The sequence below is a fragment of the Diabrotica virgifera genome, chromosome 2, assembly GCF_917563875.1.
Source record: "Diabrotica virgifera virgifera chromosome 2, PGI_DIABVI_V3a".
Classification (NCBI taxonomy): Eukaryota; Metazoa; Arthropoda; class Insecta; order Coleoptera; family Chrysomelidae; genus Diabrotica; species Diabrotica virgifera.
Genome location: NC_065444.1, coordinates 214,064,822 through 215,218,254, shown reverse-complemented (window position 1 = coordinate 215,218,254; position 1,153,433 = coordinate 214,064,822). Strand labels below are relative to the sequence as shown.

Below are 1,153,433 nucleotides of genomic sequence, written 5' to 3'. Positions count from 1 at the left end.
TTGCTCGGTGGTAGCATGTTGTTGTATAAATACAAACTGGTGGTTGGGTATTAGCTACTTTTCCACGAGGATTGGCTGTAATCTCTCTAGTAAAAGTTTTTCAAAAACCTTTGACATCATTGAAAGTAAATTGATAGGTCTATAGGACTTAACTTCTTCTACAGGCTTGCCTGGTTTGGGTATTAAGATGATTTGTGCCACTTTCCACAGAAGAGGATAGTAAACAGTTCTTAAGATTGCGTTAAAAATCTGTGTTTCTTGTACTATTGCACTCCTTTCTTGGGAAGTCCTTTTAGAATTCTTGCAGTGACTAAGTCGAAGCCTGGGGACTTTTTCGGATTCAGATCTGTTTGCATTTTGTTGAAAACTTGTTTGGCTGTGGAATTAACAAAAGGTGGTATTAACAAGGACAATGTGGTATTAACAATCCTTTCCATATCCTACTCTGTCAGACAGCAGCATCAGAACTAACATAGAGCGTAAGGGAAATGATCCTGGATCGGTCTATTATTGGATACTGTAGCTGTTAAAATAACCGAACGATTGCCGGTATAAGTAATCACCCACTTGTTGGTCAACAGCTACGGGTGGAAGAACCGACACGTGGTAGGGCACTTCATTGCCCTGGAGTCGAGAAATTAACTCCGAAGGCGGAAGAGCTAAATTAGTCAACGGCATTGAGATGTGGAAAGCCACGGGATGACTACCACATTAAAGATCCGCGTGGATATCCTTAGTAAAAATCATCATGGACCCACTAATTGATAATTTACTTAATGATCATGGAGCTGGGTATCCAAGTCCGGCAGGGGAGGACAATCAGATTTAGACGACAAGGCCTCTCAGGTGGTCATCAAGGTAAATCCCTGTCAAACAAAGAAGAATAACTCTATAGCATTGAAAATTGGAACATGGAACGTAAGAAGTTTATACCAATCAGGCAAACTCGATAACGCTGTGTCGGAAATGTGCAGAATGAAGATTAACATACTGGGCCTTAGCGATATACAATGGCCTGGATCAGGAAAATGTAACACCAGAAATGGAACACTGTATTATTCCGGAAACAACGACCCCAATCACAAACAGGGAGTTGGAATTATAGTTGATAACAATTCTCGGAAAGCCGTTTGTAACTTTGTTCCTTACTCTGATCGAGTATTAATGCTGTCTCTCAACTCTCATTTAAATCGTAAAATAAATATAATCGAAGTATATGCACCCACTGCAGACAAGGATGAAGACACCATAGAGGCCTTCTACGAACAAATTGGCAATGTCTTAAAGCTAACTAAAAGACATGACATAAATATTATAATGGGCGATTTGAACGCTAAAGTCGGTCAAGGAGAAGTGGAGAATTGTGTGGGGCGATATGGACTCGGGGAAAGAAATGAACGTGGCGATAGGCTTGTTGATTTCTGTATCAATGAGGAACTCATAATTTCAAATACATTGTTCAAACTTCCTAAACGTAGACTATATACATGGAAGTCACCAGCTGACAATAACAACAAAATAGTCAGAAATCAAATAGATTATATTATCGTCAACAGAAGATATAGAAATTCTATAATATCATCTAAAACTTATCCAGGAGCGGACATATCCTCCGATCACAACCCGGTTGTTTTGTCTATGAGAGTGAAACTAAAGAAGGTAAAGAGCCCTAGTTCCAATAAAATCATGGATACAAGGCGGCTCAAACAAGACAAGACCTATGCGGAAACGAAATTTAAAATAAACGAGAACTTAAGGAAAGTCAAAGAAGATAGTGCGGAAACTCTGACTGTTGACCAAAAATGGGGAAAAATTCAACATGCCTTAGTATCAGTTGGAAAAGAAACACTCAAACCACTTGGAGAAAAAACAAAATCTTGGATGCCAGTAGAAATTCTTGAACTTATGGAAGAACGAAGAAAACATAAAACAAAAGACCCGAATAAATACAAAGAAATTCAGAGAAACATCAGAAATAAAATTCGAGAGGCAAAAGAGAAGTGGCTCTCCGACAGATGCAAAGAAATAGAAGACCTGGATAAAAAGTATGACAGCTTTAATTTACACAAAAAAATCAAAGAAATGACAGGTTCTAGAAAAAGCACAAGAACGAATACCCTTAAAAATGATAAAGGGGATATTATTACTGACATGAAGGAGAGATTGTGTCAATGGACCAATTACATCCAACAACTCTTTAATGATGAAAGAGGAGAACTGTCATTAGAAATCACAGAGGATACCGGACCACCAATATTAAGAGACGAAGTCATCTATGCCATTAAAAACACGAAAGAGGGTAAAGCTACTGGACCAGATGATGTGCACATCGAATTATTAAAACTTATTGATGACGATTGTATTGATGTAATGGTTGAACTCTTTAATCTAATATATCAGACTGCCACAATCCCCAAACAATGGCTGCAATCGACCTTTGTAGCAATTACCAAAAAGTCAAGTGCAATAACCTGCTCGGATCACAGAACAATATCTTTAATGAGTCACACACTTAAAACATTTTTGAAAATAATACACAGTAGAATTGTTAAAACTCTCGAATATGAAATCAGTGACACACAATTTGGCTTTAGAAATGGTATGAGCACACGAGATGCTTTGTTCGGCTTGAATGTGCTGGCCCAGAGATGCATGGACATGAATCAGGATATGTACTTATGTTTTGTAGACTTTGAAAAGGCATTTGATAAAGTTCAACATAAAAAGCTTGTAGATATATTAAAAAGCAAAAATATTGACAGTCGTGACATGAAAATTATATCTAATATATATTGGAATCAAACTGCCAAGATAAGAGTTGACAACCAGGACACCCAAGATATCAAAATACAGACAGGAGTCCGTCAGGGTTCCGTGCTGTCTCCACTACTTTTCAATGTCTACAGTGAAGCGGTATTTCAAGAAGCGCTCTCAAATTCAATAGAAGGTATATCTATCAATGGAGAAGTTTTGAACAACTTACGTTTTGCAGACGATACAGTAATAATAACAGATAATAACAATGATTTACAGAACGTAATGCAACGCCTTAATGAACGCTGTCATGAGTACGGACTGAAGATGAATTTAAAGAAAACTAATGCATGATCATAACTAAATCAGCACACGTAAACATCCAATTAACTATTGAAGATACTGTGATTGAGAGTGTGGATAACTACAAATACTTAGGAACATGGATAACATCAAATGTAGACCAAACCAAAGAAATTAAGACACGTATTGAAATAGCACGTGCATCATTCATTAAACTTAAAAAGTTTCTTTGTTGTCGGGATATAAGGCTAGAACTACGCCTAAGGATGCTTCGATGTTACGTGTTCTCTACTCTTGTTTATGGCTTGGAAGCGTGGACGTTGAAACAAGTCCATTTGAATAAGTTGGCCGCCTTTGAATTTTGGTGTTACAGAAGAATCCTACGAATATCATGGATTCAAAGAATGTCGAACGTGGAAGTAACTAGAAGGATAGGAAATCAACCGGAAATAATACTAACTATCAAAAGACGAAAACTTGAGTACTTGGGACATGTGATGAGAGGGCAAAAATACTCATTATTACAACTTATTATGCAAGGCAAAATCCGAGGAAAGCGAAATGTGGGAAGACGAATAACATCCTGGCTTAAGAACTTACGGGAATGGTTCGAATGCAGTAGTGCAGAGATATTTAGAGCGGCAGTCAACAGGGTCCGCATTGCCATGATGATTTCCAACCTTCGATAGAAGATGGAACTTAAAGAAGAAGAAGAAGGTATTAACATAACTATTTATAAAGGGTGTCCAAAAATAATTTTTGATTACATTAATTGATACAAACAGAAGAATGTAATCAATGTATTTAATTCAAAATACGTTTTACTGCTGTCAGAAAGCAGGCAAAAATGTTTATTTCACAAATAAACATTGCTTTTCGCTTAAATTCAATGTTCAAAATGTCAAGAGACAAGTGGGTGGCAGCTTTAACATTGAATTTAAGCGAAAACAACATTTATTTGTCAAATAAACATTTCTTTCTGTTTTCTCACAGCGCTAAAATGTATTTTGCATTAAATGAATTACATACATTCTTCTTTCTGTGTCAATTAATTTAATTAAAAAAAATTTGGACACCCTGTATAAATAATTAGGTTAACGTTTATATGACTGAATAGACAATTAAATAACCTTTCAAATGAGCTATGACACGACTCCTACTCTCATTAAAAAAAATCATAGATTACGTCACCACGCTCAGATGGATGACATCACTAGTATGATATATATTTTAAAAAATCATAATTTCTCTCCAAAATCGCCCATTCTCGAGAAAATGAATTTATTCCAACCTAAACGTCCTCACTGTATATTATAATAAAAGATTTTTAAGACGTAGTGAAAGTTAAAGAAATGAATGAATAGCTATTTGTATAACAAGGGAGGAAAGTTCTACTTTTCTTCCCGAGAATGAAGTTTGCTGCCCGACACGTAGCCGAGGGCAGTAATCATACAAGGGAGGAAAAGGCACTTTACTCCCATATTATACATATGGTTTTTCGACCTTCCTCAAATTAATAACAAGTCATTTTTCATTTTTACTTAATTTATTTATGTAACTAACCAACAAAATTTATTAAAACTAAAACTAACAAGTAGGTACAGTATACCTGTCAACTACTGTCAAATATAAGTCAAATTATTAATGTAAAGAATAGGTTTGTTCTAGCATCAGTTTCAAACGGTTTGAAACCATCAGCGAATAGTGGACCAGCGCGAGTAGAGGGGATAGCACTGGTGACTGTATTATGTCTTCTCACTGACCAGCTGTTTGCTGACGGTTTCTGACTAGTTTGACTGTTTGCTAGAACAAACCTATTGTTAAATCAAAATAACAATTTACTGTTTTTACCATTCTGCAAAATAGAGGGTGCTCTATAAATAAACGTTAAAATGTATAGATACTTACGTAATAGATAATAGATAGGGCGTCAATAAGTTATTTCATCAATGGCATACCATGACGTCACTTTTACTTTTCCCCCTAGGGAGGAAAAGTACTTTCCCTCCCTAGGGAGGGAAATTACGACATTGCTACCTACAATCAGGTCAGGAAAAGTATACTTTCGGTCGAGGTAGGTGGAAAAATATTTTTGCGGTTCTTGTCTGATTTTCAACATACAAGGTTAGTCATCTTTCAGGTCAGTTTGAGGCTCAGTTATACTATCGTCGATGTCCTTACAGTATTATAACATTGATGAAACTCATCCGGGTTGAAATTTAATTCGGAGAGCTTTAATAGATCCTGTTTTTGGTCCAGATCCTCAAACTGATGAGCCAAGCTTTGGAATATGCGTGTTTTAAGTCTACTTTTTTCAGCTTAATAGGGCTACCTTCACCAAAATTATTTAATTCTTTATACTAAATATTTTGATCGTACCTGTACAACACAATGCATAGTTTAGATTTTAAATATTTTAAGAGTTTTATTTTTAGCCAAATAACTTTTCTTCAATGTTTGTGTTTATCCTATTTTTATATAAATCGATCTAATTCAGTGCAACATTCTAGTACTGGTCATAGTCGTCCGTTTTGGGTAGGGCAACGGTTATTTTATCGCATAACTTTTTTGTCTTTAACTTTTAGGCATTTTTGACTCTGGATTATTAAATTTTGAGAAAATCTAGTACTAGAAGGTACTCTTGCTTTAAGTCGGTAGAACACACCGTTTTCTACACTCACCGGCAGAGAAAACGGGCACCCCAAAAAATGGGTCAAAAAAGAATGTCTTGTATTTCCTAAACCTGATGTCCGATTTAAGTAATTTTTTAATATGTTATAGCCTTATTCTTTATCAATATCGCTGTAATAATATTGTTGCTAGACAGGTACATTGTCATTGTATACAGGGTGTACGAATCAAACTGTGTTTTTTTCTCAAACTTTGGAACACCCTGTGGAATGTTCTAGCTTTTATAAAATACTAAAATTAAAACCCAACTATAGCCACAGATTTTCTTAACATTCTGTTTTTTATTCATTCGCTTATGTTGGATAATAAAAAAGTTAGGCACTTTAACAACTACCCCTGTTTTTCGTCAATATAGGGTGTTTTTCAATAAGTACGGCAAGCTTTAAGGGGTAATTCTGCATGATAAAATAATGGTAGTTTGCTTTATAAACTTATGCCGGCAAATACTTCGTTTCTGAGATAGGGGGTGTTGAAATTGTTCTTACAAACTGACGATTTATTTATTGCTCTAAAACGGTTTGTGATATGCAAATGAAGTTTGGTAGATTTTAAGAGGTAGTTATTGCGCATTTTTTGGCATACAATTGAGAATTTTATATTCACCATTGGCGTGCATACGGGATATATCTAAAATATTTATACCCGTATGCACGCCAATGGTGAATATAAAATTCTTAATTGTATGCCAAAAAATGCGCAATAACTATCTCTTAAAATTTAACAAATTTCATTTGCATATCACAAACCGTTTTAGAGAAATAAATAACTCGTCAGTTTGTAAGAACAATTTCAACACCCCCTATCTCGGAAACGAAGCATTTGCGGGCAAACTGTCATTATTTTATCATGCAGAATTACCCCTTAAAGTTTGCCGTACTTATTTAAAAACACCCTGTATTAACGAAAAACAGGGGTAGTTGTTAAAGTGCTTAACTTTTTTATTATCCAACATAAGCGAATGAATCACAAAACAGAATGTTAAGAAAACCTGAGGCTATAGTTTGGTTATAATTTCAGTATTTTATAAAAGCTACAACATTCCACAGGGTGTTCCAAAGTTTGAGAAAAAAACACAGTTTGATTCGTACACCCTATATACAATGATAATGTACCTGTCTAGCAACGATATTATTACAGCGATATTGAGAAGGAATAAGGCTATAACATATTAAAAAAATTACTTAAATCGGACATCAGGTTTAGGAAATACAAGACATTAAAAATGACCCATTTTTTGGGGTGCCCGTTTTCTCTACCGGTGTTTGAAACAAAATTTTCATAAAAAACTATTTAGACAAACGAAAAGTTTTAATTTTATTTATATTCCAGAGATAAATCGATTTCCTCAATTTCGAAATTCTAGTCCGTTTTGGGTAGATCAACTGTTATTTTATCGCATCACTTTTTTGTCTTTATTTGTAAGCATTTTTGACACTAGATTATTCAATTATGAGTTGTTCTAATACTAAAAGTTACTCTTTTTAAAGTTGGTAAAATACACCATTTTTTTAAAAATTATTTTTTTCAAGTTCAAAGAACGAAACATTTTCAAATCGGTTATTCTAAAAAACGGTGCATCCTACCAACTTAAAACAAGAGTACCTTTAAGTACTATAATATATCGTAATTTAATAATCCTGTGTTAAAAATGCTTAGAAGTTAAAGACAAACAAGTTATACGATAAACTAACCGCTGCCCTACCCAAAACGGACGTCTATGACCGGTATTAGAGATTCGCAATTGATAGAAACGATCTATCTCTAAAAGATAAATAAGCTTACCAGTTTTCGTTTTTCTAAATAGAAGAGTTCTGGAAATATTAAGAAAAACTTATTTCATGACGCCATCTTCAAAGAGCTCTAGCTTCATTAGGAAGCATTTCCGTACTAGGTAAATTGTCTTAAAATTATCTGTAGAATCTCCAGTCTTCGTTTGTCGGGAGAGTTTCTGGACACCCTATATATCATTACTTGGAATCTACAGCACACATTGAAGATCAAAAGTTCAGCACATAAAGTTACTGTTTCTATGGGCTCTTTTTGAAGTTATACTTCTTTACCGGCGATAGAGGGTAAATTTTTATATGGGAAAACCTAGCGACCGGGCGCATGCGCATTATAACTTTGTTCTGATTGGATGTTCAAATGACATGTCAAAAATTATTCAATATGGCGGCTGTGGCACAGCTGTAGTTAGATTATTTATGGTTGTTGCGTTTTAAAATTTGTGAGAAAAGAAACAACAAACAAAAGTTAGTTAATACTTATACTGCCTTTTTAAATAGTTTTCATATACCTATATTTTTGGATTTTTGGACTATTTTGGAAAAGGAAAACTCATTCTAATTTGGTAAGTACCTAGTTTTTATTATAATCATATTGTAATTATACATTTGGATTAGGTTGAAATACATACATTTATTTTCTCAAGAATGCGGATTTTAGAGAGAAATCCCAAATTAGGTTCGATTTTTATTTTTAAATTATGATTTTTTGGCGTAGATTTATTTATCTAGTAGGTATGTAATGCTTTGATTTACATACTTAATTTGATTACCAACAAAAGTTCTACCAATCTTCATCTAAAATATTGTTTTCTTACTGTTTTGTTATATTTTTATATTTCCTTCCACAAAATTTAAACTACATAATTTTCAAAACAATAATTGTCAAACAGTAAAACGTTCAGTTACCGTATTTTTCCACATGATAAATAATGTGCGATTGGACGAGTGAGTCTACGCTTCGATTACGAGTCAAAGCGGCACGAAATTCAAGGGTTCAATTCCGATGCAAGTTTTATTTTTTTATTTTTTTTTTATGCATATTATGATTGTAAGTATATTTGTTATATAATTTTTTTTTCTTCAGCAAATGCGTATTTAAAATTTTTGCCAACAATTATTATCGTCCAGAAATCATTTTTTCTTTGTGGCATTTTTCAATGTGTTTGTGTGCGTTTTATTCTTTTATTTTTTTAAATTTTTGGTATAGTCTTAAAAATCACATAATATGTAGTAGAAGTATAACTTCTTACGTGCGTACAAAGTACACACACATTCTTGTTTATCTATCATTTTGACCCTGTAACAATCATTATTTCCCTGTAATTTGCCCTGTAACAATAAGTAAATTTTTAATAAATGATCATTTTTTATTCTAAAGTTGAAATGTCATTGTGAAACTACTTTCTTTTTATTAAAATCTATGTCTTTTTTATCGCTCTATTTAAACCTTAACGACTTTACATTTTGAAATGTATCTGTTAATATTTTATTTAAAAGTTTTGGTGGAATACATTAAGTTAGTCACCAATCATTCTCAACGCAAGATCGATGATGGTGTTTAAGATTTTATTTTTTTCATACTTGTCAAGCACCTCTCTATGTTGCAATCAATGTTCAAAGGAATCGGGATATCAGTATACACTTCAAACAGAAAAAAAAATCTTGACAATTAATACAATAAAAGGAATGCAGATTTAAAAAGCAGCAATAGCTTTTAATTGCTTGTACTCTATTCTCAATAAAAGTTATTTAAGAACAGTGTGTCTCAATTTGAAATATTAAATTAACAAGCAGTGAAGGTATAATGTTATTAATTTTTAAATATGAAAATTAGGGTGCTTTTTCGACGTGGTATCAAAATAAGCAGAAAAATATATACAGGGGTGGGCCAAAGAAGAGAGTCCACCTCGATATTTGGCAGTAGTTACTAAATTTTAAGGAAATGCCGAAACCGGTGGATTTTTATGTTGATATTGCAATTTTTTAATTTATATTTCTTACTAGTCCCGTCATCCATCTGGGCGTGATGACGTAATCGAAGATTTTTTTAATGGGAGTAGGGAGCGTGTGTCAGCTCATTTGAAAGGGTGTTTAATTCTCTATTCAGTAGTATAAACATTAATATCATTACTTATACAGGGTGTCCAAAAAATAGTTTTTGAATCAAATTAATTGACGCTAAACGAAGAATGTATGTGATTTATTAAACTCAAAATACATTGCACTGCTCTCAGAAAATAGTAAAAAAATGTTTATTTCATAAATGTATATTTCTTTTCGCTTAAATTAAACCACAAACAGCACTCCACCTACCTCTTGGCAGTTTGAACATTTAATTTAAGCGAAAAGCGGTGCTTATTTGGGAAATTAACATTTTTTAATTACATATTTCTCAATTATTTTTAATTCAAAAATTATTTTTTGTAAATAATCTTATAAATAATGATATTAATGTTTATATTATTGAATAGATAATTGAACACCTTTTAAATGAGCTACCACACGTAAAAAAATCATCGATTACGTCATCACGCCCAGATGGATGACGTCGCTAGTATGAAAATAATATATATTAAAAAATTGCAACTTCCTTAAAATCTAATTAAAATCGACCTGTTTCGGCATTTCCTTAAAATCTATTAACTACTGCCAAATATCGATGTGGAGTTTATTCCTTGGCTCATCCTGTATTTAAAATCAAAAGACTTGCACAATATATAAGTTTTCACCAAATTTCGTGAAAACAATTTTTTTGTAAAAGATAAAAATAAAATCCAAAAGGTCGGTAATTTGAATTTTTCGCAAAAAATTTGAACTTATAAAATATAATTATAAAATAAAAAAAGTGTAAATAACTTGGTTATAGATTTTTTATGACCTACAATTTTGCTTTTAAACTTTTTTCCCTAGGATTTGTAGTTTTGCCAAAATCATTATATAGTCGGTTCGCTAAACTCAGACACAACTGGCTAATGATTTTAGTAGATAATTTTTTTGCTTTTTGCCAAAATTGTCAAAATCACTAACTATTTAGTAATTATTAACTATTTAGTAATTATTTTTATTGCCAATTTTTCCAAATTGGCAAAATTACTTGCTAAAATCACTAGCCAGTTGTGTCTGAGTTTAGTGAACCGACTATAAACCGTTTTTACCATTAAAACCTCACCTCCTTCCTCTTCCCGACCTCCGATTGCCAGTAAATTAGTTTTACTTAAATTTTTAATTGTATTTTCTTATTTTTACAATGGGTTTCATCATGTTGCTATTTTTGCTTCACTTTTTTCCATTTTCAAAGACTTGTAGTCAAGGGCGCATCTGTTTTGAGATGGACGTTGAGAGGTGACTCAATTTTTTTTGCAGAAATTGCTTGAAAATAAATCAAATAATAATATTCGAGTTATCCTCCCTCTCAAAAAGGTCCGGAACATTGTTTAAATAATCAAAACGTCAAAAATTGAAGGAAAAATTCGATTTTTTTCTTCGTTTTTTGATTATAACTTTAAAAGTATTCATTTCCGAGAAAAGTTGTATTGACATAAAAGTTGCGTAATTAAATTTCCTACAATATAGAATTGGTTAAAAATTTTAAAAATAGTCAGCCTAGTTGCAAAATAGCAATAATTGCGAAAAAAACCATACAAAAACAAGTATTCGCATTTTACGTCTTTCAACCATTTATGCTAAACTTAGGACCTTCATATTTCACCCAGAAAAACTCTATGATACAGTAAAACAATACTGTAAATTTCATTAAGATCGATTCAATAGATTTTGCAAAATAAATTTTGCAATCCAGCATTCGCAAAAAAAATTCATTTTTTCAAAATGTTACAGGACTGAAAATAAAGCAGATAGCAAGTTGAATTTTTTTTTGCTTATAGAAGTGTACTGTACACGTAATTTGCAATTTTCAAAATTAAAATCGATTAATTACCACGGCGTCAGAAAATTTTTAAAATAAACCATAATATTTGGTGCTACGCGCAGGATAGAGCGGTGTTCGATTCACACAAGTTGATTTCCACCAAAATTTCTTCCAATCTTTATCTAATATATTATTTTCTTACTCTATATTTTGTTATATTTTAATATTTTAATTCCACAAAAATCAAACTAATTTTATTATTGTTTGTGAAATATTGTCTAAACAATTGCATATGTTTAAAAATAATAAACTTTTATTATTTAAGTTAAAATATATGAACAAAGAAAGTTTTTGCTAATAAAAGTGTTATTTCAAAGGATAGAGTATGTGTTTATATTTTGCAATAAACAAATTTATTTATTTATATCGAAATGTAATAAAAATTAAAATGTATCAATCATTATCAAAGGTCATTGGAATGGCCAATCACAGCAAACTATCCGCTGTCCTGCGCGTAGCACCAATAATTAATGTTTATTTAAAAAAAAATCCTGACGCCGTGGTGTTAATCGATTTTAATTTTCCAAAATTGCAAATGAAAGGTACAGTACACTTCTATACGAAAAAAAAATTTTCAACATGCTATCTGCTTTATTTTCAGTCCTGTAACATTTTGAAAAAATGAATTTTTTTTACGAAAGCTGGATTGCAAAATTTATTTTTCAAAATCTATTGAACCGATCTTAATGAAATTTACAGTATTGTTTTAACGTATCATAATGTTTTTCAGGGTGAAATATGAAGGTCCTAAGTGTAGCATAAATGGTTGAAAAACGTAAAATGCGAATACTTGCTTTGTATGTTTTTTTCACAATTATTGCTATTTTGCAACAAGGGTGACAATTTTTTAAATTTTTAACCAATTCTGTATTATAGAAAATTTAATTACGCAACTTTTATGTCAGTACAACTTTTCTCGGAAATGAATACTTTTAAAGTTATAATCAAAAAACCAAGAAAAATATCGAATTTTTCCTTCATTTTTTGACATTTTGATTATTTAAACAATTTTCCGGACCTTTTTGAGAGGGAGGATAACTCAAATATTATTATTTGATTTATTTTGAAGGAACTTCTACAAAAAAATTTAAGTCACCTCTCAACGTCCAAATGTACTAATATTTTTACAGATGCGCCCTGGTCTATTGGCCCTGGTCTAAAATTTAAACCTGCTAGAATTGATTTTGCATATTATGTATTCCATTATAATTAATAATATACTTCAAATAATAATCAAACACGTAATGGGTACGTGAAAATATGTTAAATAAATTAACATGATTTCATCCAAACCATTTACCCCAGAGATTGTTGTAAATGGACAATTAATTTTAAATAATTGTTAGACAATAATTAAGCTAAAAATATTAACTGAGTTTCAATATTTTTATGTGTGTTTTAATAACACTTCTGCAGAATAAATACACTTTGCGTAGAGGTATATTATTATGCGATTTTACAAATTTTTCATGATATTCTTTATTTTCTTATTTTTATTGATTTTTTATTCAAATTATCAACCTTTTTTTTGTAAATCGTCTTTATTAATTGATATAAATAGAATGACAATCAACAAGAGAGAGTGGTAAGACAGGGTGATACACTTTCCCCAAAAATATGTGTGGCTTCCTGCAAGATATGCCTAACAACATAGGAGTAGAATGGAGGTCAGTTGGGATTAACGTCAATGTATGGAGAAATATTACAGTAAAACCTGTGTTACCGGTCACCTGCCAAAATCGGCCACCTGTACTAACAGCCAGTTTAAAAATTCCCCAAACCAATTATATGTAGACTACAAAAACTGACAATACCGGCCACCTTTCTATATCGGCCAATAGTACTTTCATTTTTAGTGGCCGTTACTGACGATTTTGCGGACGATGCTGTATTTATTTCAGATAATATTAAAGAAGCACAATATATTTTGAAAAGGTCATCTAAAGAACTCGATTTGTAAATAAAAAAAGAATGTGTGTGTACATTTTAAAAGAAAATATTTTAGACATTTGTGTAGAAAATCTGACGTTCCTTAGATTTTCTACGATTCCTCAACGGAAAAGGAATTGCGCGAGGCTACAAGTTCATAAAAAATTACCTATTAACGTTATTTTTGGTATTATTTTAAGTAAAAAAATTAATTTAATATTTAAATAAAGATACAATTAAAATATTTAAAGTATATTTGTTTCGTTGAAATCATAATAATAGAAGTAAAACTTCTTACGTACGTACAAAGTACACACACTCTTTTATTACTTATATTAATAACTCCAAAAATATTATGAAAACTATTTAAACAGTCAGTACAACTATAAAGTCAGTTTTGTCTCTGTTCTCACAACTTTTAAAAAACAACTTAACAACCATAACCATAAATAAAATTGACAACACATTCTTCAACCACAGCCGCCATATTGAATAATTTTTGACATGTCCTTGAAATGCCCAATCAGAGCGAACGTATAACGTATCTGCGTGTAGAGCTAACAATTTTTGATGAATTCTCGCACATTTTATTTACTCCCAATCCTAACATTTTCCCAATCGCGCCTAAAGAAGTATAACTTCAAAAATATTTTAAAATCCCAGTTCAAGAAAAATCTAGGAACCAATTAATAGGTAAGATTGTATAGTCATTGTTGTTGTTACTATTTATTGTTTGTGCCTCTAGCGCTTCTTGGATAATTTCTTTGGAATAAATATTGAATAAGATGGGTGATAATATGCATCCTTGTATGACACCTGTCTTTATTTCGATTTCGATTTTAAAAAGTACGAATATTTTTTAGAAAACTGGAAAATTGAACTATTTTATGAAGTGTTCTCTAAAGACTTTTTATTTTAATGTCTTTTTTGTAAACATTAACATATATTTAATTGATAAATAATATTTACGTTTTTATTGATATCTGATATAAATAATTTGTTTCAGGTGAGTCGTAAAAATCGAGAATAGTTTTCAAAGAAAAAAATTGTTTGGTAAGTAGGTATATACAGTAGGGTGGGTCGAAAAAAATCGATATTTTTTTTTCGGATCGTAATACCGCGGAAAAGTTGCTAAATGGTATGACTAAATAGGGGAAAAAATATTAAAATTATCGGATGTTATCTTCCGTTCGCGCATGAGCTCTAAAGTTTGATTAAATTTTGAAAAAATTAAAGTTTTTTGGAAATTTTTAATAATTTTTTTTATTACGATATTTAATATGTAATAGGGAAAAATGTCATCTACGACACACTAATGAATTAATATAAAAATACTGGTAATGAGTTTTAACATCTTCCGTTCGCGCATGGGCTGTAAAAATAGCAAAAAAGTGTTGAAAACCTCAAAAATGTGGACTTAGGAAAAATAAATATATACAAGCTTCAACATATTATTGATGTATTATCCAATAAATACAAAGTACATATTTCACTTACGAATAGATTACATGTCTGGTAGTTTGAACTGTCTTTTGTTATCAAAGGCTGGCATCGTGGACCTTGACTTAAGTGTCGTTCTTATGTACCCGTCTCGAGCTGCAGATCCGCAAACCTTAGCAGAAGCCTCGCTCACCAACTTGACGCTTCTCTCCACTGCTTGAGTATGGACTGGCATCTTCTGTGATAGGATTTCCCACTTCGGTACTTCTTCTGTTTTGATGTAGGTTTTCAGTTCATCATCAGTGACATCTTTCAATAGAGGCGGCGAAGAAAATTCACAGTTTGTCCAATAATTTAATTCCGTGTAGTCTGTTGCGGAAAAGTTTAGCTTAGGTGCCACGTACGTTCGAATTGTTTTCCTCTTTTGGTCTCTTTCTCTTGCCTTAATGATGCGGCGGAGGCCCAGTTCTCTTATATGTTTTCTGGGATCTTGAGTCATAGTAATCATAACATGTTCTGGATGCGCAAAGAACCCATTTCTCTCTATAACTGGGTCAATTACAGCTTTGAGTTCATCTTTAAGATATCTTGAGGTTTCAATACATTGGTGCACGAGCTTAGGGCCATCAGTAAAAAGTTTGGTCTTCTTAATACAAAACCACATCGGCATATATGACTTCAGAATGAATATTACTATTTCCTGGAACTCAGCAGTTGGATTTTCTTGACTAATGTAGAGTCTTAAAGCACGGTTCGCTGTTGTTAGCCACCTTGAGTGAGACAAAGGTCCTGGATCCCTGATTGATAAATCTTTTGGGCATTCACCTGATTTAATCGCTTCTGATATTTCCAGCAAATACTTCTGATCCTTACTAAGAGTTTTTTTGTCTATCTCAGGGATTTGGCAATCAATACTTTCAAACTGCACTACTGGAAGTGTTTCACATTTGATCAATTTCCCACCAATCGGTCCTTTCAAAGAATTTGGCCCGGTCGACTTACCATCTAAATACTGAAATAAATGGCGGAAGGGTAGTTCATTAAAATGAAGAAGACAAACTGCCCATTGCAGAGGCTTACCTAAGTGTGTTTCAATACGGCGTATTATACCGTTTTTCAATCCGGTGTTAACATTGGTGCCATCACAGCCAATAACGACTAATTCGTCCAAAGAAATGTCATTGCTTGTCAAATAGGATATAATAGAGGTCGCAATATCCTCTGAACTTCCTGAATTCGGGGTCACGTGACCCAGAAATATATTACCAGGTTCTTGTATAAGCACGTAATGTTCCTCCTTTACCACTCTTTTAAATCGTTTTGAATGTGCCTCTTGTACCACAATAGTGTCGTCTTTACGGCCATCAAAATATAGCCCAATTAGCTTATTTTCTGTTATAGAACTGGACAAATCAGCCCTAACATTGTGTTTTTCTCTTCTTATTTTACACTTGTCAACTACTTGTGAATTGTCGCTATTAGTTACCACGCCAACGTCCTGCAAAACACTTGAGGCTATTGCTGCTGTAGCACGATCGGAAACACCGTAACGATCACTAGTTAATGCAGTAGATTTAAGGTTAATCCTCATTTGCCAACCGGATTTCTTTTTTGGAGATTCAGGTATGAATTCTTGGTCACTGTCACTGCAATCGTCACTGGAGGTCAAGGATTCATCACGTTGTTCAGTTTCGGAAACTTGGACATCTACTTTTGGTTTTGGACAGCTGGAACGAGATTTCCTCTGTAAAGATTTGGCACGTTTCTTTGTTTCATTTAAGTCCACACCTCCAATTTTGTCAATGCCGTGAGTGCGTAGTGAATAGATAAATTTCAGCTCAAGTAAAGGTATTTTTTAAAGCTTTTCACAAGTACAAGTTATTGAGCAGATACACTGGCATTGATCCGATGTTTTATGACAGGTACATTCAAGGGCAATGGGGCATTTGCATGCCGCAATGTCAAAAAGCAAACAGCATTTTTTCTTAAAATCATCAAGGTTTCTCTTAAAGACTTCCTTGTTTTTGTCTCGAGTATGAGATTTTCTTAAACTATAATACTTGTCATGCAGTGCAGTCAACAGTTGTACTACTCTCTTATCACTTACGGTGGGAATTGATGCTCTATTGTACAAACACACTATTTTGCCAGCTACTGTATTGGCTACTTGTCCAAAACTAACTCTTTTGTTGTTTACTTTAACTGCTAAATTATACCTCTCATTCGATATACATCGAAGAACGTCCTCTCCTATAGGGAGCTTGTTAGGCGGCAAGTCTCTTGGTGTACCGAAAAACGGACACTGGAATTCTTGTCTAGTGATCACTGTCTTTGATAATGCCATCATTCATTGCATAATTGTTCAAAAAACTACACCAAAATATGAAATTTGGAACACACACTACGCAACACATCCACCGCACTCAAGAGACAACAGCAGACTGGCACACAAAATTGCGCGGCGGACCAGTGTAATGGCTGCCTGCAGCGGAGAGGGGGTATCACGTGACGCGGCGTGGGTCGTTGACCCGCTAGTGGCGCTGACAGTAAGTTTTGTATCGCTGTGCGCGATCGAAAAACCAAGCCTAATTACGTCTGAATTTTTTTCTTTAACTATCAGAACATGTATAACAGATATCAATAATGTAATACCTAATATCTGATTATACAATGTATAATCAGATATTAGGTATTACATTATTGATATCTGTAACTATACATGAAAAGAAAATAGGACAAAAATCCGATTTTCTTGTATTTTGGCTATATTTGGATGTCCATGCGCGAACGGAAGATGTTGAAGTGCAATACCGGTATTTTTATATTACTTTATTAGTGTGTCGTAGATGAAATTTTTCACTATTACATATTAAATATCGTAAAAAAAAATTATTACAAATTTTCAAAAAAAAATTATTTTTTTCAAAACTTTAGAGCTTATGCGCGAACGGAAGATAACATCCGATAATTTTAATATTTTTTCCCCTTTTTAGTCATACCATTTAGCAACTTTTCCGCGGTATTACGATCCGAAAAAAAAATATCGATTTTTTTCGACCCACCCTAATATACAGCATACAGTTAAAAAAGGTCTTGTAATTGCCAAAGATCCAGTAATTATCAAATTTTGCTAGGTAATACACAGGCGTAACATAATAATTATAGCTTACAGTTCTTGATAGCATCTAGTACTCTAGTCCATTATTTCACGGCTTTTAACCAGAATTTTAACCCTTCGTTAGTTGCGCGGTCTACAATCGTAGACCACTCTCCTTTAAGGTACTAGTACACTTTAGAAGACCAAAAATAAGCATTTTTTCAAGATTTTTTTTCTCAGAACCTTTATTAAAAATGAATATAAAACTTTTTACATATTAATACCGAACTCTTAGAGAATACAAAAAATATATCTGTTTTCATTTACCATGTACACTAATATTGTACAATCGGACAAACGATAGCTGGCGGCTGACCTTGAGCGAAAATACACAGCGATAAATACACAATACGAGAATTTCAGCCGTCACGTCTCGCTTGTTGGATTGTAGAGTGTGCCAAAGTCGAGGCCTCCAAAAAAAAGTAGTTCCGATGGCGGACAGTTAATCTCAGGGCTGGGATCTCTGAAACAAAAAAATTGTACGACATTTGAAAAAGGAAGGTTTCTTACGTGACAATTTATCACCATTAGTGAAAAATTCTGCAAAAGAAAGATTTTACGGAAATTTAAAAAAAAATTGTGAAAGAATCGCCCGTTTTTCTTCAGTTTTTCATGGTTAAACAATATTTATTTTTTATTTTTTGGTCAAATTGTGGTAAATTGTCACGTAAGGAACCTTCCTCTTTCAAATGCACTGGGATTTTTTTGTTTCAGATATCCCAATCCTGAGATTAACTGTCCGCCATTATTTTTAGAGGCCTCGAATTTTGCGCCCTCTACAACATTAGTGTACGTGCATAAATGAAAAAAGATATATTTTTTGTACTCTCTAAGATTAGATAATAATATGTAAAAATTTTGATGTTCATTTTTAATAAAGGTTCTGAGAAAAAAATTCTTAAAAAAAAGATTATTTTTGGTCTTCTAAAGTGTACTAGTAACTTAAGTGGTCGCCAATTGCAGAAAACTGCACATACGCCCCCATCCCGCTTACTAGCTGTCACTAATAATTCCAGCTTACTCTTCAGTTTACTAAACGCCGCCGATCTGTTTGCATTATTTTATTTTTTTACCATTATTCAAAGAGCACTGGTCTACAACCGTAGACCGCGCCACTAAACGCGTTCCAGTTTTTAGTTGTTTATGTCGCCTGCTGTGTATATAAAGCTAATAACATAAATGAAAAAGTTTCAAGAAGCTACTTCATTGAAAACTTAGCATGGGAACTAATCAAACCCCAAATTGAATATGGATCAACTATACCTTCCCTAGCTAAGAGAACTTAGACGACGAGCTCGCGTACTGCTCGGAGTTCAAGAAATCGTAACCCCTCCCCCTAATATTTCAACAAATTACGTGGGACGATGTTGTATTTGCGTACGAATTTGCAATATGTCAACAAGAAGGACATGCCAAAGATGTGACAAATTTGCATGCAAGGATCATCTCAGAGATATTTGCACTGAATGTTTGACGGACTAAATTTTTAATAGTTTTGTTCTTTTTTTACCTTTTAGTTCTATTCTTTATTATTCATCACTATTGGTCATTCTATAAGTTCAAAGAAAAAAAAATATTTGTGTTTTTTACTAAAGCTTATTTTTGTGACCATTTTCATTTACTTGCGAGTAAAGACCCAATAAATCATGACCTCGTTTTGAATTTTACCACTGTCAAAATGAGAAAAGCCAAGGAACCAAACATATCTAATATCAAAATAAGGATGTAAATAAACATGTTATTAGCCATTAATTTGTGCATTTTGTCAAAATCCGGTATTATACGACAAAAAATATTGGTCCACAATCGTGGACCGCGCGACTTACCCGTTGTCCTAGGTGAGCGACGGAAAGCGACGCGACGCGATGCGATGCGTTGCGATGCGATGCGACCAGTAATTCACGCGACGTGTGGCTTATGTAGCGTCGCATCGCGTCGCTTTCCATCACTCAAACCAGGACAAACGTGACGATGTCAATTATTCATTCCTATTCTTAAGTGTGGGGAAGTATACGGCAGTGTTACTAGAAAATTCATATTTTAAATACTTAGCTAAAAAATTCCATAAACGAAAAAGAAAGACAACAAATGTCATATATTTAGAACGAGTTAATTTGGAGAGTTTAATCATTTATATCCGAAATTAAAAAAATAATCCACGTTGGTTTAAAAAGTATTGTGGCTTATTCACTTTCGATTATATCATTGCAGCTGTCAAACTCAGTATTAATAACTGAGCTATCAATAACTATCAATAAGTAATTTTCAAAAACCAAATTCTATTGAGGGGAGGCTGTTACTAACTTTAAGGTACGTTATTGAAAAAACACTGGTACTATATAGTTATTATTAGTTTTTATTTATTTAATAAACTATTGCGTAGCATAATTTGAATTGAAAAAAGCAATGGGGCGTCACACTGTGTCGTGTCTCGTCGCGAACAAATCAAGTTCACACTTCGTCGCGTCTTGTCGTAGACTGATTAACCTGAAAACGTAGGCCATACACAAATACAACCATTACTTGATATTTTCGCGTCGCGTCGCGTCGTGTCGCGTTGTCGCGTTTGTCGTTCACCTAGGACAACGGGTTAAGCTTGTCAGCAATAACCGCGCGCCTAACGTAGGGTTAAAAAACCTCTTCGATTGACATGAAATTTGAAGTACGTATAGAAAACATCACAGGGAAAAGTTGTATGGTGCCAATATGTGCTTTTTAACCCAGAGTTGAGTAACAAGTCCTTGTCGGGGTGAAAATATTTAAACTTTAACTTCCGAACTCGATAGAGAATTCAAGTTATAGCAAAAAAATATGCTTTACAAATTTTTCTCGATAAATTAATATTTTTCAAGTTATTCACGCTAGAAATTTTGTTTTCTTATGTAAAAAATTCATGCTTTTGCGGGGTTTTTCACAAATAACTTAAAAATAGTACACTTGAATAAAAAAAAGTCATATGAATAAAAAGAATCTTTTCAAAATAACAAATCAAATGGTTTTTTTAATTTTTAAAAATCCAATAGAAAAGAGCATCACACTAGAAAAAGCAGTAAAAAAAAACAGGTGAATTGGTTTTCTTCCTTTCTCCTGTTTAATTGATATTGCCACTATTATGTGGCCTTCTGTGAAAGCATATTCAGATAATTTCGATTCAGTATAAGGGTCTTCATCGGATTTAAGTAATACTATACATGTGCATGGACGTAAAAAATTACGTGAAAATAAAGTGAAAATTCTTTTCTACGCTGCAGAATATACAATGAAAACGACAAAGCGCTGCATTAGATCTGCGCTATACTTTTCGCATAAACAGATTAACATACCGGATTTATAAGATGTAAACAATTATAATTGAGAAAACATACTGCAACGTAATTGTTCATATTGAAGTGATATTGGATTAGAAGTAAAAATAAGAAAAATATGAGAAAGTATCTGTTTTTATTTCTCTTATTTTTACACTAATGCCTTTTTATTCATCATAATGACATCTACACCCCCAGCGGAGTCATTGCCGCCCTCTTTGGCATCTTCCCATTCATTTGTCACGTGGAATCCGCATTTTTCTCTAAACTTTTCGGTTTTACAATGGATTGTGCGATTTGGCGAAAATTTTTTTCCATTCGTTTCTGTTTTTGCTTATAGTTAGCCATTCTCTAACTCTAACCTTTTTAAGGTCCTCAACTGGTTCTCCCACCTGATTTTGGGTCTTCCTCGTGGTCTGCGTGATCTACCATTTGGTGAATTTCTTGATACCAGCTTCTGGATTTCTCCTTTCTATTATCTGCCATTCATTTGAGTCTCTGTGCCTTGATAAATCTGACCATGTTTTCTCATTTCAAAAGTTTTCTTACTTCGTAGTTCATCAGTTTTCTCAATTCATTATTAGCTAAATTTAATGGGATAAGTTTTCAGAATTATTTTTTTCTCTAGGATCCTCAATATTTCTTCATCTTTCTGTGTCACACATATATATTTATTCTCATATTTAATTATTATTATGGATTTACCTCTTATTATATGGCCTTGTATGAAAGAATCTGCGGCTAATTAAGATTTTGTATAACGGACCTCATCGGATTGTAACAATACTATAATCAGGGAAATAAGGCAAAAATATACCATGTTCGGGACACTTGCGCAGCCAGGTTGCAAATGGGTTTTTTGGGTACGATATATCTACTACATTATAAATACAAAAATGCCCGGCACAGTTCGGACGAGAATTTTAGTCATTAACAAATAAGTGTCAAAAATGGCAATTTTTTCTTTTAAATCGCCACAGGTAAAAGTAGGGTAATTAAATATCTTATTTATAGTATCATTCTCTTAGTAGATGAGCAAAAGTTTAAAATGGAAGTTTTTGAATTTTAGTCCGATCATTTGTTGCTTCGGAAATTTCAAAATAAATCTAAAATTTCGAAAATAAAAAATTTACTATAACTTTTGCAAAAGTGACCCTAAGACTTTCATATTGCATGAAAAGTTGAGTCAAACAGTCCTCATAATGGACAAAAAATTATAAGACGATTCGTCGATTAGTTTAAATTTTATTAAATTTGTTTATCCCAAAGAGTTTTTTTTGCAATATTATTGATCAGAAAATAATAATGATACAGCAATTCTGTGAAAACCATCTGAATGAAGAATAGTTATATTTTCAACGTATTTAAAAAAAAATTATTAAAAAGTCATTTTTATTATTCCGAAAATATTTTACACTTTTTTTATTTAATTCACAGCTACTTTGTTTATAACAATTAAGCAACCTGACTAGCGCCATTTTGAAGTTCAAGGTATATAGTTTATGTGTTAAAGTTTGAGTAAACTTTAAACTTCAACAAAGTGGTTAATAAAGGTTTAAAAATTACGTCCTAACGAAATCGATTCGTCGTCGGTGGAGGGGAATTATTAAAATCCGTGTACTCAAAAAATGAAATTGATTCTTCAAACATATCCTGCGATTAATATCTCCGGAGCTTGTTGATAAATTTTGATCACCATTTTTTTATTTGTGTGTACTCTTAGTCTTGTAGGGTACGTTATGTACACATATCCCCCATCTAACATTACAAAATGTTAGGGGGAACCCCCTTGTCACTCAGGGATATGACAAATAGATTACGACCGATTCTAAAACATACCAAATATACATATATAATTTCATTAAAATCGGTCAAGCGGTCTCGGAGGAGTATGGCAACTAACACTGGTACAGGAGAATTTTATATATGTAAATATATAGATGGCTATTAAAAAATAGGGGTTGGTGATAGAAGAGTGAAAATTAAGGGATGCATGATTTTTTTAATTCTACACCATATAAAATTAGGGTAGACAATTTTGTCCAAAGAAATAAAAAAAAAGGTGGGCAACTCCCCTTATAAATTATGGGTACGAAAAATAGGTTAAAACTTATTCTAAGTCCTACAGGATATACGTGTAAAATTTCATAAAAATCGGTCAAGCCATTTCGGAGGAGTATGGTAACTAACACTGTTACGGGAGAATTTTATGCATATAGAAGTACCCGAATTAAATAATAAAAGTGGCTAATTTTGACCACAACTGAACTAGGAGAAAAGTTTTTTTTTTGAAAGTTCGTGTAAAAATACCAGCTTTTGAAATTCCAAAGTAGATTTACTCTACAGTCAATGTTAACACAGCTATTCGAAATGTTTTTAAGCCAAAAATGGCTCTACTTTAGTAAAATATTTTCGGAATGATAAAAATAACTTTATATGGGTTATATTAAATACTGTGAAAATATAAGTGTTCTTCTTTCATTCCACAGAATTGCTGTATCATTATTATTTTCTAAACAATAACATTGGAAAAAAAGCTCTTTGGGATAAACAAATTGAATAAAATTTAAACTAATTGACGAATCGTCTTGAAATTTTTAGTGCATGATACGTACTGGTTGTCTCAACTTTTAAGGCAATATCAAAGTCAAGTTGATTTTCGCAAAAGTTATAGCAAATTTTTTATTTTCGAAATTTTAGTCTTATTTTGCAATTAGCGAAGCAACAAATGATCGGACCAAAATTCAAAAATTGCCATTTTGAACCTTTGCCCATCTAGGAAAAGATGAATACTCTAAATAAGATATTTAATTACCCCATTTTTACCTGTAGCGATTTAACCGAAAAATCTGCCATTGTTGACGCTTATTTGTTAATAACTAAAATTCTCCTCCGAATTGTTAGGGGCGTTTTTGTATTTATAATGTATTAGGTATATAGTATCCAAAAAAATTCATTTGCAACCTGGCTGCTCAAGTGTCCCGACAAAAACCTTTAGGGCAGTCAATGAGGGTATGTGGCTCCGAATTCCATCCTACTATATCGATTTACGTGATATTTTCACAGTAAGTAGGGAATAGCCCAAGAAACAAAATCTACCCTATGCCGATGTGTGCTTTTGTCTTGGGGGCGGTTCCCACCCCTTCTCGGGGGTGGAAAATTTCTTGCTTAAATAATTACGGAAGTTGCTAGAGAACCTAATACTAAGCAAAAACTGTTCTATAATTTTTTTTCGAAAACTCAATACTTTTTGAGTTACTCCTGGTTGAAAATTGGCCATTTTCATTGAAACATAACACCTTTTCAAACGGTTTTTTGCGAATACCTTAAAAACTATGCATCTAACTAAAAAAACCATAAAGAACATTTTTGTATCTTATAAAATAGCAAGAGATTCCTTTATGAATCTTCTAGTTATAACACAAAAAGAGATATGGTAAGTGAAAAAACTTGTTTTCTTGGTGCATGCTCAAATCAGTGTATTTGACTTACAATAACAGAGAAACGGTCGATTTTAGGTGTATAATGCTACCAATAACTTTTGTTGTGCTTGAAAAGGCCTTTAAAATAAGCAATATTAAATGTCGATTACATTTAAACTATGCGAGATAAACTGTAAAAAATTTGATGACTAACGTATTTTAAGAAAAAAAATGAGAAGTTTATTTAACCCCTCATCTACAAGAATTTAAATACATCGTTTTCCTTCTACAATACATTTTACTATAGTGTTCTTTTTATGTTCAAAAAGTTGGGCGGGTTCAAAATGAATGGTTTTTGAAAAAAATAAGATCAAATTATTGAGCGCATTTTTAAATTTTCTTAAAAATCTTCCTATTTCTCCATGTAACTCGAAAATGATAAGAGAAGCCAAAAAAAGATGCCATACAAAAATATAGGTTTCTTCTAGATAAACATTTTGATTTTATTTTTTATAACAGTATCTCTTATCATGTTAAAGTTACATGGAGAAAAAGGAAGATTTTTAAGGAAATTTAAATATGCGCTCTATAATTTGATCTTATTTTTTTCAAAAACCATTCATTTTAAACCCGCTCAACGTTTTGAACATAAAAACAACACTGTAGAATGTAGAATGTACAATTGTAATATTGTAGAAGGAAAACGATACATTTAAATTCTTGTGGATGAGGGGTTAAATATACTTCTTAATTTTTTTCTTAAAATTCGTTTGTCATCAATTTTTTGCAGCATATCTCGCTTAGCTTGAACGTAATCGACATTTAGTATTACTTATTTGAAACGAGTTTTCAAGCACAATAAAAGGTATTCATGGCATTATACTCCTAAAATCGACCGTTTCTCTGTTATTTCAAGTTGAATACACTGATTTGAGCATGCACCAAAAAAATAAACTCTTTTTACCTACCATATCTCCTTTTGTGTTATAACTAGAAGATTGAAGAAGGAACGAATCTCTTTGATTTTTATGAGCTACAAAAATGCTTTATATAATTTTTGTAGTTAGATGCATTGTTTTTAAGGTATTCGCAAAAAACCGTTTGAAAAGGTGTTATATTTCAATGAAAATGGATAATTTTCAACCACGAATAACTCAAAAAGTATTGAGTTTTCGAAAAAAAAATTATAAAACAGTTTTTGCTTAGAATTAGGTTCTCTAGCAACTTCCGTAGTTGTTTAACCAAAAAATTTTCCACCTCCGAGAAGGGGTGGGACCCCTCCCCCCAAGAAGGGGTGGAACCCCCCCCCAAGACCAAAGCACACATCGGCATAGGGTAGACTTGGAATAAGGAGATATTTTCAGGCTATTCCTAAAATTTCATTAAAATCCATGCAGTAGGATAGAATTCGGAGGTAATAACCTGTTCTTGCTGTCATTGACTGCCCTACTTATTTCTGTGGACTATAAGTACGTGTTCCTACATATATGTAAAAAAATTACGTTACTGTAAGACTAACCTGAAAATTCTTTTGTAGGCAAATTTTTGTTAATGTCTTAATGTTGGCGCTAACGTTAAATTCCGTCGAATAAAAAATTACTACAAAGCGTTGCATTAGATCTGCGCTATACTTTTCGCATAAACAGATTAACATACCGGATTTATAAGATGTAAACAATTATAATTGAGAAAACACACTGCAACATAGTTGTTTCATATTAAAGTGATCTTGAACGAATTCCGCGAACGTGATTTAACAGTAATTAATCATCATCCCAAACATTAAAATATCTTACGCCTAGATGTAGTCATATTCAAGTACACAAAATAAGTGAAGTTTGCATTGAAACAGAAATTGAAACGTTTGAACCCTCTTGAACTCGCCGAGAACAACGACAGCACTTAGAGAAGCGCCATAGCGCCAGTGCAATTGCAATTATTGGTCTTTTTCACAGACGAAATATTAGTATCTATCGGATTTATCCGTACTTCCTATCATAATGTGTCAGTTGGCTTAATTTCTTAAAGGGATTATATAATAAGTAAACAAATTAATAGATATACAGGGTGAATCATGAGGAATTGTAAATACTCTTACTTCATAAGGAGTCGGGGAATTAAAAATGACTATTAAAAAGAGTCTGCTCTCGTTGTTTAATAATATACAGAGCAATTTGTGAATTTTGACCAAAATTTATGTTCGTCATAATTTTTGAACGGTAAGTTCGATGTGTCTCATATTTTGGTGAAACGTTAAAATATTATACTACTACCTATATATTTAATACCATTATTAGAATTCAGGCGGTTAGAAGTAAAAGGGTTTAAGTGCACTTTTTTAAAATTTTACTCTAAGTACAGATTCGCATACTTAAATGGTATTATAACTTGGTGGTAAAATGATTTAAGCCTATTTCGCCCTATAGTCGCCATCTGCTATATCCATTACATTTAGTTCACTGAAAACAATTGCAGTTTGCTTTGGTAGTAAATCGGTTTAACGTGCGCTTGAACCGTTTTACCACAAAACTATTTTTAGTATTCTGTAACAACAAATAGTAATAAAGGAGTTTAAGGGCGCTTGGATCATTTTATTACAAAACTTTTTTTAGTATTCTGTAATGCGTAAACACATATTAATACAGGATTAATTTCAAATAAATAAATATTAGATTGGTGACCAATTTTGAAGAATAATTAGGTATTATGCAACGTGTCAGTTGTAGTTACACTATGGATAACAGCTGAGATAATAATGTTTATTAATATGAAGTAAACATTTGCACTTGAACCGTTTTACCAGTAACATTTATTAACACCATGTACCGATTCAAGTACATTTTTTTAATTATTGAAAAAAAGGAAGAATATCGTAAGAGCACTGGCGAAGAGTCAATGTAACCACTGTTACCATCGATAACAGTTAAAAATCTTGCAAATAAATATTTTATGACTACTATGAAATAATTCTATTTATATTTTTTACCAACAGCAATATTTGTTAATAGTACTTAATTCAGTAAATAGCCAACTAGACGCACGAAAATATTGGCGAGATTATGTGAATCTGTTGCACGTTATTATGTTATGTTGTTACCACTTCTGGCAGTGGTAACGCAGGAGGAACCTCGCTATCGCGTGAGAGTAGCTCGTTTCTAAAAATTTTGAAGGAGCGACGGTTCTAGAGAAGGCTCGTGGGCACGCTGTGTATATTAGTATTGTAACCATTTTTTGGTTTGGTAACGGTAACGTTGGTTTAGTAGCTATTACAAGCGAGCGACGGTTCTAGAGAAGGCTCGTGGGCACTCTGTGTATATTAGTATTGTAACCATTTTTTGGTTTGGTAACGGTAACGTTGGTTTAGTACCTATTACAAGTTACAGTGTGCGTGCATTTAAACATGGAAGAGTGTTGCTGCGTATTGCGTAATTGATCAACTACTTGAAAAGTCATTCTCCTTATATATTTTTTTTATATATAATTTTGAAGAAAAAATGAGATTATTGAAAATGGATAATTAAAATATAAACAATAGTTTTCAAAATCTGTTCTCTTTCCTACTGAATAATATGTTTAGTTTGTTTATTATTTATTGTTATACCTATTCATCATTATCCAGCCTTTTGCATCGAAAGTTGAACATAGGCCTCCACTAATTTCTTCCAGTTTTGTCGATCTTTGGCTTTCTGCAACCAATTCCCAGCAATCCTTTTGACGTCGTCTGTCCATCGTGTAGATCAGGGGTTCCCAAACTGTGGGGCGCGCCCCCCCGGGGGGCGTGAGGACATATCAGGGGGGGGGGCGCGAGACAAGTTGAACATTAAATTAAATTTAGTTATCCGCTTGTTAAATTGTGTCTGGTAACGCAGAGTAAGCAAAAGTTATCTCAAATACCTCTTTTTGACAACACTGTGAAACGCCGCATTGATGATATGACCGAAGACATACAAAACCAGGTAGTTTATGCAGTAAAATAATCGCCATTTTTTGATATTCAGCTAGACGAGAGTACTGACATAGCACAACGTTATCAGTTAATTGTTTATGTTTGGTATATTCAAAACGAAAGAATGAAAGACGAGCTACTCTTTTCTTCAGAGTTGGAGACTGGAGACCACGACAAAAGCTATTAATGTTAGATATGAAAGCAGTGTGAGAGTTTTTTGACAAACATGAACTCTCTTGGCAAAAACTGATCAGTTTATGTACAGATGGAGCACCTTCAATGCTTGGTTTTCGTTCAGGCTATTTGCAATTAGTAATAGAGAAAAATGCTGATGTGATTGGGATACATTGTTTTATACATCGACAAGCTTTGGCAGCAAAAACCCTTCCAAATGAACTTATGGCTGTCTTAAAGTTGTGTATTAAAGTAGTGAAGTACATAAAAAACAGTGCGTTGAATACTCGACTGTTTAAAACTCTTTGTGAAGATTTAGAAAGTGATCACAAAACACTGCTACTTCATACAGAAGTACGATGGCTCTCAAAAGTAAACATGTTGGCAAGATTATTTGACCTTTGAGATGAAGTAATTACCTTGGAACATCAAAAGCAATATGAGCTAAACATGGCTTTCAAAAAACATTGTACCCAAGTAATTGGGTCATGGCTTATTTGTCAGATATCTTTGACTCGTTGAACAGCCTCAACCTAAAGCTGCAGGGTGGAGACTCAAATATAGTAGTTACTCATTGTGATGAAGGCTTAGTTACTCAACTTTGGAGGCGTAAAATATCAGCAAACTCCTGAAATTATTCAAATTTCTCTAAAGTAGAGCCAATCTCAGAAGAAACACGCTTCAAGGACATTTGTGAAGGATCAAGTTTGAAAATCCAAATATCAAACCATTTGGAGAGCTTAATTGAAGAGTTCCAGAAATACTTCCCAAACACTTGTGACAATTTTATTTACAGAATGTCAACTGATCCATTCCATGTCAACATAGACTCCCTGCCTGAATCACTTCAAGAAGATGCTTTGCAAGTAAATCCAAATGATTTTTTGCATGATTCGTCTGCCAAATACTTTGTTATAATTAATAATTATAATGGACAAACCTTCATTTTGGTTAAAATATTTCAAAGTGTATCTTAGTGTATCACGTGAAGCTCTTCATTTATATTTGCCTTTTTCAAGTAACTATTTGTGCGATTTTCAACACTTGTGGCAAAAAAAAACAAAGTATCCGAATGAACTTGATGTTGCTAATGACTTATGCTGTGCACTTACTAAAACTCGGCCACGAATAGGCATACTATAGACTATAATAAATAAAATTCAAGCACATCCTTCTCACTAACCAACCTAATATATTTTTCTTTTATTAATAATTTTTGTATTTTATGGAAACTGATATTGTTGTATCTTATGGCAGAATAAATAAGTGTTTTGTTTTCAAGCTAATACTTATTTGTTTTTGTTTTTTGTTCCTATTTAGGCCCATACAATTTATTGTAAAGGGGGGGGGGCGCGAGAAGCTTTCATTTCAACAAAATGGGGCGTGGTACAAAAAAGTTTGGGAACCCCTGGTGTAGATGGTCTACCTCTACTTCTTCTGTCTTCTCTTGGTCTCCACACTGTAATTTTTTGGGTCCACCTCCCGTCCTTCAATCTGACTACATGGCCCTCCCAATTGCACTTCAGCCATGCTACTCGCTTTATGACATCTGTTATACCTGTTACATATACATAATTACATACATATAATTTGAGAATAATGATTTGTTTAATTTTATCCCACAAAATTGAAAACAAAAACTTATATTTGGAAGGTTCAAAATAATTTTTTTTAAGTAAATTTTTTTTACATCTGGTTTTGGTAACACTTTAGAAAAAGTTACGCGTCGCGACTGAGTAAGAGTAATAATAGACCCTTATATTTTTATCATTTTATAGTACATTGTACACTAGATATATTTTAGTTTAATGACTGATGAAGTAGAACTAGTGGAAAAGTACATTTACTTGGGCCATGAAATTAGAATTGGCAGAGATAACCAAACATGCGAAATAAAAAGAAGATTAACTCTTGATTGGGCAGCCTATGGAGCTCTGAGAGACATATTTAGGAGCAGTATACCGATCGGTTTAAAAAGACAAGTGTTTGACCAATGTGTGCTACCGGTAATGACATATGGAGCAGAGACACTGACTCTAACCAAGGCAACAGCGTCGAAAATGCGGGTTGCTCAAAGGCGCATGGAAAGATCCATGCTGGGCGTAACTCTACGGGATAAAATAAGAAATGAAGATCTCAGACAAACAACCGGTATCGCAGATGTTGTAGAACGTATCACCAGGCTCAAATGGAACTGGGCAGGACACGTCGCCAGGCTGAAAGATTCAAGATGGGCACGAAGGCTGATGGAGTGGAGACCAAGAGAAGATAAACGAAGTAGAGGAAGGCCGCCTACACGATGGACAGATGATATCAGGCGGATTAGTAAAAACTGGCAAAAATCAGCACAAAACCGTGAAGTGTGGAAACAATTGGGGAGACCTATTTCCAGCAGTGGACGTAAATTGGTTGGATGATGACTGATGGTCTACAGAAGAACTTGAGAACTCTCTGGTCTACCAAATCAATCTCTTCTTCTGTAAATGTCTTGTCCTCCCAGAACAGTGGCGATCAATCGCATGGTTTTTGGTTTATCCACGCTGACCTAAATAGTGTCGTGGTGCTCACTTCATACCACTGGCGGATGTTCCTAAGCCAGGATGTTTATCTACGTCCGGGGCCAGGCTTTCCCTCTATATTTCTTTGGATAATCACATGTAGCATTTCATATTTCGAATTTCTCATCACGTGAGCAAAGTACTCTAGTTTTCTTATCTTTATCATTTTCAGCGCTTCTCTCTCTTTGTCTAGCCGCTGCATTACCACGATATCCTTAATATTCCGCGGTCAAGTCCATTTTTCAAAAGCCTCAATCATCTTATACATTGTTTTCGTAACGGTCCATGCTTCCATTCCATAGAACAACATGCTGAACACATAGCAGCGTAATTTTTAGCTCTCTGTCGGTTAGTACTTTTTGCATTTTCCTAAATGATGTTCTCGCTTGCTGTATTCTGCATTTGATTTCCTGTGATAATAGCAGCCTAAATACTTGTAATCTTGTACTCTCTGCATCACGTCTCGATTGATTTTAATATATGTCAAGTTATTAGCTATATTTGTGTTTTTGCTGATCAATGCAAGCTTATACTAGGAGGTTTTGTGGCCGCGTATCACGAATATCATAACGGCGATGGACTCTGACTCACCTGGAGACCAGGACGGGCATTGTCTTCTGGAGTTTTGTGAAAATAAGTGTTTTGTCAAAATCAGTGTTCGAAGTAGTTAATCGGGGAGTTTTTGGGATCGTAACTGTTAACCAGGACCGGCTTAGCCTCCTAGAGTTTTGAAAAATATCGATACAAAATCAGCGCAAATTCGCAGATTTCTGTGATCACTGAACACGAATATCATGGTCAGGTATGATCTCAGAGGCACTTGGTGATCAGGACCAACTGATTTTATATCGAATTTCCATAAAACTACTATAGACGAGTCCCCTTCCTGAGCACCAACTGTCTCAGAGGTCATTGAGGACATAATATTCGTATCCGGCGATCCCAAAATCTGCGAGTAAGGAGTTTGCGCTGATTTTGCATCGAATTTCAACAAAACTTTATAAGACGGGACTACCTGTCCATATGAAACATTGCGTTATGATATTTGCTATAAGCGACCCAAAAAACCCCCCGAGTAATGAGTAGAGCTCGGGAAATATGCACAAAAACAGTTGAAATATGCACTTAAATATGTTTTTAAGCATTTAATGCAATTAATATTTAATAAATGCAATAAATGCAATAAAATTAATTTAATAAATAGAAAACGCAGTAATCCTTGTTTTGAAGGTATTTAATTATTATTTATTTCATGCCAATGAACTGTCGAGGTATTTGCTAAAAAAAAAATATTTTATGCTAAAGTCATAATAAATATTTATTGAAGTTTCTATAACTTACATCATTATATTCATTTTTTATTCTTTATATTTATCATCATTCTTTATTATTTATTATTACACTTATTATTAAAACTGTAGATTGTTAAACATTTTTCTAAATTTTCTACAGAAAAACAGTCGTAGGTATATCTGATTGTAATTGTTTAAGCATACACGGAAAAACTTCTTTCTACTTCACATGCAGTTAAAGAAGCAAACTTAAAATAATATTGTTTAATTAAGGGTTCTACCTATAAAATTAAATTTTTTTCACATTTCCCCGTCTTAATAATATTTTTTTAAGTATTTTTTGATATCCCTCATTTTTCTTTAACACCATGCAGATTTTTGATACACTTTGTTGGTTTCACCAAGGTGTTAATTATTTTATTTAATGAGTTGATAATTTCAATACTTTGTTCTAAATAAATGTTTTGCTTTTCTAATTTAATAATTGGCTAAGCAATATTTACAAAATTGGTTTGGATATGTGTCAAATTACTTTTTAATAACGGTTTTTTTTAAACATCCACGCATTTTTCATTACACCTGAGTTACGTCTACATCGAAACTACAAATGACGTCTCTAATTCCCTTAAAATTATCGGTTATGAAATTTACAGAATTTAACCATGTTCTCCATCTAGTTATAACAAGTTCAGGTGGTAGAGGCACATTAGGTAAACGATCTTTATACACCTATACTCGCAGAAAAGCTTTTAAAAATATGTTTTTATATTTGATACAAGGGTATTGACCATTTTAAATTTCATCCTTACAGTTTGTAACATCCTGCTACTCTATTTGTAGCAGACGAGTGCTCTACACAAGTAACAAATTTGAAAAAAAAAATATTTTTAAATGTTGTCCACCTTTGGTCATATGACGCAGCATCACTTAACAGTAACAAAATGTTTTCACTAACAAAATATGACTGCATATTGTAGTCCCCTTTGTCTCCTTTATTCGTCGCCTTATAAATTGTAAAAGGCAGATATTAAGGATATTACCAGAAAGTGGTTCCACGATAATTTTCAGATTTATTGTTTAAATCTGAGACTTCTCATTTCTCTTTAAAATGCATCCATCTATGCAAAAAAATGCAAAAAGTCTAAAAATATGCAATTTTAAGAAATGCATATTCACTTACAAAATTTATCCAAAATATGCAAATATGCACTTAATATGCATTTTGCATATTTCCCTAGCTCTAGTAATGAGTTTTCAGTGATTTTTCTGTCGAATTTCCATAAAACTCCAAATGAAACTAATTATGGGCATCATTTGTTTCGGATAAATCCACAAAATTTATCCAAAATATGCAAATATGCACTTAATATGCATTTTGCATATTTCCCTAGCTCTAGTAATGAGTTTTCAGTGATTTTTCTGTCGAATTTCCATAAAACTCCAAATGAAACCAATTATGGGCATCATTTGTTTCGGATAAATCCACTATCGCCGACATATTAGTGTTCAGTAACTCCAAAATCCCCCGAGGATAGAGCAGTTTGCATTGCTTTTGTATTAAATTTCGATAAAACTGGTGGCCAGGAGACGAGGTCTATTCTGAGCACCAGTTTTCTCAGAGACCATTTCTGTCATGATATTCAGGTTCAGCGAGCCCAAAAACCCCCGGGTTTCAAAATTGAACTCATTTCCGTCAATCATTTCCGAAGTATAAATTTATCATTTTTGATCACTTTAAATGCATTTTGAAAAATGCATTTTCCTGGTTCAATAACGTATTTCTCATTTCGTCATCATTATTTTAATTCACGAAGTTTCCTAAGGCTCTTACAAATCAAATGGAAAAAGTTTCATTAAGATGCAATGAACTGCAAAGATTTGATAGGTTTTGAGATTGATATATGTATAGGGTGTCCCAAAAGTAGCGGAACTGTCGAATATTTCTCGAAATATACATAGTATCGAAAAACTGAAAAATGCGTTTTCAATCACTTTTAAAAATCTATCGAATAACAAAAAACACGACACTCCACTCCACCCCCTAGAGGTGGGAAGGGGTAACTTTGAAATCTTAAATGGAAACTCCAAGTTTTTATTTCAGATTTTGATTCCTTACGTAAAAGTAAGTAACTTTTATTCGAGACATTTTTTTGAACTATGGATAGATGGTGCTATAATCGAAAAAAACCATTTATCCTGATGTCATAGGTAAATAATGGAAACGGTTTAATATCTCGAGAAATACACTTCCAAATGAAAAACAAAAAAATACGTCTTTAATATTTTTCAAAAACCTATCGAATGGCATCAAAGACGACCCCCCACTCAACAACCTGGAGGTGGGGCGGGGGTAACTCTAAAATTTTAAATAGCGACCCCCTTTTTTATTGCATATTTGGATTTGTAATGAACAAGTAAGCAACATTTATTCGAAACAATTAGAATTGTTGACAGATGGCACTAATAAATAGTCTTTTTCCAATTATAGCGCCATCTATCATCAATTCTAAAAAATGTTTCAAATAAATGTTGCACAATTTTTCATGGTTAATCCAAATCTGCAATAAAAATATAGGTTGCCATTTAACATTTTAAAGTTAACCCTCACCACACCTTTAGGGAGTGGGGTGGAGGGTCAGTTTTGGTGATATTCGATAGTTTTTTGAAAAATATTAAAAACGTGTTTTTTGTTTTTCACTTGAAAGTGTATTTCTCGAGATATTAGAGCATTTTTATAATTTACATATAGTATTGCAATAAATTATTTTTCCGATTATAGCGCCATCTATGCACAATTTGAAAAAATGTCTTAAATAAAAGTTGCTTACTTTTACATAAGGAATCAAAATCTGCAATAAAAACTGGTGGTTTCTATTTAAGATTTTAAAGTTACCCCCACCCCACCTCCAGGGGGTGGAGTGGGGGATCGCGTTTGATGTCATTGAATATATTTTTAAAGATTATTGAAAACGTGTTTTTCAGTTTTTCTATGCGACGTTTAGTTCGTGAAATATTCGACCGTTCCGCTACTTTTGGGACACGCTGTATATGAAGTAGCAGGCATAAAAATAAATAGCCTACCCATATGTGAAATTAGATATGCTGATGATACAATACTAATAGCTGAAAATATTACAGATCTACAAAGAATTTTAGATAAGGTTGTTGCAATGAGTAACTAATATTTGGTATGTCACTAAACACAAAGAAAACAAAATTCATGGTTATAACAAAGAAAGATATTAGAAACATCAGTTTACATGTAAATAATAAGACGATAGAACGAGTTCAGAATTATAACTGTTTAGGGACAAACATTAATAATGAAACAAGCGATTATACCAAAGAAATCAAAGTTAGAATAGAAAATGCTATAAGTGCATTCAATAATATAAAACAAATATAATGTAGTAGAGACCTCAGCCTAAATCTTAGAAAACGAGTACTAAAGTGTTATGTACTTTCTGTTCTTTTGTATTGTGTGGAAACATGGACTCTTAATAAATAAGGTCTCAATAGATTGGAAGATGGACATATCGAAGAATGCTGAGAAGCTCCTGGACAGACAGAATAACCAATGAAGAAGTACTAAGAAGAATAGAGAACATCGGGGTGATACTGGATTCCATCAAAATAAGAAAACTACTGTATTTGGGTCATATAACACGTGGTGACAGATACTAACTCCTGAAATTAATAAAACAGGGAAAGATTCAAGGAAGGCGCAGCATAGGTGGAAGAAAAATGTCCAGGCTGAGAAACCTTGGGGATTGGTTTGGATGCAGCTCAACTGAACTCTTTCGAGCTGTAGTGTCAAAAGCTAGAATAGCAATGATGATTGCCAATCTTCGTCACAGAGATGGAACGTAAAGAAAAAGGACTTTATACTGCTTCATTGCCTCTTCTACTAATTTAGTTGTTTTTCCACTGCCCTAGTCTATAAACGGGGTATTCCTATCTCGCTTCACTATAATCCTTTAGTCCTTTGCGATACCCCAGGTACATTTTAAAACCCTCCTAGGTCGGCTCGAAGATTAACAGGTAGGTGTTAGTACCCCATTAGTAGGTATAATAATAATTTTATCCTTGAATTATAGATTAGGGAAAATTTCTTATTAACACAGAAATTGTCCTACCTTAATACCGCTTCCTTCAATAGTATACAGAAATTTTGTATTTTTTGCGAATTTAAGAAAGAGTTTCTCTTGGTTGAAAATGTTGGCCGTGCAATCGATGTCGCTACTGATACATAGGATAAAGTTTTGTTAGATGTTTGAGACATATTGACTGTTTGGGTATCTGCTACGCCATTGCTCATGTAGTCAAAAGGTCAAAAAATTATACCTAATTTAGCCTCTATGTATCATGTAAAGGTTCAGCTTTTTATCCATTTTAAAATAAAAATAGATTGCCGATTGTAACGAAATCTTCTTTAAATTTTTCTTCTGTGTTTTTAACAGTTGAAACAAGAAATAGACCTCGACTAATAATAAGTGATTTATACATACATCTATTGCTAGTTTAAGGTACACTAATGTCACTGTTTTTGCACTATGTTTTACAAAGCACGACAAAATACAGAACGATGTTTTTCGCTCGACACCTCGTAGTGGAATCAACTTATCTCTCAGTTGACTACTAGTTCAGTATCTAGACAAAATAGACCATAATGACATCTTTAAAGGCCAGTATAAGTGAAATGTTTAGTCAAAGAGGAAAATTGTTATTAGTGTGTGAACGTTATAAATTTAAAGAACAAACACCAAAACTAGCTTCAGGTGAAACAAACTGGAGATGTGTAAGAGTGTGGGGATAAGTTATTCTACAATAGTATATTGTACAACAAGAGAAAAAAAAACATATTTCTCACGAGCGCAGAAGTTTGTTGGCACGAGCCGAGGCACGAGGCGAGTGCCTCAAATCAAGCGAGAGAGAAATATGTCATTTTCTCTCGTGTTGTACACTGTACTTTTTCTATGGATGCGTCAAGAGTTCAAACTTTAAAATTAAATAATTTAGGTGCTTCTAGCTATATTATATGCCTAAATTGAAATAAAATACATATACACACATAGGTATTTAATATTCTTAATGTTTATATACTTTATTTATTTAAAATTATAATTCACAGTTGAACAGTTTTAAAAGGTAATTTTTGATAAGTTTTGACAAGTTTGAACACATTTTGTTTGACAAAAATAATTGTGTTTGCATTGTGCATGTTACCATGGAAATGACGATCATATGTATGTAAATCGGCGGTGAACCCGTGAGAAAAAATATTTCTCACTGCAATGGCCGACTTTTTTCACTGCCTGAGAAATTGTTCATTTTGAATGTATGTAAGTAGTGAGAGAAGTTGCACATTGTATAGCATCCATAGAAAAATGTATTTTTTCCATTGAGATGTAAAATTATTTAATAGTAATAATTAATATCTCATGAGCCGAGCTGGTATACTTTAAATCGGGTAGTTTTAATCTTTGCGCCGACTTGGGACATTTTTAGAAGACCTACCTGTTTCTTGGGCCGAGATAGGCACTGCCCCTATAACCAAGCTATCCATATTCCGGTGGTTGTTATTTTTATTGTTTATTGTTTATTGTTTATTGCTAGACTTTATTTTCAATAAAATTAAGTTCATTGTTGCACGGTTATTCGTGCTGCTATCTTTATATTTCACTCCGCAAATCAAGCGTCATTTTATCAAAAACGGTTTTATTAAGGTGATGATATTTAATGGCATTATTCCAATTACCTTAATAATACGATTAGCAGCTATCCCAATAGCTGTTGCGTCAACACCTGATGCGAAAATATATGCGGGTGATAATTGCACGTTGCCAGATTGTGGAGAGCTCTCTGGTTGTTACTTGACTATTTACGACTTTATTTGGTCATACCTTTATACATTTACCACAAGGGGCTTAAATTTAAACACACGTTTGCCATGAAACGTTTCTGTAATACATCTACGGTGTCTAAGTATTGTAATAACAGTTCTATTGTGTAAATTACTATGTACCTACTCACGGTACATAATAAAAATGTTAAAGTATGTGCATAAAAATACATTTTTTATAGTATGTAACAGACTAATACTTTAAGAAAGCCAGTGTTGATGATTAATACAAAGAATACAAAAATGAATAACCATTTTCAATTTCGTTTCAAAACGAAAATACAGCCTCACCATATTTTAGAGGCAAGCACCTCTACCGGTTTCGAAACTTATTAGTCTCTCATCAGGAGGCACATATATGCTGCTGTCTCTGATCCAACCAAAACAAACCCTGATGTGCAGTTCCGGATTGCTCCGAACGAAATGGCATAGATGCCCTAGCGGCCACTGCTAGCAAAAGACTAAGTTTTCACTCTAATGATATATAAAATAACATAATGTTACTCTACATTCCGCCAGATTGAAAACAATGGGAACCTTCTCTGGTTACACCTCCGAGGCTTCTACAATTTGCAAGCCATACGGATGCTGAGACTAAGGAAGATGAGGGAATTTTACAATTGATAATTCACGTCCTGTCTGCTCAGAGCGGTTCCAACGAGAATGGTTCCGTTCGTACTCGAAATCAGAGTAAACATGTAAATAAAAAATGAATAACCATTTTCAATTTAGGTGCAAAACGAAACCATTCTCCTCAAAAAATTTCTAGAGAAAATATCATCCCGCTGCTTACCAATACAGTCAATGCTTGCTTTAAGTTGAACTACTTTCCAACCTCATGGAAGGTAGCCAACACACTTACGATCCTCAAACCAGTAAAGTCCTACTCCAAAATCCTATGGACCAACATCTCTTCTAATTACTCTAGGTAAGGTCTATGAGAGGATCCTCATGGAGAGACTTATAGAACTTCTAGAAACAAGACATATCAACCCAAGTTTTCAATTTGGATTCAGAGCTGTACATTCAACAATACACACAGTGCATTGATTGAAGCAGATACCTTCAACTCCCAATCAATAACTGAGCGTCATATATACGCAGTAGGCATCTTCCTAGATGTCTAGAAGTCACTCGATCAGGTTTACCACTCAGGTCTGATCAAAAACTTCATCTTGCTGAACTTCCAATCACTGTCATAAATATCGTACATTCCTACCTCTCCACTTGGACAACATGCGTCAAGGTTGCTATTCACTCCCGAATACAAGGTTCAATCTTAGTTCCAACAATATACACAGTCTAAAATAGCGACCCATGTTGAGCTACCCCCCCTCACTTGCATAATTTAAAAAACAAATAGCGCTCATTTACGAGCTTATGAGCTTTTGTATTCCGCAAATTAAAAATATCTTAACTGGGACGTAGAGTGAGGGGAAATCGATATAAAATATTACAACTGATCCTTAGAGTCAAAATAGAGGGCCATAGGGGTCTAGGAAGAAAACAAGTTTCTTGGTTAAAAAACATTCGTGAATGGATTCAGACATCAAAAGCAGGACAATATTATTTCATATTGCGGAAGATCGAAAGGCCTTCACAATGGTAATCGCCAACGTCGGATAATTCTGATATGGTACATGAAGAAGAAGACTAACTTCATAAGAGATACCTACCTAAATCAATATTGACCCTCCTCGGTAAGCCACTGTTTCGGGTATAGAGCATGGAGCAAACTTTTCATTTTGATGCCTGTAGACCCACAGGCGTCCATGTGGACATCTTAGGCTCTCTCTTATCTCTTATCTTAGTCTCTCATCTGAAAACAGTATGTTCTTCCATTTTACCACAGTTCAGTCAGAATATTCTCGCGCAAAACCAAGTCTAGCTCTACGGCTTTGTGGGAGCAGTTGTGGGGACCAAGCTGGACGGAAAGCCTCAAATTTTCTGTCAGTTTTCTTCCATTGGTACGTTCACTCAGAATAATCTTTCTCACCTTAAAAAGATGCGTACGAGCTTTAGGAGCGGTGCAGAAGAGATTTCCCAACACGTTGCTGACAATGAGTCGGTCATCTCGAGTTGCAGTGCAGACCGGCACACAGTCCCGATCTTAACCAAATTGAACACATTTGGGACAACGTCAAAAAATGAGTAAGAGAAAAAGTACAAGCCCCTACATCTTTCAGTGAGCTCAAAACTCGTGCGGGAGAGAAGTGGTACAATATACCCCTATCGGATATCCAGGATAGCATATGAATTGATTGCCGAACCAGCTTCAAGAAGTGTGCGACAACACCCATTATTAATAGGTACTCATATTTTTTTAATTAGACTATGATTTTCAAAATTATGTTTGTTTAAATTTTTTTTAGAGATTTTTACACGTTAGACATTTTCTCAATAGATTTATTGTTTTCTTTTCCTCAAAGGTACTTTTTACCGTATCTTTTATAAAATGTGGTTTACGATTGACACTTTCTCAAATTTAAAGAAATACAAGGTGCATCGAGAGAAATAAATTCTTGATATAAAGAAACTTTATTTATATTTAAGAAATATCGACTTGGCATATTGCCTAAGAAATATATCTTTGTATGTAATATATAATTTTCTAAAATATTTCAAATAAATTTTACTATAGCCAAAGAAATATATCTTAAACATGATTGAACTATCACTTTCTGGCAAACTTCAAACTCATTTATCAGGAATAAATTACACTTGATGTTAATTGATTTTATTAGTCATAAAAATATATTTTCTTGACATTACAAAACTATTCTTTATGAGCTTTTTTTACAAAACTATATTTCTTAGTAAGGGATATTATTATCTTACTATTAATAATTAATGTATTTAATGTTAAGAAATATATGTCGCAGATAAAATCGTATATTTAGAATAAAATTAATATTTCTTGAAAATAAAGTGATATTACATACGGCGAAATAAATCATTCTCTTAAGGTAAAATCATTATTTATTAATAAAAACAAGATATAAAACGTTATTATTACATACAAATATTTTCTCCACTTTTAAACCACTGGCTTCTATACAACAATAAAAGGATGGAGAGGCAAATCCAACTTCCTCAATTTTTCTTTTTTTTTTGTTAATAGCACTTTGTATATCAGCAATTCACTAAAACAAAATCGTTATGTAGACAGAGTAAACTTATTTTAATAAAATTTTTTTTATAAAGATATAGATATTTATTTAATTGGACAAATTTAGGAAATACACAAACAAACAAATACACGGTCCCACATAAGAACTATTAATACTAATAATAGTCAATCATATTTAGTTCAAACATAGCATTATTTAACCTACACATCTTTGTTTATTTTTTTCTTTTTGTTAATGAAGTAATAATTATTTATCTGTATAATATTAAGTCACACAATAAACATTGTTTAGCTAAAACAAGAGGGAAAATACAACCAATGTAAAACATTGAAGCAGACATCATATTTAATTTTCTTTATTTTTATAATCTAAAAGAGGCAGCATAGTGCGGCCGATATGTGAAACAATTGCACATTTAATGATACAAGCATATAATTTGCACCACATATACTACACATATAAAGGTTCAAATTTAGATATGAGGCCATCTCAGATTTTGTCTTTTACAAAAATGGCGGGCGTTCAAATTGGCGGCTATACTTATGTGTTTAATAGTACCATAACTTTTGAACGAAAAGTCCGATTTCAACCAAATTTGGTATATAGGTTTTCTTTTTGATTTACAAGAGGGATATGGTGAACCGGAAGAATCGGTTTACCAGAAGTTGTGTTTTTACTGGTTGTTTATGTAAAAATATTTTTTTTTTCAATTTTTTCCCTATGTATATATTAATTTTTCAAAAAGGTAATACCGCAATTAAAAAGAGCGTAAAAATATTTTGTAGAAAATATTTTGAACTTTTTAGTTATGTTAATTATCATTTAATAAATGCATAACGTATCATCACAAGTACCTATATGTGGCAAATTCGTGCAAACATTATAAGAATTATTGTGCATTTAATGGTAGAAGCATATAATTTTGACCACATATACTACACACATCAAGGTTCAAATTTAGATATAAGGCCATCTCAGATTTTACCTTTTACAAAAATGGCGGGCATGCAAAATGGCGACTATACATATGTGACTTATAGCACGATAACTTTTGAACGAAAAGTCCGATTTCAACCAAATTTGTTATATAGATTCTTATTTTGATGTGTTAGACCAAGGTCTTGAACCGGAAGAATCGATTTACCAGAAGTTGTGTTTTTCCTGATTTTTATGTAAAAACATGTTGTTTTTTAAACAATTCTTTCACCGTGTATATATTAATTTTTCAAAAAGTTAATACCGACGTTGAAAAGAGCGTAAAAATATTTTCTAGGAAATATTTTGAACTCTTTAGTTATATTAATTACCAATTAATAAATGCATAACATATCTTAACATGTACCTATGAACCTATGTGCGGCGCATTCGTGCAAATAATATAAGAATTATTGTACATTTAATGGTAAAAGCATATAATTTGGACCACACACACTACACATACAACGATTCAAATTTAGATATGAGGCCATCTCAGATTTCGTCTTTTACAAAAATGGCAGGCATTCAAAATGAATCTACCGCACATAGGTACATGTGAAGATACGTTATGCATTTATTAAATGGTAATTAACATAACTAAAAAGTTCAAAATCTTTCCTAAAAAATATTTTTACACTTTTTTCAATGGCGGTATTACCTTTTTGAAAAATTAATATATACAGGGTGAAAGAATTGAAAAAACAACAACATATTTTTACAAAAAAAACAGTAAAAACACAACTTCTGGTAAACGGATTCTTCCGGTTCAAGACCTCGATCTTATTCATCAAAAAAAGAAACTTGGTACCAAATTTGGCTAAAATCGGACTTTTCGTTCAAAAGTTATCGTGCTATTAGTCACATATGTATAGCCGTCATTTGGAATTCCCGCCATTTTTGTAAAAGGTAAAATCTGAGATGGCCTCATATCTAAATTTGAACCTTTATTTGTGCAGTATATGTGGACCAAATTATACGCTTGTATCATTAAATGTGCAATTCTTATAATATATTGCACGAATCTGTCGCACTAGCACACCCAATCATTAGGAAATTTTATTACGGGAAAGTATGATTAGTTTACATCTTAAGTCATTTAATACAGATTAACTAATTAATTGATTGGTTGACTTACCTGTTAAGGAGGGACAATCATAATTGTCCTATCTTACATTTCGAACATTTGTACTTATGGTAGTGGTCTTTTCGGGCCGCTGATCACAGTTTAAAGAAGCAGAAGAAGAAAAAGAAGATTATTAAGCTTCTTGACTAGTGACGTCCGCGCATCACTGTTTTTTTTTATTTTATTTTTATCGCACAAGACATGGGTGGGTTCAAAAGAATCAATGGGGGGGAGCGTACAAATGTTCGAAATGTAAGATAGGACAATTATGATTGTCCCTCCTTAACAGGTAAGTCAACCAATCAATTAATTGTCCTTCACATAACATTTCGAACATTTGTACTTATGGTAGGCTGTTGAAAGATTAAACAATATTGTGCGATAAATAAACAAAAGTACATTGCAATACAAAAATGAATAGTACTTAGCAATTTTTTTTTTTTTTTTAGAAACTTTACACAAAATATATACATATGTATACCTAACTAATATATTAGAGCAATTATTAATTAAGATTCATGTTTATATTTTAATTATATGAGATGTGTACTTTCAACCAGGTACAAATAAACATAATAAGAAAATTAATGTTGTTACTAATATTAGTAACCTACACATGTAATATAATTACAATTACATACAATTACATGGACTCACCAGACAATACGGTTTTGCAAAGAGTCCGTAATCTTTTGCTAGAGGTTTATTATAAAAAATATTGAATACTTGAGAATTTTCTGTCCATCTCGCCGTCTCTCTAATATCTTCTATAATCCAGTTCTAACTCCCGCTGAGGTAGATGCATGTCTGACACTATACACTTTAAAAATATTAGTGTCTATATTTTTAATTTAAAAAAAATGTTATATCTATCTACTCAACGCCTGGGTAGATGTTGCTTTATACGTCTCTTTTTTTTTGTTTTTAGTTATAAACAAATTGTCTTCCGATTGAGGACGAATGTTTTAGAAATCTCTAAACACTCTCAACTGTGTTTTTTGTTTTAAATAGGTTGATATTTGTTTATTTATTATTATTATTATTATTTTTTGGGGAAGTCTTTATCCTATGTTATATCAAAATGTCAATTTTATCTTGAGCCATGAAAATATTCTGAATTTTTATTAGGTACAGGGTTTGCAACCTCTGAACTGAAGTGAGTGCAATCAACATTACAAGTTTGTAAGTAAGATCTTTCAGGGAAAGGCTTCTGAGACGAAATAATGTTTCTAAATAAAGTAATACTGGTAGAGGGTCCCAAGTTAATTAATATTTGGGCAATTAAGGTTTGAGGTTATATATACATTTGTAAAAAAAATTTAAAAATGTTTTTATAATATTCTAGGATATCTTCTATCCACGCCAATGCAGCACTGTGAATGTTAATACGAGCTATAATTATAATCCGATTCTACGATAGATTTAATAAAATTAAAATTTGATAATTCATAAGCAAAATGGTTATTATTTTATACTAAACCGTCACCATCTCTTGAAAACCGTATCATACAGATTTAGTGATTTGTTGTAATAGATGGGATGGAATCCTCAGGAATGCCTTTCCTTAAAAAGCTTGCCTGACAAGAATATGGAAACCCAAAGGATTTCCTGGATATAAAACCCCAAAAAAAATTCTAGATTAAATTTTTATCAGGTCCATAATTATCTTTTTGGTTGTGTAAGGTATGGTGGTCAAAGGTTGTGTACCAAGGCTGAAAAACATAAAATTTAAATCCATGCCAATCTAGAGTTAAGGCATTGGCTTTCTCTGATCCGGGGTCAGGGTTCAAAATTACATACCTTGCACATTTTTTTTTAGGATATGTGGCAAACATATCGATTTCTGGAATAAGAAGCTGCTCAAAAATTATAGTAACACAATTATCACTTAAAGAATACCTACTCTGTTTCTATTTTTAAAGATCTTGATTCCGAGTCAGGCAAAAGCATTTTTTTTACTGTTACAGATGCAAAAATAATTTTTAAATTCCTATTTTCACAGAATTATTAAACTTATCTGCAAATGTTGAGTACTGTACACTACCCATCTTGTTAATGCAAGACACAGCTGTTGCGTTATTTATTCCTAGCAAAATGTTACAATTCCTATATTCGTTGAAAAAGGATTTCAAGCTGTAATAAATAGTGTGTTGTTATGCCTTCTAGGTCGTAATTAATTAAAACTCTCTTCTTAGTTCAAATACATTATATTATTTACACTCAACTCCATCAATGACTAACCATAACAATGTGTTTACATATATCAGTAGCGACCTACCTTACATTAATTAAATACTGAGTACAATAATCTTTCTCCACCGAGTTAATGTTTATATACACATTTAAATAATAACAAAACATGACAATTCAATGTTACTTGCGGTTATTGATACAAGAACAGATACTACATGGATTAATGACTTTGAATGAGTTTTAAACATATTTTGTACAGGGTGATATTATAATACCACACCTCCCCGTTTTGTTAAAATTACATATTTTTAAAATGTGATGCTCCTCTTTCCCTTTTACAAAAATGTTTATGGTTACCTAATACTATTTTGAAAAATTAAATTTCCTAACTATGCTAACTAACTGTAACATTACATTTCAGATCAATCAATTTTTCCCTAAACATGTATATTCTTTTTCCTATTTTACACAAAAGTTCATATTTTCCCTATACTAAACTGGTATTTTATAACCTATTACTAGTTCACGTACTTTCACGTCGTGTCTTTTCGTCCTTTTTTTTTCGTTCACTAATTCACTTCCTCAAAACAGTGTCCAAAGTGAATGAAATTGATCCTTACTTTTAAATAGTCTTTTAGTGCCTATAGGCATCTCATATAAGCGGGGGAATACCTAACTAAAAATCTCGTATCTACCTAAAAGTCCTAAGCTAAGCTAATATTACTCGAATAAGTAAAAAAAAAAAATGTATCCTTTACTCTATTAATAATTCCTATTTCAGTCTTCTTTTGATTTATTTATATATGTCTTACTAACTCTAAAATAATGTACCTATAATAAAAATGTAATCTCTCTAAAAAACTTCTAATGTGTCTCTAAAAACTTCTAATAACTCTCTTGTACCTATAATAAAGATTTAATCTCTCTAAGAACTTCACTTTTTGTGTCCCTTTACTTACTATCTACTAACACTATTGTAAGATATTGTCTATCCTTAATTCAAATACTTCCATTTTCCGCGAAAATTTAACCTGAATTCATTATCTACACATTTAAAAATAAGTTATTTATAATTTACGTTACTTTAGAGAAAAAAAAAATTTACAACTTTAATTCTTAACCACAATTCAATGATTAGCTACTTATTTGATTAGTATATTATTCTTAATTCTGCTTGTTTATTTTGACATTTCTTACAAATTTTATGTCTCTTCTTTCATTTTTCCCACATATTTTAATAAAATTCTCTTTTTTCCTTTCTTTTCTTCTTGTCTGGTACTACAACTCATATAATTCATTTTTCTTCATATAATAGCACTTCTACAGTGTATATAGTTCATCTTCATATACATATTTCATATAACAATCATATATCATTTATCTCATATATCATTTCATATAACATCATAATCATCACTTCATATACTAGCTCCGATACCTTCGTTTTACCTTAATAAAAGAGGTTTCACTCGGATGTCTTAGTTCTCCGCCAATATTAACCCCGAATTTTCGCCCAGATCTGTACGCACCATTAAGGTGGTATAGTTAACTCAAAACACGAAATAGGTATTTTATGCGGTTCAAATTCTTCTAAAAATATCACAACCTCAATCCCTTGCTTTGAGGCCGTTGTTTATTCACGAATAATCATGAATAAAATAGGTACTCTCAAAACACAGAGTGGGTCTCTAATAAGCTTTCAAGCTTCTATAAATCACTTAGTACCTTCCTAATTTGACAAGAGCAGTGGGTTTCTTATTGTCTCTAGTTGCCTCATAATATTTAGCTTATAATATTGTTAGTTCTTCTTCTAATCTATATAGTTCTTCTTCAAATTCCTTATCTCGACTCATCAGGTCGGTTCGTTAAAAGTATATTTCTTGCTTACAGCAATGTTTATCTTAAGCTCTTATATCAACGTATGTCATCACTAATCATTATTCATTAAAAAAATATCATTTATCACTCAAAAAAATATTAATTCAGGTTCATCTCATACAAAATTTAACACAAAATCGATGAAAATGTACTAAATATACTCGATAAATATCAATATGTAATAAGATAACTGGCTAATAAAAATTCAAGAATAGTATACATATTCGACAAAAATTCGGTAAAAATTCAAAAATACCATATGCAAAAGTTAGATAAAAATATTCAAAATAAGTTTATATCTCAAAATTCGATAGAAATTTTTGAAAAAAAATTCGATATTCCATAAAATATTCAAAAATAACCGTAATAAAAATCGAAATCGGATAGATTTTTCAAATAAATTCAATAAAAATTCAAAATTCAAGAATAGCATATATAATAAACTTCGATAAAAATATTCAATTCAACAATCATTTCATGTTTCAAAATTCATAGATATTCTTAAAAAAAAAAACGATACTTCATAAATTATTCAAAAATCAGCAAAGATAAATATTCAATTTTCAATAAAAATATAAAAACGAGGGAAGCATTTTTAATAAAGATAGACATTCTTACTTACATTTTATCACTTGTGTCTTTTTTCACTGGGTTCTCTGCATTCTTCCTGTCCTGGTCTGGTCCATTTTCCGCCGTCGGTGTTTCCAATTTTTGTCGCCCATTTTCAGAAGATTCTCCCAATTAATTTACAGGAGCGCCATGTAATAAATAGTGTGTTGTTATGCCTTCTAGGTCGTAATTAATTAAAACTCTCTTCTTAGTTCAAATACATTATATTATTTACACTCAACTCCATCAATGACTAACCATAACAATGTGTTTACATATATCAGTAGCGACCTACCTTACATTAATTAAATACTGAGTACAATAATCTTTCTCCACCGAGTTAATGTTTATATACACATTTAAATAATAACAAAACATGACAATTCAATGTTATTTGCGGTTATTGATACAAGAACAGATACTACATGGATTAATGACTTTGAATGAGTTTTAAACATATTTTGTACAGGGTGATATTATAATAACACAAAGCCACTATATGCTGCTAGTAACTGAAGTACACTTATATGTAGTTGTTGTTCATGACTCCAAAAACCATGAGATTTGTTATCAATGCAGCATACCCGCCATGCTAAAAGATATATGCATCGCAAAATATTTCAAGTACATAATTGGATTATTTTATATTTTGCTCACTAATTGGTATGTTATTTAACCACCAATTGTAATCATTTTTAAGTATTTAGGTATGGTCATTTTAGTGTTATAACTATTAGTTTAAGAAAGAGGCTACTTTTCTTTTGTATTTATTTATATATTGTTTTTTTTTTAGTATAATTTTCCATATTTAACTTCCATAAATGGACGAACTGTTACAAACTGACCGATTAAGGCTGCAAATGATCTTATTTTACATGTACTTTTCTTTTTGATGTTCTGAATACTATTAGATTTTTTTTTTGTCAGCAGGTGCAAAATATATCAGGTTCGAATCAAACGTAAAACCAAGAAAAGTTATATTTTGTGGGGGTGAAAGTATACTTTTCCTTTTTTTTTATTTATAGTAAATCCCAAGCAGAAAAAAACATAGAAAATGTTTAAACAATATTTTGTTTACATTTTAAATATGATTTTAAAATTGGTAAATGGTCCTCTAAAAAATTGACAAAAGTAAAGCCTCCTGTTATTAGATTATTTAGGGCTGGTTTTAAAGTTTTTGTAAATATAAAAGCCGAGATATTATTCAAACCAAACGGTAAACAGTTTAATTAATATAAAAAAGTTCTGTACTTAAATTTTAAATATTTTTTAGAATTTTAATGAACAGGAATAGCAAAATAGACAACTTTTAAATCTATTTTTGCCGTAACCCTTGAAAATGAGCTTGAGGACTGACCTATTATAGTCTTCCAGCTTAAAATATGTGGCTTCTATAAAGGAATTCAATTGTTTTAAATTCAAAACAAAATCTCTGATTTCCGTCTTTTTAGGCACAAAAAACTACGAAAAAATAAATTGTCCTTTTGTATGTGAAGAAGGAGAAATAGTAATTTTTAATTACTTTTCAAGTAATTTTTTTTTTTTTTTTTTTTGTCATACGACCAGTTTGGGTCTATGAGAACTTTTGGTGCTCTCTCTTCAGAGGGCGTTGTTTTAAATAAAATATTAAAACCTTAGACCAAACTTAAAAATTTCTTATCTGAAGTAATCCCTTTCCATATTTTAATACAGTTAGCCATATTACCCTATTAATTTTTATTGACATTTAGTATGACATCCTGGTTGTTCTCATTTGCTTTTGGTACTGCTGTCTGTTCGATTGTTTGCATCTCGATGCTAGTAGAGGGTGATTTGAGTACTGACTTTGTCCAATTCTTGGTCTGCTCAAGGTTGGATTGAAGTTTAAACGCTGCTGATTAAAGTTGCTAGATTCTGAAAGAATTCTTGATGGATGCTGAGTGGAAACAGCAGCTTGGCTTTGTGGTATAGTCTTTGGATAAATAGTGGTCTTTTGTGGCTTCGTAATGACTTCGAGATGACTTAATAAAGCTGATTTTGTATCTTTGTTTAATATTTTTGACAAAACCAAACAAAAAATTATTGTAAGTACACTTACTAACTTTGTAATATTAAGGTAGACGATAAAAATCAATGCAGAATGTGCAAAAAGTAGTTAAATATATTTTATTCTATTCTAAACTTCTGGGCTACTATAAGTAACTCTGCGAAATAGGAGTAGCTCAAAATAAAGATTTTCTGGGCTACTAAAAAAAGTACCCTCTTCTAGTTTTATTGTTTGAGGACAAACCAAACAAACATTTAATGTAAGCAGTAAACTTACTACCCTCGTAATATGAAATCTAGGCAAAATGTGCACAAAGTAGTTGAATAAATACATTTTATTGTATTCTAAACTTCTGGGCTACATTAAAGTACCTCGGAGAAATAGAAGCAGATAAAATAATCATAAAGATTGTCTGGGCTGCTAAAAAGTACCCTCTGCTGTAATTTTATTGTTTGAAGACAAACCAAACAAAAAGTTTGGTGTAATTAAACTTGCTTGTAATCTTAAATCGAAGTAGAATTTACAAAAGTAGTGAAATAAATATAATTCTATTGTATTCCAAACTGCTGGGCTACTGTAAAAATACCTCTGAGAAATAGAAGCAGATAAAATGATCATAAAGATTGTCTAGGCTACTAAAAAATACCTCTGCTCTAGTTTTATTGTTTGAACACAAAACCAAACAAATAATTTAGTGCAAGTAAACTTGCTTGTAACGTGAAATCGAAGTAAAATTTACAAAAGCAGTTAAACTAATATATTTTGTTCTATTCTAAACTTCTGGACTACTGTAGAGTACCTCTGAAAAATAGAGGCAGGTCAAATAATCAAAAAGATTTTTTGGGCTGCTTAAAAGCACCCCTGCTCTAATTTTATTGGTAAACCCTTTATTTTGTTTTATTTTAAACCTTTGGGCTATAATTTTATTTTTAAACCCATAATAATGTAGTCTGTATTACTTTGGGCTACCTTAAGGTATCCTTATTGACACAAACAATATAAATTTTTGCATAATATCATGTCTGTCGGACATTTTGCTACAAAATAAACATTAATAGGAAAACCAGTGCAGTGTGGCAACATAGCGCCTGTTACATCTCTGTGTGTTTTGACAAATACTATTGACGTTTTGAGTATTTCGAATAGGGAAGAAGGCGAGATATAGTAACTATGACAACAGAGAAAATATATTGATAACAACAAAAAAGGACCCCAAGTTTGAATTTGGTTAAAATTGTCATTTCGTAAATATTAAATATTTATAGTTCGATCTATTCACACATAATTTAATTTATCTAACATAAAATGATTCAAAAATATCTTATAAATAACTTGGTCTTTTGGGATAAAACCCAAAAATATCATATAAATACCTTAACTCTACCAGTTTCTGTTGCAAATTTTCATATTTCCGCCTCTTTCGGGATACACAATTATTCTCTGATGACTTTTGTGGTATTTTAAACACTGTCTAATAATTTTTATAAAACTATTTGGAAAGCACTTGTGATCAGTACACGCACAGAAAAAAAAACAGTGATGCGCGGACGTCACTAGTCAAGAAGCTTAATAATCTTCTTTTTCTTCTTCTGCTTCTTTAAACTGTGATCAGCGGCCCGAAAAGACCACTACCATAAGTACAAATGTTCGAAATGTTATGTGAAGCACAATTCACAGTTTTCGGCAATAAAATTTCTTTTAGGTTAACTGATTTCTTTATCACAAATAAATAAACATAAAACATCCTCACCGTTGTACCCGCCATGTTTGATATATCTTTGTGTTGTATATTTTTATAGAAGACGATACATTCAAGAAACCTATTATACTTGATACATAAGTTTACACATTTTTAAAAATAGACCGGGCAGTATCGTCGCCCCCGCTAGCGCAATTATTCCGATTAGATTTTTTTGCACAAACTTACTCAAAAAGAGGTCCTTATAACATATCCACAGGGTGCCGGGCGGTGCCGTGGTCGAAAAATTTTTTAAACAATTTTTTTAAACAAATTCACAACAATAATTTTTTTATTTCTATATTTATTTATTATTATTTTAGCGCTATAGTCTAACTGTATCGTCGCCCCCGTTAGCGGAACAATGTCGATCAGATTCTTTTGCACAATCTTACTCAAAAAGGGGTCCTCATAACATATCCACAGGGTGCCTTGCGGTGCCGTGGTCGAAAAATTTTTTAAACAATTTTTTTTAAACAAATTCACAAAAATCATTTTTTCATTTCCAACAATTTTTTTAGATAACTTGTGTCATTCTGAGCAAAAAAGGTCTCTTGTAATTTTTCTCTAAAATTGATTGTTGTCGAGGTATATGCGATTAAAAATTTGAAAAATGCGAAAATGGTCATTTCAAGGCTTCATAACTCGATTAAAAATGATTATTATGAAATTCAAAAAGTGACAAAATCAGGATTGACATACCTTCTTCAGCGTCCTGAAGAGACTTTTGTCATTATTTTATTACAAAGCTGTTATTTTTAGTTATTAACAATTAGCGGTATAGTCCAACTGTATCGTCGCCCCCGATAGCGGAACTATTTCGATTCGATTTTTTTGCACAAACTTACTCAAAAATAGGTCCTTATAACATATCCACAGAGTGCCGGCCGGTGGTCGAAAAATTGTTTAAACACTTTTTAGACCACGGCACCGGCCGGCACCCTGTGTATATGTTATAAGGACCTCTTTTTGAGTAAGTTTGTGCAAAAAAAATCTAATCGAAATAGTTCCGCTAACGGGGCTGACGATACAGTTGGACTATAGCGCTAATTGTTAATAACTAAAAGTAACAGTTTTGTAATAAAATAATGCCAAAATTCTCTTCAAGACGTTGAAGAAGATATTTGAATCTTGATTTTGTCACTTTTTGAATTTCATAATAATCATTTTTGATCGAGTTGTGAAGCCTTGAATATGGCCATTTTCGCATTTTTCAAATTTCTAATCGCGTATAACTCGACAACAGTCAATTTTAGAGAAAAATGAAAAGAGCCCTTTTTTGCTCAGAATGACCCAAATTATCTAAAAAAAAATTTTGGAAATAAAAAAATTATTTTTGTGAATTTGCTTTAAAAAAAATTGTTTAAAAAATTTTTCGACCACGGCACCGCCCGGCACCATGTGGATATCTTATAAGGACCTCTTTTTGAGTAAGTTTGTGCAAAAAAATCTAATCGAAATAGTTCTGTTAACGGGGGCGACGATACAGTTGGACTATAGCGCTAATTGTTAATAACTAAAAATAACAGCTTTGTAGTAAAATAATGACAAAAATCTCTTCAGGACGCTGAGGAAGGTATTTGAATCTTGATCTTGTCACTTTTTTAATTTCATTATAATAATTTTTAATCGAGTTATGAAGCCTTGAAAATGGCATTTTCGCATTTTTCAAATTTATAATCGCGTATAACGCGACAACAGTCATGTTTAGAGAAAAATTAATAAATACCTTTTTTACTCACAATGATCCAAATTATCTAAAAAAAAAAAAAATTGTAGGAAATGAAAAAATTATTTTTGTGAATTTGTTTAAAAAAAATTGTTTAAAAAATTTTTCGACCAGGGCACCGCCCGGCACCCTGTGGATATGTTATAAAGACCTCTTTTTGAGTAAGTGTGTGCAAAAAAATCGAATCGAAATAGTTCCGCTAACGGGGGCGACGATACAGTTGGACTATACCGCTAATTGTTAATAACTAAAAATAACAGCTTTGTAATAAAATAGTGACAAAAATCTCTTCAGAACGTTGAAGAAGGTATTTGAATCTTGATTTTGTCACTTTTTGAATTTCATAATAATCATTTTTAATCGAGTTGTGAAGCCTTGAAAATGGCAATTTTCGCATTTTTCAAATTTTTAATCGCGTATAACTCGACAACAGTCAATTCTAGAGAAAATGACAAGAGATCTTTTTTACTCAGAATGACCCAAATTATCTAAAAAAAATTGTTGGAAATAATAAAATTATTTTTGTGAATTTGTTTAAAAAAATTGTTTAAAAAATTTTTCCACCACGGCACCGCCCGGCACCCTGTGGATATGTTATAAGGACCTCTTTTTGAGTAAGTTTTTTGCAAAAAAATCGAATCGGAATAATTGCGCTAGCGGGGGCGACGATACTGCCCGGTCGGTACTTACATGTATAAAGTTCTAAAATTTCTGGAATGCCCCGCAGTTGGTTAATAGCTCCTTTCTTAATATTGTTCTAAAGCTATAATATCATTATGTCCCAGCTCTAAATTGTGGCTTATTTCATAGTTAGAATAGTAAGCTCCTTTCTTTCAGAGTTATCCATCATTATTCCTAAAAGCATATAAAAATACTAAAATATTTCTTGTATAACCATTCGGATACGCAACAATAATATTATTACATCTTAAATTACTTTTATTTAATACCTATATTATATGTACGTCCCTTCAAAATCTCCGTTAATTTTGTAAGAACACCAACAAATCCAAAATCCATCTATATGAACATGAATTAATATCACGCCATCTTGACAAACACTGACGATTAAATCACAAATAGTTAACCTGCGCAATTCTTTTGTGGAAGAAAATTTCTTTGCAAGTAACGTCTCAGCATTAATGATAATATGATAAAGTTTTTATTTTATAACCACAGTTACTACAGAGGGTATTTCTGAATAATTATTTCTTGCGGTTTAAAATATTTATTTGATGGCAAGAAAATTTCTTGTTCACAGATATAAATATGGATTAACTTAACATATATTTCTTAAACCGCAAAATATTTGTAGTTTTCAATTAAAGAATCAAAAGCTTTAGGATAAGAAAATTAAATTTAACGATTAATGCACTTCTTAGTATTGAAGAAATTATCTGTAAGAAATTATTGAGTTGTGTTTAAAAAAGTCGTTTCTTTATATGTGAACCGGTATGTTTAAAGTTAATATGATATGTTAAATTTTATGAAAGATGGCTCAAAGAAATCAGTGTTTTAGAAGAAAAGAAATTGTTCTCTCGGTGGGGCGGTTAATTGTGCCGGTGAGTGTATATCGTTTCTCATCCCGCAGTAGATCAACGATTATCTGCGGTATGTCCTATATACATATATACATGTAACGCCAATATTTAAATACGTATTGCAAGTGTGATTGGCTTCCTACATATACTTCCTGAAAAGTAATCAAAGAACCTGCGAAAAGCATACGAACTTTAGCATTTACCACGAAAGCGGGAAACCGTATGAACACAGACTGAAATGTTAATTTGAAATTCCAATATTCCATTGGTGGAATTGAAACTGTTTTCTATGCCGATTCAACACGAGTTCACTGAAAAGTGCAAATAAAACCAAAAAAATAGATAGGATGAAAGATACACGTTTTAAAATAGAATCTTATTATCACATGCTTTATTGGTTTTCTTATATTGCAGTAATTGTAAAGATAGTACGCTATCCTTCATAATACACTGCTCAACAATTGATGTGGTTATTGGAAAATTATTTGTGTTACGTTTGTCAAATTTAAAAATAAATAAAATAGGCGTGGATCCCGCGTACCAAAAAAAATTATTAATAGTAAGCTGAAAATTTGTTAATAGATTAACGGTGTCTGGTTGGACAAACTTTGATACATGGGAACACTGAAACAGGGGAAGTTTTAATTGTGGAACATGTTACAGGTTTGGAACATCAGACTACGAAAACGTCCCATGTATTTTGTCGGACAGAACTTCCAATTCATTTGTTACCCTTTCATTAAACTCTCATGAAAAAATCAGACTGCCAAAATCACCAACAAGTTCCAAAACCAATGAAAGTATGTTACAAATGTTGGAAACTGATAAAAGAAATATGGCATTACTTAAATATGTACAATAAGTTTTCTACGTCTACAACACATTATTTATCTAGGAGAGAGATATAACTTTCTATGCCTCATACTGAAAAGTATGTTGAAGGCAAAAACTACATGCAAAGTAAAAACTGCAAGTGACTAAAAAATTAACACTGTGAATAATTGTCAGTAACAATGAAACATTCCAGGTATGAATACTGTTAGTAACCGCAAGGGTAAAGATGAATTTGCTGCAATGATAGACAAATCTCGGTAATGGAAAGGGCAAAATATAAGTAAATTTAGATCCACTTGTAATATCATAAGTTTTATGTAATGTTATGTAATGTTTTTTTTAAATAAATAAATTTTCGATCTAATTAATTTACAATTTCCTATATAAAAACTTTATTTGTGGTTTTATATACAAGTGATAAAAGGTTAGTCTCCTTCTATATGTTACTCCTTTTTCAACGAAAATTTTTCGTTTATAAATTCACAAAGTCTGTTCATTCCTATCGATGGATTCCTATGTAGTTTTGTCTCCTGAATCCAAATCTGAAAACGGCATTTCGGTATCTCTAACCATCATAACCGACCTCAAAGTTTTTATTGTGACGTCACAATCCTTATTCAAATATTCCTTTTCTGCCGACACAATAAATGACAGCAGAAAATTGAAATGTCAAATAAATAAATTTTATTATTCATATTTATGTAATGTATAATGACAGCTCACTATTTTTTTATTTAAGCTGTCTACCCAATGATATGTATTATGTACAGCTGGTTCCTTAAAAAAACTGATACGACTCAGTAAGATTTGATCATTTTGAGCAGTGTATGGTTGGTCTGACATTATATTATCCACAGAGAACGACAGTTCTCACCAGTGGCGCACAACACCCCTACAAGCGACACTATATATACACGAAATTTTCGATTTTCTAAACCTGACTGAATTGAAAATTGGGCCAAATCCCATCTTAAAGTTTAGGAAAAGACTCGTCCATCCATATGTTATCTCTCCATTTTGGTCCAAGGGTGTGGATTTTACGGCCCTTCCCATTTAAAGCCTGTTTTTCGTTCTCGTCCCCAAAACTCCCAAAAATTTCAAAAATTTAAGCCCGACCTTTGCGGCTTCTGATAGCACAGATCATTACCTTTCCAACGCATGTTTAATTTTGAAAATCGGTTATACCATTCAAAAGTTATCGAGCTCAGAAATATGACTCAATTTTTATTTAAAAAATGGAAAATGTTTGTGGATATGTATGTATGTATGTATGTATGTATGTGTGTGGAAAAGTTACACCGATCTGAATTTTTTTTTCTATGTTTTAAGAAGGTGTGAGGGCCGATTCAGAACCGGTCTAATTTTTGACTTCTGACTACCCGTAAGCCAGCTAGAGGACTAGGTAGATACAAAATAGCATATTTTTTGGGCGTATATATCTTAGGTTCAAGGAAAGACAGGAAAACCGCAAATACACCAAATCAATAGGGTTGAGTTAAGCTTTCAAGTGGCGCCTAAGCGATCAAGCTGAGACATACACACTGCTCGCCATAGCCAAAAAACTGAAAAATTAAACTTTGAAAATTTTGGTTTTTCGACAATTACTTAAAATTTCAACCTACGAATTGCACCAATAACTGAGCGTTTGTAGAAGGACTCAGGACGCGTCTAACGGTGTATACCTCATATCTGGGAAAATTCGAATTTTTAAGTTATAGGCTTCATAAGTATAATAAAATCTATTTCTTACGGGAAAAACGGTTTTTCAAGCTCAATAATTCCTGTAATACGTTCAGTTATCATACTCGATCTTGGATGCTGGTCAGATACTACTTGTCAATACGTTTCAAATTCATGTTTAGTGATCAACATCAGGTAAACCGTTCAGAAGTTATAGAGCTCCAAAAGTATAATTAGTCCAGGAACTGAAATTTTTCACTTCGCAATTTTTACAGAATGGATAGATTTGCTTGAAAATTTGACAATAAGTAGTGGATAGTCCAAGGATCAAAATCTATATGATGCCGAAAGACGCTTTTACCATGGGGTTGTTGCCACCTCATCTCGAGAGTGGAAATTTTTTATTATATTTTGACCACAAATGCTGGTAAAAATATTAATTATAAGCAAAAAATGTTCATTATACATTTTTTTGATAAAATTAATAGTTTTCGATTTATTGGTTATCGAAGCTGTTAGTTGTATATCGAAAAAATTACCAGAGAACGGCAGTTCTCGCCAGTGGCGCAGAAATACGCCCCCCTACACGCGACACTATTATATACACGAAATTTTCAATTTTCTAAATCTGACTGAATTGAAAATTTTGCCAACTCCCATCTTCAAGTTCAGAAAAAGACTCACCCATTCATATATCAACCATCCATTTTGGTCCAAGGGTGTCGATTTTACGGCCCTTCCTATTTAGGTCTGTTTTTCGTTCTGGCCCCCAAAACTCCCAAAAACTTCAAAAATTTAAGTCCGACCTTTGCGGCTTCTAACAGTACTGATCATTACCTTTCCAACGCATGTCTAATTTTGAAAATCGGTTATACCATTCAAAAGTTATAGAGCTTAGAAATGTGACTTAATTTTTATTTAAAAAAGGGAAAATGTTTGTGGATATATGTGTGTTTGAAAGTTAAATCGATTTGATATTTTTCCTCTGTTTTTGAAGAGGGGGTCAGGGCCGATTTAGAACCGGTGTAGTTTGTGACTTTTGACCACCCATAAGCCAGCTATAGGACTTGGTAGGTACAAAACGGCATATGTTTTGGGGGTATATATATTCGGATCAAGAAGAGACAGGAGAACCGCAAATACATCAAATTAATAGTGTTGACTTAAGCTTTCAAATGGTGTATAAGCCGTCAGAATCAGACATACACACGGCTCAGTATAGCCGAAAAACTGAAAAACTAAACTTTGAAAATTTTGGTTTTTCGACAATTACTCAACATTTCAACCTACAAATTGCGCCAATAACTTAGCGTTTATAGAAGTACACCAGACGAATTTAACGGTGTATACCTCATATCCCGGAAAATTTGAATTTTTTAGGTTATAGGCTTCATAAGTATGATAAAATCTATTTCCTGTGGGAAAAACGGTTTCTCAAGCTCAATAATTCCTGTAGTAGCTTCAATTTTCATACTTGACCTTAGATCCATCAGATACTACTGGTCAATACGTTTCAAACTCATGTTTACTGATCAAAATCGGTTAAGCCGTTTAAAAGTTTTTAAGCTACAAAAGTATAATCCAATTTACGATTATTCCCGAAATGGTTTGTGTAGTTGTAGTGGTTACGACGCTAAATTTGATCTGGCAACGGGCAATCCGACTTCATTTACCGGCCATCTCAATTTTTTTTCAATCTATTTCGAATAAAAAAAAATCTAGTGTACATTCGATGGACACTAGATCATTTGGGAGATAATGCAACAAAGGTGACCGTTTATAAAGCTTGACGTGTAATAGAGGAACATTGCATTCAACTTCATACATTTAATTTATAAATAACTTTGAAAAACTCCTGATACAAGAATAAAAAACCGCTAAACGCCGTAAAAATGAGTGGCGCATAAAATATTCCAGCTACAAAAGATCTGATATGAATATTACTTGGCGCGAAAATGGATTTTCATTTGATGCAAAACAAAATTCTAGTTTTATTTTAAAAGATTTTTCCATAATATTTGCTAAATTTGAAGTAAACGCGCCACAAAAGAGTTTCAAAATTCAAACTGTATCAAAGTTACTCTTTTGTGGCGCGTTTACTTCAAATTTAGCAAATATTATGGAAAAATCTTTTAAAATAAAACTAGAATTTTGTTTTGCATCAAATGAAAATCCATTTTCGCGCCACGTAATATTCATATCAGATCTTTTGTAGCTGGAATATTTTATGCGCCACTCATTTTTACGGCGTTTAGCGGTTTTTTATTCTTGTATTTATTATGACAGACAAATAATAAAATAAACAAACAAACAGCCATTTTTTGAGGTTGAAGTCATCAGACAAATTTTAAGATTTGGCAGTGACAGTGAGAGTATGTAAATAATAAGTATTTATCCTTCAAAATATAATAAATTAAATATAATTAAACTCATATTCATTATATCACACCTCATCAAAAGCTTTTTACAAGAACATACTGCTACCCACAATGTCTAAATTAAGTATTTGAAAAGCAGAAGATTGCAACCAATTATAGTAAACAAAAAATTAATTCCAAATCACCAGTTTGACTTTAGGCAGAAACACTCAACTATAGACCAACTCCACAGAGTTACCGATATTAAAGAAAATGCACTAGAGGAAAGAAAAATCTGTTCAGCTTTATTCTTAGATGTTGCCCAGGCATTTGACAGAGTTTGGCATGAAGAACTATTTCATAAATTAGAGGCTACTCTTCCAAAATCATACACAGACATATTTAATCGTAATTAACTGATAGATATTTTAGAATCAAGCAAGATGATGCTTATTCTGAACTTAAAGGAATAAAAGCCGGAGTCCCCCAGGGTAGCGTATTGGGCCCGGTCCTATATCTCCTTTATACATGTGATCTACCAGAATTGGATAACTACTGTTTAGCTGCCTTTGCCGACGACACCGCAATATTAGCCGTAGGTAAAGATAACGTAGAAACAGCCAATAAACTGCAAAATGCGATGATCAAATTCCAAAAATGGACTAAGACGTGGAAAATTACATTGAATTAAAGCAAATCAGTACATGTTGATTTCACTAATAAAAAAATTCTCTACGCACCAATAAAAATTAATGGACAAGACATTTCTTATGCCAACACAGCCAAATACCTGGGCTTAACCCTAGACACGAAGCTTCGCTGGAAAGCACATGTAAAGAAAAAGAAAGAAGAATTAAGAATTAAATATCAAATATAAAAAATTGTACTGGCTGCTGGGAAGATACTCAGAGTTGTCAACGTATAACAAGATGCTAATCTAGAAACAAGTTATAAACCCAGTATGGACGTATGGTATCCAACTAGGGGATGTACAAAAAAGACAAGCTTGAAAATAATACAGACTTTTCAAAACAAAGTATTAAGGGGCATAGTTAATGCACCCTGGTACATCCGTGATGACGACCTCCACAAGGATCTACGAATGGAGCCCGTCGACAAAAAAAATCAGAAAACACGCAGAAAGTCATGAAAAAATACTTCTTCTCCACGAAAATATTGAGGCCATCCAGCTCCTGGACAACTCAAAGAAGCCTAGCAGCGAGACAAAAAACAAAAAGAAGAAGAAGAAGAAAGTACACTGCTCAATTTTCTACAAAATACGCTTTAAGAGTCGTATCGTAGTTTTTTTTTTAACCAGTTTTACATTGAAGTGATACGATAAACTACCCCAGACAATCGAAATAATATTGAATAATAATACTTCAATCATCCAAGATAGTTATCGTTCACGCTAGCTTAGCTCAGTCTCCCAAGGTGTGTGTTCGTCTTGTCCTAATCAAAAACATGAACAATGAAGGTCTGGATTGGAAGCAAACTAAACAATACTTTAGCTAATCGTGTTTATTGTTCAGTAAAGATATAATAACAATATGACTTATTAAATGCATTAACAAATATATTCATTTGTGAGCCTTGAGTGCTTGAGGCTCCCGAAGGGGAAAAGGTGATTTTAATCCAAAAACTAGAAGATAAAATACATATCAAACATCAAGAAGTGAAGACCAAAAACGAACCTTTGCCAAATAATCGTAAAAATTAGCAAACGGCAAAGGAATAAGATAAACTTAATAGTGACGATGACTAAATGCATATTAATAGTTGAAATAAAATATTCAAAATTAAGATATCAAGACACGTGAGTGGAGATTTGGAGGTTAGATAAAAAAACATTATAAAAACTATTATGTGTAGAAATTAATTAGAAATTAAATAGAGATTAATAAGAATTCTTACCCCAAGAGAATATTTGTTGAAATAAAACGGCCTTATTTAAAATCAATAGCTTTTATAATTTTATTAATTCGGCCCTCTCCATTATTGTCACTGTCATTTATAGATACCTACAGAGTAAGAATATATGAAGTACGTTCAGAATGATGATTTAGTTGTTAGATGAAAAGAGAGATAGAAAATAGATGATAACGAAAGAAGGCACCAAACAGGTTTTTAACGGGAAAACAAGTTAAAACGAATACAGAAGATAATTATTAATGAAATATTAAAGAAAATAGAATAAAATAATTATTTAAAAACAAAATAGCAAATATGTGACGTTTGTAACGTTACAACATTATATTTATGTATATGATATATACAGGGTGTCACTTAATTTGCATATATATTATGAGAAACTTTTTTATTTTTAATTTTACGAATAAAGTTATTCTTTATAAAAAGTTCTGCATGGCCTAACACCTATGATTCAACGATCAGATATCAAATTGTATCTATATTATACGAGGTATGTCAGAAAATATGAATTTCGCTAAAGAGTGTATCTTTACTTATTTCACAATATTGAAAATTGTTATTATTAAATAATTTTTCGAATAAAAAATTATGTTTTATTACGGATACCAACATCATTTTCTTCTTCTTCTTCTTCTTCTTCTTCTTCAGCCTGTGTTCGTCGACTGCTGGACATAGGCCTCTTCCATTTGCTTCCATCGATTTCTACTCTTGGCATTTCTCATCCACTGTTTGCCCGCGACTTGTTTGATATCATCTGCCCACCTCTTCTGCGGTCTGCCTACTCCTCACCTGTTCTCTCTTGGTCTCCAGTTTGTTAGTCTCTGTGTCCATTTTTCGGGATTATCTCGGGCAACATGTCCGACCCATTGCCACTTGAGCCTTGCTATACGTTCTACGACATCAGTAATCTTTGTTCTTTCACGAATGTCGATATTTCGAATTTTGTCTCTCAAACTAATCCCTAGCATGGCCCTCTCCATCGCTCTTTGAGTTGTACTGAGCTGCTCTAAAGTTTTCTTTGTAAAGGCCATGGTCTCCAGTCCATATGTAGTTACAGGCAAGATATATTTGTCATTAACTCTACGTTTTAGACACATTGGTATATCTCTATTCTTCAAGATAAAGCTTAACTTGCCGAAAGCTACCCAAAACAATTGTATGCGTCTTTTTATTTCAGCTATTTGGTTTTCTTTGCCGATTTTAATGGTATGTCCAAGATATATATATAGTGGTCTACATTTTCAAGACTGACGTTGTCAATAACAAGATTAGTTTGTACATTACTCATTATTTTTGTAAAAATACGCCTTGGTAAAGGTATCAGACAAGGTGACATTATTTCAACAAAACTTTTTACCTTAGCATTGGAAAATGTATTCAAACAACTCGACTGGGAGGAAAAAGGTCTAAACGTTGATGGTGTACGTTTGAGTCATTTGAGGTTTGCGGACGACATAGTATTATTCAGTAAATATATCAAGGAACTGGAGCAAATGATGAAGGAACTAAACCAGCAGTCAAATAAAATGAATCTTCAGAAAACATAATTTTCATCTATAACTATTTTATTTTTAATTTGACGAAGAAAAGTTTTTCTTCATAAAAAGCTATTCATGGTCTAACATTTAAGATGCAACCATCATATATCAAGTTTTATTAATTTTATACGAGGTATATAAAAAATATGAATTTCGATCAAGAATAAAGTATCTTTATAGTTCACAACATTTAAATTAGAATGATATAATTGTACATTAAAACATAGTTTTTTAAAAAACATTTTATAATAGCAATTTTTCATATTATGAATTTAAATACGTAAATAAACAAAGTTTTCGTTATGATAATGCTCGCATTTTCAGCTTGTTATAACTAATGTTGTACAACATGACTGGAAAACTATCTTTTGTTAATATTTTTCACAGCTAATAGGGATAGTTGGAGATTTACAACCTAAATAATGGTTTTGATTTATTTTTTGTGGCACAACAGTAACATTTTGATTAAGCCTTGAGCATCAATCTAAACTACTTTATTTTGCAATAAATTGTTAACAAAAATAGATCACTTGATTTCTCCGATACACTTTGTATACTATAACGAAAATGCTAGACGAAAACAATAAAAACAATTGCCATAAATACTTATTTGGGTCTATTATTTGTCATGATTAGATGCGTTATGACATCAGTACATTGTGTGGTCCATTCACTGCAATTAATTTATTTTAAGTTGAATTTTTATTGCTTAAATATATTTTAACTTCTGAAATTTTAAAATGAACCTGGATTCCGCGTACCAAAAAAAGTTGGTTAATAGCAAGCTTAAAATTTGTTAATAGCTTAACGGTGTGTAGTCGGACACACTTTGATATGCGGGAACACTGGAACAAAGAAAGTTTTAATTGTGGAACAGTTTAAAAATTTGGAACGTCAGATTACGAAAACCCATGTATTTTGTCGGACAGAACATCCAATTGATTTGTTACCCTTTCATTAGACTCTCATGCAAAAATCAGACTGCTATTTACTAACCAACATGATTCCTGTCATTTGACATGTTCTTCGTGTTCCACTCATTAAATTGCCCAGTTGGTGAAAAACACCAGTCTGATTTTTGCATGATAGTTTAATGAAATGGTAACAAATCAATTGGAAGTTCTGTCCGACAAAATACATGAAACGTTTTCGTAGTCTGACGTTCCAAATTTTTAACGTGTTCCACAATTAAAACTTCCCCTATTCTAGTGTTCCCATACATCAACGTTTGTCCGACTACAAACCGTTAAGCTATTAACAAATTTTCAGCTTGCTATTAATCAACCTTTTTTTGGTACGCGGGATCCAGGTCTATATAATTTCCTTAATTGCCCATGTAGAATGAAAGCTGATCTTTTTGTTTTTTAAATTATACAAATTATTTTTTATTGATTGAAGTTTAATTATAGGTGTATATTTTAGATATACTTATTATAAAGTTAATTAGCTAAATGTGAAATTATCGGAACTTTTTCTGATTCTGTAGGTAGTTTGTATATGACATCATCAACATCATTCAGCCTTCTGGATACAAAGTTTAACATAGACGTTCCCTATTTTCTTCCAGTTCGATTGGTCTAGAGCTTCCTACAGCCAATTTCCATAGACATATTTATATTATCATAGACAGAGTATCATGTTGAGTGAAGTGACAACACCATCTTTTTTGTGGCTCAGTGCTGTTTCACTCTTACGCATAGGAAAGCTGCGACAGTAGTCCTCCCTTCCCGTGACCATAACCCCACTTAGTTTCATGTTAGTTTCTCGATACAATGTGCTAGAAAGAGATACCGCAAACCAGTCCAAGAGATCTTGTCGCCAGGACGCGCGGAGGGTAGACTTAGTCTATGATAATATTATTATACCTATGCCAATTTCCAGCGATTATTTTGACGTGGTCTGTAGGTGGTCTACCTATGCTTCTTCTGTCTGGTTGTTAATATAATTTTAACTCAGAAATTATGGTAGGGGAGCAAAGTATGCTAAATGTGCAGTCACTCGAGCGCTTTGGGGACATATTGGGTTGTGAAGAGTAGGTCCCAAAACCAAAAAAAGTTAAGTAAAGATTTCCATTTTAGTGGAGACTTGTCCATTTTTAATTTAATTTTCCATTTCCAACAATCGTTTTTTAGATGATAGCGCCATCTATCCATAGTTCGAAAAAATGTCTCGAATAAAAGTTACTTATTTTTACGTAAGGAATGCAAATCTGCAATAAAAAATGGGGGCTCCCATTTAAGATTTTAAAGTAACCCACACCCCACCTTCGTGGGGGGTTGTGTTTGGTGCCATTCGATAGATTATTCAAAAATATTGAATAAGTGTATTTTTCAGTCTTTCGATTCGATGTTGATTTCGCGAAATCTCGCGGAGTTCGTATTTAAAATATTAAATTTACCCCCACCCCTCTCCGTGGGAAGATAGCATTCGATAGATTTTTGAAAAATATTGAGAACGTATTTTTTAGCTTTTCGATCTGTCAGTCATTTCGCGAAATATCCGCTTTTTTCTTGTGAAACTTTGGGATTCACCCATTTGCTTACGCCCCGCTCAAATCGTCAGATTTTTGAAATATACACTCTTTTGCATGTACTTAACTTACCTTATCTTAATCTGACGATTTCGAATTATTCTAAGGATAGATTTTTTTTTCGGCCCCCATTTAACGAACTCGCCTGCATTAAGAGCCAATATAATATGGTAGAGGTACATTTTCAGGGTACAAGGTTTCTTCCCATGTAATAATCTGACGCGCTCGAGTAACTGCAGAAATCCCCGCTTGGACTCCCCTAAACAGACATAATTAGATTATTATAAGATCAGACTGAAATACATATTAAATAATATTTAAACATTATTTTTTTGAAATCATAGACATATGTATATGTTATAGTCAAAGCCCGAATTTCAGGCACTCCTAGGTTTGACTAGGCAATCCTCAGCTCTGACTAACGGTCTTAGTCAAAGCCCGAAATAAACTAAAGTTTCGGCCTTTGACTAGTTAAACCTAGGAGAGACTAAGTTGGTCAGGCAAAGGTCGAAATTTAGTTTTATGAAATCGGGGTTTGACTAGTCAAACCCCGATCAGCTATTAAAATGTCGTAATTTGTTAGATTATGTTTAATAAAACCTCATTTTTTAATTTTAATGTTTATTATTTTTATATTTTCGTAATTAAACTAAAATAAATAGTTTATTCTCACATGTTGAGGCATTATGGCATTTAGAGTTGCCCAATACGTTAGACCCTTTTTACACTTACATAATTTTGAAGAGCATTTCTTATTGCAGTAGCATTTTATAAAGCCTTGTCCTCCAAATTTAGAATCTTTTGTACTTATTTTTCTTAGAGACATCTTAGCGTCTGAAACATCTTCGAAATTAAGAAAATTCTCTTTGCATTCTCTTATTTGATTCATTGAATAAAGAATGTTTATTGTTCCGTATTTCGTACCACCTCTGTATATACCGCCAATTGTTTTAGCTGTTATGATACCCAAAATATTTAGAGCATCTCCTTTGGCAATATCAAAGCTCAGGATAGGTATTGTTACACAGACTGAAAAGATTACAATAAATATAGGAAAGGCGATTGAAGGTCTTCGTGGCCAGGCTATAGCTATGAAACAATTAAGTGAAAAAAAAATTCCTCCAATTCGATCGGAAAAACTGGAACAATACCTATCGCCAGCTTTGATATAGCCAAAGGAGATGCTCGAAATATTTTGAGTATCACACAAGATAAAACAATTGACGGTTTATATAGAGTTGGTACGAGATACGGAACAATAAACAATCTTGTTTCAAGAGATCAAATAAGAGAATGCAAAGACAATTTTCTTCCAGACATTAAGCTGTCTCTAAGAGAAATAAGTACAAAAGATTCTAAATTTGGAGGACAAGGCTTTATAAAATGCTACTGCAATAAGAAATGCTCTTCAAAAGTGTAAACACAACACGTGAGAATAACAGTTAGGTATTTATGAAACAGTTCGTGAAGTATGCTTTTTGCGAACGCACGCGATGTTTAGAGCACGAGCGACAACGGAGCGAGTGCTGTGCATCGCGTAAGTTCGCAAAAAGTACTTCACGCACAGTTTTATACAATATTTTATCTACGATAAATATAAAAAAACTGTAACTCTTCGTCACTGGAATTCATTTCTATTCTACAATTTTTAGAAGTTTGACATTTAAAAATTCTAATTTCTTTCAAACCACAAAACTGTCAAAATTTTTGTTGTAATTTATTGCTCATTATGTCATCACCATGACAACGCGAAAGTTAAGGATATTTGATTATATGAAAGTGTGTCAAAAACAGTGCGAAAAAGTAAATCCCATTTAAAATACATTGTTACTTCACGCACACTTTAAACCCTTCACGCACTGCTATCTATAATGACAGTTTCCACAAAGTAAAAACTTATACATAATATGACATAGAGTAGATAAACACGTTTTTTTTTTTATTTTAATTACGATAATATAAAAATTATAAACATTAAAATTAAAAAATGACGTTTTATTAAACCTAATCTAACAAATTACGACATTTTCATAGCTGATCGGGGTTTGACTAGTCAAACCCCGATTTCATAAAATTAAATTTCGACCTTTGCCTGACCAACTTAGTCTCTCCTAGGTTTGACTAGTCAAAGGCCGAAACTGTAACTTTATTTCGGGCTTTGACTAAGATCGCCAGTCAGACCTGAGGATTGCCTAGTCAAACCTAGGAGTGCCTGAAATTCGGGCTTTGACTATAACATATATATTATTATAGACTGAGCCTACCCTCCGCGCTTTCTGACGACAAGATCTCTTGGACAGGTTTGCGGTATCTCTTTCTAACACATTGTATCGAGAACCTAACATGAAACTGAGTTGGGGTATGGGCACGGAAAGGGAGGACTACTGTCGCAGCTTTACTATGCGTAAGAGTGAAATTCTCATTTTTCTGTCTTTTTCATTTTTAGAATTCTCTCTAAGTTCAACCTCTCTTTCTCTCCCAATCCTTCTCAGCACCTCATTATTACTCACAAGCTTTGTCCAAGAGATCTTCAGCATTACTCGAAACACCCACATCTAAAGTATCTACTTTTCTCGTTATGACACTCAGAAGTCGTTACAGGCCTTCAGTACTGTCCGTAATAATGACGTCTGTGTCTGCGTATCTTAAGAGTTTTAGATATTCTAAATCAATTTTTATTCCTTCTTCAATATTTTCGAGGGCATTTTGAAAGATCTTTTCGGAATATACGAGTATGTTGCATATTGCCTCCCATTTAAATTGACTTTTCTGTTGCTGGGCAGTCGTCTATTTTTATCGATGCCATTGGATCCTAATACCGGTTTTTAATAAAGGCACTGTGTTATTGTCTACAGATATTATACCATGTTGTGTTAGAACTTCTATAAGTTCCGTATGCTTTACCCAAGGGGTGGGCAAACTTTTTTTAGTAAGGGCCACAAAATATTTTTGGTCTAAAACCGAGGGCCGCAATATTTGTTACCTTAACATGTTTGAATTTTTAACTTTTTACTAATTTTGTTTTAGGGGGGGGCATGGTTTAAAATCAACATTTGAAGCATTTTTTCTTGAATTTTCTTTGAAATTATGGTAGAATTATTTTATTTTTAATTCAAATAAACATATATTCAATACAATCCAAAGATTATTCAAAAAAAATTCAAGACCAAATATTGAAAAATAAGCCAACGCTGGCAAACTTTTACAGGCAGCTCAAAAAAAATGGATTTTGCAGTAGAACTCGTCAATGAATCATATGAAACAAAAAATTCAAAAATATTTTATTAGCTTATGAGTTTCTCGAGGTAACGCTGTTGAGATTTTGTTTTAACGATTTTTGAATTTTTGATATCACTCAAAATACACGTCAAAATAACGAAATTTTTATAAAAAAGGGTGAAAATCAACATATTTATTATTGTTAACCAAAACATATCTCAACAGAGTTATCTCACGAAATGTCTAAAGAAAACTATGAAAAATTTCGGATGGATCTGTCAAGTAGGTAGTTTTTGAGTTACAATGTCCACCGCCTTTGAAAAGAGCAGTTTTGAGAAAAACGCGTTTGGTTTGAGAACTTTTATTTCAATTTGTTTTTTGTCTGTCAAATCGTAAAGTGATGCACGCCGGAATATGTTTTTGAATCACAGAGTAATTTACAATAGAGACGGGAACAGCTGTTGAACGTTTCTCACTACGCTCAAGCTACTGCAAAGCGAGTCGAAGGTAGGGATATTAAATATTTACTTTCGGTAATTTTACTCCGGTCAAGCTGAAAATTTTAGAGAGTAGTCTTAAAGTTTATTTGTTTATTTATTTATTTATGTACTTTCATTTAAAATAATAAAAAAATCAAAAATTTCAAATTTTTCAAACCGTACCCCTCCCTCTAAACAGCATTCGCACTTAATTAAGCATGGTGTTTCCCTCAAATATACATATTATGTCTATCTATATATTTATTTATTTTAATTTTATCTATAAACCTATTTATTTTTCCCGAATATTGTTCTGAAGCTATTTCCTTGTGACATCTTATGCAATTTACTATTTTATTTGGGAATAAGCCACAATTTAAGTTTGAAATTAAATTTATTTGACGTTTAGATTTCCACTTCGGAAAGCGTTATCAAAATACAAAACATTAATAAATTTAGCATTTATTTAATTGGTTTAATTTATTAATGTTTTGTATTTTGATAACGATTTCCGAAGTGGAAATCGAAACGTCAAATAAATTTAATTTCAAACTTAAATTGTGGCTTATTCCCAAATAAAACAGTAAATTCTATTTTCACATTGCTATTAGTTACTTAAATATTTGAAGGGAAATTCCCTGCTTAAATATATGCCAACACGCATCATACGTAATATGCAACACTCGTCATTTAAATCAAAATAAACAAAGATATAAATTTGAAAAATCTTAGATTTGAAAAAACCTTCATTGTTTTTGTTTTCTTTGAAAGAATTAATTAATATAAAAATATGCATGATGATTTAATCCTATTGAACGAATAATTAACAATATTAGTTATAAAATAATTGAAATGACGTTGGCGTTGACTACTTGCAAAACATTTTTGTACAATATCTGCTCATGGATGAAGCAGTAAAAAATAATAACTGATGTTCTGGAAATTGTTCATGGACGTAATCTTTAAGTTTTCTCAACATTACAATATTTGCTCCTTTTAAATTTGGTGCTCCGTCACTTGTTACACTTACTAGGTGGTTACAGCGTTAATTTAAAATTTTTCAAACAGTTCCAAACTACTTCAAAAATATCGTTTTCATTTGTTGAAATTTCCTGGATTTCATTCAGGGGGCCGACAAAACTCTGCCGGAAACCCAAATAATTGCCCGCGTTATGTTAAAAATTTGCGGAAAAATCACCCGCTGCGAAAGTGTTAATTAATGGCTACATTATCTATATTTATTTATTAATATTAGCAATAATTAAAAAAATCTTTAAATGAAAATAATTCACTTTTTTCCACTGGCCGCAAAAAAATGTATAAAGGGCCGCATGCGGCCCGAGGGCCGCACTTTGCCCACACCTGCTTTACCCCATCAAACGTATTTTGGTAATCAATAAAAATATATAAACATGTTTTTCCCTGATCTCTGAAGAGAATATATAAATGAATATATTTTTTTCTTTTTTTTACGTTATAAAAAAAGTTATACTTCTTTAGACGCGATTTGAAGTGAATTTTCATTATTCTGTGCGCATGCGTACACAGACAGTTTGGCGATTAGTTGCTATATCTTTCAAGTTATGTATAAATATATCAGTGCAAAAAAGGTGTGAAAAGAATATATTAGTGTTTTTAGTAAATATATTTATTATAGTTTTAACTAATGTTTTCAAACATGTATATTTATGTATTATACTTCACTTCGTCTGTTTGTTACCGTGAATTGTCATTATGTCCGAGACGACACAAACACAGACATCGTAGCATGATTGGTATAGCATTCGGCTAGAGATCGAGAGCTCTTAAGTTCAAATCCCGGACCATTTCCATTCTTTTTTTTATTTTTGGAAAGTGGTAAGCACTAAAATTAGTTTAGTATTTAAATAAAATTAAAATAAACTGTTTAAAGTATATTTGTTTTGTTGAAATCATATAATAGAAGTATAACTTCTTACGTGCGTACAAAGTACACACACATTATTTTTTTTATTAATTTTATTTGTGTGGTCAAAGAATGCAGACAACGCTTCCTATAATTTATGTGTCAAAAACGAACCAATGAGCAAAATTTTGGATTTTATAATTCAGTCAATAAAAAATGCGTGCATACATGAAAAGAGATATATTTTTTGTACTCTCTAAGAGTTAGATATTAATATGTAAAAAGTTTTATGTTCATTTTTAATAAAGGTTCTGAGAAAAAAATTCTTGAAAAAAATAATTATTTTTGGTCTTCTAAAGTGTACTAGTAGCTTAAGAATATAATTACTTGTAACCTACTACTTTTGTCGGAAAAATGGTTGTAAAGATAAGGGATGCACGAACCCAGCATATTTTAAAAGTATAGTTTACTAATACAAATAAAAATTTTTGTCCGACTGTCGATTTGTCCCAATATTTTTATCGAAAATATGGTTGTAAATAAAAAAAAATCCAGGAAATTGACATCTTCAGCGCATCCGACTGTGCATATTCCCCGTGAAAATTGTCCCACAAGGTTACCACATTATTGTAAAAAGGTTTTATGGTAGATTCTGTTAAAATTAGCCATGTGGTAATAAATTTATTTCCATTTGCATGAAACCCTCAACGCAAGTAAAAATGGATTATGTAGAAACAATTTTCAGGTGGATATTACATTTTTCTCTTAGGTCATATAGATCAATAAATAACTGGAATGATACAACACGAATGTTTTACGAAATTACGTATTCGTGTTAACATCCCACTTCAAATATCATTACATGTACTAAGGCAGTGAATTATTTTTGAATGGGAACATAGTAACTGTGTAGAAAATTTATCACATTAGATATTACCTTTATTACTCAAGTTGCCGGTTTACTTTTTCTTGCACCTGTCTGGTAATATTTTATGTGTAAATCACATTTAAATCTCGGTATGTACACATAAATACAAGAATCAAAACCGCTAAACGCCTTAAAAATGAGTGGCGCATACAATATTCCAGCTACAAAAGAGCTGATATGAGTATTACGTGGCGCAAAACTGTATTTTCATTTTGATGCAAAATAAAACTCTAGTTTATTTTGAAAGTTTTTCCATAATATTTGCTAAATTTGAAATAAAACGCGCCACAAACGAGTAATTTTGATACAGTTTGCAATTTGAGGCTCTTTTGTGGCGCGTTTTACTTCAAATTTAGCAAATATTATGGAAAAAATCTTTCAAAATAAAACTAAAATTTTATTTTCCATTAAAACGAAAATACATTTTCGCGCCACGTAATACTCATATCAGCTCTTTTTTGTCGCTGAAATATTGTATGCGCCACTCATTTTTACGGCGTTTAGTGGTTTTTATTCTTGCATCAGGAGTTTTTCAAAGTTTTTTATAAATTAAGTGTATGAAAATCCACAAGGAAGAAATTCCTGTAGCTGGCTGTATACCATTAATTACAAGTAAAATTTAATAAAAAAATTTTTTCCCGGTAAAAGGTATATTAGTATAAAAAGCCCTATAGTTTACAAGACCTGCAAAGACTCATGAGTAAAATAGTAAGGTGTAGTACTGAGTACGGACTATCTCTCAATATCAGAAAGACGAAGTTTATGAAAATTAGTAAAAACAACCATAATACTAACGAAATCTTGATAGTAGAGGCCCAGCAGATCGAAAGAGTAAAAAAGTACTCTTACCTAGGAACACTTATAACAGAAAATAATAACTGCACTACAGAAATAAAAGTCAGAATCGAAAAAGCACGTTCTAATTTTATAAAAATGAAAAAGTTTCTATGTAGCAAAGATTTAACATTAGATCTTAAAGTACGCCTAACAAAATGTTATGTATACAGTGTACTATACTATGGAGTGAAATCATGGACGTTAAATGTAGAGACAATAAGACGACTTAACGCCACTGAAATGTGGACCTATAGAAGAATTATGAGGGTTTCCTGGGTAGATAGAGTTACGAACAATGAAATACTGAGAAGAATAGGTAAAGAGAAGGAAGTTGAACTTACAATTAAAGAAAGAAAGCTACAGTATCTCGGACATGTGATGTGGGGCGAGAAGTATGGCATCCTACGACTCATAATACAAGGAAAGATAGATGGCAAACGAAGCATCGGAAGAAGACGAATTTCATGGCTGAAGAACCTGAGAGAATGGTTTGGATGTAGTTCAAAACAACTATTTAGAGCTACTGCCTCAAAAATTAAAATAGCTATGACAATTTCCAACCTCCGTAGCGGATATGGCACCTGAAGAAGAAGAAGAAGCCTTATAGGGGCTTTTTTTTAGTAATTTTTTAGTAAATTTTACTTTTAAATGTAGGAAGTTGAATATAGAGTTTCTGGATTACACGTTAAGCGTTATAGATGGTCGCCATTGTCGCATTTTCTCCCAAATGATCTAGTAGTTACGAAACCAGACTTGTGATAAGACAATCCGAGTTCATGTCTCAGCCATCCTAATAATTATGGTCGGCAAATGAATTCGGATTGCACGATCAATCTTAGCGTAGTAACCACTACAACTACATAAACCATTTCGGCGTTAATGGTTAAAGGGATGATACTTTTGGAGCTTGATTACTTCTGAACGGCTTAACCGATTTTGATAATTAAACATGAGTTTGAAACGTACTGACAAGTAGTATCTGATGCATCCAAGGTAAAGTATGGTAACTGAATGTATTACAGGAATTATTGAACTTGAAAAACCGTTTTCCCCAAAAGAAATAGATTTGATCATGTTTATGAAGCCTATAACTTAAAAATTCGAATTTTCCAGGTACGCGTTATACACCGTTAGACGTGTCTAGAGTCCTTCTACAAACGCTCAGTTATTGGCATAATTCGTAGGTTGAAATTTTGAGTAATTGTCAAAAAACCAAAATTTTCAAAGTTTTACTTTTCATAAAAATGTATACCATTTTTATTATTCAGTTGCAATGCGAAGGCAAAACAATCTTACTTTTCAATTAGAATACGGAGTGCAATCCAGTTCTCTGAATCGCGATTTTCGCTTTTTATTGGAATCTCATCGGAGAGAGCGCAGGCTTGTTCTTCATATCCTAACTGGCCAGCACCGAGAGTTTTTCCACACATTGCAATTGAAACAAATAGGGTAGGTGATTAGCGTCATCTGGCAATTGAAAGATGAAGTTTTTCAATCCTAAAAGCAATATTAATAATATTGAAAATATTAAAAATATTACTAAAAGATTTTTAAATTCTAGGGAACTAAAGGGAAGGAATTCTACACTATGCAATTCACATCCCCCGTCTGCAGCTTGGTAAAGTTCCAACGGAAAACGCACCTAGTTACTCTACGGAGTAATACGAATTAGTCCAGAGAAATAAGATTTTTCTCGTGACACATCCCCCTCCAGGCCGAAACCAAATTTTTTGAGTAGTATGGACGTCTATATTATTAACCTATATGTTTCCTGCAGCCGATTTTGATGATATACATAGTTATAAACAAATGAAGATCAAAAAACGCTAAATTTTCGCTTTTTTCGTCTATTACCAAAAAGTTAAGCACTTTAAACAAATTTGAGTGTAAGAAACTCATAAATCGTATAAAAAACTTCAATATGGCGTTCGCTGAATATGTCCATCCTTATTGGTTGCTTAGAAAATTGCAAAACAAATCATAAATTTTGAGTTTTTAAAAATATTCATAACTTATGTAAAAATTAACTTAGAACCTTCTTGTTAAACGGAATGCTGACACTTCTTGTACTTAAATTATATTTTAAATTTCAAAGCAATTGGTCAAATAGTTTAAAAGTTATTTAATTTGTTTATCCCAAATTCATTTTTTTTGCAACACTACAAGTCAGAAAATTATGAGGCTACAATCATACTTCGGACAGTTTATGAAAGAAGAACATTTATACTATTACCATTATTAAAAAAAAATGACAAAAAATAATTTTAAACAGTGTAAAATTATTTTGAAAAAACATGTCGATTTTTTGCTTACTTATAATCAATTAGAATAACTTTTTAACCGTTACCTGTAGAAAAATTATTTTTTCATATTTAGAAAGACTGAATTTTTATACACATTTAGAAAGAAAAACAACTGTCCTAGGACAATTAGGGACAAAGTTAGCCCCCCCATTTATTTAATTCACATGTTTTTGCAAAATAATTTTGCGATATTTGTAATTATTTTTTGTAATTTTTTTAATTAAATTAATACTGTAAATTTCCTTCTTCCATAAACTATCCAAAGTATTACTGTAGCTTCATCATTTTCTGACTTACAGTGTTGCAAAAAAAATAAATTTGGGATAAACAAATTAAATAACTTTTAAAATATTTGACCAATTTCTTCGAAATTTAGGGTATGAATTAAACCCAATTTCTTCGAAATTTAGGGTACGAATTAAACCCCATAAGTCTCAGCATTCCCTGTAATAAGGAGGTTCTAAGTTAATTTTTACATAAGTTATAAATATTTATAAAAACTCAAAATTTATGATTTATTTTGCAATTTTCTAAGCAACCAATAAGGATAGACATATTAAGCAAACGCCATATTGAAGTTTTTTATACCGTTTATAAGTTTCTTACTCTCAAATTTGTTTAAAATGACTATTTTCTTAGTTATAGACGAAAAAAGCGAAAATTTACCGTTTTCTGATCTTCATTTGTTTATAACTATCTATATCATCAAAATCGGCTGCAGGAAATATATAGGTTATTATTATAGATGTCCATATTACTCAAAAAATTTGGTTTCGGCCTGGAGGGGGTTGTGTCACCAACAGGCTATTTTTTTTCCTTATTTCTCTGAACTAAATATAAAATAAAAATATATACCATTTTTATTATTCAGTTGCAATGCGAAGGCAAAACAATTTTAATTTTCAATTAGAAAAGTAAGTTTTTTGTTAAGTAAGTTTTGTGTAAGTAATGTTTTGCCTTCACATTGCAACTGAATAATAAAAATGGTATACATTTTTATTTGGAACTTTACCAAGCTGCAGACGGGGGATGTGAATTGCATAGTGTAGAATTCATTCCCTTTGTCCTCACTGCAGCATCCATTTGGCTTGCAAATTGTAGAAGCCTTTGAGGTGTCACCAGGTAAATGTACCAAATAAGTTTTTCAATTTAAAAATCGTTTAGTAATATTTTTAATATTTTCAATATTATTAATGTTGCTTTTAGGATTGAAAAACTTCATCTTTCAATTGCCAGATGACGCTAGTCACCTACCATATTTGTTTCAGTTGCAATGTGTGGGAAAAGCTCTCGGTGCTGGCCAGTTAGGATATGGAGAACAAGCCTGCGCTCTCTCCGATGAGATTCCAATAAGAATCGAAAATCGCGATTCGGAGAGCTGGATTGCACTCCGTATTCTAATTAAAAAGTAAGATTGTTTTGCCTTTGCATTGCAACTGAATAGTAAAAATGGTATACATTTTTATTTTATATTCGTATTACTTCGTAGAGTAACTAGGTGCATTTTCCGTTGGAATTTTACCAAGCTGCAGACGGGGGATGTGAATTGCATAGTGTAGAATTCCTTCCCTTTGCCTTAACTGCAGCATCCATTTGGCTTGCAAATTGTAGAAGCCTTGGAGGTGTTACCAGGTAAATATACCAATAAGTTTTTCAATTTAAAAATCTTTTAGTAACATTTTTAATATTATTAATGTTGCTTTTAGGATTGAAAAACTTCATCTTTTAACTTTTCAGTTTTTCGGCTATACTGAGCCGTGTGTATGTCTGATCCTAACCGCTTAAGCACCATTTGAAAGTTTACTCAACGCTATTGATTTGGTGTATTTGCGGTTTTCCTGTCTCTTCTTGAACCTAAGATATACTTATACGCCCAAACAATATGCAATTTTGTATCTACCAAGCCCTATAGCTGGCTTATGGGTGGTCAAAAGTCACAAAATATACCCGTTCTGAAGCGGCCCTGACCCCCTCTTGAAACACAGAAAAAACAATTTAGATCGGTGTAACTTTTCCATATACATACATACGGTACCCCGTCAAAATAGCCCCGTCAAAAAAGCTCTGACAAAATAGCCCCGATATAATATCCCGCACACAAAATAGCTCCGACAAAATAGCCTGCAGACAAAATAGCCGCGGAAGAATAGCCCGCCGACAAAATAGCCCCGACAAAATAGCCCCGACAAAATAGCCCCGAAAAAAAGTTTCCTTCAGAATTCATCATGAAATAATTCCTTAAAAATACATTTCTTCGGAAATGGTAATTATCCTCTATTCAGGTGTTTATCTTAACCACATTAAATAAAAATTGTCTTTTCAGAGAACTCGAGTCCTCTCTTTCCTGCCTCTTGGAAGTTTGAACATTTAAGTTAAGCGGAAATCAATGTTAATTTATGATATAAACATTTTTTTTTTGTTTTCGGGCAACAGTAAAATGCATTTTAAATTAAATAAATTAAATACATTCTTCTTTTTTGTCAAATAATTTAAATTAAAAAAAGTTCTTGGACACCTTGTATAAATAATTATGTAATTGTTTATAAGAGGCTGTTTTAGCCGGGGCTATTTTGTGTGCGATCTATTTTGTCGGGGCTATTTTGTGTGCGGGTTATTTTGTCGAGGCTATTTTGTGTTCAGGCTATTTTGACGGGGCTTTTTTGACGGGGCTATTTTGACCGGGCTATTTTGACGGGTCACGCATACATACACACAAACATTTTCCCCTTTTTAAATAAAAATTGAGTCATACTTTTGAGCTCGGTAACTTTTGTATGGTATAACCGATTGTCAAAATTAGACATGCTTTGAAACGGTGATGATCAGTACTATTAGAAGCCGCAAAGTTCGGACTTAAATTATTGAAATTTTTGGTAGTTTTGGGAACGAGGACGAAAAACAGACCCTAAATGGGAAGGGTCTTAAAATCCACACCCTTGGACCAAAATGGAGATTTGACATATGGATGGGCGAGTCTTTTCCTAAACTTTAAGATGGGATTTGTTCCTATTTTCAATTCAGTCAGATTTAGAAAACAGAATATTTCGTGTATATAAATATAGTGTCGCATGTAGGGGTATTGTGCGCCACTGACGAGAACTGCCAGTCTCTGGTAATTATTACTTATTGCAAGGTAGTCTAGAAAATTTGGAATTGCTATAATTCCGTATTGTTTTGAAAAATAATGTTTTTTAGTCTAAAATATTTTTCAACCAGTGGGTATACAACATAAAATGTATAATATGTATATCGAGTAATACTATGTAACTAACTCGAGACAACCTCAAGACCAATAAATCGACAAATAAAATAAGATACCAAAACCTGAACAGGTACCTACTTTGCGTATTAAGCCGAACGAAGAAGAACAATATGGAGATTCAGTTATTAAAGATTTTCTTTCTTGCTATTTTCAGTACTCAGTTTGCCATAGAAAATAGAGTCGTTTAGAGAGTCAGTTTAGAGACCATCAACGCCCAATTGTTTTAAATTTCAAAATTTTACTAATACATAATTATCAATAATGTTGTTCTTAATACGTAAATATCTTTCCTTCCATGATTTTAGCAGGGTTTTTACTACCGGATGCTCTTCCTGATGCAAACCCCCCTCCTTTAACCGGGCTTGGGACCGGCACTGATAGTCACTGAGCTACACAATCCACCCAGTAACTACCAGAGGCGGAGTGCTGAAATGAAAATTTTACGGTTCATGCTAGGTAAAACTAGAAGGGATAATAAGACAGGGACAAAATACTCATCGGGAACGGATACAAGAAGGTTTAAACTTTAATTTAGGTACTTGGTAACCTTAAAAATAATATTCTTTACTGGTGCTTTTGAGCCTTGAAAATCGCCATTTTTCATTTTTTTTTTCAATTTTAAACTGCTTATAACTCGAAAGTGATCAACTTTGAAAAATTACAGAAAATCTTTTTTGTTCAGAATGGTCCAAGAAATCTAACAAAAAATTCTCTGAATCGAAAATATTGATTTTTGCAATTTGTTTAAAAAAATTGTTTAAACAAATTGGGACCACTTTTCGCGTGGGCAACTTCTTGAGTCTTATTCTGGGGTGTTTCACAATTGTGATTACTCAAAAAAATCTCATGGGAATATTTTTTCCAACGAAGCCGCCGTTTTCGTCTTGTCTAAAAATAATTGGCTAGAAAGTATATTGATGTTTTACATATTTTTTTCTCGGTATTATTTGCATAATATAATTAATTCCCATTTAATCATTAATTGTTATTCTATATCATTTCGATTTTATATCATTCATTATTAGGGAGCGGATTTATATGCGATCAATTTTGATGAAATATGCGCAAGATATGCACAAAAATTCAAAAAATGCGCATTTCGAGAAACCACAAATTTTCTGTTTTATTCTATTCTAGGAGGTTCTTTTACAGGGCGGAAGGCGGCAATCTTATTTATTATCTTTCAAATAAAATCATTATTTTTTATACATGCAATTCATTCACATTTGTTACAAAACCTGATACCAATAGTTACCTATTTAATATAAAACAACAATATCAAATATCACTATATATTTCGATTATAATTCACCACAATGTGTTTTTCCAAATTGTTTACGAGGACACATTTTCTTTGATCAGATAAAATATTTTTATAACTTGAGAAACTCCTTTCAACGTCAACAGAAGCAATTGGGAGCCGAAAATTCTGCAACAAAATCAATTTCAAAATTTCCATTAAAAATTTAGCATAATATGTCCTCCAAAGTTTTAAAGCCCTTTAAAGACGGGATTTGATCTAAAGCATAAATATTTCAATTTCCGTTAGAAAATCGTAAAACTCTGGTTAAGGTGTAAATTCTCTTAACAATAGGGGATTTAAAAAAAATCACCAGCATTATAGGTACCTACTAAATTGGGATACAAATTGTACTAAATATAATAGTAAATAAAATTCGGATTTCCCGGTAAACCATCCTTTTAACATCCTACAATCATTTTATAACGGCTTACTATAAGCACTATAAGTACTTTGTGTAAAGATCGGGTATTTTCTAAGAAAAAATGAAAAGGCAGTAAATGAGCCGTCTCTCTTCAGGTAGTTCTCGAATTAGTAGTCTGTGCGGGGAAATATTTTGTGTCAAATTAAAAAATTAAAATTTTTTTTGGACTTAAATGTTTTTAAATAGGCACAAAATATGCATGTTTCTTTAAAAATATGCAAATTTTAGTAAAGTTCTCAAATATGCTAAATATGCATGCGATATGCATTTAGCATAAAATCCGCTCCCTATATCATTATTAACACATTATGATTTTTTAACATTATAAAAACGCAGCAAGCAGTGTCACCGCTAGTGTAAGTAGTTGCAGTTTCTTAATAACATCTGTTATTTGAAATATTTGCTTTCATCTCCTTCGAACATGGATGTTGTCCAAGCGCAATTTTTGGCTGACGTACTCTTAACAATTATCTGCAATGTTCATGAGCTTCAAATAGTTTAATAATTACTTTATTGATATATCTTTTTTAATTGACCTTCAATGTGGGCAATGTTGCACTTGAATCTGCTGCTTTAATACAAAATATTGTTCGGTATCGTTTTTAAATAATGAATTATTAGTTCATCTGTAGTTTGACCATGAGGCTTAATGGATTTATAATTGCAGTTAAGATTTGGAATTTGCGAATGTTTAATAAAATGCACTTAGTCAATAATTTATGGAGCTTTATGTGATGTTTGGCTGTCAGAGACAGTGGTAATGCTAAATTTAATTGAAGAACTTAAGGGTTATTTTAAACTAAAATTTCAAAATGCAACAAAAACTTAACGAAGTCGTATAGACTAATTTTAATGCCTTTGAATTTTAATAACAAATTAGTCAATTTAGATTAAAATTATTCAAAGACTCATATATTCTAACTTAAAGATTTAGCCTTTTCTATACCATTATAATTTTTGAGGGCTTAAAGAGAAGCCCTGAATCTTTACCGGTGCGCCATCATTTAAAGCATACGAAATAAGGGATAAGTCCGAAATTGAAATTTACTAAACGCAACAGCAAGTCACTTACTGTCACTTGCTGTTGCCTTTAAAAAATTTCAATTTCCGACTTATCATCGATTTATTTCGTATGTTTTAAATAATTACGCATGGGTAAAGATTCAGGGAATCAACTGTAGTCAAAGCCATTAACAATTATTATATTAAGGCTGTTCCTCACGATTCTGAGCATAGCTAAATTCCAATGTAAAAGTTTAAACAAAATAACGCAAAAACTATGGCAGATATTGAGATAATTCTTTTTTTATATGAAAGGTATAAAAAAGTTCTAGTGCACTATTTGCTTATCAATTATTAAATTGTGTAAACATTATGTTTTTTTTTTAAATTTTTTTGCTTAAAATTAACGTAAAAAAATTTAAATTTAAATACGGCACTAGAGAATTTTTACCACTTTCCGAATCTGTTTTTGTTTTTAACATAAAGGGTAACACAAAGCAGCTATTTTGTTTAAACTTTTTTAAAAATCTCAAAGTTTTGCTAAAAGGTATCTCTTTCGGCCGTCATTCTGTCCTTGTTGTCGATATCCAGCCCGCGGCCAGCCAGCAGGTAAGGAACCCTGTCGGTAGGATTATCAATAATGTTATTACAGGTACAAAAACGAATTAGTGCTTATGAATGGACAAAGATTATTTAGACTTTTGACAAAATTGTTATTATAATTTTTATTTAAAAACACTCTCTAAAGAAACATTACACAATTCTATATTTATAAATGTAATTTCATTTTATCGATCTTGCTCATGATGCTACTCAAATTCTTATAATACGTGTTACTTGTATAAACTTTTTCATTATATGTATTATCATGTATAATATGATATGCATAATCCGTTTAGAACGTCTTTCGACGTTATCCGATCCCATTTTTCATTCAATTCGGCTGTTCCATTGATCTTCTCTAAGTTCTTTGGATTTGGAGCTCATTGAGTTTCTTATTCTTTTCATCCATGTTCTCTTAGGTATTTCTCTCTTCTGTATTCCTGTAGGTGACAATGCAATTACTTGTTTCGGGAGTTTAATGTTTTTCATTCGTTGGACATTTCCGAACCATTTGAGCTGCTTTCGTTGTCTGTCATCCATGACTGTACCTTGTATTCTCATGCGTGCTCTAATTTCTTCATTTCTTATCCTCTCCCGTTTCGAAATTACGGCACTACAGCCCAAACTGAGCCCTGGCCTCCTTTATTTTTTGCCTCCACCCTTGCCTGTCTGTGGCTGCTCTTCTCCATACACGGACTCCTAAAAGGACTTGTGCGTCGCCTATTTTTGGTCGCCTATCCTCTCCCATTCTTATCACATGTCCGGCCCATTGCAATCTTTGTATTCTAATGAAGTCTGACAGGGGTGTTTCCTTATAAAGTTGAGAAAGCTCGTTGTTGTATCTACTTCTGAAGATTCCATTTTCCCTCACAGGTCCTAGTGTCCTCCTCAGTACTTTCCTTTCGAATGTGTCGAGCTTGTTTTTGGATGTTTCTTTCAGGACCCATGTTTCACTTCCATAGCATGTTATTTGTCGAATTAAGGTTTTATAGATTCTCATCCTTGTATTTCGGTGGACACTTTTAGACCGAAATATATGGGAGAGGGCAAAATAAGCTCTGTTTGCCTGCGTTATTCTCTTCCGTATTTGTCCATCTTCTGATCCGTCGGCATATATTCAATTTCTACTCCCAGGTATGTAAACTTTTCAACCGTTTCAATGTCATCTTCATGTATAATGTTTTGTGGGATTATATTTCTTCTCCTCTGAGTCATTATTTTTGTTTTTTTTTCTGTGTTAATTTCCAGACCTTAGCGAAGTACTTAGCGTTCGTCTTATTACATCCATTTCCGCGGCTTCTGTCTTTCTTATATTTCTCTCTGTTAATCGCCTCATTTCACAATCGTATAAAAGCATGCTTTTTACCAGTTTCAGAGATATTAAATTATATCTTTTCTGTTATTTTCTTGTTCCAGAGAAAGGCATCCTATAGCTTTTTTTTGCTTTTCTTTGTTTTGTACATTGAGGAAATTTATGCCGCTTTCCATTAGCTGGGAACGGGGTATCCATTTATACACATATTAACAATCTTTGTAATCAGTCGAATTAGTTTTTTGGTGCCACATATAAGGAGTTCAGTTCGTCGTCTATTGATTCAATGTAATCACCTTGCTTAGCAGTTTACTGTTTCCGTGAGAACATATATTTCATATGTTTTCATTCTGGTGGGATGTAGAGTAACATTATGTTGTTTTATATGCCATTAGATTAGAGTGAAAACTGTCTTTAACATATATTTAATATATTATATTCAATTTTACATTTTCCATATCTTTAACTATCAGTTCATGTTTGTTATTAATTTCATGTATATTTCATGTTCCTAAATTCATTATCCGTTTCAATTCGCCCAGCAGTTATGTAGGCAGAGATTTCAAATTAATTTTAATCATAATTATTATAGGCTATGCTTCATAGACATAATTTTGGGAGCATGTCAGCTGGAACCTGAAAGGAATGTGTGTATTTTACGGCAGAACCCATAGTAGAAGAATCTACAGTCGAAGAAGACTCTAGAGCTATCCATAAACATAAAAACCACAAAGCGCAGGAACCAACACTGTATCTGCAGAATGTTTGAAAAATAGAGGAGACACACATGCCTTTCGTAAGCTGATTTGCCAAACTGGAAAGAAGATCAATTACCAACCTCCTGGAAGGAGAGTGTTATCATTCCGATACACAAAAAGGTGATAAATGATGAGATGGATTGCCCAAACTATAGAGGTATAGTTTGTGCTATACCTCTAGGCAGTTAATGGATAAATACTGGGAATGCATCAAGACACTACACCAGCTTTTTATAGATTTTAAGCAGGCATATGATAGTAGTATAGTAGTGGAACTGTGGAATGCCATGGTAGAACTAGGAATACCAAAGAAATTGATAAATATCACAAAAGCATATATATGTAGACGGAGTTATGAGTGCTGTAGAATTGAAGGAAAATAGTCGACATTCTTTACAATCAACGGTAGTCTCAAACAGGGAGATACCTTATCCTCACTTCCCTTCAGTATCGCTTTGGAGCGTATTGTGAGGAAAACGAGCACAGAAACACTCCTCGCATTATATTACATTATCCTCACATTATATACCTATAACAAAAGTGCTTCGCATTATACTAGCTTTCACCGATTAAGCGATTATATAGATATAGTAGTAGGAAATACAACGATCAGTGTCAAGGAAGACTTTATTAGACTGAGAAATTCCGCAAAACAATCCGAGGAATAAATGAGGATAAAACAAAATATATAGCTACAACATGAACGGGGCAGCGAGACAGAATAGGGCAAAACGTTACAATGCACCAGAACAACTTTGAAAGGAAAGGGTTTATCAGTTTAAACATTTGGGAGCTACGATCACATCTGATAATAACATTACTCATAAACAATGATTAACAACAAAATACAAAGTGCCAATCGTTGTTGGTTTGCGTTACAAAAAAATATTGAAATTAGATTATGTATCCAGTTGTACGAAAATAAGCATCTACCATTCTGTAATAAGACCTAAATGACGAATGCCTGTGAAACATGGACAATAACAAAACTTAAAAATCGCAAAAAGAAGAATTCTTAGAGGAATATATGTAGCAGTTAAGGATGGCACCAGAGAACTTTAGACAGTGAGAACCAACCAAGAATTGATATAGTTAAAATAATAAAGTCACAAAGACTTATATGTCTACGATATGTCAAGAGGCAAGAGTATCGTGTCGCCACATTCTCAACATTTCACAAAAATGTATTACATTTCCAAGCCTTAATCAACGTTTAAATTAAGACAGCTAATTTGTCCTTAAAAAAATGACCTAAAAACAAAAGAAAATATAAGACATTATATTTAAAAAAAAACCCAACTCAGCAATACCGTGACCTAAAAATATCATGCTGTACGCTGTACCTATCTAATTTTGTTTTATTTAAAAATTTGAAATCTAAATTAATATTGTTTTCGAAAATATAACTTTGCACGTTTCTACAATAATTTACAATGTACATTCTAATTACCTACCCATAATCCCACTGAAGAAAAGAATGACCACAAGTTAATCGCTTTATTGTTTATCTTCGTAACTGCCACCCAGGGGGTGTCCGGTTTGTCTATCGGCTCGATAACAGGTGAACATAATTTTTGATCTGGGCTTTCTGCACGTGAACGTTTACGTGTAGAAAGAAATTTTTGAGAGAGAGGATATTCACCGTTATGTTTTAGAAGGAATGGCCTTAATATCGCTCCTTACTATAAGTTACTGTTTGCCCAAAATTCACAAACCTCGACTATCCATACGCCCCATAGTATCATCAATCAATTCTCCCAACTGTAATATTGCAAATTTATTGGCCACTATACTTTCAACATCATATGATCACAACAACGAATTCAATACTTCTGGACCTCGATTTTTGGCCTTTCGCTTCGTTATCGAACGTATTCGCTTCGTATCTGTTTAGTGTACAGATAGCGAATTATCGATAACGAAGCGAAGGGTCAAAAATCGAGGTCCAGACTCGTTTAAATTCAAGGAATTCATCAATAACTTCCAACTACCTATAGGGTTCCAAGTAGTAAGTTTTGATGTTGTGTCTCTTTTCACCAAGTTACCTTTTATTTGTAGCTCTTTCTTCCTTACAAAACCATTGGGATCAAATCCAACCCTACTGTTCTTTTGGAAGGAAAACCTTTATGGAACTTCTTAAATTAGTTTGTGATACTAACTGCTATATCTAAAATGACAGTTTTTATCTACAAAACTTTGGTACCCTAATGGGATCTTTTATTTCTCCCCTACCGGTTGGTTTTGTCTTGGATGAGTTGATTTCAGACAGACTTAGTCTTCTAAATTACAAATTTCCTTTTGTCAAGAGATATGGGGACGACTTGATCCTGGCGGTAGCCATTGATCAAATTATGATCAAATTATCAACACCCTTTCTGTTTTTAATGAATATCTATAATCCCCAATCCATCCCTTAAATTTTCCTTGTATTATAAGGCGAAGCAGATGGTATTTGGGTGCTCGAATTATATGTACAGGGTGAGTCATGAGGAACTGTACATACTCCTACCTCGTATAGAGGCCCCTATGGGGAATAACAAATGACCATTAAAAAGTGTCTGCTCCCATTGTTTAATAATATACAGGGCGAGTTTCGCATTTTGACAGAAATTTGTATTCGTCATAATTTTTGAACGGTCAGATCGATGTGTCTCTTATTTTGGTCAATCGTTACACTATTGGCACCTAATCAACTGATTTATTCAAACAAGAAAAAAATCACGTCCGGCTTTAAAAAAATTAGTTCGTTTGGGTCTTAGAAAAAATTTCACCCTGTATAAGCTTTTTGAAAACTATAATATGAATTTCACAAATTAAACAAATAGGCAATTAAAACGCCCTATTTATTTTTTTCCGCACACGATTGCTTAATTTTTTATAAAAAAATCAAATTTGATTATGAATTAAAAGTTTGGTAAAGTGAACCATAGATTTAACAAAATTAACTTTTATTAGCAAAATTAATTTTTTTTGAACAAATATTTAATTTATGTTACCACCAATCAACTGATTTATTCAAACAAAAAAAAAATCAGGCCCGGATTTAAAAAATTAGTTTGTTTGGGTCTTAGAAAAAATTTCGCCTTGTATACGTTTTCTGAAAACTCTAATATGAATTTTATAAATAAGACAAATAGGCAATTAAAATGGCATATTTAGTTTTTCCCCACACGATTACTTATTTTTTTATTAAAAAATCAAATTTGACTATGCATAAAAAGTTTGGCAAAGTTTTTGCATAGATTTAACAAAATTACCTTTTTTTACAAAAATTAATTTACGAAAACAACGTTTTTCTTACAATTAAAAGTTTTACCATTTTTTTTTCTATAACACGTCTAGATCTAAAACTTCCCATAACACTTCTTTTGGACTCTATAGTTTAACATAGACGTGATCAAATTGATAAATTTTAAATTTTTCCACCTAATTTTTGCGATTTACAAGTTTTCAACTTTTACAAGAAGAAGACTGAAAGTCTACAACAATTTTCATAGTCTTCACAATGGTAAGATGTATGTGCTGTAAAAATTTCAGAAAAAAATATTAAAATGTAACAGAGTTGTAGCGAGTTAAACCGTGAGTTCATTTTTTTTTTCATTTTTAGGTTAAAATTCCGATTTTGACAAATTTGATTTTTTAATAAAAAATTAAGTTATCGTGTGGGGAAAAAAATAAATATGCCATTTTAATTGCCTATTTGTCTTATTTGTAAAATTCATATTAGAGTTTTCAAAAAGCGTATACAGGGTGAAATTTTTTCTAAGACCAAAACGAACTAATTTTTTTAATCCGGACCTGATTTTTCTCTAGTTTGAATAAATCAGTTCATTGGATGGTAACATAAATTACTTATTTGTGCAAAAAAATTTATTTTTTTAATAAAAGTTATTTTTTTTTAAATCTATGGTTCACTTTACGAAACTTTTCATTCATAGTGAAATTTGATTTTTTTTATAAAAAATTAAGTATTCGTGTGCGGAAAAAAATAAATATGCCATTTTAATTGCCTATTTGTCTAATTTGTAAAATTCATATTAGAGTTTTCAAAAAGCGTATACAGGGTGAAATTTTTTCTAAGAGCCAAACGAACTAATTTTTTTAAAGCCGGACCTGATTTTTTTCTAGGTTGAATAAATTAGTTGATTAGGTGGTAATAGTGTAACGATTGGCCGAAATAAGAGACACATCGATCTGACCGTTCAAAAATTATGACGAATACAAATTTCTGTCAAAATGCGAATCTCGCCCTGTATATTATTAAACAATGGGAGCAGTAATTTGTTATTCCCCATAGGAGCCTCTATACGAGGTAGGAGTATGTACAGTTCCTCATGACTCACCCTGTATTATGTACGAAGTATTATTCTGTTTTTCTCCTCCTTATAATGCTTTGAATATATTTTGCAATTATAATGAAGTTTACCTGCAAGGATACCATATTTTATTAATGTTGACCATATTCTCCCGCTAACTCGGATTTTCGCCGGTAACCCGGATCGGCCGCGGTCCCGATTAATCTGACTTATCGAGGTTCCACAGTATATCATATTTAAAAAATCACTTTAATAAGACAACAGGTTTAGGAAATTCGAGTCATTCAAAATGACCAATTTTTAAGGCGTTAATTTCTTGGAGAAGTGTATTTACTAAAAACACCAATACATTTTTTTCACACTTTATTTGCACTAATAATAAGATTTAGCGACTAACTTTTTTACTGTCTGTGTGCGCGTAGTTACTGCCGTTTTTATAAAAATTCACTATTTCCCCAATCGTGCGTAAAGAAGTATAACTTCAATAATAAATATTTTAATATTTGTTAACTAATTCAATCTCAATATAAAAATTTGTAATAAAAAAAATCTTAAATCACATAATATTTTCTATATACATAATTCAAAGTTTGATGGTTTATTTTAATATATACGCCAGAACGGCTTTATACCGTTTTAACCCTTTCGCCGCAGGTATCTTTTAAGTATCAAGTTACACAGGAGCCCTTTATTTTTTGTGGTAATTAAGGTACAAGTTTTAGCTGATTTTAATTCAATTAGAAGTCCCATGGGCATGTAAGTTATTTTCTTATCTCTCGTTGGGTCGAAGTTGGGTTAAAATTACGTCGTAATTTGTAGGAAAATAATCCGAGATATCTTCATTACTGGAAAATCTATGTGACGGTTTGATTTCTTTAAGCGCAGAGTCATTACTTCTAATGTGATGAAGATTAAAATATTGGATTAATTAGGAAATGAGGATGTACGATAGAGTGATTGTAAAGAGGCTTGAAAGTTCAGTTTATCGGTAGTTAATTGGAATCCGTAGTCTAGTATCGTCTTTATTGCTTTATACCCAATAATTAGTCGATTGTTCAGATTTTGTGTTGTTTATTTAGCTATAAATTTATACGATATGTATATTCAAAGGGCAAGTTTGTGAATCATCTGGTGTTTTTGATATTTAAACCACGCTCGCAATATTAATTTAAAAAATCAAAAACCCTAAAACAGCAGCAAAAAGAAGTTTTGCACTGCTATTAAACCTAGTTTGCACTGGTTTTGAACTGGTAAACCTATTATAGGTCAGCGTCCTATTTATAGATCACCGAAAATTTTTATTTTTAGGAAAGGAAGTTATGTAGTCCCTTATTCTGAAAGTTGGTCTACAGTCTAGAGTTCTAGAGGTATTCTAAAATGACCCACAATAATTATTGGGGTTCATCTTAGACTTGAGTACTTTATTATGTTTATTTTCCTCTCAACCCTTAATATTTGTTTAAAATTAAAGAAAATTTTTCCCTGTAGATATTTTAAGCTTTAGTAAACTTAATTTTAATTTTTGGTACATTATATTTCTCATATTCCTTCAACACACAAATCGTAAACATCGGACAAATTTGATTTGTTCATTTAGATTTACACATCTAATAATAAAAGTTTCATATCGGCCCTTTTTTATTGTATACTTAATTAATCTGGTTTAGTAATGTTAATTATAAACTATATTCATGAATAAATCTCGGGCTGTATGTATCCTCGGGGTGCATCTAAACATTCCGAATATGTATTTGGAACCTAGGAATTTTCTATTGGTTCGTTGCAGCACGCGGTCATATTTTAACCAATAGGCGGCGAGGTCCAAAACGCATATACGGAATGTTATTCGGTTCCAAATTCATATAAGCAATGTTAAATATTCGTACACCGAAAAAGATTTTATTAGAGTCTGTTAAAAGAAGATTAATTTTAAAATACTTGTTACTGTATTATTAAATAAAAATAAAACAATTATAGTATTTGGAATTTTATTTGGTGCGAAATTCATATACGGTATGTTAAATATTCGTAGAACAAAAAGACGATTTTTATTAAAGCCAGTTAAAATGAGACTGGTTTTTAATAGTATATTATACAACGAGCATTTAATGATGGTCATTATGAAGCGAGTATAAGGGACACGAAACGAGCCGCCTAGCGGCGAGTTTCGTATAGAATACGAGCTTCATAATGATAATTAAATGCAAGTTGTATACACGATTTTTTCTATGATCGTTCACAAAAAAATATATTCAACTTTATTAAAGTAGTATTAAATTAAGTAGTTTGTCAGTCTGACAGTTTGTTTACATATTGAGAACTGTCAAAGCGTATATATTTGACTCGCCATTGGTTACTGCGCGTGTGCCACCTATATCGCGAATGTCATATCGCGATTCTATTGGTTAAAAATCTGTATCATATTGAAAATCTGTATCATAATGAAGTTCATTATATATCAGTAGTGACATCATAATTGATATATTATAGTACGAGAATAGAAAAATTATTGTTAATGTACATATTATTAAAGATCCACAAGGAAAAAGGTTTTCCTCTAGTTGGCTGTATAAAAGATAATACAAAAAAAAGGAATAAAGTTCTTTATAAAAGATCTATATTTAAAATCCCTAAAAAGGGCTTCATCACAGAACCAGTGCCGGATTTAGGGTATTTGCGGCCCTAGGCCAAATTACCCCGAGCGGTCCCCGATAACTTCACGATTATGTAATTAAAGCATAAAGACTTAATAATAATGATAATAATTAAAACGTTTATTTTAATTTTACTTTTTAAAATGCGTAATACAAAATATAACATAAATGAATAGAAATGCCTCTAATGTTCTATTTAAATAAGGACATAAATATGTAGGTTGAAATGTATGTACTAAATGATAAACTTGGTTTGCAAATTTAGCTAAAACCCCAAAACCGCTCTAACAATTTCTATATTTATAGAAATTTCGAAAAAGAAAATTTATAGAAAGAATTCTATATTTATAGAAGTCTTTAAGATGTTGGTTCTTCGAATGATGCTGAAGATCTCTTGGACAGATCACGTGACCAACAACGAGGTGCTGAGAAGAATGGAGACTGAAAGAGAATTCCTAAATATTGTAAGAAACAGAAAAACGAGTTATCTAGGAAATAATTTACATAGGAGAAAGATACAACTTTTTACGACTCATAATGGAAAGGAAAGTGGAAGGAAGAAGAGGTTCAGGAAGAAGAAAATGCTCCTGGCTGAAGAACGTGAGAGACTGGACAGGCATGAACACACATTCGATACTAAGAACCGCTCAAGATAGAGAAAAATTTGCTGTAGTTATATCCAACCTTCAGTGATGGAGAAGGCACCTTAAGAAGAAGATAGAAAATATATAATTGAAAAAGTTAGCAAACGGCAGTTATTTGTAAATTTATTAATATTGCTAAAATGATTATATTATAAATAATTAGTATTGTAGTTAATTGTTAAAATTAAATACCATTTGTTTCATTCGGAGGGAAAAGTACAGATGACAACAAAAAACTAAAAAAGCCGAGTTAACATTATAAGTAAAAGAACAAGCAAAATAATATGAACTGTACTAGTAACAGGCTAAGGTACTGAAAAATAATAGTAGATTATACCACGAGTCAATAATGATGGCTATTATTCCCGAGGAATATTTACGAACCGAGCCGCGTTAGCGGCGAGGGAGTAACATTCCGAGGGAATGAGAGCCATTATTGCGAGTAGTATACTCTACTTTATCTACGACAAATTAATTAATTTAAGATTTTTAATGAACAACTTTATTTGTTAAAAACATTAAAATTAGTAATAGTACAATTAATAAACTGAATTGGTTGAGAATCATCATTAACTTTAGTAGAGTTTTTAATACAAATATTTGGGATCTCGATTGCTGTAGAACAAGAAGATGGTACATTACTGTTTATCTCTTTAGCGATAGTATCTGCTGTAGTTGCCTTGTTTCTCATAGACTGATCAATGTATCCTTCAGCTACCTGTGTTGACTTCCAGCCCCCATGACGCTTTAATCCAGTTAAATTGACTCCTCCATCAATATACAGAGTGGCAGATGATCTGCGATAACAATGGCCGGTATAACTTTGAGGATTTGGCAAGTTTAAATATTTGGCAATCTGCCTACCAATATCTGCAAATTTGTTCTTTCCTATACGTTGTATTGTACATTTAGATTTTTGATAATTTAGAAAGAATGAATTTATTTTCACATGTGACGGACGGAGATCGATGTATTTCTTCACAATATTGTAAAACGTTCTGTTTATGGTAAATTTTCGTACAATTTTGATTTTAGACTTGGGGATTGTTATTAATAAATCTGTTTGGAAATCCTTCACGTCTTGTATATTCATTTGATAAAGTTCGTTTGAGCGGCATGCACCCATAATTCCAATGATCAATATTACCTGAAGCAAATAAGCATATGAGTTTTTGAATAAATCAAATTAAATATGTATATTTACCTTATGCAAAAGATAAATTTCATCAGGAGCTTTGTCAATAAATTTCCTAATTTGCTCTGGGGTTAGAGTGAAAGACTTTTTTGCTTGAAATCCTTCCGATGGTGCCGTGGCAGTTAGTAGGCATTCGCATCGGGTAAAATTTTTTGGAAAATATGAAAATATACATTGTTTTAAGCTATTTTCCCGAAAAAAATTTGCGGATTACTCATTCATTTAAATAAAAATCAACTTTAAAAATTGGTTTTTTCCATACATAACCTTACTAATTTCAGACATATTTTCCCCAAATAGAAGTGTATATTTTATATTTGTAGGTACTGACCTTTTATTTATATCTTATTAATCCATATTAGTGCGGTATAATTCATTATTTTTATTAGAATACTGGATTATATTGAAAATATTATAATCCAACAAAATTTTAAATTCTCTCTGTCAACATTTTTGCAATCAAGTAATCAAATTCACAACACAAAATCACAAAATGTTTATGACATTTAGATCGACATTCGACAACGACTGTGCTAGGTTGCCAATTTTTATCGTAAGGTTTTCTGTTTCAAATATTGATGTAATTTAAATAAATCAAAATATCTTTGGAATTTGAAAATTTGTCAAAACAAGATTAGTTGTCATTCACGTTTAGTATCGAAAAATGGATGTAACTTCTTATTTTGATATTAATAATATCACACAAAAAAGCGATTTAGAATTAATCCAACATTTGCAAAGTGTTTGATTAATTAAAAAACAGTTTAAGTGCAAAGAAAGACAGTGTCGCCGTTTATGTACGGTGAGGTCAATGGAGAGATACAAATTAAACTATGTTTATTAGGGTGGGTTGTGATTGCGCGCAGCGGTCAAATACCTCCTGCGGTTCTCTCACTCTATTACCCGTAAGTTAGGTTTGGACCGAAGGGTTAGGTCTTCCTCCTTTCTGACCGCTGCGCGCAATTGCAGTCTGCCCGTTTATTAATTGTAAACTGCCATTTATTATGTAAACTGCCATTACCATTTGCCAGCTGCCAATTTCAACAAAAAAAGAAGAAAATGTCATTGTCAGCTGTCAATGTCAAAAAAAAAATATCACTGTCAGCTGTCAATGTTAACAAAAAAAAAGAAGAAACTATCATTACCATTTGTCAGCTGTCAATGTCAACAAAAAAGAAGAAAATGTCATTGTCAGCTGTCAATGTTAACAAAAAAGAAAAAAATGTCATTGTCAGCTGTCAATGTCAACAAAAAAGAAGAAAATGTCAATGTCAACAAAAAAAAGAAGAAACTGTCATTACCATTTGTCAACTGTCAATGTCAACAAAAAACGAAGAAACTGTCATTACCATTTGTCAGTTGTCAATGTCAACAAAAAACGAAGAAACTGCCATTATCATTTGTCAGCTGTCAATGTCAACAAAAAAAGAAGAAAATGTCATTGTCAGCTGTCAATGACAACAAAAAAAACTGTCATTGTCAGCTGTCAATGTCAACAAAAAAAGAAGAAAATGTCACTGTCAGCTGTCAATGTCAACAAAAAAAAAAGAAGAAACTGTCATTACCTTTTGTTAAATATTATAAATGTCATTGTCAGCTGTCAATGTTAACAAAAAAATAAGAAAATGTCATTGTCAGCTGTCAATTTGTAACAAAACATTAAACGCCAACAAAGTTGAAGAAAACTGTAATGTTAAATTTGAATTGTTTAATTACTACATAGTAGGTGGCACTAGCAATAAATATAAAAATTATGTCACACATTAAAAATCCCTAGATTTCAAAGATAAATCGAGAAAAATCCCTCCTGTACCGATGCCCGTACGGTCCAGGTTTGGTTAGGTTAGGTCCATTTCCCCACAAAAATGCGTCAAAATTTGTTACTTGTAAAACTAAATTTTTTTATAGATTTGGCAACATCCAGCAACGTCACATGTAATTATCAATATGGCGGTCTAAAAAAGTGTATAAAATCCAATTTTCAAAGTCTTTTATTATGAAAACTAATGGATAATCCGCAAAATTTTTTTTTGACAATAGCTTAAAATAATGTATATTTTCGTATTTTCCAAAAAATGTCTCTCATAGCGGATGCCTACTAACGGCCACGGCACCATAGATTTAATCATTGAATAGAATGACCATAATGAAGACGGTTTATATTTTGCACTTAATTCAGCGAAATAGGCCAGCAGAACATTTTCGGAAAATGATTTCGCGTTGTTTCGAACACGCCATTCGTTGAAGGTTGCGTACGTTTTATTATAAATGGATTTCGATGTTTCAGGTATTAAGGTAGATGCTGTTGCTGTAGCTAGTTCTACAATTTCTGGTGGTGTACAATTAAAAGATTCTTCATTTTCGTCCATCTCAACACAAACTGTCAAATATACTATTCGTTTGACAGTGACACTTTTTGAGGTTGATTATTTTGTTTCCGTGGTGAATTTTGTGATTGTTGTGCCAGAGGGATTAATAGCTATTAATCCCGCATTATTAATCCCTAAGGGATTATTATATGGCATTATATTGCAAACACCACAAGTATAATACATATATTATGTATCAGTCGTAGATAAAAATATTAATGCCTGGTTGCACCAACAAATCTTAACCTCATAATTTTCAATTCTTATGAATGCAATCCACATGACAATTTTTGGCAAGCTGAAAATTGATCTAAGGCTAATGGTGCAACGCATATGTTTCGTTAATGCACGCCTTAAGCTTAAGATCTGTTGATGCAACCACGCATAAGAATACAACAAATAAACTTCTAGATCGTTCAATTCATTATTCATTATTCTCTTATAGTAAATATCATATTTATCTAAACTCGAAAAACTCACTTTTATAGCTTTTTTGGCTGCAAAATCTTTGATCAAATTTTTAAAGTCTAAGGCTTGAAAAAGCTCAGTATTTGAAAATAAACTGGCCGAACTAAGTAGACAATCTAGAATCTTCGTCAGAAGTCGAGTTACTCAAGTAGTTTTTGATTCTTTTCAACACGCTGAATGATCTTTCTCCAGATGCATTAAATGTCATCTTGCATAGTAGAATGCGCAAAGCCGTGTCCATATCCGGAAATATTGTTGTTAACTGTTTTTCATGAATGGTTTTCAGATACTCCAAAAGTGTAGTTCTCGGAGGCTTGGTAATCTTGTTGTCATGAGGTTCTCTTTCTTCATCAAATATACCTTCAACAAAGCCTTTGAACTGTACACATTCTTCTCCAAAGTCGCCATCTATGTCGATTCGATACTTTTTAGTCAAAACAGAAACGTTTACCCCGATTTCTTCATTGGAAATTGATAAGTTGTTTTAAATCCATATTCTTCATTAAGACTGAAATAAATTTCGGACCTTTGATTCAATCCTGAATAAAGCGTGTCAGTTACAACATTGAATATTTAAGTTTTCTTTGCGATTAAAGTGGAGTTCAGTGGATTTATCTTCTTTGTCTTAGCCAGGGAGAGCTTTTCTTTTCGGGCGTCTTTTTGTTTTAAGAATATAGGTTTCATTTTTAGACAACTCTTCCTCTTTTTTCATAGGAATCAAAGTTGTCTCTCAGACTCGATGCATACTCCTTTAGAGACTTGTATGTTGCAAGTCACATTCAAGTCTGTAGCAGTTAATGTTTTGCTACTACTCTTGTCAAAACGTTGTAAAATACCGTACCGCGTGTTTAGTAGAATAGCCATTCTCTTATTTGAAAAATGGTTTACTCGTTTCAATTCAATTAATAAAATTTTTTTTACCAAAAAAGTTTTTTTTACAAAACGCTGCGGCCCCCTTTTGCTTGCGGCCCTAGGCCGCGGCCTAGTCGGCCTAGTGGGAAATCCGGCACGGCACAGAACTAGTTTTCGATTGGTTGACCAATCATCATCAGTGCTTTCCTAAAATGAATATAACCTTATAAAATGGTGCAAAGGTTTTAAAATTTTGACTACGGTTAAAAAAAGTTGTACGTTATACTCACGTGATCTTACATGCTAACCACCAAAATATTTGTAAATATGTAATATATGTAAATAAAATTTGTAATATTATACTTTGGCGGTTAGCATGGTAAGGACACGTGAGTAGGTATAACTTACGACTTTTTTTAAACGTCATAATTTTAAAACCTTTGCATCATTTTATCAGGTGTTATATTCATTTTAGGAAAGCACTGATGATGATTGCTCAATCAATCTAAAACTAGTTCTGTGATGTAGCCCTTTTTAGGGATTTTAAATATAGACTTTTTATAAAGGACTTTATTCGTTTTTTTGTATTATATGGTATACAGCCAACTACAGGAAAACCTTTTTCCTTGTGGATCTTTAATAATACTTTAACAATAATTTTTCTATTCTCATACTATAATATATCAATTATGATGTCACTACCTGTATCATAATAAACTTCATTATGATACATATTTTCATTAGGATACAGATTTTTAACCAATAGAATCACGATATGACATTCGCGATAAAGGTGGCACACGCGCAGTAACCAATGGCGAATCAAATAGATACTCTTTGACAGTTTTCAATATGTAAACAAACTGTCAGACTGGACAAACTACTTAATTTGTTTGCGTTACAAAATTAATAAATTTGAATATATTTTTTTGTGAATGATCATAGAAAAAATCGTGTAAATAACTTGCATTTAATTATCATTATAAAGCTCGTTCTCTATACGAAACTCGCCGCTAGGCGGCTCGTTTCGTATCCCTTATACACCCTTCATAATCACCATCATTAAATGCTCGTTGCATAATATACTATTAAAAACCAGTCTCATTTTAATTGGCTTTAATAAAAATCGTCTTTTTGTTCTACGAATATTTAACATACCGTATATGAATTTCGCACCAAACAACATTCCAAATACTATAATTGTTTTATTTTTATTTAATAATACAGTAACAAGTATTTTAAAATTAATCTTCTTTTAACAGACTCTAATAAAATCTTTTTCGGTGTACGAATATTTAACATTCCGTATATGAATTTGGAACCGAATAACATTCCGTATATGCGTTTGGGACCTCGCCGCCTATTGGTTAAAATATGACCGCGTGCTGCAACGAACCAGTAGAAAACTCCTAGGTTCCAAATACATATACGGAATATTTAGATGCCCTCGGGGTATGTATAGGTACTCCTATATGTATTTTGCAAAGTAGAATAGGGAAAAATGCAACGTCTGTAGACGTTGTGTCACATTACATCATTGGAAATTAGACGTCTATAGACGCTCTGTCCGTCATCGTGTTAAGGAATATGATTTATCATGTAAATTCAGGTTATATATTGCATGAAAATATAGTAATATAGAAATTATGTTTGCTAACTGTAAACAAAGTTTTCTTTATGATAATTCTCGCATTCTCAGCTTGTTTTATCTAGATTGTCAGCGTCGTCAAACTTATTTGCATCGGTTTCTGATAAGTCTAACATATAAGGTTAAAAAGCATCAGGACTAGGACTGAGCTTTGAACTATTCCATTATTTAGTGCCCTCTATCGCCACATTTTGTCGATAATTTTTGCAGGTTCTGCAATCAAATTAGTTTCGAGATCAGTATTCAACTCTTAATATCCTGAATTTTTATTTTTTACAAAATTTTTTTCTTCGATGTATACGGGAGAAGGTTTTAAAACAAATTACATACACTTTTTTCTTAATTATTTTGGATTTCTTAGAAAACTACCGTTACATAAATATATAACGCTAGGAAGATAAATATTTAAAACATATTTAAAATATTCCCTATTATAAAATATAAAAATAACAAACAACTACAAAACTAGATAAATGAAAAACATAAGTAATCAAATTAATGTAGATGAAGTTGTACTCGATGCATACTCCTATATTGCGAGTGCCCTCACGTACAGAACGTCTCCTTTTTTTTATCAGGAATATAGGTCAGGAGATGATCAATCTGATCATGCCATATATCTCTGGCTACTTTGGACAAAGATGGCCTGTCTGCACCTTTTGGTTCGGTACCATATATGATACTGGATATCATCGAAATTCTAGTTGTGGGATCTGTTATAAACGACCCAAGCATTCTGAATAGTTATGTCTAGCATCCCTGTAAACAGACACCACCACCATTTTTTAGAGCGAATTCCTACTCGGTATCTATCTACATTCTGGTCCATAAGATCAACTTCAGTTTTTCTTTCACTTGCTTTTTAGCCTTTGCTGATGATCTGGAAGGGCCAGCCTCGTCAATATGATTTTTGCATGAGAGTTTAATGAACCGGTAACAAATCAATTGGAAGTTCTGTCCGACAAAATACATGGAACGTTTTCGTAGTGTGACGTTCCACATTTTTAACCTGTTCCACAATTAAAACTTCCCCTGTTCCAGTGTTCCCGTACATCAAAGTTTGTCCGACTAGACACCGTTAAGCTATTAACAAATTTTCAGCTTGCTATTAATTAACTTTTTTTTTGTACGCGGGATCCAGGTCTATAAATATTAAACACCGTCACACCAAACATTCAACTAAATAAACCGATTAGATCAATTCCTTGAACCAAACGCTAAAAACTAGTAAACAAGTGTCCCTCGAAAGTAGGGATGGCGGTTTTTGACAAAACACCGGTTTTCGGTTATACCGGTTTTTTTTTCTTACGGTTTAACCTGGCGGTTATAACCGGCCAAAAAACCGGTTTTTAGAAAAACCGTTTTTCGGTTTTTTTAATCCAATTGGTTACAAAGTTACATTTACAATACAGTTTAGTTTGCGATACTCCATTCGACTCGATATCAATATGATCAAAATTAATACTATCGAAAGAACATGTATTACTTTTAACACGTTTGTATATTTGTAGAATGGGTACATTTCAACTCATTTAATACTTCCTGTATGAGTGTATCGTTTTGAAAACGTAGCGAAATTCTTGGAGATTCGTATTCGTAATCAGCAATTCGATATTCATAGTCAGAGCATTATTTTTGGTAATCAGAAAAAGTCATTCACCCACTTTCAATGTCAAGAGTTAAGTGTGAAAAATATATGATGCTTGCGTCTAATTCTAATTCAACCAGATCACTTCTTATGTAAATATTATGATTACAAATACCTTTTCAAGGAAATATTATAATAAAACTAAATAATTGTTTTTGGCTGATGTGGGATTGCACTTTCAGTTTGCTTCTGTATTTTATAAAATAAAATAAAATTTGAATTATAGTTTTGTTTGGAATAATTACTTGAGAATAATAATTATGATTGGGATCCAAAATAATACCTAACCTAATCCTTATCACTAGAGTCCGGATTTCTAAGCATAATTCTTATGGTAAATAATACAAGTAGGACTATTTTCTTTTTAAATACGAACGAAATATGCAAAAATAAGTCATTTTGACAGCACTTTTTTATGCTTTTTTGCTTTTTTTAAATTTGTATGCCTTTTTTAAAATTTTGTGCTTCTTTGGTGCTTTTTTTATATATTATTATCATTTTTATACAAATCTAATTCACTGTACGTGTTTAGCACACGGCCTGAATCGCGTTGCTGAGATTTAGTCCTGTCGCCAGGGGGGGTACAACGGCCTCCTTAATTCAGATGGACTTACCCAAGTTTTTTTATATATTTTGACCCGTAGAATACGAATTTTTTGGGTAACAGTTGATCCGGATGTCGATAAGATTGTTATAGACAAAGAACTTGAGGAATTACATAACAGTGATTTCTCGCAAAACAAAACATATTTTTGTATTTTTTGGGTCATTATAAGCAAAAAATATTCCTACAAGTTTTTTCGTAGAATGCATAGTTTTCGAGATAACCGCGGTTGAACTTTCAAAAAATCGAAAAATTGCAATTTTTGAACCCGAATAACTTTTGATTAAAAAATAAAGTAGCAATTCTGCTTACCGCATTTGAAAGTTTAAGTCAAATTATATCGGTTTTGATTATTTGCATTGCTACAAATTAATTTTTTTATTGTTAAACTAATCTATAAACACATAGGTTTCCCGTGCCTAATACATGCGTTTTAACGCATGCTACGTAGAAATTGCCTCGCTTGCACTTGTAGCTACTCTACCTACTCGTTCGATTTTAAATGAGAAATCATAGAAAACATCACTCACATACTAGGTGTTTACTACAGTTTACAGCTTTCTTTAACAATAAAATAATAAATTTTTAGCAATGCAAATAATCAAAACCGATATAATTTGACTTCAACTTTCAAATGCGGTAAGCAGAATTGCTACTTTATTTTTTAATCAAAAGTTATTCGGGTTTAAAATTTACAATTTTTCGATTTTTTGAAAGTTCAACCGCGGTTATCTCGAAAACTATGCATTCTACGAAAAAACTTGTAGTAATATTTTTTGCTTAAAATGACCCAAAAAATACAAAAAGATGTTTTGTTTTGCGAGAAATCGCTGTTATGTAATTCCTCAAGTTCTTTGTCTATAACAATCTTATCGACATCCGGATCAACTGTTACCCAAAAAATTCGTATTCTGCGGGTCAAAATATATAAAAAAAACTTGAGTAAGTCCATCTGAATTAAGGAGGCCGTTGTACCCCCCCTGGCGACAGGACTAATTATACGGCTGCAATTTTCACTTGTTAATGAGTTGATAAAAAATGGGGAAAAAGTTTTCATTAAAGCTCCTTTAAGGGTGCAACTTTTTAGAGAAAGATTCCCCAACACTCCATTACCACCGGAACCAGTGTCAACTAGATGGGGTACATGGTTGGATGCTGCTTTATACTAGGCCGAATATTTCGAAAATTTTAAAAGCTTCGTATTGGAATTTAAAGATACTGCTAACAAATCGACAAAAGATTTTCAGGATGTTTTAGGTAAAACAGAATTACAAAACAATCTTGCTTTTATCAAAATCAACTTTTGTTTTGTGAGTGAAACAATAAAATATTTGGAGAAACAGCAAATGTCAGTTGAGTCGATCCAAAAAATAAACAGTTTTGAAAAAAGATGGAAAGTTAGTATTAACAAAAATATCAAAAATGTATTAACAAAAAACGAAGGATTTAAAAATATAAAGAAAATATTTTCAGTTTTAAATGGAGAACACGTTGAAGATAAAAATATGGATACGGCAGTAGTGGTAAAGTATAAGTATGCACCGATAACCATGTGGACGTTGAAAGAAGCTTTTCGATATACAAAAATGTTGTGAGTGACAGGCGCCGAAACTTTACTATGGGACATTTAAATAAATATTTAGTTATTTCATGCTTTAAACAAAAATGTTATATTTTCCATCATGTAAAGCGTGTCGATAAAAATTAGGTTAAAGCATTTTTGTTTCAGTTATCTATTTTTTTTTTGTTTATTGTATCTTATTATTTTAAAATTTATAATAGGTACTTCCTAGTTCTTAAGCGAAGCTTAGGAATAATAATAAATATTTTATTCTTATTTTCGTAAAAAAATGGTTTGTAAAATTTTATATGCTTATTTTCAAGCCTTTTTTTCATAAAATCGTTATGCTTTTTAAGCGCTTTCTTTGCGTTTCTTTATGCTTTTAAATCCGAACTCTACTTATCACCGTAAAAACCGAATAACCGGTTTTTTCTTTTTAATGTACTTTTAAAGTAATACCAGTATTACTTTAAAAAGAAAAAACCGGTTATAACCGGGACAAAAAACAACCGGTAAAACCGGTTATTGCGAAGTAAAAAAACCGGTTTTAGGTTTAAACCGGTAGGTTTTTCCCATCCCTACTCGAAAGTATTGCATCGTCATCTAGTTAAAATTATAATCATTTCCCGAATTTCAGGCTTAAGATTTTAGCCGTTTCTGCTTTACATATTATATGTAACGCTAGGAGCTTAAGGCTACGGCTCCACGGGCGGGGAATTGACGCTAGCAGTAGCAGTAAAATGAACTTAAGGTTCCGCGGAACGGAATAGGAATAGCCGAACTGAACCGACTACAGGACTTGTGCGTCGTCGGTTCAGTTTGGCCATTCCCATTCCGTTCCGCGAAACCTTAAGCTCATTTTGCTGCTACTGCTAGCGTCAATTTCTCGCCCGTGGAGCCGTAGCCTAAGCGAACGTAGTCGGTACAGTTCGGCTATTCCTATTCCGTTCCGCGGAACCTTAAGTTAGTTTTACGGCTACTGCTAGCGTCAATTTCTCGCCCGTGGAGCCGTTCGCTAAAGGAAGATTCATATTTTATCCGTTCGGGCACGTAGCGTTTCGTTTCCGAAAAATATTGATTTTATGGTTTTAAATATGAACAATTCATACTGTCCGGAGCGTATAGTATCAGACAACTCTTTGTAAAATCAGGTTTTATATTTTTCGGAAACGAAACGCTACGTGACCGAACGGATAATATGAATCTTCCTTAAGGATTAAGCTCTCTACTTCATTCTGTAAACTCAGATGTCTTTTGTGTAAAAAAATATGCACCTATAGAATCCAAAACATCTTTAAAATACCTTAAACTAATATCTATATTCACGGTAGTGCACACACAAGAGTTTTACTGCATGGGCTTGAGTCATAAAATTCCGGATTATAGAAGTGACCATGAAGTCACGATTGAAAAGCAACGTGTAATGATTGACGATGAAAAGTACATATTAGAGTGATTTATCTTTTCGAAGGTTCAAGAGACAATTTCAATTTCATTACTACATTTATATGGTTATGTACTATTTGAAAACAATAAAATGAAGCAGCATAACGTTATTATAATTTGTCGTTTATAATGCACAGTTGTGTGTTTTCAGTTTAGATATTGAATTATTGTCACTATGAAAGACCCCACGTAAAGATTTATAGACAGAATACATGACAATAGGTAATATATATATCGGTAGTGAGACTATGGAAGAAACGGAACGAACAAATTAAATAATAATTTGATTAAAGCTTTTCAGTAAATGGTAAATCAAATTAACATTAACCGCTCTTTTTATGTTCATAATATGAAAAGTCTCTTCTCTACATACATACAAAAAAAAAATTATTACAAAAAAAAAACGGACACCGGACCTAGTTCAATTTACAATTTTTAAACTCTTTGTAATGTCTTGTTTAGTGGGTACCCGTTTTCTGTGCTTGTATATCTCTGTTTGTCTGTTCCTAATTTTATCCACGCCACCTCACAGTTCTGTTCCACATCTGTGAATTTTCTTTTCCGCTTAATGACCAATATTACATCATGGTCATTTCCCAAAAATTTTCAATAAATAACTAAATAGCTTTTTCTTCTTTTAGTTCCATATTCTATGGAAGGTTGGAAATCATCATGGCAAAGCGGACCCTATTGACTGCCGCCCTAAATAGATCTGCACACTGCCTTCGAACCATACCCTTAAGATCATAAGCCAGAATGTTCTTCGTCTTCCCACATTTCGCTTTCCTCAGATTTTGCCTTGCATAATAAGTTATAATAATGAGTATTTTTGCCCTCTCTTGACATGTCCTAAGTACTCAAGTTTTCGTCTTTTAATAGTTAATATAATTTTCAATTTATTTCCTATTCTTCTAGTTATTTCCATGTTTAACATTCTTTGAATCCATGATATTAGTAGTATTCTTTTGCAACACCAAAATTCAAAGGCGGCCAACTTATTCAGATGGACTTATTTTAATGTCCACGCTTCCAAGCCATAAAGAAGAGTAGAGCCGAAGCATCCTTAGGCGCACTTTCAAGCTTATATTCCGACAACAAAGAAACTTTTTAAGTTTAATGAATGATGCACGTGCTATTTCAATACGTGTCTTAACTTATTTGGTTTGATCTACATTTGATGTTATCCATGTTCCTAAGTATTTATAGTTATTCACACTCTCAATTACAGTATCTGTCTTCAATAGTCAATTTTATGTTTGCCTGTGCTAATTTAGTCATGATCATGATCATAGGTACAGAAAAACAAAAAATTCTAAATATTCAGAAAAGCGAAATCTACATTTTTTTACCTTTTGACATTTTTGGTACCACTAATAATTTTTAATATGTGGAAAAGAATAATTTCGTTTTCAAAATTAAAAAACTAAAATTTTACTTTAAAACCAAATTTTTTCAAAAATTTGCACTTTACACGAATGAAACTTGCAGATCATAATATAAACAACACCTAAATAAGTAAAGTAACGTGAAGTGGTAATAGACCGGGAGATATTATACAGAAGTTCAGCCACGATTTTCTAAGTCCTGCCTTTTGCAATAGTGAAACGGTAGACGAGGTACTTACAGTTTGTGGAAATATCAACAAATTTCTTGTAAAAATTTTTCTGTAAAAATTAGATTTTCCCAAAAAACAAAAATAGGGTTTTGCGATGAATTTCTGAGTCCTGCCATATCCATAGAATGACAAGATACTATGGATTTTATTAAGAAAAGTTTTTTGGTAGGAGGTTTGCAAAAGGGCTAACGGAGTATATATGTATACAAACATGTAAGGAAAATATTTAAATTTTCATGATTTTCTGGGTCCTTCCAACTAAATAAATTAAACATATTTATTTCAAAATGATCAAAAAAAAATGTTGACATGACGTCTCCCACTGTTTAAGTATACTTGTCCCTTGGAAAATTATGCGCAAAATTTTTACCCTGATTCATTTACCCTGATTAATCAATACTTTTTCGGTACTCGGCAGGAAGGTTAAACGGTTCTTGTAAGACGGCAGGAGTCCTAGATTTGTAAGAAAATTCGTGAAAAATTCCACGATGTTCTGAGTCATGCCATTTTGCATATGTTTCAAGAATCTTAATATAAATCTATTTACAAAGAGGCGGGATGGTTTTATAGTTATTTAGTATACAGGGTGGGGCATTAGTGTGACAAAGTCCAATTACTCGTTTGTAGTAAGAGATTCGAAAAAAAGTTATTTAGGTAAAACTTGGGGCAAAGAGAGGATCATAATTTAAAAATATTTTCTAATATACAGGGTTACCCGTATTGACAGGGTGACACAAACTTATGTTTTTTTAATAGAACACCCTGTATATAATTTTAAGATTCCTAAGATAATTTTAAGACAATTTAACACAATTCACATGATCCAAAAATGTTTCCTAAGGGAGCTAGAGCTCTTTGAAGATAGCGCCTTGTAATTAGATATTTTTTATCTCCAGAATGCTTCTATTTCGATAGACAAAAACTGGTCCGCCTTTTTATCTTCCAGAGATAAATCGATTCCAACAATTACGAATCTCCAGTACCGGTCGCATATTTACAGATGCTAGCATGTGTATACACCAGGGTGTTGAATTCAGTTAGGGTTTGGAAAAACAGTACATTTACAGAAGCTAGCATGTGTAGACACCAGGGTGTTAAAATCGGTTAGGGTTTGGAAAACCAGTACATTTAAAGATGCTAGCGTATGTTGGCATCAGGGTGTTGAAATCAGTCAGGGTTTGGAAAACAGTACACTTACAAATACTAACAGATTTGGACACCAGAGTGTTGAAACCAGCTAGCTTTTTAAGTGGTTATACATGCATAGATGCTAACGGCTATTGACGTTGATTTTATACAGTACAGTGCAAATGTCTGGATATATTCATTATTTCGGAAGCCACCGACTTTAAGGAAAAATCCTGAAACAGGTCCATTTTTAATTTTAAATGATGACGTTTTGACATATATATCATACTAGTGAGGTCATCCATCTGGGAGTGATGACGCAATCGATGATTTTTTTAAATAAGAATAGGGCTAGTGTGCTAGCTCATTTGAAAGGTGATCCAATTCTCTATTCAGTAATATAAACATTGACATATATAGGGTTTCCTAGAAAAATTATTTTGGATTAAATTAATTTACACAAATAGAAGAATAATATAATATGTAATTTATTTAATTCAAAATACATTCTATTGTTGTCAGAAAATAGAAAAAAAAATGTTTATTTCATAAATAAACATTGCTTTTCGCTTAAATTAAAATGTTCAAACTGCCAAGAGACAGATGGGTTGCAGCTTGAACATTAAAATTAAGCGAAAAGCCATGTTTATTTATCAAAAACTTTTTTCTGTTTTCTGACAGTAGAGTGTATTTTGAATTAAATAAATTACATACATTCTCCTTTTGTGTCAATTAATTTAATTCAAAAAAATTTTTCGTGGACACCCTATATAAATAATTATGTTAATATTTAAATTACTAAATAGAAAACTGAATATGCTTTCAAATGGGCTAGCACGCAACCCCTATTCTTATCTAAAAAAATCATCGATTACGTCATCACTCCCAGATGGATGACGTAACCAGTTTGATATATATGTCAAAAATTCATAATTTAAAATTAAAAATCGACCTGTTTCAGGATTTTTCCTTAAAGTCGCTAGCTTCCGAAATAATGAATTTATTTCAGGCATTTGCACCATATACTGTATAAAATCAATGTCAACAGACGTTAGCATCTATGCATGTATATCCATTAAAAAACTAACTGGTTTCAACACTCTGGTACCCAAATCTGTTAGTATTTGTAAATGTACTGTTTTTTCAAACCCTAGCTGATTTAAACACCCTGGTGTCTACACACGCTAGCATCTGTAAATGTACTGTTTTTCCAAACCCTAACTGATTTAAACACCCTGGTGTCTACACACGCTAGCATCTGTAAATGTACTGTTTTTCCAAACCCTAACTGATTTCAACACCCTGGTGTCTACACACGCTAGCGTCTGTAAATATGCGTACCGGTCATAGGAGTCTGTTTTGGGTAGGGCAACGGTTATCTTATAGCATAACTTTTTTATCTTTACCTTTTAAGCATTTTTGACACTATATTATTAAATTGTGAGGTATTATAGTACTAAACGGTACTCTTGCTTTAAGTCGGTAGGATGCACCGTTTTCTAGAAAAATAAATTTCAAAATTTTTCGTATTTTGAATTTAAGAAAAATTTGAAAAAAATAAAAAAAACGGTATATTTACCGACCTAAAGCAAGAGTAACTTTTAGTACTAGAATACCTTATAATTTAATACTTTACTGTCAAAAATGCTTAACAATTAAAGCAAGTTATGGGATTTCGTTGATCTACCCAAGACGGACGCCTATGACCGCTACTAGAAATTGACAATTGATAAAATATTCATCTCTGGAAGAGAAATAAACTTACCAGTTTTCGTTTTTCTAAATAGTTTTTTTTTTTATTTTTTTTTCAAATTCAAAAACCGAAAAATTTTCCAAATCGATTTTTCTAGAACACGGCGTATCCTGCCGACTTAAAACAAGAGTACCTTTTAGTACAACAATACCCCATAATTTAATAATCCAGTGTCAAAAATGCTTAAAAGTTAAACACAGAAAAGTTATGCGGTAAAATATTCGTTTCCCTACCGTAAACGGACGCCTATAACCGGTACTAAAAATTGACAAATAATGGAATCGATTTATCTCTGGAACATAAATAGGTGTATCAGTTTTTGTTTTTCTAAATGGAACTGTTCTGGAGCTATTTAAAAAAAAACTAATTAGAATACGCCATCTTTAAAGAGCTCTAGCTTCCTTGGGAAGCATTTTCGGACGAGGTGAATTGAGTTAAATTTTCTTAAAATTATCTGAGGAATCTCCGGGTTTCGATTGTTAGAAGAGTTTCTGGACACCCTGTATAACAGGTACAATCCCTACTATAACCAATTAATTGTAAAATTATTGATTTTCTTCCTATTACTTTTATTACGTTTACTTAGATACAAATATGATCTAATCGCTTAAAATAAATAGGTTACAGTTTGGTATTAGACTGGAAAGGTGTGTAAAAATCCGAGACATTACTCAGGAAAATAATATTTGATACCGTACGATTCTTTTAACGATATTAAAATTAATTCTTCTTCTTCTTCAGGTGCCGTCCTCGTTCCGAAGTTTGGCTATCATCAAGGCTATGCGTATTTTTGATACCGTAGATCTAAATAATTGGCAGCTGCTGCACTTGTACCAATCTCTTAAATTCTTCAACCATGAATGTTTTCTTCTGCCAATGGATCTTTTACCTATTATTTTTCCCTGAATAATTAATTGTAGTAGCTGGTACTTTTGTCCCCTCATTATATGTCCCAAGTATTGCAGTTTGCGCTTTTTAATAGTAAGCGCAAGTTCTTTTTCTTTCTGCATCCTTCGCAACACTTCCATGTTTGTCACTCTCTCTGTCCACGATATTCTCAGTATCCTGCGGTACATCCACATCTCGAATGCTTCTATTTTCCTTGTATCGATCTTTTTCAGTGTCCAAGCTTCCATTCCATAGAAAAGAACTGACAGCACGTAACATCTCATGAGGCGAATTTTAAGATTTAAACTTAGCTCTCTTCCGCATAAAACTGTTTTCATTTTGGTAAAAGTAGCTCTAGCTTTTTCTATTCTGATCTTGATTTCTTCAGAGTTGTCGTTGTTTTCATTAATAACAGTTCCCAGGTAATTATATTTTCTAACACGCTCAATTCTTTGATCATGTACGGTTATGTCAGAAAAATTTTGTGGAGATTTCGACACCATCATTATTTTTGTTTTTTTGATGTTAAGTGATAAACCGAACTTTTCGCTGCACTCTACTATTCTGTTTATCAGTGTTTGGAGATCTTCCGGGGTGTCTGCTATTAATACTGTGTCATCAGCGTATCTCAAATTGTTTATTAAAGTGCCATTTATTTTAACCCCTATATCTTGGTCAGCAAGGGCTCTGTTTATAATATCTTCTGAATATAAGTTAAACAAGGTTGGTGAAAGTATGCATCCCTGCCTTACGCCTTTTTTGATCTCGAGTTCCTCGGTTGTTTCCCGTTCTACTCTAATATTCGCCTTCTGGTTATAGTAAATATTGAAGATAATTCTGACGTCCCTTTTATCCAAGTTTTTCTCTACCAACAGTCTCATCAGGTGTTCGTGGCGAACTTTATCGAACGCCTTGTTGTAGTCAATAAAGCACATATATATATACTGGTTAACATCCAGGCATCTTTGGCACATGATATTAAGTGCAAATAGTGCTTCCCTTGTTCCAAGCCCGTTTCGAAACCCGAACTGAGTATCACTGATGTCAGCGTCTAGTTTTTTGTGAATTCTTGTATTTATCACTTTAAGAAATACTTTTAGTGTGTGTCCCATTAAGCTTATTGTGCGATGGTCGGTGCACAGTTTTGCGTTTGTTTTCTTTGGAATAGTTACAAAAGTTGACAGAAGCCATTCCTTAGGTATTTCTCCTGTTTTATAAATGCAGTTAAAGAGGTCAACCAAAACATTTACTGTTTCACCTTCCACAAGCTTAAGAAGTTCCGATGGAAGTCCATCTGGACCCGGTGATTTGCCATTTTTCATTGTTTTTATAGCATATAGTATTTCTTCTTTAGAGATTTTTGGTCCTTCCTCACCTTGTATGTTACCAATATCATGATCCTCTCTTTCATCGGCAAAGAGTTCTTCTATATAATTCTTCCAGGTTGTAAGCTTTTCTTGTAGGTCAGTTATTATTTGTCCATTTGCGTTGTATAGCACATTGGGATGCTTCCTTTTTTGTATACCTGCCAATTCTTTTACCTTTTTATGTAGGTTAAACGTGTCATGTTTTAATTGCAGTTCTTCAATTTCTTCACATTTTCTTTTGTAAAAGTTTTCTTTCGCTGACCTTATTTCATCTCTAATTTGCTTGTGTATCTCGTTGTATTTTTGTTTGCATTTTCCCTTAAACTGTCTTCGTTCCTCCATGAGACTTAAAATTTTCTCTGTCATCCATTCTTGTCTTTTTGTCGTATTTCCTCTGCTAAGGATATTCTGAGCGGGTTTTATTAGGGCTTCTTTTAAGTCTTGCCACTTGTTTTCTACGTGCGTGTTTGGTTCCTTTGTAGACAACATTCTTAGGTTACCGTTTATCTGTTGCTTTAATTCTTCTTTGATTTTTGAGTTCTGTAAGCGGCTGGTATCTATGTAATCTGGTTTTACCCTTTGTGAAGGTTTCTTAAGTTTAATGCTTACACGCGCTATCAAGGGATTGTGGTCCGAGGAAACATCTGCGCCTGGGTACGCCTTAACCGATTTTATGCCGTTTTTGTATCTTTCATTTATCAATACAAAGTCTATTTGATTTCTAACTATTTGCTGTGCGTTATGTTGAGGTGATGTCCACGTATAAAGCCTTCTTTTGGGGAGTTTAAAAAATGTGTTTGAAATAATCATATCGTTTTCTTGGCAGAACTGTAACATTCGGTCTCCTCTCTCGTTCCTTAACCCGAGATTTATTAAAAATTAATTATTATGTATTAAAATTAAAGAAATTAAAATTAATTATTATGTATTAAATATCTTTGCGGTTATCCTGCCACATTGTAAACGGTTTTAGATTAGTGTTTTTTAAGCATACGGCAAAATTGTGGTGATATGAATTAAAACATATTATGTTTGTATATGAATTAAAACATATTATGTTTTATGATATGAATTAAAACATATTATTTTTGTGTAACAACCTGCAATAATTTTACTGACTTAAAATTTTATTTTTATATACGAAATAACTACACAACCATCCTGCCTCCTTGTAAATAGCTTTATATTAACATTCTTGAGATATGTCCAAAATGGCATGACTCATAAAATCGTGTAACTGTCCACGAATTTTCTTACACATTTTTAACTATGTGTAGTAAAAAAGGTGTAACTAAACATCCTGCCGTTTTGAATATTGTCTACTTAAATTATTTATTTTATAATACAATTTATTTTATGACTCACAAAATCAAGGAACCAAGGTGAAAATTTTCCACAGAATTTTCCAAGGGACAAGTGCAGTTATGGGCCATTCCACGAACATACGCCTGTTTTGGATTACTTCGACAACGAATATTTTACTGTGTAACATAAGAAGTACAAAAGTAAATGGCGCTAATAATTATTCCAATAAACAACAATGTAATTTGCAATTTACTTTCGTTCTTCTTATTTTGCACAGTAAAATATTCGTTGTCAAAGTAATCCAAAACAGCCGTATGTTCGTGGAATAGGGTATAAACATTAGGATACGTCATGCCAACATTTTTTTCGATCATTTTCAAATAATTATGTTTAATCTATTAAGTTGGCAGGACTCAGAAAATTATCAAAATTTCATTATTTTTATTACATATGTTCGTATATCCATATACACTCTTAGTCATTTTGCAACCCTCCTGCCCAAAAAATTTTCTTCATGAAATTGATAGTATCCTGTCATTCTATGGATATGGCAGGACTCAGAAATTCATCGCGACTCCCCATTTTTTTCCTCATGGAAAATCTAATTTTCACAGGAAAATGTCACAGGAAACCCGTGGATTTTTACATAAATTGTAATTACCTTTTCTAACCTTCCAGTATTGCAAAGGGCAGGACTTAGAAAATCGTGGTTGAAGTTCTGTTAATATCTCCCGGTTTATAATGATTAATTTTATTTGGGATGTTAATTAGGGAATAATTTTCACGATTGTTTTTACCAACAAAATAAGGGACTAACATTATTTTGACCGTCACTTGCTTACTTTTGATGCTAGAAATTTTTAACAATAATAAAGCTTTTTATAAACGCTCCCGGGAGCAGTCGCGCCGCACAAAAAAGACTAACATTTTATCCTTTTTCGTGATAACTTGATGAAAAATTTTGCAACATAACTTCCCACTCTTAACTGTCTCGAGAAAGATTGTAGTAATGCGTAGGTATTTTTTTAATTTTTTTTTTGTGGAATTTATGGCTTTCGTAAGAACCAATTAGCTTTAAAATTGTTAGGAATAGATATTTTTAACATAAGTAACTAGAATTATAAAAGACTAAGTTTTCACTCTAATGGCATATAACATATCCCACCAGAATGAAAACAATGGGAACCTTCTCTGGTTACACCTCCGAGGCTTCTACAATTTGCAAGCCATACGGATGCTGAGACTAAGGAAGATGAGGGATTTCCACAATTTACAATTCACGTCACATCTGCTCAGCGCGGTAAAGTTCCAACGAGAAATTGAAAATGGTTATTCATTTTAGAATTATAAAATAAAAATTCGTTTTAAATTCGTATTTAAATTCGTGCATTTATGTGCTTTATAGATCTGACTAAGGCCTTCGATTGTGTAAGATTCGAAGATGTGCTAAGATTGCTAAGATTGCTAAAAGAGAAAAATCAGCCCAACAAGGTGATAAGGAAAATTAAAGACATTAATACGAAGAACAAAACCAGAATAAAAGTCCAGAATGAACTAACATCGGAACTAGAAATCAACTCGCGTATCAGACAAGGGGAGAGCTTGAGCCCATTGCTTTTTAATTTAGTAATGGACAAAATCATAGAAAACATTAAAGGTACTAGAAAAAGATATAAGATGGCAGAAAAACAAATCAAAATCCTCTGTTATGCTGACGACGCAATCTTAATTTCCGATAATGAGGATAACCTACAGCGAATGGCACAAACTTTCAATACAGTGGCGAAGAACTACAACATGAAAATATCAACAGCTAAGACAAAATCCCTGGTAGTATCAAGGAAACCCATAATATGCAAATTAGTAATTAACAACGAACTAATTGAACAAGTCTCGAGATTCCAATATCTGGGAGTCGAAATATGTAGTTAAGAAGAGATGTTAAAGAGAGCGTCCGAAAGCAAGCAAATAAAGCCAATTACGTGTCAGGATGTCTGAGGGATGTCATCTGAAAAAACAAATATATGAAGCTGGAAGGGAAAGTACGCATATACAAATCATGTGTAAGACCGATCATGACGTACGCGATAGAAACAAGATATCACACAGCAGAAACCAAGAGGATACTGAGAACATCAGAAATAAGAACGTTGAGGGCAATAACTGGGAAAACACTGAGAGACAGAATACCGAACGACAGAATAAGAGATCTCTGTAACATACAAGATATAGTACGCATACGGTGGGGAAGACAGAGACGACGAGAGTGGAAGCAGCATGTGACGAGAATGGACAGCGAGAGAATAGCCGGTGTAGCCAGGGATTCGAAGCCAACAGGCAAGAGACCAATAGGAGGACCCTTAAAAAGTTGGCGGGATAGCTGGCAGTCAACATCACAGCTACGAATACAAGCTCAAAATCGGTTAATAACAGGTCAATATGCCTAATATAAGAAGAAGAAGAAGAAAAATTTAAATTTGTAATATTGGATAAAATCTAACACGCGACTGTTTACGTGAAGGAAGAGTTAATTAGGAGTTATTTGCGACTGTTCCCGAGTTAAAACAGTTGTGAGGAGGAGTTTTCCCCGAAAAGTGCTTTATTTTTTGGTTATTTCACGTTAAAATATTCAATTTGGAATTTGACCAATAAGAACCTACCTTTCATTAGTTGCAATTTTGTTTTTACGGAATCTACAGACTTCATTCTACAGACAATTTTCACTTTTTTATGAGCTATATGTTTGCTAAGAATATTTTTTTCGGGAAAATACTATTGAAAATAAAAATAGTTAAAAAACTATACAGAAAAAAGTTGCTGATAATTAATGAATTTATCTACTTCTGGACTTATCTTGAACGTATATTTTGCAACCTCGGGAAGGGGTGAAACTCACCTCCAGAGCAAAGCACAATAATTATCACTTTTTTCTTTGACATTTAGTTATGTGTATGCCAAATTTCAGTTCGATCGAAGCGATTCTTTAAAATGCGGAGCAAAAACCGTGAGTAAATGAAGCAAAAATAAATAATTGTCTCACTGCTAACGCTCTAATGTTTTTCCTTATGCCTATTACGGAGTCGAATTATGGTCCGTTGTTTTTTTCACTCATTTTTTCCACGCTTTTCTGATTTTGCATAAGCGTTTCATTTCTTCTTTCGTTTTTCCTGGTAAATTTCCTATGTCCTATATTTGATTCCTCCAATTCTTTCAGGAACGCCCTCTTCTCCTTTTTGTCGTGTTTCCCATTTCCAGAATTTTTCTGGGCATCCTTTCTGGTTTCATTATTATCACATGACCATACCATTCTAGTTATTTATTTTGGATGTGATATAATACTGGCTATATTTTCGTCCTTCTTGTTATTTCTTCATTTCTTATTTTACCCGATTTTGATTTTCCTGCGATATTTCTTAAGTGTTTCATCTCCATGGTTCTATTTTTAACTCATTAGTGGAGTCACTGAAGGTGGAAATAAGCTGTTACCTCCGATTTCGTTGAACCTCCATCGATTTGCATGAACATTGGTAAGTGGTTAGAGGATATCTCAAGGAACAAAGGTGACATGGTGCCAACTTGCGCTTTTACCCTGGGCGTGGATGCCACCCCTCCTCGGGGTGAAAATTATTTTATTAAAAATAACCCCACAATTCGATAGAGGGACAAATTATAAACAAAATTTGTTATATAAAGTTATTAAAATAAATCAAAACTTTTTGAGTTATTAAAGATCACAAATTTTAATTTTTCGTAAGAAAATACATGTTTTTAACCGATTTTTCATAAATAACTCAAAAACTATAAGTTTTTACATAAAAGTTATAATTATCAAAATTGAGGCTAATAAAAAAATCAAATAAACTCCTTACTAGAAAAACCTTTCAATGTTAACTAAAACTGAGTTATAGGAAATTAAATGAATATTTCTTTCGTCGAGTACCCAAATCTAAGTATTCATGCTAAAATACCGGGAAAATGATGCATTTTATAACATAAACTTATTAAACATTTGTCAAAGTTCATAGAAATACCTATCAAATAAGCCTTCGAACAAGTTGATAGCATTAAAATTTATGCACCAAAAATGTTTCAAAATGTATCTTTTAAAAATTTTTCCAAAAAATGTTATTGTTTTTTTGTAAATAGCTCCGTTAATTTCTAAAATATCAGGTTCACCTAAAAACTAGTTTAAAGTCGATTCTAAGGGCTATTCAAAAACGTCAAAATTAGTCTTTTAAACCTATTAGTTTTTTAAAAATAAAAGGTTAAATGGCCCCGGTTACATGGTTCTCGCAGGAAAATTGAAATTTTAAACGTTTCTATCCCGGTTATTTTTTACTCTACAGAGATAGCAAAATCGGTACAGTATTTAGAACAGAAAAAACTAAAATTTAGTAATATACCATTTTTTACGTATATTGAGTACTTTTAAAGTTATTATCAAAAGAATATGAAAAGTACGATAATTTTAAAAATTCTGATCTTTTTTAAATTATACCTATTTTTCAAAAATATGCATTCTAAATCGGTCAAAATTGTTGAAATCATTAACTATGTTAACCTAAAGAAATTCTTGTGAGAATTACTACAAATTTTAATTTTTGTGGAAATGGCGTATGTTTAATTTTTCACTTTCTCCTAAAAAAATCGAAAGGGTTCTCTTATTTTCATCATAACTTGCTTAATTTTGATACTATTAACTTCTGCTTGAGCTCATTTGATAGGTATTCCTAAGTACTTTGACAAATGTTTGACAAGTATATTCTATAAAATGCATCGTTTTCCCGTTATGTAAGCTTGAATACTTAGATTTGAGTACTCGTCAAAAAAAATATACATTCAATTACCCATAACTCACTTTGAAATAACAGTCGTTTAGTTCTTTAAGTAGGGAGTGTATTAAATTTTTTATCATCTTTAATTTTGGTAATAATAGCTTTTTTAAAATAGCTTCTAGTTTTTGCGTAATACGTGAAAAACAGCTTTAAAACATGCATTTTTTAAGAGAAAATAAAATCTTTGATATTTAATAACTCAAAAAGTATTGATTTATGTTAATAACTTTTTATAGCAAATTTTGCTTAGAAGTTGCCCCTCTATCAATTTCTGGTGTTATTTTTAATAAAAAAATTTCACCCTCAAGAAGGGGTGGCATTCACGCCCAGGGTAAAAGCGCAAGTTGGCATCATGTCACCTTTGTTCCTTTAAGTATCTTCTAACTACTTATCAATTTTCATGAAAATCGATGAAGGTTCAACGAAATCGGAGGTGAAAACCTTCAGTGACTCCACTACATGTTTCTTCTGTATTGTCCAATTTTCAATTGCATAGGTTATTACTGATCTTGTTATTGTATTATGAATCTTCCTTTTCACTTCCATTTGTATGTCTTTATATCCTAGTTTAAGGCATAAAATATTCGTGCCGATTTTCCCCCGTTTGCTATTTCAGCGTCTATTTTCCCGTCGTCAGTTATTATACTCCCTAGGTATTCATAGGTTGATACTGTGTCTAATGTTATCTGATTGCACTTTATCTCTTTGTTGTTTAGGACCTCCTTGTTATTTATTATCATTGTTTATCGTTGCTTATGATTTTTATAAGAAAGTTAAAAATCAAATAGTATGTAGTTATTATTTCCTTAATAGAAATAAATTAAATTTTAACACATCAGATAAGACTCGTTAATGTCATGTCGACCTGCATGTTCAGTTAATTTGTGCTCAGCCATACGATGGAGTGCAATATCAGATGTAGTTATTACATAGCGTCGTGCAGAAAGTAGTCTTTATATAATTTAAATGCTATTACAGTCTAGTTAAACATTTAAGCCACTTAAACGGTTCAAAGCAACACTTTTAGTTGATTTGATGTGAAAATAGAAGAAAAAGAACATGTTTTAGTACTAAATTATAGACAGGCATAAATACGTTCACTTTATCTTTCATAGCCATATATTACCCGATATACAGTCAAGCCCGCTTATTGGAATAGCGTTCGTGCCAATCAAAAGTATTCCTATAATAGGGATATCCTAATAACCGATCATTGGTCGCTAATAGAAACATTTCGGGACCTCAAATTTCTATTCCTTAAACCGGGATATTCCTTTAAGAGGTATTCTAATAAGAGGGTTTGACTGTATACCATTTTTTATACATTTTCTATAATATTTAAACCTTTTAAGGTATTTTATATTTTGTATAACAGGATTTCAGATTTTAATAGAGTCGTCGAGGTGGAGGACCCATTGTTCTTAATAAGTTTTGACACAAGTCAGGGTGAAAACTATTCCATAATTCACCGAATTTTCTCTAAGTTGGCGATCGTTCTCTGGAGATCATTATGCAATTTCTGTTTTTTTTTTCTTCTGCCGGTACATCTCAATAACATTAAGGTGTGTACTGGTTGACGGCCATAAAAAGAATTTAATATTATTGCCTCCAAACCATTTTTTAGTTATCCGCAAGGAAAAAGTTTTCCTGTAGTTGGCTGTATACCATATATTACAAAAAACGACTAAAATCCTTTATAAAAGGTTTATTTTAACAAATATACCTTTTATAAAGGATTTTAGTAGTTTTTAAATTTTTTAGTTGTTTTACCAGTGTGGCATGTATCACCGTTCTGCTGGAATATACAAAATAATTCAAGTCCGGGTAGAGATAATGTTCACTTGGTACAAGACTATTTTTTTAAATTTCCTGATACTAAACTGCTTTAATTGTGCCTTTCCCCACCTCATATCTTCCTAGACTGGCTGATGATATGTACCCCAAATCATAATTATTCCTTTGGAAAACTCCACAGTTCTTTTGAAGCAGTTCTTATGGAATGCTATGATAACCCGATTTCGAAAGTCCCCACGCAAACATCACATTTTGATTCGTCGCTGAACATAACTCTGGACCAGTGATCAATGGTCCATAAGATCTTGTCCAATTGAAGCGATTTGTTTTTTGCATATCTGTTAGCAGAGGTTTTTCTTTCGCAAACAATACAGTAATGAAAACATTATACATTCAATAAAAAAAGAGAATTTAATCTTATAAAAACTGAGTCCTGATTTGTGTATCCGTTTCCTGCAGCACTTACTTAATAATTTGTTCTTGTTTCTGCGTTCCATTGTGCTAGCTAGTAAAATGTTGCCACTGCCTATTTTAAAAATTTTCACTAGTAATCGTCGATCCCCATCAGAAACAGTTCCCGGTCTACCCAAACTTTTGCCTTTAGGTTGGACACTTCCACTCGTAGGATAATGCTTAAGTACGTCCTCAACTGTAGACATGTTTTAATTATCAATAATTGACAAAATTTAGTATGCGTCGCAATTCCTCTGGCCGTTTTTAAATTAATAGTTTATCACAACTTTTCGCTAAGTAACTGTCAGGAAACTTATGACTTAGGATGAGTTAATGTCAAAGTTATTAATTTATTTTATACAACGTAACTAGGTAATTCGGAACATTTAGTTGCCAGGTTATTATCCAATATTTTCGTTTATTTTATTTTTCCGCCAACACTGCAATTCAAAGATTATAGAAACCAAGGTATTTCAATATTTAATTATTAATGATTTAATATATTGTTGATCTCGTTATTTAATTCAATAAGCAAAGTTGTGAAGAAGAACGTTTTCAATAAATTTTCGTTTTTCCGAACATTTAGTTGTTAGGGCTCGTAGTCTAAAATTAAACTGGATTTCCAATTGTTTGAATTAATAATCTTGTTGAACAATACAATATTCTGTATAATTCTGAACCAATAATCGTCAAAATGACCCTATTTGAGGTTTTAAGAACCAACTTGTGGCTGTCAAAAAAAAGAATGTGTGTGTACTTTGTACGCACGTAAGAAGTTATACTTCTATTATATGATTTAAACGAAATTAATATACTTTTTATTTATATTTTGTTTAAATATTAAACTAATTTATACTTACTACTTCTCAAAGATTTTTATTAGAACAGTGCCAAAAATTAAAATAATAAAAGAATAAAACACACACAAACACATTAAACAAGCCACAAATGATGTCTGAACATTAATTGTCGAAAAATTTTTTAACTAAATACGTATTTTCTGAAAATACAATTATAAAATAAATATACTTACAATCATAAAATGTATTAAAAAAAACAAAAAAGAAAGTTTCTATTGGGACTCGAACCAGCGCTGATAAGAGCGGTTGGTATTGGAATTCATTCGCCTTCTCCGCTTAGCCACAGACACTATGTGTAATTATTTACGAAGATCGACTAACTAAACGGATTAAACTTGTGATATTTTGAAAATTGATCAAATTATTTTAATTTTGAATTGTTATGATTTAGAATTGAAAAAATACAACAAAACATAGAGTAAAAAACAATATATTAGGTGAATATTGATAGAAATTTTGATGGTAATCAAATTATATAAATAAAAGTATTACATAGTATCTATTTTGGCAGATCAAATAGGTAGGTTTATACCCATGATACATTAACAATTATTACGTACCTGTTGCTTTTAAAAACTATTTAAAAGTCACTACAATATTATAAACTTTTTTGTTTCTGTCCTCACAACAATAAAACTAATATATTATACATTTTTTTACCTTTACCTTTACCTTCAAACCACAGCTGCCATATCGGATAATTTTTGACATGTCATTTGAACATCCAATCAGAACAAAGTTATAATGCGCATGCGCCGGGCTGATAGGTTTTAACATATAAAAAAATCACCCTCTATCGCCGGTAAAGAAGTATAACTTCAAAAATTCATCCACACCGTGTCACTCTTTGGTGTAGATTATGGGCTGGACGGAGAGTAGAAGAATATCATGGTTAAAGAACCTGAGGAAATGTTTCTCCACAACAACAACTAATATATTTAAAGCATCAGTTAATAAAATAATTATAGCCAGAATGATCGCCAATATTCGAAACGAATAGGCACTAAAAGAAGAAGATGGGCTGGACTCACTATTGGATATTATTTCTTTGAAAATGAGGCTGGTCAAGCAGTGACTCTTATTTGTGCTAGATATGGCAACATGATAAGAGAGTTCCTGCTGCCTAAATTGGGCGATATTCTTCCTGGTAATCCTAGTAATATCTCGTTTTGTAGTGATTAGAAATGGCCGCCTAGACCGTTAGATTTAACACCAGCAGATTTCTTTTTATATGGTTATTTGTAGTCAAAGGTCTATGAGTCTATGACAATAAATCTACAACTACTCTTGCATTGAACTTCAACTCTGCATGAACAAAATTCAGTCACCTTTATGCCGTATAGTCAAAATTACGACAAAAGAGTGCGTATGTGTCAGCAAAGCTGTGCTATTTCCTACATAATCATATCCTAGGTATTTTATGATTCAATTAAAAAAATAAAATTAAAGAAAAAAACAGTGCCTTCTAGTAAATTTAACCCTTAACCACTAACATGCGGTATGCCATACCGCATTGAAAATATATTTTGTTAAAAAACGTGTGTTATAAAAGATTCCTAGAACACTACCTGTGTACCTTCAAGTAGTGTGTAATTGTACCTGTTCCTAACTGCTGAAGTTTTAGTATGGTATGGTTTAGTCTTTGAGCTACGTTGACGTAAAGTTTCTTTGCGGTATCAAGTACCGCATGTCAGTGTTGATGTTTTTCTAGTTAAAATCAGTTCAGTGTATTATTTCGCTATTAGTATGGCAGCAATTTCATGCAGTTCTTCTACTTTAAAGTGCTTTCAACATTATTTTACTATTTTCTTAGTAACCAATACCTCAGTTTTTTTATAATTCAGTTTATAATATTTATTAAGGTACCAAGGGTATTATAAGGATAATAACTTTCCGTCAACGTATATCCCTCGGGCCAAAGGCCCTCGGTATATACACCATTGATCTCAAATATTATGTTATTATCTATAATACCCGTGGTGCCTTAAACGTTTAATGTCCGACCAAATTATTCTTTATAGGTATGCAAGAAATTTGAATGAATTTTGAATTAATTAGTTTTCAAATAAGTACATTTACCAGCAATAGTCATAACGTAATACCTTAATAAGACCGGTACTCACATATGGCTCAGAAACCTGGACACTCACTAAAAGAGAGGAAACATTGCTAACCACCTTTGAAAGAAAAATCTTGCGACACATATATAAGGGCACAAAAGAAAACGGAATTTGGCGAAAAAGGTACAACTTTGAACTATACAAAATATACCAGGATCTGGATATCATAACATTCATTAAAATAAGACAGCTGCGCTGGATGGGACATGTAGAAAGAATGGAAGAAGGCAAAATACCAAACAAAATATTCAAACAGATGCCAGTAGGAAAAAGAACAAGAGAAAGACCGAAGCTGAGATATTTAGAACAAATTGAAAATTATATAATAACCTAAAAAATAAAAAACTGGAGAAAAAAAGCACGAAACAGATCAGAATGGATAAGAATCCTGGAACAGGCCAAGACCCAGAAAGGGTTGTTGAGCCAGTGATGATGATGATGATGATGATGAGTCGTAACGTAATTGTGGTAACCATAGTTTTACTTAGGTTGTTATTTGTCAACTTGACAGTATTTAATTAGTTATTTAAATTTAATGCCCTAGGGCATTATATCATATTTAACTGACTTCTAAATGATGTCATTATTTGTCAAATAATATACCAGTCGAACATTAAGGATTATAAGAACCTCCGCCATTTTTTAATATGCATCGCATACGTGCATAATTTTCTTGAAACTAAAGTTTATTTTACTTGGAGAAATAATTTATTCAGCAGTGATATAAGACAAATTCATATTGAAAACAAAGGAGAATAGGCAACTGTATGACATACCGGATGTAATAGTCTACGTCTTGAAACATCCACGTCAGCAGTGAAGGGGTTACATCTTTTGTAAATTTTTGGCCACCCTTCACTATGGAAAAAATATAAGTACCTACGTGCGAATAAAAATAGCAATCTTCTAAGCAAACGATCGTTCAACTTTTCAAGTTTTTTCATGCCCCAATATTATAAAGAATAAGTATTCCATCTAATTTCTAAAATACACCAACCCATATTTTCTTACACTGTCTGTAGTACATAAAACGGCTTTCATTGAAATTCCTTTCTTTCCAAAAAATTCTGAATGGGCCTATAAGGGATAGGTGGGTCGTAATATATCAAACTGAATTGTGGTTAAGGCATGAATTGAGCAAAGCAGGAAAATATCGGTCGGTGAAGAGAAAAGTTTTGATAGTCCATTTACTCACGGTTTTTGCTCTAAATTTTAAATAAGCGCTTGTATTGGCATAGACATAGCATAGTAAAAGAAAAAAGTGATATTGTGCTGATGTCTGCTTTTACCCTGGGGGTGAGATTCACACTTCCTTGGGTGTGAAAAAATAGGTATAGGTACGTTCAAAATATGTCTGGAATTGGATAAACTGAATAATTCTAAGCAACTTTTGGTCCATAGAGTTTTTTCACAAAGTCAATATTTTTTTTTAATTATATACAGGTGAATATGTTCATTTTTCACCAAAAAAAATCCGCGATTAGTTGGGTTTTCGCAAAAAAACTCAAAAAGTAAGTATTTTATCGAAACAAATATTCTTAACAAAATATAATTTATAAAAAAGTGAAAAAAATGGCGTATGTATGAAGTCTGTAGACCCAGTAGAAGAAGAGTTGTAGATAATGAAATGTAGGTTCTCATTCCTCAAATTCCATATCGAATATTTCAACGTGAACTAACCAAAAAACGAAGCACGTTTTGGAGAAAACTGATCACAACTTTTTTAAATGGTTAAAAAAAAATTATTTATGTATTTAAGAAAGTTTTGAACTGTTACCAGATAAGTAGGGAGGTTTTACGGTCGAATAATAAAAGAAATAATAGAATCAGAATACGAAGACATGGAAGAACAAAGTGGATTTCGTGCAGGAAGATCGTGCACTGATATTATATTCGTTCTGCAGCAGGTAATATAAAAACGGAAGGCAAGAAATCTATCTACCTATTGTTTGTAGATATAGAGAAGGCATACGATACGGTGCCTTTAAAAAAATTGTGTCCAACATTGAAGAAAGTAGGTCTAAGTACAGAATATGTGGATGCTATCGCAAATATAATACAAAAATGCAAGAAGTGTCGTTAAAGAAGGAAAATTTACATCTGAATCATTTCAAAGGGGCTTAAACAAGGATGTTGTCTGTCTCCGACTTTATTTAAAATATATATTCAATCATCGCTAGAGTAATGGAGGAAACAAGTATCCGGAATGGGAATAGACATAGGCGGAGGTAAACCTCTAACAACTTTGTTTTTCGCAGATGATCAAGTAGTCGTAGCGAATGATGAGGAAGACATGGACTACATGTTTAGAAAACTAAAGAAAGAATATGAAAAATGGGGCCTCAATATGAATATGTCAAAGACAGAGTATCTTAAAATAGGGGATGATGAAGAAGATCCAGATTTAGACATTAGGACCACAAAACATGTAAAAAATATAAATATCTCGGATCTATAATATCTAAAGAAGGCACTACAAAAAGAGATATCGAAAAGAGAACGCAGCAGGGCAAAAAAGCGGTAAACATTCTGAGCTCTCTACTGTGGTCTAAAGATATAAGACAAAAAACGAAATTGACAATCTATCGTACCTTGGTAGAGCCTATTATGAGTTATGGGGCAGATATTTGGCAGTTCAGGAAAAAAGATAGAAAAATAATAAAAGTAGTAGAAATGGATTATTTAAGGGGAGCGTGTGGTATATCCAAAAAAGATCAGATTAGGAATGAAGATATTAGAAGGAGGACAAATACTGTATATTCCAGTGTAGATAAAATTAAAATGAGACGTGATAGATTAAAACGAGATAGATGGCCAAATAAAGCTTTAAATTACATACCACAACAAAGACGAAAATGTACTGCACGCACATCATGAGAGACAGAGCCATCAAAGAAGACTAATGGATAGACAAAAAAAGATTGCAGTCGAAATGCGAGAATGAGCAGAGGCTGTAGGGACCTCGCTTATAGATAGATAGAAAAAAGTTTCTAGCATCAAAAGTAAGCAAGTTACATTAAAGATAATGTTGGTTGCTTTTTATTCGTAAAAAAATCGTGAAAATCACCCCCTAATTAGCATCTTAAATGAAAATAGTTGTTACGGCTTCACTAGATACTTTACTTTTGCATTGTTTATATGATCTGTACTTTAATCGGTTCAAAGTGCTTACTTTTGAAAAAACTGGGTGCAAAAAAAAACTTTCTGATAATTTTAATAAAAAAATTTTTTTTCAAAATAACTTAGTGATACCAAATAGTAGTGATACCAAAAATCTCAAACAGTAGAAAATGCAAGCTTTGATTTTGTGAATATTTTGGATTTTTTGTTTTTGTGAAGACAAAAATTGGCTAAGATATGGCTATTCAAAATTTGCATAATCTCGTGACTAGTGACTCATTCAAGCCCTTTCAACTACAGCCCTTTCAAAAATAAGCATTTTGAACCGATGAACCTTACATATCATATTTTTATAAACTGTACATAAGTAAAGTAACTTATGAAGCGGTTAAGATTAATTTCATTTGGGACTTTGGGATGCTAATTAGGGGGAGATTTTCATTATTTTTTTTATCAAAAACAAAAGGGACAAATTTTATTTTGAGCGTAACTTGCTTTCTTTTGATGATAGAAACTAAAAAACAAACAGAGATAAAGGAAATAAAGCTTTTAGCAACACTTTCAAAATAATTGTGATGAGTTTTCCCCAAAAAGTGCTTCATTTTTTGGTTATTTCACGTTAAAATGTTCGATTTGTAATTTGACGAATAAGAACCTACTTTTCATTATCTACAACTATTCTTATACTGGGTTCACAGACTTCATACACACCATTTTTTCACTATTTTATAAGTCATAATTGTTGCTAAGAATATTTTTTGATAAAATCTTTATTATATTTGCGAAATACCGTCTAAAAACTTGGGTTTGTATTAAAAAATAAACATATTCATTCACTAATAACTTAAACAATTTTGACTTTGTTAAAAAACTCTATAGAACAAAAGTTGCTTAGAATTAGCCAGTTTATTCATTTCCGGACTTATTTTTAACGTATATGTTTTCACCCCTAACAAGGGGTGAAACTTACTACCAGGGCGAGAGCACACGTCGGTACAATATCACATTTTTCTTGGACATGTTAGCTACGTGTTATGTCAAACTTTATGTCAATCTAAGCTGTTCTTTTAAAATTCTGAGGTTTTGCTATATTTTACCGTGAGTGAGTGGACTAGCAGAAGGAAAATGTCGGTGAAAAGAAAAGTTCCAAGCAAAGTTTATAACTCGCTTGTGTAAAAACACCAGATGCTGCCTAAATTTTGAGTTTAATATGGTTCTCGTGTCGAAATAAAAAGTTTACCTGTTAAAGAATATTAGGTTACATAAATTAAGTGTTATTTAAGTATGATTGACAGCAAAAGTTTTTTTGTTCAGAAGAACAATAACATATTTTATATAAACCGTTTAAAAGCGAGAAAATTGAAAATACTTCTCTTGAAAATCAACTTAAATAAGATGAAAACATGCAAAAAATCACCCAAAAGATTCAAAATAATAAATAATGAAGAAGAAAATGTACTCGGGGAGTGCTGACTTCTTAAATTGCGTTTAAATTATAAATATTAATTTGAGATAAATAATATTAATAATGTTTTATGAATATATATTACATGTAAATATTAAATACATATAACTATAAAACACGTGCTCTTAGTACTTTGTGAACTACATATACACTACTTTGTAGAAACCCTTGAGGTGACGGTCGCAAAAATCTGTCTCGATTTCAATGATTTTTCCCCGTTTAAAAAGAAGTGCTCTCTACAACACTTCTGGTCAAAAAAATCTGGACACTTGCATTTTGTATGATTTTTTTTTAAATGTGTACTTTTTAAGTAGTTTTAAAGGGAATGAAGCAAACATTAATATAGAAATCGATTATTTAATAAAACACTAAAAAGTAATAATAGGAAAAATAAGTAACCCAAAAGAAATTAGTAAGTAAAGCTAACAAATTAACATTGTTCTAACACAGCTGGCTGTTCTTTAAGTATAGTATCGGGTATTGCCTTCCCTACATCTTCGGAGAATTTTAATACTCCTAGCCTCCTCAGTCCCAAGAAAAGAGTTTTTATTATTTTAGCAATATTTTCTGTTTTCTCTCTTGATTTGTGAAAAAATAAACAAAAAATCTATAAAAACTAAAAAAAAATATTTGACAGACATAATTATGACAGGTCCAGCATAATGGACATCAGGACTTAACTTACATTTAATTAAGTATGAAACTGAAAAAAAACATTCTCATTCAGGAGAAATACAGTATATTTTGCATTTTACACAAAATAATCTAGTCTTCTTAGCGCATTTACACTGAATCTAGTCTACGACTTACTGCATTTTTGTGGAGACGCCGCTCAGAACCTTACAAGTTTCACCTCGTGTAACAACAAACCAACGAAGTAGGCGCTGCAGTAAAATTTTGCAAACGAGTAAATTTTACTGACTATTTCACTCATCTTAAAATTTTCACATAATCTGAACAATCACAAACCAAAGACAGCTTGTGTTATCGCGAAAACACCAACTGTATTTCAATTCTGATTGGTCTATCAGCTTCGTATTTTCAACAACGTAACCATGGATACCGATCGCAAAGCAAAGTTTGACGTTTGCCAAAAAAATTATTGTAGCTGTATACGTCAAAATGAGTCGTTTCGGTGGTACTTCAAACGAAGTTATAAACCAAAACATTGAAGAAAATATACCGAGTAACACAAGAAAATCTAAATCTTATATATGGAGACAATTTATGATGTTCTGTGTGGATCGCAACTACAAATTAGATTTAGAAAATAACAAAGAAAGACTAGCATTCATTCTAAAAGACTAGACCTTCAACATGCGAAAAATTGATGTTAGTGATTACAAGGAGAGTGTTATTAAAACCATATGGAACACTACTGCAAAATTGGTACAAGAAAAATATTTCTGTGAGTATCAGAGACATATTGATCCCTTCAAAGATATAACCTTCAAGCAAGCGAGAGCGGCTCGTGATAGTAAGAGAAAATTGTTGCAAACTGTACCCGATAAAAGGAAAATGAGTTCTGTCGCTATGACTTCGGATGAATATAAAAATATGTGCTTACAATGGGACGAAGACACGCCAGAGGGACTCCAAAAGAAGTTTTTTTATATAGCTGCCGTAGAATTAGCTTGGAGAGGTAACGACGCAAGTTTTTCCATGTTACATTTTTTCAAGGAAGAGACTAACAACAAAGGCTGTTTAACAAACAGAATTGCATATAACCCGATATTCTCCAAAACCCGCCAAGGTGGTGATAAAAACTGTGCAGATAATAAATGGCTTATTCAAAATTTGAAGAATCCTGAAATGTGTCCTGTGAGATTATACCGAAAACTTATATCGAAAAGGGAAACTATTACCAATGATAGACTTTTTCTGACTGTGAATGGCAAGTGAAATAAATATAATAATAGTAATTGGTACAAGAATTGTCCTATTGGTATTAATACAATATCCAAATGGACAAAAATGTCTGCAGAAAAGATAGGATTAGATACTAAAAAAGTGAAAATAACGAATCACTCTAATCGTGCCACTGCAGTTAGTCAGTTACTACAATCTGGCGTTAGTGAACAACAAGCTATGAAAATTACTGGACATGGAAGTTCGAACTCGATGAAACCGTATTTATATCTTAGTGCCGAACATCATCAGAACATAGTGAATACTTTTAGGAATACTCCAAGTACATCAAGTAATAATAGCAACAATACATTGTATCCACCTAATAACGGTCATACTATTCAAAATTTTTAAAATTGCACCGTTTATAATAATTATAGTCGAGAATAATGTATTTTTTTCGTGTACAAATTATTTATTGTTATAGGTAAAAAATAATTATAACAAATTATTTATAGTTATAATAAATATTTCATGATTATGACTAATTGTGAATTATTCAAAAAATGGGTAGATTTGGGTTGCCTAGATCAAATGTATTATTATTAAATTCCTTCCTCTTATTCTACTGAATTTTTGACCTATCACTTTGTTCGTGAAATAGTCTAATAAAATACCACTCGTGATTTAATTTATCTAATAAGTCTGTCTTTTATTTCTAAACTCAACTGAGTTGCTTAAAGAAAACACCACTCGTCCTACGGACTCGTGGTGTTTTCAAGCAACTCAGTTTCGTTTAGAAGTAAATGGACAGACTTATCGCGAAAATTGAATCACTAGTGGTATTACTATTGATAAGTAGGAAGCCTAATATGCTGCACTAAAGGACGCAGCGATGCCCAACCCGATTAATCACCGTGCAAAAAATTAGTAAACATTGTCCAACGGGCTGCACCTATGGACTGAGTAGGCTAGGCATACTTACAATAAGTTGCTGAATCTGTTTTTCTAGTATTTGTTCCTTTTCTTCATTCAACGCTATTTTCAGCTCTTGAATCGCTTCTGTCAATGATTTCTTCGATTTAATCTTTTCGTTAAAATGTCCCATAAATGTTCTAATGGATTCATGTCAGGACTGCAAACGGGCCAATCTAAAACGGGAATTCCGACAGCATTTGAAAGGTATCGTCATTTAGATAGTCCATGACGATTCGTGCAGTATCTGGACTCGCTTTATCCTGCATAAATAGGAAATTATCCCCAACGAGAGTGGGATAGGAGACAACATTGTCCTCCAGACACTATCGTATATATATGTCTGCTATTAAAGTTCCATGTTCGATTAAAATTAATTCGGTACAGCCGTTGAAAAAAATACAGTGGAACTTCAATAACTCGGATTAATCGGGACCGTGTCCGATCCGGGTTATCGAAAATCCGGGTTAGCCGGAGAATATGGTAAAAATTAATAAAATACGGTTTACTTACAGATAAACTCCGTTATAATTGAAATAACATGAAATATATATATGCACAGTACCTACACATCTAAATTATTAAAAACACGCAAACACAAACCTAAGAAAACGGAAGAAAACAATACAAGACTGTATTACACACAATACAGTCACAATCGGAACGATGTTATGAACAGTGAAAACTAAGACCATTGTTTAAAAAATAATTTTTTAAATAGTCTTTTCGTCTTTTTTAAACAATGCTAAGACAGTTTGAAATAAAAAAAGGAATAACACGTGCCTGTTGTTTCCGGTAAATCCGAGACAATGACCGTCGCTCTGCTGCCGCCGCCGTGTGCCATGAGTCATTTTTACTATCGTATACATAGTTCAAATTACACAAATACACATTATCTTTCAAATATTATATAAGATACTGTCCCTTGCAAGCTAATTCGGATGGAATTCCCCAGATTAAGAAACTGGGCCGATATCTTCTTTCTCGAAACTCCTTATGCCCCTCAGGGGCGTCGGAGGTTTTATTCATCTTCTATCCATCTCTTCCATTTCTTGCGGTCCTTTGCTAACTCTTTCATTTGTTGATGTGTTTTTCCTTTTCCCTGACCAATTTCTATAATCTGATCGATCCATCTCTTCCTTGGCCTCCCTTTCCTTCTTTTTCCATATCTTTTCGATTCCATCACCTGCTTTGGTAGTCTTCCCTGGTCCATTCTGTTAATGTGTCCATACCATTTAATTTTCTTTTTTGTATCTTGGTTATTATCGATTCCTGTTTCAGTCTTTGTCTAATATTTTCCTTTCTTATTTTGTCCAATTTCGTTTTTCCTGCTATTTTTCTTAGCTGCTTCGTCTCCGCTGCGTTTATTGTACTGTCTATTTTTGCATTGTTTACCCATGTCTCACTTGCATATATTAAAGTTGGCACAGAGATTGCGTTGTATACCTTCAGTTTTATTTCTTTATCTATTTCTTCCTTTCCAAATATTGTTTTATTTAGTACATAGTAGATCTTATTTGCTTTTTTCGCTCTGTATGAGATTTCTTGATCTATCTAAAAACTTTGTTTTAGTGTTCAATTACATCCTTCAAATTAAAATATTGTGAATATAAAAGGCACTTAACTCTTAAGAAATATTCATATTTTTTACATACCTCGTATAAAATTAATAAAGTTTGATATCTGATGATTGTATCTTAGATTTTAGACCAGGGAGAGCATTTTATGAAGAATAACTTTTTTTCATAAAAGTGATAATAATTATCATAATTGTATTAAAATGATGATGAGTATCCTTTTTCTCATGATCATCTTTCAGTGCGTCACAGTTTTTCGATTTCTTTCTAACGCATTAAATTGTATGTGACAGAAAAAAGGCACGTCCGTGATTACAGACATTTACAACATTTATTCTAGTTATTCTAGTTGTCGATAGATGGCGCCATAATAAAAAAAATATTTTTTTAATTAGATAATAATATTACAAATATAATCTGTATAATTTATAAGACTATACAAATCAAAGAAAATACCATTTTATAAATGCAAGAAACATATTTGATTTGTTTTTATTCCAAATTGAAAATAAAATGTGACAACTGTCAGATTTAACTAAAATGTCATGTTAGAATAAATGTCATAAATGTGTATTATCACGGACTTACCCTTTTTCCTATCATTTGTTACGCACTGAAAAATGCTCATGAAAAGGACAATACCTATCCGTAATTTGAGAAAAAATTGAATTTTTTTTTTCGATTAGAATGATGTAATTGTATATTTAGACATAGTTTCTAATTTCAAACAACTTTTCATAATAGCATTTTTTGATATTCTGGAATATAAAGGTACTTTACTCTTTAACGAAATTCATATTTTTGACATAACTCATATAAAATTGATAAAATTTTATATCTGATGGTTGAGTTTTAGATTTTTGACTATCCAGAGCATTTGATTAAGAATAACTTTTTTCACATAACTGATAATAAAAAAGTTTTCCATGTGGTTCCCAGCTACGCAGACACACTGTATAAAAGCTTCTGTTTGAGAATTTTTAAATTGCAATGCCATATTCGGATTCAGCATAAACAAAAACAAAATAGAAACAAAGTAAAATAATGAATTTATCGATATTTTTAAAATTATTTATACAAAAAAATTATAATTATTTAAACAATTAATAAACAATTAGCGGCCAAATCTGCGAGTAGAACTTTTTACTTTAACATTTATATAAACTAACAAAAAAGTTTTAGAAAAATATAAGCTTGTTTGAATTTTTCCGAAACAATGCATGTTTTCGTTCTAATTGCACTCCCCTAATAATACATTTTTATTGTTGAAATGTAGACCAGGGCGTATCTGTAAAAATATTAGTACATTTGGACGTTGAGAGGTGACTCAAATTTCTTTGCAGAAATTGCTGGAAAATAACCCAGTTAATAATATTTGAGTTATCCTCCCTCTCAAAAAGGTCCGGAACATTGTTTAAATAATCAAAATGTCAAAAAATGAAGGAAAAATTCGATTTTTTTCTTCGTTTTTTGATTATAACTTTAAGAGTATTCATTTCCGAGAAAAGTTGTATTGACATAAAAGTTGTGTAATTAAATTTCCTATAATATAGAGTTGGTTTAAAATTTAAAAAATAGTCACCCTTGTTGCAAAATAGCAATAATTGGGAAAAAATTATACAAAAACAAGGATTCGCATTTTACGTTTTTCAACCATTTATGCTAAACTTAGGACCTTCAAATTTCACCCAGAAAAATTATATGATACAGTTAAGCAATAAGTTAAATTTCATTAAGATCGGTTCAATAGATTTTGCAAAATAAATTTTGCAATCCAGCTTTCGCAAAAAAAATTCATTTTTTCAAACTGGTACAGGACTGAAAATAAAGTAGAGAGCAAGTTGAATTTTTTTTGCTTATAGAAGTGTACTGTACCTTTCATTTTCAATTTGCAAAAATCTATTAACCACCACGGCGTCAGGAATTTTTTAAATTAACATTAATTATTGGTGTTGCGCGCAGGACACCGGATAGTTTGCTCTGATTGGGCATTCAAATGACCTTTGATAATTATTGATACATTTTAATTTTTATTACATTTCGATATAAATAAATATATTTGTTTATTGCAAAATAAAAACACATACTCTATCCTTTGAAATAACACTTTTTTAGCAAAAACTTTCTTTGTTCATATATTTTAACTTGAGAATAAATGTTTATTATTTTTAAACATATACAATTGTTTAAACAATATTTCACAAAAACAATAATAAAATTAATTTGATTTTTGTGGAATTAAAATATTAAAATACAACAAAATATAAAGTAAAAAAATAATATATTAGATGAAGATTGGAAGAAATTTTGGTGGAAAGCAACTTCATGTGAATCGAACACCGCTGTCCTGCGCGTAGCACCAATAACTAATGTTTATTTAAAAAAATTCCTGACGCCGCGCCGTGGTAGTTAATCGATTTTAATTTTGCAAATTGCACATGAAAGATACAGTACACTTCTATACGCAAAAAACATTTCAACTTGCTATCTGCTTTATTTTCAGTCCTGTAACATTTTGAAAAAATGAATTGTTTTTGCGAAAGCTGGATTTCAAAATTTATTTTGCAAAATCTATTAAACCGATCGTAATAAAATTTACAGTATTGTTTTACTGTATCATAAAGTTCTTCTGGGTAAAATATAAAGGTCATAAGTGTAGCATAAATGGTTGAAAAACGTAAAATGCGAATACTTGTTTTTGTATGGTTTTTTCGCAAATATTGCTATTTTGCAACAAGGGTGACTATTTTTTCAACTTTTAACTAATTCTATATAGTAGGAAATTTAATTACGCAACTTTTATGTCAGCACATCTTTTCTGGGAAATGAATACTTTTAAAGTTATAATCAAAAAACGAAGAAAAAAATCGAATTTTTCCTTAATTTTTTGACATTTTAATTATTTAAACAATGTTCCGAGACTTTTTGAGAGGGAGGATAACTCAAATATTATTATTTAAGTTATTTTCAAGCAATTTCTGCAAAAAAATTTGAGTCACCTCTCAACGTCCATCTCAAAACAGATGGGCCCTGGACTAATGTTTGTCTGATGAAAATCGGTCCGAGCTAGCCGGACTTCCGGGTTATCGGGGGCCGACTTATCGGGGTTTCACTGTACCCGCCGATATCATAATACTTCCTCCACCAACCGGCGTTATGGATGAAATACAGCAAGGTGTAAAATCGTTCTCCTTGCCTCTTCCATACACGTTCCCATCCCTCTGGAGATCGTAAACAAAAATCGGATTCGTCAGCAAACATTACAACACTCCATGGCTGAACAGTCCAGTATTTGTGATCATTCTTAAATCTCATCCTGCTCTCGATGAGTTGTTCCTTGCCGTTTCTTTTTGCCACTTTAGCATGAAAGTCACAATATATAAAACATTTCGAAAATTGTAAAGACGAAAAGAAGCCTCTGATTAATGCCAATTTTAATATTTGATTATATACGTCAATATTATCATTTTACTATTTCGTCAAGACATTTTTTATGCCTTCAAATTCATGTGTATTTTAAATTGCATGTTATCTACCTTCGTATGTTGAAAATAAATTATAGTTCTGTATTATTTGTTGAACAAATTTATTACCTATTTTATACATTTTATGGTGCTTCTATCCTGTCGTACACACCTCAGTTACTCATATTATTCTAACGTAAAACACTTTATTTATGGTTACCGTTTGAAACCTTTCCGTTATTCCCTACAGATAAAATGACGCTACTGAAAGCGTACTTTGTGGGCCGCAAAAAAATAACAACTAGCTCGTGAGCTTGTAATTTTCCGAATTTGCATATCGTATACAAACCGAAGATAAGCAGCTGAGTTCCTAAAAAATACTAAAACAGCTATGAGCACTTTACTGTAACAATCGGGTCGTTCCACATGAGACACTAACTTAAAGAACAAAAAGTATGGCTAGCGGTAATGTACATATTTCTTGTTGTGTAGATGAAACCAAGGGTTTTGCGTATTTTTTGTTTAGTAGTTACTGATTTAATTTTTATGCGTAAGTATTCAGTCACTTATTTAATTTAAATATTGCATTTACAGTGATGAGTACGCAAAGAACCGGCAAAATAACGCAAAAGATAAACAACATAATACGTAGTCAAACAAAAAGATGCAATTTAACCCATTAACCGCCAACCAAAGAAATACTGCAATAATATGTAATATATTTGATTAACTAGAGTAAAATAAACTTAAACATTCGTAAAAAAATTGTTTTACATTTTGATAATGGCAGGTGTCACAATAACAAAATGGTTCGTTCTCGAACCTTTGTCGGGACTGAGGTATAAAAATTGAAATACACAATTTTATTTTTTGTGAAAAGTCTCAAAACATTTAGAGTGTAAAATGGACCTGGCATTTTCGATAAACAAAAATAGTATGGTTAAAACATTGCCTACACCTTCTTTGTCAAAAACGAAGTCGAACGGCCCTCTATCTTTCTTAGAAATTATTTAAGATATTTCCAGTTTACACTTTTCAATTCTGTATCTCGCACTGTGCCAGTTGCATAAATTCAACAAACCGACATATTGCCTAAAACACTACACAACTTCCCTTATGTTCACGAACCTTTTGCGCTCCGCGCTACCTGCAACTGCTCCAATCGATACGATGTGCGCTCCTCTACATATTAACCGACACCAATTGGAACGCCGAGGCGGAGCGCGCACTGTTGCACGGTCCGTGAGCGCCAACCATCCACTATGTTCACGAACCTTGCGCTCCGTGTTCCCTGCAACTGCTCCAATCGATACAGTATGCGCTCCCTTACATATAAACCGCCACAGATTGGAGCGCCGAGGCAGAGTGCACACGATTGCACAGTCCAGGAGCGCCAAACGTATCCACTATGTGCAGGAGCTCTGAGCGCAAGCATAGTGGATACGTGCTTTTACACATAATAAAGAAATATCCCAACAATTTACTGCCTGTGCGTCACCTTGAAGTTCCTGATCAGACAGGATTATAAGTCGACTTCCGCCAATGGTTCTGATCGAACCATTATTTTCAAACACGAGATTTGATGAGTCAGAAATTTTATTTTGTATTTTTATTTTTAACAATTGATGTACAAATAGGTTAAAAAAATTATGTTTTAATTTATTTGGCTACAAAAGTATTATGCCAATAAAATTACTACAGTGAAAATAAAGTTGTGTCGAAGGATTGAAAATGTCGGACATTTAGTCGGAATTTGCTAGATATTTTTCTGCATATGCCAAAATATACATGTAGGAATCATTCCTACATATTTAGATATCTTATTATAAAAACTTTAAAATGGGTACAAAAATAACTTTAAAAATGGAAATTATTATTTTTTATGTATTTAAAATATTCGCATATTTTGGATTGTTACATATTATTTTTTTGCATAACTTTTGTTTTATACATTAGTCCTGGATGAGCTATTAAATATTGATAATTAATTATTTGACTACTTAATCCTGGTGGGAACGCCGTATGTGGGTCACATTGGTTACGTTTTTTATGAATGTAATTAAAACTTTAAGAGCAGGTACTTAAATGCGACATAATACCGTTTTAATAAACTAAATAGACAGACTGTGTAAAAGCTATTAGCGTGTGTATAACAAAACGTGTATGGCATACTTGAATATGTGTTACTATGTTGAAAATTAATGTTTCATATTAATGTCGACTAAAGATGCTTTTATATTATATTGAACAAATCTTAATATTTTAAAACTTAATAATAGTTCATTGCAGAAAATTATTATTTTAGTGATATAAAATATAATTGAAAAACACAGAGATGAGATGGGTAGATTACAAAAGAAGAATAGCTGAAACAAATTGAAATTTTTTTGCTCAGGATGGAGATCAATGTAAAGAGCCCATGTCCAAAAGTGGACGATAGAAGGCTAAGAATAAAAATAAGAGAATATTATATTTTCTTATTTCTATTCTTAGCCTTCTATCGTCCACTTTTGGACATGGGCTCTTTACATTGATCTCCATCCTGAGCAAAAAAATTTCAAAAATGAATAACCATTTTCAATTTCATTTTGATTCAATTTCATTAACCATTTTTGATTTACATTTACTCTGATTGGGGTACGAAGGGAACCATTCTCGTTGGAACTTTACCGCGCTGAGCAGATGGGACGTGAATTGTAAATTGTAGAATTCCCTCATCTTCCTTAGTCTCAGCATCCGTATGGCTTGCATAGTGTAGAAGCCTCGGAGGTGTAACCAGAGAACGTTCCCATTGTTTTCATTCTGGTGGGGTGTAGAATAGCATTATGTTGTTTTATATGCCATTAGAGTGAAAATTTTATCTTAAAAAAATGTCAATTTGTTTCAGCTATTCTTCTTTTGTAAACTACCCATCTCATCTCTGTGTTCTTCAACTATATTTTATAGCACTAAAATAATAATTTTTCTCCTTTGCAAATTTTTTCGTGTGGTCGGTATTTTCCGAGTTAAAGGAGAAAATAGTGACTAAGTATAATTCTTGAATTATCTTGTTGTTTTTTACCTTTAGACAAAAATGTACATAAAAATGGAGAGAACTATAATAATAGTTCTCTCCATTTTTGGTGATCTTGATAACATCAAATATAGAAAGATGGCCTATTTTGGACACGTAGTAAGGGGATCTCTTTCTTCCATCCTGACCCCCCGGAGGCAGTGTAGTGGTCGACGTGATGTCGTGTATTGTCCGTCTTAAAATGTCTCTGTCTCTATAATAATAGTTCTCTCCATTTTTATGCCAGCTCTCGCTTGTCGGGTTTTACATCGTTTTACTCGACTGAAATTGGCTCCTTGTACTGTTGTCACTGTGGTTTAAATGCAAAACGTAATCACCGTTAAGGGTGCTGTCAAACACAGCCACTTGTGGTCGTCACCGGTGGCTGCTGACTGAGATTTGTCTGTATGTATTATAAATGGTCCTCTTGTATGATGTCGAAACATAAACATTAAAAATATCCACCATTAATCGTTTGGAGGTCTTTGAAATGTGGCTGCACAGACGTACACTGACGTATACCGTGGACGGCTCTGGTGACAAATGTGGCAGTCCTGAAGAGAGCAAATGCTGCCCGCGAGCTGCTTGATAACATCAAATATAGAAAGATGGCCTATTTTGGACACGTACTAAGGGGATCTCTTTCTTCCATCCTGACCCCCCGGAGGCAATGTAGTGGTCGACGTGATGTCGTGTATTGTCCATCTTAAAATATCTCTGTCTCTGGTCATTTCTTTTAACTCATGCATAGGTTTTTTGCATATTCCTGTAATTTGATCGATCCATTAGTCCTCCAGTATTAACTTACAGTTGAGTCCACGATTCTTTACCCGTGATAAAACACATACTTTTATCTAGCATTATTCCCTTCCACGCGCGAAAGTAAAGACAAACCAGCTACCGCCTGTTATTACGACACAAGTTATTTTTATGAACGCTCTAGACTCTAGTGCATTTAAAAGAGATAGGTACAAAAAAGACGAGGATGTTTTCAGATTTTAAGTACAATTTGTGACGTTTCTGGTTTGTTTACATTTGTGGTTGTCAGTCTGTTGAATTTTTTGCTTTTTTGTCGAATTTTTGCATTTTGATTTTTTTTATAATATACAAACAGTTGTTTTTACAACAAATTTTATATTGAAGTTTGAAATTTTATGGTAAATGTATTTAATTTTGCCATTTGTTTTTACAACATACAAAGTTAACCAAATTCACACAGTTAATGAATGGTTGCGTTTAAGTTTCCGCCAAAGTACCTACCTAAATAAAATTACAAAAAGAAAATGTGATATTATATTTTTTTATAAATTGTTTATTTATTTATTAATCACTAATGATATTAAAATAATTTATTAAGCTACTTCAAATGTAGCTGTACTTCTGCACCAAAATTTTAAAGCAAAGCTTACATTTATTGACATTATATTTATTTAATAATTTCCGATTTATTTCCTATGCTTTAAATGATGACGCACGGGTAAAGAACCCTGGCCTCAAGTGTAGTTTATAATCCGCTATAATAAGAGTAATATACTAAACCTCATACAGAAGTAAAAACTTCAAATTATATACTGGTATAAAATCGTTTATTAAAAACTCTAAAATATCATCCAAATGGATTGCAAAACGTTTTCGTTATAATTCAGAATCTTCAGTGCCTAGAATGAAGTATTTCCACGTTAGATTAAAGCAAAAAGGTTAAAATTGTGACTGTTAGAAAGAAAAACATGTGGGAATACTTACATTCTGCTGAGTAGTTTGAAACTAGCACACTATTTAAAGTGGTAACCCCATAATATATGGTTTACATATTATATTTTGATAAAATATGGTGACTACAAGTCGATGTTGTTAGATATATTAGAATACACGCTCAAAGGGCAACATGTTTCCCTGCTCGAAAATGCTAGGTACTTGCCAATTCAATGGGCACAGACCAACTGATAAAATAGGAAATGGACATTCAATATGACAAGAGTGACGTGACATGACAAGATAAAGCCACGTCATGTCATGTCATGTCACGTCACTCTTGTAATATTGAATGTCCATTTCCTAATTTATCAGTTGATCTGTGCCCACTGAACTGGCAAGTATCTAGCATTTTCGAGCTGGGAAACATGTTGCCCTTTGAGCATGTATTCTAATATATCTAACAACATCGACTTGTAGACACCATATTTTATCAAAATATAATATGTAAACCATATATTATGGGGTTACCACTTTAAACAGTGTGCCAGTATCAAACTACTCAACAGAATGTAAGTATTCCCATATGTTTTTCTTTCTAACAGTCACAATTTTAACCTTTTTGCTTTAATCTAACGTGGAAATACTTCATTCAATGCACTGAAGATGTTCTGAATTAGAATGAAAACGTTTTGCAATCCATTTGGATGACATTTTAGAGTTTTTAATAAACAATTTTATACCAGTATACAATTTGAAGTTTTTACTTCTGTATGAGTTTTTTTAAATTATGGTATTATACTATTATGGTATAAACTATTGGGATCTTCCCATTGATTTTATAGTAATGTAATATGTATCGCAATATTCAATTACATTTAAAAGCCAATAAATACTGCCAAGGTATTAAACTCATTTAATTACAGCAATAAAGACAACTTTCTAGACAAAACTTTATATTTCTATTTCATTCTCAACTCCTGTCTTGGTTACAACTAACCGGAAGGTGACTCTAATTTATTATTTAACATTTGAAATGTTTGAACGTAGAATCTCGGAAAGCAGCATGAATAATTGGAGGAGCGTTCCAAGCTCGTTGTTCTGCTATTCGTGATCTTAACGGCGAAGATGAGGAATGAAATGCGGGCAAGGCGGTTCACCATTTTAAACATTTATATTTGCTTGAAATATTTATATCGAAAAAAATCCAAGACAATCATAAACACTCGTTGTTTATTGTCTTACAAAAAGTAGCTACCTGCTCTTGATTAATATTTACTTTACATCTCAATATTAAGTTATGTATCTAATAATGTTCTTTTAAAGATGGAATTACTACACATAAAATGATATCTTTGTATGGTGAAATGATGACAAGTGAGAGTTCGGATAGAGTACCTAGGATCGACATTCTTACAAACTAATGGAAAAATAGATATACAGAAATGGGAGGAAGCGAGTGGTGTGTTGTGTGCAGAAAAATTCCAATGAAGCTAAAGGGAAAATTCTATAAGAACGGATATGATGTACGGAACTGAATGTTAAAAAGAAAGAGGAACAACCAATGCGGAAATGAACGGAGTGGTGGAAATGAGAGTGCTGAGGTGTTTTTATTTATAGCATAGATATAATAACCTGTAGATTAGGTTAGCTATGGGCTGCTCTGCGGATCGATTTGTAACACCGATATCAAGGACGCCATTGGTCAATATTCATTTTGAATGATCTAGCCATCTTTGTCCGTCATATGAGCGGTATGGCTTAGTAAAAAGAGATAGATAGATTACCGATCGAATGCCGCGCGTTACGCTTTTTTACTCAGTATGCCTTGTCTACGGTTAACATGTCTCTGGTGATACCTCTAGGATAATACAAAAGGAGTATAAAACAAAATCAGCCCTCCAATTTTTCCACAGAATTTTGTAAAGCTAGGAGAAAATACAACGCTTCCATTCAACCCCGTAGCAAAAAATTTTTTGTTACCGGAATATTAAAAAACGATATCGATACATGTACCTACAAACTGACGCAATAATCTTGAAAATCGGAGTACAAATAATAAAGTTATAGATTGTCAAACTTAATAAAAAATTTTGGGTGGCGGAAGTTTGTGCCGGTGAGTGTAGGTATATGCGACGTTTGTATAAATTATTTTTTTATACCAACCAAATACCATTATTTCTACATTTACAGTTTGTTATGCTTAAGCTAATTTAGTAATTAGCTTAGTTGTTACCGTTTCGGTAAAAGCATCCAAAAACTACAGGTTTTTGTGTTTTAATAGATTTATTAGTTTGCTTTAAAATTTGTGCTTTTTTATAATTTTCGGTTAAGTCCGGCTAAAATTTATGTAGTTTTAATTCTTTTCCTCGTCTGTATAATTTGTTTTCACTCCACTTAATAACCCGAAAAACATTCTCAAAATAGGAAATTATTGCAGAAATTCTAGGAAGATTTTATAACCTGATTTTTTGAAATACAAAAAGATAAAGTCAATAACAAGAACATACAAACAATAGCGGAATAAAGAATGCCGAAGAACAAATCATCGAAATTCTCACACACCATACATAAGCAACACATAATACACAGACACACAAACATGGACAAAAATTAAAAAATTAATTTCACCAATCACATCTACGAGACAGATTACACAGACAAATTAACACAAAATAACACACAAAAACATTCAGAATTTGATATCCCCTATTAGTATAGGCGCCAGAGGGGCCACCGTGTCCTTTTCCATTCTGATGCACAAACTCAACGGTTTCTTATGGATTTTTGGTTGCTGATTACGAATTTCGAGGGTGGATTTCGATCCAAGTGGTCAAAAAATTGCTATAAACAATTTAATTGTTTATAAGGCTCTGGCTCATAAACTAAAAGAGATAAAAAAGAATGTATGTGTACTTTGTACGCACGTAAGAAGTTATACTTCTATTATATGATTATATGATTATAAACGAAATTAATATACTTTTTATTTATATTTTATTTAAATATTAAACTAATTTATACTTACTACTTCTCAAACATTTTTATTAAAACAATGCCAAAAATTAAAATAATAAAAGAATAAAACACACACAAACACATTAAAAATGCCACAAATGATTTCTGAACATTAATTGTCGGAAAATTTTTTAACTAAATACGTATTTTCTGAAAATAAAACTATGTAATAAATATACTTACAATCATAAAATGTATAAAAAATAAAATAAAAGTTTCTATTGGGATTCGAACCAACTTACCAGCGCGGCTGGTATTGGCGTTGTATTGGGGTTCACTCGCATTAAACGCTTCGCCACGGAGACAGTGTGTCATTATGTGCGAAGATCAACTAACTAAACGGATTAAACTTTTGACATTTTTGAATTATGTAAATCAAATTATTTTGATTTTGAATTGAAATGTTTTAGAATTGAAAAAATACAACAAAACATAGAGTAAGAAAACAATATATTAGGTGAATATTGATAGAAATTTTGATGGTAATCAAATTATGTAAATAAAAGTATTATATACTATGTATTTTGGTAGGTTCAAATAGGTAGGTACCTATGATACATTTACAATTATTACGTACCTGTTGCTTTAAAAACTATTTAAAAATCACTACAATTATAAACTTTTTTGTTTCTGTCCTCATAACAATAAAACTAATATATTATACATTTGCTTGCCTTCATATTGAACAAATATTTATTATTGACAGATCATTTCAACACCCAATCAGAGCCCGTATAACGACTAATAAATTTCGCAATCACTTGCATCGTGCAAAGTGGCTATGTTCAAATATCATAACAAAATTGGATCAACTACTTTTAAAACACTTACCAGTGTAAGATTCTTTAGCTTTGAATAAGCGAGATCGTAGATCGTCCCGGTTGATTGTTGTTATCCACAGTTCTCTACGCCTTCGAGCTAATAAGTTTTTACCAGTCATTTTGCGGCACTCATACTAGTCACAGTTTGATGGGCTTTCACATTGGCATGCAACTATCATCTCTTCTATGTTAATAAGTCCAAAAATATAATATAAAAACTATTTAAAAGGGCAGTATAAACATTAACTAACTTTTTGTTTGTTGTTTCTCTTCCTACAAATTTTAAAACGCAACAACCATACATAACCAAACCACAGTCCCATATCTGTGCCACAGCTGCCATATTGGATAATTTTTGTCATGTCATTTGAACATCCAAACAGAACAAAGGTGTAATGCGTCTACGCCGGAATCAAAGGTCTTAATCAAATTAAAATTCACCCTCATATCGCGCGTAAAGAAGTATAACTTCAAAAATGTTTCAAATAAAATTTGTTCCCTTAATAAAAAACGAAGAAAAAAACGGTTACTTAACTTAAATCCAACAATTAGAACTCACGATATTGTAAAATTAGTACACAATGCAAATTGCAAAATAAGTATTTTTCGAAGCTGTATCGATCGTAACTGGGCTTCTACGCATGCACATGAGTTTTTAGAAGGTCTCATTTTAAAACATTATTAATAGGCTTCCAAACAAAGTTTGTTAAATTACTATATCTTCATTTATTTTAAAGTTATACCGGTTTGAAGTTACAATTTTCTTCAAAAAAATTGTACATTAAGCAAATTTGAGCTATAAACATTTATACTTTAATTAACAATAATGATAGAATAACCCAAAAGGAACAATTTAAGCTTACGAAAATGTTCGTAAGTTTATTTTTGGCTAAGATATCGATATTTTAACGACGCGCTATGAGGCGCAACCTCGGCTCACAGTCAAGTAAATGACGAAATTAGTAGCCAAATAACGATATCTTGACCAAAAATAAACTTACGAACATTTTCGTAAGCTTAAAATGTTCCTTTTGAGATCTTTTATCATTATTGTTAATTAAAGTATAAATGTTTATAGCACAAATTTGCTTGAAATCCTTATAAACAAATGAATGTACAATTTTTTAAAGAAAATTATAACTTTAAACGGGTATAACTTTAATTTAACAAACTATGTTTGGAAGCCTATTAATTAAGCTTTAAAATGAGATCTTCTAAGGCTTATTTGAGTGCGCAGAGGCTGAGTTACGATCGATAAAGTTTCGAAAAATACTTATTTTGCAATTTGCAATTTGCATTGTGCACTAATTTTACAATATCTTGAGTTCTAATTGTTGGAATTAAGGTTAGTAGTTTTATCTTCATTTTTTATTAAGGAACAAATTTTATTTGAAACATTTTTTTTATCTCGTTTAGTTTATGAGCCAGAGCCTTATAAACAATTAAATTGTTTAAAACAATTTTTTGACCACTCGGATCGAAATCCACCCTCGAAATTCGTAATCAGCAGCCAAAAATCCATAAGAAACCGTTGAGTTTGTCCATCAGAATTGAAAAGGACACGGTGACCTCTATTTGGCGCATAGACTATATGGCATAATATAGCTTTCAAAGAATTTTTTTAACCACACATTGCTGTGGTCCATAAGATCTAGTCCAAGTTTGTCACTGTTTGAAAAGAAACACATAACCAAAAAAATCAGGTTATAAAATTTTTTGGGAATTTCTGGAATAATTTCCTTTTTGTGAGAACGATTTCCGGAGTTGTTCGAAGATTCCAAGATTCTAGATTATTATACAAATATTCTTAAACTTTACTTAAATTTCATGTGAATACGAGCCCCTTCCCATTTCAGTTGGCCCACCTTTGGAATTTCCAGTTTATGATTACCATAAATAAGTGATATATTCAACATATTTTTATAAGTTCCCATATTAATTTTTATTGCATGTTTTACTAATATTTATTGAAAACATTACCCTTATGGTTTTTTTATTTATTTCAAACAATAATAAAAAAAATCGCTAAATCGTGGCTTTTGATTCAATTATATCACCATAATCAACTATTTATAATGGGAAATAAGCCACAATTATACCAAAAAGAGATTTTATTAACGTTTCGATAATTTATTAATTTTTTATTATTAATAAAATCTCTTTTTGGTAAAATTGTGGCTTATTACCCATTATAAATAGTTGATTATAAAAATGCCACAAGGAATAACTTCAGAACAATATATCAACATACATTGATTTTTTCATAATTATCTTAAAATCTGAGTTACGCTATGGAAAATGATTTCAAAACAATTGTCAAGTATGTCAAATAGATTTTGTGATATTATAAAGCCTATTGCTGTCGGTCGGGATAAAGTCATTGATGGGAATTAGTGAAGGTAAAGTTATGGATGAGAACAGTTGTTCAATCATCAATAGATTTTTTAATTATCGAAAATCAATTCGAAAATCGCGAATATGTTTCATTTGTCACAGCATAGTGTAAGACATATAGTTAGAAGATACCTAAGGTTTTGTCATCACAAAACCTATAAATGTAGGAAAAAGTCAAATAAGCGAAGCAGATAGAAGGGGATTAAGACTCATTATAGTGAAAAACCGACGTGTAACTTATCTAGATTTAAGTAGTTTTTGGAGTAACCTGGTTGGAACACACGTTTCTAGATCGACATGTCACTGAGAGATCCACAAATTAAGATTTTCTAGTTACAAAGTGATTAATAAAGCTAAAAAAATCAATACGAATTCTTTGTGAAAATTTTAATTTTATCTCAGACTAACGAAAATCCAGTCTTAACATTACAACACAAGAAAAATAAGTTAAAATGGTCAAAAGAGCATTGAGGTTGGACAAATTCACTAAGGAATACAATACAATGGACTGATGAATCCAGATTTGAAGTTTGTGTTGGAGTCAAGTTGGATACAGTAGGGGTCGAGTTATACGCAGGAAAAGTAAAGCTTTTCAGCTTAATTTTTTAACAGAAAAGTCAAATTTCCTACGTTTATCATGGTCTGGGCAGCATGTCATCGAATAGTTGGGAAAAATTGCATTTTGTCGATGGAATTTTAAATACTGCCAAATACTATTTGAAGGTTCTAAATAATTTCTTACCGATTGTGGAACAAAATCGTTTCAATAAGTTTAAATTAGCGAAAGATTTTGTCTTCCAACGAGCTGGCGTAGGTTGCCATATGTCAAAAAAGAGTTTAAACTGGATAGGTGACCACGGTATACTACTTCTGGAATACGTTTCTAACAGTCCCGACTTGTCCCCGAGAAAAACTTTTGCGCCTCTTTTTTACGCGAAATAAAAAAAAAAACATTGAGGAAACATCCTGCTAGATCCGTCAAAGAATTGAAGCAAAACTTGGAAAAAATATGGGATCCATTTACACCAGAGTGTTGTCAGAACTTTGTAAAAACTATGTCTCGAAGAATTTTGAATCTAATTAAAAATAAAAAAGATGTCACTTAGTTGTAAGCTTCCAAATTTGTTTTGTTAAAATTAGATATTTTTTGCGTTTTTTTAATTTGTTATTATTCTGTTTAATTAATTGTTCTTATTAATTTAAAACCTATTTTGTATACTTCTGGAAATTCAAAAATTATCGATGAATTAAAACTTTTAAAGTTTAGGTATGCTGGACTTTTGTTTTTGTTTTATAAAATTGGATTTTCTTTTAAGTCTACATTGGGCCAACTGATATGGGAACGGGCTCGTACATAAAGCCTTTTTAGAACAAAACATGATTTTCTTTTCTGTCCGGAAGGAGCAACATTTATCCAATAGGGCTTTTCATTCACAGTCATTTGTTTCGAGCTTCTGTCATGTGTCACATAATATTAATATATCTACGTCATACGTTATTGGTATATACCAATGATACAAAACAAAGACGTATGACGTAGATATATTAATGTTATGTGACACATGACAGAAGCTCGAAACAAATGACAATCGATGAAAAGCCCTATTCATCTGAAAGCGTAGGTACATATTAATACGTTGAGAAAACCAATCTTCACAGCGCTGTCGAAATACACAAACAGAAAAGTAATCATTTAAAAGACCAGGATATTTCAGAGACGTGAATAGGCAAATAAATACATGTGATGTTGGTATAAATTATGTTTTGTGAATTTAAAAAATGCTACGACGGCTTTCCTGTAGCACAGATTTGCAATATATGGTCGTTAGTTTGGTTAAAACGGTTTTATCGGTCGCATTACTCTTATTTGATATAGATAAATTACTTTTAGGGCTTTAAACCTTTACATATAGATGATCTTCTCTATAGGTTTTTCCTTTTTCTTAATTAAATTTAGAGAAATGTGTACCAATGTGAAAAACGTGTATGACTGGACTGATAATAAAATATAAGCTGGTCTGATAGCAATATATTACACATAACCTTTTTTTCATAATTTTCAAAATAGGTTTGGCAAAAAAGTGGGAAAGCACTGCTTCTTCTTTAAGTGGCGTCTCCTTTAAGAATGTTGGCTATCATTACTGCTATTTTCAACTTTTATTACTGCTGCTCTAAACAGCTCAACAAAGTTACAATTGTACCATTTTCTCAAATTGTTTAGCCAGGATATACTTCTTAACCCTATGCTTCTTCTTCCCAATGTCTTTTCCTGTATATCGATCTGAAGCAATAGTTCAGGAACCGAAGCTTTTCACCTGGCAATTTTTACAGAATGGATCGATTTGCTTGAAAATTTGAGAATATGTAGTGGATCGTCCAAGGATCAAAATCTATATGTGGCCGAAAGGCGCTTTTACCATGGGGGTAAAGATCGGGTTGCCACCCCATCCCGGGGGTGGAAATTTTTTATCATATTTTGACCGCAAAGGTTGATAAAAACATTTATTCTAAGCAAAAAATGTTCTATACAGTTTTTTGATAAAGTTAATAGTTTTCGATTTATTCGCTATCGAAAGTGTTAGTTTTATATCGAAAAAATCAATGTTTTTCGATATACTCATTTAAGATTCACTTAATTTTTGCCGTAGAAAATTTTTTTTCAAACCAAGTTCTTGGGAATTAAATAACCTACAATTTCATATTTAAACATTTTTTCGTATCTCTGATGCTAATCTTTATATTCTGAAGAAAATGGCATTTTTTACCATAATACAAAAATTCGTTATTCGCTTTTAACTCCAGTTTTTTAAAAACTGATCATTCTAAGCCAGTCAAACTTCTAGCATCTGTTAATAATACATACATAAAGAAGAGTGAATAATACCAATGACTAAAAACACCGCTAACTTACATTATTATGCTTCCAGTTGGATTTCTCCATCGCAAAGGTTCTCGTTGCGATAAATTCTCAGTCGCAAAAAGAGGTGACTTTGAAAGGGTTGGTAAAGTTGGTTTTTGCATGTTATTACAAATTTTAATGGTCAATAGCTCACTCAATTTTTGCCGTAGAAAAATTTTTGGCAAAGCAGGTTCTTGTGAAATAAATAAGCTACAATTTCATATTTAAACATTTTTTCGTATCTCTGATGCTAATCTTTCTATTTTGAAGAAAAGGCCTTTTTTTTTTCATACTACAAAGATCCGTTATTCACTTTTAACTTCATTTTTTTAAAAACTAATCACCTCCCCGTCAAATTGCTAGAACCTATTAATAATACATAAATAAAGAAGAACAAATAAGGTCAATGACTAATTTTAATTAAGTTAGTGATTAGGAGGTTGCTTCCGGTCACTTTTTCGCTGAAAATAATAGGGACTGACACGCTTTTCGTTATAAGTCATTTAATATTTGAGCTAGAGACTTTTTTTTTTATTTCTGGAGATATATATTTTTAAATAATTTAAATTAGTTTGCATAAGTTATCCTCGAAAAATGCATAGTTTTCCCGTCTTTTGACTTTGAAACTACAATATTTAGCATTTGACGAAGAAGAGCTAACATATAATAAAGTATAGCTCAATTACTACTGCTCTTAAAGAAAATGTAAAAAAACGGTTTTTTTATTTTTTCAAAAGGTATATTTTTGTTAAGTAGAGTTGTTTTGATAAAACGAAAACTTTTCGAGTGATTAGCAGAAAACTTATTAAAAACATTGATTTTTTCGATTTAAAATTAACACTTTCGATATAAAATAAATCGAAAACTACTAATTTTATCAAAAAAATTTGTATAGAACATTTTTTGCTTAGAATTAATGTTTTTACCAACTTTTTAGTTAAAATGTAATAAAAAAAGAATGTGTGTGTACTTTGTACGCACGTAAGAAGTTATACTTCTATTATATGATTTCAACGAAATTAATATACTTTAAACAGTTTATTTATATTTTATTTAAATATTAAACTAATTTTAATGCTTACTACTTCTCAAAATTTTTTATTAAAACAGTGCCAAAAATTAAAATAATAAAAGAATAAAACACACACAAACAAACACATTGAAAAATGCCACAAATGATTTCTGAACAATGTAGGAAAATTTTTTAACTAAATACGTATTTTCTGAAAAAAAATATATAATAAACTTACAATCATGAAATGTATAAAAAAAATAAAAAAATAAAAGTTTCCATTGGGGTTCGAACCCGCTTATCAGCGCAGTTATTATTGAAATTCATTCACCTTAAGCTTTTACCCCGGAGACCCTGTGTCATCATGTGCGAAGATCAACTAACTAAACGGATTAAACTTTTGACGGTTCTGAATTTAACCAAATTATTTTGATTTTGAATTGAAATTTGTTAGAATTGAAAGAAATATTAGAATACAACAAAACATACAGTAAGAAATCAATATATTAGGTGAATATTGATAGAAATTTTGATGGTAATCAAATTATGTAAATCAAAGCATTACATACTATTTTATTAGGTTCTTTTTAAATTTTCCAAATAGGTAGGACATACCTATGAAATTTTTTATTAGGATACTGAAACATTTACAATTATTACGTACCTGTCGCTTTTAAAAACTATTTAAAAAGTCACTACAATATTATAAACTTGCATTTTTCTCTGCCATCACAACAATAAAAACTAATATACACAACGACACAACATTAATTTGTTTATCCAAAATCTCCATATTGAACAATTATTGACAGATGATTTTAACACCCAATCAGATCCCGTATAACGTTTATACCATACTGTCTGTGTGCGCATGCGCGCAGAATTATGAAATTTTACTCTCAATCGCGCCTAAAGCAGTAAAACTTCAAAAATTTCAACCCCCGAGATCAGGTGGCAACCACCATTTCGGCATCATATAGATTTTGATCCTTGGACTATCCACTACTTATTCTCAAATTTTCAAGCAAATAGATCCATTCTGTAAAAATTGCGAGGTTTTGTCCTATTTTAAGCTTCATTACTTGAACTACAACGTATATTTTGGTAGGGGAGCAAAGTATGCTAAATGTGCAGTCACTCGAGCGCTTTGGGGACCTATTGGGTTGTGAAGAGTAGGTCCTAAGACCAAAAAAAGTTAAGTAAAGTTTTCCATTTTAGTGGACGCTTGCTATTTTTTAATTTAATTTTCCATTTCAAACAACCGTTTTTTCCGATTATAACGCCATCTATCCATAATTCGAAAAAATGTTTCGAATAAAAGATACTTATTTTTACGTAAGCAATCCAAATCTGCAATAAAAAATAAGGGCTCATATTTAAGATTTTATTGTAACCCCCCACCCCGCCTCCGTGGGGGTCGTGTTTGGTGCCATTCGATAGATTATTCAAAAATATTGAATAAGTGCATTTTAAAGTTTTTCGATCTGATGTTCATTTCGCGAAATATCGCGGGATTCGTAATTAAAATATTAAATTTACCCCCCACCCCTCTCCGTGGGAAGTCCTGTTTAGTATCATTCGATAGATTTTTAAAAAATATTGAGCACATATTTTTTAGTTTTTCGATCTGTCATTTATTTCGCGAAATATTCGCTTTTTTCTTCTGAAATTTTGGTACTCACCCATTTCCTTACGACCGGCTCAAATCGTCAGATTTTTGAAATATACACTCTTTTGCATGTACTTAACTTACCTTATCTTAATCTGACAATTTCGATTTTTTTTAAGGCTGGATTTTTTTTCGGGCCCTCCTTAACGAACTCCCCTGTGTTAAGAGCCAATATATGGTAGAGGTACATCTGCGGGGTACCAGGTTTCACCCATATGATAATCTGACGCGCTCAAGTAACTGCAAAAATCCCCGCTTGGGCTCCCCTACCATTCTCACATCTCGTGACATGACCCAGATACTGAAATTAAGCTTATTTTAATTTTATTTAGTCTTGTAATTAGCCTTTTCCTTGTTCATTCCTTTTAAATGTCGGCGTTCGTAATCTTATCGATCCAACTTATTTTTAAAATTCTTTTATAAGCCCACATCTCAAACGCTTCTATTCTGTTACTTATATCCTTTTTTAGTGCCCAAGCCTCCATTCCATGTAATAACACAGAAAATACATAACACCCCATTATTCGCACTTTCAGTTGCAGGGTCAGATCATTGCTGCAAAGTACTTTTCTCATATTGTTGAATGCTGAATGGGCTTTTCCTATTGGGACCGTGTAAGTTCGGAAAAGCGACCCCTGGTTTCATAGCTCGGCAACATTTTCAGCACTTTTAATTACATTGGCCAATTATATTCGTCCTGGTTACTGGATAATTGTCAAGGCCATAGCCCAAAAAAGAATAAGAAGAAAAGGTAAGATTGAGGTTATGTTATTAAATGGTAAACATTGTACTACAAGCAAAATACCATTAATTAAATTCACTTTAATAATTGCATATCATATCAGTATTGTGGAGCATCATATAATTTTTACAATTTATAACACATCATTTTTGCGAAATCTCATTTTCTTCAATGACAGTAAATATGAAATATACGTCAATTTAACAATTTCAATTAACAATATGAATTATTTAAGAAAAATACCTTCTATGTAAAAGGTATATTTACTTAAACACCAATAAAGGGCTACATTAAATCAGAACGTTCTCGCTCTAAAGATAGCATCATCAGTGTTCTAAGCCTAAAATAAGTATAACCATAATTAGTGAAGACAAGAGTAAAAATTTTTAAAGGTTGACCAACATAAAAAATTAGGTTATACTTACAAGCTCTACATGCTAAGCCACCAAAAATACATGGGTTAAAACCCTTAAAATGCCGACCAAATGTCTTACATTGGAGTGTTATAATATATTAAACCCTGGCGATGGGTGAAATTTAAACAAGGTATACCTCAAAGCATCATATGACTATACCACGAGTATGTGGGTGGTTGAGTTGATTTCTCAGTACGAGACAGACGGCGCAACATGAAGTTTTGTGAACTGATATGTAGTTAGGTACACTAGCCAGTAGTTTTTAAAAACAAATTTATTTGTGGTAAAATTCAATAATAACAACAAACGTCGGCGTCGTGTGCTGGGATTACCAGTATTCACTATTAAGCTAACAAGAATAATATACGGAGTGAAAGTTTCACTTAAAAATGGGTCATTTTTGTATGTCTCGAATTTCCTAAACCTGTTGTGGTTATATTACCCGTATGTGCGCCAATGGTAAATATTAAATGCTTAATTGTATGTCAAAAAATGTGCAATAAACACGTCTTAAAACCGACCAAATTTCACTTGCATATGTCAACCGGTTTTAAAGCAATAAGTAAATCGTCATATTGTAATAAAAATTTCAACACCCCCTATCTCGGAAACGAAGCATTTTCGAACATACCCTTTATAAAGCAAACTCTCATTATTTTTGTATGCAGAATTTCCCCTTAAAGTTGGCCATACTTATTTAAAATACCCTGTATTGATGAAAAACTTGGCTAGTTGTTAAAGTACCTAACTTTTTTATGGTCCAATGTAAGCGAATGAATCAAAAAACAAAATGTTGAGAAAACATGAGGCTATAGTTGTAATTTAATTTCAGTATTTTATAAATGCTAGAATGTTCCACAGGATGATGCGAAATTTTAGAAAAAAACACAATTTGATTGGTACACCCGGTATACAATGAAAATTTAACTGTTTAGCAACAGTTACAGCGATATTGTTAATGAAGAAGGCTATAATATATTAAAAAAATCACTTAAATCGGACAACAGGTTTAGGAAATTCCAGATATCAAAAATGACCGATTTTTAAGGTGTCCGGTTAATTTTGCACCCCAGTGTATATTTAATTTTACATCTAGTTCTTATAAGCCAACTAAAATATATTATGTTTTTTATTTTTAGGTAATACTGCTTGATGATTTCCTAAGTTCTGAAAACAAGTAAGTGTTAAGTTAAATTAATAATTATTTAAGAACGACGCCTCACCGCTTTTACTGTATAGTGCGGCAGATTCGTGCAAATATAAGAATTCTGCATTTAATGATAGAAGCATATAATTTGGACCACATATACTACACCTATAAAGGTTCAAATTTAGATATGAGGCCATCTCAGATTTTGCCTTTTACAAAAAATGGCGGCCATTCAAAATGGGGACTATACTATATGTGACTAATAGCACAATAACTTTTGAAAAAAAAAGTCCGATTTCAACCAAAGGTATATAGGTTCTTTTTTTGATGTTTAAGATCGAGGTCTTGAACCGGAAAACTTGTTTGAAGTTGTGATTCTCCTGGTTTTTTATGTAAAAATATGTTGTCATTTTTTCAATTCTTTCACCCTTTATATATTACTTTTTCAAAAAGGTAGTACCGCCATTAAAAACAGCGTGAACATATTTTTTAGGAAATATTTAAAACTTTTTGGTATGTTAATTACCATTTAATATATGCATAACGTATCTTCACATGTACCTATGTGCGGCAGATTTCTGCAAATATTATAAGAATTATTGGCCATTTAACGGTAGAAGCATATAATTTGGACTTCATATTACTACACATATAAAGGTTTAAATCTAGATATAAGGCCATCTCAGATTTTGCCTTATACAAAAAATGGCGGCCATTCAAAATGGGGACTATACTATATGTGACTAATAGCACAATAACTTTTGAAAAAAAAAGTCCGATTTCAACCAAATTTGGTATATAGGTTCTTTTTTTGATGTTTAAGATCGAGGTCTTGAACCGGAAGACTCGGTTTAACAGAAGTTGTGATTCTCCTGGTTTTTTATGTAAAAATATGTTGTCATTTTTTCAATTCTTTCACCCTTTATATATTACTTTTTCAAAAAGGTAGTACCGCCATTAAAAATAGCGTGAACATATTTTTTAGGAAATATTTAGAACTTTTTAGTATGTTAATTACCATTTAATATATGCATAATGTATCTTCACATGTACCTATGTGCGGCAGATTCGTGCAAATATTATAAGAATTATTGGCCATTTAACGGTAGAAGCATATAATTTGGACTTCATATTACTACACATATAAAGGTTTAAATCTAGATATAAGGCCATCTCAGATTTTGCCTTATACAAAAAATGGCGGCCATTCAAAATGGGGACTATACTATATGTGACTAATAGCACAATAACTTTTGAAAAAAAAGTCCGATTTCAACCAAATTTGGTATATAGGTTCTTTTTTTGATGTTTAAGATCGAGGTCTTGAACCGGAAGACTCGGTTTAACAGAAGTTGTGATTCTCCTGGTTTTTTATGTAAAAATATGTTGTCATTTTTTCAATTCTTTCACCCTGTATATATATTACTTTTTCAAAAAGGTAGTACCGCCATTAAAAATAGCGTGAACATATTTTTTAGGAAATATTTAGAACTTTTTAGTATGTTAATTACCATTTAATATATGCATAACGTATCTTCACATGTACCTATGTGCGGCAGATTCGTGCAAATATTATAAGAATTATTGGCCATTTAACGGTAGAAGCATATAATTTGGACTTCATATTACTACACATATAAAGGTTCAAATCTAGATATAAGGCCATCTCAGATTTTGCCTTATACAAAAATGGCGGCTATACATATGTGACTAATAGCACCATAACTTTTGAAAAAGTCCGATTTCAACCAAATTTGGTGTATAGGCTATTTTTTTGATATAAAAGATTGAGTTCTTGAACCGCAAGAATCGGTTTACCAAGAGTTGTGTTTTAGAAATTTAGAAAACTAACAATTATTAAAGTACGGTAATGGTACTTTTCGATGGTGACATAAAATACAGGGTATTCCATTTAAAATTATTGAGAAAATAATATACTGGTGTTTTGGCTCACTCTGTATTCGATATAAAGAAAATTAGCCATATCAACCATTCTTAAAAATTTTGACGATCAACAAAAAAATGTGGCACCAATAAACCATTTCTGCTGTGCTTATTTTTATTTATACAGGGAGTTGAACTTGATACGATTTTTATAGAAAATTAGATATAACTTTGTAAATACCCTGTATAACATAACAAATCTTTATTTTTTAATGATGGGGAAGTTAAAAAGATTTCTAACATAAAATAAAATACAGTGTGTTCCATTTAAAAAAACATAAGTTTGGTCTGCCACTGTGTTATCGAACACCCTGTAACATTCTAATTGATTTTGTAATTTGAAGCTCAAATGTGGCTACAATTTTTGTTATTAAGTTTTATTGCTCTCTATTACTACAGCGGATCTACTATCAGCGGAACGAATGTCGTTTTTTCAACATTCGCGAATACGAATGCGAATGCGAATATCTAATAACGACATTCGCGAATGCGGATGCGAATGCGAATGTTCAGTTTTTTTAATTTGTTTCTATTAACATGCGGATATTCGCGAATGCGAATGCGAATACGAATATTCGTTACATCACTAGTTGTCATTCGGCTTATGAGGTCGTTCCATTCTACTCTTTTGTTTTTCACGCTGTTATTAATGCTGTCCACCTTGCATCTCTCTCGTATATCTGCACTTCTAGCTCTATCCAATAGTGTCTTATCATCGATTTTTCGAAGTGTTTTCATCTCTGCTGTTTCTAGCATTCTTTTTGTAGTTTCTGCATCAGGTCGTGTTTTGATGACTGATATATCAGTCTGATGGCTGTTTTGTAAATTTAGCCTTTCACTTCTTTTCCGATATTTTTATTTCTCCATATTGTTTCATTCAGGGAACCTGCGGCTCAGCTTGCTTTATTCACCTGATCTTCCACTTGTGTTTCGAGCTTTCCGTAGCTAGATAGTGTGATGCATAGATATTTAAACTCCATGACTTGTCAAATTATCTGACCCTTCAGCTCTAATTTACACCTCATTAGATTTACTGTTATAACTAGACTTAGGTAAATATGCAAATAAAAAGGTATGAAACATGCGCATAAATGTGCAGTATTTTACCCAAAAAAATGCACGTTTATCTAGAAAATATGCATGTAATTAAAAAAAATATTTACAGTATTTTTTATTTACAGACATATTTACAATATCTCCACATGGTGTATTAAACCTTAAACGCCCAACCTTTTTTAGGTTCCATGTACGCCCAAGGGTGGGTAAAAAATGTCCACCTCGAAAATAGCTAATATATTTATTGAGAGTTGTTGGAAATGGATTAAACTTAATGGTAGGGGAGCCCAAGCGGGGATATTTGCAGTTACTCGAGCGCGTCAGATTATCATATGGGGAGAAACCTGGTACCCTGCAGATGTATCTCTACCATATATTGGATCTTAACACAGGGTAGTTCGATAAGGGGGGCCCGAAAAAAATAATCTTTCCTTAAAAATATTCGAAATTGTCAGATTAAGATAAGGTAAGTTAAGTAAATGCAAAAGAGTGTATATTTCAAGCATCTGACGATTTAGGCGGGGCGTAAGGAAATGGCTGAGTCACAAAATTTCACAAGAAAAAAGCAAATATTTAGAGAAATAAACGTCAAATCGAAAAACTAAAAAATACGTGCTCAATATTTGTCAAAAATCTATCGAATGATACCAAACACGACTCCGCACAGAGATGGGTGGGGGTAAATTTTAAATTTTAAATACAAATCCCGCGATTTTTCTCAAAATAAACATCAGATCGAAAAACTGCAAAATACACTTATTCAATATTTTTGAAAAATTTATCGAATGGTACCAAATACGACCCCCCGCAGTGGTGGTGTGGGGGTTACTTTAAAATCTTAAATAGGAGCCCCCATTTTTTATTGCAGATTTGGATTATTTGCGTAAAAATAAGCAACTTTTATTAAAAACATTATTTTTTAGAATTATGGATAGATGGCGCTATAATCGGAAAAAACGATTGTTGGAAATGGAAAATTAAATTAAAAAATGGAAAGCGCCCACTAAAATGGAAAATTTTACTTAACTTTTTTTAGTTTTATGACCTAATAATCACAACCAAATAGGTCCCCAAAGCGATCGAGTGACTGCACATTTAGCATACTTTGCTCCCCTACACCATAAGGATCTTATGCTTAATAAACACAGCATCTTGTAAAATATTAATATAAACAATTTACAAACCTTACAACAAATTTACAATGTACATCAAAATTAACATACCAGTAAAAGCCAGTAATTCAAATTTGTCGATTTTCTCCATATTCTTCTTTTCAGCTTCCTCATTGGCGGATAATTATGTCGATTATGTAATTATACGTCAATAATTATACGGATTATGTTCCTACCAACGAGAAATTGTATAGCAACCTTTAGTAACAAGTTTTACCAAGGGTGTACTTTTTATGCCCACCCATATTTAACTCAAGCTATTACTTTTATTTTCAAAAATATCAATAGAAACAATTTAACATTCGATAAAAGGCTGTCTTTTTAACAATAAATAATTTTTGGAAAATTTTTAAACACGTAATAAATATGTTACAAGGGAATACGCATTAGGTGGACATTTTTAACCCACCCTTGGGGGTTTAAGGGTTAATGAACATGTATATTTTATATTTTACTAACTAAGCTAATTAATTAAATATTTAAATATTTAAGTATTTTAACAAATAAATAATTTATATTATTTCGAATGGTGGTAACAATGAATAATTATCAAATGCTGTTCAAAATTTTCTTACAAATACTTATGACTTCTATCTAGGCTATTGATTATGTACTATAGAAAGGAACTACAACGTTAACGGGGTTTTATTATTTCATATGGTCAATGAATCTCTATATATGAAAAAACCGCGGAGTGCTACCATTTAGAGGTGTGCGTTTTTGAGAAATGGTTGAATTAGTCCCTGGGCACAGGTTACATTAGGGTGAGTTCTATGCACTTTTGGTACAAACACGACTACATAACAATTGCTCCAGGGTACATTTTCTAGCTAAATATCACTTTTTAAAGTCAAAGATACTTTTTTTACAAAAATATATTCAAAAGAAAAAGCACAAAGAAACCCAAAAGAAAGAAATTTTGTTTTTTGTCCCATAACTTTTGTCCACGGGGATATAATAGGTATAGACATTTCTTCACAGAAAAAAAACTTAAATATCTTCTCTTTAAAATGATGTTTGGTAGAGGTCATTAGGATTTACAGTTTTCGAAATATGAGTTTTCAAATTTCGCCACTCACAACAATTTGGGGCAATTTTCCTTGTTATTTCGCAAATATTGTTCTGTAACTTTTTCCACGTAACTTTGGGCATATGCAATGGTACATGTAAGAGGAATAGAAATCAATTACCTTTAAAATGTTCTACTGAATAAGGTTGTACGACTTCTTTTAAAGAGGTTATCTTCTTCAAGATTTTATACTTTTAACGAGTTTTTATATGTTTTACGATTATCTTTTAAATTTCTCATTATAACTTTTTTTTTCTACATTTAGGTATATATTATATAATAAAAAAGAAAGCTTATTCTATTTACTTTAAAATAGTGTATTAAAAAAAATTCTAGGATTATTTTTGAATAAGATATGCTTTTTCAAAATGTAATAAGTACTTGCAACGATTTTTGAGTTTAGGATTATTTTTTAAATTTCTCATTATAACTTTTTTATGTGATTGTGTATAATGATTGAATCTTATTTTTTATAGGTAATACTTTGGATCCACTTGACTCAGCCGGGCAAACTTCAAATATGGATTAATTCCATAATTAACTGTCAAAGCTGCATGTAAATGTACCAAAGGATGTACAAAAAACTGCGGTTGTAGGAAGATAGGAATTAGTTGATCAATATTCTGCAAAGGGTGCATGTGCATGGGTACTAATTGTGGGAACTCTAAGATAACTGAGGTGTCGGAGGAAGATATTGAAGCTAATGCTAACAAAGAGATGGACTTTGATTTTGAAAATTTTTTAAATGTCAACGTTTAAATAATTTTAACTAAAATGATGTTTTCTAAGACTAATGTTTATGTAATTTTTGTAAAAGAAATAATTTTAAATAATACAGGTAAAAAAATATCAAAGAATCACTCGGTTTCCATTACTTAAATATAGATGATACACAATTTTAAAAAACAGAAACTAAGACCTCTTTATTCAATATATAGTATATTTATGTACATGAAAAAAATCGTTGCAAGTTATTACATTTTGAAAAATAATATCCTATTCAAAAATAATCCTAGAACTTTTTGTAATAAACCATTTTAAAGTAAACAAAATAGGCTTTTTTATTATATAATATAATATATATGTTATATGAGAAAATATTAACCTTGAACTAGCTTAAGTTCGCCGACTTCATATTTCATCATCCCATTCCCATAGAAACCGCTGAGCACGCAGTAGATGAACTTTGTATGAACCGTTGGTCAATTCTCATGGGAACAGCGATTCAGCACTTCATACCAAACCTATAAATTGCCATTTTCAGATGCCGGGACCACTCTTAGCTGCAACTTCGACCAGTCCAGTTATTGTAGTCATTTTAAATTAATTTAACTTTGTACTATTATGTAAACTTATTGTGTAACAAATAAAATCTTTTTTTAAAAAGTCAAATACGTGATCAGTGATCTAACAATTGGCGCAGTCAGTAGGATCCGTTTAACGTTGCTAGAACACGTGTATACTCACTGGCAGCGGCGGATTCTTATCCCTTAACGGATCAAAGAATCTACGGAAGTCCTCACTCCTGTGAACTACGGAAGGAACACCCAGTGAAGCCCCTGGTAGCCGAGCAGAGAGAACAAGACGACCCTTAAAGAAGAAAGCATCTCCGAACAACCTCACTCCTGTGATCTACGGAAGGAACACCTAGTGAAGCCCCTGGTAGCTGAGCAGAGAGAACAAGGCGTCCCGATGTTCTTCTTTATGTAAGTGGATTTTGAATCATCTCGTTAATAATTTTGTTTTAATAATTTACGAAATTGACTATACTGCAAGTCAATTATTAATCAAGATACATAAAAAAAAATAAAATACAATTTGATTATCTAATATTTGAAAGTATTAATATTGACATTTTTCTCTATACTATTTTATACTGATATTTTATTGACATATTTTTACTTGCTATATTTTTGGTATATTTTCTCTTGATAATTTTTATTGATATATTTGATACATTTTTATTGATATATTATTTGATATTTTTATTGATACATTTTTTGTCTCTATATAACATTTTTATTTTATTGATACATTTTTGCCCTTTATATACCACCACATTTTTTTTATCTCCCTTACATACAGACATTTTATATTTCTCCATACTTCTTTTTTCATATTCGTTTAAAAATATCCCGCAAAATGCCCGAGACACGTTCCCAAACTCAACAAGATATTGAACCATATAAGCTTTCGGAAATTTTTTCCATTATCCCAGAATTTGAAGGCGATCCGATTTCTCTTTCAACATTTTTAGATGCGTGCGACTGTGCTATTAAGATGGCCACAGGTGATCAGCGCGTTCTTTTAACGATTCACATAAAAAATAAACTCAAAGGTAAAGCTGCACAGCTTATTAATTCTAGAAAACCACTTTCTTATAAAGAAATAAAACAATTACTAAATCTACATTTCGGAGACAGTAGAGACCTGACCTCCTTAATACAAGACTTACAAAGACTAAGACAACTATCTAACGAATCTCCTCTAACTTTCTTTAATCGCTTACAAGTTTTGAATGCAAAAATGTACGCCTCGATCCAAATTGCAGATTTATCCGCAGAACAAAAAACCGCCCAATGTGACTTAATCGATACCATGGCCCTAAACACACTTTTAACCGGTTTAGAACCTCGTCTAGGACAAATTATTAGGGCTAGTAACCCTAAAGATCTCATTGAAGCAAGCAATCGTATCCGACGCGAACTTCAATTGTCATATTTTGAAGAACAAAAATCCAATTCTAAGACAACTATTCCTAAACCCTCTCAGCCAATGAGAAGACCCTCGTCTCAATTTACAAAATGCACAAATTGTGGCCGAATAGGTCATCAAAATTTTGAATGCCGTTCTTCCCGTTTCGTACAACCAAATCAATCTTTTTCTAGGCCTAACGGTTATCAAAACCAATATAATAATGGACCTAACAACTATCAAAACAATCAAAACCCTAATAGGAATCAATATTCCTCCAACAATCCAAATTTCAACCAACAGAGACCTTCCTTTTCATCTCAAAATCAAAATCAAAATCGTCCATCCGTTATTCAAAGAAACCCAAATTTTCAAAGGGCACATGTTCTAAATGAATACCCTGATGAAATGACGACTAACTATTATACAGACGATTACTATACAGATAATAATTATTATAATACCGATAACTACGAAAACTATGAAACAGACTATTATACAGAAAATAATCCACAAACAGATAACTTTTACGAAACCAATAACACACTCGACACAGAAAATTATCAGGATTTTCTTTCACTTCAGAATCAAAATCATCCTCCCAACCATACGAACCATTCAACGGATATTACGAATATCCAAGAACAAATCCAGGCACTCAACTTAGACAATTTTCATCCGGATCTCAATTTTCCCGAACAAAGGTTCCTGTAACCCCATTTCATACCATGAGTTCCAAAAATTTATATTACATTAACGATGCTACCAACACTTTTAAACTTTTAATCGACACAGGTGCTGGAATCACTGTTTTCAAAGAAAACACAGCACGCAATTATCATAATAGATTTCCTGAAAACGTTACTATCCAAGGTATAACCGATCAAAAATTGTTAATAACAGAATCTGTCCTTATTCCTTTCACTGACGATAATCCCCACAAAGTCTTTATTTTCAATTTAGACATTGACTTCGATGGCATAATAGGCCTAGACTTTCTAGATCATTATGAATGCGTAATAGATCTCAAATCCCGACAGTTGCATACAAATTTTAAAACTCTCACCCTTCACAAGGTAGGACACGATACAAACACACCTCCTAAAGACATATCACCGACACACCCTACGGAAACAAGACAAAACGAACCTAAAATAAAAATTAAACCAGATTCTAAACAGGAATCAAATTTAAAATACCAAAACCCTATGAATGAAAAATACACTATCGTAAATAACCGAGATCAAGACAAAAATCTTGAAAGACCGGAGAGAAAACGAATAAAAGGAAAAAACATAATTACCATTGACAGCCGGACCGAACAAATATGCAAACTAAAATGCAACTTATCAAACACAGATGCCATATTATCAGCTCAAGAAATAGAAAAAGTTAGATTACCTCATGCATTAGTCCATGTAGACGAAAATGGAGAATTCTTAACTTCCGTCTTAAATGCTAATGCTATGCCGAAGACAATCGAATTTTCAGACATTTCAATTGAACCTTTCAAAAATTCGGAGACAATCCTAGCCTACAACGGAAATGATTTTGGAGAACCCGTAGTAGATAGAACAAGAATAAGACTAAGTTTTCACTCTAATGGCATATAACATATCCCACCAGAATGAAAACAATGGGAACCTTCTCTGGTTACACCTCCGAGGCTTCTACAATTTGCAAGCCATACGGATGCTGAGACTAAGGAAGATGAGGGAATTCTACAATTTACAATTCACGTCACATCTGCTCAGCGCGGTAAAGTTCCAACGAGACTGGTTCCCTTCATACTCCACACAGAGTAAATGTAAATCAAAAATGAATAACCATTTTTAATTTCGTTGCAAAACGAAAATACAGCCGAACCATATTCCAGTCCAATCAGAGAGTGCTGCAAGCACCTCTACCGGTTTCGAAACTTATTAGACTCTCATCAGGAGGCACATATGCTGCTCTCCCTGATCCAACCAAAACAAACCCCAGCGTGCAGTCCCGAATTGCAACGAACGAAATGGCATAGATGCCCTAGCGGCAACTGCTAGCAAAAGACTAAGTTTTCACTCTAATGGCATATAACATATCCCACCAGAATGAAAACAATGGGAACCTTCTCTGGTTACACCTCCGAGGCTTCTACAATTTGCAAGCCATACGGATGCTGAGACTAAGGAAGATGAGGGAATTCTACAATTTACAATTCACGTCACATCTGCTCAGCGCGGTAAAGTTCCAACGAGACTGGTTCCCTTCATACTCCACACAGATTAAATGTAAATCAAAAATGAATAACCATTTTTAATTTCGTTGCAAAACGAAAATACAGCCGAACCATATTCCAGTCCAATCAGAGAGTGCTGCAAGCACCTCTACCGGTTTCGAAACTTATTAGTCTCTCATCAGGAGGCACATATGCTGCTCTCCCTGATCCAACCAAAACAAACCCCAGCGTGCAGTCCCGAATTGCAACGAACGAAATGGCATAGATGCCCTAGCGGCAACTGCTAGCAAAAGACTAAGTTTTCACTCTAATGGCATATAACATATCCCACCAGAATGAAAACAATGGGAACCTTCTCTGGTTACACCTCCGAGGCTTCTAAAATTGTAGAAGCCTCGGAGGTGTAACCAGAGAAGGTTCCCATTGTTTTCATTCTGGTGGGATATGTTATATGCCATTAGAGTGAAAACTTAGTCTTTTGCTAGCAGTTGCCGCTAGGGCATCTATGCCATTTCGTTCGTTGCAATTCGGGACTGCACGCTGGGGTTTGTTTTGGTTGGATCAGGGAGAGCAGCATATGTGCCTCCTGATGAGAGACTAATAAGTTTCGAAACCGGTAGAGGTGCTTGCAGCACTCTCTGATTGGACTGGAATATGGTTCGGCTGTATTTTCGTTTTGCAACGAAATTAAAAATGGTTATTCATTTTTGATTTACATTTACTCTGTGTGGAGTATGAAGGGAACCAGTCTCGTTGGAACTTTACCGCGCTGAGCAGATGTGACGTGAATTGTAAATTGTAGAATTCCCTCATCTTCCTTAGTCTCAGCATCCGTATGGCTTGCAAATTGTAGAAGCCTCGGAGGTGTAACCAGAGAAGGTTCCCATTGTTTTCATTCTGGTGGGATATGTTATATGCCATTAGAGTGAAAACTTAGTCTTTTGCTAGCAGTTGCCGCTAGGGCATCTATGCCATTTCGTTCGTTGCAATTCGGGACTGCACGCTGGGGTTTGTTTTGGTTGGATCAGGGAGAGCAGCATATGTGCCTCCTGATGAGAGACTAATAAGTTTCGAAACCGGTAGAGGTGCTTGCAGCACTCTCTGATTGGACTGGAATATGGTTCGGCTGTATTTTCGTTTTGCAACGAAATTAAAAATGGTTATTCATTTTTGATTTACATTTACTCTGTGTGGAGTATGAAGGGAACCAGTCTCGTTGGAACTTTACCGCGCTGAGCAGATGTGACGTGAATTGTAAATTGTAGAATTCCCTCATCTTCCTTAGTCTCAGCATCCGTATGGCTTGCAAATTGTAGAAGCCTCGGAGGTGTAACCAGAGAAGGTTCCCATTGTTTTCATTCTGGTGGGATATGTTATATGCCATTAGAGTGAAAACTTAGTCTTTTGCTAGCAGTTGCCGCTAGGGCATCTATGCCATTTCGTTCGTTGCAATTCGGGACTGCACGCTGGGGTTTGTTTTGGTTGGATCAGGGAGAGCAGCATATGTGCCTCCTGATGAGAGACTAATAAGTTTCGAAACCGGTAGAGGTGCTTGCAGCACTCTCTGATTGGACTGGAATATGGTTCGGCTGTATTTTCGTTTTGCAACGAAATTAAAAATGGTTATTCATTTTTGATTTACATTTACTCTGTGTGGAGTATGAAGGGAACCAGTCTCGTTGGAACTTTACCGCGCTGAGCAGATGTGACGTGAATTGTAAATTGTAGAATTCCCTCACCTTCCTTAGTCTCAGCATCCGTATGGCTTGCAAATTGTAGAAGCCTCGGAGGTGTAACCAGAGAAGGTTCCCATTGTTTTCATTCTGGTGGGATATGTTATATGCCATTAGAGTGAAAACTTAGTCTTTTGCTAGCAGTTGCCGCTAGGGCATCTATGCCATTTCGTTCGTTGCAATTCGGGACTGCACGCTGGGGTTTGTTTTGGTTGGATCAGGGAGAGCAGCATATGTGCCTCCTGATGAGAGACTAATAAGTTTCGAAACCGGTAGAGGTGCTTGCAGCACTCTCTGATTGGACTGGAATATGGTTCGGCTGTATTTTCGTTTTGCAACGAAATTAAAAATGGTTATTCATTTTTGATTTACATTTACTCTGTGTGGAGTATGAAGGGAACCAGTCTCGTTGGAACTTTACCGCGCTGAGCAGATGTGACGTGAATTGTAAATTGTAGAATTCCCTCATCTTCCTTAGTCTCAGCATCCGTATGGCTTGCAAATTGTAGAAGCCTCGGAGGTGTAACCAGAGAAGGTTCCCATTGTTTTCATTCTGGTGGGATATGTTATATGCCATTAGAGTGAAAACTTAGTCTTTTGCTAGCAGTTGCCGCTAGGGCATCTATGCCATTTCGTTCGTTGCAATTCGGGACTGCACGCTGGGGTTTGTTTTGGTTGGATCAGGGAGAGCAGCATATGTGCCTCCTGATGAGAGACTAATAAGTTTCGAAACCGGTAGAGGTGCTTGCAGCACTCTCTGATTGGACTGGAATATGGTTCGGCTGTATTTTCGTTTTGCAACGAAATTAAAAAGGGTTATTCATTTTAGAACAAGAATAATTAAAGAACAACTAAGAATTGATCACCTAAATTGCGAAGAACAAGAACTGATTTTAGATATCTGTACTGAATATGCAGATATATTTTATGTCGAAGGCGACAAATTGACTTTCACAAACGAAATCAAGCACAAAATCGATACAAACAACGCTAAACCTATCTTCACTAAATCCTATAGATATCCTCAAATACATAAGGAAGAGGTAAAGACGCAAATTAATAAAATGTTAGAAGAAGGAATAATCCAGAAAAGCGTGTCGCCATATTCGAGTCCAGTCTGGGTTGTACCGAAGAAATTGGATGCCTCAGGGAAACAAAAATGGCGAGTTGTTATTGATTATCGCAAGCTTAACGAACTGACAGTACAAGACCGTTATCCTCTACCACAAATATCAGAACTATTAGACCAATTAGGAAGATGCCAATACTTCACAACACTAGATTTAGCGTCTGGATTTCACCAGATTGAAATAGAGCCACAAGACATCCAGAAAACGGCCTTTTCCGTCGAAAATGGGCATTATGAATTTGTCCGCATGCCATTCGGACTAATGAATGCTCCATCTACTTTCCAAAGAGTAATGGACAACATCCTCTTGGGAATACAAAACGAAAGATGCCTAGTATACATGGATGACATAATTATCTACTCACCCACTATCCATGATCACATGTCACGACTAACAGAAGTTTTTAAAAGGTTACGAAAAGCAAATTTAAAAATACAGCCAGACAAATGCGAATTTTTAAGAAAAGAAGTGGCATATTTGGGCCACCTTGTAACAGAAAATGGTGTAAAAACAAATCCAGCTAAAATTTCTTGCATCAAAAACTTCCCGGAACCAAAGAACACCAAAGAAATAAAATCATTTTTAGGCTTAGCCGGTTACTACAGAAGATTTATTCCACATTTTGCAAAAATTTCTAAACCACTTACGAAACTACTCCAGAAAGACGTACCTTTTATCTTTAATTCTGAATGCAAAGAAGCCTTTAACGAACTCAAAAATATTCTAACATCAGATCCAATACTCATATATCCGAATTTTGAGGAACCATTTTTACTAACAACTGACGCTAGTGCATTCGCAATTGGAGCCGTTCTATCACAAGGCCCAATAGGAAAAGATTTACCCATAGCTTATGCCTCCAGAACGTTATGCGGTGCAGAAACAAAATATTCAACCATAGAGAGAGAATTACTAGCTATTGTGTGGGCAGTCAAACATTTTAGACCATACCTTTTTGGCCGAAAATTCACACTTATTACCGATCATCGACCCCTTACATGGCTTTTCTCGATAAAAGATCCCGGAAGCCGATTAGCGCGTTGGCGCCTAAAACTCGAAGAATACAATTATAAAATAGAACATCGTGCAGGAAAAATAAACAGAAACGCTGATGCCCTCTCAAGGATTAAGATTAACCATTTTAAGGATTGTGCAAACTTTCAATCGAAAATCACATTACATGCATCGAATGAAGACGACACGGACACACAAGAAAACGAGGAAGACAACGATGAAGAAGATATAGAAAAAATGTCCGAAGAACTTGACAAGTTTATCGAACTTTATAGAACTAAGTCGATAATCGATTATTCTAAAGTTGAAATATCGAATACGGACTTATTAGACAAATCTAACAAAAATATTGTTACCTTTTTCTGGCAAAATAAACTTGAAGAACTTCACGAGAAAATAATGAATGACATATTCGAAGAAAACATGGAATATAGTAACAGAAGAATTAATATTGTACACAGCAAAACAGTAAAAGATCGAAAATATTTTATTATACCATTACCTTTTGATCCCGAACGAGTAATATCACACCTGTTTCTTGTACTTTTTGCAAATAAAGATCAATTCGATGAATCAAAAATATATTGTGTCGAAAATAATCTCGAACTACCTATTCTAGAGATATTTTCTTATATTTTTGCTGACAAAGAATTAAAATTAAGAATCTGTCAAAATATAATTAAAACAGCCAGCGAAGACGAAATCCCTCAAATTTTAGATCATTACCATTGTGGTAAAAATAATTTACACCGTGGAATAAACGAAACTGTCAGAAGAATAAAACAAAAATATAATTGGAAAAATTTAACAAAAGATGTAGAGAAATTTGTAAAAGCATGTGAAATTTGCCAAAAAGTTAAAATTTGTAGAAAAAACTTAAGTGGACCACTAGTCATAACAGAAACTCCAAAAACACCATTCGAAAGTATCAATATGGACATATTCGAATTCCCAACTAGAAATTATGCATTAACTATTCGTGACGAACTGACAAAATTCACACAAGCCTATCCTTTAGAAGACAAAAGAGCAGTAACAGTAGCCAAGACACTTTTACTCTTCTTTCAACACTATGGAACACCATTAAGAATTCATTGCGACTGCGGTCGAGAATTCGAGAATGCTATAATCAAAGACCTATGCGAATTATACGACATCAAACTAACATTTTCTAGTGTTAACCATCCACAATCTAATGGATCCGTAGAGAGATTTCATGCCACACTCTCAGAAATGATTAGAGCAAATCAAGCCGAAAACCCAAACGATCATCCCTTCACTATACTTCCTTATGCAATAATATGCTATAACAACACAAAAAATAAAACTCACGGTTTTACACCATATGAACTTATATTTGGGCACACTGCAGGCCGACCACCAGAAACTCTATACAATCAAAAAACACTAATGAGTAAATATATTCGAGACTTGAATAATCGCATGGAATATTTTTACAAATTAGCCAGAGCAAAAACAGAAAGACAGAAAGAAAAGGCGAAAGTAAGATTTGACGAAAATATTTCAGCACAAAGACCTGATTTTAAAATTGGTGATAAAGTCTACGTAAAAGAATCCCAAATTAAATCAAAATCAGAAAATCTTTTTAATGGACCTTTCGAAATTCAAGAAATTTTTACAAATTCCGCAATTATCCTAAATCCCAAAACTAACCAAACTTCTAAAGTAAATTTTGACAGACTAAAACCTTATTTTGAATAATTTTCCTTTACAGATTCTATGGACTCCTTTCTATCGTCCAATCCCAAATTCTCCTCACTCCCATTAATAACAAAATTGGAATATTTTTTCATGAAAAAGGAACTATACGAATATCTAACGACAAATGGACTTTACTTGTTTACAAAGAATTATTGCCTATCAAAACTACAATATCCAACAATGACAAAATTTTGGAAAACCTATTAGAAAAATTTATTAACGTTGATACACCGAGAAAACTTGCTTTTCAAGCCGAAGTACAGACACATGTTAGTCTGTTAAAACAAATCTCAAACTCCGTTAACTTAAAATATAAAGAAATAACCTCTGACACAGTACCTTATAATAAACGCCTAAAACGCGGTTTAGTAAATGGTATTGGAACAATATGGAAATCCATTACTGGAAATTTGGACGCCTCTGACGGCGAATACTTTAATAAATGTATAAATAGGATAAATTCCGATGAATCTCAAATTGAAAATCTCTTAAAAAATCAAATATCCGTTACCACTTCAGTTATAAAAACTTTCAACACTAGTATTCAAAAATTGCAAATAGACGAAGAAACCTTTAACAAAGACTTAAAAACTATCGAGACTACACTTCTGGACATTAATAATGACATCTCCTTTTACCAAGCACAATTGCAAATACTAGATTTATGTGAGTCCTTAATGGAAAGCTACGTATTTTTAGAAAATTATTTAAATGATATACTAAATTCTATCACATTCTCTCGCCTGCAAATTTTACATAGTTCTATTATTTCGCCCATAGACTTAATGGACGCATTAAAAGAAATCTCACAGTCATTACAAAATAACGTATTGCCTCTACCCACTTATATGTCAAATATAGCTCAGTATATTGACATAATAAAACTACAAGCTTATCAGCTTGATTCAAAAATTGTTTTCGTTCTCGAAATTCCGTTAGTTGATCCCGAAATCTTCACCTTGTATCAATTATATTCAATACCAATATTAGATAATCAAACTGGTTTTTATCATATACTTTCAACTGTTCATAAATATATAGCGCGAGACGATGATTCAATTTCATATGTCTTACCCATGGACACCGAAAAATGCAAACAAATCAGTCAAAACCAAAGAATGTGTACAGACATTCTTCCGTATCCCATAGACACCGATGCTATATGCGAAGCCCAGATTTTGAAACCTCTCAGCAACTTACCAAAAACTTGCCAGATGTCCATGCTCTTGGCACAAGGTTACAATGTACAAGAAATTGACCGCAATTTATGGTTGCTAACCATTTCCGATCCATTACCAGTAACAATCAAATGTGCAAGAAAAGATGTCACTACACAAATAATCAAAACAAATTCAATCTTAAGATTAATTCCCGAATGTATTGCATTCATTGGCAGTACCAGAATTCATGCCAAAGACCAAATCGAGAAATATACAAATATTACGTATAGAAGTCACCCAGTTAACGTACCCTACAGATGCTGTGACCATTTTGAGACAAAGAGTCACCTATCAAAATTGAAACCACTAAAACTCAGTAAGATCAACGTAGATGACTTAAATATTGCACAACACAAATTGGACCAATATTCAGATGAACTGGACCATATCATGAGCCAATCATTCATCGAGGAACATTTACCCTTATTCACTATATCAACCTTATCCCTGATTATCATCCTATTTATCTTATACCTTTGTTGTAAATATCGAACCAAAATATTTCCAAAAATTGCAATCTCCTTGTCCCAGGATCAGCCTCCAACTTCAGCACCACGCAGAAATTCCATTAGACAGAAATTTCAAAGCTTAACCTCCTTCAGAAGAAGACCCAATGTCCAACAAGAAAGCGAAGAAGAAGCAGAAACACCAATTACTCTGTAAAAGTCAAAGCAATGGCATTGACTTTTCACTAATAAGGGGAGTTGTTATATGAGAAAATATTAACCTTGAACTAGCTTAAGTTCGCCGACTTCATATTTCATCATCCCATTCCCATAGAAACCGCTGAGCACGCAGTAGATGAACTTTGTACGAACCGTTGGTCAATTCTCATGGGAACAGCGATTCAGCACTTCATACCAAACCTATAAATTGCCATTTTCAGATGCCGGGACCACTCTTAGCTGCAACTTCGACCAGTCCAGTTATTGTAGTCATTTTAAATTAATTTAACTTTGTACTATTATGTAAACTTATTGTGTAACAAATAAAATCTTTTTTTAAAAAGTCAAATACGTGATCAGTGATCTAACATATACCTAAATATAGAAGAAAAAAAGTTATAATGAGAAATTTCAAAAATAATGGAAAAAATGTAAAAAATAATATTTTTTTATATTACGTATTATATAATAAATAATATAATATTATATTATATAGAGTATATATAATATAATATTATATAATATATTATATTAAATTAATTTTTATACTATATTATAAAAAATCGTTAAAAGTATAAAACCTTAAAAATCCATAATTTCTTTAAAAAAAGTCGTACAACGTTATACAGTAGACCATTTTAAAGGTATGTAATTGATTTTTATTTCTATTACGTGTACCATTGCATATACCTAAAGTTACGTAGAAAAAAGTTACAGAACATTATTTGTGAAATAACAAGAAAAATTGCCCAAAATTGCTGTGACTGGCGAAGTTTGAAAAATCATATTTCGAAAACTATAAATCCTAATGACCTCTACCAAACAAAATTTTAAAGAAGAAATATGTAGGTTTTTTTTTCTGTGAAGCAATGTCTATATCTATATCGTCGTGGACAAAAGTTATGGGACAAAAAACAAAATTTCTTTCTTTTGGGTTTCTTTGTGCTTTTTGTTTTGAATATATTTTTGTAAAAAAAAGTACCATTGACTTTAAAATGTGATATTTAGATAGGAAATTTAACCAGAAATAATTTTTATTTAGAAATGTTTGTACCAAAAGTGCATAGAACTCATCCTAATGTAACCTGTGCCCAGGGACTAATTCACCCATTTCTCAAAAACGCATCCCTTTAAATGGTAGCACTCCACGGTTTTTTCATATATAGATGTCCGTTGACCATATGAAATAATAAAACCCCTATAACGTTGTAGTTCCTTTTAGCTATCTTATTTTGAATATAATCAATAGCCTAATCTGATAACACAGAAAAACTTATTTCGATATTAACTGATGTAATTGGGGCATTGTTCAAATTTACGATAATAGTTGGTTCTAAATTAAGTGCTTCGAAAAATGTCCCACCTAGTACTTGAACCATTTGAGAAAGAATCTGGTAATAACCACTGTTTTTTTTTTCATGGTTGCTTTAAATTTTTGAAAAATTTCCTATCCAATATGTATTACTTTTAACGTTTTGAAACAATGATTCAAAGTCTTTTATTTAAAATGTACTGTCTAACAATGATATAATTATTTGGAGGATTCTAATTGAGTAATAGTTTTCTGAACAAAACTATAGTTTGATTTTATGAATGACACCACGACACTGAACTGTCTATTTGCGGCATTTTCAAAGCACAATAATTATTCAGAATTACGAAGACACGTGTTCACGGCCTATTTTAATACAAAAGCGAAATGGGCCGTCAAAATAAAAATTTTGACCTAGAGATATAAACTGGCTAATTTTGGAACCTTTGTAACCAAAACGTGACAAGACTGTGTACATATAACAAGCCGCTCTTTTATTAGTACTACATTCAGGTATCCAAAATTTGAATATGTTCCAAGAGATTATAAAACAAAATTAAATATTGAGATATCCAAGCTACTTGTTACAATAATATAAAAATATATGTATAGTTACAACCAAAATTTAAAATTATATGCACTTTATGCACACTTATATAAAAATATACAAAATTGGAAATTTTTGCATTTTTTATGAATTATATGCAAAATATGCAATTTGCATATTTGCCTAAATCTAGTTATAAGCATGCATTAATCTTTTTTTCTTGGGAAATTACCCTGTTAAATTTACCATGTTAAATTTACCATGTTAAATTTACTATCGGTTATATTAATTATCGGATTATGTTCCTATCGACGAGAAATTATATAGAAACCTTTAGTAACAAGTTTTAATAAGGGTGTATTTTTTGTGCCCACCCATATTTAACTCCAGGTATTACTTTTATTTTCAAAAATATCGGTAGAACCAAATCAGCATTCAATAAAGGGCTGTCTTTTTAACAATAAATAATTTTTGAAAAATTTTTGAAAACGTAATAAATATGTTACAAGGGAATACGCATTAGGTGGACATTTTTTTATTCACCCTTGGGCGTTTAAGTTAAGTTGTTTTTCTCCTATTTGGTGTCCTTTTTTTTCCTACTTTTTTATTATTTCATCCATGATCAGGTTGAACAATAGAGGGCTTAGGAAGTCTCCCTATCTTATCCTATGGCCAGCTTCAATTGGGTAATTTAGTTCTTACACCAGGGAAATAAGGCAAAAATATACCACGTTGGGGACACTTGAGCAGCCTGGTTACAAATAGGTTTTTTGGGTACTATATACCTAATATATTATGTTAAATCAATTATAACACAGTAAAATATACATGTACAATATAACTTTATAAAGTACGTCCACCGATAATAGCTATTTCCTAATTATTACATTCATCATCATCATCACCCTGGGTGGGTTCTGGCTGACTGTACCTGTACAACTTTCTTCCACTTTGTTCGGTCTTTCATCAACCTAGGGTCAAATGGGATGTTCATTTTTCGGATATCTGCTTGGATGTTATCTCTCCATCACATTCTGGGACGTCCGAGTGGTCTTTTGCGTATAGGAATCTCCTCCCATACCAGTCTTACAAGTCTCCCGTTATGAAGGCTGTGCACGTGGCCTGCCCATCTTAGTCGCTGTGATTTAATTTCTTGGACAATATCGGTGTCATTGTAGAGTGCTTTTAATTCGATATTGGTTTTGATCGTATACTGGTTTGTGTTAATATCGTGGTGAGGTCCGAAAATGTTTCTAAGTATTTTTCGTTCAAAACGTCTGAGCTTTTCTTCGTTTGACTTGGTCATGGTCCACGTTTCGCAACCATATATTAGTACAGGTCTGACGATGGATTTATAGATTTTGATCTTGGAACTTCTTGTAAGATTTTTTGATTTTATAAGCTTATCCAGTGCGAATAGACAGCGATTTTCTGATTGGATTCTGTCTTTTATTTCTTCAGTAACATCGTTGTCAGCTGTGATTACGGCCCCCAGATACTAAAAACGTTGTACTCTTTCGAAATTGAAGGTGTTGACTGTCACATTTTGTCCAATACTGTCTCTTCGTGTCGTTCTATTTATACACATATATTTCGTTTTCTCTTCATTAATCCTCAGCCCTACTTTGCTTGTTGCTCCTTCCACCTTGTTTAAAATTGATTTTGTGGAGAGGATGGAGTCTCCAACGAGATCAATGTCATCTGCGTATGCTAGTAATAACTTGGGACCTTGAACCGATAGCAGTTCTGTTTTTATTTCGGCCGACCTCATGGCTTTCTCTACTACAAGGTTAAAAAGTAGTGGAGATAACGCAACACCCTGTTTGAGTCCACTGTTGATTTTGAAGCTGTCAGACAGTTTATTATTTACTTTTGATATTCCACCCTCCATACAGACTTTAGTCATCCGGATGGGTTTCTTTGGTATTGAGAACTCCGCCATGGCATTCCATACTTGGCTTCTTTCTACGCTGTTATATGCCTGTCGAAAGTCTATGAAGACATTGTGTATGGGTCTGTTGTACTCCCATCCCTTTTCTAGAAGCTGTCTCAGCGTGAATAGTTGATCTATTGTGGATCTGTTTGACCTAAAACTGGCTTGATATTCTCCTAGGAAATTTTCAGCATAAGGGGTTAGTCTACTAAGAATGATGTTTGAGAGGATTTTATATGCCGTGTTTAAGAGTGAAATTCCTCTGTAATTTGCGCATTTTGTTTTGTCCCCTTTTTTGTGGATGGGCACTATGATGTTTTCCTTCCATCTTGCTGGTATTCTTTCTTCTAACTGCAGTCTTGGTTTCTTTTCGGTAGTCGTCGTTTTCCTTTTTACTTTTGTCTGTTTGTAGTTGTATCCATGTCTTCCTTACTGTTTGTTTTTTTTTCCAACTGTTTCCGACATTCATCGTCATACCATGTTTTTACCTTCTTCTGCCTACTCCTTCCAAAGATCTTGTCAGCTGTCTTGGTTATTATTTGGGCAGTCGTTTCCCACAGCTCTTCTATATCATTGTAAACTGTTTCAGAGTTCAAGGTTTGTTCAAGTTGTTCTATATATTTTTTTATGTTTCTCTGTGTTCTGCATTTCGTCCATGTTCCATTGTGGGTTCATTGTTGTTTTGTTGTATTTGTGGCTAGAAATTCTGCATTTGACTTTTGCTCTGACTAGGTAATAATCTGTCTCCGTCTATTCCTCTGAGGCTTCTTACGTCTATGATATTGGTCCCATGTCGGGCATCTACAATGATGTGGTCAATTTGGTTTCGTGTAATATGGACATTTGAGATCCAGGTTTGCTTATGAATGTCTTTATGCGGAAACATAGTTGACTTTATTAACATATTATTAGCTGCTGCAGTTTCTGTGAGTCTTAAGCCATTGTCGTTGGATATATTGTCAAAGCTGTGTTTACCGATTGTGGGGTGTAGGCTAGGCTCTTTGCCTATTTTAGCATTAAAATATCCGCAGAGTATGCGAATATCTTGTTTGGGCATCGTATCTATCACTCTTTCTAGGGCGTCGTAGAAGTCTTCCTTGATATCTTCATCCTTCTCTTCAGTTGGCGCATGAGCTGAGATGATCGAAATGTTGTATCGTTATACCTTCATTCCTTCATTCTGATATAGCATATACTTTCGTTTGTAGGTTTGAAATTTAGTATATTCTGTACCAGGCCATCTCTAATCACAAAGCCCGTTCCAAATTCATGTCTTTTGTTTTTGTTACCGCTGAAGAATATGGTGGATTTACTTATTTTTATATTTCCATCGTCTGGCCATCTTATTTCTTGGTCTGCTGTTATATCCATTCCTATGTTTTCCAGTTGTTCCACAGCATTTGTGGTAGCTCCAGGTCTGTGCCAACTCTGGACGTTCCAAGTTCCGATATTCATAGTCCTTTTACATTGCATTGGTCGTTTTTTGTGTTTATCCGTCCGGTTCCGAGGCAAAGTTGCAGTTTTCATAACTAGCTTCTTTTTACGAGGGTGGGTAGTTAACCCTCCGCTGAACCCTCCTCTTTTACCCGGGCTTGGGACCGGCTGCAGTAAGGTGATTTCCGAGATAATCAGTTCACCCATTCCTCACCATACCACCAGGCAGAGTTAATTATAATTATTACATTGACAGTAGGTATCAATGATATTACACACCGACCGCGACGTGCGTTTCAATTAATGTTTTGAGTTAACTTGTTTAAAAATGAATCATGACGTTTGGACAAAGATAAAATGGAACAACTATATACGATAATAAAAACGTTTGTGCCTTACCCTTTCCCTTCTGGCTTATGATTTATTGAAAAGATCTTCATGTTAAGCTTACTGGTGGAACTTTAATGTTATGTGGTATTTGATTTAATTGTTTATAATATATTTGTAGTTTTCACTGCGGTTAATTCGGAACAGGCCACACTTGTGTTTGATGATAAAGTTAGCACGGTGTTTCTGGAAACATTCTGGCCACACAGCCCTAATTTATTGTTTTTGTGAACAGTAAAAACTCATGTCCCTATTGTCAAAAATTGTAGACATTTTACATATTGTAATTATATTACTAATTGTGAATGTATTGGAATGTTAAATAAAAAAAAAATGAAGTTTGGAAACCTCCCATATATTTTTAAATATTTTTAAAAATATTGTACAGACAATTTACTTATTTTAATAAATGATAGATTGTGAAGATATTGGAATGATAGTTGCAGTTTTCGTTAAGACCACACAAGTTTAACCCATACGATAAGACCATTTGATAAGACCGCACTTCTAATTTTTAGTAATAAAATAATATCATAATTTTACGCTTATCTTAACTTAGTTTTTGAAATGAAAAGTATTTAAAATTAATATGCTAATTATAATTCAAACAAAATAGGTTTATGCAATGGATAAACAAACACCTACTTATTCTATAATAATCTTCGTTGCAGATTTCCGTTTGCATTCATCAAGCTACTGCCATTCATACTTCAATATACATTTTTATTTTCGATCGAATAATAAGAGGAAATTGCACGTAGTCGTTCTCAATAAATGACAAATCAGATTTTAGTAAGATATCGATATGAGAGATCCGACTAATAAATGAATATCGTTTAACATCAGACACATTTATATTCTAGCTTAAGTTATAAGGACGTTGATATTACTTACACGAAATTTAAATAGTGTTAATTTGTAAAAAGTAACGAGTATCTGAAGCATGGAAGTTTAGCGGAAATCTCAAAAAGACGACATTGCGAAATAAATTACAGGGACTTCAGAATAGATCCAATAGACGAAGACGTATAAAACCACTCAGTGTGGATGAAATTAGACGAACCTTAAAGGAAATGCAAAACGGGAACGCCACAGGACCTGAATATATACAAGCTTTTTGTTAAAAAAATGTAACAGTTTTACAACATACCTTAGCAATAAGGCAAGTACCTACTCAACATACACAATTATAGTATAATAAGCAAATTGGAATTGGATGCAGTACGATCAGATTATACTGATATAGTACATTCTTTCACGGTTTTTGTTGTAAATTTTAAAGAACCGCTTGGATTGACATGAAATTTGGCACAAGCATAGCTAACATGTCAAAGAAAAAAAGTGATATGGTGCCGATGTGTGCTTTTGCCCTGGGGGTGAGTTTCACCCCATCTCGGGAGTTAAAAAATATATGTCCAAGATAAGTCCCGAAATGGATAAACTGGTTTTTAGACGGTTTTTCGCAAATAACTCAAAACGTAAGCATTTTGTAGAAAAAAATATTCTTAGCAAAACTATATAGCCTATAAAAAATTTAAAAAAAAACGGTGTATATATTAGGTTTCTAGACCTAGCAAAAACAGTTATAGCTAATGAAAAATAGGTTCATATTCGAAAAATTCCAAATAGAATAATTCAATGTGAAATATCCAAATAATGAAGCATTCTTGGGGAAAACACATTATAACTTTTTTAAAGTGTTTAAAAAAGCTTTATTTCTGTTTTTATAAAAAGAATTTCTAGCATCAAATGTAAGCAAGTTACGCTCAAAATAAAGTTGGTCTCTTTTGTTTTGGTAAAAAAAATTAGGAAGAACACCCCCAATTAGCAACTTAAATGAAATTAATCGTTACCGCTTCACAAGTTACTTTATTTATATTGTGTGTATATGATCTGTAAGTTTCATCGATTCAAAGTGCTTATTTTTGAAAAAATTTGGTTTTAAAGCAAAATTTTTAAAAATTTTAATTTTTAAAAAGTGCTTTTTTTTTGAAAATATTAAAGATAAAATTGTTAGAGATACCAAAAATTTTAAACACTAAAAAAAGTCGCTTTACTTTTCTGAATATTTTGTATTTTTTGTTTTTCTGTAAGACAAAAATTTTCCGTGTTTCCAGATTTGCATACACTCGTGATAAGTGACTCGTTAAAGCCCTTTTAACTACAGCTCTGTCAAAAATAAGGACGTTGAACCGATGAAACTTACAGATCATATTATCAATACATACGAGAGTAAAAAACTTGTGAAGTGGTAACAATTAAGTTCATTTGAAATGCTAATTAGGGGGTGATTTTCTCGATTTATTACCAAAAAAAAGGGACCAACTTTATTTTGAGCGTAACTTGTTTTTTACCTTTGACGCTAAAAATTTTTTTAACAAAACAAAAATAAGCATTCTTTAAACACTTTAAAAAAGTTAAAATGAGTTTTCCCCAAAAAAGTGCTTCGTTTTTTGGTTATGGCACGTTAAAATATTCGACTAGGAATTTGACGAATATGAACCTATTTTTCATTAGCTATAACTCTGCTTCTACTAGGTACAGTGACCTAATTATATACACCATATTTTTCACCTTTTTACGTGCTATATTTTTGATAGGAATTTTTGTTTTCGACCAAATACTTACTTTTTGAGTTATTTGCGAAAAACCGTTTGAAAACGTGGTTATTTTCTATAAAAATTAACATATTCACTCACAAATAACTCGAAAAGTATTAACTTGGTGAAAAAACTTTATAGAACAAAAGTTGCTTAGAATTAGTTATATTATCCATTTCCGGACTTATTTCGAACATATATCTTTCACCCCAAAAGGGGGTGAAACTCGCCCTTAGGGCAAAAACACACATCGGCACAATATCACTTTTTTTCTTTGACTTGTTAGCTATGTGCATGCCAAATTTCATGTCAATCCAAGCGGGCAATATTTTACATTTAAAGAACGTACTAATAGTATGTAAAAAAATCTCGTTCTCTGCGTATTATATAGAGCCTTAGTGAGAGCATAGGTAATCACTCTATTATCTTCGTGATACTTCTACTCTAAGGGCCGGTTGTTCGAACGCTAATCAACAATGATCACTATCAAATATTTAATTACTGTCACCAACTGTCAATGTTAACTTTGATTGGGTTGCTGAAATCCTAATTATTGAATACAATTATGAAATTACTTAATCAATTATGTTAATAATTGTTATGTTAATTGATCAACTAATCTCATAATTATAATCAATTATGTTTTCAGCAACCCAATAAAAGTTGACATTGACAGTTGGTGACAGTAATTAAATATTTGATAGTGATCATTGTTGATTAGCGTTCGAACAACCGGCCCTAAGTGAGTAAAAATTTCGGACATTGCCCGAATTCGGAGTTTGAGTGTAACATAATAGGTCTGGATCCCGCGTATGAAAAAAAAGTTGATTAATAGCAAGCTGAAAATTTGTTAATAGCTTAAGGGTGTCTAGTCGAATAAACTTTGATATGTGTGAACACTGGAACAGGGGTAGTTTTAATTGTGGAACAGGTTAAAAATTTGGAACGGTCACAGCACGAAAACGGCACATTTATTTTGTCCGACAGAACAGACTTAAACTCTTCGAACAGAGATTAAACTCTCATGCAAAAATCAGACTGCTATTTATCACCAAATGGGCGTTTTAATGAGTGGAACATGTAGAATATGTCAAATGACAGGAATTATGACAGGTAATAAATAGCAGTCTGATTTTTTCATGAGAGTTTCAATCTCTGTTCGGAGAGTTTAAGTCTGTTCTGTCGGACAAAATAAATGTGCCGTTTTCGTGCTGTGACCGTTCCAAATTTTTAACCTGTTCCACAATTAAAACTACCCCTGTTTCAGTGTTCCCATATATCAAAGTTTATTCGACTAGACACCCTTAAGCTATTAACAAATTTTCAGCTTGCTATTAATCAACTTTTTTTTCATACGCGGGATCCAGACCTATAATATATTATAATAAAATGATTAACGAATACTAAAACTACATAGATACTGAATATTACTGCATTAACTGGATAAATAGGTACATTACTTTTACGCCAGTCAATGGGAGCAAGAATAGGATATTACCTCCGAATTCCATCCTACTGCATGGATTTTAATGAAATTTTGGGCTTAGCCTCTACTTATCTCCTATTTCAAAGTCTACCCTATGCCGATGTGTGCTTTTATCTTGGGGGTGGTTCCCACGCCTTCTTAGGGGTGGAAAATTTTTTGGTTAAAAATACTAAGGAATTCGTTAGAGAACCTAATTCTAAGCAAAAACTATTCTATAATTTTTTTTTGAAAACTCAATACTTTTTGGGATATTCGTGGTTTAAAATTGGCCATTTTCATTGAAACATAATACTTTTTCGAACGGTTTTTTGCGAATACCTCAAAAACTATGAATTTAACTAAAAAAACTAAATATTTTTGTAGGTTATAAAAAAAAACAAAGAGACACTTGCCTTCATAAATCTTCTGGTTATAATACAAAAAGAGATATGGTAGGTGAAGATAGTTTGTTTTTTGGTACATTCTCAAATTGGTGTATTCAACTTGAAATAACAGATAAACGGTCGATTTTAGGTGTATAATTCTACTAATACCTCTTGTAGTTTTTGAAAATACCTTTAAAATGTATGCATGTAAAACCGTTTTGTATGTTAAAAAGAATATATGGATAAACTTTACTTATGAAATTTTATTAAACACTGTAAAATTATTCTCGTGAATTCAACAATTATTTACATTGATATTTAGTTTCCTTTATCTCATCTAGAATCATTTCTGCTTCACTTTCACTGCTGATTTCCATTTAGAATTGAAAAACTAAAAACTGAGCTAAAACACACACACAGATCTTAAATAACAAGCGTTGTCATAATAAAATACAAAGTTGATGTCAAAGCCGTTACCTAGCTACCCAAAATCGTCCCGAAAGTAAAAAAAACGTCCCGAAAGTGAACAAATTAGTCCCGAAAGTAGCTACTTTCGGTACAATCTGTGTAAAATGGTACTTTCGATTTAATAAATCATACCGAAAGTTTTATTTTCGGGACGGCTGCAGAAACAAGCTTTTTCTACAAGCGTGCAAAAATATCTACTTTCGCGCACGTGTTTTAGTTTGGAAAGTTTCACTTTTCCGCACACGTTTTACTTTTCCGCACGCGGTTTACTTTTCCGCACGCGTTTTACTTTTCCGCACGCGTGTAGATATTTTAATGTGGCCTTAAAATAATTATAAAAAATGCAATAAACTAATATTTAGATATTATTTACTATTTTATTTCTAATGTATCTTATTTTGTTCCTGTTTTAATGAAATTAACGCGACAATTCGATTAAATAAAATTATTTTGACATAATATTCGAAAGTCAAATCGGAAGACAATAACAGTCGTTTTGAATCATCATCATGGAAACCAAGATCGTCGTCATGCTAACTAATTATATTGAAAGTTTGGTTTTGACAACCTTGTCAAAGAATTAATTTGTGTATGTATTTTCATATTAATTAAATTAATTGATTAAGATTTGGTCATTTTTTAAAGACTCGTAGAAAAAATATTGTTCCTAACTCTTGCAGAAAGTCTCTTTTCCGCACTCGACTGCTTGCCGAATTCCCGCTTCTCGTCGTTCGGCAAACTGCAGTCGTGCGCGGAAAAGTATGACTTTCTGCACTTGTTAGGAAAATAACTATTGCCGGTCCTTAAAGTTCACTTTCCGATCTTGACCGGCAAAACGGTATTTTCTGGACAAGAAATTATCCAGAAAGTGTACATTTTCTGGTCGCTCTTGAAAAAACAAATTTTGTCACAATGTAGAAAATTGGTAAAAAAAAATTTAACGTATTCAAGCCATGAATGTAGTTGCACACTGTAAATTAATCTTTGCAGCGTTACGGTAACCGAACGAGGTTAATCCCAGTACTTTTAACAATAATTCAGTTTTAAGAAAACCGTTTTTAAATTAGATATTTTTGTAAAAACTCGGGATGCTTAACCATTGTGTACTTTTCATTTACTTAACTTCGACGTCTTGAATAAAAGCGGTTCATCATACTGAATGATAACCGTGTTTTTATAGCGAGCAGATATAACGAGATTAGTCTTACTCAATTCGTTTGTTCGTTCACCTTATTTTATAATGTTTAACTAATACGGTAATGTACTTAAATTTTTAATGAAAATGAGTCGTGATAGGTTTAATAAAACCAGAGTACCAACGTTATTGTTATGTACCCAATGAAAGTTGAAACCGTTCTGTTAAAATATAACAGACATGATAGTCATTAAGAGGATTATTCCATTCATAGAGATTTTGACCAAGAGAAAGCTACAAGAATAAAAATTACAGCGATAATTTTTTATTAATTTTAACTTCCAATCGTGTAGTAATATTTTTCATCACGTGTTTAATCTGCCCAATCAGATTATTATTACAGCGGGAATATTCTACTGTACATTATTACAATGAGAATAATTTTAAGTAGATTGTTTCTGTTTAATTGCAACCAGTTTCCTACTTTTGACTACTATCACATTTAAGAAAATATCCATGATAAACTTTTTGTTCTGCATCTAATATAAAATTATCACGAGGAAAACACAAATCGCCAATTTTAAGCGCTCGAGTTTACTTCGGCAAATTATTTTATGAATACAACTGTAGTTATAAATAATTTAGCTAATATTTTATTAATATCTTCGTCTAACTATTTGCCAAACTGTGGTGTTCACTTTGACAAGTTGAAAAATGTGTGTTACATTAATTGGGATCAATGTCACTGAATGTATTTATGAGAAGACTTGAATTTTATATGCAAGTATTAAAAAATAATTTGTCGAGTACAACACGATAGTAATAATAAATAAGAAAATAACGCTCCCATTTTCTTTCTTAACCCTGTAACCGTCACACATTAAATTCATTGAAATAAAAGTCTAAAAATGTGTGTGGGCGTTTTTTAAGCGGCTATGAACGTATCAGTGGGGTTGGTATATGCAATTTTTGTATAAAAAGTGGAGTTTGAAAACGTTGCCCTCAAGTAACATTGTCCATTAGTGGTATAACGAGAACGTTGCTCCAAAGCAACAGTATCAGTTTGAGGTTAAAATTTTTTCATTGTGCAAACGAGGAATCACCATCAACAAAAGTAATTTTTTTAGGGCTTACAATATGTAAAAAAGCTACAAAAATAAGCAAACATGAAATTTATTACTTACATAGTTACAAGAAAAAACAAAGATAAAAATTTATGGAGAGTTATGGAAATTAAAGAAACAATTCTTGCCCGGTGTGAAACATAATTTCATGTCACATTTTTGACACATAATTGTCGTGTAGCCATTCTTGCAAAAGCAGCATCTTCCTTTTGATCTATAGATGGGCCAGTGTCCCACGTTGTCTTTCCTAGTGATGTCATGTGATCGACTTTTCGTAGGAGTTACAATTTTTTAGACCATCTCGTTCAGTGAAGGCCGCCCCTTCTTTTTAATTTTACCTGTTTGGTGAAAAAACTCAGCTGTGTCCATTTTAAATTTTTTTTAAAGGCATTGGCTTTACTTTTAGCTCAGCACAATGATGTTTATATTCGCGGTGTGCAAGTACTTGGAAGGGAAACGAGAAACGACCGTGCGCGAGTCGCGGAGAAATATTGCAACTATCTTAAATAATTCATATTGTCAATTGAAATTGTCAAATTGACGTATATTTCATACCTTCTGTCATTGAAGCAGAAAAATTATATATTGCTCCACAATATCGATATGATATGCAATTACTATATAAAGGTAAATTTAATTAATTGTATTTTGCTTGCAGTACTGCATTTTAATAACTAATTTTATTTACTACATACAATTGTTTACGTTTGCATAACATAACCTGCATCTTATTTTTTCTTATTATTTTTTTGGACTATGGCCTTGACAATTATCCAGTAACCAGGACTAATATAATTGGCCAATATAATTAAAAGTGCGAATAAAAGTACAGAGCGTAGAAATAGGGGTCGCTTTGCCGAACTTGTACGGTCCCAATACTAGCCAGGCATTGACAACACACATATCTAATAGATATGTAAAAATAGCATAGTACCATCGTCTAGCCCTACTAGGACTGCGGTATAATCCTAAAAGAGAATTGGCTTTATCCACACCTCCCATGTGTCGGTTATACTGTTTTATTATGGCAGGGCAAGGAACATCAGCTTTTTGTTTGGAATGCTCCATATATTTATTTCTAATTTGTATTTCATCATATTCATCTCCCGAATCTGCAACGAAACACTCATCCAAATGCTTACTTTCGATGTCCTCATCATCGGATATACTCTCTGTATCTGATACATCTGCTCTAACAGGAACTATTTAGCTCGTTTTTTTTTCATAAAACGTAACAGGAGGGATGTCCATATTTCTGAAAAGAAAACTTAGCTTAGTTTTACCATTACCACTTAGCATCAACGTTGATTCTAAGCAACATACTTCTTAGGCAAAGTCTTTGCTAAAACTACTCAATATACAACGTAGATGTATGTTTTAGATTATAAATAAACCTTTTCTAAATAGATTCTAAAAATATTACAGCAAAATTCGTGTTTTTACTTACCGATTTGTTTATATTTAACTGGCAACGTCGGCACTACAACACTTCCATTGAAACCTCACACTCGAAATGATGCTTACTAAGTTAAAAAATTTTAATACAGGTGGCGCACATGCCGGAATCATAGACGAACGTTTGTCGCTTGGATACCACACCGTCCTACTGTGGTAAAATTCGACGTATATGGAAATTTTAGAGTTTGAAGTCAACGTTGCTCCAGAGCATCATGCGCGCTTACAGGGTTAAACTTGTTTCCAATCGGCAATAGTCACTCGAGCCCTCCGGGATCTCAGGTCTATTGCCGGGAAACAAACTTTTAAAAAATTGTTGCATTATTGTCAATTTATTCTCACTCTCGTGTGATATTAATGTTGATTACTTCATTCATAGGAGATTCTGACCAATAGAAATCTACAGAAATCAAAATTAAACTGACTATTTTTTGATGATTTTAACTTCCAATCGTATAGTAAGATATTTGATCACGTGTTTAATTATGTCCAATCAGATTAAAATTATACTGAGAATTATCTACTGTAGAAAATTACCGACAGAATTTTGTTAAGTAGATTGTTTCTGTTTAATGGCAACCAGTTTCCTAGTTTTGACAACTGTCACATTTAAGAAAATATCTATAATATACGTATTAAAAAATAATCTTACGAATATCACACGACAGTAAGAATAAATAAGAAAATAATGCTTCATTTTTACTCAAATTTGTTGTCATTGGGCAATAGCCACTCGAGCCCTGCGGGCTCTTGCGTCTATTGACAGACAACAAATTTTCGAAACTGTCGCATTATTTTCAATTTATTCTCACTCACTTGTGATATTATACCCGATAATTTTTGATTATTTCATTCATAGGAGATTCTGACCAATAGAAAGCTACAGACATGCAAATTAAGGTGATAATTTTTGATAATCTCCCGTCGTTAAGCATATTACGTCAGATGCCCTTCGTTGCTACGAAAAAATACATTCAGTGATATTAATGACAAATGTTTTAAAAATTATAAAAGTGATGACTTTCAACCGTCAAATACATATTTATAACAACTGTGTGTTTAATTTCACTAATTGGTACTTACATATATAAATTAAAATAAAATTTTGGTTTTGAACAGTTTTATTCATGAAATAATCGCAACAAATTGCACTCGAACTCTAAAATTGATATAGAATTTTTGCCCTCGTGACACTTTGACATAATTTCACTCGCCAAAGTGACACTCGGGAAAAATTCAATAATTTTAGAGCTCTTGTGCAATCACTACTGATAATTTCCCGTCGTCAAGTATATTCCGTCAGATGCCCTTCGTTGCTATGAAAAAATACATTCAGTGACATTAATGACAATTAATGTTTTAAAAATTATAAAAGTGATGACTTTCAACCGTCAAATATTTATAACAACTGTTTGTTTAATTCTACTAATTTGTATTACATGAATAAATTACCTTAAAATTTTGGTTTTGAACAGTATTATTCATGAAATAATCGCAACAAATTGCACTCGATCTCTAAAATTAATATAGAATTTTTGCCCTCGTGACACTTGATATAATTTAAATTAAAACTGTCAAAGTGTCACTCGGGAAAAATTCAATAATTTTAGAGCTCTTGTGCAATTACTACTGATAATTTTTTTCGATAATTTCCCGTCGTCAAGTATTACGTCAGATGCCCTTCGTAGCTACGCAAAAATGAACATTCGGTGACATTTGTTGCATTCATGAGACGAAAAAGTGACGGAGCGGTTCAGCAACTGTTGGGATTTCGTTCTCTGAATGTGGCACTACTTGTGGAGCGTGGTAAGGAACGGTCACCATGACAGTGAGCTCATTTTAATTCCGCTACCTGCGTCCAAAGTATGCTACTTTTGTGAATTTGTCAATAGACCTGTTGAAAGATGGCGTCAAGTACTAATTATCAATTGTAAAATAGCGCAGACTGTAAACAATCCATGGTCTTTGACCATGATTATGAAGTAAAAAACAATTTATTGTGCGTTTATTATACAGGGTGTTTGGTGGAGAATGGGCTATAGCTTAACCTTAGATTCCTGAGCTTAAAATAGGTCGATTTACGCTAACTTACCTTAGTAGAAAAGTTGATAATAACCGAAATACAGGGTGTCAAAGTTAAACTTTTATTTTATTTATTTTTTAATAATATTTCCTGACAGGCATGGAACAACAACACGAAATTTGGTAAGTGGTGCTGGTATTGTACAGTCTACTAAATTATGTTAAACAAGCGTTTCTGGCTACTTCCAGAGGCGTACGACCGGGGAACGTGAATGGTTGACCCTTCTCAAATTCTACGCCACTGGCGGAATTGCAATTTTAGTGCAATTTTTTTATTCTCAAATACTTTCTATGTAAAAAATATACTCTTCATTCGTAACGATAAAGCCATTAAGTAGCATAATACATTAATCAAAATAAGTGTATCTTTTCATTATTAACTTCAAATATCTCGAAAACTAAAGACTTTATCGTTACGAATGAAGAGTATATTATTTGCATAGAAAGTATTGGAGAATTGGAGAATCTAAAAATTATACTAAAATAGCAGTTTCATCAGTGGCGTAGAATTTGGGAAGGGTCAACTCTTTACTTTTCCCTGTCGTACGCCTCTGGTAGTAGCCAGAAACGATCATTTAACATAATTTAGTAGGGTGTACAATGCCTACACTTTCTGCCAAGTATCACACGGATATGTCAAATTATTTTGCATTTTCAGCATACCATTAACGTAATTCCATTTATCATTTCTGGCTTATTTTACTACTCTTCTAGCTTATCTTTTATTTTCACTGCTTGCTATATTCTTTCTTTGTATTTTGGTTCTGGCCCTTTCTTGGTCGGTTGCTTCTTTTGTAACATTTCTTCTTTTATTTTTCTCGTTCTTCTACTACTTTTAATGTGTTTCGGGTTATCCATGATCTGTTTCTGCCTCTTTTTTTATTCCAATCGTTTCATTTGCCGTTTTTGATATTACAGTAAAACCTCCGTTATCCGAAACCTTTTTAACCGAAACATCGTTTAATCGAAACGGCTGAAAGTTTGAATAATGTTGTCAAAAAGTAAATTTTTATCGCAAAATGGAAACAATTCGATGTTAATTTGTCAACATCGTAAACATTACTTTAATACACTAAATAATACACTAAATAATGCAACTAAATAATATACAACAATGCGTTTGCCAACTTTGACCACGAATTCTATGTCATTTGATACAAGAAGAATACAAAAAACAATGTAATTTTTAACCGAAATTCTGGTTATCCGAAACGGCCTCTCCCCCAATTATTTCGGTTAACGGAGGTTTTACTGTATGTCCTTAAATAATCTCCTCTATATTTCTTTCGCTGTTACCTCATTTTGGGCCATGCTGTTCGGTTTATTTTCAGGCTTTTTCTGAATTGGATTCTTATAATCAACTATTTTTAACCCTTAAACGCCCAAGGGTGGGTAAAAAATGTCCACCTAATGCGTATTCCCTTATAATATATTTATTACGTGTTTAAATTTTTTTTCAAAATTATTTATTGTTAAAAAGACTTATTGCCCATTATCGAATGTTAATTTGGTTCTACCAATATTTTTGAAAATAAAAGCAGCATCTTGAGTTAAATATGGCTGGGCATAAAATACACCCTTGGAAAAACTTGTTACTAAAGGTTTCTATACAGGGTGTTTCATTAATAATTGTCCATATAGTAACTGAAGAAACCTTAGCACAAAATACGAAGATTTAACCTAAAACACTTATATAAAATGTGGTTCCTTACTGAGTTACAGGGTGTTTTATCTAAAAATTTAAAAACTATTTTTGCTCAGCATTTTAAAACTATTATACGTATCCTTTTCATACTTGTCAGAAAGTATAGATACTGTACAGACTACTAAATTACGTTAAACAAAGGTTTCTGGCTATTACCAGAGGCGTACGACGGGAAAAAGTGAATGGTTGACCCTTCCCAAATTCTACGCCACTGACGGAATTGCTATTTTAGTTCAATTTTTGGATTCTCCAATACTTTCTATGAAAATAATATACTCTTCATTCGTAACAATAAAGACATTAGTTTTCGAGATCCTTGAAGTTAAAAATGAAACGACACTGTTATTTTGATTAATGTATTGTGTCGCTTCATTTTTAATTTCAAATATCTCGAAAACTAATCATTTTATCGTTACGAATGAAGAGTATATTATTTACATAAAAAGTATTGGAAAATCAAAAAATTACACTAAAATAGCATTTTCGTCAGTTGCGTAGAATTTGGGAAGGGTCAACCAGCCACTATCCCCTGTCGTACGCCTCTTTTAGTAGCTAGAAACGTTTATTTATCTTAATTTAGTAGGGTGTACAGTGCCTACACTTTCTGCCAAGTATGATAATGATAAACCAAATAGTTTTAAAGTACTGGGTACAAATAATTTTTAAAATTTAATCATATGAATCATATCAAAAATTAATCAAAATAACTGTGCCGTTTCATATTTAACTTCAAATATCTCGAAAACTAATAACTTTATCGTTACCAATGAAGAGTATATTATTTACGTAGAAAGTATTGGAGAATCTAAAAATGGCACTAAAATAGTAATTTCTCCAGTGGCGTAGAATTTGAAAGGGGTCAACCATTCACTATCCCCTGTCGTACGCCTCTGGTAGTAGCTAGAAACATTTGTTTATCATAATTTAGTAGGGTGTATAGTAGTCGCACTTTCTGTCAAGTATGAAAAGGATACGTCGAACAGTTTTAAAATGCTGAGCAAAAATAGTTTTTAAATTTTTAGATAAAACACCCTGTAACTCAGTAAGGAACCACATTTTATTGAAGTGTTTTAGGTTAAATCTTCGTATTTTGTGCTAAGGTTTCTCCAGTTACTATATGGACAATTACTAATGAAACACCCTGTATAATTTCTCGTCGGTAGGAAGATAATCCATAATATAATTATCGATGTATAATTACATAATCTACATAATTATCCGCCAATGAGGAGGCTGAAAGAAAGAATATGGAGAAAATCGACAAATCTGAATTACTGGTATGTTAATTTTGATGTACATTTTAATTTTGTTGTAGGTTTGTAAATTGTTTATATTAATATTTTAGAAGATGCTGTGTTTACTAAGATTTTTAAGTTTCATCCATTTTCAACAACTCTTAAGAAATATATTAGCTATTTTCGAGGTGGACATTTTTTACCCACCCTTGGGCGTACATGGAACCTAAAAAAGGTTGGGCGTTTAAGGGTTAATGAGAAATAAGCCACAATTTTATAAAAAAAAATGATTTTATTAACGTTTCGAAGCCCGAATCGGGTTTCGTTGTCAGAATACAAAATACTACTAAAATAAACAAAAATGTTGTTGCTAAGTAAAAAAATTCTTCTAATAATTTATTTAATCTGACTCATTTATATTGGCAATTCAGACGTATATTATATATTTTAAAGTAGAAGACTTTAAAATAATATCGCCAATATTTATGAGTTGCGTTCCTGGGACGACTTTACTAAAAGATAGTTCATTCGATTACATGAAATCAATCTCAACTCAAGAGTATCCGTCACAAAAAAATCATAGCATGTGATCTGTCTTTAAAAAGACAACCAAATGCAACGATGACAGTAAAATTCTCGCGTTAGAGATTCCATAGTAAATCACGAGGGAAAACCAGTAAAAAAACCTCGTGATACTATCCCGACATCGTAAGTATTTGTTCTTACATTTAACTTACTTTCAAAAAACTAATACTAAATTCATACTAATGGAATCTCTAACGCGAGAATTTTACTCTCATCGTTGCATTTGGTTTGCTTTTTAAAGACAGATCACATGCTATGATTTTTTGTGACCGATATTCTTGAGTTGGGATTGATTTCATGTAATAGAATGAACTATCTTTTAGTAAAGTCGTCCCAGGAACGCAACTCATAATTATTGGCGATATCATTTTAAAGTCTTCTACTTTAAAATGTATAATATACTGAATTGCCAATATAAATGAGTCAGATTAAATAAATTATTAGAAGATTTTTTTTTACTTAGCAACAACATTTTTGTTTATTTTAGTAGTATTTTGTATTTTGAAAACGAAACCCGAGTTGGGCTTCGAAACGTTAATAAAATAATTTTTTTTGTAAAATTGTGGCTTATTTCCCATTAAAAATAGTTTATTATAAAAATGCCACAAGGAAATAGCTTCAGAACAACATTTGATTTTTATAATATAAGAATCAAATGTTGTTCTTATAATGTAAGAATCAAATGTTGTTCTGAAGCTATTTTCTTATTAAACAAGATATTATCTTGTTTAAGAGCGTCGACATTTTACATCTTTTTGCTATTTACCTTACGGTTTTTATCTCTGGCAAAAATAAATGTGGATCCCACCCCACATATGTTCTGTGGGTGCGGTGGAAAACATCAACAACTTTGAACTGTCAAACGTCACGTATAATAAATATAATAGCATGGCATCATTAATTCAATTTCTAAATATATTCTATATTATATTTATTTTTCTTAATATTATATATGCGAGTTGCTGTGTATATGAATCGGGTCGTTTCCAACTTGGTGCCTGGTTTTTTGGATGAATCAAAGTTGCGCGTGAAGTTAGGTGTGTTGATGACAGTTTAGATTTTGGGGTCGACCTGTGTTCTGTAACTTCCTCTTGAAGACCCGAAATATAATATAAAACGATATACATTTCCTTGTATATCGTTTTGTACTTAAACATGCTTCCACCTCTTATAATGTCGTTTTGTTCACAAAACTGTATCAACTGTATAGGGCTTTTCATTCACAGTCATTTGTTTCGAGCTTCTGTCATGTGTCACATAATTTTAATATATCTACGTCATACGTTATTGCTATACACCAATGATACAAACCAAAGACGTATGGCGTAGATATATTAATATTATGTGACACATGACAGAAGCTCGAAACAAATGACAATCGATGAAAAGCCCTATTGTCGACTTTGATTATTGTTATACCCTATTCCACGAACATACGCCTGTTTTGGATTACTTCGACAACGAATATTTTACTGTACAAAATAAGAAGAACGAAAGTAAATTGCAAATTACATTGTTGTTTATTGGAATAATTATTAGCGCCATTTACTTTCGTACTTCTTATGTTGCACACTAAAATATTCGTTGTTGAAATAATCCAAAACAGGCGTATGTTCGTGGAATGGCCCATATCTTTTTTCCTCTACTACTATTATTAATTTTTTATTGATTGATATCGGACATTACTTACTAATCTCTGTCAATTTGTTATAGATGTTTTCTTTTGCGTAGATTGATTTTTTCTATAAATATTGTTTTCACATACTTCAAAAGTTGTCCTGTATACACTAATTTGTTAACACGAAATAGACTGAAGGTAGACGGTAAGACAATCTATTTTAACCTTTGTCTAACGGGAGGTCCGCTATATTTCTTTATTTTTTGTGGTTTATGGGTTGAACTATTGTTTGGCTCGTTATGTCAAGACCCTCCCTCAGGGTATCCAATTACTCTGAGACCAGATACAAACAACCGATGACAGATTTAAAACAAGAATAAATTGTTTTTAAAGAATATTGGATACCTAGCCGTCCTTTAATAATTTAGTTTATGTAACTATTAAGAACAAAAAAAAGTTTAGCATAAGAAAAAATTTTAATTTAAAAAATATATTTGTGCAGTACTATCACCTTCTTTCTGCAATTTCACACTGAAGTAAAATACAGTCTAATAGCAACCTTAATGCTTTTACAATTTTAAGACTTGTTTACATTTGATGTTGTGCACAATTCTGTATTGCTAAAGTATACATGGTATAGGTTTAGTACATAATAATTATAAACTATACATATAGGTGTCCCTATAAAACAAATTCAGGAGAGACAAGTCTGGTAATCAAGGAGGCCATTCCATATTTCCTCTCCTCCCAATACAATGCCATGGAAGATTTTGGTCCAAATATTGACGAACAAGTGAAGCATCATATTGTTGATCATTTTCAATAATATCAGTCAAGGTCGGATTAATCGCGACTTTCAGTAATTGTAAACAACTTTCGCCTACATTTCGCCTACATGTACCTCGTGAAAAATCATGGGTTTTATTCAGACCATAGTAGACTATTTTTTAATGCTATATAATCCAGAAAGCCACTGCGCATCCGCTAGGAAAAATATTCCGATTCGGATTTTTGCGCAATCTTACTCAAAAAGGACCCCTTTTAACAAATTTGCATGTTGCCAGGTCCAAAAATGGGTCAACATTTTTTTAAACGTTTTTTTTTCCAAAATTATTTTTTTTGCATGGAACAAAGTTTTTTTTAGGTTTTTTGGATCATTTCAAACAGAAAAGGTCTTTAGTGACTTTTCTCTAAAGTTGATAGTTTTTGACATATAAGCGATTAAAATTTTAAAAATTGCGAAATCGGCCATTTTTAGCCCTCAAAAACTATGTGAAAAACTGAAAATTTTGATGTTACCAAGGTACTGACATTCTTTGAACATCGATTGGTGAAATCCCGAAGACTTTTTTGCAATACAATATCAAAAGTCCCTTTGTTTTTTAATTTCTAATCAAGCGGGCGCATGTATATGTATTTTTTTGTAACATGCGTAAATATATGGGCGGAAAAATATTTCCAATCAATTTTTTCACCATCTTGCTTGAAAATATCCCCTCTTAACAAATTTGTATGTTGCCAGGATCAAAAAAATCATAACTTTTTTTCTCACAATAAAACACTGAAAACTTTTGTTTTCTATACTTCCAAAAAATTTATTATTTACAACTATGTGACTACAGCTGTTTCGGCAGAGTACCTTTCTCAAGTGATATAATTTACAATGTGTTTGCCTTTTTAAGTCTCTAACTGAAGAGGTTGAGGAGTGGGGAGCTGTTTATCTTGAGTTGGTCCTCACTCCTCAACCTCTTCAGTTAGAGACTTAAAAAAGGCAAACACATTGTATGTAAATTATATCACTTGAGAAAGGCACTCTGCCGAAACAGCTGTAGTCACATAGTTGTAAATAATAAATTTTGTGGAAGTATAGAAAACAAAAGTTTTCAGTGTTTTATTGTGAGATAAAATGAACTTCCATCAAGTAACGGTCGAATCCATCAATTATAACTTTTTTTAAACGTTTGTTTTTTGTTTTTTCCTAAAACTAATTTTTTTGCATCGGACAAATTTTTTCAGGTTTTTTGGATCATTCCAAATAGAAAAGACCTTGTTAAGTGACTTTTCTATAAAAACAGTTTTCGAGATATAAGCGATTGGAATTTTAAAAATTGCAAAATACGCCATTTTTAACCCTCAAAAACTATGTAAAACACCGAAAATTTCAATGGTACCAAGGTACGTAGATATTCTAAGAATGTCGATTGATGAAATCCCGAAAAGCTTTTTGCAATACAATATATCGAAAACCCCTTTGTTTTTTAATTGCTAATCAAGCGGGAGCGACACTATGTGTATGTATAATATGTAATCGGAGAACATTTTAAGAAGTGCAAAAAAAATATTTAAAATTTTTTTGACACATTTTTGACCCTGGAAACATGCAAATTTGTTAATAGGGAACCTTTCTAAGCAAGATGGTGAAAGAAAATTTAATAAGAATATTTTTCCGCACATACGCATATTACATAGGTACAATGTTGTATACATGCAACGGTTAATAATAGTGTAGCGACCGCTTGATTAGCAATTAAAAAGAAAGGAGTTTTCGATATTGTATTGCAAAAAGCTTTTCGGGTCTTCATCAATCGATATTCTTAGAATATCTACAGTAGGAAAAATAAAAGAATACCTATGAACGAACATATAAAACACGCTGTATTTTCCTGTCACCGTGTCATACAAAAAATTGGCCGGCGCAAGTACATGTAATAATTATTATCATATTACATGTACTTGCGCTGAGCAATTTTCTTTGTGACACGGTGACAGGAAAATACAGCGTGTTTTATATGTTCGTTCATGGGTATTCTTTCATTTTTCCGACTGTACGTACCTTGGTATCATTGAAATTTTCGATGTTTTACATAGTTTTTGAGGGTTAAAAATGGCCAATTTTGCAATTTTTCAGTTTTGATGATTCCCTTTTATTTCTATCATGAATTTAATAAGATTATGGCGTGAATTATTGTACGGTAGTAATTATTGGTCAAGTTACTTGTTAGCTGCTGCGCAGCAATTGAAAATTAATAAAAATTCTGTATTTTCCATGAAGACCAGTTATTTGTATGCCTTTACAAAGTATAGTATTGCTTCAAATATACATTACTTGTTAGTTTCATCAAAATAGTTTTTGTTTTCTTTTTGATAGGATCTGGTATCTTTAATTATTTTCCCTTGTCGATTATTTTCAGCCCTTTACTCCCAATCATCCCTGTTAAAATATTTTTAACAGTCAAGCATATTTTCCATGTCTTTAAAACTAAGGACTAACCACTAACCTAAATTACCGTCTGGTATCGCTACATTCTTGATAAGATCTAAAACCGCGACCTTTGTCAACCTGCAATCCCGCAACCCCTCTCAAATCCACACCTCTCTCACTCCCGCTGACGCGCGCTGGTCTTGCTGCATCTCTCGCGCTAGTTCATATTTATTATCATTCATGATCACTAATAGTGCAGTCAATGAGGTATCTAATCGGGAATTTTTTAACGGACAAAGCTTTTGTTTCTGTGGTAATGTATCTGATCAAAGATTAAAAAGAGTTGTACTTCTTTATGTTAGTATTCCCTCAACCCTGTGTAGTGCTGCCGGTTTTTGTCGCGGAATTAGTACGTGGGGTCTAATAGACCTCAAATTTCCAATTTTACGTTTTATGTGTTTTCTGAAGTGTCATATACTATTTTTTACATTGATGAATTTTATTTTCGATAAAAAGGACTTAAGTAAAACTTAAATTTATAACAATAAGATAAATCAAAAATAAACAAATCATCGGATAAAAATAGTTTATTTTGTTACATCAGGAGCAGTAAAATATAAAATAGAAGAAAATGTCTCTTATTATTATACCAAGTATTGCATAATAAACTTAACGGCAAAAGTTTTACACCACCAAAAATTATGATCATTTTCATAGTTGATTTTCTCGTGAACGGATCAACGGATTTCGCTAATTTTGATTTATTGTGTTAGATTTTTCTTTGGTATTTACCCTCTTGAACTGTTTTTTATGTTAAGTTTGAGACATCCTGTAGGAAGAACAAGGTACAAGGGTAAATAAAATATACCTCAAAATTACGTTATAGTCTTATGTTTTGTGATCATTTTGTTATTTTTATATAGGTATTCCTGATATTTAAAAAAAAAGACGGTTTTATGCTATAAACTATAAACTGTATTTTAACTGAAATAATACTAAATTAACAATAAAACGATAACAACAACAATACTTTAAGACGAGAAAATCACATAACGATGGCTTAGTGTGAAAACCTCGTATCTCATTTTACAGAAAATTTTATAGGAGAGATTTTAAACTGAATTTCTGCATACTCTAACCTGAAAATAAAAAAAACAGCTTCAAGTATTTTTGATTCTGAACACATTTAGATCATATCACATTAATTTTTCACATACATTTTAGGTTAAGGTATGCAGAAATTCAGTTTAAAATTTCTCCAGTAAAATTATGTGTTAAATTAGATATGAAGTTTTCACAAGCCATCGATAACGTAAATAGATCTGATCCATACATAGAGTTATAGAGTTATTTGTCGACCAGATGAGCTGCATGCGCGGTGCAACATAAGAGAGACGAGCTTGTTTAATGGAGGCTCTGTGATGTATTGTGATGGAATTTTCTTGAAATCAATAACAGATTTGGTGTATTTACGAGGAGGCTCTTTCGGACCTTATGTAGGAAATAATTTCATCTTAATGCGTGATAAGGCAAGGCCTCCTCACATATCTTGTTCCTCAATATTTAAGTGAAATGAATATTCACATTTTGAATTGGCTCCCTCACAGTCCGGGCATGAATCCTATCGATCACTTGTGGGATACTGTCGGTAGACAATTAAGACTTCGTCAGCCCCTTCATGCTTCCCTGAAGGATATAGATATAGTGGTTATTGCTATCTGAAGCTCAATAGACCAAAATCAAATAGCCTGCTTAGTATCCAGTAAACTTAGGCGATAAGAAGCTTCTATTAGAAGTAGAGGGAGAAGACGCGATATTAGTTTACGTTCTGTTTCTTTCTGGTTTTAAAGTTTTTTAACTGTTGTTATTTTTTATTGTTAATTTAGTAATGTTTCAGTTAAAACACATGTTAAAGAATAAAACCGTCTATTTTCTTGTTTTTAAAAATATCATGGAAATTAAAACAGAACAAAATATTTACAAAGCATAAGACTGCAACATGATTTCGATGTAAGCAGACTCTTATACCATGTTCTCAATACAGGTTGCCACAAACTTAACATAAGAAAAATATTTCTTATCTTCCACTCGGTATCAAAACCCAATAAAAAGTAGTTTGAGTGAACTTTTGCCCAACAGTGTAAATACTTAAGAAAAATCTAAAATAATAAAAAAAATCAGCGGAATTCGTTCATCCATTCACGAGAAAATCAACTTTGAAAATGGGCTTAACTTTTGGTAATGCAAAAATATTTTGAAATTAGGTTTATATTTTTACATGTTGCAGACACACGCTATTTTTAGATATTTTAAAAAATATTTTGATTTCCTGTCATTACCACGAAAACAACATGAACATCTGCGTCATTTGGTTTCGATAGGTGGAATTCCGATTTCTTCTTCGTCTTTTCACAATCTCTTCAATCCATACGTTATTTTTTTGGGAATATTCATTTTTATTTTATATAGTCTTTGCGATTGATAGTAATTTAGCAAAGGCATGCACATTTTTTTCAAAAATAATCGACGCCGCATAACTTTGTCATGGAAATATGATCGATTGTTGGTATGTGATACATTGTACTAATAAGCATAACATTCTTGCCTAATTTTGAGTCGGACGGGAAAGGACGGGACGATAGTTTGCTTGTTTTTGGAAAGGAAATATGGAGGAATTTTGGTAAGGCTTCTTCGTCCAGTTATCTAATATCACATTACGATTTGTGCTTTTGATTGGATCAATTAACTTTTCACCACATCACGTGGTGAATTTCTGAGGAAGAAGGTCCTATCGGGTTGATCTGTATATAGACCCGCATTTGTTGTACAAATTATTTTGGAATCAGCCAATATAAAAATTTTTATCCCATACTTTTAAAGCTTATTAGGTATATATTGCCTAAATCAGCATCTTCTTCGGAAAGCGGGCAACATTTCGTCCAAAGTCTCGAACTTAGATGAATATAATTGTTTCTACAGTTCTTGACAAACAATTCAAAAAGTCTAATTGACGCGAGCTTATCAAACTATCATCTTTCAGTCCATGTGTATATATTCAGTTAATAGAAATTCGAATCTTAGGAGAGTCATTGTCAAATGAAAATCTTTCGCTATAGAGTCGACTTATCTATTACTTAGGCCTTCCCTGCCATCGTCAATATGTCAGACAATCTTTTGAGGGCACTGTATTATAGGCCTTCTGTGTCAAGGAATACTAAATGGTTTGCTAAATTTCTGGCTGTTTTTTTCTCCAATTTTGTCGAAGTACAGAAAATATATTATCAATACAAGATAATCCAGCACCGAATCCACTCTGATCTTCTATTTCATCATCATCATATTGATTTTCGATTCGTTCTTTTATCAATCGACAGTACAGCCTCCCCAATGAGCTAATAACGCTTATACTCAGTAATTTTTGCCTTTCCTTTTAGTCTTCTTTTTTTGGGTAGATCTTATACACGCTAAATTCCAGTCTTCTGGAATATTTTCTTATTTGATTAGACATATTATATTAAAGATCTTCGACAAGAATTCTGTCAGTATTGAAAGTCCAAGTTTTATTAATTTAATGGTGATCTTTCCAGGTCCTGTGGTTCAATAGTTTATATAAAGATGTCTTACATTGCGTACGATAATTCTCGGCACGTCTAAAATACTAGAAACTTCACAACTGAAAAAAACTCTGATAAGAAGCATCCTCTTCAAGCTTCCCAAGGATAAAGGTAAAAGAAAAATATTGCTATCTTAAGTATGTATATGTTACCGGCCAAACCCGATTTCAGGATAAACTAGTTTGGCTTAGGCCAAACTAGTTTGTCCTGAACGGGTTAGGATAAACTAGTTTGGCCTAGGCACTAGTGTGTCCTGAACGCGATAGGATAAACTAGTTTGGCCTAGGCCAAACTAGTTTGTCCTAAATGCGATAGGATAAACTAGTTTAGCCTAGACCACACTATATCCTGTTTGTCCTGATATTAATACGGATACTACAGGATAAACTCGTACGGCCTAATATAAACATTATAATATACCTACAAAGCCAAAATAATACTGAAGAAAATACTTTGTAATTGGAAAATAATAATTTTTTTAAAAGATAATGATTTGTCGTTCAAACTAATTGTTATTTGGTAATATAAACAATCATAATATAAAAAATTATCAGTGTTTTTTTTACATATACAAGCAATAATTATACCTCAATTATCAAAATTATCATTTATTTTTTCATGGAGTGCTTTGGTGAAACTTAGAATTTCGGAGTATCATTGCCTTCTTGCACTTGCATCTGTTTGTGGAACCGTTTTTTTGTAGCTGAATTTGACAAAACCTTGTCCTGATCCAGCTGAATCTCTCGCAGCTATAACCCTTAACGATATTTTAGAACCTTAGTGTTTATATCTGCTACCTCTCAAAAAGTTTAATGGCAAATGTCGAATTATGATCTGAAAAAAATTATCAAATGCAGCTAGAACAAAAGTGTTCCACAAACAGATGCAAGCGCAAGAAGTCAATGATACTTCGCAATTCCAAGTGTCACCAAAGCACTCCATGGAAAAATAAATATATTTATAATTGAGCTATATTAACTATTGATTTTATATATAACACTGATTATTTTTTATAATATGATTGTTTGTTGGATATGGTAATTGAGTCAATACTCGCAATCTTTAGTTTGTATTTTTATTAGTTGTTACATAATCGTGGGGCAACCGGTTTCGAGTCTTACAATATATGACTCATCATCAGGCCCAGTACAAAAAAGTCTTCTTAATACAAACTACAAGCTAAAAAACACAAAACGAGAGAAATGTACACATATATATAAAACTTAAAAACAACTTTGTCTTGGTTTTAATCACACACCATGAAGCCAAGCAACTGTGTAGTATTGAACTCAACCTTCCATAGTATGTAAAAATGAGACCTTTTGTCATTGGTAGCGACCAATCTGATGAAAATTGCTTGGTATATAATTTTAATATATATACTACCATCATTCCTCAACTAGTTAAGGGATGATGGAGTTCTGACAAGATAGTATGCGATCAAAAGACATAATATAAAGTTATTAGTAATTGGTATGTCCTTACATAACAGCCATTGAAACTGTTCCACAGCTAAAGATGTACATGCAGTCACCAGCTCCCATAAGGATAGTTGATCGATCAAACAACCTTTAGTCTCTTATATTGTAAGTTGTGTTCAATGTGGAACTTGGAAAAGAAAAATTCTTATGTTCCCAAAGACGTGTGTTTTATATCCTTCACAGTTGTTTTTTGTCAGGCTTAGCCGTTGTTTTTATATGTTTTATGTTTAGTAAATGTAATACTAATCAATAAAATTTAATCAATATTAAATTATTAAATATTTTTACATTTACTAAACATAAAACATATAAAAACAACGGCTAAGCCTGACAAAAAACAACTGTGAAGGATATAAAACACACGTCTTTGGGAACATAAGAATTTTTCTTTTCCAAGTTCCACATTGAACACAACTTACAATATAAGAGACTAAAGGTTGTTTGATCGACCAACTATCCTTATGGGAGCTGGTGACTGCATGTACATTTTTAGCTGTGGAACAGTTTCAATGGCTGTTATGTAAGTACATACCAATTACTAATAACTTTATATTATGTCTTTTGATCGCATACTATCTTGTCAGAACTCCATCATCCCTTAACTAGTTGAGGAATGATGGTAGTATATATATTAAAATTATATACCAAGCAATTTTCATCAGATTGGTCGCTACCAATGACAAAAGGTCTCATTTTTACATACTATGGAAGGTTGAGTTCAATACTACACAGTTCCTTGGCTTCATGGTGTGTGATTAAAACCAAGACAAAGTTGTTTTTAAGTTTTATATATATATATATATATATATATATATATATATATATATATAATTATATATATATATAAATATATAATATATATATATATATATATATATATATATATATATATATATATATATATATATATATATATATATATATATGTGTACATGTCTCTCGTTTTTTGTTTTTTAGCTTGTAGTTTGTATTAAGAAGACTTTTTGTACTGGGCCTGATGATGAGTCATATATTGTAAGACTCGAAACCGGTTGCCCCACGATTATGCAACAACTAATAAAAATACAAACTAAAGATTGCGAGTATTGACTCAGTTACCATATCCAATTGTATAATGGACTCGCATTGGCAACCCTTTCATCACATGATTGTTTGTATTACCAATTGTCCACTAGTTTTAACGACGAATTATTATCGTTTTAATAAAAATGAATATTTTCCAATTACTGAGTATTTTCTTCAGTTTATCTAATTATTTTGGCTTTGTAGGTATACTATAATGTTTATATTAGGCCGTACTAGTTTATCCTATCGCGTTCAGGACAAACTGGTTTGGCCTAGGCCAAACTAGTTTATCCTAACGCGTTCAGGACAAACTAGTTTGGCCTGGGACAAACTAGTTTATCTTGAAATCGGGCTTGGCCGGTAATATATACTCGCAGGTATGACCCCAAAATGTTAACATCGGGTTGGTTCTATGTGATTCGATAAAAGTTTTAGGTGATTTTTTTTATCAACGAATTTACTGTACTAAAAGTTCATGTCATTCCTGCCCACCTAGGGCGCTCATAAATTAGCGAAAATCGGAGCGAGTTTGGGCACGTGAGCGCGAAATACTCGCTCACTCACTCGACGAACCAACCGAGATCGTCGTTTGTTTCTTGGAGTAGTCAGCGCGTGCTGCGTTGTTTGATGGTGGACGCGGCTCGCGGCGGAAGAATTTTTAGTAGTGTTGTGCATACAGTTGGCTTTGGAAGTCCGATACTAGCGACACGACGCCGGCGTCCAAACCGCGGTTCGGTGGTATTTGAAATATTCGAAAAGCGCGCGGATTTTGTAGTATGTAGTTGTTCTATATAAACATAAAACACGGTAATGTTAGTTTAACAATGCTGTTGATTGTATTGTGTACATACGAGATTTTTTGATTAGCATTAAATAATTTGTGAGAAAGAATTTATTAGTTTAAAATAATTAGGAAAAATGTTTAAATTTTAAACTTTACATTGTTATGAAGCTATAATGGCATCTTAATGCATTTTACTATTTTTATTGGATATAACCCACAGTTTTACTTTAAAATTAAGTTTATTTGACGTTTCTAGCTCCACTTCGGAAATCGTTATCAAAATACAAAACATTAACAAAATAAACAAATTTTGTTTTTGTTTATTCGTAAAAATTCTTCTAATAATTTAATTGTATCTGACTTATTCATATTGACAATGCAGACATATATCATACATTTTAAAGTAGATGACATTAAAATGATATTTCAAATATTATGAGTTGCGTTCCTGGGACGACTTTATTGGAAATTAGTTTATTCGATTACATGAAATCAACTTTAATTTAAGAATATCCTCTAGGAAATTGATTGAAAATGATTTGTCTTTAAAAAGACAACCACGTGCAATAATATCAGTATAATTACACCTATAATTACAACTATTAATTTATTCTTCTGTTAGTGATCCCATAGTAAATCATGAGGAAGAAACCTCATAATACTATCATCCTAGCATGGTAAGTATTTGATCTTACTTTTAGATTACGCTCAAAGTTAACAGCAAACTCTGTTATTATATGTATGTTATTTTAAAATATAATCGATGTATCCTCGATGTCCTATTGATTTACTAATCCTGGTGTTTTCTTTCTCCTGGTTTTCTCTTTTAAAATTGGTAACTACATCCTACTGCATTCTGCTAAGGACTTTGATACACAATTGGTTTCATTTAACATATTAGAGCCGCTTCTTTGATTTTTTCACTTTTTACTACCTGTTTCGTTCAGGACTACACTTCGATCTTTTCACTGGACTTTATGACAAATTTCCCATGCATGTTTACTAGAGGATCGCTAAAAGGAACATTGTACTATCATCATTGCATGTGGTTGTCTTTTTAAAGACAAATTGCATGCTATTGTTTTTTTGGCGGAAATTCGAAAAATTAAAGTTGATTTCATGTAATCGAATGAACTATCTTCCAATAGTCTTCCACCAACGCAACTGATAAATATTGGCAATATCTACTTTCATTATCATGCAGTGATCTACTTTAAAATGTATAATATATGTCTGAATTGTCAATATGAATGAATCAGATAAAATTAAATGATTATAAAAATATTTTACCAAGCAACAATAACAAAATTTCTTTAATTTATTAATGTTTTTTTTATTTTAATAGCGAATTTCGAAGTGAAAATCGAAACGTCAAATAATTTTAATTTTCAATTAAAATTTTGGCTTATTCCCAACAGAAATAGTAAATTGCTTAAAACTTTCAGATAATTTATAATAGATATATCGTTTTATATCCAATTATTTTCTTTAAAAACAAATTCCGAATCCGTTCCCTTGTTTTTCAGGATATCCAATGGCTTTCTTTTGTTTTAGTACTTTCAGTGTTTTCTTCTGTTCTTTCTAGTTTTCTCTATTCATTTTATTAATTTATTTTTTGTTCATTTTGTTATGGTATCTATTTACTCAATTATAATCAAAATCATATTGTAACATCTTTTGGTAGAATTTTAGTGCATATACACTCACCGGCACAAAATTCCGCCACCCAAAATTTTTGATTAAGTTTGATAATTTATAACTTTGTTATTTGTAATCCGATTTTCAAGATTCTTACACCAGTTTGTAGGTACATGTATTGATATCGTTTGATATTATTCCGGTAATACAAAAATTTTGCTTGCATTCATTATACGGGGTGAATGGAAGTGTTGTATTTCCTCCTAACTTTACAACATTCTGTGGAAAAATGGAAGGGCTGGTTTTGTTTCATAGTTCTGTCATATCATCCCGCAGGCATCACTAAAATGTTTTTTTTTTAATTATCCGAATATCTCTTTTCTTGTAAGAGCTGTACCATTTTTTGTAAATAAAACACTGATTGACTCATCAAATATAGGTTGGATTGATAAGGTGAGAATGGCCCGCATGCAGCCCAGATCTCAATCCTATTGAGTATTTATGGGATGAATTCAAAACAGCTATTTGCCGTCATCCTAGGCCTCCAGAAAATTTGGTACAGTTATGGCCCTGGTAGTGTAATATCAGGCTATTCCCGAGGCAAGGATAACACATCTTTATTCGATGCCAAACAGATTGCGAGCAGTCGTTGCTGCAAGAGGTGGACATGCCCGCTATTGAATTGTTTTATTTAGTTGTTAATTTTGTTTTGTTTTGTTAATTTTAGTGAGTTTGCTATTTTGAATTAAGAAAACCTTCAAAGCAGTGTTTTTATTTACAGCTCTTACAAGAAAAGAGATATTTAGATAATTCAAAAAACAAAACCTCAGTGATACTTCCAGGATAATACAAAAGGAGTATGAAACAAAATTAGCTCTCAAAATTTTTCAACAGAATTTTTTAAATTTAAGAGAAAATACAACGCTTTCATTCACCCCCGTATAATGCCATCTAAGGAAAAATATTTTGTTACCGGAATAATAAAAAATGACATCAATATTTTTGTACCTACAAACTGATGGAAGCATCTTGAAAATCGGAGTACAAATAATAAAGTTATAGATTGTCAAACTTGATCAAAAATTTTGGGTAGCGGAATTTTGTGCCAGTGAGTGTATTTTATATTACATGCTTTTTTAAATCTATAATTCGATTATAAGCAATATCATTTATGTTATTGATAGATCCTTTTTATATTAAATTATTTTAAAAATCAGAGCGAATTCAAAATGTGTTCTCTTGTTGTTCAGGATATTCAATGGCCTTCGTTTTGTTTTACCACTTTCCGTGTTTTCTCATTTTCTTTCTAGTTTTCACTACTTATTTTTGTTTTTTTTTGTATTCACATGTTTTGGTTGAATTGTAACGCATTATTTTTGAAATATTTTATTTTACATTGGAAAAGGTCTTTTCTGGTTAAAATATTATCATGATTTCATCATTTAGCTTTTTTAATTGCCTTATCCTAATTCTGTTAATTCTGTAACTGGTATTCTGTTATTTATTGCTCTATTTATCTTTTTTTGCATGAGATAACCAAAATATAGTACTTATAAAGTTTGAATTAATGCACATGGTGTCGTGAGTAACTGTACATAGTCCTACCTCGTATAGAGGCCATATTATGGGGATTAACAAATAGCCATTAAAAAGTTTCTGCTCCTATTGTTTAATAATATACAGGGTGAGTTGTGAATTTTAATTGAAGATTTTATTCGTCACAAATGTGAAGTGGTAAAGTCTATACATCTCATATTTTGGTCAATTATTACACTACTACACCTAATCAAGTGATTTATTCGAATTAAAAAAAATCTAAGGTAGGATTTTAAAAAATTAGTTCGTTTTGTTCATTGAAAAGATTTCACGTTGTATACGGTTTTTGAAAACTTTAATAAGAATTTTATAAATTAGACAAATTAATTTAAAAAAAATCACTATGAATTAAAAGTTTCGCGAAATGAACCATACATGTAAACAAATTTGACTCTTCTACCAAAAATTAAATTTTTTTGAACAAACATTTAATTTATAAGTATTAATACTACCACAACAACTCGTGCTGTATATTTTATATAATACAAACCTTTTAGCAAATTTCCAGAATATCAAAAGGTAGAAGTTGCTTTAAATAATACTGAAACATCTCCTTGTATAATATTTGTTTAGTGATTTATCTCTAGTTTCATTTTATCGGATTCTTATAATTTTGTTCTAACAGAAAAATACAGGGAAAATATACCTATAGGTGTGCCATTTTAATTGCTTATTTCTCTAACTTATAAATGGAGTTTTCAAAAACCGTATACAAGATGAAATGTTTTCTATGAAAAAAACGAACTAATTTTTTAAAGCCATACCAGATTTTTTCCTCTTTGAATAAAGCAGTTCATTAAGTTAGTCACTAGTGTAACGTTTGACATAAATATGAAACACATCAAATTTACTGTACAAAAATTATTACAAATAGAAATTATAGTTAAAATTCACAACCCGCTCTGTATATTATTAAATAATGGGAGCAGACACTTCTTAATGGTCATTTGTTATTCCCTATCGGGGCCTCCATACAAGGTAGAAGTATGTACAGTTTCTCATGACTCACCCTGTATACAATAGTATAAATAAATTTTGCATTTAAAAATAAATACTATGTATATAAAATATTAACGTTTAATAGTTTAATAGCTATTTTTATAATTAGTTAAACAATTGTTTTTTTTTTGCATTATATAGAAAAAGCCCTTTTTCTACTCACCGAACACATATAAAAGGTGTTTTGTATTGTGTTTTATATATACAAGATTTTTTGACGCAAATTAAGTTATTATAAAAAAATTAATATTCTTTTGTTGTATTTTGACTTGTCTAGTATGATTCATTTCTGTTTCTTTTTATGAAGATACCGTGAAAATTATGATATAGGGGTTCCGTGGAAAAATAACAATGTCAAAGTATATTTCCTAAATAGCTCGGGCAAATAAGATGTAAATATATAAAATAATTTAATTTTTTCGATTTTTTGTTTACCATTAAAAAGTTTAATAATTTGAAAACTGCAGAAGAACGCAAAATTGTTAATCGTTTTTAATTATTGTAAAAAATCAACCTAGATATTTTATTTTTATTAGAAATAACCCGCATCAACCATAAAAGGTTATTAGCGGTGGTACAATGATACATATTAACTCACCTGCGCAGGCTGCGATGTCGAGGGCCAAAAACAGGTAACGACAATGTCTGCAACCTATGTGCTGGCACCTTCAAGTCTTACATGGGGGTTCGCCAGCACATGCGCTTGGCGCACCCGGACCAGTACAACGAGGATCTCGAGCGGAAGTACGAAGATCCTGGTAGACTGACGAGGCTTGAAGATGAGGACCTGATCCGCATGGGTCAGTTGGAATTCAAGTACGACGGTCGTACGATCCGACTATACTTGAGGGAGCAATTCCCCCAGTTTACGTTGGATCAGATTCGACGTGCTCGGGCTAAGCCCGAATATCAGGAATTCCTCGAAAGTCTCAGGAGGGAAAGTGAGCGGACCCCGCCAGGGAGTCCAGTTCCTGGACCTTCGAACAACGAGACTTTCGCAAACTACTCATCGGAGACGGATTCCTCGTCTGAGAGTACGACAGTTGAAGGTGAATCGGAGCACCTCTCGCAGACCTCGGAGCTTTCAGCCAGTCAGCACGGTGATGCGTCATCTTCACATTCGTTGGAAGTGCTAGACCTCGATGCCGAGGAGCTCGTTCCGGTGGGAGACCGTGAGGCGATAGCCTCGTATGTAGGTCAATACTTTCGCTCTAAAGGCAATTGGAGTAATATAGCCAGAGAAATCTTTAGATTATCGCAGCTAACACATGCTGAGAGGCAACGTGAGAGTGTCAGGGAACTCCTATCAGAATATATATCATCTGAAATAATATCGGTAAAAGCAGGGAAGCGTCGTCCGACTAGATCTAACCAGTCAAATGCTGTTAACGCCCCGGCTATAGAAATAGAGAACAGACGTCATAAACGTGCTCTTGAATACCGTCTGACACAAAGACGATATCATACTGATAGATCAGCTCTGGCTCATGCTGTCCTTGACGGCAAGCCGCTCTGGGAGAAAGATGTTCACCCTAAGATCAAGACGATAGAGAAGGAATACCGCACAATCTTCTCCGCTAGGTCGCCAGAAGATGATGAACCGATTTCTGATCAAAAGGATCCCACGACCGTGAGTTACGCGGTCACGGAAGCGGAAATCCTTGGAGCCTTACGAACCACGAAATCTCAAGCAGCCGGTCCTGACTTTTTTAAGATCAAACAGCTGCGTAGGGTTCCAGTGCAGAAATTGGTTCTCATCTATAATACCATGCTCCAGTTTGGTACTACCCCAGAGGTGTTGAAGGAGTGCAGGACCACTTTGATACCAAAGGGTGGTGATCCGCTGGAGGTAGGTAATTGGAGACCTATCACAATATCATCGATCTTGATCCGGGTGTTTCATCGGATCCTAGGTAAGCGCCTTGCCGTGTTGGGCTACCATGATAACCAGAGAGGATTTAGGCAGTTAGATGGCGTTCTGTTGAACAACCTGACACTTCAGACGGTTATCAAAGAAAGACGTAAAGCCCTTCGTCCATACAACATATTAGCGATAGATCTACGTAAAGCATTTGACACGGTCTCTCAACGATCCATTGAACGAGCAATGACACGGTTCGGGCTCGATGCTACTTTCAAACGTTATGTGATGGACTCGTACACGAACTGTCGTACGTATATCACCGCCGGCAGCGAGTCGACGAACAACATGACGATGAGTAGAGGTGTTAAGCAGGGCGACCCGCTGTCACCCTACTTATTTAATATGGTGGTCGATGAGCTGATATGCAGGCTCGAAGAAGGTGTGCTTGGTTTGTCGATTGCGGATGACAGAACAAATGTCTCAGTGTTGGGTTACGCTGATGACTTGGTTCTGTTATCGGAATCAGCCCGTGATGGGAACAAACAGCTCCGGACAGCTGTCGATTTCTTCGAGAAGAGAGGAATGTCGCTGAACGCTGGTAAGAGTGCCGCTATTACGGTTAGCGTAAACCGTGGTAATAAGCACTCTTATTGCGTAACGCGTTCGCTCTTCTCTGTCGGCAACGACAGAATTAGGCAGTTGAAACCGAGCGAGTTGTTTGGGTACCTAGGTAGGAAATATAACGCACTCGGTCAGACCAAGGTGGCCTTCCAAGATCTGCAGACCCAGCTCGATCGAATTCAACGATCCGGTTTAAAACCCGCTCAGAAATTGAACGTGGTTAAAACATACTTGCTGCCGCGATACATCGATATGCTTCAATCACCGACGATCACAATGAAAGCTCTGAAGGGTTTTGACAGGACTGTGCGTATAGCCGTGCGTAAGATCTGTCGTCTCAATCGAACGTGCGCCGACGCTTATATTCACACGCCGATCAAAGAAGGTGGTCTGGGCGTGCTGGCTATGGCCTTACACGTCCCAGCCATCATGAGAAGGAGGATGACTAAACTGATCATCTCAGCACAAGGCATGAATGCCGCGATCATGTCCACAAACTATGTTAGTCACCTCTGGGAAAAAGTTTTGAAGTGGACACAGAACAACGGAGGCAGTTCGGCGTTGATCGCACGTGAGTTGAGCGAGAGACTAGGCACTGGCTATTGCGGTAACGGTCTTGCTCAAGGGTCCAGCCACAGTGAGAGCTCAGCCTGGATACATAATCCACCCCCCTACTGGTCGGGGCGTGATTATGTTAAAGCAATACAGCTGCGAGGAAACCTTCTACCAACGAAGGGCATCCCATCAAATCCACCACACTTACGACGATGTAGAATGGGATGTGACAGAAACGAGTCTCTTAGTCACGTCTTGCAAAAGTGCTCTCGGGCACATTGGCAAAGATGTAAGAGACATGACCAGCTCGTTTCTTATCTGCGAAAGACAACAGAAAAGAAAGGGTGGATATGTGAGGTTGAGCCTCGGATTACAATGCCGAGTGGCGAGTTAAAAATACCTGACTTTGTCGCTGTAATGGGTGACAGAGTACTGGTTGCAGACGTTGGCGTTCACTGGGAAGGCCCAGATCCGTTAAGTGTCGCCGCCGCACATAAGACGGCGAAATATACGGAGCCTTTATTCCTTCAGACCATGCAAGCCCGGTATCCTGGGAAAATCATCTGCATGGCACCTCTCATAATAGGGGCAAGAGGTACTTGGTGTCAATCGAATTCGAAGATTCAGCGAATTCTTAGTCTATCACGGCTAGACATTAGGAATCTCATTCTTAAGACCATTCAAGGCAGCCTGTTCATTCATAGTCACTTCATGAAATCCTAATGAGTGCACTTATGAAACTTTCTTCGAGTAATCCCCCCGGCTTTTCCTAAGAGGGGATATACGTTTCGTCAGGGTTATTTTTTAAACTTTACCCACTAAGACCATTTAATGTTAGTGAATGTCTTTATGTAATGTGCATGTCGGCGCTTCACGCCAATTTTTGACTGGTACCGTAAGGGGGCCATTAATTATTTTTATATATTTACTTCGTTAATTTTTACAATGTCAGAGATTTCTCTTGGGAGTGGCGCAGCTACGCAGCGGGTGCGAGCGGTTATACTAACACGCCGATAATGTCTGCTGAAACATCACAGCAAAAAGAGCCGAACGTCACTGGTTGATCGGGTCTGCGTGTCGGAGCGCGGGCGCGACCAACCAGTGAAAGAGTGCTAGATCGATGACGAGGGGGGCTGATGATGAATTTGCCCCTCGACCGGCATGCCTAGGCACGCCTACTGAGGTTTGGCTCCACTCTGATACAAAATATAAACTATTTTACAAAGTTTTTTTTACAGAGTTTTTACAAAGTTGATTTTAATTTATGATTGTTCTGAAACGTAGTACTCATATTTGGTTATATAATTTAGTTTCCTTTAAAAACCTAATGATTTTGTCAAAATCCGCACTGTTTAACGCACACTTTATATCACATGGTAGTCCAGTAGCTTGTCTTTGCAGATGATATAATGGACAGTCTATAACAATGTGACCTACAGTTATATTGGCGTCACAGGCGTAGCACATTTATTGATTTTTTTTAATTGAGGTTTTCTTGGAAAACATCTGTATCTTCGGAGTTATCACCTTCAGTTTTATCTAGATGTAGTTGACGACATATTTTCTTCCTTATTCGTGTAATTTTAGATTTAATGCGTCTGTCTTCGAGTTTGGGGTAGATTTCTGTTATCATTGCCAATAGTGCTGTTATGTTTTTCGTGTATTCTTGTGCGATACTTAATGGATTGGGGGAACCGTGTGCATCATCCAGAAAGCTGACTATCTGTGTATAGTTTAATTCAAATAGGGTTGAAGCTTTATCAATAAATTCCTTTGCAGGTTGGATAAGTGATTCAGTAGAAACTGTTTCTCCAGTTTTTGTATCAGATTTAGTGACTCTTGGCTTTTTTGTTGATCTTGCTTTAGGTTTTGTAAAATCTATTTCTGTGTTTTCTACCGGTGGTGTATCAAGTGGAGACGATATTTCAGAATGAGAACGTTTCGGTATAGTAATTTCTGTAGGGAGTTCTTGGGAGTCCATTACTTCACCAGTGTTTTCTGTTTGATTCTGGACAGAGTGATTTTTGTCTTCAGCTATTGCATTACAGGAAGAAATAGAGTCTTGGTCAGTTTGGGATGTAGGTATGGACGGGTTTGACTGGGTGGCCGTATAGGTACATGTTGAGGCGATATGACCAGATTGATGACAGAGATAGCAAGTGAGTCCATCAGAAAGAAAGATTCGGTAAGATGTATTATCGAAGTCAATGAGAATTGATTCAGGAATAACAAGATTGTCGTCAGGTGTATAGTACACCTGCCTACGAAAGCTTAATACGTGACTATATTGAGGATCTTGAATTCCCGCTTTTAAGAAAGACATCGGTGAAAGAAGATGAAAGCCCTTCTCGGCAAGATATTTTTCGAGGATGTGATGAGGAATAGACGGACAGACACTAGACAGCAGTAACCTACTAGCAAGAGTGACCAGTCTTCTTGCTCTGATAACATTATCTCCTATTTTTATACCTCCGTAGTCTGTTAAAAAAGTGTCAACAACTTCTTTGCTGGAAAGGTAGATGCAGATTCTGCCGTTAGAAATTCGTGATGAAAAAAGTACATTTTTGGGTTGTACTAGTGATCCTATTGCTGTAACGTAGTCTTCTAATTTTAGTGTGTCTACTACTGGGATAATAACGGCTTGTAGTTTCGAAGGGAATGTAGCTGCTTTCTGTTGGGTAATTGTAGAGTAAGATGGTGTTTGTTGATCGGGTAACATTGGAGGACCCCTGTAGTCAGAAGTACCAGCCATCGGATAAAATTGTTAAATAATTTTTATTTTAATTTTCTTATTTCGTTTCATTATATTGTAATTGGGTCAGTACGACTCTGTCAATTACAAAGTATTTAACTTATCGAAGATAAGCCAAAAAAACAAGTTTTTGTTAAACACCTTTGAATTTACAAAACTGTATGACTGGATTGAAATTCTATAAGATTTTGATGAAACCGTAAATATATTGATAAAAGTACTTACACCGAGAGAAAAAAATTCTTGACATAAAGAAACTTTATTAATATTTAAGAAAGATCGACTTGGCATATTGCCTCAGAAATATATCTTTGTATGTAAGATATAATTTTCTAAAATATTTCAAATAAATTCTACTATAGCCAAAGAAATATATCTTAAACATGATTGAACTATCACTTTCTGGCAAACTTCAAACCCATTTATCAGAAAGAAATTACACTTGATGTTAATTAACTTTATTAGTCTTAAAAATATATTTTCTACACATAAGAAAACTATTCTTTCTGAGCAATAATATTTCTTAATAAGGAATATTATTATTTTACTATTAATAATTAATTTATTTAATGTTAAGAAATATATTTCGCAGAGATAAACGTATATTTAGAGTTAAGTTAATATTTCTTGAAAATAAAGTGATATTACATACGGCGAACTAAATCATTGTGTTAAGGTAAAATCATTATTTATTAATATAACAAGATATAAAATTATTATTACATACAAATATTTTCTCCACTCTTAAACCACTGGCTTCTACACAACAATAAAAGGATGGAGAGGCAAATTCAGCTTTCTCAAATTTTCCTTCTTTTGTTAATAGCACTTTGTATATCAGCAATTCACTAAAACAAAATCGTTATGTAGAAAGAGTAAACTTACTTTAATAAAAAATTTTTTATAAAGAGATAGATATTTATTTTGACAAATTTAGGAAATACAAAAAAAAAACAAATACACGGCCCCACATAAGAACTATTAATACTAATAATAATCAATCATATTTAGTTCAAACATGGCATTATTTAACCTACACATCTTTGTTTATTTTTTCTTTTTGTTAATGAAATATTAATTATTTATCTGTATAATATTAAGTCACACAATAAACATTGTTTAGCTAAAACAAGAGGGAAAATACAACCAATGTAAAACATTGAAGCAGACATAATAATATGTAATTTTCTTAATTTTTATAATTTAAAAGAGACAGCATACCTAATCATTAAGAAATTTTATTACGGGAAAGTATTATTAGTTTACATCTAAGTCATTTAATACTAATTCACGGTTTTCGGCAATAACATTTCTTAACCATAAACATATATTTGTTTTAGGCTAACTGATTTCTTTATCTCAAATAAATTAACAGAAAAAATCCTCAGCGTTGCACCCGCCATGTTTGATATAGCGTTGTATTGTATGTTTTTATAGAAGATACATTCAAGAAACCTATTATAGTTGATACATAATACACATTTTTAAAAAGGTACTTACATGTATGAAGTTCTCCATTTCTGGAAGGCCCCGCGGTTGGTTAATAACTGCTTTCTTAATATTGATCTGAAGCTATATATTATATCATTCTGTCCCCAGCTTTAAATTGTGGCATATTTCCCTGTTAGAATAATAAGCTCCTTTATTTCAGAGTCGTCCATCATTATACCTAAAAAGCATATAAAGGTACTATTATGTTTCTTTTTTAACCATTCGGATACGCAACAATTTCATTATTACATCTTAAATTACTCAATTTACTTTTATTTAATACCTATATATGTACGTACCTTCAAAATATCCGTTAATTTTTAAAGAACACCAATAAATCAAAAATCCATCTATATGAACATGAATATATCACGCCATCTTGACAAACACTGACGACTAAATCATAAATAGTTAATCTGCGCAATTATTTTGTGGAAGAAAATCTCTTTGCAAGTAACATTTTGGCATTAATGACAAAGTTTTTATTTTATAACCACAGTTACTACAGAGGGTATTTCTGAAGAATCATTTCTTGCGGTTTAAAATATTTATTTGACTGCAAGAAAATTTCTTGTTCACAAATATAAATATGGATTAACTTAACATTATATTTCTTATACTAAAAAATATTTGTAGTTTTCAATTTAAGAAATAAAAACTTTAGGATAAGAAAATTTAATGTAACCATTAATGCATTTCTTAGTATTGAAGAAATTATCTGTAAGAAATTATTGAGTTGTGTTTAAAAAACTTGTTTCTTCATATGTGAACCGGTATGTTTAAGTTAATAGGATATGTTAACTTTTAAGAAATATTGCTCAAAGAAATCGGTGTTTTAGGAGAAAAGAAATTGTTCTCTCGGTGTACGGTAATCAAATCACAACTAATAACTAAACTACTGGTTATGTTTCTTATAATTAATTTAAAGATTTACTATGGTAAAGCGATGAAAAACTTTGAGACTAAATTTAGGTATACTTAATCGACTAGGTTCAGGACCGCACCCACCTAGATATTTATTATGCCCAAAGTTGAGTATTGTGGTCCCTAACAAACTCTTTAAATTTTGTGATCCATCGATCAATTAGTTTAAAGTAAATTATTATATTTGTTTATCTTAGAGACCTTTTTCTGCAATAATATTTGTTAAAAAATAATGATGATACGGTAGTTATCCGTTTACCAAATGGAACTTTAACAATAAAACTATCCACAAAAAAAACTATACAAAATTATGTTTACTTTTGTTTATAAACATTTAGAATAACTTCAAAACTATTTCTAGGAGAGAAAAATTTTTATATTTGAAAAGCGAATAATTTTTACGCAAATTTGAAAGAAATATAGTTATTTGGGACGATTAGATAAAAATTAGGTACGAATTATTATTTTCTTTAGTTCCTACTTTTAATCTATGAGAAGATTTTCTCACTATTCCTAATAGCCCGCCGCAGATTAAATTTTTCAAAATTTATTTAATGGTAAAGTATTCATTTCTTTTTAAAAAGAAAATAACATATGCATAAGCGTTCTTGATCTATAATAAATTTTTAATTTTATTCTTGAATTATTAATATTAACCCCTGTATGTCGATAACGATACAACTTCACACATATTTAACAGAACATAAATCACATAAGACATAATAGACCGGGCAGTATCGTCGCGCCCGCTAGCGAAATTATTCCGATTCGATTTTTTTTGCACAAACTTACTCAAAAAGAGGTCCTTATAACATACCCATAGGGTGCCGGGCGGTGCCGTGGTCGAAAAATTGTTTAAATATTTTTTTAAACAAATTCACAAAAATAATTTTTTGATTTCGAACAATTTTTTTTTAGATAATCTGGGTCATTCTGAGCAAAAGAAGTATCTTTTCATTTTTCTCTAAAATTGACAGTTGTCGAGTTATATGCGATTAAAAATTTTAAAAATGCGAAAATAGCCATTTTCAAGGCTTAATAACTCGATTAAAAATTATTATTATGAAATTCAAAAGTGACCAAATCAATTTTCAAACCCCTTCTTCAAGGTCCTGAAGAGATTTTTGTCATTATTTTATTGCAAAGCTGTTATTTTTAATTATTAACAATTAGCGCTATAATCCAGGATGTATCATCTCCCCCGTTAGTGAAATTATCCCGATTCGATTTTTTTGCACAAACTTACTCAAAAAGAGGTACTTATAACATATCCACAGGGTGCCGGGCGGTGCAGTGGTCGAAAAATTGTTTAAACAATTTTTTTTAAACAAATTCACAAATATAATTTTTTCAGTTCGACAATTTTATTTTAGATAGTTTGGGACAATCTGAGCAAAAAAGGTATCTTGTGATTTTTCTCTAAAATTGATTGTTGTCGAGTTATACGCGATTTAAAATTTGAAAAATGCGAAAATGGCCATATAACTCGACAACAATCAATTTTAGAGAAAAATCACAAGAGACCTTTTTTGCTCAGAATATCCCAAATTAAAAAAAATCGTTCGCAATGAAAAAATTATTTTTGTGAATTTGTTAAAAAAAAATTGTTTAAACAATCTTTGGACCACGGCACCGCCCGGCACCCTGTGGATGTGTTATAAGGACCTCTTTTTGAGTAAGTTTGTGAAAAAAATCTAATCGAAATAGTTTCACTAACGGGGGCTACGATACAGTTGGACTATAGCGCTAATTGTTAATAAATAAAAATAGCAGCTTTGTAATAAAATAATGACAAAAATCTCTTCAGGACCTTGAAGAAGGGGTTTGAGACTTGATTTAGTCACATCTTGAATTTCAAAATAATAATTTTTAATCGAGTTATTAAGCCTTTAAAATAGACATTTCGCATTTTTCAAATTTTTAGTCGCATATAACTCGACAACAATCAATTTTAGAGAAAAATCACAAGATACCTTTTTTGCTCAGAATGACCCAAACTATCAAAAAAAAATATTCGAAATGAAAAAAATTATTTTTGTGAATTTGTTTAAAAAAAATTGTTTAAACAATTTTTCGACCACGGCACCGCCCGGCACCCTGTGGAAATGTTATAAGAACTTCTGTTTGAGTAAGTTTATGCAAAAAAATCGAATCGGAGTAATTTCGCTAGCGGGGGCGACGATACTGCCCGGTCTATAAGTCTTAAAATTGAATCACGAATCGCTTACAAAATAGTTCAGTCTAGTTTGGAAGCACCCTTTATACTGTTGTATTAGTTGTATGTATACTACCAATTTTTAATGTGTCCCATTTTCACGTTATCGATTTACAAAGTTATACATAAATATTTTATCCAAAATTTAATATGTATGTATAACCGATTAAATAAGCGGGAAATAAATGTGTGCTTTGAAACAGTATCAAATCAGAAGTAATCACTTTTCAAGCAATAAAATGGGCAGTAAAATATTTTATGATGGCAAAAAAGTTATAATGTTATTCAGCATCAACAGAAATATTATTAATAAAAAATATAGTGTTCGACTTTGTGGGAAATTATATTTCGGTAATTTTTGTCATATATCCGTAGACTAATATTATATACCGGGAGATATTAGATAGTAGTTCAGCCACAATTTTTTGAGTCCTGCCCTTTGCAATAGGGTAAGGTTAAAAAAGTACTTACAATTTGTGGAAAAATTCACGGGTTTCCTGTGAGATTCTTCTGTAGAAATTATATTTTCCATGAAAAAAAAATGGGGTGTTGCAATGAATTTCTGAGTCCATGTCCATAGAATAACAGGCTACTATCGATTTAATAAAGAAAGTTTTTTATGCAGGAGGGTCGCTAAAGGGCTAAGGGAGTATACTATATACAAACACGTTATAAAATTTTCATGGTTTTCTTTAAATTTTCTTCATAAAACCGATTGCATCCTGTCATTCTACGGATATGGCAGGACTCAGAAATTCATTGCAACACCCCATTTTTTTTTAGGAAGAATCTAATTTTCTCACGGGAAAATTTCACAGGAAACCCGTGGATTTTTCCACAAATTGTAAGTACTTCCTCTAACCTAGCAGTATTACCTTCAAAGGGCAGAACTCAAAAAATCGTGGCTGACCTTCGATATATCCCTTCTAAATCTCCCGTTGATGAACTTCTATATTCTTGTATCTAATATCACCCAGTCTATTCATCATCATAAGTAGCTCGAAAATACATTGTGAATCTTGGCCTGCTCGCAAAGAAGTCGCCTCTCCTGTCGATTCCTGACAACTGTTTTCGTGATCTCACATTCTAGCAATGTATCCATCCCATCTAAGTCTCTGCACTTTAACGAATTTCGGAATATCTGGATCGGTGTATAACTGATACAGTTCAGTTCCCAGTCTATTAACTCATCAAAAATGACAAAATTTGTCAAAAAACCTTTATTCCACGGATTAATTAGTAAAATTTTTAGGAAATAATTATTAAATAAATGCTTTATAAAAGTGTCAGCGTCATGTAATATTAATTTAATAACAATTTTACAGTAACGTTGACAATACTTGAGTGAAATGAGGTTCTGAAACTATTTTCTTGTGACATGTTTAATTTAGTATCATGTTTATATTATGGATGTAATAAAATTTAAAGTTTACATTTGTTTTAATATTTCGGTTAACAATGCTGAAATCTTTTTTTCAAAAAATTATTATAAATAGCAAACATTATAGCCTATATGTTTATGAATTAGCCCTTTAGACCAGTAAGGATCTGGTTTTAGGTGGATGTGAGAGGTGGCATTCAGATTTTTGCGGATAAAGTTAGGTGATAACTTCGTTAATAATAATTGAATTATGCTCCTTCTCAAATATGCCCGGAACATTAATAAAAAAAATAAAATATTTAAAAATTTCAAAAAATTTCGTTATTTTTTTTCTACTTTTTTTGCTTATAACTTAAAACTATTCATTTTAGAACAAAGTCGTATAGGAATAAAACAAAGATAATAACATTTTCTATCAGATGCGATTAGTTAAAAATGTCTTAATTTATCACCCTTGCTTCAAAATAGCAATAAATATAAAATAAGGTGGCAAAACAAGCCTGTCTTTATTCAATGATTTTCCATCACTTAAGTTACACTTGAAACCTTCCTAATTCGCTTAGAAAATTTTTGTAATGTGCTAAAACAGTACACCAAATTTCATTAAAATTGACTTAGTTACTAGATTTTGCATAATAATTTTGCAATCTAAACTTTTTTTAAAAAATTACAATTTTTTAAAATCTTGCACAACAAAAACTAGAACATGCAAAGATTTATCAATTTTTTTACATATAAAGGAGTACTCCATCTATCTAATGCACTTTACAGAATTGAAATCGGATTATTTAAGCAGCCTCAGCAATGTTTTAAAGTTATAAATAATTTTTTGGCTTATAAACAAATTAGTGCTGTGGCCAGGAGGGGGTGCTATGGGCTCCTTTATTTAGATGGACTTACCCAAGTTTTTTATGTATTTTGACCCGTATAACATGAATTTTTTGGGTAACAGTTGATCCGGATGTCGATAAGATTGTTATAAACAAAGAACTTGAGGAATTACATAACATCGATTTTTCGCAAAATAAAACATTTTTTTGTATTTCTTGGGTAATTCTAAGCAAACAATGTTCTTACAAGTTTTTTCGTAGGATGCATAGTTTTCGAGATAAACGCGGTGGAACTTTCAAAAAATCGAGAAATTGCAATTTTTGAACGCGAATAATGTTTGATTAAAAAATAAAATAGCAATTCTGCTGACAGCATTTGAAAGTTTAAGTCAATTATACCGCTTTTAATTATTTGCATTGCTAAAAATTAATTTTTTTTATTACTAAACAAAGCTATTTGTTTATAAGAAAAAAAAGTGTTTATAAATTTAAAACATTGCCGAGGCCCCTTAAATAATCCGATTTTAATTCTGTAAAGTGTATTAGATAGGTAGAGCACCTCTTTATATGTAAAAAATTAGCCAACTTCTAAATTGTCTACTTTTTGTTCAGAAAGGTTTTAAAAAATTTGAACTTCTTTAAAAACATGTAGATTGCATATTTATTATGCAAAATTTATTAGGTCGATTTTAATGAAATTTGGTACACGATTTAAGCATGTTACAAAGAATTTCCTAAACGAATTACTAAGGTTCTAAGTGCCACCAAAGTGGTTAAAAAATATTGAATAACAACAGACTTATTTTGCCCTCTTATTTTGTATTTATTGCTATATTGCAGAAAAGGTAATACCTTAAGACATTTTTTACCAGTCGTTTATCATATAAAATTTATTATTATTATTTATTATTATTAACATTCAATAAGAATAGAGGATTAGAATCCTATTATACTCTAAAAGCTAAACAAATTTTGGTACTTAGCTGTTTTACACTTATGCTGACTTACATATAATTAAATTAAAAATACAATCAATTATTATCGAGTCTATTCTTAAAACTATTTGTACTTGGCGCCATAGCGACATAAGCCGGTAATGAATTCCAAGCATAAACAACCCTATTTGATAAAAAGTTTAACCTGATGTTGGTTCTGCAGGGTTCTCTTCTTAGCTTTCTGGGATGGCCTCTTAACCGATCATCTGTATTTATTGTAAAGAAATTTCTGAGTGAAGAAGTTTCGTAATGAAATGAATTGAATGTTGTAATTAAGTCGCCTCTAAGTCTGCGGGCGGATAATGGAACTAAATCCATGATCCTTAAACGATCTTCATATGAGGGACGCACCAATGAATACGGGATCCGTGTTACTCGTCGCTGTACATTTTCCAGCATATTTACGTCACGCTGAAGAACCGGGCACCACACTGAATTAGCAAATTCTAATATAGGTCTCACATAAGTTTTATACAATTTTGCTAAGGTTCGACTGTCACAGGACGAAAAAACTTTACTAATAAGGTATACCATGCGATTGGCTTTATTACACTGTTGCAACGTTTGAGGAGTCCAGGACAATTGTGAGTCTATTAACACGCCGAGATCAGAGTGACAATCGGTCTTTTTTAAAACGGTGCCGTTAATAAAATAATTTAACCGACGGTTATTCTTGCCGAGATGAAGAACGACACATTTTTCTATATTAAGCGGTAGCAACCAGTCAGTACACCATCGAGAAATGCTGTCCAAGGCTTTTTGCAAACACTGAGAATTTATTTTAGGATTGTTGTACAGCTTTGTGTCATCCGCATAAACCGAAAACTTTGATGAAATGATGTATTTTAGCTCCGATGTAAATATATTAAACAGTAGTGGTCCTAAAACAGATCCTTGGGGGACTCCACTTATCACGTCATATAGGGGGCTACTTGAAGACTGTATTCTTACTGAAAATTTTCTTTCACTTAAGAAGGCTGAAATCCAGTTTAACAGTTGCCCGCGAATTCCAATCTTGTTTAATTTTTTCAAAAGCCTTTCCTTTGGAACTTTATCGAAAGCCTTGCTAAAATCTAAGTAGATAATATCAATATCCTGTCCCATATCTACTTCGGCAGTCCAGTCATTTAGGCAACACAACAAGTTGGTAACAACCGATCTTCCACTGGTAAAGCCATGTTGTTCGTTCGAGATTATTTGATGCTGGTTCAAAAATATGTGTAAATTATCCAAAATAATTGATTCCATAACTTTGGATATAACTGGAGTGCGACTAACAGGCCTATAATTTTTGGGGTCGAGTTTATCTCCTTTCTTAAAAATTGGTTTCACCCGTGATTCTTTCCAAATAAGTGGCAGAGTAGCAGAGTGGAATTATTGTTCCATAAGCAAATGGAGTGGATATTTCAGAGCATTTGCACATGATTTCAAGAAAGTAGGAGAAAGATTATCTGGTCCTGGAGATTTGTTGGTGTCAAGTTCTTTAAGTTTTTTAAAAATATCATCAGGAGAAAATTCTACTGAGGTAATAGAACTATGATTTACGGGTTCATAATGTAAGTCTGGGAGCGGGCCATCAGGTTCTAAAATAAAAGATCCGTAAAAGCTCCCAGCAAAAGTTGTAGCCACTTTCAAATCATCATTTGTAATATCACCTGAGTCTGTTTTTAATTGCGGAACAGAAACTTTTGTGTTTATGGAAGTTCTAATATACTTATAAAACTTCTTTGGATTATTGCTGTCTATAATATTTTTTTCATAGTTTCTCCTAGCATTGCAAATTTTTGTTTTCAATAGATTGGCAACATTCCTATGCGTAATAAAATCATTCTCCAAACGTGATCTTTGATACTTTTGCCAAAGAGCTTTCTTTCTCTTAATCAATCTTTGAATATCCCAATTAATCCAGGGTTTAGAAGGAAATGAAGTTATAAGTCTTGAGCTTGTATTCTTTTTTATGATGTTGCTACATTGTTCATGAAAAATATTCCAGTTTTCCTGTACATTTGGTAACGACAGGACGGAAGCCCAGTCAACCAGTGACACATCATGATTAATACCTCTATAATCAATAAAATATCTTGATGAGTATAGTTTTTTTGGATCAGTAACAAGAATTAACTGCATTTGGAACTAAAGAATTGCATGATGGGATTTAGCAAAAGGGGGATAGTATTCTAGATTGTTTATTAAATTATTATCAGAAGTAATATTTAATATTTAATTATCTTTATTTTATTTCTCTACGACTTTGTTCCAAAATGAATCGTTTTAAAGTTATAAGCAAAGAAAGCAGAAAAATATCGATGTTTTTTCGAAATTTTTAAATATTTTAATTATTTTATTAATGTTCCGGGCATATTTGAGAAGGAGCATAAGTCAATTATTATTACTGAAGGTGTCACCTAACTTTATCTGCAAAAATCCGAATGCCACCTCTCACATCTAAAAATAGACGTTTTTTCGCAGATCCTTACTGGTCTACTTATGTAGCATCTAATTTTAAATTTGACAGTTGACCTATTTGTCCTTGATCTTGTAGGAAAAATAGCTATGTTTTTTAGTTGAAATTTTGAAGCTGCCGTTTTACACTCGAGTTGATATTACCTGCCCAAAATATCTGATAGTGCCCAAAACAGCTGTTTCAACGAAAATACATTTCCAAAAGGAAATAAACTACTAACCAAGGTTTTATTCAGTTTCCAAACCAACTATTATCCAGTGTCAAATATAAACAAATCATTTAAAAAAAATTGAAGATAGCAACAATATCATATGTAAAGTACTTGCTATAAAAATTAAAAAGGTTTGGAAGTAAATACAATATCACAACATCCAAATCAACCAATACACTAAGATCTATTACTTATGTCTAAATCCAAACTAAAAAATACACAGGAGAGATCAAATAACTGCATTAATAAAATACTTTGCGGGATAAACCAATTTCAATGTGGGAGAAATCTCAAGAAAACTAAGTGTTAGAATCAGTGAGCATAAATTACACATCAAAAACAAAGACTTTGACAGATGCATGTAGACATGCCTGAGATAATGAACACAGTTCAAGTAGTACAATGACAATGGACATATCAATAGTACTAAAAGAAGTAGACAGCAAAAAAGAAAAATCAAAGAAACAGACCTCATCTTACTTAACCTAGAAAAATGTGTACCTACAAACTCATCAATAGAATGTAGCAGGATCTGATTGTACCAATACTAAAAGAAGACGTTAGCAATAAGAATATACTAATATTATTGGATTAATAGTTCAGAGACACATCATGTACAATTAACTACAGTATGCCCCAAAATAAAGTATACCGAAAATAAAATATATAATTGAACAATTAAATAATTTATAATTTATGTCTCTAGAGTACTAACATTACTTACAAGTAGAGATTATGTGTTAAGTATGTCCTCCTTGGATTACAATAAATTTTTTATATCGCTCTTGAAGATTTTTAATCATTGCCTTAAAAACATCACTTGAAATTTCATTTATAACTCGACAAATGTTATCTTTCAATGTGTTAAGATCATGCGGAATTGGATCTCTGTAAATCTTTTCTTTAAGAATCCCCCACAAATACGCATCAGGTGGTGTAAGATCGGGTGAATTAGATGGATAGGGGTAATCACTTCCTCTTGATATAAGACGCCCTGGGAAGTAGTGTCGCAGCAAAGCTAAAGTTTCTGCCGTAGTATGCGCTGTGGCCCCGTCTTGTTGAAACCACTGTGAGCGGAATGGTAAATTTCTAGCACGGCAAAACCGGCGAAGATCTTGGTAAAAGTTGTTACAATGAGTTCTCTGTATCGCTGCTGGTTAACAGTTAAACGTCTGCCATTTTCCTCTAAAAAGTATGGACCAATTATCCCATGACTTATATGGCGCACCACACTGTCACCTTTTCACTATAATGAGGTCTCTCAATAAACTCTTGTGGCTTTTCAAATCCCAAAAATCGTGTTGTTTGATTATTAATGTATCCACTCAATGTTATATGGCTTTCATCTGAGAACCAAATATTAATGAGGAAGCTTTCGTTATCGTAAACCATACTCATGTTCTCCCGCAGTATTCAACTCTTTCGCGTTTATCAGCCACCCTTAGTTTATTAACAACTTAAATGCGATAAGAAAAAGCTCCCAACTCCTTTGCAGCTCGGTGGACAGTAGACTTACCTAAAACAAGCTCTTTTGAAATTCGCCGTTGACTTTTCTCAGGAGAAGCCAAGATTTTATCAAGAATCCTTCCCATATTGTTGTGGTCCCTAGAGGTTCTCCTCCTTCCAGATCTTCCTTTTCGTTGGGTAAGTATGGAACCAGTACGTCTAAATTTCATCACAAGCAACAATATGCTGCGCTGTGTAGAAGATCGTTTGTTGAAACGTTCTTCAAACCTCGTGGAAACAAATTTTAAACTAGGCCCATTTCGCCCTACTCCGTATGAGCGAAAATAGGTCTCAACAATAAATGCTTTTTCTTGAGCACTCAAAACCATCATCAATATAATTGTTGCACCACTTTTGTGAGCAAACCTCAAACATTGTTTTGACTTATACAAAATACTTCAATCTCTCCATGGCAACTGTGATCAATAGCTTTCAGTTCGGTATACTTTATTTTGGGACATATTGTACATAATCACACAAAATCAGAACTTGATATCAGTCTGAGGGTAAAATATCACCTTTATAATTTTAACTCAAAGACTTTACCTACAATCAGCCGAGGCCAATTGTAGCTTAGTCCCATTTAAATACAAGATTTACGTTAATAAAATTACATGAAATAAATTCTAAAAATTAAAGTAAATTAATTGACCTGTAAAACATATTTTGCATTAAATTTTCTGTTAGTCCATGTGGTGAGACCGCTCCCGTCTGAAAAAATTTCTGATTCGGTTCCTTTGTGGATTCCTATTCAAAAATTTCCCCTTTAAACAAATCTGAAGGGTACCGGGCGGAATTTTTGGGCAGAAATTGTTGAAACAATTTTTTTAAACAAATACAAAAGATCACGTTTTTTTGCTCTGGAACATATATTTTTAGGTTTTTTGGGTCATTCTAAACAAGAATGGTATCTTGTAATTTTTCTTAAAAATTGACAATTTTCGAGTTATAGGCGATTTAAAATCTGAAAAATGCGAAAATACGCATTTTCGAGGCTTAAAAACTCATATATAAATTAGTATTTTTAAGGTTGCCAGATACTTAAATTGAAGATTAAACATTCAGCTTCAAGATTCTGAAGAGTAATCGCGTCTGACCTTAATTTATACCGTTGTTTTTTAATTGTTAAATTTGCGTGTATATCCGATTTTTTTGCCGGTGCGGCGCGCTCTGTTTAAAAAAATCTCCTATTTTCCTCCGAAAAATATTCATTCTAGATTCTTTCGGATATTCTAAATAAAATAAGTTTCCTGACATTTTTCTCAAAAGTTAATAGTTTTAAAGTTATAAGCGATTTAAAATCCGAAAAATGCCTAAAATACGCATTTTTGAATTTTAAATCGCTTATAATTTTGAAACTTAACTTTTGAGAAAAATTTCAAGAAATTTATTTTATTTAGAATGTTCCAAAGAATCTAAAAAAAAAACATTTTTCAGGGAAAAATTGGAGATTTTTGAAATAGAGCGCGCCGCACCGGCAAAAAAATCGGATGGACATGCATATTTAACAATTAAAAAACAACGGTTTAAATTAAGGTTAGACGCAATCACTCTTCAGAATCTTGAAGCTGAATGTTTAAGCTTCAATATAAGTATCTGGCAACCTCAAAAATACTAATTTAAATATGAGTTTTTAGGCATCGACAATGCGTGTTTTCGCATTTTTCAGATATTAAATCGCCTATAACTCGAAAACTATCAATTTTTGAGAAAATTTACAAGATACCTTTCTTGTTTAGAATGAACCACAACACTTAAAAATATATGTTCCAGAGCAAAAAACGTGACATTCTGTATTTGTTTAAAAAAAAATTGTTTAAACAATTTCTGCCCAAAAATTCCACCCGGCACCCTTCAGATTTGTTGAAAGGGGACATTTTTTAATAGGAATCTACAAAGAAACCGAATCAGAAATTTTTCCAGACGGGAGCGGTCTCACCACATGGACTATAGTTATATTCTGATTTTTGCATATAAAGGCGTGTGGAATACTTGTTCATTCAGGAAGTACAATTTGTGCAACCTCCGTAAAACTATGTTTCTATGCAGCGTCTAATTACCCGTTTAATTGTTTAAGTTGCACCTCAAAGATGTTCTGATGAATGACATACATCACTATTATAAGAAAAATAGCAAAACAAAGATTATTAATAATACTAAATATGATAAAGAGTATCTCAATTGAAGTATCCTACTTAACTCTGCATTGACCAAATTACAGCCACTTTGAAACTAAAGAATATAAAACGTTGGCTGCATTTTACAATTTCATTGATCACACTAGCAATAATCATAATATGATATAAGATAAAAAAAAGGCAAATTAGAGTTGAACCAGGGTGAATTTTCCTTAGTTTCCACAATTTTTCCAAAATTTTTCCAAAATAAAATTTTTCGTTTTCACGACTTTCCTGTTTTGCAGGTTTCTTGCAGGTAAAACGTTGGCTGCATTTTACAATTTCATTGATCACACTAGCAATAATAATCATATGAGATAAGATAAAAAAAGGCAAATTAGAGTTCAACCATGGTAAATTTTCCTTATTTTCCACAATTTTTCCAAAATAAAATTTTTCGTTTTCACGACTTTCCTGTTTTGTAGGTTTTTTATCGTGAAAAGTAACAAACTTTCAAGTGGCATGAAGGAGAAAATTACGCAATTAGCCCTTAGGCCAACATTTTAAAAAATAAAATCAATAGTCCCCTATCGATTCGTAAAATGGCATATAGTAGAAAACTGTTGCAGTACATGAGACTCTCTTTATAATAGAAAATTTAATTAGACTTATTAGACTTTCCTTGATTTAATCTTTCACTACTCTCAAAGACATAAGGGATAAAATAGTGGTTGAATTCATCGAAAATCCGTCGGTCTAGTACTTATTAACTTTTTATTTTATGGGTACCTTCTTATTTCTTTTCGTACTTTGAATATAAACACATTGATATTTTATAGAGTGAAGAATTGTAGAATGTAGGTTTCAAATCGTTCATTTGGCCACATGGCCTAAAACCTGAAGTGGTTTCTCGAAAAATCATACTCAAATCAAAATTTATCGCAATTCGTAATAAATTGTAGTAATAACTTCAAAATGGAAAAGAGGTAGTCTTAATATTTACTAGTCACTGTCTGATTTGTAAAATATGGTTGTTGTTATTTATCAAATTCTGTGAGTATGAAATCCGTATAAAGACATTGCCATTATCAAGTCGCCGGGTAAATACAAACAAGTTATGCTGATTATGGTATTACCTAATAACCCATAATGCTTCTTTAATCGCAGTTAATAAATTATTGTAATCCTGATGGATTTTTAAATGTGATACACACCTTTATTTGCATATTACTAACCAATCGATCTACAAAAATAATATCTTGTGGTTAGCTAGATAGGTTTATACATTGTAACGATTATTTAAATTAGTTTCTATTTTAGCAAAACTAATAAGAAAGATTCTTTAAAAATTAAATATCATAGTCGTTCGAATTAATCAGCGTCTTTTTGCAAAGACAGTGACATCGACTTTGCTAAGTAACAAGATATTTACTCAACACACACACTACACATTACACTAGGTATCAGGGGCCTGATTCTAATTCATTTCGAGGTCGCAATTTAATTTCAACTCCGCCATGACAGTCGCAATTTATAGCGATTCTTATTCATTTCGATATTATGTAGTTCCAACTGGGGATATTAACGCTATCATTTTGACACTGCTCAAAATTTGGGTTGGTCCTCCTGTTTATTGGAATTACGGGCTATGCAACCACCGCAACGTTTGTTGATAGTCTGGGCAAATTATCGAAAAAATGTCATTTTTGGGAAAAGTTATTTACCAGCTATTTTATTACTACAATCGAATCTTAAGATTGCATATATTAGTAATATGGAGTATGACAAGTCCGCAGAAAGTGTGTTATTTTATTTATAAACGAATTAGCACTCCCAAATCTTCTTTTTTTTTTAATTAGTGCTCTGTCACTCCTAAGATTTTTCCTTTAAACCAAAAACACTCAAATAAAAATTCACGGTTATTTAGTTCTACACAAAGTTATTTTCCTTCCGATTTCCTTCAACAAAAATTTTACTCGAAAAATCCGAGTTATCGCAAAAAAACTGCAATTTTTAATTAAGGGAAGTAATTGTTTATCAATAATTAAATAAATTGGTGACATGAAAGATATTTTATAGTAGATTATAGGTATATCAGGAGTCCGGCGACAATGTAACCTAGTCCGTTCTTTAACGGTAAAATATTGCAAAACCTCTAAATTTTAAAGAACCGCTTGGATTGACATAAAGTTTGGCATACACATAGCTAATAAGTCAAAGAAAAAAAGTGATATTGTGCCGATATGTGCTTTTGCCCTGGGGGTGGTTTTCACGCCTTTTTGGGGTAAAAAAATATTCGTCCAAAGAAAGTCAGGAAATGGATAAACTGGCTAATTTTAAGTAACTTTTGTTCTATAGAGTTTTTTCACTAAGTCAATACTTTTTGACTTATTTGGCAGTGAATATGTTCATTTTTTCAACAAAATAACCACGCTTTTAGACGGTTTTTCGCAAATAACTCAAATAGTAAGAATTTTGTCGAAAAAACATTCTTAGCAAAAATATAGCCTGTAAAAAATTTTAAAAAATGGTGTATATATCTCGTCTGTACACCTAGTAGAAATAGAGTTATAGCTAATGAAAAAAAGGTTAATATTCGTCAAATTCCAAATGGAATACTTTAACGTGGGATAACCAAAAATGAAGCACATTTCGGGGAAAACTCATTAAAACTTATTTAAAGTGTTTAAAAAAGCTTAATTTTTGTTTTATAAAAAAATTTCTAGCATCAAAATTAAACAAGTTACGCTCAAAATAAAGTTAGTCCCTTTTGGTTTTGGTAAAAAAATCGAGAAAATCACCCCCTAATTAGTATCTTAAATGAACTTAATCGTTACGACTTCACAAGGTTCTTGACTCGTGTATATATTGTTTATATGATCTGTAAGTTTCATCGGTTCAAAGTCCTTATTATTGAAAGGGCTGTAGTTAAAAGGGGTTGAACGAGTCACTGATCAAGAATGTATGCAAATTTAGAAACACCAAATCTTAATCAATTTTTGTCTAACAGAAAAACAAAAAAATACATGATATTCAGAAAAGTAAATCTGACTTTTTTTGTTTTTCGAGATTTTTGGTATCTCTAACAATTTTTAAGTTATTTTGAAAAAAAAAGGATATGTTTCAAAATTTAAATTTTTAAAAATTTTACTTTGAAACCAAATTTTTTCAAAAATAAGCACTTTGAATCAATGAAACTTACAGATCATATAAACACAACATAAGTAAAATAATTTGTGTAGCGGTAACGATTAATTTCATTGAAGTTGCTAATTAGGGGGTGGCCTTCCCGATTTTTTTTTACAAAAACAAAAGGGACCAACTTTATTTTGAGCGTAACTTGCTTAAATTTAATGCTATAAACTTTTTGTAAAAAGAGAAATAAAGCTGTTTTAAACACTTTAAAAAAGTTATAATGAGTTTTCCCCAGAAAGTGCTTACTTTTTTGGATATTTCACGTCGAAAAATTCTATTTGAAATTTGGTAAATATGAATCTATTTTTCATTGGCTATAACTTTGTTTCTACGAGATCCAAAGACCTAACGCTTACACCATTTTTTTACTTTTTCATATGCTATATTTTGGCTAAGAACGGGTTTTTCGACAAAATACTTACTTTTTGAGTTATTTGCAAAAAACCGTCTAAAAATGTGGTTATTTTGTTGAAAAATGAACATATTCACTCGCAAATAACTCGAAAAATGTTGACTTGGCGAAAAAGCTCTATAGAACAAAAGTTACTTAAAATTAGTCAGTTTATCCATTTCGGGGCTTATCTTGAACATATATTTTTTCACCCCCGAGATGGGGTGAAACTCACCCCCAGGGCAAAAGCACACATCGGCACCATATCACTTTTTTTCTTCAACATGTTATCTATGCGTATGCCAAATTTCATGTCAATCAAAGCGGTTCTTTAAAATTTAGAGCAAAAACCGTGAAAGAATGGACTAACCAATAGATTAGCAATAATAATTAAAATGTTAATTAAATAATTTCGGTCGAAATAATAACCAGGAAGATTATGATGTACCAGAATAACATAACTATGATTTTCGTATAAAAAAGCACTATACCTATTCAACTGTCCCGGCCAGACAGCAATCTTACACTTTTGACCAAGAAACGCATAAGGGCCCAATACTCCACAAGGAGGGATGGAACGAGAGAGATGGAATACCTATTCAACGTACTTTACAGAATTGAAATTGTTCTATTTGAGCGGTCTCAGGAATGTTATAAAGAAACAATGTTTTGGCTTATACACAAATAGAACCACTAAGAAAATATTAAATTAAATTTAGTTAACGCTGTTGAAAAGGGCACGGCTTCTGTGCCCTTTTCGAAAAAAAAATTAAATTGCGAGGATTGGTTCCAGGTATGGTTCCAGGTATAACCGGTCAAATTTGACAGACATTTGCGACAGAGTTATAAACAACAGGATTTCAATCTTTAAACCATTACCTTTCTATTCCGGTCCTCTCTGTACATACAAATTTTCATATCTTCAAGACACTGATAACAACAAAGATTTATGTCACCAAGTTATTTAATTATTGATAAATAATTACTTTCCTAAAATTTTAGTTGAAAATTAAAGATTTTGCTTAAAAAACTGGAATTTCAGAGGAAAATTTCCGCCGAAGGAGATCGGAAAAAATATCTATGTGCAGAATTAAATTACAGTGAATTTTTATGTGAGTGGTTTTGTTTTCACGTTAAAATCATCTAAGTTACAGAGCAGTAATTGAAAAAAAATTTTTGGAGGTAATTTGTTTATAAACCAAAAAACACTTTCTGCGGACTTTGCATAGCTATATTACTAATATATGAAATCTTAAGTTTTGATTCCAGCCAGCAATAAAGTAGCTGGTACATAATTTTCCTTATTTTATACTAATTTTCCCAGATTATTACCTTACATCTTTCATTCAGTTGATAATTCATGTTGTGGACATTCTCAGTTATTATATTTCTAATGTAATACTATTTTATCTAATTCCTCCAAAGCCAGCAAATTTCCATAAAACCCAGCCATATTAATACCTTTTGCTTTAGTTTTCCTTGCAAGAAACAAACAAAACACATCTCCTAAACTAAACCTAACCTCGCTTTCGGCCATTCATTCATGTCTGTGTTGTGTCACAATAATTTCGACTCGAAATTATAATTTCAACCACTTTTGAGGAGTCGAATTTAATTGCGACCTATCGAAATTTAGTGACGTCCTTTAGTTAGTTCAACTGAAATCCACAAGGACCGCAAAGTCGCATTTTAACGTCGCATATTGATTGCAACCTGTTTTGAGTCTAAATTTGAATTAGAATCAGGGCCCTGATTGGAAAAATCCACTGTACCATGCCAATGGCCATTAGTTGGCGAGGCATTAAGGCAAATAAAAAAATATCATAGTTAACAAGCATAGTTGAATATTAGCTTTATATGGAATTAAGCCAGAAATGTTTATAATTGGAAATCATTTTTAAAAAGAATTATTTTAAAATAATTCCATGAAGATGTATTACCATCAAATTGCTGCTCTAAGTTACGTCTTTTAAAATTGATGACAGACTTGGTAGATTTCTTGCAGGCAACACTATGCTTACGGTGGAAAAAATTCTGAGGGTGGTGTTTTTACCCTCCTAATATCAAATTCTGACTGCTGTGTGTATTATTTTGTATTATATGTTTGTGTAATGTGTGCTAAGGTAGATTATACATAAATTTGAGTGCTATTTGTTGCAAATATATTTTTTATAAATTGTAGGTGACATGTCTCCTATTTCGTATGCCTCCACTATTATTAATATATTCTTCTTATTGACTTGCCTGTCACATTCGGCTGATGGGTTTGCTACACATTTTTCTTCATTAAGTAGGATGAGACTGCTTCTTTGACTTTTCTCGTTTTAGTCTCTAGTGCTTTTTTGATTATTTATGTCTTTTCATTGTACTATCGAAGATTCTGTTCTTGATTTGTTTCATTGTTGCATTCACAAAGTATTTTTTAGATGCAGATTTTTGATCTTTCTTGTATTGGTTGTTTTGAAAGTTATTGGGTACTTCCTTCGTATCCCTTTTAATTTTTCCGATAAGCGCTTTACATAATATGATGGTTGCTATCTTTAAATCCCTGCTTTGTTGTTTCCTTTCTTCAGTTTTGTGAAATTTCTTATTTATAAATGACTACGGGTAATCATTTTTGAAAACCTTTGTTAGCAGGTTTTTCTTTCCGAAACGGACTTCTACTAGTGTATATTTTTGGGCTCTCAGATAATCATTTGATAATTTTCTTTTTGATGTTTACGTTGTTGTTTAAGTGTTAAATTAAAGTGTGGTTTTTATAGCCTCCAAACTTTAATTTTTGCCATAACGATACCAGCAGACTGAATAGGATACTAATCGTAGAGGACCAAGTGTTAAAAGGGATATATTTAGGAACTTTGAAGTGCTAATGTCAAAAGAAGAGACGTAGAACAATAAATTAACATAAGCAAATAGATCAGAAAACTAATTAGAGCAGAACAAACGATTCAAGGAAAACCATAAAATCCTTAAAAAAAGCGACCGAAGAAAATGGTCCAACTTTAGAAGATTAAGTGTAACAAACTTGGTTGCTGGACTTTACAGTAAGGTTATAAAAGAACATATTAGCCAAAAAAATAGCCAGGTGAAAGAAAAAGAAAAGCTAGGAAAACCCATATGATATTAAAAAGGTTCTGAAACTATTTTCTTGCGTTAAAAAGTTAAACATGAGGTTTGTATGGGATTAAACGACAACTGATTATAAAGAAAATTAGAAGACAGGATTTAATTCCATAAAGGTTCATTAATAGTCTAAGATAAGCATATAGGTCGATCTGTACCCATCTGCTTGACGGATGAAATATTTTTTTTATTAAATTTCATACATGGACAAATATTTCTAGCATGGGTTTTCTATCAAAATCGTGTCATAGCTATCCTTAAGGGGAGGGGGGCGTAGGGGCTGAAATCAATATTTCACCCCTTTTTTTTTAAAGAATGGTTGAATTATTTTATTTTTAAATTAAATAGGCATATTCAGTACCATTCATAAATTATTCAAGAAAAAATTCAAAGAAAAATATTGAAAAATAAGCCAACGGTGAGAAATTTTTAAGGACATCTCAAAATATAATGAATTTTGCGGTGGACATCAGATTCATCATTAACTCATGGTAAACAAAAAATTCAAAAATATTTTATTAGCTTATGAGTTTTTCGAGTTAACGCTGTCGAGTTTTTTTTTTAGTTTTATCGAATTTTGACTTTTTGATGTCACTTAGGAGTCAAAACAATGAATTTTTTGCAAAAAAGGCTGAAAAGTAACATATTTATTACCTATCGTTAAACAAAAAATAAGCACAAAACAAAAAATATCTCGACACCGTTACCTCAAGGAATGTCTACAGAAAATTTACACAAAATTCCAGATAGGTCTGTCAAGTAGTTTTTGAGTTACAATGTCTACAGCCTTTAAAAAAGAAGTAGTTTTAAGGAAAAGCGTTTAAAGTAGTGTCAACTTTTATTTTCAATTTTATTTTTGTCTGTCAAATCGTAAAATGATGCACACCGTAATATCTTTTTAAATCGCAGAGTAATCTACAAAAGATGAGAACAACTATTGACCGTTGTTCACTACGTTCAAGCGTGCTGGCGCGAACCTGTTACAAAGCAAGTCGAAGGTAGGGATATTAAACACTCTCTTCATACCTCCCTACCTTCGACTCGCTTTGCAGCAAGTTCGCGCCAGCGCACTTGATCGTAGTGAGAAACGGTCTACAGCTGTTCTCATGTTCGTTTGTAAATTAGTCCGCGATTCAAGAACATATTACGGGTTCATCACTTTACGATTTGACTGACAGACAAAAAAAAAATTGAAAATAAAAGTTGACAATACTTTAAACGCGTTTTTCTCAAAACTGCTTTCTTCAAAGGCTGTAGAGATTGTAACTCAAATCTACTTGACCAACCCGCCTGGAATTTTATGTATATTTTCTTTAGACATTCCCTGAGGTAACGCTGTCAAGATATATTTTGTTTTATGCTTATTTTTTGTTTAAAAATAATAAATATGTTGGTTTTCACCCTTTTTGTAAAAAAATTCGTTGTTTTGATTTCTGAGTGATATCAAAAAGTCAAAATTCGATGAAACTAAAAAAACTCGACAGCGTTAAGTACCTCGAAAAGCTCATAAGGTATGCTTTTTCTCATGAGGATCTTTCAGTGCGTCACAGTTTCTCGATTTCTTTCTAACGCATTAAATTGCATGTGACAGAAAAAAACGCACGTCGGTGATTACATTTCGTCGGTGACATTTATAACATTTATTCTAGTTGTCAATATAATTTCCGCGTTATAATCGAAAAAAATTATTTACGAATTATATAATATATCTACGAATATAATCTGTTCAATTTATAAGACTATACAAATCAAAGAAAATACCATTTTATAAATGCAATAAACACAATTGATTTGATTTTATGCCAAATTGCAAATAAAATGTGAAAACTGTCAGATTTAACTAAAATGTCATGTCACTAAAATGTATATTATCACGGACTTACCTTTTTTTCTATCATTTGTGACGCATTAAAAAATGCTCATGAAAAGAAGCATAATAAAACCTTTTTGAATTTTTTGTTTACCATGATTCAATGATGAGTTCTGATGTCCACCGCAAAATTCATTGTTTTTTGAGGTGACTTTAAAAATTTGCCACCGTTGGATTATTTTTCAATATTTTTCCTTGAATTTTTTCTTGACTAATCCATAAATTGTACTGAATATTCCTAATAATTTAAAAATAAAATAATTCTACCATACTTTAAAAAAAATGTGCTTAAAATATTGATTTCAACCCCTACGGCCCCGCCTTAAGGATAGCTATGACACGATTTTGATAGGCAGCCCATGCTAGAAATATTTGTCTATGTATGAAATTTAATAAAAACAATGTTTCGTTCTTCAAACGGATGGGTACAGATCGACCTATATTCGGATCCCGTACTAGAATGATCTATTAAAAATTATTCTCTGACGAATGCAGCAATTTTTACAACAAAAGATACTAACAATAAATACTGAGTATTTTAAACACTCAGTTTACACTACGACGGTAAAACATTATTCATATCCAGCAAGATGGTGGATGATGATGATAGATTTTACTATTTTGGAACTCGAAACGTCAAATAATCTTAATTTAAACCCTTATATACTGACTTGGATATATCAGGACGTAGACTCTGACATGCGGTATGTCATACCGTTGCCTATTCTCCTTTGTTTTCAATACGAATTTGTCTTATATCACGGTAAATGTTTTTTACATCAATTACGGAATGATTCTTCACACTGCTGTAAATACTGCTCCAGATAAAATAAACTTTATTTTTTCAAGGAAATTATGAACGAATGCGTAATATTAAAAAAATGGTGGAGGTTCTAACAAAATCCTTTATAAACTGAATTACAAAAAAAACGAGTATTAGTAAGTAACTAAAAAATAGTAAAATAATGTTGAAAGTACTTCAAAGTAGAAAAACTGGATGGACTTACTGCCATACTAATAGCGAAAGAATGCAGAATGGACTGGTTTTAACTATAGAAACGTAAACACTGACATGCGGTACATGATACCGCAAGAAAACTTTACGTCAACGTAACTCAAAGACTAAACCATACTAAAACTGCAGCAGTAGAGAGCAGGTCCTATTACACACTACTTGAAGGTACGCAGTTTTGCTGTTTTACAACAAAATATATCGCACCCTCGTCTCAGTGCAAAAATTTTATGAAGATGAAGTAATCATGGCATTCGCTTGTAAACATGCATATCTATCCCGTGTAAAACTTTAGTAACTTTTAAATGCTCAACCGGCTAAATATCACAACTCTCACACCGACATTAGCACAGCGATAAAGGCACGAAAAGAAACAAAATAGTCTTTATCTCGAAACTTACTTATTTTGACTTACAACAGTCTTGCACTGAGGGTGCCATATCTTCAGCGCGGTATGGCACATCGAATTTAACTGGTTAAGGGTTAAAATAAAAGTGTGGCTTATTCCCACTGAAAGTAAAAAGCACTGATATTTCTTAAAGATATCGTATTATTTTTTAATAAATACATTGTAGCAATATTAACTTAATGTCAATATTTATAAAAGCACTCTAGATCCAAATTTTGTGAATTCAATTGAACTCCATTTTTTTTAAAACATCCATAAAAACATCTACGTCTTTTTTATAATAAAACCATTAATTAGATTATGAAAAATTAATTTTAACTCTACTTTTATACAGTGCGCTGGAATAAGTGTTACCCCCCCCCTTATAATAACTTCTTTATTTTTAGCACACATAGACTATTTCAGCGGCCTCAGGAATATTTTAAAATTATAAACAATTTTTTGGCTTATAAACAAATAGAATATCTCAGAAAAAATTTAATTAAATTAAACCATGAAAACGGTATTGGAAAGCATGCGACAGGACGCTTCATCTAAAAGAAAAAACGTATAATTGCGATGAGTGGTTCCTGAGATACAACCGGTCAAAGTTGACCGACATGTATGGCAAAGATGTGAATAATAGGATCATAATTTTCAAACCATCACCTATTTATTTCGGCAAAATTTTATTATAAAGAAGCGAATAGCTCGGACAGGTCGATTTTTAAAATAATCATAGTATATTATAGCATTAATGTTTCGAACTTTACGCGGTCCCTCTTCAGGTGTCAGTGATACATGTGACACCTCATTTAAAAGCTTTTGAAAGACTGGTTACAAAAATGTATAATACTTTACTCCTATTTGAGAGGGTACGCGCAAAATTTCGGTCGAATTCGGTCGAATTCTGAGAAAACTTATAAGTAATTTTGAAAAATTTAAACGCAGAATGAAAGATTAGATTATTACGTAGGGCTGAAAGTCCCTTAGACTAAACAAAAAAGTTTCTTTTGAATGATAGTATATTTGAAATTAAAAATCAGACTAAATTTTTGTCTTTTTCTCACCCCTGTGACTTATTAAAATAAACATTATAGAAGTTTCTTAGGGACCCTTAACCCTCGATAATACTGTAATATTTCATTCTGCGTTTAAATTTTTCAAAAATACTTATTAGTTTTCTCAGGATTCGAGAAAAAAATGAATGGATTTAAAAATAATTCTACCGAAATTTTGCGCCTACGTTCTCAAATAGGATTAAAGTGTCATACATTTTCGTAATTAGTATTTCAAAAGCTTTTAAATGATGTATCACATGATGTATTTTCTATTTAAAAAAATCAAATTTATGCCTGTCACCTGAAGACGGATCGCGTAAAGTTCGAAACATTGATGCTATAATATACTATGACTATTTTAAAAATCGACCTGTCCAAGCGTTTTACTTTTGTGCTAAAAATAAATAAGTTAATAAGGGGGGGTAACACTTTACACTTATTCCAGCGCACTGTATCTTAACCCTTAAACGCCCAACCTTTTTTAAGTTCCATGTATGCCCAAGGGTGGGTAAAAAATGTCCACCTCGAAAATAGCTAATACATTTATTGAGAGTTGTTGGAAATGGATTAAACTTAAGAATCTTATGCTTAATAAACACAGCATCTTCTAAAATATTAATATAAATAATTTACAAACCTTGCAACAAAATTACAATGTACATCAAAATTAACATACCAGTAAAAGCCAGTAATTCAGAGTTGTCGATTTTCTCCACATTCTTCCTTTCAGCCTCCTTATTGGCGGATAATTATGTAGATTATGTCGATACATAATTATGTCGATGATATTATACGTCGATAATTATATGGATTATCTTCCTACCAACGAGAAATTATATAGAAACCTTTAGGAAAAGTTTTACCAAGGGTGTACTTTTTATGCCCACCCATATTTAACTCAAGATGCTACTTTTATTTTCAAAAATATCGGTAGAACCAAATTAACATTCAATAAAGGGCTGTCTTTTTAACAATAAATAATTTTTTTAAATTTTTAAACACGTAATAAATATGTTACAAAGGAATACGCATTAGGTGGACATTTTTTACCTTTCTACTCACCCTTGGGCGTTTAAGGGTTAATCAATAAACTACTGACAATATATTAATTTATTAGCGATTTACGATTTGCTTTAACATGTTATCTCAATCATAAAAAAGAATCGATGATGGTGAAATCAAATTATTCATTTACCTTCCTATTTTTACCATTAAAATATTTTTAACTAGTTTTAACTAAAAATACAGCAGTTATATAATATAATATACATACATAATAAACATGAAGCCCGTATTACTTTAACTAGTTTGCCGCAAAATATTAATCATAGCTATAAATTATGAAGTTATGCCTATGCTGGTACCTTATAATATCATTTAATAAACTTAGTGGCTGTTAAGAGACTGCATCAAAACTAAAACTCATAAAGTTCGCCGTGTTTAGTTTATCCAATTATTTTGTTGGTGTAATTGCTTTGAAGTGTAGTTATGTGGATATTATAATGATATGCTCTTTATGTAGTACACTCAACAAGTTTTATACAATCAGTCAATTTGAAAAGGTAATAGTACCACCCTCTATAATTTGGTCCCTATAGAAAATCTAAAAATATGTAAAAACAAGTCAAATTTATTAGTAAAGGAAAATTTTGTAGACCAGTTTTCAACTAAATTACATCAACCCTTTAGCGTTGGCAGACACAACTCCCAAAATATTTAATGGAAAAGGGTATTAAATGATACCTCTTTTTAAAGGTATTTTTCCTTTTCAACCTTACCTTTTCAAAAATACCACATACATTATATTTCTTTTCAGTACTTTTGGAAAAATCTTGGACTCAATACTCCAAAAAGATTTGGAGTTCTGAACTCGATACTTAATATCTTTACAGTTTTACTTGATTTTTCCATAAATACTCCAAAAATACTCAAAATACTCCAATACTCCAAAAAATATTCAATTTGGAGTTCAATACTCCAAAAAAATTTTTGGAGTTTTGAACTTGATACTTACCTAATACTTTAACGGTTTTATTTGATTTATTATTTATTCTTGACATATTCTCAGTTTGATTTATTTGTTTTTTGTCATTTAATGATTATCTTTTACCGTTCGTAACATATATATTGTAACAAGGATGTGTTACAATATATCATAAACATATTATTGTAATAAATATTTGCTATAATATGTATACAGTGTGTCAATTTGAAAAGGTGTCACCCTCTATCATTCGGCCCCTATAGTAAATCTAATAACATTACACCTTAAATTTATTTATGTAGAGAATATTTTATAGACCAGTTTTCAACTATATTACATTAACCCTCTAGCGTGGCAGTCAAAACCCCCAAAATCTCTATTGGAAATCTTTAATGGAAAGGGGGGTTAAGTGATACATCATTTTAAATATCAACCACATTTTCAAAAATACCCTATAATACATATATATTTTTTTTGTACTTTTGAAAAAATCAAGTGAAATCCTAAAGATATTAGGTATGTATCGAGTTCAGAACTCCAAAAGTTTGTTATAGTATTGAACTCCATATTGGATTTTTTTTGTAGTATTGGAGTATTTTGAGTATATTTGGAGCATTTTTGAAAAAATCAAGTAAAACCCAAATATATTAAATACCGAGTTCACAACTCCAAAAATTGTTTGGATTATTGAGTCCAAAATCTTTCCAAAAATACTAAAAATAAATATAATGTATGTGGTATTTTTCAAAAGATATTTGAACGACCTTTAAAATCAGGTAGCATTCAACCCCCATTCCATTAAATATTTTGTCGGTTGTGTACGCCCTTGCTAGAGGGTTGATGTAATTTAGTTGAGAACTGGTCTACAAAATGTCCCCCTCACAAGTAAATTTGACGTATTTTTGCATATTTTTATATTTTTTATACGGACCAAATTATAGAGACCTTTTCAAATTGACATACTGTATGTTAAATCATTCCAATCTATTCACTGATGTTATTAAAATATTTTATCGATAACAATCTATATCTATTTTTTATTTTAGGTATACATCTTTCTTTTCTCAATTTTTTTATACCGCGCTCCACATTTAACATCATTTTGTTTTATGCAATTACGCTAACCAAAGTACATGAATTTTTGACCGTATTAAAACTGCTGGTTTCAAGGGATTTCGTTCATTTCAGCACTCATATTTCCGCCATGTTTAATTGCGCTTTCTGTTCAATAAATCGTCTATTTGTTTAATTTTAAATACAATTTAATATAACTGTTTGCAAACAACCAATATATTGGTTTCGAAATCGTTACGAATTATTTAACCCGAATGTTGAATTTATCAATAAATATGAGGTATAATACCATAAGTAAACAAAATAATACATAAACTACAATTTATTTAAACTTTTAAAAAGCTTGTTGTTGGTGAATTGTACTCAACAATAAGTTTTATAAGGAAAATATATTATATTGTGAATTTTAATGGCCCGCACCTAAAAGGTCCTTTGTCTGCACTCTTCATATGTTTATTTCAATAAATCTAGGTTTCTAAGAAAGCCTATTATCGATAGGAAAGATATTTGTAACCTAGTTTTGTTGGGTCAACAAAGATCTGCCAGGTAATTCTGTCGCTGGCAAACAATGCTCTTGAGTTGCAGGCAACAGGTAAGTTTAACATGTTGCAGCAACATGTTTTTTGGGCATCTTCCACCAGGTGGCTTTTTATTACACTGTCACAAAATCGCTCGGTTTCCAATTAAGTGGCTGGCAGCTTTGTACCTACCCTGCCCGTGTTTGCCTAAATCCACTTTGAGAGTGATTCTTCTTAGATGGAAGCCGTAGGTTTATGTATTATTAGTGATATGACAATGAGAATAGATTATTTTAGTTTGACAGCCTATGTTTTGCCAAAAAGTTTTAGCTCGTGCCAAGATGAATGTCGCTTTAAAAGCAGCACGTGAGTTTTCTATCAAGAATAACTCAGAGATACTTAACCACTTCTGATCAAAGAACAATCTGACCCCAACAAAAAAATAGAAAGATGAAAATTTGGGAAAAGGTAGTTGAAATTGTCTATTATTATATGTATAAGAAAAAGTTTATAATTCTACATCCCCTCCATTTTACAAAAATGGAGGGGAATGCTCCCCTCTTGAAGGCAAAAAAAATACATTCAAAATAAGACCGGAATTGGATAAAATGACTAATTCTAAACAACTTTTGTTCTATAGAGTTTTTTCACTAAGTCAATACTTTTCGAGTTATTTGCGAGTGAATATGTTCATGTTTAACTAAATAAAACATGTTTTTGAACGGTTTTTCGGAGATAACTCAGAAAGAAAGTATTTTAGCGAAAAAAAAATATTCTTAGCAAAAATATAGCTCATAAAAATTTGAAAAAAAAATGGTGTATACATGAAGTCTGTAGACCCAGTAGAGCAGAGTTGCAGCTAATGAAAAGTAGGTTCTTCTTCGTCAAATTCTAAATCGAATATTTCAATGTGAAATAACCCAAATACGAAGAACTTTTTTTTTGGAAAAATTCATATTAAATTTTTTAAAATGTTTAAAAAAAGGTTTATTTTTGTTTTTTTAAAAAAACTTGTAACATTAAAAGTAAGTGAGTTAGGCTCAAAATATTGTTGGTCCTTTTTATTTTTTGGTAAAAAAATTACAAAAATCACCCCCTAATTAGCATCACAAATAAAATTTATCATTACCACTTCACAAGTTACTTTGTCTATGTATTATTTATATGATCTGCAAGTTTCATCGGTTCAAAGTGCTTCTTTTTGAAAAAGATGTATAGTCCTGTCGCCAGTGGGGATACAACGGCCTCCTTAGTTCAGATGGACTTACCCAAGTTTTTTTTATGTGTTTTGACCCGTAGAACACGAATTTTTTGGGTAACAGTCGATCCGGATATCGATAAGATTGTTATAAACAAAGAACTTGAGGTATCACATAACAGAGATTTTTCGCAAAACAAAACATTTTTTTGTATTTTTTGGGTCATTCTAAGCAAAAAATGTTTTTACAAGTTTTTTCGTAGGCTGCATAGTTTTCGACATAAACGCGGTTGAACTTTCAAAAAATCGAAAAATTGCAATTTTTGAACCCGAATATCTTTTGATTGAAAAAATAAAATAGCAATTCTGCTTACCGCATTGGACGGTTCAAGTCAAATTCTATCGGTTTTGATTACTTTCATTGCTAAAATTTATTTTTTTTATTGTTAAACAAAGCTATAAACACATAGTGACAAAATATGTACAACAAAGTGATGACTTAATAAAAAAATTTAATCAAACATAAAATCCTTCCTCCCTATAACATTTGCTACCTTTTGTCATTAAATAATAAAACCGTATATGACTATTTAACAGAATTTATTTCAAAAAGTAGCCTTAACTTGTGAGCACAGTTAAACTAGTAACCTTTGTTTTACCCGATTTGTTTAAAACCTTCTTTCCGTGACCCAGTCTAGTTTGTGTATTAATTTAATGTCTTGATGGGTCCCTAGACGAGAAGCGAGTAACCATGTTATTCCTTACTGATAATCAAATAGGTATTGTGATAATTACTTTCTTTTCTCTGCTCTAGGAAGAACTTAAAAAAGTTGTGACTGGCTGAATGGCAAAAGCCTGTGCCAAAAAAAACAAATAGTGATTGAATGATGTTTTCAATGCATTTCTCATTTGAAATCGAACGAGTAGGCGCGCATACAGAATTTCTACGTAGATTACGTACATTAAAACGCATGCATTGGGCACGGGAAACACTATGTGTTTATGGCTTTGTTTAACAAATAAAAACTTAATTTTTAGTAATTCAAATAATCAAAACCGATAGAATTTGACTTGAACTTTCAAATGCAGTAAGCAGAATTGCTATTTTATTTTTTAATCAAAAGTTATTCGGGTTCAAAAATTGCAATTTTTCGATTTTTTTAAAGTTCAACCGCGTTTATCTTGAAAACTATGCATCCTACGAAAAAACTTGTAAGATCATTTTTTGCTGAGAATCACCCAAAAAATACAAAAAATGTTTTTTTTTGCAAAAAATCGCTGTTGCAAAATTCCTCAAGTTCTTTGTTTATAACAATCTTATCCGGATCAACTGTTACCCAAAAAATTCGTGTTCTACGGGTCAAAATACATAAAAAAAACTTAGGTAAGTCCATCTGAATTAAGGAGGCCGTTGTACCCCCCTGGCGACAGGACTAGTAGTTAAAGTGGCTTGAGCGAGTAACTAATCAAGAGTTTAGACAAATTTGGAACTGCCCTAGCATAACCAATTTTTGTCTAACAAGAAAACAAAAAATCAAAAATATTCGGAAAAGCAAAAGGTACATTTTATTACTCTTTGAGATTTTTGGTATTACAGTGGAACCTCGATAAGTCGGATTAATCGGGACCGCGGCCGATCCGGGTTATTTAAAATCCGGGTTAGCCGGAGAATATGGTAAAAATTAATAAAATACGGTACTTTTACAGATACTTAGTTATAATTGCAAAAAAAAATGAAATACTTATGTCCAGTACATCTAAATTACGTACAGTTGTATACCTTATTGTTTATTTCTTGGTAAAAAAACTCAGTAAAAGTGAAAACATTTTTATTTTATCTGATGAAAATCGATCCGGGTTATCGGAGGCCGACTTATCGGGGTTCCACTGTACTAATAATTTTTAAGTTAATTCCATAAACAATTCTGATTTTTTTTTTTCAAAGTAAAAGAAAATATTTTATTTTAAACCCCATTTTTTTCAAAACTGAGCACTTTAAACCAATGAAACTTATAGATAATATAAACAATACATAAATAAAGTAACTTGTGAAGCGGTAACGATTTATTTTAATTTGAAAAGCTAATAAGGGTGATTTTTGACATTTTTTTACCAAAAAATAAAAGGGACCAACAATATTTTGAGCGTAACTCACTTACTTTTAATATTAGAAGTTTTTTTTAAAAACAAAAATAAACATTTTTTAAACATTTTAAAAAAGTTGTAATGAATTTTCCCAGAAAAGTGCTCCGTTTTTTGGTTATTTCATATTGAAATATCCGATTTGGAATTTGACGAAGAAGAACCTACTTTTCATTAGCTGCAACTCTACTTCTACTGTGTCTGCAGACCTCACGCATACACCATTTTTTTTTTTCAATTTTTTATAAGCTATATTTTACTATATATTTATACAAAGTTTTTTTCTCTAAAATACTTACTTTTTGGGTTATCTCCAAAAATCTGTCCAAAAATTTTTTTTTTTTGTTAAAAATGAACATATTCACTAGCAAATAACTCGAAAAGTATCGACTTTGTAAAAAAACTATAGAACAAAAGTTGCTTAGAATTAGTCATTATATCCAATTCCGGACTTAGTTTGAACGTATTTTTTTTTCACCCCCGAGAAAAATTTTTCACCCCTATTTTCCAATTTTTGTAAAATGGAGGGGATGTAGAATTGTAAACTTTTTCTTATACAATAATAGACAATTTCAACTACCTATTCCGAAATTTTCATCCTTCCTTTATTTTTTTGAGGTTTTCGTAAAATTTTGTGTTCCTTGATCGGGCTATGGTGGCTCTACATTATAGCAAAGAGTCTTTATTTTAATAGTCCATATATTTCTACTGTTACTTTAAATTTGATAGTATTTACTGAACTTTTGGTATCACTAATTATTAAAATTCACAAAAGCTGGAATCTTTATGATGCGCCTTCAAAAGTGGTTTTAGTGTTATTCCTTCAACCCATATTTTTATATTTATTGTATAAATGAGTCTTTGTAATAAATGCTACTTTTTACATTTACACGAGATCTATACTAAATGACACAAGGTTTTCTCATGATAAACACTTAATAATATGCGTATCTAATTCTTAATAATAGGTTATAGTCTAGTTCTTAATAATAGTTATCACTGGATATGACGTTATGATGTCAGCAAAAAATTTGTATTAAGTACTGCTTTTAATTCAAAAATAGTTGTGCAAATATGTTCAAATGATGAAAAACTACTTTGGAGATGAAAGTCTCAACGAAATACAGATAAAATATTGGTTTAGTTTTAAAATAACCACGTATCTGTTGCAACCTGGTCATAACTTTTATACAACTCTGCCAGACTCCTTGCAGACCCTATATAATACTGTAAGACTTTTTGTAATTTTTACATAAAAAAATTATCTTAGAGACGATTCAAACGAATACAACAATGGCACTTAAGGCAAAAACGAAAACTTGTCAATTTCATTTTTCACTGAACTGAAGGAGTTATTTTTGGGCCTGCTTCAGTTCATCATTGGTGCAACGATGGGAGCGGTGTTGAGTCGAAGAGAGATTTATTTTTTAACCTTTCTTCTGTTAGCTATTTTTCACAAAGATTTATGTAATATGGTACAAGAGCTGTGAGACAATTTTGAGTAGGTATTTTAGGCAACCTGAAAGTTTTTCAGGTGACTCTTCCATGATAGGCTAATACAAAAATGCCGGTCTGGCTGGAGGGTAGCGGTTATTTTCCCCAAAAATCCCCCCAAAATTAAAAAAAGGGTAATAATTGTTATTACAAAAAATATCATTGACGTGACTTTAAAGTAAATTTAAATATTTAAATATAACGAAAATAAATAGGCCAGGTGACTTGAGGCCGATTTTAACTCTGCAAGATACTTGCATGGGCGCCCCAGGATTATTTTCAGGAGGTGCATCTGAACTTCAGAAGATTTCATCTGAATCTGTATAATATACAGATTCAGATGAAATCTTATATTATACTGTTATAAATCGGTATATTATACTGTTAACGAGTATAAAATATACAACTATACATGCATAGCTATGTACATTCTTTCCGGACAGGGAGGTGCAATTGTTTTTTGACAGGGTATTTTTTAATATTAAAAATAAATATTCTAAAAAGGACAGGTTTTTTTAGGTGAAATTTTCCAACTGCCCGGTGATCAAACAAATTACGCGTGCATGTAAATGAAAAGCGCTATACATTGGTGATTGCGCTAATAACCTGTTATGAATACCATAAAAAAAGTAAAAATTTTGAACTTTTCTTCCGACGTTGTTAAAAAAGTTGTTAAGAGTGGCAATAAAATCCAAGAAATTTCAATGCAACGTGATTTGTTTGGTAGAATGCTAGGTCTATCAGTGGACTATAAGATTGACATTTAAACAATTTTATGCTATCCATTCACCCCTCTTCCGATTTCAATGTGCCATTTAAACCGGAGTATACATAACACAAAAATCTTCAATCTTCACGAGTTTGCCTGCTGTCCACGCATTAACTGGATGTGATTATAATTCGTCTTTTTTCCAAAGGGGCAAGATTAGACCTTTTAAAATTAAAAAAAAAATAATTTATCAGAAAGCATTAACGGATCTTGAAGCTACGTTACCGGTACGCGCGATGAAATTTTCGAAACTTTGGAAGAATTTGTGTGCAAAATTTATGGTACAAAAAATTTATCAAATATTAACACAGCACGATTTCAAACATTTTGCCGAAATTATAAGTCTGATAAGAAAATATTGAAAAAGTGTGATCCCTCTACTTTGCCACCGTGCAAAGCCGAATTGAGACAACATCTGCTATGAACTCACTATATCACGAGCATTTGGCGAAACGCATATTTGCAAGTTTTTTAACACCTAAAGGAAATGGATGGATATTAAATATGGATAAATTAGATTTTAATTGGTTTGAGGGAGATTGTTTGCATCAATCAGTTTATGATGCTATAGTTCATCAGCGAACCAAAAAGAATTTCAGATATATTGCTGAAGGTAAGCTTATATACATGTTTTTTTTTCTATAACTGAAATCTTTTTTTTAGTTAACTCAATCTTCTGCTTCTTAGTGTGCCTCATCCTTTCATGACAATGGCGATCATCACGGCCCATTTTATTCTGTCTGCAGCTATTCTGAAGGGTTTTATTGTTGTTTTTACACTCCACTGCTTTAAAATTTTCAACCAGGATAGGCATCGTCTTCCCGGTTCTCTTTTTTCTTGCAATTTTCCTTATATAAGCAATCACATCACGTTTTTTATTTCTTAGTATATGACTAAAGTAGCTCATTTTTCTCTCCTTCATAGTGTTGAGTATTCCTATTGCCTTTTTCATCTTTCTTAATGTTTCCGTGTTTGTTACGTGTTGTGTCCATGATATTTTTTACATTATTCGATAACACCACATCTGAACAATGGCAAGTTTTTTTCAGATGCGCCCGTGATTGTCCAGGCTTCGACTCCATTTAAAAGGACAGAGAATACGTAGCAACTCAATTAATTAATCACTAATTAATTTTTAATTAATTCTAAATACATACTACAGCTATTTACAGATCATGTAGAAGAGGAATCTGAGTCTCGAGGGGAGTCTGACGAAGAAGAAGAGAATTAATATTTAAGGTCAGATGAGGAGTTTGAAGATGAGGAGCTTGAAGAAGAAGTACAATATTCGGACACAGAATTAATTTAGTTTATAGTTTTATACTTTTCTACCTATATATTTATAATAATAAATTTGTCTTTTTCTATCATATTTGCAAAATCTATTGTATAGTACGTATTATTTCCCATTAATTATATAATATAATATTATATAATATATAATAATTACTCTAACGTTTCGAGGTACAACAACATGGGTATCGCCAGGTCACGTGATTTTTCTCGAACGAACGCAATCGCTCAGCTACAACAGAGGACGCAAACAGCTATCGGTATACGCTCTTTGTCACACTGCTGCTTACCTATTATAGTGCTTTTCATTTACATGCACGTGTAACTTTTTTGATCAGCTGGCAGTTGGAAAATTTCACCAAAAAAAAACCTGTCTTTTAGTATATTTATTTTTAATATTAAAAAATACCCTGTCAAAATAACAATTGCACCTCCCTGTCCGGAATGAATGTACATAGCTTTACATGTACCTATAATTGTATATTTTATACTCGTTAATAGTATGTACAGGCGCCCATGCGAGTATCTTGAAGAGTTAAAATCTGAAGAGTTAAAATCGCCTGGCCTGTTTATTTCCTTTATATTTGAATATTTAAATTTACTTAAATTCATGTCAATGATTTTTTTTGTAATAACAATTTTTACCTTTTTTTTTTAATTTTGGGAGGATTTTTGGGGAAAATAACCGCTACCCTCCAGCCAGACCGGCATTTCTGTATTAGGCTATCATGGAAAAGTCACCTGAAAAATTTTCAGGTTGTCTAAAATACCTACTCAAAAATGTCTCACAGCTCTCATGCTAATAGTGTTAAAAGTTTACCAATTTTTGAAAGTTTAGACGTTTTTGCTGTTTTGTTGTTTTGGTTTACAAAATTATTGTTTATAGAATACTTCTCAAGTTTATCTGCTGAATTAGTTTTGTGGATTTGATTAATTAAGTGATTATTTATAATACAACCAACCTCATTGTTTAATTGTGTATATGAGTAGTTAGTAGTAGGATTTCATAAAAATTTGAATTTAAATTAAAGCATACAATATTCTCAATTACAATTCCTTATAGAGGTTTTAATTAATTTTGCGTAATAGCAAGTCCTGCTGATTTCATTTATCTATATAAGGCATTCTCTTCAGTGGCCGATTATTTGTCTTTAGCTGTGTAATTTATACATTCGATTGTCTAATTTATCAATATCTGATATATTCATTTCCATTCGTTCTTTGTTCACGTTCATATTTTGGCTTATATGATTTCTGAATATAACGTTTTCCATGCGTTGTGATTTCAAGCGATATCGCGATTTCAAGGTACTTGTCTATTATAAGACATTATGCAGGTTCCTACAAATTAAAATTCAAGACCGGCATAGTGTGTATGCCTTTTTTCTCACCATAGGGGTAGCTTACGATGGCGCTATCGACTCTGATGATGTTAAATGGATTTAGTTCATTAAATACTATTTTATATGCGTTGCGTTAGTTTCCTATCGGAAAAGGAGTACGACAGCCTTAATTTAAATACAATATGTCGTTCACTAAGATAGTAAAAGGATTGTTAGTCAAATTGTAGAGAATTAAATGAATTATCCATACACGTCATCATTTCATCTATAGTCCGTCCCATGTGGGGAGACCACTCCCGTCTAAAAAAAATCTGATTCGGTTTCTTTGTGGATTCCTATTCAAAAATATCTCCTTTAAACAAATCTGAAGGGTGCCGGGCGGAATTTTTGGGCAGAAATTGTTTAAACAATTTTTTTAAAACAAATACAAAAGATCACCTTTTTTGCCCCGAAGAATATTTTTTTATGTTTTTTTTTGTCATTCTAAACAAGAAAGGAATTATGTGATTTTTCTCAAAAATTGATAGTTTTCTTAGGCCATTTAAAATCTGAAAAATGCGAAAATACGCATTTTCAAGGCTTAAAAACGCATATTTAAATTAGTATTTTTGAGGTTGCCAAGATGCCAAGTACTTCAATTGTAGTTTAAACTTTCGTTTCAAAGATTCTGCAGACTGATCGGGTCTTACTTCAATTTACACCGTTGTTATTTAATTGTTAATTATGCGTGATCATCCGATTTTTTTGCCTTGCCTTGCTCTTTGCAAAAATCTCCTATTTTCTTCCAAAAAATATATTTTTTAGATTTTTCGGGACATTCTAAATAAAATAGTTTTCTTATCATTTTTCTCAAAATGTAATAGTTTTAAAGTTATAAGCGATTTAAAATCCGAAAATGCGCTTTAAATTCTTGAGCAAAAATTCTGGAGCAGAGAAGAACTAGAGCAAGCAGAAAAGGTACAGATCAAATTAGAGAACTAAAACAACAATTGGAAGCTCAAATTCGAAGATATAGAGGGCCGATTAGACTCCTTATAAATAAAATATAAAAAGATGACCAATAATTATGTCACAACCGTACATAACAACAAAACACTAACGGAAAAAGGCAATCAAATTGAGGAAGGTTTAGCCCAAAGATAAACACTACACATCAAAAATATTCTTCGATTTTTTCTTTTTTGGTTCTACAACTCTAAGTTAGTCTTGCTTGGTTTACTATTTTCCTCCACTCTTGTCTTGTCTTGTGCAATAATCTCCCATTATATTATCTCCATCTTATAAAAATCACTCGTTACTGCATCCTTCCATCTCGTTCTTGAGCGACCTACTTATCTTCTGCCATTGGTATTTCCGAAAGGGTTGTATTTAGTAGCTTTTCACCATTCGTTCTTAAGATATGTCCTGCCTATTTGGTACGATTTGCTTTGATGTATCATATTCTATTATCGTCTCCATAGAGTGCTTGGAGTTCGTGTTTATGTCTTCGTCTCCATTCTCCCGTTATCTTTTTCTACAAGACCCAAATATCGTTTGGAGGATCTTCCGTGCTAAGACTAATATTTTTTTGTTACAAGCTGGTTCCGTGTTTACGTATCACCTGCATACATTATGGGGCGAATTATAGTTTTGTACTCGTATACTTTTGTTTTAGCTGCCTTTGAGAGCAGCTTTGATAGGGAACAGCTCTCAAGGAAAGGTCCTTTTGCTAAGCAGAACCTAAAAATATCAACTGCTTATTTTTTAATATACAGAATACTATAATTAGGGCTTTTGAAGGGAAGCTTCTATGCTGACAATGCATTACTTTTTCTCTTTAGTAAAATTCTGAGGCGAACGTCACGGAAGTAGCGCGACGACAAGGCATCACGGAAGAGGCGCCATGGCATAGCTTCAAGAAAGCAACGCCATGAAATTGGCGTTCTTACAAAAAACGAGTATTGGTAACTAAAAAATAGTAAAATAATGTCGAAAGGACTTGAAAGTAGAACAAGTGGCTGAACTTGCTGCCATACTAATAGCGAAAGAATACTCAATTGACTTCTTTTAACTATAAAAACGTGAACACTGACAAGAAACGGACATAGTACCGCAAGAAACCTTACGTCAACGTAGCTCAAAGACTAAACCACACTAAAACTGCAGCAGTTGGGAGCAGGTATAACTCCATATACCACTCGAAGGTATTATACAGTAGGGTGGGTCGAAAAAAAATAATGTTTAATTTTTTAATCGCTATACCACGAAAAACTTGCCCTTGGGGTATATAAGTAAAATGCAAAGTAGAATAAAGTTATATATTGAACCTACAGCTAGCGCATCATACCTAAAATTTAGTTTTTTTTTTAAATCAAGGCATTTTTAAATTATTTTTACAATCTTTAGCCAATAATATTTGAACGTGCTATAGTGAAAACTCTTTAATTAATAGTTTAAAAAATAGGAAATAAATTTGAAACAGACCATATCGTTTAATTTGCGGTAGCGCAAAATACTCAAAAAGAAGGCGTGGTCTGGTATGTTGTGTTGGGTGTTAATAGCTTTGTTCCAGCAGAATGTTGAACCGATGTTGAACTGATTCAGGATCGTACTGAGCGTGCGCTTTACATAAAACGCGTACGGTTTTATGTAAAGCGCACGCTCAGTACGATTCTGAATCAGTTCAAAATTCTGCTGGAACAAAGCTAATTAGCACAATCAATTTTTTGTTCTTTTATTTAACACTCCATTTAATTGAAATATAATTACTGTAGTGTCTTTTTATACAGGATATAAATAAAACAACTTATAATTTTAATAACATGTTTAATTGAACCAAAAAAACCAATTTCTATCCAAACAATGTCAATTAATTAAATGAAATTTTAACTTTAGAAAGAGTCTTTTTTTACTCAATATTTCTGAGTGGGTACGCTGAAGCTGCGCTTGCTGTCAAACTTTGGCATCGAAGCTCTGGATGCTACGGCAGATCTTATGAAACCATCTCGTTCATTAGCACCGACGACTTTTTTATATGCCTCAGTCACTAACTTGACCTAGCGTTCCACGGCTTGAGTATGACATGGAAATTTTCCAAAGTTCCAATCATCGGGTGTTTCACCAGCAGTTATTTTAACCCAATCTTTATCATCAGAGATTCTCCGTAACAGTGGTGGTGGTGTAATTTCAGTGGTGTTCCAATCAATTAATTCAGTATAGCCAGTCGCATGAAAGTGGAACAGGTCGAATTGGAGGTCGAAAAACCCTAATTGTTTCTGTTTTTGTAGCTAGAATCCTTACTTTGATTATTCTTCGGAATCCTAATTCTCTTATGTGCTTCCTTTCATCAACTCTCATCCTCAGTATCAAATTTTATGGGTGGAAAAAAATGCATTTTTTTCGATTACAGGATCAACTTTTTTAATCAAATTCGCTGGTAGAAATCTGGTTGATTTGATAGCCTTAAAAACATGTTCAGGTCCATCTGTTATGTATTTGCTGTTCTTTATTTTAAACCATACAGGCATGTATGATTGAATGAAGGATACTAATTTATGTTCAACTGAAGGAATTTGCACACTTACATACATTCTCAAAACTCTGTTAGCAGTAGTCAACCATCGAGAGTGGGAAAGTGGATCCGGTTCTCGAACAGATAAGTCCACAGGGCAGATGCCTGACTTTATCGAACAACTTATGTCCAGAAAATACTGTTGATCTTTACTCAAAAGATTGCGATTAATGTCTGGTAATTCACAATCAACACTTACAGGATTTGAAATAAATGCCGGAACGGCAACTCGTTGAAATGCAAAAGGCATAATGCAAACTGCAGTGGACTTTTTACGTTTTCTTCAATAGAACGAATCACACCATTTTTCCAACCCGTGTTAGTAACGGTACCGTCACACACCATTGCGTCAAGTTCATTACATCAAGTTACATTCATTACGTCAAGTCATCCCATTACGTCAAGTTTGACAGCAAGCGCAGCTTCAACGTACCCACTCAGAAATAGTGAGTAAAAAACTCTTCTAAAGTCAAAATTTCATTTAATTTTTTGACATTGTTTGGCTTCAATTTGGTTTATTTTTTGTTTTAATGAAACGTTGTTTTATTTATATCTTTTATAACTTTAAACACACTATAATAATTCTATTCCAATTAAATGGAGTGTAAAGTAAAAGAACAAAAAATGGATTGTGCTATTAACACCCAACACAACATACTAGTTGCTGGACCACACCTTCTTTTAACGTGCTAATATGTGAATTTTACCAATTTTTGAGTATTTTGCGCTACCGCAAATTAAAAAATATTGCCTGTTTCAAATTTATTTCCAATTTTTTAAACTAGGTATTAACTAAACAGTTTTCACTATAGAACGTTCAAATATTATTAGCTAAAGATTGTAAAAATAATTGAAAAATGTCTTGATTACTGAAAAAACTAAATTTTTAGGAAGGATGCGCTAGCTGGAGTTCAATATATAACTTTATTTCACTTTGCATTTTACTTATATACCCCAAAGGTAAGTTTTCCGCGGTATAGCGATTAAAAAATTTAACGTTATTTTTTTTTTCGACCCACCCTATATACAGATGGTGTTCTAGGAATCTTTTCAACAAAATATATTTTCGGCGCGGTATGGCATACCGCATGTCAGTGCTTAAGGTATATATAAATGGAACTGTTCAATCTCAAATTAAGCTTTGTTTATGTTTTTTCACTTTCATTGCGTTTTATGGAAGCAGCATAATACATCTTTTATTTTAAAGTATTTAAACTTTTAGTACACCAGTATGGTCAACAGCATAATCCATTAATTAAAATAAAATAGTTAACATTTCGGCATCTAGTTAGACATTACATAAAAGAAATTATAAAGTGAATCATAAACATAATAGTGTTTTACGAATCATTTTCAACATGTGGCAGTCAAAAACTTTTATTACGCTTTTCGTTGCTGTTTATTTGGTAAGTATCTGTGTGTTGCTTTATCTTTCTAGGTTAGTTATTTTATTGGCTCTCTAGTTTAATTGTAGTGACTCAGAATAAATTTTGTTTTTAATTGTTTTTTCCCAGAATCCTGTAACGAATAGTTAAATTGTTATACAAAAAAACTTATGTTTTGATGTTCCGTTGGTCTGTTAATTTTTTTTTCATAACTGTGTTGTGGTAAGTGTTCTCTTAGTAAAACGGAAACATAAACATATCTTTATACAGTGCGCTGGAATAAGTGTTACCCCCCACGTATTAACTTATTTACTTTTAGCACATAAGCAAAACGCTCGAACAGGTCGATTTTTAAAAAAAATCATAGTATATTATAGCATCAATGTTTCGAACTTTACGCGATCCCTCTTCAGGTGACAGTTATAATTTTAAATTTTTAAATGAGAAAGTACATCATGTGACCTCATTTAAAATCTTTTGAAATACTGATTACAAAAATGTATAATACCTGCGCAAAATTTCGGTCCAATGCTTTATAAATGCATTAATTTTTTTTTGAATCCTGAGAAAACTGCTAAGAATTTTTGAAAAATTGAAAGGCAGAATGAAAGATTACATGATTATCGAGGGACGAAAGTCCCTAAAAACTTCTATAATGTTTATTTTAATAAGTTTAGGGGTGAAAACGAAGAGAAAATTTAGTATGATTTTTAATTTCAAATATATTATGCAAAATAAACTTTTTGTTTAATCTAAGGGACTTTCGGCCCTCGGTAATAATGTAATCTTTTATTCTGCGCTTAAGTTTTTTAAAAATACTCATTAATTTTCTAAGATTTCAAAAACAATGAATGCATTTAAAAATCATTTGAACGAAATTTTGCCCAAATATTATACATTTTTGTGATCAGTATTTCAAAGCCTTTTAAATGAGGTGTCACATGATGTACTTTCCCATTTAAAAAAATTAAAGTTATGACTGTCACCTGAAGAGGGACGCGTAAAGTTCGAAAAATTGATACTATTACTATAATATACTATGACTATTTTAAAAATCGACCTGTCCAAGCGTTTTGCTTATCTGCTAAAGATAAATGAGTTAATATAGGGGGTAATTCCAGCGCACTGTAGAAATACAGAAATTACAGAAATTACAGAAAAATTTATACAATCGTAAAATTGATCGTAAAATTGACCCTATATAACATCGCATAAAGGTAAATAATAAAATGTATTATTTTAAGAGGTGGGTATAATTTAAAAATCAATATTTTAAGCTCATTTTTGAAAATCTTTTTGACACTACGATAAAATTATTATATTTTTAAATTAAATAAACATATTTAGTACAATTGAAAGAATATTAAAAAAAATCAAAGCAAGATATTGAGAAATAAGCCAGTAGTGGTCAATTTTTCCAGGCACCTAAAAAAATGGATTTTGCGGTGGAGATCAGAACTCGCTGTTGATCACGTGAAGCAAAAAATTTTACATACTTATATAAAAAAATATTTTATTAGCTTATGAGTTTCTTGAGGTAACGCTGTCGAGTTTTTTTAGTTTTAACGATTTTTGACTTTTGGTATCACAAAACAACGATATTTTTGGCAAAAAATTTTGGTTTTCTATAATAACGTTTGTCAAATAAATGATCTTAGAACCTTTATAGACTGGGAGATATTATACAGAAGTTCAGCCACGATTTTCTAAGTCCTGCCTTTTGCAATACTGGAAGGGTAGACGATGTACTTACAATCTTTGGAAACATCCACAAATTTCCTGTGACATTTTCCTGTAAAAATTAGATTTTCCCAAAAAATAAAAATAGGGTTTTGCGATGAATTTCTAAGTCCTGCCATATCCGTAGATAGACAGGATACTATCGATTTTATGAAGAAATTTTTTTGGGCAGGAGGGTTGCAAACGGGGTAACGGAGTATATATGTATACAAACATGTAAGGAAAATAATGAAATTTTCATGATTTTCTAAGTCCTGCCAACTTAATAAACTAAACATATTTATTTCAAAATGATCAAAAAAAATATTGGCATGACGTCTCCTAATGTTTAAGTATACTTGTCCCTTGGAAAATTCTGCGGAAAATTTTCACCCTGATTTCGTGATTTTCTAAGTCCTGCCTTTAAAAAGTTATAATACTCAAATACAATCAATACCTTTTCGGTACTCGGCAGGAAGGTTAAACGGTTCTTGTGGCAGGAGTCCTAGATTTGTAAGAAAATTCGTGAAAAAGTCAACGATTTTCTAAGTCATGCCATTTTGCACATGTTTCAAGAATCTTAATATAAGTCTATATACAAAGAGGCAGGATGGTTTTATGGTTATTTTGTATACAGGGTGGGGCATTAGTGTGGGCTAGTCCAATTACTCGTTTGTCGTAAGATATACGAAAAAAGTTATTTAGGTAAAACATGTGCCACAGATAGGACTATAATTTAACAGTATTTTCTAATATACAGGGCTACCCGTTTTCACAGGGTGACAAAAATTTATGTTTTCTTAAATGGAATACCCTGTATATTTTTACATTTTTGGATTCTACTCGATGTTCTCTTTAATAAAATATAGTGTTTCGAAATATTGTACGAGGTAGTTTAAAATATAATTACGTTTTTTTTTTTAATTTTGTAGGAACATTCACACCCTATACATATTGTTAGTGATTTGATATCCAAACTTCTATTAATTTATGTTTAAACGATTTTTAATATAGTCTACTATTGTCAGTTAATAATAGTATACCAAAATGTTTAATTTTAGTATACGGGGTTGGTTGAAACTTGAAACTCGGAATGACTATTTTCTTAGTTTTCTTAAATGGGACACCCTGTATTTTAGTATTATAATAAAATGATATTTTATGGTACCTTTTTATTTGCTAAGTATTTTCTATACCATATTTATATATTAATTTCGGCAGTAAATTGATACAGACAGATTACTCAGGTGGTTTTTGGGGTTTCTGAACAAGAATGTCACATTAGAACAGATCTTTACCTAGTGCTCGAGGTGACTGATATACACGCCGTATTCTTAAATTTCGAGGCTTTCAGACACTAAAGTGATGCAAGTAGATTACTCGAAGAGTTTTGTGGTTGCTGAACTGAATACGCCATCAGAATCGACCCCGAAAAACTCTCTTAAATTCGAGATCAGTCACCCTGGGCACCAGGTGCTCCGAGGGTCGGTTGTAATGTCATATTCGTGTTCGGCCATCCCAAAAACCATCGAATATTCTGTTTTTTTTAATTTATTGCCGATATCCCACGAAACTCCAGATGACGTGCCTTAGCAGCAACTCTGGGCACTAGATGATTCTGAGGTCGGTTCTGCTTGCGTATTCGTAACTCCATAAACCTCCCAAATAACAAAATTTTGCCCTTCATACACTGATTTTGACAGGTTTATGCACTTTTGGATGCATCTTATGCACTAAAATGCAATTTCCACCCATTTTTATATTATACACCCTTTCCTGATGTTATCCTGAACACAATGCAAAAAGTTGCAAGTAGATAGATGCTGGATTTAAAAATCGATTTATTCTGGTGTTGTTAGTGTTAGTACATTTTGCTATCAAATATAGGAAACAATATCAGGATACTATCTACAATATCAGGATAATATCTACCACTAACAACATACAGGGTGTCCAGAAACTCTAACAAATAACGACCGGAGATTCCTCAGATAATTTTAAGGCAATTTAACACAATTCACCTAATCTGAAAATGCTTCCTAAGGCAGATTAAAATAACATAAAACGTGAAACATGAGACGTGAAACATGAAACTTGAAATAAGAAACAAATAAATTGTGAAAAAACATTTGATTTCATGTGATATACTAATCGAAGAAACAAAAATAAAATTTGTATAGTCGACAATGGAAAGTTATGACGAGGTCGTTGCTGTCATGGCAAACCTCTATTACTGTCTAAGGGAGGCCGCAGATCAAAGAAACGTGAAATAAAAACATAAAAGGTAAAACATGAAACAAAATGAATTGTGAAGGACGAAACCGTTTCATATTATATACTAATCAAAGAAACAAAATGAAAATTTGTATAGCCAACAATGGAAAGTAATTATGACGAGGTTGTTACTCTTGTGGCAACTTTTTATTACTGCCCAACACCATAACCATAGTACGTATTTGGTTGCAAACGAACTAAGTAATCATCTTCCCAAATTTAAATCATTTTATAGACTGAGTATTCAAACATCTACATTGTTTTATTGTGGGTCCTGTTTTAAAGAAAACTGATATTTTCTTATCATTACCTATTCGAGTACCTCTCCAGGTTATAATTGTACAACTCTTCGTTCTACTTTACAGCAGAAACCAATGCAATATTAAATTCTTGGTCGGAATTCATATTATGCACGTAATTAACTGTCCAAAACAATGAAACTGAAACCGAAAAATACAACACGATCTCTTTCCTGAAACAGATTTCACCAAGATAAAAATGTTTTATGTGCATGAATCACACTCGCTTCTTGTGTGTGCGGACTTCTATTTGTTTAGCTGTGTTTTATTTTCATGAAACGTGTTTTACGTTTCATGTTTTATGTTTCATGTTTCTTTGGTGTGGGGCCTCTCGAAGATAAAAAAGTTTCAGGCACATGAATCACACTCGTTTCATTGGTGGGCGTACTTTTAAATAGACGGAGGCCTATGACCACTGACCAGTACTAGAAATTCACAATTGATAAAATCGATTCATCTCTGGAAGAGAAATAAACGTAGCAGTTTTCGTTTTTCTAAATATAATTTTTCTAAATTCTTTTAAACTCAAAAAACCAAAAAACGAAAAATTTTTCACATCGATTTTTCTAGAACACTGCGTATTCTTCTGAGTTAAAGGAAAAGTACCTTTTAGTACAAAACTATCCCAGAATTCAATAATCCAGTGTCAGAGATGCTTAAAAGTTGGACAGAAAAGTTATTCGTTAATATATCCGTTTCCGTACCCAAACGGACCCCTATGACCGGTACTAAAAATTGACAATTGATAATTGACATTTGACAATTGACCTCTGGAAGATAAATAAGTGTACCAGTTTTCGTTTTTCCAAATAAAAGCGTTCTGCAGCTATTTTAAAGAAACTAATTACAAGACTTCGATATGCTTCTTCTAGACGAAGCATATCGAAGTAGAGGTCGTCCGCCAACCAGATGGTCTGATGACATTTGTAAAGTTGTAAACGGTTTTAGATTAGTGTTTTTTAAGCATAATCGACATGGTATGACTCAATAAAAATGTGGTGATATGAATATGTTTGTATAACACCCTGAAATAATTTTACAGACAGATAATTTAATTTTTTTATACGAAATAACTATACAACCATCCTGCCTCTTTGAAAATAGATTTATATTAACCTTCTTGAGATATGTGCGAAATGGCATGACTTAGAAATTCATGTAATTTTCCACGAATTTTCTTACAAATTTTTTAACTATATATAGTAAAAAAGGGGTAACTAAACATCCTGCCATTTTGCATAATGTATACTGAAATTATTTATTTTGTAACAAAATTTATTTTATGACTTAGAAAATCACGGAACCAGAGTTAAAATTTTATACAAAATTTTCCAAGAAACAAGTGCAGTTAAACATTAGGTGACGTCATGCCAATATTTTTTTTGGTCATTTTGAAATAAATATAATTAATTTATTAAGTTGGCAGGACTTAGAAAATCATGAAAATTTCATTATTTTCATTACATGTTTGTATATATGTATACTCCCTTAGTCCTTTTACGACCGTCCTGCCCAAAAAAATTTCTTCATAAAATAGATAGTATCCTGTTATTCTATGGATATGGCAGGACTTAAAAATTCATCGCAACTACCAATTTTTTTATTCATGGAAAATCTAATTTTCACAGAAAAATGTCACAGGAAACCCGTGGATTTTTTCACAAATTGTAAGTACCTTCTCTAACCTTCCAGTATTGCAAAGGGCAGGACTTAGAAAATCGTGGTTGAACTTGGGTGAACTTCTGTTAATATCTCCCGGTTTATTATATTATATGGAATGTTGCGTGTTGTAGTGCTTAAAATATTCCATATTTTTTAAGCACTACAACACGCAACATTCTATGTAATATGAAAATTCTAATACCTTTTTTAAAAAAGTAAATATAAAAAACCGAAATTTTCTAAGCAACAAATAAGGATACGGACATAAAAAACGACATTTATTTTGAAGGTTTTGATATGACTTAGGTATAAGTACATCTGACAACTTTATATTTCATTCGATTCGAGGACAACCACCATCAACTGACCCAGTTTTCTACTTTTCAGTGTTTTCAGAGCCGCCTGTGGTATATTCCAAATCGAATTAATTCTGGCTGTCCCACTAAGCAAAACAATAAAATATTGGATGCGTACGGACGCGTTAGCGACATGTAGCTGAAGAAAGAGAAAATTATATACGAAGCAAGCTTTCAATCCTAATAGCAAATAATTAATATTGAAAAATATCAAAAATTACTAAAAGATTTTTAAATTGAAAACTTACTGGTACATCCCCATGTATACACCTCCAAGACTTCTACAATTTGCAAGTCATATGGATGCTGCAGTAAAGACGATAGGGAAGGAATTCTAAACTTTGCAATTCAAATCCCCCGTCTGCAGCCGGTTAGGAACTGAAAGATGCACCATAGTTACTCTACTGAGTAATAAGAAAATAAAATAAAAATGTGTGTACCATTTTTATATATTCGGCTGCAATACGAAGGAAAAACAATCTTACTTTTTAATTAGAATAAGGAGTGCAGCCAGTCCCTTTAACTGCAATTTTCTGCTCTTATTGGAGCTTCATCAGAAGGAACGTAGGCACTGTTCTCCTATGAAGTGCCTTCTCCTATGAAGTGGGAGAACAGTGCCTACGTTCCTTCTGATGAAGCTCCAATAAGAGCAGAAAATTGCAGTTAAAGGGACTGGCTGCACTCCTTATTCTAATTAAAAAGTAAGATTGTTTTTCCTTCGTATTGCAGCCGAATATATAAAAATGGTACACACATTTTTAAAGAGAAAATTATCTGTAGGACGGAATGCAAAATCCTTGGTGAATATCTATTACCTGAGCTTTTTACAAATTTTAAAATATTATTTTTATTTATTTATAAAAATTTGAAAATATTTATTTTACTCATATTTGAGTAATAATGATGCAGCATTCTGTTGAAATTGTAACTAGATACGCGGGCAGATGATGAATGTATATTGTAGATTCTCCCATATCTGCTATTTATTTGGCTGTATTCTACCAGGGCTGATCTGTGAAAAAACGTTTATTTTTGGATGTGAGAGGTGGCATTCGAATTTTTGCAGATAAAGTTAGGTGACAACTTCAATAATGATAATTGACTTATGCGCTTTCTCAAATATGCCAGCAACATTAATAAAAAAATTAAAATATTTAAAAATTTCGAAAAACATAAATTTTTTTCTAATTTCTTTGCTTATAACTTTAGAACGATTCGTTTTGGAAATAAGTCGTACATAAATAAAATAAAGATAATTGAGATATACGACTGCTTAAAAATGTCTTAAAGTATTACCCTTTCTGCAATATAGCAATAAATATGTATCTGTTGTTATTAAAAGTTTTTTAACCACTTCGGTGGCACTTAGAACCTCAGTAATTCGCGTAGAAAATTCTTCTAGCATACTTAAGCCGTTTACCAAATTTCATTAAATAGTTCAGAGAAATAAGGAAAAAAAATATCGTGTTGGTGACACATCCCCCTCCAGGCTGAAACCAAATTTTTCGAGTAATATGGTCATCTATAATAATAACCTATATGTTTCCTGCAGCCGATTTTGATGATATACATAGTTATAAACAAATGAAGATCAAAAAACGGTAAATTTTCACTTTTTTTTCTCTTACTAAAAAATTGGGCATTTTAAACAAATTTGAGAGTAATAAACTCATAAATCGTATAAAAAACTTCAATATGGCGTTCGCTGAATATGTCTATCCTTATTGGCTACTTAGAAAATTGCGAAATAAATCATAAATTTTGAGTTTTTATAAATATTCATAACTTATGTAAAAATTAACTTAGAACCTTCTTATTACAAGGAATGCTGAGACTTATGGTGCTTAAATCACACCCTAAATTCCAAAGCAATTGGTCAAATAGTTTAAAAGTTATTTAATTTGTTTATCCAAAATTAATTTTTGAAGTTATACTTCTTTACCGGCGATAGAGCGTAAATTTTTATATGGGAAAACCTAGCGACCGGGCGCATGCGCATTATAACTTTGTTCTGATTGGATGTTCAAATGACATGTCAAAAATTATTCAATATGGTGGCTGTGGCACAGCTGTAGTTAGATTATTTATGGTTGTTGCGTTTTAAAATTTGTGTGAAAAGAAACAACAAACAAAAGTTAGTTAATAGTTATACTGCCTTTTTAAATAGTTTTCATATACCTATATTTTTGAAGTTTTGGACTATTTTGGACAAGGAAAACTCATTCTAATTTGGTAAGTACCTAGTTTTTATTATAATCATATTGTAATTATACATTTGGATTAGGTTGAAATACATACATTTATTTTCTCAAGAATGCGGATTTTAGAGAGAAATCCCAAATTAGGTTCGATTTTTATTTTTAAATTATGATTTTTTGGCGTAGATTTATTTATCTAGTAGGTATGTAATGCTTTGATTTACATACTTAATTTGATTACCAACAAAAGTTCTACCAATCTTCATCTAATATATTGTTTTCTTACTGTTTTGTTATATTTTTATATTTTCTTCCACAAAATTTAAACTACATAATTTTCAAAACAATTGTCAAACAGTAAAACGTTCAGTTACCGTATTTTTCCACATGATAAATAATGTGCGATTGGACGAGTGAGTCTACGCTTCGATTACGAGTCAAAGCGGCACGAAATTCAAGGGTTCAATTCCCGATGCAAGTTTTATTTTTTTATTTTTTTATGCATATTATGATTGTAAGTATATTTGTTATATAATTTTTTTTTCAGCAAATGCGTATTTAAAATTTTTGCCAACAATTATTATCGTCCAGAAATCATTTTTTCTTTGTGGCATTTTTCAATGTGTTTGTGTGCATTTTATTCTTTTATTTTTTTAAATTTTTGGTATAGTCTTAAAAATCACATAATATGTAGTAGAAGTATAACTTCTTACGTGCGTACAAAGTACACACACATTCTTGTTTTTGCAACACTGTAAGTCAGAAAATGATGAAGTTACAGTAATATTTTGTATAGTTTATGAAAGAAGAAAATTTACAGTATTAATTTAATGTAAAAAAAATGACAAAAAATAATTATAGATATTGCAAAATAATTTTGCAAAAACATGTGAATTAAAAAAATGGGGGGGCTAACTTTGTCCCTAAATGTCCTAGAACAGTTGTTTTTCTTTCTAAATGTGTATAAAAATTCAGTCTTTCTAAATATGAAAAAATAATTTTTCTACGGGTAACGGTTAAAAATTTATTCTAATTGTTTATAAGTAAGCAAAAAATGGACATGTTTTTGCAAAATAATTTTACACTGTTTAAAATTATTTTTTGTCATTTATTTTTAATTAAGGTAATAGTATAAATGTTCTGAAATAACCTCATAATTTTCTGACTTATAGTGTTGCAAAAAAAATGAATTTGGGAAAATTAAATTAAATAACTTTTAAACTATTTGACCAATTGCTTTGAAATTTAAAATATAATTTAAGTACAAGAAGTCTTGGCATTCCGCGTAATAAGAAGATTCTAAGTTAATTTTTACCTAAGTTACGAATATTTATAGAAACTCAATATTTATGATTTATTTTGCAATTTTCTAAGCAACCAATAAGGTTGGACATATTCAGCGAATGCCATATTGAAGTTTTTTATACGACTTATGAGTTTCTTACTCTCAAATTTGTTTAAAGTGCTTAACTTTTTGGTAATAGACGAAAAGAGCGATAATTTACCGTTTTTCGATCTTCATTTGTTTATAACTATGTATATCATCAAAATCGGCTGCAGGAAACATATAGGTTAATAATATAGATGTCCATACTACTCAAAAAATTTGGTTTCGGCCTGGAGGGGGATGTGTCACGAGAAAAACCTTATTTATCTGGACAAAAAATCGACCTAATAGATTTTGCATAATAAATTTGCAATCTAAATTTTTTTAAAAAAGTTCAAATTTTTTAAAAACTTTCTGAACAAAAAGTAGACCATTTAGAAGTTGGCTAATTTTTTTACATATACATAAAGAAGCGCTTTACCTATCTAATACACGTTACAGAAATAAAATCGGATTATTTAAGCGGCCTCAGTAATGTCTTAAAATGATAAACAATTTTTTGGCTTATAAACAAATAGCTTTGTTTGACAATAAAAAATTAATTTTTGTCAATGCAAATAATCAAAAACGGTATAATTCTGTAAGGTGTATTAGATAGATAGAGCGCCTGTTTATATGTTAAAAAATTACCAACCTTTTAAATGGTCTACTTTTTATTCAGAAAGTTTTTAAAAAATTTAAACTTTTTAAAAAAATTTTAGATTGCAAAATTTGGTGGACGGTTTAAGTCTGTTATAAGAATGTTTTAAGCAAATTACGAAGGTTCTAGTTCTAAATGCAACCAAAGTGGTTGGAAAACATTGACCAAAACAAGCTTATTTTGCCCCCTTATTTTTTATTTATTGCTACTTTGTAGAAATGATAATAATTTAAGGTATTTTAACCAGTCGTATAATATACAAAATTTAATTATCAGTAGTAATTACAAAAGAGCTCTAAAATTATCGAATTTTTCCCGAGTGACACTTTGACAGTTTTAATTTCACGACCCGGAGGGGAGTGAATTTATGTCAAAGTGTCACGAGGGCAACAATTCGATAATAATTTTAGAGATCGAGTGCAATTTGCTGCGATTATTTCATGAATAAAGCTATTTAAAACCAAAATTTTATTGTAATTTATTTATGTAAGTACAAATTACTACAATTACACACACAGTTATTATAAATATTTGACGGTTGAAAGTCATCACTTTTATAACTTTTAAAACATTAATTGTCATTAATGTCACTGAATGTATTTTTTCGTAGCAACGAAGGGCATCTGACGTAATATACTTAACGACGGGATATTATCAAAAATTATCACTTTAATTTTTATTTCTGTAGACTTCGTTCCAAAATAAATCGTTTTAAAGTTATAAGCAAAGAAAATAGAAAAGTTAGATGTTTGTCGAAATTTTTAAATATTTTAATTTTTTAAATTTTTGTTCCGGTCATATTTGAGAAGGAGCGTAAGTCAATTATAATTATTGAAGTTGTCACCTAACTTTATCTGCAAAAATCCGAATGCCACCTCCTCTTACATCCACCTCAAAACAGATCCGTCCTGGTCTATCAGACAATAGATAGTTACCTACCAAGAATTCTGCATTCCGACCTAGAGAGAATGTTCTCTATCTGTAGATAGATGTCGCTAATGCGTCTGTACGCATATCATATTTTAATATGTTTCTTAGTGGGACAGCCAGAATTAGTTCTCTTCTGGAGGGTCGCCCCCAAAATCGATACTGTCATTAAACACGCCTAACTTCACTCGCAACTTTAATACGAGAATTATAAAACAAAAATATGCATTAAAATCCAGATCGCGTAATTGTTTGAGCATTATAAAGTGAGTACAAAGACATACATAATTTTTATTTGTAATTTCATCTTCAATTTACCCTGCACTTCTCGTAGACTATTATCGGTAAGGTAGAGTCGTATTTGTTTTAGAAGGCGCCCGCTTCTGGATACACCACAGATGGCTCTAAAGACTTCGAAAAGAAGAAACTTAATGGTGATGGCCCTCGAATCGAATTAAATCTAAAGCTGCCTTTCCTTATCTTTTTTTTACTCATATTTGAGTACTAAGGGTGCAGAATTCTGTTGGAATTTTTAGTGTAGGAAACAGAGGTTGAACCTTGCAAAATGGACACAAGTCCGGTTTTATTTTTTTTCTGGCATATTAAGGGGTGCTTATTATCAGACTAACTTTTTCTGAAAAAATTTCGCCCCGGAACCCCCCTTTTCACCCCTTTAAAGGGGGTAATTTATGGTTTTTGCAGAACGTAGCCCTTCCTGTACCTTTTACAAAAAATTTCTTTTATAGAAATATGAAGAGGACTATATTTTCTACGATTTATTTCCAACAGCATCTCTCTATCATCCACCGTTTAGCAAGGGTGGCGCCCCAAAGTTGACAAGTTTTTAAAAAAGATGTTTTTAGAAAAAATATATTTTTCGCTAACTGTAACGGAAATTAAAAAGAAATGCTACGGAGATTATTCATAAATATATGATTGATTTTTTCGTATAGGTTTCACTTAAGGGTAATTGCCCTTTTTTTAATTACAGGGTGTTACATTTTAAAAAACCCCTTTTTATACCATCTGAACCGTTTATGCTAAAGTAAAAAGACTTTCAGCGATTACCCATGTACTGGTGTTATTTACAAATTTGTATAATGCACCCCCATTTTTTCCCCGGAACCACCCAAAAAAGAAGAAGAATTAATTAATAAAGTGATTTTCTTGGAATCCTTCATACACCATGCCCTTCATTAATATGCTTCATATATCATTTTGTGCAAGTTATTATTACCCATGCATGGACACTAAACGCGATTTCCTAGTGCAACCCTTGTAGCCAAAAACAATAAATAAAATGGGGGTTAAAATTTTTTTTTTGTTTTTTGCTTTTTGATCCATATGGGCATATGCTTCATCAATAGTGCTTTTCAAAAATATATATGGTTATTGCAACATCCCTGCGCAAACCACCCCTATCCTTGAAAATATACTGCAGAAACTACCCCTATACCTTATCCAGCATGTTTTTACGATTTTCTCATTACCTATTCATTTTTTTTAAACAAAACTTATACAAGGTTAAAGACCACTATTTACTCTAAAAATTAGGTCCTATTCATTTTTTTCGTTTAAGCAACCGTTACGGCACAGTGGCGTCGTAAAGCTCATATAGGCTTTGACGGGCTCCAGTTTTTGTTTATTTTTTCGTCATCTGTTTGTTTTATGGATAAAGTACTTACGTAAAATAAAACAACACAGTGTAACCTACAAATCATGACCTATGCACATTTTACATTCTTTGCTCCCTAAAGCTACAGTGGTGGCCCAAAATAAATTTTTTCATATTTTCGCCACCTACACGCATTTTATTGCGTTAATGCTAACTTAATAGCACAATATTCACCCCTAAGTGGTCGCTAAGCAGTGTTGGATCCAGGGAGGGGTGATGGGGACGATCACCCCCACCCCTCTCAAACCAAGTGATATTATATTTGAAGATTATAAAAATATTCATTTTTTTTTATAGAAATACTTATATAATATTAATATTATTTTTATAAGAATGACTTTTTATGCTTTAGCGACAGTAGCGGATCCAGCATCGTTAAGAGGGGGGTGCCAATTGGTTAAATTTCTATAAAAATAAATGAATATTTTTATAATGTTTGAAAATAATATAACTTGGTTTGAGAGGGGGGGAGGTGTTCACCCCCATCACCCCTCCCTGGATCCGCCACTACGTAGCGACCACCTAAGGGTAAATATTGTGCTGTTAAGGTAGCATTAATGCAATAAAATGCATGTAGGTGGCGAAAATATGCAAAAATTTATTTTGGGCCACCACTGTGGCTTTGGGGAGCAAATAATGTAAAATGTGCATAAGTCATAATTTGTAGGTTACACTGTGTTGTTTTATTTTGCATAAGTACTTTATCAATAAAACGAACAGATGACGAAAAAAAAAACAAAAACTGGAGCCCGCCAAAGCATATATGAGGTTTACGGCGCCACTGTGCCGTAACCGTTGCTTATACGAAAAAATGAATACGACATAATTTTTAGAGTAAATAGTGGTCTTTAACCTTGTATAAGTTTTGTTTAAAAATAATACATAGGTAATGAGAAAATCGTAAAAATATGCTCGCCAAGGGATAGGGGTAGTTTCTGCAGTACATTTTCAAGGATAAGGGTGGTTTTCGCAGAGATGTTGCAATAACCATATATATTATTGAAAAGCACTATTGATGAAGCATATGCCCATATGGATCAAAAAGCAAAAAACAAAAAAAAATTTTCAACCCCCATTTTATTTATTTTTTTTTTGCTTAAGGGGTTACACTAGGAAATTGCTTTTGGTGTCCATGCATGGGTAATAATAACGTCCACAAAATAATGTATGAAGCATATTAATAAAGGGCATTGTGTGTGAAGGATTCCAAGAAAATCAATTTATTTATTAATTCTTCTTTTTTTTGGGGTGGTTCCGGGGAAAAAATGGGGGTGCATTATACAAATTTGTAAATAGCACCAGTACATGGGTAATCGCTGAAAGTCTTTTTACTCTAGCATAAACGGTTCAGATGTTATAAAAAGAGGTTTTTTAAAATGTAACACCCTGTAATTAAAAAAAGGGCAATTATCCTTAAGTAAAACCTATACCAAAAAATCAGTCAATTATTTGTGAATAATTGCCGCAGGATTTCTTCTTAATTTCCGTTACAGTTAGGGAAAAATATATTTTTTTTAAAAACATATTTTTTAAAAACTTGTCAATTTTAGGGCGCCACCCCCGCTAAACGGTGGATGATAGAGAGATGGTGTTGGAAATAAATCGTAGAAAATATAGTCCTCTTCATATTTCTGTAAAAGAAATTTTTTGTAAAAGTTACAGGAAGGGCTACGTTCCGCAAAAACCACAAATTACCCCCTTTAAAGGGGTGAAAAGGGAGGTTCCGGAGCGAAATTTTTTCAGAAAAAGTTAGTCTTATAATAAGCACCTCTTGATATACCAGAAAAAAAATAAAACCTGACTTGTGTCCATTTTGCAAGGTTCAACCTTTGTTTCCTACACTATTTATCTAGATTTTGGTTTGACTGATCGGGTCAGTACCACGAGAAAAATCTTACGTATTGTATATTGTATATTGTATACAGGGTGTCCAGAAACTCTACCGACAAACGAAGACAAGAGATTCTTCAGATAATTTTAAGACAATTTAACTCAGTTCACCTAATCCGAAAATGCTTCTAAGGGAGCTAGAGCTCTTTGAAAATGGCGTCTTGTCATTAGTTTTTCTGAAATACCTCCAGATGCCAGAACGCTTCAATTTAGAAAAACTGAAATCGGTGCATGTATTTATCTTCCAGAGAAAAATCGATCCCATCCATTGCGAATTTCTAGTACCGATCATAGGCGTCCGTTTTGGGAAGGGCAACGGTTATTTTATCACATAACTTCTTTGTCTTTAATTTTTAAGCATTTTTGACACTGGATTATTAAATTGTGAGGTATTCTAGTACTAAAAGGTAGGTACTCTTGCTTTAAGTCGGTAGGACACACGGTTTTCTAGAAAAATCGATTTAAAAATTTTTCGTTTTTTAAATTTGAAAAAAAAATTTTTTTTTCAAAATGCTTAAAAATGAAGACAATAATGTTGTGCGATAAAATAACCGTTGACCTACCCTAAAAAGACGCATATTTGACCCGTACTAGAAATTCGAAATTAATGAAATCGACTCATCTCTGAAATAAACGTACCAATTTTCAGATTTCTAAATTGTTTTTTTTTATTTTTTTTTGGAAATTCAAAAAATGAAAAATTTTTAAGTCTATTTTTCTAGAAAACGGTGTATCCTATCGACTTAAAACAAGAATATCTTTTAGTTGTAAAATACCTCACAATTTAATAATCCAGAGTCAAAAATGTTTAAAAATTAAAGATAAAAAGTTATGTGATAAAATAACTGTTTCCCTACCCAAAACGGACGCCTATGAACGGTACTAGAAATTTGCAATGCATGAAATCGATTTATCTCTGGAAGATAAATATGTGTACCAATTTTTGCTTTTCTCAATGGAAGCGTTCTGGAGTTATTTGACAAAAACTAATTACAAGACCCCATCTTCAAAGAGCTCTAGCTCCCTTAGGAAGCATTTTCGGACTAGGTGAATTGGGTTAAAATATCTTAAAATTATCTGAGGAATCTCCTGTCTTCGTTTGTCGGTAGAGTTTCTGGAACCCTGTATAGTGTTTAAAAATATCGACAACAAAATTTACCACCTAAGAGGCTATGATTCTATGATCAATAGTACCTCTTCTTGACAAAAGACTAATTAATCCAAAATTTGGATAAAGCTTTGATCATTTTATTTATATTGTTTTGGAAAAATAAACGATGTGTAATAAATTATAGTTTTCTGTTTAAAAATTCACTGTTTAACTTTTACAAATATTTATATAAACACTAAAATTTTCTTCCCAAAAACATTATATAACACGCTTGAAATTTTATATTTAATAATTACAAGGTATATACATAATTATTTCACTAAAATACTGCTACAACAAAAAACATTACCTAATTTTTGTAATACGCTTTATGTTCTTTATTGAAAGGTTAAAGCAATTTAATGATGATAGGTATCTGTAAACTATTGACATCACCATTCTGGCGCCAAATCGTTAAATCCATACAGAATCTCGTACTATGTGTCTAAGTTTTTTTATTTGATATGTGATATCATCTTCGGCAAGATTAACTCCAGATTATACAATAAGATCAAGGAAATGTAATTATGATTAAAGTAAATAGAATTAAGTCATTAGGTATCTATTTAAAATTATTGTTGGATAAATATAAATAGCAAACATTTTTAGGACATCTTGGATATTAGTGCACCCTATGTAACGCACGGCTGAATCTTATGTTTGTGCGTCACAGTGTTGCCTTGCCATTTGTTTTATAATTTCAATCAATGTTAAATGTACCTACAAGAATAATAAAATAAGAACGTTTACTTCTCCGTCATTATACTAGGTAGAATGACAAATGAGGTGTCAAATGAAAGGTTATAATCGAAGGATAGTACTGAACGTGAAAAATTAGACCTAGATTGTCTGTCCCTCAAAAAATAAGCGTTATATTGGGGATTTCTAATGCCGACATTAAAAGTTGCACTATTTTTTTTTCTATACAGTCGGAAAAATGAAAGAATACCCATGAACGAACATATAAAACACGCTTTATTTTCCTGTCACCGTGTCACAAAGAAAATTTCCCAGCGCAAGTACATGTAATAATTATTATTACATGTATTTGCGCTGGCCAATTTTTTGTATGAGACGGTGACAGGAAAATACAGCGTGTTTTATATGTTCATTCATGGGTATACTTTCATTTTTCCTACTGTAAAACATTTTGATCTGATACTTACCAGAAAACTTCTTTTTACTCTCCACTTTCAAATAAACGTGATTAAGAAGCTAAATTTTAAACTTCGTCACACAACTTTTGCGATTAAACTTTGCAATGCACAAATCCGCACCTTTTTCTGTGAAAAATTTATAACCTTCATCATGATAAGAATAAAAACTTGAAGCAGGTACCGTTGTCTTCAGAAATGTTAGAGCTATATACTTTAAAAATTTCAGGAAAGAACATTAAAATGGAACAGAGTTGTAGCGAGGTAAACTCAAAAAAGATGATTTAATTTTTATTTATTTTTAGGTTAAAATTGCGATTTTGACAATGTTCCCCCACATAAAATTCAAAATAAACCTCATTTTCTTTTTCAGCACCCTCGAAAATATAAAGTAAGAATAAAATTAGCCATTCACACCTCCGTGGTCAGTATCTCGAAAACTAAGCGCTTTTTTGAGGGCGTCTCGCTCGTGTATAATATCACAAAAAATTGTAACGTGATAATATGAAAAAATAGAGGATACGGCAACGGTGTTACAAGTGATGGTCGGATCCAATGCCAAAATCTACACAAACATATTAGGGTGCACTAATTACCAAGATGTCCCATTTTTATATACGAAAAAGGCCAATAGATGACAGTGTTGGAGTGTAATTTTCCTCGTCATGACGGATTTACTTGAAAACTTGGATTTAGCTTACCCACCCTTCTCGGGGGCTGAAAAAACAGGCCCGGAAGTTCAAAATAAGCCCGGAAATGGATAAACTGGATAATTCAAGGAATATTTATTCACTAATTTGTTCACTAATAGAGTTTTTCACTAATTTTGAGTTAGTTGCGTGGGAAATGTTTATTTTTTAACAAAAAAACCAATGTTTTAAACGTTTTTTGCAACATCTCACGAAGTAAGTATTTTATCATAGTTAAAATCTAGCTTATAAAAAAACGAAGTGAAGTATTTAAAATTAGCTTTTTTATAACAAGAAGGGAGGAAAGTGCTACTTTTCCTCCCGAGAATAAGGTTTACTGAAGTAATCATTCAAGGGAGGAAAAGGCACTTTATTCCCATGTTATACACATGGTTTTTCCACCTTCCTCAAATAACAAGTCAATTTTTCATTTTTAGTTAATTTACTTATGTAACTAACCAACAAAATTTATTAGAACTAAAACTAACAAGTAGGTACAATATAACTGTCAACTGTCAAATACAAGTCAAATTAATGACGTCACTTTTACTTTTACTCCCTAGGGAGAAAAAGTACAACTTTGCTCCCTACAATCAGGTCCGGAAAAGTATACTTTCGGTAGAGGTAGGTGGAAAAAGCTTTATTTTCGTGTTTTATAATAAAAGTTTTTAATAGCATCAAAACCGAACACTTTCCCTCTCAGAGTATCATCAGGGACGTAAAAAAAGAAAGAAGATATTCCAGAATGACGTAGATATTGACTTAACCTTAAAAAAATTAACACACATTGGAAAAAAAAAAACAGATTGAAAAATTTGAGCGAGCCTACATTGTTCGAAGATTAAAGGTACAATAATTTTTGGTAAAAAAAAATCGTGAAAATCACCCCCTAATTACCATCACAAATGAAATTATTTGTTAGCCCTTTAAAATTTACATTACTTATGTCTTGTTTATATGTTCTGGAAGTTTCACCGGTTCAAAGTGCTTATTTTCGAAAAAAAAATGGTTTGAAAATATAGAAAATTTTTTGAAATTTTGAAAAAAAAATGCGTATTTTTCAAAATAAATTAAAAAGTATTAGTGATACGAAAAATCTAAAATTTTTGTTTTTCTGTACCTATGCCCAAAATTGGTTAAGATATTGCTGTTCAAAGCCTACATTCACGCGTGATTAATTACTTGTTCAAACTCTTTCAACTACAATCCTTTCCAAAATGATCACTTTTATTCGGTCAAACTTACAGATCATAAATTATACCTAATCAATAGATACACAATTAAAGTGAATTGTAAAGACGTAATAAATTTTATTTGGGATACTAATTACGTGGTGATTTTCACGATTCTTTTAACAAAAAAAGGGACCAACTTTATTTTAAAAGGTAATACCAGGAGTCCTCTAAATTTTATCGATAAATTTTTTTGTTTTCACGAAAACTTCTTTATTTGGTAAAATTACGAAAACAAACCGAATGATAAAATATATTTTATCCATTTCGGTTTGTTTGAGTGATTTTACCCTAAATAAAGAAGTTTAAGTATGAAAACGAAAAAATTTATCAAGCAAAATTTAGAGGAAGAGTGGTATTTGAAAAGATTATTTTGTGAACCAATATGTATTATTAGTAAATACGGGCATCTGTGAAATATTTTCAAGAACTTTTGCAATTTCTTGAATACTTAGGCGTATTATTTTTTAACAAATCTTTAATTTGTTCATGATTATTGTCACCAAATCTAACGCTAACGTCCATTTTGTTTAAATTAAATTATGACGATGTTAAATCGCGAAAATTTAAATCGGTCAAAATTGCGCGGCCTACTTGCTTCGTGGTCTTACCCAGCTACGCTGGGTGAGTTCACCACAGTGCAGTGGTGTAATTGGTTTTGCCTAACCCCCAGGTGAATGCATTTTATTTAATTATTATTCACCCTTGTTTTTGTAATAATAAAATAGGAGAATGTAATTTTGGAACTATTTTACTAATTCTACTAATATAATGTGTATTTTAAAAGTAACTATTGTTCCAAAATATTACGTTGTAAATATTCGAATCCTTTTATGTGATAACACTGGTTTGTTGAAATCGGCAACAAAATAGAAGAATTAGTTCTGTGTTCTGTGTACGGTTTACATCGGTTCTGTTTGACGTTTATGAAAAGTTTAGAAATTCTTATTTTGAAAATAAAAACTGTAGAAAATCTGAGTATATCGTGGTGAGTGTTTTTAAAATATCTATGTACCAGGGCTGTTCATAAATTAAGTTAGTAAACACAGGTATGTACGTATTATGTGAAATTTAGGGTACCTTAAGTTTTATCAGGGAAGAGACTGTTTTATCAAGGAAGAGGCTGTTTTATCAGTATTACACTTAATGATTGGCTAGAACGACGCGTGGTGATTGGCTGAAAAAGCAAAAACGTCAGAATTTGACAGGTGAAAAAAATAATCAGCGTAAATTGCTTAGTTTTGATTCTAGAAACATTTATGAGAGACAAAAATAAAGCTTTTTTTAAACACTTTAAAAAAAGTTTGACTTTCCCCGAAATTGCTTCACTTTTTGATTATTTCACGTTGAAATATTCGATTTTTAATTTGACGAAAAGAACCTACTTTTCATGAGCTACAACTCTACTTCTACTGGGTCTATAGACTTCATACATACCTAATTTTTTTAGTTTTCTTATAAGTTATAACCTATATTTTTAGTAAGAATATGTTTTCGTTAAATTATTTACTTTTTGAGTTATTTGCGAAAAACCTTCTGAAAACGTGGTTTTTTTGCCGAATGAGAATTTTAACTCACAAATAACTCAAAAAGTATTGAAATGAATGAAATAAACGAAAAGTGAAAAAACTCTATAGGACAAAAGTTGCTTAGAATTAATCAGTTTATCTATTTCCTTATTTTTAACTAGGGTATGTTTTTAATGTACTAGTACTGACCTATAAAGTAATGTAGAAAAACGATTATAGGTATCTTTAAACTATTGACATCATTATTCTGGCGCCAAATCGTTAAATCCATACAGAATCTCGTAATGTGTCTAAGTTTTTTATTTAATATGTGATATCATCTTCGGCAAGATTAAACCCAGATTATACAACAAGATCAAGGAAAAGTAATTATGAATAAAGTAAATAGGATTAAGTCATTAGGTATCTATTTAAAGTTGTTGGATAAATACAAATAGCAAACATTCTTGTATATTAAAAATTTTAAATTGATATTTGTATTGATTCAGCAATTCTGCAAAGTTGTTTTTTTAGTGTAATGCCTTTATGGTGGTTTCTCCATATTGAACTTGTATTTAATGTGATAATGATGTGAGTGTTATTTTATTGTAGAATTAGTTTTGATTCATTAATTCATTAATTCATTCATTCATTCATTCATGCATTCATTCATTCATTTATTCATTCATTCATTCATTCATTCATTCATTCATTCATTCATTCATTCATTCCTTCATTCATTCATTCATTCATGCATTCATTCATTCATTCATTCATTCATTCATTCATTCATTCATTCATTCATTCATTCATTCATTCATTCATTCATTCATTCATTCATTCATTCATTCATTCATTCATTCATTCATTCATTCATTCATTAAGGATTAAAATCCGTAGTGTCCAGCTTTCCATTCCATACAACAAAGTCGAGAATATGTAGAATATTGGCTCTTATTCTCAGCTCCAGAGGAAGGACTCAATTAACAAACATTTTTTTCATTTTATAAATGCTTTTCTTGCAATTTCGATGCGTGTCCTGATTTCTCTACCTTGGTCATTGTTTCTCATGTTCCATGTTCCATGTTCCCAAATATTTGTAGTTATTCTCTCTTTCTACTTGTTTTCCCTTAATATATAGCCTTCATACTGGGTGTTGTTTAGAAAAAATAATGAACTTGGTTTTCTTAACGTTCATATTTTATACTTGATGTAATCTATTAACTAATCGTTGCAGTGCTTCTAGACTATCTGCAAAAATAGCGGTGTCGTCTGCGAATCTTGTTGTTCAAGATTTTTCCGTTAATTAATATACCCTGCTCTTCCTCTGATATTTCTTCCTTAAAAATAGCTTCGCTGTACAGATTGAATAACAATGGAGACACCGAGAAACCCTGTCTAACACTTCTTTTGATTTCTATGGTTTGAGAATAACCCGTACGTCTACACTGTCCATATTATTTTCTTTTAAAAGTTCTACGATTTTCTGATATCGTACTTTATCAAAAGCCTTTTGATAATCTATAAAGCAGACATCCTGGTTTATATCTAGTCATCTATGCGCATGTTTCTCGCGTAAAGACCACTAGAACAAAAGCGAACAGAGTTTCTCTCGTTCCTAGTCCTCCTCTGAATCCAAACTGAGTTTCATCTATATCTTCTTCTATTTTTTGTACACTTGAAGTTGCTCTGTAATAACTTTTTTGTTTGCAAAGATTGTCCTTATTGGTATTGCTTCCAATATCAGGTTAAACAGTGTCGTGGTGATATAGTCACCTTGTTTCACTGTTTACTTTGATCTCCTTGGAAGTGGTTCCGTTGAAACTGATCTGTGCTGTGGTGCTCTTTAGGCTCACTGTTAGGATGTCCTAATTTTTATGGAATTTCAAGATGTTCTAGCTCTTCCGTCATTTTCGTCCGACTAATTGTATCAAAATCATTTTAGTCCAGGAACCGAAACTTTTCACCTCGCAATTTTTACAGAATGGATCGATTTGTTTAAAAATTTGAGAATACGTAGTGGATAGTCCAAGGATCAAAATCTATATGATGTCGAAAGGTGTTTTTACCATGGGGGGTGGTTGCCACCCCATCTCGGGGATGGACATTTTTTATTATATTTTGACCGCAAAAGTTGATAAAAACGTTCATTTTAAGCAAAAAATGATAAAATCATTTTTTGATAAAATAAATAGTTTTTGATTTATTCGCTATCGAAAATGTTAGTTTTATATCGAAAAATCAATGTTTTTCGATATACTCATTTACGATTCACTCAATTTTTGCCGTAGGAAAAATTTTTTCAAACCATATTCTTATGGATTATGTAACCTACCATTTCATATTAAAACATTTTTTTGTATCTCTGATGCTAATCTTTCTATTCTAAAGAAAATGGCATTTTTCCCAAATTACAAAAATTCCTTATTCGCTTTTAACTCCATTTTTTTAACTAATCATTCTAAGCCAGTCAAACTTCTAGAATCTATTATTAATACATAAATAAAGAAGAATGAATAAGGCCAATGACTAAAAACACCGCTAACTTAGATTGTTATGCTTCCAATTCGATTCCTCCTTTTTTTTCAAAAAAATATATGGATTTTTTAACCGTAACTTTTTTATTAAAAAAAACTTTTTTATTTTTTATCTTAGAAAGTTTGGTAAAGAAGAATTTTGGAAGTTTTAACAAGATCTATAAGCCTATTAGTATTAAATCTTTTTAAAATCCTCAGTCGCAAAAAAGGTGACTTTGAAAGGGTTGGTAAAGTTGGTTTTTGCATGTTATTTCAAGTTTTAATTGTCAATAGCTTACTCAATTTTTGCCGTAGAAAAAATTTTTGCAAACCAAGTTCTTGGAAATTAAATAAGCAACAATTTCATATTCAAACAATTTTCCATATCGCTGACGCTAATCTTTTTATTCTGAAGAAAAGGTCATTTTTTCCAAACTACAAAAATTCGTCATTCGCCTTTAACTCCATTTTTTTAAAATTAATCACTCTAAGCCGGTCAAACTTCTAGAACCTATTAATGATACATAAATATAGAAGAACAAATAACGTCAATGACTAATTTTAATTAGGATGGTGATTAGGGGGTTGCTTCCGATCACTTTTTCGCTGAAAAAAATAGGGACTGACATTTTTTTCATTATGTCACTTAATTTTTGAGTTAGATACTTTTTGTTATTTCTGGAGATAGATATTTTTAAATACTTTAAATTAGTTTGAACAAGTTATCCTCGAAAAATGCATAGTTTTCCCATCTTTTGACTTTGAAACTACAATATTTAGCATTTGACGAAGAAGAGCTAACATAATATAATAAAGTACAGCTCGATTACTATTGGTCTTAAAGAAAATAAAAAACGGTTGTGTTTACTTTTTCAAAAGGTACATTTTTATTAAGTAAAGTGGTTTTCATAAAACGAAAACTTTTGGAGTTATTGGCAGAAAACTTATATTAAAACATTGATTTTTTCGATATAAAACACTTTTGATAGCGAATAAATCGAAAACTATTAATTTTATCAAAAAAAATGTATAGAACGTTTTTTGCTTAGAATGAATGTTTTTACCAACTTTTGCGGTCAAATATAATAAAAATTTCCACCCCCGAGATGGGGTGGCAACCACCCTCATGGTAAAAGCACCTTTCTGCATCATATTCTCAAATTTTCAAGCAAACCGATCTATTCTGCAAAAATTGCGAGGTTTTGTAGTATCTTAAGCTTCATTACTTGGACTATTTAGAAATCTATGAATTTTACGTGCATTTGTCTGTTGTAGGAGTCTAAACATCTAAAGAGGTTCTGAAACTGTTTTCTTGTTACGTGTTTAAATTAAATATTGTTTTACATAGGAATAAACCACAATTTTATATTTGTTTTGATGATCCTATCTCCAATAATATAAAATTCAAAAGAAAATTTGTCAACTTTTGATAAATAACGAAAGTAGTGTGGCCAAACAATATCGTAAACTTTGATTAGATTAAAAAAACTGTTCTTAAATTGTAAGTGTTTTATTTTACAACTTTTTTTACTGCGTATTCATTTGTTAATTATTTATTGCCATAGTCCTAGGGATAATAAAATTTTTATGTTGCATTAAGTGGATAAGTTCAGTGCGTTTAATATCAACCATATAAATAAGTGTAGGCGTCCCTATTAGAATGATATTGTGTCAATTTAACATATTTTAAAAATATATGTCACTGATTTTTAGATATAACCTTGGAGGACCTATACTTTTTATTATTATTTGGCGTATTAAATGTTGATTTATTTTATTTTTTAATCATTATCAATACCAGTTACACTAAAAATAATTAAAAGGGGGTGAGGGCAGTATGGTTTGAAAGTTTGGATTTTTTTGAAGTGCATAACTTTAAGAATATATGGCATGTTGAATATTACCTTCGACTTTAACTTTTCGACTCGTTTAATCTTCGACTGGCTTTGCCGCGATTTCGCTCCAGCACCCTTGTGCGCACATGAGAAACGTTTAACAGATGTCTCTCTTCTCTTTTGTAATGTTGTTCTGAAGCTATTTTCTTGTGGCATTTTTGTAATTAACTAGTTTTGATGGGAAATAAGCCAAAATTTTATTTAAAAAATGTCTCTTTTGTAGACTCCGCTATTCAGATACATATTCCGGTGTGCATTACTTTACGATTTTACAGACAAAAATAAGTCGAAGACGAAGTTTTTTAAGAAGACAAGTCAAAATTTTGAAGGGTTTTCTCAAAACTGTTTTTTAAAGGCCATTTTTTACATTGTAACTCAAGCTACTAGACCGATCCACCTGAAATTTTGCATAGATTTTCTTTGGACATTTCGTGTGGTAAGGCTCTCGAGATATTTTTCGTGATAACAAGAACAGGTTATTACCTCCGAATTCTATCCTACTGCATGGATTTTAATGAAATTTTAGGAATAGCCTGAAAATATCTCCTTATTCAAAGTCTACCCTAAGCCGATGTGTGCTTTTGTCTTGGGGCGGTTCCCACTCCTTCTCTGGGGTGGAAAATTTTTTGGTTAAACAACTACGGAAGTTGCTAGAGAACCTAATTCTAAGCAAAAACTGTTCTATAATTTTTTTTTCGAAAACTCAATACCTTTTGAGTTATTCGTGGTTGAAAATTGGTCATTTTCATTGAAATATAACAAACACATTTTCAAACGGTTTTTTGCGAATACCTTAAAAAAAATGAATCTAACTAAAAAAATGATTTAAAACATTTTTGTAACTCATAAAAAACCAAAGAGATTCGTTCGTTCCTCAATCTTCTAGTTATAACACAAAAAGAGATATGGTAGGTAAATAAGTTTGTTTTGGTGCATGCTCAAATCAGTGTATTCAACTTGAAATAACAGAGAAATGGTCAATTTGAGGTGTATAATCCTACCAATACCTTTTATTGTGCTTGAAAAGTCCTTACAAATAAGCAATATTAAATTTCGATTACATTCAAACTAAGCGAGCTATTCTGCAAAAAATTGATGACTAACGAATTTTAAGAAAAAAATTGAAAAGTATATTTAACCCCTCATCCACAAGAATTTAAATGCATCGTTTTCCTTTTACAATACATTTTACTACAGTGTTATTTTTATGTTCAAAAAGTTGAGCGGGTTTAAAAACAATGGTTTTTGAAAAAAATAAGATCAAATTATAGAGTGCATATTTAAATTTTCTTAAAAATCTTCCTTTTTCTCCATGTAACTTGAAAATGATAAGAGACACTGTTATAAAAAATAAAATCAAAATGTTTATCTAGAAGAAATCTACTCTTTTGTATGGCATCTTTTTTTGGCATCTCTTATCATTTTCGAGTTACATGGAGAAATAGGAAGATTTTTAAGAAAATTTAAAAATGCGCTCAATAATTTGATCTTATTTTTTTCAAAAACCATTCTTTTTAAACCCGCCCAACTTTTTGAACATAAAAGAACACTATAGTAAAATGTATTGTAGAAGGAAAACGATGCATTTAAATTCTTGTAGATGAGGGGTTAAATATACTTCTCATTTTTTTTTAAATACGTTAGTCCTCAAATTTTTTACAGTTTATCTCGCATAGTTTGAATGTAATCTACATTTAATATTGCTTATTTTAAAGGTCTTTTCAAGCAAAGCAAAAGTTATTGGTAGCATTATACACCTAAAATCGACCGTTTCTCTGTTATTTCAAGTTAAATACACTGCTTTGAGCATGCACCAAGAAAACAAGTTATTTTCACTTACCATATCTCTTTTTGTGTTATAACTGGAAGATTCATAAAGGAAAGAATCTCTTTGTTATTTTGTAAGCTACAAAAATGTTCTATACGGTTTTTTTAGTTAGATGCATAGTTTTTAAGGTATTTGCGAAAAACCGTTTAAAACTGTGTTATGTTTCAATGAAAATGGCCAATTTTCAACCAGGAATAACTCAAAAAGTATTGAGTTTTCGAAAAAAAAATTATAGAACATTTTTTGCTTAGTATTAGGTTCTCTAGCAACTTCCGTAGTTATTTAATCAAAAAATTTTCCACCCACGAGAAGGGGTGGGAACCGCCCCCAAGAAAAAAGCACACATCGGCATAGGGTAGACTTTGTTTCTTGGGTTATTCCCTACTTACTGTGAAAATATCACGTAAATTGATATAGTAGGATGGAATTCGGAGCCACATACCCTCATTGACTGCCCTATTACCTCGAGAAACTCATAAGCTAATAAAAATTTTTTGCTTCACATGATCCAGTTGCGAGTGCTCATGTCCATCACGAAATCCATTTATTTTTTGTGTTTGTAAAAATTTGCCACCGTTGGCTTATATTTCAATTTTTCTCCTTGAATTTCTTTTAATTTCCAATATTAGTCTTTGAATTGTACTTCATAGACCTATTCAAATCAAAATAGAAATACCAAAAATGTACCTTAAAATGTTGATTTCAAACCATTGAAGTGTGTAAACTTGGCCCTCTCTTTGTTGTAATGTCTATTAGTCCATTCTTTCACGGTTTTTGCTCTAAATTTTAAAGAACCGCTTGGATTGACATGAAATTTGGCATAGGTATAGCATGTCAAAGAAAAAAAGTGATATTGTGCCGATGTGTGCTTTTGCCCTGGGGTGACTTTCACCCCCTTGTGGGGGTGAAAAAATATAAGTCCAAAATAAGTCCGGAAATGGGTAAACTGACTAATTTTAAGTAACTTCTCTTCTATAGAGCTTTTTCGCCAAGTCAACACGTTTCGAGTTATTTGCGAGTAAATATGTTCATTTTTCAACAAAATAACCACATTTTTAGACGGTTTTTCGCAAATAACTCAAAAAGAAAGTATTTTGTCGAAAAAAATGTAGCCTATAAAAATGCAAAAAAATGGTATACGCGTTAGGTCTCTGGATCTCGTAGAACCAGAGTTATAGCCAATGAAAAATAGATTCATATTCACCAAATTTCAAATAGAATATTTCGACGTGAAATACCCAAAAAATTGAGCACTTTTTGGGGAAAACCCATTATAACTTTTTAAAAGTGTTTAAAAAAAGATTTATTTCTCTTTTTACAAAAAGTTTCTAGCATTAAATTTAAGCAAGTTAGGCTCAAAATAAAGTTGGTCCCTTTTGTTTTTGCAAAAAAAAAATCGGGAAGACCACCCCCTAATTAGCAACTTAAATGAAATTAATCGTTACCGCTCCACAAATTATTTTACTTATGTTGTGTTTATATGATCTGTAAGTTTCATCGATTCAAAGTGCTTATTTTTGAAAAAATTTGGTTTCAAAGTAAAATTTTTAAAAATTTATATTTTGAAAAATATGTTTTTTTCAAAATAACTTAAAAATTGTTAGAGATACCAAAAATCTCGAAACACAAAAAAGTCATATTCGCTTTTCTGAATATCATGTATTTTTTTGTTTTTCTCTTAGACAAAAATTGATTAAGATTTGGTGTTTCTAAATTTGCATACATTCGTGATCAGTGACTCGTTCAACCCCTTTTAACTACAGCCCTTTTAAAAATAAGGACTTTGAACCGATGAAACTTACAGATCATATAAACAATATATACACGAGTCAAGAAACTTGTGAAGTCGTAACGATTAAGTTCATTTAAGATAGTAATTAGGGGTGAATTTCTAGATTTTTTTACCAAAACCAAAAGGGACTAACTTTATTTTGAGCGTAACTTGTTTAATTTTGACGCTAGAAATTTTTTTTATAAAACAAAGGTGAAGCTTTTTTTAAATACTTTAAATAAGTTAAAATGAGTTTTCCTCGAAATGAGCTTAATTTTTGGTTATTTCACGTTAAAATATTCCATTTGGAATTTGACGAATATGAACCTATTTTTCATTAGCTATAACGCTGCTTCTACGAGGAGTAGAGACGTGATATATACACACCATTTTTTTAAATTTTTTTACATGCTATATTTTTAATAAGAATGTTTTTTCGACAAAATACTTACTATTTGAGTTATTTGCGAAAAATCGTCTAAAAGCGTGGTTATTTTGTTGAAAAAATGAACATATTCACTGCCAAATAACTCGAAAAGTATTGACTTAGTGAAAAAACTCTATAGAACAAAAGTTACTTAAAATTAGCCAGTTTATCCATTTCCTGACTTTCTTTGGACGAATATTTTTTCACCCCCAAGAGGGGGTGAAAACCACCCCCAGGGCAAAAGCACATATCGGCACAATATCACTTTTTTTCTTTGACTTGTTAGCTATGTGTATGCCAAATTTCATGTCAATCCAAGCGGTTCTTTAAAATTTAGAGGTTTTGCAATATTTTACCATTCAAGAACGGACTATATACATTTAATTTTGTAATATGTGCTTCTGTAAGTTCTGCAACCTTGACGTAAAAAAAGTCTCAGACATACAATATACATTTTAAAGTGGAAGACTTAAACGGTTAAAGTGATCCAGTTTAAATTAACCTAATATTGTCAATATTTTTTAGTTTCGCTCCTGCGACGACTTTATTGAACGATAGATTTTTCGGTTACATGGAATCAACTTAACTAAATTATGCCCATCAGAAAAATCATAGCATGTAACTTGTCTTTAAAAAGACAACTACATGCAATGATGACAGCAAAATTCTCCTGTTAGTGATCTCATAGTACCTATGTATATCACCAAAAAAAAACTAGAAAACTGATGTAGTAACTATGTATGTAATAAGTATTTATTTCAGGTCATTGAATGGATGTTTAATTTAATAAAAATGTTCGGTATCATACGATATTGATAAATACAATTATTTGTTCTTTCTTGTTCATTGTTAGGTTTAATTTTAGATAAAGTAGATGGCAATATGATTAAAACTTATACCCTGAAATTTTTCAAAACTTAAAACAATAGGAAATAAATTCATTATCAAAATTTAAAACAATAACATTGAGTTACACACTTTGACATTAATAAACGTCAAATACGGCTGCATCTAAAATAGCTCCAGAAAAAATTAATTTTTTAGTAGTTTAACTTAAATTAATTTTATAGTGGTTTTAATTATCATTGATAAGAAGTTTCAGTCCTATGGGTTAAACAGCCTAGGCTTCTTTTCACGGTGTTTAACTTTTGTGTGAACAGTTTAAAATTTGGCCATGGTTAAACGTACCTAAATATTGACATTCAGCTCGCAGTTTTTGTGACAATTAAAACATTTAAATTTTATCGTGGGTAAAAACATTTACATATTGTAGAATAGTGATACAAAAGTGAAAATATTCTCCCCAGATGGGGGAGAATATAAAAAAGACGCCAGTGTGCGAACTAAATACTGCTGAAGTTATTAGTGATAGTAATCAAGACATGGATACAGGAACTATCACCACAAATTCTTCTGCTACAAGGGAGGTAAAACTTTTTAATATTAATTGTAATAGTTACCACTTTCAAAATTGTTGTGTTTATGTTGAGAAGACCAATGATCAGAATATTTCCCGTTTGCATCCAATGGTTGTTGCAGATATTTTACATCAAAAATTAAAGATTAATAATATTAAGCAAATTAAAAGTATAGGAAGAAACCGTGTTAAAGTAATCCTCAAATCTATTTTGGATGCGAACAATTTAGTCAATAATAGTCACTTAAAGGACGATAATTTAAAAGCGTACATTCCAAATCACCTCTTGGAAATCAAAGGACTGATACGCGATGTTGATACCAAATATAATATTGACTATTTGAAAAAATATATGAGCTCTAGTTCACCAATTATTGATATTAAAAGAATGCACAGGAAAGTAGAAAAGGATGGAAATACAGAATACGTCCCTAGACGTAATGTTATAATTACTTTTGAAGGCAATTGTTTGCCAAACTATGTTGTGATAAATTATGTATTTTTCCAAGTGGAAAAATTGTTGGGTAAAGTGACGCAATGTTATAAATGCCTCAAATATGGACATATTTCCAGACAGTGTAAAGGTACACAGGAATACAATGTGGACAAATTAAAAATGACATACATACATGTGATGAAACAAAAAAGTATTGCATACACTGTAAAACTGATAAGCATATATCGATCTCTAAAAACTGTCCTTTTTTCGAACATCAAAAAAAAATAAAAAATATCATGATTGAACATAAAATCTCATATTTGGAGGCAAAAAATTTGAGTGACTCACCATTTTCTGGTCTTATTTCTAATAACAGATTTGAAATATTGTCAAATTCAGACAAAGAATTTCCAAAATTAACTAACTCCTCTGAAGTTAGTACATCTGCTTATCTCAAGCCATTGAGGCCTCACCTACAGAAACCCAAAAGTTTTAGCCAACCAAGCTGTAGTACATCAAGCACTGAGTATAGTGCAAATAAAAAAAGAAAAGTATCATCTCCAACTTCCGAAGATCCTACACCATATCTCATCCCTTTCAGATTTGGACCGTCTCAACCTTTACCTCCCTTAAATAAGGAAAGTTTGCCTAATACAGACAATGATAAAAATAAGTTAGTAGATTCCTTAGTACTTCTTTTCTCAAGTTTTATTCAAAATATTAATTGTTTAGAAGAGGCAAAATCACTTGACATGAATTTGTTAGCCAAAGGTATTAATAATGTTCTAGATAATATTTTAAAAAATAACTCATCTAATGACGAACAAATCTAAACTCAAAATAATACAATGGAATGCTCGATCAGCTGTTGCTAACAAAAACAGCCTTATTAACTTTTTAATAACCGAAGATATTGACATAGCTTTAATAAGTGAAACTTGGTTTAAACGGGATGTTGTATATATTTATAGAGGTTATAATGTGATACGCGAAGATCGCGATGACGGCTATTCTGGAGTTGCTATTTTAATTAAAACTGGTATTCCTTTTGAGCGCATAACAATTAAAAAAAATTATATTCAAGACTTGCTTGCTTGTGGTATTAAAATCAACTATAAACAAAGTTATTTAAGTTTACTCTCTGTATATAGGTGCCCAAAAACTAAAACCAAAACCGAAGATTGGGATAAGTTATTTTCTCAACTAAAACACCCTTGTATCATTGGAGGAGATATGAATGCACATAATTCTTTGTGGGGCTCATATAAAAATGATAATATAGGCCATCAAATTGTGGAGACAATTCAGAATTTAGATTATGTAGTAATGAATAATGGACAACCAACTTGCCAAACGAGTCCAGGAAACTCAGATTCCATGATTGATGTCACGTTTTGCTCACCATCCCTTTTTGATAAAACTTCGTGTTCTGTAGATCTTGATACCTTGGGATCAAATCATTTCGTTATAAAGGTTGTGATTGATGTCTTGGGAACTAATGCTAATACCATTTATCCCAGTACTAAGTGGAACATTAAAAAAGCAAATTGGTCATTATACTCTCAGCTTGTTGATACCTTATTAAACGAAAAACCTCACACATCCTTAAATACCCAAGAAAAATATAATTTCCTTATTGACTGTATTAATGAAGCTTCTAAACAATCTATTTCTGAATATAAACCATTTAAATGCAAACGGACTCCCCCTCCGTGGTGGGATTCGGAATGTGATCAATCCGTTGCAGAAAGAAAGAAGGCATTAATAAACTATAAAAACAATTCTTCTCCTGAAAATTTTTGTAAATGCAAAGAAGTAAATGCTCGTGTCAAAAAATTCCTGAAATTAAAGGCCAAACAAAGTTGGGTTGCATGGTGTTCAAAATTAAATAAACAAACTCCATCTAGTCTTATTTGGAATCAAGCAAGAAAAATGAATAGGAAAAAAGTTAATTTTTCATTACCTCTAAGTAATTCATGGGTAGACGATTTTTTCGATAAAATAGCTCCACCTTACGTAAATAACCAGTTAAATGTTATTAATTCTAAAACGCTTCCATCTGATCAGAATCATTTTCTCCTTACACCTTTTTCGAGAACTGAATTAGAATTTGCCCTTGATAATCGCGTTAGTACCTCACCAGGATACGATGCAATCAAATATCCTATGATACAACATTTACCAGATAACGCAAAACAATTACTTTTAAATATATTTGACCAGATAATTATTGAAGGCAACAGCATAATAGATTTTAAGCGTATTATAGTCGTTCCTATTCCCAAACCGGGGAAAGACCCTAAATTAGCTGAAGCTTACCGACCGATATCATTATTATCATGTATATTGAAGACTCTCGAACGGATGGTTAAGATTAGGTTGGATTGGTGGCTAAGGGATCAAAATCCTTTACCCGCTAACCAACATGGTTTTAAAAAAGGTTATGGAACTTTAGATTCCTTAACAACTCTTGTTGTAGACATTCAGAACAGTTTTTCCAGGAACAGTTATGTGCCCGCTTTATTTTTAGACATCGAAGGTGCTTATGACTCTGTCTCTCTTTCAATTCTCCAAGAAAAAATGATTACATTTTTTAATATTCCATCACAGTTTGCTTCTAACATTGTAAACCTGTATAAAAATAGAATAATTTATTTAAAAAATAATCATACTCTTATAGGCCCTAGACTTAATAATAAAAGATTACCTCAGGGCTCCGTTTTGAGCCCTATTTTATTTAACATTTACACAGCAGATCTACACAACATCACTATTAACAATGTTGCATTTAATGTTGTACAATATGCTGACGATTTCTGTTTGTACACAGAACACAAGAAATATCAGCAATCCATTGAAAACTTGAATAGTGTCTATGGTCTCCATAAAAAATGGTTTATTGAAAATGGCTTTGAATTATCATGCAGTAAATCACAAGTTTTTTTATTTACCAGACATAACTTTCCTAATATTAGCACAATCACCTTAGGTGGGCATAAATTTTCTTTTAAAAATAAAATTAAATATCTTGGAATGATACTCGACCAAAAATTGACCTGGAAGTTACATATTGACGACATGTTGAACAGGTGTAATAAGGGAATAAACTTTCTTAAATCAATTAATAGAACTTGGTGGGGATCGGATGTTGAAGTAAGTTTATTATTTTATAAAGCTTACATACGATCTATTTTCGATTACGGCAGTGTTTTGTATGGATCAGCAAGTAATGCACTACTAAACAGAATCAACGTTTTACAGAATTCAGCCTTACGAATATGTCTAGGAGCTATGAGATCCACTCCAGTACAAGCTTTATATTTGGAAGCCTTGGAACCTCCTTTAAATCTAAGACGAAGTTTTTTGTCCAAAAAATATTTAATGAAAGTATACTTAATTAACCCTCTTCTATACCAAAAAATAGTGACTTTAAGTTGCCATGATCTAACCAATAAATATTGGCAAAAAAAGAAATCTCCCTTACTGTGTGAAGCTTATAATCAAAATATAGTACTCTTAAAAAATATAGATAAAACAAACGACTTATTCAAAAACTACGCGTACTCTTCTTTCTTTTCTCCTACAGATATTATTGTACCAAGTTATAGTGAAAACATATATTTAAATAAAAATATTCTTTTATCCATAACGAATAGTTACAATGAGTCAATAGCTCTATATACAGATGCGTCTAAATCTGCAGATGGAACTGGATGCGCCTTTTTTATACCATCGGGACATATAGAAAAGAAATTCAAACTGGAACCGGAGACTTCGATTTATACAGCAGAGGCTATTGCAATATATGAAGCTTTACTATATGTAGCTGAATTTGATTTCGCCCATATTATAATTTTGTCTGACTCCTTAGCAGTATTGAAATCTCTTGGTAAATATGGACCCCCAAACATCCAAGACTGCCCATACATTTATAAAATTAAACATATTAAACAAAATCTTTTAACCAAAGGAATCAATGTACATTTTATCTGGATTAAAGCACACGCAGGATTTGAACATAATGAGTATGTCGACTTATTAGCCAAAGAAAGCGTTTCATCCGATACCAGTATTCTACATAAAATAACACTGACTGATAGTATAATCTCTTTCAAGTCAACACTGCATCGGGAGTGGAGCTACCAGTGGAAGGAATACTCTTTTGTGAATCAAAATAGATACTCGTTAATTCAGCCCGATATTCCCAAATTTCCTTGGTACAAGTCTTGTAGAGCTTCTAGAAAGTACATAACTTCTATTATTAGAGTACGATTCGGGCACGCATGTTATCCAAAGCATTTATTTAAAATACAGGTTTTGGATAATGATAAATGTGAGCATTGTGAAGAGGAAAGTGATTTAGATCATATATTTTTTGGTTGTTCTAAAAATACAATTTACTCATCTAAATTAATAAATGATTTATTAAAATGTAAAGTAGCAACTCCTTGGAATATACCATATTTATTATCACTTGGTTCTGTAGATGTATACAACTCTTTAATTAACTTTTTAAAAGACAGCAAATTATCATTATAATTCCCTTAAACATTTTTAATTAATACCTTTGGTAGTTAGTAGTTTTAGCTGTTAAGCTTAGTGTTACTTAATACCTTTTAGTTGTTATCTTTGTTTTAAACCTGTTTTGTATAACTTGATAACTTGTATTCCTTATGTGTCTGGCAGTATGACGGTAAGTCTAAGCCAAAATAAAAAAAAAAAAAAAACATTGAGTTATATTTTTTCTAAAACTAAATCTGAAAATAATAAAATAAAAATCTAAAAACTAATAATGAATTTTGTATCTGGGACTTTTCTGTTTTCTTTAAGAGATATCGCTACAGCATGCTAAAAGTGGATTTTATATCATTTTTGAAATTCCACTTAAAGAGACACTTTGGTTTCGTCTTGATTCAGAGGTGTGCACGCAGCTCCACTGAGGACGTCGTAAGAGAGAAACAGCTGTCTGGAAATTGTGTATCATTTCTGAATCGAAAGGAAACATAAACTGTCTTTCGTTTTCACTAATGCAATTAAGCTGTATACTTATAGCGAGTACGTTAGGTTGGTTCTACACGATTAGCCCCAATTTGGTCTTTTAGTTGTACGTTGAGCAAATTAACAAGCTAGGCCTGTAGATTACCGAAGTATTTATATAACTCAATTTTATTTTATGTTTTTACTTATATTTAATCTATTTCTCAAATAAAATTATCCGCCACCAGGAAATACACACTTACAGTTGGTGTTACATATTGTAACATATGTATATCATTAATTTGTTCGCCCTTCATTAAACTCAAATTCCACAAATATATTACAAGCGCGGCTCCTCCTTAGGGTCAATTGGTCAATGACCCCCCTAAAATAATCTCATAAAAATACCAATTTTATTAAAAATATCTTTTATCTAAAACTTCACTCTGAAATATAAAATTCTCTCTCAGCAGTCTGCATTGGCAAAACAAATATAATAGATATAATAACGTCGCGCCTCGCGCTATACACAAGCCCGTGGCTGGGCCGTATTTTAAATTGTCTATATACAGTTCTTATGGCTTATGGACAAATGCATGTAAAATAGAAAAGAGACGGCAGATAGCAATTTCGTGGGCGAGAGTGGGAGTGACCTTTCCGTCGTATACCTCTAGTAGAGTCGACGGCCTCACGTTTAGTTAGTTACCGTCTGCTGACCGCACTTCACGGCAGGTCTATATCGATCGCGGCGTATTTGCGTAATTTATTTTGTTTTGTTGGATTTTTTTGTGATTGTAACAAAAACAAGATGAGTGTTGTTGACGAAATAATTGCCTTAAAATCTGCTGGAACACTAAATTATGAACGGCGGCTTGAGAAAAAAGAAAGTGGTCGACCAAAACCAAACATGAATTTAAAACAAACAACAAAGGATAGGGGTAAGGACATTCAAAGATATTTTAAAGAATCAATGTACAATTTGTGTGATTGGATTTGTGGCTGCAGTGTGAGAAATGCATTTTTTTGCTATCCGTGTTTACTGTTTTCGAATGACGCTGTATGGGCGAAAAATGGAGTAACTGACATTAAGCATTTAAAAGTGAAAATTACAAAACATGCCTCTTCAACTACTCATATAAATTCATCAATGAGTTACGCAAGTTTAGGACGTGTTAACATAAGACAGCAACTTGATAGTGTATATCGTAAATCTGTGCATGACTTTAATGAATTGGTATCTAAAAATAGGTATATTTTAAACAAACTAATCGACTGTGTAAAATTTTGTGGAGTTTTCGAAATTGCATTGCGCGGTCATGACGAAAGTGACAGCTCCAATAATCGTGGAATTTTTCTGGGCCTTATCGATTTTGTTTCTGAACTGGATTTAATGTTTAAAGAACACATTGAAAAAAGTACAGTATTTAAAGGAACATCGAAAACAATTCAGAACGATATTTTAGAATCAATGTTAGCCATTGTGCATACTCATATCATGAAGGAGATTGGCCAGACAAATTTTGTGGCCATTCAAGTAGATGAGACCACAGACAGCTCCAATAAAACGCAGATGATTATCATATTGCGATATGTATTAACTGGTATTGTACATGAAAGATTTTGGAAATTTGTTAACCCCCTAGGTACTACAGCACAACATTTAACTAATGTAATATTGGAAGAACTTCAATTATTAAAAATTAATGAAGCACCTGAAAAATTGATTGCCCAAAGTTACGATGGTGCATCAGTCATGAGCGGTAAACTGGGAGGAGTACAAACAAAAATTAAAGAAATATACCCAAATGCACACTTCATTCACTGCTATGCCCATCAATTTAATCTTATCCTCCAAAAAACGGCGAGTCAACACAAACCGATAAAAATATTTTTTGCAAATTTACACGGATTTTCGTCCTTTTTCGGCCGATCTCCAAAACGTACGATGGTTCTGGATAGAGTGGTTAAAGTAAGGCTACCTAAAGCTGCGCCTACTCGATGGGCTTTCAATACAAAATGTGTTGAAATTGTATACACTTATAAAGATGATTTAAAATCTTGCTTAGAGGAAATTATTGATGAGGAGCAAGATGGTAACAATATAAATCAAGCAACTGGTTTAAAAAGACATTTGGAAGATGAGCATTTTTTATTTTGGTTAAATTTTTTCCATAAAATAATGCCCCATGTTGATATATTGTTTAAACAATTGCAAATGCGAGACATTGATGTTATATCTGTCAAAAATTGTATCCTGTCTTTTAACAACAATATCCAAATAATTAGAAATACTATTTTGGAATCAGAAGTACCAAGCACATCAACAGCAAAAAAAAGAAAAACTACTGCAGAGGATCCAAAGCGACGAACTGCACTTGAAATTTGTGATATTATTATATCTGAAATAAATCACAGGTTTAGTTTCAATGATCATCTCATGATTTCACAGTTATTCTACATAGAGAAATTTGAAGCATACACTACCAACTTTCCGCAAAATATTTTAAAAATGGTGACGGCTAATTATCCCACAGTCAATATTTCCAAACTAAAATCGGAACTTGAAGTCTTATATTGTCGTGAGGATTTTCGCAATAGTGCTGGTGCAGTAGCCATACTTCAGCTTTTTATTAACATGAATTTGTCTGAAACATTTTCTGAAGCAGTGAAGTTATTAAATATTTTGTGCACACTCCCTATGACAACCGTGGAAAGTGAGAGATGTTTTTCTACTTTAAAAAGAGTAAAAACATTCCTGCGTAATACGATGGGACAACCTAGACTTAGTGCCTTGTCTATGCTGAGCATCGAGAAAACGCTTGTCAAGAGCATTCCAAATTTCAATGAGAAGGTCATAGACTATTTTGCAGAACTAAAGGATAGAAGAATTGACTTAAAATATAAAAATATTTAAAGTAAGTTTCGTTTTAATAAATTTACAATTTATTATACTATAAATATTCCTATCTATATATCAGTCAATAACCTGTTCATACCATTTTTCCTATATTTTTTAAAAGATTTACTCTAAAAAAAGACAAATTTAATTTTCGGAAAACTAGGGTAAATAGTATTGAGTTTTATCTAAGTCTGTATTTTTTATCTAAAATATAAATGCTAAAAGATCTTTTAAATACTTTAAAAAATCAACAGTTTGAAGTTTTCAAACCAAAATGACCCCCCTGAAGATTGACCCACGAGCCGCCGCTGAAATATAATGCCGACCAAAACAAAATTATCCCATACTTTATCTGTATTATTAATTGAATCTGCTGGCCTGCAGTGATACGTACTTTTCAAGTTTCCAGTTTTGCATGTGCGGTATCTATGCCCCTCATAAAAATAAATATATTTATGTTTGAAGTTTCCCAATATATCACAACTGGACCTGAAAATAAGTGGCATTTTAATTTGCACTGACAATTTTAGGACTAAAAATATATGTGCTTTCAATATTTTTTTACATCTGCCGTGTGTAAATAAACGTACTGAAAAAATCATGTTTTTAATGAATTTTAAAATGGACGGAATTCTGCAGAAAGGATCCAATACACAAAGTGTTAAAAAAATTAATCAAAAATTTAATATTCTCTCTTAAAAATGCTCATGGTTTAACGTTAGACTCGTTGAATCTGAGCTGTAATGATGTGTTTGGTACCAAAATCTGGAAGCCCGTTGGAGCCTTCTAAATAATCTTCCAAGTTTGCTTTCCGTTGCCAGCTTTTATAAAAAAGGTTCATAATCTTTTGGAATAAGATTCATTATAGACATGACATTATCTGGACAAAAGTCCAAAGACAAGAAATGAATTAACAAAGATATTAGTAGGGAGACAAGTTTCATTAACTACCCCTAAAATCAGGTGGCTTAACCACGTGAAGTAATACAGAGGATGTCCCATTACCCAGGACATCCAAAGTAAACGTTAAGTACAAAGCCTAACCATTCGGTAGGTATATCCTTCGATGGAGAGGGGGTGGTGGTATAGCTTGGCGTTGAGATAGGTACCACTCCGTTACGGAATAAAGTAAAGTAAATCCAGTATATATTTTGTATCATTTTTAAATCTTTTGCACGAAGTCCATTCTTGAGCGTTTCCCTTGTGTATAAATTTTAATACTATTAAAAGCCTTAAGGTCAATCAAGTTAGTAAAAAGTTAGCCTTTTTTCGACTTAACTGAAAGGACGGGGTTTAACAGTTGAAATGTGTAGTATGAGATATTACAAAAAGACTACCATCTAGGGATCCTTCAGTTTTTTAGTGGAATAATTTTTAAATTAACAACAACGCCAAACTGAGTTTTTTGCTCATAACTTAAAAACTTGTTCATTTAGAGATTTGATGTCCACAGGTAACTTTTTCAGACAAAAAAGACACATCGAATAAGATACTCTAAATTAAAATCGGTTAATAAACAAAAAAGTTATTGCAAAATGGACGACAAAATCGCTGTTTTTAAATATTGTTAATAACAATTTTATTGTTGATTAAAATTTGTTTAAATGTATCTAAACTTGAGGGTATTATGGTGTTTGAATGGTGTGCAAAAAATGGTCCACATCTGTTAAATAGTTTTTGCGAAATTGAATTTGTTTATAAAATTTTTTGAAAGACGAGCTAATTTCTGAGGCTGCTCCAGTTAATTTGGCTAAATGGAATTCAATGATTTGGGCATATTTCCTTCACTAAGATGTATACTAATATTATATGAAAAAAAATTAAAAAAATTGTATTTATGCACTCAAAATTATTTGATAATAAATAGCACTTTTTAAGCTTAAAAATAATTACAATAACTCCGTGGAAATTAGATCAAATTAAATAGCAATAAAAAATTCGAAAAGCTGATTAAAATACACAACTTCTAAAAAAAATAAATGTCCATGTCACCCTTGGGGGGTGACATGGCCCCATTTTTTTAATCACTCTTACGTTAATTAACAACATTAAGAGCTGAAATTCACCAATCGTTTATAAGAAAAGTCAAAGTTTTCAACAATGTTTTTATCTTTTTGTAATATCTCATACTACACCTTTCAACTGTCAAAACCCGTCCTTTCAGTTGATTGGCCTATTATGGATGCTATGAAGACGTCCTTACTTTGCTCATAACATTTTTGGGCGAATAAATACATGCAGTATATTGCTTCACTGGTACCCATTACGTTTATAAAACCAAATTGGTTTTTAACATCTCAGCATGAATGTTGTCTTCTCCGAGCGTCTCCCGTTTTTTAATTCCTGATTACTGATTACATTATCCATTTCTGATACCAGTATAGATGGTCCTGAAGATGGTCAGGCTTAAAAATGGCTAGATTTTTTGATGGTCAGGCATCGATATATATCATGTAAAATACTCCTCTCAGTCCAAGCGAATTTCATTATTGTCTGTTAATATTTTGTTGTTTTTTTCTAATGGCGCGATATGCTAATGGTCGCTAATAACCAAATAAGGTTTTCCTTCAAGGCTTATCGCACAAAAAAACGGATGAATGGAAATTAACGTTATGATTTTAATGGAGTTATGTTGGGTGCTTAATAAATACTACTTAATATGTATATGAAAACAGCGAAAAATAGAAAAAAAAAAGAATATGTGTGTACTTTGTACGCACGTAAGAAGTTATACCTCTATTATATGATGTCCACGAAATCGATATACTTTAAACAGTTTATTTATATTTTATTTAAATATTATACTAATTTCAATACTTCCAAAAAATTCCACAAAGAAATAATTTCTTAACAATAATTGTTGGCAAAATTTTAACTAAATACGTAGTTTCTAAAAAAAATTATATAATATATACTTATAATAATAAAATATATAAAAAAAATAACAAATAAAAATCTGCATTGTGATTGAAGCACGTAAAATGCACTCAATTAGACACGCTAAATGAATGTTTCAAACTTTTTGACAGTTGGTCATATTTGCTTATTGTTTAAATTAATCAAATTGGTTTGATTTTTCTGAAATTAAAATATTAAAATACAACAAAATATACAGTAAGACAACAATATATTAAATGGAGATTGATAGAAATTTTGTTATTAACTATTTTGATTGGGAAATGAGCCACAATTAAATTGAAACACTAATTTTATTAACGTTTCGACGCCCAAATCGGATGTCGTTGTCATCCGATGTTGTAGGACAACGACTTCCGATTTGGGCGTCGAAACCTTAATAAAATTAGCTTTTCAATTTAATTGTGGCTTATTTCCAAATCAAAATAGTTACTTATAAAAATGCCACAAGGAAATAGCTTCAGAACAACATTAAGAAATTTTGTTGGAAATCAAATTGTGTAAATCGAAGCACTGCCTACTACATTTTACATTTTCCAAATAGGTATGTAATTTTTTATTACAATAATAAAACTTACAGTAAACTACCTATTGCTTTTAAAAACTATTTATAAAGTGACTACAATTATTATAAACTTACTTTTGCAAGTTCTCTCTGTTATGTCTGTTCTTACAACAATAAAAACTTTGACACAACATTTATTTCCCACAGCCGCCATATTGAATAATTTTTGATAGGCCATTGGAATGCCCAATCAGAGCACACGTATAACGTTTCATCTGCGCGTAGGGCTAAAAATTTTTGATGAATTAGCGCACGTTTACATTTACTCCCAATCGCGCATAAAGAAGTATAACTTCAAAAATTTATGAAAAATGCAAAAAGATATTAATAGATAAAAAGGAAATTTATTTTTATAACTAAATTTAGTAAGATTATCAAATTCATTCTGACCAGAAGAATCGGTCATGGTAAGTATATTAAAATGAAGTAACTAACAGCAAGTAACATTTGTTCCCTTTTTGAAAATGTATATTTGTCTGAAGCCTGCATATCAAACCTTTTATTTAAAAAGTCTTTATTTCAATTCCCAAATAGTCCAGAAACCCACTGCGCATCCGCTAGGAAAAATATTCCGATACGGATTTTTTGCACAATTTTACTCAAAAAGGACCCCTTTAACAAATTTGCATGTTGCCAGGACCAAAAGTGGATCAAAAATTTTTTAAACGTTTTTTTTTTTTGTTTTTTTCCTAAAATTATTTTTTTTTGCATGGAACATAGTTTTTTTAGGTTTTTTGAATCATTCCAAACAGAAAAGATCTTTAGTGCATTTCTCTAAAGTTGATAGTTTTTGACAAATAAGCGATTAAAAATTGAAAAACTGAGAAATTGGCCATTTTAACCCTAAAAAACTATGCGAAAAACTGAAAATTTGAATGTTGCCAAGGTAGGTAGATATTCTTTAGACATCGATTGATGAAATCCCGAAGAGTTTTTTGCAATAAATTATTCAAAACTCCTTTGTTTTTTAATTTCTAATCACGCGTGCGCGACACTATTTTCCACCGTTGCATGTGTATACAGTATGGTGCAAATGAAAGGAATAAATTCGTTATTTCGTAAACCGGCGCCTTTAAGGAAAAAACCCGAAACAGGTCGATTTTTATTTTTAAGTTATAATATTGTGGCAATATGGTATACTAGTGACGTCATACCTCTGGGCGTGATGACGTAATCAATGATTTTTTTAAATGAGAATAGGGGTCGTGTGGTAGCTCATTTGAAAGATTCTTCAATTCTATATTCAGTAATGTAAACATTTACATAATTATTTATACAGGATGTCCAAAAATTTTTTATTAAATTAAATTATTTGACAAAAAAAGAAGTAGAAGGACACCGTGTATAAATAATTATATAAATGTTTATATTACTGACACGACCCCTATTTTCATTTAAAAAATCATCAATTACGTCATCACGCCCAGATGGATGACGTCACTAGTATACCATATATGCCACAACATCATATTTTAAAAATAAAAATCGACCTGTTTCGTTATTTTCCTTTAAAGTCTCCGGTTTACGAAATAACGAATTTATTCCTTTCATTTGCACCATATTGTATACACATGCAACGGTGGAAAATAGTGTCGCGCACGCGTGATTAGAAATTAAAAAACAAAGGAGTTTTGAACATTGTATTGCAAAAAACAATATATAATAATTTACCTTTAAATAATGAAATTTAAAATCTTGGAAAAATTCTTATAGTTTTTTAATACATGTCATAAAATTTTTTGCACTCGTTGCTTATTAAACCTCATGTGCCTTATGTCATACATGCATACTGGCTGGTGTAAAATTGACCATTTCAATCACTAGTTACACAATATACTATTTTTATATGTCGGTCCGTAAAAATACGAGTATGTAAATGTTAGTTCAAACATTTACAGCCTTGATTGTTTAAGAATTTAGCAGGTTTGTTATTTGTTTAATAAAAAACAATAGGTTCAGTGCGTTCTACATCTCTGAATAAAAATATCAATGAAGATTGGTGATAATTATTAAACAAATTGTGAAAGGACTTTGACTGAAAACATGTCTGCTTAAGTTACTCACGTGTCATATTTTAACAACATTATTTTATTATCATTTAATTTGTTCATCTCTGTTTCATCAAGATTATAACAAAACTGTTTATAATTCATGTCTTATATTTGAAAAAAGTCTGAAGAATATAATATAAGTAGAGTCTACTGAAACTTAATTACCAGGGTAATGTGTTTCTCACAGGAACGAAAGAAGAAGACCAAGTGGTCAACCTTTAAAAGATTAAAACTTTAAAAAGGGAGTAAACCCTGTAGTTGGCTGTATACCTTCAATATAACAATGTGGAATGAAGTAAACACTGTTGTATGTAAACATATATGAATTTATTAAAAAATCCTTAAAATTCATCCGCGAAGGAGTGGAAGTACAAAACGTTTTCGGTCAAACCGACCATCATCAGTGTAAACGTCCAGTGTACAAGTAATTGAAACTAGCTACTTCAATAGGTATAAAAACCTCAAAAATATATTATTGTTACACTCTATAATGAAAAGTGGTCGACATTAAGTCGATGTCTTAAGATTTAAAGATCACATGTGATCTTTAAATTGACATTTACATTGACATGTGATCTTTAAATCTTAAGACATCGACTTAATGTCGACCACTTTTCATTATAGAGTGTAACAATAATGTGTTTTTGAGGTTTTTATACCTATTGAAGCGGCTAGTTTCAATTATTTGTACACTGGACGTTTAGACTGATGATGGTCAATTTGACCGAAAACGTTTTGTACTTTCACTACTTCGTGGATAAATTTTAAGGATTTTTTAATAAATTCATATATTATGCCTACATACAACAGAAGTGTTTACTTCATTCCACGTTGCTTTAAAAGATTAGTCAGCGAAACAATCGGAAACATCCCAACCATAAACAGTCCGGAAGAACTGGAGACAATGGGTCCTACACTTCGAAAACATCTTAAGTGGAGCCATTAACAACAACACTAGTAAGTGGTGAACATACCAGTAACATAAGTAGATTCGGAGATTTCAGCCAAGAGTTAAGGAAACTAATTGAGGGGAAGAATATAGCAAACGCAAGAGCCAGAAGAACAAGAGCCCGGAGAGACAAGAATAGAGCAAACAGATCGACAGATCAAAGGCGAACTCTAAAAATACGCGAGTGAGAAATGGTACAACCGTGTAAAGCAATAAGAAGAAAACGGCAAGATATTGACCGTATGTGGACAGTAGGTACAGAAAATCTTAAGAAACGACAGGAAACCAATGCCACCTCTACATGGAGAAAACATATACATACATCACCGAAGACAAGAACGAAATTATGAGAACCACCCTTGTCTACCAGCAGCATTCCATGAACTACCACTAAGAAGGGGACTCTTTTTTGGAACAGGAAGTCTCTAACTACATCTTGGAACAAGACTACTATAGTAGACCGGCAGAACCAGAGGCTCCAATACTGAAACTCACATCCCCAAAAAGAAGTGACGGACTTAATCGGGAACTTATGAATTCCGTTGCTAAACAAAGTTTTAAAGACGTTAGACACAAAAAATTTACCAGTGATATTAAAACTTTGTGATGTACTATACCAGTGGATATATTATATGTATAGTGCTAATCCCAAGTCAGATCACCCTCGTATATTTTGAACGGTAATACTTATAATAGGGAAATTTTGAAGGAAGCAATAAACGGACGTATGCTTCTTAACTAGTCATAACAGTTGACGTAATAGTGACAGATGACTTTACAGCGCCACTTTGACAGATAATTTTAAATAGGACCTTATGGCAAGTGATGGACGGTAGGGACTTTAGAATCATCGCAAATTTGTATTGGGGCCAGGCTGCATGTGTTGGAAATCAGTACTCTGAAGAAGTAAAAATGAAGCGTGGAGTTCGAGAAGGCTCTATATTGTCACCAATGTTGTTTAATCTTTACGCTGAAACAATCTTAAATGAAGTGTTGCAATATACAAGAACAAGAACAATGAACAAGATACGCAGATGACACCTTGTTAGTAACAGGATCAACTTAACATCTTCAAGCGTTATTGAACCAAATGGTGACGTTCTGCGTGATATATGGACTCAAACTCAACGCAAGAAAAAAGTTTATGGTTATTAGTAAACAGGCAGCCGTAAATAATAATAACTATAACGTGACAATTGGTAATGACTCAATTGAACCCGTAAGTTATCTTGTATATCTGGGTACTCATATTAATTAAAGCTGGAACCCTAATACAGAAATTAGAAGTAGAATTGCCAAAGCAAGAACAAGTTTTATGAAATTTAAGAAAATCCTGTGCAGTCATGATCTCAATTTGGAACTTCGCATAAGAATGGTTCGATGTTATATATTCCCAGTACTACTTTCCGGGGTTGAAGTATGGACCCCGACATAATCGCTTTTAAAAGACCTAGAAGCATTGAGGTGTGGGTCCACAGCTGTATTTTGAAGATCAGTTGGATAGAAAGAGTCACAAACAAAAGAGTTTTGCAACGTTTGAATAAAAGTTGTGAAGTGAGTCGCCCAGTTGCAAAACTCGTTTTGTCCATTTTTTTTTTTCAAAATTGAGATAAGACCGCCATTTTGTAGTTTTGGAGTTTTTCCCCCTGCATCCAAAAACATATTTGTCGTGTTGCAAAAGTCGTTATAAACCTGTTTAAAACGTATCAGAAAATCAATAAATGTTGCAGAACACGTTACGTCCATTTTCATAATGCAGCAAAATCCGTTTTGTCCAACATAATAAAACTGTTTTAAAACTCGTCCTGTCTCATAACATTTGGATTACCAATAATAAAACTGTTGTAAAATTCGTTATGACCATTCTGAAATATGTATGATTCTTCTGGCACAATTCTTCGCTGTACACTGTTTTTATTAAATTGTGAGACATTATCGGGTTTGTGTTATATCGTGTTGGCAGCAATAATATATCGGGAGAGACCAAGAAATGGAGATAAGGAAAACCGGAAGAGATAGGTATCAACGAAATAAATATTTCGTTGATATTTTTAAGATGTGGTCAGCCAGAACTAGTTCCAGTGTGCAAAAATCTCTTTGTAAACACCTTAGATACATAAAGAGATAGAATTCAGTTGTTTTGTTAAAAGTTCCTTGAATAAGCAGATGTACACAGAGACCAACGTGGTAGGGACACAAAGTCATTGAAATATATATAGACAAAAAAATGCTGTAAAAGTTTTATAGAGTCCCTTCAAGTATAAGTCATTACTGTCGGGGTAAAAATGTAACCCGGCAATATATCCCAATTGAGTTAACCATCAGAGGACTTTAAGAGCAGTACCAAAGCTCTCGTGACGAAGGTCTCAAAGTGAAGTATGGTTATTTTCGAAACATTTTCTAAGATTATAGTGCAGGCTTCGGCTCTCCTGCCACAGATGTCTGTTTAACATACCTGTCCCTTCGTGATAGGATTAAGTGTTACAGGAATAGACAGGAAGAAGTCACGTTAAAGACAGAACTAACTAAGAGGGTAAATTAACTACAACGTAGCTTCAGAAGTAGGGAAAAGTATTATTAAACCTGGGAAACAGTTGTCAACTTTGAATCCAAAACCTGGTGAGAGAAGGTGTACCTATAAAAAATTGAAATTAAAGACTTAAGTACACTTCTGACAAACCATTTTACCAAGGAATGGGAACATAACCAGGATCTCACTTTCTTTAAAAAACTTTTTGACCAACAGAAAGCTCTTTCTGATCCTCAATACAACGAATCAGACATTGGTGAGATCGATGATGCTGGAGAAGAGTTAGTATATGAACATGGACATGTAATAGATTTAACCTGAAATAAGTTACACATTTTATTTATATATTTTTAAAACATTTTTGTTACATTAAAATGATATCTCTTCCTTTATGTGAATTTTTCTCTCCCATATAGTGCAGCAAAACTCGTTTAATCCAGTATACTATAGCAAAACTCGTTGTCCAAAATAAACCCCTCTTAAAACCCCCCTAAATGTTAACATATATTTTTTAGGACACTGGACATATATTATAATGTACGAATTTTTAGTAAAAATGTGAAAGGAGCTTTCAATTTACATTACTTTTTATTCTACAGTTTTTTGCTGTTTCTGAAAATTTTGAAAAATGGACATAACGAGTTTTGCAACTGGGCGACTCAAGTAGTGGACACGGTTAAAAGGCGTAAATTGGAATACTTTGGTCATATAATGCGTCAGTCAGAAAAATATGACATACTTGACCGTGTCATGCAAGGTAAAATAATGAGAAAAAGAAGCTGTACAACTTCTTGGCGTAACAACCTACGCCAATAGTTTGGGAAAACTAGCACTGAACTATTTCGTGCGGCTCTAAATAAGACAATTATTATTACTTTGCTGGGCAACATGAGAGCCAACGATCGACAAGCGGTCTCGGCACCTTAAGAAGAAGAAGCAAGTGATACCTCGTTTGAAAGCTATTGAAAATACCTATTCAGTCATACTAATTTTGTTTGAGTTTAAGCTCATTTTGATGAATAAATATATAATTGTAGTTTCGCATTTAGTTAATAAAAATTCAAACTTCCGGCTATGGTTGCCTGTCAAAAAGGTTGACGTTGACGTAAAAGCTTATGACTGAATAAGTATTTTGAATACCTTTCAAACGAATTATCACTTGCCATAAAATCCCATTTAAAATTATCGGTCACATTGGCTCTGTAACGTCATCTGTCACTATTACGTCACCTGTTATGACTAGTTGAGAAGCCTACGTTCGTTTGTTTTCTCCCTCTAAATTTCACTATTATTAGTATAACCGATCAAATGATACGAGGTGGGAACGGACTTTTGACTAGCACTGTATAAATAATTGAGAACACAAACTAAAAGACAGAAATAATCAAGTGATTGAACATAACAACCTAACTAAAAGACATTTTGAATATTGGCATGTTAAAAATAATTACGTTATTCTATTATACCAAGTGGGCAATACGTTATACTTGGATGATATATCATACCGATTTGAAAATTTTTATTAAAATTATTATAATAAAATTGAAATTTGTTGTCATCCACCATCATCATAGGGAGCATTATCAGCAATTCTAAGAGTACATGACAACTCTTTTTAGTTAATGATGGCAAATTTCGTATGGCAGTATTTAAACAACCCACTAAACAGTCTATAAAACACCTTAATGTCGGTATGATTAAAAACTTGACGATCATAAACCTTTGGACAAAACTGTTTACCAATTTTTTTATTGCATTAGAAATTGAGATATATCACAATCGAGTTTTTGACAATATCTCAAATCCAGTGCCAATAAAACACAAACACACACACACATAATATCCCAAAACAATAAAAATAATATTCGCGAATCTTTTTATTTATTTAAGTGTTTTTTATTAACAAAACCTCAATCAGTTGGATAAAAATAAAGTATAACTTAAACTCTAATTAGTAAATTAGAATATAATTAAGTTAAGTTTGTACAAGTTTATTAGCAAAAGAAAGCTAAAGCTAAAGAATATTCTCGAATTATTTTTATTGAACTTATTTCCTTATACTCTATCCACATTCATTTTGAGATACAAACTTACTAAAATGGCAGTAGATGCCAGATTATTTTGTCATGTTCCATTATTTATGCATTATACACGTCTCACAACATAATAAATAATTTCTGAGTATCAAATGTAATAGAAAAAGTTTCTTTGTTGAACGACGCTTATAATATACCTAATTAGGTTGCAGAAATTACTAAAGTCTTTCTATTATATTCGCTGTTATTTTTCTATACAGTTTGCTATAATTTAGTATATTTGCTCTATATACAGGGCGATTCTCGTTTTAGAGAAACTTGACATTATTTATATCTGATAACCCAAGTAGCAATTTGTCGACGCGACAACGTTGTCTACCGCGTGGCAACGTTTTCTTACAACGTTGTTATTGCCTAAAAGACGACCCTATTCTGCACTGATTTGGTGGACGATTTTTGAGTTGTCTTGACGTTGCCTAGGCAACCTCCTGTTTAAGCAACATCGTTTCGTAACCGTTGCATAAGACAACTGAAGCGACTATAAAAAGCACCTGCGCGTGCAATGGTTGCTCAAGGAGTCAGACTAGTTATGTTTTTTACCTATATTTTTAACACCTGTATGGTGAATGCGAAAACCAAAAAGTAAAGTGTTTTGACATCGTATTGGGTATTTAAATTTATATGATATAAATACATAAAGGGCTTATTACCTGATGTGAAATTTATAAACGCATCGCAGATTACCGTCAAATATGGATATTTCACCTTTAAAAAACACACGCGCTGCTTTTTTTATGACATTTTTGACAAAAAATATGCAAATTTAAAAAATCTAATTTTAATATAAAAGTCAAAATTTATGTTAAAGATGTTCTGTATAAATTTAATGTATTGATGGTGCTTTTAAAGTTATCAGAAAATGCCTGCATTTTTTATATTCTGTGTTTTCATTTTCTTTACATCCCAAAAATCTCAAGTAAAACCAAAATGGCGCATTAAACAATATTATCAATATTACTAAAAAAATACCTAATTACCAACCTTAGACGGATAAGACAACTTAGAAGTCCAATCGCCAACCAAACCCGGCCGCGCCGACTATCAAAACCATTTTAGAACGCACCCTCTTATTGGGTGACAGAGGTCATGTGACCAGTGTCAAAAGTGTATCATTCTCATTAACAGCGTTGCCACATTTAGTAGACTTCTACTTTTTTGGTAGATTTTTGATATTTTTTTAAAAATTCTAGTAGGCAATATTTTTTAGTAGATTTTTGGTATATTTCAACAGAATTTGATCCATTATTTTCGAATCATGAGGAAACTATAATAAGTCTTTTTGAAAAATTTAACCGCAGAATGAAAGACTGCAATATTTAGAAAAACCAAAACGTTCCTTTTGAACGAGATATTTGGAATTAAAAGTCACTAAATTTTTTCTTTTTTTCACCCCTGCAGCGTATTAAAATAAACATTATAGAAGTTTTCAGGGACTTTCTGTCCTCGGTAATAACGTAATCTTTCTTTGTGCGTTTAAATTTTTCAAAAATACTTATTAGTTTTCTAAGGATTCGCAAAAAACGAAAACATTTAAAATACATTGAACATTTTAACAGACGACATTTTGCGCCTATCCCCTTAAGTTAGCTGTTGTTTTTATTATAAAAAATCCCAAATATATCCCAAAAATACTTAAGTATATTTTAGTTTTTGATTTAGTAGATTTTAGCTAAAAAATGATAATTACCAGTTGGTGGTTTGGAATAATTAGGTTTCCAATTTTGTGGAATTGCTCTTGGGACATTTAGGACGGATGTGCATATCACTGTATTACTGTATATTTACATGGCCTAAAAAGAATCTACTGATTTTGTGAAAACAAAACTACTGAAAGAGTTAAAACTGACCTGGCAACCCTGTCTACCAAAGTAGATACAAAGATGGTTATCAAATCTCAAATCTACTGATAAAACAATGGAATGGAAACCAGCTATTAAAAAAACAAATAAACAGGTTGTTAAATAAATCGAAAATTTCTATCAAAATAAAATATATAATAATTAGTTTAGCATTATAACATTTTTAAGTCGTTGCGATTGTTGAAAAAACTGAAGTGTGATATGTAGTTGTCAAAATGGTAATAAATTAGTTGCCCGTATAACTACAGGTTGTAACATCGTAATGTCAGTCGGGGTAAGGGACGTTGGCCGAAACAACTGAAAATGCTCTCGGGCAACGTTGTAGACAGTGCATTTGTTTGTACTGACAACCAATGCGTCGAAGAATTGCTACTTGGGAATTGAGCCGCTGAGAGCAAAAGTGGTGTAAGTCAAAAAATCAAGTTTCCAGCAAGCAAGTTCTTTAGTAGAAATTCTGTATACACGAAGGCCTTTATAGATTTTTTTTTTGACAAATAAATATAATATATTCTTTTATCCAAACAAAGTCCGTAAAATCTTCGTGTGTACAGAATTTCTACATACTAAAGCACTTGCTTGCTGAAAACTTGATTTTTTGACTTACACCACTCAGCGACTCAATTATTGATAGGTCTGGATCCCGCGTATGAAAAAAAAGTTGATTAATAGCAAGCTGAAAATTTGTTAGTAGCTTAAGGGTGTCTAGTCGGATAAACTTTGATATATGGGAACACTGGAACAGGGGCAGTTTTAATTGTGGAACAGGTTAAACATTTGGAACGGTCAGACCACGAAAACGGCCCATTTATTTTGTCCGACAGAATAGACTTAAACTCTCCGAACAGAGGTTAAGCTCTCATGCAAAAATCGGATTGCTATTTATCACCAAATGGGCGTTTTAATGAGTGGAACATGTAGAATATTTCAAATGACAGGAATTATGACAGGTGATAAATAGCAGTCTGATTTTTGCATGAGAGTTTAATCTCTGTTCGGAGAGTTTAAGTTTATTGTGTCGGACAAAATAAATGTGCCGTTTTCGTAGTCTGACCGTTCCAATTTTCAACCTGTTCCACAATTAAAACTGCCCCTGTTTCAGTGTTCCCATATATCAAAGTTTATCCGACTAGACACCCTTAACCTATTAACAAATTTTTAGCTTGCTATTAATCAACTTTTTTTTCATACGCGGGATCCAGACCTATGAGGATATGGAGTTTTTGGGTATAGCCAAGTATTATTCTGAAATGTTTAAAGCCTCCTATCACTGCCGATTATACCGGAAGTTGACAAAAACTTCTTTATATTAAAATATGAGGCCCAGTATATTATTACGGATTTCGATAGAACACGACGATTATGATATAGTGCATGTTTTTCGTGACCCGTCAAAATAGCCCGGTCAAAACAGCCCCGTCAAAAAAGCCCCGTCAAAATAGCCCGAACACAAAATAACCTCGACAAAATAGCCCGCAAACAAAATAGCCCCGACAAAATAGATCGCACACAAAATAGCCCCGGTCAAAACAGCCCCGGCTAAAATAGCCCCGGCTAAAATAGCCTCTTATAAACAATTAGGTACATAATTATTTAAATAAGGTGTCCAAAAACTTTTTTTTTATTTAAATTATTTGACAAAAAGGAAGAATGTATTTAATTTATTTAATTTAAAATACATTTTACTGTTGCCCGAAAACAGAAAAAAATGTTGATATCATAAATTAACATTGATTTTCGCTAACTTAAATGTTCAAACTTCTGAAAACATCTGAATAGAGAATAATTACCATTTCCGAAAAAATGTATTTTTAAGGAATTATTTCATGATGGATTCTGAAGGGAGCTTTTTTTCGGGGCTATTTTGTCGGGGCTATTTTGTCGGCGGGCTATTATTCCGCGGCTATTTTGTCTGCAGGCTATTTTGTCGGAGTTATTTTGTGTGCGGGATATTATGTCGGGGCCATTTTGTCGGAGCTTTTTTGACGGGGCTATTTTGACGGGGTACCCATGTTTTTAATATTACATATATCTATTTTTATGTAACTTTAACATTTTCTGGATATAATAATGTTTAATATATTTACAAATTGATTCAAAACGCGAACTTAATTTTTCTTAAATTGATCACCCTGTATATTATAACGTAATTTTTTTGTGACACAATGTATAATTTATTTATATCCTCTTACATAGTTGATAATTAATGATATTATCTTCAATTTATTGAGTACTAGTTAATAAATTTTTACCTTGTTTTTTAATATTAAATGCATTTTCCTTTGCTTATTAATTAAAATTGGTCCTATCCTCTGATCAAAATATTCTAATTTTCTATTTTTAATTGTGATCTTTATTTTAGTTTTTCCATTTTTTCAGAAAAAAATTGTTAAGCACTCCACTTTAAATGCACATTTCGTATAAAAGAGAATACTGAAGATTATAGTGTCGGATTCGAATTTTTATATCGATATTATTGTTTAATAATAAACTGTGAGCCTCAATATTTTCGACAGTTTTATAGCCACTAAAATTTTTTAAATCATTTTTAGCGACGTTATAAATCACAAAGCTCCCTTTTCCCTACATTTTACAAAGACTTTATACATTATATTTTGAGCTTAGGAGAATTAGGTCTCTAAGATTTAATTGAATTTGAGTTCTTCCACCAACACCATGTTCTTAAACTTTGTATTTACCGTAACCAAGAAAGAACGGGCATTACGTGGTAAGTATATAATTGAAACAAAAATGTAATCAAAGGTACAATATTCGAATCTTTTACTATGAGAGCGATGTGAAGAGTATTACAAATACATAATTTTTTAGTTTTTAAGAAAATCATGAAGAAAAATTATAGGTGAAAACGAACATATCAATAACAATTAAAATTTTTATGAGCCGGTTTTTATCCCGATACTACCTGGAGTACGTCAGGAGGACACAATATCGCCGAAACTGTTTACTACGCTTTTGGAATTAATATGTAAAAAGGCAAAACTGACCGACAAGGGTATAAACATATATAGTCCAGGGCGCATCTGTTTTGAGATAACCGTTGACAGGTGACTCATATTTTTTGCAGAAATTTCTTGGAATTAACTCTTATAATAATAATTGGGTTATCCTCCCACTCAAAAATTTCCGGAACATTGTTTAAATAATCAAAATGTCAAAAAATGAAGGAAAAATTCGATTATTTTCTTCGATTTTTGACTATACCTTTTAAAGTGTTCACTTTCGAGAAAAGTTGCGCTGATATAAAAGTTGCGTAATCAAATTTCCTACAATATGGGATTGTTACAAATTTTAAAAATTATTACTCTTGTTGCAAAAAAGCAATAATTGCGAAAAAAAAACATAAAAAAACAAGTATTTGCATTTTACGATTTTCAACCATTTATACTACACTTAGGACCTTCATATTTTACCCAGAAAAACTATATAATATAGTAAAACAATACAGTAAATTTCATTAATATCGGTGCAATAGATTTTGCAAAATAAATTTTGAAATCCAGCTTTCGCAAAAAAAATTCATCTTTTCAAAATATTGCAGGACTGAAAATAAAGCAGATAGCAAGTTGAATTTTTTTTACCTATAGGAGAATACCGTACCTTTCATTTGCAATTTTTAAAATTAAAATCCATTAACTACCACGGAGTCAGGAATTTTTTTAAATAAGCAGGACAGCGGTGTTCGATTCACACAAACTGATTTCCACCAAAATTTCTTCCAATCTTTATCTAATATATTATTTTCTTACACTATATTTTGTTGTATTTTAATATTTTAATTCCAAAAAAATTAAACTAATTTGATTATTGTTTTTGAAATATTGTTTAAACAGTTGCATATGTTTAAAAATAATAAACTTTTTCTCTGACGTAAAATATATGAACAAAGAAAGTTTTTGTCAAAAATAGTGTTATTTCAAAGGACAGAGCACGTGTTTTTATTTTGGAATAAACAAATTTATTTATTTATATTGAAATGTACTAAAAATTAAAATTTGTCAATCATTATCAAAGGTCATTGGAATACCCAATCAGAGCAAACTATTCGCTGTCCCGTAGCACCAAAAAAAAATGTGTATTTAAAAAAATTCCTGACGCCGTAGTGGTTAACCGATTTTAATTTTGTAAATTGCAAATGAAAGGTACGGTATTCTTCTATATGCAAAAAAAATTAAACTTGCTGTCTGCTTTATATTCAGTCCTGCAAGATTTTGAAAAAAAAAATTTTTTTTGCGAAAGCTGGATTGCAAAATTTATTTTGCAAAATCTATTCAACCGATCTTAATGAAATTCACAGTATTGTTTTCCTATATCATAAAGTTTTTCTTGGCAAAATATGAAGATCCTAAGTGTAGCACAAATGATTGAAAGACGTAAAATGCCAATACTTGTTTTTTATCGTTTTTTCGCAGTATTTGCTATTTTGCAACAAGGGTGACAATTTTTAAAATTTTTGACGAGTTCTATGTTGTAGGAAATTTAATTTCACAACTTTTATGTTAGTACATCTTTTCTCAGAAATGAATAGTTTTAAAGTTATAATCAAAAGACGAAGAAAAAAATCGAATTTTTCCTTCATTTTTTGATATTTTGATTATTTAAACAGTGTTCCGGACCTTTTTGAGTGGGAGGATAACTCAAATATTATTATATGAGTTATGATCAAGCAATTTCTGCAAAAAAAATATGAGTCACCTCTCAACGTCCAAATGTACTAATATTTTTACAGATACGCCCTGATCTAAAACGGAGAAAAGCTTAGCCATCTGAGGTTTGCAGATGATATTGTACTATGTACTATAATAGCTGATAGGATGAATGATGCCAAAGAACTTTTAAATTAGCTCTACCTTTACTCGCTAGAAGGGGGATTGAAAATAAATATATCTAAAATCTAGATGATGACAAATCTTGTAGTTAGCGAACATATATTCGTAGGAACAAGATCCATAGACCAGCTAATGTCCTAACCTAGGTCATGAGATTCGCATAGGAAAAGATAACCAAACTGTTGAGCTTCTCCGTCGTAGAAGACTGACTTGGGCAGCCTTCGGCAAGCTGAACCTGGATATTTTCAAATCGTCTGACATGCCAATAAGCCTTAAAAGAAAAACCTTTAATCAGTGTCTTTTGCCAGTGTTGACTTACGAAGCGGAAACGTTGACCATGACAAGAAGGAGAACAGTGCAAAAAACAGAGACATATCAAAAATAGACTTAGCTAGGGATGTGTCACTCAATATATCGGGGTGTAACGTCGACGTAGGATTGAGTGGTCTAGCCATCTTTGTCACTCACATGCGCGGGATCGTTTGGTTAAAAGAGATAGATAGACCACCGATCGACTGTTTCCATCATGTTGTTTCCGCGTTACACGCTTTTGGTGAGTATGCCGAGTCTAGGCTTAATATGTCAATGGCAAAAAATTCGTGTGTCTCAATGGGCGATGGAGCGTGTATGTTGGGCGTTTCACTACGAGAAAAGTTCCCAAACCGCCAGCTACGACAAATATCAGGAGTGGCTCATGCAGTAGAGAGAATTTGCAACAGTGAAATGCAACTGGGCAGGTCACGTGGCTCGAATGGCAGATAACAGATGGACAAAGCGGGTACTGGAATGTAGACCAAGAGATGATGCTACTGAGGCAGACGTCGTCCACCAACACGTTGGACTGATTAATTAAAACTGACGTATGTTCAGCAGTGGACAAGCGAATATTGAATGATGAGCCGATGAAAATTAAATTGTCACAAGTCAATTTAAGGAATGTCTATAAAATCGTTTGAAAAAAATCAGATTAAACGATATTGCAATAAAATTAAGTGAAATATCTACATTTCAGTGGTTAATCTAATGATAGGGGAGCAAAGTATGCTAAATGTGCAGTCACTCGAGCGCTTTGGGGACCTATTGGGTTATGATTATTAGGTCCTAAAACCAAAAAAAGTTAAGTAAAATTTTCCATTTTAGCGGGCGCTTGCCATTTTTTAATTTAATTTTCCATTTCCATTAATTGTTTTTTCCGATTATAGCACCATCTATCCATAATTCGAAAAAAGGTTACGAATAAAAGTTGCTTATTTTTATGCAGATAATCCAAATCTGCAATAAAAAATGGGGGTCCCCATTTAAGATTTTAAAGTAGTAATCCCCCACCCCACCTCCGTGGGGGGTCGCGTTTGGTACCATTCGATATATTTTTCAAAAATATTAAATAAGTGTATTTTTCAGTTTTTCGATCTGATGTTTATTTTGCTAAATATGGCGGGATTTGTATTTAAAATTTTAAATTTACCCCCCACCCCTCTCTGTGAGGGGTCATGTTTGGTATCTTTCGATAGATTTTTGAAAAATATTGAACCTGCAGTATTTAGTTTTTCGATCTGACGTTCATTTCGCGAAATATTCGCTTTTTTCTTGTGAAACTTTGTGACTCACCAATTTCCTTACGCCCCGCTCAAATCGTCAGATTTTTTAAATATACACTGTTTTGCATATACTTAACTTACCTTATCTTAATCTGACAATTTCGAGTATTTTTAAGGATAGGTTTTTATTTTCGGGCCCCCCTAAACGAACTCTCCTGTGTTAAGAGCCAATATATGGCAGAGGTACATCTGCAGGGTACCACGTTTCTCCCCATATGATAATCTGACGCGCTCGAGTAACTGCAAAAATCCCCGCTTGGGCTCCCCTACCATAATATAAAAATATGAATTATACATCCTTCATATACAAAACAAAGAATTGAATTATATTGACTCAAGCATGTGCAAGGTAAATACAATCATAACAACTTCAATCTGGAAAAGCATTACATTGTATAAGATTTAACGTGAACAGTGCTACATTATTAGTGCGTTGAATAGGTTCCATTCATTTCTGATTTTCTAAAATATTTCTGAATAAGAAACTGGAATATTTGGGTCACATTACCAGAGGAGAAAAATACGAGTTGCTGAGAATTATTATTCAAGGAAGGATCCAAGGAAGAAGAAGCATAGGAAGAAGACGCATCTCCTGGCTGTGGAACCTTAGAGAATGGTTTAACTGTAGTTTATTACAACTGTTCAGAGCAGCAGCAAACAAAGTGACCATAGCCATTATGATATCCAACCTCCGATAGGAGAGGGAACTTTAAGAAGGAGAAAAGATTTCTGTTACCGCATTGCGTCACGCAGTTCTTCTTTTGTCACTTGAAGTCATCCATTTTTCAAAATGACAATATGAAAAAAACACTTCCTCTCTTCTAGTGTGATTTTGTCAAAAGATATCGCTGTTCGAAATTTCTGACTTGCTTCTATAAGTACAGTTTTCTTAGGTTGGAAAGGATTTCGAAGCCTTTTCGTACTTTTGTACTTGTTAGGACTCCGAATTTCTGTTAGTTCATCATCAAAAAATTAATACAAATTTCCATCTTTTTCTTCTGAACTAGAAAAATACATTTCAAGCCTGTTTACTGTATTAGGATTGAGAAAGTGTTCTAAATTATTAGGCCAGCGATACCCAAAGTGTGTTCCGCGGAACCCTAGGGTTCCGTGATACCCCTGTCGGGGTTCCGCGAGAATTTAGAAAAAAATTCAAAACACCTCTCTCTGTTCGACTTTTTTGACGCGGTATAGCACGATTCACGAGGCGTGGTCGAACCACAGGTCGAACTTAGTTGCCTCCTGTTGTCTCATACAATTTTACTAGCCTGTCACCGCTGATACACGACTTGGTGTGACCAAAGAATACCCCAACCAACTTGGTTGGTTGGGGTATTCTTTGGTGACTTAGTCCTTAGTCAGTAGTCAGTCGACAATTAGGGTTCGGAGCGATGAGTACCTACCTGCTAGAAAAAAGTGTTTATTTTTCTACTGCTGTATTCTGATTGTATCAGTTTTGTACTTTTGTTGTTTGTGATTGTACGTTATTTTGTGGTTTTTAATAAAGAAGAATGGAACGTTGGCTTAAAGGCGTTGAACGTGATGCAACAACATCTTCTACCGAAGCCGAATGTTCGAAAGCAGTACGCGCGGAGTATACAGCAATTACCGGTCAAGACGATTATGCAACGACGTCAGTTCCACGGTTTTAAAGGCGAAAAATAGGAAGTATGTATAATGACACAGTTTCGGATTTGTTGATTCCAACGGCTCACCTATCTGCATTTTATGTAGTAAACTGTTTCCTAATAGTTCCAATGGCACCTGCTAAGTTGCGCCGACATTTGGAAACTGTACACCTCGAGTCTAAAAACAAGAATAAAGAATTTTTTTACATACGTAAAAAAAAACAGTTATTGGAAAGTCAAAAAACTATAATGCATGTAACCAAAACTTTCAATGAAAAGTAAATATAAATAAAATAAAGTAATATTAAAAGGCCACAGAGGCATCATATTATTTAGTTAGCTATCGCATTGCACAAGCAGGTGAAGCGCACAATATCGCTGAGAATTTAATAAAACCATGTGTGTTAGACATAACAAAATGTATGCTCGATGAAGAATCTGCAAAGCATCTTTCTACTGTACCGCTATCGAACGATACTGTTTCACGGCGTATTCATGATCTGGCCAGCTACGTCAAACAAGACCTACATAGTTACACGTCTACAAAAAACACGATTCGCCTTGCAAATAGATGAGTCTACTCTGATGAGTCTATGAGTCTACCAGATGTCGCTGGTCTGGCTATCTTGCTGGTTATCGTGAGATATCCATATGAAAGTTCTTTTGATGAAGACATGCTTATGTGTTCACCGCTGCCCACAAACACAACCGGAGAGGAAATTTTTAATAAATTAATTATAATTTTTGAGGAAAATAATCTCAGTTGGAATGATTGCATTGACATTTCGACATTTATACAGATGGGGCCAAGGCGATGACAGGTAAAACAGCAGGATTGGTGTCACGAATAAAAAATAAAGCTCCTAATTATAGCTCCAGTCATTATACCCTGCATAGACAAGCACTTGCGATGAAGCAAATGCCGTCAAATCTAAAATTAGTTATGGATGAAACAGTAAAAAGAATTAATTTTATCAAATCACGACAATATTCCCGATTGTTCTCATTATTGTGTGAAGATTATGGCAGCAAATATAAAACACTGCTGCTCCATACAGAAGTGCTATGGCTGTCTGGGGGTAAAACTTTAACAAGGCTATTTGAACTTAGAGCCGAGTTACAAATGTTTCTTTCAGATATTTATTTCAACTTGAAAGACCGTTTGTATGATAAAACTTGGTTGTTCATGGCGGATATCTTTCAAAAACTGAACGATTTAAATTTATCATTGCAAGGTAAACAGACAGCAGTGTTCCAGGCCTGTAACAAAATAACTGCGTTCAAAAGAAAATTAGATTTTTTAATTATTTGCGTCAGAAAGAGAAAAATAGAAAGCTTTACATCATTCAGTTTGTTAGCGATACGGACTCAGAAATGTTCCAAGACGATGTATTTGAAGAATTGGTCAAATATCTCACTTCCATGCGTGCATCTTTTCATATATTTTCCCGAAGAACAGAACACAGAAATGAAACTGAATTCATGGATTCATAAACCCAACTTACAAAAGCCCGAAAATATGTCAAATTAGAAGATATACGAATCTCTTTTAGAAATGTCATAAGACACATTTATGGAGTCATTGTTTAAAACGACGCCTCCCAAAGATTTGTGGTGCAGAATCCGTGATGGCAATCCGTTTGGCAATCCAATGATTGCCAAAAGGCTGTGAATATTCTTCTCCCGTTCTCAACAAAATATTTATGCGAAACAGGATTCTCAACATATGCAGCCACGAAAACAAAATACCGCAATAGACTGGACGCCGAACCTGATATGAGACTTCAAATTAATGTCATCTATCAAACCTGATATCAACCAATTGATGAAAAATAAGAAAACAGTTTCATACCTCCCATTAGTTAGAATTTTTTATTTTAATATTATATTCTATTATTATACTTGTTACGTAAGTAAGTAATAAGATAAGTAACTTTTACATTGGAATTTGATTATGCTTATTAATAAAAAATACACTTTTAAAAACTATTGTTTTATTGTAGGGTTCCGTTAAGTATTTTGCTTTCCAAAAGGGTTCCGTCACCAAAAAAGATTGAGAACCGCTGTATTAGGCCTAGCCCTGGGTTGCTCAGAATCGAGGTTAGAATCTCTGTTTACATCGTTAAGAAATTCAGGTAAATCTGGATATCAGAGGATTTAAAAAATAAATTTAACTAATTTTTTGATATTTTATGACTTATGCCTCTTTCATTCTCACCGACTCATAATAAAAAAGTTTAAAATGATATATTTTGTTGAGGCATTTTCTGAATCTGGACAATTTAATCAGTCTCTAAGCAAACGGTCATCCAGGTAAATGTGGGAAAACATAAAAGCAACAGTATATAAAGGGTCCGAATAGCTCAGGCGGTAGTACACCGAGAGAAAAAAAGTTCTTGACATAAAGAAACATTATTAATATTTAAGAAAGATAGACTTGGCATATTGCCTAAGAAATATATCTTTGTATGTAAGATATAATTTTCTAAAATATTTCAAATAAATTCTACTATAGCCAAAGAAACATATCTTAAACATGATTGAACCATCACTTTCTGGCAAACTTCAAACTTCAAACTTGAAATTACACTTGATGTTAATTAATTTTATTAGTCATAAAAATATATTTTCTACACATTACAAAACTATTCTTTCTGAGCAATAATATTTCTTAGTAAGGAATATTATTACTATTACTATTAATAATTAATGTATTTAATGTTAAGAAATATATTTCGCAGAGATAAACGTATATTTAGAGTTAAGTTAATATTTCTTGAAAATAAAGTGATATTACATACGGCGAAATAAATCATTGTGTTAAGGTAAAATCATTATTTATTAGTAAAACAATATATAAAACGTTATTATTACATACAAATATTTTCTTCACTCTTCAAACCACTGGCTTCTACACAACAATAAAAGGATGGAGAGGCAAACATTTTCCTTCTTTTGTTAATAGCACTTTGTATATCAGCAATTCACTAAAACAAAATCGTTATGTAGAAAGAGTAGACTTACTTTAATAAAAAAAATTTATAAAGATATCTATAGATATTAATTTTGACAAATTTAGGTAATACAAAAAAAAACAAATACACGGCGGACACGGCCCCACATAAGAACTATTAATACTAATAATAATCAATCATATTTAGTTCAAACATGGCATTATTTAACCTACACATCTTTGTTTATTTTTTTCTTTTTGTTAATGAAATATTAATTATTTATCTGTATAATATTAACTCACACAATAAACATGGTTTAGCTAAAACAAGAGGGAAAATACAACCAATGTAAAACATTGAAGCAGACATAATAATATGTAATTTTCTTATAATCTAAAAGAGACAGCATACCTAATCATTAAGACATTTTATTACGGGAAAGTATTATTAGTTTACATCTAAGTCATTTAATACATATTAACTAATTCACGGTTTTCGGCAATAACATTTCTTAACCATAAACATATATTTCTTTTAGACTAACTGATTTCTTTATCTCAAATAAATTAACAGAAAACATCCTCAGCGTTGCAACCGCCATGTTTGATATAGCGTTGTATTGTATATTTTTATAGAAGACGATACATTCAAGAAACCTATTATAGTTGATACATAAGTATACACATTTTTAAAAAGGTACTTACATGTATGAAGTTCTACCATTTCTGGAAGGCCTTGCAGTTGGTTAATAAATCCTTTCTTAATATTGTTCTGAAGCTGTATATTATATCATTCAGTCCCAGCTTTAAATTGTGGCATATTTCCCAGTTAGAATAATAAGCTCCTTTATTTCAGAGTCGTCCATCATTATACCTAAAAAGCATATAAAGATACTATTATGTTTCTTTTTTAACCATTCGGATACGCAACAATATTATTATTACATCTGAAATTACTCAATTTACTTTTATTTAATACCTATATATATACGTACCTTCAAAATATCCGTTAATTTTTAAAGAACACCAATAAATCCAACATCCATCTATATGAACTTGAACATATCACGCCATCTTGACAAACACTGACGACTAAATCATAAATAGTTAATCTGCGCAATTCTTTTGTGGAAGAAAATCTCTTTGCAAGTAACATTTCGGCATTAATGACAAAGTTTTGTTTTTATTTTATAACCACATTTACTACAGAGGGTATTTCTGAAGAAATATTTCTTGTGGTTTAAAATATTTATTTGATTGCAAGAAAATTCCTTGTTCACAAATATAAATATGGATTAACTTAACATTATATTTCTTATACTGCAAAATATTTGTAGTTTTCAATTTAAGAAATAAAAACTTTAGGATAAGAAAATTAAATGTAACCATTAATGCATTTCTTAGTATTGAAGAAATTATGTGTAAGAAATTATTGAGTTGTGTTTAAAAAACTCGTTTCTTTATATGTGAACCGGTGTGTTTAAGTTAATAGGATATGTTAACTTTTAAGAAATATTGCTCAAAGAAATCGGTGTTTTAGGAGAAAAGAAATTGTTCTCTCGGTATATGTCTGACTTCCACACAAGTGGAATACCTGTGGCCGGCCGGCCGGGGGTTCGGAATACAGCCCAGGCGAGAACATCTAGACATTTTTAAATGTCTTAAGGGCCCAGGTCGACTCAGCCTGAATAAAATGAGTACCTCGTGTAAAACCAGGGGTAATAATAGACGATTGAAGCGTAGCATTGGCCCTGTTACCTTCCTTGTATAGCGTAGGCCCTATAGGCGAGCGGGGGATACCCCTAAAATGACCAGGTACTGACCACGGAGAGGTGAATGGCTAATTTTATTCATACTTTATATTTTTGAAGGTGCTGAAAACGAAAATGAGGTTTATATTGAATTTTATATGGGAGAACATTGTCAAAATCGCAATTTTATCCTAAAAAAAAAGAAATCACGTTTTTTTTGCGTTTACCTCGCTACAACCCTGTTCTCTTTTAATATGTTTTTTCTGAAATTTTTACAGTATATATTTCTCACCTTTCTTAAGAGAATGGTACTTACCTCATGCTTTCAGTGTTATTCTAATAAAAGTTATGAATTTGTTAAAGTAAAAGGTGCAGATTTCTGAATTGCAAAGTTCAATCGCAAAAGTTGAGCGACGAAGTTTGAAATTTAGCTTTTTAATCACATGTATGTTAAAGTATAGAGTACAAAGAAGTTTTTTGGAAAGTTTTAGATCAAAATGTTTTATAGAAAAAAAAATAGTGCAACTTTTATTATCGACATTAGAAATCCCCAATATAACGGTTATTTTTCGAGATACTGACCATGGGTGGTGAATGGCTAATTTTGGTATTAGATTATGTTTCTGACGGTGCTGAAAACGAAAATGAAATTTATTTTAAATTTTAGGTGGGGGAATTTTAGGTGGTCAAAATCGCATTTTTAACATAATAATAAAAAAAGTGAAATCACGTTTTTTTGCGTTTAACTCGCTACAACTCTGGTCGATTTTAATATTTTTTTCGAAGGTTTGTACACTATATGTTGCTCGCTTATTTAAAGATAACGTTATCTGTTTTAAGATTTTAGTCTTATTCTAATAAAAGTTATGACTTTTTAAAGTACAAGATGCAGATTCGTGAATTGCAAAGTTTAATGGCAAAAATTGAGAGGAAAAATTTAAAATTTATCTTATTAATAACGTTTATGTTAAAACATAGAGTACAAAGAAGTTTTCTGAAAAGTTTTAGTTACAAATGTTTAATAGAAAAAAAAAATGGCGCAACTTTTATTATAGACGTTATACATCCCCAAAATAACACTTATTTTTCGAGATACTGACCATAAGAAGTGAATGGCTAATTTTGGTCTTATTTTATGTTTTCGATGGTGCTGACAATGAAAAAGTGGTTTATTTTGAATTTTATGTGAGGGAACATTGTCAAACTCGCAATTTTAACCTAAAAATGAAAAAAAAAGTGAAGTCACGAATTTTTACGTTTAACTTAGTACAACTCTGTTCCATTTTAATATTTTTTTCTAAAATTTCTACAGCATATATTTCTCACCTTTGTGAAGATTATGACAGTAACTGTAGTCTTTCAGTTTTTTTTTTAAAAAGGTATGAATTTTAAAAATAAAAGGTGCAGATTCGTGAATTGCAGAGTTAAATCGCAAAAATGCAGTGACAAAATTTAAAATTTATCTATTTGATTTCATTTTTGTTAAACCATAGAGTCCAAAGAAGTTTTATGGGGAGATTTAGGTCTAGATATGTTATAGAAAAAATATGGTGCAACTTTTAATTTTAAGAAAACCGTGGTTTAACTTTTCTTTATTTTTAGGGCAAAATTGCGATTTTGACTATGTTCTCCCACCTAAAATTCAATATAAACTTAATTTTCGTTTTCAGCACCATCACAAACATAAAGTAAGACCAAAATTAGCCATTCACCACCAATGATCAGTATCTAGAAAAATTAGCGTTATCTATAAAGTAGATGTTCAACGTTGCACAATTTAAAACTATAAAACATTTTGATCCAAAACTTTCCAGAAACCTTTTTTGTACTCATGTTTTATTTTTGAATTTGATTTAAAATCTATATTTCAAATTTTGTCAGTCAAATTTTGCGATTTAACTTTGCAATTCACGAATCTGCACCTTGTACTTTAAAAGATTCATATCATAACTTTTACTAGAATAAGACTAAAAGCTTAAAGAAGAAACCATTGTCTTAAAAAATGTGAGCGATATATAGTGTACAAACTTTAGAAAAAAATATTAAAACGGACCGGAGCTGTAGCGAGCTAAACGCAAAAAAACGTAATTTCATTTTTTTTTATTTTTAGGGTACAATTGCAATTTTGACAATATTCCCCCATATAAAATTTAAAATAAATTTCATTTTCGTTTTTATCACGATCAAAAACATAATGTAAGATCAAAATTAGCCATTCACCACCCATGGTCAGGATCTCGAAAAATATGAAAAATATTGGGATTTCTAATGTCGACAATAAAAGTTGCACTATTTTTTTTTTCTATAAAACATTTGAATCTAAAACTTACCAAAAAACTTCTTTGTACTCTCTACTTTAACGTAGACGTGATTAGGAAGCTAAATTTTAAACTTCGTCACACAACTTTTGCGATTAAACTTTGCAATGCACGAATCCGCACTTTTTCCTTTGAAAAATTCATAACCTTTATCAGGATAAGAATAAAGGCTTGAAACAGGTACCGTCGTCTTCAGAAATGTTAGATCTATATACTGTAAAAATTTCAGAAAAAAATATTAAAATGGAGCAGAGTTGTAGCGAGGTAAACGCAAAAAAAACGTGATTTCATTTTTTTTTCTAATTTTTAGGTTAAAATTACGATTTTGACAATGTTCCCCCACATAAAATTCAAAATAAACTTCATTTTCGTTTTCAGTACCCTCGAAAATATAAAGTATGAATAAAATTCGCTATTTACCCCTCAGTGGTCAGTATCTCGAAAACTAAGCGCTTTTTTGAGGGTGTCCCGTTCGTGTACTACATATAGCAGACTACCCTGCTATTATAATACCAAAGCCAGGTTAGCAGTATAAAACGGGAGACTATAATTATTATAAAGATATAATAGCAAGCTGATTTAAAAAAGTAATAACATAAACAAATCGTAAAAAATTGGGGACGTTCCCATTTCAACAACAATAACACAAGAACGAAGAAAGTAAAAACTTTCTGTTCGTTCATTTTATTTATGTTTATAAGTACATGTTTTGTTATTAAGTTGTCAGATTTTATTTCAATTGCAGTGTTTATTGTTAGCTTTTAAAATCAGTTAAATAAATTTTAACAGGCGACTGCAGTATTATTGGTATTAACATATTTACTACACTTATTCACTCAGTATGATACCATACCTGCTAATCATTTCAATGAATAACGAATGATATTTCTGAACAAGTGCCTTCAGTGGCGGGTAATGGATGCAAATATCAGCTACATTTGTTTTATTTAGGATAGGTTTTTCATTGTTCTAACACTTTTTTTATTTGTTTATTAAGAGTAAGATTGTATCCTTTTTTTGATGAATCTAGAAAGGTCACCAATTGATATAATTCGAACGGCAGGCAGATACTTAATGGAGAGCGATTCGTTGGTCCAAATCTAGCTTTTGAAATTTAATTACCATAAACAAAATAAATTACCATAGGTAAGATAAGATAGAATAAGACAAGTTAAGATTACCAGAGATAATAAGAAAAAGATATAAAAAAGCGTATTTATATATAAAAATATATATGTATATTTATAAATAAAAAGGTAAGAAACCTTAGATCTGTAACAACTATTTAAATTCGGAATGCGAAAAATGTAAAAGATATGGTAGTTAAAATTGTTCATTAAATTTTGCCCCAACACACTCTATAAATAAATTAAATAACAAATATATTCGGTCATTAAACCAGTAAATTTTTTATAACATAACAAATTCAACAATTACTAAGAATAACTCTGTATTTATCTTAGTATTTCCGTATTATAAACCTGCATACATGTGCTTCATAGATTTAACAAAAGCCTTCGACTCTGTCAACAACATTAGGAGATATGTTAAGATTACTAAAACAACAAAATCAGCCGAACGAGATGATAAAAATAATTAAAGACATTAATACAAAGCACAAAATTAGAATACAGGTTAGGAATGAAATAACCTCTCAAAAAATGAACTCCTCGATAACCTGTCAAAATGATGTAGAAGATACAATCTTAGTCTCCAATAATCAGGATAATCTACAGCGTATAGCACAGACAATTAACATAATGGCGAATGACTTCAGCATAAAGATATCAAGAGCTAATACTAAATCCCTGTTAGTGACAAAAGAAACCATAAGATGCGAAATAGTAATTTGCGATGAAATAATTGAACAAGTATCGACATTCTAATATCTTTGATTCGAACTATCTAGCTATCCGGCTCATCTGGCATAACTAAGAATTGTAAATTCCAATTTAGGTGAAGATTGTCAAATAGAAGCAGATTTAAAACATATTTTCTTTGCATGTACAAAATATGTATATAAAACAAACTGAGATTTAATAAAAAATTTAATCAATAATAAAATCCTTCCTCCCTATAACATTTTCTACCTTTTGTCATTAAATAATAAAACTGTATATTATGACTATTTATTTCGAAAAGTAACCTTAACTTGTAAGTGCAGTTATACTAGTAACATTTTTTGTTTACCCCATTTGTTTTAAACCTACTCTCCGTGATGCAGTCTAGTTTGTATATTAATTTAATGTCTTGATGGGTCCCTAGACAAGAAGAGAGTAATCATGTTTGTTCCTTTACTGATAACCAAATATGTATTGTGGTAATTACCTTATTTTCTTTTCTTAAGGAATAACTAAAAAAGTTGTGACTGGCTGAATAGATCAAGGCGCATCTGTAAAAATATTAGGCCATTTTGGTGTTGAGAGGTGACTCATATTTTTTTCAGAAATTGCTTAAAAATAACTCATATAATAATATTTGAGTTATCCTCCCACTCAGAAAGGTCCGGAACATTGTTTAAATAATCAAAATGTCAAAAAATTAAGGAAAAATTCGATTCTTTTCTTCGTTTTTTGATTATAACTTTAAAAGTATTCATTTTCAAGAAAAATTGCATCAACATAAAAGTTGCGCAATTAAATTTTCTATAATATCGGATTAGCTAAAAATTTTAAAAGTTGTTACCCTTGTTGCAAAATAGCAATAATTGCGAAAAAACCATAAAAACAGGTATACGCGTTTTTCAACCATTTGTGATAAACTTGAGACCTTCATATTTCACAAAAAAAAAAAACTTTATGATATAACAAAACAATACTGTAAATTTCATTGAGATCCGTTCAACAGATTTCACTAAATAAATTTTGCAATTTAGCTTTCGCAAAAAAATTCATTTTTTCAAAATGTCAAAATGTGCAGCACTGACAATAAAGCAGATAGCAAGTTGAAATTTTTTACATATAGAAGAATACCTTACCTTTCATTTGCAATATGCAAAATTAAAATCGGTTAACAACCATGGCGCCGCGTCAGGAATTTTTAAAAAAAAACAACAATTTTGGTGGAACGCACATGACAGCGGATACGTTTGCTCTGATTGGGCATTCCAATAACCTTTGATAATGATTGATAAATTTTAATTTTTAGTACATTTCGATATAAATAAATAAATTTGTTTATTGCAAAATAAAAACACATACACTGTCCTTTGAAATAACACTTTTTTAGCAAAAACTTTCTTTGTTCATATATTTTAACTTAAAGAATAAAAGTTTATTATTTTTAAACCTATGCAATTGTTTAAACAGTATTTCATGAACAATAATCAAATTAGTTTGGTTTTTGTGGAATTAAAATATTAAAATACAACAAAATATAGAGTAAGAAAATAATATATTAGATAAAGATTGGAAGAAATTTTGGTGGAAATCAACGTGTGTAAATCAAACACCGCTGTCCTGCGCGTAGCACCAAAAATTAATATTTATTTAAAAAATTCCTGACGCCGCGGTAGTTAACCGATTTTAATTTTGCAAACTGCAAATGAAAGGTACAGTATTCTTCTATGTGTAAAAAAAATTGAACTTGCAACAAATTATTTTATTTTTAGTCCTACAACATTTTGAAAAAATAATTTTTCTTTGCGAAAGCTGGATTGCTAAATTTATTTTGCAAAATCTATTGAACCGATTTTAATGAAATTTGCTGTATTGTTTTACTATATCACAACGTTTTTCTGGGTAAAACATGAAGGTCCTAAGTGTAGCACAAATGGTTGAAAAATGTAAAATGCGAATACTTCTTTTTGTATATTTTTTTCGCAATTATTGCTATTTTACAACAAGGGTGACAATTTTTAAAAAGTTTTACCAATCCTATATTATAGAAAATTTAATTACGCAACTTTTATCTTTGTACAACTTTTCTCGGAAGTGAATACTTTTAAAGTTATAATCAAAAAACAAAGAAACAAAGAAAAAAATCGAATTTTTCCTTAATTTTTTGACATTTTATTTATTTAAACAATGTTCCGGACCTTTTTGAGTGAGAGGATAACTCAATTATTACTATGAGTTATTTCCAATCAATTGCTGCAAAAGAATATGAGTCGCCTCTCAACGTCCATCTCAAAACAGATGCGCCCTGGACTAGAATGACAAGTGCCTGTACCAAAAAAAAAGGAAAAAAAAACTATCTAGCTATGAAAATCTTTATGATCATCATGGCATTCTTTATCTTATCTGCAGCAGCATGGCAAAGCTGCAGAGGTATTGTGTTAAATTAGGTTCTAGGGATATTTAACCTGGACGTTCTTTTTCTTGGACCTCGTTTTCCAAATATTTTTCCTTGCAGGATGTATTGTACGTAGGGCATACAATACCGAACTAAAATCTGAATACTGGTATTTGATATTTGAAATTTGAAATATCGGGATACCGGTATTAAAACCGGTATTATTAATAAAAAACTTACTACTTATATTTAAGTTAAGTTTAAAAATGTATTTATTTGATCCACATTTTTGGTCGATAAACGATTTCTTCTTAGGTTTGTTAACTGCCCAGACTTTGAAAATACTCTTTCGGAAGGTAGCTATTGACAAATATTTTATAGCCAAATAATAAAGCTCAGTGAAAGTGGATTTGTATTTTTTCCAAAATTCCATCGGGTTATTTTTTCTTGCGAAATGTGGCATTTCGCAAGAAAATGTGGCATTAGGTAGTAGATGTAAAATATAAACAATAGCTTTATATTGCCGATACCGCTGCTTCTCGATGGTGCCATACTAGGCTCCGTGTGTGTAACAAATATGCCTGATATAGATTTTCATACAACGAAATTATTTGTTTATCTTCAAAAAAAATCTTGTAATTAATTAATATTATTTTATGAGATTTATATTGTGCATAAATTCAATTTTTATCAAATAACGTAATACCAAAATACCGGTATTTGTACATAAATACCTGTTTTTAATACCGGACAAAAATCGTCCGGGATTCCGGTATTCGGGATCCCGGAATCCCCGGTATTGTAAGCCCTAATTGTACGAAAACCGGATTCATTTGATAGTAAATCGTCCTCTAAGTCAGGGGTTCCCAACCGGTGGTACGAGTCACGTGGGTGAAACAAGCGATTACGCTGCTACGCAACTACTCGTATTTGTACGATTTGATTTTCATAAAGAAGTTATAGAACAGTTTTTGTTAAATGTGAAGAGAATTTTTAATACAATAAATGAGTACATAATATGATCAAAATAGGCGTTCCTTGGTCAAAGTGTATTGGTGTATGTATAGATGGAGCAAAAGCTATGTCAGGAAAATTAACAGAGCTAGCAGCAAAAATAAAGAAAGTTGCTCCGGAATGCCAAAGTATACTTTGCGTCATACAGCGAGAAAAATTAGCTGCTAAAAGTATGCAGGAAAATATGATCTCCGTTTCGTCACATGCTATGAAAGAGCTCAACATTCCAGCGAACTTCAAATATTAAGACTTACCGAATATATAGTAGCTGGATTCAATGACCAACAATATACGGGAGCAGCCTTTCTGGATGTAAGCAAAGCCTTTGATAGAGTGTGGCATGAAGGACTGACATACAAAATGAGAGATTATGGATACAGCGGGGCCATGACGAAACTCATCTCCTCGTACCTAAGCGACCGGAAGTTCAGGGTCCGGATAGGACCAGTTCTATCAGAACACGGAATGCCGGAAGCTGGAGTACCACAGGAGGCAGTTTTATCACCCCTTCTGTATACCATATATACAGCAGATGTTCCAAGAACACCCGGAACATTGATCAGCCTTTATGCAGATGACACTGCAATTGCTGCAAAACACATGAACCTAGATATAGCTGTAAGAAATCTACAGACGGCATTGGATACAATAGAAGAATGGAGTATCCAATGGAAAATAGCAATAAATCCAGATAAGACCCAAGCGGTTATCTTCAAAAAGAGAAGAGATAACCCAGAAGAACAGCTAACATTGCAAGACAGACCCATCGAATGGCAAAACGAAGTTAAATATTTAGGAGTCACAATGGACCAAGGTCTTACATTCACATCACATGTCAACGCAACAGTCCAGAAAACAGCAGCGGCCAGATCAGCAATAAGAGGACTCACAGGAAGAAGAAGCAAATTAGCTATGAAAACAAAATTAAGACTGATAAATAGCATTATACTGCCAATAATTACATACGCATCTCTTGCATGGGGTCACATAAGTCAAAGTAACAAAAAGAAGATACAAGCGGCACACAACAACTGCCTCAGAGAAGCTGCAAACGTGCCCAGATACGTCGCCGAACGGTTCTTATTTAGAGACCTAAAACAAATAAGAGTACTGGATATTATGGAGGAAAAAGCCAGAACAAAATTTGCTGAGCTAGAAGACCACCCAAACCGGATCTTGCAAGAGATATTAAGGTATGATGTGTACCATAGATGGAAACATAGGAGACCCAAACAACAAATATTAGTAAATATATAATAAAGGCTAGATAATCGTAGCTCTATCAAAAGAAGACAACTTGCTCACCTTTGGCATCTCATTATATTTATTAATGTTGATTTTTATAATTTTCAGACATCCCTCAAAAAAATATACAAAAAACTTCAAATCGGCTTCAGCCACTAAAAAAATCAATAAAATATTAACAATAGGCGAAAGCCACAAAAAAAAAATATTAGTAACAAAACCCAAAAAAGGGCATGAGGGGCCCACATCCTCGAGCGCCGAGTCGCCGAACTGGACAGAGCCCAGAGCGGGGACTCGGCGCCCGAGCAAGCAAAACAGATCGAAGATAAGTCACTAGAGATAGCGGGAATAGAGCGCCTCACGCTGGCCTGCATTGATCGGGGTAGGATTTCATATGGGAGTCCGTGTACCCAAGACTCCCATATGATAAGCACTTTGCTGATTGAGAGCCTCTATAGCGCATCAGAGTGCTATCGGGGGGTAAGTGGATGGTCTGGAGCATTGAAGCGGGGTGGAGTGATTCCTGCTTACGGGAGTTAATCCTCCTCGCCCCAATGAATTGTATCACCCGAATGTCATTCTCTAGGGGTGAGCAAGTCTCTCAGGCTGGGTTAAATCACTATGCTTGCTTGCTTGCTTGCTATGAAAGTTATTAACTTCATAAAGGCTAGGGCTCTCAATTCAAGGTTATTCTCTTTGATGTGTGAAGATATGTGTGGCAAGTTCAAAACTCTTCTGTTGCATGTAGAAGTGAGATGGTTATCTCGAGGGAAAATTTTCACCCGTCTCTTCCAATTGACTTCAGTTCTGTCAAAATGAAGAATGAATGAAGGAGACTGTCAAAATAATGACATTAAAAACTTGATCTGTGATGACGAATGATTGTCAAGATTGGCGTATCTAGCTGACAATTTTGACATACTCAACACGTCGAACATGGGTCTTTAGGGAGCAAACACAACACCCATCGTAGCCAATGAGAAAGTAAATTTTTAAGAAAAACTTGGTTCTTTTATGTTCTTAAATATAGGGAAATAATGTTTCTGCATTTCCTAGGCTGTCGTCGTTTTTTGAAGAAAACAAAATATCAGATTTGGTTGCTGACATAATTCTTCACTTGGAATCTTTTCAAGAAAGTTGTAATAAATGTTTCTCTAAAGATTATTTACAACATCTATATTGGAATCAAGAAGCTTCTATTCTGGTAGACGGCAAAGAAACAGACAAAATTTGCATTCGAAGAGGTGTCAGACAGGGTTGTGTGTTATCCCCAACTTTGTTTAACGTATACTCAGAAATAATTTTTAATGAAGCCTTGGAAGGACAATGTGGAGTTCGAATCGGGGGAGAAACTATTAACAACATCAGACATGCAGACGACACCGCGATCATGGCTGAAAATATCGAAGATCTTCAATTCCTTATAGATCGAGTCACTAGAGAATGCTCCAATAACGGACTTAACATAAATGCAACAAAGACAAAGTTACTTGTGCTTAGTAAACAAGACGTCGGCCCTATGCAACTAATTGTCAATGATGAATCAATAACAAAAGTTAACCATTTTAAATACCTAGGATGTTGGATAAACCAGACACTAAATCCGGATGAAGAAATTAAAACTCGTACAGAAATTGCAAGAGGAGCATTTATAGGTCTGGATCCCGCGTATGAAAAAAAAGTTGATTAATAGCAAGCTGAAAATTTGTTAATAGCTTAAGGGTGTCTAGTCGGATAAACTTCGATATATGGGAACACTGGAACAGGGGAAGTTTTAATTGTGGAACAGGTTAAAAATTTGGAACAGTCACACCACGCAAACGGCACATTTATTTTGTCCGACAGAACAGACTTAAACTCTCCGAACAGAGATTAAACTCTCATGCAAAAATGAGACTGCTATTTATCACCTGTCATAATTGCTGTCATTTGACATATTCTACATGTTCCACTCATTAAAACGCCCATTTAGTGATAAATAGCAGTCTGATTTTTGCATGAGAGTTTAATCTCTGTTCGAAGAGTTTAAGTCTGTTCTGTCGGACAAAATAAATGTGCCGTTTTCGTGGTGTGACCGTTCCAAATTTTTAACCTGTTCCACAATTAAAACTGCCCCTGTTCCAGTGTTCCCATATATCAAAGTTTATCCGACTAGACACCCTTAAGCTATTCACAAATTTTCAGCTTGCTATTAATCAACTTTTTTTTCATACGCGGGATCCAGACCTATTATGAAACTTAGATCTATTCTGAGCAACTCTCAGCTGAACTTACAACTAAGAATCAAGTTCCTAAAATGTTATGTGTATCCTGTATTACTATATGGATGTGAAACCTGGATCATGAAGGTTAACATGATGAACAAATTAGAAGCCTTTGAGATGTGGTCGTATCGTAGAATGCTCAGAATATCTTGGGTTCAACACACTTCAAACAGAGAAGTCTTAAACAGAGTAGGTCAAGGCGAAGGTGACTTAATGAAGATGATAAAAAAGAGAAAACTTGAATATCTGGGGCATATAATGAGAGGTAGCAGATACAGGATGCTGCAGTTAATACTCAATGGAAAGATCGACGGAAAAAGAGGAATTGGTCGAAAGAAACATTCATGGCTCCGAAACCTTCGTCAATGGACTGGCTTATCAGCAGATCAATAATTGTTACATGCCGCACAAGATCGAGAACAATATCGGCAAATTGTTCTGGAAGCTACCCACGCCTAAAAATTTGGGCACGGTACTTAAAGAAGAAGAAAGATTATTTCAAACTTGACAGGATCAGAAATCCTTTTGAAGGAACCTCACCAAATGAGTTGGAATTACAAGAAATATTCATCGATCTAAGAGAAGATGTATATGTCTATGAAGAACAATTTTAAAGAGGAATCCTTAATTGACTTCTGAATCGGGTGCAAATCCGAGTATCCAATGCTCTTCTGGCAAGCTACGCTGTTTTTAATGCCATTTGTCACTAGTTACTGATGTGAGACTGGTTTTTCTGAACTATTGTATACATAAATAAATATAAAAATAGACTACCTAGTGTAAATATTTTACTAAAAAAATAAGGAATCGGGGGGGGGGGGGCTTCCTTTTATTCCATGCCCCCGGTATTTGTGGTACGCCAAAATATTCAAAATATTTCAGGTGGTACGCAGTTGCTAAAAGGTTGAGAACCCCTGCTCTAAGTCATCTTGATACCTAAGTCTCGGTCTTCTTATGACTCGTTCTCTCATATACTGCTCCATATACTCTGCTATATATTTTGCTTAAGATTTTTCGCCCAAAACGATCTATTAACTGAGTCGTATGCGACTTAAAGACTTCTGTATATCTGGTGGGTGTCGACTCCGAACTCTAGGGTTTTTTCAAAAATCTTCAGTACTGTAAAAATTTGGTCCGTTGTTGATGTATTGGTCTGGTGCTATAATGAGTAGAGTGATGCCTTTACAATTATTATCAATCTCCTCACAGGTATGTCTCCTTTTTTGTGAAATGGAGAACAGGAAACCTAATTTCCAGTCTGCGGGTGTTTATTTCTCTTGACAGATTTCAGTTATTAATTTTTGCATAATTATGGTTCAAAAGGGAGTCGTAGACGTTTTTAAAAAGTTCAGCAGGGAGATTATTCCAAAAGGGAGCTTTATTATTTTTTATTCTTTAAATGGCTTCTCTAATTTCTTCTTCTGGATAATTTTCATTCATTTGAATCATGGTAAACTCCATCTCATCTTCATTATTAGAGGAAAGTAACCAAATATGGAATAGTGCCCTGATATGGAATTCCTTGATTTCTCCGAAAATATAAGTTGGAAGCGCACTACAAGACCATCCTCTATTTCAGTCGCTCTCTTTATTATCGTATTCACACCTCTGTGTCAGATGCGCGAACGATACGTGTCTGACAGGCGCATTTTGTTTTATCGTCTCGCAGAAAATTTCAAAGGTAAATATATATTCAACGAGTATTATTGGTTATTATGCATGAATAGAGACTTGTTATGCTATTTCGTATATCAATAGTACCTTTATTTTGATATTTTATGACCTTCTGTAATTAAAACATTACGACTTGAAAAAATGTTGATACTAGTTTGAACTAATGTACAAATCCAAATATGGACAGTCGTTGGTGCTTAATTATGAAATAGCGGATTCAGTGTAAGTGGGCTCATTATGATTGTACTGGTCCAGAGTTTGATACATGGATCTGTGATTTTTGCAAGTGAATTAAGTATTCTTTTATTTTTCGCAACGTTTTTATTTAAATTTATTTGATCTCATATATGTTATGTTTGTTTTTGTTATTGATATATGTTGATTTATGCTTGTATTACATATATGGGTACCTATTCCATATTTGGATACTAAAATGTGATTTTGTTTTTTTTGCTTATTTTTTTTTTGTTAATTAAGATATTTCATAGAATTCTTTTAATTACGATATGTAAATGTTTGACTGATTTGTCATAACATTAAACTGTTTTCATTTCTATATAGTTATTTTTTTATGTCCCCAAAACAAAATGGTATTCCATAATTGGCGCCTTTCCTCTAAAGCTGGAAACTAGAAAGGAAATAACAAATGAACAAAGTGATCAATATTTTTAGCAGATATTAAAATCCATTGGATATTCTCATAAGATAATATTATTTTTCTACAATTGTGATGGTACACGACAACCCTCACGGAATTTTCCTAATTTATTTGTTATAAGAATAAGGTCAATATTATAGTTGCAATTTGTATAATTTATTACGATAGTAGCAAAGTTCAAAGTATTCAACTCATTCGCAAGACTGCAAACACAGCACACGTCATTATTGAAATACGTATAGCATAACCATATATGGTAATACATATGGGCATTGTTTTTAATATAATAAGATATAAGTGGGAAGGTCGAGTACCTGAGACATTCATTGTTGTATCAGTGTGTTCGCTGAACTCTGCTGGCGCGTGGTCAGGGGATATAGTTACCGAGATATGGGTCACCTTGACCTATCCTAACTATAATGTCGGTCGACGTAGTTGTAACTGTACCTTTAACCTTGTAAGAATAAAGATATGTAGAAAGTTTAAGTTTGTTTGTTCGGGAGTGTCTTCGTCCAGCAACCCCCAACATCACATGGCGACCCGTGCCTTAAGTTAAAGAATGGAGTTTTCTGGTTCGCATATAGATTGAGGTATGCAGCTCTACACGTAAGATGGGAAACAACCAGAATAAAGAAAAAGAGGAACAGATCTTCATAAACCAAGCAGGCAACAGCGGAGGTGTGACAGCTGAAACCGGCGAAAACGAGAAGCTATCAATCCCGGGAGTTTTGGGAATTGTATCGTTCAGCCTGGCCATAATCATCGTCGGATGGCTACTGTATCGACGATGGAAGAAGCAGCTTCGACGCCACATCCGACAGGAAGTATCTAAATCAATGGAGATGCTGAGGTTAGACGCCCAGAATCCAGGACCAAATGCATAGACACATGAACCCATATTCGTGAGTAATTTTTCTTTTTAATACAATACAGTTTAACTGCTTATGAAGTAAGTTTGATGACTATTTTTTTTATTTTCATATTGAAATTTTGATTTTTTTTTTTTATTATATAATTACTCACTTACTTATTTACTGACACTTTAAATATTGACGGTTATCCAATATTATTGATCCTTTTATTTTACTTACATTTATGTTTTATTATATTATTTTATATGTTACATTTTGTTATATTTGATAAACTTAACGGCAATGATAAGCTTTACGAAGTAATTGAGACTTCGAGACACTAGGCCATATACTATTGAGTAACGTAGTCAGGCCAAGCCGAATTTATGTTCGAGGAAAGATTTCAACGTATTCTGGAAGATATAACTATATTAAATAGGAATCTCACAAAAGACACTATAGAACGAAGGAAAAATAAGCTAATCACAGATAAATGGGTGGAAAAACTCAGGACTATCACGGAACAGTTTAGGACGGTGCATAAAATATACAAAGGTGACAGCTGTAAGGCAGCAGAAGACAAATTCATTGCAGATATTATTGCAAAAATTGGAGAAAAAATCGAAAAAGTCCAAACAGAACTACGGAAAAGACAAGTTGAACATAACAACGACAAGATGGGAGAGAAATTCGAACTGAAAACAGCAGGGAACCTGATCCCTCACATAGGAAACACCGAAGAATCAATTAGAGCATTCATAGACGCAATTGAACTGTACGATGAATTTTTAGATGATGAAGGAAAACCGCAACTAACAAAGTACCTGTTGAAGGTGAAACTAACGCAAGCAGCAAAATTACGACTGAAGACCACTTACAACTCAAACGCGGCACTAATAACCGATATTAAAGAAAAGTTTCTAGTAAAACAATCTATCCCTGTTCTGTCAGAGGAGATCAACTCAGCGAAACAAGAGAATAGGTCAATAGAAAAATTTGGAAGAAGTTTAGAGGAGCTCATGGCTAAATTAACAATAGCACAAGCAGAGGGAAACAGAGATGCAGAAGAAGTGCTGGCCAAAGTAAACGAAAAAATTGCAATAAGCGTGTTTACTAACGGTTTAAAAAATGACAAGATAAAGACAATTTTGAAAGCCAAGAACTTTAGCACTTTAGCGGAAGCGATAACAAGCGCAAAGAACGAAGAATCGCTAACTCGAACGGAAACTGCAGGAATGTACCACATGAATAAAACATATAGAGGCGGAAGAAGAAATACAACAAACGGATACAAAAATAGTTTTGACAGGAGAAAAGAAGGTAACAAGACATATAATAATAGAAATACAAATGGAAACGAAGTAAGACAATATCATAACAGAGGTAGGTCTCAAAGAAACAGAGGAGCAGGACATGGTCAACGAGGGAGAAATAATAATTGGTCGCAAGGTAGAAACCCCAGCAACAGAAATTCACCAGGAGCATATTTCGCAACAGAGGAGCAGCCCCGCCAAGAGCAACCACACACAAGCACAATACAAGAAGTAGATTTTTTTCGTGGCCCATCAAATGGAGGCAGATAATTCCACAGCAAGTGGATTAAATTATATTAATGTTTATTACAGAGGAAAACGCAAAAAACTATTAATTGACACTGGCGCAACAGTCAGCGTTTTATTTGAAGAATGTTTAGATAAAAACTACACCGACATAAACAAAACCCGACGTATTAGCTTGCGAGGTGTTACCGGAAAAACTATATATACAAGGGGAACCTTATTGTGTGACCTTGAAATATTAGATAACTCAGAGAAGATAACGTTGACACAGGAATTTGCAGTTATGAAGAGTTTCACAAATAAAGTCGATGGGGTTATTGGTAGCGATTTTTTATACCAATATTTTGCTACAATAGATTACGAATCCTTAAAATTATCGTTACATGTGGAAGGAATGAGAAGAGATTTTAAAATGCTATCTATGGGAGAAATTTATACGATAATAATACCTAGGAGATGTGAAAAATTATTTTTTTTCGAGATCGGGACACACTACGGAGATTTTGTAACTATACCACAGGAGATAGCGGAAGGAATTTTCTCGGCAGGAACAGTCTCAAAACCAGTCGACGGAAAAATACCAATAAGGATATTAAATATCAATGATAGAGAAATAATTGTTAAGAATTTTAGACCGAAGGTCGAAAGATTAGACAAGTTCGACGTTTTCCACATGGGAGAATCAAAACAATCGGTGAGTCGTGCCGAAAGACTTTTGAATATAATAAACACAAAAAATTTATCGCTAGAGGAAAAAAGAGCAATAGAAAAAATATGTGTAAAATATTCCGATGTGTTTTTTTTAGAAAACGATCCATGCACAACGACGGACGTATACAAAGCAAAAATAAAATTGCAAAAAGGAGTATCACCTGCTTATACAAAACCGTATAGATTACCACACGGACAAAAAACGGAAATAAATAGACAAGTAGACAAAATGTTAAAAGACGGGATTATTGAAAATGCAATATCAGAATTCTCATCTCCACTACTTATAGTGCCAAAGAAAAACGATGAAAATGGAAACAAGAAATGGAGAGTTGTGATAGATTACAGACAACTAAACAACAAAATTGAGAATGACAGATTACCATTACCATGCATAGAAGAAATCCTAGACGCTTTATCAGGAGCAACATATTTTTCACATTTAGATTTATACCAAGGATATTACCAAATAGAACTCGATTCTAAGTCCAGACCGTACACAGCATTCGCAACCGATAGAGGTCAATATCAAATGACACGACTTCCGATGGGGTTAAAGACAAGCCCAGGATGTTTCTCACGAGCCATGACTATGGCAATGTCAGGTTTAAATTATGAAAACATGTTTATATATCTTGATGATTTGATAGTCTTTGGCAACAGTCTACAACAGCATAATCAGAATTTAGTGAAGGTATTAGAGAGACTAAGGAAAGTAAATCTGAAATTAAATCCAATTAAATGCGAGTTTATGAAAAAAGAACTATTATATTTAGGACACAAGATTTCGAATAAAGGTGTAGCACCAGATCCGGAAAAGATCACCGCATTGGAACAATATCCAATACCACAAAATGCAAAAGAAGCAAAAAGATTCGTAGCCTTTGCAAATTATTACAGAAAACATATCAATCATTTTGCAGAAATAGCCGCACCTCTAAATAGACTATCAAGGAAAAATGTAAAATTTGAGTGGACAACAGAATGCCAAAAAGCTTTTGAAAGCCTCAAGACGTCATTATCAAACCCCCCCGTAATGGAATTCCCAGATTTATCGGAGGAGAACACGTTTATTCTACGGACAGATGCATCTGGCATCGCACTAGGAGCAACTTTGTCAAACGGGAATGACAAACCGGTAGCATATGCCAGTAGAACACTTACTAAAGCGGAAATGAATTATCCTACGATAGAAAAAGAATTACTGGCAATAGTATGGAGCATTGCTAAATGGAGACATTACCTTCTACAGAAAGAATTTATTATTTTGACAGACCACCGACCATTGGTGTACCTATTTGGTATGACAAACCCTTCCAGCAGATTAACCAAATTTAGATTGAAGTTAGAAGAATACGACTTTACAATTAAATACGTGAAAGGAGCTGAAAATGTAACAGCTGACGCCTTATCACGAATAGAAGTTACATCAGAAGAACTAAAGCAACTAAATAAGGACTCAGAGAAAAGTATATTAGTGATGACGAGAGCACAAACGAAAAAGCAGGAGGAAATCACCGATTCGAAGAACGAATGGACTGATCAACCAGACGTAGTCGAATTGTTGAAATTCCCGAAAAGTGCGGTAGAGGTAAAACTGATAGACAAGGACGATTGCAAAACAATGAAGCTAGATTCGGCTGAAGAAAATACAAATAGTAGTATATTGTACAATGAAGAAGACGATATTATTTATCTGATTCGAGATTTTCGATCAACGTCTGCACTACGAGCGTCGTTGAGAAACTCGACATATCAAGAACCTCGATCAACGTCTGCGCTACGAGCATCGTTGAGAGCCTTGATTCAAATGTGCGCACAAAAGAATATAAAGGAACTAGTACTAGTAAAGAATAATAAGAATCAGCCAATTATTGAAGAGATAAGAAAGGATCCTAAAATATTTAAAGAAAGAGATATCAAAATATGTATAGTACAAGACAAACAGAATATAGCAGATGAAAAATTAAGAAGAATTATAATTAATGATTTTCACATGTTACCAACAGGAGGGCATGCCGGAATAAATAGAATGTACAAAAATATAAGGAAATATTATTTTTGGAATAGTTTACGAAAAGATATCGAGGAATTTGTGAAGAGATGCGACGATTGTCAAAGACATAAGCATTCTATCATAACCAAACAACCTCTAACTATCACATCGACTGCCACCTGCGCATTCGACACAATATTTATAGATCTAGTAGGACCATTTGAGATGGATGACAGTGGGAATAGATATATATTGACACTGCAATGTGAGCTAAGTAAATACATAGAAGGATATGTAATAAAGAACAAAGAAGCCGAAACAGTAGCCAAGGCATTGGTAGAAAATTTTATTCTGAGGTATGGAGTACCCAGAAAAATAGTCACAGACCAAGGCTCAGAGTTTATGGCAAGAACATTTAAGGAAACATGCTCATTATTGCAAATAGAGAAACTAAACTCAACAGCATATCACCACGAAACAATAGGAGCTTTAGAAAATACTCACAAACATTTAAATGCGTACCTTAGGATACAACTATCAAAATTCCCTACAAATTGGAGTACATGGGTGCAATATTTCTGTTTTTCGTATAACATTTCAGTACACTCAGCAACGGGTTATACTCCGTTCGAATTAGTGTTCGGAAAAATATGTAGACTGCCGACAAATGTTCAAAACGAAATAGAACCCCTGTATAATTTTGACGACTATCCCATGGAACTGAAATACAGACTACAAGTAGCCGCAAAGGAGGCCAGAGAAACACTAACACATACAAAACACAGCAGAAAAAAAATATATGATGCCAAAACGAGTAAAATAACTTATAAACCAGGAGATAAGGTATTAATAAAAAATGAGCCAAACACAAAACTTAACTGTTTGTTTTCGGGTCCATATACCGTAATTAAAGATGAAACGCCTAACGTAATTATTGAGAAAAAGGGTAAACAAGTAGTCATACATAAGAATAACGTTAAGCTGTATAATATATAAAAAGAATAAGTACTGAAAAGTGTTATAGTGTAAAAGTGTAATAATAGTCCACCATAAGACTTTTACTAGTACTTAAGGTTCAGTGTAAATATTTATATATCTCATTTTTTTTCTTTTCTCATTTTCTTTAATATGTTTGTTTAATTTTCTTATAAAGGAGAGACGTCAGTCAGCATAAATAATATAAAATAGAGATGAAAGGAAATTGTTACTGAAATTCCCTTTCATCTTTTCCCCGCCCAGAGAGATGTGATGGTACACGACAACCCTCACGGAATTTTCCTAATTTATTTGTTATAAGAATAAGGTCAATATTATAGTTGCAATTTGTATAATTTATTACGATAGTAGCAAAGTTCAAAGTATTCAACTCATTCGCAAGACTGCAAACACAGCACACGTCATTATTGAAATACGTATAGCATAACCATATATGGTAATACATATGGGCATTGTTTTTAATATAATAAGATATAAGTGGGAAGGTCGAGTACCTGAGACATTCATTGTTGTATCAGTGTGTTCGCTGAACTCTGCTGGCGCGTGGTCAGGGGATATAGTTACCGAGATATGGGTCACCTTGACCTATCCTAACTATAATGTCGGTCGACGTAGTTGTAACTGTACCTTTAACCTTGTAAGAATAAAGATATGTAGAAAGTTTAAGTTTGTTTGTTCGGGAGTGTCTTCGTCCAGCAACCCCCAACATCACACAATCACTTGATAAAGAAGACTTTTTCGCTTGTCAATGGCAACGAAAAGTTGACGTTTACTGACTACCTATCGTCACTTTATCGCTCTAGCTCAGTGGTGGGCAAACTTTTTCTAGTAAGGTCCACAAAATGTTTTTGGTCTATTACCGAGGGCCGCAATATTTTTTACCTCAACCTGTTCGACTTTTTACTAATTTTGTTTAGGGTGGAGGAGGGGGGTTTGTTTTGAAATCAACTTTTCAAGTACATTTTTGTGGATTTTGTTTGAAACTATGGTAGAATTATTTTATTTCTAAATTAATAAACAAATTCAGTACAATTCGAAGGATATTAAAAAAAATTCAAGACCAAATATTGAAAAATAAGTCAACGGTGGCATATTTCTACAGACACCTCGAAAAAAATGGATTTTGCAGTAGACGTTAGGTTTGTTCTAGCATCAGTTTCAAACGGTTTGAAACCATCAGCGAATAGTGGACCAGCGCAAGTAGAGGGGATAGCACTGGTGACTGTATTATGTTCTCTCACTGACCAACTGTTTGCTGACGGTTTCTGACTAGTTTGACTGTTTGCTAGAACAAACCTATTAAAACTTGTCATTGGATCATATTTTAAATAAAAAATTCAAGAATATTTTATTAGCTTATGACTTTCTTGAGATAATGCTGTCGAGTTTTTTGTTTCAACGATTTTTGAGTTTTTGGTGTACCTACTTAAAAGTCAAAATAACAAAATTTTTTGTAAACAGGGTGAAAATCAACGTATTGTTAAACAAAAAAAAATATCTCGACAGCGTTATCTCACGAACTGTCTAAAGAAAATATATGAAAAATTTCAGGTGGATCTGTCAAGTAGCTTTCGAGTTTAAATGTCCACCACCTTTGAAAAAGAAATTTTAAGAAAAACGCGTAAGTTTTAACAACGTATATATTCAATTCCTTTTTTGTTTGTCAAATCGTAAAGTGATGAATACCGGAATATGTTTTTGAATCGTCGTTTAAATAAAAATAGACAAAGTTATAAATTTGAAAAAATCTTAGATTCCCTTCATTGTTTTTGTTTTGTTTGAAATAATTAAATAATGAAAAAAATATTTATGAAACACATTATCTATTATTTCCAAACTCATTTAAGGTATATTTATTAAAAGACGAAAAACGAATCTTAATTACTTTCATAAAGTTTTAGTTTTGATGTTTTATGAATGTAATCTTTAAGTTTTCTCAAAATTACAATATTAACTCCTCTTAAATTTAGTGCTCCGTCAGTTGTTGTTACACTTACTAGGTGGTTACGGTTTAATTTAAAATTTTCTAAACAGTTCCTGACTACTTCAAGCATATCGTTTCCATTTGTTGAAGTTTCATGGATTTCATTGAGGGAGCCGACAACACTCTGTGTCGGGAACCCAAATAATTGCCCGTGGTATGTTGAAAATTTACGTAAAAATGACCCGCTGCAAAAGTGTTAATTATTAGCTGCATTATCTCTATTTAATTATTAATATTAGCAAAAATTAAAAAAAAATCCACGGACCGCAAAAAATGTCTGAAGGGCCGCGGGCTGCAATTTGCCCACCCCTGCTCTAGCGCGTAAAGTTTGATTTTACGCTCGTCGTCCGTAGCAACCGTACAATCATACAATACAAACACATTAAGCATTCAAACTGAAAGATATACAAGTTAATGTTATGGCAGATATAAAATAGTTACAATAAAGTTAATTATTTAAAAATAGTTTCATTTTATTAAGTATGTATGTATACACCGTTCTTAGGCGTCAACGCCCTTCGGTAGGGATCTATGGAGGAGTATCACCAAGCCGGAAGCCCTTATCCCTTCCCGTACCGCTCCTCCATAGGCCGATCAGACGCCAGTTTATTCCAGACGCCAGTTTATTATTAAGTGATTGTAGAAAAAATGTTGTATGTATTACAAACGCAAAGTGGCATTATTGCTTTCGAGTAATTACTGCTCTCCGCTACGTGTAGCTCAAGCAATAATGTATCACTTTTCGCTCTTAACCCGGCATTGGTCGCTAGTTGAGTTGTGGCGCGAGTGGTCGCGTGTGAGATTTTCTCTCACATATCCAACTTTTGCTTTCTTTAAAAATTTTACAAAAAAGATGAGGCTTCATCAACGATTAAGTCATTTGCTTTAAAAAGACACGACGTTTTTCTGTTGTATTATTATTATCTTTATATAAAATGTGACTATTGATTCCGCCAATATTTAACATTGAAAAATATATGGTAAGTGACCATCTACAACTAATCAGTGAAACGGAATATCGGATTTTCATATCATCGACCAAATCCACGGCGCCTTTTATTACATCATAAAAGGATATTATTTTAGGTTTTAAGGGGAAAAATAAAATTAATTTTTATACATAGTTGGTGACGCTGGTGGTCGCTTGATGAGAGAATCTCTCACATAAAGCGCACTGACTCAAAAAGATGGTGATACTAAGTAAACTGAGTCACTATCTGAGCGGACGAGTCTATTAGATTGTCGAGGGAGGATATAATAGTTAGGAGAGTAGAAGGAACTACAACGCGTATAATTTCCCAGAAAGAAAGTTGTGCGCAATTTTCTGAAACCGTGAGAGAAAATCTCATATAGCGACCACTTGCGGGTTAATACATAAATAGCAATTAATTATTGCTGTAGTTTTGTTCTCAATATTTTGTAATCAATCCACTAGACGAAAAATGTAATAAATAACCTGTCATACACAAACCAGACCGTCACTGATCCTGTTTAAATTTTTACACCTGAGGCGCGAACATGTGATGTGCGTTTTTTCTTTCACACAATCTTAGTACAGTGACAATAGAAAAATAAACTTAGTTCTCTCAGAAATGTTGCATCAAGGTTGATATGTTTGTTATGATTGTGCTGCATACAGTGTTAATTACTTGAATATCTGCAAAGTCATATATCATATTATACAGAAATGCCTTTGGGATAGTCGCGAGATTAATAATTAAAGGTAGTCTGTTATGGGCCAGCTGGGGCCAAAACTAAATAGGACACAATTCTCAGGTGCATTGAGAGTTTCATATTTACGGATGAGTGAAATATTTAATAGACAAATTTGCTACGAAATTTACAACTTTGATGTTGAATGTTGTAAGATGTTACGACTCCTTTTATTGCTTTAGAAACCAGCATATTCCTTTACTGTGATATTTGCATTACATAGTTTCTAATTTTTATTGAATAAAGTAGACCGTATAAACAAATAAAAAAATTTATTTTATTTAGTTCTTATATTTTTTCTTTCTAATCACAATAATTTTTTTCCACAACCGTGTTAAAAATGCAATTTTTAGCACTCCATAGGAGCGTTAAAAATGCTAATTTAAGGCACTAGTGCTTTAAAAATTTTAAGGCACTGCAGCTAAAAGTGAATTGTCAAATTGTGAAACGTCAAAATATTTATATTTCATTTATTAACATTAATAACTTTGCGCAATTTGAAAAAGGTGGTTTAAAAGGTTTTTTAAAATTTAATTTAAACTGTATTAGTGCATTTTTACCAAGTTTGCAGAAAAAAACTATTAAAATTTGTGAGAATATACAACAATAAAAGTAAGATGTTATTCTATAGTTGTTATGATTTACGTATTGACAGTATAGGCAGTTTTGATGTAATGTCAAGAAAAATATATAAATTGAGTGTCAGTCAAGTTCAAGTAAAAGTTTTTGTAGATATTGTCCTGTAATGGTAGGGGAGCCCAAGCGGGGATTTTTGCAGTTACTCGAGCGCGTCAGATTATCATATGGGGAGAAACGTGGTACCCTGCAGATGTATCTCTGCCATATATTGACTCTTAACACAGGGGAGTTCGTTTAGGGGGGCCCGAAAAAAAAAATCTCTCCTTAAAAATACTCGAAATTGTCAGATTAAGATAAGGTAAGTTAAGTACATGCAAAACAGTGTATATTTAAAAAATCTGACGATTTGAGCGGGGCGTAAGGGAATTGGTGAGTCACAAAGTTTCACAAGAAAAAGGCGAATATTTCGCGAAATGAACGTCAGATCGAAAAACTAAAAACTACACGTTCAATATTTTTCAAAAATTTATCGATAGATACCAAACACGACCCCTCGCAGAGAGGGGTGGGGGGTAAATTTTAAATTTTAAATACAAATCCCGCGATATTTAGCAAAATAAACATCAGATCGAAAAACTGCAAAATACAATTATTTAATATTTTTGAAAAATATATCGAATGGTACTAAACGCGACCCCCCACGGAGGTGGGGTGGGGGGTTACTTTAAAATCTTAAATGGGAGCCCCCATTTTTTGTTGCAGATTTGAATTCTCTGCATAAAAATAAGCAACTTTTATTCGAAACATTTTTTCGAATTATGGATAGATGGCGCTATATTCGGAAAAAACGATTAATGGAAATGGAAAATTAAATTAAAAAATGGCAAGCGCCCGCTAAAATGGAAAATTTTACTTAACTTTTTTTGGTTTTAGGACCTAATAATCACAACCCAATAGGTCCCCAAAGCGCTCGAGTGACTGCACATTTAGCATACTTCGCTCCCCTACCATAATTGAGAATAAATAAATTATAATTGTTGATATATAAGACGTTTGTAGAAAAAATATTGTATGATATACGTGTTAAAAAGTACATTTTTAAGGCACGCATGTGAATTGCAGAATTCGCTTCGCTCATTCTGCAAACTTTAACATGCGTGCCTTAAACGTGCACTTTTAACACTTATGTATATCATAAATAACTATTAAGAAAATTCTGTTTTTAAAATCAATCAAAAAAATGATATAGGAATATCTGTATGCAGATTGTATGGTGTTGTGCACTACTGTGCAGTATGGATCCAATTTTTCATCCACTTTCGTAAATCATTCTGCGATAGTGTAGCTGGTCTTCCTTTATTTAATTTATCCGATTTTAGTATCTGTTTAGTTCATCATCATCATCATTAAGCCCGGATCTGTCCACTGCTCTATATAGGTATCCCTCATTATTTTCCATGCATTTCTGTGTTGTGCTGTTTGCAACCAATTTTTGTCGATCCGTTTTATGTCATCAGTATGCTTCTTGTCTTGATCTCCAGTGTATTATTCGCTGTGTCCATCTGTTATCCGACATTCCAGCTATGTGTCCAGTCCAGTTCCACTTTTGGGTCATAATACTTTCTATGGCATGCGTCACTCCTGTTCTCCGTCTTATCTCCCTGTTCGTAATTCGATCCCTATGAGAAATGCCCAACATTGCGCGTTCCATGGCCCTTTGGGTAACTCAAATGCTATTTCTTACTTTGTTGGTTATTGTTAAAGTTTCTGCACCATATGTAAGTACTGGCCAGGGCCGGTGATAACGGGCCTGCAAGGGATGCATTGCAGGCGGGCGCCCCTGCTTGGAGGGCGCCAAAATGAGCTTATTTTGGCTGGTATTATACAAAATACTAATTTTAAAAATCTAAAGGGCGCAATTGCTAGTTTTGCAGGCGGGCACCTTATACCCTAGCGCCGGTACTGGTACTGGCAACACACACTGATCAAAGACTTCTCTTTTGAGACACATAGGAAGTTCTAATTTAAGGACATAGCTCAGCTTGCCGAATGCCACCCAAGTGAGTCCTATGCGGCAGCTTAGTTCGCACGTTTAATTATTTCTTCCTATGCGTATCTCATGCCCCAAGTACTTATAAGAGGTGGTTTTTTTAATAAGCATGCCATTTATTGAAATCTTTTCGCTTAACACAAGATTTGTCATGATTTCTGTTAAAGTGTGATTAATTTTTAATCCAACTTGTAAGGAGGCTAGGTATAGTTTCTCTAGTTGCGATACTGCATCATCGATGCTGTTAGCAAAAAGAACAATATCGTCAGCGAATCTCATATGACTAAGTCTTTCAAAAATGAATAACCATTTTCAATTTCGTTGCAATACGAAACTACAGCCGCATTATTATTCCAGTTCAATCAGAGAGTGCAGCAAGCACCTCTACCGATTTCGAAACTTATTAGTCTCTCATCAGGAGGCACATATGCTGCTCTCTCTGACCCAACTATAGGACAAACCCCGGCGTGCATTCACGGATTGCAACGAACGACATGGTAGGGATGCCCTAGCGGCAACTGCTAGGAAAAAACTAAGTTTTCAATCTAATAGCACATAAAACAACATCCAAAAATGCTACTCTACATCCTACCAGACTGAAAACAATGGGAACCTTCTCTGGTAATACCTCCGAGGCTTCTACAATTTGCAAGCCATAACGGATGCTGAGACTAAGGAAGATGAGGGAGTATTTCTGAGTATTTACTAAGTATTTCTCCGTTGATACTAATTCCTTTTTCACTCAGATTTGCGTTCTTAAACATATGCTTTAATAATGTTGTAAACAAGTTTTGCAAAATTGTGTCTCCCTGCAGCCCTTCTCGTTTTATTTTTAATGCGTTGGTCTTTTTATCTGCCAGTTTCACGCTTACTGTCGCATTTTGATAGATATATTTATCTATCCTACATCTATCTATCCCACCTATCATACATCTTTATTTTTAGTTAACTTGCTTGTAAACCTTCCATCCTTTATCCTTGCCACGTGGCTAACGCACCTTAATTTCAATATGCAAGCTCTCTCCACAAAATCTGAAACTCTGGTTATGTTTCACGGGCTACCAAGCATACAGAATAATCAGTTTTTTAGGGAAAGACATTTTAGGGAACCATTGAACGGACAAAATACACACAATACTAAAAATTATTTGTAGAAGAAAATAACATAATAATACCCACGCAATGCGAGAGATGGACTATATTTCCCTAGCTACTCGTTGAACTTATATGGTGAACAAACGGAAAACAGAAAAAACTCAAGGCCAAAGGGTTTCTGAGGCCGAAAGGCCAGGGAACTATATAGCCAAAACCACGGTTCCTAAATCCAAAAGGCAGAGAAAATCCGAACGCCGAAAAACCAGGAAGTTCCAAAAATATCTCCCAAGGTGAAAGGCAAGGAACCACAAAGCCTATCACAGCATTTAAAGATATTGACCTCATCAAAGACGAAGAGAGCATGGCTGCAACGCTATCTGACATCTTTTAAAGCCAAAATCAATAAGCTGGTGAAACAATAGATACCAGGATTACATATAAACCAAATGGGCTGTAATCAAGTCCAATCCCACCAAGCCGTTGAAAGGGCAAAAAAGATGTCGTCAAAGCCATTAAAGGCCATAACGAAACAAAACCGCTGTGCTTGTAATGTCACCTGAGGGGTCATCTACGAAGTGTGTGGCTCAGCCATCTCTAATTTCTTCGCCTTATTTGCTTTATGGCATTTTTTTGATTGGCTTGATCCCATAATTTTATTTGAGATTCGATTTGGACAAAATATACGAAGGATTTTTCGTAATGCTCTATTACAGCGGTTCTTAATCTTTTTGAGTCCTGTACCACCAAATACTTTTTATTATTTTTGGTACCACGAAACTGAAATACCTATCTAGCTAGGTGATCTAATTAACTATAAAAGTCGTGCTGATTTTGGCTGTGTTTTCGTTGTGTGTACCACCTCAAATAATGATTGTACCACCAGTGGTACATGTACCACAGATTGAGAAACGCTGCTCTATTATATTGATGAAAACTTGTAATTGGTGTAGTGTGGGTGCTGACATCTTCCTCGTTTCATAGACATACCGTAATACAGCTTTTACATTTCTGTTGAAAATTTGTATTTTTATTTTAATTGGATAAATCCTGGACTCCATATGTTATTATTCATGTTTTATATCACATTAGGCTCTGTATTATCGCTATAGTCTATTATGCTGACCAGATAATATATAAAATCTACGACTCTCCCAATGTCTTGGTGTTTGATCACAATAGGTTGGTTCTTTTGGGTATCAAATCCCATTTCTTTGGTTTTGCTGATGTTTATTTCTTGATCAAACTTCTTGATAGAAGAAGATACAAGAAGAATCAACGTCGTTAATTTTTCTTGTAATTTGTTTACTTGGAGTTGCATCTCCTACTGTGTATGTGGTAAGAGGAATATAGCCTCAGCGTAATCTAGATCTGTCAGTCTGTTTGTTAATATGTTTATTAATTCCTCTATTAGAATTTACCTTTATTAGTATGGAGTCCAATACAATGTTAAATAGTAGGGGGATAAAACACAGCCCTGTTTTATTCCGTTTAGCATTAGCTATTGAGTCATATATTATACCGATATAAAGGGTTTTGCTCTCTGTGTTATTGTAGAGTTTTTCATCATCATCATCATCATTTGGCTCTACAACTCTATGTGAGTCTTGGCCGCGTTTACTATTTTCCTCCATTGTTGTCGATCCTGAGCAGCTATTTCCGCTGTACTCCCATTTTGCGTAGATCACTGGCCACTGCGTCCTTCCATCTCTTTCTTGGGCGACCAACTGAGCTTTTGCCATCGGGCCTTTCCCAGAATGTGGCGTTCAGAAGTCTTTCGTCACCCGATCTTAACACGTGACCCGCCCATCCTATTCGGTCTGCTTTAATGTAGCGTACTATGTTTTCATCTCCATATATTGTCTGGAGTTCATCATTGTGCCTTCTTCTCCATTCTCCTGTTGTCTCTTCTCTGCAAGGACCATAGATAGTCCGCAGTATCTTTCTTTTAAGTACCAATAATTTTGTCGTTTCCCGCTGGTTCAGAGTCCATGTTTCGCTTCCATACGTTATTGTGGGACGAATCGTTGTCTTATATACTCTTATTTTTGCTGGTCTTGAGAGTAATTTTGATTTAAGTAGGGTCATTAATGAGTAATATGCCCTGTTTCCTGCAATGATCCAGGCAGGCTGCCACGTCCTTTTCGTATTTATTTTCAGATGTTATGATCGCTCCCAGGTACTTAAATTATTTGACAACTTCACAGTTGTATTCATTAATTGTTACGTTTTGTCTAACCCTTGCTCTTAGGTTGTTCGTAACCACCATGTTGACCTTAAGACCAACTTCCTTGACTCCGTTCTCGAATAGGGTGAAAACTTCTTTTGCATCTCTGGTGGATTGTGCAATTGTGTTCACATCATCCGCAAAGGCCAATAGTATTTTTGATTCTTGGGCGGCAAATCCGTGTGTAGAGTTCTTTGTTCTTTAATGAGATTTATTATTTTATATGGTATTCCTATTTCCTGCAGTCCTTTCCATATGGCCGGATGTGTGACCGTGTGGAAAGCTCTCCTGGAGTCCAAAAATCAGATGAGGAGAAGAAATTTTAATTCCTACAACTGTTGTACGATTAGTCTAAGTACGTTAGTTTGGTCTATGTATGATAGGTTGGCTCTGATCTTTCTTGCTCATTCTTTCCTGAACAATTTATTGTCAATAATTTAAAAACAATTTATTGTTCTTTTCTTAACAATTTATTGTCAATAATTTAAAATTAATGTTATTATTTGGAAAGAATTGTTTAAGCCACATTTAATAAACCTGTTTCAATATTTTGTTTAATAGCTATTTATGATATAAGAGTTAAAAGTACACGTTTAAGGCACGCATGTGAAAGTTTGCAGAATGAGCGAAGCGAGTTCTGAAATTCACATGAGTGCCTTAGAATTGTACTTTTTACCATGCATATCATACAATATATTTTCTGCACACGTAATTACAGGACAATATCTACAAAACCTTTTACTTGAACTTGACAGACATTCCATTTTTATTATTTTTTTGACATTACATCAAAATTGCCTATACGGTCAATACGAACTGCAGTGCCTTAAAAATTTTAAAGCACTAGTGCCTTAAAGTAGCATTTTTAACGCTCGTATGGAGTGCTAAAAATTCCATTTTTAACACGGATGTAGAAAAAATGTTTAAAGTTGCAATATGTTTAAATATTAGATTCGTTGTATAATGAAATAAATTCACGTCTTTCGGAGTTTATTAACTTCTGACCCATACATGATTTTCAAAAATTGAGCAAAACGAATCTGACATTCTTCTCTTAAATTCCTTCTACGAAAAACATCGACTAATAAAAAAATACAATTGCTATTCATCGTCTAGTGAAATTAATTCCTGCTAATAAAATCATTTAAACGAGAGATGCTATTTCTATTAATGTTGCACTCCTTGATTTCACACCATTTGGCCTGCCTAATTCCGTTAATTTAAACAATATTTATTGTATCAGACACTCCTTAATTTGTCTATTTTGAAACATCTTAATATTTATGAACTCAAAGAATTGGGTAAGACCATTAACAATAAAACACAGACTAGGATTTGTCATTAATAAAATTGGCTTGGGTCATTGATTTCGACTAAATAATACTAGTGGAGTCACTGAAGGTTTTCACCTCCGATTTCGTTGAAGCTTCATCGATTTTCATGGAAATTGGTGAGTAGTTAGAAGATACTTCAAGGAACAAAGGTGACATGATGCCAACTTGCGCTTTTACCCTGGGGGTTGATTCCACCCCTTTTCGGGGGTGAAATTTTATTTAATAAAAAAAATACCAGAAATTGATAGAGGGCCAACTTCTAAGCAAAATTTGTTATATAAAGTTATTAACATAAATCAATAGTTTTTGCATGTTTTAAAGCTGGTTTTCACGTATTACCCAAAAACTATAAGCTTTTGTAAAAAAACTATTATTACCAAAATTAAAGATAATAAAAGTGAAAAATAAAACATACGCCATTTCCACAAAAATTAAAATTTGTAGTAATCCTCACAAGAACTTTTTTAGGTTAACATAGTTAATGACTTCAACAATTTTCTCCGGTTTATAATGCATATTTTTGAAAAAAAGGTACAATTTAAAAAATTCAGAATTTTTAAAATTATCGTACTTTTCATTTTCTTTTGATAATAACTCCAAAAATACTCAATATACGTAAAAAATGATATATAACTAAATTTTAGTTTTTTCTATTCCAAATACTTTACCCATTTCACTATTTCCGTAGAGTAAAAAATAACCGAGATAGAAACGTTTTAAATTTCAATTTTGCTGCCAGAACCATGTAACCGAGGCCATTTAACCTTTTATTGTTAAAAAAGTGAGAGGTTTAAAAGACCAATTTCGACATTTTTTAATAGCTCTTGAAATCAACTTTTAATTAGTTTTTACGTAAACCTGATATCTTAAAAGTTAACGGAGTTATTTACAAAAAAACAATAACATTTATTGGAAAAATGTTTAAAAGATTCATTTTGAAACATTTTTGGTGCATAAATTTTAATGCTATCAACTTGTTCGAGGGCTTATTTGACAGATATTTCTTTGAGCTTTAACAAATGTTTAATAAGTTTATGTTATAAAATGCATCATTTTGCCGGTATTTAAGCTTGAATACTTAGATTTGGGTACTCGACGAAAGAAATATACTTTCAATTACCTATAACTTACTTTTAGTTAAAATAGAAAGGTTTTTCTGATAAGGAGTTTATTTGATTTTTTATTAGCCTCAATTGTGATAATAATAGCTTTTTTGTAAAAACTTACAGTTTTTGAGTTATTTTTGAAAAATTAGTTAAAAACATGCATTTTTTTCACGAAAAATTAAAATCTTTGATCTTTAATAACTCAAAAAGTTTTGATTTATTTTAATAACTTTATATTACAAATTTTGCTTATAATTTGTCCCTCTATCGAATTGTGGGGTTATTTTTAATTAAATAATTTTCACCCCCGGAGGAGGGGTGGCATCCATCCCCAGGGTAAAAGCGCAAGTTGGCACCATGTCACCCTTGTTCCTTGAGATATCCTCTAACCACTCACCAATTTTCATGCAAATCGATGGAGGTTCAACGAAATCGGAGGTAATAGCTAATATCCACCTTCAGTGACTGCACTATACGGTATTATTATTTATTCAACACTAAAAAATTACCTCAGTGACATTAGAAGTGTTACACCCAGAAGAAACGATTTTTTGAACTTAATATTTTGGCAACATGGTAAATTTACATCAAGAATGAAACGATGACGATGGCAAAATTCTTTATTAAGGTTATAAAAAAATTAATAACGCGTTTGGAGACCCCGTAGCTGAATAGGTAGACTCATAGATAAGGGGGTGGGTAGGCTTCTGTACAAGTCTAGACATTGACACAGAAACATATAGTCCGTCCGCTATAACTTTTCCCATGCGGTACGATTCATTTTCAATCAAATTAAGTCAAAACAGAAAGTGAAACGTACGCCGATGTGTGTAGTATATAGTATACAGTATACAAAATGTATATACACATCGACGTTCGTTTCAATTTATGTTTTGACTTAATTTGATTGAAAATGAATCGTACCGCATGGGAAAAGTTATAGCGGACGGACATAGGTTCCAACAACAAACAAAACAAACAAACTTCAACTTAACGGATTTAATGTGCCAGCGTCTGTGGTGGATGGTGCTGCAAATTGGACAGTCTTCTTTCCATTATATCTCACACATATTCGATATGATTTAAATCTGGTGAAGGGGGTGGCTACGGTAAAACATTAACGCCATCTTCTTAGAGAAAGTCCATAGCTCGACGTACAGTAAAGCTGGGTACTCACTTGAGCACGAATGCGCATGAGGCAAGCCGAGGCCGCACCGAATGCCTCGAGTCGGAAAAAATGTATGTGGACACGCTCCCGCATGAGGCTTGCCGCAGCAGTGATCCATTTATTCGTGCTGTGGCAGCGAATATATCGAACGAACAATTGTCTGTGGCTTGTGCTAGTTTTACAATTATTTATAAATTATTAAAACTAAAAAACGTAAACAGCAGATACTTATATGGTAGGTCCATAAACCTATCCCGAAAAAGTCGGGAAAAAAATGTGCCATTCGATGCCATTCGATTGTCCATTGATTGTCCACGTTTGTCCACCATGTTATTTCGTTAGTCCACCCATCAATTTTTTTTATAAACAAAAATTTTTTTTTTCGGGCTAACTTCACAAATCCACAAATTTTCGAAAATTTAAAAAAACTCTTGCTATATTGTTTGTCCATCGTTTGTTCATGTTTGTCCACCACATAAATTTTTTTGTCCACCCACTGATATTTTTAAAATAATTTTTCTATATATAATATACCTATTGCTTACGGATAATAGGACAGTACCGCCGAAAGAGTACTTCAGACATTAGAATGAATGTTTGTGCGAGAGCAGAATCTCAACTACCCATTTGTCCACACCCTCGCAGCGTTTGTACTACCCCTTAAAATGCAAAACAACCCCCTTGAAGACTTTAATTTATTTTTTTTTAATTCTCAACCCGGCAAAAATTCACGTCCGCTTAAAAACGCACTTAAACGTTATTCCAGGTTCAGAATCCCAACTACCCGTTTGCTCACTTCTTCGTCGCATTTTCGTCGCGTTTGTCCAACCCCTTAAAGTGCGAAACGACCCCACTGGAGATTGTAATTATTTTTTTTAATTCTCAATTCGGGGTAACTTCACGTCCGCCTAAATGCGTATTTAAACGTTAATTCGGGGACAGAATTCCAACTACACGTTTGTCCACCCCTTCGCAGCGTTTGTCCACCCCCTTAAAGTGCGAAACCACCCTCCTGCAGATTGTAATTATTTTTTTATTTCTTAATTCGGGCTAACTTCACGTCCGCTTAATTGCGTATTTTCACGTTAATTCGGGTGCAGAATCACCACTACCCGATTGTCCAACCCTTCACAGCGTTAGTCCAATCCCTTAAATTGCGAAGCCACCCCTTGTTAATTGTAATTTTTTTTTTTATTTCTTAATTCGGGCTAACTTCAAGTCCGCTTAAATGCGTATCTTACCGTTAATTCGGGGGCAAAATCCCAACTACACGTTTGTCCACCCTTTCGCAGCGTTTGTCCAACCGCTTAAAGTGCGAAACGACCCCCCCCCCCCCCGCAGATTGTAATTATTTTTTTTTATTTCCCAATTCGGGCTAACTTCACTTCCGCTTAAATGCGTATTTTAACGTTAATTCGGGTGCAGAATCACAACTACCCGTTTGTTCAACCCTTCACAGCGTTTGTCCAACCCCTTAAAGTGCGAAACCAACCCTTGTTAATTGTAATTATTTTTTTTATTTCTTAATTCGGGCTAACTTCAAGTCCGCTTAAATGCGTATATTACCGTTAATTCGGGGGCAAAATCCCAACTACACGTTTGTCCACCCTTTCGCAGCGTTTGTCCAACCGCTTAAAGTGCAAAACGACCCCCCCCCCCCGCAGATTGTAATTATTTTTTTTTATTTCCCAATTCGGGCTAACTTCACGTCCGCTTAAATGCGTATTTTAACGTTAATTCGGGTGCAGAATCACAACTACCCGTTTGTTCAACCCTTCAAAGCGTTTGTCCAACCCCTTAAAATGCGATACCACCCCTTGTTAATTGTAATTATTTTTTTTATTTCTTAATTCGGGCTAACTTCACGTCCGCTTAAATGCGTATTTAATCGTTAATTCGGAAGACCGAATCCCAACTACACGTTTGTCCACCCCTTCGCAGCGTTTGTGCAACCCCTTAAAGTGCGAAACGACCCCCCCCCCCGCAGATTGTAATTATTTTTTATACCTCAATTCGGGCTAGCTTCACGTCCGCTTAAAAACACATTTACATCTTATTTCAGGTTCAGCACCCCCCTGCTATTTGTAATTATTTTTTTATTTCTTAATTCGGTCTTCACGTCCGCGTATTTAAATGTGAATTCGGGTACAAAATTCCAACTACACGTTTGTCCACCCCTTCACAGCGTTTGTCCAACCCCTTAAAGTGCAAAACGACCCCCCTGGAGATTGTAATTATGTTTTTATTCCTTAATTCGAGCTAACTTCACGTCCTCTTAAATGTGTATTTAAACGTTAATTCGGGGGCAGAATTGCAACTACACGTTTGTCCACCCCGTGTGGTTTCGCGCTTTAAGGGGTTGGACAAACGGGTAGTTGTGATTCTGCACCCGAATTAACGTGTAAATACGCATTAAAACGGACGTGAAGTTAGCCCGAATTGGGAACTAAAAAAAAATAATTACAATCTTCGGGGGGGGGGGTTGTTTCGCACTTTAAGCGGTTGGACAAACGCTGCGAAAGGGTGGACAAACGTGTAGTTGGGATTCTGCCCCCGAATTAACGGTAAAATACGCATTTAAGCGGACGTGAAGTTAGCCCGAATTAAGAAATAAAAAAATAATTACTATTAACAAGGGTTGGTTTCGCACTTTAAGGGGTTGGACAAACGCTGTGAAGGGTTGGACAAACGGGTAGTTGTGATTCTGCACCCGAATTAACCTTAAAATTCGCATTTAAGTGAACGTGAAGTTAGCCCGAATTAAGAAATAAAAAAATAATTACAATCTGCACGAGGGTGGTTTCGCACTTTAAGGGGGTGGACAAACGCTGCGAAGGGGTGGACAAACGTGTAGTTGGAATTCTGTCCCCGAATTAACGTTTAAATGCGTATTTAGGCGGACGTGAAGTTAGCCCGAATTAAGAGAAAAAAATAATTACAATTAACAAGGGGTGGTTTCGCAATTTAAGGGGTTGGACTAAGGCTGTGAAGGGTTGGACAATCGGGTAGTTGTGATTCTGCACCCGAATTAACGTTAAAATTCGCATTTAAGCGAACGTGAAGTAAGCCCGAATTAAGAAATAAAAAAAAATTACAATTAACAAGGGGTGGCTTCGCAATTTAAGGGGTTGGACTAACGCTGTGAAGGGTTGGACAATCGGGTAGTTGTGATTCTGCACCCGAATTAACGTTAAAATACGCATTTAAGCGGACGTGAAGTTAGCCCGAATTAAGAAATAAAAAAATAATTACAATCTGCACGAGGGTGGTTTCGCACTTTAAGGGGGTGGACAAACGCTGCGAAGGGGTGGACAAACGTGTAGTTGAAATTCTGTCCCCGAATTAACGTTTAAATGCGTATTTAGGCGGACGTGAAGTTAGCCCGAATTGAGAATTAAAAAAAATAATTACAATCTCCAGTGGGGTCGTTTCGCACTTTATGGGGTTGGACAAACGCGACGAAGAAGTGGACAAACGGGTAGTTGGGATTCTGAACCTGGAATAGCGTTTAAATGCGTTTTTAAGCAGACGTGAATTTGGCCCGGGTTGAGAATTAAAAAAATAAATTAAAGTCTTCAAGGGGGTTGTTTTGCACTTTAAGGGGTTGTACAAACGCTGCGAGGGTGTGGACAAATGGGTAGTTGAGATTCTGCTCTCGCATAAACATTCATTCTAATGTCTGAAGTACTCTTTCGGCGGTACTGTCCTATTATCCGTAAGCAATATATTATAATATAAAAAAAAATTATTTTTAAAATATCAGTGGGTGGACAAAAAAATTTATGTGGTGGACAAACATGGACAAACGATGGACAAACAATATAGAAACAATATAGCAAGAGTTTTTTTAAATTTTCGGAAATTTGTGGATTTGTAAAGTTAGCCCGAAAAAAAAATTTTTTTTTAAAAAGAAATTGATGGGTGGACTAACGAAATAACATGGTGGACAAACGTGGACAATCAATGGACAATCGAATGGCATTGATCACATTTTTCTTCCGACTTTTTCGGGCTAAGTTCACGGACATTTATATGGTCCTCCCAATTTTATTTAAAAAGAAGAGGCGTGAATAATATGAACACTTCGTTTTTGTTAAACGACCTGTTAGCTGATGAAACTGACAAGTTTAATAATTTCACGAGAATGTCCAAGAAGATTTTAATTTTATTTTGGATGGCATAAGAAACATAATAAGTAAAAAAAAATACAAAATTTAGAAAAGCTATTCTACTATTCCATATTTTTAAATTTATCAATAACTTCTAACTCTTGGCTCCATTCCGTTTTTATAGGTAAATTTTTAAGTGTATAACTTTCCAAAAGAATGAATATTTCAAGATAAGAAATAAAATTCAACAAAATCCAAATCTTTTAACACCGTTTTGTAAATTATATAGGCTACATTCATTGCTTGCACGGTCTATTTTCAAATGAAGAATCGAAACGCAACCGCATGTTTTAAAAATACTTAAAAAACGTCCACACTGAGGCACGAATCCCTTTGATGGACCGACATCAAATGGATCGCTTCGAGGCGTGCGGCGAACGATTTGAGCATATTTGCCGCGCCTCGGATGACGTCCTCACTTACTGCCTCGTACGGCCTCGGCTTGTCTCATGCGCGTTCGTGCTTAAGTGAGTACCCAGCTTAAAGGGAAGTGCGTTGTCTTGCTATAAATGACGTGTCGACGGTCGTCTCGGTAAAGTGGTTTATAAGAGGTTATCAACATAACGCGCAGCTATCATACTGCCTCAAATAAACACAAGTAGTGATCGGCTACTACCATAGGCAATCGGCCCCCAAACCAATTACTCCAACTGCCCTGTGTAGGTACATGCCTTTCAAAAGCAAAACTAATATCTGGTCGCTATCCACGGCGGCGTCTTACCATCCTACAACCATCATGTATTCCTAAACAAAATTGCGATTCATCGCTGCATGCTAAGATGGATGCACATATACGAGTTGAATTGCTCGCGAGCTGTTTGAGGACAGTTCGTTAAAAATATGTTTATAGAACGATCGTAAACTCGTCACGATTCATAAAATGCGACGAATCAAGTTGTGCGAAGTATTAACAATTTTGTTTGTGTAGAAGTGCAAGCGTGTTGTGTAATTTTGGAGTGCAATCAAATTAACATATTACAATTTACATACTTAATTTTATTATTACGATTATACAAAATCTCTAACAATTAAACTAATTTCAAACTAGGAATAAATCACACAATCTCGATGCGATGACACGAATAGACAATATCGCTGCGAACACCGTCAAAATTGAAACGCAGATATCCTTTGTGTTCGCCCAAAAACTGACAGGCTGGGCTGTGGTTCGTGACGAGCAACGAACGAACTGTTCGTAAGCGGTTCGTCCCGCCGTACAAATTATACGAATATATCGTTCGCAAACAGTTTGCGAACAATTCGGTTCGGATCTTTGTACCGACCTATACATTTTGATTATACCATTCTGTCACACAATGTTGCCGTTCTCTGTACCAATCCAAACGTCGATGACAGTGGTCCGCAGTTAAAGGAAGCACTAGTCATGTACGGAATATAAGCAGTCCAAATGCTTGAATGCGACGATATAGTATACGCATAGTAACAGATATATCTTCTAATCCAAACCACTGGCTAGCGATTTGACGCGTAGTAGCAAAACGCAGAGCCAGTAACCGAAAGAGCCTATCTTGACGCTCTGTGGTATGTCTCGGTTGACCAGTTGGTCTTCGTCGTGTTTCTCTTCCTTCGTTTGTCCACGCACGACACACGCATAACCGTCATTACCTTTTTACAATTAACTTGACGGCCAATTTCGCAATACAGCAAACCCATAACTCTATTGGCAACAATTCTACCCCTGTCAAAATCGCTAACGTGGTGGCAACTTTGGTGTCTTCGAACTAGAGGAGGAACTTACACTGAATATAAGAAGACTGAGGAATAATAACTAAAAATTTCTGTACCAGCCAGTCTTTATAAATCGGTCTCATCAAAAAAAAACAATTGAAAGGCAAAAGTTTATTTTACAAAAAGTATAAAAGATAAAACATCCATATTGTTATCATAGCATGCTTTAAATATAGTCATTAAGTTTAAGGAGTCATTTATTCTGGGTGTAACACTTCTAAATAATGAGTATTTATGAACTCAAAGAATTGGGTAAGACCATTAACAATAAAGCACAGACTAAGATTTGTCATGAATAAAATTCGCTTGGGTCACTGATTTCGATTAAATCATACGGTATTATTTATTCAACACTAAAAAATTACAGGAAACTACATAATAATATTTATCTCGTTAAGTACGCATTGTTTTCCTATTTTGACGTTGGCAATTTATCTAGTTACACTTTTTAATAATAGTTTAATGAGGTTTTAGCGAATTTTTCAATTAATTTTGAAACAGACATGCTGCTGACGATATTCCGTTGATACACATATCAAAACAAAAATGGATGAATGATGACATCCTACAGCTCATGACACAAGCTTGCAAAATACTCCAATGGTCCAACAGGAAAGAAACTAAAATTAAAATAAATAGAAAACAAATGGCAGTTACGGTTAAAAGAAAGAAATTGAAATGGATTAGACATACACTAAGAAAATACCAAAATAATATAACCAGATAGGAAACCGAATACCAACCACATAAAAAAAGAAGAAGAGAACTACCAAATAATAGCTGGAGGACTGTAACAAGAGATCATGAAAGAATTAGCCTGAGATAGGGAGATGTCAAGTAGAGAGCAAAAAATGTGGAAAAAGAAACACAAAAAATGTGGAAAACATCGAATAATTCGAATTGCCACAGTCTCATGATATAGCATTCATCGCATCTTACCTTATTAGTCCTGTCGCCAGGGGGGGTACAACGGCCTCCTGTATTCAGATGGACTTACCCAAGTTTTTTTTATATATTTTGACCTGTAGAACACGAATTTTTTGGGTAACAGTTGATCCGGATGTCGATAAGATTGTTATAAACCAAGAAGTTGAGGAATCACATAACAGCGATTTCTCGCAAAACAAAACATTTTTTTGTATTTTTTTGGCCATTTAACCAAAAAATGTTCCTACAAATTTTTTCGTAGGATGCATAGTTTTCGAGATAAACGAGGTTGAACTTTAAAAAAATCGAAAAATTGGAATTTTTGAACCCGAAAAACTTTTGATTAAAAAATAAAATAGCAATTCTGCTTACCGCATTTGAAAGTTCAAGTCAAATTATATCGGTTTTAATTATTTGTATTGCCAAAAATGTATTATTTTATTGTTAAAACAAAGCTATAAACACCTAGTGCTTGAGTGATGTTGCAATGATTTCTCATTTAAAATCGAAAGAGTACGTAGAGGAGGTAAAAGTGCAAGCGGGGCTATTTCTAAGTAGCATGCAATAAAACGCATGTATTAGGCACGGGAAACAGTATGTGTTTATAGCTTTTTTTAACAATCAAAAAATAAATTTGTAGCAATACAAATACTCAAAACAGATATAATTTGACTTAAACTTTTAAAGGCGGTAAGCAGAATTGCTATTTTATTTTTTATTCAAACGTTATTCGGGTTCAAAAATTGCAATTTTTCCATTTTTTGAAAGTTCAACCGCGTTTATCTCGAAAACTATGCATCCTACGAAAAAACTTGTAGGAACATTTTTTGGTTAGAATGACCCAAAAAATACAAAAAAATGTTTTGTTTTGCGAGAAATCGCTGTTATGTAATTCCTCAACTTCTTTGTTTATAACAATCTTATCGACATCCGGATCAACCGTTACCCAAAAAATTCGTGTTCTACGGGTCAAAATACATAAAAAAAACTTGGGTAAGTCCATCTGAATTAAGAAGGCCGTTGTACCCCCCCCCCCCCCCTGGCGACAGGACTATATCTAAATGTTAGCATCCCGTAACCTACAAAGGAATCTAAACAAAATGCAAGAATGTTTAAGCAAATATTACCCATCTGATATAATGTACTTTCATTAAAATCAATAACAGTGATGTTTCACAGAAACAAAATGCTGAATTGTTTAGCATGTACCTCTATCAGCGACTAAACTGGATGAAATACACATTTACCAAAAATAAAAGTATATGTGTTTATATTTATCAAAATTCTCTTCATGTAACAAAGTAATAGGATGAAAAATGATCCTTAAACCGAGGGTAATGTACGGAATCCAAGGCTACAGAACCGCAAGTACTGTATACATTGTATAATCTTTTATTAAAAAAAGAAAAAATAACGTAAAAGATGGAAAATATAATACGTTGTGAAATGAAACTAGTAGAGGTGGGAAATTATCAATAGAAACCAATAATTTAATATAAATTACATTACCGCTATCGAAAGTTTCTATCTTTAGACGTTAGCGTAATAAATAGTTGACTTCAGTCATAAATTGTACGTATGACGTTCTTCCTAACCTAGTTTTACTAGGTTGTGTATGTGTTCTTCTTCTGTGGCCTCCACCTACTTGGGTATTTGGCCAGTTCATCATTGTGGAATAAATGAATAATCCCTTATTCCCCTATAATTAAAAAAAAATAAATAAAATCCTTTATAAAAAGTATATTTATTAAAATTCCCTAAAAAGGGCTACATCACAAAAGCAGAACTAGTTTTAGATTTGATTACAGATCATCATCATTGCTGACAAGATGCTGACATGCTAACCACCAAAATGAAAATATTAGAGTAAAAACCCTTTAAACTTAATATTAATCAGACATGGAAAAATTGACTATATTTATTAAGATAAATATAGATGTATTGGGCATCGGACGAAACAGAAAGACGTAGAGGGGTACGACAGGGCATCTAGTTGAAAGTATGAATGAGATATGTAATAACTACGGCATAAGGATGAACGTCAAAAAAACCAAATATATGACCTTCAGTAAGAATCCAATAAATGACACTAGTATCACAATAAACGGTACCCAACTTGAAAAAGTAAACGAATACAAATACTTGGGAATCCTTATCACTGAAACAGGTGACCAAAATCACGAGATAAAAAGACGTATTGAAATTGCCAGGTCTACTTTTATAAAAATGAAAAAATTCTTTTGTAATCGTGATATTAGTATTCATCTACGAACTAGAATGTTAAAATGCTATGTATTCAGTACTTTGCTCTACGGTGTTGAGTCATGGACTCTTAAACAGAGGAATATTAAAAATATTGAAAGCTTTGAGATGTGGTGCTACCGCCGTATACTAAGAATAAGTTGGGTGGATAAAATTACAAATGAAGAAGTAATACGCAGAATAAATAACGAGCCAAAAGTTCTACTTAATATAAAAAAGAGAAAACTTGAATACTTAGGCCACCTGATGAGGGGACAAAAGTACACATTACTACAAAATATAATGCAAGGAAAAATCCAAGGACGAAGAAATCCAGGCCGTAGAAGAATGTCCTGGATGAGAAATTTGAGAGAGTGGTTTGGCTGTACCACTAACGAATTGTTCAAAACAGCAGTAAATAAAATTATAATCGCCCTAATGATATCCAATCTCCGATAGGAGAGGCACTCAAAGAAGAAGAAGATGTATTGGATATCACATGAATTAGGCCCAGGGTAACATCTGACCCTCAACTGAGTTGTTCACATGTTGAACGATTGTTGGCCACTCTCCATCTGTTCACTCAAATTGTTCAACATATGAACAACTCAATTGAGGGTCAGAGAGTACCCTGGGGTTAATTCATGTGATATCAAATACATCCATGTTTATTTTAATAATTATAACCAATGTTTCCATGACTGATTAATTTTAAAGGGTTTTTACGCAAATACCTTCATTTTGGTGGTTAGCATGTCAGCATCTTGTCAGCACTGATGATGATGTGTAATCAGATTGAAAACTAGTTCTGCTTTTGTGACGTAGCCCTTTTAGGGAATTTTAATAAATGCACCTTTTATAAAGGATTTTTATAAAGGACTAATTTTTTGTAATATATGGTATACAGCCAGCTACAGGAACACTTTTTTCCTCGTGGATTTAGATAATTTGGAGTTGATATGGGACAAATACAACAAATGTGAAAATTGCCGAAGTGGTAACTGCCCACACCACACAATCGGCTCTAATAAGCCAAAATTTTAGTTCAAAAAATTTTAGTGTCAGTCGAAATGAATAATTATGACTGAAGTCAACTAGCTACGTAAAAGAACTAGTTTTATCTCGTACTACCTCACAACATACTATGTATTTTTTTTATTTTGCTTTATTTTGCCGCATATTAGGGCATTCATCACTCATCGCTGTATATCTTTTAATGTAATGATCTAGTCACTAGATTCTAGTGTTTGAAACAGAGGTTGAACCTCGCAAAATGGACACAAGTATGGTTTTATTTTTTTCCTGGTATATCAAGGGGTGTTTATTATAAGACTAACTTTTTCTTAAAAAATTTCGCCCCGAAACCACCTTTTCATCCCATTAAAGGGGGTAATTTGTGGTTTTTGCGAAACGTAGCCCTTCCTGTACGTTTTGCAAAAAAAATTATTAAATATTAAAATGTAGTTTCCTACTATTTATAGTATATTTCCTACTATTTATTTCCGGACAGTATATGTCTATTCTATCACGAACTGTTTCGCGGGGGCGCGCCCCAAAGTTGACAAGTTTTTAAAAAAGATGTTTTAAAAAAAATTATTTTCCCTAACTGTAATGGAAATCAAGAATAAACCCTGCGGCAATTAATAACAAATAAGTGGCTGATTTTTTGGTATAGGTTTCATTTAAGGACAATTGCCCATTTTTTAATTACAGGATGTTACATTTTAAAAAATCCCTTTTAATACCATCTGAACCGCTTATGCTAAAGTAAAAAATCTTTCAGCGATTATCCATGTACTGGTGTTATTTACAAATTTGTCTAATGCAGCCCCATTTTTTCCCCGGACCCACCCAAAAAAACGGAGAATTAATAAAGAAAGTGATTTTCTTGGAATCCTTCATACACCATGCCCTTTATTAAAATGCTTCATATATCATTTTGCGCACGTTCTCATTACCCATCCATGGACACCAAAAGCGATTTCTTGATGCAACCCCTGTAGCCAACAAAAAAATAAAATGGGGGGTTGAAAAAAAATTTTTTTTTTGCTTTTTGACAAATATACTCGTATATGACTGAGCATATGCCAAATATATTTGGCATATGCTCCATCAATAGGGTTTTTCATAAATATATATGGTTATTGCAACATCCCCTGCGGAAACTACCCCTATCCTTGAAAATAAACTGCAGAAACTACCCCTATCCCTTGGCGAGCATGTTTCTACGATTTTCTCATTACCTATGCATTTTTTTGAAACAAAACTTTAACAGAATTAAAGACTACTATTTTCTCTACAAATAAGGTCCTATGCATTTTTTTCGTATAAGCAACCGTTACGGCACAGTGGCGCCTAAAACCTCAGACATGCTTTGGCGGGCTCCAGTTTTTGTTTGTTTTTTCGTCACCTATTGAATTTTATTGATAACGTCCTTATGGAAAATAAAAGAACACATTGTCTGCTACACATTATGACCTATGCATATTTTACTTTCTTTGTACCCTAAAGCCACAGTGGTGACCAAAAATCAATTTTTGATTATTTTCTTTATTAATTCTCCTTTTTTTTTTGGGGTGGTTCCGGGAAAAATATGGAAATGCGTTATACTATTTTGTAAATAATACTTGCATATGGGTAATCGTTGAAAGTTTTTTTACTCTAGCATAAGCGGTTCAGATGGTATAAAAAGGGGTTTTTTAAAATGTAACACCCTGTAATTAAAAATTTGCAATTGCCCTTAAATGGAACCTATACCAAAAAATCAACCACTTATTTGTGATTAATTGCCGCAGGGTTTCTTCTTGATTTTCATTACAGTTAGGGAAAAATATTTTTTTTAAACATCTTTTTTTAAATATTGTCAATTTTGGGGAGCCACCCCCGCTAAACGGTGGGTGATAGACATAATATGCTGTCAAGAAATAAATAATAGGAAATATATTTCTCTTCATTTTACTATCAAGTAAATTTTTTTGCAAAACGTACAGGAAGGGCTACGATTCGCAAAAACCACAAATTACCCCCTTTAAAGGGATGAAAAGGGGGGTTCCGGGCGAAATTTTTCAAGAAAAAGTTATTCTCATAATAAGCACCCCTTGATATACCAGAAAAAAAATAAAACCGGACTTGTGTCCATTTTTCGAGGTTCAACCTATGTTTCCTACACTAATCTTTTAATAAGAATTTTAACAACATTTATTACCTATTTACTTTTTTAAATATTTGTTATTAATAATTTAAACAATATGATCAACATTTGATCATAGTTATTTTGCATATTATAATATGTATTGTTTAGCAAATGCAATGAATAATGTCCTAATTTTACTTATCTATTTTGTTATTTAGAAGGTATGCGATAATTTTACAGACGTGATGCTATTATTGAATACAAACTATGATTTGTAAGCTATATCAGTTACATGTTCTATATATAACTTTACTAATTAGATCTAATTATTTTGATGCATTGTAAACAAATTAATATCTATAATAAAAAAACAGTGTTCTTGTCACATATTTTAATGACTATTTCGCTGAGAATAGACCAGTAATTATAAAATGGCTATATTCTCACAATCCTACAAAAATTAAGGTAGAAGTGCAGACAAGAAAAAACAGTAATATACATAAAATAAGAAGAATCCAAGGGAATAGGCTTAAAGTAGGTACCTTTCCTGGTGAACATCCTTTCACGATAGAGGGGGCAAAGGGGACATACAACTCAGGCTCCGCCTGGTAAACAGACGGGTCTAAAACCTTAGAAGTATTAGGTTATATTATGCAGGAATTTACTTATACAGTACTTGTGGCAATATAAACATTTATACATTTGTTTCTATTCCACTAAGAGAATATACCTCTGTATTCCAGCAAAGATAATGCAATCCACGTAACATAAGTGAGGATATACGAGCTGCATACTCTATCCAGCCTGAGGTACTACGGGTTAGGGGGCGAGGGTGTCGGATTCCTAAGGGCAATGGTTTCACCTCCGGTCATATAGCAGAAAGGCCAGGAGGATCAGGATCACGCTTACTGCTATCTTTACATCACGAGGTGTCACAAACGAGCTTCATGATACATAATGTACATCCATTGCACACCGTGTATCCAGTTGTGGTAAAGTCTTAACCACCCTTAATACAACGAATATAAAAATAAGGTTTATTGAATTTTGTTCAAAATCTTAATTTAAATCAAATTTTCCTTATCAAAAAGTCAGTGGCCAATAAATAAACTTAAAATATTAGTTGACCGTGACTGTGTGTGCTTTCGCAATGGTTTATGTGTATATGTTACAGTTCAAGCTGATTCTCAGTTAGAGTTGACTTTTGCTAGTTCGAGTCAACTCCAACTGAAACGAGCAGTAAAAGTTGACTTGAAAAATTTAAATCAACTTTTACTAGTTGAAGTTGACTCTTCCTAACTCTTGTTAGTAAAAGTAGGTTATACAATTTATACGAGTATAATCTCACGTGCATTTTTGATAAGTGTGCGTCTCACAAACCATACATACTCATAGACGTTTCACGACCATGTTAATCTTTCGGATCGAATTAACGCCATCTCTTGATTGGAATGGGAACTAAATTGACAAATTTTAGTTACGTGAGAATTTCAAATTATAAATTTTGCGGGATTTTTGATGAAATTTCGCAGGAAAATAAAACAACACAAAGACAATTCAATGTTTTATTCCATGTTTTACTGAAAACTTTAAATATTCCAATCTGTTTTCAAAATGCTAAACACTACTGCTATGTGTCACGTGAAAGCACTGATGTGTATCGAGTTGAAGGAAAATTTTTGAAAGAATCTTGTAGGATGATTGTTTAGATAAATATTACCTTATGATCTTTTACAAACTTCCAAAAATATATAGGTCCGAAATGTTGATGACACACTTGTCTATTGGAATAAACTGTTTCAGGATCTATTATATTGTTTTTTTTAATGTGGAGAAACACAACACGGGATGATCAATGTAAACTAAAAATTCTACTCATAAAAACAGAGAGGAGGTTAATACACTTGATTAAAATTGTGATTAAATCTAATTAAAAACGTAACACCACTATAATAAAATAATTAAGCCACAAACTGTAAAATAAAAAGTAAATAACAAATTAATTTAATTGTCAACTGTCAGTTGATAAATATGACAAGAGAATTGACTGACAGCGGCATCTCTGGATTGGAATGGAAACTAATTTGCTGTCTTGACCTTGACAATTTACGTGAAACGTCTATGAGTATGTATGGTTTGTGGTGCGTCTCTTTGTTTTGACCGTTTCAACTACTTATTAGTCCAGGCTGTAACGTCGTCCCCGTTAGGTAAATTATTCTGATTCGATTTTTTTTGCACAAACTTACTCAAACAAATACATCCTTATAACAAATACACAGTGTCAGACAGTACCAAAGTCGAAAAATTTGTTTAACCAAATTTTGTTAACCAAATTCACAAAAATAGTTCTTATCTACTCTATCTCATTTTATGTATTAGTTTTTATTGTGTGAAAATTGTAAATATAGATAGCAGTACATGAAGGGTTTAAAGTTTGCCTGAAGTAATAATCTATTTTAAATGGGATTTACTTTTTCGCACTGTTTTTTAGCACACTTTCATATAATCAAATATTCTTAACTTTCGCCTTTTCATGGTGATACATGTGAGCAATAAATTACAAAAAAAGTTTTGACAGTTTTGTGGTTTGACAGAAGTTTGAATTTTTAAATGTCAAAGTTCTAAAAAATTGTAAAATAGGAATGTATTCCAGTGACGAAGAGTTGCAGTTTTTTTATTTGTTTTTTGGTAGATAAAATATTGTATGAAACTGTGCGTGAAGTACTTTTTGCGCACTTGGCGATGTATAGCACTCGGCCCGCTCGTGCTCTAAACATCGCGTGCGTGCGCAAAAAGCATACTTCACGAACTGTTTTATAAATAACTAAGTATTTCACTCTGGACAAATTTTTTTAGATTATTTTGGTCATTCGGAGCAAAAAAGGTCTCTTGTGATTTTTCTCTAAAATTGATAGTTTTCGAGTTATACGCGATTTAAAATTTGAAAAATGCGAAATGACCATTTTTAAGGCTTAATAACTCGATTAAAAACTATTATTATGAAAGTCAGAAAGTCACCTAATCAAAGTTTAAAGCCCCCCCTACAACATCCTAAAGAAATTTTTGTGATTATTTTATTACTAAGCTGTTATTTTTAATTATCAACAATGAGCTAAAAGCGTATTGAGGCGGCCGTCAATGTGAGTTCGAGTAAGATCCTCCATTTCGACCGTCTAATGGTGCATCTCAGTCGCACTCACATTGACAGCGGGTCAATACGCTCCTAGCGCTCATTGTTAATAATTAAAAATAACAGCTTAGTAATACAATAATGACAAATATTTCTTCAGTACCTTGTAGGGGGGTCGTTAAAATTTGATTTGGGGACTTTCTGACTTTCATAATAATAATTTTTAACTGAGTTATTAAGCCTTAAAAATGGTAATTTTCGCATTGTTCAAATTTTAAATTGCGTATAACTCGAGAACAATAAATTTTACACAAAAATCACAAAAGACCTCTTTTGCTCCGAATGACCCAAATTAATTATGTAAAAAATGTCCGAAGTGAATTTTTTTGTGAATTGGTTTTAATAAAATTGTTTAAACAATTTTTAGATTACGGTACCACCTGACACCCAGTGGATTCGTTATAAGGACCTCTTTTTGAGTAAGTTTGTGCAAAAAAATCGAACTGGAATAATTTACCTAACGGGAACGACGATACAATCTGGACTATAAATATCACGATTTGAACGTAATATACAGTAAAGTAGTAACATTTAATTTCTAGAATCGGTTGTTTGTGTGAATCAACATTTACTAAATGGCATTGGGAAGAGTATACTTTAACTAGTTGTCGTCTACTTTTACTACTAAATGTTGAATAAAAATCTTCATTTTATATTTATAATCAACTTTTACTAAAACCAGCCGTTTGAGTCGACTCGAACTAGGAAAAGTCAACTCCAACTGGATAATCAACTTGAACTGTAACATATATAATACGAGCACAGAATCAGGTGTACCTACCTACATTATTAACAGAAAAGAGTATGTCGAAATAGTTTAAGCAGATTAGTATTATTATTATCGGCCATTGTCCAGGAGTGGATGCAAACAGGCTGAACAAGAAGAAGAAGAAGAAGGAGACGAAGAAGAGGAAGAAAAATAAGAAAAAGAAGAAAAAGAAGAAGAAGAAGAAGAAGAAGAAGAAGAAGAAGAAGAAGAAGAAGACATTCTGAAGTGATTCCAGAAAAAATAGACTTCTATGAAAACAATAGGGAACTTGAACATTTTTTTTATTACATAATAATTTTCAGTTTTGTATAAAAATGAAATTTCCAAAATTTCACGCTTCAAAAACTCATAATAACTTAGAAGTACAAATTTAAAGTCTTCTGTATTTTAAAATAGTTCAAACGACCCTGACGTCACATAGTTTAACTATATGGTTCCGTTTATGGTTATATTTAGGTATATTCTTCTTCTTCTTCTTTATTTTATTGGCCTCCACCTACTTGGGTACCTATTTGGCCAGCTCGTCGTCGCGGAATAAAGGAAAAATATTTATATTCTACTGACATTTATCGTATGCCATTGTAATAATATATACCAGTTTGCTGAGATTGTAGTTTAATATAGTTATTGAAGGAAAGGAAAGAAGGTTTACTCTGGAAAATAAAACCATTTTGTAAAAGTACAAATTTTCTATGAATAGTTCAAACGATCAAAAACACTTTTGTAACGTCACTTTAACGTCACATAACTGTATTTTCTACTGACGTTTATAATGTCTAATTTAAAGTTATATATAATTTTGTTAACTTTATTGGTGGAGAATCGTGACCCGATGACGTCACGATGGCGTTTTGGGCTGGCTGGTATAATTTGAATTTTTAATCTAGCCCGATCAATGAACACAAAACTTTTCGAAAACCTCCAAAAAAATAAAGGAAGGATGAAAATCGGGGAATAGGTAGTTGATATTGTCTATTATTATATAAGAAAAAATTTAAAATTCTACAGCCCTCCATTTTACAAAAATTGGAAAATACGGGGTGAAAAATATTTTCTCCTGGACCAAAAAACATATGTTCAAAATAAGTCCGGAATTGGATAAAATGACTAATGCTAAGCAACTTTTGTTCTATAGAGCTTTTTCACTAAATCCATATACTTTTTGATTTATTTGCGAGTGAATAAATATGTTCATTTTTAACAAAAATAAAACATGTTTTTGGACGGTTTTTCGTATATAATTCAAAAAGTAAGTATTTTAGCGAAAAAAATATTCTTAGCAAAAATATAGTTTACAAAAACATCAAAAAATTGGTGTATGCATGAAGACTTTAGACTCACTAGAAGCAGAGTTTTAGCCAATGAAAAGTAGGTTTTTATTCGTCAAATGACAAATTGAATATTTCAACGTGAAATTACCAAAAAACGGAGCACTTTTCGGGGAAAACTCATTATACCTTTTTTAAAGTGTTTAAAAAAAGGTTTATTCTTGTTTTAAAAAAAAAACTTTTAACATTAAAAGTAAGTGAGTTGTACTCAAAGTATTGTTGGTCCCTTTTATATTTTGGTAAAAAAATCGCGAAAATCACCCCCTAATTAGCTTCCTAAATAAAATTAATCATTACCGCTTTACAAGTTACTTTACTTATGTATTATTGGTATGATCTATAAATTTCATTGGTTCAAAGTGCTTATTTTTGAAAAAAAAAATTGGTTTAAAAATAAAGCATTTATTTTAATTTTGAAAAAATATTTCAATTTTTTTCAAGTTAACTTAAAAATTTATTAGTAAAACCAAAAATCTCAAAGAGTAGTAAAATGTACGTTTTGCTTTTTTGAATAGTTTGGATTTTTTGTTTTCTTCTTAGACAAAAATTGGTTATGCTATGGCTGTTCAAAATTTGCCTAAACTCGTGATTAGTTACTCGTTCAAGTCATTTTAACTACAGTCTTTTCAAAAATAAGCACTTTGAACTTGAACTTGAACTTGAACACGATAAAACTTACAGATCATATAGAGAATACACAATTAAAGTAAATTATGAACCGATAACGATTAGATTTATTTGGGGTGCTAATTAGAAGGTGATTTTCGTGATTATTTTTACCAAAAAATAAGAGGGACCAACAATATTTTGAGCGTAACTCACTTACTTTTAATGTTAGAACTTTTTTTCAAAAACAGAAATAAACGTGTTTTTAAACACTTTAAAAAAACTTGTAATGAATTTTCCACGAAATTGCTTCGTTTTTTGGTTATTTCACATTGAAATATTTGATTTGGAATTTGACGAAGAAGAACCTACTTTTCATTAGCTACAACTCTGCTTCTACTGGGTCTACAGACTTCATGCGTACACCATTTTTTTCCATTTTTTATATGCTATAATTTTGTCAAGAACATTTTTTTCGATAAAAAATTCACTTTTTGAGGTATTTGCAAAAAACCATCTAAAAACATGTTTTCTTTTGTTAAAAATGAACATATTCATTCGCAAATAACCCGAAAATATTGACTTCGGGAAAAAACTCTATAGAACAAAAGTTATTTAGAATTAGTCATTTTATTTAATTCCGGACTTATTTTGAATTTATATTTTTCACCCCAAGAAGGGTTTATCCCCTCCATTTTTGTAAAATGGAGGGGATGTAGAATAATAGACAATTTCAACTAACTATGTCCTAATTTTCATCCTTCCTTTATTTTTTTTTTGTTCTTTGATCGGGCTAATCGTCTTTAGGGGCCAAACGAAAGACAAACAAAACTTTTTTAATTTTTGATACATGTTTTAAATTATGTTCTGTTGTGATTTATAACATTTTTTTCGAATTTAAAATTTTATGCAAGTTCCTTATTCAAAACAGATTCCGCCTGGACTAATTATACTAAAACAAATAAAGCATTGCATAACGATAGCTAGAGCTAGACATTATGGAAACAAACAAATTAATTCTTCGCAATATTGGCCGATATGTTTATGGCGATGAGCGTTCGTACTGCACACAATAAAACATTTTATCAATATACGTATTATCTTTACGGCTTAAGCATACTGTTTTCGATCAATTTGAAAATATAATCAAATTTAACAGTGATAAAGTAAAACTTTTATGGCTGAAAACGGGCTACGTTTTATTAATGTAAAATAGAAAAGTGTGCCATCCGCGTTGAATGTCAAATCATAAACTGGGTAAATATTTGATATCTTTTCACGCTTTTATTTGGTAATAAAAGATGCGACTTAATAGTTGGGACCGATGCAACGCAATAAATTTAAGAACAGTTAAGTGTGTAAAGAATTTCAATTTAAGTTATTGTATTACTAACGCCTAAACAATAGAAATATGCCACTTCAGTTTATAAAACAGTTTAGTCCAGGCGGTTTATATGTCGAAAACAAGACTGGAATGGACATTTTCCTATCTCTAAGAATCTATTTTTTACTTAAATCACTTCACGATCCACTTCTTCTTCATGTACCACCTCCTTTCAGAATGTTGGTTACCAGTATAGCTATCTTAATTTTATACACTGCCACTCTAAATAGGATGCACCCAATATCAACACCATACCAATCTCGTAAGTTCTTCAACTATGAATTTCTTCTTCGTTTTGAACTGCGTTTGCCCGCTATTTTCCCTTGCATGATATTTTGTAGCAACCTATATTTCGGAACTCTCATTACATTTCCGAAATACTCCAGCTTTCTTTTCTTGATGTTTTTTATAATTTACGTAGTCTTGCTGAGACCAGTGGCGTAGCTGACAGGTCCGCAGGGCCCGCAAGGCGGGAGGCCCCGATGTTAGGAGGGGCCCCTTAAAGCCTTTAAGCTTAATACTTCTATTTTCTTTAAATTAGAGACCAAAACATATTTTTCTAAAATAGGGAATTTGGAAGGAAATAATGAAGCGGGTAATTGACGTAACTCTTTACTCTTTCCGGGTGCAATTTAGCGTTCGTAGACATGTTGGTAGTTTAGATGAAAGTGAATCACAAAAATGTAATTCTTTGTCGGTGGTTCTTTTACTTTACTAGCTAAATAGGATCCTGTTTTAGCTAAATTAATCGATAAAAACAATAACTTAAAAACAAATTACTTGAGCCCCCAAATACAAAACGAAGTTATAAATTTGCTGGCTCAATAAACTGAAAACAAATTCAATTAATTTAATTAAAAAGAGTTCTTTTTATTCAATAATTCTTGATACCACTCGAGTATCAGCACTCAAGATATTTCAAAGCACGATCAGTTTAGTTTTATTTTCCGGTATGTAAAAATAACTTGCGATGAAAATAATAATTTACCTTCCAAAGAAGAAGTTGTTGAAAGATTTTTGGGATTTATTCGCATATTAGACCAAAGTGCAGAAGGTCTTGTAAATGAAATTTTAAAATTTATACAATCAAAGCACCTATAAAAGCACCAATCAAAGCACCTATACTATCCATACACAACTGCAGAGGAAAGGGGTATGATGGGGAAGCGTTATGAGTGGTACAAATTCAGGCGTACAAAGGCGCATAACTGACATTGAAAAAACATCTTTCTATATTCATTGTGCATTCCATAATCTGAACCTTGTGTTGAATGATGCCGTTGCTGGTGTACAGGAGTTGGTTTTTGTAGGATATATTTAAAAGATTATGTTTTTTTAGTGCGAGTATTAAAAGATGTGATGTACTATGTACTATTATGACTTTTGGATTCATCGCGTTTTCCAACACTAGAAAAGTTATGTAAAACCCGGTGGTCATCCAGACATGATGCTGTTATGGCTTAGCGTCGAGGTTTCCGACAAGTAATGAAATCTTTAACGAAAATTTCATTGCTATCTAAAAAACGATGAAAAATTAGAAGCTAATGAATTAATAGAGCATATGAATAATTTTGAATTTGTCGTTAACATTACTATTCAATCTACAATACTTAAATTTATTAATCTAATATCAAAACCCCCTCTGTGGCTCAGTGGTAAGAGCGCCTACCTTTGGATCGAAAGGTCCGAATGGTCATGAGTTCGAATCTCACCAGGCAGGGCAGGGACTTTTCGTTTATTATAAATTAATGAATGAACATAGTTTCTGTCCTTGTGGGATCGGTACTCACCGGAGGGACCGTAGACGTTCGGATACAATTAGCATCTCTTTGCAAAGACAATGGCGTCGACTTTGCAAAGTACCAAGACACTTAATCAACACACACACTAAACATGACACTAAGCACCTCATGTTGTGACTGGCTGAATGACATAAAGTCCATGCCATTAAAAAAAACTTTTATCTACTCTATGTCATATTATGTACCTATAAGTTTTTAGTTTGTGAAAACTGTCATTATAGGTAGCAGTGCGTGAAGGGTTTAAAGTGTGCGTGAAGTAACAATGTATTTTAAATGGGATTTACTTTTTCGCACCCTTCAATGGGTTTTTTGGCACACTTTCATATAATCAAATATCCTTAACTTTCGCGTTGTCATGGTGATGACAATATGAGCAATAACTTAAAACAAAATTTTTGACAGTTTTGTGGTTTGAAAGTAGTTAGGATTTTTAAATGTCCAAAAGTTCTAAAAATTGTAGAATAGAAATGAATTCTAGTGACGAAGAGTTACAGTTTTTTTATTTGTTTATCGTAGATGTATAGCGATGTAGAACTTACGCGATGTATAGCACTCGCTCCGTTGTCGCTCGTGCTCTAAAAATCGCGTGTGTTCGCAAAAAGCATACTTCACGAACTGTTTCATAAATAACTATTGCAATCTGAAACGGCAGAGTTAACGGTCGACCTTCAACTTTTTGAAAAAAATCGTGATAATCTTCGAGAAATGAGAAATTCGTTTTCCGAAACTTTAGAAAAAGCGACAGGAATAGCAGAGTAGTGGGGTATTATGCCGAAATTTAAAAATAAATGGATAAAACGTATAAAAAAATTTTACGATGAGCTCAGCTGAGACGAAAGAATAACTTGTAGCAAAAAAAGTTTTGAAGTTAATGTTTTCAAACAACTTACTAATAGGTTTGTTGGATTAAGATACATGTAGGTATAATAGGTTTTCATGTCTATTCCCAAAAAATCTACTGATGAATCTACTAAACACTAACTGATGAAGACTTTAAAGAAATGCCAAATATTGTCATTTACACATATTTTAGTAATTATACTGTTATTAGTTGTCGTTGTGCTTATAATACGGGGGCCCACAAAAATTGTCGCGGGAGAGCCCACAAAAATTGTCGCGGGGGGGCCCCAATCTTCAGCTACGCCACTGGCTGAGACGTTATAGTATTGTTGAGTTTCGAATCTTCTCCACCTAAGAAACTTTTAAAATTTTTCTATAGCACCACATTTCTAAAGCCTCAAGTCAATTTAGATCGATTTTATTCATAGTTTTATTCATAAAGTAAGGCCGATAACACGTAGAATCCTTTTAAAAACATCTCTAGCTTGCTCTATCTCTATCTAATTTCACCGTGACTGCGTTACAATTTAATTGATATCCAACGTAAACAATTTGATTAAGTTGCTCAAGTTTGGTATTAATTATATTATATAGACGGTTTCATATTCTGTTGTTTAGTTATTACGAGTATTTTATTTATCTGTATATTCAGATCAAGACCTGATTCCTTACAGCTCTCAACGACACTATCAAGTAATGTTTGTAAATCTTTTTGAGTAGAAGCTAGGAGTACTGTGTCGTCAGCATACCACAAATGATTGATGACTTCACCGATTTCACCGTTCACAACACTATTCCTTCTTGTTTTTCAGAAAGCGCATCTCTGAAAAATCTTTCCGGTAGTACTACTCTTTTAATATTAAGAGCCTGTGCTTCCAAGCCGTCTACTAAAACTGATGTTATTTGATTCCAATACAAATTTGCAATTTGGAATTATGCGAACGTCTCTGCCACCGAAGCCAATCTCTCAATCTTCGATCAATATAGAGTGCTTAACATGATCAAATAACTTTTGGAAGTCACTAAAACAACAGTACGTTTCTACAGTTATAAGAATAAAAAACCGCTAAATGCCGTAGATATAAGTGGCGCATACAATATTTCAGCTACAAAAGAGCTGATATGAATATTACGTGGCGCGAAAATGTATTTTCATTTTGATGGAAAATAAAATTCTAGTTTTATTTAAAAGATTTTTTCCATAATATTTGCTCTCGATTACACATTAAGCTTTATAAATGGTCGCCTTTGTCGCATTATCTCCCAAATGATGTAATAGTTACGATACCAGACTTGTGATAAGACAATCCGAGATCATATCTCAGCCATCCTAGTAATGATGGCCGGCAAATGAACTCGGATTGCACGATCAATCTTAGCGTCGTAACAACTACAACTACATAAACCATTTCGGCGATAATGGTTAAATGGATTATACTTCTGGAGCTCGATTACTTCTGAACGGCTTAACCGATTTTGATCATTAAACATGAGTTTGAAATGTATTGACAAGTAATATCTGATGCATCCATGGTCAAGTATGATAACTGAAGGTATTACAGGAAAACCGTTTTCCCCATAAGAAATAAATTTGATCATACTTATGAAGCCTATAAGTTAAAAATTCGAATTTTCCCAGATATGAGGTATACACCGTTAGACACGTCTAGAGTCCTCCTACAAAGCTCAGTTATTGGCGAAATTCGTAGGTTGAAATTTTGAGTAATTGTCAAAAAACCAAAATTTTCAAAGTTTAGTTTTTCAGTTTTTCGGCTATACTGAGCCGTGCGTATGTCTGATAGTTTAACTCAACGCTATTGATTTTGTGTATTTGCGGTTTTCCTGTCTCTCCTTGAACCCAAGATATATACGCCCAAAAAATATGCCAATTATTATCTACCAAGAGCTATAGCTAGCTTATGGATAGTCAAAATTCACAAACTACACCGGTTCTGAATTGGCCCTGACCCGCTCTTGAAACATAGAAAAAAAATTCAGATCGGTGTAACTTTTACACACACATACATATGTACACACAAATATTTTCTCTTTTTCCCCTAAATGGGGAGGGCCGTAAAATCCACACCCTTAGACTAAAATAAAGAGTTGACATATGGATGGGCGAGTTTTTTCCTAAACTTTAAGATGGGATTTGGTCCGATTTTCAATTCAGTCAGATTTAGAAAATTGAAAATTTCTATATATTGTAGTGTCGCATGTAGGGGTATTGTGTTGTGCGCCACTGACGAGAACTGTCGTTTTCTGGTAATATCACGACATCTTTAAGCAAGTACGATCATCCCAAACAATGTCTCTACCGCTCCAAACGCGTTACGGAAACCAAACTGTCTGTCACTTAGGTATCCCTCCCATTTTTTGTAGGTACGACCACGTATTACCTTCACAAAAATTTCAATAAATGGCTTAACAAACTGATGGTCCTATAATCAGCACAGGTTTTTCTGTTGTCTTCTTAGGTAGAGACATGAACAATAAATTGGACCAACAAGAGATAGGTGTCCTCTGGTATGAATGGTATTGAAAAACGAAGTTATAGCCTCTAAAACATTGCTATATTAAGCTTATATATTTCACTTTTTCACTTTTTGATGATTGCATGCCTTGTATTACCTTAGAGCGTGTTATTAGCGCAGTTGGTAATATTCGGATGTGAAGTAGTCCTATCATCTTCGAATAGGCTCGTAATGTAATCTTCCCATTCTTTAAGTTTGTCCTCTACCTTAAATATTACTTTACCACGTTCATCATGTACCAGTGCAGTTGTCTCTTACTGAAGATACCAGCAACTTCTTACACTTTTTATAGATAAACGTGTCGTATCTATTTTAAATTTCTTCAAGTTTCATCAAATCCAATATGTTTTCTGTCATCCAAGCCTTTTTTTGGAAAAAATAAATTAAAAATGTATACCATTTTTATTCAGTTGCAATTCGGAGGCAAAACTGTCTTATTAGTCCGTTCTTTAACGGTAAGATATTGCAAAATCTCTAAATTTTAAAGAACCGCTTGGATTGACACGAAATTTGGCATACACATAGCTAACAAGTCAAAGAAAAAAGTGATATTGTGCCGATATGTGCTTTTGCCGTGGGGGTGCTTTTCACCCCCTCTAAAATAAACTGGCTAATTTTAAGTAACTTTTGTTCTGACGAGTTTTTTCACTAAGTCAATACTTTTCGAGTTATTTGGCAGTCAATGTGTTCATTTTTTCAACAAAATAACCACGCTTTTAGACGGTTTTTCGCAAATAACTCAAATAGTAAATCTTTTGTCGAAAAAACATTCTCAGCAAAAATATAGCCTGTAAAAAATTTAAAAAAATGGTGTATATATCACGTCTCTACACTTAGTAGAAGCAGAGTTATAGCTAATGAAAAATAGGTTCATATTCGTCAAATTCCAAATGGAATACTTTAACGTGAAATAACCAAAAATGAAGCACATTTCGGGGAAAACTCATTACAACTTCTTTAAAGTGTTTAAAAAAAGCTTCATTTTTGTTTTATAAGAAAAATTTCTAGCATCAAAATTAAACAAGTTACGCTCAAAATAAAGTTAGTCTCTTTTGGTTTTGGTAAAAAAATCGAGAAAATCACCTCCTAATTAGTATATTAAATGAACTTAATCGTTACGACTTCGCAAGTTTCTTGACACGTGTATATATTGTTTATATAATCTGTAAGTTTCATCGGTTCAAAGTCCTTATTATTGAAAGGTCTGTAGTTAAAAGGGGTTGAACGAGTCATTGATCACGAATGTATGCAAATTTAGAAACACCAAATCTTAATCAATTTTTGTCTAACAGAAAAACAAAAAAATACATGATATGCAGAAAAGCAAATCTGACTTTTTTTGTTTTTCGAGATTTTTGGTATCTCTAACAATTTTTAAGTTATTTTGAAAAAAAAAATTTTTTCTAAATTTTAATTTTTAAAAATTTTACTTTGAAACCAAATTTTTTCAAAAATAAGCACTTTGAATCGATAAAACTTACAGATCATATAAAGACAATATAAGTAAAATAATTTGTGGAGCAATAACGATTAATTTCATTTAAATTGCTAATTAGGGGGTGGTCTTCCCGATTTTTTTTTGCAAAAACAAAAAGGGCCAACTTTATTTTGAGCGTAACTTGCTTAAATTTAATGCTAGAAACTTTTTGTAAAAACAGAAATAAAGCTTTTTTAAACACTTTAAAAAATTTATAATGAGTTTTTCCCAAAAAGTGTTTAATTTTTTGGATATTTCACGTCGAAATATTCTATTTGAAATTTGGTGAAGATGAATCTATTTTCATTAGCTATAACTCTGGTTCTGCGAGATCTAACAACCTAACGCGTACTCCATTTTTTTTACTTTTTTATAAGCTATATTTTTGCTAAGAACGTTTTTTCCACAAAATACTTACTTTTTGAGTTATTTGCGAAAAACCGTCTAAAAATGTGGTTATTTTGTTGAAAAATGAACATATTCACTCGCAAATAACTAGAAAAGTGTTGACTTGGCGAAAAAGCTCTATAGAACAAAAGTTACTTAAAATTAGTCAGTTTACCCATTTCCGGACTTACTTTGGACATATATTTTTTCACCCCCAAGAGGGGGTGAAAGTCACCCCCAGGGCAAAAGCACACATCGGCACAATAACACTTTTTTTCTTTGACATGTAAGCTATACGTATGCCAAATTTCATGGCAATCCAAGCGGTACTTTATAATTTAGAGCAAAAACCGTGAAAGAATGGACTATATTTCTCACTTAGTACAGAAAGCGCAAACCATCACTCTAAGTCGACGATTTTCGACTCTAGTTGGAGTCATCATCAGAGAGCCGTAGGTTTGATGCTCTCTGCCCCAAGTGAAGAAACTCCGAGAGCTTATCCTCGCATTGTAACTGACGTTTATGGAGTAGGTGTCTACCGATATCTGGCAACTGAAAATTAAAGTTTTCAACCTAATAGAAATATTAAAAATATTGAAAAATATTCTTAAAAGATATTTAATTAAAAACTTATGGGGCCATTTTCCTGGTAACACCTCCATGGCTTCTAAAGCCTTTTTTTAACTTTGAGCTGCATTTTAAATATATCACACAGATTTCCTTTATATTATTATAATTTTATTTAAGCGCTCTATTAATCAATGTACCTTTTATTAAAAATCACGATAATATGCGCCATTCACAGACCTTTTATTTTAACAAAATCTGAAGAAATTCTAATAATGTTTGCTTTTTGCGCCCATATTTTCGCTTATAACTTGAGAGATAGTGCTCCAACAAAGGATGTGTGTCATTGTTATATTTTCTTATAGGGTATACAAGATGTTTCTTTTAATTAGCATCTTGCAAACAAGAAAGATAAATTTGTTTCCATTTAATTATACCCGTTTACGTGAATTTTGAATAGTGTGTTCAAGCTTTGATCAAGACAATGATAAGGATGTTAATTACAACTAGGAAATGTGTTATTTTCAGCATCTTGCTTGCATTTATGTACCACTTATGTTAGATCAGTGCAGTACCTACCAAAAGCTATAAAAATATTTCAAATCAAAAATAATTATTATTTTATTTTAAGTAGTATCTTTTTTTGTATCTCTATCTGTCTATACCGGCTTCATTATTTGTGGCCTTACTTAATCTGTATGTGATGGGTAGTTTTTTCAGGACAGCAGACTCAGTAAAACAGGTTAAAAATAAAATAAATGTATTGAGGATTTTTATATACAGTTTCAATGTAAAATAATAAAATTAAATAGTATTCAATATTCGCCCCGTTAAGAAGCAAACTCCCTAGGCGAACATCTGGAAAGGAAAAAAATGTATTTATTACCTTCATCAAAAATATAATACCAATATAGTCTAAGTAATGAAGCTTAATATAGGACAAAACCTCGCAATTTTTACAGAATGGATCGATTTGCTTGAAAATTTGAGAATAAGTAGTGGATAATCCAAGGATCAAAATCTATATGATGCCGAAAGGCGCTTTAACCATGGCGGTGGTTGCCACCCCATCTCGGGGGTTAAAATTTAATATTATATTTTGACTGCAAAAGTTGATAAAATCATTCATTCTAAGCAAAAAGTGTTCTATAAATTTTTTTGATAAAATTAATAGTTTTCGATTTATTCGCTATCGAAAGTGTTAATTTTATATCGAAAAAATCAATTTTTTTTATATAGGCTCATTTAGGATTCACTCAATTTTTGCGGTAGAAAAAAATTTTTTAAACCAGCTTCTTGGAAATTAAATAACCTACAATTTCATATTTAAACATTTTTTCGTATCTCTAATGCTAATCTTTCTATTCTGAAGAAAATGTGATTTTTTACCAAACTACAAATATTCGTTATTCGCTTTTAACTCCAGTTTTATAAAAACTATCATTCTAAGCCAGTGAAACTTCTAGAATCTATTAATAATACATAAACAAAGAAGAGTAAATAAGGTCAATGACCAAAAACACCGCTAACTGACATTATTATGCTTCCAACTGGATTTCTCCTTTTTTTTTTCAAAAAAATATATTGATTTTTTAACCGTAACTTTTTTATTTTTTATCTTAGTAAGTTTTGTAAAAAATAATTTTGTAGGTTTTTATATGATCTTTAAGTCTATTGATATTAAATCTTTTTAAAACGCTCAGTCGCAAAAAGATGTGACTTTGAGAGGGTTGGTAAAGGTGGTTTTTGCATGTTGTTACAAGTTTTAATTGTCAATAGCTCACTTAATTTTTGCCGTGGAAAAAATTTTTGCAAATCATGTTCTTGGGAATTAAATAAGCTACAATTTCATATTTAAACATTTTTTTCTATCTCTGATTCTAATCTGTCTATTCTGAAGAAAAGACCATTTTTTCCAAACTACAAAAATTCGTTATTCCCTTTTAACTCCATTTTTTTTAAAACTAATCATTATAAACCGGTCAAACTTCTAGAGCCTATTAATAATACATAAATAAAGAAGACCAAATAAGGTCAATGACGAATTGTAATTAGGGTGGTGATTAGGGAGTTGCTTCCTATCACTTTTTCGCTGAAAAAAATAGGGACTGATATTCTTTTCATTATAAGTCACTTAATTTTTGAGCTAGAGACGTTTGTTTTATTTCTAGAGATAGAGATTTTTAAATACTTTAAATTAGTTTAAACAAGTTGTCCTCCAAAATGAATAGTTTTTCCGTCTTTTGACTTTGAAACTACAATATTTAGCATTTGACGAATAAGAGTTAACATATAATAAACTATAGCTCTATTGCTATTGGTCTTAAAGGAAATTAAGAAAAACGGTTTTATGTATTTTTTCAAAAGGTACATTTTTATTACGTAAAGTTGTTTTGATAAAACGAAAACTTTTGGAGTTATTAGCAGAAAAACAATTAAAAACATTGATTTTTTCGACATAACACTAACACTGTCGATAGCGAATAAATCGAAAACTATTAATTTTATCAAAAAAATGTATAGAACGTTTTTTACTTAGAATAAATTAATGTTTTTACCAACTTTTGTGATCAAAATATAATAAAAAATTTCCACCCCCGAAATGGGGTGGCAACCACCCCAAATAAATGTTTTTACCAACTTTTGTGATCAAAATATAATAAAAAATTTCCACCCCCGAAATGGGGTGGCAACCACCCCCATGGTAAAAGCGCCTTTCGGTATCATATAGATTTTGATCCATGGACTATCCACTACTTATTCTCAAATTTTCAAGCAAATCGATCCATTCTGTAAAAATTGCGAGGTGAAAAGCTTCGGTTCCTGGACTAATATTAGAATAATACAATACACAACACAGTATACACAATAGAAATCACGCTACATGGAATCCATCTATCTGTATAATTACACACTTGGGCTCGTAGCCCATCACACTTCAATCCGGTGTAATCATAATCAAACATCGACTCAAAGCTACCCATTCACCAACTCCGGATTGGAGATGGCAGCTACCGCTCACGGCTGTTACAGTTCAGGCAAAGCGTATTTTCAGTCCAAAGTACCTTTGCCGCGGCAGAGTTCCAACTCACTCCATTGCATAACTGCCGTTTGAGTTCCTTCCCACTTCAGTACACCGAGTGGAACTCATTTCATGATTCTATTTTCTCTTCTTAAGTATACTCTCGGTAGCCATCACTCCTTGGTTCCGTTGGAGAAGTGGCACGTAGTGGGGTTGCGCTGGTATCTAAGCGCATACGGTTGTCTTCTGACGAGCTGTTGAATGCCGAGCGGAAGGATATCGTCACATGTACTTATTCTGTGGTCTTGTTCCAAACCTCGACTTTAGCCTCGTAGAGTTACAACTTATATTACAAATACCAATATAAATTAAATTAAATTCCATACAGTTTATACCGGGTATGCCAAAAGAAATGGGATGGTTGAATATTTCGCGAAATTGACATCGTTTAAAAAAACTAACTAACAAATAGCTCATATACAATACCGTACTTAAAAGTGTCATCATATATGGCAGTGAAGTTTGACCAATAAAATAAAAAACAGAGAAAATGTTACCAGCAACAGAAACGAACTTCTGGATAAGAGCAGCAGGCAAATCAAGAAGAGATCGTATGCCAAATGAGAGAATACGAGAAATGATGGGAGTCACGCATAAATTAATAATTGATGAAATAAATATAAACAACAATATGATACGGCCATGTACAGAGAATGCCACATGACAGGATCCCTAAACAGATTTTGATGTGGACACCACAAGGGACAAGGAAAAAAGGAAGGCCGAGAAGAAGTTAAAGGGAGGGAATTAAAAAAGAACTAGAAGTAAGGGAACTCCTTCCAAGTCTATGGTTAAATAGAGAAGAATGGCGGTTAGGTTTCGGAAGGCGTCAGAGAACGCTATAAACCGATAGTATGTAGAAGTATAAAAAATTTCTTGTGCAAAATAAATATTTTTTTGGAACTGTTGGTAGATGGCGCTATAATTGAAAAACAGTTTTTATGCAATCTGTAGATCCAGTAGGAGTAGAGTTGTAGCTAATGAAAAATAGGTTATTATTCATCAAATTCCAAATCGTATACATAACAGTGATGAGCGCGCTAATAACCGGAGAAATAATGCAAAAGATGGGAAACATATAAAGTTGTAAGATAAAGAGAGATGAAACTAGCAGAGGTGGAAAATTTAGCGATTAAACCTATAAATTTACATTATATTGATTGTTTTCACCTTTAGACGTATCGGAAGAGTTTGGCAACTACCACTTTAATAGTTGACAGTGGCAGTTTTAGTTGACATACTCCTCTGATACGTCTAAAGGTGGAAACAATCAATTTAATGTAAATTTATAGGTTACTATCGCTAAATTTCCCACCTCTACTAATTTCATCTTTTTTTTTATTTCACAACTTAATGTTTTTCATCTTTTGCGTTATTTTGCCGGTTATTAGCTCATCACTGTATAATCCTGATAATAAAAATCATGGAAACTATCAAATATCTAGAGAAATACACTGTTTAATAAAAAACAAAAAAATGTTTTCAAAAATCTACTAGATGATACCAAACATCACCCATCAACTTCTACCTCTTGGGGGCGAGGCCAGAGGCTACCCGAAATCTTAAATGGAAACACCCATTTTTTATTGCAGATTCCTAATCTGCAAAAAATTCGTAAAAAACTGTATTTCGTGTTGGTATTGCTATGACAGATTACAGCGCCATCTATCAAAAATCGAAAAAAAATCAGACAAAAATTATTTACTTTTTCACGTAATACCCGAATTTTCAATAAAAAAATGGGAGTTTCAATTTAAACCTTTAAAGTTGACCCCCACCCACACCCTCAAGAAGGCGTAAATTAAATATTAAATAGACTAATAAATAAATACATATGTACATACATAAATAAATAAATAAATAAATAAATAAATAAATAAATAAATAAATAAATAAATAAATAAATAAATAAATAAATAAATAAATAAATAAATAAATAAATAAATAAATAAATAAATATATAGGGTGGAAGGTACTTATGGAATAAAATTATTTCTGTCCTTGTCTTAAAAGATTGTAAAAAACGCTGAGACCCCTCGATTTTTAAATATAAATGTACACTTTTTAGATATAAACTTAAATGTACGGGGTGATTCACTCAATCCTAGCATAGTTCATGGGTTTTATTTTTAATGGAACACCCTGTATATGTATTTTTATATTTTTAAAAGCTGTTTAACAACCTGATTTCAACGAACTATATGATGTAGGTGGTATTGTGAATAATAATAAACTAACATTCTCTTTAAGATTATAACTGGCATACCGTTCGACAACTCTTCTGTAGACAAAGTTTTGTCAATCCAATAATATGGAAGCGATATTATGGTGAATGGTATGCCGGATGTGATCTCACACAGAGCGTTAATTTTGGTGGTGGCAGCATAGTGCTATGGAGGCGTATTTCTTGGAAAGGACATACCGAACTTGTGGAGGGGATCGGGTGAATAACAGCTGACATGTATATTAAAAACATTTTATAAGATCATGTTTTGACCATAGAGGTATATATTTATTAACATAGAGTGAGCCTACCCCCGCGCTTCCTGACGACAAGATCTCTTGGACTGGTTTGATGCTATCTCTTTCTAGCACATTGTATCGAGAAACTAAGATGCCATTAAGTGTGAATATATGCACGGAAGATGAGGACTACTATCGCTGCTTTACTATGCGAAAAAGTGAAACAGCACTAAGCCAAATAAAAAAGATGGTGTCGTCAGTTCATTCTGAATGACACTCTGTCTATGATAATATATAAGTCTATGGTTTTGACATTTGCCAGCCACATTGGATATGACAGATTGGTGCTAATGCATATTAGTGGAGTCACTGAAGGTGGATATGAGATATTACCTCCGATTTCGTTGAACCTCCATCGATTTGCATGAAAATTGGTGAGTGGTTAGAGGATATCTCAAGGAACAAAGGTGACATGGTACCACCTTGCGCCTTTACATAATTATTTATACAAGGTGTCCAATAATGTAATTTTTTGTCAATTTGCCAAATGATTTAATTTAATAAAAATTTTTTGGACACCCTGTATAAATATGTATATGTTTATATTACTGAATAGAGAATTGAAGAACCTTTCAAATGAGCTACTACTCGACCCCTATTCTCATTTAAAAAAATAATCGTTTACGTCATCACGCCCAGACGGATTACGTCACTAGTATCCCATATATGCGACAATATCATAGCTTAAAAATAAAAATCGACCTGTTTCGGGTTTTTTCCTTAAAGTCGCCGGTTTACGAAATAACGAATTTATTCCATACATTTGCACCATACTGTATACACATGCAACGGTGGAAAATAGTGTCGCGCACGCGTAATTAGAAATTAAAAAACATAGGAGTTTTGAATACTGTATTGCAAAAAACTTTTCGGGATTTCGTCAATCGATGTTTAAAGAATATCTACCTACCTTGGTAACATTCAAATTTTAAGTTTTTCACATAGATTTTGAAGGTTAAAAATGGCCGATTTCGCAATTTTTCAATTTTTAATCGCTTATATGTCAAAAACTATCAACTTAAGAGAAAAGTCACCAAAAGACCTTTTCTGTTTGGAATGATCCAAAAAACCTAAAAATACTTTGTTCCATGCAAAAAAATAATTTTAGGAAAAAAACAAAAAAAAAACGTTTAAAAATTTTTTTACCCACTTTTGGTCCTGGCAACATGCAAATTTGTTAAAAGGGGTCCTTTTTGAGTGAGATTGTGCAAAAAAAATCCGAATCGGAATATTTTTCCTAGCGGATGCGCAGTGGCTTTCTGGACTAATTATAATACCACGATTTTATTATTTATACGAGACTATACACGAGACTATACACGTACGTCACGGAGATAAATGTTTGACATATAAGGTATATTTCCATCAAGTTTCAAATTTTACCGTTTCTGGCCTAAAATCCCCGGTTTTGGGCCAGCTGACATATCATTTGTTTATATGCTTTGGAACACCTAACTAAATAAAAAGAAAACAGCCATGCTAAAATGCTCCGGTCCAATTTGATACTATCTCCCGGGCTATAAGTATTCACTAGTCTAGCGACATGAACATATGCATTAGCACCAATCTGTCATATCCAATGTGGCTGGCAAATGTCAAAACCATAGACTTATCCATGGCCATATGGGCTATATGGCCATCATATAGCCCATATCAGATTTAAATCCAATCGAGCCTTTATATGACACATTAATATATTTATTTAAACATCATATTTGGAAAAGAAATCCTATTTCTATAACACTAAAAGTGCTAAGGATAGCAGCACAAAACATTTAACTTCACATAATAATTTCAAAATATAAAAAATTTTTGTCCGTGGGGAAAGTTTTTTTTTATATGAAGCCCCTTTCCTGAACGACACTGTATTTTCATTTCAATCGGCATCCTTAACAATTATGATCATAATTTCATCTATACGTTTTTATTTATTCAATAGGAGAACTACTTTACGTTTGAATTAATTATAAGGAATGCTAACATATTGTGTGATAGATAGATCAGTATTAGATTTGATTATAAAAAACTTTAATTAATACCGTTAAGAGTGTGTTTAGATACAGTTCAAGGAACCCTGACAGAAGAAATAGGAATTTAAGTCCTGATTAATGAATCTATAATATACAAAAAAAAAGTTTAAAAGAAAAGGTTGATGCAACTTTATAACCTTGTGTTTTAATTTACAATTTTATTTAAAAATATATACATATCCGTTTTCGTCTATAACTTGAAAGAAATAAAAATGACTCGAATTAAAAGAGGTGCATTCAGATATGAGGCTGATGTGTAAAATCCATTTAAAGAAGTAGAACTTGGTTTAATTATCCTAAGACTGGATTATCAACAGCCCTAGGAGATTCCTCTCCCCAATACCGCTACAGTCCAAATCGATTGTTATTACAGCAAAATAAGGATCGAGAGATGATACTGAATAAATAAAGTGAAAACTATTTTATCTATTAAATTATGAATATATATTATAATATAAAACACAAAATTCAGTTAATCTCTCTTTATCCCATCTCAGGGATTTATTATGGGTTAGTAGAAAGTGATCCGATTATTTCTGAGCATTAAAACAACCCATAGCTGTAAAGATTGATTTAATATATAAACTATAAAATAAAACATAAAATGGGGAATTGAATCAAAAATATAAGAACAATGTAATGACTATTGAACGGTTAAATATATAATATTGTTAAGCTTAAACATACCCTAACTTATCACATTTATACACCCTAATACCTAGAAATATGGAGATTATAAATATATTCGACTATAATTGATCAATAAAATACGCCCTGAGAGTCAAAAGTACCCACGTTCAGGAAGAATCAGATATGTACCGTAACCATAGATACTATATTCTTCTTACTATTACCAAATATAACGTCAATAATTTATACCATGGGGTGTCAAATACAGTAGAACCTCGATAAGTCGGATTAATCGGGACCGCGGCCGACCCGGGTTATCGAAAATCCGGGTTAGAGAAAATCCATCTAGAGATTCCAGAATAAAGTATTAAGGAACATCGTTTATGCTCCTTGGTATTATATCTGGAATTTCGACCTCCACAAGGACCTTTAGATGAAAAATGTAGATAAAGTTATCAATAAGTTGGTCGGTAGTGTTAGCGCTAATCACTTTTTGCCGCTTAAAAATTAAATCAAACTTTAAAAAACACACAGCTCTAAGTACTTCTACGCAGGGTACGAAAGAACCGTTGCTGCGCATAAGCGCAAGAAGGGCAGTACCATGAGAGATTAAAAAAATGGCGAAGAACTAACATCTCACCGTCCGCGTGTAACAAACTTTTCAAAAATTCGATCATCGGCGTGATATAAAATAGCGTAAAGTTGCTGAGTTGGTGCATTTAAGAGTTCAGAGCTTGGTGAGCCCCAGATTCGAAGAACACAACAAACAACGTGAGTACCCATTTTTTATATCAGTTGTGTGTTTAACGGAACATCATTTTGTCTATTCATATTCAACTTGTATGTTAGCGCATGAAAATACATTAGCAAATCTAAAACTACAGTTCACGAAGGAAACAATCAATCTAAATCCCGTGCGCTAAAAGGTAGTCATGAACAACGGCTCCATAGTCATGTACACACCTAGGCCATCTAAGTCCTCGATAATACTAGTGTAAAACCACAACATAGTTTTGTGTCGAATGTTAGCTATAGTGCATAGTTGTTAGATAAACTAAGAGGTCACCGTAGGGTTAAGCTCTTAGAATTTAAGTATCATTAACTAAACTAAGTCAAAGAAGAATTGGATATTGATCAACCCTGACCACATTTCAGTGGTATAAACACAGCTTAAAGGGGAAATACATTATTCAATTCGTTTGAACAAAGTCGATGATTCAACCAAAATGAACCATGTATTTTGCAATTCAATGAAAGCATTCAACACATGTACACACCTAGGCCATCTAGGTCCTCGATAATACTAGTGTAAAACCACAACATAGTTTTGTGTCGAATGTTAGCTATAGTGCATAGTTGTTAGATAAACTAAGAGGACACCGTAGGGTTAAGCTCTTAGAATTTAAGTATCATTAACTAAACTAAGTCAAAGTAGAATTGGTTATTTATCAACACTGACCACATTTCAGTGGTATAAACACAGCTTAAAGGGGAAATACATTATTCAATTCGTTTGAACAATGTCGATGATTCAACCAAAATGAACCATGTATTTTGCAATTCAATGAAAGCATTCAACAAAATTGCACGTTGAAACGAGTGGAGGCAATTTCTACTTTTGTTCAACTTCATTGTACAACCGGGATGATTCATCCACATTGATTCATCTATACAAGTTTTGTCGATTGTGTTCGATTCAACTGTTTATATCATTTTGACTTGTACTGTGTGCGTTTCGTTCGTGCCTACTTTATTAAAAGAAATACGTAATAATTTCATTTAATAATAGTGCATATGGGAAAGACGGAAAGATAGAAAGAGACTCTGATATTTCTCGACTTATATAAAAATCACGAATATAAGCATTTACATTGTGCAACCGAATTAATTGAAGCGTGTGTATATATATGCTATTCAATTTCATTGAACAATGTAATTGAATCATCTACATTGTTCAACCAAATTGAATGCTGTATTTCCGCCTTTAGGTGTTTAATAAAAAAATGTTAATTGAACATGACATATACACACGGTCACATATACACAATCATGTTTGTATACGAATAAATTAAAATAAAAATTAATAGAGACGTATCGTTAATCCTGACGTTTATATTAGGTATTATCTAAATTTAAATTCCTTTAATAACTTTTGTTCATTTCTCATGGTTATAAAAAAAGAATAAATTGATTTCGTAACCAACACAACTAACTTACTCGGTAAATACATAGTATAAAATATCTGAGACATTAATCATATGGACCACCTATCAGAACGGATTAAAAATAAACGATTCATATGTTTGTCATACTAAATGTACTTTTCAAAGAGAGAATAATATTTTGTTGGTGTTCTCCTTGGATTTATATTATTTTTATAAAGTGTAATGAGTGTCATTTTGTAAGTTTTGTTAAACATTCGTGTTGGAAGTAAGTTGTTTGATATTTACTGCCATCCAAGCTATAAAAGTCGAAACACATTTCAAAATTTAATCATTTTAGACATAAATTTAAAAAATAACGTGTGATATAGCAACATGAAAGAGAATAATTTATGTTATTCGCAATGCATAACCGACATAAACATTCAGGAGTATACTTTTTTTGTAACTTCTAAATTAGTCTAAAGGGCTTATCAGACCTTATCGCACCCTCAGTAATATAAGGCCTCAACTCAAAATTTGCATTAATTGTGATTTTAAATGATATGTGCACAAAATGAAATTCTCTACCAGTTAGCATTGACAGAGGGAGAAAAAGAAGATGAATGGTTAGGTAAATATATTATTTATGCGGATGCCTCTCTCACACTCTCCCCGGCTACCTCTGGTTTTTACTGCTACAAGGGAGCAATCAGTAACATGTCTTTCTATGACGAAAATCCTGGTTAGTTTGTGTTTTAACATTCTGTATTATACAGAATAGTTTTTAGTTGAGCCGTTATATTATACAAAAGATAGTAATTAAATGGGTCTAATTCATAATAGATCGTTATTTTGCATAAACAGCTAGTGACAGGGCATTAATAATATATGGGATCAAACTTTAACTGTTCCTTATTTCTGTTATGCTTTTTTGTACTATATGGGACTAACTTGAAAGTTTTTTTTTTCAATTACATGTAATTAATGGAATTTATTTATATTAATTTTTTGTTTCATCGCTGTAAATTTACAGTTATCAAATAACAAATCTACCAAATTTCACATTTATAACTTAAATAATAAGCATGTTATTTGAAAAAAATATTTATAATTTTGGAAACCAGAATCTTTAAACGCGATTTCCCAAAAATGTACTTTTATGTGCGATATGTAAAGGGCTTTTCAGAAAAATTAAACAAAATAAAGAATAAGAATAAGTAAAACATAACAACAACATTTAAAACAATCAACACACTCAGATATACCTTGTCCAAAATCAAACCCAACAACACACAGGAGAGATCAAAGAAATGCATCTACAAAATTGTGAATGCAATAACTTCTATGTGGGAGAAACTGCAAGACCACTAAGCGTCAGGATTAACGAACATGTCCTCAAAACAATCAACCATTAGGACGATCAATGTCCTCAAAAGCACAGAAATGTCCCCTAAATGTCCCAGGAAAGTCCTCTGTCAGCATTTTAAACATTCTTTGAAAGTCTTGTTGGAACATTCCATGAATGTCTACGAATGTTCTTTAGATATTCACAGTATATTTTTTATACATTCCCTGGATATAGTCGCTGATGTGACATAATACCTCCGATTTGTTTTTTAATGAGTTTTGTAAAAAAGACTAAAAACTTTTTTACAGTCATCTCCTATTTTCATATGATATTTTTTGACATGTTTTGTAGTAAATTCAACTATCTATTTACTACAAAACATGTCAAAATTTACATGTGAAAACAGGAGATGACCCTAAAAATGGTTGTTCGTCTCCTACAAAATTCATGACAAAGCAGATAGGAAGTATTGTCACATCACCGACGATATACCAGAAGTATATGTGGTCATACCAAATTAATACATCCTTGATAAGTATAAACATTTTTATTGCACAAAATCTTGTCATATATATATTTTTTTCCATAATCATCACTACGATGATGATTCATTATATTGAATTGTACATTACAATTACAATCTGGTCATAACTGACCAGAGCAATTTTAATTTAACCTAAATTACTACTGTTCCTCAAAATGAAGGGCTAACCCCATAGCGTATCTTATCTAATCTAACAAGATCATATGCACTATTCTAACATACACAGGCACACAAGCACTATGCTATTCTTTTCACTGAATTGTATATGGATCTAAATCCCCAATTACTTTCAGCTTCAATAAATATCTAAAACAACAAAAGAAATAATGTTATTGCTTGCAAAATTCATCAATAGTGATAAATATCAGGGAAAAATGAACAGTAAATAAAAATTGTTTCCCCTACCTTTCTCCAACACCTGGAGCTTCCAATAATAATTTCCTTAAATAATCACTTTGCATTGTGGTAAAGTTTATAAAGTTCACAAAATACGGCAAACGAAATCCAAATGAATCCAAAATAGACAAAATACGACGATAAACAATAAAAAATAGATATTACAAACATAACCTCTGTAACTTTTTGTATGCCAAACCGAACCAGAAGTCACGTGATTTGGATTGCCTGATACATAGATACACGCGCGGCAAATTTGAAAATGAACTCAAATTGAATAGTAAATGGCTTCTCTTAAAATATAGAACATTGGTAGTATGTTCACAGAATGTCTTGTGGTAACATTCCACCAATAATTGAATCAGATGTTCACCGAATATTCCTTGAATGTCCAGGACATTCAAACATTAATAGAACTTTGATAGTACATTCCTGGAATGTTTTGTGTTGTTAGGGCAGTGATTTCGACAAATCACAATTATAAAAACATTACTGGGAAAATTAACGCGGACCACAGTGGAAATATACATCAATAATCATGTCGGAATTGGACATGAAAAAGAGGAAAATGAAAGAAGCAGTCCTCATTCTACTAAATGAAGAAAAAAATGTGTAGCAAATCCATCAGCAGAATGCAGCAAACTTTGGTTGCCAATACTTAAAAAAAAAGAAGAAATGAACAACGAAAACAAACCAATAATAGAGGATGGGAAAATTTGAAGCACATGTATCTCTCATACACTATACAAATGCAACACACAATACATAAAAACTCAACTTACAACTTTTTTACCCCCCAAAATACTGATTATTAGGAACACTCCCAAACACAAAATCACATAAGATACAGAATTATTGCACAATAAACAAAATAATCAGAATTTGGTGTATCATAAATAAAGTATAAAAATATCTGCCCTAATATCTTTCCAGCCAAAGCTGGCTGTTGCCTACAACCATCATCATACACTCCCCCACCTTCTGTCTCTTATAATTGTCTTACCACTGAGGATTATATTTATTTTTATCTTTAATAATTACCCTTTCGTGTTTCGGAAAGTGTTTCATAGAATGAAAAGTCCACCCACTTGGTGGACCTGACCAAAGATCGTAAAATTGGAGTTCTCTTTTTCTTTTTCCTTAATAACGTTGTAACGAGTATTTATGATATTCTTCAGAAATGATAAAAAAGATAACAGTTTCTTTTTTTATATCCGTGTGATATTTTTTTAGTGTAAGAAGTATGTAATTATATAAATGTTGAAGTCCCCTTTTAGAATAAGGTATATTTTAGAATACTTTTTTTGATTATAGGATAGGCTTTTGAACTGTGGCAGTTACAGTTTTTGATATAAATATTAGGTTCATCAGAGAATCCTGTATTGTTCCTCCGCTAGAACTTTTCACTCAAAACATAAAGTGAAACGTACGCCGATGTGCGTAGTATATAATATACGGTATACAAAATGTATATACCCATCGACGTTTGTTTCACTTTATGTTTTGACTTAATTTGTTTGAAAATGAATCGTGACACATGGGAAAACTTAGTGGACGAACTATAACTGCACTTACGATGTTCTTATCTGACACACGTGTAGATATCAACACTGCGGCGAATGAAATTGTAACAACTGTAGTTACTCTGTTACTCTACAATATAATAAGCGAGTCTTCTACAGCTCTCGCCGCTTCTCGCATCCTAATTTCCAGCGTTTTCTGTCGAAGCAATCTTCAGTTTTTAGGTCTCTGGCGGTCATTTCATCTTCGACATCTTCTCTCCAGGATCGTCTTGGTCTACCTCGTTTTCTTTTAGTGGGTGGAGTTCATTTTTCTATTTTTTTCGGCCATCTATTTTTAGTCATTATCTGAAGGTGTACATACCAGTTGAGACTTTTGGCTTCGATTGTATCTATTATATCTAGATCAATTTCCATTTCTCTCCTAATATCTTCGTTTCTCACCCTATCAATTCTAGTAAGCCGGCAACATCGTCTCCAATAGTTCATTTCAATGGCCTTATTTTTGATTTGTTTCTTTGGTTTATTGCCCAGAGTTCGGAGCCGTACAACCCAATACTTTCTATTATTGTTTCTATTATTGTTACTCTACAAATAATTCAAATACTTTTGTATTCACGGTACATATTACTCCATTCGGAGGCTTTCTTATAAATGCAGTTACAGCCACACCGATCATAATATTGGCAGATAGAGCATAAAAAGTTGTACAAGAAGAACACTGTAACTTAATATCTACAAAAATGTTAATTACAACGTTATTTTATGCAGGGGTCGATATGTTTTTCATTATAAAATATACAATAATCGTATATAGAATATATCAATGTAATCAAATTATTTTACAAGGTGGAAGTTTAAGCACCCAGTGATACCATACGGCATTAACCCATTGTTCAAATAAAATGCGGTTCTTTTTTCGTTTCGGTCTATAAAAATCCACGGTGAAAATAAAATTCCTGTAGCTGTATACCATAAATCACAAAAAATACTGGATCCTTTGTAAAAGGTATATTTAAAAGACCCCAATATGGATTACATCATATAAACAGAACCTTTTCGGATTAACAAATAATCCATCATCACTGTTTAAAAACCCAAAAAAAAGTATACAGCCTAATTAATAAAAAACCATATTGTAAAAGTTGACTAAGGTTAAGAATTGACAGAGGCCATACTTGCAATAGCATGCATGCGTGAGCCACCAAAAAGCTATGGTTAAAAACCCTTTAAATGTTGCAAGATCTTAAATGATACTATATATTATAAATAAAATTGATGGATGTTGCACGTATTCCTGGATATTATCCAGGGCAACACAGGACTCTAACCTATAATTAGAGGGTGGGTTAGAGTCCTGTGTTACCCTGGGTAATATCCAGGAATATTTGCAATATCCATCAATTTTATTTATAATATATTGTGACATTTAAGATCTGGCAACATTTAAACGTTTTTACCCATAACTTTAGGGGGCTCACGCATGCATGCTATTGTAAGTATGCCCTCTGTCAATTCTTAACCTTAGTCAACTTTTACAACATTGTCTTTTATTAATTAGGTTAAACTTATCATTTTAGGGCTTTTAAACACTGATGATGGATTATTTGTTAATCCGAAAAGGTTTTTATATGATGTAACCCTTATTGGGGTCTTTTAAAAATACCTTTTACAAAAGATCCAGTATTTTTGTTAAAGACTGTAACAATCCATAGTCTACGTTGATTGACCTATACTATATCAACCAAACCCCAGTAGAAAAAGCGACGCACTACAACTACCTCCACGACAACCTTAAGGAAGACATTCTATATCTTCGTATAAAAGTAAGAATGTTGCGATGCTACACCTTATCTGTCCCTTTTTATGGAATTGTGGACTTTAAACGATATGTGCAGAACACTGGAAACATTTGAGATGTGGCTATATTATATCAGAGAATACTTAACATCCAGTGAACTGAGCAAATCACAAATGACGAGGTCTTCAGAAGAAGACCTCGAAGAATGAACAGATGCCGGAAGGTAATGACCACCATCAAATCTCGAAAGTTACATTACTTAGGACACATTATGCGAAATGAACCCAGATGTGCTCTCCTACAAGTCACCCTACAAGGAAAATATTTGGAAAATGAGGTCCAGGAGGAAGAAAAATATACCGGTAACCTGGTTCAACACAACATTTGTGCAGCGTTACCGCGCTGCGTCAATTATGGTGAAGATTGTCATCATGATCGCCAACATTCGTCACGGATAGACACATAAAGACGAATAATCCAAAAATACTAAAATAGTTGAGGAAATTAAAAAATCCCTGACATTAATGGGTTAACTTTCGGGCTTTATTTAAATATCTAATTGTTGTTTTACAATCTGCTTCCTACTTCAGGCGAGACCCATTAATGTCTGCCACTTTCCTATAATCTTATTATGTACCTACATAACTTTTTTTAGATTTTTAGAGGCTTAGGTTATATTTTGTAAATAAAGTTTACTTATCTATATTGTTTAATTTTAAGTCATTTTCATTTTTCTGGTCTGTCCTAATTTATTAGTTCTACCTAAATTTAAAAACAAATTTGTCTGATGTCACATCCTTGACTTGAATAAAAATAAAACATCTTGAAAATGATTATATTATTATAGTCTATACATGAGCATTCGTGATAAAAACTGTATTTTAATTTATAAGTCAATTTTAAAATTCTCTTTTATTGAACACTACAAATTTACATGTTTTGGAAATATATTTTATAGTGAACAAAAGATTAGAAAATTATTTCTTCAGGTTTGACCATAAATATAGATTAGTAAAATGATGAATAAAATTTATATATAAGTAGATATTTTTACTTTCATAAATAAAAGATTTTTATTACATAAAAGCGTTATTAAACATTTAAAAAGAAAGTTATTTACTTTATTAATTTTATTTAAAATGTTATATCTATATGGAGAAATAACTGCAACATTTTTTCTAAATATTTTATTTAATTATCAGTATTTAACAATTTTGTATTTTCTTTTCCGCATATTTAGTTTTTGTGTAAAATAAAAGGATGTAGTTGCAAAATATTGGATAATAACCTTCAGGTAAATCTTGAGAAACGTTAAAGGTTTGAATAGTATAGTTAATAAAAATATAAATAGTAAATTTTTTGTACCAACTATATTAATGTATTTAAGGAATTTTACCTAATGTTCAATTTTACAATAAGATTCCCACACTGGTCACACTAATCCCACTTTATGTGACAACTGTAATGTTCCACTCAGTGGCAAGCATGTTCTTGTAGAGTGTCAAGATACCAGTTGAAGAGACAGACCAACCAGATCATCGGATCAAAAAGTGAAATCTTGAAGATTGTAAAGTGAAGGAGGAGATTGTAAAATTAAACATTGGGCAAAATTCCTTAAAGACAATAATATACTTAACAAGTATATTAAAGTGTTAATAATTTTTATGAGTTATAATCAGTGGGCAGGATTTGCGAATCTGATATTCTCTAATTGTCTAAACCTTCCATCATTTTTACTAGTGAAGTTGTAAATTTCCCAAACAAAAGTTCATGTTGCTTATTGTTATAGAGATCAAAATTAGCGAGATACCGTTCTGCTCAATTTAAACATCATCATCATCTTTAGTATTTGCAACTCTTCGTGAATCTTTGCCGCGTTTACTATTGTCTTCCATCGGTTCCAATCCTGTGCTACTATTTCCCATGTTCTCACTTTCATCTTTTCCAGGTCTTGTCTGTCTGCATCTTTCCACCTTTTTCTAGGCCGTCCAGTCGGTTTTTTACCGTCTGGTCTTTCCCAAAACATATTGCTAATCAGTCTGGCGTCATCTCTTCGTACCACGTAGCCTGCCCATCTTAGTCTATTGGCTTTTATGTATTTCACGATGTTTCCCTGTCCGAAGAGAGTCTCTAATTCATTGTTGTATCTACTTCTCCAGTTCCTAATTTGTAACGATATGATGCTATTGCAAGCGATGAGCTGATCTACCAGAGACGACCGGAGGAGTGTCCGTGTTGGCGCACTCCTTCTGCATAGCACCGCTGGGGGAAACCGAAGGAGAGGGCATCAAGAGCATATTTAAGACGAGCCAGGAGAAAGAGAAAATCAGTTGTTGCTAGCGTGTTGAACTAGCAATAGCTCGATGGGCAGAGATGCACCGTATGTGAGGTGGAACTATGCCTAAGTGGGCGCCACAGTAGTGACATGGAGTCTTGCCATGACCGTTATCGCAGTGGGCGGTAGTAGCGAGGAACGAATAACTGCGTGTCGCCGTTCAGCCGTGCCGCATTGAAGTGAAATGCGGTATCTCCGGATCGGAATATATGGCTACGTTGATTTAATATAGCGAGGTTTTTATTGTATTGTTATGATCTGCTTTCTCTTACTTTTATAATAATTAGTATTTATTTAATTAATTAGTCAATTGTCGCAAATCATACATAAAATTTAAGAAAAATCTCAGGGTGCCTTTTTGTCATGCAAAAAAAATATCGAAATTATCTTAGGTTATACTTATCCTTTATCGTGGTTTCAGTATCTCTTAGTTGATCCTTATCGGGATAAAATAGGAAAAGGAAATAAATAGAAATACCATAAATAAGCACATACAAATATCTTTTATTATCAAAAGCAATACTCTGAAAATGTATCAATTAAATCCTGTGGGCATAACTGTCCCAATGAAACTCTTACCACATAAATTAATTTTAATTTAACAAATATTTATCGGTTTGTTCTTGATAACATTTATAAAACAAACTAAACAAACGAATTTAGGTATTCGCAAAACTACTTATACTTCCTATTAAATTTTTGAAATATTGGAATTTTAGCTCATATGCTTTTACTCAAAAAAATTAACTTCTGAACATAAAGAAAATTTATCACATAAATTATTGACTGACCTTTTGATTTACACACAATGATGTCTCCTCTTGACCCAAACAACTCTTCCTTGTTGATTATGTTAGGCTACCCATCAAAGCCCTCTCCGTTCTCAGCATCAATCCAGCAGCATACCAGCAACTAATTCTCCAAAACACGAGCCAGGCCTCTTTTGACCAGTACTCGTTAAAAGAACTCCAAAATTCTCTCCTCTCTTTCTCACAATAATATTCTCTCCCTTGAGCTTTGCAGAATCAAAGAGGTATTTCTTCTCAATTTGATCTGTCTCTCGTTCCACTTTTCAGCTACACCCTTCACTATCTCACAACCACTGGTACTTGCTTCTGAACCGTTCACGAAAACTTTGACTGCTCTTTCCGATGCCGGTCACATAATAATCTCCGTTTCCAAACGATCTGAACATTCAACCTTTTCTCATCCCTATTCCAAATTTTCATTCGAAAAACCCATGCATCTTTCCAAACAAATACTTCTACTCATGATAATTACTTTTAGGGAATTCTACAAATTTACTTGGGGTTTAAACAAAGAGACTTAAAATTCCAACTTTCTCTACCGTATTTTTCTAAATATAATAATTAACTGTGGCTTTTGGCCTCGCACGTAACAAAGCAACCGTTTTAAAATTATAATCCCGAAACAAATTGTCTATTCATATCACTTTATTTACTAATGTCTTTAATTCTTCAGGGAAAAACTCATTAAGGATAACCCACTGTGTAAAAACTAACTTATAATAAATAGTTACAAATAAATATACAGGGTGTATCAAATTTCGGTGCCCGCGTTATATTAAAAAAAATAAAATTTCTATTCTATCTTTGATTGAAAAAATGATACACAATAGTATATATTGTATTATTTAACGTATCATTTAATATTACTCTTATGTTCGGATGACAGTAGTGAGTATAATAATAATATTTTTCCTTTGCAGAAGGTAAAACTATATTTTATTTTATTTATTTTAACTGTATATAATTATCTTAAATAAGTATATTTACTTTATTTTAACCTGTGTTTTACTAAGTCTATCGTCCTGAAAAAGCCAACCGTTACAAATATAAACACCGTATGTCATATATCCGAATCTTATTGACCTACAACGGAAAAATTGCTTGCATGCGTGGCGACCACAATAATTTATCATAGACTCATGAGGTCTAAAAGCTCTTCATGTGGCGATTTTTTATTTTATCCATAATTTTACGCATCTGTCAGGCTTTGGCACATTTTTTTAAGTATTTTATAAACTGCACAGGGAAAAGTGCGAGATCCAATTTGAAGTTCACTTTCAATCCACTTTTTCTCTAGATGCTGATTAATTCACTCACACTATTTTACAACTAGTTGTTGGACTCCATCTACCGATGATAGAACTGAATAATATGTTCGTCAATAATCATGTGAGTATTTGTTTCAGAAGTTTAATTTTTTCCATTCTCCCATATGCCCGTATGGGTATATGAGCTACCATCGTAAGCAAGAAGAAATTAGAACCTGTATGGACCTATATCAGTATGTTACAGTTACAAAGCATCTACAAAAATATATCAGTTCCCACCTCTACATATCGATTAGTTTTTGAAAAAAGTGGCAACTTGAATATTCCGAAAGACCACTAATATCTAAATATCTGTCTTCATTTTGCTGTTGTGGCGAGCAGTCGTTTGTTAGAAAATCTATTGTACAAGGGTTTTGGTTTTTGGTTTTTGGTTGTTGGCTTTTCTCGCTTTTCTGCTTCTTTTCCGTACTTGGAAACTTTCCGTTTCTTCATAAGTAAATAAGTTTACTTTCTGTTTGGATGCTGCGATTTTCTGCATCTTTCTCACCATAAATGATCTATGGTTGGACTTTTCCGGAAATTGAATGGTTTCCTCCTATCGTACGTGAATATATGGGTCACGTTCCATTGAACTTTGTTTCTACCACGGTGTGGTGATAGCTGATGTGGTTATTAGCCTACTAAAGTCTTAAGTGAAGACTTTTTCCAGAATTTTCTATCACTGCTAATCAAAGAGCGGTAAAATATATATTTTAGTTTTAATTTTTGGGTCTATTTACCTTTGGATTAAACAGTACAAACACAAAAAGTAATGTTATGCTACCTTTTTTTTCAACCATCAAATGAATCTTAGGAATTTTATTTTCAGTTATTTAACAACTATTTTGTATCTATAGGTATGCAACCATATATATATAAACATTGTAAAATTTCATTTATAATTATTTTATTGTAACTGGTATACTTGTAATAAATAATTTATTAAAATTTGTTTTGCTTATTACATACCTCTTTCCAGTTTCACTTCACAGGGTAGTTGGTTTAGGAGGAAACAACATAGATTTTATATTAGAAAATTTAGTTTAGTTAATCCACAAATTTGCTTATTTGTTGAAGAGTAAGACTGGCGACCACCTTTTGGTTTGTTCAGGATCTCTGTCTGGTTTTATTAATTTAACTTTCTGTTTTGTAATTCCAGCTCTCATTCTTCCACGCCCAAATTATTTTAGAAAGAAATCTGTTTTAATTTTATTCCTTTTTCTGGCTCTCGAGTCCCACCTTCTGTTGTTTCTCGAGCTTACCTAGCCGGTGCTATTTTCTATTCTTTTTCCTTCCCCCTTTCTATTCTATACTTTCTTTACTTTATTTCAAGGTGCAGACTAATTTCAACTATCGTTTTTTTCAATTAAAAACCGAGTTGAGTGTAGCAAGTACTCAAAAAAAAATATTCATCCTTATTTGAATATCAATTTCGTAAATCTCTCAAATACTTTTAAGATACACTAGGCATATTTTTTTACTTGCTTTGTTATTTCTTCCGCCAAACGACTTACTTTTTATTCATCTCAAACTGTTAATTTTAGAAAGTATTTTAATGGCATTCTCCACAGCTTTTTCCCTTTAAAAGGCTAATATTATTTAGCAATTGCTTTGGCAAGAGTAACATCACTAGAATTATTTTGACTCTCTTTTTCCTCTATCACAATGTCCTTTTCTTCAATACTGATGTATCTTAATGCCAAACATTTAGCCTTACAACACTTTCACCGTATTTTACCGGTTTTACTTGTGCTTGCCTTAGTTATTGTATACAGGGTGTCCCAGACTAATTTAGCCACGCTATATCTCTTAGATAGAGATTTTTGAATGGGACAAAAAGTGATATATTCTACTTGTAATACACTTTAATATGGCGTACAAAAAAATCATCCCCTAAAGATACATCCCTTAGTTACAACCCCTAACTTTATTTTTTTAATAGCACCCTGTATATTTTTTTATAGTTTTGGATGTGGTCTTTTATCGTCTATTCAACACATTTTTTGAAAATAAAATCGGTTCGTAAATGACCAAGAAACTATCAGTTTATTTTTGTTAATTGTGTGTCTCAGACTAATTTATCCAGGCTGTATTTCTTAAACGAATAGAGATTTTCGAATGGGACAAAAACTGATCTATTCCATTTGTAATACACTTTCATATGGCGTAGAAAAAATTCATCCCCTAAATATTCATCCCTAACTTACAGGATGATATTAAAAAAAAATAAAGTTAGGGGTTGTAACTAAGGGATGAATATTTAGGGGATAATTTTTTTCTACGCCATATTAAACTGTATTACAAATGTAATAGATCAGTTTTTGTCCCTTTTGAAAATCTCTATTCGTTTAAGAAATATAGCCTGGATAAATTAGTCTGGGACACATAATTAACAAAACTAAACTGATATTCTCTTGGTTATTTACGAACCGATTTTATTTTCAAAATATATCTTGAATAGACGATAGAAGACCACATCCAAAACTATAAAAAAAATATACAGGGTGCTGTTAAAAAAATTAAAGTTAGGGGTTATAACTAAGGGATGAATATCTAGGGGATGATTTTTTCTACGCCATATTAAAGTATATTACAATTAGAATAGACCACTTTTTGTCCCATTCGAAAATCTCTATTCGTTTAAGAGATATAGCGTGGCTAAATTAGTCTGGGACACCCTGTATAAGTAACTCATTATCCTACTATTTAACTTTGTTTGAGCACACTTCATGATACAAGTTTATTACAAAATAGTCAACTTATATACCCGTACTAGGTATTAAAAGACTCGTTAATATTCAGCTCAGCGGGGTGCTATTGTAGGAGGTGTGAAATTACATAAACAAGGGATCAATTCATAAAACAGGTACAATCCTTGTTAATGGAATTCCTCACCTCCAACAATAGCACTCCGATGAGCTGAATATCAATGCTGGTACTACTACTAATTATACATTTTTTCGAAAGATAGATATGTAAGGCAATTAACAACAATCAACAAATCAAAGAATAAATTACCTAACTACCTTACTACTGATCCTTTAATGTGATTGTAATCTGTTTTTCCATACCCTCGCTTCGACCCAATACAAAAATAAATTTTTGGCAGAACTCGCTCAAGTACATACTGCAAAATTTTCAGTAGTAATAACCCAAGGACATTGATAATTGTTCGAAAAAATTTTATAACAGATTTCGAAAGCTTGTTGCTTGGAAACAGACCGACGCCGTAGGCGGAGGTCTGTTGCCTGTAAGCAACAAGCTTGAGAAAGTTGTTAAAAAATTTTTGAGCATTTATCAATGTTCGAGGGTTATTCGGATAGAAAATTTTTTGCTGGTTATGAAAAAAAAAATACAGAGCAGAAACAATTTATTTAAATGTGCAATTAACAATTCTTCCACCGTCCGATTTCCATCTAATTCATATTTTCTATCATTGCAAAAGTCCATAAACGCTTTCCATACAAATTTTTTACTGTAAACAGTATTCTTTGGTATATTTGATTCGATAATTTCATTAATATTCTCATCAGTATTACAACCAAATCGTGACATTTTGAAATATTGAATATTTGAAATGTCAAAATCGAAATGAAACGAAATGTAGGTATCCATAGCTACATGATTGAGTGAAAACAGCCCATGGGATCTGTTTTCAGTATAATGTTGGTTTTATTGGTTGTATTCAATCAGATGACCACAAATTAATTGATTTCATTGGATTTCTAATTGAGCAAAAAATTTTCATTACAATAAATTGTGGTTTAATGCACTATAAAATATCTAAAAATCTAGAGATGCGAACGTTATGCTAATCCTAGATTCACCTTTTGTACTCCACAACATAAAACAGGTCTATTCAGCTCACATCCAAAAAAATAAAATTTATGTAACATTATCTACTAAATTAAACCATAAATATTCACTAACAGAACATCCCCACATGTGAGAAATAAAAATCTAATTAAAATTCCGTTTAGTTAAATCGGTGCTGAAATCTACCTACGACAAATAGCCTCAGGTAGGTGATCACATCGTAATTTAATACTATTAAGTAGATTCAGATGATGCATTAAATTGTAGGATATATCTGCCGATTAGTTTTTTAAGTTGTCTTTTTTTATTATATGAACGGGTTTATGCTGGCAAAATGGTATAATGGTATATTGGCTACTTTATTTTTATATTGTTCTGAAGAGATTTTCTTGTAACAAGTTACGTTTTAACCTTTAAACAGGGTAAAATTTATTAAAAAAAAATCCTTTATAAAAGATATACTTATTAAATAGACCCTTTCGGACCTCATCACATAACATTTTCGGAATGACAATTCCATCATCACAAGGTATACATACATGGTTGAGCCAATAAAAATATATGGGTGAAAACCCTTTAAATGGGTTAAAGTTATTGTTATGTAACATTGTTCTTCTTCTTCTTCTTCCTTCTTGTATGTAGGCTTTAAAGCCTGTTTATTCTTCAATATTAGCCTCCTAAATTGTTTAAGTTATTGCACCATATTTTTCTTGGTCTGCCAATATTTCTTCGTCCATTTGGTGACTTATCTCGTGCTATTCGTGCTATCCTATCTTCTGCCATTCTACTAATGTGTTCGTCTCACTCCTGTTTCCGTTTTGTCACCCATCCATTTGTCTTCTACATTGCATGATCTTCTTATGTTTTCGCTTCTCTCCCTATCCAACAGACTTTTCCCTGATATTCGTCGGAGTACTTTGTTGTTTTTAGTAGTCGTCTCGTTTTAGATGTGTCAGGTCTTGTCTCCGCCGTGTATGTCAATATAGGTGTAATAGCTGCTTTATAGATTATTGCTTTTGTGTCTTGTCTTAGGTGTTTGTTCTTCCATATTGTGTCATTAAGAGATCCCGCCGATTTACTTGCTTTTAAGCTTTGTTGTCGTACTTCCTTTTCAACATCTCCGTAACTGGTTATATATATTTCCAGATATGTAAACCTTGCTTCCTGCTTTATTATTTCCCCATCAATTTCGATTTTACATCGTATTGAGTTTTTAGATGTTGTCATACATTTGTTTTTTTTTTCTGCTGATATTATCAAACTGTATTTCTAGGCTGTTGTATTGAAGATGTGTGTTAATCTTTGAAGATCGTCTTCTGTCTCGGCGATTAATGCGGCGTCGTCTGCATAACATAATAATTGGATTTCTTTGTTCCCCATTCTGTAACCATGACCTTTACGTGCTGCTTCTATTATTTCGTCCATTATTATATTAAAGAGCAGTGGGCTTAACGAGTCACCTTGTCTGACTCCGATTTCTGCTTTAGTTTTCCATTTATCTTTGCCTGTATTCGATTATGAAAGTAGATGTTTTCGATGGTTTGTATAATATTGATTGGTATGTTTGTTCTATACAGTAAATGTAAGACGTCTTCGACTTGAATGCGAACGAAAGCCTTTGTCAGGTCTATAAAGCATAGATATGATGGTTTATTGTACTCAATGGCGTGTTCTGTAATTTGTCTCAGTACAAATGCGGTGTCTACGCAGGATTTGTCGGATCTGAATCCTTGTTGTTCATGTGATAAAGTTGTTAGTTTATTGATTTTGTTGGTTAGGACTTTTGTGGTTAAGTGCGGTGTTCAGTAGATTTATACCTCCATAATTGTTGGGGTCTTTTTTGTCTCCTTTTTTGAACATATGTTTGAATTAATTTTACTTGATTTTATATCACGTCAACGCAGAACTCCCAACTATGTGGGTTGCTGGCCCTGAGGAAAACATCTCCAAATGGGCTCTAGTTAGCAACTGATAACAAACTCCAGTTTGACTTGGGTCCAGCTGGTCTGTAATGTAACATCTCAGATATTTAAAGTAAGTAACTCTATCAATGTTTTGTTGATACATATCTACAGGAAAGCACTGTTGTGAAGTTGGCGACTAAATATTGTAAATTTGGCTTTAGAATCATTTATTTTTAAGACCTACTTCTCTTCCTGTCGGGTCTTCCATTTCAGTCTAGTAACTCCTGAAGCAAATGAAGCAGGAACTGGAGCAAATGAAAAAGGAACTAAACCAACAGTCAAATAAAATAGGTCTCAAAATGAATCTTCAGAAAACAAAAATAATGAGTAATGTACAAACTAATCTTGTTATTGACAACGTCAGTGTTGAAAATGTAGACCACTATATATATCTTGGACATACCATTAAAATCGGCAAGGAAAACCAAATAGCCGAAATAAAAAGATGCATACAATTGTCTTGGGTAGCTTTCGGCAAGTTAAGCTTTATCTTGAAGAATAGAGATATACCAATGTGTCTAAAACGAAGAGTTTATGACAAATGTATCTTGCCTGTAACTACATATGGACTGGAGACCATGGCCTTTACAAAGAAAACCTTAGAGCAGCTCAGTACAACTCAAAGAGCGACGAGGGCCATGCTAGGGATTAGTTTGAGAGACAAAATTCGAAATATCGACATTCGTGAAAGAACAAAGATTACTGATGTCGCAGAACGTATAGCAAGGCTCAAGTGGCAATGGGTCGGACATGTTGCCCGAGATAATCCCGAAAAATGGACACAGAGACTAACAAACTGGAGACCAAGAGAGAACAGGTGATTAGTAGGCAGACCGCAGAAGAGGTGGGCAGATGATATCAAACAAGTCGCGGGCAAACAGTGGATGAGAATTGCCAAGAGTAGAAATCGATGGAAGCAAATGGAAGAGGCCTATGTCCAGCAGTGGACGAACACAGGCTGAAGAAGAAGAAGAAGAAGAACTCCTGAAGGCGCTGGAGACTGTCGTATAAGATAAGAATGTGGTCAGCGTATCTAATATATTAATCAGTTCACCATTGATTTCACTCCAAAGTCTTTATCTTTTTAAATATTTTGTTACATACCAAGTTTTTAAATATTTTGTTGCTTAGAGTGTAATATATTAGGGCTGGATCACGCGTACCGAAAAAAAAAATTGAAAAAAATTGATTAATAGCAAGCTGAAAATTTGTTAATAGCTTAACGGTTTTTAGTCGGACAAACTTTGATGCACGGGAACACTGGAACAGGGGAAGTTTTAATTGTTAAACAGGTTAAAAATTTGGAACGTTAGACTACGAAAACGTCATATTATGTATTTTTTCAAACAGAATTTCCAATTGATTTGTTACCCTTTCATTAAACTCTAATACAAAAATCAGACTGCCACCTATCACTTCTCATAATTCCTATCATTTGATATGTTCTACATGTCGGACTTATTAAAATGAACAGCTGGTGATAAATACTAGTCTGATTTTTGCATGAGAGTTTAATGAAAGCAGGGGCGGCCCGTCGGGGTAGGCAAGGTAGGCGCCGCCTACCCTTTTAAAATGTAGTACAATAATATAAATTATTAATATAAATTACTTATTGCAAAATTGTAATTTATAAATTTTGACACAATACCTACAATAAAATAGCAAACATTATCCAAATTATTTTTAAAAATATCCAAAAAATTTTCTCCGTAGTTATAATTATTGTACGCTCCTTGTAGTATCAGTAGTACTGTATAGATTCTATATTCTCCTTGGTCAAGCACTCGGGAACGTAGCCTGAAATAGAACGACGCCAACACCGAATTGACGTGCGATCTCTCTCTGTTTGTAGCGACCGTATTCTACGATTTTGAACGGGCGGATAGGCACAGAGTCTTATAGCCGGACCTACAAAATTTTATCAGTTGCTTCTCTTGTGTCTTGTGAAACTGTTTTAAAATAATTGTTTTTTGATTTTGGCTGTTATTAGTAGGGTAAGTATTGAATAAAACTAGGTAGGACAATTTAAATTTGATTATGAAAACTGAATAATGTGTTATTAGATTATATAGATAATTAAAAATTTAAGGTTAATTGTTAACTTATCAATTTATTCGAATAGTAAATTATTATTTGATACATAAATAAAATAAGTAATATTTGACGTTGTTGAAACGTAGGTGTGTTAGTTTTATTGGTGGAAAAACTTTAGTCATCGAATATGAATATTTTAAACGATGTAATATGCAGTTTGATCGAGACGCCTTTTTCAAGGCGCCAAAATCAAGAAAGATTAGTAATTATTTCAATGGGCCGGCCTTTACAAAATTTAACAATTTTATCCACAGATAAGACAAAAGACAATCAACCATTTTCGAGATCGTTTAAAACAATATGGTATGAAAATCATAAATGGCTAAGCGGAAGTTATTTTAAAAATTCACTTTTCTGTTGGCCTTGTCTGTTGCTCTCAAATTTGAAGCAAAATGTTTGGGTGAGTCAGGGATATTCAGATTTGAAAAATTTATCAGCTACTGTAAAAAAACATAAATCTTCGAAAGAACATTTAAACAATTGCTTAGATTTAAAACGGTTAGAAAAAAATAAACAAACTACTCACAGTGCTTTCGCTGAACATATTTCTCTATCTAATAAGATATATAATGAAGAAGTTGAAAAAGATTGAAGAAGTTGAAGAAATTGATGTTACAATTCTTTTAGCAAAACAAGAACTTACATTTCGCGGTCGTGATGAGAGCCATAATTCTTCAAACATGGGTAATTTTAAACAAATTTTTAATTTAGTAGTTAAACGCGATCAGGAAATCCAGGATCATGTTAAAAAATAGAAGGGGTGTTCACGGGTTTGTCAAAAACAATACAAAATGATTTAATAGATTGTCTTGCCGATAACGTAAAAAATGAAATTTCAACAGAAATTAATGAAAGTCAATTTTTTTCTATACTAGCTGACGATACTACTGATATAACCGAAAAATAACAGTGTACTTTAACAATCCGTTTTGTTAACAAAGTTGGTCAGGTAACAGAAAGATTTTAGGGTTTTTTGATGTTAGCGATAATAGATCTGCAGACGCTCTATATAGTTTAATTTCAAACGTGCTTGAGCCATATGATTACAAAAATAAATTAATTGCTCAATTTTACGATGGTGCAAGTGTAATGGCTGGCTCTTTAAACGGATTACAATCAAAAATTAAAGTAGATGCTCCAAAAGCAATTTTTACACATTGTTGCGCTCATAGATTACATTTAGTATTGCAAGACGGCTCAAAATGTATTACAAACTGTAGGATATTTTTTGTCGCCTACCCGAAGTATATGTGTAGCCTACCCGCATACTGAGGTCACGAGCCGCCACTGAATGAAAGGGTAACAAATCAATTGGAAGTTCTGTCCGAGAAAATACATGGGACGTGTTCGTAGTCAGACGTTCCAAATTTTTAACCTGTTCCACAATTAAAACTTCCTCTATTCCAGTATTCCCACATATCAAAGTTTGTCCGACTAGACACCGTTAAACTATTAACAAATTTTCAGCTTGCTATTAAGCAACTTCTTTTTGGAACGCGGGATCCACGCCTATATCTGATATCTTATTATACGTTATACGTGAAGGATTATCTCAAAATGCCCTTTAGGTATAAGGCCTGCGAGGATGTAGCTTATAATATGTTTGTTACTACCATCTTGTGTTCAACAAGATCTGATTTATGCCCTTTGCCAAATTTGGCACTAGAATCGCCCATTATATAGGTGGTTTCGTTGGATTTTAAACTTTTTAATGTTGCACTAAGTTTACTAAATACAGACTTTCTACTTCTATAATAAATATTCAAATTGTTGTGACGTGTGTTCGTTGTGCACTAGTTAGAATGCTTTTGGCGCTCTCTGAACTAACTAAAATAACACGGCTCTTATTTTGGGTCAAAACGAAATTATTATTTATTAGTTCTACTCCTATTCTAAGTATTGGAAACACATCTTTGCTGGAATTTTACAGTGCTGGACAGGCGGGTAGTGAGATGCAATCTGATAGATCTACCTCGGCCTTCTTAGCTCCGGCGATTCGTTGGCTTGCAAATTTTAGAAGCCACGAATGGTGTAACTAGAAGATTAGTTCTGATAAAGTTTTATTTTTAATATTGTTAATATTAAAAGTAAAACTTTGGTTCGCCTTCGTTTCTACTTCTACTTCATTGTCTTATTTTCCTCGTACAGCAGGGGCATGTACCTGATTAGGCTACTATTAAATTGAGGTACTCGCAGCTGTAAGAACATTATTCTCTTATGTTTTGGAACAAAGTTGAAGACATATAATTGTTTAGTTCCAAAATACAATCTATACTATATGGGAATTTGTATTATCTTTGTATTTGTATTTGTATAAGTTAATTCAACCAGTGGCATATAATACAAAACACATTAAAACGCCCCAATAGGCGTATTCTAGAGAATTTTTACTTTCCACTTTCAGACACCTACCTGGGAATTTTTAGTGGAATATAAGAATAGCATTATTTTGAAAATATCAAGTAGGGTATTTGAACCACGAATCAATGAATAAACAAAGAATAAATAAATATGGTCGGACAGCTCAGGCGGTAGAGTGTCTGAGTTCCACGCAGAAGGTTGGAGGTCTAAAGGTGAATTCTCACTATACATTCCGTTTACTTTCCACACACCTCCCATTAAAACTCGAGTCTCACTATACGTTCCGTTTACTTCCCATACCCGTTCCATACACCTCCCATTATTTTAACTACCATTCCCAGTAGACGTCGCGTATACTTTCCATCGTCGTTTAACCCTTAACTATAGAGATCCGGTATTTTTTACCGGCGGGCATTCCCAAAATGTGGATTTCACGGTAACCTCACGGCTTACAAGTTCATGTGTCTCTGTACCTCTCGGGTAGCTTGTATAACAATGCTAGTCAAAGCGTGTAGTGTGTATTGTCAATATTTTCTTTTCTAGCACACATCAAAAATCTTAACCGGTAAAAATTACCGGATGTCTGTTTTAAGTAAGTATTTTTATATGAGTACTATATTTGTAAATCTGAAATGTTTATATTATTTTTTTGTGTTTTTAGGAAAAAAGTAAAGAAATGGACTGTGGAAGTTATCCTGGACCTTCAATAAAGGTTAAATTTGACGATAAAAATTTTGAGGCCACTTTGCAAAAATGGAATTGCCATTTAATTCTGTGATAATTTTACCACTTGCAGATTTTTTTTATGGATGTAAAAATTTTTGTAAATGCTATTTTATGTTTCTTTTGTGATTCTATGTTACGTTTATTTGTTAAAAATAAGTCTAAACTTTTGTTCATAGCATTTATGGCCGTTTGTTTCAATAGACCAAAAATGTTACCAAAATTCTAGTTTAATAGATTATTCTTCAAAAATCTTGTATTATATTATTAAACCATTTTTCCCATATCTAGACACTCCATAAAAACTCATAATGCAATTTTTTTTTGTTTTTTTTTATTAACTTTATATTTTGACTCTATTTTATAATGACCGGTAAAAAATACCGGGGATCTGTAATTACGTGCTAATATTGGGATGTCTGTAGTTAAGGGTTAAATATTATATTTTGTTCTAGTTTGGTAACATTTTATTCTAAGTTTTTGACAAGAACACGCGTCTGGTAAATGTGGACTGAATAAAATTTAATAATATATTGGATGGAAACAATGATGTTCTTCTTCTTTTTCCCCTTTATAAGCAATTCTGCTTGTTCATTGGCGGATTGATACCTCTATGATTGATCGCTTGCTAATTTGACCACATGTGTCTCTTCCATTCTGGTAATGTGGTTATTCCATTCTTTTTTCTGGTTAGTGTCCATTCGTTTATACATTGTAAGTTATATTGTCTTCTAATGCCTTCACTCCTCTTTCGATCTGTCAGCGTATTTCCCGTAATTCTTCTCAGTACTTATCTCTGCCGTTTCCAGTAGTCTTTGCATTGTGGCTGTATCGGGTTTTGATTCTGATGCATATGTCATTATTGGTCTTACACTGGCTTTATACTTCTTTATATTTCTCACTTCTTTGTTCGGGTCTCCGTGTCTTGACAATGTAATTCCAAGGTATTTTACTGCCATTACTTGTTCAATATTAATACCATCAATTTCTATTTTACATCTGATTGGTTTTTTACTGATTACTATTGTTTTAGTTTTCTGAGAAAACTCAAATGATGAAAACTAAAACAATAGTAATCAGTAAAGAACCAATCAGTGTTGAACAAGTAATGGACATAAAATACTTTGATACTACATTGCCAAGCTACGGAGACCTGGACAAAGAAGTGAGAAATCAAGTACAAAATGCAACTAGTTGAGTAGGACGTCTTAATAACACTATATGGCGAAACCGACATAATATTAACACTGAAATGAAGTCAAGAATTTATAAAGCCAGTGTGCGACCAACAATGACATATGCAACAGAAACAAAACAATATACAGCTACAACACTAAGACTACTTAAATCGAGACTACTAGAAATGAGAGTACTGAGAAGAATTACAGGAAATATGCTGAGAAATCGAAAGAGGAGTAGAGACATTAGAAGAAAATATAACGTAAAATGTTTACATGAATGGACAGTAAATAGAAAAAAAAAAGAATGGAACAACCACATAGCAGAATAGAGAGACATGTGTAGTCAAAATAGCAAGAAATAAATCACCAATCGGTAGAAGAGGTATCAGACAACCAAGCAAAAGATGGAGTGACAATCTTCCATAGAGGTTATCAATCTGCCAATGAACAAATAAAGAGGAATAAGAAGATATTGGATGAAGAAAATATTTTAATTCCTTGGAAACAGCCGGCAAAAATAATGTTGTCTTTAAATGTATTATCACTGTATTTTTTATTTTCAAAATTATAAAGTCTTGCCAGACAAGCTCTATAAATTTTTTTTCGTACATATTATTTATCTCAACAGCTTCGACTGCTCCGCTATGTAAACAATATTCCCCCTATCCATACCCTACCCGACAAGTCACACCTTGTCGCAGAAAAAAATACGTGACTGAACCTCAAGGTAATAGCAATACAGGGTGAGTCATGAGGAACTGTACATACTCCTACCTCATATAGAGGCCCCTATGGGGAATAACAAATGACCATTAAAAAGTGTCTGCTCCCATTGTTTAATAATATACAGGGCGAGTTTCGCATTTTGACAGAAATTTGTATTCGTCATAATTTTTGAACGGCCAGATCGACGTGTCTCTTATTTTGGTCAATCGTTACACTATTGCCACCTAATCAACTGATTTATTCAAACTAGAAAAAAATCAGGTCCGGCTTTAAAAAAATTAGTTCGTTTGGGTCTTAGAAAAAATTTCACCCTGTATAAGCTTTTTGAAAACTCTAATATGAATTTTACAAATTATACAAATAGGCAATTAAAATAACATAGGTATTTATTTTTTTCCGCACGCGATTGCTTAATTTTTTATAAAAAAATCAAATTTGATTATGAATTAAAAATTTGGTAAAGTGAACCATACATTTAACAAAATTAACTTTTATTACCAAAATTAATTTTTTTTGAACAAATATTTAATTTATGTTACCACCAATCAACTGATTTATTCAAACAAGAAAAAATCAGGCCCGGATTTAAAAAATAAGTTCGTTTTTGTCTTAGAAAAAATTTCACCCTGTATATGCTTTTTGAAAACTCTAATATGATTTTTAAAATTAGACAAATAGGCAATTAAAATGGCATATTTATTTTTTTCCCCACACGATTACTTAATTATTTATAAAAAAAATCAAATTTGACTATGAATAATTAAAAGTTTGGTAAAGTGAACCATAGATTTAAAAAAAAATAACTTTTATTACAAAAATGAATTTTTTTTGAACAAATATTTAATTTATGTTATCACCCAATCAACTGATTTACTCAAACTAGAAAAAAATCAGGCCCGGATTTAAAAAATTAGTTTGTTTGGTTCTTAGAAAAAATTTCACCTTGTATACGTTTTTTGAAAACTCTAATATGAATTTTACAAATAAGACAAGTAGGCAATTAAAACGGCATATTTATTTTTTCCCCACATGATTACTTATTTTTTTATTAAAAAATCAAATTTGACTATGCATAAAAAGTTTGGCAGTTTTTGCATAGATTTAAAAAAATTAACTTTTTTTACAAAAATTAATTTAAAAAAACAACGTTTTTCTTAAAATTAAAAGTTTTACCATTTTTTTTTTCTATAACACGTCTAGATCTTGAACTTCCCATAACACTTCTTTTGGACTCTATAGTTTAACATAGATGTGATCAAACTGATAAATTTTAAATTTTTCCGCCTAATTTTTGCGATTTACAAGTTTGCAACTTTTACAAGAAGAAGACTGAAAGTCTACAACAACTTTCATAGTCTTCACAATGGTAAGAGGTATGTGCTATAAATATTTCAGAAAAAAAATATTAAAATGGAACAGAGTTGTAGCGAGTTAAACCGTGAGTCATAGAGTTATATATTAGCATAGAGAGAGTGTCATATATTCACACTAAATGTCATCATAGATTTTCGATACAATGTGTTAGAAAGAGATGCAGCAAACCAGTCCATGAGATCTTGTCGTCAGGAAGCGCGGAAGGTAGGCTCCCTCTATGTTAATATATACCTCTATGCCGTGAGTTCATTTTTTTTTTCATTTTTAGGTTAAAATTCCGATTTTGACAAATTTGATTTTTTAATAAAAAATTAAGTAATGGTGTGGGGAAAAATAAATATGCCATTTTAATTGCCTATTGTCTTATTTGTAAAATTCATATTAGAGTTTTCAAAAAGCGTATACATGGTGAAATTTTTTCTAAGACCAAAACGAACTAATTTTTTAAATCCGGACCTGATTTTTCTCTAGTTTGAATAAATCAGTTGTTTGGATGGTAACATAAATTACTTATTTGTGCAACAAAAATTAATTTTTGTAATAAAAGTTATTTTTTTTAATCTATGGTTCACTTTACCAAACTTTTAATTCATAGTAAAATTTGATTTTTTTATAAAAAATTAAGTAATCGTGCGCGGAAAAAAATAAATATGCCATTTTAGTTGCCTATTTGTCTAATTTGTAAAATTCATATTAGAGTTTTCAAAAAGCGTATACAGGGTGAAATTTTTTCTAAGACCAAAACGAACTAATTTTTTTAAAGCCGGATCTGATTTTTTCTAGTTTGAATAAATTAGTTGATTAGGTGGTAATAGTGTAACGATTGGCCAAAATAAGAGACATCGATCTGACCGTTCAAAAATTATGACGAATACAAATTTCTGTCAAAATGCGAAACTTGCCCTGTATATTATTAAACAATGGGAGCAGACACTTTTTAATGCTCATTTGTTATTCCCCATAAGAGCCTCTATACGAAGTAGGAGTATGTACAGTTCTTCATGACTCACCCTGTATTCACACTATCCATAGGGTACCCGATGCGTCGCCGAAAAATACTTGGCCGATATTGAACGCAAGGCTTCGGGAATGATAGGTAAACGGAACGGAAAGTGGGCATACACTATATGATTTGTATTTAATAATATTTTATAGAAACGGAATGCCACGGATATGGAAAATAAACTGAAGGTATAGTGAGAATCGACCTTAATTCCAGCGCCGTCCGGCGAGAACATGCTTATTTTGGATAAATCCAGGAATAATAATAGAGGTGGAAGCGGAACACTAGCCCTGCTACCTTCCTTGTTTATAGTAGGTCCACAGGCTTAAGGGATGGTAAGTTACTCCTGCTATAATTCCAAAGCCGCACTAGCGGTATAAAAGGAGACTATCGACACTGTTGCATATTTGCCTGACTCTGTTTATCTTCCAAAGACAAATTAAATAGAATAAAATAGATAGATGAAGATTAATGTGAAAACAGTAGTAGTTTTTATTGACATATTCTCAAAATAATCTCTCTGATGGAGCCACAAATAAATTAGTATAGTATAAGTATAGTTGATCCAAAAGATGGCATAACCCAGACATCCAAAGTGAAAGTTATCCTTCAACACCAAATTGTTCTATATGGTCCACACAATGTCCAAAAAAAAGTCACACCATTTTGAACGTCGGGTTTGGGGGGGAGAGGGGGAGAAATCGGTAAATTCGTAGTTTTTTAAGTTTTTCGCCAATATTTCTAAAACTATGCGGTTTAGCATGAACAACCCTCTATACAAAATTGTTCTACATTAAATTTGAAATAAAAAAGGCCTTATGCATAATATTTCTAAAATGAATGGTTCCAAAGTTACGGAGGTAGTATAGTATACCTGATCCAAAAAAAGGCCTAACCCAAACATCCAAAGTAAAAGTTTTCCTCCAACACCAAAATGTTCTTATGGTCCACATATTGTTCAGTAAAAAGTTACACCATTTTAAGCGTCCGGTTTGGAAGAGAGATGTGAGAGAAGCCGGTAAATTAGTAGTTTTTTTAGGTTTTTCGTCAATATTTCTAAAGCTATGCTTTAACGTAGATAATGTTATATACAAAATTGTTCTACATGAAATTTAAAACAAAAAATGTTCCATACATAGTTGTTATAAAATCAACGGTTTCAGAGTTACGGAGGGTGAAAAGTCGAGGTTTTCGATACTTTTTATATTTTTTGGGCAACATTTATGATATAACTATACGAAAAACCCAGACATCCAAAGTGAAAGTTATCCTCCAACACCAAATTGTTCTATATGGTCCACATAATGTTCAGAAAAAAGTCACACCATTTTGAGCGTCGGGTTTGGGGGGGAGAGGGGGGAGAAGTCGGTAAATATAAAAAGTATCGAAAGCATCCACATTTCACCCTCCGTAACTCTGGAACCGTTGATTTTATAACAATTATGTATAGAACCTTTTTTATTGTAAATTTTATGTAGAATATTTTTCTATAGAGCATTCCTTACGCTAAAGCATAGTTTTAGAAATATTGACGAAAAACTTTAAAAAATTTCTAATTTACCAACTTCACCTCCATCTCCCCCCCCCCCCCCAAACCGGACACCCAAAATGGTGTAACTTTTTACTGAACAATATGTGGACCATATAGAACAATTTGGTGTTAAAGGAAAACTTTTACTTTGGATGTCTGGGTTAGGCCTTTTTTTGGACCAATTATACTATACTACCTCCGTAACTTTGGAACCCTTCATTTTAGAAGGGTTATGCATAGGGCCTTTTTTATTTCAAATTTAATGTAGAACAATTTTGTGTAGAACGTTGTTCATGCTAAACCGCTTAGTTTTAGAAATATTGACGAAAAACGTAAAAAACTACGAATTTGCAGATTTCTCCCCCCTGTCCCCCCAAACCCGACGCTCAAAATGGTGTGACTTTTTTCTGAACATTATGTGGACCATATAGAACAATTTGGTGTTGGAGGATATCTTTCACTTTGGATGTCTGGGTTTGGATCTAGTTATACCATACTAAACTGTGTCTGGTTTTAGCTAAAACCCACTTCATCAGTGCCTAAAAGCAGAAAATTGAAATCGCGCTACAAAGTTTATTAAATCAAACTAATTATACCTTCGGATAATTTAAATTGAGTATTTAATGACCGTTTACCCACACAGTATTTATTTTTCAGTTGATCCACATTAATACGATTTGTGGCATATATAGTATCACTAATCGGCTAGAAGTTTGACATGTATAATTGCTATCCATAATTTAAATGTCTAATTGAAGTTGATTTAAATGGTATTAAAAGCTTGTCTGTTTGATCCTATGGCCTAATCCGGATTGTGATTAATTCATTTCTGTTTGGTTCCCTTTAATATTTATAGTTTTGCTCCGTAATAAATATTTAATTCGAAGATAGAATATATTCAACTGTAAAAGCTAATGATTGCAATATACAATATACAATAATTGCAATACAATAGCTTAATATTTCTGAGCCAATAATTTAAATTGAAGTTGTGGTGAGATCGACCTACCGGAGGATATTACACATTTTAATTTCAGTGGACAGTAAGTTAACTATACTCGAGAAATTACAGAAAAATAGATCACTAAACAAAGGAATGGCAGAATATTAAACAATTCCAAATGAATTTTAATAACCTATAAAAACTCATCATATTATTACAAGAACAAAAGAAAACAAAATTCCTTATGTCTAAAGGAAGAATATTTACTGGAAAAAAGAACTAAATATACTGCAAAAAATACAGAGATTGAAATACGTGCTAAAAACGTACAATAAAACAATAGACCACTAATCAGCGGTAAAAAACTGTAAAACCGTGGAATTTTGAGAATCAACACCGATTTTAATAAAAATTTGGAATTAAACACGGTTGACCCTCTTCTACAAAATCTACCCTACGCCGAAGCGCGCTTTTGCTGTGGGGGTGAAAACAACCCCATTTAGGGGATGAACATTTTTTCAATCAAAATAATTATGGAAGACGATAGATTGACCAATTCTCAGTAAATTTTGTTTTATAATTTTTTTTGCAAATTTGATACTCTCCAAGTTATTAAAGATTGAACCTATGCATTCTTCATTGAAGAAACTCACATTTTATAACCTTTTTTATGAATATGTAACTTAAAAAAATTGAATATTACAGAAATAATCAATAAAATAATCAAAGTTGTACCTAATAAAAAACAAAAAAATTCACGTCAGAAGGACTTATGTAAACCCAATAGCAACTGAGTTATTGCTAATATCAAATAACTCGAGTGTGGTGCAATTTTTTGGGAAAACTTAACAAACATCTTTTAAAGTTAAAAAGCCTTTCAAATGAGCTCTGATAAAAGTTTTTTCCATAAAAACTGACTGACTTATGACGAAAATAAAGTCGCTCCCTGCTTTTTTTTTTGTTTGAAATGTAACAATTAAACTTTTGTCATTACAATTCTAATAGAAATAAATAGCTTCCCTTTTGAAATTAACTTAATTTAGGTATAATTGATACAATCCATGTGATTTTATCGATTTGGAATGCTTAGTTTAGAAAAAATAGTTGATTAAATCGAAAATGACATTTTTATAATTAAAAAAAGTGCAGTTTTCTTAAATAAGTCTAAAAATATTCATAATATGAAAAATGTTTCAAATATGAATAATTGATTTTTTTTTACTGAAAATTTTGATTTTTTTCTGTTTTTGTATCATGAATACTTTTAGGTTTATTTAAGAAAAATGCACTTTTTTGTAAATTATAAAACTGTCATTATCGATTTAAACAACTATTTTTTTCTAATTTCCGGCACGCCAAACCGGTCAAATCAAATGGATTTTATCAATTATAACTAAATAAAGTTAATTTCAAGTGTGCAGTCACTGAAGGTTTTCACCTCCGATTTCGTTGAACCTCCATCGATTTGCATGAAAATTGGTGAGTGGTTAAATGATATCTCAAGGAACAAAGGTGACATGATGCCAACTTACGCTTTTACCCTGGGGGTTGCCACCCCTTCTCGGGGGTGAAAATTATTTTATTAAAAATAATACCATAAGTGAATAGAGGGACAAATTATAAGCAAAATTTGTTATATAAAGTTATTAAAATAAATCAACACTTTTTGAGTTATTAACGACCAAAAATTTTATTTTTTCGTAAAAAAATGCATGTTTTAAATCGGTTTTTCACGTATAAATCAAAAACTATAAGCTTTCACAAAAAAGTTATTATTAATGAAATTGAAGATAATAAAAAATAGAATACATTCCTCACATAAATAACTAAACTAATGTTATTTCAAAGTGAGTTATTGGCAATTGAATGTGTATTTTTTTCGACGAGTACTCAAATCTAAGTATTCAAGCTTAAATAACGGGAAAACGATGCAATATATAAAATATTCCTGTAAAACATTTGCCAAAGTACTTCGGAAAACCTATCAAATGAGCTTCAGAACAAGGTAATAGCGTCAAAATTAAGCAAGTTATAATGAAAATAAAAGAACCGTTTAGAATTTTTTAGGAAAAAGTGAAATATTAAACATACGCCATTTCCACAAAAATTAAAATTTATAATAATCCTTACAAAAACTTTTTTATATTAGCATAAGTAATGTGTTCGATAATTTTGACTGGTTTAGAATGCATATTTTTGAAAAAAAGATATAATTTAAAAAATCATAATTTTTAAAATTATTGTAATTTTCATATTCTTTTGATAATAACTCCAAAAATACTCAATATACGTAAAAAATTATATATAACCAAATTTTAGTTTTTTCCGTGCTAAATATTTTACCTGTTTTACTATTTCTATAGGGTAAAAAATAACCGAGATAGAAACGTGTAAATCTTAAATTTTGCTGTGGGAATCATGCAACCGGAGTCATTTAACCTTTTATTTTTAAAAAAGTAAGATGTTTAAAAGATTAGGTTCTACGAGCTTAAATAGCACTTGGAATTAAGTTTCCAACAGTTTTTAGATAAACCTGATATCGTAAACACGAACGGAGTTATTAAAATAAAAATAATAACATTTTTTGCAACAATTTTTAAAAGATTAATTTTGAAAAAAATTTGGAGCATAAATTTTAACGCTATCAACATGTTCAGGTGCTCATTTAATAGATATTTTTAAGTACTTTGACAAATGTTTAATAAGTTTATGCTCTAAAATGCATAAATTTCCCGTTATTTCAGCTAGAATATTTAGAGTTTTTTACTCGCCGAAAAAAATATACATTCAATTACCTATAACTCACTTTTAGTTAACATTAAAAGGTTTTTGTAGTAACGGGTTTATTTAATTTTTTATTAGCTTCAATTTTAGTAATAATAACTTTTTTGTAAAACTTTTTGAGTTATTGATGAAAAATTGGTTAAAAACATACATTTTTCTCAAGAAAAATTAAAATCTTTAATCTTTAATAACTCAAAAAGTTTTGATTTATTTTAATACGTTTATATAACAAATTTTGCTTGAAATTTGTCCCTCTATCGAATTGTGGGGTTATTTTTAATAAAATAATTTTCACCCACGAGAAGGGGTGGCATCATGTCACCTTTGTTTCTTGAGGTATCCTCTAATTACTCACCAATTTTCATGAAAATCGATGGAGGTTCAACGAAATCGGAGGTAATAGCTCATATCCACCTTCAGTGACTCCACTAAGTGGGATGCTATTCATCTCTATTAGGATTCTAATGATGAAGGTTATCTGTTACATTTCAAACAGAAAACAGCAGAGAGCGACTTATTTTCGACATAAGTCAGTCAGTTCTTATGGAAAAAACTTTTATCAGAGCTCATTTGAAAAGTTTTTTAATGAACTTTATAAGACATTTGTTAAGTTCTCCAAAAAATTGCACTACATTCGAGTTATTTGGTATTGAAAGTTCTCCATTTCGAGGTTCTTCGAAAATAACCATCCTTTAAAGAGCAATAACTAAGTTGTTATTGGGTTTATATAGGTCTTTCCGACGTGAATCCCTTTGTTTCTGTAGGTAAATAGGGAGAAGTGTACTTTTGAAGTGTGTAAATTAAATAATTCCTAGCTGAGCGCTTTCGGCTTATAAAGCCATCTTCAGAGCTATGGTCAAAAGGTTCAAAATACCACTATGAAGAGAGATGGATCCCATGTATGATATAAAAATACCTGTATTTTTCTTATGCAGTTTCTTAATTGATTGAAAAAAATTAAAAAAAAAACCTTGTTGACTGACTGACTGTTGAAAAATGCTCAACTTTGCTATTGTTTTGAGGTCGGAAAAGTTAAAAACATCTAATACAAATCTGCATGCTGACACCGTAGACTTCAGATGGTAAGGTTTCTTGATCTTACCATGATCAAATATTCGTTTTATGTAATGTAATTTTTCGTGTGAAAGTCCTTTGTGCTTGTAATAGATGTTTTTAACTTTTACGACCTCAAAACAATAGCAAAGTTGAGCATTTTAAAACAGTCAGTCAGTCAACAAGGTTTTTTTTCCAATTTTTTTCCATCAATTAAAAAACTGCATAAGAAAAATAGAAGTATTTTTATATCATACATGGGATCCATATCTCTTCATAGTGGTATTTTGAACCTTTTGACCATAGCTCTGAAGATGGCTTTATAAGCCGAAAGCGCTCAGCTAGGAATTATTTAATTTACACACTTCAAAAGTACACTTCTCCTTATTTACCTGTATTCATAAGTGTGTACAAAACTATTTCAGTCTTTACATTTCTTTGTTTTTATTTTTTATTGACTACAAATTTGTTCTTAATGATTATTTCTGTAAAATTAAATTTTTTTAAGTTATCCATGAAAAACGGTTATAAAACGTGAGTTTTTTCAATGAAAAATGCATAGGTTCAATCTTTAATAACTTGGAAAGTATCAAATTTGCAAACAAAAATTATAGAACAAAATTTATTCAGAATTGGTCAGTCTAACGACTTCCATAGTCATTTTGATTGAAAACATTTTCATCCCCTAGATGGGGTTGTTTTCACCCCCAGGACAAAAGCGCAGTTCGGCATAGGATAGATTTTGACAAAGGTTATAATTACTACCTAAATACAAATTTTCAAGGAAATCGACCTTGGTTCTCAAAATTCCACGAGAAAATGGCTGTTGATTGGACTACAAAAGGGCTCTAAATTTAAAGCTATTAAAATATAAGCCTTGTAGCCTTGTGTGGGAATGTTCCAGTCTTTTTGATGATTCAAAAGGAAATTGTGTGTAGCGAGGAAGAGATTCCGCTGGAGATATGTAGACATTCTCCTGCTAGATATCCAGACTTGTTACAGCAAAATCGACCAACTCTGAACATTTTCGAGTGTGCTGGTTAGCATTACCTTATGGATATGGCTTTTCGTCAAAGAAACTATATACCCAAACAATCGAATACGACACATCGTTCTCTGAAGGCAACCCTTGGCCTCCTCCAAACTATGCCTTCAAACTTGTCAGTCCCGCGCCGACATTATCCAGGTTCTGGTGTCTAGCAAATTTTGAGCGTCCGCTTCCACTTTATCCTCGCACCTTTTCCGTGGCCTCCCGTCTTGCGTACTGCATTTTCGATCTAAGGCTCTTTTCGGCAATCTTTTTCTCTCCATTTTTACTACATGACCAGCCCATCGGAGTTTCTGAAGTTTAACGAAATCTGAGATCGGTGTCTCTCTGAAAAGTTGGTAGAGTTCATAGTTGTACCTGGATCCCTATAATCCGCTTTTATTACCTAATAAATATGTCTGCCTTATATCTTTCTTCGGACTTTTCTTTCAAAAACTTCCAGCTTTCTTTTTATATTTTATGTCATCACTAATGGCTAGATCTTTATGTCATCCATAACATAATATTGGTCTGATAATAGTTTTGAAACCCCTTATGATGTATGTTTTTGAACCGGAACAAATGGGCTAGTAAAAGATACCCTTTGTTTCCGTTTCTGGAAACCCTGATACCCTGATTCAGTGATATCCTGATTAATGCAACTTCCAAATATGTGAACTTTCTACAGATTCATTATCATCCTCTAATCTAATTCAATCATACGTCTGTTTCTCCTGTGTTGGCTTTTTTGTCTTTTGAATATTTATTTATAGTCCGGTCTCTTTGATCTATGTTTTTAATAATTCTGAATATATTACTGCCGCCTATTTCGTTCGTTCTTCTTCTTTAAATGTCTTGTCCTCCCAGAATATTGGCGACCAGTCGCACAGTGGCGGCTCGTGACTCGTGACCTCAGTATGCGGGTAGGCGACACATATACTTTAAATATACTCTGTCCTCTACTATACTCTAGATATTGTATACTCGTATACTTATATACAAAGTGTGTCGCATTTAAGATGAAGACACCCCTATATTGCGGCTATGTAAATTCTACGCTTTGTAAATTCCACGGCTTCGCGCAATCGTACTTGCGACTGCGTCAGGTGTTTGGTTGTTGATTCTATTTGAATATTGGTACTGATTCTGTGGTGTGAATTTTTAAAACTTTTAAGTGTGGTTTTTGACCATTGTGGGAAATTATTTATTTAGTTTTGTGTTTATAATTTAAACTCTTGTTTTATTTTCAAAGTTTTGTTGTTGTAGGTACTTAAGTAGAAAATGAATAATATTTTGTATTATACTTAAATAAAAAATGCAGTATTTTCTGAAATGCTATTTTCCAAATAGCTTATAAAATGGCTTAGTCAAAATTATAAAGGCTCAGTAAATTACAGTAAACAATTACTTGTATTAATAACAAAATATTTTGTAATGACGTTACCTATTTTAAAAAAATCTCCATGAAAAAAAAATTATTAATTTCTTCATTTTCGAGTCTCATGTGGCGTAGCTACTTTTGCTACTACCCAACGCTTAGCTACTCTACATACAATTTGTATTATTTTATTAAAAAACCAATAAGCATTTACTCTGCAAATTGTATATATTTTGCTTTGCATTTTCATATAAAAAAACTGGGGTATAATATAATAATTATTATAATATAATATATTGTTATGATCTGCTTCTTATTAATTTTATATTAATTATTATTTATTTGATTAATTATTTAATTGTCGCAAATCATACATAAAAATGAATAAAAAATCTCAGGGTGCCTTTTTATACTATTAAAAAAAATCTAAATTATCTCACGTTATACTTATCTTCTCTCGTGGGTTCAGTATCTCTTAGTTGATCCTAATCGGGATAAAATAGGGAAAAGAAATAAAGCAAAATATTAAAATAAAAATACAGAATTGTCTTTTATTTATCAAAATCAATACTCTAAAATCTATCAAATCTAAAACCTGTGGACACAGATGTCCGAATGAAATTTTTACCACTTAAATTTATTTTAGTTAAAAAAAAACAATTTATCGGTTTATTCCCGATGACTTTGGTAAAACAAACTAAACAAAACAAATTTATGTATTCGCAAGATTACCTATATTTACTATTTACTTTTTGAAATATTTAGTTTTCGAACATAAAAATCTCTTTCACATAAATTGACTGACCTTTTGCTTCACTCACTCTGATGTCTTCTCGTGACCCACAACAGATCTCCCTCGTTGACTATGTTAAAGGCTACTCATCAAAGCCCTCTCCGTTCTCCAGCTTCAAAACTATCAGCATACCAGCACCAATTCTCCAACAAGCCGGGCCTCTTTTGACACGTACTCGATTCAAACAAAACTCCAAAAATTCTCTGCTCTCCTTCTCACAATAATACAGAATCAAAGAGGTATTTCGTCTCAATTTGATCTGTCTCTCATTCCACTTTTCAACACTATTCTCCACTATCAAACAGCCACTGGTACTAGCTAACTATCTATTCACGAAAACGTCGAACTGCTCCTCAGCGATACCAAAAACATAATAATTTCTTTTTCAAACTCTCTCAATCACTCAAACTACCTTTCCCCTTCCAACTTGCCAAGAATCAGAAACAATATTTTCCATTCGACAAACAAACAGTCATTTTCAAAATTATTCCGACCATCCTAATTACTTTCGGGGAAACTCTACAACATTTACTCGGGTTGAACAAAGATATTAAAATTCCAAACTTTCTTTTTAAACCACTTTCCCAGAAAGTGATAATTACATCTACCTGTGGATTCTATAGTTCTCGTAATAAACAATCTATTTTCATTTTAAATCTAAATACATCGTCCTTTTCACTTTAATTATTCACAAAAGTCTTTAATGGTTCATCGAAAAGCTCATTAAAAGAGAAATCCACTTACATCCAAACTAAATTCTAATAAATATTTACAGCTCAATATACAGGGTGTATCAAATTTATGTTCCCGCTTTATTTAAAAAAAATTTAATTTAATTTTTATTTTGCCTTTGATTGATAAAATTGAAAACACAATAATATATATTATATTAAAGTTTTTAATATTGGTAATCCATTGGTAATCAAATCCTCTAAGGGGAAAATTGACATCCCAGATACCTAAGGTAAGGTATTAAAAGGATTGAGCTCTGGTGGGACTCTTTCCTTGTTATCGAGCCCTAGGTGACTTGGTATGTACATACTTAATGTAAATAAAAAACAATGTTAAAAACTTTAATAATATATATTAGCAATACTAAAAGCTGTATATTATATTATAATATAATAATTATTATTATAATATAATATAATTATTAAAGTTTTTAACATTGTTTTTTAATGTATTTTTTTATTAATAATTATATTATATACCTTAATTATTACTATTTATCAGTAGAAACGATTATTTACTTAAATTTGACAAATTCTAACTCCACTCCACCAGTCCATGACCACACAACTCGAAACACAAGTAAGTACGGTCGCGTGAAGCATGGCGTGAAGCCGTGGAATTTATAGGACTAGCTCGGTCTGTAGATCCTTGTCCTAAATAATGTCGTTGTGCTCACTCTATACCTCTGGCGGAGGTTCCTAAGCGAGGATGTTTTTCTGCGTCAGGAGCAGCGCTTTCCATCTATCTTTTCTTATATAATTACATGTAACATTTCGTATTTCGGATTTCTCGTCTCGTGGACAAAGTACTCTAGTTTTCTTCTCTTTATGATATTCAGTAGTTCTCTTTTTTGTTTAACCACTGCATTACCGCTTGATTTGTTACTCTGTTCATCCACGACATCCTCAATATTCTGCGGTATGAAAACGTTTCAAAAGACTCAAGCCTCTTGCACACTGTCTTCGTGAGTGTCCATGCTTCCATTCCATAGATTTCCATCAATAGAATTCATGGGTTCAAGATTCCGTTCCGTTCTTTCGTTCTGCTAGACATAATGATGATATCATCCGCATAGGCGGCAATCTACATATTGATTTATTCGTTAGGATTAGTTCTTCTTATATGAGTACTCAATTATGTTGTCACATATTCTTCGAGAGTTAGGGTGAATAGTGTCGTTCCCAGCCCATCTCCTTGCTTTAATCCTTTGACTATTGAACAGTTCTCGGTTCTGTTTTGTATTATCTGACAATCGATGTTAACCAGACCATTGCTGCTTTGATTAGTCGGATATATTTTTGAGAGACGTTAAAGCGATGCAGATCTACGAAAATCTTCTAGACGTTAAAGTGGTGTTTTTTGAATTATATGTCTATAATTTGTTTCACTGCGAATACTTAACTGGTCAGTTGTAGATCTTCGTTGTCGAAAACCCGTCTGGTATTCCTTAACAATAGTTTCAGTTAATTGTTGGAGTCACTTGTTTCGTACGAAAGTAAAACTTTTGTGCGATATGCACAAGAGACATGTCGCACTAATTTTCGTATTTGAGTTTATTCCCTTTTTATAGATTGGGCAAATAATACCGGTTATCCAATCGCTAGGGATATTTTCATCATTCCAAGTCTCGTTAATGAGCATATTATGTATTTGTCCTGCTGGGTGTTAGCCACATAATTTATATAGCTATAAGAGCATTGTAAATACCTGGTACTTTGTTATTTTTTTTTGCTCATATTGCGTGGTGTCCTTTGCCATCGTCGGGGGTTCTATATTTGCGTTATCTCCCTCAATATCATCCATGTCTAAATGCTCTTCATTTCATTGCGTCTGTAAAAGAGTCTGGAAATAGGTTTTCCAGAGTGATTTTGTTTCTTTTGGATCGCTGGTTTTCTGCCCTTATTGATTTCTGAACAGATGGGTTCCGGGTTTGTATCCTTCTCTTAAATTTCGTAGATATTTATATGCTTCTCTTATATCGTTGACTTGAAGTATTTCTTCTATTTCCTGTATAATATTACCGTTTTCGTATTTTCTTTTCTCAGTTCGGCATATTTTACCGAATCTCCATCTTGCATCTTCGTAGATTGCTTTTCTTTCTCTAATTATTTTTGTTGGTAATATCCGCAGTAATTATACTACTCTTTGACTCTTTACAACCTGTATGCCTGTTGCAGCCATGAGACATGATCAATTTGGTTGACAGTTGTTCCACCAGGCATAATCCATCTCGCTGTTGTGTTTGTCGCGTAATTTGACAAAAATAATGTTAAACTGAAGCCTAATAGTCCTGGATCCCGCGTACCAAAAAAAAAGTTGATTAATAGCTATCTGGAAATTTGTTAATAGCTTAACGGTGTCTAGTTGGACAAATTTTAAGTTTCGGGAACAATAGAACAGGGGAAGTTTTAAATGTGGAACAGTTTAAAAATTTGGAACGTCAGATTACGAAAACGCCCCATGTATTTTGTCGGACATAACTTCCAATTGATTTGTTACCGTTTCATTAAACTCTCATGCAAAAATCAGACTGCTATTAATTTATCACCAATATAATTCCTGTCATTCGGCAAAATGCCCAGTTGGTGGTAAATAGTAGTCTGATTTTTGCATGAGAGTTTAATGAAATGGTAACAAATCAATTGGAAGTTCTGTCCGACAAAATACATGGAATGTTTTCGTAATCTGACGTTCCAAATTTTCAACATGTTCCACAAATAAAATTTTCCCTGTTCCAGTGTTCCCATACATCAAAGTTTGTCCGACAAGACACCGTTAAGCTATTAACAAATTTTCATCTTGCTATTAATCAACTTTTTTGGTACGCGGGATCCAGGCCTATAATGCCTAGAATAAATTATTAATTCCATGGTATGTAGCTTTAGTAATACATCTTAATAAAAAATAATAAGTTATTAATTCCTGTATTTTATACGTCTTTTTACTTTTTAAGTGCACTTTTATGTATACTTTATGTTTTTAGCTGGGAGCCAATTAATAAAAACACAATAATGAACGAGTATTTCATGATGTATTAATAGTTATTTCTCTGCAACCGTGTCAAAAATGCCATTTTTTGCACTCCATACGAGCGTTAAAAATGCTACTTTAAGGCACTAGTGCTTTAAAAATTTTATGGAACTGCAGTTCGTATTGACCGTATAGACAATTTTGAAGTAATGTCAAAGAAGTATAAAAATGGAATGTCAGTCAAGTCCAAGTAAAAGTTTTTGTAGATATTGTCCTGTAATTACGTTTGTAGAAAAAATATTGTATGATATGCGTGTAAAAAAGTACATTTTTAAGGCACTCATGTGAATTGCAGAACTCGCTACGCTCATTCTGCAAACTTTCACATGCGTGCCTTAAACGTGTACTTTTAACACTTATATCATAATAGTTATTTATGATATAAGTGTTAAGAGTACAGTTACATAATAGTTATTTATGATATAAGTGTTAAAAGTACACGTTTAAGGCACGCATGTGAAAGTGTGCAGAATGAGCGAAACGAGTTCTGCAATTCACATGAGTGCCTTAAAAATGTAGTTTTTAACACGCATATCATACAATATTTTTTCTACAATCGTAATTACAGGACAATATCTACAAAAACTTTTACTTGAACTTGACTGACATTCCATTTTTATGTTTTTTTGACATTACATCAAAATTATCTATACGGTCAGTACGAACTGCAGTGCCATAAAATTTTTAAAGCACTAGTGCCTTAAAGTAGCATTTTTAACGCTCGTATGGAGTGCTAAAAATTGCATTTTTAACACGGTTGTAGAAAAAATGTATTTAGTCACACAATATTACACAAAATCTATTGCTTATTTTAATTGTTAATTTTTAACAGAACAACACAACTAACATTTTGTCTTTTTTTCAGGTAAGTTTATCAAAAATCAGAAATCAATATGAGAGCAGGTATGGGTAAGTATTTTAAAAATAAATATACATGTATATAATGTAAACCGCACATAGACTAAAAATAAGAAGTAGGTTATTCATATCATATTACTTGGTCTTAAATCAAGAAAGTCATTTTGTTAGGTTGCTGAGGAACATTCGTTGCAGGTGATAATTATTGCCACGTGTATGTATAGTGTGTTCGATGAGTTGCCTATTACATAACATAACTTTTCAAAACGATAGAATAACAAACAATAAATAAGAAATATTAGGCCTTGATCCCGCGTACCAAAAAAAGTTTATTAGTAGCAAGCTAAAAATTTGTTAATATTTTAACGGTGTCTAGTCGGACAAACTTTGATGTATGGGAACACTGGAACAGGGAAAGTTTTAATTGTGAAACGTGGTTTTAATTGTGAAACGTGTCATCCTGACAAATTTATGATTGTGAAAACTAGCAAGTTTTTTTTAATTTTATTCAATAGCAAACTTTATAATATAATATGTGAAAAAATTCTTGTCCGACAATATGTTGGGCATTTTAATAAGTCCGACACGTAGAATATGTTAAATAACAGAAATTATATTGGTGGTAAATATAATAGCAGTCTGATTTTTGCAGGAGAGTATAATGAAAGGGTAACAAATCAATTGGAAGTTCTGTCCGACAAAATACATGGGACGCTTTCGTAGTCTGGCGTTCGAAACATGAAACCTGTTTCACAATTAAAACTACCCCTGTTCCAGTCTTCCCGTTGCACAGCATAAGAAGTACGAAAGTAAATTGCTCTAGTAATGAAAATATAATATGAAATAAGTAATTTCTAAATTGAATAAAAAATAATCGATTTATAACATATTTTTACAGTAATAATAAGAAAGTATATACAGTAAATTCCTTTGATATAATTCCTGTGCACTGCAAACTGTACGCGAAAATATTTGTTTGCCTAATAATAACTTGTTGACTTTTTTGCTCAACATTAAAGACATTTCCATGTTAGTAAGCTTATAAAAAGATTTAAATTTTGGAATATATCTTTATTTGATACCTACTTGTAATAGTTATTTATGAAACAGTTCGTGCAGTATGCTTTTTGCGAACTCACGCGATGTTTAGAACACGAGCGACAGCGGAGCGAGTACTGTACATCGCGTAAGTTCGGAAAAAGTACCTACTTAACGCACAGTTTCATACAATATTTTATCTACGATAAACAAATAAAAAAACTGTAACTCTTCGTCACTGGAATTCATTTCTATTCTGCAATTTTTAGAATTTTGACATCTAAAAATTCTAACTTCTTTCAATCCACAAAACTGTCTAAACATTTGTTGTAATTTATTGCTCATTATATCATCACCATGACAACGCGAAAGTTAAAGATATTTGATTATATGAAAGTGTGCCAAAAAAAAACAGTGTGAAAAAGTAAATCTAATTTAAAATACATTGTGGTAGGGGAGCAAAGTATGCTAAATGTGCAGTCACTCGAGCGTTATGGGGAACTATTGGGTTGTGAAGAGTAGTCCTAAAACCAAAAAAAGTTAAGTAAAGTTTTCCATTTTAGAGGGGACTTTCCATTTTTAATATAATTTTCCATTTCCAAAAATCGTTTTAATGCAATAAAAAATGGGGCCTCCTATTCAAGATTTTAAAGTAACCCCCACCCCACCTACGTGGGGTTCGTGTTTGATGCCATTCGATAAATTTTTCAAAAATATTGAGTAAGTGTATATTTCAGTTTTTTGACCTGATGTTTATTTCGCGAAATATCGCCTGATTCGTATTTAAAAAATTTAATTTCCCCCACTTCTCTCTGTGGGAAGTCGTGTTTGGTATCATTCGATAGATTTTTAAAAAATATTGAGCACATATTTTTTAGTTTTTCGATCTGTCATTCATTTTGCGAAATATTCGCTTTTGGAACTCCACCCATTTCCTTACGCCACGCTCAAATCGTCAGATTTTTGAAATAAGTATACACTCTTTTGCATGTACTTAACTTACCTTATTTTAATCTGACAATTTCGAGTATTTTTAAGGATAGATTTTTTTTTCGGGCCCCCCTTAACGAACTCCCCTGTGTTAAGAGCCAATATATGGTAGATGTACATCTTCAGGGTAACAGGTTTCTCCCCATATGATAATCTGGCGCGCTCGAGTAACTGCGTGAATTGTTACTTCACGCACACTTTAAATCCTTCACGCTAATCTATAATGACAGTTTTCACAAACTAAAAACATACATAATATGACATAGAGTAGATAAAACACTTATAACAATAGAGTTTGTAATTTTCTTCTATTTTTGCACTAATAATTTACTCTAAATGAATGTAAAATACATTATCAGTAAAACCGTATTTTTGCTTTTCTGCGACAGTGCTTCAAATTTTGGGAGAATTTGCTTTTAAGTTTCTTAGAACAGCAGACCGTTTAAGTCAAAGGTTTCCTAATACAAAATAGTAGGAGAAAAATTTTGGTCCAACTAATTTAAAACGCATTCATTTTTTTTTTTCGATTACTCAGAAAATAATTAGAAATTTTTGAAAAATTTAAACGCAAAATGAAAGATTACGTTATTACCGAGGGCCGAAAGTCCCTGAAAATTTCTATACTGCCTATTTGAATAAGTTACAGGGGTAAAAAAAAGAAAATTTTCGGCCCTCGGTAAGCATGTAATAATTTTTCATTGTGCGTTTAAATTTTTCAAAATTTTTAAAAGTTTATTATTTTTCTTAGGTCTCGAGAAAAAAAATTAATGCATTAGAAAGCATTGGTCCGAAATTTTGTGCTTACGCTTTTAATTGATATCACAATAAGTAAAATCTAATAGCCATTGATTTGGGATTGGCCAAGATTTACCTTATTTTTAATATAATTTTTTGCTCAATTAGGTGGCTTTATTTTTTGAGATAATCCTGTTTTGAATATTACTTCCATACAAACGTAAAATAAATAATAGCAGGTGGCAGTATTAATTTTCAGAATGCAACAATATTGAAATAAGTATTTGAGTAGATACATAGTGTAAGCATTTTTTACAGTTTACGGAGATATGAAAAAATGTATATTGTAAATGTACAATCGAAACCAAAAACAAAACCAGTGAAGTTGTTCCATATCAGAATCCAAAAATATCAATTCCAGCCCCAACGAAAACAGTTGTTACGAGGCACATTTCAACTTATTTTGAAAGTGCTCAACATATCAAGCTATCAATTGCCGTGTTTTTAAGAGCTTGTTCTGGCGCATTTCAAAATCTCGTGATGTTTTGTCAAAGAAATCCACAAGGAAAATAGCCTGTAGCTACCCCTGTAGCTCGCTGTATACCATTAATCACAAAAAATTTGGTAAAATCCTTTATAAGTGTATTTTATGTAAAAATCCCTTAAAGGGCCACATTACACAACGTTTTTTAACTAAAACATTTACCATCAGTGCTGTTAGATCTATAACATGCTGACTTACCAAAATATGTGGGTAGAAACCCTTTAATTGTTGTACAAATTTGAAAAGGTTACATTATTATTTAAATTACACGTGTAGGGGAGTCAATAGAGATTTTGACTTCGAAAAAAATCAAACAAGATAGAACTTTTTGCAATTTGATTAAGAAATTTTTAGTAAACAACATATCAAAAAGTTCTACTTCAGAAGTGGGTGCTTCATTTTTTATTAAACAAATGAACTACGAAATTATATATTTTTTAGTGTTGTTCTGAAGCTATTTCCTTGTGGAATTTTTATAATTACGTATTTTTTATGGGAAATAAGCCACAATTTTACTAAAAAATGAATTTATTAACGTTTCGAAGCCCAAATATTTTTTAAATAAATCCGAAAACATAAATTCTAGAAAAAAACTAACTTCATTGAAAAATTCAGAAAATTTTACAAAAAATACCTTTTATAAAGATTTTTCTATAGTTAAATCTATAGCTTCTATAAGTTTTTTATGTATAACGCTAAAGTCACCCTTCTCACAAACATTGGCGCACGCACCCTAAACTAGCGTTCAGCGACGTGCACGGTTGAGGTATTTTAATATAATTCTTTAATTAATGGATCAAATGAAATTTGATTACAAATTTGACATGAAAGAAGAACAATCAAGCTATCTTTTGGTTATAAAAAAAATAAAATGTATGGACATAAGTACGGTGTGGGCGGAAACTGAGACTTACATGAACTCTGTTTAAAAATGATTTAAAAATGTGTAACTAATACAAATAAATCTCTCAAATTTGTACAGTTACCTTATCTTACCTTTCAAACGTTTGCTAAAGGAGGTTTCATTCAAAAAAAATCTCAAAAATTTAATTCAAATGATACGACGGCGACGTCTCAAAAAATGTTATTTTTGAAAATTTCGTAGTTTTACAGAATTACTACCACTTTAAGACGACATTACTCAAGTTTGAACAGATTTATTAAAATTTTATAGGTGTTTTTAAAGCTTAGGAAGTAAACTGTAAAACTCACTAAATTATTTTACTTTAGAGAATAAATAAACAATTTTTTTGAGAAATGTTAGAAAAATATAAAAAATGTAATACAAAAACTGAAAGTTACCAGCTAAAAATTGTTTATAATTGTTTTTTCTGTAAAACTTACCTAAAATACATTTATTAATAAGCTTCAACAATAACAATGCTCAACAAAAATGTTTTTTTGATCTCTTATACAGTATGTCTGCGTAACTTGGAACCTATTGATAACTTTTTTTATTATCAGTTTTTCGAAAATAAGTTATTCATTATAAAATACCCTGCATCAAATAGAATTTAAGATGCAACCATCATATATCAATTTTTTTTTCATTTTAAACGAGGTATGCCAAAAAATGTGAATTTCACTCAAGAGTATAGTACCTTTATATTTCACAATATCGCAAATTGTTATTAAGAAAAGTTGTTTGGAATTAAAAACTATGTTTCAATGTTCAATTACATCCTTCTAATTGAAATATTGTGAACTATAAAGGCACTTAACTGTAAAGCTACATTGATAACAAAATAGTTATCATAATTGCAATAAAATGATGATGGGTATCCGTAATTTGAGAAAAATTGATTTTTTTTCAATTAGAAGAATGTAATCATACATTAAAACATAGGTTTTAATTCCAAACAACTTTTGATAATAAAAATTTTTGATATTCTTGAACATAAAGGTACTTTACTCTTAAACGATATTTATATTTTTGACATACCTACCTCGTATAAAATTGATAAAATTTGATATCTGATGGTTGAGATTTAGATTTTACACTATGCAGAGCATTTTATGAAGAATAACTTTTTTTCGTAAAATTGATAATAAAAAAGTTTTCCATGTGGTTCCTAGCTACGCAGACCTACTGTATAAGAGCTTAAGATTCCGCATAATCAAAAACAAAATAGAAATATATTTGATCAAAGTAAAATTATGAATTTAACCATATTTTTAATATTATTTATACAAAACCATTGTTATTGTTTAAACAATTAATAAACAATTGGCGGCAAAATCTGTGAGTAATTTTTTTTATTTTAACATTTATATAAACTCACAAAAGAAGTTTTAAAAAAATATAAGCTGGTTTGAATTTTTCCGAAACAATGCATGTTTTCGTTCTATATTGACTCCCTTAGTGATGAATCCTTGATATGATATAGCATGAGGCATCACAGGACTCCACACACAATACATGGGTTGTTAGTACAGAGGATAAATATGTCCTCAAACTGCAAACAGTAAGTAATAGTAACATACAGTGCGTCCATAAAATAACGCATAAATTCATTATTTCGTAAACCAGCGACTTTAAGAAAAAATCCCGAAACAGGTCGATTTTTATTTTTAAATTATGATTTTTTTGGCATATATATCATACTAGTGACGTCATCTATCTGGGCGTGATGACGTTATCGATGAATTTTTTAAATGAGAATAGGGGTCATATCTGTGATAGCTCATTTAAAAGGGCATTAAATTATCTATTCACTAATATAAACATTAACATAATTATTTATACAGGGTGTTAAAAAAAATTTTTAATTAAATTAAATGAGACAAAAAGAAGAATGTATATAATTTATTTAATTCAAAATACGTTTTACTGTTGTCAGAAAACAGGAAACAAATGTTTATTTGACAAATAAATATTGCTTTTCGCTTAAATTCAATGTTAAGCTGCCACCCACCTGACTCCCGACAGTTGGAACATTTCGTTTAATTGAAAATCAATGTTTATTTTTCAAATAAAACATTTTTCTGTTTTCTGGTCAATTCATTTTTTTGTGTCAATTAATTTAATAAAAAAAATATTTTTTGGACACTCTGTATAAATAATCAAGTTAATGTTTATATTATTGAATAGAGAATTAAATACCCTTTTCAATGAGCTATCACACGACCCCTCTTCTCATTTAAAAAAATCATCACTAGTATGATTTATATGCCAAAAAATCGTAATTTAAAAATAAAAATTGACCTATTTCTGGATTTTTCGTTAAAGTCACCGGATTATGAAATAATGAATTTATGCGTTACTTTATGGACGCACTGTATATTAGTAAGTGGAGTTGCTTTACTTACCCAGGGGGTGCGTCTGAACCCCAAGGGACAAAACTGCCTATAACTTGTTGCAATAAACAGGAGTTTATCAAAACTTTCTTATGCTAAATTATAAAAATATATTTACGAAACATACCTGAAACGAAGTTAAATAAAAATATTATTTTTGAAAATATCGCCAAAACTTGATGTCCTGGTTTAAGGGGATAGGCGCAAAATATTGGTCAAATGATATTTAAATGCATTTATTTTTTTCCAATCCTGAGAAAACTAATAAGTATTATTGAAAAATTTAAACGCAGAATGAATATTTATTTATTTATTAAGCGCAACAGGCCTTGTAGGCCTAGGGCTAAAATGTTTACATTTCTGATTACATAAATAATATAATAAATAACTTAGTATAACTTATAAAACTTGTAAATTTTATTTAAATACACTTCAGTCTTTTTATACACTCCTTCACCACCTCTCTCCATCTCCTTCTGTCCAATGCTAGTTCTTTCCATCTCTCAATGTTACTTTTCTTCAAGTCTTCATATACACTGTCCTTCCATCTTTTCCTTGGCCTGCCTTTCCTCCTCTTTTGTATTGGTCTTCGTGAGAGTATTATTTTTGGCATTCGTTTACTTCCCATTCTCTCTATGTGCCCCAAGTATCGTATTCTCTGTGCTTTGATCGTCGTCGTAATCGTTGACTCTTGTTATAGTTCTTCCAATTCTTTATTGGTTCTTCTTCTCCACTGACCTTCTATTTTCACACCTCCATATATTGCTCTTTGCATTTTTCTCTCCCATCTTTCTAATAGGTCTGTTTCTGACTTTTTGAGCACCCATGTTTCACTTGCGTATGTTAGTGTAGGTCTGATAACAGTCTTATAAATTCTTATTTTTGTTTTTCTTGATACGTATTTGGATTTCAATACTGTGCGTAATGCTCCATATTTTTTATTTCCTTTAGCTATTCTTGCCTTTATCTCCCCTTCTTCATGACCATTTTCATCTATTTTGGCTCTCAGGTAAATAATTTCTTTGGCTCTTTTGAACGAGTATGTTTTTTCTCCATCTATTTGTACTATGATGTTATTCTCTTTTTCTTTTTGGATCTCTCCCATTATCATATACTTTGTCTTTTCTTCATTTATTTTAAGTCCAAATTTTTTGGCTTCCGTTATTATGTTTTTCATTAACTTTTGTAGTTCTTTTTTGCTTGTTGCTAATAGCGTCAGATCATCTGCAAATGCTATGCATTGGTGGCCGTTTTTAAATATCGTTTCTTGCATGTTTATTCTGCTTTTCCTGATAATTCCTTCCAATGTTAGATTGAATGCCATTGTTGGTAGTGGGTCTCCTTGTCGTAATCCTTCCTTGGTTTCAAACTTTTTGGATGTATACCCTTTCCAAGCTATTTCGTTTGTTGTGTTTTCCATCGTCATCTTTATCATCCTAACAATTTTATTTGGTATCCCCGGTTCTTTCATCAGTTCGTACATCTGCTGTATATTTACTGTGTCGTAAGCCTGCTTAAAGTCTATGAACAAAGCATATAGTACTGTTTTATGTTCGTAACAGGTAGTCTGTATTTCTTTTAAGGCAAATATTTGGTCAGTCGTTGATCTGTTGTTTCTAAAACCTGCCTGGTATTCCCCCAGTATTTTTTCCTAATAATGACTTAGCCTTTTTCTTATACTTTGTGCCAAGATTTTTTAAACTATTTCTAATAGTGCGATGCCTCTGTAGTTTTCGCATAGCATTCTATCACCTTTTTAATGTATAGGGCATATTCTTGCTATGGTCCACTCTTCTGGCATTTTTTCTACTTCCCATATTCTTTTTATCAGGTCATATATCTCTTTCTGTAGTCTTTTCCCTCCTAATTTTATCATTTCGGCCGATATTTCTGTTATTCCTGGGATTTTGTTATTTTTCAAGCTCTTTATTTCGTTCTTTATTTCTTGTTCTGTGGGCATTTCTATTGCTATCTGATCATCATCAATTTCATGGCTTGTTTCCTTTTGTACTTCGCTCTTATTTAGCAGTTCTGTGAAATAGTTTTGCCAGTTTTCCATTATTTTTTTCGGCTCATTTAGCAACATCTCTTTATCATCTCTCATATATGCGTTGTTTTTTTTTATATCCTCTTTCCATTTTTTTTTGCTTCCTGGTAGAATGATCTTATTTCTTTTTTTTGAAATTTTTCTTCTATTTCTTTCAGTTTGTTCTCATTGTATTTTCTCTTTTTGCTTCTACATTTTCTTTTCATGATTTTTCTCAATTCTCTGTATTCTTCTCTAGTGCTTTCTTCGTCATTTGTGAGATTTTTGAGTCTTACTTTTCTTATTGCTTCTGCTACTTCTTGGCATTCTTCATCATACCAATCTTTTGTTTTGTGTTTTCTTTTGGTTTTCGCTAGGATTGCTTTACTTGTGTTCAAGATTGCTTCTTTGATATTTTGCCATTGTTTGTCTGGGCTTGACGTTTCTTGTTCCCTGATTAGTCTGTTGGTTATTCCCTGTTCATACTTCTTCTGTGTGTTGTTATCTTTTAGTAGTCCTATGTTGAATTGTTTTCCAATTTTTTCCGTTGTTTTATTGTTTCGCTTTATGTTATGCTCGATTTTGTATTCTGCTCTCACCAAGTAGTGGTCAGAGTTACAGTCCGCTCCTCTCATGCTCTTTACATTTATTACATTGTTTGCATGCTTCTTCTCTATTAAAATATGGTCTATCTGATTTACTGTCTTTCTTATCAGGTGAAATCCACGTTCCTTGATATATATCTTTTAGGCGTAATTGTGTGCTTCTGTTGCAAAGCCTATTATTCTTTGGCCATTATCGTTCGACACCTCATGCTTACTATATTTCCCTATTATGTGTTCGTATATATTCTCTCTTCCGACTTTGGCGTTGCAGTCTCCCATTATTATTTTGATGTCAAACTCTGGTAATTTATCATATTCTCTTTCCAATTGCTCGTAGAATTCATCTTTTTCTTCATCTGTGGCATCTTCAATCGGTACGTGTACATTTATTATACTTATGTTTCGTTTGTCGCCTTTTAATCTTATTGTGCATAATCTATCTGATATTGGTTGGAATGCCATTACTCTTTTCTTCCATTTTCGCTGTATTATAAAACCTGTTCCTAACCTTCTGGTTTCTCCCCCGCTTTTAAAAAATACCACGTCTTCTATTTCTACTATTTCTGTCTCCAATTGTTTTGTCTCTTGTAAAGCTATTATTTCTACATTATATCTTTTAATTTCTCTAATTAATTCTTTGAGTTTTCCTGTTTCGTATGTGCCTCTTACATTCCATGTACCCAAGTTGACTTTAGTTTTCTTTTTGTTATCTTTACTTATTTCCTTGTCCATTGCCTGCGTCGTTTCCGTCTTATTTATCTCTGTTGCAAACTGTATCTTGTCATTTTTCGGTTTTTCTTTTTTATTGCTGTCTTGATTTGTTTTATTTCCATAGTTCGTAATCCTCTTCTTTGCATTTTTCGTCGTAATTTGTTTCCTTTCATTGCTATTGCTTAGTTTTTTGCTTTGGTCTCTACCACCAACGTTTGGTTCATTCCATCCAAACAGGAGTTTATCAAAACTTTCTTATGCTAAATTATCAAAATATATTTAAGAAACATACCTGAAGCGAAGTTAAATAAAAATATTATTTTTGAAAATATCGCCAAAACTTGATGTCCGGGGTTTAAGGGGATAGGCGCAAAATGTTGGTCAAATGATATTTAAATGCATTTATTTTTTTCCAATCCTGAGAAAACTAATAAGTATTTTTGAAAAATTTAAACGCAGAATGAAAGATTACATTATTACCGAGAGCCGAAAGTCCCTGAAAACTTCTATAATGTTTATTTTATAAGTTACAGGGGTGAAAAAGAAAGAGAAAATTTAGTATGATCTTTAATTTCAAATATTTTATTTAAAACAAATTTTTTGTTTATTCTAAGGTGCTTTCTGCCCTCGGTAAAGAGGTAATCTTTCATTCTGCGTTTAAATTTTTCAAAAATATTTATTAGTTTTCTCAGGATTCGAACAAAATAAATGCCTTTAAATAGCATTGAACCAAGATTTTGCGCCTACTCCTTTAGTGTATTTTTTTTGTACCCGCTCGGGTTTACCAATATTAGATTCGGGAAGTTAACCTAGTCACAACAGTGAACTTTTCAATAATAATAATTATTAGATTCTTAGGTAAACAATTGGGAATACCAAGGATAGGTTTATAAGTATTATTAATGCCTAATTTTAATTTTACAACAATTTTGTGGCAAAATATTTGAGACACACTACATCTCCTATATTTTCATCATGTAACATCTACTATTAGTTAAGATGATGCGACTATTTCAAAAAGAAAAGAAAATTTAATCTTTGCAGATAAGTTAAATAGTAAACTCTTAATATTGGGGAAATCTGCAAGTAAGACTCTAATGAGTATCAATTGTTTCGCCGAACGTTTTCGCCAAATATTCTTTTCGCCAAATTTGGCTTCTTCAGGGCTGAAAGACAAGAAATCGTAGTGTAAATCAAATAATAAATAAATTGCTTTTAACGCATTTCTTGGAATATATAAAAATAGATGTGTTGCGACAACTTCATATCGTTTCACTTTACTTTTACTTGTACATATTATATTTATATTTACCGCTAAACCACACAAATGTATATGGCCATAAGAACAACCGCACGTATTTTCTAAATAAAAACTAATATACCAAAGTGTGTTGCAATAATTATGAGAGATAAATAAATGTTTTCTTCTTTATGTGTTTGTTGTCTCCAGGACAGGTACAAAATAATCTATTTATGAGGTTTTCTCTTTAAATCATAGGTGGAAAATTTTGATAAGCCAATTGAGCCCTCATATGTTTATTGTAAAAAACTATACCTTCAGGGCAATTACAAGTACATTTTTCGCCTATTTTTACCATTTCGCCTATTTTACCTAATCCATAATATATACGGTGAGTGCCAGTTTGATAAAAGTAAAACTTCTTTAGTTTCCTGATATCTAATTAGGAAGTATTCTTTCTGTGCTTCGTGTATGTATGTACCAATCATAGAAATTCAAAATTATTCATGTAATCAACAATTTATAATCTGTTATTTTTTTTTTAATTTTCGAAAGTGATATAAAACATAAGGGACAAAAATGACATGAGCCAGGTTCTTGCATATGCCGATCATGCAGTCCTTATAACACGAACATAAAATATGTTGTGTTCATCAAAAACGCCAAATAACAGTGAAAAATGTAATTTTCATTACAATCAATTGTGACTTAACTATATAAACATAATATACACTGAGCAGCAAAATTAACGCGCCACCTTAAACATGGGACATTTTTGATGTCTTCTGTTGACCGATTTAAGTGATTTTTTTACTATGTTATTCTTAGCAATATCGCTGTAATAATATTGTTGTTAGACAGGTAAATCGTCATTGTATACCGGGTGTTACAATAAGACTATGTTTTTTCTCAAAGTTCTCAACACCCTATGGAATATTCTAGCATTTATAAGATATTGAAATTAAAATCCAACTATAGCCTAAGGTTTTCTTAACATTTTGTTTTTTGATTTATTCGCTTATATTGAAAAATAAAAAAGTTAGGTACTTTAACAGCTAGCCATATTTTTCGTCAATAAATCCTTATTTTCTGCTTAGTTTAATAAAAAACGCCTAAAGTTGGCTATGATAAATTAACAATTTGATAAATGTCAAATTGTTAGCAGTCAAAAAGTGTCTATTTTGTTGTAAAAATTAGTTAATTTATTATTTAAGTCGGTATTTTTTTTGTTTGGAGGAAATGGAATGAGCTACAACGAATTTGACCCACGATGAGTGTGTTTAAGCAGTGACCTTACATAGAGAAGGACTTAGCTACCATGCTATCGGCTTCTTATATTGGTAGTCATTTTTTCTAATGCACGATCTGCAAGACATCACGTTGCCCGAACTGTAACCGAAAATTTACAACAGGTAAATTTTTGGACTTTTGAATTGGCCACCGCATAGTCCAGTTCTTAACCTAATCGAACATTTGTGGGACATAATTGGCAGAAGACTACGAGAGCGTTTGCCACCTCCTAGAACCTTACAAGAGGTAGAAACAGTAGCTCTCGAGATTTGGAATGATATTGTTCAAGATCAAACAGCAAACCTAATTTTTAATATAAAAAGACATATATCTCTTTTATTATAGAATATTAGCGAATGAATCAAAAACAAAATGTTAGAAAAGCCTCAGGCTATAATTGAGTTTTACTTTCAACATTTTATAAATGCTAGAATATTCCACAGAGTGTTCCGAACTTTTAGAAAAAAACACAGTATGATTGGTACACCCGGTATACAATGACAACTTACCTCTCTAGCAACAATATTATAACAGGGATATTGTTAAAGAAAAAAGATATAACATATTATTAAAAAATCACTCCAATCGGATAAGTTGTTTAGGAAATTCGAGACATAAAAAAATTCCAATTTTTAGGGTTGTGTGTTAATTTTTCTGTTTAGTATATTTAATTTAGACATGCCACAAGCAAACTGTTGCAGACCTTTAAAAAAAGAAATAGTTGTATAATAGTCGATACAGACCACCGCGAATTTTCATACTGAATTATATTTTTAAAACTGAATAAAATAATTTTATGTATTTATTATTTTTTTATTTTACGATTTTTTGATAATCATTGATTTACAAAGTGTATTTATTTATTTTAACAGTTTTCTATACATTCGAAAGTACATAAAACCGCTGTTAGTTGTTAATGTCCTTGTGATAGACTTAAATGAAATTGAAAAATTTAACATGTTGTATTGTTGTATAGCGGACTCCTCTCGTCGCATACATGGGCTCTTACAACTATTTCGTGACGCTACTTTCGTGACGATAGCCTCAGCAGTGAAATACAAACGGAGTTATTATCTTATCATCTTTTTTCTATATATTGTAGTTTGTGGTATATTATTCCGCGTATTGTCAGATAGACTGCACAAAGCTAAAGCTGGATTTTTAATTTATATTCCGATTTTTCTAATTTAATTTCGGATATACAAACAGATTTAAAAATTGACCTAAATACACACTTAACATACAATGTGCACAACCCCAATATAATAAACATAGTATGTCTGGATAAAAGCTTATTTTAGCTAGATGTTGTTGACAATTTTATGTACCTTGATATCGACTGAAGGTATAATAAAAATGCTTATAAACGACCTACAACGTCAACATTATGAAAATAAAATACGAATGTACCTTGGGTGATAATATAATTTTATATGAGAAACGGCTTTTCTGAATACCTATATTAAAATAGACAAAAAGTCTAAATTTAAATTTTAAAATGAAGCAAACTAGAGCACTTGAACATATCTAGGGCTTTGTGTATTTGTATATTTGTGTCAAACACATCATTAATTTCTTCCTATTAGGTAACGAAGAAATTTAAATATTTGGGTTTTTGTCATGTCTAACAACGCAACAACAGAAAAGTAGTTAAAAAATAGATTGGGATAAACAAGATATTGTATAAGACAAGTCCATAGTAACATCTGGATTAAAGACCAGAAGAAAAAACACAAAAAATGATACCGAACAACAGTACCTACCAAGTATCATTATATATGCAGTAGAACTTTGGATTATAAACAAAAAAAACAAAGGAGCGTTCTGGCGAAATAAATGGAATACTAAAAAAGATGCTCTGGTATGACTATGTAGAAGAGAAAATGGAAAACGATGCCCTATACTATATAGATGAAAGAAGACTAACATGGTACGGCCATGTTCGTAGAGCAGAAAATACAAGGTTGCAGAATGGAGCCCAAGGGGAACAAGAAGGGGAGAACAACCGAGAAGATCATGGAAAAATGAAGTCGACGAATCCATGGAAAAGAAAGGATTGAAAGTCGGAGACTGGAAATATTGCCAAAAAATGGAGGTCCCGGTTGACAGAAGGGAAACACCACTAGATCTAGACAACCTTTATATACATATTATATACAAGTAAATATTTGAGTAATCGAGAGCAAACTTTTGTATTTATCCACAAAAAATGACACGCTTTCTAAAAGCTAATACTTAACAGACTTATATTTTGGTAAATATATTTATAAATATTTTATCAATTTTAACACAGGACAATTTAACAAAAATAAAAGGTGAAAACTTTCAAGTGATCGGTTTAATTTTGCAGGGCAGTGTAGACTGGCTATTTGAGTAACTGGTTAAAAAGTGTTTAACTAGTATAGTTACGATTTGAATCATACCTCTTAAAAGTGATAATTACACATGTACCAGTATAGGCATACTAATCATGTAATTATTACTACTAATCAGGTAAATTGAAAATAAATTTTATGTTCCAATCATTTAATTGCTACAAAATTATCGTAACAGACATTTAAGCTGTCATGTAAATTAATTCCTTAGCAAAATATTGTGTTTGGCTATGTAAGCTAAACAGGTATTAATTAATGAAAATATTAAGCGAAGATGAAATAGTTACAAGAAGATAAACAAATAATGTGATACAATAGTCTAATGAAATGGTGAATTTTTGGCACATATGGCCAATAATTAAAAATTTGCTACATTGATAAATTAATGTTAACCTAATCAAATATCCTCCGTTGTTATTTTAACGGTATTCTAAATAAGGGTAGAATGCTCTTATTAAGTACATTTTTCTACATGTTTTTTCTAGAAATTAATATATGGACTCATCGATAATTATTTTTCTTAGCTCTGTAGCACTTGCTGTTGTAGTCTTATAATTTATATTTTTTAAGTATTCCCAATAAAAGGAATCTTTAGAATTAAAATCCGGTGAACGAGGAGGCCATTTGGTACTAACTAATCTACCAATCTATCGTCCGGGGAATGTCTGATCTAAATAACGCCGAACATTTACACCAAAATTATCTGGACCTCCGTCTTGTTGAAACCATATCTCATAGTCATAATTTTTAAATTGTTTTTTTTAATGTGTACATGACATCAATATGCTGCGGTGTCGCGTATAATGTACGTCGTAGATTGTAGATTGCCTCTCTGTTTACCAGTGAAAAGATTGGACGTGAAAAACAGTATTACCTGTGTTAACGGCCACCTGTCAAAATCGGGTAATTGTGCTAACGGTCCAAACAAAAGACAAAATAGTAATATAATCGCCGAAAATCGTCGACAATTGGAAACTTGCTCGGATTAATCGGGACCGCGGCCGATCCAGGTTATCGAAAATCCTGGTTAGCCGAAGAATATGGTAAAAATTAATAAGTTTACTTACAGATAAACTCCGTTATAATTGAAATAACATGAAATATACAGTATGGTATGGTGCAAATGAAAGGAATAAATTCGATATTTCGGAAACCGGCGACTTTAAGAAAAAATTCCAAAACGAGTCGATTTTTATTATTAAATTATGATATTGTGACATATATGGCATACTAGGCGTAATCTGCCCATACGCCCATCCATCTGGGCGTGATGACGTAATCGATGATTTTTTTAAATGGGAATAGGGGTCGTTGATAGCTCATTTAAAAGGTTATTAAATTATCTATTCAGCAATATAAACATTTACATAATTTTTTATACAGGGTGTCCAAATTTTTTTTTAAATTAAATCATTTGCCAAAAAAAGAAGAATTAATGTAATTTATTTAATTCAAACTACATTTTACTGCTGTCACAAATCGGAAAAAATGTTTATTTCATAGACAAGTATTGCTTTTAGATTAGATTCATTGTTCAAGCAAGCTTCTGCCAGCAACCTGCCTCTTGGAAGTTTGAACATTTAATTTAAGCGAAAAGCAATGTTTATATGTGAAATAAACATTTTTTTCCTATTTGTGGCAGCAGTAAAATATATTTTGATTTAAGTAAATTACATTAATACTCCTTTTTTGTCAAACAATTTAATTAAAAAAAATTTGGACACCCTGTATAAACAATTATGTAAATGTTTATATTGCTGACAGAGTATTGAATAACCATTGTAATATATGAGCTATCACACGACCCCTATTCCCATTTAAAAATATCATCGATTACGTCATCACGCTCAGACGGATAGTATGCCATATATGCCAAAATATCGTAATTTAAAAATAAAATCGACCTGTTTCGGGATTTTTCCTTATAGTAGTCGGTTTAAGAAATAACGAATTTATTCCTTTCATTTGCACCATACTGTAACACAAATTTAAGCAAACCGAAGCGAACAATACAAGACTCTGTACTACACACAATACAGTCGCAATCGGAACGATGTTATATGTTATTTAAGAACAGTGAAAACTAAGACCATTGAAAAGATTTTTTTAAATAGTCTTTTAGACTTTTTTAAACAATGTTAAATAAATAAAGGAATACTACAGGTGCCTGTTGGTTCCGATAATCCGAGGAAAGAACGTGGCTCTGCCGCCGTGTGGTATGAGTCATTTTTACTATCGTATAGTTCAAGTTACACAAATACACATTATCTCTCAAATATTATATATTACATACATTTTTATTGTTAAAATGTTTGATGAAAATCGGTCCGGGTTAGCCGGACTTCCGGGTTATCAGGGGCCGACATATCGGGGTTCCACTGTATTTTAGAAGTACGAATTTAAAGTCTTCTGTGATTTAAAATAATTCAAACAACCCGTGACGTCACATAGTTGAACTTTATGTTTATATTTATATTTATGGTTATGTTTAGGAATATTCTTCTTCTTATTCTTTAGTTTATTGGCCTCCAACTACTTGGGTATTTGGGCAGCTCATGGTCGCGGAATAAGGGAAAAATATTTATATTCTGATGTCATTTATCCTACGTCATTGTAATAATATATACCAGTTTGTTGAGATTGTAGTTTGATACAGTTTTTGAAGAAAAGGAAAAAGGTTTACTATGGAAAATAAAAGAAAACACTATAAGTGTTGTTTAGTGCCATTTTGTAAAAGTACAAGTTATCTATGTAATTAGAATACAATTCTGAAGAAACAGGGCTTTGTTACCAAGTCATGCCTAACACGACATTTGCATAAAAATTAAAAATGTGCAGGGAAGAAAGCAGCAAAACAACGTTTGACAATTTTGCCATGTGCAAAAGGGAAGGTCTGAAAAAATCCATTAGTAATTGAAATCACCGCAGTTTTAAGGGTAGTCATATCGACATATTGTCTTTATAATGGGTTTCTAACAAAACGCTTGAATGACATCAGAAACTAGTACAAAAAGGCTGCATAAATTTAACAATAAAATGAAAAATACAATAGATAAGTAATTATTTTGCTGGATAATGTCAATGTCACGTCAATGTTCCATTAGAAAATGTTAGAATAGTCTTCCTGCCACCCAACACCACTTCATATTACTAGCCCTTAGATTAAGGAATAATTCAAAATTTCAAATTGAGATTGGATTAAAATGATTCTAGCCTTTATTGACAGTGGATGTGCTTTCGAAAATTGCTAAAAAACATAAATTTCTCCAATGCACTTATGTGGATTACAGCTGTTTAGAAAAAGTATCTCCTCCTAAAGTTAAAATAGCTATTTTTATAACAAGGGAGGAAAGTGCTACTTTTCCTCCCGAGAATGAAGTTTACTGCCCGACGCGTAGCGGAGGGAAGTAATCATTCAAGGGAGGAAAAAGCACTTTACTCCCATGTTATACATATGGTTTTTCCACCTTCCTCAAATTAATAACAAGTCATTTTTTCATTTTTACTTTATTTATGTAACTAACCAACAAAATTTATTAAAACTAAAACTAACAAGTAGGTACAATATAACTGTCAATTGTCAAATATAAGTCAAATTATTAATGTAAACATTGCATTGTTAAATCAAAATAACAATTTACTGTTTTTTACCATTCTGCAAAATACAGGGTGTTTTATAAATAAACGTTAAAATGTGTAGATACTTACGTAATAGAAAATAGATATTGTACAGGGCGGCAATAAGTTATATTTCATGAATGAAATACCATGACGTCACTTTTACTTTCTCTCCCTAGGGAGGAAAAGTAGAACTTTGGTCCCTACAATCAGGTCCGGAAAATTATACTTTCGGTAGAGGTAGGTGGAAAAATGTTTTCCTAAAGCCGGCTTTTCTGATATTATTCAAGAAAATCCACATTTTGATGAAGAGGAAAATATACCCCTTGCCCGTCTCTTTCCTTTTGGTAGTGGAGCAAAGTATGCTAAATGTGCAGTCACTCGAGCGTTATGGGGACCTATTGGGTTGTGAACAGTAGGTCCTAAAACCAAAAAAAGTTTTCCAAAAGTAAAGTTTTCCATTTTACTGCGGACTTTCAACTTTTAATTTAATTTTCCATTTCCAACAATCTTTTTTTAGATTATAGCGCCACCTATCCATAATTCGAAAAAATGTCTCGAATAAAAGTTATTTATTTTTACGTAAGGAATCCAAATGTGCAATAAAAAATGAGAGCTCCCATTTAAGATTTTAAAGTAAACCCCCACCCCACCTCCGTGGGGGGTTCCTGTTTGGTTGCATTCTATAGATTTTTCAAAAATATTGAATAAGTGTATTTTTCAGTTTTTCGATCTGATGCTAATTTTGCGAAATATCGCGGGATTCGTATTTAAAATTTTTAATTTACCCCCCACCCCTCTACGTGGGAAGTCTTGTTTGGTATTATTCGATGGATTTTTGAAAAATATTGAGCAGGTATTTTTTAGTTTTTCGATCTGTCATTTATTTCGCGAAATATTCGCTTTTTTCTTGTGAAACTTTGTGACTCACCCATTTCCTTACGCCCCTCTCAAATCGTCAGATTTTTAAAATTTACACTGTTTTGCATGTACAGTAGGAAAAATGACAGAATACCTATGAACGATCACATCAATCACTGATTTTGTATTTGCTGTCTTTTTCTATAACAAACGTTTGGTATTTATAGAAAAAGACAGCAAATACAAAATAAGTGATTTTCGTTCATGGGTATTCTTTCATTTTTCCGACTGTACTTAACTTAGCTTATCTTAATCTGACGATTTCGAGTTTTTCTGAGGATAGATTTTTTTCGGCACCCCCCCCCCCTTAACGAACTCCCCTGCATTAAGAGCCAACATAGGGTAGAGGCACATTTTCAGGGTACAAGGTTCCCCCCATGTAATAATCTGACGCGCTCGAGTAACTGCAAAAATCCCCGCTTGGGCTCCCCTACCAGTCCGTAACGGAAATTTGGATTTGGATGAATTTGCTTCCATTAAAATCGATATAATATTTTGCATATCACCCTAACTTCAGTATTACGGACATTGTTGAGAAACACTGCGCCATAATAATGAGAAAGACAATAATTCTGATGTGGACAAATGTGAAACTTCAAAAACCACTTTATCTAATATGAGCGAAATGTGTGCAAAATTAAGGGTCGTAGAAAACTATTTCTTGTGCAAAAGTACTGGTGAAATTTTTATGGATATGTCTCGATTTTTACTTAAATGTTCTTAAATCAGGTTCTTAAATCAAAGCTAAAATGAACAAAAATTAAGAAACTTTTTAAAAAACTTAACATTTGTTTTTTTCGTAGTATAAGTATACTACTTATAGTTTTGTTTTATGTGTATTAGTATATTAAAGTAATTTTATTAGCTTTCGTTTATGTATTCGATTATATTTGCTTTAATTATTAAAATAAACAATGTTTCAATTTTTTTCATATATTCGTGAACTGCAATACCTGCCAATAGTGGCCACTTTTATTTAGTGACTGTCATTGACAATCTTTATTGTAGTTGGTTCCAACGTTTGGTTCACTCTATATATCCAAACTCTGTAAATTCAAAGTTTTTATTAAAAGTCTATAGCTTCCGATTTTGTTAAATTGTTTTTTAACACGTACACATGCCATCAATATGATGCTGTGTCGCGGATAATGTACGTCGTAAATTGTCTCTCTGTCTATCAGTGAAAAGATTGGACTTGAAAAGTTGATAAATCGACTACTGCTCTTCCCACTAAAAACCATATTCCTGCGGTATTTTGCAGGATACTACGAAAAATAAGTACGCCTATCCATCACTTCGTGTATGACTGATATGTTGAGTTTTATTTATCGTGTTCTTTCGCTCGCATATCCGCTGGCATTGATATGAAGCGTGTGGTGGAAAATGTTCGGATATCATCTGAGAAATCCGGACATTTTGGAAATGATTTAAAATATTTTTAGACATGAATTTTGCTCGAGTTTTAAATTTGAAATAATGTTAGGAAATCTAGAAGTAATACGAAATAAGATGAAGGTATACATAGCACGACCGGTTTCTTATTATTTGAAACAGATGAAAAGATTGATACATTTTGTACTCCCTTTGAAGTATTTTGAAGTGCAAAAGAAGTGTAATGAAAAGAAGATATATTTTCGATATTGTATTGGAAAAAACTCTTCGGTATTTCATCAATGGATGTTTAAAGAATATCTACCTACCTTGGCAACATTGAAATTTTAAATGCTTCACATAGTTTTTGAAGGGTAAAAATAGCCGATTTCGCAATTTTTAATAAATTTTTAATCGCTTATAATATGTCAAAAACTATTAACTTCATCTCGATTAACTATCAACTATCAACTCAATACAAAACAAGCTGAAAATTCGAGCATTACTATAACGAAAACTTTGTTTATTTACATATTTTAATTCATAAAATGGAAAATTTGCTATTATGAAAAGTTGTTCATAATTAAAAATTATGTATGCTTTAATTTGCAATTATATCATTCTAATTTAAATATTGTGAATTATAAAGGAACTTTACTCTTGATCGAAATTCATATTTTTATATACTTCGTATAAAATTAATAAAATTTGATATATGATGGTTGCATCATAAATCTTAGACCATGAAGAGCTTTTTATGAAGAATAACTTTTCTTCGTCAAATTAAAAATAAAAGTAATTATAATAAAAGTATAAAAATAATTTGAGAAAAATCTTCAAATATTTTTTTCCATTAGAAGGATGTAATTGCACATATAAGACCATAATTTTTTATTCCAAACAACATTTCATATATTCGGTTCGCTAAACTCAGACACAACTGGCTAGTGATTTTAGTCAGTAATTTTGCCAATTCGACAAAAAATAATTACTAAATAGTTAATAATTACTGAATAATTAGTAATTTTGCCAATTTCAGCAAAATTTGCAAAAAACAAAAAAATCACCTACTAAAATCACTAGCCAGTTGTGTCTGAGTTTAGCGAACCGACTATAATAACAATTTTCATTTCATAACAAATGGAACAGTCCATTTATCATTAGGTAGTCCCATTAAAGGGGAGGCCGTATACTCGTATAAACCTTTGTAAAGTTATTAGTAAATTATTGCTTTCAAAATATACTCAAATTGTATTTTTGAACATCTTATTTATTTTATATAATAATTAAATTCACTATCAAATGTCATTGATATTTTATTAATACTTAATTTAAAATTTAGTTTGACATTCACGAAATGTCAAACTCAAATGTAAATAACCTGTGCTTTCCTTAACGAATTCAAATTAAAAAAACTAACCTACTTACTATAAACGATTTCAGCTGACGTTTAGTGTGTCTGCGGAAAATAAAAGGATTTTGACGTCACATTTTACACTTTGAGGTCGATTATCTCGAAGACCGTTAGAGATATCGAAATGCCGTTTTCAGATTTGGATTCAGAAGACAAAACTACATAAGAATCCATCGATAAATCTACTATAAGTATTGCAGGAGCGGCGACGCAAGAACACACAGACTTTGCGAATTTATAAACGAAAAGTTTTCGTTGAAAATATTTTTAGGAAAAAAATAAAAAAAAAAAGCGGTTCAAAATTGTTCACCCACTTTTGGACCTGGCAACAGTGGTGTCATGGTGCGGGAACGCGTGGGAACGCCGTTCCGGTACTGGTTAAGAAAAGGAAAAAAAATAATAGAGAATTTAGGTTTTGCAAACAAAAATTATCAGTGCGTTCCGGCACTGCTAATTTTGCCATGACACCACTGCCTGGCAACATGCTAATTTGTTAAAATGGGTCCTTTTTGAGTAAGATTCTGCAAAAAATCCGAATCAGAATATTTTTCCTGGCGGATGTGCAGTGGCTTTCTGGACTAATATAAGAGCAATTTTAACACTATGTTTTAATATAATATGTAGATTGCAAAAATAGTATCTGATGACTTTTGACCTAAATAATTTGTGCATTCAACAGTTTAGAATTTCCCACTAATGCTTGAAATTAGCAACATTGTTATTCATTATAAGAGTTATAACATAAATCAGCAAGTAAAATGCATACTAAATTAAATATCAAATAAATATCTATTTTCTATAAAAGTAAATTATGCCGAACGTTCTGTTACATTTGACGTTAAATACATGCAAAGGGATTAAAATAGCTAATACGACAGGATTACATAAAGTGACTAATGATTCAGCATACTTTATGCTTATTAAAAGTGGTACATGTTTTGTCTGGTAGCTTTCTTTGACGGCGACTAAAATTTGTATTTAAATCAATTAGACTACAGGCCGTACAATATACATACCGTTGCACGTCATTATCTACGTCAGAGATCTAAGTTGACATTGTTGCCCAATTATAAAAAATTCTTGAATTCATTTTAAATCAACTGTATAACATAATTATTGCGGAAGTGGATTATGCAAAAAAACAAATTAATATTCAATGTAAATAAACAAAAACATAAGAAATAGAAAACAAGAATTAAGTTATAATCTTACGTTAAAGTAAATAATAAAAACAATAAATATATTGAAACAAATACTTATAATAAAGAATAAAAACAAATCTTAAGTGTAAATGCCGCAACTGTCAAATAAATGTTACCAATTTATGCCAAAATGTCTCCTTTGTTCGAATTCAGGTAGAGTGTAATCCGAACAAGTGTGCTTTATAAAAACGCTTTTTGTCCACTTATTCAAATTAAATGAAACAAGTTAGGGTATGTTTCTTTAAAACTATATTAATAGAAATCTTCCAATATTATTTCCATGTGTAGGTATATAATAAAATATGACTAGTGGCTGTAATTCCAGTGTATTTATACTCCGCTAAACGATTCTATTGAGGAATAGACCTACCGTGACGTCACGTGTTATGACGCGGATGACGTGCAACGGTATCTATATTGTACGGACTGTATATTCATGGTGAAAACCACTTATTGAATAAAATTATTCCTGTCATTCCTTTAAAAAACTATAAAAAACGCTCAGACACGTCGATTTTTATAATATAAATTTGTGCTTTTTAAACATAAATTTAAATGTACCTACACATAGTCCTGTCGCCAGTGGGGGTACAACGGCCTCCTTAATTCAGATGGACTTACCCAAGTTTTTTTTATGTATTTTGACCCGTAGACCACGAATTTTTTGGGTAACAGTCGATCCGGATGTCGATAAGATTGTTATAAACAAAGAACTTGAGGAATCACATAACAGCGATTTTTTGCAGAACAAAACATTGTTCTGTATTTTTTGGGTTATTCTAAGCAAAAAATGTTCTTACAAGTTTTTTCGTAGGATGCATAGTTTTCGACATACACGCGGTTGAACTTTTAAAAAATTGAAAAATTGCAATTTTTAAACCCGAATAACTTTGGATTGAAAAATAAAATAGCAATTCTGCTTACCGCATTTGAAAGTTCATGTCAAATTCTATCGGGTTTGATTACTTTCATTGCTAAAAATTAATTTTTTTATTGTTTAACAAAGCTATAAACACATAGTGATTGAATGATGTTTTCAATGCATTTCCCATTTGAAATCGAACGAGTAGGCGCGCATACATACAATTTCTACGTAGACTACGTACATTAAAACGCATGCATTGGGCACGGGAAACACTATGTGTTTATGGCTTTGTTTAACAAATAAAAACTTAATTTTTAGCAATGCAAATAATCAAAACCGATAGAATTTGACTTGAACTTTCAAATGCAGTAAGCAGAATTGCTATTTTATTTTTTAGTCAAAAGTTATTCGGGTTCAAAAATTGCACTTTTTCGATTTTTTGAAAGTTCAACCGCGTTTATCTCTAAAACTGTGCATCCTACGAAAAAACTTGTAAAATCATTTTTTGCTAAGAATCACTTAAAAAATACAAAAAAATATTTTGTTTTGCGAAAAATCGCTGTTATGTAATTCCTCAAGTTCTTTGTTTATAACAAACTTATCGACATTCGGATCAACTGTTACCCAAAAATTCGTATTCTACGGGTCAAAATACATAAAAAAAAATTTGGGTAAGTCCATCTGAATTAAGGAGGCCGTTGTACCCCCCCCTGGCGACAGGACTAATAGTTATTCATGCAAGTCTAGGATAATCCATAAGCTTTATTTTAAATGGAACACCCTGTATATTTTTATATTTTTAAATAGGATCTATTATGAATATTTCATGGTGAAATTTTGAAATTATGTTCCACTCATGAAATAAAATTGTTTGTGTCCTTATTTTAGAACATCATAAAGAACGCTAAGATCCATTTCGATTTTTATATACCTACATATAAATGTGCAGTTTTTAAACATATATTTAAATGTACAAAGTGATTCACGGTAGGCCAACATAGTCTATTAACTTTATTTTTAACAATCTGATCTTAACAAACTCTATTATGTAGTAGGGTCTATTATGAATATTACAAGGTGAAATTTAGTTTATAATAATTTAGAAAATTGACGTCTATATTTAGCTAATTTATAAGAGAGCTACTAAGTATTTAGAGTGTGATAAATTTTAATTTCAAAATTTTAGGTATGTAATGCATTGACGAAAATTATACATAATTTCATAATATAGTTCGTTGAGCTCAAGGTGACAAGGACCTTTCAAAAACAAAAATATACTAAACTTGCATGAATAACTCTGTAAATTTAAATTTATGTTTAAAAAGCGCACATGTGAATTTGAAATTGGTCGTATCCCAGCGAGATTCATAATTTTCTAAAATAGGGATAAAAACTATTATATTCCATAATATCGTAGCATTTGATAACTAGAAAGTGGTAGTTCTGAGATAAACGGGTTTAAAGATTTTAAAGATATTTGTGTGGCTACCATGATGTTGGTAAATATGGAATTCACCCTGCAGCACCACAATACTGTTCCTTAACTTTTTGGCTACTGATCTATTTAGAAATACGATGTAAATTTATTTTCCAAAATGGAAAATAACATGGAAAAAGAACAGTTATCAACTTTTAGCACTACCATAATGTTAACATTTGGTAATGTCGCATGTCGTGCCAAGTTGTATCTAAGTGAAATTTTTAACAAAACTAATATTTTAAGCATTATTTTGGTATAAATTGACCCTCCGCCATGGAGGTTGCCAGATCTGCTCACAATTCTCGATTTTTTGCATTAACATGAACCTAATCAACAGATTAGGCAATTACGTGGTAGACTCAATGGTTTCAGAAAAACACATGCTACAACTAGATTACTAGAGTTAGCTAGTTGTAGCGTTTAGTGTATGTCGCATTCACGATTATTTCGATTAATCAATAACTTGATAACTCATCTTGTCAAGTTTTAGCACTGACTATTATGGGCATTTGAGTTCTATCAACTTTCGTCAATCATAAATAAATACTTAACCCGTTTGGAGCGAGTTATCAAGTTTTTACACAATATGGAGGCGAATAAAATACATCCTGTGAATTAGTTATCTCAAAAACGTCAATTTTGGAGTTATCAAGATTACTAAGGCGACGATATGTTCCTTGCACACTTTATAATTTCAAAAGTTTACCCGGTATTATTCATGATAGACCCTACATTATATTATACTTCGTTGAAATCATTCTGTTACGCAGCTTCTAAAAATGTAAATGGCATTCTATTAAAAATAAAGCTTGTATGGACTATGCTAGGCTTGCGTGAATCACCCTGTGCATTTAAATTTATATTTAAAAAGCGCACATTTATATATAAATATCGACGGATCTCAGCGTATTCTATATTTTTTAAACCAAAAATAGAAATAATTTTATTCCATAATTGGTTTCCCCTTACGTGTAATATTTGATATTTTAATGTATATGTCTAAAACCAGATTAGGTATAATTTTTTCTACAAAAAAATTTTTAATAAGAAATCCGCAAAAACCTAAAATCTATAGTTTTTTAAATATCTACAAAACGAAACATGCTAGGTACATAAAACCTTGTACCAAAAGAAAGGTTGTAATATTTACTACAGAATGAAATACTAATATACAGGGTGTTCCATTAAAAAAATGAGAATTTTGTATTTGCAAATAGTGAACACACTGTATATTTTCTGGCTATAAGTAAAATATATTATTATATTTAAAAATGACACTATGTTATTTGACGTATCACTTAAATTTTTATTACTTTGGAATCATAATCCACAGCCCTATAATATTTAATATTGCCAATTTTCTCAATAAAAATGTTTAAAAAAGTATATTCAGAAATGATTTAATATATAGGGTGTTCCAATTAAAAGAACACTTGGCTCATACCATCGTTCTGACTCACCCTGTATAATCGAAAATAATTTTAAATTATAGACGTTTTTGATACACATTAGTTTTGTTATAAACATTTTTTTGTATATCTCATAGTTTAGCCGTAATCAAAGAAAACTAGAGGTTTGGCGCGCCCTGTATATTTTATTTATTTAAAATTATAATTAAGTTACATTTGAACAGTTTTGAAAGGTACATTCTGGTAAGTTTTGCTTTAACACATTTTAAGTTTTTAATAGTTATTTTACTCCGCAGCGCAGCATGGAGTACTGGGACCATAATATTGAAGGTTTTAATTTTCTTGACAACTCTTCGAAGTACACAAGCATAGTATTTTCAAAAAATGAATTAACTTTCTCTTTTTTAGTAGGTACGTATTATTTTTAAAATTATATTCACGCTTGGAATGTTGACAACAATAATTGTGTTTGTATTGTGAGAAAAACTACCGGAGACCCGGTGAGACATTATAGTATAAGAGCTGTGAGACATTTTTGAGTAGGTATTTTAGGCAACCTGAAAATTTTTCAGGTGACTCTTCTATGATAGTATTATACAAAAATGCCGGTCTGGCTGAAGAGTAGCGGTTATTTTCCCCAAAATTCCCCCCCAAAGTTAAAAAAAAGGGTAAAAATTGTTATTACAAAAAATATCATTGATATGACTTGAAAGTAAATTTAAATATTCAAATACATATAAAGAAAATAAACAGACCAGGCGATTTGAGGGCGATTTTAACTCTGCAAGATACTTCCGTGGGCGCCCTAGGATTATTTTCAGGGGTGCATCTGAACTTCAGAAGATTTCATCTGAATCTGTAAAACTATTAACGAGTATAAAATATACAACTATACATGCATAGCTATGTACATTCCTTCCGGACAGGGAGGTGCAATTGTTATTTTGACAGGGTATTTTTTAATTTTAAAAATAAATATTCTAAAATAAACAAGTTTTTTTGGTGAAATTATCCAATTGCTATGTGATCAAACAAATTACGCGTGCATATAAATGAAACCGCTATAGACAAGCAGCAGTGTGAGGAAGAGCGTATACCGATAGCTGTTTGCGTCCTCTGTTGTAGCTGAGCGAGTCCGTTCGCTCGAGAAAATCACGTGACCTGGCGATATCCATGTTGTTGTGCCTCGAAACGTTAGAGTAATTATTATATATATTATAGTTTTTTAAGTAATTTTTCTTATTTAAAGGAAAATAATACGTACTATACAATAGAGTTTGCAAATATGACAGAAAAAGACAAATTTATTATTATAAATATATAGGTAGAAAAGTATAAAACTATAAAATAAATTAATTCTGTGTCCGAATCTTGTACTTCTTCTTCAAACTCCTCATCTGAGCTTAAATGTTCATTTTCTTCTTCTTCGTCAAACTCCCCTCGAGACTCAAATTCCTCTTCTACATGATCTGTAAATAGTTGTAATATGTATTTAGAATTACATAAAAATTAATCAGTGATTAATTAATTGAGTTGCTACGTATTCTCTGTCCTTTTATTCGGAGGCGAATCTGAAAAAAAACTTTGTTGAGATGTGGTGTTATCGAATAATGTAAAAAATATCATGGACACAACACTTAACAAACAGGGAAACATTAAGAAAGATGAAAAAGGCAAAAGAAATACTCAACACTATGAAGGAAAGAAAAATGAGCTAAAATAAATATACATTATCTTCTTCTTCCGTCAGACTCCCCTCGAGACTCAGATTCTTCTACCTGATCTGTAAATAGTTGTAATATGTATTTAGAATTAATGAAAAATTAATTAGTGATTAATTAATTGGGTTGCTACGTATTCTTACTTATATAACCAATCACATCACGTTTTTTATTTCTTAGTATATGACCAATGAAGCTCATGTTTCTTTCCTTCATAGTGTTGAGTATTTATTTTGCCTTTTTCATCTTTCTTAATGTTTCCGTGTTTGTTACGTGTGTCCATGATATATTTAACATTATTCGATAACTCCACATCTCAACAACGGCAAGTCTTTCTTCAGATGCGCCCGTGATTGTCCCGGCTTCGACGCCGTATAAAAGGACGGAGAATACGTAGCAACTCAACTAATTAATCACTAATTAATTTTTAATTAATTCTAAATACATATTACAACTATTTACAGATCATGTAGAAAAGGAATCTGAGTCTCGAGGGGAGTCTGACGAAGAAGAAGAGAATGAATATTTAAGCTCAGATGAGGAGTTTGAAGAAGAAGTACAAGATTCGGACACAGAATTAATTTAGTTCATAGTTTTATACTTTTCTACCTATACATTTATAATAATAAATTTGTCTTTTTCTATCATATTTGCAAAATTTATTGTATAGTAGTATTATTTTTCTTTAATTAAGAAAAAGTTACTTAAAAAACTCTAATATATAATAGTTACTCTAACGTTTCGAGAAACAACAACATGGATATTGCCAGGTCATATGATTTTCCTCGAACGAACGGACTCGCTCAGCTACAACAGAAGACGCAAACAGTTATCAGTATACGATCTTTCTCACACTGCTGCTTATCTATAGCGGTTTCATTTATATGCACGTGTAATTTGTTTGATCATATGGCAGTTGGAAAATTTCACCAAAAAACCTGTCTTTTTTAGAATATTTATTTTTAATATTAAAAAATACCCTGTCAAAATAACAATTACACCTCCCTGCCCGGAAGGAATGTACATAGCTACGCATGTATAATAGTTGTATATTTTATACTCGTTAATAGTATGTACAGATTCAGATGAAATCTTCTGAAGTTCAGATGCATCCCCTGAAAATAATCCTGGGGCGCTCATGCAAGTATCTTGCAGAGTTAAAATCGCCTTCAAATCGCCTGACCTGTTTATTTTATTTATATTTGAATATTTAAATTTACTCTAAAGTCACGTCAATGATATTTTTTGTAATAACAATTAGTGTAACAATTTTGTAATAACAGACCGGCATTTTTGTATTAAGCTATCATGGAAGAGTCACCTGAAAAATTTTCAGGTTGCCTAAAATACCTTCTCAAAAATATCTCACAGCTCTTGAACCATTAGGTTTGTCTAGCAAGCAGTCAAACTAGTCAGAAACCGTCAACAAACAGTTGGTCAGTGAGAGAACATAATACAGTCACCAGTGCTATCCCCTCTACTCGCGCTGGTCCACTATTCGCTGATGGTTTTAAACCGTTTGAAACTGATGCTAGAAAAAACCTATTATTTCTCACTGCAATATCCGACTTTTTTCACTGCTTGAGAAATTTTTCAGTGTATGTAAGTAGTGAGAGAAATTGCACATTGTATAGCATCCATAGAAAATATATACGCTCAACTCGATACTGAAATGTTGAAACAAATATAGATATATAAAATAGCCAAACATGGAGCAAAAAAACAAATGATTTTAATCACAAATCTCGGATGGTAATTTCTTACAAAAATTGTATTCCTTTTTTAATATATACATATTCTTAAACGGATTCAATGTATACAGGCTTATATAAAAAAGATGGCGCCTTATTCAAGACGAATTATCAATGGTGCCAAATGTCGTGTATTGGAATTTCAACTTGCAATACAAATACGGTCATAAAATGCATGCTCGTAAATGTACATCGACCATTTAGATAAAGTTTTTTCTCGGCCATGTGCTGCACAAAACACGAAACGATAACCACTTGGGACCCTGAGAAACGAGACAAACTAGACGCTCATGCCGATTTATGGAAATGAGAAAGGAAGTGAAGACATTACCGACGGGAACACGTGTGATGATATGTCGTTTTGGAACGTAAGTTCCGGAAATTATCCCAAAACTTATCCAAAGAGGAGCAGATATATGACTTTCAATGTAATCTTAAAGTAGGTTAATCAATCTATGCTACAAAAACTGTAACACACACAAATAATGCTTATCAGAGTCAACTAATTGATATAAAAAAGAAATCTACGTAATATACAGGGTGTCCAGAAACTCTACCGACAAACGAATACAGGAGATTCCTCAGATAATTTTAAGACAATTTAACCCAATTCACTAACCCCCTCTGTGGCTCAGTGGTAAGAGCGCCTACCTTTGGATCGAAAGGTCCGAATGGTCTTGAGTTCAAATCTCACCCGGGTGAGGAACTTTTCGTTTATTATAAATTAGACAATGACGTCGACTTTGCTAAGTAACAAGACACTTACTCAACACACACATGACACTAAGTACCTCATGTTGTGACTGACTGAATGACATAAAGTCCATGCCATTAAAAAAACCCAATTCACTTAGTCCGAAAACGTTTCCTAAGGGAGCTAGAGCTATTTGAAGGTGGCGTCTGCTAATTAGTTTTTCTTAAATAGCTCCGGAACGCTTCTATTTAGAAAAACAAAAATTGGTATGCGTATTTATCTTCCAGGGATAAATCGACTCCATCTATTGCAAATTTCTAGTACTGGTCATAGGCGTCCGTTTTGGGTAGGGCTACGGTTACTTTATCGCATAACTTTTTTGTCTTTAATTTTTAAGCTGGCTCTGGCTTATTAATTTTTTAAGCTCTGGCTTAAATTGTGAGGTATTCTTGTACTAAAATGTACTCTTGTTTTAAGTAGATGGGATACACTGTTTTCTAGAAAAATCAATTTGAAAATTTTTCGTTTTTTAAATAAAAAAAATCAGAAAAAAACTATTTAGAAAAACGAAAACTTGTAAATTACGTTTAATTATCTTCCAGAGATGAATCGATTTCATTAATTGCAAATTTCTAGTATCGGTCATATGCGTCGGTTTTGGGTAGGTCAACGGTTATTTTCAAGTATATTCAAATGGGAAATAAGCCACAATTTCACCTAAAAATGATTTTATTAACGTTTCGACGCCCAAGTCGGGTGTCGTTGTCAAAATACAAAAATGTCATTTTTGTATTTTGACAACGACACCCGACTTGGGCGTCGAAACGTTAATAAAATCATTTTTAGGTGAAATTGTGGCTTATTTCCCATTTGAATATACTTGATTATAAAAATGCCACAAGAAAATAGCTTCAGAACAACAACGGTTATTTTATCACATAACTTTTTTGTCTTTAACTTTTAAGCATTTTTGACACTAGATTATTAAATTATGAGGTATTCTAGCAGTAAAAGTTACTCTTGCTTTAAGTTGGTAAAATACACAGTTTTTTTTCAATTTTTATAATTTTTTTTAAATTCAAGTGACGAAAAATTTTCAAATCGATTTTTCTAGAAAACGGTGTATCCTACCGACTTAAATCAAGAGTACCTTTTAGTACTAGCATACCTCACAATTGAATAATCCAAAGTGAAATATGCTTAAAATTTAAAGACAAAAACGTTATGCGATAAAATAACCGTTACCCTACCCAAAACGAACGCTTATGACCGGTACTATAAATTCGCAATGGATGGAATTGATTTATCTCTGGACGATAAATATACGTACCAATTTTTGTTTTTCTAACTAGAAGCGTTCTGGGGGTATTTAAGAAAAACTAGTTACCAGACGCCGTTTTCAAAGAGCTCTAGCTCCCTCAGGAAGCATTTTTGGACTAGGTGAATATGGTTAAATTGTCTTAAAATTTCCTGAGGAATCTCCTTTCTTCGTTTGTCGGTAGACTTTCTGGACACCCTGATAGGTGTATTTAAATTAGTTTGTGTTTATGTATGTATGCTGGTAAATAATAGGGTGTAAATAAAATATTGTTTAATATTTCTACAGAGTTGGGATAAAGTATGGCACACCAAGCAAATATCTTTGAAGCGAAAAGACCAATATTTATGAAACTTTGCATGCAAGTACAGTAACGGAAAAAGCATCTGATTCCACATTTTTTGTTACTACTCCACTTCCGGTTTCACCGGAAATACCCTTAACTTATTTACTTTAAATGGGACACTCTATATATTGTCTGTTCCATACCATGTTTGGAAGATATAACTATTAAAACAAGAAATAACTCACTTTACAGTTAAAAAATAAGTTAATTTATTTACGTTAGAAAAATGATAATAAAAATAAAAAAATCATTTGAAATATTGAACATGCCCTCCGTTCACCTCCTGACAACGTGCAACGTATAAATAAATTCGTGAGTCACTCTTTGCAAGATTTCTCCACGTATTAGTTCACATGCATAGATTATTCTTGGTCTCAAATCCTGCAAGCATGTTGGTCGCCTAACGTAAACACGTGATTTTAGATAACCCCCAAGAAAAAAATCTAACGGGTTGAGGTCCGGAGAACGAGCGGGCCACTCTATGAATCATCTACGTCCAATCCATCGATTTGGAAAATGCACCTCCAAAAAATCCCTAACCCGTCGGTCATAGTGGGGAGCCGCTCCATCTTGTTGAAACCAAAAATTTGGTTGTAACTGGCCATTCTGTTGAAGTGCAGGAATAATTTGGTTATTTAGTAAATTTAAATATTGTTCACCATTCAAATTTCCGTCTATGAAAATTGGGTCTATTAGGATATTTTGAACAATTCCCATCCAAACATTTAACTTTTGTGGATGCTGAATATTATGTGCTTCAATAATCCAATGAGGATTCTCATTTGACCAATACCTACAGTTATGGCGGTTAACTATTCCATTTAAGCAAACAGTTGCCTCATCGGAAACACTACATAACTTGCAAAATGTTCGTCATCGTTACAAATATCCGGGTGGGTTGTGATTGCCCGCAGCGGTCAAATACCTCCTGGGGTACTGAAATTTACCTTTAAGAGGGTTGCTGTGATTGCGCGCAACGGAAGGATTAAAACAGGTAAACAAAACGGTATATTGTGATTGCGCGCAGCGGTCAAATACCTCCTGGGGTACTCTACACTCTAATACCCGAAAGTTAGGTTTGGACCGAAGGGTTAGGTCTTCCTCCTTTGAAAATTGTACTGTATAATATATAATATATATAATATATTAATTTTTTAATTAATTAATCAATATTATAATAGGGTATCCTCGTCTAATAAAGGTTCCGAACTCGCAGTTCGGTTACCGCTTCGGTTCGTAGAAATATCCAGAATAGAATTTGTTAAAACTATATGTTATAAGGCATGTTCAAATTAAATGTCTACATAAATGTACATTATTTAATACAATAAATATTAATTATAAAAGAAACACTATTTAGTTTTTTTTATCACAACTATTTCAATGTAGTATTCACTTGTTATTATCTTAATTTTTTAAAATTAGCAAAATTTCCGTTCAAAACGAATAAGTAAATAAAACTTCCGTTTACTATCTATAATTTACGACTTTGCGCGCAATCACAGCATACCTTTTTAAAGACGTGCGCGCAATTGCACCATTGGCTTACAGTGGCGGCTCGTGATTTTTACAATAGGGGAGGCTATACCTAACTGTAAAATATCTAGACAAATTTGCATTAGGAAAAAAATGCGCCAAAAAATGTAATTTAAGGCCCCATTTTTTGACCATTTTTTATTTACATTTCATAATATCATCCTAATTCATAATTTCATGATATCATATCATTTTAAAAATAGTTAGCTCAATTGTAAAAGTTTAATACCAAAGTGTGTGTCGCTTAGTTGTTAACAATTCCATCTATTTGTAAATAGATACCTATGCATATCAAAATAAATACAGATTTGAAGTTTTGCAGTCCATACATAATGAAGCTTCAAATTTTTTAAGATACTCAACTGATTTTTTTTAATTCTAAACGCGGCCTTACTGCGAATTCAAAAACACGATAAATTACCGATATTTTGCTTTGAGTTAGAGATATCGGAAAAAGTTATTTGAGAAAGATGTTCCAAATATTATTATAACCCCACATACCAAATTTCATAACAAAATTCGCACTTTTAGATTTTTCATTATTTTCAGTCAGGACCCTAAAATTCGTTGTCCCGATACCACGCAACGGAGCCGAGAAGCTACTCTGCTTCCCTTGGTATATCTGCGGGCAGCGTGTGATGGCACCGTAGATGCCACTGTTAGGAGACCGGGTCTCCTTAAACGCCTGCTGCGCTGCACGGAGCATTAGCAACGGAGACTGCTGGCTTCTCGGCTCCGTGCTTGCATCTCGGGATAACCCAGGGTCCTGCCTACAATAATATGTAATAAAACTGAGACGCGGTCATGCGTTCTAATACTAATGCTCCGTACGTATGGATAATTAGTGATAATATGGAATTTACACGTTGTATAATAGTGAGAGTGATTGTTGTTTTCGCGATTCATGATAAACAAAACAGTGTAGAGTGTGTAAAAAATTTAAGGGGAGACTGAGCCTCCCTTGCCTCCTCTGACGAGCCGCCACTGTTGGCTTAGACACCCTGTTGAGAACCCTGACCGCTGCGCGCATTTGCAGTCTGCCCAAATATCCATCATTCGTTCGCAATACTCCAGCAGTCGGTCAAAATCATCATCTGACAATTTTTTAACAAATTGTATCTTATAAGGATTATATTTTTTCATTTTCAATATTTTCCTTACAGAACGTTGACTTATTCTATGGTTTAGTGCCAAGTTTGTTGTGGAAGTTTGAGGTGATTCCTCTAAATAAATTGCAATATTTTGTTTAATAACTTCGTTCGTTACACTCCGTGGTCTTCCGGTTTTTGGCAAATTTTTGACTATCCCAGTTGCATTAAAACGTTGCAATGTTTTAGTAACCGTTGAACGTGTTATAGGATTTCTTTTCAGGGTGCAAATCATTAAAAATATTACACACATTTTCATGAGTTCTAACCATAGACATGTTAAGGATAGACTTGGCTAGGACTCAATACATCGAGGTGTAACGTCGACATAGGATTGAGTGGTCTAGCCATCTTTGTCAGTCACATGCGCAAGATCGCTTGGTTAAAAGAGATAGATAGACCACCGATCGCTTGTTTCCATGCTGTTTTTGCGTTACGCTTTTTTGGTGAGTATGCCGAGTCTACGCCTAATATGTCAATGGTTCTAACACGATCACCATAACCGATTTTATCATTAATATTTCAATACGATATTTTTCACTTAAATGAACAATTTTTAATACAAATTATTTCTGACAATTAGTTCAGTAACAGTTACATACCTACTATACTAAATTAAAATAAGTCATACAGTGCATGTAAACGACAATTTTAGTCGATAGTATAGATTTATAGATGGTACTCGTTTATTTCCTACTACGTTGTATAAATAAAAAATATTATCTACACACACTTTTTAACAAATTTTTTTCTTTCAAATTTGGTATGTATGCATTAAAAATAACAAGTTCTTTTAAATTTGCAAAAATATACAGGGTGCCCCATTTAAAGTAAATAAGTTAAGGGTATTTCCGGTGAAACCGGAAGTGGATTAGTAACAAAAAGTATGGCATCAGATGCCTTTTGCGTAACTGTACTTGCATGCAAAGTTTCATAAATGTTGTTCTTTTCGTTCTGCTTGGTTCCATACTTTATCCCAACCCAGTATAGATAAAGTTGTTAATCAATTTAATTCAATCTTGAAAAAATATCACCCTTGGGAATTTCTTAAAATAAAATATTGAAAAATATATCAAAACAAAAATAAAAAGTTAAAAGTATTTGCGATTTTTAAATTTTATCTTCTTTTTTTTTGTGTACGCAGACTTTAACTATCATTCAATGTGCCTCCAGTAAGTTGTTGTTCCATCGTTTTCGTTATCTTCCCACTAATCATCTTTTTATTGGAAAATCGTCTCTCGCAGTCTATACTAATATATTTGTTGCCATTCGGCTTATATGAACATTCCATTCTATTCTTCTATTACTTACCCACCCAGTCCCTAATGTTCTCCACCTTGCATCTCCGCCGTATATCTCTACTTCTAGCTCTGTCCCATAGAGTCTTACCATCGATTTTTCGAAGGGTTTTCATCTCTGCTCTCTAGCAGTCTTTTTGTCCTCTCTGTGTCAAGTCGTGTTTCTGCCACGTATGTCATTGGTCTCGTGACTGTTTAAAACAAAAAGCAAACGCCACACAGGATTAAAAACTGTTGTTGTTAAGTATTGTATTATTTATTATTCTATTCTAAGTACTTCTACATAATGAGAACATAAGTGATAAATTTCAACTATCTCAGAATAGTATGTATCTTAAACTGCAAAGGAAGTAAAAGAAGTCAACAGGGCAGTCAGAATATCGGGCAACTTGAAGGATATCTTACAGAGGAATAAGTGTATGAGCGTTGAGACCAGAATCCGAATAAATAAAGCATGTATAACGGAGTACTAACACTAACATACACAGTGGATACAAGTGCTGAAACGTCGCTTACAAAAATATTGATGAGGATTACGGAAATGAAAGCTTTAAGAACCATAAAAGGAATTTCTGTCAGAGATGGAATAAGAAATGAGGATACATTAAGACAATCCTTTGGCCCAAATGGAGAGATCATATTGTCAGAATGGACGCAGAAACAATCGCAAAATGGGCAAAAACACATAAAACCAATGCAAAAAGACCACTAAGAAGACCCCTGAAGAGGTGGTATGATGGCTGGACATTAACGTTACAAAACTGGGGTCATAAAATAAACAAGACTATGTCCTACAAGAAAAAGAAGAAGAAAAATATTTATAAACAAAGTTAAAAGGCAACAAACATTTCAAATAAAATATTTATGAATATGATTTTAGCACTTCAAATGCATTGCCTTTGTTGTTTAATAAAGCTATAAGGTAATAGTTGGTGCAATGAAAACCGTATTCGTAAAATTATCATCATTAAAAGGTAAACTTTGTTAAATCTTCGTTCTTACACATCATTTTCGGTAATTGATTAAGACTTTATCCGTAATCAAAAAGATCCCGACAGGCGGCTGTTTGATGTTAACCCGACTAGTAAATTAAGCATGAAACTTTTCACAATATTGGGAATTATAATGATAATAGTGGCTATAAAAATGAGAAGATAAAGGAGTTTAAGAATGCAGGGTTGAACTTAAATCGATACGAAATTTACCAATTTACATGTGGGTGTGGGGAAGATATACAATACATATTCTAATAATAAATATAATTACAATTGATTATATATATAATAGTAATATAATGTGTATTCTATTAACCCTTTTCTTGACAATGTAACAAATTTGTAACATTTTTATTTTAGGTCCTAGGTGAGTTTTAGGTGACTTGAGGCGGATTTTGTTACTCACATTTTGTACTATTAACATAAAACTGTCCGTAGATGGCAATAGTTAACTTATATGTTTATTATTACCGATTTCTAATAACTTCTAATTGATGCCATCTGTCACCTGCTGCATTTTCGAGAAGGTTATCCACTGTTTTACAAACTTTTAATTTTTTATAAGAAATATCGTGTTTTTTATTATTTTTGTGATTGTTTTATATTGTGTCATTATCCTATAAATAGAAAGTGTACGTTTTAGTTATTTTTTTTGTTTATTGAACTATCAAAAAATGTCGTCAAACATTTTTAAAAAATTTGTTACATTGTCCAGTATAGGGAGAGTAAATAAGTTTTTATTTTTTTCTTCAATGTAAACTTTTGATTTTTTTATCTCTGCAATATTTTTATGCAATTTTATTTGTTTCGCAGATACATATGTTCAAAAAAAGGGTATACAAAATTATGTCCATGTTTGTAAAATCGGTTCAAACCTCAAAAAATGCATGGATCATCAATGATAATGAATGTGTATGGTATTCTTAGCAATGCAACAAATTTGTAACAAATTCAAATTTGGTACTTAGGCATAAAGTAAAGGTGAAATATTTATTTCATAAATAATTCTAGAAGGGCATTAATAGAAGGAAAACATTTCACATTTTTATATCGGTTTTATATGTATGCAATATTCTGAAACCGTTAGAGAAAATCTCATATAGCGACCAATGGTGGGTTAAGCGGTGCGCGGTGACTTCTTTAGTTCTATGTATAGCAAAATCTGCCGATTGTTCTTAGCCGAGCCGACCGGTCCTAGCCGATTCAATGTGCGTCCTCCTTAACTCGCCCAGTCGAAGAGGTTACTTTAATTTGTCGATTTTAGTGTGCTTCCCTCGACCGGTCCTTGTTTCTTATAGGTTTGCTCTGCACGGTTATAGGTATATGAGGTTCTACTCGTCGGTCTTGTTGCTTGATTTTGTATTCTTCTAAACATCGTTTTCCATGTTATTGGAATCTTTTGATCATTTTCTCTTTGGTTTAGATTGTTGGTGTTTTTTTCCAATTTCTATTGCTTCTTTGTTTTCACGTTTTCTTCTAATTTCAATGTAAGCCAGCATAGTCGTTTACTTGAGGTTTATTATACGTCCTGTATTTGATACATGCTGTTCAAGGGAGGACATTTTGTATCTCCTTCCGATGGTATTTCAAAGTTTTTCTTATCTGACACGATTTTTGAATGGGACTAGAATATCTGACATGTTTTTTATGTTCTTTGTTTGTCAGTCTTTCGGATCTTTTAGTCAGGGTTTTGATACCGGGATATAATTGTGCAGAATGGTGATGTGAATCAACATGTAGATATTTGTCGGTATGTGTGGGTTTTCGGTATTTTGTATATTTATCCTATTTGTTCGTCCTAATTCTTTATTATTAACACATCTAAAAACGGTACTTGTTTGTTTTCTTGCAGGTCCATAGTAAACTGAATTTTATGGTGGATTTTAGGCGTAAAACTGCCTTTAGTTTTTCTTATCCATGTGTGCAGAGGATAAAAGTATATCTATCATCCACACGTAAATAAAGCCTCGGTTTGTGTTCCTGTTCCTATTGATCGATGTTCTTTTTATTACATAAACATTTTTCACATTATGCATTTCTTCATTTTTATGTTCTTTAACTGTCAGTCTTTCGGATCTGGTAGTCAGGGTTTTGATGACTGAATATAATTGTGCAGAATAATGATGTGAATCAGCAAGTAGATATTTGTCTGTACGTGTGGGTTTTATGTATACTGTATATCCTATGTGTTCGTCCTCCTTCTTTATTATTATAACATCCTAAAAATGATAGTTGTCCGTTTTCTTCCAGTTCTGTAGTAAGCTGAATTTTATGGTTGAGATTCTCCATGTGTCCCGATGATAAAAGTGTATCCACGTACTTAAAGCAAAGTTTGAGTTTTTGTTGCTATTCCTATAGCTCACTCTTCTTTTTATTCCACAAACAGGTTTGCTACTACCTCTGGCAGTGGTGAACCTATCGGTGTTCCTTCCACTTGTTGACATATTTGTTCGTTATAAACAAAATATGTATTATTTATGCAGTGTTTTGTTGCATTTAGATTATTTCTAATTATTCATCTATAGGATCGTTCGTGAAAAGTGAGACTAAATCCATACTGACTAACAAAAATGTCCCGGCTCAAAAGTCACATCTTTCAATTTGTAGTTTGGAAATCGTTTTCAAAATATATTTCCGAAGTTTAAAGCGAGATGTCAAAATAAACGTATCTTAAACTTAATTGTGCTGAATTCCCAATAAAATAGTATATCATAGATATATAAAATCTAAAACGTTTTGGCAAAAGTTGATATATCGTCACTTGAAAGTAATAACGACGTAACTGCTTTTTTGCTATTTTATAGGAGAGCAGTTTAAAGTTTTCTATGGTTACGTTTATGTTCAGATATCAAAAAGTATGAGTGATAAGTAAATGAAAATATAAATATAGATAGTTAAAGAGTTACTTTAATAGGTTTTATTGTTTTTTAGGCTTTACCTGCTTCCCGCTCCCCCCACAGCCCCCCCCCCCCCCCCCCAAAGCAGATACATCGTTATGTGTTTTTGTATTTGAACTTTCTCAAACACTTACGCCAAAATATTACTTTGTTTTTTTTATTTGATTTCAATCTTTTGTAGAAGGCTGTTTTTATTATATATTTGCTTAAATACTTCATTGGGGGGTCATAAAGTAAACACTTAAAAATGGTGAATGTTTTTTAGTGAAATTCTAAACTTAGGAATGAAATAGTTCCACAACAAGGATCATTGTACTTTAAATAATAAAATAACCTTAAAAGTTATATTAATATTGTTAGAATAGTACATAATTTTTTTAAACGTAAAAAGAATATGATAAAGCCTAAAAAATATAGTGTGAGGTTCCAAGCAGAGTTTTGTTCTAAATTCATTGTAATGTCTACTTACAAATATTAAAAAACAATTATCATCTCATGTCTAAATAAGGAAAAAGTAAAACTTTTGTTACACTTTAAAATGTCAACAAGTGGTCACAAAATAACTACATTATCCTAATATACATTTTGAGGTCAAATTGATCACAGTTATATTCTTAAATATTACATTTTGAGATCAATTCGATCACAGTCACTTTCTTAAATATTTAGTCTAAGTAACATTTTGAGCTAATACTCTGTGCAGTCTCTTTAAATGGGTTTCCTTAAGCATGGGGTAAATTTTTATAAAACAAAACATGTTCCTCATTTCGTACGATTGGAGTTTATCCTGAACAGAGCGACATCAGGTCCTCAAATTTTTCTTTTGGCAACACAACTTTTTTATTCTTCAGACTGTTCAGAAGTTTCGGTTTTGTCTTTGGTTCATCGATTGTTCTTGCAAGGGTGATGCTTCTGTATACTTGAGAGCAATGGCTTGTTTTGAAAAATATTTTTTCTGGCTATTTCTTTAGCACCAAATACTCAACCATTCATGGCCAGTTGACGCTGCTTCCTTCATCGTCTTGCCTCACAATTAGCACTCTAAGTTGTTTCGCTTTACCCATAAAATCTAGGAAGTCCTTAGATTCAAGACAAAAAACGTTATAGTGTTTTTTCATATGGGCAAGTCTGATGGTAGTTGCGATCTGTGATGGAACATACATGTTACCAGAAGCTGTAAAAGCAGTGTTGATTGCACTATACACGAAATCCCCTTCGTTCTGTCCATGATATGGTTCAAAGAATTTTAAGGATACCTTCAAAATGTTTTTGGAGGCAGAGACGAAGTGTAAAAGCATTGTAGCCATACCTGAATTTTTGTTCTGGCTACTGCAGCCATCTGAAAACAAAAACACTTCTTCAACATCCCTTTCATCTAATTCTTTTAAAAAGAGGTAAACACTAGTCGAGATCTCTGAAGCACCAGGTCTGCTTAGGCCTTCGTGCCAAAGATAGCAGTTACAGTCACTTGAAGACAAGTTATAGATGGTTAAGTTGAAATTTGCAAGTCTTCTATGATAAAATAACTGACTTTCATTTGACACTGGTAGGAGAATTACTTGCTGCAGGTCGAAAGTAGCACTTACAGTCTTACTATCAGAAAACATTTTAGCTTCAGTTTTAAAACTTCTCAGGGCTTTTTTTTTCTTCGATATGGTTTTGATATGTTTCTTTGAGTTCCTCCTTCTTTCTATCATCTCAAGTTCTGTAAACGATATGCAAACTGCACTGGTCTTTTTTTAAATGATAAAATCCCAGGTTGAGTTTGTTGAAAACATCTCTGTAAGTCGTAATACTGCAATGGATTCCTTGAGGCTCGTATTCTTCCAGGAACATAAAAAACATTTTTTTTATAAGTACTCAACTCAGGGTACAAGTACTCTTTAGTGGAAGTAGCTCTGCAGTAGTGAGACTCCATCCTTGGAAATCTCCGTATGTGAGCTGTTATAGCTTCACGAATTTTCAAATCACTTTCTTTTAGTTTCTCTGATCGACCACCTCTTTTTTCGTCTTCTAAAACACCTGTTTCCTTCTTTTTCTCAATTGCAGTGCGTACATTTCTCTCTGTAATTGATAATGTGTTTAGAAACATTTTTCTACAAACAGAAATTTCGTGGTTTCCTTTCGGTAAATAATACTTAACTGTGTACTTCCTTCTTGACGATTCATTTGAAGTAGTTTTTCTTTTCGTTTCTGTTTGTTTTACGTATCTTGCAATATATTCTCTTTTGATTTGTAAACTTTGCGTTGAATAGTAATCTTCTAATATTTTTGCCTCTCTTCTTCAGTAAACTTAAAACAATCATGAGCGAATTTCTTACAAACCTCATCGTTGCAACGTTCTTTTAGTTTATTTTTGGATGGTACAACCTTTTTGTCGCATAACTTATATATTCTTCTACTTTGTTCCTTCGCTCTTTTGCAATTTTCCTCTTATTAGTTTTTTTTTACTTTTAAGCTATTAGGATTCAGAGTCTCATCTTCTTTTCGGTTGCCTTCAACCAGAAAATCCACTGGAACTAAACTCTTGTTTTTTTTTTGGTCTGGGGTTGTTTCTTGTTCAAGTTGTTATGATTGTTTTTATTACCATTTGTATCACTACTTATCACTTCACGATGAATTTCATGGTCTTCGACACAAACACTGTTCACTAAATGGTCATAACACAGATAGAGTAAGCACATTGGATAAGCAGCAAACACCTCAGCTTTGCAAATGCCTCTTTCGCAGCTTGTTTCTTGTGTTCTAACATGAAGAGCGTCTTTACTTGTTGTCGCACTGTCGTTAGTGTCTTTGGTCTTCATTTTATTTATTTTGGAAATAGTTTTTTCTATTTCCAAATTGTCTTCCTCGTGGCCGTTTATGCAGCTACAATTAACGTGTCCTTCACAAACTGGAAGACTACATTTTTCACATATAAAGAACAGATCCTTTTTATATGTTGCAACCTCACAAGAGAGGAAATAGCAGCACCGAACGAATCATCAAAATCACTTTCAATTTCGGTTGAGTTCAAGGATTTATCACCACACAATTTAGTTTTTAAGGCAGCCAAAGGCAGTTCATCTTCACTTAAATTTTCCATTGTTCTTTAGTTTGTTAAAATCTGAAACAAAAAAACTTAATCGGATACGTCACAGTAGAAAATCGTGTAACATTGCTTTGTTTGGAAATACATAATGGCGTATCTTAACTTACGCCACTATATGTCTTTTTAAAAAAAGGTCCATCACAAAATTCGTTTCGAGACATAATGGCGTAAGTCAAGATACGCCACTATGACTTTTCAAAAACCTAAAAATTCACAGTTACGTCACAGCATGAAATTGTAATATCACTGTAACAGGTAGAAATACAGTTACGCCGATTAGACTTTTGGATAGAGCTCGCTGAGAACATTATGGAGAACAGTTACGCCGTTATGTCTTTCAAGCGACGATATGTCCATCTAGCCTAATTTTTCAGTAGAGCATTTTGAAAGTTTGAAAGGACCTCTAAATTCTTGAAATTTTCAAAACAAGTTGCCAATGTAATTTTTATCTTGCCACGTTAGCGGTGTAACTAAATTTATGGACTGATATTAGATAATTGTTTAATGGATACCTTTTTTTAAATGATTTTTTAAGAATACACACAAATATAGTGAATTAATGAAACAAATAGTATAGTATAATATCATGAATGAAACACAAGCATATTTTGCCAACCCAAAAATGAAAAGTTGATGGACAAATTTCACATTTCAACATAAGGAGTCAAGTTACATATCAAGTTCTGCCCTACCTAATAAGTACCATAGCGGACATAATATAATATATTGTCGTCTCATTTTTAAGGGTCTTACCTTCATTATAGACATACCAAACTCTAACAACTTGAAGAAATTTTACTAAATAACATATCAAGCAAATAATCTCATTTTGGCAAAAATCAGACACATTAAGTTTTGCCATACCAAGAAATTATCCTAGGTATACAGAAATTATCCTAGGTATTTGGATTATTTATTTGGTCGTTTTTAAACATTTTACTAAGCTATTTTCACTATTTCTTTTTTAACTTGTCCCTTGCCTTTTAAATAATAGGTAATAACGATCCTTAATATTCCAGCAAAAGACCATTACTAACCTAGAAATTATTGTCATTTAGTTCAAAGCCGGCTCTGTAAAGAAGAAACCCCTTTCTATGTTTAATTCATTTAATAAAATAACGAGTTCCTTATGCATGCCACAACAATAATGGATAATAGAGACTTATAAGGAAGATTAGCTTGTCAAAGTCGAAAGTACAATGCATAATACTATATACATGATTATGGGTAAGAAGATTAAGTCTTTTAAAACAACTTAATTTGACTAAATGAGTCACTATGCACACTGTCTGGGGCAAGTTTTATGAGATAAAATTTAAATATGATTAAGATTTAGATGAAGACTTTGTAATAATTACAAAGTTTCTTATATCAAATTGCTAGCTCGTACGAGGTGAACATTAAAGTCATGTAAAATTAAAAGGTGTAATAAATCATTATTACGTACAGTTCCAGAAAACTAATGTTTGAAAAATTGCTTACATAGTTCTAGAGTTTTCTTAGCTTGAAGTCGGATGAAGTATAAGTACACACAGTATTAAGGCTGTGGTCTCCATAAATGCCGTAGTTTACGTAGAACGTCTTGCCGTAGGAAAATTATTCATTTTCGTTACATATTTTCAATAAACTTTGAGGGACAAAAACTATCTTACAACTGAAAATAGTTAAAAATGAGTAATTCTAAAACAAATTCAAATTAGGGGGTGTATTGAATTGACCACCGACTTAGCAGGTTGTCACCAATAGACGCCGTAGGCTGCGGACAGCGTGTATTGGAGACCGGCCCGGCCCCAGGGGTGGGTGAACTGGGCGGCTGCCCAGAGCGGCCAATTCAGGGGCGGCAAATTTTAGAGGATAGCCAATTTTTGAAATTGAAGAAATAATAACTTAGGTTTTTACTATTATAAAAAATTAATATTATGAACAAGAGCGACAAAAATGCAACTGTAAAAACGAGAATTAAGTAAGTGAAACCATAACAATTGCAAGGTTCGGAATTGCATTTCGACGGAAAATCTACACCACCGGCTTCTTCTTCATCGCATAAGAATAGTAAGATCAGAACTAAACTAAATTCACTTAAAATTAACATTACTGAAAATGGATATAATAATTAGAAACATATGGCTGAAGCTTTGTCCAGCCACGCTAAGTCTCCAGCTCATCTACAGTCACAGCGACAGTGGGTAGAACTAGCAATTAGACTAGAATCGGGCAAAATCATAGATGAAGAAACACAAAAAGTTCTAAATTCAGAAACTGGTCATTGGAAAAATGTAATACAACGACTTATATCAATAATACAGTCCTTAGCACATCAGTGTCATCCAATGAGGGGCGATTCTGATAAACATTTTCATCAAAACAATGGTAATTTTTTAAAACTTTTTGAGCTCTTTAAAAATTTTGATTCTGTGTTACAAGAGCATATTAGAAGAATAACTAACGGGAGTAACAAGCAGCATCACTACTTGGGAAAACGTATTCAAAACGAAATTATTCAGCTCCTCCATGACCAAATCAAAAATAAAATTTTAAACTTTTTGAAATCAGCAAAGTATTAAAGCATAATTTTAGATTGTATATCTGATATTGCTGAGGTGCAAAAGATGACTATTGTTGTACATTTTGTCGATTTAGGTTCTTGTTCACAAAGTGTTAAAATTGAAGAACATTTTCTTGGATTTGTGCCTGTAGTGGAAACCACCGGCTTGGGAGTTGCGGAATCTCAGAATGAACTGGGAATACCTTTGGAAGATATGAGAGGACAATGGTATGATAATGGGCAAGCATGGAAGAGAAGAACTTGGGAGTTCAAATAATCCTAGAGCATTGTTTGTCCAATGTTCTTGCCATTCACTTAACTTAATCGTGAACGATGCTGCTAAAGCCGTACAGTTTGCAGTTTCTTTCTTTTCCTTAGTGACAAAATTTACAACTTTTTCTCAGCATCTATTCATCGTTGGACTATGCTGAAAAATCATATTTCTAGCCTAACATTAAAACCTTTGTACGAAACTATATGGAAAATTAAAATCATTGATGCAATTACTCCCATTAGATACCAAATTGAAGACATTTACGATGCTCTTGTAGAAATCACTGTGAATAAAAACAACGATAAAATGGTTGCTCATGAGGCAAGCTGTTTGTTAAATAAAATCCGTGATTTTACTTTTCTTTGCTCTGTGGTAATATGGCATGACATTTTATTTCACATCAACGTAGTCGCATATGCAGAGTATTGATATGGGAGCGTATCAAGCTATCAGTTTATTAGAAAAATCGAAAATCCATTTTGTCTCTCGGAAGTGATTTAAAATGCGAGGCAAAACGGCTCATCAAAGTTTGAAATTGAGATTCCGAAAAGGAGGCTGAAGATGAAAGTATGGATCTAGATCCAGAGACATGATATAAAGTTGACTTCTATTTAAAAATTATAGACACAACCGTTAATGCATTAAGTGATAGATTTTAGCAAATTAACAGCCATGGTGAAATTTTTGAGTTTTTGGGTATACCAAGGGGAGGGGCTGCGGTCGCCGATCTTGCCCAGGGCGACAAAATCCCTAGGGCCGGGACTGATTGGAGACCACCGCCTTATACCTAATGTGTAAATACAGTTAAAATTAAAGCCATAGTCAAATAATGTAATGGGAATAACATCTGAAGATGATTGTCCGACGAAAATGTTGGGCATTTTAACCAGCCCGATACGTAGAACATGCCAAATGACAGGAGTTATGTTTGTGATAAATAGCACTCTGATTTTTGAATGAGAGTTTAATGAAAGGGTAAAAAATCAATTGGAAGTTTTGTCTACCTAAACAATTTGATTTTTTCTGAAGATATTAATACGTTAAAAACAATTTACGAACATATCAAAAACTGTAAATATAAATTGTAGCAATATAATTAACCCTGTATTTAAGTAATTTTGTTAAAACAAAACAGGCATGTTTGTTAAAACGAAACAAACATGTTTGTTTTGTTGTTAATTTTTTTAACCCTGTAGATTTAAGTAATTCTTGTATATTATAATTGAAAAAAAAACAAAAAAAAAAGAAAAAAAAAAGAAAAAAAAAACAAAAAAAGAGAAAAAAAGAAAAAAAAACTAAGAAGATGTAAACCTCCGAGAAATTGAATCGGGTTTATGTCTTAGCGTAGTAAAAAAAACAATAAAAAAAAAGAAAAAAACAAATTAAAAACATAATAAAAAAATATATACAAAAAAAATAAATATATACAAAAAAATATTTACATCCAAAACAGTGTATTAATTTAGATAGTAGTATGTTAGTTTCTTATGTACATACATATATTTAGAGTTAGAAATACAGAAAAAATTCCTCTGATTGAAAAAAATTGTTTGTTTTTGAAATAAAATGTCTGGCTAATTGGCTCAGCCAAGGCCATCAAATTCACACAAAAAAAAGTTTTGTCCGACAAAATTCGTGGGAAGTTTTCGTAGTCCGGCGTTAGAAACTATTAGAGTTCCACGATTCGATACAATATCGATACTTTTTAAGTATTGAGTATTTTGTATTGGTTATGCCAATGAAGTGTCGTATCGAGTATCGATATCGGCAATACTTTCTTATAAAAGTATCGTATTGATATTGATTTCGATACGATATCGATACAATACTCGATAAAATATCGACATAAAAAGGATTATTAAATATAATAATCCTTGACATAATTAAGAGAATATTAAATTAATAAAACAAAAACTATTCTTTATTCATTTATCACTATCTTTATAAGCTCTTAAAATATACATACTGCAGTTACTGAAGGTGGATTTGAGCTTCGTTGAACCTATATAGATTCTTTTGAAAATTGGTGGGTGGTTAGAGGATACCTTAAGGAACAAAGGTGACATAGTGCCAATTTGCGATTTTTGCATTTTAGGAATGAAATCCACCCCTATTTTAAAATAATTTTTTGTATTTTTGAAAGTGCAATCACCGAAGATTTTCACCTCCGATTTCGTTGAACCTTTGTTGATTCTCATGAAAATTGGTGAGTAGTTAGTGGATACTTCAAGAAATAAAAGTGATATGGTGTCAATGTCAACTTGCGCTCTTTTCATTTTAGGGGTGAAATCAACACTTCTTAAAGGAAAAATAATGCAGATTTAAATATTCTGGTGTAAGTAACCTACTTTAATCAAATAAAATAAATGTTTTTTTACAGTTCTATGCATAATTTATCGGAACAAATCGCAATTTAGTATTTGTTGAAAACTATTTTAGCGACATCATTACTCACTTCCATAATATTGCCTCAAATGCCACATGACATAAACAGTGTAATCAAGAGTTTCAAGTTTAGACACTTAAGTGTAAAATATTATAACAGCTAATGCTTGGGTTGCAGATCACTTATACTTTTATGTAGATAATTATGATCTTAATACCTATTTCACAAAATATAACCAAACAACTGTTTCGTTTTATTTTTCTCGATATCGATATTTTCAATAATATCGAGGCAAGCGCATCGACAATACAAGAGTATTGTATTGATTTCAGATAATGAGTATCGTATCGACATTAATATTGCTAAGGTATGTATTGTATCGGTATTATATTGGTTTTTGATACGATATCAATACAATATCCGATAGTTTTATCGAATATCGTGAAGCTTTAGAAAATGTCTATATCTTACAGGGTTCGAACGTCGAACTACGAAAATGTCCCATGTATTTTGTGGGCGACAGAACTTCCAATTGATTTTTTACCCTTTCATTAAACTGTCATGAAAAAATCAGCCTGCTATCTTTGACAATCATAAACTTGTCAGGATAACACGTTTATCACGTTCCACAATTAAAGATTCCTGTGTTCCACTGTTCCCCCACATCAAAGTTTGTCCGACTCGACACCGTTAAACTATGAATAAATTTTCAGCTTGCTATTAATAATCTTTTATTTGGTACGCGGGATCCAGCACTATTAAGTACTTACAGTTATTTTTATTACGTTATAGTGTCTGTTTGACATAATAATTACTCTATATTGTTTTGTTTATGTATTGCCATTGTTCTTTAAAAGATAATGGTCATTCCTTCAAGTTATAAGTCTTGTCGTAAGATTGGGATATACTCCATTGAAATGTTACATTTAGGGTTGCATTTCTTAGAGGAGTCAATTTTATTTTTTTAATGTGTATGGGGGTTGAGTAGAAGCTTAAGTTCAAGTTTTTGGGATCGCCACCCTTGTCCCCCGGCCGCCATATTGGAAAAATGGGTGGAAAGGGCTTTCGCGCTGTATCTCCTAAACTGGCAATCCTACAGAAAATTTAATTACATGTAAAATGTAGCAAATTAAATGTTCTACAATTTTATATCTATTACTTTTTATCGTCAAGTGACCAACAAAAAAGTTATAAACAGAAATAGGAGAAAATTTTGTAAGCAGTTTCATTTTGGAAGTTATAAGTTTTTTTTCGTTCATTTCACAATAAAATAACATTATAGCGATTTTGTAGAGGATTTTTCAATGAACAATTTTCACTATAAAGTTGTTTAATTTTATTTATTATCTAGGTTTTACAGCGGTCCAAACTTGACCAGATTCTCGAATTCTCATAGGAATACAATAAAAACAATACTTTTCTATCTATATATTAGGCGAACGGCATCAACCGTTATGCCGACCACGAAAGTCAAATTTAAGGTGAATGACCAATTTTGGTCTATTTTTATGTTTTTGAGGTCGCTGAATCCGAATATGAAATTTATTTTGAGTGGGTGAAACATGTTCAAAAATCAAATTTTATACAAGAATGCCAAAAATAAATTTTGATGATTTTTCAAATTTACCTCGCTGTATCTTTGGTCGCTGTAAATATTTCCGTTTGAAAATTTTACTGTGTCATCTTTGAAGTATGTAGATAACAATGAAATTTGTTCAAAATGTTTAAACAGATTAAAAAAGGAGTTGTTAATTTTTAAACATTTTGTCATCATATTTCGTTAGTTTCATGTTTACTTAAAAAAGTTGAGTGACTTAAAAAAGTTGAGAACTTTTAAGTTTATAATTTTAACCAACACAACAATAAAATATAATGCATGAAGAAGTTTTTTGAAAATTTTACGTCAAAATATACAACAGGAAAAAAGTTATGTTACTTCATAGACAAGCGGTACTTCCCAAAAAACGCTTATATCTCGAGATCCTGACCACAGTGTGGTGAATGGCTAATTTTGATCAAACTTTATGATTTTGATATCAAAAATCGTTTTTTTGTTCTTCTTAAGAATTTTGCATTTTGCGGTTGCGTCATTCTTCTTCTAAATCGGCGAATTTGTCCTAAAACAACTTCTTGGGCCTTTTCTATATATGCTTAGGGTTATAAGTTTTATAGTGGGGAGAAAGGTCAAAAACAGATTAATAATAGCATAGAAATGTTAAAATTATAATAAATTGTATGAATAAAAAATATATATAGATAGAAAAGTAAGCCTAACTTTTGTTTTTATTGTATCCCTATGAGCCTTCAAGAATTTGGTCAAGTTTGGAGCGCTGTAAAACCTATATAAATAAATATAATTAAACAACTTTATAGTGGAAATTTTTCGCTGAAAAACCCTCTACAAAATTGCTATGATGTTATTTTATTTTAAAATTAACTAAAAAAAAGTTATAACATCCAAAAGGAAACTTGTTAAAATTTTTTTACATATTTTTGTTTATATCTTTTTTGTTGGTCACTTGACGATAAAAAGTAATAGAAACAAAATTGTAGACAATTTAATTGGCTACATTTTATATTTAATTAAATTTTCCGTAAGGTTGGTAGTTTACGAGATATAGCGCGAAACCCTTTTGCACCCCATTTCCAAGATGGCGGCCGGGGGACAAAGGTGGCGACCCCAAAAACTTGAACTTATGCTTCTACTGATCCCCCTACATATTAAATAAATAAAATTGACTCCTCTAACAAATGCAACGTGTGGCTTAAAAAATGTAACATTTTAATGGACTAATACCACCCTCAAGAAAACATTTGTTCATTAAAATTTTATCTGCTTCTAAAGTAATTTGGCCTCCTATTGTGATCATCTCTTTTGTTTTTCCGTTGCCGCCAGAAGGGTTGCCATTCCTGTATATAATAGGTTTGTTCTAGCATCAGTTTCAAATGGGTTGAAACCATCAGCGAATAGTCGACCAGCGCGAGTAGAGGGAATATCACTGGTGACTGTATTATGTTCTCTCACTGACCAACTGTTTGCTGACGGTTTCTGACTAGTTTGACTGTTTGCGAGAACAAACCTATTAGTTTCCAGTATTTACTACCGTGATAAGATTTTGGTACGCAAAATGAATAAAACATCTGTATAGTATCACTTTTAAATAATAAATTATGTACTCTGAATTTTCTGTTACAGACCAGTGAAATTTTCAAATAAAAAGCCTTCTGCGTATCTTTGATACAGGTATCTAATAAATGCTTTTGATAAATGTGGTGATAACAATATACAGGGTGTCCTAAAAGTAGCGGAACGGTCGAATATTTTGCGAAATAAACATCGGATCGAAAAAGTGAAAAATGCGTGTTCAATAATTTTCAAAAATCTATCCAATGACACCAAAGACGATTCCCCACTGCACCCCCTGGAGGTGGGGTAGGGGGTAACTTTAAAATCTTAAATGGAGACCCCCCCAGTTTTTATTGCCGATTTGGATTCCTTACATAAAAGTAAGCCACTTTTATTCAAGACATTTTTTCGAATTCTGGATAGATGGCGCCATAATCGGAAAAAACGATTTATCTTGATGCCATATTATCTAAATTCTTCCAAATGAAGAACCAAAAAATACGTATTTAATATTTTTCGAAACCCTATCCAATGACACCAAACACGACCCCCCCACTCCACATCCTGGATGTGGGCTGAGGGTAACTCTAAAATCTTAAATAGGAATTCCCATTTTTATTACAGATTTGGATTCGTCATGAAAAAGTAAGCAACATTTATTCGGAACATTTTTTAAAATTATTGATAAATGGCGCTATAATTGGAAAAATACGCTTTATTAGCGTTATCTATCAACAAATTCTAAAGAATGTTTCGAGTAAATATTACTTATTCTTTCACGAGGAATCCAAAATTGCAATAAAAAACGGGGGTTCCTATTTAAGATTTTAGAGATACCCCCACGCCCCCACCCCCACCTCTAAAGTGTGGAATGGAGGGGTCGTGTTTGGTGTCATTCGATAGCTTTTTGAAAAATATTAAACACGTATTTTTTGGTTTTTCATTTGAAAGTGTATTTCTCGAGATATTAGACTGTTTGTATAATTTACCTATGGTATCACGATAAATCGATTTTTCGGAATATGGCGCCATATGTCCAAAATTCGAAAAAATGTCTCGAATAAAAGTTGCTTACTTTTAGGTAAGAAATCCAAATTTGCAATAAAAACTGGGTTTTTCTATTTAAGATTTTAAATTTGCCATAACCATAACCATAAAATAGAAACATGTTATTTATAAACTAACAAAAAATGTTTTAGAAAAATATAAGCTTGTTTGATTTTTTCTTAAATTCACTTCACTAAAAATAAAGAATAAAAATAAACGATCATAGTGTCCGGAGTGCCTGAAAAAGCTGTGGCAGACGGTAATAAAAAAACTTTACTGGTAGCTACACTGCTACACTGCAGTAACTTAATCCAAATAAAAACCAGAAGTTTACTAGTCCAAGAATTACTCACGAATAGATAAATTTATTTGCACCTAGCACTCGGAACTTGAAGTTGAGGATGTATATTTAATGCAGTCACGAACAAATGAAGGACTGTATTTCAAAATTAACTGAATTTAACACGCCAGAGCAAGCATGTAATTTGTTTTTCAAGTTATATAGTGAACCAAATGTATATGGACCTTTTACCAGAGAAACTTTAACTAAACTTTATAATGGAAAATGTGTGGGGGTTGTTATATTTTACAGAAATGTCCCACGAGGGCAATACGGAAGAAGAAAAGCATGATCTGGAGAATTTAAAGCATACATTCGTTAGCGTTACATAAAAAATATACTTCTGCATATATTATATTTAATATTACGAGTCCCTTGCCTGATGATATTATAGCGCGTTCTGTACATGCTGAATACATGCACATTTTGGTAGTACTGAAACAACAAAATATTATCAAGGAGTGTAGGCTTTCGTGGCTAGAGTTTTAAAACGGTATATTGGTTATGTTGTTTGTGCTCTAAGGTCCTAAACGTCTCCTCCCTGAAGTTTCCTCTGCAACTGCGGTAAACGCGAGCAACTACAAATAAAATAAAGGAGACTAACATATAAAAAAAGAAAACCCCATAGTTTAGAGAGGAAGTCAAGAAAGATGTTAAGAAAATAAGAAAGTCATTTTATATTACAGAACATAACAAACACAACAATCATAAAACCGAAAAGCAGAACAACAAGGTTTTAAGTCGGGAAGGATCATGCCTCTACCCTATATACATAATGAGACAAGTACAATAGAGATTATTAGAATACAACAAACTGACATGGTTATTTTTCGTGGACATTAAGAAGGCATTTGACAGAGTTAAATTAAAGGACATTATTCACTTATTGTACATAAAAAAGATACCTCTAGGAATCACTGGCGTACTGATAGATCAGCGGGCCCTGGTTCCTATTGGGATGCGGGCCCCCGCCCAAAACATTCGATATAAATCATCATATATCATAAAATATTTCATAAAAATTCAAACTAATTTATAGTCCATTTACTCACGGTTTTTGCTGTAAATTTTAAAGAACTGCTCGGATTGAGATGAAATTTGGCATACACATAGCTAACATGTTAAACCAAAAAAAGTGATACGTATTGTACCGATGTGCGCTTCTCCCCTAGGGGTATTGCCCTAGGGGTGCACCTTCTCGGGTGAAAAACATACGTTCAACATAAGTCCGAAATTTAATAAACTGACTAATTCTAAGCAACCTTTAAGTTCTATAGAGTTTTTTCACTAAGTCAATACTTTTCGAGTTATTTGTGAGTGAATATGTTCATTTTTCAAAAAAAAAACACGTTTTGAGACGGAAGTGTCATAAGTTTTCGAAACGGACCCTCAGGGAATATAATTGGTGACCCCCCTGGCTTATATGATCTGTAGGTTTTACCGCTTCAACGTGCTCAATTTTGAAAACAATTTGGTTTTAAATAAAAAAAAATTAATAATTGTGAAAAAAAAATTGTTTTTTCAAAATAACTCAGCTTCAAAAATCTCAACTAGTATAAAAAAATATAGGTTTTTGCTATTGTGAATATTTTGCACATTTTGTTTCCTGAAGATAAAAATTGGTTATAAGATATGTCTGTTCAAATTTTGCATACAGTCGTGATTAGTGACTCGTTTAACCCCATTTGACTACAGTCTTTTCAAAAATAAGCACTTTAAACCAACGAATCTTACATATCTTATAAACAATAAGTAAAGTAATTTGTGAAGCTTTAACGATTAATATCATTTCGGATGCTAATTAGAAGGTGATTTTCACGACTTTTTTTACCAACCAAAAAAAAGATACTAACAGTTTTTGATCGAAATTTACTTACTTTTGATGTTAGAAATTTAAAAAACAACAATAGACAGTAAAACAGTAAATTAATATTAATCCTATCGTTCTTCATACGCACATGATTGATTACTTTACGCCAGCCGTTTTTATAAATAATGAAACTCAAAAATTTTCTAATGTTGTTCTGAAGCTATTTCCTTGTGGCATTTTTATGATTAACAATTTATATGGGAAATAAGCCACAATTAAATTGAAAAAAGTAATTTTATTAACGTTTGGACGCCCAAATCAGGGTGTCGTTGTCAAAATACAAAATACTACTATTAACTATTTATATGGGAAATAAGCCACAAATAAATTGAAAAAATAATTTTATTAACGTTTCGACGCCCAAATCGGGTATCGTTTGACAACGACACCCGATTTGGGCGTCGAAACGTTAAAAAAATTACTTTTTTCAATTTAATTTTGGCCTATTTCCCATATAAATAGTTAATCAATAATTTTCTACATCCAAAATTCCAGTCATAATGAAAAACCTTAATATCGGAAAACTAACACAGCTTTTAAAAAATGAACATTGGAATAAAATTTATATGAACAAAATAGATTCTCAAATTGCATAATCTGATACATTTATAAATAAGTTAAATAATTTCATACAAACCTCTAGGGCAGGGAGATAAAACGCTTAAATAAAAAAATATCAAAAAAAACCTTAGATAACGGTAGGGCTGATATCTTTTATCCAACGACGAGATTTTCTTAAAAAGAAATTAGTGTCTAATATAGTGTCTAGTTATCTTTACCACCACTATTGTCTATATTTAGAATTTAATTTCAATTTTTAAGAATCACCTACCTATATAAAAGTACAGGCCGAATGATGACGGTTCTATAAACACCAGTATCGACCCTATTGTATTGGGATTATTGCAATAAAACTTGCAATGCATATTTACAACTTTGTAGTTTACCTACATCTAATTCATGAATCATGCTAATATACAAGTGTTTGAGTTATCACGTGTAGTCAGGCCCTGGCGGTTAGTCTTTATAAGTTGAAACATGGGCTTTAGAAAGCAAAAGAAGGTAAAATGTGTAGGGAACCTTACAACAGCATTCCCTGTATTTCAATATATATTTTGTTTTCAAGTTTTTTGAGGAATAGTTATTCTTCGTTTTACCTAATCAAAAATTAAAATTTATTAAGTAGTTACATCTCTTATGTGTGTAGGTACTTGTGTAGTTCAAAATGTCCCCATCAAACTAGAAACTAAAGAAGCAAAAAGCGTATTAAAGCAGACCCCTGTGGGGCCCGAGCCATGGTTCCGCGGAACCCGCAGAACCATGCTCAGAACGCCACTGCTAGGAGTAATCAAAACGGTCAACAATATTGACCAGAACAACACGATAAAAATAAAAGTAGATGAAAAACTAATTGACGTAATTGATGTTTTCATGATTCATGGTTTGCCTGAGTCCTGTATAGTTTAGCCAGATTATAAATGCAACAATGAAAAAAGTAAGAACTTAAAAGGGATATCAAATGGGAGAATAAAAACTTAAAATAATGTGCTATTTAAACGACGCAATTCTAATCTCTCAAAGTGAAGATTATTAGTTGGGCACACACGGACAGGATTTTTAAGAGATTTGGACTGCCACCGACCAATCCCTTCATGAATCCCTCTATTTTATCTACACGTTTATGCTCCCCAGGATTCTAGATCGCTGAAGTATTAGATCGCCTGTAGTTTTGATCCGTCGAGAGACTGGTTTGTGTGGCAAAATACCTCTAGATATTTTATATACCCATAAAATATCCAACGTCCATTCCAGTCCCCACAAAATATGACGGAACGGCCCACGAAGAGAATAATTATTGTCCCTTCGGATATCTGTACTGTGATAAAAATGAAAGACGAAATATTTACGTTTGTGTGCAAAGACATATCCGATCTGCCGCAGACCAAATGGGCGGGAGCGGAATGAGAGATCTGATCATAGGGATAGATCGTTCAGAAATCCTCTCCGTGTGTGCCTAGCTATTGATAACCAATTTAAAATCGCCAGGAAATTTCACATGTTAATCTCACCATAAAAGTCAAAATGCATGATTATATCAGCAATTCCACTAAGATTGTAAATTAGAGCAGAAGGTGCAGATAATAGAACACATGATGAAGTTCAAATATCTAGGCTTCCAGGAAGCTCGAGACAAAAGTGGAAGATTAATTAAATAGAGCGAACAGAGCCACAGGTTGCCTTAATAAAACAATATGGAGAAATAAAAATATTGGGAAAGAAATGAAAGGCAAAATTTACAAAATATCCAAACATGACAAAAAGGAATGCTAGGAACAGCACAATTAAATAGCCTGTAAAGAATCGATGGTAAAATAGATACTACAGTAGTAAAGAAAGTCATAATTGGTTTCCCAATAGGAAGACGATGAGTGGGAAGAGGACAAAAACTATGGAATGACAACTTACTGGGGAAGTATTAAAAAACACACTGTCATATCTATACAAAAAGAAGAAGAAAGAAAAGGAGTTTGCTTCCAGAACTCTACCTGTACCTGTTTAGTTGATTCTAATCTGTATTGGACTTTTTGGTTCGACTTTAAAGGAACTTCAAATTTCTTAGGTCTCCATAGTGTAGCGATCCACATTATCTTTAAATTTAGACCCTATTCTTTACAAAGACATTTTTCGTTAAAACTAAAAATATTTTTCTTAAAAATGTCTAAAATTAATAAAAATATAAGTATCTTTATACATTTAAAATAATTTAAATCTGCAATAAAAAATGTGGGTCCCTATTTAAAATTTTAAAATTATCCCCCACCCCACCATCAGGGTGTGAAGGGGGTGTCGTGTTCAGTGTCATTCAATAGATTTTTTTATTTACAGTATCGTGCTCGGCAACTATGGCCACGCGCACGGGACGATTACAAACAAGATTACAAGAAGTATAATTAAAGAGCATTAACAAGTTTTGTCATAAAAAAAATTTAAAGTTTATGATACAATGATATTTTTTTTAAAAACTGAAGAACTCTATCTAACTGGTTGGTATCACTTAAAATATCACATAGCTACGGTTTGAGTTTGAGCTGTTGTCTTAGTACACTGAACTGATGACATTCGGTAATAGTGTGGTTCATGGTAAGTTGGCACTGGCATGTTAGACAGATAGGCCGGATATCTGATGACATCAGGAAGCCGTGAGTAAGTTTGGTGTGTCCTATACGGATTCTTCTTATAATTCTAAGGTCTTGTCTAGAGAGTCCTGTGGGGCCAGTGTAAAGTGGCTTATATACTGAGGGCTGGATTGCACGTAAAGATGTATTTAACCTTTAACTACCCGCGCATCAAGTTATAACATAACTACACGCGTGGCGTACTTTGTACGCCACAAGAAAATACACTTAAAAACAGCGGATTTGTTTAATTTTTTTTGAAAAAATACACTTAGTTGTTTGTTATAAACCTTATTCGGCATCAGTGAATACTTGGAGTTCCTTTTCAGTAAGCCAATTGGGATTTATAACTGGAATCATGGAATAACTGGATTCCATGATAAATAAAATTACTAATAAAAATTTTTTTAATGTGATTTTTTACAGGAGAAAAACTATAGTTTACAAAGAAAAATATATTTTTTGCCATAATGACCAAAAAACAATTAAAATATGTACTTATATTACCACTTATATTAATATAATCCTGGGGTATATTGTCCACCACCGGAAACAACAAATAATAAAATGTAAATTACGATCTTTGCAGAACGCCGTTTATAACGAAACTAAAACCAAATTGTAAAGCACATTCCGGTGATAGGTTAGAAAAATAAGCAAGGTCAAAAATTAAATTTTTAAATATATTTGCAGTAGAATTCTTATATCTGGCGTACAAAGTACGTCAGAGCGTGTAGTTAAAGGTTAAGGAGCTCCAGTGGGTTTGCCATAATCTGCATGTGAATCTGTACGCTTCTGTTTTCAAATCTTAACAAATTTCGATGTGGATTGTTGACGTGGTATCTGTTGAAGCCGTTTTAGCATGCTGATCTGCGAGTTCATTGCCAGGTATACCAATGTGATACGGAATCCATATAAATGTAATCTTAGTGTTTAAGGTAGAAAGGTGGTGGTAAGAATGATGGATATTTTGGGACAAGAGGATGATCAGTAAATAATTCCTGAATGCATAAAATTGAAGCTAGAGAATCTGTACAAACGGCAACATTTATGTTCGGGAGGTTAATATTCTTAACAGCCTGTAAGATACTATATAATTCTCCAGTATGTACGCTGCATAGAAGAGGAATAAAAGAAGCACAAATGAGAGAGGTGTTTTTAGAGGTGACTGAACAGCCAACCCCCAAATCACATTTGGAAGGTAGATTTTTTAAAAATATTGAAAACGCAGTTTTCATTTTTTTTATGCGATGTATATTTTGCGAGATATTCGACCGTTCCACTACTTTTGGGACACCCTGTATAACTGCCACGTGAAGAAGTATCATAGAAGGATCAAAACTTTTATGAAGTAGCATAGGTACTAACATTACTTTAAAAAGTGACCTGTCTGAACGTTTTGTGAAGAAAACTATAACTTCCAAATGTTGGACGTTTCACTACGAGACAAGATTCCAAACCGCCAGCTACGACAAAGATCATGAGTGGCTGATGCAGAAGAGATAATAGCAACACTGAAATGGGACTGGGTAGGTCACATGGCTATAATGACAGATAACAGATGGACAAAGTGGATACTGGAATGGAGAACAATAGAATATGCCTACCAAAGTAGAGGTAGTCCACCAACACGTTGGACTGATGATATATAAAACGTTGTCATAGGAATTGGATGCAAGAGGCACAAGATCGAAATAGTTTGAAAATTATGAGGGAGATTTATGTCCAGCAGTAGACAAGCGAAGATTGAATGATGATGGATACAGCAATAGTATGGTATAACTAAACCCAAACCCAGACATCCAAAGTGAAAGTTATCCTCCAACACCAGATTATTCTATATGGTCCACATAATGTTCAGAAAAAAGTCACACCATTTTGAGCGTCGGGTTTGGGGAGGAGAGGGGGAAGAAATCGGTAAATTCGTAGTTGTTTACGTTTTTTGTCAATATTTCTAAAACTATGCAGTTTAGCATGAACAACCTTCTATACAAAAATGTTCTACATTAAATTTGAAATAAAAAAGGTCTGATGCATAGTCCTTCTAAAATGAACCATTCTAAAGTTACGGAGGTAGTATAGTATAATTCGTCCAAAAAAAGCCCTATGCCAGACATCCAAAGTAAGAGTTTTCCTCCAACACCAAATTGTTCTATATGGTCCACATATTGTTCAGTAAAAAGTTACACCATTTTGAGGTCCGGTTTGGGGGAGAGATGAGATTTTGAGGTCCGGTTTTTCGTCAATATTTCTAAAACTATGCTTTACCGTAAACAATGTTTTATACAGAAATGTTCTACATAAAATTTAAAACAAAAAAGGTCCTATACATAATTGTTATAAAATCAACGGTTCCAGGAAAAGTGGAGGTTCTCGACACTTTTTATATTTATTGGGCAATTTATAATATTATTACTGATGAAAAAAAATTTCTTTAACAGGATTGTGTTTTGTAAATAAAATTTGCAATTTCAGTGGTCGATGGTATGTTAGTGACAAGCCCTTGAAGAAACGTCAACCTCACCACCCAAAAGCATCATCAATTGCCCAAATAATATAAAAATTATCGAAAACCTCCACTTTTCACCCTCCGTAACTAATTGATAACAATTACGTATAGGACATAACAATGCATTAATTATTTTTTATTGGTAACATTAGATATACATACATAAAAATAATATTATAAAGGAGAACATTGAATCTAAGGTCATTTTTAACAAGATAAGTTAAATGTAAATTTAATGTCACAAAGTGAAAATGAAGCAATTATTTTAACTAACTTCACTATTTAAGATTAAAATTAAACTTGTGGTTTTCTCAATTCATTAAATCGTCACTGCTCATAAAGTCGTAGGAATACACTTCAACTAGACGCCTCTCCTAGTCGTAGTCGGTTGGTTGTTTTGAACTCTTTTGTAGCTGTCGCTTTATGCTCTCGGGTCCCAACTTTTAGCGTAATTTGTGCTCGTATTGTTCTTTTCGTGACTTTCATTTCCTCTCGGTTTTGCGCTAAAGCCTCAGAACCGGCTCTTGGAAGACTTTACCTAATAAATCGAATTTTACAATTAGTTCTGTCTATCTTAGTGTAACTTAATTGATTTGATAACAGAGATTGGCTGCATATATACAGTATAATCTCTAATAGTTATCAAAAAGATCATGATTATTGGTGTTTATAGAGAGCTCTACCAAATTACCAGACGACTAAAAAAATGGAGCCAACTGTTCGAACATGGTATGATTCAAGACAAGAGAATTACTTACTACAATAGATGATCAATTATTAGAGATAGGGAAAGAGCATTTTCAGGAAGATCAGGAGATGCTAGGTACACCCAGGGATAACGCAGATGAAATTGTCGAATCCCCACATTATGTAGATTAGCATATATCTTGCGAGACCCCTTCCAAAACAGAGATAATAATATATATCAAATATAAGAGACACAACAAGTCACCGGGAATCGATATTATTGCTGCCGAAATACTAAAAACTGATTCGTATCTAACTGCTGAATTTTGGCTCCTCATAATCGGAGAAGTGTGAGAAACAAACCGCATTTCAGCGGGTTGGAAAAAAGGTAACATTATTAAGCTTACTAAAAAGGGCAACCTCATACTGCCATAAATAAAATTTTCGACCATCATACTGAAAACATTAACAAAGTTCAATTTCAAGCTTATCAAGCAGGTTTTAGACCAGAGAAGCATATGCATAGACCACATTCAGACTATGAGAGTAATAATGGAACAATCGGTTGAATGAAACACACCTCTGTAGGTTAATGTTTTTTTGTCGAATTCGAGAGTGCATTTGACAGCTTATCTCATGTACCCATGCTAAAAAACATGCACCAAAAAATTATTTCCATTATAAAGTCATTGTACACTGACGCGAGATGCAGCGTGACACACAATGGGATCAGCAGTGGCGAATTTAACTTACTTATTGGAGTCAGACAGGGATGCGTGCTTTCTCCGTTTCTTTTTAACACAAATGTAAACTATGTTTTTTCCAAACTAGGCTCCGACACAAAATGGATACAATGGGCGTTAACTACAAACTTAAGCAATCTAGAATACGCCGTCGATATATCTATTAGTAAAAAGGTTTCAAGATGTGGCTGACCAATTGGACATATTGTCCAATGAAGCCAATAAAATAGGTTTGAAAATTAATACTAATAAAACCAAATCTCAAAACTAAAGAAAGAACATTCTATTTCCTATTAACAACTTTCAAACTGAAAGTATGAAAAAATTTTCGTATCTTGTAAGCTAAATGAGGAGCTATAATTATGCTAAAACAACTAGCAAGAAACACATAGATATGGTAGGTATCAGTTTAAAGATAAACTATGGAAAATCAAAAATGATGACGACTCTTATCCTCAATAATCTTATTAAATAATCTTATTAAATAATCCTCAATAATCTTATATAAAAATGTAGAAATCGCCCATAGACGTTGTGGTAAAATATGTATATTCAGGCCACGAAATAGATTACCTAGTTTTGATGGGAAATAAGCCACAATTTTATCAAAAAAATGATTTTATTAACGTTGTCAAAATACAAAAAATATTATTAAACAAAAATGTTGTTGCTTAGTAAAAAAATTATTTTAATAATTTATTTAATCTCACTCGTTTATATCGGCAATTCAGACATATATTATACATTTTGAAGATTAAAATGATATTGCCAATATTTATGAGTTGCGTTTCTGTGACGACTTTATTGAAAGATAGTTTATTCGATTATATGAAATTAACCCCAACTCAAGAATATCCGTCACAAAAAAATCATTACATGTGATCTGTGTTTAAAAAGAAAACCACATGCAATGGTGACAGTAAAATTCTCGCGCTAGAGATTTCATAGTAAATCACGAGGGACAACCAGGAAAAAGCCTCGTGATACTATCCCGACATCGTAAGTATTAGGTCTTACTTTAGTTTACTCTCAAAACTAATACCAAATTCTGACCTTAATATGTACATATGTCATTTTCAATTATAAATAATATTAATAATACACAAATATATTAACAGTACTAAAATATCAAATATGTACTAACTCGATATTCACTGATGATGTTCACTTATTCTAACGTTTAATGGTCTTGATGTTTCATCTAAATAAAATTGTTCGTATTCACAAGTTATTTTATAAATACAATTATTTGTTCTTTCTTGTTCACTGTTAGGTTTAGTTTTAGATAGAATAGATCTCAACGTGATCGTTGTTTTGAATGTTGTTGAAACGTTGAATTTATTTCCTATTATTTTAAGTTTCTCGGATAGTCCTTTTATAATATATGGTATTGATATTTTCCTCGCATTATTTCTTGTGAATGCTATAGGATCCCGTTCTAGGTTGTTCTGTTCCATTCGATCCAATATTGACAATTCCTTATTTATAAACGATAAAACGGGATCCTATAGCATTCACAAGAAATAATACGAGGAAAATATCAATAACATATATAAAAGTATTATCCGAGAAACTTAAAACAATAGGAAATAAATTCAACATTTCAACAACATTCAAAACAACAAACACGTTGAGATATATTCTGTCTAAAACTAAACCTAACAGTAAACAAGACCGAACAAAGAATTGTATTTATAAAATACCTTGTGAATGCGAACAATTTTATTTAAGTGAAACATCAAGACCATTAAACGTTAGAATAACTGAACATCAGACTTATATTAAAAATAGAGAATTTGATAGATCTCAAATATGTCAACAAGCATGGGATAATGAACATAGAGTTCAGTGGAGAGATTCAAGTTTAGTCCTGAAAGAAACAGGTAGTAAAAAGAGAAAAATCAAAGAAGCGGCTTTAATTATGCTAAATGAATCCAATTGTGTCGCAAATTCCTCGGTTTAAATGCAGTAGGAAGTGGTTACCCATACTAAAAGAGGAAGTCCATAGAAAGAAAATACCAGGATTAGTAAGTCAAAAACATATCGAGTTAGTACATATTTTATATTTTAGTATTGTTTATATATTTATGTATTATTAATATTATTTATAATTTAAATAACATATGTACATATTAAGGTCAGAATTTGGTATTAGTTTTGAGAGTAAGACATAATACTTACGATGTCGGGATAGTATCACGAGGTTTTTTCCCGGTTTTCCCTCGTGATTTACTATGGAATCTCTAGCGCGAGAATTTTGCTGTCACCATTGCATGTGGTTGTCTTTTTAAAGACAGATGACATGTTATGATTTTTTTGTGACGGATATTCTTGAGTTGGGGTTGATTTCATGTAATCGAATGAACTATCTTTCAATAAAGTCGTCCCAGGAACGCAACTCATAAATATTGGCAATATCATTTTAAAGTCTTCTACTTTAAAATGTATAATATATGTCTGATGCCGATATAAATGAGTCAGAATAAATAAATTATTAGAAGAATTTTTTTACTAAGCAACAAAATTTTTGTTTAATTCATTAATATTTTTTTATTTTGACAACGACACCCGATTTGGGAGTCGAAACGTTAATAAAATAATTTTTTAGTAAAATTGTGGCTTATTTCCCATCAAAACTAGTTAATTGCAAAAATGCCACAAGAAAATAGCTTCAGAACAACGAAATAGATTAACGCGAGATAACCAATAATGTAAGGTATTCAGAAGAGTAAGTAAAACAAAATTTGTTATTACATTTAATGTAATAATCTATTTAAATAGGACATCTTTAAAACAGTGCGTTCTATCAGTCCTCACATATGGAGCAGAAACCTTAACCTTCAAGCAAATATCAGAGGACAAATTAAGAAGAACAAAACGTAAAATGGAGAGAGCAATGATTGGAATAAGCTTAAGAAATACACTGAGAATCGAGGAAGTTCGCCAACGATTTGAAGTGAAAGACGCTGTCGAACTTATTACAAGGCAAAAATGGAAATGAGCGGGATATGTTGCAAGAATGAAAGACGACAGGATAAGAATATTGCTTGGTTGGAGACCATGCACAGGCAAGCTAATGCGGAGAAGATCTCCAACACAATGGATCGACAACCTCAAAATAATTGCGACCGATTGGCTAACAGAGGCGCACAATAGAAATCCATCGAAATATCCAGAGGAGGCCTATGTTCAACAATGGACAAATCGAAGGCTGATTTGATGATAATTGTGATAATGAAATATCAAATATAAAAATTTAAACCGGCAAAAAAAATGTTTATAGATTTAACGATTATGTACCAAGATTAGCGCCAAGGTTGTCATATTTTTTTAAGAATTAATGCTCCCTCAGAGTTCTAATATAAATTTACACAATTAATATTAATCGTACACAATAACTTGAATCGGTCCTGTTCATATCTACAAATACCTACAGTCGAGTGTCATTCCGACTCTATGAATTATAAAGAAACCTGCACTATATGCAGTTATTGTTGAATAACTCTGAACTCACGCCCATTAAATTTCACTTCTAAATATCGAAATTCACATTTTCTGAGCACCAATCAATTTTATTGATACGGCAAAATTACAGGAGAATAATTTATAATATATAAAAAATAATCTTTTAAAAAATCAATCTTACAATAAGTAAGAAATATAAAATAATTATGCAGAAAATCTACGAAATAAAATATAGGCTCTTTAGTATGATACAGTTGATCAAAAAAAAAGGCATAACCCAGACATCCAAAGTGAAAGTTATCCTTCAACACCAAATTGTTCTATATGGTCCACATATTATTCAGTAAAAAGTTACACCATTTTAAGCGTCGTGTTTGGGGGGAGGTGGGGTCGAAGTCGGTAAATTAGGAGTTTTTCGTCAATATTACTAAAACTATGCGGTTTAACGTGAACAATGTTTTATACAAAAATGTTCTACATTAAATTTTAAACAAAAAAGGTTTTACGCATAATCCTTCTAAAATGAACGGTTCCAAAGTTACGGAGGCAGTATAATATAATTGGTCCAAACAAAGGCCTAACCCCGTCACCCCAAATTAAAGTTTTCCTCCAATAATAAATTGAACTATATGGTCCACATATTGTTCTGTGAAAAGTTACACCATTTTGAGCGTCTGGTTTGGGGGGGGGGGGAGGGGAATAGTCGGTAAATTAGTAGTTTTTTACGTATTTTGTCAATATTTCTAAACCTAAGCGGTTTAGTGTGAACAATATTCTATACAAAAATGTTCTACATTAAATTTGAAACGAAAAAGGTTTTATGCACAATTGTTCTAAAATCAAAGGTTCCGGAGTTACGGAGGGTGTAAAGTGGAGGTTTTCCAATTTTTTTTGTTTGGACAAATTATAATATTATTACTGAAATAACTAAATTTTTAACAGGATTGTGTTGTCCAAATATAATTTGCTATTCCATTGGCCGGTGGTATGTTACTGATAAGCCCTTGAAGGAACGGCAAGCTCACCAAGAGGCTTCTACAGGTCTAGGCCATATAAATCTCCGGTACGGAGAAACCTAATCTGAACTTTCTATGGACCATGTCGCATAAATATCTCTCCAACAGTAAAATTTTCGTTAAATTGCAACAAGAGGAGCGTCTATGAAACTTAGCTCTATACTGAGCTTTTCTCAGCTGAACTTACAACTAAGAATCAAGTTTCTAAAATGTTATACGTGTATCCTGTATTACTATAAGAATGTGAAACCTGGCTCATAAAGACTAATATGTTGAACATATTAGAAGCCCTCGACCTGTGATCATATCGTAGAATGCTCAAAATATCATAAGTTCAACGTATTTCAAACCGATGTCTTAATCAGAATAGGTCAAGGCGAAGGTGACTTGACGAAGATGATAAAAATGAGAAAACTTAAATATCTGGGGCATATAATAAGAGGTAGCAGATACTGGATACTGCAGTTAATACTCAACGGAAAGATGAAAGAGGAATTGGTATGAAGAAACCCAAGTAGCAATTTTACGACCTGCAACCAATTTTGTCCTAATGGGACGTTAAATTTAAGGACAAAATTGGTTCACAATAAGCCTTAACCAAGGACAACGTCTGTTTTCCCTATGGACCAACGTTGCTGCTAATAAGTAATATAATCTGATGACCAACCGACATCGGGAATAACGACGTCAATTATTAGGATAAGTTTTGACGTTAAGCTGACGTCGGTCTTAACCTATCTGTAGTATAAGTGCAATTAAGTGGCATACATCAACGACTACTCAACGTCGGGAATTACAACGTATTTTTTAGGATAGATGCCAACGTTCAGAGGACGTTGGTGTTTTATCGAGTATGGTAGACGTATTTTTCGGGAAGACGACAACGACAATCCAACGTTGAGAATACCAACGTTAATTATTAGGTTAAGGTTTAACGTTAAGCTGACGTCGGGTATAACATCTATACTACAATGTAATTTACTATACCAGATTAAGGCGTGTTCACGACGCCGACCGGTCGTCGGGAGTCTGTCGTCAAGACCAGCAATTTTTAGCAATTTTTATACCTAGTTTAACAGTACACTTCCTTGCGTTTGTAAGTTTTCGACCGCATTATGCAATGAGGCAGATGATTAATAAAATAATTATACAAGTCACTTAGGTTATATTCTGAATAGAGTAGGAACCTACTTAAATAAGTATTAACAGGCCGTCCTGCATCTTAGTTTCTGATGATTTAATATCCTCCAAGATTATTAACCTATTTGGTAAAAATGAAGTGTGTCGGCCGTACTTCTGTGGTAGAGAATTTTATACTATTACTTTACAAGACTAAAGTCCTAAAAACTAACGTAATTTGACGATAAAATATCTCGAGCTGAGAAGTCGAGAGGGAGACGTCGAGGCAACCCGTATTTCTATTGCCCACTTAGGTGCAAATAGCGGTTTTCTGACCGTCGTCGCAACGTCGAGTATTAACGTTGGGGCATTTAATCCAACGTTAAGACGTCGTAATTTTACTTCCAATTGCTTCTTGGGAAACCTTGATCAATGGACTGGCTTATCGGCAGATGAATTATTACATGCCGCACAAGATCGAGAACGATATCGGCAAATTGTCATGGAAGCTACCAACGTCTAAAATTGGGCACGATACTCAAAGAAGAAGAAGAATTTTTTTCCAGAACAGTAATATAGTCTTTTATAACACACCAAACAAATTAATTTTAAAAATTAAACTTACACTTATAACCGATCCACTGACAAATTATTTTAAAAACACTCAAATAAGTTGTTGGAATAATAATCTTTGTCAGATTTACTTCCATTTCTACACCTCTGTATAATTTACGTAGCAACTTACTGGCGTCTTTACTCACCAATTAAGATGGTAGATATATACCTGAAGAATCTACGAATGTCTGTATGTCTAATTAATCTTGTTTACAACCCACTGTGCCGGAGGATTAGACAGCATACTCAGACATGTAGTAGCGGTAGCGGACTTGCATCGATCCTTATGATTTATTTTTGTTTTCGCTCGGTTTTGTAGCAACGAACGAAAATTATTTATTTTTACGCGAGAAAAACTCCGAAGAATTTTTCTACGGCATGGAACAGTGATGGATAGATGCGATCTTGTTTTTCTTTTAGCCGCAGAATATCGATATTTCAAATTAAGAAAGATATCAAATTTGATATTTGATGCATTCGATCGATACAAAAAAAATTGGTATAAACCACTAAAAAATGGCATTTTTAAAGGACATCGCACACATCTTATGGAAAATATAATGTCACTCAAATTCAATAAAACTTACATGAATAGATTCGTTTCAATGTAACGGTCACTTATTATCATTGCGCCAACTCTGAATTTTCAGTAATAAGAGCAGGAATTGATATAAATTAATCTGAAATCAAATGGGTAGGTACATAAGTTAGAGAGAGAAAAAATATTTTAAGATATCCAAATTATCGGGAGTTCATAAATCTTCTAAGATTATTAAGCCTCTTACCTTGTAAATCATAAATGACAACGCACTTCCAGTGACGCACCGTAAAACAAGGGTATTTAAAGCACTAATGAGAATTTAACCGAATTTTATTTAATTAACACTATTGAATTACGACTTAAATTGCATTCTACTGTGTTTTAACATTATCGATCAATTAAAAGAAAATTAGGCAAATCGTTTGCTTTTGAAAGAATCAAAAGTTTTTGTCACTAGTCAACTTTATCTGGTAATTATTGTAAACTAGTAATTATTATAAAGGGTCGTTACGTTCCGCCAAATGGTTAGTTTTTGTCGAACTGTTGTTCTACTATTAACTATTTTAATTAGTGAAAATGCAGTGTTATATTTGTGATGTTCGAGTTCGTGCTAGAGGTTTTCGTCGAGTTGAGAACTTAGATAACCTTCCACCAAGATTTCCGGAGATGGCATTGGGTCGCCGCATGAACAACAATCTACCGGAAGCCAATTTTGATATTGGGATTGTGATTCACATAAACTGCTACAGATACATCATTGAAGAAATTGAACAAGGTAATGATGATAATGTGAATGCTTGTAGATTCAAGTGTGTATTACAAAGAAATAATTTATGTTTTGTATGTGATAGAGCTAGAAATCTTGAACGTTTGTCATTAGAAGCTAGAGTAGATATCTACATGAAACGAGAGATTTTTGTAGGAAAGGATGCTTTATGTTGCAGTGATCACATAAATGATGACAGTATGCTAGATCATAATATAATAGAGAATTTGCGTGGTAATATGCGTAATGTTAACTTAAGTCCGAAAGAAGTTTCAGAGTGGTTTCAAGCGTTACGTCTGACAGCAATTGAAAATACTACTAATCGTTTCGAGACAGACACGGGTATTCAAGAGGACGACTTCAAAGCATTGACAAACTTAAGCAAAAATAATTTTCAAGATCTTTTTACTTATTGCGATGAGGTCGTAGTTTATGATAGAACTAGAGTTATTACTAAAAAGGATTTAATTACATTTCTTATGAAATTAAAATACAATTTAAGTGACGATTTATTAAAAATTTTGTGCTCATATTCTAGCAGATCCAACGTTAGTCTGACAATAACTGCAGTACGTACAAGTCTTTGTCAACGATTTGTTAGAGAAAACCTGGGTTTAGAAGCAATTGGTCGCCAAGAATTTATTAGAACCCATGTTACAGATTTTGCTAACTCTTTGTACAATCCGAATCCTGACAATCCTCAAGCCATTATTTACATAGATGGAGCCTATCTCAAAATTCCCAAATCGTCTAATTTTCGAAGTCTTCGCCAAACTTACTGTCTACATAAGGGTTATCATTTAATCAAACCTGTTTTAATAGTCGGACCTGACGGATATATTTTGGACGTACAAAGCCCCTATTTTTCTGATTCAAGAAATAACGATGCTGCAATTTTACATCACCTTGAAGATGAGGAACAAGACGAAGTAAATAACTTGCGTAACTGGCTGCAACCAAATGATATTGTAATTGTAGATAGAGGCTATCGTGATTCTATTCATTTATTAAATTATTTAGGCCTAAAATGTCATATACCACCACTTCTATCAAGAGGACAAAGACAGTTGTCTACTGAAGATGCTAATAAAGCGCGATTAATTACTAAAACAAGATGGATAGTTGAAGCTCGAAATGGACATTTAAAAAGTATTTTTAAATTGTTTTGTGGATTAATACCGGTCCATCATGTGCCTAATATTAGAATGTTTTTAAAAATTGGGTGCAGTTTAATTAATAAATATTTTCCACCTATTCAAATGCAAGGTGCAACTGCAGAATTGGCAGAAACAATGCAGGAATTGGCTGCATATGAAAATGTCGTAAAAGCTCGTGTTGAAGTTGACCGTTTGGACTTACAACGTATTCAAGACGATGCATGGGTGAATTTAGATGAACTTATTTTATCAGAATTTCCCATTTTGTCGTTACAACAGATTAGAGATTTGACTATTGGAATCTACCAAGTAAAACTTGCACCCAGTTACATTCAAGATAAATTACAGAGAGAAAACATTGAACATTTTACATTTCAAGCACTTTTAGAAGAACAGGGTCTTCTTAGAGCTCGTGTTTACTCTAGATTTCGTCAGGCGACTAAACATTAATAATTATGGATAGCTTTTCAACCACTCCATCTAGAAAATGACGGTGACAATATACCAATCGACGGCTACTACTGCACTTGCAAAACTGGTGCACGAACTGTTGGATGCTGTGCTCATGTTGCAAGTGTATTATGGTATCTAGGGTATGCAAGGCATGACGAAAATGTAAGGTATCCATCAACACAGTTATTACATTCTGTCTTAGACGCTCCTAATAGAGACGTGCATTTGAATCAGTAATTGTTGACTTTTTGAATACCACAACTTGGTTTTCAATTTTTTTATATATATTTTTAATAATTAATGACAACATGGATTAGGCCTAATGGGGAAACCATGCAAAAAAACGCGCCTTGCATTTTACCTCAATGGTGGTGGGGAAATGAAATGCATTATTTAATCGAAATTAGTTACAGATTTTATGTATACTTACCATATATAAATAATAAAAAATGATTAGTATTGCACAAAATTTACACAGACGAACCACTCACTAATGAATGCATTATTTAATCGAAATTAGTTACAGATTTTATGTATACTTACCATACATAAATAATAAAAAATTGATTAGTATTCCACAACATTTAAACAGGCGAACCACTCACCATTGATAATTTTTAACGAAAGCCTATGTAATAATTAAATATTTGGTGAGAAGTAGGAAAGTATAAATAGTTTCACTAATCCGCTTTTAGGACCCGCTGGGTTTAAGCTGCTTTGAATAGCACCCTGAGTAATAGTGATTGTATCTGACATTTTTATGAACTCCCAAAATATGATTTTGATAAACTTTAATTGCAATTTGCGCCGTAATTAATCATAATTAAGAGTTGGCGCAATGATAAGATTTGATCGTTAATTTAAAACGAATCTATTCGTATAAATTTTATTGAATTTGAGTGACATTATATTTTCCATAAGATGTGTGCGATGTCTTTTTTATAAGATTTAATATTAGGTAGATTATGGGAGAACGGTAACTAAAAAGACGCTTAGAACCGGAATATATACAAAGTCAAATAAACTGCTCGTCAAAAGTTAGGGATATAGAATATGCTGACTTTCATATTTGATTTTTTCGCGAACAGACGGATTCCGCTATTTTTTTATTATTTTAGATTTTTCTTTAGTATTTACATAGTTGGGCAAAGGTTTTCTCAAACTTATGTTTTGTACTTATACCGGGTGGAAGAAAAGAAATGTTCTTCTTATGTTAAGTTTGAGACACCCTGTAGGGAGGACGAGGTACAAATGTGAGTATACATCAGAATCGTATTGTAGTCTTACGTTTTGTGAACATGTTGTTGTTTGAATGTCCCTGATATCTTTAGAAACAAAAAAATAGACGGTTTTGTAATTTAACATGTGTTTTAACCGAAACAAAAGTTTGAGTCACCTTGTAAGGAGGAAAAGGCACAAAGATGAGTATACCTCGATAGTATGTTGTAGTCTCATATTTTCTGAATATTTTGTTTTTTTAAATTCTCTGATATCTTTAATAACAAAGAAACTAGACGGTATTACTCTTTAATATGTGTTTCTATGTTTAACATGTGTGACGCATGCCGTCAGTTAAAACACATAATAAAGATTACTACCGTCTAGTTTCTTTGTTATTAAAGATATCAGAATAATTAAAAAAATAAAATATTCAAAAAATATGAGACTACAACATAACATCGAGGTATACTGTATACTCGCCTTTGAGCTTTTTCCTCCCTACAAGGTGCCTCAAACTTTTGTTTCGGTTAAAATGCATGTTAAATTACAAAACCGTCTATTTTTTTGTTTCTAAAGATATCAGGGACATTCAAAAAACAAAATCTTCACAAAACATAAGACTACAATACGATTTCGATGTATACTAACATTTGTACCTCGTCCTCCCTACTGAGTGTCACAAACATAACATAAGAAAAACATTTCTTTTCTTCCACCTGGTATAAGTACAAAAAAAATTTAAATAAACCTTTGCATAACTGTGTAAATACTAAAAAAAATCTAAGATAATAAAAAAAAATTAGCAGAATCCGTTCATCTGTTCCCGAAAAAATCAACTATGAAAATTGAACATAATTTTCTATGTCGCTAACTTTTGACGAGCAGTTTATTTGGTCAGCAATTAAACATATCAAAGACAAATATCATGATAGTGGATATACTACATAACCATCGTCCACACATAATCACAATTGATCGGTTTGAGGTTGTGATCTCATACTTATATCTGGGATCATTAATTACAAACACAGGGTCACTACAGGAAGAAATAAAACGTAGATGTGGTCTAGCAAAATTTGCCACAGCAAAAATAGCCACATTAAGGAAGGACTGTCAAATTTCCAGAGCGTTAAAGATGAGGTTGATTAACTGATTAATATTTGCAATACTAACCTACGGAAAATCGGAAAGATAGACACCACTGAAATGTTCTGTTGGAGACGAATGCAACGAATTCCTTGAACCGACCGTATGACAAATAATTCAATTTTAAGCGAGCTAAAAGTTAGCAACCGACTCTTCAGTAAAGTCCATCTCCAACAATAATACTTTGGATATGTCATGAGAGCAAACACAGAAAACATGGAAAGACTCATTATACAAGGTAAGGTGGAAGGCTGAAGATCAGGAGGAAGATCCCCAACAAGATTGTTTGCTTGGAGTCGCAAATATTGCTGGCCACTCCTCCAGTAAACTTCCTCTTATTTATAAAGGCTTTAGCTTTAGAAGGGTCCACGGAGAGGTTCTCTTTCAGACACCAGCTCTCTATGCAATGAAGGGCATATCGCATCCGATCCGCAACAGTGCTGGAAAATTTTTCCCTAGTCACTATTACAATATCTGAAACCCCTGGATAAGGATCCTTTGGGAGCTTAGTCCGTGAATCAGGTCATCGGCAATTATGTTCCATAATGTCTGTATGTTTAATATCTTGTTTACAACCCACTGTGTCGGAGGATTAGACAGCAGACTCAGACATGCAGTATCGGTAGTGGACTTGCATAGATCCCTATGATTTATTTTTGTTTTCGCTTCGTTTTTAGCAACGAACGAAAATTATTAATTTTTAGACAATCAATAGTGATGGATAGATGCGATCTTGTTTTTGAAGTTATACTTCTTTACGCGCGATATGAGGGTGAATTTTTATATGTTAAAACCTACGATCCCGGCGCATGCGCATTATAACTTTGTTCTGATTGGATGTTCAAATGACATGTCAAAAATTATCCAATATGGCAGCTGTACAGCAGCTGTGGTTTGGACGGTTGACGGTTTGGTTATGTATGGTTGTTGCGTTTTAAAATTTGTAAGAAGAGAAACAACAAAGGTTAGTTAATAGTTATACTGCCTTTTTAAATAGTTTTCATATTATATTTTTGAAGTTATACTTCAAAATGTTTTAATTTATGTATGTATCAGTCCAGAAAAGGTGTGGAAAGAATATATTAGTGTTTTTAAACATATTTTTCTACAAACGTGTTAAAAATGCAATTTTTAGGACTCCATAGGAGCGTTAAAAATGCTACTTTAAGACACAAGTGCTTTAAAATTTTTAAGGCACTGCAGTTAAAAGTGAATTGTCAAATTGTGAAACGTCAAAATATTTATATTTCATTTATTAACATTAATATTAATAATACAACTTGCGCACTTTGAAAAAGGTGGTTTAAGTAAAAGGTTTTTTATTATAATTTTGTGTCTTTGGATTTGTCTTCCTTGGGCGTAAAATAATAAAACATCTATTTTTATATTTCACTTGTCACCGTGATGTATAATTATGTATATCTGAAAGGTAAGCAGCATGCGGCTTGATGGCCTTGTTGGTAGAGCATTGGACCAGAGATCAAAAAATCGCGAGATTGCGGGTTCAAATCCCGGACGATTCATATTTTTTTCTTTTTTTTTTTAATATTTGGCATTGTTTTGGTTCATTTTTGGTAATTATTGTTAATTTTTTGTATTGTAACTGTTAAGTAGGTATATTTATTTCGTTGAAATTATATTATAATAGAAGTATAACTTCTTACGTGCGTACAAAGTACACACACATTCTTTTTTTTAATATACGTAGAATATCGATATTTCAAATTAAGAAAGAAATCAAATTTAATATTTCATGCATTCGATCAATACAAAATAAAAGTTTAAATAAACCACTAAAAGCTGGTGTTTTTAAATTTTCACGAAATTTATTATTAGCTTTTAACACAATTTTTTGTGTAAAGCTGGCTACTCACTTGTAGCATGAGGCAAGCTGAGGCCGCACCAAATGCGTCGAGTCAAGAAAAATGTTATCCCGCATGAGGACGCATGAGGCTTACCGCAGCAGTGATCCATTTATTCGTCCTGAGGCAGCGAACGCATCGAGCGCATCGAACTAACAATTATCTGTGGCTTGTTCTAGTTTTATAATTATTTATAAATTTTTAAAAAGTAAAAACCTAAACAGGAGAGACGTATATGATCCTCCCAATTCTATTTAAAAAGAAGATGCGTTAATTATATTAATAATTCGTTTTTGTTAAACGACCTGTTCAGCTGATAAAGAAATTGAGAGGTTTAATAATTTCACGAGAAAGTCCCAAGATTTTAATTTTATTTTGGATGGTATAAGAAGCATCATAAGTAAAAAAGGAGTAAGTTTTAGAAAAGCTATTCCACCGAGAAAAGACTAGCTCTATCTCTGCGCTTCGTTGCATCATTTTTTTAATCCTTAAATGTATAAATTAAAAAAAATGAATATTTCAAAATAAGAAATATAATTCAACAAAAAAAAATTAACGCTCTTTTGGATTATTATTAGTCTGGGCTGATTATCGGAGAATAGGCCATTTTTGGGAAAAGTTATTTACCAGCAATTTTATTGCTGGAATCGAATTATAAGATCTAATATATTAATAATATAGGTATGCAAAGTCCTCAGATAGTGTGCTACTTTTTTTATAAACAAAATGGCGCCCGAAAATCGTGTTTTTTTTTCAATTATTGCTCTATAACTCCCCAGATTTTAACTTTACAACAAAAACACCCAAATAAAAATTCACCGCAATTAAATTCTGCATAGAGACGTGTTTTCTCGATCTGCTCCGACGAAAATTTTCCTCGGAAAATGCGGGTTTTCCCAACAAAATCTTTAATTTTCAAAGAAAATTTTAGATAAGTAATTATCTACCAATAATTAAATAATTTGGTGACTTAAAAGCCTTCTTGGTTTAGATTATAGTTCCAGAAGCTGGTGAAAATTAAACTAATATTTTAGCAACAATTCAATTGTTAATTAATAATTTACGGTCGCAATAATAACCAAAATAATTATGATACAAACTTTGAAATCTTATAAAGATGAGATGCCTATTTAATATTTTGTCGACAAAATATAATTTTTTTATTTTTTTGCAAAATCTTTAAATGTTTAAAAAAATAGTTATAAACAAATTAACGTTTCTCAGAAAGTTTTTATTATATGATAATTTTAAAAAATAGCTAAATTGCGTATTTCAAATATCTTGAAAATCAATGCCTTAAAACTTTTTTGCAACTATTTACAAAAAAGTTATGAAACAGCAAAATAAACATACGATTACTACGGTGTTTATAATTTTTTTTAATTCTTTCAAAGCGTAGAAGTGAGTTTAAAGTACAAGCTAATTATTTACAAATATCAAAGCAAAAATATCAATTATCAGTTTAATGGTTATATTTTAATTAAAGATTATAAATATATTTTTTTTTAATTTACACGCGTGAAAGTAGACTAATACAGTATTGTAGCTAAAATTTTCACTCGGAGCGACGACCGGCCGCGCAACGTACACTTTTAATAAATAATGTATGCTGCGTGTCAGTCGCTTCGAGTGAACATTTTAGCTCCGACTTTGTACCAGGCCTACTTTTGCGCTAAAAATTACAAAAAAAAGTATTTTTAATATTTGATTAAAATATAACCATTGCACTAATTTTTGACATTCTTTGTGAGTAATTAGTTTGTACCATAGACTCACATTTAAGCTTTGAAACAATTAAAACAAATTATAAACAACGGAGAAATCGTATTTTTAATTTTCTGTTTCATAACTTTTTTGCAAATGGTTGTAAAAATTTTTTAAAGCATTCATTTTCAAGACCTATGAAATACGCAGTTTAAGTATTTTTTTAAATTAGAATGTTAATTTGTTTATAACAATTTTTTTTAAACATTTAAAGATTATGCAAAAAAATGAAAAAATGTATATTTTCTCGACAAAATATTAAATAGGCATCACACCTTTATAATCTTTCTAAGTTTGATCAATGTCTCATGATTATTTTGGTTGTTATTGCGACTGTAAATTGTTAATTAACAATTGAATTGTTGCTAAAATATTCGTTTTATTTTCACCGGCTTCTGAACTTATAATCTATACCAAGAAAGCTTTTATTTCACCAAGCTATATAATTATTGATAAATAATTACTGGCCAAAAAAATTTACTTGAAAATTCGAGATTTTGTTGGGAAAACCCACATTTTCCGAGGAAAATTTTCGTCGGAGCAAATCGGGAAACACTTGCCACTATGTAGAATTAAATTGGGGTGAATTTTTATTTGAGTGTTTTTGGTGTAAAGCTAAAATCTTCAGAGTTATAGAGCAATAATTGAAAAAAATACGATTTGTCGGCGCCATTTTGTTTATAAAAAAGTAGCACACTATCTGCGGACTTTGCATACCTATATTAATAATATATAGGATCTTATAATTCGATTTCAGCAATAAAATTGCTGGTAAATAACCTTTCTTTGTACTTTACTAATTAGACCAGTGTATTATAACTATTTTTGTTTTCAAAATTTAAAGATTATGCAAAAAAAAGAAAAATTTATATTTTGTCGATAAAATATTAAATAAGCATCTCATCTTTATAATCTTTATAAGTTTGATCATTATATCATTATTATTTTGGTTATTATTGCGATCGTAAATTGTTTATTAACAATTGAATTTTTGCTAAAATATTCGTTTAATTTTCACCGGCTTCTGGAATTACAATCTATACCCAGAAGGCTTTGATGTCACTAAGTTATTTAATTATTGATTAATAATTACTTACCTAAAACTTTATTTGAAAATTAGAGTTTTTGTTAGGAAAACCCGCATATTCCGAGGAAAATTTTCGTCTAAGCAAATCGTGAAAAACAGATCTCTATGCAAAATTTAATTGCGGTGAATTTTTATTTGAGTGTTTTTGTTGTAAAGTTAAAATCTTCGGAGTTATAGAGCAATAATTGAAAAAAATACGATTTGTCGGCGCCATTTTGTTTATAAAAAAGTAGCACACTATCTGCGGACTTTGCATACCTATATTATTAATAAATATGATCTTATAATTCCATTCCAGCAATAAAATTGCTGGTAAATAACTTTTCCATGAATTTTGCTAATTAGCCCAGAGTATATAGGTTACATTCATTGCTTGCACGGTCTATTTAAAAATACTGAAAAAACGTCCACAGTGAGGCACGAATCCCTTTGATGGACCGATAATAAATAGATCGCTCCAAGGCAGTGCGGCGAACAATTTGAACATACATATTTGCCGCGCCTCGAACGACGTCTTCACTAACTGCCTGGTACGGCCTCGGCTTGCCTCATGTGCATTCGTGATTAAGTGAGTACCCAGCTTAAGATATACAGGCATATAATAATATAAGAATAGACGCAATATTCCTCTAATGGTTTTTAATAAATATTTATAAACTACAGGATTATCTTTTATAAAGTCACATATAGTCCTGTCGCCAGGGGGGGTACAACGGCCTCCTGTATTCAGATGGACTTACCCAAGTTTTTTATATGTATTTTGACTTGTAGAACACGAATTTTTTGGGTAACAGTTGATCCGGATGTCGATAAGATTGTTATAAACCAAGAAGTTGAGGAATCACATAACAGCGATTTCTCGCAAAACAAAACATTTTTTTGTATTTTTTGGGCCATTCTAACCAAAAAATGTTCCTACAATTTTTTTCGTAGGATGCATAGTTTTCGAGATAAACGGGGTTGAACTTTAAAAAAATCGAAAAATTGCAATTTTTGAACCCGAATAACTTTTGATTAAAAAATAAAATAGCAATTCTGCTTACCGCATTTGAAAGTTCAAGTCAAATTATATCGGTTTTAATTATTTGTATTGCTAAAAATGTATTATTTTATTGTTAAAACAAAGCTATAAACACCTAGTGCTTGAGTGATGTTTTCAATGATTTCTCATTTAAAATCAAACGAGTAGGTAGAGGAGATAAGAGTGCAAGCGGGGCTATTTCTACGTAGCATGCATTAAAACGCATGTATTAGGCACGGGAAACACTATGTGTTTATAGATTTTTTTAACAATCAAAAAATAAATTTGTAGCAATGCAAATATTCAAAACAGTTATAATTTGACTCAAACTTTTAAAGCTGGTAAGCAGAATTGCTATTTTATTTTTTATTCAAAGGTTATTCGGGTTCAAAAATTGTAATTTTTCGATTTTTTGAAAGTTCAGCCGCGTTTATCTCGAAAACTATGCATCCTACGAAAAAACTTGTAGGAACATTTTTTGGTTAGAATGACCCAAAAAATACAAAAAAATGTTTTGTTTTGCGAGAAATCGCTGTCATGTAATTCCTCAACTTCTTTGTTTATAACAATCTTATCGACATCCGGATCAACTGTTACCCAAAAAATTCGTATTCTACGGGCCAAAATACATAAAAAAAACTTGGGTAAGTCTATCTGAATTAAGAAGGCCGTTGTACCCCCCCTGGCGACAGGACTAATACAAATTACTTAATTAAACGATTATTTTCAATATCAATAAATATTTGTTTAATTACTTAAAATACTACTTAGATGCCACATCTTGCCATTCTGACACGGAGAATTACTTAAAAGCTTATACTTAATTTATATTAGCTCGTAACAAAAAAGGAAAGCCAACAATTCTGTAGCCGCAGGACATTAAATGTTAGTGAAAAAGTGAACATCAATCTTATATTGAAAATAGAGAATTTGGTAGATCTCAAATAAGCAGACACCTATGAGAAATAATGAAGAGAAGTTAACGTAGATGAAAAATGGAAACATTCATAATAGCCCTCTGACATAGCCCGGAAAGAAACGGATGGTAAACAGAGAAAAATAATAGAAGCTACTCTTATTTTAAATGAAATCAATTGCGTCGCAAATTCCTTGGCCAAAAAATGCAGTATAACTTGGTTACCAATATTTAAAGAGGAAATCAATAGGAAGAAAATATCACTATTAGTACCTATATCAGGAACATCTTGATCTTGAGGATACATCATTTATATATTAAAATAACATATTTTTTCTCATGATTTACAATGGGATCACTATCTGATTTTACTTTAAGGCTATGGGTACATAATTCGCAAATATTTTACGGCTATCCCTACTTTTTCTGTCTTTACACGGCAAATTACGCGTAGTAAAATCCTCACTGATAATGGAAACTGCAGATGTAAACTTTAGGTTGACAGTGACATTTTCATTAGAAAGGTAGAGATGGCTATTTCGGTTTCGTTCAGTTTTTGAATATTCTTGGATAACCTTTACTTGTATAAATGATAGGATTATTTTTTCACTAATTATGTATTCAGTGGTTACCATTATTTATATACTATACAAATAGTCTAAAAGGAAAAAAAGTTGTAAAGTTATTTTAATAATGTCCCGTTACCATGGAAAGCTTAGATAAGGTTTGAACATGTGAAGAACTGCGTTGTATAAATGTAGTGTTACTCAATTAATTTATAAAGACTTTATTTATTCCTTTATTTCCGCAAATTAAAATATAGGACGTTGTTACAAGAAATGTGTTACTGAAAAGCGAAGAAATAGACGGTTAGCTCAGTTGAAGTAGCTTTTTACATAAATCAAATTAATTACTTTTGTATTTTTCAAATTAATTTTAAATTTATAGTGAAAATACATAATATGAATAAAATCTATCGGTAAACCAATCAATAATTTTCGCATTAAATTTTATTCTCGTTTAAAGGAGTAAACTATATGTTGGATTGTTGGAAGTTTTTGCCGATTGTAGATATGTTTGTGGTCATAATCAAATGATCACATCAAATGATTTATTACTATGATCACTACAAAGCGTAGCGCCAGCCGTGTCTGCATTACACCAATCGTGATGGAATTAGTTTTCCATGTGATTGTGATTTGTGAATTCACATTTTTACGTACCAAATTATTAGAATTGTACATGAGTAAAAATGAGTGACTCAGATCCGAAGCGACAAAAGAGTTACGCGAGGATAAAAATGAACAATTGTTATTTGTTAATTTTCTTCACAATTATTAAATTATATTTGATAAAAGAATGACCCCAAAAATTAAGAATCTTCTTCTTAGTTTGTAAATTTTTCTATGACACACATTCATAAATGCTGCCATATTGTAACAAAAAAATACCTACGCCGAAGACGTCCACCCACCAACGTCACGTAAACTGAAGCAAAATACTACTAAACAAGCACATACTTCAAAAGCGTAGTACATTCTTCTATGTAGGCTGCTAAATAGTAGAAAATACTACGGAGAAAAGCAAATATGCTTTTTAAGTGTAGTGAAATCTTCAAAAATATAGTACGTACTGGAAGCATTAGCATTTACTACATTTTATGCCACCATGGACACTTTACTTTATAGCTAAACTCGTACTTATTTACGGTTATCGGAACAAACTCTTATAAAATAATACTTTAATTTGAACTTTAATGACTTGAAATACTTGGATTTTCAATAAATAATATATAAACAATAAATAACTTTTTATTAATTGTATATACGCCTTAAATCAATTATTACTTTTCAAATACACTATCAATACTATTTAATAAACAACTCCTTGATTGATTTTATTATCATCGTAAAAGCGATAAAAAGCAGTAGCAGAATGAACTGCTATATCAAAATAGCGTGTCGGACACATCTCTACTTGTCACTGTCTTGAGTCTTGTCATAACATTATATTCGAATGAGTGCGTTGTATGACAAAGATAGCGGATGTTCGATTTCCACGGACATGGTGTCCATTTTTTTCGAATCCTGAAAAAACTAATAAATATTTTTAAAAAATTTAAACACAAAATGAAAGACTAAATTATTATCGAGGGCCGAAAGTCCCTTAGAATATATAAGAAGTTTCTTTCGAATGAGATATTTGAAATTAAAAATCACACTACATTTTCTCTTAGTTTTTCACCCCTGCAACTTATTAAAATAAACATTATAGAAGTTCTCAGGGACTTTCAGCCCTCACTAATAACGTAGTCTTTCATTCTGCGTTTAAATTTTTCAAAAATACTTATTAGTTTTCTTAGGATTCGAAAAAAATGAATCCCCATTTGAATAGCATTGCAGCCGAAAATACGTACCGATCATCTTAATGATTACATGTCTTTCAAATACAGATCAAAGTTAATTTCATGTAGTCGAATGAATTCTCTTCCAATAATGTCGTCCTAGAAACGTATCTCAATAATATTCTTTTTCTTCTTGATGTGCATATCCGTGACAAATACTGGCGATAAACTGCATAAATATTGTGTTGAACCAGGCTCTGAGGTGCTTTAACCAGGAGTTCTTTTTCTTCCTGGATTTGGCTTTCCGAATTAGCTTATCATCCTTACAGGATGGCTTGTAGGAAGGCATATGTGGATTAATTTCGCATAAGAACTCTTTAGGGAAAACTCATTACAACTTTTTGAAAGTGTCTAAAAAAACTTTATTTTTGTTTTATAAAAAAAATTTCTAGCATCAAAAGTAGTTAGGCTCAAAATAAAGTTATTCTCTTTTTTTTTGTTAAAAAAATAGGCAAAATCTCCCACTAGTTAGCATCTCAAATGAACTTAATCGTTACCACTTCACAAGTTGCTTTAGTCATGTATGTATTGTTTATAATATGATCTGTAAGTTCCACCGGTTCAAAGTCCTTCTTTTTGAAAGGGCTGTAGTTGAAAGGGCTTGAACGAGTCACTAATCACGAGTGTATGCAAATTTAGAAACACCAAATCTTAACCAATTTCTGTCTTACAGAAAAACAAAAAAATACAGAATATTCAGAGAAGCAAGGTCGGCTTTTCTTGCTATTCGAGATTTTTGGTATATCTCCAAAAATTTTAGTTATTTTGAAAAAAAGCAATTTTTGTAACCCCAGAGGAGGGAGTAACTTACCCCTAGGGCAAAAGCACATATCAGCACAATATCACTTTTTTTATTTGACATGCTAGCTGTGCCTATGCCAAATTTTATGTCAATCCAAGCGGTTCTTTAAAATTTACAGCAAAAACCGTGAGAAAATGTAATAATTAGGGACAAAAATCGCAGTTTTCAGCGCGATACATGAAAGTTACATCCCGACGCGTAACGGAGTGCGCTAAATCATGATAGCGCAAAATTTGTATTTTACTCCGTGTATAATATAGTACAATCCTTTTTTCTATAGCTCTCCATAAACACCAGAAATTTCAACAATTTTGCCATAAAAAAATACAAATAAATAGAATATCACAATATAATCAGGAAAATAGGGGACACTGCCTCGGTAACTACTAAAATAACAAAAAAATTGTGTCAAAGTGTTGTCACAGCTTATCAAAATCTGGCAAAATCTAAGCAAAATGGACAGTGATTCCTAATTTTCCTGTACTCCGCCAAAATTAGTAAAGGCTAGGAAAGAGGTTTCGTTGAAAATATTCACCCCAGTAATATGATTTGAAAATGAATACAAAAAACCAAAATAGTGACCGTCTCGCATTTTTTTTTTGATACCAGTGTTTCTCTGTTGACAGGAATTGAACAGGATAATAATTTTTCATGTCCGGAAAGCACGAAACAAACTGATTGTTATAAATTTGTTAACTCTGCATTCAATAATTGTAATTTTCCATCAATTTCAAAGCCTACTTTTAATTAAATGTTTAATTAAAGATTTTATATTAAAATACAATATGTAATTTGTATTTCAGTTTAACTTTAAATTAACTACAAATATCCACTGAGAACTGTATAAATTACAGCCAATACTGCAAGTGAATTGTTCGCATGAATGGAAAGATTCGGTAAAAATGCAGCAAAGCCGATACACTCGAAAGTGTGCCACATAGTTCAATTGAAAACTTTAAATCTGAACTAATTTAAAATCGAAAATTAATTAGAGATCAATTGCAGGAATTACATCATTTAATTTTGTTAGCGCATTCACAACTGCAGTATAAATTATTTACACATATTACCAATTTGTTCACTAATTTAAAAGTCTGTAACTATTTCTAAAATTTAGGATAAAGCAATTATTATAGTAATAAATATACCAACATATATACTATTAGGCTATTACTAGCGATTGCAATCCGGCAGCATTTTCAGTCCAGCTGGATTTTTGCAAGATTGACTGAATCCAGCAAAATGTGGATTCAAAATAGAAACACGATTTTAATATTTTTTTTGTTCATTTTTGAACAAGTTTTTGTTCAACTTTGCTTGTGTCGGCTGAGAATTGGCACAAATGAAATTTTATCCAAATGAACTGATCTGTTGTAAGGCAAATTGCATAGAAGGCAATTTTGAGCTGACACAAGTTAATTAATATTTTTTGCTTCCATGGCTTACTGAGGACGTTTTTTGGATCTAATAATAAATATCAGTCTGTATTCTAAATTTCTAAATAACAAAAACATGAATTATTTAGTTTTTTGGAAGTGAGACCTTAAAAAACATATTTTTCCACCTACCTCTACCGAAAGTATACTTTTCCTGACCTGATTGTAGGGAGCAAAGTCGTTCTTTTCCTCTCTAGTGAGGGAAAGTACTTTTTCTCCCCGGGGGAAAAATAAGTGGCGTTATGGTATGTCATTGATGAAATAACTTATTGACGCCCTATGCAATATTCTATTATCTATTGCGTAAATATCTATACATTTTAACGTTTATTTATAGAGCACCCTGTATTTTGCAGAATGGTAAAAACAGTAAATTGTTATTTTGATTTAGCAATGTTCACATTAATAATTTGACTTATATTTGACAGTTGACAATTATACTATACCTGCTTGTTAGTTTTAGTGCTCTAATAAATTTTGTCAGTTAGTTACATAAATAAATTATTTAAAAATGAAAAAATTACTTGGTATTTGAGGAAGGTGGAAAAATCATATGTAAAACATGGGAGTAAAGTGCGTTTTCCTCCCTCGAATGACTACTGCCCCCCGCTACGCGTCGGGGGGTAAACTTTATTCTCGGGAGGAAAAGTAGCACTTTCCTCCCTTGTTATACAAATAGCTATTATCTATCGTCTTACCGCCTAACCTACTTTGCACAAAGCTGCACATATAGCCGGTTGCGGAGAAATCCCTTTCGGTCTCTACGCTGCTGGTCGGTTTTAAGGTCATCAAATGGTTATAAACCATGAACAAATGATCGCCTTTCGCTCTTTCGGTCCCATAAACGGTCATTTTCGTTTTCAAAATCTTTGCGTAATTTTTTTGAGAACCATTTTTTTTAGTTATAGAAGTATTTTCTCTCTCCCTCTCGTTTCAGTTCAATCTCAAGTTTTTCTTCTAAAGTAAAATTCACGTAGCAGCCCATCTTCTACTACCATTATATCCTCTGGCACTGGTTCCATAATCACTTGTTCATTTATACGAGTCAACAAATTTTTCATCTCGTGTCGCATTGCATTCTTGTTCGGCATGGGGAAATAATCAGGACTGATTAGTCCTTCATCATCCATTTCTGTATTTTGTAAGTACACTAATGTAGCTGTAATTTCAGAGAGGCGCTATTGCGCGATATTGTTGCGTAATGCTTTCGATAGCTTGGCACTAAGGCTAGAGTTCTAGCTATTTAGATTGTCTAAGACAAATTTCGTGGTTGTGTCGGCCGTTATCAAAGTGGACTCTCTTCTGCAAAGAGCTTCTACAGCCAGTTTCACCGGTTGAATAGTAGCGATCGACTCATTGATTATTGACCACTCGCCAGCAGAGAATTTTATCGCAGAATCAAAATCAACACTTTATCGATGCAAAATTTTAGGCTGTAGAAACGTTACAGCCTAGTAAGCAAACTGTTGCACTGAACGTGCGTCTCACTCGAACTTTCTCATGCGCTACGGATCGCAAACGACAAGTGTCGTACAAGACGAGATTTGTTATCCTAAACGCTCCGTGTACGGAGCTCAATGCCACAAAGAAGGAACTTGATGTCGGGGAGAGACCTATGCGACTGGAATCGAGTTGAGTAGTTCGAGCGTCGTCCCGTGTGCGGACGGCCTTAGGGATATTTAATGTAGTGGTTTTCCGTTGCCTACTATAAATATCTCCATGCATTTAGCCGTTTATCGGCTCATTCGTCTTTGGGACAATATCTTATTCCATGGGCCAAGAAGTGCCCTTGTTCTCTTCTCAGTTCGTCCACCCGAAGCTGTTGACTAACAAAAAAGGGACTGTATATCCCGGGAGTCACTCGGTAAGGTAGATTGATTTCATATCATCCCTTAAATCCGGGGATGCCACTTCCGCCATCCACGTCGTACCTAAAATCTTCTTCTCCGCCGTGCCTACCGTTGTGGTCTTCACCTGTATCCCTAGGTACGGATCCGTGTTCTACCCCACAGAACTGGGTCCCAATCTGAACTTAGCCGTCTATTCATTCCGGTCTACTGAAGTGATAAATGCGACAAATACTAAAGCGACAGAGAAGGTGACTCTGTGCTCCGTGAGTCGGGTTAATGGACATATGATTCCATGCCCAAAGGCATGATTTATATACATTTTAAAAATTCATTTTATCACACAAAATAACCATCAATATTTTGGTGATGTTTTGAAATCTAACGAGGATATCGAAAACATATGTAACAAAATAAAATTACGGATAATAATTCCGAGGCCTAACCTTAAAATATAAGAAGACGTTAAAGTTAAGACAAATCGAGGAATATCTCACATTAGACACAGCGGCCGTATGATGCATGTCTTAATATAAGATGCTAATGTAAGGATAACGAAAGATTAAATCTAACATTAAAAATTTAGAAAGTGGGGCAATGATATATTACCTGTTTTATATTATTGACTAAAAAGAGAAACAAAATACACCAGTTACCTATTAACTTTTCACCCAGATTTCCAAAGTTTAAATGATATATGAAATACAAACATGAACGCTTTAAATAATGGATGTTGTGTAACAGCCGCAGCTTAATGAATGCTATAAGCATGCAAGCTGAAAATTAGGCCGAAATCAAAACAATCTAAACTAAAGTTAAATGAATCAGAATTAGTGCTTGCGGAATGCCAACGAACCAACATTAACAAACTAACTTCTTCAAACTTCAATTTAAATTAAGATTTGGAGGGACGAAACATGTAGCAAAACGAAAATTTCCAGCTTCTAGGGATGTGCCTAGAGACAAGTGCTTTCGAGAAGTATAATTACTGTAATAAAGTTTTGTATTGTTAGTAGTTTTGTAGATAAATGTAGTAAATTTACAATAAGAAATGGTAGAAGTAACTAAACTGTTCCCAACTTGTAGAGAATTGCAGGATAAAGCCATAAAGTTACTGGTTGCGTTATACGATGTTAGTATAATTAATAACAAGAGCGGTTTTATTAATTAATATTTTGTTTCTCACACAGTGTCGCTTACGACGTTTACAATGTGTAAACGTAACAGTCATTCATAAACGTAACTAGCTTCTAGAATGCTTCTAGTCAAGAAGGTCAGTATTCGTATTTGGTAATGAACTCTGGTTCTCCTTATATTGTTATCCATCAACGTTTGCAATTCATTAAAAAGGTAATGGACTAAATCTTTATTTAATCTAAACAACTCTATGAATCGTAAATCCGGTAAACCGAAATAATCACTTCTATCCCTTAAAAATCTACCTTCTTCACGAATCAGCCGTAACTGATCCCTACGTTCTTGTTTGTCGAAAATTATTAAATTTATAGGCAACATTTTATTTATTTCCAACAATAAACACTTAATATGTTTTTGTTTACCTTATGTTTTTTTTTTTGAATTATAGGTTAGTTAAATCTGTCAAATGTGTAGAACCACATCACACTTTCACAGGACGGAGTTTATCTATGGCATAGAACAAGACAATTACTACAGAACTCTAAAATCTTGAAACGACGTGCTGTGTTGCCGTTAATTTTTACCCAATCTTTCGTTTTAATTCGGTCCAGTTCGTAGAGTATTGCGATAGTATAGCGAAGCGAAGTCACACAATACAGAGTAAGATTCGAACTGAACCGTTGCTTTGCTATGCTTCGCTACGACTTGCTTACGCTTTCGCTATAAAAGTTACAGAGTCTCACTACTTGATAGTGTCGTTGAGAGTTGTAGGGAGGCAGGTCTAGATCTGAACATACGGAAAACCAAAATACTCGTAATAAGTAAACAGCAGCATATAAAACCGTCTATGTATGTAAATAATACCAAACTTGAGCAAGTTGATAAAATCGTTTACCTTGGACAGCAACTAAATTGTAACGCAGAAAGTCACGGCGAAATTAGATCTAGGATAGAGCAGGCTAGAGCCGCTTTTAGAAGGATGTCCATGGTGTTATGTAACAGAGACCTAAAATTGGCACTGAGGATCCGCCTACTTTAAGACTACTTTAAGAATTTTAAAAGTTTCCTGGGTGGAGAAGATTCGAAACTCCACAATACTAAAACGTCTCAGTTAGACTACTGAGATCATAAAAAGCATCAAGCAGAGAAAGCTGGAGTACTTCGGACATGTAATGAGAGGTCCCAAATATAGGTTGCTACAAAATATTATGCAAGGAAAAATAGCAGGCAAACGCGGTCCAGGACGAAGAAGAACCTCATGGTTGAAGAACTTCGAGATTGGTACGGTGTGGATACAAGCATGCTATTTAGGGTGGCAGTGAATAAAATTAGGATAGCTATGATGGTCACCAACGTTCTGAAAGGACATGGTACATGAAGAAGAAGATAAACGTAATGAGCTCATTCATAAACGTAATGAAATAATGATGGAACTAAAATTGAATTAATTTCTATACTGATGTTTTAATGATAATATATGATATTTCCACGTCCTGACTAGATTTTTCAGGGCTGGCATGCGACTGTGAGACTAGTTGTCCAACAATCCTCACATGCAAACTGAATAGAGAAGTTCTCATCCCGGACGCATATTTACAGATGCTAGCGTGTGTAGACACCAGGGTGTTGAAATCAGTTAGGGTTTGGAAAAACAGTACGTTTACAGATGCTAGCGTGTGTTGACACCAAGGTGTTGAAATCAGTTAGGGTTTGAAAAAACAGTACATTTACATATGCTAGCGTATGTAGACACCAGGGTGTTGAAATCAGTTAGGGTTTGGAAAAACAGTACATTTACATATGCTAGCGTATGTAGACACCAGGGTGTTGAAATCAGTTAGGGTTTGGAAAAACTGTACATTTACAAATACTAACAGATTAGGACACCAGAGTGTTGAAACCAGCTAGCTTTTTTAGTGGCGATACATGCATAGATGCTAACGGCTATTGACATTGATTTTATATACCTACTTCTGTGAAAAAATATTTAAGTGATTTAGATATTAATAAATAATTAAACGTTGTTAGGATATGAACAATATAAATATAGAGGATGATTCATTAAGAATGTCCAATATCTGAGTTGTAGATTCTAGACCTCAAAATAATGATATTTAACCCAAATGACTTTGATAAAATATGGCTCGTTACTGAGTAACAGGGTGTTTTATTTAAAAATTTAATAACCATTTTTACTCAGTATTTTAACACTATTTGACGTATCCTTGTCATACTTGACAGAAAGTGTAAGTACTGTGTACGTTTCTGGCTACTACCAAAGTCGTACGACAGGGTATAGTATATTAATGACCCTTCCCAAATTCTACGCCACTGGCAGAATTGCTATTTTAGCTCAATGTTTAGATTTTTTTAATCCATTCTATGTAAACAATATACTCTTCATTCGCAACGATAATGTCGTTAGTTTTCGAGATATTTGAAGTTAAAAATGAAACGGCATAGCTATTATTTTTGATCAATGTTTTGTGCCCCTCCATTTTTAAGTTCAAATATCTCGCAAACTAATTATTTTATGGTTACGAATGAAGAATATATTGTTACATGGGAAGTATTGGAGAATATAAAAATTCTTCCAAAATAGCAATTTCGTCAGTGGCTTTGAATTTGGAAGGGTCAACAATTCACTTTCCCCTGTCGTACGCCTCTGGTAGTAGCCAGAAACGTTTGTTTACCATAATTTAATAGAGTACACAGTACTTACACTTTCTGCCAAGTATGACAAGGATACGCAAATAGTGTTAAAGTACTGAGTAAAAAATGGTTATTAAATTTTTAAATAAAACACCCTGTAACTCAGTAACGAGCCACATTTTATCTAAGTCATTTGGGTTAAATCTTATTATTTTGAGGTCTAGAATCTACAGTTCAGAGATTGGACATTCTTAATGAATCACCCTGTATATTTATATTGTTCATATCCTAACAACGTTTAATTATTTGTTAATATCTAAATCACTTAAATATTTTTTCACAGAAGTAGGTATATAAAATCAATGTCAATAGCCGTTAGCATCTATGCATGCATCGCCACTAAAAAGCTAGCTGGTTTCAACACTCTGGTGTCCTAATCTGTTAGTATTTGTAAATGTACAGTTTTTCCAAACCCTGACTGATTTCAACACCCTGGTGTCTACATACGCTAGCATCTGTAAATGTACTGTTTTTCCAAACCCTAACTGATTTCAACACCCTGGTGTCTACACACGCTAGCATCTGTAAATATGCATCCCGGACAAGGCGTGCCACAATGGCTAATAAGGAACATACTACGAATATATACGACAATGGGATATATATGAATTAATATTTTTTAATATAGTGAATGAAACAGAAGAAATGCAGGATCATTGACTGACTTCTACTTTCATTGTAATATCTAAGAAAACCAACGCTAAAGAATGTAAAGATCATAGAATAGGTTTAATAGGTCATACACTAAAATTATTTTTTATACTTACACATATTATTTACTTATACATAACCGTATTTACCAAATAATTAGACTCTAGCATAAGTTACACACTCCTGTAGTACACCACGTAACCAAACAACTGTAGAATTCGCTGCGGGAATGATGTGGATGTATATTTGATGTCAAGTTGTTTAAACATGGAAATGTTTATTCTATGAGCTTCCCAAGCTAAACCTAGTATTATTCTCCAACATCACATCTCAAAGGTATCAATTTTGTTGCGATCTTGTGCGCGACAGATCCAAGTTTCTGCACCGTATAGAAAGATTAAGAATACAAGTGCAATCACCAATCGCATCTTGATTTTTTGAGATATAGATCAGTCTTTCCAAAATTTAATTGAGTGACTTATCACATCTTTACCATATTAATGCGTCTCTGAACTTCTGCTAGGCAAGTGCCATCTGTAGTTATACTAGATCCCAGATGGTCAAAGCTGTCTATTATCTGATATTCTTGCAATTGTTTAGTCAGCTGAATAATTTTGAATCTGTATATTACCATTATTTTCGTCTTCTCTTTATTAATTTTAAGACTAACTGTAATGCTCTTCAACTCAACTAGTAGCAGGGGATCTATCATTTCTTGTATTTGCTACTATACGTGTAATGTGCTCAGCAAATGTCAACTATCCCCATGTTCATCACTATAAATATTAAATAAGCTAGGTGACTTCCTTGTGTAACCCTTTTCTCTGTTTTTAATTAGCCCGACAACATCTAACTTACACAGTGTAACTTACTAGTTTTACAATGTGTAAACGCAACATTCATTCATAAACAAACGTACTGATCATTGATAATGATCAGTACCTACGTTTACTGCGCCGAGCCGAGTTAAGCTCGAGCTTGTGACTATCCCTACTCTGCGATAGAGATGTTGAAAAAGCATCTATTCGTTACAAAGTATTCGTTACTTACGAATACCGAAAGTAACGATCACTATACAGAGAGGCAAATCGTTACTTTGATTACTCTGATTACTTCGTACCAATCGTATCCCAGCGAGTAACGGACGGGACCGGTATTTTACGAGTGTTATCGAATATTGTTATCGGTATGAAGCGTTTTAAGGGTGTAAACCTCAGAGCCTCACACTGTGGGAGGGTAAGGAGAAGATAGAAGATGAAACAGAGGGAGGTATAATGGAGGTAAAATGTGTAATGTATGTCATTAACAAAGATCGAATGCGAGAACCCTATATTTTTATCTAAATCTACATCTATACCTATACAAAATACCTACTTACTGAGAAATACGATTCTCGATATGATTACCGGTACTCAAATACAAAAGTACCTAATCATAGTAATCAAAGTAACGAATACTGTAAATGATTACTTTATACAAAAGTAACGATTTCTAACGAATACTCGAAAGTAACTATAATCAACATCACTACTCTGAGAGGCCCAATCTCAAACGTAGAAAGATGTCGTAGAACAGAAACAAGACTTAGGTTACGTTCTCTATGGAGACCATCGCATGGTATCCTAGCCTAGAGCGTAGTATCCTACTCTTCATATTCGTGAATTCTGGCATTCAAAATAATGCATTTATTTTACATAGCGAGCGATAATAATCTAGTTTCGATCGCCAGGTAAAATAAATGCATTATTTTTTTATGCGAGAATTCACCAAAATGAAGAGTAGGATACTATGCTCTAGGATAGGATACCACGCGATGATCTCCGTAGTGAACGTAACCTTATGCTGGACTTATGTCCAGTACTGCACAAGTTGATGATTATCTCTAACCATTATATTGAAAAATATACCACTTCTTAAAACTCTTTGTAATTGGGTATTCAGATTAGAATTAAATTACAACGCCGGGATACAATACATATTATTCACTAGTACCATAGCTTTGTCTAATTACTGAGATTATTTCATTCATAGGAGATTCTGACCAATAAAAAGCTACAGAAATTAAAATTAAACTGATTATTTTTTAATGATTTTAACTTCCAATCCTATAGTAAGATATTTGATCACGTGTTTAATTCTGTCCAATCACATTAAAATTATACTGAGAATTATCTACTGTAGAAAATTACCGATAGAATTTTTTTAACTAGATTGTTTCTGTTTAGTGGCAACCAGTTTCCTAGTTTTGACAACTGTCACATTTAAGAAAATATCCATATCCATATCCAGACAAAAAATTTTCGAAAAACTGTCGCATTATTTTCAATTTATTCTCACTCTCTTATGATATTATACCCGATTATTTCATTCATAGGAGATTTTGATCAATAGAAAGCTACAGAAATCTGAATTAAATCGATAATTTTTGATAATTGCCCGTCGTTAAGTATATTACGTCAGATGCCCTTCGTTGCTACGAAAAAATACATTCAGTGACATTAATAACAATAATTAATGTTTTAAAAATTATAAAAGTGATGACTTTCAATCGTCAAATATTTATAAAAACTTTGTATTTAATTGTACTAATTTGTACTTACATAAATAAATTACAATAAAATTTTGGTTTTGAACAGTTTTATTCATGAAATAATCGCAACAAATTGCACTCGAACTCTAAAATTAATATAGAATTTTTGCCCTCGTGACACTTTGACATAATTTCACGAGCCAAAGGCGAGTTCCTTACTTCTGTTAGAGTATATCTTTCTTTTTACTTTCACTCCAACAGAAGTTTTCTTATATTTTGTTACATCGGCAGCCCAACTTGGTGCCAACCGGTTATGGTTCTAAGACAGTAGTTCTTTTAGTTCATTTCTTTTTCTTTTATTGGAATTTTCTGTATTATTACTTTTTGAGATCTTTGTATACAAGTTATTTCTAATTTATTTTTGTCCTTAATTTTTATTAGGTAATACTAAACAGGTATACTTATACTGCATTTTTGGGTTTCGATTAGTTTATATTCGATACCTCATTTTTAGTTTTAGTGGTACAGCTCATATTTTAGTTTGAATTTTTTATTTTTATTGGAAACTTATTTTTGTATTTAAGATGAGTATACATAACTGATATATATGTTCTTTTATTATGAATTTTTATTCCTTCTACCAATGGTAGTATGTTTGCACGTACAATAATTAATCGTTGACTATATGCATACATTTTTTTTCTAGTATGGTTATATTTTATACATAACTAGAAATCATTTTCAGTATTTAGATACCTTATTTACTTTATTGATTTTAGATTTGTTGGCATTTTTGATTTGTTGGTGTGTCGCTAATATTGTCTCCATAATATATTGGTCGTACAAACTTTAGATTATATTTTATATTTGTTATTTTTGATATTTGGGTTGTTCGGTAAGACAGGCACACACCACAAAGCAATATTAGTCCAGATATTATCTTCTATACATGATACGTTGGATTCGCATGGTTCGGATGAGTACAGATGGTCATCCAAATTTTTTTTTAATTGGTAGTGTTAAACATTACAATTCTAAATTGATAGTAAAGTAGTTCCATTATCCATCTCAGCTTTTATTTTTGTTAATGATAATCATATGTGGGTACCATATAGGTAATGCTTATAAATCAGATACTTTACATTGATATTTAAAAATAAATTCTTTATTAGTTAGGAACATTGGTACTTTTTCTATTAAGTTTTACAACAATCCTCAGAAGAAGATTAACTTGACAGTGTTGTTCAAGCTAATCTATTCTTCTGTTTGTCTTTAGCTTAGCTCAATTTTTAGTATGGTTAGAAATTTTAGTCTAATATTGTTTTTAAATCATCAGATCATGCAGGTACCTACATTACTCAATTTCATCTTTTGGCTTAGTTTTTATGGCTCTTAATTTAGTACTTATTAATTTAATTATTATGTAGTACTTTATGTATGAGTTTATTTTTTTTTGTATCTACTTAGAGCTACTGTTCTTCGAAAGGCATGCAAACGAGCCGTATCCATCCTTGAGTGTCAAGTTGTTCTCTTGCATCTCTTGCTAGCCAACTCTATTCCATTTGCCTCTGTCTCTTCATACTTCTACTTCTATCCCTTATTATTCTTTTTCTTCAGTACTACTGCAAAGTAGTATTTTTTCCTACTGCGGTTTCTCCACGTAGAAGCCACTTCACTCTCTTCTTTACATCCCACCTATTTTCATTTTTGCCCCACTTGTTACTCCGCTTTTCCTTACTTCTGTTGGAGTATATTTTTCTTGTTACTTTCACTCTAACAGAAGTTTTCTTTTATTTGTTTCACTGGTCAAAAAACTGTCAAAGTGTCACTCGGGAAAAATTCAATAATTTTAGAGCTCTTGTGCAATTACTACTGATAATTCTTGATAATATCCCGTCGTCAAGTATATTACGTCAGATGCCCTTCGTTGCTACGAAAAAATACATTCAGTGACATTAATGACAATTAATGTTTTAAAAGTTATAAAAGTGATGACTTTCAACCGTCAAATATTTATAACAACTGTGTGTTTAATTGTACTAATTAGTACTTACATAAATAAATTACAATATAATTTTGATTTTAAACAGTTTAATTCATGAAATAATTGCAGCAAATTGCACTCGATCTCTAAAATGATTATCGAATTGTTGCCCTCGTGACACTTTGACATAATTTCACTCCCCTTCGGGTCGTGAAATTAAAACTGTCAAAGAGTCACTCGAGAAAAATTCGATAATTTTAGAGCTCTTGTGCAATTACTACTGATAACAAATTTATTAAACTTAATCTTATTTTGACTCAAAATTTATAGAACAGTCCTTGTATTCTGTCAGTGAATGTTGTTGCAGTGAATGAACTATATTTTTACACATGTAAACAGACCAATCGACCGGTATTCATTAGAACGTAAGGCCATGAATGAAACTGTTTGCGTTGGAAAGAGTAATTAATGTTATCATGTTAAAGTATTCAATTAAATTCCACGACTTGAATATACAAGATTTTTAGTTAATTAAGAATAATGACATTCTTCGTATAGGTGAAGAATGCAAATCAGTTATTTATTTGCATGTTTGAACTAAATCAAAATAATGTTTTTTTAATATTAATATAATAACTTTTTTTATAATAATAATTTTTTTTTATTTTTCAGGTAAGTTAAATCATCATTTTGATGAAACGGTGGTAAGTACAGCTTTTCGTATCGTTAATCTAATATTGAGTACTAGTGATTTTATCAGTCGCGCGTCGACCTGCGACGGGGGATACAATCATTTGCCTCCTTCAGCCATTGCACTAATTTTTTTACTTCCTCCTATTTTATCGTATCTCTCTCAAAGTTTTCTTGACACCCTCTAATTTTTCCTGAATACCACTAATTTATCTTTATTCTTCTTTTTTACGTGCCATCTCCGCGACGAAGGTTGGCAATCATCATTGCTATTCTCACTTTTGATACTACAGCCCGAAAGAGTTCAGTTGAGCTGCATCCAAACCATTCTCTGAGATTTCTCAGCCAGGACATTTTTCTCCTACCTATGCTGCGCCTTGCTTGAATCTTTCCCTGCATAATTAATATTAGGAGTTCATATCTGACACCACGTGTTATATGACCCAAGTATTGAAGGTTTCTTATTTTGATGGAATCCAGTATCTCCCTGCTGTTATGTATTCTCCTTAGTACTTCCTCATTGGTTATTCTGTCTGTCTAGGAGATTCTCAGCATTCTTCGATACGTCCACATATTAAATGCTTCCAATCTATTGAGGCATTGTTTATTGAGAGTCCATGTCTCCGCACCATACAAACTAACAGAAAATACATAACATTTTAGTACTCGCTTTCTAAGATTTAGGCTGAGGTCTCTATGGTTTACATCTATACATTGATACGGATTTCAAAAACGAAAGACAACAAATAACGGCACGTAGTACTTACGACAAAAGTCAGAAGTGACTACTTCTTATGGCGCATTATACACTATTGAAATTTTATGTCTGCTTATCACCAAAGTATCGTCGTGCTATCATGGTATATTCAATAAAACCAGTTTTGTACGACCTTTCATTACATATCGTAAATCAGTTTGAGGAATCCCTCTTGTGGGACTGGATATATGACATTTCTCAAGCATTAAATTATACAGTGCTAGTCAAAAGTCTGTTCCCCCTTCGTATCTTTTGAACGGTTATACTTCTAATAGTGAAATTTGGAGGAAGGAAATAAACAGACGTAAGCCTTTAAACTAGTTATAACAGTAACGTAATAGTGACAGATGACTTTACAGCGCGACTGTGACATATATTTTTAAACGGGACTTTAAGGCAAGTGATACCTCGTTTGAAAGGTATTGAAAATACGTATTAGTCATACTAATTTTGTTTGAGTTTAAGCTCATTTTGATGAATAAATAAAAATAAAATTGTAGTTTCGCATTTAATTAATAAAAATTAAAACTTCCATGGTTGCTTATCAAAATGGTTGATGATGGCGTAAAACCTACTAGAGAACTGAGAAACGTCAACTTTTTGACAAAAAAACCACAGGCGGACATTTGAATTTTTATTAATTATATGCGAAACTACAGTGTTATTTTTATTTAATTTATTCATCAGAATCAAAATCAACTTACACCCAAAAAAATTAGTATGACTGAATAGGTATTTTGAATAAATCTCAAAGGAGGTATCACTTGCCATAAGGTCTTATTTAAAATTATCGGTCACAGTGGCTCTGTAACGTCATCTGTCACTATTACGTCACCTGTTATGACTAGTTGAGGAGCCTACGTCCGTTTATTTCCTCCTTCTAAATTTCACTATTCCCACTAAACATTCCGAAGGTGTAAAAAAGCTTACTAAAGCTCACAATCTTATCAAATAGTTCTCTAATTACAGCAGTAACGCATTACTCCGGCTGCAGTAAAAAGTCGAGTAAAAGCTTTCATTTTTTTAAATATTGGACAATACCTTCATCTGGATATGGTATTTAACAACAAAACTGTTAATTTTACAAACTTATTAAAAAAAGACCAAATCCTTCAACAACATTCTGTACATTGTTTGGAGATCCTTTACAACCAGTTAGATGAATCAATACAATGACTTCTTGTTCGAGTAATTCGTAGTGATGTTGTGCTTCATTTTGAAACCTTATCTTTTCCTATACGTATCTGACAAAGGTTTTATGAAAATAAAAAATAACTTACCCATATAAAAGTCGTCAGATTCTAAATCACTTACAGAATCGATTTCGATATCACTAAATTGATCATCGTCATCATATTATAATTGTTTTTCTAATTTCGCATATGTTATCAGATCATGGTCCACTGAAAATTTATATTACAGTCCCCTTTGCGCCTCTAGAACGCCAAATCATTACCAGAAAACCCCCCACACCCCCTACACGCGACACTATATATACACGAAATTTTCGATTTTCTAAATCTGACGGATTTGAAAATTGTACCAACTCCCATCTTAAATTTCAGGAAAAGACTCACCCATTCATATATCAATTATCCATTTTGGTCCAAGGGTGTGGATTTTACGGCCCTTCCTATTTAGGGCCTGTTTTTCGTTCTCTTCCCACCAACTCTTCAACCTCCCAAAAATTTCGAAAATTTAAGTCCGACCTTTGCGGCTTCTAATGGTGCTGATCATTACCTTTCCAACGCATGTCTAATTTTGAAAATCGGTTATACCATTCAAAAGTTACCGAGCTCAGAAATACGACTCAATTTCTATTTAAAAAAGGGAAAATGTTTGTGCATATATAATATTGTATGTATGTGGCTGGAAAAGTATATAAAAGTATATATAAAAGTATATATATGTAAGGCTATGTATACGGATTTGAATTTTTTTTGTGTGTTTGAATAGGAGGTCAGGGCCGATTTAGAACCGGTGTAGTTTGTGACTTTTGACCACCCATAAGCCAGCTATAGGACTTGGTAGGTACAAAACGGCATATTTTTGGGGTACATATCTTTGGTTCAAGAAGAGACAGGAGAACCACATATATACACCAAATCAATAGTGTTGAGTTAAGCTTTCAAATAGTGTCTAAGCCGTCAGGATCAGACATACACACGGCTCAGTATCGCCGAAAAACTGAAAAACTAAACTTTGAAAATTTTGGTTTTTCGACAGTTACTCAAAATTTCAACCTACGAATTGCACCAATAACTGAGCGTTTGTAGAAGGACTCTAGACGAATCTGACGGTGTATACCCCATATCCGAGAAAATTCGAATTTTTAAGTTATAGGCTTCATAAGTATGATCAAATCTATTTCCTATGGGAAAAACGCTTTTTCAAGCTCAATAATTCCTGTAATAGCTTCAGTTATTATACTTGACCTTAGATGCATCAGATACTACTTGTCAATACGTTTCAAACTCATGTTTAGTGATCAAAATCGGTTAAGCCGTTTAGAAGTTATTAAGCTACACAAGTATAATAAAATTAACGATTATTCCCGAAATGGTTTATGTAGTTGTAGTGGTCACGAAGCTAAATTTTATCTGGCAACTGGCAATCCGAGTTCATTAACCGGCCATCCCAATAATTTTTTTCAATCTATTTTGAATAGAAAAAAAGCTAGTTTAAATTCGATGGACACTAGATCATTTGGAAGATAATACGACAAAGGCGACCATTTATAAAGCTTAACGTGTAATCGAGAAAAATTGCATTTAACTTCATACATTTAATTTATAAAAAAACTTTGAAAAACTCCTGATACAAGAATAAAAAACCGCTAAACGCGGTAAAAATGAGTGGCACATACAATCTTCTAGCTACAAAAGATCTGATATGAATATTACGTGGCGCGAAAATGTATTTTCATTTTGATGCAAAATAAAATTTTAGTTTTATTTTAAAAGATTTTCCATAATTTTTGCTAAATTTGAAGTAAACGCGCCACAAAAGCGTTTCAAAATTTAAACTGTATCAAAGTTACTCTTTTGTGGCGCGTTTTACTTCAAATTTAGCAAATATTATGGAAAAATCTTTTAAAATAAAACTAAAGTTTTATTTGCATCAAAATGAAAATACATTTTCGCGCCACGTAATATTCATATCAGATCTTTTGTAGCTGGAATATTGTATGCGCCACTCATTTTTACGGCGTTTAGCGGTTTTTTATTCTTGTATACATATATGTTCAAAACTCTTCAGGGTATGTATTTTTTATTTTTGAAAGGTACTAAAATAACTGATTATAATAGTGTCGTATTTATGTTGTCAGATATAATGTTTGACAAATACATAAGAACATGTTCTTCAGGAAAATAAATGAAAAAGATATTGCGAATTACAAACCACTTGGGGCTTCTCAGATGTCATTTGAGTAATTTAGGGTTAAGCAGATAATCATAAAAATTGTTAGCCATATAAAACACGCAGTTTTATGATATTTACCATTGTATATAAATATACTACATAAAATATTTTTATGTCTTTTAAATAATATAGCGATGCACTACAAAAACATTAAGTACCAATTTAATAACTGTTTTCACATCAAGTAATAAGGTAAAGTCTGTAGATGTAGATAGAATAGGTACTTTGAATGTTTACTCTTGAGTGCACACAAATGTGACTCTTTGTGAATTAGATGAACCAGGGAGAAGTGTTTACAGTGCTAATGGGCCGTCACTTTAAACTAAACACTTAAGTATTTTTACATGAACTAAGTACTTTTACTTACGAGGGTTAATTAAAGTTTACAAATTTGTTTATAGAGGAATGAATTAAATTGTATTGATTTTCTTTTTTCTAATACCTTACTATTACGTCAAAAAGCAACAGATATTATAAAAACTACTGTTAAATGTTGCCTCCAATTTGATTTTAAAAAATGCAAAAATTTTGAATCATATCTACTATGAAAAGTGACAATCATACATACATAATATGTACCGGGTGTCCCAATAAGAATGGCTCTCGGCCATATCTCAGGAACCGTTTATAGTACAGCTTTGGGGAAAATTTTTTTTAACAAAAGTTGCCTCGGGAAAAGCCTGGAAATTATTTTCATAATTGTAAGTCCACCGCTAGAGGGCGTAACTGAATAACAAAAATTTAAAAATCAAAATTTTACAAAATTTGCCCAATTAAAGGGCACTGGAAATTAAATCATCGTATTCTTCATAAAATTCTGAGCATATTTTATTTGACAAGTTTAAGTCTGCCTTTGCAAATAAGAGGTGGGGGTGAGTGGGAACCTTGTTATGAAAAAATGGCTGTAAGTCCGGTTCTGCTAAATTGACTTTTGCAAACTTGCCTAATTGAAACAGCCTAATAAGTAATATACCAGCTAGGAGGCGCTATTTTATTTTTTTCAGAAATCTAGTTTTCTTTGGAAAATATTAAATACAAGTTTGCATTTTTAATCCTGTATTACAAAATTAGGCCAAATTAGCAATAGAATGGCGAAAACCGCATGTCGATACCTTTTTTTTATCTCGAGATATCTTAAGAAACGTATAAATTAGAAACATAACTGAAACTGTTACCGGTAAACGAAGTTCAGGAAATCAAAATGGAGGTAAGTAGTGTGCCATGGAAAAAATTAGAGCGTAGCACTTGAGGAGTGCCGAAAGAAGTGAATATTTCCTATAGATTCGATTATAGTCGGTTCGATTCAATTCGATTCCATTCGATTAGAATTAATTTTATTTAAGAATATACAATTATGCCTATAATTTAATTTATAATATATACCCAATTTAATACACAATATACTTATATGATTTGTCAAACGGAGCAAAGAGTTTGAAAATCTTACAATCACCATGAGGTTTTATGGCGATTGTGAGATTTTTAAACTCTTTGCTACGTTTGACAAACACTAGTGATTTTACCCGTTAATTTTAGGATTAACAAATTAAAAAAAAAGTATTTCAAATTTGATAGTGAATTTAATTATTATTATATAAAATAAATAAAATGTTTAAAAATACAATTTGAGGATATGTAGGTTAAAAGGAATAATGTATTATTAAATTTAAAAAGGTTACTTTTGTATAAGGGCTTTTCCTTTAACGTGAGTACCTATCTAATAATAAACGAACTCTTCCATGCATTATTTACGATTCAAATTTACACGAAGTATTTACTATACCTTCTTATGAGTAATTAAATTTTTCGCCAACTTGAAAAAAATATTGGTTACTTTATTAAGAAAAATAATTTAAAGCTTTATGTAACTTTATATGTATTAATCCTAAAATTAAAGGGTAAAATCACTAGTATATATGATGTATTAAATTGGGTATATATTATGTATATGTATTAAACTATAGGCATAAGATATATATTAAATAAAATTAAATCTAATCGAATGTAATCGAATTGAATCGAACCGAATATAATCGAATCTATAAGAAGTATTCACTTCTGTCGGCACTCCGCAAGTGCTATGCTCTATTTTTTCCACAGCACACCACTTGCTTCCACTTTGATTTCCGGAACTTCGTTTACGGGTGACAGCATCAGTTATGTTTAAAATTTACACGTTTCTTAAGATATCTCGAGATAGAAAAAAGATATCGACATGCGGTTTTCGCTATTCTGTTGCTAATTTTTTCTAATTTTTTTATACAGGATTAAAAAGGCATACTTGTATTTAATATTTTCCAAAGAAAACTAGATTTCTGAAAAAAATTAAATAGCGCCTCCTAGCTGGCATATTACTTATTAGGCTATTTCGAAATTATAGCTATTATATTAACGAAAAAAATCTGTTTTCAACGAGACCAAGTTTGCAAAAATCTATTTAGCAGAACCGGACTTTCAGCCATTTTTTCATAACAATGTTCCCACTCACCCCTACCTCTTATTTGCAAAGGTAGATTTAAACTTGTGAAATCAAATATGCGCAGAATTTTATGAAGAATACGATGATCTAATTTTCAGTGCCCTAACATAGGGCAAATTTTGTAAAATTTTGGTTTTTAAATTTTTTATATTCAGTTACGCCCTCTAGCGGTGGACTTACAATTATGAAAATAATTTCCACGATTTTCCCGTGGCAACTTTTGTTATAAAATGTTTTTCCCCAAAGCTGTACTATAAACGGTTCCTGAGATATGGCCGAGAGCCATTCTTATTGGGACACCCGGTACATAATCGTTCCTCTTAGCCTTTGGTGAGTTTTCTCCATTCTCTCCTGTTCTTCGCCATTTGCTTGCTTCTTGCTAACATTTGTCCTTATTTTGTAATAAATCGCTATGGGATACGGACGTTTCGCCCCCGCCGTTTCGTCCCCAGCCATTTCGCCCCGAACCGTTTCGCACCCGAACCGTTTCGCCCCCGGGATTTTACCTAATATTTTTAACTAGTTGCATTGAGTTATAAATACAATGTTAGTAATACACATAATAATTATGCACCATAATGCACCATAATGCTATTCTGCCGTCCGTTAGCTAAAACATCACTAAGCCACACAGACCGATTTTGAGATATGAGCAAAAAAGAGGGGACAATTTTCAAGACATTGCTACTTTAAAACTATTTATCGTAGAAGTATGTATGTTACTTCGAAAGGAACGTGTTTTAATTCTCTTCCAATTAAATAGAGTTTCAAACAAAATTTACTTATTTTATGGTATAAAAAAACAATAGAAGTGGTTTTAGCTGTGTCATTTATTATTTATTACATATGAAAACCTTTACTAAAACATCACTAACCGTACTTTAATGACGTTGTATTTTAGTTTAGTATTTTGGAATAAATGTTTGATACTTTTTTTACATGACTAAATTATCAATAATTCCGACACTATAATAACGCTACGGTATATAATGTCGTTATAGTTAAGGTTTTGATTTAATTTTTAAAACAAAACCTTGTTTAAAACGTCACTAAAGGTGTTTAATTGTTTATTGGCTAAAATAGTTTACTCCAGTAGCCATTTTTTATATTATATGCTTAACTAAAACATCACTTATTTGATAACCTTTCCTTAATAGCGATGTTTTAGCTAAGTAATAATGCCTTAGATTTGAAGTAATACAGCTAAATGTCTTTAACCAACAAAATAAAACGGCAAACTTTGGACAAGAAACATTTATTATTATTAAAGAAATGAAAAAGGTATAAAAACAAAGTAGCACTCATAGGTCAAATAAAAAATCGAACAAAAAATAAAACTTATCAAATGAATATCAAATTTTTAGATGAAAAGAATGTAATTATTTATGTACTTAATTTCGTAGACTGGTCTAAGAAAAATAACAAAACACATAAGGGACGGGCGCGCAGGATAGATTGAGTGGATACGATGGATAAGATTTTGATGAGACATACAGTAGGAAAAATGAAAGAATACGCATGAACGAACATATAAAACACGCTGTATTTTCCTGTCACCGTCTCACACAAAAAATTTTGTGTGACACGGTGACAGGAAAATACAGCGTGTTTTATATGTTCGTTCATGGGTATTCTTTCATTTTTCCTACTATATTTCGCGTGAATCCGAAAGCACTAATAATAGTACTAACATCGCGAATGGATTTAGTGTCCGCAGTCATATAAACCCAAATAAACAACAAATAGTACTAATACTTGTTTCATAAATCAGGAACTAGATTTATTTTTAAATGTCGTATTTTAAAACATTGTTATCCGTCCTGTCCGCCCATCTCCCAATCATAGAAATTATTTCTCTTTTAATATTATCATTAACAATATTTAAAAGTTATCAACGTTAACATAAATCTAGTTTCATTCCCCTCCTCGTCATCAGTTTTTGTTGGTAATGTTTTCCAAAATGTGAATTTATGTGGCGGTACTATAGGCGTTAATTTGTCAATTGACGTAGTTTTTCGGTTAAGTTCAACGCTTTTTGGAGAAGTGCAAAATGTGAGAATCATACAACTTGGATTTTTTAAATATCTGTCAGTCATAAATTGCAGATATATAAAATCTTCATTAAAATTATTTTTATATGGTAACCCAAATGAATTTCGTTTAAAACAAACATGTTTCATATTTTATAAGTAACCTCTTGGGTTACTTTTTTGTATACGCCTCTCACTTATCAAATTTGGAACATTAACAAAATTTTGTGGTGAAATAGATTTGACTATCACTTTGGAGTTATTTATCGAAGCAACTGCGTCTTTGAAATTAACTGCAGTGGAACAAAAGTTTGATTGTAAGTAATTAAACGTGGACAAAAGATTATACTTTTAAAGGTTTCTAATCTTGGTAGCATTATGATATTTTTTAAATCTGAAGATATATAAAATACATTGTCACTTTGAGCCAGATTTTTATGCTTAGTATACAACTCCCTGGCTTGTGTATACTTAAGGCGATGTTTTCGAAATTCGACACAAGGATTGCAATCTACTACAGGATTACAATCATGTGATGTTTGCTATTTATGTAAATTAAAAGACTCACACATTTCGCACTCCTCATTACCAAGTCGAGTGAATGAAATATTCAAAGTTTTGAGTTGTTTGCGATAAACCTCATGGGACATATTTTATTTTCTTCTGGATATTTTGAACAGAAATCTTTGTACATAGAAGTTATATTGATATCGCTCGGTAAATATCGTCTCAATGACGCGTGCTCGCGTCTGTAGTCTGCTATGCAGGATTGAATGATTGTAATACATACATACTATGTGGTTATTAATTAACTGGCGATCTATACGAGACGTTTTCTGGTGTTTTCCACGCATGTGGGAATGAATGGGATTTGTAGCATCAAGTGACCTCAATATCGCGTCGTTATTTTTTTTATAACCCAAGGTAGTCAAAAAAAAATATTTTACACACGTCAATAACAGATCCACTTCTTTTCTTCTTAAACGCAAAACATCTTTTCGGCTTTCTTTTAGGTTCACTTGTGTATTTTCTTTTCGGAACTGCTACAGCCACTTGAGACATAACAAAAACTCTTCGCTGTTCAAAAGACAAACTCCAAAAATCAGAGTTTAACTGTGCGCTATCTTGTTTAGTAAATTGCTCAGTATTCTAATTGCTTTTTAGCTCTCTTCTCTTTAATCCGTTCACCTAGGCCAGTGTCATACTTCTTTCGTTTCTGTGGTTGGACATCAAGTTCACTTCTCCCCGTACCAGTGCTTTTCGTTTGCATAGTGTTACTGTTTTTGTTTTTATTAGACCAATCTACAGTGTGTCTTCTTGGCTCTTTTTTTTCCATTTGCAATGCATCTTAGTTCTCGAAAATCTGTCGTAACACGTCTTTTTTTATGTTTATTTGACGACAGTGAATTACGGAATGTATGAGATGGTGAAGATTTGGTGAGTGTAGCTGTATAAGTAGAAGGCTCGGTTAAATTTGTAGGAAAAGTTCGTAATTGACTTTTCTTTGGCAATTTTCGGTGCGAAGGAATGTTTTCTGACAAATTTAAATCGTCTGAATCTTCGCTTGAATCCGGAATATAATCTTCGTCAAGAACTGAGTTGTCTGAATTAAAATTTAATATATTAGGGCATAGTGATGGTGTTGTATTATTATCAGGGTGAAAAGAATTATGTTGGATAGAATCAGGTACATTACTAGAAGGAAAATCATCTGCTGCCATTTCTTCATTACAAAACATATCAGTGTTTTCTAATGATACGCTGGGAGAGGCTTTGTTTAGCTTAGTAATTACATTTATCAAATTTCGGGATTGGTAAGATGTTAAACTATTTTGAGTCTCACTAAATTTGTTGAAAACTGCCGACGTCATGGAATATGGTCGAGCATACAAATTGTTTACAAATTCTGTTTTCTGTTCGCATCTTAAAGTAATCCGAACTTGGTATTTGTGACGTTACCATATCTAATATGAGTTGAGATCGCCGGGAAATTTTAGAACTGCAAAAAACGAAAAATTACATTTACTAGGAATAATAATAGGTATTATTGGAATAGGATTAGAAAACAAGTAAATATTTCTTAAACAACATAAACTGTCATACACACAAACACACTATCATGGAAACATACAAAATATACAATCTTTCATCTTGTACAGTACAAGTCGTAATTAAGATTCTATTAACTTTTAAGCGCATTTGTTAAAAATTTTAGTAATAATAACAAGGAAGAACTTACCAAGAAATTTTCTTAGCAATATTGATGATTTGGCGTGAAATAGCCTGTTCACCAAAAGCGCGTGACGTACTTTCTCCGACCAACAATAGAACAATACTGACAGATTGACACTGACGATATACGATATGACATATGACCGCAGTGTAGGACAGTTGAGACGGTGAGTGGGAGGTCGCCTAGTGATGTTTTAGCGTAGTATTGTTACTTAAAGGTGTTTTAGTTATGGAACTTCTAGGAGATTATTTATCGCAAAACACGCTAAGGGCGGTTAGTGATGTTTAAGTTTAACATCGTACAGCAATATTTTAAATGTTCCTTAGCTTTAATATCGTTAAGAAATTTTATCGATATTTTAGTGTAGTAATTGTGTATAACGGGTTTTTAGTTAAGTATTGTTTCGCGATGTAGTGAAATAAACCTTGACTGAAAAAAAGTTAAAGTATGTTAACGGTCTTATAGTTGTATAACTTTGGGCAACGTGGTTTTAGCTAGGTAGCTTAAATGAAAATTTAAACAAAATACTATTATTGAAGGTGGTTCCTGATGTTTTAGTTAAGTAATGTGGATAAACGTAGTTTAAGCTGTGTAAAGTTAAAATTTTGTTGTAGATAACGATGTTTTTGCTTATGCTATCTTTGAAACTACAAAACTTAGAAATACGAATCCAGGACAGATCGATAGAGAATTTTTTTTATATAGTGTGGCATCTATAACTCAAAATCGGCCTATGGTGGCTTAGCGATGTTTTAGCTAACGGACGGCAGTATTCTACACCCCACCAGAATAAAAACAATGGAAACCTTTTCTTCAGAGAAGTTGTTTTATATATGCCATTAGAGTGAAAACTTAGTCTTGTTGTAGCAGTTGCCGCTAGGGCCTCTATGCCATTTCGTTCCTTGCAATCCGGGACTGCACGCTGGGGTTTGTTTTGGTTGGATGAGGGAGAGCAGCATATGTGACTCCTGATGAGAGACTAATAAGTTTCGAAACCGGTAGAGGTGCTTGCTGCGCTCTCTGATTGGACTAGAATATGGTTCGGCTGTATTTTCGTTTTGCAACGAACTTGAAAATGGTTATTCATTTAAAAAAAATAGTAATTGATAGTGGATCTCCTTGTCGTAATCCTTTCTTTATTTTAAAATTGTTTATTTATAACCCTTCGGGAGTGGCATCGTTGTCCAGTGGACAATGTCCACTGTGACACATCATCCGAGTTGTTCCATTCGCTGTTTGCCATCTTTCAATTGACCTTTCCCTTTCCTGTCTTCTCTCAGTCATAGTAAGCTCTAGGTCTCTTTTCTCATAGCTCTTTTCTGTCCATTATCAACACATACAGCGGAACACATCCAGTGATGGCTCCACATTGCTGCTGCAGACACAGTCCTGCAGGCCCTAAAATAGACCTGCCTCTTTAACTTTTTATTTCATAATTCCTCTCTACAGCCATAATAGACATGATAAATTTAACGTGAGACGTAAGTATTTTTTATTTTATATTAATTTAATAAGAACTGTATATACGTATCCTTGTTTATTTACAATTATAAATAACGATTCTTTATTGAAATAAATGAAATGATTGATTTAGGAACTTCGTGGTTTCTTTGTACCTCGCGTAACTTAACTAACTGCAATTTGAATTGTAATAAGGATAGTCAGGATACATCGATAATATTACTCAATAAAACGATAATTCAGTACATACTGCTGTTCGGATTGTTCTAAATCAATTGTATTAGTTATTTAGTTATTCAATAATTATTATATTGCGTGCTGCTGATTAAACATAACGGTAAATTATTAATTTCATTTAATGGAGGCCCAATAGAAATTCTATCCAACAGGTCTCTCCAACATTGCTAAATTATATTTCACAAAATATTATTTTGTTCCAAATGGTCTCAATTAGTATCTTCTGATATATTTATGGTAATGCTAATTCGACAGACTATAAACGAAAGGTATTAACCTACTCCTACTGAAATTTACATAGAATTGAAAAGTCTCTGATAGGAGAGTATGCATTTATCTAATTTGGTAATTTTTCATTTTCAACTTTTCGTGAAATTTATATTTTTTCGAAGATAAATTGCTTTTAATGATTAATGATCTTGCATTGTGACACTTGAATTGTGACGTAATGGCCATTCAGTAAGTAAAGGTCTTACAAAATTTCATGAATCTCGCAAATACTGCCAAATTTTTTATTCCCTTTTGCAATTCTGGTATCGAGCTCCCGTTCCTCTTTTCTATTTTTATTAAATACTACACCCGGGTATTGTCCACCCTTTTACTACTTACGCACCTCGACAGAAACAACAAAATAGAGATGAGATTGGACTCCGTCCTCAGTCCTCATTAACAGTGGAAGCAAGCAAGCAAGCAATTTGATTCAACTCGACCTGTGGGAGATTTCCACCCTATGAAAAAGTACATTCGGGTGTAACAATTCATTGGGGCGAGGTGTTTTGACCCGAGTAGAAACAGGGATAACCCCACCTCGCTCCAATGTCCCAGGCCATCCCTTCTCACCTCACCCCCCCCCCCCATAGCACGCTGATGCGCGATGGGGGCACAACTATCAGCCAAATGCTCTTCACAATGGAATCCTGGGTAATAAGATTCCATGTGGTGTCCTAATCGAGTTCAAAACTAGGCCAGCGTGAAGCGCTCTATGCCTTTATCTTCTAATTACTTATCCGCGGTACTAAAATTGCTTGCTTGGGCCCCAAGTCATTGTACCAAGCACCACTGAGCTCGCTCCAATGACTTGGAACTCAAGAATATTTGTTTTTTGTGATTTTTTTATTTTTTTTTGGTGGCGTACGCCTTTTTTTTGTTTTTTGTATTTTTTTTTGTTGGCTTGCGCCTTTTCCTCTATTTTCTTACTGGCTGAATTTACCTGGTCGTGGTGTTGGACCTACGTTTGGGTTGTGTGTTTCTTCGGCACTTGGTGTTTCGAGCTACGAACTAACTACTACTTTCACTTTTACTTTTTCTTTTACTTTGTCACTCTGTTTGCTTTATTCGATTCACTTTAATCCACTATTTGCTGTTTAGGACGTTTGTGCTTCCATCGGTGGAAAGCGTCACACCTTAGCATCTCTCGCAGTATGTGACTTGGGTGGTGCTCCAGCTCCGCGAATTTGACCGTTGTCTTATCTGTCGTCATCATTTCGGTGACTTTCAACTGTTGTAGTTCTCTGAACAGGAATCTTTCATCGACGTATCTTGGGACTCTGGCTGCTTCTCTTAAGCTGCTGTTGTGGACCGCTTGTATCTTCTTTTTGTCATTAACAGTGGAGGGAGCTAAGACGAGATCCATCGATGCATCGCAATAGTTTAACTTTCAAAAATAATGAAAACATTGACATTACAAAAAACACAAAATTACGCTTTGTTCGAGCATTAGTATTTCCTATCGCCATATATGCTTCAGAAACATGAACCATCAAAAAGCCGATTTAAAGCGTATAATGGCAATTGAAATATGGATCTACCGTAGAATATTGTATACCGTCACAACAGTGACCGCAAATCGCACAAATAATTCAATTAGAAGAATGTAACATAAATACTAAACTCGCCACAACTACCAACGACAATATACTGAGATATTGTTTCACAGCTGGACTTATTAAAACTTATATATACTCTTTTTTGGAATTTTAATATTTCATTGACATCATATATTTGGATGGCCCTCGCTGTTTTCATTTGATCTTGGATTATGCTTGACACTTCAATCTTGTATTCCCATCATTGACTTCAAGTTTGACTCAACAGTGGTATAATATTTCATATTTCATATGAAATGTTCATATGTTGCATACTACAGAGTATGCAACCCACTACTCTTCATATTTCAACCAGTGCCACATCCAATCTCTATGTCCAGAAACATTGTCACCAACCAACATCTTAGCCCACCTCTGACAAGTTTGAATGTGGTAATTGGCTTTCACTTTTAACTACAAATAAATAATTTAACAAAACATCCTAATAACCTCTCATTTCACCGTTTGCTACTGATACTGTTTTGTCTTGCTTGAGGCCTTTGATCGTTTACAGTTTTGAATGTACAGCCCAAATGTGTAGTGACTGTACATATTACACAGTCATAGGGTGCGTTCGGACGACCACAGCGGCTGGACAGCTGAGCCAGCAGTAGCTGTCAGACGTCACCGCTGGAAGTCAGCCGCTGAGAGATTTACTAAGCTTTCCCTATCACGGCTGAATACAACCACTCAGCCGATTTCTGCTGACAGTCAGCCGCTATGGTCGTCTGAACGCACCCATTGTCTCACCAAGTTGTCATCTGTCAGCCATCACTTGATCATTTACGTCAAGAAAAAGTAATACTTCATTACTTCATTCTTCATTCTGCCTCCATATTGTAAAATGTAGAACCTACTGGCAATTTAATTTATCTGTTTTGTCCCTTGTTCAGTGTTTAGTTCGATGTTAATTTAAGTTTGCCACCAAAATTATTTATATTAATTAAATGACATTCGAGGATACCTTCTTTTTATTGATGAAGTAAGTCCAGAAACGTTTTTGTACTTTTTATCATATCACCTTCGATTTTTTGTCGAAGTCTGTAACTTTTTTCCTCTTCTACAATGGCGTTTTCTTTACTTATTTCAGATGCCCCTGAGGATGCTCTTGTGAGCGAGAGTATACTTAGGCAAGATTTAATTAAATTCAGTGCTCGATATCTGCCTTTTGACTTTAAAATTCATTTATTCGAGCATTCAACCATTTCCTAATACTGAGATATGTTGGACATATCGCACCTTTGGGGAAATACTGACACAAGTGCAAATTTTTCACAAATTAAAATATGGACACTACGATTCGTAATACATAATCGTATTTGTCTGGGGAAATAAAGCCAGAATTGTAAATTGTAATTCTTCCCTATTGCGCTAGATGACGTCTACGTCGTTGTTAAATTTCTGTTTTTACCTGCTCTCTTAGTGCAACAAAGTAAGATTATCAGTTGTGCGTGATACAACATTAGTATGCAATGATAAAATAATGAAATGTTTGGAGAAACAATGACTCAATTGCTAACTTTTTCCCTTTCAGGGGGCTTTAAAAGGGGATGTGTAAGAAAAATTCTAAAAAAACTTTACAAAACCTATCATATAGTATACGGTAATAACTAAAACTGCGAACAATAAATTTCTATTCTTTCTTGTAATTTGTATCAAATTTTTGGCTTTAACTAACTTGCAAAATTTTAAATGCGTTTTTTCAACAGCAAATTTTCGTTTACGTCAGTGTTTCCCCAAAGTGCGATATATGTAACTAGAAGAAGAAAAGGCATGGAACGAATGATGGTTGAAGGCAATGTAGCAGGGAAAAGATCTATATCTAGAGGAAGATCTTCGATGTTCGGAACAAATAAAGGACATGACTGGTTGCTCATTATCCGAAGCAAAACAACAAGAACCGGAGAGAATAATTTGACAAAAATATGTTGTCAAACAAATTACATGACACCACTACATTCTTACGTAGGACACAAAAAATAGAGTAAGGAGGAGAATTACATTCAGTATGAAATTCAAATATGTAGTTAATGGTTTTTAGGATTTATTTTTTTTTGTGATATTTGAAACATCCCTATAACTGAATTTTATTTATAGAAACCTCAGGCATCTATAATTTAAAAATCAGTCATTTCCACTTTAATTTTTGAGGAGTGTATAACGCATAAATATAAAATTAGTATTTAAAAATACCTTGTTTTTCCAAAAATATTTCGATACTTGTTCATTTTTGATATATTAAGAGCACATAAAGGTAATAAATTTTTCAAATTATCTTGTAACTATGTATGTACTTTTATAAAAGTATAAACTGTAAATTACCTTCTGATATCTTTACTGCGGTATAAATCAAATAACTTGCCATCAAATAATTAATAATATTTCTTTTGATAGCTACATCTTTAGAGAGTTACAAGTATTCGGAATTTATTCAGGAAATTCCTATTAAATTCTAATAATACATTATGTACGCAAGGTGCTAAAAAAAGCATATTAATTAACCGATAAATCTCTATTGCTTTATTAGCTTTGTGTGCGAGAAAGCACATTCCAAAAATATTTGCTTTCTTTAAGTCAGTGGAGTAGAAATGGCTAAAGTTTGTTGATTATGATATTGAACTTCTAGAATTCTTTAGTAATTCTATCTAAAATCAATTTTTTAAAGCCGCTTGCTCTTTGCATGTTTATAATATCGATGGTGAAAGTTCCCAACCTCCTATGTCAATTTCTGGATATTTTGTTTTGTTACCCTAAAATTAAAGAGAAATGCGCATTTTGACTGTTTACAAGCTCCTATGTCGTTATTTCAGGTATGGCCATCTATAAGCCAATTAATGAAATAACAACATAGGAGCTGTAAATAGTAAAAATACATGTTTTTCTTTAATTTACGGTAACAAAACAAAATAGCCAAAAATTTACATAAGAGGTTGGGAACTTCACCATTGAATGGTTCTTCCTAAATTCTTACGTGTGAGGAAAGGAATACTCGTCTATGTTTAAGGTACTTAGGATCTTTTCTGTGATTTAGTATATAAAACAACTTTATATCACATCGCTACTTACCCCAGGAAATGAAGAATTTAAAATTCTAAAAATTACTATATATAGTAATTTTAAGCAAACGTCGTGGTGTCCTTTAAGCAAAACAGTAACTTTTTTTATTCGTTTAAAGTAGTTAAAAAGTGGCAAATTAAACCATTTTTTAACAATATGAGTTTTTATGTAGTTAATTAATATATCACGGTATATAGTTCTTCTACTCTAACTTTTCCCATGCGTCACGATTCATTTTCAAACAAGTTAAATCAAAAAATAAATAGTGCAGTCACTGAAGGTGGATATGAGCTATTACCTCCGATTTCGTTGAACCTCCATCGATTTGCATGAAAATTGGTGAGTGGTTAGAGAATATCTCAAGGAACAAAGGTGACATGGTGCCAACTTGCGCTTTTACCCTGGGGGTGGATGCCACGCCAACCTCGGGGGTGAAAATTATTTTATTAAAAATAATCCCACAATTCGATAGAGGGACAAATTATAAGCAAAATTTGTTTTATAAAGTTATTAAAATAAATTAAAACTTTTTGAGTTATTAAAGATCAAAGATTTTAATTTTTCGTGAGAAAATGCATGTTTTTAACCAATTTTTCATAAATAACTCAAAAACTATAGGTTTTGCAAAAAAGTTATTCTTATCAAAATTAAGGCTAATAAAAAATCAAATAAACTCCTTACTAGAAAAACCTTTCAATGTTAACCAAAAATTAAGTTATAGGTAATTGAATGTATATTTCTTTCGTCGAGTACCCAAATCTAAGTATTCAAGCTTAAATACCGGGAAAGTGATGCATTTTATAACATAAACTTATTAAACATTTGTCAAAGTTCATAGAAATATCTATCAAATAAGCCCTCGAACAAGTTGATAGCATAAAAATTTATGCACCAAAAATGTTTCAAAATGTATCTTTTAAAAATTTTTCCAAAAAATGTTTTTGTTTTTTTGTAAATAACTCCGTTAATTTTTAAGATATCAAATTCACCTAAAACTAATTAAAAGTTGATTCCAGGGACTATTAAAAAACGGCGAAATTAGTCTTTTATACCTCATAGTTTTTTAAAAACTTAAGGTTAAATGGCCCCGGTTACAAGGTTCTCGTAGCAAAATTGAAATTTTAAACGTTTCTATCTCCGTTATTTTTTACTCTGCGGAAATAGCAAAATCCGTAGAGCATTTGGAACAGAAAAAACTAAAATTTAGTTATACGTCATTTTTTACGTAAATTGAGTATTTTTGGAGTTATTATCAAAAGAAAATGAAAAGTACAATAATTTTAAAAATTCTGATTTTTTTAAATTATATCTTTTTTTTTTCAAAAATATGCATTCTAAACCGGTAAAAATTGTTGAAATCATTGACTATGTTAACCTAAAGAAATTCTTGTGGGCATTACTACAAATTTTAATTTTTGTGGAAATGGCGTATGTTTCATTTTTCACTTTTTCCTAAAAAAATCGAAAGTGTTCTCTTATTTTCATCATAACTTGCTTAAATTTGATGCTATTAACTTCTACTTGAGCTCATTTGGTTGGTATTCTGAAGTACTTTGACAAGTGTTTAACAAGTATATTCTATAAGATGCATCGTTTTCCCGTTATGTAAGCTTTAATACTTAGATTTGAGTACTCGTCGAAAAAAATATACATTCAATTACCCATAACTCACTTTGAAATAACATTAGTTTAGTTCTTTAAGTGGGAAGTGTATTAAATTTTTCATTATCTTTAATTTTGTTAATAATAGCTTTTTTACAAAAACTTCTAGTTTTTGAGTAATACGTGAAAAACAGCTTTAAAACATGCATTTTTTTAAGAAAACATAAAATTTTTGATATTTAATAACTCAAAAAGTATTGATTTATGTTAATAACTTTATGCAATAAATTTTGCTTAGAAGCTGCCCCTCTATCGATTTCTGGTATTATTTTTAATAAAAAAAATTTCACCCTCGAGAAGGGGTGTCATCCACCCCCAGGGTAAAAGCGCAAGTTGGCACCATGTCTCCTTTGTTCCTTGAAGTATCTTCTAACTACTCACCAATTTTTATGAAAATCGATGAAGATTCAACGAAATCGGAGGTGAAAACTTTCAGTGACTCCACTAAAACTGAATATATAATATACGTCGATGTGTAGATCATTGATACGTACTGTCAGAGTGTCAGTGGTAATATTTAGGAAATGGCTATTATCCCGTGATCGTACTTTCTAAAGTTATTTTATTGAAGTGTTTAGTCTTATTTCACTATTGAGGAGATTGATGGACTCAACATTAAACATAAAGATAAGACCTATAAAGCTAAATATCGAACGGTAATAAATAAATTAAAAAACAGTCACAACAAAAAAGTTAATACTGTTAAGATTTAATATTACCTAAGGTTGAAAAATACAAAACTATCGAGTTAATTACATAAAAAATCAATTTTTCTACGGCTGTGCTAAAAGGAGCCACTTTCACGCGCACATTTCGTTTCCGAAAGTTGCACTTTCCCGTACGGCGTGCGTGAAAGTAAATTTTCCCGCACGGGGTGCGGGAAAGTAAAATACCTTGTAATATGGCATTATAATATATTATAATACATGCAATAAACTAATATTTAGATATTATTTACTAATTTATTTCAAAATTATCTTATTATTGTATCTATCTAATTGTGTTCATGTTTTAATGAGATCAGCGCGATAATTCGATGAAATAAAATTATTTTAACATAATATTTAAAAGTCAGATCAGTAGACAATTACAATGGTTTTGAATCGTCGTCATGAAACCAATATCGTCGTCGTGGTAACCCATTATATTGAAAGTTTGGTTTTGACAAACTTGTCAAAGAATTAATTTGTGTATTTTCACTTCTAAATAAAAATTGATATAACTCTATATTTTGTGGCTTTTTTCCAAACGTACGGCCCTAGAAAAAATATTATTCCTAACTCATGCGGAAAGTGTCTCCACCGCACTCGATTGCTTGCCCGAACTCCGCTATCGCGTCGTTCGGGTCAACGGCAGTGTCGTGCGTGAAAGTATCAATTTCCGCACTAGTTAGGAAAACAACTATATTAATAATTTAATACATCGCACCTTTGGGGAAACAGTGATACAAGTACAAATTTTTCACAAATTGAGTTATCAACACTACGATATTACTAATACCTACATGTCTTTGTCTGGGAATCAAAAAGTCAGTATTGCAATTATTCCCTTATTTAACTGAAATATTATATTAATTTTTTATAAATATAAAACCAAATAAACTTTATTGATAAATAAATAAAACTTTATATATTTATAAAACCAAATAAACAATAAATGCAAATAAACCAATAAACTGTCACTGTCATTGAAAATTATAAACGTCAAAATTTATAAGCTATCAAAGACATTCTGTATTGTTTATTATTTTTTAACTTATTGTGATTTTTGTGGAAAAGCGGTTTAATTTTATGATACTATTAGTTTCTGTGAGCAAAAAAGAGACATAATATAAAAAGTAATTCGTGAATAATTTCATGCATGGGAAAAGAGTGGAAGTACTATATCAATTTGTTTATGGACATTCAACGAAAATATTATTTTTGTTTATTTAAACTGAATTCTGCAAGATAAAATCAACATAATTATGCATTTTGACTAGTTGAAACTACCTGACTTAAGATTTCATCGCATATTTTTTTTAATTTGATGTCCATCCTATTAAAAATGGCAGTAAAAACGCTAAAGTTTGCTATTTTTGGCATTTTCAGCGAAAACATTTCGTTTATAAATTCGCAAAAGTGTGTGTGTTATTGCGTTGCCGCTCCTGCAATACACAGATCAGATTTATCGATGGATCCTTATCTAGTTTTTTCTTCTGAATCCAAATCTGAAAACGGCATTTCGATATTTCTAACCGTTTTCGAGATAATCGACCTCAAAGTCTAAAATGTGACGTCACAATCGTTTTATTTTCTTCCGACACACTACAAGTCCAGATGAAATCGTTGCTATTAAGTAGGCTAGTTTTTTAATTTCGATTTGTTTTACATTTGAGTTTGACACTTCGTGAATGTCAAAATAAATTTTAAATTAAATATTAATAAAACATCAATGATATTTGATAGTGAATTTAATTATTATATAAAATAAAAAAGATGTTCAAAAATACCATTTGAGTATATTTTAAAAGCAATAATTTATTAACAGCTTTAAAAAGGTTTATACGAGTATACGGCCTCCCCTTTATGATAAATGGACTGTTCCTTTTGCTATGAAATTAAAATATAGTCGCTTCGCTAAACTCGACACAACTGGCTAGTGATTTTAGTAGGTAATTTTTTTGTTTTTTTACGAATTTTGCCAAAATTTGCAAAATTACTAATTACTTAGTAATTATTAACTAATTACAGTAAAACCTATGTTACCGGCCACCTATCAAAATCGGCCACCTTTACTAACGGCCAATTTCAAAATTCACCAAACAAATTATTATGTAGATTCCCTTATTTATTATCTGGTATTTACGGCCACCTTTATAATACTGACGCGGCCAAATAATCACATATTTTTAAAGCACATTTTATAGAAATTGACCTGTTAATGTCGGCCAACTATTTTTGTCAACAGATTTTTGTCGATAGAAATTCCCAGTACTATATTTAATACCTATTGTACCTACCTAAAAAGGGATTAAATAATTAGGGTCGGTGTGGTGATCATAAAATATCATAAAAGAGGAAATGTTTGTCATTATAAGTACGGTTTAAGATTACAAAAGTTGACCGAAAAATATGGTATTGTAAAAACTCAAATTATCAAAGGACATTATAAAAAAATAACAGTGAATTGAAAAATTCTTCAACATAGCTTAACATCCCCTTTCTTTCGTAGTATTAGTAGAGTCCGTTCATATATAGAATTATATTTTCTTTTAATAATAAAATAAACAAAGTTCCAATTATCTTTTATGTATTTGTGGACTACACAAACTGGCAATACCGGCCACCTTTCTATATCGGCCAATAGTTCGTTCATTTTTAGTGGCCGTTACTGACAGGTTTTACTGAAGTAATCATTTTTTTTTGCCAAATTGGCAAAATTATTGACTCAAATCACTAGCCAGTTGTGTCTGAGTTTAGCGAGCCGACAGTATATGAAATAATATTATTTGCTATAAAAAATTTGAAGATTTTTCTCAAATTATGGATACCAACAACATTTTCATTTATAACTCTTTTATTTTTAATTTGACGAAGAAAAGTTATTCTTTATAAAAAGCTCTTCATATTCTATGGTTTATGATGCAACCATCATATATAAAATTTTATTAATTTTATACGAGGTATATAAAAAATATTAATTTCGATCAAGAGTAAACTATCTTTATAGTTAGAATGATATAATTGCACATTAAAACATAATTATTAATTCTAAACTACTTTTCAAAATACCGATTTTCCATATTATGAATTAGAATAAGTAAATAAACAAAGTTTTCGTTATGATAATGCTCGCATTTTCAGCTTGTTAATCATTTATTGGCAATTTGCGCTTAAAGTAAGCATTTTCCTAAAGAATTACAAGAATAACATTCGTCTTCGAATCACTAAAAAGTGATTTTCAAGCAAAACACGATTTTTTTACAATTTGCTTAAAAATTGTTCACTTATTTTAGTTTACCAAATTTAACAAGTTTTAACAAGTCTTCTTATTTTTAATTTTATTTCATTAAACGTTTTACTCCCACACATATAATAGGTCTTAATAAGTGTTTCCTTGTGATAAAGAAAACAAAATATTAAATAAATTTAAATTTTGGTGTTCAAAGTGTAAAATTTCATTTTTTTTATTTAGATTAAATGTGTCGAAAACCTAGGCTATTGGCATGAAAATTTAGTTTAAAAACTAATTTTTTGTGATTAGAGTTTATATTCATACACACTTACGTATTTGAAAACATTTTTAATAAAGCCAAACGCTAATCTCGACTTCGCTGGTGTGACAGAAAGAATTATATGGAATGTTGATGGAAACTTGCATTAACTGCTGCTAAAGAGTTATTCATGCGTGTATATCATTTTGAAGGATACAGCACATAACACTTCATAATTTTTATACGGCCAACATGTGTAAAAAACATTTAGAATAAAAAGCAGATTTAAAAAGCAAAAAATGAGATATGCTACGTACGTAGAAACGAGTAGAGATATTGGTTTGTGGTTAAAACCAAAATAGTTATTTGCAGTTTTAATCTTTCATATGGAAAAATTACGTGATCGATATGGTAGAAATAAGTCCATTTTTAGTTTTTTAATAAAGATTTATTTATTTCAGTTATACATATAGTTTCCTATATTTATAAAAAAAATCCAAGTTTTGATACGAATTTATATATTTGAGTAGAATGGCAAAAGCGAAGAGGTTGACAGAAATCAGGAAGGCCTAGGCAATTTTTGTTAACATTTTATAGAAATCTGTACACCTCTACAACGTACGGGTCTAAAAAGGAAAAAAATATATATTAGCCAACAAAGGCGCCATCAACTTTGATCGCCACGAACGAAGAACGCTACCAAATTCGTAAAGTGTATTTTTTTTTCTTTCTTTGACCTTATGCTTTCTTGGCTCGTTTTTTTTTGTGTTTGTTGTAGTTTTTCTCTAACTCTGGTAAAACAAATGACGAATACTGCATATGAGCAAGATATCTTTGTAGATTTCTTTCTCAGAGCTTTCCGATTACTCAACTCCGAAAATATCCGATTACTCAACTCAGTTTCTGTTATTTTACTCCTAATTTTGGGTTTTCAACGGTTTTTTTTAAGAAAATCAAATTAGATCAAGAATGTTGAAAGTTGTACAATAAAGTATTTAACTTCTGAACATTAGTATTTTGATTAGTTCAGTACATTTAAATAATTAGATCTTTTCCTTCCCATCCCACATATACCTGACGTGTTCTATTTCACGTTAAACTGATACCTAATCACACTAAATAGTTACTCAAACATGGTTAATCCAAATAGCGCTCAAGTTCGAAGACGACAGAGACCGTAGTAATGAGACTGTAACTTACCTACGAGACATCTCGAGTTTCCCAACTAATTATCATTTGCGAAGCCTCTATTAGTTGTTTCAACAGCATAAGCTCCTATAGGGTCCTCTCTGCTTTACACGTTTCAAGTATAATATGTGTTAAATAATTATTAGGAAAATTAATCTTTTCTACGACTGTTTAATAACATGCTCATTATTCACTATTTTTGAATAGATAATAACGTTCATTACTTTACCCGTGAGTAATAGTTCATTACTCACGGGTCATTACTCACGGGCTAAAGTTAGGTTAAAGTGGCGAATGTCACTTTTAATGTTAGTCTTATATAAACTTAAAAAAAAATTACTTAAAATTGTTATTCTACAACCGTGTTAAAAACGCAATTTTTAGCACTCCATACGAGCGTTAAAAATGCTACTTTAAAGCACTAGTGCTCTAAAATTTTTATGGCACTGTAGTTCGTATTGACCGTATAGGCAATTTTGATGTAATGTCAAAAAAATATAAAAATGGAATGTCAGTCAAGTTCAAGTAAAAGTTTTTGTAGATATTGTCCTGTAATTACGTTTGTAGAAAAAATATTGTATGATATGCGTGTTAAAAAGTACATTTTTAAGGCACTCATGTGAATTGCAGAACTCGCTTCGCTCATTCTGCAAACTTTCACATGTGTGCCTTAAACGTGTACTTTTAACATTTATATCATAAACAACTATTATTTAACATAATGATTATTGTAATGTATATCAATACTTAATTTCGAAAAATGTTTAAAGGATTTTTAACTGTAACAATGGGTCAGTATTACCAGAGAACGGCAGTTCTCGCCAGTGGCGCACACCTACACCCCCTACACGCGACACTATATTATTATATACTATCGAAATTTTCGATTTTCTAAACCTGACTGAATTGAAAATTGGGCAACTTCCATCTTAAACTTCAGGAAAAAACTCACCCATTCATATGTCAACCATCCATTTTGGTCCAACGGTCTGAATTTTACGACCCTTCCTATTTAGGGTCTGTTTTTCGTTCTCGTCCCCAAAACTCCCAAAAAGTTTGAAAATTTAACTCCGACCTTTGCGGCTTCTAATAGAAGCGATCATTACCTCTCCAACGCATATCTAATTTTGAAAATCAGTTATGCCGTTCAAAAGTTACCGAGCTTAGAAATATGAGTCAATTTTTATTTAAAAAGGGGAAAATGATTGTGGATATGTATGTATGTATGTGCGTGGAAAAGTTAAACCGATCTGAATTTTTTTTCTATGTTTAAAGAGGGGGTGAGAGCCGATTCAGAACCGGTGTAGTTTGTGAGTTTTGACTACCCATAAGCCAGCTATAGGACTTGGTAGGTACAAAACGGCATATTTTTTGGCGGTATATATCTTCGGTTCAAGAAGAGACAGGAGAACAGTAAATACACAAAATCAATGGCGTTGAGTTAATCTTTCAAACGGTGTTTAAGCTGTCAGGATCAGATATACACACGGCTTAGTATAGCCGAAAAACTGAAAAAATAAACTTGAAAATTTTGGTTTTTCGATAATTACTCAAAATTTCAACCTACAAAATACGCCAATAACTGAGCGTTTGTAGAAGGACTCTAGACGAATCTAACGGTGTATACCTTATATCCGGGAAAATTTGAATTTTTAAGTTATAGGCTTCATAAGTATGATCAAATCTATTTCTTATGGGAAAAACCGTTTTTCAAGCTCAATAATTTCTGTAATAGCTTCAGTTATCATACTTGACCTTAGATGCATAAGATTACTACTTGTCAATACGTTTCAAACTCATGTTTAGTGAACAAAATCGGTTAAGCCGTTTAAAAGTTATTAAGCTACAAAAGTATAATCCAATTAACGATTATTCCCTAAATTCATATCAGATCTTTTGTAGCTGGAATATTGTATGCGCCTTTCATTTTTACGGCGTTTAGCGGTTTTTATTCTTGTATTTTTTACAACGACAATATAAGTATGTACCTACTTATAATTTTTCGGAAATGAATATAACTTGAATTGACTATTTCTTGTTGTATTTTTTACAATACATAATTAAGACATCATTTGCTAATAGTAAGCAACCAATTATTAAGCCGTGTATTATTGGTAAACAAAATTTATTTTTGTAAATTATAATTTTAATCTCGAGTAGTTGATAATTATATTTTTTTGCTAATTAAAATAAAAAAAGTTCGTAGAAAAAGTATAGTATTCTACTTGCATGTAATGGCTAGGCGAGTCTCGTAATTCATTAGAGTAATAGCCATCATTATATTCTCGTTGAATAATATACTAATATTCAATGGAATAACAATAAAAATTAATTTATTATAATCTGCGTCCAGACATATATAGTCTGAACATGAAAGGAAGTCCTAATATAATGTGGAGAAATATGATTATGCGTATCTATGTCATACATACCTGCAGTACCTGGGGCATGTTATGCGTAATGAGAGATACAACATACTTCAGTTGATTATACAGGGGAAAATCCAGGGCAAGAGAAGTGTAGGAAGGAGACGAATCTCGTGGTTGCGTAACTTGAGTGAATGGTACGGATGCACATCAACCCCGAACTATTCAGAGCAGCAGCATCTAAGATCAGAATAGTAATGATGATTGCCAACCTCCGTCGCGGAGATGGCACGTGAAGAAGAAGAAGATGTCATACATGCCATTCAGTGTACGGAGAATGGGGCAACTGCAAACTAAATGAGAATTTTGTTGACAACGTTGCCGCTCTCAACGGCAGCGGCTGTGAGAGGTAGTATTAGGGTAAGAACAGAACAAGTACGTCGCGGTGGAGGTGGAGGTGGAGGTCGCGGTCGATGTCGATATCCATGTAAAACAAATACATTGTAGTGAATGGCAGAGAACAGAGCAGGTAAGTCGCGGTGGAGGTTTAGCGCGATACCATGCAGGAGGTTTACATCGATGCTTTTGAAAATAAAATGAGTTTGTTTTACATGGCTGTCTACTGCGCGGCTTACAAGGATCCTTCCCTCTGATTAGTCCGTTCGAAGCCAAGTTGTCATTACCTGCGCTATCTGAGTTTATACTTTTTATATAATCCCTTTTTTGTATTCAGTTTATTTTTGAATTTCTTCAAATTTCATTAAACTACTTCACGTGATAGTGGTTCTAGCTCGACTGACAGCGCAGGTGACCTCCTTGCTATGTGCTGTCGACATCGACCGCGACTTAACTAGTGGCATCCACCCCACCGCGACCTACACCTCCGCCTCGACCTACTTGTTCTGTTCTTACCCTTAGGCAGGTACTTACTGGCGAGGAACCGCAAAGTGGGCGACACCTGGTGGCGAATTTAAAAATCAGTCAGTTTATGTTGTAATTAACAATGATTTCGACTTGAAAAAACTATTGCAGTGTTCCTAACACTATTCCTCTTGTACTCTACGTAATGACTTAAACTAGCCAATGCCAAATCACACGTTTTGTTAATTTAACGTTTGTATTAAAAGTAGTATTTTTTAATGTTTAAGCGACTGCAAAATTAAAAAAATAAATAAAATGTAGCATATATTATGTACATAGACTGTACGTTGTTATGCAAAATATTCCGACCACCTCATCATTTGCAGAACACAATTATTATAAAATAAATTCACCTACTTAGTTTACAGTTTTTATTTAATTAAAAATTGTTGGTGTAAAATAAATTGTAGTGTACCTATTACCTAAATTAAAAGCAAAATTAGAAATTCTTAGATAGATTAATAATTTTTAAAACGCTGTGTGCTTATCGGGGGCCAGATATTTTTATGAAAAAAAGGTAAAAACAAATCAGTAGTTAGCATCAAATTTTAATGGATGCATACAGATGAAACATAATTTTGAGTCGTCTTTAACCTACAAGATGTCTTAGTGGTAAAACTTAGTGGTTACTTCGGCAAAACACTCGTGTAAATGATTTTAATTTATTGTTTTAGAACTGTGAGGTCAAATGACAAAATGAATTGTTTTCCTAGAGTTATCGTCCATCTTTGAAATTTTGAGAGCCCTCTGTCGGAATTTAATTTTGCGAATAGAGGATTATCGCTGATAACTGCTGTGAAATACTAAAGGAGGATTTATTTATGATAAATCAGTTAATGGCAATTCCGCTTGCAATATACATACAACCATACTGATAATAACGTTTGAAACAGAGATAGTAGTATTATAGATACTGCTAACGAAATACTTCGAAAACCCTCAATTTAAGAATTAAAAGGTATAAAAACGAATTTGAAGAAGAAATGAATTAGAAGAGAACACTATATAAAGAGTATAACGGCTGTCAAGAAAATAGGACGAAAATAGATATTTACAACCAAGAGATAACCAAAAATGAAACTAAATTACCAGTAGCAATTTTTTTTTCATAATATCGGAGTACGCCAAGCAAATATATATAAAATATATAAAATAAAATAAATAACTGGTATATAAAATAACCAAAGAGAAAGCAGTGGAAGCAATAGATTTTTAATTGGACTAGATATATCCGAGACCAAAATAATAAAATTGTAGTACCTACACGAAATGGATTTTAATAAGCAGTGGAAAAAATCTTTTGCAGTTTACTACATAAAAAATTTGACAAAAACCAGATATACTAACGGACACATTAATTGCCAATGATTACCAAAATTCCAAACTAGGGAGTTTAAAAAATAAGTCGGAAATTGAAATTTACTAAACGCAACAGCAAGTAACAGTAAGTAGCTACTGCTCCTATCACGGGTTAAAATTTGAGTTATAAAATATGTGTTTTATCTCGCCAGGTATTAATGACGCATGGGTAAAGATCCCAAGACTCAAGTATACAGTTGTAATGCCAAAGGTTTATAGTCGCTAATCAATTGTCTCATATCTGCTCGATATAGAGCCGTCGTATCCGAATATGAAGTCATTTAACATGTTGAGTTATGACTGACCCTCTAAAGGCTAAGGCTCCACGGGCGACAAATTTACGCTAGCACTAGCCGTAAAACGAAATTAAGGTTCCGCGGAATGGAATAGGAATCGCCGAACTGAACCGACTGCTAGCGTAAATTTGTCGCCCGTGGAGCATTAGCCTTAGGATTCTGAATCTGACTTCAATAGCCTTTAGGTGCTAATCTATATCTAATTTTGAAGGTAAGAGTTATGTCCTATAGTTTTATTACCAAGGGATTAAATAATTTAAACTGCTATAAAATAGAACATACCCAAACTTATGTATGTACCTACGTATGTAAATTTTTTTTTCCGTAAACTTGCTATGCCTTTGGATTTTTATTGCAAAAATGTTTCCAATGTTTAAAACTTTACTTTCTTACTTTCTCGCTGATCTGCAAAGATTGGTGAGATTTTTTTCTCATAAAATATATTAAATATATTAAATCTAAAAATCTAAAAAACTAAAAATACATATAACTAAACATACTCTTTCTTTTACTATACTATAAACATACTATCTCTTCTTAGATAACATCCTCCACCAAATGTTTAAATCGGTCCTATCCTGTTAATCACTTAATGAAAAATCATTGAAAATAAAGCTTTAATACTAATTTAAAGTCTTTAATCTGAAAGAAATCTCATCCAAGTTGTATATAACTCTAATTGACTATCCGAGAATAGACTAAACACGAAACATGTGGAAGTATAATTTCATACGGAGGTAAATTCAACGAATACGTCGACAGCTTCTGACGAGTGATCTTATCTACTATATTTAACTGTCACTAGCAGGCTTAAGTATTTACTTAAATACAGTGTGGTGACATTAGAAAGAAGTAATTTTCCATTTCTGTAATACTTTTCAGTTACTGGTTATGGCTACCTCTAAGACAAATAATTGTGCTTTGATTTCAACTTCGGAAAGCAATTATAAATAATGATCCAACTGCAAAAAAATATTTTTAATAATAGGAAAAAGAATTGACCATTATTAGAGAGTCTGCATTGTAACATGTAGTATGATGTGGCTTCATGCGTATTGTACCTAATCAAAACATTCTCATAATTTCATTTCTGGTAACACCAAATGTTTTAATTCAACTAATCCTGTTAGATGTTTTTTTAGATGCCTACCGCAAAAAAGAAAACATGAAGCAATTAAATACTTCGAAATTACTGTCAAACTGATAAGATTGGTAACGATGCCAATGCCAAAATTCATATGTATAGTAAAAATCTATATAGCTACTCTAAAGTACCAAAAGTGAAGAAAGAAGAAGACAGCTACTCTGAAGTAGCTATTTTGGAAATTCAGTACAAATAGAGGACTGAGAGAGGGGGGCATTGCCCTTAAAAAAGTTAACAGAAATGCAGAACTAAACAACCTACGTAAAATTTTTAATAAATCTGCCAAAATTCTGGCATACGTCGATGACGTAGACATTGTGGCACGTACGACTCAAATCCAACGAGATGTGCGCGTGCGCTGCACTTTCCAACGCGGCATGGGGATGGGGGATGGGTCTGACGGTAGGGGAGCCCAAGCGGGGATTTTTGCAGTTACTCGAGCCTGCATGGGGAGAAACCTTGTACCCTGAAAATGTACCTCTACCAAATATTGGCTCTTAATGCAGGGGAGTTCGTTAAGGGAGGGCCGAAAAAAAATATATCCTTAGAAAAACTCGAAATCGTCAGATTAAGATAAGGTATGGATGAAACCATCAGATGTAGATAGTTTTCAGCAATGTATTTCAGACATACTTAGCAGTCCTGAAGCAGAAAGTAATATAAACGACTTAAAAAATAAATTAACAAATGCCTTCTGGAAAGTCAAAACCAATTCGGTCCTAGAACTCAAAAAGAAGAGAAGATCAGCCAAAATACCAGGCAACTAATGCAGAAAAGAAGAAAATGAGAAGTGACACGAAAACTAAAGCTAACGAACTACCAAAATTAAATAAAGAAATATCGATAGCTATTAGACAAGACACTCGAAAATACAACCAAGAACAAATCGAACATACTATTGAGAACAATAGAAGTATGAAAGTATTGAGAAGAAGACTAAGAACAACAACAAGACAGATAATAAAGATTAAAGATAGAAATGGTCATCTTACAACCAACAGAGAGGAAACCCTTAAAATAGTTGAAGACTTCTACAAATTGCTGTACACAAGCCAACACAAAGTAAATAGCAAAGAAGATCAAGTACCAGAAATATTAACAAGGAAAAAGGGCATTGTCAACCAAGGATTAGAACTGCTACCGGAAATCACAATAGACGAGATAAAACTAGCCCTAAGAAAAGCTAAGAATAACAAATCTCCAGGTGAGGATTGTGTAGTTACTGATGCAATCGAAATCGGAGGCACTTGTCTTCTTAAGAAAATAAAAAACCTTTTTAACATGTGACTTTGACATAGTAATATACCCGACAAATGGCACAATGCTGAAGTAATTCTATTGTACAAAAAAGGAGATCCCATGACTTAGAAAATTACAGACCTATAAGCCTTCTTAGTCACTTAGACAAACTCCTTACAAGAATAGTAACGAATCGCCTTGAGAAAAAACTTGATTTCTACCAGCCAATGGAGCAAGCGAGATTTCGTACCGGATTTTGAACAAATGATCACCTACAGAGCATTAAAACGGTAATAGAAAAGACTATCGAATACAATCGACCACTCGGTTTGGCTTTTGTAGATTTCCATAAAGCCTTTGACACGGTAGAATTTGACAAAATTCTGGAAGCACTACAAGCATGCCGCATTGACTACCAATACACAAGGTTAATTTACAATACATACAAGAACGCAACTATGTCGGTGAAGCTATATAAAAACACGGACCATATCTCAATCGGCAGAGGAGTCCGACAGGGCGATACCTTATTGCCTAAACTGTTTACCGCAGTACTAGAATATGCTTGTAAAAAACTTGCACGAAAAAAACTGCAGAAGATTAACAAATTTGAAATTCGCAGACGACATAGTTTTATTCTCTGACAACCTTAAGGAGATATGTAGCTACATGAACTTCAGTTAGTGGATGGCAGTGTAGGTCTTAAAATAAACATCTCCAAAACAAAATTCATGACAAACCTAGTACCTAGCGGAAATATAAATATTGGAGACAACTAGTGGAAAAATACATATACCTTGGTCATTTGAACAATGTGTGTTGCCTGTGATGACTTATGGTGCCGAAACTTTGACATTGACAGCTACAACTTATAAAATGCTGCAAATAGCCCAAAGGAAAATGGAAAGGTCAATGCTGAGTATATCGCTTCGTGACCGAGTTAGAAATGAAGACTTAAGACGAAGAACAGGAGTTACCGATGTAATTTCCCGAATTGCCACCCTGAAATGGAACTGGGCTGGACACGTCGCCCGAATCAGTGATGGGAGATGGACGAAGAGATTACTTGAGTGGAGGCCGAGATTAGACAAAAGAAGTAGAGGAAGACCACCTACTCGTTGGACTGACGATCTCAAGAAAATGTCTAGAAATTGGATGCAAAGTGCTCAAAATAGAGCACAATGGACAAAAATGAGGGAGGCCTATGTCCAGCAGTGGACGCAAAGGGCTGGATGATGATGATGCAAAACAGTGTATATTTCAAAAATCTGACGATTTGAGCGGGGCTTAAGAATATGGGTGAGTCCCAAAGTTTCACAAGAAAAAAGCGAATATTTTGCGAAATGATGACAGATCGAAAAACTAAAAAATAAGTACTCAATATTTTTCAAAAATCTATCGAATGATATAACACACGACTTCCCACGGAGAGGGGTGGGGGGTAAATTTAATATTTTAAATACGAATCCCGCGATTTTTCGCGAAATGAACATCAGATCGAAAAACTAAAAAATACTCTTATTCGATATTTTTGAAAAATCTATCGAATGGCACCAAACACTACCCCCCACGGTGGTGGGGTGTGGGGTTACTTTAAAATCTTAAATGGGAGCCCCATTTAGTTAAAAATGGATAAGTCCCCAATAAAATGGAAAACTTCATTTAACTTTTTTTGGTTTTAGGACCTACTCTTCACAACCCAATAGGTCCCCAAAGCGTCGAGTGACTGCACATTTAGCATACTTTGCTCCCCTACCATGATCATCAACGAAAATAAAACTAAGCTAATGGCATCAGGAACAGGTCATCAGCATTCATAAATCAGCCTTGATTTGTCCATTGTTATACATAGGCCTCCTCCAGATATCCCCACCTATTTCTCCTCTGCGCCTCCGCTATCCAATCGGCCACGATTATTTTGAGGTCGTTGATCCATCGCATTGGAGCCTTTCCCCAGCTTTGCTTGTTTGTTTGTGGCAACTAAAAGCAATTTTGTTACGCACCTAATCTAATCTTTCAATTTTTTTATCTATATCGTCGGCAAAACGCAGATGGTTGAGAATTTCCCCATATATTTTTATTTCTCTATATTCCCACTTTAGCATTTTAAAGGCGTATACTCCAGGGAAATAAGCTAAAAATAGACCATGTTCGGGATATTTAAAGATAGCTGACTACTTTTTTAGTTATTGTTAGGGAGCGGATTTTATGCTAAATGCATATTGCTTGCATATTTCGCATATTTGAGAACTTTACCAAATTTTGCATATTATTAAAGAAATGTGCATATTATGTGTCTATTTAAAAACATTTTTGTCCAAACGAAAAAATTCAAGAAGTCTCTCGGTAGCCGCCGAAGAGACAAGACGTGCAGAGTGCGGACGAGCAGCAGTAGCAGCGCAACAAGTCGAGGAGAGGGAAGTGCTTTGGTGTAACGTACTTCTTAGTACGGCTGTGAATGTAAGCACAGCAACACTAGAGCGCTCGCTCTCGCTAGACGCGAAGACGTGGAAGCAGAGGCAAAAGCCAACCTCTTGGATGTGGTGAAACTCAGGAAGTTTGATTTCATTGAATTTTCTGAGACATTGCAAACAAGGGTTGGAAAGCAGAATAAGCAATAGCGGGCTCGACGTGAGCCCGCTACGGGATACTCTCTGTGCCTCCGTTAGGAATGGGTACAGTTTAAAACACTGTGCCTCGACACTGCAAGGTGTAGTTATTTAGAATACATCTTGCAGCCCCGGCCCCTAAGGTCAGAGAGTTGAGAAAATCAAGAGGATCCCGTACCTAGTTCTGTCTAGGTACGAGAACTACCGCGCTGTTGTGCAGGGAGCCAACCCTGAAGTCGATGTGGTGTCGGGCCAATCGGCTGAAAAAAAGGCTTCTTCTAAAAGTTAGGTTACCGCTCCCAACCAAAGATGACACGAGTCAGATCTCGGTCACCCCCCAGATCCAAGGCGCTTTCCCCGCCAAGATATGCAGACTCTAAAGAGTCCCTCCTGCTACAGCACCCTGAAGAGAGCAGTGATGACCACTCGAGCGACCAGGAAGATGGAAAAGACGGTTTTACGATCCAAAATCGTAGAATAAGAAAAAAGAAAAAGAAGTCAAAAGGCAAGGACTCCACGCAGAACGTCGAGACCACCGAGAACGTCACCGAAGCCACCCAGGAAGTCGAGGATTCCCAGAACATCGAGGCCACCCAGGAAGTCGAGGACATGGACGAAGACGTCCCAGGCGCCGAAGGCGGGGGCACTACCAAACGTCAGCGGGTTGAAGAGGATGCCGCCAGCGAAGACGAGCTGACAAGGGCCAACGAAGAAATCAACCGACTCAGAACCCTGATGAAAGAATTTGCAGCAAACGTTGATGCAAACAACAAAAAATATGAAGAGGTGATCGCACAACAGAAGGCAGAGATCAAAGAGCTGAATACGGAGATTCGACGAATGAGCGAAAAGATGGATGCCAGATTCGACGAGTTGATAGCTCTCCAGAAACAACTCGCAAAGAAACCGGAGAAAAAAAACCCCGAAAAGACGGACAAAAAACCACCAGTAGAGCAGCCTGCCACCAAAAAGATGACCACCGAGCAGACTCGACCACCCAGCCAGAAGGCTACCACCTCGACGAAGGAGGCGTCCACCCAACAGAGGAAAAAGAGAAAGGAAGAGTTTCCACCCCTGGTGACACTAACCGACGAGGAAGACGCCACATGGACGTCCAACCAAGAAAAAGCCATGAAACTAGCTCCCCAGGTACAGCTACCCCTCCCCGAAGAACCAGTGCCATCCACGAGCACAGATAGGGACGCGCTTGCCGCTTCCAGTCAAACTGATACAGTGTCAATGGAAACAAACCAAAACGAAGAAGACGCCGAAGAAGCCGTGTTACCTGAAAACCAGGTAACACCATACAGAAAACCGCCTGTAATTAAGTTACAGAGTGTCAGCGAGACAGGGGCTATTCTTACCATAGCCCAGGGCAAAGGCATCATCACCACAAACAAAATCTCCAGAAGTGGCAGAGAGACGCTCATCCAGGCTAAAAGCCCGGATGACTACAGAAAGATGACAAGGATAGTGGAGGAATATGCAGAAGCATACGCCGCCAAAGAGAAAAAGAGGCTACAATGGATAGCCTTTCCACTCGACGAAGACAGGAAACCAAAATTAGTGTTACGAGGATTGCCCACGAATACCACCGAGAAGGCAATCCAAGAAGACATGGCAAACCAATATGGAATAACCTGCCACACAGCACGTAACATGTCTACGAGAGTAGGGAAAAGGAGGCCACTACCCATGTTTGTCATGACACTGGATCAGGAAGACGTGGAAAAAGCAAAGCGGGTAACGAACCTGTGCCACATGAAAGTTGTGGTAGAGGACCTACACAAGGCAGCAGGACCGACGCAGTGCTTCAACTGCCAAGGGTACCATCACGCCCAGAACTCGTGTCACAAGGACCCGAGATGTGTGAAGTGCGGCGAAGAACACCACTCAAAGCAGTGCCAGAGAGCCAGAGAAGTCAAGGCAACGTGTGCCAACTGCAATGGAAGCCACCCAGCCAACTACAGAGGATGTCCTAGGTGCCCAACCTGGGGGAGGCCTCCACCACAGAGGTCACAACAGCGACCACCACCAAACCGAAGACAGCAGGCAACCGGGGTATCCTACGCGCAAGCCACGCAGGGAGACCAACCAGCGCAGAACAACACACCGTCCAACCGACCAACCCTCCCAGATGAAGAGTACCTAGTCAGGATGGTCACAAACATCGTGACTAAGGTAGTCCAAGAGGTGATACTCAGCACCAGGCAGGCACAGAACTAATGGCAGAGAGGGGATACTTGAGGATAGGCTCCTGGAACCCGGGCGGCATAACCACAAATCAGAACATACTAGATGAACTCGCCAACAGATACGAGATGGACATCGTAGCAATTCAGGAAACAAAACTGACCAACAACTTCAACCTAAAGTTTCCTGGATACGACGTATATAGGAACGACCTCACTAGAAGATCAGGAGGAACGGCCATCCTCGTAAAGAAGGGTATTAGACACACCAGTTACACTACTCCACCACTGGTCAACATGGAAGCCACAACAATAGAAGTTAACATGAGGCAAGGCGCAATAAGGATTACATCAGCCTACGTAAGACCACAAGACCCTTTAATGGACGATGACCTAGATGCGTTCCTAAACATCGCCGAACCATCGATCATAATAGGAGACCTGAATGCAAGATCCCCCAACTGGAACGATAGAGCTACGAACAGGAATGGACGACTACTAAACAGATACATAGAAAACAACGAAGACACAATGGCAATGGGCCCAGAAGAACCTACCCACTACCCAGGAAACGCACTTCCGACACACATCGACTTAGTTGTAGCCAAAAACCTAGGACTGCAATCAGAATTAATCACGCTGGACGAAGGATCAACTGACCACCACCCCATCCTATTAGAAATCGGAACATGGGAAGAGACAAACCCGCCAAAAAGAACAAAAAAGAAAATAAAGTGGACTAACTACAAAAGGTTAGTAAGTGAAGGAATAAACATAGTGCCAGTAATAAACAATCCAGAAGAAATAGAAGGAAAAGTCCTAGAGTTCGAAAATATCATCCAAGAGGCAATTAGAAACAGCACAACAGAGGAAGATGTCGAGATATTCATGGGAAGGTTCAAAGACATACCACAAGAAACACAAGAGTTGATAAGGGAAAAAAATAGAGCAAAGAAAACAGCAAAAAGAACAAGAAACAGAGTAGATAAATCCTGGGCAAATATTTTAAATAGGGAGGTCCAAACGGCCCTAAAACTCCACCGTAGCGAAAAATGGGACAACTTTGTACAAGAGATGGAAGAACAAGACTCAAACATGAGAAATGTCTGGAAGCTCCAGAAAATGTTGAGAAGCGACAGGAAACCCATCCCCCCACTACATGGAAGATACGGCATGGTATACACCATAGAAGATAAAGCAGAGGCAATGAGGACTACACTCGAAGATGAATGCAGACTGAACTTCCACCAAGATGAAGACGACGACTTCCTGGAAGAAGTCGAAGAACAAGAAGAAGGACCAGAAGACCCAGAGGACTTCATCCCCCCAACATCACCGGAAGAAATCAATGAACATATCAAAAATAGTTCACCGAGAAAAGCGCCTGGCCTCGACGAAATAACCAACAGAGCCCTAAAATATTTGCCCAGAAAAGCTATAGTGTATTTCACAAATATTATAAACGCAATATTAAGATTCAAGACATTCCCAAACAGATGGAAAGAGGCCCGTGTCATCATGATTCCAAAACCTGGCAAGAATCACACATTCCCACAGAACTACAGGCCAATCAGCTTACTTCCAGCGATCAGCAAGATAGTGGAAAGAGTCATCCTCAGCAGACTGCAAGCGGAAACAACCCGACTAAATATCATCCCAGAGGCTCAATTCGGATTTAGAGCAGAGCACTCCAGCGAACTACAAGTCCTCAGGCTAACCGAGTACATAGCAGCCGGTTTCAATGATAAGCAGTACACTGGAGCAGCGTTCCTGGATGTAAGCAAGGCATTCGACAGAGTCTGGCACAAGGGGCTCCTATTCAAAATGCGGGATTACGGGTACAGCGGAGCGATGACGAGGCTAATCTCGTCGTACTTGGGCGGCCGGAGGTTCAGGATTCGGATAGGACAAGTCCTGTCCGAACTCGGAATCCCGGAGGCTGGAGTACCACAGGGAGCGGTCTTGTCACCCCTGCTGTACACGATATACACCGCAGATGTACCTAGAACACCAGGTACCCTCATGAGCCTCTACGCCGACGATACAGCAATAGCGGCCAAGCATAGAAACGCAGATATAGCAGTGACCAACCTACAAACTGCACTAGAAGAAATTGAAGCATGGTGTATCAAATGGAAGATAGCCATAAATTCAGAGAAAACACAAGCGGTTCTATACAAGAAAGGGAGACAGCAGCCAGAGGAACAATTGAGGGTGCAGAACAGGCCCATCGAGTGGAAAAACGAAGCCAAATACCTAGGAGTCATTATGGATAAAGGATTAACCTTCCAAAAACACGTAGAAGCCACAGTCCAGAAGGCCAACATAGCAAGAGCGAATCTAAGAGGACTCACAGGCAGAAAAAGTAAACTAACACTCAAAACAAGGTTAAGATTGATAAATAGTATAATCCTACCGGTATTAACTTATGCGTCTCTCGCATGGGGACACGTATGTAATACACACAAGAAGAAGATCCAAGCAGTCCATAACAACAGCTTGAGGGAGGCCGTCAGAGTCCCAAGATATGTAGCTGAAAGATTCCTGTTCAGAGAACTCCAACAGGTGAGAGTCACAGAAACCATGACAGACAAGGCAAGGGTCAAATTCGCAGAATTAGAACATCACCCAAATTACATACTGCGAGAGACGCTAAGATACGACGAGTTCCACCGATGGAAGCACAGACGCCCGAAACAACAAATTATAGGATAAACTAAAAGTGATAAGTGATAGTAGTGTGTTCGTAGCTCGAAACAAGTGCCGAAGATAGCGTTACCCACGAAGTCCAAGTACCACGACCACCTCCAAGGTAAGCAAATATTAGAAAATTAGAAGGGCCTTAAGCCCCCAAAAAAATTCATATAAAATAAAAAAATGGCGAAAGCCCCCAAAAAAATTAAAAAAAAAACCAAAAACACAAAAAAATTAGAGCATCGAGTCATCGGGCGGGGCCCAGCAGGGCCCAACAGGGCTCAGTGGGGCTCGGCACGATGACTCGGGGCCCAAGCAAGCAATTTTTAGTACCGCGGATAAGTTATTAAGAAGATAAAGGCATAGAGCGCATCACGCTGGGCCTAGTTTTTTGCATTCGATTAGGATACCACAGTGGAATCTTATTACCCAGGGTTCCATTGTGAAGAGCATTTGGCTACGATAGTTGTGCCCCCATCGCGCATCAGCGTGCTATGGGGGGGAAAGGGATGGCCTGGGGCATTGGAGCGAGGTGGGGTGATCCCTGTATAACTCGGGTCAAAACACCTCGCCCCAATGACTTGTTACACCCGAATGTACTCCTTCGAGAGGGTGAACAAATCCCACAGGTCGGGTTAAATCAAATTGCTTGCTTGCTACGAAAAAATTCAAAATTTTTTTAATTCGTCTCAAAATATCGCCCGGCACATGCTGTCATATCTTTTCGAAAACTACCTAAAATCAATCACTACCTTTTCGGTTTTTTTAGAAAACACCCGATCTTTACCCACAAAGTGCGTATAGTACGCCGTCATAAAATGATTAATAATTCCCTATTGTTAAGAGAGCATTTATACCTCTAAACATCGTTTTACGATTGTCTAACGGAAATTTAAATTTGATTTAAATCAGATCCCGTAAATCAGTGAAATTATTCATCTTTAATCTCTCAATGCGAGTTTTTGTGTAAAAGTACTTCTGTTTGTAAATAGTGCAATATACCGAAACATTCTAGCTTGGTTTATTCCCGGATCAGAACCTATCTCCAGCTTCCTAAACCAATGGAACAGTATTTGCCAAAGATGTAGGAAAATGGTGAGTTTAAGATTGCTTTCTTCATCTTTTTTCTTTAATAAATAATATTTGGCTGCTTCCTCAACATTTTAAGTTTAAACAGTTTGAAAAAGTATGTGTTATTGTCGTATATAACATCTCAGCGAAAATTTTCGGTTACAAAGAACGTCGGGACAGAACTACATAAGTCAAAATTCAATACGATGAGCGAATCGAAAGTTGATCAGTTACCCATTGACAGTAGACAATCGTTGATGACTTCATCCAATGAGCAATATAAATTTAATTCGCATTTATCCGAGGTGATGATTTGTGCAAACATACTTTTGAAAAAATTGTAAAATCCTATGTTTAAAAGTTTTTTGGAAATATATTCCAAGAAAAGTGTTCCCGATGAAAGTACATTGAGAAAAAATTACGTACCTATTTACAACGATACCATAAAAAAATCAAGAAGATAGTGGAAAATCGATACCTTTATTTTATTTTAGATAAATATGTGGTTTCTCACAATGTGCACATCTTGCACAATGTTTGAAATTATTGTGCACATCTTGCGCATATTTCGTAATTGTTTACTGCATATATTTATATGCGCATATTTCCTCAAAATTGCTCGCATATAAATCCGCTCCCTAGTTATTGTAGACCTATAGGCAGAAAACCTACCTGTTTTCTGCCTACAGTTCGCGTACGATTTTTAATTATTAACAATTTCGTGCAAAAATCGCGATTTTTTTTTCGATTTGTTGCACCCCATTCAAAAGCTAAATACACACGCAATGCACCCCATAAAATGTCGATTTTTGACAGTTTAAAAGTTAATTTGTTGCTACGCAAACTGCAACATAAGTGAAAATCGGTATTTGTTATTAACTTTAACTAAAAGTGCCTTAGAACTTTAGTGTTTCATCCAAAGTTGGGTATTGAGGTACTTAACAAACCCTCAAAATTTGAGACCGATCCATTAATTAGTTTAAGAGTTATTCTATTTGTTTATACCAGACTATCAAAATGTACTAAAAAAAGATAAAAAAATATCTAATATAGTCAAAAATCCTAATGCCAAATTTGTGAAATTTTGTAGTTTATAAACATTTAGAATAACTTTAGAAATATTGTCTGTACAAAAAATCCTGTTATATATTAGAAAAGCTTTTATTTTAGATGAATTTTTAAAACTGTAGTTCAATTGGTGACTAGTCGTGGTAAGTGAAGGGGGAGCTGGGACCGAGAAATGCACGAGTTCAAAAACTAAAAAAGGCAACTTAAAACTACTATCATTTTCTCTATCTCGGGATCTACGGAATATATTTTGATCGTTCTTTTTTTAATTTGTATGTAATTTTTCTGTACATTACAAACATGCAATTTGTCTAGACATTTATTAATTAATAAACAGTCTAATTTGTTTAAAGAGATTTGAAAAAATATTTTTTTCCCAAACATCTCCCAAAAATTTCCCAAAAAAAGTTAAGGTATACTTTAATAAATAAATTATCTTCAATAAATATTTATCTAATAAACATAATTTATTTATTAAAGTGTACTTTAACTTTTTCTATGATCATTAATGATACTATAATTAAAAAAATAGATTTTTCTAAAAAAATATTTTTTCAAAAATTGTTTAAACAAATTAGACTGTTTATTAATTAATAAGTTTATAAGCAAATTGCATATTTGTAATGCACGTAGAAATTACAAACAAATTAAAAAAAGAAAGATCAAAATCCATTGAGTTTATCCGGAGGATCAAAATCCATTTTAACTCGGTGGATTTGTATGTTTCCCTAGTAATCGTTTGAACTACATTTTTGAAAAATCGTAGAGAGTGCTGTGAAGGTAAAATGTTTTTGAAAATTTCTTAAGAAAAAACACAAATCCCATTCTTTATAATGGCATTAATGAGATTCCTTATTTATTATAAACAAATTAGCTGTGAATTAAAAAAAACATATGGCTAACTTCGTCCCAAATGAACCCAGCCTAATTTTTTTATTTGAAAATTCGTGTTAAAATACTAGCTTTTCGAATGTATATAAACAATTTTTCTGCGGACAACATTTGTAAAGTTATTCTAAATGTTTATAAACTACAAAATTTCAAAAATTTGGCATTAGGATTTTTGACTATATTAATTAATTTTTTTTCTTTTTTTAATAAATTTTGATACTATCACTCTTCTACTTTCATTTGGCATACTCAGAATGGCCCTATCTTCATTGTTTTCTGTCTTTTGTTATTGCAAAATAAAGGTCTCTGGGATAAACAAATAGAATAACTCTTAAACTAATTAATGGATCGGTATCAAATTTTAAGTGTTAGTTAAGTACCTCGATTCCCAACTTTGGGTAAAACACTAAAGTTCTGAGGCAGTTTTACTAAAAGTTATTAACAAATAACGATTTTCACTTATTTTGCAGTTTGCGTAGCAATAAATTACCTTTGTAACTTTAAAAAATCGGCATTTTGAAGATTTTTCAATGTTAGAAAAAACTAAATTTTGTAATTGTTTGTCAACTATTTAGCTTTTAAATAGGGTGCAAAAAAATCTAAAATATCGCGATTTTTGCACTAAATTGTTAATAGTTAAAAAAACGGACGCGAACTCTAGGCAGGAAACAGGTATTTTTTCTCCCTATAGGTCTACAAAAACTAAAAAAGTAGTCAGCTACCTGGATCTTTGAGTGTCCCGAGAAAATCCCTATTTCTCTGGACTAGTATTCGAGGACCGTTATAAATAATTTAGGTGAGAGAGTGTCACCCTGTCTCACACCTCGCTTGATATGTATTTCTCTGGTGGTATGATGTAGTTTTACACGCATTGTGGCATTCTGGTATAATGCTTGTACTAACTTTGTAAAGCGGTAGTCTATTTTACTGTTGTTCAGAGCAGTTATAATGCTGTTTAGTTCCACGGTGTCGAAAGCTTTGTGAAAGTCTACAAAAAAAAGTACCAGTGATCTGTTATATTCTGTCGATTTTTTATTAAGGTTTTTATTGCTTGTATGTGATCGTTAGTTCCTAATTTTGAGCTTAAGCCGGCTTTACAATTTTAACCCTTAAGTACTAGCACCCCGTCTCTCAGACGGCATCGCTTGTCAAAAGTGGGATATTTCCCTTCCTAGAAAATTTTGAGGGTCACCCGTTTATGACTTTTCAAGTTGAGTTTTTCTTTGGTAGTATTGAATTCGGCAATTTGTGGCAGGTTGTTATTCGAAAGATATTTAGGCTTAAAGTGTGATTTCCGTCTAACAGACGGGGTTAGTGTTTGTGCCCAGTTCGTCATTACACATAATGTGCACCAGTTCGTCAAAAAACATCAGATAAGGGAATAAGGCTCCCTGAGGAGCTGAAGGCTCTTTTGAAATGGTTTGATGAGGTAGAAGACGACATAAGCGAAGTGGAATCAATTTGTGATGAAAATGTTGCCACTGACTAACATTGCTGCACTGTACTAACTGTAGTACCTGTCAGTTTTTTTTTGTTTTAACATTTTTTAAAAACCTTTTTTATTTTCATTTTTCTTACTATTTGTTTAACTCGATTATAAATTTTATTAAGATTCTTTAATTTGTTTAATTTTTATAACACGTTTTTTTCAGGAGTAAAAAGGTACACAAACAATCCTTCCATTCTTGTTATAATGTTTTTTATTTTAATAAATACAGAAAAACTAGATTAACTACTATGTTTTTTAGATAATCAATACTGTCAGTAAGTGATGGAGATATTTTTTGCAATAAAATATTTAACAAAAACAAAAATTACCACTAAAATGTTAAACCCGTCTGTCAGGAGGTTAGTTAGGGTTAACGTCATTGATTTAAGATGTTCGTACTTAAGGGTTAAATAAATCTACTCAAATCCAGAGAAAATGTGCGCTACACTTTCTATCGGCAGGATAGATGGGTTTGATCAACAACGAAAATAAAATTAATCTCATGGTATCAAAGGTATTATATTATCATCATTCGTCAATCAGCCCTGATTTGTCCATTGTTTAACATAGGCACCCTCTATGTATTTCCATGTTTTTCTGTTCTGCGCCTTTGTCGTCCAATTGGTCACAATTCGTTTGAGATCGTCGGTCTCTCAATAATTGTGTAATATAATAAAATAATGTCTCCAATTACTTTTATTTGTTTTGCATCCCATTCTTTCATAAATGAAATTAAATGGTATTTTTTGTCCTAAGAACGTCCTTAATATTAAGTTTATTTCTGAAATATCTATTAATTCAAATACATATAACACTATATTCGTAAATGTTTATGGAGTAGTAAATATTATATCTGCACAATCTGTATTTTCTAACGATAAATTAATTGTGCAGACACATTTTCGCAAAGACGTCAATAGTATTAATAACTATTTTGACATTTCATGGCCTAAATCTACTACACGTCCAGCATTGTTTACTCGAATAATTTAATAGAAACTAATCGATATAATATTGTAAAATGTCATGGAGAACAGACCACACACATACAATATACGTGTATTTTTTTAACTGCATTCAATCATTGTGGTGAATTTATATAGCCAATAAAATATATAATTTTCTTTAGATTTTGTAGGTCTCTTGCATCAATTGCGTTGGATGCATGGATAATTTTCTGTTAGGTATGAAAAAAGTACACCAGTGTAGTATTCTTATAAGTTTATCAAAGCGTTAGTTCATAGAGCAAGTTATTTGGAAATTCCGAAAAAGGGGAAAATATTTATATTTTTTTTATTTAGCTAATACCTCGACAACTAATGGCCATTGGTATGGTAGGTACGGTGAATTTTTACAGTTAGGTACCTAGTGTCATGTGTAGTGTGTGTGTTGAGTAAGTGTCTTGTTACTTTGCAAAGTCGACGTCATTGTCTTTGCAAAGAGACGCTAATTGTATCCGAACGTCTGCGATTCCTCCGGTGAGTACCGATTACACAAGAACAGAAACTATCTTTATTTATTAATTTATAATAAACGAAAAATTTCTGATCCTGGTGAGATTCGAACTCACGACCATTCGAACTTTTCGATCCAAAGGTAGGCGCTCTTACCATAGAGCAACAGATGGGTTATTTATATTTTTAAATGGGGTCAAAAAATACATAAAACATAAACATAGGTATTCAAAGAGTGTTAAAATCTTAACTTTTTCAAAAATGAATATTTTAGAAAATATTCTAATTTTAACTTTGCCTTCAATTTGTCTATTTTGCATTTACTACAAATAAAACGAATAGAAAAATAAATAAAAACCATCAGTCATTCAGTTTTTTATTGTGATATATTATTATACTTTATTTATTTAATAAATGTAATCGAATTCAAAATAGAATAGAATAGAATAGAATAGAATAGAATAGAATAGAATAGAATAGAATAGAATAGAATAGAATAGAATAGAATAGAATAGAATAGAATAGAATAGAATAGAATAGAATAGAATAGAATAGAATAGAATAGAATAGAATAGAATAGAATAGAATAGAATAGAATAGAATAGAATAGAATAGAATAGAATAGAATAGAATAGAATAGAATAGAATAGAATAGAATAGAATAGAATAGAATAGAATAGAATAGAATAGAATAGAATAGAATAGAATAGAATAGAATAGAATAGAATAGAATAGAATAGAATAGAATAGAATAGAATAGAATAGAATAGAATATAAATATGCTTTAATGTCACTGAAAATTTTTACAATTTTATGGACACAGCTTACATACAGTCAAAAAAAATATAATATCAATACCAAATAACAAATACAATTTACTAAAATTAGATAAATCGTCAATATACAGTATATAAGATATAAAAGCAAAAACAAAAACAATTTATTGCAAAGTCTATATAAATTGCAAATCGAACATACAACAAATAAAATACAACATTAGGAACCAATAAGTTTAAGCTACTGCATATGGCACCCAATTTTCTTAGTTATTCATTAAGAAATTCTTCTATTGAATAATATGGTCTTTTAGATAGATAGGCTATTGTCATTTTACGGAACTTTAGGAAAGATGTTGCAGATTTAAGTTGTAAAGAGATATGGTTGTATGGTTTTTTTGCGGAGTATAATATAGATTTCTTTACTAACTCAGTGGACATGATCGGTAAATAAATAAAAATATTGGCAACGATAATGTTAATTGTTTAGAATACCATCAAGAACATCATCAAATCGGTCAAGTTTATTTATATGTGTGTATTATCTTGAGGGAATGGTACGGATGCACATCAACCGAACTATTCAGAGCAGCAGCATCTAAGATCAGAATAGCCGTGATGATTGCCAACGTCCATCGCGGAAATAGCACGTAAAGAATAATATGAGAAAAAAGAGAAAGAAAAAAAAAAGAAGTGGTAATTTCTAAAAAATAATCCAATGGATCCCGGTTGTACCAAAATAAACTACATAGTAATCGCACCTTATCAAAAAACGCATAAAACAAATTATTATTAAAGAATTTTCTAGTCTTAAAGATTATTTCAGAAATGAATATTTTAATTTAGTGTAGGAAACAAAGGTTGAACCTCGCAAAATGGACGCAAGTCCGGTTTTATTTTTTTTTTCTTGTATATCTAGGGGTGCTTTCGCCTTTTTTCATCCCTTTAAAGGGGTAATTTGTGGTTTCTGCGAAAAGTAGCCCTTCCTGTACGTTTTGCAAAAAATGTATTTAATAGTAAAATGAAGAGGACTATATTTCCTACTATTTACTTCCCGACAACCTATGTCTATCACCCACCGTTTTTAAGATTTTAAAAAATATGTTTTTAAAGAAAATTATTTTTCCCTAACTGTAATGACACAAGAAGAAACCCTGCGGCAATTAATTACAAATAATTGGCTGATTTTTTGGTATAGGTTTGATTTAAGGGCAATTGCAAATTTATTAATTACAGAGTGTTACATTTTAAAAACCCCATTTTAATACCATCTGAACCGCCTATGCTAGAGTAAAAAACTTTCAGCGATTATCCATGTACTGGTGTTATTTACAAATTTCTATAATGCACCCCCATTTCTTTCCGGAACCACCCAAAAAAAAAGGAAAATTCATAAAGAAAGTGATTTTATTGGAATCCTTCACATACCATCGGAATGGGACGTTTCATTGCCGCGGTTCATCGCCGCCGTTTCGATGCCGCCGGTTCATCGCCAGTCCATTTAATCGCCGGCCGTTTCATCGCCGGCCGTTTCATCGCCGGCCGTTTCATCGCCGGCCGTTTCATCGCCGGCCGTTTCATCGCCAGTTAGTTAGTCGATCTTGTATTATGGGAGATGACACGACACGACGTTAAATTCAGTTCAAAACTTATGACAAATAAATAGATAAAAATTATTATTATATTAATTTACTGTTCTATTTCTACTTCCCCTAAATTTGATACTAAACAGTATTAAATTTGTAGTGTTAAATTATATTTTATATTATAAAAGTTTAAAAGTCTATTAAAAGATTAAGTATGGCAACGGGAATGGTCATATCTCGCATTTCCTAGAATTCCTAAATTAATATATAATATAGCTCAACAGGCCTTAAAGGCCCATGGCTTGGAATTTCTCCACGGTTTTTCTCCATTTTCTCCTGTCCATGGCCGCAGTTCTCCAATTTGATATCCCGATTGTTTTCAGGTCTTCCTTACATGCTTCTAACCACTTTTTCCTGGGTCGTCCTCTTCTCCTCTTTCCTTCCCCTCTCAGCAGCGAGTCCTTTGCCCACCTTCCGTCAGCCATTCTCGCAAGATGATCTAACTAACTTAGTCTCTTTGTTCTGACCATCTGGCTTATTTCTGGTTTCCGGTACAGCTCTCTGATCTCTGCATTTGTTCGTCTCCTCCAAATGTCTTCATCGTTTTTTACTCCCCCGAATATCTTCCTTAGGACACTCCGCTCCCAGATGTTCAGCATATTTTCTTGGTTTTTGTTCATGACCCATGTTTCGCTCCCGTAAAGAACTGTGGGCTGGATCACTGTTCGATAGTCTTAATTTTGCCTCTCTGGAGATGTTTTTGGCTCTTAGTAGTTTGTGTACGGCTCCGACTGTCTTTCTTCCTCTCGAGATTCTTTTTTCGATTTCCTGGCTTTCTTCCCCTTTACTTGTTAGCGTTACTCCTAGATACTCAAACTCCGTCACCTTTTTGAAGCAATACTCTTTATTCTCATTGTTTGTGGTAATTTTCAGTTGTGTGTCTTCATTTGAGGTCTGTCCCATTTCCATATACTTTGTTTTTTGCTCATTAATTCTCAGTCCATACTGCTTAGCCTTTACTTCAAAGAGTTTGAAAATCCTCAGCAGTTCCCTTTCCGTTCTTGCCATTAGCACTATATCGTCCGCAAAGGCCAGAACCTGGTGTCTGTTGTAAAAGATCATACCTTTCGTTCGTATTCCACTCTCTCTCAATATTGCCTCCAACAAGAAATTGAAAAGTACTGTGGACAGCGGATCTCCCTGCTTTAATCCCCTTTTAACTTCAAATTTTCCTGATAGGCTCCCTTCTATCCTTACTCTGTTGTCGGTCTTCACTAAGGTCATTTTTACGAGTCTGATCATCTTTTCCGGAATTCCAAGTACTCTTAGGGCCTGGTACAAACGCCTGCTTATCACAGAATCGTAAGCTTGTTTGAAATCTATAAAGAGGAGGTTTAACTTTAGCTGTTGCTCGTATGTACTGCTTTGAATCATTTTCAATACGAATATTTGATCAATGGTGGATCTGCCCTTTTTGAATCCTCCCTGGTATTCACCCACCTGCTCGTTTAAGTGCCTTTCCAGTCTGCTTCTTACGACTCTGGCGAGTACCTTATATGTTACGTCTAGGAGAGAGATACCCCTATAGTTTTCACACACTGCTCTATCTCCCTTCTTATGAATGGGACATACTATGGCTCTCTCCATACTTCCGGCATTTCCTCTCGCTCCCAGATTTTCGTCAACAGGCTACATATTCGCGTTATAAGTGCTTCTCCCCCATGCTTGATTAATTCTGCAGTAATACCATTGCTGCCTGCACTTTTGTTGTTTTTCATACTATGTATGATTTCTGTTATTTCTTCCACGGTTGGAGTCTCTACTGTTTCCGCCGGGCCTCTGACTTCCTCTACCATTTCCTCTTGCTCCTCATCACTCCCATCAGGTTCTTCATTAAGTAGCTCTCTAAAATTCTCCTCCCATCTACTTAGCTTCCCCTGCTTATCTCCTATTAGATGCCCTTCCTTGCTCTTGTAGTAGTTCTGTTTTCTTACACATTGGTCACTGCTCCTTTTCGCCTCCTGGTAGAAGTTTCTTACATTTTTATTAATATAATGCTCTTCAATCTCTTGAAGCTTTTTATCCATATCATATGCTCCCTTTTCTTACTCCTACACACTTTCTTCGCGTTTCTTCTCGCCGCTTCATATTAATTCCTGTTTTCTTCACTTGGTTTATCCATATATTTTAGTCTTGCCTCATTCCGTGTGTTAAGACTTTTCTTGCAATCGGTTTCAAACCATTCTTTGTCGCTCCCCTTTTTAACTTGACCCAACCGCTTTTGAGCTGCTTCCTTCATTGCGTCTTCTATTATTCCCCACTCCATTTCAATGTCACCTTGCTCTTCGCTCTGAAGTAGTTTTGCTGTCACCTCTGTCTGGAAGTTTTCGGAGGTTTCTTTTTTCTTTAGTTTGGCAACGTCATATTTTTTATTTATTATTCTCTGTTCTCTGTTAAAATTAATATCCTCCTAATCTCTCCTAAATTAATACTAAAAATAAATAATAAATGTAACTGTCGAAAATTGGTCGAAAATTCGGAAATATATCAGTTAGCTATTAACTGAATGGCGATGAACCGGCGGCATCGAAACGGCCGGCGATGAATCGGCCGGCGATGAATCGGCCGGCGATGAACTGGCGGCATCGAAACGGCGGCATCGAAACGGCGGCGATGAAACGTCCTAGACCCCATACCATGCCCTTTATTAAACTGCTTCATAAATCATTTTGTGCACGTTCTGATTACACATGCATGGACACCAAAAGCGATTTCTTAATGTAGCCAAAAAAATAAATAAAGGGAAGGTTAAAATTTTTTTTTGCCTTTTGACCCATATGGACATATTCTTCATCAATAGGGTTTTTTTTATAAATATATATGATTATTGCAAAATCCCTGCAGAAACTACCCCTATCCCTTGGAGAGCATGTTTTGACGATTTTCTCATTACCTATGCATTTTTTTAACAAAATTTGTACAAAAATTAAAGACCACTATTTTCTCTACAAATAAGGTCCTATGCATTTTTTTTTCGTATACGCAACCGTTACGGCTCAGAAATGCTTTGGCGGGCTCCAGTTTTTGTTTTTTTTTTGTCACCTATTCATTTTCGTGATAACATACTTATGGAAAATAAAAGAACACTGTCTGCTACACATTATGACCTATGTATATTTTATTTTCTTTGCACCTCAAAGACACAGTGGTGGACCAAAATCAATTTTTGATTATTTTCTTTATTAATTCTCCTTTTTTTGGGTGGTTCCGGGGAAAATATGGGGGTGCATTATACAAATTTGTAAATAACATTAGTACATGGATAATCGCTGAAAGTTTTTTACCCTAGCATAGGCGATTCAGATGGTATAGTGGTATGTGGAACGCCATCTAATATAACTGGTATTTACTGCCACCCTGGGAGCTAAGGGTGGTAGTCTTCAGGTTCTTTTCAATGTTAAGTAGTTAAGGGAGAATGAAACATCTTACCTCGACGAACACTAAGTTTATTCTGATCTTTTAATTATATTATTTTCAATAATCAAAGTGTGTTATTGTTACAAATACACGGGTGCTTATTCAGCGCCCGTGGCTCAAGGATTCGACACTCAATATTTAAATAAACAATCAAGGTAAATGTTAGTCGATATTACACAATCTTGACCCAGTTCAATATTGGATATTATTTAATATAATTCATCTTCTGATACTGATAAAAATCTTAATCTCATAATCTTATTCCAGGACACCATCCTTCCTCTCTTTAAGATTTTTTTCTATTATCTGATTTACGAAATGAAAAAAAATCTTAATCGGTATTAGGATTTTTACGGTGTGTTTACTAACAAATACTATTTTTTTTATACTTCGGTCAAAATTGTGTCATATTAATACTGACCTATCCAAATGAAAATGAAACTATGTACAATTTGTACAAGCTTGCTTATTTTACACTTTCACTTTTATACGCCAATAAAACACAAACATTACCTTGAAAACATTAAACCTAAATATACATACATATACATAATTTACAAAACAAACTTCAATAATGTAAAATATTGTCTATTCTTACATAATTCCTTTTCTTTATATCTCGCGAAATTCTACACTCACAAATTATATTTTATACTTTACTTTAACTCAAAGATTTAAAAAGAAATTACAACTTAAACTCTTAAAATTGAATTTACTCTCTTAATTCTTATTCTGTTACTAGACTTTTATAAGACAATCCTTTTGATGTTCTCAAATTTTTACATATTCTTCTTTTAAAAATTCTCTCTTTTTTCTTCTTCTTCTTCTTCTTCTACTTTTTCCTCTTGTCAGGTACCTACTTCACACTAATAATATTTTTCTTTATTTTCTTTATACTTAGTACTTTCTTCATAGTGTACTATTAAACATAAATCTTCTTCTTATTCATATTTCTTCTTTATATCATTTACTTCATATTTCATATAATATCTTCCTTCATACATATTCATATCATTTTTCATAATTATTCATTTATTTACTTTAAAAATTCTTCATTTTCTAATCCTTACCTACTTGGTGGGTATTTTTCCGCAACTTTATACCCTTGAATTTGCTTCCGGTCCTTTTGCACGTCCTTAGTCGTGAGAATGTTTGTTCCAAAAAGACAAAATGGATAGTTGTGCGCTTAAAAAAATCTTCTACATCTTGCATCCCTAAATTCCTGTCTGATCTGATATACCTACTCAGTCTAGGTGAGATCCAGTTAGTTTCAAAACACGAAATGGGTATGCTAATAGCTTCTAATTTTCATTTTGTACCTTTTCCTTGACAAGAGTTGGCTTTTGTTGTCTAAATTGTCTTTAATTGTACTTTATTATAAAATATTTATACTAAAATTCGACCGATTTTAAAAAAATTTAAATAAAAAACCTGTTATCGGCATCTAAAAAACTTCAAAATTCAATAAAAAAAATCGAAAGAAAGTGTTGATTAAAATAGCCTATATTCTGTTAAAACTCACCAAAAAGGCTCAGCTACCATCGCTGAATACTAATACTACTTATGGTTCTGGGCGCCCATTAAAATATTTACCTAATTTACATAAAAATACAACTGAGAAAACCTTATTATAGTCCTGTCGCCAGGGGGGGTACAACGGCCTCGTTAATTTAGATGGACTTACCCAAGTTTTTTTTATGTATTTTGACCCGTAGGACACGAATTTTTTGGGTAACAGTTGATCCGGATGTCGATAAGATTGTTATAGACCAAGAACTTGAGGAATCAAATAACAGCGATTTTTGGCAAAACAAAACAATATTTTGTATTTTTTGGGTCATTTTAAGCAAAAAATATTTCTACAAGTTTTTTAGTAGGATGCACAGTTTTCAAAATAAACGCGGTTGAACTTTCAAAAAATCGAAAAACTGCAATTTTTAAACCCGAATAACTTTTGATTAAAAAATAAAATAGCAATTCTGCTTAGCGCCTTTGAAAGTTCAAGTCAAATTATGTCGGTTTTGATTATTTGCATTGCTAAAAATTTATTGTGTTATTGTTAAACAAAGCTACAAACAACTAGTGCGTGAGTGATGTTTCTATGATTTCTCATTTAAAATCGAACGAGTAGGTAGAATAGGTACTAGTGCAATCAAGACTATTTCTACATTACATGCGTTAAAACGCATGTAAAAGCACGGGAAACCCTACGTGTTTATAGCTTTGTTAAACAATAAAAAAATAAATTTTTACCAATGCAAATAATCAAAACCGATATAATTTGACTTAAACTTTCAAATGCGGTAAACAGACTTGCTATTTTATTTTTTAATCAAAAGTTATTCGGGTTCAAAAATTGCAATTTTTCGATTTTTTTAAAGTTCAACCGCGTTTATCTCGAAAACTGTGCATCCTACGAAAAAACTTGTAGAAATATTTTTTACTTAAAATGGCCCACAAAATACAAAATATTGTTTTGTTTTGCCAAAAATCGCTGTTATTTGATTCCTCAAGTTCTTGGTCTATAACAATCTTATCGACATCCGGATCAACTGTTACCCAAAAAATTCGTGTTCTACGGGTCAAAATACATAAAAAAAACTTGAGTAAGTCCATCTGAATTAACGAGGCCGTTGTACCCCCCCTGGCGACAGGACTATTATTGATAATTAACTTTTGGTAACAAGTAACTACAAATAGTTCACTTTCTTCGCTAAAATAGACACTTTTATAACGTCACAACAAAATAGTCTTATCTCTATTTCTCTGGTTATATCTGCTATAAAGCCTTACATAAATTATGTTATTCATTCAAATATTTAAATATATTTATAATATAAGAACTTAAAGTATATTTATATATAATATGCATATGTTTCAAAATAATGTCTCCTTAGACACTTCATTATTTTATCAATAACTTTTTTTGTCATTAAATATTCCATTTTTTTTGTAACATCTTAATAACTTGTCCTTAAATTTTCGTTTCGTCCAAATATTCATCGTTTATTTCGATTGCCTTTATGAATGCTTTTAATCAATCGAATCTTGATTAGTCTCTCTATCTGGGATAATACACTTTGTAGTTTCAAAATTGATTCATTTAAAATCATATCAATTTTCCATAACTTCAGTCTTACATCATTTCATAGTTTATTTGTTACATTTCATAGGTTTCTTTCTTTCTAGGTTTCATCTCTTTCTCATAACACCCGTAAATAAAAATTCTGTCAATCTTGATTCTTAATCATTGAGTTTATTCGGGAACTCATATTTCCGTCGAAATTATTCTTGTCCATTATGTTGGATTTTCCATTTTGTTCCGGCATCTTGAAAATATTTCCTTTCCTCTTCTTATAAATAATCCAAATAATAATTCCTTGGATTATACTCTCAATAGGTATCTTGTTTTATTATAAAACTGTTTCTACACCTTTTTCTAGTGTATAATAATATAATTTGTAATATTAAATCGTGTATATATCTTCTGTCAGCAAAATTCCCTATCATAGTATTTCTTTACCCGTGTTTTCACGGTCAAATAACGTCAACATTTGAAAATTCGCAAATATAAATATACCTTCGCACAAATAAAAATCTTTAAATAGCATATTTTTGCTTCATAGAAAAAAAATTGATAACTAAATCATTATATTTACTTATCATAGTATCATAAAATGGTTGTATTCTTTCTATTAAAAGAATGAAAAAAAATTGCTTGTTTTCATTAAAAATAAAACTTAATATTATCAATGTACTTAGTTAAACAAAAATCATATAAATTATTGAATATTTGAAATATTGAATACTTCTACACTTAGTAAACATACGGAAACTTGACCTAATTTGATATTAATTGTATTCAATTAGAAAAATTAATTCTTATGTTAGGCTATATGCAATATGAGAAATGTTAAAACAATAAATACAATATAGTCAAATTACTCACATCACATAATTTTGTCCTTGTCCACCACTGTCCATTTCGTGGATGTGCGTCCTCCTGACGCCTGACGCCGATCCTGGCAGGATCGCCATATAGTGGTATGTGGAACGCCATCTAATATAACTGGTATTTACTGCCACCCTGGGAGCTAAGGGTGGTAGTCTTCAGGTTCTTTTCAATGTTAAGTAGTTAAGGGAGGTAGAAACATCTTACCTCGACGAACACCGAGTTTATTCTGATCTTTTAATTATATTATTTTCAATAATCAAAGTGTGTTATTGTTACAAATACACGGGTGCTTATTCAGCGCCCGTGGCTCAAGGATTCGACACTCAATATTTAAATAAACAATGAAGGTAAATGTTAGTCGATATTACACAATCTTGACCCAGTTCAATATTGGATATTATTTAATATAATTCATCTTCTGATACTGATAAAAATCTTAATCTCATAATCTTATTCCAGGACAATGGTATAAAAAGGGGGTTTTTAAAATGTAACACTCTTTAATTAATAAATTTGCAATTGCCCTTAAATCAAACCTATACCAAAAAATCAGCCAATTATTTGTAATTAAATGCCGCAGGGTTTCTTTTTAATTTTCATTACAGTTAGCGAAAAATATTTTTTTAAAACATCTTTTTTAAAAATTTGTCAACTTTGGAGCGCCACCCCCGCTAAACGGTGGGTGATACATATACTACCAGGAAATAAATAGTAGAAAATGTAGACCTCTTCATTTTACTATTTAGTAAATTTTTTGCAAAACTTCCAGGAAGGGCTACGTTTCGCAAAACCCACAAATTACCCGATTTAAAGGGATGAAAAGTGGGGTTCCGGGGCGAAATTTTTTTAAAAAAAGTTAGTCTCATAATAAGCACCCCTTGATATACCAGAAAAAAAACTGAACTTGTGTCCATTTTGCGAGGTTCAACCTCTGTTTCCTACACTAATTACAAATATTCTAATTTTAACTTTGCCTTCAAGTTGTCTATTTTGCACCCACTGCAAATAAAACGAATAGAAAAATAAATAAAAATGCTCAGTCATTCACTTTTTTATTCTGATTTATTATTATACTATACTTATGTAATAAATGCAATCGAATTCAAAATATTGGCAACGATAATGTAAATTATTTAGAATACATCAAGAACATCATCAAATCGGTCAAGTTTATTTATATGTGTGTATTATCTTTATCGCAATTACATGAACCGAGTTACATAATCGAAATTTATGTTCTGATGGTTTAAGAAATATAATGCGGTGCATTAAAATGCATTAAAATGCATCAGATTTATGGTATTTGTTAACCAATAGCAGAAAAGTTAAAGAAAACGGTATTAGATATTAAAATAATGTATATTTTATATACATTTATTCAAAAATAAACGTATTATAATGCAAATATAATTGCCAATTGTAACAAAAATACTACTTTTACAGTTGAGTCCGCGAGTGTTTACCCGTGCGTCATTAATACCTGGTGAGATAAAACACATACTTTTTTGCACGATTGATCATTTTTGACTGTTTACCGTGATAGATTTTACGTCAGTAGGTGACATTTACTAGCAACTCGACGGTAAGTAATCCAACTCGACGGTAAGTACTCCAACTCGACGGTAAGTAATTCACTTACCGTCGAGTTAAAAAATCTCTTAATTTTAATTTATTTTTTGAAAGAATAAAGAAAACTAACGAATTATTTATTAATATTGAAACTTATGGTACAATTTGTTAAATTATTTAATGAAATCCCACTTGTTTGGGCTGTGGTTTCACTTCTAACAGAAACTCCTGTAGAATCGCATACATTAGTAGTATCCAACATTTTTTCTCTTCAAATACGCGATCAAAGTTGAAAACTTGGAAATATCAATGTCATCATAAAGAAAAACGGTGGATTTAATCATTGAATATTCTGCCCAGAGGCTTCCAGGAGCTTTCAACTGCATATGTCTTTGAACGAAATATGCCAATAGAGTCTTTTCTTCGATTCTTAAATTCTTACCTTCGCACCATTTTTTAAAACTTTGGTAGGTATTTTGATAACGGATTTTGGATTTTTCGGGAATAATTGCGGAACACCCTTCTTCCCAAGCCCGTTCAATTTCTTCAAATTCACTTTCGCTCATATTTTAATTTATAATAATCAAAATTGTACTTAAAATTATTGACAACTAAATAAAAACTCAATTCTCCATTGTTGTTATGCACCCTAGTTACTACCTAACAACCAAAGTATCTATCTTGATAAAATGAATGAAACTAGTCAATATGACGAAAATGTTTAATTTTATAATTTATAATGGTATCAATCGTGCAAAAAACGTTATAAGCATGTCGAACGTTAAGGGTAACCGATCTCAGACAATAATTGGAGTCGTCGCGCCGCTCCTCCTCCAAACAATTGTCTTCGATCGGTATAAAACCCTTACCGTTCTCCATACTTAATATACTATTTATTTAGGATAATTCTCTTGCTCGCATGAAATTAATGACAAACCATCTGCCGCCTGTTATTTAAGTAAAAACACATGTTACTTTTATGAACGATTAAGACTCAGTGTATTGAAAAGGGATAGGTACAAAGAAAGACGATTGGAGATGTCTTCACATATTTTAAGTACAATTTCTGACGTTTTGGTTTGTTTACTTTTGTGGCTGTTAGTTTGTTGAATTTTTTGCTGTTATTTTGTCGAGTTTTTGCATTTTGAAGTTTTTTTTATAGTATACAAACAGTTGTTTTCACAACTAATTTTATATTGGAGTTAGAAATTTTGTGATAAGTTTATGTTATTTTAAGATAAATTTTGACGACGTACAAAGCTAACCTCATTGTTGACACAGTTGAATGCTTGTGTTTAAGGTTCCGCCAAAGTAAATAAAATAACAAAAAGAAAATATGTTATTAAATTTTTTTATAAATTTTTTATTTACTTATTAATCAATGATAATAAAATAATTTATTAAGCTACTTCAAATGTAGCTGTAATGATGCACCAAAATTTTAAAGCAAAACTTAAATTTGACATTCTATTTATTTGATAACGTCAAATTTTATAATAACCCGTGATCGGAATAATATCCATTTCCCGTTGAGTTCAGTAAATTTCCGACTTATTTCGTATGCTTTAAATGATGACGCACGGGTAAAGACTCGCGGTATTAGTGTGGGGAAATGAAAAGATGATGAAGAGAGTAAGATGAATATATAACAGAAGTATGAATAGACAGATGCAAACTGAATGTAGCTAGGCTAGCAAGATATGCAAGAGAACGACAACTTAATACTCAAGGATGGATAAGGCCAATTTGCATGCCTGTCGAAGACAGTAAATCAAAATAGATAGTGATGATGACTAGAAAAAGAAATATGTAGATAAAAATAGTTGCTCAGAAAATAGATAGAATATGATAATGTAATAAAAATAGAAGAATATAGGAGATAATACAATATAATGGGCAATATATAAGTTACGGGCGCAGAAGATGGGATCGACCAATCTTCCAGGTATCTTACAGTGCTGTAATAGTTATTTTCCTAACAAGTGCAGAAAGTCATTCTTTTCCGCACGCGACTGCAGTTTGCCGAACGACGCGAAGCGGGAGTTCGGCAAGCAGTCGAGTGCGGAAAAGAGACTTTCTGCAAAAGTTAGGAACAATATTTTTTCTAAGAGTCTTTAAAAAATTACCAAATCTTTATCAATTAATTTAATTAATATCAAAATACATACACAAATTAATTCTTAATTCTTTCTTTCTTAAAACTTTCAATATAATTAGTTAGCATGACGACGATCTTGGTTTCCATGACGATGATTTAAAACGACTGTTATTGTCTACCGATTTGACTTTCGAATATTATGTCAAAATAATTTTATTTCATGGAATTGTCGCGTTAATTTCATTAAAACAGGAACACAATAAGATATATTTGAAATAAATTAGTAAATAATATCTAAATATTAGTTTATTGCATGTATTATAATTACTTTAAGGCCATATTAACATATCTAAATTAACACGCGTGCGGAAAAGTAAAAACCGCGTGCGGAAAAGTAACACGCGTGCAGAAAAATAACACGCGTGCGGAAAAGTAACACGCGTGCGGAAAAGTGAAACTTTCTAAACTAAAATGCGTGCGCGAAAGTAGACATTTTTGCACGCTCGTAGGAAAATATATTAAATCAGTAAATTCAAAAATGAGGGGAAAATAATTGATATACAAAAATAAATAAATATTTATTAAATATAACTTCTTAGATTATTGACAACCTCTGAGTTAAGAAAAATGAATACTGTGTGAATATAAAATGACAATTGGAAATAATTACCTACCTTAATATTATAAATATAATAACACTATGGTTAAATTAGGCTCACCAAGGGTCTTATTAATATGATTACCACGGAGAGCAACATCATCCAGCCAGAGGGCCTCTGGCCCGAGGGATGGATGTTGCTCGATAGGCGTCATCATCCGGTAACACCAGTGATGCATACAAGTTTTTATTTTTCATAATATCAAAACTAAAATTGAGATGTTTTTAGTTTTTATTCTACTACACCTACAAAAGATATATGCATATTTTTAGTAGGCTGACAAATACAATGTTTGAAGTAGAATGTGACAGTTGTTGATATTTTGACGCTTGTTGATTATATTTTGTAGCTGTCAGTTGGATTTATATTGTTATATTATGTATTTATGAGAAAATATTCGAGAAATTCTCGTGGAAGGGATAAATAAAATACAAAATTAGCTAATCATATTTACTTAGCATTTGACAATAAAATTTAATGAGATTTTTAATATATAATATACTCTTTTATATACTCTTGGGATTTAAGAGTAAAATATGGTAAAACAGTATATGCCACTTTACAAGCACATTTGAAAAAACTACACCTATTTACTGTTGTATAATAAATATTATAATAACTTAATTTGTTTATATTCCAACTTTCATTTGTCTAACTTTATAAATGACAAAACGACACAGTAAAATTTGGAAATAATTACTAGTAATTTGGAAATAAAAGAACAAAAAGTCATTTATGTCAAAGCTCACTTTTTTCACATATGGACCACTCACTAGCGGTAAAAAACTCTAAAACCGTTAAATTTTGAGAATCAACACCGATTTTAATGAAAATTTGGGTTTAAGCTCTGTTGACACTTTTCTTCAAAATCTACCCTATGCCGAACTGCGCTTTTGTCCTGGGGTTAAAACAACCCCATCTAGAGGATGAACATTTTTTAATCAAAATAACTGTAGAAATCGATAGAGTGACCAATTCTGAGTAAATTTTATTCTATAAATTTTTTTTGAAAAACTGACACTTTCCAAGTTATTTGCGATTAAAATTATGCATTTTTCATTGAAAAAACACGTTTTATAACCGTTTTTTCATGAGTAACTTAAAAAAAAATTTTATTTTATAGAAAAAATTATTAAAAACAAAATTGTGGATAATAAAAAATCAAAGAGACTCGCGTCAGAAAGACCTAGGTTAACCTATTAACGACTGAGTTATTGTTCTTTAAAAGATGGTTATTTTCGAAGAACCTCGAAATGGAGAACTTTCAATTAGGGGAGTGCAATTAGAACGAGAAGATACAATGTTTCGGAAAAAATCAAACAAGGTTATATTTTTCTAAAACTTTTTTTGTTAGTTTATAAATATGTTAAAGTAAAAAGTTCTACTCACAAATTTCGCCGCTAATTGTTTATTAATTGTTTAAACAATAACAATTGTTTTGTATGAATAATGTTAAGAATATGAGTGAATTCAACATTTTATTTTGATAAAAAATGTTTTTATTTTAGTTTTGATTATGCTGAACCCGAATCTGACATTACAATTTGCAAATTCAAAATGGCGGATTCAAAATGGCGGATTTTTTCCTAAAATTCCTTAAAAAGCAGTTGTAAAATCCGAATTTTTTTTATAAAACGTGTTTGTTTACATATATGTGGATATTTTTGAGAGGTTGCTGAACCTGAATCAAATTTTGATAATTTAAATTATAAAATGGCAGATCCAAAATGGCGGATAACTTAAAAAATAGTTGTAAAATCATAATTTCTTTACAAAATGTATTTATTTCTACATATATTTATTTTTGAGAGCTTTGATAAACCTAACTTAAATGTTAACATTATAAACTATAAAATGGCGGATCCAAAATGCGGATTTTCTAAAAAGAACATAAAAAAGAACATTTTTCTAAAAGATTTATTGTCTTTATTTTTAACAGGTTGTTGAATGTGAATTAAAGATTAAAAATTTTAATTTCAAAATGGCGGATCCAAAATGGCGGATATTTAAATGAAAAACAAGTAGAATCCAATCAAATAAATATGGAATTTCATTCTTAAAAAAAAGATAAACAAATAATTTTCACAAAAATATTAAAAATTAGAATGTATTAGAAAGAAAGAATCAATTATTCAAAATCTATCTCTTCAATATTCAAAAAATTGTTGCAATGGAATCATAAATAAAAAGTTATTCTTAGTAAAAAGCTCTGCATATTCTAAAACTTTAAATGCAATCATAAAATATCAATTTTTATCAATTTTGTACAAGATATGTCAATAAATAAAAATTTCAGTTAGGAGTAAAATACATATATTTTTCATAATACTGAAAATTGTTATTATGGAAAGTTGTTCAGAATTAAAAACGATGTGTCAATATGCAATTACACTTTTATGCAATTTTTTTGCATAATACCTCGTATAATATTGATAAAATATAATATTTTATATTTGCATATTAAGTGTTAGACCATGCACAGCTATTTATGACGAATAACTTTCTTCATAAAATTAATAATAAATCAGTTATCATAAATAATAAGTGAAAATTTAATGATGTTTGGTATAATTAATTTGAAACAATATTAAAAAAAACAAATTTTCGATTAGAAGGATATAATTACATATTGGAACACAGTTTTTAATTCCAAACAACTTTTCTTTATAAAAATTTTCGATATTGTGAAATATAAAGGTACTTTACTCTTGAGTGAAATTCATATTTTTTGACATACCTCGTACAAAATTTAAAAAAATTTGATATTTGATGGTTGCATCCATCTTATGTTATATACGATGCAGAGTATTTTATAAAGAATAACTTTCTTTCGTAAAACTGATATTAAAAAAGTTATCAATAGGTTCCAAGTTACGCAGACATACTGTATAAGAGCTAAAAAAAAAATTTTTTTGTTGAACATTTATTATTTTTGAAGCTTATTATTAAATTAATTTTAGGTAAGTTTTACAGAAAAAAGTTTTGATCACTCTGTATATACATTTTTTCAGCTGGTAATTTTCGGTTTTTGTATTACATTTTTGTTATCTTTCTTAGTTTTCTCAAAAAGAAATTGTTTATTTCATTTCTAATCTAAAATAATTCAGTGTTTTTTAAAGATTACATCCTAGGCTTTAAAAAAATATTAAAAAAATTGTATTAGATTTATTCAAACTTGAGTAATACCGTCTTAAAGTGGTGGGAATTCTGTAGAACTACGAAGTTTTCAAAAATTACATTTTTTGAGACAGCGTATTATTTGAATTAAATTTTTGAGATTTTATTTTTTTTTTAATAAAACATCGTTTAGTAAGATGATTGAGAGGTAAGTTGTGCAAATTTTAGAGCTTTATAAGTAAAATTGTATTAGTTACACATTTTTAAATCATTTTTAAACAAAATTCATGTAAGTCTCACTTTCCGCCCACACCGTACTTATGTCCATACGTTTTATTTATTTTTATTACAACCATAAGATAGCTTATTTTATCTTCTTTCATGTCCAATTTGTAAAATTTCTTTTGATCCATTAGTTAAAGAATTACATTAAAAAAACTCAACCGTGCACTTCTTCCAACGCTAGTTTACATTGCGCCAATGTGTGTGAGAAGGGTGACTTTAGCGTTATAAATAAAAAATTACAGAAGCTAGAGATTTAATTTTGGAAAAATCTTTATATAAGGTTTTTTTTGTAAAGTTTTCTGAATTTTTCAATGGTCAAGTCAGTTTTTTTTTTAAATTATATTTTCGGAGTTATTTAAAAAAACATCTAACTTCGCTGTTCATTTGTTTAATAAAAAATGAAGCACCCACTTCTCGAGTAGAACTTTTTGATATGTTGTTTATTAAACATTTCTTAATGAAATTACAAAAAGTTTTATCTTGTTTGATTTTTTCCGAAGTGAAAATCTAAATGCACTCCCCTAAATCTCAAATAACTCGAATCTGGTTCAATTTTTTGGGAAAACTTGACAAACATCTTTTTAAAGTTTATTAAAAAATCTTTTAAATAAGCTCTGACAAAAGTTTTTTGCATAATAATTGACTGACATGACGAAAATAAAGTCGCTCTCTGCTTTTTTCTTTTTGAAATGTAAAAATTAAACCCTCGTCGTTACAATCCTAACAGAAATGAATAGTTTCCCACTTAAAATTAACTTTATTTATGTACAATTGATACGATCCATGTGATTCGACCGGTTTGGAATGCTTATTTTGGAAAAAATAGTTGATTAAATCAAAAATGGCATTATTATAATAGAAAAAAATTGTATTTTTCTTAAATAAACCTAAAAGTATTCATGATACAAAAACAAAAAAATTAAAATTTTTAGTAAAAGAAGGTCTACAATTAATATCAGAAACATGTTTTCATATTATGAATAATTTTAGATATATTTAAGAAAAATGCATTTTTTTTAATTTGAAAAATGTCATTTTCGATTTAAACAACTATTTTTTCTAAACTAAGTATTCAAAACCGTCAAATCACATGGATCGTATCAATTATACCTAAGTAAAGTTAATACCAAGCGAGACGCTATTCATTTCTATAAGGATTGTAACGAAGAGGGTTTTAATTTTTACATTTCAAAAAGAAAAAAAGCAGCGAGCGAGCCATAAGTTAGTCAGTTCTTATGCAAAAAACTATTTTTAGAGCTTATTTGAAAGGTTCCTTAATGGGCTTTAAAAGATGTCTCTTAAGTTTTCCCAAAAAATTGCACCATATTTAAGTTATTTGAGATTAAACTTTCTCCATTTCGATGTTCTTAGAAAATAACCATTCTTTAAAGAGCAATAACTCAGAGTCGTTATTGCGTTTACGTAGGTCTTTTAGACGCGAATCTCTTTGATTTTTTTTATTAGCTACAACCTTGTTCTTTATGATTTTTTCTATTAGATTAAATTTTTTTAAGTTATTCATTAAAAACGGTTATAAAACGTTTGTTTTTTTCAATGAAAAATGCATAGTTTCAATCGCAAATAACTAGGAAAGTGTCAATTTTGCAAAAAAATTTTATAGAACAAAATTTACTCAGAATTGATCACTCTATCGATTTCCATAGTTATTTTGATTAAAATATTTTCATCCCCTAGATGGGCTTGTTTTCACCCCCACGGCAAAAGCGCAGTTCGGCATAGGATAGATTTTGACAAAGGTTATAATTACTACCTAAATCCAAATTTTCAAGGAAATCGACCTTGGTTCTCAAAATTCCACGAGAAAATGGCTGTTGATTGGACTAATATACTATTTTACTACCTTTTGCAGGCAAGTGCGGTAAATTCCTATTAGACCAGGGTAATAAGCTAGAAGTAGACCATGTTCGGGACACTCAAAGATCCAGGTAGCTGACTACTTTTTTAGTTATTGTATACCTATAGGACTATAGAATGAAAACCTACCTCTTTCCTGTCTAGAGTTCGCGTCCGTTTTTTAGTTATTAGCAATTTAGTGCAAAAATCGCGATTTTAAAAAAATCACAAAAATTAAATTACAAAATTTAATTTTTTGGAACATTAAAAAACCTTCAAAATGCCGATTTTTGAAAGTTAAAGAGTTAATTTGTTGCTACGCAAACTGCAAAATAAGTTAAAATCGTTATTTGTTAATAACTTTTACTAAAACTACCTTAGAACTTTAGTGTTTCACCCAAAGTTGGGTATTGGGGTACTTAACAAACCCTTAAAGTTTGAGACCGATCCATATATTAGTGTAAGAGTTATTCTAATTATTGTTTATCCCAGAGACTTTTATTTTGCAATAACATACGACAAAAAATAATTGAAGATATGGCAATTCTGCGTATGCCAAATGAAAGTAGAAAACTGATACTATCAAAATGTACTAAGAAACGATAAAAAAATTATCTAATATAGTCAAAAATCCTAATGTCAAATTTGTGAAATTTTGTAGTTTAAAAACATTTAGAATAACTTTAAAAATATTGTCCGTAGAAAAAGTAATTTTACATATTAGAAAAGCTGGTATTTTACACGAATTTTTAAAAATGTATTTTAATTGGTGACTAGTCTTGGTAAGTGAAGGGGGAGCTGGGAGACGACAAATGCACGAGTTCAAAAACTAAAAAAAGCAACTTAAAACTACTATCATTTTCTATATCTCGTTATCTACTGAATATACAGGGTGTCCCGGAAAATAGTGCGTTCCTTAAAGGTATAGGTAGAAGTCACCATGTAGAACAAAAAACTCATAACATTTTTTTCTAAATGCAACCGTTTGACCAAAAAATTAAAATGTATTTTGGTAGGCAAATTTTAATCTGACAACTATGTGCGGTACGCAAATTTAAGCATAGACAGTCCCATGTAAATAAATAGATAGAAGATAGATAGCAAACAGGTTTTAAAGAATCCTGTTTAGTGTCAATGCCGAAAATGTTTTCGAATAGTGAGTGTATTACCTATTATGTTATTACCTATGAATGGTGTTTGTGAAAGGTTACTTGAAACATCTATTCGGTTTCGGTATAATAATTATTTTCAAGTAAGTACAACTTAGTTATTTCAGTTCACAAGTAAACAAATTACTGAGACATTATCTGGTGCATTTAAGTTCCACTGTAAACTATTAAAACTATGTAATTCAGTTAAAGCCCTCAGCAATACTCAGCATTCAACCCTTTTAAACCTTACTAAATACATAATATTAGTTCAGTTAAAAGCTGTGTTTTTATGTTAAAATATGTGTAATTCGTTTAAAATTATGCAATAGGTATTTCAATACATTTCAAAGGAAAATAATTTTAGTAAACAAATAGTAAATACATAAGTATTATCTACTATTAGGTTGGATTATTTTAAATACTGTTAATCACAATCACAAACGAGTTCTTATTATGTTATTATTCCGTAGTGCGTACGATGTTGCCAGTTTATTAAAATTTCCAAAAATTAAAATACAGGTATATGGAAAACAATGTTAACTTTTTTTTGGAAACAGTTAACTTTAGAAAAAAATGGTTTAGGACTTTTTTGTTCCAAATTGTGTATTCTCTCCATACCTTAAAGGAACGCACTATTTTCCGGGACACCCTGTATTTTGATCGTTCTTTTTTTAATTTGTATGTCATTTTTCTGTACATTACAAATAGGCAATTTGTCTAGACATTTATTATTTAATAAACAATCTAATTTGTTTAAACAATTTAAAAAAAAATAATTTTTTCCCAAAAATCCATGTTTTTAATCATACTATCCCTATTAATCATAGAAAAAGTTGAGGTATACTTTAATAGATAAATTATTTTCAGTAAATAATTATCTAATAAAAATCATTTATTTATTAAAGTGTACTTTAACTTTTTTGTGGTCATTAATGATACTATAAAAAAATAGATTTTTGTAAAAAAAATATTGTTTAAACAAATTAGACTGTTTATTAATTAATAAATTTATAAACAAATTGCATATTTGTAATGTACGTAAAAATTACATACCAATTAAAAAAAGAAAGATCAAAGTCCATTGAGTTGATCCGGAGATAGAGCAAATTATATTCACTTGAAATTGCTTTTTCGGTATTTTAACTCGCTGGATTTGTAGGTTCCCCCTAGTAATCGTTTGCACTACATTTTTGAAAAATCGTAGAGGGTGCTGTGAAGGTATAATGTTTGTGCAAATTGTTTAAGAAAAAATACAAATCCCATTATTTAAAGTGGCATTAATGAGATTCCTTAATTACGATAAACAAATTAGCTGTGAATTAGAAAAACATATGGCTAACTTTGTCCCAAATGAGCCCAGGCTAAATTTTTTTATTTGAAAATTCGTGTTAAAATACTATCTTTTCGAATATATAAAAATATTGTTTCTACTGGTAGGGGAGCCCAAGCGGGGATTTTTGCAGTTACTCGAGCGCGTCAGATTAGCATATGGGGAGAAACCTGGTACCCTGCATTTGGCTCTTAACACAGGGGAGTTCGTTAAGAGGGGCCCGAAAAAAAAATATATCCTTAAAAATACTCGAAATTGTCAGATTAAGATAAGGTAAGTTAAGTACATGCAAACGAGTGTATATTTCAAAAATCTGACGATTTGTGCTGGGAGTAAGGAAATGAGCGAGTCCCAAAATTTCACAAGAAAAAAGCGAATATTTCGGGAAATGAATGACAGATCGAAAAACTAAAAAATATATGCTCAATGTTTTTTAAAAATCTACCGAATGATATCAAACACGAGTTCCCACGGAGAGGGGTGGGGGGTAAATTTAATATTTGAAATACGAATCCCGCGATATTTCGCGAAATGAACATCAGATCGAAAAACTGTAAAATACACTTATTCAATACTTTTGAAAAATCGACCGAATGGCACTAAACACGACCCCCCACGGATGTGGGGTGAGGGGTTACTTTAAAATCTTAAATAGGAGCCCCCATTTTTATTACAGATTTGGATTACTCACGTAAAAATAAGTAACTTTTACTCGAAACATTTTTTCCAATTATGGATAGATGGCGTTATAATCGGAAAAAACGATTATTGGAAATGGAAAATTAAATTAAAAATGGCAAGCGCCCACTTAAATGGAAAACTTTACTTAACTTTTTTTGGTTTAAGGACGTACTCTTCACAACCCAATAGGTCCCCATAACGCTCGAGTGACTGCACATTTAGCATACTTTGCTCCCCTACCATACGGACAACATTTTTAAAGTTATTCTAAATGTTTATAAACAACAAAATTTTAAAAATTTGGCATTAGGATTTTTGACTATGTTAATTATTTTTGATACTATTGATACTATTTTATATACTATTTAATACATTTTGATACTATTACTCTTCTTCATTTGGCATACTCAGAATTGCTCTGTCTTCATTATTTTCTGTCTTATTGCAAAATAGAATTCTCTGGGAAAAACAAATAGAATAACTTTTAAACTAATTAATGGATCGGTCTCAAATTTTGAGGGTTTGTTAAGTACCCAAATATCCAACTTTGGGTGAAACACTAAAGTTAATAGGTAATTTTGAGTAAAAGTTATTAACAAATAACGATTTTCACTTATTTTGCAGTTTGCGTAGCAACAAATTACCTTTTTAACTTTAAAAAATCGGCATTTTGAACGTTTTTCAATGTTCTAAAAAACTGAATTTTGTAATTTTATGTCAACTATTTAGCTTTTAAGTAGAGTGCAAAAAATCGAAAAAATCGTGATTTGTGCACTAAATTGTTAATAATTAAAAAACGGATGCGAACTCTAGGCAGGAAACAGGTAGGTTTTCTTCCTGTAGGTCCACAGTAACTAAAAAAGTAGTCAGCTACCTGGATCTTTGAGTGTCCCGAGAAAATCCTTATTACCCTGGACTATATATCTACTCGACTGTTTTATATTATCTCATCATACAAGTAAAAATTGAGCATGTAAATTTTAATAATTTGGAAATAATTATTGTTAAAGAGGTTATATTTTCATATTACATGTTTTTACCTTCCATATACTTTGTCGGTGTAAACAATTAAATATATTTGATCACTGTTATTGATCAAATTTAGTAAATTGGATAAAAGTCATGTTTTGTGCCGCATCACATTTTTCACGTATTAACCGTATAAAAGGTAATGATACCCTTGTGATCGAAAGTTCCTCCCAAATGAGCGTATCTGATTGCCATCAAATGGATTAATCTCTTGCAAGAATATATACCGCCCTGAAATTACACCAAAAAAGTGTTGTTTTATTTTTTGTTTAGTAAGGGAATGATTTTATAATTTTTGCGATTATTCTACTTTAACAGTATACAGGATGCCTCTCCAAAGAAATGCTTTGTGAATATTCTGTGTTTGAAAGTTTATCGAGATCATCATATTTATAGGTATATTAATAATAGTATACAGATAGTATAATAGTATACAGATAATAATAGTATACAGACAGACAGCCTGTAGAGTCAACGGAGACAGTAGCAGCAATGGTCACCAAAGTAACCAACGAGGAAGTGGCTCAAGCGCTTCAAAAAATAAAGAAAGGAAAAGCGGTAGGACCAGATGATATTCCTGGGGAAGTATGGAGAGCATTGGGAGAGACAGGAACAAGGAAGGCTAGCAGGTCTATTTAATAGAATTATGGAAGTTGGACAAATGCCAGACGAATGGAGAAGCAGTATACTGGTACCTGTTTACAAAAACAAGGGAGATATACAACAACGTACAAACTACAGGGCTATAAAACTGCTTAGCCACACCATGAAAATATGGGAAAGAGTAATTGATAGACGGATACGTGAAGAGACCGAAATATCCGAGAATCAATTTGGCTTTATGCAGGGTAGATCAACAACAGATGCAATTTTCATTATAAGGCAGTTGATGGAAAAATACAGGAGTAAAGAAACAAACGCTCATATGGTATTCATTGATCTTGAGAAAGCATATGATAGAGTTCCTAGAGAGATTCTGTGGTGGGCACTCAATAAGAAAGGAGTCCCTGGTGAATATGTAAAGATTGTGAGGGATATGTATGAGGGAGTAACGACTAGTGTTAGGACAGGTGTGGGAGAGACTGATTAATTTCATGTGAAAGTAGGATTGCACCAAGGCTCTGTGCTTAGTCCGTATTTATTCTCATTCGTTTTGGACCAGATAACAGCGGAACTACAGGGTAACATTCCATGGTGCTTAATGTATGCTGATGATGTCGTGTTAGTAGGAAATAGTGAAAGAGACTTGGAATAAAAACTGGAACAGTGGAGACAAGCTCTGGAGGAAAAATGTTTAAAACTTAGTAGGACAAAAACAGAGTATTTGGAATATTCATTTAAGTAAGTAAGTAAGGTATGCTTTATTGTCAAAAACTTTTACCAATTTGTGGACAAAGCTTATACAAAATAAAAAAATACAATAAAAAACAAAAAATAAAAAACTACAAACAAAACAAAAACTGAAACAGATACCAAGTAAATGGCGTGAGTTATACTGCTTAATATAATTTTATAGTTATTAAGTACATATTAAAAAATTAAAAATTTTGCAAACAATATGTATACAACGTCAGAGCAAAAAGTAGGCGAACGAGGAAAAGGGAAAGGGAAAGTAAATCAAAAGTTCTATGCCGCTGCAAATATGTATAAAAGTACTCGAAAGTAATAATCCTGCAAGTCAATTTGCTGAATTCAAATCGTTTATAAAAAAGTCATTCACTGTATAAAAGCTCTCTCCAGCAAATAAGCTTTCAAGGCCTTGCGAAAAGCGGGAAATGCTGCAATAGATTTGATGTTAGATGGCAGGTGATTGTACATTTTTCTCGAATTTTATAGTATAGAGCACTTAACCAGCTCAGACCGTGGGATTGGCAGATAAAGATTATGCTCCACGTTTCTAAGGGGATAGTTGTGAGTGGGTCTCTCTGGACCTTCTGATGCATGTTTGCGGATTAAACAAACGGATTCAAAAACAAACAAAGAAGGAAGAGTTAATATTTTAAATTTTTTAATTCTTGGCAATGAACTCTGCTATTGAGTCTCAGGGAGTAAGGAAGAGCTCTTTTTTGTAGTTTAAAAATACGCTCAAATTGAGTCGCATAACACGTACCCCAGAATGGAAGGGCGTACCGAAGATGATACTCAAAAAGGGCATAATAAACGCTCCTAGATGTTGACAAATTCATTTCCGTAGCAACTGATCTTAACGCAAAACAAGCAGAACTTAATTTTTTGTGTAAGGCATCAATGTGCAAGTTCCATTTTAGAGACTTATCCACAATAAGCCCTAAGAACTTCACCGATTCAACTACCTCTAGACTGTTGTTATTAAGTAATAAAGGTTGCATCATACTGTTGTAAAGTAGAACTTTGGTTTCAGAAACGTTAAATAACAGGAGATTCGAATCGCACCACGATTTAATGGTGACTAGGTCTGTAGCTATGGTATTGCGAAGATCCATAATATCCGTGTTACTCCAAGTAATGCTAGTATCATCTGCAAAGAGACATATTTTACCTTTAATGTTCAGACTAGAGATGTCATTTATGTATATCAGAAACAATATAGGGCCTAGAACTGAACCCTGAGGTACCCCACATTCTAATGGCATGCAAGAAGAAGTCTTCGTGTCAACCCTTACAAACTGACTTCTTTTATTAAGATATGATTTAAGCCATTTAAGAGCCTTTTCCCTAAATCCATAGTGCTGTAATTTGTCAGTCAAGATGTTATGGTTTACACAATCGAATGCTTTAAAGAAATCACAGAAAATTGTTGCTGTAGAGTGATGGTTGTTTAGACTGGAGTAAACATGATCGAAAAGGAAGAACATAGCATCATTCGTGCATTTGTCACTCAGGAATCCAAATTGATGTGGAGTAAGCAATTTGTATTTCAACAGAAAAGATAAGATTCTTTTTTTTACCAGACTTTCAATTATCTTCGACAACGTGGGCAGGAGTGCAATAGGGCGATAATTCGAAGCAAGATCTTTATCGCCTCCTTTGTGTATAGGAATAATTATGGATGTCTTAAGGCAGCTTGGAAAAACGCCAGTTTCGAATGACCTGTTTATTAAGGTAAGAAGATGGTTTAAAGTGCAATCAGGTAGAGCAGAAAACATTTTAAGAGTGAGGCCATCAGTCCCAGATGACGATTTATTTTTAATGTCATTTATTGTAGAGCGTAGTTCACCTAATACTATGGGTGTAAAAAAGAAACTATTTACATTCCTATGAGAAAGATATGAAATCGGATCCTGAGAAGGGGGTATAGTATTTGTTAAATTTTTTTCCACATTTACAAAGTAATTGTTCAGGGTCTCAGGAGAAGTTGGGACTGTGGTGGGAGAAGAAGTCTTATCTCTCAGTTCATTTACGATAGACCACGTTTCCTTAGCAACATTACCTGATTTAGCCAGCCTCGCATTGTAATAAATTTCCTTGGCGGCCTTTATGGCTTTATGGTAAATTTTCTTGTAAAGCCTTACGTAATCATGGAAGGATATGTTGTCCGAGAATTTTTTTAGGTACGATAATGAGCGCATGTTCTTTGCAGATATACGTAGACCTCTAGTTGACCAGGGTTTACGATGTTTAGTTTTGATGGGCCTAAGAGGAAAGGATTCGTATGCCAGACCAGACAATAACTTTATGAATCTAGAAAACTCGATGTCGACATCAACAGAGCGGAAGTCCCAGTCAGTTGTTGGACATAGGTGTTTAAATGTTAGAAAATTTTGTTCTCCAAAGACACGGAACAATTTTCGTTGCGTGTTTTCACTATTATTTTTTGATTTTAACCAAAATGTAGTCAATACTGCTTCATGATCAGAGAAACCTGAGTTGAAAACAGTACAGTCAGTAGAATTTGGAGCTAAAGACGATACGACATAGTCAATGATACTAGAGCTAGTTTTAGTTATTCTGGTTGGAGAATTTACATGCATACCTATACCAAAGGAATCAAAGATAGAATGAAGAGATTCTTGAGCAGCACACACACTGGAGTAGTTAATATTTAGATCGCCACATAGAATTAATTTACTTTTTGAAGGAATAGATTCTAGCAAGCTAAGTAGTTGTTGTAAGAAAATCTGCACATCCGCATCGGGAGTTCTATAAATACAAATAATATAGAGTTCAGAAGATTTTTGATAAATTATGGAGAATTCAAAAACTTTTTCAATTAATAAATTATCAAATTTGGTCACTGCTGAAAAGTCATTTTGTGTAGACATAATCAAAGTACCCCCATGAGATAATCTACTCCTGTTAAATCTGGATATAATAGTGTAATTTTTAATAAACACAGGTTCAAGATGGAGCTACTACAAATAAAATGGTATCTTTGGATGGTGAAATGATCGTGAAAAGCAATAGTTCTAAGTACCTAGGATCGGTATTACAGAGTAATGGAGAAATAGATGGAGATGCATGCAGTAGAATTAAGGCTAGATGGATGAAGTGGAAAGAAGCGAGTGGTGTGTTGTGTGAAAGAAAAATTCCAATAAAGCTGAAGGGAAAATTTTATAAAACATCCATAAGACCGGCTATGATGTACGGAACTGAATGTTGGGCAGTGAAAAAGAAAGAGGAACAACGAATGCATGTGGCGGAAATGAGAATGCTTAGATGGATGAGTGGAGTGACAAAGAAGGATAAAATTAGAAATGAGTACCTATATTAGGGGAAGTCTAGGTGTGGCACCAATTGATGACAAAATGAGAGAGCATAGGTTAAGATGGTTTGGTCATGTTCAACGTCGAGACGTTAACCATCCAATACGAAGAATAGCTGAAGTGCAGATTCCTGGAAGGAGTAGAAAAGAGTAGAAAAATCAACATTTTAAAAACAAAATATATGGTCAATAGCAGAAACCCTTCAGAAGACCCGATAATATGCGGGCGGAGGTAAATTCCTCACCAACCAGTAAAAACATATAATCCGACAGGTATTTTCCTCACCAAATTTAAGGGTTCCTATTAATCCGGTAGGTATTTTCCTCACCAAATCACTCAGGTAATAAAATAAAAATATAGATTTAATTTAAGAATGATTATTAGGAAAGCATCCAAAACCCGAATAAAAGACATTAAATTCCTTACATTATAATAATAGTTTATAATATATATATATATATATATATATATATATATATATATATATATATATATATATATATATATATATATATATATATATATATATATATATATATATATATATAGATAATAAGCAAAATGTATAAATTATTATTTAATATTTACTATTATACTAAGAGACACACTTTACAAAATCCATTTCATTTGATAAGACTAATATTAATAAATTTTCTACATTTATTTTTCAATTTCAGTTTAACTCCTTTATTATCTTTGATAGGTTTAGCAATATGCAAACTTTAAATTTTGAAATTCTTTAATTTATTCTAAGAAGATATATATGGATGGATGCGTATTATAAAACGATGAACTAAAATGCGACTGAAAAGATTCGAAAGCATTCGTAGTACGAATAACAGAAGAGTTTACCTCTGCTCACAAATATGGGGAGAATATGGTATTTTTGTCTACATAAGTTTCAACTAAATAATCAACATATTGTCTAAAATTTCAATTTCTGGTTTGCATGACATTAAATCAAACACAAAACAATATGATACGTCTTCTGGTTTTATATAAAATATGTAAGTCTGTTTGAGCCACTTACCTACTTCAGAATCATTTTGTATATTCTGATGTTAAATCAAGAGACTGAATTTTTCTATACCAAGCTTGGTGTAGATGAAATTAATCTACATCCATGTATTTCAGTGTTCGGACACATTTGAATGATTGCATTATGTATAGCCTTTTCAAAATCTACAAAAATTTTACTAGGATTGATTGGGGGAAGGGGCGATCAAAAATCTTCAAAAATTGCGTTACGTAATACGTAAACGCCCCATTACGCTGCGTTACATAGGGGGAGGGCGGGGTCAAAAATCTTCAAAAATTGCGTTACGTAATACTTGAACGCCCCCAAACTCAATTTTGAGAGCTTTAAAAATTTCTGATTTTAATAAATAAAAAAATTGTTCTAAGTTTCTGTTTATTGTTTGGCAGTAAACAGTATAATCTAATAAAGATATAATGCCCATATACATAATGCCCATTACTTAACCCAAGACTAGTGAATAATTGCAAATAATATGTGGTGCAGTAAGAAATGTACCATACATACGAGAGGGGCAAAATTATGAAATAAATTCATTTTCTCTAAAATGGAAGATTTTGGAGAAAAATGCCGAAACAGGTCGATTTTTATTTTTAAATTACAATTTTTTGGCCTATATTTCATACTCGTGACGTTATCCATCTGAACGTGATCACGTAGTCGATAATTTTTTTAAATGGGAATAGAGGTCGTGTGGTAGCTCATTTGAAAGGGTGTTTAATTCTCTATTCAGTAATATAAACATTAACATATTTATTTGTACAGGGTGGCCAAAAAAATAATTCTTGGATCAAATTAATTGACACAAAAATACGAATGTATTTAATTTATTTGACTCAAAATACATTATATTGCTACCAGAGAATAGAAAAAAATGTTTATTTGGCAAATGAACATTGCCTTTCGCTTAAATTAAATGTTCGAATTGCCAAGAGGAAGGTGAGAGGTTGTTTGAGAGTTAATTTAAGTGAAAAGAAATGTTTATTTGTAAAATAAACATTTTTTTTTCTACTTGCTACTCTGACAGCAGTACAATGCATTTTGAGTTATTATTAGACTTAGGCAAATATGCAAATTGCATATTTTGCATATTATGCATAAAATATGCAAAAATGTCAAAATTTGCATATTTCTATAACAGTGTGCATAAAGTGCATATAACTTGAAATTTTAGGTGTATAGATATTCATCAAATAAATCAATAGCTTGGAAATCCGAATATTTAATTTTGTTTCAATAGCTCTAGATATTTATTGTAGTTTTGTTCTTGAATAAGGGTTCCAAAATCTACTAGTTTATACCTCTAGGTGAAAACTTTTATTGGGATGGTCAGTTTTAGAAATCAATTATGTTGTAAAATTGGAAACGGTAACACCTATCTTTGCAATAATATTGTGAATTTCAATTTGAAACTACCGAAAATAAACACTGCTTCAAACTTGGATAAAACCTACATCAACGGGATAAAGTTTACTGCTCAATTTGTGGTAAAACTGGAAGTACTACATAATTGTGTGTTATATTATTTTATACGAGAATATTTTCTAATATGTGCTGACACAAGGCAAGTTCGCAATAAATCGATATACATATTTCTTATTTTCTCAGGCATTTTTTTTAATTTCTTGTGATGAAAAAATAGGATCTAAAAAATTCAAATCATTCAATAATGAAAAGTCGCTTAACATTGTTTTCTCGTACAATAACCTTTAGTTGTGTGCTTAGATTTAGGCTCGTAGTATTTTTTCTTAGATAAATAAACAAAAACCAAGAATCTCCTGTACATATTTGGGGGACCTGCCTGCTTTCACAGTCATATTATCTTGATATTTTCAAGATTCTTGATTTTAATTGTTATGAAAATAGTTACCAGATCCTTTCTGAAGTACTTAGTTCAAGTAGGTACTAGGTGGGACACTCTTAGTTAGGACACTCTTAATGTGAAAGCAAAGATTACCGTAAATTTGAAAAATACCCCAGTAACATCGGTTGATGTAGAAAGAAGTTTTTTCATTTAAAAAATATATTGTAATATGTACCTACTCAGAAGCCATAAATTTTTGTTAAAAAAATGTAAACAACATTTAATCATTAATTCAGTGTTGTCACAATTCGAAGTAATATCATTTATTTATTAAAATATTTAAATAGTTAAATACCTAAGCTTAGTTTGCAAAATAAATCAAAAGTATTAATTAATATAAATTACGAAGGTATTTTAAATATGTTTCTAAATAAAATGGATAATACTTTCTGAGTTGCTTAAATATACATAATTATATTTTTTTTATTTTTATGTGCATATTTTCTAAATGAACATGCATATTTTTGTATAAAATACTGCATATTTATGCGCATATTTCATATGTTTTTATTTGCATATTTGCCTAAGTCTAGTTATTATAGTCCAAGTAATGAAGCTTAAAATAGGACAAAACTTCGCAATTTTTACAGAATAAATCGATTTGCTTGAAAAATTGAGAATAAGTAGTGGAAAGTCCAAGGATTAAAATATATATCATGCTGAAAGGCGCTTTTATCATGGGGGTAGTTTCCACCCCATCTCAGGGGTGGAAATTTTTTATTATATTTTAATCACAAAAGTTGGTATAAACGTTCATTCGTTTTTAACAAAACGTTTTTTAATAAAATTGATAGTTTTCGATTTATTCGCTATCGAAAGTGTTGGTTTTATATCGAAAAAATCAATGTTTTTAATAAGTTTTCTGCTAATAACTCCAAAAGTTTCCGTTTTATCAAAACAACTTTACTTAACAAAAATGTACCTTTTGAAAAAATAAACAAAAACGTATTTTTAGATTTTCTTTAAGACCAATAGTAATCGAGCTATACTTTATTATATGTTGGCTCTTCTTCGTCAAATGCTAAATATTGTAGTTTCAAAGTCAAAAGACGAGAAAACTATACATTTTTCGAGGATAACTTGTTCAAACTAATTTAAGGTATTAAAAATATCTATCTCCAGAAATAAAAAAAAGTCTCTAGCTTAAAAATTTAGTAACTTATAATGAAAAGAATGTCAGTCCCTATTTTTTTTTCAGCGAAAAATTGATTGGAAGCAACCCCCTAATCACCACGCTAATTAAAATTAGTCAATGACCTTATTTGGTCTTTTTTCTTTATGTATTATTAATAGGTTCTAGAAGTTTGACCGGCTTACAATGAACAGTTTTTAAAAAATGGAGTTAAAAGCAAATAACGAATTTTTGAAGTTTGGAAAAAATTGCTTTTTCTTCAGAATAGCAAGATTAGCATCAGAGATACAAAAAAATGTTCAAATATGAAATTGTAGCCGATTTAATTTCCAAAAACCTGGTTTGCAAAAATTTTTTCTACGGCAAAAATTGAGTGAGCTATCGACAATTAAAACGTGTAATGACATGCAAAAACCACCTTTACCAACCCTTTTAAAGTCACCTCTTTTTGCGACTGAGGATTTTAACAATAATTAATATTAATAGCCTTATAGACCTTATAAAAACATACAAAATTCTTTTTTACCAAACTTCTAGGATTAAAATTTAAAATGTTAGGGTTAAAAAATCAATATATTTTTTTGAAAAAAAAAGGAGAAATCCAATTGGAAGCATAATAATGTAAGTTAGCGGTGTTTTTAGTCATTGGCCTTATTCATTCTTGTTTATTTATGTATTTATGATATTATGTATCAGAGATACGAAAATATGTTTCAATATAAAATTGTAGCTTATTCAATTCTCAAGAACTTGGTTTGAAAAAATTTTTTCTACGGCAAAAATTGAGTGAATCGTAAATGAGTATACCTATCAAAACATTGATTTTTTCGATATAAAACTAACATTTTCGATGGCAAATAAATCGAAAACTGTTAATTTTATCAAAAAAAATGTATATAACATTTTTTGCTTAGAATGAATGTTTTTATCAACTTTTGCGGTCAAAATATAATAAAAAATTTCCACCCCCGTGATGGGGTGACAACCACCCCCATGGTAAAAGCGCCTGTCGGCATCATATAGATTTTGATCCTTGGTCTATCTACTACTTATTTTCAAATTTTCAAGCAAATCTATCAATTCTGTAAAAATTGCGAGGTGAAAAGCTTGGGTTCCTGGCCTATTAAATAAAGTAGGTACATACCTACATTCTTCTTTCTGCGTCAATTAATTCAATTCAAAAATTATTTTTTTGGTCACCCTGTATAAATAATGATGTTAACGTTTATATTATTGAATAGAGAATTATTTTATCTTTCAAATGAGCTACCAAACGTGACTAGTATGAAATATATGCCACAAAATTTTAATTTAAAAATAAAAACCGACCTGTTTCGGAATTTTTTTCCAAAATCGTCCATTTTAGAGAAAATGAATTTATTCCATAATTTTTACCCTCTCTGTATAAAATTTAATGTGGCTAAAAGTCTTATATTTGTTTCACAACTAAATACAATTATTATCTTACTTTTGACACAGTTTATAAAGAGAAAATTTTCCCCCTTGCTTTTTTTGAGCACAGCTCTTCACAAATTCTTGAACCTCATCAATATTGGAAGGAGGTTGACCAGGCATCATTTTTCGTCGATAAATATATAAATATATTTTTTTATGTAACTGACATCAATCATAGTAATTGTTTCAGTCAAATTACCTGCAAGCTCTTGGCATATAATTTTTGCTGGTTTTTCAGTTAGATTCTCTTCGGATTTACGTTTACAAGAGTTAGAAACAATTTTTAGATATATCTTCTGACGATCTAGTTCATGATTATGTTGTAGGCTACTTCGAGATATTGTAAAACTTGCACCAGTAGTAAACAATTTCGCACTACAAGTTGTTTTATTACACCTCCAGAACACTTCTTCACTTCTTAAAACTTTCATTTTATAAAAAATAAAATTGTCAAATACCAGTAAAGGTTTACCGCAATTACTTTCTATTAAACATGCCATTTTTGTCAAAATTCCAATTGTGACTTAAAATAAAATACTATAATCAATTAACTAATTATTATTATATGTACCTACTGTAATTTTATAATAGATAAATAATTCCCTGAATGCCTTTTAGTAAAATCTACCTGAAAGGACCATTTCGGTTTTGGTGAGGAAAATACCTGTGGGATTATGATATACCCTTCCAAACGCATTTAAAAAATTATTTTGGTGAGGAAAATACCCCCGCCGTAATATGCATAGGTGACGATCGAATAAAATGGTAAAAAGATAAAGGCAGTTTTTGTTTTTATTTGATTCAGAGTTGGACCACCATCTCCAAATAGCTATTTCTGCATCTATGTGTCTTCAGTGGAGCTATGCAGTCACAACTCTAAACAAAATATCAACACCCTGCCTGTTTAAGGGAAAACATCGTGATGCAATGATTCCACCTTTGAGACGCAAAAACAACGACATCTCTCATAATACGAGGAAGACGAAAAGTCCTCTAGATTACAAAGTTTACTACAATTAAACAATTAAAATAATTGAAATAAAAATAATAAACAATATTTTAAATCCAAGAGTTTTCGTTAAGAAACTGCTTTCTATCTGCATCCTGTATCTTTGGTTTTTACAATATATAAGCACAAGAGACTACGAATATAGAAGAAAGCAAATAAAGGACACTGGCCACGTATTTACCTTCTTTTCGTCTAGGAAAAGGACCGAAAGACAGTTTCAAGGTACTCACATCTGAGTAAAGATGAAAAAGGTAAAGGCAGTTTTTGTTTTTATATGATTCAGAGTTGGACAACCATCTCCAGATAGCTATTTCTGCATCTATGTGTCTTCAGTGGAGCTATGCAGTCACAACTCTAAACAAAATATCAACACCCTGCCTATTTAAGGGAAAACATCGTGATGCAATGATTCCACCTTTGAGACGCAAAAACAGCGACATCTCTCATAATACGAGGAAGACGAAAAGTCCTCTAGATACAAAGTTTACTACAATTAAACAATTATAAAATAAATAAATAAAATGCGTGAAAACTTTTAAATACCTTGGCACCACAATTAATGACCAATTGGAGCCACAACATGAAATAAAATCCCGAATGTAAATGGCAAGACCAGCTTTTATGAAATTCAGACCGCTCCTATGTAATTAAAACCTAAATTTCGAAATACGCTACAGAATGGTCAAGTGCTACATATCGTCGTTCTAAGATGTAAATTGCCTAAGTCCATTTTTGATCAAAACCACGGTATTAGTGCCATCTGGTGAGAAACGTACATATCTATGACTTGACAGCGGTCTAAATCCCTAATCTAACATATATACGCGCCATAAATCTATTAAACGAAATTTGCCGAAGTCCGCTGTCGTTAAAAATAAATACGCATTTTGCCTAAGTGCCACATTTGTAGTGAAACCGTAATGGTAGTTTGTAAACAAAACGTGGTTCCTATTTTAGTGCTTTTTTAAATTTAAAAGGTATGTAAAAAACATGTTTGAAATATTGAAATCAGCATTTTACCAAAACTTTAATAGTTGTAGTATGTAATTAGCCTAAAGTTTTTATGAATTTTTGTAATTTTACGAAATTTTAATATCGGCATGAAGTTAAGCAAATTTCTACATCAAGTAATATAGTGACAAATGCACGTAGGCAAATTTCTAATATACTTTTACAATACTTTTACTTGGCGTTTTGCTTTTTATGTGGGATTGTATTTCTTTTGTATAAATTTGTGAGTGCTTTTTTACCACTATTTCATTATGTTTACCACTTGAAAGTAAACTTTGCATTTAACTCTATATATGTTGGAGTGAAAAACACATTATAGTCATAAAATATACCTTTTTAACAGGCTATGCTTTTTTGTCTTTTGGATATCAATTTTAGATTTTTTTGCAAGATGTATCCACAGTCCAGATCATCAAAAATTGTATCCCTTGCTGGAGTTTGCACTGAGTACGGAGCTGCAGTTAACGATAATGATTTGCTTAAAATGGCTGATGAAGTCGTCAAAAACTTACAAAACAGTTGCGAAAATTTGCAGGACTCAACAATGGATTTGCCTGAGCAACTTCCTAACTCTGGAGATGAATCTCGTAGTCCAATAAGCCGATTTAATACCTCTTTGCCAGAGGTATTAAATTTTGAGGGTGGTGACAATTTTGAGGGGCAAATACCGAATGATGATGACGACCCGACTGACCCGACCTATGATATTCTACATGAAGAACCAAATTCTTCCGACTCTGAGGGAGATAATGAAGAAAGTAACGTCCTTGTGCCTAGAACTGATGAAGGTGAAAGTCAAGGGATTAAAGTAATACCGAATAATGATGACGACCCGACTGACCCGACCTATGATATTCTACATGAAGAAGAACCAAATTCTTCCGACTCTGAGGGAGATACTGAAGAAAGTAACGTCCTTGTGCCTAGAACTGCTGAAGGTGAAATTCAAGGGATTGAAGTAATACCGAATAATGATGACGACCCGACTGACCCGACCTATGATATTCTACATGAAGAAGAACCAAATTCTTCCGACTCTGAGGGAGATACTGAAGAAAGTAACGTCCTTGTGCCTAGAACTGCTGAAGGTGAAATTCAAGGGATTGAAGTAATAATTGAAAGCAGAAGCAGAAGAAAGAGACGTCAAGTAAATAAAAATGAATGGAAAAAGAACTCTGAGAAGCTTAAAAGGCAATCAGGAAAAGAGTATCTAGGAAAACGAAAAAATGAAGGGAAATGGGAATATAAGATAGTTAAAAAAATGAAAAGTGTGGGGGAAAGGTGTAAATGTGACGAAAAATCTGGCCTAAAGTGCAAGGATTTGACAGATGATGACAGAATCAAACTTTTTGATCATTTCTGGAAGCTGTCGTGGTCCGAGAAGCAAATTTACGTTACTAACATTGGTTAATAAATGCCCAACTAAAAGAACTAGAAACCGAAAGCAAGAACACCAATCAAGACGAGCGTATTCATACTCATACTTTCTTAATAAACAAAATATCAAATTAAAAGTATGCAAAACAATGTCCTGCAATACTTTTAGCATACCAAAAAGGACAGTTGGCTATTGGCTTCTTGAAAAAAACATTGATAGTACCGAAGATATTGCAGGACAAAAACAAGATAATCCAGGCAGTCGAAAATAAACAAACAGAAAAACGACTTAATATTATTTTTAAGTACCCTACCCAAAATGGATTCCCATTATTGTAGGAAATCTACTAATAAACTTTATTTAGAACCAGTTTGGACCTCCAAATTGGAGCTTTACAGGCTTTATAAAAACGAATGGTGTACCAAGAACAACTTATTACCATTATCTGTTGCATCTTTTACAAACATGCTTGACGATCAAAACATCGCGTTATTTTCACCAAAAAAAGACGAGTGCGACAAGTGTGTAGCTTATAAAACAGGGAATATGTCCAAAGATATATTTGACGAACATCAAGTGAAAAAAGAGGAAGCTCGAAATGAAAAACAAAAAGACAAAGAAGCAGAAAATTGCAATGTGTACACGATGGATTTGCAGTCTGTATTATTATGTCCGAAGTCCACTGTCTCCTCCCTATACTACAAGACAAAACTAGTTATCCACAATTTTACAGTGTTCAATCTGAAAACGAAGGATGGTTATTGCTATATTTGGCACGAGCGCCAAGGAGGACTGACAGCCAACATTTTTACATCAGTCTTGTATAGCTTCGTCAAAAACCATATAATACAGGAAAATGAAGCTCGAAGCAAGATTATATTTTATAGTGATGGTTGCACCTGTCAAAACAGGAATGCATTGCTCTCAAGTGCCCTTTTAAACTGTGCACGAGAAAGTCAAACAATAATTGAGCAAAAATATCTTGAAAAGGGACACACGCAAATGGAATGCGATGCTATGCATTCAAGTATCGAAAGGAAGCTCAAAAAGAGAATTATAAATGTCCCAGCTGATTACGTAGAAATCTGCCAATCAGCACGTCTCAACCCAAAACCATACACTGTCGAGTACCTAGACTATACATTTTTTAAAAATTTTGAGAACATGCAAGTTCTTAATTCTATAAGACCAGGAAGGACCACAGGAGATGCAGCAGTCACTGACATTAGAGCTTTGAGATATAGCCCAGATGGTTCCATCATGTTTAAAATTCGGCACTCAGAAGACTGGAAACATTTGCCATGTCGCCTGAATAAAAATAAAACTGTTACATCGTATGATCCCCTCCCCCAACTTTACGATGCACCTTTACCAATTCAGAAGAAGAAGTTTGAACATTTAATGGATTTAAAACTATCATTAAAGGAAGACTGTCATGCTTTCTATGATAATTTGCCCCACTTATAATTTTTTTAAGTTGTAAAAATGTTGAATACAGTTTTTCTAACATCTAAATATTATTATTAATTTTTTTAAATTGTAAAAATGTTGATTAATGTTTTTCTGTTCAGATACCTTACTGTTGGTTATTAATAAAATTAATTATAAATGCGGTTTTTTGAAGTGTTTTGTTAAACGAAAATGACCTAAGTCCTAAAATAGTCAAAAAATAAATAAGCAAATTGCCTATATCCATTTAATTGTAGTAAAAAAATAAAAATTACAATGAAATTGCACATAATGTAATTAACAACCTTTTTTTAAGAACAAACAATGTAAAAAAATATTTAAACTTAACTTTCTTTTGATAAAATTTAAAGTTGTCATAGTTTTTTAGCTCTCCTGCAAAACTGTTATTTAGTGAGTTAGGCAATTTGCATCTTAGAACGACGATATGGTCCATCTTGCTTTATGGCATGGAAACGTGGACTTTGAAAAGAACATCAAACAACAAACGTGAAGTATTTGAAATGTGATCATTGGGAAGAATAATGCCGATACCGTGGGTGGATAGAGTTCGAAACGATGACGTCCTTAGAGAGCCGGCGTAGAAAGAGAACTCCTTGGATTAATTAAGAAACGCAAGATTAGTTACCTTGGGCACATATTAAGAGGAACAAAATATGAAATAAGAGAGGAGTCGGCCGCAAACAACTATCCTGGTTAAGGAATATTAAGGAATGGACAGTACCTAATACACAACACCGGCGAGTTGTATCACGCTGCCAAGAATAGAACCTTAGTAATGAGATAGTCGCCTACGCACTTTGGTGTATGGCATGTTAAGGGGAAGATATGATCTTTAGTTAATATCCAATTCATCATACAAACATTACTACAAATAACATCCTCACTCAAACGGTGAATAATTATAAATAGGGAGCTATGAAAATCGGGACAATTATTAATCAAAACATCGTGATCAGAAGACCCGGAAAAAAGGGGGATGAAAAAGAAAGAGAAAAAGAAAATAATCGTTTTCGTTTTGATTCAATTCGAGTCTCTTGCCATCCTCTGACACAGTGTTTCTGGGTCTCTACCCTTTATCGAAGAGGCTATTGCAAGTAGACTGAATTGAATCAACTCGAGACGAAGAACAACTGCATCTATTAAAATATCTGCAGTATATTGTGGTTAGACTGTCCTCTAACGGGGAATGACAAAATAAATAAAATAAATTTCGACCAAGAGTCAGGATTCTGTTAACCGAGATACGATATTATCAAGCGGCGCCGCTAGGAGGAGCTTCTCCAACAATGCGTCTCAGAATACCTTAAGAACACTTGGTCATTTTGTACTCTAAACCGAGTAAAGCATGAAAAAGAAAAAGAAAATAATCGTGTTCATTTTGATTCAATTCGAGTCGCTTGCCATCCTCTGACACAGTGTTTCTGGGTCTCTACCCTTTATCGAAGAGGCTATTGCAAGTAGACTGAATTGAATCAACTCGAGACGAAGAAGAACTGCATCTATTAAAATATCTGCAGTATATTGTGGTTAGACTGTCCTCTAACGGGGAATGACAAAATAAATAAAATAAATTTCGACCAAGAGTCAGGATTCTGTTAACCGAGATACGATAGTATCAAGCGGCGCTGCTAGGAGGAGCTTCTCCAACAATGCGTCTCAGAATACCTTAAGAACACTTGGTCATTTTGTACTCTAAACCGAGTAAAGCATGAAAAAGGAAAAGAAAATAATCGTTTTCGTTTTGATTCAATTCGAGTCTCTTGCCATCCTCTGACACAGTGTTTCTGGGTCTCTACCCTTTATCGAAGAGGCTATTGCAAGTAGACTGAATTGAATCAACTCGAGACGAAGAAGAACTGCATCTATTAAAATATATGCAGTATATTGTGGTTAGACTGTCCTCTAACGGGGAATGACAAAATAAATAAAATAAATTTCGACCAAGAGTCAGGATTCTGTTAACCGAGATACGATAGTATCAAGCGGCGCCGCTAGGAGGAGCTTCTCCAACAATGCGTCTCAGAATACCTTAAGAACACTTGGTCATTTTGTACTCTAAACCGAGTAAAGCATGAAAAAGAAAAAGAAAATAATCGTTTTCGTTTTGATTCAATTCGAGTCGCTTGCCATCCTCTGACACAGTGTTTCTGGGTCTCTACCCTTTATCGAAGAGGCTATTGCAAGTAGACTGAATTGAATCAACTCGAGACGAAGAAGAACTGCATCTATTAAAATATCTGCAGTATATTGTGGTTAGACTGTCCTCTAACGGGGAATGAAAAAATAAATAAAATAAATTTCGACCAAGAGTCAGGATTCTGTTAACCGAGATACGATAGTATCAAGCGGCGCCGCTAGGAGGAGCTTCTCCAACAATGCGTCTCAGATTATTTTGTCATTCCCCGTTAGAGGACAGTCTAACCACAATATACTGCATATATTTTAATAGATGCAGTTCTTCTTCGTCTCGAGTTGATTCAATTCAGTCTACTTGCAATAGCCTCTTCGATAAAGGGTAGAGACCCAGAAACACTGTGTCAGAGGATGGCAAGAGACTCGAATTGAATCAAAACGAAAACGATTATTTTCTTTTCTTTTTCATGCTTTACTCGGTTTAGAGTACAAAATGACCAAGTGTTCTTAAGGTATTCTGAGACGCATTGTTGGCGAAGCTCCTCCTAGCGGCGCCGCTTGATATTATCGTATCTCGGTTAACAGAATCCTGACTCTTGGTCGAAATTTATTTTATTTATTTTGTCATTCCCCGTTAGAGGACAGTCTAACCACAATATACTGCAGATATTTTAATAGATGCAGTTCTTCTTCGTCTCGAGTTGATTCAATTCAGTCTACTTGCAATAGCCTCTTCGATAAAGGGTAGAGACCCAGAAACACTGTGTCAGAGGATGGCAAGAGACTCGAATTGAATCAAAACGAAAACGATTATTTTCTTTTTCTTTTTCATGCTTTACTCGGTTTAGAGTACAAAATGACCAAGTGTTCTTAAGGTATTCTGAGACGCATTGTTGGCGAAGCTCCTCCTAGCGGCGCCGCTTGATATTATCGTATCTCGGTTAACAGAATCCTGACTCTTGGTCGAAATTTATTTTATTTATTTTGTCATTCCCCGTTAGAGGACAGTCTAACCACAATATACTGCAGATATTTTAATAGATGCAGTTCTTCTTCGTCTCGAGTTGATTCAATTCAGTCTACTTGCAATAGCCTCTTCGATAAAGGGTAGAGACCCAGAAACACTGTGTCAGAGGATGGCAAGAGACTCGAATTGAATCAAAACGAAAACGATTATTTTCTTTTTCTTTTTCATGCTTTACTCGGTTTAGAGTACAAAATGACCAAGTGTTCTTAAGGTATTCTGAGACGCATTGTTGGAGAAGCTCCTCCTAGCGGCGCCGCTTGATACTATCGTATCTCGGTTAACAGAATCCTGACTCTTGGTCGAAATTTGTTTTATTTATTTTGAAAAAGAAAGGCCTAAAGTTATGAGTTATACGTACCATAAAAAAGAGAAAATTGGAATACTTGGGCTAACCAATGTGGGACAATAATTACATATTTCTACAAAATATAATGCAGGGAAAGATCAAAGGACGAAGTAATGTATATGGAGAAATTTAAAAGAGTGGTTTCAACCATATAAGCATCATAAACGAACTCTTTCAAACAGCTGTAAACAAAGTTGGACCAAAAAAGGATGAACAAGCCTTGGATAACTAAAAAAATTTACATAGATAATGAATTATACCATTCTTCTATATTCTGCATCTGCTATTCTCCTAACTCTTCTCATCTTGATGTTCCTATCCATGACGAATGTTGGCCATCATCTTTATCTATTCTGATGCAGCGCGGGGAAAAGTTGCACATATGTTGTGTTTAACCAAGTTCTGAGGTTCTTTAACCAGGATGTTTTTTTTCCTAGACCTCGCTTTCCAAATATTTTTCCTTGCAGGATGGCTTGTAGGAGTTCATATCTGGATTCATTTCATATAATGTGTCCGAGGTATTGTAACTTTCGAGATTTGATGAGGGTCAGTACATCTCGGTTCTTCTTCATTCTTCTGAGGACCTCTCCAATCGTGACCCGGTCAGTCCAAGGATTTTAAGTATTCTTCGATATGCTACATCTCAAATGATTCCAATTTTCTGTATATATTATTATCTTCGTTCAAGGTCCACGATTCAACACCATAGAAAAGAACAGAGAAGACGTAGCATCGCAGCATTCTCACTTATATTCCAAGATAGAGACTGCGGCTCTTGAAAAAGGGCCCCATCTAGTTAAAGGTTGGTCCATTCTTCATTTATTATGGTGCCGAGGTAATTGTAGTGCGTCACTCTTTCTACAAGTGTTTGGTTGACGTAGAGTTGACCCTCTTTTATATATTTGTGGCTAATAATCATAACATGTCCAGCCCAGTTCCACTTTACTGGACTGGACACATAGATAGAATGTCGGGTAACAAATGGACACAGCGAATAATGCAGTGGAGACCAAGACAAGAAGCATATCGAAGTAGAGGTCGTCCGCCAATAAGATGGTCTGATGACATAAAACGGATCGACAAAAATTGGATGCAAACAGCACAAAACAGAAATACATGGAAAAAACTGATGGAGACCTACATCCAGCAGTGGATAGATTTGGGTTGAGTGATGATGATGAATCATAATATTTGTAAATGAAATAAAAGACAGACGTACTCTCAATCATTTATTGAAACTTCCGACGACCGGTTTCGCTCTCTAAAGTATGCAGAGCATCTTCAGATCAACGGTTACAAGTCACTAAATGCTACAAATAAAAAACCAGAGTTAGAACAATGTCTGGTTGTAAGAGTTTGTAACATTTTTTTTATGTTAAGTTCCTTGTACCGATGTAGCAAAAATACTAGTCTTGCATTATTCAAATGTTGAATGGGTTGCATGTGAGAGTTCATTTTAAATGAAGTAACAGACAGACGTACTCTCAATCATTTATTGTAACTTCCGACGGCCGGAAGTCATTTGTGAGAGTTCATTTAAAATGAACTCTCACATGCAACCCATTCAATATTTGAATAATGCAAAACTAGCATTTTTGCTACATCGGTACGAGGAATTTAACATCAAAAAAATGTTACAAACTTTTACAACCAGACATTGTTCTAACTCTGGTTTTTTATTTGTAGCATTTAGTGACTTGTAACCGTTGACCTGAAGATGCTCTGCATACTTTAGAGAGCGAAACCGGTCATCGGAAGTTACAATAAATGATTGAGAGTACGTCTGTCTTTTACTGCATTTAAAATGAACTCTCACATGCAACCCATTTAACATAATATTTGTCTTCTTTACGTTTATAGTTAGTCCATACGCTTGACTATAATACTTGATTTTGTTCATAAGGACTCGTGGGTCTTTGTGAAGTAAAAAGAGATGAAACTAGTAGAGGTGGAAATTATCGATATAAATAAATGCATAAATTAACATTACATTACATAATTTCCCACCTTTAGACGTATCGGAGAAGTATGACAACTGTCACTGTGACAGGAGAATTTTATAAAATACTCCTGTCACAGACGTCTAAATGTGGGAACCTATGTAATGTCAGTTAATTTATACGTTTATATCGATAATTTCCAACTCTAGTAGTTGCATCTCTTTCTATTTCACAACGTATTATGTTTTCCATATTTTGCCTTATTTTGCCGGTTATTAGCGCGCTCATCACTGTTATATATTTTTTTAATTATAGCAACTTTGGTTTCAAAATTGTTGTGATTAATGCGATTATTTCAATTATTTTGTAAATAAAATATATTTTTAGTACCTAGTAATTACACGAGAGCTCTAACATTACCGATTTGTATCTCGAGTGACCCTTTGACAGTTTTGATTTCACGACCCGAAGGGGAGTGAAATTATGTCAAAGTCTCACGAGGCCGAAACAAATATAAGGATATTTTTTAAGAGTTCGAGTGTAATTTGATAAGATTATTTCATGAGGAAAACTGTTTTTAAATCATTTTAACTAATATTTTATTGATATCTTCGCCTGAATATTTGCTAAACCTGTTCCTGGTGTTCTGTTTGACAAGTTGTAAAATATGAATTGTCATTAATGTCACTGAAGGTTCATTTTTTCGTAGCAACGAAGGGCATCTGACGTAATACTTGACGACGGGAAATTATCAGAAGTAATTGCACGAGAGCTCCAAAATTATCGATTTGTTTCTTGAGTGACACTTTGACAGTTTGTTGAAATTATGTCAAAGTGGCACGAGGGCAACAAGTCGATAATAATTTTAGAGATCGAGGGTAATTCGCTGAGATTATTTCATGAATAAAACTGTTTTTTAAATAAGTTTAACTAATATTTTATTGATATCTTCACCTGAATATTTGTTAACGTATTTCTTGGTGTTCTCTGTGACAAGTTGTAAAACTTTAATTGTCATTAATATCACTGAATGTTCATTTTTGCATAGTAACGAAAGGCAACTGACGTAATGCTTGACGACGAGATATTATCAAAAACTGTCACTTTTATTTTTATTTCTGTACTTTATATTGGTCAGAATCACCTATGAGTGAAATAATTAAAAATATCAGAATCTCTATGAATGAAATAATCACATTAATTATCTAAAGTCCTTTTCATGGGCATTTTCAGTGCGTCACAAATGTTAGAAAAAAAGGTAAGTCCGTGATAATACACATTTATAACATTTATTCTAACATGACATTTTAGTTAAATCTGACAGTTATCACATATTATTTGCAATTTGGCATAAAAACAAATCAAGTGTGTTTATTGCATTTACAAAATGGTATTTTCTTTGATTTGTATAGTTTTATAAATTGTACAGATTATATTCGTAGATATAATATATTATATAATTCGTAAATTTTTTTTCGATTATAGCGCCATCTTTCGACAACTAGAATAAATGTTATAAATGTCTGTAATCACGGACGTGCCTTTTTTTCTGTCACATACAATTTAATGCATTAGAAAGAAATCGAAAAACTGTGACGCACTGAAAGATGCCTATGAGAAAAAGAATAGAAGATAATTACATTATTTCATTTTAAGAATTTAGCAGCTTTCAACTTGTTACCCCTGGATATTGTAATTAAGATATAAATATTTTTGTTTACGTTCACAAGAAAACATTTCTTGAAATTACATGAACATTTCGTCGTTGTCGCGTTTCTTTTTACATACACATAATCATCATTCTGATTATCAAAATGACGGTTTTTATCGAATTTTTAACATGCTCGTGTATACACCTTAATAAAAATAAAAAAGCTACGATAACACCTAATAGACATACAAACCTTGACAAGATTAAGCATAATCGAATCGCTACGAGACAAGATTAAGTGAGATAAGGGACAAGTTAAGGTACCGACGGACTATAAACGGCATAACATAGTCCGATGAAAAAGATTAAGGTGTTGATAGTTAAAAGTAATGAGAAAATAAGTAGACGCAGGTGCTAAAGGTTCATTGTATCTGATGATTATCAAGTGTCCATTTAATAATTAAATGGATTGCAATTATCTTTGTATTCGCAAATATGAATTTTTATGATATATTTTAATTGATTTTATAATTTAATAGATAAAATTTTTTTCTTTTGCTGTTATACCGCTGAAGATAAGATCTTTATTGTGTTAATTTAATAACTATTCGTAATATGGTATTCTGTTTTTAGTATAGCACATTAGATACTTTTTCAAGAAGTCAGATTAAGAAGAATCTAAGAAAAAAGACAAGAAAATCGTTGTCTTAGGATTTCGTCTCTACGGTACGCATGCAAATATTCCGTATTATGCACTTATTTGGCACCTATGGCCCAATAAATGACCGTTTTGGAGTGTAATTTTCATGGGCAACTCCGAATTGCATGAAAATTTGGATTAAGGTTTTACTTACCCTCCACTTCAAAGTTGAATTTGTGCCGTTGGTTGTTTTTACTTGGAGAGTGACAGTCACCCCTTCTCGGGGGGTGACAAACGCTTGTTTAAAATAAGCCCAGAAATTAATAAATTGACAGATTATAAGCAACTTTCGTTCTATAAAGTTTTTGACGTAAGTCAATACTTTTTGAATTATTCGCGATTGAAAATGTTGATTTTTCGACAAAAAAACTACTCGCAAATAACTCAAAAAGTAAATATTTTATCGAAAAAAATATTCCTAGCAAAAGTTTAGCTTATAAAAAATCTAAAAAAATGGTGTATCAGTAAAGTCTCTGAGTAAAATCACCGAAAAATTAAACACTTTTCAGGAAAAGTTTATTAACATTTTTAAAATATCTAAAAAAGATTTATATTTGTTTTTTGCAAAAAAGTTTCTAGCATCAAAAATAAACGAGTTACACTGAACAAATAAGTTAGCCCATTTTTTGGTGAAAAAATCGTGAAAACCTGCCTCTATTTAGCACCCTAAATAAAATTAATCGTTACCGCTTTACCAATTATTTTAACTCTATGTAGATTGCTTATGTGATCTGTAAATTTTATTGGTTTAAAGTGCTTATTTTTGAAAAAAATTGCTTTTATAGTAAAAAAAATTCTAAAATTTTTTGAAAAATTTCCTTTTTTTCAAAATAACTTAAAAAGTATTAGCGATAAGAAAAATCTTAACGAGTAAAAAAATATTTGTTTTAATATTATAAATATGGTTGTTTCATTTTGTTTTTCCGTAAGACAAAAATTGGTTAAGATATGGCTGTTCAAAATTTGCATACACTCGTGATTAGTGACCCATTCAAGCTTTTTCAACTATAACCCTTTCAAAATTAAGCACTTTAAACCGGTGAAACTGACAGATCATATAAAAAATAGATAAGTAAGTAAATTGTTTGTAAAGCTGTAGCGATTAATTTCATTTGGGGAGCTAAACACGAGGAGATTTTCATAATTTTTTACGAAAAAATAGAGGGCCAACTTTATTTTGAGCGTAACTTGCTTATTTTTAATGCTAGAAACTTGTATAAACAATTAAAATATAGCTTTTATATACACTTTAAAACGCGTTTTTCCCGAAAAGTGCTTAATTTTTCGGTGATTTTACCTTGAAATATTCGATTTGGAATTAGACGAATAAGAATATGTTTTCCATGAGCTACAACTTTATTTTTACTCAATTGATAGACTTTACTGATACACCATTTTTTTCGGTTTTTTATAAGCTACACTTTTGCTAGGGATATTTTTTCGATCAAATGTTTACTTTTTGATTTATTTGCGAAAAACCGTCTGAAAACGTAGTTTTTTGTCGAAAAATAAACATTTTCAATCGAAAATTATTGACTTACATAAAAACTCTATAGAACGAAAGTTGCTTAAAATCAGTCAATTTATCCATTTCCGGTCTTATCTTGAACGTATGTTTTTTCACTCCCGAGAAGGGGTGACTGTAACCCCTAAGTAAAAACAACCAACGGCACAATTTCAACTTTGAAGTGGAGCGTAAATAGAACCTAAATCCAAATTTTCATACAATTCGGAGTTGCCCCTGAAAATTACACGGTATCGCCGTATTTCCCGTTCATTTACTGGGCTACTAGGAGTTTTATATTGGTTCTTTGGAAGTTCATATGCGGAATATTAAATATTCGTATACCTACCAAAAAAAGACGCATTTTTATTAAAATCTAAAAACAAAACTAAAACAATGTAGTAGTAAATAAAACAAAATATATTTAAATAAATAATATAAAAAAAATTAATTGTTTAAAATGTTTATGCGAAATTCAATGTGTTTCGCCATGTTTAGTTGCAGCTGATTAATTTGCTGCGATGTAGCACGAATGATTGTGACGCCTTTTTAAACTTTTTTTAGAAGGTTCAGCTTTAGGTGATCGTCCAAATGTGCTAATCTTTTCGACCCTCTAGTAACTCCCCACTTTCTTCGGCTAATTGAAGTTGGTTGAACTCTTATAGCCACTTTACACCATGCAAGTAATTGCGAAATTTATTGCACAATTTCTTGCAGCAATAGAAATTGCATCGTGTCATACGCGAATTGCACAGAAAAGCTGCAACTTCTTGCAGCAATTTCTTGCTGCAAGTAGTTGCAGCTAAATAGAACATGTCCTATTTTTCATGCAATTTTTTCTGCAATTTGGTTATATTTTTAGTAACTTTTAAGGCTACACTGTTTGTTTTGACATTCTGTCATTGTAAATTTCAAACTAAACAATTTTTGACAAAACTAGAGGAACTTTTTACCAATTTCACGCTTCACAGATAACATTATTCTGGTGGATAACTTTAATTATGCAACATAGGGATTAAAGAAACTATTTTCTATTTCTTTTGTATTTAACAACTTGTTTCCTTTTGTAAATGAATAATGTCGTATTATAGGTATACTTGCATTAGGTATTAATTGATTTTGTTATACATAATACATATTATAATTTTCTCAAATTATAATCTAACATTTTTAATTTAATATATCTGATAACTCTACTCAAAAAATTACATTTTTAATTTATAAAAACAACATAACCTAAAATTTATGGTATGTCAAAGTTTCTGTCCATTTCATGTCAGTTTATGCAATTACTTGCACCGAGTAATCACTTTATTGCAGAAAGCTAGTTGCAACTTATTGCAGAAGTTCTTGCTGCAAGAACTTGTGCAATAAATTTCGCAATTACTTGCATCGTGTAAAGTGGCTATTATATTGGCCTTGTGTCCAAATTAGTCCTGTCGCCAGGGGGGGTATAACGGCCTCCTTAATTCAGATGGACTTACCCAAGTTTTTTATATATTTTGACCCGTAGAATACGAATTTTTTGGGTAGCAGTTAATCTGGATGTCGATAAGATTGTTATAGACAAAGAACTTGAGGAATTACATAACAGAGATTTCTCGCAAAACAAAACATTTTTTTTGTATTTTTTGGGTCATTCTAAGCAAAACATGTTCTGACAAGTTTTTTCGTAGTATGCATAGTTTTCGAGATAAACGCGGTTGAACTTTCAAAAAATCGAAAAATTGTAATTTTTGAACCCGAATAACTTTTGATTAAAAAATAGAATAGCAATTCTGCTTACCGCATTTGAAAGTTCAAGTCAAATTATAACGGTTTTGATTATTTGCATTGCTAAAAATTTATTATTTTATTGTTAAACAAAGCTGTAAACACCTAGTGCGTGAGTGATGTTTTCAATGATTTCTCATTTAAAATCGAACGAGTAAGTAGAGTAGCTACAAGTGCTGCGAGGCAATTTCTAAGTAGCATGCGTTAAAACGCATGTATTAGGCACGGGAAACACCATGTGTTTATAGCTTTGTTTAACAATAAAAAAATTAAGTTTTAGCAATGCAAATAATTAAAATCGATATAATTTGACTTAAACTTTCAAATGCGGTAAGCAGAATTGCTACTTTATTTTTTAATCAAAAGTTATTCGGGTTCAAAATTTGCCATTTTTCGATTTTTTGAAAGTTTAGCGCGGTTATCTCGAAAACTATGCATTCTACGAAAAAACTTGTAGGAATATTTTTTGCTTAAAATCACCCAAAAAATACAAAAAAATGTTTTGTTTTGCGACAAATCGCTGTTATATAATTCCTCAAGTTCTTTGTTTATAACAATCCTATCTACATCCGGATCACCTGTTACCCAAAAAATTCGTGTTCTACGGGTCAAAATACATAAAAAAACTTGGGTACATCCATCTGAATAAAGGAGGCCGTTGTACCCCCTGGCGACAGGACTAAATCGCATGGCGTAGGAACTTCCTGCCGTGTTTAAAAGACTTTTCCAGTCCGTTTTGGATTTAATATTATATAATCTGTCATGGAATAATTTTAACGTTGGTGAATCAGTTCCAGATGTAACATTTCTATCTTGTAGGGTATTAATTAAATCTGCAAAGTAAAATTCATGTTGTTCAGCTGTTTCATTTTTCTTTAAATGAACATCGTCTCGAACATTATTTTCATTAATGTTATCAATACTGTTTTTGTTATTAATACAATGTTCTGTAATACATTTAGTGGATCCTGCAAACCCGCTATAAAATGAAAAAGGTTGAAGATTTTCGCCAAAAGCTAATTTAGCTACTTCGTATCGATCGTCAGGATCAGTAGCTGGAACGTTGCAAAAAGATATACTAAAAAAGTATGAAATCGCAGCTTGATTGTTGGAAATGGAAAATTAAATTAAAAAATGGAAATTTTCCACTTAAACGGAAAACTTTACTTAACTTTTTTTGGTTTTAGGACCTAATAATCACAACCCAATAGGTCCCCATAACGCTCGAGTAACAGCAAATTTAGCATACTTTCCTCCCCTACTACAAAGAGTCGTTAACGACCCTCTCTCAAAATCATAAACTACATATCAAAGATTGCATGTCTTATTAATTTATTTTGTTACACGAAACATTACATTAAAACAATTGTTTTAATAAAAGTTCGTAGTTCTGGGTATTAATGAGTTAATGTCCGACTGGTCTATTATTTGACAAATAATGACATTATTTCGAAGTCTATTAAGTACAATATAACGCCCAAGGGCATGATATTGAAAAATAACGCCCTAGAGCCTATTAAATTTAAATAACGAGTTAAATACTGTCAAGTTGACACATAAAAACCTAAGTAAAACTATGGTTACCACAATTACGTTACGACTATTTCTAGTAAATGTACTCATTTGAAAACTAATTAATTCAAAATTCATTTTGAAGGCAGCGTGAAAGGCACCACGGGTATTATAATAATGACCCTTTCGGTCAACGTATATACCTCGGGCCGAAGGCCCTCGATCTATACACCATTGACCTCAAGCGTTATTATCCTTATAAATACCCTTGGTACCTTAATAACTATAATATACGTTTCAGTTAACTAGTGAAGAAGAAGAAACCATGGATAAGTCACTTTTGTATAATTTTGACATGACCTTTTTAACTAAAATTACACTAAAATTTAAAAATAAATATGCTTTATATCCAGAATAGTTTTATGCTCATCTGCCTGGGTCAAGATTACGTACAAACGCGTTGCTAAAATAATTCTACCATTATGTTTATTTCCAGTCGCTTTGTAGGTGTTTTATTTACTATATTGTATATTAAAAACGTAATTTGTGTTCAGTATAATGATCATTAAGATATTTATTACTAAAACTACGTCAAATAATTTTCTATTAATACCAATATAATTTTAATTTTATTAAAGGTAACAGAAATGTAGATAAACATGCTATTGGTATTATCTGTTGATTAAAATTATTGAAGAAATATGCGTCACTGCTGGCTGACCCCAATATATTAGCGAAATAAAATTAGAAACATATAAAGGGTGATTCATTTCGAGGTACTTTTTTTGGTGAGGATTTGTTGGGAGATCGTGCATGAATGGTATCACTTAAAGCTGCTTTCTCATTCAGTATTGTTTGACATTTCATCCTAGAAAGACTTAACTCGGCACAACGTTTAGAAATTATTAGCTGTATTACGAAAATAGGCGTTCAATGAGGAATGTGTTTCGTGCGCTTAGAGCAAAAAATAGCTATTTGTATAACAAGGGAGGAAAGTGCTACTTTTCCACTCGAGAATGAAGTTTACTGCCCGACGCGTAGCGGAGGGCAGTAATCATTCAAGGGAGGAAAAGGCACTTTACTCCCATGTTATACATATGGTTTTTCCACCTTCCTCAAATAACAAGTCATTTTTTCATTTTTACTTAATTTATTTATGTAACTTACTTACTTACTTACTAGCCAACGCCCACCCTTGGCATGTTAGCCATTTGGCGGGACGCTGACCAGTATAGACGAGCCGTTTCTCGTAGGCGATCTTCATCCTCCTCGGGTGGGTCTGTTATCAGGGCTGGGCACTCTGGGAGGTGAGCAGCATCCATCTGGGGCTGATTACATAGTGGACAGTTGTCATTTTCACGGACGCCGATGCGATGTAGATGGGAGGTCAGGTAGTCATGCCCCGTAGTTGTTCTGAACGGCGCACATGGATTCGCTCCCAACCCCTATAAAACCACTTTTATTGTACACGAGTTGGCTCCGAAACTCATACCCGAAAGTTAAGTTATGACCGAAGGGTTAGGTCTTCCTACCTGAACCCGGGAGTGAATCCATGTGCAGCCGTTCTGAACGCGGCTACACTGATGGGTCTCGGCAAGTTGTGAGGGATTGGTGACTCTATTAGGTGGGCCCAAGATTTTCCAACACCGGCTTGTATTTGCTGGTCTTTTATCTTCGCTTTGATTCCTCTTTTAATGGTGGACTTTGCTGATGTGTACGATTGGAAGCTAGGGGGCTGTGGAAGAGTAGTGCCTTCTTTTGCAAGTTCATCCGCCGCTTCATTCCCTTCAACACCGACATGACTAAGGATCCATTGTAAAGTAATCAGCCACCCTTTTTCCAGCAAGTTCGATAGTTGGACGCGGCAAGATATTGTTTGGGCACAGTCGGTATATCGATTTGTCGACAGGGCGAGGATTGCGGCTTGGCAGTCGATGAAGAAGGCAACTTTTTGGGGGTGTTGGAGATTCTCGAGACTTTTAGCGGCTTCGTGTATAGCAGCAATTTCGCCATCATAGTTGGTGAGAGGGGCACCCACAGCTATGGAGCCTTTGGAGAACGTTGAGACATATCCTGCTCCTGTTCTTCCCGAGTCCGGCATCGAGGAGCCATCGCAGTAGATGTCGAGCCACTCATGTGCTGGGTAATTGGTGTAAATCGTCTCTAGGGCGGCTTTCCTTAGGACAATGTCTGACGATAAGTGCTTCGGATCGTTATGGTTTTCAAGACGCAATTCTGTGTTTGGTAGACAGCGGGCGAGTGTAGTTTGTGCTGGAAAGGGGGCGGCTTTCGACAGGTCAATGTGGTATTTTTCCATGATTTGATTTGCTACTGTAAGCGGAGTGGTTTGTGTTTTAAGACGTGAGGCTGCTTGTCTATATTCGTCCCATTTTTGTGGAAGTATTCGTCTTTGCCTTTCCCAGAAGGTTAACGCGTGTTGCTCTCTGCGGCATTGTATTGGTTCAATACCGGTCTGGGCTTCCATTGATGTAATCGGTGTTGATTTTGGAGCACCGGTGATGACGCGAAGGGCAGTGTTATGGGCGACTTCAAGCTTGGAGGTGGTGTTTGTACTCGCAGTTATTGTAGCTTCACTCCCATATTCTAGTATCGGCCGGACATAGGTTTTGTATGTTGCTACCAAGACATCTTGCGTGGCGCCCCATTTTGTTGCTGTGAGACGTTTGAGCAGTCGACATCTCTTTGTGGCTTTCTCTGCAATGTCGTCGATTTGAGGTTTCTACGTCATTTTCTTATCTATGTACACCCCCAGGTATTTTGTTACATCCTCTCTTTCCAGGTCGACTCCTTTGTATGTCAGCTTGACAGCAGTCTGCTTTGTTGAAAGGGTAAGTACTTGATATACGGTTTTGGTTGTACTGACAGTTAGGCAGTTTTTATCCGCCCATTTTTCTAGTTTTTTGAGAGCCTGGTTCATTACTCCCTCGAGCGCTTTCAGACTGCTACTTGATGCCCATATTAGGAGGTCATCGGCATACAGGAGGGCTTCAACACCAGGTGTCTTTCTAATCATTGCGAGCACATCGTTTATCATTAGGTTGAACAATTAACAGCTGATGACAGCTTCTTGTGGCAGCCCTTGTCTTTGTAGTCTGAATTTGGAACAATGGTTGTGAAATTTGACTCTCTGATACCTTTCCCCGAGAAAAGATTTTATCCAATTGAACAATTTACCGTCAATTCCAGACTTCGCTATCTTGTGTAACAGCAAACCTCTCCATACTGTGTCGTATGCAGCTTTGAGGTATACTAGCACTGCAACTGTTGACATCTTACGGTGGAAAGCATCCTTGACTTTTTGAGCAAACTCGACTACATGGTCCATGGTGTTCCTGTGTTTCCTGAAGCCAGCTTGTGCGTCGTCAATCAGTTCAAGATGGGTTATGGCTTGGTTCAGTCTGTCCAGAACCATTTTTTCGGCTACTTTGCATAAGGAGCTTGTGAGGGATATTGGCCGGTAGCTATCAGTCAGGCTCGGGTCTTTTTGTTTCTTTAGGGTGGGTATGACCTCGCTCTTCCTCCATTGACTTGGGACTCTTGAATTCCATGTTAGGTTAATTTATGTAACTAACCAACAAAATTTATTAGAACTAAAACTAACAAGTAGGTACAATATAACTGTCAACTGTCAAATAAAAGTCAAATTATTAATGTAAACATTGTTAAACTAAAATAACAATTTACTGTTTTTTACCATCCTGAAAAATACAGGGTGTTTTATAAATAAACGTTAAAATGTATAGATACTTACGTAATCGAAAATAGATATTATACAGGGCGTCAATAAGTTATATTTCATGAATGAAATACCATGAAGTTACTTTTACTTTTCCTCCCTAGGGAGGAAAATATTTTTCCTCCCTATGGAGGAAAAGTACAACTTTGCTCCCTACAATCAGGTCCGGAAAAGTATACTTTCGATAGAGGTAGATGGAAAAAATATTTTCCGATGAGGCCCGTTTTTTGGCTTAATGAGAACGTGAATAAACAAAATGTCCGTATTTTGGTTGATGAGCAACTCAAAGAGGTTCAAGAGTTGCCAATAACTTCAAAAAAAACCACGGTTTGGTGTGGTTTATGGGCCGGTGTCATCGTCGGTCTATGTCTTGAACCGGCCAGAATGTTACTGTGAATGAAGACCATTAACGCGCCATGATAACGGACTATTTGGTACCAGAAATTGAAGTTCGTAGTTTAAGTGACATTTGGTTCCAAAAATATGGCGTCTACTGTCATTTATCCCGTAAAAGCATGGCTTTACTGAGAAAACGGTGCGATGAGCAATTTATTTCACGCTTCGGACCAGTGACTTAGCCGCCTATATCCTGTGACATCAACCGTCTAGTAATTTTCCTCTGGGGCTACCTCAAGTCCAAAGTCTAAATGAATAAACCGGCCACGATTGAGGCATTGGAGGCCAGTATTACTCGAGTCACTGGTCAAATACCAATCGAAAAGCTCGAATGCGTCATCGAGAATTAGCCCTTCAGAATGGACCGGCTCAACCGCAGTCATGGTCAACATTTGAAAGAAATTATCTTTATGAAGTAATTATTGTAAGGAATGCTTCTTTCTTACGACAATAAAGGTTTTCAAATAAAATTCATTTTTTTCATTATTTTTTCTTTTTTAAAAAAGTACCTCTAAATGAATCACCCTTTATGTATTATTTGGGTCTGTATTTTTCATCTCTGCTGTTTCTAGCATTAGTTTTGTTCTCTCTGTGTCAGGTCGTGTTTCTGCCGCGTATGTCATTATTGGATTCATGATTCTTTTGTAAATTCTCCCTTTCATTTTTTTTCCGATATTTTTATTTCTTTTTTCAATTTCATTAAGGCAACGTGCGGCTCTGATTGTTTTATTTACTTAATCTTCCACTTCTGTTTCGAGCCTTCCGTAGCTAGATAGTGTGATGCCTAGATAGTTATTCTCCATCACTTAGTATCAATTATTTGACCCTCCAGCTCTAATTTAAATCTTATGGTAGGGGAGCCCAAGCGGGGATTTTTGCAGTTACACGAGTGCGTCAGATTATTACATGGGGAGAAACCTTGTACCCTGAAAATGTACCTCTACCATATATTGGCTCTTAATGCAGGGGAGTTCGTTAAGGTGGAGCCGGAAAAAAAATCTATCCTTAGAAGAACTCGAAATCGCCAGATGAAGATAAGCTAAGTTAAGTACATACATCCAAGTGTATATTACAAAAATCTGACGGTTTGAGCGGGACGTAAGAAAATGGGGAGTCCCAAAGTATCACAAGAAAAAAGCGAATATTTCGCGAAATTAATGACAGATCGAAAAATTTTAAAAATATGTGTTCGATATTTTTTACAAATCTATCGAATGATACTAAACACGACTTCCTACTACTAAATACGAATCCCGCAATATTTTGCGAAATGAACATCAGATCGAAAAACTGAAAAATACACTTATTCAATATATTTGAAAAATCTATCGAATGGCATCAAACACGACCTCCCACGGAGGTGGGGTGGGGGGTTACTTTAAAATCTTAAATGGGAGCCCCCATTTTTTATTGCAGATTTGGATTCCTTACGTATAAATAAGTAATTTTTTTTCGATACATTTTTTCGAATTATGGATAGATAGCGCTATAATCTAAAAAAAAACGATTGTTGGAAATGGAAAATTAAATTAAAATGGAAAGTCCCCACTAAAATGGAAAACTTTACTTAACATTTTTTGGTTTTAGGACCAACTCTTCACAACCCAATAGGTTCCCAATACGCTCAAGTGATTGCATATTTAGCATAATTTGCTCCCCTACCATTAGTAGATTTGCTACCATGCATTTTGTTTGTTTTGGGGAAATTAACATGTTAAATTTTCTGGCGGTTATATATTAAATTGGTGCAGCATACGTTGTAGATCATCTTCACTTTATTACTTTGAGAGATTAATGTTGTTCTGAAGCTATTTTCTTGTGGCATTTTTATAATCGAGTATATTCAAGTGGGAAATAAGCCACAATTTTACCTAAAAATGATTTTATTAACGTTTCGACGCCCAAGTCGGGTGTCGTTGTCAAAATACAAAATAATACTAAGTAAACAAAAATGTTGTTGCTTAGTAAAAAATTCTTCTAATAATTTATTTAATCTGACTCATTTATATCGGCAATTCAGACACGTATTATACATTTTAAAGTAGACGACTTTAAAATGATATTGCTAATATTGATGAGTTGCGTTCCTGGGACGACTTTACTAAAAGATAGTTCATTCGATTACATGAAGTCAATCCCAACTTAAGATATCCTAAGTTGGATATCTAAGTTATTGTCTAGTTAAAATTAGTTTTCCTAGTAAATTCGGGTTTTAACTGAAATCAGGTTTTAACGGTAACATATACACCACTCATAACGCTTGCCCCACCATACCCCTTTCTTCTGCAGTTGTGTACGGAAAGGTGCTTTGATTGTATAAATTTTAAAATTTCATCTACAGCACCTTCTGCACTTTGGTCTAATCTAATATGCGAATAAATCCCAAACAACTTCCGACAACTTCTGCTTTGGAGGGTAAATTATTTTCGTCGCAAGTTATTTTTACATACCGGAAAATAAAACTAAGCTGATTGTCTTTGAAAATATCTTGAGTAGTATCAAGAATTATTATTGAATAAAAACACTTTTTTAATTAAATTAATCACTTTGTTTTCAGTTTCTTAAGCCATCAAAGGACACCGCACACATCTTATGGAAAATATAATGTCACTCAAATTCAATAAAATTTATATGAATAGATTCGTTTTAAATTAACGGTCAATTCTTATCATTGCGCCAACACTTAATTATTATTAATTACGGCGCAAATTGCAATTAAAGTTTATCGAAATCACATTTTTGGAGTTCATAAATGTGTCAGTTACAATCACTATTGCTCTGGGTGCTATTCAAAACAACTTAAACCCCGCTGGGCCTAAGCTGATTTATGGAGTACCGATAATTTGGGTATTTTAAAATATTTTTTCTCTCTCTAACTTATGTACGTACCCATTTGATTTCAGATTTATTTATATCATTTTCTGCTCTTATTATTAAAAATACAGAGTTGGCGCAATGATAAGAATTGATCGTTAATTTGAAACGAATCTATTCATATAAATTTTATTGAATTTGAGTGACATTATATTTTCCATAAGATGTGTGCGTTGTCCTTTATAACTTCGTTTAGTATTTGGGGGCTCATGTAATTTGTTTAAGTTATTGTTTTTATCGGTTAATTTAGCTAAAACAGGATCATATTTAGCTAGTAAAAGAACCATCGACAAAAATTACCTTTTTGGGATTCACTTTCATCTAAACTACCAACATCTCCACGAGTCGCTAAATTGCACCCAGAAAGAGTAAGAGTTATGTTATTAGGTACTTCAACTACCCACTTCATTACTTCCTCCCAAATTCCCTATTCTGATGCTTATTAGGAAAATATGTTTTGGTCCGCAATTTAAAGAAAGTAGAAGTATTAAGTTTGAAGGCTTTAAGGGGCCCCTCCTAACGTCGGGGCCCCCCTCCTTGCGGGCCTGTCAGCTACGCCACTGACTTCCATCAAGTAACGGTCGAATCCATCAAATATTCATATATTGGTTTAGAAGAACAAAATTTAAAAATGCTGTTCTCAATATTTCTATCAGACTCCCTTTTGTTAAATTTGTTGCTGACTATTTGTATTCTTTAAAGGATATTATACCTATAAAAAGATAAATTGTTGACAATATAAAAGACATAAAATTGGTGTAAGGTCAATTAGACTTGCCAAACCCTAAATTATATGTGATGATTGTATGCCATAAATCTTATATCGTGCAAGATAAAGAAATTTATAATATTGACACGTGCCATTTACAACTATACGTTTAACAAGAATTACTAACCTTTTAACGTATTGTTTTTACTGCATTTCGATTGCTGCTTTGGCAGAGATAAATCGTTCTTAACTTACGAGCTTCCTTTGAATTTAAAAACATTAATAATTAAAAGAATATAGTAAAAATACCGTGCATACCAATGGTTTAAAAGATTAAAATTGTTTCTTTTAAAAATGGTAAGACAAATGATCACCTATGACCTAAGTAAGTATCGAAAACGTATTTACTAGGTGGAGAAACTATAATTTACGTGTATCATCACCTTCTTGGGTTCAACAATGTCGACCTCGACTCAGCATTGGAAGTTGTCAGAAGGCAAATTAACTCTTTGAGAAGCAAAAGTATTCCTGCAGAAAATGCTCTAGTAGAGCAACAGTATTTTTAATGGTGTTAATTATCTACTATTGATACACAATTAGATTTTTTTTGCAACTAAGTTTCTATTTGTTTAGTTATGGCGTGGTACAAGTTTTGTACCAACGTACCAGTAATACAATTTTACAGACATAAAACTAATATAGAAAATAAATAAAAACCTTATCTTGTAAATGGTATATCTAAAATCCCTAAAAATGGTATATCACAGCAGAGGTTAAATTTTGTCTAAGATAAAAAGTTAATAGATTAGTTATACTTACAGGTCACATTACATGTTTGAAGCCACGAAGATTGGTGCCATCCGTATATCTTGGTGTCTTAAAACATGTAATGTGACCTGCAAGTATAACTAATCTATTAACTTTTTACCTTAGTCAAAATTTAACCTCACGCTTGTTTTACTTAAAGAGTTATACTTATTTTAGGTGATAACACTGATGATGGAATATTGATTCCGAAAACGTTTTGATGTGATACATCCCTTTTTAGGAATTTTAAATATACCTTTTACAAGATAAGGTTGTTACTTTTTTATTTATGGTATACAGCCAGTTACAGGAATTGTTTCAACAAAGTCAGGCAAATATGCAGGCTGAAAAGGAAGATATATGCGCATATATATGCATATTATTTGTGTCAAATATGCATGTATATGCATTTATTTATGTCAAATATGCATGTATTATTTGTGTCAAATATGCATGTATGTACATAATATTTTAAGTATGAAAGTTGCCGTGGTACTATTTTATTTTTTACCAATTCTTTGAAAAGTATAAGTGGTTCGGAAGAATCTACCGGCTTCAATTCAGCAAAAATTCCTGCATAAAACATTGCAGCCTCTAATCAAGTTCTCATCTAGTAACAATAGGTTTTGGTGGAAGAGGAAGATTCGGCAAATGGTCTTTATACAACTGATATCTTATAGGTGCCTTAAGAAATATTTTGTTCATATTTGAAATACAATTATAAACAAGAGGAAATTTATTTCTAATTTCTACTGCGACCCTATTTAAACCATGTGCTAGGCAAGTTGTATGTACTAAACGTGGATAAAAAATTTTCAAATTGTTGCCTACTTTAACCATGTAAGGTGCAGTATCTGAAAGAAAAAGAAAAAAATTTCGATGGGAACAGTTAAAGAAAGAAAAAATGGCTAAACTTTCTTGTAAAAACCTTAAAACTGTTACCCAGGTTTTATACAACTGCCTGGAAGCAATTAAATTCGATTTACAAGCTTGCTCATTTTTAAGAGATTCGATTAATAAATGTGCGATGTACCATCCAGAAAAATCAATTGTTTCATCCACACATACATAAAAATAATTGTCTCCTATATCTAATTCTATTTTACTCAGTACCGCTGAATATACCTACAGAATCGACCTCGTTTCTTTTTAAACTTCTTTCACTTAGAATATTTCATTTGCAGTATTTTCCAAGAATCATTCGCAAATTTTCATTTGATAATTTGGACAAAGATATATTTTAGCTTAACAATGTTTCGAAAAAATCATGGTTAAATGTCTCTTGCTCACTTGATTTCCGATTAGTTGCTTTTAAGCACCTAGATATCGAATCTTGCTTTTTCTCTCCCGATTCTAATTCATTTTTTTTACCGGTGTGTAAAGCAGTGTTGCAATGCTGAATTATTTGGAATTTTTTTTTCGCATGGAATATGCACAAAAATTCCTACAATAAACTAAATAAATTTTAGATCGGGTGTTATTTAAAGTATTTTAAATTAAATATGTATATTATTTGGTTTTCTGATTATTTTTATGCAATTTAAAATATTTAGGTTTACTTTGTACTTACTTATTGCATGCTGAGCATAATAATTTTCCCATATCAATGACTAATTCTGGATGCCTTGATCCACACAGAAATATCAGGTATGAAGGTATTTGAACCATGAATAAACAAATAAATTCGCTTTGAAAACCTATTATATGCACTTTATTTTTAAATATGCCAGTATATGCAAAATTTGAAAGAAACTACAAAAATATGCAAATGCATGTGCACATGCACTGTTGCATATTTGCCTGACTCTGGTGATAAAACTAATATAGTGTAATATAAAAAGCGAACTTACAATGAAATAAAAAGACATTGAGTACAGTACGGTCATATTAGCCTGAAACCCTAAGTAATTGATATTTGTGTAACTAAAATATGTAATCATCATACTACGTCCACTACCGGACATAAACCTCCAAGAAATTCTATTTTGCGCAAGTTACCATTTATGCTCTATTCTCCGTATATTCTCTGTCCATCGCGTCGCTGGTCTTTCCCGGCTTCTTTTATCTTCACGGGGTCTCAATTCCAATAATCTCTCCATAAGGCAATGGTACATGAAACTCGATATAAAATATACCACTCTAACAGGTAGACCGAAGCTGTGATAAATTCCAATAAAACTTTAGATTTAATGTGGAGTTTAACTGAAGATCCACATGAATCCTTATGCAGATATAAGAATTTAATTTAAGTGTTGCATAAAAATTCATTTAAACTCTACAAAAGCCAGTTGTTGCAAGAATTAAATAAATAATGAATGAAGAAATAATGAATTATGACCGTAGATTACAGTTTCAATAATACTAGTCCACAGTACATCGTCCTTTTTGTAAGATGATTACAAAAGTCTTAAAAATGGTTTTAAATGTTTCATTTGAGCGAGTCTACTACTTTTTTAAAAATTTCAGAGTGCAGGTGGGGCGCGGAAACGCGTTCCACCTGCACTCTGAAATTACGCGGGACGCGTTTCCGCGCCCCGCATCATTAACGTATTTACGTTGTCGGACTAACAAAACGCTGCTGTAAATTTGTCGGAAAAAAGATCGACAATCTTTATTAATTAAATATAAGTACTTTAAATTGAAAATTAAGAGTTTTGTAATAACAAAACTACCGCACTATGGTGACATCTTGCGGGTGTCGGACTCTACTATTTTGTTATTACAAAACTCTTAATTTTCGATTTAAAGTACTTATATTTAAGGAAACGACGAAATCCAAGCGACTCCATTTTCAAACAAATAAATAATTTAAAAATAAAATCTTTGGATTTCTTAATTCGGAAACAGATTCTCTATTCTACCTATTCCCCATCCTTCTAAAATTTGCAAGGAATAAAGGGTGATGCATGCAGAGACGTGGGGAGTCTACATAGTTGCACTCCACAACACATCAATTCACCGAGGCAAAGATCAACAAATCTGTCTCCTAGTACTCAATACGTGAGTAAAACCGTAGGTAGATAAAGGCATTTGATATTTAATTTTGATTCGGAGATCATTATCATTTTTCTATGGACCATTTCGAACTTCTGTTCTTTTCAGGAAAGCATGTAATGATGCTCTGAATCGATAATAGACACCTCTGCCCGGTATGCCAATTACAATAAATAATTAACATTTAGACGCAATAGCGACCTCTATTAAAGAAAAGACGAAACCCAAGCGACTCCATTTTCAAACAAATAAATAATTTAAAAATAAAATCTTTGGATTTCTTAGTTCGGAAACAGATTCTCTCTTCTACTTATTCCCCACCCTTCTAGAATTTGCAAGGAATAAAGGGTGATGAATACAGAGACTCCCCGTCGTTTCTTTAATAGAGTCTATTATTCGCTATTGCGTCTAAATGTTAATTATTTCTTTGTAATTGGCATACCGGGCCGGGCAAAGGTGTCTATTTTCGATTCAGAGCATCATTACATGCTATCCTGAAGAGAACAAAAGTTCGAAATGGTCCATAGAAAGATGATAATGATCTCTGAATTGAAATTAAATGTCAAATGCCTTTAGCTACTTATATTTAATTAATAAAGATAGTCCGACAACGTAAATACGTTAATGAAGCGGGACGCGAAAACACGTCCAAACTGCACTCTGAAATTTTTCAGAAAGTAGTAGACTCTCTCAAACGAAGCAGTTAAGACCATTTTTAAGACTTTTGTAATCATCTTCCGAAAAGGACGATGTACTGTGGACTATACGTTACAGTGAAGTAATGATGAATAAAATTGTAACTGACGATAGCTTACAATAAACATATTGATGATAGGAAATATTTACACTGTGTAGGAATGTACATATTTCAAGTTTACGATATTGCAGTGAGGTAAATCTACACTGGATATCCAAGGAATTTGAAGCCAATTTTAATGAGGTAAGGTTGCAGTAAAACGAAGCTCCAGCTCATTTTGGTGTAAATGTTCGGCGTTATTTAAATCAAACACTTCCCGGACGATGAATTGATAGATTAGGTAGTATCGAATGGCCTCCTCGTTCACCAGATTTGAATTATTTATGAATATATATTAATTTCTAAAGAATCAAGGTGAGATTTTAAACAAATTAACAACGGACGACATTTTAAACACTTCATTAGGTAAACATTAATTTAGCACTTAGGGGAGTGCATTTAGATTTTCACTTCGGAAAAACAAACAAAATAAAACTTTTTGTAATTTCATTAAAAAATGTTTAATAAACAACATATCAAAAAGTTCTACTCGAGAAGTGGGTGCTTCATTTTTTATTAAACAAATGAACAGCGAAGTTAGATGTTTTTTAATAACTCCGAAAATATAATTTTTAGAAAAAAAACTTACTTGACCATTGAAAAATTCAGAAAGTTTTACAAAAAAACCTTATATAAAGATTTTTCTAAAATTAAATCTCTAGCTTCTGTAATTTTTTATTTATAACGCTAAAGTCACCCTTCTCACACACATTGGCGCACTGTAAACTAGCGTTGAAAGAAGTGCACGGTTGAGTTTTTTAAATGTAATTTTTTAACTACTGGATCAAAAGAAATTTTACAAATTGGACATAAAAGAAGATGAAATCTTATGGTTGTAATAAAAAGAAATAAAATTTATGGACGTAAGTACGGTGTGGGCGGAAAGTGAGCCTTACATGAATTTTGTTTAAAAATGATTTAAAAATGTGTAACTAATACAATTTTACTTATAAAACTCTCAAATTTGCACAACTTACCTCTCAATCATCTTGCTAAACGATGTTTCATTCAAAAAAAATCTCAAAAATTTAATTCAAATAATACGATGTCTCAAAAAATGTAATTTTTGAAAACTTCGTAGTTTTACAGAATTCCGACCGCTTTAGGACGGTATTACTCAAGTTTGAATAAATCTAATACAATTTTTTTGATATTTTTTTAAAGTTAGGATGTAATTTTTAAAAAACACTGAATTATTTTAGTTTAAATATGAAATAAATAATTTCTTTTTGAGAAAACTAAGAAAAATAACAAAAATGTAATACAAAAACCGAAAATTACCAGCTGAAAAAATGTATATACAGAGTGATCAAAACTTTTTTCTGTAAAACTTACCTAAAATACATTTAATAATAAGCTTCAACCATAATAAATGTTCAACAAAAAAATTTTTTTTACCTCTTATACAGTATGTCTGCGTAACTTGGAACCTATTGATAACTTTTTTAATATCAGTTTTACGAAAAAAAGTTATTCTTTATAAAATACTCTGCATCATAAGATGCAACCATCAAATATCAAATTTTTTTAATTTTGTACGAGGTATGTCAAAAAATATGAATTTCACTCAAGAGTAAAGTACCTTTATATTTCACAATATCGAAAATTTTTATAAAGAAAAGTTGTTTGGAATTAAAAACTATATTCCAGTATGTAATTTTATCCTTCTAATCGAAAATGTGTTTTTTTTTAATATTGTTTCAAATTAATTATACCTAACATCATTAAATTTTCACCTATTATTTATGATAACTATTTTACTATTAATTTTATGAAGAAAGTTATTCGTCATAAATACCTGTGCATGGTCTAACACTTAATATGCAAATATAAAATATTATATTTTATCAATATTATACGAGGTATGTAAAAAAATTATATTTCGCGCAATAAATATGTACATTTATAGTTCACAATATTTCGATTAGAAGAGTGTAATTGCATATTGACACATCGTTTTTAATTCTGAACAACTTTCCATAATAACAATTTTCAGTATTATGAAAAATATAAGTATTTTACTCCTAACTGAAATTTTTATTTATTGACATATCTTGTACAAAATTGATAAGAATTGATATTTTATGATTACATTTAAAGTTTTAGAATACGCAGAGCATTTTACTAAGAATAACTTTTTTATTTATGATCCCATTGCAACAATTTTTTGAATATTGAAGAGATAGATTTTGAATAATTTGATCTTTCTTTCTAATACATTTTAATTTTTAATATTATTGTGAACATTATTTGTTTATCTTTTTTTTTTTTTTAAGAATGAAATTCCATATTTGTTTGATTGGATTCTACTTGTTTTTCATTTAAATATCCGCCATTTTGGATCCGCCATTTTGAAATTTAAATTTTTAATCTTAAATTCAGATTCAACAACCTGTTAAAAATAAAGACAATAAATGTTTTAGAAAAATGTTCTTTTTTATGTTCTTTTAGGAAAATCCGCATTTTGTATCCGCCATTTTATAGTTTATAATGTTAACATTTTAGTTAGGTTTATCAAAGCTCCCAAAAATAAATATATGTAGAAATAAATGCATTTTGTAAAGAAATTATGATATTACAACTATTTTTTAAGTTATCCGCCATTTTGGATGTGCCATTTTATAATTTAAATTATCAAAATTTGATTCAGGTTCAGCAACCTCTCAAAAATATCCACATATATGTAAACAAACACGTTTTATAAAAAAAATTCGGATTTTACAACTACTTTTTAAGGATTTTTACGAAAAAATCCACCATTTTGAATCCGCCATTTTGAATTTGCCAATTGTAATGCCAGATTCGGGTTCAGCATAATCAAAACTAAAATAAAAGAATTTTTATCAAAATAAAATGTTGAATTCACCCATATTCTTAACATTATTTATACAAAACAATTGTTATTGTTTAAACAATTAATAAACAAAAAGACAAGTTTTCACTCTAATGGCATATAAAACAACATAATGCAATTCTACATCCCACCAGAATGAAAACAATGGGAACCTTCTCTGGTTACACCTCCGAGGCTTCTACAATTTGCAAGCCATACGGATGCTGAGACTAAGGAAGATGCGGGAATTCTACAATTTACAATTCACGTCCCATCTGCTCAGCGCGGTAAAGTTCCAACGAGAATGGTTCCCTTCATACTCCACACAGAGTAAATGTAAATAAAAAATGAATAACCATTTTCAATTTCGTTGCAAAACGAAACCACAGCCGAACCATATTCCAGTCCAATCAGAGAGTGCTGCAAGCACCTCTACCGGTTTCGAAACTTATTAGTCTCTCATCAGGAGGCACATATGCTGCTCTCCCCGATCCAACCAAAACAAACCCCAGCGTGCAGTCCCGGATTGCAACGAACGAAATGGCATAGATGCCCTAGCGGCAACTGCTAGCAAAAAGACAAGTTTTCACTCTAATGGCATATAAAACAACATAATGCAATTCTACATCCCACCAGAATGAAAACAATGGGAACCTTCTCTGGTTACACCTCCGAGGCTTCTACAATTTGCAAGCCATACGGATGCTGAGACTAAGGAAGATGAGGGAATTCTACAATTTACAATTCACGTCCCATCTGCTCAGCGCGGTAAAGTTCCAACGAGAATGGTTCCCTTCATACTCCACACAGAGTAAATGTAAATCAAAAATGAATAACCATTTTCAATTTCGTTGCCAGACGAAACCACAGCCGAACCACAGAGGTGCTTGCAGCACTCTCTGATTGGACTGGAATATGGTTCGGCTGTGGTTTCGTTTTGCAACGAAATTGAAAATGGTTATTCATTTTTAATTAATAAACAATTAGTGGCGAAATTTGTTAGTAGAACTTTTTACTTTAACATATTTATAAACTAACAAAAAAAGTTTTAGAAAAATATAACCTTGTTTGATTTTTTCCGAAACATTGTATCTTTTCGTTCTAATTGCACTCCCCTAACTGTAGTAAACTCGTAATTATTATTATGTTCAAATTTAGTTGTACATAGTTTGAATCAATAAATTTATGGCGATTAGGCGTTTCTACGCTTTTGACTTTTAAAAATGTTCCTGGCTACATAAAATCAAAAGTATTGTATACCGTTGAAATACTTTCTATTGAAGCTGAGCATTCAATAAAGATAAAATATACAAGGTGCTGTATTTAAAAAAAACCAAAGTGGCTAATTATATCATAAAAATAGGAAATCTGGGAGCGTTACAAATATCAAATTTCAAACCCACATATTGCAAAGTAGGTAATTTATTATTCTGAATGGGAAATAAGCCACAATTTGCCTTAAAAAAATGATTTTATTGACGTTTCGACTTCCAACTCGGACGCCGTTATCAAATTAATTATAAATATTATAAATATTAGTAATATTTTGCATTTTGATAACGACTTCCGAAGTCTAAACGTCAATAAAATCATTTTTTAAGTTAAATTGTGGCTTATTTCCCATTTAGAATAATAAAATGCCGCAAAGAAATAGCTTCAGAACAATATTACAAAATAGGTATATTCCTCATCATCATCATCCAGCCTTCTGCATCCAAAGTTTAACATAGGCCTCCCCTAATTTCTTCCAGTTTTGTCGATCTTAGGCTTCCAGCAACCAATTCCCAGCAATCCTTTTGACATCGTCTGCATGTCCATCGTGTAGGTGGTCTACCTCTACTTCTTCTATCTTCTCTTGGTCTCCACACTGTAATTTTTTGAAATTAAATAATTTAAAAAAGAAAAGAGGTATATTCCTGGGCGGAGGTAAATTCCTCACCAACCAGTAAAAACATATAATACGACAGGTATTTTCCTCACCAAATTTAAAGGTTCCTATTAATCCGGTAGGTATTTTCCTCAACAAGTCACTCAGGTAATAAAATAAAAATATAGGTTTAATTTAAGAATGTCTATTATGAAAGCATCCGAAATCCGAATACAAGACATTAATTTCCTTACATTATAATATAATAATAGTTTATAATATAGATGATATGCAAGACGTATAAATTATTATTTAATATTTACTATAATAAGATAGACACTTTACAAAATCCATTCTAGTAGTTTGATAGACTGATATCTTATTAATAAATTTACTACATTTTTCAATTTCAGTTTAACTTCTTTATCTTTGATAGGTTTTGCAATATGCAAACTTTAAATTTTAACATACGTATCTACCTGAAATTCTTTAATTTTTTTAAAGAAAATATATATGGATGGATGCGTATTACAAAACGATAAATTAAAATGCGAATGAAAAGATTCGCAAGCATTCGTAATACGAATAACAGAAGAATTTGCCTCTGTCCACAAATATGGGGAGAATATGGCATTTTCATCTATATAAGTTTCAACTAAATAATCAACATACATATCTATCTTAAATTTAATTTCCTGGTTTGCATGACATTAAATCAAACACAAAACAATCTGATACGTCTTCTGGTTTTATATGTAAGTCCAAAAGTATGTTTGAGCCACTTGCCTCTTTCAGAATCATTTTTATATTCTGATATTAAATCAAGAAACCAAAACATTTCTATACCAAGCTTAGTGTAGGTGAAATTTACAACCATGTATTTCAGTGTTCGGACACGTTTCAATGATTGCATTCCTTTTCAAAATCTTCAAAAATTTTACTAGCATTAAACTCAATTTTGAGAGCTTTAAAAATTTCTGATTTTAACAAATAAAATAGATTGTTGTAAATTTCTGTTTTTTTGTTTGGCAGTAAACAGTATAATAAAGAAATATAATGCACATTAATTAGCCCATGAATAATGAATAATTGCAATGTGCCATCCATATAATAAAATTCAATGTGGCTAAAAGTCTTCATTTGTTTCACAACTAAATACAATTATCCTACTTTTGACACAGTTTATAAAGAGAAAATTTTCCCTCTTGGTTGTTTTTTGAGCACACCCCGTCACAAATTCTTGAACCTCATCGATATTGGAAGGAAGTCGACCAGGCATCATTTTTCGTCGATAATTATATATTTTTTCTTATGTAACTGACAACAATCGTAGTAATTGTTTCAGACAAATTAGCTGAAAAGTGGTTGGCGTATAATTTTTGCTGGTTTTTCAATTCTCTTTGGCTTTACGTTTACAATAGTTAGAAACAATTTTTCGATCTAACTTCTGACAATCTGGTTCATGATTATGTTGTCGGCTACTTCTAGATATTGTAAAAGTTGCATCAATAGTAAAAAATTTCGCACTACAAGTTGTTTTATCCTCCAGAACACTTCTTCATTTTGTAAAACTTTCACTTTATAAAAAATAAAATTTTCAAATACCAATACCGCGTAAGGTTTACCGCGATCACTTTCTATTAAACATGCCATTTTTTTTTAAATTCCAATTGTTATTAAAAATAAAATACTATAATTAATTAATTAATTATTATAATTATAGGTACCTACTGTAATTTAATAGTAGATAAATAATTCAATTAAATGCCTTTTAGTAAAATCTACCTGAAATAACTGAAATACCCATTTTGGTCTTGGTGAGGAAAATACCTGTGGGATTATGACATACCCTTATAAACGCAGGCAAAAGATTATTTTGGTGAGGAAATTACACCCGCCGATATTCCTATTTTTGTAAAATTGGAGCTCTACATTTAATAGATAATTAGGCTTTTCCAAACTTTTGGTTTAGTGTGTACTATATTTAAAGAATGTGTTATAAACAAAAATTCTTTATTACAGGTTGTGAACTCTCGTGGAGTAATAGGTAGTTTAGATGAGCAACAAGAAGAATGTGCAGCTTGTTCCAAAGGATCATGTCGTAGCGTCAATGGAATTTATACGAGGCCGGATTTGCCACCAGGATACTCATTGGTTGCCCAGCTTCCTGCAGGAGCCTGTAGAATTTTGGTTCAACAACTGAAGCATACCAGAAATTTTATCGGTAAGACATTTTTATAAACAAAATAAATTTGCTGATTTCTATTCTAGTCCACTACTTGTTATTTTTTTAATACTAGGTTTTTATTTTTTTATTTTTACTTACTTACTTACTTTTTTATTTTTTTGCTAGGTTTATTTAAATAAAAATTTGTTCTTTTTTCTGTAATCAGTCATACTCAACTGCTATGTGTAAATATATTCTAAACTTCTTAGTCTCTTACATTAATTAGAATCGATCTTTATTTTTCTTTTAAAAATACTTATACTACCACTATATTTCTTTTAGAGTACTACATGGAGGAAACAAATTTTATTCATTTTTATTGCTTTGATCCTTGCTCTATTGATCCTTCATATTACACAAAATCTTGTTCGCAGCCAAACTTACTATGATTTTAGTTCTGTATGTATTTATATTTATTAGTTTTTGTACCTTAAGTTAAGTATAGATTTTGACATGATTCCATCAAGCAATTATTTAATCGAATTAATAAACATGTATTTTTACCGAGTTGTATGAAAGCTTATATTGCATGTTAAAAGAAACAACTTCATATATATTATAGAAGAATATTAGAAGAAATTAGGCAAAAAAAAACTAAAATGAGAAACCTCGTGTTAGCGACAGTATATTTATGTAGTCCATGTGGTGAGACCGCTCCCGTCTGAAAAACCCTTCTAATTCGGTTTCTCTGTGGATTCATATTCAAAAATGCCCCCTTTAAACAAACCTGAAGGGTGTCGGATGGAATTTTTGGGCAGAAATTGTTTAAACAATTTTTTAAACAAATACATAAGATTACCTTTTATTGCTCCAAAAAATATATTTTTAGGTATTTTGGGTCATTGTAATCAAGAAAGATATCTTGTGATTTTTCTCAAAAATCGACAGTTTTCGAGTTATAGGCGATTTAAAATTTAAAAAATGCGAAAATACGCATTGTCGAGGCTTAACAACTCATATTTAAATTAGTATTTTTAAGGGTGCTAATAACTTGGATTAAAGTTTAAAAATTCCTTTTCAAGATTCCGAAGAGTAATCGGGTCTAACTTCAATTTAGAACTTAGTTTTTTAATTGGTAATTATGCATGTCCATCCGACTTTTTGGCCGATGCGGCGCGCTCTTTAAAATGGGCTATAACTCGAAAACTGTCAATTTTTCAGAAAAATCACAAGATACCTTTCTTGTTTAGAATAACCCAAAAAACCTAAAAATATTTTTGGAGCAATAAAAGGTGATCTTATGTATTTGTTTAAAAAAATTGTTTAAACAATTTCTGCCCAAAAATTTCGTCCGGAACCCTTCAGATTTGTTTAAAGGGTACATTTTTGAATATGAATCCGCAGAGAAACCGAATTCTCACCACATGGACTAATGCTTAAAAGATTTCCTTGTCATGTTTTCCAATATTACAAGTAATTAAAATTTTAAGAAAATAAGATTGAAAATAAAACGTTATTGAGAGGTTAGATTATGTAAAAGAACAAGAAATTATAATAAATTATCAAAAGGGACATAAGAAATTATCAACTAGGTATGCAAGGAAATTTGTACTCACGCCAGAGAAAAGATTTAACGAATATAAAGGAATGTATAGACTGATATTAAATTTTAAATAGATAATAATTTGCAGAAAAACAATGCCCTTCGTTATAAAACGAAAACTGAGATAACCGAACGGAGTTAACTGACAAATAAAGTGTATCACTAGTTTAGCTCGTTTATATATGTCTATGGGCGCTTGAATAGGGGAAAAGAGTCTAAATAAGTGAAAGACTACTCATGAACAGGATATTTAGTGTATAGAAGAGTTGGGTGCCAACTATTTTTATAAGAAAAATAGTAAAACAAAACATAAAGTTAACAAATGAACAGAATCAATGTTTAATTAATAAATAAGTGAAACGTTACAGTTTAAATCATGTTTGCTTACCACACCATACAAGATAAACTGAAATTTGTAAGGGTATATCTAAACAGTATACTCTTATAAGTATCCAGCCCAAGCAGTGGGTACTTAAGAAGTATTTAAGGTCATGGGCATTTTCAAATAAATACCTGAAACGCAATAATGCGGTACGGTGACATGCGGTATGTCATACCGATGCCTATTCTCCTTAGTTTTCAATATCAATTTGTCTTATAGTACTGCATTTGTTTTTTACGTCAACTGCGGAATGATTCTTAACACTGCTGTCGAATAAAATACTGTTTCAAATAAAATAAACTTTATTTTTTTCAAGAAAATAATTCCCTGCTGTTTGGTATAAAGGGCTTATGTCAGAATTTCACAACAATAATGTTTTGATGCCTTCTGGACCAAAAAAATCGGCTCTTTTTATTGGTACATGCGGTTTAAGCCTACGTTGTAAACTTAAACCGTATGTACCAATAAAAAGAGCCGAGTCTACGTTGGAGACTTAAACCGTATATGCCAATAAAAAGAGCCGATTTTTTTTTGTCCAAAAAGCATCAAAACATTAGGTTTGTGCTAGCATCAGTTTTAAACGGTTTGAAACTATCAGAAGCATGCGCATTTGTTTGATGACGTTCAAGCACACAAATTACTAGTTTGAAACTACTAGTCGAGCGTTCCAACGAAAGAAAATTTTGGTTTGGAAACTAGCTTTAAACGGTCAAAAGAGTTTGCGGATTTTGTTCGGATTTCCAGTATGTGACTTGCGCTTGCGCAGTGGAATTATTTGTTTGAGGTTTATAAATTTTAAATGAAAGTAATATGTTCTTACCATATTACTTACCATTATTTACGTTTATAACATTAATTTTCAATATTTAGCATAAATCTTGAAAATTTTGATACTTATAAGAAAAGTGTATTTCTAATCTAACCTCAAAATTATAACTAAAAACAAACAATTTGACGTTGGTATTTATTCCATAAAAAAGCGTTCTAGCAAGAAACAGTTTGTTACCAGTTTGTGCATTGAACATGCGCAGTAAAGCAGTACAATAATCTGGTGTCAAACCATACAAAACTACATGCTAGAACAAACCTAAAAATTAGAATATCTAGGACATGTAATGAGAAATCAAGAACGTTACGGCCTTCTCCAACTGATTCTCCAAGGGAAGGCAAATGGTAAAAGAGGACTGGGAAGGAAACGTATTTCCTTGCTTCAAAATTTACGACAGTGGTGTAACGCGACTACCACTGAACTGTTCCGCGCTGCGGTAAACAAAATCAAGATAGTCATGATGATCGCCAACATCCAGAACGGATAGGCACTTTAAGAAGAAGAAGTACTTTATGAATACAAAAATATATTATTTTTCATTACCTCAGTCAGTTGAAACTTATCAAATCAAACACGTATGAGGGTTTTTAGAACCCTTTAATTACTTTATTTTCATTCAATATGGTTAAGCTTTTCAGACAAAAGTATTTTTTATCTTTTCAGCCCTGAAAAACAGCAACGGCTCATACATTGTTAATGGCGACTGGAAATTGAGCAACAGTCGGGTGTTTCAAGGAGCAGGAACAAAGTTTGTTTACCTTCGCCAGGACGAAAATTCTCTGGAAACCGTGACGTCGCCAGGACCTTTGGCAAATGCAGTCGACATAATGGTAAGAGTAAATTGCTGTTTGTTATGTGTAATTGTATTTTGAGAGACGGGAGTAATATAGCGTAGGACATGTCTCTTTATATAATATGAGAGTATGTATAGTCTAGGCAAAATCTGTCGAAAAACAGACCATAAGGTACATTTTCCATGGGAGTCTACTTTTTGCTAGAATCACTTCAGGATGTACCTTTCATCAATAATCAAGATGTGCGCCAGTCGCAAATCTTTTTGCTTTTCTTTAACCAATGTGTAAGATTTTTTAAATTTTTTCGAATGTGTGAGATTTTTGTATATTTAATCTGTCTTAACAGTTTTTTTTGCACAATCCTTCGAGTTTGAATTTTTTTTATTTTTTGACGTTATTTTTTTATTTTTTACTTTTTAGTCTTACACTTTTCAAACATTAAAATATATCGTCATGTTTAAAAAAAGGATTTATATTTTGATAGACACATTTTTTGCATTTATTTCAACATTTGATACATACATTGTACATTTTCTGTAATTTCTTCATACATTTCTTAAATCAAAATCATTATTTACACCTATTACAGTTTTCGCAGTCTTTCCATCTCGTTTAATGCTTTACTATTGCACGGTGCAGACCCTGTTAATTTCTCGCGAATTACGAATTCTAATGTTAATTGTAGCACGAAACGTCTCTACCGGTGGTTTTTATAAGACTGCGTTAAAAACACGAATTTTTTTAATTCTAGTTTTGGTTGAAGTTTTGTTTCGTATCGTATTGAAATTTGACACGAATAAGCGCCGATGTTTATATAAACAAAAATATGAGCGTTCAAAATCGTCGCCGCTTAGGATGTTTATAAATATGATGTACAAACATGAAAAGTAGTCGGAATCGGCAAAAAATTTGAAACTTAATTGTTTATTTATGAAGCATAACGTAAACAATTAACGTAAAAAGTTAAATTATGTATAGTTAATATAATTAGCTACAATCTGTAAAAGTTTCCAGTTTCTACATTGTAAAATACAAGAGAATTTAAGCATTTTCCATTAAAATCGTTTTTGAAGTTATTCTTCTTCAGGCGCGATGCGATTGAGAGTAAAATTTCATAAATCTGCGCGCATGCGCACACAGACAGTAATAGTTCGTTGCTAATCTTTCAAGATAGGTATGTATGTATCTGTATCAGCGCAAATAAGTCATTAAAAGAATATGTTAATGTTTTTAGTAAATGTATTATTGTATTATAATTTTTGGATTTGTCTTTCTCTATAGTAAGATAATAAAATATTATGTAGGTATAACATTTTTATATGTCTATTTGTCACCGTGTTGTGTAATTATATCCGAAACTTACGTATTATTTTAAGAAGCTCGGTGGCGTAGTTGGTAGAGCGTTGGGTCAGTGATTGGAAGGTCGCACCGGTCGCGGGTTCCAATCCTGGACGATTCATATTTCTTTTTAATTTTTGGTTGTTTTAATAAAAAATTTTGAAAGTGGTAGATAAGAAAGTTAGTTTAATATTTTAATAAAATACAAATAACCTGTTAAGTATATTTACTTCGTTGAAATTATATAATAAAAGAATAACTTCTTACGTGCGTACAAAGTACACACACATTTTTTTTTTTTATTTAAACAATTAATAAACATAAAAAAAATTATTGACTATTCGTGTATTGTTCCCGCGAATGCATATGTCTGCAAATTTTCATTCATTTGCATTAAAGAAAAGGCAGTCAAATTAACGTCTAAAGATTTGACCCAAACGATTGAACTAAAGAAAAGTGTTTAAAAATCAGGATTCAAGTGTTCACGTACATGCAGAGAACACATGAAACCTGATGTTTATATTATAAACATCAGATTTCAGGTGTTCTGTGCATAAATTGGTTGATAAACTACATTTTTTTAAAGTGCATATACTATAGTTATTTAGCTTCGTTTTGCCATTCGATGTGTCTGTCTTCTTCTAGATTATCTCTTCTCTCTCTTTTTGAAGATAACCGCTTGGGTCTTCTCTGGATTTATTCCTATTTTCCATTGGATACTCCATTCTTCTATCTATAGTATCCAGGTTCCAGTGTTTCACCGCAATTCCAGTGTCTTCTGCGTAAAGTCTGAGAAGTATTCTGGATTCTATTGCTGAGTATATGCTATACAGAAGGGGTGACAAGACTGCCCCCTGTGGTCCTCCAGTTGTCGGGGTTCTGTGTTCAGATATAACTCATCCTATCTGGACCCTAAAAATCTGGTCACTTAGGTATGAGGGGATCAGTTTCTTCATGGCCCAGCTGGATTGATAATCTCTTATTTTGTTTGTCAATCAATTATTACAAATTCTGTAGACGGCTTTGCTTACATCCAGGAAGGCTAGTCCTGTGTTTTGCTTCTCGTTGAATCCAGCTGCTATGTAGATACTCTGTAAATTTGAATACTTGTAGTTCGCTGGAATGTTGAGCTCTGAATCCGAATTGTGCTTCTGGGATTAATCCTAGCCTCTCTGTCTCTGAGTGGAGTTTAGTTTGGATGACTGCTGGAAGTAAGCCAATGGGCCTGTAATATTGCGGAAATATGTGGTTCTTTCTTGGCTTCGGTACCATGATTACATAGGCTCCCTTCCATCAGTTTTGGAGTAGCCTGTATTTTAGTGTTGCGTTTGTAATGTTTGTTAAATATACAATTATTGCTTTCGCAGAAAGATACTTCAGAGTCGTGTTAGTGATTTCGTCTATACCCAACACTTCATCGCGCGCTGCAAGTCCCACCTCAAATTCTACCGCTTCAGTGGCGTACCCGTTATTTCTTATTCTAGGATACATTTTGTTTTATTTATACAGGGTGTTTGGTAAAGAATGGGCCATAGCTTAACATCAGATTCCTGAGGTTAAAATAGGCCGATTTAAGCTAACTTACTTTAGTACAAAGTTTATAATAACCGAGATACAGGGTGTCAAAGTTAAACTTTTTTTTATTTATTATTGAATATTGCCTGACAGGTATGAGATAACAACATAAAATTTGCTATGTGGGGTTTTTTTGGGTCGATAAAACTAAATTCTCTACCAAAAATTATGTATTTCCCAGAGGGCGCCACATACGCCTTTCAGCACTCATTTATTACGTTCAATTTTTTTTATCCATCACTCTGTATAATTTTGTCATTAAAATTTTTATTCTCCTATTAGTTCTACTTAAAAAAGGTATACTTCTTTCATCTCTCTAAACCCAACGGTTTTCGAGATAAACGCATTTTAAATCTGCGATACACCATCATTTTTAGCATATCATTATAGTTACACCCGAAAAATAACTAAAAACCATAAAATTATCCAAAAATGTATCGCAAATTTCTTCAAATCGAATTTGCGATGCAATGACATAAATTTGAGAACTGGCACAATTATTATGGTTTTAAGTTATTTTTCGGGTGGAACTACATACAATGATATGCTAAAAATGATGGTGTATCGCAGACTTAAAATGCGTTTATCCCGAAAACGGTTGAATTTAGGGAGATGAAAGAAGTATACCTTTTTTAAGTAAAACTAATAGGAGAATAAACATTTTAATGCCAAAATTATACAGAGTGAGGGATAAAAAAAATTGAACCTAATAAATGAGTGCTGAAAGGCGTATGTGGCGCCCTCTGGGCAATACATAATTTTTGGTAGAGAATTTAGTTTTATCGATCCAAAAAACCCCCACATACCAAATTTCATGTTGTTATCTCATACTTGTCAGGAAATATTCAATAATAAATAAAAAAAAAGTTTAACTTTGACACCCTGTATCTCGGTTATTATAAACTTTGTACTGAGGTAAGTTAGCTTAAATCGGCCTATTTTAACTTCAGGAACCTGAGGTTAAGCTATGACCCATTCTTTACCAAACACCCTGTATATTTTTTTGTTTGTTGAGATATTTAGTTCCTTATTATATTTTGTCAGTGGTATTTCTCTACCCACTTTTACTAATGAATGTTTTTACTTTGTCCTCTCTAAAATAATATGTTCTAGAATAACATTTGTAAAAATTATTTCAGATTGTTAATTACCAAGCCAACCCTGGAATCAAATATGGATATTCCCTACCATTATCCGCCGATATAGCACCACCGCTAATGAAACGACCAATAATCGAACCGATCGTTCTTGAAACGAAATCTGACCTATCTCTAAATACTTCACTTAGTCAAAGGGATGAGGCTAAGCCTCCTTTACCAGTACCTGGAATACGGAGAACAAGACTTAGAAGAAAACATTTTCATTGGAAAATTACTGGGTTAACGGCTTGTTCAAAGTCTTGTGGAGGAGGTAAGTTTTTTATATTATAATAATCAGTTTGTTTGCAAAAACATTTTCATTGGAAAATTACTGGGTTAACGGCTTCTTCAAAGTCTTGTGGAGGAGGTAAGTTTTTTATATTATAATAATCAGTTTGTTTGCAACAATTATTTGTTGCAGTGGCGGCTTGTCCTATGAGGCAGGTGAGGCACTGCTTCACCAGTATATCAATCGACTATTTACGTTATTTCGTTATTTAATAATCAGTTTTTTAAATATAGTTTAGCTTTTTGAAATTTCCTAAATAACTTTATTTTTATGAAAAAAATTAAAATCGGTACGGCCCTGACTCTTTATCTTTGTATCCGTCTTCCACGTGCCAGTATTATATGCATCATGCATCTCATTCCAACTTTCTCAAATCATTACAGACGAGGCTTGCTTCAAACCTCCTTGTTTAGCATACTACCATTTCTTAAAATGGGACAGTAAAAGCGGCAAAATTTGAAAAATGTGCCACCAGTTCTGGGAACGAAATTCATCCATCCTTGAGGCATGCTTCAAACATGTGTTTTTTTAGTTATGAAGTTAGGTACTTGACCTTGCTTCCCTTATTTGCTATGGACGCTTGTATTGTAGTTTTGTAAAGTAGTTTTAGGTATAGTTTTATATTACTTTAGAAGTTTAGATTATGTTTAGAAGATTTTATCAATTTCATACTGGCTGTGTGGCATTTATCAATGCCAATTAAATAATTTGTAAAGTGATTTATTTTCTTATAAGCACGCTTTTTATAAAAAAAAACATCAAATAAAATACCAAAAAACCGAAGTTTAACCCTTAGTTTACTTAACATAAAAATCACTCTTTAAACATAACAATAATTTCCTTACTTCCTTTTTTCTATTTCCCTATATTCAATACATTTACACTATAAGATTGGTTCTAAGATGAAATTATCACGTGTTTATGGGTATATTGTGTGCGTACAATAATTTCATTTTGGCAACTGATTAATATTAACAGAATCAGTTGTCCGTTTGTTGTCATGTAGTATGTAATGTAAAGTTTGCTTAATATGGCTGTACAACGCTGATGAGACCAAGGAAGGATGAAACATCTGATTCATATTGGTTTGATATCTGGTACTATAGTAATTATTTTTAGCTAAAAAACAGCTCCTATGAGTGTGAACCTGTTGGAGGCTTAGAGCTTTCGTTGCTATTCTTTTGCGAATAAAATTGTTACTTAATATTTTAATATCGTTTGCAAGCATTAAAATAAATACGACGCCGTTCTGTAGACGCCCTAGCGAGGGTTCGGCAAATAATCCCCGGACAAATAATCCCGGACAAAAAATCGCCACAAAAATCCCCGGACAAATAATCCCGGACAAAAAATCCACACAAAATATCCCGGACAAATAATCTCCACAAATTTTTTTGGACAATGGCAATGTTTTGAACATATAGTTATTCAAATCAGAGTGAGCAAAAGATTTAAGCAAATAATATTGGAACATGATTCTCACAGCCTTACCTTATTCCTCATATCTTCCACGATTTTTGAAAAAACTGACACTCTTTTGTTGCGTAAAATTTGAAGGTTTTGATATGGAATTGGAATTCAAAATAACTCTATACACTGAGGCTGAAAGCATTTGAGTGCATCGCATTCACGGGAAAACTTTTAGAGAACTAATCGGCAGCGAATATTTTTTCTTTTCTGTCCGGAATTTTTTGTGGAGATATTTTGTCTAAATAATTTGTGGAGATTATTTGCCCGGGATTTTTTGTGGGGATTTTTTGTCCGGAGATTATTTGTCTGGTGATTTTTTGTGGGGATTTTTTATCCGGGGATTATTTGTCTGCGGATTTTTTGTGCAGGGATAATCTGTGGGGATCTTTTGTCCGGGATTATTTGTCCTAGCTTCGTCCTAGCGTTGTGACGTCACAAAATCGACCTTTAAAGAGAAGCTAACCATCATAATAAAATTTCTCAGGTATAGTGTGCCTCACCACCTTCTACTATCACTAGCCGCCCCTGATTTGTTGATAATATTCATTTATATTATCCATTTAAGAGAAAATATTAAAGATAGCAAAGATAATAAAAAGCGAAGTTGGTTTTAAGTAAAATAAGTAGAAAAATGAATTATTATGAATACAAGGTTATAATAATAAATAGTGTCGATTGAAAACACGAACAAAAGAACGTAAAAAGTCTATATAATTCATTGAAAAGTTACATTTAGGGTTGCATTTTTCAGAGGCAACTGAATTGTGCAATTTCATTTTAATTTTTTTATGTACAGTTGGGTTAGTATAAGCTTAATTCAAGTTTGTGGGATCATCACCCTTGTCCCCCGGCTGCCATCTTGGAAAGAGGGGTTTCGCGCTGTATCTCTTAAACTATCAACCCTGCAGACAATTGAATAAGATATTACTTGTAGCAAATTGCATTGTCTATGACTTTTTATGGTAAACTGAAAAATAAAAGTTATAACCAAAAATAACTAAACATTTTTGGACAATTTTTTGCGTTAACGTTTTTTCCTGGATATTTTACAATAAAATAACATCAGATCAATTATTTTATAAAGGGGGTTATTTAACGAATAATTCCGACTACTTTGTTTAATTTCATTACATTAGGTATCTGTTTCGGGTTCTTGAATACTTTTAAGAATATGATAAAATCGAACCATTAGGGTTAGTTTTCTACTATATATTTTTTTATTTATATCATTTTAAATCAGTTTATCATTATTTAACATTTTTGTGTTATTATTTGTTTATTTTCGACCCTTTCCCCCATCGCAAAACTTACCCCACCTCGTGCGCTTGCGTTGCACAAAAAAGCACCAATCGACAGAGATTAAGTTTAATAAAAGCAACATACCAATCTCTTGGTAATGAAAGTAACAAATCAAACTTAATAGCCCTTCTCAAAACTGCTCTCTCACTTTTTTTCTAATTATTTTTTTTTCAACTTTTTTAACTTCTTTCTTATTCTGGACCGCGTTACGGGGGGAATTCCCTATTCCTCGTAGATCAGCTACTGTTTAGTGGTTTTCTAAGGATATGGTGGAACTGAAGAATAAAATACGGTGCATCTATTTTTGACCACGAACTCATAGGCAACACGCAAATATGCGTGAAGAAAATGAGTCTCTCTTTTCTTTCAATAATAAGTATTTTCGTTCACTTGAACGTGAATGAGGGCACTTAACGTAAACCGAGCACCTGAATCCAATAATTTCAGAAGACTGTAGTTTAAAAATAATAATTTTTCAGATTTAAGGCTCATGGACTTTTTTAATCTACACACTGAGAAATATCATTGACCAAACTTTCGTTAAATCAGGCCGAGGCCACTTTTCCATTAGGATTGTTGCGGGGTCCTTATACAGTGCGCTGGAATAAGTGTTACCCCCCCCCCTTAATAACTTATTTATTTCTAGCATATGAGCAAAACGCTGGACAGATCGATTTTTAAAATAATCAAAGAATATTATAACATCAATGTTTCGAACTTTACGCGATTCCTCTTCAGGTGACAGGCAAAACTTTAATTTTTTTTTAAATGGGAAAGTACATCATGTGATAGCTCATTTAAACGCGTTTGAAATACTGATTACAAAAATGTATAATACTTTAATCCTTTTTAAGTGCGTAGGCGCAAAATTTCGATCGAATTGTTTTTAAACGCATTCATTTTTTTCTAATCCCGAGAAAACTATTAAGTATTTTTGAAAAATTTAAACGCGGAATAAAAGAATACATTAGTACCGAGGGCTGAAAGTCCATTAGTATAAACAAAAATTTATTTTGAATGATATATTTGAAATTAAAAATCCGACTTAATTTTTTTTCATCCCTGACTTATTAAAATAATCATTATAGAAATTCTCAGGGACTTTTGACCCTCGATAATACTGTAATATTTCATTCTGCGTTTAAATTTTTCAACAATACTGGTTTTTTTCAGGATTGGAAAAAAAAAATTAGTAGATTTCAAAATAATTCGACCGAAATTTTGCGCCTACTGTCTCAAAAATGATTAAAGTATTATACATTTTTGTAATCAGTCTTTCAAAAGCTTTTAAGTGAGGTGTCACATGATGTACTTTCCCATTAAAAAAAATCAAAGTTATCATTGTCACCTGAAGAGGGACCGCGTAAAGTTCAAAACATTGATACTATAATATACTATGATTATTTTTTTAAAATCGACCTGGCCAAGCGTTTTGCTTCTGGGCTAAAAATAGATAAGTTAGTAAGGGGGTAACACTTATTCCAGCGCACTGTATAAATAAATAAATATATAATAGAAAACTAAGCCTAATGGTTCGTTTTTATTGTATTCTTATGGGTAGTAATTAAATAAATTTGTAGTGAAAATTATTCTTTAAACCCCTCTTTAATATTGCTCTCATGTCATTGTGTTTTAAAATAAACAGAAAATAATTATAAGGCACAAAAAAAATTGTTCAAAAAAATTTTAAATATTTTTGTTTATAACTTTTTTATTTTTTATTTTACAATAAAAAGTAATTCAAATAATGTAGACAAATTATTTTGCTACAAAAAGTGTCGTACAATTGTTTGTGGGGTTTGCTAGTTTACGCGATACAGCGTGGAAAACCTTTGCATCCCTTTTTTTAAGATGGCGGCCGAGGGACAAGAGTAGCGACTCCAAAAACTTGGACTTAAGGTTTTACTTACCCCTCCCCAACAATTAAAAAAATAAAATGCGACCTCCGAAAAATGCATGATTAGGTTTAAAAAAAAGGAACATTTTAACCCGCCGTTACACGCGTCTTCTATTGTGACGTGGTTGCACGCGTATGAGCGTCGCCCTCACCTACATAAATTCGACTTATTTCGAGGAAGAATGAATGTCAACATGTAAAAATATAAAATGGGTTGTACTCACATATTATAGAAAGTCTCGTAAACCAATTTTTTTTATTAATTTAACAAAACAAAAGTAAAAATAATATAGATCAAAAGCAAGTTTTCTTAATTTTCAATTTCAGCAAGCCACTGAAGAAATTAACGTTCTTTACGCGAATTCATTTTACTAAAAATACAAATTAAAATTAAAAACTGTTCTGAAGTTATTTCTTTGTGGCATTTATGTAACTAACTATTAATATTTTGTATTTTGATAACGACGTCCGAGGTGGAATTCGAAACGTCAATAAAATCAATTTTTCAAGTTAAATTGTGGCTTATTTCCCAATTAGAATAGGTAAATTTAAAAATGGGTTCTTAACCAGTGGCGCACCTAGAATTTTCAGCTGGGGGGGGGTTTGCTTGGGCACCGAAATTTTTTGTATTATTTGTGAAAGACAAGTTACATTTTCCTACTTTCTTTTATATATATTTCTATATGCTCTGGGTGGGAGTTTAACCCCCAAACCCCCCCCCTCGGTGTGCCACTGTTCCTAACCTAATCCAAACAATAATATTTTAATTAAACCTACCTAAGTATTAAATAAAAACCTAAAAGTTTCTTTGAGATAATAGAAACGTGATTTCACTGTGATTGCACGCGCAGTGAGGAATTCCCTCACTTGAAGAGGGATGTCTCTTCTTTCAACTATCACACAGCACACTGGCCGCCTGAAATATTCTATAACTTTTTCATACCCTCTCATAAACCATGCTAAAGGCATTCCTGGGTGCTTAAGGTTATCGTATTAGTTTACACAATTTCATTGGTTATAAACAAATATGGTGAGGGATTTCCTCATAGCGCGTGTAATGGCGGGTTAATGGGCTAATGATAGTCTCGAATGACCGCTTTAAGAAATAATTTATTTTACTACTGAGATTGTTTACTATTTTTCACTTGAACTATTGACTGATTTTAGGCCTTCAATCCTACGTTAAAACTTGCACCAGAGATGCGGGACACACTCAAGTTCCAGTAGTCGATCGAAGATGCGCCCATTTGCACTCACCCACTCCGGCACCGATACGCTGCAATACCGCTCCGTGTCCTCCTTCCTGGGAATTCCATTGGAGTCAATGTAGCGCGACTTGTGGAGAAGGACTCCAACAATACACTCCACAATGTAAACAAGATTCTCTTACAGTGAGCGAAAGTTTGTGTACCAAGCCTAAACCCAGCATTCAGACAAGGCCATGTCGAGAAAGCTATTGTGACAATCGAAGCGAAAATGAACTACCCCAAACTTACGATGACAACGCAAATAGTTTTGACTGGGCTACTGGACCATGGTCTGCAGTAAGTGTTTTATTTCTGATTTTATAAGAAAAAGTGTTGCCAATAATAATTCTTGTTGCCATGTTGTACTACGTAAAATTCTATAAAACGATCAGTTCGATCAAATTTGATACTGTCTAAAACACCATCATTCGAACATATGATTGATTGTCCCGATCTTCCTGCTATTTTACAAAAAATCCGTAATTCCGTTGCATATATTTTAATCCCTGATTAATCATCATCATTTTCCTTTTCACGATCCTCTTCTACTGTTAGGTGCTTCTTTCCTTTGATGAATTTTCTGCATCCTTTTCTGTTATTCGCCATTTATGCCGCTCTTAGCCAAGATTTGCTCTTATTTTGTAATAGTTCTGCTATGTCGCTATTCCACTCTTTTATTGGTCTGCCTCTTCTGTTTTTCCCTACTGGTTTATCTTCCAACACTCTTTTCACTTTTCACGTTTGATTTTAGGTCAGGTCCGTTTCTTATTTCTTCAATTTTTAAGTCTGTCTATCCTTTTTGGCCCTTTCGTTTTTCTGATGTATTTCATCTGTACTCCTTGTATCCTACTTTAATTTTTTGTTTTTAAGATCTAGTTTTCTATTCCGTATGTCAATGTGGGCCTATATCTTGTTTCACATATTGTTATCTTCGTTTTCCTTTATCTTTTTTGTTGTGGAGGAATCCTCTATTTAGAACCTGGAATCGTTTTGCTGTGCTCTCTAGTCTGTTATTGAAATCGTCCTCGATGCTTTCTTTGTTATTTATTGTTCCTGTTACTGTTCCTAATTTTTGTTGATTTATTACCACTTCGAATATGTCATCCTTGATATTTTCATTGTCTGTGTTTTCTCTTTATATTTAGGTCGTATTTTTTGCTTTCGAGTTCCATTTTTTTATTGTGTTTCAGTTTCCCTACTGTTTCGGCGAATGATATTCATTTGCAAATAAAATAAAAATTCCATTTTTATTCAGTTGCAATGCGAAGGCAAAGCAATCTTATTTTTTAATTAGAATACGGAGCGCAGTTCAGCCCTCTAAATCGACGATTTTCGACTCTTGTTGGAGTCTCATCGGAGAGAACCTAGGCATGCTACTTCATACTCCAATTGACCAACATCAAGAGTTTATCCCCCACACCGCAACTGACGTGAATGGACTAGGTGACTAGCGTCATCTGGCAATTGAAAGATGAAGTAGTTTTCAATCCTAATAGCAATATTAATAATATTTAAAAATATTAAAATATTACTAAAAGATTTTTAAATTGAAAACTTATTGGTCCATTTTCTTGGTAACACCTCCATGGCTTCTAAAATTTGCAAGCCAGATGGATGCTGGAGCGAAGAAGACAAGAGGGAATTCAAAAACTTACAATTCACGACCCCGTCTGTTCAGCTGGTAAATTCCAAGAGAAAATGGACCTAGTTACTCAAAGAAGTAACGACCAATATAAAAATAAAATAAAAATTCCATTTTTATTCAGTTGCAATGCGGAGGCAAAACAATCTTATTTTTCAATTAGAATACGGAGCGCAGTCCAGCCCTCTGAATTGACGATTTTCAACTCTTGTTGGAGGCTCATCAAATATTCATTTTCATTAATCAAATATTCATTTGCAAATATGCATATATTTTATTTTCGACCTGCTACCCTTAAGTCGTCCCTCTTCAATAGCCCTTCTCCAACCCTTTAACTTCTCCAAAATTTCTTTGTTCTCCTCTACTAACTCGACATCACCTGCAAAGAGTATTGACCAAGGAGCACCTTTGCCTTCTCTGTCAGTACATCCATAACAATATTAAACAGGTACGGACTTAGTGAAGAGCGTTGATGCAAACCAACCGTCACTGGAAAACCTTCGATTAATCCATAGGATCCATAAGAATTGATCAGAAGGCTCGTGAATCCTTCACAAGCCTTATGTACTTCTTAGAAAAACACATTTTTCTCTCATACATCTCCATAACTCTTGTCTAGTAACGGTGTCGTACGCCCTCCAAGATCTCCAAATACCAAATCTAGCTCTACATAAGCATGGTTTTAATATCATATAATCACAGAGATATATTCAGTGTTTCATTGTGAAATTAGAATGTTTTTACATTGACCAATTTTACCATGAACATTTTTTAATTAATAAAAATTTTAATAAACAATTAGAAATAATTTTGTATTTTGATTTATTAAGTGATGAAATGTATATGTTACCGGCCAAACCCGATTTCAGGACAAACTAGTTTGGCCTAGGCCAAACTAGTTTGTCCTAAGCTCGTTAGGATAAACTAGTATGGCCTAGGCCAAACTAGTTTATCCTAATATAAATAAACACACTTCAGGCCAAACCAGTTTGGCCTAGGCCAAACTAGTTTACCCTGATATAAAGACGCGCACTTCAGGCCAAACTAGTTTATCCTGAAGTGTATGTTTTTATATCAAGATAAACTAGTTTAGCCTAGTGTAAACCAATTTAATCTAGTCGAAAGTACATAATTGATTACAAATTGGTTGCTGATTTAAACGTAAGTTTAGAAGACACTATTAAGATTTGTAAGACTTTTTAAGTATTTAGGGTAAATGATAAACCGAGATGGCACTTGTATGAAAGATATAAAAATGAAAGTAGTACGGGGAAAACAAGCCACGAAAGCACTCCGTGGAGTGATATGGAAGAACACCCTAACTAAAGAAAACAAAAAAGGATTTTTCAGGGCATAGTGCTGAATATTACCCTACAAGAGCGGAAGAATGGCCAGTGACAACAATAATACGAAATAAAATACGAACAGTTGAATTGGAATTTATGAGAAGATGTCTACAAATTACCAGGTAGGATAGAATAAGAACAGAGGAAATATGAAACAGAATAGAAGTAGAATACTCAATTACAAAAAAGTTGTGGTAGTAAAAGTAGAGCCCTGAAATGGTACGGGCATGTACAAAGAATGCCGGAGCACAAGTGGCCGAAAAGATTACTGGACTGGGACCCGCGGGGAGGAAGACGGAGAGGAAGACCTACTGTGAGATGGAAAACTCACATAGGAAATGCTATGATAGATAGAGACCTGAGAGATGGCAACTGGGAGAATAGAGTGCTATGGAAGACGAAAACGGCAAACTCATAATGGGAAAAAGCCAACAAGAAGAAAGTAATTCAGCGAACTAGTACGGCTTAATACAACTAATAAATTGAATAAAATACTTCGTTCTTGGAAAAATAATCATTTTTATTAAAATTATAATTATTCGTAACAAACAAAAATAACATAGAGTTATATTCGCGGTCGGACGGACAGACAGCCTAGATCAAATTTCTTACCTTTAGTACCATCGTTGGATCATAAGCTTTCATTTGACACCTCATTTGTCATTCTACCTGGTATAATGACGGAAGAACTGAGTTCACAGACAGACAGACAGACCGACGGACGGACGGACACACGGACGTGGATAATTCAACGTTTTCACATTTTTTTTTTTTTTTTCAAAATTGGTGAAAGCAATATTAATTGGTACTCGATTTTATTCGTAAGTGTTTCTTTTCTTTTAATTTTTGGAGAAAACCTCATCCTTTTATTTATTATTTTTTATATTATTTAATTATTCAAGAATATATTGATTTATATCATGTATCAATATTTTCATTCGATGTGTCATATGATACAATATATCTATGTATAATTTTTTTTGCCATCCCTGTTGGGACGTGATTTGGGAATTCCCCGCATGTAAAAGTTCTTACATGTTCGCTAAATTACTTTCGACTCGGCTAAATTGGTTTAGACTAGGCCGCACTAATTTATCCTGAAGTGTGAGTCTTTATTATATCAGGATAAACTAGTTTGGCCTGAAGTGTGTGTATTTATATCAGGATAAACTCGTTCGGCCTAGGACAAACTGGCTTGTCCTGAAATCGGGTTTGGCCTGTAACATATATATGTACTCGTATATTATAACAAGTAATTTGTTTTTTAATTATACTTTTAGTGTTCGGTCTCCTGCGGTACTGGTCACAGAACAAGATCAGTTACCTGCCCCTCAGGAAGATGTATACCAGATGATAGGCCGACTCATGCTGAATATTGCGAAATGGGATCTTGCACACCTAGAGAGATAGTCTACCATACTTCTTCTAGCCGATCAATATCAACTTGGTTGGCAACAGACTGGTCGCAATGTTCAGAAGCTTGCGGTACTGGTACTCAGACTAGAATGGCAGTATGTGGGCTTCAGGATAAGGAAAGTTGTCCATCGGAAACAAAACCGGAGCTATCCAGAGCATGTTCAAGCGATAAGCAATGCGACGCACAGTGGTTCGAAGGTAAAAAATATTTAATAACTTTGTGATTATTTTAGTAGGTTCATTATTCGGCTTTCCAGAGAAGTTTTTTTGAAATGTATATCTATATGGAGCACACTGTCTCTCGGAAACAAAACTATTGAAAGCACATTGTTTTAGACGATAAAAGTAGATGTCGTGTTTTATACGATTATGCCACTACACCATTATACGATTTCAGTATAAATATGAACTTAAATCAAGCCCAACAAAATCTCTATACATTTTCCCAAATCAAAAAAAAAATAACTTGAAAATGGAGCACGATTTGGACATATGTATTTTATTTAACACGAAGGAAAATAAAGTATAATAAATAACTTATTTTATTTATAATATTATAGTTATTACATTTATTATAGTTATTATAGTAATATTATAATTATTTATAATAATAAATAACTTATTTTCGTTTATGGCGATCAGAGTAGATGGTAGGTACCTACTTTTGTACGTTACCTGTTAAGGGAGAAAATATGTATGTAGAGGTGTATTGTTGTCCTTTGGATTTGAATAAGTACCTATATATCTATGCATACCTGATGGTAATAAACAAACTTGAAATGGTAGCAGTAGACTGTTGTTTCCCAATTTAAATACAAAGATTAAAAAATCGTGCTTCTGTCTTCAATACATCTAAACTAGAGAAATATTTTCTGGAAGATATATTTGGCGTATATACTGACTCCTATAAATTATTAAAATGCCATAAAACTTTACCCATAATAAGGGTTGTCTTTTCAGTTTTGCATATAGCCATAAAGACAAAAAATATATAGACTTAAAGTAGTTTTTTAGTAAACTTTTTATTCAAATCAGTTTGGTAAAACAGTTATTCATCTTTAATTGACATCTTCAAAATCGCTGTTTTAAAGGCATCGATGGCTTCTTCTGGCGACTGGAATCGCTGCCTACGCATTGAATTGATTTAGGAATATGAAGAAATCATTGGAACTTAGGTCGGGGCTATAATACAGTGGATGGTTTAACATTTTGATGCTTTGAAGCCCCAAAACTCAATTGTCTTTTGGGTAGTGTGAGCACTTGCATTGTCCTGATTTAGGATGATTCGCCGTTGTGTGTTGCTTTTATTTTATTTTATTTGTCGGAGTTTCGCGATAACTTCTGATAAACAAACGATTATACAGGGTGAGGCAAATAAAGGGCCTATTAGAAATATCTCGAGAACTAAAGATAAGAAAATCATGAAAATTGTTATACAGGGGTTTTGAGGTGTGAGCTATTTAATGAAAATATTTTGGTCTCTTTGCTACTTCCGGTTATACCGGAAGTTGATTGTAACTTCGTTTTTTTTAATGGGACACCGTGTATATTTTTACATTTTTGGATTCTCCTCGATTTCTTCTTTCTTTAAATATAAAGTTTTGTAATATTATACAAGGTAGGTGAAAATATTCAATCACAAATAATTTTTTGGAAACAAATACATATTAATCTAGACTGATACTTAAAATTGCCAATAATGGTTGAACTGTCAAAATACCATCGAAGTTAAGATTGTTGGTGCGATTAACAATTAAGCACAAATTAAAGCAGTTAGGTATAGGGAATGCTTAAGAAATAAAAAAGTACTATGAAATATCATTTCATTACAATACTAAAATGTAGGGTGTTCCATTTAAGAAAACTCAGAAAATACTCATTCCGAGTTTAGACCCACTCTGTATACTAAAATTAAAAATTTAGCTATACTAATAATTGCTAACAATAGTAGACTATAATGAAAATCATTTGAACATAAATAGAGTTTACTATGTCAAACTACTACAATCCTACAGGGTGTGAATATTGCTACGAAATTAATAAGGAAACGTAATTATCTTTTAACCTACCCTGTATAATGTTACAAAACATTATATTTTAAGAAAGAAGAAATCGAGGAGAATCCAAAAATGTCAAAATATACAGGGTGTCCCATTTAAAAAAACGAAGTTATAAGCAACTTCCGGTATAACCGGAAGTACCAAGTAGATGAAAATATTTTCATTAAATAGATCAGTCTTCAAAACCCCATTATTACAATTTTCATAATTCAGTTACCTTTAGTTCTCGAGATATTTCTAATAGGCCCTTTATCTGCCTCACCCTATATACCAATAAGAAGTAACCGTTCTTCGTTCTTCTAAAGCAATTGTTGCCACATGACCAGATTTTGACACAAAAGTTGCAACCATTTTCTTTGACACACTTCGAGAACGGATCACCTTTATTGTTTTTTTTTTTCATCGTGAAACACCCGCACAGCGGATTGGCGTTTATTTTTCAGTTCATAGGAGTAAATCTAAGATTCGTCGCCACTAACAATGCTATAAACGTTTTTTGAACTTCCTTTGTTGAACCGTTCCAATGTTTTTCGACACCAATTGACGCGAACCGCTTTTTGCTCTTCTGTGAGCAAATGCGGGATCCAGCAGAAAACAAACTTAGTAACACCCAGATCTTCGTGTATGATCTTTTGGATAAAGGTCTTTGAAATGCCCGCAGATGCCTCTATGACGAACCGCATCAATGTTTTGCAGTGTGATTGCTGTTTTGGGTGGGCCTTGCCTGGGTTCGTTGCTGAGTCTGGGGTGACCACCAGAAATTCGCAATACCAGCGGGAAATAATTGACTGGTGGGATGCTTCATTCCCAAACACAGAAACTATTTCAGCGAGATATTGCTGTTGAGATAATCCTCTTTGAAAATTGTAAAAAATTATTGCTCGAAAATGTTCTCGGCTAAGATCCATTTTTAGACCGACTTGCTAACTTCAATAAATCTGCACGACTTGTATCGTAACGGAACTCTGTATTTATATCAACAAAAGATTGAAGTTACATTTGTGTTGGAAGGTTTTATTGGTGGCTTCGTCTAAACAGCTATATGTAAAACTAAAAAGACAAATCATAACTGAGAACAGGTTAATATTTTGGCTTGGGTGTGTTTGGCTATTTTAAGCGGTGCAATTTTTAAGTTATTACATTCTTCGAGAAAAATGTTCTAAAACTAATAATTACATATTTGGAGATAAGTCACTTTTTAATTAAAATTCTTTTACTTGTATTCTATACATATATATTTCTCACAAAAATACGAACAAAGACGCCGTAGTAATAACTAAAAAATGCTGTCATTCTGCAGCAAATTTTCATTAAAAATATTTGTCTTCATTTGAAAAGTATTTCTTTAAATTTCCATAACGCAAACTCTGTCGTTTTTGGCAGAAGTTACTTTAGTATGAGTCTACCCCTAAATCCTTGATACATTTTGTTAATCTCAAATAATTACAACTGGATTTATTTTCTTAAGAACGTCATGAGTTGAAATAATTCGTAGATAGCTGGGTTCAAGTCAAAAAGTTTCAATAATTTTCTAAAATACCAACATAATTCAAAAGAACACTACAACTCATTTTAAACATAACCTTAACTTCTTTACAAGATTGACATAACTCAAAATAACGCATTATTCTTCACAGAAAGTGTTGTATTATTATGCTTTTGAGAAAGGATGGCATAACTCAAATTCGTACTTTGTTCTTTAAATGAAATACGATAATACTTGTTTTTTTTTAATACTTAACTTTATACTTTCATTATACACTTTTTTAATGACTTAAAAAGTTACAGTGTTGCACAAAAAAAGTACGTGCACTTAGCATGATACCTGGGAAATAACTGAAATCTGAAATATGACAATATTTTGCAAAATGTTACTTTTGCCATCTGATGGCCATAGGCATAAACCAATTTTATGACGTTATCACACAAAAAATTTGAAATATTTAAAATCTGTTCACTAAAATTGTTCATTTTTTACTTTATTTGGGATATGACGTAGGTATGGCATGTAAATGTACTATGTATTTAACAAATAAATGTTACAGGTCCATGGGGTCCTTGCTCAGACGGCTGCTTAGGTAGAGGCAAACAAAAGAGAGAAGTGGTATGTGTAATTAAAATTAGAGGAGTGCCTCACGTAACAAACGACATGACCTGTCCATCACATTTAAAACCTGCGGAAGAGCAAGCTTGTGAAAGTGGATGCCCCCCTCGTTGGTACTTTGGAGACTGGAGGCAATGTGAAGGTATGATTTTCGCATAAAACTGTTTCTCTTTGAAGGTTTATTTTTAAGAAATCTTGTTTCCTTCAGATTATATCTTTGTTGTTTAGGTACCTGCCCTGTGGGAATTCAAAGAAGAGAAATTAGATGTTTGGATCCGTATGGAAGGGACGTTGAAGGATGTCCAGAAAACGACAAACCAGTAGGAAAGAGAACCTGTCCCTGCGAGGCGGACAATAAAGGAAGATATAAACCAGTGCACGATGAACCAACTGATCGTAAGTAATAGTCTTTTTAATATTAAGCATTAGCACACCGTATAGTTTATTTAAACGAATTTAAACACAAACTATAACATACTTATATCGATTTTCTTCTTTCACGCTTTCAATAAAAGGTACACGTAGTTTGGTTAAAAGTAAGTACCTAGTACTACACAATAATGTTTATATATAAATTTCCGATAAATTTCTGCAGTAAACAAATATTTTCAATATTTCAACATATTACCACCTTGTACCTGTCCCTTTAAAACTAGTTTTTTATCCATATACTTGCCAACTATCTTTCCCGCCAAACAACGAAACTAAGTTTTTTCCCTGGAAGCCGTGTGTTGTGAACCGGTTGTACTGCAGCCACTTGGCTTATTGTACTGTACATCTTGCATTCGTTTATTAAACCCATTCCAGAATTCTGAAACCCTGTACCAGCTTGTACAGGTCTAGTGGGTGGGTGCCATATATATTTGGAGTCACTTCGATGTCTCCGAAAAGTGTTTGCCGCCTCCGATCCAATGCCTCACAGTCATGCAAAATAGGGTTGGCTGTTTCAGGTTCTCTGTTACAGAGTCTGCAGCTCAAGTCTCCATGAAACAGCCCATTGTATGCAGGTGACCCTTAACTGGCGCATGTCCAGTGAGGAAACCTGTTATGACTCTGAGCTGATTCCTGCTTGATTTCAGCAGTAACTCAGCCCTACTAGCACATGTCCGTCCTTCGTCCTATATACATCTTGCCATGTATTTGACCATTTACACTATCCCAGTATGAGTTGTGTTGGCTTCGGATCCAGGCTTTTTTTCGTTCGCGTACGGTGCTTTTTGGCACTCCCACGGCCGGCTCTGGACCCAGGTATTTTGTAGCTGATGCTCTCTTGGCAAGTGCATCAGCTCTTTCATTGCCGTATATGCCCCGATGACCTGGAACCCATACCAGTATAACACTGTTATGTTGTGCCAGTCTGTCAAGTTCTTGTCGACATTCCCATACCAGCCTAGAGTTCACCTTAGGTTTTATAAGAGCCCCAATGGCTGCTTGGCTATCTATGCATATGTTAACCTGCTGCAGTTCGAATGCCCTCAGGTTGTTTTCTCTTGCACATTGCAAGATTGCAAAAATCTCTGCCTGAAATCCGGAGGTATATTCTCCCAGTGGAATAGAAATGTTGAAATTTCCACCGTTACAGAATATTCCTGCGCCCGAACCGTCTGCAGTTTTAGACCCGTCCGTATACCAAGTGTAGCCCTGCAGTCTGAGTCGAGAGCTTCCTCTGTCCCATTCGTCTCGTGGGCAAATTTCCACTTGAAAAGGTACTTCAGGCCTGTATCTTGATGTCATATGGTCATATGTCATCATCCATTCGGCATCATTAGACTATGTCCTGATTTAACTGGTACGTTGCTCAGGTTTTCTCGCAGTCTATAATATCCCATTCTCGCCTCACCTGTTATTGTTATATGTAAAGGAGGGATATCCAGTATCAATAGTAAACTATAAGTTGCCCAACTACGAGTCTGTTTTCAACATTTGCCGAATGCACACCGCATTTAAGAAGCTCCAGATAAAATGTAGTTTTTGTTTATTTTTCACCTTAAATCTAACAAGATGATAAGTTCTGTAGCCTTAGCAACTAGGCTGTAACTGATAGTGCAACATGGTAAAATAATATCAACTGTATCAACTGTAAGTACAACGATAATCCTATGCAGTGGCGATGCAAAACCAGATGCAAAAAATCTTATTTAAAAAAATTAAGATCTTGCTAAATGTATAGGTATCATAAATAATATCATTTTGTATATCACTTGAAACTCTCGAAAAAACAGTTGGTGGTTCTAGATGTTGGCAAAATTTTTGATCTTTTTTGGCAATTAATGTTAACAATTCCCTGTAATTGCCTCGATTGTCAGAGTCGTCGCCCTCAAAATGACCACGGAACGCTAATTATTGTTTGGCCAAAAAACATTCGGTATCTATTATTATAAGTGTGTTAAGGATATATATACCTATCTATTTTTTTAACAAGCTCATTATGTTTAGCAATATTTGCTTTAAAAGCTTGGATACGAGAACTTTCGATTCTTGTTTCGCCAAACTGAATCAAATTGGGTATACATCTTACATGTAGGTAACGGAGAAATTTCATGTGTCCTTTTTAAAACTCAAAACTATTTAAATCGTGAACCTGGTCCACCCATTTTTCTGCAGAAACCAGAAGACATGGCCAACAATACAGTCTATTTTTCTTGCAACCACATAACCAAGGATTTTCACTGTATTTACCAACTAAATTTAAAATATCGATCAACTTTTTTTTATTCCTTTTTTAAATTGTTTAAAATACGCTTTTCCTTTTCAATAATCTCATTTTTTCTTCAAAATTATACAAGAAGAATTACTTTTCAAGTAGTTCATCGATTACGCAGCGACACTCATCCATGGTTAATTGCACGCACACTTTTTATAGGTTCTTCTTCTTCTTCAAATGCCGTCTCCTAATCGGAGGTTGGATACCATCTAAAGCTCTAAAGAGTTCTATAGAACTGCATCTAAACCAGTCCCTTAAATTCTTTAACCATGACATTCTCCTTCTTCCTATACTCCTTCCGCTTCTTATCTTTCCCTGTATTATCAGTCTTAGCATTTTATATCGCGGTCCCCTCATTACGTGTCCCAGATATTGTAACTTTCTTATTTTTATTGTGTTTATTATTTCGCATTCTTTACCCATTTCTCGCAGTACTTCCGTGTTCGTTTTCCTCTGTGTCCGTGCTATTCTAAGCATCCTTCTGTAACACCACATTTCAAATGACTGTAGCTTATTTATGTGTTCTTGCTTTAATGTCCAGCCTTTAATGTCCAGCTTTCAAGTCCATATTGTTATATCGAGAACACGTAACATCTCAAAGCTCTTACTCTCAGTTCTAAGCTAAGGTCTTTGTTGCAGAGAACTGTTTTCATTTTTACAAACGCATTTCTTGCTATTCCTATCCTGCTCGTTATTTCTGTTGTTTGATCATTTTTCTCTGAAATCTAGGTTCCTAGGTATTTGTATTTATCAACCCTTTCTATTGGTACATTTCCCAAATGTATGCTTGTTTGTATGTTTGTTTTCTTAGTTATTATCATGTATTTGGTCTTTTTTGCTTAGTAGTATGTATGTTTTGCTTAGTAGTAGTTAGAGTTGTTCAGCAGAGCTTGCCATAATCACGGTGTCATCTGCATATCTTATGTTGTTAATAGATCTTCCGTTAATTATTATTCCTTCTCTTTGAGATAGCAAGGCTTTTTCAAAAATGGCTTCACTATATGCATTAAAGAGTAATGGAGACATAATACATCCCTGCCGAACTCCTCTCCTGATTTCAATTTCTGAACTGGGTTCGTTATCTATTACAATTTGTGCTCTTTGATTCCAGTAAAGGTTTGTTATTATTCGTAAGTCCCTTTTGTCTATGTTTTTGTCTTTAGAATTTGGACTAATTTTTCATGTCTTACTTTGTCAAAAGCTTTCTCAAAATCAACGTAACAAACATGCACATCCACATTCATGTCCATGCATCTTTGAGCTAACACATTAAAAGCAAATAACGCCCCTCTGATTCCTAGTCCGTTTCTGAACCCAAACTGACTATCATCTATTCCTTCTTCTAGTTTTTCATGAATAATTTGAGAATGTGACTTATTAATGATATTGTTCTGTATTCACTGCAATCTTTAGCGTTTGTATTTTTAGGGATAGCACAAAAGGTTGAGAGTAACCATTGTTTTGGTATGTTTCCTGTTTTGTACACTGTGTTAAACAAGTCTACGATAATTTCTAAGGTTTCATCATTTATGCATTTTAAGCTTTCTACTGGGATTTGGTCTGGACCTACTGCTTTACCATTTTTTCTGTTTTTTAATGCCGATTTAATTTATTCTTTTAATATCTTTAAAACCGTATCATCTTCTACTTCGACTTCAATCTGCTCTGTTCTATTGTCTTTGAACAATTTATTTATATATTCTGCCCATCTCTTTAATTTATTTTTCGTTAGTACTCAACACAAGTTTCCCATCTGTATCTTTTAGTATTCCCGGTTTTCTTTTTCTGTTGTTCTGAGTTAATTCCTTAATTTTTTTATGGGTGTTAAAATTATCATGTTTTTTCTGGTGTTCTTCTCTTTCTGCGCATTGTTCTTTTAACCACTGTTCTTTAGCCTGCTTAATTTTGGATTTTATTTGTACTCACATTTTGTACATTTTTATAGGTACTGTAACCAAATTTAAATCTGGTAACAGGGCTACTGATATACACAGCGCGCTTATGCCGCGCGCGCCGTCGCTCCTAAATTTTCAGACAATAGCCGGTCCCGAGCCACAGCGAACAGCGAGGATATAACCATTGCATTGTAACCACAAATGAGACTGGTAACAGAGTATAATAAAGTGCATGATAAAGTGCAACTGAGTCACATAAACTCGCCAATATTTTCGTGTGTCTACGAGTAGTTGGATATTTACTGAAATAGGTACCTACTATTAACACATAATATAATAATATATTTCTATTGGTAAAAATATTGGTAAATGGAATTATTCATCGTCATAAAATATTTATTTGCAAGATTTTTAACTGTTACCAATGGTAACAGTGGTTTTCATGGACGCTTCGCCAGTGATCCTATGACGTTGATTGGATACATTGTATTCAATCAACGCCTAGGTTTGTACATCTTATTCATTTACTATTCACTTCTCGTCAAGTTCGCGGTGTTGCCATTACGTGTCAACGGTTTGCTATTCTATCAAAAACTCTAGGCGGGATAAACAGTTTCACAAACTCATAATTTAAACTTATAATATCAACCTGCTATCTCTCAATTATTCTTCGATTAATTTAACTCTTCAATATACCTACTTGTTGTTATTTTATAAACATTGTGTTTTAATTACCTATTGTCCTTTCCCTATCCCTTGCAAAGAGTAATCCTTGCAGGTGCTGTATTCCCAACTGGTCCTTCGACAAATATAAAGAAGAAGCAGTTCCCAAAATATGTGTGCGATAGTCGACCAGATAACCAGCCGAGTTCGCTACGACGAGTCCTTGAATCTCACAGTTTCATTATTTAAATTAATTGCAAGTAGTTCTACTCAAGAATCGAACAAGGTATCAGAATGAACCTAGTTTTGTGTTAGTCGCGATATTAGCACAACATTAAGAACTCTAGTACTGCGCTGCTATGGATTGAGCATTTTATACTATGATGTGGAAGCTAGACCCTAACTAACGCCATGTGTAAAAAAACTGGTAGCCTTTGTAATTTGGTGCTACTAATAGATGCCCAAAATATGATGGATGGGCAAAGTGCGTAAAGTAGAACTCTTTCTAATATTGGATAAGAAACATGAAGTTTTATGTGAACGTCTTAAGAAATTTATTGATAGATACACACTCCTAAAATTAATAGCAGAACGAAATATTCAAAGAAAGAAAGCTTTAGGTCATAGGCACACTTCTTGAGTAAAGAACCTTGGACCATGGACAGCACACCGCCTCTCCTTAAAAAAGCTGTTGACAAAGTACAGATTGCGTTGATGATAGTCAACGTTCATCATGAATATGTTACTTGAAGATATTCCAGACAAGGGCATTTTGCATTAAAATACCAAAATAAATCATAAATTGCAGCTTGTGCGATTTGATGGTGATTAGTACCTCTCAGTTCTTCTTCATTCTTCTGAGGGCTTCGTCGTGACTCGGTTAATTCACGGAATCTTTGATATTTCCTGATATAACCACGTCTCAAATGCTTTCGATCTTCAGTACACATATTCGTTCAAGGTCCACTTCAACACCATAAAAAAGATAATTCTTACTTTTGTACCAAGAGAGAGGTTGTGAGTCTTGAAGACGGCCCCCATCCAGTTGGAGGTACGAAGCAAGTTTTTCCAACGTGCTCTCTTATCTCCTGGTTATTGGTCCATCCTTCATTTATTGTGGTACCGAGGTAGGTGTAGTGCGCCAATCTTTTTACTGGAGTTTCGTTGACGTAGTGTTGACCTTCTGTTATTGTTTCTTGCTATAATGAGATTTGTCTTCTTTTCATTGATATTTAGTCCCTACTGTTGAGTGTAATACGTGATTTGGTTTATAAGGATTTGTAGGTCATCTAGGTTGTCCGCAAATATCATCTGCATATCTGGCGTTGTTTAGCCGCTACCTGTTTAGTAGAATGCCTTTTTCACTTTCGTGCAAAGCTTTGATTAAATTTTTTCAAAGTGGAGCTTGAAGAGTAGAGGAAACAAAATCCAGCCTTTCTTGACTCTATGCATGATTTTCAGATATTCAGTGTGTTCACCTTCAACTCAGATTTTCGGTCTGATTCCATGAAAGGTTTCTAATTCTTTTCAGATCTTGAATGTGAATTCCTGGTTCTCTTAATATTTAAATCATCTTGGTGTGCTGTGTTCGATCAAACGCTGTTTTGGAATCAAAGAGACATGCGTATACGTCGCAATTGACATCTCTGCATCTCTGGAATAAGACTTCTACTGAGAACATGGCCTCTCTCATACTAACAGCATTTATAAACACGAAATGAAACTTCAATTTTTTTCTAGATACTTCTACATTACTTTGTGCATACAGTATGGTGGAAATGTCTGGAATACATTCGATATTTCGTAAACCGGAGACTTTAAGGAAAAATCCCGAAACAGGTCGATTTTTATTTTTAAATTAAGATATTTTCGTGTATATTTCATACGAGTGACGTCGATATCATCACGTCCATATGGATGACGTAATCGATGATTTTTTAAATGAGACTAGGGGTCGTGTGATAGCTCATTTAAAAGGGTATTCAATTATGTATTCAGTAACATGAATATAAACTTTTTTTAATTAAATTATTTGACAAAAAAAGAAGAATTTATGCAATTTATTTAATTCAAAATACATTTTACTATTGTCAGAAAACAGAAAAGAATGTGTATTTGACAAATAAGCATTGTGTTTCGCTTAAATTCAATGTTCAAACCAGCCAACGCAACCTACCTGCCTCTTGGAAGTTTGAACATTTAATTTAAGCAAAAAGCTACAAATACAATAAAAAGCAAAAAATAGAATATTTCTAACAATGGGAAAAGATGAAAAAATATATCAACTACAAGAAGAAAACATAATAAAATGGGAGATTATGGGACTGACATGGACAAGGAGGAAAGGTCCATGTCTAATAAAAATTACCATGTCTAATAAAACTAAAGTGAGGAATTGCAGAGTACTACTACAGAGGCATTGATGACAACACTAACTATGGAATCGGCTTTTCTTCCTTTCTCCATTTTTTTGTACTGAAACATGGGGCAAATTTTTGCAAACAGAACACCGCATAAGCAATCAGGCAATATTATATATTTTTCAAGGGTGACGAAACTGAATTTTCTGCGTAAATATCATATTGTTTTGTTTTGTATTGTTTTTTGCCATTTTTAAAATACAACCAATAAATTTAATACGTTTTTATGTATTTCAGGATACTGCGTTGACAAAATCCACAAATGCAAATTAGCTGTACAGGCAAGATTGTGTCATTATCCTTACTATGTCACTCACTGTTGTGAATCGTGTCGAAGAGCGCAAGAATCGTTAGAATAAGAAGCTGTGATTGGATAATATGAAAATTGTTTAGGTAGTCAAAAGTACTGAAGAGAGGAAAACTTAGTAATAATACCTAAATATGAACAAATGATTGAGCGCGAGTGGTATAAAAAGTTCTGTGTCTTTTGTATATAAAAGAAAGAAAATAAGACATGACAAGAAATGATAAGTTATAGAAAAGATATGGGTATCAATATTATTATTTATATCGATAAAAAAATGTATGTTTTATGTATTCAGAATGTTGCCCCCTTTATATTCAACATTTTCAGAAACATCAGGAATGCAGTAGGCATCTAAAGACGTTGAAGACGTAATAATATAACTATAAGTGTCGGGATTAGCCTGAATTGTTTTAATGTCTATTTGTTTGTCCCAATAGATTTCTGCGAAACTGTCACAGATCCACCAATAAATCGGTCTGTTGGTGATTTATATCTTGCTATTTTAACCACGCAGGTCTCCTCCTTCGGCTTATATGGTTTTTCTATTCCTTTTCTTCTATTTAGTCTCCATTCGTTGATACAACTTACGTTAGAGCTTATTCTAATGTCTTCATTTATCTTTCAACGTATTTTCTGTAATTATTTTCAGACCTCTAATCCCTGCCGTTTTCAGTAGTATTTTTGTTGTGGCTGTTTCGGGTCTTGTTTCTGATGCATATGTCATTATTTGTCTTACACTGGCTTTCACTCTTGCACTAGAAATTCTTGACTTCGTCTCAGTATTAATATGTCGGTTTTCCCATATTGTTAAGGCATCCTACCAGTCTATTTGCTTTTTGTACTTGATCTCTCACTTCCTTGCCCAGGTCTTCATAGATGGACAGTCTAATTACAAAGTATTTTCTTGAAGAGAAGTATCCATATTTCTCAAATGTGGTCTCGAGGTAACGAAGTACAAAAACTCGAAGAAGTACCACAATTATTTTTTTTTATACAGGGTGTCCCAAAAGTAGTGGAACGGTAGAATATTTCGCGAACTAAACATCGGATCGAAAAACTGAAAAATAAGTGTTCAATCATTTTCAAAAATCTATCCAGTGACATCAAACCCCAACCCCCACTACATCCCCTGGAGGTGGGGTGAAGGGTAACTTTAAAATCTCAAATGGAAACCCCTAGTTTTTCTTGCAGATTTGGATTCGTTACGTAAAAGAGCGCAACTTTTATTCAAGACATTTTTTCGAACTGTGGATAGATGGCGCTATAATAGGGAAAAACGATTTAGCCTGATACCGTAGATAAATTATAGAAACGGTCTAATATCTCGAGAAATGCACTTTTAAATGAGAAACAAAAAAAAAAGGTTTTTAATACTTTTCGAAAACCTATCGAATAACACTAAACATGACCCTCCAACCCACCCCCTGGACGTGGGGTGGGGGTAACTTTAAAATCTTAAATAGCAACCCCCACTTTTTATTACAGATTCGGATTCGTCATGAAAAAGTAAGCAACATTTATTCGAAACATTTTTTAGAATTGTTGATAGATGGCGCTTTAATTGGGAAAATACGATTTATTAGCGCCATCTATCAGCAATTTTAAAAAATGTTTCGAATAAATGTTGTTTAATTTTTCATGACGAATTCGAATCTGCAATAAAAAGTGGGGGTTGCTATTTAATATTTTAAATTTACCCCCCACCCCATCTTCAGCGGGTGGGTTAGAGGGTCATGTTTGGTGTTTATCGATAGAATTTCGAAAAATATTAAAAACTTGTTTTTTGGTTTCTCATTTGGAAGTGTATTTCTCGAGATATTAGACCGTTTCTATAATTTACCTATGGTATCAGGATAAATCGTTTTTTCCAATTATAGCGCCATCTATCCACAGTTTGAAAAAATGCCTTGAATAAAAGTTGCGCTCTTTTACGTAACGAATCCAAATCTGCAAGAAAAACTAGGGGGTTCCATTTGAGATTTTAAAGTTACCCCCCACCCCACCTCCAGGGGGTGTAGTGGGTGTTGGTGTTTGGTGTCATTGGATAGATTTTTAAAAATGATTGAACACGTATTTCTCAGTATTTCGATCCGATGTTTAGTTCGCGAAATATTCGACCGTTCCACTACTTTTGGGACACCCTATATATTAAAAGATCAAAGGACGCGTTTCGGCTCATCACGAGCCATCATCAGCTTAAAATACAGGAACAAAAACAAAGGACTGACCAGACCAGGAAGGAGGAAGAATCCGCTAGTTTACATTATACTATAGTTCAACAAACTTCATTATTAGGTTTATTAAGTTTTCAAGCTATTTTTAGCTGGACAGTTATCCTGTCCACAAGATGGTTCCTCCCAATGTAGAAGCTCTACACAAGTTTTACAGTCAAATTACTACTAAAAATGCTGAAAATAGCTTGAGAACTTAAAAAGTCTAATAATGAAGTTTGTTGAACTATACTATAATGTAAACTAGCGGATTCTTCCTCCTTCCTGGTCTGGTCAGTCCTTTGTTTTTGTTCCTGTATTTTAAGCTGATGATGACTCGTGATGAGCCGAAACGCGTCCTTGTATCACCTTTTAATATAAAAAAAAATTTGTGGTACTTCTTTGAGTTTTTGTACTTCGTTACAAGGTATTGTATTTCCCTTACTGGTTTAGTACTGATGCCATCGATTTCTATATTGTTATGCTCTATTATATCTATTTAATTAGATTGATAAGCAAATTCTTACTTTAATTAATTATTCAATTATTCTATTTACTGCCTTTGTAAAAACAAAACTAAATTCAAATTAAATTTTCCAATAAATTTTATTCTCAGGGCTAAATTTGTATTGGCTACAATACCTATGATCTGTGGCTTCTAATATTTCTGATTGCTTACTTCTTCCAGGGTGGAAATAGGGAAGTTGAAAACACTCAATATCATATAAATGTAATCTATTGTTTTATCAAATAAGCCGCGTACATGTGATTCAAAAAATATTAAATTTAAACTTTGTTGCAACAATCTCTTACTTAATAAATTAAACTCTAACTCTGATATCTCCTTGTTTTGACAAAAAAATTATTTAACTAAGTTATTATTTACTCATACTAAATTTAATAAAATTTACTTTTCTTCTTTTGACTTGATTTCTCAAATTTTAAATGACTAACTGTGTAAAAAAAAGTTCAATAAACAAATAAACAAATATGGGTTTGATATAAAAAAATTATCTCCATTCCGACAAATAATTTGACTAACCTTTTTGTTTCTTCACTCTCTCGTTCTCTGGATTGCGCCGTCCTTGATTTTCACAACATGTACTCTCTGGATGTTGCGAAAAAGTCCCTCTCGTCAAACTGCTTCCAAAAATCATACAGGATTTTCTCGAATTCTGTTACTCAGTTTTCCTTGTTCGATATCTTGTGCAAAAAAAATATTAATCAGCTACTCGTTCTAGACAAAACAAAGGAAGCTCCCTCGGACCAGGAAAATTGACTCTTCAACCGGTCGACAATTTGGTTTCAACTTGGTTCTGCTCGCAAAGGCTGATCACACACACTCTACACTGATTACTAAACTTTTAAAACAAAAAACTGGACTGCCTTCCACCGATGTTAATTACACAGTGACCTCTCGTCTCTCGCCAAATATTGACTCCTTTCCACCTCAGCTTTCCCACTCAATCCAAAACACGCCTCTCTCCAAACCTTTCATACCCATTTCTTCTGAAACCAAATATTTTTCACAGAACTTTACCAATTTGTCATATTTCAAAAGATATCATAATTAGTTCTTTCCTACTTTCTACTTTAGCATCTAAAACTCATACAATGTGTATACAAAACCGTCTTTGTTTTCGACCACGATGTCCACTTTCTAATCACCGCAATGTTTGTTCATGTCCCGTGCATTTCGTCGAATCACTTATTAGTCGTTTCACTTTTTCCCGAAACACTTGCTTAATAGCAAAATTAAATTCTAAACAATTTTGGTGATATACAGGGTGATGAAAAACTATGATTTCATGGTCGTTGATATAAATTTAATTTTTTCTGAATTTCTTTACAAAAAAAAACAATTCTACAACAATATATTATATTAAATTATTTTGATCTTATTTTACATCTGTGGAGTAGTTTTTGTTGACTTTCTTCATCTGGGCTATCAATATTGCGTAGTCTGAGTAACAGAGTATTTTTACTTCTTTTTTCCCCATTATGTATCCTCTCCATTTGTTGAATGGATGCATAGGGCTGAATGAATCCTCATGTCTTATTCGGCTGCCTATATCTATAATAGCTACTGTAAGTTGTCCATCTATCCTTCCGTCTTTTTGATATTCCGTCTTTATACGCAGCTTTTTTATTCCTCCGGGTTTTAAGTGTTTTTGAACTTTCAACCCCATTTATGTATATTAACTCCTTCATTTTTGGTAATTTCTGGTGTTTCCGGTTCTAGCGTCTTTGTTCTTCCTCTGCATAGAGTTTTAGATTGATGCATGTAATTTCTAATAACGTGACGCAAGCAGTAATATAATGTGTATATGTAGGAATTTTAACTAAAAGAAGTTTTGTGATCTTATTTATGTATTTGAAGCTATTTTTATTCATAGTGATATGTTTTTTGTTCTCTTCTTCTTCTTTTTCGAAACTCCTTATGCCCCTCAGGGGCGTCGGAGGTTTTATTCATCCTCTATCCATATCTTCCATTTCTTGCGGTCCTTTGCTAACTCTTTCATTTGTTGATGTGTTTTTCCTTTTTCCTGTCCAGTTTCTATAATCTGATCGATCCATCTCTTCCTTGGCCTCCCTTTCCTTCTTTTACCATATCTTTTTGATTCCATCACCTGCTTTGGTGTAGTCTTCCCTGGTCCATTCTGTTAATGTGTCCATACCATTTTAATTTTCTTTTTTCTATCTTTGTTATTATCGATTCCTGTTTCAGTCTTTGTCTAATATTTTCATTTCTTATTCTGTCCAATTTCGTTTTCCCTGCTATTTTTCTTAGCTGCTTCATCTCCGCTGCGTTTATTGTACTGTCTATTTTTGCATTGTTTACCCATGTCTCACTTGCATATATTAACGTTGGTACAGAGATTGCGTTGTATACCTTCAGTTTTATTTCTTTATCTATTTCTTCCTTTCCAAATATTGTTTTATTTAGTGCATAGTAGATCTTATTTGCTTTTTCCGCTCTGCATGAGATTTCTTGATCTATCTTTCCATCCTCTGATATTATTACTCCAAGGTATTCAAACGTCGAGACTGCTTCTATTATTTCGTATATAAAAAACATTACGAAATAATTTTTTTTGTTAAAAATCTTTATTTGGTAATACCAATACAGCGATTGTATAAAAATTAGTTAGGTATACCCAATTCCATGAATATACGACCCTCTTGGATTATCGCGACAACGAATATTTTACTCTGCAAAATATGAAGAACGAAAGTAAATTGCAAATTATATTGTTGTTTATTGGAGTAATTATTGCAAAATACTTTCGTACTTCTTATGTTGCACACTAAAATATTCGTTGTCGCGATAATCCAAAACAGTCGTATACTCGTGGAATACACCATACTATTGATTCCTTATACATATTATAATCTATTTTTCATTATAATTTCCAATAAATTTAACTGAGGTACCTAACAAATCAGAACTTTAAATCAATAATTATATACAAAAGACACAGATCTATGAAGATTGAATGAAGTTTCAATATAAAAATAGACAAGTAGTAAACCCTGTTTTGTGTATTTCTTTTTATCTATGACAACAGATTCACTTTTTTACCCCTACTATTAAGCAAAACATGAGCCTCTATAAGGTAATGGGGTTGCATCTCCAGATATAATTTAAATAGTGTTAGCAGCAACCAGAAGGGTATCAATATTTGGCATTTATTTTATAATTTTGTAATATAGGCAAGTAAAATAAAAGCAAATGAAAATGTAACAATTTATAGATTGTTTGCATGTTTATATACGTGTATAAAATAATTAAATCAGAACCAACCGTAAAATGTTATCTCATGGATTTTGGAGAGGTAGATTATGAGTATGAGTTACACATTATATTATGCAATGTTATTCACATTTCCTCAAACTATCTAAAAATTACGGTGCTTCTAATAGGTTATAATTTGAGAAAAGTCATCGCATAATAACTATTTTCTTTTTCTTCGTCGCGTGCCATATCAGAATTATTAGGCGTTGGCGATCACCATTGCGAAGACCTCTAGATTTTCTGTCACAAGGAATGATTGCCCTGCATTTGGTATCTATAAGTCCACTCATGTTTCTCTAATTTTGATGACCCTCCATAGTACCTTATCGTTAGTTTTCCTTTTAGTTCTACGTATCTTCAACATCCGTCTATGAATCCCCATTTCTAATGCTTAATTTAGTTAGGTTTATGCGATACTTTTAGGTTCCACACTTCTGCTCCATACAAGAATACATGCCAAACATAGCACTGAATCATTCATTGTCTCATTCTAAACACACCACAAACAAATGTCTTCACTTTCAGAACAGTTATTTTAGTCATTGCTATTATGCGTTTGATTTTTATGCCTGGATCTAGTTTGTTCGTTATGATAGTTCCTAAATATGTAATTTTGCGAATTTTTCAACTGAAACTGCATATAGTTGAAGCTGTGCATCGGGATGTAGGTTACGGCTAAAGTCTAAAAATTTGGTCCTGTTTGATTTTATTTTAATGCCCATTTCCTCTCCTAATTTGTGAATACAATCAAGCAGAATTTGGAGACCTTCAATTACTCTATCATCGGCATATCCGCATATTATATAATTCTTTGTTGATTTTTATTTCATACAGCTGCCATCAAGTGCTTTTTAAAATAAATAGTCCTAATAATCGAAGAATGTTGAGGGCAAAATGTAAGTAACCTTGTCTTACTCCTCGTTTTATGGAGATTTCGTCGGTTTAACTCTCTCTAATTTTTATGGACGGTGTTTGATTCCAGTACAGATTACATAATGACACCATTATCTTTATAATCTTCATAATCATTCATATGCCTATATCTTGTAGAATCTGCATTAATTTGTAAGTGATCGAATGCCTTTTCAAAATCCACGAAGCATACAAAGACATCTTGTCTTTGATCAAGCATCTTGCAATAGGATATTTAGCGCAAAAAGTGCCTTCCTAGTTGTCATAACATTTCTAAAACCAACTTGCTGTTCTTCTAAATCTTCACATTTCGCCAAATTTTATTGTAAAGTATTATTAGGAAAATCTGAAGAGTGGGCTCATTAGGATGATTAATCGATGCTCTAAGGAATTCGTAGCATTGTGTTGTTGATAGTGTAGGTAGTGTGTACATATTGCGACAAAGATAGACTTAAACCAGTCTGTGGGAATCACTCCAGTGTTAGATATTGCAATATAAAGTTTTACTACTACTTTTAAATTATCTGCATCTATTGGTTTCAGTAACTCAGTTGGTGTAACATCTGGACCACAAGATTTTCTGATTTTAGCATTTTATAGCGTCTTCTACTTCTGATTTCATAAATTATAGATCTCAAAACGTGGTGGTGGCTGAGTTAAATTATAAATTAAACAATTTTCTGGTGTCAGTGATGGGAATCAAACCCATAGATATATTAACAATCAGGCTAGTTATAGGCCGCTCAATGCTATCGAGGTGTAACGCCAATATCAAGTACAGTGGTCTAGTTATCTTTGTCTGTCGTACGAGTGTGAGCGCATCTACCTATTAGGTAGAACGGAGGGATTAATGGAACGACACAGACACAGCGGCAGCGGCCATCATATGCTAGAGAGAGAAAGCTAAGCGCCGGCGCCGGCCGGTAGAGAGAGATATATAGACCACCGACCCGAACAGCTCCGCGTTACGCTATTTTTCTTACCTTGTCTTGGGCCTATCAAACCCGGGCCTCCAGCTTGTTAAGAGCTAGTAACATAGCCGCTGAGTTATGGCCTACACATTCATTTAGGTACTCAGTATACATGTATATAGATATGCAAACATAATCCAATCGAATGTGCATTTCACTATCACAATAGAATAAAATACTCCAGTTTATGTTAATAGATGTCTGTGATTTGTTTGTTTATTAAATTAACTTTAGTATTAGGACAGGGTGAGAAATGGATTTTTACCAATGTTTATAAACGAATTCTTGAAATATCTGCTAAGAAAGAAAATGTGTAACTTTCTTTATCTTCTATAATATATTCAAATTATTTTCATAATGCAATTTTAAATTCATGCAGGTAGGCTAATGTGTGTCCACATATTTATTATGTGGACAGCATAATTTTGGTAGCTTAATAGTGAACTGAATACATAAACTTTGGCATGAAAATCAATGCGGAATATACTTTTTAAAATAATAGTAATTTAATGAGAAATCACTAGAGCAGACCTTCGTGTTGAATAATTGTACCTACCTTATCAATATTGACCTAGCAAAAATAGTATAAATAAAATAAGAAACTAAACACACGACGACTACTTTGGGAGAAAACAGAGAAGGCATAATGAAAAAAGAAGAGGAAGAAGCGAAAAGAACAATATTAACACGAAACCACAAAAAAATATGATTTAACAAACAGTAAGAACAAAGGGAAAAACCTAAAAATATTAGAATACTAAGTACATAGATAAAGAATGCAAGAAGGTTGGATTAACGTTTTTTGAAATATAAGTACCTATCTTATGTAGAGATGGGTGGCAATATTAACTTTTATGAAAGTTTATGGATCCAGTTATGTCAAGCGGTATATAGATAGGAAAATAATATACCAGCTAGTGAATGTCAAACGGGTCATAGCAAATTTAATGGGAAATTCTAAACTGTTGAATTATTGCTTCCCTAATTATTTTACCTTAAAAGTCGTGAGATACTCTTTGTAGAGGATTGTAATGTATATTCAAAACAAATGGTAATGTTGTTTTTTTTTTGCTTCTTCCTCTTCTGTATCAAGAAATCCTTTGTATTTACCAAAATGAATCTCACAGCACAGGTTTCGTTCTCAGAATTTTTCTGCGCTAGCAACTATGATAAGACTACGGAAATTGGTCGAGATTTTTAATCAATTTAATAATATTTTTTGAAATTCGATAGATATCGTAGATTAATAGATTAATACTAAGATGTGTTTTTTATTACAGTTTTCACCTACTTTTGTCAAATTCTGTTTCAGATTTAGTTTAAAATGTTTTCAAAGCGTTCGTATTCTTTTTCATCTGATTGAAATTTAATTCCAATATGGTGGCACCATCACAAACAAATTTTATAGGAATAACAGAAATGGTTTTTGTATAAAATTTTAATATTGTAGGTACCAAAATTCTTGTGTTAGGTTTTATTTTTCTCTTTGTATCAAAATTGCGTTTGTTAAACTTTTGTAAATAAATTTACGTTTATAAATATTGGTAGAACTATAAGGACCCGCGAAAGTGCGAGATTACTTAAAAAAATTATCGCTTTTGCAGCACTGCCGAAAATGTATAGAGTTCTTTATACAAACCTTTATGTTTTCTTTTTCTTGTTTTTCATGCTTTTCCTTTTTCCTGATTATACGGTAAAAAATGTATCACTGATAAACTGTTTGTAAATTAGTTATGTTGATTATAGTTACTTTCGAGTATTCGTTACAAATCGTTACTTTTGTATAAAGTAATCATTTACAGTATTCGTTACTTTGATTACTTTGATTACTTTTGTTACTTTTGTATTTGAGTACCGGTAATCATATTATCGAAAATCTCATTTTTCAATACATATTTTGTATTAGTATTAGTAGGATACTTTGATTACTATGATTACTTTTGTATTTGAGTACCGGTAATCATATCGAGAATCGCATTTCTCAGTATTTTGTATAAGTATAAGAAATTAAATGATATGTAATCTGTTATGTGAACAATTATTAAAAATAAGGGGTGTCCGACATAATTTTGTCCAGACTAATTAATAATTAATAAAAATAAATTTTTGTTTATAAATTCTACTAATTTTTTCGACCCGGGCAGACAATATTTTAGATTTTTGGATCATAACAATAAAATACACATAGACCAAGGCATTTAGGAAAAAATAAATTATTTTATGGAAATAGTGAAACAGGAAAAAGTTTTCAATAGAAAAATGGGTGGAAATGCATAATTGCAGTATAAAATTCATCCAAAAGTACATAAACATGTCAAAATCAGTATATTGAGGGTTCCTTTTTTTCTAGGCCTGATAAGAATAGTGTGTATTTATTAGTCCTGTCGCCAGGGGGGGTACAACGGCCTCGTTAATTCAGATGGACTTAACCAAGTTTTTTTTATGTATTTTGACCCGTAGAACACGAATTTTTTGGGTAACAGTTGATCCGGATGTCGATAAGATTGTTATAGACCAAGAACTTGAGGAATCAAATAACAGCGATTTTTGGCAAAACAATACAATATTTTGTATTTTTTGGGTCATTTTAAGCAAAAAATATTTCTACAAGTTTTTTAGTAGGATGCACAGTTTTCGAGATAAACGCGGTTGAACTTTCAAAAAATCGAAAAACTGCAATTTTTAAACCCGAATAACTTTTGATTAAAAAATAAAATAGCAATTCTGCTTAGCGCCTTTGAAAGTTCAAGTCATATTATGTCGGTTTTGATTATTTGCATTGCTAAAAATTTATTGTGTTATTGTTAAACAAAGCTACAAACAACTAGTGCGTGAGTGATGTTTCTATGATTTCTCATTTAAAATCGAACGAATAGGTAGAATAGGTACTAGTGCAATCAAGACTATTTCTACGTTACATGCGTTAAAACGCATGTAAAAGCACGGGAAACCGTACGTGTTTATAGCTTTGTTAAACAATAAAAAAATAAATTTTTACCAATGCAAATAATCAAAATCGATATAATTTGACTTAAACTTTCAAATGCGGTAAGCAGACTTGCTATTTTATTTTTTAATCAAAAGTTATTCGGGTTCAAAAATTGCAATTTTTCGATTTTTTTAAAGTTCAACCGCGTTTATCTCGAAAACTGTGCATCCTACGAAAAAACTTGTAGAAATATTTTTTACTTAAAATGGCCCAAAAAATACAAAATATTGTTTTGTTTTGCCAAAAATCGCTGTTATTTGATTCCTCAAGTTCTTGGTCTATAACAATCTTATCGACATCCGGATCAACTGTTACCCAAAAAATTCGTGTTCTACGGGTCAAAATACATAAAAAAAACTTGAGTAAGTCCATCTGAATTAACGAGGCCGTTGTACCCCCCCTGGCGACAGGACTATATTATTAAAATCTAATTGCATCTAAAATGTTGCATTGTTATTTTCAAAGGAAAGAACATCTGTGAATTATCTACCTCGACAAATCGTATAAACGTCTGTTTCTGGGTGCATGCTTTGTTAAATGATATACCTCTGTTTCAGCTACTTCTCAGCGCCCTGTAATCCTCTAAAACTCTTCATAGCCTTCGGCCTTCATATAGATAAAATTTTAGTTAACTGTAGTGGAATACCGGTCCGATTCCGATTTCAACCGATTGTAGATACAATACTCAAATAGGTACTCGCTCTGATACGATTAGTACGAAGTAACGAAGTAATGAGAGTAATCAAAGTAACGATTTGCCTCTCTGTATAGTAATCGTTACTTTCGGTATTCGTAAGTAACGAGTACTTTGTAACGAATATATACTTTCTCAACATCACTATTGTAAATCTTGTGGCAGAATTTTATAAAATATATACGACACATGACAGTATAACGTGGAGTAAAATGTCTAGTGCAATAAATACTAAGTAACGTAAATACAATCCTGTATTTAATCGTAGGAAAATACAGTGTGGTTAAAATATTGGGGAATTTGTTACAGACTCGTTTACTCTTAACAATACCCCCTCCGTGGCTCAGTGGTAAGAGCGCCTGCTTATGGATCGAAAAATCCGAAAAGGTCGTGAGTTCGAATCTCACCAGGGTCAGAAATTTTTCGTTTATTATAAATTAATAAATGAAAATGGTTTCTGTCCTTGTGGGATCGGTATTCACCGGAGGGACCGCAGACGTTCGGATACAATTAGCGTCTCTTTGCAAAGACAATGACGTCGACTTTGCAAAGTATCAAGACACTTACTCAACACACACTACACATTACTCCCCTGAGTTAGTGATAAGTTAGTCTAAAAAACAATTATGAAATTGACTGGCCAGTTGGTTGTGAAAACCAGTGCCAAGAAAATACAAAACACACACACACTCTTAACAATATATGAAATATTTTAAGGGTATTTTAAAAACAATAAAAATAATAGTATGATTGTTGTCGATTTACTCGAGCTTGGACGTAGTTTAGCCAGGTGCATAGCAATTATGATTATCAAATAGTTTCCAAATCTACTGGTGACCATTAACTTCTTCCAATCTGCTTATTACTCTAAGCAGCCAAAAATACTTTGAATAACGGCTTCCTTCACTTTCCTTTACCTACTTTTCTCTACCTTATTTTTTTTTGTATTTAGTAGTATTGTTTATTTTGACAACGAAACCCGATTTGGGCTTCGAAACGTTAATAAAATCTTTTTTTTAGTAAAATTGTGGCTTATTTCCCATTATAAATAGTCGATTGTACAAAACTTATAAAAACGTAAATAATATTATTATATCATGTGTATATTGACATATCCTTTGTATATATGGAAAAAGTTAACCTCACTTTGTTCTTCTAACAGCATTAATCAATTTTATTCTTGATCTAAATTTTTTGGGAACGAGGAAAATAAAAGTATTCCACATCACTATTTCTTCATGTACTTTTACAGTGAAAACAACAAAAAATAGCGTGATATGATATTTTTTTTAAATGTCCCATACAATCATGCACTAAATCGTCCTTACAAAATTTTAAGTAACAGCCACCATGAGCAGGTCAGTTGATTTTGCTTTGACAGTTTGTTAACGCTCGAAGCGAATAAGCTCATAATCTTGCCTCTCCTTGTATCATCAAATGCAAGGGAGGCAGGCCTAGTAAAGCCTCCATAGCAGTCGTTGGAGTAGTACGCATGGCACCAATTATCCCCATACAGGCAAGTCTTTTCACCTTGCTGATGCTGAGTTTGGATTTTGCAGCTCTATCCTTGACTACATACGTCCATATCGCTCCAGCATGTTATTTTTTGTCATCTGATCATGGAAGATGTGATCTTTTTTTTATTTAGTTTGTAATTTCATCTTTTCTGATATATAATTCCAGCAAATTATCAGCAAATTTACATATAAATGTTGCAACTTGAGTTAAAATATCTTTTAGTTTGGTAGTTTTTATTGTTGGGTTTAATGTTGGGGGTTTCTTTTCTGGATGGATGAAGTGGAAAGAAGCGAGTGGTGTGTTGTGTAACAGAAAAATTCCAATGAAACTGAAGGGGAAATTTTATAAAACAGCCATAAGACCGACTATGATGTACGGAACTGAATGTTGGACGTGAAAAAGAAAGAGGAACAACGAATGCATGTGGCGGAAATGGGAATGCTTAGATGGATGAGTGGAGTGACAAAGAAGGATAAAATTAGAAATGAGTATATTAGGGGAAGTCTAGGTGTCGCACCAATTGATGCCAAAATGAGAGAGCATAGGTTAAGATGGTTTGGTCATGTTCAACGTCGAGACGTTAATCACCCAATACGAAGTAATAATCACCCAATACCTCCTGGAAGGAGTAGGAGAGGAAGACCAAATAAGACCTGGGGGGAGACGATAAGGCAGGATATGTTGGTAAAGGGGATTAACATTGATATGACCCAAGATAGAATTGTGTGGAGAAATTCAATTAGGGAAGCAGACCCCACATAGGGATAAGGCAAAGAGAATGATGATGGTGTTGGGTGTTTCTTTTCAACTGTTTTTTATATGGGACTGTCTACTGATTATCAATTACTTTTAACTGTATCAGGCAACTGTTAATGTTTGAACTTATGCCTCTTCCATTAAATTAAGCTTAAAGAGAGAATTATCAAATTTTGATAATTCTCTCTTTAACCTCTAACTAACTTTTAACTTCTAACCTCTGCATGTTGCCTGCTATGATCGCCTGCCTTACCGATAGCGTACTCTGGATTCTTTACAGGTACTTCCTGTATTTTTATACCTTTTTTTATTCTGCTGTGCGAGTAGAAAAATATTTTCTACATGTATGTTAAAGAGAAATGGGTAGAGGACGCATCCTTATCTCACACCTTTAATTATATCCACTACATCTGTATCAATGCAGCATGTTGGTAATCATTAAATCTACCTTTTGATTCCAGTTCATATGTTGTGTCATTCTATGAATCTAGTGATTTACTTTTAGAAAAGCATTCTTAAAGATAGAAACGTTATTCAACAATAAAATTGTACCTAATATTATTTGAGTATTTAATTAAAAATTTTACTAATTTTTAATTGTGTATTTATGAAGGTTTGTGTAAAGAATGTTGAAAACTATTTATTTAAACAATGTTTTGGTTGTCCAGCGATTAAGATATATTCGACTTTGCACTTGCCAAACGTTAATAAATAACTGGATTTCCATTTTGTTTATTGCCACACCATAAAGTATAAGGATTAAGAAGTGTAATGTAGAGATTAAGAATCTAAGTATTACTCTTAGTTTATGTATTTATTAGTCAATAAAATATCTAATAAAACTTTTCTCTAATATATTCTGTTTGTATTTTTTTAAACACAACACCTGTAAACTAGCCTGCGTCCTTAATCTAGTCAGACAAATTTTATTACGCTGTCATATTTTTCGAATAAATGACGACATAGTCCAGTCATCAGAGGTTTGGTCTCTAAAAACGAGACGAGAAATCTGAATTTTTATGAGATTGTCAATTTTGAAACCCCAAAAAAGATGCAAAGCAATTTTCCCCTGTTAGCCCCGGGCTTCCGACCGGGCTGTAACCCATGTTCCGACCTGACCACCTGACTGTCGGGTCTCACTACGTTGGGTCTGACCATTGGAAAGTGTGTAGGCTTGTCGCACGAAAAAAATTGGTCAGCCGGACTGTCGCATTGGTTCGGTCTGGTCGGGTGTCCGTGCTATTCCGCGACCGTACATTTATGACTGCGACCGTCCATTTATGATCAATTTTAACACCCTCAAAATCATTGATTAATGACCCCTATTAATGAATGATTTTCTATTAATGAACGATTTTCTATTAATGAACGATTTCATTATAGGCAACACAACATACATTGCAATTAAACGCTCTGTGATTGGCAGTGATCTGTGGTGTAGGCAACCAATCATATACCTACCTATTTATATTCCCACTAAAAAATTTAAAATCAAGTAGCCGCTGTTAGTACTATCTGTCATTTGAAAAATCAAAAGATGGATATTGACGAAGAGTTTAATTTAACTCCACAAGAAGTGGCAGAAACTGCAAATGAAATACCTTTAAGTTTACTGCCTGAAAAAAGCAGAGTGTTATACGAAAAAACATACGCTGAATTTATTGCATGGTGTGACGAGAGAAAAATAATACGATATTCAGAATCTGTATTGTTGACATATTTTTCAAACATTGCCGAAAAAGGACTAATAGCAAGTTTGTGGCCCAAATATTCGATGCTAAAATCAACCTTAAGTTTAAAATCAAACATTGATATATCTAAATATAATAAGTTAATTATGTTTATCAAGAAAAAAGAACAGGTTATGTACCAAAGAAATCAAAAACACTTGAAAAAGAACAAGTCCAGAAATTCATCTCTGATGCTCCTAACGACGTGTTTCTAATGATAAAGGTAAACCAGTAAATTAAGTTTATATATTTAATACTCGTATTTCATAACATTTCATTTTGTAGGTTGCATTGATTTTCGGAGTGGCTGGTGCGTTAAGAAAGGACGTACTATTGAAATTAGAAACAAATAACTTTCAAGACTTGGGGTCAAAGTTTCTTGTCACAATAAAAGCATCAAAAACACACACAAATAGAATATTTACCATAGTAGATAACGAAGCAAATACCATTCTCAATGCGATCAAAAACTATATTTCTTTAAGACCGGCACACACACCACATAAACGATTTTTCATTTTTTATTAAAATAACAAATGTTCCACACAGCCAGTTGGCATAAATACGTTTTCCAAAATTCCTTCCGTTATTGCTAAATTCTTGAAATTAGAGCACCCGCATCTCTACACTGGGCATTGTTTTAGACGTTCCTCTGCCTCAATACTGTGTGACAGTGGTGCAGACTTTTCAGCTATTAAAAGACTAGGTGGCTGGAAATCGACTGCTGTAGCAGAAGGTTATATAGATAATTATATGCAGAATAAACTTGAGACGGCTGAAAAACTCTTGGGACAAAATACCACTAAACCTTGTCAAAGTACTTCCTTCAGCGCCACCGCTTCTTCTTCTATCACAGAATTTACAGAGGTCCAAGAAGACCTAAATATAAATTTGTCAAAATGCTATACAGCAGATAATCATTTATCAATACTTCCTTTAATTTCAGTAATTGTACTATTTCGAATATTAATGTTTACAATAATAAAACTACCACTAAGGAAAATTAAACTTTGAATAAAGTTAATGAAACCTGAAAAAATTGTTGTTTATCGTTAAGTAAATAAAAATTTAAACTAAGATATCTTTATTTCTGAAAAGTACGGTCGACGAAAAAGTTTTGTAACGAACTCGTGAATTAAAATGGCGATTAACAATCTCGAACATTAACGCGCTCGCGCCGCTCACGCGTTAAAATATCTCAATTGTTAATCACCCTTATTAATACACTTGTTGGTTAAATAACTATTATTGAGCTATTAATTATGTATTCTTGTTCTTGTAGTGCCTATCCGTTTCGGATGTTGGCGACCATCATGGTAATGTATACTTGGCACACTGCTGCTCTAAAAAAATTTGTGGTTGTTGTGTTGAACGACGTACGTAGATTTTTCAGGCATGAAATACTTCGTCTTCCTGGTCCACGTTTTCCTCATACTTTTCCTTGCAAGATTAGTTGCAGCAGTCCATATCTTTGGCTATTCCTCATTAATAGTGCGGCCGATACGTGAAAAAATTGCACATTTAATGATAAAAGCGTATAATTTGGACCACATATACTACACATATAAAGGTTCAAATTTAGATATGAGGCCATCTCAGATTTTTCCTTTTACAAAAATGGCGGGCATTCAAAATGGCAGCTATACATATGTGTTTAATAGTAACATAACTTTTGAATGAAAAATCCGATTTCAACCAAACTTGGTATATAGGTTCTGTTTTTGATTTACAAGACGAATGTGGTGAACCAGAAGAATAGGTTTAGGACTTCTCTTCTAGGAATGGTGTAACTTTTTACTGAACTATATGTGTACCAGATACATAGAACAATTTGGTGCTGGAGGAAAACTTTTATTTTTGATGTCTGGGTTAGGCCTTTTTTTGGACCAATTATACTATACTACCTCTGTAACTTTGTAACCGTTCATTTTAGAAGGATTATGCATTGGACCTTTTTTATTTCAAATTTAATGTAGAACATTTTTGTATAGAAGGTTGTTCATGCTAAACCGCAAGAGGTTTAGCATGAACAACCTAGTTTTAGAAATATTGACGAAAAACGCAAAAAACTACGAATTTACCGATTTTTCCCCCTCTCCCCCCCCCCCCAAACCCGACGCTCAAAATGGTGTGACTTTTTTCTGAACATTATGTGGACCATATAGAACAATTTGGTGTTGGAGGTGAACTTTCACTTTGGATGTCTGGGTTATGCCATCTTTTGGATCAATCTTATCATACTAATAATATAAAATAGTTTTACACCAAAAACCAGAAAAAACACAACTTCTGGTAAACCGATTCATCCAGTTCACGACATAGATCTTGTAAATCACAAAAAGAACGTATGTACCAAATTTGGTTGAAATCGGACTTTCCATTCAAAAGATATCGTGCTATTAGTCATATATGTATAATACATATATGTATAATAGCACGATATCTTTTGAATGGAAAGTCCGATTTCAACCAAATTTGGTACATACGTTCTTTTTGTGATTTACAAGATCTATGTCGTGAACTGGATGAATCGGTTTACCAGAAGTTGTGTTTTTTCTGGTCGCCCATTAGTCGCCCATTTTGAATGACCGCCATTTTTGTAAAAGGCAAAATCTGAGATGGCCCCATATCTAAATTTGAACCTTTATATGTGCAGTATATGTGGACCAAATTATATTTTTGTATCATTAAATGTGCAATTCTTATATTTGCACGAATCTGCCGCACTATAAGGGCCCATGGTATTCGATTTTGGCTGTTTTTATTGTGGTGAACAGCTCTTTTTCTTTTTGCTTTCTTAGCAAGACACCCTGATTAGTAACATGGTCGGTATAAGATATCTTCAGGATTCGACGACAAAGACACGTTTCAAAAGCCTCAATTTCCTTACAGGTGGCGTATGTGACTCCACGACTTAACTCCATACAACAGTATAGCAGAGATCTAAATTTTTAAATTTCGATTTGATCTTACATAGAAGTGCTGACCGAAACGTCAAAATAAACCTTTTAAAATAAAATTGCGGCTTGTTTCCAATAAAAATACATAGTAAACTCTCGTAGGGAAGTAAAAACATATTTTAGAATTTCTGCCTGAATTTATTCTTTCCTTGCCCGCTTATGTATATTACTCTTTTCAGTGTCGTTGTTTTGATCTCTTTTATCATCTAGTCCACGGAGCATCTATTTTGAGATGGACGTTGAGAGGTGATTCATATTTTTTTGCAGAAATTGCTTGGAATTAACTCATATAATAATAATTGAGTTATCCTCCCACTCAAAAAGGTCCGGAACATTGTTTAAATAATCAAAATGTCAAAAAATTAAGGAAAAATTCGATTTTTTTCTTCGTTTTTTGATTATAACTTTTAAAGTATTCACTTCCGAGAAAAGTTGCAATGACACAAAAGTTGCGTAATTAAATTTTCTATAATATAGAGTTGGTTTAAATTTTTAAAAATTGTCACCCTTGTTGCAAAATAGCAATATTTGCGAAAAAAACATAAAACAACAAGTATTCGCATTTTACGCTTTTCAACCATTTATGCTACACTTAGGACCTTCATATTTTACCCTGAAAAATTGTATGATATAATAAAACAAAACTATATATTTCATTAAGATCAATTCAATAGATTTTGCAAAATAAATTTTGCAATCCAGCTTTCGCAAAAAAAATCATTTTTTCAGAATGTTGCAGGACTGAAAATAAAGCAGATAGCAAGTTGAATTTTTTTTACATATAGAAGAATACAGTACCATTCATCTTCAATTTGCAAAATTAAAATCGATTAACTACCACGGCGTCAGAAATTTTTTTAAATAAACATTAATTTTTGGTGTTCCACGCAGGACAGCGGTGTTCGATTCACACAAGTTGATTTCCACCAAAATCTCTTCCATTCTTTATCTAATATATTATTTTATTACGCTATATTTTGTTGTATAATTTAATATTTTAATTCCACAAAAATCAAACTAATTTGATTATTGTTTGTGAAATATTGTTTAAACAATTGCATATGTTTAAAAATAATACACTGTTATTCTATAATAATCCAGGAACTGAAGCTTTTCACCTCGCAATTTTTACAGAATGGATAGATTTGCTTGAAAATTTGAAAATAAGTAGTGGATAGTCCAAGGATCAAAATCTATATGATGCCGAAAGGCGCTTTTACGATGGGGTGGTTGCCACCCCCTCTCGGGGGCGGAAATTTTTTATTATATGTTGACCTCAAAAGTTGATAAAAACATTCATTCTAAGCAAAAAATGTTCTATACATTTTTGTGATAAAATTAATAGTTTTCGATTTATTCGCTATCGAAAGTGTTAGTTTTATATCTAAGAAATCAATGTTTTTCGGTATAGATACCCATTTACAATTCACTGAATTTGTGCCGCAAAAAAAAATTTTTCAAACCATGTTTTTGGAAATGAAATAATCTACAATTTCATATTTAAACATTTTTCCGTATCTCTGATGCTAATCTTTCTATTCTGAAGAAAATGGCATTTTTTACCCAACTACAAAAAATCGTTATTTGCTTTTAACTCCAGTTTTTTAAAAATTAATCATTATAAGCCAGTCAAACTTCTAAAATCTATTAAAAATACATAAATAAAGAAGAATGAATAAGGACAATGACGAAAAACACTGCTAACTTACATTATTATGTTTTCAATTGGATTTCTCTCTTTTTTTTTTTTTTGAAAAAATATATTGATTTTTTAAACGTAACTTTTTTACTTTTTATCTTAGAAAGTTTGATGATAAAGAATTTTATGAGGGTTTGAGAAGGTTTTTATGAGGTCTATAAGGCCATTAATATGAAATCCTTTTAAAATCCTCAGTCGCAAAAAGAGGTGACTTTGAAAGGGTTGGTAAAGGTGGTTTTTGCATGTTACTACAAGTTTTAATTGTCAATAGCTCACTCAATTTTTGCCATAGGAAAAATTTTTGCAAACCATGTTCTTGGGGAATTAAATAAACTAGAATTTCATATTTAAACATTTTTTCGTATCTCTGACGTTAATCTTTCTATTCCGAAGAAAAGTCATTTTTTACCAAATTACAAAACTCGCTTTTAACTCCATTTTATTAAAAACTAATCATTTTAAGCCGGTCAAACTTATAGAACCCATTAATAATACATAAGTAAAGAAGACCAAATAAGGTCAATGACTAATTTTAATTAGGCTGGTGATTAGGGCGTTGTTTCCGATAAATTTTTTGCTGAAAAAATAGGGACTGAAATTCTTTTCATTATAAGTCACTTAATTTTTGAGCTAGAGACTTTTTTTATTTCTAAAGGTAGATATTTTTAAATACTTTAAATTAGTTTTAACAAGTTATCCTAGAAAACTGCATAATTTTCCCGTCGTTTGACTTTGAATCTACAATAATTAGCATTTGACGAAGAAGAGCTAACATATAAAAAAATATAGCTAGAATACTATTGGTTTTAAAAAAAAATTTTAAAACCGGATTTGTTTATTTTTTCAAAAGGTACATTTTTGTTAAGCAAAGTTCTTTCGATAAAACGAAAACTTTTTGAGTTATTAGCAGAAAACTGATTAAAAACATTGATTTTTTCGATATAAAACTAACACTTTCGATAGCGTATAGATCGAAAAGTATTGATTTTATCAAAAAAATGTATAAAACGTTTTTTGCTTAGAATACATGTTTCTAACAACTTTTGCGTTCTAAATATAATAAAAGTTTCCACCCCCGAGATGGGGTGGCAACCACCCCATTGGTAAAAGCGCCCGTCGACATTATATAGATTTTGATTCTTGGACTATCCACTACTTATTCTCAAATTTTCAAGCAAATCGATGTGTTCTGTAAAAATTGCGAGGTTTTGTTCTATTGTAAGCTTCATTACTTGGACTATATGAGTTAAAATATATGAACAAAGAAAGTTTTTTCTAAAAAAGTGTTATTTCAAAGGACAGAGTATGTGTTTTTATTTTGCAATAAACAAATTTATTTATCTATATCGAAATGTACTAAAAATTAAAATTTTTCAATCATTATCAAAGGTCATTGGAATGTCCAATCAGAGCAAACTATCCGCTATCCTGCGCGTAGCTCCAAAAATTAATGTTTATTTAAAAAAAATTCTGACGCCGTGATAGTTAACCGATTTTAATTTTGCAAATTACAAATGGAAGGAACAGTATTTTTCTATATGTGAAATAAAATTCAACTTGCTGTCTGCTTTATTTTCAGTCCTGCAACATTTTGAAAAAATGAACTTTTTTTGCGAAAGCTGGATTGCAAAATTTATTTTGCAAAATCTATTAAACCGATCTTAATGAAATTCACAGTATTGTTTTACTATATCATATAGTTTGTTTGGGTGAAATATGAAGGTCCTAAGTGTAGCATAAATGGTTAAAAAACGTAAAATGCCAATACTTGTTTTTTATGTTTTTTTCGCAATTATTGCTATTTTGCAACAAGGGTAACACTTTTTAAAATTTTTAACTAATGTTGTATTGTAGAAAATTTAATTAGGCAATTTTTATGTTAGTGCAACTTTTCTCGGAAATAAATACTTTTAAAGTTATAATCAAAAAACGAAGAAAGAAATCGAATTTTTCCTTAATTTTTTGACATTTTGATTATTTAAACAATGTTCCTAGTCCTGTCGCCAGGGGGGGTACAACGGCCTTCTTAATTCAGATGGACTTACCCAAGTTTTTTTTATGTATTTTGGCCCGTAGAATACGAATTTTTTGGGTAACAGTTGATCCGGATGTCGATAAGATTGTTATAAACAAAGAAGTTGAGGAATTACATGACAGCGATTTCTCGCAAAACAAAACATTTTTTTTGTATTTTTTGGGTCATTCTAACCAAAAAATGTTCCTACAAGTTTTTTCGTAGGATGCATAGTTTTCGAGATAAACGCGGCTGAACTTTCAAAAAATCGAAAAATTGCAATTTTTGAACCCGAATAACCTTTGAATAAAAAATAAAATAGCAATTCTGCTTACCAGCTTTAAAAGTTTGAGTCAAATTATATCTGTTTTGAATATTTGCATTGCTACAAATTTATTTTTTGATTGTTAAAAAAAGCTATAAACACATAATGTTTCCCGTGCCTAATACATGCGTTTTAATGCATGCTACGTAGAAATAGCCCCGCTTGCACTCTCATCTCCTCTACCTACTCGTTTGATTTTAAATGAGAAGTCATTGAAAACATCACTCAAGCACTAGGTGTTTATAGCTTTGTTTTAACAATAAAATAATAAATTTTTAGCAATACAAATAACTAAAACCGATATAATTTGACTTGAACTTTCAAATGCGGTAAGCAGAATTGCTATTTTATTTTTTAATCAAAAGTTATTCGGGTTCAAAAATTGCAATTTTTCGATTTTTTGAAAGTTCAACCCCGTTTATCTCGAAAACTATGCATCCTACGAAGAAAATTGTAGGAACATTTTTTGGTTAGAATGGCCCAAAAAATACAAAAAAATGTTTTGTTTTGCGAGAAATCGCTGTTATGTGATTCCTCAACTTCTTGGTTTATAACAATCTTATCGACATCCGGATCAACTGTTACTCAAAAAATTCGTGTTCTACAGGTCAAAATACATAAAAAAAACTTGGGTAAGTCCATCTGAATACAGGAGGCCGTTGTACCCCCCCTGGCGACAGGACTATCCCGACCTTTTTGAGTGGGAGGAAAGTCAATTATTATTATATGAGTTATTTCCAAGCAATTTCTGCAAAAAAATATGAGTCACCTCTCAACATCCAAATGTACTAATATTTTTACAGATGCGCCCTGGTCTACTATGCCAATATCTGAAGATGTTTTGATTTCACTTTTATGATTTTTTTGATATTTTTCTGCTTAGTATGGTACCTATAGTTAGACCCAAACCCAGACATCCAAAGTGAAAGTTATCCTCCAACACCAAATTGTTCTATATGGTCCACATAATGTTCAGAAAAAAGTCACACCATTTTGAGCGTCGGGTTTGGGGGGGAGAGGGGGGAGAAATCTGCAAATTCGTAGTTTTTTACGTTTTTCGTCAATATTTCTAAAACTAAGCGGTTTAGTATGAACAACCTTCTACAGAACATTGTTCTACATTAAATTTTAAATAAAAAAGGCCCTATGCATAACCCTTCTAAAATGAACGGTTTCAAAGTTACGGAGGTAGTATAATATAATTGGTCCAAAAAAAGGCCTAACCCAGACATCCAAAGAAAAAGTTTTCCTTCAACACCAAACTGTTCTATATGGTCCACATATTGTTCAGTAAAAAGTTACACCATTTTGAGCGTCCGGTTTGGGGGGGAGATGGGGGAGAATTCGGTAAATTAGTAGTTTTTTTAAGTATTTGTCAATATTTCTAAAACTATGCTTTAGCGTAAGGAATGTTCTATAGAAAAATGTTCTACATAAAATTTAAAACAAAAAAGGTTTTATACATAATTGTTATAAAATCAACGGTTCCAGAGTTACGGAGGGTGAAAATTGGAGGTTTTCGATACTTTTTATATTTACCGAATTCTCCCCCCTCTCCCCCCCAAACCCGACGCTCAAAATGGTGTGACTTTTTTCTGAACATTATGTGGACCATATAGAACAATTTGGTGTTGGAGGATAACTTTCACTTTGGATGTCTGGGTTTTTGTTATAGTTATATCATAAATATTGCCCAAAAAACATAAAAAGTATCGAAAACCTCGACTTTTCACCCTCCGCAACTCTGGAACCGTTGATTTTATAACAATTATGTATAAAACATTTTTTGTTTTGAATTCCATGTAGAACATTTTTGTATATAACATTGTTTACGCTAAAGCATAGTTTTAGAAATATTGACGAAAAACTTAAAAAAACTACTAATTTACCGGCTTCTCTCCCATCTCCCTCCCAAACCGGACGCTCAAAATGGTGTAACTTTTTTTGAACATTATGTGGACCATATAGAACATTTTGGTGTTGGAGGAAAACTTTTACTTTGGATGTTTGGGTTAGGCTCTTTTTGGACCAGGTATACTATACTACCTCCGTAACTTTGGAACCATTCATTTTAGAAAGATTATGCATAGGGCCTTTTTTATTTCAAATTTAATGTAGAACAATTTTGTATAGATGGTTGTTCATCCTAAACCGCATAGTTTTAGAAATATTGGCGAAAAACTTAAAAAAACTACGAATTAACCGATTTCTCCCCCCTCTCCCCCCCAAACCCGACGCTCAAAATGGTGTGACTTTTTTCTGGACATTGTGTTTACCATATAGAACAATTTGGTGTTGAAGGATAACTTTCACTTTGGATGTCTGGGTTATGCCATCTTTTGGATCAACTATACTATACTAGCTCTGCATTAGATGAAACAGCTTCTGTACACACAATAATTTCACAATGGTGTTAAGGCAAGTCTAAACAATAAAAATGAACATTTCATTTGGAAAAAATTATATTTATGTCAAACTTCATATTGCACAAAGGAATAAATAAATATCACAATTAAATTAGTATCCGAATAACAATTGGAAATAATAATTACCTAAGGCTATTATAATATCACCTCTAAAAGCTATACTTTATCAGCTACTTATGTTTGCCTCTTTAATAAAAATTCAAAGGAATGTGTATTGCAGATTTGACTCTGTTGATGCCAAGACAGGTTGGTGAGGACATATTTGATTTAGAAAAGGTCCGTTGAAAAAAGTAAATTAACGCAAACGTAAATAATCTTTCTTTTTCTTCTAATATTTGCATTTCATATTATCAAAAAATTAATAATACTTCTCTTCACTTAGTAGAAATAATGAATATTTAAATACTGTTTTTCAAACACTTCTGTATACCTTTCTTTACCTACTCAGTTTAAAATATAAACCTTTATTTTAGAAATCATTTATACAACATTTTCTTCCGATGGTGGTGTAGAAGACGGTGGACTCTTAGTTCCTTTCAATACTGCTTTATATTGGTTATACAACGAAACTATTGCTCCATTGAGTGGCCAAATTGAAACCAATATTGTAAAGATTAGCGCTGCACATCTTGATTCCGCACCATTATAGTATATAAACCACTTAGTATAGTAACCAAAACAGAGACTCATTATACCGATTCCGTATCCAAGAAGGCCTGAAATATTGTGAATGAATTTGAAGGTGACGTTGCGTATAGCAATGATCCTTCCAGCTTCTGTGGGATAATTTACTGCTAAACCAAGTACGCATGATATTATTAATATTATCATGGATATTAAACCTAAAATCGAAATATATAATTTAGCCATTAATATAGATAAATTTAGCTAAGAAAATTAATACAAGGTGACAAGACGAAAAATAAAGATGGATATCTGCACAACAAACGAACTAAGAATAACCGACATGTTCTTTGATCATGAAAATCATCGTAGGTACATTTGAAAATAGTAGCGGACAAAGATTAATGATAGATTTAACTTTTCTGAAATAAATGGAAGAAAATATTTCCCATCAAATGATGTTAATGTGTATCTCATGTGATATGTCTATTCTTCATTTGCTCATTCTTTCGTCAATGTCGTCAATGATATCGTTAGAACCGATTAGTGCTCATATTTTATAGCTTTTAAGTTTTTCTTCTAACATTTATTCTAGATAGATAATCAAGATGATTTATATTTGTCTAAATCTAATTCGGATTTTTTATCGTTTTTTTTTTTAGAAATTTGGTGACTTTTACTATTATCATTTTTTTCTACGAGCGTGCAAAAATGTCTACTTTCGCGCACGCATTTTAGTTTAGAAGGTTTCACTTTTCCGCACGCGTGTTACTTTTCCGCACGCGTGTTAATTTAGATATGTCAATATGGCATTAAAGTAATTATAATACATGCAATAAACTAATATTTAGATATTATTTACTAATTTATTTCAAATATATCTTATTGTGTTCCTGTTTTAATGAAATTAACGCGACAATTCGATGAAATAAAATTATTTTGACATAATATTCGAAAGTCAAATCGGTAGACAATAACAGTCATTTTGAATCATCGTCATGGAAACCAAGATCGTCGTCATGCTAACTAATTATATTGAAAGTTTGGTTTTGACAACCTTGTCAAAGAATTAATCTGTGTATGTATTTTCATATTAATTAAATTAATTGATTAAGATTTGGTAATTTTTTAAAAACTCTTAGAAAAAATATTGTTCCTAACTCTTGCAGAAAGTCTCTTTTTCGCACTCGACTGCTTGCCGAACTCCCGCTTCGCGTCGTTCGGCAAACTGCAGTCGCGTGCGGAAAAGAATGACTTTCTGCACTTGTTAGGAAAATAACTATTACAGGAAACATTTTAGAAGCATTTTTAATCATCTCTGAAGTTTCTTTTATCATTCAGAATTTTCTCACTAGTCGTTCTAAAAGTGTCACCTATTTTGCTAAAGTCCGTCCCATCTTGACTTTACAGTATAGGGAATATAGGAAATGCAGTCCTTATGAAAGTTTTTTGCGCGGTGATGCTGATTTTATTAAAAATAATTTGTAATCGAACATTAAAGAGATTAAATTGAAACCTTATTAGAAAGACAATCTAAAATTTTAATATTCATATGAGTTTAAGTTTATTTGATATACTATAGTTATTAGTACGCATATGAACCCTAAAATTGTAGATTGCCTTTCTAAATCAGTTTTAATTTAATCTCTGTTCGATTACAAATTATTTTTGATAAAATCGGCATCACCGCGCTAAAAACTCTCATAAGGACTGCATTGCCTATGTTCCCTATACTGTACAGTCAAGGCGGGACGGACTATAGATATTTCATTGACTATTTTTGAGGGTACGAACAGAACAAGTGGGTTGCGGTGGAGGTGGAGGTCAGGTGGACGCTACTAATTAAGCCGCGGTCAATGTCGACAGCACATAGCAAGGAGGTTACCTGAGCGGCTTAGTCGAGCTATTGCCACTATCAAGTGAAGTAGTATGATGAAATTTGAATAACAAAAGGATTTTGTTTTTACAATGTTGTGTCAGAATTGTCAGCTGTCACCAAGTAGTGAATGATTCGTAATATATCCAACAATGCCTCCGGGTCTTGTCCCACAATAAGAAAAGGAGGCTGCACAGTTGCTATCAGTTCCCTCTTTATATTTAACACTTGAAATTCAAAAATGAACTTAATACACAAAACAGATTATAGGAAGCAACTCGACTACCGTAGTGCACGAAATGGCAGGAGGCATTGAAATGATAACTTGGGCTTTAACGCACCAATCACAGGGAAGCATCGCAGTAGGTATTCGTGTAGAAACAAACTCATTTGATTTTCAAAAGCATCGATGTAAACCTCCTGGATGGCATCGCGCTATACCTCCACCACGATTTACCTGGTATGTTCTCTTCCATTCACTACAATGTGTTTGTTTTACATGGATGTCAACATTGACCGCGACCGCGACCGCTGCCTCCACCGCGACCCACTTGTTCTGTTTTTGTCCTGATTGCCTCATCTGCTGGCTGAAATTCGAATGCCTCTGGGCCGTTCCGATTGTTGATGAGGAGTTCCTTTAATCGCTTTTAATCGGCATATTTACTTTCACTTGGGGTAGACCATTGGTGACATTGTCCCTTAAGTGGGTAGGGGGTGTGGATGCATGTGGTATGGGTCTTCTGGTTTCTAATCCTGCGCGCTGAGAAAGATCCTCGTCAACGCGAGAGGCATGCGGCGGGTCCGCTCCTAGAGCAGAAGATCGCATAGTGATACAGTCATAGTTACTCTTGGAAATGCAATACAAGTTGTGGGTTACAACGACGGGCTCGCAAGCAAGCCGAAGGTACTTGAGCAGACCGCATTCGTCTCCTAAAAAAGACTTTAAAACTATGTGGACTAGCGAACTCACCAGCAGCCCCAGACCTAACCGGTGCGATGGTAAGTAGGACTCTTATGGGTTGACTTACTGTAAGTTCTACAATGTACAGATTATACCTAATCATTTCTAAAGTCAAGATCACTACATTCGAATTTGCAGATTGAAAAAGACTTTTGAAAGTTGCGAGATCAGAGAAAGATGTTTTCAATCAGAGTAAGGCTCTGCTTGAAGATAAATATTTCTGTTAATATTTATAACTTTCTAAACTGGGAAGTAAGATATTGGGCATAAAATAAGATCAAATTAAAAAATAATATAACTCAATGAATTTATACTAACCAGTAATTCCATGTGCTGTATAAAGATGGTATCCTGGCTGTATATAAACAAAGACTAAAATGTTTCCAACTATTGTGATTATGGTAGCAAACGTAATGAGATAACCATGAATAGCATACTTGGCCTTTCTGCTTAGGTTTTTGCTCCAGATGTCATCACCGACAAACATCATGATGGCTTCCGCCATAAGTGGTATGTACTAAAACCAATAAATTATTAAGGTTAGACTTAAATTAAATTAAAATAATAAAATTGTTTAAAACCTTTAAGTAACTAAAATATTTTGAAGTTTATTGGAGGACGATAACAGATTGGAAACAAATCTGCCTTCAAATATATTCCTAAATTCTATAAAATGTTAATATTATATCAGTATACTATGTTCACTGAACCCAGTCCCAACTATGTAGTAGTAGGAGAGGCAAATATGCTAAATTTGCAGTTACTCGAGCGTTATAGGTACCTGTTGGGTTGTGAATATTAGGTCCTAAAACCAAAAAAAGTTAAGTTAAGTTCTCCATTGTAGTAGGGACTTTTTCATTTTCCATTTTTTTTTCGGACCCCTCGTAACGAACTTCCCTGTATTAATAGCCAATATATGGTAGGGGTACATTTACAGGGTACAAGGTTTCTCCCTATGTGATATTCCGACGCGCCCGAGTAACTGCAAAAATACCCGCTTGGGCTCCCCTACCATAGTAAATTATTTATGACGTTTATTAACAAAATACGGAGCAGCAGGATGTCTCAAAAACACAATCTGAAGAAACAAATACCTCACAATGGAAACGAAAACCAGGATATATAAATCAACAATAAGACCGATAATGACGTACACAGCGAAAACAAGAGCAGATACGGTGAAAACACAAAAACTGCTGGAAACAGCAGAAACGAAAGTCTTACGAAAAATAACAAACCAAAGTCTGAGACAGAGAGACAGAGTAAGAAGTGAGGAAATACAAGCAAAATGTGGTATAGAAGAAATAAATATGTGGACCAAAAGAAAAAAAATAGAATGGAATCAACACATAGAAAGAATGACAGAAAACGGATATCATGGATCTTCGCAATACCATAGCGACAGACCTAGTCACCATTAAATTGTGGTGCGATTCGAATCTCCTGTTATTTAACGTTTCTAAAACCAAAGTCCTACCTTACAACAGTATGACGCAACCTTTAGTACTTAATAACAACAGTCTAGAGGTAGCTGAATCGGTAAAGTTCTTAGGGCTTATTGTGGATAAGTCTCCAAAATGGAACTTGCACATTGATGCCTTACACAAAAAATTAAGTTCTGCTTGTTTTGCGCTAATATCAGTTGCTACGGAAATGAATTTGTCAACATCTAGGACCGTTTATTATGCCCTTTTTAAGTCTCATCTTCGGTACGCCCTTCCATTCTGGGGTTCGTGTTGTGCGACTCAATTTGAGCGTATTTTTAAACTACAAAAGAGAGCTCTTCGTTACTCCCTGAGACTCAATAGCAGAGCTCATTGCCAAGAATTCTTTAAAAAATTTAAAATATTAACTCTTCCTTCTTTGTTTGTTTTTGAATCCGTTTGTTTAATCCGCAAACATGCATCAGAAGGTCCAGAGAGACCCACGCAAAACTATCCCCTTAGAAACCTGGAGCATAATCTTTATCTGCCAACCTCATGGTCTGAGCTGGTTAAGTGCTCTATACTATACAATTCGAGAAAAATGCACAATCACCTGCCATCTAACATCAAATCTATTGCAGCATTTCCCGCTTTTCGCAAGGCCTTGAAAGTTTATTTGCTTGAGAGAGCTTTTTATACAGTGAATGACTTTTATATAAACGATTTGAATCCAGCAAATTTACCTGCAGGATTATTACTTTCGAGTACTTTTGTACATATTTACAGCGACATATATCTTTTGATTTACTTTCCCTTTCCCTTTTCCTCGTTCGACTTCTTTTTGCTCTGACGTTGTATACATATTGTTTGCAAAATTTTTAAAATGTTTTAATGTGTACTTAATAACTATAAAATTGTATTTAAGTAGTATAACTCACGCCATTTATTTGGTATCTGTTTCTCTTTTTGTTTTGTTTGTAGTTTTTATTATTTTTTGTTTTTTATTGTATTTTTTATTTTGTATAAGCTTTGTCCACAAATTGGGAAAATTTTTTGACAATAAAGCATACCTTACTAAAATAGAATAGTATGAATAGCAAGAGACAAATCGCCAAATGGAAGATCATTGGGACGACCGAGGAAAAGATGGTCAGACAATGTCAATTGAGACTAAAAGCCGAAGTAAAACGAGCATTGAATCTATTTATAAAGTAGAAAGAAGAAGATTAACAAAATAAAACTGCAAAAGGTTTATTTGCTTAATTATAAAAAATGATCAATGGCTCTTTTATTATTTCCAGGGTTTGGCAATTTGACGGTTTCTGTTTGACGCAGCCATTAACGTATGCAAATATTCCACAAGTTATTCGTCCTGTTACAAATTCATATATCATACGAATTTTTATTCGTTCTCAAAATTATGAAATGGAATTTTAGAAATGAAGACAATGTTGCAGATACGGTAGGTACTATTAAACAGGAAAACCAAACAAATGCTCCACATCCTATAACCCTGATTTTGAGGAAAAAGATGATAAATTACGCACTTAATCTGTGAAAGATAAAAACGCACACATTGAGTCAAGCAGAAGTTCGCGGCTTATTAGTATCCTTTCAGAACAAGACACTGGTGTCTGACACCGGTGTTCAGTTGCAGCAAAGCGTGAGCCACTAAAATCAGCCAGGCACTCGAAAGTGGCTCGTCTGTAGTCGTTCATTTCTAACAATGCTTTGCTGCCGGTGGCGGACACCGGTGTCAGACACTAGTGTCTTAGTCTGAAAGGGTACTTAGAGGTCCTCACTTATCACAGGGGTCATGAAAGGTCTTTTTTGAGCAAAAGATTTGTCGTTTCTAAAGAACACTCCTCTAAACATAGTATAAAAGCTGTATTACTGCACAATAGCCACCCTTCTATTCCTGTTATTATTTGGTTTTTGGTAAACATTCCTTCCACTGTCCGTGCCATTATACAATGTAGCCTTCCTCTGAATATATTGCTGTAGTTATATTTTTATGTAGTATATATTTTGTAGCTTACCATTAGTAACGATATAGTTACTGAATCTAGCTTACCTCCCTTCGTATACATTTTGTTTTTAACATTGTTGATCTTTCTTTTTTCGATGGTTAAGATTAGGTTCTGATTTTCCTGATTTATTCTCATGTTTATTCAGCAATAAAATAAACGTTTGGTTTAGTACTGCTTTTAGATATCCTATCAATTTGTTATCCTAATTTTTGTAGAGCCTTTATAAAGCCTTTATTTAGCGCACATTACGAAAATCTATGCAAACTTTAATGCACACCCCGACGCAATCAAATATGATGAACACAAATGGAAAATCTTTGGTGATCTGAAAGTCAGCACGATCCTCTTAGGAATGCAGTTAGGCTACTCAACAAACTGCTGCTGTTTCTTATGTATAAAACAGCAGAAAGAGAGAATCACATTTTATAAAAGCATATTGGGCTGAAAGAAATCCTAACTCTAACGAAAACAACATTATATTTAAAGATCTAGTGCAAAAGATACTTTAGTTTCACTCTCAAATAAATATTAAGATAGGTTTGATGGGGAATGCTAAAGAAATGCACCAAGGAAGGCAGGCCTCTAAATACATAAAAATATAAAAGACAAATTTTCTCCAATAAGTGAGGCTTCAGATAAATAGCTTTAAAAGGGAAAAAATAGCTAGTAAGCTCCCAAGGAAGTTACTTGTAGATTTTACAACATCAAAAGAAGATAGCTCCCCTTGTGTAGTGAAAATATTACTGAATAAACTTTAACAACTCTGATATAATATGCCATTTAAAATATTAGGTGCCTCTTAAATAATAGGGGAGAGTTGGACAAAATGGGATACCATTCTTGTTTACTTTTACTACGGAGAATATGTTAAAGAAATTATCATAATATTATTTTTTATAAGTATAACATTTATTGCAGCACACAAAACACATATCTTTAGCTATTTTTATTAACTGGAAAATAGTAAAAAAAAATTTATTTAAGTCCTACACATCCCGTTTTATCCAACCACGGTTGGATTAAACGGGATAGGTTTATAATATTTAATTTTTTTTATAAAATTATCTAAAACTTAATTTATGTCTAAATTAAGTAGACATTAAACTGTATGGTAAAATTTACCCTTGAAAGAATAATATCTTCATTAGTCAGAAACTTAAAAATAGGCGTTTTTTATGTTTTATGTCAAAATGGGAAATAAGACCATTTATTTAGGACTAGGTACGTATATCAGAACAAAAGTCACATAAAAATATGTTGTTCTTCTCTGCTGTATGAGAAAACGCTTCATATCTCTATTTAAAAGATTAATAGGCCAACAGATAAATAAGTAGATAAAACGGGATATAAGAAACTGTATCCAATTTTATCCAACTTATGTGTCCCGTTTTGTCAAACTCAGACATTTTTCAAAACAAAAATGGCTGCTGCCTAAATGTGAAAGTAAAATTAGGTAGACTACACATAAGAATATTCGTTAATGACTGCTTAATTAAATGTAATAGTCACCGGAATTATATTTTTATATATGCAGGCAGTATAATGTAGAAAACAACGCACTTAAAGGTACAAAGTATCAAAAAAATAGAGTCAAACAATTCTAAACACAAAAACTTTTCATCAAATAGTGGCATCGAGGTAAAACGAACTGAGAATGTTAAAATGACGACTAATAACAAGTTTCCGTCGTTGTTCGATTGATAGCACCACTAGTTGGGTCTCTAGGCTAGGTATCCCGTTTTATCCGACTATCCCGTTTTATCCAACTCTCCCCTACAATATTACTCTTTTTCCAGTTCCAGCTCAAATTCTAGTAAACAAAGGTACCAAGGTCGTTGGTAGGAAGCTATTTTTGAAGATTACTGCTAGTTTGTAGAGATGCCTAGAAATTCAATCACAAGAGACAAGCTAAAATTGGGTGATCAAACGAAGCCCACATATGATTCTCTTTAAGTAGATTCTTAAACATTCTCTCATTAATTCAGACCCCTTAGAATTTAGCTAATATTAAAATTTAAAATTGACGTATCATATTTGTTTTCTCAATTAAAAATTTGTAAGATTTTGCATTGGATTTTGCTCAAGAAGTAAACAAACATTTAAAAAAAAATGTAGAATAGTGGAATCTATAAACATGCTACGTGATATTTTTAATGTATATCTAGTTAATGTTGTTCTGTAGCTATTTCCTTGTGGCATTTTTATAATCAACTATTTTCAATGGGAAATAAGCCACAATTTTACCAAAAAAATGATTTTATTAACGTTTCGAAGCCCAAATCGGGTTTCGTTGTCAAAATAAAAAATACAAAATACAAAAAAAATCATTTTTTTGGTAAAATTGTGGCTTATTTCCCATTGAAAATAGTTGAGTATATCTAGTTCTTATATAAACTGCAATTCTCTATATTTTTGTATTTCGTACAATTAATTATTCTATTTTTAATTTCTACTGGTAATTACTCGTTATCTTAAAAACCATTATAAACAAGGCGAAAAGCTCGGGTTCATTCGGAAAATATTGCCAGGAGATTTTTTGCATAATCACTTTCAGAGATACCCCAGAATAAGGTTCAAGAATTCGTCCATGCGAAAAGTGGTCTTCTTATATGTACATAGTGGTCTATTTATAAGTACATATAAATAATTTTTTAACAGATTGTAGACATATTAATTTTTTCGGACTGGTCAAATGTTTCAGGTTCTTTTGGTCATTTTCAACAAAAAATATCTCGAGTAATTTTTCCCTAAAGTTAATTGTTTATTGATTTTTATACCTCCATTTGCTTCATCCAGTGCTTTTTTTTTAATTTGTTCGAAGAACAAGGGGAGAGGGGAGAGAACACACCACTGTCACACACTTTTTCTGATCTCAATGCTCTCTGTAAACGAATTGCCAACTTCGAGTAAGGCTTCGAGTAATCTACAAAGCCCATGTAGACATCCTTGTTCATAATATCTAGTTAAAGTCTAGTACAGTGGAAACTCGATAACTCGGATTAATCGGGACCGCGGCCGATCCGGGTTATCGAAAATCCGAGATAGCCGGAGAATATGGTAAAAATTAATAAAATACGGTATACTTACAGATAAACTCCGTTAGAATTGAAATAACATGATATATATTGTTGTGATCTTGATTATTGATATGAGATAATATTCTTATATGTCATTTAATTTAATCAATGCATTAATAACAATCTAATTAATTTACCAGATCACATATCAATATGTTTTCAATCTCAGGGCGAATTATAAAATTAATTACTTACTTTCGTGGCTTCTAAATATTTCTCAATGGTTCCTAATCGGGATAGGAAAGAAAAGAGTAAAATAATACACACATATGGGTTACAATTATAATCAAAATATTGTTTATTTTATTTAAATGGCAATCACTGCTTAATATTTGCTAGATCTTATTATTCTTAAACATAACATTTACAAATGGGAATCTTATTTCCTTTTGGTTTCCAATTGAAAGTTTTTATTAACATTTAACTATTAGGATTTATTAGCAACAATTCTATTTAAGTTTGATGAAGCTTTTCTGATATTATTTATTATGTTCTTCAATTTATAATGTGGTATTTAATACGAAAAAACCCATACATTCATGTCCAATCAAATGAGACTGACCTTTTTCTGGTGAACTGAGAATGTCTTCACACAAGACCCGTTTCCTGCTATCCTTGGCTGCGATCAAAACCTCGTCCTGGCTTTCAGTAATGTTCTCCTTTTTAAACTAGCTCGTATAGCTCTCGTTCCTGCTTCTGTCGTGATGCTGTATTCTACCTTTTTTGAAACTGCAATCAGCTACCGGGACACTCTTGGCTCAAGGAGGTTCTTTTACTCTCAACCTGGCCTACCTCTCCTTCCACGATAGATACTCCACACTCACGGAACTACACCGGCTTTCTCCCTCTCCGTACACTACCGTCTACTACTGGACTTCACTTCTCCACAGCTCAAAACATTCTGATCTCTCTTTTCAGTCATTCACCTACTTTCTAAATATCCCTTCCAGATTCACAAATCAACCTTCCACCACCAACTCTCATTCGCAGTATTCCTCAAAACCAATTTTTAATCTTTCTAAATATGCTTAATGGATTTCAAAAAAGAAATAGTTAATTCCCATTCTAAAATTACTTTCTACTATTTACAAAATTTAATGACCTATTCTCTATTTCAACTGAGTCTTATTTAGCATCGGCTAATGATCGAACCTTCCGCGAACAACGATAATGACCTATTATCGATTCCAACTGAGTCTTATTTAGCATAGGCTAATGATCGAACCTTCCGCGAACAACGATAATGGTACGCGCCATTCACTTTGTTTATTCTAAGCGCATTTTCCCGAGTTTCGTTTAATCACTTCTTAAAATTAAATATAACAATTTGTTGTATACAGGTTGTTCTACATTTATATGCCCGTGGTTGAGAAAATTGAAAATATTTTATATTAAATTGAATCCTTTTTATAATTATCAAAATTTAATTTTCATATCAAATAGAAATATAACAATATTTATAAATATGCACAGTACCTACTCATAAAATTACTAAAAAAAACACCAAAGACAAACGTAAGCAAACAGAAGCGAACAATACAAGACACACAATACAGTCACAACGATGTAATGTTATAATTTAAGAACAGTGAAAACTAAAGACCATTGTTTATAAAAGAATTTTTTAAATAGTCTTTCCTAAACAATGCTAAGACAGTTTGAAATAAAAAGGAATAGGTACTACAGACAGGTGCCTGTTGTTTCTGCGGCATGTGATATGAGCCATTTTTAATATCGTATAGTTCAAATTACACACATACACATTATCTCTCAAATATTATATTACATACATTTTTATTGTTGAAAGGTTTGTCTGATAATTAATTATTTTGATCGGAAATAAGCCACAATTAAATTGAAAAATAATTTTATTAACGTTTCGCGACGCCCAAATCGGGTCGTTGTCAAAATACAAAATATTGAAAATCAAAATGTTTATCTGATGAAAATCGGTCCGGGTTAGCCGGACTTCCGGGTTATCGGGGGCCGACTTATCGGGGTTCCACTGTATTTTGTATTGCTTCAATAATGATATGTTATCATTAATTTCAGTTTGTGGTTTGATTTTTCTTCATAAATGCCTGGCTTTTGAAACAATTTCCTATGATTCATTGTATTCACCATATTTATCTTTATCTCGTTTACTAAGAACAATCCTTTTTAATCACTGTTATTTAAATATTATGGGCTATTTAATTGTTAACACTTGTTTTCTTACACAAATCATGTTTTTCCAAATTTCTCGCCGATTTATCAAGAAATAAAAACAAATATCAGGTGCACTACATGTTTTAAATAAGATATACTTAAGATACAACATCAGCGCCCGGAAAACGCGTTCCAAGATTGCATCTTTAATTTTGAATATTTTGTCGAGATATTTGGCACACATATTCGTAATATCGTAAAGAATGGCAGCCCAATTTGAGAAATGCGTTAGTATGTGGAAATTAGACTATAATTAAATAAAATATTACAAAAATGAATCTGTACCGCCATTACGAAGAACAAAAAATACACTTTCTTCAAATAAACTTTTTTTCCCATGCCTAGATTTTGTGTCACATTGGAATTACTAAATATCGATTATTAACTTGACTGACTTAGGAAGATTACTGTGCCTTCGTTTTTGATAGTATAGTGTCACTGTCACTGTCGAACTGCCGACGCACTATTGCCGCACTGTTGAAAGTTCGAAGAACTTTCGAAAAAATATATTGATGTCGGGCTGATGTAGCCTCTTAAAGTTGTATGCCATTAACCAAACATAATAATTATAGAAAATAAACTTACCCCAAAGGTACATAAAATGACATGCCAGGAAAACCATCCACCCAAATACTGAAACGGAACCCAACAGGAATAAAGAAACAAAGATGCTGTTAAAAACCTCACTGCATAATTGATCATAAATCTAAAATAAAAACAACATTATTTATAAAAGTATTATTACTGTAACAATTTTTTGTATAATGAACTAGGAAATTTAGCAGTGGTAAGAATGCGTAATAATTTACTGATAAAAACCACAGAACCAGCGTCGTTTCCAATTTAATATTAAAAGTTTATATTATTTTGTTTAAAACCACATTTCTGGTAATTATTAAAACATATAAAAATATTTTTGAATCAAAAATTCATAAAATATGCAGAATTTCGACGATTTTGTTCACAATTCGAGTCTCTTACCATTCTCTGACACATGGTTCTAGGTTCACCCGTTATCAAAGAGGCTTTGTAAGAAAATTAATTAAACCAAACCGTACCGACTGGTTGGTAAATATATTTAAATATTATTCAAAGTATGCTTTTAGAGAAAAAGAGAAAAAGAGAGAAACTCAACTTATTACCTACAAAAGTCGACAACATCAATCCCAAATAGATTACTTCATGATAAGGAAAGAAGACATACGTGAATGCAAGGACTGCAATGCCAACAACATAAGCTGCTTGTTCTGGACATCGAAGTAAAAAAGCGACACTAAACAAAAATATCGAAGAGGCCCACAAAAAAAAATGTGGTGAATGCTAAAAGATGAGAAAGAAGGTCTATTCAGGGAAAGAATAGTAGAAAAAATAAGTTGGAACATGAAAGGAAGCCCTAACACAATTTGGAGAAAAATGGCTAATATTATTAGAGATAAGGTTATTAAAATATTTGGGAAAACGCCAGGAAAGAAGTTTGAGGATAAAGAGACTTGGTGGTGGTCAAATAAAATACAAGAAAAAATAAAAGAGAAGGGAAAATTATATAAAAGTGGCAAGAAACCAGATCGAACATAGATCTTCAAAACTATATGGTCGCCAAAAAGGAAGCGAAAGTAGCAGTAGCAAAAGCTACTGTATGGAGAGCAGAGAGCATTGGGAGAGACAGGAATAAGTTGGCTAGCTAGTCTATTTAATAGAATTATGGAAGTTGGGCAAATGCCAGACGAATGGAGAAGCAGTATATTAGTACATGTCTACAAAAACAAGGGAGACATACAACAATGTACAAACTACAGGGCTATAAAACTACTTAGCCACATCGTGAAAATATGGGAGAGAGTAATTGATAGACGGATACGTGAAGAAACCGAAATATGCGATAATCAATTTGGCATTATGCAGGGCAGATCAAAAACAGATGCAATTTTCATTGTAAGGCAACTGATGAAAAAATACAGGAATAAAGAGACCAACGCTCATATGGTACTCATTGATCTTGAGAAAGCATATGATAGAGTTCCTCGAGAGATTCTGTGGTGGGTACTCAATAAGAAAGGAGTCCCTGGCGAATATGTAAAGATTGTGAGAGATATGTATGAGGGAGTAACGACTAGTGTTCGGACAGGTGTGGGAGAGACTGATAATTTCAGGTGAAGGTAGGATTGCACCAAGGCTCGGTGCTTCATTAGTTTTGGACCAGATAACAGCGAAACTACAGGGTAGCATTCCATGGTGCCTAATCTATGCTGATGATGTAGTGTTAATAGGAAATAGTGAAAGAGACTTAGAACAAAAACTGGAACAGTGTAGACAAGCTCTGGAGGACATAGGTTTAAAACTTACTAGGCCAAAAACAGAGTATTTGGAATGTTTATTTAAAGATTAAGTTACTACAAATAAAATGGTATGTTTGGATGGTGAAATGATTGTGAAAAGCAATAGTTTTAAGTACCTAGGATCGGTATTACAGAGTAATGGAGAAATAGATGGAGATGTATACAGTAGAATTAGGGCTGGATGGATGAAGTGGCAAGAAGCGAGTGGTGTGTTGTGTGACAGAAAAATTCCAATGAAGCTGAAGGGAAAATTCTATAAAACAGCCATAAGACCGGCTATGATGTACGAAACTGAATGTTGGGCAGTGAAAAATAAAGAGGAACAACGAATGCATGTGGCGGAAATGAGAATGCTTAGATGGATGAGTGGAGTGACAAAGAATAATAAAATTAGAAATAAGTATATTAGGGGAAGTCTAGGTGTGGCACCAATTGATGCCAAAATGAGAGAGCATAGGTTAAGATAGTTTGGTCATGTTCAACGTCGAGACGTTAATCACTCAATACGAAGAATAGCTGAAGTGCAGATCCCTAGAAGTAGGAGAGGAAGACCAAAGAAGACCTGGGAGGAGACGATAAAGCAGGACATGTTGGTAAAGGGGATTAACATTGATATGACCCAAGATAGAATTGTGTGGAGAAATTCAATTAGGGAAGCCGACCCCGCATAGGGATAAGGCAAAGAGAATGATGATGATGATGATCAAAGTATGCTTTTAACGACCTCTAACGAGGAAATATGAAGTGAGTGTCGATACCGATTCAAGTAAACTATTAGTCCAGGTATAACCATACCATCAGGAGTCATCTCTAATATAAACCGCTATCATTGTATACTCTGTACCAAGTATAGTTTTAAACAAAATAAAAATAGACGGTATAGTTTTGATTCAGTTCTATTCTCTCACCATTAACTGACACGTGTTTCTAGGTTTACTCGTTATCAAAGAGGCTTTGTAAGAAGAAGGAATGGAACCAAAACGCACCGACTGGTTGATAAATATATTTAAATATTATACCAAAGTATGCTTTTAGTGATCTCTAACGAGGAAAGATGAAGAGTGTGTCGATAAAGATTCAAGTAAACTGTTAACCCAGGTATAGGCATAGCATCGGGCGATGCTAGGAAAATATTCCACCAACGCTTCGGCAATTTACCCGTCTAAACTGCTATCATTGTGTACTGTGTACCGAGTATAGTGTGAAAGAAAAATAAAAATTGATGGTTTCGATTTTGTTTCAATTCGAGTCTCTTACCATCCTCTAACGCGTGTTTCTAGGTTTACCCGATATCACTCTCCTCACTCACTTCTCCTTTCCTGGTTAGAGATCACTAAAAGCATACATAGTTTATAATATTTAAATAAATTTACTAACCAGTCGGTGCGTTTTGGTTCAATACAATCTTCTTACAAAGCCTCTTTGATAACGGGTAAAGTAAGTTCTATTAGGTGTGTCCACGCGAGCCTTGGTATATCTACTAAGTCCAAACAGTAGATACCATTGTCCTTTCCCACTAACCCTGTTTAAACAAATTTTCTTATTAGCACTCCCAACCAAAGGGGAAGGCAACGGGAAACCACCCCTTTATTTCGCCCACGAAAGTTCATGATATGAGCAATAGCTGCGAGGCCTCGGATGATGAGCTTCGCGATCCGGATGGCACCCAGCGCATCTTCTCGTCCGGGGAGGAATGTGTGAAATCAGTTACCGGGCATGTAGACGTGACTCATCAGGCTTTACATGCGAAATGTGCTACTGGTGAAAAACAAAAACTAAATAACCGCAAACCATACAACATAGCTACATGGAATGTCCGTGGTCTTTTCCAACCGGGCAAACAAGCTATTCTGGAGAACGAACTGGAACGAACCAATATCTCTGTGGCCGGGCTCTCTGAACTTCACTTCCGTAACGAGGGGCACTACATAACTAATTTGGGACATTCCATGTGCTTTTCCGGCAACACTAACAAAAGTATCAATGGTGTTGGCTTTTGGGTTTAAAAATCTCTTTCTCCTTATATACTGGGATATCAAGCTATCAGTGATCGTATAATTTCCTTAAAACTAAATGGATCTCCCTCTATTGTCCATTTGATTCAGGTCTATGCGCCTACCTCAACTGCTGATGATGATACAACTGAATATTTTTTCAACGAACTGGAATCATATCTGCAAAATATCTCAAATAAAGAAATCGCTATCATCATGGGTGATTTAAACTCAAAAATCGGAGTTATTATGGCTGACGAACATATACGAAATATTGTGGGTAGATATGGAATAGGTGAACGTAATTCAAGGGGAGACCGCCTTATCCAGTTCTGCGTTGACAATGACTTGACAATAATGAACTCTATGTATAAGCACCACCCCAGAAGATTGTACACTTGGATCTCACCTAACGGACGACACCGAAATCAAATCGATTACATAATGATTAAACATCGCTGGAAAACATCTATTAGCCAATGTAAAACACGACCTATCGCTGACTGCGGCTTTGACCACCAACTTCTTTTTGCAACGCTAAAGCAAAAATTCAAGGCATGTGCTAGGATCCGAAACAAGAGGATATCAAAAATAAAAGATACACAACAATTTAAAAGCCAGTGTAATGAAAGATTCGAAAATATTTTACCAACTATCGTCACTCATGATTCCGAAAAGATTTGGTTATCTTTTAAAAATACCTTGATACAGACCTTGACTGACTGCGAGGCACAGTCTAATGCCGTCTCAACCGGACCAAAAAAAGTGTGGATGTCTGCAGATACTTTTGACCTCGTTGAAGAACGTAGAAAACTTAAAATTGCTGGAATCGAGAAGCCTCTCAGGAATTCCCAGTACCGACAGCTATCTAGAGCTATTCAGGCTGCTTCTAGACGAGACAAAAACAAACATATAGAGAAAATCTGCAGAGAAATTCAACTACATGCCGACACAAATAACACCAAAGAACTCTTTGATAAAGTCAGACTACTCACACGTAAATTCAAGCAGAAATCTTGGTCTATCAAAGATGATGAAGGTAATGTACAGACGGATTTGGACAAGGTTATTGATGTTTGGAGGGCGTATTGTAAGTCTTTATACGCCAATACGGACCAGATGCCAGCGGACACCCCGTTTGTACCTGACTGCCAGACCTCCACTTTCCATTCTCCTTCAACAGAGACACACCACACTAGTTTTGAATCTGAACCTGACATACTTTTTTCCGAGATGGAATTCGCTTTAAAAAGACTTAAGTTAAACAAAGCAGCAGGATATGATCTCATTACTGCAGACGTCTTGAAGCATCTTCCGGAATGTGGAGTGAAAATATTACATCGATTGTGTAATGAAATATGGCACACAGGCGTCTGGCCTGAAGATTGGAGAAAGACCATAATCATACCTCTTCATAAGAAAGGTTCAACAAATAAATGTAACAACTACAGGCTATTAGCTCTAATATCACACGCCAGTAAGGTGATCCTCTACATACTGCAACGGCGTCTAGAAAACTTCATAAGTTGGCAAATAACACCTGAGCAGGCTGGATTTGTAAAGGGCAGAGGTACTAGAGAACAAATCCTTAATGTAAGAAACATCATAGAAAAAGCCAGAGAATACCAGATCCCGATATTTATATGTTTCGTCGATTATACAAAGGCCTTTGATAATGTTAGATGGGACAAACTATGGAACATATTGACGACAATGGGTGTACCTAAACACTTGGCTCACCTTATTAGCAAACTGTACCAAGATAACCTGGCATATATTCGAATGGACGGATACCTGTCTGACAAATGCACTTTGGAGAAGGGAGTACGCCAAGGATGCGTTTTATCTCCCTTATTATTTAACATCTATTCGGAGTTCATATTGCGCAGAGTCTTGGATGGTTGGGAGGGAGGAGTAAACCTAGGTGGTGTTAAGATATCTAACTTGCGTTTCGCAGACGACACTACACTTCTAGCCTCTACTCCAGAAGAAATTACTGAATTATTAAAAAAACTCGAGGTAGAAAGTGCTAAATTTGGACTCATGGTTAACTACAACAAAACCAAAATCATGGTTATTACAGTTTCCTGAAACCCAAACTATTGCAGGATGCGAGGTAGTCTTATCTATGATATATCTTGGAGCTCTAGTTAACAACACAGGCAGTTGTGAACCCGAAATTAGAAGACGCATTCAACTAGCAAGAGCAGCAATGAGTGAACTAAACGGGGTCTGGCGTGATCGTCACATTACTATGACAAACAAAAAGAGACTCGTTTCAACTCTGGTCTTTTCCATATTTTACTATGCATGCGAGACATGGACAGTCAAAGAATCAGATAGACGACGTATAGACGCCTTTGAAATGTGGACATGGAGACGCCTGCTTCGAATTCCATGGACGGCTCGCCGTACAAATATCTCGGTTCTGGATGAAATTAAATCAGATCAGCGTCTCTCCAGTACCGTTTACTCTAGAATTTTAAAGTTCTTTGGTCATATCCATCGAAGTGATCACAAAATGGAGCGGTTGGTGGTCCAAGGAAGGCCTCAGAAAAGCTTCTCAACAAACAGTATACTGAGGCAATACATGTAACTGATGACCGCGACCAGTGGAGAATTATTATCAATCAAACTGTCCGAGCTGCTGAAGCCCAATTATGAACCACAACACATCTACTAAGATGTTAATGACTATGATGATGATAAATATCTGTTTTGATATTTATTGTTTTTCTCATAATATTTAGAAATGATAAGCTATCGTAGTATAAATAAATGCCAGAGAAGGCAATACTCGCTACTAATTTAATTTCCTCGGACATTAATATTCAACTCCTTCATTTTTTTAAATAGTTAGGTAGTTTTATTGCAATACATTTTCGTAAAAAAAAGAGAGTTCCGAAAGGCCATAAAAAAAGAAAAAAAAGTTTGCTATTTCAGATGTTCTAAAATTAAAAGAAACCTTTTTGCACGATTGATCATTTTTGACTGTTTACCGTGACAGATTTTACGACAGTAGGTCACATTTACTAGCAACTCGACGGTAAGTAATCCAACTCGACGGTAAGTACTCCAACTCGACGGTAAGTAATTCACTTACCGTCGAGTTAAAAAATCTCTTAATTTATATTTATTTTTTGAAAGAATAAAGAAAACTAACGAATTATTTATTAATATTGAAACTTATGGTACAATTTGTTAAATTATTTAATGAATTATTTATTTATTGATTTATTGATTCTTAAATTCTTGCCTTCGCACCATTTTTTAAAACTTTGGTAGGTATTTTGATAACGGATTTTGGATTTTTCGGGAATAATTGCGGAACACCCTTCTTCCCAAGCCCGTTCAATTTCTTCAAATTCACTATCGCTCATATTTTAATTTATAATAATCAAAATTGTACTTAAAATTATTGACAACTAAATAAAAACTCAATTCTCCATTGTTGTTATGCACCCTAGTTACTACCTAACAACCAAAGTATCTATCTTGATAAAATGAATGAAACTAGTCAATATGACGAAAATGTTTAATTTTATAATTTATAATGGTATCAATCGTGCAAAAAACGTTATAAGCATGTCGAACGTTATGGGTAACCGATCTCAGACAATAATTGGAGTCGTCGCTCCGCTCCTCCAAACAATTGTCTTCGATCGGTATAAAACCCTTACCGTTCTCCATACTTAATATACTATAAAGAACAAAAGAAAAAATATATTATTTTTCATTATGACTGAAATCGTAATTTTAAAATTATGCATTAATTTTTTGCGCAGTACATACAGGATGTAACAGAAATGCAGATCATAAACAAAATCGCATATTCTGGAACCTAAAATAGTTCTATTGAACCTAACTTACCTTGGTATACCTAAATGTGTAGATACAGAAAAAAAGTTACAGCCCTTTGAAGTTACAAAATGAAAATCGATTTTTTCCAATACATATATCGAAAACTATTATAGATTTTTTATTGAAAATGGACATGTGACATTCTTATGGCAGCAACATCTTAAAAAAGTTATAGTGAAATTTGTGCACCCCATAAAAATTTTCTAGGGGTTTTGTTCCATAAACCCCTCCAAACTTTTGAGTACGTTCCAATTAAATTATTATTGTGGTATCATTAGTTAAACACAATGTTTTTAAGACTTTTTTGCCTCTTGGTACTTTTTCGATAAGCCATAGGCCTGGATCCCACGTGCCAAAAAAAATTTATTAATAGCAAGCTGAAAATTTTGGTTAAATTAAAACAATTAAAACTTCCCCTGTTCCAGTGTTCCTGTACATCAAAGTTTGTCCGACTAGACACCGTTAAGTTATCAAGAAATTTTCAGCTTGATATTAACAGCTTTTTTGGGTACGCGGAATCCAGGCCTACCAGTTGTTATCGAGATATTTTGAATATTTGTTGAATCCACCACATATTTGTATGTGGTTAGTATTATTATAGAGACCTATTAAAAATCTGAAAATGTATTTATAATTTACTTTTTAGGTACATTTTGAAACATATTAAAAAAGACGCAACATCTTGATAAAAGGTGGCTTATCGAAAAAATACAAAAAGGCAAACGAGTTTTAAAAACACTGTGTTTAACTAATGGTACCACAATAATAGTTTAATTGGAACGTACACAAACATTTGGGGGTTTTAAAGGAACAAAACCACCATAAATTTTTTATGTAAACATATTAAAAAAGAAGCCGCATCTCGACAAAAACTGGCTTATCGAAAAAATACTAAGAGGCAAAAAAGTTTTAAAAACATTGTGTTTAACTAATGGTACCACAATAATAATTTAATTAGAACTTACACAAAAATTGGGGAGGAACAAAACCCCATAAAATTTTTATGGGTTGTGCAAATTTCACTGTTATTTTTTAAGATATTCCTGTCATAAGAATGCCACATGTCCATTTTCTATGAAAAAATATTTAATAGTTTTCGATATATTGAATAAAAATGGATTTTCATTTTGTAATTTAAAAGGGCTGTAACTTTTTTATATGCACATTTGTATCTACTAATATAAAGCAAGTAAAGTTCAATTGAACTACTTTTGGTCCCAGAATATGTGATTTAATTTATGACCAGCCTTTTTGTTACACCCTGTATAAAAGCATGAAAGTATGTGACTTAAAGTGTAAATCGAAAGAAAATGTACCAATTTTTACTTACCGGAATGAAGTCCTTTTAATCTCATCCATATCAGATTTTTTGCACTCTCTCATGAACGAAAAACTAACTGCAGTTTATTCACTAGGTTTTCTCTTAATGAATATCACATCTAAACCACAATTTACTTAAAGAACGAGTTTGGAAATTACCGATACTGTGAAATCAATTACAAAAACTGATCACGATGTTGGGTTTACCCGTTTCCATATGCATAGAATTTACCAAACGCAAAATATTGCACCATTTATTATGTTTACATGGAATATTTATAAACTAAATCATATCTCTAGTTACTTAATTGTATATTTACAATATCTTAAAATTAAATTTAGATTTTGTCAAGTGCAAAAATATATACAGGGTGGAATTTTCAATCGTGATACGGAGGCTACATCCAATACAACCAAATTATTTTTGCCTATTAATATTCCTATAAATAGGACACTCCCGTTGTTTTTTTGTAAAAATAAATCTTTTTTTTAATCAACACTATTATTCTAATGATTTGTAAGATCGCCAAGAAATCGACAAGCTTGCAAAATACTCCGACGTAATGGGCTTGAAGATAAATATATAGACAAAACGAAACTCTTAAAAAACAACAACCAAGGAACTAAAATTGAAATAAATGGAAGACAAACAGAGGAGGTAAATAACTTTATATGTCTGGGATTAATCATGGAAAAACGACGGTAGTAGGGGAGGAGGGGCACAGGGGACCGCTTAAGGAAATTTCATGTATATTTTCTAAAATAAAATTACAAAAAATCAGTAAACTTAACTATTTCTTGTACATACATTACTTTAATGATTTCCAAGCATAAATTTGATATTACGAATAGTCACAAAAAATTACAGCCATTTTTTTATGGTCAACACTGGTCCTCTATGCCCCTCAGTACTGGGGCACATAGGACCGTGCTTCTAATAATTAATTTTGAAGTACTTTTGACAAAATAAGCTCAAAATAGTATTTGTCTTCTTTTTCTTCTTCTTCTTCGCGCGACTAGGATTACTCCTGTTTGTCTGCCTCTTATTCTGTTTCAGTTGTTGTTGACTGTACATTGTCTTTCCACCTTTTCGGCGGCCTTCCAACGGGTCTTCTGCTATAACGGTTCTCGTATACTTCTGTTGCTTTGCCTGTCTCTTAATGATATCCCCGCTCTTGATCTTAATACTTTCATTTCAAAATTGTTGATTTGTTGTTTCGTCTTTCTTGTATCGGTCCTTGTTTCCGCTGCATAATATGTTAGGATAGGTCTTACTGTTATCTTGTATACTTTTATTTTGCTTTCCGTGGTCCGATATTTGTTTCTCCAAATTGTTTCTCGGAGGCAACCACTTACTCTTGCCGGTTTTGTTGCTTGTGTTGTGGTCTCTGTTCTTATTTTCCTGTCACTAGTGATCTCTACTCCTAGGTAATTGAATTTCATTACTTGTTCTACAATTTTGCCGTCTATTTCTAACTTGCATCTACGCGGCTCTTTACTTATCACTACTATACATTTTTTTTCTACTGATATTCTCATATTAAGTTTATTTGCTGTGATATTGAAAGTGTGGAGCTGTCTTTGTAGGTCATCCTCGTTATCAGCAATTAGTAATGCATCATCGGCATAGCATAGTATCGTGATTTTATGCGCTCCCATGTGGTATCGATGTCGTTTTTTTACTTCGTGAATCATTTGATTCATCACCATATTGAATAACAATGGGCTGAGCGAGTCTTCTTGGGGGATTCCTCCTTTTAGTTATATGCGTTCTGTTCCTCCTGTTGACATTATAACTCTGGTCTTGTTGTTCTTGTTAATTTCATTAATTAGCCTTATTATCTGGTGGTCTATTTGTTCAGCTGGTAATAAATTTAAGATATCATTTCGCCTCACCATATCAAAAGCAGTTTTTAAATCTACAAAGGACATGTATGCTGGTTTTCCATATTCAATAGACTTTTCTACTATTTGCCTGATAATAAAAATTGCATCTATTTTGCTGCGGTTCTTCCGGAAGCCTTGTTGTTCATCTGCCATGTTCGCTTTTTCCTCGATTTTATCTTTTATGACTGCCGTCAACAATTTTAATGTGCTGTTCATCAGACTAATGCCTCTATAATATTCAGGATTTTTTTTTGAGTATCGGTAGCAGGAGACTTTTCTTCCATTCCGCTGGTACTTCTCCGATATTTATTATATCGACAAATAATTTTAGGAGCAATTTGAGTAGTGTTCCTCCTCCATATTTTAGCAGTTCATTGTTTATATTATCAGGACCAGGTGCTTTTCTATTTTTTAATTTTTTTATTCGTTCTTGTAGTTCTTCTTCTGATATTAGTACTCTATCGTAGGTTGCATTAATGTTTATTTCTCTGTTCTCTTCTTCTCCTTCTCCATATAATTTCATGAAATGCTCAGTCCATTGTGTCTCCGTAATGTTATCTATCCGTACAAATTCATTAATTTCTGTTTTTTGTCTCTTTATCATCTTCCACACCTTTTTCTGGGATCCATAGAGTGTTATTTTTTGATGTTACTTATCTATTTCTTGGTTTACTCTATTCCTGATTGTCACGTAGTCGTCTCGTGCCTCCGGTGCCTTCACTCTTTTGTATGTTAGGAAATTTTGTTTCTTTTGATTTGCCAGTGCTTTCACTCTTTCGTCATACCATGGAGTTTTGTATTCCCGTTTATTTCTGTTGACTTTTCTTTTACCTAAAGCTTCTTCTGCTGCTTGTAGGATACTTTTTCTAATAATTTTCCAGGTTTCTTCTATATCCTTTTTAGTCTCTAGGTTATGGCTGTTTAGCTTTTCAGTTTCCTGTTATATAATATATTATTTAATAACCTTCAGGGTTATTCTCTGTAGGGGTAATCGCGCCAACAGAGCTCCTGTAGTTTTTTCGTGTTGGAGTTATTCCTCCCAGACATTTGTTTAATCTATGTACCGGGTGTCCCAATAAGAATGGCTCTCGGCCATATCTCAGGAACCGTTTATAATAGAGCTTTGAAATAAAAAATTTTGTAACAATAGTTGCCTCAGGAAAAGCCTGGAAATTATTTTCATAATTGTGGGTCCACCGCTAGAGGGCGTAATTGAATATCAAAAATAAAAAAATCAAAATTTTAAAAAATTTTCCTAATGAAGGGGCACTGGAAATCCGATTATTGTATTCTTCATCAAATTCTGCGCATATTTAATTTAACAAGTTTAACTCTACCTTTGCAAATAAGAGGTGGGGGAACCTTGTTATGAAAAAATGGCTGTAAGTCCGGTTCTTCTAAATCAAATTTTGAAAACTGGGTGTTGTTGAAGACAGATCTTTTTCTTCAATATAAGCGTGATAATTTTGAACCATCCTAATAAGTAATAAGCCAGCTGGGAGGCGTTATTTAATTTTTTTCAGAAATCTAGTTTTCTTTGGAAAATATTAAATACAAGTATGCATTTTTAATCATACTTTATAAAATTAGATTAAATTATCAATAGAACAGCGAAAACCGCATGTCGATACCTTTTTTCTATCTCAAGATATCTCGAGAAACGTGTAAATTTTATACATAACTGTTACTATCACCGGTAAGCTAAGTTAATGAAAAGTAGTGTGCTGTGTAAAAAAACAAAATAACATTTTCCAGATGTCAACGTATAAAAATATAATTAATTAAAGCAACAATATAAAGAGAGACAATACTATTAAAATTAAATATAACACAGAACAAAAAGAACTACTTCGTGACGACCTAAATATTCAAATTGTTGCCCATCATACACTACTCTAGGATACATTATCCAGAGAATACTAAACGCCATTCAAAGCATATCGAAAGCAGAAATTGAGACTGCTGTTCAATCTACTCTTGAAAGAGTAAATGTTTGCAACGAAAATGATGAATGAAATTGCAAATCAACGAAATTTGAACGTTTATGTCATCACTAAATAGTTGTTTTTATTTCTTTGTAATAGGGCTTTTCAACGCTTCTCATTTGTTTCGAGCCTCTGTCATATGCCGTATAATCCGTGTATAATATTAATATACGAGATATGAACGAGGCTCGAAACAAATGAGAAGCGTTGAAAAGACCTAATATACGTTGACAGCTGGAAAATGTTTCTTTGTTGTTTCCATAGCACACTACTTTTAATTAATTTCGTTTACCGGTGACAGTAACAGTTATGTTTTTAAATTTACACGTTTTGTAAGATATCTCGAGATAGAAAAAAGGTATTAACATGCGGTTTTCGCTTTTCTGTTGCTAATTTTGTCTTATTTTGTAATATGGTATTAAAAATGCATGTTTGTATTTAATATTTTCCAAGGAACACTAGATTTCTGAAAAAAAATTAAATAACGCCTTCTAGCTGGCATATTACTCAGTAAGTTGGTTGGAAATCATAACTTTTACATTGACGAAAATGATCTGTCTTCAACAAGACCAAGTTTGCAAAATTTGATTAAGCAGAACCGGACTCACAGCCAGTTTTTCATAACAAGGTTCCCACTCACCCCCACCTCTTATTTCCAAAGGTAGACCTAAACTTGTCAAATCAAATATGCGTAGAATTTTATGAAGAATATGACGATCGGATTTGCAGTGCCCCTTCATTAGGAGAATTTTGTAAAATTTAGATTTTTTAATTTTTGATATTCAATTACGCCCTCTAGCGGTGGTCCCACAATTATGAAAATAATTTCCAGGCTTTTCCTGAGGCAACTTTTGTTATAAAATTTTTTATTTCAAAGCTCTACTATAAACGGTTCCTGAGATATGGCCGAGGTTTAATCTCTCAGTAAAAGTCGCCCATTCTGCTTTTTTTTAAGTTTCACCTAGATTGAGGAGATATCAACTACAGATAAGTGAATATGCCAGTTGCAACAATCAACAATTTATGGTAACTGAAATTATTATTAATATTATCATAAATTATACCATTAGTCTGGCTTTCTTTAAAAATAATTATAATCTCTATCTCTCTCTCTCTCTCTCTCTCTCTCTCTCTCTCTCTCTCTCTCTCTCTCTCTCTCTCTCTCTCTCTCTCTCTCTCTCTCACACACACACACACACACACACACAGTCACTCTCTCTCTCTATCTCTCTATCTCTCTCTCTATTGCCTTCCCTCCTTATGGATTATTGGGCGCTCTTGCGTTTCTTAGCCAAAAATGAAAGATGGCTGATTGGCTGGATCAGCGCATCCTCTTCTGTTTTATTCTTTCGAAATTTTCTCTACAAGTATTTTCTATTCCTCTCTATTTCTCGCTCTCTGTTTGACTTCGCTCCATCTCAGGCCAATTCTTTCATAATCTCTTTGTTACAGTTCTTCTCCAGCTATTATCCAGTCTTCCTCTTCTGCTTCCCTCTGGTTGGTATTCTAGTGCATGTCTGGTTTTATTATTTTGATCTTTCCTTAAAGTATGTCCCGTCCATTTCAATTTCCTTCTTTTAATCGTGAATGTTATTTTCTCTTGTTTTGTTCTTCTCCATAGTTTTACGTTTGTTATTTTTATTATGGTAGGGGAGCGCATTCTCCATTTTTATTATGGGAGGTAAGGGATCGGACTTAACAACAATACATCAATCGATCTAAAAGTCAACCTCACCTGCACGAGTGGTAGTCTAAAATTACCTTGTGCCTCCTGCTACATAACAGACGAGGCTCTGGCGACCGAGTATGAGGGGGATAACCATACAAGAGTTACAGGGAGTCAAGGAAATGTGATCCCTACAACTCACCAACCCGCCTGGCCAGCGTGGTGTTTTATGGCTATTTTTCCCAAACTAGCAATGTCGAACTTACAACAAAGCGGAAATGGACCCCAGGTGGGTAGGAGAAATCCGGAGTCCCACATCGGGAATCCGATCAGCCTCATGGATTCTGGGGGAGGCAAAAGCTCGACAAGAACGAATCAGAGAAAACGGAAAAAGAAGGAATGCAACAGAATACATATAGCGACATACAATATCAGATCCATGGCTCAAGATGAAAAGTTGTACGAACTCGAAGAGGAATTAACTAAAATCAAATGGGACATTGTAGGATTGCCAGAGGTCAAAAGAAGAGGAGAAATGTGTATAGACCTAGAATCAGGAAATCGCCTCTATTACAAAGGAAAGGAGGACGAAACATATGGAGGAATAGGATTTCTGATTAAAGAGAAAATTAAACAAAACGTAATCGAGTATAAGAGCATATCATATAGAGTAGGATATATCATACTAGAAATTAACAGGAAGACAAGAATGAAACTAATACAAGTATATGCTCCAACAACAACACATGATGAGGAAGAAATTGATAACTTTTATGATGACATCACCACAGCAATGGAAGACAAAAATATAAAAACAACAATCGTTATGGGAGATTTTAACGCAAAAATCGGAAAGAAAATGGAAGACTCAGAAAACAAAATAGGAAACTACGGACTTGGATCAAGGAATATTAGGGGCGAAAGACTACTAGAATATTTGGAACAACAAAACCTTCATGCAATAAATACATACTTTAATAAGAAGCCAAACCGAAAATGGACATGGGTCTCCCCAAATGGGGTGACAAAAAATGAAATAGACTACTTCCTCTGCAAAAATAAACAAATCTTCGAAGACGTAACTGCACTTAATAAATTCTCAACTGGCAGCGACCACCGCATACTACGAGCCAAAATAGAAATAAGCAAACTAGCGACGCAGAAATCTAGAAGAAAACCAACGGCTATTGACCATAGCAGAATAAGACAAAACGCAGAAGAATATAGACAGACTTTAAGGAAAAACTATAATCAACAAGTCGCAAAGGAACAGTCAGAAATTAATAAGATCAATGAAGAAATGAAAGAAAAACTCTTGGAAGCGGGAATGAAAACTGCCAAAAAACTAACAACAAAAGAAAATAGATTAAGTAGCGGGACAGTTAAATTAATGGAAAGTAGACGAAAACTAATAAGCGAAAACAAAAGAAACACAGTAGAATACGTAGAACTAAACAAACTTATTAGAAGAAAAACCAGAGAGGATCTAAGAAAACACACTGAAAATGAAATCGAGAAAGTAATTGAGAGAAATAAGGGCCTAAAATGCTTACGACCAAATTTAGGGAAACCACTACTCATTTCAATAAAGGATGAAACAGGACGGGAAGAGAGGAGAAAAGATAAGATATCAGAAGAAGTAGAAAGGTTTTATAAAGAACTATACACCTCAAAGAAAGACGCAAACTTCAACACTCAGGAATATATCAAGAAAACAATCACGAATGTAAACTCAGAAACACTACCAAAAATAGAAAATTATGAAATAGAAGCAGCACTATCACAACTAAAGAACAACAAAGCACCAGGACCAGATGGAATCCTTGCTGAAATGTTGAAAGAAGGGAAAGAAGAAATCTTACAAACATTAAGAAATCTGTTTAATCAGTGTCTACATAAAGGAGAAATACCCGACGAATGGAACGAAAGTCTTACAATCCTGCTATTTAAGAAAGGCGACAGAAAGGACATAAAAAATTACAGACCCATCTCACTGCTGTCGCAAACGTATAAACTATTCATGAGGATTATCAACAACAGACTAACACACAAATTGGACTCGTATCAACCAGTAGAGCAGGCAGGATTCCGAAAGGGATATAGCACCACTGACCATCTTCTAACAATTAGGACACTAATAGAAAAAGCTAACGAATACCATATAGATCTGCACTTAGCGTTCGTTGACTACGAAAAAGCATTTGACAGCGTGGAAATGTGGGCAATAGAAAAAGCTATAAACAACTGTCGAATAGATTCTAGATACAGAATGCTAATACATAATATATATATATATATAAGAAAGCAACAATGACAGTACAATTGGAAGAAACCACAAAACCCATACCAATTAACAGAGGAGTGCGACAGGGAGATGTTATTTCTCCTAAACTATTTACATTAGCACTGGAAGATGTTTTCAAAACAATGGAATGGACCAACATGGGAATAAACATAAATGGAAAGAAACTAAACCACCTAAGATATGCAGACGATGTAGTAGTCATAGCATCAAGTTTTGAAGAACTACAAACCATGCTAACCGAACTAGCAAATGAATCCGAACAAATAGGTCTAAAAATGAATTTTGCCAAAACAAAAACAATGACAAACACACAAGACAATAGAAATGTAATACTAAACGACACCCCAATAGAAGCGGTTAATGATTATATATTTGGGACAGATTATAAAAATAAATAAGGAAAAAGAAACAGCGGAGGTAAAAAGAAGGGTCAGATTAGCCTGGGCAGGATTTGGAAAATTAAAATGGGTCCTAAAGAATAAAAAAATACAACAATACTTAAAAACAAGAGTGTTTGACCAGTGCATACTCCCAATTCTCACATACGCATGCCAAACATGGACTTTGACCAAGGCAAACATGGATAAAATAATAAAGACACAAAGAGCCATGGAGAGAGCAATGTTAGGGGTAAAATTGACAGACAAAAAGCAAAAAAGCTGGGTCAGAAATAGAACAAAAGTCAAAGACGCAGGCCAACATATAACCAGGCTAAAATGGAGCTTCGCAGGTCATAACGCTAGACAAACGGACAATAGGTGGAATAGCACGATACAACAATGGAGACCATGGACAGGAAAGAGAGCAAGAGGACGACCCCAGATGAGATGGGGAGACGACATTAAAAAGATAGGAGGAACGCACTGGAAACAGAAAGCACTAAACAGAAGCGAATGGAGGAAACTGGGGGAAGCCTATGTTCAGAATTGGACGAATTAAAGGGCAAAAGAAGGGGAGCCCAAGCGGGGATTTTTGCAGTTACTCGAGCGCGTCAGATTATCATATGGGGAGAAACCTGGTAACCTGTAGATGTACCTCTACCATATATTGGCTCTTAACACAGGGGAGTTCGTTAAGGGGGGTCCGAAAAAAAAATCTACCCTTAAAAAAACTCGAAATTGTCAGATTAAGATAAGGTAAGTTAAGTACATGCAAAAGAGTGTATATTTAAAAAATCTGACGATTTGAGCCAGGCGTAAGGAAATGGGCGAGTCACAAAGTTTCACAAGAAAAAAGCGAATATTTCGCGAAATGAATGACAGATCGAAAAACTAAAAAATATGTGCTCAATATTTTTTAAAAATCTATCGAATGATACCAAACACGAGTTCCCACGGAGAGGGGTGGGGGGTAAATTTAATATTTTAAATACGAATCCCACGATATTTCGCGAAATGAACATCAGATCGAAAAACTGTAAAATACACTTATTCAATATTTTTAAAAAATCTATCGAATGGCACCAAACACGACCTCCCACCGAGGTGGGGTGGGTTGTTACTTTAAAATCTTAAATGGGAACCCTTATTTTTTATTGCAGATTTGGATTCCTTACGTAAAAATTAGTAACATTTAATCGAAACATTTATTCGAAATATTTTTTTCGAATTATGGATAGATGACTTTATAATCGGAAAAAACCATTGTTGGAAATGGAAAATTAAATTAAAAAATGGCAAGCGCCCACTAAAATGGAAAACTTTACTTAACTTTTTTTGGTTTTAGGACCTACTTTTCACAACCCAATAGGTCCCCAAAGCGCTCGAGTGACTGCATATTTACCATACTTTGCTCCCCTACCATTATCCGGCCAGTATATTTTTAGGATTTTTTTCAACGATTTATTTATAAAGGTTTGTAATTTTTTGGTAGTTGTTTCTCCCTGTCTCCAAGATTCTGCGCCATACAATATGTAATATAATTTGAATAGGAAATCATGACGAAACGTCAGTGATCATGCCTCTTGTGTCTTAGTTGACATGTATTTTAGGTAAGCATTTTTCTTTTCTTTACATTTTTCCTTCACTTCTGTACAAATCCACGAAGTTCTTCGCCTTGGGAGTGATTAATTTTTAATAATGTTTCTTTCAGCACTTTAATGAACTAGAAAATATTTTTAACAAGTAATATAATAAAGAGAAAGTCAGTCTATGTTTTATTGTTATAGTAAAAAAACAAATGGAATAGCGCCCACCTTACAGTTGTAAAAAATGCGAGCACTAAAACAAATAAATATACAGAATATACATAAATATATTATTATCTTCTGGTTTTCGGTCATTATTTTCGTAAATACCAAATTTCTGCACAGTGATGTACTAATCGTTCCTCAAATAATTGTAAATTGATTTAAAGGGTCCGATTAAACTGTATGTTGCATAAACCACCAATAACACAACCAAAGCCACCCAACCTCTTCCCGTTCCGTACATATATTGTAAACCATAGCAGAGGGTTGCGACTCCTAATGCATAAGTGGTAATTCCAAGAAGAATGTGGCAAAGTTTTATCACTCTTGGACTTAATAAATGTCTAAAATACATAGTAATTACACCTCCAAGTGCTGTGATGAAACTGAATATCCATGTAATTAAACCTGTAAATAAAAATTCTGGTTAGATCGATTCTGAAATTGCGTTAGTTGCGTATTATTGGACCATGGCATTTAGCAAAAAATAAATCGATTTTTAAAAGCAATACCTAAAGACCTGCAACTTTGCGGATATTGTTAAAAGAGTCTATAATAGAACAAGTAATTGGACTTCGTAAGTCCTAGGTTTTCACCCAAAGTAATCTAAAGTAGAACCGGAAGTCGATATTTGAACCCTTCGTGTAACTTTGCGTCGATCGATATCGATTTTACTAATTTGGAGTAATTTTAACTAAACTTTGGGTCATCATTGTTTAAACAGAAATGACTTCAAAACAGGAATTAAAGATTACAACCCAACTTTTCAATACGCTTCGATTGATGTGTTACATGTACTATTTCTGCGACTATACCGGCACTTCTTGTTAGACCTTTTTAAGCGGAAATGATATAAAAACCAAAACCAAAATTTTTTCTCATCTTGCTAAGGCATTTGACACCTTTCTACCTGGTATAATGACGGAGAAGTTATATTCGCGGTCGGACAGACCGACGGACAAACAGCCTAGATCAAAGTCATCACCTTTAGTACCATCCTTGGATTATAAGCTTTCATTTGACGTCTCACTTTTCATTCTACCTGGTAAAATGACAGAGGAGTTATATTCGCGGTCGGATGGACAGAAGGACAGACAGCCTAGGTCAAATTTCTCACCTTTAGTACCATCCTTGGATTATAAGCTTTCATTTGACACCTCATCTCACCTTTAGTACCATCCTTGGATTATAAGCTTTCATTTGACACCTCATTTGTCATTCTACCTGGTATAATGACGGAGAAATTATATTCGCGGTCGGGCAGACCGACGGACAAACAGCCTAGATCAAAGTTATCACCTTTAGTACCATCCTTGGATTATAAGCTTTCATTTGACGCCTCATTTGTCATTCTACCTGGTAAAATGGCAGAGGAGTTATATTCGCGGTCGGATGGACAGAAGGACAGACAGCCTAGGTCAAATTTCTCACCTTTAGTACCATCCTTGGATTATAAGCTTTCATTTGACACCTCATTTGTCATTCTAGCTGGTATATTGACGGAGGAGTTGTGATTACAGACAGACGGACGGACAGACGGACGTGGATAATTCAAAGTTTTCACATTTTTTCAAAATTGGGTGAAAACAAAAATGGATGAAAACGCATGATTGCATTATAAAGTACCTATATAAAATGCATCCAAAGAACACTACAGCAAAGATCAGTTTTAACGGCCCAACTTCTAAGGAATTCAATGTAAACAAAGGCGTGAAACAAGATGACTCTATCTCACCGACACTATTTAACCTGATGTTGGAAGTAATAATAAGGAGGAGAGACTTTGCAAACACAAACATTACTACAGATCAACTTCAACTAGTAGCATATGCAGATGATCTAGTCATCATAGCGAAGACGACGGTTACACAAAAAGAAGTTGAAAAATAGATAAGGAAGCAAAGAGAATAGGGCTAAAGATAAACCTGCACACAACAAAATACATGACGATAGGAAAGGACGACACAACAACTCAGAAATATCTAAAAATACAGAACCATAAATTTGAAGCTGTATCCACCTTTAGCTACTTGGGAATAACCATAGGGAAACCCGGAAAAGAGAGAACAGAGGAAGGAATTCTGAAAGGCAACAAACATATGGAATGAATAGTAATCGGCTGACAAGCAGGACTCTAAGTAAGAGAACAAAGATGAACCTATATAAGACCTTAATTAGACCTGTTGTTACCTGGGATGGAAACAACGACGATTAACAAGAAAAAGGAAGATAGTCTTCTGAAATTTGAAAAAAAAAATAATGGGAACAATACTGGACCACAATGTAACAAGAGGGGGAGAAATGGGAATGAAAAACAAATGCCGAAATTGAAGAAGAATTAACTAGAGAAAATATAGTCAGATACATAAAATATCTTCGCTTAGAATGGATAGGACATACAGGGTGCGCCAAACCTCTGGTTTTCTCTGATTATGGCTAAACTATGAGATATACAAAAAAATGTTTATAACAAAACTAATGTGTATCAAAGAGGTCTATAATCTAAAATTATTTTTGTTTATACAGGGTGAGTCAGAACGACGGTATGAACTAAAGTTTTATTTTTTTAAATGGAACACCCTGTAGATTAAATCATTTTTGAATATATTATTTAAAAATATGAAAAATTTGTACAAGGTCTTATAGGCCTAAAGTTAATAATTTTCGAAATATTTACATTTATATTGAGAAAAATGGTAATATTTATAGGGTTGTGGATTATGTTTCCACGGAAATAAAAATTTAATAGGTCTGGATCCCGCGTATGAAAAAGAGTTGATTAATAGCAAGCTGAAAATTTGTTAATAGCTTAAGGGTGTCTAGTCAGATAAACTTTGATATATGGGAACACTGGAGCAGGGGCAGTTTTAAAATTGTGGAACAGGTTAAAAATTTGGAACGGTCAGACCACGAAAACGGCACATTTATTTTGTCCGACAGAACAGACTTAAACTCTCCGAACAGAGATTAAACTCTCATGCAAAAATCAGGCTGCTATTTATCACCTGTCATAATTCCTGTTATTTGACATATTCTACATGTTCCACCCATTAAAACGCCCATTTGGTGATAAATAGCAGTCTGATTTTTGCATGAGAGTTTAATCTCTGTTCGGATAGTTTAAGTCTGTTCTGTCGGACAAAATACATGTGCCGTTTTCGTGGTCTGACCGTTCCAAATTTTTAACCTGTTCCACAATTAAAACTGCCCCTGTTCCAGTGTTCCCATATATCAAAGTTTGTCCGACTAGACACCCTTAAGCTATTTACAAATTTTCAATTTGCTATTAATCAACTTTTTTTCTTACGCGGGATCCAGACCTATAAGTGATAGGTCAAAGTTTTTAAAATATTGTGTTATTTTTAAATAATTTAATATTATTTACTTTTAGCCATAAAATATACAGTGTGATCACTATTTAAAAATAAAAAAATTTTCTCATTTTTTTAAATGGGACACCCTGTATATTAGTTTTGCGTTTTGTAGTAAATATTACAACCTTTCTTTTGGTATAAGGTTGTATGTACCTAGCATGTTTCGTTTTGTAGATATTTTAAAAAAACTTTAGATTTTACATTTTTGCGGATTTTTTATTTAAAAATTTTTTTGCAAAAAAAATAATTATAATCTGGTTTTAGAAACATACACTAAAATATAAAATATGAAAAGAAAAACGTAATTAAAGATTAAAATAAAACGTATGCTAGTACAATTCAATTGAATTTAATAACTTTAAATTATTTTACAAAAAATATTTTACCATATTAATGAATGCATAAATTAGTTACTAAATTAAATAAACAACCAAATTTTAAATCAACCGTAGTAATTTTTCTACCACAGCAACTTTCCTGTACCAAATTAATTGTTAGTTAAATTGTATTTTGTTAAACTTTTAATTTACCTTTTAAATTAACTTACATACATCTTGAGAATATAAAAATTATTATAAAGTATGCTTTGAAACAAATGAATGTTAAATGTATCAGCCAAATTATTTATTAATATAAATAGAATTTACTGGTGTCACAAAAGCTGGTAATACATTTGTATAGTATTTTTACTACAAAAACGTTATTACGTAGGTCAAAATTTTTGACGTAAGAGAACTGTCAAAACATTAGAATGTGACTTTTCATTATCGCCATGTTTATTATAAACATGCCAATAATAAAAAGTCACATTCTAATGTTTTGACAGTTCTCTTACGTCAAAAATTTTGACCTACGTAATAACGTTTTTGTAGTAAAAATACTATAGTTGAAATTTTTGTAACAATTTTTTATATTTTAAATTTAAATTTTTTAGCCGAAAAATTTTTGGATATGACATTTGTTTTGGGCGAAACCATTAGAAATTATTACCAGCTTTTGTGACACAACTAGGTACATAGATACTATTTACTTCTTAATATACTTCCATAACGTTCATTTGTTTCAAAGCATACTTTATACGTTCTGAAGGTGTAGGTAAATTAAAAAGTTATTAACTGATCTTACTCGTAAATAAAACATAACTAACAATTAATTTGGCACAGGAAAGTTGCTGTGGTAGAAAAATTACTACGGTTGATTTAAAATTTGGTTGTTTATTTAATTTAGTAACTAATTTATGCATTCATTAATATGGTAAAGTATTTTTTGTAAAATAATTAAAAGTTATTAAATTCAATTGAATTGTACTAGCATACGATTTATTTTAATCTTTAATCACGTTTTTATTTTCATATTTTATATTTTAGTGTATGTTTCTAAAACCAGATTATAATTATTTTTTTTGCAAAAAAAAAATTTAAATAAAAAATCCGCAAAAACGTAAAATCTATAGTTTTTTTAAAATATCTACAAAACGAAACATGCTAGGTACATACAACCTTATACCAAAAGAAAGGTTGTAATATTTACTACAAAACGCAAAACTAATATACATGGTGTCTCATTTAAAAAGAATGAGAAAATTTTGTATTTGCAAATAGTGATCACACTGTATATTTTATGGCTAAAAGTAAAAAATATTAAATTATTTAAAAATAACACTATATTTTAAAAACTTTGACCTATCACTTAAATTTTTATTTCCTTGGAGACATAATCCACAACCCTATAAATATTACCATTTTTCTCAATAAAAATGTAAATATTTCGAAAATTATTAACTTTAGGTCTATAAGACCTTATAGAAATTTTTCATATTTTTAAATAATATATTTAAAAATGATTTAATATACAGGGTGTTCCATTTAAAAAAATACAACTTTAGTTCATACCGTCGTTCTGACTCACCCTGTATAATTGAAAATAATTTTATATTATAGATCTCTTTGATACACATTAGTTTCGTTATAAACATTTTTTGTATATCTCATAGTTTAGCCGTAATCAAAGAAAACCAGAGGTTTGGCGCTCCCTGTATACAGACATTCCCATAATCCACAATCAGATATGTTGAGAAGGATAATTAACTTGACATCACTATGGCCCAGGTGTAGAGGGACGCCCAGAAGAAGATGGCTGGATGATGTAAAAGGAGACATAAGAGCAATGAATTTGAAAGAGTGGAAAAAATGGAAAAGAGTCTACTTTTTTTTAAACGAAATGGCGCCCGAAAATCATGTTTTTTTTTCAATTTTTGCTTTATAGCTTTAAAGATTTTCACTTTACACCAAAAAAACGCAAATAAAAATTCACCGTAATTAAATTCTGCATAGAGACGTATTTTTTCCTATTTACTTTGACGAAAATTTTCCCCGGAAAATGCGGGTTTTTCCAACAAAATCTTTTATTTTCAACTAAAATTTTAGATAAGTAATTGTTTATCAATAATTAAATAACTTGGTAATATAAAAGCTCTTTTCGTATAGATTATTATTTCAGAAGCCGATGGAAATTGAATGAACAGTTTAGCAACAATAAAATTGTTAATTAAAAATTTATATATATTGGCTTATAAACAAATAGAAAATCTCGGTAAATATTAAATTAAATTAAATCATATAAACGGCATTGGAAAAAAAGTGGCAGGACGCTTATTTTAAAAGAAAAAAACGTTTAACTTTGATAAGTAATTCCTGAGATACAACCGGTCAAAGTTGATCGGCATTTACAGCAAAGATATAAACAATAGGATCATAATTTTTGAACAGTCACCTTTTTATTTTTGTCCTCGTTCTCCTCATCAATTTTCATATCTTTAAAATACTTATAACATATATTATTATAATAAACACTATCGATATTACGAGTAGTCCTGTGGCCAGGGGGGAGGGTACATCTTTTATTCAGATGAACTTACCCAAGTTTTTTTCATCCATTTTGACCCGTAGAATACGAATTTTTTGGTAACATTTTTTGGTATTTTTTGGGCCATTCTAAGCAAAACATGTTTCTACAATTTTTTTCGTAGGATGCCTAGTTTTCGAGATAACCGCGGTTGAACTTTCAAAAAATCGAAAAATTGCAATTTTTTAACCCGAATAACTTTTCATTAAAAAATAAAATAGCAAGTCTGCTTACCGCATTTGAAAGTTTAAGTCAAATTATATCGGTTTTGATTATTTTCATTGCTAAAAATTTATTTTTTTATTGCTTAACAAAGCTATAAACACAGTGTTTCCCGCGCCTTTACATGCGTTTTAACGCATGCTTCGTAGAAATAGCCTCGATTGCACTAATTAGTACCTATTCTACCTACTCGTTCGATTTTAAATGAGAAATCATTGAAACCATCACTCACGCACTAGGTGTTTGTAGCTTTGTTTAACAATAACAAAATAAATTTTTAGAAATGCAAATAATCAAAACCGATATAATTTGACTTGAACTTTCAAATGCAGTAAGCAGAATTGCTATTTTATTTTTTAATCAAAAGTTATTCGGGTTTAAAAATTGCAGTTTTTCGATTTTTTGAAAGTTCAACCGCGTTTATCCCGAAAACTGTGCATCCTACGGGAAAACTTGTTAGAACAGTTTTTGCTTAGAATGACCCAAAAATTACAAAAAAATGTTTTGTTTTGCGAGAAATCTCTGTTATGTAATTCCTCAAGTTCTTAGTCAATAACAACCTTATCGACATCCGGATCAACTGTTACCCAAAAAATTCGTATTCTACGGGTCAAAATACATGAAAAAAACTTGGGTAAGTCCATCTGAAAAAAGGAGGCCGTTGTACCCCCCCCCCCCCCTGGCGACAGGACTAGAGGGAAAATTGCAAAAAATAGTAAAATTCCAATCAAAAATTAGGTTACAGAAAATGTAATCTCAAAGTTAAAAATCGGTATACGTTAAAAAATGCATTTTTCTATGGATGCTACCCAATGTGCAACTTCTCTCACTACTTACATACATTCAAAACGGACAATTTCTCAGGCAGTTAGAAAAGTCGGCCATTGCAGTGAGAAATATTTTTTCTCACGGGTTCACCGCCGGTTTACATACATATGATCTCCATTTCCATGTTACCATGCACAATACAAACACAATTATTTTTGTCAAACAAAATGTGTTGAAACTTGTCAAAACTTGTCAAAAATTACCTTTTATAAGACTGTTCAACTGTGAAGTATATTGTTAAATAAATAAAGTATATAAATATTAAGAATATTAAATACCTACGTGTATATATGTATTTTATTTCAATTTACGCATATAATATAACTAAATGCACCTAAATTATTTAATTTTGAAGTTTTAACTCTTGACAAAAACGCATCCATAGAAAAAGTACAGTGTACAACACGAGAGAAAATGACATATTTCTCTCTCGCTTGTTTTGCAGCACTCGCCTCGTGCCTCGGCTCGTGCCAACAAACTTCTGCGCTCATGAGAAATGTGTCTTTTTCTCTCTTGTTGTACAATATACTATTTCTCGGCTTCCCATAGAGCAATTTTCTTCATTCTTTTTTTGTTCCCAAGTAACTCAAGTATAGCCATCTAACTAACGCATTTAATGTCAAAGATGCTTTTGTTTTGTTACAATAAGTTAATTTATTTATTATAACAAAAATTTTTAATTTGTTTAAATATAGTTATTTTAAATAACTGGTGCGGAAATTGATACTTTCAGGCACGAGACTGCCATTGACCCGAAGGTGCTTCGGGCAAGCAGTCGAGTGCAAGGAAGACACTTTCCGCGTGAGTTAGGAACAATATTTTTTCTAGGGCCGTACGTTTGGAAAAAAGCCACACAAAAATAGTTATATCAATTTTTACTTAGAAGTGAAAATACACAAATTAATTCTTTGACAAGGTTGTCAAACCAAACTTTCAATATAATGGGTTATCACGACGACGATATTGGTTTCCATGACGACGATTCAAAACCATTGTCTGTTCTGACTTTTAAATAATATGTCAAGATAATTTTATTTCATTGAATTGTCGCCCTAATTTCATTAAAACATGAACACAATAAGATAAATTTGAAATAAATTAGTAAATAATATCTAAATATTAGTTTATTGCATGTATAATAATATATTATGATGCCATATTATAACTTATTTTACTTTCCCGCACGCCGTGCGGGAAAGTGCAACTTTCGGAAACGAAATGCGTGCGTGAAAGTGGCTCTTTTAGCACGGCCGTAGAAAAAAGATTGTTTAAATAATTATACAGCTTTCAAATGAGAATATTTAACGTTAAAGGTACACTTGTAGTATGTTTATCTAAAAAAAGTCTACAAACTGGAAAAAGATGTAGTTTTCTTTTCTTATAAATAAATTAATCTATTATAACAAAACAAAAGCAAGTTTGACATTTAATAATGCGTTAATTAGATGTCTCTACTCGAGTTACTTGGAAACAAGAAAAGAATGAAGAATATTTCTCAATGGGAAGCTGAGAAAATGCATTTTTTTAACGTATACCGATTTTGAACTTTGAGATTACATTTTCTCAAACCTAATTTTTGATTGGAATTTTGCTATTTTTGGCAATTTTCGCTCGTAATATCGATAGTTTTTATTATAATAATATATGTTATCAGTATTTTAAAGATATGACAATTGGTGTGGAGAAAGAGGACAAAAATAAAAAGGTGATGGTTCAAAAACTATGATCTTATTGTTTAAATCTTTGCCGTAAAGGCCGATCAACTTTGACCGGTTGTATCTCAGGAACCACTTATTACAATTAAATGTTTTCCTTTCAAAAGAAGCGTCCTGCCGCTTTTTTTCCAATACCGTTTTCACACTTTAATTTAATATTTCCGGCGATATTATATTTGGTTATAAGCTAAAAAATTGTTTGTAATTTTAAAATATTCCTGAGGCCGCTTTAATAGTCCAATTTCAATTCTGTAAAGTACATTAGATAGGTATAGTGCCTTTTTATACAAAAATCATAGATATTCTTATGTATAATATCACAAGAGTTATTTAATTATTGATAAACAATTACTTATCTAAAATTTTAGTTGAAAATTAAACATTTTGTTGAAAAAACCCGCATTGTCCGGGGAAAATTTTCGTCGAAGCAAATCGGGAAAAATACGTCTCTGTGCAGAATTTAATTACGGTGAGTTTTTATTTGGAGTTTTTGGTGTAAAGTTAAAATCTTTGGAGTTATAGAGCAAAAATTGAAAAACATACGATTTTCTGGCGCCATTTTGTTTATAAAAAAAGTAGCACACTATCTGCGGACTTTGCATACCTATATTATTAATATAATGGCTGGTAAATAACTTGTCCTTGTATTTTGCTAATTAGCCCAGAATAAATACAAAAAATTGAATTTTGCATCGTAGATTTAATAGTTATTTATGTACCAAGTCAGTAAAGTTACTCTTTATGGAACGAGTCTGATATTATGAGCAGAGCGAGCATAGCGAGCGAGGCGAATAACAGACGAGTTCGATCAAGAGTATTTACCAGAGGCGTGCGGTCCATGGAAGCGGGGGAAGCACCGCTTCCCTATTTATACGTCGATATAAGAAAATATATTATTAATTAACATTTAATAATCAAAAATTTTTCCCTAATCCAAGTAATCTACAAACATATTACCTAGGCAATAGGCATTAAAATATTAAAAATTAATCGCGTACGAACGAACTCAATATGCACACAATTCAACTGTTCGGTCCACTCCTGACAGAAGCGCATCTCAAAATCGCCGCTTGTCATGCAGTTGTCCCGTTTAAAAATTGGTCAAGGTTCAATAACCGCACCCACTAGTCGCGCGAAATTTGGTACCCTGTGGAAGCGATCGTCCTATCGCCTTCCCGAAAGTGAGATGCTCCGACTGTTACTGCTGCTAAGGGGTGCTTAGGTATTACATACATTCGCTTAAAGAATATTTCGATTTAAATTTTTTGCAGAGATTTTTCCTTTTACTGATCTTTTATTTGACATTTTACAGAAATCAAATGGTATTGCATTTTGTATAAGACAAATTGATGACTTTATTAATACGATAATTAAAAAAACGAGAGCAGTCTAAAAATATTTGGGATAAAACTGAACATATGGGGTTTGAACATGAAAGAAAAATTATGAAGATTGATAATTTCGGAGACAAAGAGACAGAGAAAACAGAGGAAACAAAGAGACCTTTTGATAATATTTTACAACAAATGAATTCTAGCTTTCAAAATTTTAACGATTTAAAATTTGTAGAATTATATATAATCTTAATATTTCTAATTATAATTCATCAAAATTTCCCACAGAGAAATTTATGTCACTACGATTAAATAATGAAATTTTTTTGATATCCCAGCTTTGCATTCTCAGTTAATTGTCATTTATGAAACAACTGACATTAATGATAAAGAAATACCCAGAAATCTGGGATTTCTTTATAACTACTGGTTTAAACAAAACAAGTCACTGTGTGAAGTGGTCAAGTTGTGTGAATTAGTACTACTAACTATCCCAGCCACAAGTGCATCAGTTGAACGAAGTTTTGCAGTATTAAGATGCATTAAAAGTTTCAAATTAAGAGTTTAAAAGAAATTCAACAAGCGAAGACAGACTTTGAAAGTTAGCCCTATTATCCATTGAAAAAGACTGCATTCAACAATTATCAGAATTGATAGGAGAATAGACCTCGACTATAAATAAGTGTCATTTTAGTGAAAGTTGTGTGTTGTGGAAAATGCCTCGAAGTATAATTTTTTTTTTTAAATAGGACTCTTCTTTAGAAAACCAAGCCCGGCGCGAGGACTCAAGGCCCGAGCTAGCAATACAGATCAATGATAGGTCACTAGTCACTAGAAATAGCGAGAATAGAGTGCCTCGCGTATTCACGCGTCACGGATTTAGTGTGTGAGTCCTTGTACCCAGGACGTCTCACATAAGTACTTTGCTGATAGAGAGCCCCTGCGTATCAGAGTGTTATCATTATCAGGTGGGAAGTGGCTCGACCCTCGACCCTTAAGAAAATATTTTTATATCCTTATTGAATCGCTTCCCCTTTCGAAAAAGTCACCGCACGCCACTGGTATTTACTGACGTGGTGCATACAAAATTTTATCGCCAACAATTTGATATTGGTTTTAACACTTACAATTTACAATTTTAAAACTAAATTTTAGACGTCATAATAATTTCATGACAGTGATGACTGATAATTTTTGCAAGATGGATGCTTTCGATTTTTAATAGAGAGTTATCAATATTGAATAATTACTAAATCCATAAAGTTTTAATTTATTTTATATGAATATAATTACAACAAACTATAGAATTTTCCTTTTTGACATAAACTTAATTGATAATATCGCCAATTGTGTACAATATCTTTAAGAATTAAAGTAAATAAATTTTAAGTTCACTCAAATACTCGCCATTCGATTACTGTCATCGACCACTTACATTCAATCTCGGTTAATTTGATTAATCGCGGCAGGTTAAAGTAAAATTGTTCTTTCAGTACAATAAAGTGTTACTTTATTGCCGCAAATAAGAGGAAATAAATGAAATCAAATTTTAACTTTGACATCCTGTATTTCGGTTATTATCAACTTTCGTACCAAGGTAAGTTAGCTTAAATCGACCTATTTTAACCTCAGAAATATAAGGTTAAGCTATGGCCCATTCGTTACCGAACACCCTGTATTTTTTTAAATTAAGCCAGTGTTAAAAGGGACTTACCTAAAATACCATGTGTCGAAGTAAAGTGTGCCCGATTGGAATCTTCTTTCTGGCTAATTTTTAGTGAGATGCCAATAGTTATACAGACAAAAGCAAATGCCATAACTATCATATGAGCCAGCTTTTTTTCTTCCCTAGTGTTGCCAAATGTAACGACACTCTCATGCCGAAATATTTGTACACCTTCTGCCATGCATAAAGCGAACTGAAAAAAAAATGTTAATTTAAATAAAATCCGCAAGGAAAAAGAATTTGCTTTAGTCTGAAAATGATTATAAATATACCATTAATCACAAATAATTACTTAAAATCGTTTATGGTAAACATATTTAATATAAAAATCCCGTTTTGGTTATATCACAGAACGTTTTAGATTGAAAGCGTTCATCATCAGATCTGTTAACAGATTTTACATGCTTGAGCCACCAAAATATAAAGGTGAAAACCCTTTAAACGCTGTACAGTTGTAGAAAATTAACATTATTATATTAAAATTAAATGTGAGGGGTCTAGATTCAAAACTGGACATTTCCACTTTATGTCATTACCAGTAAACTAAAAAAAAAACAATTTACAACTTTACTGTTCCCTATCTCAAATTGGAGGAAAAGTCCACTTTTGCATCTGAACCAATTCTTTCACACTGAATTACTTCTAGGAACTGTCCAATTTTGCTCTTTATCAAATTGTTAATATATGGATCTGTAATCACAGATTACAGAGGTGTATTCAACTAATTTTGACCATCATCATCATCATTCTCTTTGCCTTATCCCTATGCGGGGTCGGCTTCCCTAATTGCATTTCTCCACACAATTCTATCTTGGGTCATATCAATGTCAGTACCCTTTACCAACATGTCCTGCCTTATCGTCTCCCCCCAGGTCTTCTTTGGTCTTCCTCTCCTATTCCTTCCAGGAATCTGCACTTCAGTTATTCTTCGTATTGGGTGATTAACGTCTCGACGTTGAACATGACCAAACCATCTTAACCTATGCTCTCTCATTTTGGCATCAATTGGTGCCACACCTAGACTTCCCCTAATATACTCATTTCTAATTTTATCCTTCTTTGTCACTCCACTCATCCATCTAAACATTCTCATTTCCGCCACATGCATTCGTTGTTCCTCTTTCTTTTTCACTGCCCAACATTCAGTTCCGTACATCATAGCTGGTATTATGGCTGTTTTATAGAATTTTCTCTTCAGCTTCATTGGAATTTTTCTGTCACACAACACACCACTCGCTTCTTTCCACTTCATCCATCCAGCCCTAATTCTACTGCATGCATCTCCATCTATTTCTCCATTACTCTGTAATACGGATCCCAGGTACTTAAAACTATTGCTTTTTACAATCAGTTCACCATCCAAAGATACCATTTTATTTGTAGTATCTCCATCTTTAAATGAACATTCCAAATACTCTGTTTTTGTCCTACTAAGTTTTAAACCTTTTTCCTCCAGAGCTTGCCTCCACTGTTCCAGTTTTTGTTCTAAGTCTCTCTCACTATTTCCTATTAACACTACATCATCAGCATAGATTAGGCACCATGGAATGCTACCCTGTAGTTTCGCTGTTATCTGGTCCAAAACTAATGAGAATAAATACGGACTAAGCACAGAGCCTTGGTGCAATCCTACTTTTACATGGAATTTATCAGTCTCTCCCACACCTGTCCTAACACTAGTCGTTACTCCTTCATGCATATCCCTCACAATCTTTACATATTCACCAGGGACTCCTTTCTTATTGAGTGCCCACCACAGAATCTCTCGAGGAACTCTATCATATGCTTTCTCAAGATCAATGAATACCATATGAGCGTTTGTTTCTTTACTCCTGTATTTTTCCATTAACTGCTTTATAATGAAAATTGCATCTGTTGTTGATCTGCCCTGCATAAAGCCAAATTGATTCTCGGATATTTCGGTATCTTCACGTATCCGTCTATCAATTACTCTTTCCCATATTTTCATGGTGTGGCTAAGCAGTTTTATAGCCCTGTAGTTTGTACATTGTTGTATATCTCCCTTGTTTTTGTAAACAGGTACCAGTATACTGCTTCTCCATTCGTCTGGCATTTGTCCAACTTCCATAATTCTATTAAATAGGCCTGCTAGCCACCTTATTCCTGTCTCTTCCAATGCTCTCCATACTTCCCCAGGAATATCATCTGGTCCTACCGCTTTTCCTTTCTTTATTTTTTGAAGCGCTTGAGCCACTTCCTCGTTTGTTATTTTGGTCAACTAATTTTGACCAAAAAGTGGAAATGTCCGGTTTTGCATCTAAACCCCTCATGTAATGTTTAAAATAATCCTAGACTTTACATCAGGCAACACAAGACTCCCCCCAACATATGGGTTGCTAGTTCAGAAGGCAGAACCTCACATTACGGACTCTAGTCAAGTTAAATGGAGTTCCTATTAAAAACATTCGATATGCGGATCACCCTGTCATCTTAGCCCAAAATATTGAAGATATTAAGAAACTGGTGACCAGAACAGCGGAATATGGAAAAGAATACTGTCCAAGTCTTGCTACGCCACTGATAGCTAATAATTTTTCTTCTTCTACTTCTTCTTATATTGGGCCTCTTGACCTGTTCTTAACCGATTTTGAGCTTGTATTCGTAGCTGTGATGTTGATTGCCAGCTATATCGCTACCTTTTAAAGGGCCTTCCTATTGGTCTCTTGCCTGTTGGCTTTGAATCTCTGGCTACACGGGCTATTCTCTCGCTGTGCATTCTCGTCACTTGCTGATTGCACTCTCGTCTTCCCTGTTTTCCCCACCGTACTTTGTCTGGTATATGTTACTGAGATCTCTTATTTTGTCGTTCGGTATTCTGTCTCTCAGTGTTTTCCCAGTTATTAACCTCAACGTTCTTCATGTTCTCAGTATCATCTTGCTTTCTGCTGTGTCACATCTTGTTTCTATCGCTTACGTCATGATCGATCTTACACATGATTTGTATTGGGACCGTGCAAGTTCGGCAAAGCAACACCTGGTTTCTACGCTCCGCAACATTATTCGCACTTTTAATTATATTGGCCAATTATATTAGTCCTGGTTACTGGATAATTGTCAAGGCCATAGTCCAAAAAAATAATAAGAAGAAGAAATAAGATTCAGGTTGTTATTAAATCGTAAACAATTTTATGTAGTAAATAACTAAATTTACCTTTATATAATAATGGCATATCATATCAATATTGTGGAGCAATATATAATTTTTCTTCTTCAATGACGGCAGGTATGAAATATAGGTCAATTTGACAATTTCAATTGACAATATGAATTATTTAAGAAAGTTGCAATATTTCTCCGCTATTCTCGCACGATAGTTTCTCGTATGCCCTCCAAGTACTTGCACACCGCGAATATGCGAACTTTCCCTTCCAGTCGCATATTGGCTTTATTTGCTTGCTTTCAAACGCTCTCTTTAACATCCCTATAACTGCATATTTCGACTCCCAGATATTCGAATCTCGAGACTTGTTCAATTAGTTAGTTGTTAATTACTATTTTGCATCTTATGGGTTGCTTTGACACTACCAGGGATTTTGTCTTAGCTGTTGATATTTTCATGTTGTAGTTCTTCGCCACTATTGAAAGTCTGTGCCATTCGCTGTAGGTTATCCTCGTTATCGGAGATTAAGATTGCGTCGTGAGCATAACAAAGGATTTCTATTTGTTTTTCTGTCATCTTTTATCCTCTTTCTGTATAAAAGGTATATTTAAAATCCCTCAAAAGGGTCACATCAAAATCACATAACTAGTTTTCGACTGGTTTACCAGTCCCAGAAAACTAGTTATGTGATTTTGATGTGGCCCTTTTGAGGGATTTTAAATATACCTTTTATACCAGGATTTTACTGTTTTTTGTATTACATGATATACAGCCAACCACAGGAAAACTTTTTCCTTGTGAATTTTTTCTATAATTTTGTCCAATACCTACTAAATTAAAAAGCAATAGGCTCAAGCTATCCCTTTGTCGAATTCCGGAGTTGATTTCTCCTTCCGATGTTAGTTTATTCTCGACTTTTGTTCTGGTTTTGTTCTTCGTATTAATGTCTTTAATTACCCTTAATTTTTACTTTCATAGAAGAATCTACAGATTAACTGTCTCGAGCAAATTCCTCGGAAATCTCTGGTGTATGCATTCAAAAAATGTTTTTAACCATTGAAAACTGGTACATAACAAATATTCCTGTTAGTAAGTATTTAAAAGGTGGTTTTAGATACCTAATAGAAATTTAGAATAAATTTTCCCTGGCCGCTGATAGGCGAGGCACTAATAATTTGAATGTAGTCATGGCCGCTTCTTGGTTAGGGTTTTCACATCCCGCGTATTTGTAGTGAAAAAGTATCTTGTTAGTACAGTCAAACCCGCTTATTAGAGTACCGCTTATAAGAATATCCCGGTTTATGGAATAAAAATTCGAGGTCTCGAAACGTTTTCCTTTACTCCTTAATAAATTTATCCGTTTATTGGAATATGATTTAGTAAGATATTACCGCTTTATAGAATATTCTTCATGTCAACGAATAAACTTTTACCTACAATTTCCTAAAAATTTAAATTATGTCTGGTATTATGGATTGTCGACAAAGGCCTCGAAGGCCTATAGTGCTGTTTAATATATTTTTAGGGTTTGTCAAGTAATACACTTTATTACTTTATTACTTTGTTATGAGTACGAGTTCAATCGTTCGCCGACACAGGTCATAAAATAGTTTCATTTGTCTGCAAATTTCTTTACATGTGTGGCAATCCATTAGCCTGTTATAAAAACATTTTTAGAAACAGTTAATCGGCTATCCTAACCGCTCGTAGGTAAGAAGTTTTCTGGAGCGCCAATACAATGGAAATTTTTCTAATTTTTATAATTTAGAGCAACAACTTTTATGTAACAAAAAAAAACAAGTACAATTACCTATTATTTTTCAAGACAAACTAAGTAACTCTTTTATATGTACTTTAATAAGAAAATATTTACACATCTACATATTGTATTTATTTCATATTAATTCCTATATTCATCCACATTATATAATGCAATTTGATCTTTAATAAATAAGTACCTAATAGTTACACTACTGTATTATTGACATAAAAAGACCTAAAGCCATATACATAATATTAGTCCTGTCGCCAGGGGGGGCACAACGGCCTCCTGTATTCAGATGGACTTACCCCAGTTTTAATTATGTATTTTGGCCCGTAGAACACGAATTTTTTGGGTAACAGTTGATCCGGATGTCGATAAGATTGTTATAGACAAAGAAGTTGAGGAATTACATAACAGCGATTTCTCGCAAAACAAAACATGTTTTTGTATTTTTTGGGCCATTCTAACCAAAAAATGTTACTACAAGTTTTTTCGTAGGATGCATAGTTTTCAAGATAAACGCGGTTGAACTTTCAAAAAATTGAAAAATTGCCATTTTTGAACCCGAATAACTTTTGATTAAAAAATAAAATAGCAATTCTGCTTACCGCATTTGAAAGTTCAAGTCAAATTCTATTGGTTTCGAATATATGCATTGCTGAAAATTTATGTGTTTATTGCTAAAAAAGCTATAAACACATAGTGTTTCCCGTGCCTAATACATGCGTTTACATGCATGCTACGTAGAAATAGCCTCGCTTGCACTTGTACCTACTCTACCTACTCGTTCGATTTTAAATGAGAAATCATTGAAAGCATCACTCCAGCACTAGGTGTTTATACTTTTGTTTAACAATAAAATAATAAATTTTTAGCAATGCAAATAACTAAACCGATATACTTTGACTTGAACTTTCAAATGCGGTAAGCAGAATTGCTATTTTATTTTTTAATCAAAAGTTATTCGGGTACAAAAATTGCAATTTTTCGATTTTTTTAAAGTTCCACCGCGTTTATCTCGAAAACTATGCATCCTACGAAAAAATTTGTGGGAACACTTTTTGGTTAGAATGGCCCAAAAAATACAAAAACATGTTTTGTTTTGCGAGAAATCGCTGTTATGTAATTCCTCAACTTCTTTGTTTATAACAATCTTATCGACATCCGGATCCACTGTTACCCAAAAAATTCGTGTTCTACGGGTCAAAATACATAAAAAAAAACTTGGGTAAGTCCATCTGAATACAGAAGGCCGTTGTACCCCCCTGGCGACAGGACTATATACATTTTAACATAGTATGTACTATCATTAGGTATATTCGGTACATTTATTTCGGCTAGCTACCAACGATCGGTTATTAGAATATCCCGGTTATAAGAATATTTTTGCTTGGCACGAAGGCAATTCCAATAAGCGGGTTCGACTGTATTCGAGTTATCGACGCATTTATTGTTTAAGGTTTTCAACTCTCGCGTATTTTATATAGTTATTGTGTCTAGCTAATAGTTTAAAAGCTACATGTTTCGCAAACGCTTGCTATTAATCAATTTTATTTATAGTAAATTAAACCTCCTTGGTTCATGTGTTATTAGTGACATTTATAACTGTAACAGTGCTCTCGTGTGGTGTGTAGCGGACTAGAGTAAATTGGACATTAAATCGGCGGTTTAAATGTAAGATATTTACGTTAAAACTTTGACCAGAACTCAACTTAGTTATAGCACTCCAGGGTAATAAGCTAGAAATAGACCATGTTCGGGACACTCAAAGATCCAGGTAGCTGACTACTTTTTTAGTTATTTCATACCTATAGGATGAAAACCTACCTCTTTCCTGTCTAGAGTTCGCGTCCGTTTTTTAATTATTAACAATTTAGTGGAAAAATCTCGATTTTTTCGATTTTTTGCACTCCATTCAAAAGCTAAATAGTTGAAATAAAATTACAAAATTTAGTTTTTCTAGAACAATAAAAAACCTTCAAAATGCCGATTTTTGAAAGTTAAAAAGTTAATTTGTTGCTACGCAAACTGCAAAATAAGTGAAAATCCTTATTTGCTAATAACTTTTACTAAAACTGCCTTAGAACTTTAGTGTTTCACACAAAGTTGGGTATTGAGGTACTTAACAAACCCTCAAAATTTGAGACCGATCCATTAATTAGTTTATGAGTTATTCTAATTGTTTATCCCAGAGACCTTTATTTTGCAATAACATAAGACAAAAAATAATAAAGATAGGGCATTTCTGCGTATGCCAAATGAAAGTAGAAAACTGATGATTTCAAAATATACTAAAAAAAGATAAAAAAATTATCTAATCTAGTCAAAAATCCTATTGCCAATTTTGTGAAATTTTGTAGTTTATAAACATTTAGAATAACAAAAAATTGAAGAATCTCAGATGCAGAATCCACCAATTTAATAAATTAAAATGGTAGAAAACTGAGATTTTTCGTGTTTGAAAGTTCTTACTGGTACATCCTTAATCTGCGACTTTTTTAATTAATAAGACAGCAGACGACGAATATAGAAAACGAAAGGGAAACTATCACATTTCGCTTTCATTCGTCTAGGAAAAACGGACAGCAGAGGAACTTTCAGTACTCAAATCCGAGTAAAGGAAATAAAAATAATAAATGATGGTTTTGCTTGTTTTCGATTCAGAGGGTTGCACACCAGCTAGACAGGCCCTGTTTCTACCCTTTCAGGCGTCATCAGTAGCTTTCCAAAGTGTGCCCACCTCTGAACCGAAAAATAGCTCCACCATCATTTTAAAGGAAATCTGAAAAATAATTCAAATTTCCCATCAGACGCGATACAGCGACATCTACTAAAAAATTGAAGAATCTCAGATGCAGAATCCACCAATTTAATAAATTAAAATGGTAGAAAACTGAGATTTTTCGTGTTTGAAAATTCTTACTGGTACATCCTTAATCTGCGACTTTTTTAATTAATAAGACAGCAGACGACGAATATAGAAAACGAAAGGGAAACGATCACATTTCGCTTTCATTCGTCTAGGAAAAACGGACAGCAGAGGAACTTTCAGTACTCAAATCCGAGTAAAGGAAATAAAAATAATAAATGATGGTTTTGCTTGTTTTCGATTCAGAGGGTTGCACACCAGCTAGACAGGCCCTGTTTCTACCCTTTCAGGCGTCATCAGTTTAGAATAACTTTAAAAATATTTTCCGTAGAAAAAATCATTTTACATATTAGACAAGCTGGCATTTTACACGAATTTTTAAAAATGTAGTTCAATTGGTTACTAGTCGTGGTAAGTGAAGGAGGAGCTGGGAGCCAACAAAAATGCACGAGTTCAAAAACTAAAAAAGGCAACTTAAAAAACTAATATCATTTTCTCTATCTCGGGATCTACTGAATATATCTTGATCGATCTTTTTTTAATTTGTATGTAATTTTTCTGTACATTACAAATATGCATTTTGTCTAGACATTTATTAATTAATAAACAGTCTAATTTGTTTAAACAATTTTTGAAAAAATAATTTTTTCCCAAAAATCCATGATTTTAATCATACTATCGTTATTAATCATAGAAAAAGTTCAGGTATACTTTAATAAATAAATTATCTTCAATAAATAATTATCTAATAAAAATCATTGATTTATTAAAGTGTACTTTAACTTTTCCTATGATCATTAATGATACTATGATTAACCTTAGGATGACCAAGCGGGGGAAATTGTGACCCCAGCGTATGTTGTTCTTTAAGAAATTCGAAAGTATTTTTAATTTTTAACTCATTATGTTTTTTATTTGACTTTAATATCATTCTAGATATCCTCATATTTTGGAATAAAAAAATTCCCTATATTTTACGAATATAAAATATATTCCGAAGTTGATGTTTAGTAAAATACCGTCTGTTATGTGTAATTCCTAGTAGTTTTACGCTAATGACGTCGACTTTGCAAAGTAACAAGACACTTACTCCACATACACACTACACATGACACGAATAGGTACTCATGTTGTGACTGGCTTAATGACATAAAGTCCATGCCATAAAAATAAAAAAAATCTTCTGGTCATTGTCATTTTTGACATTTTTGACATGGGGTCATTTCCCCCCCCCCCCCCTTGGTCATCCGTGTAACAAAAAAAGGTTGGTCATCGGAAGGTTAAAATATAGATTTTTGTAGAAAAAAATATTTTTTCAAGAATTGTTTAAACAAATTAGACCGTTTAATAATTAATAAATTTATAAACAAATTGCATATTTGTAATGTACGTAGAAATTACATACAAATTAAAAAAGAAAGATCAAAATCCATTGAGTTGATCCGGAGATACAGAAAATTAGATTCGTTTGAAATTGCTTTTCGGTATTTTAACTCGGTGGATTTGTAGGTTTCCCCTAGTAATCGTTTAACTTACATTTTTGAAAAATTGTAGAGGGTGCTGTGAAGGTACAATGTTTGTGCAATTTTTTTATGAAATAATACAAATCCCATTCTTTAAAATGGCAATAATGAGATTCCTTAATTATTATAAACAAATGAGCTGTGAATTAAAAAAATATGGCTAACTTTGTCCCCAATCAACCCAGGCTAAATTGTTTTATTTGAAAATTCGTGTTAAAATACTATATTTTCGAATATATAAAATGATTGTTTCTACGGACAACATTTTTAAAGTTATTCTAAATGTTTATAAACTACAAAATTTCAAAAATTTGGCATTAGGATTTTTGACAATATTAATTATTTTTTATCTATTTTTAATACATTTTGATACTATCACTTTTCTACTTTCATTTGGCATACTCAGAATTGCCCTATCTTTATTATTTTTTGTCTTATCTTATTGCAAAATAAAGGTCTCTGGGAAAAACAAATAGAATAACTCTTAAACTAATTAATGGATCGGTCTCAAATTTTAAAGGTGTATTAAGTACGCCAATACCCAACTTTGGGTGAAACACGAAAGTTCTAAGGTGGTTTTAGTGAAACTTATAAACAAATAACAATTTTCACTTATTTTGCAGTTTACGTAGCAGCAAATTAACTTTTTAACTTTCAAAAATCGGCATTTTGAAGGTTTTTCAATGTTCTAAAAAACTGAATTTTGTAATTTTATGTCAACTATTTAGCTTTTAAATAGAGTGCAAAAAATCGAAAAAATCGTGATTTGTGCACTAAATTGTTAATAATTAAAAAACGGACGCGAACTCTAGGCAGGAAACAGGTAGGTTTTCTTCCTATAGGTCTACAATAACTAAAAAAGTAGTCAGCTACCTGGATCTTTAAGTGTCCCGAGAAAATCCTTATTACTCTAGTATAGACAATAGTAGCAAATATAGTAATGAAATTACATATTTGTTAATTCTCGTGTTCTGATTCCCCACGTTATTGGATGATCCTTCGAATTGTAATTTATTAAATTGCTTATTACGCTCTAAATTTTATTAAGATTGCTATCCTAATTTGTTGTTCATCTTCCTACATTTTTGTCTAACAAATCTTTCGTTTATTTCTGCCATTTTTGATCGTAATTTTCGAACCTGATTTTGAACCACTTTTTCTGCAAGTAACTTCTACCAAATACGTCTAAAAATGAACGTCAAAAAGAAAAATTTTCTAATAAATGAGAATCTTCTAATAAATGGAAGCAATTTCGAATGAGTGGACAAGTATGCATATCTTGGAAAAATGATTATTTCTGTTCTATGTGAAAATAAAGAAGGCTAGAGCAAAATTTCAACAAAATAGGGAGAGTGCTCTGCAAAGAGATTTAAAGTTGGAGCTAAGAGTTAGGTTGGCGTAGTGCTACGTTTTTCCGACTTTGTTTCATGAGATGGAAACTTGAGCCTTGAATGCGACATCAATAAAAAACTGAATCATTCTAGATATGGCTGTATAGATGAATTCTGTAAATATTGTGGACAAAGTACGTCATAAACAAAGAGGTTCTGAGAAAGATAAATACAGGAATGAAAATTTTAAATAATCAAAACAAGAAAATTGGAATATCTCGGACATATTCCACGTAGAAAGGGATGCAACTTGTCCCAACTGATTATGCAGGGAACGATCCAAAGAAACATAACGAAATGTAGAATGTCATGGCCGCGCAACCTGAGAGAATTTTAGGGATGTACATTAAACGAACTTTTCAGAGCAGACGTCTCTAAAGTCCGAATAGCTATGATGATTGCCGACCACCGTCATGGAGAAGGAAGAGGAAGAAGAAGCTCTTGTTTATGCTAAAACAAGAAAAAGACCCAAATCATGATAATAGAATACTGCAACGCGAAATAGTCAGTTATATTAGTCACTTAAAATATCAGTATTACAAATCACAAAAATAGGATTTATTAGTCATTTTAAACAACGGGACATATTAAATATAATCTTAATCTTCTTGATCGTATCTAATATATTTAGTACTTTAATGAGTTTAGAGATAATGATTTGGAATATTGTGATAAGACAATAAGCTCAAGATAAAATATTTCGACTTCAAATAGATCCTAAAAGGAGACATAAAAAAATGGTTTGGGATAAACTTTATATGTACCGGGTGGTGAATTGGAAAACGGGCCGTAGGAAATAGTCCATGTAGTGAGACCGCTCCCGTCTGAAAAACATTTCTAATTCGGTTTCTCTGCGGATTCATATTCAAAAATGTCCCCTTTAAACAAATCTGAAGGGTGCCGGACGGAATTTTTGGGCAGAATTTGTTTAAACAATTTTTTTTAAACAAATACATAAGATCACCTTTTATTGTCCCAAAAAATATATTTTTAGGTTTTTTGGGTTATTATAAACAAGAAAGGTATCTTGTCATTTTTCTTAAAAATTGACATTTTTTGGAGTTATAGGCGATTTAAAATCTAAAAAATGCGAAAATACGCATTTTCAAGGCTTAAAAACTCATATTTAAATTAGTATTTTTAAGGGTGCCCATAACTTGAATCAAATTTTAAACATTCCTTTTCAAAATTCCGAAAAGTAATCGGGTCTAACTTCAATTTAGACCGTAGTTTTTTAATTGTTAATTATACATGTCCATCCGATTTTTTGACCGGTGCGGCGCGCTCTATTTCTAAAATCTCCTATTTTTCTCCGAAAAATATTTTTTCTAGATTCCTTGGGACATTCTAAATAAAATAAGTTTCTTGACATGTTTCTCAAAAGTTACTGGTTTTAAAGTTATAAACGATTTAAAATGCGAAAATGTGTTTTTTTGTCTTTTTCGGATTTTAAATCGCTTATAACTTTAAAACTAGTAGCTTTTGAAAAAGATGTCAAGAAACTTATTTTATTTAGAATGTCCCAAACAATCTAGAAAAAATATTTTTCGGAGGAAAATATGAGATTTTTGAAAATAGTGCGCGCCGCACCGGCAAAAAGCCGGATGGACACGCATAATTAACAATTAAAAAACTACGATCCAAATTGAAGTTAGACCCGATCACTCTTCGGAATATTGAAAAAGAATGCTTAAGCTTTAATCCAAGTTATTGGCACCCTTAAAAATACTAATTTAAATATGAGTTTTTAAGTCTTGAAAATGCGTATTTTCGCATTTTTTTAGATTTTAAATCGATTACAACTCGAAAACTGTCAATTTTTGAAAAAAATCACAAGATATCTTTTTTGTTTAGAATGGCATAAAAACCTAAAAATATATTATTTGGAGCAATGAAAGGTGATCTTATGTATTTGTTTAAAAAATTGTTTAAACAATGTCTGCCCAAAAATTTCGTCCGGTACCCTTCAGATTTGTTTAAAGGGGACATTTTTGAATATGAATCCGCAGAGAAACCGAATTAGAAATGTTTTTCAGACGGGAGCGGTCTCGCCACATGGACTAAAACTCAATGTAAAATTCTAAATTGTTGAATTCCTGCTTCCCTAATTATTTTGCATCAAAAGTCATGAGAAAGTATTTGTAGAGGATTAAAATCTCTATTAAAAACAAAAGTTAAAATTGTTCTACGATTTAAACAGAGTCCAACATTTTGAAAAATAAAATACATTTGCCATGGGCAGACTGCAATTGCGCGCAGCGGTCAGGGTTCTCAACAGGGTGTCTAAGCCAATGGTGCAATTGCGCGCACGTATTTAAAAAGGTATGCTGTGATTGCGCGCAAAGTCGTAAATTATAGTAAACGGAAGTTTTATTTACTTCTTATTCGTTTTGAACGGAAATTTTGCTAATTTTAAAAAATTAAGATAATAACAAGTGAATACTACATTGAAATAGTTGTGATAAAAAAAACTAAATATGTAGCGTTTCTTTTATAATTAATATTTATTGTATTAAATAATGTACATATGTAGACATTTAATTTGAACATGCCTTATAACATTTAGTTTTAACAAATTCTATTCTGGATATTTCTTTATTTTTAAATTTCTCTATCAAATTTGTTACACATTTTAATGTTCTTTCATAATTAATATTTTTAATTTTTTTTGTAAATGTAAGCTATTTAATTGCACATAAGATCCTACTTGAACATTTTTTAATTCATTTAAAAATACAAAAATATTAGGATGCGGAGAATAAAATCTTTTGTTAAAATGGCTATGAAAAGATTCACAGGCGTTGGTAATCCGTTCTCGACTTGGGCTACATGAAGCCCACATCTCTGGAGGAAATCTTGTAGATTCAGAAATGTAATTCTCCGTTAAATAATCGCAGAAGGACGTTATACGGGTATCGTTGGGGGCTTCAGCAATCAATTCTTCAACGAAGCATTCCGAAACATCGGTACTATCTAAATATATGAGGCCGAAAGACCATAACGTAACCATTTCCCCAACTCACTGTCCTTGTCGGAATACTCTCTTTTGAGTCCAATATTCTGTATTTTCCTCAGCCAAGCTTGGCCGATGTGGAGTCTGCAGCCAGTTATCTTTAGCTGGGGCCAAAAGTTTCGGCTTACTTTGTGAATAGCTTCTTCGAAATCACACACAATTTCACTGGGATTTAATGTCAGATTCTTGCTATCACAAGCAGATATTACAGTTCTGAACACTTGCTCATAAGCTTCTGTCTTTTTATTTTTTATAAGTGCAAAAACTAATGGCACATAATGTCCATTACGAACCACGTGAATCGTGAATAACTGCGTGAAGAATTTTGTGCATTAGAGTGTAGAGTACCCCAGGAGGTATTTGACCGCTGCGCGCAATCACAATATACCTTTTTGTTTACCTGCCTTAATCCTTCCCTTGCGCGCAATCACAGCAACCCTCTTAAAGGTAAATTTCAGTACCCCAGGAGGTATTTGACCGCTGCGCGCAATCACAACCCACCCTTTGCCATACCTTAGTAAGTGTGTAAAAGTAAGGCCACACGTTACTATTTCTGACAGTACGCAAACTATTGATTGAATAAAACATCTTTATTATTACTACTTTCTCCTCAACTGAGAACATCTTTTCGACTTTATTGTTTTTTAAACAATAAAAACGATAAAATAAAAATACTGACAGTTCAAAATATTGTTATACTACATTCGCTCTCGCGAGATTTTTTTGACACGTTCGGAGTAGGAAACATACAACACAAAAATTCCTTCCTCACACTATTAACTGCTAAAATCAACTCAAATCAACTTAATCTTTCATTAAAAAAGAAGAATTATTAGAAATAGTGGGAGTGTCTACTAATCTCATAAAATTTTGTGAAGTTTATTTCTACAAAATATTTTTATTTTGTACAATAAATAATTTTCTCATTTGTTATCAAGGTTTATGTTATTTTTATGTCTGTTTACTATTAGAGGAAAGGATGCAAATATGGGCTACCCATTTTGTTTTTCTTTGTAAAAAAAGAATAAAAATTCTATTTTATTTCCAAAGGTACGTAAGAATACGTACATTTAGTTACTTATAACCTGCCCAAAGTCCAAATTGATTAAAAAATATACAACTGTTTTAAATGTACAAATAATGAAAAATTGTACTTTTGCGCCGTTTGAATAATGATCCTAAATATGGGCTACCCCGAAAAATGTGTCTTAAATTTGTGTGAAGTGAGATAAATATGTGACAAATATATTTTAATATCTAAAATACAAAAAGTCCATTAAATAACTCATAGGCTAAAACTATTTGCAAAAGTCACACACATAGGTATTCTTCTTTTTCGGCCCCAGCGCACTCGTTATGTGCCCAAAAATGACACATGAAGCACTTGACCGATATTTCACCAAGATTATCCTCTGAAAAAAGTGCTTCGCAAAACATACACGTTACGTCAGCTGCGTCTTTTGGAGGCTGTGTAGAAGGAAAGTCATTGTAATCGCTCTCATCATCTGCAGGCACATATTCCTCCTCATCATCGCTACTAGAACCCGATTTCTTTTTTTGGTCCTTTGTGACTATGGTAACCTGCTTACGTTTTCCTTTTTTTATTTCTTTTCCTTTCCTTTTTTCTTTGCCTTTTCCTACTTCGTTTTGCCTACACTGCTACATTGGTCTAAATATGGGCCACTAGCCCATATTGTAAACACGCTTGCTTTGCACAACAAAAGAAGTTATGTCTAAAAGCAGACAATTTGAAGAAAACTCATTAGCATATATCAAAGACTAATAATAGAGCTTCAACGTGACACAGATGTTTTTTTAAAATTCGTGTTTATTTTTAAATACTGGAATTTATCAACTTACCCGAAAAAGTTTTGACACTCACACCAACCGACAAACAATTATTATAAACTGGGAAATATCTACCACAGTGGCGCCATCGCTACGGTGATAGTTTAACTTCGTCAAATACCGTTTGCAATAGTCAAAATGTAGAGATCTGCAACGAATAGCTGTGAAACCCACCTAGCCCATATTACAAAACCAGCCCATATTTGCAGCCTTTCCTCTAATAATATTGGATATAAGCAGGTGCGTTCCTGCGTTGGTTTTGTAGTAATTTCTAAATTTCCAGTCACTTCTGACAACTGAACTTTTCAAAAAAGAAATTACTAACGTCAGTGTCAAAGTGAATCTCGATAGAGCGAATAAAGTATAATCATTGTTTATTTACACAATGGTCTAGTTATACAATGGTCTAGTTATACAATGGTATAATGTAATAATTTCATTGTGACCGAAGGCAACCTTATACACATTCTTGCACTGTGTGTGGCCTAGATTTGGCAAATACTTTGATAAAATTTATTATATTTTACAAAATTATGGAATGTGTTTAATTCGTAGAATAATTTAAACAATTGTTTTCAATAAAGATTGCAATCCTCTACAAAGAGAAGGTTCCCATTGTTTTCAATCTGGTAGCATGTCGAGTAACATACATATTTTAATGTTGTTTTATGTGCTATTAGGCAAGCCGCACACCAACGAAACATGAAACGTAAAACCTGAAACATACAACACGTTTCATGAAAATAAAACACGGCTAAACAAATCTTAAAGTCCGCCTACCAATGAAACGAGTGTGATTCATGCTCATAAAACATTTTTATTTTCGGAGAGTTTCATAAATGGCCGGACGTTTATTTATTTAGCAGTATTTTATTTCCATGAACGTGATTTACGTTTCATGTTTCTTTGATGTGCGGCCTACCTTAGATTGAAAACTTAGTCTTTTTCTCTACAAATAATAGTTTCTTATGTCTTTTGATGTAAAATAGGAAGAATGTAGAATGTAGGGAAGCAGGAATTCAACAGTTTAGAATTTTACATTGAGTTTCCTATGGCCGGTTTTCCAATTAACCACCCTGTATATACATTTATTTCCATTTTTTTTTCGACTTTGCATAGAAAAAATTGAAACGCAGCTTTATTTTTAAAATAAATTTTAATAATGAATATTTCAATTATTTTTGACAGTTCTCATCTCTCAAAAATGTATATAATATATACAGTTTATCTCAAACCCTTCTTTCAGTGAGCCATAGTTTGTCGAATTCGCTCTAACGCATTAAGCTCAACGTGACAGAAAAAAACGCAGTATATGAAACGTATAACATAATGTACATAGAACTTCGAAAATTATGTATTTGTTGAAGGGTATTTCCATATTAAAGCCAATTATACTTATAGATGTATAACTGGCTGACAATTACAATAATATAAATGGATAACCAATCCATGATAGGAATAGAAATAATTTGAAACAATAGTAATCTATCGTGACTTTCACAATGTTAACAGGTAAAATGACAATTATTGTAATTCCATTTTAGGTTAGTATTTTTGTCAACGACGTAAATATAAATATTTTATGTCATTGGTATATTCGGACATTGTATAGTGGAATTTTATTCTCTGTTTATTTATTTTTTTCCTTAAACTATTTTAAATACGTATTAATATGTTGGCAAATATTTATATAAATATTGATATTTCTATAATAGACAAGGCGAAAACGGCGGGTTCGTTGGAAAAAATATTCCCATAAGACTTTTTTGCATTATAACATTCGTGAGACATCCCAGAATAAGGTTTAAGAAGTCGCCCACGCGGAAAGTGTTCCAATTTTTTTTTAACAATTTTTTTTTTGTTCAAATTGCAAAAATCAATATTTTCGGTCCGGACTAATTTTTTTTTAATTTTTTGGACCAATCTGGACAAAAATATTTGTTATAATTTTTCTCTAAAGTTAATCTTTTTCGAGTTATAAACAATTTAAAATTAAAAAAAAAAACGAAAAATTGCGATTTTTAAGGCTTAATAACTCGGTTAAAAGTTATTATTATGAAAGTCAGAAAGTGACTAAATCAAAGTTTAAAGCCCCCCTACAAGATCCTGAAGAAATTTTTGTCATTATTTTGTTACTAAGCTATTATTAAGATCGTAAGATCGGATTGACGCGGCTGTAAATGTGAGTGCGAAAGAGATGCCATTCCGGCAGTCCAATCGTGCATCTTACTCGCACTTACAGCCACGTCAATACGATCTTACCGCTCATTATTATTACTAATACACAAAGCATATTGGTTGCTTTGGGTAGGAGCGGATACAAAAGAGAGAGCAAAAGAAGGAGTTGGGATAATAATTTCACCGAATAGACTACAACAAGTTATAGAAGAAACATATGTTAACCAGAGAATATTATCGGTGAAAATGAAACTGATGGACGAAGAAATATGGACAATAATAACAGCCTACGGCGTAAATGAACATGCAAGAAAGGAAGAGAAAAATAAATTTTTCGAGGAGCTCCAAATGTAAATTGATAATGGGGAAGAAAACATAATTGTAATGGGAGATCTAAGCGGTAGAGTCGGAAACAACAACAGCGGAATAGAGGAGTGCATGGGAAAAGAAGGAGAAGAAATACTAAACAGAAATGGTGAAAGAATAATAGAAATATGTATGGAGAACAAACTAGTTATAACAAATTCAAAATTTAAACATAAAGAAGTACACAAATACACGAGAGTACAAGACAACAGAAACGAAAAATCAATCATAGATTACTTTTTGGTAAGCAGCAACAAATGGAAAAGAGTACAGGATACGAAAGTGAAAAGAGGCTCAGACATTGGTAGTGACCACCATCTAGTAATAATGAGAATGAGAACAACAGAAGAAAAAGAAGAAAAGAGAAGAAAGGTAGTAAATGAAAAAATAAAAAGTTACAAATTAAAAGAGAAAAGATATAAGAAGAAGTTCCAAGAAAAATTAGACAATACCCTGAAAGGTAGGGCAAAAAATACAAATATAGAAGAAAAATGGGAATATCTAAAAACCAGCATAATCAAAGCAGCTGAGGAAACTTGTGGGAAAGCAAAAATAGCAAATACTAACATGAGGAGAACGGAATGGTGGACGGAAGAAATACGAGAGAAAATAAAGAATAAAAAAGACAAATGGAAGAGATACCTAAGCACAAAACACCCAGAAGATTACGAGGCATATAAAGAAAAAAGGAAAGAGGTTAAAATAGCGGTGAAAGCAGGAAAGGAAAGGTCATGGGAGAGATTTGGACAAAAAATGACAAAAAATTATAGGGAAAACCAAAAACTCTTCTACGGCGCATGAAAACAACTCAGACAAAAGAAAGAGCACACGATGCCGAATATAAAAGACAAGAATGGAAACGTACTAACAGAAGAAAAACAAATAATGGAAAGATGGAGAGAACATTTCAAAGAGCTAACTCATGCAGACACGGACAACACAGAGGAGATACAAGAATGGAATGAAGAACAACAAGTGGAATCCATAACAAGAGAGGAATTAGAGAAAGCGATAGAAAGAGTAAAATTGGGCAAAGCACCAGGCAAGGATCATATCACCCCGGAAATGATAAAATTCATGGGGACAGAGGGAATGGATAGCATGAAAGAACTAATGAATGATATCATAAATAGAGCAGAATTACCAAAGGACTGGAAGAAAGACATTATACTACCAATACACAAAAAGGGAGACAAGAGAAACTGTAATAATTACCGAGGTATCACCATATCAAGTATCCCTAAAAAGGTTTTCGCAAGAATAATAGAGACAAGAATAAAAACCCAAATAGAAACAACTATGGAAGACACACAGTGTGGATTCAGAAAGGAGAGAAGCACGCAAGACCTAATATTCACATTAAGACAAGTAAGTGAGAAGGTAATCAAGAAGAATAGAGAGATACATATGTGCTTCATTGACCTGGAAAAGGCGTTTGACAGAATCCGAAGAAAGGACGTATGGACACTAAAAGAAAGGGGAGTCGACAGACATATAATAGAAGTAATAAAGGATATGTACAAAAATAATACAAATAAAATAAGAACAAATAACGAGGAATCCAGAGAATTTAATACAAGTCAAGGCGTCAAACAGGGATGCGTGCTGAGTCCACTGCTATTCTCAGTGGTACTGGATGAAGCGATAAAGAAAGCCAAGAGAAGAATGAAAAAACTAACATTAGGATACTGGCAAATGAAACGGATTCAACTATCGGAGCTACTATTTGCAGACGACATGGTATTGATAGCAGAAACCAGAGAAGACTTACAGAACAATCTTTAAATTCTAGAAGAAGAACTATCAAACATAAATATGAAAATTAATACAGAGAAAACAAAAACAATGATAATTTCAAATACGAGGAATACACACGCAATAGAATTAGACGGGAAACAACTAGAGCAAGTGGAATATTTTAAATATCTAGGAGTAATAATCGAAGCAAATGGTAAACAAGACATGGAAATAAACGAGAGAATGGGACGAACAGGAAGCTTATTTAACGCTATGAAAACAACATTTTTGGGGAAAAAGGAGATACCGGAGAAAGTAAAAACGGCAGTCGTTAAATCAGTAGTTAGACCAACAATCATGTATAGCAGCGAGACATGAACATTGACGGGGAGACAAAAATCCAGAGTAAATGCTATGGAAATGAGATTCCTGAGGAAAATAGCAAACAGAAAGAGGACAGACAAAATACGAAACGAAACAATTAGACAAAACCTAAAACTGGAACCAATCAATGAAAAAATAGTGGAGGGACAACTAAGATGGTTCGGGCACGTGTGTAGAATGTCGAACGAGAGGCTTACAAAACGAGTGTTCGAAACGAGAGTGCAGGGGAAAAACAAAAGAGGAAGACCAAGAGTTATGTGGGTAGATGAAATCAGGAAAGAAGTCGAGAAGAAGGGATTGACATTGGAAAGTGCAAGAAACTTAACGCAAGATCGGAAAGCATGGAGACTACAATGCCAAACTCAACTCCACCAGTCTTACACCTAACGGTAGAAAGGCTTAGGACTAAGTAAGTAAGTAAGTATTATTACTTAAAGATCCCTAACAACACACAACATTCCAGGAATGTACTACCAAAGTTCTATCAATATTTGAATGTCCTGGATATTTAGTGAACATTCGGTGAACATCTGATTAAATTATTCCTGGAATGTTACCATAAGACATTCTGTGAACATACTACCAATGTTCCTATATGTTCATTTTCAAATTCACGGCGCATGTATTTGTGCATGGTGCTTAGAGAGGGCATCACGTGACTAAAAACGACCAATGACCTCACTTCACTTCGGACTTCGGCCATATTGGCATGCATCTTGGCCTTGGCCACCTTGCCGTGCGTGATCGTTGTTTGTTTTTATTTGTGCTTTTTAAGAATATTTTTTTAATTCGGATACTTTTATAATAACTTTAATAGTATTATTAACATAGTGCATAAAATCAGTTGGAGTAGCAGAAGCAATGTAGATAAAAAATCTGCAGGAATAACATTTCAAAGGTTAGTACCTCTGCAAATATGTAAACAAAGGCATGCCCCTGTTTCAGAAAATATCCATTTATTATTTTAATAATTGCGAATAAGCCACAAACTTGCTTATTCCTAACTAAAATAGTAAATAGAGATAATAACAAACGGATTATTTGTAAAATTAATTTTTTTTTTTCGTTTTTGCTAATGTGTGGGTTTATAAACAGGATGGTAGACCACACACTATAATAGTACCAACTAATGAATACACAGTATGAATAGTATAGTCGGTTCGCTAAACTTAGTCTCAGACACAACTGGCTAGTGATTTTAGTAAATAATTTTGACAATTTCGTAAAATTGGCAAAAAAATAATAACTAAATAGTTAGTAATTTTGTCAAAATTGGCCAAAAACAAAAAAATTACCTACTAAAATCACTAGCCAGTTGTGTCTAGGGAAACGACTATACTAATAAACAATTTCTAAGCTGCTTTTTATAATATTTTTTGAGTTCATTAATCATATTTTTTTTTTAAAACTAAAATTTGTTAATAATGCTCAGTAATGCATATATTTTGTATTTTTAGCTTTCCAGAAGATCCTGCGAAGAAGGCATGAAGTATTGATCAGATTTGTTAATAGAGCAGTATGTTCAAAACATTTTTTAGAAAACGATATTGACAGAGCTTCACTTTCAACTGTTCGTTTGAGAGACTGTGCTGTTCCAATAGCTTATATCACACAGGTAATATGCTTAACCCAATTAATAATACAATTACAATATACAGTTGGAAAAATTAAAGAATAGGGCTTTTCATTTACAGTCATTTGTTTCGAGCGTCTGTCATATGTCGTATAATCCGTGTTGTATTAATATTATACACAGATTATATAACATATGACAGAAGCTCGAAACAAATGACAATCGATGAAAAGCCCTATAGGGCTTTGTTCATTGTCATTTGTTTCGAGCTTCTGTCATGTGTCACATATATTAATATATCTACGTCATACGTCTTTGGTTTGTATTATTGGTTATATCAATAACGTATGACGTAGATATATTAATATTATGTGACACATGACAGAAGCTCGAAACAAATGACTGTGACTGAAAAGCCCTATAACCATGAACGATCACATCAATCACTTATTTTATATAGGGCTTTTCATTCACAGTCATTTGTTTCGAGCTTCTGTCATGTGTCACATAATATTAATATATCTACGACATACGTTATTGGTATATACAATAATACAAACCAAAGACGTATGACGTATATATATTAAATCTTTTTTTATAAATCTAGTCTTTTTATATAAATCACAAACGTTTGTTATAGAAAAAGATCATCATCATCATCATCATTGGCTCGACAGCCCTTTCTGGGCTGGATCTTGTCCTGTTCCAGGATTCTTCTCCACTCTGATCTGTTTCGTGCTTTTTTTCTCCAGTTTATTATTTTTAAGGTTTTTATATCATTTCCTATTTGTTCTAAAATAGAAAAAGATAGCAAATACAAAATAAGTGATTGATGTGAACGTTCATGGGTATAGGGCTTTTCATTCACAGTCATTTTTTTCGAGCTTTTGTCATGTGTCACATAATATTAATATATCTACGACATACGTTATTGGTATATACAATAATACACATGACAGAAGCTCGAAACAAATGACAATCGATGAAAAGCCCTATTCTTTCATTTTTCCAACTGTAGATACCGTTGCTCTTCATTATCTACATCAGAGATCTAAGTTGACATTGTTGCCCAATTACAAAAAATTTTTGAATTCATTTTAAGTCCAATATATCACATAATTATTGCGAAGTAGATTATACAGGAAAACAGATTAATATTGAATGTAAATAAATAAAAACATCAGAAATAGAAAACAAGAATTAAGTTATAATCTTAAGTTAAAGTAAATAATAAAAACAATAAATATAATAAAACAAAATACTTATTTGTTTGTGAAAAAGCTATTTCTTTGTGGCATTTTTGTAATTATTGTAACTATTTTAATGGGGAAATAAGCCACAATTTACTTGAAAAATAACTTTATTATGGTTTCTACTTCCACATCGGACGTCGTTGTCAAAATACAAAATGTTTTATTATTTTCTTTATTAAATATTATTTATTTAAATATTATTTAATTTGTTATTTATTTTATTATTATTATTTATGCATATTATTACCTGTAAATATTTCTTCTGATTGTTAATTGTAAAGGATAGAAAAATTACCATTTATTTTATTTTCTTTTAGAATCAGCTGAGAGAAGTGGTCTACAAAAAAACCAGGAAGGAAATGGAATATGTGGCTATGAAAGGCAAAAGAAAGGTTTACAAAGCAAATGTGACACATTTTTTTATAGGAATATCAGTAAATTACATTAAAAAAATGTATGAAAAGATTTTTTGCAATAAAAATGTTTATATTTATCAAGGATGTATTATTTGGTATGGCCACATATCGTCAGTGATGTGACAATACCTCCTATCTGTTTTTTCATGAGATTTGTAAGATAGACTAAAAACTTGTTTGAGCCACCTCCTGTTTTCATATATTTTTTGACTTGTTTTGCAGTAAATTTAACTATCTATTTACTACAAAACCAGTCTAAGTCAGAACTTACGTATGAAAACAGGAGGTGACCTTAAAAAATGTTTTTCGTCTCCTGCAAACCTCATGAAAAAAGATATAGGAGGTATTGTCACATCACTGACGATATATTTCAGAGAATGTCTAAAAAATATACTGTGAATGTTCAAAGAACGTTCGTAGACATTCATGGAATGTTCCAACAAGACATTTAGTCTAAAAAAATATACTGTGAATGTCCAAAGAACATTCATGGAATGTCCCAACAAGACATTCAGTCTAAAAAATATACTGTGAATGTCCAAAGAACATTCGTATACATTCATGGAATGTTCCAACAAGACATTCAGTCTAAAACATATACTGTGAATGTCCAAAAAACATTCGTAGACATTCATGGAATGTTCCAACAGAACATTCTAAGAATATTTAAAATGCTGACACAGCACTTTCCTGGGACTTTCCAGGGACATTCGTGTGCATTTGGGGACATTCCAGGAATGTTTTCAATGTCCTGTGAGTACCTTCTAGGAACATTCCTGGAATGTTTTGTGTTATTAGGGATAATACCTTAGTAATAAAATAATGACAAAAAATTCTTCAGGGCCTTGTAGGGGGGGGGCTATAAACTTTGATTTAGTTACTTTCTGACTTTCATAATAATAACTTTTAACCGAGATATTAAGCCTTGAAAATCGCCATTTTTCGTTTTTTTCAATTTTAAATTGCTTATAACTCGAAAAAGATCAACTTTAGAGAAAAATTATAATGGATATTGTGCAGAATGGTCCAAAAAATAAAAAAAAATAGTATGGACCAAACATATTTATTTTTGCAATTTGAACAAAAAAAATTGTACAAAAAAATTTGGACCACTTTTCGCGTGGGCTACTTCTTGAACCTTATTCTGGGATAGACATTCTAAAAATCCTTTATGACGTCAAAATGAATGACTCACTGAAAGAAGGGTTTGGGATAAACTGTATCTACCTACTTACGTACGATTTATGAAAAATGAAAACCGTGAACTAGACTTTCAATGGCACGCTATATACTTAATAGATACTAATTAAAATTATAATACAAACATTTATACATTAAAACCTAAAAATATTCTCAATACCAAGTCGGGGAAGATCGCCAACCAGAGGTATACAGATCTTATTAGGAAACTCCCAGACAAGAATATATCAAAATCGATAAAAATAGCGAAAGATAGAGAAAAATGGTACAAGAGATTTCAAGAAATCGAGATGCTTGGAATGGCGACTAGGAAGATGAATGATTATGATTGTTATGCCAGCTTTAATGAAAAATTTACTCAAAAAGCTCTAACTGGAAGCAATGACCTTACAATAATAGTATATTATGCAACGAGCATTTAATGATGGTCATTATGAAGCGAGTATAAGGGTTACGAAACGAGCCGTATGCGGCGAGTTTCGTATAGAGTACGAGCTTCATAATGATAATTAAATGCAAGTTATATACACTATTTTTTCTATGATCATTCACAAAAAAACATATTCAATTTTATTAATTTTGCAACACAAATAAATTCAGTAGTTTGTCAGTTTGACGGTTTGTTTACATATTGAGAACTGTCAAAGCGTAAATATTTAACTCGCCGTTGGTCACTGCGCGTGTACCACCTTTATCGCGAATGCCATATCGCGATTCTATTGATTAAAAATATGTATCTTATTCTAAAAATCTGTATCTTAACGAAAATCTGTATCATAATGAAGTTCATTATGATACAGGTAGTGACATCACAATAATGTGAGCGGCCGTGGAGTAACGGCATAATCGTTCGCCTCATACGCCAGTGCACGTGGGTTCGAGCCCTGCCAAAGACAAACCATTTTCATTTCCAATAATGACACGAGCCATCTCACCGTGCCTCGGAGAGCACGTTAAGCCATCGGTCCCCCTGGGCTAGTGTACATCGGCACTAGTTACTTAAAACAGGGTTAAAGATGTAAATGGCGCCGGAACTGTCCGAAAGGATCTCTCCGGCAAAAATGCCATATGATATTATTATTATTATTATTATTATTAGTGACATCATAATTGATATAATATTATAGTATGAGAATAGAAAAAACATCATTTTGACTGTAAACTTGATAGCCAAAAATTACGTAGCATTTATAAGAGGTGACACATTTCTAATCACAGTGTATTACGATAAATAATAATAAATATCTTTCAAGGAATAATTATAAAAAAAATCGTCATAACATCATACCAAACCTGTAATTCTCAAGTATTCTGAAAATTATAGGTGATGTATTATTGATAAGAACAATCATGATAAAAGATCTGCATGATAAAAAATTATTTAAAAAGCCCCAATTACCATAATCAGCAAATGACTAAATAAAGGTGTGATAGTAATATTATAGCAAATATAACCTTTATTAATTATAAATAATTTATGTCATCATAAAAAATAACTAGCGTTGCTAATGTCATCATAAAATAACATAAAGTGTTTTTGTTTTATTATAAGACGGTAGGTAAATAGATGCACTTTTTGAAAAACAGGAAGAAATATTTGAAAACTTTATAGTGTCGAGTCTTGGACTGTGAATCAAATTAATCTAAATTACTTTTAGGGTAAGAACAGAGCAAGTGGGTCGAGGTGGAGGTGTAGGTCGCGGTGGATGCTACTAGTTAAGTCGCGGTCGATGTCGACAGCACATAGCAAGGAGGTCACCTGCGCTGTCAATCGAGCTAGAATAACTATCAAGTGAAATAGTTTCATGAAATTTGAAGAAATTCAAAAATAAACTGAATACAAAAAAGGGATTATATAAAAAGTATCAACTCAGATAGCGCAGGTAATGACAACTTGGCTTCGAACGGACTAATCACAGAGAAGCATCCTTGTAAGCCGCGCAGTAGACATCCATGTAAAACAAACTCATTTTATTTTAAAAATCATTGATGTAAACCTCCATTCCTTCCATTCACAACAATGTATTTGTTTTACATGGATATCGACATCGACCGCGACCTCCACCTCCATCTCCACCTCCACCTCCACTGCAACCTACTTGTTCTGTTCTTACCCTAAGGCTTTTGAAATGTGGTGCAATAGAAGAATTTTAAGAGTTTTTTGGGTGGAGATTCGAAAATACACAATACTAGAACGTATCAGCGAGACTACTGAGATTAAAAGCATCAAGAAGAGAAAGCTGGAATATGTCGGACAGGTAATGAGATGTCCCAAATATAGGTTGCTACAAAATATTATGCAAAGGAAAATAGCAGGCAATCGCAGTCCAGGACGAAAAAAACCTCATGGTTGAAGAACTTGCGAGATTGGTATTGTGTTGCTACAAGCATGTTATTTAGGGTGGTAGTGAATAAAATTAAGATAGCGATGATGATAACCAACATTCTGAAAGGGCATGGTACATTAAGAAGAAGTAGGTCAATAGACATATAACAGAATCTACGACAATAGTAGAAACTACTGTACAGAGAAATATATTAGACCAGGGCGCATATGTAAAAATATTAGTACATTTGGATGTTGAGAGGTGACTCTCTTGACTTTTGCAGATCAGAAATTGCTTGAAAATAACTCATATAATAATATTTGAGTTATCCTCCCACTCAAAAAGGTCCGGAACATTGTTTAAATAATCAAAATGTCAAAAAATTAAGGAAAAATTCGATTTCTTTCTTGGTTTTTTGATTATAACTTTAAAAGTATTCATTTTTGAGAAAGGTTGTACCGACATAAAAGTTGCATAATTAAATTTCCTACAATATAGGATTAACTTAAAATTTTAAAAATTGTCACCCTTGTTGCAAAACAGCAATAATTTCGAAAAACCCATAAAAAACAAGTATTCGCATTTTACGTTTTTCAACCATTTATGCTACACTTAGCACCTTCATATTTCACCCAGAAAACCTTTATGATATGATAAAACAATACTATAAATTTTATTAAGATCGATTTAACAGATTTTGCAAAATTAATTTTGCAATCCAGCTTTCGCAAAAAAATTCATTTTTTCCAAAATGTTGCAGCACTGAAAATAAAGCAGACAGCAAGTTGAATTTTTTTGAATATGAAAGAATACTGTACCTTTCATTTGCAATTTGCAAAAGTAAAATCGGTTAACTACCACGGCGTCAAGAATTTTTTTAAATAAACATTAATTTTTGGTGCTACGCGCAGGACAGCGGATACGTTCGCTCTGATTGGGCATTCCAATTACCTTTTATAATGATTGCTAAATTTTCATTTTTAGTAAATTTCGAAATAAATAAATAAATTTGTTTCTTGCAAAATAAAAACAAATCTGTCCTTTGAAATAACACTTTTTTAGCAAAAATTTTCTTTGTTCATATATTTTAACTTATAGAAAATAAAAGTGTATTATTTTTAAACATATGCAATTGTTTAAACAATTTTTCACAAACAATAATCAAATTAGTTTTATTTTTGTGGAATTAAAATATGAACATAACAACAAACTATAGAGTGAGAAAATAATATATTAGATAAACATTGGAAGAAATTTTGGTGGAAATCAACTTGTGTGAATCGAACACCGCTGTCCTGCGCGTAGCACCAAAAATTAATGTTTATTTAAAAAAAACCTGACGCCGCGCGCCGTGGTAGTTAACCGATTTTAATTTTGCAAACTGCAAATGAAAGGTACAGTATTCTTCTATTTGTAAAAAAAAGATTAACTTCCTATCTGCTTTATTTTTGAAATAATAAAAATGATTTTTTTTTGCGAAAGCTGGATTGCAAAATTTCTTTTGCAAAATCTTTTAAACCGATCTTAACTAAATTTACAGTATTGTTTTATCATATCATAATGTTTTCTTGGGGAAAACATGAAGGTCCTAAATGTAGCAGAAAAGGTTGAAAAACGTAAAATGCGAATACTTGTTTTTTATGTTTTTTTCGCAATTATTGCTATTTTTGCAACAAAGGTAACAATTGAAAAAATTTGTAACCAATCTTATATTGTAGAAAATTTAATTACACAACTTTTATTTTAGCGCAACTTTTCTTGTAAGTAAATACTTTTAAAGTTATAATCAAAAAACCAAGAAAAAAATCGAATTTTTCCTTCATTTTTTGACATATTGATTATTCAAACAATGTTCCGGACCTTTTTGAGTGGGAGGATAACTCAATTATTATTATATGGGCTAATTCCAAGCAATTTCTGCAAAAAAATTAGAGTCACCTCTCAACGTCCATCTCAAAACAGATCCATCCACCTTGGACTATATTCGTTATATTAAAATAAAAATATCCAAAGCTTAGTCCATTTACTCACGGTTGTTGCTCCAAATTTTAAAGAACCGCTTGGATTGACATGAAATTGGACATACGCATAGCTAACATGTCAAAGAAAAAAATGCCGATGTGTGGTTTTCACCTGGGAGTGAGTTTCGCCCCTTTTCCGAGGTGAAAAAATATACGTTCAAAATAAGTCCGGAAGTGGATAAACTGACTACAGTGGAACCCCGATAAGTCGGCCCCCGATAACCCGGAAGTCCGGCTAACCCGGACCGATTTTCATCAGACAAAAATTTAACAAATAAACAATTTAACAATTTTATCAAATAAAAATGTATGTAGGTCAAATAATATTTGAGAGATAATGTGTATTTGTGTAATTTGAACACATATAAGTATGTACAACAGTAAAAATGATTCATGCACACGGCGGCAGGCAGAGCGACCGTCTCAGCTTATCGGAAAGAACAGGCACCTGTCTGTATTCCTTTTTCGTTATTTATGTCAAACTGTCTTAGCATTGTTTAAAATAGACGTGACTATTTAAAAATTCTTTTTTAAAACAATGGCCTTAGTCTGTTCTTAAATAACAACATTGTTTTAATCACTTCCGTTCTGTAATTGTGCTTCAGATTGTGTTTGCCTGATTTTTGTCTACGTAATGGTAACAAAACTGTAATGTTAACAAAACGTAAAAATGTTGTGACAATGGAAAAGAAACTAGAAACATTAGGTAGGATTGATAAAGGCGAATCTTTAAAATAAATTTATTGCAGCATCATAATATGATATTATGATACCATAGGTCTGGATCCCGCGTATGAAAAAAAAGTTGATTAATAGCAAGCTAAAAATTTGTTAATAGCTTAAGGGTGTCTAGTCGGATAAACTTTGATATATGAGAACACTGGAACAGGGGCAGTTTTAATTGTGGAACAGGTAAAAAATCTGGAACGGTCAGAACACGAAAATGGCACATTTGTTTTGTCCGACAGAACAGACATAAACTCTCCGAACAGAGATTAAACTCTCATGCAAAAATCAGACTGCTATTTATCACCTGTCATAATTCCTGTCATTTGACATATTCTACATGTTCCACTCATTAAAACGCCAATTTGGTGATAAATAGCAGTCTGATTTTTGCATGAGAGTTTAATCTCTGTTCGGAGAGTTTAAGTCTGTTCTGTCGGACAAAATACATGTGCCGTTTTCGTGGTCTGACCGTTCCAAATTTTTAGCCTGTTCCACAGTTAAAACTTCCCGTGTTCCAGTGTTCCCATATATTAATGTTTGTCCGACTAGACACCCTTAAGCTAATAACAAATTTTCAGCTTGCTATTTATCAACTTTTTTTTCGTACGCGGGATCCAGACCTACCATATTATGGTGTCGGTACATCTCTACAGTATGACTGAGTTTTTTACCAAGAAATGAACAAAACTCTACACTCTATACAACTATACGTAATTTAGATGTGTACTGTGCATATGTGTTTCATGTTTTTGTAATTATAATGGAGGTTATTTATTAATTTTTACTATATTCTCCGGCTAACCCGGATTTTCGATAACCCGGATCGGCCGCGGTCCCGATTAATCCGGGTTATCGAGGTTCCACTGTAATTATAAGCATCTTTTGTTCTATAGAGTTTTTCACTAAGTCAATACTTTTCGAGATATTTACGAGTGAATATGTTCATTTTTCAACAAAAACAAATCAAGTTTTTAGACGGCTTTTTAAAAAAGTATAAAACCGCCAAAATATTGTTTATAAAAAAATTTAACAAAATGGTATATGCGTGAGATTTTTGGACCTAATAAAAGCAGAGTGGTACCTAACGAAGAATAGGCTCTTATTAGTCAAATTCCGAATTGAATACCACTTCACAAGTTACTCTACTTATTGTTTAATATGATATGATATGTAAGTTTCATTAGTTCAAAATGCTTACAGTAGGAAAAATGAAAGAATACACATGAACGAATATATAAAACACGCTGTATTTTCCTGTCACCGTGTCACACAAAAAATTGGCCAGCGCAAGTACATGTAATAATTATTGTTACATGTACATACCTGCATTGGACAATTTTCTTTGTGACACGGTGACAGGAAAATACAGTGTGTTTTATATGTTCGTTCATGGGTATTTCATTTTTCCGACTGTATTTTTGATCAAAATTTGGAGTACCTAAATTTTTTTTTAATTTTTAATTTTGAAAAAATACCTTTTTTCAAAATAATTTAAAAGTGTGATATTAAAAATCTTAGGGAGTAAAAAAATGTAGGTTTTGCTTTTTTGATTATATTATTTTTTTGTAGTTTTTCTGGAAGACAAAAATTAGTTAAGATATGGCTGTTCAAAATTAGCATCCAGTCGTGAATAGTGACTCGTTCAAACCCTTTCAACTACAGACCTTTTAGAAATAAGCACTTTGAGCCAATTAAGAGCGTATATAAACAATACATAAGTAAATTAACTTGTGAAGCGGTAACGATTAATTTCATTTGAGATGCTAATTAGAGAGTGATTTTCACGATTTTTTTTACCAAAAGAAGGGACAAACTATATTTTAAGCGTAAAACTTGCTTACTATTGATACTAGAAACGTTTTTAAAAACAAGAATCAACCTTTTTTTAAACACTTTTAGAAAGTTGTGATGAGTTTTCCCCAAAAAGTACTTCATTTATGTTTATTTCACCTTAAAATATTCGATTTAGAATTTGACGGATAATAACCTAATTTTCATTAGCTACAACTCTGCTTCTGCTAGGTCTGCAGATTTGTTTTTGCTAAGTATGATTTTTTAATAGAATATTTACTTTTTGAGTTAGTTGCGAAAATCCGTCTAAAAACGTGTTTTTTTTTGTTGTTTGTGTTATTCACTCACAAATATGTATTTCGAAAAGTATTGACTTTGACTATTGAGAAAATTTGCTTAGAATTAATCAGTTTATCCACTTTCGGACTTATTTTGAACGTAAGTTTTTTCATCCCCGAGAAGGGGTAAAATTCACCCCCACGACAAAGCACATATCGGCACAATATCACTTCTTTCCTCGAATTTTCAACAATTTCAGTCCTTACACTTTTTGTTCAGGTGTTGAAAATTGATCCCCTAAAGATTAGAAAAATAAAATTCTGGGTAGCTCGGCATGCAAGTTCAAATGCTCTACCAACAGCTATACCGAAGGCTATATCTACTTAATAATAAAATACTCTAAAATTATATACTTACACCCGTAACACACAGTATAATATGCCATGTACCTTTGCTATTAACAGGGCTATTTGATATAAATAACTGCCACAATACAAGAAGTACGAAGACTGCTATCATCTGTTGGAACAAAATTTCCGTAACATGAAAAATTCTTTCTTTTGACGTAGTCATAATTGTGAAACTGTGGCAGGTACTTCTCAAATCAAAAAGACTACTGAATCAATACGCATCAAAAATACTTAACGCTCTATCTATTTTATCTATAACGTTTACATATTTTTGATAAAAATGTAATCAGTCTTTTAATAGAACAGTATATTATTTCCCATTTAAAGAACTTCGTCAACGTCAGCAGGATGGGTCTTTTTTTATATTATAATAACCTTTCATAATCCAATCAGGAAATTTTTTTTAAGATTCCACATTTTTGATAGTTGTACGTTTGTTGGCGTTAACACCCTTGAAAACTCAATTTGGAAAAATTTACTAATAAGACTTTCTGACTTACTCACTTACTTACTCCGTGGCGTTACAACCCTTCGTAAGAGAAAAAATAAACAAAAATTTATTTCCAGCTTCAGATATTGATACTTTTAGCAGACAAAAACTTAAAAATAATTGGCAATTGCATTACAGAGAATGTAATATTGGCTCAAATTTTGCTCATTGTAACCCTAGGATATTCTCAAAAAGATGGTTTTACACAGAATATAACAGATATTTTATAAAGACCATTAATCGGTTGAGAGCCAATCATGCTCTTACGCCATCTTACATGCATATAATCGGCTTGGCAGATACTCCCAATTGTACTTGTGGCAAAATCGGAGATATGTCATATTAGAATGGCATTTAAACATAAATAACATAAACGACCTTTATAAGGAATTAAAAGATTTAAAATGTTTTTTCCCAATAAACCTAAATACTTTAATATTTACAAATGATATGGAAATTCTTCATCTCATTTATAAACATGTTAAATTATGTAAATACAAGTTGTAAACGTAATATGTAATAAATAGGCATAATTTGTTAATATGATTTGAAAAAATTAAAAAAAAAATAATATTAAAAAAAACACAAAATAAAATAATAACAAAAAAAATAATAAACAAAAAAAAGAAAAAAAAAAAGAAAAAAAAGGAACAAAAATAAAAAAGAATAGAAAAAAAAAGAAGTAAAAAAAGTGTTTCGCACAAATTAAAATATATTTAAAAAAAAACAGTGAAATAATTAAAAAAAAAAACAAAATAAAAAAAAGCTAGACAATGTACCAATGTATCTATAAAAATAAAATTGTAGAATGTACTTATGTTATAAGAAATTTATGACTATGAATCTGCAATCAATCAGAAACAAGTCTGGCTAATTGGCTCTGCCAAAGCCATTTATCAAAAAAAAAAACCCTTCGTAAGTTGTAGCCGACTCGACAGCATGTATCCACTTCTCTTTGTCTTGGGCAATCTCCATCCAATTCTCCATGCCCATAGCTTTCAGGTATCCTGCTCCTGCTATATTATCTCACAACCGAAGTCGAGGGCATCCACGTGATCTTCTTCCAGTTGGGACTTCTTCCCATATCAGCCTTACTGTTCCTTGGTCAGAATGTCTTCTGCGGTGTTCTGCCCATTGGAGGCTTTTGGCCTTTATTTCTTTTATGATATTGGCGTCTGAGTATAGTTCTTTGAGCTTTGTGTTAGTTCTTATCCTATATTGTCCTGCTGTTTCATCAAGTACAGACCCAAAGATTTTCGTTAGCATTTTTCTTTCTCAAACACGTAGTCTATCTTCGTTTGCCTTTGTTATCGTCCACGTTTTGCTAACATACATCACTACAAGCCGTATGATTGTTTTAGTTGTACGTCTTGTTGTTTCGATTTTTAGTAAATTCTTTCACGGTTTTTTCTGTAAATTTTAAAGAACCGCTTGGGTTGACATGAAATATTGGCATACGCATAGCTAATATGTGAAAGAAAAAAGTGATATGGTGCCAATGTGTGCTTTTCCCCTAGGGGTGCGTTTCACCCCATCTCGTGGGTGAAAAAATATATCTCCAAGATAAGTCACGAAGTGGATAAACTGACTAATTTTAAGCAACTTTTGTTCTATAGAGTTGTTTCACCAAATCAATATTTTTCCAGTTATCTGCAAGTGAATATGTTCATTTTTCAACAAGATAACCACGTTTTTAGACGGTTTTTCTCAAATAACTCAAAACGTAGGCATTTTGCCCAAAAAAATGTTCTTACCGAAATTATAGCCAATAAAAAAGTGAAAGAAACGGTGTATATGTTATAGTCAAAGCCCGAATTTCAGGCACTCCTAGGTTTGTCTAGGCAATCCTCAGGTCTGACTGACGGTCTTAGTCAAAGCCCGAAATAAATTACAGTTTCGGCCTTTGACTAGTCAAACCTAGGAGAGACTAAGTTGGTCAGGCAAAGGTCGAAATTTAATTTTATGAAATCGGGGTTTGACTAGTCAAACCCCGATCAGCTATTAAAATGTCGTAATTTGTTAGATTAGGTTTAATAAAACGTCATTTTTTATTTGTAATATTTATTATTTTTATACTGTCGTAATTAAAATAAAAAAATAGAGTTTATTCTCACATATTGATGTTGAGGCATTATGGGATTTAGAGTTACACAATAGGTTAGACCAGTGGCTTTCAATTTTTTTGAGTGATGTACCTACCACAAAATTCTTATAATGATTTTTGGTACCACCTAACTAAAATACGTATGGCGGTAGTTAATCTAATTAACTATAAATATGATACATTTTTGCTGTTTTTGCGTTTTGTGTACCACTGCACATAATGATATGTACCACCATTGATACATGTACCACAGATTGAGAAGCCCTGCGTTAGACCTTTTACACTTACATAATTTTGAAGAGCAATTCTTATTGCAGTAGCATTTTATAAAGCCTTGTCCCCCAAATTTAGATCTTTTGTACTAATTTCTCTTAGAGACAGAACGTCTTCGAAATTAAGAAAATTTTCTTTGCATTCTCTTATTTGTTGAAAAAAGTGTGTTTATTGTTCCCTATTTCTTACCAACTCTACATAAACCGTCAACTATTTTATCTTGTATGATACCCAAAATATTTAGAATATCTCCTTTAGCTCTATCAAAGCTGGGAATAGGTATGGTTAAAGTTTCTCTGATCGAAATTGGAGGAATTTTTTTCACCTAATTGTTTCGTAGCCTTGGCCTGGGCATAAAGACCTTCAATCGCCTTTCCCTTTATTTATTTTAATCTTTTCTGTCTTTGCACAACGCATGTCTATACCATCTGATTACAAATTATGCTCGAATATGCGTCAGAGCTCTCTTTTTGGCAAATACAACAAACCACACCTGAAGAAGTAATCTGAATTGTTTGACAATTTTCTTCCTCCACTAGTGTCGACGGTCCAGGGCCTTCGTTAGTACTATGGTGATCCTTACTTTTAATAGTGCTCAGCCTACAGGTGGGTTGACATTACGAGTGTATTACATTTATGCAATGCATAAGATACAAATGTACCTACTGCTTGAGTTTGAAAATAGATAATAAAATATCTGACAATAGCACGGGCAAAATACGTAAGCGTAACCCGCCTTAATGCTATGAAACAATTAAGTGAAAAAAATTTCCTGCAATTTCGAATGGAAAAACTGTAACAATACCTATCCTTAGCTTTGATAGAGCCAAAGAAGTTGCTCGAAATATTTTGGGTATCATAAAAGATAAAACAATTGACGGTTCATATAGAGTTGGTACGAAATAGGGAACAATAAACATACTTTTTTCAAGAAATCGAATAAGGGAATGCAAAGAGAATTTTCTTAATTGTCTCTAAGAAAAATTAGTACAAAAGATTCTAAATTTGGAGGACAAGACTTTATAAAATGCTACTGCAATAAGAAATGCTCTTCAAAATTATGTGTAAAAGGTCTAATGTGCATATTGTGTAACTCTAAATGCCATAATGCGTCAACATCAACATGTGAGAATAAACACTAATATAAAAAAAAATTATTTCGACAATATAAGAATAAAATTAAACATTAAAATTAAAAAATGACGTTTTATTAAACCTAATCTAACAAATTACGACATTTTAATAGCTGATCGGGGTTTGACTAGTCAAACCCCGATTTCATAAAATTAAATTTCGACCTTTGCCTGACCAACTTAGTCTCTCCTAGGTTTGACTAGTCAAAGGCCGAAACTGTAATTTATTTCGGGCTTTGACTAAGACCGTCAGTCAGACCTGAGGATTGCCTAGTCAAACGAGTGCCTGAAATTCGGGCTTTGACTATAACATATGTACTAGGTCTCTATACCTAGCAAAAGCAGAGTTATAGCTAATGAAAAATAGGTCCATATTCGAAAAATTCCAAATGAATAATTCAATGTGAAATATCCAAATAATGAAGCATTCTTGGGGAAAATACATTACAACTTTTTGAAACTGTTTAAAAAAGCTTTATTTCTGTTTTTATAAAAAAAATTTCTAGCATCAAATGTAACCAAGTTACGCTCAAAATTATGTTGGTCCCTTTTGTTTTGGCAAAAAAAATCAGGACACCCCCCAATTAGCAACTTAAAAGAAATTAATAGTTACCGCTTCACAAGTTACTTTACTCATGTTGTGTTTATATGATCTGTAAGTTTCATCGATTCAAAGTGATTATTTTGGAAAAAATTTAGTTTTAAATTTTAATTTTTAAAAATTTAAATTTTGAAAAAAATGCGTTTTTTCAAAATAACTTAAAAATTGTTAGAGATACCAAAAATCTTAAACAATAGAAAAAGTCGGCTTTACTTTTCTGAATATTTTGTATTTTTTTGTTTTTCTGTAGGACAAAAATCGGTTAAAATTCGGTGTTTCTAAATTTGCATACACTCGTGATAAGTGACTCGTTCAAGCCCTTTTAACTACAGCTTTTTCAAAAATAAGGACTGTGGACCGATGAAACTTACAGATCATATGATTAATCGTGACCCGTCAAAATAGCCCGGTCAAAGCAGCCCCGTCAAAAAAGCCCCGTCAAAATAGCCCGAACACAAAATAGCCTCGACAAATTAGCCCCGACAAAATAGATCGCACACAAAATAGCTCCGGTCAAAACAGCCCCGGCTAAAATAGCCCCGGCTAAAACAGCCTCTTATAAACAATTACATAATTATTTATACAAGGTGTCCAAAAACTTTTTTTTAATTTAAATTATTTTACAAAAAGGAAGAATGTATTTAATTTATTTAATTTAAAATGCATTTTACTGTTGCTCGAAAACAGAAAAAAATATTTATATCATAAATTAACATTGATTTTCGCTTAACTTAAATGTTCAAACTTCCAAGCGGCAGGAAAGACAGGACTCGAGTTCTCTGAAAAAACAATTTTTATTTAATATGGTTAAGATAAACATCTGAATAGAGGATAATTACCATTTCCGAAAAAATGTACTCCGACGCCCCTGAGGGGCATAAGGAGTTTCGAGAAAGAAGAAGAAGAAACAATGTATTTTTAAGGAATTATTTCATGACGAATTTTGAAGGAAGCTTTTTTTCGGGGCTATTTTGTCGGGGCTATTTTGTCGGCGGTCTATTATTCCGCGGCTATTTTGTCTGCAGGCTATTTTGTCGGAGCTATTTTGTGTGCGGGATATTATGTCGGGGCTATTTTGTCGGAGCTTTTTTGACGGGGCTATTTTGACGGGGTACCATGATTAATACATACGCGAGTAAAAATCTTGTGAAGTGGTAACAATTAAGTTCATTTGATATGCTAATTAGGGGGTGATTTTCCCGATTTCTTACCAAAAAAAGGGACCAACTTTATTTTGAGCGTAACTTGTTTACTTTTGATGCTAAAAACTTTGTTTAAAAAATAAAAATAAGCATTTTTTGAACACTTTAAAAAAGTTAAAATGAGTTTTGCCCAAAAAACTGTTTCGTTTTTTGGTTATGGCACGTTAAAATATTCGATTTGGAATTTGACGAATATGCACCTATTTTTCATTAGCTATAACTCTGCTTCTTCTAGGTATAGTGACCTAATATATACACCATGTTTTTCACTTTTTTACATGCTATATTTTTGATATGAATTTTTTTTTCGACCAAATACTTACTTTTTGAGTTATTTGCGAAAAAACCGTCTGAAAACGTGGTTATTTAAAAAAAATAACGTATTCACTCGCAAATAACTCGAAAAATATTAACTTGGCGAAAAAACTTTATAGAACAAAAGTTGCTTAGAATTAGTCATTTTATCCATTTCCGGACTTATTTGGAACATATATTTTCATATATAACTCACCCCTAGGGCAAAAGCACACATCGGCACAATATCACTTTTTTTCTTTGACTTTCATGTCTTCCAAATTTCATGTCAATCCAAGCGGTTCTTTAAAATTTAGATATTTTGACTATAAAGATCGTACTATTTATAAGGTTTTGATAGGCATAAAGACATATTCTGTTGTCAGCTTGCATCCTATTGTTTATTTCTTGTGATCCGTTATTGTTTTATTTTCAGTTATTGTTGTTCCATGTATATTTCAAAAATGTGGCATTAGTATTTTTGACTATATTAAATATCTTTTTTACCTTTTTTAATACATTAGGATAGTAGGTATCACTCTTCTACTTTCATTTAGCATACGCAGAATTGCCATATCTTCACTATTTTCTCTCTTATGATATTGTAAAATAAAGGCATCTGGGATAAACAAATAGAATAGCTCTTAAAGTAATTAATCGATTGATCTCAAATTTCAAGGATTTGTTAATAAGTTCTAAGTAGGTACCCCAATATCCAACTTTGGGTGAAATACCAAAGTTCTAAGTTAGTTTTACTAAAAGTTATTAACAAATAGGGGTGTAGAGCTAGTTCGCGTTCGTAGTAGAATACTACACGTGCACCCTGGGTAACGCTAAATGAACTAGCAAATACTGGCGGTCAGATAATCTTAGGATCTCCTGACTAGAGACACATCACAATGCCGATAAACGTTATCAAAAGGCAATTTACCAAAAATACACAAGGTCCTTCTCAGGACCCAACGACTAGAAAACTCGGACCGATAATCCGAATTTGTCACTTTTTTTTTTTTTTTTATATGGCTTTGGCAGTTTGCCATACAGCCAGTTACATGTTTTTTTTTAATCTCATTAGGAGCAGTAAAAAGTTTATGAATTATTTTCAATTAAATATAGACTAGAATAGATAAATTTAAAGTTGGAAATCAATACAACAATTAGTGAAAAGAAGAGAAAATTTTATATATATACATACACATTAACAAGGGTCACACGCTTCACGTCCAGGGGCCCATCAGGACATTATAATATAAAACATATACAGGAAAACTAGGCCACGGTAAATAGGATTAAACATATAAAGGAGAGAAAACAAAGGTAAACAGTAAAAACAAATTATTATTATTTTTTTTTTATCTAAAGAAAAATATTACATTTGGCCAAAAAATCGATTATGCAGTCGTAAATTAATCTGTTTTGAGTCGCTAGAGCAGATAAAACGTTAAACGGAGATTTACCGGTAATGTGAACTATATTATTATATAATAAGGTGGATTCCAGATTATTTTTGGCACAACCAAAAATTACATGATCTAGGTCACCTTCTACTCCACATTCCACACAGTGTTTACTCTCAACCACATGAATTCTTGCAAGATGAGCAGGAAAGCAAGCATGTCCAAATTTTAGCCTAGATATCGTTGTTATATAACGCCTAGGGACATTATAGGTTCTATGCCAATGTGAAACAGGGACAGTTGTGTGTAAAGAAGTGTATCTATTTGGGTTGGTAAAGCAAAACTCAGACCATAGGTCACTCCATTTATGTTTCAAGGCTGCCTTACGTGTGGCAACCAAATCAGAAATACTTGGTAGATATTCTGTGGTTTCCCCTGAATAAATACTTAATTTGGCTAAATGGTCCACATGCTCATTATGTTTAATCCCACTGTGTGCTTTTGCCCATATAAATATCACATTCTTTTTATTTTCTTTAAATTGTTTCACCAATTTTTTAATTAATATTATATAGGGATTGGAGTATGTGCTTGGAAAAATAGGTTGGTTAATAGCTGTGAGAACTGACATCGCATCTGTAACAATAATAACGGAGGATTCCCTGTTAGAAACAAAAACTAGGGCTTGATATATGGCAATTGCTTCCGCACTAAATATGGAAATATTTGCTTTTAATTTGAACATTTTTTCTACCTTTTCCATGGGGATGTAAAAGGCACATCCTGTACCGTCTCCTGATTTGGAGGCATCCGTGTAGATAGTACTGTGGTAATCCCAATTGGATAAGATGCTTGTTATAATGTTGTTATTTGCTCTTCCAGTGTTTACATAATTTGGTTTAATAAATTTAACGTCATAAAAAAATGTTTCAAAATCATTTGTATCTGTGTGTGATTTTAAGTTAATAGCTTCATCAGCAGAAACTGTGTTTTCTCTAAGAGCTTCACATAGGGTTGGAGAGTTTTTCTTCATCCAATATTTATTCGTTAAATCATAATTGTTTAAATTTATTAATTCGGTATAAAGGAAAGTGTTCTGGTGTTTAATTTTCAGTAAAAATTTTTCGGCCAGCAAATGTCTTCTAAGAGAAATTGGAGGCTCAAGTGCTTCAACATAAAGGGGCTCAATAGGAGTTGTCTTCATGGCTCCAATACAGATCCGCAGACACTGGTTTATAAATATGTTTAATTTGTTTAGTAAGTTCTTGCTGGCAGATCCATATAACCAACATCCATAATCTACGATAGAGCGAATGTACGTCCTATAAAAAAGTAAGGAAGTCTGAACATCTGTTCCCCACCAAGTTTTAGTTGTCATTTTCAGAAAGTTTAGGCCTTTTTCACATCTATTTAACATATATTCTATGTGAAATTTCCATGTGAGTTTGTGATCCAGTATAATGCCCAAATATTTAACTACCTTTTTAAAAGGAATTTCTCGCTGTTTTACTATAAATGTTTCTATATTGGGAATTTGTCACTTAAATATAGAAAGCATCAGCTATTCAAAGAGTCAGTACTTATCAAAATTTTTCAAATATAACGACATCGATCTGGTCGCTTTACAGGAAATACACTGCGAAACAGAAGAACAACTGCGAAAAATGGGTAAAATACCTGGCTTCGAACTACTGGGTGTCATTTACCATCGATCATATGGCACAACAACATACGTTAAACAAAACATAGAAAACACCGTCCTTGTTTCGACGTGTACTAATGATGAAATTCATAATGTTGTCGTAAAGATTGGAAGCATCACCGTCACTAACACCTACAAACCACCAGCTATATCCTGGCCAGCACAAGTCATTCACATACATCCTCACTCGTCAACATACGTGGGGGACTACAACAGTCACCATGAACAGTGGAAATATAAACAATGCAACAACAATGGGAACGCACTAGTAAAATGGGCAGAGGACGAATATCTCTTACTGAAGTTTGATGCTAAAGCCCGACCTACATTTATGTCAGCAGCATGGAAACAGGGGTACAATCCTGATCTATATTTTGTCTCTACTAATAGGAGCGGGCAACCTCTATCAGTCTCACGAAAAGTAATGGACGACTTTCCACACAGTCAACACCGCCCAGTAATCATAGAGGCAGGAACCCAAATTCCTATAATCACATCCATCCCTCGCCCACGGTGGAATCTGAAGAAAGCTAAGTAGAGTAGGTTTTCTACGGAACTGGACAAGACTCTAGGATGGATACCCCCTACCTGCAGAAATTACAAAAGATTCGCTGGAGCCGTAATAGGCACGGCCAAAAAGCATATACCAAGAGGCTATCGAAAATAATACATTCCCGGTTGGTCCCATAATAGTGAAGAACCGTACCAAAATTTCCTTAAAAGTGAGATCAAGAAATAGCAGATGAACTGCTCCATAGCCTAAATGCGCCGAGACAACAAAAATGGACCGAAACTGTAGAAAGTCTTAATTTTCAGACAAGCAGGCAAGAATATGGACACTATTAAGAAAATTACTAAGCGAAACTCCTATAACAAGGAACAAAAGAACAATTAACCCAAACACTATTGCCTCACATCTGGTATCAACAGCTAGAGCACCGAAAGACAAGCCACATACAACCAAGGTAAAACGAGAGCTCAAAACTTAAAAAATTCTAATCTACAGACACCGAATACTCCCGCCCTTTCACTTCCGAAGAAGTCACTATTGCTCTCAAGGATGTAAAGCCAGGTAAAGCCCCAGGTTTTTGACAATATTCATCCCGAATTCTTAATTAACTGCGGCAAATGTGCGAGAGATTGGATAGCCCACTTTTTCATGGACATTATGAAGACCGGTATCATACCACAGGAACTCAAACGCACGAAGGTAATTGCCACATTAAAACCAGGGAAACCAAATGATAACAACCCTAAGAATTACAGACCAATAGCCCTACTATCGGCGACGTTTAAGCTTCTAGAGCGCTTTATCTACAATAGAATTAGCCCAAAGCTGCTTGAAACAATACCGGTTGATCAGGCAGGTTTCCGACCCAAAAGAAGCTGCGCAGATCAGGTTCTTTCACTTAGGTACCACATTTATTGGGGCAGGGTTCCAGCGAAAACTTAAAACGCAGCCGCAATCATAGACCTAACAGCGGCCTACGATACAGTCTGGAGAGAAGGCATGATATACAAGCTCCTCCGTACAATCCCCTGTAAATCCACCGCTCGAATAATCAACAGCATGCTAGCCGACCGAACGAGTCAAGTGGTCATGGGATCTGACATAAGCACCCCAAGGAAACTGAAGAATGAATTGCCTCAGGGATTTGTCCTGGTTCCTCTTATCTTTAGCCTATACATCTCTGATATACCAGAAACCAGATCAAGGAAGTTTGATTACGCCGATGACTGGGTCCTTTCAACAAAGGTGTAAGTCATTTGAAGAAACAGAAGTAATCCTCACGGCGGACTTACACATAGTGGAAAAATACTTCCGTAAATGGAGGCTCCAACCAAACGCTATGAAAACAGAGGTTTCCAGTTTCCACCTAAATAACAAGCTTGCAGGAAGAATACTCAATATTCAGTTCGAAAACACCACACTTGCCTACAATAAAACACCAAAATATCTTGAGGTGACTTTTGACAGAATTCTATCATTCAAGGAACATCTGACAAAAAGAGCGGAAAAACTTAAATCCAGAAACAACATCATCCAGAATCTGTGCGGCACAACATGGGGAGCATCGGCTTCCACCTTCCGATCATCTGCCCTGGGCCTAGTCTTCTCAACTGCGGAATACTGCTCTTCAGCATGGCTTAACAGCCCACATATACACAAAGTAGATGCCCAATTGAATAATAAGTACAATGAGAATGATTGCTGGAGTTATTAAATCCACCCCTACGCAATGGCTCCCAGTACTGAGCCACATTCCACCACCCAAACTACGACACATACACGCACTCACTAGTGAGTACAGAAAGATAGTAGATAACGAGAACCTGCCAATCCATCAAGATATAAATTCCGCCAACGGTAACCGTCTACGCTTCAGACGACCACCAATAAAAACAGTAAAGGTTGCTGTGGAAAATGAGTTCAATTTAACGACAACATTGACTCGAGAATGGATGGAACAACAAAATAGCAACTTACCCTGCATCACACATTCACACAAAAACCACAAGGCTTTGACTTACCGCACGCAACACATGGTCTATGCTGAACCGAATCAGAACCCAACACGGCAGATGTGGTTACATGATGCACAAATGGGGTAAACGACCATCCCCACTTTGTGACTGTGGACAACCACAAACCATCTATAACATCACAGCACAGTGTCCCACAAGATCATATCATAGATCAGAGGATTTCCTGATGGCGACTCCAGAGTCGATAGGCTATATAAATAAGTTAGATGTACGTTTGTGAACCTATGTATTGTCTTATACAAAATATATGTAAATGTGTCAGGTGCCATACGCTAAATAAAATAAATGAAATTAAAAAATATCGATTTTTACTTATTTTGCAGTTTGCAAAGCAACAAATTGACTTTTTAACTTTAAAAGGGCAATTTGAATGTTTTTGCAATGTTCCAAAAAATTAAATTTCGTAATTTTATGCCAACTAGTTAGTTTTTTAAGGAGTGCAAAAAATCGAAAAAATCTCGTTTTTGCACTAAATTATTAATAATACAAAAACGTCTCCGAAATCTAAGCAGGAAATAGGTAGGTTTTCTTTCTATAGGTCTGCAATAACTAAAAAAGTTATCAGCTACCTGGATATTTCAGTGTCCTGAGAAAATCCTTATTTCTCTGGACTACACACACTTTTAGCGGATAGACTCTTCTAGCTACAAAAAATACCGCTCGTGCTACCGCCTCTTGTAACGTAATGTTTTGTCAATGTATGTTGCCTAATATCAGTTTTCATTTTGAATTTATTTTAATTTTATTAGGCAACCAGTTTGACGTTTAGATAAGAGAAATGTAAGATTTTATTTGCTGTAATTAGGTAAAACGAAAATAAATTTCAAAAAGTGTAGACATTCTTGGTTTCTTGTTTTCGGTCTTAGGTACGCTTTGAACTATTTTTTATTCTTCGATTTTGTATTTCGTATTCTGATTAATTTAGTTGGGTATTTTTGTTCCTCTCTTGTAAACGATTTGTTGTTTCAATTTTCACTAAATCAAAGCTACCAGGAACTACCTTTATTCCATGTCCAAGTCCCAAACTTCATTATTCCATGAGATACTTCAAAATATTCTTATATTTCTTCTTCTTATTTTAGCATCATATCCCTGGATGATTATCTGCCTGACTACCTCTCTTGTGCCCTTCTCCTCCATTATCTTTCATTCGTATTTCTCAGATCGTCTTCCACGTCATTCAACTATCTCATTCTGGCTTTTCTTTTTTTTTTCTCGTTTTTCTCTCGGTTTCCATGGTAATATTTCAGTCAATGAGGGTATTTGGCTCCGAATTTCATCCTACTACATCGATTTACTTGATATTTTCACAGTAAGTAGGGAATAGCTCAAGAAACAAAGTCTACCCTATGCCGATATGCGCTTTTATCTTGGGGGTGGTTCCCACACCTTCTCGGGGGTGAAAAATGTTTTGGTTAAGATAGCCACAGAAAAGGCTAGAGAACCTAATTTTAAGCAAAAACTGTGCTATGATTATTTTTTAAAAACTCAATACTTTTTGAGTTATTCGTGGTTGAAAATTGGCCATTTTCATTGAAAAATGACACATTTTCGAACGGATTTTTGCGAATACCTTAAAAACTATGCATCTAACAAAAAACTATATAAAATAATTTCTGTAGGTTATAAAAAAAACAAAGAGATTCTTTCCTTCATAAATCTTCTAGTTAAAATACAAAGAGGGGTATGGTAGGTAAGAAGAGTTTGTTTTTTGCTGCATGCTCAAATCGGTGTATTCAACTTGAAATAACAGAGAAACTGTCGATTTTAGGCGTATAATGATACTAATAACTTTTGTAGTGCTTGAAAAGACCTTTGAAATGAGCAATACTAATTGTCGATTACATACATGCAAACTAAGCGAGATATTCTGCAAAAAAGTTTATGATTAATGTATTTTAAGAAGAAATGAGAAGTATATTTAACCCCTCATCCATCAGAATTTAAGTACATCGTTTTCCTTCTACAATACTTTTTATTATAGTGTTATTTCTATGTTCAAAAAGTTGGGCTGGATTAAAATGAATGGTTTTTGAAAAAATAAGATCAAATTATAGATCGCATTTTTAAATTTTCTTAAAAATCTTCCTTTTCCTCCATGTAACTCGAAATTGATAAGAGATACGAAAAAAGATACCACACAAAAATGTAGGGCTTTTTCAGATAAAAATTTTCTTTTATTTTTCATTACTGTACCTCTTATCATTTTCAAGTTATATGGAGAAGAAGGAAGATTTTTAAGAAAATTTAAAAATGCGCTCTATAATTTTATCTTTTTTTTTTCAAAAACCATTATTTTTAAAGACGTCCAACTTTTTGAACATAGAAATAACACTAGATATAATAAAAGGTATTGCAGAAGGAAAACCATGCATTTACATTTTGGTGGATGGGGGTTAAAATTACTTCCCATTTCTTGTTAAATTACATCAGTTATCAATTTTGTTTGCAGCATATCTCGCTTAGTTTTAATATAATGGACTTTTAATATACCCGTTTCTCTGTTATTTCAAGTTGAATATACCAATTTGAGAATGTACCAAAAAACAAAGTAATTTCACCTACCATACCTCGTTTTGTATTATAACTAGAAGATTTATGAAGGCAAGTATCTCTTTGTTTTTTATACCTTACAAAAATGTTTAATATAGTTTTTTAGATAAATGCATAGTTTTTAAGGTACTCGCAAAAAACCCTTCGAAATGGTATTATGTTTCAATGAAAATGGCCAATTTTCAACCACGAATATCTCAAAAAGTATTGAGTTTTCAAAAAAAAATATAGAACAGTTCTTGCTTAGAATTAGGTTCTCTACTAAATTCCGTGGTAATTGTAACCAAAAAATGTTCCACCCCTAAGAAAGGGTGGGAACCACCCCCAAGATAAAAGCACACATCGGCATAGGATGGACTTTGAATTAGGAGATAAGTAGATGCTAGGCCCAAAATGTCATTAAAATCCATGCAGTAGGATAGAATGTGGAGGTAATATCCTATTCTTGCTCCCTTGCTCTTGGCGTATTAATAGAACTCTGTGATTGAAACACTGACTTGTTAAACATGTCGGTTGTGAAAAATATCGAAGAAAAATAAACTCATAAGAAAATAAATTATATATTTACATTTGGTTAAATACATAATATTTACGAGAATGCATGTTAGAAATGTGAAGCTAATATTACGAGAGCTAACTACATAATAGTATTTTTTATAATCTAATGTTTCACATTTTCTGGTGGTCTTTGGTAAAAGTAAATTAAATTTAGAATTTATTTTATAATATTACATAATTAAAAAAATTCAGATTCAACGATTCGTACAAGATTCATCATACAGTGATGACCGCGCTAATAACCGGCAAAATAACGCAAAAGATGGAAAACTATAATACGTTGTAAAATAAAAAGAGATGAAACTAGTAGAGGTGGGAAAATATCGGTAAAAGCTGTCCCAAAATTCACGAAAGATTTGATTTTGCTGTTATTTGTGCAGTAAAGTGTTAATAACAACAAAACAAAAACAGTTTAATAAGCGGTGTTCAACTTCATCATCGTGAGTAATAGCCATCATTACATGCTCGTTAAATAATATACTATTGTCGCTCAGGGATAACTGCCGACCATTACACAATCTGCTTTAATAAGCCCCAATTTTAGTCTGAAACTAAGTGTATTTAACGTTTCTATTTAGATTTGACGTTTGTTTGTACCTATCAGCCGAAACTAATAACATAAGACATTAAAATAAAATGTACTTCGACGTCATACGTATAATTATGACTAAAGTCAACTAACCACATATAAGAATTAGCGTTATCTCACTCCAAAAAAATTTAGTTCGTAATATTGATTAACAGTGATTACTGAATAGTATTTCGTTGTCACAACAATTTAATTTGTTGTTTCAACGAACTTTTAGACATTGACGAATGTATTTGGTTATTGTCACAATGATTGAATAATAATTGTGAGAATAACTAGAGTACATTAATCAATAACACTCAATTTATTCAGCCAATAACGTAGTTTCGTATATTTAATTAATACTGTTAATTCTGGCAGCAACTCACGTTCTTGATTTCGTAGATGACAAGCAATTACCTTGGTTTATCGTGACAACGTACAGATTTCATTAAAACAATGTACAAATGTTGTTAATATAGAGTAATATATGATTATTGAATAGATGTAAATTGATTGTTGTGACAACGAATGCATTAATCATTCTACTACTGCATTTAATACCCACAATGAATGCGTCATTGTGACAATAATCGTAGTTGTTGAGACAATAAATGTTTTGCTTTACCATTTGAAAGTTAACGGCTTTTCCTTATCGTGATACCCCTAGCTTCTCTGTGTTACCGAAATGCCGAATAATAATTGCATTTCGTTTTCAAGTGTAGTCCGTAGTGAAAGGAAGTTTTTGTGTGTCTATTATCGTGAAATTTCGGTCGAATTCTTTTTAAATGTATTTAATTTTTTTCGAATCCTGAGAAAACTAATTATTATTTTTGAAAATTTAAATGCAAAATAAAATATTACAGATTATCGAGGGTCTGAAGTCCCTGAGAACCTATATAATGATTATTTTAATAAGTCACAGGGGTGGAGAAGAGAAAATTTAGTATGATTTTTAATTTCAAATAGGCATACCATTCAACAGAAACTTTTTGTTTATTCTAAGGGACTTTCTGCCCTCGGTAATAATGTAATATTTTATTCTGCGTTTAATTTTTTCAAAAATACTTATTAGTTTTCTCAGTATTCCAAAAAAAATGAATGCGTTTAAAAAGAATTCGATCGAAATTTTGCACCTGCGCTCTCAAAAAGGAAAAAAGTGTTATACATTTTTGGAATCACTATTTCAAACGCTTTTAAATAAGCTGTCACATGACGTACTTTCCCATTAAAAAAAATCAAAGTTACGCCTCGCCTGTCACCTGAAGAGGGATCGTGTAAAGTTCGAAACATTGATGTTATAATATACTTTGATTATTTTAAAAATCGACCTGTCCGAGCGTTTTGCTTATGTGCTAAAAATAAATAAGTTAATAAGGGGGTGGGTGGAGTGTAACACTTATCGCAGTACACTTTATAAGTGAAATCATATGAAAAATCACACAGTGTAAAGTCCTTTAGGTTAAGGACAAAAAAGGGGGATTTAAAAAATTATTATTAATCAATTAATATCATACATTGGGCTATTGCATTCAGTAATTATTAATATAAAATATGTACGTTCATAGTAGGAATGAACGAAACTGATTGTAAGACTGAATAGAATTGCTTGTAAGAAAAACCGTATTTATTGTGGGAATGAACGGAATTAATTGTATCAATAAACGGAAATAACTGTAGAAATAAACGAAATACGTTAGGAGAAATAACACTGTTATTGACACAACGAATAGTCTTCGTCGGTCAATTAACGACGTTGTTGTTTCAATAAATAGTGTTCGTTAACTCAGTGAACAGAGTTCGTAATATCAATAAATAGTGTTCGTTGACCCAGTGAACAGAGTTCGTAATAACAATAAAGTGATATTATGGTATACATAATGAATGTTCATCCATTCAACAAAAACATCGTTTTGTTGTCCCAATAAAACCAAGAATCGGACAAATTTTAAGTATTGCGTTTGTTGTCTGAATTAACATTTTTATTGATATTACGTACCTTTTTCGTAGAGTGCTCGTACTATCTCACAACTTAATGTTTTTCATGTTTTACGTTATTTTGCGAGTTATTATGGCACTCATCACTGTATACCTTACAATTATAAATAAAAATAACAAAATATTTCGTTACAGACTAAAATGTTTTTATCTACATTTAATTCAATCATTGTGTTTTGACTGGGAAAGTTTTGGGGTAGTTCTGATCTATTTCATTTCCTATGTATTTTGGACTTCTGAATCCGAATATGAGGTTTGCGGACAAAATTTCGTGACGGAACATTGAGTAAATCGCGAAAAAAGCGAAAAATTTCTGCTTTTTCACGCTTTTTTGCTTAAATCTCGAAAACTATTAACTTCTAGTAAACGGTGTGTTAACAAAATTTAATTACTTAAAATTTTCTACAAATATCACTATTTACTTTTTTTCAGACCGTTATCGGTCTAAGGCCCAGTTTTTCAGTGAGCGGTTAAAATTTTGGTTAGCTATCCTAGTTTAAATTTTAACTAATATTTTAACCCTCATAGCGTTTCTCAGTGCTTTAAACCAAGTTAAGAAAATCTCGGTTAGCTAACCACTTTTTTCTTCAGTTGGCAGCAGTAACTGTACTTGCGCATGTGCAATTCGAGAAATAATGATCAACTTAACAGAAAAATAAATAAAAAACAATTTCATAATAGACCGGGCAGTATCGTCGCCCCCGCTAGCGAAATTATTCCGATTCGATTTTTTTGCACAAACTTACTTAAAAAAAGTCCTTATAACATATCCACAGGGTGCCGGGCGGTGCCGTGGTCGAAAAATTGTTTAAACAATTTTTTTTAAACAAATTCACAAAAACAATTTTTTTATTTCGAACAAAATTTTTTTAGATAAATTGGGACATTCTGAGCAAAAAATGTCTCTTGTAATTTTTTTCTAAAATTGATTGTTTTCGAATTATACGCGATTTATAATTTGAAAAATGCGAAAATGGCCATTTTCAAGGCTTAATAACTCGATTAAACATTATTATTATGAAATTCAAAAAGTCACCAAATCAAGGTTCAAATCCCTTCTTCAAGGCCCTGAAGAGATTTTTGTCATTATTTTATTAGAAAGCTGTTATTTTTAATTATTAACAATTAGCGCTATAGTCCAGGAAGTATCGTCGCCCCCGTTAGTGAAATTATTCCGATTCAATTTTTTTGCAGAAACTTACTCAAAACGAGGTTCTTATAACATATCCACAGGGTGCCGGGCGGTGACTTGGTCGAAAAATTGTTTAAACAATTTTTTTTAAACAAAGTCACAAAAATAATTTTTTCACTTCGAACAAATTTTTTTTAGATAATTTGGGACATTCTGAGCAAAAAATGTCTCTTGTGATTTTTTTCTAAAATTGATTGTTATACGATCGGTTGTTGAATTATACGCGATTTATAATTTGAAAAATGCGAAAATGGCCATGTAACTCGACAACAATCAATTTTAGAGAAAAATCACAGAAAACCTTTTTTGCTCAAAATAACCCAAATTATCTAAAAAAAAATCGTTTGCAATAAAAAAAATATTTTTGTAAATTTGTTTAAAAAAAATTGTTTAAACAATTTTTCGACAACAGCACCACCCGGCACCCTGTGGATATGTTATAAGGACCTCGTTTTGAGTAAGTTTCTGCAAAAAAATGGAATCGGAATAATTTTACTAACGGGGGCGACGGATAAAATAATAATAACAGCTTTTTAACATAGCAAGTTAATAATTAAAAATAACAGCTTTGTAATAAAATAATCACAAAGATCTCTTCAGGACCTTGAAGAAGGGGTTTGAAACTTGATTTGGTCACTTTTTGAATTCCATAATAATAATGTTTACTCGAGCTATTAAGCCTTGAAAATGGCCATTTTCGCATTTTTCAAATCTTTAATCGCATATAACTCGACAACAAGCTATTTTAGAAAAAAAAATGACAAGAGACCTTTTTTGCTCAGAATAAGCCAATTTATCTAAAAAATTTTGTTTGAAATGAAAAAATTATTTTTGTGAATTTGTTTACAAAAAAATTGTTTAAACAATTTTTCGACCACGGCACCGGCCGGCACCCTGTGGATATGTTATAAGGACCTCTTTTTGAGTAAGTTTGTGCAAAAAAATCGAATCGGAATAATTTTGCTAGCGGGGGCGACGATACTGCCCGGTCTATAACCAAATTAAAAAAAAATTATTAATGCAGTATCAAGTTCGGAATATTTATTTAGTTCATTCATAACGTCTACCTCGGTTTCATAACAGAAGAGCATTACAATTATTACTGTGACGATTTAGACTTTTTTGCCGATTTCGTTTGTCAAAGGCCACGGTGTTATCACTATTTGAACTTGAACAGATTGACCAGGAAATAAGGAGTCAAACTGTTTGGTAATAGACAAATATAAAATTATCTTCTTAAAACACTAGGTACTAGAAATCATACATTAAATCCTGTTACAGATGTGTGTAAACATAGGTACCTGTTACTGTTATAATATATTTAAATATATTTCCTTATAATTCCTTCCTATATAATAACGATAACAATTTATAATTTCGATAATAACGTATAATAATTTCCTTATAATAATACGGAGGTAGAATACTTCCCGCGATAAAAACAAAATAACATAACCCAACTAATCTCTTCTGTCAGTGTCAGGCAGGTACTCAAAATAAACATCTGATTACATTCACTGCACCCATGCGCAAGCGTAACCGCAAAATTCTGAGTTAAACCATCTAACGAGGATCGGTTAAAATCTTGGTTAACTTAAACGAATTTAAACTCTAACCTAGTACTGAAAAACTGATTAACCATGAATATTTCGGTGACCGAAAAATAAATAGGTTAACCCAGCACTGAAAAACCGGCCCTAAAGTGCAAGTTGAAAATTGCCAATTTGTAAGGGTCTCTGCAAAATTCACTTTTTACATTCCAAAACTTTATTTTTTATTAGAATGCTGTTATTTAATAAATTTACATCCTCAATCTAGTGGAGAATACTGATATTCTAATTATCACAACAGCTCTTGAGATGGCACCGTCAAATGAACAGTGACAGTGGTGGGGGAAGATATCGACCTTCTGGTCATTTTGATTGGCCTGTGTAGTCCTAACACAAAACATCTATTTTTTTCTGAAACCAGGAAAAGGAAGGGTTTCGCAAAGCTTCTACAACCCTCATCAGGCTGCTGAAAAAATCCCTATGGACCATATCTTATTCCTACATGTGATGAGTGGTTGTGATACTACTTCTGCGTTGTTTAATCAGGGGAAACCGAAATTTCTTAGTGTCTTGCAAAGAACACAGACTTGCAACCAACCATTGAGGCTTTTAAAGACCCTAATGCATATCAGAATGAGTTTGCCACAGCAGGAAACATGTTTCTCGTGGCTCTATATGAAAGAAACAAAGAGACCAGTCTGAACATTGCCTCATTACCCCCTACCGAATCTGCTGCACGAGAACATTCACTTAAAGTTTACTATCAGGTGCAGCAATGGTTATATTTATATCAAGCCACACCTGACGAGCAACAAAAAGATCCAAGTAAGTGGGGTTGGAAAAAAACTACTAGTGGTCTCGTGCCAGTGCCAACCACTTTGGACCCTGCCCCAAACTCACTACTACGGTATATTTTTTGAAAATGTAAAAAGGGCTGCCAACGCAATTGTGGTTGCAGGAAAACGAGCCTCCATTGCTGCCCAATTTTCACATCATGCGAAGGACTGTGTGACAACGTTAAGCTCCCGAAAGATAGCTCTGATACAGACGTAGAAGAGACTGAAGAAAGAGGCAGAGGTATGTAGAATCTAACAAGTTATTTCGTAATCGTTCAGTATCACTACCTCTTTTATTATCCAGGAGAACGAACCCTGACGATTGCTCGATGGAGCAATCAGACCCTGAGCCAGGATATGATGCCATCGAAGAACCATAGCACAATGCGGAAGGTCTGTTTAATCTCACAATCTATTTTGCAATCATCATTTCCCCTTTAGAACTGACACAATCTCTTTTATTTTCCAGAACAAGCAGAATATTTTCCAGACCCATCGCCACCGGAGAACCACAGCCAAGACCTTCTAAAAGACTACGGCTCATATAATTTTATATTATACAACATTTTGTATTTTAATTTGTAATATTAATAACCACGATATTTTAAGTTTTATTTTGTTAGAGTCCCGATAACAAAAGTTAACCATTTTAAATACTTTAGGATGTTGGATAAACTAGACACTAAATCCGAATGAAGAAATTAAAACTCGTATAGAAATTGCAAAAGGAGCATTTATGAAACTTATCCTGTTTTACTATATGGATGTAAAACCTGGATCATGAAGGATTACATGATGAACAAATTAGAAACCCTCGAGATGTGGTCGTATCGTAGAATGCTCAGAATATCTTACGTTCAATGCATTTCGAACACAGAAGTCTTAAACAGAGTAGGTCAAGGCGCAGGTGACTTAATCAAGATGATAAAAAAGAGAAAACTTGAATATCTTGCGCATATAATGAGAGGTAGCAGATACGGGATGCTGCATTTAATACTCAACGAAAAGATCGACGGAAAAAGTGGATTTGTTAGAAAGAAATGTTCATGGCTCCGAAACCTTCGTCAATGGACTGGCTTATCAGGAGGCCAACTATTTCAGGCCGCGCAAGATCGAGAACAATATAGGCAAATTGTCATGGAAGTTACCTACGCCTAAAATTTGGGCACGGTATTTAAAGAAGAAGAACAGTCCTACCTTTAGTGACACTGCTTATACAATTTCGACCTTCTTTTTCTTTTTAATTATTTGTGCCGGAAACGTCATTTTTATCAAATGACAGCATTCTAATAAAAAATAAAATTTTGAAATATAAAAAGTGGGTTTTGCAGAGACCGTTAAAAATTGGCAATTTTCAACTTGCACTTTAGACCAAACAGTTCCTCTGAGAAAAAAAGTAAATAGTGATATTTGTAGAGAATTTTAAGTACTTTAATTTATGGTAACAGACCATTCTGGCATTTCTGTTAACAGAAAAATTCTGTTCAACAGAAATGCTTAGTGTTTATGGTTTGAAATAAACAGATGGCGTTTGTAATAAAAAAACAGACCATTTACTAAAAGTTAATAGTTTTCCAGATTTAAGCAAAAAAGCGGGAAGAAGCAGACTTTTTCGCTTTTTCTTGCGATTTACTCAATGTTCCGTCACGAAATGTTGTCCGCAAACCTCATATTCGAATTCAGCCGCCCAAAATACGTATATAATAAAAGAAATCTACCCCAAAACTTTCCCACTAGGGAGCTGCTCGTAGATTACAAATTGACTGAATTAATTATTTTTTACTTACTAATAAGGTAGTTTTAGGTAAATACATTTTTAATGTTGTTAAAGATGGACACACAAGTTCCAAGAATACTCCAAACTGCTACGATGATCACCAATGTTTTGGTTGCAGTTAACTCGGATGCTGTCACATACATGGCAAATCCCCATTTGGGAAGGCCTAGATACAAAGAGTAGACCCCGGTAACAAAGCATGCTAGTCCCACAATCTCATGGAACAACTTTATGTATAAAGGTTTTACATAATTTCTTAATTTGGCAGCATATACCGTCAACAAACCACTGAGGACTAATGTAAAGCACATGATCCATGAAGCAAGACCTAAAATTATAGTAAGATTCGATTAAAAAATGTGTTTCAGACAAACCCAAATAAACAACAAAATACTCACTTAGTTCAACTTCATCCAATTAACCTTAATTCGACTGCGGACTGCGTTGCGTACATATTTATCTATTGCCCTATTACTCTTTAATATCGATTCTAGGTACTTGAAACGATACACGACAATTAGACCAAAATCATTAGACCGAAAGCAGTAGACCGAACTCATTGGACCGAAAAGCACTTTACAGAAACCTCACTAGACCGAACAGCATTAGAACGAAATGGTAGGTACATAAATTAAAAAAGATTGCAGTAAATTATGCTAAGATTTTGGAGCACTGCAGAGTTGCAGAGAGAACAGAGTCTGACAGATTAAAACGCCTCGTCGGTAACTTTGATGTTAATGGTAACATAAAAAAATCAACCAGAGACAAATAGAAACAAAAAATAAACAAAAAGCAAAGCAAAAAAAACAACCCGTAAACTATTTTTAATATTTAATTTTTAGGATTGTACATAATAAATAAAAAATATACCAAAACCAAATAAAAACTAAAAAATAAACAAAAAACAAAGCAAAAAAAACAACCTCTAAACTCGCCAGTACCTAGGGTGGACGGAGGTTAATATTACCCTTGCTCAGATTACAATCCTGTTTGAGCACCCTGTATTATGTACCTAATGCTTTTCGGTCTCGTACTGTTCGGTCTAGTGAGGTTTCGGTAAAGTGCTTTTCGGTCTAATGAGTTCGGTTTACTGCTTTCGGTCTATAGTGCGGCAGATTCGTGCAAATATTATAAGAATTGTGCATTTAATGATAGAAGCATATAATTTGGATCACATATACTACACATATAAAGGTTCAAAATTAGATATGAGGCCATCTCAGATTTTACCTTTTACAAAAATGGCGGGCATTCAAAATGGCGACGATACATATGTGACTAATAGCACGATAACTTTTAAACTAAAAGTCCGACTTCAACCAAAATATGGGTTCTTTTTTTGATGTATAAGATCGAGCTCCTGAACCGGAAGAATCGGTTTACCAGAAGTTGTGTTTTTTCTGATTTTTATGTAAAAATATGTTGTTTTTTTTTTATTCTTTCACTCTGCATATATTAATTTTTCAAAAAGGTAATACCGGCATTGAAAAGAGCGTAAAAATATTTTTTAGGAATTATTTTGAACTTTTTAGTTATGTTAATTACCATGTAATAAATGCATAACTTATCTTCACATGTACCTATGTGCGGCAGATTCGTGCAAATATTATAACAATTATTGTGTATTTAATGATGGAAGCATATAATTTGGACAACATATACTACACATACAAAGGTTCAAATTTAGATATGAGGTCATCTCAGATTTTGCCATTTACAAAAAATGCGAACATTCAAAATGACGACTATACATATGTGACTAACAGTACGATAACTTTTGAACGAAAACTCCGATTTCAACCAAATATGGTATATAAGTTCTTTTTTTGATGTGTAAGATCGAGCTCTAATTGGTTTACCAGAAGTTGTGTTTTCCTGATTTTTTGTAAAAGTATGTTGTTTATTTTTTCAATTCTTTCACCCTGTATATATTAATTTTTCAAAAAGATAATACCGGCGTTGAAAAGAGCGTAAAAATATTTTTTAGAAAATATTTTGACTCTTTAGTTATATTAATTACCATTTAATAAATTGATAACGTATCTTCACATGTAGGTACCTATGTGCGGCAGATTCGTGCAAATAATAATATAAGAAATATTGTGCATTTAATGGTAGAAGCATATAATTTGGACCACACGTACTACACATACAAAGATTCAAATTTTGTCAAATTTTGTCTTTTACAAAAATGGCGGGCATTCAAAATGAATCTGCCGCCCATAGGTACATGTGAATATACGTTATGCATTTATTAAATGGTAATCAACACAGCTAAAAAGTTAAAAATATTTCCTAAAAAATATTTTTACACTCTTTTCAGTGGCGGTATTACCTTTTTAAAAAATTTATATATACAGGGTGAAAGAATTGAAAAAAAAACAACATATTTGTACATAAAAAAAACAGTAAAAACACAACTTGTGGTAAGCCGATTCTTCCGGTTCAAGACATCGATCTTATTCATCAAAAAAATAACCTATATACCAAATTTGGTTGAAATCTGACGTCTCGTTCAAAAGTTATCGTGCTATTAGTCGCATATGTATAGTCGCCATTTTGAATGCCCGCCATTTTTGTAAAAGAAGCAAAAACTGAGATGGCCTCATATTTACATTGAAACTTTTGTATGTGTAATATATGTGGTCCAAATTATATGCTTCTACCATTAAATGCACAATTGTTTCACATATCGGCTGCACTACTAATGATTTCGGCCTCTTTACAGTAAACCACTTGAAACACAATCATTTAACCGGTAATAGGCACATGTGAAGATTCGTTATGCATTTATTAAATGGTAATTAACATAACTAAAAAGTTCAAAATATTTCCTAAAAAATATATTTACGCTTTTTTCAATGGCGGTAGGTATTAACTTTTTGAAAAATTAATACAAACAGGGTGAAAGAATTAAAAAACAAACAACATATTTTTACATAAAAACCAGGAAAAATACAACTTCTGGTAAACCGATTCTTCTGGTACAAGACCTCGATATTATACATCAAAAGAAAAACCTATATACCAAATTTGGTTGAAATCTGACGTCTCGTTCAAAAGTTATCGTGCTATAAGTCACATATGTATAGTCGCCATTTTGAATGCCCGCCATTTTTGTAAAAGGTAAAATCTGAGATGGCCTCGTATCTAAATTTGAACCTTTATATGTGTAGTGGTCCCAATTATGTACTTATATCGTTAACTGCACAATTGTTTCACATATCGGCTCCACTACTAATAGTCTAGGCGCCAGAGGTGTCACCGTGTCCATTTCAATTCTGATGGACAAACGCAACGGTTTATTATGGATTTTTGGCTGAGGATTACGAATGTTAAGGGTGGATTTCGATCCGAGTGGGCAAAAAATTGTTATAAACAATTTAATTGTTTATAAATTATTTATAAGGCTCTGTCTCATAAACTAAAAGAGCTAAAAAAGAATGTCTTAAATAAAATTTGTTTGTTAATAAAAAACAAAGAAAAAAACTTTTACTAAACTTAAATCCAATAATTATAACTCAAGATATTGTAAAATTAGTGCACAATGCAAATTGCAAATTGCAAAATAAGTATTTTTTGAAGCTTTATCGATCGTAACTCGGCTTTTTCGTAAGCAAATGAGCCTTAGAAGGTCTAATTTTAAAGCTTTATTAATAGGTTTCCAAACAAAGTTTGTTAAATTATTTTATCTTCATTTGTTTTAAAGTTATACCCGTTTGAAGTTATACTTTTCTTAAAAAAATTGTACATTAATTTGGGTATAAGGGTTTCGAGTAAATTTAAGCTGTGAACATTTATACTTTAATTACCAATAATGATAGAAAAATTCAAAAGGAACATTTTCAACTTTTTAAAATGTTCGTAAGTTTATTTTTGGTCAAGATATCGATATTTTAATGGCGCGCTATTTTTCACAGTCAAGTATTTTTCGACGCTTTATCGATCGTAACTCGGCTTCTACGCATGCAAATGAGCCAATATGCGATATCCATATAAAAATGGATCTAGTTATTTTGCAACATCATCATTGCATATAAAACGAGCATTTATGTTGTGGCGGCATACACACAATTGACGTGCCTTGATGATGCTGCAAAAGAACTAGATCCACTTTATATGGATACTATCCACTATCCACTGGATATCTATATGGTATAGATTATATCTATATTATATAGATAATTAGACTCTGAAGCCCCAGAAAGTTTTAGTTTTACTGCGTACAAGAACAGACTTCGTACAAGTACCACCATGTTACTGTAACAATTGCTCTAAGAACTTTGTAGATGTAAAAAAGCTGAGATTCCCTGTATATCTCGATTCAGATGCATGAAACAAAAAGTTTGTAAAAATAGTATTAATAAATAATGTCAACTTACTTTTTGTCCTGTTTCTGAAATATTAGTTTTTAATGTTTTTTTCTCATTTAGTACAAAAAATAGAAGGCAAAATAAATAGAATGAAAGGTGATACGAGGTTACAGTATGATGATTTAATTATAAGAATTATAGGATAAAATTTTATTAGGATCTTCAAAAATGAAAAATGAAGAAAACGTATATATACATAGAAATTATAATTTGTATCGAGAAGTTAGCGCGTGAACTTTTACGCGGTGAACCGATCTTGCGCCTCAGAGCGCACTATTAAAATATCGATATCTTGGCCAAAAATAAACCTACAAACATTTTCTTAAGCTCAAAATGTTCCTTTTGAGTTCTTCTATCATTATTGTTAATTAAAGTATAAATGTTTATAGCTTAAATTTGCTTGAAACCCTTATAAACAAATTAATGTACAATTTTTTTAAGAAAATTATTACTTCAAATGGGTATAACTTTACAACAAATGAACATCAAGTAATTTAACAAACTACGTTTAAAAGCCTATTAATGAAGCTTTAAAATGAGACCTTTTAAGGTTCATTTGCGTGCGTAGAAGCCGAGTTACGATCGATAAATCTTCGAAAATACTTATATTGCAATTTGCAATTTGCATTGTGCACTAATTTTACAATATCTTGAGTTCTAATTGTTGGATTTAAGTATAGTAAACGTTTTTTTCTTCGTTTGTTATTAACGAACAAATTTTATTTGAAATATTATTTTTTATCTCTTTTAGTTTATGAGCCAGAGTCTTAGAAACAATTTATAAACAATTAAATTGTTTATAACAATTTTTTGACCACTCGGATCGAAATCCACCCTCCAAATTCGTAATCAGCAGCCAAAAATCCATAAGAAACCGTTGAGTTTGTCCATCAGAATTGAAAAGGACACGGTGACCTCTATTTGGCGCCTAGACTATAATGATTTCCGCCTCTTTGGGCACATCAAAGAAACATGAAACGTAAATCAAGTTTCATGGAAATAAAACACTGCTAAACAAATAGACGTCCGGCCATTTATGAAACTTTCCGAAAATAAAACTGAGTTATGAGCATGAATCACACTCGTTTCATTGGTAGGCGGACTTCAAGGTTTGTTTAGCCGTGTTTAATTTTCATGAAACGTGTTTTACGTTTCATTTTTCATGTTTTTCGTTTCGTGTTACACCACTTGAAACGCAATCATTTAACCGTCCAAAGTTATCATTTTTTTGTATTAACTCTAGCAAATGCACACTCTGTTTTTGTCCTTCTAAGTTTTAAACCTTTTTCCTTTAGAGCTTGTCTCCAATGTTCTAGTTTTTCTTCTAAATCGCTATAACTAAGCACCGATCAGTGCTCGAATCCTACTTTCATATGTGAATTAGTTTCTCCCAAGCCTGTCCTGCGCTAGTAGTTACTCCCTTAAATATGTATCACTTCTTCTTCTTTGTGTGCCGTGCCTGTTTTTAGGCGTTGGCTATCGTCGTATTAACAATCTGATGAAATGTCCCTGGATCGGCAGCTATATGAAACAATTCCTCGACCGTTCGACCTGTCCATTGTCTAATGTTACGCAGCCATGACAGTTGTTTTCTTCTAACCCAGCATTTTCCTTTGATTTTGCCCTGAATGATCAGCCGGAGTAAGCGATATTTAGGTCCAGGGCCGCCGCTACCATGTGTGCAAAGTGTGCATCGCACACGGCCGATTATAGGGGCGGCCGATTATAGGGGCGGCCAAAAGCAGGCCACTGATGATAATATTTTTTTTAAAACGAAAATAAATTCAAAAACTAAATAGTAATGATTCAGATAGTTCTATAAACTCTAATATTCCAAACAATCTAAATAAAAATGCCAGAAAATTTATCTATTATATGAACTGCCCTTTTGCAGCTGTAGTCATAAAGTAGTTCCGGGAATGCATTTTAATTCACAGTGGCTGGCGGCTTTCAGACTTTAAGATATTTTTATCTACGTGGTCCATATGCGATTTTTTCAAATCTGAACAATTATGATTTTTTAAGAGAGTACGATACGACAATAGAATACTTTCCGAGAATTTAGATAAGTGCTTGTTAAGTTGCTCTCATTGAGTAGTAAAAAAGTATTTTTTATTACCTACTCGATGGTTTAAAAAAATCTTTTTTATTACTCGATGGTGGCTCTGTTATATATTGTTCCTTTATGGTTATAGATGGGTTATGGTTCAGTGTTCAGTCTAAGTTGAGAATTTGATGATTTTAGACACGCTTTTGATAAACGATTTTGTTTGTAATATATAGTTTCTTTTGCACACTACTGTATTTCAAATAGGCCTGGATCCCGAGTACCAAAAAAAGTGGATTAGTAGCAAGCTGAAAATTTGTTAATAGATTAACGGTGTCTAGTCGGGCAAACTTTGATGTACGGGAATACTGGAACAGGGAAAATTTTAATTGTGGAACAGTTTAAAAATTTGAAACGTCAGATTACGAAAACGTCCCATGTATTTTGTCGGACAGAACATCCAATTGATTTGTTACCCTTTCATTAAACTCTCATGCAAAAATCAGACTGATATTACTAACCAGCATTATTCCTGTCATTTGACATGTTCTTCGTGTTCCACTCATTAAAATGCCCAGTTGGTGATAAACACCAGTCTGATTTTTGTGTGAGAGTTTAATGAAATGGTAACAAATCAATTGGAAGTTATGTCCGACAAAAACATGGAAGGTTTTCGTAGTCTGACCTTCCAAATTTTTATCCTGTTCCACAATTAAAACTTCCAGTGTTTCCATACATCAAAGTTTGTCCGACTAGACACCGTTAAGCTATTAACAAATTTTCAGCTTGCTATTAATTAACTTTTTTTTGGGTACGCGGGATCCAGGCCTATATATTTAAATATATTAGTAATTAATTAAGCATGCCGAATATTGTAAGTAGTCTTGTAAACAAAACTAACACATTTTGGTATTAGTGCAAGATTGCATTTCTTTATATTATTACTTATTGACATAATAATAATGACTTTTTTTCATACTCGGGATCCAGGTCTAAAAGTAACGTCGAGATGAGAGCAATTATTATTCATATACGCGTTACGGTCTCCTGCACATTTCTTTAAATACTAGTATGTACCTATGTTGAAACGACTAATGTGTTGGAAGGGGGGCGGCAAATCTTAAGTTGCACACGAGAGGCCAACACTTCAGCGGCGGCCCTGTTTAGGTCCTCTCATTATATGACCGAACTATTGAACCTTTCTTATTTTTATGACGTTGATCAATTCTCGCTCTTTGTGCATGGTCTCCAGCACACGTTCATTATAGTATTTTTACTACAAAAACGTTATTACGTAGGTCAAAATTTTTGACGTAAGAGAACTGTCAAAACATTAGAATGTGACTTTTCATTATTGCCGTGTTTATAATAAACATAGCAATAATGAAAAGTCACATTCTAATGTTTTGACAGTTCTCTTACGTCAAAAATTTTGACCTACGTAATAACGTTTTTGTAGTAAAAATACTATAGATATACAGTCGGAAAAATGAAAAAATACCCATGAACGATCATGACAGAGATAGATTATTAAGTGTTGTCTACAAAGCAAAACGTTATCCAAGACATACGCACTTACAAATTTATAATTGACAGAGTGAGACGGCGATACAATTGTTCAACGTAGTTATATTAATTTAGTAGAAAATTTAAACTCACTCTTGACTATAGGCATAGCCACCTTTACTTAACAAGCCATGAAGTTGAAACTTGGCAACATCTAATGGTAGACCGGTTAAGTCTGTCAGTTCTCATTTGTTTGTATACAATATTCACCATATTTACAGAGAAACTGAAAAATTTTAGAATATTTCGTGCTAAAAATTATAAAGAGCTTTAAAAGGTATGTTATTAAGATGATTCTAGTTCAAACAACTTGTTTTTTGCAGCAAAGGAGAGAGAACTGGAGCAGATTACTATGATTATTTGCAAAGGGATGGTTTGTGCTTAGCAACGGATTCAGTAAAATTTATTTATTATCACCTTTGTTCAACATTTCAATTTATTATTAACAATCCCAATCTTAAAAAATTATTTTTGCAAAACAATTATTGTTATGTTATTATGATATTTGGTAATGAAAAGTTTACAACAGCATGATATTGCATATGAAGGATTTCACTTAAATTTTGAATTTTAGTGTGAATGTGGGGAAAATGCCTTCAAAGTTTATTCTGCTGTTATAAAAATTATGTGTAATATTGTTTTAAATAATTATACAAAAATAGCAGCCATCAAAGTAATGAATCTTCAAAAAAGTATCAAAACAAAATTACGATAAGGGCGATAACAAAAAAGATAGTTACCTATTTACTCTAATCCCCAACAATGCACCTCAAACATTTTGAGCAATTGTTTTTATAGTTATTTAAAGCGATATTTTGTATATAATTTAAAATAAGATATTATTTATTTAAAATAAAGTATTTTACATATATGCATGTCATTGTTTGTTTTTTTTTGTATGATAAACGTTACTTACAAGGAATTACTTTTAATTTGATTTTGTAAAAGCTTCTAATTAATATATTTTTCTGTTCGACTCAAAAAATACTATACATTTTACTTGAATTTGTACTTTAAAATCGTAGTTTCGAAAGCGGTGCGGTAGTCCGAAAGTCAGACTACCGACGTCATCAATTGCGACGTTGCCTTTTTCTCTTCATGGCTTGTAAAGTAAAGGTGGCTGTGCTATAAGGCTTTTCATCGATTGTCATTTGTTTCGAGCTTCCGTCATATGTTGTATAATCTGTGTATAATATTAGGTTTGTTCTAGCAAACAGTCAAACTAGTCAGAAACCGTCAGCAAACAGTTGGTCAGTGAGAGAGCATAATACAGTCACCAGTGCTATCCCCTCTACTCGCGCTGGTCCGCTATTCAGTTTGAAACTGATGCTAGAACAAACCTAATAATATACACGGATTATACGACATATGACAGAAGCTCGAAACAAATGACTATGAATGAAAAGCCCTATTTCTGTACTTCTAATCCCCTCGTCGTGTAAATGAACTCCTCCAACTATTTTGTGACGCTACTTCAGTGATGATAGTCTCAGCATTTTACTTTAGAGAAAAATGAATACAACGCCAGTATAGAAACTTCGCTTTAAAAATGAACACGTGTAAATAGTTAAAATAATAAAAAAATGTTTCTTACCTAATTTGGCGTGCAAGGTGTGAAAATGTGGGGAAGAAGTTTTATTTTTTCCAATGATTTCTACAATTATACCAACGGAGGCGCATATAACACTGACGCTTAATAGTGCACCGTGGACCCATCCTTTTATACTTCTGTTTGCTTCGAGTGACCAGACATTTGATTCAGTAAATAATATAAAACCTTCAGCCATTAATGGAATGTACTAAAAGAAAAATTGTTTGCTCTAAAGTAAAATCATAGAGATCAGCAGTAGTCGATTACAGGATTTACAGAGGTGCAAATACCAACAGTGACCATACAATAGTAATAGCAAAATTAAAAAGGAATTACCAATAATTCCAAAACTTTCTGGAGACATATTAAATTACCAATTAGAGTGCCTACAAGAGAAACAGGTAGTAAAGAGACTAGTGAAGAAATAAATGAAAGGTTAAAGAATCCAATCAAGCAGCAAATAGAAGAATAGCAGACCATACAGAATGAGAATTTAATAGACCATATAGGTAGCCATGTCGGAAGCAACGGAAAAGTGTATAGGAAGAGATGGTACAGAATAGCATTTTTCGGTAATAGGTTGGAACCGAACCTATTGCAAACATATACCTATTCCAGAAACCTAATGCGAGTTTCTGATTCTGAGGTGAAAAAACGATATATCGATTGCCCTAGCTTGTTCCTAGTTGTGCCACTATTGTTTGCGCTGCATCAAATTTAAACGATCAAACTAAGTGGGTACCTATAATTTTGTATTTTTAATCTAGAGGATGTATTTAATTTGATTTTTAAATAAGTATATTTCTTACCATGTTTTTCCTACAATTAGTAAATCTATATACCAACTATTAAAACAATTTTTTTACATGTAATTATGGGTTTTTAAATTACCTAAAGTCGAGGTTTATTCAAAATTCGTTTATGCAAATGGAAAATGAAGACACTAAGTTATTACAGAAGATAGGATCGATTAGATTATAGTCATATAAATAAAAACATAATGCGAAAGAGTCAAAATTTTAACAGTTTTAAATGATAACTATACCGTCCAAAAATTAGAAATCTGTTACAGCCGTATAGACCTGAAATTTTTTGAACCCATCACATTAAACCAATATGAGATGTTGGAATCGAAACAGACGCCGCCGATTCGTTTCTCTATGGTACCTATTCCGAGAGATCAGTTCAAGTTTCATTTCAAATCTCTTTCGCTTCTGGCCTTGGAGACAGGGTCGGCAAGGTTTTTTTGTCTCCTCATATAGGTATACCATCAAACTAAAAGGCTTAAATCATCATAGGAGATTTTGTTGTTTTTTGCTTTTTTTTTATTTGATGTACTCTCTCTGATATGATATTCTCTCTTGTTTCATGGTGTTTCGACAATACGTGTTGATTCTTTTGAGACAAGGTAAATCCCGTTTATTTCAGGCAGAAATTGGTGGTAATAAGAAAATTGATGAACAGTTTGTTGTAATGAATTACTACATAGAATTATACATACATATTTTGTAACTTAACCCACTTTCTGAAAATATTTGAATCGGCATAATTTTTAAGTACCTAACTTGTAATAATAAATATCTTGGAAATTCTTTGGCGAAGGTAACTTTTAAATTTTGAATCGTCAAAGAGGTCAAAAATTTGCAAATCTTCAAAATTCGAAAAACGAGTATCTATTTGCATATAATAGTAGGTATCCAAAATTTCAAGATATACGAGTACTTACTCGTTTTTCGAGATATGTATCATGTCGTTGTCTTTTTTGGGATGGTTCGGAAATATCAAGCGAATCCAAAACGTCACTGCGTATATATTGGAAACTACTATCATTACGAAAATCTCTGAGATTTTGCACTAACTTTCGTATTCTATTTTTGGAATAAATAATGTCAGTTGACTGATTTTGAACAGCAAGGAATATCTTGGGCAAACTCTGTCTTAAAAATATTTTAAAGAATATTAAAAGAAAATTATTTAATAAAGTTCTCAAACCGATTGCTTCACTGATCGAGGTATCGCCACTTTCAAAATCATCGCCTTCGATAATAAAATCAAAAACTTACAAAAGCTGTTCACGAAAATCTGCTACAGATACTAAAACTACCAGAGATAATCTGCTTAGATAAAACTAACCGAGATTTAAAATTTCATCGCGTCTGACAAACTGTTCGCTTTTTTTTTTTCGAAACAAATTTGTTCTAAAGCAATAATCTGTTTAGGTGAGCTAAACTGGCAAGAAAAGATGATATTCTTTATTTTTTTACACGTATCATGTAAAACTAAATTCATTATATGCGTATAATAGTGAGTAAATAAAACTTGTGATGCAATAGTTTTAACTTTTGCCTGGAGACCATTCAATTCACCAGTCATCACAGCAACGCCGTCATAAGATTGCCCCAGTTTGCCCCACCAATTCATTTTTGATATCAAAAAATTTGAATCTGTTCTTTAAAATACCAAAAATATATCCTGCCTTATTCCTTTTACTCACATCTCTAAAACCTAAAAACCTCTCATAAATTTTACCACGTAACGCGTATCGAACAACAATAATTGAAAATTGTGAATGACATAATAATCAGAAGTTTCATCTACTTCCAGTGAAAAGCAAATGGTTTTCTAAATCTCAGATTCAACAACGTTATTCAAAATGTAACTATTTGATTATATGTATTAATTAGTTCATTCTGTGTTACGAATACACTTCGAATCAGAAAGTAAATAGGTATTTCTAAAACAATTTTATTAATTCTCTATAATTACTTTGATTTTTAACAAATGCTTCAATCCATCATGTCCACTAAATGATAATTCCTGATAACTTAAAAAAATTACAATATCAATTAAACGACGTAAAACGGCGTGATTATTTTTGACAATTTCTGCCGATGCATGCTTCCAAATGAAACACTGACCGGCAGACCGAAATTTACCGTACCTGCCGCTTAACCTGCCATGCCGTATCTGCTATTGCCCACGGAGAGAATGTAATGTTCGCTTGCTCATCGACTTGTTATTTCGTTTAGTTTTACGTGTAAATCGTCAAGCTACGGATGAGTTAGGGACGGCTAGCCAAAAAGTCAGATGAATGGCTCGGATCATTCATTTTTTGAGAAGTCTGTTATGCGCAGGGATCACTTAACGCTCGGATTGATCAAATCCTTTTAAAAACCATAAATAAAATTTAGTCTGTATTATCTGATAGACTTTTTTTTATTTCACAGATACAAATATTAAAAAAATCTATATCTATAAATGTGTGGGTCGGCACTGCCGACCCTGCCGACCCTGACCGGCCGCCACTGCTTGCCCGGTCGTTCCGGAAAGTGTACTCAACTAAGGCCGACGCTGGAATCTAAACCGATGCCTTCAAAGTTTTGTCACTTGTAATACGTGGAATAGTCGATTAAAACATATTACGACGTACCCGCTCCAGTTCCATCATGCCATCCCTAATCGAAACCGATGCGTTCCCTGTGGCTTACTACGGTGGCTCTTCCGATGTTTAAATGGCTGTGCTAAAACCTATTCTCTATTCCGAGCGAGAATCCAGTTCGAGTTTATTGTAAATTGCGGATTGCGGTCGATGCGGCGCCGTTGGAATCGAAACCGATGCCGTCGAATTTTTGTCACTGGTGCGTGGAATAGACGATTGGAACCTATTCCGTGGTACCTGCTCCAGTTCCATCATGCCATCTCTAAAGGAATAGTGCCTATAAACAGACATCAAAACTGGTTCGATAAGGAATGTAGTAATGCTTTGGCAAGAAAGAACAGATCAAAACTACAAAGAGATAGAGAAAATACTCAAAATAGAGAGTTTGCTTCTAGGGGAACAACAGAAAAATTAAACAGATGGGCAGAATACTTCAAAGATCTTTAGATGTATACCAGCGAAACGTGGATTGTGAACCAGCAGGAAAAAAATTGAGATCTGGGAAAGAAAGCTACCCAGAAAAATCTTCAGAGGAATACAAACGGCTGAGAATCTTTGGAGAAGACGAATAAATAAATGAATAATGAGGATGTATGGAAAACCAATATGAGGAGCTCACGAAGCGAATGCACAAGTTAATGGTTACAATTTAAAAGGACGAAAACATGCCCATATAGTGGAAAAACGGACATATCTCACCAATCTTTAAGAAAGGAGATCCAACTAATTGCTGCAACTACAGAGCAATTGGGCTACTAAATACAACGTTTAAGATATTGACCACAATTATAAGAAACCAAGTAAATCAGTACACAGAAAAAATTATAGGAACATACCAACAGGGCTTTAGAGAAGGAAGATCAACAATAGATGCAATACACGTACTAACACAAACAATTGAAAAAAGGTATGAACATGACATAGGATTACACATACTATTCATCGACTTCCAACAGGCCTTCGACAGCGTATACAGACAACAATTATTAAAGGAAATAAAAAATGGAGATACCTGCAACATTAATAAGATTAACTAGAATGGCAATGAAAGACTCAACAGCAAAAGTTAAAAAAAAATGAGGGAAATACAAACAACATCAAAATAGAACTTGGGGTAAGACAAGGAGACAGTCTGTCAACGACACTATTTAATATCGCTCTAGAAGAAGTAATTAGGGACACAGCGACACAGGGCTGAAAAAGACAATTATTCAAAGCTCAACACATATCATAGGATATGCGGATGAACTGGGACTGCACAAGATAAAAAAATACTAGACGAGGCACTTTTAACCGTGGTAAGAGAAGCAAAGACGAAAGGATTAATAATCAATCAGAATAAAACAAAATACCACATTAGCACAAGAGACAATCTAAACAGAATAACAGAAATAAATGTAGGTGAAAATACATTCCAGAGAGTAGATTGCTTCAAATACCTGGGGGTGATGGTGGACGGCAGTATCACCGACTATTCAATGACAAAAACCTGACCCTAAAAAACCTGAGCAAAAAAAACAAAATCAAAAATATACAGGGTGTCCAGAAACTCTACCGACAAACGAAAACAGGAGATTCCTCAGATAATTTTAAGATATTTTAACCCAATTCACCTAGTCCGAAAATGCTTCCTAAGGGAGCTAGAGCTCTTTGAAGATGGCGTCTTGTAATTAGCTTCTCTTAAATAACTCCAGAACGCTTCTATTGAGAAAAACAAAAATTGGTACACATATTTATCTTCCAGAGATAAATCGATTTTATTACATCTTTTTTATCTTTAATTTTTAAGTATTGTGACTCTGGATTATTAAATTATAAGGTATTTTACATCTAAAAGGTACTCTTGTCTTAAGTCAATAGGATACACCGTTTTCTAGAAAAATCAATTTAAAATTTTTGTTTTTTTAATTTCCAAAAATAAATTCAAAAAAAAACTATTTAGAAATCCGAAAACTGGTACGTTTATTTATATTTCAGAGATGAATCGATTTCATTAATTGCGAATTTCTAGTACGGGTCATATGCGTCCGTTTTGGGTAGGTCAACAGTTATTTTATCGCATAACATTTTTATCTTTAATTTTTAAACATTTTTGACTCTAGATAATTAAGTTATGAGGTATTCTAGTACTAAAAGTTACTCTTGCTTTAAGTTGGTAAAATATACCCCTTTTTTTTGAAAAATGTTTTAGTTTTTTTCAAATTCCAAAAACGAAGAATTTTCAAATCGATTTTTCTAGAAAACCGTGTGTCCTACCGACTTAAAGCAAGAGAACCTTTTAGTACTACAATACCTCACAATTTAATAATCCAGTGTCAAAAATGATTAAAAGTTAAAGACAAAAAGTTATGTGATAAAATAACCGTTGCCCTACCCAAACCGGACGCCTATGATCAATACTAGAAATTCGCAATGGATGGGATCAATTTATCTCTGGAAGATAAATAAACGCACCGATTTTTATTTTTCTAAATTGAAGCGTTTTGGAGGTATTTAAGAAAAATTAATTACAAGACGCCATTTTCAAAGAGCTCTAGCTCCTTTAGGAAGCATTTTCGAACTAGGTGAATTAAGATAAATTGTCTTAAAATTATCTGAAGAATCTCGTCTTCGTTTGTCGGTAGAGTTTCTGGACACCCTCTATACAGCAGCAATTAGACCAGTGATAGCCTATGGAGCAGAAGTAATGTGCCTTACGAAAAAAACGAAGAAAAGTTAAGAATAATTAAGGGAAAAATTATGAGAAGAATACATGGCCCAGTAAAGACAGAAACAGGGGAATATAGAAAGCTGATGAACCATGAAATAATGAATATAACTGAAGGAGAAGATATAGTAAAATTGATTAAAGCACAAAGGCTCAGATGGTTTGGGCACACACAAAGAAGAGGAGTAGAAGAACTGATCAGAAAGAAATTAACTGGAAACCAGTAAAAAATAGACCAAGAGGAATACCAAAAATAAGATAGGAAGATCAACTGCTAGACGATATATCAAAGGTGGAAATTGCAAACTGGAGAGAAAAGATTCGGGACCGGAGAGAGTGGAAGAAGATAGTAGAGAAGGCAAAAAAACATCACAACCTATGAACGACGACCTAAAGGAAACTGCAGACTAATCCACCGCGTGAAATGGATTAAAAGAGCTCATAGTATTTAAGCGACCTATACTCTAACAAGAGTGAACGAAGTGACCCATATAATAAAAAAAATATGGAAAACCAATAATTACGGCAAAAATACGAGCCCAAAGAGATAGATAGCTTGGTCATATTATATGAATACCAGAGAACCAAAATGTTAAAACAATACTGAAAGACCAAAAAATTGGGAAAAAGAAGAGGGCGTTCAAAGAAGAACTGGTTGAAAGCAGGAAAACAAAACTTGTCAGAACTAGACGTTAGAGATTAGAGAGAAAAAGCAAGGGAGTGGAAAAAGTGGAGGGAAATAACCAAGTATTTGGAATCCAAGGACCTACAAGACCTATAGAGCTGTTGTATATGTTCAAACAGACCTGTAGCGCTGTTATACATATATACAGAGAGGATCTAAATTATGGAATAAATTCATTTTCTCTAAAATGGACGACTTTGGAGAAAAATCCTGAAACAGGTCGATTTTTATTTTTAAATTACAATTGTTTGGCATATACAGGGTGTCCAGAAACTCTACCGACAAACGAAGATAGGAGATTCCTCAGATAAATTTAAGACATTTTAACCCAATTCTTCTAGTCCGAAAATGCTTCCTAAGGGAGCTAGAGCTCTTTGAAGATAGCGTCTTCTAATTAGTTTTTTGTTAAATAACTCCAGAACGCGTTTATTTAGAAAAATGAAAATTGGTACGCATATTTATCTCCTAGAGATAAATCGATTACATTTATTGTGAATTTCTAGTACCGGTCATAGGCGTCCGTTTTGGGTAGGGAAAAGGTTATTTTATCGCATAACTTTTATGTCTTTAACTTTTAAGCATTTTTGACACTGGATTATTAAATTATGAGGTATGCTAACACTAAAAGGTACTCTTGCTTTAAGTCGGTAGAACACACCATTTTCTAGAAAAATCGATTTGAAAATTATTCGTTTACTGAATTTCCAAAAAAAAATTCAGAAAAAAACCATTTAGAAAAACGAAAACTGGTACGTTTATTTATATTCCAGACACGAATCGATTTCATTAATTGCGAATTTCTAGTACCGGTCATATTCGTCCGTTTTGGGTAGGTGAAGAGTTATTTTATCGCATAACTTTGTTGTCTCTAATTTTTAAGAATTTTTAATTTTAGATTATTAAATTGTGAGGTATTTTAGTACTAAAAGTTACTCTTGCTATAAGTTAGTAAAATACACCGCTTTTTTTGAAAAAATTTTTCAATTTATTTTCAAATTCAAAAAACGAAAAATTTTCAAATCGATTTTTCTAGAAAACGGTGTGTCCTACCGACTTAAATCAAGAGTACCTTTTAGTACTAGAATATCTCACAATATAATAATCCAGTATCAAAAATGCTTGAAAGTTAAAGACAAAAAAGTTATGCGATAAAATAACCGTTGCCCTACCCAAAACGGACGCCTGTGACCGGTACTAGAAATTCACAATGGATGAAATCGATTTATCTCTGGAAGATAAATATGTGTACCAATTTTTGTTTTTCTAAATAGAAGCGTTCTGGAGGTATTTAAGAAAAACTAATTAGAAGACGCCATCTTCAAAGAGCTCTAGCTCCCTTACGAAGCATTTTCGGACTAGATGAATTGGGTTAAAATGTCTTAAAATTATATGAGGAATCTCCTGTCTTCGTTTGTCGCTAGAGTTTCTGGACCCCCTGTATTTCATACTAGTGACGTCATCCATCTGAGCGTGATAACGTAATTAATGATTTTTTTAAATGGTAATAGGGGTCGTGTGGCACCTCATTTGAAAGGGTGTTCAATTCTCTATTCAGAATTTTTTGGGTATCAGTTGATCCGGATGTCGATAAGATTGTTATAAACAAAGAACTTGAGGACTTACATAACAGCGATTTCTCGCAAAACAAAACATTTGTTTTTGTATTTTTTGGGTCATTCTAAGCAAAAATTGATCCTACAAGTTTTTTCATAGGATGCATACTTTTTGAGATAAACGCGGTTGAACTTTCAAAAAATCGAAAAATTGCAATTTTTGAACCCGAATAACTTTTGGTTAAAAAAAATAAAATAGCAATTCTGCTTACTTACCGCATTTGAAAGTTCAAGTCAACTTATATCGGTTTTGATTATTTGCATTGTTAAAAATTTATTTTTTTATTGTCAATCAAAGCTATAAACACATAGTGCTTAAGTGATGTTTTCAATGATCTCCCATTTAAAATCGAACGAGTATGTAGAATAGGTACAAGTGCAAGCGAGGCTATTTCTACGTAGAATGCGTTAAAACCGATAAAATTTGATTTAAACTTTCAAATGCGGTAAGCAGAATTTTTAAATCAAAAGTTATTTGGGTTCAAAAATTGCAATTTTTCGATTTTTTGAAAGTTCAACCTCGTTTATTTCGAAAACTATGCATCCTAAAAAACTTGTAAGAACATGTTTTGCTAGAATGATCCAAAAAATACAAAAAAAAAATGTTTTGATTTGCGAAAAATCGCTGTTATGTAATTCCTCAAGTTCTTTGTTTATAACAATCTAATCGACATCCGGATCAACTGTTACCCAAAAAATTCGAGTTCTACGGGTCAAAATACATAAAAAAACTTGGGTAAGTCCATCTGAGGGCTAGTAATGGAAGATGTCAGCGAGTTGGGATTGGAAGCTGACAGCTAATAACAGAAAACGATGTAAATGATCCATCAAACAATGGGCCTAAAAGGCTTGTTAATGCTATACATGCATACATACATTGTTGTGAAGAGAAATAACACTGTCATTAGAAATAGTGGTCACATGGCTGGATTTACATATGGGCTAAATCGGCTATAACCCAGGGGGGCAGAATTCAGAGCAAATTTTGGTAAAAAAGCAAAAAATGGCGGAAGATAGGGCGGCAAATCTTCAAATCCGCCTCTGAGTGATCATGTATAAAGGTAAAATTAATGATAACTAAGATTATAGAAAAATTCCACTACTTCAAATTACACTGGGGTGCAAAATTAACCGGACACCTTAAAAATGGGTCATTTTTGATGTCTCGAATTTCCTAAACCTGCTGTTCGATTTAAGTGATTTTTTTTAATATATTATAGCCTTATTCTTTAGCAATATCGCTGTAACAATATTGTTGCTAAACAGTTAAATTGCATTGTATACCGAGTGTATCAATTAAACTGTGTTTTTTTCTCAAAGTTCACATCACCCTGTGGAATATTCTAGCATTTATAAAATACTGAAATTAAAATCCAACTATAGCCTCATGTTTTCTCAACATTTTGTTTTTTGATTCATTAGCTTATGTTCGATATTAAAAAAGTTAGGTACTTTAACAACTAGCCATGTTTTTTATCAATACAGCGTATTTTTAAAGAATAATTGGCAAACTTTAAGGGGTAATTCTGCATGAAAAAATAATGACAGTTTGCTTTATCAACGATATGTCTGCAAATGCTTCGTTTCCGAGATTGTTGAAAGTTTTCTTACAAACTGACGATTTATTTATTGCTTTAAAACCGGTTGAGGTATGCAAATGAAATTTGGTGGGTTTTAAGAAGTAGTTATTGTACATTTTTTGACATACAATTAAGAATTTAATATTCACCATTGGCGCGCATACGGGTAATATGAGGGCTTATATTACCCGTATGCGTGCCAATGGTGAATATTAAATTCTTACTTGTATGTCAAAAAATAAACAATAACTACGTCTTAACACCCACTAAATTTCATTTGCATATCCCAACTGGTTTTTAAGCAATAAATAAATCGTCAGTTTGTAAGAAAAATTTCAACACCCTCTATCTGAGAAATGAAGCATTTGCGGACATAGGTTTATAAAGCAAACTGTCATTATTTTTTCATGTAGAATTACTCCTTAAAGTTTGTCGCACTTATTTAGAAACACCATGTATTGATAAAGAACATAGCTAGTTGTTAAATTTCCTAACTTTTTTATGGTCCTACTTAAGCGAATGAATCAAAAAAAAGAATGTTGAGAAAACCTAAGGCTATAGTTGGGTTTTAATTTGAGTATTTTATAAATGCTAGAATATTCCACAGGGTGATGCGAAATTTAAGAAAAAAAACATAGTTTCATTGGTACACCCGGTATGCAATGAAAATTTACCTGTTTAGCCACAATATTATTACAGCGATATTGATAAATAATATAACATATTAAAAAATCACTTAAATCGGACAACAGGTTTAGGAAATTCGAGACATCAAAAATGACCAATTTTTAAGGTGTTCGGTTAATTTTGCACCCCAGTGTATTTGTTCTAAGATAAAATTCAATAATAAGAGCCAGATTAAAAGTGTTAAATATTATTGTCGAATTACTATTTAAAAATAAAAGTAAAAAAAGTAAAGTCATGTATTTGTTACTTACAGCTCCAGAAGCCAAGAAATTGTGTAGAAATCTGGCCGAAGTAAGATCATGGCTCTTAAAAAATATATAAAATATAAATCCACAAGTAACAGCCAAAACTTGATGAAAGATAGTATTTGACAACCAGTAGAATCTTTGTCGAATTCTTACTTCTGATTTTTCAGTCATTTTGATTCAGTAAAAGCAACTTCAAAAAGGTATTCTTCACCACGATACTATTGTTTCTAAGCTGCTAGTTTAGCTTTTATATAAAGATGATATCGGAAATCAATTTTAATAAAGTACATTTTAAGTTTAATCTTAAGCCGATTAGGATCTATATTGTAGAATACTTTATCTGTACGTTCGTTTCTACACTTATGGAGATGCAGATATACTTATGCAGATATACAGTTTTTTTTTATCTTAAAAATTCGGAAGGCTGTATTACCCAGACGGATTTTTTTTTGCTTGAAAAATGGCTTTGGCTGAGCCAATTAGCCAGACTTGTTTGTGATTGATTGCAGATTCATAGTCATAAATTTTTTATTTCATAACGGAAATTACAATATTATTTTTTTGATACAACATATTATTATATTATATTTTTTTTATTATATATTTTAATTTGTGGTAATCACTTTTTTTACTATTTTTTTTTGTTATTTTTTTTACTTGTTTTTTTTATCTTTCTTTTCTTTTTTTGTTTCTATTTTTTTTTTGTTATTATTATTTTATTATATGTTCTTTTTTTTATATCTTATTTTTTTTATACCCAGACGGATACATTATGTAAAATTAATAGTCGAGGAAATGAAACTGAAAAAATGGCAAAACCTCGCAATTTTTTCGTCCAGCATCGATTTGTACAAAAATTTTGGAATTAGGCTTATTACACCCTCTAGTTGATTTTCTATATTGAGCCTTTGTACGCTTTTGGTGTTTTGAGGGTGAACACTACCCCTAATTGTAAAAAATTATAAAATAACATTTTAAACTTTAATGTTGTCAACATTTGGTTCTTATTAGTTACATAATGATTGTTTTATGCTTTAAGATACACGATCATAATATTTCAACCCTTAAGACCACCCTTGTTGGAGCTATACAGAGTGAGTTTTATGTATGGAAACTCTCAATTATCTCGGAAACGGCTTGCTCGATTTTAATATGTTTTGGTGTCTAAAGGTTTTCTAATGCGACCGATCTTACAGTGGTAATTACATTGTTGTCAGATCTTCCATTTTTCCTGAAATCTAATGAACTTTCTTATTTCAAATAGGACACCCTATATTTTTTACGTTTTGAACTTAATAAGAAATACTGATTATTTTTCATGTTACATTCCCTATACCTAGATGCGATATTTTCGGAGTTATTGCTACATTTATTTAAAAAGAAAATTTTTAACAAATTATAAAAATCAATTTTTTCGGCCCGGGTAGACATTATTTTAGGTTCCTTAGATCATTGCGAACAAAAAAGTTCTTTTGTAATTTTTCTCTGAAGTTATTCGTTTTTGAGTTATAAACAATTTAAAACTGAAAAAGACGAAAAATCACGATTTTCAATGTTCAAAACACAAGTAAAAAAATATACCTTTTTGAAACTACGAAATACCCAAATTCAAGCTCGAACCTTCTTCTATCAGCTCCGTGTAAGAATTTTTGGCACATTTCATTCTAAAACATTGTTTTTTAATTGTTAATGAAGCGCATATGAGAGGACGGGCGATCGGGCTGCATTAACAACTAAAAAACAATATTTTAAAATAAAACAAGCCCATACAACTTATCGGTACCTGATAAAATAAGGTTTGATCTTGAATTTAGGCACTTAGTAGTTTTAAAACTAGTAAGTATCTTTTATTTGTGTTTTTTTGAACCTTGAAAATCGACATTTTTCGATTTTTTTCAGTTTTAAATTGTTTATAACTCGGAAACGAATAACTTTAGAGAAAAATTACAAAATACCTTTTTTGTTCGCAATGATACAAGGAACCTAAAATTATGTCTATCCGGGCCGAAAAAGTTGATTTTTATAATTTGTTTAAAATGTTCTTTTTAAATAAATGTAGCAATAACTCCGAAAATATGGCATCTAGGTATATGGAATGTAACATAAAAAATAATCAGTATTTCTTGTGAACTTCGAAACGTGAAAAATATACAGGGTGTCCCATTTGAAATAAGAAAGTTCATTAGATTTTCAGAAAAACAAAAGATCTGACAACAATTTAATTACCACTATAATATCGGCCGAATTATAAAACCATTACCCACCAAAATTTTTAAAATTCGTGCAAGCTGTTTCCGAGATAATTGAGTGTTTCCATACATAAAACTCACTCTGTATATAAAAAATTTACTTATCCTTAAAGAATAATTTCGGCTTGATTCGATTTACATAAAAAGTTGGTATTAGGATAATCTCACCCTGTACTTCATATTCTATATCATGCTTAAGGGGGTTGATTATTTTTAGGGGTGTAAACTACCCCTTACTGTCAAAAATTATATAAAAACACTAAACTTTAATATGGGTAAAATTTGGTTTTGATTGGTTAAATAATGATTGTTTTATGCTTTAGGCTATAATATCATAATATTTAAACCCTTAAAAACCACCGTTAATAACATTACAATTTTTATAAGTAGATAATTTAATAGATCTGTACAGAAAAAAAAAAGTAGAACTAAAGAATTACAAAAACATTTATTTACACAAAAATACGAATTTACAAATATGTATAAATACAAGTACAAATAGTTTTTTAGTCATCTTCCAGTATACGAACCGGTTCTGTGGTATTATACATACATTGAAAATGATCCATAATCGGACTATTCGAATTTTTCGAAAAAAAAATCGTCTTATCAACATGACTCCTTCATTTTTGGCGATAAAAAGTTTCTTCAAAAATGATTTTGTGGAATTTTTGAAGAGCTATAAGACTGTGTAAACTAAATTCCGTATGATCTCTTAGATTTTAATTGGGGTGGGTTTAAAGGGCCCGAATAAGGGGGTGTTTGCTCGTTAATAGAGGTTTTAAACAGCTATATCTCGCTAACTTTTCACTGTAATGAGAATCTATGCACACGGGAATTTTAGTTATTAAAAAAGCTACAATTTAGTAGTCCATCATTTTTTTCGTCCATCTCCAGTGTTTTCATAGATATTTTGAAGTAAAAGGTAAAAAATAGGAAATTGTAAAAAATCAATTTTTCTTTAACCTCCAATTTTTCTAAAATTAGGCATTTTAAATAGGTCAAAATTCTTGGGTGTATTGGGTGTATTCATAATACAAATATGAAAGGAATTACAGAAAGGTGAAGACCAATTATTAATTAGGAGGGTAGTTAGGGGGTTGTTTTCACTGATTTTTTCATAGAGAAAAGCAGGTACCGACATTTTTTTGATCATAAGTCGCTTAAGTTTCAAGCTGGAAACTTTTTATTATTATTTTTTTGAAAGTTCTAACTGTATGCCTGAAAAAATATTATTTAAGTTTTTCTCGCAAAATGCAAAGTTTTTCCGTTATTTGGCTTTTAATATTTCAAATTATGCATTTGACGAAAAAAGCTAACTTTTAACATGCCGTATCTCGGTTTGTATTGGTCTTAAAGATATTGCAGAAAAAGAATTTGATTTGTGTTACTAAAAGATACAATTTTGATTTCTACAGTTTTTTTGATTAAATGCATATTTTTCGAGGTATTCTCAAAAAACCCTCTAAAAAAGTCGATTTTTTAGTCGAAAGACTGTTACTTTCAAGCGCAAATAACTCGAAAAATATTAGTTTTGCGAAGAAAATGTCAAAAACATTTTTTTCTTAGAATTACTTTTTACAATGGTTAACATGTAATAAAAAATTCCCAAGTTTATACTTGTTTTCAACACCCTAATAATTTTTGTATGGGACGAGGGGTTCAAATGGGGCTTTCCATAATTTGGAAAGGGTTGCCACACAACTGTTTTTTCTAACAATGAAACACTGAAAACTTTTGTTTTCAAAACTTCCACAAAATGTATTACAATTTATTGTCACTACAGTAGTCGAGGAAATGAAGAATTTTGGCTCGCAATTTTTTCGTCCAGCATGGATTTACTTGAAATTTTCGCAGAAGGTAGGGAATAGTCCAAGGATCATTTTCTATATCATGTCGCTGTACGCTAAAACCTTGGGGGTGGTTGCTACCGCATCTCGAGGGTGGGAATTTTTTATAAATGTAAATCGATGTAAAACGTAATTCTAAGAAAAAAATGTCTTTACATTTTTTTCGTAAAACTAATATTTTTCGAGTTATTCGCGGTTGAAAGTAACAGTTTTTCGACGAAAAAATCCTCTTTTTTAGAGAGTTTTTTGAGAATAACTCCAAAAATATGCATTTAATCAAAAAATCTGTAGCTATCGAAATTGTGTATTTTAGTAATACAAACCAAATTCTGTTTATATTTTATTTTTACGACCAACACAAACCTAGATACGGCATGTTAAAAGTTAGCTTTTTTCGTCAAATGTATAATTTAAAATATTCAAAGCCAAATAACGGGAAAACTTTGCATTTTTCGAGGAAAACTTAGATAATCTTTTTTCACAGATCCAATTAGACCTTTCAAAATTGGTACCTACTCTTATTTATGAAAAAATCAGTGAAAACAGCCCTCTAACTACTCTCCTAATTAAAAGTTGGTCTTTGCTTTCTGTAATTCCTTTTATAATTGATGGATTCGACCGTTACTTGATGGAAGTTAATTTTATCTCACAATAAAACACTGAAAACTTTTGTTTTCTATACTTCCACAAAATTTATTATTTACAACTATGTGACTACTAAATTATATCACTTGAGAAAGGCACTCTGCCGAAACAGCTGTACTCACATAGTTGTAAATAATAAATTTTGTGGAAGTATAGAAAACAAAAGTTTTCAGTGTTTTATTGTGAGAATTCCTTTTATATTTGTATTGTTAATACACCCAAGAAGTTTGACCTATTTAAAAGGCCTAATTTTAGAAAAATTTGAGTTTAAAGAAAAATTTATTTTTTGCAATTTCGTATTTTATACCATGTTCTTCAAAATATCTCCGAAAATACTAGAGGTAAGAAAAAAATGATAGACTACTAAATTGTAGCATTTTTCATAACTAACATTTCCTTGGGCATAGATTTTCATTACAGTGAATAGTTAGCGAGATATAGCTGTTTAAAACCTCTATTTACGAGCAAACAACCCCTTATCGAGCCCTTTAAACCCACCCCAATTAAAAACTAAGGGATCTTACGGAATTTAATTTACACAGTCGTATAACTCTTCAAAAATCCTACAAAATCGTTTTTGAAAAACTTTTTATTGACAAAAATAAAGGAGCTATGTTTATAAAACGAATTTTTTTTTCTAAAAATTCGAATAGTCCGCTTATAGAGCATTTTCAATGTATATAATACCACAGAACTAGTTCGTATACTGGAAGATGACTAAAAAACAATTTATATTTGTATTTGTACATATTTGTAAATTCGTATTTTTGTGTAAATAAATGTTTTTGTAATTCTTTAATTCTACTTTTTTTCTATAAGTATAGATCTATTAAATTATCTACTTATAAAAATTGCAATGTTATTAAGGGTGGTTTTTAAGGGTTGAAATATGATATTATATCCTTTAGCATAAAACAATCATTATTTTTAACCAATCAAAACCAAATTTTACCCATAATAAAGTTTATAATGTTTGTATATAATTTTTGATAATAAGGGGTAGTTTACACCCCTAAAAATAATAAACGCCCTTGAGCATGATATAGAATATGAAGTAGAGGGTGAGATAATCCTAATCTCAAATTTTTATATAAATCGATGCAAGCTGAAATTATTCTTTTAGGACAAGTAAAATTTTTATAAATAGCTCCAACAGGGGTGGTTGTAAGGGTTGAAATATTATGATATTATATCTTAAAGCATAAAACAATCATTATGTAACTAATAAGGACCAAATGTTGACAATATTAAAGTTTTAAATGTTATTTTATAATTTTTTACAATTAGGGGTAGTTTTCACCCTTAAAAAACCAAAAGCGTACAACGGCTTAATATAGAAAATGAACTAGACGGTGAAATGAGCCTAATCCCAAATTTTTGTACAAATCGATGCCGGACGAAAAAATTGCGGGGTTTTGCCATTTTTTTAGTTTCATTTCCTCGACTATAGCTGTTTTGGCAGAATGCGTTTATCAAATGATGTAATTTTACTATGTCGTGTCTACATGTTATAGTATTTAACTTGAGATTGCAATTGCTGGATCCAGCAATCCAACTGGATCCAGCGCTTTTTTCACATGCTGGATCCAGCGGCGCGGATCCACAAACGTGTCAAATAAGTAGCTTAATGTCTTCAGTAGCCTCTTTATTCAAAGCCGTGAGTCGGCAACTTGCCATTCTATCGCGCTGGCAGTAGCTCAGTATGCTGGAAAATGGAAAGTTTCTATAGCTTAAAAGTTTGCATCGATAAACCGTTGATATACATTGATTCTGCGATGTAATTCTCTGCAGGCGAGTGGTCAATAATCGCCACTTTTAACCGGCTGTAGAAGCTCTTTACAGAATAGAGTCCACTTTGGTAACGGTCAACACAACCATGAAATTTGTCTTAGACAAACTCAATAGTCAGGACTTTAGCCTTAATGCCGATCTATCGGAAGCACTGCGCAAAAGCATCACGGAACGGCGTCTCTATGAGATTACAGGTACATTAGTGTATTTACAAAATCAAAAAAAGTATGACGAAGGACCAAACAATCCTGGTTACTTCCCCATGCCGAAAAAGAATGCAATGTGACAAGAGATGAAAAATTTGTTGATTCGTATAAATAAACAAGTAACTGTGGAACCAGTGCAAGACATCATGGAAGAAGATGGGGCAACTAATCCGGAGCCTGTAAATTTTACTTTGGAACAAGAACTTGAGAATGTATTGAAACGAGTAAGAGAAAACATTTATAGCCAAAAAACTGATTCTCAAAAATATTACGAAAAGATTTTGGAAAAAGATATGGCGGTTTATGAGCCTGAAGGAGTGAAAGGCGTTCGTTTGTCAATGGTCTATGAATATTTTTGATGACCTTAAAACCGACCATCACAGAGGCCGGAAGGGCTTTCTCCGCAACCGGCTATATGTGCAGTCTGTGCGAAGTAGGTAAGGCCTATACGTTTTATGGTATCCATAAAACTAAATAGTTCATGTTTCTGTTGTATAGAAATTTAGCATACATACAAAAAAAACATTAAAATCGTGTTTTATTTTGATTCCACATTTTGCTGGTTCCGCGCTAGATCCAGCTGGATTCAGGCCAATCTTGCAAAAATCCAGCAGGATTGAAAATGCTGCTGGATTGCACCTATATTTAACTGAGTAAGTTGAGAAATGAAGAGCTGTTTGCTTTCTTTTTATGTGTTTGGCTATTTTGTTGATATTTTGCCTGTACCTATCTATAGGTAATCGATCAGAAGGTTTTTGGTTTTTTATCTGGTGGTGGAAAAACTAATTGTATTGCTTTCTTGTGCAGTTTTGATACAATAAACAAAAATTTAAACCAAAACTGCCTAAGAAAGCCCTGAAATCAGTCTTTCCACCACTAGAGAAAAACCCAGTACTTTTTGCTCGATTACATGCACAGACAAATTATCAACATAAATAGCAATAGCAAAACGTATAAAAAAGAAGAAAATAACACCAGCTTTCAGAATCAAAACCAACAACAACTTCTTCTTCTTCTTGTAGTGCCTATCCGTTTCGGATGTTGGCGACCATCATAGCAATATGTACTTTGCACACTGCTGTTCTGAAGAGATTTGTAATGGTTGTGTTGAACCACGTACGTAGATTTTTCAGCCAGGAAATCCTTCGCCTTCCTGGTCCTCGCTTTCCTTCTACTTTTCCCTGCAAGATTAGTTGCAGCAGCCCATATCTTTCACTGTTCCTCATGATGTGACCGAGGTATTCGATTTTGGCTGTTTAACAACAACTCAAGCAAATATATTAAGAACAACAAGAGTCAAAAGAAAAAGTACTTATTACACAGTAGTGTATATGTTACAGTTCAAGTTGATTATCGAGTTGGAGTTGACTTTTCCTAGTTCGAGTCTACTCAAACGGCTGGTTTTAGTAAAAGTTGATTATAAATATAAAATGAAGATTTTTATTCAACATTTCCTAGTAAAAGTAGACTCCAACTAGTTAAAGTAGGTATACTCTTCCCAATGCCATTTAGTAAAAGTTGATTCACACAAACAACCGATTCTAGAAATTAAATGTTACTGGATATTAGGCCAGGATATGAAGCATTTTGGCTCGCAATTTTTTCGTCCAACATGAAGTTACTTGAAATTTTCACAAAAGGTAGGAAATAGCCCAAGGATCATTTTCTAAATCACGCCGCTCTACGCTAAAACCTTAGGGGTGGTTGCCACCCCATCTCTTGGGCGGGAATTTTTCATTACATTGGAAATCGATGGAAAATGTAATTCTAACAAAAACATGTTTCTTACGTTTTCTTCGTAAAACTAATATTTTCAGAGTTATTCGCGGTTGAAAGTAACAGTTTTTTGACGAAAAAATCGACTTTTTTAGAGGGTTTTTTGAGAATAACTCAAAACATATACATTTAATAAAAAACTGCAGCTTTAGAAATTGTATCTTTTAAGAACACAAACAAAATCCTCCTTTTATAATTTTTCTACAACCAATAGAAACTGAGATACGGAAGTTAAAAGTTAGCTTTTTTCGTCAAATGCATAATTTGAAATATTCAAAGCCAAATAACAGAAAAACATTGCATTTTTCGAGGAAAAGAATATTTTTTCAAGTATATAACTAGACCTTTCAAAAAAAGTTTCTAGCATAAAAATTGAGCGACTTAAGATCACAATTAGGTCGGTACCTAGTTTTGTCTACGAAAAAATCAGTGAAAACAACTAGCCACCTACTTAAATTTGATCTTCGGCCTCCTGTAATTCTTTTTATACAGTGCGCTGGAATAAGTGTTACCCCCCCTTAATAACTTATTTATTTCTAGCACATAAGCAAAACTCTCGGACAGGTCGATTTTTAAAATAATCAAAGTATATTATAACATCAATGTTTCGAACTTTACGCGATCCCTCTTCAGGTGACAGGCAAAACTTTGATTTTTTAAATGGGAAAGTAGATCATGTGATAGCTCATTTGAAAGCGTTTGAAATACTGATTACAAAAATGTATAATACTTTAATCCTTTTTAAGAGCGTAGGCGCAAAATTTTGATCGAATTGTTTTTAAACGTATTCATTCATTTCTAATCCTGAGAAAACTAATAAGTATTTTTGAAAAGTTTAAACGCAGAATAAAAGATTACATTATTACCTATGGCTAAAAGTCCCTCAGAATAAACAAAAATTTCTTTTGAATGATATATTTGAAATTAAAAATCCGATTAAATTTTTTTTTCACCCCTGTGACTTATTAAAATAATCATTATAAAAGTTTTCAGGGACTTTTGACCCTCGATAATACTGTAATATTTCATTCTGCGTTTAAATTTTTCAAAAATATTTATTAGTTTTCTCAGGATTCGAAAAAAATGAATATATTTAAAAATAATTCGACCGACATTTTGCGCCTACGGTCTCAAAAAGGATTAAAGTATTATACATTTTTGTAATCAGTCTTTCAAAAGCTTTTAAATGAGGTGTCACATGATGTACTTTCCCATTTAAAAAAATCAAAGTTATCACTGTCACGTGAAGAGAGACCGCGTAAAGTTCGAAACAATGATGCTGTAATATACTATGATTATTTTAAAAATCGACCTGTCCGAGCGTTTTGCTTATGTGCTAAGAATAAATAAGTTAATAAGGGGGTAACACTTATTCCAGCGCACTGTATATGTATTATCAATACACCCAAGAAATTTGACCTATTTAAAATTTAGAAAAATTGGAGTTTAAAGATAAAATATATATAGCTCCAACAAGGGTGGTTTTAAGAGTTGAAATATGATATTATATCGTAAAGCATAAAACAATCATTATTTAACTAATAAAAACCAAATGTTGACCATATTAAAGTTTAAAATGCTATTTTATAATTTTTTTACAATTAGAGGTAGTTATCACCCTTTAAAAACCAAAAGCGTACAACGGATCAATATAGAAAATGAACTAGACGGTAAAATGGGCCTGATCCCAAAATTTTTGTACAAATCGATGCTGGACGAAAAAATTGCGAGGTTTTGCCACTTTTCAGCTTCATTTACTGGCCTATATTTGCAAATCATGATAAGTAATTGAAACGGTCAAAACAAAAAGACGCAGTCATCAAAAAAGCACGTAAGATTATACCTACTCGTATAATCAACATTTACTGAATCGATCCAGGAATAGTCAACTCAAACTACTAAAAGTTGAATTAAATTTGTCAAATCAACTTTTACTGCTCGTTTTAGTTGGAATTGACTAGAACTAGGAAAAGTCAACTCTAACTGAGAATCAACTTGGACTGTAACATATAGGGGAAGTATGCCTGAGACGGCATACTGGCTGAGATGGCATATCACGCGTTTTTCGTAAACTATTCCAAATTTGGTGCCTAGTGTGACAGTTTTCAGTTCCTCAAGTTAAAATTTGTCAACATTGTTGAACTTATGCATGTTAGTTTTATTTTGACAGCAGTAGCCTTTGGAATGTTAATTAAGTAGGACAAAATATTTATTGACTTTTTTTGTATCACATTATAATTCGCGAGTCTTTACACCTGAGTTAAGTTTTTAAATTTTGTGATGTTCTTTTACCTTATGCATATCACGCCTGTATCGATTTATATCTTAAAAATGTGCTTAAGAAAAATTAGGTTAAAAAAACGGTATGATTACAATGTTGTCTGAGATGGCATAGTAAGCAGGTGGATTAGATGGCATAGGTATGCCATCCCACCCTTATGCGTTTTTACACTGCATTAATTTTGTTATATGATTGAAGTTTGTCGTTACAGTTATGGGTCGTTTTAAGAGGAATACGAACCGACAAAATCGATTCCGTCCATGTTGAGACAAGTGACGAGGAAGATGCTGCTTGCATTTTTGTAATGGCCTCTTTTCATTATCTCGTTCTCGAAAAACCTGACTGAGATTTGCCAAATGACTAACCTTGCCAAATTTGTGGCAAGTGGTCATATTCCGAATGTGCCGGTGTACCCAAGACTACAAAAAAAATTATTTGTGACTTATGAGTCGAGATTAGTGCCTTTATTTCAAGGGTATGCCATCTTACCCACATGTATGTGGGTGAGATGGCACATGTAATACTTTACAATTTATTTTTTCAGAAAAAAACTATAATATGTACCTTGTTAAAAAATAATGTTATATTTATATAAATGTTCCTAGCACTGAATTTGATTTTTATTACATGTCTAACTCTATCGATTATCGATTACAAAACATTTAAAAAAAAGTATGCCGTCTCAGGCATATCTCCCCTACAAACTTACATGCGGTGACTACCCAGGGCCCCCGTAAGGGTTACTGGCGCCTGTGTGCAAAAAAGGATTTTGGCGCCCCTTAAGGCATTTTGGTTCATGTTTATTTATTTATTTATTTATTTATTTGAAGGTAGGTAGGTAGGAAGGTGTTTGAAATAAAACATAAAACTGAACTAGAAGTCATATTTATAATCCATTCATTCAAGGTAAAAATATTGTAAAACCTCCGAATTTTAAAGAACCGCTTGGATTAACATGATATTTGGCATACACATAGCTAACATGTCAAAGAAAAAAGTGATATTGTGCCGATGTGTGTTTTTGCCCTGAATGTGAGTTTCACCCCTTCTCGGAGGTGAAAAAACATACATTCAAAAAAGCACGGAATTGGATAAAATTACTAATTTTAAACAACTAACTTTTGTTCTATAAGGTTTTTTCACTAAAAGTCAATACTTTTCTTTACTTTTTTTAAGTAAGTAACGCTCAAAATAATGTTGGACTTTTATTGGTCAAAAAAAATTGTGTTAATCACCCCCTAATTAGTATCCCAAATGAAATTAATCGTTACCGCTTCACCACAAGTTACTTTACTTATGTATTGTTTATATTTATGATCTGAAGTTTCATCGGTTCAAAGTGCTTATTTTTGAAAAGGCTGCAGTTAAAAGGGCCCGACCGAGTCACTAATCACGAGTGTATGCAAATTTTGAACTGCCATATCTTAACCAATTTTTGTCTTGCAGGAAAACAAAAAATCCAAAATATTCAGAAAAGCAAAGCCTACATTTTTTTACTGCTTGAGATTTGGGTATAACTAATAATTTTTAAGTTATTTGGAAAATTAAGTATTTTGGAATTTTTCAAGATTAAAAAAATTTACTTTTAAACCAATTTTTTTTTTCAAAAATGAGCACTTTAAACCGATGAAACTTACAGATCATATAAACAATACATAGGATATAAAGAAAATGGTAAAGCTGTAACGATTAATTTCATTTGGAATGCTAATTAGGGGTTGATTTTTACGATTTTTTTACCAAAAAAAGGTCACTTGTTGCTTGTTGTTGTTGCTAGAAACTTTTTTAAAAATCAAAAATAAAACTTTTTTAAACACTTTAAAGAAGCTGTAATGAGTTGTTCCCGAAAAGTACTTAATTTTATGGCTATTTCACGTTGAAATATTCAATTTGGAATTTGACGAATAAGAACCTCCTTTTCATTAGCTACAACTCTGCTTCTACTGGGTTTGCAGACTTCATATATGAATTATTTTTTTCTCTTTTTTGTAAGCTATATTTTTGCTGGGAGTATTTTTCCGATAAAACAATTAATTTTTGAGTAATTTGCGAAAAACCGTCTGAACACGGATTATCTTGTCGAAAAATGAACATATTCACTCGCAAATAACTCGAAAAGTATTCACTTGGTGAAAATCTCTATACAACAAAAAATGCTTAGAATTAGTCAGTTTAGCCAATTCCGGACTTTGAACGTGTGTTTTTTCACCCCCGAGAATACCACCAGGTATTTTCGGCCGTATTCCATAGAGAATACCCCTTTTACACCCAGGGCAAAAGCACACATCGGCACAATATCACTTCTTTTCTTGTTAACTAGTCGACTCTCGTTAATTCGAAACTCTAGGGACTCTTAAAATATTACGAATTATTGAGTGTTTGAAATATCAAATGGTTCGAAATTTGTGAGAGAAAATAAATAACACTTCGAATTATTAAGTGTTGATTATTTATTATCTGCTACATATTTTATAACGATGACAAAAGTTTAGAGGTACGTTCGTGTACATACATACATGTACAGTAGGAAAAATGAAAGAATACCCATGAACTAACATATAAAACACGCTGTACTTTCCTGTCACCGTGTCATACAAAAAATTGACCAGCGCAAGTACATGTAATAATTATTATTATAATATGTACTTGCGCTGGGCAATTTTCTTTGTGACACGGTGACAGGAAAATACAGCGTGTTTTATATGTTCGTTCATGGGTATTCTTTCATTTTTCCGACTGTATGTATTCCTAATGTGATTTAATCAATCTTTGGAAAGAACTGTATTATACGGGTTTGCTTCAAACACATTGCTGCTGCTCAGACTGCTCAATAATTTTTTTTAAGATAAAAAGTGCCTAAAATGCTTTTTTATCACTTTCGTTTTGTAGACAGAAGGTTTGTAAGGTATCGAATGAGGATCTTGCTTCCTTAACTGACACCTCTGCCAAAGCTTCTGATGTATCGTACTCATCTTCATCGTGACTTTTTTCATTCGTATATGTCGCAGATAAAATTTCGCCGTCGGTTAGTGAACCTGAGACAGCAACATCTTCATCCACTTGAACAAAGTCAGAAAAAATCACACCGCTGATGTCAACTTATGGTTCTATTGCTGGTTCTTCACCATCCATAAGTAGTGGAAGATCTTCCTGATCTTCTTTTAAGAAAACGGATTTTTTTAAGCAGTTGAGAATAGTTATGAGTGTTACACCTCTCCATGCTTTGTCAATCAGTAAAATAGCTGTCAGAACCGTGATATTTGCAGTTAGCTGCTTGTCACAATCTCTGCAACTTGAATTGTCGAGTGTTGGACGCCGATGAGTTCGAATTAACGCGTCGTTTTGTTATGTATGTTATGATATTTTTCGTTCGAATTACCAAGTGTATAAAAATGTATTGATTTAGTTCGAAATATAAAGAGATTTTGTAGGGAACTCGTGATAACTTTGAATTATAGAGAGATTCGAATTATCGCAGGTTTGAATTAACGCGAGTCGACTGTATGTGTTTGACAAATTTTATTAATATAAGCGGTTCTTTAAAATTCACAGCAAAAACCGTGAGTAAATGCACTATTATTTGTAGACTAAAATATCAAAATTAAACAAACAAAATAAAAGCATGACAAAATCAATTAAATTGACTGACTTCTGACATGTTCTCGTAAGTGGGAATCAGCAGTAACTAATCAAAAAAACAAAAATTAATTTTAAAATAAAAGTTGAGAAATTAAATAGGATTAATTATAAATACACACGAAATTTTATTAGTATATATTATACAAGGTGTCCCAAAAGTAGTGGAACGGTCGAATATTTCGCGAAATAAACATCGGATCAAAAAACTGAAAAATACGTGTTCAATCATTTTCAAAAATCTATCCAATGACACCAAACATCAATCCACACTACACCCCCTGGAGGTGGGGTGGGGAGCAACTTTAAAATCTCAAATAGAAACCCCCAGTTTTTCTTGCAAATTTGGATTCGTTACGTAAAAGTAGGCAACTTTTATTCAAGACATTTTTCGAACTGTGGATAGATGGCGCTATAATTGGGAAAAAACGATTTATCCTGATACCACAAGTAAATTATAGAAACGGTTTAATATCTCACGAAATACACTTCCAAATGAGAAACTAAAAAACATGTTTTTAATCTATTTCGAAAACCTTTCGAATAATACCAAACGTGACCCTCCAACCCACCCCCTGTGGGTGGGGTGGGGAGTAACTTTAAAATCTTAAATAGCAAACTTTTTATTACAGATTCGGATCCGTCACGAAAAATTAAGCAACGTTTATTCGAAATATTTTTTAGAATTGTTAATAGATGGCGCTTTAATTGGAAAAATACGAGTTATTAGCGCCATCTACCAGAAATTTTACAAAATGTTTCGAATAAATGTTGCTTAATTTTTTATGGCGAATCCGAATCTGCAATAAAAAGTGGGGGTTGCTATTTAAGATTTTAAAGTTACCCCCCACCCCCACCCCCACCTCCAGGGGGTGGGTTGGAGGGTCATATTTAGTTTTATTCGATATGTTTTCAAAAAAGATTAAAAATCTGTTTTTTGGTTTCTCATTTGGAAGTGTATTTCGTGAGATATTAGACCGTTTCTATGTATAAGTAATTTACCTATGGTATCAGGATAAATCGTTTTTCCCAATTATAGCGCCATCTATCCACAGTTCGAAAAAATGTCTTGAATAAAAGTTGCCTATTTTTACGTAACGAATCCAAATTTGCAAGAAAAACTGGGGGTTTCTATTTGAGATTTTAAAGTTGCCCCCCACCCCACCTCCAGGAAGTGTAGTGTGGATTGGTGTTTGGTGTCATTGGATAGATTTTTGAAAATGATTGAACACGTATTTTTCAGTTTTTTGATCCGATGTTTAGTTCGCGAAATATTCGACCGTTCCGCTACTTTTGGGACACCCTATATATTTATTAGTATATTATATTATATACTATATACTAATAAAATTTCGTGTGTGTTTATAATTAATCCTATTTAATTTCTCAACTTTTATTTTAAAATTAATTTTTGTTTTTTTATTTTTTGCAATTTTTGACACCGGGTTTTAGCGCCCCTAAAGGATGGCGCCCGTGTGCATTGCACACTTTGCACATATGGTAGCGGGGCCCTGGTGACTGCCAAAAACTTACATCGGTCAAACTGGTAGAACCTATATCAAACTTATAGCATAGCACAAAAAGGGTTATAATAAATTAAAACCAGATTCTACATACGCACTTCACCTTCTAGATCATAATCATTCTTTTAATGATCAATTTTAAATTCTCCATATTCAAAATAAAGGCCTTAAACTATTCTTATCAGAATCTCTGGAAATTAATTAATTAAAAAATACAGATATATTCTGAATGACCAAACGGTTACTAGTCAAACAACATCAAATATTTGGAAAGCGAGATCCAGGAAGAAAGACGTTAAAGAACCTCGGGGGACATCCATAAACAACGTCGTTGAGAAGAGGGAGGAGGGGGGGCTTGCTTATTTTGACGAAATACGGCAGGGGGGTGGGGGTATGAGTGCACATTCGACGTCGTTTAATATATTGGTATATTTAAATTTGTCGCTATTGTCTCTATAAATATAATTTTTTACTAGCTGTTACCAGCATTAAAGTATCAGATATTCATATAAAAACGTATAGTTTTTGAAATGAAATTGAAAATAAAACAAAACGTTTACGAATAAATACACCTTTGTTAAAATTAAAAAGAATTCTCTTATAGATACTTTTATCGCATATATTTCGTTTTTATCAGTCACAGCCTTAAAATATTATTAGGTAGCACTTTTGTACAGGACAACAAACAATAAGACATTGTTCTTTGGGTTTAAACAAGCGCTTCTATATATACAAAACAACGTCTTTAAGCAAACAATATTAAATTGTTAATTCATTTATGTGCTGCATACTGTGTGTGAAAAAATAGTTCTGAAAGAATGAATGGAAATAAAATATTGTGTTCTATTTAGTTAGTAAGTCGTATTTATACTTAGAGAAGATTTATACGCAAAATCTTGGTCCAATGCTATTTAAACGCAGATTGAAAGATTACATTATTAACGAGGGCCAAAAGTTTCAGAAAACATCTATAATGTTTATTTTAATAAATTACAGGGATAAAAAAAGAGAATATTTAGTCTGATTTTTAAGTTCAAAAATTTCATTCAAAAGAAACCTTTTGTTTATTCTAAGGGACTTTCAGCCCTCGGTAATAATATAATCTTTTATTCTGCGTTTATATATTTCAAATATATTTATTAGTTTTCTCAGGATTCGAAAAAAGAATGCATTTAAATAGAATTTGACCAAGATTTTGCGCCTACCCCCTTAATTGTTCTTGTTATAATACGTTCGCAAATAAAGTTTCAAGGTTGATTAAAAAAAACAGAAATAACATTGAATTTTTTTAAATCACTGAAAGGGGGGTCGTGAACTGCAATGACGACGTCGACATGGGGGGGGTTCGTCTGTAAACGACGAATTACGACGGAGGGGGGGGGGAGAGTATTAAAAAGTTTAAATTTTTTACGACGTAGTTTATGGATGCCCCCCTCAGAACCTGGTTCAACACAATATCTGTGAAGCTTTTCCGCGATGCAGAACATCACACCCAATAGAACAAAGATCACATCCAATCATCAGATGGCCAATTAAAATGAATCAAGTATCATCATCATTATCACGTAAGACCCATCCACAACCCTAGATGGGTCCTGGCTGACTGTACAACTTTCTTCCCATTTGTTCGGCTTTCCATCAACCTAGGGTCAAATGGAATGTTCATTTTTCGGAGATCTGCTTGGATGTTATCTCTCCATCGCATTCTGGGACGTCCGAGTGGTCTTTTGCCTATAGGAATCTCCTCCAATACCAGTTTTACAAGTCTCTCGTTATGAAGTCTGTGCACGTGGCCTGTCCATCTTAGTCGCTGTGATTTAATTTCTTGGACAATATTGGTGTCATTGTAGAGTGCTTTTAATTCAATGTTGGTTTTGATCCTATACTGGTTTGTGTCAATGTCGTGGTGAGGTCCGAAAATTTTCCTAAGTATTTTTCGTTCAAAACGTCTGAGCTTTTCTTCGTTTGATTTGGTCATGGTCCACGTTTCGCATCCATATGTTAGTACAGGTCTGACGATGGATTTATAGATTTTGATCTTGGAACTTCTTGTAAGATTTGTTGATTTTATAATAATCTTTATTTTATAAGCATATCCAGTGCGAATAGACAGCGATTTGCCGATTGGATTCTGTCTTTTATTTCTTCAGTAACATCGTTGTCAGCTGTGATTACGGCCCCCAGATACTTAAAACGTTGTACTTTTTCGAAATTGAAGGTGTTGACCGTCACATTTTGTCCTATCCTCTCTCTTCGTGTCGTTCTATTTATCAAGTATCGCTAAGAGATAATTAAACAAAATATGTCTTTATAATTTCTTTTAATATTAAACAACAATAATTATATTAGCAGTAAGTAATTTATATCTAGGTCCATATTACATTGGTTGGAGTAAAAGGAGAAAATGGAAAAGGTTCTGGAATTGTTTTCTCATGGCAAGTTAAATAATAATTATGTAAATGGGACTAAGCCACAATTGATTGTATTGAAAATTACGTTACTTTAAATCACTTTTTTTTATTTTATTTTTTATTTTTCAAAAACATAACTCGCCTAACAACCATGTTGGTTATATTTTCGCCACATTTTTTAAAATAATATTTTTTTATAATAAAATGATGTCCGGATGACCTAATATTTAACGTTGAGAATATGAAAATATTAATCAATCACGGATTCACTTATGGAAAATTTTATACCTACCACTATTTCACTCATCCCTTATATGATTTGGAATTAGTTAATAACTAAATATAGAATTGTCCATAAATGATTCAAATGTTGTTAATATTTCCGTTCAAAAAATGGCAATTACTTGATAACACATTGTTAATCACAAATTTAATCTTCTTTAAAAACTAAAAGCTTTGTTTCATAGATTCTAGTAATAAAGGTAATATAACTATAATAAAGTCAACTACAAATCGTTTAATTTTACCAGGATTACTCATCATAAAGTTAATATTGTATTTAAATGTTTCTTAGTATCTATGTATAACAATAGATTTGTATATTAACTATTATATTCGGAGTATTAGACTTTTACAAAAATTTATATTAAACTATCTATAATAGTAGGGGAGCAAAGTATGCAAAATGTGCAGTCACTCGAGCGTTATGGGGACCTATTGGGTTGTGAAGAGTAGGTCCTAAAACCAAAAAAAGTTAAGTACAGTTTTCCATTTTAGTGGGGCCTTTCCATTTTAAATTCCATTTTCCATTTCCAACAATCGTTTTTTTCGATTATAACGCCATCTATCCATAATTCGAAAAAATGCTTCGAATAAAAGTTACTTATTTTTACGTAAGGAATCCAAATCTGGAATAAAAAACGGGGGTTCCTATTTAAGATTTTAAAGTCACCCCCCACCTCCGTGGGGGGTCGTGTTTGGTGCCATTCGATAGATTTTTTAAAAATATTGAATAAGTATATTTTAGAGTTTTTCGATTTGATGTTCATTTCGCGAAATATCGCGGGATTCGTATTTAAAATATTAAATTTACGCCCACCCCTCTCCGTGGGAAGTCGTTTATCGTTCGATAGATTTTTAAAAAATATTGAGCACATATTTGTTAGTTTGGGACTCGCCCATTTCCTTATGCCCGGCCCAAATCGTCAGATTTTTGAAATATACACTCTCTTGCATGTACTTAACTTACCTTATCTTAATCTGACAATTTCGAGTTTTTTAAGGATAGATTTTTTTTCGGGCCCCCCTTAACGAACTCCCCTGTGTTAAGAGCCAATATATGGTAGACGTACATCTGCAGGGTACCAGGTTTCTCCCCATATGATAATCTGACGCGCTCGAGTAACTGCAAAAATCCCCGCTTGGGCTCCCCTACCATAAAGATTCCGGAATAATTTAGCCACATTTACTTTACATGGGAGATCAACGATCACAACTGTGGGCAGTGGGAAAAACAAAAGGGATGCGTGAACATCATACACAGTACCCTCAAAAAGTTAACGTATGGGCTGGAATTGTAAAAAATAACATCATTGAACCTTACTTTTTCCGTTGCAACGCTTTTTCGAAGGCAATGATTATTCGGACATCTTGGATATTAAAGCACCCTAATATGTCTGTGTAGATATTGGCAATGAATCCGACCCGGTCCGACCGTCACATGTAACACCGTTGCCGTATCCTCTATTTTTTCATCCTATCACGTTACAATTTTTGTGATATTATATTTGTGTGTGAAATGTATAATTTTTGTGTATTTTAGGTATGTTCTAATATGTTATGTATATATAGGTTTTTACTTGATTATTTTAAATCATTGTGACGTTTAACTTGCTAAAAACCTTGTAATATTTTGTAGGTACCTAAAGGCCGCGTCTCACCATCAAATAATTTGATCAAACAGTTTGAGCAAACTTGACGTACTTGAGGAAGTACGTCAAAGTGACGTCACAATTGCAGTTTTTTTGAAATTCTAAAAATCTGTGCTCTCACTATCAGTCTAGTTTGATCAAATTTTTTGTATTGAGTTGTCTAACTTGTTTGTACTTTATTTAAAATTAAAATTTTTCATTATTATCCACAATGAACACTCAGGATGTGACGTCACTAACTGTCACTTTCAGTTTGCTCAAACCAGTTTGATCAAATTATTTGATGGTGGGACGCGGTCTTTATGTGTTAAAAGTAAGTAGTTTTGAAACACCAATTAAGTAAAGTTTATTATGTTGTTGTTTTCACCAATTTTGAAAAAATGTGAAAACATTGAATTGTCCACGTCCGTCTGTCCGTCCGTCCGTCTTGTCTGTCTGTTTACAAACTCAACTCCTCCGTCATTATACCAGGTAGAATGACAAATGAGGTGTCAAATGAAAGCTTATCCAAGGATGGTACTAAAGGTGAGAAATTTAACCTAGGCTGTCTGTCCGACCGCGTATATGATTCCTTCGTCACTGTACCAAATAGAATGACAAATGAGGTGTCAAATAAAAGCTTATAATCCAAGGATGGTACTAAAGATGAGAAGTTTGACATAGGCTGTCTGTCCGCCTGTCCGTCCGACCTGGTATAGTGACGGAGGAGTTATATTCGCGGACAGACAGACAGACGGACAGACAACCTAGGTCTAATTTTTTACCTTTACTGCTATCCTTGGATTATAAGCTTTAATTTGACACCTCATATCATCGCACCTATGTGTTGGTTCTCGTTAACCGCCGTAGCCATTCGTCTCGCGAAAATTTCGCATTGCGATGTTGTCGTCGACGCAACTATTAAATCGCAGCAGTCTGTTCATTCCTTTAATCAGCTGAACTCCGAAAAGTGCCTCTCTGGTACCCACTGCATTAATGAACCCGAACTGTCTGTCCGATATTTTTGTTCTCCGCACTTCTTATAAATTCTTCCATGGATGTCTAAGAAACAGTTTCAACACATGGCTCATTAGGCTGATTGTTCGATATTCTTCGCACTTTTTCCCTCTATTTTTTAGGTATCGGTATGAATTCTGATTCTAGCCATTTATCAGGGATGATTCCTGTATTGAATATTTTATTGAAGACAGCCGTATTCCAGTTTATTCCTTCTTCCTCCAAGAGTTTTAAAAAGTCAGCTTCGATATTATCAGGCCCTACAGCTTTCCTGGCGAAATCTAAAGAATGTTGTTTACAAAAGGAAACCAGAGGATATTGAAGAATTAAGAGAAAGATCTAAATATTTTAGAATAAACCTCTACAATACCGGGTGTCCACTTATATTTTCCTCCATTTTAACTGCCTATAACTTCTAAACGGCTCAAGATTATGCTGTTTTCTCTGAAATGTTTTAATTTAGTAAAAGTTTTGTTTGACTGGATTGAATTTTTTATATCGCTTTCAATTACGAAAAAAAAACAAGAAGAAGAAGAAGAAGAAGAAGAAGAGAAGTAGGTATCCATATTTCGCAAATGTGGTCTCGAGGTAACAAAGTACAAAAAACTCGAAGAAGTACCACAAAGTTACCACAAATAATTTGTTATACCTAGACAGGTTTTAACTTTTTAAAATTTCGCTAATCTTGTAGGTATATTTATTGTAATTAAGGTCTTCAAATCAATGAAATGAAATCAGTCATCATTGTGAACGTGACAGACTAAAAATAATTAATACAATAATTGTTTACACCAATTCCTACTTTTCGATAACAAATTAAATTGTAAACGTTAAAACCCCATAATATACCTACCTAATAATTGCTAAATCAACTATAAAATATTTTAATACAAATAAATTTATACAATTGAAATGACGCAATTTTTTTAAGCTGTGTATGATGAATATAATAAAAAGTTTTTTATATAGATATTGTCTACTATGTATTGTATTACATATACAGGGTGGTCCTTAAGTAATTGTACAAAAGGAAACAGTAGATTCTACACTCTAAAATATTACGATTTAACCCAACTTACTTTAATAAAATGTTGATATTAAGAAAGATACAGGGTGGTAAAGTTAAACTTTTTTTTATTTATTATTGAATATTTCCTGACAGGTACCTATGAGATAACAACATGAAATTTGGTATGTGGGGGTTTTTGGGTCGAGAAAACTAAATTCCCTACCAAAAATTATGTATTGCCCAGAGGACGTTCAATTTTTTTTATCCCTCACTCTGTATAATTTTGACATTAAAATTTTTATTCTCCTATTAGTTTTACTTAAAAAAGGTATACTTCTTTCATCTCCTTAAACTCAACCGTTTTCGAGATAAACGCATTTTAAATCTGTGATACACCATCATTTTTAGCATAATAATAATATCATTGTAGTTACACCCGAAAAATAACTTAATAACCATAACAATTGTGCCAGTTCTCAAATTTATGTCATTGCATCGCAAATTCCATTTGAAGAAATTTGCGATACATTTTTGGATAATTTTATGGTTTTAAGTTATTTTTCGGGTGTAACTACAATGATATTATGCTAAAAATGATGGTGTATCGCAGATTTAAAATACGTTCATCTCGAAAACGGTTGAGTTTAGGGAGATGAAAGAAGTATACCTTTTTTAAGTATAACTAATAGGAGAATAAAAATTTTAATGTCAAAATTATACAGAGTGAGGGATAAAAAAATTAAACTTAATAAATGAGTGCTGAAAGGCGTATGTGGCGCCCTCTGGGCAACACATAATTTTTGGTAGGGAATTTAGTTTTCTGTACCAAAAAAAACCCTACATACCAAATTTCATGTTGTTATCTCATACCTGTCAATAATAATTAAAAAAAATAGTTTAACTTTACCACCCTGTATCTTTCTTAATATCAAAATTTAATTAAAGTAAAAGAATCATTTCATGATGTGAACAACACTTTTCTTCACCAAAATTAAACAACTACCAAGAATTCGTGCAGGACAGAAGAAATATTAGAGATGATGGAACAACGCAGGCAGTTTAAGATCAGGCAGGACGGCAGGACCAAGTAGGGTATCGAAATATACAGAGCCAAATTCATAAAGAAATTAGAGAGACGAAAGAGATCTGGATAACTACATTGTCTACCGAGGAGAAAACCTATATTAACTTAGAGACAGCTTCAATCTTCGCAAAAAAATTAAGGACATTGCTGGTATCTTCAACAAAAAACAAGTCACTGGTATGCATACTGACCAGGATGAACTAATAATGAACCAAAGCGATATACTTCATATTTGGAAAATGTAGGTATATATACCTACTAAGGATTTCCACAGATGTCACTATATAGTGAGAGTAGTAGTAGTTGAGACACGATCGAAGCAACATCGAATCTCTTTAATAACCGAATCAACGTATTAATATTTGATATTTGTTGTGATTTCTTTTTACTAGTCTAAAAAGTGATTTGCAATTAGTGTTTTGGAACAGGTATATTATAATTTTTAATTGCTTGCTAATTACAAGAATTCATAAAGTAAGGTAACACATTCCAGTCTGTTTTTTGTTTCTTGTTGTTTTTTAAAGTATTTGGAGGAACATAAGCGTATCGTTAGCTGTATTTTCGGAAATATGCCGTCAAATTTAATATGTTCTTGCTGCAGCAAATCATACAAACCAAATTTAATGTTAAAATGCTCGGTGTGTACTAAAGTATTTAGACAATGATGAAGAGAAGGGATGTGACTGGTCTTGCATAAATTGTAGACAAATTGGTAATCAGATTAAGGACTTAAAATCATTAATTCTCTCACTTCAGGCTGAAATACAAGCCCTAAAAAATGATAACCAGATTTTGAAATCTTCTTCGAACCCACTAGAAATGGAAGAAATAATACAAGAAATCAACGAACGAAATAAAAGAAAACGAAATGTTATTTTCTTTGGTGTGCCGGAACAGGATCAACAACTATCTGAGGATCATCGTAAGATTAGCGATAAGTCTGAAGTTCAAAAAATAATCTCAAGCGTAAGTCCTAATGTGAATACTGCCAACATTAAGCTCTTCAGACTTGGGCAAGTTAACCAAGGGCGAATTCGACCAATTAAGGTCATATTAGATGATGAAAATGATGTATTTGCTTTAATACGGCAAGCTAAATTTTTAAGAAATGGGAACTACAAAAATGTGTCAATGTCATTTGATCGAACTAGAAATCAAATTAATTATTACAACAATGTAAAGGTTGAACTAAACAACATGAATGCGAGTGGAAATGGATCTTTCAAAATCAAGTATATGAATGGTATACCCAAGGTAGTGCCTTTAAACCAATAGAGCCCGACAGTGTTGTAGGATGTGAACTTATATGTTATTACCAGAATGTACGTGGTCTTAACTCTAAAGTTTCAGAGTTTTATACTAGTGTAAGTGAGGGTGAATATGACATTATTGCTTTAAGTGAGACCTGGTTGAACAAGGATGTGTCCAGTCTAGAGTTGTTTCCTGATCAATACGATGTGTATAGAAAGGATCGAAAATTTGATGTTGTAGATAAAACCACTGGGGGAGGCGTCTTATTAGCGCTGAAGACGGAGATTAAATCGTCTGTTATCGATGTATCCACATACGATCTACAGTTTCCCCTAATCGATATGTTAGCTGTAAAGTGTTGTGTTGGTTATAGAAAATTTTATGTTTTAGTTCTTTATATTATTGATAAGTTAAGTTCTGAAGACTTCGAATACTTTTTTGAATGTTTAGAACAACTGGATATATTTAATGAAACCATTGTTATATTAGGTGACTTCAATGTACCCAAGTTTGTAGATCAAAGCAGATTAGATAAAAAAACATCAACTGTATTAGATTTTTTAAGTTTATTTAATTTAGTTCAATACAATGATGTGCCTAATAACTTAGGTCGTTTGTTGGATTTAGTAATGTCATCAGAGAAATGTGATATTATTCATGATAATTCTTCACTGGTTAAAGAAGATGGTCATCATCCTGCACTTATGATAAAGATTAATAATTTGGGAAAAAAGGAAATTAGGTTTTTACCAAATTCTAATTCGAAAATGTATAATTTTCGGAAAGCAAATTTCACTTCTCTGTATTCTGAACTATTACAAACTAATTGGGACTTTTTAGATAATTACGATGATGTAAATATAGCATTAAAGCAATTTTATAATATATTGTATACAATAGTTGATAGATATGTTCCGGTATACAAAAATTATAAACATAAGTATCCAAATTGGTATCACTCAGATATTATTAAAAATATTAAACTCAAAGCCAAAAACCGTCAAAAGTATAGAAAAACAGGAAACGAAATAAATCACATAGAATTTAAAAGATTGCGCAAAGTTATTAAACAGCAAATTAAAACTGCATATAACAATTACATTGAAAACATTCAAGACAGTATTACCATTGAAACAAAATCATTTTGGTCTTATGTACATACTAAAAATAAGTCATCGCGAATTCCAGGTGAAATGTGCTATGAGGGAAATACTTTTGATAATCCCCAGGATATTGTCAACGCTTTTAAAACATTTTTTGAAAAAGTATATGTATCTACTGACAATAATGAACCAGAGGACATCAGCGTTCAGGGTTTTAATTTACCAACCATTAATTTTTTGAAATTTGAAGAAAATGAAATTCTGGAAGCTTTTAAAAGATTAAAAAATAAAATGACGACTGGTCCAGATAAGATTCCAGCATTTCTAGTTAAAGATTGTACACGAATATTTGTCAAACCGCTTCAAAAACTGTTTAACTTGTCTTTGGAAACTGGAAAATATCCTGAAATATGGAAAGAGTCAAAAGTATGTCCTATATTTAAAAATGGAGTTAAATCTGATATATCTAATTACAGACCTGTCTCTCTGTTGTGTAACTTCTCAAAGATTTTCGAGATTGTTCTGTATAATCGTATATATCCGTGTGTTCGCGGCTATATTGCACCTTTTCAACACGGATTCATAGATAAACGATCTACCGTCACAAACCTGGTAGTGATGACACAATTTATTTCTGAAGTATTAGATGAACAAGGACAAATTGATGTCGTATATACAGATTTCTCGAAGGCATTTGATAAGGTGGTTCATCCGTATTTATTATCCAAGTTATCAAATTTAGGATTTTCTGTTAATTTAATTAAATTCTTTGGTAGTTATTTAATAGGAAGGAGACAGTATGTATTCTATAATGGCTTTAAGTCAGATTTAATTCTGTCTAAGTCTGGTGTTCCGCAAGGCTCCAATCTAGGACCGTTATTATTTTTACTTTATATTAATGATTTGTTTCAAGAAATTAACTGTAAAAAATTGTGTTTTGCGGACGACTTGAAAATTTTCTGTAAGATCGACACTATTGGCGATTGTTTAGAACTTCAGCGTAACTTAACTGCTATTGATACATGGTGTACTAATAACAAACTACTATTAAATTCTGCAAAATGTAAAGTAGTGAGTTTTTGCAGGAAATTGACGACAATTAACTTTAACTATATAATTCAGAACTCTGTTTTGGAAAAATGTAATAGCCTCAAAGACTTAGGTGTCATTTTTGACTGCAAGTTAACTTTCAATTTGCATATTGAACAAAAAGTTTCTGAAGCTATGAGAATGTACGGTTTCATTATTAGGAATTGCAGAAACTTCACCAACATAACACCAATAAAATTATTATACTATTCTCTAGTACGTCCAAAATTAGAATATTGCAGTTTAGTTTGGTATCCTATATATAATTGTTATACAAAAGATATTGAAAAAGTACAGAGAAAACTTATAAAATATCTGATATTTAAAATTGATGGAATCTATCCTAACCGTGGATGTGATAATAATACATTATGTTGTAGAGTTGACATGGTTAGTTTAGAATTAAGGAGAGAAATTAGTTCATTAACATTTTTGTATAAATTATTACATAACAGTATTGACTGTAGTGATTTATTAGCACAAATTAATTTCAACGTTCCTCGAGTTAGATCTAGATCAAACGTTTTATTTAAGTGTCCAAGAGCAAGAACAAATATATTAGTTAAATCGCCTCTTTTTGTCATGTGTAAGAATTATAATAGTATTTGCAATCATTGTGATATTTTTTCGTGCTCACTTAATGATTTGTTAAAAATGGCTTCTCTTTACTTAGATTAGGTATCTGCTATTACTTTGTAGATGTTATACTAATGAATTATGTGATTTTTTTTTCTGTATTTGTCCTATAAATGGGAAACTGTTGGGCAATAAAGCTATTATTATTATTATTATTATTATTATTATTATATTCTTTCACTCAACCGTGCTCTCCAGTTGTTTCTGTTTTGTCAGTCCCCTTCGTCCATTTCATCTCTGAAACATCTTGGGGGGTCTGCCTCTATTTGTCTCTCTGCCTATCTTTGGAAAATGTACACAGCTAATTTGTTCAAAGAATCCAGAGCACAAAAGCCGCTTCGACTGGTAGATCATTTGAATGGTCCAAGTGAAAGCTGAGGTTGTACACTCTATCATTTTGGTAAAAAGTACGGCCTAGGACCAGGGCCGGCGATAACGGGCCTGCAAGGGATGCATTGCAGGCGGGCGCCCCTGTTTGGGGGGCGCCAAAGTGAGCTTCTTTTTCTGCTGGTTTTATGTAAAATACTAAAATAGAAAAATTCATTTTTTAAATGTGGTTTAAATTCATCATAATACCCTAATCTTTGTTTGTTAGTTTTGCATATCACATAATATACAAAGATATTATGCAATGCGGCATAGAATTCTTACCATGTAGTAATGTAATATATTTGTCAAAGATATCATATTTCAACCAAACAACTTTGATCTTAATGAGAATGCTTTGTTTATGTTCTTCAAATTTCTTGCAAGTTGTTAGTTTTGTATCAGCAGTTATGAGAGGAAATGAATGATTTCTAGTAAAATAAACAAGATTGTAATACTGTTTTCTTGCCGCCTGCGCCTATCTAATTATTTAAGTATTATGTGCCTATTAATAGGTATCAAGTTAAGTATTAATCCCATAAAAACATAATATTTAAAATAAACATTTTACATAAAATTTAATTTAGAGCTCTTTAGATTTAGTATTATTTCAGGTGATTATAATACAGAATAAGTTGTACTCTGCAGTTAAAGAATCTAGCATTCAATTAATATAAAATTATATTTAAGTAGGTACTACTCAGTACTATTATTAATTTACGGTTAAGTTATTATTTTTATTTAGTTAAATAGAAAGCTCTTCTAGCTACACCTAAAATCAGGTGGTTTAACCACATAAAGTAATACAGAGGATGTGTTCCATTACCAAGTGCATCCAAGGTAACGTTTAGTGCAAAGCCTCCTAAGGGTAAAAACATGCCGAAGATACATGGACGAGAGCGGTGTAGGTCGCGATCGCGGTCGCTACATCGATATCAAAACAAACCTTCATTTTCTTATGAGATCGCACATACCGAGGATGTGTCACCCGTTCACCCTCGCGACCTTGTATAGCAATTTACAGCGATGTCGATGCCAAAACAGGATACGGAAAGTATCTTCGGTAAGGGTAAAAACATGCTGAAGATACATGGATGAGCGCGGTGTAGGTCGCGATCGCGGTCGAGGTTTACACCGATGACTGGCAGAACATACCGGAGATACTTTTCGTATCCTGTTTTGGCATCGACATCGCTGTAAACCGCGATGCAAGGTCGCGAGGGTGAACGAGTGACACATCCTTGGTATGGGCGATCTCATAAGAAAATGAAGGTTTGTTTTGATATCGATGTAGCGACCGCAATCGCGACCTACACCGCGCTCATCAATGTATCTTCGGCATGTTTTTACCCTTATTTGTTATGTACTGCGATGGGGAGGGGTGGTGGTACAGCTTGGGAGTCAGATAGATACGGGGTCAGGTTACGCAGTGACCGGTTTGATCTTCAGACATGTGGGTCTCACTGTTCCATTTGAACACACATAATGTTCCCGAGGCTGGGGTTGTACGAGTATCTGTGTGTATGTGTGTGGGGTGGGGGGGGGCGCCTGTGCTAGTTTTGCAGGCGGGCACCTTATAACCTAGCGCCGGCACTGCCTAGGACCAGATTACAAGAATTGGTTTTAATCTACATTTTTTATCGCATTACCTAAACCACCACGTGCGAAATCTTGCAATGACCACCGGCTAATATGCCTAATTAGCCACATTTTAAAACTTTCTTGAGAATACTATACACAAGATTATTTCATTCATAGGAGATTCTGACCACTAGAAAGCTACAGAAATAAAAATTACAGTGATTATTGAAGTTATACTTCTTTAGGCGGGTTAGGAGTAAATGTATATTTGCGTGAATTCATCAAAAGTTTTGGTAATGGGCGCAGCTCAAACGTTATAGGGGAAAGGCGGGCAAAATGGGGTACTTAAGGTTTAAATTGGGATTTAGAAAAAATCTGTAACTTTTAAGGTCTTAAAATAAGACAAATATCATTGTTATAGTAGTAACTATTTATTAATATAACTTGAATTTAAAAAAAGTCAAAGTTCTTTTTATTATATGGAAAAACATAAACTAATGTAAATTGCCCCATTATGCCCGTCGTATAGGGTAAAATGGGGTACAAAACCAAGAAAAGCCTATTGACAAAATTCGCATACAAGTACTACTTCATCATCCTTATCTTCTACACCTGCACATGAATTTTTAGCCCATTTAAGGCAACTGGATCAGCTTATCCATCCTTCTGTGGAACTTGAATAAAAGTTTCCGCAGAACCAGTCAGTGTCACTATCTGCGCTTTCTGAATCTGACTCTACTTTTTTAGTTTTATTCAATTGCGATTTCTTACTCGTCTGTGATTTGGTTTGATCATCGGCTATCTTACTTGGTATGGTAAAAGGGTAAAGACTACCAATAGGTATGGTAAAAAGGATACCCCATTTTACCCTACCTATTGGTACCCCATTTTGCCCAAAGACCAGAGTTTGAGATTATGCCCTGTTTAAATTATTAGTTTTTATTTTTTTAACATAATGTCAAACGAATAGGTACTCTAGAACACATTCACTGTTAGTTGGAAGTAATGATATTAAATAATAAATTGTTTTAGTAATACTAACGATGGATTATTTTTCGGCCGACATTATAACTTGGTTAACCAAAAACGCACATGTACTCTTCACAACAATCGACTAACAGTTAATTATATCTGCTTTATGACAGAAAGCGTAAACAGGTGTCTATAATATAATTTCATTAACGTCGTATAGATGGAGCGAGTGATATTGAAAAAAAGGGGGTACCCCGTTTTAGGCAGGTACCCCGTTTTGCCCGCCTTTCCCCTACGTGCTCTGATTGGGTAATTACAATGGCCTATCAACAATTGTTCAGTATGTCGGTTATTTTATTAATACGTCAATGGTTATGGGTAAACAAATGTTGTATATATTAGATTTTATTGTTGTGAGGACACAGACAAAAGCAAGTTTATATTAGGGAACTTACACATATTTTTTTTATTACATAATAATGTTCAGTTTTGTTTAAAAATGAGATTTCCAAAATTTCACGCTTCAAAATCTCGTAATAACTTAGAAATACGTATTTAAAGTCTTCAGCGGTATAAAATAGTTCAAAGGACCCGTGACGTCACATAGTTTTACATTAGTTATTATTATGGTTATATTTCGCTGTGTATAGGTACACGCTAACGTGTACGCAAATAAAAAAGTTAGGTACACGCGAATTAATCTTCATCAAGCCAGTGGCGTCATTATTTAGCGTGCGCAGTGACTGTATATAATATTTTGGTACATTCTATTTTGATATGTTTAGTGTTTGTTTGATAGAAAAATATTTGTTAAGGGAAGGGAAGCAGAACTATTCAGATGTTTCAAACTTAATTGTAATAAATCAATGTATATATAAAAGTATATATTTAGGTTAGCAAAATAAATATATGTATTTAGTTGACATGACACGTACAAAATATTGTTAAAATAATTTTTATACGTAAATTAATTATTATAATCAACTATTCTAAATGGGAAATAAGCCACAATTTAACTAAAAAAAAATTTTTACTAAGCAACAACGTTTTTGTTTAATTTAATAATATTTTGTATTTTGACAACGACGTCCGATTTAGACGTCGAAACGTTAATAAAATCATTTTTTTAGTTAAATTGTGGCTTAGTTCCCATTTAGGATAGTTGATTAGAAAAATGCCACAAGGAAATAGCTTCAAAACAAGTTAAATATTATTGTGAAAGCTTTAGGTCTTCCTTTTATTTTAACTTTGGACGGTAATACTATTTCACTTATAACTAAAAAAATATATATTAATTTATAGTCTCTTAACTTTTTCATACTGTTTTAAAATGTTGTTAATCTCATTAAAACAACTAAATAATAGTCCACACTGCATAGTTAATTTAAAAACAAACATTAAACAAATAAAAAATAAGAAATCTCTTTACTAATCAATATTAAAATTAAAGTGTAAACACAACGCGATTAAACAAAATCCAACACTCTGACACTCTAACTTTTTTATTTGCGTACACGTTAGCGTGTACCTAGACACAGCGTTATATTTAGGTATATTCTTCTCCTCCTTCTTTAGTTTATTGGCCTCCACCTACTTGGGTATTTGGCCAGTTCGTCGTCGGGGAATAAAGGAGAAATATTTATATTCTAATGACATTTATCGTATGTCGTTGTAATAATATACAGGGTGTAACAAAAATACAGGTCATAAATTAAATCACATATTCTGGGACCAAAAATAGTTCGAATGAACCTAACTTAGCTTAGTACTAATATGCACATAAAAAAAGTTACAGCCCTTTGAAATTACAAAATGAAAATCGATTTTTTCGAATATATCGAAAACTATTAGAGATTTTTTAATCAAAATGGACATGGGGCATTCTTACGGCAGGAACATCTTAAAACAAAATTATAGTGAAATTTGTGCACCCCATAAATATTTTATGGGGGTTTTGTTCCCTTAAACCACCCCAAACTTTTGTGTACGTTCCAATTAAATTATTATTGTGGTACCATTAGTTAAATTCAATATTTCTAAAACTTTTTTAGCTCTTAGTATTTTTTCGATAAGACAGTTTTCATCGAGTTGCGGCTTCTTTTTAATATGTTTACATAAAAATTTTATCCCCTTTTATCAAGATATATTTTAATATGGTTCAAAATATACCTAAAAATGTAAATCATAAATAAATTTTCATATTATTACAAAGTCTCCATAATCGTACTTAACCATATACAAAAATATGTGGTGGATTTGAAAAATATTGAAAATATCTCGATAAAAACTCGACTTTTCGAAAAAGTACTAAGAGGCAAAAAAGTTTTTAAAATATTGATTTTAACCAATGGTACTACAATAATAATTAAATTGGAACGTACACAAAAGTTTGGGGGGGTTTAAAGGTACAAAACCCCCATAAAATTTTTATGGGATGTCTAAATTTCACTATAATCTTTTCTTAAGATACTACTGCCATAAAAATGCCACATGTCCATTTTCAATAAAATATCTCAAATAGTTTTCGCTATATTGGAAAAAATCGATTTTTGTTTTGTAACTTCAAAGGGCTGTAACTTTTTTTATGCGCACATTTGTACTACGGTAAGTTAGATTCAATCGAACTATTTTTGGTCCGAGAATATGTCATTAAATTTATGACCTGTATTTTTGTTACACCCTGTATATACCAGTTTGTTGAGATTGGAGTTTGATACAGTTTTTAAAAGAAAGGAAAGAAGGTTTACTATTGAAAATAAAACAATTTTGTAAAAGTACAAATTTTCTATGAATAGTTCAAACGATCAAAAACACTTTTAACGTCACATAACTATATTTTTTACTGACGTTTATAATGTCTAATTTAAAATTATATATACAATTGGTGTAGAATGTAAACATACAACGGTGTGACGTCACGACGCGTTTTGGAATGGCTGGTATAAGTTGAATTTTTAGTCGTCTTTAGGGGCCAAACGAAAGACAAACGAAACTTTTTTATCTTTGATACAGGTTCTAAATTATGTTCTGTTGTGATTTACAACATTTTGTTCGAATTTAAAATTTTATGCAAGTTCCCTATTGTAGTGACTTTTTAAATAGTTTTTAAAAGCAACAGGTACGTAATTGTAAATGTTTCAGTATTGTAATAAAAAAATACATAGGTACTTACCTATTAGGAATATGTAATAACCTATCTAGTAGGTAATGCTTTGATTTACATAATTTGATTACCAACAAAATCTCTACCAATCTTCATCTAATATATTGTTTTCTTACTCCATATTTTGTTGTATTTTAATATTTTAGTTCCACAAAAATCAAACTAATTTGATTAAAAAGACTAAGTTTTCACTCTAATGGCATATAATGCTATTCTACACCCCACCAGAATGAAAACAATGGGAAATTGAAAATGGTTATTCATTTTTAATTTGATTAAATTCAGAACTGTCAAACAGTAAAACGTTCAGTTGGCCTATCTTCCCACATAGCAGGTATGTGTAAGTGGATAAATGAGTAGATGCTTCGATTTCAAATCTAATCACCCTAATAAACGCGGGTTCGAATCCCAATGCAAGTTTTTATTTTTTTTTTATACATTTTATGATTGTAAGTATATTTGTTATATATAATTTTTTTTTTCAGAAAATGCGTATTTAGTTAAAAATTTTGCCAACAATTATTGTTCAGAAATCATTTATTTGTGGCATTTGTCAATGTGTTTGTGTGTGTTTTATTCTTTTATTTTTTTATTTAATTTTTGGTATTGTTTTAATAAAAATTTTTGGAAACTATTAAAATTAGTTTAATATTTAAATAAAATATAAATAAACTGTTTAAAGTACATATATTAATTTCGTTGGAATCATATAATAGAAGTATAACTTCTTACGTGCGTACAAAGTACACACACATTCTTTTTTTATTAATAATTTTAACTTCCAATCGTGTAGTAAGATTTTTCATCACGTGTTTAATTCTGTCCAATCAAATTATTATTACATCGGTAAATTTTCTACTGTACAAGTGAATGTACATCGGTAAATTTTCTACTCTACAGTGAGATTTTTTTTATGTACATTGTTTCTGTTTAATTGCAACCAGTTCCCTAGTTTTGACAACTGTCACATTTAAGAGAATATCCATAATAAACTTTTAGTTCTGTATCTAATGTCAAATTGTCACGAGGAGAACACAAATCGGCAAATTTATGCGCTCGAATTTACTTCGATACGATTATTTCATGAATACAACTGTATTTATAAATAATTCTTCACCTAATTCTAATATCTTCTTCTAAATATTTGCTAAACTGTGCTGTTCATTTTGACAAGTTGAAAAATGTGTGTCACATTGAATGTTTTTATACAAAGACTTGAATTTTATATGTAAGTATTAAAAAATAACCTTACGAATATCACACGACAGTAAGAATAAATAAGAAAATAATGCTCTACTTTTTCTCAAACTGGTTGTCATTAGACAATAGCCCCACATAATTTCGCTCACCTTCGGGTCGTGAAATTAAAACTGTCAAAGTGTCACTCGGGAAACAAATCGATAATTTTAGAGCTCTTGTGCAATTACTACTGATAATTTAAGGAATGTGAAGAGGTCAGTGGCTGGAGTCAGTATGTTTTCAGAATGGACTTAGCACTAGATCTTCTCCTTTTAGTGCCAATTTGTTTAGAATATTGGCGATCATTCTGGCTATAATTATTTTATTGACTGATGCTTTAAATAGATTAGTTGTTGTTGTGGAGAACCATTTCCTCAGGTTCTTTAACCATGATATTCTTCTCCCAATTCCTCGCTTTACGAATACTTTACCTTGAAAAATTACCTTCAGTAATCTGCATTTAGTGCCGTTTCTCATTATGTGTCCGAGATATTCTAACTTTCTCCTTTTAATGGTATACATCACCTCTCTTTCTTTGCCCACTCTTCGTAATACAGTCTCGTTGGTTATCTTGTCCGTCCATGATATCCTTAGGATTCGCCTGTATAGCCGCATCTCGAAGGCTTCAAGTTTTTTCTCCATTGCTTCAGTGAGTGTCCAGGATTCAACTCCGTAATACAATATTGAGAAGATATAACATCGTAGGAGCCTTATTTTTATCTCCAGATTAAGGTTGTGGCTTTTAAAGAGTTTGGCTATGTTATTGAATGCACTCCTAGCCTTCTCTGTTCTACATTTTATTTCTTGTGAGCGATCCCATTGTTCGTTTACTATTGTTCCAAGATAGTTATACTGTTTTACTCGGTACACTGGTGTATTATTCATAAGTAGTTGGGCGTCTCTAATTTTATTTTTGCTGATGATCATAAATTTAGTTTTTGATATATTTACTTGAAGTCCAAATCTTTCACTTACTTCATTTACTTTGTTTATTAGTTGCTGTAAACTGTTCAAATTGACTGCAAAAATAACGATGTCGTCTGCATAGCGGATTTTGTTTAGGCGTTCTCCATTTAGAAGTATTCCATGTTCGCAATTTTCCAAGGCGTCACTAAATATTTCCTCTGAATATGGGTTAAATAATATAGGTGAAAGTATACAACTTTGTCTAAAGCCTCGTAGAATCTGGATCGCTTCCGTTGGTTCACCTCCAAGATTCGTTCTTATTGTGGCTGATTGGTTCCAGTATAAATTTTGTATTATACGTCGGTCTTTATCATCCATTTGGGCTTTTGTTTAGAACATCAATCATTTTTCGGTGTTGAACTGTATCAAATGCTTTTTGGTAGTCCACAAAGCAGGTGTAAATATCGCAAGTCATATCTCTGTATCTTTGAAATAAAACCTGTAGACTAAACAGTACATCTCTTGTACCTACGCCTTTCATGAATCCAAACTGTGTGTCTTGTATTCTCTCTTCGCATAGCTTGTATATTCTACGATGTATAATTTTAAGAAAAAGTTTTAATGTATGGCTCATTAGACTTATTAGCCTATATTCTCCACACGTTTTTGCTCCCTGTTTCTTTGGTAATAGGCTATTGATTATGTACTATAGAAAGGAACTACAACGTTAACGGGGTTTTATTATTTCATATGGTCAATGAATCTCTATATATGAAAAAACCGCGGAGTGCTACTATTTAAAGGGGTGCGTTTTTGAGAAATGGGTGAGTTAGTCCCTGGGCACAGGTTACATTAGGGTGAGTTCTATGCACTTGGTATAAACATGTCTACATAAAAATTGTTCCTGGTTAAATTTCCTACCTATATATAACTTTTTAAAGTCAAAGATACTTTTTTTTACAAAAATATATTCAAAAGAAAAAGCACAAAGAAACCCAAAAGAAAGAAATTTTGTCTTTTGTCCCATAACTTTTGTCCACGGAGATATAGGTATAGACATTGCTTCACAGAAAAAAAACTTACATATTTTATCTTTAAAGTGATGTTTAGTAGAGGTCATTAGGATTTACAGTTTTCGCAATATGATTTTTCAAATTTCGCCACTCACAGCAATTTTGGGCAATTTTCCTTGTTATTTCGCAAATATTTTTCTGTACTGGTAATGGTACTTGCAAGAGGAATAGAAATCAATTACCTTTAAAATGTTCTACTGTATAATGTTGTACGACTTCTTTTAAAGAGGATATCTTTTTCAAGATTTTATACTTTTAACGAGTTTTTATATTTTTTACGATTATTTTTTAAATTTCCCATTATAACTTTTTTTCTTCTACATTTAGGTATATATTATATAATGAAAAAGAAAGCTTATTCTGTTTAATTTAAAATGGTGTATTACAAAAAGTTCTAGAATTATTTTTGAATAAGATATGCTTTTTCAAAATGTAATAAGTACTTGCAACGATTTTTGATTTTAGGATTATTTTTTAAATTTCTCATTATAACTTTTTTTGTGATTGTGTGTTATGATTGAATCTTATTTTTTATAGGTAATACTTTGGATCCACTTGACTCTGCCGGGCAAACTGCAAAATATGGATTAATTCCAAAATTTACTGTCAAAGCTCCTGCACCACAAGATTTGCTTGAAAAAATAGCATGTAAATGTACGAAAGGATGTACAAAAAACTGCGGTTGTAGGAAGATAGGAATTAGTTTTTCAATATTCTGCAAAGGGTGCATGTGCATGGGTACTAATTGTGGGACTTTAAGATAACTACTGAGGTGTCAGAGGAAGATATTGAAGCTAATGCTAACGAAGAGATGGACTTTAATTTTGAAATTTTTTAAACGTCAACGTTTAAATAATTTTAACTAAAGTGATGTTTTCTAAGAATAATGTTTATGTAATTTTTGTAAAAGAAATAATTTTAAATAATACAGGTAAAAAAATATCAAAGAATCACTCGGTTTCCATTATTTAAATATAGATGATATACCATTTTAAAGAACAGAAAGTAAGCCTTCTTTATTGAGCAATATATAGTATATTCATGTACAAGAAAAAATAAGTTATAATGAGAAATTTAAAAAATATTCCTAAAATCAAAAATCGTTGCAAGTACTTATTACATTTTGAAAAATAATATCTCATTCAAAAATAATCCTAGAATTTTTTGTAATACACCATTTTAAAGTAAACACAATAAGCTTCTTTTATTATATAATATAATATATATCTAAAGGTAGAAGAAAAAAAGTTACAATGAGAAATTTCAAAAATAATCGTAAAAAATGTAAAAAATAATATTTTGTTTTATATTACGTATAATATAATATATCGACGCTTGAAAGGTAAAACTGCTAATACGCCAATTACGAATTTTACAGGAGAGCCGTTTAAAGTTTGAAATTTTATAAAAAAAATCATAATTTTAGTTGTAAGCTTACTATCTTGACAAATCTTAGGAATATAAATGTTTTATAGTAAAATGCTTTCATGGTATAAATTTCTAAAAGAAATATTATCTAGTTTTAAAATTAAAGGCGCATTATACAAAGTGATTCTTGAATGCAATCAGGAGAAATGTATTATAAGCATAATGCGTTATATAACCAGGTAGCTGAAAACGGCTAATTTACCAAATATGAGTAATTTTATGAGAAGGTGAAATGTTTTATAATACATTTATCTGATGGGTGGAAGCTATTAGAAGTGTCTTTTGTGCAAATTACAAGAATATAAGTCATTCTCGGTTTAAATTCTAATATATCATTTTATTATATTTATTGCAAAATTATTAGATGTTCTAGACATTTTACATTAAAAAACAAAAAGAAATAGTTCAAGTTACTAGAAAATACTTTATTTTTACAAAAAAAAAACAAGTGAGGTTCATGACAAAAACAATAAAAAACACATCAGCAATATTAAGGTTGAACTCAATCTTCTTCGTCAGTCTCTGGAAGGACATCCTTTACACTATTACCTCTAGGTAGATTTGAATATTCATTATGATATTGCAAGGGTATGACATTCGATTGGCACAATTTATCCAGATCGTTATATTTTGCTTTGGAAATTAACAAAGGATTTGGATATAAGTTGCAATTTGGTGGATTCTTTACTTTACCGCTGATTTGTATGATCTCTTCTTGAGCATCTGACGCCATCGAAAACTTTGCATACATCTTATTTGGTTCAGACTTCTTGAATGTAGCGACTCTAATTTTACTTATTTTCCCTGCAAGATTTCCTTTAAAATATTTGTCTGATATATCATCCCATGACGTAAAATCTTTATGGAGCATGGGATGAACTTCATAAGGTTCAGGAATGTGACGAGCTAACTCAAACACAGTTGGCCATTGTGAAGGTGCCCAAATAATATGCTTAGCTATGCTTTTTTCTATGACAGAATGCATGCTGTCAACTGGCATGTAAGTGTGACCTGGCAGAAGATAATTAATCTGAATCACATTTACATTTTTGCAGGACATCAAGTTGTAGTGGAGAGAGGCCAAAACAGTACGGTTCTTATTTTGACCTGGGCATGAATCACAATAAAGCAATAGCTTCGTGATTGTCCCACGATCATCAATTTTTTTCATGTAAGATACTAGACATGTAGCTATTTCATTAGCTCCTCTCTTTCCTAAGCTTTCATTCCAATAATAACAGTGGCCTTTCCGTGTTGTACTTTCATAGAAAGTAAAGTTATACACTGCCAATTTTCTGGAGTAATAAAGTAGCATACTTTCCCCGTACGGTGTATTTAAAACTTTCTGTAAGTCGAACGAGACGCACAAGACACTTCTATTTTTTTCGTGAATTTTTTGATGATATTCAAATCTTTTCTTGCTTTCAACCTTTTCTTTGTCATGTTCATGCTTTTCTACAACAGTTTCCGGTCTAGGGTTATTTTCGAAACCAACACACTTGACACATTTGTCTTTCTTGGGAATATGAATTCCGATATTGAATTCTTCCGTAAATATTTTTCTAAATAACCTCTCTGACACAACATCTATACCTCTTTCTATTTCTCTTTTCTTGTATAGATTATAAAGATTTGTAATATTCTTAAATTCATTGGGCAAATAAAGTTTCGTGGAGTCTTTTCTTGCATAGTGTGACGGCACTGCTGGCAAACTTGTAATGAAGTCTCTTAGAGAATTCAAGACTTCATCCTTTGTTTTATTTGGAGGGATAGTTTTTCCTCGCATATCCTCTTTACCCAAACCATAACAAGCATTAGAGAGTGTGTAATAAACATATCTTTGTGAAACATTTAAAGTAGATAATAAAAACTTCAGACAAACTTGACGTTGTCCTTCACCTTCATTAATAAAATAGAGAAATGTATTGGATTTTCTGCTTTCATGTTTTACTCTCTTTCTCTTCACAGATTCTTTCTTTGACATCGAGACAAGCCAATCGCGACGTCGCTGTGGAGATAGTGACCAAAAGTACCATTTTTCTTCTTATATTTCTTGCCACTTCGATATAATTGTTGCCTTTCACTCGCTTTATTAGGCAGTTTTTTCTTATATGCTGATTCTCCCACTGTTCCATTTTCAGCAACAACCGCTTTTCTTTTCTTCTCTTTCCTTTTCAGTATCTTTTTGGATGCTGTTTCATCTGTACTATCTTCTTCCTCAGACGAACCTTCCCAAGAACTTGAATCGCAGTCGTACTCTAAAATCCTTTCTTCTTCATCTAAGAAGTCTGTATAGGCCGATTTCAAAACACTTTTACAGCTACGAAAGTTAGCTACCTTGCTAGGTCCAAATGTGGTATCATCAGCTGAAACGTCTCCGGCATTACCACTACACAACTCTATACCCACGGTTTCTTCAAGAACTGTTGAATTTTGAACATCTTGCAACAAACTTGTATTTGTATTGAAGTACTTTTGCTGGTCAACTGGTGGGGGGTCAATATCCAAATATTGATTGTTATTTGAGTGAATCTGAATTTCTATTTCTTGAGAAATTATAGGTAAAAATTCATTAGTCAATAGTGAATTTTTAGGAGAAACTTCAGACTCAATGACAGGGGCAACTACGGCAGATTCACTGTTTTGAATTGGTTGTAAATCTGTATAAATTGGTGAAGCCGGATAATTTAGTTCAGAGGAACAATCAGGTACAGATTGGCTTTGTTCTAAATAATCAGAAGTGCGGTTGGAAGTACTAAAATTATGTTGTTCAATCCAGGATTGAACATTGAAAGGACCAGCTGCTGAATATAATTTCGTGATCTTCTGTGGATTTAGTTCATAATTAATTACTGCTTTGCTAGGGGATATTGGTACATTAGTTAGTTTTCGATAGTTAAAACCCCGACTGCAAGATTGCGACTCTGAAGGCCTTCCCGCATTTTGAGCAACTACATCAGTGGCCTGGATAGCCTTTGTGGATGAAGAACAGCTTGTTTGAAGATCTATAATGCTCTTTCTGTCTTGAAGTTTTTATTCTATTATCTGCAATAAAAATGCTTTGAAAATAAAAACAAGCTTCTCAAACAAGTTATTATATTTTTTTCAAAATGACACTAATAATAGAGAAAAATAGAGAATAGAGAATAGAGAATTTATAAACCTTTTAAATGAGCTATTACACGACCCCTACTCTCATTTAAAAAAATCATCAATTACGTCATCACGTCCAGATGGATGATGTCACTAATATGATATATACGCCAAAAAGTCATAATTTAAAAACAAAAATCGACCTGTCTCAAGATTTCTCTCCAAATTCGCCTCTTTTCGAGATAATGAATTTATTCCAACTCAAACGTCCTCACTGTATAAAAATATATTATAATATACATTCAAATATATAAATAACAAGCTGAAAATGTGAGCATTATCATAACGAAAACTTTGTTTATTTACGTAGTTAAATTCATAAGACGGAAAAATGCTATTATGGAAAGTTATTTAGAATTAAAAACTATGTTTTAATGTGCAATTATATCCTTCCAATTGCAATAATGTAAACGATAAAAAACTTTAATCTTGAGCGAAATTCATATTTTTTGACATACCTCGTATAAAATTGATAAAACTTGATATAATTGTATCTTAGGTTTTAGATCATGAAGAGCTTTTTTTGAAGAATAACTTTTTTTTATAAAATTAAAATAAGAAAGTTTTCCATTATAATAATAATATTTGTTCAACTTAGTAGACACACGGTATACAGTGATGAGCGCGCTAATAACCCGCAAAATAACGCAAAAGGTGGAAATGTTTTATTGCCAAAACTGAAATTATCTTATGCACCAACTTTTATCAGGAAGAAATATTTCTAAGAGATTTATAATAAAACAGTTCTCAATTGCCGTTGCCATTTTGGCTCACACTGTACATGTACATATACCTACCATAAAATTAAGTTTCTGTAGGTGAAGTCAGAATTAAAAAACTGTTAAAAAAATTAAAGAATTGTCTACTTATCAGACATAACTAATTTATATTTTTATGAGTGTTTTTCGCAAAATATTAATAAACCATATCTTTACTTCTCTGTGTTAATGTTTTGTTTGAAATTTTGCAAATATGTATTAGGTATAATAAGATTGATAATAAAAATCTAACTACAGATAACTAAAACGAAACACTTACCTTCATTAATGAAGAAATGCAATTATTAAACTAATAAATAAACTCACTGAGAAACTTTGCAGAAACACTACTTGTTAGCCGAATAATGTATGACTGGACAAAAAAACCGTTAGAACGTTAACATTACGTATTTTGTATCATAAAAACAAAGGGTAATTGTTCAAAATGCCTTTTATATTTGGAAAGACTATCTTCGAAGTGGATAATGTAGCACGCTTGATATTATTTTAAACAGATAAAATGTATAATACGCCACCTGTACCCGTAACTGATGTAAACAAAACTGTTTTAAGCACCACTATGCAAAAAAATTCTGCCATGTGAAATAACTAACACGGCCTTTAGGCTCTAATACCTGAAAGTGAAATTGATTTATTTGCTAGAATCAAACGTGGTGGGTGTATTATACGACTGTTAACATATTTTTGTATTAAAATCTGGCGCATAAGACATAGCTGCTTTTAAAACCACCCCAAAAATAAAATGTTTAATACGCCAAAAAAGTAGTTCAAACAGCCTAAATCCCATTTATACATACGTAGAAAAATTCACTGAATCTTATGGTATATAAAGTCTATTTTACCAAAAATGGCGTATTATACATTTTACCTTTCAAGCGTCGATATAATATAATATTATATAATATATAATATATCATATAATGATATAATTTTATTTTTATATCATATTATAAAAAATCGTTAAAAGTATAAAATTTTGAAAAACCATAATCTCTTAAAAAAAAGTCCTACAACGTTATAGAGTACACCATTTTACAGCTAATTTATTTCTATTTCTATTACGTGTACCATTGCATATACCTACAGTTACGTAGAAAAAAGTTACAGAACAATATTTGTGAAATAACAAGGAAAATTGCCCAAAATATCTGTGAGTGACGAAATTTAAAAAATCATATTTCGAAAACTGTAAGTCCTAGTTACCTCTACTAAACAACATTTTAAACAAAAAATATGTAGGTTTTTTTTCTGTAAAGTAATGTCTATACCTATATCCTCGTGGACAAAAGTTATGGGACAAAAAACAAAATTTCTTTTTTTTTTAGTTTCTTTGTGCTTTTTCTTTTGAATATATTTTTGTAAAAAAAAGTATCATTGACTTTAAAAAGTGATATTTAGATAGGAAATTTAACCAGGAACAATTTTTATGTAGGTATGTTTGTACCAAAAGTGCCTAGAACTCACCCTAATGTATCCTGTGCCCAGGGACTAATTCACCCATTTCTTAAAAACGCACCCCTTTAAATGGTAGCACTCCGCGGTTTTTCATACATAGATGTCCATTGACCATATGAATTAATAAAACCCCGTTAACGTTGTAGTTCCTTTCAGGTATCTTATTTTGAATATAATCAATAGCCTATAAGGTAATAAATTCTGAAACTAGCCAGTGTTTTTTTGATATTGCCTGTGTCATAGATATTATTGAAGATTTTACATAGTATTCGTAAAGATTCATCTTCATCATCAAGAAGTTTAAGAAATTCAGATTGTACTCCGTCTGGTCCTGGAGCTCTACCTTCTTTTAGTGATATTATGGCTGCTCTTATTTCTGCCACTAGTATAAGGTGGTCGGTCCTGTTTCCGTAGGTATTGGGGACTGTATGTAGCACTAGATAGGCGATCTTTAGTATGCACACACTAATACAGCATTATTTAGGTCAAAGAAAGGATGTTTTTCTCTGATTCAACGAATATGAGAAAGCATTCTATAACATAAAACACGAACTACATAATTATAAATTATTTATCAAGATTTGGAACTAGATGCCAAAGATAGGTAATATTACTTATTATTAGTTATCGCTAATCTGTATTGGAACCAGAAAGCAACCGCAGAAGCAGTGGCAGACTCAATAATGGTATAATAATAAGTAAACGACATTATTTATTAACAACATTAGGTATTCCGATGATCCACCGATAGTGGAAGAGAACATCGAAGATCATGATAGCCATTTAAACGATCTAACTCTTACAAGTGAAACTTCGGGTGTGAAAATAAATATCACGAAGACAAAAACAATGATTAGGTAGAAATAGGTCTACCTATAGGTAGAAATAATTACCTCAACGCAAATATATATGTGGGAAGAGTTTGCTGGAGAAGAAATCGAACTAGTTGGGCAGTTTAATTACTTGGGTTGTCTGCTAAACAACAATTGGAACCCTGAGACGGAAATAAAGGAAAGAGTGGAACAAGCCAGAAATTATACTTATATGAAAAATAATCCATAGTCAATATTTCAGAAATATATACAGTGCTAGTCAAAAGTCCGTACCCCCCCTCGTATCTTTTGAACGGTTATACATATAATAGTGAAATTTGGAGGGAGGAAATAAACGGGCGTACGCTTCTTAACTAGTTGTGACAGGTGACGTAATAGTGACAGATGACGTTACAGAGCCACTGTGACAGATAATTTTAAATGGGACCTTATGGCAAGTGACACCTCATTTGAAAGGTATTGAAAATATCTATTCAGTCATACTAATTTTTTTGGGTTTAAGTTGATTTTGATTTTGGTGAATAAATGAAATAAATATAACTTTGTAGTTTGGCATTAAATTATTAAAAATTCAAATGTCCGCCCATGGTTATTTTGTCAAAAAAGTTGACATTTTTCAGCTCTCTAGTAGTTTTTACGTCAACGTCAACCTTTTTGACAAGTAACCATAGGCGGAGGTTTGAATTTTTATTAATTAAATCCGAAACTACAATTTAATATTATTTCATTTATTCATCCAAATGAGCTTAAACTCAAACAAAATTAGTATAGCTGAATGAGTATTTTTAATACCTATCAAACGAGGTATCGCTTACCATAGGCTACCATTTAAAATTATCTGTCACAGTGGCGCTGTAAAGTCATCTGTCACTTTTACGTCACCTGTCATGACTAGTTAAGCAGCCTACGCCCGTTCATTTCTTTCCTCCAAATTTCACTATTATAAGTATAACCGGTCAAAAGATACGAGGGGGGGTACGGACTTTTGACTAGCACTGTATAGTCCATTCATTAAAGGTAAAATATTGCAAAACCTTTAAATTTTAAAGAACCGCTTGGAAAACAAAAAAATACATGATATTCAGAAAAGCAAATCTGACTTTTTTTTGTATTTCGAGACTTTTGGTATCTCTAACAATTTTTAAGTTATTTTGAAAAAAAGCATATTTTTCAAAATTTAAATTTTTAAAAATTCTACTTTGAAACCAAATTTTTTCAAAAATAATCACTTTGAATCGATAAAACTTACAGATCATATAAACACAATATAAGTAAAATAATTTATGGAGCGGCAACGATTAATTTCATTTAAGTTGCTAATTAGGGGGTGGTCTTCCCGATTTTTTTTTGCAAAAACAAAAGGGACCAACTTTATTTTGAGCGTAACTTGCTTAAATTTAATGCTAGAAACTTTTCGTAAAAACAGAAATAAAGCTTTTTTTAAACACTTTAAAAAAGTTAAAATGGGTTTTCCCCAAAAAGTGCTTAATTTTTTGGATATTTCACGTCGAAATATTCTATTTGAAATTTGGTGAATATGAATATATTTCATTGGCTATAACTCTGGTTCTATGAGATCCAGAGACCTAACGCGTACACCATTTTTTTTACTTTTTTATATGCTATATTTTTGCTAAGAACGGTTTTTTCGACAAAATACTTACTTTTTGAGTTATTTGCGAAAAACCGTCTAAAAATGTGGTTTTTTGTTGAAAAATGAACATATTCACTTGCAAATAACTCGAAAAGTGTTGACTTGGCGAAAAAGCTCTATAGAACAAAAGTTACTTAAAATTAGTCAGTTTACCCATTTCCGGAGTTGTTTTGGACATATATTTTTTCACCCCCAAGAGGGGGTGAAAGTCACCCCCAGGGCAAAAGCACAAGTCGGCACAATATCACTTTTTTTCTTTGACATGTAAGCTATGCGTATGCCAAATTTCATGTCAATCCAAGCAGTTCTTTAAAATTTAGAGCAAAAACCGTGAAAGAATGGACTAATAGGTACCTACTTTTTTTGTCAAAATTGAATATACAATGAAAATCTAAACGAAAAGCAAAGTATTGTGATCAACATCGTATGATAAGTCTAATAACCACATTACGAAGGCATACACCAAGATTATATACAACAGAATAAGCAAAAAATGTGAGGATAACATTGAAGATTCGCAGATTGGGTGTCGTAATGCTCTTGGTATATGAGAAAGCACTTTTTATAGTCTACAGCACTCATCTACTCATCCAGTCTATTCATCCAGCACTGCAGAGATATGAACAAAGACGTGTATATATGCTTTATAAGCTATGCAAAAGCATTCGATAATGTAAACCACGAAAAGATAATTGAAGTACTCCATAAGATTGGAATCGACTACAGAGACATTCGAACAATAGCGAGTCTCTATTGGGGTCAAACAGCCAAAGTGAAAGTAGGATCTACCTTGAGATCAAGATAAGAGATCATAAAATTGAGATGAAGAAAGTGGGTGCGGCATGAGTATCTTGTCTCCTATTCTCTTTAACTCTTTAACATAGTGTTTCCCAACATGGGGCCCACGCCCCACAGGGGGGCAATTTGATTGTTAAGGGGGGCAATTCAAATATTGACTCGGCACGAGTTTAACCCTTTCGCTATAGGCCATTTAAATGCAATGCTGGATTTCTGTGAAAAACATTAAACTATATTTACTGTTCATATTTAAACTAATAATCGTATTCTTGAGGCTAGTTATCAAATATCTTTAATAATCGCTAAAACTGCAAAAAAATATGACAAAAATGTAAAAGCTCTGCTACTCAGTAACAATACTGTTAGCAGAAGAATAGACGAAATGGGTGAAGATATTGAAAAACAACTTGTTGAAAAGCTGGAAACAAGAAATTTCTTACTGCAAATGGATGAATCTACTTTGAAAGACACTGAGGCAGTATTGACGACTTTTACGCAAGATATATTGAGACAGTACAGGGCTTTTTGTTGAAGAAATATTGTTCTGTAAATGTTAGAAAGCACAATAGTGAAAATTATATCTTGCGCTGATGATTGTGCTCTTAACATGATGGGCAAGAAAAATGTTTGCTTAAAATTTATGAAAGATGCAAATCCATAAACGATTCTTGTGAAATGTGTTATTTATAGGGAAAATCTGATAGCTAAAAACAAACACATTCTCGCCTGTTTTATATGAAGTACTACATTCCGTAAGAAAGTATGTTAATACTATTAAATCTAATGCCAAAAACGTGAGCGTCTCTTCAAGCTATTTTGTGAAGAACAGAAATGAAGACCACGTGAGACTTTACTTCATACTGAAGTAAGATAGCGATCTGAAGGGAACTGCTTGAAAATATTTATGGATGCAACAAACCTGAAATTAAGTATCTGTTAACATAATCGATGGTAAAGTATTTGTGAGTTATTTAGCCGAAATTTTTGAAAAACTATAAATATATTAAATAAGCAACTTATTAAGGAACAAATAAAACAATTGTCGATGCAAAAGCGAAGATATTTGGTTTCAGTACCCATATTGAGTATGTCAGAAACATATTAACCACAAAAACTTTAAATAGTTTCATTGGCTCCAAAAATGTGAAATAACTGATACCGCTTTACTTCATATTATCCATTATATGAATATTCTATTGGCTGATTTAAAAAAAATAATTTCTGATTTAAAGCAATTGATTTTCCAACATGGATGATGCAGCCAATGCTAGTGGATTTGTCTGATATATCAAATACGCAGTATAAGAAGATTTATCAAGAAGAACTCATATAATTGCAAAATGATGAATCAGTTAAAACTTTATTTAATATAAAAACAGCTATGGCATGGCTTTGTGGGAAAACAGAAATCAAATACTCCAAATTCAACCAAATATGCAAGAAAACTATTGCTACCATTTTTAACTTCATATTTAGCTGAATGTGGATTTAGTGCTGTAAATGATTTACTGGTAAAAAAAGAAATCGGCTGGAAAAAAAAGCTAACTAAATTGTTACTTAATATAAAATCTTTGTGCAGTAAGCAGGGCCGCCGAGAGGGCGGTACAGCCGGTACATTTTACCGGGGCCCGGCGATGTAAGGGGCCCGGCTTCGACCAGACCAAAGACGTAATTTTTTCCGTTTTTTGCTCTTCACTTTATGTCCATAATTCGTTTGATTTGGTTTAAAATTTTAACAGCAATAAATCACATGAGTCAAATACTACAGTGCAGTCAGATAAAACTATGGTATGGAGGTGGAGATTAAAAATATATCATTGCTTCTAGAAAATTAGAATAAATCCAGAATTTACATCAAATAAAGAGAAACGGCGCAAAAGCCTGTGAGATTTTTTGATGACTTGCCTGGGCCTAGTACCTAGTTAAGCGACTGATAATTATTTTGAGCCCGACGCAAAATTTCGCTGGGAAATATTGAATATTGTTATATAATAAGCAATTTAACTAGAAGATTTAATGCGGAAAATAAAATTCATTCGCTATTTAACATTTTATGGATATTCCGAGATGAAGATGACGACAATATTAAGAAGAAAATTGATAGATGTATTGCGATAGTTTTATAAAGAAGACATCAGTGAAAAAATGAGAGATGAACTTTTTCATTTGAGAGCGATATACAAGGATAATATTGGTGAATCTCAACTTTCTCTAATAGATTTGCTTAATAAAATTAAACATCTCAAATTTGAATCGGTATTGTGTTAAGAATATTTTGCACATCACCGGTGACAGTCGCAGAAGCAGAAAGATCCTTTAGTTTTATTTTTGGCATAAAAAATGCTATGAGGTAATGAATGAAACAGGATCGGTTAGCTGCCTTTCAACTTTGTGAATTGAAAGTGATTTGGTAAAATCATGCGATTTTTGCCAAATCAGAAAACTCGAAAAGCACCTGTATTATACATATTTTCACTCTTATAAATTGAATAAAATTTTGTTTAATCAAAATTTAATAAAATTTATATGTATTTGAAATGTTTCTTATTATTTATTATTTATAATTTTATTTCTATAAAAATTAAACAATTTTTTTGCTCTTCACTTTTTGCCGGGGGCCCGCCCTTCACTTTTTACCGGGGCCCGCTCATCCCTCTCGGCTGCCCTGGCAGTAAGAATCAAAAGCAAGGAGCTCACTAAGTTAAAATAATAAATTAATATAGAAAAATATATATTTGTTGTTATTTGTACAGTTATTTGTAATCTGAATTTAAGTCTTTCATTATACATTTTGAAAATTTGTTTTGAAAAATTACTTAACTGTTTCGTTAACAATTTCCTAGAGATGTCTTCCTAAAACCTATCAGTTAGCTAAGTTTCTAAGTGAACAATTAATTTTTTTTAATATTCAAAATAATTATGTAGGTATGTGTATGTTACATAGGGGGGGCATAAGAATTTTTGGAATGGCTAAGGTGGGGCATGGCAGAAAAAGGTTGGGAAACATTACTTTAACATATACTCGGAAGAAGTATTTAAGACAGCGCTAGAGGAAAACACAGAATGCATAAAGATAAATGAAGAAATCATTATTAACATAGGGTATGCTGATGACACTGTGATTCTCGCAAGTAGCAAGGAGTAGCTGATGAGTAAGATACAAAGAACAAGTGCACAATATGTGCTCAAACTAAACATCACAAAAACCAAATGGATGCTAGTGAGTTAGTCATTAACCTCTCACTAGAACACAAGTACCTTGTGCAATTCTCGAGCAAGGATGAAATACATTCACGTGTGATCTTTAAAATCTTAAGACATCGACTTTATGTCGACTACTTTTTAATATAGAATGTAACAATAATGTAATTTAGAGGTTTTTACACCTATTGAAGTGGCTAGTTACAATTACTTGTACACTGGACGTTTACACTGATGATGGTCAGTTTGACCGAAAACGTTTTGTACTTTCACTCCCTTGTGGATAAATTTTAAGAATTTTAATAAATTCATATGCCTACATACAACAGAAGTGTTTACTTCATTCCACGTTGTTTGTATTTCCGGTTTTGTTATATCGAATGAAGGCGGGGACAATGACCGCAACATTAATGAAAAAAGTAGAGGCCTTCAAGATGTGGGCTTACCGACGTATATTACGTATATCCTGGACCGAACACGTGACCAACGAAGAGATACTATGCCCAATAGGTAAGGAGACAGAAAGGTAGGAATCAGGGCAGCTTTATCCATTAGGCAATATAGGCAGTTGCCTAGGGCGGCACATTATGAGAGGGCGACAAAAATACTGTATGTACAAAAAATATTTGTATATAAAAATTATGGACCTGGGTTATGTCAATAAAGAGTATGAAGCTCTTTCAAATTACTTTAACGCAATGAAGCCAAAAAATTGTGCCCAAATAAAACATATAAAGAAATAAGAAAGAAAAAAAAGAAAAATTCAATTTGACGAGCTTTTCAGCAGTGATGAGATGAAAATCCACACATTCTATATTATAATCGACACTCTGATAAGAGACCTGAATAGACGTCTGGAATCTTATCGACATCTTTATCAACGTTTTCGTGTTATTAACAGATTTGCCAAAATTAAGCAATGAAGAAATTATTAAAGAAGCTGAAAATCTGATACAAAATAAAGACGACCAAGATACATCATTCATACATGAATGCATTCACTTAAAGCGTCATTTGGATACCACAATAAAATCACCAATTGACAATCACCAATCTTAATATTTAAAGAAGAGTTAGTATAGTCACTGAAGGTGGATATGAGCTATTACCTCCGATTTCGTTGAACCTCCATAGATTTTCATGAAAATTAGTGAGTGGTTAGAGGATATCTCAGGGAACAAAGGTGACATGGTGTCAACTTGCGCTTTTACCCTGGGGTGGTTACCACCCCTTCTCGGGGGTGAAAATTATTTTATTAAAAATATCCCCAGAATTCGATAAAGGGGCAAATTCTAAGCAAAATCTGATACATAAAGTTATTAAAATTTTATTACACAAAGATTTTAATTTTTCGTGAGAAAAATGCATGTTTTTAACCGATTTTTCATAAATAACTGAAAAACTATAAGATTTTACAAAAAAAGTTATTATTACCAAAGTTAAAGCTAATAAAAAATTAAATAAACTCCTCACTGGAAAAACCTTTTAATGTTAACTAAAAATGAGTTATAGGTAATTGATTGTAGGTGAATTTTTTTCGGCGAGTAGCCAAATCTAAGTATTCAAGCTTAAATAACGGGAAAATGATGCATTTTATATAAAACATAACCTTCTTAAACATATGTCAAAGTACTCAGAAATATCTATTAAATGAGCCCCGAACAAGTTGATAGCATTAAAATTTATCCACCAAATATTTTTCAAAATTTATTATTTAAAATTTTTTCCAAAAAAGTTATGGTTGTTTTTTAATAACTCCGTTAATTTTTACGAAATGAGTTTTGCCTAAAAACTATTTGAAAGTTAATTTTAATGGCTATTAAAGCACATTGAATTAATCTTTTGAACCCCTTACTTTTTTAAAAATAAAAGGTTAAAATGGTTACATGGTTCTCGCAGCAAAATTTAAGTTTTAAGCGTTTCTATCTCGGTTATTTTTTACCCTACAGAAATAGTAAAAAGGTAAAATATTTGATACAGAGAAAACTAAAATTTGGTTATACATATATAACTTACGATAATATTAAAAATTCTGATTTTTTTTTAAATTGCATCTTTTTTTTCAAAAATATGCATTCTAAACCGTTCAAAATTGTTGAAATCATTACTTGTGTTAATATAAACAAATTCTTCTAAGGATTACTATAAATTTTAAATTTTTTTGTAGAAATGGCGTATGTTTTATTTTTCACTTTTTTCTAAAAAGTTTTAAAGGATTCTCTTATTTTCATCATAGCTTGCTTAATTGTGAAGCTATTAACTTCTACTACAGCTCATTTTATAGGTATTCCGAAGTACTTTGACAAGTGCTTAGCAGGTATATTTTATAAAATGCATCGTTTTCCCGTTATTTAAGTTTGAATACTTAGATTTAAGTACTCGTCGAAAAAAATATACATTCAATTACCCATAACTCACTTTGAATTAACATTAGTTTAGTTCTTTAAGTGATGAGTGTATTCGGCTTTTTATTATATTCAATTTTGGTGATAATAAATTGTTTGTAAAAGCTTATAATTTTTGAGTTATACGTAAAAAATAGCTTTAAAACATGCATTTCTTTATGAAAAAATAAAATTTTTGATCTTTAATAACTCAAAATGTATTGATTTATATTAATGACTTTATATAACAAATTTTGCTTAGAATTTGTCTCTCTATCGATTTATGGTATTATTAAAAACAATTTTCACCCCCGAGAAGGGGTGCCAGCCACCACCACGGTAAAAGCGCAAGTTCGCATCATGGCTTGAGATATCTTCTAACTACTCACCAATTTTCATGAAAATCGATGGAGGTTCAATGAAATCGGAGGTGAAAACCTGCAGTGACTGCACTAAGTCGATTGAAAGATATTTTCCCTAATTTTGACATTGCTTTGCGCATTTATTTGTGCATCCCAGTTGCCAACGTGTCCGCTGAACGTTCATTTTCGAAAATGTCAAGAATTAAAAGTAACTTCCCATCAAGTATGACGCAAGAACGTGTTATAAAAATTTGTCGATTTTGTCAAGAAAAAAAATTTTTTTAAGTCTCTTTTTGAAAAGAAGTCTCTGATCTGATCGAACTGGAATGACAATTTTTTCTGTTATAGGAATATAAACATCGTAGTTTAAATCCATTTTTAGTGTACTCTTATTTTTATTTAAATAAAAATATCTGCAATTTTTTTTTGCAAAAATTGTACATGTTTGAAAGACGGCTACTATAGAATTGCCTAGGGCGCCAATTTACTTAAACGCGGCCCTGGTAGGAATAAGTATAAAGAAAAGAAAGTTAGAATACTTGGGTCACGTTATGAGGAACAGTAAAGATCGAGTACTTTAGCTAATTATCAAAGGGAAAATCAATAGAATTAAACAAATTATTAAACCAAAAACTAAAAAACAAAAAATCTCAGGGCTTTGATGAAATCCCTGGGTTTTTAATAAAAAAGGTTGTTTCGTTTATAATATCGCCATTAACATATTTAGTTAATTTATCATTTTCAAATGGCAATTTTCCAGATTGTATAAAAACGGGAAAGGTGTTACCAATTCATAAAAAGGGTGACCCAAAACAAGTAAATAATTACCGCCCAATAACAATTTCTTCGGTATTTTCAAAAATTTTTGAGTACAGTTATTTACAAAGACTTAACTCATTTTTACAGACGAATAAAGTGATTGTTAGTATCCAACATGGTTTCCAGTCCAAAAAATCTACCCATACAGCAATGCATTCCTTTTATGATACTCTCGCATCTTTAATAGATACTGGAGAGAGTCCGGTTGGGATATTTTGTGATCTTAGCAGGGCTTTCGACTGTGTCAATCACGAAATTTTATTTTATAAATTAAAAAAATATATCGGCATTCAAGGACGTGCGTTAAATTGGTTAACATCATATTTAACTGCACGTCGTCAATACGTCAGCTTAACAGAAAAAGGAAAATTATCAAATGCGACGCATAAATCCAACTATCTCGATATTGACATAGGTGTACCGCAAGGCTCAATTTTAGGACCTGTTCTCTTTCTTATTTATGTAAACGATGTTGTCTCGGTTAACTCGGATGGACATTTCACGATATTTGCAGACGACATAAATGTAATAGTCAATGGACCTGATACTTCTTTGAAGTCCAAATGTAACAGCTTACTGTCAGATCTTTACAACTGGTTCTGTAATAATTATTTATTGTTGAACACCCAAAAAACTCTTTTCATGCAGTTTCATAATAGGCAACGATGTATTAATCCAATTAACTTAAATATAAATAATAATGATATTGAACTTGTTTCATCATTAAAGTTCTTAGGACTTCATTTAGATGAATGTCTTAATTGGAGGAAACCTTGTGATGCGCTGGCCGCAAAGTTAAACTCAGTTACGTTTTTGTTTCGAAATTTAAAACAAGTATTAACGAAGAAACAATAAATAATGCTTTATTGTGCCCAAGCCGAATCTCGTTTGAGATACGGGATTTGTTTTTGGGGATCAAGTTGCCATATCAATGAAGTCTTTTTTGCACAAAAAAGAATAATACGGACTATTGCTGGTATCCCTCATAAAACAAGTTGTAGGCAGTACTTTCAAAATTTCAAAATATTGCCATTGGCCTGTATTTATATTCTGGAGACTTGTATATATATATATATATATTTAATAACCTCGAAAATTTTAAAACCAATGGGCAAATACATAACATGAATAATTTTAATTTTTAATTTATTTATTTACGGCATCCATTTACAAGTTTTACACACAACAAGACTTTTACAAGTTACACCTCAACAATAATAAATTATTAAAATAATAAACACATCAGAATAATACAAACAAACATATTGTAAGAACAATACAGAACTACAACAAACTTATTGTAAGATACCCCTTAGTTGTTTTTTGAACAAACCAATTTTGGAGTCAAAAATATCCATTTGTCTTGGCAGGCTATTAGCACTCCGAACCAATCGTGTAGTCGGTTCATTTATACCAAAATTAGTGTGGTGAAATGGCACTGAAAAGATTTCTGATTGTCTGTTGCTTCTACTAGGAACTTTAAGACTAAAAAGTGATATCAATTGAGGACAATCTATGAAAGGATTAATAACTTTGTGTAGGAAGCATAAATCTAACAATGTCCTCCTTGACTCAAATGTTGGTAAATTTAGACTATCTCTTACCCACTGATAGTCATATTCCTCTCTCCTGTATCCACTCTTATAAGCTGCTACCCTCAAAAATTTATTTTGGACTCTTTCAATATTTTCAATGTAACAGTTGTATGATGGGGACCATACAACTGATCCAAACTCTAGAATAGGCCTAACGAGACCACAATAAAGTTTTCTAAATGTGAACAAAGACAGGTCTACAGATGTGCGTTGGATAAATCCCAGTACTTTCATCGCCCTGTTTGTTACTTGACTGATGTGGCATGAGAATAACAGTTTGGTGTCTAACCAGATTCCCAAATCTGATACTTCATTTTTAGAGGCTAATGGCAAGTTATTAATATAATAAACGAATGTAATTGGATTTCTTTTCCTCGAGAACGTCATTTTATGACATTTGTTTATATTAAGTGACATTCTGTTTAAATTGCACCAATCATAAAAAGATTTAAGATCTTCCTGTAGTATAACAGCATCATCCCAGGATTGAATTTTTCTAAACAGTTTTACATCGTCAGCAAACATAAGAACACTACAATTTTTAATTTTTTCTACTAAATCAACCAGAAACAAGCAAAACAAGACAGGGCTACAATGAGAGCCTTGCGGCACGCCCGATGGAACTGTTATTTCAATGGAAGTAACACCTCCTAAGTTAACTGCCTGCGTACGGCCGCTAATAAATTCTGAAATCAACTGAAGAAGGGGATCCACAATACCCAAAGCTCTTAGTTTTTGTAATAGGACCCCATGGTTAACCCGATCAAATGCTTTAGAAAAGTCAGTATAGATCAAGTCAACCTGGAATCCCTCTTCAAAGCTGTTATATATATGATTGACATACAAAACTAGGCTGGCATCTGCTGACCTCCCTTTCATAAAGCCAAATTGTTCAGGATTAAAAATGCCTCTAAAACACCATGTCAGTTTCTTACTAACCAAACAATCAAGCAACTTTTTCAGCTCTGACTGATTACAGACAGCTCGATAGTTTGATATGTCGTTCCTTGCACCTGATTTAAAATTCGGCTTTAAAAAGCTCTTCTTCCAGAGACTGGGAAAGCTACCAGTACCAAGTGATCTGTTAAAAATAAACAAAATTGGTTTTAGTACACATATACATTTTTTCAGAAAATAGGCTGGGATTCCATCCGGCCCTGCACATAATCGGTTTTTACAACTTGCAATAGTATCATAGACCTCAGTTGCTGTAAGTATTATGGAACTCAAACAAATCGAACTTTCAAAACTAAAAAAAGGTAAAGTATCTTGTTGGTCATCTGAGTAGACAGATGAGAAATATTCTGCAAACATATTGGCAGAGTCATTGACATTCAAGCCAACCCTGTCATTATAGACCATTGTAGTTGGTATGTTATACCCATTTCTTTTGCTTTTAATGTAAGACCAAAAATATTTTGGATTATCGGAAATGTTGTTTTGTATCCTATCTAAATACTGTTTCTGACAGTCTGCTCTTAAAATTTCACACTGATTTCTTAAAGCCACGAAACGGTCATAATCATCTTGCCTATTACTAATTTTATACTGTTTGTTTATACTAATATACTAGATATAAAGATATAAAGATACTGAATACTAGATATAAAGATACCTTGCGTGCCCAATGTGTAGGGGAAATATATATTGCAGGTCCCCGGGTATAATGGGACAAAGACTCTATAATAGATTACCAGCGCATATAAAATTGTGTAGGAGCCCGACAAGCTTTAAACTAAATTTAAAGGAATTTCTGATGACACACACTTTGTATTCGGTTGAAGAATTTCTTCAATTTTAAATGTATTTTCATTGTTTGTTTGTGTAGTGAAATTGTTTATTTGTTTGTTATATTTACTTAATGTATTACTTTTGACTAATTCTATACAGACTCTGTCTGTCTAAAAGAAAATAAAGTATTTATTTATTTATTTAAAATAGAAAATAGAAGGGGTCCATGGAGGACGAGACACTTGTGACTCCAAAACTTGCGGCAATGGTTCGGATTGTCATTTGCCGAACTATTTAGATCTGCCGTAAACAAAGTGAGAATATCCATGTTAACAGACACTACTTACACTTTTTTACAGGTTATATTTGACGAATAAGAACAATCTTTCATGAGCTACAAATTTGCATTTACTGGGTCGATAGACTTCATTTTTGTATAAACTACAGTTTTGCTATTTACTTACGAATACTTACTTTTTGAGTTATTTGCGAAAGAACGCCTGAAAACGTTGTTTTTTTTTAATATATTCACTCGTAATTAACTCAAAAATTATTAACTGGACCACTTCGGTGGTGACATTGGAAATTACACGGTATCGCCGTATTTCACGTCTATAACATATACAGGGTGGTTCATCTTATTCGCCTCGGTTTCTGTACAGAAAACCATTTGATATTTTAAAAAAAATTCTTCACAGAAATATACAGGGCCTTTAATACTACAACCTAAAAATAATGTGAATTATACAGGTTGTTCCAAAAAGGAGTGATATATCAAAGTTATATTTGTTCTTACGGAATGCCCTATATCTGATGACATTATTGAATTGACCTTAAAAAATAAGCTAAACTTTCATAAGGGTTCCCTATACCTAAATACAGGGTGTTTTGATTTATTTCGATTTTTATAAAAATGTAAGGTTTTAGAAAAAAATAAATATCTACGAATCTAAGAAGCAGTAACAAATTCTTTCTTGGATCTTAATAATAGACTATTTAGCATACTTAAACAGATGCTTATTGCAACAAAATTTCTTACAGGGTGGTCAAAATATGATATTGTTCTATTAACAAATTCAAGCTGTAATAACTTACTTATTTTAAATGGAACACCCTGTATCTTACTAGTCTATCGCGTAGAAAATTTACTTAGCTTTCAATTTGTACTTGGGTTTCCTATACCTATCTTTTTACAGGGTGGTCAAAATATTAGATTGTTCTATTAACAAATTCAAGCTGTAATAACTTACTTATTTTAAATGGAACACCCTGTATCTTACTAGTCTATCGAGTAGAAAATTTACTTAGCTTTCAATTCTTATTAGAGTTTCCTATACCTCTCTCCCTTCATTTTTTAAATATTTAAAGATTTCCTAATTTGTAAGCTTTAAAAATTAGAATTAAGTACCTATGTCGTGGTTATGTACAACACATCACCAACACCGGCAATATACTTAAATATCTTATTCAAGATAGTTTCAATAATTAAATTCACATTTTTATCATTTAATCACACAGAGTGTTCTTATTTTAAATGGCATACTCGATATTATATTCTTTATAATGGAAGATATTTAAAATCTCTTCAATTCCATGTTAACATTCTCAATACACATGTTATTCTGTAGATATAAATTCCCATGTTATTCTGTAAATACCCATTTTTACATATTTTTGTACAATAGGCTCGTTTTCGTCAAAGTAGCCATTGCATTTAATTGTTTGTAATTGCGATTTAAAGATTCAAACAAAAAGTGGCGTTCTTAAATTTACTTAATAACCGTTGGGTTAAGATATGGAAAATACTTATACGGAATGAAATATAATTTAAATATCTTCCAGCATACGGCATCTAATATAGGGTATGCAGTTTAAAATAAACGTATTATTCAATTTCACATGTAGGCCAAAATCAACTAAAATAATACAACACTCTGTGTGACTACATGATAACACTGAAAATTTCATTAATGACAGTATCTTGTCTAAGTATATTCCCGGTGTTGGTGATGTGTTGTACATAAACACGACATAGGTACTTATGTAATTCTAATTTTTAAAGCTTACAAATTAGGAAATCTTTAAATATTTAAAAAATGAAGGGAGATAGGTATAGGAAACCCTAATAAGAATTGAAGGCTAAGTAAATTTTCTACTCGATAGACTAGTAAGATACAGGGTGTTCCATTTAAAATAAGTAAGTTATTACAGCTTGAATTTGTTAATAGAACAATCTAATATTTTGACCGCCCTGTAAAAAGATAGGTATAGGAAACCCTAGTACAAATTGAAAGCTAAGTAAATTTTCTACGCAATAGACTAGTAAGATACTGAGTGTTCCATTTAAAATAAGTAAGTTATTACAGCTTGAATTTGTTAATAGAACAATCTCATATTTTGACCACCCTGTAAGAAATTTTGTTACAATAAGCATCTGTTTAAGTATGCTAAATAGTCTTTTATTAAGATCCAAGAAAGAATTTGTTACTGCTTCTTAGATTGGTAGATATTTATTTTTTTCTAAAACCTTACATTTTTATAAAAATCTAAATAAATCAAAACACCCTGTATTTAGGTATAGGGAACCCTTATAAAAGTATAGCTTATTTTTTAAGGTCAATTCAATAATGTCATCAGATATAGGGCATTCCATAAGAAAAAATATAACTTTGATATACCACTCTTTTTTGGAACACCCTGTATAATTCACATTATTTTTAGCTATAGTATTAAAGGCCCTGTATATTTCTGTGAAGAAATTTTTTTAAAATATCAAGTGGTTTTCCGTACAGAGACCGAGGCGAATAAGATGAACCACCCTGTATAAGTTTTTGTTACACATGTCGCATTTAGTAATTTTTTAAAGGAGGCCCCATTTCCAATTCTGCGGGGGGGCGACGGATTCTGTTACGCCACTGCATGTTAATTGCCAACGTTAGAAGGAGAAATGAAAAGCTAGTAAAAAATTTGGAGCAATAATGATACACAATGCCGTTCGTCAATATTTCTAGATAGGATGCCATTCATAGTATTTCATTGTTTGTTTAATTTTGAGAGAGAAAAATATAGGTTTCTATTTATTTCGAAAAACAAATTGTTGACGTCATCAGAGTTGCCATTATCCAAAATAAATTTAAAAATCCACCTGTCTCGCCTTTAATAAAATATTTGTATTAGAAACAATGAAAGAATTTGATTTTCATAAAGATTGATGATAGTGATAAAGTTCAATATTTGGTATATTATTTACAAATCAATACTAGGTATATGAATATCAGTTACGTGGGAATCTGTGCATCATATAGGTAAATTATTACTAAGTATGATAATTGTTAGACAAAAACAATTATGATAAAAATAGGGAATTACATATACGATATACGTTTGTGTTATTTTTTAAATATCATGATATTGAATCACTGCTGTGATTGAATAATTTTGTTAAAGTAATAAATAACCCGAGAGTTTACATTTAATATCATGCACTGATACCTAACTGATTAACGCATATTATGTCATTTACAATCAGGGCCGGCGATAACGCGGCTGCAAGGAATGTACTGCAAGCGGGAGCCAAAATGAACTTTTTTTACTAGCATCGGTACTGTTTACAATAGTTTTATGTACTCGAGTCTGGGTTGACATAATATATAATTAATACAACAGTATTGATGAATACTACTCCGTTTATTTAGCTTTATTTACGTAAAATGCAAATTACATGTTAACAACAACAAATGGCGCGCATGAATCCCTTTTATATGAAAGTAGTTCGCGCATGTGTGTCAATAATCTTCTGCGCGCGCAGCTCGGAATTGATGATCCGAGAGCTCGATACATCACACTCCTCCCTCCTAGATGAATTTACTCAGCAAAGTCCTCCAAATACCTTGGAGGTTTTCTTATGCGAGCGGGTGGCTTCTTGACTTCCGAGACCTGCTCTCCAAGTTCTGGTTCTGGATCTACCAAATCGTTAGGATGCGGAAAAAGCTGTTGCGGAGTTACGCGTATCCCTGTTTCCACCGAGGTTGACGGTGTAACTTCGTCTGTGGTTTCCTGGTCGCATACACGAGTTCTTATTTGGTCAGAACGTCGACGTAAAGTTTTACCATCAGATGTTTGAACTTTGTAGCTTATTGGTCCTGTGGTTTCAATTATTTTGGAAGGAAGCCACTTTTGACCAGGAGTAAATGACCTTGCAAATACCGTCTCGTTTTCGTGAAAAACTCTGAGCCCTGCTCAGGGGCGGATGGGCCCACCGGGATACCGGGAATTTTCCCGGTGGGCCGTCGTTTGTGGGCTGCCACGCGCGGACCTAAACCCTTAATTTTTCAACTGCATGAATCTTGATTTTTATAAATCGATGTAAAAATACTGATACGGTTGCACCTAGACCTAGCAAATACCTAGACTAGACTATAAAAGTAAGAAAAGAACCAAAAATTATGTTCAACAAAAGTAAACAGGATGTATACTTTCTTTAAAGACTGGTCCAGCGCTGTTCTTTATTATGTTATTTTCTAAGCTCCCTCAAACAGCGTATACCTGCTAAATGCTACCTGCTATTTTTGTAAGCTATTATTGTATTTAAATTTACCCAGCAAGAAACACGAAAATAAACTTAAACACAATGTGTGTCTGGCACTGGCCTATGTTAAAAACATCTGCGGACAATATGCACTCCCGGCTTACAGTTTGTATCAGTCATCGTAGTTATTGTTTTCTTAGTAAAGGAAGCCCCTTGACCTTGAGACCCTAAAGGCTGTATGACACTATGCATTTTCTTGTATCATTTCTAATATCGTTTCAGATATGTCAAAAAAATGTATAGTGTCATACACAGATACAAGAAACGATACAAGAATTTGTGTCAGGCACAGATTCTTGTACAATAACTGCGCCAATTTCTGCGCAGAGAGAAAAAACGTAAAACCTGCTGGTAAAACTTCTAAATGTCATAATGGCGGCTGAAAATGAGATCATATGATTTATGTCTTGATGAATTTATTTGTGTTTTGTAGGTATTATTTATAAATATTTTATTGATACTTAATATACCGTTTGGTATGGACTACTGTTCTACTAATAACCATTTATTTAGAATAACTTTGGGTTTCATATTGCATAATTTTTTAATAGAGGAAAATACAATAGTTCCAATTTGGATCAAACTGAAGATAATTATAATGCAAATATTTTAGCACAAATATCAAAACAAAATAAAAAACACAAATAATCAACAGTCAACGTAAAAATTCTAGTTATTATAACATTAAAATATTTGTTTTTAAAAGTTTATAAATTTTATAAAATCCTTAAAATCAGCTGTAGACGCAGTACTACCATACCAATGTAACGTGACAGGGTGACAAACAAAATTTCGACCAATCACGTGCCGAATTTCATACAGTTTTCGATACAAGAACTTGCATAGTGTCATACAGGGCACAAATGTACGTACAAGAAATGATACAAGAAAATGTATACAAGAAACGATATCAGAAACGATATTAGAAATGATACAAGAAAATGCTTAGTGTCATACAGCCTTAAGGATTATTTTTCGTTTTATAGTTTGTTTATTACTGTCGACGACTGTCGTTATTTGAGACAGCGGTTGTGCGAGTTTGCAAATTCTACGTCCGTCGCGTCGCCAGAAATCTTTTGGATTAACTAACGCCTTATCACTTAGTTCCGGTTCCGAAAGACACGAATTATTATATGTGACGTGCGCTTTTACTTCGGGATTAGTTGAATAGTGGCGTAGAAGGATAACAATAAACATTTACCTACTTCTAAATTAACCAATAACGTTATATTACTTAAGCCGATTTATTAGAGTGGAAGTTTAAGGTAGGAAATAATTTTTACTATACAGGGTGTTTCAACACTATACACCGTGTCCGGAAAGTCGCGGATAAACAGTACAAGGTGTTATTCTGTACTAAAAGTTCGTATTTTTTTTAAATAAACACATTAATAAATTAGGCAGGTGCAAGCTTTCTGTTTAAATCATTCGATTAAAATAAATTCTCGTACATTCTGTTTCATCTTCTTTCCCAAACAAAAAATATACTTACTTTTAGTGTTTTGTAGTATTGTTAAGTTCTGTAAAAAACTATAAAATTTGTAAAAATCTATTGCTTTCAAGTGTTTTTTTACGTCTAATTCGCAAACAAATCGTTTTTGGGCGTTTGTTTATAAAGCAAGAATGTTGGTTGTGATGTCTCCTACCACGTTTAAAGGTTTGTAGGTATAGTTATGAAATACTCTGTATAAACATGCTCAAAAAGCGCCTATTCTAGCTGTTCAATAATTATGAAATTTGTTACGTTAGGACGAAAACTGCTTGTATGATAGCCGTCAGAACCAATATACTAAGTGAATAAAAAATCAAATACCAATGCCACCAAAACGAAAAGGAGGACAAGAAAAAAAACTAGAAAGGGAGAAGAAAAAAAGATGTGAAATAGCAAAAAAATGTCACTCTTTGGATAATTTGCTCAATAGTTATTCTGTTCCTTCAACTTCAGGGGTAGAAAGTGATATTAACACGGAAAAACAAGAGCAAGAGCAAAAATCCGAAGAAAATTTACCGGTTTCAGAAACTAAATTTGAAACTGAGTTAAAGCTGTCAGAGGACTCGGACGACGACATAGAGACAAGTGATGAAAGCGATAGTGAAGCTAATGTAAAAAAGGCACTTAAAGACGAAGAGGCGCTACTAAAGCTGGGACAGCCGGAAGAGACAGAATCTGGCAATTTCTTCGACCGTCCCGATCCCAATAAATTACAGCTATTTTTTGAATTCCATCCAAAGGTACCTGTCGCACAAAAAGATGTACCTTTCAATGTGGAAAAAGCGTTTACGCGTAATAATAAAACAAAAAGGAAATGGTTGAGCTATAGTGAAGAAAGAAAGGCACTTTTCTGCACAATTTGTCTTGCTTATTCAGTTGAGAGTAATAAAGATCAAAGTTCTGCTTTTGCAAGAGGTATGTCTGATTGGAAACATGTATATCAGCGAATAAATGAGCATGAAAGTTCAATCAGTCATGGAAAAAACTGCGAAACATATTTCATGTATATTAAAAATCAAACAATTGAAAAAATACTTTTTGGAAACGTTGTTGAAATGAGAAATAAAAAAGTTGCAAGCAATCGGCACGTTTTGGATGTTATTATTGATGTTATAAAACTAATTGGCAAACGAGGACTTTCTTATCGGGGCACAGCAAATGAAGCTGCATACAATCTAGAAAATGAAAACCTAGATCATGGTAATTTTTTGGAAATAATCTTACTTTTATCGAAATTTGATGTTATTTTGAAGAAACATTTGGACGCCATTGTTAAAAAAAGCAAAAGTTATCACAATAGAAAAATCAAACGTCGAGCTGGAAATTTCTACACATTTTTGTCAAAAACTACTGTAAATTCAATCATTGTCATAATCACAGAAATTATTCTAAAGAAGATTTCTTCAGAGATACAGACTGCCACTATGTTCTCTATAGAAATAGACAGCACTCAAGATATTTCAGTAACAGACCAATGTTCAGTTGTAACAAGGTATGTTAAATTGTAAGTATAATAAAATCTTCACCTTTGCTTATTTTATTTTATTTCAGGTATGTTTACAACGGAACAATTCACGAACGCCTTCTTGCAGTTGTTCCTTGTCACAATTCAACAGGGAAGGGATTTCATACCATGATTCATGACATACTGGTAAAAAATGGTTTGGATGAAAAAAATTGTATTGCTGACTCTACTGATGGGGCGGCTAATATGCAAGGGAGATATTCGGGATTCTCCAGTTTCATGGTCCAGGAAAATTCAAATCATGTTCATGTTTGGTGTTATGCGCATATTTTAAATCGTGTTCTGACAGACATTTTTAAATCCCACATTAAGGCCGCATCATTTTTTTCATTACTGAATTGTATAGCAGCATTTTTTAAAGAATCTCATCAACGCATGGGTTACTGGTTGGACATTGGCAACAATGCTAGATCACAGAAACTTCAGTTGATAGGAGAAACTCGTTGGTGGTCAAAGGAAGCAGCGCTCAGTAAAATTTTTGGTAATTTTAATGAACCTAATAAAGCACTGTACGTTGATTTAATTGACATTCTTAATACAATTGAAAATTCACAAAAAATTAAGCCAGATGCAAGAGCGACTGCTGCAAATTACAAAGCACAATTACTGAAATACGAAAATATTTTAATTGGGCACATATTCTTAAAACTGTTCTCTATAACAGGCCCTTTATCAAGATATATTCAGACAACAGGGTTAGATTTATTAAAATGTAACTTTATGGTTAATGATTCTATACTGAGTTTAAAAAAAATGCAACGAAATTTTCCAGACATTGAAGCATCTGCAGATAAATTTGTAGGGTGGACTAAACTCTCTTTTGAAAGGAGAGACTTCGAATTTTTTATTGAAGAACAATTGCCCGAGTTTCGATCAAAAAAAAAAAAGAAATTCTTTGATGAGAAAACTTCTGATGAAATCCCAGTAAGCCCAAAAGAAAATTTTAGAATTGTTTTTTTAACGTTATTGCGGATACTGCAGTAGAATCAATCAGTAGAAGATTTGCAAACAACGCTGAATTATGTAGGGATCTGAACATTTTAGATCCAAATAATTTTGAAGAAATCGCCAAAGGTGAGCTACCTGAGAATTCTCTAAAAATATTGTCAGAAAAATTAATACAGTTTGATTCTTCTGCAACTCCTGCAAAGTTGAAAGAAGAGTTAGCAAGCTTTGCAAGCAACTGGAAACATATTAAATTAACAATTGAAGATTCATATGAAATAAATTATGGTAGACTTGATGTGGGGTTAGACGACTCTTCTTCTGCACAGTCAGATGTAGACGAAGATGACTGTATAACAAAACAGAGTACAAAATCAAGGGTGTGCATCGAATCTAACAAATGTCAGAACTGTGTCATTTGTTGCTACGGTTCAATTTTAAAATATAATTTGTTTAAGGGGGCTTATTCCACGCTGGTATTGGCTTATCAATATATACTTTCATTGTCCATCTCGCAAGTGGCATGTGAACGATCGTTTTCAACTTTAAAATTTATCAAAAATAGATTAAGAAACTCCTTGTCTGATAATAGACTCGAGTCGTTCATGCTGATGAATATTGAAAATGATATACTGAGCGATATCAACAATGATGAAATTATTAATCGTTTGGGTCAAACAACCAAATTAATGAAGGACGCTTTAATGTATTAATATAATAAATAATAGGTAACCATTTAGTGATAGCTATATATGTAAAACGATATTTCATTCACCTATAGTTTATAACACATTAATTTGTTATTTATATATCTTAAATATCTTAATATAGAATTTTCTAGAGCAAACTTTGTATTTTAGATTCCAAGTTTCTATAGTTTAAAAAAATCAAAAAAACTCCCATGTATATATATATATATATATATATATATATATATATATATATATATATATATATATATTTAAATTTTGGGCCGCCGTCGTTTATTCTCCCGGTAGAATTTTACTTGCCCATCCGCCCCTGGCCCTGCTTCATTAGGATATTTGATCTCTTGCTTGGATAGCATCTCTTTCCTAAAATCAGGCTGTAGACGATCAAAAAGTGAGCCTAACTTCCGCCCCATTAATATTTCGGATGGGCATCTCCCTGTTACACAATGGGGTGTAATGTGCTGAGTAAGGAGATATCTGTGCAATGCTACTTGTATGTTGGTTTGTTCATTGCTATCTGTCATTTGCTTAAGTGCATTTTTTACATTTTGTACCATGCGTTCCGCTTGCCCATTACTACTTGGATGGTACGGTGCAACCAATGCTTGTCTAATCAGGTTTTTCTTTAAAAAATTTTGGAACTCAGTCGACGTAAAACTAGTTCCGTTATCCGATACGACAACATCTGGAATGCCATGAGTGGCAAATAAACCGCGTAAAATGTCTATGGTCACAGCACTAGAGGTATTTGGAACGATTTTTACCTCCAACCACTTTGAATATGAGTCTATGATTATCAGAAATATTTTTTCTTTAAATGGACCGGCAAAATCGAGGTGTGTAGAGCTCCATGGAGCTCTGGCCCACTCCCAAGGATGGATTGGAGCCTTTTTTGGCATATTTCTAGACTCCTGGCACTCTCTGCATGTATTTACTAGGTGTTCAATTTGCTTGTCGAGATTTGGCCACCAAATATATGAGCGTGACAGTGACTTCATTTTTACGATTCCAGGGTGTGCTGAGTGTAGCAAATTCAGTATTGTTTTCCTCCCTCCGAGTGGAACTATTACCCTTGTACCCCATAACAGGCAGTCTTGATAACAGCTAATTTGGTGTTTACGATGTAGATAAGGAGTATATTCGTTTGAAAATTGAATTTTCTCCTCAGGCCAGCCTTTCTATGCCCACTGCAAAACTTTAGATAACACAGGGTCTTTCTTAGTTTCATTAGCGATGTCTTTGGCACATATTAGTTTTTCTGGGATGTTCTCGAGCATCAAAACGTCATCTGAGTTTGGCGGTTCTGGCGCATTTACCTTTTGTGGCAACCTGCTAAGAGCATCTGCATTCTGAATTTTTGCACCCGGTATGTAGCATAATTCGTAATCATATGCAGATAGCATAAGAGCCCATCTAAGCATTCTAGGTGACAGTATCTCTGGAATACCTTTTTTTGGATTAAAAATACCCAGCAATGGTTTATGGTCCGTTTTTATGCTTATCCTCCTGCCATAGACATATTCATGGAATTTTTTAACGCCCGATAATATGGCCAGTGCTTCTTTGTCGATTTGGGCGAAGCTTCGTTTCACAGATGATAGAGTACGACTATGGTACGCCACTGGATATTCGCGTCCCTCATCATCGCTAGCATCACACGTCAAAAATAGATCCTTCCGTTCACTGCAATGTCCCAACACCGGTTCTTTTGCCAAAATGTCTTTTAATAAGTCAAAAGCTTTTTGTTCCTTGAAACGCCACTGCCAAGGAACGTTCTTTCGGAGCAGTGCATGTAACGGATTTGCAATAGTTGCCTTGTCTTTTAGGAAAGCATGATAAAAATTTAAAAGTCCAAGAAAGGCTTGTAATTCGGTTTTATTAGTCGGAGCAGGCGCATTTGTGATGGCCGCGATTTTGTCTTTAGTGGGACGTAACCCGTATTCACTAATTTGAAACCCGAGAAACTCTATTGTCTTTGTTCGAAAAACACACTTTTCCTTACGCAAATGCAGCCTGGAAATGTCTTCCTGGAAACGCGATAATACTGCGCGCACTTTTGAGTCTAAGTCTATTTCTGAGCGACCTACTATTAAAATGTCATCGTAATACGGTAGTACACCCGAAATACCCGTTAATCTAGTGTCTATTAATTTTTGAAAAATTTGTGGAGCCACGGATATACCGAACTGTAAACGATTGTATTTAAAAGCTCCCTTATGCGTAATAATTGTTTGTGTCTCCGCAGCTTCGCGGTTGACACTTAACTGCAGATATGCTTGCGCCATGTCTAGTTTTGCAAACACTTTACCGCCCGCGAGAGTGGATAAGATATTCTGTACCGCTGGTACTGGATAAGGTTCTGGATTTAGCGCTAAGTTCAATGTAGATTTGTAATCGCCGCAGATCCGAACCTCTCCGTTTTCTTTGCAAACGGTCACAATTGGGGTGCACCATTTTGGGTGTGTAATTGGCTCTAAAACACCCTGCGCTATCAGCCTGTCCAATTCAGCTTCAATCTTGTCTTTTAATGCAAAAGGAACCTTCCGCGCTTTAAGCATAATTGGCCTTACGTTTTTGTCTAACGAAAAACTTACTGGAGGACCCCGGTAAGATTCCAAATCCGTGTTAAATACATCTGGGTATTCTTCCGGATAATTAATAATGGATAAAATCTGACTTACCCCTGCTCTGGTTAATCCTAACCTCTCAAACCAGTTTCTACCCAGAAGACTGGCGCGGTTTCCTTCCGTGACTATAAGGGGAAGCTTGGCTGCTCGTTGACCCCTTTTCACATCCACTAGACACTCGCCCAGTATGGGTATCACTGTATTCTGATAATCTCTTAGAATAACACTGGATTGATTTAATTTAGGTCGATTTTCACTAAACATTTTATGGTAGATCGATTTGCTAAGCACTGAGAAACTTGCGCCCGAATCAACCTCCATTTTTACATTTTTGTCATTGAGTAGCACGTCTACTAAATATTTACCGGTAATGCTATCAGACGTCACGTTAAATAACGAAAAATTATAGTCGCTACTTTAATAACAAACACTTTGAGTATTTCCCGAAACCGGCTCTGTATTTATTGTCGATTCCTCGGTAGTCTGATGCACTTTGCGTCTTTGATTCTGCTCTTTCTTTTTACCAAAACAAGCTATTTCAATGTGTCCAATTTTCCTGCAAAATATACAGGTGGATTTAATGTGTTCACAATGTTCAGGAGAATGTTCCCTTTTGCACCGAAAATACTTTTTCCGTTCGCGATCAGCTGATTTTTGTTTTGATTGTCCTGGCTGATTTCTACGAAAACCTACAGCATTCACCTCTGTGTTCAAATCACTTTCTCGTAACACCTGCAAACTTTGAACAGCCACTTCGTGTGCCAGGCACATGTCTTGTGCGTCTTTAAGTTTTAACTTTTCTGTGGCGAGCAACTTTTGCTGTAAGGTTTCATCCAATATGCCACAGATTAATCTATCTCGTAGCATTGCGTCCAGGCCATTTCCGAAACCACATGGTCCTGCCAATTTTCGCAATTATTTTAGATACACAGAAATTGTTTCGCCCGTCTGCTGATTTCGCCTATAAAATTTGAACCTGCAGACAATTTCAGACGTTTTCGGCGCAAAATGTTTTTTCAACTCTGCAGTGATCTGTTCGTAGCTCGAATCACTAACTTTTGCTGGTGCAACCAAAGACCTTATAATTTCATACGTACTTGCCCCATACAGACTCAGGAATGTAGCTCTTTTCTTCTCTGGGTCCGTAATATTATTGGCCGTGAAGAAGAAATCCATTCGTTCCACGTAGGAGTCCCAATTTTTTGGTTCACTAATATTAAAATTTTCTGTTTCCGTAAGCTGCCATTTTCTAACCTTGTCTATTCTTAATCGCCGGGATGAACAAAAACAAAGCACTTAATTTTGTTGTGTAATCCACAAATTCCATTTACCTCAGTCGCCAATTTTATGTACTCGAGTCTGGGTTGACATAATATATAAATAATACAACAGTATTGATGAATACTACTCCGTTTATTTAGCTTTATTTACGTAAAATGCAAATTACATGTTAACAACAACAAATGGCGCGCATGAATCCCTTCTGCGCGCAGCTCGGAATTGATGATCCGAAAGCTCGATACATCACAAATAGCATACGTAACTTCTTCAATTTTGCGATCATCCTTATCACTGACATATAATATATTGTCGGTTTATAACGACCTGCGACGTTGTCCGATGCCTACGCACCAGTTACCTCGGTTGTTCCAGTCCTCATCGGATAATCCTCTTTCGCTCATAGATCTCCGTATACCTACCACCAATCCAAGATTTTTTCGGTCTTCCTCTTTTTCATTTTTCTCTTGGTACTCATCTCATTTTCTTTATAGGGAGTCTTTCCTCGCTTATCCTTTGAACGTGCCCGTGAGAGGTTGCTAGTCTCCGATCGGGCGCCTCCCCAGGTGGCAAATAGTGGAATGCCTCGCAGATATGGGTCGTACCGCGGAAATGAAATACCCAATGTGGACCAAAACTAGCACAGACCTTCCAGATGTGGAGGTTATGACAATGGACCTGCTCCTCATTTCACGTAAAAGTCTTAAAAGGCAAAAAAAGGCAAGAACTATCACTGAAATATCCGTTTAAACAGCTTTTTGTCCTTAACTTCGCAGTACTCTGAGGATATAAACATAATTTCTCCCCTTTAAATCCTGGACTCATGGAGAAGACTTTATTCTGATCCCCACAATACAACCTTGAAACAACGTTACGTGAAAGCGATAAAATAAAATTTCGAGATATTTGAAGAGAAAAACAGCGTTCTCATTAATAAATTATTTAAAAGTGAGTAACACACTCCTCTCCGTCTCCAGTGTAGTGGTATACGAGTACAGTAACCGCCACTTTACTAGACACACGGGTACCTTGCGGTAATACAGTCTAGGGAAGGGAAAAACTTACCGGTTATAACCTAAAACCGTTTTTTTTTTAATTCGCAACAACCAGTTTTACCGGTTGTTTTTTTGTCCCGGTTATAACAGGTTTTTTGTTTTTAAAGCAATAACCGATGAGAAACCGAATAAGTTACCTTTTGGAAAAAATAATTAATTCAGAGAAAAAATTTCAGATATTTCTATCTAGTTTCGATCCCAATCATATGCAATAGCAAGCACCACACTCTCGCGAAGCTACTTCGGGAAAGTTGACCGAACTCCGAAGTACCGATCATTAAACACTAGTTTAACTTCGCGAGGACCACATTCAGGAGGGACGATTCCGACTTCGTTTCCTTTGATTCGAGCGCAGAAACCGCCACAGAATGGAAGTAGGCCGAAGTTAAGCGAAGTCGCATAAAGTACCTGTCTACACTCTCGTAATCGCTGAACTTCGATCGACTTCGCGAGTAGTATAGTGGACGTTTATAAATAATATGCGAAGTAATTAACCAAAACAACCATAATTCAAATTTTATTTACTAATAAACAACTGGGCGAAAGTGCCACATCAGATTTTATGAAACAATTAAGTTTTATTATAGTTTGGGAATAGTTATTTAGATATGATAATATTTACATAAAACTGTAAGTGATCTGCTTGAAATCGATGTTGCATCATCTAATATAATAATTGTTTATACTTGAGTATATTGTTCATACTTGAGACTCTTGTATGACATGTTATAATTGTGAGTACCGAAATATGATTAGGAATCTCCATTATGTAATTTTTAAACAAAACATTATTCTTAGGAATTAAAAGGTATTATACAAACGTATTAAAAATACTACTGAATTATTTTTGATAATATGTAATAGAAATAAAAGATGAATTGGGTTGTCGAATTTATTTTTAAGTAAAATATAAGTGCATTTGTATATTTTTTTAAACTCGGTAGATTCAAGGTAGATCATTTCGGTAGATCGGTAGGATCATCACTTTTGGGAATATCCCAATTCCCAATTGACAATGGAATACATATATGCCGACGCCGTCTACAACGAGCGACGAATCAAAGTTGCCAAATTGCGGTACTTTCGCCCAATTTTAGGGTAATTTAAAAGCGCCTGGGAAAATTTTTATAAATTGAAATGGTTGGGGAATTTTTCGGGAGGGAAAGTGAGCAAACTAAAGAGCAATATAAATGTAATTTTAACCTATTAAGTATTTGCTATTGGTTAAAAAACCGAAAACCGGTTTTTTGGAATAACCTGTTTTTTGACCGGTTATAACTGCCAGGTTAACCGTGAGTAAAAAAAACCGGTATAACCGAAATCCGTTTTTACTTTATCGTACTATATACGTAGTATAGTATAATAGATAAAGTTATAGGATCGTGCAAAAAAAAATTTCAGATTTCACTTTTTTTCGACGTTTTGAGTCCCCCTGAGTCTAAAAAGCAAATAAAAAAAACATGTCGGAAGTATGTACGTACGTATGTATGTACGTACGTATGTCGCCACCGAACAGCAAAAACTACTGGACCGATTTTGATGAAACTCGGTATGAGTAAGTTTAAGAGAATTTTGTCGAGAAACTAAGCTTTTAAAAAAAACCTCTCAAAGGGGGGCCGAAATAGGGGGTTATTTAGGGCCCATTTTTGCAAATTTTGACCGAAATGAATGAAATTCAACTCAAAGTAAGCTCATCGATAGATAATTAAAAATACGGAATTTGACATTTCCAAATTCAAAATGGCGGCCAACATGGCCGACCGCCAACCCGACACATTTCCCTATCTATCTAAAAACTTGTTTAAGATAAGTTTAATTTGAAAAAGTCGTTATATAGCCTAAAGATGGGGCTATAAGAAGGATGTTATCGTTTTTCAGAAAAAGTTACGGGTTGCCTATATTTAAGGGGTCAAATTTTGACATACATTTGAACTAGATTTTCTCAAAAATGGCTCCAAGGAACTTTTTTATTTTTTGATATCCTATCAATAAATTGAATGACATTAGTCATATATCTTAACTCCCCATAGGAGGGGAGTTATGAATTTTTTATAAAAAATATTCGAGTGCCCGTAACTTCCTTCTTAATAGAAACTAAAATTTGAAATTTTGCAGACATATATGGTACTTTATTATCTATTATCACAATAAATTTTACCAAAAATATGGCTTCCGGTTGAACCGGAAATGAATAAAAAATCTTAATTCTTTTAGATATGCCCTGTATATTTTAACATATTTTGAAAGAATGCAAAATTACCTTTCCAATGACATAAAATTCATTGCTGTAGCTCAAAAACTTGAAAAGTTACGGTAAATAGAAATTTTGCTATAATCTTATGTGTGTCCTCTCTCACGCGTTCATAGCAAAGCATTATTGTAGGGCAGTCAATGAGGGTATTTGGCTCCGAATTCCATCCTACTACATTGATGTACTTGATATTTTCGCAGTAAGTAGGGAATAGCTCAAGAAACAAAATCTACCCTATATACTATGACGCTTTTATCTTGGGGCGGTTCCCACTTCTTCAAGGGGGTGGAAAATTTGTTGGTCAAAATAAGCACGGAAGTGGCTAAAGAACCTGTTTCTAAGCAAAAACTGGTCTATACTTTTTTTTGAGAACTCAATACTTTTTGAGTTATGCGTAGTTGAAAATTGGCCATTTTCATTGAAAAATGACACCTTTTCGGACGGATTTTTTGTGAATACCTTAAAAACTATGCATCGAACTAAAAACACTATATAAAACATTTTTTAGATTATAAATAATAAAGAGATTCGTTCCTTCGTAAATGTTCTATTTATAATACAAAAAGAGATATGGTAGGTGAAAATAGTTTGTTTTTTGGTGCATGCTCAAATTGGTGTATTCAACTTGAAATAACAGAGGAACGGTAGGTTTTAGGTGTATAATGCTACCAACACCTTTTGTAGTGTTTGAAAAGGCCTTTAAAACGAGCACCGTTAAATGTCGGTTACTTACAAATTAAGCGAGATATGGTGCAAAAAAAAATATATGACTAATGTACTTTAAGGAAAAATGAAAAGTATATACATTCAACTCCCCATCCACCATAATTTAAATGCATTGTTTTCCTTCTACAATACCTTTTAATATATATAGTGTTATTTCTACTTTCAAAAAGTTGAACGGGTTTAAAATGAATGGTTTTTGTAAAAAATGTGATCAAATTATAGAATGAATTTTTAAATTATTTTAAAAATCTTCCTTTTTCTTCATGTAATTCGAAAATAAAAATATTTCACCCCTGAGAAGTGGTGGGAACTTCCCCCATGATAAAAGCGCCATAGTATATAGGATAGACTTTGAATTAGGAGATTGGGCTACTCACAAAATTTCATTAAAATCCATGCAGTAGAATAGAATTTGGAGATAATATCTTGTTCTTAATCTCGCGCATTGACTGGCGTAATCGAAATAGAATGAAATGCAAATATTGTAAACTATTAATTTCTCAGAGAAATGAACTAATTTGAAATGAAAGTATGACTATAATATTCTATTGATTTATGCAATAATCTACACATCTATAGTGTGTCCCCGAAATATGGCATCGAACATTTTCTCAAATGCAGGAATTAATGATGCGTAGAACCATAAAATACTTTTAAGTACAGTAGGTGTTTCTAAAATATCAAAATAACGAGTAACTTTGTTATTTTTATAGAATGCCAGTATCTAGTACCATAACGATAATAGATCGGTACGATAAAGTTCTCGGGCGGCCCTTCCGTCCAGCGTTTTTTATCAACAACCGCCATCCCTAATACAGTCCTGGGCCCTTCACTTGTTGTACTGTTTACTTTTATGTCTAGTGAGGTCTAGACGGTCTAGAATCTAGAACGTCAGGAAATGTATAGAAACCAATATAAATATAGAAAGTTGGCAGTTATAGGACAGCTGTATTTGAAGTTTATAGTTGTCATTTTATTAAAGTTGTAAAAGTTATAAAGTAAAGTTTTTTAATATTGTTGGTGTCTGAATAAAGTTTTTTTAAAACGGAGTAACAATAGTATTAATTAATGTACTTTTGTATGGAAAAACAAGTAGGTATTTTGAATAGTTCCATGGAAGTTAACAAGACATGAAAATCACAGGTGAGAACGAGCCGGAAGTTAACAAGACATGAAAATCACAGGTGAGAACGAGCCGGATTAGCCCACGCCTAGAAATTACGTGCCTGTGTGTCTAATTAGTAGTGTGTCTAATGTATACCGCAGCGCTTGCTGCATATAATTGATATAAACTGCGTTAGAAAATGTGATCACTAACAACCGTACAAAGAATGGGATAAGAGGATATATCATTGACTTTTATGGGGTAGACAGAGGTCCCAGTATAATAAAATCGGAAGTCAGAAAGACAATACCGAAAGCCAAAAATAATAGATAGAGCTCTGATGATAGTGTAGCAAAAGAATGAATCACCGGCCGCAAGTAGCAGCTCCAAACGGTTCCATCTCGAGAACATTCTGGCGGAAGCACGATATACGTGGAATCGGTGGAGAAAGACGTGCGGTATGTGGAAGGTCACACAATAGCTAGAGGTGGCGAAGTCTGGAATGATCGAGAATAACGTTATTTGCTATTTAAGCGGAGCGCGCTTTTATTTGAGTTTAGTTTAAGCTAGAGATTTGTAAAGAAAACTTGTATAAATAAATTAATAAAGTCGTAAATAAATACGAAATCGCTCGTTTTGTTACAATAGATTAGAGTCACTGCTGGTATTTTGTCGATCCCTGGTGTTTTGTCTCTTAGTTGATTGAGAACCCCCTCTACTTCTACTGTAATGCTGAGACTGATGCAATTTTTGAAGTGTCTGCATAATTCTGAATAGTATAATACTTATCTACAATGCTCTCTCTGTCTGTTTTTACTTGAATGGTCTTAAATGGCTTGAACTCTCGGACCAAATATTTAACTATGTTAAATAATTCATTACTTTCACGTCGGTTTGTATGTTGTTCGAGTTCTTGGCACACGTTATTTATATGGTTATTTTTATCTCTGATGCATATTTTATTTTCTTGCTTATATCCGCTATTTCTTGAGTATTGTTTTCTATTTTTGTGATATATTGTAGCATAACTCTTCTATTTTTTCTACTAATTATTGTAATGATCTCCCTCCAATCACAATCATGTTTGTTCTTTTAGGTTTCATGTTTCATTCCATGTTTTATGTATGGTTTTTGTTCGTTTATCAGCTTCATCTGAAATTCTTCTGCATTTTATCGATAACTGTTTTGTCTGATGCATTTTTCTAGTTGTGTGTAGTTTGAGCCTGTACTTCATTTTTAGCCGTTCATGATCTGATGGATCATCACAATTTGCTGCAGGTATAACTTTTACGTGTGTCACTGAGGTTTTCCATCTTTTCTGTATGAGTATGTAGTCAACTTGATTTTTGTGTTCTTTATTGTAATGCACGTTGATAGCCTTCTTGGGTAGTGTTTATAAAGTGTATTTGTTATCAAAAGATTTTTTTAACTGGCCAACTGTAGAAGACGTTCTTCTCTATTGTTCCTAAGGCCCAAGCCAAATGACCCGACAATATCTCTTAAACTCAAATATGGTGCATTTTCAGTTTTTCCCACCTTGGCGTTAGTCTCTAATAATATTTACTTGCTTCTTTTGTGGGATTTTCTTCAAGATGTTTTTTTACCTTGTTGATAGGACAAATCCATCCTCTATTGCTAGGTAGTGCAAAGAATCAAAAACAAAATTAAGGGTATAAAATTTGATTTTATTAATAAAATATTTACAAATATATAATCTTTGATCGTCTTTGTACATGTAATACAAGAATAATAAATTTTAACCATCAATTTTGATGTCTAATAACCTTCTCTATATGAATCACATCGAGCCAAATGATACACTCAGCATTTATAATTGTCTAGGCGCCAAATAGAGGTCACCGTGTCCTTTTCAATTCTGATGGACAAACTCAACGGTTTCTTATAAATTTTTGGCTGCTGATTACGAATTTCGAGGGTGGATTTCGATCAGAGTGGTCAAAAAATTGTTATAAACAATTTAATTGTTTATAAGGCTCTGGCTCTTTAAGAATATTTTGAGCTTATGAAAATGTTCGTAAGTTTATTTTTGGTCAAAAATCGATATTTTAATAGCGCGTTCTGAGGCGCATGATCGGCTATAGACAGAATTGACAGTAGTATGTTATATTTGTAGACATTTACAGACATATTAAGAATAGGCAAGGCCTCCTGCCTGATCAAAATAGTGTAACACGAGAGCAGTCGATCGGTGTCTTTACCGTGATATTACATGACTGTGAGCCGTCTTGAGCCTCAGTGCGTGCTATTAAATTATCGATATCTTGGCCAAAAATAAACCTACGAACGCTTTCCTAAGCTCAAAATATTCCTTTTGAGTTTTTCTATTATTAATGTTAATTAAAGTATAAATGTTTATTGCTCAAATTTACTAAAAACCCTTATAAACAAATTAATGTACAAATTTTTTAAGAAAATTATAACTTCAAACGAGTATAACTTTAAAAACAAATGAAGATAAAGTAATTTGACAAACATTGTTTGGAAGTCTATTAATTAAGCTTTAAAATGAGACCGTGAAAAGCTCATTTGCATATGTAGAAGCCGCGTTACGATCGATAAAGCGTCGAAAAATACATTACAATATCGATATCTTGGCCAAAAATAAATTTACGAACATTTTCATAAGCTCAAATTGTTCCTTTTGAGTTCGTCTATCATTATTGTTAATTAAAGTATAAATGTTTATAGCTCAAATTTGCTTGAAACCCTTATACACAAATTAATGCTCAATTTTTTTAATAAAATTATACTTTCAAACGGGTATAACTTTAAAACAAATTAAGATAAAGTTATTTAACGAACTTTGTTTGAAAGCCTATTAATTAAGCTTTAAAATGAGACCTTCTAAGGCTCATTTGCATGCGTAGAAGCCGAGTTACGATCGATACAGCTTCTAAAAATACTTATTTTGCAATTGGCAATTTGCTATGTGCACTAATTTTACGATATCTTGAGTTCTAATTGTTGGATTTAAGTTTAGTAAACGTTTTTTTCTTTGTTTTTTATTAAGGACCAAATTTTATTTGAAACATTTTTTATCTCTTTTAGTTTATGAGTCACTCGGATCGAAATCCACCCTCGAAATTAGTAATCAGCAGCCAAAAATCCATAAGAAACCGTTGAGTTTGTCCATCAGAATTGAAAAGGACACGCTGACCCCCCTAGACTATAAATTTTGGTACCAATAGTAAAATCTGTACAAACTTTGTATCCAAACCAAATAATGATAATATTCAATTGGAAAGTTCCTGTAAAACTGCACTACTTCCACTTGGTTCAACTGCTATTATTGACTCTAGTTGCAAAATTAGGAAATTTTCAATAACGGTCTGAGCTGCAACAGAAAAATGTAAAATTAATATGTGTTTGCTTTTAGTCAAAATTTTACTGTTAAATCGTTGTTCAATAATATAAGAAATGAAAAAAAAATAGAGACGTACTCGCAATCATTTATTCAAGTGCTCCGACGACCGGTTTCGCTCTATACAATTTGCAGAGTATCATCAGATCAACGGTTATAAGTAAACTAAATGATGCTGATACAAAAATTAGCGTTTGCAAAAATTAAGAAATAAGCTACTATAGTGCAGACTTTAGAAACCATTCCTTGTATCGGCATCATTTAGTTTACTTTTAACCGTTGAACTGATGATGCTCTGCAAATTGTAGAGAGCTAAACCTGTGGTCGGAGTAATACAATAAATGATTGCGAGTACGTCTCTCTTTTATTTCATTCACAATGAACTCGCATATGCAACCCGTTCCACATTTTAACATAGGAAATATTATATCGCACCTCCGCTCAAAGAGTGCCATAAGTCAAAAAAGCATAGGTAAAAGGTAAAGGTAAAGTTTTCAATCCTAATATGTAGCAACATTAATAATATTGAAAGATATTAAAAATATTACTAAAAGATTTTTAAATTGAAAACTTATCTGCTGCAAAGAAGACAAAGGGAGGGAATTCTAAAAAGTTGCAATTCACAACCCCCGTGTGCAGCTTGGTAAAGTTCCAACGGAAAATGGACCTAGTTACTCTATAGGAGTAATACTAATATAAAATAAAAAAATGTATACCATTTTTATTCAGTTGCAATGCGAAGACAAAACAATCTTATTTTTCACTTAGAACAGGGAGCGCAGTCCAGTACTCTGAATCAACGATTTTCGACTCTTATTGGAGTCTCATCGGAGAGACGTAGGCCTGCTGCTCTCTGCTCGAAGTGACCAAACCATGAAAGTTTATCCCCACACTGCAACTGACGTGTATCGATTAAGTGCCGGCGCAAATTGATCCTAAGCGAACACAACCTGGCACCGGCGAGGTGCGTAGAGAGTTCTGCGCATCCTAATATCACTGAATACAGTGCCAGGTCTAGCATGCGAACGTTTGTCATCGGCGTACAGTTTTCTGGTGTCGTGGGACGCGTGACTCAATTCTCAGTTGCGGTTTTGTTTTCGAGATGGACGTAGAAAAGCTAATAGAACTCGTTCGGAATTACTATTATTATAAACAACACTGATTGTGATTGGATTGTCGTTGCAAAAACTGCTTACCTATTACATATATTTATATCTTGTCTACATATTTTATTTTTAAGCATGAACAATCCCGGTATGATGACACATTTTATTTGAGGGTTGTGCGATATTCACAGATATGCTTAAAGGTTTTTAATGATAATGTTGTGTAGATTTAAGAAATGAATGATATTTACAAAATTTTTATACCTATAGAAAAGGGATTACGCCATCATTTGTGACATTGTATTTCTAGGCCTGGATCTCGCGTACCAACAAAAAGTTGATTAATAGCAAGCTGAAAATTTGTTAATAGCTTAACGGTGTCTCGTCAGACAAACTTTGATGTACAGGAACACTGAAACAGGGGAAGTTTTAATTGTGGAACAGGTTAAAAATTTGGAAAGTCAGACTACAAAAACGTTCCATATATTTTGCCGGACATACCTTCCAATTGATTTGTTACCATTTCATTAAACTCTCATGGAAACATTAGACTGGTGTTTATCACTAACTGGGCATTTTAATGAGTGAAACAGGAAGAACATGTCAAATAACAGGAATCATGTTGGTTAGTAATAGCAGTCTGATTTTTGAATGAGAGTTTAATGATAGGGTAACAAATCGATTGGTTGTTCTGTCCGACAAAATACATGGGACGTTTTCGTAATGTGACGTTCCAAAATTTTCAACTGTTTTACTATTAAACCTTCCCCTGTTCCAGTGTTCCTGTACATCAAAGTTTGTCCGAATAGACACCGTTAAGCTACTAACAAATTTTCAGTTTGCCGGATCCAGGTCTATAAAGTATGTTTTGCTTTTAAAATAAAAGGTGTCCTTCATTTTGTGTAGGTTCATTTAATAAAAATAAAAGTTAAGTTTCTGTAATACTTAAGAGGCGGCATTTCGAAGACTTGCATCATATTGAAAAGATGTACCGCACGGCTCTGTAGTTAGTGTGGCTTTTGCCAATAAATCAAAGTTATGCGTTTACAAGAGCATATTATTTGAAAAATAAGGAGTACCATAATGTGTCATAATTATAATCTCCTTTATACAGATCAAAAAATTGTTTAGTATGTATTTCTAAATCCACACAATCATTGGAAAATGATTCATGGTAAAAAATATCTATTAATGACACTGTTATCGACAAAGTGGATCAATTTTAAACTTGTCATCATATATTTATTAGACTTTTGTTTATCGTTAAAAATTAAATGATGGCTGTGAATTGTATTTTTTGTGTTATTTAATATTTTAGCAAAAACATAATCATCAAAAATCTTATTTAAAACATGCGAACCGTTTTTGCAATCACAATCAATGCAGTGTTTAACTTATGCTTGTTATTATAAAGGTATGTAGAAATAGAATACTCAGTGTAAGATATCTTTTTATGCACCCCGCTTATGATCAAATTCGATGTTTTAGAAAGTCATACCGCTACGACTACTAGGTAGACGTGTAAGATATTTTTAAAACGTTACTAGTTACATGTACGGAACTACCGTTTTTTAGTTGCCTACTCAATTCAGTACAAGGATCAGATACATCAGTATTTTGTAATCAGTATTTGTACTCAGTACCACTGAGAACCGGTATCAATAGTAACCGTTACACGTTTGCACTTATTTTGCCCGTCTCTATTCGTTACGGCGACAGCCGACGGTCGGGTTAGCTTGTGTTTAATATGCGGCACGCTAGAAAAATAACTGCACAGGTCACCGGTCCCACCAGCGCAGGTTGTGACTCGCTTAGGTTCAATATGCGCCGGGACTAAGTGATGACTCCAATAAGAGTCGAAAATGGTCGATTCAGAGTGCTGGACTGCGCTCCCTGTTCTAAGTGAAAAATAAGATTGTTTTGTCTTCGCATTGCAACTGAATAAAAATGGTATACAGTTTTATTTTATTTTATATTAGTATTACTCCTATGGAGTAACTAGGTCCATTTTCCGTTGGAACTTTACCAAGCTGCAGACGGGGGTTGTGAATTGCAACTTTTTACTTTACTTTACTACTTTACTGAAAACTTTACCTTTCAATTGCCAGATGACGCTAGTCACCTAATCCATACACGTCAGTTGCAGTGTGGGGATAAACTTTCATGGTTTGGTCACTTCGAGCAGAGAGCAGCAGGCCTACGCCTCTCCGATGATGACTACAATAAGAGTCGAAAATCGTCGATTCAGAGTGCTGGACTGCGCTCCCTGTTCTAAGTGAAAAATAAGATTGTTTTGCCTTCGCATTGCAACTGAATAAAAATGGTATACATTTTTATTTTATTTCAAAAAAGCAAAGTTTCGAGAAAACGACGTTTAAAGTTTATCCTACAACATTTTCGGGTTTAATTAAAAAACTATTAAAATTAGAATAATAACTATTTTAGTCAGTTACAATAATGGTTTTTGAAGTTCTATAAGTATATGTATACACCAGGGTATATTCTATGATCTAAGTATTTTGTTGTTAAAGATGTTCAAAATTTATCTAAGCGTTCCATAGTAACAATATATTACTAAAATCACTTTATCACTTTTTTTTTCTCCATTAGTTTATATTGTACTTATAGGATATAAATTATTGTAATCACTGAATACATAGTTAGTGAAAAAGTAATCATATTAATGAACTGAATTAATAATTTAAGCGATTATATAATAGGCCTGGATCCCGCGTACCAAAAAAAAGTTGATTAATAGCAATCTGAAAATTTGTTAATAGCTTAACGGTGTCTAGTCGGACAAACTTTGATGTACGGGAACAATGGAACAGGGGAAGTTTTAATTGTGGAACAGTTTAAAAATTTGGAACGTCAGATTACGGAAACGTCCAATGTATTTTGTAGGACAGAACATCCAATTGATTTGTTACCCTTTCATTAAACTCTCATGCAAAAATTAGACTGCTATTACTAACCAACATGATTCCTGTCATTTGACATGTTCTTCATGTTCCACTCATTAAAATGCCCAGTTGATGATAATACCAGTCTGATTTTTGCATGAGAGTTTAATGAAATGATAACAAATCAATTGGAAGTTATGTCCGACAAAATACATGGAACGTTTCCGTAGTCTGACGTTCCAAATTTTTAACCTGTTAAAAAATTAAAAGAAAATTCTAATTTCACGTATTCACGAGATTCGGATAATTGTAATTTGAATAAAACAATGTATTACATGTCTATTACAGTTATGCTATTCCATATGTTGCATCACTTATAAATACATAACTATTGTATTATATTTTAAGTAAATAATTTTTTACACAGTTCCTTATTGTGTAATTTCGATTGTTTGTCTTCTTTTAGTATTTTTTTAATTTGTAGTTAATTTTTTGTATGAAAGGGGGCTAAATTTTGTTTTGTCCGGGGCACTCAAAACCGTAGAACCGGCCCAGAGTATGTATCAAATCATATTTATAATCCGGTCAACTTAGACATCAAAATAGTTGGCAAATAACAAAAATTGCCGGAGAGCCAAATTTTGGTGGAGAGCTAGAGTTTGCCGTAACAAATAAAGTTTTAAAAGCATATCGATCCCATGTATGCAACAAAAGTTATTCGGGGTCAAAGGTCAAAATTTGATATTTTTTTGATTTTTCTCGAAAACGGTAAGTTTTATCAAAAAAAAACATCAAACCAAAGTTGTAGATCTTAACATTCTCTACAAAAATAATCTTTACAATTTTTTTCCTAAAAGTTACCATTCCTGAGATATCGCGATTTTAAAAGTTACTTTATACATTATATGCACATATAAGCCACGTATATACATAATGTGGCACTTAAGGGCACCCAAAGTCCCATTTAACGACAATGTTAACATTATGTCATATAGCTCTGTAACCAAAGCACTTAGAGACCTAATTTTTGTTTTATTTTGAAACTACACGTATTGTTTAGTCCCGCGTAGATTTTTGTAAAGTTAGAGCGAAAGAAACATTTATTTTAAAAATTTTTAAAATACTCTTACAAAAAAAAACCCAAAAAGTTTAGATTTTATTTTTATTTTACTTGTTTTTGTACATTTTTCAATAAAAATTTACGCGGGACTAGATATTATCTATCTACAATTACTGTAAAAATTTGGACCTTCTATCGTCTAAGGAACCAGAGATATCTGACATCAAAAGCTAAAAACGTAGTATTCGGGAAATCGCAAAAACATTAAACACTCTAAAAGGCTATAAAGCTACCGGTACACGATAAGTTGAGTGCAGACGTTCAGAAAACAAATAGTTTTGTAACCATGGATATTTAATACTATAATGTGTTATATATCGTTGGAAAGAGAAGATTTCAGAGAATAATTTTCAATCATAACCCAAAAAACTTAAAAAATTCAATTTTCGGACTTTGCCTGCCCTTAAGGCTATGGGTACATAATTCGCAAATATTTTACGTGTATCCCTACTTTTTCTGTCTTTACACGGCAAATTACGTGTAGTAAAATTCACACTGGTGTGGATATGTAAACATTACTAGAATGTCATTCTACTTGAAAATGTCATAATTAATTTAAAGAGATGGCTTTTGAATGTTCTTGGATAACTGTTATTTTTATAATTGCAAATTATTAATTCAGTTAATAAATGTAATAATTTTTTCACTAACTATGTTTTCAGTGATTGTAATAATTTATTTGTACAACAAAAACTAATAATCAATCGAGAAAAGAGGAAAAGTGTTAAAGTGATTTTTTAATAATATGTTGTTATTTTGGAACGCTTACAATTTTGAACATCTCTAACAACAAAATACTTGGATCACAGGATATATCTGATGTATTCTCTGCTTGGATCTTTCACAAATAATACACAATAAATAACTTTTTATTAAGTTCACGTCTTAAATCAATTATTTATCAAATACACTATATATCAATAATATTTAATCAATTTCTCAAAATATTCCCGATGCAATGTCAAATATTTAAAATTGTCACTGATTGTCAGTGTCTGACTGACAATATATGCTGACAATATTATATTCGGTTGAGTGCGTTGTAAGACAAAGACAGATTTGGAAAATATTACCACGGCATTGTGTTCATTTTTTTCAAATCCTGAAAAAACCAATAAATATTTTTGAAAAATTTAAACGCAGAATGAAAGACTAAATTATTACCGAGGGCCGAAAGTCCCTTAGAATAAATAAAAAGTTTATTTTGAATGAGATATTTGAATTTAAAAATCACACTAAATTTTCTCTTAGTTTTTTCACCCCTGTAACTTATTAAAATAAACATTGTAGAAGTTCTCAGGGACTTTCGGCCCTCGCTAATAACGTAATCTTTCATTCTGCGTTTAAATTTTTCCAAAATACTTATTAGTTTTCTCAGGATTTGAAAAAAATGAATCCCCATTTGAATAGCATTGCAGCCGCAAATACGTTCCGATCCTCTTAAGACAAGTATAAATGCCTATTTGTGTCTCTTTTACATAATATATTATACTATTCTGAAAATATTTCTTCAAAAGATAATCAGACCCAAACTGAATTTCCTCAATCCACGTGGCCTTGAAAAACATTTGGCTATACCATTGTTTAAAAAAGAACAGATTGTCATATTATCTGTTTCTTTTAGTGCTATAGGTTCAGTTCAAGTGAATATAAGTACTTATTACAAGCGTCTACCATTTAGTAGACATTACGGGCTTACAGTGACCGTGGTAGTGAGTAAGTCTCTCGGTAGCCGCCGAAGAGACAAGACGTGCAGAGTGCGGACGAGCAGCAGCAGCAGCGCAACAAGTCGAGGAGAGGGAAGTGCTTTGGTGTAACGTACTTCTTAGTACGGCTGTGAATGTAAGCACAGCAACACTAGAGCGCTCGCTCTCGCTAGACGCGAAGACGTGGAAGCAGAGGCAAAAGCCAACCTCTTGGATGTGGTGAAACTCAGGAAGTTTGATTTCATTGAATTTTCTGAGACATTGCAAACAAGGGTTGGAAAGCAGAATAAGCAATAGCGGGCTCGACGTGAGCCCGCTACGGGATACTCTCTGTGCCTCCGTTAGGAATGGGTACAGTTTAAAACACTGTGCCTCGACACTGCAAGGTGTAGTTATTTAAAATACATCTTGCAGCCCCGGCCCCTAAGGTCAGAGAGTTGAGAAAATCAAGAGGATCCCGTACCTAGTTCTGTCTAGGTACGAGAACTACCGCGCTGTTGTGCAGGGAGCCAACCCTGAAGTCGATGTGGTGTCGGGCCAATCGGCTGAAAAAAAGGCTTCTTCTAAAAGTTAGGTTACCGCTCCCAACCAAAGATGACACGAGTCAGATCTCGGTCACCCCCCAGATCCAAGGCGCTTTCCCCGCCAAGATATGCAGACTCTAAAGAGTCCCTCCTGTTACAGCACCCTGAAGAGAGCAGCGATGACCACTCGAGCGACCAGGAAGATGGAAAAGACGGTTTTACGATCCAAAATCGTAGAACAAGAAAAAAGAAAAAGAAGTCAAAAGGCAAGGACTCCACGCAGAACGTCGAGACCACCGAGAACGTCACCGAAGCCACCCAGGAAGTCGAGGATTCCCAGAACATCGAGGCCACCCAGGAAGTCGAGGACATGGACGAAGACGTCCCAGGCGCCGAAGGCGGGGGCACTACCAAACGTCAGCGGGTTGAAGAGGATGCCGCCAGCGAAGACGAGCTGACAAGGGCCAACGAAGAAATCAACCGACTCAGAACCCTGATGAAAGAATTTGCAGCAAACGTTGATGCAAACAACAAAAAATATGAAGAGGTGATCGCACAACAGAAGGCAGAGATCAAAGAGCTGAATACGGAGATTCGACGAATGAGCGAAAAGATGGATGCCAGATTCGACGAGTTGATAGCTCTCCAGAAACAACTCGCAAAGAAACCGGAGAAGAAAAACCCCGAAAAGACGGACAAAAAACCACCAGTAGAGCAGCCTGCCACCAAAAAGATGACCACCGAGCAGACTCGACCACCCAGCCAGAAGGCTACCACCTCGACGAAGGAGGCGTCCACCCAACAGAGGAAAAAGAGAAAGGAAGAGTTTCCACCCCTGGTGACACTAACCGACGAGGAAGACGCCACATGGACGTCCAACCAAGAAAAAGCCATGAAACTAGCTCCCCAGGTACAGCTACCCCTCCCCGAAGAACCAGTTCCATCCACGAGCACAGATAGGGACGCGCTTGCCGCTTCCAGTCAAACTGATACAGTGTCAATGGAAACAAACCAAAACGAAGAAGACGCCGAAGAAGCCGTGTTACCTGAAAACCAGGTAACACCATACAGAAAACCGCCTGTAATTAAGTTACAGAGTGTCAGCGAGACAGGGGCTATTCTTACCATAGCCCAGGGCAAAGGCATCATCACCACAAACAAAATCTCCAGAAGTGGCAGAGAGACGCTCATCCAGGCTAAAAGCCCGGATGACTACAGAAAGATGACAAGGATAGTGGAGGAATATGCAGAAGCATACGCCGCCAAAGAGAAAAAGAGGCTACAATGGATAGCCTTTCCACTCGACGAAGACAGGAAACCAAAATTAGTGTTACGAGGATTGCCCACGAATACCACCGAGAAGGCAATCCAAGAAGACATGGCAAACCAATATGGAATAACCTGCCACACAGCACGTAACATGTCTACGAGAGTAGGGAAAAGGAGGCCACTACCCATGTTTGTCATGACACTGGATCAGGAAGACGTGGAAAAAGCAAAGCGGGTAACGAACCTGTGCCACATGAAAGTTGTGGTAGAGGACCTACACAAGGCAGCAGGACCGACGCAGTGCTTCAACTGCCAAGGGTACCATCACGCCCAGAACTCGTGTCACAAGGACCCGAGATGTGTGAAGTGCGGCGAAGAACACCACTCAAAGCAGTGCCAGAGAGCCAGAGAAGTCAAGGCAACGTGTGCCAACTGCAATGGGAGCCACCCAGCCAACTACAGAGGATGTCCTAGGTGCCCAACCTGGGGGAGGCCTCCACCACAGAGGTCACAACAGCGACCACCACCAAACCGAAGACAGCAGGCAACCGGGGTATCCTACGCGCAAGCCACGCAGGGAGACCAACCAGCGCAGAACAACACACCGTCCAACCGACCAACCCTCCCAGACGAAGAGTACCTAGTCAGGATGGTCACAAACATCGTGACTAAGGTAGTCCAAGAGGTGATACTCAGCACCAGGCAGGCACAGAACTAATGGCAGAGAGGGGATACTTGAGGATAGGCTCCTGGAACCCGGGCGGCATAACCACAAATCAGAACATACTAGATGAACTCGCCAACAGATACGAGATGGACATCGTAGCAATTCAGGAAACAAAACTGACCAACAACTTCAACCTAAAGTTTCCTGGATACGACGTATATAGGAACGACCTCACTAGAAGATCAGGAGGAACGGCCATCCTAGTAAAGAAGGGTATTAGACACACCAGTTACACTACTCCACCACTGGTCAACATGGAAGCCACAACAATAGAAGTTAACATGAGGCAAGGCGCAATAAGGATCACATCAGCCTACGTAAGACCACAAGACCCTTTAATGGACGATGACCTAGATGCGTTCCTAAACATCGCCGAACCATCCATCATAATAGGAGACCTGAATGCAAGATCCCCCAACTGGAACGACAGAGCTACGAACAGGAATGGACGACTACTAAACAGATACATAGAAAATAACGAAGACACAATAGCAATGGGCCCAGAAGAACCTACCCACTACCCAGGAAACGCACTTCCGACACACATCGACTTAGTTGTAGCCAAAAACCTAGGACTGCAATCAGAATTAATCACGCTGGACGAAGGATCAACTGACCACCACCCCATCCTATTAGAAATCGGAACATGGGAAGAGACAAACCCGCCAAAAAGAACAAAAAAGAAAATAAAGTGGACTAACTACAAAAGGTTAGTAAGTGAAGGAATAAACATAGTGCCAGTAATAAACAATCCAGAAGAAATAGAAGGAAAAGTCCTAGAGTTCGAAAATATCATCCAAGAGGCAATTAGAAACAGCACAACAGAGGAAGATGTCGAGATATTCATGGGAAGGTTCAAAGACATACCACAAGAAACACAAGAGTTGATAAGGGAAAAAAATAGAGCAAAGAAAACAGCAAAAAGAACAAGAAACAGAGTAGATAAATCCTGGGCAAATACTTTAAATAGGGAGGTCCAAACGGCCCTAAAACTCCACCGTAGCGAAAAATGGGACAACTTTGTACAAGAGATGGAAGAACAAGACTCAAACATGAGAAATGTCTGGAAGCTCCAGAAAATGTTGAGAAGCGACAGGAAACCCATCCCCCCACTACATGGAAGATACGGCATGGTATACACCATAGAAGACAAAGCAGAGGCAATGAGGACTACACTCGAAGATGAATGCAGACTGAACTTCCACCAAGATGAAGACGACGACTTCCTGGAAGAAGTCGAAGAACAAGAAGAAGGACCAGAAGACCCAGAGGACTTCATCCCCCCAACATCACCGGAAGAAATCAATGAACATATCAAAAATAGTTCACCGAGAAAAGCGCCTGGCCTCGACGAAATAACCAACAGAGCCCTAAAATATTTGCCCAGAAAAGCTATAGTGTATTTCACAAATATTATAAACGCAATATTAAGATTCAAGACATTCCCAAACAGATGGAAAGAGGCCCGTGTCATCATGATTCCAAAACCTGGCAAGAATCACACATTCCCACAGAACTACAGGCCAATCAGCTTACTTCCAGCGATCAGCAAGATAGTGGAAAGAGTCATCCTCAGCAGACTGCAAGCGGAAACAACCCGACTAAATATCATCCCAGAGGCTCAATTCGGATTTAGAGCAGAGCACTCCAGCGAACTACAAGTCCTCAGGCTAACCGAATACATAGCAGCCGGTTTCAATGATAAGCAGTACACTGGAGCAGCGTTCCTGGATGTAAGCAAGGCATTCGACAGAGTCTGGCACAAGGGGCTCCTATTCAAAATGCGGGATTACGGGTACAGCGGAGCGATGACGAGGCTAATCTCGTCGTACTTGGGCGGCCGGAGGTTCAGGATTCGGATAGGACAAGTCCTGTCCGAACTCGGAATCCCGGAGGCTGGAGTACCACAGGGAGCGGTCTTGTCACCCCTGCTGTACACGATATACACCGCAGATGTACCTAGAACACCAGGTACCCTCATGAGCCTCTACGCCGACGATACAGCAATAGCGGCCAAGCATAGAAACGCAGATATAGCAGTGACCAACCTACAAACTGCACTAGAAGAAATTGAAGCATGGTGTATCAAATGGAAGATAGCCATAAATTCAGAGAAAACACAAGCGGTTCTATACAAGAAAGGGAGACAGCAGCCAGAGGAACAATTGAGGGTGCAGAACAGGCCCATCGAGTGGAAAAACGAAGCCAAATACCTAGGAGTCATTATGGATAAAGGATTAACCTTCCAAAAACACGTAGAAGCCACAGTCCAGAAGGCCAACATAGCAAGAGCGAATCTAAGAGGACTCACAGGCAGAAAAAGTAAACTAACACTCAAAACAAGGTTAAGATTGATAAATAGTATAATCCTACCGGTATTAACTTATGCGTCTCTCGCATGGGGACACGTATGTAATACACACAAGAAGAAGATCCAAGCAGTCCATAACAACAGCTTGAGGGAGGCCGTCAGAGTCCCAAGATATGTAGCTGAAAGATTCCTGTTCAGAGAACTCCAACAGGTGAGAGTCACAGAAACCATGACAGACAAGGCAAGGGTCAAATTCGCAGAATTAGAACATCACCCAAATTACATACTGCGAGAGACGCTAAGATACGACGAGTTCCACCGATGGAAGCACAGACGCCCGAAACAACAAATTATAGGATAAACTAAAAGTGATAAGTGATAGTAGTGTGTTCGTAGCTCGAAACAAGTGCCGAAGATAGCGTTACCCACGAAGTCCAAGTACCACGACCACCTCCAAGGTAAGCAAATATTAGAAAATTAGAAGGGCCTTAAGCCCCCAAAAAAATTCATATAAAATAAAAAAATGGCGAAAGCCCCCAAAAAAATTAAAAAAACCAAAAACACAAAAAAATTAGAGCATCGAGTCGTCGGGCGGGGCCCAGCAGGGCCCAACAGGGCTCGGTGGGGCTCGGCACGATGACTCGGGGCCCAAGCAAGCAATTTTTAGTACCGCGGATAAGTTATTAAGAAGATAAAGGCATAGAGCGCATCACGCTGGGCCTAGTTTTTTGCATTCGATTAGGATACCACAGTGGAATCTTATTACCCAGGGTTCCATTGTGAAGAGCATTTGGCTACGATAGTTGTGCCTCCATCGCGCATCAGCGTGCTATGGGGGGGAAAGGGATGGCCTGGGGCATTGGAGCGAGGTGGGGTGATCCCTGTATAACTCGGGTCAAAACACCTCGCCCCAATGACTTGTTACACCCGAATGTACTCCTTCGAGAGGGTGAACAAATCCCACAGGTCGGGTTAAATCAAATTGCTTGCTTGCTTGCTTGCAGTGACCGTGGTATTTGACGGCTACACAGTGACTCGACAAAGAATATTAAAGCTGCAGAACAACGTCGTCGAACTACAAAAACATCATCGGGTTCCGAGATTATCTTTGATGAAAATATAACAGTTCCAGCGAATCAACAACAATTTTTCGCTAACATTAATAATAAATCTCGTTTCATTTCCATGTTAACTGACAAATTAACAGCTGCGAATATTGAAGTGAAACAAGCTAAAAATGACGCAGATGTCTTTATAATTGAGACAGCAATTGAAAAATTTAAGGCAACAAATACAACAATTGTAGTTGGTGAAGATGTTGATTTGTTAGTACTGCTTACTGCAAGGACTCCAGTAAATAAAGTTATTTATTTTCTGAAACCTGGAAGGGCTCAACAGCGAACAGAGATATATTCTTCGAAAAGTTTATCGGCTTATCCCAAATGCCAAAAGTACATTTTGTTTTTACATGCGATAACCGGCTGCGACACTACGTCAGCAATGTACAGAAGGGGCAAAACGTCAGTACTTAAATTATTCGAAAAAAAGATTTGACTGAGACTGACTGCTGTAAAGTTTTTACAGAACTTGATTCCACACAGCAAACAATAATTACGGAAGGAATTCGCTTTCTTCTTGGGGTTTATGGAGCTCCAAAAGAATTAGTTGTCTTGATAAATACCGATACTTAACTTTTGTAAAAAATACGCGCGAAACAAGAAACAAGTACAACTATCATGTCTTCCTCCAACATTAGCATCGGCTTTTCAACATTTGTATCGAGCATATTATCAAGTTCAAACAATGAACTGAATCCAGAAGACTGGGGTTGGAAATTAATAGATAATACTCTGGAACCGATTAAAACCTTACTGCTACCTGCTCGGAATGGGACGTTTCGATGCCGCCGGTTCATCGCAGGCCGTTTCGATGCCGCCGGTTCATCGCCAGTCCATTTCATCGCCGTCATATCTCGCATTTCCTAGAATTCCTAATTAATACTAAAAATAACTAATAATTGTAACTGTCGAAAATTCGGAAATATATCAGATAGCGATTAATTGACTGGCGATCAATCGGCCGGCATCGGCATCGAACTGGCGGCATCGAAACGGCGGCGATGAAATGTCCTAGACCCTACCTGCTCCAGAAAAACTCCTACACACTATTTTTTGCAATTGCAAAAAAGGTTGTAGTGCCAAATGTGGATGTAAAAAAGTCGGGTTGCTGTGTTTTCTAGCGTGTACCAACTGCCAAGGTCAGTCTTGCTCAAATGTCCAGTTTAGTACAACAGAGGAAGACTCCTGTGATTTTAATGAAGAGACCAATGACTCAGTCACATTTGAACAATTTCTGAACGTCCAGCAAGAGTAAGAGGAAGAAGATGAAATCAAAGAAGACTTGACTGTTGAAGTAGACTTTCAAGAATATGATTCTGATTAAAATATCTAAAGAAATCAAAACAATAGTTAACCTAATAATCAATAGCAATATCAATAATCAATATCAATAATAAGGTAATATCTAGAACTTGACCGGTATTGTTTCCTTAAATTATCCTAAAATTGTCAAAACAGTTAGTGGAGCAGGCCTACAGGGGAAACCACGGTAAAAAAACGCGCCGAGTACACTACCTCACAGATGGTGTGGAAACGTGTGCATATCATGTATAATGTGACTATTAGAATCGCGATATCTCAGGAATGGCAACTCTTAGGAAAAAAATAGTAGGGACTATTTTTGTAGAGAATTTTAAGATCTACAACTTTGGTTTAAGGTTCTTTTTTGATAAAACTTACCATTTTCGAAAAAAATCCAAAAAATCTCAAATTTTGATCTTTGGCCCCGAATAACTTTTGTTGCACACATGGGATCGATGGGGACTTTTAAAACTTTATTTGTTATGGTATACCCTAGCTCTCCACCAAAATTTGGCTCTCCGGCAATTTTTGTTATTTCAAATGTCTATATAGACCGGGTTATTAGAGTTTAAATCTAGATATTATTAATCATAAATGATATTTTCAAAATTTAGGAAAATACCTGGTAAGAAGAAAATGGGAAAGATAAACTAATTCCAACGAGACGGTAAAACCACATGCGAAAATTAGAGAACATCTCTCCACATCGATTACGATTCTGGTCTACATCATCCTAAAAAGAAAAAAAATGTAGTAGATAGAATAGTCAGAAAACTCAGAAAAAAGTTTTAAATGAAATCAAATGGACATTTTTTATCAAATATACAAATTAAAAATAATAATTGAAGAAATTCGAATATATATAAAATTTGGTTTTACCCTTTTAAAATTTGAAAAAAGATTTAAACATTATGTTTATATGGGATTAAGCCACAATTGATTGTAATGAAAATTATATTTTTTGATATCACTCATCTTTTGATATCCAGCAATGTCCCATTGGAGAAAACTTTAAAAATAATAAGAACCAAATTAGAGAGAAATGATACATTGACAACAAAAAATCAACTGAATGTATCAGGTATTATGGAGCTACTAACACTTTGCACATATAAGACTTCCAACTAGATAATGATTTCTATAAACAAAATTTTGGCCAGGGCCAGTGATAAGCCATGGGCTTATCATTATCTCCATTATTAGCAGATATATTTATGGAGAATTTCGAACTAAACCTTGTACACAAATGAGGCAAACAACTCACAATATAATGGAGATACGTAGATGATGTGTTCTCCATTTGGCCTCACGGACCAGAAGCTTTAAATAAATTTCTGACGGTCAATAAAGAAGAATGAATCAAATTCACCATGGAAAAAGAAAACAACAATTCTCTTCCTTTTCTGGATGTGGCAATCACAAAAGAAGACATGATATAAAACAAGAGTTTACAAATCATTATATATAGTCTGAAGCACCTGCTCTAATAAAAATGCATTTTAGAAAGAAAAAAAGTTACTAACAAAAATTTTGAGAGAAAATAAGTACCAATTCTCATTTGTAAACAAGGAATTCCACAAGATAGAAGAAAAAAAACCCAGCACCACAAACAGTTCAGAAACACACAACATGGAATTCAAAGATTTTAACAATACCATATGTATCGAGAAATATAGTTATTTATGTATTAAGAGCGAAAAGTGATACCTTGCTTCAGAGTAAGAGTTACCGCTCGACGCGTAGCGGAGAGCGGTAATTACTCGAAAGCAATAATGTCACTTTGCGCTTGTAATACATACAACATTTTTTCTACAATCACTTAATAAAATGAAACTATTTTTAAATCATTAACTTTATTGTGACTATTTTATATATATCATTATAATGTCATAACATTAACTTTTAAATCTTTCAGTTTGAATGTTCAATGTGTTTGTATTGTATGGTTGTACGGTTGCTACGGACAACGCGCGTAAAATCAAACTTTATTCGCTAGAGGTACTCAGTAAACGTCAACTTTTCGTTGCCATTGACAAGCGAAAAAGTCTTCTTTATCAAGTGATTGTAGAAAAAATACATTATACCATCGTTTAGGATACTGTTAAATTAACAACAGACGACATTTGGAACATTTGATTAGGTAGACATTAATATATCAATGTAGTAAACTTTTAATTATTTTCAAATTTAGTTGTACCGGGTGGCGAATTTACAAAACCTATACCATTTCAGTCATGCCAGCGACTGAATTCGAATAGGGTTTGTATGCAGAATATTAGTTACATATCCTATACTATTTCGGTCTAGAAATTAACTGTAGTGGTGTAGGATTTGCAAACGAAATTTTTGATTATTATTGAGCAAATATCTATACTGTTTCAGTCATGTACGTAAAACTAATCAAATATTTACTAAGTGGATTTATTTATCATAAAATTTAGATATGTTTTGAAAATTAAAATGAATAGTATATATTTGGATAATATTAAAAATTAAAAACAAATGAATAATTACTAATGTATGAATATATACAGGATGTCCCTGTAAGTTGGAACCATATGGAAAAATTTTTTATTAACGATTTTACGCAAAAAAGATATTCTTCATAAAAAGTTCTGCATGGTCTAAAACCGAAGATGCAATCATCTGATATTAAGTTTTATTAATAGTATATGAGAGATGTCAAAAAATATGAATTTCTGTCAAGAGTAAAGTATCTTTATACAGAGAGGGGCTAAGTTATGGAATAAATTCATTTTATCTAAAATGGACGACTTGGGAAAAAATCCCGAAACAGGTCGATTTTATTTTTAAATTACAATTTTTTGGCATATATTTCATACTAGTGACGTCATTCATCTAAGCGTGATAACGTAATAGATGATTTTGTTAAATGGGAATAGGGATCGTGTGGCAACTAATTTGAAAGTGTGTTCAATTCTCTGTTCAGTAATATAAACAATAATATCATTATGTATACCAATATAAGGTGACCAAAAAAATATTTTTTAATTAAATTAATTGACGCAAAAAAGAAGAATGTATGTAATTTATTTAACTCAAAATACATTTTACTGCTATCAATAAATAGAGAAAAAAATGTTTATTTCACAAATAAACATTCCGCCTTGCTTAAATTAAATCACAAACAGCCTCCCACGTAACTCTTGGCAGTTTGAACATTTAATTTAAGCAAAAAACCAAATTGCCAAATAAACAGTTTTTTCTATTTTCTGACAGCGATAGAAAGTATTTTGATTGAAGTAAATTGCATACATTCTTCTTTTTTCGTCAATCAATATAATTCAAAAATTGTTTTTTTGTCCACCCTGTATAAATAATGATATTTGTGTTTATATTACTGAATAGAGAATTAAACACCCTTTCAAATGAGGTGCCACACGACCCATATTCCTATTAAAAAAAAATCATCGATTACGTTATCACGCTCAGATGGACGACGTCACTAGTACCTATGAAATATATGCCAAAAAAATTATAATTTAAAAATAAAAATCGACCTGTTTTCCATATAGTTCCAACTTACAGGGACATACTGTATACATATATTCGTACATTAGTAATTACTCATTTGTTTTTAATTTTTAATATTATCGAAATATATATTATTAATTTTAATTTTCAAAACATATCTAAATTTTATGATATAACAATAAATGCACTAAGTAAATATTTGATTAGTTTTACTTGCATGACTGAAACAGTATAGGATATGTAACTAATATTCTGCATGCAAACCCTATTCGAATTCAGTCGCTGTCATGACTGAAATGGTATAGGATATGTAACTAATATTCTGCATACAAACCCTATTCGAATTCAGTCGCTGCTATGACTGAAATGGTATAGGTTTTGTAAATTCGCTACCGGGTGTCCCAATAAGAATGGCTCTCGGCCATATCTCAGAAACCGTTTATAGTACAGCTTTGGGGAAAAAATTTTATAACAAAAGTTGCCTCGGGAAAAGCCTGGAAATTATTTTTATAATTGTAGGTCCACCGCTAGAGGGCATAACTGAACATAAAAAATTTAAAAATTAAAATTTTACAAAAAATGGCTTATGAAAGGGCACTGGAAATTAGATATCGTATTCTTCATAAACTGCGCATATTTGATTTCACAAGTTTAAGTGAGGGTGAGTGGGAACCTTGTTATGAAAAAATGGCTGTAAGTCCGGTTCTGCTAAATAGATTTTTGCAAACTTGGTCTCGTTGCAAACACCTCTTTTTCATCAATGTAATAGTTATAATTTTGAAACAGCCTAATAAGTAATATACCAGCTAGGAGGCGCTATTTTATTTTTTTCAGAAATCTAGTTTTCTTTGGAAAATATTAAATACAAGTATGCATTTTTAATCCTGTATTACAAAATTAGACCAAATTAGCAACAGAATAGCGAAAACCGCATGTCGATACCTTTTTTCTATCTCGAGATATCTTAAGAAACGTGTAAATTTTAGACATAACTGATGCTGTCACATGTAAACGAAGTTCAGGAAATCAAAGTTGAAGCAAGTAGTGTGCTGTGGAAAAAAATAGAGCGTAACACTTGCGCAGTGCCGACAGAAGTGAATAATTCTTATAGATTCGATTATATTCGGTTCGATTCAATTCGATTCCATTCGATTAGATTTAATTTTATTTAATATATATCTTATTCCTATAATTTAATATACATAATATATACCCAATTTAATACATAATAATATATACTAGTGATTTTACCCGTTACTTTTAGGATTATTAAATATAAAGTTACATAAAACTTTAAATCATTTTTCTTAATAAAGTAACCAATATTTTTTTTAATTTTTTTTTTTTATGGCATAGACTTGGGTGTCATTTAGCCAGTCACAACTTTTTTTGTTTTCTGTCCATACATAAGGAAGGCAATGAGGTCCTTAGAGTTCCATAGCAAACTCTTCTACAGCTCTCTACTCAGTTCAAAAGCTGGCCGCTATGGACTGTCCAAGTTGCTCACCACATTTTCCATTATGTATCTTCTTCTTCTTCTTCTTTTTTCATATGTACATAATATACCAAATTATCAGGATTAATAAGTTTAGAGGTTAATTTTAGTTTCACAGATAAATTTCATTAAACAATCATATATGTTCTTGCTGTTCAGAGACAATAGATAGGATACATTGAAAGGTGGAAAAACATTACATTTTATTAAATCTTGGATTAAATTATATGTGCATGGAATATATTTTGCGCACTCAAAGAAAGTATGATTTAAGTCACCAACCTTCTGACATTCTGTACAAAGATTTGAATCAAAAACTTTAATTCTTGCTAGATGTAGAGGGAAACATGCATGTCCACACTTCATTCTAATTAATGTTGTTATATATCTTCGAGGTACTACATAATTTTTAAACCAATATATATTTGGAACAGAAGGTTGAATCAGTGAATACTGAGATTTGGATTGTTTACAAAGATCTCGCCATGATTGACTCCACTGATTTTTAACTCGATGCTTAATAGTGTTAACTAAGTCAGATATGCAAAACTTACGATTATGTGAAGTACCATATTCAATAGCTTTTTTAGCCAAACTATCAACATATTCATTATGCGTTAGTCCTATATGAGCCTTAACCCATAAAAAGTTCACTCTTCTTTTATTTTTATGAATTTCAAAAAGGATTTTCTTAATTAGTAGGATATAAATATTTGAATTGTTATTGGGAAAATCTATAGTTTGAATAGCAAGAAGAACAGAGAGTGAATCGGAAATAATTGTTGCAGATATATCTTCTGATTCTTTAAAATATTGCAGGGCCTCATAAATTGCTATGGCTTCAGCACTGAAGATAGAAAAATCATGGCCTAACTTAAATATTTTTTCTGTTTTAGTAGCAGGTATGAAAAAGGCACATCCAGTGCCAACTAACGTCTTAGATGCATCTGTATATACAGGGTGCGCCAAACCTCTGGTCTTCTTTGATTACGGCTAAACTATGAGATATACAAAAAAATGTTTATAACAAAACTAATGTGTATCAAAGAGGTTTATAATTTAAAATTATTTTCAATTATACAGGGTGAGTCAGAACGACGGTATGAACCAAAGTTTAATTTTTTTAAATGGAACACCCTGTATATTAAATCATTTTTGAATATATTATTTAAAAATATGAAAAATTTGTATAAGGTCTTATAGGCCTAAAGTTAATAATTTTCAAAATATTTACATTTTTATTGAGAAAAATGGTAATATTTATAGGGTTGTGGATTATGTTTCCAAGGAAATAAAAATTTAGGTGATAGGTCAAAGTTTTTAAAATATAGTGTTATTTTTAAATAATTTAATATTTTTTACTTTTAGCCATAAAATATACAGTGTGATCACTATTTGCAAATACAAAATTTTCTCATTTTTTTTAAACGGGACACCCTGTATATTAGTTTTGCGTTTGGTAGTAAATATTACAACCTTTCTTTTGGTATAAGGTTGTATGTACCTAGCATGTTTCGTTTTGTAGATATTTAAAAAAAACTATAGATTTTACGTTTTTGCGGATTTTTTATTTAAAAATTTTTTTGCAAAAAAAAAATTATAATGTGGTTTTAGAAACATACACTAAAATATAAAATATGAAAATAAAAACGTAATTAAAGATTAAAATAAATCGTATGCTAGTACAATTCAATTGAATTTAATAACTTTATATTATTTTACAAAAAATATTTTACCTTATTAATGAATACATAAATTAGTTACTAAATTAAATAAACAACCAAATTTTAAATCAATCGTAGTAATTCTTCTACCGCAGCAACTTTCCTGTACCAAATTAATTGTTAGTTATATTGTATTTACGAGCAAGATCAGTTAATAACTTTTTAATTTACCTACATCTTGAGAACGTATAGAGTATGCTTTGAAACAAATGAACGTTATGGAAGTATATTAAGAAGTAAATAGTATTGTCCTTTTCATGATCATTTTTCAGTGCGTAACAAATTATAGGAAAAAGGGTAAGTCCGTGATAATACACATTTATTACATGACATTTATTTAATTCATGTTTATTCTAACAGGACATTTTAGTTAAATCTGACAGTTGTCACATTTTATTTTCAATTTGGAATAAAAACAAATCAAATGTGTTTCTTGCATTTATAAAATGATATTTTCTTTGATTTATATAGTCTTATAAATTATACAGATTATATTTGTAATATTATTATCTATTTTAAAAAAAATTATTTTTTTATTATGGCGCCATCTATCGACAACTAGAATAACTAGAATAAATGTTATAAAAATGTCACCGACGAAATGTAATCAGAGACGTGCCTTTTTTTCTGTCACATACAACTTAATGCGTTAGAAACAAATCGAAAAACTGTGACGCACTGAAAGATGATCATGAGAAATACTGTATCTATGTACCTACTCGTGTCACAAAAGCTGGTAATAATTTCTAATGGTTTCGCCCAAAACAAATGTCGTATCCAAAAATTTTTCGGTTAAAAAATTAAAATTTAAAATATAAAAAATTGTTACAAAAATTTCAACTACAAAAGTATTACCAGTTTTTGTGACACCAGTAAATACTATTTATATTAATAAATAATTTGGATGATACATTTAACATTCATTTGTTTCAAAGCATACTTTATAATAATTTTTATATTCTCAAGATGTATGTAACTAAATTTAAAAGGTAAATTAAAAGTTTAACTAAATACAATTTAACTAACAATTAATTTGGTACAGGAAAGTTGCTGTAGTAGAAAAATTACTACGATTGATTTAAAATTTGGTTGTTTATTTAATTTAGTAACTAATTTATGCATTCATTAATATGGTAAAATATTTTTTGTAAAATAATTTAAAGTTATTAAATTCAATTGAGTTGTACTAGCATACGATTTATTTTAATCTTTAATTACGTTTTTATTTTCATATTTTATATTTTAGTGTATGTTTCTAAAACCAGATTATAATTATTTTTTTTGCAAAAAAAAATTTAAATAAAAAATCCGCAAACACGTAAAATCTATAGTTTTTTAAAATATCTACAAAACGAAACATGCTAGGTACATACAACCTTATACCAAAAGAAAGGTTGTTATATTTACTACAAAACTCAAAACTAATATACAGGGTGTCCCATTTAAAAAAAATGAGAAAATTTTGTATTTGCAAATAGTGATCACACTGTATATTTTACGGCTAAAAGTAAAAAATATTAAATTATTTAAAAATAACACTATATTTTAAAAACTTTGACCTATCACCTAAATTTTTATTTCCTTGGAAACATAATCCACAACCCTATAAATATTACCATTTTTCTCAATAAAAATGTAAATATTTCGAAAATTATTAACTTTAGGCCTATAAGACCTTATACAAATTTTTCATATTTTTAAATAATATATTTAAAAATGATTTAATATACAGGGTGTTCCATTTAAAAAAATAAAACTTTGGTTCATACCGTCGTTCTGACGCACCCTGTATAATTGAAAATAATTTTAAATTATAGACTTCTTTGATACACATTAGTTTTGTTATAAACATTTTTTTGTATATCTCATAGTTTAGCCGTAATCAAAGAAGACCAGAGGTTTGGCGCACCCTGTATATTTATAGAATCTGGCCAATTATCTAAGAATGTTCTTAAGATGTTAGAGCTAATATTACTGTTTTCATGGTAACTTGGTTTTACTAATTTAACTGTATGTAAAAAAGAATGAAAATCTTCAAGTCCAAAATTATCAATCATGTTAAAATCACAGTCAAAATTTAACAGATCTCGAAAAGCCTCGCAAAGTGGAGGAGAGTTCTTTAGCTTCCAGTATTTATTAGTTAAATCCGCTACATTCAGCTTGTTAATATTTTGGTAAAGACCGATATTTAGGTAACGAATTTTCACTAAAAATTTCTGGCTGAGATATTTCCTTCTATAATTGAGTGGAATTTCTAAAGCTTCTACATGTAAAGCTTTATTTGGAGTTGATTTCATAGCTCCCAAACAGATACGGAGTCCTAAGTTCTGTACAACGTCTACTTTGTTTAAAATATGTTTAGAAGCTGAGCCATATAGAATACTACCATAATCAATTATAGATCTAATATATGATCGATAGAAAAGCAAGGAAGTTTCAACATCAGCTCCCCACCAAATCCTTGAAACTGATTTAAGAAAATTTAGACCCTTATTACATCGATTTATCATAAAGTCAATATGTAATTTCCAAGTCAATTTACGATCCAAAATCATTCCCAAATACTTAATGGAAGAAGCAAATGCGTAGTCGTAGCCATTAAGTTTTAAATTCTCTATTTTTGGGATATTATGTCGAGTGAAAATACAGACAGTAGATTTATTTTGAGCTATTTCGAATCCGTTTTGATTGAACCATAAATTAACACAACATTGAATTCGTCCTAAGGTTTGAACCGAGTTATCATAAGTTTTGGCCTGTGAATACAGGAGAAAATCATCAGCATATTGTATTATTTGAAATTTAAAAATGTCAGTAGGGACTTTATGCAAATCCGCAGTATACATATTAAACAAAAGGGGACTCAATACTGATCCCTGTGGTAGTCCTAAATTATTATATCTAGGGCCTATCAGTTTATTATTATTAGTTCTTAGATATATCTTTCTGCAGGAATAAAAATTATAAAGGGCTTCAGCCAACTGAGGCGGTATATGAAAATGTTTTTTTTTTAATTTGGCGAAAAATGTAATTACTGATGAAGTATAGTAAATACTTCGTGTAAATTTGAATCGTAAATAATGCATGGAGTTCATTTATTAATAGACAGGTACTCCGGTAAAGGGGAGACCCTTATACAAAAGTGACATTTTTAAAGTTGTTAATACGTGGGTGAATCAAATATGAACCGACCTTTTCGTCCCCGCTTAGCATAAACTGGTGGATATGTCTAAATTAGGCCTGTGGTGGCAGGTTATAGTCTAATGTGTGACTGCGCGCTACCGCCTGTTCTCTAATGACGTGCAGTCAGTTACTGTGGCGATGAGCGAGAGCGTAGTGCCATGTTCGCTTGCACAACGCATTGCTATCAAATTCCTTGCAAAAGAAAATGTTGGTCCCCGCTGAAATTTGGCGAAGACTAAAAAATCAGTATGGGGAATCTACAATGTCCAATACACAAGTGAAATTTTGGCATAGACATGTTCGTTAAGGACGAGATGCCGTACAAAACAAAAGTCATCAACGACGTCCAAAAAATATCCGATAAAGGCGAAAACTCGTTTGTCTGCAGGCACAGTTTTAACGACATATTTTGGAATTATCGTGGCGTTTTGTTGCTGAATTTTCTTCATGAGAGACGAACCATTAATTTGAAAAAACGCGAAAATGGCCATTTTTAAGACTTAATAACTCGGTTAAAAATTATTATTATGAAAGTCAGAAAGTGACTAAATAAAAGTTTAAAGTCGCCGCTACATGATCCTGAAGAAATCTGTGTCATTAATTTACTACTAAGCTGTTATTTTTAATTAATAACATTGAGCGGTTAGATCGTATTGACGCTGCTGTAAATGTGAGTGCGAGTAAGATGCACAATTGGACTGCTGGAATGGCTTCTCTCTCGCACTTAGAATTTATAGCGGCCGTTTACCGGTAACAGTATCAGTTATGTTTCTAATTTATACGTTTCTTAAGATATCTCGAGATAGAAAAAAGGTATCGACATGCGGTTTTCGCTATTCTGTTGCTAATTTGGTCTAATTTTGCAATACAGGATCAAAAATGCATACTTGTATTTAATATTTTTCAAAGAAAACTAGATTTCTGAAAAAAATTAAATAGCCCCTCCTAGCTGGTATATAACTTATTAGGCTGTTTCGAAATTATAACTCTTATATGGACGAAAAAGAGCTGTTTTCAACGAGACCAAGTTTGCAAAAATCGATTTAGCAGAACCGGACTTAGAGCCATTTTTTCATAACAAGGTTCATACTTCCCCCACCTCCTATTTGCAAAGGCAGACTTAAACTTGTGAAATCAAATATGCGCAGAATTTTATGAGGAATACGATGATCTAATTTCCAGTGCCCTTTCATAAGGCAAATTTTGTAAAATTTTGATTTTTAAATTTTTGGTATTTAGTTACGCCCTCTAGCGGTGGACTTACAATTATGAAAATAATTTCCAGGCTTTTCCCGAGGCAACTTTTGTTATAATTTATTTTTCCTAAAGCTGTAGTATAAACGGTTCCTGAGATATGGCCGAGAGCCATTCTTATTGGGACACCCGGTACATAGTTTGAACGTTAATTGATAAATATGTAAATTGAGTTTAAAAGTAGTAAAATAAAAGTAAAATAAAATTCAACGGTTTGAATCAAAAATTTATTGAGACGGTTAGGCGTTTTTAGGCTTCTGTGTTAACTTTATAAGATGTTCCTGACTACATAAAATCGGAAGTATTGTATACAGTCGAACTGGTATTGAAGTGGCGATTTCTTTAAAAGTACAATATACACAGTGTTGTCTTTAAAAAACCAAAGTGACTAATGATATCAGAAACAAGATAAATCTTGCAACATTACAAACATCAAATTCCAAATCTTTATATTGCAAAATAGCTGTATCCCTGTTTTTGCATAATTCGGACAATCCATTTTAGGACTTTTCATACTATTGTTCACTCTGTATAAAAGTTGTCGTAAAGCGGTGAGTGATGAATGGAGCATATGGTATTATTGTTTGAAGGTAAATCTTGTTTGGTGATTGCTGGTAACGATATCTAAAGGCGGGTATACATATGTACTAGTACAAGATTAGTACCTGTTTTCAAGTGGCGCACAAACGGCACGCACACGGCGCACCACGATCTAGCTTCTGTCGGTTTTTCAACAAACGCTTTGATGGTTCGCGATACGTATTTGGACGGGTTTGCAAATGGTTTGTTGGTTTTTGCGCGCCTGAGTTGAATATTTGTTAGTAATGAATGGAGTGGTCGGAACTGTCGGAAGGAAATATCAAACTTATTGATGTTTACCGTGGAAAATCATTATTATGGGATCCTCAACAAAGAACCGTTTAAAGAAACAACTTAAAGCCGATATCTGAAGGGAAATAGAAGCTGAAATAAAAAACATACATGCAGACCAATGTAAAAAAGTCATTTCATTGTTGTCTTCTTACCGCCGGGCGTGAGAAATACAAAATAAAATTTACTATTTTATTTGGGCATAAGCCACAATTCAAGTTTGAAATCAAGTTTACTTGACGTTTCGACTTTCACTTCGGAAATAATTACCAATATCAAAAAAACATTCATGAACTAAAAATTTAACTTTGTTTCTGGTGAAGCAACGCGTGTCTGGTGAAGCAACGCAGTTGAAACAAGCAGATATATTATAATTGTGTCACCGGAAAGCGAAAAAGGTAACGCACAACTTGGAAGAGCCTATAGTTTTCTAACTTCGCTTCTGGTGAAGCAACGGAGTTGGAACAAGCAGATATATTATAATTGTGTCACCGGAAAGCGAAAAAGGTAACGCACAACTTGGAAGAGCCTATAGTTTTCTAACTTCGCTTCTGGTGAAGCAACGGAGTTAGAACAAGCAAATATATTATAGTTGGGTCACCGGAAAGCGAACAAGGTAACGCACAACTTGGAAAAGCCTATAGTTTTCTAACTTCGCTTCTGGTGAAGCAACGGAGTTGAAACAAGCAGATATATTATAATTGTGTCACCGGAAAGCGAAAAAGTTAACGCCTAACTTGGAAGAGCCTATAGCTTTCTAGCTTCGCTTCTGGTGAAGCAACGGAGTTGAAACAAGCAGATATATTATAATTGTGTCACCGAAAAGCGAAAAAGTTAACGCACAACTTGGAAGAGCCCTCGGAAGAGCCTATAGTTTTCTAACTTCGCTTCTGGTGAAGCAACGGAGTTTAAACAAGCAGATAAATTATAATTGGGTCACCGGAAAGCGAAAAAGTTAACGCCTAACTTGGAAGAGCCTATAGCTTTCAGCTTCGCTTCTGGTGAAGCAACGGAGTTGAAACAAGCAGATATATTATAATTGTGTCACCGAAAAGCGAAAAAGTTAACGCACAACTTGGAAGAGCCTATAATTTTCTAACTTCGCTTCTGGAGAAGCAACGGAGTTGGAACAAGCAGATATATTATAATTGTGTCACCGGAAAGCGAAAAAGTTAACGCACAACTTGGAAGAGCCTATAGTTTTCTAACTTCGCTTCTGGTGAAGCGACGGAGTTTAAACAAGCAGATAAATTATAATTGGGTCACCGGAAAGCGAAAAAGGTAACGCACAATTTGGAAGAACCTATAGTTCTCTAATTTTGTTTCTGGTAGTTTTCTGGTTGTAGGGACAAGCAGATATATTATAATTGTGTAACCGGAAAGCGAAAAAGGTAGTCCCTGAAATGTTCAGGACCGAAACAATCGCTTAGCGAAAGGCCATACGGGCGATAATTTACGACGCCATAAGAGCAGTAAACCTGACGATGCATTGGTTGACTAACCAATTGTAGATGAAGTAGTTAGTCAACCAATGTCAGGTTTACTGCTCTCATGGCGCCGTAAATTATCGCCCGTATGGCCTTTCGCTTAAAATTCGACAATTTTTACGATTTTATATCAGGAGATCAGAAACGCGAAAGGGTTGACTTTATTAGAAGATGATAAGTTCATTCGATTACATGAAATCAACTTTAACTTAAGAATATCCGAAAATCAGAAGAAAGAAAATCAGAGAATATCAGAAAAATCATAAATGATTACAGTGAAATCTTCTGTTAGTGATCCCATAGTAAATAACGAGGAAAAAAAACCTCATGATTTGATCCCGATAAGGTAAACATTTATTCGTACATTTAGTTTACTCTTATTAGAGATATTTTTACTGCTTATTTGGAACGGCAAATAAACTTGATTCAAACTCAAACTGTGGCTTATTCCACATAAAATAGGAAATTCCATAAGATGCCACAAGAAAATAGTTTCAGAACAATACCAAAATAAGATGTAGTAGAAGTACAAGACAGAGACATGATTATCTATAAACGTTCGTAAGTTTCCTCTGGTTCGTCAAAATGAAAAATTTTAACGAACAATAACCGCGCCACGGACGCGCGGCGATCACACGGCGCGGATATCTGTCTCCGCCTTTAGACTTATATTCATCATTCCATCATGTTTACCAAAAATCGGTTTCAAATAGTGAATTGAAGTAAAAAACCGGTAAATAGCGGTAAAATCGAGTAAGATAGTTTTATTTTAATTTCATTTTTCCTAAATAAATCTAATAAATACTTTCTACCTACCTAAAGTACTATTATTTTCTACTGCAATTGTATGTGCATTATCACCATTTAAATTCTCCAGTGAAAAATTTATTCCATTAAGTAGGAGTTCTTGACAAGTGTGAGGATGATTTCCTTTAGCGGCATACATTAGAGCTGTGTTGCACATCTAAAAAAAGATATCAAATTTTGTTATCTATGTGCTACTCATAATAGGGAACTTGCATAAATTTTTAAATATTAAAATAATATTAAAAAACATAAGGTAACATGATCTTAAAACGCTTGCATGCGAAAAAAACAAATATTTTTAACCCGTACGCTAATTACGACGTTTTGAAAAGGCTATAAAATTCAAATATCTTAGGAGGCTCTTGAACGTTCTTCTATTCGTCTGACGTCAGAGGCCACGGTCAACCAGGCTAGTTAGCAGTCGGAAACAACGCGATTAGGTATTACGGGTATATTACATTTTAATCGTATTTAAATGGAAATTACCAGCTATTATTTGTATTCTTGCATAGTTCTACAATCAGTTTATTTACTTTAAAGTGAAATTTATAAATCTTTAGAAATTACGAATGTGTTTATAACGTATAAGTACTATTACTCACGAGGGGTTTTCAAAAGAAAGCGATTAAGTACAATAGTACATTTTAATCGTCTTTAATTGAAAATTCGTAGTATTTCGATCGTATTTTCCTTGTATTTCGATCACAAAATCATTGAGTAGATATACAAAAAAATAATTTAAAATTACTTTCCCGATATTACTCCTGACTGTAAATTTATGAGTGCACAAACAATTTTTGTTATATTATCTGTATGTGATATCAATTTGCTATCAATACAGGCATGGGTGGCTAAGCAAGCAAATTCTCTTAATCTACGTATAACTCGTTCAATGTGAATTCTTAAACTAGCAACTCTTTTTGTTTCAAATACTTCTCTTTTTGTTTCAAATACTTCACTTTTTGTAAGTTTTGTACTTGGAGATACACTTGGTGGTCTAATTAATTGGCAATCTCTGCTAACTAACAAATGCTCTATGTGTTTAAAACCCCTGTCAGCCATTACCGCCACTTTCGGTGGAAGAACATTTAAAAAACCACTATGTTCATGAATAACTGCATCCGACGTTCTTCCACCGAAAGCAGTAGAAATAAAATTAATAATCCCATCAGGAGTGCAAGCAATTAAATATTTTAGAGTATTGCACTTTTTGTATTCAGACCATGTTTAACAGAATCTGATGGTTTTTCAATTTCAATTTCTAAGCAATCGATAATACAAAATACTTTACTATAACGAGCTCGAAATGCTAAGGGTAAGTTTAATTTAACTGAACTCACTTGGGGATTAAAAATACAAGATCTTAAATATTTACTAAGTAATGGAACAGATTTTGCAAATATTCTCGATGCATTGCTTTCGCTTATGCCGAAATGATCTCCAAGAGACATAAATGTTTGTCCTGTTCTTATCTTTTTAAGAGTTAAAAATAGATGCATTGTTTGAGTCTTACAATATTTTTCCATTAATTGAAACGTGTAAAATGCATATTCTGGTAGCCCCATATACAGTCTAGGTCTGTATTGTAACTTCATCACTGTACACTTCAAAGACAAACTTTTAAATTGTTTTGCTTCCTCTTCTTTCGTATCTTCATCACAAGATAAAGAATCACTTTCATTGTACCAGCAGTCGTCACTACCACTATATTCACTATACTCTTCAAATACAGAACTTCCTGATTCACTTTTTGTATCTTCAAATATTTGCAAGTCTTTTATAGGTGAAGTTCCTGCATCCTTATTATGTATTTTCAATGGCGACAACCCGACTGTAACACTCCTTTGAAATTTGCACTGAATACCTTTACTTCTTATTTTGATGTGAGTCTGTGTTGATGCATTATTCAGTTTTTGAGGTAAAGCTGATTGGTTTAATTCAGGTCCTGATTGTACTAAGTTTGTGAAACTAGGATCACATTGTCTCTTATCATCATTGTCCTCTAAAACAGACTTAGATGTAGAAGCGGCATCTTCAAGAAGCTGTCGTTTAACCCTTTTAAGGGCTGCTTCCCTCACAGGCTGAGAAAAAGCTCGTTTTCTGTCTGGTTGACAATCAAATATGTGCGGGACAACACCTGACTTAATAATTTTGGGACCACCCATAATCTTGAATTTTATATAGTTATCCATATCTTGTTCCAACTGCAACAAATAAACAAGTATAAGTAGGCACTTTTCATGAAACGATAACTAATATTTTTTTTTAAGTAGAAAATAGGTACCTAATTAGATAAATACTTACATCAAAAGTGATCCTCACAGACATAAAGACCTATGCTTTTTTGTGAAATATCCTTTTTATCTCGCCTGCATGCCTTTAGCCATTTTAATCGACGTTTTGGTTCTTTTGGTAGAGTAAAAAAATGTTTGTTGGATGTTCTGACACTTGTGCTTTTGCATCCCGGCACTATACAGTACTTATATTGCGCAGATTTATTTTCCATTTTGATAAAGTATATTACACAATAAATACACTAAACTACACTAAATACAATAACATAAATACCGAGCAAACGTCACAGTTATTCGACACGCACAACTGGCAATGCAAACTGCATTCAAATCAATAGCCCACCGAACGGGCAAAAACGATAAGAGTGGCCTGTGACGTCAGACCCAAGCTCGCGCTTTTGAAGTTGTTTGAAACGGAAATTTTAGGCGCAGAACTTTGATCAGATGTTGTACGTACACTATTCATTGTTAAGACGTAATATTTTGAATATAACATTTTTAAACATAAATTAACAATTTTATGCAAAAAAATTTTTTAGTGCAAGTTCCCTATTAGGATGTTAATTAAAAAATATATACAGAGTGGGTCAAAGAAAAGAGTCCACCTCGATATTTGGCAGTATTTATTAGATTTAAAGGAAATGACGAAACAGGTCGATTTTTGATCTAAGGGGGACACATTTTTACGGTACATACATCTGTCATTTGTCAACCCCCACACTTCCACATCCCCCACCCCTTATTTTTAAATAGGGAATAGGGGTTGTGTGCTGGCTCATTTGAAATCAATTCTCAATTCAGTAATATAAACATTAACATAATTTTTTATACAGGGTGTCGAAGAAAAAAAAATTTAAATTAAATTAATTGACACAAAAAAAAGAATGTATGTAATTACAAATATTACAATTAATAAATATAGTTTAGCAATTATTGGACTTCGTAAGTTCTAGATTTTCACCCAATAGAAGAATAGGAAGTAGAACTGGAAGTCGATATTTGAAATCTTCATGTAACTTTGTGGCAATTAACATACGATTTATTAATTTTGGCGAAAACTTAAATGAACAATAGTTAACAAGAACTAATAACGAGCTAACTGAACTAAGCTCTATCAGAACCTAAAATATTAGCAGTAATTATGACACAAAGACCTATTTAGTTGAGCAATGTTCAGAGAATGGTTCTATCTGAAATTCCCAGAATGATAATACCTATCTACTGTATTGGTAGGCAACAGGTGAAGAGAAAGACTAGTCATGATGGAGCAAACAAATTTAAAGAAGATATTAGAAGACGTAACATAAAGAACTGGATAACAAAAACAACTGAGAAAAGGGAATGGAAAAGAATAATACACTAAGCCATGGGCCTACTTGGCTCGTAATGCTTACTTACATATTATTAATCAAGTCAAAAAAAAAATGTCACGCCATTCATCATGCTGACTACTCTACTACTTACTTATAGATGAAAGCCATTCTATGGTCTTTCTAAATTAGGTTTTTTTTTCAATGAGTCTGTATAATAGTGACAGGTACAATTTAAAAAAAAAATCCAAAAGGCTATGTTCAAATTCCTATGACAAATTATTGATAAAAAATAGATTATTTTTAGAACTCCGATATCAGTATACACCTTCGATCAAATAAACCACTTCAACTTTAATCAATCAAGAATTTTTTAAAGGTTTTATTTTTTAAAATCAGTTCTGATTGCAATAATAAATAATAATATACTTATAAAGAGATATTTCAATAATTTTTTGTTAATAAAATGTTTAGCTTATCTTGGTGAAACTAATTCACTAAGAATAAAATTTTGCACAGGAAATAGGATATTTATAATGTTAGTAAGATAATTGAATCATCACAACTTTTTTCCATACTTTGAATCATTTTATGCCAACTATTTCTCTATTTGCTTATTCTCAAATTTCCTCCTCCTCTGTTCTTATCCTTTATAAAAATGTGGTGACGTTAGTTATATAATCATCTCTTCCTTATGCACATTGTTTTGCTCCCAAGAATGAGTAACGAATTATACTGATTTAGTCTAACCTAAGATTTACTAAAATCTTACTTGGATAATAAAAAACAACTGGTTAGAGCAATAGATAAAGACTCTAGTCTGAAAAATATTGTATGTGGGGTACCACAAGGTTCACTATTTACTTTCCCTTAACATTAAACCTTAGGATTAACAGGATTAGCAACCTATCTCTATTGGGACCATGCAAGTTCGGAAAAGTGACACCTGGTTTCATAGCTCAGCAACATTTTTAGCACTTTTAATTATATTGGCCAATTATATTAGTCCTGGTTGCTGGATAATTATCAAGGCCAGAGCCCAAAAAAAAATTATAAGAAGAAAAAGTAAGTCAAAGTCAAAATTTTATTTACGCATATAGCATTTACAGAGTAAGTAGGTATAAAACAACAATAATTATAAAAGTACAAAGGATAGTTATAAGTATAACCTATATAGTCTTACAAAGTTAAATCATTAGAACATACATACAAGTCAATATTAAAAGATTACTATAACAATAACAAGATGTCGTTGTGACTAGATTTTTTTTTCAATAATTATAAAAACACTGAAACATATATATAACAAAAAGTTTGGAGGTAACAAATTTGAAATCAGATTACATATTTAATAAATAAGACACATTTTACCATAATAATTTTAACTTTAATTTGATAGAAACTTTTTTATTTTACCACTAAATTTATTAAAACCATCATTAAATAAATCCAAATCACACTTTTGTAACATTTCATTTGTTAATTTGCTCATTCGACAAATAGGCGAGTTAATGCCATAATTGGTTCTATGAAACTCAATGTTAAGTAGTTGGTTATTTCTGGAATTAATAGATGGAACACGCAGGCCAACAGCTGCCAGGAGATCTGGGTCATCAATAATATTATTTATGATTTTATATATTGTACAAATATCTAAATAGTTCCTTCTGGTTTCCAAAGGGGTTAAATTCAAAAGCCTCATGATGTCATTAACATCTATCTCTTCATAAGGTATTTTTAGTTTGTGACCTATTCGTCTCAAAAACTTTCTCTGAACTCGTTTAAGTTTTTCTTTGTGCACAGTGTAATATGGATGCCATATAGGTGCTGCATATTCTAGAATTGATCGCACTAAGGAACAGTAAACTTCCTTTAAAACAAATATATTGTCAAAACATTTTAATGTTCTAAAAACAAACCCTAACAACCTCATTGCTTTATTTGTAATCAGATCAATATGGTTTGAGAAATTTAATTCACTGTCAAACCATACACCAAGATCTTTTATTAGGTAACATCTTTCAAGGCCTACCGAATTCAGAGTGTAATTGAAAAGAATAGGTTTTTTTATTCTGCTAAATGTAATGATTTTACATTTATTTATATTTAATGTTAGATTATTAGTATTACACCAATTTGAGAAGATATTGAGTTCTCTTTGTAAGTCTAGACAATCATTTGGAGACTTGATGATGTTCAGTATTTTGACATCATCTGCGAAGGCCTGGAATAAACAGTTATTAAAAACATTCTTGATATCATTAATAAATACATTGAATAATAAACTTGATAAGTGACCACCCTGTGGAATTCCAGAAGTAACAATGATTGCAGATGAGATAAAGTTCTTCATTTTCACAACTTGTTTTCTTTCTTTAAGGTTACTTTGAAACCAATCAAACATTGATCCATGAATGCCCAAGGCAGACATTTTTCCAAGTAAGATATTCTGATCAATTTTGTCGAATGCCTTAGAGAAATCGGTATAAGTTACATCAACCTGGTACCCATTCTCCAAGGCACCTAACAAGATATGCTCATAACTTAAAAGATTAGAAACTGTTGACCTACCTTTGGTGAAACCGTGCTGTTCAACAATAATAATACCTCTAAAAAGTGGATTTAATTTATCTGCCACCATTGCTTCGAAAACCTTTGGAATAAGTGAGGCCTTAGATATAGCTCTATAATTTTTAATATTTGACTTATCTCCATCCTTATAAACGGGTGTAACAAAAGATTGTTTCCAAACAGCTGGAAATTTTCCAGTTTTCAAGGATAGGTTAAAGATTTTACACAAAACTTCTGAAAGGACATATTTACAGTTCTCTAAAAACAATACTGGCAGATCATCCGGACCCTTACTTAGTGATGGTTTCAATTTGCTTATTCTATCAAAAACATCCAACACAGAAAGTTCCATACCACCAACATCTAAAAATTTTTCATATCTAAAAGACATGTGTGTATCTTCATATTCCGAGAAAACAGATGCAAAATGTTCAGAAAACAACTCAGTTATTTCTTGGGTATCAGTTGTCTCTCTTTCAGAAAAGAACATACACTGTGGATACTCCAGAGAACCCTTTTTTGAATTTACAAACCGCCAAAATTCTTTTTTGTTAGATAGTTGGGACTCTAAATTTTTTAGTTAGTTCTTATATGATGTTTTTGATAATTCTCTACATTGAGATCTTATGTAAGAGAATTTTAAGTAATCTTCATAGGATCTTGTGCTTTTGTATGTTATATGAGCTTTTTTCTTTTCAATACAGTAGACTCCCGTAAGTTCGGCCTCGGTTAGTTCGGTCTCCGGTTAGTCCGGCCGGCTCTCTGAGCATTAGTCACACACTTGGCGAGTGCCAGCCAGACACGAGCTCTGCCCATCAAAGCACTTCTACTACTTGACAACGCGCTTATTCACCAGGAAGGTCTTCAGTGTCTTCAAAAAGAAATTTAACTGCTGTTCCTGCCACCCAATGTATCCAGTCTTCAACAGCCAATGGACCAAGGGGTCATTGAGTGCTTCAAGAGAAAGTATCGCCGAAAACTGCTTTCTGAAGTTCTTTCCAAACTGGAGGCTGATGACAACTTAGACCTCTTAAAAGTGCTGAAGTCAGTTAATATGAAGGATGTTGTGTACATGTCGGCCAAGGCATACGACGAAATACCACCGTCGACGTTTGTAAAGTCTTGGAAAAAAACTTTGGCCAAATATAGAAGATAAGATTGACCAAGCAAACACATCAGCAGATGAGCCAAACAACATTCTTGTTAACGAACGTGATGGCAATGCAGCTCTATTGCACGACCTTTAGCAACTACCGACTGTAGTCCCATTGTTGAAGATGTTTTGGAGTGTATCAACTTTGAAACGGAGCTACACAACGAGATTTTGAACGACGACGAAATCGCCGAGTGTGTCATTCGCGACAAAGATACTTCTGAGAATGAAAAGGAAGATGAAGAAAATAAAATGATCCACGCTGAAGGCAAAGCAGCTTTGCAACTGGCAGCTACCTACGTCGAGCAGCAAAAAGAAGCAACTGCCATCGACGTAATGATTATTAAAAAGTGGCATGACATTGCACATCAAAAATCATTAGAAAAGAAAATTCATTAAAAAATTACTGACTTTTTTAAGTGTTTAAGAAGCTAAACCACCAATGTGCAATAATATTTTTAAATTTTATTAGGCCTAGAATTCTGTAAGTACTGTTTTATGGTGTTTTTGTAACAGTCTATCTTTTCATATATGTGTTAAATATGTGTTCTTCTGTATTGTCTTCTACTTAATATACAAGTGTTTTGTTTTTGCAAGACCATACAAACAATTAGTGGGCATTTTTTAGATAAGCATCGCGATCGGTTAGTTCGGCCACTTTTAAGTTCGGCCTAGGGTCCGGTCCCGAGGTGACCGAACTTACGGGAGTCTACTGTAATAAGATGTTTTAATTCGTTATTCATCCATCTTGAAAATTAAGACTGAGGTTGTTATTAAAAGGTAAACAATAATTGTATGTAGTAACTTAAATTAATTATTAAAATGCAGTATTGCAAGCAAAATACAATTATTAATTAAATTTACTTTTATACAATAATTGCATATCAAATCAATATTGTGAGGCTATTACGGATGAAAATTTTGTAGTAACGTTTGTTGAGTTTTGGTTATTTAGTAACCGATTATTTTGTCCTTGGAGGATGTACCTATAGTTTGTAAGTTTGGATGTATATGCTTTTTGTGTGGGTCAGTGCATAGGCGTAACCAGGGGGGGTTTTGGGGGTTGTAACCCCCCCCCATTGGGATGTACTTTGAGCTCTATACGCTTAACACCATAGCCCTCAGAGACCTTCCAGTAGTTGTAACCCCCCCTTTCAGGTACCTGTAACCCAGAGACCTTCCAGTAGTTGTAACCCCCCTTTCAGGTACCTGTAACCCCCCCTTAGGATCATCCTGGTTACGCCTGTGGGTCAGTGAGAGAAGATTTTTGTTGTAGAGTTTTTGTTTTTGAATGCCTTGGTAGCAAATAAACAATGTTCATTCTTTTTCAATAACGATATTTTGAGAAAGCACTTGGAGCCTGGTCGGCCATTTAAATTCTCAGTTTTTAATTGAAAATGGTAGTTTTTCGATCCTTTGGGATGTGCTGAGAATTCTTTTATTGAGGTTTCCGTTGGTGTGCTGGAAATTTGGGGCACGTGAAGATTTTTGTTTGGAAAAACCTCAAAAGATTAATTTGATGTTTGTTAATGGCCAGGATGAGAGTTGTTTAATGGACCCTTTTGCATGTTAAAGGTAAGCTGAAGTCATTTTTGGTCAGTGTATTGGTTTTGAGTTTTAAGAGGTTAGTTCAGTTATTTTTATTGTTTTTTTCTTTTGCTATGGTGTTCCGGTAGTACAAAAATTGTATGTGTTTATTGATCCTGGGGCTTTGAAGAAGTCGTAATAGAAGTACATTTACATTTAGCAGATTTAGTACAATTTGAAGTTTTATGTTTGACGTTAAACCATTTGACATTTTGACAAAATTTAAGGAAGATTTCAGTGTGTTTATCGAGGCGAATGGTTTGTTATTGAAGGAAAAAAGAATGGTAAAACAATAAGAAACAAGGTACAATTTAGATTGGGTTAAATAGGTCTAAAAAGGGGACTAAAATAACAAGTTTTTATATTTATGTGAAGGAAACAGCTGGTTCTGGTTTATTTTTTTTGTTAAATTAATTACCTACTTTTGTTCTTATAAACTGTTGAAATCAAAATTAATATTTGTATGTAAAAAAGGGATTTAAATTTATGTTGACATTACATTCTCTATAGTTATCTAGTGTTTTATTTGAACTGTCATGTCTCATGCTCTCTAAATCTAATCAACTAATTAAAAATAATAATTCCAACTGAGAAATAGCTGTGGTAAGGCAACATATAATTTTTCTTCTTCAATGACAGTAGGTATGAAATATATGTCAATTTAACAATTTCAATTGACAATATGAATTATTTAAGAATGTTGCAAGATATCTCTGCTATTCACGCACAATCGTTTCTCGTATCCTCTCCAAGTACATACACGCAGCGAATATTTGGCTAGATGGTGCTACATAATTTGCAGCGCCATCCCATAAACATAATGGAACTACAAATGCAAAGTTTGCATTTATCTCAAAGCTTCGTTTTTGGGTTTAAGCCACTGTTGCTCTGATTGCCTCATTTTAAAACATCATCTCAGAAGACTTAGGGTCAGTCAGGGTAATTGGAAACAGGGGTAATTGGAAACAGTACTCCCTACCGCTATAAATGAAATATTGTAACAATATCACATACACAGAATTACAATTCCATTTTTGCTTATTGTGTGGTATGTTATTCATTTGTTTACAAACCAAGTGAATGTCCATTCTGTGCAATTTAAATTTGATTGTTTTTAAACACATAAATCGATTTAGAACAGTGCCAATATTTTACAAATTTTATCTCTCTGTATTAGGTACGTACAGTGATTATATAATTTATAGCTACTACAAGAATATTTATATTGCCTACAATGTTAATTTTAATGTTATTTACTACAAGAAGTCAGTACAGTAAGTTATTACAATTTTACCCCCTTAAATCATGAGCATGGGGTAAATGAAAACACCTGTTAAGGGTAAATGGAAACAATGTGAGGTAAATGGAAATCAATTTTTAATGTTTAGGTTACAGCTCTTGCCATTTTTAAAATGTTGAGGAAGTACATACGGAAGAGAGAAGAGAGAACCAACGACATACTCTTTGAATGATTTAAAAATGAGGTGTCACATGTTAAAACAAAAAAAAATAACATATAGAGATGCCGCTGCTTACTACAGTATTCCACATTGCGTTATTTACAACTGCATAAAGGGTAGAAACATACTAACTGATAAGATGCAACTAGTGTGCCTACTGCATGGTCAGCCAGAATTGAAGACCATATTGTAACGTGTTTAAAAGCCTGAGATTGTTGTTTACTTTTACCCCATTTTTTAGTTTTTTTCTTAAAATTTCTGGGGTAAATGGAAACTTTGAATATCTTAGTTTTTAAGACATTCTACTGTAGACTTACCGTATAATAGCTAAAAGCTTTTATTTTATTATAATATAAAATAGTATATTTTTAAATAAATTTCAAATGCTTAGATGTCATAATATTTCAAAAAGTGTTTCCAATTACCCTGACTCACCCCAAGTATGTAATTAATAGATTTATAAATACTTACATGATCTACGTGGTTAACTTCAGCCCCCTGTCCTATCAAAAACCTCACAACATCAAGGTGACCCTCACTAGCAGCCAAAAGCAAAGGAGTCTCTTCTTCAGATCCCATTTCATTTACCCTAGCCCCGTTTTCAATCAATAATTGTACTGAATGAATTTGTCCATAAAAAGATGCCCAATGAAGAGCTGTCAAATTATCACAATCTTTAACATTTACATCACTTTCTTTAAAAACGTCTTGTAGGGTTAGTTCACCTTGTCCAGCTTTCATATGAAAGCTCACTGTGGTCGCCGGAAAATGGTTTTCCGTGATAGTGTTTCCGCGTTGTAAATTGGTTAACATTGAGTTGCAGGTATAAACTTTATAAGGTAAAAAAGCACTTTTCCGGCTATCATCCTCTAAACTTGGGGACCACTTTTGCTTGCTGCTCTCCAAATTGGATAAACCGAGAGACACTGTTGGTGACGATTGAAAAATAGGTTTGATATCATCTTCGTTGTTTAATTTTTCGAGATATTGATCCATCTTAATCCATTTATACTACATTTATTTATATTTTACCCTGTTTTCGAAATAAAAAATTTGAAGTTTAATTATCACAGATTATTGTACTTTATTAGTGACAGTGACAGTTAGATGACACTTCGACACTTGCGACAAATGACAAGTCAAACACACAAAACAACTGTCAAAGCTCAAAGGAAAACATAAAAGTAGCCACACACTAGGGCTAGACCCTAAACCAGATAAAATAAATCTCAATCAACCAGGCTCAAAATAAATCACAATCAAGAGATTTGAGATCTCGAAGTCTCAATTGTTCATGATTTCTGAAGCAACAAGGCATGTAGAATTCACATCAACCAAAAATAAAAAATTATTATTTTACAGTTAACCTGGATTGTTTCAAGTGGGTTCAAAACAATAGAAACGGAGAAAAATACATGCTCAAAATAGGAACAATCTTTACCTTTACAGGGTTTATCCTTGTAAATTTTAATCTGGTAGTCTCGATCTGCTTTAGATCTGGTAGTCTCGATAGCAAGCAAGGTCTTCCTATAGTCGGTTCGCTAAACTCAGACGCAACTGGCTAGATATTTTAGTCGATTTTTTTTTTTGTTTTTTGCCAATTTTGCAAAAATTGGCAAAATTACTAACTATTTAGTGATTATTAACTATTTAGTAATTATTTTTTGCCAATTTTACTAAAATTGGCAAAATTACCGACTAAAATATCTAGAAAGTTGCGTCTGAATTTAAAAAAATGCATTATTTACGAGAGTAAACCTAGCTTGTGTCAAGTGGGTTCAAAATAATATAAACGGAGAACAACATACAACGATGACAATGTTCATATTAGAGAATTAGTGGGTTAAACTTTTAAAAAAGAGAATGAGCATGTTTTTAATCTCAATGTTTCTGCTAAGGATCTGAAGTGCTATTTTCGAGATTGGCAATTTGGCAAACCGCGAAAACCAGTAATTTCTTCCTCTCCTGTAAGGGATTAGAGATTACCAGAGTACCTGAGTGAAGCAATCTTAAGGTATTTACTAATTAGTGTGTGTACTCATTTTGAAGTTCATTGATGCAGTAATGGAATGGACGATAAAGTTTTTCTTTTTTGTGTTGGTGAAGTAATACATTTTCAAATGCTGGACTGTAAGTTTTTAGAGTACCTATTTTGAACTCTGAAGTTTTGGCTGTAGATGGTGATGTTTTAATATCGTTGTTCCGAGAGATAATTTTCTGGAATATTGCGGAGATGTTTGAGATATTAAACAATTCTTCTAAGGGGTAGTCTAATTTAATCTACATAGAATTCGGTGTTAGGTACTTAAGAGCTTTTGGGTTTTGGATGAGGTTAAGCTACATTTATGTTTGTTACCGGTCGAATAAATCTTTTATAAGCGTGGAACTCAGTTTGTTTCCTACCAATCCTCCCTGAAAATGGGGCTATAACTCTGGCTCTATCTCTTATTCCCCTATCGTTGCCCAAATCAGTAGCCTAGTTGTTGAGAGTCTCTGCGAAAAGGACTAGCAATAATTCATTGTATGGATGAACGATAGCCTCTCCTATCATTCGCAAGGAACTTTGGTTTCCAACACTGTGGACGATTTTGCCCGATACTGAGGGGAGTCGGAAAATTGTATATTGCGTTTCTCTCGCATTTATTGTAACTCTTCATTTATTATAAAAGTCTTCGACCAAATTTGATATACTTTGCACTGTGATGAATTTTCTCAGGGATATCCTCCTCGTCATTCCTTGAACACTTGTCATGGCGTAGTGACACTTAAAAAATATTGTTTAGCTTGTTGTGCCCATATTGGCTGCGAATTTTCACTCCAGAGTCATCATTTGGTCTGACAATCATGCTGGAGATCTTCCTCTTGGTCTTCAGACTTGTACCTTTCATTCTACTACCAATAGTTCCATGGCCCTCGTTATTCTTGCTGTGTGGCCGAATAATTTAGTTATGCTCGGTTTACATTTTTTATTCATCATCATCATCATCATTCAACCCGGATCTATTCACTGCTGGATATAGGTCTCCCTCAGTCTTTTCCATGCATTTCTGTTTTGTGCTGTTTGCATCCAATTTTTGTCGATACGTTTTATGTCATCAGATCATCTTGTTGACGGACGACCTCTACAGCTTTACTTTTATATGCTTCTTGTCTTGGTCTCCATTGTATTATTCGCTCTGTCCATCTGATATCCGACATTCTAGCTATGTGTGCCCCGCCCAGTTCCACTTTGGGTTATAATTCTTTCTACGGAGAACAGAAGTGACAGATGCCATAGAAAGAAATTTTTTATACCCTGTCTTTTTTATGAAGCTCTTTCAGAATTGACAGGTTGGTTCTGTGTTCTCTCCAGGATATTCGTAGAATTCTTCTGTAGACCCACACTTCGAATGTTTCAAGCTTACTTCTATCGATTATTTTGAGAGTCCATGTTTCAGCTGCCCAGGCAACCAAATAACGTTTACAAAACGTTGAAAAAACGTCTTAATTATCACCAAACCACGTCAGCTTATCACGTTTTTTCGACGTCGAAAATCACGTGAATATGTCCCACCTAATTGACGTCATTTTTATCACCTTTTAAATACGTGATATCAAAAACGTAGTTTTTATGTCATTTCTTGAATTATGTTTCATTTTATGGTTTTAAAGATCCACAATAAATATTCGTATGGGCATTGTTGGTATTGCAATTTTTCATTTAACCGTTTTAAATTTAGCCCATAGGCTAACAGTAAAACCAAAGACTCTCTAAAATGTAAAAAATCACAATACCCTTAATGCAACATACCTATAAGTATAGAATTTTCTCTTTTTATATACCTATACTTACTGTGTCAAAATTGAAACAACATATAAACTAATAAATAATTTATTGTTAATTTAATTAAACTCGATAACACATAATTAGTTCATTAACAGAAAATAAACACCAAAACAAATTAAAACATAACCTCAAACAGTTTGAAAATTATTGTATTAGACTTACTCACTTGAGAAAAACTAATGTTAATCTCTTAATTAACACGTTTCTTCAACTAAATATCTAAATAAAGAGTCTTATTTTACCACACAAAGCACCTAAACAATAAATGAAACACTTCTTATGGAAATTGTTTGGAGTCATAAGCATTAAGTCTTTAAGCTCCTCCCAATTTTGTGACGTCAGACTCTCAGACTTAGGCTGCCTGAAATGAAAAAGTGTTTTTAGGCGCACCTATTTTAACGTCATTAATCTTACGTATTTAAAAAGCACCTACAAAAGACGTTTATACGACGTAATCTTCAAACACGTATATATATTCAACCAAAAACTGACGTTTCCTCGACGTTCTTGACGTCACTTGGTTGCCTGGGTGCATGTATAGCAATGGGAAAAATAAAGGCATTGGCCAGCTTGAGTTTAGTATTCCTGTGTATTGTTCGGTCTTTCCATATTTTAATTAATTTAACTGTTACACGGTACGGACCATTGCTAGTCTACGACGTCTGAGAAGCTATCGCCATTGTTGCGGTTATCAGAGAGCCCATGTAAACAAATATGTCTACTACTTTGAAATTGTTGTACCAGGAAGATGGTTGTATCTTTTTGTTTTTGTTATAAGTACATTATTATCTTCGTAGAGTTTTCGGGCACTTGGGATTATTTCTATGTGGTTTTTGTACTTATATTAATAATATAATAAAGGAGCTAAAGTGAAACATTGAGATAAACCTGCATGAGAAATGAAAGTAGTAGAGCTGTCGTGTATTTTGACTCCTACATTTCATTTACACAGATAAAAATTTTTAATTTTTATGAATTCCAAAGGATGCCCGATGTTAATTAGCTTTTTTATGTCTTTTGTAAAAAACTTAATCAAATGCCTTTTGTATACAGTCGAACCCGCTTATTGGAATAGCCTTTGTGCAAGGCAAAAATATTCTTATAACCGGGATATTCTAATAACCGATCATTGGTGGCTAGTCGAAATAAGTGTTACTGAATATACGTAATAATATTATTTACATACTACGCCAATGTGTAGTTTTACATACTATGCCAATATGTAGTTTTATTACATACTATGCCAATATGTATATCATATATGTACGTACATAATCAGTGTATGTAAATTGTTTTAGGTCTTTTTACGTCAATAATACAGTAGTGTAACTAGTACTTATCTATGTATGTGTTAAATACCAAATTACATTACATGTATGTGAATGAATACATTAGGTAATTAATATGAAATGTATGCAATATGTAGATATGTAGAAATGTAAAATTACTTTTTTTTTGAGAAATTATTGGTAATTATAGCTTTTTCGTTGTTAATCCGTGTGGTCATCCTTAATCCTTAATCCATTGGTTGAATAGAAGTTTTATTGGCGTCAAGAAATGGATTGTTACATTCTTGTTCTTTTCCCTTCTTTTCGGATTTAACAAAGCCATAATTCGCATCTTGTAAACAAGTAGCCTATTCTCTGAGTGAATTCTAAATAAACTGCTTCTAACAATTTTATAACAGGTAACAGTGCCTTTGTGTAGACAAATAAAAATTTTTTTATGACCCATGCATTTGTCGGCCATGCTAAAGATCGAATTGGTATTCGTAACAATAAGTAATAAATATTTATTACCCTAATAATATCTAATCCAGCACTACCGGCCGTTGACGACAAACCATAATACCAAACATAATTTAAATTTTTACTAAATTGTAAAAAAAAATATTCTTTGACCTGCAAAATATGCTAATAAGCGGTATTATCTAGTTAGATCCTATTCCAATAAACAGATAAATTTATTAAGGAGTAAATGGAAATGTTTCGGGAACTTGAATTTATATTCCATAAACCGGGATATTCCTATAACAGGGATTCTAATAAGCGGGTTCGACTGTATAAGGGTGGCCAAAGCGATGTTATTATCGTTTATAGATTGTATAACTTGTGTGGATAGGTATAGGTATAATGCCTGGTTGCACCAACAAATCTTAAGCTCCAGATTCTTATCTATGAAATTTACGAGGCAAGCTGAAAATTAATCTAAAACTCAATGGTGCAACGCGTATGTTTCGTAAACTGAGCTTAAGGCACATCTCTTAAGCTTAAAATCTGTCGGTACAACCAAGCATAAGTAAAGCATGATGAGTACTAGTTGATCTAGCAATATTTTAGGTAATATGTTACCTAAAATATGTAGACCCGTTGATTTTCTTGATTCCAACCGGCTAGTCAACATAGGTAGGTAACATATGTTACCTAAAATTACAGATTTTAAGCTTAAGAGACGTGCCTTAAGCTCATATGATTGTATTACTTATCTCTGAGATGCTGCGTGTTTTCGATGCTGCAATATGGACTTGAAAGCTGGACATTGAAGCAAGGACACATAAATAACCTACCCTGAAATGTGGTGTTACAGGAGAATGCTTAGAATAATATGAATACAGAAGAAAACTAACACGGAAGTATAGCGAGAAATGGGAAAATGATACGAAATAATACACAATAAAAATAAGAAAGTTACAAGATATGAGCTGCTAGCACTGATAATACAGGGAAAGATAAGAGGAGTAAGGAGAGTATTAAGAAGGAGAGTGTCCTGTAGTCACGTGTGAAGTCAAGTGTCAATAGTATTTGGTCATAAGCATTGTGTTTTATCATAAGTCATAAGCATTGTCATGCGGCTCGTCATGGGCCAAATCATATGATAAATCACGTGATAAATCATGTAGTGTAAACAGTGTAAAGTCAACTTTAATGCCACCGAAGCCTGGAGATGGTTTATAGTTTATCCGTTCATGAATAGCAACCATTACTTTTCTAATGAAGGGAGTTTGCCTTAGTTTATGTCGTGCTGGAATGAAATACTTATTAAAAAATATTGTAAGATCTCTACATACAAAATTCTTTAACATGTTGTATCTTGTATCAGTTTTCTTTAGTTCAGTTATCTTTCCTTTCACTTTGCTTATCGTTTATTTTGAATACGTGTATGGTTGGCTTTAGTAGTTTATGTTTATTTTGATGTTACATGGAAAATTTAAGGTCAATTATTATAATATAAATTTGCATGATAAATTTGCATGAATGGCTAAATATACTGTTAAATAAACATTGCTTTTTGTCTTATTTCCTCTGCATTAAGTATAAAAATCTTTCCCACGCTACGCATTATTCCAACATCTCAGAGCCAGAGCAGAGTGTATTGTTTTTTTTTATCTACCATTTATCTTAAAATTTTGATGTTTGGAGTACCCTGTAATACCATCGACCGTGAGGTCATATAGATATAAAAAATAAATGAATCATCATTAATGGTAATGGTTTATATAATTTTAGAAGTATTACTCTAACATTTCATAATGGTAATCGATCAACTTATAAAACTAAACAACCAAACTGCAGGCAGAGATAAAATTGCCAGGTAAATAATTTTTAATGTATAAAAATTGATAAAAAAACGATTCAAATGTTCACATTTTTAGGCTGCTGCAGTACTTGAGTAGGTTTGTATGGCACAATTTGCAGAAAACTCAAAAACATGGTGTAGTAAGTCTGAAAAATTTGGAATTTCAGTTGAGTACTTTCAGGAAATGTAAGTTGAAATTTTTCTATTTATTTATAAAATCATTCATGATTTTCTAGACCAGTCCCGGTGCTAGGGTACAAGGTGCCAGCCTGCAAAACTAGCATAGACGCCCTTCTGTTTTTAAAAATTTGGTGTCAATAGGTGCCAAATGGTGTTCCTTTAAAGGGATTTTAATAAAATTTTATACCTTTTACAAAGGATTTTTTCCAATTTAAAAAACACCCACCAAAACAAGTAGTAAAAAGCTTATTTTGGCACCCCCATAACAGAGGCGCCCGCCTGCAATGCATCCCTTGCAGGCCCGTTATCGCCGACCCTGTTCTAGACTATAAGTAAGAATGAGCAAATTAAGTAGCTATTTATTTTGACACTATTTGTGTGGACACTAGTGGAGAGAACCTGGCCTGGTTAAACAAATTTTCATAAAAAATTAAAAAATATTTATATCCATATCTTTTGATGTTTTGCAGAATTGCGTGGATGTTAATTAAACACCGAAGTACTTCTAGTCAGTTTTATTTTAAAAGAAAACTCAATAATTCTACAAATAACTTAAACATCAAAATCAACATTTATTTTTCTTTGACACTTATTTTTGCTTACGGTTGACATCTGACACTTATATAACATTGTTTCCAACTACATCATACAATAACAAAAATCCCCTAGATTTGCCGTTGCTTATTTTTACTGGGTATTCAACACCCCCCCCTCAACGGTAAATCTCCTAGATCTAAATTAATTTTTTATTCTAAACCTAGCAACTCTCTAAATTTTTTAAACAGAGTTAAACCTAATGGTTTTGTACATATGTCAGCCTGTTGGTCACTTGTATTAAGATATTTTAATACAACAATATTTTCCTTAATTTTATCTCGTACAAAATGAAATCTAATATTAACATGTTTTAGTCTCTTATGAAATTCCGGATTTCTACTAACCCTTATAGCGCTTTGATTGTCTGCATGAATTAGAACCGCTACATAATCAGGTTTTATTTTTAAATCATACATTAAGTATCTTAGCCAACATGCTTCACTCACACATACACTTAGTGCAACATATTCAGCTTCAGTAGAGGACAAACTGACTGTAGACTGTTTCCGTGATGCCCATGACACCGTGCAATTAAAAACTTTGAATACATATCCTGATGTAGATTTTCTATCAGTACGGTCACCTGCCCAATCTGAATCTGAGTACCCTACTATCAAATTTTCCTGTTTATATTTATGTTTATAGTATATCAAACTCATAGTAACTGTGCTTTGAATATATCTCAATACTCTTTTTATTGCTACCCACAAATCGTTACTTGCACATGTTTGATACCTGCTTAATATACCTATAGCTATACACAAATCTGGTCTTGAGCATAACATTGCATACATCAAACATCCTATAGCAACTCTACATTTCTTTTCTATCTCTATGCTCTCAGATTTTTTTCGTTTGAGAAAATCGTGGTGAAAATTATTATCCATTGGTGTTGTTGATGGTTTGCAGCTTGACATGTCAAATTTCTTCAAAACATTTTTTAAGTAAACAGTTTGATTAATTTTTATTTTGCCTTCAGACAAATTTTGAGTTATGCACATACCCAAAAAATGTTTTATTTGACCTAAGTCGTTCATTTTGAAGTTTTTGTTTAAAATGTATTTTATTTTCTCAACTTCTTGATCATTTGTACCTGCCAACAGCAAATCATCAACATACAGCAAAATGTATATCCTACCTTTTTCATTTACTTTAATATAAAGACAATATTCATATTCAGATCTTGAAAAACTCAAATTTTGCATCAAATTATGAAATTTGTCATTCCAATTTTTAGGTGAACTTTTCAAACCATATAAGGATTTTCTTAATTTGCAAATAGTGCCCTCTTTTTCTTTAAATCCCTTTGGGAGTGAAATAAAAACATTTTCTTTAATATCCCCATTTAGAAATGCACTACAAACATCTACTTGATGAATTTTCATATCAAAAGTATTACACATGGCTAAGAAAATCCTTATTGATGGTAATTTTGCTACTGGACTATAAATATCATTAAAAAACATACCAATTTGTTGAAAACCTCTAGCTACCACACGAGCTTTATATTTCACTACTTTACCATTTTCATTTTTCTTTTTCTTGAACACCCACTTGCACTCAATGACTTTTTGACCATCACTACTTTGCACAAACTCCCATGTTTCATTTTCTAGCAACGCATTTATTTCTGATTGCATAGCTTTCTTCCAATTTTTACACTCACTACTGGCCACTGCATCATCATACGTCTGGGGTTCTTCATCATCACTAAAAGTCAACAAACTCATTTCGTCATCATCCAGAACATAATCATCATATCTTGAGGGTCTTTTTATATGTCTTCTCAGGTCATATCCATGCTCCTGCTCTATTTCATTCACATCTTCAACACTGCTATCAGTTTCGAGGTCACTCTCACTGCTTTCTTCTCTATTATTTTGAGGTTCTTCTGCTTCACTGTCATCTTCTTCTGACTTTATCTCCTCACATATCATCTGTATGTTTTTATTCATGTCTGTCTCCCCATTTTTTATTTCTATGGTTTTCTCGGGCAAAAATATGACATCTCGATGAATTTCAACTTTATTTTTGTCTGGGACACATATTTTGTAACCTTTTACATCCTCACTGTAGCCAATAAAGAAACCAAACATATTTTTTGCATCCCATTTTAATCTCTTCTCTTTTGGGACATGCACTGATACTCTAGAACCAAAACTCTTGAGTGTAGAAATATTATTGACTTTCTTTTTGTACCATAATTCATAAGGTGTCACATTTTTTATGCTACTAGGGCCTGTTCGGTTTAAAACATACACTGCTGTATGTATGGCCTCTGCCCACAAGTTTTTATTCAACTTTTGCCCTTGTATCATAGTTCGGGCTGATTCAACTAGGGTTCTATTTTCCCTCTCAGCCCTACCGTTCTGCTGAGGCGTATACACTACTGATCTCTGATGTTTTATGCCTTGATAGTCAAGCATCTCCTTTATTTCTTGGTTCATAAACTCTAAACCGTTATCTGATCGTAAATTTTTCATCTTGCAGCCTGTCTCTCTCTCGGCTAATGATATAAAATTTTTAAGGTGTTTCTTAACTTCTGATTTATTTTTCATGAAATACGCGTACCTATAATTTGTATAGTCATCCTTTAACAACAGGAAATACCTATTTCCCCCTAAAGACTCTTCTTCCATAGGGCCACATACGTCTGTATGCACTAATTGTAATGGCTCACTTGCTCTTGATTCACTTAACTTGAATGGTATTCTGTGTTGTTTACCTGTTAAACACTGTTCACACACGAATTTTTCGTCTATAAAATCAATGTTATTTTGCCTTAAAAAGTTTCTCACATATGTAGTATTTTGATGTGCTAGTCTGCAGTGCCAAACTCTCAAACTTTCTGTTGTTTTTGCAGAATTACACTCTGATAAAAATACATCTACTAAACAGCTGTTTTCTTGAACTTTACCGTCAGACAAGTTTTCGTTAGGGGTGCGTTCCGAAATTAAAATCTTTGCAAAGGTTTCAGTGTTTTGTTCTTGTGAGAATAACATTTTGTATAATTTGTTATCCCGTGTTGCCAATGCTCTTATTTCTCCTTTGTCATTATAAAATTCACATTTTTCATTGTTTGAAAACATCTTATAACCTTTATCTAAGACACATCCAGCTGAGAATAAATTAAATTGTAAATCTGGCACAAATAATACATCTGACAGGGTTGACTTTATAAATTTCTTACCATTAAATGCCCATAGAGTTATTTTTCCAATACCTTTAACTGGTAATTTTTCTCCATTTCCGACTTTTACTTGTTTTTTATAGCTTATCTCTATCAATTCTTCAAACAGATCTTGATTCCAGCACATATGTTCGCTAGCTCCTGTGTCCAAGCACCATTCATTTTTATTTTTCTTACTCCCAGTATATACCATGAATGCATTACTGTCAATTTTATTTTCTTCTCTGCTTGTCTGTTGTTTTTCATTTTTATTTTTATTAAACCAACACTCTTGTAAGTTGTGTCCTCGTCTTTTACATTGACTGCATACTTTTATGTCTTTCTGGCTATTATTATCTCTCTCTTTCTTCTTGAAAAAGCAATTTTTCGCAATATGGCCACCTCTGCCACAAAAATGGCACTTTAATCTGGTTTTCTTTTGCCCTTTAAATTCTCTGCTTGTATCACTTTTCATCGCCAATGCTGTGCTGCCCTGTGCTGACTTACTTCTTTCTTCTTCGATAAGTAGTCTTGATGTAAGTTCATCTAGGGTTTGTTTATCAGATGGTACGGATTCCCATGCGGATCGAAAATGCTTATATTCCTCTGGCAATGCCATAAGTATTTTTGTCATGATCATTTTATCGGACAGCTCTTCACCAGCTTGCTTTAGCTTATTTTTTATCTCTTCAAGCTGTGATATGAATGAGGCAACATTTTTACCTGATGAAAACTCCAAGAGAAAAAACTTTTGTTGCATTAAATGAATGCTCACCTCTGACTCTTTGTCGTAGACAGACTTCAACTTTGTCCACATATCTTTCGAGGTCTCACAGGATAAAATGTGTGTCATAGGGCCTTGCTCTATTCTGGTTACTATAAATTCTTGTGCTTTTGAATCACTAGCATCCCATTTCTTTTGGTCATCTCCAGTAGTGCTCGGTCTCACAGACTTTCCTATTACTATGTCATAATAACCACGGCTTTTTAGCACTACCCTTGTTTGAAATTTCCAGGCTACCCAGTTGTCACCACCACTAAGTTTCAACGCAGCCGATGAATTTTCCATTTTTCGGATTTATGTTTTTCTTTTTTTATGTATATATACTCGAGCTTCTTTTTCACCTTTTTTTCAGCTTTTCTTTTTTTTTATTTTCGTTGGCCGCGGCAAACTACCGACACAGGCTCTTCAACACTGACTTTTTTACTGGCGAAATACTCACGAAACAAGTGATCTGGGCCCATAACCTGATGTTTTGCAGAATTGCGTGGATGTTAATTAAACACCGAAGTACTTCTAGTCAGTTTTATTTTAAAAGAAAACTCAATAATTCTACAAATAACTTAAACATCAAAATCAACATTTATTTTTCTTTGACACTTATTTTTGCTTACGGTTGACATCTGACACTTATATAACATTGTTTCCAACTACATCATACAATAACAAAAATCCCCTAGATTTGCCGTTGCTTATTTTTACTGGGTATTCAACATCTTTTAAGGAAGTTCATAGCCAGTTAACACTTAATTTAGTTCCAGTTGATGGAAACATAGAAGAATAAAGAGACATACGCTTGTAGGGCATTATTGAGAAAGCTTATAATCGAATCCTCAAGAGATTTTGTGGTGGGCATACAATAAGAAAAGATTCGCCTGTGAATATGTAGAGATTGTGGGCGCCTTTCATTATAAGGTAATTGATGAAAAATACAGGAATAAAGAAACAAATGTTCATATCGTATTCATTGATCTTGAGAAAGCATATGATATGAGTTCCTTGAGAGATTTTGTGGTGAACACTCAATAAGAAAGGAGTCCCTGGTGAATATGTAAAGATTGTGAGAGATTGAATGAGGGAGTGACAACTAGTGTTAGGACAGATGTGGGAGAGACTGATAAATTTCATGTGAAAGTAGGATTGCACTAAGGCTCGGTTCTGAGTCCTTATTATTCTCATTAGTTTTGGACCAGCTAATAGCGAAACTACAGGGTAACATTCCATGGTGCTTAATGTATGCTGATGATGTTCCAATGAAGCTGAAGGGAAAATTATATAAAACTGCCATAAGGCTGGCTATGATGTACAGAACTGAATGTTGGGCAGTGAAAAAGATAGAACAACAATGAAGCATGTAGGGGAAAAGAGAATGCTTAGAGGGAAGGGTGGAGTGACAAAAAAGGATCAAATTAAAAATGTGTAGATTGAGGAGGTCTTGGGGACTTGGGGAGCAACAATTGATACTAAAATGAGAGAGTTTGAATAATTTGATGTTACATGTTGACATAGTATCCGTTAACTTTATTCAGATATCACCCATGGAGAGTTTTACTCATCCAAATGCACATTTTTTCTCTTTCGAAAGGTGATTTTTGTACATTTCTGGTTCTTTAAGTTAAGACTTAAGATATATTATCTACTGAGCAGATCTTGTGATGTAAAGGCTACTTCTGAAAATAAGTTCATAATTATCAATCTTCTCTAATTGCCCATCTATATACATTCTTCCACCTAAATACTGCGGTTAATATTATTCTTTCTACTGCACTAAGAGGATGATATTTTTTTGCATTTGTGAGAAGTGTTCGTACTTTTTGTGTTTAAAGAGTTTTTATGTCAGTTTTAGTTCACTTAACAATATGAAGTTAATAGCTCACTGTGTAACATGCATACAGTCAGAAAAATGAAAGAATACCCATGAACAATCACATCAGTCACTTATTTTGTATTTGCGGTCTTTTTCTATAAATAACAAACGTTTGTTATAGAAAAAGATAGCCAATACAAAATAAGTGATTGATGTGATCATTCATGCATATTCTTTCATTTGTCCGACTGTATGTATTTAGTGCCTTAAATAATTTTTTCTGGTTAACACATTCACGGACACAACTACATACATGCAGATACTTCACATGCGGATACTGCACTAAGAGGATAATGTTTTTGTGCATTTGTGAGAAGTGTTCGTACTTTTTGTTTTTGAAGAGTTTTTATGCCAGTTTTAGTTCACTTCACAATAAAAAGTTAATAGCTCACCGTGTAACATGCATATGTTTTTATTTAGTGCCTTAAATAATTTTTTCTGGTTAACACATTCATGGACACAACTACATACATGCAGACACTTATAAGGGAACATTAACATTACTGTGTGAAGATGTGTCCGTAAATGTGTTAAGATGTGAACAGAGAAATTATATTACCCTTCATATGTAGTCGAAGTTTAGCTCTAGTTTTCATTTGCTTATGGTCATATTTCAAGGCTTGCTTTACTCTAAAATATTTGTAAAAAAATTACATATTATATCATTTTCACCCATGGATGTTCTAGCCATTTTGCTTATCGAATCCTCCAGGCTGAACCTTTCCTCTGTCTATATTTAGAACATGGCCTTATTAAGTCTGAAGTGCATACCAATATCATTATAGAAAGTTTGTACAGTTTTAGCATCTGATCTAGGTAGTTTTGAGAGAAAATCATTACTTTCAAATCATCCATATACAACAGAAGCTTCACCACCACATTATTGTTATTTTTTATGCTAAAACTTGGAGTTCAGAAGCTGCATAGAGGGTTAATTGTAAGATCTGAACCCCTGTTGACTCAATGAGTCACCTTAAAATAGGCTCTGGTTGATTGAAATAATTTCATATTCAATATTGTTTTCACAGATATCTGGAGGAGAATTTTAGTATTCCAATAGGTTGTTGTATGCTCCGAAACAATCAGTATAAATTATCATCAACTTTATTATACTCTTAATATTCTATAAGCCATGCATGTGGCAATGAGTCAAAAACTTTCTTGTAGTCTAGTATTTAGTAGTCTTGTCAGCACATTCTGTTCAACTGAGTGTGTTGTATCGTTGTATGACAAAGATACCGAATGTTCGATTTGGAAAATATCACCACGGACATGGTGTTATTTTTTTTCGAATCCTCAAAAAACTAATTAATATTTTTGAAAAATTTAAACGCAGAATGAAAGACTAAATTATTACCGAGGGCCGAAAGTCCCTTAGAATAAATAAAAAGCTTCTTTTCAATGAGATATTTGAAATTAAAACTCATACTAAATTTTCTCTTTTATTTTCACCCCTGTAACTTATTAAAATAAACATAGAAGTTTTCGGGGACTTTCGGTCCTCGGTCATATCGTAATCTTTCATTCTGCTTTAAAAATATTTAAAAATACTTATTAGTTTTCTTAGGATTCGAAAAGAAATGAATGCATTTAAATAGCATTGGAGCCGAAAGTTTGCGCCCATCTCCTTAAGAGTAACGTTAGTTCGCCAAAACCAAATTATAATAAGTTAATTTAAGTTACTCATATCTTGCAGTCAATTAAAATATTTTTTACAGTTGACTTTCATTGTCGTCAAGAAAATTAGAAAATGGATATTTAGTTAAACATCACACGCAAATGCATTTATTGTATAAATAACTTCCGTAGTATTGTCCTTTTCATGAGCATTTTTCAGTGCGTAACAAATGATAGGAAAAAGGGTAAGTCCGTGATAATACACATTTATGACATTTATTCTAACATGACATTTTAGTTAAATCTGACAGTTGTCACATTTTATTTTCAATTTGGAATAAAAACAAATCAAATGTGTTTCTTGCATTTATAAAATGGTATTTTCTTTGATTTGTATAGTCTTATAAATTATACAGATTATATTTTGTAATATTATTATCTAATTAAGAAAAAAATATTTTTTTTATTATGGCGCCAATTATTATCGACAACTAAAATAACTAGAATAAATGTTGTAAATGTCTGTAATCACGGACGTGCCTTCTTTTTTTCTGTCACATACAATTTAATGCGTTAGAAAGAAATCGAAAAACTGTGACGCACTGAAAGATGATCATGAGAAAAAGAATATCTATGAATTACTTAAAATTAATAAAACCGGCAACACTGAGCTCCAAGGTTCCATAAGATTTACATTGCCTATGCTTCTCCTACTGCAAAGTCACTGCGAAACGCGCTATAGCAGTGTCGCAAAACCACTAATTTCGTACACAATGCATTTTAAATTCATGTTTACTCTTTGCACCAACGCGTTCGACTGAAGCTCCTTCTCCTTGATTCGATACCTGAGTGATTTTCGGGTTTTCAGATATTTCTGTACAGTTGTAATACGTTTTGTGATACTGTTGTACATTTACACTGTTACTAATAAACAAAGTATAAAAGTTATACTGATAAGAAATCAGGTATAGGCAAAATCACTACCAATAAACATGGAATAACTTAGATATAGGTTATATTTGGTATAAGAATTTAGTCCAAATTTATACCGACCCACACCCTTGTTTAAGTCTGGTATAACCTATTTTATGACTGTCAATGTCATCAAAGGCAAAAATATATTATCTTTTGATTTGTTTTGTGAGTAATTATATAATAAAAAAATGTGTTAAAAGGTATTGCGACTGTCGCAGAAGTTGATAATTTAATTAACATGATAGAAAATACACGAAAAAGGAAACTTTTCAAAGATAGAATAAATCCCTTTTCACAATACACCGATAAGGAATTCAGAATTAATATCGTTTTTCTAAAGAGGGTGTAAGGTTTTTAAGTCCAGAGAAATAAGGTTTTTGTCGGGAAATTTGAGCAGCCAGGTTGCAAATGGGTTTTTGGGTATTATATATATATATATATATATATATATATATATATATATATATATATATATATATATATATATATATAGTTCAGCTCAACAGGCCTTAGGGGCCCAAGGCTTCAATTGTTTTCTTCCATTTCTTTCTGTCTTGTGCTAGGTTTTTCCAATCTTGTACCCTCAGCGACTTCAGATCTTCTTTTGCAGACTCCAACCATCTTCTTCGGGGGCGTCCTCTTTTTCTTTTTGTACCAGCCTCCGTGTTTATTAGTTGATTGGGAACTCTTCCTTCTTCCATTCTTGCTATATGCCCAAGCCATCTTAATCTTTGAATTTTGGCGAGTGTTGTTATTTTTGGTTGTCCATATATTTGCATTATTTCTTCATTCGTTCTTCTTCGCCAGATATTCCCCTCTTTTAAACCTCCATATATCCTTCTGAGGATCTTTCGTTCCCATCTATCTAATTTTACTTCCATATCTTTATTTAATGTCCAGGTCTCGCTAGCATAGAGTACCGTAGGTCGGATAACTGTTGTGTATATTTGTTTTTTTGCTTTTCTGGATATTATCTTCGACCTCAGTATCTTATTTAGACTTCCAGCACTCTTACTACCTTTCGCCATTCTTTTTGCTATTTCTTGGTTCTCTTCGTTCCTATTTGTTAGTGTTACTCCCAAGTAATCGAATTGGCCGACAATTTCGAAGTTATATTCTTTACTTGGGCTTTGTATCTTAAAGGACTGTCCCAGATGATTTTCATTTCCCTTCATCACCATATATTTCGTTTTCTCTTCGTTTATTTCTAAACCATATTCCTTGGCTGTTCTTTCTAGTCTATTGAAGATTTCTCTTAATTCTGCAGGTCTCCTTGTTATTAAGGTAATATCATCTGCGTATGCTACACATTGATGCCTGTGATGATAAACTGTGCCTTTAGTATAGATATTGCATTCTCGTATAATCTTCTCTAAAATTAAATTGAAGAAATCTGTTGATAACGGGTCACCTTGTCGCAGGCCTCTATTGGTGATAAAGCTATCCGAAACCCGTCCTTCTATCATAACTTTACTTTTAGTGTCACTAAGTATGCATTTAGTCAATCTTACTATTTTTGGTGGAAATTCAAAATATTCTAGCGTTTCATATACTTTACTTCTTTTTATGGTATCGTATGCCTGTTTAAAATCAATAAATATCATATTTAATGCTAGGTTGAATTCATATGAGCTAGATAAAATTTGTTTCATTGCAAAAATTTGGTCTATTACCGATCTTTGTGCTCTAAAACCCGCTTGATATTCACCTAGACAATTTTCCACTTTTGTTTTAATTTTATTTCTAATTAATATGGCCAGAATCTTATATACTGTATCTTGTAGAGCTATTCCCCTGTAATTTCTACAATCTGTAACGTCTCCTTTTTTATGTACAGGACATAGGATAGCTTCTTTCCACTGATTGGGTATATTTTCTTTGATCCACACTTCGCATATTAACTCGGTGATTTCTTCTTGAAGCCCTTCGCCACCATCTTTTAAAAACTCTGCAATGATACCGTTTTCTCCCGGTGCTTTGTTGTTTTTTAAGTTTTCTATGATATCTATAATTTCTTCCTTGGTAGGTACTTCTTCATTCACATTTGGGTCTTTTTCTTCTTCATGTGGTAGTTGCATTTGCTCTATTTCGTCTTGATCGTCTGTGCATAATATATTCTGGAAATAATTGGCCCGGAAATAATGGTCAAAAATAGCAGTTTTTTTCGTTTAAATGCTACAGGCAAAAATGGGGTAATTAAATATCTTATTTGGGGTATTCATCTTTTAGCAGATGAGCAAAGGTTTAAAATGGCAGTTATTAATTTTGGTTCGATTATTTGTTGCTTCGAAAATTACAAAGTAAGACTAAAATTTCGAAAATTAAAAATTTGATATAACTTTTACAAAAATGACTTTGATATTCAATGAAAAGTTAAGTCAAATAGTCCATAATATAATGCCTAGAAAATTTCAAGATGATTCGTCAATTATTTTAAATTTTATTCAATTTGTTTATCCCAAGAGTTCAGAAAATAATAATGATACAGCAATTCTGTGGAAACCATATGAAAAAATAATACTGCAATAGAAACTCATTTTTATCATTCCGAAAACATTTTACAAAAGTAGAGTCAATTTTGGCTTATAAACAATTTGAATAACTCTGTTAATATTGACTGTAGACTTAAATCTACTTTGGGATTTGAAAAGCTGGTATTTTTATATAAACGAATTTTCAAAAAAACTTTTCGCCTATTTGACACAATATATAGTTGTTCTATGTATTTGTGCAGAAGATTGCGACGTTGCCAAACTATTATTTCGGAATAAAGTGGGAATACTTATATCTAACTTACACCGAGTTTATTAGTATCAAATTATGTTCGTTCTATATTTACCTTATACTTAGGATAACTATTCTAGATATAAATACGGAATAACCTTAGAATACGAGTGTTTTATTAGTAACAGTTTTAATGTATAGGAAAAGTCAAACAATAAGAAATGCACGTAATGCCCTTGTTGCCATATTCTAAATTTGAAAAAATACATAGGGAATAGGCCGTTTCAACATGCTGTCAAGATTATGTCAATATGGCGGCTGTGAGGAAAACATAAATTTATTCTATCAGTTCTTAATGTGTTTTCGACAATGAACTATCAACACGGATGGAATGACCCCGTCCCATTCAAATACATAGTGAAGCGAGATTGCGGCCAACGTACAAGAGAGAGGTCCTAGAGAGAGACAGAGCTTGCCAGGGAAAATTTGACTTCTTCATATGTTGGATATTATCATAATGACCAGAGTTGCCAGATGTAATTTTATAAATCCCCCCACTTAGAAACTGTAATTCCCACAAATTAAGCTCAAATCCCCCAAATTAAAATGTTTTCCGCATGTTAATAAATTAGTAGTCAAATTTAGAGAACAGTAAACCAAAATTATATTACTTATCAACAGAGGGCCCTGGAAATAATTTATAGGTCCTATCTTCTTCGATTAAATGAGAGTATAATATACAGTTCTATGTACATTCGCAAATTTAATTTCCCATGACTCCTTAAAATCTTCCATAACTCTCCCCCAAAAAATCCGCCAACCATTTCTGCTTAGAAAAAATCCCATAGACGCTTTTAAATTACTAAATTACTCCAAAATTGTAGGAAAATACCCCAATCTGGCAACCCTATCACTATCAATTTGTTTGTTTACGAAAGATGGCGATTATCTTCCCTCTTTCCCTGGCTATTGCTCTCTCATCCTGACCGCATTAAATTCGCTTCATGCCCACTCCATCCGTGTTGACAGTTCATTGGTTTTAGATCATTTTAGTTGCATTTATTTGTAATTTTTTTTTGTACAAGGATGAATTTAACATTTTTACTGGAATAATCGATAATTGCTTCATTTCTGTTGTGTTTTGAAGTGTGTACTGCGAAATAATCGCTATAAAGTTCAGTTTTATTGGTTACCATCAGTGCTATATTTTAGGCAAAAAATTAAGTGAACTAGATAAGTTATGATCTGAGACACAAAAAAAAATGGTTAAATTTAATAATAAAGCTATAAAACTTCCTATAATAATGCTAAATAACTAACTAGGGTACCTACAAACAACATATGTATATTGTCTGCCAACAACTTTCGAAAATAATAACTTATCTTTATGTATTCACTGTTTAAAACTAAATAAAGTCGTTCAAATACTTCTACAACTACAAACTACACAAAATCAACAACAGAATGTTCTCAAAATACAACTAGAAAACTATTAAAGTGCTAAAAATTTTAAGAAATACAATGTCAAAAAATATAAACAAATAAAATACGTTCGTTCGCGGAGCCTGACGTAGACTTTAGTCATGGCATGCTCCGCTTGTCGTCGACTAGTTCCTGACTGTATTTGCGAATACACTTATTAATTTCCTCCCAACGGTCACATAAGGTTTGTTCCAACACGACCGAGAACCGTCACGAAACGGTAACGCTCCTGCGCAGTAAACAAAATCCGTTCCAAAAAAATATTAGGTTTGTTCCAACACGACCGAGAACCGTCACGAAACGGTAATGCTCCTGCGTAGTAAACAAAATCCGTTCCAACAAAAATATGATCGTCATCGGATCGTCCTTCCCACTGTTCCAACAAGAATTGTGATCTTTCGGTGACGGTTTCGTGATGATCATTTCAGTAATCGGGCAAATGCATAATGTGCTGGTTGGACTGACTTGCGCACTAGGACTTAATTCTTTAAAGTTTTTGAGCCTTTGATCGACTAAAAGCACACAAGCTGTCACCAATAAAAATGACAAATATATGATTACCGTCATGGGACGATAACTGGGCGATACAATTACGAACATGCGCACAACAAACGGTACAAGTAGTTTCGTGACGGTTTCTGGACCGTCCAAAAGTTCATGTTGGAACAAACCTATATCGTCATCGGATCGTCCTTCTCACTGTTATAACAAGAATTGTGATCTCTCGGTGACGGTTTCGTGATGATCATTTCAGTAATCGGGCAAATGCATAATGTGCTGGTTGGACTGATTTGAGCACTAGGATTTAATCCTTTAAATTTTTTGAGCCTTTTATCGACTAAAAGCACACAAGCTGTCACCACTGTCACCAACAAAAATGACAAATATATGATAATGATAGATAAATCAGTTATCAGTCAGATAACCGTTCCAACATCGGTTTCCAAATTACCGTCACGAGACGATAACTGGGCGATACAATTACGAACATGCGCACAACAAACGGTACAAGTAGTTTCGTGACGGTTTCTGGACCGTCCAAATGTTCATGTTGTAACAAACCTATTAACGTCAAAATCCTGTGAGTATACGCTGTGAGCTCGTACGTAGAGGGGATATTTAAAAGTTCGTGAGCGTCAGTAGTGACAAGTCAGGGAACCTTTCCTGGAAATTTGACATAAATGTCAAAGTGATTAATTTTAAATTGAAATTAAAAACATTAATTAGAAAAAATATTAGTTGGTCAAAGCTGTGGTATATATTTTTACCTTAAATATACTTACGATTTAAATACTGAATTTAAGTTTTTTTAATATTCCGTAATATGTAATTATAAATTAATCTATTAATCTTAGCGCCATCTACACGATAATTGTGAAAGTATCCGAAGTAAGAAATTAATATTTCATCAATAGAACGTCAAAATGATTAGCAAAATCTTTAAAAAAATCCATTACAATTTTATTACTTTTTTGCGTTGTAAATATTAAGCGATGACAATTAAATAATAAATTTAAAAATTACCGGCGAACGTTGCATTAGTAATCCGCTAGTGGCGACACCAGCGAAGCTCAGAGCGTATAATCAGATTTTTTTGACATGCCATTACAGCGAGCATTTCATGGGGTAGAATTAGTGACCAGTTTATATGACGACATTATTATATTTGGAAAGATTGTACATGGTAACTGACGTCTGTCATATTATTGGAGGTTAAATATAATGTCAAATTATTGTTTTCAAATTATATTCTATTTATTTGTTTACTTTAACGACAGCTTATTTTTTAACCCCTTTTCATTCCCTATCCTTGATTGGTCAATTAGGTTCGTAATAGTTTTGTTGTATGATAGATTTAGTTAGGCGTTAATTTTAAGAAATGTTGCTGGCTAAATGGACACAGCTCCCAAAGGCCATAAAAGAAGAAGCAAAAAGATAAACAAACAAAAATCTTACATAACCTTTTATATTACAACACGACTTTGACGCTTATATTACAGATAGTTATCTTTGTTTCACACTCTTAAAGACAAAGAGAAACAGTGTAGCCGGTAGCTGTTTTAGTAAATATACATATGTTTTTTATTCGGCAACAGCGCTTTCGTGCTAAACCTGACGGTAGTAAAAACTAATATATGAGGAAAATTTTGTTGAATTTGTTTGTCGTCAAGTTTGTACTGGTGGGTTATGATGTCATTAAATGTATGACGTGCATTCCTAATTGTTTGACTTTCAGTTTGTTCATTGTATCTCTAATTTATAAATAAACTTATCAAATAATTTTATTTTTAGTACTCAGATTTGGAAGATTTGCCGAAAGTATATATACAACATTACCATTCTTCGAGCAGGATGAAGCCACTATACGCTATACTGTGATTTTAAGCAAAATTGCCAATTCGTTGTTTCTTTTGGCTGACCACATACTATGGTTAGGACGTGCAGACGTGTGTACAGTGGACACGGAGAGATGGTCACGTCTATCCAACAAGTATTGGTTATATTCCATAACTATGAATTTAGTTAGAGATTTCTATGAAATTTCTAATATTTTAAAAAGTAATAAGGACTCAATTTTACAAAATAAATTCAGTTCAAAGGAAATGCTACATATTTTGTTACGAAGCTTTTATATTCTTAGTAATCATCAAGATGTTATGATAGATACTATCAAAAATGGCTGTGACTTTTTTATTCCTTTCACATCATTAGGTCATACAAAATTATCACCAGGGATTATTGGTTTACTAGGGGCTGTCTCTTCTATTGCTGGATTGCTAGTCTTACTACAACCTTCTAAAAAACTCATTCCTTCTTAATATCGTTAAAGTTATTAGGTGACAGTCCATTTTTATTTTGTAATAAAAATTATACAATGAATGTTAAGGTTTGGGTCAGAATTATTAAAGACTTCGTTTTGTACAACTATATAAAACGAAAGATTTTTGGTAAAAATGGTATGAAATATTTATAAAGGCAAAGGTATAATTTATTTATTGAAAATCCAAAAAGGTGCATTTTTGGAATCATTGTTTATAATGATAAAAACGATAGTGAGTTACTTGCATGACAAATTGTCTTATTTGTAGGAAGGTTGAATTATTTGCTGGCTGACTATAATACTTTTAAAACAATAACAATACAGAGAAGAAGAAAGGTCCCAGATACAAAATTCATTATTAAAATAAAATAACAAATAATGATTTAAATCTGGTACCTTTCTTGGAACCGTTTTCTGGTGACATCATTTATCTCTGACTTTTACAATTTATAAGCCAAGCGACGACTAATAAAGAGAACCGAAAAGGATTCTACAATATGCAATCATATTTCGTCTTACTCGTCTAGGAAAAGGTCAGAAAGATAGTTCCAATACTCAACATCTGAGTAAACATTTTGTCATGTTGTGTATAACACCTTGCCAGCATAACTCTCAAGTCTAATTCCAGTTCTCTTGTACAAAGTACCTTTCTCGTTTTATTGGTCATTAATAGTGACTGTTAACCTCCGATCTTCAAACAATATTCTTTTAACTTTTTGGACAATTTCGTCAGTAACTGAAGAGATGGAGGGAGAGTTGATGCGTAAGGCAGTGTTGCCAGATTTCTTCCAGCACATCGCAGTCTTTCTCGGCGGCAGAAGGAAGCATTATTTACGAATGACCCTCGTATAGGTTTAGATCACAAGGGGGATTATTCCAGTGAATTATAGTTGTAAAAAAGTTCACAATCAAAGCCATAAAATACCATATCTTATAATTTTATATTTTATTTATTTAAAAATTGTTAAAGATATTTATTTATGGTGAATTACTTACTTTTCGTAGCTGTTAACTTCATTTTCACATTAGCTTTAATTTGAACGTTTTTATATTTGTTACCAATATACCTACCTGTTACAACGCTCCTACAACTAGTCCTGGAATCTGCTTTGCTCGTACTGAAAAACATCACTTTCCGGTCCTTTAACGTAAATTAGGCATAAACGATCTTGTAACTGTTGCAAATAAAAAATAGTCAAGAAAAAGACAGTTTATGCTTCCTTTCGATTCAAAGGGATGCAAAATCCCTAGACAGCTGTTTCTGTCTTAGAGACTTCTTCAGTAGAGCTAGCGTGCACACATCTGAAGCAAAACGAAGCAGAACCATCTATTTATGTGGAATTTTAAAAATCGTTTAAAATCCACTTTGGGGCGCAATCGGCGACATCTCTTAAATAAAAACGAAAAGTCTCAGATACAGAATCCACCATTATAATAAAAATTAAAATGGTAAATATTATTTAAATCTGAAAACTTTTCTTGTTGGAAATTATTTCTGGTACATCCTTAATATGTGACTTTTACAATTTATAAGACAACAGACGACGAATATAGAAAACGAAAAGGACTCTACCATATGCAGCCACATTCAGTTTTCATTCGTCTTTTCTATCTTTACTGCATATGGTAGAGTCCCTTTCGTTTTATATATTCGTCGTCTGTTGTCTTATAACTTGTAAAAGTCACAGATTAAGGTGGTATGACACAATTTTAAAATTTATATAATTTTTAGTTACCGTCACTATTTCAAAACCAATTTTCAACTTGTGGGCATGTACGTGAACTGTAAACTTTCTAGTTTAATAGTATCTAGTTAAATTTCCAAAGAAAGCAGTAATTTTTTTATAACTGGACTTAAAGGAACCCATGTCATAACTTACTTGGTATCCTGCCCTAAAAATTGGATTTATGTAATAATTTTTCGGTACAAAATAACTACCATAGATGATTAACTATGCAATAAGCTTTATTTTAAGCAAACGTTCATTATTCATACTGCCATAATTTTTAAATTAACTGTACCTAAAGATGAAAATTATACTTAAAAGCTGCAATCTAGGGATTTTGTTGATACAACCGTAACAAGTTTGCATTGTTCTAGTGATAAATTAGTTCGGCTATCACTTAATAGATGAGAAACTGAGTTCACGTGTCATTTAGTAGATGGCAGCAGTGACGTATTAAATGGCGACAGATGCGCGTTTGCCGGATGTTAAAAAATCTGCAAAACATTGAAAACAAGTTTTGTAACCATGGAAATACGAATCACGTGGTTTTGTTTAGAAAAGTGGCCCCTCCCCCTGCCAGTAAACATTTTGGACTTTGAGTTTCAATCATGATTGTAACCCCTCTGTGGCTCAGTGGTAAGAACGCCTACCTTTGGACCTAAAGGTCGTGAGTTCGAATCTCACCTTGGTGGTGAATTTTTCATTTATTAAAAATTAATAAATGAAAATAGTTTCTCTCCTTGTGGGATCGGTACTCACCGGAGGGACCGCAGACGTTCGGATACAATTAGCGTTTCTTTGCAAAAACAATGAGTTCGACTTTGCTAAGTAACAAGACATTTACCCAACACACACTACACATTACACTCATATGTATACCTTGGAACAGTCGTCAACTCGAAATGGGATCAAACAACCGAAATACGATCTAGAATTGAAAAGGCCAGAGCAACATTTAACAACATGAGAAATATATTCATCAAATTCGACATATCTATCCCACTAAAAATACGGCTGCTAAAATGATATCTTTCCGGTCTTGTGTATGGAGCAGAGGCCTGGACAATAACGGAAACATTAATACAAAAGCTAGAGGAATTCGAAATGTGGGTGTACCGACCTATCCTCAAAATATCCTGGACGACTCACACTACCAACGTAGAGGTATTGCGCCGAGGGGAAAACAAAAATAAGAAATGTCTTTCACAATTAAGAAACTGAAACCTGAATACCTCGATCATATTATGAGACATGATAAATATCGTATACTGCCACTGACAATACAGAGTAAAATAGAGAGCAAACGTGGACCCAGAAGAAGAAGACACTCATGGCTTCAAAACTTACGACAATGGTTTGGACTAACGTGCCAATGTCCGCAACGGACGAGGCACATGAAGAAGAAGAATAATAATTTAAAATGAGATATTCTTCTTCGTCTCACTCTGCTTATTCTTCTTCTCCCTGGTCCTCTCTTCCCAATACCTTGCCCTGAAGAATGAGTAGCGGCAATCTCTGTTCATTCCTCATAACATGGCCAAGATATTCTACTTTGCGCTCTTGTGATAATAATGTGTGTTAATAATCTCGCATTTCTTGCCCATTGCCCATTCTACGTAAGACCTCAACATTAGGCACACGACCCATCCACGAAATTCTTAAAATGCGACTGTAATACCACATCTCGAATGCCTTGAGTTTTCTTAAAGAAGCTTCGGAAAGAGTCCAGGCTTCTACTCCGTACAATAATCTAGAAAATACATAGGATCTGATATTAGGTTTGTTCTAGCAAACAGTCAAACTAGCCAGAAGCCGTCAGCAAACACTTGGTCAGTAAGAGAACATAATACAGTCACCAGTGCTATCTCCTCTACTCGCGCTGGTCTGCTATTCGCTGATGGTTTCAAACCGTTTGAAACTGATGCTAGAACAAACCTAATAGAAATTTTGTTACCAAGTGGTAAACGAGATTTCTGAAACGAGACATCATTATGAACGCTGATCTCGCTTTTCCTATGTGTTGTTTTATTTCACTAGAGTGGTCCCATTGACTGTTTATGTAGGTACCGAGGTATACTACATTCGCTCTCGCGAGATTTTTTTTTACACGTTCGGAATAGGAAACATACAACACAAAAATTCCTACCTCACACTATTAACTGCTAAAATCAACTCAAATCAACTTAATCTTTCATTAAAAAAAGAAGAATTATTAGAAATAGTGGGAGTGTCTACTATCTCATAAAATTTTGTGAAGTTTATTTCTACAAAATATTTTTATTTTGTACAATAAATAATTGTCTCATTTGTTATCAATACATTATAATGGTGCAAATAAATAATTATTGATTGGCGTAAGGTTTATGTTATTTTTATGTCTGTTTACTATTAATAATATTGGATATGAGCAGGTGCGTTGGCTTTGTAGTAATTTCCAGTCACTTCTGACAACTGAACTTTTCAAAAAAGAAATTACTAACGTCAGTGTCAAAGTGAATCTCGGTAGAGCGAATTCAGTATATGTGTAGCTGTCCACTCTGTCAATTGGTTGTTGGTTAACCAAAAGCTGTGTATGTAATATATTTCGCTCTTACTAACTACCATTACTTTCTTTTTTTCGTATTGAAATTAAGTCCATGTTCACTACTTATATCTTATATGCGCGACATTATTCTTTGCAAATCATCTAGGCCTAGGCTATCTGCAAAAACTACTGCGTTGTCGGCATATCTAATGTTGTTTAGATCTATCCTCTAATCCAGTTTCCTCCAAGATGGTTTATGAGTATGAGCTTATCATGTTGTACTCTATCAAATGCCTTTTTGTAGTCGATAAAACAAATATATAGGTACGTCACAGTTGACATATCTTCACCTCTGCATAAGCACTTGGACAGTCAATAGAGCCTCTCGGGTGCCTAATGGCAAGGCATTGCGGAATCCAATCTTTGTCCATGATACTTGTTCTTCGCATTTTTTATATATTCTGCTGTATATCACTCTTAAAAATGTTTTAAGTAAGTGGTTCATTAGGCTAATTATTATTCTGCCTCGCATGTTGAAATGAGAAATGAAATGAATGTGAAATTTTATGAGGAAAAAACTTCCCCTGTTGAAAAAACATTCAATATGAAAAAAGTTATTGTAGTGACGCTGTTTTTCAATTGACTTACGTATTTTACATTTATTAAAAATACTAATTTTATACTCAATCTTCATTCTGAGAATTAGCATAATTCTTTTTTGGTCATTTAGATAGGCACTTACTTGTATTTCAAATAATTGCAAATTTCTTTAGTTTGAAATAAATCCTTTTGAGCAGGTAAAGAATTACGAATTGCCGTCTGTAAATACAATATTAAATAATAAACTATTTCCAAATGAATGAACGTTTAGTATCTATTAATGAGAATTTACCCTAGGTAGGTAAAGAAAGGATTTCGTTTGTAAATACAAAGTACGATTGAGAGCGAGCTGTGCCGAGCTTAAGTTGCAATACGTGGCATCAATGTCGTTCAGAGAACTAAATTTAATAATAAAATATATGTACGTGCTGCCATCTATTCAAAGAATTGTTAAACGTTAGTTTACAAATTCGCCACCTGTTTTGACCGTAGCGTGCTAATACCCCCTTAAGGATGTACCAGAAAGAATTTTTAACAGGAAAAGTTTCAGATTTAAATAATTATTTACCATTTTAATTTTTATTATAATGGTGGATTCTGTATCTAAGCCTTTTCGTTTTTATTTAAGAGATGTCGCTGATTGCGTCCCAAAGTGGATTTTAAACGATTTTTAAAATTCCACATAAATAGATGGTTTGGCTTCGTTTTGCTTCAGATGTGTGCACGCAAATAGATGGTTCGGCTTCGTTTTGCTTCAGATGTGTGCACGCTAGCTCTACTGAGGAAGTCTGTAAGACAGAAACAGCTGTCTAGGGATTGTGCATCCCTCTGAATTGAAAGGAAGCATAAACTGTCTTTTTCTTTTCTGTCTTTACTCAGATTTGAGTAATAAGAACTTTCGTTCTGACCTTTTCCTAAACGAATGAATACGGAATGTGACTGCATATGGTAGAGTCCTTTTCGTTTTCTATATTCGTCGTCTGTTGTCTTATAACTTGTAAAAGTCACAGATTAAGGATGTGCCAGAAAGAATTTCCAACAAGAAAAGTTTTCAGATTTAAATAATTATTTACCAGTTTAATTTTTATTAGAATGTAGATTCTGTATCTGAGACTCTTCGTTTTTATAAAAAATAGTCGTTTATTCACTTCATATATTAAAAGATAAAAGGAAGAGCTCAATGTTACTATAAATATAATTATTCAAAAAATGTCATTAAGGAAGAAAATGTTTGATGTTGTTTGTTTCTAAAACTACATTTATTTATTATAAGTTTTTAAACCATTTGCTATTCGTTTACAAGTTTATAAGCAGTTACATATTTATATAATTTATAATAATTGTTCTAATTTACTAGTTCTAAATATGTTTGGTGTCTTGTGATATATGAAACGACATTAATATATTATTATTTAAAAAATAAAGATATATTGCATATATTGTCGTTTTTATCAAACATACCCGTTTTAGCAGAAACTGAAAAATGTAAAAGAAAAATAGGAATAGGTAGGTACATATTATATAAAAAATAAAAATAATTTTTTAAAAGTATTTTTAAAAGTATTTTTATTTATTTATTTTAAGTTTTAACAATTTTTAGCTCATAAACACAGTGGCCTGAGTATAAAATTGACGTTTTGAGATAATGGCAAATAAAGAATTGAGCTAAAAATGAAAGCAGGTTTGTAGTAAGCAGTAGGTACTATTATATTAATTTACAAAAATACACCTGGAATTACATATTACATAAAATAAACTATGTGAGTCTACTACATAAGCAAACATATGATAGAAAATTCTCCTATTATGAAAAAAAGTTAGTTGGACCACTCTGTCAGATATTAAACATTAACAAAAATACACAAAACTTTATTTTATTTACAATATATATTTATATTTATTAACATAGTATGTACATTAGCTGTAATGAGTAGGTAAATAAGAAGTAAAAAAATTGTAATAATATTATAATAACCAAGTTTCACTAATTGGCAATATCTTTAATACATTTACTTTTGATTGAGACTGGCTGAATGACCATAGTCCAAGCCAAAAAAGAAAAAAAAAATTCTGTGGTACTAAAGCAAAACCCAATTTTTACTTAAAATGAGATTTTACTACCATCCATTAGCCAATCGCCTATTCTAGCCATCCGACAAATAATACGTCATTTAAATGTAGATTTCTAATTTTAAAATGTATACTAGAAAAGCAGGTATCTCCCCTTGTCAAAAAATTATGTTAGTAAAACACGCAACTACCGCGCATTTTCTGTTAAGTCAGTGATTATTGCCATTGATTTGATTTGTTTTTTTTTTGGAGTGAAATAGAGGTTTTTCAGTTCTAATTTTACATCTGTAAGGAAGTAAGATAAAGTAAGTTGATTTGGGTAATACATGTTTTAGTATGATTTAAAAATAAAGGGATTTTTGTTGCTTTAAACTATCGCTGGAGTTACATGGTTTTCCATATTTTATTTTATGAACCCATGTTGGAGTTACATGTTCTTCTAATGTTACTGTTTTTAGGCTCTCATGAAAAATTAAGGAAACTGGAGTTACGAGTTTTTCTTGTGTTGACGACGATATGTCAAAAATTATCGATTACATTGAGTGATGAAGAATATGATGACAAATCCATACATGGCTAAGCGCATCCATGTCACCAGTAGATGAGAAAATTAGTTTCCGATATGACAACTATTACAACAACACCGTGAACTTTTAAACTCATCTGCTGCAAAATCACGTTTTTTGACATATTGGGTTTTGCCTTAGCACCACAGATTTATAGGCCTGAATCCCGCGTACCAAAAAAAGTTTAATAATAGCAAGCTAAAAATTTGTTAATAGCTAAACGGTGTCTAGTCGGATAAACTTTGATGTACGGGAACACTGGAACGGGAAGTTTTAATGGTGAAATGTATAGAGGAAGACTCCGAAGGTCTTTATATACTCACGGACAAAAATATTGCATATGAATGTGAAATGAAATTTTTTGTGCTGGTATGGTTAGCCTCCCTGTATCATAGGAATAGGATTTCTTTTCCGTATGTGATATTTTAACCCTGGATTGCTACACTTATTTTCTAAACTCAATCTGCTACACAGGGGTACAGTGGTACCCCAAATAAAATCGACCTAAAAATATTTATATATGTATATTTAAGAACGTATGACAAAAACAATCGTTAAGATATACATGTTGAGAGGAAACAGCAGCGATCAACAGGTAGCAAAAACGCGTTCCAAGGTTGCGGCTGTAATTTTGAATATTTTTTCGAGATATTTGGCACACACGTATTCGTAATATAATAAAGAATGGCGGTACAGAGCCCAATTTGAAAAATATGTTAATATGTGGAAATTAATACTCTGTAATTAAATACAATATTAAAAAAACGAGCCTGTACCGCCATTAAGAAGAACAAAAAAATACACTTTCTTCAAATAAACTTTTTTATCTGATGCCTAGATTTTGTGTCATTTTGGAACTACTAAAATTTTTTACTTCATTAGTAGTTCCAAAATGACACAAAATCTAGGCATCGGATAAAAAAGTTTATTTGAAAAAAGTGTATTTTTTTGTTCTTCTTAATGGCGGTACAGGCTCGTTTTTTAATATTGTATTTACTTACAGAGTAATTTCCACATATTAATATATTTTTCAAATTGGGCTCTGTACCGCCATTCTTTATTATATTACGAATACGTGTGCCAAATATCTCGAAAAAATATTCAAAATTACAGCCGCAATCTTGGAACGCGTTTTCGCTACCTGTTGATCGCTACTGTTTCCTCTTAAATAGTCTATTTTGTATACAAAAATATTTTATTATATTATTATCCACAAGTTAGGCATATTTTTTTATGCTGCAAACAAATGAATTTTTTGCATAGGGCACACTCTGGATTTCCGATCTTCGCTTCTGGGACAAAATGTGCATCTGCCTGTGGTAGCAACCGGTCTTGTTGGTACTTCTACTGGATTAGGTATTTTTAGTACATTGCAAATAGTTTCGCGAAGTTCACGCCTCAAAGTCGAACATTCCAAATGACTTTCCATTTGAGGTTTCACTAAATCAAGTGCCAGTTTTTTTAGGTAAGCTCTTCTGTTGACAAGAATTTCCTTTTCTGGCGCATTAGAACCACGTAAAAGGTTCATCGAGTTATATCCCACAATGTTGAGCAGATTGTAAAAAAAGGCATAATGGCCAACGACGCGTCTTTCTATTAGTCTTTCTATAAACATACGCTGGGGTACAAATTTACCCCCCTTGGTTATCCGAAGGTTAACATGATGTACGAGATTATAATGATTATAATTTCAATAGTTTAGCAAAAAATTGAACTTACATGTCAGAACAAAAAAATATATTATTCTGCTACACTGGGGTACACGTATACCCCGAACCTCGAATATCTCAAGAACTAAAATGCACAGTGCGTTATCAATATCACATCTAAACTGCCGTCACGAAAGATGAAACTACCGAGGTTCTCATGACCGCAGCCCCCACTCCTGCAGATTGGTGTAACTTTTAAACACGTTTGGGGTACAAGTGTACCCCAGGTAGCATTCCAGGGTTAAAGTATCACATAAATGCTATAATCGGATTTAAATCTGATCTGGGCTATGTAGTGGCCAGTATAATTTTTTAATTGAATCTCATCAAGGTAAGTACATCGGTATTCACTATGCTAGCGACATGAAGACGTGCATTAGCACCAATACGTCATATCCAATATGGCAAAACATGATCTAAAATGTTGTCAATGTACATATCAGTTGGTATTCGCCTAATCACCTTCACGTGTTCGGTATGTCCTTTCTAGAGATTTAACACATCGGAAAAATTAGGAAAAAAACAGGTTTTTTTCCAAACCATTGGAAAAAATGGGAAAATTTAGATATTTTTTAATTGAGACTTCAAACGTGAAAAAATACCAATTTTAAAGTCGATTAAATATATATATTTTGTAAAAATAAATGTTTTAATAATACTTTAAAATAAATACTTTAAATCTATTAATATATCTAAGATATAAGTACAAACATGTATATAGGGTTAAAAATTATAATATTATTGAAAGTATCAAAACCGAAACTTTAAAGATAATATTTAACCAAAGCGCTCAGTGGTTTTCATCTGAGTGCGAATCTGAATCTTCAGACCAAGCATCTGATTCGGACTCGATCCCCGCTTCATCATCCTGGACGGATAAAACAACATGATTTTTATCTGTTTTTTGACTAGTTTCTGAAGAGGCGGAAGATGGAGGTCACCTTGCCACCCTATAATGGGATGAAAAATCCAATTTTTGTTCTAAATCGGGTTAGATTTTCCACCACCTTCCCTACATCTAATTTAAGTGAACGAGCCATTTCAGAAATGAAGTCTATAGCTTCCACTAGTTGGTCTTCATTCAATAGTTATTCTCCTTTAAAACGAGCATCAAGAAAATTGGCTGCAAAGTGAATCGGCATAGAACAAAATTCGTAACGTTCTACAACATATTTTAGCAAGCTTTCAATAAGAGAACTAGTCTGGATAATTTGTTGGGCAATATTTAATATTGTGTCATTTATATACTTAAAGACAAAAGGCATTTCTAATGATATAGATCTATATTGTAACAAATTTTAATTTTTCCTTTGTTTCCTGTTTTTTCCGGAAAAAACAGGTTTTTTTCCTGCAACCAATTTTTCCGGAAATTTTAAATCTTTAGTCCTTTCAAAGCAATACCGCTCCATAGATGCCGCCACCACCAAAACTAACGCTCTGTATCAGGTTACAACTGACATACTGTTCGACTATGGAGACCTACACAGAGGAGAGGAATCGAGATAGGACGACCTTGAAATTTTTGTGCACAATTTTGCCTGTTTGCTTGGTTTCTCGCTAGGGCGGCGGTGGCGTAGAAATAGATGCTACTTTTGCATTGGAGTGAATGTGAAAATTTCGAAAATAATTAATTATTCGTAGTTAATATAAGATTATTGGTTTTGGTGGTTAATATTATTTAAATATGAGTGCCAAGAAAGCTTACACTAAAAGAGCTTGCTTCGTACCGGGATTTATATCGAGTTATCGTTCCGATAAAAAATTCAAAAGGGAACTTAACGAAGTTAATAAAGACTTTTTATAAAGATTTGTCTTTATGTTATTTATAACGTTCGTGGATTAAACCTATTCGTTTGTATGTTATTTCCTTCGGTGTAAATAAAATTTGTGCCTATTATTGGTTTTTAATAGTAGGACGATCTTGAAAGTTTTTCTGTCGAAACAATGCATTTTTTGAGACAAAATATTTCACAAAAATTAACATTAATTTTATAAAAGTCAGACTATCGTCTGCGTAGTTTATAGACATATATTTTTATTAACTAAATTTAAACATCTCATAGGTAAGCTTTCAGAATATAGATAAATGAAGTATTCAAAAAAAAGCAGTTTAAATTTTGATAAAAAGAATAATTAAAAAAAATTGATCAATAAACTTCAAATTATTTAAATAACTTTTTAAACTTTTTAAAAACAATTACGTACAGTTAAGTCAATTTTTTCAACTAACAAACTTTTTGATATCAGTTACAAAGATATTAAAAAATTAATTTGCAGTTGAAATACCATTGGTATATAAATGTGGCAGTTAGATAATGTGACAAAATATTTCCGCTTCAAAATAAGCTGTCCTACATATTAAAGTAATGACAAATTTAAATTTGATGTCACATCTCCATCTACAATGGTATATAAAGAATACACTTTTTACCACACGTCGATATGTTATAAGGTTAAAATAATTTATTTTTGGCATAAAACATATTCAGCTACAATCCACCAATAAATTAATGCCTAATTACGCTAAAAACAAAAAAAATGAGTTAAATATTAAATAGTCCTGTTATGTAATATACTTGATAGACTGACAATTAAATATGGATTCGGTTAAACAACTTTATTTAATGTACATTACCCATACAGTGCCACAATTAACTTTATATAGTCTAGTCGGATACAATACGTATGTTCCCTAACCACTAGCTTGGATAACTAACGTCGAAAAATGACACACACTGTCAGTCCTGCTAAGTGTTACCCATCATTTCCATCTGTAACTAACTTAACACTAACAGATATACAACATTTCCTTCCCTACTAAACTAAAGGTCTAATCTAACACGTTTTTTGCCTATCCTGGAACTACGTCTCAGGGACGTTTCAGTTCCAGGTGAATTTACTGCGCAGTCACCACTAACTGCTTGTGACAGGCTACTACTAGGGTGTGCCTCTGTTTGGATGGATGGAGATTTTACCTGTATCAAATTTCCTTTGTCTTGTTCATCCGAATTTGGAATTTTAGCTATAGGAACCATGTCATTGCCTACATTTGCATGTGATACTGGTAAAAGCTCCGTACATTTTTCAACATCCAAGTTTACACGTGTGTTAGTTAATTTTCTTAAATTATTCACATGTTTATACATAATTTTATCATCTACCTTTACAAAATATGTAGTTGCACTTACACATCTTACAATAACCCCTTCTACCCATTTGTCCTGAACATATGGACCTAATTTGCCCACTAACACTTTTTCACCTGTAGTAAAGACATCTGGTTTTACATAGTCAACATTTTTGTTGAACATAACTTTCCCTTCCTTTCTGGGTTTTAAAAGGTCAATTCTGGTTCTAGGTTTAACTTTGAAGACAATTTCATTGGGACTTAACCCAGTACTAGCACTTGGTGTATTTCTATACTTAAATAGGAAATTTACCACTTGCTGCTCCATAGTGAGCTCCGACTGTTGAATGGAACATTTTTCCAATGCAGCTTTGACTGTTTGAACATGTCTCTCTGCACACCCATTTGACTGAGGGTGATATGGTGGACTTTTTAGAATGGTTATTCCATTGTTTTGACAAAATCTTGTAAATTCAGTAGCGTTAAACGGTGGACCATTATCACTCACCAGCATAACTGGCAGACCCATCAAAGAGAAAGTTACCTTCAACTTGTCTAAGGTGTGTAATACTGAAGTACCCTTTTTCATAACATGTATATCAACCCACTTTAATTTAGAGTCTACAATAATTAAAAATGTACAATTGTTTTTATAAAAAAAATCAACATGTATTCGTTCAAATACATTTTCAGTTTTAGGCCAAGACACTAAAGCTTTTTCAGAATTATTTTGCGTTATCTGACATACCTGACAACTATTGATCATTGTCTCAATATCCTGTTGCAACCCCGGCCACCACACTACTGCTCTAGCTAACATTTTAGACCGTACGATACCTATATGTCCTTCATGAATTAATTCCAAAATACTTTCACGTAATACAGTGGGGATTACCACCCTTATACCTACCATCAAACATTGACTTTCAATAGAAAGTTCATTTCTTTTCAAGAAATATGGTTTAAGTTCACCATCTCCACATTTATTTGGCCAACCTGTTTTTACAAAATCCATCACCTGTAACAAAATACCATCTTTTGATGAGACTTTAGCTACATCCTCATATGAAATAGGTAAATCCTCTGTTAAATTAAATGAATTAATTGAACTATCAATACCAGTTACGTCACTCAAAGGTAATCGTGATAACATGTCTGCCTCATACATCTTTGACCCCTTTCTATATTCTATAGTATAGCTATAGGCTGATAAAATGACATTCCATCTAGTAATCCGTGAAGCAGACAATACTGAAATATTGCGATCTGGGTTAAAAAGTATTTTTAACGGTTGATGGTCTGAGACCAAAATAAAAGATCTACCATAAATAAATTTATGAAATTTTTTAACGCAAAAGATAATAGCCAAGGCTTCACGTTCTAATTGTGAATAGTTTTTTTCAGCCTTACTGAGGGAACCTGAAACAAAAAATATTGGCTTCTCCTGACCGTTACTTTCTCTATGACTCAACACACCTCCCACTCCATAAGCACTTGCATCACATGCTATCACTATGGTTTTATTTGTATCATAATGTGCGAGGACATCATTTTCACAAATTAATCTTTTACTTTTTTCAAATGCTTCAATACACTCCTTATTTAATGAAAATTCTTGACCTCTCTCCAAAAGTTTATACAAGGGCCTTAACTGACTTGATAACATAGGTACAAATTTACTATAAAAATTTATTAGACCCAAATATGAACGTAACTGTGTCAAATCTCTGGGTTCTGGAGCATCTACAATGGCCCTTAACTTTTCTTTAGTAGGATGTATACCATCTTTATCTATTAAATGTCCTAAATACTCAACCTGATTTTCAAAAAATCTACACTTGTCTACATTTAGTTTTACATTAAACTCAGATAATTTACTTAATACTTTACCTAAAATTTCCTTTGCATGTTCCAAAGAACTACCAGCAATCAAAACATCATCCAAGTACACACTAACACCTTGTATACCACAGAGAATTTGGTCTATAACAGATTGAAACAAAGCTGGTGCACAAGCAATTCCATATGTAAGCCTAGTATACCTAAACATACCCATGTGAGTGTTAATGGTAAGATATTTTTGAGAATCTGAATGCACCTGAAGTTGTTGGTATGCTCCAGACATATCTAAAACACAAAAAATCTTTCCACCTGCTAAACTCGCAAAAATGTCTGCTGGTATAGGAAGAGGATATTGATTTACATTCAAGACCTTATTTACAGTGACTCGAAAATCCACGCAGATTCTAACATCATTTCCACATTTTTTTGGGACTATTACTATGGGCGAGGCCCATTCTGAAAAACTAACTGGTTTTAGAATCCCAACTTTAATCATTTGGCCCAACTTTTCCTCTACTTTGTGTTTTAATGCATATGGCATCGAATAAGGTTTTCTAAAAATAGGCGTAGCATCTTTTTTAATACTAAAATTAATTTTAAATTTCTTAATAGGGTTACACAAATTATTGTCAAACACTACTGGAAATTTGAGTTTCAACTCACTGACAGTATTTGAGCCTTGAAGGAAATTTACAAATCCAGATGAAAACTTCTGTTGCCACCCAGGAAACAGGACATTGAGCCAATTTCTACCCAATAAGGGGGTAAACTGCTTTGGAGATTCTATTACTGTTAGTGGCAATATAAAATTATTATTATCTAATTCAACCTTGACATTACATTCTCCAATAGCTTTAATACCTTGCCCTGAAACCACATTTAACTTATAACTTACAGGACTTAATTTTACCTGATTACCGAACATTATTTTGTAACCATCTGCAGATATTACTGACTTACAAGCTCCAGTATCAACCTCAAAATCAATATATAACTCACCATTTAATAATAGTTTTAATTTGTGTGGCGCCCCTGAAGCTTCATCTTTTAACATATTCAACTTCCACAAATCTTCATTGAGTTCGTTACACTGAAACACGCTGTCACTTTCACTTTCTTCTACAACCCCTATGGTAGATGAATTCTTCTTGTTTGGACATAATCTCTTAACATGTCCCACCTTAGAACACCCGTAACACTTCCACCTAGACGCTGGACAATCTCCTTTCTCATGCTTCCTTCCACACTTAGGACATTTTACCTTATCACTGCTAGACTGCTGGAAGCCAGATTTTTTTAAGCTATTGACATTACTGCTTGTGTCCGCTAAACTCCTAACCTGTTTTTGGGCTAGTTCCGATGCTTGGGCTATCTGACATGCATTAGCAAATGTCAGACCTGCTTCCGCAAGCAATTTTTTTTGAATACCTTCATCCATCATGCCACAAACAAACCTGTCTCTCAGTGCATCCTCTAAAAATTGCCCAAAATTACATGTGCTGGATAACTTCTTCAGTTCCACCATGTAATCACTAACTGACTGATTCACTTTTTGTTGGCAGTTATAAAACACAAATCTCTCATAAATTTCTGACACAGGTGGCGCATAATGAAGAATTAACTTGCTTTTTATTTCAGCATATGTTAATTCTGTTGGTTTTTTTGGGGCCACCAGATTTTTGAGAGTCTGATAAACCATAGGACCTGCAAGTGTAATGAACAGGGAGATCTTCATATTTTCATCTACCTTATTGACTATGAATAGGTGCTCTAGTCGTTCTAAATACGAATTGAAATCTTCCCCACCTGTTTCATTAAACTGCTCAATGTTTCCTACTAATGCCATGACTTTTTCCTTGGACATCAACAAAAAAAAAACAAGGTTACGTCACCCTAACCTTACTGTTACAGCCATAGATAAATAATATAGTATTACCGGATAGATAGGCAACTCACTGTAAAAATTTGGTTCCTTTCGCCACATGCGACCGTAGTGTTAACCAATCACCATTTGGCGGGAAATTTAAATGGACAAGCATTAATTTCATCCGTTCAGCGCCTCTTGCGGGCCCTTTTGTTACTAATTAAAATATCTTCTTATTTTACGAGAAATAATCTCACCTATATTATTAAAATAAAATACCAGAACTTACAAAGCTTGTTAAAGTATTTTATTTAAATAATATCTAAGTACTACTTATAACTTATTCGGAATTCCCAAGTTACAAAATGTATATGTTATTTTTGCTGTCAAATTTAGTAAGGAAAAGGGATATAAAAAAAGTTAGACAATGTTTTTGTAAATATAGGTACCTACGTGTATTTATTTGTTGTTTCGTTTCAGATAAATCAGTTATAAACTAATTACTATTTACCTATCTATGCATTTTTCTAACTTTTCTATGATTTGTACACAACCGTACACAACAATAATAAACCATGTTCAGTTTTTTTATTAACACAACACAAAACTTCTTTCGTTTCGTAACTAAAACAAAACTACACTTTATCAACGAAGGATAAGGAACCAACTTAAATTGAAATTACTAAGAACAAATCGTTAAAGATAATACAATAAAAACTGTAAACTAATGGAAAATTATTTCCACTAACTTTCATTGTCATTACTTTTGACAGAATTGACATTGCCGAGTTAAGCCTCGTTTGATTATTTTATTTGTGACATTCAGATATGGCGTTAACATAAATGATTGGTTAAAGTCTTCGTGAGCGAGATAGGCTGTCATTTCTCTTTATTAGCTGACCGTAGTGAAAGTGATGGGGGAAATTCCCCAGTTTGTTCATATAAGATTCCAGGGCATGGTTACAGCCCGAAGCTCTCTTTCCTTGTCTAAGGACCGAGTCACACCACGATCACTTGCCACTGTCACTGATCGCTGACAAACTGTACTGTGGTTTGGTTATCCTGCCAACTGCGACCATAACCTTAAAACGAGCACATGTGACATGTGAAAACTTTTAAGTTGTTTAAGACCGACCTCGTCGCCAAATGTTATGTAATATACTTGATAGACTGACAATTAAATATGGATTCGGTTAAACAACTTTATTTAATGTACATTACCCATACAGTGCCACAATTAACTTTATATAGTCTAGTCGGATACAATACGTATGTTCCCTAACCACTAGCTTGGATAACTAACGTCGAAAAATGACACACACTGTCAGTCCTGCTAAGTGTTACCCATCATTTCCATCTGTAACTAACTTAACACTAACAGATATACAACAAGTCCATAAGAGCTAATGTATTTGTAGCACCTATTCGAACACTTGCGCCTCTAGCGGCGATTGCTGAAAGTTGAATTAGAGGTTGAAAAGTTAGCCCACAAACGATGCATTGCGTTTCCACTCCTTCTTACAGGTCTTCATATGTTCGACAACTATTCTGTAGGCGAAGTTTTGTAAAACTTGCTTCCATATATGGTGCATAGAAAAAAGTGTTGTGTGATTTGGTAGAATGCGATCTTACTCTTTAAAAAACATGTCACGTATTTCAGCGCCATCTCAGCACCTTGTTAAATGGAAGGATACTACAAATCTGGCCTCCACATATAAGTGGTCTGTAAATTCGACATGATAGGTGTGAAATTTTAAACGTTCTTGTTGTTGATTGGATAGTAAGGGTGCAATAATCTAGCCTCCATGCTAGGTACATAGCCTCCATACGGTACTTCCAATATTTAATATTTTATTCAAGTGGACAATAAAGGTAAAACACAAACAACAAATGTTTCTTACTTATTTATTTATAAAATAATGTGACATTTTACATAGAAATATGAGTATTTAATTTGGATTAAATAAATGTTTACTTGTTGAACTTTTCCACCGTCTGCACACAACAGCTGAACGGAGCCATTAGACCTAACAACAAAACGCGAAATAAAGTGTGTATTTTAAAACTGTTAAATAAACAGTACCTACAATCAGAAAATCTCTACCTTACAATCAGAAAAACTTACCTTTAAAAAAGTACTCGATTACAAAATAACAAAAAACACGACTGAATATCAGCTTTTTATGGTGACACAAACACATCACATAACCGACCTTATAAAATAACTGAACGACAACGAACGAACGAACACGAACACTGAACACAGATTCACAGATAGCGCAGGATTTGTCAAGTCATGTTCCACCAATCACAATGCCGACATCAGCGCCTCTGACAAAATGGAAGGAAAATAAATACGATTACATGTTTTTTATTAGAGTGCGCGGGGCATGATATGCATGCCCCGCTAACTCTAATAAAAAACATGTAATCGTATTTATTTTCCTTCCGTTTAGTCAGAGGCGCTGATGTCGGCATTGTGATTGGTGGAACATGACTTTTGACAAATCCTGCGCTATCTGTGAATCTGTAATCTGTGTTCGTGTTCGTTCGTTCGTTGTCGTTCACTTATTTTATATGGTCGGTTATGTGATGTGTTCGGTGTTTGTGTTTAGTTTGTGTCACCATAAAAAGCTGATATTCAGTCGTGTTTTTTGATATTTTTTGTTATTTCATAGTCGAGTACCTTTTTAAAGGTAAGTTTTTCTGATTGTAGGTACTGTTTATCCAACAGTTTTAAAATACACATTTTATTTCGCGTTTTGTTGTTGGGTCTAATGGCCGATCAGCTGTTGTGTGCAGCCGATAAATTCAACAAGTAAACATATATTTAATCGAAATTAAATACTCATATTTCTATGTAAAATGTCACATTATTGTATAAATAAATAATTAAGAAACAAAAGTTGTTTGTGTTTTACCTTTATTGTCCCCTTGAATAAAATAATATTAAATATTGGAAGTACCGTATGGAGGCTATGGTGTACCTAGCGTGGAGGCTAGATAACGCTACCCTTCCTATCCAATCAACAGCAAGAACGTTTAAAATTTCACACCTATCATGTCGAAGCTACAGACCACTTATGTGGAGGCCAGATTTGTAGTATCCTTCCAATTTTCCAGGTGCTGAAATACGTGACATATTTTTTGAAGGGTAAGATCGCATTCTACCAAATCACACACTTTTTTCTATGATGATATGGTGAACGGTATGCCAGATGTAACCTCATACAGCCTGTTAATTTTGGTGGTGGCGGCATAGTGCTATTTTTTGGAAAGGAGATACAGAACTTTTGGAGGTGATAGGGTGAATGACAGCTGATATGTACAGTTACCATCACTGAATAGTTTACACCTTAATTTTTATATTGTAGAAGATAAAATACATAATTGTAAAATTGCAGTGTCGTACGGATTTCATAAATGTCAAAGTCAAAAAGTCAATGCTTGTCAAAAATTTCGCGAGTGTTGAAACATAAAATAACGATATCAAACTCCTCCAAAATGATTATAATAAATTTGAATGATGCACAAAAGCAAGAGCAATTGCCAAACTCTAAGAAGGTTGCTGACTAGATTTAAGACAAGTTGCTGCAGATTTGGACGTGGGCCATATATGTGCATATGGAAAATCAAACAAAGATTGGATAATTTTGGATAGATATAAAATAAAATCGGTATTTTCAAACCAGACTTCCTTGTTTTCATTATTAAGACCATAATCCATTCCATTCAAAAAAAACTTCTTTCTATACTTTCCATTTTGTTAAACTTTTATATTATTTTTATTTTTTAATTTTAAATAACCTATTCTAGATATACACCACTGTTAACGTCACTTTGACGTAAAAGGTGAGTTTAAACGAGGTAATAATTTAAAAAATCGGCTCCTCGATACGTGAGCCTGTAAACTATTCAATGACCGTAACTGCTTAAAAAAATTTTAGAAGATCATGTTTTGCCATTTGCCAGCCATATTGGATAACAACTTCGTGTTAATGTACCATAACGCAGGTCTTCATGTCGGTAGAATAGATTCATAAGATTCAATTTAAAAATTACAGGCCACCATATTAAATTTAAATCCGATTATACCATTTATATGCTGCATTTAGTCCAGAAAGCCACTGCGGATCCGCTAGGAAAAATATTCTAATTCGGATTTTTTGCACAATCTTACTCAAAAAGGACTCCTTTTAACAAATTTGCAGAGATGTCAAATAAACGTCAAATTGAAAGGCAGTTTATTTAGAAGTTCTCCTAAAAATTATTAATTTTTAAGGTTTTTTCTTAACTTTTTGAGTATTACGAGTAGTATAAAGAAGTACTAAACCAGTGATCTGTAAGAAAGTGTGAAATTTAGCGCCTAGAAGTTAAATTTCAGAAAACAAATAATATGGAAGGTATACCACCCGAACCTCCAGATAAAGGTAAATTTTATGTAGAAATGGAAGGAGATGGGATGATGGAATATGAGGAATTAAATAAAAATAACAATAGAGTAAATAATAAGGTAACAAACAAACAAAACCAAACAAGTAGTACTATTGAGGTAAGTAACAAATTTAGTTGCAATAACGATGAAAATTTGACAAATTTAAATCAAACAGATAAGTCAGGTAAGCAAAATTTAAATAAAGTAATAAATTTAAGATTAAAACATAGATATCAATTTGGAGATAATGCACCTTATATAGTACACATAGAAAATAAAAACGGTAACATTGGTCGATTACACAGGATCGGCACGGCCCGTTTGATTTTACGTGCAGTACCTGAAATTGAAAATAATATCACGCAAATTACAGTAGTTGGTAGAAATAAAATCAAGGTAGAACTAAATAATTTTGCTAGTGCTAATAAATTAATTGATTCTCAAATTCTTAAAAGCAAAGAGTATGAGGCATATATTCCAACGTTTTTTACTCAAAAGAAAGGTGTTATAAAATTGGTAGATAAAGAGATAGAAGATAATGATTTATTATCATTAATTAAACCTAGATTTGGAATTAAATTCGAAGTATTACATGTAAAAAGAATTATGCGGAAAGTGATTCAAGATAATGGTAATACTAATTATGTAAAAACAGGAACCGTAATTGTCACTTTTAAAGGTCAGTCTATACCAAAAAATGTAATAATAGAAAAAATGATATACGAGGTGGAAAATTATACACCCAGAATAATCCAATGTTTGAAGTGTTTGAGATTTGGGCATATAAGTGCCCAATGTAGAGGAAAAGATAGGTGTGAAAGATGTGGCGAAGAACACAACAAATCTAATTGTTCCAATCCGAATAATTTACTTTGTGTATTGTGCAAAGGAAAACACAGCGCTACTGACAAGGGAGCAGATTGTACAGAAAGACAAAAACAGGAATATATTAAAAAAATTATGAATAATGAAAATATAACATATTATGAAGCTAATAATAAATATAAAAAATGTTATTCAACAGTAAGTAAAGACCAAGAAAATACTTCAAATAAATATACAATATCTAAACGAAAAAGATCAAGTAGTATTGATTCTAGTAGTGCAGATAAAGAAACAATGGAAGCACGCAGAAAAATTTTGCAAACACCAAGAATACAAAGTCAGCCTTGTTATAATTTTAATAATCCCATTTATTCTAACACAATACAAACACAAAACGATAATCAAAATAATATAGGAGAAATAATAGTAAACTTTATTTCAGCAACATTAAATCAAATTAATCACAATTTAGATAAAAAAACGTTGGAATTATTAAAAAACAATATTTCACAATTATTATTACCTCGTGATGGTTAACGTTTCATTTCTTCAATGGAATGCGAGATCAATTAAAACAAATAAGGGTTATTTAGAAAAATTCTTGTATGACAATAAAATAGATATAGGATTAATATCAGAAACTTGGTTAAAAAAAAGTAATTTTATTAACTTTACTGGTTATAATGTCTTTAGGAATGATAGAGATGATGGATATGGTGGAGTAGCCATCCTTTTGAAAAAATTAATAAAATTTTACAACAGTCCTACTTTTCACCAAATTAATGACATAATGTGCAATAGTATATCAATTAAAATTCAATCCGGAAAAAAGTTAAACATTTATTCAATATACGTAAAACCAAATCTTAAAATCACTCTAAATGAATGGAAAAAGTTTTTTAATAGTCTAGAGAAGCCTTTTATAATTGGTGGTGATTTTAATAGCCACAATTATGTTTGGGGTTGTAGTACTGTAGATACTATAGGAAAAAATCTGTTAGAAGCTATTGAGGACTGTAATCTTGTAATTTTAAATAATGGTAAAGAAACTTTGATGCGTAGACCGAATAGCAATAATAAATCTGCAATAGATCTTACAATATGCTCAGCAAATATTAGTCATTTTTTCGATTGGGATGTTGTGGACGAGACATTAGGATCAAATCATTTTGCTATTATTATTAAGTCAAATATTAATGTTAATAAAGCGGAATGTGTAAATACAAAATTCCAATGGAACATAAATAAAGCGGATTGGTCTCTTTTCTCTTCTATCACTGATAATTTCATGGAAATAGATAATAATTTAAATTACCAACAATTTTTAAATAAATTAAACGAATATTGTAAGATATGTATACCGGAGAAGACAACAGGGACTAATCCACGATTTAGAAAAACTTGGTGGAATGACAATTGTAAAAAGGTAATAGAAGAACAAAAACTAGCTTTACGCAAGTTTAAACTACAGTCTAATATACAAAATTATATAAATTATAATAAATGTGTAGCGAAAACCAAAAAAGTTGTATTAGAGAGTAAGCGTAATGCATGGAGAAATTTTTGTAAAACTTTAAACAAAAATACACCAATTAAAGATATGTGGAATCAAGCCAAACGATTACAAAACATTTTTAAACCACAAGTAAATCCAGTGACTGAAGGAGAATGGGTTGAGGAGTTTTTAAGAAAATTATGTCCAGATAATATATTTTCAAAAATTAATGTAATGGAAAGAAAAAACTCTATGCATCCACTTTCAATTCCATTTAGTTTCTGTGAATTAGAAATAAGCCTTAAGAATAAGAAAAATACTTCTCCAGGTATAGATAATGTACATTATATTATGTTGGCCAATTTACATCAAAAAGGGAAAGAAACACTATTAAATTTTTTTAATCAAATATGGTTATCAGAAGATATTCCAGATAACTGGAGAGAGTACCGGGTGATTCCTATTCTCAAAACAAATCGGAATCCTGATTCAGCAGAATCTTATAGAGGTATTTCATTGAGCTCCTGCATAACAAAAACACTGGAAAGAATGATAAAACTTAGGCTCGAAAGTTGGCTAGAAAAAAACAATAAATTATCACAAACACAATTTGGATTTCGAAAAAATCATTCTACTGTGGAAGCTGTGAGTCATTTGGTAACAGATATAAATTTAGCGTTTACGAAAAATTCTTCAGTAATCGCTCTTTTATTAGATGTTGAAGCAGCATACGACAACGTTAATTTAAATATACTATATAACAAAATGATACAAATAGGTCTGCCAGAATGCTTCTGTCAAAAAATAATAAAATTGTATGACTGTAGAAAAATTTATATATCGGTAAATAATAACACATTTGGTCCAAGAGTAGCGATGGGTGGTTTACCTCAAGGAGGAATATTAAGCCCTTTGTTATATTTAATTTACACTTCTGATATAGAAAAAAATTTAAACTCAACAAAAATTTTACAATTTGCAGATGATATAGTTATTTATCAAGAAAACATTAAAATAGAAAATGCAGTCAAATCCATTGAAGAAGGAGACAAACATATTAAAATATGGAGTGAATTACATGGACTAAAGATATCTGATTCCAAAACCAAATTATGTATTTTTACAAGAAAACGAAAAGAAATACCCAATCACATCTTAATAAACAATATATCCTATCCTGTACAAAGTTATGTTAAATATTTGGGTATTACTCTGGATAGACAGCTTCTCTGGAAAGAACATATAGACAATATAGTTAAAAAAACAGAAAAAGGAATAAACCTTCTTCGATTCGTATCACACTTACGTTGGGGAGCAGATCCAAATATTTCTTTGTTGTTATTTAAAAATAATATAAGAGCTATATTCGACTACGGATCAATATTATACAGTGACGCATCACAGTGTCATTTAAATAAAATAGACAAAATCATTAATAAATCCCTTAGATTGTGTATAGGAGCCCTAAGAAGTACACCGATAAATAATCTACAAGTTGAATGCTGTGAAATGCCGATGGATATAAGACGAAAAAAACTTGGCATCAACCTTTTAGTTAGATTGTATGAAAAAAAGGCAAGTTTAATTTCCAAAATACATCAACTGTTTTTAGCAGACTTGACAGAAAAATATTGGATAAAAAAGAAAACTCTAAATATGGTAGATTTATATTCAAAAATGACAATATATGATAAACAACTTTATAAATATGACATAAACCCAAATTATAATATTGACTTTAATAGTATGGAACAAGTTCAGGTATACTTTTTAAGGGACTATAGCAAGTTGCCTATATCTTTAAGAAAATTAGTGTTTATCTCCGACAGTTCACAAATGTTCAAAGATTATTGTATGCTATATACAGATGCATCAAAAAATATTGAAGGTGTGGGATGTGCCTATTGGGATAGCAGTAAAAAAATTAGTAAAATGTTTAAACTAAATTCTATTATGAGTATATACACAGCTGAATTAATAGCGATAATGGAAGCACTAAAATATTTATCTAATATAAATCATTCAAAGTTTATAATTTTTAGTGACAGTAAAAGTTCTCTTAGTAAAATTAGTGCTATAAATCCTAAATCAAAAGTGAACTACATTGAATTATATATCATAAATAAAATTAAAGAACTTCAGCAACAAGGAAAGTCTGTTAAGTTGGCATGGGTTAAAAGCCACTGTGGAATAACTGGAAATGAAATGGTAGATGAATTGGCTAAAAACGCGGTGACACAAGGAGTATTAACCCATTATCTTTGTACGCCAAAAGATATTGAATCAAATTTATTCAAAGAGATTAAGAAAGAATGGAAAGAAAGGTATATTGATGAAAACGTAAATACAGGAAACCACTACAGATCAATCAGAAACTATATAACGGATAAACCTTGGTTTTCTAAAATGGAGTCGACAAAAGATATGATAAGAACCATATGCAGAATGAGATTTGATCACTGTCTTACTCCATCATATTTATTTAAAATTAATATAGCTGATAGTCCACAATGTATTTGTGGACAGTTGGGCAATCTACAACACAAAATTTTGACCTGTTCTCTTATCTCTAATAAAGTTAATATGTTTTTAAATTCACTGTATTCTTTGACTGATGTCCACCATCCCATTAATTTAAATTATTTATTAACATTAGAAAATAATGAGTTGGTATACCGACTATTGTATAAACATATTTTAGATATTAAGCTTAAATTGTAATTGTAAAATATAGAGTAAGTATTTCTTGTAAATTGTTATATGTTAAAAGAAAAAGAAAAGAAAAGAAAAGAAAAAAAAAAAAAAGAAATATAAAAAAAAATAATAAAATAAAAAAAAATAAAAAAAAAAAATAAAAAAAAAATAAAAAAATAAAAAAAAAATAATAAAAAAAAGAAAGAAAAAATATAAAAAAGATATATAAAAAAAATAGAAAAAAAAATATAATAATTAAAAAAAATATAAAAAAAAAATATGTAGATAAAATGAATGACGGACTTGGACAGTCCATAGTAAAATAGCTTTCGAATGAAGTAGAGGGCTAAAGAAGAATGTTGCAGTTTTTGCTGTGGAACTCTGAGAACATCATTTGGAAAAAAATTAATAAAAATATATATATATATATAAAAAATTATTAAAAAAAAAATACAAAAATAATTATTTATTAGTAGAATTGTTTGTTATATTAGTATTAGTTTTAGGATAAGATACGAAAAAATGACTAATAAAATAAAAAATAGTAAAATTGGCGAATGGATTTAGTGTCCGCAGTCATATAAACCCAAACAAACAACAACAAATTTGCATGTTGCCAGGACCAAAAGGTGGTCAAAAATTTTTTAAACGTTTTTTTTTGTTTTTTTCCTCAAATTATTATTTTTGCATGGAAAAAAGTTTTTTTTAGGTTTTTTGGATCATTCCAAACAGAAAAGGTCTTTAGTAACTTTTCTCTAAAAATGATAGTTTTTGACATATAAGCGATTAAAAATTGAAAAATTGCGAAATCGGCCATTTTTAACCCTCAAAAACTATATGAAAAACGGAAAATTTGAATGTTGCCAAGGCAGTTAGATATTCTTTAAACATTGATTGATGAAATCCCGAAGAGTTTTTTGCAATACAATATTCAAAACTCCTTTGTTTTTTAATTGCTAATCAAGCGTGCGCGACACTATTTTCCACCGACATTATGGTGCAAATGAAAGGAATAAATTCGTTATTTCGTAAACCGGCCACTTTAAGGAAAAATCCCGAAACAGGTCGATTTTTATTTTTAAGTTATGATATTGTGGCATATACGGTGTACTAGTGACGTCATCCGTATGGGCGTGATGACGTAATCGATGATTTTTTTAAATGAGAATAGGGGTCGTGTGCTAGCTCATTTGAAAGGTTCTTCAATTCTCTATTCAGTAATGTAAACATTTACATAATTATTTATACAGGGTGTCCTTCTACTTCTTTTTTTGTCAAATAATTTAATTTAATAAAAATTTTTTGGACACCCTGTATAAATAATTATGTAAGTGTTTATATTACTGAATAGAGAATTGAAGAACCTTTCAAATGAACTGGCACATGACCCCTATTCTCATTTAAAGAAATCATCGACTACGTCATCACGTCCAGATGGATGCCGTCACTAGTATACCATATATGCCACAATATCATAACTTAAAAATAAAAATCGACCTGTTTCGGGATTTTTTCTTAAAGTCGCCGGTTTACGAAATAACGATTTTATTCCTTTCATTTGCACCATACTGTCAGTGGAAAATAGTGTCGCGCACACTTGATTAGCAATTAAAAAACAAAGGAGTTTTGAATATTGTATTGCAAAAAACTCTTCGGGATTTCATCAATCGATGTTTAAAGAATATCTACCTACCTTGGCAACATTCAAATTTTCAGTTTTTCACATAGTTTTTGAGGGTTAAAAATGGCCGATTTCGCAATTTTTCAATTTTTAATCGCTTATATGTCAAAAACTATCATTTTTAGAGAAAAGTCACTAAAGACCTTTTCTGTTTAGAATGATCCAAAAAACCTAAAAAAACTTTTTTCCATGTAAAAAAAATAATTTTAGGATAAAAACAAAAAAAAACGTTTAAAAAATTGTTGACCACCTTTTGGTCCTGGCAACATGAAAATTTGTTAAAAGGAGTCCTTTTTGAGTAAGATTGTGCAAAAAATCCGAATTAGAATATTTTTCCTAGCGGATGCGCAGTGGCTTTCTGGACTAATTAGAACATCGCATTTGGAAAAGAATTCCTATTTCTATGACACCGGGGGCAGCACAAACATTTTTTTTTCACACGTAAATTTCAAAATATGCAATATTTTTGTCCGTGAGTGTATTTTAGTTTTTCAATAGGCCTCAAAGCAGGATAGAAGAAGACCAATTTCTTTTATCTGAATTAATTCTGATATTTGTTTGTTTTGAGACATTTTCATAATAAAATAATGTAAGTGTACATCCTTGTTGTTAGAATATTTAAAATTAATTTTGAACGATTCTTCTACTTAGTTTAGACGAAGCCGAATAAGGATACAGTTAAAGAATAATAATTATAATTATTTACATGGATTACATTCAATGGATTAAAATATTTTTTTGATCAAACATATCTTTCGTAATTTTAGTAAGATTTATAGCAAAATCGAAAAGTTTATGTTAACATATTTATACAAAAATTAAGTTCATCAATATAACAGTAACATAAAATAATGGGAATCCTAGTCTAATTAATAGAAGTTTCCATTTAGTATTTAAATCAATTTCTAAGTTCAAACTGTCACTAAAAACATGGTTACCTACTGGTATTATTTCGTAACTCCACAGACACTGTAGAACCAATAAATAAAATTAGTGAAAAGCAGCTTGAGAGCCCTACTAAAATATCTAAGCGCTTTAGGTAGGGGACAGGATATATTTTGCAGGTCGAATAATAGTAAAAATATGTGTTTTAAGTTCCTTTCGTCATGTAAATCAAATATTAAACAGTATTGTTCATACAAATCTTTATTAGCAATCAAGAAGCTACAACTTATAAGTTACATGACGCTAGCCGGAATGACGTTACGTCGCTGACATGTGTCTGTCGTTGGTCTTCTTCTTTTACATCCTAAACATAATATATTACACTTCCCTTTTTTTAAGTAAAATACCTCGTACAAAACTAAAACACAAAACTAAAATACAAATATAAACAAGTGGCAACCTTAACTTATTATTACCACAATTTCAATTTAACACGTAGTCCTTTAAATATGTAGGAGGCTTGTGGGATCTCTTACCAGTTTTAATTATAGTGTTACCTTCCTCCTCATCTCTTACATTCAGTAGGTTATCGACAATAACCCCATTATTTAAATTAACATTTTCAAACATCTCAATCTCAACATCAGAAGACCTTCATGATCACTATGATTTTTATAGATTAGATCCTATCACTATCATTCTGACTCACAATTTTAATATAAGATTCAGTTGGGATATCAGTTTTACCATGATCAATTAATTGGGATACTAACATTGTGTACCTAATTATTGTCAACCAAGATAATTTCATTTTTGAATAAATTCAAATGAAAATCATATAATAAAAAGTGTTTGTTACACGATAAATTAGTTTTATTTAGAAACTTTCTATTCCGTCTACATTCTGTACCATTTGAATCCTGTACAATATAAGACCTATCATTAACTATGTCTCTTATTACCCCATTTTCCCATACTTTTCCTTTCTGAATTAAAATGTTATCCCCTTTATTAAGTTTCTCTAAGTCTTTTGCATTTCGGTCAAAATATTATTTTTGAACATTTTGATTATGTTTCAATTTTTCCTTTATAACAGTGGAATCTAAAACTTTTGGAATTAAATTTTCATTAGACGTAGGTATCCAACTTTTTAACATTCTGTGTAAAAATAATTGGGATGGAGAATAGTCTAAATTTGTTAAGGGGTATTCCGGTATTCCATAAGTAGAATAGGCAAATCTTTAGTAGATTCAGACTTTTGTAACATTTGTTTAGTTATTCCCACATATTTTTCTGCAAGTCCATTTGATTGGGAATGATACGGACTGCTAAAAATAACTTCAAAATCCCAATCTTAAGCAAACTTCTTAAAATTCTCAGAATTGTATGGCATATTATCTGCATAAAATTTTTCAGGGATACCGAATTGAACAAATTTTTCTTTGCAAAAATTAATTACCTCCTGAGTTGTTTTACATTTAGTTTCAGTTACTTCCAACCACTTAGAATAGGAATCCACAATCAATAAATAGTTCTTATTATCATATTGAAAAAAATCTGAAAATAAATATTGCCATGGTCTACAAGGTATTAAATTAAGTATTTTCTATGGGAAATAAGCCACAATTTTACTAAAAAATGAATTTATTAACGTTTCGAAGCCCAAATCGGGTTTCGTTGTCAAAATACATGTCAAAATTTCGTTGTTAATAAATTCATTTTTTAGTAAAATTGTGGCTTATTTCCCATAGAAAATACTTAATTATAAAAATGCCACAAGGAAATAGCTTCAGAACAACATTAAGGTATTAAATGATTAATTAATGGCTCTTTTTGATTAGATCTTTGAAATATTTGACATTTTTCACACTTTGAAATCATATTCTCTATATCTCTATTTAAATAAGGCCAATACAGTAATTGTCTAGCTTTGGCTTTAGTTTCTGAATTACCAAAATGTGCTTTATGAACCAATTCCAACATTTGTTTCCTTAGTGAATTTGGAACAATAACTTTATATTACAAAAATAATAAATTATTAGATAAATAAATCTTTTCTTTACTTTATAGTAAAACTTTAATTCTTTGTTCAAATTTTTATCACTAACAGGCCAAGATTCAATGCAGTATCCTTTTATTTTTCTTAATGGGTCATCGTTATCAATTTCCTTTTGAAATATTATTTTCTTATTTTCACTCATAGGTATATCCTTAGATATGGCATGAATGGCGTATTCCGTTTCTGGATCATCCTCAACTTCTGTTTTTAAATATGACCTAGATAATGTGTCTGCAATTACCATGTCTCTACCTGGCAAATAAACAAGGTTGATATCATACTTTAATAATTTAAGTAACATTCTTTGCAATCTAGCACTGACTTTATTAAGATCCTTCTCAATAATTGCCATAAAAGGTTTGTGATCACTTTGAACTATGGTTTTATACCCATAAATAAAATAATGTACGGGAACACTGGAACCGGGGAAGTTTTAATGGTGGAATGTATAGAGGAAGACTCCGCGAAGGTCTTTATATACTCACGGACAAAAATATTGCATATGCATGTGAAATGAAATTTTTTGTGCTGGTATCGTTAGCCTTCCTGTATCAGGAATAGAATTTCTTTTCCGTATGTGATGTTTTAAAGTACCTATCACATAAATGCTATAATCGGATTTAAATGTGATATGGGCTATGTAGTAACCAGTATAATTTTTAATTGAATCTCATCAAGGTGTAAGTACATCGGTATTCAATATGCTAGCGACATGAAGACGTGCATTAGCACCAATACGTCATATCCAATATGGCTTTCAAATGGCAAAACATGATCTTCTAAAATGTTTTCAATGCACATATCAGTTGGTATTCGCCTAATCACCTTCACGTGTTCGGTATGTCCTTTCAAAGCAATACCGCTCCATAGCACTATGCCGCGCCGCCACCACCAAAACTAACGCTCTGTATCAGGTTACAACTGAAATACTGTTCGCCAACTCTTCTGTAGGCGAAGTTTTGTAAATCTTGCTTCCATTTGGTGAACGGTATGCCAGATGTAACCTCATACAGAGTGTTAATTTTGGTGGTGGCGGCATAGTGCTATGGAATGGTATTTCTTGGAAAGGAGATACAGAATGACAGTTGATATGTACATTAATAACATTTTAAAAGATCATGTTTTGCCATTTGCCAGCGATATTGGATAACAACTTCGTGTTAATGTACCATAACGCGGATCTTCATGTCGGTAGAATAGTGAATACTTATTTATCTTGATCGAGATTCAATTTACAAATTACAGGCCACCACATAGCCCATATTAAATTTAAATCCGATTATACCATTTATATGATACATTAGAACATCGCATTTTATGGAGCAGCACAAAAAATTTTATTTCACACGTTAATTTCAAAATATGCAATATTTTTGTCCGTGAGTGTATTTTAGTTTTTCAATAGGCCTCAAAGCAGGATAGAAGAAGACCAAGTCAAAGTATATTTCTTTTATCTGACTGAATTCTGTTATTTCTTTGTTTTAAGACATTTTCAGAATAAAATAATGTAAGTGTACATCCTTGTTGTTAGAATATTTAAAATTAATTTTGAACGATTCTTCTACTTAGTTTAGACCAGTGTTTCCCAACCTTTTTGTGCCGTGTCCCATTTGAGACATGCGAAAAATTCTTATGCCCCACCTCCCAATGTAACATAGGTACATATAATTTTGAATATTGTTCACTTAGAACTCAAATTCAGATTCCAAATAATTTTGATTTTGCTGTATTAATTGTTATTTTAATTTAATAAGATACTTGCTCTTGATTCGAGCTGCACAGAGATTTTATATTAGTTTCCAATTTGGTTATATTAGCTTCAATATCAAGTCTACGTGAATCCAGGCGATTTTTTTTATCAGTAAATCATTTATAGCACTAAATCCACCTCCAGCTAAATATGAAGAACACAGTAGCAATAGTTTCCTTGGACATTTGATTGAGTTTGGGTATTTCATTTCTGTTTTCCCACAAAGCCATGCCATCGCTTTATATTAAGTTTTATCTGATTCATCATTTTGCAACTCTACAAGTTCTTGATACTGCGTATTTGATATGTCAGACAAATCCACTAACATTGGCTGCATCATGCATGTTGGAAAATGAATTTGTTTTAAATTAGAAAACGATTCTTTTAATTTGTTTAAATTAGAAAAAAAAAAATGGAAAATCTCCGCTTTTGCATCGACAAGAGCTGACATAACTCAATCTTGGTAATTACACTAAATGTCTTCGCTTTTCTAACCTTTCTAACCTGCTTTGTAACCTTTTACAGAACAACATTTCTTCAACAAAATGCCCTGTCTCAATATATCTTATGTAAGTTATTAATACTGCTTCACTGTCTCTCAAAGGTGATTCATCCATTTGCACTAAGAAATTTCTTGTTTCCAGCTTTTCAACAAGTTGCTTTTCAATATCTTCAACCATTTCGTCTATTCTTCTGCTAACAGTATTGTTGTGGCATTGCTTTTACATTTTTGTTATCCTTTTCAAGAACTGTTTTAAGAAATGCTGTTATTGACGGTTTTAGCGATGAATAACGTTATTTGATAACATTTATCAAGAAGATACTAGCCTCAAAAATATGATTATTAGATGAAGTATGGACACTAAATAGAGACTTTAACGTTTTTCACAGAAATCTAGCATTGCATTTAAATGACCCATAGCAAAATGGTTAAACTCGTGTCCAGCCCATAAACGAATTGACCCTCTCAACTATTAAATTGCCCCCCTGTGGGGCGTGGGTCCCACGTTGGGAAACACTGGTTTAGAGGAAGCCGAATAAGGATAAATTTAAAGAATAATAATTATAATTATTTACATGGATTACATTCAAGGGATTAAAATATTTTTTTGATCAAACATATCTTTCGTAATTTTAGTAAGATTTATAGCAAAGTCGAAAAGTTTGTGTTAACGTAATTATACAAAAATTAAGTTCATCAATATAACAGTAACATAAAATAACGGGAATCCTAGTCTAATTAATAGAACTTTCCATTTAGTATTTAAATCAATTTCTAAGTTCAAACTGTCACTAAAAACATGGTTACTGGGATTATTTCGTAACTCCACAGACACTGTAGAACCAATAAATAAAATTAGTGAAAAGCAGCTTGAGAGCCCTACTAAAATATCTAAGCGCTTTAGGTAGGGGACAGGATATATTGCGCAGGTTGAATAATAGTAAAAATATGTATGAACAATAAGTGATATTAAATTTAGTTGAGATCCGGTTGATGCTGTTGTCCATATGGATAAATAACTGAGAATTGTCAATGTGCTGCAAATTACACCAATACTTATAAGGTAATGTTTAGGATCTCGTTTAATGCTGAACAAGACTGTAGCTGCGCTGAAGTTACCTGGAACAAGTACATCATTATGAAACATTTACACAGGGTGTTTCATGAATAATTGGAAATATTTTAACTGTAGATTCCGGGGCTCAAAATATTAAGGTTTAACTCAAATCACCTAGTCCGAAAATGCTTCCTAAGGGAGCTACAGTTCTTTGAAGATGGCGTTTTTAATTGGTTTTTTTTAAATACTTCTAGAAGGCTTCTATTTAGAAAAACTAAAACTGATACTTACGCATTTACGCCTTTTTATCTTGCAGAGATAAATCGACTCGTTAAATTACGAATTTCTAGTACCGGTCATAGGCGTCCGTTTTGGGTAGGGCAACGATTATTTCTGTGGCTTGGTTCTAAAAGGGCCAATGTCAATATTTTACTTTTTTGTACAGCTTCATTTAAAATTTAATATTGGCCAAACAAAACGCAAAAAATTGACATGGCCATTTTAACACCAAGCCACAGTACCTATCTCATTTGGTGTTAAAATGGCCAATATCAATGTTTTCCGTTTTGTTTTGTCGATATTAAATTTTAAATAAAGTTGTACAAAAAAATAAAATATTGACATTGGCCCTTTTACAACCAAGCCAAGATTTTATCGCATAAATTTTTTGTCTTTACTTTTGAGCATTTTTGACACTGGAGTATTAAATTGTGAGGTATTCTAGTACTAAAAGATACTCTTCCGTTAAGGTAGTATAGTAGTATCTACCGTTTTCTAGAAAAAATCGATTTACTAATTGTTCGTATTTTAAATTTGAACAAAATGTGAAAAAAAAAAATTTTAACGGTGTATTTTACCGTTCTAAGTAAGAATAACTTTTAGCACTAGAATTAATAATCCAGTGTCAAAAATGCTTAAAAACCAAAGACACAAAAAATAATGCGAAAAAAACCGTTGACCTACCCAAAACGGACGCATGTGACCGGTACTAGAAATTCGCAATCGATGAATTTGTTTCATCTTCGGAAAATAAATAAACGTGTCAGTTCTCGGTTTTCTAAATAGTTTTTTTTGAAAATTATTTTCAAATTCAAAATACGAAAAATTTTCAAATCGATTTTTCTTGAAAACGGTATATTCTACCGACTTAAAGCAGGAGTACCTTTTAGTACTAGAATACCTCAGAATTTAATAATCCAGCGTCAAAAATGCTTAAAAGTTGAATATAAAAAAGTTATGCAATAAAGTAACCGTTGTCCTACCCAAAACGGACGCCTATGACACTATGACCGCAATTACCGTACTAAGACCGTACTAAAAATTCGCAATTGACGGAACTGATTGATCTATAGAAGATAAATATGCATACCAGTTTTCGTTTTTCTAAATGAAGGCGTTCTGGACTGGAGGTATTTAAAAAACGAACTACGAGACGCCATCTTTAAAGAGCTCTAGTTCCCTAAGCGAACGGCTTCACGAGCGACAAGTTTACGCCAGCAGTAGCCGTAAAACGAACTTAAGGTTCCGCGGAACGGAATGGGAATAGCCGAACTGAACCGACTACGCACAAGTCCTGTAGTCGGTTTAGTTCGGCTATTCCGTTCCGCGGAACCTTAAGTTCGTTTTACGGCCACTGCTGGCGTAAAATTGTCACCCGTGGAGCCTTAGCCTTAGGTTCCGCAGAACGAAATAGGAATAGCCGAACTGAACCGACTAAGCACAAGTCCTGTAGTCGGTTCAGTTCGGCTATTCCGTTCCGCGGAACCTTAAGTTCGTTTTACGGCCACTGCTGGCGTAAAATTGTCGCTCGTGGAGCCGTTCGCTTACGAAACTTTTTCGGACTAGGTGATTTAGGTTAAACCAGTCATGTCAAAGATACGGCCCGCGGGCCGCATCCGGCCCCCGGGCCATACCAATACGGCCCGCGATCGCAATGTGTCACAGAAAGAAGAATCATGTTTTTTAGAGCTTTTAGACTTCACTCGATTGCTCTACGGAAGTTTTAAAATGCGTACACTACACTACATTTATAAGTCATTTCAAAGGCAGCGCGTGCCTAGACAAGCGAGAGAGATAGACAGTAACACCATCTCTTAGCGGAAACACCCTATTATTTTTGTTGAGAACAATAGAATCTTCCATGCGCTTCGAGTCTAGACTAGAACCTTCCTTATCGATATAAAAGAAGTGCGTCGACGTGTCACGTGAGTCAGTTGCGAAGTAGTGGTTGAGAAGGTATTGTACATTTGTTTGTGTCGTGCGTGTGCGATATCCATAATTGTGTCGAGTTCCATATTTGTTACGATTTCGGCATAATGTCACAAAAACGTAAAGTTGATAGTGAACGTAGAGTTTTTCAGTCTAAATGGGAAAATGCATATTTTTTCATAGAATGGAAAGGTAAACCACTGTGTTTGATTTGCAATCAAACAGTTGCTGTTTGTAAGGAGTTTAACTTGAAGAGACACTATGATACGAATCATAAATCAAAATTCGATTGTTACACTGAAAAAATAAGAATGGACAGATTGTCATCTTTAAAATCTAAACTTCAAGGTCAACAATCGATGTTTACTAAAGCTAATACTGAGAGCGAAGATGCCCTGAAATCAAGTTTTATTATTGCATTAGAAATCGCGAAGAGATCAAAACCTTTCACTGATGGTGATTTTATTAAAGACTGTATGTTGAAAGTTGCCGATGTTTCATTTCCATTTCAAAAGTCAATAATTCAAAATATTTCGCTGTCAAGAAACACTGTTGCTTCAAGAATAAATGATTTATCTCAAAATTTGGTTCTTCAACTGAAGGAGAAAATTAAGGAATTTACAAACTTTTCACTGGCTGTTGATGAGAGCACTGATACTGTTGATACAGCTCAACTTGCTGTTTTTATACGAGGTATTAACAGGAACTTTGAAATAACTGAAGAACTATTAAAGTGCGTTCCATTGACAGGTACTACAACAGCAAATGATATTTATTCTGCATTGGAGCATTTGATGGCAGAATATGGACTCGATTGGAATATACTTAGCAGCACAACTACGGATGGCGCTCCTGCCATGGTTGGCCAACATTCGGGCGTTGTAACTAAATTAAAACAGAAAACATCAGGAAATTTTGTGGGATTTCACTGTATAATTCACCAGGAATCATTGGCATCCAAACATTTAAAAATGGACCATGTCATGCAACCTATAATTGCAACCTATATAAATGCAACCTATATAAATGCAACCTATATAAATGTACTCATGTATTCAAGCCTTTGAAACAAAGTTGAGGCTGTGGGAAAATCAGGTAAAAAATCAAACTTTGGATCATTTCCCTCATTTAAAATCATTTGGCACAGTGGATCAAAAAAAATTGGATCAATATTCTCAACTTCTGCAAAATCTTATCACGGAATTCAACAATCGTTTTGAAGACTTCCACAAAATGAATGAAATGGAATTCCCAATTTTCAACAATCCATTCAATTTTGAAGCTTCACAGGCACCAGTTCATTTGCAAATGGAGTTGATAGATCTTCAATCGGACAGTATTTTGAAAGAAAAATTTAAAGAGGTTAACGCACTTACATTTTATACACAATATTTCAAGAGTTTGGATAACTACCCGGAATTAAAAAAGCATGCAGCACGCATTCTGTGCATGTTTGGTAGCACCTATTTATGTGAGCAGATGTTTTCCGTCATGAAAATAAATAAGAACAAACATCGCACAAGACTTACAAATGAACATCTCCAATCAATTCTTAAAATAAATACAACGAATATGATACCTGACATCAATGAGCTTGTCAAAAACAAGAGAAGTCAGGTATCTGGATCCTCGAGCTCAAAATAATTACCCTCTTTTATAACTTTGATATGATTTTTAACAACCGTATATTATAAGTATACTATTAAATAAAATGTTATAATAATTCAGTACATTTTTTTTTATTTGAATCTGGCCCGCCGACACATTCTGAATTTAATATGTGGCCCTCTGCAAAATTGAGTTTGACACCCCTGGGTTAAACCTTAAGAGGAAACAGTAGCGATCAACAGGTAGCCACAAACGCGTTCCAAGATTGCGGTTCTAATTTTGAATATTTTGTCGAGATATTTGGCACACATATTCGTAATATAATAAAGAATGGCAGTACAGAGCCCAGTTTCAGAAATATGTTAGTATGTGGAAATTACTCTACAACTAAATAAAATATTGAAAAAGGAGCCTGTACCGCCATTGAAAAAATTGAAAAAAATTGAAAAAAAAAGACAAAAAAATACACTTTCTTCAAATAAACTTTTTTATCCCATGCGTCGATTTTGTGTAATCTTGGAACTACTAAAAATCGATTTTTTTTATAACAAGAAATCGAACGTCACTGACTTGGCAACATTTCGCGCCGATGTGTATAAAAATTATTGTTTTTGATAGAATAAACGTCACTGTCAGTGTCGAATTACCGGCGCACCCACATAACAATGATGTTCGCATCATGTTCTAAGCATATCCTGCCAACATTCGTCGAAGTATATCCTTTTTAGTATATGCGTAGTACAAGCATAGCATGTACCATAAAAAACATTCTAATTTCATGTTCTTTGCATGTGCGTTGAAGAATATTCTTGCACCGAATATACTGAGCGCATTCGTGTACGTAGTATCTCGGAATGTTCGTAAAAGTTTATTCTTAGAATATACCTTAATCGAATATTCTTAGTATATGCGTAAGTATATGCAAAAGTATATGCTTAACACATACTTGTATATACTTTTAAAATATCTTAAAAAGAATATACTGTATGTACCTATAGGAAGAAGAATAATGTTAGCCTATAGATTATCAACTTCGCGTTAAGAATAATTAATAAAATTTAGGTATTTTGGTAGGTACTACTGCACTATCTAATTCATTTTTTTAACCGTTTTAATTGTATGGTAAAAAAGTTTAAAACTTAATTCTATTGAAGAAAAATGAGAAATTCTCGTTTCGTTTTCAATTGAAATGAATAAACCATTTTGATTTGAGTTTATACCATAAAAATATTTTTACCTATAATTTTCGGGAATCCGGAAACGGCTATTCATTGTCATTCTGACCCTTGCAATTTGCAATGCATAAGTATCGTTCGCGGTAACGATTCCGTACTTGTCCAGGACAACTTCGCATGCGCACTTTAAAAATCGCATGCGCACTTTAAAAAAGAGAACGCTCTTTTTTAAAGTGCGCATGCGAAGTTGTCCTGGACAAGTACGGAATCGTTACCGCGAACGATACTATTTTATACCTACACAAGGGAAGGGGGTAGGTAACAAAAAGGCAAAATATGAAAATAGTTTCCAGTGTCCAGTACAGTTCTAAGGCATTTATGTCTACGCTGTGAGGACGAAGCGACTGTATTTCTAGCTACAAGGACTAAAACATTTTAAGAACATAAAAAGCAGCTTGAAAATAATAAATTCATATTGGTACTTCAATATTTCCTAAATACCTAGTAAGTAAAAGTATGTATAATGTATATAGATACCTATAAATTTTAGTAATTTACATACATATTATATTATATATTTGGCTATTATATAATTATATAAGCAGCATTTTTATTTTGATGTGCACATAATAACTAAATATATTACTTATATTTTATATATAGGCTACTTACCCATATAATATTTATTATACATAGGTACCTATATAACTAACTAAAGTTTATATATTTTATACTTACTTTTTATGTAATATTGTAGAATGTAATAACTATACATTCTCATATGCAATTAGAATATGTAAATATAATATATTAGTAGAACCTAGGATGAGATTGGGTGATGTCGAAAACATACTTCTGAGAAATATAGCACATCCTTGGAATATTCTTCCCATATACTAAAAATATGTGCGATAGTACATTCTAAGTATATACATAGAAGGTATATAGCACTTCCTTGGAATATTCTTCCCATATACTAAAAATATGTGCCCTAGTACATTCTAAGTATGTAACTAGAAGGTATATAGCACTTCCTTGGAATATTCTTCCCATATACTAAAAATATGTGCGATAGTACATTCTAAGTATATAAATAGAAGGTTCATAGCACCTCCTTAGAATCTTCTAAAAAGTATGTTCTTGGTATATACTGAAAATAAGTGCGGTAGTACATTCTAAGTATATACATAGAACGTTTAAGTACTGTAATGTAGTATATACTCAGTATATACTCTGCACATTCGCAATGGTAATTACGCATATTTTAAGTATATACTTTTTCTGAAAAGTATGTTCTATGAATCTACTAAGAACATGAAATTGTTATGTGGGCACTGTTGCCTCACTTTTGAAAGTTCACAGAACTTTCGCAATATTGGACCGCGTTTGTTGCCACCTGTTGATCACTACTGTATCACCTTAATATTTTAAACCCAGGAATTTACAGTTAAAATATTTCCAATTATTAATGAAACACCATGTATAAAAGTTTTATGTTTTTACCTGTTGGTCTTATTTCTGTAATTATTTCAGTTGAAACATTTTGTAGGTAAAATTCTGTAGATTTTAATTTGTTTTGCATAATTATTGGAATTTGATTGTCCCATTCCAGTGAAACTTCTTCCTTGGTAAATCTATCTAAAAATGAATAGCAAAAACTTGAATGTCACGACAAAAACGGGGAGGGTATGGTTTGAAATTTTTCAAGCACATTTTTGTGAATTTTTTTTTTTTTTGAAACAATACAACTATTTTATCTTTAAATTAAATAAGCATATTAACCATATTGGTTCAAAGAATATTCAAAAAGAAATTCAAGGAAAAATATTGAAAAATAAGCCAACTATGGCCAACTTTTACAGGCCCAAAAATGGATTTATTTTGCGGTGGACATCAGAACTTGTCACTGGATCATGTGCAATAAATAATTCAAAAAATTTTATTAGCTTATGCCAGCGATACTCAACCTGCGGCCCGCGGGCCGAATGCGGCCCTCTTACGTTTTTTATTCGGCCCGAAGGCTAACTAAAAGGCCCTGTAAATGATCAAACTGTTTTGAACTCAAGTAAGATAGTTGGTGGTGGCTTTTAGCATCTATTTGCGACATAACAGAAAAACTTGGCGAACTTAATCGTCGTTTACACATTAAAAGGTAAACATAAAATTATTTTCGTAGTTGACAAATAAAGTATTTGCTTTCGTGGACAAGCTAAAGATGTACATCGAGGAAATTAATACAAAAAATCTGCATATCTTTCCGACATTGGTGAATGCTCAACAATATGGAATTGATGTATTTCCAGAAAACTATGCTACTTATTTCTAATCTTCTAGTTTTCCTGAGCAATGAATTTCAGGAAAGACTTAATGATTTGTGAAACATTAGCAAATGAATCCGAACAAATAGGTCTAAAAATGAATTTTGCCAAAACAAAAACAATGACAAACACACAAGACAATAGAAACGTAATACTAAACGACACCACAATAGAAGCGGTTAATGATTATATATATTTGGGACAGATTATAAAAATAAATAAGGAAAACCAAACAGCGGAGGTAAAAAGAAGGGTCAGATTAGCCTGGGCAGGATTTAGAAAATTAAAATGGGTCCTAAAGAATAAAAAAATACAACAATACTTAAAAACAAGAGTGTTTGACCAGTGCATACTCCCAATTCTCACATACGCATGCCAAACATGGACCTTGACCAAGGCAAACATGGATAAAATAATAAAGACACAAAGAGCCATGGAGAGAGCAATGTTAGGAGTAAAATTGAGAGACAAAAAGCAAAACAACTGGGTCACAAATAGAACAAAAGTCAAAGACGCAGGTCAACATATAACCAGGCTAAAATGGAGCTTCGCAGGTCATAACGCTAGACAAACGGACAATAGGTGGAATAGCACGATACAACAATGGAGACCATGGACAGGAAAGAGAGCAAGAGGACGACCCCAGATGAGATGGGGAGACGACATTAAAACGATAGGAGGAACGCACTGGAAACAGAAAGCACTAAACAGAAGCGAATGGAGGAAACTGGGGGAAGCCTATGTTCAGAATTGGACGAATTAAAGGGCAAAAGAAGGAAATGTCTTCTATTAATGGAAAATCCCTGACACTTAGAAGTAGCCGCTACTACACAACTTGCGGCCGTTGGGATTTAATAGTGCAAAGTTGTCACATTATGAACTAATTAATTTTAAAAATGATACAAATCTGGAGGCAATTAATACCGGATAACTATAAAACTCTCAAAACTTGCGCTTACTTGTTCCTTGCGTTGATCGCTTTATCATACCTGTGGGAATCCTCATATTCAGAAATGAAATATGCAAAAAAATGTTTACCTATCCTGACACTGATTCGCACCTGGACGACGTTGTTATTTCGTAAGCGAGCGACTTTAAATCCTGAATCAGGTCGATTTTTATTTTTAAATTATGATTTTTTTCTTCCATCGTCATTATCGTCATCCATCTGGGCGTGATGACGTAATCGATCTTTTTTGAATGAGAATAGGGGTCGTGTGCTAGCTCATTTGAAATTTTCTATATACTAATATAAACACTAACATAATTAAGTATACACTATGCCCAAAAAATGTTTGTTTTGAGTTAAATTAATTGACAAAAAAAGAAAAATGTATTTAATTTATTTAATTCAAAATACATTTTACTTCTGTCAGAAAACAGAAGAAAACGTTTATTTCACAAATAAACATGTTTTTTCTCTTTTCTGACAACAATAAGCTATATTTTGAGTTAAATAAATGACATACATTCTTCTTTTTGTGTCAATTAATTTAATTCAAAACAAATATTTTTTTGGCATCCTATGAATAACCTTTCACATGAGCTAGGACACGACCCCTATTCTAATTTTAAAAAATCATCGATTACGTCATCACGCCCAGATGGATGACGTCATTAGTATGATACATATGCCAAAAAATCGTAATTTAAAACTAAAAATCGATGTTTCAGAATTTTTCCTTAAAGTCGCCGGCTTACGAAATAACGAATTTATTGCTTTCATTTGCACCATACTGTATACTACTTCACATAAGGCTTGTTCCAACTAGCGGTCAAACCAGTCAGAAACTATCAGCGAATAGTCGACCAATACGAGTGGAGGGGATAGCACTTATGACTGCATTATGTTCTCGCACTGGCCAACTGTTTGCTGACGATTTCTGACTAGTTTGACTGTTGGTTGGAACAGACCTTATAGGTCTTATCTTATATTGATTGCGGCCCGCAAGCTGTGACAATAGCTGCTATGTGGCCCAGGGAAAAAAAGGTTGAGTATCGCTGGCTTATGCTATCGAGGTAATAACGATGTCGAGTTTTTTTATTTGTAACGATTTTTGAGGTCTTGGTATCACTCGGTCAAAAAAATCGAAATTCTTTGTAGCAAAAGGGTGAAGATCAACATATTCAATATTGTTAAACAAAAAATAAGCATAAAACCAAATAGATATATCTCGACACGTTATCTCACGAAATGTCCAGACAAAATGTATACAAAATTTCAGGTGGATCGACCGAATAGTTTTTGAGTTACAATGTCCACCGCATTTGAAAGTGTTTTTGTAGTTATGCCCTTTCATTTACAATAATAAAACAAATCTTTCAAACCATCCCCCCCCCCTTAAACAAAATTATTCACATCATCAAATTTCATTCGCTGATGTATTAGAATTATTTTAAATTACCTACAGGTTAATAGCAATTATTTCTGTACCAAGAACTCCAATCTAATTGATGCTAGTACGAATTAAATTAAAAGAACTTGAAACCACCACTCGCTGCATTATTAGCGCTCATGATAGCCCACTTATATTTTCCGTTGAAATCCAGATCCCGTAATTTTTTGAGCATTATAAAGTGAGTACAAAGACATACATAATTTTTTTTGTAATTCCATCTTCAATTTACCCTGCAATTTTTTGGTAGACTTATTGTGGATAAGGAAGAGTTGTCAGTATTTTGGGCCTCGCCCACTTGACTCAACTCATCACTTTTGGTTCCTTCCTGTCCCCATCCCCATTTTTGGGGATGGGGACATTTTTCCAACTTGACTATAATGTTCCGAAGTGATTCTTCTTCTTCTTCAGATGCAAATCCACTAATAAATGTCCCACTGAAGAACAACAGCGTTTCCGCCCAAACAGATCTACAATAGTATCATATTTTCATCATGCGACAATTAGTTGAGAAATCAATAGAATTCGACAAGCCCATGTTCACATGCTTTGTAGATCTGAAACAGGCATTCGACAGAGTAGGTATACGATTGAAGGACGTGCCCACTATCCTTGGAAAGAAAAACATGTCAGAAATATAGAAACATAATCAAAGAGCTCAATAGATCCAACAAAATACGAATAAAAACCACACACGGGCTCACAGAAGAAATCAAAATCAGTGTCGGCATTAGACAAGGGGGCAGCCTCAGTCCATGCCTATTTAATTTAATAATGGATGAAGTTATAGGCTGTGTTACATAGGCTGTGTTACCAAAATGAATCAGGGATACAAACTGGTAACTGAACCATATACTTTGCTACGCAGATGATGCAATCTTAATAGCCGAAAATGAAGATGACTTACAACGCCTACTGCAAAAATTTAAAATATCCGCCGAAAAGTATAACCTGACACTATCCACAGAGAAAACCAAATCGATGGTAATATCCAAGAACCCAATCAGATGTAAATTAGTAGTGGACGACCATATAATCGAACAGGTAATGGATTGTAGATACTTGGGTGTGGAAATATCTAGCGACAGGCATCTGTGGCTAGAAACAAAACAGCAGGCAACGAAAGCAGCGAGAATATCTGGTTTCCTGAGTGATATAATCTGGCGGAATAAATATAAGTTAGACCCGTACTAACGAATATATACTCTCCTAGAAGAAGAGTTTGAATGGAACAGATGGTCACGTTTATTTGTCCCTTGAAAATACCGTAGTCATTGTCAGGCCACATGCACCTACTCAGTTGGTGCACAAAATCCTATGCTGAAACGTTACAGGGCAGCACACTTCTATAAGGTCTATATTTTTTGCCCGTACTAACATACGCAGCTGAGACAACGGCCGAGACAACAAAGATCAAACAAATAATTAGAACAACAGAGATGAAAACCCTAAGATCCATAAGAGGTATCACACTCAAAGATAGAATACGAAACGAAGTCACATTGAGAGAGCTAGGCGTTCAAGACGTAGTAAGATAGACAAGAGCACGACGACGCATGTGGAGAGACCACGTAGATCGGATGGACCCTGAACCTATGGCGAAATGGGCGAAGACACAGAAGCGTAACACCAAGCGACCCATAGGAAGACTTAAAAAACGATGGTACAAGAGCTGTAACTCCGGATCGTAGCACATACTGTAACAGAGGAAAGTCCTATTAAAAGAAGAAGAAAGAAGAAGTAGTTATTTTTGAAGAATTGAATCCGAAGAGACGAAGCAAAATTTTTATCATGATAGCCAAGCCTTCGCAGTGAAGCTGACATTTGATGGAGAAGGAGTTATACTTCTATTATAATATAATCTAACTTCATATTATGATTTCAACAAAATCAATATACCTATCTACTTTAACAGTTTTTTTTGTATTGTATTTAAATATTAAACTAATTTTAGAAAGAACAAAAAGAATATCAAAAATTAAAATAAAAAAAAAGGATATGACTTTGTCAGAATTTTATCAAGGGACCTCTCGATCCTTAGGGGAATGCTCTACCGATCAGCTACCACGGCTTTTGTATTCAGTGGATCATTTCTCGGACATAATTACAATCTCGGTGACAGATACTGTAAATGAAAATAAACATTTTCAATAATACTTATTAGGAGGAAGACAAATCCACAGACATAAAAATTATAATAAATATATTTACTAAAAACACTAATAATATATTCATTATATTCTTTTCACGCACACCTTATTTGCGCTACATAACTTAAAAGATGTAGCGACTATTTAATACCATACTGTCCGTGTGCGCATGCGCCGGGAAATTCACCCTTCTGTCCAAAGAAAGTATGACTTCAAAAATTTAAATATAGTTTGAACATACGTACACGAACCAAATTTGATTTCACAAAATTGTACATCAAAAGGAAATTTTTGAAGATATCTGGTGCATTCAAGTCTTAGCCTCATTTTCTTATTAAAAATTACAGACCCTTCTTCATATCCTCGCCAAAATAAGGTATCTTTAAAATCATCTCCAAACGCATTTCCATTACAATTTGTAATTTTTGGATCCCATATTTTACCAGCTACTGCCATTTTTCTGGTTTGAATATTTGCACCTAGTCGTGGGTCTTGCCATTTTTGGTTCAGAAGAAATATCACTTGCATATCCTAAAATAAGAACGATTATTTACCTACTTTATTTTGGTAAATACGATTATAAATAATTATCCTCATTCATTACCTTAGTTCTACTCATAAATTAAGTAGATAACTAGGAAATAAAATTTGTTGGATTTTTTGGAAAAAAAGGAAAAAAAGGCCGTTTTTGACACTAAATTGTTTATAAATAAAAATGGCCGCCAGATCATACGCAGGATATAGTTACCATTTGTTCTTATAGGTATTACCTGTGGAAAAAACGGTTCAGTACCCTAGCTGTTTGAAGTGTCATGAAAAAAAGCTTTATTACCCTGGACTATAAGTAGCAACTATGACTGTTATGTATAAGTAGTAACTATGACTAACTATATCTATACCTAACAAGGATAGAAAATTTTGGTTAAAACGCGATATTCATTGGTAGTTGAAGCAATAAAGCACTGAACCTCCGAAAAAAAAACGACAAGACGGATCTTAATAATCCTTTCACACACACACATGCTCGTATCAACCCCAGCTCCGGGGAACATGTGTGTTCCAATGGAAAAGTGGAACCCACATGTCCGAAGATCAAACCGGTCACACCCCGTAATGGAGTGGTACCTATCTGACCCCCAAGCTATACCTCCACCCCTCCCCATCGAAGGACATACCGAATGGGGAGGCGTTCATCTTAATGTTACTTTGGATGCCCTGGGTAATGGGACATCCTTTGTATTACTTTATGTGGTTAAGCCACCTGGTTTTAGGGGTAGCTAGAAGAGCTTTTCTCCCTATTAATGACTAAGTTAATTTTTTACTTTACTTTGGACTTGTGTCCATAATAATCCTTCGAGTCGCTGAAAGCGAATATGACGTCGTAAGTGATCTCCTGAGTACCTGGTGCCCAGGGTATTTACTGTTTTCCTCGTCATTAAAATTCATTAAAAAATTAGTCAAAAATCATTACTCGGGGGGTTTTAGAGTCACTAACGACGAATATGACGTCGGAAGTGATCTACGGAGTACCTGGTGCCCAGGGTACCTATTTTTTACCTCGTCTTGTGGAGGTTTCGGCAAAATAATGTATTAAAAATTAGTCAAAAATAATTACTTGGGGGATTTTTGGGGTCGCTAACGACGAATTTGACATCGGAAGTGATCTCAGGAATACTATTGGTGCCCAGGGTACCTACTGTTTACCTCGTCTTCGGGAGTTTTAGGCAAATTCATTAAAAAATTAGTAAAAAATCATTACTCAGGGGTTTTTGGGGTCGCTGACGACGAATATGATATCGGAAGTGATCTCCGGAGTACCTGGTGCCCAGGGTACCTACTGTTTATCTTGTGACTAATGATTTTTGACTAATTTTTTAATGAATTTGCCGAAAATTCCGGAAGACGAGGTAAACAGTAGGTACCCTGGGTACCAGGTATTCCTTAGATCACGTTCGATGTCATATTCGTCGTCAGCGACCCAAAAACCCTTAAGTAATGACTTTTGACTAATTGTTTAATAAATCTTCAGAAAACTCCCGAACACGAGGTAAACAGTAGGTACCCTGGGCACCAAATATTCCCGGAGATCACTTCCGATGTCATATTCGTCGTTAGGGACCCCAAAAGCCCCAGAGTAACAAAATTGAACTCATTTCCGCCGATAATTGACGAGTTCTGAATTTTTTTTATTGTCTGTTTGAGATGCACTTTAAGAATGCATTTTTTGTATGCAGTTTTTCAATATTTAGGACTGGATCCCGCGTATGAAAAAAAAGTTGATTAATAGCAAGCTGAAAATTTGTTAATAGATTAAGGGTGTCTAGTCGGATAAACTTTGATAAATGGGAACACTGGAACAGGGGCAGATTTAATTGTGGAACAGGTTAAAAATTTGGAACGGTCATACCACGAAAACGGCACATTTATTTTTTCCGACAGAACAGACTTAAACTCTCCGAACAGAGATTAAACTCTCATGCAAAAATTAGACTGCTATTTATCACCTGTCATAATTTCTGTCATTTGACATATTCAACATGTTCCACTCATTAAAACGCCCATTTGGTGATAAATAGCAGTCTGATTTTTGCATGAAAGTTTAATCTCCCTTCGGAGAGTTTAAGTCTGTTCTGTCGGACAAAATACATGTGCCGTTTTCGTGGTCTGACCGTTCCAAATTTTTAACCTGTTCCACAATTAAAACTTCCCCTGTTCCAGTGTTCCCATATATCAAAGTTTTTCCGACTAGACACCCTTAAGCTATTAACAAATTTTCAGCTTGCTATTAATCAACTTTTTTTTCATACGCGGGATCCAGACCTATTATATCATGGTTCAGAATCACAAAGTTTCCTGGCGCATTCACGACTCGAATGCAAAATCCGTCTTGTCGGTTTTTTTTTTCGGAGGTAAGGCCGATTTTATTATTTTATTGCTTCGCCTCCTATGGTGTCAAATTACGATTTTGGTAGGTTTTTTACTTTTTACTCAAAATAACTTATAGGGGAGTGCAATTAGAACGAAAACATGCATTGTTTCGGAAAAATTCAAACAAGCTTATATTTTTCTAAAACTTTTTTTGTTAGTTTATATACTTGTTAAAGTAAAAAGTTCTACTCGCAGATTTGGCCGCTAATTATTTATTAATTGTTTAAACAATAACAATTGTTTTGTATAAATAATTTTAAAAATATCGTTAAATTCATCATTTTATTTGATCAAATATGTTTTCTATTTTGTTTTTGATTATGCTGAATCCGAATATGGCATTGCAATTTGAAAATTCTTATATAAAAGCTCTTATACAGTGTGTCTGCGTAGCTAGGAACCACATGAAAAACTTTTCAACGAAAACTTTTCGTTTATAAATTTGCAAAAGTCTGTGTGTTATTGCGTTGCCGCTCCTGCAATACTTAGAGCAGGTGTATCGATGGATTCCTATGTAGTCTTGCCTTCTGAATCCAAATCTGAAAACGGCATTTCGATATATCTAACCGTCTTCGAGATAATCGACCTCAAAGTCTAAAATGTGACGTCACAATCCGGTTATCTCCTACAGACGCACTAAACGTCAGCTCAAATGGTTGATTAGGAAGTAGGCTACTTTTTTTTAAATCTCGATTTGCCAAGCATAGGTTATTTACATTTGAGCTTGACACTTCGTGAATTTCAAACTAAATTTTAAATTAAGTATTAATAAACCATCAATGACATTTGATAGTGAATTTAATTATTATATAAAATAAATAAGATGTTCAAAAATACAATTTGAGTATAAATATTTTAAAAGCAATAATTTATTAACAGTTTTAAAAAGGTTTATACCAGTATAAATACGGCCTCCTCTTTATGATAAATGGACTGTTCCATTTGCTATAAAATTAAAATATTATGTATACCTAGTCGTTCCCTAAACTCAACGCAACTGGCTCGTGATTGTAGAAGGTAATTTTTTTGTTTTTTGAGAATTTTGCCGAAATTGGCAAAATTACTCATTATTTAGTAATAATTATTAACTATTTAGAAATTATTTTTTTGTCGAATTGGCAAAATTATTGACTAAAATCACTAGCCAGTATTGTGTCTGTGTATATCCTTCTAATGGAAAAAAATATTTGAAGATTTTTCTCAAATTATGGATACCAATAACATTTTCATTTATAACTCTTTTATTTTTAATTTGACAAATAAAAGTTATTCTTCATAAAAAGCTCTTCATGTTCTAAGATTTATGATGCAACCATCATATATAGGGTGTCCCAAAAGTAGGGGAACGGTCGAATATTTCGCGAACTAAACATCGGATGGAAAAACTGAAAAATACGTGTTCAATCATTTTCAAAAATCTATCCAATGAACCAACTCCCACTACACCCCCTGGAGGTGGGGTGGGGGTAACTTTAAAATCTTAAATGGAAACCCCTAGTTGTTCTTGTTTTTCTTGCAGATTTGCATTCGTTACGTAAAAGTAAGCAACTTTTATCCAAGACATTTTTTCGAACTGTGGATAGATGGCGCTATAATTGGGAAAAACGATTTATCCTGATACCATAGGTAAATTAAAGAAACGGTCTAATATCTCGAGAAATACACTTCCAAATAAGAAACCATAAAACAGGTTTTTAATATTTTTCGAAAACCTATCGATAAACACTAAACATGACCCTCCAACCCACCCCCTGGAGGTGGGGTAGGGGGTAACTTTAAAATCTTAAATAGCAACCCCCACTTTTTATTGCAGATTCGAATTCGTCATGAAAAATTAAGCAACATTTATTCGAAACATTTTTTAAAAATGCTGATAGATGGCGCTAATAAATCGTATATTTCCAATTAAAGCGCCATCTATCAACAATTCTAAAAAATGTTTCGAATAAATGTTGCTTAGTTTTTCATGACAAATCCGAATCTGTAATAAAAAGTGGGGGTTGCTATTTAATATTTTAAAGTTACCCCCCACCCCACCTCCAGGGGGTGGGTTGGAGGGTTATGTTTAGTGTTATTCGATAAGTTTTCGAAAAGTATTAAAAAAATTTGTTTGGTTTCTCATTTGGAAGTGTATTTCTCGAGGTATTAGACCGTTTCTATAATTTACCCATGTTATCAGGATAAATCGGATAAATAAAAGTTGCTTACTTTTACGTAACGAATCCAAATCTGCAAGAAAATCTAGGGGTTTCCATTTGAGATTTTAAAGTTACCCCCCACCCCACCTCCAGGGGGTGTAGTGGAGGTTGGTGTTTGGTGTCATTGGATAGATTTTTGAAAATGATTGAACAAGTATTTTTCAGTTTTTCGATCCGATGTTTAGTTCGCGAAATATTCGACCGTTCCACTACTTTTGGGACACCTTGTATAAAATTTTATTAATTTTATACGAGGTATATAAAAAATATGAATTTCGATCAAGAGTAAACTACCTTTATAGTTCATAACATTTAAATTAGAATGATATAATTGCACATTAAAACATAATTATTAATTCTAAACTACTTTTCATAATAGAAATTTTCCATATTATTATGAATTAAAATACGTAAATATACAAAGTTTTCGTTATGACAATGCTCGCATTTTCAGCTTGTTTATTATCAATTTTACGAAAAAAAGTTATTCTTCATAAAATGCTCTGGATAGTCAAAAATCTAAAACTTAACCATCAGATATCAAATTTTATCAATTTTATACGAGTTATGCCAAAAATATGAATTACGTTAAAGAGTAAAGTACCTTTATATTCCAGAATATCAAAAAATGATATTATGAAAAGTTGTTGGAAATTAAAAACTAAGTTTAAATATACAATTACATCATTCGAATTGAAAAAAAAAGTCAATTTTTTCTCAAATTACGGATACTCATCATCAATTATTACAATTATGATAACTATTTTATTATCACTTTTACGAAAAAAAAAAAGCATAAAATGCTCTCCCTGGTCTAAAATCTAAGATACAACCATCAGATATCAAACTTTTTTAATTTTATACGAGGTATGTAAAAAATATGAATTTAAGAGTTAAGTGCCTTTATTATTCACAATATTTTAATTAGAAGGATGTAATTGAACACTAAAACAAATTTTTTAATTCCAAACAACTTTTCTTAATAACAATTTTCGATATTGTAAAATGTAAAGGTACTTTACTCTTGAGTGAAATTCATATTTTTTGACATACCTCGTATTAAATTAATTAAATTTGATATTTGATGATTGCATCTTAGATTATATACGTAGCAGAGTATTTTATAAAGAATAACTTTTTTTCGTAAAACTGATAATAAAAAAGTTATCAATAGGTTCCAAGTTACGCAGACATACTTTATAAGAGCTAAAAAAATTTTATTACTGAACATTTATTATTATTGAAGCTTATTATTAAATGTATTTTAGGTAAGTTTTACAGAAAAAAGTTTTGATCACTTGGTATAAACATTTTTTTAGCTGGTAATTTTCGGTTTTTTTATTACATTTTTGTTATCTTTCTTAATTTTCTCAAAAAGAAATAGTTTATTTCATTTCTAAAGTCAAATAATTAAGTGCATTTTAAAGATTACATCCTAAACTTTAAAAAAGTACTTATAAAACTGTAATAGATCTGTTCACACTTGAGTAATACCGTCTTAAAGTGCTGGTAATTCTATACAACTACGAAGATTTCAAAAATTACATTTTTTGAGACGTCATATCATTTGAATTAAATGTTTGAGATTTTTTTGAATGAAACGTCATTTAGTAAGAAGCTTGAAAGGTAAGTTGTGCAAAATTGAGAGTTTGATAAGAAAAATTGTATTAGTTACACATTTTTAAATCATTTTTAAACAAAATTCATGTAAGGCTCACTTTCCGCCCACACGGTACTTATGACCATACATTTTATTTCTTTATATTATAACCATAAGATAGCTTAATTGTTCTTCTTTCATGTTCAGTTTGTAAAATTTATTTTGATCCATTAGTTAAAGAATTACATTAAAATAACTCAACCATGCACTTCGCTAGTTCACAGTGCGCGAATGTTTGTGAGAAGGGTGACTTTAGCGTAATTAATAAAAAATTATAGAAGATACAGATTTAATTTTAGAAAATTCTTTATACAAGGTTTTTTTTTATAATTTTCTTAATTTTTCAATGGTCAAGTCAGTTTTTTCTGAAATTTATATTTTCTGAGTTATTTAAAAAAACATCTAATTTCGTAGTTCATTTGTTTAATAAAAAATGAAGCACCCACTTCTCGAGTAGAACTTTTTGATATGTTGTTTATTAAACATTTCTTAATGAAATTACAAAAAGTTCTATCTTGTTTGATTTTTTCCGAAGTGAAAATCTATATGCACTCCCCTATTAGGTATAGGTACGCTAACGGTGGAATGCATCACTTACCAAATTTTTATCATCTATAGAAATATCCTCGATATTAATAGAAACAGTTACTGTAGTTGTATAAACATCTTCAATAATTAAACTGTTCATGTCAGGTAAATCTAAAGACATAGTGGTCCCTAATAACATTAAGCAATCTAAATATGTTCTGTTTCCCATTATTCCGTGTCTTTTTTTAAATGAAAGCTAAAAAACGATACCTACAAAATTTTTAAAATACTTACATGTTGTTAATAGTCGGGGCAAAGGAAAATAAAGAATCAGATTTATGAAAGAGGTAAAATATATCGAAGAAATAAAAACAATTTGTAATCCATCTGCGAAATAAGCTTTACAAAATTCTGGAAGGTAAAAAAATTTAAGAAATTGCACCCCCACTTCATTAGTGCCATAACCCCGCAGGAGAGCCAAAACAAGATGTCATGTGAACTCTTCATTTGTTTCTCTGTAACTTCCTTATCTAAATCAACCAAATTCGGCACTCCTGTTGATTATGTGTATAATTATCTTATTTATTGTTAGTTATTGACATTCGACGGTTAAACTGCAAAACCTCGTAAGTGAGTTTTATGTAACTTTAGAGGAGAGACGAAAAACATTTTGGCTTCTTTATGTCCCAAGCAACCAAGTGACGTCAATAACGTCGAGGAAACTTCAGCTTCTGGTTGAATATATACACGTGTTTGAACATTATGTCGTATAAACGTCTTTTGTAGGTGATTTTAAATACGTAAGATTAATGACATTAAAATACGTTTAAAAACACGTTTTCATTTTTTTGGACAGCCCAAATCTGACGTCACAAAAATGGGAGGAGCTTAACGAGTTAATTCTTATAAAATAAAGTTGTAAATAAATTTTTCATTTATTGGTTACGTGTTACGTGCTTTGTGTGATAAAATAAAACTTTTCATTTAGAAATTTAGTTGAAGAAACGTGTTAATTAAGAGATTTTTATTCGTTTTTCAAGTTAGTTAGTTTAATACAATAGTTCTTCTTGAAAACGATTTGAGGTTATGTGTTATTTTCTGTTAATGAACTAAGTACTTATGTGTTATCGAGTTTAATTAAACTAATTTGTTAATAAATTATTTATTAGTTTATATGTTGTTTCAGTTTTGTCACAGTAAGTATACCTATATAAAAAGTAAAAATTCTATAATGTTGCATTGAGGGTACCTATTGTAAATCTATGCATTTTATAGTCACCCATTTGGTTTTACTTTTAGCCTATAAGCTAAATTTAAAATAGTTAAATGAAAAATTGCGATACCAACAATGCCCATACGAATAATTATTATTGTGTATTTTTAAAAACAAAAAATGAAAAATAATCTTTAAAAACGACATAAAAACTACGTTTTTTTATATCACGTATTTAAAACGTGATAAAAATGACGTCAGTTATGGTGAGAGGTATTCACGTGACTTTCGACGTCGAAAAAACGTGACAAACTGACGTCGTTTGGTGATAATTATGACGTCTTTTCAACGTTTTGTAAACGATATTTCGTTGTTTGGGGTAAGATTCAATTTATTCGTTTTTTGTGTGTAGGGTTCTTTTTAGGTAACGATTTCATTACCGTTAAGTAAAATTCAGTAATATTGTTTTCTTTTTGTCAAAAAGTGCCTTCCAAGTTTTTTTTACTTAAAATCTTAAACTATCATTAACCTTACGAGGTTTTATTTCATAAAAATGCTACGTACAAGGTTTTGTAACTTAAAATCTTACTTACGAGGTTTTTGTAGATGGTTTATTTTTTAATAAATACATCTTCTTTTTTGGTTGATCATGTCGGCCCTCGAAGGTAATCCATAAATATTATATTATATTAATACGTCGCTATAAAGAGTTATAAAAACAACTGCTTTTTATGTAAAAGCAGACTAAAAATCTAAAAATTAAAGGAATAACGCAGAAAATACAAAATATCGCCGATATAACTTAATTAACCTATGAAATGCCAATTATGTTAAAATTTGATAAAAGTTATTAGTGTCAAAATTTTATAACATAGTGGAGTACACTTGCCTGCGGTTGGACCAATTACAAACAAGCATAACAGCGCGGTAAACCATTCCTCTTGGTTTAAAAACAAACCGTAGTATACCATTAAATTTAAATATTGACTTACAAGCCTATTGACAAGAGCCACGCCGCGACGCACTAGTGGGTTGCGACCCACCGGTTGGGAAACGCTGCTCTATAGACTTAAGTCTATATTCTTTGGTATATGTGCTTTGGGTTAAACCTAAATATTTTGAGCCCAGGAATCTAGTTAAAATATTTCCAATGATTAATTAAACACCCTGTATATATCCAGTGGCGTAGCTAGCGTGGGTGACACCCGGGGCGGTAATCGATGGTGTCACCCCAAATCCTAAAAATAAAGATTGTTAAAATCAACGAAAATCCGATAAACGTATGTTTTGAATAATGAAAAAATTGAGAATTATAGTTAAAGAAACTGCAGTAAATAGTATATCATCATCATCATCATCATCGTCTAACCGCTATCGTCCACTGCTGAACATAGGCCTCTTTTAAGTTTCTCCATATCTCCCTATCTTGAGCTACCACTATCTAGTTCCCGGCAGTTCTATATAACAGTTTATTTACTTTTTTGGTTTACAATATGTGAATGAATTAAAATATTTTTTTAGCTTTACTAGCGACAAACTCTGAAATCACATTTTCTATATTTATGTTTTGTGTTGCTTCATGTTCGATAGTTAATCATCATCATCTAGCCTCAAAAGTCCACTGCTGAACATAGGCCTCCTCCCCTCGTTTCCAACCCCATCTATCCTGCGCCACTCTGATCCAGTTTTTTTTTAGCTTTCTTAAGTTGTCAGTCCATCTTGTAGGCGGTCGACCGACGCGACGCTTCTCTTGTCTTCTCTTGGCCTCCATTCCAGCAACCTCTTCGTCCATCGCTCATCTGTCGTTCTGGCTATGTGTCCTGCCCATCTCCACTTCAACCTGGCTATCCTTTCGATGACGTCAGTCACCTTTGTTCTTCTCCGGATTTCTTCGTTTTTGATTTTGTCTCGCAGAGTTATTCCTAACATTGACCGCTCCATTCTCGCAACATTGACCGGTCCGTTCGATAGTTAATAAACCGAGGTTATTTAGCCTTGTTGACGTCATTGTTTCTCGCAAGTAATTCTTGATTGATTTTAGGTTCCCAAAACTTCTCTTACATGAAGCAACCGATACAAAAATGGCCAAAGACAATTTTAAGGCGACCATTAAGTTTGGAAGAGATTCCATAAAATCCCATTCCACAATTAATTTTAAAAGTCTACAGCTAACCATTTAGATGCTGTAATATTGGCCGCTTGCAAAAGTCTTCTGAGCCTTGGTATTTCTAGCAGGAGGTCTTCTTCTGATACCTCTTCATGGTAAAAGTCACAAAATGTTGAAACAGCTAATTTCAACTGTTCACTGTTCGTGGAAAAGAAAAGTGTGTGTCTGCACAGCCTCGAAAAATGAAGCCATATGAATGGACTGATCTGGTTTTGAGTTCAACGTTGAATGTCAAAACATTCCAACATAATATTATCTTTTTGAAGTTCGGTTCGAAGTGTAAGTCCTATATAGGTAACTAACTCACGATCCATTCGTTTTCTACGTTGAATTAGTTTTTAGGTGGAAATGTCATCGTCCTCATATTTTGTCGTGGCAAAATCTATATATTACTTTATTTATAATATGATTACGTTTTTCTTCAATAGGGCTTTTCATCGACTGTCATTTGTTTCGAGCTTCTGTCATGTGTCACATAATATTAATATATCTACGCCATACGTCTTTGGTTTGTATCATTGTATATACCAATAACGTATGACATAGATATATTAATATTATGTGACATATTACAGAAGCTCGAAACAAATGACTGTGAACGAAAAGCCCTATATAAAGACGAAGTGCCCCTATTTTGGTCGCTGATTGATCAATGCCAATTTTCTTGTTGATGAGAGAATTTGTCAATTGAATAACAACGCTATAAAAATGGTCTGCCAATACTTTAACTGCAGCCAGCATAGAGCGCAGTGACTGAGAACTCCAACGCGTTGTGGAAAGTCGCTTAACAGATGTTTTGCTGTGTTTAATAAGCACTTCCTAGCAGCTAATGAAAACAGATAAAAAAACTTAAAAATTGTTGGTCACATAAATTAATAAATGATCAATAGATCCGAGGAAAATGGCCTTTTTGATTTTTGCTTTAATATAATAGCTTGTATTTCTCCATGTACGCCGCTCATAACAGCTGCATTATCGTATCCCTGTTTGGCACTTCATAATACTTCTACATCATCAATTTCAAGCTTCATGAGAATTTCGTTACTTAGATCAACTTAGATTAACTGCTTTTTCCTTTTAACGGAAAAAAATCCAAGATATACCTCTTTCACCTCGACTTCTCTCGGTTTCGTCACAGTATAAAGAGGAACAGTAGAATTTCTTCTATATAGGCACTTTGATCTCAAGAAGTACTACCGGCAGGGTACGCAATTGGTAATTCACCAGTGATGGATGCGGGTTTTCCCTGTTAACCTGTAAGTTTCTACGCGACCAGCAATGCGAGAGTGGTGCTCTAGCGACTGGGAACGTTGCGCGGTCGCCATGCGCCTTTTTACTTCTTACATCTTTACTTCTTTTTACGATTTTACTTCCAATTTTTCGGAGAGAAGTTCTACTGTATCTCTTTATACTGTGGTTTCGTGTGTTCACAAAATAATATTGAACTTTAGATTGATACGTGAGTAAAGTCACAAATTAACGATTTAATCTTATGTGATCGGGTATCTCGGGTGTCACCCCTGAAGGGGTGACACCAGGGGCCCCCCCGCCCCACCCTAGCTACGCCACTGTATATATCTATATAATGATATTTCAAAGATACAATATATACAAAGATATATTGTATATTTTGTTGTTTGGATTAAAAATATTTAAAATAAAAATGTATACCATTTTTATTCAGTTGCAATGCGAAGGCAAAACAATCTTACTTTTCAATTAGAATACGGAGTGCAGTCCAGTCCCTTGAATCGCGATTTTCGGCTCTTATTGGAGCCTTTATCGGAAGGAACGTAGGCACTGTTCTCCATACTTTAACTGATTCGTATCGAGAGGTTTTCCCACCCATTGCAACTGAAGTGATGATAGTAGGTGGCTAGCGCCATCTGGCATTGAAAGACGAAGTAGTTTTCAATCATAATAGTAAATTATTAATATTGAAAATATTAAAAATATTACTAACAGATTTTTAAATTGAAAACTTATTGGTACACTTTCCTGGTGACACCTCCAAGACTTCTACAATTTGCAAGTCATATTTTCAATATTAATAATTTACTATTAGGATTGAAAACTACTTCGTCTTTCAATGCCAGATGGCTCTAGCCACCTACTATCATCACTTCAGTTGCAATGGGTGGGAAAACCTCTCGATACGAATCAGTTAAAGTATGGAGAACAGTGCCTACGTTCCTTCCGATGAAGGCTCCAATAAGAGCCGAAAATCGCGATTCAAGGGACTGGACTGCACTCCGTATTCTAATTGAAAAGTAAGATTGTTTTGTCTTCGCATTGCAACTGAATAAAAATGGTATACATTTTTATTTTATAGTCGTATTACTCCGTAGAGTAACTAGGTGCATTTTTCCGTTGGAACTTTACCAGCTGCAGACGGGGGATGTGAATTGCATAGTGTAGAATTCCTTCCCTCTCGTCTTCACTGCAGCATCCATTTGACATGCAAATTGTAGAAGTCTTGGAGGTGTCACCAGGAAAGTGTACCAATAATTTTTCAATTTAAAAATCTTTTAGTAATATTTTTAATATTTTCAATATTAATAATTTACTATTAGGATTGAAAACTACTTCGTCGTCTAAAAATATTTAGTTAATTAAAATAGTTCAGTTAATTAAAAACTTACCAGGTTTTCAAATATTAACTAATTATTATAAATGCGTAAGGTTAGGGAATTTACACTAGGACATTACTCTATAATTCTCAAACATAAACTACATACACAACCATTAGATGTTATTTACGAACAGATGGTGAAGATATTAAAATATACATAGGAAGTCGTCATTGTTAAGACTACAACTTTTCATCCCAATGAAACATATACTTTCGAGAATAATTTAAACATTAAAAATGAATTGTCTTTAAATATTTAAATTAATGTTTCGCCAATTACACGATACAGGGTGTTTCATTAATTAATAAATGGAAATATTTTAAAATATTACGGTTTAGGTAACACAAATCAAACCATTTGGTTTATTTAACCAAAATACATCAAAAATCTCTTTGCAGACGAGAGGCCTGAGGTAGAAGTCGTTCAGGAACAAGCAGGGCCCCCGCAAGGCTGATTGGCGCCCGCGTGCGGGACATATTTTACCGCCCTTTAAATCTACTATATACAGGGTGAGTGGGGAGGAACGCACCAAACTTTAAGACTGTATAATATACGCAAAAATAATCAAAAATAACTCATATGTTGTTATTCGATTTTCATTTGTTTCCGGGATACAGGGTGTTAAAATTTTTCTTACAAACTGACGATTTATTTATTGTTCTTAAACCGGTTGAGGTGTGCAAATAAAATTTGGTGGGTTTTAACACATAGTTGGTGCACATGTTTTGACACACAATTAAGAATTTTATATTCACCACTGGCGCGCGTACGGGTATTACTCTAAAATGTTTGAAACAAAAAAAATAGTACGCCACTGAGATATTTCAAATTAAAAATTATTTTTGAATTCCCTGTTCAATTTCTGACAAACAATCTATCTTCATGTTTGTTCATACGACGCTTCGTTTTCATGCAAAAAATAAAATATCTTAACGCTTACAAAGTATTCGAAATAAGTTTCTACACATTCATATAGAAACTTCGTCGAAAACTTTGTAAGCGTTAAGATGTTTTATTTTTTGCATGAAAACGAAGTGTCGCATGAAAAAAAGGAAAATAGATTTTTATATTATAATAGTGGCGTACCATTTTTATCTTTAAAAAATTTCAGAGTATTACCCGTACGTGCGCCAATGGTGAATATAAAATTCTTAATTGCATGTCAAAACATGCACAATAACTATGTCCTAAAACCTACCAAATTACAGGGGTTAAATTAAGTTACAGGGGTGAAAATAAAAGAGAAAATTTAGTGTGATTTTCAATAAAATTGCAAATATTTAATTCAAAAGAAACTTTTTATTTATTTTAAGGGACTGTCTGCCCTCGGCAATAACGTTATCTTTCATTCTGCGTTTAAATTTTTTTTAAATACTTCTCAGGATTCGAAAAAAATGGATACATTTAAAACACATTGAAAATTTTGACAGGCGACATTTTGCGCCTTTCCCCTTAAATTTTTTGCAACATTAATGAAGCACCCTGCATATTAAATTAAAAATATACATTTAAGTAAATCAACAGTAATATTTTGTCATTTCAAAGTGTTCAAACAAATATTTTACAGGGTGTCTACATAACTATGAACCATATGGGAAATTGTGCTACGAGAAAAAGTTATTCTTCATAAAAAGTTCTGCATTGTCTAGAACTCGGAATGCAACCATCAAATATCAAATTTTATGAATCTTATACGAGGTATGTCAAAAAATATGAATTTCGGTCAAGAGCAAAACACGTTTAGTTTTCACAATATTGAAAAGTTATTATGAAAAGTTGTTCAGCATTAAAAGCTATGTTTCTATATGCAATTACATCCGTCTAATTGAAATATATTATGATCTAGAAAGGCACTTTACTTTTGATCGAAACTCATATTTTTTTACATATACATATCTCATATAAAATTGAAAAAAATTAATAAAATTTGATGGTTGCATCTTAGATTTTAGACCATGCAAAGCTTTTTAGAAAGAACTTTTTATCGTACATTAACTGTACTTTTCAACAACGCCCTTTTCATTTATTAAAAATAATGTGATAAGTCCTTTATTATTATCAATAATTAGTCCTTTTCAGTTATTACAAATAGTGTGATAACTCTTTTATTATTATTAATGAATTAATCAGTAACAATAAAAGAGTTATCGCATTATTCGTAATAAATGAAAAGGGCGTTGGGTATCTGTAATTTAAGAAAAAAAAATTTAAATAAAAGGATGTAATTGCATATTAAAACATAGTTTTTAATTAATTCCAAACAACTTTTCATAATAATCATTTTCGATATTGTGAAATATAAGGTGCCCTTGATCGAAATTCATATTTTTGATACTCATAAAGATTGACACAATTTTATATTTGGTTGCATTTTAGTTTTAGACTATGCAAAGCATTTTATGTAGAATAAATTTTTTCCGTAAAATTAATAATAAAAAAGTTTCCCATATAGTTTCAAGTTACGCAGACACAATGTCTTATTTATTTTCTTTTTTTTTTTCAAAATAAATTGTGGATTTTATTAGAGGAAACCCGATTATAACTATTTAAAATGAATTATTATTATTCTATGCAATTATCAACAACATTTAACAACAACTATTAACAACAAATAAAAAAGATTGTCCAATATTTTTTACATGAAAACAAAAGTTTAAAATCAGGGCAGATCAAACCCAACGCCCCCAACGGATATTGCAATAATAGTCGTAGGTAATTATTAAAACCAATGAAACCACCCGTTCACCAGTAACAGTAAATAATGTTTGTGCCTAATAAACGCATAGACGAGAAGGGAAAAGATACTCAAGTCAAATACATAATCATAATTATTCATAAAGTATTTATCATAAATTCGAGTAAAATATTCATTTTATACGAGTAAAACTGCTTGATCCAGCAAAGTTGTGTTTTTGTTGGAGTAAAACTGCAAAGTTGCGTTTTATGGGTGTTAATTTATGTTTCTACTCGCCAAGGAGTGTAATTTGATGTTTATTTGACTATTTTGAGTATCACTTTAGTTTACAACATAAAATCGATTGGATGGTATGCCAAGCGTAATTCAATCTACTTCAAAGAAAAAAATTAAGAAGGAACAACAAAATGTAATATATTTTTGACGGAGTAAGTTCAACATTTAAGGACGGGAAAAATTATTTTTTTAGTAATAACACAATATTTGATTTTTGAGATTTCTCTAGCTGTTATTTCGTATTTACCAAACCTTTGGTTTGGCGCCCCTTTGGGGTTACGCCCGCGTGCGCCGCACGCCCGGTTACGGGGGCCTTGGGAACAAGTGATAGATATTAACAACCTATCTGGTCCCGAGATCACAATTGAAGAAATTACTAGAGCAATAAATACCTCGAAAGACGGGAAAGCAGTTGGACCTGATCAAATTCCTGTTGAGTTACTCAGATTGTTAGATGAAGAGGGAATTACGATACTCCAAAGATTTTCAACCAAATCTATAAAAAAGGAAAATTCTTTGAAAATTTTTCTTACTAAGCAAATCTAAATATTTACGGAAAACCTTTTTCTTATTATTGATGTCAGTAGAGAAAATAAGTTATCTTTTTTTTTTCTTTTGATATAGTTAAGGCAATAATGATATAACTGGGATGTTACTAGGTACAAATGAGCCCTCCATCTCAAATTTATCTTATGAAATTCTGATTCCATTTGTAAGTTCTCTTTGTAAGAAACCATTCCAAATTCCGTATCATGGCGAAGCCACCTTTTATCCAAATATTTAAACTGCTTTCCATCTACATATTTATTTCTTAATACCAAAGAACCTTTTCGGGGGTGAGTTTGGCGCTAGGGGATGATGGGATAGTTTTTCGGAATTGGCTAATATACTAATCAAGAGCTAAATTGGGGCCTGTACTCCTTTTCATTGGCGAAATATAGGTTGGCTTTACCGTAAGGCTGGCAGCACCCACTGTTTCTCGGAAACGTCTACCTACAGTAATTAATGTTTTATTTTCGTAATAAATTAGCAATTAATTCCTTGGGGTTGAATTTTCGATTTTCATCATCTTTTTGGGGGCGAGTTTTACGCTAGGAGATGATGGGGTAGTTTTTTGGGATTGGTTAATATACCAATCAAGAGCAATTAAATAGCAATAAAATATGCCGTTAAAATAATCCCTGCTGTACTCCTTTTCATTGCCGAGTTATAGAGTGGGTGCTGATAGCTTTACCGTAAAGCTGGCAGCACCCACTGTTTCTCGGAAACGGCTACAGCAATACATTTTTTCTTTCCGTAATAAATTAGCAATTAATTCCTTGGGGTTGAATTTTTTATTTTCATTATGTTTTTGGGGGTGAGTTTTACGTTAGGGGATGATGGGGTAGTTTTTCAGGATTGTTTAATATACCAATCAAGAGCAATTAAAAAGCAATAAAATATGCCGTTAAAATAATCCCTGCTGTACTCCTTTTCATTGCCGAGTTATAGAGTGGGTGCTGATAGCTTTACCGTAAAGCTGGCAGCACCCACTGTTTCTCGGAAACGGCTACAGCAATAAATTTTTTCTTTCGGTAATAAATTAGCAATTAATTCCTTGGGGTTGAATTTTTTATTTTCATTATGATTTTAGGGGTGAGTTTTACGTTAGGGGATGATGGGGTAGTTTTTCAGGATTGGTTAATATACCAATCAAGAGCGATTAAATAGCAATAAAATATGCCGTTAAAATGATCCCTGTACTCCTTTATATTGCCGAGATATAGAGTGGGTACTGCTAGCTTTACCGTAAAGCTGGCAGCACCCACTGTTTCTCGGAAACGGCTACAGCAATAAATTTTTTCTTTCCGTAATAAATTAGCAAATAATTCCTTGGGGTTGAATTTTTGATTTTCATCATCTTTTTGGGGGTGAGTTTTACGTTAGGGGATGATGGGGTAGTTTTTCAGGATTGGTTAATATACCAATCAAGAGCAATTAAATAGCAATAAAACATGCAGTTAAAATGATCCCTGTACTCCTTTTCATTGCCGAGATATAGAGTGGGTGCTGTTAGCTTTACCGTAAAGCTGGCAGCACCCACTGTTTCTCGGAAACGGCTACGGCAATAAATTTTTTCTTTCCGTATAAATTAGCAATAAATTAGCAATTAATTCCTTGGGGTTGAATTTTTCATTTTCATCATCTTTTTGGGGGTGAGTTTTACGTTAGGGGATGATGGGGTAGTTTTTCAGGATTGGTTAATATACCAATCAAGAGCAATTAAATAGCAATAAAATATGCCGTTAAAATGATCCTTGTACTCCTTTTCATTGCCAAGATATAGAGTGGGTGCTGCTAGCTTTACCGTAAAGCTGGCAGCACCCACTGTTTCTCGAAAACGGCTACAACAATAAATTTTTTCTTTCCGTACTAAATTAGCAATTAATTCCTTGGGGTTGAATTTTTGATTTTCATAATCTTTTTGGGGGTGAGTTTTACGTTAGGGGATGATGGGGTAGTTTTTCAGGATTGGTTAATAAAATATGCAGTTAAAATGATCCCTGTACTCCTTTTCATTGCCGAGATATAGAGTGGGTGCTGCTAGCTTTACCGTAAAGCTGGCAGCACGCATTGTTTCTCGGAAACGGCCACAGCAATAAATTTTTTCTTTGCGTAATAAATTAGCAATAAAATATAGTCTTAGTCTGAATTCGGTCTTATAAAATGGTGCTGCTGACTTTACCGACATCAAGCTTACCGCTGCTTACGTTCTGTTCGGCTTGATTTTCGTTCGGTGCCCTGATTGATGTCACGCCCACGCCAACGACAGTGTTGCCACCCGGAGGGAAATTTGCATTTTTCGAGTATTTTCAACATAAAAGGGAAAAAGTTAACTCAAAAGGGAATTTTTGCTCCAGTCCAAATTGTAATATATTTAAAAAAATCAAAATATTTGAAAATAATTTAACGTATTTTCTCAGATTTTGTACCTAAATAGGAGGGAATTTTTAAGGTAAGTTGAGAGAAAAGCATACTCGACGGCTGGCAACACGGGAAAAATAACCTGCTACGGCTACGCTGTGATAATTTGTGGTTATGTTCTATGTTGTTATATTTTTCTTCAGAGTCTTTTATTACCTAAGCCGAAGCTTATTTTCTTCAGTTTTTCATAGACCAACCTGCTTATGGTGATTACATATTAGTATTCTTTTTGATTTGGTGGCATTGAGGACATTAAGTTTTTTTTTTAGCTTCTAGCTGTATTCATATAGTACTATTAAAATAAATTATATAGGTATTATAATAAAATTATTTATAAAAAAATAGGTTTTATTGTAAAATTGTTACTTTAACATCTTTTTACCTCTTTTAATAGCATACCTAGATTAACTCTGTTCACACAGCCAGAGTTTATATCAATTTCTTTTCTTTGTTTCAGAGATGATAGACAAAACCGAGCATCGAAATCTGAAGCTAGAGGGTTTAATGTAGGTTCCAATGAATGATTTTAGACAATAGATTGTATTTTTAGATTTTATTTGAGTGATTAATAGATAAATAATTATATAAAATGGTACTGTATTTTTTATTCACGTTGTTTTATTCAATTGTGGCTAATATGTCGAAATAAACCTTAAGCAAGTTTGTATGAAGTTTGAAAAAACAAACTTCATACAACAAAACAAAACAAGCCTTCAGCAAGTTTGTTATATCAAGTTTGTATTAAGTTTGAAAAATCAAACTTCATGCAAGTTCGTCACACTGTAACTAGAAAGTTTGATTTAAACTTGCTGTAAGTTTGCAGAGTTGCCATGGCAAATTTAGAGCAAGGTTTCAAGTTTGATGTATCAAACTGGTTGCAAGTTTGAAACAAGTTTATATTGCTATCTGGGTATGGATGGGCCTCGTCCGGATCTTCCAGCATGTATTAAACAGATAAGTATTGATCATGTCTCTTACACTGTTTATGGAAAAAATTTAAAGGTACACACGATTAAACAAATGTTCATCAAAAGATAATGAACCATTTTTTGTTTATGTTCAAAGCAAAACAGTTAAATTGACAAGGTACATAAAATAGCTACGGCTAGACTAATAATAAATACTGTACCATAGATTAAACATGATATAGATAACATTTCAGTAAATAGGAGCTAGTAAAATAAAGGTTAAATTAACTTCTTATACAAGCGCAAATAAATTATTAACAGGACAGTCATTAAAAGACACAAACAATACGATACATACATTCCAATGTTTTTTTACCCACGTATAAAAAGAGTCATAGATTTAGAATTATCGGAACAGGAATTAAAAGAAATTATTAAACCGAAATTAGGAAATAATTTTGCAGACGTAAAATGTGACGTAGATGCAAGGTTTCTTTCCCCGTTTAAATTCTTTTATGGCGCTTTAGCGCTGGACTCCACTTGCGATTTGTAATGGCGGCGACTAAAAAATCGCTGTCGCAGAAAATCTGGTGGCAGCCTCCACTTGCGATTTTTAAGTCGCAGAATTACATCTTGTGTTATCGCTCTTTTGCTTCGGGAGAGAAGTAAACGGCGAAAGCATCGTTATTGGATTCATCCGTTATTAAATAAAAGATTAATTATTAGAGGGCAGTTCTACATGATATTTGAAGATTTATGTGAACATCCTAAAAAAATTTTTCAATACCACCGCATGTTAAAAAGTAGTTTTGATTAATTATTGGGTATAGTTGGTCCATCAATAACATATAGTGACACAAAGTGGAGACAATGCATACCACCAGAAGGTCTATGATAAAAAATATAGCCCATGCATTAAGGGCATGGGCGCAAAATGTCGCATGTCAAAGTGTTCAATGTGTTTTAAATGTATCCATTTTTTCGAATCCTGAGAAAACTAATAAATATTTTTGAAAAGTTTAAACGCAGAATGAAAGATTACATTATTACTGAGGGTCGAAAGTCCCTGAAAACTTCTATATTTATTTTAATAAGTTACAGGGGTGAAAATAAAAGGGAAAATTTAGTGACACTTTTAATTGCAAATATTTCATTCAAAAGAAACTTTTCATTTATTCTAAGGGACTTTCAGCCCTCGGTAATAACGTAATCTTTCATTCCGCGTTTAAATTTTTCAAAAATACTTATTAGTTTTCTCAGGATTCGAAAAAATAAATACATTTAAAACACATTCAAAATTTTGACAGGCAACATTTTGCGCCTTTCTCCTGAGTGATAGAACAATTGTTTTAGTCAAAATGAACTTTGGAATAAAAATTATTAAAATTACATTTTTTTTATTTATACGATGAATCCATTTATTAAAAAATTCACGGAAATTTGTCTCGTTTGCGAGATCGTATACATTTGTATCTTGTTCCTAAAATTGCAGAATTGCTGAATTTATCTGAACTCTTCCAACAAGTCTAGACAAAATATTAACAATATCATTTGCGAGATCGTATACATTTGTATCTTGTTCCTAAAATTGCAGAATTGCTGAATTTATCTGAACTCTTCCAACAAGTCTAGACAAAATATTAACAATATAGTGTTTCTATGAATCAACTGTCACTTCCGCTGATTAGAAGTATGGTATATATAGAGGTTTTCATTTACAATAATTTGTTTTGAGCTTCTGTCGAATGTCGTATAATCCGTGTATATTAATATTATACACAGTTTATACAACTTATGACAGAAGCTCGAAACAAATGGCAATCGATGAAAAGCCCTATTATAGGTACATATATGACCGAGCGGCAATCGTGTCGCGGTAAAAAGCGTTTTTTTTAATCGCTGTGATTATTTAGTCGCAAATGGATTGACTCGTATTTGAAACAATGTGTTCAATATTCGTGACAAAACAATCGCGCGACTACAATCGCAAGTGGAGTCCAGCGCTTAAAGTATACTACTCAAAACATTTCTACGGCTTTTCTCCAGTGTGTATTCTCAAATTCCTTTTTAAAGTTCCTGCTTTACTAAATTTCTTAAAGCAAATTTTGCACTTATAAGGCTTTTCTCCAGTATGTACCCTTAAATGCGTTTTTAAATGAACATCTTGTCTAAAGTGCTTAGAACAAATTTCACACTTATAAGGTTTTTCTCCAGTGTGTATTCTTAAATGATGTTTAAAACTTCCTGCTTCACTAAATTGCTTAAAACAAATTTCGCACTTGTAAGGCTTCTCTCCAGTGTGTACTCTCAAATGCCTTTTTAAAGATCCTGCTTCACTAAATTGCTTAAAGCAAATTTCGCACTTGTAAGGCTTTTCTCCAGTATGTACCCTTAAATGCTTTTTTAAATGAACATCTTGTCTAAAGTGCTTAGAACAAATTTCACACTTATAAGGTTTTTCTCCAGTGTGTATTCTTAAATGATGTTTAAAACTTCCTGCTTCACTAAATTGCTTAAAACAAATTTCGCACTTGTAAGGCTTCTCTCCAGTGTGTACTCTCAAATGACTTTTTAAAGTTCCTGCTTCACTAAATTGCTTAAAACAGATTTCGCACTTGTAACGCTTTTCTCCAGTATGTACCCTTAAATGCTTTTTTAAATGAACATCTTGTCTAAAGTGCTTAGAACAAATTTCACACTTATAAGGCTTTTCTGCAGTATGTATCCTTAAATGAATTTTTAAAATTTCATCCCGACTAAATTGCTCAGTACAAATTTCGCACTTATAAGGCTTTTCTCCAGTGTGAAATCTGAAATGTATTTTTAAAGTTCTTGCTCTAGTAAATTGTTTAAAGCAAACTTCGCACTTGTAAGGCTTTTCACCAGTGTGTACCCTTACATGCGTTCTTAAAGCTCCATCTCGACTAAATTGCATAGAACAAATTTCACATTTATAAGGTTTTTCTTCAGTGTGTATCCTTAAAGTTTTTTCAATGTTCCTGCTTCACTAAATTGCTTAAAACAAATGTCGCATTTGAAAGGCTTTTCTCCGGTGTGTATTCTCAAATGGATTTTCAAAGCTCCTGCTTGAACAAACGGCTTAAAACAAATTTCGCACTTATAAGGCTTTTCTCCAGTGTGTATCCTTAAATGCCTTTTCAAACTTCCTGCTCCTCCAAACTGCTTAAAACAAATCTCGCAGTTGTAAGGCTTTTCTCCAGTGTGTATTTGTAAGTGTTTTTTAAAATTTCCTGCTCTCCTAAATTGTTTAAAGCAAACTTCGCACTTGTAAGACTTTTCTCCAGTGTGTGTTATTGACGTTTTATTGGATTTCATTTTAATCTCGTTCGGACGTAAACCTAAAATAAAAATCAAACTATAAAACTTTGCGTGCAGAAGCTGCAGATCATAAACAAAGATGTGACAACTCTAAAATAAATAAAATAAAACACAAAACTAAGATAAAGGCTCAGGTGATGATGATACCCAAATTATATCATTTTATACCGGGCGGCATATTCTGCACCAGACGGCAGCGGTACCTACTCATATAAATAAAAATCAAACTACAGTAGACTCCCTCTATAACGAGAACTGAAACGGATGACTAATTACCTCGTTATATCAGACAAAAGTAATATTAAAATGTTTTGATGCCTCTTATGTAGTTTATTAGGTGTCGATGGTCGACCTGAACAATGACACTTCGCCATCGTAAATTATAAATTTCCTACAATATTCAATAAACAGAAATAAGTTTATTACAGGCGGCGGACTTTATTACACCACTGGCCTCGATAATAACACAGGTGTTGGGCATTTCTATATACAGGAAGTTGGGGTATTTATTTATAGCCATTACTGCGCTAAAAAAGGTAAAGAAACATATTCTTCGATTTCATTTTCCTCGTTATAACCAAATATGCCACGTTATAGAGGTGTAATAGGTCAATAGGAATTTCATGGGACATCTAGTGTGCCTCGTTATAAACGAAACCTCGTAATATCCTTGTTCGTTATAGAGTCCACTGTATCAAACTGTTGTAACATGAGGCCGGTGGTAGGTAAATTTTCAACGTTAAGTTTTCAATAAGGGGAAAATAAAAGAGCATATCTTTATTTTACGGACACCCAGTTTATTCTAATATCTAATTCTGTTTTTTCCAAATAAACATTAAAAATGTGTTCTTACACATATGGGGCCTGATTCTAATTAATTTCGACAGTCGCAATTTCACTTCGACACCGCCGTGACAGCCGAAGAGTATAGCGATTCTTATTCATTTCGATATTAGTTACAACTGGGGATATTAACCTTATCATGTTGACACTGCTCAGAATTTGGGTTGGCGCTCCGGTTTATACCACTGCAACATTTGTTGATAGTCTGGGAAAATTATGGAAAAAATGCCATTTTTGGGAAAAGTTATTTACCAGCTATTTTATTGCTAAAAACGAATCTTAAGATTGCTTATTAGTAATATAAGGTATTACAAGTCCGCAGAAGGTGTGTTATTTTATTTATAAACAAATTAGCACTTCTAAATCTTCCTTTTTTTTAATTAGTGCTCTGTAGATTATTTTTCAATTACTCCTAAGATTTTTCCTTTAAGCCAAAAATACTCAAAAATAAAAATTCACCGTAATTTAGTTCTGCAAAAAGTTATTTTTTTTCCGATTTCCTTCAACAAAAAGTTTACTCGGAAAATCCGAGTTTTCCCAAAAAATCTGCAATATTAAATTAAAATTTTAGGGAAGTAATTATTTATCGATACCTAATTAAATAAATTTATGACATGAAAGATTTTTTATAGTAGATTATACAGAGGGCTAAATTATGGAAAAATTCATTTTCTCTAAAATGGGCGATTTTAGCAAAATCGATTGAAGCAAAATCCCGAAACAGGTCGATTTTTATTTTTAAATTACATTTTTTTGGCATATATTTCATACTAGTGACGTCATCCATCTGAGCGTGATGACGTAATCGATCATTTTTTTTAATGGGAATAGGGGTCGTGTGGTAGGTCATTTGAAAGGGCGTTCAATTCTCTATTCAGTACTATAAACATTAATATCATTATTTATACAGGGTTGCCAAAAAATAATTTTTGAATTAAATTAATTGGCGCAAAAAGAAGAATTTATGTTATTTACTTAACTCAAAATACATTGTACTGCTGTCAGAAAATAGAAAAAAAGGTTTATTTCACAAATAAACATTTCTTTTCGCTTCAATTAAATCACCAACAGCATCCCTCCTAGCTATTGGCAGTTTGAACATTTAATTTAAGCTAAAAGCAATGTTTATTTGCCAAATAAACATTTTTTTCTATTTTCTGACAGCAATAGAATGTATTTTGAGTTAAATAAATTACATACATTCTTCCTTTTGCGTCGAATAATTTAATTCAAAAATTTTTTTGGCCACCCTGTATAAATAATTTTTTTATTTAACCTCCCAATTTATTTACAATCTGTAAAACAAGTTACAATGAGTAATACCACTAGTGTAGGTGACTTGGAGAAAATGATTCATTATTCATTTTCTTTACAAATATTTTACATAGATATAAAATTGTTTGCCTCTGGGAATTACGACATATATAACTAAAATCGCGATGGTAAATTACTAGGCGTATTTCGTCTAAGTCTTCGTCTGACTGGTTGTCTCATCAGGTTTCTGGCTAGTACATTTGGGTGTTGTGTCAGTCTGTCTTCGTATTTCCGTGCGAAGTTAGTAATTTCTTCTTTTACTGTTGCCATTTCTAGATCGCGTCTAATAATATAACGTACCTGTAATGTACCCTGTATAAATAATGATATTAATGTTTATAATACTGAATAGAGGATTGAACGCCTTTTTAAATGAGCTACCACACGACCCCTATTCCTATTTAAAAAATAATCGATTACGTCATTACACTCGGATGGATGACGTCACTAGTTTGAAATATGTGCAGAAAAAATTTAATTTAAAAATAAAAATCGACCTGCTTCGGGATTTTTAATCGTCCATTCTCTCTGTATATCAGGAGACCGGCGACAATCTAACCAATAGTTTAGCAATAATTAAAATGTTAATTAAAAAATTTCGGTCGAAATAATAACTAGAAAGATTATGATACACCAGAATAACTATGATTTTCGTATAAAAAAGCACTATACCTATTCAACGTACTTTACAGAATTGAAATTGGACTATTTGAGCGGTCTCGGGAATGTTATAAAGAAACAATTTTTTGGCTTATAAACAAATAGAAACCCTCAGAAAATATTAGATTAAATTAAATTAACGCTGTTGAAAAACGCACAGCTTCTGTGCCCTTTTCGAAGAAAAAAAATTGAATTGCGAGGAGTGGTTCCAGGTATAACCGGTCTTTGACCGGCATTTGCGACAGAATCATAAACAACAGGATTTCAATCTTTGAACCATTACCTTTTTATTCCGGTCCTCTTTGTTCATACTGTAAAGGCCGCGTCTCACCATCAAATAATTTGATCAAACTGGTTTGAGCAAACTGAAAGTGACAGTTAGTGACGTCACATCCTGAGTGTTCATTGTGGATAATAATGAAAAATTTTAATTTTAAATAAAGTACAAACAAGTTAGACAACTCAATACAAAAAATTTGATCAAACTAGACTGACAGTGAATTTAAAAAAAAACTGCAATTGTGACGTCACTTTGACGTACTTCCGGAGTTTGCTCAAACTGTTTGATCAAATTATTTGATGGTGGGACGCGGTCTTAACTGTCCCAAAAAGAGGGTGTTATTTGCATAACATGAAAAGGGAATAGGGAACTTGCACAATTTTTTTTATTACATAATAATGTTCAGTTTTGTTTAAAAATGAGATTTCCAAAATTTCACGCTTCAAAAACTCGTAATAACTTAGAAATACGTATTTAAAGTCTTCAGCGGTATAAAATAGTTCAAACGACCCGTGACGTCACATAGTTTTACATTAGTTATTATTATGGTTATATTTCGCTGTGTCTAGATACACGCTAACGTGTACGCAAATAAAAAAGTTAGGTATGTACAAGAGAATTAAACTTCATCAAGCCAGTGACGTTATTATTTAGCGTGCGCAGTGACTGTATATTTTGGTACATGCTATTTTGATATGTTTAGCGTGTGTTTGATAGAAAAATATTTGTTAAAGGAAGGGAAGCAGAACTATTCAGATGTTTCAAACTTAATTGTAATAAATCAATGTATATATTAAAGTATATATTTAGGTTAGCAAAATAAATACAGTGAAACTTGGATAATTCGAATCTCAGGGGACCGTTAAAAAAATTCGAATTATCCAAAAATTCGAATTAAAAAATAAATCTACAAAAACAAGGATTACCTACAAAAACCTGCAAATGATAAACATCAGGAGTTGATCATCAAAAAAACAGTATGTAGTTGATCATTTTTATCGCTTGGAGATGTTTTTGTTCCTAATCTTGCCAGAGTTTTGTCATCCTAAAAAAATGGGCTAACAAAATTCGGCCAAAAATACCAATTAAAACATTTACAAGCTATAAAAAAGACCGACTTTATTTTTTCCAAAGAGATCCGAAATTTTTAGCTGCTTTTTAGAATTTATCTTCTCAGTAATGACAAGATATGATCTTCTCAGCAATGACAAGATTCTAAGATATTCAGAAAAGATAGCAGAAAAGTTCGAATTATCCAAAATATAATTCGAATTATTCACGACTTTTTACCATTACTTATACAGGGTGGTGAATTGGAAAACGGGCCATAGGAAAATCAATGTAAAATTCTAAACTGTTGAATTCCTGCTTCCCTTATTATTCTACATCAAAAGGCATGAGAAACTATTTGTAGAGGATTGAAATCTTTATTGAAAACAATTGTTAAAATTGTTCTACGAATTAAACACATTCCAAAATGTTGTAAAATATAATAAATTTTATCAAAGTATTTGCCAAATTTAGGCTACACACAGTGCAACAATGTGTATAAGGTTGCCTTCGGTCACAATGAAATTATTATATTAACAATATTTTGAACTGTCAGTATTTTTATTTTATCGTTTTTATTGTTTAAAAAACAATAAAGTCGAAAAGATGACCTCAGTTGAGGAGAAAGTAGTAATAATAAAGATGTTTTATTCAGTAAATAGTTTGCGTACTGTTAGAAATAGTAACGTGTGACCTTTTACGCACTTACTTAGGTATGGCAAATGTATTCTATTTTTCAAAATTTTGGACTCTGTTTAAATCGTAGAACAATTTTAACTTTTGTTTTTAATACAGATTTTAATCCTCTACAAATAGTTTCTCATGACTTTTGATGTAAAATAATTAGGGAAGCAGGAATTCAACAATTTAGAATTTTACATTGAGTTTCCTATGGCCCGTTTTCCAATTCACCACCCGGTATAGGAAATGCTAGGGACCAGAATAAAAATTCGAATTAAAGAAGATTTCGAATTATGGAAGTTCGAACTAAGCAGGTTCCACTGTATATGTATTTAGTTGACATAACACGTAAAAAATATTGTTAAAATAATTTTTATACGTAAGTTAATTATTATAATCAACTATTCTAAATGGGAAATAAGCCACAATTTAACTTAAAAAATGATTTTATTAACGTTTCGACGTCCAAATCGGATGTCATTGTCAAAATACAAAAATTAGTCAGATTAAATAAATTATTAGAAAAATTTTTTACTAAGCAACACCATTTTTGTTTAATTTAATAATATTTTGTATTTTGACAACGACGTCCGATTTAGACGTCGAAACGTTAATAAAATCATTTTTTGGTTAAATTGTGGCTTAGTTCCCATTTAGAATAGTTGATTACAAAAATGCCACAAGGATAATAGCTTCAGAACAAGTTAATTATTATTGTGAAAGCTTTAGGTCTTCTTTTTATTTTAATCTTTTACGGTAATACATACTATTTCATTTATAACTAAAATATATATATATATATATATATATATATATATATATATATATATATATATATATATATATATACTTATTAATTTATAGTCTCTTATCTTTTTCGTACTGTTTTAAAATGTTCTTAAACTCATTAAAAGAACTAAATAATTGTTCACACTCCGTAGTTAATTTAAAAACAAACACTAAACAAATAAAAAATAAGAAATCACTGACACTCTAACTGTTTTATTTGCGTACAGGGTAACGTATACCTAGACACAACCTTATATTTAGGTATATTCTTCTTCTCCTTCTTTAGTTTATTGGTCTCCACCTACTTGGGTATTTGGCAAGCTCATCGTCGTGGAATAAGTCAAAAATATTTATATTCTAATGACATTTATCGTATGTCATTGTAATAATATATACCAGTTTGTTAAAATTGTAGTTTTATACTGTTTTTGAAGGAAAGGAACGAAGGTTTACTATTGAAAATAAAACCATTTTGTAAAAGTACGAATTTTTCTATGGATAGTTCAAACGATCAAAAACACTTGTAACGTTCACATAAATGTATTTTCTACTGACGTTTATAACGTCTAATTTAAAATTCTGTTTACTTTATTGGAAAAATGTAAATGTAAAACCAAGTGACGTCACGATGTGTTTTGGACCACCTGTTTTAATTTGAATTTTTAATCGTCTTTAGGGGCCAAACGAAAGACAAACAAAACTTTTTTATCTTTGATACATGTTCTAAATTATGTTGTGTTGTGATTTATAACATTTTTTTCGAATTTAAAAATGTATGCAAGTTCCCTATTGAAATTTGACAAGATGTTGATATGTCATCTAAGGGGATGTTACACAACAAAATTTAAGGCCACGGTCGCTCAAGGCCGCGTCTCACCATCAAATAATTTGATCAAACAGTTTGAGCAAACTCCGGAAGTACGTCAAAGTGACGTCACAATTGCAGTTTTTTTAAATTCTAAAAATCTGTGCTCTCACTATCAGTCTAGTTTGATCAAATTTTGTGTATTGAGTTTTTTAACTTGTTTGTACTTTATTTAAAATTAAAATTTTTCATTATTATCCACAATGAACACTCAGGATGTGTAGTCACTAACTGTCACTTTCAGTTTGCTCAAACCAGTTTGATCAAATTATTTGATGATGGGACGCGGCCTTCAGTCTCAGAGATTTAAGGGATGGATTCTTAAGGGGTGTTAATAGTATACTCTTATTAGCTTAGAAAAATTTAAAAAAATAGAAAAATCGAAATAAGGATGTAAAATAAAAAAATAAAATATTGGGCGCCACTGGTTACCTAAAGGAACCAAATTTACACAAAATATAAATATTAAAATAAATATAGATAGATCGCTAAATCAAAATATAAAACAAAATAAATAGTCTCACAGAAAATATACATAATATACAAAATATTATGTAACTTACCTTATTTACTCTATACTCAATATTCTATACTCAGCCAATTTCTTTATTGTTCTTACGATTCAAGAGAGAAGGAAAGAAATAATAAATTTATATTTTGCAAATCAAATATTATTTATTAGTAAACGAAAAAAATGAATTTCTGATCTCTCGGTATTACAGATTGAGATCGAGATTACCAAATCAAAAAAAAAAATAAAAGAAAAGTTCTACATACATGAAAATAATACCTTGTACATTGTCTTGGTTTCTTCTGTTGGTTGGTTGGTAAGTCCAAGACACGATTTCACTACGCGAAAGTCACTTCACAATATCAATAGATACAGCAACAGTACATAAAGTTATCCATAGTTCATTACAAAAGTTATCATAGAAAAATTCAGCTTTGTATGCATTCTGCATTCTCAAAAAAAAAACTATTTAGTTCTACTCGAACAAAAATATTAAAAGTTCATTAAACGGGATCAAAATTTACTAGCAACCTTAGAATTCAACTAGGGGGTTGAAACTAGTAACAGAAAAAAGACTTATTCTGCATAATTCCTGGATCTGACTGCATAAAAAAAGGAATACCAAAAATGGTATTTATAAATTGTCGACAATTCGTTTGACAGCAACGAAAATTGCCGGAGTTCCATATCCACCACACTGCATTGCCGCGCTGATTTCTTAGCCGCGAAGAACTGGTAACTACATTTTAACGTCACTTTAAACTGACTGCAACTCCAAACTAAACTTTTAACTCAACCCTTCAGGTACCGCTGCAAGCAACGGACCCTCCCAGGCTAACTCAACTTGAAACTAAACTTCTTGATGAAAGACCTAACCGAATTCTCAAATGGAACTGTACTTGGTGACGGATCCAACAGAACTGACTAACAGAACTGCTTCTATGGAACTGACTTACTCGATCTCCCCAAACTACCATCTCTCAAAATCAACGCCCTCTCAAAATCATCACAGGATCCATCCCATCAACCAATTACAGATTCTAATTCCTCAATCAATCAATCTTGGCCAATCAGAAAACCAAAATCATACTATGCCAAACCTCTAATTTGACGCCATGCAAAATTTCTCTACCAATAAAGGATACTTACTTGCCGTAAGCAAGTCCTTGGTTTCTCACGCACTCAGCATTTCTACACGTGTCTTTACTGAGCTGTTATCGCCAAACACTTGTGAGATAATATAAACAAAATTCAGACTAAATGTCGATAAAAACAATTTACTGAAAGATCTATGACTTTTAACCTCTTTGGCGGTGAGCTTCCAGGCAAACATTACTTGGACAGTCAAAAACAACTACGTCACATTTCAAAGAACGGCCAGATAAATAAAATACGTAATATTTAACATTGTGGGAAAGTAGAATCTACTTTCTTTGTGTAGAAAGTAGAAAGTGAAGGGTTTTTATTTGGAGGTGTTGATTGCTGTTACTTGTGAGTTTCGATTTGTTAGTTTTGATACGCTTTTGCATATAATATAGTACTGGAACCGTGCAAGTTCGGAAGAGCGACTCCTGGTTTCATAGCTCAGTAACATTTTTAGCACTTTTAATTATATTGGCCAATTATATTAGTCCTGGTTGCTGGATAATTGTCAAGGCCATAGCCAAAAAAAAAAAAGAATAAGAAGACAAAGTAAGAATAAGGTTATGTTATTAAAAGGTAAACAATTGTATGTAGTAAATAAAATTAATTATTAAAATGCAGTATTACAAGTAAAATACCTACAATTAATTAAATTCACTTTAATAATTGCATATCATAGCAATATTGTGGAGCAATATTAATGCCCGATTTCATAATAACAGTGAGTATAAAATATATCAATATGTATGACAATTTCAATTGACAATATGAATTATTTAAGTAATATGCTAAGACAGTTTAAATAAAATTTCTCCGCAATTCGCGCACAATCGTTTCTCGTATCCCCTCCAAGTACTTACACATAGCGAATAGTGTTCAAAACCAATTTACACTTCTACGGCTTTTCTCCAGTGTGTATTATTAAATGCATTTTCAAAATTCCTGCTTCACTAAATCGCTTAAAACAAATTTTGCACTTGTAAGGCTTTTCTCTAGTGTGTACTCTCAAATGCTTTTTCAAACTTTCTGCTTCACTAAATTGTTTAAAACAAATGCCGCACTTGTAAGTCTTTTCTCCAGTATGTATCCTGAAATGCCTTTTAAAATTGTCATCTCGACTAAATTGCTTAGCACAAATTTCGCACTTGTAAGGCTTTTCTCCAGTGTGCAATATAAAATGTTTTTTTAAAGTTACATATTGACTAAATTGTTTAGAACAAATTGGACACGTATAAGGTTTTTCTCCAGTGTGTATTCGTAAATGCTGTTTCAAACTTGCAGCTTCTCCAAATTGCTTAAAACAAATTTCACACTTGTAAGGCTTTTCTCCAGTGTGTATCCTTAAATGTCTTTTCAAGTCTCCTGCTTTCCCAAATTGCTTAAAACAGATTTCGCACTTATAAGGCTTTTCTCCAGTATGTACGTTTAAATGACCTTTTAAATGCACATCTTGAGTAAATTGCTTAGAACAAATGTCACATTTATAAGGCTTTTCTCCAGTGTGTATCCTTAAATGTCTTTTCAAATCTCCATCTCGACTAAATTGCTTAAAACAAATATCACACTTGTAAGCCTTTTCTTCATTGTGTGTTACCAAAGATTTTCGAGATTTCGTTTTAATCTCATTTTTACCTAAAATAAAAATCAAACTACATTAAAACTGTTGTAAGGTAAGGGTAGTGATGTAAAATTCCCGGGAATTTATTTTGACGGAATATTCCCGGGAATATTTCCAAAATTCATATCTCCCCGGGAATTTTTGGAAATTTATAATTTACACCGAAACTGATTTAAAAATAGTTATTTATTACATTAAAATAATTGGAATCTTATTGTTGGATTCGTAGATTCATAGTCTAATATGATGAAAATTAAGCAGAAAATAATTCAACAACTTCTCAAGTTTAAAAATACAAATGTAAATAGTGAAAAAAACTTATACAGAAATAACAATTACTGATATAAAAAAACGAATGAGCCTATAATGACATAGCAGTAGACATAAAAAATATCACAGTCTATTCACTCGCACTGTCATTTACATCCATTTGATATTCATCGTCGTCGTCGTCGTCATCATGATCATCACCATCCACGTCTTCCTTTTCTTCTTCACAATACTCGTCCTCATCAATCCTTATTAATCTTACCATCGGTTGACGTCGTTCGGCTTAAATAATCTTCCTTTGGAGTGGTGTTCATTAGTTTCCAATTGTAAGCAAGGTAAGCTTATCTGCTCGCTCTGCTGATAAACGATTTCTCTTTTTAGAGTGCATCCAGGAGAAGGTATTAAATGTCCGTTCAGTGGCGGCAGAAGTGACAGGGGCACTCAGGATCCTTATTGCTAAATCGGTACCTCTGAGTCCCCTCCACCACAAAAGAGACCTAATAGTTGCCTCCTCACCAACACCCTCCCAAATAAACTTTCTCGAGAAAAGCCCTTGTTTGTCCCTATAATCGGCCAAACTTTCATTACTTCAAGATTCATGTTTTGAGCACATTCACAAATAAAGCCCATGGCATCCAACAACTACATTGAATCCAGTAAACTTCCCTGCATATTTGGATCTAGCAAAAAATCTGCCAAGTGAATATCTCCAATTCCAAAATCTTTTCTCTCCTTGAATAGGGAACTTGCATAAAATTTTAAATTCGAAAAAAATGTTATAAATCATAACAGAACATAATTTAAAACATGTATCAAAAATCAAAAAGTTTTGTTTGTCTTTCGTTTGGCCTCTAAAGACGATTAAAAATTCAACTTATACCAGCCAGCCCAAAACGCGTCGTGACGTCACGGGGTTATATGTTTACATTCGTAAACAAAATTGTATACGCTGTGAGCTCGTACGTAGAGGGGATATTTACAAATTCGCGAGCGCCAGTAGTGACAAGTCTGTAAACCTTTACCGGAAATTTGACATAAATGTCAAAGTGCTTAATTTAAAATTAAAAACATTAATTATAAAAAATATTAGTTGGTCAAAGCTGTGGTATATATTTTTACCATAAATATACTTACGTTTTAAATACTGAATTTAAGTTTTTTTAATGTTCCGTAATTATGTAATGTATGTAATTATAAATTAATCTATTAATCTTAGCGCCATCTACACGATAATTGTGAAAGTATCCGAAGTAAGAAATTCATATTTTATCAATAGAACGTCAAAATGATTAGCAAAATCTTTAAAAAATCGATTACAATTTAGTTACTTTTTGGCGTTGTAAATATTAAGCGACAACAATTAAATAATAAATTTAAAAATTACCGGTGAAAGTTGAATTAGTAGTCCGCTAGGAGCGACACCAGCGAAGTTCAGACCGTATAGGTATAATTTTAAATTAGACATTATAAACGTCAGTAGAAAATACAGTTCTGTGACGTTACAAGTGTTTTTGATCGTTTGAACTATTCATAGAAAACTTGTACTTTTACAAAATGGTTTTATTTTTCATAGTAAACCTTCTTTCCTTTCCTTCAAAAACTGTATCAAACTCCAATCTCAACAAACTGGTAAATATTATTACAATGACATACGATAAATGTCATTAGAATATAAATATTTTTTCCTTTATTACGCGACGATGAGCTGGCCAAATACCCAAGTAGGTGGAGACCAATAAACTAAAAAAGAAGAATATACCTAAATATAACCATAAACGGAACCATATAGTTAAACTCTGTGACGTCACGGGTCGTTTGAACTATTTTAAGATACAGAAGACTTTAAATTTGTACTTCTAAGTTATTATGAGTTTTTGAAGCGTGAAATTTTGGAAATATCATTTTTATACAAAACTGAACATTATTATGTAATAAAAAAATGTGCAAGTTCCTTATTTGGCTGTGATTTTTTTTACTCGGCCTTCTGGAGAGGTGAAGTGATCAAGTTTAGGGCTATAATAATATAATTTTTTTCCAGAGCATCCAACTTTTTCACAACTCTGTGAATTTGTGGTTCATTGGATTCAATCGCAGTAGTGAGGTCTACAATAGGTTCGAGCAAATTTATCAAAATTATAGTCCAAAAAATGTCATCATCAAGTAGTCTTCTTTTCATACTTTGTTCCAGCTCAGCTCTTTTTTACTACAGCTAATGTTTGTAGCACGACTTTATTTGATTGAAAACTCGGTAAGCAAAAAAGATGACTTCCCCAATGAGTCTTTCCTGGCAACCTCAAAGAAATGCATGCAAGTACATTTAAGGCAAAATAAAAACTCGAGACTTGCTTTAAAAACAGACCTAATAACCATTGAAAATGCTGTATTTAGTACCTCCCTATGTCATTATTTTCAGATAAAAAAGTACAATTTTGTTGAAACAGATCACACTGAGACACCTACATCCTAAAAAACAGCTAAAATGTTAAAAATAAGCAGGATTTTCAATAAATTCCCACTTTTTGGGAAGATATAATGAACCGAGGGAATATTCCCATTTTTTAAATTCCTTCCCACTAGGAATATTCCCAGTCCACATCACTAGGTAAGGGCGGTGGTAATAGATAAGGTAAATTTTCAATGTTAGGTTGCTAGGAGAGAATAAAAGAGCACATCTTTATTTTACGGACACCCAATTTATTCTTATCTCTACTTCTGTTCTTTTCAAATACCAAAATGTGTTCTTGCAATCACACATGAGCTTCTTATTCAGCACCTGTGGCTCAAGTATTAGCACACTTCATATTTAGACAAAAAATGATACAATTACTTACTCGATATTCAGGGTTGTTTTGATTTAAATATTTTGTTTTAATTAGCTGTTTTAAAGATTTGTTTAGGTTTAAAGTAGTTTTTGTTTAAAACACTTCAATGAAATAAATGTTTTTTTTTTCATTTTCTTTATTAATATAATAAATAAACATGAAAAAAATTCGTACATATTTATTTATTAATAATAAGAACACAACAAAAATTGGAAACCAACTGCCAACTAGGTTTGAAATGGGCTAAACCGTATGATTAGAAGAGTCTTATATTATGTTGGCTGATGATACAATAGCTGTGTGAAGCTGTTGAGCAGGTTCCAATGCTGTCGTATTTATATTTTTCATAGAATGCCAACAGGCAAGTGGTATTACATTCTCAATTAGATGTTTAGAAAACATAATAATATGGTTTAAATCAGTGGTTCTCGACCTGGGGGGCGTGAGAGAATTTCAGGGGAGGCGTGAGGGTACAAAGAAAAAAAAAAGAAAAATTAAAATATATATATTTTGTTAAAAAACAAAATATTTTGTATTTCGTATTTTTATTTTGTTTAGAAAGATTTCTTTATTTAAATGTGATTAAAATCGTTTTACTCAAACACACGGCCTGAGTTAAACACGACAGTCTTGTGTATGGCAACATCATAAGAGCGCAGGAGATCGTAGGAGAAGTATATTTACCAGCACTGTATCGTAAGCACTCCTAGCTCCAGTTCAGTGACTCCGTCTCACGCGTCAGTCTCGGTCGACAGCGTCTGTGTGCTGTTTGTAGCAATCAATGAAATCGTTATTTAATAACAGAGTGATTGTTTGTGAATTATTTAATACTGTTGTGTAACAGCTTTGAAAATGGCTAAGTCACTTCCAAAGAAAAGATTGTATTCAGACGATTATACCAAGTATGGTTTTACCTTCATGGAGAAAAACGGCAGTCATTTACCTCAGTGTGTCAACTGCCATGCTGTTCTTAGTAATGATGCAATGCGCCCCGGACGTTTGGAATGGCATCTAATTACAAACCATTCTTTTTTGAAAGATAAAGGCCCAGAATTTTTTATTGCCAAAAAAAGCAGCCTAAAACGTATGAAACTTGACTCTACTGCAAATTTTCGTGTTGCAAATGAGAAATCTGTGGAAGTATCATACAAAATAGCACTTTTGATAGTTAAAGACAAGAAACCACATACTATTGGTGAGTCACTAATTAAACCTTGTTTACTTACTGCTTGTAGTACCGTACTTAGTAAAGACATTTGTAAGAAAGTAGAAAAAATTTCTCTCTCAAACGACACAGTAAAACGTGGAATTGATGACATGGCTCTGGATTTGAAAAATCAACTATTGCAAAAATTAAAAGGTTCACCGTTTTTTTCTTTGCAGTGTGACGAAACAACTGATATTTCAAAGCATGCACAGTTATTGTTTTACTGTCGATTTATTGACAGAAAACGGTTCCTGGAGGAAATATTGTTTTCAACATCTCTTGAAACAACAACTAAAGCCATTGACATATTTTCTGCTCTTGAAGATTTTTTAGTAATCAATGAACTTCCATGGGAGAAATTAATTGGCATATGTACTGATGGGTTCCAAGCCAAGCCTTGACAGGATGTCGATCTGGATTTATGGAACTGGCAAACAAGAAGAACCCTAGGATAATTGGTTCTCAGTGCATTATTCACAGACAAGCTTTAGCTAGTCAGACTTTACCTGAACCACTCAACGTCACATTAAACTTAGCCATTAAAATAGCTAACCACATCAAATCCAGCGCATTAAACACTAGGCTCTTTCAGGCACTATGTCAAGAACTGAATAGTAATCGGGAAACCCTTCTGTTTCACACAGAAGTCCGGTGGTTATCCAAAGGAAATATGCTTGCAAGATTATTCAATTTAAAGTCAGAAGTTGAAATTTTGTTAATGACTTCAAAACAAGATCTTCACACAAGATTTACAGATGATAAAAATATCTTTTACTTGGCTTATTTGTCTGACTTTTTTGAGACACTTAATGTCCTGAATCTGAAGCTTCAAGGCCGTAAAAACCTCTTTAACACTTATGATGCAATTAAGGGGTTTATAGAAAAAATATCGCTTTGGCAACGCCGCCTTTACAGTTCCAAGCCAAACTTTTCCTACATTGAACGACATCCTCGATGATATTCAAACCCTTCCACTACATCCAGTTTCGGATTTGAAAGACGTCATATCACGGCATTTGGAAGAACTGAAAAATCAAATTCGAAAGTACTTTCCAGATGTTAGCTCGGAAAACTGGGAATTTAAGTTGACAAGAGATCCTTTTCATATCGAAGTTGACATTCTTCCAGTTAACCTTTAAGAGCAGGCAATTGACCTAAAATGTGATTCACAAGCAAAGGCAGATTTTGCAAACATGGACTTGGAAGAATTTTGGTTAAACTACTTTCCTGTTTACCCAGAAGTGGCTTTAGTATCTGCGAAGTTATTAGTCCAGTTTTCATCCACATACCTTTGCGAATCTGGTTTTTCTGCATTGGCTTATATAAAATCAAAATACCGTTCAAGGCTGGACGTTGAAAGTGACTTGAGGTGTGCTCTGACACAGTTTCAACCGAATATCGAAAAACTTGTCAAGAACAGACAATGCCAACCCTCTCATTGAAAGTGCAAAAACACTCATATAAGACTTTCAACTTTATATGCGTATTTGATTTTTTGATTAGGTATTCTTTTTCTCAAATAAATGAACAATGTTAAGTTTAATGAGACATCAAATAAACTTTCGTATTTAAATATATCTGGATTGTTATTTTGCATCCCACCTTTTGCTAACGTAGAGTTAGCATCGTCAGTTTCACAATTTCACTGTTCTAACTTGAACCAACCAATTATTGACTGGAGGGGAGGCGTGAGCTATCTTTAATGTTCAAAGGGCGCGCCAGTGCTAAAAGGTTAAGAACCGCTGGTTTAAAGGGTACACACTTTGCCTGATAATTAATTAGCCATGCACATGGATGATAAGTTTCGACATATTCCATGCCAGTTTCTGTTTGCTCTTAGAGAAGTTTTTTTCCCACTAAAGCAATGATCAAGCGAATTTGCTAAAAAATGAGCTGGAGTCAAAATCATTTGAATACGCTCCTTTAGTTTATTCATATCACTTTCAAAAAATTCGCCATTTGCATGTAAGTCTCAAATGCTTCCAGATAATATTACACAATCTTAGCCCAGTTCAATAATAAATAATATTTTATATAAATGGTTGAAGGGTAAAAGGTTGTAACACACAAATCAACTTTTTTGAGGAAGTTGAAAAAACGCCCTATTTAAGAAATTTTATGAGGAATTAACCTATTCTGCGTTCCGCAGTCACTTTGCAGTGTGGGCAGCATATCCCAATGTAAAACTTATGGAACCCTGCAGCTCAGTGTTGCCGGTTTTAAGCAGACGAACTTAAAGTCCGTCTAAATAGAATATTCCAGAAGTCCAAAACATTTTGATTTGAAAATCTGTGGGTTTTATTATTTTTAAATAATTCATAGATACTAGGTACTATGAAAGATATTTATACGATATTAAAGATATATCATTTGAATATTAATTATAATTAGCCTGTGATTAATATTATATTTAATAGTTATTTATGATAATATAAGTGTTAAAAGTACAATTTTAAGGCACGCATGTGAAAATGCCTTATTCACATGAGTGCCTTAAAAATGTACTTTTTAACACGTGTACTTTGTACGCGTGTGATTTTAAGGCACGCATGTGAAAGTGCCCATTCACATGAGTGCCTTAAAAATGTACTTTTTAACACGTGTACTTTGTACCTCTCGATCTCCGGTCGAACGCGCTACCACCGAGCTAAACTCCCTTTGCTTTGACAGCTTACAAGATTTCTCATACATACTGACAAATTTAATAGACCAAGTGAGGTATAAAAATACTTTAAAATTTATTTAATATAAATATTAATATCTCTTGGCAACACTGTTCTTCATAAGAGTCTGTACTGAAAGGTGACCGTGGAACGCAGTATAATAATAAAATGTTTAAGGAAATAATAAAATGTAAAAGGATGTGGAGTAATATTTTTGGTATTATTTTATGTGCTATTAGATTGAAAACTTGTCTTTTGCTAGCAGTTGCCTCTAGGGCATCCCTGCCATTTCGTTCGTTGCAATTCGTGACTGCTCGCCGGGGTTTGTTCTGGTTGGGTCAGAGAGAGAGAGAGAGAGCTGCATATGTGCCTCCTGATGAGAGACTAATAAGTTTCGAAACCGGTAGAGGTGCTTGCTGCACTCTCTGAGTGAACTGGAATGATGATGCGGCTGTAGTTTCGTGTTGCAACGAAATTGAAAATGGTTATTAATTATAATTATATAATCGGTTCATAACGTTCTACGACGTCTTCCGATTCCCAATCGCAATTGCTCTCGATCGTAGCACATGTCTTCGTTCAAGCCTCTTTCTCTGATTTCCCTATGGATTCCTTCTATCCAGCTTTTCCTAGGTCTTCCTCTTTTCCACCGGCCTTTTGGTGCCCATCGTAGCACTTGCTTAGGTAATCTGTCGTCTTCCATATGTTGTACGTGGCCAAACCATCTTAGTTGCTTTGTTTTTATATCGTCCATTATTGTATGCTTTACATCCATTATCTCCAATATTCTTGTATTTCTGATTTTTTGTATTCTTGATATACCAGCAGATCTTCTCCAGAAGTCCATTTCAGTTGTTCTGAGCATATTTTCGGATTTTTCTTTAAGTGGACAAACTTCGCTGCTGTATGTTATACTGCTCTTAACAATGCTGTTATAGATATTATGTTTATTTTCTTTGGAGATACTTTGGTCCCATAGGATTTTGTTCAATAATGCGATAGCTTTCCTTCCTTGTATGCACCTTTCTTGGATATTCTTGTCCAATGTTCCATCTTGTGTAATTTTAAGACCCAAGTATTTATATTCCTGACAGTGATTAATAATTATTTCATTTTCCAACGCTAGATCCTGCTGTATACCTCCAACGCACATATATTCCGTTTTCTTGGTAGTCACTTCTAAACCCCAGTTCCGGTACTCTTCTATGATTTTTCGGGTCATATATTAAATATCGTGATAATCCTGGGCCATAAGAATCTGATCATCCGCAAAACATAGAGTGTATAGCATGTTATCATCATTTAGCGGTATACCCATATTCTTACATTTCCTTTTCCAGGATTTCAAAACTTGCTTTAAATATATTTTAAATAGTGTCGGCGATAGACAGCGGCCCTGTTTAACCCGGCACCTGCCACGTGGCTTTGCAAGGCGCCAACTGCCACGTGGGGTGCTCACAGCACCCCTTAACAACTTTCTGTGATCTACTTGTTCAAAAAACAAAATAATGTGTTGAGTAACACAAGAATATAAATAAACATGTTTTATTAACTTATTAGCCACTAATATGTTATAAAAGTTGAAAAATAAAATGAAAAAGGTGTTATAAGCACATTAGCAAGTACCAAGCCATAATAAATGAAGTCAAGTAAAATATCTAAAAAAATTAAGATTTAGTGAGTATAGAGTCTATATTAATAATTTAAATCAGTTATTTCAATAAAAAATGTAAATTTGACCTGTTTATCAAAAATACAAAAAAAATTTAAAACTTAAAGTGCCAGATGATGACACCCCAATTCGACTTTGGAGCTATAAGTTCAGAATGACACTAAATAACCACTTCAAACACTAACACATATATGCTATTCGCTCGCTGAGAACATTAGTGACGTAACTCAAAAAATACCAATTGTGACTTAGGGCCGGTTGTTCGAAAGCTAATCAACAATGATCATTATCAAATATTTAATTACTGTCACCAACTGTTAATGTCAACTTTGTTTGGGTTGCTGAAAACATAATATGAAATTACTTAATCAATTATGTTAAAATCGTTATGATAATTGATTAACTAATCTCATAATTTTAATCAATTATGTTTTTAGCAACCCAATAAAAGTTGACATTGACAGTTTTGGTGACAGTAATTAAATATTTGATAGTGATCATTGTTGATTAGCGTTCGAACAACCGGCCCTAAATCTATTAAACATACTCCTAATATTGAACTTGATATTATGCTTTAATGACGGAAGTCTCGATACGTCAGTAATACTCTTTGACTTTTAGTTCCACTTCTGCATGCATTAGTGACGCAAGTCACTTTACTACAAACTACGTTTTTGAACTCACTTTACTACAAAACGTTTTTGAAGTTACGTCACTAATGTTCTCACCAAGCGAATATAATATTATAGAAAGTAGTGATGTTGAAAAAGTAACTATTCGTTACAAAGTACTCGTTACTTGCGAATACCGAAAGTAACGATTACTATTCAGAGAAACAAATCGTTACTTTGATTACTCTGATTACTTCGTACCAATCGTTGATTACTTTGATTACTCTGATTACTTTGATTACTCTGATTACTTTGATTACTCTGATTACTTTGATTACTTTGATTACTCTGATTACTTTGATTACTCTGATTATTTCGATTACCCTGATTACTTTGATTACTCTGATTACTCTGATTACTTTGATTACTCTAATTACTTTGATTACTCTGATTACTTTGATTACTCTGATTACTCTGATTACTTTGATTACTCTGATTACTTTGATTACTCTGATTACTTCGTTACTTCGTACCAATCGTTGAATACTTTGAATACTGTGATTACTCTGATTACTCCGTTTACTTTGATTACTCTGATTACTTCGTTACTTCATACCAATCGTATCAGATCGAGTATCGACAGAGCGAGTATCTACTTTGATTACTCTGATTACTTCGTTACTTCGTACCAATCGTATCAGAAGAGTGAGTAACGATTATTGTATCTACAACCATTACACTTGATTACTTTCATACTTTCTAGACTGACCGTAAAAATGTGGAAATGATAATGTTTTTACAGTATGTTCAATGATCAACAACTTTAATTTTGTATGCGTTGCATTGGTTTTATTAGAATTAGACCAGGGCATTTATCACTAAAAGCACCAGAATAAATTGATTTTTAAATAGAGCACCTAGAGACTTGCGACTTTTTGCGTTGTGTTCAGCATGAACTCAAGAAAAAGGTTACAATAGGAAAATGGGTAGGAATTAGAAATGCATAAGTGCATTTGAAAATGTATAAAATGCATCCAAAAGTGCATAAACATGTCAAAATCAGTATACGGTCAGATTTTGTTATTCGGGGGGTTTTTGGGGTCACTGAACATGGAATATGCAATCAGAACTGACCTCCGAAGTACCTCTGGTATCCAGGGTTATTCAAAGGTACGTCATCTAGAGTTTAGAGGGTTTTTGTCACTTAATTGATGCAAACAGATTACTCGAGGGTTTTTACGATCTTCTTTAAATGCCACCATCTCCGCTGCGGAGGTCGGCAATCATCATAGCTATTCGTATTTTAGAGACGGTTGCTCTGAAAAGTTCATTTGATGTACATCCTTACCACTCTCTCAGGTTGCGCAGCCATGATATTCTGCGTCTCCCTATGCTTCTCTTTCCTTGAATATTTCCCTCCATAAACAATTTAAGCAAGCTGTATCTCTCTCCACGTGACATATGTCCGAGATATTCCAATTTTCTTATTTTGATGGTATTTAGGATTTCCATCCCTTTATTCATCTTTCTCAGAACCTCTTTGTTTGTGACGTGTTCTGTCCACGATATTTTCAGAATTCTTCTGTACACCAACAGCTCGAATGATTCTAGTTTTTTCATTGATGCAGCATTCAAGGTCCAAGCTTCCATTCCATAAAGCAAAGTCGAGAAAACGTAGCACCTAGCCAAAGTAACTCTTAGCTCCAACTTCAAATCTCTTGTGCAGAGCACTTTTCGCATTTTGTTAAAATTTGCTCTAGCCTTTTCTATTCTGATTTTGATTTCCTGTAAGTAATCTCCTGTGGAGTTGATCATTGTTCCAAGGTATGCATATTGGTCGACTCGTTCGATATTGGATCCGTTTATGAAGAGATTTTCGTTATTTCTTTGAGTTTTCGATATTCTCATAAACTTTATCTTCTTGACATTTATTGTTAACCCGTATTCTTGTCCAAACTCCGATATTCTGGTCACTAGCCTCTGAAAATCCCCAATATTTTCAGCTAAGATGACAGTGTCATTCGCATATCTAATGTTGTTAATGGGAACACCGTTTACCTTTATTCCAGCTGTTGCACCCTCAAGAGCTTACTTCAAGATCTCTTCCGAGTAGGCATTAAAAAGAATTGGCGACAACATGCATCCCTGTCTCACTCCACTTCTGATTTCAATTTCCTCTGACAGCTGATCGTTAACACGTACTTTTGCTCAATGCTTATAGTATAAATTCGATATAATCCTGAGGTCATTTGTGGTCTATGTTCTTTGATTCCAGGACATGCATTAATTGTTAATGTCGTACTTTGTCAAATAATTTATTATAGTCAATAAAACACGCATATATATCTTGATTGACGTCCAGGCACCTTTGTATAAGTATGTTAAGTGAAAAAAGAGCTTCACGAGTTCCCAGGCCTTTGCGAAACCCAAATTGCGTATCATTAATGTATGTATATGTCCAGTTTATGATATATTTATAAACAGAAACATATATTCATAAACATATAAACAAGTGTACATGTACAACTATACGCTTTCAGTCGAAAGTACTACGGACCATAACAAATGCATCTTCTTGGTTTATATCAAACAGGGAAGTCCGAGACGATCCCAAGTAGGCACAGTTAAGGAAATAGTAAGTGAATACAGCAGCCGCTATTTGGTGAAATTGAAAAACCACCCAAACAATCTTGCACTAATCCTGATAGATAATAGTGAGCACTGAATAGAATAGAATATAATAGAATAGAAATATGCTTTATTGTCTTGAAAAAATTTAACAATTTTATAGACAAAGCTTACAAGAATCATAAATAAAAACAATAACAAATACAATAACAAATACAATTTACTAAAATTATACAAATCGTCAATATAAATACAACATAATAAAGTCAAATAAAAATCAGTAACAATCTATTGCAAAATTAAAAAAAAATTGCAAATTGCGTAATCTACCTTAAGAAATTTAATAAGAAATTTAATAAGTTATTTAATAAGTTATGCTGCTGCATATAACACTCAAATATAGATTAAGATTCTACTTATACATAACAATACTGTAATTTCTTAGTTATTGGTTAAGAAACTCTGCTATTGAATAATATGGTCTTTCAGATAAATAGGCTTTAGTCATTTTACGGAACTTGGGGAAAGATGTTGCAGATTTAAGTTGTAGAGGGAGATGCTTGTATAGTTTTTTTGCAGAATATAATATAGATTTCTTTATTAACTCACTGGACGGGATCGGTAAATAGATGTCAAAAGTAGAATTTCTGGTGGAATAGTCATGTCTAGGTCTTTCTGGAAAAACATGTAGATGTTTACGAATTAAGCAAACAGTTTCTAAAATATATAAAGAAGGTAATGTTAGAATTCTGTGATCTTTGAAGTAGCTTCTGCAATGTGTTGTTCTTCTGAGGCCAAACAGATATCTGATTGCTCTTTTTTGCAATTTAAAAATAACATCGGATTGGGCAGCTGTACCAAAACCCCAAAAAGGCAGACCATATCGAAGATGGGACTCGAACAATGAAAAGTATGTTATTTTGGAAGAGGCTAAATCCATTTCCTTAGAGACAGATCTTATTGCAAAGCAAGCTGAGGATAGTTTCTTGCTTAACACATCGATATGAAGGGACCATTTAAGGTTGCTATCTAAAAAAATACCAAGAAACTTTACAGAATCAACGATACTGATCTGGCTGTTATGAAGAGGTAAGGGTTGAAGAGTTCCTTTATAGGGTAATGCTACTGTTTTATCTACGTTAAAAGAGAGTAAATTAGAATCTGACCAGGATTTTATTGTGAGTAGATCAGAAGTTATAGTAGCATGAAGAGTTGCGATATTTGAGTTGCTCCAAGTGATACTGGTATCGTCAGCAAAAAGAAAAACTTTTCCATCGATTTTTAAACTAGTGATGTCATTAATAAAGATAAGGAAAAGTAGAGGACCCAATACTGAACCTTGCGGTACCCCACATACAACATTTTTGAGACTAGAGTCTGTATCATTTGCTCTAACCAGTTGTTTCCTATTTTCCAAGTAAGATTGAAACCAGTTCAAAGAAATACCTCGAATTCCATAGAAATCTAGTTTTTTTATCAAAATGTCGTGATTTACACAATCAAAAGTTTGGCATAATCACAAAAAACAGTGGCAGTGTGGAGATTATTGTTTAATGCTTGATAAACCTCATGTGGTACAGAAAACATGGCATCGGTGGCAACAGACTCGGAAACTGAAGAGTCACAAACCATTGGAGCTACCATATAGGTTCTTAGGTTCTAAGCGAAGTACTTAGTGTTAAAGGCACATTTCAATAATCTAAGAGACTATTGGAGTTATTGTTATCACTGGATAACAAATCCAAATTTATAGATAGATACATCCTTTTGTACAAACAAAAAAACATGTTTATAATTTTTATGTATGGATTCACTCACCATAGATAAAACCCTTATTCACCACCAACCCTTCTTCTATACCTCTATGTACGTTTAATTTAAAAATATTTACCTTATTCTGACTTCTCCAAAAATTAATAAATAAACGTCTATGAGGCAGTTAACGTGTTAAAATAGTTTAGTACCGAGAAATTGCGAGTCGTAAAGTTCCACGAACTTCCTTGACACGTTCTTGTGTTGAGTTAAATATCTACTTTTATTTATGGTTACGCATTAACAAAAGTGGTTTTTGAAAATTCAAAAGCCCCTCATAAATTTCTATTACAACATATGGACTTACAACTGAGCGACAGGTCTAGTTGTGCCCGTTACAAAGGAAGTTGAAGTACTTTTTTGAATTAGTGTAGTGTGTGTGATAAAGTTATTTGTCTTGTCTTGTCAATTGTGTATTATTCCGAATTTCGAGAAAAGTTGTAACGAATGAGCCATATGTCCCATATTATGGGAACCATATGTGTGCTTTTTGACCATCGAAATACAATGGACAAAAGGATAAAGGATTATTTTTTAATTTTCCACACTTGAGATAGTAGATTGAAAAAATCTACTAATTTAATAGTTGTAAAAATATATTTTTACTTCTTGTATTTCGATGGAGACTTTCTAATGTAACAAGTTCTTCTGTTACACAATTTTTTTAATTCAAAAACAATCAACAATTGAGCAGTGTTAGTTATATTGTTACTTTAATTAAGTAAGTGCCAATGAAAAGTACTTAAATTGTGAACAATTTTCTTTTAATTTAAGAAACATTGTTGTTGTAATAAACATTGATATAATTTCAATACATTGAACTGCTCTGCGTACAGACAATTTAAAATCTTCAAATTTTTAAAATTGTTTTGGTCAAATTGCGTTAAGGGGATGGGTACGAACTTTCGGTTTCAATGCTATTTAAATGGGATTCATTTTTTTCGAATCCTGAGAAAACTAATAAGTATTTTTGAAAAATTAAAACGCAGAATGAAATATTACGTTATTACCGAAGGCGAAGGTCCCTGTAAACTTCTATAATGTTTATTTTAATAAGTTACAGGGGCGAAAAAAAAAGGAGAAAATTTGGTGTGATTTTTAATTTCAAATATCTCACCCAAAAGAAACTTTATATTCATTCTAAGGGACTTTCGGCTCTCGGCAATAAAGTAATCTTTCATTCTGCGTTTAAATTTTTCAAAAATAGGTACTTATTAGTTTTCTCAAGATTCGAAAAAAATTATTATATTTAAAATACATTGAAAATTTTGGCAGGCGTCAAAATTTTGCATTTTGTTCCTTTCCCCTTGATAGATTTTTTAATGAACTACCCTTCCGTAAATGGTTTGTTATGTTAAGCAATCTATTTTGAAATATTAAGGACTTTTTGATTACTTAATGCTGAATTGTGTTCTTTACATTTTTTAAAAGCGCTTTGTTGTCCGTCTAATGAGTTTTGTAAAGAGCCAATTTTATTTTGTCTGAATTGAGATTCAAATTTATCACATTCAATTTTGTGTTTCATGTAGTGGTGAGGCAAACGTAATTTCTTTGAATAGGTACTCTTATAGATTCTTTGCAAATTAAGCATAGTGCTTTAATAAAATTATATAAAGAAATATTTTTTTAAAAATGAATAACCATTTTCAATTAAATATTTTTTTCTTTATTAATTAACTTTTCATTAAATTCACACTTTTTCTCATTAATTTTTTTTTCTGTGGCATTTTATTTATTTTTTCTATGATAAGACCTGAATTATTTTACCAAATTAAAAATAACTTGTATTACGTATCTACTCATTAAGTATCTACTGTCGTTGTAGTGAAATACACCTTCCCATTATTCTGTTAGCCCGCATTGTTGCCATCGGCCACATTTCGGCATGACACTAAGTTTTTTGATTTTTTCTAAAATTATATTGGTGCTTTGGCGGGCCTTCAAAAAGGCGCAAAGGGCCGCATGCGGCCCGCGGGCCAAAGTTGCCGACCCCTGCATACTGTATCGTATTGTATTATTCTTATTATTGTATGTTATTGTATTATATTGAATTGTATTATTGTATTTTATTGTATTGTATTATATGTATTATTTTATTTTATTGTTTTTATTTTTGTATTATAAATAGCTTAAATAAAAATAAAAAACTTAAAATATGTTTACATTTGTTAGAAAACCTAATTTAATTTAAAACTTGTTTATCTACAATTATTTGATATAGAATTTATTCTGTTAAAAATTATAAAAAGCAAAATGTGCCCGATATAATTTTGTACAGACATTAATTAATTAATAATCAAAAATGACGTTTTTTAATAAATTCTACTAAAATTTTTTCGGCCCGGTAAGATATTATTGTATATTTTCTGGATCATTTGAAACAAAAAAGGTATTTTGTAATTTTTCTTTTAAATTGATCGTTTTCGAGCTATAAACAATTTAAAACTGAAAAAAAACCACAAATGACGATTTTCAAGACCCAAAAACACAAGTAAAATATATTATTGTTGTAATCATCAAGTATCTAAATTCAAATTACTTAAACTTTTTTCTATCGGGTCTCAATTTTTGGCAAGATTTATTCTAAAATATTTTTTTTAATTGTTACGAACCTGCAAAACTGCATTAATAACTAAAAAACAAAGTTTTTAAATGAAATAAGCCCAAAATCCTTTCGAGAACTGATAGAAGAAGGTTTGAATTCAATTTAGGTACTTCGTAATTTCAAAAATGTTATTTTTTAACTATGTTTTTAGCCTTAAAAATTGCCATTTTCCTTTTTTTTGGTTTTAATTTGTGTTTAACTCGAAAATTATCAACAAGAGAAAAATTACAAAACACCTTTTTTGTTTCGAATGATTCAAAAATCTAAAATTCTAATAAATACCTACACGGGCCGAAAAAATTTAATAAGAATTTATAAACAAAGTCATTTTTTAATTATTAGATAACTAAGTAGTCTGGTCAAAATTATATCAGGCGCCCCTATTGTTATTTGTAATTTTTAAAATCATAAATTACATATCAAATTTATGAAAATAAAAGGCAAATATCGAGCAACTAGGTGATATTTGCCTTTTATTTCCATAAATTTCATTTATTCGAGCATTCAATCATCTCCTATTTTACATATAATCATTTTATCCATTAAACAGATCGGTGAAGGTCATTGTTATATCTGAATACCTATACAAAATACCTACCTACTGAGAAATACGATTCTCGATATGATTACCGGTACTCAAATACAAAAGTAACAAAAGTAATCATAGTAATCAAATCATTTTTATCCCTTAAACAGATCGGTGAAGGTCGTTGTTATATCGGAATACCTATAAAACATACCTACCTACCGAGAAATACGATTCTCGATATGATTACCGGTACTCAAATACAAAAGTAATCAAAGTAACGAATAGTGTAAATGATTACTTGTTATATGGGAATACCTATACAAAATACCTACCTACTGAGAAATACGATTCTCGATATGATTACCGGTACTCAAATACAAAAGTAACGAAAGTAATCATAGTAATCAAAGTAACGAATACTGTAAATGATTACTTGTTATATCCGAATACCTGTACAAAATACCTACCTACCTACCTACCTCCTGAGAAATACGATTCTCGATATGATTACCGGTACTCAAATACAAAAGTAATCATAGTAATCAAAGTAACGAATACTGTAAATGATTACTTATTACATCCGAATACCTATAAAAAATACCTATCTACCGAGAAATACGCTTCTCGGTACGATTACCGGTACTCAAATACAAAAGTAACGAAAGTAATCATAGTAATCAAAGTAACGAATACTGTAAATGATTACTTGTTATATCCGAATATCTACACAAAATATCTATCTACCGAAAAATACTCAATACAAAAGTAATCAAAGTAATCAAAGTAACGAATACTTGAAATGATTACTTTATTCAAAAGTAACGATTTGTATTGATTACTCGAAAGTAACTATAATCAACATCACTAATAGAAAGCTACTATGACGCACAGCTCGGTTACCAAACTTGAAATACCAAATATTTGATAAAAATGTGTTATGGGGTGCTGGTAGCACCCCACGTGGCAGGTGCCGGGTTAAGACCCTTATTCACTTCAAATCCTGACGAGATTTCCTTGCCTAGCTTAACTTTTGCTATATTATGGCGGTATAGATTTTTTACAGATTTAATGAGGTTCAGACTGATGTTAGTTTTTTCGAGGGCTTCCCAAAGTTTACTTTGTGGTACAGTTGTGGTATGCTTTTTTTAAGTCTATGTACACTAAATGCAGTTCTTGATTGTAGGCTATTTGTTTGTCCATTAACTGTGTTACACAATTTAGGTGGTCAGTTGTGGATCTGCCAGCGCGGAAACCTTTATTAAAACCAGCTCTTCGGCCTTTAAGTCCTTGTATTCTTCTTCTATTTTATTTTTGATAATTTTTCCGTAAACTCTGCTGATGGTGCTTGTGACAGATATTCCCCGTAGATGAAGCAACGAAGCACTAAAAAGCCCAAAACCTAGGAATTTTGTGCAGTAAGATGAATCGTCACCGAACTTTTTGCATTCGATTAGAGAGAGTGTCAGGCAACTTTGTGAACTAAATTCATCTATGGCAAAAATTTTTGTACATAAGAAAATGCATTTTAAAAGTGCATCTCGAAGAGTTACAAATGAAAAATTTAAAACTTGGGAAATATTGACGGAAATGAGTTGAATTTTTATACTCGGGGGTTTTGGGGATCTCTGAGCACGAATTTCATATCTGCGATGGTCTCCAAGGTACCTGGTGCCTACGGTGGAACTCGTCGCCTAGAGTTTTTAGTTATAATTATCCAAAATCAGCCAAAAACTATTACCCTGGGGGTTTTGGGGGTCGGTGAGTACGAATTTCATGTCGGCGATGGTCTCCAAGGTACCTGGTGCCCAGTGTGGAACTCGTCGCCTGGAGTTTTATGTTATAATCATTAAAAATCAGTCAATAGATATTAGTCGGGGGTTTTTGGGGACGCCGACCACAAATTTAATGTTGGCGATGGCATCCAAGATAACTGGTGCCCAGGGTGGAACTCGTCGCCTAGAGTTTTTAGTTATAATTATCCAAAATCAGCCAAAAACTATTACTCCGGGGGTTTTGGGGGGTCGGTGAGTACGAATTCCATGTCGGCGATGGTCTCCAAGGTACCTGGTGCACAGTGTGGAACTCGTCGCCTGGAGTTTTATGTTATAATCATTAAAAATCAGTCAATAGATATTAGTCGGGGGTTTTTGGGGACGCCGACCACATATTTAATGTTGGCGATGGCATCCAAGATACCTGGTGCCCAGGGTGGAACTCGTCGCCTAGAGTTTTTAGTTATAATTATCCAAAATCAGCCAAAAACTATTACCCTGGGGGTTTTTGTGGTCGCTGGCCACGAATTTAATGTCGGCGATGGTCTCCAAGATACCTGGTGCCTAAAGTGGAACTCGTCGCCAGGAGTTTTTAGTTATAATTATTCAAAATTAGTTAAAAGCTATTACCCTGTTGGTTTTGAGGGTCCCGGAGTACGAATTTCATGTCGGCGATGGTGCCCAAGGTACCTGGTGCCAAGGGTTGGAACTCGTTGCCTAGCGTTTTATGTTATAACCATTCAAAATTAGTCAATAGCCATTACTCGGGGGATTTTTGGAGTCGCTAAGCACAATTTAATGTTGGCGATGGTCTCCAAGGTACCTGGTTCCCAGGGTTCAACTCGTTGCCTGGGGTTTTATGTCATAATAATTCAAAATCAGTGAAAAACCATTAATCTGGGGGTTTTGGGGGTACGAAGCTTAGTACGAATTTCATGTCGGCGATGGTCTCTAAGTTACCTGGTGTCCAGGGTGAAATTCGTCGCCTGGAGTTTTATGTTGTAACCATTCAAAACCAGTCAATAACCATGACTTGGGGGTTTTTGGGGTCTCTGAGTACGAATTTCATGTCGGCGATGGTCTCCAAAGTACCTGGTGCCTAGGGTGCAACTCGTCGCCTGCAGTTTTATGTTATATTCATTCAAAATCAGTCAATATCCATTACTTCGGTGTTTTGGGGTCGCTAAATATATTTTTCATTAATAATTTTTCTTAAAACACTTTTATATTATATCCTAAAAAATTAGCTGTTTAAAAATTATTTTAAAATTTTGTCACTTTTAAAGCAGATGTCGTTAAATTTTGACACTAATGACAGTTATAAAATTTTGACATAATTGGCATTTCAAGGGTAATTAAGTTATATCAGCGATTTTTTGTGTTTTCTGCGGTATTATATTAATTTTTAGATTTCTAGCTGCTTTTAAATAAAAAACAGTGGTTTTTAGAACTCTTTAGCGACGTATTAGTATAATATAATGTTGATGGATTACCGTCGAATGCCGATATGATCAACCAAAAAAGAAGATATATATGGTGATTTTTCTATTGACTTTCTTGGGTGTGAATCTGTCTTTTTATTTTACTGCTCCTGGTTTAAAAACAAAGCATGGTATATATGTGAATACCTCCAAGCCACACTTTTATATAGTTCTGTTCTTTTAAAAATTTTTAAATAATTATAAAAAAACATCTAAAAAGTGATACCGTATTTAAAGCAAAGTAAGATTTTAATGTTGGTGTTTTGAAAAAGTCATATATTTTATACGTATTAGTTTTGTTAATTACAGAATAAATAATAATATTATAATATCAAGCCGTTTAAGATTGGTATTAAAGGAATTTTCATTATCTACAGTCTATAGCTGTGCTGTTTTATAATTTTAGTTTTCGAAATCGCGGAAGAGAGAAATTTGTGTAAATTCAAGTAAGTAAATATATTTTTTTATTTTATTTTACTTTTTTATTAATTTTTTCATTATATTATACAAATAAATTGATTATGAATACGTGCACTAGCATTTAATTTAACACGTATTTTTTAGATTATATTATACCTACCTTGAAGACCATCGCCAACAAGAAATTGGTGCCCAGCGACCCCTAAAACCACAGTAATTGTTATTGACTGATTTTGTATGATTGTACCATAAAACTTCAGGCGACGAATTCCACCCCGGGCACCAGGTACCTTGGAGACCATCACCGTCATGAAATTCATGTTCAGCGACCCCCAAAAATCCCCGAGTAATGGTTTTAAATGATTTGTAATAATTATAACATAAAACTCCAGAAGACGAGTTCCACTTTGGGCACCAGGTACCTTGGAGACCATCGAACACATGAAATTATTTTTCAGCGACCCCCAAAATCCTAACAGTAATGGTTATTGACTGATTTTGAATGATTATAACATAAAACTCCAGACGAAGAGTTCCACTCTGGGCACCAGGTACACAGGAGACCATCGCCGTCGTGAAATTCGTGCTCAGCGACCCCCAAAACCCCCCGCGTAATGGTTTTAAATGATTTGGAATAATTATAACATAAAACTCCAGACGACGAGCTCCACCCTGGGCACCAGGTATCTTGGAGACCATCGACCACATGAAACTCTTGTTCAGCGACCCCAAAACCGTCAGAGTAATGGTTATTGAATGATTTTGAATGATTATAACATAAAACTCCAGGCGACGAGTTCCACCCTGGGCACCAGGTATCTTGGAGGCCATCGCCAACACTAAATTCGTGGCCGGCGACCCCAAAAACCCCTGAATAATGGATATTGACTGATTTTTAATGATTATAACGTAAAACTCTAGGCGACGAGTTCCACCGTGGGCACCAGGTACCTTGGAGACCATCGCCGATATGAAATTCGTGCTCAGCGATCCCCAAAACCCCCGATTATAAAAATTCAACTCATTTTCATTAATATTGCCCGAGTTCTAAATTTTTCATTTTCACCTCTTCGAGATGCACTTTTAAAATGCATTTTCTTATGCACAAAAATTTTTGCCCTAGATGAATTTAGTTCACAAAGTTGCCTGACACTCTCTCTAATCGAATGCAAAAAGTTGCATGACGATTCATCTTACTGCACAAAATTCCTAGGTTTAATGCTTCGTTGCTTCGTCTACCGGTAATAATCGCATATATTTTTACTGCCTTTCTTGTGTATTGTAGAAATTACAGACAATTGCCATTCTTGTATGGTGTGACTTCACCATTCATACATCTATTAAATAGATCTCGTAGGTATTCATACAGGGTGTTGCTACCATATTTGAGCAGTTCTGGTGCTATGTCGCCAGGCCCTGACGCTTTTCTATTTTTTAGGGATTTGCATGCATTTCGTACTTCTTCCAGTCTTAACCGAATCGGTGAGCCACTGAAAGTTACATTGAAACTTTCGTGATCTTCGTTTTTAATAAAATCTTCTCTATTTTCTACTAGTAACTGCTTGAACTAGCCATCCCACTTTTCCAGAGTAATCGGTGTTATTATATCCCTTTTGGTATCTGTTCTCAACGTTTTAAGGAATTTCCAGCTCTCTGTGTTTCTTGTCCCCCCCTATATAGGCGTTAAGTTGATTGCATTTTTTTGTCCACGTTTCGTTTTTCTTCTGTGTAATTTTTTTCCGCACTCTTGATTGTGCTTCTTTGTATAAAACCTTATCGGAATCTTTCTGTGTACTCATATATTTCCGGTACTTTTCTCTCTTATCGTCTATTTTATTTCGGTGGCTATTTCTAAGTCCCACCAGTATGGTCTATTTCTTATGTTGTCTTTGTACTCCCCCAATGCCTCATATGCAGCTTCGTGTATACATTGTATTATATGTGTGTGAAGATGTTCCGTATTTATAAATGTATATTGTCCTTTCAGTTTCTCGTCTAGTCGCTTTTCGTATAGCGTTCTTATGCTTGTTTGTTGTAAACTTTCTAGGTTGTATTTCTTTTTTGATTCCAATTTGTTTCCTACTTGTTCTCGTGGATTTAGGTTTTATTGAGATTTCATTCCGGGGAACAGTACTTCCGCTTTTAGGAGATGATTGTCACTGCCGCATGTTGTTCCTCTATAAACCCTTACATCGTTAATTTTCATTCGACTCCGTTGTTTGATCAAAAGATAATCAATTATACTTTTCTGGTTATAGTAGGTTGGGTCCGAGTATATTTATGAATGCATCTATGCTGGAAGAAGCCGTTCATAATTCTTAAATTGTTCTGTTTACAGATGTTAATTATTCTTGTTCCATTATTGTTGAGTACTTCCTCGCCGTATCTGCCTACTACGTCATCCTGTTTTTTATTACCTGTTCTGCCATTTAGGTCTTCTAATAATATAATTTCTCTGGCATTTCCTATTTTGACGATTTCATCGTTCAGCTGTTCATAGAACTCATCTTTGTTAGCTACCAGTGCGTCCTCGTTTACACCATATACTCCCAAAATAGTTATTCTATTGCCATATATGTTCATGTTGACCTTTATCATTCTTTCATTTATTCCTTCCCACGATGTTATGTGCTTTCTTAATGTTCTGCGTATGAAGATCGATATTCATTGTTGAGCTCTTATATGTTTTGGAACTCCACTATAAAAATAATCATAGTAGCCCAATTTCTGTGATCCTTGGTCTTTCCTCTTAGTTTCTGTCACTACTGCGATGTCCATTTTCATGTATTTTAGCTCTAATATAACTTCATCCATTTTATTTGAGAGGCTTTGAACGTTCCACGTTCCAAAATTCATAGTCCTTTTTCGTTGCCGAGTGATCCGTCCATTCATCCGAGTCTGATTATTGGGTCGTTTAACATCTGCTTCTTTTTACAAGTACCGAGGAGTTAGCCCGATGCCTTAACCCCCACCTTGGAGGACCAGGGTTTGATTTCAGAGTTCCTTCTCTTAGAGAGGTTGCTTTCACCACAGCTAAGGAGGCCACTCTACCCCTATTAATTTTTGATTAAAATGTTTTTCATTAATTTATAGATGAATTATAGATCTACAGATTAATGAAAAAAATTATTAGGTTAACTCCTCATAAAATTATTTAAATGCAACGTTTTTCTACTTTCTGAAAAAAGTTGATTTGTGGGTTACAACCTTTTACCTTTCAACCGTTGATATTATTTGATATTAAATAATTTTTCTGTAACATATACATTAAAATCTTAATAATTTCTTTTATAGCCAACCGTCGCGCGTCGCTAAAGTCATTCATTATTGTACTCATTTGTCCTCATTTGCGGCAGTAAAGTAACGCAATAATTTGCGGGTAATTGTTGGCGACAAATTGTCAGCAAATCGCATGCCCCCTTTAAAATAATATAAATAATATTGTTAATAGATAAATATACAAGGTATATTTACCTAGTATAATTTAATAACTAGTTATTAATATTAATTAAAAGTAAATTTTCCTCGTTTATTTATCTTTTAACGGTAATATTTATATTAGGTGAGGTTAGGAATTGTCGCTGACAGGTACCCACGAACGCACTTTTTATTGTACTGAAAGAAGAATTTTACTATACCTGCCGCGATTAATCGAGATTGAATGTAAGTGGTCGATGGCAGTAATCAATTATTTATTGGAGTTAACTTACAATTTATTTACTATAATTATTAAAAATATTGTACAAAATTTACTACATTGTTAATTAAATTTATGTCAAAAAGTGATTCTGTAGTATTTTGTAATATAATTATTATATTCATATAAAATAAATCGAAACTTTACTGATTTAGTAATTATTCCATATTGATAACTATCGACTGAAACGCGAAAGCGGTCATCATGCAAAAGTCATCTGTCACCACTGTCATGAAATTTTTATTACGTCTAAAATTTTAAAAATTCTTAAATTGTAAATAAGTGTTCAAACCAATATCAAATGGTTGGCGATAAAATTTTGTATGCACCACGTCAGTAAAAACTCTTTATCGAATTCGTCTGTTATTCGCCTCATCGTATATCAGACTCGTTCTATAAAGAGTAGCTTTACTGACTTAAGTAACTATTATTTCACCACACTTTTCATATAGAAACAGCAATTAATAAACAAAATGTAAGTAACTCTAGAATAAATAAACAAAGTAAAAACCACTTGATAAAAGTTCAGGTGATTATAACTAATTATATAATTTTATAGAAGGCGGCGTATCTCTAAAAGTTTATTTTCGTCTGTTAGTATTTTGTCGTCCAAACTCATTGGTGCTACGTCGCAAAACCCAGGTTTCAACGTATTTGTATAAATTGAAAGACAATATGAAGATACTAATCATTCAAGGGAAGGTGCAAAGTCGAAGACCACGAAGAAGATCTCCAACAAAATGGATTGACCAGATCACAGGAAGTTGGAAAAGGCCTATGGATCATATAATAGAAATGATAAAATACGGAAGTTCATGGAGATGGTCATACACATCACTATGACTACTACACTCCCTCCATGGGGTCAAGACTGAAGAGAGGGTATATAGTCCTGTCGCCAGGGGGGGTACAACGGCCTCCTGTATTCAGATGGACTTACCCAAGTTTTTTTTATGTCTTTTGACCTGTAGAACACAAATTTTTTGGGTAACAGTTGATCCGCATGTCGATAAGATTGTTATAAACCAAGAAGTTGAGGAATCACATAACAGCGATTTCTCGCTAAACAAAACATTTTTTTGTATTTTTTGGGTCATTCTAACCAAAAAATGTTTCTACAATTTTTTTCGAAGGATGCAGTTTTCCAGATAAACGCGGTTGAACTTTCAAAAAATCGAAAAATTGCAATTTTTGAACCCGAATAACTTTTGATTAAAAAATAAAATACCGATTCTGCTTACCGCATTTGAAAGTTCAAGTCAAATTATATCGGTTTTAATTATTTGTATTGCTAAAAATTTATTATTTTATTGTTAAAAAAAGCTATAAACACCTAGTGCTTGAGTGATGTTTTCAATGATTTCTCATTTAAAATCGAACGAGTAGGTAGAAGAGGTACAAGTGCAAGCGAGGCTATTTCTACGTAGCATGCGTTAAAACTAAAACGCATGTATTAGGCACGGGAAACACTATGTGTTTATAGCTTTTTTTAACAATCAAAAAATAAATTTTGAGCAATGCAGATATTCAAAACAGATATAATTTGACTCAAACTTTTAAAGGCGGTAAGCAGAATTGCTATTTTATTTTTTATTCAAAAGTTATTCGGGTTCAAAAATTGCAATTTTTCGATTTTTTGAAAGTTCAACCGCGTTTATCTCGAAAACTATACATCCTACGAAAAATCTTTAATTAACATTTTTTGGTTAGAATGACCCAAAAAATACAAAAAAATGTTTTGTTTTGCGAGAAATCGCTGTTATGTAATTCCTCAACTTCTTTGTTTATAACAGTCTTATCGACATCCGGATCAACTGTTACCCAAAAAATTCGTGTTTTACGGGCCAAAATACATAAAAAAACTTGGGTAAGTCCATCTGAATTAAAAAGGCCGTTGTACCCCCCCCCCTGGCGACAGGACTAATACATTGAGCTATTCTATTTGGGTTTGCTGTATCCTTTTTTTTGTGATACTGACATGATTCCTGCTTGTTTATGCAGTACTTCAACCCTATTAGCGCATGTTCATCCAATATACATTTTGCTATGTGTTTGACCTGGAATATTTTCCAGTTAGGTTTAGCATCAATCGCTAGCAGTATTCACTTGGGTTTCTTAGCATAAAGATGTGTATTTCGCCATTATCAATGGTGCTGCGAAAGTATGAATCACAAAAAACAGAACAAATTAACATATCAGTGTAATGATAAAAAGTGGTCAACCAATTGACTAACAGATCAAAATGAATAATTTACCTGCTTTTAATGGGCCAGTAGACCAGGGCGGATCTGTTTTGAGGTGGATGTGAGAGGTGGCATTCTGATTTTTGCAGATAAAATTAGATGACAACTTCAGTAATTATAATTTACTTATGCTCCTTCTCAAATGTGTCCGGAACATTATTAAAAAAATTCAAATATTTAAAAATTTCGAAAAACATCGATTTTTTTCAAATTTCATTACTTATAACTTTATAACGATTCATTTTGGATCAAAGTCGTAGAGAAATAAAATAAAAATAATTGAATTTTGTATGATATACGACTGATTTAAAATGTCTTAAATTATTACCCTTTCTGCAAAATAGCAATAAATACAAAATAAGGTTGCAAAATAAGCCTGTCTTTATTCAATGTTTTTCAACCACTTTGGTTGCACTGAGAACCTTCGTAATTCGCTTAAAAAATTCTTATAATATACTTAATCCGTCCACCAAATTTTATTAAAATCGACATAATAGATTTTGCATAATAATTTTGCAATTTGAAAATTTTTTTAAAAAGTTAAATTTTTTAAAAACTTTCTGAACAAAAAGTAGACCAGTTAGAAGTTTGCTAATTTTTTTACATATCAAGAGGCGCTTTACCTGTCTAATACACTTTACAAAATTAAAATCGGATTATTTAAGCGGCCTCAGCACCGTTTTAAAGTTATAAACAAATATAGTGAGGACGTTTGAGTTGGAATAAATTCATTTTCTTGAGAATGGGCGACTCTGGAGATAAATCCCGAAACATGTCGATTTTTATATTTAAATTATAATTTTTTGGCATATATATCATACTAGTAACGTCATCCATCTGGGTGTGATGACGTAACCGATTATTTTTTTAAACGAGAATAGGGGTCGTGTGCTAGCTTATTCGAAAGGTTATTCAGTTCTCTATTTATTAATATAGACATTAACATAACTATTTGTACAGCGTGCCCAAAATTTTTTTTTAATTAATTGAGACAAAAAGAAGAAAGTATATAATTTATTTAATTCGAAATACATTTTACTGTTGTCCTAAAACAGAAAAAAATGTTTATTTAATAAATAACTAAAAAATGAATTTATTCCAACTCAGACGTCCTCACTGTATTTGTTTATAAGCCAAAAAATTGTTTATAACGTTAAAACAGTGCCGAGGCCGATTAAATAATCCCATTTTAGTTCTGTAAAGTGTATTAGATAGGTAGAGCGCCTCTTTATATGCAAAAAAATTAGCAAACTTCTAAATAGTCTACTTTTTGTTCAGAAAGCTTTTAAAAAATTTTAACTTTTTAAAAAAAAAATAGATTGCAAAATTATTATGCAAAATCTATTAAGTCGATTTTAATGAAATTTGGTGGACGATTTAAGTATGTTGTAAGAATTTTCTAAGCGAATTACGAAGGTTATAAGTGCAACCAAAGTGGTTGAAAAACATTGAATAAAAACAGGCTTATTTTGCCCCCTTATTTTGTATTTATTGCTATTTTGCAGAAAGGTTAATTAAGACATTTTTAACCGGGCGAATATGATACAAAATTGAATTATCTTTATTTTATTTCCCCACGACTTTTTTCCAAAATGAATCGTTTTAAAGTTATAAGCAAAGAAAGTAGAAAAAAATCGATGTTTTTCGAAATTTTTATATATTTTAATTTTTTTATTAATGTTTATTTATTTATTTTTTTATTTACGGGCAAGCCCAATTCAGAAAAGATTACTTAAAAAAATATTACAAAGACAAAAGCAAAAACATATGCAGTGTCAACACAAAGAACAAATATTACAATATATGTATTGGATAAAAAAGCTATTAAGTTAAAAGAAAAAAAAGAACATTACGATATAAAAAACAAACAAAGCTTAAGCTTAAAAATTGCTGATAGAAATTATATCATTAATATCTAGTTATATTTGTATGCTCGCAACAAATGGTTTTTAAGTCTATCCAATGAATTGCAGAATATATTTAAGTCATTTAGAGAATTTGCAAGTCTAAGTGTTCGTGGTAAAAAATTGTTGTATGGAAGCTTATGTGAAAAGTTTGAGTTTGTCTTTTTGACCGAGTAGGAACAAAAAGACTAATTTTTGACAGAAGATCGGGACAGCTACTATTACCATTAATAATGTTGAATAAGATTGTCAGATCTTTTCTTTTCTACGGGTTTCTAATGAAGTAATATTCAATAATAATTCAATATCCGTGTAACCACGATATTAAACGCTTTTCTTTAGTTCAATAGTTTGCATCAAATCTTTAGGCGTTATTTTGACTGACTTTTCTTCAATGCAAATGAATGAAAATTGCAGACATATGCATTCGCGGGAACAATCTACAGTCTACAGGAACTACACTTGAATAGTTATCTAGTTATCATTACAACCAATTGTCGCTTAATCCCAACAAAAACTAATGTCAACATAAAAATGTTAAATAATCAATAAAATGATAATAAAGTTCTATATAAAAAAAAATGGCCCGATTTTCATTAAAAAATCCCGGATTTCAGGTATTTTTTTCAGCTTTGTCCCGAGTTCGACTGAATTGGAGTTGGTCACACTATGTATGCAGCTTGTTATGCTTAAGTATACTATGCAAAAACCCTAGTAGAGTTCTCATTGGATCATGTGACTTATACTTGCAAAACAGACACGTGGCTTGAAATGAAAGTACTACAGCGAATTGTGTATGTATGTATTTTAATTTTATGTTTATGTCATACATTTTGTATGTGTTACACTTTTTGTAAAAAATAATTCGTAAAACAGATTAAAGTAACAACAAATCGTTGTTTTCAGCAGAGGTGCATTAGGGGCCGTTCAAGTATTACGTAACGCAGGTTGGGGAAGGGGGGGGGGGTCAAAAATCTTCAAACATTGCGGTACGTAATACTTGAACGCCCCATTACGGTGCGTTACATAGGGAGGGAGGGGGGGTCAAAACTTTTCAAAAATCGCGTTACGTAATACTTGAACGCTCTCTTACCATATTTGCTACACACTCTATTTTTGATACCACACTTTTTGAAAATGTTTAGACTCTCCCAATAGGGGCAAAAAAATAGACAAATGAATTAATACCACATACCTAATGGCTTCATATCTAAGAGGTCCATAAACATACAGTTATAGATTAAACAACAAGAAATTCTTCAAGTTTAATTCCTCATGAATTATCAAATAATTTACATCCTTAAATTAGAGTGCTAATACCCACATTACATTTTCATTATTTCATAATAGTCTAAGAGCTGGGAGCGAATTTTGTGAGTGATAAGTAATATGGAAAAACTATATGGGGATATGTTGAATTAGTTGTGTACATGACTTTCCCCAACGGCCGGAAACCAGAGTGGGGGACGAGGGTAGTTAAAAGGGGTCAAAGTCGCGGTTTTTATTATTTTTTTTGTGACCCTCATGATCGAGATAGTGCACCAAAATTTGGGAATAAGTAGGTCATGACGTAACTAAGTAAAATCTCTAGGGGCGGAACGCTACGTGGCCAACAAAGGGGTGGGAATAGGGGTGAATATAAAAAATATAAGGGGTTTTTTGCGTCGTTCGTGATTGAGATAGTGCACCAAAATTTGGGAATAAGTAGACCATGACATAACTAAGTAAAATCCCCAGAGCCGGAAACCAGAGTGGGGGACGAGGGTAGTTATAAGAGGTCAAAGTCGCGGTTTTTATTATTTTTTTGTGACGCTCATGATTGAAATAGTGCACCAAAATTTGGAAATACATAAGTAGGTCATGACGGAACTAAGTAAAATCTCCAGGGGTGGAACGCTGTGTGGCTGACAAAGGGGTGGGGCAGGGGTGAATATAAAAAATATAAGGGGTTATTTGCGACGTTCGTGATTGATATAGTGCACCAAAATTTGGGAATAAGTAGACCATGACATAACTAAGTAAAATCCCCAGAGGCGGAAACCAGAGTGGGGGACGAGGGTAGTTATAAGGGGTAAATGTCACGGCTTTTATTATTATTTTTGTGACGCTTATGATGGAGATAGTGCACCAAAATTTTGGAGTAAGTAGGTCATGACGTAACTAAGTAAAATCTTAAGTGGCGGAACGCTACTTGGTGTACAAAGGGGTGATAGGCAGGGATGAGTATAAAAATATAAGGGGTTTTTTGCCGTTCGTGATCGAGATAGTGCACCAAAATTTGGGAATAAGTAGATCATGACATTACTAAGTAAAGTCTCTAGGGGCGGAACGCTGCGTGGGCGACAAATATTGTGCTGTGTCACAAAAAAATAATACAAACTGCGACTTTAACCCCTTATAACTACCCTCGTCCTCCACTCTGGTTTCCGGCTCTAAGGATTTTACTTAGTTATGTCATGGTCTACTTATTCCCAAATTTTGGTGCACTATCTCTATCACGAACGTCGCAAAAAACCCTTTATATTTTTTATATTCACCCCTAACCCCACCCCTTTGTCGGCCACGCAGCGTTCCACCCCTAGAGATTTTACTTATTTACGTCATGACCTACTTATTCCCAAATGTTGGTGCACTGTCTCAATCATGAGCGTCACAAAAAAAAATAATAAAAACCGCGACTTTGACCCCTTATAACTGCCCTCGTCCCCCACTCTGGTTTCCGGCTCTGAGGATTTTACTTAGCTATATCATGGCCTACTTATTCCCAAATTTTAGTGCAGTATCTTAATCACAAATGTCGCAAAAAACCCCTTATATTTTTTATATTTTCCCCTGCCCCACCCCTTTGTCGGCCACGCAGTGTACCACCCCTGGAGATTTTACTTAGTTACGTCATGATCTACTTATTTCCAAAATTTGGTGCACTATCTCGATCATGAGCGTCACAAAAAAAAATAATAAAAACCGCAATTTTGACCCCTTATAACTACCCTCGTCCCCCACTCTGGTTTCCGGCTCTGGGGATTATACTTAGTTATGCCATGATCTACTTATTCCCAAATTTTGGTGCACTATCTCAATCACGAACATCGCAAAAAACTCTTTATAATTTGTATATTCATCCCTACTCCCACCCCTTTGTCGGCCACGCAGCTTTCCGCCCCTAGAGATTTTACTTAGTTACGTCATGACCTACTTATTCCCAAATTTCGGTGCAGTATCTCGATCATGAGCGTAACAAAAAAAAATAATAAAAACCGCGACTTTGACCCCTTATAACTATCCTCGTCCCCCACTCTGGTTTCAGGCCGTTGGGGAAAGTCATGTACACAACTAATTCAACATATCCCCGTACATATAGTTTTTCCATATTACTTATCACGCACAAAATCCGCATCTATCTCTCCGATATAATTCTATACTATTTGGACAATCCAGCAAGAAAATTAAAAAATGATAACAGCAAATTAGATTACCTGCCTTAGTCAGCAAGGGATTAATAACCATTTGCTCTTTGTTTAACAAAATATTCTTTACAACATAAACGGCACATTCAATCTCTATAATTAATTCATTAAAAATTTAAAATCTAACACAAATTCACATCACCTCAACGTACAATTAATTTGTTCACTTTATATACTCAAAGACAAAAATATTACATATGCATGTGGAATTTGGATGGAATGAAATTTTTTGTGCTGCTTTCCTTAGCCTTAGCATAGGAATAGGATTTTTTTTCCGAATACTATCTTTTATTATAGCGAATTATATTATACGTAAGTATTATACACTCACCAGCCCAAAATTCCGCCACTCAAAATTTTTGATTAAGTTTGACAATTTATAACTTTATTATTTGTACTTCGATTTTGAAGATTTGTTTACAAGACTGCTTTGAAGGTTTATTTAATTAAAAATATCAAATCCACTAAAATTAACAACACAAAACAACATTAACAAAAAAAAACAAAACAATTAAATAGCGGGTGTGTCCACCTCTCGCAGCAACGACTGCTCGCAATCTGTTTGGCGTTGAATAAAGATATGTTATCGTTATCCTTGCCTGAGGAATAGCCCGATATTCCTCTACAGGGCCATAACTGTACCAAATTTTCTGGAGGCCTAGGAGACAACGAATCGTTATTTTTAATTCATTCCATAAATGTTCAAAAGGATTGAGATCTGGGCTGATGGCGGACCAACCTCTATTTAAGATATGTTTATAAGTAAATCAGTGTTTTTATTTACAAAAAATTGTACAGCTCTTACAAGAAAAGAGAGATATTCAGATAATTTAAAAAGCAAAATCTTAAGAATATCTTCAAGATAATACAAAAGGAGTATGCAACAAAATCAGCCCTCAAATTTTTCCACAGAAATTTTTAAAGTTTTAAATGCAAGGCTTCCATTCACCCTCGTATAATTTTATAACCTATTTCAGCTCAATCACATCACAAATTGTAACCGAGTTTTACTTGACCTAGTTTTTGCTAATGATAATGAAAATGTAACAGTTGAAATTGCTAATGATTATTTATTGCCTTGTGATCGTTATCATCCTGCGTTATCTATTTCTTTAGCTATTAAAGATAATATGCCCGAGCTTCAATATGATAGTTTTGCCTTTAATTTTAGGAGAGGAGACTATGTTGTTCTTAATATGTATCTTGCTAGTATTTCCTGGGAGAATGTTTTAGGTATTTGCAGAGATATTAACGAAGCCACGGAACTGTTCTACTCCATATTGCAGTTTGGTATCCATTGTTCAATACCACGTGTAAGATTAAAAAATCCTAAATTTCCTCGTTGGATGACTAATGACCTAAAATCATTAATATTTAGGAAAAAAATTGCTCATAAGATATATAAACAAACAAATTCTTGGGACGATTATCTACTTTTCTCTTCCTTGAGAACCAAATGCAAAGAATTAAGCAGGTCATGTCATGATATTTATATAAGTCAAACTGAACTGAATCTAGAATTAGTTCAAACGTAAAGCACTTTTGGAATTTTGTTAACAGCAAACGCAAAAATAATGGTCTACCAAACACTATGTTTCTTGGAAACATAGTGCTTAATAATGGTGCGGATATCGTTAATAATTTTGCGCAATGCTTTCAAAATATTTACAGAGCAAATGATGATGATTTAATACCTTAGAATATGAAAAAACAGTGAGTCTAAATTCTTGTAATGTATCTATTGAAATCATATTTGAAAAATTAGCCAATTTAGACATTTTTAAAGGCTCTGGACCAGATGGAATTCCACCCATATTATTAAAAAAATGTAGATGTACCGGGTGATCAGTTAAGGGTAGCGAGCGGCCATATCTCATAAGATATTGGTCGTATAGAATTGAGAAAAAAAAATCATGATAAAAGTCGCCAAGAGAAATTGCTGGAAATTATTTTCGAGTTTGTCAAACGTCCGCTAGAGGGCGTAACAACCAACACATAGTAGAAAAATGCGATTTTCATAGAATTTTGTCTAATGAAAGTTTATCGATGATATCATTTTCATATTAACAGACCATTTCCCTACATTTTTTGTCTAAAACGTTTTGTTCTATCTATCAAAATAAAGCGGTGGGAGAAGTTCAATTGTTTTTTTAAACAAACCAAGATTTCTTCCGTTTCTTTTGACCGATTTTAGCAAACTTAGGCTCATATAAAAGAGCATAATTTGCACTACAAAACGCTTATTTGGTTTTTAATTTTTGACGTTTGCTGTCGCCGCTAGATGGCGTTAACTGAAATGGTAGCAAATTTTTGAGCTTTTTTCAAAAAAAAACAAATGTAATGATATATTAATTTTTATATATTTTAAAAGAGGATAAATTTCTCTATAATTTAATGAAAATAATTTATTATCTACCTTTTTTTGAACCGTTGATATTGACCAAAATATAATTTTATTACATTAAAAAATGTCACGCCACTGTTTTTTATCAAAATAAAAATCAGTTTCATAATCTCTTATGAGTTGCTAACAAAAAGAACCTCTTGACTTTTTTTCGTTAGACAAACGGTTTTGGATTGAAAAAATAAGATATGTTTACATGGGGCGCCCATATCTCGAAACATACTAATTTACATATTTGGAAAAAAATCTTAATAAAACTGTCCAACAACAGCAAGAGCAGTAACACTAAAAACAAGAACACAGAACTTTAAAAATAAACGTTAAAACTAAATTAATAATTTTGTCGTAAATGTTCAAAATGTTGTCCGTTATTTTGAATGCACTGGTCCAATCTCTTCTGGGTGGAGTTGACAGCTGCCTCAATTTCCGCTCTTGGTATAATATTTATCGCGTTTTGAATTCGGACTATCATGTCTTCTCGAGTAGTTGGTCGAGTTTTATACACTAAATCCTTTATTCGGCCCCATAGATAAAAATCAAGGCAGGTTAAATCAGGGGACCGTGGTGGCCAGAAAAATAGGCTGCCTCTACCAATCCAACGGTTAGGAAAATGCCTGTTCATAAAATCTTGCACATTTCGAGAATAATGTGCCGGGCATCCGTCTTGTTGAAACCACATGTTTCTTCTTACTTCTAAAGGCACGTTTTCTAAGAGTCCTGGTAAATCGTTCAATAAAAAGTTCAAATACATGTCACCGGTTAGATTGCCATTAAATATGTGCGGACCGATAATAGTACCATTAATAACACCGCACCAGACGTTAACGCTCCATCGACCCTGCTGATAATCTTCACGTAACCAGTGTGGATTAGTGTCCGACCAGTAATGCATGTTATGCAGATTTACCTTGCCATTACTGCTAAACGATGCTTCATCTGTCCATAATATTTGTGACAAAATAAGACGGTTTTCCCTAATGAAGTCTCTAAGCCAGTAGCTGTAATCGAGCCTACTTCAAAGTCAGTCTCTTTTAAGGATTGATGAATCACGACGTGATACGGATGCATTTTAAAATCCATTAATATTTTTTGCACTGAGCCATAGGATATTCCTAAATATCTGGAGATCTCTCTTATGCTTAAATGGGGGTCTGCATGAATATAAGCCAACACATTTATAATGTTATCTTCTCTTCTTACTCTACGATTTCTTCTCAAAGTTGGAGTTGGTTGCACTTGGCCATGTTGCCTTAAACGTAAGGCTAAACGACGAAAAACCATTCTCGAATGCCGTCTACGGAGGGGATAACGCAGTGCATACTGCCTAGAAGCAATCGCCGCATTTTCAAAACATTGAAAATAAATTCTCAACATATCAAAGGCTTCTTCATTCGTAAAAGGCATGATTTGTTGTAAAAATACTTTTTACATAACATTAAATTAGATGTCAATGGCAGGAACTGTCAAAATAAATATCAGCGTGATTGACAATTTGGTGTTTTCTTTCATTTTATTTTCAGTTTCGTAGATCATGGCCTGCTTCGCTTAAATGCGATGTTAGTTAAGTTTGATTTTTAATTTAATTTATGAAATAATAATAATTATTATTAATAAATTATGAACTAATGCATTCTCTCGCTAATTAAATAATTATTAATGATAAAAATAATAGGTAATAATTTTATTATTGTGAGATGTAATATTTAAAAATAATTTTGAACCTTATAATTATCAGTATGTAAACCTATTTTATTTTTTCAATCCAAAACCGTTTGTCTAACGAAAAAAAGTCAAGAGGTTCTTTTTGTTAGCAACTAATAAGAGATTACAAAACTGATTTTTATTTTGATAAAAAACAGTGGCGTGCCATTTTTTAATGTAATAAAATTATATTTTGGTCAATATCAACGGTTCAAAAAAAGGTAGATAATAAATTATTTTCATTAAATTATAGAGAAATTTATCCTCTTTTAAAATATATAAAAATTAATATATCATTACATTTGTTTTTTTTTTAAAACTCAAAAATTTGCTACCATTTCAGTTAACGCCATCTAGCGGCGACAGAAAACGTCAAAAATTAAAAACCAAATAAGAGTTTTGTAGTGCAAATTATGCTCTTTCATATGAGCCTAAGTTTTCTAAAATCGGTCAAAAGAAACGGAAGAAATCTTGGTTTGTTTAAAAAAACAATTGAACTTCCCCCACCGCTTTATTTTGATAGATAGAACAAAACGTTTTAGACAAAAAATGTAGGGAAATGGTCTGTTAATATGAAAATGATATCATCGATAAACTTTCATTGGACAAAATTCTATAAAAATCCCATTTTTCTACTTTGTGTTGGTTGTTACGCCCTCTAGCGGACGTTTGATAAACTCGAAAATAATTTCCAGCAATTTCTCTTGGCGACTTTTACCATGATTTTTTTTTTCTCAATTCTATACGACCAATATCTTATGAGATATGGCCGCTCGCTACCCTTAACTGATCACCTGGTACTTTAACCTGTCCCTTATATTTTCTGTTTTCTCATTCACTTGATTCAGGTATTTGTCCAAGTTTGTGGAAATCTAGTTTTATTGTTCCTATTCATAAATCAGGTGACAGGAGTAATATAGCTAACTACAGACCAATAAGCATTCTTTCTTCTATTCCTAAAATTCTAGAGAGTATAATATGCGACTCTATTAAAACACCTTTATGCAATGTACTTACTAATTGAAGAGCAACATGGTTTTCTTTCAGGTAGATCAACTTCTACAAATCTTTTACTTTTCACGCAATACATATCTGATGCTTTGGAAAGGAGAGTACAGGTGGATGCTATTTATACAGATTTCTCCAAAGCATTTGACACTGTGAATCATAAATTGTTGTGTAACAAGCTTAAAGCTATTGGAATTACGGGCAATCTGTATAACTGGTTATGTAGTTACCTAACTAGCAGAATACAACTTGTTAAAATTAAACACTTTCAATCTAGTGAAATTTCCGTAACATCTGGTGTTCCACAAGGAAGCCACTTAGGGCCTTTCCTTTTTAATATATTTGTTAATGACGTTAAATCTCAAATTAACTCTAAATTTCTGCTATTTGCTGATGATTTAAAAATCTATAGAATTATCGAATCCGTCTCAGATTGTGAAAAACTTCAAAATGATATTAACAAAATTATGGCATGGTGCAATTGGAACCAAATGAGCATTAATGTTGGAAAATGTCACTTTATTAGTTTCTGTAGAAGAATTAACAACCTCTTTTATAATTACAAATTAGCTGAAGAACCACTGAAGGTTGTATCAACTGTAAGAGATCTAGGTGTTCAATTAGATTCCAAACTAAATTTTTGCGCTCATTTTGATTATGTGAATAACCAGGCATTTAAAATGTTAGGCTTCATTATTAGAACTTCTAGATGTTTGCATAACATTAATTCCATCAGACTGATTTACATTTCCCTAGTTAGATCTGTTCTTGAGTATTGCTCAGTTGTTTGGTCACCCACTTATGAAGTCCATATAGCCAAGCGTGAAAAAGTCCAAAATAAATTCATTAGGTACTTAAGTTTTAAATTACACAAACCTTTAAGTGACCATTCCTACTCAGAAATTAGAAATAAATTAAACCTTCCTAGGCTATCTTCTGGATGGATGTATGCTGATGTTTTGTTTCTTAATAAACTACTGAATTCAAAAATTAATTGCAATGATCTACTGTCTCTGATTGACTTTAATGTTCCCTCTAGAGTTACTAGAACATCCCAAAATTTTGCAATTAAATTTCATCGCTGCAATTTTGGTAGGCATGCTCCGCTGAGTAGAATTATTCTAAATGGAAATAGAATAGACCTTGATTTGTTGCTGTGCGCTTCGGAAAATGTTTGTAGACAGTGTTTAAAAAAATTTTGTAATCTTATGTGATTTATATTTGTTATTTACTTTGTATTATTTTAATATATGTTTTTTCTATATAGCTGCATCGCCAATTTTTGTCATACATATTTACTATATCTTTATATTTATTGTATCACTAGATAATTATAACATTTTGTGTATATATTAAATTGGGTGGTATCCCGTTAATAAATAAATAAAAAAAAATAATGCCATATCTAAGCAAAAATTTTTTGTTACCAAAATAATAACCAACCACACCAAAACATGTACATATTAACAGATACAAGAATATTGAAAATCACATTTACAATAATAAAGTTATATAACGCCACCGCCTACGAAAAGTATAACTCCGAAAAATGCCGTTAAGAGTAGAACTTTCAATGAACCTGCAAAAAATATTATTTTCGATTATATTATTGTGAACATTATAATCCCTAATAAGGTGTTAGCGAAAAAATTTAAAACATCGTTTCTGTTTGTGGGTCCACGAAAATTATAATTACTAAAAAGTTCTCAGAAATAATTGTTTTCATCAGCAGAAACGGAAACAGAAAGGGAAATAATTGTTTTCGTCGGTATCTATTATGAACTAAATCTTTTCGTTATAAATATTTTGGGAGTTATAATCTTCGCGGACACGCATATATAAAACAATGGTATCGCCAACACTTATCAAAGAATTAGTTTTTTCACTGGAAATGTATTAGGAATCACATTAATCATAGGTACCAGCGATAAGTTGTCAAACCTAATCAAAAATTTTGGGTGGCTGAATTATTTTCCGGTGAGTGTATAAATGCTATAATCGGATTTAAATCTGATCTGGGCTATATGCTGGCCAGTATAATTTTTAAATTGAATCAAGGTAAGTATGCACTATACTAACGGCATGAAGACGTGCATTAGCACCAATATGGCTTTCAAATGGTAAAACATGATCTTCTAAAATGTTTTCAATGTACATATCAGTTGGCATTTGCCTAATCACCTCCACGTGTTCGGCATGTCCTTTCAAAGCAATACCACTTTGTAGCACTATGTCTCCACCACCAAAACTAACGCTCTGGGTTAGGTTACAAAGAACATATTGTTCGCCAACTCTTCTGTAGACGATGTGTTGTAAATCTTGCTCTCATATGGTGAAAGGTAAGTATACCAGATATAACCCCATACAGAGTGTTAATTTTGGTGGTGGTGGCATAATGTTATGGAGTGGTATTTCTTGGAAAGGAGAGACTGAACTTGTGGTGATTGGGTAAATGTGGGTCACTGATATGTACATTAAAGACATTTTAGAAGATCATGTTTTGCCATTTGCCAGCCATATTGGATAACAAATTGGTGTTAATGTACCATTACCCAGGTCTTCATGTCTGTAGAATAGTGAATACTTACCTTGATGAGATTCAATTTAAAAATTGTATTGGCCACCATATAGCCCATATTAAATCCTATTATACCATTTATATGATACAAAAAAACATCATATTCGGAAAAGATATCCTATTTATATGACACTGGGGGCAGCACAAAAAACTTTATTTCACATGTTAATTTTGAAATATGCAATATTTTTGTCCCTGAGTGTATTAATCAAGTTATTTACTTACTTTCTTCATTTGTTGTTTGGGTTTCTTCACAAATATTAAATTTATACTCATCTTCTTCTACTTTAGTGTCTTCAGGAAAGTCTAAATAATCAAATGCCTTGTAGACAGGTTCTCTCTTGGGTTCTACCTTAATTTCAATGTTGAAGTCATCCAAGGTACCATCAGTACCATCACCATCAAACTCTTCATTATCTATTTCTATTTTACAAGTTTCCTCATTAGTTTCTTGTTTTACTTCCATGTTATCAAATTTGATTTGTGTACTTTGTGTACCAAATTTCAGTTTTGTTTTGTTTACGTTTACATCCACCAACATTCCAACACACGATCTACACACCGAGCTAGTCTCGTAAATTCCACGACTTCGAGCCACGCTTCACGCAACCGTATTTGCGTACTTGTGTTTCGAGTTGTGTGGTGGTGCGCTGGAGCGCTAGTCGAGTGGAGTAGTTATAATTTACCAAATTTAAATATAATCGATTCTACTGATTCATAATATACTATAATATAATATATTAAAGTTGCTAATATTATTAAAGTTTTTAACATTGTATTTTATTATATTTTTTTTTATTCAGTCGTGTGACGGATGACCGAAGTTATCCTTAACGTTATCATTAAGTTATCCTGTAGTTATGTTATAATCCTCGAATTGGTGTGATGGATCATACTTAACTCAACTACTTGCGTTATTATTACCTAATTTTACCTAATATTAATTACCTAATAATTATTACCTAATATTAATATTACCTAAGTATTGAACCTAGTTCTAAAAAAGTAGAAGATAAATACCGCGGTTTTTTTCATATGAAATGTTACACTTAGTACAACGATTCATTTTCTATACTTACAACAAAAAGAACACTTTGAAAATAAAACAAGAGTTTAAATTATAAACACAAAACTAAATAAATAATTTCTCACAACGGTCAAAAACCACACTTAAAAGTTTTAAAAATTCACAACACAGTTAATACCAATGAACTGTCAATACGGATAGAATGGCCCTGTCCCATTCAAATAGTGAAGCGAGATTGCCACCAACATACAAGAGAGAGGTTCTAGAGAGAGACAGACAAGGTGCTGGAGAATTTGACAGGCCGTGTAATTTGAGTTGCCTATATAAATGGACCCGATTGAATCAGTATTGACAGTTCGTTGAATGGACCTCATATTTTAACTTTCAGGGCTGATTGGCAGTACATATTTCAAAATTTAAATACTTTTTTGTATTTACAGAGTAAATAGAGTACAGAGTACCATACTTGGTGTTTAAATGAGTTTAAATACTTTTCAGAATTGTAACTTGTATTTATAAAAACAAACACCTACTTTCCTAAAGTATTTGGGAGTTAAATAATTTTAAAACTATTTAATTTAGTGAATGTTTTATATAAAGTGAAGAAGTCATTGATTATGTTTTTATGTTACTTTTATATTTAGAATTTTACTTTTATATTTCCCCGATTTAAGTTGATATAGGCAACTCAAATTACACGGCCTGTCAAAGTTTCCAGCACCTTGTCTGTCTCTCTCTAGGACCTCTTTCTTGTATCGTGGCTGCATTAATTGTCTTCCTGCCTATTCCATCCGTATTGACAGTTCATTGGTTAATACGCATGTCTCAAGTCTCAAGGGACCATGATAGTGTGACGTCAAAACGTCAAAATTTTTCCAAACACGTTGTGTCTAGGGTATACGCTACCGTGTACGCAAATAAAAAAGTTAGGTAGAATTAAGTTGGATTTATAGTTTGACGTAGCGTAGACGTAGACGCAACGTAGACGTAAGAAACGGACTGGAGACGGAAGAAAATATTATGTCAATTTATAGATCGACGTAGCGGAATTTTTGCGCATGAGTAGAAAGAGTAAACAATGACAATTCTAATTCAACAACATAGCCTATAAATTATACGAACAGTAAACAAACTTTGTGTTTATTTATTTATACTTATACTATTATTTATTATAATATTTATCTGTTTTGTGTGTTACATGGATTAGGAAATAAACGAAAGTATGCTCTTTGGTGCCGCATGCCGTGGGATTTGCAACTATTTTGTTCCATTTCCTGGTCTTTAAATGTTTATTGGATTTACCTATCGTATAATATGTGTGGATAACCACGAATTAGGCTAATAACAACTCATATTTATCTGAAATATTGAAATGACTCTATGATATATTTTTATTAAATTAATAACTTAACATCCATTGTATTAACAAATAATTAACAAAATTCGAATATGTTGACAATCAACTTTTTACACAACACAAGGAATGAGGGGGCGGGGCGGGTCCACTTTGAGTGACAGAACAAAATTCTGCCTTATGATTGGCCAGACGGAAGAAACAGAAGAAACGCACTGTAAAAGATGAAAATTGGTCATCTCTTATGTTACGTTACGTTTCTCTTACGTTCCGTCAGGCGCTTGCGTTCATCTATAAACACGAGTACACAAAATTCGGTGTTGATCTTTTCCAGTTCGTCTCCGTTGCGTCTACGTCTACGCTACGTCAAACTATAAATCCAACTTTAAACGTCATAACAAATATTTTTCTATAAAACAAACACTAAACATATCAAAATAGCGTGTATCAAAATATACAGTCACTGCCCACGCTAAATAGTCACTAGCTTGATGAAGTTTTTTTTATTTGCGTACATTTTAGCGAGTACCTAGACACAACGTGTTTGGAAAACTTTTTTGACGTTTTGACGTAACGACTATCACGGTCTAGTACGATTGCGCGAAGCCGTGGAATTTACTAGACGAGCTCGGTCTGTAGATGCAAGTAAGTTACAAGGGTTCAAGAGACAAGAATCTACAGGTCGAGCAAGTCTCGTAAATTTCACGATTGCGAGCCACGCTTCACGCAACCGTGTTTGCGTACTTGTGTTTCGAGTTACGTGGTCGTGCGGAGTTATATTTACCAATTCGCGCAATCGTACTTGAGACGCTGTATCAGGTGAGGTGTTTGAAAATTTGTGTAACTTGATTCTGTGGTTAAACTTTTCTTTTATTTTTTTTTCGCAGAAAATTTTTAGATGAAGTAATTGTATGATGAAGATAACACAGAAAATACAAGAGGGCAGCATACTTTGCAAAACAACTGTTACAATTTGAAATCAACAAGTTGTTGTCTTGCAGGTAAAAAAAGTGACTTTTTAAAAAAATTATATCTTGGAAACTAAAAATTATTTTTGTTTATAATTGAAACATGTAAAAGTATAGTACTCTCAAAAAAATTTCAGCCAAAAATATTCATTTTTGTAGAGTTGACTGCAATTTTTCGACAACAGCCCTTTTTTGTGGTGAGCAGCATAACAAGTCCAGTCTCATCTGAAATCAAAGTTTCTTGTAGTTTATACCTCTGGCTAGTGAATGAACAAATGATTTTTTATTAGATGAGGTCATTTTTGTTTTATAAAAAAAAACTACTTTAAAAATGAGAAAAATGTGTTTAAACTTATGTAAAATCTTCAAATTTCATTTTTTTTAATTCCTTCGTTCATATTCTAGCCAGAGGTATAAACTACAAGAAACTTTTTGATTTCAGATGAGACTGGACTTAGTTATGCTGCCAACGCAAAAAAAACTTAAACTCTACAAAAATGAATATTTTTGGCTGAAACTTTTTTTGAGACTACCTTAAGTACTATACTTTTACATGTTCCAATTATAAATAAAAATAAATTTTAGTTTTCGAGATATATTTTTTTAAAAAGTCACTTTTTTGCCCACAAGACCTATGTAACCCCTTAAAAAAATGTTTCAAAGAATATGTTTGATGGCCAAGATGCATACATATATTTAGAAGGAAAGTTCCTGATTTCTGTAGTATAATACATAATACCAAAGAGGAAGTAGCCCTAAGCGCCGGACTCCACTTGCGATTTGTAGTTGTGAAGATTGAACACATTCTTTCAAATAGAAGTCAATCCATGATTATTTAGTCACAAATGGATTGACTTGTATTTGAAACAATGTGTTCAATCTTCCTGATTACAAATCGCAAGTGGAGTGCGGCGGTAATAACACCAAAATATTCCATATAGGTCCATAGAAGGTACACAGACATTGAAAAATTCCTGGAATATCCCCGAAAACATGTTCCCTGAACATCCCAGGAAAATCCTGTGTCAGCATTTTAAACATTACCTGAATGTCTTATTGGAACATTCCATGAATGTCCACGAATGTTCTCTGGACATTCAAAATATATTTTGTAGACATTCCCTGGATATACCAGAAATACAGTGATGAGCGCTCTAATAACCGGCAAAATAGCACAAAAGATGTATTAAGTAGTGAGATAAAAAGACATGAAACTAGTCGAGCTGGGAAATTTAGCGATATTAACTTATACATTTAGATTGTATTGATTGTGTACCACCTTCAGACATATCAGACGAGTTTGGAAACTACCACTGTCACAGTGACAGTTTTAGTTGACATACTCCTCCGATATGTGTAAAGGTGGGATCAATATAACGTAAATTTAAAGGTTAATTTCGCTAAATTTCCCAGCTGGACTAGTTTCATTTCTTTTTATCTCACAACTAAATATGTTGCCCATATTTTGCCGGTTATTAGGGCACTCATCACTGTACATCCTTGCTGATGTGACAATACCTCCTATCTGTTTTTTCATGAGTTTTGTATGAGAGATGGAAAAACATGTTTTAAGGTCACCTCCTGTGTTCATATGTAAGTTTTGACTTGTTTTGTAGTTCATAGATAGTTTAATTTACTACAAAACAAATATAATATGAAAACAGGAGGTGACCCTAAGACAAGTTTTTAGTCTCTCTTACAAAACTCATGAAAAAAACAGATAGGATGTATTATTACATCACTGACGATATGTGGCCATACCAAATAATACATCCTTGATAAATATAAACATTTTTATTGAACAAAATCTTTTCATACATTTTTTAATGCAATTTACTGATATTCCTAAATATTTCAAAAAAATGTGTCTCATTTGCTTTGTAAACCTTTCTTTTGCCTTTCGTAGCCACATATTCCGTTTCCTTCCTGGTTTTTTGTAGACCACTTCTCTCAGCTGATTCTAAAAAAAATAAAATAAATGGTAATTTTTCTATCCTTTACAATTAACAATCAGAAGAAATATTATTTACAGATAATGATATGCATAATAATAATAGGTTTGTTTTAGCATCAGTTTCAAACAGTTTGAAATCATCAGCGAATAGTGGACCAGCGCGAGTAGAGGGGATCGCACTGGTGACTGTATTATGTTCTTTTACCGACCAACTGTTTGCTGACGGTTTTTGACTAGTTTGACTGTTTGCTAGAATAAACCTAATAATAATGAATATTTTGTATTTTGACAATGACATCTGATGTGGAAGTCAAAACATTAATAAAATTATTTTTTCAAGTTAACTTTCACATGCGCGTCTTAAAATTGTACTTTTAATACTTATATCATAAATAACTATTAAAACTATCTTAAGAGGTAACAGTATCGATCAACAGGTAGCGTAAAGGTGTTCCAAGATTGCGGCTGTAATTTTGAATATTTTTTCGAGATATTTGGCACACATATTCTTAATATAATAAAGAATGGTGGTACAGAGCCCAATTTGAAAAATATATTAATATGTGGAAATTACTTTGTAATTAAATACAATATAAAAAAACGAGCTTGTACCGCCATTAAGAAGAACAAAAAAATACACTTTCTTCAAATACAACTTTTTTATCCGATTTTGTGTTATTTTGGAACTACTAAAATTTTTTATTTCATTAGTAGTTCCAAAATTACACAAAATCTAGGCATCGGATAAAAAAGTTTATTTGAAGAAAGTGTATTTTTTTGTTCTTCTTAATGGCGGTACAGGCTCTTTTTTAAATATTGTATAATTACAGAGTAATTTCCACATATTAATATATTTTTCAAATTGGGCTCTGTACCGCCATTCTTTATTATTTTACGAATACGTGTGCCAAATACCTCGAAAAAATATTCAAAATTACAGTGGCAATCTTGGAACACGTTTTGGCTACCTGTTGATCGCTACTGTATTAACTTAAAACATTGTAATTTGCTAAACCAGTATATCTACTACTACTCTACTAGCTACCTCATTTTCCACTGTTTGTAAAGACTTGTTTACATGGGTAGAGTTTTGAGGAGAGTAGAGTAGCGGTAGTACTCTACCAAAAATGGCTTGATACCATTCACATGAGGAGAGTACAAGTATAGTACTGATGCTAGTATAGTGAAACCGATTTTTGTATTTTTAAACACTCTTGATTATAAGTGCACCTTAAATTCTTAATTTTTTGCTTAAGCTCGTTTACTCCAAAGCCTCCTTTGCCATTCTTTCGACGATTTCATCCTCCGCAGCTTGCTGCAAACTTTTATTTCTGTAGTATACACTACCTAAATTCCATAAACACTGGTATTCGCCGTATTATAGCTCTACAAGTTTTAAAGTTGTTAAAGTTGGTACATTTAAATACAAGCGGTACAATATTAGTAATTTATTAATTTTCTTCTGTCACCTTGGTAACACTGTTTTGACACATGATCCAATATGTCTGACTTGACTGATCTTTTTAATATAATAATGGTTGTCATTTTTGTTAAGCTTTGTTTAATTTAATGTATAATAAATATCTTTCATACTAATAAAGTTGTACGCTAAAATATACTGTGTATAAGAAGAATATTTGGAATCCTCTGATTTAACATGGTAGAAGAGTGTAGGTTGTAAAGTGATAAACCTAATTTTTGTCATTCAGTTCCTACAAGCACACAGATATTTTTTATTAACTTGTTTTTGTTAATCAATATGACAACTCCAAGTAATTCAAATAATTCCACAACAATGGTAACTTCAGTTTCTTCAAACGTACCAAACATTGATAAACTTGAAGGACAGGTAAACTATGGTAGCTGGAAATTTGCCATGAGAATGAGTTTAATCTTGGAAGATATTTATGGGTATGCTGATGGTTCATTACCAATTGTATCAGATATTGACAAAGCAAGAGATCAAAGAGCATTAGCAAAAATATGTCTTTGCATCCAACCAAGTTGTTATGTTCATGTTCACAATGCTAAATGTAGCAAAGAAGCATGGGATAATCTTAAAAAAGCCTTTGAAGGTAATAGTATGGCGACGAAATATGAACTCACACGAAAATTCTTCAATATGCGCCAAAATTCATGTTCCTCAATGGAAGAATATTTAAACAATATTTTAGTAACAGTACAAAAGTTGGCAGACATAGGTGAGGCCATAGAAGATAAATGGATATCTTTTGTTATGAGGAACGGAGTGTCTGAGGAGTTCGAAAGTTTTATTGCTGCACTAAATCAGCAATTAAGTGACAAATCAACATCTGAAGATGTGAAAAATGCTTTACTTGGTGAAAGTGAGAGACGAAGAGTTAAGGAAGAATTACCACAAACGACAGCTCTTCTATTGCAAAATAAAACTTTTAAGAAGAAATATAATAAGCATAAAGTAACCAAGAAATTTGCATGTTATGAGTGTGGTGACCCTAATCATATAAAATCTGATTGCCCAAAATTGTGTCAAGGTTCTACTTCAAATTTTTACCAAAAGAAGAAGGAAGAAAATAAAGACAGTTCAAACAAAAGTGTAAAGACTACTACTCTTTTAACTAGAGCAATGATGACATCAGTTTCCCCTTCATCTTGGATAATTGACAGTGGTGCTACTTCCCATATGGCCTGTGATGAGACTGTTTTCCATAATTTGAATTCCAGTACAACTACTTCTATTTGTGTTGCTGATAATTCTGAAGTCAAGTCAAAAGGTATTGGTGAGGCTGTCATTCAGTTTGAACAAGGTAACAATTTAATTAAAACCGCTACTAATGTTTTATATGTACCTAACTTGTCAGCTAACTTGTTGTCTGTTGGAAGAATGACAGAAAAAGGTTATGCTGTTGTTTTTGATAAAGATGCATGCACAGTATATGCTAGTTCTGATTTTTCAGTTAGGGGTGAAGTAGAATTTTCATGTAATAAAAAAGACGGTTTGTATGGTATTCATAATTTGAAACAAGAATCAATTATGGTAGTAAAAGAGGGATTTTTATCAGACCAAGAATTATGGCATAAAAGACTTGGTCACTTGAATCGTAAAGGGTTAAGATTGCTAAAAAATACAGCAGGTGGGATTAATTTTGTTGACGAACCAAACCAGGTATGTGTTACTTGTCTTGAAGGCAAGCAAACTGTGAAACCTTTTCCGAAAAGGGGTAAACGGGCAAAGGATCTTTTAGGTATCGTTCACAGTGACCTGCAAGGACCTTTTGAAGTGTTATCATGGGGAGGTGCTGCATATTGTCTTATATTTGTTGATGATTATTCTAGGAAGGTTTTTGGGTACATGCTAAAATATAAGAGTGAAGTTTTTTCAACATTTCGCTTATTTAAAAGTATGGTGGAAAATCAAACCGGGAAAACTATAAAATGTCTTAGGACAGATGGTGGTGGTGAGTATACTTCTAGGGAAATGGAAAATTTTCTTAAGGAAAATGGCATTATTCACCAGTTAACAGTATCCTATACACCTCAACAAAATGGGGTGGCAGAAAGGACTAATAGAACTATAACTGAAAAGACACGTTGTCTATTATTTGATTCTAATTTAGATAAGCGCTTTTGGGCGGAAGCTATGAATACAGCGATTTATCTCAAAAATCATTCACCAACAGCAGCTTTGCAGGGAGGTATTCCTGAAGAAGTATGGCGGAAAGAAAAAATAGATCTGTCGCATTTACGTATTTTTGGTTGCAAAGCACAGATACATGTTCCTGATGTAAAAAGACATAAACTTGATAAAAAATCCTCTACAATGATTTTTGTAGGCTATAGTGAAGAAACAAAAGGGTATAGGTTTGTATCTGAAAGCAATCCAAAACATGTAACTATTGCACGCAATGTAGTATTTCTTGAAAATGAAATTAAAAGTAACTTTTCTCCAAAATTATTAAATATTGATAGTAAAAATATTAATATTCATGAAAGTTGTAAAGATAATCCACATCGATCTGAAACTTTGGACCATTCAGATGGCCAAGGTTGTATATTATCTGAAATAAGTGGTCAAAAAGAGGAAAACGAAATATTTCCTGATTATACGAATGGTGATGTTAGTGAGGGTGAAGATTTAATCTCAGTCCATGATGTCAGTGAGGGTGAAGATTCAGTCACAGTCCATGATGTCAGTGAGGGTGAACAGATAGCTCTCACATTTGGTGGTCGGTATCCTAATAGGATTAGAACAGCTAGAAGGGATGAAGATTTTGAGTATTCATTTCTTTCTGTTGGGCCTAATGACCCAAAGACCTATGCTGAAATCTGTGAAAGGTCAGATAAATCCTTATGGGAAAATGCTATGGCTGAGGAAATAGAATCTTTAAGTGAAAATAATACATGGGAACTTGTCGATAGACCAATAAATAGAAACGTTGTCAAGTGCAAGTGGGTATATAAATTGAAAAATGCAATAGATGGGTCTAAACGTTATAAGGCAAGGCTTGTAGCCAAAGGTTTTTCACAAATCCCTGGAAAAGACTATGATCAAACATTCGCACCAGTAGTGAGATTGTCCTCATTAAGAATGTTGTTTGCGTTGAGTGCGATAAATGATTACGAAATAGATCATGTAGATATAACTACTGCATTTTTGAATGGGGAATTAACAGAAACTATTTACATGGAGCAACCCGAAGGGTTCATAAAGGAAAATGAAAAAGTATGCAAATTGAAGAGGGCGTTGTATGGTCTTAAGCAATCTGCTAAGTCATGGAATGACAAAATTCATACATTTTTATTAGAAATAGGATTTGTAAGATCAAAAATGGATCCTTGTGTATATATAAAAGAGGATAATGGTATTTTCATAGTTATAGGTTTGCATGTTGATGATTTTTACATTTTTTCAAACTCTAAACATGAAATTAAAATTCTAAAAGGGAAATTATCAAGCTCTTTTAAAATTAAAGATTTAGGGGCAGTTAAGGAATGTCTTGGAATGAAAATTACTAGGGATAGAAAAAATAATTTTTTAAAAATGGATCAAGAGAACTATGCTTTAGACATAATAAAAAGATTTGGATTGGAGAATTGTAACTCAGTTTCAACTCCATTAGAATCAGGTATTAAACTTCAAAAACCTGAAAATAATGAAATGAACCCAGATTATCAAAAGCTCATAGGAGCATTAATGTATTTGGCAGTTGGGACTAGACCTGATATATGTTTCGCTGTTAGTTATCTCAGCCAATTTAACAATTCGAATAGCAAGGAGCATTTCAGTGCAGCTAAACGGGTTGTTAGGTACCTTAAAGGTACAGCCAGTTTAGGTATCACATATTCAAAGAAAGACAAAAATTTGGTTGGTTATGCCGATGCAGATTATGGTAGTTGTGTTGTAGATAGGCGATCATTTACTGGTTATGTTTTCATGCTAGGTGGAGGAGCCATTAGTTGGAAAGCTAGAAAACAAACATCTGTAACAATAGCAGATAGTACTACGTTTGCAGAGTATGTGGCAATAAGCGAATGTGGAAAGGAATGCATGTTTCTTAAACAGCTGATGAAAGAACTGAAGTCACCTACAGGAACTGTCACTATTTATAATGACAATAGTAGTGCAAATCAACTTTGCAACAGTCATACGTCACATGCCAGGAGTAAACACATAGATGTTAAATATCACCAGATAAAGGAGTGGGTTAAAAGGGGTGAGATCGAAGTTAGTTACTTACCAGGTGAAGAAATGATAGCTGATTTCTTGACTAAAGTGCTGTCAAAGAAGAAACATTGGGCATGCGCAGTAGGATTGGGTTTAAAAAATTAATGAATTAAGTGAGGGTGTTAAAGTTGGTACATTTAAATACAAGCGGTACAATATTAGTAATTTATTAATTTTCTTCTGTCACCTTGGTAACACTGTTTTGACACATGATCCAATATGTCTGACTTGACTGATCTTTTTAATATAATAATGGTTGTCATTTTTGTTAAGCTTTGTTTAATTTAATGTATAATAAATATCTTTCATACTAATAAAGTTGTACGCTAAAATATACTGTGTATAAGAAGAATATTTGGAATCCTCTGATTTAACAAAAGTTTCATCTTCGGTGAACTTCATTTTCACTATTTACACAAAACACAATTCCAACCAGAATGACAGCGCCCCCATGTACTCTCCTAGCTACTCTATTCTGCCATAATTGAGCGTGTTCCATGGGTATAGTGTGCAGCCGAGTAGACATTTTGGCAGTAGTGGTGGTCATAGAATAGTTACTTTGCCATAGGTTGCTAGTCACTCTACTTTAACTCCAACTATACACTCTACCAGCTATTCTACTGTGCTGAGCATTTTTACAGGTAGAGTTACTCTACTCTATCAAGTACTTGCATCATTACTCTACCCGTGTAAACAAGTCTTAAATCTACTGAATGAAAATCTACTTAATCTTAATCTACTCTTAATGAAAAATGTCTAAAATCATTTACCCACCTAGTATTATTGTAGAATTTAAGACAGTCCAGTGCCTTATAAATAATTTCAATATGAATATTTTTTCCTTTAATTCTCCTTTGATACCACTCCATTTTAGATTTTGGGGAACTTATTTCATTGTGTTTATAGCCCATATTTATTGAAGGAACCCAATCTAGAGATTGTTATTATCGATTAAGTCGGCTGGTTTTCCTATTTTCCTATAAGATTAAAATGTTAACATCTTCAAAAATCGTTACTGTTGTAATTGTAACTTACCAGATATAAAATGATTACAGCAGACAGGACAGGAAAATTTTCATTTCGCTAGTAAAACCTGTACATTGTATTGCATTTAACCATTGTTGTCTCTCAGATACCTTATTTAGTTCAGTTTAAAAGTGAACTTTATCTTGACTTTATCACAATTATTTTGCATTTCACACCGTTTCACACTTCAAAACACAACACCAATGAAGCATATTATCTTTCTAAATTAATACTTCCAGAGAAAATGTTAAATTAATCTTTGTACAACACAAAATTACAAAGAAATACAACTAAAATTATCTAAAACTCATGAAGAACAGATAGAATAAGATTTATCTTTTACACCCAGTAGCCATATTGAGAATAGTATATTATTATCAGTAGAAACGATTACATTTAAATTTGGTAAATATAACTCCGCACGACCACGCAACTCGAAACACAAGTACGCAAACACGGTTGCGTGAAGCGTGGCTCGCAATCGTGAAATTTACGAGACTTGCTCGACCTGTAGATTCTTGTGTTCAAGAGTTGTTTTTTAAGTTTATGTTTTAAATGTTTATGTTTATGAACTAAAAATGAAATGGAAATGCATTGTAATGTAAGATTGTATGTCTGCAAAGGCAAACATAACTGAAATTGGTACAACATAAATCAAATTTAATAACATGGAAGTAAAACAGGAAACTAGTGAGAGTGAGGAAACTTCTTGTAAAATAGAATTAGATAATGAAGAGTTTGATCATGGTACTGATGGTACCTTGGATGACTTCAAAATTGAAATTGAGAAAGAACCCAAGAGAGAACCCGCCTACAACGCATTTGATTATTTATACATTCCTGAAAAGGCTAAAGTAGAACAAGATGAATATAAATTTAATATATGTGAAGAAACCCAAACAACAAATGAAGAAAGTAAGTAAATAGCATTGATTAATCCCCCAAAACCTGACCCCCTTAAAACTTATTCAAAAATGTTTTTCTTTTCAATTTAGCAATACAATATATTGAGACAATATACTTCAGGCATTTTTGTTTCAAATATACCTAAGTTGCCGTAAATAGCTGTCTAAATATTCATAGGCTAGGCTTTCGCAACACCATGTTTTTATTATTAGAAATTATACAATAATAGAAATGGAACTAACGAACCAATGAACGTTTACAAAGAAAACTTAAAATTATAAACAAAATAAATTTATCTCAAGTGGTACAATCTAAAGCAGTTAATGTGAAGTCAAACATTACATTTGCTGCAATTAAAAGTTACACATATTTATGGCATCTTGCACAACGTCTCTGTGGTTGATTTTGGGACAACCTACAGTTTAGGGCACAGGCGGATACCTAGAAATCCTCAGCCATCCTCCGGCACAGGAGTGCGTACGCAAAAACTATTTGTAATTTTAAATCTCACAAGTAGTCAGGTTATCAAATTATTGGTTACATACAATAAGAAATAATTGTTTTTCTATTTTACTATTAGTCTATTATAAGCAGTGGCGGCTGATCCTATGAGGCAGGTGAGGCAGTGCCTCACCAGAATATCAATCCACTATTTACGTTATTTCTTTATTTATTTATTTATTTTACGGGCAAGCCCAATTCTACAAAAATACATAGTGTACAGAAAAAAAAACAATAACATAATATAATATAAAAAACAGACATACAGAAATATAAATATAATATTAGAAGTAAATATGTACTATGAAATAATATCATAAAACCAAGTTAACAAATTACAAAACCAAGTTAACAAATTACAGACGCTTCACTCAAATATTGATCCCATCTAAATTTCTTTTAAAACGACTGATGGAGTTGTCGAACAGTTGTAAATTGCAAAGGGAGTTTGCTAAATTCAAGACTCTGGGTACGAATGAAAAAAGTGAATAATTAAACCTGTGGAATGGTATATAAAATGTTCGCACTTGTCTAGTGGTGCGAGGTGGTACAAACAGTGCGATCTTATTAAGTAGTTGAGAACAACTGCATATACCATTTAAGATCTTGAATAATAGCAAAAGGTCCCTTTGTTTTCTCCTGCTTGCAAGAGAAGGGACCTGCAGTTGATGCTGCCATACAGCGTAATCTTGATAGGTATGAAGCTTAAAAGCAATGTAACGGAAGAAACTATTTTGGACTTGTTCAAGTTTCCTAATGTAGACCAAGTAGTGTGGTGACCACACTGAAGAACAATACTCAAGGTGAGACCTGACCTGAAGTAAAGAACTCTAATACTGGATATGTTTGTAAAATCGCGAGTTGTTCTTTTTACAAAACCCAGCATTTTCATAGATGTTTGAATGACATTGATGATGTGAGTATTGAAACAAAGAGAGTTTTCCAGTGTAATCCCCAAGTCCTTGATTCTATTAACAGTGTTGAGCAATTGGCCATCAATGTAATAGTTTGATAATATTGGGTGGTGAGTACGGTTAAAGTTAATTACATGACATTTGATTGAATTAAGGTTCATACCGTTAAGTGAACACCATGCAGAGAGGTTATTCAGTTCTGATTGCAATATGGCAGCATCATAATGATTTTTTATAACTTTAAAGCACTTCAAGTCATCAGCAAATAGCAAGGCGTTACAATCGTGAAAACAGTTGGTAATATCATTAATAAATATATTAAAGAGTAATGGACCCAAATGGGACCCCTGTGGTACACCTGACTTAACTGGAAAGGTTTGTGAGTAAAAGTGGTTTACTCGAACTTGTTGAAATCTTTCGGTTAAATAACTCTGTAACCACTGCAACAAAGGTCCACTTATGCCATAGGAGCTAAGCTTTTGAATCAGGAGTTCATGATTTACTCTGTCAAAGGCCTTGGAAAAGTCAGTATAAATTGAATCAACTTGAAGTCCCTCCTCCAAGGCTTCAGACAGAAAATCAACATAGGTCAACAAACTCAGTTCAGCAGACTTACCTGTAGTAAAACCAAATTGCTGAGAGTTTAGGATCCCGGAGCTATCGAAGGTGAGGAAATCAGTTATAATACTCTCAAACACCTTTGGTATAACACTAAGAATAGATATAGGGCGGTAATTACTAATATTAGATTTATTACCAGATTTATATATTGGTGTGACATAAGAAAGTTTCCAAAAGTCCGGAAACTGACCTACATCCAAAGATTTATTAAATATATGAAACAAAGGTCGCGATAGTACAAAACTGAATTCCTTAAGAAAATTAGGTGGTATACCATCAGGCCCAGGACCCTTGTTGACACTTAATGATGAAAGCTTTTCGTAAATTTTGGAAATCTGGATACGATATGATGAGATATTGAGTTGAGACTGAATATGGTCAACATTGCAATTTAAAGTAATATCACTATAAACTGATGAAAAGTGATCTGCAAATAAGTTGGCAATATCATTGCCACATGAAGCTACAGAGTCATTCAGGGTCATTGAGTCAGGTATACAATTGTTTTCACGCTTGCTACCTACAAACTTCCAAAAATGCCTTGCGTTATTTTGTATAGAAAATTCGGTGAAACGTATGTAATTGTCATAACAGCATTTAGATAGATTTTTACAATTTGTTCTCAGATGACAAAAATCAGCATAGCTTTCAGGAGTCTTTAAGGTTTTATAAATTTTATGAGCTTTTATTTTTTCCTTTAACAATTGCTTAAGCTCAGAAGAATACCAACAAGGAAATTTCTTAGTACTAAAATATTTAACTGGAGTGAAATGTTCAATGAGAGAGTAAATAATGTCATAAAACATAGCGATCATGTCGGAAAGATCTCTACCACGAAACAGGTTATCCCATTCTATATATTCTAGACATTGGTGAATTGCTGGAAAGTTTGCATTACGGAAATCATAATAATATTCGTTACCAGAAATTGACCTATCAAAAACATTAAGCTGCAATGATGTTAACAGAGGAGGATGATGAGAGTCAGGTGAAACCAGAGCATCGTCAGCTTCAGAAATGACAAGCTCTTCTGGGGCCAGGATAAGATCCAGAATAACACCCCTGCTATTAAATATAAAGTTACATTGAAAAAGATTATGATAAGCACACATATTTGAAACAACCTCAATGGCATCAACTACAGCTAGAGGTGATGAAGTTTGTGAGGTTGCAGAAGAGCAATAATCTTCAACTCTCCACCTAGCTGAGGGGAGATTATAGTCACCAAATAAGTGAAATTTCAGGGATGAAAACTGTTCACTTAGAAGCATCAGTTGGTCAGCATGAACTTGATAGGTGTAGGCTGGAGATTGAGGTGGAATGTATAGAGCTCCCAGAATAAGTTTGCCGTGGAACCGTACAAACAGCTGTTCAATAGAAGGATCAGATTGGATTCGTAATGATGGATTCCTTTATCCCATAATCAATTCATTAAATACAATTTAACTCTTTGAAATTTGTTAAATAACTTTATTTTTATGATACAAAATAAAAATACATACAGCCCTGGATAGGCAAGCCTGGGCCAGCCTTCATCGGTTCTATGTCTAGCTTACGGTTTCGTAAGGGGACTAGACCGACCAGCAACAAAATTCAAACAAGTTCGAACAGCGAACAAATATCCTACCTGAAGCATGCCTCTCTAGTGTAAAATACGATATATTAAGCATGTAGGGTCGAACTGCACCGATCTGTTTAATGGATAAAAATTATTGGATGTGTAATTTAGTATGTTAACAATTATAAAATGCAAAAAAGCAAGAGGTGTCCGATCTAATTTTCTTCTGACTATAATGAATAATAATTATTTTTTTATTAAAAAATGACTTTCTATAAATTAAAAAACATTTCGGCCTAGGCAGATATTATTTTAGATTTTTTGGATCATTCTAAACAAAAAACGTTGTCTTTTGTAATTTTTCTCTTAAGTTGATCGTTTTAGAGTTAATAATTTAAATTATTTATATGGGAAATAAGCCACAATTAAAATGAAAAAAATAATTTTATTAACGTTTCGACGCCCAAATCGGGTGCTGTTGTCAAAATACAAAATATTACTAAATAAACAAAAATGTTGTTGCTAAGCAAAAAAATTCTTCTAATAATTTATTTAATCTGACTCATTTATATTGGCAATTTAGACATATATTATACATTTTAAAGTAGAAGACTTTAAAATGATATTGCCAATATTTATGAGTTGGGTTCCTGGGACGACTTACTGAAAGATAGTTCATTCGATTACATGAAATCAACCCCAACTCAAGAATATCCGTCACAAAAAAATTATAGCATGTGATCTGTCTTTAAAAAGACAACCAAATGCAACGACAGTAAAATTCTCGCGTTAGAGACTTCATAGTAAATCACAAGGGAAAACCAGGAAAAAACCCTGTGATACTATCCCGACATCGTAAGTATTTGGTCTTACATTTAATTTACTCTCAAAAAATAATACCAAATTCTGACTTGTAACATGTTCAAATTATAAATTATATTAATAATACTAGATATATAAGTAATACTAAAATATAAAATATGTACCAGCTCGATGTTATTGACTTACTAATCTTGGTATTTTCTTTCTGTTGACTTCCTCTTTCAGTATGGGCAACCACATCCTACTGCATTCTACCGAGGAATTTGCGACACAATTGGTTTCATTTAGTAGAATTAGAGCCGCTTCTTTGATTTTTCTCTTTTTACTATCTGATTCTTTCAGGACTATACTTGAATCTCTCCACTGAACTCTATGTTCATTATCCCATGCGTGTTGACATATTTGAGATCTATCAAATTCTCTATTTTTAATATAAGATTGATGTTCACTTATTCTAACGTCTAATGGTCTTGATGTCTCACCTAAATAAAATTGTTCGCATTCACAAGGTATTTTATAAATGCAATTCTTTGTTCTTTCTTGATCATTGTTAGGTTTAGTTTTAGATAGAATAGATCTCAATGTGTTTGTTGTTTTGAATGTTGTTGAAATGTTGAATTTATTTCCTATTGTTGTAAACTGTTTATGTCAAAACTTACTAAAATATTAAGTATTTGGATTAAATTCAATAGTTGATAATTTGTTTAAAAAATGTTTTGTGGAGGATTTTTATGGAGGATTTCGAAACTAATATTATTTCTAAACAAAGTTTAAAACCCACAGTATGGTGGAGATATGTAGATGATGTGTTTTCAATATGGCCTCATAAATCAGAATTGTTGGATACGTTCCTGAATATTATAAACGATCAAGAAGAGACAATAAAATTTACAATGGAAAAGGAATACAATAACAGCCTACCTTTCCTCGATGTGTTGATCTCAAAAAAGGATATTGGATATGAGACTCAAGTGTATAGAAAATCAACACACACCAACAGATACCTCAATTACAAGTCAAATCACAACATCAACGTTAAAAAGGGAATCATTAAATCCTTATATGATAGAGCCAAAATTACTTGTTCTAACGAAAATTCCTTTTTAGCAGAAAAACAATTGTTAACATCTGTTTTATTAAAAAATGATTATCCTTTATCGTTTATAAATAAGGAATTGTCAAGATTGGATCGAATGGAACAGAACAACTTAGAACGGGATCCTACAACATTCACAAGAAATAATACGAGGAAAATATCAATACCATATATAAAAGGACTATCCGAGAAACTTAAAACAATAGGAAATAAATTCAACATTTCAACAACATTCAAAACAACAAACACATTGAGATCTATTCTATCTAAAACTAAACCTAACAATGATCAAGAAAGAACAAAGAATTGCATTTATAAAATACCTTGTGAATGCGAACAATTTTATTTAGGTGAGACATCAAGACCATTAGACGTTAGAATAAGTGAACATCAATCTTATATTAAAAATAGAGAATTTGATAGATCTCAAATATGTCAACACGCATGGGATAATGAACATAGAGTTCAGTGGAGAGATTCAAGTATAGTCCTGAAAGAATCAGATAGTAAAAAGAGAAAAATCAAAGAAGCGGCTCTAATTCTACTAAATGAAACCAATTGTGTCGCAAATTCCTCGGTAGAATGCAGTAGGATGTGGTTGCCCATACTGAAAGAGGAAGTCAACAGAAAGAAAATACCAAGATTAGTAAGTCAATAACATCGAGCTGGTACATATTTTATATTTTAGTATTACTTATATATCTAGTATTATTAATATTATTTATAATTTGAACATGTTACAAGTCAGAATTTGGTATTATTTTTTGAGAGTAAATTAAATGTAAGACCAAATACTTACGATGTCGGGATAGTATCACAGGGTTTTTTCCTGGTTTTCCCTTGTGATTTACTATGAAGTCTCTAACGCGAGAATTTTACTGTCGTTGCATTTGGTTGTCTTTTTAAAGACAGATCACATGCTATAATTTTTTTGTGACGGATATTCTTGAGTTGGGGTTGATTTCATGTAATCGAATGAACTATCTTTCAGTAAGTCGTCCCAGGAACGCAACTCATAAATATTGGCAATATCATTTTAAAGTCTTCTACTTTAAAATGTATAATATATGTCTAAATTGCCAATATAAATGAGTCAGATTAAATAAATTATTAGAAGAATTTTTTTGCTTAGCAACAACATTTTTGTTTATTTAGTAATATTTTGTATTTTGACAACGGCACCCGATTTGGGCGTCGAAACGTTAATAAAATTATTTTTTTCATTTTAATTGTGGCTTATTTCCCATATAAATAATTAATCATAAAAATGCCACAAGGAAATAGCTTCAGAACAACAATAATTTAAAACTGAAAAAAGATCGAAAGATGACGATTTTCAACGTTCCAAAACAAGAAAAAAATATTATTTTTGAAAATACAAAGTACCTAAATTCAAGTTCAAACATTAGTCTATCAGTTCGTGATAAGTATTTTGGAGTTATTTCATTTTAAAGCATTGGTTTTAGTTGTTAATGCAGCCCGATCGCCCGTCTTCCTATAAGGAACCTTCCTTATTAGCAATTTAAAAAATACATTTTAGAATAGAGCATGGTAAACATTTTTACCGGGACCTGATACAAGAAGGTTTGAACTTGAATTTAGGTATTCGATGATTACAAAAATAATATTATTTATTCTTTATTTTGAGCCATGAAAATCGCCATCTTTCGTTCTTTATTCAGTTTAAACTGTTTATAACTTGAAAACAATCAAACGATCAACAAAATGGGATAGGCACCACTTGTATTTTATAAATATTAACATACCTACTAAATTACTTATAACATACGGATATTGTCCAATAATTTTTATCCATTAAGCAGATCGGTGCAGTTCGATCTTATATCGGATAATCTACTATAGCGTTTTTCACGATAGAGAGAGACTTTTTTCGCGATAATGATTTAGAACTTTGTATGCCAGTTTTTAACTGCATAGACACGATTGAGTAATATGGTAAAAATATCAATTGAAAAATCATTTATAAAAGCACAGGATGAGAACGCTTTTATAGACGAGGTAATAGATAATTTTTCAGAACAGAAGTCTCACAAAGTTTCTTTAATTAATAAAAAAAAAGAATTTAGAACTCCGTTTTCTATTTATCATTTATATTTTATGAAGTTTTTTACTAAAATAACTTCAAAATAGGAAGTGGCTCGAATATATGAATTTTACGAAATAAAAGGCAGATATCAAGCAGTGAGTTTTATTTAATCTTGCTCAAGTATCCTTTCGCTTCTAGAGCATCTTCAGGGGCATTTCGTAAAAAAAGGAAGGTATCCTCGAATGTCATTAATTGTCTGAAGTTGTGGTAACTTAAATTAACATATATCTAACAAATACTTAACTTACACAACACTGTAACGTACAGATACATCATACGTTTATCTGTTTGTACTTCCAACTTCAAAATGTATAAGTACCAAAATTACCTGCACTCAAATTTATCTGTTCGTTCTTCGTGTCTTCTTCTTCTTCTTGTGCCACTCCTATCGGAGATTGGAAATCATCAAGGCTACCCTGACTTTGTTTACAGCTGACCTAAAAAGTTCATTAATGGTGCAGCCAAACCACTCTCTCAAATTCCGCATCCACGACATTCTTCTACGGCCTGGATTCCGTTTTCCTTCTATTTTTCCTTGCATTATATTTTGAAGTAATGCGTATTTATGACCTCTCATCAGGTGACCCAAATACTCGAGTTTTCTTCGTTTTATTGTTAATAAAATTTCTGGGTCTCTTCCTATCATTCGTATTACTTCAAGATTTGTGATTCTTTCAACCCAACTTATCTTCAGCATTCGACGGTAGCACCACATCTCGAAACTTTCAATATTTTTTATGTTGTTCTGTTTGAGAGTCCAGGCCTCTACACCGTATAATAGCGTGTTAATCGTAGAGGGATGCTTATATCTCTGTTGCAGAAGAATTTTCTCATCTTTATGAAGGTGGCCCTGGCAATTTCGATACGTCCTTTTATTTCATTGTTTTGGTCTCCAGTTTCGTTTATTAAAGTTCCCAAGTATTTATAACTTGATACTTTTTCAATTTGAATGCCGTTTATACTAATATGTGCTGGTTGTGTCATGATTTTGCTGAAGACCATATACTTGGTTTTTTTGATATTAATGTTTATGCCATAATTGTTGCAAGCAATATTTATGTTTGTAAGTAATCGTTGTAATTCTTCTACTGTTCTTGCAACTAGTACAGTGTCGTCTGCGTATCGAATATTATTTACAACCTCTCCATTGATTACGATTCCTTCATTTGCTTGCAAAAGGGCTTCCTGACAGATGCTTTCACTATATACATTAAATAGCAGTGGTGACAAAATGCATCCCTGTCTTACTCCTCTACGTATTTCTATTGCTTTTGATATCTCGTTTTCTATTTTGATGTTAGCTTTCTGATTCCAATATAAGTTGAAAATTATTCGCAGATCTTTATTATCTATGTCTTTTCTTTCAAGAATGTCTCTTAGCCTATCGTGGCGTACTCTGTCAAACGCTTTTTCAAAATCGATAAAACATGCATGTACTTCTTGATTAACGTCTAGGCATCTTTGTGTAAGAACATTCAAACTGAAGAGAGCTTCTCGAGTACCTAGTCCTTTTCTGAACCCCATCTGTGTATTACTAATATCTGACTCCAACTTTTGATAAACTCGGTTGTGGATGATTTTTAGAAATATCTTTAGTAGATGGCTCATTAAAGATATTGTTCGATGTTCTGAACATTCTTTTGCATTGGATTTCTTTGGCAGTGTAACGAATGTAGACAGCAGCCACTCTTGAGGTATAATACCAGTATTGTATACTGTGTTAAATAAGTGCAATATTATACCTATTGATTCATCATTCAAGAGCTTTAGTAATTCAGTAGGAACCTCATCGGGTCCATTTGCCTTTCCAGTTTTGGAATTTCTAAGTGCCATTTCTACTTCACATTTTAGGATTTCAGGTCCCGTTTCACCATTTACCTTGTCAATGTTATTTCTGTTGTCCTCAAACAATTCTCTTATGTATTCACTCCATCTATTAATTTTTTCTGTTAAGTCTACAATAATATTTCCGTCTTAGTCCTTAAGCAAACTTATTTAATGTCTTCTTTGGGTTCCTGTAAGTTCTTTTACTTTTTTATGTATATTGAATGTGTCATACTTTCTTTCATAGTCTTCCATTTCTACACATTGTTCTTTAATCCATGATTCTTTGGCCTTCTTTATTATTTGCTTTATGTTCTTATCAACCTCTCTGTATTTTTCTGAATTATTCTTCAATTTGCGTCTTTCATCCATTAGTTCTAGTATGTCTGGTGTCATCCACACCTTATGTTTCTTTGGAGATTTGGTTAGGTGTTTCTTTCCCGTAGTTCTTATTATAGTGTTTATATACTTCAGTTTTTCATCTATGTTGTCTGTTCTGCGGATTTGGTTTTCTGCTACACTGAGGTCGGTGTTAATTTCTTCGCGCACTGTTTGTCGTCGGTGTTCACTTTTAAGCTGACTTAAGTCTAACGTTGGGATGATGGTTTTTCTCATTTTCTTTGGTCTAGCTTCTAACACAGATACTACTGGATTATGATCCGAACCGATATCAGTTCCAGGGTAAGTTTTAGTAGATTTCACGGCATTACGGTATCTTTTTGTCACCATTATGTAATCTATTTGGTTTCTGATTACTTTTTCTTGTGTGTGTTGAGGTGACGTCCACGTATACAGTCTCCTTGGGGGTAATTTAAAGAATGTATTAGTTATTATTAAATCTTCGCTTTGACAAAACTGAACTAAACGATCACCCCTTTCATTTCTATTACCTAAGCCGTATTCACCGACGTTTTCTCCAACTTTACCCTGACCTACCTTGGCGTTCAGATCGCCCATTACTATGTTAATGTGTTGTCTCTTTGTTGTTCTCATCACCTCTTCTAAGTTATTATAGAATTGTTCTATTTCCTCTTCGTCTTTGTCTGCTGTAGGAGCGTACACTTGTATGATGTTTATTATGTTCTTCTTATCTTTCAGTTGTATTAACATCACGCGCTCTGAGAATGGAGTAAAATTTGCTACAGCATCTTTCCATTTTTTTGAGATGATGACTCCAACTCCGTATCGATGGGTTGTGGTGTCACTTCCGGCATAATAAAACATACCATGATTAGTTGTGGGGCATTTGCCATTTCCTGGCCATTGTGTATCGCTTATGCCTAATATTTTCTTCGTGTAGAGTACGTTAAATATTTGTTAGATATATGTTAATTTAAGTTGCCACCACTTCAGACAATTAATGATATTCGAGGATAATTTCCTTTTTGACTAAATGCCCCTGTAGATGCTCTAGGAGCGAAAGTATACTTGGACAAGATTGAATAAAACTCAGTGCTCAATATATACCTTTTATTTCGTAAAAAATAACTTTATTTTATTTATTTTCATTTTATTATTTTAATTTCATAATAATTAATTTTCTTTTACACTTTTTATATAAAAAAAACAAAATTTAACCCTTAGTTTATTTAATATAAAAATCAATCTTATAATAAAACAGTAATTTGTTTCTTGATTGTTTGTATTGCCCTATATTCAATAGGATTTACAATATAAGATTGGTTCTAAAATTAAATTATCACGTGTTTGTAGGTACAGTCACAATCACTGAATAGTTTACATACATAGTGGCTAAACACCCCTTTAGGGGTTACGCCGCTTACGCTCTCTAGATCTATGGTTTGAGGTAGTTCAGTCCTCATGTTCGTTATTTAATTTTCTCGGTTATTTTTCTCCACTCTTTCCTGTCTCTGGTCTTTTCTTTCCAATGTCGTATGCCCGCCTTGTTGAGATCACTTACTACTTCTTGTAACCATGTAGATCTTGGTCTTCCACGTCTTCTCTTGCCAGCTGGTGTCCATTCCAATATTGAGAATATCGTCGTAGTTGATCCGGATCTCCATATGTGTCCTAGCCATTTTGCTCTTTGCTGTTTTATTTTACACACTATATCTTCCTTAATTTCATCCAGTAGCTCAAGGTTCGTTCTTTGTCTAAATTCATTGTCACTTATTTTTATTGGTCCTTATATTGCTCTTAGTATTTTTCTTTCTTGTATTCTACGGTTTTCCTCTGGTTTTTTTGTCATGCTAAGAGTTTCTGCTGCATACATCATCGTCGGTCGAATTATTGTTTTGTATACTTTCATTTTTGATTTCTTACTCAATAACTTATTTTTAAGTAATTTTTTATTTGCATGGAAGCTCTTATTTGCTGTAATAATCCTTTCTTTGATTTCGGTTTCTCTTTCTCCATTGTTTGTTATTAATATTTCTAAGTATTTAAATTTTTCGACTTCTTCAAAAGTGTATTCTCCTACTCTAACCTTTCTCTTTTCAAAGTTTTTGTCAAATCTCATTATTTTGGTTTTTTCTTGGTTTATTTTTAATCCCATTACTTTTCCTTCTGTTACCAATTCGTTTAACATTCGTTCCATTGTTTTTCTATTTTTTGTTATTAGAACAAATTCATCAGCGTATGCTATTATTTGTCCTTCTCTCGTTCGGAGGGTGCCTTTGTTGATCTTCCTGACGATGTATTCTAGGGCAAGATTAAACAGAGTTGCTGATAATGAATCTCCTTGTCTCACGCCTTTATTGATGACAAATTCTTCTGTGTCGCCTATTTGAGTTTTTATGCTAACTACTGTTCTACTCATTGTCATTTGTATTAATCTTCTTAATTTATTTTGTATTCCCATTTCTTTCAGAGCTACCGTTAATTTTGATCTTTTTATTGTATCAAATGCTTGCTGAAAATCTATAAAAAGCAGTTCAATTTCTATTTTATATCCATGTGCTTTTTCCATAATTTGTTTAACCGTATGTATGGCATCTGTTGTAGACTTTCCCTTAACAAATCCGCATTGATAGTGTCCTATGATATTCGTGGTAGCTTCGGTCAGTCTTCGTTGTATTAAGGCGGACATGATTTTATATGCTGTGTTTAATAGCGTCAGTCCTCTGTAGTTATTGCACATCTGTTGATCTCCTTTTTTATGAATCGTGATAATTTGTCCTTTGTCCCATTCTTCCGGCATTTTTTCTTCGTTCCATATGTCTTTTATTAAATTGTATAATTTATCTTTTAATTCTTCACCACCATATTTTATAAGCTCCATATTGATACAGTCCGATCCTGAGGCTTTACCATTACGGCTGCTATTAATAATTTCCTCAACTTCCTCTTTTGTTGGTATTTCTAGCTGGTTTCCTAACATCATTGTCTCTTCTTCTATGTTTTCATTTAGGTCTTGATCTTCTTGTTGTGTTAATAATTCTTTAAAATAGTTAGTCCAAATTTCTTTATACTCTTCATCGTTTTCTGATACTTTTCCATTTTTATCTTTTATGCCTTTTATCTTTCCTTTAAAAGTTTTGTTCTGCTCACTAATTTTCTTATAGAATTCTTTTGTGTTTCTGTTCTTACTTTCTTTTTCTATTTCTTTTATCTTATCATCCAACCAGTCACGTCTAATTTTCCTTATTTTTTTCTTGCATTCATGTCTTATTCTATTGTATTCTTCCCTATAATCCTATCTATTTGTTCTTATCCACATTTGTCTCATTTCTACCTTCTTTTTTAGCATGTTATGGCATTCTTCGTTATACCATTCTTGTCTTTTTTTGTTTCTTTTTATCCCAATGTGTACATCCGCTGTTTCGTTTATACATTTTTTTATATTTCTCCAATCTGTTTCTATATCTTTTGTAGGTTTAGATTGTTCCTTCAGTTTTTTGTTCATGTCGTCAGCATACTTAATCCTTATGTCTGGAGCATTCAGTTTTTCTACGTGCCATTTATTTTTTGCTGTCGTGTTTTTTAGAGTTCTTTTGACTTTTTGTCTTACCTTTGCAGTCACCATAAAATGGTATGTGTCTGCATGTGCACCTCTGTAGGTTCTCACGTCTGTTACCGATGTTTGCTTCCTTCTTGTAATCAGTATATGGTCTATTTGTGACAATGTTTTTTGGTCTGGGGAAATCCACGTTACTTTATGATATTTAGGATGTTCGAATTTTGTACTAACGATAATCATATTAGTACTAGCTGCTAGGTTACATAATCGTTGACCATTGTCATTAGTTTTTTCGTGTATTGTGTGCTTACCTGCTACTTGGTTAATGTAGTCTTCCTTACCTATTTGGGCATTAAAATCTCCCATTACCAGTATTGTGTCTTCTCTAGGTAAATTCTTTATTTCTCGTTCGAGTTCCTCATACAATTTGTCTTTTTCCTCCGCAGCAGTACTTTCAGTTGGGGCATATACGTTTATGATTGATATATTAAATGGTTTGGCGTTAATTTTCAGCTAAGCCATGCGTTCATTTATTGGTTTAAATTACATAATATTATTTTTTATTTTTCCCATAATTATGAAAGCAACTCCATATTGACCTTGTTTTTCATGTCCCGAGTAATGTAGTGTGTAGTTTTTTTTAATTTATTTCTCCTTGACCTGCCCATCTAATTTCTGGAATCACTGCAATATCAATTTGGTATCTTTCTAGTTCTGAGACGATCTCCTGCATTTTTCCTGGTTCAAGCATTGTTCTGATGTTCCACGTACTTATTTTTATTTGATCACATTTTTTCGTTTTTTTATTATATTTTTTTCTGTTCGTGTGTTTTATTTTATCTAATCTGTTCAGATCCTTTTCCTTTGCCATTTTCGTGTCCGTTTTTTGTGTTGTATCCGATATTTGTTGTTTTATCAGTTTTTTGGCGTGTCTTGGTTTGCCCTTTCCAGTTCATTCTTCTCTTTGTTCCATTTCCATATAGTCCCGTCAATACTTAGTTTTTGATAACCTACTCTAGTGTTCTTACCGTTTTCTTTTTGAAATTTTGCAATTTTCCGTATTTCTTGTTGTATTTTCATCTCTTCTTGCGTTAGATCGTTATTAATGTATATTTCCGGCTTTGATTTCCTTAGTTTGTTTTTATTCTTCATAATTTTTATTTTTTCATTTTTGTTTTTTAGTTTTACAAGACATGTTTTGTCCCCTATTTTATAAGCTTCTTCTATTTCTACTTTAATACCTAATTCTCTTTCCACGAAATTTGCCATAACCTCGTTGACTACATTTGGGTTATTTGTATCCATCGGTAGACCCTGGACAATAACATTGTTAGCTTTTCTCTCCTTCTCGAACTGTTCTACCTTCATTTTCACTATCTTTAGTTCCTGTTTCATTTCATCATTTTCTTTTTTTAGTTGTTGGTTACTTTGTTTGAATTCATTTATTTCTTTTTTTAATTCTCTTAGGTCATTTATATATTCTCGTTGTTCTTCTTTTATTCCTTTTACCTGCGTTGTTAGTTGTTGTGTTTCATCTGTTAAATATTGCGTCATTTTTAAAAGCTGATCTATTTTGTTTTCATCGCTGTTCACCATTTTTATTTCGTTTTATGTATTTTTACTCTATATTATAGCAAGCGGTAAGCTCTAGTTCCCCAGTCGACCCGGCGGAGGCTCTAGAACTTCTCAAGCAATAATTGAGTATGATTTTAAATATATTAAAATTCTTTTTTCTTCGAAATTTTGTTTATTTAGTTTATTATTAATTGATTGATTTCCTTTCTTTGATTTTTAAAACTTTTTGGAGAACCGGCAACGTCGCTTTTAATTTGATCAAGACTTGTTCTCTTATCTGTTGTCAAAAGAACTGGAATTTATAAAATGTCGTTTGTTTTGATTAAAGTAAAATGTTCTATAACTTACTTATAGGACGATTTTTGACACTATTTTTTGCACTGTAGATAGTTTATGTCCTTGTACAATTTTTCACATATAGTTAAGTATTTATTTCGCACTATTACCTCAAAAATCGGGATAAACTCTGGTGAAAATGTTTAACACTTTTATTTCGCACAATGCGTTGTTGCCGTTGTGCACTTTTTTTACTGAATAATTTACACCCTTTAATATCCAGTGGCCAATTTTTTGAATCTTTACCCATAGATATAACAGAGTAGATTAGGCCAGTTCGAAAAATAGCGTAACGCGGAACAGTTCGGGTCGGTGGTCTATCTATCTCTCTCTACCGGCGCTTAGCTTTCTCTCTCTAGCATATGATGGCCGCCGCCTGTGTGTCACTGTCGTTCCGTTATTCCCACCTCTTGGTAGATACGCTCACACTCGCACGACAGACAAAGATAGCTAGACCACCGTACTTGATATCGGCGTTACACCCCGATGCATTGAGTGGCATATGACTAGCCTGATCTATTTTCTTTACATATCTCTGTTTTTACCTTGTTAAACGGACCTTTTACGTCAAAGTGACGTTACCAGTGGCGGACCCAGAATAGGTTGATTAAAATTAAAAAATCAAAATAAAGATAAATCTACCTATTTTACAAAATTTAACAAAACGGAGAGTATAGAAAGACATATTTTTTTTTTAAATAAAATTGAGTTAAAATTATTGAGTTTGGCAATTAATTTGGTTTTGCGCGTGATATAAACGGCATTTTGGACGCTTTTAATAACTTCTTATTTTATTTTTCAATACGCACTAAAATTTTTGACAAGCAATTTGACATTTAGTAAATCCGTACGACACTGCGATTTTACAGTATTACAATACAAAAATAAAGGTGTAAACTATTCAGTGATTGTAACTGTACATATATTGTTTGCGTACAATAATTTCATTTTGGCAACTGATTAAACAAAATCAGTTGTTGTTCGTTGTTCTCATGTAGTTTCTAATGTAAATTTTGCTTAATATGGCTGTACAACGCTGATAAAACCCAGGAAGGACGAAATATGTGATGCATACTGTTTTGATATGTGGTATTAGTAATTATTATTAGCTAAAAAACTGCTACTATTAGTATGAACCTATCACTGACTTGACCAGAAAATAATTTGTCTCTCTCTAAATACCACCCTGCCACGTAAAATGGTATCCGAGCTTTCGTTGCTAGTTTTGCCAATAAAATATTTATTTACTATGATTTGCAAGGGTTTAAATAAATACAGCAATGTTCTGTAGACGGCCTCACGTTATGACGTCACAAAATTGACCTTTCGCCCATTAAAGAGAAGCTAACCACAATAATAATATTCCTCAAGTGTAGTGTGCCTCACCATCTTGTACTAGCACGAGCCGCCCCTGATTATAAGTTATGGGTTGCCAGAGTTGTAGCCAATATTATTCAGACTAATTAGGTGTATTATTTACTTTTCAGACGATAAAATCAAAAATACCGTCTCTATTATAATAATTATTGTATACCTTGGTAGAAAAATAATATTTCAAATTAATTTTGACACATTTGAACTATTTTCAAAATAGCCTATTTTTTTACATGATTTTTACACTTTTGTTTTGAACGTTAACATGTTATGAATACGAAAATGGTTTTTGAAATAGTAATATCATAGTAATTATTTATAATAACAGAAAAATTTTAAATAATTTATCCTCTTATTAATATAAACGTTTTAAAATCTTTAATAATAATTAAAACAAGTCCACACGGTTTCTTGGTTGCATACTAGGGTGGTGCGAAAAAAGTCAAGTTTATAATTCCGTATCGCTATAGTGCGGAAAAGTTGCGATTGGTAATTGCAAGAAAAACAAAAAAAAGAATTATTCAAATCGGACTTTATCTTCCGATCCCGCAACGGGCCTAAAGATTATGAAAAAAATGAAATTTTACCTTTTTTTTCAAAAAGTTTTATGTATCCTTCGAGTACGTTTTATTGATTGCTATAGTAAAATTTATTTACAATTTGCATGGTTAAGTACTAAAAAAATTGTTTTACGCATTTAACGGATATTTTCCGGTCCCTCAAGGTCAATCAAAATCTATAAAAACTTGAAATTTTTGATGATTTTGATAAATTAAAAAACGTTGTTATCTTATTTTTCTGTTACATTATGAAGCTCTTCGCTTGTTTAGATATTGTATGACAATATTTAAACAACCCAGATCTCAAAACGAGGGCGTGGTTGAACTTCTAGCTCCACACTCACCCTTCTCTCCAACCAACCAATGAGTGTGTGTTTTTTACATTATTTACATATATGTACATTTCTTTTTCATCTGTTTGTGTCCAGCTCTCAAACACCAACTTTGCATTGTGATTTCTTGGTAAAATATGGCAGCATTGACCTTGATTTAAGTGTTGTCCTGATGCATCCATCTCTTGATTGAGGCCCACATACATTAGCATTAGACGATTCTTCCATGGCCAACTTTAGACACCGCTCATCAGCTGGCTTGTGGCAGGGATAGTTTTGTACATTCCAGTCTGACATGTCGCCCGATGTAATACAAGGAGTTGTAACTTCATTTGACACTCTTCGAGGAAGTGGTGGAGAAGACTGCTTTGCAACATTCCAGTCTATTATTTTAGTTTAGTCCTGTGCTTCAAAATTTAAAGTAGTAGGGAGATAGGAAACACATTAGAGAGCTAGGGCCAAGGAGAGTGTTAAAAGCCGGGCAGACTAAAGCCAAGGGCAAAAGTATTAGAAATTTCATCCCTCTTACTTTAAATTTTCACGAACAGGACTACACTAAAATAATGGACTGGAATGTTACAAAACTATCTTCTCCACCAGTTCTTCGAAGAGTTTCAAATGAAGATATAACTTCTTGCATTACAACGGAAGACATGCCAGACTGGAATGTACAAAACTATCCCTGTCACATGCAAGCTGACGAGCGGTGTCTAAAGTTGGCCACGGAAGCATCGTCTAATGCTAATATATATGGGCCCCAATCAACAGATGTATTCATCAGGAAAACATTTAAATCAAGGTCCATGCTGCCAGATTTTATCCAGAAATCACAATACAAAGTTGATGTTTAAGAGCTGGACACAAACAGATGAAAAAGAAATGTACATATATGTAAATAATGTAAAAAACACACTCATTGGTTCGTTGGAGAGAGGGGTCCGTGTGGAGCTAGAACTGCAACCACCCCCTCGTTTTGAGTTCTGGGTTGTTCAAATATTGTCATACAATATATAAACAAGCAAAGAGCTTCACAATGTAACAGAAAAATGAGATAACTAAATGTTTTTTAATTTATCAAAATCATCAAAAAATTCAAATTTTTATAGATTTTGATTGACCTTGCGGGATCGGAAGATATTCGTTAAATGCGTAAATCTATTTTTTTATTACTCTACCATACAAACTATAAATAAATTTTACTACAGCGATAAATAAAACGTACACGAAGGATAAATAAAATTTTTTGGAAAAAAGGTAAAATTTCATTTTTTTTCATAATATTTAGCCCTGTTGCGGGATCGGAAGATAAAGTCCAATTTGAATAATTATTTTTTTGTTTTTCTTGTAATTACCAATCGCAACTTTTCCGCACTATAGCAACACGGAATTATCAACTTGACTTTTTTCGCACCACCCTATTGCATACATTTAGGCGGACACATTTAAAAATGTGTTAATTCCATTTAATACTACATAATTAGAATTTATAAATTTTGTCCATATTAAAAATAAATTAACGCGTTAATACGTTTAGTAATTCTTTATTTTTTTATTTTATTTATTTACGGGTTTCCCCAATTTCATAAAAAATATACATATATAAACAATAAGTAGAAGTACGAGGCATGTTTTTTATGTAAGTACCGTTTTGCGATTCCGCCGCCGTAGCGCTACGGTCGGCGTTCCGCGCATGAGCGCTGGTTACCTACATCTCTTGTCTACGCACACTGACGCCATTCAAGTCTGATTCTTCATTGTATACTTGTTTACTCCAGTGTTTAAGATGCCTCCAACAATCGTGAGTCCCGCTGATTGTGAAGTACGGGCTGTTATACGATTTCTTAGTGCTAAAGGCGCAAAACCGATCGATATTCATCGTGAGATCATTGAAGTTTACGGACAAAACATTATGAGTGATGGAATGGTAAGGAAATGGGTGAGAGCATTTAAAGATGGCCGCACAAATGTACATGATGAAGAACGGAGTGGGCGTCCTTCGGTCATTAATGAAAATTTGGTGCAGAAAGTGGACGAAAAGGTGAGAGAAAACAGACGCTTTACAATTTCATCATTGTCCGACTGCTTTCCTCAGTATTCTCGTAGTGTTTTGTATCGCATTGTGACCGAGAACTTGAATTACCGGAATTTGTGATGCAGTGGTTAACAAGTCAGGCGGCAGAATTTTATCAGGAGGGTATTCAAAAACTGGTGCCACGTTATGACAAGTGCCTCAATATTCACGGAAATTATGTAGAAAAGTAGATTAAGGTACATGCTTTCATGTAAAAATAAAATTATTGCCATATCTTTGCAGGTCTTTTTCTAATTCCAAAACGGTACTTACTTAAAAAAACACGCCTCGTAAAAGTAGTAGTAGTAAAGTCCAGTAAAACAGTAAAAAACAAAAAATAAAATTAAATGAATTAAATGAAAGTGTGACAGCATAAAACTGTAGTAAGTACATTACAATAAAACTAAATCTAACATACACACAATCCACGTTATGCAGTGACAATACATAATAATAATAAATATAAACCGACATTAATCATCTAACTACAGACAATAAAAAGTTATTAAATTACATAATACAAAAGCATTGTCCATGGCAAAAATTAACAAATCTACTGAAAATATAATATTAGACATTAAACATAAGTGCTGACCGGAAAAATTGATTTTAGTCAGTTTTTAAATACTCTACTGGAAGAAGAGAATAAATCGATATCCAAATCATTCAGGCAACTCAAAGTTCTATCTATTGGTGAGTTAAGACCATAGTTTGTTGAATGATGAGGTACATGGAATAAGTTATTATTTCTCAGATCATGGTTTGAAATATTAAAGTTTATTAATTTTAATAAATCAGGGCAATTGATTTCACTATTTAATAGTTTATAAATAAAATTTAGATCATTTATAATCCTACGGTCTTTTAAGGAGTGCAAATTGAGATCACTACGGATGATGGTATAGTTGTGGTTTAGTTCAATAACATTATATTATCCCAATCTCTACGCTGCAAATCTTAAAAACTTATTTTAAACTCTCTCGAGACAAACAACATGAACATTATAAAATGGTGACCAGACAATAGAGGAGAATTCTAATATAGATATAACCAATGATGAGTAAACAGCCTTTATTGTATTAAGGGAAAGATCAGCACAACTGCGAAGTATATAACCCAATACTTTTGAAGCCTTTGCTGTCACATAGTTAATGTGATCCACAAACGTTAAGTTGTCATCAAATATTACTCCTAAATCCTTTACTGTTTTAACATAAGAGAGCGCTTTACTGTCGATGACATATGATGATTGATATTTTTTTGCAACTTTGTGGAAGCTAATGAAATGACATTTATTAACGTTTAAGAAGAGTCTGTTTTTGTTACACCACTCAACTAAATTATTGAGATCGTTTTGAAGGAGACTACAATCTTCATGATCTTTGATAGATCTGCACATCTTTAAATCATCAGCAAATAGCACTTAGAGTGATTAAAACATTCACCTATGTCGTTAATAAATAGATTGAACAAAAGGGGCGAGCAATGAGCACCTTGTGGAACTCCAGATTTTATTTGTATTTCACCTGACATAAATGAACCCAGTTTGACTTTTTGTGTGCGACCTATTAAATAGCTAGCAAACCACTTTAAAAGCTGATCGCTGAAACCATATGCCTTAAGTTTATGTAACAGTACGTAGTGGTCAATCCTATCAAAGCCTTTTGAAAAGTCTGTGTATACACAATCTACCTGACATTTTCTTTCCAGATCTCTGATAATAGATGTTTCATAAGATAGTAAGTTTGTAGTTGTGGATTTCTTGTGCATAAAGCCATGTTGATAATAATTTATTAATTGTTGACAAGTAAAACTGATATGGTTATAAATCAACTTATCAAGTAGTTTAGGAATGGTCGATTGTTTAGATATACCTCTGTAATTTTCTATATTTTCTCTTTCGCCAGATTTAAAAATTGGAATGAAATGGCTAGTTTTCAATTTATCAGGAAGAATGCCTAATTTCAATGATAAATTATATAGAACAAACAATGGTTGAGTTAGACTGTAAGCACAGTTTTTCAAGAAAAAATCGGGAAGTCCATCTGGTCCAGCTGTTACATTATTAGAAAGTTTTGACAAACCGTCATAAATAACTTCCGCTGTCAAAGAATCACACCTTATAGATGAATAATTATTAAATGTGTCATGATAACTTACATCCAGGGAAGAAACATAAACTTCAGAGAAACAAGTAAACAGCAAAAAGTTCACTTATCTGATCACCATTCACAGCTTTTTTATCAGCTAGATAGGTACACCTGGTTCCAAAAAAAACTGATACGACTCTTGACGCGTATTTTGTAGAAAATTGAGCAGTGTATTTTGAAGGATAAATACTTAATATTTACATACTGTTAATGTCACTGCCAAATCTTAAAATTTGTCAGATAGCTTATTCTGTTCCACGGTTATTAGACTTTATTATTAATCTTTATTATTAGTACTTTCTCCGCAACTGAGAGTATCTTATCAACTGTATTGTTTTTAAACAATAGATGATAAAATAAAAATATTGACAGTTCAAAAATGTGAACATTATCGCATTGTGTGTGGCCTAAGTTTGGGCTGAAAACTGCAATGTATTACATTTTTACAAAATTTTGGAATATGTTTAATTACGTAGAACAATTTTAACAGTTGTTTTCAATACAGATTTCAATCATCTACAAATAGTTTCTAATGTCTTTTGATGTCAAATAATTAGGGAAGCTGGAATTCAACAGTTTAAAATTTTACATTGAGTTAATGCAAAATTGTGGCGCATGTCAAAATTCTCAATGTATTTTAATTGTATTCATTTTTTTTCGAATCCTGAGAAAACTAATAAATATTTTTGAAAAATTTAAACTCAGAATGAAAGACTACATTATTACCGAGGGCTGAAAGTCCCTGAAAACTTCTATAATATTTATTTTAATAAGTTACAGGGCTGAAAATAAAAAAAAGTGTGATATTTAATTTCAAATATTTCATTCAATAGAAACTGCTTGTTTATTCTAAGGGGCTTTCCGCCCTCGGTAATAATGTAATCTTTCATCCTGCGTTTAAATTTTTCTAAAATACTTATTAGTTTTTTCATGAATCAGTTGTTTGTTGTTTGTTTATTTTATTATTTGTCTGTCATAATCAATATAATGTCAGATCAATCAAATACACTGCTCAACATGATCAAATCTTACTAAGAGTCGTATCAGTTTTTTTAGGAACCGGCTGTACATATTATTAGGAACATCATATAGATTATTTTTTATTTTTTCGGCTAAAAAATCTCCAAAATGACCTGGGATCGGTATTAAAATTATTTTCAAGGTCTTTTTTGTAATTCACAAAACATTCTTTAGATAAAATATTACATTGACTACGTAACCTTGAAAACTCTATGTAATAACAGCGATTGCCAGTATTCTTGTAATTTTTGTGAGCTATTTTTTTTTGGATGATTAAATTTCTCAACTCAGCATTGAACCACTTCGGGAAAGTTGATAGACTTACTTTTCTTTTTGGGCACAAAAAGATTTAATGCCATACTCAGAATATGATAGAAATTGTGTACTGCAGTATTTATGTCATTTAAATTTAAATACTTGTGCCAATTGATAGGTCCCAAATAATTCTGTAAGCTAATATAATCAGCGTTTCTGAAATCATAGTAAAATTCTTGGCACAGTAAATTATTTGTAATGTCCGATATAGGTAAATCAAAGGAGTATGGTTTGTGATGGGTAAATTCAGAAAAAATAGGATCTATTGCAGATGAAACTAGAATACTATCCACATTCGAAAATAGTATATCTAAAAACTTATTATTAGAGTTAGGAATAGTAGTATGTTGTTTAAAATCAAGAAAAGCATAACATTGTGCTACACTAGAAATGTTTTCATTCATCTGAGATTATTATTATTATTTAAATCGGGAGTTATGTTAGGCAAGTTAAAATCACCAAAAATATAAAAGCTGCACTTATTATACTGAATTCTCAAATCTTCAATCGTTTCAACATGTGATAGATAGCAATTATTTGGACTCTTAGGAGGAATATACACACCACCAATGATAAATTTAAAATTTGAAACAGAACAAGATATAAATAACTGCTCCACTGAATTGTTTATGTGGCTTATTCTAAAAGCTTTTATTTTTCTATGAATAAGTATCAAAATCCCCCCACCTCTACTTTTAGTACTTGAAAGATTAGATCTATCACATCTGAATATCTGATAGTTAACCAAATAAAGTTCCTTATCTAGGAAATCATCGTTCAACCAACTTTCAATAATGACAATTATATCAAAGCAAGAACAATTAAATGCTGTAGAGAAATCGGATAATTTTGTCCTTAAACCTCCTACATTATGACAGTAGATTTTCAGTGTATTGGGAACTTGTGGAATGATCATTTTGAGTTTTTTTGCTGATTATATTTGGTTATTTTAGGCTCACCATTAATATACCTTATAACTAGATCTTTCTCACCTTTAGATTTCCTTTCTGCCAATTCAGTTTTTAACTTATTTAAGATGTTTTGTTGAAGACGCGTGAGGTCAGCACTTATGAAAATATGTCTATCACAGCTTACATTATACCTATTTATTTTTTAACACATCAAATGCATCCTGGGGTCTTGAGAGCTCCACCTTTACAGAACGATGTCCATTTTTATTTTTCTTGCCAAATCTGGTTATCTTAACAATACTTATTTCATCACTGGAGGCTTCACTTTATGATTGAACGAACAGTTGCAGTGTCATTTGGGGATTCTGGCAAATTAAAGATCATAATGTTCCTAGCTATAGCATTACGCTCTTGAATTTCATTAATTATAGATTCATTATTCGAAATTGACGGTGTAGTAGTTAATTGTGGTGTAGAAGTGTTTTTGGCTTCAATACTTTCCTGAAGATGTTTCACCTCGAGGCGTAACTCGCTGACGATTTTGTATAATTTAGGTACAGCTGCCATGCTCTTCAAACATTGCTGACAGAAATACTTCAGTTGACGACTGTCAACTGAAGTATTTCTGACGACTGTCAACTGAAGTATTTCTGTCAGCAATAATTCTGCTAATTAAGTCAATTAAATTTAATATTCATCGTAGAAGTGCTAAAGGAACAAACTTTCTTGTTAATATATGCAACTTATAAAACAACAATCTAATTGAATCTAATGAGAATTTGTAGGCCGGCACAGGAGCACTTTCCCGCCAAATATTTGGCGCAATTTTAAATCTGGACCATCTGTTGTGAATATGTTGATTGGCCATATGTGAATTTGAAGCTGAGGCACAGATTCATTTCAAGTATCGAATCGAAGTATCATCAGAATATCTTGTTTACATCTCTTATCCGGCTTTGGTTTTGTTTTGAGTTTCTTTGTTGTTTCTTGTGTTGTTGTATTAAAAGTTTGGAGCACAATGGTAAATAAATGTGAGAAATGTTTGAAAGACTTTTCAGATATCTCAAATTTAAAAAAACACTTAAAAAAGTTTCACCCCCAGGAAGTTAAAATTCTGGAAAAGTATAAAGATTATGCATTTACTTGTCATCTTTGTGAAAATCATTTCTCATATAAACACCATTTCATTTCCCATTTAAAAACACATGAAGCCCAAGATTCGATATAATAGAATGGAATAGAAATATGCTTTATTGTCACTGAAAATTTTATGGACAAAGCTAACATACAGTCAAAAGAAAACATAATATCAATAACAAATGACAACTACTACAATTTACTAAAATTAGATAAATCGTCAATATATGTACAGTATATAAGATATAAAAGCCAAGACAAAAACAATTTATTGCAAAATTTATATAAATTGCAAATTGAACATACTTACAACAAATAAAATAAAATACAACATAAAGCCGGACTCAAACGACTCGTGTACTTGGCGAATAATCGTTACTTGCGTTACTTACTATGTCTTTTGGGAGGGTTACTAGTACGATTCTATGTCAATTAATAGTAGTATTAACATTAATATTATTAGTGTTTAACAAATAGTACAATAATTGTACTAATAACCCATTCACACAGCATTGCCAGTATACGCAAGTGACGATTATTCGCCAAGTAGACGAGTCGTTTGAGTCCGGCTTAAGGAACTGACAAGTTTATGCTACTGCGTATGAAACCCAGTTTTCTTAGTTATTCATTAAGAAATTCTTCTATTGAATAGTATGGTCTTTTAGATAGATAGGCTTTTGTCATTTTACGGAACTTTGGGAAAGATGTTGCAGATTTAATGCAAGTGAAAGATGTTGCAGTGGATGGAATCGGTAAATAAATGTCAAAGATTGAATTTCTGGTGGAGTAAAGTTGATTGGGCCTTGCTGGAAAGACATGAAGGTGTTTACGAATTAAACAAACCGTTTCTAGAATATATAAAGATGGAAGTGTTAAAATTCCGTGATCTATGAAGTAACTTCTACATTGTGTAGATCCTCTGAGGCCAAACAGATAGCTTATTGCTCTTTTTTGCAATTTAAAAATAACATCAAATTGAGCAGCTGTACTAGAACCCCAAAAAGGAAGACCATATCGAAGATGATACTCGAACAACGAAAAATATGTTATTTTAGAAGATGCTAAATTGAGTTCCCTTGAGACAGATCTTATTGCATAGCAAGCTGAGGCGCGTTTCTTACTTAACGAATCGATATGAAGGGACTATTTGAGGTTGCTGTCTAAAAAAATACCAAGAAATTTTACAGAATCAACGGTACTGATCTGGCTGTTATTAAGAGGCAAAGGTTGAAGAGCTCCTTTATAGGATAATGCTACTGTTTTATTTACGTTAAAAGAGAGTTAATTAGAGTCAGACCAGGTCTTTATCGTCAGTAGATCCGAAGTTATAGTTTCATGAAGAGATGCAGATGCAATAGTTGATGCCAAGTGATACTGGTATCATCAGCAAAAAGAAAAATTTTCCCATCAATTTTTAAATTAGTGATGTCATTTATAAAGATACGGAACAGAAGAGGACCCAATACTGAACCTTGTGGTACTCAACATACAATGTTTTTGAGACTAGAGTCAGTATCATTTGCTCTAACTAGTTGTTTCCTATTATTCAAGTAGGATTGGAACCAATTCAAATATTGGCATTTGCAGATGATGTTGATATCATAGCTAGAAGCAAAAGAGAAATGATAGAAGCATTTAATGCTATAGAAAGAGCGGCACAAAACAGTGGCCTAAATATTAATGAAATAAAAACCAAATACATGAAGGCCGGCAAATCGACAGGTCAAAGAAACCTACAGAATCTGACAATAGGAGACTATAACATCGAAAGCGTAAAAAATTTTACATATCTAGGTTCACTAGTTACCGCAGATAACAATGTCAGCGAAGAAGTTAAGAGAAGAATAGAAATCATTCAAATGTAGTTTGTATGTATATATATATAGTCTAGTAAACTAAAATTACAATACGTATAAATCAAGATGTAATTCCGTACAGGTTGGAACAAATGGTTTATCAAAGTTTAGGTAGGTGAATACAAAAGATATTTTCAAGAAAGTATCCGAGTCATACGGGGATCATTGTTTATAATTAAAAAGGGGTCATTTTTGCACAATATTTACCTTTTTAGCTGCTGCGGTAATTCACGCTTTTATGAAGGTCTTTATGATTTTTTTCTGCAAAGTTGAAGGAAGAAGCTTTCACTTAAGACTTACCTACTAAATTAAAATTAACCCTTTATTTATTTAAATGATTAATATATACAGTGCGCTGGAATAAGTGTCCCCCCCCTTATTAACTTATTTATTTTTAGCACATAAGCAAAACGCGCGGACAGGTCGATTTTTAAAATAATCAAAGTATATTATACCATCATTGGCTGCGTTCGGACGACCATAGCGGCTGGCTGTCAGCAGAAATCGGCTGAGTGGTTGTATCCAGCCGTGATAGGGAAAGCTTAGTAAATCTCTCAGCGGCTGACTTCCAGCGGTGACGTCTGACAGCTACTGCTGGCTCAGCTGTCCAGCCGCTGTGGTCGTCCGAACGCACCCAATGTTTCGAACTTTACGCGGTTCTTCTTCAGGTGACAGGCACAACTTTGATTTTTTTTAATGGGAAAGTACACCATGTGACAGCTCATTTAAGAGGGTTTGAAATACTGATTACAAAAATGTATAATACAGTAAAACCTCCGTTAACCGGAACATCGTTTAACCGAAATAGCTGACAGTTTCAATAATTTCGTCGATAAAATGTAAATTTAAAAAAAGCAATAAAATTAAGGGAAATGAACATGTTGAGTGTTTTTTTTTAAAGAAATATTCTATTTTCTTTTGTGTTTTCCTTTGGCAACGATGGTTTGCAGCTATATCTCTCCAATACTATGTAATTTGGTACAAGAAGAATACAAAAAACTATGTTATTTTTAACCGAAATTCTTGTTATCCGAAACAGCCTCCTCCCAATTATTTCGGTTAACGGAGGTTTTACTATATCTTAATCCTTTGTGAGAGCGTAGGCGCAAAGTTTCGATCGAATTTGTTTTAAACGCAATAATTTTTTTTGAATCCTGAGAAAGCTAATACGTATTTTTGAAAAATTTAAACGAAAAATAAAAGATTGCATTATTGCCGAGGGCTGAAAGTGCCTTAGAATAAACAAAAAGTTTATTTTGAATGATATATTTGAAGTTAAAAATCAGACTAAATTTTCTCTTTTTTTCACCCCTGTGACTTATTAAAATATTCATTATAGAAGTTCTTAGGGACTTTTGACCCTCGATAATACTGTAATATTTTATTCTGCGTTTAAATTTTTCAAAAATACTTACCTATTAGTTTTCTGACATTCGACCTTTATAAAAACGTGAATTACCGCAGCAGTTAAAAAAGTAAATATTGTGCGAAAATTACCCCTTTTTAATTATTTAAACAATGAGCCCCTTATATGATTTGGATACTTTCTTGAAAATATCTAACCTTTTATACAGGGTGATTGATTATAGTGGGGTAAAGCTCAATAGATCCGCTATAGTAATAGATAGCAATAAAAATTAATAACAAAAATTGTAGCCAACTTTGAGCTTCACATTTTAAAATTAATTAGAATGTTACAGGGTGTTCGATAACATCGTAACAGACCAAACTTATGTTCTTTTAAATGGAACACCCTATATTTTATCTTATATTCGAACTCTTGTTAACTTCCCTATTACAAAAATATAAAGGTCTGTTATATTATACAGGGTATTTATAAAAGTTATAGCCAATTTTCTATGAAAATCGTAACAAGTTCAGCTCCCTGTATAATTAAAAATAAGCACAACAACAATGGTTTATTGATGCCATATTTTTTTATTTATTGTCAAAATTTTTAAAAATGATTGACATTGCTAATTTACTTTATATCGAATACAGGGTGAGTTCAAACGCAAGTACATTATTTTCTCAGTAATTTTAAATGAAATAGCCTGTATTTTATATCACTATTGAAAAGTACCATTATCGTACTTTAATTTATATACAACATTTCCTATGTCTAAATTTATTACATAGTTTTCGAGATATTTTCATTTTTCAATGGACCAGCAGCGTGGTCTCCCAGATCACCAACATTTAATAAACCGGACTTATTTTTTTGGGGTTACGTTAAGAATGAAGGTTATAAAATGCCTCCAACAACAAGGGATGAGATAAAAACTAGAAAATACAAATTGTATTTCGAAGTGTTAATTTACAAATGCTTCGTAGGGTAAGTAACTCATTCACTCAACTCATTTTGAACACCTATGTAACTTATTATATTATAAAATATTTTACTAAAAGTAGCTTTTAATTTTTTCAAAAATGTATTTTGTGCCACGTGTGTGCAAGTTTGGTCTGCCACGATGTTATCGAACACCCTGTAACATTCTAATTAATTTTAAAATATGAAGCTCAAAGTTGGCTACAATTTTTGTTATTACCTTTTATTGCTATCTATTACTATAGCGGATCTATTGAGCTTTACCCCACTATAATCAATCACCCTGTATAATATTTTTTAAACTGTACGGAATTGCATTTTGATTTTTTTTTTTTAGTTTACTAGGCTAATATATTTCATTTTATTTTAGAAATGTCCACTTTGTGAGTATCGGAGTTCATTGAAAAAAAATTAATTAGTCACTTTGAAGTAAATCATGATATTCAAATTATCAGAAGTTATACCAATTTTGCTAAAATTGAGGAGTTCAAAGAGTACTTAAAAACAATCGAGAAAAATACAAAGTCTCGTTTTGTGAAAAAAATATCAACCACAAATATTTTAAAATTTGACTGTAATAGGTCCGGGGAGTATGTGCCTATAAAGAATAGAAATCGGGCACTGGAAATGAATGGCAGTAACAAAATAAATGCATTTTGTCCTGCATCACTAACAGTGCGCATTAACAAGAATGGAACCTATCAGTGTGAATTTTTAGAAAATCATATAGGACATACCAATGATATGGGACATTTTTTTTTTAAGTGAAGAAGATAGAAATAATTTTGCAGTCAAAATCGCTTCAAAAATACCATTCGATGCTATTTTGGATAACGTTAGGGATGCAGTTGAGGGAGACTATGTAGATAGGCTTCATTTGCTTACCAAAAGGGACTTATACAATATTGAGAAGTCATTTAATTTAAATTCAGTTCGTCATTGTAATGATGCAGTTAGTGTTGACTCTTTAGTCAATGAAATGAGCAAAGAGGAAAATAATTGTGTCCTGTTTTATAAACCTCAGGATAGCCTAAGCAAGGATTATAGTCAGCTGAAAAAAGAAGACTTTATTTTAATTATAATGAACTCAGTACAACGTCATCTGTTGAAAAAGTACGGATCAGATTGTATTTGCTTAGACGGTACACACGGTACCAATGGATACAATTTTGAATTAATTACCTTATTGGTTATTGACGATATGCGACAACTCTTTCCCTGTGCTTTTATGATTACTGATTACTAATAGATGTGATAAAGATACTTTAAAAATATTCTTCTCCTCAATAAAAGCATTCTCTGATGTCATTACTCCAGCTGTTTTTATGACAGATATTGCAGAGTCATTTTATAATGCTTGGATAGAAACCATGGGAACACCAGTGTCTAGGTAATTATAATTATAGTCTGTCTTATGTGATACATATTATGTCTGTCTTATGTGATATCCGCAGTTGCATGGGGTCACTGCAATTGTGTAATATGTGTTTTAATATTTTATTTTGTTATTATACATAATAATAATATGATTGTTACAAATTCTATTGTAGTTGGCATGTAGATCGTGCTTGGAGAAAAAATTTCAACAAAGTCGATGGCAAAGAAAAACAGGTAATGTATGATTTATAATTTTAAAAATGATCATGGGTGTTATTCTTGAATATAATTCGTGTACAAACTATACTTATGTTAGATACTATTTGTTTACGAACCATATTCAAGAATAGCAGACCAGATAATAGACATATCATATACCTACTTACCAACATTTACCTATTTAAATTGTATGAGTAATTCTATTGCACTCTCTTCTTTGTTATTATTTATAAAGCCTTTAAATTTTTTTATTTATAAGTCCATTTTGTTGCAGGTTCTGGTTTATAAACAAATAAGATGCCTTATGGAGGAAAGGGATGTCTCTGCTTTTACGACAGTGAAGGACGAGCTATGTAAACAACTTCTTGAAAACCCCGACACTACCGAATTTGCGAAATATTTTATTGACAATTTATGCAAAATTTCAAGTGTTGGGCATATTGCTATCGTTTACACGCTGGAATAAATACAAACATGCGTTTAGAGAGAATGCACAGAACTTTAAAATATATTTATTTGAAAGGAAAACATAATAAAAGATTGGATAAAGTTATTATGAGCATTATGAAATTTATCAGAGACAGACTTTGATAGACTCATAACAATCCATAAAGAAAGAGTTACAAGTAAATTAAGCCAAATTCGAGAGAGACGTAAAAAAGCCTGCAGTTGGATATGGACGCAATAACTAAAACAGAAGATGGCTGGGAAGTAATATCGTCATCCCAAAATAAGTTTGAGTTATATTCAATAAAGAAACTTAAGGATTCTTGCACATGTCAGCTTATGTGTCATGAGTGCAACAATATATGTCTACATATATATTTGTTCATGCCCTGACTCCTCAATTAAATGGACAATGTGCAAACACATTCATCTATTATGCAGAACACAAAATATAGACACTAATTCTATCGCTTCTGTTGGTGCAGCAGGTAATTTTTTTATCATTTAAAAATATTTATAAAAATATTTATTAAACCCTTTTTAAAATATTTTCAGTGGAACTACTATTCATTAAAAATATAAAATAAGTAAGTTTTTAACAGTTATATTGGAAGAAAATTTCCTAGTTATTTGAATATTTTCGAATGTGGAATATGGTTCTTATTTTTTAAATTTGTATATTAGCTGGGTTTTTAAGGTGACTGCTTGTACATCATCGAGTAGCATCGTATGCATTGGTCAGGTCATATGAATTATATATAATTATATTTGGGCCAACAATATGGATTATATGCCTTAACTCGTATACATTTTATTTTACCATTTTTTGTCTAATGCATGCAATGCCAGGTTTAGACAAAACTTTATATGGTTTACTGGATTTATATTTTTGTAGTATGGGACAATTTTTTAAATAAAACCTATTTTGTAGTGCTGCTCTGGTTTATATAATATAATCTTTGATTTGCTTTTTTGTCTGTATTTGTAAGTCTGTGAGGGAATAAGGTTAATTTTTTGGAATGCTTTATTCATTATTTTACAACATCATGCCAAGTAGTGAATTTTTTTTAAGAAATGGAGCCCGACGTATGCGCTTCATCACTATATATTCATCTTGACAACGAGGCGATTCTCAATGAATCAAAATCCATAGTGATGAATTTAAGCCAAGGAACCAAAAAAGAAGAAATCATGAAGGAAAAAGAAAAAATAATTGAAGAATTTCTAAATGCCACTGAAAAAATTTATACTAAAGAACAGCTTGATATTCTTCGGAAAACTGTAGCTCCACTGGCCCCTAATTTAAAAGCCCTTGATAATACAGTTCAAGCAAAAATAACTCTTTTGAAAAAAAAAAATAAAATGCCACACAATAAAAAAATTCAAACCCAGCGACGTCTATACTCTACAAAAAAAAAAACAAGAAAAATCCAAGAAAGAATGCTCTCAAAAGACCTGCTGCAAATGAAGCCATGAATATAACAGTATCATTGTTAAATAATAAATAAACTATATTTCAAAATGTGTTTTATTTTTAATATAATAGGGGCCGGTACTTTCTGTTCCGATCTACCGGCCCTAAGAATAGCAAATCTAATAAATGCAATTATTATTATAAATAATTATAATTGCATTTATTACAATGCAAGAGACCCTTTTCTGTCCCGATCAGGCCCGGCCCCAGGGTGGGCGAACTGGGCGGCAAAATTTGGGGGCGGCAAATTTTAGAAGACAGCCAATTTTGTAAAATTGAAGAAATAATAAATTATGTTTTTAATATTATAAAAAAATCAATATTATGAACAAGAGCGGCAAAATGCAACTGTCAAAATGAGAATTAAATCAGTGAAACAATAATTATTGCAAGGTTCATTTGAGGGGAAATCGACAACACCGCCTTCTTCGTCATCGCATAAGAATAGAGGGATCCGAACTTGAATTTGTGCCTGTACTGGAAACCACTGGCTTAGGATTTATATAAGTTATTTAGCAAAACAGAATGAACTGGGAATACCTTTGGAAGATATGAGAGGACAAGGGTATGATAATGGGGCAAACATGAAAGGAAAGAACTTGGGAGTTCAAAACAGAATTTTGAAAATGAATCCAAGAGCATTTTTTGTCCCACGTTCTAGCCATTCACTCAACTTAGTCGTGAACGATGCTGCTAAAGTCTCACAGGTTGCAGTTTCTTTCTTTTCCTTAGTGACAAAAATTTACAACTTGTTCTCAGCATCTATTCATCGCTAGGCTATACTGAAAAATCATACTTCTAGCATAACATTAAAACCTTTTGTCCGAAACTAGATGGAAAAGTAGAATTGAATGTCATAGAATGGCAAAGAAAAACAGGTAATGTATGATTTATAATTTTAAAAATGATCATGGGTGTTATTCTTGAATATAATTCGTGTACAAACTATACTTATGTTAGATACTATTTGTTTACGAACCATATTCAAGAATAGCAGACCAGATAATAGACATATCATATACCTACTTACCAACATTTACCTATTTAAATTGTATGAGTAATTCTATTGCACTCTCTTCTTTGTTATTATTTATAAAGCCTTTAAATTTTTTTATTTATAAGTCCATTTTGTTGCAGGTTCTGGTTTATAAACAAATAAGATGCCTTATGGAGGAAAGGGATGTCTCTGCTTTTACGACAGTGAAGGACGAGCTATGTAAACAACTTCTTGAAAACCCCGACACTACCGAATTTGCGAAATATTTTATTGACAATTTATGCAAAATTTCAAGTGTTGGGCATATTGCTATCGTTTACACGCTGGAATAAATACAACACCGCCTTCTTCGTCATCGCATAAGAATAGAGGGATCCGAACTTGAATTTGTGCCTGTACTGGAAACCACTGGCTTAGGATTTATATAAGTTATTTAGCAAAACAGAATGAACTGGGAATACCTTTGGAAGATATGAGAGGACAAGGGTATGATAATGGGGCAAACATGAAAGGAAAGAACTTGGGAGTTCAAAACAGAATTTTGAAAATGAATCCAAGAGCATTTTTTGTCCCACGTTCTAGCCATTCACTCAACTTAGTCGTGAACGATGCTGCTAAAGTCTCACAGGTTGCAGTTTCTTTCTTTTCCTTAGTGACAAAAATTTACAACTTGTTCTCAGCATCTATTCATCGCTAGGCTATACTGAAAAATCATACTTCTAGCATAACATTAAAACCTTTTGTCCGAAACTAGATGGAAAAGTAGAATTGATGCAATTACTCCGATCAGATACCAAATTGAAGAAATCTACGATGCTCTTGTAGAAATCACTGTCAATAAAAACAACGATAAAATGGCTGCTCTTGAGGCAAACTGTTTAGTAAATCAAATCCGTGATTTTACTGTTCTTTGCTCTGTGGTAATATGGCATGACATTTTACTTCACATCAGCGTAGTCAGCAAATCACTGCAGAGTATTGATATTGGGAATGTATCAATCTGTCAGTTTATTAGAAAAAACGGAAATCCATTTTTAAGTCTCTCAGAAGTGATTTAAAATTCCAGGGCTATTTGACGGACGCAAAAGATCTGGCATCAAATTTAGAAATTGAGAACCCGAAAATCGGAGGCACAGTAATAGCAAGAAGGAAAGTGAAAAGACAATTTGGCTATGAGACTGAAGATGAAAATATGGACCTAGATCCAGAGACACGAGATAAGGATGACTTCTATTTAAAAATTATATATACACAACTGTTAATGCATTAAGTGATAAATTTCAGCAAATTAAGAGCCATGGGGAAATTTTTGAGTTTTTTACGACATAAACCAAATTAAGGAGCTGACTGCTAGTGATTTATCAGATAAATGTTTTAAGCTATGTGATGCTTCAACTTTTGATGAGCCAAAAGGTCTAAATTCTGCTGATCTAAATGATGCACTCATTCTTTTTAGAGAATGTGAAGCCCAAGAGTACACCTCTAGAGACGCTAAAAATGATTAGAGAGTATGAACTTAATTTCGCAACCAACGTTAGTGTTGCTTTGAGGATTTTATTAACCCTACCAGTGACAGTGGCCTCTGGGGAGAGAAGCTTTTCAAAGCTAAAGCTAATAAAAAATTACTTAAGATCAACTATGTCCCATGAACGTTTGAGTGCTCTAGAGACAATCCCTATTTAACACGAAATAGCTGAGTCCCTGGATCTTGGAGAATTATTAAAAGACTTCTCCCGTGCCGATGCAAGAAGAGTGCTACTTACTTACAAGCGTGTTTTTAAGCGTGTATCGTTGAAATAAATTGGAAAATGGGATACTAAATAATTTAGCACAAAGCACACGACAATAAAAATACAATCGTGATTTACATTGGCGATCGCTGAAGGAAGGTGGTGATTAATGGATCTACCAAAGGGGGTGGGGCGGCGCTAGCAAATCTTGCCCAGGGCGGCCAAATCCCTATGGCCGGCCTGGTCCCGATTAAACCCCGGTTAGCTAATCGGGGCAGAAAGTACCGGCCCTAGATCAGTTAATCAGTGTTCTTATATTGCAATAATAATCCTCTAATTTATAGAAAATCTAATAATATTTTAATATTATTCGACACTTCCCAGAAAACTTCTGCGCCTTTTAAGGACTTGTCAGAAATTTTTCATTTTATTTGTGTTCAAATAATAATAGGTTTGTTCTAACAAACAGTCAAACTAGTCAGAAACCGTCAGCAAACAGTTGGTCAGTGAGAGAACATAATACAGTCACTAGTGCTATCCCCTCTACTTGCGCTGGTCGACTATTCGCTGATGGTTTCAAACCGTTTGAAACTGATGCTAGAACAAACCTAATAATGTATAGATAATATTAGTAGTTTCATGGATCTAAATCGAACAAATGCCTAGGTATTATACAGATCCATAGACTCCTACCAGTGAAACAATGTGTTGATTTGTCTACAAGACACAGTTTGTTGTAAACACCCTGCACAATTCAAATTAATTTGACATATTACATATTCATCTATCACTAGGTATGCAATAATTACAATAGAAACGATATTTTTAATTTTATCGTCATAAAAGTAAATAATACCTAGTCTGAATAATATTGGCTACAACTCTGGTAACCCATTAATTATAATAGACTATATAGTAAAATAGAAAAACAATTATTTCTTATTGTATGTAAACAATAATTTGATAACCTAACTACTTGTGAGATTTAAAATTGTGCTCCTGTGCCGGAAGATGGCTGAGGAATTCTAGGTATCCTCTTGTGTTTAGGGCAACCAAACATAACCAATTTGTAGTTAACATTTGATGTAAGCTAAAAATATTGACAGGGTTGTCATATTATAAAATATTTCTCACTGTAAAACCTAAAATTCAAAATCGGATAAGAACACAATATGTAATTTAAAAATCAAAAGCAAATTAATGTTAGATAGAAATAGGCCAGGGTAATAAGACAAAAATATACCCTGTTCGTGACACTTCAACAGCCAGGGTACTGAAGCGTTTTTTCGACAGGTAATACCTATTGGCTCCGTGCGTCTCCCCTCTACGTACAGTCACGTGATACGCTGTCAGATTTTGTAAGGACGTTTTAACATTGAGTCTTATGGGATCATTTTGTTAAACTTGAATATTTTATTTTGTAGTGATAATAACCGAATACAATTGTTAGAATTCATTAGTTATTAATTTATACTGTAATTTATAGTGCAACAAGATATTTTCTTTTTCGTTAATAAATATTTATTGACATAAACTGCGATAGTGAGGTTATGCATACAAAATCAAACTGATAATAAATATTGGAAAGTGAAGAATTTATAGTGCGTTTTTATTTTCTGTTTATATTAATACATAATATCACTAGCGTGGCACGGCATTTTTTTAAATGTCTCATTTAAACATACACAAAGCGTCCTTATAAAATTTCAAAAAACCGCCACCATGAGCAGGTCGGTCGATTTTGCTTTGACACTTTGTTAACGCTCGGAGCGAATAAGAACAAATTGGTAACTATTTCCTGCTTAGGATCTGGCGGCCATTTTTATTTATAAACAGTTTAGTGTCAAAAAACGGCATTTTTTCCTTTTTTTTTTCAAATCAATGGAAAACAGTGAAACTTATGGTTTATTTAGTATAAACATCTCCGAGAACATGGAAAAGGCTTTAAAATGGCGTATTAAAAAGTTTGACAAACTCATTAGTTTCGCAATAACTATTGTAAAAATTACCCAAGTAGCAATTTTTCGACGCATTGGTTGTCAGTACAAACAAATGCACTGTATACAACGTTGGCCGAGAGCATTTTCAGTTGTTTCGGCCAACGTCCCCTACCCCGACTGACATTACGATTTTACAACCTTTAGTTATACGGGCAACTAATTTATTACCATTGTGACAACTACATATCACAGTTCAGTTTTTTCAACAATCGCAACGACTTAAAAATAAATGTTATAATGCTAAACTAATTTACGGCCCTGGCCGACTCTGTAGTTGAGTAGAGTTGTCTGTCACGTCACGACCCTGTGTTGTTCTAGAGGTGTGATACGTTTGTGGCAATTTCCAGAGGAGAAAAAAATTTACTTTATAACCTTATTTTTTTCTTATTATCATATATTTTATTTTGATGGAAATTTTCGATTTATTTAACAACCTGTTTATTTGTTTTTTAATAGCTGGTTTCCATTCCATTGTTTTATCAGTAGATTTGAGATTTGATAACCTTAATCTTTGTATCAGCTTTCGTAGACAGGGTTGCCAGGTCAGTTTTTACTCTTTCAGTAGTTTTGTTTTCACAAAATCAGTAGATTTTTTTAGGCCATGTAAATATACGCAGTGATATGCACATCCGTCCTAAATGTCCCAAGAGGAATTCCACAAAATTGGAAACCTAATTATTCCAAACCACCAACTGGCAATTACCATTTTTTAGCTAAAATCTACTAAATCAAAAACTAAAATATACTTAAGGATTTTTGGGATATATTTGGGATTTTTTATAATAAAAACAACAGCTAACTTAAGGGGATAGGCGCAAATCGTCTGTTAAAATGTTCAATGTATTTTAAATGTTTTCATTTTTTGCGAATCCTTAGAAAAATAATAAGTATTTTTGAAAAATTTAAACGCACAAAGAAAGATTACGTTATTACCGAGGACCGAAAGTCCCTGAAAACTTCTATAATGTTTATTTTAATAAGTTACAGGGGTTAAAAAAAGAAAAAAATTAGTGTGACTTTTAATTCCAAATATCTCGTTCAAAAGAAACATTTTGGTTTTTCTAAATAATGCAGTCTTTCATTCTGCGTTTAAATTTTTCAAAAATACTTATTATAGTTTCCTCATGATTCGAAAAAAATGGATCAAATTCTGTTAAACTATACCAAAAATCTACTAAAAAATATTGCCTACTAATGTTTTGTTTTTCACCAAGAGGAGTGATTCAAATTTACCGCGCTGTAATGCTTGTTTGTAATTGGTCCAACTGCAGGCAAGTTTACTCCACTCTTATAAAATTTTGACACTAATGACATTTATCAAATTTTAACACTAGTGGAATTTCATAGGTTAGTTAAGTTATACCGGCGATTTTTTGTGTTAACTGTGTTATTCCTTTAATGATTGTTAGTCTGCTTTTATATAAAAAGCAGTCGTTTTTAGAACTCTTTAGCGACCTCTTAATATAATATAATATTTATGGATTACCGTTGAGGGCCGACATGATCAACCAAAAAAGAAGATGTATTTGGTTATTATTCTAGTGACTTTCTTAGGCGTGAATCTGCCTTTTAAGTTTACTCCTCCTGGTTAAAAAATAAACTATAGAATTTTTTTAAAAATATCAAAAATCTACCAAAAAGTAGAAATCTACTAAATGTGGCAACGCTGTTAATGAGAATGATACACTTTTGACACTGGTCACATGACCTCTGTCGCCCAATAAGAGGGTGCGTTCTAAAATGGTTTTGATAGTCGGCGCGGTCGGGTTTGGTTGGCGATTGGACTTCTAAGTTGTATTGTCCGTCTAAGGTTGGTTATAAGGTATTTTTTAGTAATATTGGTAATATTGTTTAATGCGCCATTTTGGTTTTACTTGAGATTTTTGGAATGTAAAGAAAATGAAAACACAGAATATAAAAAATGCAGGCATTTTCTGATACCTTTAAAAGCACCATCAATACATTAAATTTATACAGAACATCTTTAACATAAATTTTGACATTTATATTAAAATTTGATTTTTTAAATTTGCATATTTTTGTCAAAAATGTCATAAAAAAGGAGCGCGTGTGTTTTTTAAAGGTGAAATATCTATATTTGACGGTAATCTGAGATGCGTTTATAAATTTCACATCAGGTAATAAGTCCTTTATGTATTTATATAAATTTAAATACCCACTACGATGTCAAAACAGTTTACTTTTTGGTTTTCGCATTCACCATACAGGTGTTAAAAATATAGGTAAAAAACATAACTAGTCTGACTCCTTGAGCAACCATTGCACGCGCAGGTGCTTTTTATAGTCGCTTCAGTTGTCTTATGCAACGCTTACGAAACGATGTTGCTTACAGGAGGTTGCCTAGGCAACGTCAAGACAACTCAAAAATCGTCCACCAAATCAGTGCAGAATAGGGTCGTCTTCTAGGCAATAACAACGTTGTAAGAAAACGTTGCCACGCGGTAGACAACGTTGTCGCGTCGACAAATTGCTACTTGGGTAGTGTACAGGTGTAAAATTTTTGTCAAATGAGGATTCTTTAGTGCTTAATATGTAACAAAAATTTCAAAGGGATTCATTCAATTGTTTAAATTTTATTCAAATTGTTTATCCCAGAGAGCATTTTTTTGCAATATCATAAGTCAGAAAAAAAATGATGTTAGAACCATTCCACAGGTGTTAAATGAAAGAGCATGAGCTATATTTTCAAATTGGTTTGAAAAAAGTAAATAAAAAATGCATTTATTAGTAATAAATAATTATGCAGAAGTATCGTCAATCTTTCCTTATAAACTTTTTGAATAAATTTTTTCAAAAAAATCTATTTTTTACCCTATTTTAGGTGCACAACTACCAAATGTAATGTTATTTATATAATAATTGATAAAAAATTGTAATAAATATACATATATAATTTATTATATAAAAAATAAAAAGTTCATAAAGAAAGATTGACGATACTTTTGCATAACTATTTATTACTAATAAATGCATTTTTTATTTACTTTTTTTAAACCAATTTGAAAATATAGCTCATGCTCTTTCATTTAACATCTGTGGATTGGTTCTAACATCATCTTTTTCTGAGTTATGTTATTGCAAAAAAATGCTCTCTGAGATTAACAATTTGAATAAAATTTAAACAATTAAATGAATCGCTCTGAAATTTTTGTCACATATTAAGCACCAAAGAACCCTCATTTGACAAAAATTTCAAAGCTGTACACTAATTTTTACAATAGTTATTCCGAAATTATTTTTTTTGCAATTTCGACCTTTTTTCGCAGCTATATTAAACAATAAATGAGTTATATCAAAGTTTGTAGGTACGCCATTTTAAAGCTTTTTCCATGCTCTCGAAGATGTCTGTACTAAAAAAACCATAAGTTTCACTGTTTTCCTTTCACTTGAGAAAAAAAAAAGAAAAAATGCCGTTTTTTGGAACTAAATTGTTTATAAATAAAAATGGCCGCCAGATCCTACGCAGGAAATAGTTACAATTTGCTCTTATAGGTATTACCTGTTGAAAAAACGCTTCATTACCCTGGACTAAAATCAGAAAATAAATAGAAACATCGATACTTAATATCATTTAGACACTATATTAAAAACATTAAAATTATATAAAAATCAATAGTTAATAGAAACAAGAACACATGAACACAATATATAAATTAAAAATCAAAAACAGATGTTAGATAGAAATCAGAAAATAAACAGAAACATATATAATGTCATTTAGACTCTATAGTAAAAGCATTAAAATTATATAAAATTCAACAGTTAATAGAAACACTAAAAAATGTAAAGATTTCTAAAATGTAAATATAGTAGGTACGACACGTTCTTTAAAGGTAAAATATTGCAAAACCCCTAAATTTTAAAGAACCGCTTGGAATTACATGAAATTTGGCATACACATAGCTAACAAGTCTTAGAAAAAAAGTGATATTGTGCCGATGTGTGCTTTTGCCCTAGGGGTGAGTTTCACCCCCTTTCGGGGGTGAAAAATATATGTTTGAAGTAAGTCCGGAAATGGATAAAATGACTAATTCTAAGCGACTTTTGTTCTATAAAGTTTTTTCACCAAGTTAATACTTTTCGAGTTATTTTCGAATGAATATGTTAATTTTTCTACAAAATAACCACATTTTCAGACGGTTTTTCGCAAATAAACTCAAAAAGTATTTCGTTATATATTTCGCACACATGGGAGGACGAAAATGCAGTGAATCATGGAAATTTCTGAACAAGATCAAGAATAACGAAACACGCAACGACAAACTACAATTAATACCAACAGATAAATGGGTTCAACATTATAAGGACTTATTAACTGAACAAAGGCCCGAATACTTACAACCAACAGAGACGGAAATACAAATTGTAGGGGAAGAAATAAACATAAACACTGTAGCAGTTAAAAATGCAATTAAACAACTAAAAAATGGAAGATCTCCTGGTCCAGGTGGAATCAATGCCGAACTACTGAAAAATTGAACTAAAAAACTTATCGAATCTCTGGCATATGTATTTACAAAGTACATCAATGGCGAAAATGTACCCAGTGACTGGAAAATAGCTTATATATCATCGATTCATAAAAAGGGCAATAAACTAAAATGTAGCAATTATCGCGGAATATCAGTAACAAATACAATAAGCAGAGTATATACAAAAATTTTAAGAGAACTGATTGAACAAGAATACGAAGAAGAAGAACAATGCGGGTTTAGAGCTGGAAGGTCCTGGATGGATAATGTATTTTCGTTAAAGCAAATCATCGAAAAAAAATTAGAACGGAATAGGCCAATACACCTAGTTTTTATAGATTTACAAAAAGCGTATGACAATATACCGAAACTATGGGAAGTACTGCAAAACTCCAACATTAACTTTACTCTCATAAAAGCTGTCCAAAATTTATACAGTGACATGAAATCTGCAGTAAAATTAGGAAACAAAATAACAGATTTATTTACAGTCAACAAAGGTCTACGACAAGGATGTTGCATATCACCGAGTCTGTTTAAGATTTATATCGCCAAAGCCCTTGCAATATGGAAAAGAAAATGCAGTGGAATGGGCATCCAAATCGACGACAACACCTGCCTGTACACCCTTCAGTTTGCAGACGATCAGATAATATGTGCAAACGATAAAGAAGATTTGGAATATATGACTAGCAAATTGAAGGAAGAATACGAAAAATGGGGATTGCAGATGAATGTAGAAAAAACACAATATTTATGCCTAGGTGAGGATTCAACTGATATGATATTGGACAATAATCAGAAAATAACTAGCTGTGATAAATATAAGTATTTGGGCATTAATTTCAACAAGGAAGGTACTGACGATGCAGAAATTAAGAGCAGAATAAATAAAGCAAGAACGATAATTAAATCATTGAACGGAGTTTTATGGAGTACCGAGATAGGGAAACAAAGAAAAATGCGAATATACAACACCATGATTAAGAGCACATTGGTATACGGATCCGAAACATGGAGAATAAAGGAACACCTAAAAGGAAAATTAGAAGCTACTGAGATGGACGCCCTAAGAAGAGCAAGTAGAACATCGAGATTGGACCGGGTTAGAAATGAGGAAGTAAAGCGAAGAATGAATTTACAAGAAACGGTTGTAGAATGAATTGAGAAGAAACAATTAACGTGGTACGGACATGTTCAGAGAATGGGGGAGGAAAGACTGCCAAAGAAAATTATGAAATGGATACCACACAAACACACACTTAAGACAAGACACAAAAGCAAGAATCTATAAAGCAGCAATTAGACCTATATTAACATACACGGCGGAGACAAGGCCTGACACATCTAAAACGAGACGACTACTAGAAACAACAGAGATGAAAATACTCCGACGAATATCAGGGAAAAGTCTGTTGGATAGGGAGAGGAGCGAAAACATAAGAAGATCATGCAATATAGAAGACATAAATGGATGGGTGACAAAACGGAAACAGGAGTGGAACGAACACATTAGTAGAATGGCAGAGGATAGGATAGTACGAATAGCACGAGATAAGTCACCAAATGGACGAAGAAGTATTGGCAGACCAAGAAAAAGGTGGTGCGATAACCTAAACAATTTAGGAGGATAATATTGAAGAAGAAACAGGCTTTAAAGCCTACATACAAGAAGGAAGAAGAAGAAGAAGATACCCACAGAAAACAGAAAAAGAGGAAGGCCAAGAACGACATGGATACAAGGAGTAAGCCGATCAATGAGTGTACGAGGATTAGAAGATGAAAACTGCAATGATAGAAGATATTGGCAACAAGGCATCGGACAACGTCGGAGGACGTTTTGAACCCGAATTATATATATATATATATATATATATATATATATATATATATATATATATAAAACAAATGAAATAGAGAATGTGGAAAAATCCCCTTACGAATAACTCACACATCCACTATTTCTGGCTGGGAAAAATTTTTCGAATAGAATCAAGATCCAAACACCAGTTCTTAGAAATGTGTTTCGCCCTCTTCAACCTCCGTGGGCTCATCGGTAAAGATGAGAGGTTGAATATCTTTAGACACATTCCATCAAAAAACAACATCCGAGACATAGACATAACAGGAGCGTAAATCTACGCCCAACCTGAAAATGACAGTCTCAAGTTTTAATTCCCTAATTACTTTAGAGTAAGTAAGATAATGTTTATGAAAAAACGATCTACATCTTTTGTTTTTTCATATCTATATATATATATATATATATATATATATATATATATATATATATATATATATATATATATATATTGTTATATTTCAATTTGATATGAAAATTAAATTTTGATAATTATAAACAAAATTCACTTTAATATAAAATATTTTTAATTTTCTCAACCTCGGGCATATAAATTTAGAACAACCTGTATACAACAAATTGTTATATTTAATTTTAAGAAGTGATTAGAATAAGCGTACGAAACTCGGAACAATGTGCTTAGATAAACAAAGTGAATGACGCGTACCATTATCGTTCTTCTCGGAAGGTCGATCATTAGCCTATGCTAAATAAAACTCAGTGAAATAGATGATAGTTCATTATCGTTTTTCGCGGAAGGTTTCGATCATTAGCCTATGCTAAATAAGACTCATTTGAAAGAGAGAATAGGTCATTAAAATTTGTAAATAGTTAGAAAGTATTTTAGAATGGGAATTAAATATTTTCTTTTGAAATCCATTAAGCATATTTAGAAAGATTAAAAATTGGTTTTGAGGAATATTACGAATGAGAGTTGGTGGTGGAAGATTGATTTGTGAATCTGGAAGGGATATTTAGAAAGTAGGGGAATGGATGAGAAAGTGAGATCAGAATGTTTTGAGCTGTCGAGAAGTGAAGTCGAGTAGTAGACGAGAGTGTACGGAGAGTGAGAAAACCGATGTAGTTCCGTGAGTGTGGAGTATCTATCGTGGAACGAGAAGTAGGCCAGGTCGAGAGTAAAAGAACCTCCTTGAGCCAAGAGTGTCCCGGTAGCTGATAGCAGTTTCGAGAAAGGTAGAACACAGCATCACGACAGACGCAGGAACGAGAGCTATACGAGCTAGTTTTTCAAAGGAGAACATTACTGGAAGCCAGGACGAGGTTTGATCGCAGCCAAGGATAGCAGGAAAAGGGTCTTGTGTGAGGACATTTTCAGTTCACCAGGAAAAGGTCAGTCTCATTTGTTTGGACATGAATGTATGGGTTTTTCGTATTAAATTCCACATAAAAAATTGAATAACATAATCAATAATATCAGAAAAGCTTCATCAAACTTAAATAGAGTTGTTCCTAATAACTCCTAATAGTTAAATGTTAATAAAAACTTTCAATTGAAAACCAAAAGGAAATAAGATTCCCATTTGTAAATGTTATGTTTAAGAATAATAAGAAATAGCAAATATTAAGCATTGATTGCCTTTTAAATAAAATAAAAAATATTTTGATTATAATTGTGACCCATATGTGTATTTTTTTTACTCTTTTCTTTTCTATCCCGATTAGGAACCATTAAGAAATATTTAGAAGCCACGGAAGTAAGTAATTAATTTATAATTCGCCCTGAGATTGAAAACATATTGATATGTGATCTGGTTAATTAATTGGATTAGTATTAATACATTGATTAAATTAAGTAACATATAAGAATATTATCTCATATCAATAATCAAGATCACATCAATATATATATATATATATATATATATATATATATATATATATATATATATATATATATATATATATAAAATCAAATAGATGAAATAGAGAATGTGGAAAAATCCCCTTACGAACAATTCACACATCCACCATTTCGGGCTGGGAAAAATTTTTTGAATAGAATCAAAGATCCAAACAACAGTTCTTAGAAATGTGTTTCGCCCTCTTCAACCTCTCTGGGCTCGTCGGTAAAGACAAGAGGTTGAATATCTTTAGACACATTCTAATCAAAAAACAACATTCGAGACCCTAATCAAAAAACAACATTCGAGACCTAGACATAGAAGGTGCGTAAGTCTACGGCAAATCCGACAATGACAGTACGAGTGGTCGTTAAACCAATAACCTAGGATCTTTGGTTCACTGAGTGTGTTTCAAAGATCTACATCTTATGTTTTTAAATATATATATATATTGTAACGATCCGAAATAAGTATACCTTTAATTTAATAATATTTATTTCTCTTTTAATTCACACCGATTACTTGCATGACGTAATCATAATAATAAGTGGTCACCGCGAGAAAACTTTTTAAATTCAATTTTCAAACGCAACAAATTCCATAACGAAAGTCATTTTTCTGATAATCCACCGACTAACTGTCACTGTCTAATAAATCATTTTAAAATTTACTTGTGCATACAATCTGGTTTCACACAATAATTTTGGTTTTGGAATGTGAAAAAGTCACAAAAAGTCCTGACTTTTTGGCCAGATTTTGCGAGGTAGCGTATATTGTTAGGACGCTCTCGTTTTGATATGCCGTTAATTTGAGACCAATTCAATTTAAGACCGTCTAGTTTGAGGCCTGTACGAATAAAGTCAACCATATTTTGATTGTTTTACAATTGTTTATCCTGTTGCTGAATTTCCACTACATACCCATTTGGAAAACTAAAGTAATAAATTTTATTAATATTTCTCATCGATTCGGAATGTGACGACAGAATCCAGCTTATTTCCTGTTTTTTTTTTTGAAAATTGAATATTTAGTTTCTAAATAATTTTGTTAGAATACTCTGCTACATAATATTATATTATTTCTTATTTGTGAAGACTAAGAAAGCTTTCCGGCGTCCAAAAATAAGTTAATTACATAGTAAATAATAATAATATCTTCTTTTTCGTTTTGATAAAATTATAATTTTTTTTGTTATTTAATTGAACGATAAATATACCATACTCTAACGTTATTACCGTTGTTCACTATTCCTAGTTTTTTTTATACTTAATTCTATTCCAGATGATGAGGTGTATCTAGATGATATAGTAAAGGTAGTTAACCTCCTAATAAATATTTCATATATTTTTTTTTTGTGTAATCTGACTATGTATACCATGTTTGTTTTGTGTGGTTTCCATGTTTCTCCTAGGTTAGCTGAAAGATATGGTGGCGCCCGCTGAAGATTGGAAAATAAGACCTGACACCGATCGTTGTACTAAAATATTTTTTTTTTATTTGATTTTCATAATTTGATCTGATAAACAGCATCACATCTCTAATAACATCCATAAGAATCCATCCCTATAATCTCTAGAGACTAGAGCTACCGTGGTATTTATATGTGTTAGCTTCCTCCAGTGTGTTTCTCATTTTTTTTATCATTTTATTTGAGTGAAATCTCACCATTCTATGAATCGACACTATAGTGTTGCTACACATAATTTGGCGCCCAACGTGGGGCTTATTCTGTAGAGGTTTGTGATAGTGTTTTTTTAAGTATAAGAACAGGCATACATAGAAATAAAAAAGGAACTAAATTTTTTTTCTTTCACCTTTTATTTTTTTTTCGATAACATAACACCTTAGTAAGTACCAGGAACAGCAACAAAGAACAATCTATTCAAATTTAGAAAAAATAGATATCTTGTTAATGATAAAAATTTTGGTTGCATTGTTTATGTAAACTGAATGATAGGAATAAATAATTCCAGTTTTTTCCGATTGTTAGTGTTTGTTTGAATCTGTCAACAGAATACCTCCAAGGGTAAACTGTGGATTGTGTCCTAATGATTGAGTGATTTTGCCTTTTTAGTGTATGTTTTTTTTTTCTGGACAACAGTGTCGTGTCTGGTCGCATATCAAATATTTTGTTTTTGGCAGGTAATAACGAAGTCGTCGTGTGTTTGTAGTTGACTCAAGTCTTTTGTCTTTCGGAAAGTTCTGAAAGTTCTTTTTGTGTGAATTTCCAGTTTAGAAAGAAAATTTCAAACATACCAAGGAGATTACGAAAATATTTATCTTGTGTCTTTGAGTCAAGTTACTACAAATTTATTTCCCCAAATGTGACTTAGTTTTTTTTTTTTGTTTGCTGAAGTGCACACTATCGTTTTTTCGACGACTTAAATATATTGATTTGGTTAAGAAAAATTTTTTTCTTTTCTATTGAGATTTTGTTAATTCTTTTAACGATAATATGGAGTCCTCTATTGTACCATATTTAAAAGTTGATGAGTTAGATTATGAACTTTTTATACGGGGAGTTAAAACTACAAGGAGTGTTAGTGACAAAAAGACTATTCTTCGTAAACTTCTGTTAAAGAATTCTCCAATAGACATTGAAACCAATGTTCTTCACTTTGACGATGAAAAGACAAGCATTGATAACACTTTAGCTGATATTACCAACCTTGTTGATGAATTTGAAGGTGATGATAATGATTCTGTCTACCGTAGAGCTAAGGCTAGGTTGACCCATCTCGCTTATAGAATTGCTCGTCTTCCTAGTGTTTCAGCTGATGAAGTAGAATACAAAAATGAAGCTACTGCAAATTGCTTATTATATGAAGGTCAACTTGATGATAAGATTGTCTCTAGTCAACCATCCACTACCTTAGGTACTCCGATTAATGAGAACAATGTCGTTATCCCAACTCCAGTTGTACAAGTTTCTCATCCGATCAATCTTGCTGATTGGAACATCAAATTCAATGGTGATCCAAAAAGTGTATTCTCTTTCCTTGAAAAAGTTAAAGACATCTCAGAATCTAGGAATGTTTCACAAGAACTACTTTTTCGTTCAGCTGTAGAATTATTTTCTGGCAGTGCTGCTACATGGTTTAGAAGCGTTCGTCATACCATCACGAATTGGCTCGACCTTACTGTTTTATTAAAAACTACATTTCTACCGCATGACTATGACGAGGAATTATGGAGTCAGATCAAAACTAGGAAACAAAAGAGGAATGAATCTTTTGCTTTGTATCAAGCTCAAATTCTGTCCTTGTCAAAACGTCTGACTACCCTTCCTATTGAAAAAACTCTAGTTAAATATATGAGACAGAATATTCTTCCAGAGTATATTCCCTTAATTGCTTTAACCAATACTAACACCATCGAGGAACTTTCAATAGTTATCAGAAAATTAGAAAATAACGCTCAGATTTCAAATGTTAAGAAAGAATCATCTTCTAATGTTGCTTTGGTTAGTCACCAACGTCAGACTAAACATTCTAATTTTAGGAATAAAAAATCTTCTCAAAACCATGATGAATCGAATCAGTCTTCTGAAAACCTTTCAAGTGGAAGTCCCAAAAATGTTATATGTTTTAATTGTCAAAAACCGGGGCACTTTTCCAGTGAGTGTAGACGAAAACATCAGCGTTACTGTTATCGCTGTGGTAAAAAAGATGTCACCATTCCAACATGCCCCAATAATTGTTCAAAAAACTAAAGAATGACACTACTGTGTTCGGTAGGTGTGTCTTTCGTAGGAGTAAAGAATCCGAACGAAAATGTCTTTCTATTTCGACTAACAAAAATTTCGATTCAAATGAGTGGTCCAAATGGCTCAATAACGTTAAAATTTTTTTAAACCAACCAAAACCACAAATAACTCCAGTTATATATTCCAAACCGTGTGACAACCGACCATATCTAAAGGTACAAATATTTTTTCAGACTTTTACTCTTCTGTTAGATACAGGATGTACTACCACTGTCGTAGGATCCCAGGGAATTGAATTTCTTCTAAAACATGACGTTCAGATTGCAATACCCAATCATAAGAGTGTATCGCTTGCCGATGGTTCTAGTCAAAAGGTAACTGGAATTGTAGATTTGCCGATAGTTGCTAATGGCGTATGTCACGTCATAAACTGTCTTATTGTTCCATCCTTACCTCTTACATTTATTCTTGGTAGCAATTTTATTTCGAAATTCTCTCTTTCGTTGAATTTTACTCAAAACACTTGGAATGTAAAAAATCGAGTATGTTTAACATCATGTGATGAATCAGAAATGAATGAGTCTTTTGATTATTTGAGTTCTATTGAATCGTTAGATCCAGAATCGAAAAATCGTGCAGAAAAAGCTATACAAAGTTTCCAAGAAGTAGACAATAAAAATGGGATAGGTTTAACTAATAAGATCAAGCTCACTATTGACACTGGTGATGCCAAACCATTTCGGAAACGTCCTTTCCCAATGTCCCCATATATGGCCAAAATTCTAAATGATGAATTGGACGAAATGTTAAAACTTAACGTCATAGAACCTTCTAATAGTCCATGGTGTTCCCCTGTGTTACTGGTCAAGAAGAAGACAGGCGAGTATAGATTTTGCTTTGATGGCAGAAATTTGAACGAGGTCACCCGTCATGACACTTATCCTTTGCCAAACATCGATCGTATTTTGTCTCTTTTAAGAAATGCTAGATATATCAGTTCCATCGATCTTAAAAAAGCTTTCTGGCAAATTCCCCTTGATAATGCTTCACGTGAAAAAACCGCTTTCGCTGTAGTAGGTCGTGGACTTTTCCAATTTACAGTCATGCCTTTTGGCTTATGCAATTCTGCACAGACACAACAAAGACTAGTCGATCAAATTTTTGGTCCCGAATTCGAACCATATATCTTTACTTACATCGACGATATAATAGTTTGTTCAGCTACAGCCGAAGAGCATATAGCCCTCCTTCAAAAAGTGAAAGATAAACTCAAAGAAGCAAATCTTACCATCAATGTGGAAAAATGTGAATTTTTTAAAACATCTCTTAAATATTTAGGTTACATCGTTGGCAATTAGTGTAGGAAACAGAGGTTGAACCTTGCAAAATGGACACAAGTCCGGTTTTATTTTTTTTCTGGCATATCAAGGGGTGCTTATTATAAGACTAACTTTTTCTGAAAAAATTTCGCCCCGGAACCCCCTTTTTCACCCCTTTAAATGGGGTAATTTATGGTTTTTGCAGAACGTAGCCCTTCCTGTACCTTTTACAAAAAATTTCTTTTATAGAAATATGATGCGGACTATATTTTCTACGATTTATTTCCGACAGCATCTCTCTATCATCCACCGTTTAGCAAGGGTGGAGCCCCAAAATTGACAAGTTTTTAAAAAAGATGTTTTTAAAAAATATATATTTTTCCCTAACTGTAACGGAAATTAAAAAGAAATGCTGCGGAGATTATTCACAAATAGATGATTGATTTTTTGGTATAGGTTTCACTTACGGGTAATTGCCCTTTTTTTAATTACAGGGTGTTACATTTTAAAAAACCCCTTTTTATACCATCTGAACCGTTTATGCTAGAGTAAAAAGACTTTCAGCGATTACCCATGTACTGGTTTTATTTACAAATTTGTATAATTCACTCCCATTTTTTCCCCGGAACCACCCAAAAAAAAAGAAGAATTAATAAATAAAGTGATTTTCTTGGAATCCTTCACACACAATGCCCTTTATTAATATGCTTCATATATCATTTTGTGCAAGTTATTATTACCCATGCATGGACACTAAAAGCGATTTCCTAGTGCAACCCCTGTAGCCAAAAACAATAAATAAAATGGGGGGTTGAAAATTTTTTTTTGTTTTTTGCTTTTTGATCCATATGGGCATATGCTTCATCAATAGTGCTTTTCAAAAATATATATGGTTATTGCAAAATCCCTGCGCAAACCACCCCTATCCTTGAAAATATACTGCAGAAACTACCCCTATACCTTGGCGAGCATGGTTTTACGATTTTCTCATTACCTATTCATTTTTTTTAAACAAAACTTATACAAGGTTAAAGACCACTATTTACTCTAAAAATTAGGTCCTATTCATTTTTTTCGTTTAAGCAACCGTTACGGCACAGTGGCGCCGTAAACCTCATATATGCTTTGACGGGCTCCAGTTTTTGTTTATTTTCTCGTCATCTGTTTGTTTTATTGATAAAGTACTTATGTAAAATAAAACAACACAGTGTAACCTACAAATCATGACCTATGCACATTTTACATTCTCTGCTCCCCAAAGCTACAGTGGTGGCCCAAAAATAAATTTTTTCATATTTTCGCCACCTACACGGATTTTATTGCGTTAATGCTACCTTAATAGCACAATATTCACCCCTAAGTGGTCGCTAAGCAGTGGCGGATCCAGGGAGGGGTGATGGGGGCAATCAGCCCCACCCCTCTCAAACCAAGTGATATTATATTTGAAGATTATAAAAATATTCAATTTATTTTTATAGAAATACTTATATTATATTAATATTATTTTTATAAGAATGACTTTTTATGCTTTAGCGACAGTGGCGGATCCAGCATCGTTAAGAGGGGTGCCAGTTGGTTAAATTTCTATAAAAATAAATGAATATTTTTATAATCTTTGAATATAATATCACTTGGTTTGAGAGGGGGGGAGGTGATCACCCCCATCACCCCTCCCTGGATCCGCCACTGCGTAGCGACCACCTAAGGGTAAATATTGTGCTGTTAAGGTAGCATTAATACAATAAAATGCATGTAGGTGGCGAAAATATGCAAAAATTTATTTTGGGCCACCACTGTGGCTTTGGGGAGCAAAGAATGTAAAATGTGCATAAGTCATAATTTGTAGGTTACACTGTGTTGTTTTATTTTGCATAAGTACTTTATCAATAAAACGAATAGATGAGGAAAAAAAAATAAAAACTGGAGCCCGCCAAAGCATATATGAGGTTTACGGCGCCACTGTGCCGTAACGGTTGCTTATACGAAAAAATGAATAGGACATAATTTTTAGAGTAAATAGTGGTCTTTAACCTTGTATAAGTTTTGTTTAAAAAGAATACATAGGTAATGAGAAAATCGTAAAAACATGCTCGCCAAGGGATAGGGGTAGTTTCTGCAGTATATTTTCAAAGATATGGGTGGTTTTCGCAGAGATGTTGCAATAACCATATATATTTTTGAAAAGCACTATTGATGAAGCATATGCCCATATGGATCAAAAAGCAAAAAACAAAAAAAATTTTCAACCCCCCAGTTTATTTATTTTTTTTTTGCTACAGGGGTTGCACTAGGAAATTGCTTTTGATGTCCATGCATGGGTAATAATAAGGTCCACAAAATGATATATGAAGCATATTAATAAAGGGCATTGTGTGTGAAGGATTCCAAGAAAATCCATTTATTTATTAATTTCTCTTTTTTTTGGGGTGGTTCCGGGGAAAAAATGGGCGTGCATTATACAAATTTATAAATAGTACCAGTACATGGGTAATCGCTAAAAGTCTTTTTACTCTAGCATGAACGGTTCAGATGGTATAAAAAGAGGTTTTTTAAAATGTAACACCCTGTAATTAAAAAAAGGGCAATTACCCTTAAGTGAAACCTATACCAAAAAATCAGTCAATTATTTGTGAATAATTGCCGCAGGATTTCTTCTTAATTTCCGTTACAGTTAGGGAAAAATATATCTCTTTTAAAAACATCTTTTTTAAAAACTTGTCAACTTTAGGGCGCCACCCCTGCTAAACGGTGGATGATAGAGAGATCGTGTTGGAAATAAATCGTAGAAAATATAGTCCTCTTCATATTTCTATAAAAAAAAATTTTTGTAAAAGTTACAGGAAGGGCTACGTTCCGCAAAAACCACAAATTGCCCCCTTTAAAGGGGTGAAAAGGGAGGTTCCGGGGCGAAATTTTTTCAGAAAAAGTTAGTCTTATAATAAGCACCCCTTGATATACCAGAAAAAAAATAAAACCGGACTTGTGTCCATTTTGCAAGGTTCAACCTTTGTTTCCTACACTAAATAATTCATTGAGATCTGATCCTGATAAGATAACTGCTATGGTCAATTATCCTCGTCCGACTAACACCACGGAAATAAAACGTTTCATTGGCTTGTGTTCTTGGTACCGACGTTTTATCAAAGATTTTTCGACACTTGTCTCTCCCATTAATGACTTACTTAAAGGTAAGAAGAAAAAGGAACTTATATCTTGGAATCCCGAAGCTGAAAAAGCCTTTCTCTCTGTTAAAGAAGCTTTAATATCTTCTCCTGTTTTGGTACAACCTGATTTCTCCTGTCCGTTTACTGTTCAATGTGATGCTAGCAATACTGGTCTTGGTGCTGTTTTAACCCAAGAAATTGATGGCGGAGAAAAGGTAATCGCTTATGCAAGTCGTTCTTTAACTAAGCAGGAACGTAACTTTTCCACGACTGAGAAAGAGTGCTTAGCCGTGTTGTTTTCGGTTGAAAAATTTCGTCCTTATATTGATGGAGTCGAGTTTACTATCATAACTGATCATTACTCTCTTTTGTGGCTAACGAATCTTAAGAATCCGACTGGACGTTTATCTCGTTGGGCGATGCGTTTAAAACAGTTTGGTTTTAGAATTATACATCGAAAAGGAACTTCCCACAATGTACCGGATGCACTTAGCAGAACTCATGAACATTCTGAAATTTCCTATCTTGAGGTAGATACCGATCGTATCGATCCCTGGTTCGATAATCTGCGTTCTAAGATCCTTAATCATCCAGATGAATTTCCCCAATGGAAAGTCGAAAACGATCTCGTCTATAAATTCATACCGTCTTGTTTACCGTTTAATTCGAATATGTTTGAGTGGAAAATATTAGTGCCCAAACCTCAACGTCGTGATGTCATCAATTCATGCCATGAACCACCAACATGTGCACACCTCGGTGCTTACAAAACTCTTGCACGTATCCGAGAACGTTATTATTGGCCGAAGATGCGCCAAGACGTTGTAAAGTATGTTAGATCTTGTAAGACTTGTGGAGCTCAAAAAGCCCCTAATACTGCTAAAATTGGAAAAATGGGTCGTCAAAAACAAGCCGATTTTCCTTGGCAAATCATTGCTGTAGATTTAATAGGTCCTTTGACTCGTAGTAAAAGTGGCCACTCCTGGTTACTTGTAGTAGCTGATTGGTTTTCTAAATTTACTCTATTACATCCTTTGAGGAAAGCTACTGCTTCGAATATTTGCAATTTTCTTGAAAATCAAGTTTTTCTCATGTTTGGAGTTCCTCAGCATCTTCTTTGTGATAATGCCCCTAATCTTAATTGTAAGATCATGAAAGATCTGTGTGATCGTTACAACGTTCAAAAAATATGGTTTTCCGCAGTCTATTCCCCTCAGGTTAATTTTGTCGAGAGAAGCAACCGTGTCATCGGAACTGCTATTCGTTGTTACGTAGAAAATCACTGTGACTGGGATAAAGAAATCCATAAGATTCGTCAGGCAATAAACACCGCCAAGCATGAAGTGACTCAATTCACTCCAGCTTTTTTAAATTTTGCTCGGCATGTACCTATCTCCGGAAATTATTACGGTCGAATACCAAATGATCTTGTTGATTTGGAAATTGTCCCAGGTGACCGTAAATCATATGCCTCTGAAGTTAAAGGTTTGTCTGAAGTTTTCTCTTTTGTACGCAAGAATATCACCAAAGCTTATGAGCGCAATGCCAAGACGTACAACCTGCGCAAGCGTGATGTCCAATTTAGTGTTGGAGATAAAGTATGGAGAAAGAATATGGCTCTCTCCAGTGCACCAAAAAAATATATGGCAAAACTTGCGCCTAAATATGTGTTATGTACAATTGTGAAGAAATTTTCTCCTCTAATATATGGTTTGAAAAATCCTGATGGATCTAATGCTGGCAAATGGCACATAAAGGATTTGAAAACATATTATCCTGATAATGATTCAGACGACGAACCGAACTCGTCAGATACAGAATAAAAGAAAGTTTTTCTTTATTTAATACTGTATCGAGTGTATGTATAAACTTCTCCTGTTTAAATTACTTATGGCCAGTGTGTCCTTTGTGACCATTTTTGTTTTGTAACGATTTTGTTTTTCTTTTGCCAAATAAATCCAGACATCCATGATCTGTCTTATCTGGTAATTGCGAGAGAAAAATTTTATAATTGTGTTGTTTTTGCTTTGAGTTCGGCAACCATACATAAAGCTGTCAGATGTGTATACTATACGCATGCTGGTCGTTTTTGGTTTATGCCTCTACTGTGTATCACAATGTTAATGATATGTAGGTTATATATCATATATCTGTTGTGCAGTTTGTTTTAATCTTGGTGTGTATTGTTAACACACTACCTTTTAGTTCTGGTTGATGATGGATGTTAGTGTCGATTTCATGAATATTGGTAAATGGTAAATTTTTGGCCGACATAACGTTTTTTAGATAATACATCTAAATAGTCAACATGTGTGTTTTGTGATTTCTCTTTCCCTATATAGAGAGATTTGATATACTCATGGGGTCACAAAAACAAAATGATGTATTAGTACATAATGTAGTTAATAGTAAATATAGTAGTAGTAGTAAATATAGTATTTTTTTTTATTTTTTTATGGGAATCGTTTCTATCCTGAATTGTAGTAAACAGTACCTACTGTTCTGATATGTATTCTATCATATGAGTACTAGTTCGAATATTGTAGTTGTACTTTACCCTATAGACTAGGAATTTTGACTCCTTGCATTCAATATTTTTCTCATTATTTCTCATTTTGTCACTAGCGTTCAACGGATGTCTTGGATAGCCAGGCACAGAGAAGGGCTAGGAAAAATGTTAGCAGATTTCCGCCAGCTACTTGTCGGAATAATAAGTTTTTCAGATATACCGTACCAATAATAATTTTTGAGTATCCTGATTAACTTTAAGTTATGTAACCTAGGATTTTAGACCCTCACCGATTTTGAGCTTACCGAATTTGACCCTCACCAAAAATGTCCCTATTACAGGCGTTTGATACGCGTTAGTTATCACCAGTCCTAAGGAAACAATAACTATTACCATCTATCTCATATGCAAGTATGTCATCCCGTATTTCTAATGTCTAACTTTTCTCCAGTATAACCCAATTCTTTTGTTTTCGAAAAACTAGTAACGTACCTCTATGTCTGAATTTCATGGTTTGTTTCTTTTATGGCCATGTTCCTACTTTTTGTTTTTTTTTTTAGTTTACTCATATAACATTTACGCTGTGAGTGAACGTAGAAATGTGAAAATATGTGATTAAGTCCGCTTATAGACGTGAGGATAAATACGTATACCTCAAGTCGAGAGATATAATGAAAATCTCTATATGTCAAGCCACAAAGGCTACAATTCTCCTTCCATTTTAGTGTAATAGTATGGTCGTTTGAATAAATTTTATCTAAATTTTCTTTGGATGTATGAATTTGTCTTGGTCGTTTCGTTACGTGTGTTTCCACACCCATAGTCCGATCTAAATCGCGCTAGCGAGCTTTAGTTCGTGAAGGAGGTTGTGTAACGATCCGAAATAAGTATACCTTTAATTTAATAATATTTATTTCTCTTTTAATTCACACCGATTACTTGCATGACGTAATCATAATAATAAGTGGTCACCGCGAGAAAACTTTTTAAATTCAATTTTCAAACGCAACAAATTCCATAACGAAAGTCATTTTTCTGATAATCCACCGACTAACTGTCACTGTCTAATAAATCATTTTAAAATTTACTTGTGCATACAATCTGGTTTCACACAATAATTTTGGTTTTGGAATGTGAAAAAGTCACAAAAAGTCCTGACTTTTTGGCCAGATTTTGCGAGGTAGCGTATATTGTTAGGACGCTCTCGTTTTGATATGCCGTTAATTTGAGACCAATTCAATTTAAGACCGTCTAGTTTGAGGCCTGTACGAATAAAGTCAACCATATTTTGATTGTTTTACAATTGTTTATCCTGTTGCTGAATTTCCACTACATACCCATTTGGAAAACTAAAGTAATAAATTTTATTAATATTTCTCATCGATTCGGAATGTGACGACAGAATCCAGCTTATTTCCTGTTTTTTTTTTGAAAATTGAATATTTAGTTTCTAAATAATTTTGTTAGAATACTCTGCTACATAATATTATATTATTTCTTATTTGTGAAGACTAAGAAAGCTTTCCGGCGTCCAAAAATAAGTTAATTACATAGTAAATAATAATAATATCTTCTTTTTCGTTTTGATAAAATTATAATTTTTTTTGTTATTTAATTGAACGATAAATATACCATACTCTAACGTTATTACCGTTGTTCACTATTCCTAGTTTTTTTTATACTTAATTCTATTCCAGATGATGAGGTGTATCTAGATGATATAGTAAAGGTAGTTAACCTCCTAATAAATATTTCATATATTTTTTTTTTGTGTAATCTGACTATGTATACCATGTTTGTTTTGTGTGGTTTCCATGTTTCTCCTAGGTTAGCTGAAAGATATGGTGGCGCCCGCTGAAGATTGGAAAATAAGACCTGACACCGATCGTTGTACTAAAATATTTTTTTTTTATTTGATTTTCATAATTTGATCTGATAAACAGCATCACATCTCTAATAACATCCATAAGAATCCATCCCTATAATCTCTAGAGACTAGAGCTACCGTGGTATTTATATGTGTTAGCTTCCTCCAGTGTGTTTCTCATTTTTTTTATCATTTTATTTGAGTGAAATCTCACCATTCTATGAATCGACACTATAGTGTTGCTACAATATATATATATATATATATATATATATATATATATATATACATATATATATATATATATTTATATATATATATATATATATATATATATATATATATATATATATATATATATAAGTATTTGGTCGAAAAAAATTCTTATCAAAAATATAGCACGTAAGAAAGTGAAAAACATTGTGTATATAGGTATTAGGTGACTATACCTACATAGTAGAGGATTGAGATAAGTACTCATGGTTAACTGTATCAAAAGCTTTTTGTAAATCTAGTGATACAAATACGCAGCTTAATTCTTTGTCTAAGTTACTATATACATCTGTAATTAAGTCGGTAGCTGCTGACACTGTGTGTGCTAGAAATATATCTGAAACCATATTGTCTATTAAACCAGGCGCCAGTTGTACTCAAGAAGTTTACGATTTGAAGATTTACACATGATTCCAATATTTTTAAGCTGTTAAGAGAGATTATATTATTGGCCGAATGCTTCCTGGCTGTTTTGAGTCTCCTTCCTTATAAAGTGGTATCACTATTGCCATTTTCATAGAGTTCGGGATTAATTTCTAAGACTTGTTGCCATTCAAATAGATTATATTCTTTTAGCGATACATTTGTCGGAGTGCTTGTTGAAGGTGTTATGTTCTTTGACAGAGATTTTCTTACTTGTGAAAAATATTCGTTTAATTGGTTTGATAGGTCCTTAGGTTTATCATATATCGAGTTCTGATAGTGTAGTTCATGTATTGTTATTGTTTTTTTTTTGTATTTTCTACATTATGAATAAGGTGCTTGATAGTTGCCCATAATTTTTTACTATTGCCTTGTGCCTAGGATAATTTAAATATGGCTAGATATAGATAGATTACCTGAATTAATTCAGGTAATCTGTATTCCTACATAGTAGTGATGTAACGAATGTCGTTTTTTGAACATTCGCGAATACGAATGCCAATATCTAATAACGACATTCGCGAATGCGAATGTTCAGTCTTTTTAAATTTGTTTCTATTTTTGAAATGTTTTCTAAATTTTTAATGAGAAGTTAATTGATATTTAGTGTAAATCAATCTGAATCTTAAGCTTTATTTCATTATACCAAATAATAAAACAACGTGAAGCCTGATAATCTGATTATACGAGGTTCAGTTACCTTTTTTTAATAAAAAAAGATGAGAAAGAGAATATATTTTGATTTTATTAATCTAATGATATTTTCAAATTATTTTTTTCTCTGATATTCATATTCGCAAAATATTCGCACAAATTTTGCGAATGCGAATATGCAAAAAGATGCGGATATTCGCGAATGCGAATACGAATATTCGTTACATCACTACTACATAGTATTAAAGCAGGAACTTTTTTCTTAACTAATAATAACAAAAGAAGCTACGAAATTCTTAGGAATTATTATCATAAAAAATATGAAGAGGACTCTGTATCATGAAGAGAATATATCTGGTGATGCAATAATAGTATCAATCAAAGAAGGTTAAAATTACAGAAATCTTCTCTGACATAAATTTAATTCTTTGCTGTTAGTGCCATCTATCAGTGAGCATTAAAATTAGTTTGTTATTTCTGAATCCAAGATGGCTTTAATGGTTTTCACTAGTAGATGCATGGTGCTATGGTCTTTCCACTGGTGAATGACCAGAAATACTAAAATCAGAAATACTACATGCTATAAAATTGGCAAAAAACAAGAAAGCCGTTGGTCCTGACAACATACCTACAGAAATTTTAAAGCTCATAAATGAGGAAAACATTGGAATACTAGTCAAACTTTTCAATGATGTTTATTTGACTGGTGAAATCCCTGAAGATTAGTTAGAGTCCGAATTCATAACACTACCAAAAAAATAACGTCCGAAAAACTGTAGCGATCATATAATGATAAGCCTTATGAGCCATACTTTGAAAATCTTTCTACGTATCATCCACAGTAGAATCAGAGATAAATGTGAAGAAGACCAGGACGAAACACAATTTGGCTTCAGAAATGGACTGGGAACCCGGGGCGCACTCTTTGCACTAAATGTATTATTGCATAAATGCCGAGATCAAAGGAAAGACGTCTTTGCTGTATTTATTGCAGGGCACGAGGATATATCTCCACTGATATATATCACGATATATATATCGTGATATATATCATGATATTTATATTATATATATCGTGATATATATATCAGTATTTTATTTCGCACTAATTTTTATATAAGGAGGTTAAAAAGCGGCAAGGTCGCAACTGCGTTGACTTACCTTCTAACAGGAATTCAAATCAATCAAGATCAACCATTTCAAATTAAGAACGTTTAATAACAAAAGGAGGAATATGGCTCTAGGTTCGCCTCATTTTTTGGCAAACTTACTGGACCATCGCTTTTTGGGAGAAAGACTTACTGCCGAACAAAAAGAACAGGCTTATGAATATTTGAATTCAATCAACACAGATTTTGTTCCGTTTTATAATGGCACTAACTTCGAAGTCTAAACCTTTTCCGTGTTTCATGTATGGTCCAAATTAAAAAAAAAACATCTCCATTATTATGATGGAAGTCTGTTCCAATCACTGAATCTGGTTGGCCTAAAAAAACATATTTCTCGAACAAATTAACCAATTACTTACAGCAGTAGCCTCAGCGGTAAGCATTGAAAGGTGCTTTTCAAGCTTTGGACTTGTAATTCCAAATTACGAAATAATTTAGGAACCGAAAAGGCTGCTAAACTTGTATTCATGTTTAAATATTTAAACAGTTCTTCATACCAAAAACATGACAATTTGGAATGGATTTGGCCTGAACAAGAAACTGAAAGAAGGGAAAACCAAGAGGCAGAATTAAGTCTTGGGTGCTTTACTGGTTTTGATTCAGACACTGCCGATGTTGAACCATCATCTTAGTTAATTTTCTAAATTTTGATTTTGTTTTTTAAATGTTCAGAATTTTAAGTTATTTTGGAAAAATAGAAATACAATAACTATATATGTTTAAGTTAATGTTTTCAATATTTTTTAGTTAATTTAGTTGTTATTTGGATACTCGTATCATTTTTTTTCTGTTTATGAACATACTACCATACGTACGTTTATATTTTTGTATTTTTTATTTAAAGTAAAAATTATCTTCTATATTGTTACATTCTACATTTAGAGTCTTATTTTGGTCAATTTAGTTTCTCTATTGAAATGTTTTCCAAAATATCAGAATATTGGATATATAGACGATATATATCATATACAGGGTGTCCCGAAAAGATTGGTCATAAATTATACCACACATTCTGCGGTCAAAAAGAGTTCGATTGAACCTAACTTACCTTAGTACAAATGTGCTCATAAAAAAAGTTACAACCCTTTGAAGTTACAAAATGAAAATCGATTTTTTTCAATATATCGAAAACTATTAGAGATTTTTTATTGAAAATTGACATGTATCATTCTTATGGCAGTAACATCTTAAAACAAAATTATAGTGAAGTTTGTCCACCCCATAAAAATTTTATGGGGGTTTTGTTCCCTTAAACCCCCCCCATACTTTTGTATACGTTCCAATTAATTCATTATTGTGGTATCATTAGTTAAACACAACGTTTTTAAAACTTTTTTGACTCTTAGTATTTTTTCAATAAGCCAGTTTTTATCGAGATGCGGCTTCTTTTTTAATATATTTACATAAAAATTTTATGGGGGTTTTGTTCCTTTAAACCCCCCAAATGTTTGTGTACGTTCCAATTACACTATTATTGTGGTACCATTAGTTAAACACAGTGTTTTTAAAACTTTCTTGATTCTTAGTCTTTTTTTGAGAAATCACCTTTTATCGAGATATGGCTTCTTTTTCAAAATATACCTAAAAATGTAAATTATAAATACATTTTCAGATTATTAACAGGTCTCTATAATCGTATTTAACCATATACAAATATGTGGTGGATTCGACAAATATTCAAAATAGGTCGATAAACACTGACTTATCAAAAAAGTACTAAGAGGCAAAAAAGTTTTAAAAACATTTTGTTTAACTAATGGTGTCACAATATTAATTTAATTGGAACGTACACAAAAGTTTGGGGGGGTTTAAAGGAACAAAACCCCCTTAAAATTTTTATGGGGTGCACAAATTTCACTTTAATTTTTTTTTAAGATGCTGCTGCCATAATAATGCCACATGTCCATTTTCAATGAAAAATCTCGAAGGGTTTTCGATATATGAAAAAAAAAATTGATTTTCATTTTGTAACTTCAAAGGGCTGTAACTTTTTTTGTGTGCACTATTGTATATAGGTAAGTGAGGTTCAATCAACATATTTTTGACCCCAGAATCTGTGGTATAATTTATGACCATTCTTTTCGGGACACCCTGTATATCCGATATTTTGATATTTATATAAATATCATGGATATTTTGTGCCCTGATTTATTGACTATGAGAAGGCCTTTGATCGAGTACATCACAAATTATTTAAAATATTAAAGGATAAAGGAGTTGATAGTCAAGATGTACGAATCATAGAAAAATTATACTGGCGTGTCAAACAGCGACAGCTTGCATAAATGGAAAATCAACAGAAATATGCAAAATACAAAGAGGTGTCAGACAGGGTTGTATACTGTCCCCACTGTTATTCAATTTATATTCAGATAGAATATTTAAGGAAGCGCTGCATAATTTGGAATGGGGTCTGAAAGTTAATGGAATTCTGATAAATACAATCAGATATGCAGACGATACAGGATACAGTTATTTTAAGTGATGATATGAATGGATTATAACACCGTTTAAATGCTATTGACACGGTGGGAAGAGAGTTTGGCCTAAACATAAACTGTTCAAAAACAAAATACATGGTATTTAGCCGTTTGGCTCATCAAGATTCACGGTTATATATTGATGGTCATATAATTCAAAGAGTACCCAGTTTTAAATATCTTGGTTGCCATATTACTGAACAACTAGATCCAAATAAAGAGATAAAATGTAGAATTGAGATAGCCCGCACAACATTTTTAAAAATGAGGTCATTCCTTCTGTAATGAAAACTTGCAATTTCAACTTCGAAAGCGCATGATTAAATGTTACATTTGGTCAGTCCTCTTGTATGGTGTCGAAGCCTGGACATTAAAAATATCCACCATTAACCGTTTGGAGGTCTTTGAAATGTGGCTGCACAGACGTATACTGATAACAAATGTGGCAGTCCTTAGAGAGCAAATGCTGCCCGCGAGCTGCTTGATAACATCAAATATAGAAAGATAGCCTATTTTGGACACGTAGCAAGGGGAGACCGGTATAATATTCTTCAACTTATTATGATGTGTAAAATCGAAGGACGCAGAGGAATTGGTAGAAAGCAGGCCTCTTGGTTGAAGAATATCCGGGAGTGGACAGGGATAAAGAAAGCAGAATACCTATTTAGGCACCAAATACCTATTTTACCTTGTCTGTCTGCTCGAGACAGACAAGGTTTCGCCATGTTAATCGCCAACGTCAAGGGGACTTGATAGGGCACGTTTAAGAAGATAAATTTTGTATTATATGCCGGTCTTTATCATCCATTTGGGCTTTTGTTAGAACATCCATCATTTTTCAGTGTTGAACTGTATCAAATGCTTTTTGGTGCTCCACAAAGCAGGTGTAACTATCGCAAGTCATATCTCTGCATCTTTGAAATAATACCTGTAGACTAAACAGTGCTCTCTTGTACCTACGTCTTTCATGAATCCAAACTGTGTGTCTTGTATTCTCTCTTTGCATAGCTTGTATATTCTACGATGTATAATTTTAAGAAAAAGCTCATTAGACTTACTTACTTAAGCCGTCCTCTTGTACCTTACGGTGTCGAGGTAAGTGGGGAAATGAGACGTCTCCATGCCTTTCGGTCGGTAGCTAGTCTTTCTGATTCTCTCCACCCAATATGTATTTCTTTTTCCGCAAGCCTTTCCAATATTTGCATTCCACGTTCTTGCTGTTCACAACCCTTTTAGAACACAGTTTTAAGACGGCAGATCTGAACGAATATGGTATCAACATAAATGGAGAGAAGCTCAGTCATTTGAGATTCGCAGATGACATCGTCCTTATAGCCGATCGTATGGGTGATGCAATAATAATGTTAAACAAGTTATATCACGCTTCCTTAGAGGTCGGACTAAAGATTAACATCAACAAGACGCAAATAAT

General features: G+C 32.7%; 11 protein-coding genes and 1 long non-coding RNA gene across 25 annotated transcripts; 4 read left to right on the top strand and 8 right to left on the bottom strand.

Moving 5' to 3' along the window:
- The first annotated feature begins 202,606 nt into the window (after positions 1-202,606).
- On the top strand, positions 202,607-673,325 carry LOC114331602 (ADAMTS-like protein 4). 6 transcript variants are annotated; one of them, XM_028281204.2, is made up of 11 exons: positions 202,607-202,831; positions 254,595-254,778; positions 641,739-641,940; positions 645,361-645,527; positions 649,544-649,814; positions 655,666-656,042; positions 660,014-660,347; positions 664,255-664,455; positions 664,542-664,709; positions 664,829-664,849; positions 672,233-673,325. In XM_028281204.2, the coding sequence occupies exons 2-11, from the start codon at positions 254,731-254,733 to the stop codon at positions 672,352-672,354; spliced, it is 1,911 nt and encodes a 636-aa protein (XP_028137005.2). In that variant the 5' UTR covers positions 202,607-202,831; positions 254,595-254,730; the 3' UTR covers positions 672,355-673,325. The 6 variants fall into 6 exon arrangements, with proteins under 6 accessions (XP_028137005.2, XP_028137013.2, XP_028137011.2 ...); XM_028281210.2 differs by having other exon boundaries at positions 202,630-202,798; positions 254,661-254,778; XM_028281206.2 differs by having other exon boundaries at positions 202,630-202,798.
- Positions 673,326-697,320: 23,995 nt separating this feature from the next.
- LOC114331601 (transmembrane reductase CYB561D2) lies at positions 697,321-719,305 on the bottom strand. Its single transcript, XM_028281203.2, has 4 exons — positions 719,024-719,305; positions 710,088-710,208; positions 701,082-701,280; positions 697,321-698,144 (listed from the first exon to the last, which is right to left on the bottom strand). The coding sequence occupies exons 1-4, from the start codon at positions 719,074-719,076 to the stop codon at positions 697,783-697,785; spliced, it is 735 nt and encodes a 244-aa protein (XP_028137004.1). The 5' UTR covers positions 719,077-719,305; the 3' UTR covers positions 697,321-697,782.
- Positions 719,306-728,998: 9,693 nt separating this feature from the next.
- LOC114331600 (probable transmembrane reductase CYB561D1) lies at positions 728,999-773,565 on the bottom strand. Its single transcript, XM_028281202.2, has 3 exons — positions 773,349-773,565; positions 741,136-741,340; positions 728,999-729,452 (listed from the first exon to the last, which is right to left on the bottom strand). Exons 1-3 carry the CDS (start codon positions 773,502-773,504, stop codon positions 729,175-729,177), a joined length of 639 nt encoding a protein of 212 aa, XP_028137003.2. The 5' UTR covers positions 773,505-773,565; the 3' UTR covers positions 728,999-729,174.
- On the top strand, positions 762,062-764,661 carry LOC126879815 (uncharacterized). Its single transcript, XR_007696286.1, has 2 exons — positions 762,062-762,957; positions 764,486-764,661. It is a non-coding gene; the product is annotated as an uncharacterized LOC126879815 (long non-coding RNA).
- Positions 773,566-778,570: 5,005 nt separating the features above from the next.
- Positions 778,571-816,875, bottom strand: LOC114331599 (probable transmembrane reductase CYB561D1). Of its 2 annotated transcripts, none has more exons than XM_050643084.1 (3): positions 816,656-816,875; positions 805,697-805,901; positions 778,571-778,721 (listed from the first exon to the last, which is right to left on the bottom strand). In XM_050643084.1, exons 1-3 carry the CDS (start codon positions 816,821-816,823, stop codon positions 778,669-778,671), a joined length of 426 nt encoding a protein of 141 aa, XP_050499041.1. In that variant the 5' UTR covers positions 816,824-816,875; the 3' UTR covers positions 778,571-778,668. The 2 variants fall into 2 exon arrangements, with proteins under 2 accessions (XP_050499041.1, XP_028137002.2); XM_028281201.2 differs by lacking the exon at positions 778,571-778,721 and adding an exon at positions 788,182-796,444.
- Positions 816,876-882,928: 66,053 nt separating this feature from the next.
- On the bottom strand, positions 882,929-885,429 carry LOC126880920 (uncharacterized protein K02A2.6-like). Its single transcript, XM_050644996.1, has 2 exons — positions 884,478-885,429; positions 882,929-882,936 (listed from the first exon to the last, which is right to left on the bottom strand). The coding sequence occupies exons 1-2, from the start codon at positions 885,427-885,429 to the stop codon at positions 882,929-882,931; spliced, it is 960 nt and encodes a 319-aa protein (XP_050500953.1).
- An 8,148-nt stretch (positions 885,430-893,577) lies between these two features.
- Positions 893,578-935,174, bottom strand: LOC126879813 (ankyrin repeat family A protein 2-like). 2 transcript variants are annotated; one of them, XR_007696285.1, is made up of 4 exons: positions 934,543-935,174; positions 923,706-923,853; positions 910,004-910,114; positions 893,578-895,268 (listed from the first exon to the last, which is right to left on the bottom strand). XR_007696285.1 is itself a non-coding variant. In XM_050643082.1 (3 exons), exons 1-3 carry the CDS (start codon positions 935,065-935,067, stop codon positions 895,168-895,170), a joined length of 774 nt encoding a protein of 257 aa, XP_050499039.1. In that variant the 5' UTR covers positions 935,068-935,173; the 3' UTR covers positions 893,578-895,167. The 2 variants fall into 2 exon arrangements, 1 of the variants encoding a protein (XP_050499039.1); XM_050643082.1 differs by lacking the exon at positions 910,004-910,114 and having other exon boundaries at positions 934,543-935,173.
- A 5,921-nt stretch (positions 935,175-941,095) lies between these two features.
- LOC126879814 (peroxisomal membrane protein 11B) lies at positions 941,096-963,974 on the top strand. Its single transcript, XM_050643083.1, has 3 exons — positions 941,096-941,488; positions 941,550-941,659; positions 957,158-963,974. The coding sequence occupies exons 1-3, from the start codon at positions 941,427-941,429 to the stop codon at positions 957,682-957,684; spliced, it is 699 nt and encodes a 232-aa protein (XP_050499040.1). The 5' UTR covers positions 941,096-941,426; the 3' UTR covers positions 957,685-963,974.
- Positions 963,975-985,973: 21,999 nt separating this feature from the next.
- On the bottom strand, positions 985,974-1,077,254 carry LOC126879811 (glutamate-gated chloride channel alpha-like). Of its 3 annotated transcripts, none has more exons than XM_050643079.1 (5): positions 1,076,790-1,077,254; positions 1,010,338-1,010,537; positions 1,003,199-1,003,484; positions 997,593-997,727; positions 985,974-991,160 (listed from the first exon to the last, which is right to left on the bottom strand). In XM_050643079.1, the coding sequence occupies exons 2-5, from the start codon at positions 1,010,494-1,010,496 to the stop codon at positions 990,718-990,720; spliced, it is 1,023 nt and encodes a 340-aa protein (XP_050499036.1). In that variant the 5' UTR covers positions 1,010,497-1,010,537; positions 1,076,790-1,077,254; the 3' UTR covers positions 985,974-990,717. The 3 variants fall into 3 exon arrangements, with proteins under 3 accessions (XP_050499036.1, XP_050499035.1, XP_050499037.1); XM_050643078.1 differs by lacking the exon at positions 1,076,790-1,077,254 and adding an exon at positions 1,016,290-1,016,388; XM_050643080.1 differs by lacking the exon at positions 1,076,790-1,077,254 and adding an exon at positions 1,016,290-1,016,381 and having other exon boundaries at positions 1,010,338-1,010,523.
- Positions 1,022,636-1,026,058, bottom strand: LOC126879812 (zinc finger protein 235-like). Its single transcript, XM_050643081.1, has one exon. The coding sequence runs from the start codon at positions 1,026,056-1,026,058 to the stop codon at positions 1,025,153-1,025,155; it is 906 nt and encodes a 301-aa protein (XP_050499038.1). The 3' UTR covers positions 1,022,636-1,025,152.
- On the bottom strand, positions 1,026,103-1,076,618 carry LOC126879810 (zinc finger protein 480-like). Of its 2 annotated transcripts, none has more exons than XM_050643077.1 (2): positions 1,075,936-1,076,618; positions 1,026,103-1,026,482 (listed from the first exon to the last, which is right to left on the bottom strand). In XM_050643077.1, the coding sequence occupies exons 1-2, from the start codon at positions 1,076,249-1,076,251 to the stop codon at positions 1,026,103-1,026,105; spliced, it is 696 nt and encodes a 231-aa protein (XP_050499034.1). In that variant the 5' UTR covers positions 1,076,252-1,076,618. The 2 variants fall into 2 exon arrangements, with proteins under 2 accessions (XP_050499034.1, XP_050499033.1); XM_050643076.1 differs by lacking the exon at positions 1,026,103-1,026,482 and adding an exon at positions 1,035,137-1,036,230.
- Positions 1,077,255-1,088,227: 10,973 nt separating the features above from the next.
- Positions 1,088,228-1,126,105, top strand: LOC126879809 (uncharacterized). Of its 4 annotated transcripts, XR_007696283.1 has the most exons (6): positions 1,088,230-1,088,658; positions 1,118,348-1,119,367; positions 1,119,528-1,119,588; positions 1,119,848-1,120,508; positions 1,120,576-1,120,607; positions 1,121,093-1,121,209. XR_007696283.1 is itself a non-coding variant. In XM_050643075.1 (2 exons), the coding sequence occupies exons 1-2, from the start codon at positions 1,088,412-1,088,414 to the stop codon at positions 1,121,494-1,121,496; spliced, it is 651 nt and encodes a 216-aa protein (XP_050499032.1). In that variant the 5' UTR covers positions 1,088,237-1,088,411; the 3' UTR covers positions 1,121,497-1,121,525. The 4 variants fall into 4 exon arrangements, 1 of the variants encoding a protein (XP_050499032.1); XR_007696282.1 differs by having other exon boundaries at positions 1,119,848-1,120,607; XR_007696284.1 differs by lacking the exons at positions 1,119,848-1,120,508; positions 1,120,576-1,120,607; positions 1,121,093-1,121,209 and adding an exon at positions 1,122,632-1,126,105 and having other exon boundaries at positions 1,088,228-1,088,658.
- The last annotated feature ends 27,328 nt before the right edge of the window (positions 1,126,106-1,153,433 follow it).

What these genes read in the sequence shown, in the direction of transcription:
- LOC114331602 (XM_028281204.2), top strand. Translation starts at nt 254,731, where the DNA reads ATGTGGCAGTCAAAAACTTTTATTACGCTTTTCGTTGCTGTTTATTTG. An exon ending in CAAATGCAGTCGACATAATG is followed by an intron (nt 645,528 to 649,543) that starts GTAAGAGTAAAT and finishes AAATTATTTCAG; the next exon opens with ATTGTTAATTACCAAGCCAA. An exon ending in CGACGCACAGTGGTTCGAAG is followed by an intron (nt 660,348 to 664,254) that starts GTAAAAAATATT and finishes TAAATGTTACAG; the next exon opens with GTCCATGGGGTCCTTGCTCA.
- LOC114331601 (XM_028281203.2), bottom strand. Translation starts at nt 719,076, where the DNA reads ATGAGAGAGTGCAAAAAATCTGATATGGATGAGATTAAAAGGACTTCA. An exon ending in ATTAAAAGGACTTCATTCCG is followed by an intron (nt 710,209 to 719,023) that starts GTAAGTAAAAAT and finishes TTTTTATTTTAG; the next exon opens with ATTTATGATCAATTATGCAG. An exon ending in TACAGCACATGGAATTACTG is followed by an intron (nt 698,145 to 701,081) that starts GTTAGTATAAAT and finishes TTTCGATTTTAG; the next exon opens with GTTTAATATCCATGATAATA.
- LOC114331600 (XM_028281202.2), bottom strand. Translation starts at nt 773,504, where the DNA reads ATGACTACGTCAAAAGAAAGAATTTTTCATGTTACGGAAATTTTGTTC. An exon ending in TTATACTGTGTGTTACGGGT is followed by an intron (nt 741,341 to 773,348) that starts GTAAGTATATAA and finishes TTTTTTTTTCAG; the next exon opens with TTCGCTTTATGCATGGCAGA. An exon ending in TTCGACACATGGTATTTTAG is followed by an intron (nt 729,453 to 741,135) that starts GTAAGTCCCTTT and finishes TTTTATTTACAG; the next exon opens with GTTTAATTACATGGATATTC.
- LOC114331599 (XM_028281201.2), bottom strand. Translation starts at nt 816,823, where the DNA reads ATGACTGAAAAATCAGAAGTAAGAATTCGACAAAGATTCTACTGGTTG. An exon ending in ATTTCTTGGCTTCTGGAGCT is followed by an intron (nt 805,902 to 816,655) that starts GTAAGTAACAAA and finishes TTTTTCTTTTAG; the next exon opens with TACATTCCATTAATGGCTGA. An exon ending in CACCTTGCACGCCAAATTAG is followed by an intron (nt 796,445 to 805,696) that starts GTAAGAAACATT and finishes CTATAATTTTAG; the next exon opens with GTCTTGCTTCATGGATCATG.
- LOC126880920 (XM_050644996.1), bottom strand. Translation starts at nt 885,429, where the DNA reads ATGCTTAAAGCGCGGAAGGTTCCTTTTGCATTAAAAGACAAGATTGAA.
- LOC126879813 (XM_050643082.1), bottom strand. Translation starts at nt 935,067, where the DNA reads ATGGATCAATATCTCGAAAAATTAAACAACGAAGATGATATCAAACCT. An exon ending in AAGTTAACCACGTAGATCAT is followed by an intron (nt 923,854 to 934,542) that starts GTAAGTATTTAT and finishes ATCTTTTTTTAG; the next exon opens with ATGTGCAACACAGCTCTAAT. An exon ending in AGAAAATAATAGTACTTTAG is followed by an intron (nt 895,269 to 923,705) that starts GTAGGTAGAAAG and finishes TTTCTGTTGCAG; the next exon opens with CTCAGACCGTTATTGAAAAT.
- LOC126879814 (XM_050643083.1), top strand. Translation starts at nt 941,427, where the DNA reads ATGGTAATCGATCAACTTATAAAACTAAACAACCAAACTGCAGGCAGA. An exon ending in GGCAGAGATAAAATTGCCAG is followed by an intron (nt 941,489 to 941,549) that starts GTAAATAATTTT and finishes TCACATTTTTAG; the next exon opens with GCTGCTGCAGTACTTGAGTA. An exon ending in GTTGAGTACTTTCAGGAAAT is followed by an intron (nt 941,660 to 957,157) that starts GTAAGTTGAAAT and finishes TTTTATTTTTAG; the next exon opens with TACTCAGATTTGGAAGATTT.
- LOC126879811 (XM_050643079.1), bottom strand. Translation starts at nt 1,010,496, where the DNA reads ATGGGAAACAGAACATATTTAGATTGCTTAATGTTATTAGGGACCACT. An exon ending in CTATAGATGATAAAAATTTG is followed by an intron (nt 1,003,485 to 1,010,337) that starts GTAAGTGATGCA and finishes TTCTTATTTTAG; the next exon opens with GATATGCAAGTGATATTTCT. An exon ending in TACAGAAATAAGACCAACAG is followed by an intron (nt 991,161 to 997,592) that starts GTAAAAACATAA and finishes TACTTGTTCCAG; the next exon opens with GTAACTTCAGCGCAGCTACA.
- LOC126879812 (XM_050643081.1), bottom strand. Translation starts at nt 1,026,058, where the DNA reads ATGCAATTTAGTCGAGATGGAGCTTTAAGAACGCATGTAAGGGTACAC.
- LOC126879810 (XM_050643076.1), bottom strand. Translation starts at nt 1,076,251, where the DNA reads ATGTTGGTGGATGTAAACGTAAACAAAACAAAACTGAAATTTGGTACA. An exon ending in CCAAACAACAAATGAAGAAA is followed by an intron (nt 1,036,231 to 1,075,935) that starts GTAAGTAAATAA and finishes TTTTTATTTTAG; the next exon opens with GTAAAAATGAGATTAAAACG.
- LOC126879809 (XM_050643075.1), top strand. Translation starts at nt 1,088,412, where the DNA reads ATGGAAGTAAAACAGGAAACTAGTGAGAGTGAGGAAACTTCTTGTAAA. An exon ending in CCAAACAACAAATGAAGAAA is followed by an intron (nt 1,088,659 to 1,121,092) that starts GTAAGTAAATAG and finishes ATTTTTTTTAAG; the next exon opens with AAATGGAGCCCGACGTATGC.